General features: G+C 36.2%; 224 protein-coding genes, 18 long non-coding RNA genes, 10 other non-coding genes and 23 pseudogenes across 428 annotated transcripts; 142 read left to right on the top strand and 133 right to left on the bottom strand.

Annotated features, from left to right (window-relative positions):
- Positions 1–3807: 3807 nt before the first annotated feature.
- On the bottom strand, positions 3808–6425 carry LOC104755410 (pectinesterase/pectinesterase inhibitor 18). Its single transcript, XM_010477785.3, has 3 exons — positions 5526–6425; positions 4855–5119; positions 3808–4643 (listed from the first exon to the last, which is right to left on the bottom strand). The coding sequence occupies exons 1-3, from the start codon at positions 6219–6221 to the stop codon at positions 3952–3954; spliced, it is 1653 nt and encodes a 550-aa protein (XP_010476087.2). The 5' UTR covers positions 6222–6425; the 3' UTR covers positions 3808–3951.
- A 3079-nt stretch (positions 6426–9504) lies between these two features.
- On the bottom strand, positions 9505–10263 carry LOC104755408 (uncharacterized). Its single transcript, XM_010477784.2, has one exon. The coding sequence runs from the start codon at positions 9904–9906 to the stop codon at positions 9637–9639; it is 270 nt and encodes an 89-aa protein (XP_010476086.1). The 5' UTR covers positions 9907–10263; the 3' UTR covers positions 9505–9636.
- A 71-nt stretch (positions 10264–10334) lies between these two features.
- On the bottom strand, positions 10335–11415 carry LOC104755406 (nuclear transport factor 2B-like; annotated as a pseudogene). Its single transcript, XR_015585888.1, has 2 exons — positions 10757–11415; positions 10335–10481 (listed from the first exon to the last, which is right to left on the bottom strand). The product of XR_015585888.1 is annotated as a nuclear transport factor 2B-like (transcript).
- LOC104755407 (putative dolichyl-diphosphooligosaccharide--protein glycosyltransferase subunit 3A pseudogene) lies at positions 10657–12671 on the bottom strand (annotated as a pseudogene). The gene is made up of 2 exons (XR_015585887.1): positions 11581–12671; positions 10657–11072 (listed from the first exon to the last, which is right to left on the bottom strand). The product of XR_015585887.1 is annotated as a putative dolichyl-diphosphooligosaccharide--protein glycosyltransferase subunit 3A pseudogene (transcript).
- Positions 12672–12776: 105 nt separating this feature from the next.
- Positions 12777–12856, bottom strand: TRNAL-UAG (transfer RNA leucine (anticodon UAG)). The gene has a single exon. It is a non-coding gene; the product is annotated as a tRNA-Leu (tRNA).
- Positions 12857–14985: 2129 nt separating this feature from the next.
- LOC104755405 (putative xyloglucan endotransglucosylase/hydrolase protein 8) lies at positions 14986–16724 on the top strand. Its single transcript, XM_010477781.3, has 4 exons — positions 14986–15336; positions 15545–15645; positions 15732–15934; positions 16194–16724. Exons 1-4 carry the CDS (start codon positions 15132–15134, stop codon positions 16600–16602), a joined length of 918 nt encoding a protein of 305 aa, XP_010476083.1. The 5' UTR covers positions 14986–15131; the 3' UTR covers positions 16603–16724.
- Positions 16725–17504: 780 nt separating this feature from the next.
- LOC104755404 (sulfite exporter TauE/SafE family protein 1-like) lies at positions 17505–19486 on the top strand. Its single transcript, XM_010477780.3, has 4 exons — positions 17505–18379; positions 18677–18829; positions 18918–19046; positions 19131–19486. Exons 1-4 carry the CDS (start codon positions 17612–17614, stop codon positions 19437–19439), a joined length of 1359 nt encoding a protein of 452 aa, XP_010476082.2. The 5' UTR covers positions 17505–17611; the 3' UTR covers positions 19440–19486.
- A 104-nt stretch (positions 19487–19590) lies between these two features.
- On the bottom strand, positions 19591–20593 carry LOC104755403 (thioredoxin-like protein CXXS1). The gene is made up of 3 exons (XM_010477778.3): positions 20377–20593; positions 20009–20131; positions 19591–19887 (listed from the first exon to the last, which is right to left on the bottom strand). The coding sequence occupies exons 1-3, from the start codon at positions 20452–20454 to the stop codon at positions 19732–19734; spliced, it is 357 nt and encodes a 118-aa protein (XP_010476080.1). The 5' UTR covers positions 20455–20593; the 3' UTR covers positions 19591–19731.
- Positions 20594–20958: 365 nt separating this feature from the next.
- LOC104755402 (putative transcription factor At1g11510 pseudogene) lies at positions 20959–22465 on the top strand (annotated as a pseudogene). The gene has a single exon (XR_015586026.1). The product of XR_015586026.1 is annotated as a putative transcription factor At1g11510 pseudogene (transcript).
- On the bottom strand, positions 22346–23312 carry LOC104755401 (protein DESIGUAL 3-like). The gene is made up of 3 exons (XM_010477775.3): positions 23139–23312; positions 22821–23050; positions 22346–22722 (listed from the first exon to the last, which is right to left on the bottom strand). Exons 1-3 carry the CDS (start codon positions 23250–23252, stop codon positions 22491–22493), a joined length of 576 nt encoding a protein of 191 aa, XP_010476077.1. The 5' UTR covers positions 23253–23312; the 3' UTR covers positions 22346–22490.
- Positions 23313–23477: 165 nt separating this feature from the next.
- Positions 23478–25344, top strand: LOC104755399 (uncharacterized). Its single transcript, XM_010477772.3, has 3 exons — positions 23478–23651; positions 23928–24499; positions 24584–25344. The coding sequence occupies exons 2-3, from the start codon at positions 24058–24060 to the stop codon at positions 25228–25230; spliced, it is 1089 nt and encodes a 362-aa protein (XP_010476074.1). The 5' UTR covers positions 23478–23651; positions 23928–24057; the 3' UTR covers positions 25231–25344.
- A 418-nt stretch (positions 25345–25762) lies between these two features.
- On the top strand, positions 25763–28818 carry LOC104755398 (uncharacterized). 2 transcript variants are annotated; one of them, XM_010477769.2, is made up of 6 exons: positions 25763–26152; positions 26387–27272; positions 27368–27552; positions 27907–27943; positions 28068–28129; positions 28224–28818. In XM_010477769.2, the coding sequence occupies exons 1-6, from the start codon at positions 26055–26057 to the stop codon at positions 28687–28689; spliced, it is 1734 nt and encodes a 577-aa protein (XP_010476071.1). In that variant the 5' UTR covers positions 25763–26054; the 3' UTR covers positions 28690–28818. The 2 variants fall into 2 exon arrangements, with proteins under 2 accessions (XP_010476071.1, XP_010476072.1); XM_010477770.2 differs by having other exon boundaries at positions 25966–26156.
- A 322-nt stretch (positions 28819–29140) lies between these two features.
- LOC104755397 (DNA-directed RNA polymerases II, IV and V subunit 10) lies at positions 29141–30853 on the bottom strand. Its single transcript, XM_010477768.3, has 4 exons — positions 30571–30853; positions 30269–30327; positions 29444–29538; positions 29141–29333 (listed from the first exon to the last, which is right to left on the bottom strand). The coding sequence occupies exons 1-4, from the start codon at positions 30604–30606 to the stop codon at positions 29308–29310; spliced, it is 216 nt and encodes a 71-aa protein (XP_010476070.1). The 5' UTR covers positions 30607–30853; the 3' UTR covers positions 29141–29307.
- A 515-nt stretch (positions 30854–31368) lies between these two features.
- On the top strand, positions 31369–32884 carry LOC147923328 (uncharacterized). Its single transcript, XM_087493975.1, has 4 exons — positions 31369–31734; positions 31829–31946; positions 32199–32416; positions 32528–32884. Exons 1-4 carry the CDS (start codon positions 31408–31410, stop codon positions 32744–32746), a joined length of 882 nt encoding a protein of 293 aa, XP_087350101.1. The 5' UTR covers positions 31369–31407; the 3' UTR covers positions 32747–32884.
- LOC104755394 (WAT1-related protein At1g11460) lies at positions 32843–35629 on the bottom strand. Of its 2 annotated transcripts, XM_087493974.1 has the most exons (7): positions 35168–35278; positions 34852–35058; positions 34560–34622; positions 34243–34359; positions 33582–33984; positions 33313–33464; positions 32843–33188 (listed from the first exon to the last, which is right to left on the bottom strand). In XM_087493974.1, exons 1-7 carry the CDS (start codon positions 35254–35256, stop codon positions 33053–33055), a joined length of 1167 nt encoding a protein of 388 aa, XP_087350100.1. In that variant the 5' UTR covers positions 35257–35278; the 3' UTR covers positions 32843–33052. The 2 variants fall into 2 exon arrangements, with proteins under 2 accessions (XP_087350100.1, XP_010476065.1); XM_010477763.3 differs by having other exon boundaries at positions 34852–35629.
- Positions 35630–36693: 1064 nt separating this feature from the next.
- Positions 36694–38313, bottom strand: LOC104755393 (uncharacterized). The gene has a single exon (XM_010477762.2). It carries the CDS (start codon positions 38031–38033, stop codon positions 36858–36860), a length of 1176 nt encoding a protein of 391 aa, XP_010476064.1. The 5' UTR covers positions 38034–38313; the 3' UTR covers positions 36694–36857.
- A 177-nt stretch (positions 38314–38490) lies between these two features.
- On the bottom strand, positions 38491–40473 carry LOC104755392 (multiple organellar RNA editing factor 9, chloroplastic). The gene is made up of 4 exons (XM_010477761.3): positions 39981–40473; positions 39113–39210; positions 38947–39012; positions 38491–38847 (listed from the first exon to the last, which is right to left on the bottom strand). The coding sequence occupies exons 1-4, from the start codon at positions 40346–40348 to the stop codon at positions 38675–38677; spliced, it is 705 nt and encodes a 234-aa protein (XP_010476063.1). The 5' UTR covers positions 40349–40473; the 3' UTR covers positions 38491–38674.
- Positions 40474–40713: 240 nt separating this feature from the next.
- Positions 40714–42995, top strand: DUF2 (agenet domain protein). Its single transcript, XM_019239286.2, is given in 6 exon segments — positions 40714–41243; positions 41339–41725; positions 41836–41926; positions 42022–42101; positions 42184–42268; positions 42400–42995. Coding segments are annotated over 6 exon segments (1683 nt in total). The 5' UTR covers positions 40714–40799.
- A 580-nt stretch (positions 42996–43575) lies between these two features.
- On the bottom strand, positions 43576–47684 carry LOC104759176 (G-type lectin S-receptor-like serine/threonine-protein kinase At1g11410). Of its 7 annotated transcripts, none has more exons than XR_015587016.1 (8): positions 46682–46885; positions 45567–46433; positions 45347–45466; positions 45079–45258; positions 44708–44918; positions 44372–44609; positions 44143–44287; positions 43576–44055 (listed from the first exon to the last, which is right to left on the bottom strand). XR_015587016.1 is itself a non-coding variant. In XM_087495741.1 (8 exons), the coding sequence occupies exons 1-8, from the start codon at positions 46752–46754 to the stop codon at positions 43729–43731; spliced, it is 2184 nt and encodes a 727-aa protein (XP_087351867.1). In that variant the 5' UTR covers positions 46755–47684; the 3' UTR covers positions 43576–43728. The 7 variants fall into 7 exon arrangements, 2 of the variants coding, with proteins under 2 accessions (XP_087351867.1, XP_087351866.1); XR_015587015.1 differs by having other exon boundaries at positions 44143–44270; positions 45056–45258; positions 46682–46883; XM_087495741.1 differs by having other exon boundaries at positions 45056–45258; positions 46682–47684.
- A 684-nt stretch (positions 47685–48368) lies between these two features.
- Positions 48369–51049, bottom strand: LOC104755389 (partner of Y14 and mago). Of its 3 annotated transcripts, XM_010477759.3 has the most exons (6): positions 50730–50860; positions 50517–50578; positions 49449–49706; positions 49196–49309; positions 48882–49112; positions 48369–48713 (listed from the first exon to the last, which is right to left on the bottom strand). In XM_010477759.3, exons 3-6 carry the CDS (start codon positions 49635–49637, stop codon positions 48564–48566), a joined length of 684 nt encoding a protein of 227 aa, XP_010476061.1. In that variant the 5' UTR covers positions 49638–49706; positions 50517–50578; positions 50730–50860; the 3' UTR covers positions 48369–48563. The 3 variants fall into 3 exon arrangements, with proteins under 3 accessions (XP_010476061.1, XP_010476060.1, XP_010476062.1); XM_010477758.3 differs by lacking the exon at positions 50517–50578 and having other exon boundaries at positions 50730–51049; XM_010477760.3 differs by lacking the exon at positions 50517–50578 and having other exon boundaries at positions 49449–49699; positions 50730–50875.
- Positions 51027–54393, top strand: LOC104755388 (uncharacterized). The gene is made up of 5 exons (XM_010477757.3): positions 51027–51524; positions 51729–53061; positions 53152–53415; positions 53536–53691; positions 53967–54393. The coding sequence occupies exons 1-5, from the start codon at positions 51517–51519 to the stop codon at positions 54084–54086; spliced, it is 1881 nt and encodes a 626-aa protein (XP_010476059.1). The 5' UTR covers positions 51027–51516; the 3' UTR covers positions 54087–54393.
- A 205-nt stretch (positions 54394–54598) lies between these two features.
- On the bottom strand, positions 54599–56593 carry LOC104755387 (uncharacterized). Its single transcript, XM_010477756.3, has 5 exons — positions 56124–56593; positions 55650–55713; positions 55377–55541; positions 55199–55264; positions 54599–55107 (listed from the first exon to the last, which is right to left on the bottom strand). The coding sequence occupies exons 1-5, from the start codon at positions 56426–56428 to the stop codon at positions 54955–54957; spliced, it is 753 nt and encodes a 250-aa protein (XP_010476058.1). The 5' UTR covers positions 56429–56593; the 3' UTR covers positions 54599–54954.
- A 4133-nt stretch (positions 56594–60726) lies between these two features.
- LOC104755386 (universal stress protein PHOS32) lies at positions 60727–62258 on the top strand. Its single transcript, XM_010477755.3, has 2 exons — positions 60727–61521; positions 61963–62258. Exon 1 carries the CDS (start codon positions 60761–60763, stop codon positions 61487–61489), a length of 729 nt encoding a protein of 242 aa, XP_010476057.1. The 5' UTR covers positions 60727–60760; the 3' UTR covers positions 61490–61521; positions 61963–62258.
- Positions 62259–62477: 219 nt separating this feature from the next.
- On the top strand, positions 62478–63182 carry LOC104759175 (G-type lectin S-receptor-like serine/threonine-protein kinase SD1-13 pseudogene; annotated as a pseudogene).
- Positions 62496–65760, top strand: LOC104755385 (G-type lectin S-receptor-like serine/threonine-protein kinase SD1-13). Its single transcript, XM_087495744.1, has 7 exons — positions 62496–63745; positions 63822–63929; positions 64021–64214; positions 64294–64504; positions 64594–64831; positions 64924–65074; positions 65175–65760. The coding sequence occupies exons 1-7, from the start codon at positions 63208–63210 to the stop codon at positions 65481–65483; spliced, it is 1749 nt and encodes a 582-aa protein (XP_087351870.1). The 5' UTR covers positions 62496–63207; the 3' UTR covers positions 65484–65760.
- A 201-nt stretch (positions 65761–65961) lies between these two features.
- LOC104755384 (G-type lectin S-receptor-like serine/threonine-protein kinase RKS1) lies at positions 65962–69199 on the top strand. The gene is made up of 7 exons (XM_010477752.3): positions 65962–67314; positions 67413–67532; positions 67622–67818; positions 67920–68130; positions 68231–68468; positions 68547–68691; positions 68766–69199. Exons 1-7 carry the CDS (start codon positions 66039–66041, stop codon positions 69078–69080), a joined length of 2502 nt encoding a protein of 833 aa, XP_010476054.1. The 5' UTR covers positions 65962–66038; the 3' UTR covers positions 69081–69199.
- A 368-nt stretch (positions 69200–69567) lies between these two features.
- On the bottom strand, positions 69568–73155 carry LOC104755383 (G-type lectin S-receptor-like serine/threonine-protein kinase At1g11330). The gene is made up of 7 exons (XM_010477751.2): positions 71446–73155; positions 71244–71351; positions 70960–71153; positions 70657–70867; positions 70336–70573; positions 70114–70264; positions 69568–70033 (listed from the first exon to the last, which is right to left on the bottom strand). Exons 1-7 carry the CDS (start codon positions 73073–73075, stop codon positions 69725–69727), a joined length of 2841 nt encoding a protein of 946 aa, XP_010476053.2. The 5' UTR covers positions 73076–73155; the 3' UTR covers positions 69568–69724.
- A 3613-nt stretch (positions 73156–76768) lies between these two features.
- Positions 76769–80612, top strand: LOC104755369 (uncharacterized). Of its 8 annotated transcripts, none has more exons than XR_015587018.1 (14): positions 76769–77060; positions 77206–77489; positions 77575–77751; positions 77840–77976; positions 78059–78103; positions 78203–78500; positions 78593–78769; positions 78855–79000; positions 79129–79423; positions 79515–79700; positions 79784–79926; positions 80025–80061; positions 80157–80264; positions 80342–80612. XR_015587018.1 is itself a non-coding variant. In XM_087495743.1 (14 exons), the coding sequence occupies exons 2-13, from the start codon at positions 77237–77239 to the stop codon at positions 80195–80197; spliced, it is 1935 nt and encodes a 644-aa protein (XP_087351869.1). In that variant the 5' UTR covers positions 76769–77060; positions 77206–77236; the 3' UTR covers positions 80198–80237; positions 80342–80612. The 8 variants fall into 8 exon arrangements, 4 of the variants coding, with proteins under 4 accessions (XP_087351869.1, XP_010476037.2, XP_019094830.2 ...); XR_015587017.1 differs by having other exon boundaries at positions 80025–80094; XR_002036224.2 differs by having other exon boundaries at positions 79503–79700.
- Positions 80613–82825: 2213 nt separating this feature from the next.
- Positions 82826–85269, bottom strand: LOC104755371 (uncharacterized). The gene is made up of 3 exons (XM_010477736.2): positions 84706–85269; positions 84086–84547; positions 82826–83739 (listed from the first exon to the last, which is right to left on the bottom strand). The coding sequence occupies exons 1-3, from the start codon at positions 84802–84804 to the stop codon at positions 83044–83046; spliced, it is 1257 nt and encodes a 418-aa protein (XP_010476038.1). The 5' UTR covers positions 84805–85269; the 3' UTR covers positions 82826–83043.
- Positions 85270–87470: 2201 nt separating this feature from the next.
- LOC104755374 (MLO-like protein 2) lies at positions 87471–91093 on the top strand. Its single transcript, XM_087495739.1, is given in 14 exon segments — positions 87471–87955; positions 88105–88162; positions 88321–88568; positions 88662–88781; positions 88893–88953; positions 89029–89192; positions 89284–89384; positions 89468–89517; positions 89599–89639; positions 89729–90181; positions 90272–90339; positions 90440–90500; positions 90614–90915; positions 90917–91093. Coding segments are annotated over 14 exon segments (1890 nt in total). The 5' UTR covers positions 87471–87841; the 3' UTR covers positions 90966–91093.
- A 415-nt stretch (positions 91094–91508) lies between these two features.
- LOC147923327 (MLO-like protein 2) lies at positions 91509–95226 on the top strand. The gene is made up of 13 exons (XM_010477737.2): positions 91509–92264; positions 92524–92581; positions 92681–92946; positions 93033–93149; positions 93249–93309; positions 93387–93550; positions 93622–93716; positions 93806–93855; positions 93942–94156; positions 94259–94294; positions 94383–94450; positions 94546–94606; positions 94702–95226. The coding sequence occupies exons 1-13, from the start codon at positions 92142–92144 to the stop codon at positions 95116–95118; spliced, it is 1731 nt and encodes a 576-aa protein (XP_010476039.1). The 5' UTR covers positions 91509–92141; the 3' UTR covers positions 95119–95226.
- On the bottom strand, positions 95101–98336 carry LOC104755375 (G-type lectin S-receptor-like serine/threonine-protein kinase At1g11300). 2 transcript variants are annotated; one of them, XM_087495738.1, is made up of 7 exons: positions 96946–98336; positions 96750–96857; positions 96481–96659; positions 96204–96414; positions 95879–96116; positions 95667–95796; positions 95101–95581 (listed from the first exon to the last, which is right to left on the bottom strand). In XM_087495738.1, exons 1-7 carry the CDS (start codon positions 98231–98233, stop codon positions 95273–95275), a joined length of 2463 nt encoding a protein of 820 aa, XP_087351864.1. In that variant the 5' UTR covers positions 98234–98336; the 3' UTR covers positions 95101–95272. The 2 variants fall into 2 exon arrangements, with proteins under 2 accessions (XP_087351864.1, XP_087351863.1); XM_087495737.1 differs by having other exon boundaries at positions 96204–96659; positions 96946–98306.
- Positions 98337–98511: 175 nt separating this feature from the next.
- Positions 98512–105030, bottom strand: LOC104755376 (G-type lectin S-receptor-like serine/threonine-protein kinase At1g11300). 3 transcript variants are annotated; one of them, XM_087495734.1, is made up of 8 exons: positions 102195–105030; positions 100354–101720; positions 100153–100260; positions 99892–100070; positions 99600–99810; positions 99280–99517; positions 99066–99195; positions 98512–98994 (listed from the first exon to the last, which is right to left on the bottom strand). In XM_087495734.1, exons 1-8 carry the CDS (start codon positions 102260–102262, stop codon positions 98686–98688), a joined length of 2610 nt encoding a protein of 869 aa, XP_087351860.1. In that variant the 5' UTR covers positions 102263–105030; the 3' UTR covers positions 98512–98685. The 3 variants fall into 3 exon arrangements, with proteins under 3 accessions (XP_087351860.1, XP_087351861.1, XP_087351862.1); XM_087495735.1 differs by having other exon boundaries at positions 100354–102048; positions 102195–102702; XM_087495736.1 differs by lacking the exon at positions 102195–105030 and having other exon boundaries at positions 100354–101349; positions 101493–102048.
- On the top strand, positions 102337–105232 carry LOC104755377 (pentatricopeptide repeat-containing protein At1g11290, chloroplastic pseudogene; annotated as a pseudogene).
- Positions 105233–105464: 232 nt separating this feature from the next.
- LOC109129865 (uncharacterized protein At4g04775-like) lies at positions 105465–106026 on the top strand. Its single transcript, XM_019238845.2, has 2 exons — positions 105465–105626; positions 105739–106026. Exons 1-2 carry the CDS (start codon positions 105465–105467, stop codon positions 106024–106026), a joined length of 450 nt encoding a protein of 149 aa, XP_019094390.2.
- A 359-nt stretch (positions 106027–106385) lies between these two features.
- LOC104759174 (uncharacterized) lies at positions 106386–109036 on the bottom strand (annotated as a pseudogene).
- A 661-nt stretch (positions 109037–109697) lies between these two features.
- On the top strand, positions 109698–113400 carry LOC104755378 (G-type lectin S-receptor-like serine/threonine-protein kinase At1g11280). Of its 3 annotated transcripts, none has more exons than XR_015587009.1 (7): positions 109698–111089; positions 111225–111332; positions 111513–111649; positions 111735–111945; positions 112048–112285; positions 112394–112951; positions 113048–113400. XR_015587009.1 is itself a non-coding variant. In XM_010477745.3 (7 exons), exons 1-7 carry the CDS (start codon positions 109727–109729, stop codon positions 113060–113062), a joined length of 2223 nt encoding a protein of 740 aa, XP_010476047.2. In that variant the 5' UTR covers positions 109722–109726; the 3' UTR covers positions 113063–113400. The 3 variants fall into 3 exon arrangements, 1 of the variants encoding a protein (XP_010476047.2); XM_010477745.3 differs by having other exon boundaries at positions 109722–111089; positions 112801–112951; XR_015587010.1 differs by having other exon boundaries at positions 109730–111089; positions 112748–112951.
- Positions 113401–114820: 1420 nt separating this feature from the next.
- LOC104759173 (F-box protein At1g11270) lies at positions 114821–116539 on the top strand. Its single transcript, XM_019239320.2, is given in 3 exon segments — positions 114821–114952; positions 115203–116110; positions 116113–116539. Coding segments are annotated over 2 exon segments (1200 nt in total). The 5' UTR covers positions 114821–114952; positions 115203–115224; the 3' UTR covers positions 116427–116539.
- A 3696-nt stretch (positions 116540–120235) lies between these two features.
- LOC104759172 (uncharacterized) lies at positions 120236–120791 on the top strand. The gene is made up of 4 exons (XR_002036237.2): positions 120236–120264; positions 120352–120443; positions 120537–120638; positions 120747–120791. It is a non-coding gene; the product is annotated as an uncharacterized LOC104759172 (long non-coding RNA).
- Positions 120792–125193: 4402 nt separating this feature from the next.
- LOC104755379 (sugar transport protein 1) lies at positions 125194–128714 on the bottom strand. The gene is made up of 4 exons (XM_010477748.3): positions 127945–128714; positions 127372–127694; positions 126093–126722; positions 125194–125810 (listed from the first exon to the last, which is right to left on the bottom strand). Exons 1-4 carry the CDS (start codon positions 128075–128077, stop codon positions 125331–125333), a joined length of 1566 nt encoding a protein of 521 aa, XP_010476050.1. The 5' UTR covers positions 128078–128714; the 3' UTR covers positions 125194–125330.
- A 10261-nt stretch (positions 128715–138975) lies between these two features.
- LOC104759171 (uncharacterized) lies at positions 138976–139984 on the bottom strand. Its single transcript, XM_010482128.3, has 2 exons — positions 139546–139984; positions 138976–139424 (listed from the first exon to the last, which is right to left on the bottom strand). The coding sequence occupies exons 1-2, from the start codon at positions 139825–139827 to the stop codon at positions 139167–139169; spliced, it is 540 nt and encodes a 179-aa protein (XP_010480430.1). The 5' UTR covers positions 139828–139984; the 3' UTR covers positions 138976–139166.
- A 546-nt stretch (positions 139985–140530) lies between these two features.
- On the bottom strand, positions 140531–141563 carry LOC104759169 (uncharacterized). The gene is made up of 2 exons (XM_010482127.1): positions 141294–141563; positions 140531–141184 (listed from the first exon to the last, which is right to left on the bottom strand). The coding sequence occupies exons 1-2, from the start codon at positions 141561–141563 to the stop codon at positions 140531–140533; spliced, it is 924 nt and encodes a 307-aa protein (XP_010480429.1).
- Positions 141564–143708: 2145 nt separating this feature from the next.
- Positions 143709–148498, bottom strand: LOC104755380 (uncharacterized). Of its 2 annotated transcripts, none has more exons than XM_087496284.1 (14): positions 147637–148498; positions 146876–147531; positions 146614–146790; positions 146389–146525; positions 146262–146306; positions 145865–146162; positions 145596–145772; positions 145365–145510; positions 144942–145236; positions 144665–144862; positions 144439–144581; positions 144283–144352; positions 144116–144196; positions 143709–144010 (listed from the first exon to the last, which is right to left on the bottom strand). In XM_087496284.1, exons 2-13 carry the CDS (start codon positions 146922–146924, stop codon positions 144156–144158), a joined length of 1776 nt encoding a protein of 591 aa, XP_087352410.1. In that variant the 5' UTR covers positions 146925–147531; positions 147637–148498; the 3' UTR covers positions 143709–144010; positions 144116–144155. The 2 variants fall into 2 exon arrangements, with proteins under 2 accessions (XP_087352410.1, XP_087352411.1); XM_087496285.1 differs by having other exon boundaries at positions 144665–144850; positions 147637–147960.
- A 2512-nt stretch (positions 148499–151010) lies between these two features.
- On the top strand, positions 151011–151692 carry LOC147923326 (uncharacterized). Its single transcript, XR_015586049.1, has 2 exons — positions 151011–151262; positions 151345–151692. It is a non-coding gene; the product is annotated as an uncharacterized LOC147923326 (long non-coding RNA).
- Positions 151693–152551: 859 nt separating this feature from the next.
- On the bottom strand, positions 152552–154985 carry LOC104755368 (F-box protein At1g61340-like). Of its 2 annotated transcripts, XM_010477733.3 has the most exons (4): positions 154078–154985; positions 153642–153915; positions 153194–153268; positions 152552–153101 (listed from the first exon to the last, which is right to left on the bottom strand). In XM_010477733.3, exons 2-4 carry the CDS (start codon positions 153885–153887, stop codon positions 152913–152915), a joined length of 510 nt encoding a protein of 169 aa, XP_010476035.1. In that variant the 5' UTR covers positions 153888–153915; positions 154078–154985; the 3' UTR covers positions 152552–152912. The 2 variants fall into 2 exon arrangements, with proteins under 2 accessions (XP_010476035.1, XP_087350480.1); XM_087494354.1 differs by lacking the exon at positions 154078–154985 and having other exon boundaries at positions 153642–154056.
- A 1645-nt stretch (positions 154986–156630) lies between these two features.
- On the bottom strand, positions 156631–158168 carry LOC104755367 (syntaxin-125). The gene is made up of 2 exons (XM_010477732.2): positions 157483–158168; positions 156631–157384 (listed from the first exon to the last, which is right to left on the bottom strand). Exons 1-2 carry the CDS (start codon positions 157944–157946, stop codon positions 156952–156954), a joined length of 897 nt encoding a protein of 298 aa, XP_010476034.2. The 5' UTR covers positions 157947–158168; the 3' UTR covers positions 156631–156951.
- A 238-nt stretch (positions 158169–158406) lies between these two features.
- LOC104755366 (uncharacterized) lies at positions 158407–159992 on the top strand. Its single transcript, XM_010477730.3, has 4 exons — positions 158407–158608; positions 158746–158851; positions 159216–159339; positions 159545–159992. The coding sequence occupies exons 1-4, from the start codon at positions 158481–158483 to the stop codon at positions 159799–159801; spliced, it is 615 nt and encodes a 204-aa protein (XP_010476032.1). The 5' UTR covers positions 158407–158480; the 3' UTR covers positions 159802–159992.
- Positions 159993–160604: 612 nt separating this feature from the next.
- Positions 160605–162094, top strand: LOC104755365 (uncharacterized). The gene is made up of 2 exons (XM_010477729.3): positions 160605–161383; positions 161521–162094. Exons 1-2 carry the CDS (start codon positions 160834–160836, stop codon positions 161889–161891), a joined length of 921 nt encoding a protein of 306 aa, XP_010476031.3. The 5' UTR covers positions 160605–160833; the 3' UTR covers positions 161892–162094.
- Positions 162095–163466: 1372 nt separating this feature from the next.
- LOC104755363 (uncharacterized) lies at positions 163467–165825 on the bottom strand. 2 transcript variants are annotated; one of them, XR_015587083.1, is made up of 4 exons: positions 165335–165825; positions 164368–164613; positions 164124–164267; positions 163467–164009 (listed from the first exon to the last, which is right to left on the bottom strand). It is a non-coding gene; the product is annotated as an uncharacterized LOC104755363 (long non-coding RNA). The 2 variants fall into 2 exon arrangements; XR_015587084.1 differs by having other exon boundaries at positions 164237–164267.
- Positions 165826–168556: 2731 nt separating this feature from the next.
- LOC104755362 (uncharacterized) lies at positions 168557–170074 on the top strand. Its single transcript, XM_010477726.3, has 2 exons — positions 168557–169312; positions 169460–170074. The coding sequence occupies exons 1-2, from the start codon at positions 168730–168732 to the stop codon at positions 169852–169854; spliced, it is 978 nt and encodes a 325-aa protein (XP_010476028.1). The 5' UTR covers positions 168557–168729; the 3' UTR covers positions 169855–170074.
- A 94-nt stretch (positions 170075–170168) lies between these two features.
- Positions 170169–172636, bottom strand: LOC104755361 (uncharacterized). The gene is made up of 4 exons (XM_010477725.3): positions 172246–172636; positions 171613–171880; positions 171081–171494; positions 170169–170478 (listed from the first exon to the last, which is right to left on the bottom strand). Exons 2-4 carry the CDS (start codon positions 171874–171876, stop codon positions 170272–170274), a joined length of 885 nt encoding a protein of 294 aa, XP_010476027.1. The 5' UTR covers positions 171877–171880; positions 172246–172636; the 3' UTR covers positions 170169–170271.
- Positions 172637–172766: 130 nt separating this feature from the next.
- On the top strand, positions 172767–175478 carry LOC104755360 (endonuclease 1-like). Of its 4 annotated transcripts, XR_015586251.1 has the most exons (9): positions 172767–173096; positions 173196–173376; positions 173511–173618; positions 173805–173860; positions 174010–174065; positions 174179–174274; positions 174363–174427; positions 174893–174966; positions 175162–175478. XR_015586251.1 is itself a non-coding variant. In XM_087494336.1 (8 exons), the coding sequence occupies exons 1-8, from the start codon at positions 172971–172973 to the stop codon at positions 175287–175289; spliced, it is 834 nt and encodes a 277-aa protein (XP_087350462.1). In that variant the 5' UTR covers positions 172767–172970; the 3' UTR covers positions 175290–175478. The 4 variants fall into 4 exon arrangements, 3 of the variants coding, with proteins under 3 accessions (XP_087350462.1, XP_087350463.1, XP_087350464.1); XM_087494336.1 differs by lacking the exon at positions 174010–174065; XM_087494337.1 differs by lacking the exons at positions 173805–173860; positions 174010–174065.
- Positions 175479–176768: 1290 nt separating this feature from the next.
- On the bottom strand, positions 176769–180015 carry LOC104755359 (secretory carrier-associated membrane protein 5). Its single transcript, XM_010477723.3, has 12 exons — positions 179368–180015; positions 178882–179004; positions 178709–178771; positions 178533–178566; positions 178229–178351; positions 178035–178097; positions 177828–177921; positions 177661–177706; positions 177505–177572; positions 177366–177414; positions 177188–177253; positions 176769–177079 (listed from the first exon to the last, which is right to left on the bottom strand). Exons 1-12 carry the CDS (start codon positions 179425–179427, stop codon positions 176993–176995), a joined length of 876 nt encoding a protein of 291 aa, XP_010476025.1. The 5' UTR covers positions 179428–180015; the 3' UTR covers positions 176769–176992.
- Positions 180016–180272: 257 nt separating this feature from the next.
- Positions 180273–183946, bottom strand: LOC104755357 (uncharacterized). Of its 5 annotated transcripts, none has more exons than XM_010477719.3 (17): positions 183472–183946; positions 183249–183379; positions 183076–183167; positions 182880–182981; positions 182757–182792; positions 182564–182674; positions 182387–182470; positions 182180–182298; positions 181958–182059; positions 181749–181865; positions 181585–181650; positions 181424–181490; positions 181278–181331; positions 181006–181101; positions 180878–180904; positions 180734–180769; positions 180273–180637 (listed from the first exon to the last, which is right to left on the bottom strand). In XM_010477719.3, the coding sequence occupies exons 3-17, from the start codon at positions 183154–183156 to the stop codon at positions 180422–180424; spliced, it is 1314 nt and encodes a 437-aa protein (XP_010476021.1). In that variant the 5' UTR covers positions 183157–183167; positions 183249–183379; positions 183472–183946; the 3' UTR covers positions 180273–180421. The 5 variants fall into 5 exon arrangements, with proteins under 5 accessions (XP_010476021.1, XP_010476023.1, XP_087350461.1 ...); XM_010477721.3 differs by having other exon boundaries at positions 183573–183875; XM_087494335.1 differs by lacking the exon at positions 183076–183167 and having other exon boundaries at positions 183573–183825.
- A 1476-nt stretch (positions 183947–185422) lies between these two features.
- Positions 185423–192002, bottom strand: LOC104755355 (katanin p80 WD40 repeat-containing subunit B1 homolog KTN80.1-like). 12 transcript variants are annotated; one of them, XR_015587108.1, is made up of 19 exons: positions 191592–191983; positions 191090–191220; positions 190820–190937; positions 190443–190669; positions 190244–190346; positions 190033–190103; positions 189855–189929; positions 189631–189774; positions 189364–189526; positions 188402–188890; positions 188167–188310; positions 187890–187946; positions 187065–187795; positions 186873–186986; positions 186709–186783; positions 186409–186623; positions 186178–186294; positions 186016–186084; positions 185423–185907 (listed from the first exon to the last, which is right to left on the bottom strand). XR_015587108.1 is itself a non-coding variant. In XM_087495924.1 (19 exons), exons 8-19 carry the CDS (start codon positions 189730–189732, stop codon positions 185847–185849), a joined length of 2229 nt encoding a protein of 742 aa, XP_087352050.1. In that variant the 5' UTR covers positions 189733–189774; positions 189855–189929; positions 190033–190103; positions 190244–190346; positions 190443–190674; positions 190820–190937; positions 191090–191220; positions 191592–192002; the 3' UTR covers positions 185423–185846. The 12 variants fall into 12 exon arrangements, 10 of the variants coding, with proteins under 10 accessions (XP_087352050.1, XP_010476017.1, XP_010476018.1 ...); XR_015587110.1 differs by having other exon boundaries at positions 188402–188884; XM_087495924.1 differs by having other exon boundaries at positions 186511–186623; positions 188402–188884; positions 190443–190674; positions 191592–192002.
- A 9583-nt stretch (positions 192003–201585) lies between these two features.
- LOC104755354 (putative F-box/kelch-repeat protein At1g13200 pseudogene) lies at positions 201586–203054 on the bottom strand (annotated as a pseudogene).
- Positions 203055–203440: 386 nt separating this feature from the next.
- Positions 203441–205546, top strand: LOC104759168 (uncharacterized). Its single transcript, XM_010482126.2, has 4 exons — positions 203441–204144; positions 204248–204817; positions 204922–205143; positions 205239–205546. The coding sequence occupies exons 1-4, from the start codon at positions 203578–203580 to the stop codon at positions 205398–205400; spliced, it is 1521 nt and encodes a 506-aa protein (XP_010480428.2). The 5' UTR covers positions 203441–203577; the 3' UTR covers positions 205401–205546.
- A 462-nt stretch (positions 205547–206008) lies between these two features.
- Positions 206009–208140, top strand: LOC104755353 (uncharacterized). Of its 2 annotated transcripts, XM_087497173.1 has the most exons (4): positions 206009–206048; positions 206212–207024; positions 207105–207788; positions 207869–208140. In XM_087497173.1, the coding sequence occupies exons 2-4, from the start codon at positions 206395–206397 to the stop codon at positions 207965–207967; spliced, it is 1413 nt and encodes a 470-aa protein (XP_087353299.1). In that variant the 5' UTR covers positions 206009–206048; positions 206212–206394; the 3' UTR covers positions 207968–208140. The 2 variants fall into 2 exon arrangements, with proteins under 2 accessions (XP_087353299.1, XP_010476015.1); XM_010477713.3 differs by lacking the exon at positions 206009–206048 and having other exon boundaries at positions 206062–207024.
- A 255-nt stretch (positions 208141–208395) lies between these two features.
- LOC104755352 (protein STRUBBELIG-like) lies at positions 208396–212979 on the bottom strand. The gene is made up of 16 exons (XM_010477712.3): positions 212492–212979; positions 211972–212101; positions 211800–211871; positions 211548–211613; positions 211376–211447; positions 211221–211292; positions 211067–211138; positions 210917–210982; positions 210754–210819; positions 210161–210672; positions 209699–210057; positions 209346–209617; positions 209130–209268; positions 208936–209051; positions 208663–208819; positions 208396–208567 (listed from the first exon to the last, which is right to left on the bottom strand). Exons 1-16 carry the CDS (start codon positions 212580–212582, stop codon positions 208505–208507), a joined length of 2325 nt encoding a protein of 774 aa, XP_010476014.1. The 5' UTR covers positions 212583–212979; the 3' UTR covers positions 208396–208504.
- Positions 212980–215158: 2179 nt separating this feature from the next.
- On the bottom strand, positions 215159–215880 carry LOC104755351 (uncharacterized). The gene is made up of 3 exons (XR_762209.2): positions 215645–215880; positions 215442–215543; positions 215159–215347 (listed from the first exon to the last, which is right to left on the bottom strand). It is a non-coding gene; the product is annotated as an uncharacterized LOC104755351 (long non-coding RNA).
- A 3168-nt stretch (positions 215881–219048) lies between these two features.
- Positions 219049–221943, top strand: LOC104755350 (uncharacterized). Its single transcript, XM_010477711.3, has 7 exons — positions 219049–219277; positions 219354–220040; positions 220122–220256; positions 220410–220523; positions 220625–220741; positions 220904–221077; positions 221158–221943. Exons 1-7 carry the CDS (start codon positions 219218–219220, stop codon positions 221569–221571), a joined length of 1701 nt encoding a protein of 566 aa, XP_010476013.2. The 5' UTR covers positions 219049–219217; the 3' UTR covers positions 221572–221943.
- A 282-nt stretch (positions 221944–222225) lies between these two features.
- On the bottom strand, positions 222226–226172 carry LOC104755349 (uncharacterized). Of its 4 annotated transcripts, none has more exons than XM_087496283.1 (15): positions 225967–226172; positions 225538–225802; positions 225273–225449; positions 225039–225175; positions 224912–224956; positions 224513–224810; positions 224244–224420; positions 224025–224164; positions 223612–223912; positions 223335–223520; positions 223116–223247; positions 222915–223025; positions 222701–222822; positions 222548–222611; positions 222226–222467 (listed from the first exon to the last, which is right to left on the bottom strand). In XM_087496283.1, the coding sequence occupies exons 2-15, from the start codon at positions 225782–225784 to the stop codon at positions 222424–222426; spliced, it is 2181 nt and encodes a 726-aa protein (XP_087352409.1). In that variant the 5' UTR covers positions 225785–225802; positions 225967–226172; the 3' UTR covers positions 222226–222423. The 4 variants fall into 4 exon arrangements, with proteins under 4 accessions (XP_087352409.1, XP_019095116.2, XP_087352407.1 ...); XM_019239571.2 differs by having other exon boundaries at positions 223335–223532; positions 225967–226087; XM_087496281.1 differs by having other exon boundaries at positions 223335–223532; positions 225538–225811; positions 225967–226076.
- A 1350-nt stretch (positions 226173–227522) lies between these two features.
- On the bottom strand, positions 227523–229719 carry LOC104755348 (protein STRUBBELIG-like). The gene is made up of 9 exons (XM_010477708.3): positions 229341–229719; positions 228882–229011; positions 228712–228783; positions 228394–228459; positions 228216–228287; positions 228060–228131; positions 227903–227974; positions 227753–227818; positions 227523–227655 (listed from the first exon to the last, which is right to left on the bottom strand). Exons 1-9 carry the CDS (start codon positions 229429–229431, stop codon positions 227574–227576), a joined length of 723 nt encoding a protein of 240 aa, XP_010476010.1. The 5' UTR covers positions 229432–229719; the 3' UTR covers positions 227523–227573.
- A 520-nt stretch (positions 229720–230239) lies between these two features.
- Positions 230240–240042, bottom strand: LOC147923324 (uncharacterized). The gene is made up of 2 exons (XR_015587337.1): positions 239264–240042; positions 230240–230719 (listed from the first exon to the last, which is right to left on the bottom strand). It is a non-coding gene; the product is annotated as an uncharacterized LOC147923324 (long non-coding RNA).
- Positions 233079–233185, bottom strand: LOC147923325 (small nucleolar RNA R71). Its single transcript, XR_015587864.1, has one exon. It is a non-coding gene; the product is annotated as a small nucleolar RNA R71 (small nucleolar RNA).
- Positions 240043–242661: 2619 nt separating the features above from the next.
- LOC104755347 (uncharacterized) lies at positions 242662–243769 on the bottom strand. Its single transcript, XM_010477707.2, has one exon. The coding sequence runs from the start codon at positions 243655–243657 to the stop codon at positions 242836–242838; it is 822 nt and encodes a 273-aa protein (XP_010476009.1). The 5' UTR covers positions 243658–243769; the 3' UTR covers positions 242662–242835.
- A 1054-nt stretch (positions 243770–244823) lies between these two features.
- On the bottom strand, positions 244824–247268 carry LOC104755346 (uncharacterized). Its single transcript, XM_010477706.3, has 2 exons — positions 246812–247268; positions 244824–245276 (listed from the first exon to the last, which is right to left on the bottom strand). Exons 1-2 carry the CDS (start codon positions 247142–247144, stop codon positions 245100–245102), a joined length of 510 nt encoding a protein of 169 aa, XP_010476008.1. The 5' UTR covers positions 247145–247268; the 3' UTR covers positions 244824–245099.
- Positions 247269–248281: 1013 nt separating this feature from the next.
- Positions 248282–248955, top strand: LOC104755344 (uncharacterized). The gene has a single exon (XM_010477704.3). It carries the CDS (start codon positions 248529–248531, stop codon positions 248766–248768), a length of 240 nt encoding a protein of 79 aa, XP_010476006.1. The 5' UTR covers positions 248282–248528; the 3' UTR covers positions 248769–248955.
- Positions 248956–249567: 612 nt separating this feature from the next.
- LOC104755343 (protein GID8 homolog) lies at positions 249568–251864 on the bottom strand. The gene is made up of 8 exons (XM_010477702.3): positions 251784–251864; positions 251546–251626; positions 251413–251436; positions 251170–251329; positions 250970–251076; positions 250683–250802; positions 250234–250402; positions 249568–249998 (listed from the first exon to the last, which is right to left on the bottom strand). Exons 2-8 carry the CDS (start codon positions 251567–251569, stop codon positions 249871–249873), a joined length of 732 nt encoding a protein of 243 aa, XP_010476004.1. The 5' UTR covers positions 251570–251626; positions 251784–251864; the 3' UTR covers positions 249568–249870.
- A 503-nt stretch (positions 251865–252367) lies between these two features.
- On the top strand, positions 252368–258314 carry LOC104755342 (helicase-like transcription factor CHR28). Of its 3 annotated transcripts, none has more exons than XM_087496381.1 (13): positions 252413–252574; positions 252748–252923; positions 253018–253099; positions 253216–253437; positions 253553–254670; positions 254976–255047; positions 255271–255348; positions 255458–256298; positions 256386–256516; positions 256641–256853; positions 256997–257596; positions 257679–257888; positions 257982–258314. In XM_087496381.1, exons 2-13 carry the CDS (start codon positions 252768–252770, stop codon positions 258090–258092), a joined length of 3834 nt encoding a protein of 1277 aa, XP_087352507.1. In that variant the 5' UTR covers positions 252413–252574; positions 252748–252767; the 3' UTR covers positions 258093–258314. The 3 variants fall into 3 exon arrangements, with proteins under 3 accessions (XP_010476000.2, XP_087352507.1, XP_087352508.1); XM_087496382.1 differs by having other exon boundaries at positions 252461–252574; positions 253216–253465; XM_010477698.2 differs by having other exon boundaries at positions 252368–252923.
- LOC104755341 (caffeoylshikimate esterase pseudogene) lies at positions 258207–259347 on the bottom strand (annotated as a pseudogene). The gene has a single exon (XR_015587427.1). The product of XR_015587427.1 is annotated as a caffeoylshikimate esterase pseudogene (transcript).
- A 6337-nt stretch (positions 259348–265684) lies between these two features.
- LOC104755340 (serine carboxypeptidase-like 31) lies at positions 265685–268929 on the top strand. Its single transcript, XM_010477695.3, has 10 exons — positions 265685–266032; positions 266398–266505; positions 266631–266726; positions 266906–266998; positions 267139–267230; positions 267400–267696; positions 267803–267936; positions 268035–268130; positions 268344–268449; positions 268543–268929. Exons 1-10 carry the CDS (start codon positions 265732–265734, stop codon positions 268687–268689), a joined length of 1470 nt encoding a protein of 489 aa, XP_010475997.1. The 5' UTR covers positions 265685–265731; the 3' UTR covers positions 268690–268929.
- A 1076-nt stretch (positions 268930–270005) lies between these two features.
- Positions 270006–273630, top strand: LOC104755335 (uncharacterized protein At4g04980-like). The gene is made up of 9 exons (XM_087493857.1): positions 270006–270272; positions 270358–270687; positions 271007–271102; positions 271204–271327; positions 271412–272420; positions 272501–272666; positions 272749–272913; positions 273007–273159; positions 273263–273630. Exons 1-9 carry the CDS (start codon positions 270246–270248, stop codon positions 273479–273481), a joined length of 2289 nt encoding a protein of 762 aa, XP_087349983.1. The 5' UTR covers positions 270006–270245; the 3' UTR covers positions 273482–273630.
- A 1351-nt stretch (positions 273631–274981) lies between these two features.
- Positions 274982–280388, top strand: LOC109125145 (uncharacterized protein At4g04980-like). 5 transcript variants are annotated; one of them, XM_087496279.1, is made up of 10 exons: positions 274982–275331; positions 277029–277105; positions 277191–277383; positions 277858–277953; positions 278051–278174; positions 278269–279238; positions 279319–279484; positions 279567–279731; positions 279837–279989; positions 280093–280388. In XM_087496279.1, exons 4-10 carry the CDS (start codon positions 277858–277860, stop codon positions 280246–280248), a joined length of 1830 nt encoding a protein of 609 aa, XP_087352405.1. In that variant the 5' UTR covers positions 274982–275331; positions 277029–277105; positions 277191–277383; the 3' UTR covers positions 280249–280388. The 5 variants fall into 5 exon arrangements, with proteins under 5 accessions (XP_087352405.1, XP_087352404.1, XP_087352406.1 ...); XM_087496278.1 differs by lacking the exon at positions 277029–277105 and having other exon boundaries at positions 275116–275331; positions 277191–277498; XM_087496280.1 differs by lacking the exon at positions 277029–277105 and having other exon boundaries at positions 275159–275331.
- A 161-nt stretch (positions 280389–280549) lies between these two features.
- Positions 280550–285714, bottom strand: LOC104755338 (wings apart-like protein 1). Of its 2 annotated transcripts, none has more exons than XM_087496276.1 (13): positions 285122–285714; positions 284547–284646; positions 284104–284443; positions 283784–283896; positions 283231–283359; positions 283000–283093; positions 282794–282898; positions 282078–282688; positions 281726–281979; positions 281388–281535; positions 281181–281278; positions 281011–281092; positions 280550–280923 (listed from the first exon to the last, which is right to left on the bottom strand). In XM_087496276.1, the coding sequence occupies exons 1-13, from the start codon at positions 285580–285582 to the stop codon at positions 280840–280842; spliced, it is 2619 nt and encodes an 872-aa protein (XP_087352402.1). In that variant the 5' UTR covers positions 285583–285714; the 3' UTR covers positions 280550–280839. The 2 variants fall into 2 exon arrangements, with proteins under 2 accessions (XP_087352402.1, XP_087352403.1); XM_087496277.1 differs by having other exon boundaries at positions 283774–283896; positions 285122–285713.
- A 2953-nt stretch (positions 285715–288667) lies between these two features.
- LOC109129864 (uncharacterized) lies at positions 288668–291331 on the top strand. Its single transcript, XM_019238842.2, has 6 exons — positions 288668–288767; positions 288855–289484; positions 289598–289846; positions 289939–290202; positions 290277–290404; positions 290561–291331. The coding sequence occupies exons 1-6, from the start codon at positions 288668–288670 to the stop codon at positions 291329–291331; spliced, it is 2142 nt and encodes a 713-aa protein (XP_019094387.2).
- Positions 291332–293054: 1723 nt separating this feature from the next.
- On the bottom strand, positions 293055–294710 carry LOC147923323 (uncharacterized). Its single transcript, XM_087495242.1, has 2 exons — positions 294051–294710; positions 293055–293954 (listed from the first exon to the last, which is right to left on the bottom strand). The coding sequence occupies exons 1-2, from the start codon at positions 294708–294710 to the stop codon at positions 293055–293057; spliced, it is 1560 nt and encodes a 519-aa protein (XP_087351368.1).
- A 704-nt stretch (positions 294711–295414) lies between these two features.
- LOC147923322 (uncharacterized) lies at positions 295415–297580 on the bottom strand. The gene has a single exon (XM_087495241.1). The coding sequence runs from the start codon at positions 297578–297580 to the stop codon at positions 295415–295417; it is 2166 nt and encodes a 721-aa protein (XP_087351367.1).
- Positions 297581–302251: 4671 nt separating this feature from the next.
- LOC147923321 (uncharacterized) lies at positions 302252–303199 on the top strand. The gene is made up of 2 exons (XR_015585758.1): positions 302252–302379; positions 302841–303199. It is a non-coding gene; the product is annotated as an uncharacterized LOC147923321 (long non-coding RNA).
- Positions 303200–303238: 39 nt separating this feature from the next.
- Positions 303239–303586, bottom strand: LOC147923320 (putative receptor-like protein kinase At1g11050 pseudogene; annotated as a pseudogene).
- A 24971-nt stretch (positions 303587–328557) lies between these two features.
- Positions 328558–330734, bottom strand: LOC104755333 (putative receptor-like protein kinase At1g11050). Its single transcript, XM_010477688.3, has one exon. It carries the CDS (start codon positions 330541–330543, stop codon positions 328645–328647), a length of 1899 nt encoding a protein of 632 aa, XP_010475990.1. The 5' UTR covers positions 330544–330734; the 3' UTR covers positions 328558–328644.
- Positions 330735–331417: 683 nt separating this feature from the next.
- Positions 331418–333539, top strand: LOC104755332 (uncharacterized). The gene is made up of 3 exons (XM_010477687.3): positions 331418–331694; positions 331990–332729; positions 332818–333539. Exons 1-3 carry the CDS (start codon positions 331554–331556, stop codon positions 333266–333268), a joined length of 1332 nt encoding a protein of 443 aa, XP_010475989.1. The 5' UTR covers positions 331418–331553; the 3' UTR covers positions 333269–333539.
- Positions 333540–333883: 344 nt separating this feature from the next.
- Positions 333884–333957, top strand: TRNAR-UCG (transfer RNA arginine (anticodon UCG)). The gene has a single exon. It is a non-coding gene; the product is annotated as a tRNA-Arg (tRNA).
- A 328-nt stretch (positions 333958–334285) lies between these two features.
- LOC104755331 (uncharacterized) lies at positions 334286–336148 on the bottom strand. Its single transcript, XM_010477686.2, has 3 exons — positions 335324–336148; positions 334929–335052; positions 334286–334836 (listed from the first exon to the last, which is right to left on the bottom strand). The coding sequence occupies exons 1-3, from the start codon at positions 335786–335788 to the stop codon at positions 334457–334459; spliced, it is 969 nt and encodes a 322-aa protein (XP_010475988.1). The 5' UTR covers positions 335789–336148; the 3' UTR covers positions 334286–334456.
- Positions 336056–336140, bottom strand: TRNAM-CAU (transfer RNA methionine (anticodon CAU)). The gene is given in 2 exon segments: positions 336056–336091; positions 336103–336140. It is a non-coding gene; the product is annotated as a tRNA-Met (tRNA).
- A 406-nt stretch (positions 336149–336554) lies between the features above and the next one.
- Positions 336555–341039, top strand: LOC104755330 (MLO-like protein 4). Its single transcript, XM_010477685.3, has 16 exons — positions 336555–336665; positions 336764–336965; positions 337343–337400; positions 337521–337741; positions 337838–337954; positions 338267–338327; positions 338795–338886; positions 339026–339100; positions 339296–339381; positions 339496–339545; positions 339637–339677; positions 339768–339941; positions 340028–340063; positions 340149–340216; positions 340297–340357; positions 340468–341039. The coding sequence occupies exons 2-16, from the start codon at positions 336840–336842 to the stop codon at positions 340927–340929; spliced, it is 1728 nt and encodes a 575-aa protein (XP_010475987.2). The 5' UTR covers positions 336555–336665; positions 336764–336839; the 3' UTR covers positions 340930–341039.
- A 147-nt stretch (positions 341040–341186) lies between these two features.
- On the top strand, positions 341187–344134 carry LOC104755329 (uncharacterized). Its single transcript, XM_010477684.3, has 5 exons — positions 341187–341556; positions 342104–343028; positions 343172–343267; positions 343358–343488; positions 343703–344134. The coding sequence occupies exons 1-5, from the start codon at positions 341360–341362 to the stop codon at positions 343869–343871; spliced, it is 1518 nt and encodes a 505-aa protein (XP_010475986.1). The 5' UTR covers positions 341187–341359; the 3' UTR covers positions 343872–344134.
- Positions 344135–344423: 289 nt separating this feature from the next.
- LOC104755328 (zinc transporter 4, chloroplastic-like) lies at positions 344424–347211 on the top strand. The gene is made up of 4 exons (XM_010477683.3): positions 344424–344805; positions 344906–344963; positions 345098–345825; positions 345993–347211. Exons 1-4 carry the CDS (start codon positions 344791–344793, stop codon positions 346446–346448), a joined length of 1257 nt encoding a protein of 418 aa, XP_010475985.2. The 5' UTR covers positions 344424–344790; the 3' UTR covers positions 346449–347211.
- On the bottom strand, positions 346572–347498 carry LOC104755326 (ferredoxin-1, chloroplastic pseudogene; annotated as a pseudogene). The gene has a single exon (XR_015587619.1). The product of XR_015587619.1 is annotated as a ferredoxin-1, chloroplastic pseudogene (transcript).
- Positions 347499–347717: 219 nt separating this feature from the next.
- Positions 347718–352854, bottom strand: LOC104755325 (transmembrane 9 superfamily member 1). Of its 2 annotated transcripts, XM_010477681.3 has the most exons (12): positions 352267–352477; positions 351031–351223; positions 350836–350940; positions 350451–350468; positions 350268–350365; positions 350032–350184; positions 349722–349856; positions 349442–349608; positions 349255–349349; positions 348797–349170; positions 348237–348510; positions 347718–348139 (listed from the first exon to the last, which is right to left on the bottom strand). In XM_010477681.3, the coding sequence occupies exons 1-12, from the start codon at positions 352348–352350 to the stop codon at positions 348072–348074; spliced, it is 1764 nt and encodes a 587-aa protein (XP_010475983.1). In that variant the 5' UTR covers positions 352351–352477; the 3' UTR covers positions 347718–348071. The 2 variants fall into 2 exon arrangements, with proteins under 2 accessions (XP_010475983.1, XP_087353241.1); XM_087497115.1 differs by lacking the exon at positions 350451–350468 and having other exon boundaries at positions 350817–350940; positions 352267–352854.
- Positions 352855–353083: 229 nt separating this feature from the next.
- LOC104755324 (serine/threonine-protein kinase SRK2A) lies at positions 353084–355783 on the top strand. Its single transcript, XM_010477680.3, has 9 exons — positions 353084–353718; positions 353883–353957; positions 354049–354150; positions 354265–354318; positions 354411–354503; positions 354625–354717; positions 354866–354970; positions 355059–355157; positions 355247–355783. The coding sequence occupies exons 1-9, from the start codon at positions 353599–353601 to the stop codon at positions 355595–355597; spliced, it is 1092 nt and encodes a 363-aa protein (XP_010475982.1). The 5' UTR covers positions 353084–353598; the 3' UTR covers positions 355598–355783.
- A 196-nt stretch (positions 355784–355979) lies between these two features.
- Positions 355980–362931, top strand: LOC104759163 (ATP-dependent DNA helicase Q-like 4A). The gene is made up of 25 exons (XM_087495239.1): positions 355980–356120; positions 356579–356662; positions 356764–356969; positions 357036–357196; positions 357417–357590; positions 357683–357813; positions 358083–358419; positions 358496–358627; positions 358771–358857; positions 358973–359100; positions 359344–359464; positions 359559–359710; positions 359777–359912; positions 360001–360124; positions 360193–360263; positions 360376–360444; positions 360568–360690; positions 360771–360929; positions 361016–361096; positions 361336–361497; positions 361657–361712; positions 361843–361969; positions 362065–362159; positions 362264–362341; positions 362440–362931. Exons 2-25 carry the CDS (start codon positions 356658–356660, stop codon positions 362786–362788), a joined length of 3264 nt encoding a protein of 1087 aa, XP_087351365.1. The 5' UTR covers positions 355980–356120; positions 356579–356657; the 3' UTR covers positions 362789–362931.
- Positions 362932–363795: 864 nt separating this feature from the next.
- LOC147923319 (U1 spliceosomal RNA) lies at positions 363796–363957 on the top strand. Its single transcript, XR_015587852.1, has one exon. It is a non-coding gene; the product is annotated as a U1 spliceosomal RNA (small nuclear RNA).
- A 191-nt stretch (positions 363958–364148) lies between these two features.
- Positions 364149–364300, top strand: LOC147923318 (U4 spliceosomal RNA). Its single transcript, XR_015588033.1, has one exon. It is a non-coding gene; the product is annotated as a U4 spliceosomal RNA (small nuclear RNA).
- Positions 364301–364558: 258 nt separating this feature from the next.
- LOC104755323 (serine--tRNA ligase, chloroplastic/mitochondrial-like) lies at positions 364559–367199 on the bottom strand (annotated as a pseudogene). Its single transcript, XR_015587617.1, has 8 exons — positions 366829–367199; positions 366347–366588; positions 366161–366247; positions 365675–365867; positions 365423–365589; positions 365202–365312; positions 365077–365170; positions 364559–364980 (listed from the first exon to the last, which is right to left on the bottom strand). The product of XR_015587617.1 is annotated as a serine--tRNA ligase, chloroplastic/mitochondrial-like (transcript).
- A 1952-nt stretch (positions 367200–369151) lies between these two features.
- LOC147923317 (uncharacterized) lies at positions 369152–369567 on the top strand. Its single transcript, XR_015587428.1, has 2 exons — positions 369152–369291; positions 369378–369567. It is a non-coding gene; the product is annotated as an uncharacterized LOC147923317 (long non-coding RNA).
- Positions 369568–369820: 253 nt separating this feature from the next.
- LOC104755321 (pentatricopeptide repeat-containing protein At1g10910, chloroplastic) lies at positions 369821–373861 on the bottom strand. Of its 2 annotated transcripts, none has more exons than XM_010477678.3 (10): positions 373400–373861; positions 373224–373308; positions 372851–373111; positions 372431–372733; positions 371952–372056; positions 371608–371707; positions 370914–371233; positions 370595–370771; positions 370389–370517; positions 369821–370215 (listed from the first exon to the last, which is right to left on the bottom strand). In XM_010477678.3, exons 1-10 carry the CDS (start codon positions 373657–373659, stop codon positions 369970–369972), a joined length of 1986 nt encoding a protein of 661 aa, XP_010475980.1. In that variant the 5' UTR covers positions 373660–373861; the 3' UTR covers positions 369821–369969. The 2 variants fall into 2 exon arrangements, with proteins under 2 accessions (XP_010475980.1, XP_087352509.1); XM_087496383.1 differs by having other exon boundaries at positions 372431–372723; positions 373400–373751.
- Positions 373862–376534: 2673 nt separating this feature from the next.
- LOC104755320 (phosphatidylinositol 4-phosphate 5-kinase 7) lies at positions 376535–381473 on the top strand. Of its 6 annotated transcripts, none has more exons than XM_010477674.2 (10): positions 376535–376916; positions 377484–377591; positions 377696–378766; positions 379070–379237; positions 379404–379569; positions 379785–379895; positions 379988–380175; positions 380427–380581; positions 380802–380967; positions 381047–381473. In XM_010477674.2, the coding sequence occupies exons 2-10, from the start codon at positions 377581–377583 to the stop codon at positions 381324–381326; spliced, it is 2316 nt and encodes a 771-aa protein (XP_010475976.1). In that variant the 5' UTR covers positions 376535–376916; positions 377484–377580; the 3' UTR covers positions 381327–381473. The 6 variants fall into 6 exon arrangements, 3 of the variants coding, with proteins under 3 accessions (XP_010475976.1, XP_010475977.1, XP_019095311.1); XM_010477675.2 differs by having other exon boundaries at positions 376685–376916; positions 377474–377591; XR_015586745.1 differs by having other exon boundaries at positions 376719–376916; positions 377474–377591; positions 380427–380646.
- Positions 381474–383981: 2508 nt separating this feature from the next.
- On the bottom strand, positions 383982–385216 carry LOC104759161 (F-box protein At1g10895-like). The gene has a single exon (XM_010482120.3). The coding sequence runs from the start codon at positions 385214–385216 to the stop codon at positions 384017–384019; it is 1200 nt and encodes a 399-aa protein (XP_010480422.1). The 3' UTR covers positions 383982–384016.
- A 2641-nt stretch (positions 385217–387857) lies between these two features.
- LOC104755318 (uncharacterized protein At1g10890) lies at positions 387858–391318 on the bottom strand. Of its 9 annotated transcripts, none has more exons than XM_087494820.1 (6): positions 391102–391307; positions 389828–390798; positions 389497–389703; positions 389029–389367; positions 388745–388964; positions 387858–388358 (listed from the first exon to the last, which is right to left on the bottom strand). In XM_087494820.1, the coding sequence occupies exons 4-6, from the start codon at positions 389040–389042 to the stop codon at positions 388068–388070; spliced, it is 525 nt and encodes a 174-aa protein (XP_087350946.1). In that variant the 5' UTR covers positions 389043–389367; positions 389497–389703; positions 389828–390798; positions 391102–391307; the 3' UTR covers positions 387858–388067. The 9 variants fall into 9 exon arrangements, with proteins under 9 accessions (XP_087350946.1, XP_087350948.1, XP_087350947.1 ...); XM_087494822.1 differs by having other exon boundaries at positions 387858–388334; XM_087494821.1 differs by having other exon boundaries at positions 390565–390798; positions 391102–391263.
- A 3003-nt stretch (positions 391319–394321) lies between these two features.
- Positions 394322–395721, top strand: LOC109130235 (core-2/I-branching beta-1,6-n-acetylglucosaminyltransferase family protein). The gene is made up of 2 exons (XM_019239686.2): positions 394322–394944; positions 395022–395721. Exons 1-2 carry the CDS (start codon positions 394432–394434, stop codon positions 395658–395660), a joined length of 1152 nt encoding a protein of 383 aa, XP_019095231.1. The 5' UTR covers positions 394322–394431; the 3' UTR covers positions 395661–395721.
- Positions 395722–395844: 123 nt separating this feature from the next.
- Positions 395845–397533, top strand: LOC104755319 (uncharacterized). Its single transcript, XM_019239303.2, has 5 exons — positions 395845–396127; positions 396239–396445; positions 396571–396696; positions 396815–397009; positions 397156–397533. Exons 1-5 carry the CDS (start codon positions 395951–395953, stop codon positions 397354–397356), a joined length of 906 nt encoding a protein of 301 aa, XP_019094848.1. The 5' UTR covers positions 395845–395950; the 3' UTR covers positions 397357–397533.
- A 569-nt stretch (positions 397534–398102) lies between these two features.
- Positions 398103–398951, top strand: LOC104755316 (uncharacterized). The gene is made up of 3 exons (XR_762207.3): positions 398103–398298; positions 398403–398494; positions 398701–398951. It is a non-coding gene; the product is annotated as an uncharacterized LOC104755316 (long non-coding RNA).
- A 7575-nt stretch (positions 398952–406526) lies between these two features.
- On the top strand, positions 406527–414277 carry LOC104755300 (ADP-ribosylation factor GTPase-activating protein AGD4). 3 transcript variants are annotated; one of them, XM_019239195.2, is made up of 19 exons: positions 406527–407123; positions 407270–407346; positions 407659–407759; positions 408404–408474; positions 408799–408861; positions 408985–409029; positions 409215–409280; positions 409475–409522; positions 409605–409707; positions 409809–409850; positions 410027–410233; positions 410656–410781; positions 411316–411531; positions 411929–412015; positions 412104–412364; positions 412696–412817; positions 412964–413048; positions 413211–413656; positions 413894–414277. In XM_019239195.2, exons 9-19 carry the CDS (start codon positions 409606–409608, stop codon positions 414006–414008), a joined length of 1809 nt encoding a protein of 602 aa, XP_019094740.2. In that variant the 5' UTR covers positions 406527–407123; positions 407270–407346; positions 407659–407759; positions 408404–408474; positions 408799–408861; positions 408985–409029; positions 409215–409280; positions 409475–409522; position 409605; the 3' UTR covers positions 414009–414277. The 3 variants fall into 3 exon arrangements, with proteins under 3 accessions (XP_019094740.2, XP_010475956.2, XP_087351293.1); XM_010477654.3 differs by having other exon boundaries at positions 406703–407123; positions 409612–409707; XM_087495167.1 differs by lacking the exons at positions 406527–407123; positions 407270–407346; positions 407659–407759; positions 408404–408474 and having other exon boundaries at positions 409612–409707; positions 411316–411397.
- A 1273-nt stretch (positions 414278–415550) lies between these two features.
- Positions 415551–417286, top strand: LOC104755301 (uncharacterized). Of its 2 annotated transcripts, none has more exons than XM_010477656.3 (4): positions 415551–415681; positions 416379–416452; positions 416579–416683; positions 416931–417286. In XM_010477656.3, exons 2-4 carry the CDS (start codon positions 416384–416386, stop codon positions 416934–416936), a joined length of 180 nt encoding a protein of 59 aa, XP_010475958.1. In that variant the 5' UTR covers positions 415551–415681; positions 416379–416383; the 3' UTR covers positions 416937–417286. The 2 variants fall into 2 exon arrangements, with proteins under 2 accessions (XP_010475958.1, XP_010475957.1); XM_010477655.3 differs by having other exon boundaries at positions 416927–417286.
- On the bottom strand, positions 417262–420364 carry LOC104755303 (inactive leucine-rich repeat receptor-like serine/threonine-protein kinase At1g60630). The gene is made up of 2 exons (XM_010477657.3): positions 418233–420364; positions 417262–418132 (listed from the first exon to the last, which is right to left on the bottom strand). Exons 1-2 carry the CDS (start codon positions 419566–419568, stop codon positions 417471–417473), a joined length of 1998 nt encoding a protein of 665 aa, XP_010475959.1. The 5' UTR covers positions 419569–420364; the 3' UTR covers positions 417262–417470.
- A 921-nt stretch (positions 420365–421285) lies between these two features.
- Positions 421286–424149, top strand: LOC104755304 (eukaryotic translation initiation factor 3 subunit H). The gene is made up of 12 exons (XM_010477658.3): positions 421286–421551; positions 421684–421763; positions 421940–422056; positions 422158–422261; positions 422352–422418; positions 422692–422825; positions 422901–422949; positions 423083–423154; positions 423247–423348; positions 423434–423501; positions 423690–423842; positions 423933–424149. The coding sequence occupies exons 1-12, from the start codon at positions 421542–421544 to the stop codon at positions 423988–423990; spliced, it is 1014 nt and encodes a 337-aa protein (XP_010475960.1). The 5' UTR covers positions 421286–421541; the 3' UTR covers positions 423991–424149.
- A 224-nt stretch (positions 424150–424373) lies between these two features.
- Positions 424374–425792, top strand: LOC147923316 (uncharacterized). The gene is made up of 3 exons (XM_087495238.1): positions 424374–424461; positions 424771–425204; positions 425316–425792. Exons 1-3 carry the CDS (start codon positions 424374–424376, stop codon positions 425649–425651), a joined length of 858 nt encoding a protein of 285 aa, XP_087351364.1. The 3' UTR covers positions 425652–425792.
- Positions 425793–427396: 1604 nt separating this feature from the next.
- On the top strand, positions 427397–429325 carry LOC104755305 (15-cis-zeta-carotene isomerase, chloroplastic). Its single transcript, XM_010477659.3, has 4 exons — positions 427397–427918; positions 428000–428146; positions 428240–428449; positions 428890–429325. The coding sequence occupies exons 1-4, from the start codon at positions 427502–427504 to the stop codon at positions 429223–429225; spliced, it is 1110 nt and encodes a 369-aa protein (XP_010475961.2). The 5' UTR covers positions 427397–427501; the 3' UTR covers positions 429226–429325.
- A 239-nt stretch (positions 429326–429564) lies between these two features.
- Positions 429565–434299, top strand: LOC104755306 (uncharacterized). 7 transcript variants are annotated; one of them, XM_010477660.3, is made up of 9 exons: positions 429565–430159; positions 430293–430565; positions 431041–431140; positions 432066–432122; positions 432684–432789; positions 432894–432976; positions 433161–433222; positions 433333–433429; positions 433747–434299. In XM_010477660.3, the coding sequence occupies exons 2-9, from the start codon at positions 430342–430344 to the stop codon at positions 433801–433803; spliced, it is 786 nt and encodes a 261-aa protein (XP_010475962.1). In that variant the 5' UTR covers positions 429565–430159; positions 430293–430341; the 3' UTR covers positions 433804–434299. The 7 variants fall into 7 exon arrangements, 4 of the variants coding, with proteins under 4 accessions (XP_010475962.1, XP_010475963.1, XP_010475964.1 ...); XR_015586917.1 differs by having other exon boundaries at positions 429682–430159; positions 433138–433222; XM_010477661.3 differs by having other exon boundaries at positions 429682–430159; positions 433167–433222.
- A 44-nt stretch (positions 434300–434343) lies between these two features.
- On the bottom strand, positions 434344–436092 carry LOC104755307 (putative aldo-keto reductase 1). The gene is made up of 5 exons (XM_010477663.3): positions 435692–436092; positions 435395–435595; positions 435126–435298; positions 434933–435035; positions 434344–434807 (listed from the first exon to the last, which is right to left on the bottom strand). The coding sequence occupies exons 1-5, from the start codon at positions 435911–435913 to the stop codon at positions 434472–434474; spliced, it is 1035 nt and encodes a 344-aa protein (XP_010475965.1). The 5' UTR covers positions 435914–436092; the 3' UTR covers positions 434344–434471.
- A 563-nt stretch (positions 436093–436655) lies between these two features.
- Positions 436656–437550, top strand: LOC104755308 (uncharacterized). Its single transcript, XM_010477665.2, has one exon. The coding sequence runs from the start codon at positions 436703–436705 to the stop codon at positions 437402–437404; it is 702 nt and encodes a 233-aa protein (XP_010475967.1). The 5' UTR covers positions 436656–436702; the 3' UTR covers positions 437405–437550.
- On the bottom strand, positions 437488–439208 carry LOC104759160 (uncharacterized). Its single transcript, XM_010482119.2, has 3 exons — positions 438809–439208; positions 438463–438578; positions 437488–438371 (listed from the first exon to the last, which is right to left on the bottom strand). The coding sequence occupies exons 1-3, from the start codon at positions 439077–439079 to the stop codon at positions 437703–437705; spliced, it is 1056 nt and encodes a 351-aa protein (XP_010480421.1). The 5' UTR covers positions 439080–439208; the 3' UTR covers positions 437488–437702.
- A 1449-nt stretch (positions 439209–440657) lies between these two features.
- LOC104755309 (F-box protein At1g10780-like) lies at positions 440658–443439 on the top strand. Its single transcript, XM_010477666.3, has 4 exons — positions 440658–440996; positions 441725–442540; positions 442632–442909; positions 442996–443439. Exons 2-4 carry the CDS (start codon positions 441739–441741, stop codon positions 443230–443232), a joined length of 1317 nt encoding a protein of 438 aa, XP_010475968.1. The 5' UTR covers positions 440658–440996; positions 441725–441738; the 3' UTR covers positions 443233–443439.
- A 100-nt stretch (positions 443440–443539) lies between these two features.
- Positions 443540–444436, top strand: LOC104755310 (putative pectinesterase/pectinesterase inhibitor 26). Its single transcript, XM_010477667.3, has one exon. It carries the CDS (start codon positions 443776–443778, stop codon positions 444277–444279), a length of 504 nt encoding a protein of 167 aa, XP_010475969.1. The 5' UTR covers positions 443540–443775; the 3' UTR covers positions 444280–444436.
- A 428-nt stretch (positions 444437–444864) lies between these two features.
- LOC104755311 (alpha-glucan water dikinase 1, chloroplastic) lies at positions 444865–454624 on the top strand. The gene is made up of 33 exons (XM_010477668.3): positions 444865–445333; positions 445738–446027; positions 446269–446310; positions 446414–446514; positions 446612–446690; positions 446813–446904; positions 447006–447159; positions 447417–447812; positions 447916–448023; positions 448147–448242; positions 448332–448472; positions 448564–448652; positions 448913–449047; positions 449240–449402; positions 449714–449803; positions 449871–450056; positions 450188–450250; positions 450329–450391; positions 450486–450545; positions 450645–450797; positions 450925–451008; positions 451232–451408; positions 451511–451617; positions 451719–451932; positions 452016–452119; positions 452225–452357; positions 452538–452663; positions 452940–453050; positions 453394–453492; positions 453571–453744; positions 453849–453941; positions 454032–454147; positions 454243–454624. Exons 2-33 carry the CDS (start codon positions 445773–445775, stop codon positions 454445–454447), a joined length of 4209 nt encoding a protein of 1402 aa, XP_010475970.2. The 5' UTR covers positions 444865–445333; positions 445738–445772; the 3' UTR covers positions 454448–454624.
- Positions 454625–459040: 4416 nt separating this feature from the next.
- Positions 459041–462877, top strand: LOC104755312 (protein neprosin). 2 transcript variants are annotated; one of them, XM_010477669.3, is made up of 7 exons: positions 459041–459841; positions 460211–460297; positions 460392–460601; positions 461217–461381; positions 461477–461530; positions 461619–461765; positions 462319–462877. In XM_010477669.3, exons 1-7 carry the CDS (start codon positions 459464–459466, stop codon positions 462691–462693), a joined length of 1416 nt encoding a protein of 471 aa, XP_010475971.2. In that variant the 5' UTR covers positions 459041–459463; the 3' UTR covers positions 462694–462877. The 2 variants fall into 2 exon arrangements, with proteins under 2 accessions (XP_010475971.2, XP_019094741.2); XM_019239196.2 differs by having other exon boundaries at positions 459184–459841; positions 461487–461530; positions 462319–462858.
- A 2613-nt stretch (positions 462878–465490) lies between these two features.
- Positions 465491–465915, bottom strand: LOC104759157 (EMBRYO SURROUNDING FACTOR 1.1 pseudogene; annotated as a pseudogene).
- A 417-nt stretch (positions 465916–466332) lies between these two features.
- On the bottom strand, positions 466333–466823 carry LOC109130025 (EMBRYO SURROUNDING FACTOR 1.2-like). The gene is made up of 2 exons (XM_019239204.2): positions 466702–466823; positions 466333–466604 (listed from the first exon to the last, which is right to left on the bottom strand). Exons 1-2 carry the CDS (start codon positions 466760–466762, stop codon positions 466402–466404), a joined length of 264 nt encoding a protein of 87 aa, XP_019094749.1. The 5' UTR covers positions 466763–466823; the 3' UTR covers positions 466333–466401.
- A 3040-nt stretch (positions 466824–469863) lies between these two features.
- LOC109129863 (EMBRYO SURROUNDING FACTOR 1.2-like) lies at positions 469864–470224 on the bottom strand. Its single transcript, XM_019238841.2, has 2 exons — positions 470152–470224; positions 469864–470054 (listed from the first exon to the last, which is right to left on the bottom strand). Exons 1-2 carry the CDS (start codon positions 470210–470212, stop codon positions 469864–469866), a joined length of 252 nt encoding a protein of 83 aa, XP_019094386.1. The 5' UTR covers positions 470213–470224.
- Positions 470225–476156: 5932 nt separating this feature from the next.
- LOC104755313 (uncharacterized) lies at positions 476157–478889 on the top strand. 2 transcript variants are annotated; one of them, XM_010477670.3, is made up of 8 exons: positions 476157–476882; positions 476958–477052; positions 477134–477237; positions 477335–477435; positions 477532–477635; positions 477743–478180; positions 478290–478421; positions 478517–478889. In XM_010477670.3, the coding sequence occupies exons 1-8, from the start codon at positions 476643–476645 to the stop codon at positions 478710–478712; spliced, it is 1410 nt and encodes a 469-aa protein (XP_010475972.1). In that variant the 5' UTR covers positions 476157–476642; the 3' UTR covers positions 478713–478889. The 2 variants fall into 2 exon arrangements, with proteins under 2 accessions (XP_010475972.1, XP_087351677.1); XM_087495551.1 differs by lacking the exon at positions 478517–478889 and having other exon boundaries at positions 476160–476882; positions 478290–478425.
- A 6858-nt stretch (positions 478890–485747) lies between these two features.
- Positions 485748–488106, top strand: LOC147923315 (uncharacterized). The gene is made up of 5 exons (XM_087493581.1): positions 485748–485793; positions 485880–485967; positions 486342–487216; positions 487321–487911; positions 487991–488106. The coding sequence occupies exons 2-5, from the start codon at positions 485949–485951 to the stop codon at positions 488000–488002; spliced, it is 1497 nt and encodes a 498-aa protein (XP_087349707.1). The 5' UTR covers positions 485748–485793; positions 485880–485948; the 3' UTR covers positions 488003–488106.
- Positions 488107–488301: 195 nt separating this feature from the next.
- LOC147923314 (uncharacterized) lies at positions 488302–489747 on the top strand. Its single transcript, XM_087495236.1, has 3 exons — positions 488302–488729; positions 488826–488937; positions 489028–489747. The coding sequence occupies exons 1-3, from the start codon at positions 488302–488304 to the stop codon at positions 489745–489747; spliced, it is 1260 nt and encodes a 419-aa protein (XP_087351362.1).
- A 1403-nt stretch (positions 489748–491150) lies between these two features.
- LOC104759155 (uncharacterized) lies at positions 491151–492298 on the bottom strand. The gene is made up of 2 exons (XM_010482117.2): positions 491699–492298; positions 491151–491612 (listed from the first exon to the last, which is right to left on the bottom strand). The coding sequence occupies exons 1-2, from the start codon at positions 492296–492298 to the stop codon at positions 491151–491153; spliced, it is 1062 nt and encodes a 353-aa protein (XP_010480419.2).
- Positions 492299–494699: 2401 nt separating this feature from the next.
- Positions 494700–497133, top strand: LOC104755314 (uncharacterized). Of its 2 annotated transcripts, none has more exons than XR_762206.3 (5): positions 494700–495232; positions 495485–495589; positions 496131–496221; positions 496336–496432; positions 496901–497133. It is a non-coding gene; the product is annotated as an uncharacterized LOC104755314 (long non-coding RNA). The 2 variants fall into 2 exon arrangements; XR_762205.3 differs by having other exon boundaries at positions 494705–495232; positions 495473–495589.
- Positions 497134–498429: 1296 nt separating this feature from the next.
- On the top strand, positions 498430–498930 carry LOC147923313 (uncharacterized). Its single transcript, XM_087495235.1, has one exon. It carries the CDS (start codon positions 498430–498432, stop codon positions 498928–498930), a length of 501 nt encoding a protein of 166 aa, XP_087351361.1.
- Positions 498931–499970: 1040 nt separating this feature from the next.
- LOC104759154 (eukaryotic translation initiation factor 3 subunit H) lies at positions 499971–504071 on the bottom strand. Of its 12 annotated transcripts, none has more exons than XM_087494567.1 (10): positions 503568–504071; positions 502933–503498; positions 502778–502844; positions 502481–502597; positions 502357–502405; positions 502137–502208; positions 501942–502042; positions 501788–501856; positions 500723–501576; positions 499971–500610 (listed from the first exon to the last, which is right to left on the bottom strand). In XM_087494567.1, the coding sequence occupies exons 9-10, from the start codon at positions 501133–501135 to the stop codon at positions 500520–500522; spliced, it is 504 nt and encodes a 167-aa protein (XP_087350693.1). In that variant the 5' UTR covers positions 501136–501576; positions 501788–501856; positions 501942–502042; positions 502137–502208; positions 502357–502405; positions 502481–502597; positions 502778–502844; positions 502933–503498; positions 503568–504071; the 3' UTR covers positions 499971–500519. The 12 variants fall into 9 exon arrangements, with proteins under 12 accessions (XP_087350700.1, XP_087350693.1, XP_019094747.1 ...); XM_087494574.1 differs by having other exon boundaries at positions 502289–502405; XM_087494572.1 differs by having other exon boundaries at positions 502289–502405; positions 502933–503492; positions 503568–504062.
- A 2787-nt stretch (positions 504072–506858) lies between these two features.
- On the top strand, positions 506859–509132 carry LOC104755297 (putative protease Do-like 14). The gene is made up of 7 exons (XM_087495234.1): positions 506859–506945; positions 507125–507302; positions 507393–507485; positions 507577–507707; positions 508253–508467; positions 508601–508643; positions 508751–509132. The coding sequence occupies exons 1-7, from the start codon at positions 506859–506861 to the stop codon at positions 508976–508978; spliced, it is 975 nt and encodes a 324-aa protein (XP_087351360.1). The 3' UTR covers positions 508979–509132.
- A 4677-nt stretch (positions 509133–513809) lies between these two features.
- LOC104755296 (AP-1 complex subunit mu-2) lies at positions 513810–517084 on the bottom strand. Its single transcript, XM_010477652.2, has 11 exons — positions 516573–517084; positions 515997–516143; positions 515813–515875; positions 515482–515658; positions 515290–515393; positions 515084–515191; positions 514893–514989; positions 514694–514791; positions 514465–514606; positions 514271–514393; positions 513810–514155 (listed from the first exon to the last, which is right to left on the bottom strand). The coding sequence occupies exons 1-11, from the start codon at positions 516699–516701 to the stop codon at positions 514057–514059; spliced, it is 1287 nt and encodes a 428-aa protein (XP_010475954.1). The 5' UTR covers positions 516702–517084; the 3' UTR covers positions 513810–514056.
- A 129-nt stretch (positions 517085–517213) lies between these two features.
- On the bottom strand, positions 517214–519258 carry LOC104755294 (uncharacterized). The gene is made up of 3 exons (XM_010477648.3): positions 518482–519258; positions 518107–518294; positions 517214–517999 (listed from the first exon to the last, which is right to left on the bottom strand). Exons 1-3 carry the CDS (start codon positions 519173–519175, stop codon positions 517517–517519), a joined length of 1365 nt encoding a protein of 454 aa, XP_010475950.1. The 5' UTR covers positions 519176–519258; the 3' UTR covers positions 517214–517516.
- Positions 519121–522092, bottom strand: LOC104755295 (protein POOR HOMOLOGOUS SYNAPSIS 1-like). 3 transcript variants are annotated; one of them, XM_087495552.1, is made up of 10 exons: positions 521738–522092; positions 521440–521556; positions 521249–521314; positions 521022–521125; positions 520777–520938; positions 520497–520696; positions 520357–520409; positions 520215–520242; positions 520055–520096; positions 519121–519258 (listed from the first exon to the last, which is right to left on the bottom strand). In XM_087495552.1, exons 1-10 carry the CDS (start codon positions 522014–522016, stop codon positions 519251–519253), a joined length of 1059 nt encoding a protein of 352 aa, XP_087351678.1. In that variant the 5' UTR covers positions 522017–522092; the 3' UTR covers positions 519121–519250. The 3 variants fall into 3 exon arrangements, with proteins under 3 accessions (XP_087351678.1, XP_010475951.1, XP_019094743.1); XM_010477649.3 differs by lacking the exon at positions 519121–519258 and having other exon boundaries at positions 519882–520096; positions 521738–522089; XM_019239198.2 differs by lacking the exons at positions 519121–519258; positions 521440–521556 and having other exon boundaries at positions 519882–520096; positions 521738–522071.
- A 1364-nt stretch (positions 522093–523456) lies between these two features.
- Positions 523457–523963, bottom strand: LOC109130026 (uncharacterized). The gene is made up of 2 exons (XR_002036198.2): positions 523852–523963; positions 523457–523738 (listed from the first exon to the last, which is right to left on the bottom strand). It is a non-coding gene; the product is annotated as an uncharacterized LOC109130026 (long non-coding RNA).
- Positions 523964–524204: 241 nt separating this feature from the next.
- LOC104755293 (ribose-phosphate pyrophosphokinase 3, chloroplastic-like) lies at positions 524205–526581 on the bottom strand. The gene is made up of 7 exons (XM_010477647.3): positions 526044–526581; positions 525514–525829; positions 525329–525424; positions 525161–525229; positions 524880–525008; positions 524705–524804; positions 524205–524601 (listed from the first exon to the last, which is right to left on the bottom strand). Exons 1-7 carry the CDS (start codon positions 526436–526438, stop codon positions 524468–524470), a joined length of 1239 nt encoding a protein of 412 aa, XP_010475949.1. The 5' UTR covers positions 526439–526581; the 3' UTR covers positions 524205–524467.
- A 2165-nt stretch (positions 526582–528746) lies between these two features.
- On the top strand, positions 528747–529988 carry LOC104755292 (cyclin-dependent protein kinase inhibitor SMR8 pseudogene; annotated as a pseudogene). The gene has a single exon (XR_015585936.1). The product of XR_015585936.1 is annotated as a cyclin-dependent protein kinase inhibitor SMR8 pseudogene (transcript).
- Positions 529989–537482: 7494 nt separating this feature from the next.
- On the top strand, positions 537483–543024 carry LOC104755291 (ABC transporter B family member 10-like). The gene is made up of 13 exons (XM_010477644.3): positions 537483–537820; positions 538078–538132; positions 538231–538406; positions 538838–539038; positions 539133–539392; positions 539481–540009; positions 540093–540460; positions 540555–540943; positions 541040–541281; positions 541395–541642; positions 541727–542139; positions 542265–542605; positions 542689–543024. The coding sequence occupies exons 1-13, from the start codon at positions 537569–537571 to the stop codon at positions 542887–542889; spliced, it is 3675 nt and encodes a 1224-aa protein (XP_010475946.2). The 5' UTR covers positions 537483–537568; the 3' UTR covers positions 542890–543024.
- A 59-nt stretch (positions 543025–543083) lies between these two features.
- On the bottom strand, positions 543084–546217 carry LOC104755290 (ATP-citrate synthase alpha chain protein 1). Of its 3 annotated transcripts, none has more exons than XM_010477642.3 (13): positions 546104–546217; positions 545795–545922; positions 545452–545563; positions 545061–545237; positions 544823–544984; positions 544647–544727; positions 544501–544552; positions 544295–544409; positions 544126–544207; positions 543926–544021; positions 543735–543836; positions 543541–543657; positions 543084–543438 (listed from the first exon to the last, which is right to left on the bottom strand). In XM_010477642.3, exons 3-13 carry the CDS (start codon positions 545548–545550, stop codon positions 543250–543252), a joined length of 1272 nt encoding a protein of 423 aa, XP_010475944.1. In that variant the 5' UTR covers positions 545551–545563; positions 545795–545922; positions 546104–546217; the 3' UTR covers positions 543084–543249. The 3 variants fall into 3 exon arrangements, with proteins under 3 accessions (XP_010475944.1, XP_087351786.1, XP_010475945.1); XM_087495660.1 differs by having other exon boundaries at positions 546024–546110; XM_010477643.3 differs by lacking the exon at positions 546104–546217 and having other exon boundaries at positions 545686–545806.
- LOC104755288 (uncharacterized) lies at positions 546160–548811 on the bottom strand. The gene is made up of 9 exons (XM_010477641.3): positions 548544–548811; positions 547918–548254; positions 547793–547826; positions 547481–547705; positions 547285–547368; positions 547115–547180; positions 546932–547023; positions 546720–546767; positions 546160–546593 (listed from the first exon to the last, which is right to left on the bottom strand). The coding sequence occupies exons 2-9, from the start codon at positions 548226–548228 to the stop codon at positions 546497–546499; spliced, it is 957 nt and encodes a 318-aa protein (XP_010475943.1). The 5' UTR covers positions 548229–548254; positions 548544–548811; the 3' UTR covers positions 546160–546496.
- A 1313-nt stretch (positions 548812–550124) lies between these two features.
- Positions 550125–551406, bottom strand: LOC104755287 (uncharacterized). Its single transcript, XM_010477640.3, has 4 exons — positions 551051–551406; positions 550834–550939; positions 550544–550621; positions 550125–550370 (listed from the first exon to the last, which is right to left on the bottom strand). Exons 1-4 carry the CDS (start codon positions 551123–551125, stop codon positions 550324–550326), a joined length of 306 nt encoding a protein of 101 aa, XP_010475942.1. The 5' UTR covers positions 551126–551406; the 3' UTR covers positions 550125–550323.
- Positions 551407–555962: 4556 nt separating this feature from the next.
- On the top strand, positions 555963–559270 carry LOC104755286 (BOI-related E3 ubiquitin-protein ligase 1). The gene is made up of 6 exons (XM_010477638.2): positions 555963–556188; positions 556242–556464; positions 556601–556656; positions 557208–557387; positions 557494–557852; positions 557950–559270. The coding sequence occupies exons 4-6, from the start codon at positions 557279–557281 to the stop codon at positions 558481–558483; spliced, it is 1002 nt and encodes a 333-aa protein (XP_010475940.2). The 5' UTR covers positions 555963–556188; positions 556242–556464; positions 556601–556656; positions 557208–557278; the 3' UTR covers positions 558484–559270.
- A 7944-nt stretch (positions 559271–567214) lies between these two features.
- On the top strand, positions 567215–569919 carry LOC104755285 (polygalacturonase At1g48100). Its single transcript, XM_010477637.2, has 6 exons — positions 567215–567771; positions 568239–568370; positions 568457–568678; positions 568775–568819; positions 568914–569121; positions 569218–569919. Exons 1-6 carry the CDS (start codon positions 567352–567354, stop codon positions 569802–569804), a joined length of 1614 nt encoding a protein of 537 aa, XP_010475939.1. The 5' UTR covers positions 567215–567351; the 3' UTR covers positions 569805–569919.
- Positions 569920–570094: 175 nt separating this feature from the next.
- On the top strand, positions 570095–572256 carry LOC104755284 (ADP-ribosylation factor 2-B). The gene is made up of 7 exons (XM_010477636.3): positions 570095–570251; positions 570686–570853; positions 571252–571322; positions 571411–571530; positions 571619–571737; positions 571826–571907; positions 572073–572256. Exons 2-7 carry the CDS (start codon positions 570706–570708, stop codon positions 572076–572078), a joined length of 546 nt encoding a protein of 181 aa, XP_010475938.1. The 5' UTR covers positions 570095–570251; positions 570686–570705; the 3' UTR covers positions 572079–572256.
- A 483-nt stretch (positions 572257–572739) lies between these two features.
- On the top strand, positions 572740–577743 carry LOC104759153 (putative proline-rich receptor-like protein kinase PERK11). Its single transcript, XM_087494058.1, has 8 exons — positions 572740–574018; positions 574193–574636; positions 574931–575017; positions 575135–575205; positions 575348–575424; positions 575805–575952; positions 576990–577151; positions 577240–577743. Exons 1-8 carry the CDS (start codon positions 573127–573129, stop codon positions 577477–577479), a joined length of 2121 nt encoding a protein of 706 aa, XP_087350184.1. The 5' UTR covers positions 572740–573126; the 3' UTR covers positions 577480–577743.
- Positions 577580–580593, bottom strand: LOC104755283 (transcription factor bHLH90-like). Its single transcript, XM_087494059.1, has 8 exons — positions 580018–580593; positions 579266–579457; positions 579116–579185; positions 578963–579031; positions 578446–578868; positions 578152–578352; positions 577889–578065; positions 577580–577795 (listed from the first exon to the last, which is right to left on the bottom strand). Exons 1-8 carry the CDS (start codon positions 580122–580124, stop codon positions 577709–577711), a joined length of 1326 nt encoding a protein of 441 aa, XP_087350185.1. The 5' UTR covers positions 580125–580593; the 3' UTR covers positions 577580–577708.
- Positions 580594–581015: 422 nt separating this feature from the next.
- On the bottom strand, positions 581016–583026 carry LOC109124565 (AMSH-like ubiquitin thioesterase 2). Its single transcript, XM_010477633.3, has 7 exons — positions 582690–583026; positions 582518–582607; positions 582100–582162; positions 581933–582007; positions 581777–581839; positions 581593–581645; positions 581016–581498 (listed from the first exon to the last, which is right to left on the bottom strand). The coding sequence occupies exons 1-7, from the start codon at positions 582840–582842 to the stop codon at positions 581324–581326; spliced, it is 672 nt and encodes a 223-aa protein (XP_010475935.1). The 5' UTR covers positions 582843–583026; the 3' UTR covers positions 581016–581323.
- Positions 583027–583062: 36 nt separating this feature from the next.
- LOC104755281 (uncharacterized protein At4g28440) lies at positions 583063–584400 on the top strand. Its single transcript, XM_010477632.3, has 3 exons — positions 583063–583229; positions 583454–583705; positions 583896–584400. Exons 2-3 carry the CDS (start codon positions 583474–583476, stop codon positions 584084–584086), a joined length of 423 nt encoding a protein of 140 aa, XP_010475934.1. The 5' UTR covers positions 583063–583229; positions 583454–583473; the 3' UTR covers positions 584087–584400.
- A 398-nt stretch (positions 584401–584798) lies between these two features.
- On the bottom strand, positions 584799–585500 carry LOC104755280 (gibberellin-regulated protein 8-like). Its single transcript, XM_010477631.2, has 2 exons — positions 585279–585500; positions 584799–585168 (listed from the first exon to the last, which is right to left on the bottom strand). The coding sequence occupies exons 1-2, from the start codon at positions 585358–585360 to the stop codon at positions 584981–584983; spliced, it is 270 nt and encodes an 89-aa protein (XP_010475933.1). The 5' UTR covers positions 585361–585500; the 3' UTR covers positions 584799–584980.
- Positions 585501–587307: 1807 nt separating this feature from the next.
- On the bottom strand, positions 587308–587970 carry LOC104755278 (gibberellin-regulated protein 8-like). 2 transcript variants are annotated; one of them, XM_010477630.3, is made up of 2 exons: positions 587782–587970; positions 587308–587669 (listed from the first exon to the last, which is right to left on the bottom strand). In XM_010477630.3, exons 1-2 carry the CDS (start codon positions 587861–587863, stop codon positions 587479–587481), a joined length of 273 nt encoding a protein of 90 aa, XP_010475932.1. In that variant the 5' UTR covers positions 587864–587970; the 3' UTR covers positions 587308–587478. The 2 variants fall into 2 exon arrangements, with proteins under 2 accessions (XP_010475932.1, XP_019094859.1); XM_019239314.2 differs by having other exon boundaries at positions 587308–587666; positions 587782–587966.
- Positions 587971–589443: 1473 nt separating this feature from the next.
- LOC104755277 (transcription factor bHLH168-like) lies at positions 589444–590979 on the top strand. Its single transcript, XM_010477628.3, has 3 exons — positions 589444–589679; positions 590117–590440; positions 590613–590979. Exons 1-3 carry the CDS (start codon positions 589542–589544, stop codon positions 590679–590681), a joined length of 531 nt encoding a protein of 176 aa, XP_010475930.1. The 5' UTR covers positions 589444–589541; the 3' UTR covers positions 590682–590979.
- Positions 590980–593021: 2042 nt separating this feature from the next.
- Positions 593022–596856, top strand: LOC109130139 (uncharacterized). 5 transcript variants are annotated; one of them, XR_015585840.1, is made up of 7 exons: positions 593022–593354; positions 593775–594310; positions 595183–595496; positions 595592–595688; positions 595778–596008; positions 596245–596358; positions 596446–596856. It is a non-coding gene; the product is annotated as an uncharacterized LOC109130139 (long non-coding RNA). The 5 variants fall into 5 exon arrangements; XR_015585841.1 differs by having other exon boundaries at positions 593024–593354; positions 593775–594305; XR_015585839.1 differs by having other exon boundaries at positions 593024–593354; positions 593775–594305; positions 596443–596856.
- A 1645-nt stretch (positions 596857–598501) lies between these two features.
- Positions 598502–599096, top strand: LOC109124952 (gibberellin-regulated protein 8-like). Of its 2 annotated transcripts, none has more exons than XM_019239344.2 (2): positions 598502–598658; positions 598774–599096. In XM_019239344.2, exons 1-2 carry the CDS (start codon positions 598577–598579, stop codon positions 598956–598958), a joined length of 267 nt encoding a protein of 88 aa, XP_019094889.1. In that variant the 5' UTR covers positions 598502–598576; the 3' UTR covers positions 598959–599096. The 2 variants fall into 2 exon arrangements, with proteins under 2 accessions (XP_019094889.1, XP_087350102.1); XM_087493976.1 differs by having other exon boundaries at positions 598771–599096.
- Positions 599097–600340: 1244 nt separating this feature from the next.
- LOC104755276 (gibberellin-regulated protein 8-like) lies at positions 600341–600964 on the top strand. 2 transcript variants are annotated; one of them, XM_087496342.1, is made up of 2 exons: positions 600341–600521; positions 600634–600964. In XM_087496342.1, exons 1-2 carry the CDS (start codon positions 600440–600442, stop codon positions 600819–600821), a joined length of 270 nt encoding a protein of 89 aa, XP_087352468.1. In that variant the 5' UTR covers positions 600341–600439; the 3' UTR covers positions 600822–600964. The 2 variants fall into 2 exon arrangements, with proteins under 2 accessions (XP_087352468.1, XP_019094905.1); XM_019239360.2 differs by having other exon boundaries at positions 600342–600521; positions 600637–600964.
- Positions 600965–602426: 1462 nt separating this feature from the next.
- Positions 602427–605056, top strand: LOC104755274 (uncharacterized). Its single transcript, XM_010477624.2, has 2 exons — positions 602427–604239; positions 604727–605056. Exons 1-2 carry the CDS (start codon positions 602525–602527, stop codon positions 604731–604733), a joined length of 1722 nt encoding a protein of 573 aa, XP_010475926.1. The 5' UTR covers positions 602427–602524; the 3' UTR covers positions 604734–605056.
- LOC104755275 (ubiquitin-like-specific protease 1C) lies at positions 604999–608643 on the bottom strand. Of its 3 annotated transcripts, none has more exons than XM_010477627.3 (14): positions 608193–608643; positions 607951–607999; positions 607799–607866; positions 607424–607713; positions 607213–607261; positions 607037–607122; positions 606917–606946; positions 606715–606819; positions 606514–606616; positions 606170–606267; positions 605854–605976; positions 605621–605732; positions 605422–605529; positions 604999–605334 (listed from the first exon to the last, which is right to left on the bottom strand). In XM_010477627.3, exons 1-14 carry the CDS (start codon positions 608523–608525, stop codon positions 605233–605235), a joined length of 1656 nt encoding a protein of 551 aa, XP_010475929.2. In that variant the 5' UTR covers positions 608526–608643; the 3' UTR covers positions 604999–605232. The 3 variants fall into 3 exon arrangements, with proteins under 3 accessions (XP_010475929.2, XP_010475928.2, XP_087351396.1); XM_010477626.3 differs by having other exon boundaries at positions 607951–608002; positions 608193–608634; XM_087495270.1 differs by having other exon boundaries at positions 607424–607692; positions 607951–608002; positions 608193–608627.
- Positions 608644–609355: 712 nt separating this feature from the next.
- LOC104755273 (U-box domain-containing protein 18-like) lies at positions 609356–611931 on the bottom strand. Its single transcript, XM_010477623.3, has one exon. The coding sequence runs from the start codon at positions 611868–611870 to the stop codon at positions 609744–609746; it is 2127 nt and encodes a 708-aa protein (XP_010475925.1). The 5' UTR covers positions 611871–611931; the 3' UTR covers positions 609356–609743.
- Positions 611932–614165: 2234 nt separating this feature from the next.
- LOC109130253 (uncharacterized) lies at positions 614166–614733 on the top strand. The gene has a single exon (XM_019239788.2). The coding sequence runs from the start codon at positions 614209–614211 to the stop codon at positions 614563–614565; it is 357 nt and encodes a 118-aa protein (XP_019095333.1). The 5' UTR covers positions 614166–614208; the 3' UTR covers positions 614566–614733.
- Positions 614734–616702: 1969 nt separating this feature from the next.
- LOC104755272 (putative xyloglucan endotransglucosylase/hydrolase protein 33) lies at positions 616703–618761 on the top strand. The gene is made up of 4 exons (XM_010477622.2): positions 616703–616973; positions 617347–617447; positions 617564–617772; positions 618264–618761. Exons 1-4 carry the CDS (start codon positions 616736–616738, stop codon positions 618670–618672), a joined length of 957 nt encoding a protein of 318 aa, XP_010475924.1. The 5' UTR covers positions 616703–616735; the 3' UTR covers positions 618673–618761.
- Positions 618762–619237: 476 nt separating this feature from the next.
- LOC104755270 (nucleobase-ascorbate transporter 8) lies at positions 619238–622727 on the top strand. Its single transcript, XM_010477621.3, has 14 exons — positions 619238–619831; positions 619925–620022; positions 620114–620290; positions 620387–620487; positions 620590–620665; positions 620757–620816; positions 620893–621083; positions 621163–621259; positions 621362–621448; positions 621554–621612; positions 621727–621818; positions 621911–621988; positions 622097–622257; positions 622345–622727. The coding sequence occupies exons 1-14, from the start codon at positions 619720–619722 to the stop codon at positions 622561–622563; spliced, it is 1608 nt and encodes a 535-aa protein (XP_010475923.1). The 5' UTR covers positions 619238–619719; the 3' UTR covers positions 622564–622727.
- Positions 622728–622753: 26 nt separating this feature from the next.
- LOC104759152 (RNA polymerase II C-terminal domain phosphatase-like 4 pseudogene) lies at positions 622754–623866 on the bottom strand (annotated as a pseudogene).
- Positions 623867–626424: 2558 nt separating this feature from the next.
- LOC104755268 (uncharacterized) lies at positions 626425–627582 on the top strand. The gene is made up of 3 exons (XM_010477618.3): positions 626425–626863; positions 626935–627035; positions 627118–627582. The coding sequence occupies exons 1-3, from the start codon at positions 626572–626574 to the stop codon at positions 627223–627225; spliced, it is 501 nt and encodes a 166-aa protein (XP_010475920.1). The 5' UTR covers positions 626425–626571; the 3' UTR covers positions 627226–627582.
- A 46-nt stretch (positions 627583–627628) lies between these two features.
- Positions 627629–629789, bottom strand: LOC104755269 (protein PLASTID REDOX INSENSITIVE 2, chloroplastic). Of its 2 annotated transcripts, XM_087495659.1 has the most exons (4): positions 629515–629775; positions 628891–629221; positions 628710–628805; positions 627629–628080 (listed from the first exon to the last, which is right to left on the bottom strand). In XM_087495659.1, the coding sequence occupies exons 2-4, from the start codon at positions 629167–629169 to the stop codon at positions 627892–627894; spliced, it is 564 nt and encodes a 187-aa protein (XP_087351785.1). In that variant the 5' UTR covers positions 629170–629221; positions 629515–629775; the 3' UTR covers positions 627629–627891. The 2 variants fall into 2 exon arrangements, with proteins under 2 accessions (XP_087351785.1, XP_010475921.3); XM_010477619.3 differs by having other exon boundaries at positions 628891–629789.
- LOC147923312 (small nucleolar RNA U3) lies at positions 629512–629729 on the bottom strand. Its single transcript, XR_015588032.1, has one exon. It is a non-coding gene; the product is annotated as a small nucleolar RNA U3 (small nucleolar RNA).
- An 83-nt stretch (positions 629790–629872) lies between the features above and the next one.
- On the bottom strand, positions 629873–633598 carry LOC104755267 (DNA polymerase lambda). The gene is made up of 14 exons (XM_010477617.3): positions 633279–633598; positions 632984–633124; positions 632394–632717; positions 632179–632257; positions 631969–632099; positions 631743–631805; positions 631419–631598; positions 631274–631327; positions 631092–631180; positions 630913–631003; positions 630660–630740; positions 630452–630519; positions 630268–630352; positions 629873–630171 (listed from the first exon to the last, which is right to left on the bottom strand). Exons 1-14 carry the CDS (start codon positions 633387–633389, stop codon positions 630073–630075), a joined length of 1596 nt encoding a protein of 531 aa, XP_010475919.2. The 5' UTR covers positions 633390–633598; the 3' UTR covers positions 629873–630072.
- A 1672-nt stretch (positions 633599–635270) lies between these two features.
- LOC104759151 (uncharacterized) lies at positions 635271–636325 on the top strand (annotated as a pseudogene).
- An 822-nt stretch (positions 636326–637147) lies between these two features.
- LOC104755266 (uncharacterized) lies at positions 637148–641435 on the bottom strand. Its single transcript, XM_010477615.3, has 18 exons — positions 641077–641435; positions 640703–640988; positions 640388–640606; positions 640138–640196; positions 639899–640036; positions 639625–639699; positions 639434–639517; positions 639265–639326; positions 639105–639174; positions 638855–638930; positions 638629–638759; positions 638449–638508; positions 638281–638355; positions 638087–638191; positions 637890–637985; positions 637700–637780; positions 637514–637615; positions 637148–637422 (listed from the first exon to the last, which is right to left on the bottom strand). The coding sequence occupies exons 1-18, from the start codon at positions 641122–641124 to the stop codon at positions 637354–637356; spliced, it is 1836 nt and encodes a 611-aa protein (XP_010475917.2). The 5' UTR covers positions 641125–641435; the 3' UTR covers positions 637148–637353.
- LOC104755264 (iron-sulfur assembly protein IscA, chloroplastic) lies at positions 641374–642788 on the top strand. Of its 2 annotated transcripts, none has more exons than XM_010477611.3 (3): positions 641374–641742; positions 641931–642149; positions 642485–642788. In XM_010477611.3, exons 1-3 carry the CDS (start codon positions 641565–641567, stop codon positions 642625–642627), a joined length of 540 nt encoding a protein of 179 aa, XP_010475913.2. In that variant the 5' UTR covers positions 641374–641564; the 3' UTR covers positions 642628–642788. The 2 variants fall into 2 exon arrangements, with proteins under 2 accessions (XP_010475913.2, XP_010475912.2); XM_010477610.2 differs by having other exon boundaries at positions 641383–641742; positions 641928–642149.
- On the bottom strand, positions 642669–649604 carry LOC104755265 (RNA cytidine acetyltransferase 1). Of its 3 annotated transcripts, none has more exons than XM_010477614.2 (27): positions 649415–649604; positions 649097–649233; positions 648912–649003; positions 648529–648700; positions 648312–648434; positions 648062–648235; positions 647837–647947; positions 647620–647753; positions 647439–647532; positions 647130–647228; positions 646895–647031; positions 646679–646776; positions 646053–646176; positions 645843–645930; positions 645660–645759; positions 645529–645581; positions 645200–645376; positions 645078–645115; positions 644913–645006; positions 644643–644822; positions 644443–644557; positions 644275–644344; positions 644012–644159; positions 643664–643792; positions 643405–643530; positions 643201–643266; positions 642669–643105 (listed from the first exon to the last, which is right to left on the bottom strand). In XM_010477614.2, the coding sequence occupies exons 2-27, from the start codon at positions 649199–649201 to the stop codon at positions 642866–642868; spliced, it is 3087 nt and encodes a 1028-aa protein (XP_010475916.2). In that variant the 5' UTR covers positions 649202–649233; positions 649415–649604; the 3' UTR covers positions 642669–642865. The 3 variants fall into 3 exon arrangements, with proteins under 3 accessions (XP_010475916.2, XP_087351783.1, XP_087351784.1); XM_087495657.1 differs by having other exon boundaries at positions 649097–649228; positions 649415–649521; XM_087495658.1 differs by having other exon boundaries at positions 649097–649228; positions 649366–649499.
- Positions 649605–652805: 3201 nt separating this feature from the next.
- LOC104755263 (zinc finger protein 5) lies at positions 652806–653785 on the bottom strand. The gene is given in 2 exon segments (XM_010477609.3): positions 652806–653040; positions 653043–653785. Coding segments are annotated over 2 exon segments (645 nt in total). The 5' UTR covers positions 653664–653785; the 3' UTR covers positions 652806–653016.
- Positions 653786–660515: 6730 nt separating this feature from the next.
- LOC109124710 (two-component response regulator ARR4) lies at positions 660516–662423 on the top strand. 2 transcript variants are annotated; one of them, XM_010477608.3, is made up of 6 exons: positions 660516–660976; positions 661077–661285; positions 661384–661460; positions 661549–661626; positions 661715–661785; positions 661877–662423. In XM_010477608.3, the coding sequence occupies exons 2-6, from the start codon at positions 661111–661113 to the stop codon at positions 662250–662252; spliced, it is 777 nt and encodes a 258-aa protein (XP_010475910.1). In that variant the 5' UTR covers positions 660516–660976; positions 661077–661110; the 3' UTR covers positions 662253–662423. The 2 variants fall into 2 exon arrangements, with proteins under 2 accessions (XP_010475910.1, XP_010475909.1); XM_010477607.3 differs by having other exon boundaries at positions 660803–661285.
- Positions 662424–665157: 2734 nt separating this feature from the next.
- On the top strand, positions 665158–666097 carry LOC104755260 (germin-like protein subfamily 1 member 1). The gene is given in 3 exon segments (XM_010477606.2): positions 665158–665860; positions 665862–665885; positions 665887–666097. Coding segments are annotated over 3 exon segments (654 nt in total). The 5' UTR covers positions 665158–665260; the 3' UTR covers positions 665917–666097.
- A 228-nt stretch (positions 666098–666325) lies between these two features.
- On the bottom strand, positions 666326–666790 carry LOC104759150 (B3 domain-containing protein At1g10455 pseudogene; annotated as a pseudogene).
- A 449-nt stretch (positions 666791–667239) lies between these two features.
- On the bottom strand, positions 667240–674125 carry LOC104755259 (paired amphipathic helix protein Sin3-like 6). Of its 2 annotated transcripts, none has more exons than XR_015586958.1 (20): positions 673658–674069; positions 673379–673460; positions 673127–673240; positions 672798–672978; positions 672606–672704; positions 672362–672505; positions 672079–672169; positions 671465–671688; positions 671214–671368; positions 670843–670970; positions 670495–670749; positions 669741–670234; positions 668973–669545; positions 668796–668884; positions 668581–668719; positions 668328–668480; positions 668063–668250; positions 667863–667974; positions 667587–667758; positions 667240–667492 (listed from the first exon to the last, which is right to left on the bottom strand). XR_015586958.1 is itself a non-coding variant. In XM_087495656.1 (20 exons), exons 2-19 carry the CDS (start codon positions 673456–673458, stop codon positions 667591–667593), a joined length of 3360 nt encoding a protein of 1119 aa, XP_087351782.1. In that variant the 5' UTR covers positions 673459–673460; positions 673658–674125; the 3' UTR covers positions 667240–667492; positions 667587–667590. The 2 variants fall into 2 exon arrangements, 1 of the variants encoding a protein (XP_087351782.1); XM_087495656.1 differs by having other exon boundaries at positions 668090–668250; positions 673658–674125.
- Positions 674126–674653: 528 nt separating this feature from the next.
- Positions 674654–674725, top strand: TRNAP-AGG (transfer RNA proline (anticodon AGG)). Its single transcript has one exon. It is a non-coding gene; the product is annotated as a tRNA-Pro (tRNA).
- Positions 674726–676659: 1934 nt separating this feature from the next.
- LOC104755257 (serine/threonine-protein phosphatase PP2A-2 catalytic subunit) lies at positions 676660–678860 on the top strand. Its single transcript, XM_010477604.2, has 6 exons — positions 676660–677158; positions 677550–677664; positions 677746–677854; positions 677944–678021; positions 678168–678359; positions 678459–678860. The coding sequence occupies exons 1-6, from the start codon at positions 676906–676908 to the stop codon at positions 678630–678632; spliced, it is 921 nt and encodes a 306-aa protein (XP_010475906.1). The 5' UTR covers positions 676660–676905; the 3' UTR covers positions 678633–678860.
- A 135-nt stretch (positions 678861–678995) lies between these two features.
- On the bottom strand, positions 678996–689222 carry LOC104759149 (phospholipid-transporting ATPase 3). The gene is made up of 28 exons (XM_087493851.1): positions 688835–689222; positions 688628–688693; positions 688189–688250; positions 687623–687704; positions 687321–687431; positions 686972–687049; positions 686747–686843; positions 686462–686568; positions 686275–686340; positions 686056–686177; positions 685870–685945; positions 685716–685793; positions 685498–685614; positions 685202–685351; positions 685012–685116; positions 684301–684443; positions 683991–684092; positions 683840–683903; positions 683548–683760; positions 683201–683366; positions 683035–683114; positions 682714–682953; positions 682467–682516; positions 680557–680734; positions 680313–680480; positions 679846–680208; positions 679646–679752; positions 678996–679573 (listed from the first exon to the last, which is right to left on the bottom strand). Exons 1-28 carry the CDS (start codon positions 688988–688990, stop codon positions 679270–679272), a joined length of 3651 nt encoding a protein of 1216 aa, XP_087349977.1. The 5' UTR covers positions 688991–689222; the 3' UTR covers positions 678996–679269.
- Positions 689223–689459: 237 nt separating this feature from the next.
- On the top strand, positions 689460–690958 carry LOC104755256 (uncharacterized). Its single transcript, XR_015585725.1, has 3 exons — positions 689460–689927; positions 690172–690576; positions 690682–690958. It is a non-coding gene; the product is annotated as an uncharacterized LOC104755256 (long non-coding RNA).
- A 1376-nt stretch (positions 690959–692334) lies between these two features.
- LOC104755255 (uncharacterized) lies at positions 692335–693611 on the bottom strand. Its single transcript, XR_762198.2, has 3 exons — positions 693077–693611; positions 692824–692959; positions 692335–692677 (listed from the first exon to the last, which is right to left on the bottom strand). It is a non-coding gene; the product is annotated as an uncharacterized LOC104755255 (long non-coding RNA).
- Positions 693612–696244: 2633 nt separating this feature from the next.
- On the top strand, positions 696245–699467 carry LOC104755253 (uncharacterized). 6 transcript variants are annotated; one of them, XM_010477601.3, is made up of 14 exons: positions 696249–696447; positions 696541–696585; positions 696685–696783; positions 696868–696978; positions 697112–697286; positions 697401–697457; positions 697617–697753; positions 697865–697924; positions 698011–698088; positions 698216–698283; positions 698484–698557; positions 698692–698855; positions 699170–699240; positions 699330–699467. In XM_010477601.3, exons 1-13 carry the CDS (start codon positions 696376–696378, stop codon positions 699227–699229), a joined length of 1200 nt encoding a protein of 399 aa, XP_010475903.1. In that variant the 5' UTR covers positions 696249–696375; the 3' UTR covers positions 699230–699240; positions 699330–699467. The 6 variants fall into 6 exon arrangements, with proteins under 6 accessions (XP_087350489.1, XP_087350488.1, XP_010475903.1 ...); XM_087494364.1 differs by having other exon boundaries at positions 699321–699467; XM_087494363.1 differs by having other exon boundaries at positions 696245–696585.
- A 5739-nt stretch (positions 699468–705206) lies between these two features.
- On the top strand, positions 705207–708395 carry LOC104755252 (uncharacterized). Its single transcript, XM_010477600.3, has 9 exons — positions 705207–705969; positions 706346–706426; positions 706536–706871; positions 706967–707102; positions 707201–707363; positions 707449–707577; positions 707669–707863; positions 707939–708061; positions 708146–708395. Exons 1-9 carry the CDS (start codon positions 705786–705788, stop codon positions 708245–708247), a joined length of 1449 nt encoding a protein of 482 aa, XP_010475902.1. The 5' UTR covers positions 705207–705785; the 3' UTR covers positions 708248–708395.
- Positions 708396–708550: 155 nt separating this feature from the next.
- LOC104755250 (UDP-glycosyltransferase 90A2-like) lies at positions 708551–710310 on the top strand. Its single transcript, XM_010477599.2, has 2 exons — positions 708551–709440; positions 709526–710310. The coding sequence occupies exons 1-2, from the start codon at positions 708659–708661 to the stop codon at positions 710163–710165; spliced, it is 1422 nt and encodes a 473-aa protein (XP_010475901.1). The 5' UTR covers positions 708551–708658; the 3' UTR covers positions 710166–710310.
- A 775-nt stretch (positions 710311–711085) lies between these two features.
- Positions 711086–717007, top strand: LOC104759148 (nuclear pore complex protein NUP98A). Of its 4 annotated transcripts, none has more exons than XM_087493850.1 (14): positions 711086–711360; positions 711478–711599; positions 712013–712089; positions 712230–712523; positions 712693–713340; positions 713452–713679; positions 713777–714411; positions 714549–714636; positions 714721–714781; positions 714916–715057; positions 715235–715351; positions 715459–715630; positions 715947–715988; positions 716077–717007. In XM_087493850.1, the coding sequence occupies exons 3-14, from the start codon at positions 712071–712073 to the stop codon at positions 716751–716753; spliced, it is 3123 nt and encodes a 1040-aa protein (XP_087349976.1). In that variant the 5' UTR covers positions 711086–711360; positions 711478–711599; positions 712013–712070; the 3' UTR covers positions 716754–717007. The 4 variants fall into 4 exon arrangements, 2 of the variants coding, with proteins under 2 accessions (XP_087349976.1, XP_087349975.1); XM_087493849.1 differs by having other exon boundaries at positions 711114–711360; positions 712693–713346; XR_015585724.1 differs by having other exon boundaries at positions 711120–711360; positions 714521–714636.
- A 341-nt stretch (positions 717008–717348) lies between these two features.
- Positions 717349–717819, top strand: LOC147923311 (B3 domain-containing protein At1g10455-like). The gene has a single exon (XM_087495233.1). The coding sequence runs from the start codon at positions 717349–717351 to the stop codon at positions 717817–717819; it is 471 nt and encodes a 156-aa protein (XP_087351359.1).
- Positions 717820–718114: 295 nt separating this feature from the next.
- On the bottom strand, positions 718115–721047 carry LOC104755249 (exocyst complex component EXO84A). The gene is made up of 5 exons (XM_010477598.2): positions 720783–721047; positions 720526–720623; positions 719405–720440; positions 718501–719330; positions 718115–718415 (listed from the first exon to the last, which is right to left on the bottom strand). Exons 1-5 carry the CDS (start codon positions 720939–720941, stop codon positions 718271–718273), a joined length of 2268 nt encoding a protein of 755 aa, XP_010475900.1. The 5' UTR covers positions 720942–721047; the 3' UTR covers positions 718115–718270.
- A 2956-nt stretch (positions 721048–724003) lies between these two features.
- On the bottom strand, positions 724004–725565 carry LOC104755248 (wall-associated receptor kinase-like 15). Its single transcript, XM_010477597.3, has 3 exons — positions 724905–725565; positions 724453–724817; positions 724004–724230 (listed from the first exon to the last, which is right to left on the bottom strand). The coding sequence occupies exons 1-3, from the start codon at positions 725393–725395 to the stop codon at positions 724178–724180; spliced, it is 909 nt and encodes a 302-aa protein (XP_010475899.1). The 5' UTR covers positions 725396–725565; the 3' UTR covers positions 724004–724177.
- A 1787-nt stretch (positions 725566–727352) lies between these two features.
- Positions 727353–728864, top strand: LOC104755247 (glutathione S-transferase U17). The gene is made up of 2 exons (XM_010477596.3): positions 727353–728007; positions 728323–728864. The coding sequence occupies exons 1-2, from the start codon at positions 727687–727689 to the stop codon at positions 728683–728685; spliced, it is 684 nt and encodes a 227-aa protein (XP_010475898.1). The 5' UTR covers positions 727353–727686; the 3' UTR covers positions 728686–728864.
- Positions 728724–732651, bottom strand: LOC147923310 (uncharacterized). Of its 3 annotated transcripts, none has more exons than XM_087495655.1 (9): positions 731345–732651; positions 730943–731199; positions 730513–730838; positions 730238–730426; positions 730010–730146; positions 729624–729915; positions 729348–729530; positions 729132–729262; positions 728724–728979 (listed from the first exon to the last, which is right to left on the bottom strand). In XM_087495655.1, the coding sequence occupies exons 4-9, from the start codon at positions 730365–730367 to the stop codon at positions 728926–728928; spliced, it is 927 nt and encodes a 308-aa protein (XP_087351781.1). In that variant the 5' UTR covers positions 730368–730426; positions 730513–730838; positions 730943–731199; positions 731345–732651; the 3' UTR covers positions 728724–728925. The 3 variants fall into 3 exon arrangements, with proteins under 3 accessions (XP_087351781.1, XP_087351779.1, XP_087351780.1); XM_087495653.1 differs by having other exon boundaries at positions 730238–730417; positions 730653–730838; positions 731345–731366; XM_087495654.1 differs by lacking the exon at positions 731345–732651 and having other exon boundaries at positions 730943–731314.
- LOC104755246 (glutathione S-transferase U18) lies at positions 731492–732844 on the top strand. The gene is made up of 2 exons (XM_010477595.3): positions 731492–731962; positions 732288–732844. Exons 1-2 carry the CDS (start codon positions 731642–731644, stop codon positions 732651–732653), a joined length of 687 nt encoding a protein of 228 aa, XP_010475897.1. The 5' UTR covers positions 731492–731641; the 3' UTR covers positions 732654–732844.
- Positions 732845–733501: 657 nt separating this feature from the next.
- On the top strand, positions 733502–735319 carry LOC104755244 (uncharacterized). The gene is made up of 2 exons (XM_010477593.3): positions 733502–734427; positions 734714–735319. Exons 1-2 carry the CDS (start codon positions 733775–733777, stop codon positions 735150–735152), a joined length of 1092 nt encoding a protein of 363 aa, XP_010475895.1. The 5' UTR covers positions 733502–733774; the 3' UTR covers positions 735153–735319.
- A 1832-nt stretch (positions 735320–737151) lies between these two features.
- Positions 737152–741641, bottom strand: LOC104759147 (putative pentatricopeptide repeat-containing protein At1g10330). 2 transcript variants are annotated; one of them, XM_087495651.1, is made up of 4 exons: positions 741486–741641; positions 738874–741381; positions 738573–738695; positions 737152–738333 (listed from the first exon to the last, which is right to left on the bottom strand). In XM_087495651.1, the coding sequence occupies exon 2, from the start codon at positions 741352–741354 to the stop codon at positions 739951–739953; it is 1404 nt and encodes a 467-aa protein (XP_087351777.1). In that variant the 5' UTR covers positions 741355–741381; positions 741486–741641; the 3' UTR covers positions 737152–738333; positions 738573–738695; positions 738874–739950. The 2 variants fall into 2 exon arrangements, with proteins under 2 accessions (XP_087351777.1, XP_087351778.1); XM_087495652.1 differs by lacking the exon at positions 741486–741641 and having other exon boundaries at positions 737152–738482; positions 738874–741354.
- Positions 737173–742166, top strand: LOC104739643 (uncharacterized). The gene is made up of 3 exons (XM_087495650.1): positions 737173–737769; positions 737859–738298; positions 738498–742166. Exons 1-3 carry the CDS (start codon positions 737337–737339, stop codon positions 739515–739517), a joined length of 1893 nt encoding a protein of 630 aa, XP_087351776.1. The 5' UTR covers positions 737173–737336; the 3' UTR covers positions 739518–742166.
- On the top strand, positions 741751–745739 carry LOC104755242 (zinc finger CCCH domain-containing protein 5). Of its 2 annotated transcripts, XM_010477591.3 has the most exons (9): positions 741751–742241; positions 742348–742506; positions 742596–742727; positions 742825–742983; positions 743717–743809; positions 743920–744036; positions 744123–744197; positions 744279–744490; positions 744615–745739. In XM_010477591.3, exons 1-9 carry the CDS (start codon positions 741837–741839, stop codon positions 745558–745560), a joined length of 2298 nt encoding a protein of 765 aa, XP_010475893.2. In that variant the 5' UTR covers positions 741751–741836; the 3' UTR covers positions 745561–745739. The 2 variants fall into 2 exon arrangements, with proteins under 2 accessions (XP_010475893.2, XP_087351775.1); XM_087495649.1 differs by lacking the exons at positions 741751–742241; positions 742348–742506; positions 742596–742727; positions 742825–742983 and adding an exon at positions 743462–743602.
- Positions 745740–745917: 178 nt separating this feature from the next.
- On the bottom strand, positions 745918–746526 carry LOC109130001 (uncharacterized). Its single transcript, XM_019239109.2, has one exon. It carries the CDS (start codon positions 746449–746451, stop codon positions 746095–746097), a length of 357 nt encoding a protein of 118 aa, XP_019094654.1. The 5' UTR covers positions 746452–746526; the 3' UTR covers positions 745918–746094.
- Positions 746527–748117: 1591 nt separating this feature from the next.
- LOC109130002 (uncharacterized) lies at positions 748118–748705 on the bottom strand. Its single transcript, XM_019239110.2, has one exon. The coding sequence runs from the start codon at positions 748660–748662 to the stop codon at positions 748306–748308; it is 357 nt and encodes a 118-aa protein (XP_019094655.1). The 5' UTR covers positions 748663–748705; the 3' UTR covers positions 748118–748305.
- A 1896-nt stretch (positions 748706–750601) lies between these two features.
- Positions 750602–751312, bottom strand: LOC104759146 (uncharacterized). Its single transcript, XM_010482108.2, has 2 exons — positions 751276–751312; positions 750602–751071 (listed from the first exon to the last, which is right to left on the bottom strand). Exons 1-2 carry the CDS (start codon positions 751310–751312, stop codon positions 750707–750709), a joined length of 402 nt encoding a protein of 133 aa, XP_010480410.1. The 3' UTR covers positions 750602–750706.
- A 68-nt stretch (positions 751313–751380) lies between these two features.
- On the top strand, positions 751381–753997 carry LOC104755241 (NADPH-dependent pterin aldehyde reductase). 2 transcript variants are annotated; one of them, XM_010477590.3, is made up of 5 exons: positions 751381–751711; positions 751934–752003; positions 752409–752602; positions 753133–753305; positions 753659–753997. In XM_010477590.3, the coding sequence occupies exons 1-5, from the start codon at positions 751490–751492 to the stop codon at positions 753726–753728; spliced, it is 729 nt and encodes a 242-aa protein (XP_010475892.2). In that variant the 5' UTR covers positions 751381–751489; the 3' UTR covers positions 753729–753997. The 2 variants fall into 2 exon arrangements, 1 of the variants encoding a protein (XP_010475892.2); XR_015587702.1 differs by having other exon boundaries at positions 751412–751711; positions 752409–752676.
- Positions 753998–758700: 4703 nt separating this feature from the next.
- Positions 758701–759309, top strand: LOC104759145 (uncharacterized). The gene has a single exon (XM_010482107.2). It carries the CDS (start codon positions 758701–758703, stop codon positions 759307–759309), a length of 609 nt encoding a protein of 202 aa, XP_010480409.2.
- Positions 759310–760294: 985 nt separating this feature from the next.
- LOC147923309 (nucleolar GTP-binding protein 1 pseudogene) lies at positions 760295–760819 on the bottom strand (annotated as a pseudogene).
- Positions 760820–762045: 1226 nt separating this feature from the next.
- On the bottom strand, positions 762046–765456 carry LOC104755239 (uncharacterized). 2 transcript variants are annotated; one of them, XM_010477588.3, is made up of 2 exons: positions 765043–765456; positions 762046–764385 (listed from the first exon to the last, which is right to left on the bottom strand). In XM_010477588.3, exon 2 carries the CDS (start codon positions 764292–764294, stop codon positions 762249–762251), a length of 2046 nt encoding a protein of 681 aa, XP_010475890.2. In that variant the 5' UTR covers positions 764295–764385; positions 765043–765456; the 3' UTR covers positions 762046–762248. The 2 variants fall into 2 exon arrangements, with proteins under 2 accessions (XP_010475890.2, XP_010475891.2); XM_010477589.3 differs by having other exon boundaries at positions 765046–765443.
- A 108-nt stretch (positions 765457–765564) lies between these two features.
- Positions 765565–772904, bottom strand: LOC109124468 (dynamin-2A). The gene is made up of 22 exons (XM_087494011.1): positions 772092–772904; positions 771732–771782; positions 771504–771624; positions 771320–771412; positions 770957–771018; positions 770672–770789; positions 770187–770523; positions 769947–770094; positions 769521–769622; positions 769316–769435; positions 768936–769019; positions 768725–768852; positions 768537–768621; positions 768281–768419; positions 767995–768071; positions 767838–767894; positions 767424–767568; positions 767196–767335; positions 766735–766848; positions 766578–766645; positions 766321–766493; positions 765565–766170 (listed from the first exon to the last, which is right to left on the bottom strand). Exons 1-22 carry the CDS (start codon positions 772230–772232, stop codon positions 765926–765928), a joined length of 2748 nt encoding a protein of 915 aa, XP_087350137.1. The 5' UTR covers positions 772233–772904; the 3' UTR covers positions 765565–765925.
- A 642-nt stretch (positions 772905–773546) lies between these two features.
- Positions 773547–776348, top strand: LOC104755237 (glycosyltransferase BC10). The gene is made up of 2 exons (XM_010477586.3): positions 773547–774560; positions 775384–776348. Exons 1-2 carry the CDS (start codon positions 773979–773981, stop codon positions 776023–776025), a joined length of 1224 nt encoding a protein of 407 aa, XP_010475888.1. The 5' UTR covers positions 773547–773978; the 3' UTR covers positions 776026–776348.
- Positions 776349–777547: 1199 nt separating this feature from the next.
- On the bottom strand, positions 777548–778126 carry LOC147923308 (secreted RxLR effector protein 161 pseudogene; annotated as a pseudogene).
- A 3487-nt stretch (positions 778127–781613) lies between these two features.
- LOC104759144 (uncharacterized) lies at positions 781614–783251 on the bottom strand. Of its 3 annotated transcripts, none has more exons than XR_015587754.1 (2): positions 782491–783251; positions 781614–782316 (listed from the first exon to the last, which is right to left on the bottom strand). It is a non-coding gene; the product is annotated as an uncharacterized LOC104759144 (long non-coding RNA). The 3 variants fall into 3 exon arrangements; XR_015587755.1 differs by having other exon boundaries at positions 781614–782354; positions 782491–783036; XR_015587756.1 differs by having other exon boundaries at positions 781614–782388; positions 782491–782991.
- Positions 783252–783832: 581 nt separating this feature from the next.
- On the bottom strand, positions 783833–784903 carry LOC104755236 (uncharacterized). The gene is made up of 3 exons (XR_762196.3): positions 784767–784903; positions 784476–784658; positions 783833–784351 (listed from the first exon to the last, which is right to left on the bottom strand). It is a non-coding gene; the product is annotated as an uncharacterized LOC104755236 (long non-coding RNA).
- A 321-nt stretch (positions 784904–785224) lies between these two features.
- Positions 785225–788016, bottom strand: LOC104755235 (pentatricopeptide repeat-containing protein At1g10270). Its single transcript, XM_087495435.1, has one exon. It carries the CDS (start codon positions 788014–788016, stop codon positions 785368–785370), a length of 2649 nt encoding a protein of 882 aa, XP_087351561.1. The 3' UTR covers positions 785225–785367.
- Positions 788017–788119: 103 nt separating this feature from the next.
- On the top strand, positions 788120–791580 carry LOC104759143 (protein FAR1-RELATED SEQUENCE 11). 7 transcript variants are annotated; one of them, XM_087495437.1, is made up of 4 exons: positions 788120–788387; positions 788989–789980; positions 790128–790571; positions 790816–791580. In XM_087495437.1, the coding sequence occupies exons 2-4, from the start codon at positions 789003–789005 to the stop codon at positions 791434–791436; spliced, it is 2043 nt and encodes a 680-aa protein (XP_087351563.1). In that variant the 5' UTR covers positions 788120–788387; positions 788989–789002; the 3' UTR covers positions 791437–791580. The 7 variants fall into 7 exon arrangements, 4 of the variants coding, with proteins under 4 accessions (XP_087351563.1, XP_087351565.1, XP_087351562.1 ...); XR_015586848.1 differs by having other exon boundaries at positions 788249–788387; positions 790128–790724; XR_015586850.1 differs by having other exon boundaries at positions 788278–788387; positions 788993–789980; positions 790128–790724.
- Positions 791581–792574: 994 nt separating this feature from the next.
- LOC104755234 (SKP1-like protein 18) lies at positions 792575–793402 on the bottom strand. Its single transcript, XM_010477583.3, has one exon. It carries the CDS (start codon positions 793362–793364, stop codon positions 792774–792776), a length of 591 nt encoding a protein of 196 aa, XP_010475885.1. The 5' UTR covers positions 793365–793402; the 3' UTR covers positions 792575–792773.
- A 736-nt stretch (positions 793403–794138) lies between these two features.
- On the bottom strand, positions 794139–794462 carry LOC147923307 (uncharacterized). The gene has a single exon (XM_087495229.1). The coding sequence runs from the start codon at positions 794460–794462 to the stop codon at positions 794139–794141; it is 324 nt and encodes a 107-aa protein (XP_087351355.1).
- Positions 794463–795344: 882 nt separating this feature from the next.
- Positions 795345–796523, bottom strand: LOC104755233 (uncharacterized). Its single transcript, XM_019239107.2, has one exon. The coding sequence runs from the start codon at positions 796337–796339 to the stop codon at positions 795689–795691; it is 651 nt and encodes a 216-aa protein (XP_019094652.1). The 5' UTR covers positions 796340–796523; the 3' UTR covers positions 795345–795688.
- A 728-nt stretch (positions 796524–797251) lies between these two features.
- LOC104755232 (mitogen-activated protein kinase 1) lies at positions 797252–799400 on the bottom strand. Its single transcript, XM_010477581.3, has 3 exons — positions 799079–799400; positions 798288–798725; positions 797252–798214 (listed from the first exon to the last, which is right to left on the bottom strand). Exons 2-3 carry the CDS (start codon positions 798708–798710, stop codon positions 797525–797527), a joined length of 1113 nt encoding a protein of 370 aa, XP_010475883.1. The 5' UTR covers positions 798711–798725; positions 799079–799400; the 3' UTR covers positions 797252–797524.
- A 1016-nt stretch (positions 799401–800416) lies between these two features.
- Positions 800417–802277, top strand: LOC104755231 (LIM domain-containing protein WLIM1). Its single transcript, XM_010477580.3, has 5 exons — positions 800417–801017; positions 801207–801303; positions 801406–801449; positions 801541–801630; positions 801773–802277. Exons 1-5 carry the CDS (start codon positions 800883–800885, stop codon positions 801980–801982), a joined length of 576 nt encoding a protein of 191 aa, XP_010475882.1. The 5' UTR covers positions 800417–800882; the 3' UTR covers positions 801983–802277.
- A 955-nt stretch (positions 802278–803232) lies between these two features.
- TRNAS-AGA (transfer RNA serine (anticodon AGA)) lies at positions 803233–803314 on the top strand. The gene has a single exon. It is a non-coding gene; the product is annotated as a tRNA-Ser (tRNA).
- Positions 803315–804743: 1429 nt separating this feature from the next.
- Positions 804744–808201, top strand: LOC104755229 (exocyst complex component EXO84C). Its single transcript, XM_010477578.3, has 7 exons — positions 804744–805070; positions 805224–805318; positions 805424–806441; positions 806526–807032; positions 807122–807310; positions 807480–807616; positions 807697–808201. Exons 1-7 carry the CDS (start codon positions 804975–804977, stop codon positions 807959–807961), a joined length of 2307 nt encoding a protein of 768 aa, XP_010475880.1. The 5' UTR covers positions 804744–804974; the 3' UTR covers positions 807962–808201.
- A 3171-nt stretch (positions 808202–811372) lies between these two features.
- LOC104755228 (NF-X1-type zinc finger protein NFXL1) lies at positions 811373–816022 on the top strand. Its single transcript, XM_087494933.1, has 2 exons — positions 811373–811693; positions 812112–816022. The coding sequence occupies exon 2, from the start codon at positions 812203–812205 to the stop codon at positions 815731–815733; it is 3531 nt and encodes a 1176-aa protein (XP_087351059.1). The 5' UTR covers positions 811373–811693; positions 812112–812202; the 3' UTR covers positions 815734–816022.
- Positions 816023–816110: 88 nt separating this feature from the next.
- Positions 816111–817644, top strand: LOC104755226 (protein PHLOEM PROTEIN 2-LIKE A9). The gene is made up of 3 exons (XM_010477573.2): positions 816111–816783; positions 816893–816984; positions 817100–817644. Exons 1-3 carry the CDS (start codon positions 816721–816723, stop codon positions 817497–817499), a joined length of 555 nt encoding a protein of 184 aa, XP_010475875.1. The 5' UTR covers positions 816111–816720; the 3' UTR covers positions 817500–817644.
- Positions 817513–818999, bottom strand: LOC104755227 (protein PHLOEM PROTEIN 2-LIKE A10). The gene has a single exon (XM_010477574.3). The coding sequence runs from the start codon at positions 818997–818999 to the stop codon at positions 817746–817748; it is 1254 nt and encodes a 417-aa protein (XP_010475876.1). The 3' UTR covers positions 817513–817745.
- Positions 819000–821278: 2279 nt separating this feature from the next.
- LOC104755225 (uncharacterized) lies at positions 821279–822186 on the top strand. Its single transcript, XM_010477571.3, has one exon. It carries the CDS (start codon positions 821557–821559, stop codon positions 822052–822054), a length of 498 nt encoding a protein of 165 aa, XP_010475873.2. The 5' UTR covers positions 821279–821556; the 3' UTR covers positions 822055–822186.
- A 910-nt stretch (positions 822187–823096) lies between these two features.
- LOC104755224 (calcium-transporting ATPase 3, endoplasmic reticulum-type) lies at positions 823097–833820 on the bottom strand. 3 transcript variants are annotated; one of them, XR_015586847.1, is made up of 35 exons: positions 833759–833820; positions 833279–833490; positions 833020–833070; positions 832864–832897; positions 832362–832379; positions 832119–832255; positions 831650–831724; positions 831425–831470; positions 831009–831068; positions 830821–830901; positions 830601–830686; positions 830287–830388; positions 829944–829997; positions 829573–829674; positions 829171–829229; positions 828729–828873; positions 828269–828376; positions 827978–828130; positions 827682–827786; positions 827055–827251; positions 826831–826935; positions 826624–826722; positions 826398–826543; positions 826189–826246; positions 825912–826004; positions 825463–825513; positions 825176–825307; positions 824945–825046; positions 824697–824751; positions 824527–824612; positions 824241–824389; positions 823926–824031; positions 823787–823840; positions 823504–823549; positions 823097–823377 (listed from the first exon to the last, which is right to left on the bottom strand). XR_015586847.1 is itself a non-coding variant. In XM_087495434.1 (34 exons), the coding sequence occupies exons 1-34, from the start codon at positions 833309–833311 to the stop codon at positions 823313–823315; spliced, it is 2997 nt and encodes a 998-aa protein (XP_087351560.1). In that variant the 5' UTR covers positions 833312–833641; the 3' UTR covers positions 823097–823312. The 3 variants fall into 3 exon arrangements, 1 of the variants encoding a protein (XP_087351560.1); XR_015586846.1 differs by lacking the exon at positions 833759–833820 and having other exon boundaries at positions 833279–833685; XM_087495434.1 differs by lacking the exon at positions 833759–833820 and having other exon boundaries at positions 826827–826935; positions 833279–833641.
- A 3838-nt stretch (positions 833821–837658) lies between these two features.
- LOC104759142 (F-box protein At1g10110-like) lies at positions 837659–847893 on the bottom strand (annotated as a pseudogene).
- On the top strand, positions 843405–846519 carry LOC104755222 (transcription factor bHLH74). The gene is made up of 8 exons (XM_010477569.3): positions 843405–845013; positions 845145–845336; positions 845434–845499; positions 845606–845674; positions 845772–845843; positions 845937–846056; positions 846155–846239; positions 846333–846519. Exons 1-8 carry the CDS (start codon positions 844525–844527, stop codon positions 846353–846355), a joined length of 1116 nt encoding a protein of 371 aa, XP_010475871.1. The 5' UTR covers positions 843405–844524; the 3' UTR covers positions 846356–846519.
- Positions 847894–847972: 79 nt separating the features above from the next.
- LOC104755221 (uncharacterized) lies at positions 847973–851447 on the top strand. 6 transcript variants are annotated; one of them, XM_010477568.3, is made up of 11 exons: positions 847973–848276; positions 848369–848472; positions 848581–848913; positions 849003–849113; positions 849273–849363; positions 849608–849676; positions 849892–849969; positions 850152–850235; positions 850337–850387; positions 850715–850951; positions 851137–851447. In XM_010477568.3, the coding sequence occupies exons 2-11, from the start codon at positions 848390–848392 to the stop codon at positions 851254–851256; spliced, it is 1257 nt and encodes a 418-aa protein (XP_010475870.1). In that variant the 5' UTR covers positions 847973–848276; positions 848369–848389; the 3' UTR covers positions 851257–851447. The 6 variants fall into 6 exon arrangements, 5 of the variants coding, with proteins under 5 accessions (XP_010475870.1, XP_087351556.1, XP_087351555.1 ...); XR_015586845.1 differs by having other exon boundaries at positions 848089–848276; positions 849892–850071; XM_087495430.1 differs by having other exon boundaries at positions 848089–848276; positions 849273–849398.
- Positions 851448–852265: 818 nt separating this feature from the next.
- On the top strand, positions 852266–857578 carry LOC104755219 (hyperosmolality-gated Ca2+ permeable channel 2.2-like). Of its 6 annotated transcripts, none has more exons than XM_087495423.1 (11): positions 852266–852642; positions 853264–853668; positions 853801–853947; positions 854138–854201; positions 854314–854523; positions 855010–855195; positions 855342–855640; positions 855913–856192; positions 856272–856547; positions 856663–856896; positions 856981–857578. In XM_087495423.1, the coding sequence occupies exons 2-11, from the start codon at positions 853388–853390 to the stop codon at positions 857299–857301; spliced, it is 2298 nt and encodes a 765-aa protein (XP_087351549.1). In that variant the 5' UTR covers positions 852266–852642; positions 853264–853387; the 3' UTR covers positions 857302–857578. The 6 variants fall into 6 exon arrangements, with proteins under 6 accessions (XP_087351549.1, XP_087351552.1, XP_087351551.1 ...); XM_087495426.1 differs by having other exon boundaries at positions 852338–852642; positions 855010–855221; XM_087495425.1 differs by having other exon boundaries at positions 852367–852642; positions 853827–853947.
- LOC104755220 (branched-chain-amino-acid aminotransferase 2, chloroplastic) lies at positions 857497–860198 on the bottom strand. Of its 2 annotated transcripts, none has more exons than XM_087495433.1 (10): positions 859595–860198; positions 859403–859476; positions 859120–859297; positions 858861–859037; positions 858649–858780; positions 858473–858571; positions 858284–858400; positions 858109–858204; positions 857911–858023; positions 857497–857796 (listed from the first exon to the last, which is right to left on the bottom strand). In XM_087495433.1, the coding sequence occupies exons 1-10, from the start codon at positions 859658–859660 to the stop codon at positions 857682–857684; spliced, it is 1167 nt and encodes a 388-aa protein (XP_087351559.1). In that variant the 5' UTR covers positions 859661–860198; the 3' UTR covers positions 857497–857681. The 2 variants fall into 2 exon arrangements, with proteins under 2 accessions (XP_087351559.1, XP_010475869.1); XM_010477567.3 differs by having other exon boundaries at positions 859600–860056.
- Positions 860199–869562: 9364 nt separating this feature from the next.
- LOC104755218 (branched-chain-amino-acid aminotransferase 1, mitochondrial) lies at positions 869563–872448 on the bottom strand. Of its 2 annotated transcripts, none has more exons than XM_010477564.3 (10): positions 872033–872448; positions 871857–871939; positions 871293–871467; positions 871044–871220; positions 870828–870959; positions 870653–870751; positions 870440–870556; positions 870242–870337; positions 869902–870014; positions 869563–869802 (listed from the first exon to the last, which is right to left on the bottom strand). In XM_010477564.3, exons 1-10 carry the CDS (start codon positions 872090–872092, stop codon positions 869688–869690), a joined length of 1167 nt encoding a protein of 388 aa, XP_010475866.2. In that variant the 5' UTR covers positions 872093–872448; the 3' UTR covers positions 869563–869687. The 2 variants fall into 2 exon arrangements, with proteins under 2 accessions (XP_010475866.2, XP_010475867.2); XM_010477565.3 differs by having other exon boundaries at positions 871857–871930.
- Positions 872449–873514: 1066 nt separating this feature from the next.
- Positions 873515–877987, bottom strand: LOC104755217 (endo-1,4-beta-xylanase 2-like; annotated as a pseudogene). Its single transcript, XR_015587693.1, has 9 exons — positions 877894–877987; positions 877392–877754; positions 877145–877295; positions 876461–876806; positions 876217–876376; positions 875710–876059; positions 875445–875622; positions 874813–875358; positions 873515–874729 (listed from the first exon to the last, which is right to left on the bottom strand). The product of XR_015587693.1 is annotated as an endo-1,4-beta-xylanase 2-like (transcript).
- A 154-nt stretch (positions 877988–878141) lies between these two features.
- On the top strand, positions 878142–880861 carry LOC104755215 (lipid droplet phospholipase 1). Of its 3 annotated transcripts, none has more exons than XM_010477560.3 (10): positions 878142–878757; positions 878840–878907; positions 878994–879064; positions 879187–879441; positions 879645–879805; positions 879923–879978; positions 880077–880129; positions 880204–880333; positions 880434–880531; positions 880635–880861. In XM_010477560.3, the coding sequence occupies exons 1-10, from the start codon at positions 878486–878488 to the stop codon at positions 880704–880706; spliced, it is 1236 nt and encodes a 411-aa protein (XP_010475862.1). In that variant the 5' UTR covers positions 878142–878485; the 3' UTR covers positions 880707–880861. The 3 variants fall into 3 exon arrangements, with proteins under 3 accessions (XP_010475862.1, XP_010475863.1, XP_087351547.1); XM_010477561.3 differs by having other exon boundaries at positions 878200–878757; positions 880434–880535; positions 880635–880833; XM_087495421.1 differs by having other exon boundaries at positions 878208–878757; positions 878998–879064.
- Positions 880862–880915: 54 nt separating this feature from the next.
- Positions 880916–883046, bottom strand: LOC104755216 (ergosterol biosynthetic protein 28). 2 transcript variants are annotated; one of them, XM_087495422.1, is made up of 4 exons: positions 882698–882997; positions 882541–882567; positions 881344–881550; positions 880916–881247 (listed from the first exon to the last, which is right to left on the bottom strand). In XM_087495422.1, the coding sequence occupies exons 1-4, from the start codon at positions 882810–882812 to the stop codon at positions 881180–881182; spliced, it is 417 nt and encodes a 138-aa protein (XP_087351548.1). In that variant the 5' UTR covers positions 882813–882997; the 3' UTR covers positions 880916–881179. The 2 variants fall into 2 exon arrangements, with proteins under 2 accessions (XP_087351548.1, XP_010475865.1); XM_010477563.3 differs by lacking the exon at positions 882541–882567 and having other exon boundaries at positions 882698–883046.
- A 1531-nt stretch (positions 883047–884577) lies between these two features.
- Positions 884578–887191, top strand: LOC104755214 (uncharacterized). The gene is made up of 2 exons (XM_010477559.3): positions 884578–885730; positions 886079–887191. Exons 1-2 carry the CDS (start codon positions 885102–885104, stop codon positions 886833–886835), a joined length of 1386 nt encoding a protein of 461 aa, XP_010475861.1. The 5' UTR covers positions 884578–885101; the 3' UTR covers positions 886836–887191.
- A 1057-nt stretch (positions 887192–888248) lies between these two features.
- On the bottom strand, positions 888249–891020 carry LOC104755212 (amino acid permease 8-like; annotated as a pseudogene). The gene is made up of 6 exons (XR_015586844.1): positions 890591–891020; positions 889883–889976; positions 889558–889772; positions 889310–889445; positions 888937–889164; positions 888249–888821 (listed from the first exon to the last, which is right to left on the bottom strand). The product of XR_015586844.1 is annotated as an amino acid permease 8-like (transcript).
- A 1352-nt stretch (positions 891021–892372) lies between these two features.
- On the bottom strand, positions 892373–895126 carry LOC104755211 (amino acid permease 8-like). The gene is made up of 6 exons (XM_087495420.1): positions 894607–895126; positions 894232–894325; positions 893920–894134; positions 893404–893546; positions 892992–893219; positions 892373–892902 (listed from the first exon to the last, which is right to left on the bottom strand). The coding sequence occupies exons 1-6, from the start codon at positions 894908–894910 to the stop codon at positions 892477–892479; spliced, it is 1410 nt and encodes a 469-aa protein (XP_087351546.1). The 5' UTR covers positions 894911–895126; the 3' UTR covers positions 892373–892476.
- A 1364-nt stretch (positions 895127–896490) lies between these two features.
- Positions 896491–899385, bottom strand: LOC104755210 (amino acid permease 8). The gene is made up of 6 exons (XM_010477557.3): positions 898737–899385; positions 898326–898419; positions 898010–898224; positions 897500–897642; positions 897099–897326; positions 896491–897009 (listed from the first exon to the last, which is right to left on the bottom strand). Exons 1-6 carry the CDS (start codon positions 899038–899040, stop codon positions 896584–896586), a joined length of 1410 nt encoding a protein of 469 aa, XP_010475859.2. The 5' UTR covers positions 899041–899385; the 3' UTR covers positions 896491–896583.
- Positions 899386–899637: 252 nt separating this feature from the next.
- Positions 899638–905228, top strand: LOC104759138 (uncharacterized). Of its 4 annotated transcripts, none has more exons than XM_087495416.1 (15): positions 899638–900094; positions 900426–900807; positions 900911–900996; positions 901161–901315; positions 901579–901832; positions 901944–901998; positions 902391–902630; positions 902726–902859; positions 902948–903131; positions 903220–903279; positions 903369–903617; positions 903794–904052; positions 904155–904360; positions 904461–904511; positions 904704–905228. In XM_087495416.1, exons 2-15 carry the CDS (start codon positions 900635–900637, stop codon positions 905004–905006), a joined length of 2409 nt encoding a protein of 802 aa, XP_087351542.1. In that variant the 5' UTR covers positions 899638–900094; positions 900426–900634; the 3' UTR covers positions 905007–905228. The 4 variants fall into 4 exon arrangements, with proteins under 4 accessions (XP_087351542.1, XP_087351544.1, XP_087351543.1 ...); XM_087495418.1 differs by having other exon boundaries at positions 899674–900094; positions 902729–902859; XM_087495417.1 differs by having other exon boundaries at positions 899705–900094; positions 900494–900807.
- Positions 905229–906169: 941 nt separating this feature from the next.
- Positions 906170–909792, bottom strand: LOC104755208 (receptor-like protein kinase 7). The gene is made up of 2 exons (XM_010477555.3): positions 906904–909792; positions 906170–906811 (listed from the first exon to the last, which is right to left on the bottom strand). The coding sequence occupies exons 1-2, from the start codon at positions 909455–909457 to the stop codon at positions 906438–906440; spliced, it is 2928 nt and encodes a 975-aa protein (XP_010475857.1). The 5' UTR covers positions 909458–909792; the 3' UTR covers positions 906170–906437.
- A 5740-nt stretch (positions 909793–915532) lies between these two features.
- Positions 915533–919608, bottom strand: LOC104755207 (sucrose transport protein SUC4). The gene is made up of 6 exons (XM_010477554.3): positions 918523–919608; positions 916915–917642; positions 916634–916697; positions 916509–916552; positions 916029–916208; positions 915533–915938 (listed from the first exon to the last, which is right to left on the bottom strand). The coding sequence occupies exons 1-5, from the start codon at positions 919061–919063 to the stop codon at positions 916050–916052; spliced, it is 1536 nt and encodes a 511-aa protein (XP_010475856.1). The 5' UTR covers positions 919064–919608; the 3' UTR covers positions 915533–915938; positions 916029–916049.
- A 2702-nt stretch (positions 919609–922310) lies between these two features.
- LOC104755206 (protein RESPONSE TO ABA AND SALT 1 pseudogene) lies at positions 922311–923544 on the top strand (annotated as a pseudogene).
- Positions 923545–923591: 47 nt separating this feature from the next.
- Positions 923592–924884, top strand: LOC147923306 (uncharacterized). The gene is made up of 3 exons (XR_015586843.1): positions 923592–923898; positions 924009–924112; positions 924492–924884. It is a non-coding gene; the product is annotated as an uncharacterized LOC147923306 (long non-coding RNA).
- Positions 924885–927742: 2858 nt separating this feature from the next.
- LOC104755205 (glutamyl-tRNA reductase 2, chloroplastic) lies at positions 927743–930117 on the top strand. The gene is made up of 3 exons (XM_010477552.3): positions 927743–928142; positions 928402–928643; positions 928778–930117. Exons 1-3 carry the CDS (start codon positions 927908–927910, stop codon positions 929888–929890), a joined length of 1590 nt encoding a protein of 529 aa, XP_010475854.1. The 5' UTR covers positions 927743–927907; the 3' UTR covers positions 929891–930117.
- Positions 930118–931520: 1403 nt separating this feature from the next.
- On the top strand, positions 931521–933015 carry LOC104759137 (phosphoglycerate mutase-like protein 1). The gene is made up of 9 exons (XM_010482100.1): positions 931521–931571; positions 931667–931774; positions 931891–931970; positions 932051–932153; positions 932259–932333; positions 932472–932560; positions 932649–932768; positions 932857–932901; positions 932991–933015. The coding sequence occupies exons 1-9, from the start codon at positions 931521–931523 to the stop codon at positions 933013–933015; spliced, it is 696 nt and encodes a 231-aa protein (XP_010480402.1).
- Positions 933016–934017: 1002 nt separating this feature from the next.
- LOC104755204 (phosphoglycerate mutase-like protein 1) lies at positions 934018–936556 on the top strand. Its single transcript, XM_010477550.2, has 8 exons — positions 934018–934212; positions 934535–934642; positions 934756–934835; positions 935246–935372; positions 935576–935650; positions 935778–935866; positions 936026–936145; positions 936341–936556. The coding sequence occupies exons 1-8, from the start codon at positions 934150–934152 to the stop codon at positions 936384–936386; spliced, it is 708 nt and encodes a 235-aa protein (XP_010475852.1). The 5' UTR covers positions 934018–934149; the 3' UTR covers positions 936387–936556.
- Positions 936557–940760: 4204 nt separating this feature from the next.
- Positions 940761–943722, top strand: LOC104755202 (oligopeptide transporter 2-like). The gene is made up of 5 exons (XM_010477549.3): positions 940761–941537; positions 941629–941726; positions 941819–942382; positions 942470–942722; positions 942802–943722. Exons 1-5 carry the CDS (start codon positions 941046–941048, stop codon positions 943600–943602), a joined length of 2208 nt encoding a protein of 735 aa, XP_010475851.2. The 5' UTR covers positions 940761–941045; the 3' UTR covers positions 943603–943722.
- A 427-nt stretch (positions 943723–944149) lies between these two features.
- Positions 944150–944861, bottom strand: LOC104755201 (uncharacterized). The gene is made up of 2 exons (XR_762194.2): positions 944723–944861; positions 944150–944616 (listed from the first exon to the last, which is right to left on the bottom strand). It is a non-coding gene; the product is annotated as an uncharacterized LOC104755201 (long non-coding RNA).
- A 230-nt stretch (positions 944862–945091) lies between these two features.
- LOC104755200 (uncharacterized) lies at positions 945092–947601 on the top strand. Its single transcript, XM_010477547.3, has 6 exons — positions 945092–945256; positions 945425–945468; positions 946141–946276; positions 946830–946967; positions 947055–947176; positions 947267–947601. Exons 1-6 carry the CDS (start codon positions 945143–945145, stop codon positions 947415–947417), a joined length of 705 nt encoding a protein of 234 aa, XP_010475849.2. The 5' UTR covers positions 945092–945142; the 3' UTR covers positions 947418–947601.
- Positions 947602–947649: 48 nt separating this feature from the next.
- Positions 947650–952220, top strand: LOC104755199 (uncharacterized). 2 transcript variants are annotated; one of them, XM_087495414.1, is made up of 15 exons: positions 947650–947924; positions 948508–948590; positions 948678–948799; positions 948883–948933; positions 949214–949333; positions 949413–949532; positions 949776–949917; positions 950129–950299; positions 950390–950545; positions 950637–950743; positions 950869–950959; positions 951105–951246; positions 951316–951472; positions 951559–951799; positions 951879–952220. In XM_087495414.1, the coding sequence occupies exons 1-15, from the start codon at positions 947852–947854 to the stop codon at positions 952110–952112; spliced, it is 2010 nt and encodes a 669-aa protein (XP_087351540.1). In that variant the 5' UTR covers positions 947650–947851; the 3' UTR covers positions 952113–952220. The 2 variants fall into 2 exon arrangements, with proteins under 2 accessions (XP_087351540.1, XP_010475847.1); XM_010477545.3 differs by having other exon boundaries at positions 947657–947924; positions 948499–948590.
- On the bottom strand, positions 952191–954163 carry LOC104759136 (uncharacterized). The gene has a single exon (XM_087495415.1). The coding sequence runs from the start codon at positions 954161–954163 to the stop codon at positions 952352–952354; it is 1812 nt and encodes a 603-aa protein (XP_087351541.1). The 3' UTR covers positions 952191–952351.
- A 615-nt stretch (positions 954164–954778) lies between these two features.
- Positions 954779–958520, top strand: LOC104755198 (uncharacterized). 3 transcript variants are annotated; one of them, XM_087497324.1, is made up of 15 exons: positions 954779–954901; positions 955021–955142; positions 955478–955528; positions 955653–955772; positions 955863–955982; positions 956057–956198; positions 956291–956464; positions 956556–956714; positions 956802–956908; positions 957019–957109; positions 957214–957355; positions 957476–957632; positions 957736–957852; positions 957945–958071; positions 958178–958520. In XM_087497324.1, the coding sequence occupies exons 1-15, from the start codon at positions 954806–954808 to the stop codon at positions 958406–958408; spliced, it is 1956 nt and encodes a 651-aa protein (XP_087353450.1). In that variant the 5' UTR covers positions 954779–954805; the 3' UTR covers positions 958409–958520. The 3 variants fall into 3 exon arrangements, 2 of the variants coding, with proteins under 2 accessions (XP_087353450.1, XP_087353451.1); XR_015587757.1 differs by having other exon boundaries at positions 954784–954901; positions 956581–956714; XM_087497325.1 differs by lacking the exons at positions 954779–954901; positions 955021–955142 and adding an exon at positions 955361–955381.
- LOC147923305 (uncharacterized) lies at positions 958458–962579 on the bottom strand. Of its 2 annotated transcripts, none has more exons than XR_015587758.1 (2): positions 959788–962579; positions 958458–959120 (listed from the first exon to the last, which is right to left on the bottom strand). It is a non-coding gene; the product is annotated as an uncharacterized LOC147923305 (long non-coding RNA). The 2 variants fall into 2 exon arrangements; XR_015587759.1 differs by lacking the exon at positions 958458–959120 and adding an exon at positions 959660–959691.
- A 548-nt stretch (positions 962580–963127) lies between these two features.
- Positions 963128–964339, bottom strand: LOC104755197 (uncharacterized). Its single transcript, XM_010477544.3, has 3 exons — positions 964245–964339; positions 963906–964091; positions 963128–963773 (listed from the first exon to the last, which is right to left on the bottom strand). The coding sequence occupies exons 1-3, from the start codon at positions 964264–964266 to the stop codon at positions 963412–963414; spliced, it is 570 nt and encodes a 189-aa protein (XP_010475846.2). The 5' UTR covers positions 964267–964339; the 3' UTR covers positions 963128–963411.
- A 338-nt stretch (positions 964340–964677) lies between these two features.
- Positions 964678–965593, bottom strand: LOC104755196 (uncharacterized). The gene is made up of 2 exons (XM_010477542.3): positions 965500–965593; positions 964678–965407 (listed from the first exon to the last, which is right to left on the bottom strand). The coding sequence occupies exons 1-2, from the start codon at positions 965522–965524 to the stop codon at positions 964926–964928; spliced, it is 507 nt and encodes a 168-aa protein (XP_010475844.1). The 5' UTR covers positions 965525–965593; the 3' UTR covers positions 964678–964925.
- A 585-nt stretch (positions 965594–966178) lies between these two features.
- Positions 966179–967385, bottom strand: LOC147923304 (uncharacterized). Its single transcript, XM_087493920.1, has 3 exons — positions 967135–967385; positions 966783–966965; positions 966179–966691 (listed from the first exon to the last, which is right to left on the bottom strand). Exons 1-3 carry the CDS (start codon positions 967151–967153, stop codon positions 966369–966371), a joined length of 525 nt encoding a protein of 174 aa, XP_087350046.1. The 5' UTR covers positions 967154–967385; the 3' UTR covers positions 966179–966368.
- A 386-nt stretch (positions 967386–967771) lies between these two features.
- Positions 967772–972584, top strand: LOC104755193 (uncharacterized). Of its 4 annotated transcripts, none has more exons than XM_010477539.2 (15): positions 967772–968054; positions 969143–969227; positions 969363–969508; positions 969684–969805; positions 969881–969946; positions 970022–970138; positions 970237–970498; positions 970600–970770; positions 970852–971007; positions 971092–971198; positions 971285–971375; positions 971472–971613; positions 971695–971968; positions 972043–972175; positions 972260–972584. In XM_010477539.2, the coding sequence occupies exons 2-15, from the start codon at positions 969182–969184 to the stop codon at positions 972515–972517; spliced, it is 2091 nt and encodes a 696-aa protein (XP_010475841.2). In that variant the 5' UTR covers positions 967772–968054; positions 969143–969181; the 3' UTR covers positions 972518–972584. The 4 variants fall into 4 exon arrangements, with proteins under 4 accessions (XP_010475841.2, XP_087351539.1, XP_087351538.1 ...); XM_010477538.3 differs by lacking the exon at positions 967772–968054 and adding an exon at positions 968309–968489; XM_087495413.1 differs by having other exon boundaries at positions 967872–968054; positions 971472–971968.
- LOC104755195 (uncharacterized) lies at positions 972585–975657 on the bottom strand. Its single transcript, XM_010477541.3, has 11 exons — positions 975452–975657; positions 975141–975228; positions 974759–975052; positions 974514–974672; positions 974270–974410; positions 974089–974145; positions 973826–973964; positions 973630–973734; positions 973336–973526; positions 973140–973181; positions 972585–973038 (listed from the first exon to the last, which is right to left on the bottom strand). Exons 1-11 carry the CDS (start codon positions 975553–975555, stop codon positions 972892–972894), a joined length of 1467 nt encoding a protein of 488 aa, XP_010475843.2. The 5' UTR covers positions 975556–975657; the 3' UTR covers positions 972585–972891.
- A 428-nt stretch (positions 975658–976085) lies between these two features.
- On the top strand, positions 976086–977412 carry LOC104755192 (putative purine permease 16). Its single transcript, XM_010477537.2, has one exon. The coding sequence runs from the start codon at positions 976086–976088 to the stop codon at positions 977226–977228; it is 1143 nt and encodes a 380-aa protein (XP_010475839.1). The 3' UTR covers positions 977229–977412.
- Positions 977303–979967, bottom strand: LOC104755191 (low-temperature-induced cysteine proteinase). Its single transcript, XM_010477536.3, has 5 exons — positions 979142–979967; positions 978419–978654; positions 978181–978321; positions 977661–978092; positions 977303–977570 (listed from the first exon to the last, which is right to left on the bottom strand). The coding sequence occupies exons 1-5, from the start codon at positions 979575–979577 to the stop codon at positions 977484–977486; spliced, it is 1332 nt and encodes a 443-aa protein (XP_010475838.2). The 5' UTR covers positions 979578–979967; the 3' UTR covers positions 977303–977483.
- Positions 979968–981334: 1367 nt separating this feature from the next.
- Positions 981335–986169, top strand: LOC104755190 (shaggy-related protein kinase kappa). 2 transcript variants are annotated; one of them, XM_087494404.1, is made up of 14 exons: positions 981337–981517; positions 981595–981673; positions 981996–982300; positions 982426–982518; positions 982618–982677; positions 982759–983031; positions 983634–983708; positions 983977–984033; positions 984101–984241; positions 984338–984388; positions 984695–984790; positions 985200–985283; positions 985394–985496; positions 985818–986169. In XM_087494404.1, the coding sequence occupies exons 3-14, from the start codon at positions 982157–982159 to the stop codon at positions 985904–985906; spliced, it is 1266 nt and encodes a 421-aa protein (XP_087350530.1). In that variant the 5' UTR covers positions 981337–981517; positions 981595–981673; positions 981996–982156; the 3' UTR covers positions 985907–986169. The 2 variants fall into 2 exon arrangements, with proteins under 2 accessions (XP_010475837.1, XP_087350530.1); XM_010477535.3 differs by having other exon boundaries at positions 981335–981673.
- Positions 986170–986242: 73 nt separating this feature from the next.
- Positions 986243–988870, top strand: LOC104755189 (phosphoribosylamine--glycine ligase, chloroplastic). Its single transcript, XM_010477534.3, has 4 exons — positions 986243–986723; positions 986905–987278; positions 987674–988204; positions 988297–988870. Exons 1-4 carry the CDS (start codon positions 986462–986464, stop codon positions 988714–988716), a joined length of 1587 nt encoding a protein of 528 aa, XP_010475836.2. The 5' UTR covers positions 986243–986461; the 3' UTR covers positions 988717–988870.
- Positions 988871–988880: 10 nt separating this feature from the next.
- LOC104755188 (pentatricopeptide repeat-containing protein At1g09820 pseudogene) lies at positions 988881–991188 on the top strand (annotated as a pseudogene). Its single transcript, XR_015586342.1, has one exon. The product of XR_015586342.1 is annotated as a pentatricopeptide repeat-containing protein At1g09820 pseudogene (transcript).
- On the bottom strand, positions 991153–992010 carry LOC104755187 (uncharacterized). Its single transcript, XM_010477532.2, has 2 exons — positions 991720–992010; positions 991153–991555 (listed from the first exon to the last, which is right to left on the bottom strand). The coding sequence occupies exons 1-2, from the start codon at positions 991898–991900 to the stop codon at positions 991362–991364; spliced, it is 375 nt and encodes a 124-aa protein (XP_010475834.1). The 5' UTR covers positions 991901–992010; the 3' UTR covers positions 991153–991361.
- A 397-nt stretch (positions 992011–992407) lies between these two features.
- Positions 992408–993772, bottom strand: LOC104755186 (uncharacterized). Of its 2 annotated transcripts, none has more exons than XM_010477530.3 (2): positions 993127–993772; positions 992408–992798 (listed from the first exon to the last, which is right to left on the bottom strand). In XM_010477530.3, exons 1-2 carry the CDS (start codon positions 993385–993387, stop codon positions 992673–992675), a joined length of 387 nt encoding a protein of 128 aa, XP_010475832.1. In that variant the 5' UTR covers positions 993388–993772; the 3' UTR covers positions 992408–992672. The 2 variants fall into 2 exon arrangements, with proteins under 2 accessions (XP_010475832.1, XP_019094653.1); XM_019239108.2 differs by lacking the exon at positions 992408–992798 and adding an exon at positions 992911–992956 and having other exon boundaries at positions 993127–993728.
- A 4513-nt stretch (positions 993773–998285) lies between these two features.
- Positions 998286–1001599, top strand: LOC104755185 (YTH domain-containing protein ECT4). The gene is made up of 9 exons (XM_087495630.1): positions 998286–998502; positions 999041–999088; positions 999375–999436; positions 999522–999600; positions 999761–999825; positions 999923–1000108; positions 1000197–1000673; positions 1000766–1001152; positions 1001254–1001599. Exons 2-9 carry the CDS (start codon positions 999061–999063, stop codon positions 1001419–1001421), a joined length of 1452 nt encoding a protein of 483 aa, XP_087351756.1. The 5' UTR covers positions 998286–998502; positions 999041–999060; the 3' UTR covers positions 1001422–1001599.
- Positions 1001600–1001746: 147 nt separating this feature from the next.
- LOC147923303 (U2 spliceosomal RNA) lies at positions 1001747–1001946 on the top strand. Its single transcript, XR_015588030.1, has one exon. It is a non-coding gene; the product is annotated as a U2 spliceosomal RNA (small nuclear RNA).
- LOC104755183 (uncharacterized) lies at positions 1001747–1005472 on the top strand. 2 transcript variants are annotated; one of them, XM_010477527.3, is made up of 10 exons: positions 1001747–1002368; positions 1002570–1002626; positions 1002897–1002974; positions 1003229–1003282; positions 1003487–1003569; positions 1003737–1003836; positions 1003970–1004032; positions 1004483–1004752; positions 1004964–1005024; positions 1005129–1005472. In XM_010477527.3, the coding sequence occupies exons 1-10, from the start codon at positions 1002099–1002101 to the stop codon at positions 1005224–1005226; spliced, it is 1134 nt and encodes a 377-aa protein (XP_010475829.1). In that variant the 5' UTR covers positions 1001747–1002098; the 3' UTR covers positions 1005227–1005472. The 2 variants fall into 2 exon arrangements, with proteins under 2 accessions (XP_010475829.1, XP_087351757.1); XM_087495631.1 differs by having other exon boundaries at positions 1003487–1003573.
- A 1198-nt stretch (positions 1005473–1006670) lies between these two features.
- Positions 1006671–1010010, bottom strand: LOC104755182 (ATP phosphoribosyltransferase 2, chloroplastic). Its single transcript, XM_010477526.3, has 11 exons — positions 1009615–1010010; positions 1009058–1009117; positions 1008835–1008948; positions 1008562–1008627; positions 1008376–1008483; positions 1008190–1008273; positions 1007809–1007910; positions 1007592–1007705; positions 1007437–1007517; positions 1007179–1007298; positions 1006671–1006981 (listed from the first exon to the last, which is right to left on the bottom strand). Exons 1-11 carry the CDS (start codon positions 1009900–1009902, stop codon positions 1006886–1006888), a joined length of 1233 nt encoding a protein of 410 aa, XP_010475828.1. The 5' UTR covers positions 1009903–1010010; the 3' UTR covers positions 1006671–1006885.
- A 22-nt stretch (positions 1010011–1010032) lies between these two features.
- LOC104755181 (uncharacterized) lies at positions 1010033–1011600 on the bottom strand. Its single transcript, XM_010477525.3, has 2 exons — positions 1011382–1011600; positions 1010033–1010342 (listed from the first exon to the last, which is right to left on the bottom strand). Exons 1-2 carry the CDS (start codon positions 1011465–1011467, stop codon positions 1010237–1010239), a joined length of 192 nt encoding a protein of 63 aa, XP_010475827.1. The 5' UTR covers positions 1011468–1011600; the 3' UTR covers positions 1010033–1010236.
- A 1667-nt stretch (positions 1011601–1013267) lies between these two features.
- Positions 1013268–1016112, top strand: LOC104755180 (COBRA-like protein 6). The gene is made up of 6 exons (XM_087495629.1): positions 1013268–1013714; positions 1013824–1013903; positions 1014493–1014949; positions 1015043–1015187; positions 1015265–1015545; positions 1015639–1016112. Exons 1-6 carry the CDS (start codon positions 1013660–1013662, stop codon positions 1015941–1015943), a joined length of 1323 nt encoding a protein of 440 aa, XP_087351755.1. The 5' UTR covers positions 1013268–1013659; the 3' UTR covers positions 1015944–1016112.
- A 498-nt stretch (positions 1016113–1016610) lies between these two features.
- LOC104755179 (2,3-bisphosphoglycerate-independent phosphoglycerate mutase 1) lies at positions 1016611–1019138 on the top strand. Its single transcript, XM_087495628.1, has 7 exons — positions 1016611–1016915; positions 1017001–1017279; positions 1017362–1017990; positions 1018135–1018327; positions 1018426–1018521; positions 1018604–1018759; positions 1018839–1019138. Exons 1-7 carry the CDS (start codon positions 1016757–1016759, stop codon positions 1018998–1019000), a joined length of 1674 nt encoding a protein of 557 aa, XP_087351754.1. The 5' UTR covers positions 1016611–1016756; the 3' UTR covers positions 1019001–1019138.
- Positions 1019139–1019247: 109 nt separating this feature from the next.
- Positions 1019248–1022757, bottom strand: LOC104755178 (cell division cycle 5-like protein). Its single transcript, XM_087495627.1, has 4 exons — positions 1022377–1022757; positions 1020396–1022114; positions 1019888–1020169; positions 1019248–1019794 (listed from the first exon to the last, which is right to left on the bottom strand). The coding sequence occupies exons 1-4, from the start codon at positions 1022551–1022553 to the stop codon at positions 1019438–1019440; spliced, it is 2535 nt and encodes an 844-aa protein (XP_087351753.1). The 5' UTR covers positions 1022554–1022757; the 3' UTR covers positions 1019248–1019437.
- LOC104755177 (U2 small nuclear ribonucleoprotein A'-like) lies at positions 1022735–1025295 on the top strand. Its single transcript, XM_010477521.3, has 8 exons — positions 1022735–1023039; positions 1023138–1023178; positions 1023606–1023735; positions 1023844–1024049; positions 1024147–1024305; positions 1024553–1024603; positions 1024696–1024800; positions 1025007–1025295. Exons 1-8 carry the CDS (start codon positions 1022958–1022960, stop codon positions 1025010–1025012), a joined length of 780 nt encoding a protein of 259 aa, XP_010475823.1. The 5' UTR covers positions 1022735–1022957; the 3' UTR covers positions 1025013–1025295.
- Positions 1025296–1025358: 63 nt separating this feature from the next.
- LOC104755176 (aspartyl protease AED3) lies at positions 1025359–1027097 on the bottom strand. Its single transcript, XM_010477519.3, has 2 exons — positions 1025873–1027097; positions 1025359–1025781 (listed from the first exon to the last, which is right to left on the bottom strand). Exons 1-2 carry the CDS (start codon positions 1026923–1026925, stop codon positions 1025488–1025490), a joined length of 1347 nt encoding a protein of 448 aa, XP_010475821.2. The 5' UTR covers positions 1026926–1027097; the 3' UTR covers positions 1025359–1025487.
- Positions 1027098–1028266: 1169 nt separating this feature from the next.
- LOC104755175 (universal stress protein A-like protein) lies at positions 1028267–1030319 on the bottom strand. Its single transcript, XM_010477518.3, has 5 exons — positions 1029896–1030319; positions 1029675–1029778; positions 1029378–1029496; positions 1028771–1028867; positions 1028267–1028495 (listed from the first exon to the last, which is right to left on the bottom strand). Exons 1-4 carry the CDS (start codon positions 1030095–1030097, stop codon positions 1028777–1028779), a joined length of 516 nt encoding a protein of 171 aa, XP_010475820.2. The 5' UTR covers positions 1030098–1030319; the 3' UTR covers positions 1028267–1028495; positions 1028771–1028776.
- LOC104755173 (putative ubiquitin-like-specific protease 2B) lies at positions 1030315–1036823 on the top strand. Of its 3 annotated transcripts, none has more exons than XM_010477517.2 (16): positions 1030315–1030587; positions 1030819–1031240; positions 1031323–1031407; positions 1031510–1031547; positions 1031625–1031822; positions 1031913–1031988; positions 1032617–1032725; positions 1033131–1033187; positions 1033619–1033750; positions 1033971–1034171; positions 1034254–1034309; positions 1034395–1034482; positions 1034741–1034831; positions 1035120–1035239; positions 1035541–1035972; positions 1036057–1036823. In XM_010477517.2, exons 1-16 carry the CDS (start codon positions 1030476–1030478, stop codon positions 1036645–1036647), a joined length of 2808 nt encoding a protein of 935 aa, XP_010475819.2. In that variant the 5' UTR covers positions 1030315–1030475; the 3' UTR covers positions 1036648–1036823. The 3 variants fall into 3 exon arrangements, with proteins under 3 accessions (XP_010475819.2, XP_010475818.2, XP_010475816.2); XM_010477516.2 differs by having other exon boundaries at positions 1030325–1030587; positions 1031320–1031407; XM_010477514.2 differs by having other exon boundaries at positions 1030452–1030587; positions 1031320–1031547.
- A 387-nt stretch (positions 1036824–1037210) lies between these two features.
- Positions 1037211–1040340, top strand: LOC104755171 (protein NETWORKED 2B). The gene is made up of 2 exons (XM_010477512.2): positions 1037211–1037377; positions 1037479–1040340. The coding sequence occupies exons 1-2, from the start codon at positions 1037284–1037286 to the stop codon at positions 1040160–1040162; spliced, it is 2778 nt and encodes a 925-aa protein (XP_010475814.2). The 5' UTR covers positions 1037211–1037283; the 3' UTR covers positions 1040163–1040340.
- LOC104755172 (uncharacterized) lies at positions 1040216–1043453 on the bottom strand. Of its 2 annotated transcripts, none has more exons than XM_010477513.2 (6): positions 1043192–1043453; positions 1042936–1043125; positions 1042640–1042726; positions 1042185–1042553; positions 1041498–1041642; positions 1040216–1041317 (listed from the first exon to the last, which is right to left on the bottom strand). In XM_010477513.2, exons 1-6 carry the CDS (start codon positions 1043263–1043265, stop codon positions 1040362–1040364), a joined length of 1821 nt encoding a protein of 606 aa, XP_010475815.2. In that variant the 5' UTR covers positions 1043266–1043453; the 3' UTR covers positions 1040216–1040361. The 2 variants fall into 2 exon arrangements, with proteins under 2 accessions (XP_010475815.2, XP_087351752.1); XM_087495626.1 differs by having other exon boundaries at positions 1041502–1041642.
- Positions 1043454–1043540: 87 nt separating this feature from the next.
- On the top strand, positions 1043541–1046267 carry LOC104755170 (double-stranded RNA-binding protein 1). The gene is made up of 3 exons (XM_010477511.3): positions 1043541–1043808; positions 1044888–1045150; positions 1045513–1046267. Exons 1-3 carry the CDS (start codon positions 1043784–1043786, stop codon positions 1046098–1046100), a joined length of 876 nt encoding a protein of 291 aa, XP_010475813.1. The 5' UTR covers positions 1043541–1043783; the 3' UTR covers positions 1046101–1046267.
- Positions 1046268–1046387: 120 nt separating this feature from the next.
- Positions 1046388–1048607, top strand: LOC104755169 (double-stranded RNA-binding protein 1-like). Its single transcript, XM_010477510.3, has 3 exons — positions 1046388–1046605; positions 1047126–1047388; positions 1047810–1048607. The coding sequence occupies exons 1-3, from the start codon at positions 1046578–1046580 to the stop codon at positions 1048392–1048394; spliced, it is 876 nt and encodes a 291-aa protein (XP_010475812.2). The 5' UTR covers positions 1046388–1046577; the 3' UTR covers positions 1048395–1048607.
- Positions 1048608–1048700: 93 nt separating this feature from the next.
- On the top strand, positions 1048701–1050053 carry LOC104755168 (large ribosomal subunit protein eL21z/eL21y). Its single transcript, XM_010477509.2, has 2 exons — positions 1048701–1049097; positions 1049584–1050053. The coding sequence occupies exons 1-2, from the start codon at positions 1048861–1048863 to the stop codon at positions 1049839–1049841; spliced, it is 495 nt and encodes a 164-aa protein (XP_010475811.1). The 5' UTR covers positions 1048701–1048860; the 3' UTR covers positions 1049842–1050053.
- A 423-nt stretch (positions 1050054–1050476) lies between these two features.
- Positions 1050477–1051667, top strand: LOC147923302 (uncharacterized). The gene has a single exon (XM_087495226.1). The coding sequence runs from the start codon at positions 1050477–1050479 to the stop codon at positions 1051665–1051667; it is 1191 nt and encodes a 396-aa protein (XP_087351352.1).
- An 892-nt stretch (positions 1051668–1052559) lies between these two features.
- On the top strand, positions 1052560–1055239 carry LOC104755167 (uncharacterized). Its single transcript, XM_019239102.2, has one exon. It carries the CDS (start codon positions 1052598–1052600, stop codon positions 1054407–1054409), a length of 1812 nt encoding a protein of 603 aa, XP_019094647.2. The 5' UTR covers positions 1052560–1052597; the 3' UTR covers positions 1054410–1055239.
- The last annotated feature ends 257 nt before the right edge of the window (positions 1055240–1055496 follow it).

Here is a 1055496-nt window from a genome sequence, read left to right as displayed (position 1 = left end):
AGTATCTCACATTTTCTTCTCCTCTTTTTTCGTTACGTCAAATTCATGGCCACTATATATATATATCACCGCAGATGTCAGCTCTATTGCTCTATCCAACCCCACAGATCCACAAAATTCCCCTTTTTTTTTATATATGTCGAATATGACCAATTTGGCATCTTCAAATTACATCACATGGCCTGGTCTGCATGTTTCTTTATGGTCATGACTCATGACTACCTCCCCTCTACCACATATTACATATGTGACCCCTTTCTAGAAATCAATATTCAAATATTCAAGTCTGTTTGTTATGTATAAGGAAACTTCCCGTCGTTCGATTTTTTAAATGGTTAATGACATTAAATTTGGTGGAAGCTTTAAGTATATATATGTACGTTTACCAAGCACACTACACGGACAAAATGTTAGAGAAAACTTAAAGTCTAGTACTCTAGTTAAGCACACCATTGCACGGAAACCTAAAGAGCCTAAACCAAGACAACGACTACAAGGAAATAATATTAACACGTAACCATGATTAATATGTTGTCATTTTTTTTTTACTTTATTTTTTAATTTAAGAAAAATGTTTTCTCCAGCAGAAACGTTCCATCAGTTTCGATTATCTTTGTCTCTCACTTGTTTAACATCACTAATTATGTTCTCTTCATTTATTTCTTAGACGTGAATTAAATAAACTTTACTAATCATGGACTTTGCATGTATATGTATTGACTCATGGGTTTTACTATCTGATTACCCATGGCTTAAGTTGCTTAAATCCTACCACAAAATCAGTGGATATATGGGCTTTCATGAATGTGTATTTGTTCATTTGACCCAAAAAAAACTGACATTTGACCTTCTTATTAAATTTACCTTTTTCTATTTGAATTTATCAGCGCTTGTGTAATTCTTTTCACTTTTGTCATTCAATAAAATGCAGGTATAGGTTATATTAGGTAGTAGAAGAAAACCATATAATCAAACTAAAAAGAGTATACTGTATAAACAAAAATCCAAATTAATTGAATTCAAAAATCGTAACGGCGTATTGCGGTTAAGACTTAAGAGGGTTAATGAAACTTAAGGCCCATGAAAATGGCATAAAAGTAAATAAGATAGAGAAGTTGGCTGATCCAGTTCAAACATAAGCCCCATCTGCGTAGGCCTAACACACTCAGACCCACTCTTTAATAACTCAGATCGTGTCAGAGATTCCGGTTTAGAATGAAGAAAACATCGGTTCTTAATTTACAGCAACTTTTCTGGCTATACTGGTGTGACTAATTTACAGTTGTTGACAACAACTTTTCTCTAAGTAAATTTTTGTTTTTTGACATTCGGTTCCATATCCTCTTGCATGAATACATTTATATATAGTATCTTTTTTTTTTTGGTGGTAATAATTATCTTAAAATAGTTAATTAGATAACTAAAAATAAAATTAATAAAAATCTAATCGACTAAAACACAACGTAGGTTTAGTAAAAAGGGACATTAAAAAACGAGAAACCTGCATTTCGATGAATTTTGTAAACTCAGTTATCAGTTTTAATTAATTATATATTTAACTCTTTTTCATATAAATATATATGGAAAATCAAACTATCGACATAGAACCAAAAAAAAAATCTCCATTCATTTTTTCAAATCTGCAGCAAAACTTACAAATTTTTTTAACATTTAGCGATGAATTCACGATGAGTAGGACTGTAATCATCATAAAATAATGCCATAACATGGAGTTTATCGTATTTTGCTATAGTACGGTTTAATTTAACTTGAGTTCTAGACGTAACTCAAAGTTAACCTATATATGTTGTCAAATGTCAATCATAATTTAATAAAATTGTTTTAAAATATATCTGAGTTCGAGTTATGTTTGAGTTATAGTTGATTTACAAATTGAATTATATTTTCTATAAAATTGTTATAAACAAAATTAAAATAACATGAGTTAATTAAGATGTCTTAAATTATATTAAGGGATAACTAAATAAAACAGAAATATATATATAGTGTTGGACCAACAAACACTAGCTGGAGTTTACATGCGTGTTCTTGATTGGTTAGTAAGTATTTATATATAAATTTTTTTGAGACATTTAGCAAATAAATCCTAGAGTTACAACCTATTTACAAGCATACCATTAGCATTAATTATTAATTTATTTTTATTTAATTAATTAATATTTTGATTTTTGAAAACAAGATTTCCTATCCTAATAAAATTTCCAAAACCATCGGAACCACTCCCTTTAACATTAAGTATTAAGTTTATAATTAATATAATTAATATTAAGTTTTCAATTTTACAAAACAATATTTTCTCCATACAGACATTTTCTAAACAATCGGCCTAATCAATAAACAACAATATTTTTAAAACCGGACCGGAAGGTGAACCGGAAGTCTTTCGGATTGAACCACATGTCAGTTAGTTTATTGATTTGTTTACATTTTTTGAATATAACATCTACTTTTCTATGAATATATGAACAAAACATACATAGTTAATTATTACTGTTCGATATAATATTCCTACTTTTAGTACACGTAGGAATTTTATACTACTAACAAAATACTTTCTAATTTCTATACTAACTAATATATCTATATTTATAAGTTTGTGCATTTATAAAAAAATATAAATTAAACATTAGTTATATATATATAGTTAATCTATAAAACAAATTACATTTCTTTTTATAAAAAAATAGCCTTACGTACCGGGTGAATATCTAGTTTTGACTATTTTCCAATCATTAGAGCATCTACATTGGGAAATTTTCTAAGAAATTTTCTAAAAAAATAAATTTTTGTTCCGATGGAACCTTTTCAGATAATAATAATTCGATCCAAGCCTCCGGGCGTCCACTGCTGAATCCAGATCCATCGAATTTGTCACGTGTGATACATGCGCTTACAATAATAGACACAAATGAGATATCATATATAGCCATATAAGACAACATCAAGTTTGTCAAGTCGTTGTCAAATTAATTCACTAGATTTTGATCGTCGCATCGCATGATCAGTAGCACATCTATCAACGCCTTCTTTATTCATACTCTCAAAGAAGAAAAAAACAAAGAGAAGAGAGTTAAAGTTTTGTAATAGCCTCGGTTGGAAACCGCATACATGGTTACCGCGATGCCAATATTCACGCTTAATTGCGACATTAAAGAGAATCCTCCTGAGCTGTTACAGTTTTGAATTATACGTGTCAGTTGCGGCATCAAAAGGAGACTTTGATTGCGTTAACTGGTTCAAGTCTTGTAGTAAAAGTTACAAAATAAAAAACGTGGAACAAGATTGATAGGTTACAGAAGGTCCACTTATCCAAACTCAAGTTCAAGCCGGCCCGACTCGTGTGTGTACGGTTTTAAATATGGGTAGATTTTTCACAATTTTCAATGGAACAAAATTCTTTAGTTATATCTATGTTTTCCAAACAAAAACCAACCAAAAGTGTTAATGAAATCGTTTTTTTCTTTCTTTTTTCCTTGTTTTGGTTGTCTAATAAGATAAGAAAGAGTGAATAAGACTCGTTATGTTATTATTGGATATAAATGTCAGTTTCTAAAAAATAGAAACAAGGACTAATTTTCAAATTCAATTTAAATACAGTATAGGTTAGTTTGATAAATAATGTCATCAAATAACTTAATCAGATTCATGAGAATACTCTCAAAAGTTTTGGTCCCATAAATCTTATATGGATTTCAGGATTTGTGTGATGAAGTCTGAGTATGATTAGTTATTTCAAATAGAAATATTAGGTAGTGTTATAGACTAATAGTTATTCATATTACGATATGCCTCGTCACGGAATTTATTATTAAACATTAACCTAACAACTTCATGAAACAGAGCATGTCGTTGGTTAAGTCCATACAAAACAGAGAACGACATCAAACTAACATAACGCAACACAGAGTACAAAGAACACATAACATTAAATCAAAGCCACTCTTGGTAAGTAACTCCAGTGGGCTTCAACCATAATCCTCCTTGAATAAGCTTGGCCACAGTAAACTGTTCGGCCTCCTTCGAGTCTCTAATAACTTTAAATCCCTTCCACTTCACTCTCTTACTCGTATCCGCTCCAGGACCACTATTCGCATACTCTCCGTAATACAATGTCGAGAGCGCAAATTCGCCATCCCAAGGGAACCAGCCGGCCGGGTCGATGTGGTTGTCAATGAAAGTCTGCATGATCACTGTTCTTGAGTACAACTTCCAGGGCCGTCCAAGGAACGTCTTCACAGATCCTTTTACAGGAGCAAGATCAGAGCTAGCGGTTATTTTACATCTTTGGATGGAAATGGCTGTGTTCTGGTTCTGATCCTCCCTTCCTTGAGCTGTAACCATGTTCTTTTGACCAGCTCCAGGCTTTCGGGCAACGATGTCGCAGTTCTGGAACACCACCGCGGAATTTCCGAAGATGAAGTCTACGGTACCAGTTATGAAGCTGTCGCGGTAGAATTGTCGTAGTGTGTGCGTGTAGAGTGTGTCTTGGTACGCATCTATGCGGCAACGATTTATGACAGTTTGATCAGCGCTCACTCGGAGAGCCACAGCCTGGTGCTTTGCTGGCCCGGCAGTGTTTTGGATCCATAAGTCTTGCGCCATAAACCCGTCTCCATTGGCAGCTATATGTTTTAAACGGATCTTGTAAGTTATTCGGATACAAAATTGTAATTTGAAAAGAAACGTTTTGAAGTTAATTTTACTACCATGAGTCCATGACTTAAGAGTTGGTTATAATATATAAGACAAATTATTATAATATATAAGAGTTGGTTTTTAATAGGAGAGGTTTATATTTTGAAAGACACAAATAAAAGAAAAATATGATATTACCAATAGTGGCTGATCTGAAGGTGGTGGATCCATCAACAACGTTCAAACTACCGGTTATGATCGTAGCGTCTTTGCCATCGCCAACAAGCATTAAGTTCTTCTTTTTCTTCCCTATGTCTATAGTTTCCTTGTAAACTCCTTTCTTCACGTATATAACATATCTTGAATTGCTATTCTCTGGTGCTGCCGCCACTGCCTCATTTACTGTTTTGAACTTTCCGCTGCCGTCTTTTGCCACCACCACGTTCGCGTTCACTTTAATTGTCTAATAGAGGGACAAAGTTTTAGAATTTGATTCAACGTTGGATTAGGTAAAACCGTCAAAGTAAACAAGCGAATATATCCAAAACATGTAGTTGGCCATATTTTTTTTTTTTTTTTGATAATCCAGATATCCAAAGCCCAGTGGGCCCTGACTAGCCCACTAGCCCGAAGGCTTGGCGTGCGTCCCAAAGGCGGCAAGAGTAGTTCCTGGAGGCCGCATAGCCCAATGTTAAATTTTTCTGCGGTGGCCACTTAAGGTGTTTGCAGCCGTGGGGATTCGAACCCGGGAATATTGGGAATCTCACCCTCAGCCCGAAATCCATCCTACCACTAACCCACCTATGAGTGGTTGTAGTTGGCCATATTAATTGTAGTAGTTGGTAAGATATGAAGTTGGTTTTGACTACCTTGGGATCAGATTCTAACAGCTCCCTGTCGAGAGCAGTTAGCCACGACGGGAAGTGATCGAAAAGAACCGTCTTGAGATCGTCTCTAGCAGGCAAGACGGACACAAAGATGGCTAGAGCCACTCTAGCCCTAGAAACCAAGTCTTCGAGTTGTGGCTTGACTTTTGGTTCATTAGTAGTGTCTAAACACGTCATGTAGTTTGTAAGCACACTGCTCAACCAAGTATGAACGTTTGAGTACGACTCGAAATTAAGGTTTCCTCCTCGGAGTTGCTCCATCGAATTCACCATCCGATCCTTTGATACATCCATCATCTCCTCGCAGTCAGCCAGAACTGCCTCGTCTCTCACACCGTTCGAACGGGTTCTAGTCTCTTTCACCATGTTCATCGTCCTCTCAAGCCGCCACACCGAGTTCTTCAAGAACACGTGCAATAGGTCAAGACGGTTGAGTTTTGAGAGCGACAACGTCGTGAATTCGGACAAGAGAACTTGGCATGACTCTTGGTCGTGAGCTCCATGGCAAATCTGGCTCGGGGTTAATACGGAATCATCATTGGTGGTGTTAGTGTAGATTAGTTGGGCTGCAAAGAAAGCTGCAGAGCCAAGAATGGCTGCAAAGGAGAGGACAAGGCATAGATTCTTGTGCTTAAGAGACTTTGGTTTGGAAAGAAGTGGTTCGTTTGAATTAGACATTGGTCTTTAGTTTAGTGGTAAAAGGATTTGTTTGTGTTGGCCTTTACACTAGGCGAATCATGCCATTATATAGAAAACGCTAGTGAGTGGAGTACATGATGAAGTGTTATGATTTCCTTTTCTTTGCACATGGTTTTCACTAGCAGTGTACCAAATACACTATAAACTAAACTAAAACTTTATGCTTATCTTATTTTTTATATTAAAGATGAAAAGTGTTACTCCCACTAGCTAGACATATTAATTTGTTTTGCCAAGTTGTCGAATTTGATAGTAGAAAAAAAAAAGGAAGGCACTCCAATAAACAAATTAGCATGATAATCGTATTTATATTTATCTTATATTTAATTTATTAGAAAAACGGAAAGAAAAATTTGTTCAAGAACATCTAAACCAAAATAACGTGTGTAAAAATTTTACATTGACAAAAAATGTAATAACTATAAATTACCAAAATTATTGACGTATAAGAAAGAGAAAATTTGAAGTTCCCCATCAATCTATTCAAATTCCACAACAAAACTCACCGGTACAAAAAGAGAAAACAAAATTAGTCATGAATTAAAACAGCATAAAAACAATTTTTCAATCAAAAGTCCGCAGGTAATGATACTCTTGTCAAACTATCTTTCAGCCATAATTGACTTTAAATTATGAATTCAACTATGAACTGGTTGTATTGTTACATAATGGATCGTATAAGTATTGGCAACAAAACATTAACGCAAAAGATGTATTGTTTGACGCTAATTAGAATAATTAGTTCCATCCTAAAAATTGAAAAAATTACAAGTGGTATCAGTCATCATATATTATGCTATAATACACCCACCTACTCTGCTTTATTATATCATTGTAAAATTTTCCTTAGTATATGCCCCCCTAAAAAAAAGTAATTGTTCTTTATGTATTAAAAACTCAAAATAAAGTTTAAAGCAGATTAATTTTAATCATTTCCAAATGTACTACAGTATGTTAAAAGTGTTAAGGAGGCATGCAGTGGATCGGAGCTGTGGCACGATATACATGTGGTGGTTACCTGGAGCGGAAACCAAAACGCAATTATACTCCTCTGTTTCATATGAAGTGTCATTCTAGGCTGTAAATTTTGTTTCAAAATAAGTGTCATTTTGTATTTCCAATATAGTTGTTTGGTAAATTTTTCAATTTTATCCCTGCTAATTTAATGTATTGACCAATAGAAAAAATTGTATAATATATTAATAAGGGGAAAAATAGAAAATTTAATGATTTTCCTAATATGTGTGAAAACTCTTAAAATGACACTTAATATGAAACAAAGGAAGTACTTCTTATCTAGCTTTTTGTTTTTTCGTCTGCTTAAAAAAAACAACGTTAGTTTTTTCAACGTTAGAGAGATTTGGGGGAAGACAACGATGAATGACTGGTACACACATATGGGTTTGGTACCAATTCAACGTACAGTAAAACCTCTATAAATTAATACTCTATAAATTAATAAACACTATAAATTAATAAAATTTGCTAGTCCTAAGTCGGGCCAGTGTAAAAAATAACAAAATTCGATAAAATAATAAGATAATAATTTTTCTAAAATCCTAATGTAAAATATGGTCCCAATAATATCATAAATTAATAATCATGAAAATTTACATATATATATATATATGTGCTGATATAATAATGTATGTTTTTCCTACAGCTCATATCTATAAAACAATTGTTATGTTTTATTTTCAAACTGTAATGATATAAAATGTTTTGTAACATGTCATAAAGATAGCTACATTTTATAAAAAACTTTCAATTTCTAGATAACCATCATTTACATTTTGATAGTTTGATTGACTATTAAAATATAACAATTGATATTATTATTCATAAATTTGAATTTATGTATGACATGTGTATAAGTGACTTTATCTATTGTATTTGTAATTTATTATTAATAATATTTTCTAAATATTACAAATTCAATTCCAATACCATATAATTTAAAACATCTGAAAGTCTATGTTAAAATTGTCTCAATTCATAATTTAAAAAAATTAAAATATTAAAAATATATCTACAAATTAATAATTATTAATTTACACTATAAAACAATAATTATTAATTTATAGATAAATTAATATCACTATAAATTAATAAAATATTTTGGTCCCAACATTATTAATTTATAGAGGTTTTACTGTGCACTATTATTTCTTTTTTGACATCACTGAACATAAACTATTATTTCTTTTTTGACATCACTCAACGTACACTATTTTAATCGTATATTTTTCTATTTCTTAATAAAAATGATAGTATTATTTTACTGTCGGTCCAAAATGATATTTATAGATGAGATTATCAATTTTTCATTTTTTTAACTTCATCTATTAAATCAACATTTAAAGCAGATTATGTTACATTTTTTTTTTCCTGCTTTTCTGTAATAAAAGATTAAAAGTGGTAGAGAAAAGTCAAAAAGATCTACTATAGCTGTGACTGGGAGTGGTAGCACGGTAAAAACATGTGGTCTTGGGGTAGATGGACTTGGAGTCGGCACAGAAACCAACCCAGTAGTAGTAGTACTACATGTTATGTATATCCTCTCCTGACCTATTCACGGATTAAAACTTAAACAATGACTGAAATTCGTGTGCGGACAAAGATGACTGACTGATACCCACATGAGCGTTTTCAATCCAAAAATGTTACTACAAATTTCAATACAATATATAATGCTGGTAAGATAATACTAATTAATATTTCATAAAACGCCCAAACTAACTAAAAAAGTTTATAAAAGATGAAAAACAAATTTTTGTTCGACGACATTTGTTGCGTTTTTAACAAGTACCCAACTACATGTTAACACATCACTTGTTATGCTTTTCAACATTTAAACACTATTTTGAATTGTTTGATCCTTTTTTATTCTATTCTTTTATTCTATTTTAATTATTTTTCCTCGTTTATTTTTAATTTATTTTCCAGTGATTGTTTAAGATATAACTCTTTATCTGCAAGTGTAGATTAATTAAAATTTTCTTGTCTTCGACTTTTGTGATTGTCCAGCCACTAGGGTCAGTTTCATATATTCAATTTCCAAAAGGATAAGTCCCACTAAAGTAAGAAAGATAATACAAATTCTAGATGCACTCTTCTCTATTTAGTTGAAAAAGTCTTATGGTAAAAACATTACTTTTATCAAATATCGATCCAAAACGTTTCTTGCAACGAAGAAAGAATCTCTGCTTTTATTTAATTTTAATTAATGTGTTAGATTACGAAGTTGTGTTCTCTAAAAACACCAATTTTTTTTTTCTTTGGGAGAGACTGGAATAATGCATATATCATACGAACGATGAAACCGGAATTTACAATCTAATCATGTAAAGGAAAAGGAACTATATAGCGTTAAACAATCACTAGAAAGTATAATTTATGCGATGACCATATCGACTCCTTGATCCGTGGCTGAAAGTCCAGTGCCTCGACCTTGAAGCTGGACACAACCTTTTTGACATGCATTGTCGCAAATCTCTTGTGTGGCTTCGGTTACTTTCATGCATATTGGCATACATTCTCTGTGGCATAGCGGAATTACTTTCTTACCTAGTAGTGCTTCTTGTCCTACCACAATCTTCGTCAACGTCAATACCGTAATTATCATTAAACTCAGGCTTGCTAAGTTTCTGTTTCGACTCTTCATTTTTTTTAGTTCGTGAGAAGATTTGATCAGGGAAAAGAGCTAGAGAGAGAAATGGTTTCTTGGGAGAGAATGAAATGATTTTGAGTAGAAGGGGATGGTCAAGATTCAAACGATAGACATGGCCTCATATGTGTCCGATTTTTGCGTTGATTTTTTACTATTCTAAACACGAATAGAGATATATATTTACTATTTTTAAATAACAACTGAGGCGACAAGATTATATGAGAACAAATATTCTTATTCTGCTTTATTTTTTTTAGTGGATCATGTCATGTGTATATCCTTAATTAGTCCACTTATTCTTATAGCATGGATTTGTCCAATCTACAATTACCGAATGTTTTTAGATAAACTTGAAAACTTGCTTAGATATATGAAAATAACACAGAAAAAAACAAAAATCAATATGTATTTTACTTACTAGATAAAATGAAATACTATTGATTTTCATTAATTATTTGAGTACTTATTGATTACAAGCATTGAGGATAATAAGTTCAACCATAGTTGAGCCGAAACATCTCATTTTGAACGAAGAAACTTCCTTGTAGAACTGGAATCAAGTGAAACGTCTGCAGTTAATAAATATGTCAGTCAGCTAAAAAAATCCAACAAAGAAAAATACCTATAGCCTCATACATATTTAGTAACAAGACTAAAAATTGAAGATTATAAAGATGCCCTAATGGCTGGTCCGAGATTAACCGATGGGAAACTAGTGTCGGTTCCTTATTAGCACAAGTTAAAAACATTGAAATAGCCATTGTTTTATCCAAGTTAAGCCTTTTGTTTTAACCAAATGAGACCTTGTATTATCAATCAGATCACAAATAGAGAAGAGAAAGACCTGACTAAACCTAAGAGGATGATCCTCCCCATGTAATTGGAGGCTTCCACTCACAAATACGATTATTCCGCCACATCCACCGGCTATTGAAGACGGCTGAGAATCAACGGTGCTGATCGAATGACGACATTGATCGAACGGGAGTTGCTTAAGCTTATTGGAGATGTTTTCCACGCGTAGATCTTTTGGCCTTCAAAAGTGAGCAACGAAGTGGGATTGTAGAGAGTTGATAGAGAAGATCGATCGTTGTCAAAGAGATGGTAGTAGTGTAGCACAAAAGCACTTGCCACTTCTTCTTCCATTCCTTTATTTGTCTCTGCCATTGTCAAAATTTACCCAAAGAAAACTGAACATCAAGTGAATATTTTCTTAGCAAAACTAAAAAGGTCTATATAAACATGAGTTATCTAAAGGAGTTAACTTCTAGGGTGCGGGAAAAGATGCTTAATTTGCAAACAAAGGTAAAAGAAAAGAACAAAGAGTCTTTAACTTTAACAAGATTTCTTCTAGGTCAAGTATTGCATATATAAAATATTTTCTCAACTTTTCTCAAAACCTTCACACATTTAGGAAGCAATCTTTCTTTGGTGGAGTACGTACTCTTCTCAATAGACACAGAAGCAAGTCCTTTGGTATGTATAAGTCCTTAAAATCAATCATTCAACACAAACAATGGTGGATCCTAAACTTCTAAACTCGGGTATGTATGTTCTCTCACTCAGATGAATCAATTACTCAATTAGTTTATACTAAACTAGTTTATGATAAGTCAAAACCATGATTACTCAATTTCAAGAAACTTGAGAAACCTAAAATCAAATTACCTTACGTGAAGATCAATCAACGCCGCCAACTCGATGGCCAATAAGGGTAAATTTCATATTCAGTCTTCCAATTATCCAAGTAAACAACCTGCCTCACGGCCCAAAACGATATGACCAGAGACAAAAGCATAGTCATCCTTTGCTCGTTAAGGTTCTTAACACGAACAAGCATATGAGTAACAAACGCCAAAAGCAACCCAACCACAGTGTACAAGAACCCTACAGTGTACCCTTCCACTCCAAGCTGCATCTCTGATCCTTCCATAAAGAAAACAAACTTACTCTCATCTTCATAATCTTTAACATACAATGGCATTTCCCTGATAATGTTAAACATCGTCCCGGAAACGCTAAAGAAGTAGACGAGAACCGCACCGGTTAACCAGATTCTCCGGTCGTGGAGAAGTGTTTCTCCTTTTAGAATCTTCTTGACAAGAACCGGAGCCGAGATTATGATCAACGCAACGATGATTCCGATTTGCGTCTTTGTCAGAAGCGGTGGTCGTTGGATTGGACCAACGGTGAGTTTTGTTAACCGTTCGACGAACTCTGTCATCGATTCTGCTAACCCGGCGAAATCTCCACCGTCCATTTGATCAGATTCTGTTAAGTTCTCCGTCGTGGGGCTAACGAAGGAAATGTGCGGTAACGTCTCGACGTCAAAGAGGTGGAACGAAGCTTCGGAGTGAGTTGACTCGATCTCGCAGAAGAAGAGCTTTGTTCCGTTATTAGATCCATTGTTGTTGGAGATGAAAGTGGAGGAGACGAGTCCGAACTCGCGGCGGAGCTTTTGAAGACGGAGCTGGCTATTGCTGTGGAGATCGACGGAGTCGAAGAAGATGATGAGTGAGTAAGGTCTCGGTGTGGGTACGGAGGTTAAGAATTTGGAAACGTCGTCGTCGTAGAGATGGATCACACCTGAATCGGGGGATGATGATCGGAGCGAGACGAGCTCGTTGATGAGATCTGAGTCCGAAGCCGAATCAGCTAGGGCAGATAGTAACGGAAGCAAGAAGAAGAGGACAATGATACGATGTGAGAGATTCGTCTGAACGACCATCTTGGAATCGCCGCAATATACTGGAGAAGTGAAGAACTGTTCAAAATCAATGTTTTTATAGGTTCGAGATTGGTGTTAGACCTTCTTCACAAGCTAGAGGGTTTGGTTGGAATTGATGAAAAATAGTAAAAAGAATTGACAGCTGTGGGATTTGAACCCACGCCCTTTCGGACCAGAGCCTAAATCTGGCGCCTTAGACCACTCGGCCAAACTGTCTTATTGTTAATGTGACTACACACTAATTTTTATTACTTGTGTTATTTTATAGTGTAGTCATTCGCTTACACTATTGCTCTCATATCAAATCTTATTAGGACCGACATGCCGACATGTTTAGATAATATTGTATATAAGAAACATATGAAAAACCACTTTTAGTACAAAAAGAGATAGTCATGGATTAATATATAAATTAAAGAGATTCATAGCTAATTGGTGATTGAAAAAAAGGTCTACACAAGGGTAAGAGTTATAGACCATACGTGATACATATTTACTAACAATTTATCTCTAGTAAATCCTGCCATTGGTATGAATGTATCATTAATCATTTCATTTCATTAGTACTATATCTCATCATCTTAATGATTTTATTATAGTCTCTAGAATTATAGTCTAAAAGTAATGAGTAACGAGGTCGAGTTGCGTATATTTTAATATGATCAAGTAAGTGCATTCTGTGTACATTAGATCTGAGACATTCATAGCTAATTGGTGATTGATTAAAGTCTCCACAAGAGTAAGAGTTATATACTTAAACTCAAACTAGACCATACATATTTACTAACAATTTATCTCTAGTAAATCCTTTCATTGGTATGAATGTATCATTAATCATTTCATTTTATTAGAAATCATAATCTTAATAATCTATTGTAGTCTTTACAATTATAGTCTAAAGTAACGAGTAACGAGGTCGAGTTGCATATATTTTTATTTATGATAAGTAAGTGCGTTCTGCTTACCTTAGATCTGAGACATTCAAAACCATATAAATAAATTAGTAATCATGTAAAAAAAAGTATAGAATTTCAGATAATAGACGAGACAGTCCAATTTAATAATCGTTGTCAACCTAATAATTTAGTAACTCCAGGTATATCATTTGCCTGGATCTATATATATATTTTTTGAGACATTTAACAAATAAATCCTAAAGTTGCAACATATTTACAATCATGCCATTAGTATTAAATATTAATTTATTTTTATTTAATTAATTAGTATTAAGTTTTGATTTTTGAAAACAATATTTTCTATCCTAATAAAATTTCCAAAACAATAGGAAACACTTCCTTTAACATTAAATATTAATTATAATTAATTTAATTAATATTAAGTTTTCAATTTTACAAAACAATATTTTATCCATACAGACATTTCTTAAACAATCGGTCTAATCAATAAACGACATAATTTTTAAAACTGGACCAGAAGGTGAACCGGAAGCCTTTTAGGTTACTGGGCCAATTAGTCGAACTGGTTGAACCACGGGTTAATTATTTTATTGGTTTGTTTACATTTTATAAATATAAAAAAATGTAATTTGTAAGGTTGTACATTTAAAAAATATAAATTAAACATTAATATATATATAGTTAATCTATAAAATAAACTACATTTTTAATTAAAAAAATAGCCCTACGTTGTACCACGGTGAATATCTAGTTCTTATTCATAAATCGTAACGTGATTGCTTCACGTGCCTTGTCTTGGGCTAACAAAAAAAAAAAGATGAGAGACAAACTCTTTTAGTTGAACGAAAATGTTATGGTCTGTCCGAAGCATGTTGCGTATTATTTGTTTGTTATTCTTATAGATTTATTTTTTTTTTTTTTTTTTGATTAAAGGGTTTCATATTCACATTGATGTATTCGATTTTACTATATAAGTTTTATTTAAATATGTGAAAGGCTGTAACCAAAGAATTTTGTTGTAGAGAATTAAATAATGTCTTTTGTTATTTTGCTTTTACATGAACACTTCAATATGGATCCCACTTCCACTTGGTGGCAGCCTGGCGATCCAATTCTCCATGTTCCTCTGTTGTTTTCTATATAATTCCCAAAGTATCCCTTGCAGCACATCAATATGGTTAAAGTGATCAATCTCGTCAATTTAATGAATAAACCGGTCTGTGTTTAGGTACCTAAACCGGTTAAATTATAACCAAAACTGTTTACACTTCAAAAAAGTAATATAAATCCATTGAGCTTACTGTTAGTTTTCTCTAATTAACTTTTTTTCTTTACCTATTTTTTTGCCTTTTTTTTACAACTTTGTTAAATATCATCATGATTATATGATTTATGATATAAAAACAAACCGCATCAAAAGTCTAACTCAAATAATAAATTTAAAGAATTATTAGTGGTCAAAACAGTAATTTCCCGGTCTTTATAATTAAAGCAAGAAAGAAAGCTCTATATACTCTTCCCACTCACGGAACTAAGAGAAAAACTGAAATTATTCGAAGCAGAGACGACAACCAATGGAGACGAAGAGGAGAACAGTCACGAGCTGTTCTTCCATGGCGGCTCTATTCTTCTTCATTGCGTCTCTAATGGCGTCTTCATCTATCGCAGCAACACCGACACAGTCGTTCGAAGAGAATTTCAACATCATGTGGTCTGAAAATCACTTCACGACTTCCGAGGATGGAGAGATCTGGAATCTTTCATTAGACAACGATACCGGTACGTTCAAATCCGATTTGCTTCCGGTTTAGCTTGGATCAATGCCGTCCTTTTCAAAAATTATTACACTGAGACTCTTTTCCGACTTCCGACTTAATTCTATAATAAGTCTGTCTTATAATTTATAGTAAAATAACATGATTGGACCTAAACTTTTATTTCATAGATTATATTCTGAATATTTTGATTGGATGAAAATAAAAAACAGGATGTGGATTTCAGACAAAGCACATGTACAGATTCGGATGGTTCAGTATGAAGCTAAAGCTCGTCGGCGGCGATTCCGCCGGCGTCGTCACCGCTTACTACGTGAGCCGACGTTCTTTTTTAACACTCAATGTTCTAAAATAAGAGACTCAATTGTATGATTAATAGTTTATACGTTTGATGAGCAGATGTGTTCGGAGAATGGAGCAGGACCGGAGAGAGACGAGATAGATTTCGAATTTCTAGGGAACCGAACCGGTGAGCCTTACATTATCCAGACCAATGTGTATAAGAACGGAACCGGGAATCGGGAGATGCGACATTCCCTATGGTTCGACCCGACCAAGGATTACCACACCTACTCAATTCTTTGGAACAACCACCAGCTCGTGTAAGTCCTATCTTGATCTTGGGTTAACCATAGAAATATCACTAACCGAACCGGGAATTATGGGTTGGAATCTTATAAGTTACGAACCGGGAACGGAATACAAAATTTTCAATCAAACCGACCAAAAAGCTAGCCTTACTTTAACCAAATTGTAACAAATTCAAACTAGACCAAATCGAACCGAATTGGTTAACCATAGGTACAATTTTATCGATTGGTCAACCAAAAGTGTAACCCGGTTGAATACAATGTAAATCAGGTTCTTCGTGGATAAAGTACCGATCAGAGTATACAAGAACAGCGATAAAGTACCAAACAACGACTTCTTCCCGAACCAGAAGCCGATGTACTTGTTCTCCAGCATCTGGAACGGAGACGACTGGGCGACACGTGGAGGTCTCGAGAAGACTGACTGGAAAAAAGCTCCGTTCGTCTCTTCATACAAGGACTTCGCCGTCGAAGGCTGCCGTTGGAAGGATCCATTCCCTGCATGCGTCTCCACCACAACAGAGAACTGGTGGGATCAGTCCGACGCGTGGCATTTGTCCAAGACACAGAAGATGGACTATGCGTGGGTGCAGCGTAATCTCGTCGTATATGATTATTGCAAAGACACTGAGAGGTTTCCTACTCTTCCTTGGGAGTGTTCCATTAGCCCTTGGGCTTAAAAAAAATCAATTTTGGTTTTGCTTTTAAAAGTGTATTAAGTGGAAATGGTTGCTGTAATAATCATTTTTTTCATCTTCTGGATTATATTCCTGTTTATTTATTTAATTAATTATTTTATACAGTCTGCTATTTTTCATGGTTTTGTTTACAACTTACAAGGTTCAAACTACATAAAAAAGAAGTAGCATTTTTGTGATATATCAAGAGAACATACACTTTTGCCCAATCTACACATTCGATAATATATGACCATCTTTGTTACTACATTAGAAAGACAAATGTAACTTGGTGATATGAGAAGTGAACTTTTGTCCAATAGAAAAATGTAACTTGGTGAGATAGTCTTTTGTAGCTAACAAATTATATTTTTCTATTACCAGTTTTTTAACAACTACCTTAGTAACAAGTCTAGGGAATATGAGAAGTGAGCTCCTTATGATTAAAATATTCCAATAATCTAATACGAGTAGATCTACAAAATCGTAAAAAAAAAAAAAAAAAAAATTGCAGTTGTCATCTTTAGTTTTTTATTTTTTTCACCAAATTGTCTTTATTTAATTTATTCGGTAGTTGACTTTATTTTTGTTTGCATCAAAATTGCAGTTGACTAAACCCATATATTGATTGACCATCATATCACAAAATATGATTTTTAGAATTTTTTCTTTATATCATAAAGATTGATTTTCTGTAAAATTTAACTAATTAATGTTAGTAAATTGTAAATTTTAAGAATCATTAAATAAAAATTTAAAAATTTGATGTATTACTATTTGTTAACAATTATGAAAATATGTTATTATAAATAAATAATGTAATATTAAATGTTTTCTTTTTAATTTATATGAAAATCCTAAAACATCATCTATTATATAAACAGATGAAGTATAAAGAAGTAAATAAAACCAATCAATAATGAGCATAAAATTTATAGCATCACACAGAAAAAAAAAAAAAAAAAAAAAGAGCCCCAAACCTTTTGAAGAGTTGCACACATAAACAAAGAAAATGGTGATCAATTTAGTCCCTCTACTCCTCTCCCTAATCACCATCTTCATCATCTTCAACCCATCCGCCATCGCAGTATCTGAAACAACCGTAGACCAACATCAAATCCTCAACACAACAAGCCAATGGCTCCAATATTTCCCACCAAGTCTCAACCAATCCACAATCGAATTCTCTATTCCCACAATAATCGCCGCCGTACTCTCGTTCTTGGCCGCCTCGATCTCGAGCGCCGGAGGAATCGGCGGAGGCGGTCTCTTCCTCTCGATAATGACGATCGTAGCCGGTCTCGAAATGAAAACAGCGTCGAGCTTCTCTGCGTTCATGGTAACCGGAGTCTCTTTAGCGAACGTTGCATGCAACATCTTCGTTAGAAACCCTAACTCAAGAGACAACAAAACCTTAATAGATTTCGATTTAGCTCTCACTGTTCAGCCGTGTCTGCTTCTTGGAGTAAGTGTTGGTGTGATCTGTAACCGTATGTTCCCTAACTGGCTCGTGTTGTTCCTCTTCGCTGTGTTTCTTGCGTGGTCAACGATGAAGACTTGTAAAAAAGGGGCTTCTTATTGGAATTTGGAGTCGGAGAGAGCCAAGATTAGGAGTCCTAAGGACGATGATGGGATCGAGGGAGCGAGATTGCCGCTTCTGAGAGAAGATGTGGGAGAGAGAGGAATGGTTAGGTTTCCATGGATGAAGCTTGGAGTTTTAGTGATCATTTGGTTACTCTTCTTCTCCATTAATCTTTTCCGCGGAAACAAATACGGTCAGGTATGATTATTTTTGTGTTCTTTCCCTCAATTTTTTTTTTTTTGTTTGTTTGCCGTAAAAAGAGAATTTTGAAATATATATGACGACAAACAAAAAGTTGTGTTAGTTGAAATGTTTGTTTGTCCTCATATCTTAAAAAGAAAGAGAAAAATCGTTTAGGTGATTAATATATACAATATTTTTATAAAAAAAAATGAAATGATTGAAGTTTTGTGAAATTAACGACTTATTCTGCACTCGAATGGTCAAGAATTACGTGTATTTTTTAGTGACAGATGTTACTTTGGATTTGCACAGGGTATCATATCGATCGAGCCATGTGGAGGTCTCTACTGGTTCCTCTCGTCGCTTCAGATACCTCTCACTATCTTCTTTACTCTCTGGATTTGCTTCAGTGGCAGTGTCCAAAGCAACCACACATCACATAATAATAACCAAGACTCTGAAAAGGTCCAATAATATTACTGTGTAGACTTGATTATATTAGCATAGTCATAGTCAGCATGTTTGATGAATCTGAAACTGGACTTACACACAGGATATTGGACAGAACAAGTTTATGCTTCCAGTAATGGCTCTGTTGGCTGGAGTTTTGGGTGGCCTTTTTGGAATTGGCGGTGGAATGCTTATTAGTCCTCTTCTTCTCCAAATCGGTATTGCTCCTGAGGTATGTTCTTGACTTGTGTTGTTACTTGTTAGAATCAAAGCATCCCATTCGAACCAAAGTTTAACCGTGCTCTGTACTATACAGGTAACCGCAGCGACATGTTCTTTCATGGTTTTGTTTTCTTCATCAATGTCTGCAATCCAGTACTTATTACTAGGCATGGAACACGCTGGAACTGCTGCGATATTCGCTTTGGTTTGCTTTGTAGCGTCTTTGGTAGGACTAATGGTGGTTAAGAAGGTTATAGCCAAGTATGGGAGGGCTTCAATCATTGTGTTTGCAGTAGGTATCGTCATGGCACTCAGCACTTTACTGATGACAACACATGGAGCTCTTAATGTCTGGAATGATTTTGTCTCTGGTCGCTATATGGGTTTCAAATTACCCTGTTAACTGAAAATTATATAAATCCAGCTAATAAAATATTTTCATTTGGTCTCTTGAATCTTGAATTATTAAGCTAAGCTAGCAACTCTTTTAGACTAAACCGATACAAAAAGAGTCACAACCTGAGATTTTTATTTTGTCTGCTGCAAATTCTGACTGTAGGTAAAACAGATATAGTAATTGTATTTATAGAAATGTACACTTACACTTGATTTATCACACAAACCATATACCAAACTTACATTTCACACAAATTTTATTAGTATTCCTCTGCTCTTAATTCATATATACAATATTTCTAAGCAATAGGAACCGCGCGTGAGGACTGAACGAAACCATCGACCCTTTTCTTGGTCTCATCAGGGTTTGCGCCCACGATTTTGTCCATCGCATTACCATCCTTCAAGAACAAGAAAGTTGGCATCGCCTTTACTTCTAGTCGACTCGCCACTTCCTGACCAATCCAACATAGTAAAAACAAAGAAAAACCATTAATTATCTACCAGTTAAGTAAGTAGTTGTTCAATTCTTTAACAAAAAAGCCATGAAGAAAGGCACATAAGTAGTAGATTTACCTTGACATCATCAACATCAACGATGAGAAACAGAGCATCCTTATAGCTAAAGGCAAGCTCTTCGAAGAAAGAGTTCATAAACACAGAAGGAATACACCATGACGCTGTGAAGTGAGCCACAATCTGCAAAAAAAAGAACACAAAGAAACAACCTTTTGTTGGTAAATTCATATAACCAGACAAGCCAAAACCCATTCATGTCACAATCCTCTAAAAGTAAAATTCATTGGTTCATTCTCAACAGTTCATATGATCATATCCTAAAGCAATGTTTTTTTACAAAGAATCGGTTTTTAACCAAATCACAACCTCCTTAAAACTTCTTATCCTACAAAATCTGATTTCCTACATGATGAAGAGAGACTTACAGGACAACCTTGATCCTTGGCTTGACTGACATAAAAGTCCCATGATTCTGAAGAATCAACTTTAACAACTCTTGCCATCTGTTTGAAAGGTTTTTTCTTTCTAATCTCTAACGTATTAGATTGGCTTCTGGTTTTATCCTGTAAAAAAAAGATAACAATGTTTCAGTATTTATCTATCTCTACTACGATGAGATGGGACCGAGAGAGAACAAAAACTATTTGTATTAATTGACAAAAAAGTGTGGCCCAGTTATATTGATGAACGTTTTACAAAATATCAATGTCTCGTGGCATAGATATTAGTAGGAAGAAGATAGTAACAGATATTAAGAGAAGTTAGACCGACACAAAAGAAAAAGATTCTTTTGGACTATAGCCGACTAGGTGTTTGACCATGCAAGAAAAGCAAAATATCTCATCTTTTTCGTTAATCGTTTTTTTTCCATATGACATAAACCTCCTCGTAGGGCTTTGTAACAGTTTCTTTATAATTCCGATGAAAAAAAAGTTAAAATTCCATATCGAATTTACCAATTTCCCATTTAAAATTAAAGGAAGGAAATCGGAAATCCAAACGTCATGAAAAATTAAATAAAAGAGGAAAAAAACAAAGTTTTGGAAAACAGAGAGACCCTTTTTTGCTCTTTGGTTCAGTATATATATAAAAAATACACATCGGATCAAAGGAAGTGTGAGGGAGAAGCCAAAAAAAATCTCAATTTCCATATATCTCTCTAAAGAGTCAGTTCACAAACCCTAAAAGATTCATCATGTCTAGTAAACGTTTCGATCCGATGGAAGATCCGCCGTCTGCTTCTTCAAGCGACGATGATGAAGTTGACGCTCCTCTTGAAGAAGGTGATGAAATCGTTGGGAACTCTTCCTCTGACGAAGAAGAATATGATGATGATGATCTTCCCTCAGCACCTCCCATGAAGAATGTACTTTTCCTCCCCGCCACAACTGGTAAGCTAGTTTCCGATTCCGAATCAGGTTCGGGAGAAGAAACAGAGTCAGACTCTGAACCCAAGAAGAAGAAAGATCAGTTTTTGACGAATCATCCGACTGTGAAGCATGTGACCGAAACCAAAGATTCCGTTGCGAAGGATCAAGATTCCAAAAAGGTTAAAACTTTTGAGAAATCTGTGGGCAAGCGTTCACGTCAGACGGATGAAGGAGTTGTCTCATCAACGAAGAGGGTCAAGAAGAGTGGTGGTGGTGAAGAGACGAAGAAGACTTATTTCCAACGTGTTTGGACTGAGGATGATGAGATTGCTGTGTTGCAAGGTCTTATGGATTACAAGAAGGAAACTGGTGTCAGTCCGTATGATGATACTAATGGGGTTTATCAGTTGGTTAAGAAATCTGTTAGTTTTGATGTTTCCAAGATCCAGTTTATGGAGAAGCTTAGGAGTTTGAAGAAGAAGTATGAGAATAATGTTGGTAAAGCTAAGAACGGAGAGGAACCTAGTTTTGCTAAACCTCATGATCGTAGGACTTTTGAGTTGTCTAAGTTGGTTTGGGGAGCTAATGGGATGGCTCTTGATTCGGTTGTGAAACCTAATGGGAAGTCTAAGAAGAGCAGTAAGTCTAAGAAAGTCGAGTCTGTGAAGCAAGAGATTGATTCTTCTTTGCCTAATGGTAAAAATTCTGAAGATGTGATGACTACTAATAAAGGGGTTGTGGAAATGGATTCGTTTGCCAAGTCTTCTCTTGTGAAGTCACTAGCTCGTGTTGGTGTTGATGAACTCGCTGCTGATAAAGGATTGAGTATGCTTGCCTCGGAGGATAAGAAGAGAATCGAGGAGCAGTGGAAGGCGTTGCAAGTTAGGGAATTCGAATTCTGTTCGCAGAAGAGCGGTTTCATTCATGAAGTGGTGACTAAGATTGGTGAAGCTTTTCGATCAAACGTTTAAAAATATATGTACTTTTGTTTTTTTCTTTTGCCTCGTTTGCCTAGAACTCTTGCTTTTCTTATTTCAGTTGCTATTGATTCTTGAAAAGATTTCATATTGGAATGTTTCGGATTTATCAATGTAATGGAAGGAAGTTTTTAGCTAAGTGAAGCAATATAAGTTTGTTTACACTAGGCAGGAAATCTTGAGGAAGAAGACTTATTTTGTGCGGCTTCTGTTTGTTGAATTTTCTTGTTGTGAATTCTCTTTGTCTTCTTTTTTAGCAGCAATGGCTGAAACATAATATGCTGAAGTCACAAGTCCATGTCCTAGGCAAAATATGGCTCCAATAACGAAAAACCAACGATGCGGCAAGCTGCATAATCTCTTGGATTTCGAGTAAGCCAATGTTCCTATCATCAGCGCTGTGTAGCTGACAATAAAAAAGATCCTAAGACCCAAAAAAAAGGAATGTCAAAAACAAAAGCAGCTGATAATTCGGAATTGTTGTGTTGAATGAAATCCAAAACGTTTTCATCTTTCAATTACCAGGAGAGAATAAGAAAAGCCACTGCGAGTATCTTATTCGCCGTTGCTCTGTTGAAATCTTGCTTAGAGCGAATGTAAGTGCAGCCTCCAAGCACGTTGGCTAGGACATGGACAATAAACAGAAGCACCATTGCAGCTACTCCCTCGGCAAAAGCTCCCGCGCTCGGGGTTCTTGAACATCCAGAATTCGAATGTCTTAAATGTTGTTGTTGATGATGATGATGAGGTGTCTGAAGGGGAGAAACATCAAATACAAGAAAAGATTATTTAAAATGAAAATCAACTACATTTTTACACTTATTGTCTATCATAGAGAACCTTGCTTTGAGCAATCTCAGCTTCGATCCCGAGGACTGTTGCTGTAATGTCTGCACATATGATCACCACAGAAACCAAGAAACCAAGTTCGCTTTCCATTTTTCCTTGATTCATAAAAACCTTATTTTATTCTATTTTGATTTGATTACTGTATTTATATTTCCATTGTTCTATGTAAGAAGTTTAAGGGAGAGGAAAAGAATAAGGAGACAGCATCAGATTACTTTCCTAAGCCCTGCCTCTCACTGCAAGACAAAAGAGAGATTCGGTTTTGGTCTTTCCAAGTAAGTAAAGTTTCATTCCTTTTCTATATATGACATTAGTTTGGATGCTTTTCTTGTAAACTAGATCTTATGTAAGTTAAATATATCTATTAGACTATTACAGAGATATAGAGTTCATACTGAATGAAATAAGAGGTTGATCACATGTTTGACTTTCTTACTTTAACAAAGTCAAAGCTCAATAGAGGCAGCATGTGGCGTTATACTCTGTTTTGGAACGTGAAGAGAGGTGAAAATTATGATTCGCATATCTTTTTTTTTCTGTAATCACTACCCAGTCTACCCTAAATGTTTATTATAAATTTACAGGTTGTAATAGGAAAAGAATCATACCTGGTTAAGATTTGATCACCTTTGTAACATAAACGTTTTTATTATAAATTTACAGGTTTATAATAGAAAATTTTGGTTGTAAATTTTCAATTTTTCTAAAAACGTTTCTTCTTTCATGGTGTGATATGATATCATACGCTTATGGAAATGTTCACTCTCATTTTGGAAGCAGTTTGTCTGGATATGGTGAAGCAGGAAGAGACAGAAACAGAGCTGTGTCCGAACCAAAGTCAAATCTCCGTAGAGTTTCTTTATAATTCACATCCCTCCTTGTGAATCCAAGGACAGATCTTGAACAAAACATGCATGGAGTTTGGCTTTATTTCAAGAAGTCTCTAAGCTGCTGCAACGCACAGAAGTCAACTAACCGTGGTGATCCAGTGAAGAAGAACCGAATCCAGAAGACGACAAATCCAACTGGATGGTCAAGATCAATGTCAAATATGAGAGATGTATTTGTAACACATGGAGATGGAGAAGCTATGCAGAATCCAAGCTGCTGCAGCTCTCGGTCTTTGGAGAGCTCCAGGTTAATAAACACGACAAAAGTTGAGGGCAATAACGGTTACTCGGGGAGATTCAAAGGAGAATCTTCTTCTGATTTACTTCCCGGTCGTTGTTCAGAGAGATTTGATGTTCTTGGCTCTGACATCTACGGTTTTGGAGTTCTTTCTTGTCGCAAATGTCATGAGGGAGTCAGAGATCTTGATGCGTTTGAGGCGCATTACCTTTCTAACCATTCCGGTAAGACTCAGATTCGATCTTTTTTATTTTACCAGGGTTTTGGTCAAATGTTTTGAGGAGAATCTGTTTTGTTTGTTTTTGCAGTCATCAGACTCTTAGCTGGAGAGTTTTCAAGAACAACTGTTGAGTTAATCTGCAATACAGGCTATTCTCACAAGCATGGCAAAACAAAAGGGAACAACATTTCGGCGATCTTGAAAATACAAAATCTGCAAAGAGTTGTTGCAGAGTTTGAGGATTACAGAGAAGTCGTGAAAATAAGAGCGAACAAGCTTTCGAAGAAACACTCGCGGTGTATGGCTGATGGGAACGAGTTTCTTGGGTTCCACGGTACAACTCTTTCTTGCACTCTCGGTTCCAGTAACAGCTCTTCAAACCTCTGTTTCTCGGATCAATGTGGAGTTTGTCATATTCTAAGACATGGGTTTAGTGCTAAAACGAGACCGGATGGGATTAAAGGGGTTCTCACAGCATCAACCAGCACTACAGCTCTTGAATGTATTGAAATTACCGATCAAAGAAGGAACATAGGTTCATTGAAAGCTGTTGTGCTATGTAGAGTGATTGCAGGGAGGGTTCATAAACCTATGCACAAGTTCGAAGATCCTAGTGGGTTTTCTGATTTTGATTCGTTGGCTTTGAAAATGGGACCAAATTCAAGAATTGAAGAGTTTTTTCTGTTGAGTACTAAAGCTTTGTTACCTTGCTTTGTCATCATCTTCAAGCCTTGAAAATAAATTTCTTTAATCTTTTTGTATAGTTTTTTCTCTTCTTCTTTTCTTGCAAAACTTGGTGGGTCTCCTTATACATATATTGCTCCCTTTATTATATGTGTTATTAACCTCCTCCTAAACAATCTGATCGACATTAATGTGTAGATGAATACTCCTATTCAAGGTGATTTTAAAATTTAAGCATTTGACCGTTTTTGTTTTTGGGACAACCTATTCAATACATATAGGCCATCTAATTATTTGTTTCCTTATACTTGTTGATTTCATGAAGAAGTATTGAATGAGAAGTAGTATAACTTTAAGCTTTGGAGTTAGCCAAAGACACGCACAAAAACAAAATACCATATTTCTTCAAAGTTACGTACACATATCTTTTGGTGATTTGCATACACCACATCAGCCGAATCTGGAAGTGTAAAAAAATCCACGTGAGCATCTGACAGCCACGTAAGCAATCGTAAATAATTTATTTCAATAGGGACATTTCCGTATTTTAGCTCTTTTTAAGGGGCAAAAAAAGAAAAAAAACATATTTCCGTCCATTGAGGAAGCAAAGGTTTTTTTTTCCCGATATTAAAATAAAAATCCGAGAGAAAGAGAGGAAGAAGGAGAGAATCTGAAGAAGCTGAATCATAACCGAAGCTCTGTTGAGAACCCCCTCCCCACACAGCGAGAGGGAGGTAAAAATCCCTAACCACTCTCTCGTCTTCTTCCCCTCTCTCGTCTCCGGCGGCGTAAAAAAACACTCAAAAAAATCTCAATCGGAGAGAAGAGAGAGGTAAATAATAATCAAAAGCCGATACGGAAGTTGTGACAAAACGATGTCGAAGAAGAAAGTGGCTGGTAGCACCATGACACTTAAGGACTTCCATGGTGGCTCTATACCATCTGATCTCCCTCTCCCTTCTGCTCCTGGAGTGTAAGTCTCCCTCTCGATTCGTTTCTATTCCCCCTTTGGATCGCCTCTTAGTTGCTATGCTTATTAGAGATCAGTCGTATCCTTGATTCGGTTTCTTAGATTCGAGTGATGTCTCCGTTTATACCTAGGGCTATTAGATCTATATCGATTCTGATTGTTTAGGTCTGTTGTTGTTGTAATCTGAGATTTGACATGAGTCATTTCTACCGTTGATGATCAATTTTGCCATTGTAGGATTCCGAAGATTGCTACGGATCGAGCTGTGTTTGACAGAGCGCCTTGGGGAACTTCAGGAGGCAGACCTGATCAGAGGACAAGGCCGAGTTCGTCTCATACTATTAGAAATTTTGATGATAAGTCACTGTTTCTGCCTCACACCGCAAACATCGGACGCAATTTCAACGAGGATGAAAGGAAGCCTCTGGATGGGCACTCCTCTCCTCGTAGAATGTTCAGTGATGATATTTTTCGGGTTTCACGTCCGGAGGTGAGAACAGACTCGGTTTTAGCTGGACGACATGGTGGTTGGTCAGCAACGGCTGGTTCTTTCCCTGGGAAGATTAATGATGTGACTGGTAATGTTTGGACTGGGAGGAAGGAGGTTTCAGTGGCTAACAATGATCCGGGACAGTCCCCATGGACTACGCAACCAGCTGTTTCTAATTTGGTCCATTCAAGTGCGATTGACCAACTGTCTTCAGGTAGATGGCAGTCCAAGCTTTTGGTTCCGTCTCAGATGGATTTTGATGTTGTTAAGCATTCAGAGATAGAGAGCAGAGGTTACAAGACTAATAGCCTTGTGCTTAATCAAGGGGTTGAGCCACATGGGGCACGTATAGTACAGGGCTTGGTCGCTGAAGATGGGATCCAAGGTGGTAAAAAAGTTTCCCCTGAGTTTGAAAAAACCCCTGGTCCAACTTATTTGGATGTTAAGGAAGCGAGGACTGTATCAAACAGCAGCAATAAGCCTCATCCAAATTATTCTGACGTTAGGCCTGCTGGACATTTGGTGCAATCAACTGCCCCGTCTGAAGTCGTGGAACGACCTAAGCTGAACCTGTTGCCTCGCACAAAACCTCTTGATAACATTATTGAGAAGCCTGTGAATGATGGAAAACTGGTATTAATTACTAATTTTTGAGCTGCCGCTTTGGTTTTCATGTTTTTCCTTGTTGATCAACTGTGTTTTCTGATGGCTCAACTCTATATCTGCAGGAAAATGGTGCTTCAAATCTTATTCAACGTGATACTGTTTATGCAACACAGAAAAGTATGAACATTTCAAAACCTGGTTTGTCTGCGGATGAGATTCCTAACCAGCCGATTGAGCGCCCCAAATTAAATTTGAAGCCCGTGGCACAGTTGCTTGAGCAGCCAGAAGTTAAAACTGAAAAGGAAAGGTAAGAATGATCAAAGTTTTATTAAGCTATGGTGGTACTTATATTTATTGTCCCAGCTCAGTAGTAATTATTTTGGATCTTTGGGACATAAGTAGTGACACAGAAGAGTTGCTTAATTTCTCAAAATGTGTACTGACTGATGGTAAATACTGGAAGGATTATGGTCGTGACATTTTTTGGTATAAATTCAAAATTGAGATAGATGTTATCAAACTACCCTCAGACGTCCTAGATGGTAGAATATGCTAGAACATTGAATTTAGTCCATAGTTACTTTTACTTCTCTAGAATTATCTACTAGACCGTTTCCTTGGCTATAAGAAATATGCTTACATTTTCTGGTTCATGCTGCAGAAGTGCGGTTTTTGGCGGTGCCAGACCACGAGAACTGGTGAGTGCGTATTGTTTGTGTAATTCTCTTGTTAAGTTGCCTGTTTGTTCAGCATCATTTGATTTCTTGGCTGTGTAGATTCATATAGATTTTCAACCTGATTTTAATTTCTATTTGCGACTAGGTATTGAAAGAGCGAGGCATTGATGAGATCGACCATAACAAATTGGAGCAACCGACAGACAGGTTTGGGTTTCTTCTCACTATCTGTACTTACTGTTCCATTGAGATCCACTATCTAATTCTAAGTTCTTTTTATTACTTTCCGATATATCAAAAGGATGGTCCCGAAACCGATCGAAAGAGTTCCAGAGCATGCAATTCAAAGGCCAATGAGTTCTCCCCGTGGCTTGAGAACAAGGAAATTTGAGCAAAAGGACGGGAGAAATGTAAGCGACAATGCCAGATCCGAAACTCAGAGGAGGAACTGGCGTGAAAATGAAAACAAGAGCTCAAGACAGCAACAGCAGACTCAAGAGAAGACAAGACATCCATCACCAGAGACATGGCGAAAACCGGTTCCCCAGAAACCTGAATCGCCAGATAGAACAGGGCTTCGTCATGGGAAAGCCGCTTCTGCCCTTGAGCTAGCTCAAGCCTACTCTCCTTTCTCTGACCCTAAATCCGGAATTGGAAGCAGCAACAGTTTTAACACAAGCCGCAACAACCAGACGCAGCAGCAACCGTTCTCTCGGTTGGTAGGATCAACAACAACAACAACATCAAGAAAGATTAATGGCTACTGAGTTATTGTTCGTTTGTTCTTTGATATATGGTTTTAGTTCCGACTAATTTGATCTTGATTTCTCGAGCACATCTCATGTGGTTTGTGGGATCGTTTTGAGAGAGATTTAAATATGATATGTTCCCTTAAAGAACGGGTCGGATTACATATGCCAAACATGGTTACATTCTTCTTTGGTTATACATTTTTTCTTAACCGTTCCTGGGAATGTTTGAGAATTCTTGCACAAGCATGAAGACACTAGCAGTCCGACGAATGTGTTTTATGCAACGATAACTTTTTCTACTTTTGCGTTTTATGAACTTATTAAAACCAGTGATTTCAAGTAAGTTCTCAAATTATGAACTTATGAAAACCAGTGACTTCAAGTAATTTCTTAAAGGGTTTTCGAGATGGCCATGTCTACACCTCAATATCAATGAAACGTGAAACATCAAAAAAAGGACAAATCATTCAGGTCAGAAAATATGATATTGAATCACAAACACGAGAACGTAGTGACATACATATGATTTAAATGGATTATAAGGTTCTACATCACAGAGACCAAGTGTTTTCATACATACTAATATTTAAACCTCTAAAGAGGAAAACTCTTCCAGCAGATTTACATCCTCTTCTAACTGTTGTCTGATTTTTCCAGAGCTGCAAGAAAAAAGCATGTGGGGGGGTACCAGTAAATAAATAGAAGAAGACAATAGAGTCGGACTCCAAAGAAACACAGCATATATATAATGAAGTTTTGGAGAGTGTACTGTTGTAGTTGAGAAGCTTCTCAATCAGATCAACATGAGTCATTAGCATACGCCTGCAGCAGTATCTGACTAGCAGAAGCGCATCAAGGGCGTCCCTGCCAAAAGAGAAAACATATATTGTAAATTTCATACCTACCCATTGTGGAGCTTATCAAACAGCCATAAAAATACAGGTTGAATATGCCTAAAGAAAGAATCTCCTCTAAAAACAAAACTTGCTTTAATTACAAGAAGAAATGCAAAACCAACACGGATTGAATATCTAGACACCAAGACTAAGATGCTTCTACAGAATCAGAAGTCTTCATTCACACTTATAACAGTCGAGATAGAATCTACAAACAAAACAAGATAGGCACAATAGTCTCTTCCAGTAAACACATAAACAACAGATCATATTAGCTAAAGCCTAATCTTTTATCGATTCGCTTCTCCAACAGATTCGCACAAAGTATGATTGGTACTAATAAGAATCATGTAGATGAGCACAATTCTAATCAAAAGCCAAATCTAGATAGGCACATAGAGATAGATTATACAATATAGGCAGGATATAGTCTCTTCCAACGAACACAATAAACATAAAGAGAAGATTATGATAAGCTAACAACTCCTTCAACAATTAGAATAGCTATTTCCCCTCAAATAGAGAATTGTAGTTGACTAGTAGTCTCAAGTCTCAAACTTAAGTTATCATCTGCCTACAAGAAACTACAGAACCAATACCAAATCTGGGCAAAATTTCTCTAAAACTCAATAACTAAATTACAATCTATTTTCACACACACAAAGTATGAATGAATAGAGCAAGTGAAAAGCGCTTACCCTTCAGTGTAATCAAGCTGGAGAAGATCAAGATACTGATCCCATTTGTTTCCAATCACCTAAAACAAAATCACAAAAGTGAATGAAGAAAGCTTAGTAATAAATAAAGCTCAATACTTTCTTTTTCTTGCTCTATAAAGAAATTTATCTAATCGACCCAGCCATCATATTATGGGATAAGAGAGAAAGAAAGAGAGTAAAGATGTCATCTTTGTCAAAATTAGAGTAACAAAACCCCTAAAAGGACGGAGTAAAACACCCCTAAACAAGACCATAGCGAAAGGGAAAAAAAAAAAACAAACCTTTCCACAAGTGAAGCAACGAACAGGGATAATCATCTTGAGGCTTGAGCTAACTTGGTCTTGTTCTTCTGTCTCTCTTTCTCTGTTAACGATTTTAGGGTTTTAGGGTGAAGAACACAAAGGGGGCTGTCTGAGAGTAAATAGGTGAAGAACAACACGACGTCGTATTAACTATTCTTTTTCCTTTTTTTTTTTTTTGTTTTTCGTTGACAATCGTATTAAGTACTGTATAAACTATATTCAAATCAAGGCTTTCCTTAACAGTTGTTCACTTCATTTGTATAATATTCTCCAAACCAATAATTCTTTTAAGATAAACGTATAATGAACACTAAATAATAAAAAGATTGTAGACAATTCATTCATATTCACAAAAGATCTTTCAAAGAGATACCACTGATCATAAAAATAAAAAAGGTGAAATATTTAAGAAAGAATAAAGGCAAACTTTTCCCAAAATAACAACTCCTCACATTAGTTATGATCACAATTTGAGGCTCTTTCAATTTCAGACTGTTTAATTTTAGCAAAATCACAGTTCGAGAAACAGTTATTCTTCTTATGTCCTAATTCCAGAATTTACAACAAAGAGGTATTATATGATCAAATATATAATGCGACAGAGTTTATATGGGACTCAAAACTTTATGGATTCAAGTGTCGTTGTATTGAATTTTGATTAAATCCTTTCAATGGACCTAATAACAAATATTGAACATATCCCCGTTTTAATTTAACAGAGAGAATAAAGGCGACTTCGTTTGTATATGTAGTTTTTTTAATGATATTAGAGAATATGTAGGAAAAGTTAGGTTGTGAAAAATTAGGGTTTGCAAAATGTTGAACTTGCGCCGGACTGCAGCATCAACTTCTCTTCATCTCTGGAAGAATGCTACGCCTACGAGAATAATGGCTTCGTTTACTTCTTCTTCTGCTGAGATCGATACCCCTCCATTGACGACAGGAGACGGGGCTTCTTCTTCTTCTGCTAAGAAGGAGGCGGCAAAGAGTAGTTTCATCAAGAGAATGCGGTCTCTTACCAGTGAGACCTTAGATTTTATCACGAGGGAGGAAGAGAAGAAGAGTGTTATCTTCACTCATGCGGATCTCGTCAGCTCGGCAAAGCAGCTTGACAAGGAAGGCAAACATGCTTATGCTCTCGAGGTCAATCATCTATGATCCCCGCCGATGATCAAATTGTCTTTCTTTCTTGGAGATTTATGAAAGTTTTTTTTTTTTTTTTTTTTTTAATTGTTAGATATTTGAGTGGATGGATAAAAAGAAGATGAGCTTTTCTCCGTCGGAGCTTGCACTTTTTGTGGATATCATTGCTAAGACCAAAGGCTTAACTGCTGTGCACGCCTACTTCAAGAAAGGTAGACCTAGACTACGACCTAATGTATCCTCGTTTTAAGAACTGACGTGACTCTCCTGCTTTTAAAAAAAACGTGGGCTATAATATAAGTCTAGCTGTTTCATCACTCTCGCAAGTGAATGATTAACTAATAGTTTGTGTGTGTAGCTTTCATATGTACTCTTTGCTTTCTTTTAGTGGATACCACTTCATACATGTTTTGCTCTGAATTATGTATATCTTCTTCTTCATGATACTCCTCCATTGACGACAGGAGACGAAGCTTATTCTTCTGCTGAGAAGGTGAAGTGTACAGGTATTTGGGAGAAGCGTGATATTTTGGAGAAGCTGTGGTTTGTAATGGGTGAGACCTTAGATTTTATCATAAGGGAGAAAGAGAAGAAGGGTGTTTCCATCACTCAGTCTCAGGCGGATCTCGTTAGCGCGGCAGAGCAGCTTGACAAGGAAGGCAAACATGAATATGCCCTAGAGGTCTGTCATCTCATCAATCTAACATTTTGATATATTGCTTATTTTTTATTTTTTTATTATTTTAATTTGTTTACCGAGTTATGAAAGTTTTCTTTTTGTTTTTTTGGTTAGATCTTGAAGTGGATGGATAAAAAGAAGATGAGTTTTTCTCCCTCTCAGCTTGCAGTTTTTGTGAATATCATTGCTAAGACTAGAGGTTTAGATGCTGCTGAAGCCTACTTCAAGAAAATAGACCCAAATATCGACAGAATGGACACTCGTTCCAAGAATTGGCCTGCGTACGTGACTCTCCTCCTTTTGAAGCGTGAGTCTAAAAACAAATCTGGCTAAGGCCTAGCTGTTGGTCACCATCGCAATGACGTTTTAGTGAATGATTAACTATTCGTTTGGTTTCACTGTGTGTGTTGTGTGGCTTTCATATATATATATGTACTCTTTGCCTTCTTATAATTTCTCGTCGATCGAATACATCTTTATGTTTGGCTCTGAGATAGCAAGATGCTACAAATTACACAAAACCACAACACATTTAAAAGCAATCCAAGAAACAGAGCTTTTGAAACTAATTAAGAACAATAATTCGAGACCTAGTGATCCAACACATTTGAAGTTAACTATAATAACAATATTATTTAGTTAAACGGGTGACCTAGTCTCCTTATCATTATTAATATTTTGATCTTCGTTAGTCATCCGGGAAGCTTCCGTTTCTCTGTTTTTACCCCACAAGAACACGTAGAGACCAATTATTGTCACTATTGATCCAATCACACTGTATCAAAAAAGTTTTTTAAAGAATCCTAGTTAGTGTTATGAGCATGCTACATATACTTACATATATGTCTAAAGCTATATAGAAACGAAATTATTTTCATAGAGATGATTGAGGAGATAACCTTCCGAGGTATAAAGGAGTGTGTAACAGTAGGAAATCGAATAGAGTAGCCGAAAAGAGAGAAACTGGCATGATAGCTGATACGAAAACAGCTCCTAATTTCTTTATCGCCCATGTTGTTGCTACCGTCGACATTGCTTGTCCTATCACTCCCTATAATATATAGTTATATACGTGTATTAGATACTCCAAGTTTTTGCATCCTACCTTTATAACTTATAATATAAAACCATTTATAGATTTATGAAAATATAATATTATATTACTTACAGCGTATACGATGACGCCGATCACGAATTTATCATCTATAATCCAGTCTTTAACATTTCTGCTCTTGTACAGACTCAGTAGAGCACACTGGAACACTGCAAACAATGACATGAGACAAGTGCTTGAGAATTTGCAAGGGTACTTGACGCTCAAAGTCCCTTGAAACAACATCCATAGAGATAGCAACACGGTTCCTATGGTTAAGTAGAGACATCCAAGAAGCCAATTCTTGGTCTTGTCTTGAGCGGTTCTGTGGTGGGGAAGAGCCGCTATGTGAGAGTGAGAGTTTGATATATGAGGGCCTTTGTAAAATGTTAAGAACAGAGCTCCACTTATACATATTAGAGTTCCCATCACTTTTAACATCCCTGCTTGGGTCTTTAAATTCTTTACCTTTTCAGTCCTGAAAAAGAATGTAATTTAAATTCATAATTATTTTTTTAAGATTATAGGTTATATTGCACAATAAATTTGTTCTCTTGCGTTGCAAAAAGAAAGAATCAAATGAGTATTAAATTTACTAATTACATCCAGTAATACTCATGTATTTAACATACTAAATTTGTATACACAACAAAATTAATTAACTATACACGTAGGTATGGACCCATAATTACATAGTAATATTAATGAAAAAGAAGTTAAGCGGTTCCATCATTACCTGAGCATAAGAGCTAATGCGAAGGTGATTGCAGGCATCAAGCTTACCAAAGCACACGAAACAGTGGCTGACGTGTACGACAGACCAAGCAAATAGAAAAATTGCATCAAACTCGCACTGCCAATTTCAAAACCAAAAAAAAGAAAGAATAAGTTAGCTAATGATGGTTATGTGCACAACATACTTGAAAGAAAATATTTCCTATGTAGAAATATTTCAATTGTAATTTAAAGTAATAGTATCCTACAAGAGGAAATTTAAATGGACAACAGGAAAAAGTTATAAGAAATTGAGAAATTAATAGTGAGAAGACAAACCCGAGCAAACCACTGATGAAATGATCCACCATTAGCCTGAACGTTATCTTCGGTATGATTTTCCTGTTAAGTTATTGAACACTTAGTGGTGTTTTTAACATGTTAAAACAGAGCAATTCTCACAATCTTCAATTTTATAGGCATGAAGAAGTACTTCATTCTTATAACTACTGTTGAAGTGTTGATAGGTTTTATGTAAATACATATATGAAAAATATAAAATATCACTCGTTTGTAAGTCTTTGTTTTATAAAAACATAAGAAACTCATGATATGATCGGAAATATCAGACCTTTCCAAAATAAAGGCGATAGGAACTAGAATGAAAGAGGAAATAGCCATTCGATAAGCACCAATGATCATATGGTTCACACCAACATCAAGAGCTTTCTTCACTAGTGCATTCACCGAACCCATCGCTACTTGTGATATTACCATTATAATAACCGGTGCCCACTTTGCCGCTACTCCCACTCCTCGCATATCTTCAGCCATCTCTCTCTCGTCCTCTCTTTCTTTCTTTCTTTCTTTCTTTCTATGTGAGTTTTTTTTTTTAAAACAAAAAAACAAAAGTATGTCTGTTTGTGTATGTGTGTGTGTGTGTGTGTGTGTGTGTGTGTGTGTGTGTGTGTGTGTCTGTGTTAGAAAGAGTTAAGACCCAAATGTGCTTTGAGTTTGGCAACCACAAACCTTCCATTTATAAGAAAGTCTATGGGTTTCACTCATTCTAATGGAAAACCTCTAATGGAAAAAACTGTTTAAGTGGTATCAAGTTCAATTTAAACAATATTAGAATCTTGCCGCTTAAAAAAGAAAGAAGCTAAAAAGTTGACGTATTTCTTAATTTGGCGAACAATTTAAATGTTCCCACTCACAAACAACTAGTTTATTTATATATTCTGGTTAATTAATATTAATCTAATGGAAAAAAAAAAACTTGCTTTGTATAGAGGATATGCGTTTGTGAAGAGTGGAACAAACAAATTAAAGCACTCTATTACACAACAAAACCCGAGCTTATTGACTATTTCAAAGAACAAGATAGTAAGTTTATTACATATGAGGTCATCGCAAGTTTTATTGATGTGGCGGTATATATACATCCCTTTTATTGCGTCAAGACGATCGATGCGATATAAAATTACGGATTTTTTTAATTGACTTTTTAAATCTCCATTAGATAAGTTATATGAGACAGCGATACATGTGCTTTATATCACACACGTTTCATGCATGAGACGCCGATAAATAGCTTTGTCACATTAAGTTCGTGTCATCTGCCGCACATCTTATAAAAGATACTTACGTCCGAACTGATTTTGACAAAAGAGATCGATCGATGTTGGTTTAGTGAGAGAAAAGAAGTCACACAAATGAAGTAAAAAGTGTCGGTTTATCTCAATTTATACTCATTTGCAATCTAACGAGTAATGAACGTACTTAAAACACTTGCATGCCCCGTTTGACCTGGTTCAAGTTTGGGTTCGTAACTTACTTCCAATTGCAGTTGGACTGTTTTTTCTTTTTTCCTTTTCTTTTATTCGCCAACGTGAGGCTCACTACTCACTAGTCTTTACAGCTTAATCTCTTGCGAAGAAATTATATCGAATATGGATGCTCAAAATTCTGCAAAGGTGGCAATGCCAATTGTGGTATCTAATCCAACAGAACTGAACTGGTTTTTAAGGAGTGGTGCAGAGACATATATTCCTTCTACTAATTAATTAATTAGATCAATTCATCAAATTCTATATAAATATAGTAAACATTTGAGTTAGTGGTTGTAACTTTTTTGTTTATCTCGAATCGATTCACCAGAGTATATATTAATATAATATAACTGATATGGAAACAGATAAGAATATTAAAAAGTAGACGTCTCAAAAAAAGAAGGTTTAACCCGCCATGGCGCTAATGTGCATTGCATTAGGACGTCTAATCTTTCAGTTAGAAAAAATGTATATTTTGATGTAACTTTGGCACGAATTTCTCAACTGTAGATTGATAAATATCGTATGTGATTCTAATATAGTAATATGCTACTATCTAGCTGGCTAATACCGTATAGTTCATTAGTTTGTATAGAAAATATAAATAATTCGATAATCCATCCATCAATCGTTGTCCTAAGAAATGATTTTTAAAACATTTATTGATCAACTTGAAAGTCTTGGTAAAAAGTAAAAACGTTGGGACCAATCAAAAACAAAATAGCAGATACTAATAAATAAATAAATAAATAAATCAGCTTCATCAATATCATTCATCAACAAAGAATGTTGTTCTCACCGAGTTTAATTAATACCTCCGGTAACCGTAGGAGGAGATCTCAAACTGATTTCTTTCTGTCCGGTTCTCGTGACCGTACGGATACGAATCCCCGAAAAGGTAATCGGAAGTCGTCTTCCACGGATCAGAATTGCTTTCCCAGCAAGAAACAGCAGCAGCCGCACGATCTTTTTCGTCTTCCTGACGTCTTTTGTTACGTAAAACACAAGGAAAGTAACCTCCGAATATAACCTCGCAGAGATCCGTCGCTTCTAAACCGTAACCAGACGGAATATAAAGAGCTTTCACTTCTGCTTTATCTACAGTTTCAGGTTTCTCAGCTCCATAGCTTGAACTGTGATCTTCTTTCTCATTTCCATAGCTTGAACTGTGATCTTCTTCTACTTCTTCTTCATCATCTTCATCATCATCTTCGCTTTCATCTCCTTCTTCCTCACTTTCTTCATCATCTACTTTTTCTTCTTCTTTGATGGTTTCCATTGGTCTGGCTTCTTCTACCGGTTCAGCAAAAGTTACACGTTTCTTGACAACATTCTTTTGACCACCATCATAAATTCCAAGAGGCACAGGAGCGATAATCTCAGGAGGAGATGGAGCTTTCGCGTGAGGAGCGGTTGAACAAGGGTAACAAGTCTCCACCGATGGAGGAAGAGGTTTTCCGTAGGTTGCAACGACATCGTAGCCACCACCGTACGGCGTTGGATCGTACTCGTCGAATTCAGGCTCGTTGAAGTCCAGAGCAGAAGCTACAGAGCGATGGATCATAAACTGAGGAGGGGACTCGTATGTTGTGTAGAGATTCGGATCATAGAACAAGTGTTTAGGCTCAGACATGGTTGAAACAGAGTATGCAACATATGCAGAGGTTGTCTCAGTCTCTGATCCATTCCAGTTATAAATATTATAACTCATTGGATCATAAGCAGAGTAAGCAACGGTTGCAGAGGTTGGTTCAGACTCAGATCCATTGCAGTTATAATTATTATAACTCATTGGATCATAAGCAGAGTAAGCAACAGTTGCAGAGGTTGGTTCAGACTCAGATCCATTCCAGTTAAAATTATTATAACTCATTGGTTCCAAACCAAACTGTTGTTGTGGTTGATGATAATAATTGTGATCGTAGAGATTATTAACCTGATCGAAGTCGTAGGGGATTTGGTAATTCTCATAGAAATTAGCCATCTCAGATTTGATCTTGAGAGAGGTTGAAGGATGATGATCTTGATTGAAAGTTTCTCTCTGCTGCTGTTGAAAGAAAGAATAATTGGGTGGAGCTCTCTCTGTTCTGTGGATTAAAAAAAACTGATTTGAAATGCTTGGTTTAAGTCCGTCTAGTGTACTAGTGTCTTATTCCATGTGATGTGTTGATAAGGTGGGGACGACTAATGTAGATGGTGAGTTGGTGACGAGTGTGTTGTAGTGACCCTACCAAAAGAGTATCTACAGACGCACATAGTTTTGTCTTGTCTGAAAATGGTGTTGACAAAACGTGGTAAAAAGTAGTGGTGGACAAAGAAATCAAACCAGAACCAGACATATCCTAGTGAAAATCCAACCAAAGGTAAAAACACTTCTAACCAACCTGAGCTAAAGAAATTACTGAATAACATTAGCCGAAGCCTATACTAAGGCGAAAAACTTTAAACAAATGGTTCCTTGAACTTCATCCTACAAAACAATAAATATTGTTCAAGAAGGTATGGTGATATGTAGTATCATCATTTGATACTAGACGGATTTTACACCTGACTTCAATAAGCTAAGGACTAACAAAACGATCAAAACTCGCAAACACTCCATTACAACAGCTATCTTATCAGCGTTTAAGAGGAATCAGAGGCGGCTGGTTCTTGTCTTGGTTTCCTCTGTTCAGGAGGTGGAGGACCATCTCTCTTTCTTTCGTACCTCTTACTTTGATACTTTGTGTTATTGCGCTGCTTTGGTTGGTATGTGGGGTATGTGCAAGGGATAATCTCTCCATTGATGTACTTGTCACCTAAACCAAAAAAGAACGATCCAATTATCAGAAAGAGATACAGAGAGAGAGAGAGGAAGAGAGACTAGAAACTTTATTATCAGGCTTGGATAGGGTTACCTCCGTAGTCTTTGTTCTTGACATCTATGTAGGAGTCAGGCAAAACCCAGAGAACTCCAGGCAAACCTGTGAAAAATGAAGGACCGAGCGATCAGTATGAAGGTTTTCCACGATTACAAGCATAAGGTTTCAGCTAGGGAATTAAAACTCTTTTTGCTTAACTAACCCTTAAACTTCTCAGATGTTTCTTCGTCAATGGTGCATTGAAAGCCAGTATACGTGGTAGTACTGAATGCATACATGTTCTTCTTTGCCTCTTCCATGCTGGAAAACAGACACAAGTACCCTCAATATCCACACATAAATAACAGACACAAGTACACAAAATTGATTATAACAGCAGCACGACAGTGTAGATAGGATTCAAGTTCTCTAAAATAGCTAGCAGCAAACAAATAAACTAAAGTTATAGTCATATCTTGTGTAAGGTTAACTCATTTTCCGCCTTATCAAGGAAATTCTAGTCAGGAGTCCCAATCTAATGCTCTTCACAAGTGTACACTAAACCACTTTTCCATACATTACTTTGCTTACACTATACACATCAACTTATAACGAATAGACACCATACAAAACATCTGCAATTTACACAAAGGTTGAAGAATATATTCAACATCGATGCTCCTATTCCACCCACTATATAGATATCAAATCCAGACAGCATTGTTTTGCTTTTCATATGCCGCAATGTTCAATATGTTTGCACATATCAAGACATGAAAACAAATCAGCAAGAGATTACACACTAATATATTCATAACGAACGGACTTTAACCAACTTTATTCAATCCTCATGTGAAGTTAAAGAAACAAATTCTAGAAACTAGGTCAACTTCAAAGCTAAAGGCTTTTCACAGTTCACTAAACCCTTACCTTACATTTATCATCACAAACCAAGTGAAAACCCTAATCACATAAAACCCAAATCTTCCTATGCACAACACTAATTACAAGCAAACGAATCATGACAAATCCATTAACAAGCTCACTAAATTAACAAACAGAGAGAATCAATCACAAGCAAAAAAACGAACCTTCCAAGAACAGTAGCAAGAGTGTTAAGATAAGTATCAATCATCTGGTCTCTAGTAGGAGCAGGATCCTTGGGAAACTCCATTACAATAAGCCAATGATTGTAATCGCAACCAGGTAGCATAATCGTCTCTCTCTGCTCATTACCACTACCCCGTTTCGAAGAGTAATCCGAATCAACCGTCGCAGCTTTGACAATCGCCACACGACGCCGAGACCCAACGGCGGAGATGCTCCGGAGCAGAGGAGTCCATGTATCTCCTCCTCCAACGCGGATACCGGAAGGTGTAGCGAAACGATTCAGGTGGCTTACGGGGAGTAGGGTTTTGGGGAGAAGCGAAGAAGAAGAAGATGTTGTGAAGGACGCCATTGAAATTGCAGAAATTGAAGAGAGAGAGAGAGAGAGAGAGAGAGTGGTTCACTGCTTCGACACTTTCACTACAGATTGGAAGAAGGATAAGGTTTTTTTTATTTACTTACCTGCTGCAATGTGATGAAGAAGACCTATGAAACGACGCCGGTTTAATTAGGCCCATTTGTTAGTTTGGGCCTTTTTGATATTATTATGTTTTTTTTACTTACCTTGCTGCAATGTGATGAAGAAGACCTATGAAACGATACCGTTTGATTAAGCGCATTAGCTAGTTTGGGCCTTTTTGATTATTATTATTATGTTTTTTTTACTTGAAATTTTTTTTAAAAAAAAAGCTAAATTGGAAAAATACACTTTTTCCAAGGTGTATTGTCTTCTCCACCAGTAGTGACTGTGTTTGAGAAGGGCAAGAGAAAAGGTCGTGTCTTTATGTTTTTGTTATCCAGAGATGGAGAAAATGGTGGAATTCATTAGAAAAGACTGTAAAGTAGAAGTCTCTTTGGAAGGAAACGTAATGTTTAATGGTTCTTATTACAAAGCGATTCCGGAAGAAGATCCAGCTGAATCAGGAGACAAAAAGATCAAAGTTCGTTTCTTGACGCTGCTCAAGAAAGACCGTTCGGGTCCTCTTATGAAATCCGTCGATAAGAGGTTTATTCGACCAGTCCCACCTGAGAATCTGAACGACGGCGTCGTTTTTGAAGAAGGTTTGATGGTCGACGCTTACATTAAAGATGGGTGGTGGACTGGTGTGGTAGTGAAAACGCTGGAGGAGGATGGCAAGTATTTGGTTTACTTCGATTCCCGACCTGACGTTATCCAGTTCGAGAAAAAGCAATTGAGGGTTCATCTTGATTGGACCGGCTTCAAATGGGTCCGACCTAATAATAAGGTATGAGAGGTCTTTGAATCGTTTCTTTTCTTCGGTGTTTGTTTGCATGTCAAAGTTTTAAACTTTATCCGTTTGTTATATGTTGTCCTTGAAAGGAATTGGTCAAGTCTGTTTTTAGTTGCGGGACAATGGTGGAATATAGAGTTGATTTTGCCTGGCGTCCGGCAATTATTATCAAGGAATTGGAGAATGAGAAGAGATTTATTGTTTAGTACGACTATGATAAATCCTTCAGATGCATCGTTGATTCTCGAAGTGTCAGGCCTCCGCAGCCTTCTTTTTCTGTTGGAGAGTATGATTTGTTGGATCATGTTGAGGCGTTTAACGACTTTAGGTGGCGTGAAGGTGTGGTGAGGGGAATTGTCTTTGAGGGACGATACATGGTAAGTTTCGGGGATTCAAAGGAGGCTTTACAATTCAGTCACTCTAATCTTAGGCCTCCAATGGAGTGGGAAGATGGAGTTTGGCATAAAAGAACTAAGGTAATTTATATCTCTGGTTTCAGTGAACATTGTGTCGGTTTGGTATATTTTTTAGTGGGACATCTTTGAGGCTGATTTTGAAGTGTTGTTATGTTTATTTCCATTTTCAGCCAAAACGCCAAAAAGAAACTCCTTTAGAAACTAAAAATGTGCAGACAAAGGCACCGCCGGGATTTGAGAGGGCTGATGATGTAGTAAATGGTTAGACTCTAGTCATAACCCCACAAGTTGATTCTCATATACCTTTATTATATGTGCGCCATGAAATTGATTTAGAATGGTCTCTATTTTTTCAGATAAAGAATCTCGCTCACATGTGTCCCCTGAGTCCACGAAGAATCAGAATGGCTTGGGAAATGAGTCAACTCGAGAAAATGTATCGTATTAACATAATCTTCATGATTGGTGTTTATCTTTGAGATGGCTCTCCCTTTGGTTTTAACACTTTTTATGCACAGATGCCTAAGGAGCATAACAGCCAAGTCTACACTCGGAAGAGGAAAAGAGGACAACTAGAAGACAGTTCAGACCTCAATGAGACTGGTACGTTTCAACTCTCATTGGACCTTCTTGCATTTAGAATCGGCTTGCAATGGTCAAAAGTCCATGAAACATCTAATGACTATTACTGGTAGATACGCTAAACAAAGTTCTTTTGTTCTCAAATGATACAGAAATGGTTTTTCCTTTTGCAAAGAAGTCACCGCTTTGGAAGACATATGAATCAACAGAGGTCTTCAAGAGAGTACCACAAAGTCCACATTTCAGCCCATTGTCAAATACTAAAGAAGATTTCCGTGAAGGGCAAGCATTAGGTCTGATGGTGACTTATTCTCTGTTACTGGAGAAATATAAAGATCTTGAAACCGACGTTTCTGTAAGCCAACTACATAGCCTCAAAGATTCCTTTTCAGAGCTAGAGAAATACGGTTTCAATGTTGCAACGGCTTTATCACGGATTGACAAGGTGTTGGCACTCAAAGATAGACAACTACATATATTGGAGGAACTAAAAGGTCTTGACAAAGAGAGGACAGATGAATCTAGCAATAATCGCAAGGCTAAACTAGAGTTTGATGAGATGGAACGAAAAATTCTTGAGGTGAAACAGAAGATGCTCGAGCTGCTGAGACAAGAAGCGGCTCTGAAAGAGAAAAAGGATGCATCCAACAAAAAGATATGTCAGATTGAGTCATGTGCAAGAGATCTCGGTGTCCAGCTTGAAAATGTGGAGTTTGAGTTTGAGACGACTTTGTCGGCTCCTTGGTAAGTTCAGAAAAACAAAACTATGATGAGCTCTTTCTAAGTTGATTTAATGATTTTTTTTTCTGGAGATCATTGTCCCTTGTGGATTTATGGTTGATGATGATGTTAAGTTTCACTAATTAACCTTACAAGTCTTGAACCAATCACTAGTGTAGTTCCTAGGTAGAACACTCATCTCTTATTCGAATGGACTCTGGTAATGATACAAATGCAGTTATTATTACATGGTTGTTATCTAATCTTTTTACCTTCCTTTTTGTTGATTTCAGGTGATAGAGTAAGCATGAAGGCAAGAAAATGCGGTAAGTGTAGCTGAAGATCAGAGTAGAATGTCTTTTTGAGTCGAAGTATCTTATGTGGTAGAGACTTGTAATCTAACTAAAAGGTCTTTTAACTCTCAAGTCTATTTTTTGGTCGTCGGATCACGTAGAGAGGAAATGAAGCTAAATTATGTATAACAAAAGCTAATTATGTACTCCCCCGGTATTATAAAGCTAGTTGTCAAACATATACATTGTACACTACAGTATGAAATTCACAAAGACAAAAAAAAAACGAAATGAAGGATGAATAAACAAACAGTATTAATAATCTGATGCCGATAATATATAACTTTTCCTATTCATTAGGTATTTTGTAACTTTATAAACATGATTTTGCATACGTTTATACAAATAATTTTCTATATAAACAAATATAAATATTGTGCTATAAATTGATACTTACGTTGACACTTGTTAACGACCTTGGACATCGGAGAGAGTAACGTCATTAACAGTACTACCGGTTTCTCCGGTGGGCCAATTATCTGAGCTGCCGCCACTTTTGACGTTTCTCCTCCTTCCCGCTGTAAACGCAGGATGCTTCGGAGATGGAAGATCAATGGCGTTATGACCTAACATGAAGACAACAGAGGACATGTCTGGTCTGTCCGAAGCGTTTTCTTGCACGCAAAGTAACCCAATGTGTATGCACTTCATTACTTCGCTCTCATCATAAGTCTCTTCACCCATTAAGTTGTCTATGATCTCCGTTGCTTGACCTTTTTCCCATAGATCCCAAATCTACAAGACAAACAAACATACATTTGCTTATGTTCTGTTTTTATTTCCACCCCAAGTTATGTGAAAAAGGATCAAGTTTTTACTTACATGTTTCACTAGATTCAAAGATTCCTCATAGAAAGCACTATTCTTCTTTCCCGTTACGATCTCTAAGATCAATACTCCAAAGCTGTAGACGTCTGATTTAATAGAGAACTGGCCGTCCATTGCATACTCTGGTGACATGTACCCGCTGTGACAGTGAGATTGAAACGACCTTAAAAGATTGAAAAAACGAAGTTGGAGAGTTTTGTAGGATTGATATGGATTAACTCACTATGTTCCAACGACTCGATTTGTGCTTCCTTCGATTTGGTTACCCCCAAAGATTCTAGCCAGGCCAAAATCCGCAATCTTCGGTATCATTTCGTTGTCAAGAAGTACATTGCTGGCCTTGAGGTCTCTGTGGATGATCCTCAGTCTTGAATCTTGATGAAGATACAAGACTCCACGAGCAATCCCGCGGATTATCCCCATTCGTTTTGGCCAGTCCAACTCCGCTCTCTGCTCTTCATCTAGCATGAGGATAACAAGAAAGAAACAAGAATATTCAAAGTCACTGATCATCCTGAATGGTGAGAATTTGAATCTATAGAGAAAGTGTTCAACGTACGGAATACGAAATAGTCTAGGCTCTTGTTTGGTAAATACTCGTATACCAACATCTTCTCTTCAAATTCAACACAACATCCTAAGATCCTCACGAGATTTCGATGCTGCAACTTCGATATCAACTTGACCTCGTTCTTGAACTCTTCCATTCCTTGGCCCGAGTTTTTCGATAACCTCTTCACTGCTATCTCCATGCCATTTTGTAACACGCCCTATAGTAACAAAGTAAACATTACCTATTACTTGTTATTGAACCTAAAGATTGATCTTTTGGAAAAGCGTTAACAAAGATATTGTGTATAACATATATTTTCGGCATGTGTGAAGATGGTTTTTGCTTCTTCCATACCTTATAAACAGGTCCAAACCCACCTGCTCCAAGCTTGTTTTGAAAAGCGAAGTTATTCGTTGCTGCAGCAATCGTGCTAAGCTCAAAGAGAGGCAACTCCCGGCTTCTAGATTTGTCCTCAAGCTCTTCAAGTATGAATGAGTCTTCAAGATCAAAAGAGCTCGGAGCGAAGCTTCTTGAAGTTTTTCTACGCCTAATAGAATCTGCCCTTGTGCATGTTTCAAATAATTAGCTGTGAGCTAAGCAAGCAAACATATAATCTTAAACCATCATCATCAGAGAGTTTCTTACGTCGTCGTTTCCTTATGAAACAGAACAAAGTGATCATTAGTAACATCACGACTACAGCCAAACTGATGAGGATTACAAAAAGTCTCCTCTTCCCTGATGAGCCATTTCCATTCCACCGTGCTGAAACAAGCAAACAAATAAAAATAATTCCTCTGCACTGACACATCTCCTTTGTTGCAATGAAACAGAACAGTTTGCAGAGTATATGTATGATATGTACCTAACTCTGCCTTATCAACGCGTAGGTAGAAGTCTTGTCCCGAGCTCAAGTAGGTCCTTGTATCCAACATATTACCGTGCCATGTCAAGCACCCTTTTTCTCCGTCTTCGCTCTCGTGGTAAGCGCTCGCATAAGCGACACAAGAACAGTTCTTCAAGCACCTCTGTTCGCATTCCTTCAATGTTATGTTCATATCAACATTTACAGATGATGTATTTGGAATCTTCACTCGCTTCAACTTTGCAAACCCTTCTTTCCCATTACATATCGAAGCTGCTTTTATCCTCGCGCACCCATCCGAAGCATCCCTCAAGAACCAATCTCGGGGTGTCCTAGGCTCGTACCCTGGTAAGCAAGAGCACTCAAACTTGTCTGTACTGGTGGAATCGCAGTAACCGTTAAAGCCACAGTGGTTGTAGACGTCACACTTGTCTTCTGGAGCTGACCAGAACCCGATCCATCTCTTATCCCTCCCGTTCCAGCTGAACCGTTGAAGAGTTCCCGTCTCGTTAAGCACCATCCGTGTTATAATTGAAGCATCCAACACTCCATAAGTGATTGATACTTCATCCGGATTACTCACAAACGAGACATTGAAGATAAACTTGTTTGTCATTTCAGGCACACCGCTCCATCTCTGTCCTGTCCATGACCCAGTACGCCACCACAGAGTCGGACCCTTGTACATCATCATTTGAGGAAACCCTCTACGTTCTATCCGGTATGTAATGTTTCCAGGACCAGGGTCACCAGGTGATCTCCACGATGTCATAATACGATCCACATCATCTTGACGAGTGAATCCAAACTTCATAAAAGGAAGCAAAGTGTTTGTAGGATGATTAAAGCTCTCCCAGAAACTTTTCCCTGTGACAGGATCAAGCAGAACAAGGTTGCCTAAATCAGTTAGCTTCGCAACTAAAGCCGGTTCTGAAATCATATCGATAACACCAGTAGACCAGAGAGGCTCTGTGCCATTGACAGATGCATACACACAAAGATTCCCTCTGCTACTGAACTTTATCAGACCAGATGTGTCATTAATAGGATGGTCTCTGTTTGCAACCCATACAACAGTCTGCTCAGAGACTTGAGCATACCAAATCCCAACATACCTGAGCTTTGAATTCCCAAGGCTGAAGAATCCAAAAGAAAATCTCTTTCCTTCAGAGAACACAACATCACCATCTTTCAAAGACTGTCTTCTCTGGATCGTGTTGTCAGAGAGACAAGATTGGAACAAGAGGGATAATAAGAAAATGAAAAAGATGAAAAAGATCTTCATTCTTTGTTGGTTTCTGATCAGAGTTTGCTGAAACGTATAAATGATGTGTCTTATTAAAAGCCAAGTGGGTCTCAACTCAACTAACAACATTAACTGCAGATATCAAAATCAGTCACACCTTGTTCCGGATTTCTCTCAAAGGTTGAACTTTCAAAAGTTGTAAAAACTGATTCATGTGAATGTTAGAGCATGACACGAACTAATATGGTTTACCCAACACCGTGAAACCTTTCTTCCTTGTCCACTGAATCATTGCCTCTTTCATTGTGCAAGAAACAGTCCACGCCACCACAATTTCCCCACAATAAGTACTTATGTATTAAATGACAAGCATATTATGATATTTAAAGACCTGTTTTTTTACACAAAATTTATTGAAGCTGAAACTTTCTAAACAAATTCCAATTTCCAGATGAAATATGTTAATTCACTGGCATGTAGAGATGATGTTCGTATGGAGATATGTCTGAATTTGGATATGAACCTATATCACCAGTGTCTATACATACATAGAAACCACTTGCCATGATAATGAATGGTTAAAAATGAAAGAGCAACCTCCAATAAGCATAATGGAGAACAAATTATAGATAATAACTCTACCGGACATATTAACCACTACCCTTAAAAAATATGCAAATTATTCAACGTAGAAACACTTACCATCCCAGAGCAGGTGAAGATAAAGTTGATAATGACTGTCAATTCAAGTAAAAAAAAAAAAAAATCAACCTCCAATATAGCAGAAAAGGTATCCATAAATCCATCATAATGAAGCAATTACAGCTTGGTTGTAAAAAAAAAAAACTTGACTGCAGGTCCATCCGGTGCATAGAAGAAGAACACTAGAATGAGCAGAAGAGAAACATGTAATGCACACCTCAGTCCTCAATTTGAGTTTGTCTGCCAAGCTATTTACTAAAAGGATATCAAATGGCGGCCATCTCTTCTCCTTGTTCCTCGTGATTCACAATCCTGACAGTCTCACGGGAAGTTACAAAATGATGTTAGGCGTAGGAAAATATCAGTTTCTTCACTATTCTTCAAGCAAGTAAATGTAGAACGTATTCCTTTTAGATATGGCAGTTGAGCAGGACTGAAACTAGTAAACTAAAAGTAGCTTGCACATAATCAAACATTTTCTTACCTGTGGCTTCTTTCTTATGGAACAGAATCATCATGGCAATTCAGAAGAGTGCAACCACAACCAAACTGATAACAAATGGTGTTTAATTTCCTCTTTCCGGATGAAGCATGTTTACTAAACAGATCTGTAACAGGAAACTTACAAATTGTTATGTAAAGGTCTTCTTTACTGAGATGTACGTATATGTACCTATGTCGTTGTGTGTACAAATACGTAGAAATCCTCCTGAACTCTTCTATATGCTTAGGGACCGAACTCTACACCGTTTCTGGCAAGCACTTCACCTTGACCTGAGTGATGTTTGCTATATGATAGAAATGAGTGAATGAACGAGTGATGTTTGCTACAAAAACTTTACAGTTATATCATCTGTTTGGAAGCATTTGCTTTAAATTAGGACCAAACACAAACACAAAGTGACATCAATTCCCATGGCATTGCGCCAAGTTCATTAATCAGATCTGACAAAACCTAAGAAGTAACAACATTTTCATTGATACAAATTTGGATTGGTTCCAGAAAAATTTCATGTGAAAAGCTACAGCCTGTCTAAAAGTTAGACCATTCATTTTGATGCTGCAGCAAGTAAAGCCTCCTTATCTTCCAGAGCCTTGAGCTCTTGTCTCCACTCCTCCAACTTAGAGAACTTTTCTAACTGCTCTGGCTTTAGGTCTCGGGGAGCCGTCTTCTGCTGTTGAGCTTCCGTGAGTCGGATCTGCAAATGTTAACAGGAGACAATTAGACAAAACTGCTAGCTTGGGAGCATTTACCTTGTCTCAGAAACAATATTGCTATGATTTGAAGAAAATTGATCAAGCCAAAGGTTCTCAAATGTCTATTCTAATTAAAGCAGCTGAGAAAGCTAGAAAGATGGAAATCTTACTTTCTTCTTAAGTGCGCGTATTCTTTTCTCTACATCTTCTCCTGTAGTTTCTGAATTGGGAGCGTCCCCAGGAACAGCATTACTGGAAGAAACATCCAAAGCCTCCATTTGAGAAGCCAATACATTCATAGATTGGGATCCATTATTTTGACTCTCGATAGAAACAGCTTCTTCTTTGTCTACATTACTAGCTGATCCATCCTCAGAACTGTTACCTTTTTCTGCAGTAGCCTGTAGAGGTGATAATTTGGAAATACTGAAGACCAAGCTATTAGCATATGAAGCTTACACATGTATAGAGTCAAAACGCATACCTGCAATCTCTTCTCTTTCTTTCGTTCGTTCCTCTTAGCAGATTTAGTCTTTGGTTTAGGGGCTGGATCAGGTTCATAACCTGGAGGCCCCAGTAAGTCCATCTCCTTCTTCATCTATTGCAAATTAAATACAAATTAGAAATAAAGAAGCACGCTATCCACAACCAGTACCGAGAAAAATCAAATTTACACGATTTGTTTTCACAAAACATTAAAAACAGAATACAGAGTTGAGGGAATAAGGATTACATACCAGAGAACCTTTGGACTGATATTTGACAACTTCATCTTGTGGAACATATCCAGCTCGAATCCGGATGGGCTTCCGGAGAGTACCATCAGGTCTACGTGTGGGCTCCAGAATCCTCTCACCTTCTTTGAGATTTTTGCTAAGTTCTGCCATTTGCTTTCTTTGTTCTCCGCTTTTGTTGCTGCTTCCCATCTAATCCCTTCAGAATTTCAATCACCCTTGTAACTTCTCTTCTTTCTCAACTAGCAAGTACACTGTTTTCTGTAACAAATTTGCAGGGTTTCATTAAAAGATCATGGACTAAACATTATATGCGAATCTAGTATTGGTTTAACAGCGAGTTAGAACAGTTTTGTGAAAGACGCTAAATGCATACAACATTAAGTTCATACATATTTAAGCTTGTGTGTAAACAGTGAGTATACAAGTAACAACAGATATTCGAAAGATCACAGAATTCAGTCGCAAACATGTACTCAACAACACTTTGGACGATATAAATTTGTAGGCAAAATATATTTAACACACAATTTCTAAATGAAGGTTTCATATCGCCAAATCGTATTGTGCTGATCAGTAACTAGCAAGGAAAAACAAACCCACTCTCGACCCTTATGCATTCTTATTTCACATAAGTAAATCCCCGCGGAATCATCAATGTACATCAAAACCCAAACGTAGAAGATACGAGAAGCTGGAAGCAAAATACTCAAGAAATTTGCCAAATCAGACACCAAAGTCTCTCACTTTCTATAACCACACAAACAATCAATGACTTGGTGCTTCAAATTCATACCGATAACTCAGTTCAATAGTTTAACACTAACTTTGACCGTCCCTCAATTAGTCTAGTCAGATGTGTCCCATTAAACTCACTCCCCTCTTCTTACTCGTCAACAAAGTACAAGTACAAAGTCTGAAGCTTTCCTTCTGTCTTATAATCAAAGTATAACCCTTTGGTGATAAAACTGAATTTGACTACTATGAGTAATAACCTCAAGCCAACTTTTTTATGACAGATCATAAAACCAATACATACCCAAAAGAAAAAAAAAAAGAAAAAAGAAAAACCTTTTTCCGATTCCAAGTTAGAACGACCCTTACAGCTCAATTCAATGCCTCTAATTCGTCTCCTAATGTAAAACCAAAACCGAGAAGGCGAGAAATCAACCAAATTTAATTTGTCTATTTTTTTCCGGCGGCCGGAGTTCCTTACACCTTGGTTCAATCATAAAGAGAGAGAGAGAAGAAAAAGGTTAAGAAAAAAAAGAAAAAGAAACTGACCTTGGAGTTGGAGATTTCCTCCTCCGTCGCCGGAGAGCTCAAAGTGGTTATATACGATGAAAGAGGATTTGTCGACCGTGAACACTGACCCTAAAGAATGAGATCGAGACAGGTTAATTGGGGTTTTTAACATTCTTCCTTCGTGTAAGTATTTAACTTTATTAAAAAAAAAAGTTGGACCAATCAAAATTGAATAACCAAAAGGTAACTAGAGCTGTAAATTTCAATATGAGAAAAGTGAATACTTAGGTAGGGAGACAAAAGTATAATAAAAACTATGGAATAAACTAATTAAATGTGACGATCCACACACAAGTTGTTGTCTTTCGAGACCGACCTAATTAGGCTTTTTTTGTTTCACACCATTTTCCTTGGTTTGACAATGTCACACGTCGACGACATAATAAGATGACGAAATCAGAGTGTTTATATTTATTTAGCGTTTAAGCCCACGAGGTATCCAATTTCCTTTTCTGGGCCTCTCTCTCTCTCTCCGAACGAAATCACTGACCTGACCTATTCTCTCTCGTCTCCTCTCTCTCTCTCTCTTCTCTCCGTGTCGGCTTTAAGGTCTTCTCCGGTAAGGAAGCTTCTTCTTCGAAACCCAATTAACCGCCGGACGGTAAAACGCTGACCGACTAGTTCCTTTACCCTTTCACCCTCCCCAAGTTGAAGTCAATGAGAAAATGCTCCTCAGTTTTAACGTTTTAGAGATCCATCATACCCAACCACCAACGTTTTCACATTATTCTCTTTGCTTTGGTTTCTCACCATCCTCTTCTTCGCTATGTCAAGGTTTGTCACCACTTCCTTAGTTTTTTTTTATTAGGGTCTTTCTTGAATTCCTGATCGGATTTTTGTTTCCCATTTCCTCGGAGACTGATTTATGAAAGCTCTTGTTTTTGCATAATTTATGTATAAAGTTTCGAAATTTACGAGTTTCTATGGTTCTTATTGTTGATCGGATCCTTCTCTGTTATTGGTTTGTTGCTATTGCAGATATTTGATCTCTAGAATCGTTGGGAAACAAACGCAATCTCTTATCTCGAACAAGAAAGATAGAGTAACACAATGGGGAAGCTATAGAACTGCTTTTACAGCTGCTCTAAGGTCGCCTCAATTCAGACTTCACTCTTCTTCGTCTCCTAGGATTCCGAGTAATAATGGGTATTGTACATTTTCCCTTCGTGATCTTAAAGGAAGTCTTTTGAGTAATCACCTGTCACGGAGTTATTCTACTACTACTGCAACAAATGTAGTTAGTCATCATGCCCAAGTTGCTTGGAGAAGGCTTCATTATAAGTATTCTGCTCGTATTAGTACTATTGCTCAGGCCTTTTGCTTGTCTCTTACCCGTTCACACTTGTTAATACCTGGTATCGTTGCTGTCACTTGTGGACAAGTAGCGTGGGCGCAAAGAGCTCCTGGTTCGGCTATAGATTACTATGCTTCAGATAAATCTCTCTATACAAGGGCAAAGAATGGTCCTATCTTCCTGTCTTCGTTGTTGTTTTCGGTTATAGAGGCTTTTATTTTGATTGGGAGAGCTTTTTATATAGCTTGTTTGTTTACTCCGACTGTTTTGATGGGGCTGGTTGTGGAATCATGTGGGCCTCGGTTTAGGAAAGTGTGGCTTCAGATGGTCCATCGAACTCTGGAAAGAGCAGGTCCTGCTTTTATCAAATGGGGTCAATGGGCAGCCACAAGGCCAGATCTCTTCCCTAAGGATTTGTGTTCACAGCTCTCAAAGCTTCACAGTAATGCACCTGAGCATAGCTTTGCCTATACTAAGAAAACTATCGAGAAGGCATTTGGTCGTAAACTTTCTGAGATATTTGAGGAGTTTGACGAGGCTCCAGTAGCATCAGGGAGTATTGCGCAAGTACATAGAGCTTCTTTGAGGTTTCAGTATCCAGGACAAAAGTCCAAGTCTTCTTTGGTTGCTGTTAAAGTTAGACATCCGGGTGTTGGTGAATCGATTAGGAGAGATTTTGTGATAATTAACTTGGTGGCAAAGATATCGACTATAATTCCAGCTTTGAAATGGTTGAGATTGGACGAGAGTGTGCAACAGTTTGGTGTCTTCATGTTGTCTCAAGTTGATCTCGCGAGGGAAGCTTCTCATTTGAGCCGGTTCATATATAACTTCCGTAGATGGAAGGATGTCTCTTTCCCTAAACCTGTGTATCCGCTTGTACACCCTGCTGTTTTGGTGGAGACATATGAGCACGGAGAAAGCGTGGCACGTTATGTTGATGGAATGGATGGACATGAATGGATTAAGACTAGATTGGCTCACATTGGGACACATGCTCTCTTAAAGATGCTCCTGGTATTGCCCTCTTTGTAATCTTTTAAGTTCACTTATTACTGATATATGGTTTATCAATGCAGTTAATCTCACGTGAACTTTTTACTTCAGGTTGATAACTTTATTCACGCTGACATGCATCCGGGAAATATCCTTGTCCGGAAAAAGGCTTCCCGTGGAGGCCTTTTCAAAACGAAGAAGCCTCACATTGTTTTCCTTGATGTGGGAATGACTGCTGAACTCTCAAAGAACGACCGAGAGAACTTACTTGATTTTTTTAAGGCGGTTGCGCGTAGGGATGGCCGGACTGCTGCTGAGCGAACACTTAAACTATCAAGAAAGCAGAATTGTCCCAATCCAGAGGCTTTTATCGAGGTAATAAAATTTGCTCCAAGGTCCTTTTATACCTCAGGATAACAGTTGACTGATCAAATATTGAAGATATCTTTCAAAATTCTTTCTTTTATGATGGCTAATGCTTTTAGACTCTTACAGGAAGTAGAGGAAGCATTCAAATTCTGGGGGACCCCTGAGGGAGATTTAGTACATCCAGCAGATTGTATGCACGAATTACTTGAGAAAGTAAGACGTCATAGAGTTAATATTGATGGGAATGTGTGCACTGTGATGGTAACAACATTAGTTCTCGAGGTGAGTCAAAATCGTCCCTACTTTCAAAATTTAGTGTAGATATTAGACCATACTAAGTTTGATGGTTGATGGAAGGTTTTGAAATACATTCCTAAAGAGCGTGGAACCGAAAACTAAGCTTTTATAGAAATAGAGGTCAAAGATGTTGTCGTTGAAACTGTTTGTAGCTTAGAGCCTTAGAGCATTGTACCCTATAGCTTCGTTTGATCCAATTACTTGTATAACTCCAGAGAGATTAAATTTTCTTTTTGTCTGAGTAATCGGTTTGATTGTAGGGTTGGCAACGGAAACTAGACCCAGGATATGATGTGATGCATACGTTGCAAACAATGGTGTTGAAAACCGACTGGGCTAAGTCTCTTTCTTACACGGTGGACGGTCTGATGGCGCCGTAGGAGAAGAAAGGTTCCATCTTTTTGAAATTTTGTTTGTAGGACTCGAAACAATTTACACATCTTAGATGAGTGAACATAGAAAGAAAGTACATGTTCTTGTGTTCCTCTTGTTTATTTTTTTCTCTCTTTTGCTTTTTATTGTTATGGATTTTGGTTCATTCTAACTACATAGAATTGTATTTACGTGGTGGTTTCCGATGTTAACCACCCGTTTGTTCTCTGAACCGAAGAACAATGAACAAAAACAATGAAAAAGACTGTCTGAGAATGGTCCAGAGGATTTGAATAAAGTGTTTACATCTGTGTATGTCTCTGTTTATCAATTATCTTCTACGTTTTTTCCTTTTGGCTTTGTGGTTTGATTTTGACAAGGGTTACAACTGCAACGAACAAGACCAAAATGCCACACACACAATAGATTGCTTATATTCTATCCATATCTATTTTGTATTTCCACAGGACGATCAACGAGCATGATCTCGTGTCTTGCAATACTTAAATAGTCCATAAAATGGGCGCTGAATGATTCAAATCTTCTTGATCTGTAAATTACAATCGTTGAATGTGATCGCCATGATCAAATGCATTATCATACAAACAGATGGCTGTATACACATAACTCGTACTGGTTCACTATTAGCATACAAATGGCCTCTCAGCCTCTACTCATTTAGAAGGTTACATGACTTTTTCATCGAACCTACATGTTTGCTATATATATCACAGTTTTGAAAACAAACATGAAAGTATTCTTTTGACATGAATCTCTTTCAACGGTTAAGGCAAATCAACCATCATAAGCCGCTGATGATACCAATGCCTAAGGCAGACCTCGATTGCGGTTTATATGAACTGTTGTGGCTGGCTGTTAGGGTTGAGATGACATAGTTGATACAATGACTGGAGGCGAATGCAGCTCAAGAAACGCTTTTCCTTCAGGATAGCCGCCTATGCATAGAGTGTCTCCTCGACCATGCCAGATACCGTCATGGACATTGTTCATCTCCAATGTTTTCGATTCCTGCAACGCATCACATCACAAGCAAGTTCAACCAAAATGGCATAATGAATACAACTTGTTTTCAAGAGAACGATCTGTGAACAATACACACCTGAGTTAATGTACAGAATGGACAGACGAGATGGTGGATGAAATCGTCAAAGAAACTATCAGTACCCTGTCCAAAGTAAGAGCATCGAAAAAGGTCATGATGCAGAAAAGAAGACAAATAACTTTCTCGTAACACACTCAATCAAGAGAACACAAACAAAAAGAAGGAGTGTGCTTACTCTAATGTTAAACTTCCTTCTTATCTGCATACGAAAGAAACCCAAGTAGGATCCAATCAAAAGAACAAAAGCGATAGCCAGATAGAGAAAGCAGTGCCTTTTGGTTACAGCAAACGCAGCAACGTTGAACAGGATACCAGCAATAAGAATCATATGAACAGCACCCTAACACATACCAAAAATTAGTCAAGAGAAAGTCAGCATCTTTCCATGAGAACGAAGCTACACAAAAAAAAGGTCCAGAGATCAAACTATATTTATAAGATCTTATACCTGAAGAAAGCAAGAACCAAAACCAGTCCTTGTCATGTTTTTCCCGAATCTATAGCATGGACAGCTGCAAAACAAGATTAAAAAAACAAACACTATTATACATAAGCTTCAATATCACTCTTTTTCATGAATCATAAACAACTCAATTACTTTAATTTACAGTAAATGTTTGTCCCATTATGCACCAAATGTTACATAGATATAAACACCAATAAGTCAAAGGGGACAGAAAGCAACAAAATTAGAATATATGTTTCCCTCTCTAATATTCTGAAACAATTTGACCTTAATTTGACTAAGTCAATTACCACAATAGAAGAAGCTTAGCTCATCATCAAGCAAATGTCAACACAAATCTAAATTGCGAATAAAACCCAAAACTTTCTCCAGGAAAAAGTTATAATTTCTGGAAAATTTTGCTTTTTCGAATTAAAGAATGATATGAAATGAGGAAAGGATAAAAAAGAAACGAACCAAGCGGATTCGATACAGAGATGACGATCCTCGAAGCAATCCATAACATCGCCTTCCCAAAGCCGCAAAACACCGCCGCCGTAATCATCCTCCGTCGAATCGTCACCATCGTAGCTCTCGAGTTTCCTCCATTTCCCCTGAGTCTGAAGCGCAACCGTCGAGCAAAGCAGATCGAAATCCAACACAGAGATTCCTTCAAGTTCCGTTAGCCTCTCCCTCTCTTCAACCTCTGGCTCTCCGCCGCCGTCTCTAATGTCGGCGATTACGGCTCCTCCGCCACTCTCTAGTTTATCCAAATCCGCCATTGATATTCGAAAGAGAGAGAGAGAGAATTAATTAGGGCTTTTCCTCTTTGGTATCTTCTCCCACCCAAATGGATTTGTGCCTTTTTGGATATTAATTTTGTTTTTATTGTTTTTTTTTGCGTTAGAGAGTGGTTTGGCGGGTAATTAATTATTCATAAAAACCACAGCTTAAAGAACTCTGTCATTATTAACGGTACAGCTGTTGCCATGTCAGATATTTCGGCTAGTGGCATGTCAGATGTTTATTTTTCTCCTTATCCTATGTCAGTATCTTTCCTTAATTTTTAAGTAGGTTTTATTATCATTTTGGAATTATGTGACAGAGGGGATAAAACAAGTTTTAGTTTTATTGTCACATGAGGTGTGTGTGTGAATCAGAAAAGAAAAAAATACCTAATTAATAACGTTTCTAAAGAAAGAGGACTTGTGCTAATTTAGGACTGACTACTGTACTTATATTGTTTTATATCGCATCTTAATTTATGTGTTATTAGGATTTAGCAATTTATGAGTTTTTCATTTAGCTATTAGCTTAGTCCCTAATTGGACTCATTATTCACAACACTTAACTTAATCCAAACAAATGAATGTGAGGGATACATGATCCAATCTGAGAGCTTTTGCACTCTAAAAAAATCCATAAAAAAAAAAAAAACCAATCAACTAAAAACATAACTGAGTAACTCATGGATGATAACTGGAATCGAACACACTTAGCCTAGCCAAACCTAGTTCAATCACAGCCCACATCTCTAGATAAAATACACAAGAAGAACTCACAACATTTTCAACCTATCAACAAAACTAACAAGCCACATCTCAAAAATCCATAGAGATGAAAAAGAAATGCGTAAGTAATTGATTGAACTAGCAACATCTAATTATTAATATTATCACATGTTCCCGTTACTATTTTATCTGAGGCTTATTTTCACTTTTACAGCCGTTAGATGTTAAAACCCATCAATCTAACGGTTTTTAGCAACATATAATTCTTCTTATTTGTTTTTTTTTTTAAAGGACAAAAACGAGAAAAAACAACAACACTCGCTGTCTTGTAAAGAGTATATGTACGGACGGACTCAAAGCTCATTCATGTGAATCAAACACCCAATTAATTAACGTTTATAAAGAAATAGAATTATGGAAATATGGCTAAATTAGGGTTAACTCATAATCATGGATATAGCCCTTAAATTATTTATTTATTTTTATTAATAATCATCAATTAACCATATACACCACCATATATATAAAGAACTCTTGTTTAATAATTTTGGCTTTATCATCATCAAGTGTTATGCTAAAATTTGTATGTAAAATAATTATATAATTAATAACCAAGAAAGAGGACTTTAAGCTTAATTATGGCTAGCTTACTACAGTACTAGATGTTGTTGTCGTGGCAGTCTCACTACTTCTCGGTCCCCTCCAATTTATAATGCGTTTATCCTTCTGATGAAGACGTTTTTGTTAAACAAATTAAATAGTAACGAAAAAAGAAATTTGTGGATTTAAATTAATTTACCAAGAGTAGTGTCTTTGCATATTTGATATATTATTCTTGTGTTGTATTTGTGTTATGCTCTGTTTTAGTGTGATGTGTTTCTCTATTTTGTATAAACTTCTTAACCAATGACAAAAAGAAACAAAAAGAAACTGAACCAATGACATGCTCTAATTCATGAAGTTTATAAGTTTTTGTATATTTATAAAGATAAATAAAGGTTCCTAAGAGGTTACCGAATAATTACAAAAATATATTTTGCTATCTACTAAAAAACTGTAATTATTTTAAAATATGACAACTGTTTAAGTATAACAATTTAAAAAGGACTACATGTGTAACAAATTATACATTTTGGTTTTGGTTGAATATGATCACTGTGATGTATATAGAATTGGGAGGTACCATTATTTTTTCTGTTCCATTTTAAGTACTTTATGATAAACTTTTATTACGACTTTACGACAACATGTGGAACAGTGGAATCATCGTTTAACAGTTTATTAATGAATTATCCACCTAACATCATTCTTATGAATTTCGCGAGTGAATCACGCGCGGCTCTGCGTATATTTCTTATGATCATATATATAAAAGTAGAGTTCTGGTCTCTCCTTATTGGTCCACTTGGCAATTCAACTTTAACAGAAAAAAAATTTATATTAAATCACAAATTAAAACACATTTAATCTTCACATTTTCTATTAACAAAAAAAAAATTTATGTTAAATCACAAATTAAAACACATTTAATATTTACATTTAACTTACATTTTCATACAAACTTCAAATCATATAAATTATGCATTAACTTTATTTCTCCATTCAATTGTATTTAAACAAATAATAAACAAGAATTGTAACTCCCATTGTTCTAAATGTAATTTTCCATCATTTATCTCCCTATAAATATTTATTCTTTTATTCTCTTAGTCTCTCGTTCTTTCATTCTCTCATCCTTTTCCACTATATCTACAATTGATAAATTTGGTATATGTGCATACTATGTACTATAGTGGATATTATATTTGTATAACTATTAATAAAATGTAATTAGTTAAGTCACATTTGTCAGCAACAACTGCACAAAGATGTAGCTAGTAACAATAATACAAAAGCATTTTTTCATTCTTTCTATATAATATAATATGGATCAATGATGCAGACTAATATTTATTTAACTACATGCAAACACACAAACGTATTGTGTTTCATGTCTGATTTTTTTTTACTTGTTAATTAATACTGTATTACATATATATATGTATATAGGTAGGTGATGCGTCATTTAATCATTTACAAACAAAAAAAAAACAATAGAAATTAATTATGATAGCAGGTAGGTATTCTCCTTGTTGACCAAAAAAGAAAAAAGCAGGTATTCCTTATTTGTGCATGCATGCACATAGATGTGTAGACGTTCCAAATGCAGATAAATATGGTAATACAATTTCTACAATCTATATAGATGAAGTGTATATATAATTTCCCCATTAAAAAGTTAAAAACATTAAAATCTCATCTTCTTCATTTATTTTGGCTAAGCTAGTGAGTAGTGACCTTCGGGTTAATAAATTTTTAGGCTATAAGAGACCTCATCTTCTATAAATATCATCTATTTCTCATCTTCTATACATATCTTAATCTAAACTTTAAGACTAAGAGATCTTCCGGTTGATCAACAATGGGAATCTTCTTGGTGTTGCTTCTCTTAATATCTCAAACTCAAACAAAGGTGGTGGGAGCTCTTGAGATGATCGCTACCTACCAGGTTTTGAACTACATTTATTCAAATATACTATACTTGTCCTCGTTCCAAATTTGATGATCATTTGGTTACAAAAATACTAAAACAATTTTTAAAACATAAATATATTTTGCTTATGTTCTGCTTATATTTTGCATGTTTTTTTCTTTATTAATTACCTTTTTATGATAAAATAATAATTAGATGTTAGGTACCCTTATTGGAATATAAAGATAAATATTGCAAGTGTTTGTGGTTTGTAAAAATAACATTCTTGACTTGTCTAAACTATATTTTGGGTTGGGGCTATGGATCCAAAATTTGTGTGTGTGTTTCTTTTTGTTTGTTCAACACGTATGAAATCTATAATTTTCAAAGTTACCATAATGTAAAATTATTTTTAAAATAATCATATATCTGCACTTATCAATAATGTATTTAAAAGTTATATGGTTTAAAATCTATAATACATTATGGTAACATTATTTGTTGTTATATGAAAATAATCATATATTTTTTATGTTATATGAAAAGGAGAATCTGAATATCAATTATAGTCATGGCTTTTGTCTCTTTGTTGTTACATTATTTGTTTTGACTTTTGGATTTTAAATCAAATTTTAAAGTTTATTGGTAAATAATATTTGGATAGACAGTTTAAACAAGATTTTATAGTAAAATAAGTTTTCAATTTCTGATTTTATATTTTAAAGTCTTTTTTGCAAATAATATTTGAATAAACAGTTATTATCTATATATGATATTTTTATTTCAAAGAAATTTAAGTGTTAGGGTTTAAATTTGTGAAAACTAACCGAATTGACATCTCATTTTTCGGATTTATAATTTTAAAAACCATATAAAACCGTGGTCTGGTTTAGATTTGATTGAAGAAATTAGGGGATTATTGACCCGCTCAGGTGAGATTTATTCCCACCTTTACAGCCGTTCGATCTTAAAACCCATCTAAATCGAACGAACGGCTCTTAACAAAAGCCATAGAAAAGGTCTCTGTCTCTCTTTTGTTCTATTCTCCACCGTCAAAGCCAAAGCCAAGCTCTTTTGATCGCCTGAGAAATATGTCTTCTCCGGGAAAATCTCCGAGATCCGACCGGAAATCACCTACAGTTATGACCGTGCAACCGTCTTCTCCCAGATTCCCAATCAGCACACCTACTGCTGGAGCACAACGTAAGATCGGGATCGCCGTCGATCTGAGCGACGAGAGTGCGTACGCAGTCCAGTGGGCTGTTCAAAACTATCTCCGATCAGGTGACGCCGTCGTTCTCCTCCACGTTCAGCCAACAAGTGTACTTTACGGCGCCGATTGGGGCGCGATTGACCTGTCACCGCAATGGGATCCGGAGAACGTTGAGTCTCAGAAGAAGCTTGAAGACGATTTCGATATCTTCACGAACAAGAAAGCGAGTGACGTTGCTCAGCCTTTGGTTGAAGCGGATATACCGTTTAAGATCCATATCGTGAAAGATCACGATATGAAGGAGAGGCTTTGTTTGGAGGTTGAGAGGTTAGGGTTAAGTACTTTGATTATGGGTAGCAGAGGATTCGGTGCTACGAAGCGGAGTAGTAAAGGGAGGTTAGGGAGTGTTAGTGATTACTCAGTTCACCATTGTGCTTGTCCTGTGGTTGTTGTTAGATTTCCTGATGATAAGGATGGAGAAGATGAGAGATCTAGCGGAGATGGTTCTGGGAGTCTTGTAGAAAGTGATAAACTTCATACAGTTCCTGAGGTGGTTGAGGAAGAGGGAGAGAAAGATGAGTACCATGATGCTTCCGATAAGCAGTAACAGAAGCAGCAAGGTTGACTTTGTGAATGCAGGTCAATTTCATTTTACTTGATACTAAGTTTCTTTTGGCTTAGGGTATAGAAATTGTGTTGTCTGAAGAATGTTATATATTACTACAAGGCTACGTTAACACTATGCTCATATTAAGATTTGACCTTCAATCTTAAGGTTTTGTATAAGAGAATTTGTTAGCAGTTATCTTTCTCAGCTAGTGCTTGGATGATAGGAAGATTTACTAAGTTGCTGTTATGTTCATGGTGATTGAGATGTGTATGTTTAATTATTTGCGCCATACCATTCCTTTTAGTGATCTCTTGATGTAATTGACCAATTAAACTACAGATGCATCTATTGATATGCAAGAGATTTGCTTGTTTGTAATTTTTTTTTATTTTTTGTCTCGGTGATGTCTGGATATGTTAAGTTACTACTTATCTGTGATGACTGATCTTGCGTATGCTTCCATGATGCAGAAGGAGACCTCCCCTAAGGAGACAGAAGAAAAGCGTTCTTATGCCGTTGGTTTGTGTTCTTGAGCGCGCTTCATTGTTGTGTTTTTGGGGGTTTGGGGTGTCTCTAGATCTTCGTTGTAAGTATGGTCTTGTTTCCTTGGTTTTGTTTTAAACTCTGTGGAATTTGGGATGAGTGGATTCGATGACTTTTGTTGTATGTCTATGAAAAAGCACTGAAAAGAATTTGAATGGTCTTGTATATCTCTTGAAGTTGAAATTTAGCTGGTAATAAAAACGTCTTTGACGGTTCCAAATGATATTCATATCTTCTCTTACACTTTAGTAATGTTCATAGTTGAAACAGTCAACTCTGAGTCTTGTAGGTACTAACGGTAAAAATGGATTTGAAAATTGACTTGTAGTCAATATTTTTTTCAACTCTTTGGACATATAAATACGGATAATACATTATATGAAGCTCGATGTTTCTATGAGAAAAATAAACTAGCTACAAGCGATTGCCTGAGAGAGAATACATGGGTCGTTTCCTTCTTATTGTTACATTGTCTTTCTTCTCTTTAAGGTTATGTTTGGCTGGGGATGTTTTCTCGTTCTCTAGCGAGCTCAAGGACTCGGAGACACTCGTCTCCAATCGCAGCACCTTCACGTTTGGTTTCTTCAGTCCGGTTAACTCCACGGGTCGCTACGCAGGGATTTGGTTCAATAAAATTTCTACGCCGCCTGCGGTGGTTTGGGTAGCAAACAGAGACAGCCCGATCAATGACTCTTCAGGAGTGATTGTGATATCCAAAGACGGGAATCTCGTGATTAAGGATGGTCGCGGACGGGTTCACTGGTTGACATATTTCTCACAACCAGTAGCTAACACCACATATGCAAGGCTTCTGAATACAGGGAACCTTGTACTGCAAGGAATTTCAAAAAGTGGGGATAAGATTCTTTGGGAGAGTTTCCAGCATCCTCAAAATGCATTCTTGCCGACAATGATAGTTTCTACTGATTCAAGAACAGGAAGGAGCCTTAAGCTTGGATCTTGGAAAACACGTTCTGATCCTTCGCCTGGACGCTACTCTGCTGGTGTGATTCCTTTACCATTTCCGGAGCTTGCCATCTGGAAAGATGATTTGATGGTGTGGCGTAGCGGCCCCTTGGAATGGTCAGTACTTTATTGGACTACCAGAATTGAAATTCGGTGTCAATCTTTACGAGTTTACCCTTGATAATGACAACCAAGGATCCGTCTCCATGTCATATACTAATCATGACGCACTGTTCCATTTTTTCTTGGACTCCGAGGGGTATGTGGTGGAGAAACACTGGAACGAGGGTAAGCAAGAATGGATGACCGGGATACTGTTTCCATCAAATTGTGATATATATGGTAAATGTGGCCAGTTCGCCAGTTGCCAATCTCGGTTAGATCCACCTTGCAAGTGCATTAGAGGGTTTGAGCCGCGGAGTAATGCGGAGTGGAGCAGAGGAAACTGGACTCGGGGATGCGTAAGAAAGAAGCCGTTGCAGTGCGAGAGGCGAGACAATAATGGAAGTAGACAGGGTGATGGCTTTCTGAGATTGGTAAAGATGAAGGTGCCCAACAATCCACAGCGATATAAAGTCAGCGAACAAGAGTGTCCTGAAAGCTGTCTGAAAAACTGTTCTTGTACGGCTTACACTTACGGCCAAGGGATGGGCTGTCTTCTTTGGAGTGGAAACTTGATCGATATGCAGCAGTATTTGGGCTCTGGTGTTCCTCTTTACATCCGTCTGGCAGGTTCAGAGCTCAGTAAGTATCAGTATCCCCATTTCCATAAAACTACAGTATAATAGTTCAGGTAGATTTCTCACCAAATCTTTCGTAGAATCCTCAAGCAATCGATCACTTGTGATCGTAATCACGTTGGTCGGGTGCACATTTTTTGTCGCGGTGATTGTCCTGTTAGCACTGCGGAAGTTGGTTAAGCGTAGAGGTCAGAGTTGTAGTTAGTTATGTCTCTATGAATATTTTAGTTTCAAAGAAAGTTTACTTATTTTTGCATTGCTTTTCAATTAATTCAACAGAGAAAAACAGAAACACAAGGTTACTATTTGAGAGGATGGAAGCTTTAAATAATAATGAGCCTGGAGCAATACGTGTGAATCAAAACAAGCTTAAAGAGCTACCATTGTTCGAGTATCAAATATTAGCTGCAGCAACTGACAATTTCGCTATCACAAACAAGCTCGGGGAAGGAGGCTTTGGTTCTGTTTACAAGGTTTGTAAACAATTCTCTGCTTCATTGGTACGAGTGGTTGGTTACAAGCTGATCCTGGAGTTATGACTTTCGTTTGCAGGGGAAATTACGAGAAGGGCAAGAGATCGCTGTGAAGAGGCTATCACAAACGTCTGGACAAGGACTCGAAGAGTTTGTGAATGAGGTGGTCGTGATATCTAAGTTGCAACACCGGAACCTCGTCAGATTGCTTGGATTCTGCATTGAAGGAGAAGAAAGGATGCTTGTCTATGAGTTTATGCCAGGAAATTCTTTGGATGCATATCTATTTGGTAGTAACTTAACATTCTCTTAACTCTGTTCCGTCGTTATTTCCTTGATGGCTAATGCTCATGTTGTGGCCCCTTGCTGTGTAAACCAGACCCGGTGAAGCAAAGACTTCTTGACTGGAAGAAGCGGTTTAACATAATCGATGGGATTTGCAGAGGTCTTATGTACCTTCACAGAGATTCAAGACTAAGGATCATACACAGAGATCTAAAAGGCAGCAATATCTTGTTAGATGAGAATCTAAACCCCAAGATATCCGATTTTGGGCTTGCCAGAATTTTCCGGGGGAATGAGGATGAAGCAAGCACCCTTAGAGTGGTTGGAACATAGTGAGTAGCTACCCTAACTAACTAGTACACAAATTCCGTTGAACTTTTGTTTTATGTTTATTGATATAACTGACAAAAGCATAAACTCACAGTGGTTATATGGCACCCGAATACGCTTTGGGAGGATTGTTCTCAGAGAAATCTGACGTTTTCAGCTTAGGGGTCATACTCTTAGAGATTGTAAGTGGGAGAAGAAACTCAAGCTTCTACAATGATGAGCAGAATCTAAATCTTTCAGCTTATGTAAGTCCACTTCAGTAGAAATCATGGCCTTTTCTTCTGCAAAAGCTTGTAAAGCTATTATAAAACATTCTTCAAACTTTTATCTCTCTCTTTTTACTAGGCATGGAAACTATGGAACGATGGGGAGATTACCACTCTCGTGGATCCGGCCATCCTTGAAGAGTGTTTTGAAAATGAAATACGCAGATGCGTGCACATCGGACTGTTGTGTGTACAAGATCACGCAAATGATAGACCGAGCGTTTCAACTGTGATTTGGATGCTAAGTAGTGAGAACTCAAGCCTTCCACAGCCAAAGCAACCCGCGTTTATTGCTAGAAGGGGCACTAAAGAAGTTGAATCTTCGGGACAAAGCGACCCAAGAGCATCGATCAACAATGTGAGCCTCACAGAAATAACAGGACGTTAGCTCTGTAAGTGAGCTAAACCTACGTTAGCTTTGACAGAATATATAGTTATATATCTGTATATGCAAAGAGTAATTTATAGGATAAGAAGTTATAAATTTAGAATCTGGTAAGGTTATTTTATGAGGTCACATAAATATATAGAACATGTGTATTGTAAACAGAGCATCTGAGAAAACTTGTTTGGAATACTTTTGCTGCTTTTTAATCCAATCATTGAACATGCACATTTATGTAATCTGTAATCATAGGAGTTACTCAAAACACATATTAATGAGTTAGTCTTCTTTCGCAATCCCAACAAAAACTCTCCAATTTTAGTACGTAACTAGTGATTATCGCTGGTGTTCTTTTAGTTACTTTCTCACTTTTTAAGTCACATGAATCAGTTGAAAATCCAACCTTTGAGAAATATCCGGAACTGAGGCGTGACTGATCAATGTTCAAAAAAGACAGAGAAGAACTTTACAGTTAATGTCTGATCCACTTGGCATTTAATACTTGCATAGCATTTATACATTTCAGTAAACTCCTTTCCTCAGAACACAAACACAGAAATGAAGATTTTCTTCGTTATCTTCTTTTGTTTCCTTATCCAATCTTGTATCTGCGTTGATATGATCATGAGAAGACAGTCCTTGAGAGATGGTGATGTCATACTCTCTGTAGGTAAGAAATTTGCATTTGGATTCTTCAGTCTTGGGGATTCAAAGCTCCGGTATGTCGGGATTTGGTATGCTCAAATCTCTCAGCAGACTGTTGTATGGGTTGCAAACAGAGACCATCCTATTAATGATACATCTGGTCTGGTAAAGTTCAGCAGCAGAGGCAATCTCTGTGTGTATGCATCTGACAATGAAACAGATCCTATCTGGTCAACTAATCTTTCAGATAGTATCTTGGAAACAACTTTAGTTGCTAGACTCTCTGATTTAGGGAACCTTGTTCTGCTTGATCCAGTCTCAGGTAGAAGTTTCTGGGAGAGCTTTGATTACCCTACAGACACTTTTCTTCCGTTTATGAGATTAGGTTTTACACGAAAAGACGGTTTGGATCGCTTTCTGACATCATGGAGATCTCATGAGGACCCTGGTTCTGGAGACTTAACATTGAGGATGGAACGTAGAGGGTTTCCACAGCTGATCCTGTACAAAGGTGTAATCCCTTGGTGGCGTATGGGGTCATGGACCGGGCACAGGTGGAGCGGTGTGCCTGAAATGCCAATAGGTTATATCTTCAATAACTCGTTTGTGAATAATGAGGACGAAGTATCCTTCACCTATGGGGTGACAGATGCTTCAGTCATAACAAGAACCATGGTGAACGAGACAGGAACCATGCACCGGTTCACATGGATTGCGAGGGACAAGAGATGGAACGATTTCTGGTCAGTTCCTAAAGAGCAGTGTGACAGCTACGCCCATTGTGGCCCTAACGGTTATTGCGATCCCATTCGCTCAAAAATGTTCGAGTGCACATGCCTACCTGGTTTTGAGCCCAAGATTCCAAGGCATTGGTTCTTGAGGGACTCTTCTGGCGGATGTAAGAAGAAAAACAGAACTTCAATATGCAGTGAGAAAGACGGGTTTGTGAAGTTAAAGCGCATGAAGATTCCGGACACATCAGATGCAAGTGTAGATATGAACATAACATTGAAGATTTGCAAACAGAGGTGCTTGAAGAACTGTTCTTGTGTTGCTTACGCAAGCGCTTACCACGAAAGTAAAAGAGGAGCAATAGGATGCTTGACATGGCACAGCGGTATGTTGGATACAAGGACATACTTGAACTCCGGACAAGATCTCTACATACGTGTAGACAAAGAAGAGTTAGGTACATATATAAATCTATACTTCAAGTTCTTACTGGTTTTTATAAAACAATCATTCTATTTCATTGAAACATGTCATTCATGTTCTTGCTTGTTTCAGCGCGGTGGAACAGAAATGGCTTATCAAGGAAGAGGAGAGTCCTTCTGATTCTTATCAGTTTGATTGCAGCCGTAATGTTACTAATGGTCATTTTGTTCTGTTTCGTAAGGGAGCGACGAAGTAAGTAAATTTCTAGTGATGTATCTTTTAAAGCTCATATGTTTCTTTCTTAGCTCACAACTAACTGCTGAAAACATGCTTAAGTGCAGAGTATAATAGGTATAGAAGCTCTTCGGCAACCTTCACACCGGTACCTTTTGATTTTGAAGAATCATTCAGCTTTGAACAGGACAAGGCGAGACACCGGGAGTTACCTCTCTTTGATCTTAACACGATAGCGGCAGCAACGAATAACTTCTCTTCCCAAAACAAGCTTGGAGCAGGTGGTTTTGGACCTGTTTATAAGGTAAGCAAGATGCAAAACCCATCTTCATCAATAGTCCTCCAAGAAACAAATATTTTAAGATCAGTAAGTAGTAACGAAAGTTTCTTTTGTTTTCTATTCAGGGCGTGTTACAGAACGGTATGGAGATAGCAGTGAAGAGGTTGTCGAGAAACTCTGGCCAAGGAATGGAAGAGTTCAAGAATGAGGTCAAGTTGATATCGAAGTTGCAGCATCGAAATCTCGTGAGGATCTTAGGATGTTGTGTTGAATTGGAAGAGAAGATGTTGATTTACGAGTATTTACCAAACAAAAGCCTAGACTATTTCGTATTCCGTACGTTAAACACTTCCTCTATAGATTCAAATTCTCCCTTTTAGTAAGATCAATGACTTTGAATTTTCTTTGATCCTTTCTTCTTATCCTCATATGCTAGATGAAGAGCATAGAGTGGAGTTGGACTGGCCAAGAAGAATGCAGATAATCCGCGGGATTGCTCGTGGGATCTTGTATCTTCATCAAGATTCAAGACTAAGGATCATCCACAGAGATCTAAAGGCCAGCAATATACTTCTTGACAGCGAAATGATCCCTAAGATCTCGGATTTTGGCATGGCTAGAATCTTCGGGGGCAACCAAATCGAAGGATGCACAAGTCGAGTTGTTGGAACATTGTGAGTTAGTCTTACTTAATCACCACAAAACTGTCCAAGATCGTTCAACCCTAATTTGTTTCATGTTTTATTGCATAGCGGATATATGTCACCGGAGTACGCAATGGAGGGCCAGTTCTCTGTTAAATCCGACGTATACAGCTTCGGAGTATTGATGTTGGAGATCATAACAGGAAAGAAGAACAGTGCTTTCCACGAGGAATCATCAAACCTAGTCGGACATGTAAGTTAAAAAAAACATTGCATTTTCTTCACAAAAACAGAACATAAGTAAATGTATGTTTCTTCTTCTTGCAGATTTGGGATCTATGGGTTAATGGCGAAGCAACAGAGATCATGGACAAGTTAATGAATCAAGAGACTTATGACGAGAGTGAAGTGGTTAAATGCATACAAATTGGGTTGCTTTGTGTGCAAGAAATCGCTTCGGATAGAGTAGACATGTCCTCTGTTCTCACCATGTTAGGTCAAAACGCCATTGATCTTCCAAATCCGAAGCATCCTGCGTTTACTTCCGCGAGGAGAAGAGGCGGAGAAATTGGTTCTTTGCTTAAGGAGAAAACTGGTATTTCTGTTAATGATGTTACCTTCTCCGATATCCAAGGTCGTTAAAAACTTTAAACAACACTCAAAAGTTTTACTTCTTTTTGTATAAGAATAGAATACTATAGGGTAAGTTACAGGAATAAGTACTGATTGCAAAAGAAATAAAAAAAAGTTTGATTAACTAATGATAAAACTATTGCTAAAAATCAAAACACAAGAGAAAGAGAAGTTTCTTGGCTGCTCTAGAATAATTTTGTGCAGACAAGTCAAGGTTGTTGTGTAGTTAATGAATCCATGAAAAGTCAAAACTGATGCTATATTCTTATCCACTATCCACGTTTGTTTCTATGTACTATTGCAAACCAACCAAAGACAATACCAATAATAGTGTTTTCGTTTCTTCTTTCAAGACAAAACCTACTGTGGCTTCCCAAGAACATGGTGATTTTTTGTTCTTCTCCTTTCTCCTTCAGGTTCAGTTTCTTAATCCAGGTTAGTTAATTCCACAGATCTGATCATATCTAAGAATAGGTCAAGTTTCAACAAAGCTCAGTTGATTCTAAATCTGAATTACATCTCTTATTCATTGATCTAACCATTTGAACAAACGCAGAATAACAAAACTTGTAAAAATATGTCTCTCAAAAGTCAAAACGTATATATTACATATTTTATGTATATATAAACAGACTGAGATTAGCTTGGTGAGCTTAACGCCCTGTTACAGCTGTGAGGCTCACATCATTGATAGATACCTTTTGACTACTCTGGTCAGAAGATTCAGCCTCAGAAGCTCCTCTCCTTGCTATAAACGCAGGCTGCTTCGGCACAGCGAGGTTTGTGCTCTCTGTAGTTAGCATCCAAATCACACTTGAAACATTCGGTCTATCATTTGCAACTTCTTGCACACATAACAGTCCAATATGAACACATTTCTCTATCTCTTTCTCAAAACACTTATCAAATACAACTGGATCTGCTAGAGAAGCAGCCTCACCGTCATTCCACAGCTTCCATGCCTGTAAAAACCCAAGTTTTCAAGGTAAGTTTCAAAAGCTTTACTAACCATAAGTTACAAAACACTGCTTTGTACACTTACATAAGCCAAAAGGTTCAGATTACTCTCTTCCTTGTGAGAACTAGAGTTTCTTCTCCCACTAATGATCTCTAGAAATATAACCCCTAAGCTGAAAACGTCTGATTTTTCTGAAAAGAAACCTTCCATTGCATACTCCGGTGACATATACCCGCTGCAAAAATCAACATTTCAATAAAACCGCATACTACATTGTATGTTGTGTACTTAGGAATGGCTACTTACTATGTTCCAACAACCCTTCTTGTGTTAGCTTCATCTTCATTCGCTCGGAAGATTCTTGCAAGTCCGAAATCAGATATCTTTGGGTTTAGATTCTCATCTAACAAAATGTTGCTAGCTTTTAGATCTCTGTGTATGATCTTTAGTCTTGAATCTCTGTGAAGGTACAAAAGACCTCTGCAGATTCCTTCCATTATGTTGAACCTAGTCTTCCAATCAAGAATCGTTTGCTTCAATGGGTCTGAGCAAAGATAGCAAAATCATTAGTATCCAAAGCCAAATGGTATAAAACAGAGTTAAAAACAGAGGTGATATAAGTTTTACCAAATAGATATGCATCCAAGCTTTTCTTTGGCATATATTCATAGACTAACATCCTTTCTTCACCTTCAATGCAACATCCAAGTAACTTCACTAGATTCCTATGTTGCAACTTTGATATCACAACCACTTCGTTCATGAGTTCCTCTAGTCCTTGTCCTGATTTCCTTGAGAGCCTCTTCACTGCTATTTCTTGCCCTTCTGGTAATTTTCCCTGAAGAAAAAATGATAAACCAATCACTTAGGCTGAGATTATTTATACACATGTATCTCTTTTTCCATAAGGATTTTGTATAATGCTTTTACTTTGTAAACAGGACCAAACCCGCCTTGTCCAAGCTTGTTTCTTAAAGAGAAGTTATCGGTGGATGTTGCTAACACTTGAAAATCAAATAGTGGAAGCTCCTTGAGCTTGATTTGGCTAGAAGCAGACTCATTGTCACTTGTAAGTGCTTCCATTCTCTTAAACAATATCTCCGCACTTCTATCTTTCACTGGCTCTGCTAAGGCAAATGATCAATGAAACAAACAAGTTGTGATAAAAGAAACAATCTGAAGCCAACATGTATAACTGTATACAAAAATCTAACCTGGACGCTTTTTGAACTTCCGGCATGCTAAAAGAATGCAGACCGCAGCAATAAGCGTAACGCCTATCACAGGTGCTGCGATCATAATTGCTAGATTGCTATGTGTTTCTATAAGAATTGGTGAGAAAATATAAGTCAGTGAAGTCAAATTGAAGAGAACCAAAAAAGTGAGAACCGTACCACTAAGAGATTTTTCACTTACTAAGTTCTGAATGTGCAACTCGAATATAAAGATCAATGCCACTTCCCAAAAATGACTGCATATCAACTAAGTTACCACTCCAAAGCATGCATCCGATTCCTCTATCATAAGCATAAGCCGTGCAAGAACAGTTATCTAAACATACTTTAGGACAAACTTGTTCATTAGCTTGAGACCGTTCCGCATTGACTGGCACTTTCATCTTCTGCAGTTTAAAAAACACATCTGCCTTCCCTCCACCACCACCACCAGTACTCACATTTCTCTGTCTTTCACACAGCAATGGAGCTTTCCTCACACATCCATTACTCCACTTCCCTCCATTCCACGCTGTGCTGTTCTTTGGTACAAACCCTTTAACGCATATACAAGGCGGGTTTTCCCTGGTATCGCAGGTCCCGTATGGACCACATCTACCATATGCATCACAGTCTGTGAATGGAAACTTTACACCGATCCTCCACTTTCTCATAGAAGTACTCCAATCTTTCTGATATATAGCTCCGTCAGGATCCAAGTTAAAGTGATACATAAACGAGTCATTAGCATAAGACATTGAAATAGTGCCTTGGTTATCACTGTTGAGATTAAACCCGTCAAGAAACAGAAGCGAGTCCATATTCGGTAAACCGATGAAAACCTGACCGTTCCACGGTCCGCTACGCCACGATATAAGATTGTTCTTCCAGACTAGAAGCTCAGGAAACGTGAAAGGAGCTATACCAGCTGTGTAGTTCCCTGTTGAAGGATCATCATGACTTCTCCAAGAAGTAAGCTTTAGATTCTCTCCGGTTATACCGTTGGTTCCAAGAGTCATTCTTGGCATGAAAGAATCATAAGGATGCTTAAACATCTCCCACAGGGTCTCACCATTGTTTCTGTTATCTTGTAGCATAAGATTCCCTGAGTCCATTAGCTGAATCCAAGTAGCATTTGCAGCCACTGGTACCGTAACATTAGTCGACCATAGAAGGCGGTTCCTACCATCAGTAACCGCGAGATTCCCATCTTTATAGATGGAGATAACACCGGAAGTGTCGTTGATTGGAGCGTCTTTATTAGCAACCCAAACCACAGTTTGAAGTGGAATCTTGTCGTACCAAATCCCAACATAACGTAACCGAGTTGTGGAATTAACAGGAGTGAAGAAACCAAACCTGAAAATGCCATTTTTGCTCAGAAGGGTCTCTGACTCTGAGTCTTTGATCGGAGTTGAGAACGTGATCCTGTCCTCGCCAAAACAGAGTCTCAGAGAGAAGCAAGTGAATGCAAGTAGAAGAGGAAGAACAAAACGACGACGTATGCTCACTGAAACCACCATAACTCTTTGAAACAGAGTGATTCCTCTGTTTTTCCTACAACTACAAGAGAGGTAAAAATAGTAAACTACTACTACTAGTCTTTTTGTCTCTGTCTCTATGACTAGGTTAGAGAAATTTCTGTAAGTTTTTATTTGTTTTTCTTTCAAGAAAGATTTGTTTTTGGTGGGTTTAGGTGGATTCATTGAGTAGCCACCAATTATGATAAACCACCAATCTTGACTTTTCTGAGGAAATTTGGAGGAAACGATTGAAAGTGAGAGGACTACTTGCCTTAGTGCGATTTCAAATGGGGTCATTGTTTTATACATTGTCGAGAGTACACTTGTTGTTTCTTTGCATATATTTTTTATTTTTTTTTTCACTGAAAATATATATTGATAAGCTTGTTTTCAACAAAACAAGTAGAATACAAACGCCCAAAAGAGAGAAACTAAAACCGGCGGACGATATAATGTCCCCGGAGTTAAGAGCCGAAGGAAGACGAGATTTCCTCGGAAACTAAGCCCATACAAGGGAAACAATATAAAACTAGAAATACAACTCAGAACTTTTAAACTCAAACTCGAAAGAGCATATAACCTTACACCAAGAACAAAAGCAAAGAGACTTTAAACCGAAATCGAGATAGCAACCAAGAAAGCAACGCATCCTCTTCTTTACAAGAAACTAATGAATAAGATTTATCAAAGATGCCCCAGGCCAAACAAATGATAACATCTACCTCCGTTTCTTTGCATATTATAGTATGGGTATCTATCAGTAAACAAATATTACTTTCTTGACTCTTTTTTCTTTTTTGTTCACAATCTTCTTGTTTATTATACAAAGCAACGCGTGTTTGGTGTGTTTTGCCGTCGTTAAAGTTTTGATAATTTGAGTTGAGTTGTTTATGTTCATATGTTTTTGTGGGTAGCTAATGGTTTTGGAATTTGGTGTTGGGTTAACAGTGATTTGAGTGAAGCACACAAATGTGTACGATGAAATGTCTACAAGAGCTGTTAAAAAAAAAAAAAATATACATGTACCAGAATAATCCACGTAAAGAGATGTCTCGCGGGAATTGGACTAGTCATGGACCATCAAATCAGAGGTCTTATCGTAGGAAAGTGTGGTTTTAAAGAGACAACTTCGTAAAAAACAAAGATTATTCCTTGAATTATTATTATATTGTTGAACAAAAGATTCGATTTCTAGTCAGTTGAAATGGAACAGAAAGTTTTTAAAAAATGGAAAAGCTTTTTTAACAAACAAATTTATCTTGTATAAAAATAAACAGATGGGTCATGGGTCTCTATCGAACAACACATTACTACACGAGACGATGCGTCAAATATGTCTTCACTATTGTATGAAATAAGTCCTGAGAATAAGGACATTGACTTGGGAAAAATGATAAGTCTAGAGATTTTGTATGTTCATGAGAGGTGTAAGGTCACAACATAGCTCTCAACATCAACCAACCTGTTGTAAAGTGACATCCTATTAAGAAATTCTTTAATTCACGTAAACTTGAAAATGCCAGATCGATCAATCTTCTGTATTGTATAGTATAAATAATAAACCTTCAGTTATTAAGAGGTATTGTATAGTATAGATTATAGAATAGATTGATCATAATAAGGTTGCAATGAAGACATACTAATCATTGCTCAATCTATTCTTCAGTTACTTTAGTTCTTAAGCATAAAGCATTACGTCATTTGTTAACATGACAATAAAAGAAGCAAATTGGTGGACTATTCCAACATAGATGGAAACAGTTACTAACAAGACAACAAAGATTTTTATAAGAGACGATAGACAATAAACAATCCGACTCTTTTACCATCAAGGCACAAAAATGGTAGCTGCATTAGACACTTTTTTTACCCTAAAAAATGCAGTCAGTGGTAAATAGAACCATCAATGTACACGCCATGAGTAACCTTGAGATCACAGCGACCAGTGAGACTGTAGCATAAGACCTATGGTTCTTCCATTACTGTTTGTGTGAGCAAGACCTGGACTTCAGCTAAACCGATCGCCAATGTTGAATTTAAGATATGATTCCACCTGAAACAGATCATGATTTCTTGAACCATCAACAAGTCCCCCAACGCTCATGCCCCAGCCCACTTCATCCTCTGGGTTGTCTGTAATAGACACTGACCATTTCACTTGCTTTGCTCTTGAGTTCTGAATCTCAATCCATCCCCCAAGTTTTGTAGACTCGTCCATTAGAGAGTCTAACTTCAAAGCAATGGAGCTAGACGACACATGATTCACGCTTCTGCTCACTGAAACCACCATAACTCTTTGAAACAGAGGGATTCCTCTGTTTTTCCTACAACTACAAGAGAGGTAAAAATAGTAAACTACTACTACTAGTCTTTTTGTCTCTGTCTCTATGACTAGGTTAGAGAAATTTCTGTAAGTTTTTTTTTGTTTTTCTTTCAAGGAAGATTTGTTTTTGGTGGGAGTAATAATAATAATAATAATAATAATAATAATAATAATAATAATAATAATAATGTGTTTGGTGGATTCATTGAATAGCCCCACCAATCAGAAATTCGGAATAAACCACCAATCTTGACTTTTCTGAGGAAATTTGGAGGAAACGATTGAAAGTGAGAGGACTACTTGCATTTTAGTGCGATTTCAAATGGGGTCGTTGTTTTATCATTGTCGAGAGTACACTTGTTTCTTTACATTTTATAGTATTAGTAATCAAATATTTCTTTTTTGACTTCTTTTTTGTTCACACTCTTTTAATGGTTATACAAAGCAACGCGTGTTTGGTGTTTAGCCGTCGTTCATCTGTTTCAAGTTGGATTAGTTTGCGAATGCTTTTGTGGGTAGCTAATGGTTTTGGAATTTGTTGTTTAGTTAACAGTAATCTGACTATCTGAGTGAAGCAGACAAATGTGTACTATGAAATGTCTAAAAGAACTGTGAAAATTAAATACTCATGTACCAGAATAATCCACGTAAAGAGATGTTTCGCGGGAATTGGATTAGTAATGTACAATCAAATCAAAGGTCTTATCGTAGGAAAGTGTGATTGTAAATTTGTAAGAGACAACTTCGTATAATTAAACAAGGTTATTCTTGAATTATTATATTGTTGAACAAAAGATTTGATTTCTGGTCAGTTGAAATGGAACAGAAAGTTAAAAAAATGGAAAAAAAAAGCTTTTAACATACAAATTTATCTTGTATAAAATAAACAGATGGGTCTCTATCGAACAAGACATACTTAGGACGTATTAAAAACACATTTTCTATTTTGTACGTCAATTATCAGTGGATAACAAATGATTTGAAGAACTGGTGCATGTGTTATAGAAAATGATCGTCACATACTTTGGCATATAATAGATCGACACATGCTTTAGTATTGAGATATGGCTTTGTTATCGTTGTACAATACACGTTTGATTTATTTTTTAATTTACAAGTAATTTTTCAACTTTGCTATATTTTTTTTTTTTTTGCATGTATATTAGATTTCTTGTAAAAATCTTTTTCGATTTTAACCTTCAAGGTGGTGTTGGAGTAAAGAATTTGGAGCATGGGCGTTGGGTGGACAACTGAGAAAAGCATTGGCTTACATTTTTATTTGGCTAAGGACCGCTTTATAACTTGAGAGAAACGATAAGATTCAACACTCTTTCTTTTATACGTCAAGATTCAAACCCGCTTAATTTTCTTTATATTTTTTCATTTTATTGTATGTTCTCATCCATCATGATGACTAGATATCATATCCTAGTTCATGCTTTGGAATTAGAAAGTCTTACTAGGAAAAAAAAAAAAACTTTCATCTGCTAAATCTAATGACTAACAACATCTGATAAAATTTCACTGCGTATGTTCTCTACTAAACATTTTTGTCGATGGATTACTAGTTTTGAACGACAAAAAACTTAATTATCAAAACTTTTGGTTTTTCGATATACAAAATGAGCTTTTATAGGCTCTCCATTATAAGATATTCACTTGGTCAAAATAATCAAAATATAAAAGAGAATTATGATAAAATTGATATTAAAGTAGACGATATGAATTAGGAGGTCAAAGAGTAGTCTTAAGGGATGTGACTGAGCCAAAATATGAGAAGCTTGACCACGTCTTCATATTAGGTGGTCAAAGAGCTGGTCTCAAGTCAGATTCATATAAACTGTTGGCCCATGAAAATGAAGCCCATTCTCGAAACTGGTCCCAAGGACTATATTATATTTTTCTTCAATCAGGAATTTTCCAAAACCCTAGTCGATTACGAGATCCAACCTAGCTTGGCTTATCTCTCAAGTAAAAATTTCTCGCTCCTCTGTTTCTTCTGAAGATTCATCGGAAACGGTTACGGCCGTGTTCCGATCTCTCTCTCTCTCTCTGAATATTGCTTTCTCTGATGATGTTTGATTTCCATACTGATAATTTCGGTTTTCTTCGTTAGGTTTTTTTAGAAGAGTACGTCTTATTGAATAATGATGAAGATGAAGGAGGCTACGCAGGAGGAGTCTGTGACTGCCACATCTGTTCTTTGGGACATCAATAGGTGTCCGCTTCCCGATGGCTGTGCTCCTCGTCTGGTCCGTCCGAGTATTAAACGGCTATTAGAGAATCATGGCTACCATGGTGATGTCACCGTCACTGCGTTTGGTGACCTATCGGGCGTACCTGTTGACTTCCTGAGAGAAGTCTTTTCCAGTGGAATCAATCTTAACGTCGTCACCCTCCGTAAATATCTTCACTCCTCGTTATTCCCTTTCTTCTACTATTAATTGATGATCATGTCTCAAGTCTTTTAGTTTTTCTGAAACAGATCACTTAAACATCTTGGACCTAATTGATACCGACGACATAGATCCACCTCCAACTAATTTTATGGTTTTATCTCCTCGGAAAGAATGCGGTCGTTTATCTGACTTACTAAAGTTGTATGGTCACAACCCTCTCCAGCCGTTTCCTTTTGAGTCTTTTGAAAGCATAATTATGGAAGGTGTGTGTTTTTCCTCTCTCACTTTCTTGTCTTGTTTGGATGAGAAATAACCAACAAATGTATCTGTTGCTGATCAACTGGCCCACAGATTCAGAGGAGGAAACAGGTGGATCTGCCTTGTGGGATTGCTTAATATGCGCCTGTGATCCTCCTGGACAAATCTTTGAAAATCTCATCGCTCATCTGTCTGATGAAGAACATCATCATTATTTTCGTCACGAGATGGTAAGCATTGTACCAATACATTTTCTCATTGGCACTAGTAGTCACTTCCAGTTTTTGACCCCATGTTCATTTGTTGTTCAAGGCTACAAGATGGATGCCTCCTGATCCGGACGACGACGCTGCCGTGGTGAGGATGCTACCAAAGTCTTGTTTTCATTTCTAACTTTTTTTTTAGTTTTGTTTGCTTAATCTTGAGCCCCACATGTTTTCTTTTTCTCCACTGCAGGTGCATTCGCCGGCCAATGCGATGCTGACGAACTATGCACCTCCACCTCCTCATGTGATAGACTGGGAGGTTGCAAAGGTTGTGGGTGAGACAGTGGTCTTTTGGGACATCAATTCGTGTCCCGTTCCCCCTGGCTTTGATGCTAGTCTGGTCGGTCTGTGCATCAAACGGTTCTTGAGGAAAGAAGGCTACTCTCGTCATGTCACCATCGAAGCCATTGGCGTTCTAGCAGACGTCCCTAATGACACTCTGGAAAAAGTCTATTCCGGTGGAATCACTCTTCATAACGTCCCCTACGGTTAATATCTTCTCATCCTTGGGCCTTTCTACAGTAATGGTTGTTTTCCTTGATGAATAGAGAGAGGCTCAAGTCTTTTGTTTCTGAAACAGGTCCCTCAGACACTGTGAAGCTCGTTTTTGAGCGTTCCAATAGGCCTGGTCCTCTATGTAACATAATGGTCATATCCAATGCCAAAATCTTTGCTTGGGAGTCTAAGTCTCAAACATTGAGATGCAACCTTCTAAAGCCGTTTCCCATCGATTCTCTTCAGCGCTTTTGTGTGGCAGGTGCGTGTTTGTCATCTCTCGCATTGTTGTTGAAATAACCAGCAAACCTGCTGTTCAACTGACCTACTTTTATCTTTTTTTCCAGACTCAGGGCAAGTTGAGGAGGATCAGTGCAGTGAAACGGGTGAATCTGCCTTCTTGATTTGCTCATTATGCAACTACCATAGTCTTCCCTTCCACAGATTTGGAAGTTTTGCCATGCATCTCAACAGTAGACGCCATCAACAGAAGGTAATCAGGCATCCTAGCCAAACTGTGCGGAATTGTTCACTTTGTCATTGTGTAGCTATTTTTGATTACAATTAGTTTCCCTTTATCACTTCTTCTTCTGACTGGATGTGCGTTTGGTTTTCAAGCAGTTGTCGGAGCTGTTGCCCATAAGTAAGCAACTCCAGTGCTTGAGTGCACCACTAAGTGAGCCTCCTGAGAAAGACCTGGGGGCTGTAACATCGGTCTTTTGGGACATCAATATGTGTCCGGTTCCACCAGGCTGTGTTCCTCGTCGCGTAGGTCCGTGTATTAAACAGTTTTTGGAGAATAAAGGCTACTCTGGTCCTCTCACCATCACTGCCATTGGCGTACTAACAGACGTCCCTAATGACATTCTGGAAGGAGTCTATTCCAGTGGAATCTCTCTTAATAACATCGCCTCTGGTTAGGATCTTCTCATCTTTGCACCTTTCTCAGTAATGGATGTTTTCCTTGTTGAATAGAGAGTCTCATATGTCTTTAGTTTCTGAAACAGGGTTTTTTGCCACTGTTGATCGTCTAATTTGTGAGTTTACTGTTGAGAATCCACCTCCAGCTAATCTAATGGTCATATCCGACGCAAAATCCTTCACTTCTGATGATGCATTCTCGCTAGAATCGAGGGGATACAACATTCTTCAGCCGGTTCCATGTGATTCTCTTGAAAGATTTTTCTTGGCAGGTGTGTGTTTGTCTCTCTGACAGTGTTATTTTACTTGGCTACAGTCTGTTGGTCAACTAACTAGCTACTTTTTTTTTCCACAGCTTCAGAGGCACTTGAGGAGGAGGATAAGTGCAGTGAAACCAGTGAATCTGCCTTCTGGATTTGCTCGGTATGCGACGATCTTCGTGGCCAAGGGTTTGGAAGTTTTACCACTCATGTTACTAGTTGGTCACACAAGCGGAAGGTAGTCAAGCATCCTAGCTAAACATGATGGACTTGTAGTCGCTCACAAGCAGTTTTGTTTGCCTAATTTTGACCTCCCTGCCTTTGTTTATTAAGCAGCTGTTGGACTGGTTGCCTGGGAATGCTCGGTTTCTTCGTAAGGAGTGTGCTCCCAACCTTGGTGACCAAGGCAAGTTATTATATATCTGATAAAATTATGGGGTTTTCTTAAAGAAACTTTAAATATTGTAGCTACTAGCGAAAGTGGAATAAGGAGTAGTAGAGAAACATGAAGAAAAAAAGAACTGAAGAATGCCGATGGTGTGTGTTTAAGTAAGAAAACTATGCCCGATGCCGATGGTGTGTGTTTTAAATCCTAAATTTTTAGTTTTGTTTGCTTAATTTTGACCCCTCATGTTGTCTTTTCTCCACTGCAGGTGCATTCGACCGCACATGCGATGCTTACGAACTATGCACGTCCAACAGTTCTTTATCTCTGACATCAAGTCCAACAATATATTTATACTCATTACCAGGTTATCATAACCTAAGACGGATAAAAATCGATTAAAATTTGATGAAACGTTACAATCAAGTCTAAATTATTAAAATTGCATCGTATGAGGATTGGACTAAAAAGATGACTTGTAAAGCAACTCTTGTTTCCGTGAAAGTTATCACATTAATTTGGAGATATGTTTCCTTTTAGTTCGCTGCTTTGGTTCCGATTAGTGTGCAATGCAGATCTTAATATAACACGAACGTTTCTTTAGAAAGCTATAATATCGATACAACTTCGTTAATTATCATGTTATAGATCTACCTAATGATTTCAACATCATTTAAAAACGAGTTAACTATATACGCTGATACGCAAACTATGATATTATTCAAGCCTCTAGATCCATCAATTCAGATAGCAGCTGAGACCTTGATCTGAAAGCCTCTAGATCCATCAATTCAGATAGCAGAGACAAATCGAATCCTCCTTCTTTTAAGTTCTTCTAATCTAGACAAAAGGAACTCTATCATCTTCTCTTGTATTGCAGACTGCTCGGTGATTCCCAAGTTTAAACAGAGAGGTTCTGGTCTGGTTTCTGCCACACATCAGTTCATGTCAAAAACCATCACAATTTGGTGCACTAGCCAGTTAACAAATTGATCAAACTCTAGGCAAAGAAAGGATAATGGTAGTGACACATACCATTAACATCCATGAGCCTAGGCTTCATCATGGTTGAATCCAACTCTACAAAGTTGCAGAAAACTTAGCAGTCAACTACAAAACCTTAAAACAGAGAGTCCAAACCTGAAAAGAGAACATGAAACTCATTCAACCTTAAAATGCAGAGAAGAACGAAGCTACCAAGGACAAAATCTTACTGCATATCAACAAAAAACAAGAAAGTAAACAAACTATGATTCAAACAGATTCTTCAAGTAAAAACGCCATCATGACCAACCTCTGCAGTAACAAACGCCATCATGACCAACATCTTATCTCTAATACGAACAATCACCACAATGAAAACACACACACATAAAACACAACATCATACCGTAAGAGCAAAAAAGGGAGAGAGACATTAGTTTAATCTAAACTAATACTCATGCTTGTACCATGCTATTTGTACAGAACATTCAATACTATTCCTAACTTGTATTTTTCTTGGAAAATACGGATTTGCATTAAGTTCTCGAATGTAGAAAACATCATATATTCATATCCAATATTTTTTGCATTTAGTTCAAATTTAATCCTAGGTTCTAACCACTGTAAACGATTATTATTGTTCATTCATTAGTGATGCTTTTTTTTTTTGTAGTTGTTTATTCATTCAGTGTAACAGATCAGCACAGCTCAATTGGTAATTAGCTTGCGTTATGCACACAAAATGTCAATGGTTCGAGGCTAGGGGTAGTCATTTTGTCTATTTTAATTTCGCAATTAAATCCGAACGACATCGTTTTACGCTCTCTCTCTCAACACGTGGGAAACCACTGAGAAAGAACGGTGACGATGGGAGAATAATCAAGAGGCAGCATGAACAAAGGCAAAGCAGTCGAATTGAGCCAAGTATGGGAAGCTTGACCACGTCTTCATATATTAAGGCGGTCAAAGAGCTGGTCTCAAGTCTTTCCACTGGAACGATTGTTATATTTTTCTTTAATCAAATATTTCGAAACCCTAGCCGCCTTAGTCGATTTCGAGATCCAACCAAGCTTGCTTATCTCTCAAGTAAGTTTCTCGCTCCTTTGTTTCTTTTCAAAATTCATCGGAAACAATTACGGCCATGTTCGTCACGCGATGGTAAGCATTGTACCAATACATTTTTTCTCATTGCCACTAGTAGTCACTTCCAGTTTTTGACCCCATGTTCATTTGTTGTTAAAGGCTACAAATTATATATGCCTCGTGATCCGGACGACGCTGCCGTGGTGAGGATGCTACCAAAGTCTTGTTTTAATTAATTTCTAACTTTTTTATTGCACTACACGAGAAGATAAGTCCTGAGAATAAGGTCAAATATGTCTTCATTATTGTATGAAATAAGTCCTCAGAATAAGGTCATTGACTTCGGAAAAATGAAAAGTCTAGAGATTTTGTATGTTAATGAGAGAATCAAGAGGTGTAAGGTCACAACATAGCTCTCAACATCAACCAACCTGTTGTAAAGTGACATCCTATTAAGAAATTCTTTAATTCACGTAAACTTGAAAATGCCAGATCGATCAATCTTCTGTATTGTATAGTATAAATAATAAACCTTCAGTTATTAAGAGGTATTGTATAGTATAGATTATAGAATAGATTGATCATAATAAGGTTGCAATGAAGACATACTAATCATTGCTCAATCTATTCTTCAGTTACTTTAGTTCTTAAGCATAAAGCATTACGTCATTTGTTAACATGACAATAAAAGAAGCAAATTGGTGGACTATTCCAACATAGATGGAAACAGTTACTAACAAGACAACAAAGATTTTTATAAGAGACGATAGACAATAAACAATCCGACTCTTTTACCATCAAGGCACAAAAATGATAGCTGCATTAGACACTTTTCTTTTTACCCTAAAATGCAGTCAGTGGTAGATAGAACCATAAATGTACATGTCATAAGTAACCTTGAGATCACAGCGACCAGTGAGACTGTAGCATAAGACCTATGGTTCTTCCATTACTGTTTGTGTGATAAGCAAGACCTGGACTTAAGCTAAACCGATCACCAATGTTGAATTTCAGATACGATTCCACCTGAAACAGATCATGATTTCTTGAACCATCAACAAGTCCCCCAACACTCATGCCCCAGCCCACTTCATCCTCCGGGTTGTCTGTAATAGACACTGACCATTTCACTTGCTTTGCTCTTGAGTTCTGAATCTCAATCCATCCCCCAAGTTTTGTAGACTCGTCCATTAGAGAGTCTAACTTCAAAGCAATGGAGCTAGACGACACATGATTCACGCTTCTGCTCATCTCCAGAGGCGTTGTTGATGATTCAGGCTCCATAGCAGTCTGGCGCCTAAGGAAACTTACTGGAAGTGTAATGGCTCCAGCAGAGTGGAGGTTGCTAGACGGTGTGAAAATTTCGTGACAGCCCAATATAGATAGTTTTAAACTTCTGCGAATGTGGCAAGTTACTTGCCCAAAGGTTCTGAAACAACGTTCCCTTGCCATTAAACCCTGTTCAGCTTCAAGGTTTGACATGGATTGGGCCAGTGAACCTGTGATGTTTGACTTCCTGACTGTTAACCCTATGGCACTACCATTATGTTGGTTTAAAAGAGGTGGTCCAAGTTCAGAAACTTCTGTAAGACTCATTCCCTGCAAGTCAAAGGTGTATTGTATTTTTAGCTTCATAGAAAAGTGGTTAAGATAGAAACCAGGAAGAACTTAACATGCCACTGGCAGAGATTATAATGAGAATAAAAAGATACCATCGACATAGTATAGCTAAGAGTTTCTAACTATAAAACCGTCAAGCTTGCTATGATAAGGTTATATACATCAAGCCAAACTATCAAATAGATCAATGAGAATCTGGAATCAGTTTTTGAGATTCAACTAGTGACCCTTTGGAGTTTAAATGATCCAAACAATATGAATGCTGAATATAAAAGCAAAAACACAACCAATATAGAAATAAAAACCTACAACAAAAGATGAATACCTGGTAAGAAGAGACAATATCAGTATCAACATCTCTGAAATGGGCACCAACAGGAATAGCAACAGCAGAGAACCAATCATTAACATCTGCCCTGTAGAAGACTTTAGCTAAAGACAGCTGCTGGCTCCCTGAAAAATCACTGAGATTGCCTTCCCCTTTGTATCCAGCAACGAGCTCAGCCACAAGCTTATCTGTCTCCCTAAGACTCGTTTCAAACACAAACCTTGAAAGCAATCCAGGTCTCACTCCTTCTCTATTGAAACTCTCCTCTTCAGTGTTACCCGCCAGCAATATAGCTCCAAGGACATCAACCTCACCTCTCACATGAGTGCTAGTCTCTTGAAACGGACCAGCTTTAGATGATTTATACGAGGAGATGATCCGCTCCACTTTCTCTTGTCTATCTCTAAGTTTCATCAAATCCGAGAATGCTTCTCTTTGTAATCGCTTCAAGATATCGATCTGAACACAAGTCCCAAACCATTTCAGAACAACAATGTAGAAACACACAAATTAAAGATAAGGTTTTTAAAGCAAAGTAAAGAGAGTGATACTAGGGAGATATAAAGTTAGTTTCTTTTTGAGCCATTTCAAACAAAGATGATGAATGAAGAGATTACCGGATTATGGCGAGAAGGAACGAAATGGCGGGAGACTAAATCTTGGCTCGATTTCGCAAAGCTCTTAACTTTCTCAAACACCGAAGCAATTGGATCCATTTTTTCCTCAGAAACTGATTAGGAAAGATTCTAGAAAAATCCGAACCGAGCTACTACTAAAAACAACAAGAGACTATACAGAGGAGGACGATACAAACGAGGAAAGGAAAAGCTAGAAGCAGAGGTCTGTTGAAGAACAGAGAAATGTTTAGGGTTTATGAGTTTGGATTTTTGGGGGTTTTTGAGAAAACCTTTTTTGGTTTCAAAATCAAGGAAGGATTGGGTTTCTTAGGTCGGTTCGATTCGAATTTTGATTATTTCCGGTTTAAGGGATTTGGGTCGGAACTTAAACCAATGTTGCGTTATTTCACCTTTCAATGATGGAAAGGTTGTTGTTGACTTCTTCAGTTACATATTTTGGAAAGTCTTGATATAGTTGGAGGTCTTCTTCTAAAATAAATAAAGGAATGAGTTTTTTTTTTTTTTTTTTTGTGTCGACAATAAAGAATGAATCTAGTTTGGCATGCTTGGAGATTAATGTTATTTTCTTCATTTAATACTATAGAGAAAATGATTGTTTAACGTCATCAATTTTGAAACCCTAACATACGAATAAAATTATATGTTTATAAATGCAATTATATTAGAGATGTCTTTCTCGTGTTTGATGTCTTCTTCTTGTTCGTCTTTCATTATTTTTGATAAAGAAGGAGATAATTGTCTCGAGCAGCATTGATTATATAAGGTGCTTTAGACGTAACGTAAGTAAAATAACAAAAAATCAACATCCCGTTTTTATTAATCCTTTTTCGAGAAACAAAAATCTCGTTTTTATTCGCCTCACAATTTCCACGATCTAGGCCTCAACAACAATTGAACCACATGTGCAAATTATAGAGTGTTTTTTTTTGGTTTGATTCGTTTAATTGATATAAAATTAAATGCTCATCTTTAGCGTTCGTTGATTCAATTATTACGTACATTTTAAACTCTTTGTGAGTCAGTGACTAGTTTGCAATTTGCAACTTCATTTGTTAATTAACAATATATTTACATATATAATATCTGTTTTCTTGCGAAAAACGTAGTATTTTTTTATATATATAAATACATGTATGCTTAAGCATGCATTGTTGTTTGTTGACTCTTCTTAACGTAAGTTTTTCTTTTTTGGTTTTAAAAGGAAATTATCAAAATAAGCAAACTGAACTTAAGTTGCAATTGTGTCAGTCATAAATATGAACACAATCAAGTGTTACAAAACATTTGAGTGAGTTTTTCACAATCTTATAATCCACCCTCCATAGTTTTTGTGTACAAGTAAAAGTCAATTTTAACTTATAATCATAAACATAGCTAGATCTCGTATGTTCAAACTCTAATTAAGCGTATATACCGACGACGACGAAGAAGACAAATTATAGTTGTGTATATTGATTCTTTGTATTTTTTTCTCTAAACCGTACAATACCAGAATAGCCAATTACATTTTTTGTATAATTTTGTGTTTTATAAGAAAAAGATTGTAGATTTCCAAAAGATAATGTTCTAGATATACATAGACCGTTTTTCGAAATATATGTCTATCTTCACTTCTGCAGTCCATAATAGATGTTTAGTCATTTTCTATTTTCTGTCAGTATTTCGTTAATCACGTGTCAAGTAAGCAACACTCTTAGTCTTACTAGTTTGTAGTATTATTCTAAAGATGTTACTAGTGACGTGAAAATAATTAATACGTATTGAAAATTAATTAATTATCTATCTATCTATATCTACGGGACATTAATATTAGATTATTGAAATATAAACACCGATGGCTAATGGGAATTAGTCGGCTAATTTCACAAAAGTTTCCACTTAACAATAATAATTATCTAACTTCTATATATAATATAATTAATCATTGCTGCATGCAATATGTCCATATCTGTACAGGCTGTTTTCGAATATTTTTGTATGTACTTTTGTATAATTGATTAACAAAGTTAACTAAAAATCTAGGAAACTAACAAGAAGAAAAAGAAACTAACCTGCGTCAATGGTCAACTCCAAAACGGAAAGTTTTGCAGATAAAGCACAAATCACATTATCAAATGTTGCTTTCAAAAAATAATATTTGGCAGACTTATTTTTTTCAAGTAGCTTATCAGTCATCTATTGGTGGAAAAAAATATATAATTTTGAAATTTCAAGTAGCATTAATTACGGTTGAAAATTCTTATATGTCACGACAAAAAAAAAGCTATTGGTATATCGTTAAATTTTGATTTTAGAAAACAACATTTTGATATAAACCGAAAAAAAAAAGAGCATTCTAATAATTTTTATGATTTTTTTCAACGAGTATCAAAATATATTTTGTGTCGTCTAACGAGTATCTTATTATATAGTATCACTTATTAAATAAGATAGATCAACAAAGAAGTTGGGAATAGTAATGCTATTGCTATTCTTATTTATATATATTGATATATCTCAAGACTCAAGTGGCCATTTGATGTAGCTTTAATATAACCAAAATATAAACAAAACATTATACCGAAACAAAATTCAAACTCAGAATTTGCTTATTCCTTTTTATAATTTTATAATTTTATTTTTGAAAAGTTCGGGGAGAATTATTCAAATAGGCCAAAAATATAAATTTAAGTTATAGATTATTAAAAATAAAATAAAACAAACATGATTGACCCATAAAGACCATAGACTTTCAAATAAAGAGTGATAACTTGGTCAGTCGTCGTCATTCGTCGTCACTCGTCACTCGCCACATGAAGGAATCATAGAAAAGTCGAATGAAGGCTACTCCAAAAGACGACGGTACGTTGTAGCCTCTCTAGGTTACAGTCCTCACATTAGGTTAGGGGTCTTATCTTCTTCCCCTTTCTACCTTCTCTCATTGCTCTCTCTATATATTTTACGACACAACTGTGTGTTTTTCAAATATTGCGTAGCCTACTTAAATAAACTGAGAGCAAAAAAAAAAAAAACATGAAATGTCCATCTCTTTGATCAATTGATCTTTACTTCTCTTGTATAGAAAGACAGGATCCTCTGTAGGCATTTGGTGCTTTAAAAAAAAAATTAAGCTCTAATGGAAAAAGAGCAGACTTTGCAGTTTACCTCTACGTGGGCAGTAGCTGTGGTTTGCTTCGTCTTACTATTTATTTCGATTGTCATCGAAAAATCTATTCACAGAATTGGAACCGTAAGTCTCTTGGAGTTGTTTCCCTCTCTGTTTCTTTGGTCACTGCTTAATGTGTTTCATTTGTTTACCTCTTCTCCTATCACTATCATTACTAAAATCTGTGAATAATTAAAATCTCTGCCCTACTTTTTTTATATATACCTAAACAGTGGTTAAAAAAGAAAAACAAGAAGGATTTATATGAAGCTCTCGAAAAGGTCAAAGCAGGTAACTAAAAAACCTAATCTGTTTTCTACTTAACTAGCTAACTTCATCCTTTATATATTGACAAGATTCTTACCTTTTTTTTTTTTTTTTCACTTAACTTCATCCATTATTTGTTAACAAACTTCTTGTATCTTCTATTATATTAAAATTTGATTTAGAGCTTATGCTGTTGGGATTCATATCACTACTCCTCACAATTGGACAAACGCCAATCTCAAAAATCTGCATATCCAAGCATGTTGTATCGACAATGCACCCTTGCAGTGCTGCCCAAGCTGCAAAGATGAAGGCTGCAGAGAAAGAACATGGAGGTGGAGAAAAATCCAGACTTCTTCTTGACTTAGCTGAATCTTATATCCCTAGACGAAGTTTAGCTGCCAAAGGTGACGACAAATGCACAGGGCAGGTAACTTATAAATCTCCCATTTATATATAGAAATATCATTCTCGGCTTGTTAAACCTATCAAGTTTTGACTGCCGTTGATGGATTTACTTTAGCCCGGGAAAGTGGCTTTTGTATCTGCTTATGGAATCCACCAGCTGCATATATTCATCTTTGTTCTCGCAGTGGTTCATGTTATTTACTGCATTGTTACTTATGGTCTCGGAAAGTCCAAGGTAACATATTTCTTGTGATTTAATTTCCCGCATGCAGTGGCTAAGGCGAGAATCAAGAAAGAGTGTATGCAGAAAGATTATATTATATATTTGTTTTCTTGAGTATTGCAGATGAGGAGGTGGAAGCCGTGGGAGGAGGAGGCAAAGACAGTAGAGTATCAGCTTTCCAACGGTATGTAAATATGAGTGTTGGACAAAAATTAAATACCGGAATGGGAAGTGAATAATTCTTGTTTTGCTTGTGCAGATCCTGCGAGGTCCAGGTTTGCTAGGGACACAACTTTTGGGAGAAGACATCTCAGTTTCTGGAGCAAGACGAGTATTACACTATGGATTGTGTGTTTTTTCAGACAGTTCTTTGGATCTATCACCAAAGTTGATTACTTAACACTAAGACATGGTTTTATCACGGTAAGGAATTTATTATTTTTTTATCTAATGTTTTATTATAACACATGACATGCATGTCGCTAGACAAATGATCTTAACTAAAACTTTATAGGCGCATTTCGCTCCACGTAACCAATCAATTATTACCTACGATTTCCGCAAGCATATTCAGAGAACATTAGAGGAAGACTTCAAAACCGTTGTTGAAATCAGGTTTGGAATCTAATTTAGATATTTGCATAACGGTAAAGAAGATATTTTGATATTTTGTCTTAACGTTTTCCAACTTTATGCAGTCCGGTTATCTGGTTTGCCGCTGTGCTATTCCTCTTGACCAATTCAACTGGTAACGTTCATTGCTTACCGCAAAAATTACATCTTAGCTGCATCATATAGTCGTCTGACATCGGTTTGTCTTTTGAAACAGGATTACATTCTTACCTCTGGTTACCATTCATTCCACTAGTAGTAAGTACAATATAATTAAGGATAAACAAACATTTTCTTGATTTTGTCTCTTTTGCGGCCAGTTTTGAACAAAATGAATATAACTTCAGGTAAGTTTAATCGTCGGAACAAAGCTTGAAGTCATAATAACAAAAATGGGTCTAAGAACCCAACATAAAGACGATATGGTGAGAGGCGCCCCAGTGGTTCAGCCTGGTGATGACCTCTTCTGGTTTAGCAAGCCACGTTTCGTTCTTTTCCTTATCCACTTGATCCTTATCTCTTTCTACCATACTCATACTAGCGGGCCCCTTAGGATACTACTGAATTTAATGCATTCCTTTCATTTAAGACGAGAAATTGAAATCTTTTTTTTTATTGTCATTGATAGTAAAATTTTATTCAAATTAATCTTTTTACGGTACTTTATCCTTCACCGCTCGTTTATTCTCTTTCGGTTTTTTCTCCTAACAGTAGAATAATAAACTCATGAGTACGTGCCAAAATTTCTTCACTTTAATTTGCAGAATGCATTTCAACTAGCCTTCTTTGCCTGGAGTACTGTAAGCTAGCCATTTCATTTTCTTTACAAACGTCGCTGTTTCATGCCATACTAGCTAGTTGTTATGTACATAAATTTTCGATATTTGCAGTTTGAATTCGGGCTCAAGAATTGTTTCCATGAAAGCATTCCAAATGTGGTCATTAGACTTGTAGTTGGGTAAGCTAACATATCATCTTGACTGTTGATTGTGAGAATTTGTCCTTTTAACTGACAAAGTATAATAAACCTTTTCCCCTTTCTTTTATAAATCTTGCAGAGCTTTTGTACAGATACTTTGCAGCTATGTGACTCTTCCACTCTATGCGCTTGTTACTCACGTACGTAGTACACAAACCTTTTATAGTTTTACGTCCATATATACCAGATCTTGGATATATGATGTTTTATTTTTTTTTAACATTGTGTTTCATAAAAAAAAATATGTGTGTAGATGGGTAGTCAACTGAAGCCAACAGTATTCAATGAAGAAGTAGCCACGGCATTAGAGAAGTGGCATCACACGGCGAAGGACCAGACTAAACACGGAAAACACTCGGAATCAAACACACCATTACATGAGTCATCTTCAAGCCATCTCCTTCACAAGGTCAATAAACAAAGCGACTTTGAAAGTCACCCAAGTTCTCATGAACACGACCACTCTTGGGATCCTGAGTCTCAACACCAAAGAGCTGAAACTTCCACACATCATCCTCCTGCGCATGAAAGCTCAGAGAAAAAGTAGCCGGTTCTTCCATCTGCGGACTAGCAAAAGCTTAAGCAATTCTTCTTTCAAGAAATGATGATTCTTGATCTCGCGTACAGTGGGAATTATAATAATGTTCTATTAAATTAATCATTACTGCATGCATCTGTTTATCATGTCTGTACAAGCTGTTTTCGAATATATTTTATAAGTACTTTTGTATAATAATAGTAATTGACTAACAAAATTAACTAAAAATCCTAAGATATTAATTCACAACAAGAAGAAGAAAAAAGAAAAAGAAATTAACTAACCCCACGTCAATGGTAAACTTCTAACGGAAATTTGTTAAAGAGATCAAATGTTGCTTTCAAAAAATAATTTGTGGCCGACTTATTTTATTTCAACGAGTATGATATAATTCTTTTTTGTCGTCTAACGAGTAAGCTTATTATATATACCTTTCATATTTAATATATTAGATGGAACAACAAACAAGTTGCAAAATAAGCAGCCCAAAAAAAAAAAAAAAAAAAAAAGACGAACTTTCCAACGAGAGATCCCATTATAGTATGTCTTTCAACTCAAGTGGCCATTTCATATATATATATATATATATATAGCTTTATACAATCAAAGTAAACAAAATTTGAACAAAAATTAAATTCAAATTCAAGATTTGCCTATTCGTTCTTACAAACATCTTTTAATTTTCTCTAAATTTTTACACCAAATAACAAAACCGAGTTAAACAAAAATATAACCGACAAATTATAGAATTAAAACATTATTTTGACCCCTCAATAATATAAGGCCATAGACTTCAAAAGAACTTGAGATGTTAAAAAAAAAAAAAAAAAGACAAAAAGACTTTGAAAGTACTTGAGAAGTCGTCACATGTGGGAATAATACGAAAGTCAAAACGTTGAACGCTTCTTCTCCAAAAGACGAACGACGTAGTATTCATTCTTATATAGACGACGAAGCCTTTACTTTACAGTCTCTCATTATACGGGTCTTATCTTCTACCTTCCCCCTTTCCTCTTTTGCCTTCTCTCATTGCTCTCTCTAGTCTCTATATATTACTTTCAAAATATTGCGTTTGCGTAGTAATTTAAAACTGAGAGCAAAACAAGAAGAACACGAAATCTCTGTCTCTTCTCGTGTTTTGTTTCTTTACTTCTTTTGTAATAAAATAAAAAAGACAAGATCTTTGGAAAGAAAGAGAAGAGTCATTTAGGGGGTTTTGCTTTTGCTTTGGATTAAAGCTCTAATGGCGAATCAAGTAAAAGAGCGGACTTTAGAAGAGACCTCTACTTGGGCAGTAGCTGTGGTTTGCTTCGTCTTACTATTCATTTCGATTGTCCTCGAAAAATCGATTCACAAAATTGGAACTGTAAGTCCTCCTCTTTAGATAAAGTCCTTATTTCAAGATTCCTCTGTTTCGTGTTCTTGCTCTGTTTTTTTCTTTCTCTTATAAGTTCTTCTTCCTCTGTTTTTTGTGTTCTTGATCTGCTTACTGCTCTGTTTCTTTGTCTTCTTCTTTGGTTAATGCTCTGTTTTTCATTTTGTTTAGTTCTCTTCTCCTATCACTATCATTACTAAATCTGTGAATAATTAAAATCTCTGCCCTTTTTTATTATATACCTAAACAGTGGTTTAAAAAGAAGCATAAGAAGGCTTTATTTGAAGCTCTTGAAAAGGTCAAAGCAGGTAACTAGAAAGAAAAAAACTAATCTTTTTTCTACTTAACTAACTTCATCCATTATGAACAAGCTACTTATATTTTCTATACTTAAAAACTTGATTCAGAGCTTATGCTGTTGGGATTCATATCACTACTCCTCACAATTGGACAAACACCAATCTCAAATATATGCATCTCCAAGCATGTTGCATCGACAATGCACCCTTGCAGCGCCGAGGATGAAGCTAGAAAATACCACAAGAAAGACACCGGAAAGAAAGAAGATGGAGATGGAGATAAACACGGTCGAAGACTTCTTCTTGAGTTAGCTGAATCTTATATCCCTAGACGAAGTTTAGCCACCAAAGGTTATGACAAATGTGCAGAGAAGGTAACTAACAATCTCCTATATATATGCAAGTCAACCTTGGCTTGTAAAACCGATAGATTTTGATTGCAATTGATGAATCTTCTCAGGGGAAAGTGGCTTTTGTATCTTCTTATGGAATCCACCAGCTGCATATTTTCATCTTTGTGCTCGCCGTGGTTCATGTTATTTACTGCATTGTTACTTATGCTCTCGGAAAGACTAAGGTAACATTTCTTGTGATTTCCCACAGTGGCTAAGGCGAGAATCAAGAAAGAGTGTATGCAGAAAGATTATTTATATATTTGCTTTCTTGAGTATTGCAGATGAGGAGGTGGAAGTCATGGGAGGAGGAGACTAAGACAATAGAGTATCAGTATTCCAACGGTATGTGAATCAGAGTATTCGACAAAAATTAAAGACCGAAATGGGAAATTCACTGAGGAATAATTCTTGTTATGCAGATCCTGAGAGGTTCAGGTTTGCAAGGGACACATCTTTTGGGAGAAGACATCTCAGTTTCTGGAGCAAGACGAGTATTACACTATGGATTGTGTGTTTTTTCAGACAGTTCTATGGATCTGTCACCAAAGTTGATTACTTAGCACTAAGACATGGTTTCATCATGGTACGGAATTAATTATTTTCCCCTTATAACACTTATCTCTCAAGACAATGTTCTAATTACATTTTCTTCAGGCGCATTTGGCTCACGGGAGCGAATCAAGATTCGATTTCCGCAAGTATATTCAGAGATCGTTAGAGGAAGACTTCAAAACTGTTGTTGAAATCAGGTTTGGAACTAATAATGATTTTCTTTAGTTATAGTCTGAGAAAAGCCAACTTGGATATTTTGTCTTAATCTTTTGCCACCTGTATGCAGTCCGGTTATTTGGTTTGTCGCCGTGCTATTCCTCTTGACCAATACAAATGGTAAATGTTGATTGCTTACTGTGCAAATTAAGCCTTAGCTGCATCATTATTTGCACAAAACTGACATCGGTTTCCTTTTGAAACAGGACTACGTTCTTACCTTTGGCTACCATTTATTCCACTAGTCGTAATTCTAATCGTTGGAACAAAGCTTCAAGTCATAATAACCAAATTGGGTCTAAGAATCCAAGAGAAAGGTGATGTGGTGAGAGGCGCCCCAGTGGTTCAGCCTGGTGATGACCTCTTCTGGTTTGGCAAGCCACGTTTCATTCTTTTCCTAATCCACTTGGTCCTTTTTACGGTACAATACCTTTATCCTTCACCGCTCGTTTCTTCTCTTTCGCTTTTTTTTCCCCTAACGGTAGAATAAACTCATGAGTACCAAAATTTCTTCACTTTGCAGAATGCATTTCAACTTGCCTTCTTTGCCTGGAGTACGGTAAGTGAGCCATTTCATTTTCTTTACGAACATTGCTGTTGTTTCAGGCCATACTAATTGTTATGTCATAAACTTTTCCTATTTGCAGTATGAATTTAATCTCAAGAATTGTTTCCATGAAAGCAATGCGGATGTGGTCATTAGAATTGTAGTTGGGTAAGCTCACATAATCTTGACTGTTGATTTTGAGAATTAGTCCTTTGACTGACAAAGTATAATAACCTTTTCCCCCTATCTTGTAAATCTTGCAGAGTTGTTGTGCAGATACTTTGCAGCTACGTGACTCTTCCACTTTATGCACTTGTTACTCAGGTACTAAACAACATTGAGTGTGACAGAACCAGATTTTGGATATATGATCTTTTAGTTTTTTTTTTTGACATTGTGTATATGAAAAATGTGTGTAGATGGGTACTAAAATGAAGCCAACGGTATTTAACGAAAGAGTAGCCACGGCATTAAAGAAGTGGCATCACACAGCAAAGGACCAGACTAAACACGGAAGACACTCGGAGTCAAACACACCTTTCTCTAGCCGTCCAACCACACCAACTCATGGCTCATCTCCAATCCATCTCCTTCATAATTTCAATAACCGTAGCGTTGAAAGTTACCCAGCTTCTCCTTCTCCTAGATACTCTGGTCATGGTCATCATCATGAACACCAGTTTTGGGATCCTGAGTCTCAACACCAAGAAGCTGAAACTTCCACACATCATTCTCTTGCACATGAAAGCTCAGAAAAGAAGCCGGCTCTTACATCTATGGAACTTCCTCCAATAAGGACTAGCAAAAGCTTAAGAGACTTTTCTTTTAAGAGATGAGCATTCTTGATTTTTATTTATGATTTAGTACAGTGGGAATTTGTTGTATGAACAGAAATGTCTTGTCCATTACCATCTATAAAGATAGATGATATATTTCTCTGGCAATGCTTAAGACTTTCACGAAATTACATACATTTTGGTTCTGCAGGTTCTAACGTCCTGAGACATCAGTGATGGTGACGTTGTTGGTAGAGGCTTTAAGGTCACTGCTCTCAGAGGACTCAGCTTCTAAAATACCGTTTCTAGGCATATAAGCAGGCTGTTTCGGTTCTGGAATGTCTGCAACCTCGCTGTTGAGTATAGAACACACAGTAGAAACACTTGGCCTATCATTAGCAGCGTCTTGCACACACAAAAGACCAATGTGGATGCATTTGCGTATTTCTTTCTCAAAGAGTTGGTCAAAGATCTCAGGATCTACCAGACCATTAATCTCCCCTTTGTTCCAGATTGACCATACCTATAAAAAAACAGATAGAGAAGCTTTTATGGCTTGAGAAGCTTAAGAGAGTTGAATGTAACTTAGTAGACTTAGGTAGACTTACATAGGCTAATAGAGTTGAATGTGAGTTTCTTCTTCCACTGACAATCTCTAAGAGTATCACTCCTAAGCCGAAAACATCAGATTTCTCTGAAAACAGTCCTCCCATTGCATACTCAGGTGCCATATAGCCACTGCAGGATGTAATATCAGGTACATTTACCTTCATGGGAAAAAAAAAGGAATGTAACATATGGTTAGAATGGCGTAACTTACTATGTTCCAACGACCCGTTGAGTGTTAGCTTCATCTTCATTCCCTAGGAAAATCTTGGCCAACCCGAAATCGGATATTTTCGGAATCAGATTTTCATCTAACAAGATGTTGCTAGCTTTCAGATCTCTGTGAATGATTATCAGCCTAGAATCTCTGTGAAGGTAAAGGAGACCTCTACATATTCCATTGATTATTTTAAACCTTGTCTTCCAATCAAGAAGTTTGGCTTGCATTGGATCTGAACAACAAATTAGCTTATGTTATTTGACCTGGTGATAACATTGAAACAGAGTTTGAAAACAAAAAAACAATACTTATAAATTACCAAATATATAAAAGTCTAAGCTTTTCTTTGGCATGAACTCATAGACTAACATCCTTTCTTCTCCTGCAATGCAGCAGCCAAGCAATTTCACCAGATTTCGATGTTGCAACTTGGAAATCACAACTACTTCAGTAACAAGTTCCTCAAGCCCTTGTCCTGATGCTTGTGACAGTCTCTTCACAGCAATTTCTTGCCCTTCTTGTAACTTACCCTGCAACAAAAAACATGTCAGCAGAAATTCTTGTTTCTTGTTTTCATAATCCTTAGTCATACTCACTTTAAAAACAGGACCAAAACCTCCTTGTCCGAGCTTATTTTTAAGAGAGAAGTTATCAGTTGCTGCAGCTAACACTTGAAACTCAAACAATGGTAGCTCTTTCAACTTTTCTTTATTACCACCAGCTAAAGCTTCCACTCTTTTAAACATTTTCTCTGCATCTGTTCCTTTCTTTTTCACTGAGACCGAAACCAAAGGTTTTATTAGAGTTTAAAACTAAAACTATTAAACGGTTAATCAGAAGCAAACATAAGGACACAAACTCTGACCTCTTTTCTTCATGACAATACTTCGTGCCAGAAGGACACAAACTGCCAAAACAGTAATACCGCCTGCCAACGATAAACCAATCAAAATTGGTCTCCTGTCCTGTGTTTCTAATAGAGAATTGGCAAGAATATAATTAGCAGAATTAGTAAAACTGCAATCACACTAAAGTAGTAATATGAGAGAAGTCTACTTAACTGAATTCTGAATGTGCAAGACGGATAGAAAGATCCATTCCACTAGCATCCAACTCCTGTGAATCAACTAAGCTTCCATTCCAAATCATACAGCCATATCCTAAGCCATGAGCAAAAGCTATACAAGAACATGTCTGCAAACAAGTCTTTAAGCATTCTGGTTCGCTGACTTCAGATCTGCTTGCAAAGTCAGGCAATTTCATTCGCTGCAGCGTCAAAAACCAATCAGCACTCCCATTATTGTTCTGTCTTTCACACTGCAAAATGACCTTTCTTATGCATCCACCAGTCCAGTTTCCATTGTTCCACTCTCTAAGGTTCTTTGGCTTAAACCCTCTAATGCAAGAACAAAGCGGGCTTTTTCGATGATTGCAAGTCGCAAACTGGCCACATCGGCTGTAAATGTCACACTCGTTTGCCGGAACTTGTGATCCGACCGTCCAGTTTCTTCTAGCCTCACTCCAATCTCTCCGGATCACAAATCCTCTGTAATCCATGTAGAAGTGTCTCAAAGTTGAATCATTAGCATATGACATGGTGACTGATCCATTGGTGTCATCATTAACTATGAATCTATAGAGAAAGACCCCCGGATATACATCTGGTATACCATTAAACATCTGGCCGTTCCACGAGCCACTTCGCCACACTGTAGTATTGTTGTTATTATTGTTGAAAATAGAGAGCTCAGGATATGCAGCAAGAACGAGTGCAGCAGTGTAGTTCCCCGGCGAAGGATCTGAAGGGTTTTTCCAAGAAGTTATCATGGCGTTTCCTCCTCCGGCTCTTTCATTTATCCCAACCAACATATTTGGCAACCAAGAATCTGTAGGATACTTGAAGCTCTCCCAAAGATACGCATCTGTATACACCTCTTTTAGCACGAGGTTCCCTGAATCCAAAAGCTCAGCGACAGTAGAATTGGCACGGATTCGAGTAGAGACGTTAGTTGACCACAGAACACGCCTCTGACCATCAGTAACAACGACATTTCCATCTTCAGATACCGAAATAATTCCAGAGGAGTCATTGATCGGTTTATCTTTGTTGGCAACCCATATCACAGTTTCTACTGAAATGCTGTTATACCATATACCAGCATATCGACTTTTGGAATTAATAGGACTGAAGAAACCAAACCTGAACGTGCGGAAGCTGGAGACTATTGTCTCAGAGTCATTGAGCTTTCCCGAAAAGAAAGCTTTTTCATGAGCTAGAGAGACACTTAAGAAGAAGCAAGACAGTGCAAGAACAAGAACAAAACAATTCAAGCTCTCATGAAGTCCCATATCTTTACTTCTGTCCACTCAAGAACAGAAACTTCCTACTTTTGGATAAATCTTTTGTGAATATCGTTTACTAAAAAAAGCCAAACTCAACAAAGATCTAAATAGCAAGAGCTCAGCATTGAATGTAGCATTTAACACTGGTAGGCTACCAACCAGTGTTAGCTGATGGTGTGGTGAGAATTAAATTCTCAAGAGAAAAATCCAAATACTGTTATAGTGAAAGGTAAGTCAAGTGGAACTGTTCAGAAAAGAAGCCTATACCTCCTACAAGGACTAACTAAAGCTTAAGAGATTTTTACATATTTGATTTCGTACAGACGTACAGTGATTCGTTAAATGAAAAACAGAGAATTTTTTTACATCATGAAACAGAGCTTTTGTACATTACTAGAGCTATGAGAAATGCTTAAAGAGTTTTGAGAATTACACATATATTTTGGTTTCTGCAGGCTCTAACGTCCTGTGACATCAGTAATAGTGACATTGTTGATAGAGGCGTGAGGGTCACTGTTCTCGGAGGACTCAGCTTCTGGAACACCGTTCCTAGATATAAAAGCAGGTTGTTTCGGTTCTGGAATGTCTACAATCTCGCTGCTGAGCATAGAACACACTGTAGAAACACTTGGCCTATCATTAGCAGCTTCTTGAACACACAAAAGCCCAATGTGAACGCATTTGCGTATTTCTTTCTCATAGAGTTGGTCAAAGATCTCAGGATCTACCAGACCATTAATCTCACCTTCGTTCCAGATTGACCATACCTATAAAACAGTGAAGCTTTTGTAGCTTGAAAAATCTCAAAAGAAACTTAGTAGAGTTAAGGTAGACTTACGTAAGCTAAAAGAGTCGAGTTTGAGTTTCTTCTTCCACTGACAATCTCTAAGAGTATCACTCCTAAGCTGAAAACATCAGATTTCTCTGAAAACAGTCCTCCCATTGCATACTCAGGTGCCATATAGCCGCTGCACAATACATTAATATTTGCGGTTTTATAACTATCTCTATGGAGAAAAGGTGCAACATATTGTTAGGGTTGAGTTACTTACTATGTTCCAACAACCCTTCGGGTGTTTGCTTCATCTTCATTCCCTGGGAAGATTCTGGCCAACCCGAAATCAGATATTTTCGGAATCAGATTCTCATCTAACAAGATGTTGCTAGCTTTCATATCTCTGTGAATGATTCTCAGCCTAGAATCTCTGTGAAGGTACATAAGACCTCTACATATTCCATTGATTATATTAAAACGTGTCTTCCAATCAAGAAGTTTTGCTCTCCTTGAGTCTGAAACACATTAGCTTCTGTTAGTGACCAATGATAACAAAAAATGGAACAGAGTTTGAAAACAAAAGTAGTGATGAATTACCAAATAGATAAAAGTCCAAGCTTTTCTTGGGCATGAACTCATAGACTAGCATCCTCTCTTCTCCTGCAATGCAACAACCAAGTAATTTCACCAGATTCCGATGTTGCAACTTAGAAATTACAACCACTTCATTAACAAGTTCCTCAAGCCCTTGTCCCGAAGCTCGTGACAGTCTTTTCACAGCAATTTCTTGCCCTTCTTGTAACTTCCCCTGAGGCAAAAATATGTCAACAGTTGTGTTGGAGTGATCAGAAATTCGTGTTGTCATAACTTTTTTAAGAGTGATATTTACTTTGTAAACCGGACCAAAACCGCCTTGTCCAAGCTTATTTTTGAGAGAGAAATTGTCAGTTGCTGCAGCTAACACTTGAAATTCAAATAATGGTAGCTCTTTCAACTTTCCTTTATTACCACCAGCTAAAGCTTCCACTCTCTCAAAAATTTGCTCTGCATCTGTTCCTTTCTTTTTCGCTGAGACCAAATCCAAAGGTTTTGTTAAAACTAAACAGTCCAACGCTTACAAGAAGCAAACATAATTTTGTTCAATTCTGACCTCTTTTCTTCATGATAATTCGTCGTGCCAGAAGACCACAAGCAGCCACAACAAGAATACCGCCTGCCAATGTTGCACCGATCAAAATTGGTCGCCTGTCCTTTGTTTCTAATAGAGAGTTGGCAATAAATAACAGAATTAGTAAAACTGTAATCACTTAAAAACTAAGAATATGAGAAAAGTTGTGGAATAATCCTCAACTGATTTCTGAATGTGCAAGACGAATATAAAGATCCATTCCACTAGCAGACAACTCCTGTGAATCCACTAAGCTTCCATTCCAAATCATGCAGCCATATCCTAAGCCATGAGCAGCAGCTATACAAGAACATGTCTGCAAACAAGTCCTTAAGCATTCTGGTTCACTGGCTTCGGATCTTCTTGCAAAGTCAGGCAGCTTCATTCGCCGCAGCCTCAAAAACCCATCAGCACTCCCATTATTGTTCTGTCTATCACACTGCAAAGGGACCCTTCTTATGCATCCACCACTCCAATTTCCATTGTTCCACTCTATAAGGTTCCTTGGCCTGAACCCTTTAATGCAAGAACAAGGCGGTTTTTTCCTAGGATTGCAAGTCGCGAATTGGCCACATCGGCGGTAAAGGTCGCACTCGGTTGCAGGAACTTGTAACCCGACCGTCCAGTTTCTCCTAGCCTCACTCCAATCTCTTCGGATCACAGAGCCTCTATAGTCCACGTAAAAGTATCTCAATGTTGAATCATTAGCATATGACATGGTGACAGATCCATTGGTGTCATCATTAACTATGAATCTATAAAGAAAGACTCCCGCATACACATCTGGTAAACCGTTAAACATCTGACCGTTCCACGGGCCACTTCGCCACACCGTACTGTTATTATTATTGTTGTTGAGTATGAAGAGCTCTGGATATGCAGCAAGGATGAGTGCAGCAGTGTAGCTCCCGGGCGAAGGATCCGAAGGGTTTCTCCAAGAAGTTATCGTGACGTTTCCTCCTCCGGTTCTTGCGTTTGTCCCAACCAACATATTTGGCAACCAAGAATCAGTAGGATACTTGAAACTCTCCCAAAGATACGCATCCGTGTTCGTCTCTTTTAGCACAAGGTTCCCTGAATCCAAAAGCTCAGCGACAGTAGAATTGGCACGAGCTTGAGTAGAGACATTAGTTGACCATAGAACACGCTTCTGACCATCTGTAACTAGGAGATTTCCATCTTCAGATACCGAAATAACTCCAGAGGAGTCATTGATCGGTTTATCTTTGTTAGCAACCCATATCACAGTTTGTACAGAAACACTGTTATACCATATGCCAGCATACCGACTAGTGGAATTAACAGGGCTGAAGAAACCGAACCTGAACGTGCGAAAGCTGGAAACTATAGTCTCAGAATCATTAAGCTTGCCGGAGAAGAAAACTCTTTCCTGAGCCAGAGAGACACTCAAGAAGAAGCTAGACAGTGCAAGAACAAGAACAAATCGACTCAAGCTATCATGATGAAGTCCCATAGCTTTAAGTACCACCCTCTCAAGAAGACAAGAACACTCCCAATTTGGTATAGCTTTTGCTTTCTTAATATATCTCCTGAGAAAAACACAAACACAACAGATCTATAAATAGCAAAGATCTCAGCATTGAATGTAACAAACTAACAATGGTAGGGTCTGGAGTAGCGTTAAGTGATTCTGTAATGTTGTGGTGAGGATTAAATTCTCAAGAGAAAAGTCCAAATATTGTTAGAAAGTCAAGTCAAGTGGCACTGTTCTAAGATGATGATGATGATGCAAGATTTGGATTCATCATTTGTTTATTAATGGCGGTCTTCGAACGTTCAATTGACCAAAATTGGCCCGTCTATTACGACTTGGTCTTAATTCACCTGAGACGAGTGACTCACTTTCACCATCTTCTACTACAAAACAATCTCACGTCACTATCAATTCAATGAAATCCAGACATTGAAGATAAAGTTGTAATAGTAAGAGAATGAATCGTCAGTAAAGGATTGATTTTTCAGTAAAGGATTGATTTTTCAGAACAAAACAATGATGAGCTCACAATTCGAATTGGTGCAGGCCACAACAGTTCCTCAAATCCCTAATTCCCCAAATTCGTCGTCTCACCATCGTCACGTTCTCTCCCAGAGAATTTACATTCCTGCTAACGTCTACGAACACCCTGCGGCACTTCTTCTAGAGAGATGTTCTTCTCTGAGAGACCTCCGTCACATTCTTCCTCTCGTCTTCAAGAATGGTCTTTATCAGGAGCACCTTTTCCAGACGAAGCTTGTTAGCTTGTTTTGTCGTTACGGCAGCGTCGTTGAGGCTGCTCGTGTTTTTGAACCCATTGATGATAAGCTCGATGTTCTGTATCACACTATGCTTAAAGGGTATGCTAAAGTCTCGGACTTGGATAAAGCTTTGAATTTTTTTGTTCGGATGAGGTACGATGACGTTGACCTTGTTGTGTATAACTTCACGTATCTTCTGAAAGTTTGCGGAGGCGAGGCAGAGCTTAGGGTTGGAAAAGAAATTCATGGGTTGTTGGTGAAGAGTGGGTTCTCGCTGGATTTATTTGCCATGGCTGGACTTGAGAATATGTATGTAAAGTGTAGGCAGGTACATGAGGCCCGTAAGGTGTTTGATAGAATGCCTGAGAGAGATTTGGTTTCTTGGAATACAATGGTGGCTGGGTACTCACAGAATGGGATGGCGAGGATGGCTTTGGAAATGGTTAATCGAATGTGTCAGGAGAATCTGAAGCCTAGTTTTATCACTGTTGTCTCTGTTTTGCCTGCTGTTTCTGCTTTGGGGTCGATGAGTATTGGTAAGGAGATTCATGGGTATGCCTTGCGGTGTGGATTTGATTCTCTTGTCAATATCTCCACCGCTTTGGTTGATATGTACGCAAAATGTGGTTCTCTGGAAACTGCTCGACAGCTCTTTGATGGGATGTTGGAAAGGAATGTTGTTTCATGGAATTCAATGATTGATGCGTATGTGCAGAATGAGAATCCTAAAGAGGCACTGGTAATTTTTCAGAGGATGTTGGACGAAGGAGTGAAACCCACTGATGTGTCTGTCATGGGTGCTTTGCATTCTTGTGCTGACCTGGGGGATCTTGAGAGAGGAAGATTCATTCATAAATTACTGGTTGAGTTGGATCTTGATAGAAATGTTTCGGTAGTGAACTCGTTGATCTCCATGTATTGCAAGTGCAAGGAAGTTGATACTGCAGCTTCTATATTTGGGAAATTACAGACCAGAACCCTTGTATCTTGGAACGCAATGATCTTAGGATTTGCACAGAACGGACGTCCCATCGAAGCATTAAATTACTTCAGCCAGATGCAGGCTTGGACAGTGAAACCAGATACGTTTACTTACGTGAGTGTAATAACTGCTCTTGCAGAGCTGTCAGTTACACATCAGGCCAAGTGGATACATGGTGTTGTTATGCGAAGTTGTCTGGACAAGAACGTGTTTGTCACTACGGCTCTAGTCGACATGTATGCGAAGTGTGGAGCAATTTTGACTTCTAGAAAGATTTTCGCCAAGATGAGCGAGCGTCACGTGACAACATGGAATGCTATGATAGATGGATATGGGACGCATGGTAACGGGAAAGCTGCTCTGGAGTTGTTTGAAGAAATGCGAGAAGGCAACATCAAACCAAATGGTGTCACATTTCTTTCTGTTATTTCTGCTTGCAGCCACTCGGGTTTGGTGGAGACAGGACTCCAGTGCTTCCACATGATGAAGGAAAACTACGGCATAGAACCGTCAATGGACCACTATGGAGCTATTGTCGATCTTCTAGGCCGAGCTGGACGGTTGAAGGAAGCATGGGACTTTATTATGCAGATGCCCGTTAAGCCGGCTGTCAATGTATATGGTGCCATGTTAGGTGCTTGCCAGATTCATAAAAATGTGAATATCGCTGAGAAAGCAGCAGAGAGACTGTTTGAGTTGAACCCGGATGATGGTGGGTATCATGTGCTTCTTGCAAACATATATCGTGCAGCTTCAATGTGGGAAAAGGTGGGAAAAGTGAGAGTTTCAATGTCGAGACAGGGTTTGCGCAAAACTCCTGGATGGAGTATGGTGGAGATAAAGAATGAGGTGCATAGCTTCTTCTCAGGAAGCACAGCTCATCCCAGTTCCAAGAAGATATATGCTTTTCTTGAGAAGCTGATGTGCAAGATCAAGGAAGCTGGTTATGTTCCTGACACAAATTTAATCCTCGGCGTGGAAGATGAGGTTAAAGAGCAGTTGCTGAGTAGCCACAGCGAGAAGCTGGCTATTTCTTTTGGACTCCTGAATACAACAGCTGGTGCAACTATTCATGTTAGAAAGAATCTGCGGGTCTGTGCTGACTGTCACACTGCTACAAAATACATTTCCCTTGTGACCGGACGGGAAATTGTAGTACGAGACATGCAACGGTTTCACCATTTCAAGAACGGTGTCTGTTCATGCGGAGATTACTGGTGAGATGACCTCCACCCAAAACATTGATGACCTAGTCTGAAGTAGAAGCCCTCATAGAGAGCTACAATTTGTTGTATTATAAAACAAGATGAAAGCTGATCACGAATGATGATATCTTCGCTGTAGATATATGAGCAAAGTCTCGTTTGGAATCCAGGCAATTTATTCATTTTTGCCAACTCTGTTTTTCCTTTCTTTCCCATTACATGTGAAGCTGAAAAGTGTTTGTTGTGGAATTGGTAGCGAAAAAGTCTTCTTTCTGTTTAGACTATAGGCTACAGAGAGTCAAACAAAGGCTTCTGTTGGACATGGACAGGGACACAGGGTTGATGTAAAATGAAGTTTTATATTAGAATAAGTATATCCATTTTATTTAAATGATAATATATCTAAGGACAAGATTGCATTTCCTTTTTCCGAGAGAGAAACATAAGTCATCTTTCGGGTTTATTATTGGGTTTTATGCAAAAAAAACCTCCAACTAGTTTTTTTTGCAGGAAAACCCTCCAGGTGTGGAAAATGCAAGTCAATACCACCAACTCGAAAGTCACCCGCAATACAGCCCTCTCCCGTATCGATGACGTGGCATCCGTCTATATCGTTTAAAAACGTAACAGAAATCAAAACGACACCATTTTCGTCTTTTAAAAACGACACAAAGTCCCCTGTCGTTTTAAAGTCACAAAAACAAGATCGTGAAACATAAAATTCGATTTGGGGATTAGGGTTCATCGCTGGGTTTGATTTGGGGAAAAGAGATTTAGGTTATAGATTTCGATTAGGATTTAGGAGTTCAAAGTTTGGTCTTTTTTTTCCTCCTTCATCTCTTTCGTTCACAATGTCTGATTCATACTCTCTATCAAACACAAGTCAAGTTGAATATGAGGATGCTGAATATGGGATTCCTACAGTTTGTTACTGTGGTGAAAGGCCAAGACTTGAACCTTCTTTTACAAGGACAAACCCAGGAAGGCTCTTCTACACATGTCAAAATAGAGATGTAAGTTTTTTTATAATTTGGTTATATTTTGCGACTATGGTTGAATTATCGTGATAAATGTTGAATTGTGGATAAATTTTATTTGAATTATGGTTTAAATATTTATTTGTAGGATGGAGAATGTCATATTTGGAAATGGTGGGATGTAGCTATGATGGAAGAACTAAGGGCACTGAAGCAAGAAACTTATGGCTGTCCTAGTTTGAAACGAATGCGTGAAATAATTCAGGTCCAAAGAGACAAGATTGCTCACCTCTATGATATCCAATCAAAAAATCAGATGGAGTTGGAAAGCCTTAAGGTATTGATTGCAAATAAAAGAGATGGAATAGCTATGGAGTTGAAGAATGTGTTTGTTGCGGCTTTTGTTTTGCTTGCAATGATAATCTATTTGTTTTAGTAGAATATTAAGTAATTGCGGATGGAGATCTTTCAATTTTGATTGTTTTTGAAAGGCTCTTCAAGTAGTTTAGGTGTATGGTTTTGTATTTTGTTGGTGTATGACGTGTGTGTTAGTATGTGAAATTTGGTTTGGACATGTATTTTGGTCTGTAACAATGAGAATTTCGAATGGTCTTAACAAGATTACAAAGACAATGGTTTGGACATGTATTTTGGTCTTAACAACAAGAATTTCGAATGGTCTTAACAAGATAACAAACACAATGGTTTGGAGATGTATTTTGGTCTTAAGAAGATAACAAACACAATGATTTTTGTGAAATAAACTCAAGTTTAAAACAGACGATGGTTAAAACACACAAAAGAAAAGGTTTGTCAAACAGAAATCAACTCATAAGATTCAAAACACACACATGATGCTTTCCCTTATTTCTTCTTTCCACGTCCACGTGAAACCTCCATTTTCTTGCGTTCTCTAGCTTGATACAGACTGCTTGGTAGTATGGTGTTGTCTCGTGCATCAGTTATAGACCTCCCTACCTGAATATAGTCGTCACCAGTTACAGGACTGGTGAATACACCATAACCTTCCTGCACAATCACAATCACAACACAAATTCAGTTTTGTTTTTGGCCAAAGTAAATAGACTAGACCAACATTAATAAGAATCGACAAACGAAAAGGCTTGGAAAGTCTCACTATTGGTAGATACATGGGCCCTGTGTCATACATAGGAAGTCTCTTAGGAGTTGGTTGTGAAGATGATGCATCATCATGCTGACTTTTCCGAGGCCTTCCTGGACGTCTTTTTGGGAGAGCAGATGAAAGGCTTGGAAGATCTTCTTGGGCTGGCCTTTCTAAACCAAGTTCAGTAGTTGAGGCCGATTCAAATGGTGTGTCAGCAGTTGGTTGTGATGATGATGTACCATAAGGCTGACTTATCCGAGATCTTCTTGGACGTTTTTTTGGGTGAGCAGCTGAAAGGCTTGGAAGATCTTCTTGGGCAGTAGAGGTTGATGCAAATGGTGTTTTTGCAGTAGCTGTCTTTCTTGGTCTACCTGGTGGTTTCTTTGGGCTTAGGCATTGGTCCATTCTTGCATTTCAGCTTGTTGTGGTCTTCTTCTCCACACAAGCTACAATGCTGCATAAAATAAGAACGATAAGGTCAGAAATCAGAAATGCAAATACAAAAAAAGAGAACCTAAGACATTAAGAGAGTCTTACAATTTTTGTTCCTCTTTTAGAAAGCTTGGTTCCTCCTTCCCTTGGTTCACCCTTCTCCCTCTTTCTCTTCTTCCCTGGAGGTCTTCCACAAGCCCTACAAGAGACACACCAAGTTAACAATCAAATAAAACAAAGTCATATCCGAAAAAAAAAACAGAACAAGTAAGATAAATTACCTTGACCATGGACAAAAAAGAGAAATCTTCAAGTCATTAAAAGCAGCAGGATCATACTCTTTCAGCTCTTGCATCTTTCTATCAAATTGTTGTGGATAGTAAGAGTCTGCAGCAGCCCAGAAAATGTCCTCATATTCTGCTCCAGCATACTTCTTCTTCCAGTTGGCATAAACATGCCTTGCACACATCCTGTGTTCAGCATAAGGCAATACCACCTTCACTGCTGCAATCAATCCTTTTTGCTGATCACTACCTAGTGTTAGTCCATTTCCCAACTCTAAACCCAAGTCATCAACCAAATGTTCAAGGAACCACAACCAGTTTGGCGTATTCTCACAATCCACAATCGCCCAAGCTACAGGAAACATCTGATCATTGGGATCTCTTCCACATGCAACTAATAACATTCCTGTCATTCTCCACTTCAGAAATGTTCCATCTAGATGGAGGATCTTTCGACATGCTCTCTTCCACCCATTTTTTAAAGCAGCAAAGCACACATAAAACCTATGGAACCTACTTTCCCTTACCTCACATTCAACTGTGGATCCAATATTGCTTCTCTTCAGCTCAGCAACATAATCGAATAACCTAGCAAAAGACTCTTCTTGCTCTTCATCAAATGTCTTAAGACATTTCAGCCGTGTCCTCTCACAAATTGTCCAAGGCACATTGATGTTGCGTCTAAGAAGCTTCTGTTGTAATTGATTTGCTGAGAACTCTGGATTTAGTCTGAATTCTTCTATGTAGAGATCAGCAATCCGAGAGTTAGTCAGCAATGACACGACCCCTTGCCAAGTACAATTATGCTCATCATTTAACGATCTGATTACTACTCTATTAGAACTGCTGTTGATAGTTGCTGAAATCCTCCAAGGGCATTTCTTTCCAGAGCAAATAGCAACTACATGTTTGCCATCTGACTTCTCATATTTGATGTCCCTCCTCTTCTTCACAGCATATCTCGTAACAGCTCTTTTAAAGGAATCAATTGTATTGTACTCATCACCAATACAAAACTTTCGATACTTGCTCTCATCTACCTCAACATGTGGACTGTCATCATCACTATCGCTGTAAACAATATCTTCAAACTGAACTTCATCATCTGACTCAGAGCCACTACCACCACTAACTTCACCATCAACCAATGCTTCATCGTCTGACAAATACCTCAACGCATTAGTATCAATGTGCCTACCTATATAAGGATCATCTTCCCGAACAATAAATAAGGTTAATGCACCAGCTCCAACTGCATAATGAACCGCTTTCTTCAACACTTCATCGTTATCAATATCTTCTTTCTTACCAGGCGTTTCAAGTGGAAACCAAGACACTTTCTTCATGTTGTCTTCATACTCGAGGAGTTCCGAAAGAAGCACCAGAATCATACGTAAGCTGAATGATTCAGCTGATACCAAACCCACTTTATGTCTCTCTCCTCCAAGATATTGGTCCTCAGCTGACCAATATCCACCAACATGCATAAACAAATCAAAACTGAACCAAAAAAACAAAAATATTAGAATTCTAAAATTTTGCACATATCAAAATGAATGGACAATAACAATTGATACTCTCAAAATCATCAATTCTCACCTCATCGTTGCCCTCCTTTGATTCCCCAACACTCAAATCAATCTTCTCCCCGAATCGTTTCCCTTCAACTCAAACTCAACCCGATTAATTGCCCTTCACCTCTTCGCTCTAACAGATCCCTAATCGCAATAAAACAAAACCCTAATCAAACCCAACAATGAACCCAACGATGAACCATAATCAAATCGAACAGAACCCTAATTCTCTAAGAGATCTCAAGAAACCATCTCTTTTTCCCCAAATCGAGCCCAACAATGAACCCTAATCGAACATATCTCAAACAATACAAGAGATCTCGTGAAACCTAATTCTCTATCTCTTTTCCCCAAATCAAACCCAAAGATGAACCCTAATCCCCAAATTAAAACTTCTTTCACGATATCGGCTTTTGTTTAAAAGATGACAGAACCCGACTTTTGTTCTGTGTCGTTTTTGAGATTTTAAAACGACAAGGATGGTAAACTTTCTGTCGTTTTCAAAAGTAACAAAACGGTGTCGTTTTGATTTCTGTTACGTTTTTAAATGATATAGACGGATGCCACGTCATCAATACGGGAGGGCTGTATTGCGGATGACTTTCGAGTTGGTGGTATTGACTTGCATTTTCCACACCTTGAGGGTTTTCTTGCAAAAAAAAAACTAGTTGGAAGGTTTTTTTGCACAAAACCCTTTATTATTCTATCCAAAGAAGTGAGATGTCAAAATATAAAACAATACAAATCATTTTGTCTCAGTGCTTTCAGTTAATCAAACAGAAGTTTTCTTCATTACATTCAGATCTGAAGGAGAGCTCGTTTGGACACATGGGAATACACTTGGGAGAGATTGGTATTGTTCTCTTTCCTTGCTTTCTGGGGTTAAGTATATTCTTAAGCTGTGGCTATGCAGCTATAACTATTTCAAGTCCTTTGACATTGGGTCAAACTCTTAGTTCCCCTGGTGGAACTTATGAGTTAGGATTCTTCACGCCTAACAACTCTCAGAATCAGTATGTCGGGATCTGGTTCAAGAAAATTACACCACGGGTGGTTGTGTGGGTGGCTAACAGAGAAACGCCGATCACAAATCCTGTGCCAAACCTTACTATCAGCAGTAATGGTAGTCTTATTTTGCTTGACAGCAGAAAAAATGTTGTTTGGTCAACCAGAAGACCTTCCACATCTAACAACTGTCATGCAAAGCTCTTAGATACCGGAAATCTTGTCATCGTTGATGATGTTTCAAGAAATCTTTTGTGGCAAAGTTTCGAGAATCTTGGTGATACTATGTTGCCTTACTCATCGCTGATGTACAACCTTGCCAATGGGGAGAGGCGAGTATTGAGTTCATGGAAAAGCCACACTGATCCATCCCCTGGTGATTTTGTAGTTCAGCTAACGCCACAAGTGCCAGCACAGATTGTTACTATGAGAGGCTCGGCACTTTATAAGAGAAGTGGTCCATGGGCTAAGACCGGGTTCACTGGCGTACCACTAATGGATGAATCGTACACAAGTCCATTCAGCCTTTCACAAGATGTAGGAAATGGAACAGGGTACTTCTCTTATCTACAGAGAAATTCTGAGCTTACACGAGTCATCATAACATCAGAGGGATATGTAAAGACTTTTATGTACAATAGGACAGGCTGGGTTTTGAAATTTGTGACTCCAGCGAATTCATGTGATCTGTATGGTGCATGTGGACCTTTTGGATTGTGTGTGACGTCCAATCCCACAAAGTGTAAATGCATAAGAGGGTTTGTACCAACATTATCTTGTGGATGTGTGAGACGTACAGGATTATCTTGTCAGGCAAAATCATCTACAAAAACACAAGGAAAAGGATCAGACGTCTTCTATCGTCTGGCTAATGTAAAGCCTCCGGATCTCTACGAATACGCAAGCTTTGTGGATGCAGATCAATGCCACCAGGGTTGTCTCAGCAATTGCTCTTGCACTGCTTTTGCGTACATTACTGGAATTGGATGTTTGCTTTGGAATCAAGAGCTAATAGACACAGTTAGATATTCCATTGGAGGAGAGTTTCTTTCCATTCGTCTTGCAAGTTCAGAACTGGGTAGGGCTGAAAGACATTTTCCCATAAAGACCCATCATTTTTGTTGCATTTACTCTTTAACTTCGTTTATGAGTTCATTTCAACTGCAGTAAGGTTTTTACTTATCACAATTGTTTTTGGTGGTAAATCTCTCAGCCGGAAGCAGGAGAACCAAGATTATTGCGAGTAGTATCAGCCTTTCCATTTTTGTGATTTTAGCCTTTGCCACATTTAAGTACTGGAGATACAGAGCAAAGCAAAATGGTGAGACACCGGATAACATAGTAGCGCTCTTTCTTTTCTTGTGCTTTGTTTTCATCTTTAATTATGTTAAAGCAGAAAAGAGGCATTCGACACCTCTATCTCGTGATCAAATTACATACTAACTCACAGACATTTGTGACTTGTTGGGCCAACTTGGGGTGTTCTTCAACAATCCACAAGATTCATGGAAAAATGGTTTGGAACCACAAGAAATCTCAGGTTTAACATTCTTTGAGATGAATACTATACGAGCTGCTACCAATAACTTCAATGTTTCAAACAAACTCGGTCAAGGTGGATTTGGTCCCGTTTATAAGGTAAGTGATAATTGGTTTACTTTGGGCTTCTCATGTCTGTGTCATTCTTTGTTCTGTGGATGACTGTCTGCAACGTTGCTTCTAGGGAAAACTGCCAGACAGGAAGGAAGTAGCCGTTAAACGCCTTTCTAGTAGCTCAGGACAGGGCACAGAAGAGTTCATGAACGAAATAAAACTCATCTCAAAACTACAACACAGAAACTTGGTTCGGCTTTTGGGATGTTGCATTGATGGAGAAGAAAAGCTACTAATTTATGAGTTTCTAGTGAACAAAAGCCTCGATAATTTTCTCTTTGGTCTGCTCCTTTTCCTGCAGTTGCCTCTACAATTTTCCTTTCCCTTTTATCATATGAGAATGATCTTTCATGCTCATTAATATGCTTTATCTTATTTGCTAGATTTGACGCTAAAGCTTCAGATTGATTGGCCTAAGAGGTTCAACATCATTCAAGGTGTTGCACGTGGGCTTCTCTATCTTCATCGTGACTCATGCCTGAGGGTCATACACCGAGATCTGAAGGTCAGCAACATTCTCTTGGACGAGAACATGAACCCAAAAATATCAGATTTTGGATTGGCTCGGATGTTTCAAGGAACCCAACATCAAGACAACACTCGTAGGGTTGTTGGAACTTTGTAAGTATCTATCCCAAGGACATGCTCAGTCAAAGTATTAATAGTGTCAACTTAGCGGACGTATCTTAACATTAAACCAAATAACAAACTTAGCGGACTGTTTGGCAGGGCCGGTCCATAGGGCAATCAACTCAAGCAAAGGATTAGAGCATCAAAAAAATTAGGGCATTTTTTTGTAAAATTATTATAGAGTTTTTATATATATCTAAAGATTTTTACAAAAATGTGGACTTTAATATAAGTGCAAATCATAGTTTTTGAGGTTAATTGTTAGTTTTAGTTTTGATTTTTTCCATTTTGAGGTTAATAGTTTGCTTTGTTAAACTATTAGATAAATCTTTTCATCAAAACAAATGTTTTGATTTTGGTTTGTGTTAATAAATTTTCAAAACACTAAACATAAAGTCTTATATATCATTAATTATAATTTTTTGGTAATATATAAAAGGGCATGTTTTTTAGTTCGGCATAGGGCACTGATAAATGTCGGACCGGCACTGTTTGGATATGAACAGAGGATACATGTCTCCGGAGTATGCATGGACGGGGATGTTCTCAGAGAAGTCTGACATATATGCTTTCGGAGTTCTGCAGTTAGAAATCATAAGCGGGAAGAAGATTTCAAGCTTGAGCTGTGGAAAGGAAGGCAAAACCCTTCTTGAATATGTAAGACATTTTTTCTATCCACCTAGTGTTTTAAACCACAGTCTTTGTGGTGCAAACAAATTCTGAGATGCAGTCAATTTTTAAACTATATACTAGGCATGGGAATCTTGACTCGAGACCGGTGGAGTGGATATGCTGGATCAAGATATTAGCAGCTCGTGTTCTCCAGTTGAAGTCGCTCGATGTGTTCAGATTGGTCTACTCTGCATCCAACAACAAGCTATTGATAGGCCAAACATTGCTCAAGTGGTGTCCATGATCACAAGTGCAACAGATCTTCCGACTCCGAAGCAACCAGTCTTTGCATTGCAGATTCAAGATCAAGAGAGTGTTGTCTCAGTGTCAGAGTCTGTGAATCATATAACACAAACGGAGATATATGGGCGATAAACTGAGAAACAATATGGGCGATAAAATTATTTATTAATGATTTTATAAACAATTACAAAGAATTTGATATAATCCACATCAAAGCGGCACAAAATCATCAATCAGAGTTTAGTCTACTACGAAGAATCCTTTGTTTTGAGATTATTAAAACTGAATATGAGGAACCTGCTGTGATTATATAATTAGCTTTTGTTATTGTGAAAATGATTTTATGAAATCTAAAATAATATTGTTTAGATTTTCGATTGAATTCTCCATAAAAATATGAAAATATAAGTTTCGATTAGGAGTATTGAAATTTTACAATTTTTGTTAATGGAAATAAACTATAACTTGGAAGTCTCCAATTTTTTTCCGGTTGATCGAGATTAGAGAAGCAAGACAAACAATGTTCAAAAGACATGTTCAAGTTTGGTATTTCCTAAAACTGGACTTATCAAGTTTATAGTGAACTCAAACAATTTAAAAGATTGTCTCCTCATCCTAAGCACTAGTAATTGAAATGAACTTCATCGATTTCACAAAAAAAAGTGAACTCAAACAAGTCTAAAAGCTTGTCTCCTCACCCTAAGTACAATCTGCGTATAAGGTTTTGTATACTGCATAATGTTCTCCAATTATCTGAAAGTATACAAAAAATGCATAAGTAAGAAAAAAAATGTTACATATCTGCAAAATGTTTTTTAAAAAAGACATTAAATGGCAAAACCAATAAGTGAGAAATTATATACATACATCAAATTTGTAAATAATTGAACATACATTTTGCACAAAAATCGATTGTGATAATAAGTTGTAAATCACTATTAATCATATGCATTAACAACTGATGTTAGAAAAAATATTAAAAGTATGTTCTAGAAATATCATATACCAAAATTCTTTAGCATCATAAAAAATTGTTAGCATTATGAATTAGATAATAATTTTAATTATTTCAATAATTTATAATATTAATTTCCTTTTTTATAATTTATGATAGCTTACTATTATAATCTATTATCATAATGACAAAACTAATTTTTTAGCATTATAAAATTTTTCATTTAACTATATTCATATTTTATAGTATGAAATAGATAATAATTTATGATAGCTTACTAATATAATCTATTATGGTAATGACAAAAGTAAATTTTCAGCATTATAACAATTTTCATTAAACTATATTCGTATTTTATAGTATGAAATAGATAATAATTTATGATAGCTTATTATTATAATCTATTATTGTAATGACAAAAGTAAATTTTCAGCATTATAACAATTTTCATATTTAACTATATTCATATTTTATATTATGAAATAGATAATAATTTATTTACTCCAAATTTTATATTTTTAACGCTATAATGTTATCAATCGAGTATAAATATTATCTTATTTAAGAGTTGTTGGGTTTAAAGCCCAACTGAATATTAAAGCCCAAATGAATGTCAAAGCCCAAAAAGAGAGTGGCGAAGAGGTGTGGTGGTCTGAGTTTCCGATGATGAGAAGTGTCTTTCTTTCCGACGACTGAGTGAGAGAGCCGCATCGACGTAGAATAAAAGGGGAAAGACTGAGAAATTGACTCCCCCGAGGAAGAAGGATTTGATTCGATCATTTTGCGAGGTACTTAACTTCACTGTAATTCATTATATTTTAATTATCTTCTGTGATTGTGATTTGATGAAATCCGTAATATTTTGTTTGACATCTCTTTATTTTTTATTTTGGTTTTGATAAAGATAAACTATTAAAATCACAATGATAACTACCAATTTCGTTAATGGAAGTTTTCCTTTATTTCGATTTCTTAGCTCGTGTGTGTGTATATATTTACATATTCTACGGCCTCAATTCGTCTGTGTTGAACAATTAGAGAGAGAGAGAGAGACAAAACAATGTTGAAAAGAGACCGCTCGAGTGTTGGATCGGAAAAAGATGGCTCGAGGGGTTTGGTATTGAAAAGGCATCGGTCCAGTTTGGTGGAGTTGTTACTACAGGATGTTGTAGAGCTCATCCTCGAGAGGCTTCCTGTGGAGTCTCTGGTAAGGTTGAAGTCTGTATCCAAAAGCTGGAAGTCCACAATCGAGTCCCACCCTTTCCAGGAGCGACAGTTCATGCGTCGTATGAAGTCCCGAGGTCCAGATGTTCTTTCAGTATTCCTAAGTTTATCTGATGATGATGATGATGATGTTCCGAATACAGTTGCTGAAAGGATTGTGTTGGGGTCATCCGTAGCTTGTACGTTCAGGTTCCCTGTTACGGGCAGCAGGATCTGCCATGGTAGTTGTGACGGTCTTCTATGCATCTACTGTGTTTACACTCCGAGCGTCGTGGTGAATCCCGCCACCGGATGGCATCAGACTTTTCCTCTTTCCAACTTGCAAAATTACCTCAACGACAACAACTGTTATATACAAGAGTATCCCTTGCCAAATACTAAGCTTGGATTTGGTAAAGACAAACTCAGGGGCACGTATAAGCCAGTTTGGTTGTATAATTCTTCCGAATTTGGCCTCGACAACGTGACCACTTGTGAAGTTTTCGATTTTAGCACCAATGCTTGGAGGTACGTTCACCCTGCTTCTCCTTACCGGGTAAATGATCACCATGATCCCGTGTATTTAGATGGGTCACTCCACTGGCTCACCACGTGTAAAGAAGAACCCAAGTTACTATCTTTCGATCTTCACACCGAAACGTTTCAAGTTATCTCCAAAGCTCCCTCTTCCACTGAACGTGAAGGCATCATGTGCGTCCTCGATAATCGCTTGTGCGTATGCGAGAGCGATGGGCTAACCCAGTGATATGGTCGTTCGATGATTCTTCTTCTGGCGGCAACAAGACATGGAAGAAGTTGTGTTCGCTTGATCTCACAGCAACTCTTTCTTGGTTTATTATGGAACTCCACTTCCCCTTCGCACCAATTGCAATTTTGGACAAGAATAAGCTATTGCTTCAAGGGTGTCGTTGCTTGGTACAAACGGTCATTTATGATCTCAATACTAAATCTTATGATTTACTCTTCGGACCTGAAAGTGAAACCCTTGGATATACTATTTCTTATTACCAAAGCTTGTTCTCTGCTCTGTCTAATTAATTAAATTTGTCTTTCTTCTTTTCTTTCTTTGGAACCAATGAACCCCTTTGTAATTTCCCTTGCGATAAACGTAGAGAGACTAGAGAGTAATTAACTGATTATTAAGTTTTGTATGGACTATGGAGCCATCTCAGAGACAGAGAGGGTAGAGTGGCACGGCTTGTAGATAAAGAGATTAAATAGGGTCAGTTACGTCATTAAGTAGATACGGTCCAAATAGGTCCTTTTTACGTTTTAACTGAAGATTTCAACTCTTTTGGATCAAGTTCAAGAAGGTGCAGTTACGTCATTGAGTTATAGTTCAAGAAGACACTGTCCGTATATGACCTTTTCCTCAGAGTTAATTAAATCATAGATACTGTCTGAAAAAGTGGAGAAATGAGAGAGATCATTAAAAAAAAAAAAATAGAGAATAGACCACGTGAAATTTTGGACACTAGCCGAAAAAAATCAGTTTCAAATTGAAATTAGTGTTGTGTCGTCATATAATATAGGGAACTAGATTAGGAGCCGTGCTAGAGCACGGGTTGAATCTTTTTATTTATATCATAATTTTAGAATAAAATACGATTCCAAAGATCACGATTAATGTTAGATTAGGACATGAAAAACTTTTAAAATCAATCATATAAATTATATTTTATTCTAAAATTATGATATAATAAAAGGAATTTCAATACGTGCTCTAACACGGTCCTAATCTAGCATTAAGGTTTAATTTTTAATTTCTGAATATGATCCCGAAGATCACGATTAATCTTGTTAAATTAGCGAGATTTGATTCTTTTTTTATGATTAAGAGTATATTTTTATCCCTTACTAACTTTTTTATTGATGTGGTTTATCAATAAAATCTGTAGAAAATAAATTGGTGATATTGTGATTCTAGATATTTGGAACTATATACGTGATCTTCCGAAAATAAAGTTTGGAATATCCATGAACTATCAGTTTGGAATAACCCATTTAAAATTTTCTGTTACAATTAAGGTTTTATTGGTTACAATTAATATATGGATTAATTTATAATTTATGTATAACCTATTTGTAACCATTTATTAAAATTATAAAGTCTACCAAAACAATGTTGTGTACTTCCGTTTTATTATAAAGGGGATGTGGAAAATAATGATCGTCGTTGTAACAAAAGCAAGAAAAATAATAACCGTTGCTCCCTGATTACTAATTTCAAACTAAAAATGATTTAAGAATCAACGATTGTTGCTCCCTGAAATAATTAGATAGCTATTCATCACCCAAACTCAAAGGATGTTAATAACAAATTTAACCCATTTTCTTACATATATCTTCTATATTTTGTTACACCTCGATTTAGTTTATATATTTTGTTACACCTCGATTTATAACTATTATATACACCCATTTTCTTTTTTTATTTGACAATCACAGAGAGTGAACTCTGGAAAATAGTAGAGAGGAGAAAATTAGTCAAGAATAAATAATTCAAAGAAGCACTAAAAGTCTAAACTAATAAAAAGTACTACATATAAGAGCAAAAATAGTTGAGAGGGATATTAAAAAAAAAAAAAAAAGTCAATTCCGAATGAAGCTATGGTCACCACTTTGTATCCCGGCATTAAAGGAAAAATGGTTACATTGGCACCAATGTCAGCCAAGATGGCTTTGATGGTTGCTCTGCATTTGCCAGTAACAAGGCCTACTCGTTGAGTTTGGCACATAAGTTGGATAGTTACGGTACCCATCAGCATATGTGAATTATTTCTGTTAGAATAGTAACAATCACTAAATTATTTAAGCTGTTATCAATTACTCCACAAATTAGGTAATAAATACTCATTAACAAATGAATTAGAAGTATTACAACACGTGTATACAACCTAGGTACTTAGAATGCAAAAAGCCACTAAGAGGATTAAACAAAACCAAGGACTTACATTAAATCACAAAAACCACTAAGTAAGAAATTATTTACATCCATAAAATTTGTAAGTAATCAGTACAAAAGTATATTGTGATAATATGTTGTAAATCATTATTAACCATATGTATTAAAAGAAAATATGTTGGGAAAAACTATTAAGAGATTATATACCAAAATTGGATTTGATACTGCATAAATTAACACATTGGAGAATTTATTATTTTAATTTTAGAAAAAAACTTTTTTCGAAAATGTATTTTGATGTTTACGGTGGCAGTGGCTGAATCTATAATAAATCATCTTTTAAAACAATAAGAGTTGGATTTATAGTCTTCTTTCTTCATACAACCTTTTCTAATCTTTATAAACTTTTATAAAATATATAATTGAAAAACTAATACGTTTTGCTGGACTTGCATTAAACGTATTATAATTTTACGTGACGTTAATTTTAACATATTGGCATATACATCATATGCATATATATGCATTATATGTATTCTAATACGTTTTTTAATTTTGTAAAACTGATACTAAGTTATTTTTGATGTATATGCCAATATGTTAATCATAGCACTTGATAGCGTTATTTAAGAACACTGCTATATTAACGTGCTATAAAAATTCGAGTATGTTACTATCATTAGCCAGAAGGATCAAACCAAAATTGTGATTTTTTTCAACCTTATTTTTGATGATTTAAAAAAAAAAAAAAAATTGTGATTTTTTTCAACCTTAATGAGTGAAGTAAGCGAATCGGTTACGTTTAAACCGGACTGAAATACCAACCGAATTAAATTAACCCAAAATGACATTGGGCGGTTCCGAATTACTTTCTTGGTTTCTAAGTTTCCTTTTACAGTGCCAAGACTCCTTTTTCGTCTAATCTTTTAAGAGTAGTTCAAAAAAGATTATGAGGTTTTTGGATGCTTTAACGTTGACAATTGCATAACTTTTGGTAAAACCGCATTAGTGCTCTAACATACGCCTTTGGCGGTCATATTCATATATACTGTGTCTATACGATACATGACCGTTTTAGGTATACGTTCCATAAATACGGTTTGGATTAATACTGCTTCAAACACACACCAAGAATTATAGTTGTTGTTATGATATAAGTAATCAATTCGTGAAAGTTTACGGAAAACGAAGAATCTAGGTCGAAATTTTTTATTTTATTGATTGAGATGTTATTAACAAATACAAAAACCAAGATAAATAATTCCAAATTCCCAATCAGGAACCTCCTCAATCATCTTCTTCTCCGTCTCCAAAAAGGCTCAAGAAGTAGTAGTGAGTTTAAGTTTGTTGGAGATAAATATATATACACATTAACCATACATCCTAATTAAGAATGACCAAATTACTAAATCGATCTCTTGACACATCTCTATTTGGTATAAGTTCATATATTAGTTAAAAGTTTATATATGGATCCAAGAAATAGATAAATTAGTAATCTTGTTCCTTACCTGACAATGACATATTAGCATTTGTGTACCGCCTTCAAGAAAGAGAAACCGACGTCCCCACTTGTCAACACCTATGCTTAAAGGGTATGCTAAATTTTCGGACTTTGGTAAAGCTTTGAATTTAATCCTCGGCGTGGAAGATGATGTTGAAGAGCAGTTGCTGAGTAGCCACAGCGAGAAGCTGGCTATTTCTTTTGGACTCCTGAATACAACAGCTGGTACAACTATTCACGTTAGAAAGAATCTGCGGGTCTGCGCTGACTGTCACACTGCTACAAAATACATTTCCCTTGTGACCGGAAATTGTAGTACGAGACATGCAACGGTTTCACCATTTCAAGAACGGTGCCTGTTCATGCGGAGATTACTGGTGAGATAAGAAGTCACATGCATGGTCTTTAAATAATCAGTCTCTTGTTCTCTGTTCTTGGGAGTGAACACAAAGGCAGTGTGGTGTCTGGTGAGTTTTCTGATTCTTGAATGATTTTAAAATTTTCTTGCAAAAACTAGTATTTTAGGGTTGAATTTGGTTTCTTTAATTCTGTAGCTGGATAGATTATGGAACATGGTTTACCGTCTATGAAGTCGTTCAAATCATTGAAGTCACTTGTTAAGAAAAGAACCATTTCTCAAGAAGTGGTATAATTAGCTTTGTTTCACTATTATATAACCTCAGATTATGTTCCGGATTCTAACTATATAGCTTTGAATCCGGGTTTGTAAAAAATGCAGAGTAAATCAGGGTGGAAAATGAAGCCCTTTATAGCTCTCATGTGTACAGCACTTTTGATCTTTTGGTATAAAACCACTAATATTCAGTTTGAACAAACTGAGGTAATCATCTTGGAACCAATTTCTATATATCTGTCTGATCTCTTTGGATGTTGCCATTTGATTCTGTGATAAGTTTACTCTTCTCTTACTTCCACACTGTTATTTCAGATAGAAGAAACAGATTATCCTTTTGACATGGCAAAGGTAACATTTTCGTCTTGTATTCTTGATTTCTTGCTTATAACCGGTTTGATGTGTTAAGTTCACTCGTGGATGGTGTTCAGGAACAGGAATCTGAAGCAGTTAACGATAAATTAAATGGCTTGCCTCAGGGAATCATACAGCCTAGATCAGATCTTGAGTTAAAGCCTCTCTGGTCAAGAAGTAGTCTGAGGTCAAAGGTTAGAGCTTTTGCATCAAGATGTAATTGAATGCTAGCTAAAGGAGTTTCTGATGTTTTGTTTGTGATTATTAACACAGGGAGTCGAAAAGACTAACCGTAACTTGTTGGCAATACCCGTAGGAATTAAGCAAAAGGGTAATGTTGACGCTCTTGTAAAGAAGGTATTTGGAATCTTTGCTTGAGTTTATCCTATTCCCTAGGCATTAAGAAACAGATACCTCTTAACATAAAGCTCTTGTGTCTCAGTTTCTTCCGGCGAATTTCACCATTGTTCTTTTCCATTATGATGGAAATATGGATAAATGGCGGGATCTAGAGTGGAGTTCAAAAGCCATTCTATAGTTGCACAAAACCAGACTAAATGGTAGTTATCTTCCTCATTCTCTATTCTCAATGGTTCTAGATATCGGACGACAACTAGTTTTTGGTAGTCTTCTAAGTACATATTCATTTGATACATATCTGAGGAAGATAACATAGAAACAATGTTTTTGTTTAGATATTTGATTGTGTAACATTGGTCTATGAATTTTCCTCTCTTGATTTTAGGTGGTTTTATGATTATATTTTTCTTTGGGACGAGGATCTTGGAGTAGAGAACTTCAATCCAGAGAGGTTAAATTTGTAGTTCTAACCTACTTTATAGTCCTTTTACTACAAGGAATCATGAGCGTCACAGAGCTAAGTGACACTAATTTCTGCAGGTATTTGAATATAGTTAAATCAGTGGGACTGGAGATATCTCAACCTGCTTTGGACCATAACTCGACTGAAATACACCATAAGATCACTCTCCGTTCTAGGACAAAGAAATTTCACATCAGCATATGTGAATTATTTCACTTGTTATTTTAAGCTGTTATCAATTACTCCACAAATTAGGTAATAAATACTCATTAACAAATGAATTAGAAGTATTACAAGACATGTATACAACTTAGGTACTTAGAATGCAAAAAGCCACTAAGAGGATTAAAAAAAAAAAAAGAACTTACATTAAATCACAAAAACCACTAAGTAAGAAATTATTTACATCCATAAAATTTGTAAATAATTAGTACAAAAGTAGATTGTGATAATATGTTGTAAATCATTATTAACCATATGTATTAAAAAAAATATGTTGGGAAAAAATATTAAGAGATTATATACCAAAATTGGATTTGATACTGCATAAATTAACACATTGGAGAATTTATTATTTTAACTTTAGAAAAAAACTTTTTTCGAAAATGTATTTTGATGTTTACGGTGGCAGTGGCTGAATCTACAATAAATCATCTTTAGAAAACCTTTTAAAATCTTTTAAAACAATAAGAGTTGGATTTATAGTCTTCTTTCTTCATACAACCTTTTCTAATCTTTATAAACCTTTATAAAATATATGATTGAAAAACTAATACGTTTTGTTAGACTTGCATTAAACGTATTATAATTTTACGTGAAACGTTAATTTTAACATATTGGCATATACATCATATACATATGCATCTATACTAGTATTTTTGCAGCAACTTTTTGCTCAAAAATACTTTTTAGAAACTTATAGAATTAAATGCAATTGCATTAATTTTTAATTTAATATTTTTCCAAATAAAATGTTAATGAAATTGGGGATTTAAATCGTAAAATGATTCTAACAGAATTACTATGTAAAATGAATTGAAGACTATTGATTTCACTTACCATAAAAATTCTAAATTTGGAATCAAAGTAGAAACAAATTAAATCATTTAATGAGGTATATCGGATCATAATTAATCATTCAATATCCCAACAAATTATTAAGGAAAATATTATCAATGCCTTCAAAACCTACTATAAAGCTAAGAACACAAAATATTACCTATCATCAAAATTTGAACTTGCTAACCAAGAAATCTATTAACTGCTAACATTTATCACATTTCTCTACATATCACTATAAATAGATCAAAATCCTTTCATCTCATCTCATATCTTAACATTTCATCTCAATTTTTTTTTTTAAATCTTCTTATAATTATCATAGTTATCATTTGTTTCTTTTTAAGATTTACAGTTAAAACCTCTCATATTTTCAAGATATCAATATATGAATTAAATTTATATAATTTGTAACTCATTTATTTGCTTTTTTTTTTAAACAGAGTACAAGATTGGCCCAAAGAAGCCAATATGAAGGAACATATTTATTTGTTTTTTTTTTATAATTTATATGATTTATACAATTTGGAAGAAAAAACAGATTGGTTTTTGTTGAATTCTTTTTGCTTTCTTTTTTTAGCAATTTTATTTCTTTTCCTTTTGTTTTAAAGATATCTTCGATTGAAACTTATATTTCTGAAATTTCAAATATGAGAAATATTCAAACTTTTTTAAGAATTCTAAGTATTATAAATATTTAAATTTTAAAAATATTTAAACTTTTATAAGAACCACCAACCTTATAAAATGTTAATGGTTACAATCTTAATAAATATCATACTAACTCAATCTAATATTTATAATACAAAATAATAAATATTAAAAATTAAAATGGTATAGTGCGAGTTAAAATATCTCGGGACGGAGTTATATGGCGGGACGGATTTGGTTGATATTTTTATAATTTAAAAAATATCATTAGTTCGGTGTTACATGGCTAAAACATTATTTCATTATTTTGTTAATACTATCTATATTAGAGAAATAGACTTATCTAATTAAGTTGTTTAAATCAATATTATGTAAAAATAAATTATATTACGATATTATATGGTTTAAACCATAAAATTAACAATTATTATACAATTATAACATATTTAACAAACAAAAACAACTTATAATTTAAATGTTTTAATTACAAATAACTTGCTCTGCGGTATACCGCGGGTCTTAATCTAGTTATATGTATTCTAATACGTTTATTAATTTTGTAAAACTTATACTAAGTTATTTTTTTATGTATATGCCAATATGTTAATCATAGCTCTTCATACTTTGATAGCGTTATTTAAGAACACTGCTATATTAACGTGCAATAAAAATTCGAGAGTATGTTACTATCATTAGCCAGGATGAAACCAAAATTGTGATTTTTTTCAACCTTAATGAGTGAAGTAAGCGAATCGGTTACGTTTAAACCGGACTGAAATACCAACCGAATTAAATTAACCCAAAAAGACATTGGGCAGTTCCGAATTACTTTCTTGGTTTCTAAGTTTCCTTTTACAGTGCCAAGACTCCTTTTTCTTCTAATCTTGTAAGAGTAGTTCAAAAAAAATTATGAGGTTTTTGGATGCTTTAACGTTGACAATTGCATAACTTTTGGTAAAACCGCATTAGTGCTCTAACATAGCAGCCTTTGGCGGTCACATATACTGTGTCTATACGATACATGACCTTTTTAGGTATACGTTTCATAAATACGGTTTGGATTAATACTGCTTCAAACACACACCAAGAATTATAGTTTTTGTTATGATATAAGTAATCAATTCGTGAAAGTTTATGGAAAACGAAGAATCTAGGTCGAAATTTTTTATTTTATTGATTGAGATGTTATTAACAAATACAAAAACCAAGATATATAATTCCAAATTCCCAATCAGGAACCTCCGATCAATCATCTTCTTCTCCGTCTCCAAAAGGCTCAAGAAGTAGTAGTGAGTTTAAGTTTGTTTGAGATTGATGGAGAGAAATGTTAAGTGTTTAGTGGATATTTATAGTGTTTTTACTAGGAGAGAAATGTGAAGGTTTAATTGATAATTTCTCTTTAATAGTGGATTAGTTGACTAATATCTTTTTATAGATATATATAGTTTAATTATTAAGGACAACTTACTTGTCATCAACTCATTATTGTTAGCTGGTAATCTCTAAGAGTTTATATATATCGTTCTAATTTAAATTAACAACTTTGTTGGTGGCATGCGCCTTCACGATTATTAAAAGTATAATCAAATATATTGTTTTTATTTCAGAAATTAATTGTGCAAAGTCTCATAAATTGGTTATCACCCTTATAACTTGATTTCGATGGAATTATATTTGTGAGATATAACATTAAATCACATACTATTATCTCAACGTATCCTCCCTCTTAAATTTCCTGCAAATTGAAAATATAGGTCTTGCACTCTTGCAAGCTTCCTCACAGTTTTTGGGGCTTAACTATGACCTCTATTATATAATATAATGGTAAGTGGTAACAGTAAAAAAACAGCATGACGATATCAAAGAAAAATCATATGCATAATTTCACCATGTGATATTGAATTATATAAACACCAATATATCTAGTTTAATACACTTTTTCCTTTACGAAATTAGAAAGTACAAATCATTTTTTCTGTCTTAAAACTCTCATTTAAAAAAACAATGATAAATCAAACATGCTTAGTTCCTTGGTTAGTACTCTTGCCCATCTCAAGCGCATTCCCGTACTCACCATCCTCCACAAACCTTGACCAATACCAATGTGATCTCCACACTTGACCCATCTCCTCTATCGGAATCCCTTTGGTTTCCGGCAAGAATATGTATACAAATATCGACATCACCACCACGAAGAAGGCAAAAAAGAGGAATAACCCAAATTTCAAATGGCAAAGCATCATCAAGAAGATTTGCGCGATAATGAACGTGAAGATCATGTTCACCGACACCGTGATACTCTGCGCCGCCGACCTTATCTCCAACGGGAAGATTTCACTCGGCACTAACCACCCTAGCGGGCCCCAAGACCAAGCAAAACCCGCCACATAGATGCAAATAAACGTTACAACCACTATAGCATACCACTTTGGCAGCTCACCAGGGGTCCCGTCTACCCCGAACTTGGCCCCTATGCACGCTGCAACCACAGCCTACAATCCCACCAGAAAAGAAAAAAACGAACGACCTTTTAATTAGTACAATTGATATACAAACATAAGTAGTACCCAATTATAAGGATTAGTTTCTTATTCATCAACATATATAGACCTCTAAAACGCATCTTCATCAATATATATACACATTAATCATCCTAATTAAGAATGACCAAATTACTAAATTGATATCTAGACACATCTATATTTGGTATAAGTTCATATTGTTCCTTATATATGGATCCAAGAAATAGATAAAGTAGTAATATTGTTCCTTACCTGACATATTAGCATTTGTGTACCGCCTTCAAGAAAGAGAAACCGACGTCCCCACTTGTCAACACCGTAGATAGAAACAAGAGTGGCGGCGACGTTGACCGAGCCAGTGACCACGGCGGACATGAGAGAAGCATCGGTCGTGAAACCAATGGTGTTGAACAGAACCGGAGCGTAAAACATAATCACATTGATTCCGGTTAGCTGCTGAAAGAACGGAATCATAATGGCCATAGTGAGATGTGGTCGGTATTTGCGGCGGAGGAGGTTTCTCCACGGGTCCTCAATCGACTGCGACTCTTTACTAGCGGCCACTAGATCGTCGAACTCCTGGCTGACGTCATCAACGCCGCGGATTCGCCTGAGCTTGGTTTTGGCCTCTTCGTGTAGGCCTCGCTCGATCATAGAGTTGGGAGTGTCGGGGAGAACTAGGGAGCCGAGGGTTATGATCAGGGCGGGAACCACCGCGCCTCCGAGACTGAGCCGCCATCCCCAACCGCCTTTGATTTTGGCGAAGAAGTAGTTGAGGACTTCGGCGACGAGGATCCCGATGGTGATGGAGAGCTGGAAGCCGATGTTTAAAGATCCTCTGTATTTGTATGGAGCCATCTCAGATAGGTAGAGTGGCACGGACTGTAAATAGAGAGATTAAACAAGGTTAATTATTAACGTCATTCTTGTTCTACTAGTTCAACAAGATACTGTCCGAATATGACCTTTTCCTAAACTAATAATCCCGTATCAATTAGTGGTCAGAGGTTTTTTGTTTTTGTTTTAACTTTTTAAGAGTTATTTTAATATATCCAAAATGACGTCAAAACAAATATATACGTTTATTTAATCACTGAGAAAGAGACCATAGAAAAGTTTTTTTTTTAAAACAGACCATGTGGAATTGTGGATCCTAGCCGAAAAATATCAAAAACAAATTAAAATAAGTGTTGTATCATATAGTATAAATGTGGAAAATAATGATCGTCTTGTTAAAAAAAGCAAGAAAATTAATAATGTCAACTTGACCTAACTATTTCATGATTGTGTTCAATGGATGTGGTTGGCTTGGTCCATAACTCTTTTTTCACAAACCAAGGCACATTTATATCGGTCATATTATATAAACATCTTTAATCCGTTAAATATTGTATACCGACACGTAACAGAGTTATTTTCAAAAATTTGTTGGTTTTAACTTAGGTTAGATAATTAAATACTTATATGGTTAGTATATAACTATATATAGTAGTAATAAACTAAATCCTCGAAATTATTTATAGTTACGGACCTGATTAGCGAAACCGATACCAAAACCGAGCAAAATACGACCGACAATGAGCATCCAAACGTGTTTAGCGAAGCCATTGACCAAAGCTCCGGCGCAGAAGAGTATACCCCCGAATAGCATCGAGAGCCGTCGTCCGAACCTTCTCGTCACGGTGGAAGCCACCAGCGACGATATCAACGCCGCTAAGTACAGCGACGAAGTGAATAGCGTTAACGTCGGGCTATCGTATTGACAATACTGATTTGATGTCGCCTCCTCTTGCTGTTTCCGGTACACCGACGGAAAAAATCTCCGGAGAAACGACGGCATCGACGTCACACCACCTGTATTATTTCAAAGTTAGTTTACAAAATTCCCAAAAAAGATATAAAAAAATAAGACGTGGAAGCCTGAGGGTGTTTATGACTCTATAGAAAACATATATGGCGATTTTGTAAATATTTAAAACCAAGAATTCACTAGTAGGTGTTGATGAAAATTGTAACTGCTACTTTGGGGGTGTTGATGACTGCATAGATAGATACTCGTGGGGTGAAAATATTAAAAGTAAAAAAAAAATAGTGAGATAATTACCGGAGATTCCGATATCGTATCCAAAGATGAGACCACCCATGGCAGCTACAACGCAAGTGAAGAGAACAAAGGGAGTGAGTTTGCCGGGATAAGCCCTTGAGCCATCTCCGACAACGAATCCACCGGCGGGCATTTTCTTAAAGAAACCCTTGAACCTCTATTTTGTTTTGTTGGGATGTGTGTTTTTTGCAAAACAATAGGGAGAGTGGAAATTGAAAAGGAATAGATGGAGAGATCAGAGATTAGTTATTAGAGCTAGTTATATAGACAGTTGGGAACAGAAGTAGTGGAGAAATAATATGTTGAGCTGTCTTTTCGTAATTTCTTAGCTGTGAATAATTTAATTTCTCCATAATAATGCTTCCTAATTAATTTATCCACATCATAAGATAATTAAATAATGTGACGTTGTTTCATGATTTTGAGCAACTTGGTAACCGTTAATGTGAACATGTGTTATTTTAACTGCATCATTTGCATTCTGACTTTAAGATCCTGTGGATTTTTTAACAATGTCATAACTTATATACTGTATGTACTATGTATGTCATATTTTAGATGATAAAATTCTTGATATATACAACATTCGGTTTATTCTAGATTTATAAATGATAAAAATAGCAAAAAATGGTAAATATGTGAAAATAGAAAGTACACTATTCTTTACAGTAATTTTTATTTTCTTTAATAAAGAAAAAATAAAATTCTGAAAAAAATGAAATCCAACAAAATTGAAGTCAGAGAAAGTAAAAAAAAGTGGTCACCACCCACCAGAGAGGTGTTAGGAAAGTGTGAATAAAAGTGTCGCCGATGTACGCATATGTGTAAATCAAATACTATTCGTTGACTTTTAAGACCCCACTAAATGGTTCAACGGCTCTATCCAATTCCCATTTTTACACATAGCGGTTAATGTCCAAATTATGTTAACTCATTCGTTAATGTTTCTTACATCCTCAAAATTGCTATATTTAGGTACTAATTAAATAGAAAACCCATTAACAAAAAAATACTTTATTTGAAGACGTGTTTACAATAATGATATTTAGAATGCGAATAAACACATATATAACATCGAACCATTACTATCAGTTGTTCCATACGTTAAATATCGTGAAACTATTCACTATCAATTTTCCTTTTATAAGCAAATACTTCAAAACCAAATAACCCATAACGTTTATAAATTGTGTATCACAAGATATCATAAAAAACAAATTACCAAAAGAAGAGTTAAGGTCGGTGGATTGGTGGCAAAATTAATTGAACACGTCATGAACTAATCAGCAAGGATCGCATTTCATTCCGACGGTCCAACTAATTTTCTACTATTTGGATAACATTAAATTCGTTCTGGATAATGTTCTTGGAGAATTAATTTGTTTCATGGGATGTAGCATGGTTTTTCTTGTAATACGTGACTTCAAATTTTTCTTTACAGATATAAAGTATTTTTCTTTGTCAATGTCGACCACTCAAAAATTTTGTTTATCTAGAAACAACATAACGATGCACTGTTAGTAACGTGGAATGCTTATCCATATGTTTTCGTTTAAAAGGTACTATTGTTGTTAATGTTCACATCTATGAGTCAGTGGTATTAGGATAGGTTCAAGATTTTAAGGATACATTATTCATGTGTATGAGATACTCTTCTTCAATGTTACTTTATACGTAGCCATCTAATGTCATATATAGACTTGCTGTTAATTTAGTTTTTCATATCATATTTAGTCATCCATTCAGTCAATTATTGCTTATGGTTTTTTTTTTTTTTAACTTGGATTGTTTGCCCATAGGGTTTTTACTTTTTCATGAACTGCTTGTCCATATTTACCATTGATTTTTTAGTTAAGAGTCAAATACTCAAATGTAAAGAAAAAAGAGTACAGCTTTCAAGTAAAGAAAAAATAAAGAAAAGGTAAAGGCGGAAAAAAGAAATTATTTAAAACAAAGGGGTTAAAGGTAAATTGTAAAAAAGATGGACTCGTTCTTTTCCCCAGATTCGCGGCATTTGTGTGAGTTCTCTGAAGTGAGATTTGGTTATGATTAACCCAAACGCACGGAGAAATTCCCAAAATAACATAATTGTGAAAGTTCCAGAAAAAAATCTGTGTAAATGAAATACTATAGTAGTTGCTAGAGATATAATAGTATTATACTATTATATTATTGTTTATCAAAGGGTAAATGGACGAATATGACTTTTTTGGGGAGTATTTTTAAATATAAACGTCGCTGTGAAGCTTGAAGCGTGATAAAGACAATACCTTTTTATAAAAAAGAAAATACATTATATTTTGGTACGAATAAAATAAAGGATGGAAACTAAATTTGTAAAACTAAAAGATGGTCCCGTGAGGTTTTCTCAAAGTAAAACAAAAAATATAGTACAATTTTTAACATCAATATATCTGATTTGATGTTTTAAAAATAACGTATTGGTTTAAGATTTGAATAGAGTTTTAAAGATTTAAAATGTTATGTAGAATCTATTGTTATTAGATCAAGATTTTGTTAAACTCTATTAAAGTTTAGTGTTATTAGTTTGTGATTTGTAAAAAGTCATTTATAATCTTAACAAATCTAGGTTATTGGATACAGACTTTTATAAAGTTATTAAAAGTTTTGTGTTATTCAATTAAAATAAAAGAATCTAGTATTGTTAATAAGTTCAATTATTATGTTATTGGTTCATGATTTTAGACACTTTCTTTACAAAATAAAATCATGGAAAGTATCATAAAAATACAGGGATTGTTTGGAGGACTTTACAAGATATTAGAAAATTAATCAACAAAACTTTCTAGCAATCTTTAACAATCTTTCACTTATTCATTTTTAATGATTTTGTTGAACTCTTCAAAAATCTTCATATATCTCAAACCAATACCAAATACAATACCAAATATATCAAATAAAAACAAACAAAATAATCAACGCAAAAATGAATGAAATTATGTTTGTGGGCATATTTTCATTCAAACTCTCCTCGTCTGACGTGAAGAATCATTTATAGGAATATTGGAATTATTGGCGGTTTAACGATATTTTTAAAAATGAAAATCAGCAAAAATACAAATATCTCATCACCTATTTGTGTCAAAAAGAACATACATTAGTGTCTTTATTCTTAAATAAAATAATAAAACCAGACTTTGTGGAAAAGACAAAAAACCTGAATAAATAATAAATCAAAGAAAATCATTCACCTGGTACCAGATGGTGTCATATCTCATATGTAGTTATGTACCACCAGATACACATAATTTAATTTCTGACAAATATGTTAAAATGTTTGGTTTAGGGGTGTTTTAATATGATCATTTGAAAATTACTCAAAAAGAAACTTGGACGAAGAAAATACGAAATCAATGTTATAAGAAAATTCATTGACAAAAAATAAAATGTTATAAGAAAATTAGACGGGAAGAAACATTTGACGAAAATATTCAGAAAGAAATGATTCTAATAAATCTAAAGGTGTCAAGGTCAACTAAAGGTGTGGTCACTGTGGCGCCCATTGTGTTTTGGTTTGGTTGAATCCGAATGAGAGAGAGGGGTTTACTTCAAACTTCAAAGACTTGTGTGGGTTCCATCGTCTGCTTGACTTCACGCGCTCAACCTGGTTTGACATTTCCTCCATTTAACGTTCGTTTCAATCGAATTTGGTTAGTTCGATTTTAAAGTACGATGGTTTGGTTTGCTTTGGTTAGTTCGGTTTGAAAGTGTACTATCAAGTTTATGAAATGGTTTGTTTCATAATTGACAAGAATGTAAACCAATAGTTCCTGAGAATGTATAGACCAAATTATTAGTTAACCGAACGTTTTGGTCTAATTCAATTACCATCAGCATCGCTTATGGTCTTTAACTCTGGTTTAATTGGGCGTAATTATGTGGTCCACCATAAATTATGATAGCAATGAGATGAGAACCCAATATTATATAGCTGCGACTATTGACTTCTTACAATTCCAAAGATAAACAAACATCTTGGTATGAATGGAAAAAAATATACTTATATAACGTCTTGATAAAATTCCTACCTAATTAATGATCATGTCTTTAGTTTGGAACGGTGACATATAAAATATTCAAGAACGCAAACCCAGAGACTTGTTCAAAGATTACTTTGGAGTGACTATGTAATGAGAATCTTTATAAAAATATAATCACTAAAAGTTAAGCAAACTCGTCATGTTCATGTTGTGACATTTTGTCTCTGTTATGAATTTTATATATAGTGGCATTGGCATACCAATGAAATTTCAGACATACTTTGTTTTCCTCGTAAGAGTCCAAAATGTCCTAATTCTTTTGAATTTAAAATAGTTTTATAGATATCTACCGATGTTTAAATATGCAGAGTCGACGCTTGACTTTGATCATTTAAATTGATATTGCAGCTAAGCTCTCTTTCGTACTCGCACCAAATCATGGGCCAATCTGATGGATAAGTATATGGACTTATTATGTAGGCATAATTATATATTGAGAATAGAATCTAGACTCATCAGTTGACTCAAGTTTTCAAATATGCGTACACGATTAATATAAGTGTTGGTTTGGTAACCTAGATAGTTATTGTTCTATATATGTGAAACAAACACATGATGAATGCAAACGATTTCAACAGCAAAAGATGGAGCAAAACAAAGTCGAATCACTTCTTTCTTTTTAACTATGTATGCATCCTTTAATTTAGAATGATTCTATAGATTTCTGAATCCAAAACTTAGCTTTTGTGGAGTACATTACATGTATAATTTTAAGCTTGTACTTTCTTTCTTCTCTTTGGTAGTCGAGAGAGATTCATGGAAACTCTAAAAAAAATATTGAATTTTCTTGTCATAAAACATTCAAAATGTCTAACACATGTTTGGAAGTTCAGAGAATACTCAAAACCCTTGTCGACATCAACTGAAAGTTACTTGACTTTATAATTGCTTGTTCGTTGACGGACGAATCATGTTCATGCCGTGCCGAACGGCTGAAACTAATGGGCGCTACCTAAGCAATTTTACAGCAAGACTTTGCTGGTCTCTACCCCCTCCGTTGACTTTCTTTTACATCTCATTCTACGAATTATTTAGGACAACAAATATCTAAAAGTAATATAATTAGCTTAAAAATCGTTACCTGATTAGTTGTTGTCATCAAACTAATAGTACTAAGCTTCAAATACAAATTGATAATTGAATAATCAGTCCACTAAACAACGTTCTGACGACTGTTAGTAAAGATTACTCTGGTATTATTATTTTTTTTTTTTAATTAAATCAACTTTGGTATTTGGTTGTTTGGGCTCCCGCATGATTGATTCATATTTAGTGATCGTAAGAAGTGATCTTGCATGAATTTTTTTTATTATTAGGTTATTTCGCGGAAACTGCTAGAAAAAGGTAAATACCCAAAAAAAGAAAAAGGCTTAGGCCCAACCTCTACAAGAGGCTAAACACCCTCCATGAAAATGAAATGAAATGAAATGAATGTGCTGATATTAAGCAAGAAGATCTAGAGTGATTCTAATAATTTTTTCTTTCTAAGCTAAGATAGAAGATGAGTCATATATATGCAAAGTTTGAATATTACTTGTGAAATTGAATAACTGAAGACCCAATTTTTTGATCCCATCATTCTCACATACCTCTCATGTCTCTTAATAGAACTGAGTTGTGTTATATGAGAGAGACCATTCATATCTTAATGCTTTTTGTTCCGTTCCATACGTAACCCATATGCTTTTCCATTTCTATATACCCCCTTTTGATAATGCTAATCCCCAAAATTTAGTTCCACTGGTCCCTAAAAAAAAATCCCTATTTTGAATCTAAGAAAAGGTTGCCAGACAACTAACTTGTCCAAAAATTAACAGACAAAAGGGGTTGAGAGTTAAAGAATGTTTGATTTCTTCTGTAAACTCCGTATGTATGTAGTTGAGTTTACTTCTACTTTAATTTGATTGACAATAACAACTTCCATAGCAGTGATTACATCTAGGATTCTTTCAGAAAAATTTACAAATCCTAAACGCCCAAAACACTGCAGTTTCTAAGTAGAATTTGTATTATCAGTCTACTATATAACCAAATTATTCGATTTTCGGATTGTGAACAGTACCATGAAAAATCATAGATGGCAATAACTAATTTTGCCCGTCGCTCTTTCTTGTTCCCAAGTTCTGAAGTAACAAAAATTCATAGTTAACTTAAAAACTTAAAACTAATGACGTGAAAACATATGTCCAAGTTTGTGTGTAAATAGGATATAACTAGCGTTTGCAAAATAAAGTCTTTGCACCTTCTCTTTTCAACATGTGGAGGGTGTGTAACGAATGTATTTCCTATTTAATAGAGCGTTTGTGTGTAAATAGGAAATAACTAGCGTTTTATTAGTATGAAAACTATGAACGATAGGAGTAATAATTAGCGTTTTCACTTTTCAAATATTAAGTGACGTGGCAAGCTCAAATAAGTAAAAATGACATTTGTCCACAAAAATCATATTTTTGTTCCACCAAAATTGACAACTGAACATTGAGTATCTGACGTGGCTAGCTTATTTGAAACTCACAAAAAAAAAAAAAAAACGTCATTGCTCTCTCTTATTCTTCTTGCGTGTCCAACTTGACCGTTGGGTTTTCAATCGATCCTTGGGCTAAAAGCAACATCGCTCTCTCTTATTCAATATGAAACAAAAATAAACCGAATTTAATTGTACTCCCATTTTTTCCCAACAGTTAGAGAACCAAGAAGAATATGTGTGTAAACCCAACTTTAATAGCCACGATAAACTTTATAAATATAAAATACATTATAACATATTGAATCATGATTGTGGTTTCTATTCTAATTCATAAATGACAAGAAATAGTAGTACTAATCAGTAATCATTCATATATATATAACTATATAAGCAGGAGCACACTTCTAACCAAAATAACCAAATGTAAGCAAACCAAACCATCGTAATGTACAGTAGAACCTCTATAAATTAATACTCTTTAAATTAATACTCGCTATAAATTAATAAATTCTTCCGGTCCCGAGTTGGGCCGGTGTAAAAAATGATAAATTTCGATAAATTAATAAGATAATATTTTTTTTGAAAATCCTATGTAAAAATATGGTCCCATCAATATTATAAATTAATAATCAGATAATATATATATATATATATATATCTAAGAAAATCTAGTGAAATATAATTCTATTGTTGTTTATATATTCTTGAATTTGTATTTTAATTAGAGCTTATCTCTAATCTTTTTCATTGTTTTCTTTTCAAATCGCATCCAAAAATTATGGAGAGTCCTAAATGCGATAATTGTTTTTTTACATATAATTGGTTCTAAAATTACCGCAATATCTTCTTTGACTTCATCATTATCATGAATGATACTAGTAGCAATTTCTTCTAAACTATAAACTTCTAACATTTACCATTTTTAACTAAATTCTAAACTCAGCAACTACGATAGCCACGATTATAAATTAAGAAATTCTTTAAAGATATGAATGATAACAAAAGTATCTTATTATAATATAAAATTTTCAAAAATATGAAAATTAAAAATCTCTTCATAAATTAATATTTTATTATTAATTTATCGATAAATTAAAACCTCTATAAATTAATAAAATTTCATGGTCCCGGCCTTATTAATTTATAGAGGTTTTACTGTAAATCGAACTAACCAAATTCCACTGAACATTAAACCGGAATGTCAACCATATTAGCGCGTGAAGTCAAACAGCAATTCAATGAACATGCATAACTAACTATATAAAGAAAAATACTTAGGTTCACTCCTAGGGTGAACCTTCTTGTTCACTTCTTCCTTATCAACCAATCAGAATCTTCTATGCATTATCTTGTTTTAAAAAAATAAATCAAAATTAAATTAAAAAGCAATATATTAAGGAAACAAATTCTGTATGTTTTTTTTAAGGAAAGTTAAATATTGGCTTGGTTTAGATTTTACAATTAGAATGAAATGATGTATCGGTTTGGGTTTACAAATAAGGTGATTAGGGTTTAGATTTTACAATTCAAACAAAATTATTTGTCGGTATGGGTTTACAAATGAAGTGGTCAGGGTTTAGATTTTACAATTAAAATGAAATTATATGTCGGTTTGGGTTTACAAATGAAGTGGTTAGGGTTTAGCTTTTACAATTAAAAAAAATATATTGGTTTGGGTTTACAAATAAGATGGTTAGGGTTTAAATTTTACAATTAGAACGAAATTATATGTCGGTTTGGGTTTACAAATGAGATGGTTAGGGTTTAGATTATACAATTAGAATGAAATTATATGTCGGTTTGGGTTTACAAAATGGCTAGGGTTTAGATTTTATAATTAGAATAAAATTATATATCGGTTTGGGTTTATAAGTAAGCGGTTTAAGTTTTTAATTTTATAATAATGTATACAGATTTTGTTTCCTTATTTTATAAGGAGGTGAATAAATAAGTTTTTAAATATATTATGACATGTCAGATTCTCATTGGCTAAAATAAGGAGAAGTGAACAAAAGGGTTCACGTTAGGAGTGAACCCAAGAATTGTCCCTTTTTTCAGTTGTCCACCCAACGCACATGCTCCCAATTCTTTACTCCAACACCACCTTGTAGGTTAAAATCTAAAAGGTTTTTATAAGAAGGACAATTGAAAAAAGCATTGGCTTACATGTTTATTTGGCTAAGGGCCGCTTTATATAACTTGAGAGAAACGGTAAGATTCAACACTCTTTCTTTTCTTTTATACGTCAAAATTCAAACCCATTTTTCTCTATATTTTTTCATTTTATTGTATGTTCCCTTTAATAAACTTTGGAATTAGAAAGTTCATGCTTGTGAATATTGACTAGATATCATATATCCTAGTTCATACTTTGGAATTAGAAAGTCTTACTAGGAAAATAAAATCTTTCATCTGCTAAATCTAATGACTAACAATATCTGATAAAATTTCATTGCTAATCTTCTCTAAGCTACTAAATCAAGAGGGTCACCGAAATCACCACAACACTTGCATCCTCAAAACCAAATTCCAATTTGCATTAGGAGAAAAATCCACCGTTGATTAGGAGAAATATTTATAGTCAAGGAGGTTTATTATGGAATCTTCTAATCTACGGTTACTTAAGTGAAAGGAAAAAGAAATTGCTCTTTTTCTATCATTTACTAATTAATGATCCTAATTTGCATACACATAAACGAATGATTGATTATTCCCATTACCAAAAATGAAAAATATATTTGAATACACATATTAACGAATGAATACATATCTTTGCCACTCTCTTAAATAAATGAATACTGTTTTTTTATTATTTTCTTTGATTTGAGTTTTTATTTGAGTTTTGTTTTTTTTTTTTTAATAAATCCGTAATACGTATTTTTGAATCTTATATACCAAACTATCCCTTGCCAAATCCTAGGCTTGGATTTGGTAAAGACAAACTCAGGGGCACGTATAAGCCAGTTTGGTTGTATAATTCTTCCGAATTTGGCCTCGACAACGTTACCACTTGTGAAGTTTTCGATTTTAGCACCAATGCTTGGAGGTACGTTCACCCTGCTTCTCCTTACCGGGTAAATGATCACCATGATCCCGTGTATTTAGATGGGTCACTCCACTGGCTCACCACGTGTAAAGAAGAACCCAAGTTACTATCTTTCGATCTTCACACCGAAACGTTTCAAGTTATCTCCAAAGCTCCCTCTTCCACTGAACGTGAAGGCATCATGTGCGTCCTCGATAATCGCTTGTGCGTATGCGAGAGCAATGGGCTAACCCAAGTGATATGGTCGTTCGATGATTCTTCTTCTGGCGGCAACAAGACATGGAAGAAGTTGTGTTCGCTTGATCTCACAGCAACTCTTTCTTGGTTTATTATGGAACTCCACTTCCCCTTCGCACCAATTGCAATTTGCACAAGAATAAGCTATTGCTTCAAGGGTGTCGTTGCTTGGTACAAACGGTCATTTATGATCTCAATACTAAATCTTATGATTTACTCTTCGGACCTGAAAGTGAAACCCTTGGATATACTATTTATTATTACCAAAGCTTGTTCTCTGCTCTGTCGAATTAATTAAATTTGTCTTTCTTCTTTTCTTTCTTTCGAACCAATGAACCCTTTGTAATTTAACATTCTCTGCATTTCTTCTATTCACCGGTGATTTTCGTCTTCTCAAGGTTTTTGTTTAGGTTGAATTCGCTTTCTTAGATTTTTGGCAAATTATATATTTATATATGCTTGATAATAAGATGTTCTATAGGACCATCCTCTCCTAGTCTCCTATAGGACAAACATAACATTCTGCCCAATGTAGTGTCCATGATCTCTCGACATCTTTAACTCAAAGATTCGGGAATGAACTATTTGAAATCACAAGATCTACCACTTATAATGTTTATCACGTTATTACATTTTTTTTAAGTAATTGTAAATCAAAATACCTGTTTTGTCATTTTATTGTTTTCTTCATTATTCCACTATTGCAAATTCCCCATTTATCTAACATATTTGTCATCACTTAATAGTAGCGTTGCTTAGAACATTACTATATTAAACCAAGTTTATCGGTAGTCTTTAAGTAGGGGAGTTCTTAAATTTTTTAACTGACAACCCACTTTTTTTGATCCCATCACTCTCACATACCTCTCATGTTTCTTAATATCTTAATGCTTTTTTGTTCCGTTCCATACGTAACCCATATGCTTTTCCATTTCTATATACCCCCTTTTGATAATGCTAATCCCAAAAATTAGTTTCATTGTTCCCTAAACAAATCCATATTTTGAGTCTAAGAAAAGGACAACTAACTTGTCCAAAAAATAACAGATAAAAGGGGTTGAGAATTAAAGAGTGTTTGATTTCTTCTGTAAACTACGTATGTAATTGAGTTTACTTCTACTTTAATTTGATTGACAATAACAACTTCCATAGTAGTGATTACATCAAGGATTATTTCAGGAACATTAATTTACAAATCCTAAACGCCCAAAACACTGCAGTTTCTAATAAGAATCTGTATTATCACTTAGAAACATCGAGAGGTGGACAATATGCAAAAATGCAATTGGAAATTTATTCAATAAGACACACACCCAACATACTATTATTCATTAAGAGTCTTAACACACACACACACACACACCAAACAAACTTCGTTGTTTTGGACACAACAGCCAACAGACTTGGTTAATTAAAACCGTCCAAGGTCAAAGTAACGGACAAGTAGCCTTTTACGAGCTGTGAGCGTATTGGGGATATGGACACGCTTGATCTTTCTGTAAGCAGGCCAATTCTTGGCAAAAGGGTCGGTGGAGGTGAAGCCTGGATCTATTTTGTTGAAGAAGGCTTCAGCAGCAGCTTGGTCTCTAGTCTCACGAAGTAGTTCCACAGCATTTGCAAGCACGGACGGAGAAAACTCCATCTTATTATTCGCCATCCACTCGTAGACCTACAAACAAACGGAGAAACAATCAGTATATATTAACCCCCAAAAAAATAGAAACGAAAATCTAGAAATCAATTCAATTCTCTCCCTTATAATTCAATGTTGAGATCTCGATTAGACAAACCTCTAGAGCTGATTCATTGTTCCCTTCGTCGGTAAGATGCTTGGCCCACTTCGCGAGATACGGATTAGTGAATCCATCACCACGCTTCTCTTTCTGCATCTTGATTTGATGTAAGTACATATGGGTCATAAGACGCAACATCTCCGCCTTCCCTGTAGGACGGGAACATCCATCACCGGTCGAAAACATAACCCTTCTCGTCAACGGCGGTGGTGTAGCAATCATCATCTGTCTCTTCCAGAAATGAAGAGAACATACTGCCGTACGGCGCAAGTTCATCATGATGCTAACCCTAAACCTCACAATGACAACCCTCCCTAGTCCCCCTACTTAATGCAGCCCGGCCCGCCGTCACAAGTAAAAAAATAAAGTTAGTTTCGTTGTTCCCTATATACCCCTTTTGATAATGCTAATCCCATATTTTAGTTTCATGTTCCGCAAGACAAAATATTAAATCATCATCTTTTAGTAGTAAAAGCTGTACTTTTAAGTTAAATTTTGAAGATTACATGGACTTGGGAATTAATTAAGATGACTAAAATAAACACATTCTGTAACATATACACTCACAATTAAAATAAATAAATAAATAAACAATTTTCTTTTTAGGAATGCCAAATACCACCAAGTATGTTGTGGAATCTGTTCCTAGATAGCTTCTTCACAAGTTTCTTAGCATCATCTGTATCTTCTCTTTCAGCTAGTTTCTCTATAAGTTTCAAGTACCCAGAAGCTGAAATCTTTCTTCTCGCGCGGTTGCAGGTCGTTAACGACATCAATATCAAAATCAACAACTTGGTGTTACCCAAATCACTTCTCTCATCATACCTCCTCTCTTCTTAATCAAGCAACTGAAGAATGTAGCTGATCATGTTACAGTCTTCCCGCAAGAACTTCTTCCTGTTCTTTGGTATTGAGAACTTACGACAGAGTGCCTCGCGTGCCATTTCCCGGACATGTAAAGACTTAGCATCGAGGAACCTAACTACACGAGCCTCTTAACCTCCGTCGGCAAACTACAAAGCCTTGATGTAACCTTCAACGCGGATTCTTGAACACAAATCTCCCCATTTCTCAGCAAGTAGAGCAAATGATCTAAGAAACGGCTACCACTCAACAATGCATTCAAGTAACTCACTGATCCAAAACACAAGTTATGAATAGCCCTCAATGCCATTTCTTTAGATTTCGAAGATGAAAACGAATTGGGATCTGATACAAGCACAAGCTCTTGGATACCTCCTTCTCTAACCAAGATCTCACGGCTCTGTTCATCACTAGAACACATCCTTGACAAAAGATCAATAGAATTTACCTGAACAACCTCATCTTTGGATCCTATAAGCTTAACAAAAGTAGAAACCATGTCTTCTTCAATCATATACCTCTTGATTTCTTCAACGCCAACTAGATTCCTCAACACTCCACACGAGCTAGCAATCAACTCGCCACCAAACTCACCGCAAGAACAAATCTTTAACAGAGCAGCCACTCCTCCATAAGCAGAAACAGACCAAACATTCTCTGAATTGTCGGTTAAGTTCATCAAACACCTCGCAGACGCTACTCTACCAACAACGTTACCGTTTTCAAGAACCCTAACCAGAGGACCAACCACACAAGATCGAATCAAAACAGGCTTATACAAACCAAATCCAGATATCAAAAACACAGCTTTAGAAGCTTCCTCTTGTAACCTCATCTCAGAATCCAAAAACTCAAATCAAAACACTAACAATCTCGCTTACCTCAACAACGATCTTCACATACCTATCATCTTCTCCCATAGATTCATTCAACCTAATCAAAGCTTGCTTCTTCATCTCCAAATCCCCAATCTTCATCCTTGTTAACAAATCCCTAATGTAAAACCTCATATCGTCTCTACAAGCTTTACCACTAGGCTTCGAAACAACGATCGCGAACCCACGGCTGAGAATCTCAGCAGAGTAAACTAAAGAAAGACTCTTTACATGTCGTTCGAGTTTCCTAGACATGAAATCCAAATCGCTCTGCATCAAGAGCTTCCCAGTGAACGATACGTCCAAGCATCGCGACGCGAGATCGTGACACTCTTGGAGAGAACCTAGAATGGCGTTGTTAACCAAGGTGGAGAGAGATGGGTTGAAGTCGGAATTGAGATTCTCGATGGAAGTGATTCCAGAGTAGAGGTCTTCGAGTTTGGTTCGTATCAGTTGCCATTTCACGGTGAAGGAGTTTTTGGAATACAAATTTGTACACTTCTTTTTGTCACCCAGGTCGGATTTTTTTTTGCTTTTAAACCGATTCAATAAATCAGATATTTCTTTTCCTTATCACATGGGTCGGATCGGTTTTTTTAAAATTAAAACCGATTGCAAAATCAGATCTCTTCCAAAATATATATGATTTTCTTTTTTTTTTTGCAAATCTCATCCTCTTTATCACACAAATATTCTATCGGACTTGCTAAATTATTTACATCCCTAAATTATAGCAACAAATTAAAGATACAATCATATTAGACAAGATTTAATTAAGATATAAAACTCGAAAATGTAATATGTCCCCATTAACTACCTTTTATGAGATAAATCTTAATAACAAATTATTTGATAATAAATGCTAACATTTCTCACAATAAAATCGAATTAAACTCTAAATTTTCTGTGACTAATTTACATACTGTGGAGAAAATTAACATAATTTAAGTTAAATACAATGGCATATTCCTTATCTTCACGTATTATTCTTTCCTATTAATTCGTAATTGTATGATTAGCAAAGATATTTTCCTTGCTCACTAATTTCTTTTGCGATTTGAATCACAACTACTATTGAACTTGTATTTTCCTAGTTGAACTTGTATTTTAAAAGCTTTTAGATTATTTTTAAAATCACTTCTTATTCAATTTGGAATTTAGGCCTAGGCTGCTAACAGTTAACCATGAAAGGTTTGAACCGATAATACCAACTGCTGGTTCTGTCTGATCTAGAGTTGTTGTTTAATTCGACGAAGTGACTTATTTTATACATACATTTAATCATGAAAAGTATACAATGGGATTTAATATTTTTCCTGGCTGTTTATGGGTTAGATTATTCTTATTTTGCTGTGGTTGGTAATTTGGATCCCTCACGGATCACTCATTTGATCCGTCAAAGTCTTCTAAATCTGGGAATTGTAACAGAAGATGTGTTGCCTGTGGGTGTCACCGTTCCTCCTGATACTGCTGATATTAGGCTTATCAGGAATATTGGGTTTTGGAGAAATGATCATCTCACAAAGGCACGAAGGGGGTCTTAAGTAAAATTCGAATTGAAATTTATCACTTTCTTTTCATATGTATATGACTTTTTCTATTTTTAATTTGTTTTTCAACATTGATTTTCTTTTAATACATATGATTAATAATGATTTACAACATATTATCTCAACCAATTTTGTACAAAATATTTACAAATTTTACGTACGTATGTTAAATATTTACAAATTTTACGTACGTATATAATTTCTCACTTGATAGTTTGTAAATATTGGGTTCTCATTTCATTGCTATAATTTATGGTGGACCCAAAAGACCAAACTATAAGTCTATAACCGGATTCAAATAACCATAAACGATAATAAATGAATTAGACCAAAAAAAAGCTTCAGTCGGCTAGTTAGTAATTTGGTCTGATTTTCATTAACATACATAATTAATCGATTCGAAACAATATTATTTTCCAAAACATATGATAACATGACGCTAGTCGCCATTAACTTAGTCAACATGGACCATTGTTCCAACATGTCATTGTTTATATAAAAAAAGATTACTTTTTATTTTTTGTCACGGACAACGTTAAGCATCCAAACTATGTTAGCCTTAACAACAATGTAATATCGAAAACGAAGTTAGGTGTCAAAATAGAATTCGATTAGATTTATTAATACATAAAGTGATTGAGATCAATCGACCTTTGAGTAGTTGAGAAGGGAAATAGCCATTATATATATTTATACACATATAATTAATGTCAAATATATATATATACAAAACCAAAGTTCACTACAGCAAATTCCTTTGTTTTCACGGAAAAGATAAGTACCGATCTCATGATTCACGATAACATTGTAAATTTGTAACACATAGCTGTGCTGATCTGTTACAATGAATGAATAAACAACTACAAAAAAAAATCAAAAGCATCAGTAATGAATGAACAATAATGAATGAACAATAATAATTTGCTGAAGCAAACCGAAGAGTTGCTTTACAAGTTGTACTTTACAAGTCATCTTTTAGTCCAATCCTCATACGATGCAATTTTAATAATTTAGACTTGATTGTAACGTTTCATCAAATTTTAATCGATTTTTATCCGTCTAGGTTATGATAACCTGGTAATGAGTATAAATATATTGTTGGACTTGATGTCAGAGATAAAGAACTGTTGGACGTGCATAGTTCGTAAGCATCGCATGTGCGGGCGAATGCACCTGAAGTGGAGAAGAGACAACATGAGGGGTCAAAATTAAGCAAACAAAACTAAAAATTTAGGAATTAAAACAACACTTTGGTAGCATCGGGCATAGTTTTCTTACTTAAACACACACCATCGGCATTCTTCAGTTCTTTTTTTCTTCATGTTTCTCTACTATTCCTTATTCCACTTTCGCTAGTAGCTACAATATTTAAAGTTTCTTTAAGAAAACCCCATAATTCTTAAGATTAGAGAAATCTCAACGTTATCAGATATATAATAACTTGCCTTGGTCACCATGGTTGGGAGCACACTCCTTACGAAGAAACCGAGCATTCCCAGGCAACCAATCCAACAGCTGCTTAAAAAACAAAGGCAAACAAAACTGCTTGTGAGCGACGACAAAAACGTGTTACTACAGGTTTGGCTAGGATGCTTGACTACCTTCCGCTTGTGTGACCAACTAGTAACATGAGTGGTAAAACTTCCAAACCCTTGGCCACGAAGATCGTCGCATACCGAGCAAATCCAGAAGGCAGATTCACTGGTTTCACTGCACTTATCCTCCTCCTCAAGTGCCTCTGAAGCTGTGGAAAAAAAAAGTAGCTAGTTAGTTGACCAACAGACTGTAGCCAAGTAAAATAACACTGTCAGAGAGACAAACACACACCTGCCAAGAAAAATCTTTCAAGAGAATCACATGGAACCGGCTGAAGAATGTTGTATCCCCTCGATTCTAGCGAGAATGCATCATCAGAAGTGAAGGATTTTGCGTCGGATATGACCATTAGATTAGCTGGAGGTGGATTCTCAACAGTAAACTCACAAATTAGACGATCAACAGTGGCAAAAAACCCTGTTTCAGAAACTAAAGACATATGAGACTCTCTATTCAACAAGGAAAACATCCATTACTGAGAAAGGTGCAAAGATGAGAAGATCCTAACCAGAGGCGATGTTATTAAGAGAGATTCCACTGGAATAGACTCCTTCCAGAATGTCATTAGGGACGTCTGTTAGTACGCCAATGGCAGTGATGGTGAGAGGACCAGAGTAGCCTTTATTCTCCAAAAACTGTTTAATACACGGACCTACGCGACGAGGAACACAGCCTGGTGGAACCGGACACATATTGATGTCCCAAAAGACCGATGTTACAGCCCCCAGGTCTTTCTCAGGAGGCTCACTTAGTGGTGCACTCAAGCACTGGAGTTGCTTACTTATGGGCAACAGCTCCGACAACTGCTTGAAAACCAAACGCACATCCAGTCAGAAGAAGAAGTGATAAAGGGAAACTAATTGTAATCAAAAATAGCTACACAATGACAAAGTGAACAATTCCGCACAGTTTGGCTAGGATGCCTGATTACCTTCTGTTGATGGCGTCTACTGTTGAGATGCATGGCAAAACTTCCAAATCTGTGGAAGGGAAGACTATGGTAGTTGCATAATGAGCAAATCAAGAAGGCAGATTCACCCGTTTCACTGCACTGATCCTCCTCAACTTGCCCTGAGTCTGGAAAAAAAGATAAAAGTAGGTCAGTTGAACAGCAGGTTTGCTGGTTATTTCAACAACAATGCGAGAGATGACAAACACGCACCTGCCACACAAAAGCGCTGAAGAGAATCGATGGGAAACGGCTTTAGAAGGTTGCATCTCAATGTTTGAGACTTAGACTCCCAAGCAAAGATTTTGGCATTGGATATGACCATTATGTTACATAGAGGACCAGGCCTATTGGAACGCTCAAAAACGAGCTTCACAGTGTCTGAGGGACCTGTTTCAGAAACAAAAGACTTGAGCCTCTCTCTATTCATCAAGGAAAACAACCATTACTGTAGAAAGGCCCAAGGATGAGAAGATATTAACCGTAGGGGACGTTATGAAGAGTGATTCCACCGGAATAGACTTTTTCCAGAGTGTCATTAGGGACGTCTGCTAGAACGCCAATGGCTTCGATGGTGACATGACGAGAGTAGCCTTCTTTCCTCAAGAACCGTTTGATGCACAGACCGACCAGACTAGCATCAAAGCCAGGGGGAACGGGACACGAATTGATGTCCCAAAAGACCACTGTCTCACCCACAACCTTTGCAACCTCCCAGTCTATCACATGAGGAGGTGGAGGTGCATAGTTCGTCAGCATCGCATTGGCCGGCGAATGCACCTGCAGTGGAGAAAAAGAAAACATGTGGGGCTCAAGATTAAGCAAACAAAACTAAAAAAAAAGTTAGAAATGAAAACAAGACTTTGGTAGCATCCTCACCACGGCAGCGTCGTCGTCCGGATCAGGAGGCATCCATCTTGTAGCCTTGAACAACAAATGAACATGGGGTCAAAAACTGGAAGTGACTACTAGTGCCAATGAGAAAATGTATTGGTACAATGCTTACCATCTCGTGACGAAAATAATGATGATGTTCTTCATCAGACAGATGAGCGATGAGATTTTCAAAGATTTGTCCAGGAGGATCACAGGCGCATATTAAGCAATCCCACAAGGCAGATCCACCTGTTTCCTCCTCTGAATCTGTGGGCCAGTTGATCAGCAACAGATACATTTGTTGGTTATTTCTCATCCAAACAAGACAAGAAAGTGAGAGAGGAAAAACACACACCTTCCATAATTATGCTTTCAAAAGACTCAAAAGGAAACGGCTGGAGAGGGTTGTGACCATACAACTTTAGTAAGTCAGATAAACGACCGCATTCTTTCCGAGGAGATAAAACCATAAAATTAGTTGGAGGTGGATCTATGTCGTCGGTATCAATTAGGTCCAAGATGTTTAAGTGATCTGTTTCAGAAAAACTAAAAGACTTGAGACATGATCATCAATTAATAGTAGAAGAAAGGGAATAACGAGGAGTGAAGATATTTACGGGGGGTGACGACGTTAAGATTGATTCCACTGGAAAAGACTTCTCTCATGAAGTCAACAGGTACGCTCGATAGGTCACCATACGCAGTGACGGTGACATCACCATGGTAGCCATGATTCTCTAATAGCCGTTTAATACTCGGACGGACCAGACGAGGATTACGGCCAACGGGTAGCGGATTGTTAACGTTAAACAGAGATTAGAAACAAAAGATCAAAATAGATTCAATAGAAACAAGTAACCGATAAATTTGACACAACGTTCATAGAAAACGCAGTCTCAACATCTCATCTGTAAGAGTCTCCAATGGAGATCCAACAAAATGATGAGGAACAAGTCACCAAACCCAGAAAATAGAAACAACAATCAGATTTTGCATAATCATAAGTGATGAGCTAACAATGCTCTTATAGAGAGTTAACAAACGGTGGTGTTCCCATTCCGTGACGTTGACAATCTTATTCCGTTACGACTCCAGCTGCCTTTTCTCACGTGCTTTACTTCTTCTTCTTATCTTGACCACACGTGCAGACTCCCATTATACTATATCACGGACACCTTTTGATGTCCCAAAGGACCGATGTGGCAGCCACAGACTCCTCCTGCGTAGCCTCCTTTATCTTCATCATTCAATAAGACGTACTCTTCTAAAAAAACTAACGATGAAAAGCGAAATATTCAGAGAGAGAGAGAGAGATTGGAACACGGCCGTAATTGTTTCCGATGAATTTTGAAAAGAAACAGAGGAGCGAGAAACTTACTTGAGAGATAAGCAAGCTTGGTTGGATTTCGAAATCGACTAAGGCGGCTAGGGTTTCGAAATATTTGATTAAAGAAAAATATAACAATCGTCCAGTGGAAAGACTTGAGACCAGCCCTTTGACCGCCTTAATATATGAAGACGTGGTCAAGCTTCCCAGATTAACGAAGATATCAATTTGATTGCTCTGTTGATGCTGCCTTTTGATTCTTCTCCCATTGTCACCATTCTCTCTCAGTTGTTTCCCACGTGTTGAGAGAGAGCGTAAAACGACGTCGTTTTGGATTTAATTGAGAAATTAAAATAGAACTAAATGACTACCCCTAGCCTTGAACCGATGACCCCTTGTGTATATATAAAGCAAGCTAAATACCAATTGAGCTACATAAACTAGAGATAAGAAATATTAGTTTCACCTGAGAGAGCGGCGGTCAGATTCACCGGAGAAGCATCGTCGGAGGAGGTGAATGCGAATACCAAACCCTAGCTAGGTGTTAAATGAATACCAATAGTCACATATTATGTTGCCATTTAACGGTGAAGGGTTTGATTGAGTGGGAGAGTGAGATCAAAGAAGATATCAATTCGATTGCTTTGTTGATGCTGCCTCTTGATTCTTCTCCCATTTGTCTCACTGTTCTTTCTCAGTGGTTTTGAAGTGAACCCATCAAAAGAATCTATCTTTTGGAAACGAATAATGGAAGAAGAAGCAGACGATGTTTCAACTAAAATTGTTTAATTGATTATTTTTTGATGGAGGAGTAAAGGAGAGAGAGAATTTATGGAGTGGAGTGGCCTTCTTGGAGCAATGACAAGTCGACTTAGATGGAGGTAAGGGTAGCATGGTTACTTATTACATGTACTTCTGCGATTAGAAGTTTGGAACTAAAGAAAAGACCATTAAACAAAATTGATTGAAAATGATGACAGAGAGGTGTATTGAACTTGTATTTTAAAATATTTTAGAGTATTTTTAAAATCACTTGTTATTCAACTTAGAATTTACGTAAAAATCATTTTAAATAATATACAATCCTCAAATAGCTGAAGTAATTCATCCATGTTATCGGGTCCACCATTTACTAGAGCTGTTTTGTAAATGGCATAGTGATATATTATTGTTTTCGATCTGCAGCAGCAAGACAAATACATGCAGAATAGGCTTGTACGGCTTGTTTGCGTCTTCTTACAAAGCTTAATTCGTAACAACATCATCAACGGTATTTATTCTCTATTTTTTGACTGATTGCTATCAAATTTTGGGATTTTGCTTTGCTAATAACACAAAGATCAACAGATAGAAACATTCACAGAGGAATTTGTAGTCTATCATTATGCTTTACACAACTGGGTAACATATATGTCTTTTTTTTGTTTTTGGTGTGTGTGGTAAGTGTTACAGTGAAGGATCTATTCATTGAGTTTTCTCGGATTCAAGAAGCAGATGGTCTTTTCCGGCCCCTAGGCCTAGGTTGCTAACAGTTAACCATGAAAGGTTTGAACCGATAATACCAAGTGCTGGTTCTGATCCAGAGTTGTTGTTTCATTCGACGAAGTGACTTATTTTATATGTTCAATGTATATGTTTGTTACATACAGTACTTGCATGTATTACTATATTTTCCAATTTAAAGAAATGGTGAAGTTTGAGTATAAAAAATTGTTGAGAAAAACAATTTGTTCAATGCATTGTTATTGTCATTGTTAAGTATTGAAAGTTGAAACACTGTTTTTGTAGCTCGTTCTAGTGTTACAAAGGTAGCTGTAAGAAAGATTTTGAACCTGGGTGGTTCGTATGCGACGAGGACTCGGTCGTCCCTTTCTTCTCAAATTTTTTTTTTTTTTTTCTAATTTGTGTGGTAAAATATTCTAAAATCACTCCAAGTTTAGTAATAAAACCTCACACAATAACATTTCATTTTCTTTTTAAAAATATAAAAACTCTAAAAATAATCTAATCTCCTTAAAAACTCACTCAAATCATTCAATCTAAAATATTAAAATCACACCAAATCTTTTAAAATGTGAAGTTCAATACCCCCTATGCATGTGAAGATGTAATATTGTGTGTTTTGTAATATATAAAACTAGATCAGACCCGCGTATTAACGCGGATATAAGAAAAATATGTGAAGTTTTAAGTTTTATTCAAAATATTAATTTTTTTTCATTTGATTTTTTTTTAAACCGGATTTAGAGTTCACACCCTCCATCCTGCAATACAATTTTTTTTCATATAAGTACATGATAATAAAATTAGATTTTAATTCTATGCACTCAATCCCAATGAGTAACATTTATAATTTTCATATCAATAAAATGTACATTGTATCAAATTTATACCTTACTTTATATTTTATAAAAACTAAAAATTAATAAAACATAATTCTCTTAAAAAAACTGAAAATTAACTTTATCACATATTTAAAAAAGTAATAATATCTTAAATATATTTGTTTCATATTTTGTAATCTCATAAGAAATAGTTTTACTACTTGTCCAACATTATCATAAACTAATCAAAAATTCAAAGACGTTATTATGAGAAAATTATTTGTTTATGTAAATGTGAGTATCTACAATCATTTTTCTTTTATGATTAATAATTGACAGTATAATTATTTTAATTATGGTATTATAGTAAGCAATTGTATAATTTTTTAATTCTTTTTCTTAAAGAATTAGTAATTTAAAATTATAATTAGTCTTATTTTTTATATACATATATGAACTATCTTTTTATATTTATCAAATTGTTTAAATTTTAATTTCTTATAATTTACAAATATTTTAAAACAAAGTTTTTGTATAACACATGACAAAATATTTAATTGTTAAATTGACACGTGTCGCGATCATATGAGTTACTAACTTGAAAACCAATGTTTATATAATAACATAATATTGAATACGCTGTCAAATCATTCACCGATTGAAAAATTTAAAAACATTACATTAATTTCTTATTTTGATTATCTTATTTTTCTTACATCATGTTAATCACTAATTTTAACACATTAACTTTTATGTTAATCACTTTTATGTATAAATTTCTTTTATTATATGACTACAATAAATAATAATTGCAAATATTTTCCTTATTAATTGCACATGTTTTCCTATTGAAATTAGTAATTTAATATATAACTTTCCTATTAAAATTAGTGATAGAATAGATTATTTTTGGTTTTATATACTTTCAAAAAATTAATTGTAATCCTTTTATTTTTAAATTTTTTTAATTTTCCTATAATTATTAAATAAATTTATTTTAATACATGTCAAAATATTATCGATATACTTAAGGTTTATATAATAAGATGTATGTTTTATATTTATTTATGAATTTTACCATTATTTGTAACTTTTATAAATATTAAGTCAAACTAATTAATTTTTGTGGATTTATTGTTCTAGCAAACCACCATCAGAATTTGCTCTAATCCGGCCCCTTAGTACCTTTCCAAACCCACTAAAAACATATAATTATCTCTTCTCCCTTCGAACGATGCTGAATTAAAAAAAAAACACACACACCGGAATCTCGCCGGTGGAATCAACAACAACATGACTCTCGACGCTGATGGAATCAACGCGATGAATCGAGCCTTGAGGAGAGACAACAATGTAGATAACTTCTCTTTTGTTTTTTTTTTGTTCTCTTATTTCATCTCTTTATTGGTTTTATAGTTTTGTTCTTTGGTTGCAGCGTTATCATCACCCTGTGGTTGGTAGTTTGGATCGCTCACGGATCACTCTTATGATCCATCAATGTCTTTTATATCTAGGAATTGTAACGGAATATATGTTGCATGTGGGTGTCCCCGTTCCTCATGATATTGCTGATCTTAGGTTTATCAGAAATATTGGGTTTTGTAGAAATGAGCACATCTTTTTCTATGACTTTTTCTATTTTAAGTTTGTTTTCCAATATCAATTTTCTTTTAATCCATACGATTAATAATGATTTACAACATATTATCTCAATCAATTTTTGTACCAAATATTAACAAATTTTACGTACGTATGTTAAATATTTACAAAATTTACGTACGTATAATTTCTCACTTGATAGTTTGTAAATATTGGGTTCTCATCTCATTGCTATAACTTATGGTGGACCCAAAAGACCAAACTATAAGTCTATCACCGGATTTAAATAACCATAAACGATAATAAATGAATTAGACCCAAAAAAAAAACTTCAGTCGACTAGTTAGTAATTTGGTCTGATTTTCATTAACATACATAATTAATCGATTTGAAACAATATTATTTCTAGATAGTAAAAAATCGGTTTATCTAAAGCCAAAAACAAACGTATTCTAAAAAATGAACTACACAACTCCAAAACCGTTTTCATATCGATATTCAATATGAAACAAAAATAAACCGAATTTAATTATACTCCCATTTTTTTCCCGAAAGTTAGAGAACCAAGAAGAATATGTGTGTAACCCCAACTTTAATAGCCAAGATAAACTTTATAAATATAAAATACATTATAACATATTGAATCATGATTGTGGTTTCTATTCTAATTCATAAATGACAAGAAATAGTAATACTAATCATTCGTATATATAAGCAGGAGCACACTTCTAACCGAACTAACCAAATAATGTAAGCAAACCAAACCATCGTACTTAGAACTGAACTAACCAAATTCCACTGAACGTTAAACCGGAATGTCAACCATACTAGCGCGTGAAGTCAAACAAACTATATAAATTTTTTTTTCTTACAATTTAATCTATTGTTTTTTTCTTTGGAGAACGGTGACATACAAAACTTGATCCGGAATTGACTTTTTGTTTTTTTTATATCCGTCTCAACTATTTTTTCTCTTATATATGTACTTTTTACAGTATTATTTTAGACTTGTAGTGCTCTTTTATCGTCGACTTTAATATCAATTTACAGATGAGCTGGTGATTCTTATTCGTTTTAAGAGAAGATATACAACAGATGTCAATGTCTTGTTAATTCTCTTTGCAAAACCAAAAAACTAATATCTCTATATACATAGAAGGGCCAAGCTTAGCATTTCAAAGGCCTTATCATCCCACTTTCTATCTAACAACAATTTACAAAGAACTACTATAAATCCCTAGAAGCAGACTCCAAAAAGAGACTGGTTCTTCAACAAAAGCTCTTGAAGAAACCGGATTGTGTGATAGCGTCTCATGTCCAATCTTCTTATAAGATTGCAGCAACAATGAGTGATGTATGGGTGAAAGACTTTGATCTTCAAACCCAAGTTGTTGCCATATATTTTCATTTGAAAAGAGCCATTGAGATTTTAGAAACTTTCTTGTGGCAGAGTATCCTCGAGAAGCCGTACTTTTTCTGCAATGGAGCTTTGATTTTATCTCCCTCGATCATTGATTCAAGTCCACTCCTCCGGGAAAACAGAGTTTTCCTTGGTGTAGTATATTCAAAATGCCATTTCTTAGCTATCAATGTCTGTGAGTGGAAAACAAATGGTTTTGAATTCATTTCTTATATCATAAAGATTTCAATCAATCTACACTAATAAAGATACCATTTATACTTACAGCTTCTCGTATAGTCTTGGACACATTAAACAATTGCTTCAAGTCTTCATGCTCCACTCCACATATAATCCTTACCTGCAAAATAAACCAATTGATAAGATTTTTAACTAACTTCAATCTCACCTATTGAAGTCCAAACAAGATATCTCTTAATGGTATATTCAACTACAAAAGTATGTCCATTGATCAACAAACGAGAGAGAAAAAAAAAAACAACTAGTAATTGACTTTAAATAATATTTCCATGAAAACGTTCCAATATTGACTTTGTTTTGTACATATACCAAGGGAATATAAAACGATTAACTAGGTTTCTAACTAATTTCAATCTCACCTATTCAAGTCCAAACAAGACCTCTCTTGAAGATTCAACTACAAAAGTATGTCTTTCACAGGAAGATGTAATAAAAACTACTTAAATCTAAATCGAGTAATAAGGAGAACGAACCAAAATATCTTGAGGTAGAGCTTCAAGTTTTCCACTACTTTTCACCAATCCTTCTTCGTGGTTTTTAGTAGAATCCCGAACCTTGCTGCCTGAAATCAGTAACCTCTTCCTCGCTAATCCTCTCTTATTGTACTTAACAAAGTCTAACCCTAGCCCTACTCCTCCCTCAGTACCAAATACGTTTCCATTTGAGTTTGATGATGATTTCACCTTCACGTCACCTACTTTCTTCTTCCCCAATGCCATATCTACCAATACGAAAACCCCACGATTCCTGCATCGTCAGAAATAAAATGAAACAAAAACGCTATTTTTGAATGTGTGAAACCAAGATTCAGTGAGCGCCAGAAATAGTGGTGGGAGCAGAAAGAGAAAACAGTGGGATGTTTGGGAAGAAACAAAACATACGAAGAGAATATAGGAACAAGAAACACACCTTTGATAAATAAACACTAACAGTGTGAGAGATTTTTACGAGAAAAAAATCCCAAGTGATCTGATTTGTAGTTATCCAGTTATCCTCAAATATCTGAAATATAAAACAAGTGAACAACTTAGGGGCTGTTATTGAATAATGGATTTTAAAAGAATTTGATGTATTTTGGAATCCAGTGTTATTCAATTAGATATTTAAAAAAGTACATTAAAATCTGCTGTTATTGGATTATGGATTTATTTGATGGATTTTAGAATTCTTTAAAAACACTGTTATTCAATGTCCATTGGATTTGGTGTTATTTTAGATTTCAATGTATTTCACTTCAAAAAGATGAACAAACACAATCCCACATATTTTTCAAGTATTTCAATTTCTTTATCTTTCTCTTTTTTTTCAAAATTGATTCAAGAGATTAATCTAAGAATTAAGAAATAAAATATAGTTATGGCCAAAAGACCACTGTGATCTATCATTTTAGGGTTTGACACAGTTTGCAGATCCTCAGATCTGATTCTGCCTATCAAATTAACTGTTTACACAATTTCACTGGTTTTTCTTATATCTCTAGTTTCATTTTGATTGAAGATGTTTGTTCCTCTTGTTTTTGTTTCATTTGATTGAAGAACAGGGGAGAAATCACATAGAAAGAAAACCCTAAAAGATTGATTTTCCATCTCAGATCCAAAAAATCAAAACTCTTAACAGCTGAATCAAACAACAAAAGTCTCCAGCAGAGATCCACCACCATAAATCAAGAAGAAACCCCAATCAGATCTCCAACTCAGATCGACAAAACCAGAAAATATTGCCGGGACATATTTTTGTTTTATTTGATATAATTATGAGTAATTTATTTTATTTTTGTCTAACTTCAAAAATAATAAAATCTAATGACTTTCAAATCCATTAGTAATATCATTCAAATCCACTAATAATGACAACAATATCATATTAAATGAATTAGAAAAGTTTTGAATTTTAAAATCCACTAATAATTGAAATCTATTAAAATCCTTGTTCGATAACACCCCCTTATATAGTTGAGAGGTTTTTTCTTTTTCTTAATTAATTAAGCTAATTTAATTATATTTTTCTTTCTTGAATTTGAAATAAAATTACGTCCTCCTTTTAAAATTTAATTAGGTGGTTAAAAATTAAAAATAAGAACACGAAGACACACAACAAATGACTAGCCGTTTAATATGACAACGTGGAGAGTGCCAAGTGATTACGTGGTGGGAGACGAATGCTTTTAGTTTTTTAGTTGGTTGCTTCCAACCTCGGATTCCATGAATTTAGTAAAGAGCAAAACAGCTCTGACACTGTTTTACGTACTTCCCCCGAACCCACGTGTGTGTGTTCTATTTTCTTTTTCATTATCTTTGTTTGCGTAATAATAATAGTACTATCATTACTATTATTTTATTCAATAACCGACCTTAGATGATTAGTATTTGGAACATGTTAATTCATTACTAATGATTAATAGAGGCTTTCTAGAAAAGATGTTGAAAGTTTGGTGAACACCAGCACGTGCTGCTGCCTCACAAATTTGAGAGAAATAATTACAGTGCTATTTTGAACTTCTTTTTTATACACTTTGTTCATCATATTTAACACTTGAAGAACCTTCAAGTGTTTGTGATTGAGTAAATAACATATTGTACTAGTTGTAAGTTGTAACCGATCCGATCGAGAGAGGATATTGATATTAATTAGTTTTAGTTGATCTAGTTGAGTTATTTCCGGCTAAGGAAGTTTGTCTCTGTTTACTCGAGGCTATGTGACTGCGGATTAGTCTTTGCCATTTGGAAAATAAGTATATTGGCTTCGCAATAAAGCTAAGATATACGAAAGCATATAATAAAGAAGTACTTGTATGATGACTGACCAAAAACGCCCGCCAACAAAGCATCTATCACCTTTAAGTTAACAAGAACAGAAAAAGAAAAAAAAAAAGACAAAGCATCATTCATTCAGTTGCCAAGACAAAAGCATCATATAGTGATTGAGAATATTTCTTTTCCCTTCACCTTTTTTTTTGTTCCTTTTAAGAACCCAATGTTTCCATTGAAAGAAATAAAGTTAGATGAAGAGGTAGTACCGTAGTAGTAAGATGAAGAGGTAGTATAATTATATCTTGTTCAGTAAACTAAAGAGTTATAAAGAATGCCCACGGGTAAGATGTGATTATATTAGATCCCATTCTATGTTGCCTAAAGTCTTTGAGAAGTCCACTGTAAAGCGCTTTACGGATAACAACATCATCGTAGCTACTTGTTTTTTAACTTCATGCATTATATTAGATATATTAGTAAAATACAATTGACAACGATACAGTAAGATAAGTCCGATAATATTACATAAGAAAATGAATATAGGGGATTTTATAACTTGGTATAGATATAAAAATATTTATTCATATGTAATATTATCTATTGTAGTAAATTTATTTTTTGGTACTTGATAATAGAATTTCCGAAAGTGTTAGTATATATATGGCCGTATTCCATGTGGTCGTGCGGCTATAAAAGGTCCTAACGATGTATAGGGTTTGAGATACTTACATTAATTTACCTTTTTACAATGCATATACATGCTTCACTCTAACATATCAGCAATTCAGCATCAATGATTCACACAACATTGTCACATAAACACTAAGAATGGAGATATACCCAAAAATATAGGATGTCAAAAGATTTACAATAATAATAACGAACCGGTTTTCAAAAATCTCTACAATTTTTTTCCATGGTTTCACCGTAATCTAACTATCCCCCATTTCATATTGAAAAGGAAACAAAAAAAGAGAGGAGAAAAACAAGCGAAGAGATGATTTTGAGAATCAAGTGTAAATCTTTTGCAAATTCACTTCAACAAGAGCATTATGTGAGGTAGAAGGGGAATGAGAAGGAGCACAAAGATGATGATAAAGAGGATGATGGCGTAACAAGTCCATTTCCTCGAGCTCTTTTGGTATTCCCTTGCGTCTTGGAGCTGATCAGTCCCTCTTCTCACAAACGAGCTCGCTTTTGCCACATGGCTCTCTATGTTGTTCAGTTGTTGCCCTTGAGCTTCCACTAGAGCCGCCATGTCCATGAAAACTTGGTGCAGCTCCAGTAGATTCTTTTCTATCTCCTTCACTGCATCATGTCTCTCTTGGATCTCAGATATTGTGTCTAGGATTTGACCTCTTCCTTGGTCTTGAATCGCTTTTTGGAGAAAATTCTCGCTCTCACCGCTTTCAATCAAGTTATCAATTGTTTGCTCATCCGCTTTCTCTCCAGTTATTGTGAAATACCTGCACCAATTCTAACAAAATCACATATCTTGCGAACCAAGAAAACAAACAAGAGCAATAGCTTGCAATATAAGAAACCTAGGGAAAAAAACAAAGACCTGCGCTCTACGGTTTCCTTATACTCAGCGTTCATACGAGCACGTAGACCTTGGAAACTATCCATCAAGTCCTTAAGCTTCTTCCCAAGACCACTAACCACAGACGATCGAGTCCTATCCGTTGACGAACCAGGCCCACAACCAGGGACATTACGGCTATTAGCATTAGCTTTCTCTAAGGCTTCGAGCTTCTGCTTAATGAGTTTGACCCTTTTAAGGACCAAAGCTACGTCTCCATCCATCTTAGCTCGTAACTCCTTCACCTTCTTGGCATTGTGCACCGTCTTGCACTCTTCGTTCGAGTCTTGAAGCTTCTTGTAAAGAGTCTCGATTCCTTTCATGTCATCCTTCACACTCTCGACATCCTCGAAGAATTTGTCGAGGTTCATCGTTTCTTGACCTGCCTCAACATCCCCCAGTTGAGCCTGGTTCCTCTTGAATGAATTAGAGAATAAATCGTTCATTTTCGCTTCTTTTTTTTTTTTTTTTTCTCTGACTTAATTAATTATGTACAAACGTTTTTTTTTTGGTTTTGTGTTTTTTTTCTTTGAACGTTTTTGTTCAAAAGCAATAGTTTTTGATGATGAACATCAACATCGTCATCCTCTGTATGAGAGAGTACGAGGAAGAAGATGCTTAGGAAGTTTTTTATTTTCTTTTAATTTGAGTGGAAAAGAAAAAAACTCAAGTTTTGTTGGAAGGTTTATTTTGTTTTGTTAGAATGAGAGACACAAGCCACTTTTGGTAATTGTCCAAAATTAGTCAATGGCATAACTTTTCTTAACCAAATTAGCTTCCTTTTGATCAATGACGTTATCACCCTTCTATTGGGCCAAGTTTAATGTTATCAACCTTCTATTGGGCCTAACCTAAAGCCCAATTAAAAGTCCAATTTTGCGTTCCTGCTTCTTCTTCTTCTTCCTTCGACTTGGCTTTTGATTAAACCTCACAAACCCTAATTTTTGACCTGAAACGTTTCGTTTCCCAAGTATCCGGCGATGAAGGGAGACTTGGGTGATGAGGAGCCGGGTTCACTGGCAACGCTGCCGACAAGAGGTAGGCATATTGGGAAGAGAGCTCTCAGGAACAAAAGCCTCACCGTCTCTTTTGACGAGAAAGATCTCAAGTATGTATTAAAAAAATTCTAAAATTTACTGCTTTTTAATCTCTCCCTAATCGGATTCAGAGTCAGAATACTCAATCTGGGTATCTTGAATTCGTTAAAATTAGCTCATTTTCTGATGTATGTTGTTTTGTTGGTAGGGATTTTGTGACTGGTTTTCACAAGAGGAAGAAGAAGAGAAGAAAGGAAGCTCAGAAGCAGCAGGAGGAAGCTATGAGGCGGAAACGAATCGAGGCTCGTAAGAAGGTGAGAGCATATGGAACTGTTGCTTCTCTTTGTATATCTTCTTTATTCTAATGTGTGTCATTCATCATCCATGCCTGTTAAAGATTAGTCTTAAATTCATAGTTTTAGCTAAATTATATGGTTTATGGGAGTTTTGAATCACTATCTTTTTGGTTAGTGGTTGTGCAATGAGCTTGTTCTGATACGTATCAATGGGAATTGAGTTGTTTCTTTTGTTTTGAATGCAAATATTAATCCAAAATGTAACATCTCTGAATGCTCCTATTGACCTTTTGATAGTGGATAATATGCCAGAATGATTGTTAATGTTCAGTCATTTGTATTATTTCGTGTTGTTCTGAATTTTTATATCTGAGCTTTGCAGAGGAAATTGGAAGAGCTAATGGTTTCGGGTCAAGGCGAGGATAATGAAAATGGGGAAGCTGAAGATGATGAAGAGGATGCAGAGGATGAAGAATCAGAGCCTGATGCTTCAGCTTCAGCTTCTGGTATTGTTTTCCTTATCACATTAGTTTTCAGCATGAAGAATTTTCATCTTTCTTTTTTTTTTTCACGCAATGCTTGATAGTTTGTTGCCATTACGTAAAGACTGATTAGCTGGAACTGAGAACTTGCAACATAAGCATTATTGAGTGTCTTTGCTTTAACTGGCCTTGGTCTGATATGTGCTGTGTTTCTTTGTGGATAAAAAAGGCACGACGATGTATGACACAGGCGAGCTGAAAGTAACTGTGACAACAAGCGAGATATCTTGTGAAGAGGAAGAGCCTGTTCGCAGGGAAAAGACCCAATCAACAGAATCGGGTTCCACGGTTAGAGCCTCCTCCAAGCAGCCTGTGCCTGTGAGGAAATCCAAACCCATGAAGCAGAGCAGGAAACGTTCAGGCACCAAAACTATGAAGAAAAGGGAGAAGAAGAAACAAGCAAGAGGGATTAAGACTTCGCGTTAGCAATATAGATATCTGTTGTCCTTTGAAAGTGAGACCCTCGCAGCTCCTGATGGTTTGGATTCTCAAGATTTTCGGATCGGGTTTTTTATTCTGTGGTTGAAAATGTGGGTAGCAATCGGATAATGTTGAATCTTGTAGTAACAATCACATTCCATAATCAAATTTTGTAATGTTTAAAGCCTTACTACTAACAATCGCTTTACCCTTCTCACTCATACATTTGGTTTTATTGGTGGCTGACACCAACGGTTGTAATTGATGGTTAATCACTGCGTTGGAGGCTACCCGTTTTGATGGCTACCAATCGTCAATGGGTTTGGCTTTGGTGATATGTGGAACCGGTTCAAGTTCCTAAAACATTATTTAATGTTAGAAGCGGATACAAATCGAGTATACAATTGATTTGCAGTTTCAATGTTCAAATCCGAAACGGTTAAAACATCACAAACAACTGTTAATTTACCGAATCATTCTTCTAGTTTTGTACGTAGGAGGACTGGAGGAGGATCCGATCGTGCATAAAAATCTTAGTAGTGAGAAAACAGAAATGGTGGCTACGTACGTACAAACAAATACGTTTGCATATCTTTCTAATTGAAAACAATCTTTTTTTTTTTTTGTGTGTCGACTGAAAGTGAAATATATGCTGAGAGTAAGATAACGTTAAAAATAAGTGGTTTAGTGGTCACAACTTTGGAAACAATTGTATCAAAAACAAAAAAAAAAACCATTAGGTCGACTAAGAAAATTAGTAAATTACAAAGTTTTTCATTTTGTTCATTATTACAACATCTTTAGACTGCAGACACGTGGCCTTAGAAAAAAAACTCAAGTGACAGTAACACAACATTAAAAAAAAACAACAACTTCTTCTATTCATTATCAACCGTCCATCTTCCAATGCTTAGATGATCCAACAGTGTAGGTTTAGTTATACAAGCCTAAAACGCTCCACACCTATATAAATCATCAACAGTAGATAGATCCACAAATCGGAAAATAAGAAAAAAAAAAAAAAAAAAGGTGTCGTCGATGATATCGATCAAGGCGGCATTAATCTCAACCGGAATCGCCGCAATGTCTCTGTTTCTGAAGTACTCTGTTCCAATCGCAGTGGATTTCTCCGTATCGAGATTCCCGATCCTTTGGAGTTCGTTTCTCTCGTGGCTGAAACCGCCGTACATCTTCGTCGCGTCCAACGTCATAATCACCATCATCATAGCTTTCTCCAAGTTTCACCAGAGCATCGAAGAAGACCAGGAGGAAGAAGGTCATCAAGACGGCGAGATTTTACACTGTGACGAATACGAGTCTCATCAGGTTGACACGAAGGATGTGAATCTGGACGCCGATATCGATTTTGCGGTGAGAGTTCCACCGCCGATCCTCGTGGCGGAGGTGGAGAGATCGGAGGCTGTGTACGAAGAGAAAGATGAGGAGATCAACGGTGGAGATGAGTTGAAATCGGAGGTGAATCAAGTGCTGCCTAAGATTGAAGAATCGGAGAATCTCACTCCGGTTGAGAAACCTCTGGTTTCGGGTAGTTCCGGTTACCGGAAACCGGTTAAAGCGATCTCGAAAGGTACGGGGATAAAAGATGACGTCATTCTGTCTAACGGTTATATTTTTGAATTTTTCACACTATGTCGACCGTGTAGGGGTAAACTAGTAATTTTAGTTCGGAGCCAAATTAAATGATTTATTTATTGCTTTGTGCAGGCGGTAATAAAAAGAAGAAGGCGTTGGGAGTGGTGAAACCGAAGCGGCACGAGACGAGTAGTGAGAACACGTGGAAGATGGTAACGGAGGTGGGTAAGTCAACGTCGTTGACCACTCGTTTCCGGAGATCCGACACGTTAGGGAACGGAGTCGGCGGCGATGTGAAACGACCTGTCTTGAGGAAAGCGGAGACGTTTAGGGATGTGACTAATCATCGACAGTCGTCGTCTATGCAGCCGGTGAAGATGAAGATGAAGAAGGAGGTGTCGCCGAGCAGAGATGAGCTGAATCGAAGAGTTGAGGCTTTTATAAAGAAGTGTAAGGAAGAGAGGTTCGAGTCTTTCAGATTGGAGAAAGAGTTTGTGGCTTAATTAGAATGATGTTGAGATTAATTAGCTTTTCGTCTTTAATTAATTATCGTTTTTAATCTCAAATTACTTTTTGTATGAGAATTTTGACTTTTAAAAATTTGGCATTGAGCTCAATTTGTGCTGGTCTTGTTTTGTTATTGTTTGAAATTTTGAATCTTTTGTATAAACAAATGCAGAACAATGGAAGTTTGATTATTTGATATTAAGACGTTGTAGTAGTAAGCATTATCGAGTGACCTAGAATTGTAAACGTGACAACAAGCGGGATACGTGTGATGAGCTTATTTGCAAGAACAAGATCCAACCAACAAAAATTACAAATTCTTGAAGCAGAACCGGGAACACTAAGTCAACAACCAAAACTATCAAGAAAATAGATAATAAGTAAATAAGTAAGAGGGATAGACCTTGTGGTAACAATAGAGTGTTGAATTTAATCATTTGGAACTTTTGATTTCTCAAATTTGATGGGAAACAATCGGAGAATGTTATCAGAAAATAAAAAGTTATAGTGGTACTACATTTGTGGAAAAAAAGTTTGTTATGTTTAAAGCTTCGATTGTTTCAAACTCCACTTACGAATATGCGTTTTAATTTTATTTTTTCTGAAGGCGTTTAAATTTTTTTATACGAGAAAAACATAAGTTAAAGTATAAAACATCTTTGCTCGATAGGAAAAAGTAATTTTAAAATAAAATCAAACCTCTTTGTTCTATCTATGACTATGGTAACATATATATATGCTTACAAAAGTGTTAATTCAGACGGTTTCGTTCAAAAAAACAAAAAAAAAAGAAAACAAAAAAAGTGTTAATTCAGACGGTAGTTTTCCTTCCGATTATATTTGGTGTTTATAACTTTATACAAATACCAAATTAATATATGTTTAAATGAGTAAACTTTGATTTTAGAGAAATCTACGCTTTAAGTCTTGTTAGTTTAGAGAAATCTCTCTATACTGGTAATAATCGCTTCTCTCACACTAAGATTTGTTAAAAAGTAAAACACATTCTTAAAAATTAGAGACGTTTATATATGTCTAATTAATGACATGTGAGGTTCTTATTATAGAGAAATTGTTAGAGATTACTACATACATGCATGCCAAAGGGAACGTTTCACACAAGCACCCAAAATTTAGGACGTATTCATTATTCCGATATTTCCATTCACTAGTAAAAAAGTTTTATATAGTTACGGAATTATTTGTAGATATAACTTTGTTTGTGTAGCAAACATTTTTTTGTTACTGATTTGTTACAAAAATAGTTAGTAATTATTTGTTAGTAGCAAAATATTCCATCGTAGATAATTGTAACAATTTGCTACAAATTTGTGACTAACGGAAAAGTAGCAAATTGCTACGGTTTGTGACAATTTGCTTTAGTTATTTGTTACAGATATAGTCTGAAAAATCAGTAACAATTAGCTTCAAAAAGAAACAAAATGGGTGTAGGATAAAGGTGACATTTAGCTACACATCGTTTTGTGACAAACTTGTTCACCGTGTTAGTATTTGTGACAATTATTTACGACGTAGATACGAAAATCAAAATTTATAAAAAGCTACTGAAATCACAATTAACCTGCAAATATCATTGCAAAACAAAATTTCAAAAGCTCCAATTACAGAAAATAAAACAGAGTTTTAAACATGAAAAAAATAAAACAGTTTTTTAAGCCGGTAGAGAAAAGAAAGAGTTCTAAATAGGTAGATTGAGTAAAGAAAGGTGGGAGAACAACATCTTCATCTTCTTCTTGCTCATGAGACTCATCAGGGACATTAGTGGGATGACTTCGATGGACATCAGCCATTTCTGGAGGTTCAGTCGCAGGTTCAGGATTTTCTTCACCGTTCTCCCTGATGTTGCCTTGAGTTGGGCCAGTGACCGACGCACCCGTTGCAGAAGTTGGCTGAGCAGAGGGGAAAGTGTTTGCGTTACCTTCAGGCATATATTGCCTCATAAACTCAACCACAGTGGCCAGCTGCTCTTGTACAGAAGTCATTTGGCGTTCAAGAGAGATTCTTTGCACTGCACCAGCTGAGCTCTCCCCTCGCTCACGTATGTAGTTTTGTCCCCCGGTATCGAAGATCCTCCCACTGTGAGATGGTACCACCTACATAATATCGTTTAAGTTAAATATGAAATCTCATAAAAGTTATACCTCATCGACAATATTTTCTAACAGAAACAACTTAATAAGTGTTAAGCAGACTTCATATTCACTTACCGCAGATAACAACACCAGTAAATTATATAACTTACTGCAGATAAGAACACCAGTTGAAAGGAGAGCATTTGTGAACAACATTTTAAGTTACTGCAGAGTTACCAATCACTTACAAGCAATCGAGTAGCTAGAGAAAATCACTTACTGCAGGAGTAGGAGCAGCAAAAAAAGGGAGAAGAGAGATTAGTAGTTTGTAAGTTAGTTGGATAATATTGTTGACTTAGGGTATAGAAACATTAATTACCACAAAAGTTTGCCACCAAATATCTGTCCTCTCATCAGGAACGTCTTATCAGTTCCTCCATGGTCCCATAAAGCTCCATTGAGTTTTCTCGGGTGGAGGTGTGGCTAAGATTCTCTTTCAGGAGCACTCAGCAATGCATCGAGAGTTTGCTGGCTGTAGTTGTTTGCGTGCAAAAATAAAGCGCTTGTACAACGTGTGGCTCCTGGAGGTATGGAGCCTGGCGGTATGGCACTTGGTGGCATCCATCTTCGGAACACAAACAAAAATAAACAAGTCAAGTAAACAAATCCACAAAAATTTAGTTAAGTTTAAACATAGAACAAAGCGAAGTTTAGAATCCACATCTACAAATCCTAACCATCAAAAACATGTTCTTAACAGTAGCAAATAGCAACACATAACAAGCAAATGACAACACTTAAAGCAAATCATAAGTGTCAGAAGACATAAACCAGCAAAAGAACAATATCTAAACACCATAAATAGAGCAGCAAACAAGAAAAAAAAAACCAGAAAAATCGAACACTTACTCAGCCAACTAAAACAATATAAACTAAGCTAAGTGTCGGAAGATATAAACAATCTATAAACATCAACAAACAAAAAAACAATCATATCGACCACTTATAGACAATATATAAACATCATAAATAGAGCAGCAAACAAGAATTAAAAAAAAAAAATCAAAATCGAACACTTACTCTTGTTTAAAATTCAAAATCAAACATATCTAAACATCATCAAGTTGAAAACGTCCTCAAATCAAAACATTAACAATATGAACAAATCAAATTCTATAAAACCCTAAACATAAACAAAAATAAAAGATCTAAAAAACCTTAGAGAAAAATAGAAATTGAGCATGGAGACAAAGAGAGACAGAACAAGTAATTAGGGAAGGGAAGAAAAAGAAGAATTGATTACTAAGAGAAGAAAACAGAACTAGTAATTAGACACCGTCAGTTACCTGCTGGACCTGACTCGGAGGATCGTGATCGACGGTGGCCGGAGAGACTCAATACAGTTTGTGAAGAGATCAATCGGAGATCGGTGACAGCTGCTTCAACAGAGGCAGAAAGGGCTTTAGGTTTTGTTTTCTGATTTTGTCTAAGTGTGTCGATGTAAACAAAGAAGGAGAAAAATGGTAGTGTATATAATTAAAATCAAACAAGTGGGTTGTATATATATTTTGCTACGACCAACTCGTCGTCACACATCATGGGTTTTGTTACAACTAAATTGTAGAAAAATAATCTTAATTTTTTTATTCATATTTAACTACAGAATATCCATGGCTACAAAATAATTTGTCCCTTTTTTTGTAGTAAATTTGCTATAAATATTTTCTGTAGCTTTTTGTAAAAAACTTGCTACGAATAGTAACTGATTTGCAACAAAATCGATTAACTAATATTTTGTCACTAATGCGTAGCTTTTTGTAGATATAATTTGTTATTATTTATTCTGTAGCAATAGTTTGTAACTATATGTCAGGTTTCTTCTAGTGATCGTTAGCTTTAATTCAAATGATCACTGTCAAAAGAGACAATCACGTGTTAGATGTGACTCGTGACTTATCTTGTTAAACTCTGGACAGGACAGTGAATGGTGCTTACGGCTTTGCTTAGCAACGACCTCTTCATCGATTAATAAACGACATGCGTCGATAATGACTCCATCGTTACGTGCAATCGTATGATTGGTCGTTTAAGTATGGCGACGGGTCAAAATTAACAAAACAAATTAACTATGGACGGGGCCAACTAACGGATCTTCTTAGATACTCTCTCCTCCAAAAACAGCTTCGACTATTACTTACGCCGTGAAATCTAACGGCCGAACGTAAGACAAACTGGGCTACTCACTCTCACAACCACAGTTACATCACAGGGCAGTTGGATGTGTTGTCGTGTTCTGTATTTCGACGAAGTTTCTTTGCCTTTTCTTTTTATGTCGGTAATGAACACATATTTTTCTAATTATATCTTGTGCTTGATGAGATGTGAATCAAATGAAAAGTATGGTTAAATATTGTCAGAAAGTCAAAAATAGCTTTTGAAAATTCTTACTGTCTAACATCACAAAAGATAAATTAATTATTCTAACAAGATCTTTCTAGGTTATATAGCCAGAATATTATGTACGTACATTTAGAAAAAAAAAAAATACATAGATCAGAAATCTGGATTATTTTGAGAAATGAATAAATCCAATGAGACATTACTAGAAATCCTTAGGTAAACATATAAGATAATGTTAATAACTTTATTTTTCAAATGATAATCGTGATATTTAATCTAAAAAATATTTCACTTTTTAAATGTTTCACATTTATTTATTCAACCCAAATAGAATCCAAATAGAGACAATCAAATCAAACAAAGTTTAATTTAATTTATTTGACACTATTAAACTAGCTATATATATAAGTTTGTTCTTTCTTGACAAGCTGTTATGATAACAAAACTCTTAAGAACTTATAGGAAAAAAATGAATACCAATATAGCAAGATGATTGCACACACAATTAAAATAGTTGCATGGCAATTAAGAAAATCAACGCAAACATGGTATGATTGTTAAATTGATTATTCTTTTAGACTAGTTAAAACAGATTTACTTTTAACCTACGTAGTTGTTACGAAGTGAATGATTTTTTCATAAAATGGTACAAGTAGTAAGACGTTCACATTGGTCAATAATTAAAAAATGTAGTTATAGTTATATGATGGAGTCGTGTGACAAATTAGGCGTTAACACTTACAAAATAACTTGCCATGGAAAAATCACATTTCCTTGATTCCTTCTATATAACATGTTTGTGTAGAATATATATCTATTTTCACACTTTTGATAATTTTTTTTTAATACATCAATAAGAAAAAATTAACAAAAAGTAAAGAGCTTCTTTAGATAGATATGAGGAGAAGACATAAAGAATAATATCTGCCGTATGAAGGAGCGAGCAGCAGTCGTAATTTCATCATTGCTCTAAGCGAAATTGATAGTGGTCGACAAAGAAAAGAAACTAAAATAGCAAAGAGTGGATAGCCACTTGAGACGAGTTGTAGTCTTGTAAAATTGACCTTTACCTTGGCCTGTTCTTAGTTCTTCTTAGCTCTTAAGAAAAATATCTTAGTGGTTTTCCACCTTCAAGGATAGTTTTATTAAGAAATCCTTCGTTTTAATCCAGTGAAACACGTAAGATCCTAGATCACTAAAAGATAATGTATCATAATATAACACAAATACGTTACATGCGTTTTGGTGATATTATGAATTAATCTGTCTTCTGGTATAAATTAATCACTAATGATTTGCTATTTGATTTTTGAAAAATAAATTAATGGAATTGTTGACAAAAAAACTAATAATAAAAATAAATAAATTAATGGAATTTCTTGTATCATCTTATCAAGTTGAGATTATATACTATACTTTATAGATCAAGTGATGTCTAAGCCGTTTTCCAAATGATATGATATTTTAGTATTATAATGCAAAAGTATTAGTATTTGTTTTACTTCATTGTCCTTATATATATATGAAAGAAAAACCATTATATAATTACAATACGTTATAGTTATCAAAAGTAATATCCAACATTTGTATTAGATTTTACAACTTGTTTTGGTGAAGATATTTGACAACTAGTGTTTTGGTAAAGATATTTGACAACTATTTGCAATACCCACATTACTTATGATAAAGAAAAGAACATATAACTTAAATACATGATAGAATAAGTTATGAATACGCTCTACACATATTCTTTTCTTTTGTCGACCAATACGTATACGTATTTTGTTTGTCTTCGAGTTAACAACATACACGCAATATATCGTAAAACCTAAATAGAGGATATTAAGGCTTAAAAAAGGCGTGGTGATAGCGTGGGATCGTCGATTGAGAGAAACCATCGGAAACAAAAATAAGGAATTACAACGAGTGGCCATACTAGGTTGACTAATAAGAGAATTTATTATTTAGCGACGTAGAAAATAAAAAAGAGAGAGGGAAATATGAGATAAAATCAAGAGATATTAAGTGTGGACACGTGAAGATTGTGGTTACGTGTCGGTATGTAATATGACAGAAACAATAAAATCTGTTATTCTCTACTCTTGTTCTGTAATACAAGGACCTAATATCTATAACTATTAATCATGTCCGTTCATCTCCATATCTTTCAATCCAACGGTGTATATCAGAGATCTCATTGTCCCCTGCCCTCACTCTTCTAGCTCCCTATATAAATGAAGAGAATCAGAAGAGTCAGAGCTAAGACTAAGAAGCGTGTCAACAATACCATTACCACACACACTCAGATAAAATATCAAGAGTTAGAGAGTGACATTTACATATGGCGTCGTGGATGAAGGCGGTGCTAATCTCTACTGGTTTCTTGGCCACGGCTATGCATCTAAAAGTAATCGTTCCCGTGGCTGTAGATTTCTCACAAGCTCCGATCCTTTTGAGCTCTTTCCTCACGTGGCTTAAACCACCGTATCTCTACGTCATCACCAACGTCATCATCGTCGTTATCTTTGTTTCTTCAAAGTTTTTTAGAAGTAGTACCGTCTCATCCAGCAAAGACTACGAGGTTTCTTACAGTGGCGACAATAAGTTTCAGACTGATCATCATCATCATCAGCAGCAGCAGAACGTCCAATATCGCGCTCCTCTACGACGGCGGACGGAGACGAAAGATTCAGATTTCAGTTTCGTCGCTAAAGTCGCGGCGTTGATCGTCGTTAAGGAGCCGGAGGTTGTGTATGAAGAGAAGACCGAGAGGGTAGTAGAAGCTGCTGCAACGGTAGAGGAAGAGAAGAGGTGTTTAGTGGTGGTTACCAAATCGGAAATATCACAACCTCAGGTGTTTGAGAAGCCTCTTGTTACGGCTAGGATCGGCCAACGCAAACCGGTGGTTAAGACCACACCAGCAGGTAATTCAATTTTAATATTTTAATGTATAATATTTAAAATATCTAAAAACACTGTTTGTTTTTTTTTTTAAAACACTATTTGTTTGTTTTTAAAAAAAAATTGTAAAACATTATTTGCTAAAAGGGTAATTTTGTAATAATTTTCAGAGAGGAACTCAGTGAGAGCGTTAAGAGTGGCGAAACCGAAGAGGAACGAGACGTTAGAGAACACGTGGAAGATGATTATGGAAGGGAAGTCAGCGCTTCCGTTGACTAGTTACTACAAGAGACCTGACACGTTCGGACTTGACGAAGAGACAACAAAACAGTCTAGTGTTTTGAAGAAATCGGAGACGTTTAGTGACAGGACTAACTTCTACCAGTCTATGCCGGCGATGCTGCCGCCTCCTCCGCCGGTGAAGTTGGTGAAGAAGGTGAAAGTGTCACGGAGTCGGGATGAGCTGAACAGGAGAGTAGAAGCGTTTATAAAGAAGTGTAACGACGAGAGGTTCGCGTCGATGAGACTGGACGATGAAGTGGATCGTCGTGGTCTTTCGTATTAAAAAACTATTTACGTTTTCTAAAAAAATTATTTTTTGGTTGTACTCTTTTCAATACGACAATAACAAGTGAACAAAAGTAGAAAGTCACGGACAAACAAAAAATCTCTTATTGGTAGGTATTTGATTGGATAAGGGTGGCTCATCCATCACCTTTGTGATATTTCATCTTAAGTTGACAATGTAATTAACGTCATTGAATAGATCTTTTCTTTCATCGTAATCTATTTTTATATTGACGCTTTCTTTTGAGTCGGGTCTTAAATAACTAATTTCGTAATTAGAATGCTCTTTCTTTCCTAATATGGGAAAACAAAAGGCAAAAAGATACATTATTATTAATCACTATGGTGTTTGTAACAGAACATCAATAACATTCACATTAACCACAAAAGAAAAAAAGAAGAAGAAAAAAGCGCTTCAATCCCTATTGTTCATTCGCATCTTAGCTTCGGTTTCTCCACTGTAAGGAGCAACGTGGAATGCATACTGTTGTATGACGGAGAAGACGATCATCTCAAGACACACAAGCACGTTTTGCATAGCTTCCTCAATCTGCTCCACCTCCAGCCAGAAATGATACGACTTTATTACTCCCATTTTCACTAATATCTCCAGCACTATTCCCTGTACACATCCCCCATGTCAGAATCAAGAAACCGAACTCAGGATTCATATTGTTAGATACCGAAACTTCCCAAGATAAGAGAGGAACAATGTGCTAAAGACACGAATTGCTTTAAACTTTCAGAATATTCAATTACTTAACCAAATACAGTGGTGATCCTAATAAGACATGAAATGCTTTAAATTTTCAGAGTGTTCAATTACTTGATCAAATGCAGTAGAGATCCTAAATCTACTGGGATGAGACATTGTTTGTCTCATGGACCAATCAAATTAAAATTGGCTTTGGTTCGCTATACCACAGAAAGACTTTGATTAAGGAGAAACTTCTCAACGACCAGACCTTATCTATGCCCATTACCAAACATTCTAGACCCAACGAGTAACCTTTTAAATCTTCATCTCTCAACAAAATAAGGTAAGGTTTATTGCAGAGCCGAACAAAGCTACAATTCGCTATTAAAATGATCCTACTCTTGACTAAAACAAGATAATCTTACTAGTCTAATTCATAACAGTAAAAGTTTGATGATTGAAGAAGCTAGTAGGCAAAGAACTACTGATTTGGCAGGCAAAAGAAAAGCTATAAACCATGTATTTACCTGCCAGAAGCAGAAGAAGACTATCCCTTGGACGCACATGAACTTCGTAAGTGGCTTATGAGGCTCTAACTCTTTGACAAAAACATGGTAGAATTTCACTAAGGAATACAATGCCAGGGAAACCGAAACATTCAGAACGACGGTGAAAATCAAGCTCAACCACGCTGGATAAATCCCGAGGATCTGTAGTGTTATCATTAAGAAGGAACACACAGGGCGGATAATACAAAACTGCCATGTCCATTGCTTGAGCTGTTTCAGTGTGCGGTAATCCAGATGCGTCGTGCGGGGAGCGAAAAGAGTCATTGGAAAAGAATGGTGGATCTCTCTCCCTTTGTATTCATCAGGGATAATCTGTGCGGTCATCGATATCTTTACGTAACTATACATCAAAGCCAAGAATGTAGCAATGACCTGAAAACAAACAGAGCAATACAACAAATCAAGAAACAGCCAGAGAGAGAGAGAGAGAGAGAGAGAGAGCCAATGTAGGGTAATGAAACATGAGAGAATGAAATTAGAAGAAACCTACAAGTGCCTCATAGCAATCCTTAACAGCGTCTAGAAACATGAAGAAGGGTTTGCTTCCCTTAGCATCTAACAAACCAACAAAAGAGTTGATGGAATAAACAGGAGCCATAAGTATGATAATAATAATGGCTCTCTGTTCTTTAGGGTTCTTCCAGTAAAACAAATGCTGGGATATGAGCTGCATGGTGAAGTGCATCGAGAGCAAAACACAGAACATGGCTCCCATCACAGTGATCTCCGCAGGTGATAGAGTAGATAGATCCATCGTTCTGCATCAAAGTGAAACAATTTTAAATACACAACACTCATCATGATTCCTACAAAACTGAACAATGTTTTTGAATTTTCAATCATATATGTAGTAGCAGGCAACACAATTATAGAAAGTGTTTTTTAGATTGAATAGTAACTAAATCATCCCTGAGACACAAGAAATTACCAGTGACTGATTAGCTAGTAAACTCACTGCTCACTACTTTGTAGCAAAATTAGGTTACAGATCTTAATACAAATCAACTATAATATTCCCAAATCAAACGACGAGAAAACTGAATCGGGCTAAAAAGGTAATTACTTTATATCTACTGAGGGACACTGAATTTGGAAAGATGAACATAGTCGAGAGAGAGCAAACCTGATTGAAACAAGTGGGTGATTATCGAAGAAGACGATTCAAGTATTTGTGATGGTGCTACGATTCTTCAATGGTGAAGATCTGTTGATTATGTTAAGACCCCAACAAAAAAAAAAAGAAGTGACCAGAAGAAGCTGTTCATGTTCGACCGGTTAAAAGACTCAGCCAAGTCTCTTGTGCGACCGAGGAAGTCACCGAAGAAGTCCTCCGTCGTAATTAACCGGCCGGTTTGGTTTGGTTTGGTTTTAAATTTCGTACTGAATTTCAATTCGGTCTATTAAAACAAAGAAAACAAAATTTAAAAGACGACGACGTTCAGCAAAATTAGGCGTTGATTTTTAAACATACATAGCTGTTTTAAGTTTTTTTAACATACATAAATTCACGCAATGGATGGATAATTGGATAATGCTGTTACAAATAAGGAATATGCTTTGACTAATGACTCTTAAGTTAATTAATATCTCGTGTTTCTTTTGTAAACTTTACGAGGAACGTATGAGACTGGCAATGTCTTGCTTGCACACAAACTCAACATCGTATTTGTTGCTTCTAATTAACCTAACTTGTAAGTCCATTCTTGTCTGTCTCTCTCTCTATTTATTATGTCTCTGTCTGTGTGTTCTCTTTTCAAATTCTATGAAGTTTTTCTAAACAAAAAAAAAATAGACGTTCTTATACAAGAAGAGATAATCGTTTTATAAGACTTTTGAAGTTTTGGAGATATGGCATCGGCTTCTAGATCATCCACGAGGATGATGATTGTATTAGGTGTATTGATTTTGTGTTCGGTTTCATCCGTCCAAAGCTGGAGCAAAGAAGGCCATATTCTTACATGTAGAATTGCTCAGGTAAGTTTATGATCGTCTATAGTGTGTTAGAATCAAGTATTTTTGGTTATCGCCTTATCGGTGTATGTCATCACTTTTGTGCCTGTGTGGTGTGAACAGAGTCTTTTGGAAGCCGGACCGGCACATGTAGTAGAGAATCTATTACCAGAGTACGTGCAAGGAGATTTATCAGCCCTGTGTGTGTGGCCTGACCAGATCCGACATTGGTACAAGTACCGTTGGACCAGTCATCTCCATTACATCGACACTCCTGACCAAGCCTGCTCTTACGATTACTCCAGTAAGTCATACCCAAAACATTTTTTTTGTTAGCCGGAGTTAAACATGACTAACAAATTCTACAAAACCCAAAACCTCATTACTTTCAATACATTATTAGATGGTAAAATAATTAAAATTGAATATTAAAAACAGGGGATTGTCATGATCAGCATGGGTTGAAGGATATGTGTGTGGATGGAGCAATCCAAAATTTCACGTCACAGCTTCAGCATTACGGCGAAGGGACATCTGATCGTAGATGTACGTGATCATTTTATTTACTTACTATAATTATGATATCCATAATTTATGATCTACCCAAATTTTGATGTATTCTTGTACTATAATTATGATATCCATAATTTATGATGTACCCAAATTTTGATGTATTCTTGTGCTTAGTTTTTTTTTTCTTGTCTTTTCTTTTTAATTGCGTTCTTATTGTAGATAACATGACCGAAGCCCTTTTGTTCTTGTCTCACTTCATGGGAGATATTCATCAGGTTTATTATACTCATCATAAATCGCTCACACACATATAGCTCTATTTTTCATGTTAGATAAGATTATATTTAAATGGTTGAAAAAAAAAGATAAGATATTTAAATAATTATGATTATTAAGTAACATGGTGTTTTTTTCCCTTAACAAGCCAATGCATGTGGGATTCACAAGTGATGAAGGGGGGAACACGATAGATTTACGTTGGTACAGACATAAATCTAATCTTCATCATGGAAGCTTCTTCTTTTGTCTCTTACAACTTTGAACTTCATTACGGAAAAAAAAAAAAAAACTAATTAGTGAGACAATATGTGTAGGTATGGGACAGAGAGATCATTCTCACGGCTCTAAAAGAATACTACGACAAGAACTTGGATCTCCTCCAAGAGGATCTTGTGAAGAACATCACCAATGTAATATAATAAAATATTTATATTTTACTATAAATTTTCATAATTAATGCTCTTTTTTCGACTTATAGTAATGGTTATCATATATTAGGGATTATGGCACGACGATCTATCTTCGTGGACAGACTGCAACGATCTTATCGCTTGTCCACACAAGTAAGTTTTAAATTACTTGGTTTGATATTGACTCGACGCTACTTTAAAGCTAGCCTTACAAATCTTGATAATTTTTTCTCGTCTAAAAATCTTAGAAAGAAGCTGAAAATGAAAATAACAGTTTTAATAATTTGTATGGAGTTGGGTAGTGTTTAAATTCACTAACTTTCAATTCAAAATCAGTAAATAGTAGTCTCAATGATTAATGGGTTTACTAATGTCCCATATCTTACCTTATTAGTTATTTCACATCTTATTTCCTATGTGAGGTTCCTAGAAAACATGCTCGAATTAACATTGGTGTTTTGATAATATGTATCATCATGATCAGATTATTATTGAGTTTTGCATCATAAATTCATAACTAAAGATCCTGAAGTTGGTTCTGTTTGGGTGGAGAAAATCTAATTTCGAAAAACACTATATGTATAAACTTTATAAACTAAATTTAACTGATAAATGCAGGTATGCTTCGGAGAGTATAGCGTTGGCTTGTAAATGGGGCTACAAAGGCGTGAAGTCCGGCGAAACCTTATCAGGTACGTTGTTTGCTTCTTATTTTTTCTTGTACGCAAACAAAAACAGTTTAAAATATTAATTCAACCAAATGAAGTTCAAGTAAAATCAGAATTTAAAGATTTTTAATAGTCACTCATTTTATTTTTTCATGGTGGGACATATGACTGTTATCATAAACTTAAAGGAATATTAATTTGAGGTAAATAATTTTGCAGAGGAATATTTCAATACAAGGTTGCCAATAGTGATGAAGAGAATAGTTCAGGGAGGAGTTAGACTAGCCATGATACTAAACCGGGTTTTTAGTGACGATCATGCTGGTGTTGCTGCTGCTGCCACTTGAATTGAACCGGACCATTCAAAGCCTTTGATTAGTAGATTATTTGGTCAATTCACAAAATTAAATAAGTAAGACTCATTCTTTTTCTTTGTAGCTTTTATTTATTTGACAGCTCATCATGCCTGCGGACTGGTTTATTTACATGTGTTTGGGATTAGATCATATGCTAATTTAATAATATTACTTCATATAGTATGATTGTTTTATAGAAAACCGGTTCTAAGAAATTAAATTTATTTCATTCAACTAAACTCTGTTTATCTAAAAATATCGAGTCCAGTCCAAAACAAATATGTGACTGAGACTAATATTAGTTCAGTTGTTGTTTCGATCATTCAGTTAAAAAATAAAGCTAAATTTAGAGATCAAATCGACAGAAATGAATGAGAAATTTTAGCATGTAAAGGAAATATCACAATATATATTTTAACAAGTGAAGCTACATAGGATTTATACAAAAAGAAAAGCCAAAATAACAAATGAACTCAAGAAACTAGAGAGACTAAACAAGCTCACCAATCTTAGATAACAAAATCTCACTCTAATAAAACCACAGAAAAGTTTCTGAATAATAAAAATGAAAATATTTCTGTGGGAAATGAGAAGCAGCAGGATTAAGGTTTAGGATCCATGGAAGTTTCTGGTGGAGGCACCAAAGATGGAAGCAAAAGAATTAGCAAAACCAAGCAAGATCCCAACTTTGACTTGCCCTCTCTTCGGCATCGGACGGCTACTGTGTTGTTCTCTACAACTTTTCCTAGTTCCTCTGCCTTCCATTGACTCGGAGTCAAAGTCTTGTCCAAAGTAGTAGTAGTAGTAGAACTCTAGAAGAAGAAGAAAGAAGAATGTTTGATTTGCTACAAGTTACATTCACAAGGACAAGGGGGCTCTCGTAGCTCTTATATAAATTTCAAAGTCCTCTACAAAGAGTAACCTTGCTTTTGGCTGATATTACAAGCTTGACCCAATTATTATTCCACCATCTGCTTAGACGTGTATGCCCTTCGCCGCCCCTTGGATTTTTAAGATAAGATTTTACTTCATTAGTCTAGTTTAATCTAAAAAGCATAATTATTGGACTCTATCTATCCAGGTACGTTGGATCGATGGCTGCGAGCTTATAATTAACAAACTAATTAATGAAAAATATAAGTAGCTTTACGTTAAAGTGGATACCAACTTGTGTTCCCACTAAGATTAAAAGATTAAAAAGTAGTACTAATACTCATACTCAATGGTAGACTGGTCAATCTAATAAAGGGACACAAAAGATTCTTTTACAGTAAAGTGATCCGTGATTAATAATTATAGACAAGTGCCATTTTGCACTAAATTCTCGTGCCTAAATCCAAAAAAGCTTACATATCTTTTAACTAACAACAAAATTCACGTGAGAAATAGAGTAGGGTCACACTTCAACGTTATGGAGAAAAAAAATTTAGTTTACAAGAAAGATTAGGTGGATAACACGATTCATAGCAATTAGTAACAAGACTCGCGATATATTTTTGAGTCATATATAACAAGTATCAATAAGCAATGACTAGTCTGCATTTGTTTATCAAATCTGAACTCAAAACACATTTTTATACATGAGCTTTACTTTCACTACTTTTACGAACAGCTGACGAAAACACAAAAAAAAAAAAAGCTCAAGAAAAAAAAAAAACAATGCTTCAGAAGAGATGATTTCAATTAGATTTGCATCATATGGCAGCTCTCATGGCTCCTCTTGCAGCATCCCGTCTCAACTCATCCGCTTTCCCGCTTCCTCTGAAGTACATGTATACTTGCTGCAGAAACCAAATGGCCAATTCAGATGTTAAAAAGAGTTTTCTTACCTTGGAAACTATATTGATCTAGAGATTGAGTCTTATCAGTTTAGAGATTGGGAAAGAGACCTGAATGACCCAGATGCTGACCACTGATTCAAGGCAGAATAACCCAAACCCGATGAAGTAGAAGATCTGTTAAGGAAAAGCAAGAGAACATTGATGAGTGATTGTATGATCATGAGCCTCTACATTCAGACAAGATTTATAGTTGCAGCCGAAAGATCAAGGGATATATTGGGCTTACCCCGACCAGTGCTTGAGCGCTCAACACATCTATAGCAGGTAGTATGCCCCTGTAAATTTGAAGATCATTAGACACTTGATCCCATTAACTATTAACTATGTTAACCTTAGATGTCTTTTAAAGCTTTGAGGAAACTTACGCAAGTGATTTTCCTTTGAAGACAATAGGAGGAGCAACTGCAGCAAAGACGCAGAAAAGTATGTGGAGCTGTGTCCAGAAAGCAAGTATTAATTAAGTCTGTTAAGAACTATGCAGATGATCTGTCACTCAAATCAGCAATAAACTAGGGACTCACCATGTAGAACAAGAAAAACCATCCAAAGCTGAATGCACTATCATTTCTGCAGGGATTCAAAACAAAGGAAACATTGAGTAAGAGAATGTGGAAAAGTATATATACAATGAACACTTTCCTCCATTTATACACAAAATTAGTGGGGCTAGGGATGGAAAAAAAAGAACCTGAAGGCACGGTAGAGAGGCCGATACCATAACACATAGCCTCCCGGGACACCCGATATGAAGTAAATAACGGCGAGAAGCCAAATTGTTACTCCTGAAAAAACAACAAAACTCATAAGCTGTAAAAATATGCAGAGAAGGCCCAATACTGAAGAGCTGGCCTGCAAACAAAGAATATTAGACGTGTGTAAGAGAACACGAAGAGACCTTCTCCTTTGATCCAAGCTGTAGTAACGGCGATGATATTCCAGAAAAGTGCAAGAACCAACCCTGTTAGACATGGAAACACACGGTAAAATTTTACCATCTTACAATTTTCATATTTAACCCATATTAGTGAAGTAAAATTAAGAGTGTTTGGGCAGAGTCCTCACTCTCCAAGTAAGACTATATATACGTACCCAGATATGTTGCAAATGCAATATACTGTAGCCTTTGAAGACGAACCGGAATTTCATTGGCAATGTCATGGTGGATAAGTGGGAAGAAGGGTGGCCAGTTTTTCGCCTCGATAACAATTCCGGCTACAAAGAGAGGTAATATAAGAGCAAAATCATATAGCTATGTATAGGCAAGTAAAACTATGAATCAACCAACATAAACACATTAAATTTAACACTGAATTCAAATCCTCTAAGTAACAGTACTGCAACTAGTGCTGAAAAGAGGTAGATGTTCGCCAAAACCATACTATAAGATAAGTACCTCGTGCAGCAGCATCTTCTTTCCGCTTCACATCCTACAACAGAAGCAAAAGAAATCATCAACTGAAAACAAAAGATACACAAAACACCTTCATAAAAGTTTTAAAAGATGCCACTTTTACAAAACGAAATTTCATCAGGAACCATAAAGGGTGATGCTTGAATTAAAGTTTTCACCTGCTCTCGTCGTCTAAGATCAGCTTCTTTGGCTTGAAGCTCCTTTTCTTTCTTCTTCAAATCCTGTATACCCACCACCAACAATGAAAGAACAAAATCATTCAAACTAATTCAAATAATCCACCAAAATCACAAAAAAAGAGAACAATGTCAAAGTCCATAGCCAATCAAACCTGTGTACCAGAGCCCGGTCTATCAAGAGGAATGTCAACGGTACGACCATAACCAAAACCAGCAGGTTCCGGAGGCAAAGGTGATAATCTGGAATTCGAAGCAGCAGGAACACTCCCAGGATTCTAAACGAATGTAGAAAAAACAATCACCAGACACACCAACACGATTTTCAGAATCAAAGAGAAAGAGTTGCAAACAAGAACTTGGAGCGATCTACTAGGCATAATAGAATCCATAGTTTCAGAAATTACAAAAATTTCAAGAAATTTGGGTTACATTGTCGAGATTTATCAAACAAAAGAGCGGATAAATCAAGAGACATAGCCAAGTGAAGCAAACACACACACTAGGGGGAAAAGATAAACCCTAAGTAAGATTCGAATACGCCAACAAATTCGATTAACTCAGAGTGAAAGAAGCCATGGAATTAGATTTCACTAGTGGTAGTGTTTGATTAAATCGGAGAAAAGAGAATGAGGGCTTACAGCAAAAGGATTGACTTCATCTTGTTCGGCGAAAGGGTTCCGATCGTAGCGACCAGCCATGGTTACCCACAAAAAAACTTATCTCTCGAGTGATATCACAAAGATCACAACTTTGTGAAGAAACAAAAATCAATTTCAGATCTCTTAACAATGAAACTTTGTTACGAAGAAAAGAAGAAGAGATCACAATTTGTAGTTTTTTCAGTTTTCACCTTCCTGAATTTTTTATTTATTTTTATTTTACTAGTAAATATCTCATTATTCTTTTTTTGTTAATATTATCTGTAATTTTTTTAAAAAAATTTAATAAGGATGAGAAATATATGTATAGATTAAACCAAAAAGGAATGGTTTAACTATAATCTATAGACATTTTTAACTTTATATTGAAATTTTAATTAAAAAAAATTCAGTCAAACAATTGCTTTTAAATTGGGTTTTCTTCTTAATCAGTAGATTTTAATTTTCAATTCTCTACAGTTTGTCAAAGTTTCCATGTGTATAAAATAAATGTGGGGTTTCACAAATAGAGAAACTAAAAAGAAAAGCAGTGGAAAGATACTAAAATTGAAGTAATGTTGGCCTGTTATACTTGGCTTTATATCATAAATAAAACACTCTTGTGAAAAAAAAAAAAAAAAAAAAAAAGATACTAAAGTTGAAGTAAATTGTAGGTTTGAAAAAGTGAGATTTTGAGTCTACATCACATTTTCATTTTATATAGTTTCTGGTCCAACCAAGTCTCTCAGTTGGAAATTGGCTTTGGCCCAACAGTAAATAGCTTTTTTATTCTTTTACCTTCAAAGACCTTTTCATTTGTTATTATTGGTTCAATTAGAATATGTTAGGAGAGAAGGGTCACTTTTAATTGATTTAGAGAAGTAGTTAGCTGAGTGATGAAAGAATAAAATGGACATGACATTTTTTATATTTCTCAAGAAAGCTATACTGTATATTCTACTAACTAAGGAAATTCTAATAATAAATTAATAATATTTTTAAACTAATGAGATGAAGAAAACATTATCTATGTGTATAAAAAATCCTTCTTTTGCTATTTGTGTGTTGTTGATGTCTCTTGACTTCTCTTATGCTTTACTCGGTGACTACTACTACCACCACGCTTTAGTCTTCGGTTATTACCGTTACTCTTCCTTTTCGTCGTCATCGAGCTTGATGCCGACGGATCGATCCAGTTCTTGTCTTCGTCAACTGCTCTGTTCCATCTTTCTTTAAAAGTTTGGAGCTCCCACGTCGATTGTCTCCTTATCTACTCGTTTCACCAAACGACACAACACACTATGATGCTTAACTTTTGTTGTTTATTGAACAAATTTGATTGAGGATTCGATTGTTGTTTACTCACCTCAGTTCTTGAATCAAAGGTTGTATGGCCTTGTTTCTTTATATATGGACGAAAAAAGAATATCATAAAGGTGGGTGAGCTCTCTTTTAGTTATAGACCAAAAGAATTGGTAATGGAGAATGTTTCTGTGTCGACAAGACTTACCTTGGTGCCAACATCACGAGCTCTGGTCTGCCAAATATTATAAAACAACGGTTATATTAGAAAATTGTGTGGCCATCTCCGGATCAAAACAAGTGCTTTTTACATATTCACTTTCTAAAGATTATCACCTTCTTCTCAGGATGAACACTTTCACCTAAAGTTTGAATGCCTTGGTGAAAGATATACTCGCTATCCACAATCCCTACGTTTTTCGTCCGGTCTCCCTACAGTATCCAAACCGGATCATGAATTAAAAGACAATAGGATAAGAAAGGCCAAACTATGCATATTTCAGAACTAGAACTGAGCTCTTAGAGCTACAAGGACTAGTTTGTTCATTTGCAAAAAGATCATCAGTACCAAATATCCTGAATGAAAATTTGTGGTTTATTAAGATTACCTGTGCGCAATAGCCGAGTTTCATATCCATTCCCCATCCATGAACCAAATCATTCTACAAAAACCAAAAGCCAAAATGTCCGCAAATGAAAAATTACTAAAGGGTCAGTAAATTTCTAGATAAACAACCGCAGAGTGAAAACTTACCTGTATAAGATTCCAAGTGCAAAACCAAGCAGCTTTCGAAAACACCGGAGCCATTCCTTCAACGAATCTACAAACAGAGGAAACAGAGCCAAATGTATCAATATATACTGTATATATATATAGCCAACAATATTTTATTCCATGGCCAACCAAACCATTACCCTGTGCAAGGAGGATCTGCACTAGTATTAGAACACCTTTTAGTGCCTCTGTTGATGTAAACTCTCCTGCGTTTTTTAAACATCATGTTGATTATAAGCACCAAATGCATTGAAAACAAAAATTTTCAAAAAGAACCAAACTCTCCTAAATGAAGATCTTTAACCTATGAAATTTCTTTGTTCTAGAACGGAGTGTGATCTTATGGTGTATTTCAGTCGAGTTATGGTCCAAAGCAGGTTGAGATATCTCCAGTCCCACTGATTTAACTATCTTCAAATACCTGCAGAAAAATAGTGTCACTTAGTTTTGTGACGCTCATGATTCCTTGTAGTAAAAGGACTATAGAGTTAGGTTAAGAAAAACAAATTTAACCTCTCTGGATTGAAGTTCTCTACTCCAAGATCCTCGTCCCAAAGAAAAATATAGTCATAAATCGATACAACATCCGGATGGAGAAATCGTTTAGCAAACCACCTAAAATCAAGAGATGAAAATTCATAAACCAATGTTACACAGTTGAACATTTGTACTTAGAAGACTCTACCAAAAAACTATTTATCATCCTATATAATTAGATATCCCAAGTTGAAGTACCATTTAGTCTGGTTTTGAGCAACTATATGAATGGCTTTTGAACTCCACTCTAGATCCCGCCATTTATCCATAATTCCATCGTAATGGAAAAGAACAATGGTGAAATTCGCCGGAAGAAACTGAGACACAAGAGCTTTTATGTTAAGAGGTATCTGTTTCTTCAATGCCTAGGATTAGGATCTCAACTCAAGCAAAGATTCCAAATACCTTCTTTACAAGAGCGTCAACATTACCCTTTTGCTTAATTCCTACGGGTATTGCCAACAAGTTACGGTTAGTCATTTCGACACCCTGTGTGAATCACAATCACAAACAAAACATCAGAAACTCCTCTAGCTACAGAGATCTTCTATTACATATCCTGTGATTCTTGGTGCCTCTAACCTTTGACCTCAGACTACTTCTAGACCAAAGAGGCTTTAGTTCAAGATCTGATCTAGGCTGTATGATTCCCTGAGGCAAGCCTTTTAATTTATTGTCAACTCCTTCAGATTCCTGAACACCATCCAACAAGTGAACTTTACTTATCAAACAGGTAAATACATAACAAATCAAGAATAGGAGACGAAAACGTTACCGTTGCCATGTCAAAAGGATAATCAGTTTCTTCTATCTGAAACAACAGTATCAAATAATCAAATGGCAACATCCAAAGAGATCAGACAGATATATAGAAATTGGTTTCCAAGATTATTATTACCGCAGTTTGTTCAAACTGAATATTAGTGGTTTTATACCAAAAGATCAAAAGTGCTGTACATATGAGAGCTATAAAGGGCTTCATTTTCCACCCTGATTTACTCTGCATTTTTTACACACCACGATTCAAAGCTATGTAGTTAGAATCCGGAACATAATCTGAGGTTTTATACAAAGTGAAACAAAGCTAATTGTACCACTTCTTGAGAATTGGTTCTTTTCTTAACAAGTGACTTCAATGATTTGAACGACTTCATAGACGGTAAACCATGTTCCATAATCTATCCAGCTACAGAATTAAAGAAACCAAATTCTCCTTAAAAAAGTCCAATTTTTGCAGGAAAATTTTAAAATCTTTCAGAAAACTCACCAGACACCACACTGCCTTTGAGTTATCTCTCCCAAGAACCGAGAACAAGAGAGACCTTCACACAGGTCACTAAATCTCAGTCGTCTTACAGACTGATTATTCTAAAGACCATGCATGTGACTTATCTCAGTCTGGATATACACAAAGAAAAATCATCAAATTTAGAACCAACATTACGAAAGAGAACTACTAATTACACAAAGCAATGTAAAATGCACAAAACTGAAATATTTTCCCAGAAAACAGCAAAAAGTTTGTAACAGCAGAAGCAAGAGAGATGGCTTCTCTCAGGAGGCAGGTTGTGTTATTACAAAAGAAGCTAACCTAAGAAGACGACAAAATCACCTGGGACCCGAGAGAAAACGAAACGGCTAAAGCCAAATTTTTAAAACAAGAAAAAGAAAATTTAATTAATTGTTTTTTAGATCTAAAGCAGAGTTAAATTACACGAGGATTTTTATAAAAGCTCTCATTGATTGCAAAAATTTATTGACAAGCATATAAGAAACGGAATAATATATACTGTACAATCTCTCTCTCTCTCTTGTTTACGAAAAATATAGAGAACACAGAGTCTGGTTCTAATTAAAATCGACAAAGGTCAAAATGATGAAACCAATTTGTGTCAGAAAGAAAGATAGGATCTTTAGTTACAAGAGACACAAAATATAGAGACCCTAGAAAACAAATAATAAAACAGAGAAGGAGATGTTTACAACATAATAAAACTCTATTTATTGTTTCATAAATCTTAGGAAATAATAATAAACTATTTAATTGGCTAAAAGTTAATTGTTTATACACAATATTCACTATATAAAAAATACTAAGTGTATAATATTGATAATATACATAACCTAATTGTAATTTTCACCTATAAAATTAATATATAACATGTTATACCAATAACTTCAATTTGTAAATTTGGTATATTAAGATCTCTAAACACGATCACATCAATTTGTAATACCAAATCACGGGTCAATACATGTTTTGTTGGATTTTTTTGGCTTTACCGAATGTATAATTAACGAATTTGATATTGCATCAAACCAAAATAGTAGTACCAACTACGAGTCAAAATCAGAGTATGACGTTAAGTAAATTAAATATATGATTTTGTAAAATATATAGAATTAATAAATTTTCTACTATTAATTTGTAACAAACAAATCCAAATTTACATAAATATTTTCTCACGCTGGTAACATTATTCTACAAAATATTGACGTGTATTTATGAGTCGGGTAATAAAACGGATAATGAGACGGGTAACGAGACGCTCAAAAATTAAATTAATATCCAATACTCAATCATTATTCATGGATAATATAATTATTATATCCTTCACTCGATCCTAATGTTGCGGGTACCTTTTTTCGGGACGGATACAAACCAAACAACGGGTCCAATACGGGTATCGGTAGTAGTTTCCATGCCTACCTATTAGTAGTTTAATATGAATCAAAATTCACCATATAGTACTATATTATATAACATGTAAATGAATAATACAACATAAACATAATATTAACAAATAACAAAATAAAAAAAAAAATTCCCGTGCTAGTAGCGCGGGTTATTATCTAATATACTTTATATATTTGTTTGTTTGTACGTTTAACATATGATTGTAAGCATAGAAGGTACTCAGGTAGCATCAAATATTCAAACAAATAAGAAAAAAGTTTGAAAAAAATTCCCAAAACAACGAAAGGGTTAAAACGTTAAGACTAAAATCCTTGTCAAACGTGTGAGGAGTTTATAATTTTAAGTTAGTAAGGAAAAAAATAACAAAGTTTGCACGTTTTTCAAAGATATTTAGATGGTTAACAGGTAACTTTTTATCATAAATAAAACTCATGTAAGACGTTAGAGATTAAAGAAATCCTCAAAATGGTGAAAAGGTTAGGACTAATGTTTTCGAATAACCCAAAAAAGGAAGAGTTGTAACGCTTTCAATTGATTACTTGTTAATCTACCACACTGTTAAGCAATTAGTGAAATATAAATGCAGGGTGTCCCCTCTTTTGTTAGTTGTTACCAAAGGACAAAAGTATAATGGAAAATGACACTTCACAGACACATAGCGATTGGTTTGGTTAGAGCTACCATTTTGGCTGTCAATTAAGTAAATCCTGATTGATATATACAATTGCATATTGCAACTGTTGTTTCGTGTGTCAAAAGTTTATAGAATATTAATTTACCAGTTAAGTTATAGAATATATTGTAGACAAATAAGAAGACTACAGAAACCCATTAGGCATTAGCACATCAGCTAGGAAACTAAAACTTAGAATTACATCAATATGAGTTGCAGTTCCACGGAATAATAACAAATCAAGAATTGAAGCTACTTAGGCCAAAAAATGATTTACAACAACCATTAGCTTCCAAGTATTTTCTTCTGGGACTATATAGTTCCTTCCTGCAGGCTGCAGCAGAAGACTCTGCCTCTCTATATGATATATGAATTCGCATATATAAAAACCTCAGTGAGATTGGACACAAGAGACACAAGACGCTTCTTTGCAATGTACATTACAACAACTTGCCGAGCAGTTATATGATTATTGATGGTTTTGCCTGTGGCTATTATGGCTCCTGAAGAACTAGGTTTAGTTCTTGAGCCTTTCTTGTTATTAGACCGCCTCTTCTGTATACAGACCGAAGAAAAGAGAGCCAAGAAAAGGGAAATAAACAAAGAATCCGCCAAAATTAGTCATTAAGAAGTTGATGAAAGCAGGATGCTTAGGATGTTTACCTTGCGAGAACTAGAAGAATCCTTTGAATCTTGTGCAATCCCGCAGAACATATTTGGCAGATTTGTAGCCTGCAATATTGTGTTTTATTTCCTTATCTTGACAAATGAGAAATAACATAGCACACTACTTGTAGTTCCAGAGAGTGGCGTGAAGTAGAATACCTTTCATCTGCATGAAGATCAACGCCGACAATTCGTGGAGCTGAGACAGTTGAGCGTATAACTGTACCGAACACTGCTACAAGCTTCAAGAGCATATCCAAGGAGACATTTACCGGCCTGCACAACCATGCAACTATCTCAGATTTAACAATACAACAGAAAAACGCATGAGTCTATAAGAATCTGTTTCTTCTTTCCTCAGTCATAAAACCAGAGGACTACTGAGTTTACCATTTGAACTGACAATATTTATCAGCAAATCGGTCTTACTGCGTTACAGCTCAACCGCAGAAAAATATGGTCCAAGGTGGAATCATCATAAAATATGTTTACCTCTCTGTCCTGCTACCCAATAAGCTTGTTAGGACAGGGACCAATTGAGAAAACATATCCAATGTGAGAATTTCTATTTTGTCGGTTAGAATACTGATCACATCTGCTTGAACCTGTCCCCGGTATCTATGAGTTAGCTTATCTAAACATCCAAACATCAAAGAAAAGAGTAATCTACTGAGAATCTGAGATACTCACAGACTGATCTGTCAGCTTTCTCAATGCCTCGATGGCGCCTTTAACATCGCTACGCTCCCAAAAATGTCTTACAATCTGCATGTTGAGAAGTCAACCACTTGCAAATTAATACTAAAACAAATAATGGTCAGGACCAATAACAGAAAAGAAACAAGAAAGCTTACTTGTAACTTTGCCAACCTCGATTGAAGAGTGCTTAAGAACTCATCATGAGTTTGCATTAGAGTATCAGTGATTTCACTATCATTTTCCCTCCCAGATATTTGAGGCTCTTCCTTCTGCACAAACCAAAAAAATCAATTACGTCTATCATGTATACAATACTCTAGTTGCTTAGGGTAATCAATATAACGTACCTGCGGTAAGTTCTCGCAAGCTGGTTGAATTTGTGCTACATGTGTCTCATTCAGCGCCATGTCGGCTACCTGATCAATCACAGTGGGTGTAGCCAGCATTGTAGTTGGACTAATTCGGTGCCTGGATGCTATATAAGATGTATCAGATGTCACATAAGACTGATTTAGTTTTGTGGGCATTCCACGGGCTGGAGAAATCCTAGATGAACGTGATGATGTTACAGGACACTCATGAGATGTCATGTCCATTGCCTGACTGAGTGACGTATGCTTTACTCGTGCTGAAGAAGTCCTGCGTGGTCGCCTTGATGTTACAGAAGCCTCATTAGATGCGATATTTGTCGCCTGATTGATTGTCACAGGCAATCTCCGGGATGGAGAAGTTCTAGATTGTTGTGTTACAGAAGGCTCATCATATGTGACACTAGTAGCTTGACTGAATATCACTGGAACGGAAGAAGTCCTAGCTGGTTGTGTTAAAGGAGGCTCATTAGATGTCATGTTACTATCCCTATTGAGAACAACAGGCATCACTCTGGCTGGAGTACTCCTAGCTCGTCGTGTTGATATTACAGCTGTTTGTCCTGTCTGTCTTGATGTTGTATGCGGATCTTCCTGCACCGCATTAGTGTTTTGAGCTATGGTGGTACTGGCTGCTTCGGTATGAGTACTTTTTTCTCCTCTCTCAAACCTCTCAACCAACGAGCGTGTCCTCCCTGAGACAACTTTTACTGCAAACATAGAAATTTAAAGGGAAACTATAACCAGCCAACTTAAATGGTTACCAAAGAAAAACCAAGACATAAATAGTTCTGAACTCCTAACCTCCTTCAACAATCTTCATGGGATTTAATTCTCTACTGCCTCCAGGGTGTTCAGTGTCTACATGATATAAATGTTATGCCAGCCAATTAGTAATTGATTGTTGCCGCAAAACCAAGTAAGTGAACCATAACAGACTACAGATGATGAACAATGTGAAGTAAATTCAATTCAATTATATATGACAGAGTGCAAAACACGAAGCCAATCACACTTTCTTAGCAGAAAATGTCTAATTAGTCAGTTTGATTTTGAATCCTCTTTACATAAAAGTTTTTACCTGCAGGCAAGTCATAGTCTCTAGAGTGCTCCAACCCAGTTTTGCTGTTGTCAGAAGTACCAGAATCAACAGATATTGCTCGTTTTGACTCATGATACTCGCTATTCGATGACCTTTGTACACGAGGTGGTTTAAGAAGCATACCTGAGGCAAGGTTGCAGAGATATCTTAAGATCAATCAAATATCTGACAGCTAATGTTTAATGAAACTTAAGTCTGAGAATAGGGAACCTACGATTCGCTTCATCAGTTGGTGGTTCCGATGATAAAACTTTTTCAAACTTGTCTGTAATACCCTTGATGGTAGACTCTTCCGCATCAAATGGTTTACTACCACTCTGTTCTGAAAGGAACAAACTTCGAGTGAGTGGCTCCTCTTGAACATCAAGTCCGCTGTTCTTCCGAGTTCTGGATTGAACAACCACTGACTGCTTTGATTCTTCGAACTTTGCTAGCGCCTTTCTTACATGAGCTGGTCTTAGCAACATACCCGATTTAGTTCTTGAGAAAGTGATAGATTCCCTTTCTGGATAAGAAGATTCCTCTCCACTATCACTATCTCGAGATACAACACTATGCATACTAGAATACTTATCTCCTGTTTGTCCAAAATATGTTGCGTCCTGCTTCTCACTCGCCATAGTAGCTACTTTTCCTGATTCCAAAGGCAATGTCACTTTCAGAGATCCTGTATTTTGCGCAACATTCAAATTTCCACCTGTGGCTTTAAACAAAGAGATTTCAAATCAGACCAAACATAAGGAATGAGCACACATAAGTGAATGACATAGAAAAAATATGTTGATCTGGTCCAGAAACGAACATCATAGCCAAAACGTCACATGCCATTTTCACCAAGTATAGTCTAAAGAGTAAAGACTACTTTGTTTCATGCAGTAAGATATAAACAAAGAATTCCATGGCATTATATTTTGTGACAACAAGCTTAAAGTCTAGATACCTTTCTTTGTTGCTGATCACAAGAGTTCCTACTACAGTTGCAATGGTCTACATTAAAAACACTTCTGACTAAGTCAAAAAACTTTTTCAAGCATTCATTCAGGTGCCAAGATAGCAAAACTATATAACCCTCTTACATCAGATGTGATTTATACTGACAGATGGAGGCCTAGCATAGATCCGTCATACCAAACTTGAAAGAACATGAGCGTAAAAACAAAATTAACATTCACTCACAGTCAACGTATATGTTCTTTATCTCTCTTGTCTCATAATCTGGGGATGAACTGCACCTTGGACCATTTCCCATTCTCTCAGACGACTGATCATCCAAGACACTGAATCTTTTCACCATGCTTCCTTTCTTATCCTCAGATCCAGCTTCATATGGCTCAAGTTGCTGCTTAAAACAAAAGGAAAAAGGAAATGAACGCAGTCCTGTTTAAAACGTTCAACTTTCAATTTTCACATAAAGGTATGGACAATCACATTAGGTTTACATACCGATATATCTGAGACCCAAATCCCAATAGAATTTCGGTAGTATGAACAACCAATGAACTTTCCTCCATTGATGCATAAGTCACCAAGTGTTGACCATCCCATATCAGCTCCATCCCGGCAAATCACTGGTTCCCATGAATAAACCTGCGCATGAACTTATGATATCAATGATTGATACTTGACATAATCTAAGCAGTGTAGTTGATTACAAAGACAGTCAAAACCTTTAAGCCATCATCCAATCCACAGAAAAGAGTTTGCCCATCTGGATGAAAAGTGATTGCACGAACTCCAGTAGCCTGTGAAACAAAGGACACCACATGCCAGGAAGAAGGTTGACAATAGTGAACCCAATGCTAAATCAAAACAGACAGATTAATAGCAAAACACAAGGTCAAGTACCTCTGGTCTAGTAGATCCAATCAGTTCAAACGTTTCCAGATCCCAGAATTTCACAGTCCTGTCAGCAGAACCTGAATGCGAAAGGGCAGTATATGAAGTCAGAAAACCTCAAAACAAGACTTGTGGATGCAAATAGGAAACTATCAATTAACCGGCAGCTGCCACCACTTTAGCTCTAAAACGCATAAAAAGAAAAATAAAAAACTCATACCTGTGGCTAGGAGAAACTCAAGTGGATGGAAGTCTAGGGAACGGATAGGTCCTTCATGAAACTTAAACTCATGCAAGAGCTTTCCAGCAGTCAAATCCCATACCTATTGAGTACAATAAAGAGGAAATTGTCATTAGAACAATCATTAGGGAACAAAACAATGCGCAAGCTCCACTTGTTGATACTGCTACTCTCACACCTTTACAACGTTGTCAAGTCCTCCAGAAACTACCCAACGACCATCAGGACTAAACTTGATAGTGCTAATGCCACGAGTATGACCCTTGTATGTTTGGATGCACCCCTTCTTTCTGGTATCCCAAACCCTTAGATTTGTGTCACTGGATCCGGATGCAAGAAATTCACCAAATGGATGAAACTCAACAGCAGAACAGTTGGCTCTATGTCCAGTAAAAGCTCGAACCACTACACTTCAAGAGCACGAATGAATATATTAGACCTCATAATCTGAAACAAACTCATCAATCACAGGACTTAAAATTCCAATATAACCAGTGCCTCTAATATACTAGTCTCAAGGGATAATAAATGAGAAGAGAAATCAATCAGTTTTACTCTTTGCTTCTTGTAGATCCCACAGCTTTATCACACCTGAAGAAGCTCCAGCTAGCACCAAAACTTCTTTGGAGTTGAAAGCTACTGAGTCAACCGGGCTTGTATGCCCACAAAGACTCTGCCAACAACACGGGAAAGAAAATATCATCATTCTTCTACCAAAACTAATGGCTATAAAAGTACAAAGTTAAAAACTTTTGAAAGGAAGATTGCATATAAAGACCAACGAAGATGAAGAAATTACAAAAATAGAGAAATGTGAAAACATACCATTAGCGAAGTGGTCTTGCCGATAGACCAAAGGTTGACCTTGTAATCATCTCCACCAGTAAGAAGAAGACGTGATGACTTCTTTCCGATACTTAGACAATTCACATTTCCGGAATGTGCCACAAACTCCTCTAATTTCGAAAATCGAAGTCAAGAACAAACCAAAATAGCTATTTTTACAGACAAATCAATATCAAAGACAAACAGAGAAAATCCAAAAGCAATGTCTTTTTTTGTCTTCTATCATCTGATCTCGCTTTGTTTTTGAGATGAAATTATTACCCATAAGAAAAATTTCATGAAAAAATTCAAACTTGTTAAATAACAAATTACCACCAAAAAGGAACATAAAAACCCCACCACCAAACCAAAACGCAGATAAACCCTAATGCTACAGTGATATAACTACCCCAAGTTCCCTTTATAAAGTTTGTTTCTTTTTGTGTTCAGGTTTAAGTTTCCAATAATGTATATGTCACCAAAGAAGAGTATAAAAGGATACGCAGGTTATAACCACGATTCGCCATTTTCTAATCGATTTCAGTAGATTCATACGAAGATTGCATAGGAAGAAGAAGAAGCTGAGACTAAAATCTCCTCGGAGCTTGGGGAAACAAAAAAAATTCAAATGTGACTAGACGACAAGACAGAGTTGAAGATTTCTCGGAGGTTGAATAAAACAGAAACTTGAGTTAAGAGAGATTGCTTCTGCTGAGAATACAAATTAAAAGAAGAACCAAACGAGAAAGAAGAGATTTTTTGAAAGAGTGGCAACAGAAGAAGAGAAAAAAAACAGAGGCGAGGAGATTAAAAAAAAAAAAAAAAAGTAAAGCCAAGAACTTTTCTTTCCACCTTTTACAGATTCTTTCATTTTCAATTTCAGTTTTTTTTTATAAAAAAAAACATTTCTGGTTGTTGTGTTTTTATTTTAATCTTATTTATTTTACGTCATTAATGATATATACAAATCGTTGAAATTTTCAGAGTATTGGAATGACGTAAATACCCTTCTTTCGTCATACTAATCTTATTTATTTGCGTCAATTAATTACACAAATCGTCGACAACTTCAAATACCGTATGTGAATTTCGGTTAACGAAAAAAACAATAAAATAGATACGAAGTCTTTTACCGGTTAATCGCAATATGATTAAGATTAACCCTAATTTTTTAAAAGATGTCAGTCAATCACAATTTGATTGCAATGAATATAATACTCGACCGTCAACTAATTCCATTTTAATATAACACAACTACAACGATTTTAATTAAGATTGAATGTCATACCAGCTCTTACATTGAAACAATCAATACACGGATACAATCTACAACTAGATCGATCATATATAGTTAATGAAAATAACTACTAGTATGATTTGTATATATAGTACTTAGTTTTGTTTTTTTTTTTTCAGACAAACATATACACTGAACGTTTCAATTAGTTAACCAAGTTTCAGAATGTTTTGAATAGTTTTGTGTACGTGTTGACTGGTTTTGTTCTACGTACGGCATGTGTTTGGGTTTAAACGTTCAATTTCTTGTCGAATATGTTTATATAACCAAAGTAATGTTTTCAAATTATAAACGTAAATCTTAAATGGAAACATGCAAATGCTAATAAAAATAATCAAAAAATCAAGGTAAATGAATCGTGGTTCCTAGCTAAAGTTATATTGGTGGAGATCAAAGTCGAGCTCCTGGTTGGTATGATCTGTGGAATTTGCTTATATTGTATTAAATTGAATTGGTTAGTTAAAAATTATCGGTCTGGTTGTTATTATTTCTTTCTTTTTCGGACGTTACCACAACATGATCTAGAAGTGCTTCCCATGTTTTGGTGTTTTAAGCGTTCTTGAACAAATACGGTCAATCTCAATCAACAACTTTATTTGGTGGCATTAAAAACAAGAAAAGATGAGTTAAGAAATGTTTGGTACTTATGATTGGCATAAAAACCGAAATTAAGTCAAACCAAACTTTTGATTCTAAAATGTTACATATTTGGAAATTATCCCCATGGATGCAAACTTTAATGATTTTGAAAGTATAACTTATCATCGAGCAATAATATCAAAAGACAAGCTCTATTTCGGAAAGTGTTACGTTAGCGGATTCAAACTATTTCAAAACTTTATATTTAATTTATCTCAGGTTTTAAAATCACATTCATTATCGTTAAACTTTTACATTTACTTAAAAAAGAAAGAACTAAAAGAACCAAATTCTATAAAGTTTTTGTATAGAACGTGATGATGATAATTTTAGTCATAAATATTTTCTATCATGTTTTATTTGATATTTCAAATCTCCAACTACTGTACTGTTTTATTGGTTGAATTTTGAAAGATGAATGAAGCTCAAGGGTTGAATGTAGCATTTCCAACAAAAGTATTAACATAAGAGAAGCAGAAGGAAAATATGGGGGTCTTCAATTAATTGAATATTAAAAAATAAAACTATATTAGTCAAATATATTCCCGCCATTATTAATAGACTATGATCGAAGAAACGAACACGCACAAAATGAAAAATATGACGCAAGCCCAATCCGGAGCTAAAATTTTGATGCAAAAGCGTTATAATAGTTTTACCTAGTTTTACTTCCGTTCTACTAGCTTTATGTATTTTTCTTTCCAGTTTACTATATTTAGTTTAGTGTTACGAATTTTACTTAAATCATAAAACAGCAATTTAATTCCAAAGCATTGCTGTCGTTTTCTCAACTGTTGATAAGATATTAACAAACAATAGAATCATGGAAAATAATCCAAGTAAGTTGTCAAGAGACTAGTAGTTGTACCCAGTTTTACGTCAGTTGTTTCTAGTTTTACTCCAGTTCTAGCAAATTTACCGAGTTATACTTAGTTTTATCTTCTCTTACTAGTTTTACTTCCGTTTCTCTAGTATTACCTTGTTTTACTTCCTTTACCTAGTATTACCTTGTTTTATTTCCTTTCCCTAGTATTACCTTGTTTTATCTAGTTTTACCAAGACTGCTAGCTGCACCTAGTTTTCCTTTAGTTCTACCAGTTGTACAGAGTTATACTTAGTTTTATCTTTTCTTACTAGTATTATCATCAGTTTACCTAGTATTACCATGTTTTACTAATTCTACCTTCTCTTACTAGTATTATCTTCAGTTTACCTAATATTACCTTGTTTTATTAATTCCACCTTCTCTTACTAGTTTTACTTCAGTTCTAATAGTTTTACCTACTTTTACTTCCGTTCTACTAGCTTTATGTAGTTTTCTTTCCGTTTTACTAGTTTTACTATATTTAATTTAGTGCTACGAATTTTACTTAAATCATAAAACAGAAATTTAATTCCAAAGCATTGCTGTCGTTTTCTCAACTGTTGATGAAATATTAACAAACAATAGAATCATGGAAAATAATCCAAGCAATTTGTTACGAGACTAGTAGTTATACCCAGTTTTACATCAGTTGTATCTAGTTTTACTCCAGTTCTAGCAGTTTTACCGAGTTATACTTAGTTTTATCTTCTCTTACTAGTTTTACTTATGTTTCCCTAGTATTACCTTGTTTTACTTCCTTTACCTAGTATTACCTTGTTTTATCTTGTTTTACTTTCTTATCTAGTATTACCTTGTTTTACCTAGTTTTACCAAGACTGATAGTTGTACCTTGTTTTCTTTCAGTTCTACCAGTTTTACCGAGTTATACTTAGTTTTATCTTCTCTTACTAGTTTTACTTCAGTTTACCTAGTATTACCTTGTTTTAATATTCCACCTTGTCTTACTAGTTTTACTTCAGTTCTCATAGTTTTACCTAGTTTTACTAATTTTACTATATTTAATTTAGTGTTACGAATGTTACTTAAATCATAAAACAGCAATTTCTCAACTGGTTATGAGATATTAACAAACAATAGAATCATGGAAAATAATCCAAGCAATTTATCATGAGACTAATAGTTGTACCCAGTTTTGCGTCAGTTGTACCTAGTTTTACTCCAGTTCTAGCAGTTTTACCCAGTTATACTCAGTTTTATCTTCTCTTACTAGTTTTACTTCCGTTTACCTTGTTTTATCTTGTTTTACCTCATTTACCTAGTTGTTACCAAGACTGCTAGTTATACCTAGTTTTCCTTCAGCTCTACCAGTTTTACCGAGTTATAGTTAGGTTTATCTTCTCTTACTAGTTTTATCTCAGTTTACCTAGTATTACCTTGTTTTACTAATTCCACTTTCTCCTACTAGTTTAACTTCAGTTCTAATAGTTTTACCTACTTTTACTTCCATTCTACTAGCTTTATGTAGTTTTTCTTCTCTTTTACTAGTTTTACTATATTTAATTTAGTGTTACGAATTTTACTTAAATCATAAAACAACAATTTAATTCCAAAGCATTGTTGTCGTTATCATAACTCTTGATGAGATATTAGCAAACAATAGAATCATGGAAAATAATCCAAACAATTTGTCACGAGACGGTAGTTGTACCCAGTTTTACGTCAGTTGTACCTAGTTTTACTCCAGTTTTTACCGAGTTATACTTAGTTTTATCTGCTCTTACTAGTTTAACTTCAGTTTACCTTGTTTTATCGTGTTTTACCTCCTTTACCCAGTTGTTTTATATTGTTTTATTTCTTTTACCTAGTATTATCTTGTTTTACCTAGTTTTACCAATACTGCTAGCTGTACCTAGTTTTCCTTCAGCTCTACCAGTTTTACCGAGTTATACTTAGTTTTCTCTTCTCTTACTAGTATTATCTTCAGTGTACCTATTATTACCTTGTTTTACTAATTCCACCATCTCTTACTAGTTTTACTTCAGTTCTAATAGTTTTATCTAGTTTTACTTCCGCTCTACTAGCTTTATGTAGTTTTCCTTCCATTTTACTAGTTTTACTATATTTAATTTAGTGTTACGAATTTTACTTAAATCATAAAACAGCAATTTAATTCCAATGCATTGATGTCATTTTCTCAACTATTGATGAGATATTAACAAACAATAGAATCATGAAAAATAATCCAAGCAATTTGTCACGAGACTAGTAGTTGTACATAGTTTTACGTCAGTTGTATCTAGTTTTACTCCAGTTCTAGCAGTTTTACCGAGTTATACCTAGTTTTATCTTCTTTTACTAGTTTTACTTCCATTTACCTCGTTTTACCATGTTTTACCTCTTTTACCTAGTATTACCTAGTTTTACCACGACTGCTAGTTGTACATTGTTTTCCTTCAATTCTACCAGTTTTACCGAGTTATACTTAGTTTTATCTTCTCTTACTAGTTTTACTTCAGTTTACCTAGTATTACCTTGTTTTACTAATTCCACCTTCTATTACTAGTTTTACTTCAGTTCTCATAGTTTTACCTAGTTTTACTAATTTTACTATATTTAATTTAGCGTACGAATTTTAGTTAAATCATAAAACAACAATTTCTCAACTGGTTATGAGATATTAACAAACAATAGAATCATGGAAAATAATCCAAGCAATTTGTCACGAGACTAGTAGTTGTACCCAGTTTTACGTCATATGTATCTAGTTTTACTCCAGTTCTAGCAGTTTTACTGAGTTATACTTAGTTTTATCTTCTCTTACTAGTTTTTCTTTCGTTACCCTAGTATTACCTTCTTTTACTTCCTTTACCTAGAATTACCTTGTTTTATCATGTTTTACTTCCTGTACGTAGTATTACCTTGTTTTATCTTGTTTTGTTTTACCAAGACTGCTAGTTGTACCTTGTTTTCCTTTAGTTGTACCTAGTTATACTTAGTTTTATCTTCTCTTACTAGTATTATCTTCAGTGTACCTAGTATTACCTTGTTTTACTAATTCCACCTTCTCTTACTAGTTTTACATCAGTTCTAATAGTTTTATCTAGTTTTACTTCCGTTCTACTAGCTTTATGTAGTTTTCCTTTTGTTTTACTAGTTTTACTATATTTAATTTAGTGTTACGAGTTTTACTTAAATCATAAAACAGCAATTTAATTCCAAAGAATTGCTGTCGTTTTCTCAACTGGTTATGAGATATTAACAAACAATAGAATCATGGAAAATAATCCAAGCAATTTGTCACGAGACTAAATGACTAATAGTTGTACCCAGTTTTACGTCAGTTGTTTCTAGTTTTATTCTAGTTCTAGCAGTTTTACCGAGTTATACTTAGTTTTATCTTCTCTTACTAGTTTTACTTCCGTTTCCCTAGTATTACCTTGTTTTACTTCTTTTACCTAGTATTACTTTGTTTTACTTCCTTTACCTAGTATTACCTTGTTTTATCTTGTTTTACTTTTCTTATCTAGTATTACCTTGTTTTACCTAGTTTTACCAAGACTGCTAATTATACCTTGTTTTCTTTCAGTTCTACCAGTTTCACCGAATTATACTTAATTTTATTTTCTTTTACTAATTTTACTTCAGTTTACCTAGTATTACCTTTCAAAAGATAATTAACAATTTATGGGGCATCAATTTTTTAAAACTCGTGGTGGTATTATGTTACAACTTACAATATGTTGTAAAAAAATTTCTTTTAGTGTTTTGTTAGTGGGCCAAAATATCTTTCTTTTTTCTTTTTGTGTTTTAGGCATAATATACACTTGGGCTATAGCCAGCGCTGATACGACGAAAACCCAGATATGGGCATAAAGAAAATAAAACTCTTTGCTTTGAATAACTATCCCTAGTTACATACTTACATTACATGCATTTTGCACGTCATTTTTAGTTTTCACCTTGAATAAAATTTGAACTCATTATTAGCCAATAGCCATAAACGAGAATCGAAACTAACCAACTTCTCTCTCCGAGTAAATGTGGTCCTAACTCCTAAGCGTAAATTAAAGTTAACATCTCGTTGGCGTTGTAGACTATGCTGTGATGTGATAGCAATCTTTGGTAAAAATCAAAATATGGGTCAATGTGGGAGTATCAAATCAAAATATGTGTGATGTAAGGGTATTAAATCACAGTACTAAATAAATATAATCAGATTATAGTACAGTATGTATAGGTTTCTTCACTATCCCAATTTTCCAAAAAAAAAAAAAAATGCTTAACAATCATAAATCAAGGCTAACATCACGTAGTATGATATGATGTGAAAGCAAACTTGGGTAAAACTCAAAATATGGGTAAATGTAGGGGTATAAAAATCAAAATCATAACTTTACTATATTACTTCCTCGGTTTCATATTAAATGTCATTTTAGACTGTAAATTTTGTTTAAAAATAAGTGTCACTTTGTATTTCCAATGTAGATGTTTGGTAAATTTTTCAATTTTATCCCTACTGATTTAATGTATTGACCAATAGAAAAAATTGTATACTATATTAATAAAGGGTAAGATAGAAAATTTAATGATTTTCTTAATATGTGTGAAAAATCCTAAAACGACAGTTAATATGAAACAGAGGGAGTATGATTTTTAGACCCCCACATTTTACCTATATTTTAAGTAAAAATGAAAATTTTAACTATTATGTTTTTCTTTAAACAGCTGGAATCTTTGATTAATTAGTCAAATTTTATGTTTTTAGTTAAAATATAGGTAAATGTGAGGTACAAAAATCAAAATATGGTAAAGTTACGATTTTGATTTTTACACCCCTAATACATTTACCCATATTTTCATTTTTTTCCCAAGTTTGCTTTTACATCATATCATATAGTCTACTACGATACGTGATGTTAACCTTGATTTATGATTGTTAAGGATTTTTCGTGAATATAGGGATAGTTAAGAAACATGTACATATTATAATGTGATTATAACTATTTAGTAAGTTCCTTTGATTTCTTACAAACCATAGTCCGATCAAGTTCTAGTGACGTATGTGATTCCCTTGGAATTCATCGATCTAATTCGACATGATGAAAATCCAAAAAGAGAAATGCATAGGACCACACTTAGTCGCAGACGGTTAGCATATTATCATATTACTTCCGCAAGTGTTTTATATATTTATATCAAATGTATAATTAGTTTATTTATCTGTCAGGAAGTGAAAGTGATCGATAGTTCCCATCTTTACCATTGTTTTCGTATGTGAACAAATAATTAATATGGGGTTTCAGGTATCGGTGTGAAAACATTTTTAATGAATTTTGGGTTAAAATTAAAGAAAATAAAAATGCTTAGGACCACATTTACTCGGAGCGAAGTCGGTTAGTTTCAATATTTTTTTTTTTACTTTTATTTATTATTCACGGTAAATATATTTTTATGACATGAAGTGAGGGCAACTTAATTTATATATCATCGCCATCTTCATTTTGTGTGTGTTCCTTCTTACTTCTTAGTCTATATATATCAAAATTTCTGATTCTTCTTCATTACCTCTAGACTAGTAAAAACATCAACCAAAAAAGAGAGAAAAAATGTCAAAAACCACGTGGGATGATGAGATGATTGGGGCCTATTACCGAGCAGCGTTGAAACATGGTGGGGAAAACAATATACGAAAGATAGCACTGGAGCTGAAAGTGGAAGAGAGTGAGGTTCAGAGGGAGGTGAGCAGGCTGATGAAAGACACAAAGATGAAGAAGAAGAACAAGGCAAAGGGTAACATAGCCAAGTCCAAGTGAGTTGCTTGGAGAACAAACATAAGAGAAAATGGGTGGGTTAATAAGAATCATATTAGTATATATGGATTGTAATCAAGAATCATAGTAGTATATATGGATTGATCATGTTATATTACTCCAGTCATTTCAACTCCTCCTCCACGCATCTTTAGTAAGTAAATCCCAACCCTTCCGTTGAGAAGAGGAGGCAACTTTAACGAAAATTTGGTATATTTTTTGAGGGTTTATATTTCTGATGAGTTTAGCCGCAAGAAGATCAATTTGGCCAAAGTATGCAATCAGCGTGTGGATTCATGAGGCAATTATTGATACCCTAATTTAGCTGTCTTAACAAGTTAAAATATGAGTGTTTTTGACCCTCCTTCTTTTAACTGTTGATCACTTTTATCAATGGAAATTTACCGGCTTAAGCCCTTTTTTTTTATATACCAATTCTGAATCTTCTTAGATATAGAAATTGTATATTGTATATTGTATATTGGTGAATATATTCAAGAAGAGGATAACAAGATAAGAGCTCAGTTCTGAATCCTAAATTAGCTGAATCAAATTCTCTGGTTGAGATCTTCAGAGTGTTCTGCAGCATGAGAAGGAGTAAGTTTTTGAGGATTTAGCCCTTTCTGGTCCTTGAACTAGTAAATGTTGTAGTGTGCATATTGTAGGAACGTTGCATAACTGGTGCTGGACAAAAGTTTAGATGACTTTAATTCCAAAGCTTCCACTTGGGGAAATATATATTAATAACTCTGATATCTAAACTAGTCCCAACCCTTTGCCAACTACTCCCGATCATGTATGAAGCTGTTTGTTGCTCATCTCATTCTTTGAGATCCAATCAAAAAGACAAATGTAGCTGTTTTTTTGTATGCTAGGTAACTAGGGAATCCATTCAGGTTTCTTTCAAGCAGAAAAATCCCGTAATATGAGTACCACCTCATGAATTTGGTTCAGTAAAGTGTCATAGATGCATTGTTGTTGACATTCACCCATCTCTGCATCACTTGCAAATTTGTTCTCTCTCACTCTCTAATATCTCTGTTTTTACTTTGTTGTTTAAGAGAGAGAACAAGAACTCTGCTCGTATGTCCACATTTAATTTTCTTTATTGGATCAAAATATACTTTTACATTTCAACACTTACACATATTTATAGTGGTTTCTTACCACACACTTGCACCACTAGACTCACTTAGACCTCACTCCTACTTAGTAGCTTTCTTACACAAGTCATGGGACTTTAACAACAATACTTAACATCACAAGTTCACAACACTTAACAACACTTAGCAACGGCTCTGACTCTAGTTTAGCTAGACAATAACCAACACAACACTCCTCTCTCTTAACTTAGTCAAAACAAAACACTCTACTGTTCTGCTGGGCCTAACTTAACTAATAGCCCAATGATAATATTATTACAAACACACACAAAGCCCAACTCCTGGTTGACTCATGTCTTCATGTCTTTGTTGTTGACTCTTCACGACATCATTGTCGACTTCTTCCTCGTTGCTCCTTCTTCTTTGTTCTCTTGCCTGTTGGGCTAAGAGGGAGACAAGAGACTGGACAATGTGATAAAAAAAAAAGTAACGTTCTACGGCCAAGCAGTCATAGTACAATGTATCGGGAGATGTTAGGGCAAGTTTGCTTCAGGGGCAAGCATTCAGGCTGATGGATAAAGACTCTTACCTTATCTTCATCACCCTAAACACGATCTCTGTTCTTTTTAATTTTCTTACTGTTTTGGCATTTCAAAACCTTTCCATTGTTCCTTCTCGTATTTTCCACACACATTCAGTCAAACTGCTTTCATGATTATGTAGATAGTAGTCATTAACTTCTTGTTTTGACTAGTAATCATATATAATCCCAGTTCCTAATATACTCTAGGACAAAACTAAAATTCCATATAGACAATTAGTTAACAATATTAATAGATATATATTAAGTTAGATAGAATTACAACTAGTTCTGTGGAAAAATAACAATTGAACTCAGACACAACTATAATGGACGCATCTTAAACAAAAGAAAAGAAAAGCTCTTCTCTTCTCATCTCTTCCAAACAAGTAGTAGATCCAAGGTGGTAGGTTTGTTTTAGATATGCGAAATCAAACTTTGAATACAAGGAACTTTTCTTGTAGACCAACGATGTTGGAAAAATGAAGCTAGAGACTTTGTTAGGGGATCATATTTGACCAGACCGCGAGAATAGCGATGTGAGAGCAGGATCTTCTTGTCCTTGCATACTGCCACCGGTGTAGATTGATCATCCAAATCCTTGCTACTCCAGTCATATTCACCACGAAACTGAGTCCGCGAAGAAGAACAAGAAAGCAAATCTATTGTATAAATCTTCTCCCATGACTCTTCTGATGATTTCATCCTCCAAATATCTTGGACCAACGTATTCAATTCTCTTTTTGACATGCACAAATCATTATCCAAAGTGCACATGTCAATATACCTCGGATCTGAATCAACAATAGCCGGGTTAATCTTAGGCAGCAACCGGAATGAATCAGTACGAATATCAAAAGCTACTACTTCGATTTTATCATTATATGACTCCGTGAACCAATACACCGACCCGTTTGCAACTGCTGGCCTTTGGTAGTGAAATATCCTATAACTTGGGGTGCAAGCCAAATACCTCCAAGCGTTTGCCCTAAAGTCAAAAACCTCGCACTGTGTAACTCCGTTTGGACTCAAGTCATCAACATTGTACTTATCAGAATTATACAACCACACTAATTTATAATCAGTTGCCTTCACGAATGCTAGATGAAAGACTGAATCTAATTCTAACCATTCTCTTATATCAAGGTTAGCCTTGTGCATCAGAGTCTGAAACCTAGCTGGAGGAAGTTGTCGGAGCCACCTTATAGCCGGATTAACTACATACATGGATTGATTTTCCGGGGAATGGATGGTGAAAAGGCCATCGCAGCATCTAGAAACGGAGATATGTGTGAACCCTTGAGGGATATTGAGAATAGCAGTGGATAGAAGAGAAGCCGACTCCAAGCAGAATAACCTAAAACCAATGTCTTTGTCTGGACGAGGTATTACTTTTAGTTTTAGGGGATCTTCGTCAGTGATCACCATAACCCTAGGATGATCCACGCGTGATCGTTCGGCTATCTCCAAGTGTCTCTCTGCAAAAGAGCGAGACCCGATGGTCGATCTCCATTGTTTCGAGAGAGACTTAAGTCGGAATAGTGCTTTCACCGGAAACCGCAAGAAGATTTCCTCAACAACGTCGATTGGCAAAGATGATGGAGCAGTCACTGGCTTCTCGTTTCTTTTTCTTCTTCTTCTAATTATTCTTCTCTTTCTCTTTCGTTGTGATGAGGATGCAATCACCACTCGCTTCTCTGCCTCCTCCATCAGAATTGCTCTCTCTTTCTCTCTCTCCAAAAATCATTAAATCATTTAATCCTCTAGATCACTCATTACTTGTCGAATATATCTTTCCATAAGTAAAATTATACTTTCCATCATTACTTGTCGAATATGGAAAATTAACCTAGTTTCCATAAGTAAAATTATACATTTTCCATATATAATTATTCGATACTTTCCATCATTACGATCGATTCTTTCATCGAGAACCTCTAGTTTAGGAAACTAGGTTAATTACTTATCCCTGTATATATATAAGCGTGCGTTAAAAAAATTCTTCCCATTGCAATTCTCTCACATCATCTGTCGTGTGTATGAAGCATAACTCTAGTAAAGGTATATTTCATTGCTGATAGAGAAAAGAAGATTACAGATCGAGATTTATATACACGATTATAGACACGATTACAACAGAGCTTGACGTGGTTTACTCTTATTTGTGTGCTTACTTCTAATTCTCTTTCTCTGGATCTATAGATCTCGGAACGTTTTTGGGGTGAGATTTTCAATGGCTCGTCTTCACGAAAACTACTCCTCAGAGGGTCCAATATTAAGCCTGAAACTTCTAGTCGACACGGAGAAGAACAAGGTTGTGTTGGCTGAGGCGGGTAAGGATTTTGTTGATGTGCTCTTTCGTTTACTGGCGCTGCCAATGGGTGCTATCGTGCGTTTGCTGGAGAAGTATAAGCTAAAACAAGCCGCTACTATAGGCTGTTTTAACAATCTCTACAGCAGTGTATCTAATCTAGGCATCCATGATTTCATGAGCGAAGCTTGTAAGGATATGCTTTTATATCCGAGGTATGTGAAAGAGAGGCAATGCAGACGGCTTAAGCTTAACATATATGATGTTGATGATGATGATGATGATGATGATGGTACCCAGTACATTAAAGAACGTCATGAAAGTGGTTGTGATGAAATATTTGCCAGCGAGAAGACATCTTTCCACATTACAGAAAACATGGAAGTGGAATTTGCGTCTATTATTCTCGCCAGGAGGACACTTTTGAGACTTGGTTATACTAGTTTTGATAAGTTGAAGCTACAGTATGCAGATGTTCGTCACGAACAGGTAACGTTTTCCTTTTGGCATCGCACTATTATATATACATGCCATTACTTTAGTCCTGGTTAATTTGATATAAGATTTATGAAATTTAAATATCTGAATCCAGGTTCTATCTCTGCTCAGTTGCTTGTTCTCTTCAGAAACTCCTTTGACTGATGTTTTCTTGAAGAAAAATTGCTCTTGTGGTATGACAAGGCCACATGACATGCCATTGCCAACTACATTTGTGCAAGATGGAGATGAAGCAAAGACAGATGAAGTTGTGTCACTCAGTGTATTTGTTAGGAAGCAGGACACGAAGGTTCTTTATGCTGAAAGCGGACAAGACTTTGTGGATCTACTTTTCAGTTTCCTGGCTATCCCTTTGGAGTCTGTATGGGAAATAACTGGAGACAATAATATCGAACTAGGAAGCATTGGCAACTTTTGTAAAAGCATGAAGAGTTTGAGCTCTAGCGGAGGAAATGCAATGCTTCCTTGGCAATATAGGTTGGAGAAATCGTTGCTAGGTGTATGTTATCAAAACAATGATGCTAATTCTCAATCGATACCTCGGATTGTTAAAAGAGGGGAAACACACATTATCTCAGAGGATCTTACTAATTGCATAATGAAGCAAGTGGAAGTGGACTTGGATGATTTCAAGGACTTTGAAATCAACATGAGCAATTCACAGGTAAGTTATATATATTACTATTCTAAATAGCAACCGAGGTTACCTATCTTTCCTGATATATGTTGTGCTCAAATGAATAAATATTGAAGCTTACACTAATGCAGGGTATTAGTCTATTGAGTGAAATGGAACCAAAAACTGACTTTGTTGTTGAACCCACGGTACCGGTTAGTAGTGGCTTTGTGAAGAGAGGGGCAACATACATGATCTCAGATGATCTTACCATCACAGCTGCAAACTCATGGTCAGCTATTTCCTTACTGAAAGAGTTGGACACAAACTTGGATGATATGGAGGAACACGTAATTAACATCAGGAAAGCAGAGGTACGCATCTCGATTGTTCAACAAAACTTATGAATTTTCACAACTTTCTCTTCTGTTTTTTTCAGTTAATTCTGTTGATTCATACTGTAATGCAGGCTATTAATTTGCTAAAAGCTTCATTGGTGACATCCACTCCCTTGACCACCGCTCTCGGGAACTTACTTTTAAAGAAGCCTTTAGTGGAGACAAGTTTTGCTGGTTGCCGCGTCCAATTTTACGCGCGTCGAATTGACGGGAGCTACAGCGCGGAAGAATGATGTCCGCTAGAGAACATAAATTCTTTTACGGGTTTTACTATTGAAAAAATATGTTGCTGCCAGAGCTCTGTGCACCATTTAGCAAAATACTTAAATTTTTTACTTAATTATATTAACATACTATTATATTTAAAAAATAATTAATTAATTAAATAATAATTAGATATGTCATCATTTCTCACATAAATTTAAATATCTTGAAGAACATGCCTTAGGTTCTTGTAACCATTGGTTTCTCACTCTCACTTGTTTACGAGTTTGAAGCTTTGGGGTTTTCCTGCGTTAGTCAAATTTAGTTTTCAGTTTCCATATGCATTTCCAGGATTTCATATCATATAATTTTCTCAGTTTTTTTTTGGATTTGAAAGAAGAAGATAAATGATTTTGTTAAAAAATATGTATAACAATTCCCAAAGGCTTAATAATATTGATTTCTGACAGTGTTACTAAACTAGTGAGTATAGGGAAATGGGGAGATTGATTATTACAACCTTTTTTGGGAGATTGTGACTTTTGATCTGTAAAGTAGTAATATTAAGCGGTGCAGAGTCATGTGGAAATATCAAAGGGTCATAAAACGAATCTACCCTAATTACTTATCTAAGATTACCGAGTGTTTCAAACAGCTATATTTAGGAACGTCAAAAGGTTATGATGTCTTAAATCACTTTATACTCTTTATTCATTGTCACTAGCAAAAGTCAAAAAACTTTTTGGAAGACTGTAACCTTGGGAACTCAAATCATCTGTTGATACAAGTCCATAACGTATGTGCAATTAACGAATTGAATGCAATTTACTTGCTTTCCAGGTAATATCAAGCGATGCAGAGTCATGGGAAGAGTTCAAAGTATTATATAAACTTCTGTTTCTGTGTCTGCAACTCTACATAATTCAAAGAAAGAAAGAAAAATTCTTGCATCAGAAGATTCAAAACTTGAAACACTTAACTTTATTTTTTTGTTCTCTCGCTTATTTCCTTTGTGGATCTTCAATGGCTGGAGCTGAAAATTCAGAGAAAGCAGTGTTGAGTCTAAAGCTTCTTGTCGACAAGAAGAAGAACAAGGTGGTCTTGGCTGAGTCTGGTAAGGAATTTGTCGATGTACTCTTCAGTTTTCTGACAATACCTATGGGTAATGTTGTGAGATTGATTGAGAAATATCAGAAGAATCAGATATCTGAAGCCACTATGATTGGCTGTTTCAACAATCTCTACAAAAGCGTACTTGATATAGGCACCGCTAATTTCATGACGGAAGCTTGCAAGGATATGCTTTTGTATCCGAGAAGCGCGATGGAGAACCTACGTAAAGGGCTTAAGCTTAACATAGCTGATATTGAGGTTCTCAAGTACTATATGTGCCCGAAAGAACATCGGTGGTATAGTAACTTTTGTTCCTCAAAATGTTATGATTGTGGAGAAGTGATGACGAAGGAGTTTAAACCATTATACGGTGTAGCATATGAGGAAATATTTGTCAGCCACAAGCCCTTATTCACCATTACTGACAATCTGAAAGTGGGATTTACTTCTATAAGTCATACCCTGAAGACACTCAAAGTGTCAGGCTATTCTGATGTTGATCAGCTGCATGAGATGCATGTAGAAGTTGATCACCAAAAGGTACCATCTTATAATTGAATTTTTTCCTTGACATGCCATTACCTGAAACTTAGTTTCTCTCTTATTTGTGGAACTTTCAGGTACTAGCTCTACTGCAGAGATTATTTACTTCAGATACTCCCTTGACTGACGTGTTCTTAAAGAAACAGAGATCATGTGTCATTTCAAAGGTGCTTAACATGTCAAGTCTAGCTGTGTCAGAAAAATCTGGAGGTGCAGTTCAGTGGAACAAAGTAATGTCTGTCAGTGTGTTCACCAGAAAACTGGACAAGAAGGTTCTCTATGTTGAAAGTGAAAAAGACTTTGTTGATCTTCTTTTTACTTTCCTGGTTCTTCCTCTGAATTCTGCATGGAAATTAGCTGGAAGCAATCTCGTGCTAGGATGCATCAATAACTTGTGTGAAAGCGCTAAGAGCTTGAGATCTTATGGAGGGAGAAATGCATTCAACGACAAATGTATGCTTCCTTGGCGTTATAGTTGCCAACAACCTCTGCTTGATATTTGTTATGCGGAACGTGATAGGGATTTATCAGTGTCTATAAAAAATTATACATACACTTTTAAATCGATGGATCCAAGATGCGAGAAAGCTTCTGAAGTTGGAGTGTATAGTGGATTTTTGAAGAGAGGCACAACGTTTATGGTCACTGATGATCTTACTATCACACCTATGGACTTATCATCGACCATCCACACACTGAAGAAGTGGAACATGGACTTAGATGATATAGAGGAGGAAGTAATTAACATTAGCAAAGCAGAGGTATGTATCAGTCAGTATGTAGAAATGTTCTATACAAATTCGGGCTTTGGTTAACTCCTTTGTTTATGACATTATTACAGGCTATCAGACTGTTGAGAGCCTCAATGGTGACTTCCAATGCCTTGAACACAGTTTTTGAGAGCTTACTCCCAAAGAAACCGAAACAAGAGAAAGTCTAAGGCATTATTCCATGCTTCTGTTGACCTGCTTGATTCCAGTTTAAGATTTTGTTATTTGGGAGTGGCAGTTGAATTAGTTACCTTTTCTTTTATTGCGTACCACCAAGTACAAGCCATTGTTATTCAACCGTAATGTTTCCTAGTTTTCAGTCTAAATATGTTTTTGCTTGATTTTAAGGATATCATTTCAAAATAATAACATTATCTAAACAGACGACGACCAGATATGATGTATAATGCTTAGCGAGGGAGTGGGTTGTAAAACCTAATAATGTACATGCATGATGACCCCATAACTCATTTCCATACAGCCACCAAACATAAGTGTTTTTATATTACAAAAGAAATAGTTTGTGCGATTAAAGATGATGTTGATGCCATAAGAACAAGAATCTGATAATAAAATATTGGTCGTAGGCTAAGAACGGTTTTTTTTTTTTTTTGGAATTTAATGTTAAATTATATTCAAAAGAAAATAAATGTTTTACAAGCTTAGGATAAAAAACATTTCATAACATGCTAGGCTAAGAATGTATCTTAGATCATATGTTGAAGATCTTGGACAATTTCTGATATCGACGGCCTAAATCCCGGTTCCATCTACAGACAAAAAAAAGCATCAGGCAAAACGTTTATTTAATTTAGTCAAAAGGGTTCAGTTAATTTATTATCTCATTTAGTTTGGTGAACTTTACCTGCAGTGAACGTGATATGATATCTGCAAAACGTGACAAGGACTTCATTGGATATGCTCCGTGTAGCGACGGATCAACCATTCTTGTCAAGGCATCGATATCATGAAGCCGAGGAATTGCCCACTGAGCTAGTGTCTGATGTCCCCTAGGCCTTGTCCTGCAACAACCAGCATTTTGTCTTCCGTTAGTATATAAATGAGACATGTTCTCTTCTGTATTTAGAATCTTTTTTTGGGTTTTATTAATTAGTTGTCTCTCTAGAGTGTAAAAAACCTGTCAAATGGTCTGCGTCCGGTGAGCAGTTCTAACATCACAACCCCGAGGCTATATACATCGCTCTGACAAGTGTAGCTCCCATACTCAACCTCAGGAGCGGCATAACCCGCCATCTACAATTTTATTTATAAGCAAACATCACTTCCATGTAAGGATTCAAAATCTTCAGAAAACATTTTGGAAAAAAATACCTGACTCGTTGGGCGTGGTGGTAACATATAAGCCAAACCGCTGTCTGCAACACGTACTGCGAGCTTTCCATCAAGGAGAACCTTGGAAGACTTGAAATTCTGGTGTACAACCGGCGGTTGACATACCTCGTGAAGAAACCTGAAACCAAACTCTTAAGATCCTACATGTTCCAAATATTGATTGGCATAACATTTTGAGGTTCGTTTTTTACTTACTGCAATGCCTTTGAAGCTCCTAACGCAACATTTATACGCACATTCCAAGTGAGCTTCTTGTGCAACTTGCGATCCAAATGTAGTGCATCTTGAATTGATCCGTTAGGACAGTACTCATACACAAGTAGCCTTTGACCAAACTCGTTACAGTAACCAAGAAGCTCCAATATAGGACCGCGTTTAAGCTTCAACACATTGGAGACTAAATTGAGAAAATCACCATCACTCTGCGTTCTGTTGATCGTATTGCTCAGCTTCTTCACCGCAAGAAACTACAGATCACAAGAAGTAAATAAGAACACTGCACAGCAACATTGTAAGACCAAATGATAGATAAGAGGAAAGTGTTACACCTTTCCATGACGAAGCTCGGCTCTGTAAACATTACCAATCGACCCTTCCCCGATTATGTTCTCTTCTGAAAAATTATTTGTGTATTGCTGAAGTGAAGCAATAGTGAAAACGGTAGCAGAAGATGAAGTATTTAAGCCCGGGGGAAAATGAGCCGCTCTCTTTGAAGCAACATCACTGGACTGGAACTGTCTAGGTGGTTGTTGTAGCGGTTTATGCAGTGTATTAACATCCTTATTATAGTATGAAGTAGGAGGCATTGCTCTCCGGCTCTCTTCAGCTCGTGGTGGCATAGGATACCCGTATTTTCTGTCTGCAGTTCCATACCCATCGTAAGGCTTAACCATGGGCTCCCGAGAAACTGTTAAACAAAGAAACACACCAGCAGCATTTATTTTTGGGGATAGCTAATGATACAACTCACAAGTTTCTTTATTTTTTTGGAAAGAAAAGAATCAGTGTACCTTTTCCCAGAGTGGGGGTAGGTTGAGATGGAGGTTTATTGAAGTATGGTCGTGGTAAATCTTTACGAGCATTACTGTAATATCTGTTAGATAGTTTACTTCTGCAACATCTCCATAGTGTAACACACAAACCCGAGACAAGAACAATTATGGCGACTGAAGAAATTACTAGAATGATTCTTTGCGTGGACCAGAATTTTCCTGATCCTGAACCTGAAGGAGGTGATATCTGCAAGGTTGGTTGCCCTGAACCGGAGTTCCATGGATCTCCTCCTCCTCCTCCTCCTCCTCCTCCTCCTCCATTATCAGAAGGCGGTGACCAAACCAAAGGTGGTGATGGTGGTGGTTGTTGTGGCTGCAGTGGAGCAAATGGAGCAAAAGGAGCAGGAGGAACACCGGAAATAGGAGGGACACGGTTAACAGGAGGAGCATGGTGAGTAGCAGGAGGTGGATCAACTACAGGCGGAGGCGGTGGAGTTATAATCGATGTATTGAACGGAGTTCCATCTTTTCTGCAGTTATAACGAAGATGAAACTTGAATGGCTAATGGAAAGGAAATTTTAAAAACAGCTTTTTCTTTTAATATACTTACTTGAAATTCGGAATTTTCAACAGATTTGGCGGTATAGGTCCGGAGAATAAGTTGTTTTCTACATTCCTGAGTCAAAGATATGAATAAACCATACTAAGTTACTGAAGTTGGCTTTATGGTTGGAGAGTAAGAAGAAAGAGTATGCAAGGTGACAAAAGATTACAAATCAGTCAAGAAAAGGTCCTCTATAACTTCAAGTGTTCCGGTGAGCTTGTTGTCCTGCAAATGCCTGCAGTCCAACCACATTAGATATAAAAGCAATGGTAACAATCTTTTTGAACAGTTTCATATTCTAAAATATATGTGCACTTACAATATCTTAAGAGATGCTAAGTCTCCCATGGAGGAAGGTAAATGCCCGGTCAGTATGTTAGACGATAAGTCCCTGCATTTAGAAACTAAACGAGTAAGTGAAAGACCTCAAAGGTAGTAAAGAAAATGAGACTAAAGAGAGGAGAAAAGCATACAGTTTTGTCAGTTTTGATAACTGCTGAAAGTAATCTGGTATCTCTCCTGATAGAATATTGTTTCCCAGCAACCTGAAGGGAAAAGAAAGAGTCTGCTTTAAACAAAGGAAAGATCACATATGCGAGAAGCAGTATCATCTTTAACAAAGACTTACAGTTCAGACAAATCGGATAGAAATGACAATGTGAAGGGAATATTCCCAGTGAAACGATTGCCCGAGAGAGATCTGAAACAAGAAAATGAAACCAAAAATGGAGTGTCTTTTTAACTGTTTAAACCGTTCAAACATAAGTACTGCCATAAAAAAAGTCAATTCTCAAACGCACAGGTTTCGGATGGAAGAAGGCAAAGCCTGTGGAATTGTCCCTGAAATATGATTGCTACTGAAGTCCCTGTCCATTCAAACAAGGAAGAGAGAAAGAGTATTATAAAGCAAATCAAGATTATAACCAAACCTTTATATAGCCTACTACAGATCAAATATAGCCAATGGTAAAATCTTGTATGTTCTTTATATAGCAAGAAGCCTCTAAAGAAGCATGAAGACGAAACAGAACAAGACAAGAAGCTTTGCTTACACCACTTGAATAGATGAAAAATCAGCCAAAGTATCACTTAAGCCTCCACCAACCTTCATGCCTGGTATCCTTCTGCAGCCAACAACAATAATTACCTGGTCCGAACCTGAATTGGTAACTCTAAAAGCAAAAACCATAACAAAGAGTTGCAAGAAAAGAAGAGGAAGTGTACATTTCTGTGATGTTTGAGGAGTCACAAACCACACCTTGCCACTTTTCTCCACAAGGGTCTCCTCCAAAAGCAAGCCACTTAGATAGAGATGGTGCTCCCAAAGTGATGTACAAGTTATTAATCGCCGAAACTGCAGAGGTTGTTAAACAACAAACAAATCCATCACAATATAATTAATTAATCTCAGACAATTTTTCCGTAGATTAAGGAATCTTTCTGAAGATAATTATTTAATGAAGAACAACAAGAATAGATTTCTAGGTCTTGAACTAAAACCCTAAAGAGAGCTTATGTGTCAAAAAACAAAACTTTAGGGTTTTTAAGATTAGCCTCAGAATGATAGAATCTGCCCATCTAGAGCTTCCTAGACAGCTCTATTGTTAACCTAGTTTTACCCTAAAAACTGATAAAAGTCGTTTTCACTTGACATAAGTCAAAATCAAGAGTGTTTCAGTAAACCAAAATAAGGAGACAAAGCAAAACCACCAAAAGTGAAGACTTTGCATAGAGAGATTAGTACCATCTCGTAGATTAGTGACTCCAGCTGAGAAAGGCATTGTCAAGGCCAGAACAGAGAGAACACAGAACACTTCCCATCTTGTAAAGCTCATAGTTTTAGCCTCTACTGAAGATGAAAAAAAAACCCTTGAACTTGGGATTAGACTGTTTGTTTCCAAGAAAACGAAGAATGTGATGAAGACCTCAGGAAGAAGAAGGTTGAAAACAGGGGATATTCCTGATTAAAAGGTAAAGTGAATCATAATTTCGTCGGATTTTAAGGAGAGAGAGAAAGAAAGAAAGAGGAAAGAGATGAGTGAGAGAGAGAGAGTAGTGTAATGTGTAGTGTAGTGTGTTTTGTCTCGAAGAACGAGCGGCTTACAAAAGCCAACGGCTTTGTTTTTCTCAGTTTAAGCCTTCCAATGTTTCGTCTCAAAGTGTGAAACAGAGGAAACTTGCCAAGACTTGTCTCTCTTTAATGTTTTTTTTAATTGTCGTTTTGCTTCATCTAACTACAGAGTTTACTTTCGTGTATTTTATTTTGGTATTTTTCTAATGCCATCAGGTACAAAATAAGTGAATATTGCAGATTAATTCTATTTTCGTTACTTCACCTATTAAAATCCAAGTAATGCACTATTAGATTTTACCACTTAATTCAGTGAGATGGGCCGAGAAAACAGTTGAAGTGAAGAAAAGCTCTGCGACTTCTTTAATGGAAGAAGAGAAGTGAGAGACCCTACAAGGTCAAATTATCATCATTTTCATCCCACGTTCATTTTTTGCTCTTTTGTAGGTTAGTGGTAAAAAGATGTGGTTAAATGTTGAATTTGTGAGATTGCTTTAGTTGGGTTTTTTTATTTTATTTTCTAAAGATTCTGACATCACAACACAATGTATGGGGCAATGATGTTACAGTTTAAATTACTTGGAAAGTTACAATGGCTAAGGTTAAAGCTTAATAGTTCTTTTATTAATGACTTAAACTGAATATTATGAGTATTGTGTTAGAACTTTAAGAAAAAAATAAGAAGGTAAATTTATGATTACACTTTTTGTTTTTTTTTTTATATATTAAAGAAGTCTGGTTTTTTTGTGTACAGTAGTTACAACTAACAATCACTATTTATCAATTTCTTTGGAATACGTATTTTTATTTGTAAAACCAATTGTTGGTCGATGTGATGGATGATTTGTGAACAATTCAATAATAATAATTTAATGGCATGCCATCATTCCATAATTTGAGATGAGAGTAAATTTATATTCATATGTGATTATTACTGCTGATATTCACATGAACTATTAATGACCCGAATTATAATAACAGCAAAACAAATCAAATGATCAAGAAAGAACAAACATGGTTGGTGAGTCCAAGTCAAAAAGTTATGAAGAAAAAGTCAAGTTATTAAAATAAATTATGAATTAACTAAATTAAATTATGAATTAAGAGTAAATTATGAATGTTTACAAATCAAGTTATTAAAAAAGTCAAGTTATTAAGGTAAATTATGAATTAAAATTAAGTTATTATAATAAATTATAAATTATTATAAATTTATGACTTGGTCCATAACATGGTATATCAAGGTCTGGTTTCCTTTTTTTTTTTATTTGACAATCACAGAGTGAACTCTGGGAAATAGTAGAGAGGAGAAACCACAACTATTTAGAAATCGGGCCGAATAAATTTACAGTCCTGGACAAACGGGGTTTTCGGGTTAAACGGGTCTGGCTATTTGGTTTTAGCAAAATTTGGGTTGTGAATAATGTTACCGAATTGAACTAAAATTAATTTCGGTTAAGGATTGGTTGGTACTCAGTTTGTTCGGTTCGGATACTTGATTTATATTAAGAGTAGCAAAAGTTATTCATATTTCGGTTAATTTAACCCGAAATAAGCCGATGATCGAGCTGGTGTAGTGATGTGGCGTGTTATGAGTGGAAGGTATCATTATGGTTGATGTCATTGAAAAGCCAACCTGTATATTCAGATCTACTCATTTTCTAACTTCGCGGCTGTGTTTTACTGTTTTTTGTAACTTACTTTTTTTTAATTGACAAATTTATTTTATTGACATTTTTAAAATAACCTAAAACTATTTTTTATTTATTTAAAACAAGACAATATTTTTTTGGGATTTTTTTTTTTTTTTTTTTTTTTTTTTTTTTTTTTTTTTATGTTGGACAGACAATAAAAAGCATTTATTAGTTCAGTTTTTTAGAACATAACTCTTTTTTATTGGTTAAAGAGAGCAGTGGTAGCCTAATTGTGAGTGCTAGGTTATTTTCATATATCAAAAGTTCAAAACAGTCACATTTTACAAGTAGGTCTTCTTCTAGTTAAACTGCTGGAATGCGTGTCAGACTCGGACCATGAACCACTACGAATCAACTTCTCTTGTTGTTTTATGTTTGAGTGTTGTTTGGGGAGAAAATTATCATTTATGAAGTTCTAATTTTGCAATAAAATGTTGGTTTGCAACGGAATATGAACTCTATATTGATGTGAATAAGCCTATAAAAGTGATGAGATTGCTATTAGACAGTGGTCTTCAAGTAAGTGAATGTTTTGCCTCCAACAATTAAGATCTCTTCCCTTTTTTTTTTTTTTCCTAATTCTATTGTGAATCCGTAAAATATGATAATACGAGAGGATGGATAATGAGGGTAAAAAGGAGAGAGGTGAAGAGAATCAGAAAGGATTTTCTCAAGTCTAATAAAGCTGCCACAACCATATATCACCATGATAGCTAAAAAGTTCTACATCACAACCAAACTAGAGCTAAAACAATTTATTTGAAAGAAAAGGTAAAGAACAAATAAGACACTTGAGGACTCTTTAATTCTCCACATTCTTCGCTTAATGCTCGTCCTGTAATCAAATAGTTTTCACAAAGTTAGTCACATAGCACAATGAACTACATGTTTTGGGTTTAAAAGCTGAAAAAAGAGGTCTAGAAACATACATGGGCAGCATCGGTTTCCTCGGATTCCTTGGTTTCCTCAGACTTTGATTCGTTGTCTGAGTCATCTCCTTCATTGTCATCATCTTCTGCTTCTCCCTCAGCCTGTAGGAAAGAGTAAATTTATGTCAAAAACCTTGACAGAAACAGAGTGGTTTACTATACAAATTAATGTGAAGCCCAAGAGATGGGTCATCATCGCTTACCAACACATTGTCGAACAAGGATCCAGATTTTTTCACCTACCAAAAATAGCATGTGTTTAGTGTTTAGTACCAAACATACACGGTAAAAGTGAATGTATAAAAGTCAATTCCACTGTCTATATTAAATTACTATATTAGACATGGAGCTTAAACAAATTTTGTTTTTGTAAGGTCAAAACAAAAGAATGGGGGAGAGTGGAAATTGAAAAGGAGGAATAGATGGAGAGTTCAGAGATACTTATTAGAGCTAAGTTATATATAGACAGTTGGGAAGAGAAGTGGAGAAATAAATATGTTGAGCTGTCTTTTTCGTAATTTTTTTAGCTGTGTGAATCCATAATAAGTTAATTTCTCCATAATAATTCTTTCTAATTAATTTATCCACATCATAAGATAATTAAATAATGTGACGTTGTTTCATGATTTTTGAGCAACTTGGTAACCGTCATGTGAACGAACATGTGCATATGTGTAAATCAAACATTATTCGTTGACTTTTTAAGACCCCACTAGATGGTTCAACGGCTCTATCCAATTCCCATATTTACACATAGCGATTAATGTCTAAACTATCTTTGTGTACGTATTTCAAGATTTTGTTTTAAGGATAATGTAAGTATGTAACTCATTAGTTAATGTTTCTTACATCCTCAAAATTGCCATATTTAGGTACTATTTAAATAGAAAACCCATTAACAAAAAAAGTACTTTATTTGAAGACGTGTTTACAATAATGATATTTAGAATGCGAATAAACACAGTATATAACATCGAACCATTACTATCAGTTGTTCCATACGTTAAATATCGTGAAAATATTCACTATCAATTTCCCTTTTATAAGCAAATACTTCAAAACCAAATAACCCATAACGTTTTTATAAATCGTGTATCACAAGATATCATAAAATTAAAATTACCAAAAGAAGAGTTAAGGTCGGTGGATTGGTGGCAAAATTAATTGAACACGTCATGAACTAATCAGCAAGGATCACATTTCATTCCGACGGTCCAACTAATTTTCTCTTCTTTATATACTTCTATTTGGATAATATTAAATTCGTTCTGGATAATGTTCTTGTTGGGGGGATTAATTTGTTTCATGGGATGCAGCATGGCTTTAATTTCTTACTAGTATAATAATACGTGACTTCAAATTTTTCTTTACAGATATAAAGTGTTTTTTTTTCGTCAATGTCGACCACTCGAAGATTTTGAACTCCACGCTATAAATCCCGCCATTTATACATATTTCCATCGTAATGGAAAAGACCTATCGTGAAATTCATGATTATTTATCCATATTTCCATCGTAATGTGTTTGCTTGCTCTGTTGATGCTGCCTCTCGATTCTTCTCCCATACTGTTACTGCTCTTTCTCAGTGGTTTTGAAGTGAACCCATTAAAAGAATCTATCTTTTGGAAACTAATGGAAAAAAAAAAAAAAAAAAGCAGAGGAAGTTTCAACTAAAATGTTTAATTGATTATTTTTTGATGGAGGAGTGAAGGAGAGAGATAATTTATGGAGTGGCCTTCTTGGAGCAATGACAAGTCGACTTAGATGGAGGTAAGGGTAGGATGGTTAATTATTATTACATGTACTTCTGCGATTAGAAGTTTGGAACTAAAGAAAAGACCAATAAACAAAATTGATTGAAAATGATAACACAAAATGGGGTATTGAACTTTTAGAATATTTTTAAAATCACTTATTATTCAAATTGGAATTTACTTAAAAATAATATACAATCTCCTGTTATTCAATCCTCAAATAGCTGTTGAGATTCTGGCCAAGTTGATTAACTCCCGAGAAATTGTAAAGTAATTCATCCACGTTATTAGTATTCAGTTCCACCATTTACTAGAGCTGTTTTGTAAATGGCATAGCGATATATTGTTTTCGATCTGTAGCAGCAAGACAAATACTTGCAGAATAGGCTTGTACGGCTTGTTTGCGTCTTCTTACAAAGCTTAATTCGTAACAACATCATCAATGGTATGTATTCTCTGTTTTGACTGATTGCTATCAAATTTTGGGAACACAAAGAAAGATCAACAAATAGAAACATTCACAGAGGAATTTGTAACATATATGTTTTTTTTTTTTTTTTTGGTGTGTGTGGTAAGTGTAACAGTGAAGGATCTATTCATTGAGTTTTCTCGGATTCAAGAAGCAGATGAGTCTTTTTCGTTCCCTAGGCCTAGGCTGCTAACAGTTAACCATGAAAGGTTTGAACCAATAATACCAACTACTGGTTCTGATCCAGAGTTGTTGTTTCATTCGACGAAGTGACTTATTTTATATGTTCAATGTATATGTTTGTTACATAAAAATACTTGCATGTATTACTATATTTTCTAATTTAAAGAAATGGTTGAGTTTGAGTATAAAAAATTGTTGAGAAAAACATTTGTTGAATGCATTGTTATTGTTATTGTTAAGTATTGAAAGTTAAAGCATTGTTTTTGTAGCTCGTTCTAGTGTTAACGAAGGTAGCTGTTAGAAAGATTTTGAACCAGGTGTGGTAAAATATTTTAAAATCACTCAAAGTTTAATAATAAAATCTCACACAATAACTTTTCATTTTATTTTTAAAAATAGAAAAATTCCAAAAAAATAATAAAATCTCCTAAAAACTCACTCAAATCATTCAATCTAAAATATTGAAATCCTATCAAATCATTTAAAATGTGAAGTTCAATACCCCCTCTTAAGAGATTGTGAAGATGTAATATTGTGTGTTTTACAATATATAAAATGTATGTTTTATATTTATTTATAAATTTTATCATTATTTGTAAAATTTATTAATATTAAGGCCATGAATGGAAGAGAGTTTTCCTTTAGATTATAGTTTTTGATTTTTGGGATTTTAGATTTTGTAATAAAGTTACTTTTTGTTATTTTTAAAAATATTTACAAAAGGAAACATTTAAAAAAAGAACGTAACTTTTTCCTAAAATCTCTAATTATGTGGATTTTAGTTTTTTCTTTTAATTTGTAAATCGTAAGGTACTTGCCATTCAAGGCCTAAGTCAAACTAATTAATTTTTGTGGATTTATTGTTCTACCAAACCACTATCATAATTTGCTCTAATCCGCCCCCTTAATATCTTCTGCAAAACCCACTAAAAACCTAAGCTGCATGGAATTGGGAGCGGGTAAGTGGAAGCGTGGAATCTAGTTTTTTATAAAAATTAGGAAGCGGGTACGTGTTGGAATTGTGTATACATATATATCATAAAATACCAAACATAAAATCATATTATAATTATGATAAATAATAATATAATACTGAAATACATACCAAATACTAAACATCAAAACCTAAAAACATTAGTTTCTATACAATTATTATTGTACTCTTTACAAAAGTTTAAAGTGGCGTAGTGGTATATGGTAGATTTTACGAGTAACATGTGCCGAGTTCGAATTTAGGTACAAGATAGTAATTTCATAAGTGTCTTCTTCTTCTTCCTTTAACCTAATTTTTTTTTCTTTTTTTTCCTTTTCTTCTGGACCATTGGTTTCGCCGCTTCCGACGCAGCACCGGTGGAATCAACAACCACAAAATGACTCTCCCCGCCGATGGAATCAGCGAGATGAACCGAGCATTGAGCAGAGACAACAATGTAATAACTTATAACTTCTATTTTTGTTTTTTTTGGTTCTCTCTCTGGTTTTATAACTTTGTTCTTCTTGTTGCAGCGTTATCATCTCCTTCCCTGGGACTATGAAGGGATTAGATTGAGTGATAGAGACTGCGTGTCCGAGTTCGTAGGTGATGTAGGATGTTTTCTGGCGGTTCATGGGTTAGACTATTCCTATTTTGCTAACCCTGTGGTTGGTAATTTGGATAGTGACCGGATGAGTCCTCTGATCCATCAAGCTCTTCTGAATCTGGGGATTGTGACAGAAGATGTATTGCCTAGGGGTGTGGAGGTTCCTCCTGATACTGCTGATATTAGGCTTATTAGGAACATTGGATTTTGGAGAAATATTCATCTCACGAGAGGAACGAGGGGGGTCTTAGTTTTACTAGGAAACGATGGTGCTTTTGTCGACACCATCAAGTCACTTCAACGTCTTTGTTTCAGCACCGTTCTCATATGTGACAACAGAGCCAACTCTAACCTCACAAGTCTGGAATGGTCGAACTGGTCTACATTGTCAGACCTCACTGTCATTCGGTCTCGACATGGAATTGTTTCTAACAATGGACCCGATGATGGAGATGGACGTGATCCAAAAGATGGAGATGGACGTGATCCAAAAGATGGAGATCCAACACACTATTATTTCACATCTGCTAGGCCGCATTATATGTTTGGTTCATCCTTTGCCTACTACCCTATTCCTTACCACTTCTCTAGTTTGGATTTTCTCACCTCTAAGGTAAACCACAAACCACAAGTATCTAAGTAGTTTCAATTTTTAACTTCTTCTTCTAACTATGTGGATTTGGTGTTCAAGCAGTTGCCCTTGCCAATAAGTAATCATCAGATTCTGAGATCGAATGAGCCTTTTGAGGAAAGCCGGGAGGCTGTAACCTGGGACATCAAGACGTGTAGCATTGAAAGTTTCCCCTCTGCATCAAACTATCAACAAAAGGTAACCGTATCAATACGTTGTCAAACAATCTCTTCTTCTGACTGGATGTGCATGTTTCTATTGGTGTGTTTTCTTATGGCTGTGTTAAGTCTGTTGGATCTTCGTATAATAAGGTATTTAAATCTGCTGACAAAAGGACATTTTTGGTCTTAGGAAATGAGTTTCAACAACGTTCCCGACGTTCCTGGATCTCCTGGTGTCTATGCCCTTACTAACAGTCTCTACAATGTCGATGGAGGACACTGTTTAACTGGTATCAAGGAAAAGGTTTTGTGCTTCTCAAACTAACAAGAGTTACTTTTGGATGTCCGTCTTTGAGTAGTTATTTTAAAAAGCATGACTTTTTACTCGGATTTTTGTTGGTTTAGGTTTACCCGGAAGGCACACAGTTTATGTTGCCATGGTTTGAAAGGCCAATCATCTGTGACGTTCGTGCCCGACCTTACCTTGTAGAGAGCACCACCGCTAGTCATGACATTCAGATGGTATTTCACTTTCTATTACATGATATCTTTATGTGTCATGTGTGAGCAAATGGATAATTGATTGAATGAGAAATGGAATAAAACGTAGGTGGAACAAGTCGAATGAGGTATGTCTGTTCGGGTGGTTCTGTGTTTTTGATATTTTTCGTGGTTGTTGCACAGGTGAAAATTGGACTAAGCGTGCTCACACGTCCCGTGGGTGATCGTTTGCCTCAGATTTACCGAACCACCCTTGGTGAGAATTACAGTGAAAAGGTTCTTCCTTCCATCATCCATGAAACCCTGAAAGAAGTGGTAGCTCAGTACAATGCAAGCCAGCTCACAACACAGAGAGAAGTAGGTGTCTCAACATTTCGTCTTGTACGGCCTTTTCTTCTCTTTGTTTCTAATGGTGGTCTTTGTTTACTCTCCTCTAGGCTGTGAGCAGAGAGATACGCAAGATTCTGACAGAGCGAGCTTCTAACTTCGACATTGCTCTTGATGATGTCTCCATCACAACTCTCACATTTGGCAATGAGTTCACCGCAGCAATCGAGGCAAAACAAGTCGCTGCTCAGGAAGCTGATCGGGCTAAGTTCATTGTGGAGAAAGCCGAGCAAGACAGGATCCATCTCTCTGCTACAAACCATCAAGTGCATTTGGTTTTGAAGCAGTTGTTGGAGCTGCTGTTGCCCACAAGTGAGCCTCTTGACAAAGACCTTGGGGCTGCAACATCTGGCTGTTGGAGCATGAAGATGTGTCGGCTTCCACCTGGCCATAATGAACTGTTTATGGAGAATAGTGGGTACTCTCGTCCTCTCCTCATACCATCACTGCCATTGGCGTACTAAAAGACGCCCCTACTGACATCTTGAGAGGAGTCTATTCCTGTGGAATTGTTCTTCACAACATTTGCAGCGGTTAGGATCTTCTCATCTTTGCGCCTTTCTTAGTAATGGATGTGTTCCTTGTCTCAAGTCTTAGTTTCTAAAACAGAGATTTTCAGGAAGAAATGCTACTCTATTGTCGAAACCAGTAAGACGACGATTCTTTTTAAGTAGTTTTGTGAAAGACAATGATATGCATAGTAATCTCCTTGTGTAAAAGGTGGAATATTGGTTTCTCAATTGGTCGTTGTGACCCACCTGCATCCACATGAATTGCCTTCTCTACTAGCCAGATTCTAATAGGATTTTTTTTATATATATTACCAATTTTGGTTATCCGGATTTGTTGCTCTATTTTTTATTGCATCAATTTCCAATTTTCTTTAGGCCGCACTAATAAAAAAAAACTTTGCTTTTGGAGTACTCTTTTGCATTTTTAAGATTCTGGGACCAAGCCCAATAAATTAGTGCGGCCTGAGAAAATCAATCTACTTGCTTTCTGTGTCGCACTCCGGCCCTTCTTTCTTGCACTTTTCCACGGTTTTAGTTTTCATTATTGAGAAAATTTCATTTCGAAATGCAACTAATAATTTAATTCGAGTGAAGCAAAAATACATCTTATGAAATGAATGTAACACTAAAACGATAACCATTTTGTTTATTTGTTCCATAAGTTGAGTTGCCATTCGTCGACTTTCGTTTTTAGTTGATTGAAAACAAAAGAAACTAAGGGACTCGAAAATAAGCGCAAGTTTTCTTACTTAATAAACACACACACACACACACACTATCGGCATTCTTCAGTTCTTTTTCTCTTCATGTTTCTCCACTTCTCCTTGTTCCACTTTCGCTAGTAGCGGCTACAATATTTAAAGTTCCTTTAAGCAGACTTCTTAAGATTTAGAGAAATCTCAACGTTATCAGATATATAATAACTTGCCTTGGTCACCATGGTTGGGAGCACACCGAAGAAAGGAAGCATTCCCAGGCAACCAGTCCAACAGCTGCTTAAAAAACAAAGGCAAACAAAACTGCTTGTGAGCGACGACAAAAACGTGTTACTACAGGTTTGGCTAGGATGATGCTTGACTACCTTCCGCTTGTGTGACCGACTAGCAACATGACGGAGAAAATGTTTAAACTGTTGGCCACGAAGATCGTCGCATACCGAGCAAATCCAGAAGGCAGATTTGCTCTTATTCACCTGAAGTGCCTCTGAAGCAGTGGAAACAAATAAAATTAGCTACTTAGTTGACTAACATACAGTAGCCAAGTAAAGTAACACTCCCAGATAGACAAACACACACCTGCCAAGAAAAATTTTCGAACCCTCTCAAGAGTGTTGGATCCCCTTGCAGCAGGGCAAATCCAGAAGGTAGATTTACTCGTTTCAGTGCACTCATCCTCCTCAAGTCCCTCTGAAGGAGTGGAAAAAAAAAGAAAAAAGTATCAATTTAGTTGACCACACCTGCCCAGAAAGTAACACTGTCAGAGAGACAAACACACACCTGCCCAGTAAGTTCTTGGAACAGAATCGCCCAGAACCGGCTGAAGAATGTCGTATCCCCTCGATTCTAGCAAGAATGCATCATCAGAACTCGTTTTTTCACTGCAAATATCCTCATCAAGTGCATTTGAAACTGTGGAAACAAAATAAAAGTAGCTATTTAGTTGACCAACAAACTGTAGCCAAGTAAAGTAACACTGTCAGAGACACAAACACACACCTGCCAAGAAAAATCTTTCAAGAGAATCACATGGAAACGGCTGAAGAATGTTGTATCCCCTCGATTCTAGCGAGAATGCATCATCAGAAGTGAAGGATTTTGCGTCGGATATGACCATTATATTAGCTGGAGGTGGATTCTCAACAGTAAACTCACAAATTAGACGATCAACAGTGGCAAAAAATCCTGTTTCAGAAACTAAAGACATATGAGACTCTCTATTCAACAAGGAAAACATCCATTACTGAGAAAGGTGCAAAGATGACAAAATCCTAACCAGAGGCGATGCTATTAAGAGAGATTCCACTGGAATAGACTCCTTCCAGAATGCGATTAGGGACGTCTGTTAGTACGCCAATGGCAGTGATGGTGAGAGGACCAGAGTAGCCTTTATTCTCCAAAAACCGTTTAATATACGGACCGACCAAATGAGAAACACAGCGACAGCCAGGTGGAACCGGACACATCTTGATGTCCCAAAAGACAGATGTTACAGCCCCCAGGTCTTTCTCAGGAGGCTCACTTAGTGGTGAGCTCAAGCACTGGAGTTGCTTACTTATGGGCAACAGCTCCGACAACTGCTTGAAAACCAAACGCATATCCAGTCAGAAGAAGAAGTGACAAAGGGAAATTATTTGTAATAAGAGGTTGTTTGACTAGAAAATAGAAGTGAACAATTCCGCACAGTACCTTCTGTTGATGGCGTCTACTGTTGAGATGCATGGCGAAACTTCCAAATCTGTGGAAGGGAAGACTATGGTAGTTGCATAATGAGCAAATCAAGAAGGCAGACTCACCCGTTTCACTGCATTGATCCTCCTCAACTGAGTCTGGAAAAAAAGATAAAAAAGTAGGTCAGTTGAACAGCTGGTTATTTCAACAACAATGGGAGAGATGACAAACACGCACCTGCCACACAAAAGCGCTGAAGAGAAATAATGGGAAACGGCTTTAGAAGATTGCATCTCAAAGTTTGAGACTGAGACTCCCAAGCAAAGATTTTGGAATTGGATATGACCATTATGTTAGATAGAGGACCAGGGCTATTGGAACGCTCAAAAACGAGTTTCACAGTGTCTGAGGGACCTGTTTCAGAAACAAAAGACTTGAGCCTCTCTCTATTCATCAAGGAAAACAACCATTACTGTAGAAAGTCCCAAGGATGAGAAGATAATAACCGTAGGGGACGTTATGAAGAGTGATTCCACCGGAATAGACTTTTTCTAGAGTGTCATTAGGGACGTCTGCTAGAACGCCAATGGCTTCGATGGTGACATGACCAGAGTAGCCTTCTTTCTTCAAGAACCGTTTGATGCACAGACCGACCAGACTAGGATCAAAGCCAGGGGGAACGGGACACGAATTGATGTCCCAAAAGACCACTGTCTCACCCACAACCTTTGCAACCTCCCAGTCTATCACATGAGGAGGTGGAGGTGCATAGTTCGTCAGCATCGCATTGGCCGGCGAATGCACCTACAGTGGAGAAAAAGAAAACATGTGGGGGTCAAAATTAAGCAAACAAAACTAAAAAAAAAAAGTTAGAAATGAAAACAAGACTTTGGTAGCATCCTCACCACGGCAGCGTCGTCGTCCGGATCAGGAGGCATCCATCTTGTAGCCTTGAACAACAAATGAACATGGGGTCAAAAACTGGAAGTGACTACTAGTGCCAATGAGAAAATGTATTGGTACAATGCTTACCATCTCGTGACGAAAATGACGATGATGTTCTTTATGAGACAGATGAGCGATGAGATTTTCAAAGATATGTCCAGGAGGATCACCGCGGCATATTAAGCAATCCCACAAGGGAGATCCACCTGTTTCCTCCTCTGAATCTGTGGGCCAGTTGATCAGCAACAGATACATACATTTGTTGGTTATTTTTCATCCAAACAAGACAAGACAAGAAAGTGAGAGAGGAAAAACACACACCTTCCATAATTATGCTTTCAAAAGACTCAAAAGGAAACGGCTGGAGAGGGTTGTGACCATACTTTTTTAGTACGTTAGATAAACGACCGCATTCTTTCCGAGGAGATAAAACCATAAAATTAGTTGGAGGTGGATCTATGTCGTGGGTATCAATTAGGTCCGAGATGTTGTAGTGACCTGTTTCAGAAAAATTAGAAGACTTGAGACATGATCATCAATTATAGTAGAAGAAAGAAAGGGAATAACGAGGAGTGAAGATATTTACGGGGGGTGACGACGTTAAGATTGATTCCACTGGAAAAGACTTCTCTCATGAAGTCAACAGGTACGCTCGATAGGTCACCATACGCAGTGACGGTGACATCACCACGGTAGCCATGATTCTCTAATAGCCGTTTAATACTCGGACGGACCAGACGAGGATTACGGCCAACGGGTAGCGGACACCTTATGATGTCCCAAAGGACCGATGTGGCAGCCACAGACTCCTCCTGCGTAGCCTCCTTCATCATCCAATAAGACGTACTCTTCTAAAAAACCTCACGAAGTAAACCGAAATTATCAAAATCGCAGTATGGAAATCAAACATCATCAGAGAAAGCAATATTCAGATAGAGAGAGAGAGAGATCGGAACACGGCCGTAACCGTTTCCGATGAATCTTCAGAAGAAACAGAGGAGCGAGAAAATTTTACCTGAGAGATAAGCCAAGCTTGGTTGGATCTCGTAATCGACTAGGGTTTCGAGAAATTCCTGATTGAAGAAGAATATAATATCGTCCTTGGGACCAGTTTCGAGAATGGGCTTCATTTTCATGGGCCAACAGTTTATATGAATCTGACTTGAGACCAGCTCTTTGACCACCTAAGTCCTAATATGAAGACGTACACGTGGTCAAGCTTCTCATATTTTGGCTCCGTCACATCCCTTAAGACTACTCTTTGACCTCCTAATTCATATCGTCGACGACTTTAATATCAATTTTATCATAATTCTCTCTTATATTTTGATTATTTTGACCAAGTGAATATCTTATAATGGAGAGCCTATAAAAGCTCATTTTATATATATCGAAAAACCAAAAGTTTTGATAATTAAGTTTTTTGTCGTTCAAAACTAGTAATCCATCGACAAAAATGTTTAGTAGAGAAGATACGCAATGAAATTTTATCAGATGTTGTTGTTAGTCATTAGATTTAGCAGATGAAAGTTTTTTTTTTTTTTTTTTCCTAGTAAGACTTTCTAATTCCAAAGCATGAACTAGGATATGATATCTAGTCATCGTGATGGATGAGAACATACAATAAAATGAAAAAAAATATAAAGAAAATTAAGCGGGTTTGAATCTTGACGTATAAAAGAAAGAGTGTTGATCAATCTTATCGTTTCTCTCAAGTTATAAAGCGGTCCTTAGCCAAATAAAAATGTAAGCCAATGCTTTTCTCAGTTGTCCACCCAACGCCCATGCTCCAAATTCTTTACTCCAACACCACCTTGAAGGTTAAAATCTTTTTACAAGAAATCTAATAATATACATGCAAAGTTGAAAAATTACTTGTGAATTAAAAATAAATCAAACGTGTATTGTACAACGATAACAAAGCCATATCTCAATACTAAAGCATGTGTCGATCTATTATATGCCAAAGTATGTGACGATCAATTTCTATAACACATGCACCAGTTCTTCAAATCATTTGTTATCCACTGATAATTGACGTACAAAATAGAAAATGTGTTTTTAATACATCTTTTGTATTTAATCTCGTGAATATCCTCTGTTTTGTAAAGTCTTCTTACATTCGTTGCATGCTAATGTGTGCAACGTCCTAAGATAAATTTGTATGTTAAAAGCTTTTTTTCCATTTTTTTTAACTTTCTGTTCCATTTCAACTGACCAGAAATCAAATCTTTTGTTCAACAATATAATAATTCAAGAATAACCTTGTTTAATTATACGAAGTTGTCTCTTACAAATTTACAATCACACTTTCCTACGATAAGACCTTTGATTTGATTGTACATGACTAATCCAATTCCCGCGAAACATCTCTTTACGTGGATTATTCTGGTACATGAGTATTTAATTTTCACAGTTCTTTTAGACATTTCATAGTACACATTTGTCTGCTTCACTCAGATTACTGTTAACTAAACAACAAATTCCAAAACCAATTAGCTACCCACAAAAGCATTTGTGAAATCAATGGACTTATTCCAAAACCAATTAGCTACCCACAAAAGCATTTAATGATATAAAATCTCTAGACTTTTCATTTTTCCGAAGTCAATGGCCTTATTCTCAGGACTTATACTTCATACTATAATGAAGACATATTTGACGCATCGTCAATGGTCCTGAGAATAAGTTGTTTTCTACATTCCTGAATCAAAGATATGAATAAACCATACTAAGTTACTGAAGTTGGCTTTATGGTTGGAGAGTAAGAACAAAGAGTATGCAAGGTGACAAAAGATTACAAATCAGTCAAGAAAAGGTCCTCTATAACTTCAAGTGTTCCGGTGAGCTTGTTGTCCTGCAAATGCCTGCAGTCCAACCACATTAGATAAAAAAGCAATGGTAACAATCTTTTTGCACAGTTTCATATTCTAAAATATATGTTCACTTACAATATCTTAAGAGATGCTAAGTCTCCCATGGATGAAGGTAAATGCCCGGTCAGTATGTTAGACGATAAGTCCCTGCATTTAGAAACTAAACGCGTAAGTGAAAGACCCCAAAGAGGAGGAAAGAAAATGAGACTAAATGATGAGGAGAAAAGCATACAGTTTTGTCAGTTTTGATAACTGCTGAAAGTAATCTGGTATCTCTCCTGATAGAATATTGTTTCCCAGCAACCTGAAGGTAAAAGAAAGAGTCTGCTTTAACCAAAAGGAATGATCACAGATGCGAGAAGCAGTATCTTCTTTAACAAAGACTTACAGTTCAGACAAATCGGATAGAAATGACAATGTAAAGGGAATATTCCCAGTGAAGCGATTGCCCGAGAGAGATCTGAAACAAGAACATGAAACCAAAAATGGAGTGTCTTTTAACTGCTTTAAACTGTTCAAACATATAAGTATTGCCATAAATAAACAAAGTCAATTCTCAAACGCACAGGTTTCGGATGGACGAAGGCAAAGCCTGCGGAATTGTCCCTGAAATATGATTGCTACTGAAGTCCCTGTCCATTCAAACAAGGAAAAGAGAAATTATAACCAAACCTTATATAGCCTATTACAGATCAAATTATAGCCAATGGTAAAATCTTGTATGTTCAAACAAGGAAGAGAGAAAGAGATTATAACCAAACCTTATATAGCCTACTACAGATGAACCTATAGCCAATGGTAACATCTTGTATGTTCTTTATATAGCAAGAAGCCTCTAAAGAAGCAAGAATATGAAACAGAACAAGACATGAAGCTTTGCTTACATCACTTGAATAGATGAAAAATCAGCCAAAGTATCACTTAAGCCTCCACCAACCTTCATGCCGGGTATCCTTCTGCAGCCAACAACAATAATCACCTGGTCAGAACTTGAACTGGTGACTCTAAAAGCAAACCATAACAAAGAGTTGCAAGAAAAGAAGAGGAAGTATACATTTCTGTGATGTTCGAGGAGTCACAAACCACACCTTGCCAGTTTTCTCCACAAGGGTCTCCTCCAAAAGCAAGCCACTTAGATAGAGATGGTGCTCCCAAAGTGATGTACAAGTTATTAATCGCCGAAACTGCAGCGTTTAAACAACAAACAAATCCATCACAATATAATTAATTAACCTCACACAATTACTCTAGATATTAAGGAATCTTTCTGAAGATAACCATTTAATGAAGAACAAATATCTAGGTCTTGAATGAACTAAAACCCTAAAAAGAGCTTTAAGAGTCAAAAACCAAAAACTTTAGGGTTTTTGAGATTAGCCTCCTCACTCCTCAGACTGATAGAATCTGGAGCTTCCTAGACAGCTCTATTGTTAATCTAGAGTTCACTTTAAACTAAAACAAGAGACAAAGCAGAACCACCAAAAGTGAAGACTCTGCAGAGAGAGATTATTACCATCTCGTAGATTAGTGACTCCAGCTGAGAACGGCATTGTCAAGGCCAAAACAGAGAGAACACAGAACACTTCCCATCTTGTAAAGCTCATAGCTTTAGCCTCTACTGAAGATGGGAAAAAACCCTTGAACTTGGGATTAGACTGTTTGTTTCCAAGAAAACGAAGAATGTAATGAAGACCTCAGGAAGAAGAAGGTTAAAAACAGGGATATTCCTGATTAAAAGGTAAAGTGAATCATAATTTCGTCGGATTTTAAGGAGAGAGAGAAAGAAAGAAAGAAAGAAAGAAAGAAAGAAAGAGGAAAGAGATGAGTGAGTGAGAGAGTAATGTGTACTTGTGTAGTGTAGTGTGTTTTGTCTCGAAGAACGAGCGGCTTACAAAAGCCAACGGCTTTGTTTTTCTCAGTTTAAGCCTTCCAAGGTTTCGTCTCAAAGTGTGAAACAGAAGAAACTTGCCAAGACTTGTCTCTCTTTAATGTTTTTTTAATTTGTCGCTTTGCTTCATCTAACTACATAGTTTACTTTCGTGTATTTTATTTTGGCATTTTTCTAATGCCATCAGGTACAAAGAAGTGAATATTGCAGATTAATTTCGTAATCGACTAGGGTTTTGGAAGTTGGATCTCGTAATCGACTAGGGTTTTGGAAAATTCCTGATTGAAGAAAAATATAATATCGTCCCTGGGACCAGTTTCGAGAATATAATACGTTTATTTAATTACTGAAAAGAGTCAAGTAAGAGACTATGGAAAAGTTTTAAAAAAAAACAGACCATGTGGAATTGTGGATCCTAGCCGAAAAATATCAAAAAAAACAAATTAAAATAAATGTTCTATCATATACTAGTATTTTTTTTTTTTTTTGTCATCTAGGTTTATATTATCATTGAACAGATTACATTTTAAATACAAAAAAGTGAAAACAAAGAAATCACCTAAGACTAATCCCAAACAAGGGAAGCACTAAGCCCAAACAAGGGAAGCTTAAGCCGGCAAGTTACACACTTCCGGAGACAAAGGTACAAAGACTAAACAACCTAGAAAAACAGGTCACTAAGGAATAAACAAAAACCAAAGATCTAAAACTGCCCAGCTGAATCAGAAAGAAGCTCACAAGCTTTCCAATAGAACCTGTAAGAGCCGGAGAGTACCAATAAGACCGGAAGTGCTATAAACCTTGATAGCACACCGTCGACAAACCATCATCAGCACCGGCAGGAACGAAAGCAAGCTCGAACGACATCAGAGAAACAGAAGCCACAACCATCCAGTCGCACAAAACAAGTCAAGAGAAGGCGAGCCAAACTAGGGACAAAGAAGAAACCTTGAGATTCGACCTGAGACAAGCCAAAGAGGACTAACAGCTCTTACACGCGGACCCTCGTTGATATGTCTATACTTTGTCTCTCCTTAGCCTATTTTTATCATGCATTTAGCTAGGATAACTCATTGGTTTGCATCATTTTTTAGTTCTTTCTATACACTTTGCACGTCTAGGTAGCTCTTGCATCATCCTTGCATACATTGTGCATCTTGGAGTATTTCAGGTATTTAGGAAACATTGGAAGCCGTTCTCGTCCGAGCCATGGTCACCATCTGCGTTTCGTCCGAGCCATGGTCACCATCTCCGTTTTGTCCGAGCCATTGTCACCATCTTCATTCTCGTCCGAGCCATGGTCACCATCTTCGTTTCGTCCGAGCCATGGTCACCATCTTCATTCTCGTCCGAGCCATGGTCACCATCTTCATTCTCGTCCGAGCCATGGTCACCATCTTCGTTTCGTCCAAGCCATGGTCACCATCTTCATTCTCGTCCGAGCCATGGTCACCATCTCCGTCTCGTCCGAGCCATTGTCACCATCTCCGTTCCGTCCGAGCTATCCGTCCAAGCCATGCTCCTCAGCCTTCCATCCGAGCTATGATGACATTGGATTCCATTCGACGCACATGGACTTGATCGCACATGTCGGGAAGAAAGACGTTTGGTTTCACATGCTTCAGGAGATTACCGAACCGACGCTTTACCTTGTCGTTTTAAGTTTTAGGGCTTTCCATGTTGGACTACTATATATACATTTTGTTAAGTCTTTGCAGAGACATCTTATCTTTTAATCTCGTTTTCGTTCCCAGAAGGTTTTTAACCTAGCATCCAAAACACGTTCTCAGACTTGTATTCCGATATCGTTGAGATTTATTGAGATTTTGCATTTGATTCCTTCTACAAAGTTGTTAATCTTATTTTTATCTATCTTATTATGCTTGATTCAATGATTTCGGTGTTTGCATCCTTGACTATGATTTTCGGATCTGAGTAGTGTGGTAGTTCCTGAGGATGGGATAGATTAGGTGGAGGATCTTAGGATGTAGAGTGTTTAAGCTTTGATTGTAAAATTCCCTTCTGGACTAGAGTTAGAATTACTTGTTTCTCTCTGATCAATTGGAACTAGGTTCGAGACATTTCCGCACCCAAAAGGTGTTTGATGAAATGTCTGACCAACTAGTGCCAGAGACTTACGTTCCTAGCCTAAGAGATTAGTTGTCTAGGATGTTTGTTGACACGAATGAACTTGTCTGTCATGCCTGCTCGACCACGTTTCTCTAGCGAGAGCTAGGTATGGAAGTGGTTGCGTCTGAGTAGCTTTTGCCAAGAGATTGGATTAGCTAAGTTGTGATGTTCATTGTTTAGGGATACTTTGCTTATGGTATGTTAAACACTCCTTAGACTAGAATACTCCACCGACATCAATTACCCCATCCTTAGGACTTCTTTCTTTCTGATTTTTATTACATTCCTGGAACTGTTTCGTTTGTTCATGCTTAGAATCGTTTGCGTTTTTATTCACTTTCGCTTCTTGTCATGCATTCTTGTTTCTTGTTCTGTGACTCATTTCCATTTCGCATTTTGATCATTCTAGGACTCTTAGATAAAAACACTCTTTGAATTGGCTTAACTTGTGATTCCTTGATTGCATCTTGATTGCTAGCAACATCCCATTTGGATTGACACCTTAAATACTACAACACTTAAGGTTAATTGAACCTGCTAGGAGACATAAAAAATCTTAGTATCAATTTGGCGCCGTTGCCATTTGGGAATTGTTTTGCTACATTTAAGATTTCAAGTTTTGCAAGATTAAGTTCTGTTACACTTATCATTCTGAGTACTGACTTGCTTTGGTTTTTTGCTTGTTTGTCTTGCACCTCAGGTACCTGTTGATTGCAACCTTGCATGCACACCAGATCAAGAGGGCATCAGAATCTCCTTCCTGTTATCGACGAAATCAATCGGTTGCAACGCCCACGACAAGCTCGTATTTCCACCGATCATCCCGTACCAGTCCCTATGGAACAGCATAATGAACCACATCCGGGACCGCGAAACATTGGTGCTGGGGATGCACCGAGCACTCATACTCAGCGTGCTGGAATCGTCCCTCCCGCCGTGCAGAACAACAACTTCGAGATCAAAAGTGGTCTGATCACCATGATCCAAGGAAACAAGTTTCACGGTTTGCCTATGGAGGATCCACTCGACCACTTGGACGAGTTCGACCGTCTTTGCAGTCTTACCAAGATCAACGGCGTGAGTGAGGACGGTTACAAGTTGCGCCTCTTCCCATTCTCCCTGGGAGACAAGGCTCGTCAATGGGAGAAAACCCTTCCCAAGGGATCAATCACCACCTGGGATGGCTGCAAGAAGGCATTCTTGGCCAAGTTTTTCTCCAACTCCAGAACAGCACGTCTCAGGAATGAGATTTCCAGCTTCACTCAGAAGAGCTCAGAATCGTTCTGTGAAGCCTGGGAGCGTTTCAAGGGTTACCACAGCCAGTGTCCACACCATGGTTTCAGCAACGAGTCACTGCTGAGCACTCTATACCGTGGTGTACTTCCAAAAATCCGCATGCTGCTTGATACTGCTTCTAACGGTAATTTCTTGAACAAAAACGTTGAGGAAGGATGGCAACTGGTTGAGAATCTCGCTCAGTCTGACGGCAACTACAATGAGGATTATGACCGCACAGTTCGCGGCGACGCTGGGTCTGAGGAGAAGTACAAGAGGGACCTTAAGAATGTCAATGACAAGCTTGACCGCCTCTTGCTAAGTCAGCAGCAGACTGTCCATTTTGTATCTGAGGATGACCCTTTTCAAGTTCAGGATGGGAAGGGTGAGCAGTCTGAAGAAATCAACTACGTCCAGAATCAAGGTGGATACAACAAGGGTTATAACCCCTACAAGACGAACCCCAATTCGTCTTACCGGAGCACCAATGTTGCAAATCCACAAGATCAGGTGTACCCTCCTCAGCAGCAACAACAAGGTATGCAAAAGCCTTTTGTTCCTTACAATCAAGGATTCATGCCTAAGCAACAATTCCAGCAAAGTTCTCACGCTCCTTCCGGACCACCACCTGGATTTTCACCTCAACAAGTTCAACCTACTCAAGGTCCAGATCAAGAAATGAAGCACATGCTACAACAACTTCTTCAAGGTCAAGCTAGTGGTTCTCTGGATACTGCTAAGAAGTTTGCTGAACTCAGTCAGCGGATGGAATTCTCTTACAATGATCTGAATGTCAAGTTTGAAGCTCTTAACTCCAAGATGAAGTATATGGAAGGCAAGACTGTTTCTACTTCTACCCCAACAACTGGCCAACTACCTGGAAAAGCAGTTCAAAACCCCAAGGACTATGCTACTATGCATGCCATCACCACCCAAGCTGTAGATGTACGGCTCACTGAGGACACTGAGAGTTTAGATGGGGAGGATTTTCTTCAATATGAAATTGAGATAAAGGATCCTGTCGAGGTGCTCAAGGATCCAATTGAGTCAGCAAAACAATCTGATCCTGAAGCTACTAAAGAACCCACTGCTCCCAAGGATAAACCTGTGAGATTCATTCCTCCACCATACAAGCCACCACTACCATTTCCAGTGAGGTTTAAGAAGCAGCTTACTGAGAAGTACAAAGCTCTGTTCGAAAACCAAGTCAAGGAGATTGAACTTAGGATGCCTTTGCTTGATGCATTTGCACTTGTGCCTCAATATCAAAAGTTTTTAACTGACTTGGTAACCGAAAAGACCAAAGAGAAGGAGGAGATAGCTAAAGGAGCTCAAGCTAAGGCTCTGGAAGATGAGAGGGTAGGGCATGACATAGGTGGGGTTATTCATGAATGCAAGGCTGTCATTCAGAAGATGATTATCCCAAAGAAGCTAGAGGACCCTGGTTCTTTCACCTTGCCTTGTTCTCTAGGTCCATTGGCCTTCAAAAAGTGCCTATGTGATCTTGGTGCTTCAGTAAGCCTCATGCCACTGTCTGTAGCTCAGAGGCTAGGATTCAACGAATACAAGTCATGCAACCTCCGCTTAATATTGGCTGATAGGACTACTAGATTGCCTCATGGTCTATTAAAGAACTTGCCCATCAAAATTGGACAAGCTGAGATTCCTACTGACTTTGTAGTGCTAGGAATGGATGAAGAGCCTAAAGATCCACTAATCCTAGGAAGACCTTTCTTAGCTACAGTTGGCGCAGTCATTGATGTCAAGAATGGGATGATTGATCTCAATCTGGGTAAAAACTTCACGATGAAGTTTGATATCAGGGATTCTAGGAAGAAACCAACTATTGATGGACATACCTTTGTGATTGAAGAGAAAGATCAAAAATCTGGGTTTGACATCTTTGAGGATGTGAATGAGGCAGAAACTGAGGTTTTGGTAACCAAAGAGAAAACTCAAAGTGTCACTCGACCATTCTCCAAATCGAGTGCAGTCGTTACCCTCCCTAAGCGTCAAGACCTGCTTCCTAAACCTCACCAACCGCAAGAGTCACGTCCTCCCGCGCTTAACAGTTTGTATGAACTACAAAATACTCAGATTCTAAGGGATTCAGTGAAAGAGTTAACAGCTATGGTGAAGAAGATGAGTGGGAAAATCAAGAAGCTCCAAGGTACAATGAGAAGTTCTCCTCCAAGGAAATTAAGGAAGAGGTTTGGGATAATGAAGAAGAGGTGTTGCAGAGTTCAACCACCACTGTGCGTTCTCAACCATCATCGACTCGAACAAGGTTCAACCGACAGCGTGGAATCAGACTCGACCCATCCTGAGAGGTTCATCACTCTGCACTCGTTCGAGCCATGCCTCCGCTGTCACGCTCGAGCCAATTTCACTTCGCACATGCTCCAACTACCACACTCGATCCACTCAAGCCAACACCCGATCGAGCCCCTCTCTCGAGCCACACACAAAGTCTCCAGCGAGCCAACTCGTCAGAGAACACTCTCTCCGGTTCCCTCCCTAGCACGTCAATCTTCATATGTGTCACGGGAGCGTCCGCCTTCACCCGCTCCTTCACGCTACTCATCACATGAGTCCAGGGAGAGAAGGAGACGCGGTTCGCGAGATTCCAGAGCCTCTTCTAGTCACCGATCAGTGCGTTGTTCTGCAGCTCGAGATGAGCATGAGGTTGAGGTTGAGCGGCGAGTTGAAGCTCAAGGTGATCATCAGGGCACGCAAGCGGTTGAGCAGCAAGTCGACCAACCAGCTGATGTCACATCCGCGGATCCCGAACAAGGCGAAGGACAGAGTCAGTTTCACGCTCCTCCTTGGGCGAACACGGACTCCTTTTTCTACTACTGAGGTACTCCTACCTTCCTTTGTATATACCATTTCATTTCTGCATTGTTTGTATTGTGATTCTTAAATCCTCCAGCAAATTTTTCTTACACAGGAGACTGTGTATTTTAAGTTTGGGGGAGGGTTTGAGATGATGTATCTAATGTCGTGTTTTGTGATTCTTATTTCAAATCTTTGCATCATATCATGTTTGAGTCTGCATCCATCTATTTGCATAGAAAAACCATAAAAAAATTTGAAAAAAAAAAAATTTCGAAAATTTCCACAAAAACAGAGTGTTCATGTAGTTTGCAATTGCATATTAGGATTGAGTCTAGGTTTATTCATATAGGGTTGTTGCATTTAGCATAGGGGTTTATGATGATTGTAACCTTGTTAGCATGCTGGATTCAATAGGATAGGATCAAGGCCCTTGTTCTTAGTTCTTTGATGCTTGTTGATTGAACCTGAAAAGTTAAGATTGAAGCATGTTTCGAATTGATATCATTCCCTATCTACTTGAACCTAATCCTGACTTGCAATTATCCTGTTATGCATTGAAGTTGAACTCATGGATACCATATACATACTTGGATTGTCTTTCACATTTTTACCACCCTTGTCAATCCAAGTAGCTGATTCCCATCTTTGGAACAGTTCCCCGCACCCTTAACCAACCGTTCTTCCAAGCCAATTGTATTTTTGAGTGTCAGGTCTTTTTCCGAGTTGAGCTTGTTAGAAAGTGTTAGGTTCTAACCGACAAGAGTAGGATCCTGTGTAGTTCTAGTTCGCGTTATCCGGACTAGTAGGACTAGGTGAGAACTCGATTTTGGGTATTGGGTATAGATTTGTGCAGAAGAGTGAAGTGTAAAAAGAAAGTAAAAGGGAGAAAGTCTTTAGGAGGAGGATGTGTTTTCAAGGTTTACAAGTCTAGTAAAGGATTTGGGTTGAGCAAAACAATGAGTTATTGGTTCTGGGCATAAAACGAAAAGATTAGACAAAGAAAAGAAAGTAAAAATGCTTATGATGTCTAGAGTCCTTAGAAGAAAAGAAAAAGAACCATAGTGATAATAAAGATCACCCAATCTGCTAGAATGATAATAAGTTAACTTCTCCTAAGACCAAGTATAAAGAGTGAAAGAATGGGTTTGAGATGATGTTTCTGATGAAGGGTAGAGATAGGACCAACTTCCGTTTGGAATGTTCTTTGGGTAGACAGGACGCTGCTCTTGTATGTATCAGTTGGTTTCAACCTTTAGCCTTCTCTTAAGCTCAACTCATTTTTGTGAGAGAACCTTGTCATGTATTGATGAAACCGCTCGAGAAGGAGACCATCTAAATCTCCAACCCTTCACCCTAGCCAAATGAGTTCAACGACATTGCTTAGCTTGATTCACGGTTCTCTGTCAATGAATGTTAAAGGGAATGATTGATAGGATTGCATGTGTAGAAAAAATATAGAGTTCCTTCACCATGCATCATAGAACTAAAAACAAGGACATTGATTCTAACTATTTTATTTAGCATGTTTTAGGTTCCGAGACCCCATCTTCACACCTCTTCTCCATACTCTATTCTTGATTGTTTGCTTGAGGGCAAGCAAAGAGTAAGTTTGGGGGAGTTGATATGTCTATACTTTGTCTCTCCTTAGCCTATTTTTATCATGCATTTAGCTAGGATAACTCATTGGTTTGCATCATTTTTTAGTTCTTTCTATACACTTTGCACGTCTAGGTAGCTCTTGCATCATCCTTGCATACATTGTGCATCTTGGAGTATTTCAGGTATTTAGGAAACATTGGAAGCCGTTCTCGTCCGAGCCATGGTCACCATCTGCGTTTCGTCCGAGCCATGGTCACCATCTCCGTTTTGTCCGAGCCATTGTCACCATCTTCATTCTCGTCCGAGCCATGGTCACCATCTTCGTTTCGTCCGAGCCATGGTCACCATCTTCATTCTCGTCCGAGCCATGGTCACCATCTTCATTCTCGTCCGAGCCATGGTCACCATCTTCGTTTCGTCCAAGCCATGGTCACCATCTTCATTCTCGTCCGAGCCATGGTCACCATCTCCGTCTCGTCCGAGCCATTGTCACCATCTCCGTTCCGTCCGAGCTATCCGTCCAAGCCATGCTCCTCAGCCTTCCATCCGAGCTATGATGACATTGGATTCCATTCGACGCACATGGACTTGATCGCACATGTCGGGAAGAAAGACGTTTGGTTTCACATGCTTCAGGAGATTACCGAACCGACGCTTTACCTTGTCGTTTTAAGTTTTAGGGCTTTCCATGTTGGACTACTATATATACATTTTGTTAAGTCTTTGCAGAGACATCTTATCTTTTAATCTCGTTTTCGTTCCCAGAAGGTTTTTAACCTAGCATCCAAAACACGTTCTCAGACTTGTATTCCGATATCGTTGAGATTTATTGAGATTTTGCATTTGATTCCTTCTACAAAGTTGTTAATCTTATTTTTATCTATCTTATTATGCTTGATTCAATGATTTCGGTGTTTGCATCCTTGACTATGATTTTCGGATCTGAGTAGTGTGGTAGTTCCTGAGGATGGGATAGATTAGGTGGAGGATCTTAGGATGTAGAGTGTTTAAGCTTTGATTGTAAAATTCCCTTCTGGACTAGAGTTAGAATTACTTGTTTCTCTCTGATCAATTGGAACTAGGTTCGAGACATTTCCGCACCCAAAAGGTGTTTGATGAAATGTCTGACCAACTAGTGCCAGAGACTTACGTTCCTAGCCTAAGAGATTAGTTGTCTAGGATGTTTGTTGACACGAATGAACTTGTCTGTCATGCCTGCTCGACCACGTTTCTCTAGCGAGAGCTAGGTATGGAAGTGGTTGCGTCTGAGTAGCTTTTGCCAAGAGATTGGATTAGCTAAGTTGTGATGTTCATTGTTTAGGGATACTTTGCTTATGGTATGTTAAACACTCCTTAGACTAGAATACTCCACCGACATCAATTACCCCATCCTTAGGACTTCTTTCTTTCTGATTTTTATTACATTCCTGGAACTGTTTCGTTTGTTCATGCTTAGAATCGTTTGCGTTTTTATTCACTTTCGCTTCTTGTCATGCATTCTTGTTTCTTGTTCTGTGACTCATTTCCATTTCGCATTTTGATCATTCTAGGACTCTTAGATAAAAACACTCTTTGAATTGGCTTAACTTGTGATTCCTTGATTGCATCTTGATTGCTAGCAACATCCCATTTGGATTGACACCTTAAATACTACAACACTTAAGGTTAATTGAACCTGCTAGGAGACACAAAAATCTTAGTATCACTCGTCGACCCAGCTTTAACCATCTACAGAATCAAAACTGGTGACCTCCTCGCAAGAGAACAGCTGAAAGACGATTCCACTACTATGCCTAAAACCCAAAACCACAACTCAAAAGAGCCGCCAAAGTGAGCTAGTAGATGGCTAGCAACAAAATACCATCCGGTTGACAAGCAGAAAGAACGAAACCTAGCATATAGCGCAAACACTAACTAGCCAGGAGACCTAATAGAGCGGAAGAACTAAGGATTGAGTACCAACCAACAGAGAAGGCAAGTTTGAGAGAAGACACAAACCATAAACTTCTCTTTGCAACCTGAAACCAGCGGATGTAGCCACACTAACACAAACAACACCACCTTGTTGAAAAACCCGCAGTCCAAAGAAGAGAGAAACGAGAGAGGTACCATACCAGAACAGGAAACGACATACGTTTGTCTCCTTCAACCCATCAGCCACAAGAGAACCACCAGAACCGAGCCACAACCTAGACTAACCCATTAACAAACGGATTGTCTCTACCACAACCAAATCTTGCTGCCGATGGCTTCCTCTTCTTCAATCGATCTTCGCTTCAAAGGGGATCTTGACAACAGCGAAAACAACAGAGATAACCAAAAAAAACAAAGACTAAGAAGCAAGACGAAAAACTAAACCCTCCCACAGCTCCGGCATGAAGCCCGGCAGCCGGAGAAAGCAGATCGAATAAATTTTTTTTTCTCGCGGCGGCTGGTCTTTGGGAGAGAAATTAGGGAGACCGAATTGACCCTGTATTCTTCCTATGATCATATACTAGTATAAATGTGGAAAATAATGATCGTCGTTGTATTAAAAGCAAGAAAATTAATAATGTCAACTTGACCTAAACTATTTGTTGATTGTGTTCAGTGGATGTGGTTGACTTGTTCCATAACTTTTTTTCACAAACCAAGGCACATAATAATAATAATTTATAACATGTTTAATAACTTGTATAATAATTTATGATCATGTCCTAAATTTATAATAATTTTTTTTATAAATTAAACAAAAAAAACATTTTTTTTTTTTTTTTTTCATTTTGTGAGGTTCCGAACTCTATCAGACAATTATGGTATTCGGACAATAATTCTTTTGACTACAAAACATTATGGGTCTGATTGGTAACGTAGTCAAAGCTGTACAGAAAAACTGTAAGCTGAAGCTGTAAGTTTTTAGTGAATAGTGCAAAGCTGTAAGAAAAAACTTTAAATAAAAGCTGTACAAAAAAGCTGAGAGTAAAATTTTTAATAAAGTTTTTAGTAAAGTTTTGATAATTGGTAAATTTTAAAACTGTATGTTTATACAGCTTTGTACCACTTTGTAAAGTGGTTACCAATCACTCCCTATAACGGTAGGCAGTAATTTGTTTACACCGTCACTATATTGCTTCTTGACACTGTACTAGCAAACAAAACACCACCATTCTAATGGGCTATGAAAACAAAATCTGGGCCCAAATTGGTTGATAATGTAATGATAAAAATATACATCTCGCAGGCCTTATTACGCAATGAGATTGCAAATTTGCAACGGCTACTACTAATCTGTGAAGAACACTATAGACCTAACTGAAATAATGAATCATGAAAATACCGAATAAGTTTGGTCTCCATCTGAGAATATATAATAATCAAGATGTTTGGACCGCAACTGAAACTAACTTTCACGCCTTTTTTAATCACAGTGATTATTAACTACGTACGATTAGATCAACCAACAAAACATAACCGAACTCAAACCAAGACCATATCAGACAACAAATTTGGATTCACTTTAATTCTGGTAGTTTAAAGATCGGTTAACCCAAATCGATGATTGCATTATGGAGTTATAAATCACTACTTAAATCAATAAATACAAACTTTATGTTAATATGCGAATAATGATTGTAGCCACTCATATACTTTACCAAAATTAGATTCCAGTTTGGAAGATATATTAGAGTGCATTCAAACTATTGGTCTCTTTAAAAAAGTGTTTATGCAAAATATAGATATTGTAAAGTTAGGCTTTATAATTTTTAACATGGTCTCTCATTACCCAAAAAGGCGAAACTAAAATTAAAAAAAATGCAGCGATACTTTATGGTCACCTGTGAGACCAGAGGATCCAAGGAGCATAATGAACGAATGTTTTATTTATTTAAATTAATTGTGGTTTTATCTACACGAATTTTTTGGTTTCAAATTTTTGGTTGTTACATCGTCCCAGCATTTTATGACCTACCAACTATATATCCGTTATATTCCATCTTCAAAATTCCGAACAGAAAGAAAAGTTTCAAAGGATAAAAGTTCTATGAAATTGTGAAAAAAACTTGAAGCGAATTCAAACTTAATACTTCAACTTTTTACGTGCGTATCAATTTTTTGTGACGCACTTGATAGTTCTGATTGATTTATGTTAAATTGATGAGAGTTGGTAGTCTTATTCTATGTTCATTTCGTGCATGTGACACAGAAACTTTCTAGAGAATTAACGGTAAAGAAACCTTCTTATCTTTATATATATAACTCGCCGGGAATTATTCAACAAGTTCATCCAATAAATTAGTTAACGTAATGTGGGGTGCAAAAAGACAAGCAAGAAAACGTTAAAAAAGCAAAATCTTTTACAATGCTCTCTCCAAAAGATGAGCCTACAAAAGTTAAAAATAATAATAAAGAAAATTGCTATGAAAACAAAAAAAGTTTGAATGATTTACCAGACAAACACACAAAATCGAACTTTATAGAAGAAAATATTTACTTTAATACCCGGTAACCAAAAGGAAGGATCCCAATTTTGTTTTACATATGATGAGAGCTAAACTAAGAAGAAGAGTTTGTATACTGTCTATGATATTTTAAGTAATGCTCTAATAACACTAGTTTATTCACAAAATGGAACCTATTATAAACGGTTCATGCAAAACCTAATAATTTTTTATACACAATATAGTTTTTACACCTTATATATACTCTAGGAATCAACAAATCTTAGACCTATATAAAACGAAGAGAACTACATTTTGATTGGAATAACGAAATCTTATGTTAAATGTTTTATTTAATCCTATAATTAAGTCGCACAACGTATTCATATCATGGATTAGTTCTAGATGATAACACAAGAAATACTCTATTATGCTGAAGTAATCAGTCTATAACCTGCTAAGAATTTTAATGATGAAAACTCAAATATTCATTATTACATTATCTGAATTTTGTTGTTGGTTCAGACGATCATAGTCTTATTGAATTTAGTAGTGTATGGTAACTTTTTTTTGGGAGTCAAAGTTACGTGACTTTGCTTGCGTCTGATTTTTGACTGTCAGAACAAAAATATAATTGATGTCATAGAAGCAAATCTTATGCCGCCCTACTCTCACACATCATATAATTTCTCAATTTTTTATAATCAATAAAAACATAAAACATTTTACAAGACACAACGAAACAAGATTCTTGACACTGGCGAAGCATGTGAAATAAAACTGAATAGATAAGTTTCTGAAAATTATAAATCCCGGGGATAATTAGAGAATATTATCCTACCGAATTAAAAATTATTCTCTCATAGAAAGATGAAACACTCTAGTGAAACAAGAGGGTTCTCAAACGTGTCGCTTGGGGCAGTATTGTAATTCCCGACAGAACCGGGCCACTTGTGATGATGACTACAATCTTGCTCCGACACGTTCTTATTCAAACCGGGTCTGACCCGACCCGGAGACTGGCTTATTTTCCTAGTTGCTACACAACTCTCCGTACTTTGTTGACTCCGACTTGGACCCATCACGACGGACCTGTTTATCGCCGGCGACCTGGACCTTCTCTCGGATCTTTCAGTCGGATCTCTCTTGCACGTACCAGACGGAACCAGCCTCACCGAGCCAGCTTCTTCTTCTTCTTCTTCTTCGGTGTTTCTCTTAAGAGGAGACATATCAGTTCTCCGGGTCGGATAACCAACCATGACCCGGTTCCGAGATTTCGCCGGAGATCTCTGTCTAACTCCTCCCTGAGGTTTCATTTTCTTCACTTCTTCCTCGTCGTACTTCTTAACGATCGAAAGCAAACTCTCGCTCAAACTACTAGTAACCTCTGATCCTTTCTCCGGTTTAACAGAATCGGGCTCGGTCATAACCGGTTCTGTAGCTACGTCGTCTACGACAGTTCCGGGTTTCTTCTTCTTCTCCTCGTCTTCTTGAATCTTTATCGACGACGTTTTCTTCTCCACCGTCGAATTGTCGTCAGAGAAATTGAGAAATGTGGTTTCGGACAAGACTTCTTTGACTACTGTCTCTTCATCGACAACGGATGGAGGTGGTGCGGTGTTCTTGCCGGAGACGAGTTCATCTTTCTGGTCGGTGGTGGCGGAGCTGAGGCAACAACCCATAACAGAGAACGGTGTCGTTCAAGTGGAAATAATGAGATTTTAGTAACTCTTTTTTTTTGGTGCTGTGTGATGATGGCAGCAGAGCAGAGCAGAGAGCAGAGTGAATGTGAAGTGAGAGAGATTTTTTTGGGTATTTATTGGCATTCATATTTTACATTAATCTAGAGTGTGACTAGTGTGACAAACTAACTTTCACCAAAGTTGTTGCTACAGTATTTATTTATTCATAACAGTGAAACCAATAATGTTTTACGACGAAGAAATAGTCATCACCTGAAAATGCATATTAAACTCTAGATTATTCTCTAGCACATGTAATAAAATTAGTAGATTTTCTAAAAATAATTTAAAATGTCTAATTGAGGTTTTTGAAGAGCAAAAAATAATGAGGTTTTTTTTTTTTGTCATAAGTTGTTGTACCAAATGGGCTAAGTCGTTAACAACACAACAACCTTGAAGTAAACTAAGAAAAAATGACCAGTAAGTATGAGTGTTATGCTCGTAAATACGGCTCTCATTTCGATTTCGAGGACATTAACATAGCGCCATGCATATTATGACTTGTTACATTTCGAACGTGCAAGTAAATTAATAATGATATCTACAATTACATAGTTGTACATATGACATTTGACAAAAGGCACAAAATCGTAAGCGAATGGCTGAATGTGACTTTACGATATAGATAAATAGAATTATAGAAGTATTTTCTTCATGAAATGTCGAAATACATTTTCAGTTTTGGAGGCAAATATATACGTGCACTCTCAAATTCACATAAGCCAAACACTAGTATAAGTCAACTGTTCCGGAAAATAATAGTACAACATATGACAGAAGTACCAATTTAACATGACTAGACGAAAAGAAAAAATGTATATACCATTTACGAAGTTCACATTGACCGGTGACTACACAACAAAAGAGTTATGTCTGCATTTCAAATTCCAACAAAATTTCAGATTCTTCACTCACTTACATGAAGATTTCACCTAGTTCGAAATCTATCTCGTTTCAAAACTACCACTGGAAAATACTGGAATTTATAACCAAATTCGTTTTTAAACGTACTCTAAAGCACCTCCGCATGAACTCTCTCTGCTTTTCTTCTCTGTAACTACTAATTAATCATGTAAAAAGCAAAAAAAAAAGACAGAGAGACAAGATGAACCCAAGTCAAATCTTGAATATATGCTTAAGGCTTTTGAACTAAAGGGGATAACCCAGTTTTTGATCCTAATGCTATTTAGTATTTACACAAAATGCGGATAAAATAATCTCCCCGAACCCAATCAATGTAGCGAAATCACCGGGAGAGAAAAAAAAAACAATACGAGGAAACAGAAACATCCGATGCCAAACTCAACTCAACTCAATGTGGTTGGTCGCTCGAATGTTAAATAAGCCAATGGTGAATGGTGATGGAGATAAATAAACAGTCTTCAACATTCTTGAATGGAGTTTGAGTTGGAGGAGTCTCTTGATGAGCTAGATTGATGCTGAGACTGTGAGATTTGTTGAGGAGGACAAGGCACTGGCACTGGTGCTGGATGAGCTATGAACGTAGGGATATCATCTCCTGGCATCAATACTGATACCCCGTTTGAGTAAATAGTCATCTGCAAGGAAAACAAATAATAAAATCAGATACATAATAACAACACAAAATATATCCAACAGATAGAAGAAGCAAAGATTCTCAAAATGACTCTTGTTTGATTAGCCAACAAAACGCAAGCAAATGAGAATTTTGAGTGGGAGAAGACAATGACAGATCTAAACATGTGTCATTGTTCCCCAACAGCAACTCAGGTTAGAATGAAGAAAAGGGCAAACACATTTTGGTCTTAAGTTTACCATTTATGGGTCCTCCCATGTTTTTGAATGCTTCTATCTACTCTTTTAATCACATGGTTTGTTCCATATCCATCTACAATCAATCTATTTATGCCAGTCAGTCTATTAACCAAACTGACTATTTCTAACAAGAAAGTAAGGTATACAAAAAGAGCTTCTCAATTGATAAGATCCGCTTCATTAGGGAAGAAGAACTAAATTTCAAGTTCGAAACCATTTTCTCAGGAGCACATTCAAGTTTATATCTTTAGTGGGATTCAATAGACATTTGTAACCAAACTTGAGCTAATGTTTAGTACTAAAAGAGACAAAGAACTCCCCGAGAATCTCTAAAATACATTCAAGTTCACATATAGATTGAAATATCAATAGTCAGATCAATCTATATCCTACTTCTAGTGTTATATGAGATCAGAATCAAGCAAACTCTACAACCTACTCAAGAAGATGGAAAACAAGAATAGACTCAAGAATAGGAATAGTGTTAGGTTTCAAGAAAACTTGTGGGGCCATTTGTGTTCCGAGGAAATGTCAGTCACACATGGTATCAGAATTTGACGTTTAGAAATCGTCTTCAATCTACAACACGCATAGTTAGTATTATACGCGTCGACATCAATACTTACAAATCAATCTTCTTCAACAAACAAAACTTTATTACACACTTGTTTCTTGTCTCCTTGGTCATTCATTATTAACAAGGAGAAAAAAAAGAAAAAAAAACAGAGAGATTCTGAATGACGAAAGAGATCAATGAATGCATCACCATTTGTACATACATACATGTACATACACTCTCTAGTCTCTACAGTGTGTGCATGTGTGAGTGAGTGAGAGGAAAGCTTATGAGACATCTTTAAATGTTGATGATGTAAAAGCATGTGCAATGTTGGGTCTCTTTCAATACTCAAAATAGTACACAGAATCAAAAACCCCAATGATGTTTTCTTCTTCGTCTGCTTTTGGAAATGGACGTGTTCACATCAAACATGATTAATGACCTCAAATATTAATCCAAAGACTGAAACTTTTTAATTAATACCAAATTTTGCTTCATTAAACACATAATTATAAATTTTAACCAAAAAAAATTAATAATTTAAGTTCATCAAAAGTGTCAAACATTAGAGTGTGAAGAACAAATGAAATCTCTAAATTAGTCAACATTTTAATAAACAGTAATTAAGTACTAAGCAAGTAGACAATAATGCGAAAATTAAGGAATTTGTGTGTTTTACGAAATTTATTCTCTAAAAATTTAATTAAGACAAAGAGAGTATAAAGTGAAAAGACTTGCCTTGGGAGATTGGTAACCGAGTTTAGTATTTGCGGAACCATTGTGAAACCCGACCCGAGGATCCATACCCGAAAGGACCCGACTTGAAGAGGAATCTGAGTTAGTAGTAGTAGTTGCAGTAGTGGTGGTGGTACGAATCAGTCTCTCGAAGATAGCCATAACGAGGAACATAGAGATGAGAATAGCTGTAGCAACGAAACCAAAGGAGACAGCGTTAACTGAGTCGTCGAATTGAGATTTCCACGGCTCTTCTTCTCGCCTGAGATTCATCGGAGCTCCAATAGGTGGCCATTGTTTGTTGAAGCTCGTCTTTGGGTTCGAAAGGTCTCTCATTTATGTGTTAAAAAGAGGTGAAGAAGCTTCAATGTTCTTCGTTTGTAGTAGCGGTGAAACAGAGAGAAAGAGAAAGAGAAAGAGAGATGAAGAAAGAAGAAGAAGAAGGAAGCAAGTGGGGCTAATATGTGAGAAAGTGAAAGTTTTGGGATTTTAAGAGAAATTTATAAAAAATAAATAAAAAATTTGTAACTTTTCGGGGACACACATGTTGTCCTTTATTGCACAGCTTTTCTCGAAAAATTAACTTACAAAGAGAATACAGTGTGATTTTTTGTTAAGTAAAGTAATTAAGAGAATCTTTGAGCTTTTATTTTGAGCCATGACGAAACACTTTGTTACCAATTAAAGACAGGCGTGACTCGATCATTATTTTTCTTAATTAATATAATTGGATAATTCTAAAGTATACACTACACTGTGTCTGAGTATAAAAGAGTGAACATATTGGGTTATTTTTTAAAAACTAAATTAACACTAGTAAAAAAACATTTCCACTTCAAAACCTCAACACTTTACTTTACAAGGTCATCTTGTCGACGACCCATTATAAAACTCATCGTGAAGTCATTTAATCCCAAACTCGATATCAAAACATGCAATAGATGTTGAGGTTAAAACTGTTATAGACATAGATATCGAGTAAAAATAGTAAAATACAATACACGTATAAAGAAGACCTTTAATAAAATACACGTGTAAACACTTTACAAGACAAGTGTAGTCTTTTGAATCTCTTATTTCAAACATTGTAAAGATGAACCTAAAATTCTTGGTATTAATAAAATCTAAAAGAAACGAAATACTTTAGGTTTTATTGTTTTTTGTTTTAGTATTTAGAAACAGTAAAAATAAAATTATGATCTCAACAACAAACCAAATTTTTTAGTATATCCGATTTATTTGTCAAAAATCTGATTTCAAATTTCAAAATGAGTCAATCACTTGAAATTTGAATATATTTTTTTTTCAGTATTTTTCACAAGATTGTGGATTTATTAATACTTTTCTTGAAGCTATAAAAATAAAAAAGGAATGTAAAATTTCAAAGGAAAAGAAAGAAAAGAATAATATTGATTCGTTAAGATAGTAGGAGACAAAGACCAAACAGTTGAACAATAAAATAAAAAAAAGAAGGGAGAAACAGAGTATCCGAAAATGATGTTTTGAGAGGCACTCTGCCCAAAGTTCCTTCTTCTTCTTCCTCTTCCTCTGTTATATCTCTTTCTCGTGACCCCCAATGTAAATTCCTCCCACGTATTAAACTCCCCAAATACATCAAAAAGCTGCTTACTTTTTTTCCTTATATCCATCCAACCTCTCTTCCCTTCTTCTCCAAAAAGACCTTTTATACATAGCTTTGATCAAGAAAGTTTTTTTAAAAATGAGATTAGAGGATAGATTCGAGGCGGTGAATCAGTACCGGAAAAAGATGTTCCGGAAGGTGAAAGCCGCGGTGAAGAAGACGACGAAGAACAAGAAGAAGCAAACCATGTTTCAGTATGATCCTTGGAGTTACGCCTTGAACTTTGACGACGGAGTCGAGAATCCTCAGAGAGTCTCCGGCGACTCTAATAAACTCCACAGAATCACTTTGATTTATGTTGTTTATGTCAAATTTTGACCTTGTCAAATCCCCCTCTCTCTCTCTCTCCATCAAATGCATGTTATTTCTTCTTTCTTTCTTAATTTGTCTGTTAGAATATTTTTGTTTCTTCCAAAAACTTAAATCTTTTGTACTGCAAAAAGGTCGAAGGCTACTATCTCGACAAATCATTAGTTCTTCTCATTTCGAATCAAGCTTCTAAAAATCGTTTTTGTTTTTGGTAACACACTTTTTTGGTGCTTAGCTTTGTCTATATTCCAATGTAGAGACCGTAATTACTTCATATTGACCACTTTGAAAAACAACGAGACATGGTTATTTAAAACCATTAACACATTTTTGGGTACTAATCCCTGTGTAAGTTCCAACGTTCAAAAAAAAATAGTAAGAAGTAAATTAACTATATATTGACCATTATGATAAACAACTACATATCATATGAGATTGTTTTTGTGTGTAAGAATTATAAATCTCGTTTTAAGTCTAGTTATGCTCTCGAAAAATGCTTTGAAATTCGTTAGATGAATGCATGATACTATAATTAGCTAAGATTTGAATCACCTCAAATTTTATGTTTCGCCACAAATCACCTTTTTGAAGTAGAAACTAGCTAGAAACACACCATTGACTCGCACCTAACATTCTTCTAAATCATGATATATTCCTTTTGGACAAATTAGTTTTGCAACTATCTTCTTAGGTGAGAGAGAAAGATAAGCAAAGCTCAGAGATTTTAAAGTACATTGAAGAACAGTGCAATAAGGAGACAAACAAGCAACTTTTTTGGTTAGTAGGTCAAACACCCCAACAAACTTCAAAACCAATTCAATAGCCCCTTCACAGGTAGCTTTCTAGGAACCGTACCATGTTGGAGAATAAAAGCTTAACCAGTAACCTACATATATTTCTTTACTGCTACCACCAAGTGGTCCAATATTTCCCATTTAGAAAGCAAAATGCCTTTTATCAATAAGTGCAATGCCAAAAAACTCTCATCTCAATCAAAATAGTATACAATATGAAGCTATGGTCTCCTCATGTTCTTGTCACAGATCAGGTTATATCTCATTATACATGTTCCCTTTAGGCAGAGCCATTATTTGCTGAAAGAGGTGAAGAATCATTCTGATGAGTTTATGACTGTAACCTGGCCAGTGGGCAAAACAGTCATGCGTGGATACTCTAACTCTTCATCCAGTTGATTCTGAGTCCAATTCAGCATCTTCAACAAGTGTTCAAGTTTGGAATCTGTTCATTCACAAACATAAGACCATCATCGAGTTAGTACATTGACAGTTTCAAGAGGCAATCTGAACAGCGCATGTGGGATACTAAAGAATGTAAAAAACAGTTGTCTCACTGTAATTATGCAAGTTTTTTGGCATCATAAACAATTGATCCTATTAATTTGCAAATGAACAGTGCTAGAGGCTTGTTGTAATTGCTGTCTTAAGCCATAACTAGTAAGAAGTTGAGCACTTACATTTTTCACCAGTCTGACTTATAAGAATCGCTGCTTCTACTTCGGCAGCTGTCTTCAACCGCTGTGAATTGGTAAGAAGCTCTCTCAGAGTCATCGGGCAGCTAGAGGTAGTAAGATCTTCATAACCGAGCAACATAAGAGTTTTTTCCAATTCTTCCAGAAACACCCGCTGCATAAGATGTAAAACGTTTTAATCTTTTATGACAAGTGATGTGTCAGTAAACTCTAATAGAATCAAAAGAACAATGGCATTTGTGGAGTCAGCGAGCAAGATATAGATGCTTTACACATAGAAAACATCATCTTTAACGATTGAAAACTAAGTAAACTATGAAGTTTATGATCATGACAGAACAGATATGGATGAAAGTCCAAAAAAGATAAATCAAAGACTCGAGATACTAACATGACACACAATGTGGTTTATAATTAACGGTTAAGTGACCTACGTTCTGTTCTCCAAATGGTTTAAGCTCTTTCTGAGCAAACTCTAAGGCCTTATCAGTAGTCCCCAAGCGGATTATTTCTATCAACCTTTGCTGATGAAGACAAAAACTCTCCTTCAGTATCTGCAAATAGCAACGAGTCTCATGAGGTGAGAAACTGTGAGCAATCAGGAATAGAAAAGCAAACATATCACACACATGTCCAAACCAAATTATAAGTTTCCATGAAAATGTGACAGGCTCCACCAATACTTATCCTAAAGATCAATACAGATAAAAAAGCAATGTACCTCAGGGTTTAAAGCCTTCAGCTTCTCAACAGCAACCTCAAGATCTCCGCTTTGGATAGCCTTGACAACAGCCACTCGGCCAGCGATACTCGCAGATTCAACTTCTGCTGTTTCTTGATAAGGAATCATAACCATTACCAGATAACACACTAACTAACACAGCACTACAACGAAGAATCTCTAAAAACAAAAAGAGATACGCTTAGTTCCAGACTCTGATTCGAACTTCTCCACAGCTTCTAGAAAACCTTCAACCACAAAAAAATTCATAACGAGTCTGTTCACTTCTTCTCTCTGAATCTTCACAGTTCTCAGCAACCGCTCCCAATCTTCACTCGTGATCGATGCTTTAGATGATTCCTAAAACCAAGATAAAAAAGGATACACTTCATCATCAAACTTGGATACAAAGAAAACAATCGGTGAAGACGAAAGATCATTACCGTATATCCTTCAATATCTATTATCTGAATAAGAAAACGAAGCCAGATACAGAGTTACATTAGTAAACCTCACTCTTGAATCATCGTCATACAAAGAAAAAACAAATCGATGAAGATGAATAGATTAATTTACCTCATCATCTTCGCTATCTGCCATCTGAACAATTGAATTTTCCCGAGAAAATGTTCTCTCAAAGTTGACCTAGAAAATTCGCTTCGACGACGAACAAAGAAAGACGAGTATCATCGAGGTCTTTTTAGTCAAAAGATCGAGGATGATACAATAGTGTGCGTAATTTCTAAGAAAGATTAGGTGCGGAGACGAGTTTTTTTTCCGGGAAAATCTGTGAAATTTTCCGAGAGAAAAGTACCTGGAGAGAGTGAAGGATTGCTGTGAAACGGTTAGTGTGGTTCCTTTCTTGTGCGATTTGCCTAAGAAATTTCAATCTTCTCCTCTTATTTATAAACATAATTAAACCGGGTTTTGGTCGAACCGTAATAAATCGAGGCGGTTGAAATAGCTAACATTATTGGTTTAGCCGTTTAGGTGTAATTTTTTTGGTAAAATGGAATTTAGTAAGTGACATTTTTGGTAGGAAATACCGAAATAGATAAGGTTAAAATTTGTGATATGTTTAAGGAAAAAATCTACTCATTTATTAATGGATACAATAAGGAAATGTAAACCAACTTTTTCTGTTTTGACAAAAAAGGTTATATATCTAAACTTTTTGGTCAAACCTGTAAACAAACATTAAATGTTTGTGGCGTGTAGAAAAATTAGGAAAAACCAAAAAAGAGTGTAGAAAACGATAAGAAATGATTAATGCTTATATCATAAGCATTTTGCATACTTTTTGTTTTTGAAGTCAGCACATTACTTTGATTGGTTAGTAGAAAACATTAATAACGGCTCATGATTATTAATAATAAACAATGACCACCACCTACCAATAGTAACAATCAAACAAAGGAAAAAAAGAAAGAAGCCAACTTCTTCGACCGTTTCTTATTTTAAATCTGCGTCTCTTTCGCTTACCTTTTCTCCATTCCGGAGAAAAGAAAGAGAAGGGAAAAAAAAAAAATCAACCTCACCACCGGCACTATAAAAGTGGCGTGGATCATCATCCCCCTCCCTAACTACTCTAGAACCTTCTTCTGAGTAAGAATTCATCGTTTTCTAAACCTATACTTGCTAGTTTTTCTTTTTCCCCTTCCCTTCGAAATCGCAAGTCTCTGTGTTCGCGTTTGACTAGAGTTTTCCGTGAGGAAAAAAAAAACTCTTCTCTGAGTGTTCGATTTGGTGGATTTAGGTTTTTGTTTCGATTTTTACAGTCTTAGGGTTTGGGTTCGTGATGAGTGAGAAGGATTCAGTGTTCCAGCCTCGCGATTCGTCGCTGTTAGAGGATGATTCTTCTACAGGCTTTGGATTTGGAGCCGAAGACGAGGATCTTATGGTTGACATTGAATCGATTTATCGGATTCTCGACGAGGATCCTACTTCTGTTGAGGTATGGTTTCGCTTAAGTCTATGTGGTTCAAATGCTTACTTAATTTCTCGATTATAGTGATGGAGACTTAATTTTTTTGAGTGATTACTTCCAGGTTAGTGAAGAATTGGTGACTCCGGTTGGTTCATCTGTTGTAGAGTCTGGTGAGCTTAGTAACACGCTGATGATGCAAAGTGGTTAGTAGACGTAGCGAGGAGTACTCTTTTGATTTCTCTGTTTTAACTTTGAATATTGAAGTGTGGAATTAAGTTCAGTGTTTTGATTTTTTTGATTATATATGTTTCTTGCTTAGGATCTCAGTCCACTGATTGGTTTCCTTACCGGGATATGTATGGTCCTGGAGCCTCACAAAGTGTAATACCAGAGCCAAGTTCATTTGCTGAACCTGGGAATGGAGGACTGGGAGCAGATGCGACTTGTTTCTATGACTATGGTGGCGATGTGGTCTCCTATCCTGAAAATTTTGAATATGGCACTGTATCCAACGTGGATGACATGACAATTGATTACAAATGTATGAACCTTCTCTGTGAAGTTTTCAGGTTTTATTCTCTTTAAATTTTCATGTTCCCTATCATTTGGAGCTAATATTGAGAGATTTTCTCACTGATTTTTACATCATATTGCAGGTCTACCTTGCATCCCCACTATGATGACTCCCTATTTCAATACCATATCTGGAAATGACTCAGGAATTGGAGCTATGCAAAATTCCTCCCTGGTGTCTCATATATCTCATGATTCCAGTCATGTTACTGATTGTGCTGATAATTGTGCCTCTTCTGGCCATACAATGGATGCATCCCTGTCCGAAGTCTCCCCTAGTTACACATTCCAGTTCCTTCCCCAAAAAGAAGAATTTGTAAATAACATGGGGAGTGGATTTAGGGAGTGTCAGTCAGATGATGCAAGCTGGATGGTTTATGATAGACCTGTAGGACTAGAATCACTAGATAATGGAACTCCAGAGAGGAACTCTGGGCTTTATGTAAGCAGTGAAAGAGAACTCAGCATCCAATGTGAAACCATTCCTCCAGTTTCCCCTGCTTGTGTCAAGTTAGACAATAGTTTTGATGTTCATCTAGTTGATAAGGAGCTTCAGCAGCCTTATAATTGTTCAAGCAGCTTTCAGGAGAATAGAGCAGTCCATGTGAAGGTTAAACCAGAGCTTCAGTTGGAGAACACGGTTTACAGTTCAGTTCCTGGGAACTATAGTATATGTAGTGATGTTCATACAGTTGAAGGAACGACTTTGCAATGGTCTGGTGGCTCTTATTGCGCAACCTCCTATCAGACAGATGTCGGGAATGAATACTCGTTTATGGCACCCCCGACTTCTTTCCCTGGCCAAGTTATTGACGGCAGAAGCTTCTATAATTGTTTTGCTTCAGATGGCTGTTTGCAAAATGTAGCAGAACCTGACCCAGTAAATTCAGGCACTGAGTATTTGGATATTCTGGTAGGAGACGAGGACCATGAATACATTAGGAGGGCAGGCTCTTATCTTTCTAGTTTCAGCTCTGGAACAGTTGAAAGTCCATCAAAACGTATACCCGATCGAGATGATGATTCTGATATCCATAAAATAGATTCTTGTGGTGAATTTGTTAATCTACACCAATATCTGGATGTGCAGACACCAGTGTTTTCTTCAGAACATTCTACAGTTAGTCGAACTTCTAATCATTGTGGAGGCTTGAAGTTTGAGTCAAACAAGGAAAACATGATCCTTCATACTGATATGCAGGTTAGTGGTGTTTAAGCGTGTAAGCCTTTTTCTCAATAGTCCCATGTCTGTTCTTTTTTATACATTTCTCGCCCAGACACACATACTCAATTCCTTTATGAAGTTTTCTTTATATGCGGAAGCTTATTATAAAATTAAAAGTCTGTTCTTGTGTTCTGTGCATGAGGTATTTATTTAAGTCTTCTGATGTTGGTTGCATGTGTGATATAATGCCAAACTGCATCTTATGAGTTTTATCCAATGTTTTCCCTTTTACTTTATTTTGTTTCAGTTTCATTAGGTCTAACGATTGCTTGAAATAACAGGATCTTTCTCAGCCTAGTTCTGAAGCAAATCCTCCTGACGGTGTATTGGCAGTCTCGCTTCTTAGACATCAGGTTTGTATTTTATTAGATAAGTAGTAACATTCCCTCTAGATGTTTATAAGACAAACTTTTGCGTGTCTAATTCCTAAGTGTCCTTCTCTTTGCTTAACTAAGATGATTTAGGCTTGAATTGTGGAAATTTGTCAATTGACATGGTTTCTCCAAGTTGATGGTAGTTTTCTTTGTTATAATACTTAGTGTAGATCCAATTTAACCATACATTACACCTTAACAGCGGATTGCATTGGACTGGATGTCCCAAAAGGAGACTAGCGGGAACCCTTGTTTTGGGGGAATTCTTGCTGATGATCAGGTTATATTTCTACTGTTGTAATCTATATCATGTTATCAGTTACAAATACATTCAACACAACAAACATTGATCTTGCTAATTTTTCTTGTGTAATTATCTTCTTTTGCAGGGACTTGGAAAAACAGTTTCCACAATAGCGCTTATACTGACAGAACGGTCTACACCTTCTCTACCATGTGAAGAAGATTCAAAGAATAGAGGAAGCAATCCATTTAACCACTCTCAAGTTGTTTTCAGTGAAAAAAAAGTCGCCAAAGACAGTTTATGCAAGATGAACGGAAGGCCAGTTGCCGGAACTCTTATTGTTTGTCCCACTAGTCTGATGAGACAATGGGCTGATGAATTACGCAAGAAGGTTACTCTTGAAGCAAATCTCTCTGTTCTTGTATACCATGGTGGCAGCAGGACAAAGGATCCTCACGAGCTAGCTAAATATGATGTTGTCATCACCACATATTCCCTTGTGAGCATGGAAGTCCCGAAACAGCCTCTTGAAAAAGCTGATGAGAAGGGTGGCATACATGATAGTGGAGTCGAATCTGCTGGTTTTGGCTCAAACAAAAATGATCCGCCAAAATCTCAAAAGAAGGGCACAAAGAAGAGGAAACATATGGATTGTGAACCTGTCGAGTTTATGTCTGGTCCTCTCGCGCAAGTTTCATGGTTTAGAGTTGTTCTAGATGAAGCTCAGATCTTTAAGAATCACAAAACCCACGCTGCAAGGGCATGTTCAGGCCTTCATGCTAAGCGGAGGTGGTGTTTGTCTGGCACTCCTATCCAGAATTCAATTGATGACCTCTACAGCTACTTCAGATTTCTTAAGTATGATCCTTATTCTAGCTACCCAACGTTTTGTGAAACGATTAAGAACCCCATCAGTAGGTACCCGGTGAAAGGATATCAAACGTTGCAGGCTATCCTGAAAAAAATAATGCTTAGACGAACCAAAGGTCAGTCTTCTTATTATGAAGCTAAATTTCCTGATATTTCATGAAAGTTTTCTATGGGTTGTAACTTTTAACTTTTAAAATCGTTAGATACACTTCTTGATGGAAAACCCGTAATCTCTTTACCTCCTAAGTCCATTGAGTTGAGGAGAGTGGACTTCACCAAGGAAGAACGTGATTTCTACTCAAAGTTAGAGTGCGACTCTCGTGATCAATTCAAGGTATGGCTATGGACACATGTAGAACATGGATACGCAATTACATTTTATGACCGCCCATGGGTGCTTCTTAGTCTATAATGATACTGAAGGCTGATTCTTTGTTTGTACGTAATTGAATTGTCAGGAATATGCAGAAGCTGGAACGGTGAAGCAAAACTATGTAAATATATTGTTGATGCTGTTGCGTCTTCGTCAAGCTTGTGGTCATCCTCTTCTAGTATCCAGTACGACATGGACTTCCTCAACTGAGGTGGCTAGGAAGCTTCCATATGAGAACCAAACCTTTCTTCTACATCGCTTAGAAGCTTCTTCACTAGCAACTTGTGGTATCTGCAATGTAAGATTCTCGACTCCTGAATAATACTTTAAACTCAAAGGCACTGCTTTGGATTCTTTGAGTTGTTATCTCTCGCGTTTAGATGTCAAGTTATTGTATGTTCACCATGAGTTTCTTATTCTTTGTCCCTTCTTCACTTATAGGGTGCACCCAAAGATGCGGTTGTTTCAATTTGTGGTCACGTTTTCTGTAAACAGTGCATTTGCGAATTCCTTACTCGCGATAATAATCAATGCCCACTGTCATACTGCAAAGCCGGACTTGAAATTTCATCATTATTTTCCAGAGAAACACTGGAAAATGCTATGCTTGGCTTGCATAAACTTGATGCTCCATGTGATCGTACCACTTCAGATCCTGTTGGGAGTGATGAGCCTTGTAATGAAAATTTTCCATGTGGTTCATCCAAAATCAGGGCTGCTCTAGATATCTTGCAATCGCTGAGCAGACCACATAGTCCGACAACTTTAGTTAATGATTTGAACCAGAGCTCTGAGAATGGAGAGAATAATCAGCAACTTCACAAGTCATCCAGTTTACCTGCAACTCCAGCGAAGAGTAGCGTGGATGGTCTGGTTAAGGTAGTTGGAGAAAAAGCCATTGTGTTTACCCAATGGACAAAGATGCTGGACCTGCTTGAAGCTTGTCTTAAGAGTTCGGGTATTCAGTATAGAAGGTTTGATGGGAAAATGACGGTAGCAGCTCGAGATGCAGCAGTACAAGATTTTAATACTCTCCCTGAGGTATGCAGTCCAAGATCATCGTTTTGTCTCTACATCACTTATGTTACACATAATGATACTGTGACTGGCTTTCTTACTTCAGGTTTCTGTAATGATAATGTCTCTCAAAGCTGCAAGTCTTGGGCTAAACATGGTGGCAGCTTGTCATGTTCTGATGCTGGACTTATGGTGGAACCCGACCACTGAAGATCAAGCAATTGACAGAGCACACCGTATTGGACAGACACGACCAGTAAAAGTGGTGCGGTTCACAGTAAAAGACACAGTTGAAGATCGCATATTGGCTCTTCAGGTCAGTTCATCATTTCTGCAACGTTTTTATGTTTTTTTTAATTATGGGGTTTCTACTAGCTAAGTTATCCTCACAAACATTAAATTGCCACAGCAAAAGAAGAGAATGATGGTAGCTTCTGCATTTGGAGAAGATGAAAAGGGTAGTCGGCAATCGCATCTCTCTGTGGAGGACTTGAACTATCTGTTCATGGCGGATACTTGAAAAGCTTTTCTGACAAACTCAGGTACATATAGTATATAGGGTTTTCCGGGTTTGTGCAGCTTTTTAGCAAAAGAGATCTTCTGAACTAACTACAGGTTTGTGCAAACATGGAAATAGAAAAAAGGTAGCTTTGCTTTGTATATAGAATGAAATTGGGCATTATAAGAAAACTCTGTAAGAACAATGAGATTGATCTATACATAATGTCTAGTCTTACCCAAATACCGTTTCATGATAAAATATGACTATACAAGCATTACAGCAACAATGACAATGAGTTCCATCAAACCTTGGTTTTGTCTCCACCACATCTATCATTCAACCAACTAACAATATCCTTGCGAACAATGTCAATGTTGTCATCGGGTTCACCGAACAACATGGAATGCATCATACCTTGGTAGATCTTCAATGTCTTGTCTTTGCTCTTAGCATCTTCGTACAGCTCTCTGCTCACTTCAGGATCAGTAACAACATCTGCACTTCCGTGCACAACAATGAAGGGAATGCTCACATCTTTTAGCTTCTTCCCTAAGTAATCAGTAACCCTAAGCAGTTCCATCACTGTACCTAACCTCGGTTTCTCACCGTACCTCATCGGATTCCTCTTGGCAATTGGTTTCTTCTCTTCCACTTTGATGGATTTCTCTAACAGATCTTCCGTCGGAACAATAGCCCAGGTCGGCAAGAATCTGGAGATCATAATCAGAAACTGATCAATCGGCCATTTAGGTCTCACCTTGTCAGAGATTTTGCACATGGGAGCAACAAGAACCGCTCCATCGAACCCTAACGGATCAGCGAAATGGATCAAAAGGCAAATCGCTCCGCCCATTGATTCTCCAAAGAGAAACCGAGGCAAGCCATGATACTTAGGGTTCTGCTTAATCGAAATGAAGAAAGAGATGATGTCATCGACGACTAGATCTACGGAAGGAACATAGGCGCGGACACCGTCAGATCTGCCATGACCTTCGATGTCGAGAGCAAAGCAAGCGAAACCCATCTGAGCGAGAAAGATGGGAGTGGACTGGAACGTCCAGCTGACGTCATTGCCGTAGCCGTGGACCATGAAGATGAGACCACGTGGCGGAGAAGAGGCAGAGGGAAGCCATGAACGAGTGAAGAGGTTGAGACCTCGAGGGGAAGTGAAGAAAGATTTGGAGCCGATGATGCCTTTGTGGTTGAAGTAGTCTTCTTCTGAAGTCTCTCCCCAGAAGTTGATCTCTGTTGTTTCTAGCTGCTGATCAGACATCGAGGAAAGAGAGATTAGTGTTTTCCTTTCAGAGATTTTGTGTTCTTGTTGGTGGTTTTTGATGAGAATGTTTACGACGTTTTTTTACTCACTGTCGTTTGCTTTTGGAAAAGGTCAAAAAGTTCTATTTTTTTTTGTTGGTCTCGAAACATCAACTGAGGAAAGGGAAAAAAAATGTAAATTGGGCTTCGAAGAGCAAAACAAGTTGGGCCTGCAATAAAACAATAAAGCCCAACAACGATAAGTTTCAGACTGTGTGCTGCGACAAAGGGAAAAAGACTGAAGACGACGAAGTGTCTTAATCAACATCAGGGCTCCGTACAAACGCGTGTGCAACACACGCATAGCACACTTCAAGCGCGTTAATGAAACTAACATGTCATTACGATATGCGGAGAAGGAGAAGGAGAGGAGAACGACGATTCTTCTCTGAATCTACAACACTGTTTATACTTTTTTGCCCCAACTAAGAGTAAAGTATTGGATAGTGAAAAGCAACACTACGTACAAGTTACAACTACTATTGTTATAGTAACTAAATCAATAACAGTGTTAGATAAACTCGAATATACATATAGATATATTGATCAATGATCATAGGTTGATAAAAGAATAGTTAGGGTTGATAGATATTTTTTAAAGCTTCAATTTTTTTTATGTATTTTCTTGTCAACTAATATATTTGCAAACGAACAAAGTGCTTAATTTACACCCAAAGAACAAAAAAAGATTCCATAACCTATAAAAAAAAAATTTGTTTGTGGGAGCTAGAGTGGATATAGTCAAAAAAGCTTTCAAATGAAACTTATGTTTATGCGCACTTTCAATCTTTGGGTGGATAAGAATCACCGGTAAAAAGTGAGATTTCTTGTAATACTTTGACCATCCCTAGTGAAGTTGGAATTCATCTAATCCATGTCTCGTCCAATGGTGTTGTCACATGACAACTCATCTGATCGTGCAAAGTTATCTCTCAATACGTGTTTTGTAAATATCTTTGTTTGTTGACCCCAAAAAAAACACTCTGTTTCTCTGCATGCATGGAGTGCATGACTCACGCATTAGCGTATAGAAACTTAAAACTTCACGAGTTTCGATTGGATATGTGGACAGCCGAGTCTGAATGTGACAGTTGGTATTGTTCTAAAATTTATGGTAACACCTTAGGTGATTCGGCGTGTACTAATAAACTAAACCTAATAGAAATAGTTTTCTTTTTTTCCTAAACAGTTTGTCGCTCAACTTTTTTCGAGCACTCGACTCTGATAAACATAACATGACAAATGTGATGAGTAAGAGAATACGAATATATAGAACCTAAGAATTTCAATATATATGGACGAATAATGTAATGCAATAAATCCGGGTTATGTCATAGAAATGGCTAAGGAATGTAGCATAGAACCTAAGAATTTCTAGTTGGGTCAAATCGATGGGAATTTAAAACTCTTAGGGCATGTCTCTAGTAGACTAGCAGTATGTTGTTTAGATTCCATATGCTCTTATAATCCTTCAAGTACTCATTGTAAAAGGTGGAACCTATACCTTCTATCTATAATAGTGACGATCAAACATTTCATCTTCTCTCTTTTAGTGCGCATTATTATACAACATTAGCATTAATTATCTCATGTCGTCTCTGCTTATGTCCCGCGTTGTCAATAGCTAATCTTTGTTTTTTGCTCTTTCAATAAAAGGAATCTATCGACAAACTTGTGACTAGTTTATGTTCTTTATCTTAATGTCTATACCAGTAAAACTCCATAGAAAACGAATCTGATTATTTTTTTTTTCTGATAACATGAATCAAGAAAATAATACTTATTTAGAGATTTTTTTTTTAAAAAACATTTGTAGTATAGTACTTTCAAAAGTCAATTAAAACATATCGTAATTTCAAAAATTTTGTACGTCCCACCTGACAAAATTATTTTTTCCAAAGCATTCTCTACCAGTTCTCCACGAAGTAATCCTGATAAGAATCAATCTATCTTACTTAGGCGAAGCTAGCCTAGTGATTTACAAAACCAAAACTATCTCTTAAGGTAGTTAAGAACGAGTCTTATAAGTCATCAACTAGTAGGAGATTGGTTATGGGATCTCTAATTGGATGGTGAAAGATTTACTCCTTAATCGTTTTCTTGATTTTTCCTTATCAAATGATCCATCAGTAGTATCTCAACGCGTGTCCTATTGCGGATTGTCATTATCCTAAATAATTAAAGAATACATTGACCGATTCATAATTTGTCTAGAAACATATCCCTCAGATCTTTTGGCCAATTAGGTTATTACAATTGCACATTTAAATGATATTCATAGTTAAGTGGGTATCCATAGTTATGAGAATCATATAAGTGGACATCCATTGGCCAATATGAACGTATGGACTCTGGTTTAACAGTTAAGGGGTCCCCATATGAACACAAACATTTTTAAATCTTCTATTTTGAGTTAAGAGATATAAAATATAAATTAATTACCTAAAATTTGAAATGGCAATACAACTATTAGAAGGTGATTAGATGAATCATTAGCTTCCTATTATATAGTACAAAAATATAACCTCTCGGCTAGTGGCCATTCACCAATTCAACGGATCCAAGTAGGAAAGATTAATAGACTATTTATAATTGGAGATTACGAATCCATTTATTTATATAATTAATTGAGTCATTCCATAACAAAATAATATTTGGATTATTCAGACAAATATATATATATATATATATATATATATATATATATTCAGATAATATATAATTTTGGCGATAAATTTATGGGTTATGTACTCTGTTAGAACTTAGATATTAAGAGGGTATATTCAACTTGACATTTTAACTAATTTATGTAAAATTTACAAATTATATGTTTCAATCATGAATTTTCAAAAGTGTAATGAAATATATTGTTATTCAAAATAATTTATAGATTTAGATTTGAATAATTATAAGAGATTCTGGAGGATGTATGAGAATTTCTTTAGTTAAAAATACATGAATCCAAATCTCATAATTTCAGATGAGATTGAAAGAATTTTAAAATAAATCATATCAACTTGATTTGATATCTTATGGGATTTTATATAATTTTGATGATTTTATGGAAGCTAATATGATCTATTGTAAAATTCTTTTAAATCTTACCTAAAACCATGAGATTTGGATTTATGTATTTGTCACAAATTTTTTTTTTTCAAATATTCCAGAATCCTTTAAAATTTCTCAAATCCAAATCCAACATTAGATTTTAAGGTAGTTTTTTAAATCAATAGTTCAATAAAAGTGGATTTCATGAGATTTTTTAAAATTCATGATTGAATAAAAATTTGTAAATTTTACACAAATCACTTAAAATATCAATTTGGATACGCCGTTATCTTTTCGTTCAAAAAAAAAAAAACACCCATTATCTGTTGAATATTAAATTGAATACACTCCTAACCAAAGTGGCTGAGTAAGATGTAATTAGCCAACGGAATTACATTTTGACCAAAAAAAAAAAACAAACGGAATTGCATGGATAAATTTTGAAATCTTCATATATTTCGATGTGCACTATTGTGTTATAAAAATATGACAATAGTATACTTTATTATCTAATAAAGATTAAGTAAACATATAAAAATGAAAATAAGACATGGTTCACTATTGTGTTCATTTTTATATATCAACCAAATGAAGCCCCAAAATTAAATCTCTCTTGCAAATGCTCTATATTCGCATATGCAAGCAGAAAGTTATTCATGAATAATTTCTTGATATAAACATAAATAAACTAATGTTCAATGAACATGTAATTCTTCTTACACTATATGTCTCATTCTTATACATTAAGACTTTCTTTTTAAATACATAGACAATTAGACATTACCTTCCCAACAAAAAGACAAAAAAAAAAATAATAATAAATGCAAAAAAAACTATGTATATCCATTACGAAACGTAACATATATAATCCAGACATGATTTCCCTCTCATTTCTCATCAAAGAAAGTTGGATTCCATGTCATAACCATTCAACAAAATACTTTCGTTTTGCTTATTAGTTTTTCTCTAATCTTCGATCTGAACATGTATTATATAAACTATCTATTGCTGAGACTTACAGCTGTCGATTTTAACTCTGCAATAATTAAGGAAAAAGTTAGTATTATGCATACTTACGATTATCAAGCTAATAAGTGAACTATAGAAAGGTCAAGTGTATAACTCAGTTAAAAGTTCAAGTTAGTTTTGACCAATACGATCAATTATAAAATTATCTAATTTCTTCCATGTGTAGTGGTATAGTGGATTGTGTGCTAAAAAGTTCTTAGAGACTCCATGGTTCAATTCCTCTCGTAAACTATCATATATAGTGGTGAACAAAAAGGTCCAATATTTTTGATTTATTTTCTAGATGATTTAGATCTCTTCACCATTTAATTAATTTAGCTATATCCTCATATCTTTAAACGATTTGTACATCGAATTGAATTCAAGAATCCCAACGCATAAGGTTCGCCACAAAACTACATCATTCGACTTTGCTAATGATGAGGTTCCCATGAATTTATTTAACTCCTTTTTTACATATATTCATAGAAAAATATCAATACAATTAAAATTAAAATTAAGGGGAACCATCAATTTGGAATATATACTCCATTTGCCTTTCTCTCAACACTCAACAGTCAGTCCTTGCTCGAAGATGTTTCAACGTGACATGTCTCTCTTTTTTTTTATAGGAATATCCGCATCATATATAACCTACGAGTCTATGACGTTAGCGATAGTGGTGAGAATTATTCGTCAGCTTCATGAATTTTGATAATGATATACTGGTTCGTAAAAACTTGATCTTGTAATCTTTATTCATATGTTCTGCAAAATTGATGCAACATACTATCACTAAAGTAATTTTTAAAAACAAATTTTGCATGTATCATATCGTAAGTTGTAATATTCTTCTAGACATATGATTTTAGTGCAGCAAAGCTGACTCAATTTAAATATTAGAGCAGAAAAACATTAATTATGCATGACTAGTTTGATATATAGAATTAGAATAATCTCTTTTATATATAGCTTTTTCACTACTAAGCAAACCTACAGCTCAAGTATTATTTCATTATTTTCATAATATTATTTCAATATTCGATAAATAATTCAAAATAATATTGGTCGATACACTATTGGTTGTTAAGTTATTGCGTAGAAGCCTAATAAATGTGGATCTATTACAAACCCACACAGCTACTATTATAAGTACATACATATTTGACTTCGGTTTTAGTGGGCGATACATTATTAAAGACACCATGTGCATAACAAGTATTACGAGTGAGCTTTTACATAAATCATTCGAAATTTTGAATCTATAATCCAATTTTTTTTAAACGTACAATTAGCAGCTGGATAATATTGGACTTGTAGATCCAATACTTGTCGTTCGTTTTATGCTATACCATATTGTTGGATACAAATCAATCTCCCACATTGGAAGATTAGAAAATAAGTATCTTATTATATAAGTCAAGTCCAATCTTATTTAATATGAAATTTTTTGGGAATGAACCCAATAAGAAATCCGTGCGGGCTTTGCCATCTCGACTCAAAACAGACAATATCATACTAATAGGGATTTGACTTGGGCTTAGACATACCAAACCCTGTTTTGGTAATATAAAACAATCCATTTAAAACCAATTGATCGAGCTGATAAAATTTGATCTAATATGAGTGAGCTTCGAACAAAATATTTGATCAGAAGAGTAACTATAAAAGAAAGTAATCGGACAGTCTACACCTATCACTCCTAAATTGGTTTGGTAGACATATCACTCCTAAAATGGTTTGATATTGCAAAATCTATAAATACTCTTCATTGACTTCTGAATTATACGTATGGAACCTTAATTAAAGTATATGTGCATTACATATTTCAGTTTTCCTAATTATATATTTCCTCACTAGTTAAGCAGAGCTTATGCTATTGTGGGGTCTCTTAATCCGCCAAATTTCTTATTAGGTTAATAGGATTTTAAATTAATTAAATTTACATTACTTTTGGCCATGACGTGGTTCAAACCCATCGAAAAGAAAGTGCTTCATCCACTCTATATTAGTCAAGTATACGAATTCTCTTTAATTTGTCCCAATAGATCTTAGTTTTTAAGATGGAATTATTCGACCAACTGAACAAAAATTAAAGCCACCAATCGCCACATAAGAGTATTCTTTCATATCCACTTATATAACTTTTAATTTTTAACTATTATTATTTTTTAAGAAAGGCAAACAAAAATCACATGATCTTAGCTTATAAATAGACACCCAAGTCTTAGATCTTTCTTATCACCTCTACAATTCTTGATATTATTCTTCACAACTTATACTTCTAATGGATTATCACACCGAGAAAATATCTAATATATTAACTTGTTTGTGTCTTACGACCCTTTTAATGTTAGCACCGGCGGTTTTATGCACTAGACAACACCGGTTTGATAGCCCTAAGAGGAGCTTGTTGGCCAACGAGCAAGATTTAGTGACAAATTTACCTGGACAGCCTGATGTGAGTTTCAGACATTATGCCGGTTATGTCCCTGTCGATGAATCCAACGGAAGAGCTATGTTTTACTGGTTCTTTGAGGCCATGGATCTCCCCAAAGAGAAACCTCTAGTCCTCTGGCTTAATGGAGGTAACTCAATATTCTTTTGATTTATACTCATGCATGCATCAGCAACTATATATTCTCCCTCATTTCATTCTGATTGATAACATGTGATTCTACATATTTTTTTATCAGTTACATATTTATGTTTATCCGTTTTGCTATTTCTTCATACCAACATTAAATATAAAGGAAGTTAATTTAGCTATACTTTTGTCACTCTGTCGTTCACTGTTCCGCATATTTATTTTCACGACAATTTTTTTTCCTTCCAATGTTTAAACTAATCAAAGCTCTTACAATACAACCTAGCTAGTGTGATTTTTTTATACTTTTGATGTTGTCTCATGAAAGAACACATTTAGAATATAATGTTATATGTATATATATAGGTCCAGGTTGTTCTTCTGTGGGATATGGGGCAACACAAGAAATTGGTCCTTTTCTCGTGGACACCAACGGAAACGGACTTAACTTTAATCCATACGCATGGAATAAAGGTAAGCTTTTTGTTTTTTATGTTTTGGTTTTTATATAGTTTTCTTAGCATCACAATATCAAATATTTAAATGTAAAAAATGAAAATGACATTAAATGATGTAAAAAGGTTGATTTGCTGATGCAGAGGCCAACATGCTGTTTTTAGAATCTCCCGTCGGTGTTGGCTTTTCGTATTCAAACACAAGTAGCGATTATCAAAAACTTGGAGATGACTTTACAGGTAGGTCCATTATTATTTTTTCTTATCTTTTTACAAGTCCATTCTTATTATAATACATACATATATATTATCTGTAGTCTTTGTCCTTAATTAGACGACGAGCTAGGAATAGATTTAAAATATATAGTACGTATGTACGTCACAACATAAACTATATGCTTTATTCTCTTTTCTATCAGCAAGAGACGCATACACTTTTCTTTGCAACTGGTTCGAGAAATTCCCAGAACACAAAGAAAGTACCTTCTATATCGCCGGTGAAAGTTATGCAGGTAACTCATAATAAATCCTTTGTATCATTTAGTATTAATTTGTCTATAGAATGAGACATTGCAAGCCCTTTTTTTTATTTTTTTATATTTCTTGTAACGTATTTTCATGGCGAATTATTATTATTATTATTTTGTTGCAGGAAAGTACGTACCCGAGCTAGCAGAAGTTGTGTACGATAACAATAACAAGAAGAATGGTTCATCGCTTCACATCAATCTTAAGGGTATTTTGGTACGTGTAAATCTTAGTGATCTTTAACCCAAAAATATCCAACAAAATAAACCAAGATTGTATTTTAATATTATCATGCTTTTACTATAAACTTTGCATGATCGTTGCAAGTCTTGTGATTAGTATAAAATTGGGCTTAGACGACCTAGTGCACCTTTTTGCTATATAGTTGGGGAATCCGGAGACATCAGATGCAGAAGATTGGAGAGGTTGGGTGGATTACGCATGGAGCCACGCAGTGATATCGGACGAGACGCATAGGATCATAACCAGGACATGCAATTTCAGCAGCGACAATACTTGGAGCAACGATGAGTGCAATGAGGCCGTAGCGGAAGTTCTCAAGCAGTACCATGAGATAGATATCTATAGCATCTATACCTCAGTTTGCATTGGAGATTCTGCACGATCTTCTTACTTTGATTCAGCGCTATTCAAAACGAATTCCCACATTAGCTCTAAGAGGGTACGTGTGTGTGTAACATATGATCCTTAAAATTTATTATAGAAAACTATAATTAAGTCACTTTGATACTTAGTATAAATGTTTTTTTTTTGTTCGGATGCCTTAGATGCCACCGAGGCTCATGGGTGGATATGATCCATGCTTAGATGATTACGCGAGAGTATTTTACAACAGAGCAGATGTTCAGAAGTCTCTTCATGCGAGTGATGGAGTTAATCTCAAGAACTGGAGCATTTGCAAGTACTCTTCCCAAGATTCTTATGTGTTATATATAGTTTCTTTTATGGAGTTAATCTCAAGAACTTGTCTGAATACTATTTGGTTTTCTGAGATTTCAGCATGGAGATCTTTAATAATTGGACTGGTTCAAAACCATCGGTTTTGCCTATTTACGAGAAACTCATCGCCGGAGGATTAAGAATATGGGTTTACAGGTAAAATTCACTTAAAACCATTGAAACTAAATAAAAACAGAGTAGTAGAGTGCACACTACGGCTGTATCCTATGCAAATAACCACTATACACTATAGCTGCTTCTAGTATACTTTGGTTGATTAATTAGTAACAATTTGCAAGAAAGCTAAGTTTTATTATCCTCCAATTTTTTTAAGCCGTTGGTTTTTGGTTTCCTTTTGTGATGGCTCAGTGGTGACACTGACGGAAGAGTTCCTGTACTTGCCACTCGGTATAGTTTAAGCGCACTCGAATTACCCATCAAGACAGCTTGGAGGCCATGGTACCATGAGAAACAGGTATCCTTGGATCTACGTAACTTGTTATGTAAATTCTTAACTTGAGTGTATGATTAGACCGGTTAAGTTTCTTGATGATGCATGCTACAACAGGTAAGTGGGTGGCTTCAAGAATACGAAGGCCTAACGTTCGCTACGTTCAGAGGAGCTGGACATGCGGTGCCTTGCTTCAAACCAAGCAGCTCTCTCGCCTTTTTCTCGGCATTTCTCAGCGGAGTTCCTCCTCCGCCGTCGCGGTAGAGAAGCAAGTCAACCATTAATAAGATGATTTAGTAATCTAATTTTGAGTATTTTTGAAAGATTTTGGGTTTCGTTGCGTTAACTTGTCAAACACGGGATAGGAAGAAAAAAAGGATTGTAAGAGAGAAATTTGTATGTGAGTTATATGTTAAATTCTATGTGATGATCATAATGATCAAAGAAAAAACTTTCACACTTAAAGATAATGTTTAAATGAAAAATAAATAGTTTTTGGTGCAATATCAATATATTGAAATCCAAACAGGTAGCTCCAAAGACTATATATATATTTTTTTTTTGCACCAAAAAGTAGTAACTAGAACATCGAATATACTATTAAAGTAGCTTATTTCGAACTTCAGAACTTTAAGTCTTTAACTCTACTGCAAAAGATCTATTTCTTGGAATGCCCTTTTTTAACTAGGAAGGTACCATATGGAATATGCGAAGTTTCGCATACAAGAACCTACGGTCGGAGAAAAAAGTGTATCATGGATAATTTTTGGCGATTTTGCCATCTCAAAGAGACTATAGCAGTCTAGCAAGTTTGGCTCACATTTGTTTTGGATTTTTTTTGCTAATCCTCCATTTTTCATATATATAAATCATTAATAACCGTAGATTTTTTTTCTTAAACTTAAAATCATTAGGATCTCTGCCCCCGTTGGTCAAATAAAAGCCATAAATATGATACATAATGTACCTCTCCTATGGGTAAGATAGAACATGATGCAGCTATGATCACAATATTCCATTTCTTATAAAATGTATTCATCCTTACACCATACCATACTTACTCTGTATTAAGTATTAACATTTCTTATCTTAGAGATATCTTTTACCCATTCAGCCACCAAATGAAATATTTTACATTCAGTATTAAAAAGTACATATATTATAGTATTTTTTTGTCATCTTTTTTCCTTTTTGTCATCTTTCCCAGTATTGATTAGGAATTTGTTACATTTGAGGAAAAATAAAAGATAAGGAACGTCTTGGTACATTGTGAAAGAAAAAAAGCGTTACACTTTGTTTTTTGGTTATCATACTTTTATAATTTCGAGTCAAACAAAATAATTAATACTACATATTTATAAACATAGTAGAAAATAAGAAAATTTACAAAAAGTATTTAGCTTCTGCCACATGTTTGTCCAAGGTTCATGATCTTACTGCCGTAGAACTAAGTCAAAGGAAATCATAAATTTCAGTCTAAAAAAGAAAAGAAATCATAGAAATTGGGATTCTTATTATCTTTTCAGAATTCCTCTATTTACCTATATTACTTACTCAATTCATCTATTTTTAGGATCCCTTCAGAAGCCAAAACTTCAACTTCCATTTCGGGAAAAAAATATTAAGAAAATCTATCCATAGATACCACGTGGCGCGATTCAATAAGTGATAAGATTCACTATGTGTGTGGAGCGTTAGCGTTAAATAAACACACTTAGCTTCACACTTTTTATCACAACACTCAAATTAAGTCTATGTAATTATTACAAAGCAAAGTATACCAACAAAACACTTCCAGTCTTCTCTCGTTTTCTCCGCTGATGAGTGTGAAAACCTGTAAAGTTGAGGTAACGCAATTAATCGAAGCTTGTTTTTTGATATCTCTCTGTTGGTTTCTTATTTATATGCTATCTGTTATCAACTTTGTTACAGCCTGTTAAAAGGCAAACATCACTAATTAGAAGGAGCAAGACCGAACAGCAGGAGGTTAAACCTTGTTTGGTTTCTTCATCATCACCATCGATCAAGTCTCCTAGACCTCCTCCGTTCGTGAGCCAAAAAACTTCAAGACGTGTTGCTTCGTCGGCGGAAGAAATCAAGAATCATGCTCATAGAGAAGCGACAAAGGTATCGAGTTCGAGCTGCGGATCAAACAAATGGACAGGCAATTTCATTCTCATGGTTGAGCTTCGAAAAAAGATAATCACATTTAGAACAATCATTGATCTCCCTCCTCTTACCGGTTATCTCTCTATAATCAATGTACGTTTGCCCCTTCCGTACGTTTTTTTTTCCTATTTCAGATAATCATAACTTTGACCTAATTTCCTAGCTCTTATATATATTTTCCATTAAATATGTAAATTTTCCATTAACAAAAATGAAAATAGCTAGCTATATCTCGTCTCGTATCAATTACAAAAAAAAAAAAAGGTGTCCCAAGTTCATAAGCAGTTGTCAAATAGGCAAATCCAGTGAAAAACGATCCCTTAGCTTGGTGAAAACCACCACTTGATTTGTATAATATGAATGATTTAATTGATTTGTTGTTGTTTTTTTTTTTTTTGGCGGCTATTGCTAGATGGTGATGCGTACGATGAACGATATCCATAGGCTTTGTCCTCAGATCGTTACGAGCTCGCAAATCCTGGATATGAGACGTGCAGAAGTCGATAAGGTTTTATCTCATACAATAATAACGAAATTGTCTCTGAGACTCATTGAAGTTAAGCTCTGACCACAATTGTGATTTTTTTTTTTTTTGTATTTTGCAAACAGTTGCTTAACAATTTTTACAACGCTTTGATATCAATTGGAGATTCATGGATGGACGACCACGAATGGATTGTCAAATCAAAGTATAGGAACAGTAGCATTAGGAAGAATATGTCCGATCGACTTGGTAAAAGCATTCCAAACTCCTATGATTAATGTTCACTCTTGCTCATCATAAAAGTTGTTTGTAACACAATCTCTTTGGTTACAGTGGAAAAGGTGATAGCTGCATTAGATGGACTGATTAAGGGGTTGAACGAGAGGCTAGAGATCAGCAATGATGAAATGAAGGAAAAGGCTAGTCCGCGGTGTAAAACATCTAGCGGCGCCAGAACAGAGTCATTGGTAAAGCAACCGACCACGCCAATAAAGGCGTTGAGTCCATCCAGTGAAGTTAAAGACTTTGCAATCTCTGTGTCAAATCTTCCTAGAAATGTGACAATGCAAGCGCTTGTAAAGCTGAGTCCTATTGATGTAAAGCGACTCTCTCTCCAAAATCTTTGCCAGAAAGAAGCTCAGAGTAAGAATGGTGAGAGTGGTGATGAGAGTGTTAAAGAGAACAAGAATGAAACAGAGAAGACTGAGAAGATGGAGAAAGCCAAAGAAGCTATTCTTGAGAAAAAAGATAGTGTGAAGAATCAGATTGATGATAAAAATTGCTCCAAAGTTTCAGGAAACTCTAAAATTTTTCCGACATCTTTGGCTCTGCCTCCTTCTCCACCTTTACCACCACTTCCAATGGCCGCCGGAAAAGGTGTGAATGTTCCGTCTCTTCCACCTCCAGGGACTGCACCACCGCTACTTCCAGTGGCAGCGGGAAAAGGAGTGGCTGCGCCGCCTCTTCCACCTCCAGGGGCTGCACCACCGGTACTTCCAATGGCAGCGGGAAAAGGAGTGGCTGCTCCGCCTCTTCCACCTCCAAGGAATGCAGCACTACCGTCACCACCGCCACTTCCAATGGCTGCCGGAAAAGGACCTGGTGCTCCACCACCACCTCCACTAGGCGCAAGAGGAGTCTTGGGATCCAAGAAACCAACTAGTAAACTGAAGAGATCAACCCAATTGGGGACTCTCTATAGATTCCTTAAGGCGAAACTAGAAGGGAAGAATCCTGAAGTAAGATCTCGTGTCGCTCCAGTAGTAAATAAAGGCGAGACTGGAAGTGCTTTAGCCAGTGGAAAGCAAGGAATGGCTGATGCTCTTGTTGAGATAACAAAGAAGTAATTCACATCTCACTTCATCTATAACCAACAAAACTAGGCAAAAACTCATACTTGATTTATGTTTTATGGCTACACAGGTCTCCTTATTTTCAGAAGATAGAAGAGGATGTTCGAATATATATGAGTTCAATCAATGAGCTTAAGACAGAGATTACCAAGTTCCAGAATAAGGACATTACTGAGCTTCAGAAATTACACCATCGTGTTGAATCGGTTCTTGACAAACTGGAAGATGAAAGACAGGTCAGTGAAAACAACATAAGTGATCCATGTCTTCATCATGATCTGATTTTGTGATCACAAGAACGTTTGAACTTTTATATAGGTTCTAGCAAGATGTGAAGGGTTTCCGCATAGTAAACTCGAAGCAATAAGAATGGCTGTTGCATTGTACTCGAAGCTGCAGGGTATAAGCAAAGAGCTAAAGAACTGGAAGATAGAGTCCCCGGCTGACCAACATCTCGACAAGAGTGAAGGTTACTTTGCAAAGGCAAGTCATAGGAAAACTGATTTTGCTATAGTTTCTTCGCCTTTCTTTTTGCTTCTTTAGCTGAACTGATCTAAAAAATAATGATTGAAACAGATCAGAAAAGAGATTGAAGCTCTAGAACGAATCAAAGAAGAAGAGGAAAAGAAGTTCAAGGCCAATAACATCTATTTCGACTTCAGTATCCTTGGTCAGGTTAAGGAATTAATGGTTGGTATCTCTTCTGGCTGCATAGAACTGGCATTGAAGGTAAGACTAACCATGAGATCAAAACCTTAATACTTGCAACACACTTTCTGATCACTTTTTTGAAACCCATTTAACCGAAAGCCTCTCGGTTCAAATCTCACAGGAAAAGAGAGAGGCAAATATTGCATCGCAAACTACTGCAGAATCACGATGGGCAAAGCCGAATACGAAGAATAAGACTTCAAAATGGGCTAAAACACTTTGGAGGGCATTTCAGTTTGCGTTCAGAGTATACACATTTGCTGGTGGGCACGACGATCGTGCTGATAAGCTTACAAAAGAGTTGGGTAAGGAGATCGAACTGACTCTTGGAAACCAATGACTCGTGACTCCACCACTCCTCTTAACTAACTATATGTCTCAGCCTGAAAACGTCACAAAAGTGTCGAGTCTTGTGTGAGAGTGCTAAAACTAATTAATAAAAATATTCATAAAATACATTAATTATTATTTTGCCGAGTTTTTTTTACAGCTTCAAGTAGTTCCAAAACTCAGACACGCTACGAGATATCAAAACGTAATGACATTTATATACACTAAACAGTTAAGACGTTATTTGCAAGATAGTCGATGTTCACATACATATAACGATGGAACAGATTAGAAGACAAAGGTCGTAGAGCAAACTTGTATATATGATTTAGTCAAGAAAACTACAAAAGAATTATTAGGAATATCCGCATCATATATAACCTACGAGTCTATGACGTTAGCGATAGTGGTGAGAATTATTCGTCAGTTTCATGAATTTTGATAATGATATACTGGTTCGTAAAAACTTGATCTTGTAATCTTTATTCATATCGATGCAACATACTATTACTAAGTAAATTTTTTTTTTTTTTTTGCATATTCAGTATCATATTGTAACTTGTAAATTTTAGTGCAGCAAAGCTGACACAATTCAAACCCACACAGCTACTAAGTACATACATATTTGACTTCGGTTTTAAGCGATACATTATTAAAGACACCATGTGGATAACATGTATTACGAGTGAGCTTTTACATAAATCATTCGCAATTTTGAATCTATAATCCAAATTTTTTAAAACGTACAATTAGCAGCTGGATATTATTTTTGTAGATCCACAATATTTGTTCGTTCGTTTTATGCTATACCAAACCATGATACAAAACAATATATTGTTTTAACCGATTAATAGAGTTGATAAAATTTGATCTAATATGAGTGAGTTTCGAACAAAAAGATTTGATCAGAAGAGTGTGAGTCACATTCGGATTCAATATGCCAAAAAAAAAAAAAAAAAATTAACCACTTTCAAATTAGTTGGTAGACATACCACTCCTAAATTGGTTTGGTATTGCAAAATCTATAGATACTCTACATTGACTTCTGAATCATACGTATTAAACCTTGATTAATGTATATGTGCATTATAAATTCCAGTTTTCCTATTTATGTATTTCGTCACTAGTTAAGCAGAGCTTATGCTATTGTGGGGGTCTCTTAATCCGCCAAATTTCTTATTAGGTTAATAGGATAATAAATTAATTAAATTTATATTACTTTTGGCCATGACGTGGTTCAAACCCATCGAAAAGAAAGTGCTTCATCCACTCTAGCTATATTAGTCAAGTATACGAATTCTCTCGAATTTGTCCCTATAAATCTTAGTTTTTTAAGATGGAATTATTCGACCAACTGAACAAAAATTAAAGCCACCAATCGCCACATAGGAGTATTCTTCCATATCCACTTAAATAACTTTTAACTATTATTATTATGTTTTAAGAAAGGCAAACAAAAATCTCATGATCTTAGCTTATAAATAGACACCCAAGTCTTTAGTTCTTTCTTATCATCTCACTATAATTCTTGATATTATTCTTCACAACTTATACCTCTAATGGATTATCACACCGAGAAAATATCTAATATATTAACTTGTTTGTGTCTTACGACCCTTTTAATGTTAGCACCGGTGGTTTTATGCACTAGACAACACCGGTTTGATAGCCCTAAGAGGAGCTTGTTGGCCAACGAGCAAGATTTAGTGACAGATTTGCCTGGACAGCCTGATGTGAGTTTCAGACATTATGCCGGTTATGTCCCTGTCGATGAATCCAACGGACGAGCTATGTTTTACTGGTTCTTTGAGGCCATGGATCTCCCCAAAGAGAAACCTCTAGTCCTCTGGCTTAATGGAGGTAACTCAATCTTTTGATATATATATATATATATATATATATATGTATATATGTTCTCCCTCATTTCATTCTGATTGATAACATGTATATATGTTCTCCCTCATTTCATTCTGATTGATAACTGTTCCGCATATTTATTTTCACGACAATTTTTTTTCCTTCCAATGTTTAAACTAATAAAAGCTCTTGCAATACAACCTATAGTGTGAATTTTTTATAGTTTTGATGTTGTCTCATGAAAGAACACATTTAGAATATAATGATATATATATATATATATATATATATATATATATATATATATATATATCCCCGGCGCTAGCTGAAGTGCTTTTGCACCATGTACCATCCAAATTCAATTTTTTGATTTTTATTTTTACTCTATTTATTTAATAAATCTGAATTAAATTAATAAAACTATATATGTTAAATTCTATGTGATGATCATAATGATCAAAGAAAAAACTTTCACACTTAAAGATTATGTTTAAATGAAAAATAAATAGTTTTTGGTGCAATATCAATATATTGAAATCCAAACAGGTAGCTCCAAACACTATATATATATATATATATTTTTGCACCAAAAACTAGTAACTAGAACATCGAATATATAAAAGTAGCTTATTTCGAACTTCAGAACTTTAAGTCTTTAACTCTACTGCAAAAGATCTATTTCTTGGAATGCCCTTTTTTAATTAGGAAGGTACCATATGGAATATGCGAACTTTCGCATACAAGAACCTACGGTCGGAGAAAAAAGTGTATCATGGATAATTTTTGGCGATTTTGCCATCTCAAAGAGACTATAGCAGTCTAGCAAGTTTGGCTCACATTTGTTTTGGATTTTTTTGCTAATCCTCCATTTTTCATATATATAAATTATAAACAACCGTAGATTTTTTTTTTCTTAAAATTAAAATCATTAGGTAAAGAATAAATCATGATGCAGCTATGATCACAATATTCCATTTCTTATAAAATGTATTCATCCTTACACCATACCATACTTACTCTGTATTAAGTATTAACATTTCTTATCTTAGAGATATCTTTTACCCATTCAGCCACCAAATGAAATATTTTACATTCAGTATTAAAAAGTACATATATTATAATTTTTTGTCATTTTTTTTTTTTTTTGGTTATCTTTCCCAGTATTGATTAGAAATTACATTTGAGGGAAAAAAAAAAAGATAAGGAACCTTTTGTTACAATGTGAAAGAAAGAAAGCGTTACACTTTGTTTTTTGGTTAACATACTTTTTTAATTTTAAGTCAAACGAATTAATTAATACTACATACTTCTAAACATAGTAGAAAATAAGAAAATTTAGAGAAAGTATTTAGCTTCTGCCACATGTCTGTCCAAGGTTCATGCATCCTACTGCCGTAGGAATTAAGTGAAAGGAAATAATAAATTTCAGTCCAAAAAAGCAAACAAATCATAGAAATTGGGATTCTTATTATCCTTTCAAAGTTCCTCTTTTTGCCAATATTAGTTAATTCATCTATTTTTAGAATCCTTAATCCAAAAGTTCAACTTCCATTTACGCTTGTAGTTTTCTAATTTCGGGAAGGAATAAAATATTAAGAAGTATCTATGGATAGATTTACTATGCGTCTGGAGTTAAATTCACACTTAGCTTCACACTTTTTATCACAAACACTCAAATTAAGTCTATCTAATTATTACAGGCAACGTATACCAACAAAACACTTCCAGTCTTTACTCGTTTTCTCCGCTAATGAGTGTGAAAACCTCTAAAGTTGAGGTGACGCAATTCCTCGAAGCTTCTTTTTTGATATCTCTCTATTGGTTTCTTATTTATATGCTATTTGTTATCAACTTTGTTACAGCCTGTTAAAAGGCAAACATCACTAATTAGAAGGAGCAAGACCGAACAGCAGGAGGTTAAACCTTGTTTGGTTTCTTCATCATCACCATCGACCAAGTCTCCTAGACCCTCCGTTCGTGAGCCAAAAGACTTCAAGACGTGTTGCTTGGTCGGCGGAAGAAATCAAGAATCGTGCTCATAGAGAAGCGACAAAGGTATCGAGTTCGAGCTGCGGATCAAACAAATGGACAGGCAATTTCATTCTCATGGTTGAGCTTCGAAAAAAGATAATCACATTTAGAACAATCATTGATCTCCCTCCTCTTACCGGTTATCTCTCTATAATCAATATACGTTTGCCCCTTCCGTACGTTTTTTTTTCCTATTTCAGATAATCATAACTTTGACCTAATTTCACAGACTAGTCACCATGAGAATCTTAGCTCTTATATATATTTTCCGAGGTGAAAATGTAAATTTTACATTAACAAATATGAAAATAGCTAGCTATATCTCGTCTCGTATCAATTACAACAAAAAAAAAGGTTTTCCCAAGTTCATAAGCAGTGGTCAAATAGGCAAATCCAGTGAAAATGGATTCCTTGGTGAAAACCACCACTTGATTTGTATAATATGAATGATTTAATTGATTTGTTGTTGTTTGTTTTTTTTTTGGCGGCTATTGCTAGATGGTGATGCGTACGATGAACGATATCCATAGGCTTTGTCCTGAGACCGTTACGAGCTCGCAAATCTTGGATATGAGACGTGCAGAAGTCGATAAGGTTTTATCTCATACAACAATAACTAAATTGTTCTATGAGACTGATTGAAGTTAAGCTCTGACCATGTACAATTGTGTTTTTTGTATTTTGCAAACAGTTGCTTGACAATTTTTACAACGCTTTGAAATTAATTGGAGATTCATGGATGGACGACCACGAGTGGATCGTCAAATCCAAGTATAGGAACAGTAGCATTAGGAAGAATATGTCCGATCGACTTGGTAAAAACATATTCCAAACTCCTATCTATGATTAATGTTCACTCTTGCTCATCATATATAAAAGTTGTTTGTAACACAATCTCTTTGGTTACAGTGGAAAAGGTGATAGCTGCATTAGATGGACTGATTAAGGGGTTGAACGAGAGGCTAGAGATCAGCAATGATGAAATGAAGGAAAAGGCTAGTCCGCGGTGTAAAACATCTAGCGGCGCCAGAACAGAGTCATTGGTAAAGCAACCGACCACGCCAATAAAGGCGTTGAGTCCATCCAGTGAAGTTAAAGACTTTGCAATCTCTGTGTCAAATCTTCCTAGAAATGTGACATTGCAAGCGCTTGTAAAGCTGAGTCCTATTGATGTAAAGCGTCTCGCTATCCAACATCTTTGCCAAAAAGAAGCTCAGGGTAAGAATGGTGAGAGTGTTAAAGAGAACAAGAATGAAACAGACAAGACTGAGAAGATGGAGAAAGCAAAAGAAGCTATTCTTGAGGAACAAGATAGTGTGAAGAATCAGACTGATGATGAAAATTGTTCAAAAGTTTCAGGAAAATCTAAAAAATTTCAGACATCTTTGCCTCCTTCTCCACCTTTACCACCACTTCCAATGGCAGCGGGAAAAGGAGTGGCTGCTCCGCCTCTTCCACCTCCACGGGCTGCACCACCGCCACTTCCAATGGCAGCGGGAAAAGGAGTGGCTGCTCCGCCTCTTCCACCTCCACGGGCTGCACCTCCGCCACTTCCAATGGCAGCGGGAAAAGGAGTGGCTGCTCCGCCTCTTCCACCTCCAGGGGCTGCACCACCGCTGGCTGCCGGAAAAGGACCTGGTTCTCCACCACCACCTCCACCAGGCCCAAGAGGAGTCTTGGGAGGCAAGAAACCAACTAGTAAACTGAAGAGATCAACCCAATTGGGGACTCTCTTTAGATTCCTTAAGGCGAAATTAGAAGGGAAGAATCCTGAAGTAAAATCTCGTGGCGCTCCAGGAGTAAATAAAGGCGGGACTGGAAGTGCTCCAGCCAGTGGCAAGCAAGGAATGGCTGCTGCTCTTGTTGAGATAACAAAGAAGTAATTCACATCTCACTTCATCTATAACCAACAAAACTAGGCAAAAACTCATACTTGATTTATGTTTTATGGCTACACAGGTCTCCTTATTTTCAGAAGATAGAAGAGGATGTTCGAGTATATATGAGTTCAATCAATGAGCTTAAGACAGAGATTACCAAGTTCCAGAATAAGGACATTAGTGAGCTTCAGAAATTACACCATCGTGTTGAATCGGTTCTTGACAAACTGGAAGATGAAAGACAGGTCAGTGAAAACAACATAAGTGATCCATGTCTTCATCATGATCTGATTTTGTGATCACAAGAACGTTTGAACTTTTATATAGGTTCTAGTAAGATGTGAAGGGTTTCCGCATAGTAAACTCGAAGCAATAAGAATGGCTGTTGCATTGTACTCGAAGCTGCAGGGTATAAGCAAAGAGCTAAAGAACTGGAAGATAGAGTCCCCGGCTGACCAACATCTCGACAAGAGTGAAGGTTACTTTGCAAAGGCAAGTCATAGGAAAACTGATTTTGCTATAGTTTCTTCGCCTTTCTTTTTGGCTCTTTCCTTTTCCAGGTAGCTGAACTGATCTAAAAAATAATGATTGAAACAGATCAGAAAAGAGATTGAAGCTCTAGAACGAACCAAAGCAGAAGAGGAAAAGAAGTTCAAGGCCAATAACATCCATTTCGACTTCAGTATCCTTGTTCAGGTTAAGGAATTAACGGTTGATATCTCTTCTGGCTGCATGGAACTGGCATTGAAGGTAAGACTAACCATGAGATCAAAACCTTAGTACTTGCAACACACTTTCTGATCACTTTTTTGAAACCCATTTAACCGAAAGCCTGTCGGTTCAAATCTCACAGGAAAAGCGAGAGGCTTCAAAATGGGCTAAAACACTTTGGAGGGCATTTGAGTTTGCGTTCAGAGTATACAAATTTGCTGGTGGGCACGACGATCGTGCTGATAAGCTTACAAAAGAGGTGGGTAAGGAGATCGAACTGATTCTTGGAAACCAATGACTCGTGACTCCACCACTCCTCTTAACTAACTATATGTCTCAGCCTGAAAACGTCACAAAAGTGTCGAGTCTTGTGTGAGAGTGCTAAAACTAATTAATACAAATATTCATAAAATACAATAATTATTATTTTGCCGAGTTTTTTTACAGCTTCAAGTAATTCCAAAACTCAGACACGCTACGAGATATCAAAACGTAATGACATTTATATACACTATCACCTAACGTAAACAGTTACGACGTTCTTTCCAAGATAGTCGATGTTCACATACATATAACGATGGAACAGATTAGAAGACAAAGGTCGTAGAGCAAACTTGTATATATGATTTAGTCAAGAAAACTACAAAAGAATGGAGTGTAAGAGTAAAGAGTAAAACTGTAAAAGACAACTAAAACAACCCTAAGCCGAGACAGACAGTAAAACTCTAAAAGATAGAACTAACGTACTAATAGTAGCCTTATATCATACATCAACATGATCACCAGAGTTAGTGATCACCCCAAAGCATTCCAAGTGTTTCTTTTCTTGCAGAAGCTGTACACAGAAAATGGAGAATGAATAATTAATTTTCCCTTGGATGAACCCATTTCACGGTAATTTGCAGGATTTAATCACTTCCATCACTGCTTTATGCGTCTCCGGAGGGATCATTTTCAGAGTCATGTGAAATGCCTGAAGAACAAACATAGTACACAATCACTTCAACGGGTTCTCCTAGCCTGAAATCGAATAGCCATAAGGTGTTAAAGAGGCACATACCACAAATCTTTCCAAGACCGGTACAAGAATCCCGAGATTGCGTTTCGGGAGATAGTCCTTGATGGAGTTGCGTATACTTCTACTGCTAGTGGGGTCCAAGAGCATGTTAGTTTCTAGTCGAAGATTAGATGGATTATGACATATATACTGAGATTGAAAACAAAAAGTACCTTTCGGTTGAAAGAAAGGCGAGTAGTAGAGCAGAGTACGCTTCCACAATCATCTTTTCCGCTTCCTTTTCACCTTCTAGAACAGCTTCTTCATCATCCTGAATACAAAAAAAAAAAGAGAGAAAAAAAAACACAGCAGGTTTAATACTAAAAGCCTTTTCTGTGGATCTCGAAGTTCAAATAAACAACAGTGATACGGCTACTCACTAAGGTGAATGTAGTTGTCTCTTCTTTGGCCTCTGCTGATCCTTGATTAGTGAGAAAGATTGAACATAGTAAAGGAATCATTTTCTGTTCACTCTCTTGCAACCCTTCCGGTTTTGTGATAGGAACACTAGCTGAAGCAAGCCGTGATCTACAAAAATATCAGTTGCTTGATTAGAAAACAGATACCAATTCCGCTGTGACTAAAGGTTATAGACAAACGAGTGTGACTAGTTTAACTTGTATTGACTCGACCACATGATGGTGTTAATAGAGTGTGACCGCAATAAAGCAAAATCTAAAACGTTATTGGTAAAAGCTGAGATTTTGTTTGCACCAACCTGTTCACTCCGTCTTTCTCAACCAAATTTACCAGCAATCCCAAGATGGCAACAAGAAATTCTAACTCCTGATCTGTAAGATGTGCGTCTTTCTTCTGATGGGATGATCCCTTCTTTTCCATCTCACTGAAAAGCAGAGATATGGTGAAAGACGGGAAGTGTCTGGCAATTAATTCAGCCATGCTTTCGAGCCCTCTGCACCCACCAACTTGCCGACAACCGACAGCGTTGTCATTTGTTAAGTTCATCAAAACCTGCAAATAGATAATCTTGAACTAAATTTTTGCTACTCCAGCTAAGAGAATTTCGCCACAGATCAGCAAACAGGGTGTTAAAAGACTAAGAAAATTACCTTTACGGCTGTTAAAAGGCAATCAGATAAAAGACATAGACATTCTTCATCAATGTCATTTGTACAAGAAGATGGTTGCAGCGATGTACTGCAGTCTCTGTCACTTGATTCTTCTTGGGAATCCAACCTATGGTTTGATGATTCATCTTGGCTCGAGAACAGCTGATAGAAACTGTCATCTTTACTTTGTTTGTAGCATCCTTTCTTCTTTTGAGCTCTAGAGTGCTTTTGCTTTACGGACACTACTGCCCACTTGGAAGGTTGAGGATCTTCCAAATCAAACGCAAAAGGATCTTCGCTGTCCTCAGGGGATGCAAAACCTCCATTATTTTTACAGCTTGGTTCTTCAGCTTGACTAGTCCTTAAAGTACTTCTGGCAATGCCACTACCCAATGACGCTAATCTCCCTGCAAATGTACCAGAGATGGTGGAACCGACTCTTGTTTTTGACGTAGTAGGCTCATTCCCAGACACACTTGATTGAGACCCCGACATTGATGTTGGTGAGGAATCTAAATGGATTATGGAATGACTTCTTTGGGATACAGTCTTGGAGACAGAGCCAACAGTCGAGCATGTATCTGAACTGATTGTCACAACCTCATTGGCAACTGCAAAAGAGAGAAGCGGCTTAGCATAGAAAAATACAGAGATCAAAGGGGGAATAGAGAGAGTGAGAGGAGACAGACTCATTTGTGGCTATAAGAATAATTTACCTTTCCGATCTGCTCCCAAGATAGAATCACAATTATCACCATTTGAATTGTGAGGATTCACATTGTTCCTATTCGGACTTGGAAAGCCTCCACGTAGGTGAAGACCTGGCCATCAGTCCAACCAGAAATCAGGATAAGCGAAGATAGACCGAGCGGAAGTCATAATGTGTAACAATTCAAAACAAGACATGGTATCAATTGCAAACCTGAAAGCATCTTAATGACACTTATCGTGAGCTCTGTGAAAGACATTTTGGATTCATGAGAGCCCAAACATTTCTTAAATCCGAGCAAATGATTCTGAAACACACAATTAGCATTAGAGTTATATTATAATAGGCATTGAGTTATATATACTGCAACTTGATAACAGTTGATTAACGTCTGAATCTCAAGAATATTGTCATGAATCTAGAAACCAATATACTATAAGATACCTGGTTGTCTGTGCTGAGGAACGTAGCATTTTCCATGATTTTCAGACATTTCAGAAGCAACATTAAACTCTGTTTATGCAGATTATCTTTCTTTTCCTGGACGGAAAGTGCGTCATTTTCCACCCAGCGCTGCATATATCATCTGTATTAGATTCTTTCAATAGATATAAAATAATGCAATTGTAAACTGCCAGTAATGAATGAAGATAATCACGACAAAGGAGAGTATACATGAAACTGCCAACAATAGAAGTGTCTTATTTTATTGCAAATTTGTCAAAAAAAACTTATTCTGAGTTTAAACAAAGTCATTTACCACTGCAAATACGGTCAACAAGTAATCTATCTTTCAATATACAATATAAAAGAAAGTACATTCACTTAAACAACTTTCAGCAGTAAATTGGACTTAAACAAAGAATAGATCCTGTAAATACCTATACAATTACAAAATTAACAACCTAAGATGCTTTATACAAGTTATCGTAGACTACAATTTCTATCTTATCATAAAAGATACTAATGCAGATGAAAAGAACATACAGGTTCACACCTCCATAATAGCGTGGCAATCCATAACCACCTCAAGGACTGCATCAAGTCCTCCTAGTTCTCGCAGTTTCTCCTTGAAATTCCCTCCGGTCTTTTTCACAGAACCAGAAGTATCTGCATGAGGGGAAATGAACTAAATTACTGACAATAAACAAAAGATCACAATATTATCACCTTAGAATCTACGCTAATAGGAAATCAAAATAAATTACTGGAGAGGACAGGAACTTTTAAGCAAAATAAATCTAACTATATCTAAGACGATCCCGAAATAGTTAGCTAGTCATTAGTTCCAACAGAAGAGGCAAAACTTTTAAATACCATCAAAAGAAATTTTGGATAAGCACGCCCTCTCCATGGCCAACAAAGCTACCCATTTCGTACTTAGCTCAGGCCTCGTTGTTTCATTATTACAGCCATCATTCATTTTCATTTCTTTGCAATTAACAAGAAGTTCCTGAACTCTTGAAAGTATATCACTGGAGCTTGGATCATTTATTTTCGCTGGATCCCTTGCTGCATCAACATCTTTAAGTAATGACAAGAGCTTAAATCCTATATTGCGTGGCTTCCCTTGGGTGCTAGTGACAACCACAGGTTTCAACAACTTTATCAGAAACCTGATACACTCGGGTGACTCCATAAAGTGCTCGTCTTGACCCTGGAGTCATGAAAATGAACTGGTAAATTTATTTACGGAGAATATGAAAAGGTGAATGAGAAACAAAAAAAATATAAAGCAGTAGCATCTGCAAGTCACTTACATCAGCAGTTAGCACAAAGAAAAGAGTGGCTGCGGCAAGATTGCTTGGTATGTCATCAAGGCTAAGAACCAATATCGCATCAATTATGGATTGGGAAATCCTGAAACAATAAGCTCCCACAAAATTAGGTAATCTTATCGTCAGAGTTCATGATACTCAGCATCCATTTAGGACTTCTCATGGACCCAACCAACGAATCAATTAATAGGACAAACAAAAAATGGTGTGGATCATAACACAAACCCTAATGCTCCAATCCACCACAACCTAGAAATACTCAAAAGTTCTCAACACTAACATGCCCTAATCGTCTTCAGACAATCATAAAGACTAAATCCATCACAAATCTGATTCACGCAAGAAGCAAACTTCAAACATTGTCGGCATCGAAGAATTTGTAAACAAATCGTGCCCTAAATCCAGAAGACCGAAAAATAATGAAAAACCCAAAACTCAAACAGATCCTTTACACAAAACCCACATACCAATTAAGAGAATTTCTCAAAAATCAAACCCCAGAGATCGAAAAAAAACCCTAAGAAAAGAGGGCTAAGTAAGGGCGTGTGTATGTATACCCCTGAGCTCTCAAGGAGCGACGCTGATGTTGAGATGCGCAAATCGAGAGCAAAGAAGACAAGCTAGCTCTTCTGATCCTCAGCTGTTGTCCTTTCCTCAACCCATCAAGCGCAAAGTTAACCTCATCCTCATGCTCCATCAGCTCACCAAACTCCTGAGCCTCGAGCAAAGTTGAAGTAAAACCGAAAGCCTCACCGTTCCTCACTCTCTTCGCCGCCCTCCGTACGCCTCCTCCTCCTCCGTTCTGTGGATAATCATCTCGGAAATTTGACCTTGAGGAAGAATGCCAAAGAGAGGAAGACTCTTGACTGGAGAAAGGAAGAAGAGAGTAATCTATAGGTTCGATGTCCGGCGACGAAGACGAAGAGAGATACTCTGTCTGCGAAACGGTGTCGTTGAGAGTGTCGGATAAGGTCCTCGGAATACCCGGCTTACGGCGGCCGTAGGTTCGCTCCATCATCGCCGAGACGAGTCGTTGAATTTTGCAATTTTTGGGGTCGATTTTTTTTAGGTGAGGAATCGAAAACAAAGGGGTATTTCGGGAATAAAAGACAAAATACAAAAGTACGCTCGTAATAAGATCTGTAGCTCTCTGAATGAAGAAGAGAGCTGCTAACGTGATTGGCCGTTACTTTTACTAACCTTTTTAATAAAATGTTTTAAAATTTAATTAACTAACGTTACGTTATTATGGGAAGAAAAAAAAACATTTTTGACACTTTGGGACTTCAAATTGCATAATTACACAATGAACATGATGATACAGTATACACAATACTTTTTATGATTTTTTTAGGTTCAGACGTTCAGTACTTCAGTTTATCCTCCTTGGTTTAAATGGTTAAACAGATCGAGTTGAATTCTGATTTGGGCTTGATAGATTTTTTTTTTTTTTTTTTTTTTTGACAACGGGCTTGATAGATTTATAAGTATAAAAACAATAAAATGGTTAAAAATTATCAAATCAATTGAAATTCATATAAAATATGAAGGGTGTAAATTTATAATTCTAACAGTTATGAAAATAGAATTATTATTGAAATACATCATATTTTGCTGATGATGGAAAGTTCATAATTTATGCAATTATATCATATTTTACCATCTATATTATTAAATAATTTATATTAGGGCAATTGACAAAAATAACACTATTTTAAATTTTTCTTCCACAATTAGCACATATTTTTAAATGTTCCAAAACTAGCACAAAATTATATCTTATTAAAAAATATTAATAAAATTAAAACAGTGTCGAAGTGACATTGCATCTACCGCATGTTCTCTCTCACTCTTCCTTTTCTCTGATTCCAAACCTAACCGATGATGGTGTTCCACTGATGAACCAATCAGATCTGAATCGAAGATAAGATAAGAGATCGGTTGAGAGAGAAAACTGAGAAATAAGAGAAAAGAATATCTTCATGCATCTCTAATGGAAAATTTGAAGTCGAATCTGAGGTTACAGAAGAAGAGAAGGAAGAAACGGTATATTAGGAAGAAGAAGAAGATAACTCCAGTGGTGGTCATATTAGAAAGAGCTGAACAATAATTAATTGTGATTAAACGTGATTGTTCTGGGTACAAAAGACAATCATATTTGATTGAGAAACAAAGACAAATACATGAGGATCTGTTGAAGAGTAGAAGGAAAGCAGTTAGATTTTGATTGGAGCTTTTGTTTCTTGTTGCAGAATTTATCTTTTTGATACTCTAATGAGATTTTTGCTGGTGAAATTAGAGACTACAATATGTGTACAAAGCTATTTGGGGTCAATGAAGATGAAAAGAGTATAAGTGATTCAGAAGAAGGAGAACAAAAAAACATGATGTGAACCTTCCTGAATCTATTTTCTGGTATATGGATTTCATTTGTCTTTGTGCAGATGCAACTCGAGTCTTGGTAGAATCCTTCTATTGATCATGCAACTTGAAAAATGAGCACCCAACACTCCTTGATAATTTAGGAAGAAATACACGAAATTCAGGAAATATTTCTTAAAATTCAGGATGACATTCATAAAAAGTTAGGATTTGAGAATATTGCGAATAATGCCATGAACAGTAACATTGTTTCTCTCCAATGCCACTTACCCATTTCTCTTCTCCCGCCTGCCACAAAGAGATTGTGATAATACTATTATGCCCTTCTCCATTCTTTCTATCCAATATTCTCGAAATTTAATAGTGAAGAAAAATAAAGAGATCTCGACTGGTCTTCCTCGTTCTCTTCGTTTTCTTCTCACAAAATCAGAGATCTCGACAAGTCCTCCTCGTTCTCTTCTCACAAAATCAGAGATCTCGACTGGAAGTGATGAATTTCATTATCCAGACCCTTTGTCGGGCCAATGCTCCTCCTTTGCCTTCAGCCACCGCGAGGGGGGGGAGTTCCAGAATTGCGTTCCGATCTGCAGCCACCCGACGCTTGGTATGATTTTAACTGAAACTGATCTTAATCGTTTTTTCCTCTTGTTTTCTTCTATTTACCCTAACTTTTATTGTTTCAGTCATGACTTGGACTTACTAGATGTCGATATTATTAAGGGAGATCTTACGAACGCCGCTGGACAGAGGTAAATCTGTTGTCCATCCACCATCACTTGTCCTCTGCGTTATTTGGTTTTTGATGGTTGTTATGTTGGAAAACTGTTAGGGTAGACGAAGCATAATTGCGATGTCCATCCGTATTTACTCGAATTAAACGTCAACCAAAAAAAACGTTTTCCACTAATATTGTCTATCACCACGACCCATTCTATTGTCTACACATATCGTGTATGCCTAGAAGAGCCTAGATAGACCATATTTTGTTATTTACTCATCTTGTTGTCCACCAAACATGTCCGTCTAGTCATAAGGCACATCATATTGTCTACCAATAATGTGTTAGACTTGAAGAGCCTTGATAGACCAATTTAGTTGTCTATCCATTCTGTTGTCCACTTATATTATGTATTACTAGAAAAGACTAGATAGACCAATTTTAGTTGTTTACTCATTTTGTTGTCCACCATGTGAGAACTGAGAATGAGCTTCTCCTTCCGAAGTGATTTAAATGTGGAGGAGCTTATCGCCGTAAAACAGTTCTGAACTGAATTGAAAGAGTTTGAAAGTTTGAATTTGTATTGCTATTTTCCGGAAAATATTCTTGGATCCTTTACAAGTGACACCCCCCTTACATATTTATATCGACCCATTTATTACCCAATTAATGCAGAATTAATAGGACGCGATCCGCGCAGCCTAATTAATCCTCTTGAATGCGGGAATCTTTGACCGGGCCCGAGCTGCGAGCTGACGAGCACGAAACATCTCCGCGCTCCCTTCCTTTCTCCAGGCCTGATGGGCCGATCAATAATACCCTCTTGGCCCATTAGGCAAGCCCGACCTAGGCCCTCTTGCCTATTGCCCGAGATGACAGATCGTGGGTACAACAGTTGCCCCCCAAGTCTCCCGAGCTGAACAGTTCGGGAGACTTTTAACCTTCAAGCGATCAACTTCGGGAAACTGAATATTCCCCATATCCCCACGATTTGATCGTGATAATGATGGGATTTGCCTTCCCGAACAAGCCTCGGGGCCCACTAGGTGGCGTGTTGGTTATAAGAGAGAAAGAAAACGGTGTGAGACCTTTCACTTCCCCAGGTAATCACTGCTTCCTTGTTCCGTGTATAAAGGTAAACTCGACTTCTCTCTCACCCTTATTTTTCAATCGTGCTTTTCTGTTCTTAGACTCTCTCTCTTTTCCCTGTGAACTTCTTTACTTTCGCCGGAAAGTTCTTCAACTTCCTTTTTCTTCTCACACTAATCGCTCGAAGAGTATGTCTCCTCCGAAATCTTCGTCGGGTAAAACCGCGAAACCCCTGATTACGGGCGTTTACGGCCCTCACCCACCGTTAATTCTCTCGGCGGAGAATATAGCCGAGTTTAGAGGGTCCACTGGGATTCCACCGGAGATTGAAATTAAATTCCCGGGGGCTCACGAATCACCGAAAAATCCTCCCCCAGGGTATTGCTGCGCGTTTGAGATATTCTTCTCTGCGTGCGGTCTGTCGTTTCCTCTCCCCGAACTTATCGTGAAGATGATGTTCGAACTGGGCTTCGCTCTCCCCCAGATGTGCCCGAACTTCGTCCGAAGCGTCATGTGTCTTCAAACTCTGGGGGAGGAGTTCGACTACAAACTATCCCTAGCCGACTTTCTTCAAGTGTACACGGTGAAGACTGGTCGGACCAAGGGAACGCTCTATGTAAGTCCGCTTTCCGGACTGAAGGTCTTTGACGACCTTCCCGAGAAGGATGAGAAGTGGCGGAAGTCGTATTTTTTCTTCCCGGTCAACGAGCTCACCTTCGGCCACCTCGCAAGTTCACACATATTAAGGTGGACTTCGAAAATTGGTAGAACGGTGCTCTTAGCCAGGTGTCCTTAATATACTATTTTCCTTTCTGTTACTTACTCCTTGTCGTTCTTGTCCCAGATCACTTCGAGCGCGGATTGCTTTGCCCTACATTTGTTGAGTTCTTCTCGAGGTTTTGCAGCCAGGGTCAGATCGCCTGGGACTCCTTTTCGTGCGAAAGGATTAGAGAATCCACAGCGCGGCTCAGGAGTCGTTCCCTCGTTTGCTCCGACCCCATAAGCGTTTCGGAGATGAATTACAGAGAGGAACGGGCTTGCCGAATAGCCGAGAAGGAGGCGAAGTTGAACATGGCGGCAGCGCTCGCTGAGGGCAAAGCTCGCCCCCTACTGGTTCTTCCGAGCTGCCTGCGGGGGCCTCCGAACCTCTGCCCAGTTCGTCCGAGCCTGCCGTAATTGTTGTAGCTGATTCCAGTGACGAGCCGCGGGAGGTTATAACTCCCCCCGCCGAGGTCAGTTCCCAGCGGGCGGACTCATCCAAAAAGAGGAAGGAACCTGAGACTTCCTCGCCTCTTCGCGAGAAGAGCCGAGCTTGGACTGGTTCGTCAGGAGACGAGCGAAGTAAGTCCAGCTCGAAAGATAGGGGTCCTTCCTCAGAGAGGAGATCTAAGGAGTCCGGGGATTCCTCTGGCAGGCCGCCTTCAAAGGAACGTCGTTCCTCCCCCCGAGGTAATGATAACTCGAGGTTTTTTGTTTGTTGGGTCTCGGGGACCAAGTAGAATGACATCGTTCGTCCATTTCAGTTCCCCCTGCGTCCCCAGCTGATCTGATGAGGAGTTACACTCGGCCAGGAGTTCGGGTTCCGGCGTTTGCGGACATGTCCGAACTCAACCGTTCGAACTTCCTCCGCTTCGCGGACAAGATTGGCGAGGTTAGTGACACATGCTTCCTCAGCTTTTTTTTTTTTTTAATTATTTACCACCTTCGCCGTTTTTAACGAACTGCGATTTCCCAGCTAATGATCGAGTTCAACTCCTCGGTAGCGTCTTATGAAGATCAGCTCTTTGCCTCTCCTTCATCTTCCTAGGTGGGCCTTCTCCGGGAAAAGATTGCTGACCTGGAAGCCCAGGTGAAGGAGTATGCCAGACTAGAGGCCGAGAACGCTGCTACCATGGAGAAAGCCGAACAAATCCGGGCTCGGATGAAGAGAGCCGAGGTACAGGTGCTCGACCTCGGAATTGCCAACGAGGACCTTCGAGACAAGCTAAAGAAGGCGGGGGACCTTTACTACGAGGCCGCAGAGGATGCGAAGGCAGCAAGGAGTAGGTTGCACGAGATCGAACTCCGTAATCAGCTACTCGAGGCTGGCAACAGCTGCGAGATTGAGAGGGTGCGAAGGGAGGACAGGCAGGCAATGAGGCAGACTCTCCGTCCTCTGGTCGAGGAGGTGAAGGTCACCTTCGAAGAGAGGGAGAAGCTAGCCCCGCTTCAGATCCGAGCTGCCGAGATCAGGGCTAACCGGATGCTGGTCGAAGAGATCTCTAGGGGCGAGATCCAAGATATGGAGGCCGAGCTCGGACTCCGGATGCTGGTCGAAGCTGACGAGAATGTTTCTAAGGTAACTCCCCGTGAACTCGACCTCGCTGCATTCTCAAACCTTTTGGCGGATACGCCCGATCTCTTATGCAACGAGCACCCGCTTAGCGTCACAATCGATGAGTCCGGCACTAACCTCGGGCAACTCTCGAATCAGGGGATGGACGACTATCTGGCGACCACCAGGTCGGAAGGGGAGCTAGCGGAGATGGGCTTGGCCCTTTCCGAGGCGGCGTCTGATCCTGCCCCTCCAAATCAATAGTTCCTATTCTGGGGTTGTCTTGGCACGAGTTGCCCCCCTGTTTTGTAGTACTTATTTTTAGACTTGCTTCGGAGTGTTTTGGTCATGGTGACCGCTCCGTATGAACTATTTGTTTTTTTGTTGTGTCATCTTTTGTTTAATGTGAACTAAATTTCCATAATCTTTTGTTTGAAAAGATGGTACGAGCAGAAATGAACGCGAAGTGAGAACTTCGGTTAAATAGTTCGAAAAAATGACATCCCAACTTTTATAAGTAGAGCTGGGTACGAAGTGATTACTTCGGTTTAGATAAGAATTTTGCAAAACTGAGCTTTGGCTTTAAGTAAAGCGGAAGACGAAGTGAGGACTTTGGTTTAGAGTTTTCGCAATATTTAGCTTTAAAGTAAAGCTGAGTACGAAGTGAGAACTTCGGTTTTAGGCTTGCGAAGTTGGACTTCGGCTTAATATGATAGATGCGAAGTCAGACTTCGGCTTTCTTTTTTAACGAACCATTATTAATAAAAAAGTTTAAGAAAACTTTAAATTTTATTAATATGGATAGCTGGACCCGAAGTGGGCTGCCTACGTACCCTTATCGGGATCAAGCCAAATCGTAGTTCGATACAAATAAATTAGCTGTGAAAGAGTTTAAGGTGTAAAGAATTCCAAGACCTCGGGACTGGCTTCCCTTCTGAATCCTCGAGCTGATAGACTCCATTTCGGACTTCGCGAGTAATTTTGTATGGTCCTTCCCAGTTAATTCCCAGCTTTCCTGCATTGAGCTCCTCGGTATTCTCGTAGACTTTCCGGAGGACTAGGTCGCCAACTGCTAAGGGTCTACCTCGGATTTTGGAGTTATAGTACCGAGCTACTGCGTTCTGGTAATTCTAGATCCGAACCAAGGCCTGATCCCGACGCTCGTTGATTGTATCGAGAGTATCCTGTAGGAATTCCTCATTCTCTTCAGGTCGAGGTGGATTTAGCGAAGTACGGACTCCGAGTACTTCTATATCTGCTGGGACTACGGCATCAACTCCGTAAACCAGGGAAAAAGGTGTCTCATTAGTGGCCCGCCGAGGTGTTGTTCGGATCGCCCAAAGGACGCCCTGAAGTTCGTCCGGCCAACGCCCCTTACGAGCATCGAGCCGTTTCTTCAAGTTGGCAAGTATGACCTTATTCATCGCCTCGGCTTGCCCATTACCTTGCGGGTAACAAGGAGTTGACTTATTAAGTCGAATTTTCCACTTCCCGCAGAACTCCTCGAACTTCGAGGAGATGAACTGTGAGCCATTTTCCGTGATGATTTCACATGGGACACCGTAGCGGTAGATTATGCTCTTAAGCACGAACTGTTCCACTTCGTCACTTGTTACTTTCGCATAGGCTGCCGCTTCTACCCACTTGGAGAAATAGTCGGTAAGAGCGAGCACGTACTGGAGTCCTCCTGGTCCTCGATGTAATGGACCGATGATATCCATAGACCACCTCATGAATGGGTATGGTGCAGACACCGAAGACAGGAGCTCGGTAGGTTGATGAATTGACGGGGCGTGCTTCTGACACTTCTCACAAGTTCGAGAATATTTTTCGTAGTCCGTGATCATGGTAGGCCAGAAGTAACCTTGCCGTTTGATTTTGAAAGCCAGAGTCCGACCTCCGGAATGATTCCCATTGGGACCGTCGTGAACAGCTCGCATTAGCATCGCGGGCTCTCTACCAGCCACGCAAGTTAGATAAGGACCAGCTACACTTCGGCGTAGAAGTATTCCGTTGTGAACGCAGTACCGCGCACTGATGACCTTAAGTTTCCTAGCTGCCCACTTGTCGGCTGGGAGTTCCCCTTTTTCCAAGTAAGCCCAGATCGGGCTCCGCCAGTCATCTGCCCCCAGCTGTTAGAACTCGTGCCGCTCGAAGTGACATGTGGGATAACAGCTTGATTGTCAGCTGGTGAGCTCGATGACTCCGGAGTTGAATTCGCGCCGAGCTCGGCTACAGGTGGGTGAACTTCCACTGGAGTAGACAAGACAGGGTCCGGATCCTCCGAGGGTAAAGAGTCTGCAGCCGTCTTACGAGCTGCTTCCTCAGCGGCCAACGCTTTTTTCATTGCTCGGGTGACGACGTGTGTGCTCTCCAGCCGGATGCTTGGAAACTGGATGACTTCGACGGGGATGATCCTTGTCGTCGCAGGATCCGAAGTGGATGCCAGAGATGCTAAGGCGTCCGCAGCGGAGTTCTCACTTCGTGGAATCTTAGTGATTTCGAACTCCTCGAACTTGGCGACTAACTCCCGAGCTGTGGACAGATAAGCCTCCATACGGCCATCCTTTGTTTCGTACTCCCCCAAAAACTGGTTGGTGACCAGCTGCGAATCGCAAAAAGCTCGAAGTTTTCGGACACCAATCCCCACTGTGAGGCGTAAGCCGGCAAGGAAAGATTCATACTCGGCTTCGTTGTTGGACGCACTAAAAGCCAAGCGAAACGATTGCTCGATCACTTCGCCTGTAGGAGAAGTGAGGCGGACCCCAACTCCTGCCCCCGATTTGGAAGAAGCACCATCAACATACAACGTCCATGGAGCTTCGACGTTGTCGCTAGCCGAAGAGGCTAGTGGGAGTTCGATCAAGAAATCAGCCAGCACTTGTGACTTTGCACAGGTTCGAGTCCGGAACTCGATGTCATATTCGCTCAACTCGACAGACTATTTAGCTAGCCGTCTAGATTGGCTCGGACTATGTAATACCGTCCGAAGTGGCTGCGTTGTCAGGATAATGATTGTATGGGACTGGAAGTAAGGCCGCAGCTTTCTTGCCGAAGTGACCACTGCTAGGGCCAATTTCTCCATCATAGGGTACCTGGACTGCACCCCAGTAAATGACTTGCTGATATAGAAAATTGGTCGCTGCTCCCCCCTTTCCTCACGAACCAAGAGTCCGCTGACTGCACTGTCCGAAACGGCTACGTAAAGAAAGAGCGGCTCACCGAACTTGGGCTTAGCCAATACCGGTGGTTCGGACAGATAGGCTTTGAGCTGAGCGAACGCTTCTTCGCACTTTGCGTCCCATAAGAAGTTTTTTCCCCCTTTCCGTAACAGCTGGTAAAAAGGGAGGCACTTGTCCGTAGACCGGGAAATGAAGCGGTTGAGAGCTGCGATCCGTCCGTTAAGGCGTTGCACTTCGCGCAAGGTCCTAGGAGAACTCATAGACAGGAAAGCGTTAATCTGCCTCGGGTTTGCTTCAATTCCTCTTTCTGTGACGATATACCCCAGAAATTCCCCTGATGGGACCGCAAAGGTGCACTTCGTGGGGTTAAGCTTCAGGATGTCGAAGCAGACTGTCAGATCAGCGAGATGCGAGCTGGCTTCCATTGATTTCACCAGCATATCATCGATGTAGACTTCCATGGTCTTCCCGAGTTGATGCTCAAACATTCGATTTACCAGCCTCTGGTAAGTTGCTCCCGCATTTTTAATCCAAAAGGCATCACCTTGTAGCAGTAGATTCCGCGGTCCGTAATGAACACAGTCTTTTCCTGGTCGTCCGGGTTCATAAGGATTTGGTTGTAGCCAGAGAAAGCATCCATGAAAGACATCAGCTCGTGACCCGAAGTGGACTCAATAAACCGGTCGATATACGGAAGTGGAAAGCTGTCTTTGGGGCACGCCTTATTCAGGTCGGTAAAATCAACGCAGACTCGTGACTTTCCATTCTTCTTTTTGACTACCACTGTGTTTGCGAGCCACTCAGGGTATTTTACTTCGCGTATCTGTCCTGCCTTCAGTAAGCGTTCAACCTCTTTGTTAACGATGTCAGCTCGCTCACGGCCTAGCTTCCTTCGTTTCTGCTTTACAGGTCGGAAAGTAGGGTCCACATTCAGCTCGTGGGAGATAACTTCTGGACTAATGCCGAGCATCTCGTCTACGGACCACGCGAAGGTGGCCATTCTTTCTTTTAGGAAGGTTATCAGACTGGCGCGGAGCTCGCTATCCAATCCTACTCCGATCTTGATTTCCTGATCCGGGAACTTGTCATTGATGAAAATGGACTCAGTGAGGTCACCTTTTAGCTGCTTCCGAACTGGATTCTTCGAGACCTCGAGCTGTGGTTGCTATTGGATCAGGAGCTTGTGACTTGCGAGGTAACAGCTCCTGGCCATCCTTTGGCTTCCTAGAACCTCCTGGACTCCTTGTGGGGTCGGAAATTTGACGCATTGATGGTACGTCGAGGCCACCGCCTTCATCTGATAGAGCCAAGGAGTTCCCAAAATAACATTATAGGCCGCAGGTCGGTCGAAGACCGTGAACTCCACCATTTTAACCACTCCTTGAGTGGACACTGGTAATGTGATCGTGCCCAAAGACATTGACGTCTCGCTAGTGAACGAGACCAAAGGTGAGGGCGGTCCTACGATGTGCTCTTTCCCGATACCCATTCTGGTGAGCGTCTCAAGGAAAATCAAGTCTACCGAACTCCCAGTGTCAATTAGGATTCGGCAGACTTCATGGTTCGCTACATCAAGCGAGATGACGAGCGCGTCATCGTGCGGAGTGTCCAGCCCCTCAGTTTCCTTCTCGGAGAAAGAAATTTCAGGTAGATCGCTTGCTACCAACTTAGCCCGCTTCGGCTGGGGGCTAGTGAGCTTCCGCTGATGGTCTTTGATTGCAGTGATGGAGTTTCGAAATAGACGCGATCCTCCCATTATCACGTCGATTCTTTTCTTGGGAGCTTCACTTCCATCCGACTGCTTTGGTTTCTTTGAAGGTGGAGCGTCCTCGTCCACTTCGGGAATCGCTTTTTGCTCCAATTTCTCAATTGTGACAATCGGCATTTCTCCTGCCACATATTTTTCTGTGAGGAGATGCATCAGCTTCTTACAGTCACGGGTAGAATGACTGTTGGTTTTATGGAGCTCGCAGTACATGTCCTCATCTCGGACCCATTTGTTACTTGGGAGTACACCACTCTTGGAGCGCAGTGAAAATGGAGGTTTGGACGGTGAATTCTTTGGAGAATTCTTTTTGGGAGATTGAGTGAATGCGAAAGTGCTCGGCCCAGACTTCGGAGTCGTAGGCGGAGTCTTTTTGGCGGGTGCTTTGAACCGTGGTTTTCCTGCGGGCGGGGCATTTTGTTTTTGCGCCGCAGCGAGTTTGTCTTCCTCTGCGACTATCCAGTTCGAAGCCCGGTGTAATGCATCCTGAATAGTTGGGAAACGATTCACGGACAGCTCTTCGCGGAAGCGAGATTCATGCCAGAGGCCGTTCTTAAGTGCGGCCAGGGCTGTGGAGTCCGAGAGTCCGGGAATCTTGACCTGGATCTCCTTGAACTTTGTTATGTAAGACCGAAGGGACTCTCCAGCCTTTTGGCTTAAGTTCCAAAGCTGAGCATCCGTCACCGCAGTTTCGATTAGGCTAGAATACTGCTTGACGAACGAGGTCGACAGCTCGGTAAAGTTTGTTATGGAGCCAGCTGCTAAAGATGCGAACCAAAGCAGTACCGGTCCACTAAACATTTCTGCGAACAGCTTGCAGTACCCAGCGTCTGCTTCGTGGGGCTCGAGGTCCACCCGGCTAGCTGTTAGCAAGAAAGTCTTGAGATGATTGGTAGGATCTCCTTTTCCTTCGTAGCTCGAGAACTTAATTTTGCCGGTATCTTTGATGCGGACTCGAGCTATTTGATCGGAAAAGGGAGTTCGCCTCGATTCCTCGATCACTCGAAAAATATCCGGAGCCGAAGTGGTTGCACTATGCATCACAGACCGCATATCCCGGATTTCGCTCTGCATGCGGTAGATCTCGGGATTGGTGACATACCCCGGAGTCGAAGTGTTTCCTTCTACAGGGAGAGGAAGACGGACTGGGACCTCAGAAGGTCGGAGGACACCCGGCTGAACCGGAGTATGGCCATCGCCAGTCAGCGGTGGCGCTGTTTGTGTGTTGGTTTGAGGCGGGAACGAATCTCCCGGAGTGACATCTGTTGCTGCCACTTGCGAGGTGGAAGGTGGAGTCACACTGGAGAAATCCAAAGCACGTCGACGTGGGTTTTGGTCGGAGGACAGGAGGTCGACCCGGTCGGCGTACGCGCGGTGGGAGGCCGAGAGATCGGCTACGGACATCGTGACTTCCTCCAGACGAGTGGAAATCTGCCCCTCCAAGCTATCGAAACGTTCAGTAAGAGCGGCGGAGGCGGCTTGCTGACGGTCGGACTTCTCGGACAAGTCCTGCAGGAGCTTCTGGATCACCTCTAAAGACGCCTGATTGGGAGAGCTGGTCGTCATAGCGGTGGTTGTGTGGAGTGTACTTGTGTATGAAGTCGGAACTAGCGAGAGTCAGGCGATAACCCCCCTCCTTCTAGCGCCAAATGTGAGAACTGAGAATGAGCTTCTCCTTCCGAAGTGATTTAAATGTGGAGGAGCTTATCGCCGTAAAACAGTTCCGAACTGAATTGAAAGAGTTTGAAAGTTTGAATTTGTATTGCTATTTTCCAGAAAATATTCTTGGATCCTTTACAAGTGACACCCCCCTTACATATTTATATCGACCCATTTATTACCCAATTAATGCAGAATTAATAGGACGCGATCCGTGCAGCCTAATTAATCCTCTTGAATGCGGGAATCTTTGACCGGGCCCGAGCTGCGAGCTGACGAGCACGAAACATCTCCGCGCTCCCTTCCTTTCTCCGGGCCTGATGGGCCGATCAATAATACCCTCTTGGCCCATTAGACAAGCCCGACCTAGGCCCTCTTGCCTATTGCCCGAGATGACAGATCGTGGGTACAACACACCACGTTTGTCCTTTGAGGATTACGTTTAGAAAAGCGATGGAGTAAAGCCAAGCTTGTCCACCACCACGTCTAGAAAAGCCTATATAGACCTGAAGCCAAGTTTTTCTCAACATTTAATGTCTACATATATTGTGTATGACCTGAAGATACTAGATAGACATATGTACTTGTTTATCTATTCAGTTGTCCACCTATATTGTGTATGCGTAGATAGACCAATTTAGTTGTCTATCCATTATGTTGTCCACCTATGTTGTGTATTACTAGAAAAATGAGATAGACCAATTTAGTTGTTTACTCATTTTGTTGTCAACCTTTATTGTGCCTCCCTTTTGACATGTTGCCATTTTGTCTACTTCATGTTGACATCATTACAAATCTCCTCTACATTGCAGGTCCGATCAAGACTCTAAGAATGTCATGTCTTATGCGGACCAGTTTCCGGAGGAAACCATCCAGAATATTGATACTGCCCATGTTTTGTTTTCGGTGGACCAAACCCAAACCAAAGGTAGATGTCCATCTATTAATACTGCCCATGTTCAAGGATTCGAACCTCCTCCTACACCCCCAAGATGCAATATGTATGAGTTTGCTGTTATTTTCTCAACTGCTCTTGGCATTCTTTCCTTCCTCCTGGCATTCGGCACCACAATCAACAACCTTACGGGGTAGACATGTATGTTTGTTGTCTTTCAGCCTTTTGTCGACCGGCTTTTGTTTGTAATTTGTATGCTTTTCTGCACAAGGGTGTTTGTGATGGACATGTGCTTCGCTGTATGAGTTTGTCTATCATCTGCTGTATGTATTCATGTCCGCTTGTGGTCCGATGGACATGTGTTTCGCTAAATGTTTTGTCTATCGGCTTCTGTATGATTAACAGAAGCCTATCTACCTATCTGTCTATCTCAATTTGTGGTCAATCAAAATTCAACTTTTTCTTTTGTACCACAACCAACAACCTTATGAGGCAGACATGTATGTTTGTTGTATGAGTTTGTCTATCGACTACTGTATGATTCTCTGTCAACTTGTGTTCCGATGGACTTGTGTTTCGTTGTATAATTTTGTCTATCGGCTTCTGTATGATTTAACAGAAGCCTACTTACCTATTATTTTTGTCTATCTGTTCATGCTCGTAGTCCACAACCGCACAGCCATTAATGTCTCCCATCCACTCTACTAATTTCTGCCCCATTTGAATTCTCTCACGTGCGTGTTATTGTGTTTGTAAACAAAGGGCAATTGCATAATCTCCCACGTAATGGTCCCTACGAAACTGGCATTTTGAACAAGAAAAAAAAAATTGGCATTTTCCACAAGTTTTAAGGAGAAAATGGCATTCTTGATTAAAATCCCTTTGGATTTCAGGATGGTTTTAAAAAAAGTCTAGATATTGGTAAACACCAAGATATGCAGAAATTCTCTTATCAATGGAAGTAATCTTTGACACATTAAGGCAAAACACCAAAAAGAGAGTTAGAAACACATTTGTTTAAATTTATGAAGGATTCAATAATATTTATGATTGTCACTTTCAAATTCAGGATATCCTTCATAAACATTTCAAAATATACATAATCAAACATTCATAAACATTACACAAAGTAAAGCTTTTTCTCTGTGTGTTAAGCACACCAATTCTTAACACGAAGTAAAACTTTTTCTCATTGTCTTGAGCAAACCAATTCTCAAACATGTCCACAAAACTAATTTGAGACACTCTTCTTTTGGTGTTGCTATCACTACTAGGAGCTGGGATTTAACCAGGCAAATCTATCCTCTCTCCTTCAGAGAAACCTTCTGACATATCAGCAGTTTCTGCATCATAACAATTTCACATGTTTTTGTTAACACTTTATTTTAGTTGTCATTGAATTTTAGGAAGAATTTTGTGAAATTCGGGAAGAATTTTATGCAATTCATGAAGACTTCCTTGAAACGGACTAACAATTTGATTCACCTAGATCAATACGAATACATCAATCTGTGTGAATTTAGGAAGAATTTCATAATATTTAGGAAGACATCTTTAAAATTTAGGAAGCTTTTCCCAAAATGGTTATGACCAGAACGAGAAGATCCTCCTCCACTGTATTCTATCTCATCAACACTACTAGCCAACTCCATAACCAACAAAGTATAACCCGAAGAAGCCGAAGACATCAAAACCAACTAATTTTCTTATTAGTTAGCAACTTCTTTGTTCTCAATGACATTATATCAAACACTTGGTATGCAACAATTTTGGTGTCCAAAAATGAGAAGATAGCACTCAAATACATATTTCAGCTTCAAGATTACCGATGCTTTTCTATTTCATTTACAGTTCAAATTCCAATACCCAACAATTCAAGCCACCACTCATAATCATATTTCTTTTATTACCTAACAATTCCCAACAGTTCCAATATTCAACAGTACCCAACAATTTTAATACCCAACAATACTCAACAATTTCTAATAGTTCATAATTCATAAGAACTATTAGAAGCTATTAGAAGCTATTAGAAGCTATTAGAAGCTATTACTTTTGAGAAACTACGATAAGATGAAGATATTCTCTATTAGCTCATCAAAAATTGCAACAGAATGTAATAGCATCAAGTTTAACCAAAAAAAAAAATGTAATAGCATCAACATTACCGAAATTTGTGTATGTGGTTAATGTTGTTTACTTGTTTCTCTTTTTGTGCTACTAATTATGATTATGACTATATAATATATATTTTATATAAGTGAAGTGACGTTAGTGTATTGGCAGGAGGTAAGTCCAATTGTAGAAGGCACCATCAAGTCAGGGATCGAGTCTCGCTTCCTACGAATGTAGGAATTTGGCTAATGTGCCGACCAGTTGTGGTCCAATGGTTGACAAAAAATATATATATGTTTTATATAAATCAACTAAAACAGAAATTGTAACTCTAGTATCAACTTTCCAAATGTTTTGTATGTCGTTATCCTTTTTTTGCAGATAATCCTACTATATTAATTGAGAAGTACAAATATGAAATTGACCTTAAAATGTGTAAAAAATTACATTCATTTGCCATTAGAAAATTTAATTAAGATTAATTAATTAAATAGATATAATTAATTAAAAAGGAAAATTGGGGACACATAAAATAAAATAAATTGTACAAAAGTAAAAAAAATAATCTATTATAATCAAAACTAATTCATCCTTACAAAAAAAATTAACAGCTAAGATTTTAAAAATCTAATCGAATAAAATTTATATAACCACAAATTTTATCAAAAAACTTTTCCAGCACAAGTTAAAATTTTTATCAAAAATCTAATCAAATAAAATATATAACAGTTTTCTTTGATTTTAAAAATTAACAAAAAAAAATGTATATATATATATATAGATATAGTATCTTATCTATTTTAAAAAGTTATATTTTTCTTTTAGCCACCGTTCTTTAGGAAAATAAAACTAAGTTGAGATTTAAATATATTCAATGTTTGAAAGTACTTATTACAGACAAAAAATGGAAGCCACAGAAAGAAATTGTTTTCAAAGGGGTTTTTTAGACTTTCATTAGCTATATTTAGTTGCTCTTTTTACATATTATTTATATTTTTTTACTTACTTCACAAGTATACCAAAAATTGCGTTTAATTGACAAAGGTTTAAGCAATTTTATTCATTATATGCAAATTTTTTATTGACAGGTTTTCAATAAATATTTTTAAAATACAAAAATTTTAATATAAGCAAACTGAATTTTTAATCACAAACCGAATTTTTAATCACCGAATTTTTAATCACAAACTATTATAATAACATAATAACAAAATAAATTATTAAAACTTTCATCAAAAGAAAAGTTCAGTCCGCGAGCTAGTACCTAGTTCGAAATTTTTTTTTTTTGTACAAATTTTTTTTTTTCGAAATTTTTGAACAAAGTTCGGAAATCTGGCTGAGTTGAATGTGAGATCAGATTTGATATGAATTTCAATTGATTTGATCATTTGAATAATTAATATTTTGCTAATGATGGAAAGTTCAAAATTTAACGTATGCGCTGACCAAAAACAGTATTCAACATATTCAGGGAATAAATTGTTCTACCATATATATTCATTTAAAGCGATAAATTGGCATGATCATGTGTTTGTTCCTATAAATACATCCACCACTATATACGTTTCATCAAGATTCACAGAGAACTTTATCAAAACCAATTGTTATTTTTTACTTTACAAAAAAAGAGACTAACAAATGGATACAACAATGCTTAAGTTTGTCTTCTTGGCCTCACTTTTTTTCACAGCAACACGTAAGTTATTCTTTTTTTGGGTGGTTCAATTTGTATAGCAGAGATTTTTCTTCTGGTTTAAATAGTCTCGTAAAATTCAAGAATATAATATACACAATATACAATAATGATAATTTTGTTCTTTTTCTTAATGATTTTTTCAAACACATTTTTGTTCGGTGTAATAAAATTTGCCAGGGACTAGTTTTATTTTAATGATATAGGTTTCATACTGTAAACCACATAATATATTAAAAATTAAATTGGATTTAAGTTATAGTACAAAGCTCTGTTTGAAAGAGAGAAAAAAAAACATACATAATACATTATTTAATGTTGATGTTCATAAAAAAAAGAGGATCTACAGGTAATACTTTTTAAATCTAAGTATCAATTTATGTACTTTTCTTATCTATATACAAATAAATTTTATAACAGGCAAAACAAATAAAAATGATATACACAAATTATGATGATTGCAGAATTTTACATGGTGGCTGAGGCGAGAGGAGCAATAACTATTCCAAAGTGCACCCCTGCCAAAGTGGAAATGTGCGCTTTATTGTGCGGCAATAACTGTGAAGTATGTGCGTGCGTAGATCATTACTGCACTTGTGAAGCCTTCCTTCCTCCAAGACCTCCACGAGTATCTCCAGGAGGACCTCCACGAGCCACCGTCCTCCCAGCATCCAAGCCTTCGACTCTAACTTAATTTAATCGAAGTTTTTTCTAAAGGGAACTTTTCATACACGTATGTGTTTCTTAAGATATTCTACAATATTTCGAAATTGGTTTACACGATTTGAAATCTAAAGAAAAATGTGATCCTTGCATTCCAAAATTATTCAAAATATACTTTCACACATGAGCCTAGTTTTTTTCATCGAAGCATATCTCCGGAATGTATTTGTGTCCCGCTAAGCGTAGGCGACATAGTGAAACCGTTACCGTCCATTCGGTATGAAAGATGAGAGAGCGGGACTGGTCGATCAGTAATCAGAAACGTGTTCGGCGATCCGGAAGTAGACATATCAAGAGCTTTCCTCCCACACATTATCTCCAACATAACAACACCAAAGCTATACACATCGCTCTTCTCGGTTAGTTGACCATAAAGCGCGTACTCGGGAGCCAAGTAACCGTGTGTTCCCGCCACTCTAGTAGTGAGATGAGACTCACCTTCTCTACTCTGTTTAGCTAAACCAAAATCAGCTACCCTCGCTCTCATATCTACATCTAACAATATCGCGGTGGTAAATCGTGATAACAGAGCAAAATCAGAGTTTTTGGCCTCTACTCAAAACGCTGTCACTTTGGAAAAGAAAGTGTTGGATCAGAAACCAACAAAGCCCAAGACCAAAGAAACTCAAGTGAAGCCCAAGACAGAATCATCTTCTTCTTCAACGGTTGTCTCACAAGAAGACAAACGACAAGGAAAACGACCTGTCATCGACCGTACGGAGACAATTAAGCTGTCAAACCGATTTGCCACCCTTGATCCGTCAAGCTCAAGAAGATCATGACATCTGGCAGAACATTCTAGACATCTCAAGTTTACATCTAGGGTTTATGGTTTTGAGTATAAAAAGGCTTGTAAGAACACTCTTGTAAGTTAAGGAGAAATGAAAGATTAAAACTTCAACAATACTAAAGTGTCTTTACTTTCATGGTATCAGAGCACATGGAAATCGTATCCATGGCCTCTTACTCAGTTCCTTCCCTAAATATTTCAAACTGCGTTACGGTTACACTCACACAGAAAAACTACATCCTTTGGAAGAGTCAGTTCGAGTCGTTTCTAGCGGGTCAAGGCTTACTTAGTTTTGTCACGGGTTCCATCTCTGCTCCAAGCACTACAGCGGTTTCAACAAGCATTGATGGCACCAGATCGGAGACAACAAATCCTGAGTATTCGACTTGGTACCGTACAGATCAGGTCGTCAAGTCATGGCTTCTGGGTTCTTTCTCAGAAGACATACTAAGTGTTGTTGCGAGCTGCTCTACTTCAACCCAGGTTTGGATGTGTCTTGCTAATCACTTTAATAGAGCATCCTCGTCTAGGTTATTTGAGCTTCAGAGGCGTTTACAGACTCTAGATAAGAAAGATAAGTCTATGGAATCATATCTTAGAGATCTTAAGGCAATATGTGATCAGTTAGCCTCGGTTGATAGCCCTGTTCAAGAAAAGATGAAAATTTTTGCTGCCATGAACGGTCTAGGCAGAGTATGAGCCAATCAAAACCACTATTGAGACTCTTGTTGATAGCTCCCCTGCTTTAACCTTGGACGATGTAATACCGAAGCTGACAGAATATGATGATCGACTTCAAGGATATTTAGCTGAAACAGCCGCTGCTGTCACACCTCATGTTGCTTTCCATGTCTCCCAACCAACAAATGAGTACTATCATCAAAACAACTCTAGAGGACGAGGCAATGGCAACAGATATGGTCGTGGTAGAGGCTCATACTCAACTAAGGGACGTGGCTTTCATCAGCAGATTTCATCTGATGGTTCTCAAGTGACTCGAAGCACAGTAGTATGTCAGATTTGCGGGAAAACAGGGCATCCTGCTCTCAAATGTTGGCATCGTTTTGACAATGGGTATCAGTATGAGGATGTTCCACGAGCTCTAGCTGCGATGAGAATCACAGAGGTCACTGATCAACAAGGAACTGACTGGCTTCCAGACTCCGGTTCTTCAGCTCATGTCACAAACTCAGTGCAGAATCTGCAGCAAGCTCAACCCTACCATGGAAACGACTCGGTAATGGTGGGTGATGGATCCTTTCTTCCCATCACTCACACAGGTTCGACCAGTATAGCTTCTACCTCAGGTAAATTACCTTTAAAAGATGTACTTGTTTGCCTTCCAAAGCAAACTTCCTCAAAAGTTTTGAGTAGAGGCCAAAAACTCTGATTTTGCTCTGTTATCAAATCGCAGGTTTCACACCGTAAGGCAAATAAGCCAAACCTTTGGCTACATCCAAAATGATGCTCTTCCTTTGATGATATTCAGGGAATCTATTATTCTAAAATAATCTATCTTACCATATTCTGTATATTCATTCATTTAAAGTGATAAATTGTGGATAAATAAATATACATCCATGATCCATCTCTATTTACGTTTTATCAAAGATTCACTGAGAATTTAATCAAAAACAATTACTATTATTATTACTTCACAAAAAAAAGACTAACAAATTGAGACAAACATGCTTAAGTTTGTCTTTTTGGTCTCGCTTTTTTTCACTGCAACGCGTAAGTTCTTCTATTTTTTATGGAACAATTTGCAGGCCAGAGATTTTTCTTCTGGTTATATAACTAGTCTCGTAAAATTATCATGCTGATCTTTTTTCTAACGATTTTTCTTCACAATCATTTTTGTTCGGTATAAATGTGTAGTAAGTTTTGCCAAGGACTACTTTTTTCAGTGGTTTCGTTTTCTTACTGTAAACCATATCATATATTGAAAATTAAATTGGATTTAAGTTATTGTACAAAGCTTTGTTTGAAAAAACAAACATGCATAATACATTGTTTGTTGTTATGTTCATTCCAAAAAAAAAAAAAAAAATTTACGGATCTACAATAATAGTACTACTTTTTCTAATTTTATGTAATTTTCTTATCTATATACAACAAACCGTCTTGAGATAGAAAACCGTCTCGTGATGTATATCTATTTGGGATAGAAAACCCGTCTTGTCCCGCCTCAAGAACTATCAAACCGGGTCAAAAATATTAAAACTTCTCAAATCGAATGATGTAAATTGTCTAGCTAGATAAATCCAACTTGATAGGCCTGCCGTAACGATTTTGCTATTTTTATCCTTAAAAACTCATAGGAGAAGTCTGCATTCATCACACTAAAATTTTTCAAAGCCCAAAGATAATAGGTGATTCAATTGAAAAAAAGTTCCAATGTAAAAAATGTGTTAAAATTTTTCGTTTTTATATTCTCAAACTCTCTATAGTTTACAAATAAAAATATCTAGTTTTTTCTGAAATAAGGTTCTCAAAATAATATCTAAAACTAGATTCGGACCCGCACATACGTGCGGGATTGATTTTAAAAGCTAAGTTTACTAACACATTTATAATTTATTACGTACATGCAGGTTATGTTTGTAAACGTATTTTTTAGGAATGTTATTAAGATTCATAATCCAAAATCGTACCAATATAATATTTGGTTTGTTTTTAATTTGGTTTAGACAAAAAGAATTATCAAATTTGTTTTTTTATCAATAAAGACAATTATATTAAAAAAATAGTAAACAAAATATGATATGTCTAATTTAGGACCGAAAATCCATCATGTCTTCTATATGTCATGTTTTCCATCTCATAACTATGGTTTTAATAATAATTTTCCCATTTAAGATTGTATATTTTATAGTCCAACAAATAAGAGACAAATGAAAATATTTAGAAGTGAGCGTAATTCATGTTTTATTCTTTTCTGTCCCATTTTATCTACTCGTTCGTAATTGCCCGTTGCAGTATGGTACATATTCGATATGGGGCAATTTTATATTCTTGAAATAGAAATGGGACAGAACTAAAACATAAATTCTTGAAGTTCTGTTTGGGACAAACACAAATATAATTCATAATATATTTATATATCATATCATATGATAAAAAAATTAGAAAATAGTTGATCTATTTATTCTTATTATTTGATATATGGTCCATTTATATTGGATTACATTTCTTTCTTTTAATTTTTTCTTAAATATTATAAAACATAGTTTAATATTTTTTCTTTTTCTTTTGAACATTTTTATGTTAGATAAATTGAAAAATATGTTACATAATATATTGGAAGTATTAATTTATTTTAATTTTAACATGACCCTAGATTTTTTTTTAATATATAATTTCATCATGTTTGTCTCCATTCATCCCGTTTCAGTCCAATTGTTCTTTTCTCATTTCCTCAAAATCATGTTCCCAAAATTTAGCACACAATCACGTAATAGTTTGATTCAAAACAAATAATGTATTTGATGAGAAAAAAAAAATTTCTTTGAAACATTCAGTTAATAGAATCACACATACATGCCCTGTCAGTTAATATTATGCTAGATAAGAAGAAGAAAAACAACATATTAAAAGTAATGTTGTTTTATTTTAGTTGTAACATATTTTTTTACGGGCACATTTATGCTTTGAGTTTTATTTGTGAGATATTTAGAATCGATATATATTTGAAAGATTGCAATCTTCCCAATTATTTTAAAAATATATTTGAAAGATAATTATGATAATAACGTCAATATTTTAAAAATACACCAACCAAAAAAAACTAAAAATAAACTCAAAGAAGAAAATAAGTATAAGAGGGTCAGAAATTCTATAACATTGAAGTCTGAAAGTCAATATAGTTATCCAAATTTTATGACTCACTAATATAATAATTTTCACTTTAAGGCAGAAACTAAATAACAATAGAAATGTTGGATATATTAGTGTGCTATATTAAATTTGGAAGTATAAAAAATTACAAAAACTATAATTGGATATATGAAGATTTAGTTGAATGACTCGCCAAAGAAGAAAGCTTGATCGGAGAGGGGGAAGTCATATTCAACATTGTGGACATCATCGAGACATGCAATTCCATGTTACCTGTGAAAGATATATTTGTTTATCCTCTTTTCCAGTTCAGTGCAAAATTCATTATGATTTGAGAAACTATAAAAAAGAAATCAATCACACTAATATGATTTAATACCAATAGGCTATGTGTAACAATATAATCATAGATTGTTTAAAAAAATAAAAACAAATAATCATGCAGCAGAAGTACACTATATATTATAATTAATGTATATATAAGTACTAACATTAAAAAAAAACTGTAAATATTCAAAAGAATAGTAAGAGAAAATCAATTATAACTACTTAATTGTTTCACAACATTCATATTTTAGAAGTTTTACAGTCTTTACTTTTATGTTTCACATGTTCTTGTAGAGTTTCAAATCTGAAACACTATAAGATAATGAAAAATAAAAGTCAAAAATATATAAACTCAAAATATGGATGCTGGAAATTTTTTCTGTAAATGAACGAAACTAAAGACTTCACACATCTTATATAGAGAGATGAAGATTAATATATATTTCCTAGGACAATATATTTTAGGATACTAACAAAAAAAGATTTTGGTAGTTATTTTACATTTGTTCATTTAGTTTTGGAATATAGATTTTAGAAAAAGGAAAATCATAAATATTGTTTACGCAGATTTCTCACAAAATATAATCAAATTAAATTTTTATACATATATACAATTTTGAATTTAGTTGCTCGATTTTAATAGAAACAGATTTAAATTATTTCTATAAACAAATTTAGATGATTTTGTGTATTAGGTAACATCAAAATCAGAAATTATTGTTTACGGATATATCTCCAAATATATAATCAAATGAAATATCTTTACATATATACAGTTTTGAATTTATTGCCCAAATTAAATATGTACATAAATATCAGAATTATTGTTTCCTTAAATTGTTTACACGAAAATACTTACATTTTTTTTTCAATTCTGTTTGGATACAGGAGTATGAAAAACAGCTCCAAACAATTAATACATGATCCGAACAGAATCAATCCGGGTCACAACAGGATCCGCGCATTTTTATTATAATATTTACTTTAATACCCTTCTCGTTTTGTATGCTTTGTAATATATTCATGGGCATTTTATGTCACATTTTACTAATTTATTTTTGCCTTGTTAAAAGTGCTTCCCTTTTAATAGTATAGATTTACCTATTCCGAAGTTGACATGTACAATTATCAAGTGAGATTTGAGAATCGAATATAGCTACCAAAAAAGAAATTAGTTTAACCAGATTTGTGTCATATATGTTATAAAGAATATTTGGATATTATTTTTCGTTCCCTTCTCACATTTATTAATATTTTCTAAATAAATATATATATATATAATATAATAAGATATTTTTAAACTGAGTTAACTTATTTATCTAAATATTTTGATTAACTTAAGAAATTAGTTAACTATATGAAAAATTAGGTTTCCCCACTTTGAATTTTAAAAATAAATTAAATTTAAAACTAAGATCTCAAAAACAATGGATAAATGGGGGTGCTTATGGTTCCCGATATCAAGAAAGGTTCCAAGGTTCAACGTGGGGACAGAAAAAACAGTTTACAGCTGTGGAGTCTAGTGGCTCTGGTGGACAGAGAGGTTCGCAGATGCTAAGTGGTGAGTTAGAGGGACAGGTTCCTTCCTTCAATCTGAATCGAAAGGGTATGGGACCTGTGTGGCCAAAACCGTTGTATAAGGTCAAACAGGGGAGCGCGGTGAAACAGAATGCTGTTGCAAAGAGATCCCAAGAGGAAGAGGATGCGGTTGGGAGAGGTTCCACTTCTCAGGCTGTTACGGTTGCTCCGGAAGAGACTCTCACCGGATTGGTCAAGGAGGGAGAGGAGACTGGCTTTATGGAGGAGAATGATGACTTGTTGGAGGAGGGAGAATATCCCGAAGGTGATGATGCGGTTATACCTGATACTGAGTTGGGTAAGGAGGACGACACTCTCACCGAGCAGGGTACGGATTCACAGTCGGATATGACTGGTGATTCACAAGGTAAACCTCCTGTTTTAGTCTTGCCGGATTCGGTTTTGGGTCTTGTTAATAACGCTTTGGCTGATGTTAAGCTAGTGGATCCGGTAATACATAGGGTGAGACTTAATAGGCCTAATGTTAGAAAGGGTGTTAGTGGTTCAGGAATAGTTGCTAAAAATGTTGTTAGGACTTTGGCTTCTCCGGGGAAACGGTTATTGGCTAAGGCGTTATCTAAACCTGCAGGTGCAGGAAAAAAACAGAAGAGTCAGGGGAGGCAAGATATTCCCTTGAGAGGTAAACCAGCGGATGGTAGTCGTCAAGTCAAGAAAGGGACGGTGGCTCTCCCGAAACCACCGGCGCACACGTGAAGATCCTGAGTTGGAACTGTCAGGGCATTGGGGTTGATCTGACAGAGAAGTATTTGGGTGATTTATGGAAGCAACATCGACCAGACATTTTATTTTTATCAGAAACTAAGAAATGTTTTTCTTATTTGCAAAAGTTTCAGAATAAGTTTGGTTTTAATAATTTGTATACTGTTGAACCCTGCGGGACAAGTGGTGGTTTAGCATTATTTTACAAAGATGAAATAAAACTCTCAGTTCTTTATGATTGTGATCGCATTATAGATGTACAAGCTTTCTTTGGCCAACAATTAGTTTATATGTCTTTTATTTATGGGGATCCGGTCCCCCAAAATCGAGTAAAAGTATGGGATAAATTATCGGATATCGGGTCTTTCCGTGTTGATCCGTGGTTTATGATTGGTGATTTCAATGAATTGAGTGGTAATCATGAGAAAAGGGGAGGTGCTTTGCGTCCAGCCTCTTCTTTTGTGCCTTTTAATTCCATGATCCGACATTGTGGGATGTTAGAGTTTCCTTGTTATGGTGAGCATTTATCATGGAGGGGTAATCGGTGCAATAACCAGGTTGTTCGGTGCCGGTTAGATCGTGCTTTGGGTAATGAGGACTGGCAAGGTTTTTTCCCGAATTCCAAGGTAGACTATTTGGATATGATTGGTTCTGATCATTGTCCAATTTTGGCAACTTGTCTGAAGACACATATAAAACGGAATCGGCAATTCCGTTTTGACAAATGCTGGTTGGGGAAGGATGGATTATCCGGGGCAGTTGAGTCAGGTTGGAATCGTACTATAAATTTCCGGCCTACGGGCTTTGTGGATAAAATAAAGAATTGCAGGAATTCGATTTCTTGGTGGAGAAAGAATAATATTTTTTCTGGCCCAAGACTCATTTCGTCCTTAAAGGCGGCGTTACAGGAGGCGAAAATGGATGATTCAATTTCTCAGGAGGAAATTCGAGGTATAGAGAGGAAATTAAAAGAAGCATATCGGGATGAGGAGTTATATTGGCAACAAAAGAGTAGGAAGTTCTGGTTAAGGGTTGGGGATAAGAATACAAAATTTTTCCAAGCTTCTACTAAACAGCGTCGGGTAAGAAATAGGATCATTGGTCTTTTTGATACAGATAATGTATGGAATGAATCGGCTTCAGGTATGGAGAATATTGCTACAAAATATTTTGAGGACCTTTTTAGGAATTCAGATGCTCAAGGTGTGTCAGAGATGTTACAGGAGGTTACCCCTTTAATATCGGATACTATGAATAGAGATCTAATTCGGGATATTTCTGAAGCCGAAGTTCGGAAAGCTCTGTTTGCTATGCACCCGGAGAAGACACCAGGACCTGATGGTATGACGGCCTTGTTTTTTCAACGATTCTGGTCTTCCTTAAAAGGGGATTTAGTGGCTCTAGTCAGAGAGTTTTTCCGTTCAGGATGTTTTGACCCGTGTTTAAATGAGACGAATATTTGTCTTATTCCTAAAGTTGATCGTCCGCAGCGGATGGCGGAGTTTAGGCCGATAAGTCTTTGTAATGTGAGCTATAAAATTATTTCTAAGATCCTGTGTTTTCGGCTTAAGCGGTTTCTCCCATCTTTGGTTTCCGAAACTCAGTCGGCTTTTGTTTCGGGTCGTTTAATAACGGATAATATATTGGTTGCGCAGGAGATGTTTCATGGGTTAAATACTAATAATAGGTGCAAGTCGGAATTTCTGGCTTTCAAAACGGATATGAGTAAGGCTTATGACCGTGTAGAATGGGCTTTTTTAGAGGCAGTCATGGTTAAGTTAGGGTTTGATCGGAATTGGATCTCTTGGATCATGTGGTGTGTATCTTCGGTGTCGTATCAAGTTCTTCTTAATGGTCAACCCCGGGGTTTTATTAAACCACAGCGGGGTCTTCGTCAGGGGGACCCGTTGTCACCGTACTTGTTTATACTCTGTACAGAGGTTCTGATAGCGAATATCAAAAAGGCAGAACGGGAGAAAAAGGTAACGGGTATCACAATCGCCCGGGATAGTCCTACCATTTCGCATTTGTTGTTTGCTGATGACAGTCTTTTCTTCTGTAAAGCAGAGGCGACAGAATGTCAGACGGTCATGGAAATTATCAGGAATTACGGCAAAGCCTCAGGACAAGAGGTTAATTTAGAGAAATCATCTATAATGTTTGGCAAGAAGGTTCCTACTGAGATAAGGGATCAGTTGAAGTCAGTTATTGGTATTACCAAAGAGGGAGGTATGGGATCTTATTTGGGCATTCCTGAAAGCCTCCAGGGTTCAAAAAATAAGGTTTTTGGATATGTCAAGGATCGATTGGATGATCGTGTCAATGGTTGGAATGCAAAGCTTTTATCAAAAGGTGGTAAGGAGATTATGATTAAATCGGTGGCTTTGGCACTTCCCACGCATGTGATGTCCTGCTACAAATTGCCGCAAGAGTTGACATCTAAATTAACGAGTGCTATTTCCACTTTTTGGTGGAAATCCAACGATAAGGCTCATGGTTTACATTGGGTGGCTTGGGATAAACTATGTAAGGATAAGTGTGATGGGGGTCTAGGTTTCAGAGCCTTGGAACAATTTAATGATGCTATGTTAGCAAAACAGTATTGGCGTTTAATTCAACACCCGACGTCATTAATGGCGAGGGTTTTGAAAGGCCGATATTTTAGCAATAAACACCCGCTTATGGCCAAAAAACCTTCTAATCCCTCCTTTGCCTGGAGGAGTATTTTTTCAACGAAAGATTTAGTGGAATATGGAGCGCGATGGGCGGTAGGTTCGGGTAGTTCTATTTCGGTTTGGAGAGATCCATGGATTCCGGATATTAGACCACGTCCTGCCAATGGTCGGGGACGACTCTGGTTACCGAGCTTGATGGTGAACCACTTAATTAATCCTGTCACGAAGGATTGGCACTTGCCTACTCTAGAAGAGTTTCTGGATCCGGGGGATATACCGATTATTCGGCGTATGTCGGTCAGTAAGGTCCAGCAACGGGATCGGTTAGTATGGCATTTTACCAAGTCAGGGAAGTATACGGTTAAATCAGGTTATAGATTAGCCAGAGAACTGATGACGGAAGTCGAATACGGACCAACATGTATGGCCCTCAGGGCCCAGGTGTGGAAGCTGGATGTTCCCCCAAAGGTCCAACATTTTTTCTGGCAGATTGCGTCGGGCACCCTCCCAGTGCTCGAACGACTTGCGTATAGGGGTATCCGGTGTGATACACTCTGCAAACGGTGTGGGGCTGCACCAGAAACTATCAATCATGCTCTCTTTGAGTGCCCTCGCTCGCTCGATGTTTGGGAGTTGTCCCTAGTTTCGTTAGTCCCCGATGGCTTTCCATTTGCTTCAATTTATGCAAATTTAGACTTTATTTTTTGGCGGGCAGCCTCTCAGTCGGGGGATTCGGATGTAGCTAATCGTCTTCCTTGGATACTTTGGACATTATGGAAAGATAGGAATAAAAAAGTTTTTCAGGGGTTACAGGCCGAGCCGACGGAAATTCTACACCAGGCGAATAATGATAAATTACTATGGGAAGAAGCAAAATCCTATTCGGATAGGTATTTGCATACTACGCCTCTGGTGGAGGATAGGGGAGCGTTTCCTCGATGTCAGATTGATGGTTCTTGGAAAGGGTCAGATGCTATGCAGGGTCTAGGATGGTGGTGTTGTAGTGATGATGATGCGACTCTCCTTTTGGGAGCACGGAGTCAGAGATGCGGTCCTACATCCTTACATGCAGAGCTACAAGCCTTGATTTGGGCTATGGAGTCACTCTTGGCGGCTGGAGTTGGATGTCAAAGCTTTGAGACAGACTGTGCAGAATTGGTGGCGATGGTGCAGACGCCTGACGATTGGCCATCTTTTTCGAACCTGTTAGAGGAGTTTCTTGTGCTCAGACCATGCTTTTCCTCGTTCTCCCTGATCAGGATCTCTAGAGAGCTCAATGTAAGGGCAGATTGTCTAGCCCGTTCTTCAAGATTGCTTTCCTCTGAAATTTCCTTTGTAAACTCTTTTCCTCCGGTTTGGGCAACCAATCTTGGAGTTATTTTTTAATTTGATTAATGTTTGGTTGAAAAAAAAAAAAAAAAAAAAAAAAAAAACAATGGATAAATTAAATATGAAATAAAAGGAAGAAAACAATTAAAAACAACAAATTTGCACACCAATTAACACTTAACTGGAACGAAAACATTAGGGGAGAACCAATTACCCCCTACAGATGCGAAGCAAAGAGGAAGACACCCAAATACACCCAAAAAAAATGTGTGCATCGATGAAAGGGATGAATGAAGAAGGATAACAAGCATCAAATAAATAGTTTCAAAACTCTTATTGTCCTGTAGATCGCAAAAATGACTTCTCTGCTATCCGTTCACATGACATTACATTTTCTAAGGGAACAAAGAATTCCAATCTCAATAACATACCACTAAAGATCCAACAGACCAACACAATTTTTAGGCTTACAGAAAATAAGGCCCAACGGCAGAAGCACAAAAAAAAATTAAAAAAACCAATGAAAACAAAATTGTAAGTAACTGAGATTTTTAACATTTTTAATCAAAAGCCACTAACTAATCACTACAAACACAAAAGTATTGACAAAAAGCTACTTGCACAGGTTACTAATTAAATAATAAAATAATTAAAAAAATTACCTACAACTACATATAATAATACCAAATAACAATCCAACGACAAAATAACAATTTTTTAATTAAAGTAACGACTAAAGCGGGACAACAACTATTACTATACAAAATTAACTTCTAATTCTAGATTTTTTTAAACGAAAAAGAGAGCATGATGATTTAAATTAATTAAAATAAAAAAATTGACTACATTATAGTAGCTGAAAAAACATACAGAAAAAAATAAATCAACAAAAGAGCAAAGAAAAACATACAGACAACCTAACCAGACGAAAAGAGGAAAAATACATACCAAAAAAATAAATTAACAAAACAACCGAAAAACACCTTTATCTAATTTCCGCGCTTAGCGCGGGTCAAATTCTAGTGTGTAATAAAGTTCTATTACTTTTGAGAAACTATGATAAGATGAAGATATTCTCTACTAGCTAATCAAAAATTGTAACAGAATGTAAAAGAAAAAAAATTGTAACAGAATGTAATAGGATCAACATTTCCGAAATTTGTGTATGTCGTTAATGTTGTTTACTTGTTTCTCTTTTTGTGCTACTAATTATGATTGTAACTGTATAATACTTCCTCCATTTTTTATTAGTTGTCGTTTAAGGTTGTTTTACACAGATTAAGAAAAATATTAATTTTATTGTTTTATTCTTTTTAAATATATTTTCTAATCTTTTGATTGGTTGAAACATTAAAATAGTTGGGTAAAATTGAAATATTTACCAAACATTTGCATTGGGAATCTAAAACGACAAGTATTATGAAACAAAATTTTAACTCTAGATCAACAAGTAATATAAAACGGAGGGAGTATATTTTATATAAATCAACCAAAATAGAAATTGTAATTCTGGTATCAACTTTCCAAATGTTTTCTATGTCATTTTCCTTTTTTTGCAGATAATTCGAAATTAAGCTCGGAAATCTCGGCTGAGTTGAATGTGTTGAGATCGGATTTGATATGGATTTCAAATGATTTGATCATTTTAATAATTTATATTTTGCTAATGATGGAAAGTTCAAAATTTAACGTATGCACTGATTCAACATATTCAGGGAATATTTTACCATATATATTCACTAGGTGCTTCCCCACGCGTTTGCGTGGGTTGTAGTGTAGTTGGCACTTTCTTGTTTTTTTTTGGTCTTTTTCGTTTTCTCTTTTGTATTATTTCGTTTTAATTAGGCATATACGGGCTTTGCCGTCACTTTTATTTATACACTATATGTTTATACCATTTCGTTTAGATGTGTATAATTGTGGCGTTTATTTTTATGAATTATGAAGATGTTGTTTCTTGCTTTTGAGGATCCAATCTTATCATTGACTGATATTATTTCCAATATATTTATTGTATTATAGATTTTCTAATTAACTGCTTATGTAAACCCTTCATATGTTGATGTTGCAATAATAAGTTATTTTTTAAAAATATCTTCCGTATAAGTGATTATGTTTGTATGCCCATGTTTTAGTCTAATATCAATAAGATTGTTTCTGTTTTTCTTTAGTTGGCTTTGAAACCAATTTTGAGTTAAGCAAATAATGGGTCGAATTATGGTGTTAATGTAACATCCGCGAACCAATTTTTGTAATTTTGGTGTGGGTGTCGATCGACACCCTTGGTGGCATCGATCGACACCAAGTGTTCCGGTTTGGTCGGGTTCGTTTTAATTGCTGATTGGTTCGGTTTTGGTTAATTAAAATCCCTAAATCGCATTTAGGTGTTAAGGGACGAATTAAGGGTTTTGGAGAGTCTCATTGTTGTCGCCGTTGAGTGAAAAAGAGAGAAAAGAGAGAAAAAGAGAGAAAAGCGTTCTTGAGATTTTCTGGGCTTGTTCTTGGAGATTTTGGAGAGATATGAGGCAGTAGAAGTGTTAGCTGTTGCTGGAAATGAAGGGGGAGCTTCTGGGGGTGTTGTTTTCCACGTTCCTCAATTCAATCTTCCTGTTCTTGAGGTAAAGGCAAAGTGTGATCGTGGAATCAAAGGCGATGAGGAGGAGGATGTTCTAGGGGCTTGATTGATTGTGGTCTAGCTGGTGTTAGGTTGCTAGATTAAGTCATTGGAACATTGTAGGATGTTAGGTTTTGGTTGTTCTTCTGTTTGGATTATGATGTTATTGGATTATTTATGTTGGAATTTTCTTGGATTAATGGAATTGTTTTATTTGGTTATCCGCGGTTATTGTTTTGTTGTTAGGTTGTTAGTGGGTATGGGACCACTAGTAATTTAAGGTATAAAAAAAAAAAAAAAACGGGAAGGGTTGTTTCATTTTGGTATCAGAGCCCTTACGGTTCTAGGACTAGGGTTCATTGTGCTTTTGCTGTTGATGTTTAGGATTCCATGCTATGATTGATTGTGTGGTTGGTCAATTGTGTGTGGCATGAAGTCCTAGAACATCCTCTTCGAGCCTGTGTTGTGATTCCACGGTAAGTTGTGTTTCTTGTGTATTAGAATTATTGTTTGCTTAGCCTTCTGTTCTTGGATGATACAGATGGTTAGGGGTGAGGATGCTGTTGGTCGCGGTCGTGGTCGTGGGCGTGGTCGTGGTCGGGTCAGGGACGAGGTCAGGTTCCTGAGGCCAGTGTGAGTGTGACCCAGAGCATGGCCAGTGAGGAGGTGGCGGAGTCACAGGTTCATCCTAGTGTGTCTGGAGACCAGGCTGGTTTGGGTGACGGCAGGGCGGATGGGCCCGGTGTCGGTCACGGTGTTGCCCCGGGTGTGGGGGTTGCAGCGGGAGGTGCTCCAGGCAGGGAGGATGTCTTGATGGACTTGCTAGCTCAGGTTCTGCAGCGACTTCCAGCAGTTGTGCCGCCAGTGGTTGGTGGGCAGGATCCAGTAGTGCCGCCAGTGGTTGGTGGGTAGGATCCGGTAGTGCCGCCCGTGGGTGGTGGGCAGGGTCCAGCGGTGCAGCCTGTGGCGGGTTTGCAGGCAGGTGTGCAGCCGGGGGCCGAGGTTGTGGATGCTCAGTATGTGCGGATGATGGAGCAGCTGCGGCATGTGGGAGCAGGGTATTTCTCAGGAGGTACCGATCCGAGTGTAGCGGATGAGTGGAGAGAGCGGATGGAGGATATTTTCCTTTCGCTTAGGTGTCCCGACCGGTACAGGGTGGATCTGGCAGTGTTCTACTTGTCAGGAGATGCTCGTGTGTGGTGGAGGTCGGTGACAGCACGGAGGGTGCAGAGGGGTATGTCTTGGGGAGATTTTGTGGGGGAGTTTAACTCCAAGTATTTTCCTCAGGAGGCTCTTGATCGTATGAAGGCACGGTTCTTGGGTTTGACTCAGGGGGACCGTACAGTGCGGGAGCTGGATGCAGAGTTCAGTCGGCTTGTGAGGTATGCAGGCAGGGCCTGGGAGCCAGAGGCGGCTCAGGTGCGGAGGTTTTTGTTGGCTCTGCGGGATGATTTGAGGACTCGGTGCAGAGTGAGGAGCTATGCTACGAGAGCAGAGCTGGTTGAGGTTGCAGCTGGGATAGAGGATGACTTGAGGTCACAGGTGGTTGTGGTCAGTTCTTCGGTGCAGCCACAACAATCTCAGCCGTTTTCTGTTCCTAGCAAGGGCGGCAAGCCTGCGCAGGGGCAGAAGAGGAAGTTCGATGTTATGCAGAGATCGAGGCACGGGGGTGCGAAGTGCTTTGGGTGTGGTAGTAGGGACCACAAGGTGTCTAGCTGTCCACAGAGAGGTGAGCAGCGGGCAGTGACAGAGCAGCGGGCGGTGACGGAGCCGCGGACAGATACTCGGGTGTGTTACTACTGCAGAGAGACGGGGCATATCAAGCCTCGTTGTCCCAAGTTGCAGCAGAGGGCGGTAGCAGTGTTGCAGGCTGGAGCTCAGCCAGGGGTACAGCAGGGTGTGCAGCACGGTGTGCAGCCGGTGGGGTGGATTGAGCCGACGACTCAGGTGTATTCGACTCAGGAGCCCGGTGGCACTAGTGCAGGAGCGATCACAGGTATAACCTCTGAGATTCGAACTTAGTCAATTCAATAGTTCAGATTATATTTGTTTTTGTTTGTGGTCAAGTGTTAGGTTCTCAACACATGAGGTTTGTGTAGGGACCTTGTTGGTGGGCGGGTTTAAGTCCCATGTTATGTTTGATTCTGGAGCTTCTCATAGCTTCATTACTCCGGAGTGTGCCGTGAGTGCGGGGATCAGAGGAGATTCTGGAGAGCGTTCAGGAGTTGTCAGAGTTGCTGGAGGCAAGTTCCTGAGGGTTATTGGACGAGCTGGAGGAGTTGATATTCAGATCGCAGGAGAGTCGTGGCCAGCGGATTTGCTTATCAGTCCAGTGGAGTTGTATGAAGTCATTCTGGGTATGGATTGGTTGCATCGGTATAAGGTGCATTTGGATTGCTATCGGGGTAGAGTGGAGTTTGAGCGTCCAGGAGGGAAGTTGGTTTTTCAGGGTATTAGACCGACTTCGGGGAGTCTCGTGATCTCAGCCGTTCAGGCAGGGAAGATGATCGAGAAGGGCCGTGAGGCCTATCTGGTTACTATATCTATGCCAGAGTCAGTAGGGAAGTCTACGGTTAGCGGTATTCCGGTTGTGGAGGACTTTGAGGTTGTGTTCCAGTCATTGCAGGGATTACCACCATCTTGGTCGGATCCTTTTACCATTGAGCTGGAACCGGGGACGATGTCGTTATCCAAGGCTCCTTACAGGATGGCTCCAGCAGAGATGGCAGAGCTGAAGAAGCAGCTGGAGGATTTGTTGGGCAAGGGTTTTATCCGTCCTAGTTGTTCACCGTGGGGAGCTCCGGTGTTGTTTGTTAAGAAGAAGGATGGGAGTTTTCGGTTGTGTATTGACTACCGGGGTTTGAACCGAGTTACTGTGAAGAACAAGTACCCTCTCCCGGGGATTGATGAGTTGTTGGATCAGTTGAGGGGTGCTACTTGGTTCTCCAAGATCGACTTGGCTTCAGGTTATCATCAGATCCCTATTCATGAGGCAGATGTGAGAAAGACAGCCTTCAGGACGAGATATGGGCACTATGAGTTTGTGGTGATTCCGTTTGGGTTGACAAACGCGCCAGCTGCGTTTATGAGATTGATGAACAGCGTGTTCCAGGAGTTTCTGGACGTGTCAGTCATCATTTTCATCGACGACATCCTGGTATATTCTAAGAGTCCTGAGGAGCATGCAGTACATCTGAGAGCAGTGTTGGAGAAGCTGCGGGAGCAGAAGTTGTTTGCTAAGCTGAGTAAGTGCAGTTTCTGGCAGCGTGAGATGGGGTTCTTGGGTCATATTGTTTCAGCTGAGGGAGTTTCAGTGGATCCAGAGAAGATTCAGTCCATCAGGGAGTGGCCGAGGCCGCAGAGTGCTACTGAGATTCGGAGTTTCCTGGGGTTAGCAGGTTACTACAGGAGGTTTGTTCGGGGTTTTGCGAGTATGGCTCAGCCGATGACTAAGCTTACAGGGAAGGATGTCCCGTTTGTGTGGTCACCAGAGTGTGAGGCAAGTTTTGCAAGTCTCAAGCAGATGTTGACTACCACGCCGGTGTTAGCATTGCCTGTGCAGGACGAGTCTTATGTTGTGTATACAGATGCTTCTAGAGTGGGGTTGGGTTGGGTACTTATGCAGCAGGGGAAGGTTATAGCTTATGCTTCGCGGCAGTTGCGGAAGCATGAAGTTAATTATCCTACTCATGATTTGGAGATGGCAGCAGTGATCTTTGCTCTTAAGATTTGGAGATCCTATCTGTATGGTGGGAAGGTACAGGTATTTACAGATCACAAGAGTCTGAAGTACATTTTTACTCAGCCTGAGCTGAATTTGAGGCAGAGGCGTTGGATGGAGTTAGTAGCGGATTATGATTTGGACATAGCTTACTATCCTGGTAAAGCTAATCTGGTTGCAGATGCCTTGAGTCGGAAGCGGGTGGCTTCGGCTCAGGAGCAGGATATGGAGGTGTTGGTAGGTGAGATTAGTGCATTGAGTTTGTGTGCTATCTCACAGGAACCTTTGGGTTTGGAGGCAGTTGATAGAACAGATTTGTTGAGCAAAGTGAGGTTAGCTCAGAAGAGTGATGAGGGGCTGGTGAATGCCTCTAAGGCTGCGGGTGCAGAGTATCAGGTTTCTGCCAATGGTACTATCCATGTGCATGGTCGGATCTGTGTGCCCAAGGGTGAGGATTTGAGGCAGGAGATACTGAGAGAGGCTCATTCGAGCAAGTTCTCTATTCATCCAGGAGCGACCAAGATGTACCGTGACCTCAAGCGGTACTATCACTGGGTCGGGATGAAGAAGGACGTAGTTGACTGGGTGGCAAAGTGTGATACTTGCCAGCTGGTGAAGGCGGAACATCAGGTTCCTGGTGGTTCATTACAGAGTTTACCCATTCCAGAGTGGAAGTGGGATTTGATCACGATGGACTTCGTGGTAGGTTTGCCTGTGTCGAGGACGTTTGATGCTATTTGGGTCATTGTGGACCGTTTGACTAAGTCTGCGCATTTTCTGGCCATCAAGAAAACTGATGGAGCAGTGGTTTTGGCCAAGAAGTACGTGAGGGAGATAGTCATATTGCACGGTGTGCCTGCTAGTATTGTGTCTGATAGAGATTCCAAGTTCACCTCGGTGTTCTGGAAGGCATTTCAGGCGGAGATGGGCACGAAGGTGCATATGAGTACAGCCTATCATCCTCAGACTGATGGTCAGTCAGAGAGGACGATCCAGATTTTGGAGGATTTATTGAGGATGTGTGTGCTGGATTGGGGTGGTCATTGGGCAGATCACTTGAGCTTGGTGGAGTTTGCTTATAACAACAGTTACCAGGCTAGTATAGGGATGGCTCCTTATGAGGCCCTGTATGGGAGGCCGTGTCGTACACCATTATGTTGGACTCAGGTGGGGGAGAGGAGCATATTTGGTGCAGATTTTGTTCAGGAGACCTCGGAGAAGATTCGGGTTTTGAGGCTGAACATGAAGGAGGCTCAGGATCGGCAGAAGAGCTATGCTGATAAGAGGAGAAAGGATCTTGAGTTTCAGGTTGGTGATAGAGTGTACCTCAAGATGGCCATGTTGCGGGGTCCGAACAGGTCATTGACAGAGACTAAGTTGAGTCCGAGGTACATGGGACCGTTCAGAGTGGTTGAGCGGGTGGGACCAGTGGCATACCGGCTGGAGTTGCCTGAGGTTATGCGTGCGTTCCACAAGGTATTTCATGTGTCGATGCTGAGGAAGTGTCTTCACGAGGGTGATCAGTTGTTGGCTAAGATTCCTGAGGATCTTCAGCCTAACATGACTTTAGAGGCGAGACCAGTGAGGGTGCTCGAGAGGAGAGTCAAGGAACTTCGGAAGAAGAAGATTCCTTTGATGAGAGTCCTGTGGGACTGTGACGGAGTAGAGCAGACTTGGGAGCCCGAGGCGAGGATGAAGGCAAGGTTTAAGAAGTGGTTTGAGAAGCAGACCGCGACTTGAGCTTGTCTAGCCGGGTCCGAGTTGTAGTCTGTGGCTGGAGTGGGTACGGAGTATTCCAGCCCATCTCTCTTGATATTTGGTCGCTTAGGGGTGGTTGGTTGTGCGACTAAGTATCAAGATGAGGTGGTGCTCGGGATGCGGGTTGTTGGCTCCGGTTGTTGTATTTTTGGTTTTTTCTGATGTAACTTCGTTGAGATTGTAACGATTATGACATTTTTTTAGATTAATTAGATGAGTATTTTTCTTTATGTTTGACTGTTGTTGTCATGGGAAAAGAGAAATAGCTCGGGTTTCTATTTTTGGAAAGTTTCCATAAATAGAAAAGTTCCACAAAAGGAAGGTTTCCATAAATAGAAAGTTTCTAAAAAGGGAAAGTTTTGTGGAAATGTTGAGGTAGATCTAGCCGGGAGATACTTGTTGGCATCAGTGTCTGTTTTTGCTCAAGGCCGTGCGGGCCCAACTCACGTGATACCGATAGCTCGATGGACTTTGTGGCCAGAGAGTGGGAGTGGTATGTTGCTTCGGATGATGATCCGAGAGCGCGCTTGAGGGTGACGACCCAAGAGCGGGATATGTGAGGCTCCCTGGATACCGTAGCTGTGAGCCTCGGCTCGGCAGTGAGCCGGTATGTCTCGAGGGTTGCGACCTGAGAGCGGGGGGGTGTGTGAGACTCCCTGGATACCGTAGCTGCAGGCTGTGGCCTGGCAGTGAGCCGGTATGACTCGAAGGTTGCAACCTGAGAGCGGGGGGAGTGTGTGTGTGAGTGACTTCCTGGATGCCGTAGCTTAAGGCGGTTGGCCTGATAGCGAGCCGGCATGATTCGTTGGTTGCGACCACGGACGGGGGAAGCACTGAGTTGTGAGCAAATAGTGTTTATGATGCGAGTATATTGGCTAGAGGGAGACCTCGAGGGTCAGTCGGAGGTGTGCGGGCTGTTGCGACAGTGGCACGGGAAACCTTGGCTGACGGTGTTTAGTCCGGTCTGGGGACGTGCGGGCCGTGCTGACGGTGGCACGGAGGTCCTTGGCAGATGGACGGTATTGCGGGATTCGGGGACGAATCCATATTGGTGGGGGAGAATTGTAACATCCGCGAACCAATTTTTGTAATTTTGGTGTGGGTGTCGATCGACACCAAGTGTTCCGGTTTGGTCGGGTTCGTTTTAATTGCTGATTGGTTCGGTTTTGGTTAATTAAAATCCCTAAATCGCATTTAGGTGTTAAGGGACGAATTAAGGGTTTTGGAGAGTCTCATTGTTGTCGCCGTTGAGTGAAAAAGAGAGAAAAGAGAGAAAAAGAGAGAAAAGCGTTCTTGAGATTTTCTGGGCTTGTTCTTGGAGATTTTGGAGAGATCTGAGGCAGTAGAAGTGTTAGCTGTTGCTGGAAACGAAGGGGGAGCTTCTGGGGGTGTTGTTTTCCACGTTCCTCAATTCAATCTTCCTGTTCTTGAGGTAAAGGCAAAGTGTGATCGTGGAATCAAAGGCGATGAGGAGGAGGATGTTCTAGGGGCTTGATTGATTGTGGTCTAGCTGGTGTTAGGTTGCTAGATTAAGTCACTGGAACATTGTATGATGTTAGCTTTTGGTTGTTCTTCTGTTTGGATTATGATGTTATTGGATTATTTATGTTGGAATTTTCTTGGATTAATGGAATTGTTTTATTTGGTTATCCGCGGTTATTGTTTTGTTGTTAGGTTGTTAGTGGGTATGGGACCACTAGTAATTTAAGGTATAAAAAAAAAAAAACGGGAAGGGTTGTTTCAGTTAATAAGTAATATAAATTCTTATGTATATATATTGTATAAATGTGACTATAAATTTAGCTAACTAAAAAATTATGTAATATTTAAATACAATCTTGAACATATATATATATATGTATTTTTTTATTTGTGGGAGGAATGTATGAAATTATTGGATAGAAGTTATTTTTGAGTTAAATGACCTTTAATTTAAAGTGAGTTAAATATTAATAAATTTTTATATGTGTCTTGACTTTTTAAAAAATGAATACCAAGTGTTTCCTTCCAAATTTGAAGTGACATAGTATCTTAGTTTTCTTATATGATTTTGTGAACTTCAATGTAAAAGTTTTTCAAAGTAATAAGTACACCCACTGATTGAATTATAAAATTTGGAGAAATGTTTATTTCGATTAGTCATCTGCTCTTTTAAATAAATTAAATAAGTATGTTGTTATTCCTACAAATAGGACAACATATATTATAGTTTAACCATGGAGTTAAGTAATAGAAATGGAACTTGTGATTGCAAGACAAAATGCTTATATGTTACATATTGATCGTTTAAAAATGAATAGGAACATCTAATTCTCAAATAAAGTTGATTGTTTTGTTAAAACCAACATATGTGAATTTAAATTTAACTATGCAAATTTAAAAAATAAATATGAATAGATTAGAAAGGCAAGAAATATAAAAGAAATATTTTTATATAAATAAAATAAAAATTGAAAACAATGTTAAATATATATAATACTTTCTACATTAAAATATAGAATCAAACCCTTACAAGTTACAACACATATGAGATATAACAACATTTGATATTGGTAGGAGAGGAGGAGAGAATGTTTACTATAAGATGGTAATCCAAATTAGATAATGGAGATGAATCTTTAAAAAATAGAAACAATGTAATATATATATATATATACATATATATATAATACTTTCTAAATTAAAATATAGAATCAAACTCTTACAACACATATGAGATATAACAACATTTAATATTGGTGGAAGAGGAGGAGAGAATGATTATTTATAAGATAATAATCCAAATTAGATAAAGCAGATAAATTTTTTAAAAAAAGAACAATGTAAAATATATATCATGTAGTCTCTGAAATTAAAATTTAGCATTAATAATTTACAATAATATTTCATTTTTTTTTACAACCCATACAACAAAAATAAGAAATAAAAAAAACGAAAAATGATTCGAGGTATTGTAGAAGAGAATGAGAGAATGTGAAAATGATATAGTAAAAGAATGTCAATATGAGAGAATGATAGATTGAGAGAATGCTTATTTATATGATAAAAAATGATGGAAGTTACATTTAGAACTATGGAGTGTTAGAATATTATTAATGCATAATTTATTTTATTTTCAGTTATAATTTTATTTTAATGTGTGAGTTAAATGTATTGTGTTTATTGGGTCTTAAATATTGTTTAAAGCAATTAGAAAGCAAATAAAAATTAGAAAACATTAAATGAAAATCAACCAATAAGGAGAGACAAAACCTTACTTATATATATATGATATATTGCTTTAAACTTTGAAATGAGAAATATATTATAAACAATAATTTTACATGAGAAATATATTAATTTAGCCAACCAAAATATGAATATAAGTTTAGCCAACCAAAATAAATAAAAAATATTAAAATTTAACCAAAAATATTTTCCCTTTAAAGATAAATAAGTTAGTAGGAGGAATGAATTAATGTACAATTATTGGATAGGAGTTACTTTTGAGTTAAATGGAGTTACATGTCTTTAATTATAAATAAATATTTTAATTTTTTATAACCTAAAATAAAAGGAATACCAAATGGCTGAATCAAAATTCACATGATTTGGTTGTTTGTTGATATAAACTCAACACTTACACATAATATTTCAAAATTAAAAATATTACTTTTTAAGTAACAAACTAAATTAGTTTTCTTATAAAATTATATGAATTCTTCAATCTCAATAATTTTTAAAATCCCAAGAATAACTTATATTCTTTTTTGGTTTTCACTAATCAATTTAATTTATAGTGCTAGATTTCATACTAATGGTTTCATCTTTAGAGAATTTAGTGAAATGATATTTTTAAAATTATATTTTATTTTAATATTTAAGTTCCAGTTGAATATGTTTTGTTTTATGGATCATTTTTTATTTTGATTAAAGACACAAAAACCAATTGTTTAATTATGTTCTTTTTGTTTTCAAAAACCTCAAATCATAATATATATATATATATATATATATATTATATTGATCTCTGCAGATTTATCAATTGAATCACAAAACAAAATAGTCTTTATAAATGGATAAAGGGATAATTATATTGATCTTTAAATATTATATTGATCTTTATAAATTATTAAAAATGATACATGAATATGTGAGATAACCAGAGACATAATAGATAATTACATATGGATCATTTCAACTTTATGATCTTATGGTGTGGTGAATATTGTAAGGAAGTATGAAAATAATGACTTATAAAATGTTAATATAAAATAGAAAATGGAGATAAACATTTTAAAAGATTAAAATAAATATATAAGATATACATATCATATAAACTCTAAAACTAAGCTTTTACAATAATATTTGATTTGAATTTTTATAACCCATACAACAACAATAACAAAAAAATACAAAACAAAACAAAACAAAACAAAAAAGAGTTTTGAGAGTAGTGGAAGAAGATGAGAGAATGAAAGAGTGATAGACTAAGAGAATAAGATAATGAGTATTTATAGGAAGAGAAATGATGAAAAATTACATTTAGAAAAATGAGAGTTACAATTCTAATTTATTGTTTTGTTTTAATACAATTGATTAATACAACTTAGTGGAGAAATAAAGTTAATGCATAGTTTATAGGGAGAATTTATATGATTTCAGTTTTATATTATGTGAGTTAAATGTGAAAATTAAATGTTTTTAATTTGTGTTTTAATATAAATATTTTTTTTTGTTAAAATTGTATTGCCAAATGGACCAATAAGGAGAGAGTGAAACCTTACTTTTATAGGAGTATAATTTAACGTGCAGCAATATGATAGGGTAGACATACCAAACAGCGAATATCGAACAAATTTAAGGTGGACATTTTCGTTTACAAATTTAAGGGAGACATTAAAGGAGGGACATTAAATTTAATTAAATTTGAAACCTATTAAATACAGTATCAATCAGGCAATTTAATTCGTTTGTATGGGATTAAATGTGGAGAAATTCGTTTTTCCGAAACGAAGAATATCGAACCAATTTAAGGAAACGAATCATATACCAAACAGCGAATATCGAACCAATTTAAGAGAGACATTAAAGAAGACATTAAATTAGGAAACCTAGTAAATATCAAACAGCCAATAAGAAGAGAGTGGAATTGGCATGATCATGTGTTTCTTCCTATAAATACATCCACCACTATATACGTTTCATCAATATTCACAGAGAATTTTATCAAAAACAATTGTTATTTTTTACTTTACAAAAAAAAAAAAAAAACTAACAAATGGATACAAAAATGCTTAAGATTGTCTTCTTGGCCTCACTTTTTTTCACAGCAACACGTAAGTTATTCTTTTTCGGGTGGTTTAATTTGTATAGCAGAGATGTTTCTTCTGGTTTAAATAGTCTCATAAAATTCAAGAATATAATTTAATCCCAATGTACAATACTGATAATTTTGTTCTTTTTTCTTAACGATTTCTTCATACAAATTTTGTTCGGTGTAATAAACTTTGCCAGGGACTAGTTTTTTATTTTAATGATATAGATTTCATACTGTAAACCACATATTATATCAAGAATTAAATTGGATTTAAGTTATAGTACAAAGCTCTGTTTGAAAGAGAGAAAAAAAACATACATAATACATTATTTGATGTTGATGTTCATAAAAAAAAGGATCGACAGGTAATACTTTTTTAATCTAGTTTTATGTATCAATTGATGTACTTATCTTATCTATATACAAATAGATTTTATAACAGGAAAAAAAAACACAAATTATGATGATTGCAGAATATTACATGGTGGCTGAGGCGAGAGGACCAATAACTATTCCAAAGTGCACCAATGCCAATCTGGAAATCTGCATACCATATTGCGGTAATAACTGTGAAGTATGTGCGTGCGTGAATCATTACTGCACTTGTGAAGCCTTCCTTCCTCCAAGACCTCCACGAGTATCTCCAGGAGGACCTCCAGGAGGACCTCCACCAGCCACCGTCCTCCCATCATCCAAGCCTTCGACTCTATCTTAATTTAATCGAAGTTTTTTCTAAAAGGAACTTTTCATACACGTATGTGTTTCTTATGATATTCTACAATATTTCGAAATTTGTTTACATGATTTGACTCTATAAAAAAATGTGATCCTTGCATTCCAAAGTTATTTACAAAAACAGAATATACACTTTCACACATGAAGCCTAGTTTTTTTCTTTCATCGAAGCATATCTCCGGAATGTATTTGTATCCCGCTAAGCGTAGGCGATATAGTGAAACCGTTACCGTCCATTCGGTATGAAGGATGCGAGAGTGGGACTGGTCGATCCGGAATCGGAGGAACCTCGATGTCTCCTTCCAGCATTTTCAATGCATCCAATATTGTTGGCCTTAAAGCAACCAATACATGAGCACACAAAATCCCAACTTGCAAGAATCTCTCCATGATCCCTTTCGGATTAGACATCCCTAAGCCTTCGTCTCTCAACAAACACTGGTCAAGAGCTTCCTCTGCTTTCCCGGCTTTAACCAAAGCCCAAGCCCAATCAGTAATCAGAAACGTGTTTGGCGATCCGGAAGTAGACATGTCTAGAGCTTTCCTCCCACACATTATCTCCAATACAACAACACCAAAGCTATACACATCGCTCTTCTCGGTTAGTTGACCATAAAGCGCGTACTCGGGAGCCAAGTAACCGTGTGTTCCCGCCACTCTGGTAGTGAGATGAGACTCACCTTCTCTACTCTGTTTAGCTAAACCAAAATCAGCAACCCTCGCTCTCATGTCCACATCTAACAATATGTTAGTACCTTTGATATCACGGTGGTAAATCGCAGGTTTCACACCGTAATGCAAATAAGCCAAACCTTTGGCTACATCCAAAATGATGCTCTTCCTCTGAGGCCAACTCAATGGTATCTTCTGAGTCTCTCCCTTAGGAAACAAATGATCATCGAGGTTTCCATTAGACATGTAGTCATAAACAAGACATCTCTGACTCTGAGTATCATCATCAACCATACTACAACCTCTAAGCGGAACAAGGTTCCTATGTTTTAAATTGCTAATGATCTCAACCTCGTTACGAAACTCAGCATCCCCTTGAAACTCAGATTCTATCACTTTCTTAACCGCGATAACCGAACCATCCGGTAAAACACCTTTGTAAACAAAACCAAACCCGCCTCGACCGATGAAATTTTTCTGAGAGAAATTGTTAGTTGCCTTCTCAAGCTCCTCGATTTTGAACCAGATTGAGCCAGTGTTTGGTCTCCATCTCGGGACTCTAGACTCTTGATCCTCCTCCCAACCAGCTTCTCCCTTTTTACCACCAAACCGGAAATACAACAAACAAACAAAACCGGCAATAACCAGAGCTCCGAATAAAGATCCGGTTACACCTAAAACAAGAGCCACCGTGTGTTTCTTCTTCTTTGAGATCAACGGAGATGTCAAACTCAAAGAGAAGAGACAAGAGAGAGCATCATCACCTTCAGGTCCTTTCTCATTAACGATACCAGCAGCGTAAAGAACAGCGAAATGGTAACAACCGAGACCGTGAGAGGTATTACCATCAAGACCGATGAGCTGTTTCTGAACCTTAAACCCAGCGGCAACACAAGCGTCGCATCGGGAGAGATCGGTGAGACCACTGCTACAGGAAGAGTCAAGCGCCGACTTGGGACCGAGACGAGAGACCCAATCTTGACGCGTTTCGATTCCGGCACAGGTGTCGTTAGTGATGACGAATTGGTTTGGATCGAAGCAGAGGGAAGTGAGATTCGAAGAGAGAGAGAGGGTGTTGAGCTTTGTCTGGAGGTTGTTGATACAAGAGACGGAAGTAGCGAGATTTGGGAGACGGAAGTTGGATGTTTGTTTGAGATGATGAGCTAGTGGGATTCCGATTAGGGTTAAGATAGATTGACAGCAGCTGGTTTTGCTGGTTACTGATTTGTTGTAGCTTAGACAGTCAGTTGTGTTCCATGGGATTGTTAGGACATGTGAGAAATCTAGAGGACAAGTTGGTGACGGCGATGGAGATTGAGCAACAACAACGCAGGTTGAGAAGAGTAGAATAGAAAGAAGAAGAAAGAGGAGGAAACGAAGGTTCACCATGTTTTTTTTGGAGAATCTGAAGTCTTTTGGTGGTGCGAAACTGAGTGATTGATTCTGGTGGCCGTGAAAGTTGGATTCTTTCTTTCTCTTGAGTTTGGGTCAAAGAGGCTGCGTTGATATGTTGACTTTTGGGAAGTAACATGGGAAACCTCTAGTGCTTGTTTGTCCCCACCTGCAACTGCCAACACTAAAACGATACGTTGTCGTTGTTGAACATATTCTTTTAGTGACCACGTTTCAATTTACTCTTGTTAATGTGGGGAAAAAAGTGAAAGCATCTAATATGTAATTAGTATAAGATCGAAAGAGATTTGAGTTACGTATAAATGTAGATTTGCATCTACCTTTAATCAAAATATCTAAACGATAAGACAAAGAAAAAAAGTGAAAAAGGTCAACCAGAGATTCGGAAAAAGCAAAACAAAAAGTCGAGTAGATTTTATCATTTAAAACTGTCAACAACCGCTTACGTGGAGCATGTTGTCGAAAATGGGGATCCACTATTATGGAGAAAATTAGTATTATATGCAAACATTACAACTCTATACATTCGAAACAGCTCATCATGTTGCATACCAAAGATTTTAATACATTACAATCGTAACAGCTATTCAATTCTCGTGTCAATATGATCAGGCACTTTCGATGATTAACAAATATCTTCTATGGTTAAATGCCTTTCAAATAGGAAATTATAAGTTGGTGAGTTCAATTGATCATACAGTCCTAGTAACAAGTTATATTAGGAGGACAGTTTTTTTAATGTAATTTCATAACAGTTTAACATAAAAAAAAAAAAATACAAAATTAATTAAGAAAAAAAGGAACAGAAATTTCCTAATAAAAGCTTCCCACCCAAACAACTCGGCTCTTCGTCTGGTCTGGTAATCTAATTCTCAATCATTGCACACACGACAACAAAGTTTCCTAATCTATCTCTCTCTCTCTCTCTCTCTCTGTTTTTCTCTTTCCGCCAATTTCCCGATCATCATCATCTTCTTTTGGATGCGATGGGGACTCCTCGGTCGCCGGCCACAGATTTCTTCGGCATTTCCAAGACAGCATGCAAAGCCTACAAGTCCCTCGTCACCAAATTGCACCCTCTCTCATCTTCTCATCGCAAATCCGAATCCCACTCCGACGCCGATTCTGTACGTTCTCATCTCTTCTCCATGCAATATTTTCAATTCTATACAAATGTGACTAACGCGATTTAGTAATAATCATCATTCCACCTACGTTTTCACATATTAGCAATAACGTTTTCTTTATATATCTCTATCTCGTATAATAGCACAGAAAATATATAAATTGTTCGCTACATTGATCAATCGTAGAATTTGAAACTCTGTTTCGTAAAATATAAAAATCTCAAATTTCAGTTTTCAAATCAATAGAGATCGTAAGAACGTTAAAGAATGAATCGTGTTTGTAAAACATTTACAGGCAATCCACCAAAGATATCTAGAGGAAAAATTTGCGGAGGAGGATGATCTTATCGCTGCTAGGAGAGGTCTCCGGTTACAGAGCATGGACGATAGCTCCTTCTTCAAACGCCGATCATCTCTTTTATCAAGCTCAAGTAGCCGCCGTAGCCACACGCCGCAAGCTAGACCAACCTACCTCTCCTCTTCCGGTTCTTCGAACCGACGTTCTGCTTTCTCAAGAAGCACTAGCCGTAGAGACGAAGGCAGCAGTCACGGCGGAGGGAGAAGCCACGGTTTGAAATCACGTCCGGTCTCGAACAACGCGAGTCCGATGACGTCGCCTTTTACAAGTCCGAGAGGGAAAGATCAAACTTTAGGTGATTTATTTGGCTCCGTAAAGGGAGTAACGTCTCCTCCAAGCTCTAGTCCGATCAACGGCGTGAAACAATCTTCTCCGTCGTCGATATCGAAGAGCGCTAGCAAAAGAGATAAAGAAGATAGAGGCTCTGCGAGTTCTGCGACGTCCACGTCTTTGCCTTTTTCTAAGAGCAAGAGCACGAGACAACAAGAGAGGGACGCGGCTGGGTCAATAGGGAAGAGTATAAGCCGGAGGAGCACAACGCCGATAGTGTTTTCACAGTCTACACCACCGAAAAAACCACCGGCTGTGGAGAAAAAGCTTGAGTGTACGTTGGAAGAACTCAGCCATGGCGGAGTCAAAAACATCAAGATCAAAAGAGACATCATTACCGATGAAGGGTTTGTTTCTTTGCTCCAAATCTCATTTTTTATTTGCATTTTGAGTTTTATTTGAGACAAATGATTCATTATGTTCTGTAATGAACAGATTGATTAAGCAACAAGAAGAGATGTTAAGAGTGAACATTAAACCGGGATGGAAGAAAGGGACAAAGATCACATTCGAAGGAGTAGGAAACGAAAAACCGGGATATCTCCCGGAAGATATCACATTCGTGGTTGAAGAGAAGAGACATCCTTTGTTCAAAAGACGCGGAGATGACTTAGAGATTTGTGTAGAGATTCCTCTTTTAAAAGCTTTAACGGGATGTAAACTCTCGGTGCCATTATTGAGCGGCGAGTCTATGTCGATAACCGTAGGAGATGTGATCTTCCATGGATTTGAGAAGGCGATCAAAGGTCAAGGTATGCCAAATGTTAAAGAAGAAGGTAAGCGAGGGGATTTGAAAATAACGTTTCTAGTGAATTTCCCGGAAACGTTGAGTGAAGAACAACGGTCAATGGCTTATGAGGTTTTGAAAGATTGTTCTTGGGGATAAGGCTTATAATATACGTATATGGGTGTCTTCTTGCCTTTCACTTATTCTTCTTTGTATATATAATACGAGTTGAGGGTTTGATGCGTTAACTTGTGATACGTTGACACTTAATTAGGCTTACTTTATTATGTTCTTTGTAAGTTGTAATAATCATATTTTTAGATTGAGCTGTTTTATGTGGTTCTTGCTGTGAATGATACAATTGTCTTCTTCCGCACCAATAGTTTCTTGTCATTGTTGTGAAGGTAAATGCATAATTGGGTTTTTGGCATTTCCTTGTGGCTGGCTTATAAGTTCTTTTTTTTTTATAAAGACTTGCGAAAGCCTAACGGTCTTCAAAGGTAACAAGGTTTTCTCAAGCAGTAAATGAATAGATTGTCAATTTCATTCAATATTAGGAAGTATATATTTGTAATAAATATGGCATCCCAGACGAAAAATTTGGATTAGTTCTTTGCTTCTTTTTCTCAAGGCATGGAAAACGTCTAGTGAAGATTGATCAACAAAGTCAACTAAAGTTTCATAGTGTTCCTGACTCTCCTCCATTGTATTTGGATTGGATTCAAAAACACCGTTACTTCTATATATAAATCAATGTACAATAGAATATTCAAAGACCGCATAGCGCAGTGGATTAGCGCGTCTGACTTCGGATCAGAAGGTCGTGGGTTCGACTCCCACTGTGGTCGTTTTTTCTTTTCTTGTTGTGATATTTAGTTTTGGAGTTATCTAGGAATTTTTAAGCTGCACAGCACGATATATATCCGTCCGTAATCTTTCACTTACCAGATGCTCTTAATTATTACAAGTATCTCATTGCTATATAGAAACTGCTATATAGAACAATTAGTGTCTCTGATGAGAGTTTTAACCATTAGTGTCTCTGATGAGAGTTTTTTGTGAGATAAAAGATTGGTTAATAAAAATTCAAGAAAGAGTAAAACCGAAACAATTCTATAGACTCTGTTTTTAGATTTGAGTCTCAATGTCTTTAGTATTCACTAAAATGCAATAGCATTGCTTCAACTCATATATATATATAGAGAGGGACGACAACATACATTAGGTACTTAACAAACATTGGGTGATAAAGAAAAGAAACACTGTGGATAAAGATGTATGAACTTGTTTCTCTAATGTACCCGAAACTCCATTAGAACCTTTTTATTGCACAGTGAAAAGAAACGGTCACAGAAGTTTCAGCATTTTAAGTCTTCCTTCGTGCTCTGCATCCAGCTTTGGGGGAGTGTAACTTCCGTGAAGATCTTCAACAATGTACTCCTTTGTAAGCTCTCGCTTGGTGAGAATATGGTAATGTCTCTGCCATATCCTTTGGATAGCCATAGTAGCAGCAAGAAAACCATAAGCTAAACCAAGAATGGCGAAGATGACAACAAAGACAACAACAAGAGCAAAACAAGCTTCCATTGAAGCAGGGAAACAATCCAAGACACCCCATCCGTAACAGCAGTTCTGGCATCCAGCCATCCTCGGGTCATTACCGTTGATGGCAGAGCAATGTAGAATGATTCCAAGAAATCCAGTCAGCACAAAGAAGGATATAACACCTAAGATTCATGATACACCAAATGTTTAAACTTGTGTCAGGATTCTTTCTAGATCCAAATGAAAGGGAGATGAAAGAATTGAGTAAATATACCGATGCAGTAATAAAAAGGGATGGGATGTTTAGACAAGATACGATCCCAATCATCGTTGAAAGAGTTTCGAAATTCTCCATCTTTGTCCATCATATATGCAAGTCCAGCCATAACAGCTATAACCTATAGAATTGTCAACAACCTTCTTCTTATCAGACGTCCAAAAAGATTCAGTCTTTTTAAGACTCTTACTGATCTTTCTTTGAATTTTCAGAAAACAAAACAAATCACAGTGAGCACAATGAACCATTTGACAGTCTCAAGTTCTATTGTCAAACCATGTGAAACCAGGTCAAGATTCGAAATCTAGATACAATTTGTAACTCAGCTAATGACAAAAACTGCAATTACAAAGAACTATGAAGAGAAGAAGCAGAGAGAGAAAGAGACTCACAGTCTGAACAGCTAAGAAAACCAAAAGCACATCTCTAGCGACAAAGAGTCTGAATTTAGCTTTGCGACGCCAAGAGTTGTTATCCTCAAAAGGTTCGACTCTGAGATGAAACTGAGCTTTGCAGGTGGTACAGTGAGAGAAAGCAAAACCTTCTTTAACAGATCGCCAATGATCGAGACATGACCGATGCACAAACTGCTGAGTGCCTTTACACATACAAGGTGATATCAATTCATCGCCTAACAATTCGCTGTCGTCCTCCAAACAAATACGACAACAAGGAGCTGACGAAGCATCGTTCTCCAAATCTTCTTCAGTTTTTATCTCATCGCTAGTCTCTTCTGCTGCTACCACCACAACAGACGCCGAAGAAGATGAAGAATTGGTGTGTTCCCCCAACAATGGAGCGGAATCACTAAGCTTTTGCGAATCCGGTGGCTGCAATTGTACTTCACCTTGCATCATTTGATCAAACCTTCGCTAACCCTAAAATTTCCAGACACAAAATCAATCGTTGTTCGAGATCATAGATGAAGGATTTGAATCGGATTAAACATATTTGGGTCTCTGAGATATTGAATTGATCGGCCGGGGAGAAAAAAAACGTGCGAGGAGGTGAGAAGAAGATTATAGAAGTGGAAGAGAGACGAAAACTGGGGAAGAAGGTCAATTGTAAGAGAGAACAAAGCTTCTTAATTTTTGGGAATTATAAAAAAGATGGAAAAAGGAAATTGGGGTGAGAGAGGCTCGAACTCTCGACCTCAGGATCACTCAGTAGCTATGAGACCTACGCGCTAGCCAACTGCGCCACCACCCCAATGATGTGATGTTGTATACGTGTTTCGTATTTATATACTCTTTTAGTAAACATTGATCACTACTCAGTTTAAAAAGGTACACGTATGACGTAACGTCTAACATTAATCGCAATGATATTAGTAAATGATCGGTTGAGTTGTAGCTGGTAGATTGTGATAGTTCTAGTAGTAGATGTAGATTGCTGCTATAAATTTGGTTTGTAATCAAATTGTATGAAATGGCCTAAATGTGGTTTGATATCTTATCCTACTAATTTAATATTTCATTTAATTCGGACAATGACTGAAACTCCCCTGATAAACCGATTTAGATATCAAACTGGACTTTGTTATCATCGATTTATAATTGAACCGGCCGGTCAAATCCGGTTATTAAATTGCATTATTAGTTTTAGGCTCTCTTAACGACATTTAGGGGGAAGAGCACATGAGATGCATTAATGATAATGAATGAATAAAGAAAGAGAGGAGAAGAGACCGTTGGAGAAGACGAGGAAGCAACCATGTGCTATGGTTTCTACTTGGTACAGCATTCCATGAGCTTTCTCTTCTCTTTGACTATATATTTATTTTAAGCCAAAAAATAAAAAGCTAAACTTTATTAACTCATTCGTAATCACAGATGCAGATCGATTCTCCTTTTTTCTCGGGAGAAAAGTTTGTTCTTGCGACTTTCCCGGAAGATCTCTTCTCCGGAGATGGAGCATATGATGAAAGAAGGGAGGTCTCTTGCAGAGACGCCGACTTACTCTGTTGCTTCCGTTGTTACTGTTTTGATCTTTGTTTGCTTTCTCGTTGAACGAGCCATTTACAGATTTGGCAAGGTGAGTTTTTTTCTTCTTCTGTCTTTATAGTTTTATGCTTTATGCATACTATGTGTTTGTTGAAATGCTCAGCGGTAAAAACATGAGTGTGAAAGTAAAAAAGAGTTTTATGAGTTTTCTGCACTTGGTTGGGGTATACTAAAGTCTCTTTCTTTCTTTGATTAGTTATCATAACACGTTTTAATCTGAGAATTGGTACTTGAAAGTGAGAATTTTTATGGACGAGTTTATTAATTGACATATCTGTCTATAAAGTCTCTTTCTTTCTTTGATTACTGTACAGCACATGTTTTTATCTGAGAATGGGTACTAGAAAATGAGAAATTTAATGGACGAGTTTATTCATGGACTTATGTGTTTGTGTTCGTGTATTTCAGTGGTTAAAGAAGACTAGAAGAAAGGCACTTTTTACTTCGCTTGAGAAGATGAAAGAAGGTATGTCCTATATACCCGTGGTGAAGCTGCGGTGCTTATAGATTTTGCTAGAAATAGTAAAGATGCTTTCTTTTCCCCTTTTCTTTGGTTTGATTTTGACTTGTGAAATTTTCTTGGTAGAGTTGATGTTGCTGGGACTTATATCACTGCTGTTGTCACAAAGCGCGAGATGGATATCAGAAATCTGTGTCAACTCTTCCCTTTTCAATAGTAAATTCTACATTTGCTCTGAAGAGGACTATGGAATCCATAAGAAAGTTCTTCTGGAACACACACCTTCTACAAACAACACTTCCTTACCTCATCATGGAATACATGAAGCCTCTCATCAATGTGGTCATGTAAATGTCTAGCTGTCTACTTATTTATCAACTTTAAAGCCTCTTTTCCGTTTGACCTTTAATAATTGCTGAACTGGTTCTTCGATCCAATGTCAGGGCCGTGAACCATTTGTGTCGTATGAGGGCCTCGAACAACTCCTAAGATTCTTGTTTGTCCTGGGTATCACTCATGTTCTGTACAGTGGAATTGCCATCGGTTTAGCCATGAGCAAGGTACACATTCTAGCTCCTGAATCTTCAAATTGTGTTACAATTATACTCTTGGGTATTCCTATGTTTCTCGAGGGGAAGACATTAGACATATACTGTACACTATATAACCTTCATTTTCATGTTTAGAGTATGTAGAGAACCCTCTATGATCAAATATTTTGTGCTCTTAAGTATATGTCAATAGATTGTATCTTCAATTTACATATTGAGGGAAAACCATCGATATTAACATTTGCGGGCAAAGAGCTTTGTTAAGATTATACAGACGAACAGATCAATGCAATCTGAAACAGTGTTATCTTTTTATCACAGATTTACAGTTGGAGAAAATGGGAAACCCAAGCGATCATAATGGCTGAATCAGATATCCATGGTAAATGACAGGACATTTCTGTCTCTCCTTCAAATAAAAGCTTGTATGTTTCTTTGATGGGTTTCATCTTGAGGGCACATGAGGGACTCAGTTATCTTAGGATTGGGAACAGCATGAAACTAGGACTATGTTCAGTATATATAGGTTGTTCATTCATGAACTCGCTTGAGCTGTGGTGATGCTTTTATGCAGCATTTGCAAAATTCTCTTCATCTTTAACTAGCAGATCAAATCCACTGAACTATTATAGATACAGATATAGGGAAAAAATAAACCCTTTCTAGCCAAGTATTATCACTTATACAGGATTGAAATGAACTGGGTTGGGAAGAGACGTACATGATTTTTTGTCTGTGATTTCCGTTTTATCACAAACAAATAACTCATTGTTACAGATTCTCCTTAACACTTAGGATGCTTTCGTTGTCACTCATATATACCCTTGTCTTCTTGACTTTGTTCAACAGCAAAGAAGACCAAGGTGATGAAGCGTCAGTCTACGTTTGTCTTCCATCATGCCTCTCATCCTTGGAGTAACAATCGTTTTCTCATTTGGATGGTAACTCCCCATGCTTTTTACCTTAAGTTGTATGGTTTTCAAAATTTTCATATTCCAGTTAAGAACATTATTACATGTTTCTTCAGAATCTATTTTATAAGGCATTTCTCCAGCTGTAAAATATATGTTTGCATTGCAGCTTTGTTTCCTGCGGCAATTTAGAGGCTCTATACGAAAGTCTGACTACTTCGCTCTTCGGTTAGGTTTCCTCACTGTGAGTTAGCAACAGAGTACCTTCTTTATCTCGTTTCTCAGTCTTTCCCTTCAAATATAAAATGTAATTTTTTATGTAATACTTATCTGGAGTGAAGGTTGATCTTAATGTCTTTGTTCTCAAAACTTCTCATCTAATCATGTAGCTGGCATGATTAGTGTACTGAATCTGTTCTTCATTACTTTGAAATTTCAGAAACATAACTTGCCATTTACATACAACTTCCATACGTATATGGTACGGACGATGGAAGATGAGTTTCATGGCATTGTAGGAATTAGGTAGGCGTTTCTTAGAAATGAAGTTTATCAAAGACCTTTTATTCAACCCTTTTCAGAAGATTTCATAAGGGGTTACAGAATGGGACTGATGCATGTTTCTTGATGAATCAACAGCTGGCCGCTTTGGGTTTACGCTATAGTATGCATCTGCATAAATGTTCATGGTAACTCATCGGTTACATAAAGACAAAGTGCATTCCATTTGTATCTCAATATTTAAGCCTTGTCGTTACTAATTCGATGATTTCATTGCAGGCCTGAATATGTACTTTTGGTTATCATTCATCCCTGCCATTGTAAGTAAACAAAAGCAAGAATAAGTATAAAGCTTGAAATTCATAAGACACTAGCTAGCTAACACTCAGAGACTGTGTTTGTTGTTTAAGCTTGTCATGTTGGTTGGAACCAAACTAGAGCACGTTGTCTCGAAGCTTGCTCTCGAGGTTAAGGAGCAGCAGACAGGCACAACTAATGGGGCTCAAGTAAAACCACGTGACGGACTCTTCTGGTTTGGGAAACCAGAAATTCTGCTGCGGTTGATACAGTTTATCATTTTTCAGGTAATGAGTTTTTCTTTCCCAGTTTTACAAGCCATGATTTTTGTTTATTCACAGACATGATCCTTACATATTTCCTGGTAATGCAGAATGCGTTTGAGATGGCAACGTTCATCTGGTTCTTGGTAAGGCCACCTTATAAAAATACTGGCATCAATCCTTATATGTAAAGTTTTATGTTTCTGAAAGATCCTTCATTTCATATATCAGTGGGGAATTAAGGAAAGATCTTGCTTTATGAAGAACCATGTGATGATATCAAGCCGGCTAATTTCTGGGTGCGTTTCCAAGTACATAACAATTTGCAGCAACCAACTATATATCTCTAAGGGTTTTTTATTTTCTGGTGAATATGCAGGGTTCTCGTTCAGTTCTGGTGTAGTTATGGCACTGTGCCTCTTAACGTAATCGTCACTCAGGTTCGTCAAAACTTATTAACCTACAAGTTCCATAATTTGAAAGCCTATTCACAGGTCTATGACATAACATCGTTCATCAAAATTCTATGGATTCACATGAATCTGAACAGATGGGATCTCGGCACAAGAAAGCTGTGATAGCAGAGAGCGTAAGAGACTCACTTCACAGCTGGTGCAAGAGAGTGAAAGAGAGGTCAAAGCAGACAAGATCAGTGTGTTCTCTAGACACAGCAACAATAGACGAGAGAGACGAGATGACAGTAGGGACATTGTCTAGGAGCTCATCGATGACTTCACTGAATCAAATTACCATAAACTCCGTAGACCAAGCAGAGTCTATATTCGGAGCAGCAGCTTCATCGAGCAGTCCTCAAGAGGAATACACCTCGAGAGTCGAAGAATATTTGTCTGAAACATATAATAACATCGGTTCCGTGCCACCTTTAAACGATGAGATTGAGATTGAGATAGAAGGTGAGGAAGATAATGGAAATAGGAGAAGTGGGAGCGATGATGAGAACGGTGATGCTGGACTTGGAGAAACACTTCTTGAGTTGTTTAGGAGGACTTGATACTACTGTATTTCCGCTTTTAGAAGCTTCGTTAAGTTGTAAATTACTTGACATACTACACATACAACAAGAATACGTTTAACAAAGTAAAAATCTTCTTTTGTTGGAAATATTAATCGGAGCTAAAACAAGAAAACGAACTTTGCTTACAGAAGAAAACAATCTCTAATCTGCTTTGGGCCTAAAGGGCCAAGCCCATTAGATAGCAAAATAGCCGTTGGTCCGTGTTATTTGGATAAGCCTTGGAGAGGTGTTGTACGTAACAGGTACGGACACGGTTTCATGATGGAAAAAACAAAAAGTAAATAAATAAATAAAGGGGGGTTGTGGTTTTTGCGTGTTTCTTTCTTCTGTGACAGTGTTGAGTCAGTGAAGTGAGTGAGAGAGAGAGAGAAGAAAGAGAAGCGAGTGAGCAAAAACCTCTGTAACAATGGGGAGTCTGAGGGTTACTCTTGTGTTTTTGTTGATGGGAAGCTTGATCTACGCAGCTGACGGTTCGATTCACGAGTACAACAACCAGAGCTTCACCAAAATCTCCAACGCTCGCTACTACGTGGCTGGTTCCGAAGGGATCTACGGTTCTGAGTTTCTGGATACACCTCAGCTCAAGGGAAACTCCTTCATCAGGTTCATTATTTCTCGTTTCTCTCTTCTGATTATGATTTTATGTCGTCTCCTGTTTTGAGTTAGGGTTTTATGAGTCAAAGATCGTTTTTTTTTTCTTTTCCAGTGAGGTTTCTGTGTACTTTGTAGTATAGTAACGGGCCAAGACATTAATTACTAGATTTTTGGCAAAAAAAATGTGACCTTGTAGATTTGGGTTACTGCTTTTTTTGTATGAAAGGTGACTGCTTTTTAGGTACTGGATTTTGCTTGTTTGTGTTTTTTCTTTGTAGTGAGTCCATGGATATTACAACGATTTTATGTATACCAACTTGTAAATTTGGTTTCTTGAGTACTGGATTTTGCACTTTTGGTGTATATGAACTTGTAGATTTGTATTACTGCTTCTTTGATACTGTATCTTTTGAGTTTGGTATAGCGTTTCCAAGGAAATTTCAAGGTTTTTATGAAGATTCTGTATTACTGCTTCTTAGGGATTTACTTGTTCATTTGTAAATGAAGGCTTTTAGTGTATCTTTATTGTCCTTAAATTCCGGTTTTATTTTTGTAGGTTTGATAATATCACTTTTGTAAGAAGCAAGGAATCTGCTAGCAAGCAGAATTCTACTCAGGCTACTGCGGGATTGGTTGAAGCGATAGTGTTTGAAGCCAAGCAGCAAGATAGAGTTGGTGGTTCTTTTTTCAAAACTGAGGACATGTGCTGTACGCCAAAACTTGCAGATGCTGGTTCCTGCAATCTTGGGGAAGTTATGATTAGTGCAGATCCTAATGATCCTGAGTGGCCTAAGCGGATTCCCACTTCTTTCAAAAGAGGTGAGGAAGAAGTAAAGATGTCTCCGGAAGCTGTGATCATTAAGAAGACTGGATGGTACACTGTTTACTTCATGACATGTGATCCGGAACTGGATGGCACCACTGTCAGAGGAAGAACAGTTTGGAAGAACAGAGGTGGCTATTTACAGGGAGAGAAGGCCCCTTTGATGAAGTTCTACGTCTTCATGCAATTGGCTTATGCGATCCTTGGCCTAGTTTGGTTTCCACAAGTTGCTCGGTATTGGAAGGATGGAATCCAGTTGCACAGTCATATTAGCTTGGTAATTGCATTTTCCGTGGGTGAACTGGCCTGCCTGTACTATGACTTTGCCTATCTCGACTCAGCTGGTACGAGTTTTATGGAGTTTACTGTATGGGCAATAACCCTTTCTTCAGTGAGGAAGGCACTGTCTCGACTTCTACTGTTGGTCATATCTTCAGGGTATGGGATAGTGAACACTACCCGTGGTGGCATAACATTGAGGATGCTTCTTGTTGGCGTCTTATGCTTTGTTATAAGCGAATCTCTTGGCTTGGCTATAGAATATGGGAACATCTCCGAAAATGGGATGACTTTCCTAATGCTCTCTTCGGCTATACTGGAAATTTGCTTTCTCCATTGGATTTTCAGGTCCTTGTTGAAGACTCTTACGAAACTTAAGGTAAGAAACATACAATACGTCTGTTTATTTGATGTTTCATAGAATAGACTGCTTATAAGTATCTTTCCTGCAAATGGCCAGCTATAAGGATCCAAGTTTTCTTAAATTTTACATTCTGCTAATCCAATTTTTTTCATTTGTAGCTAAGCAAGAACATAGCTAAACTGCAACTCTACAAGAATTTTGCAAATGTGCTTGTGATCATGGTGGTGCTAAACTTCTTCTGGATCTATGTGGAGGTAACAGTTCGCTAGTTTATTAATCATGGTAATTCACTTGAAAACGGCAAGTCATAGGATTGTGTAACTGAATTTTTTTTTCTGAATCAGGTGTATATCTATGAATCATTAAGGGACTTATGGCAATGGAAGTGGATTATTCCAGTGTTCTGGTATCTACTTTCTTACCAACTGTTGGTCATGATTTGCTTTGTTTGGCCTCCAACAGACAAGCCAACAAGGTAGAGTACCGATCTCTCTCTACCCTTTACTTTGGCCTTTTATCAATTGGGTGCTTCTGTGGCCTGTTTTAAGTTTCACATTAGGATAATGTTATAATTAATACTAACCAGTTGTAGTGTTTGAACTTTATGTAAAGTAATGAATAGAACTCCTGATCCTCTCAGCTGGTATCACACACATTTGTCTGATGTATATACTGGTTTGAAATTGCAGTCTCCTATACATAGCTGACGAGGATTCTAAAGAAGGAGACGAATATCTATCACTGGCAGAAGCGGGGATGATGAACAAGAAAGATGAAACAAAGGCTGAAGATGGCAATGTTGAGAGGAACGAAAGGAAGAGCCTTCTGGAAGTATTCATCCTACTGCTTGGGCATTGACCAGGCGAGAGGTGAAAACGCACGCATCACCGTGGTTTCTAGCTTAAGCTGCCTCTAAAATATTTTTCGGCTTAAGCTGCTCCTAACCTCTCCTTTGTTTAACCCACGGCTTTTGGTGTGTTTTAAGTTTTTTCTTGAACTCCCTAGTATAACTAGAATCTTCTGTAGTAGACTTTGACTTTAATCGGTATTTTTACTGTTTCATGAACTTGTTGGTAATGGTAAGTGAAAGGAATGGGTAAAAAATGAATATTTTGGACAAATATTAAGTAGCAATTATTCTGTCTTCCATTAATACTTTTTCCTTTTTTTACTTCTAAACATCCCCATTGAAATAAGCATTTGCATTCAATTGTATTTCATGATACTAAACGCAACACACTGTCAGTGCATTAGCACTAAAATACATTATCAAATGCATTAACACTTTGCATCATCAATCCATCATCAACAAAAAGAAAAAAACAAATGTTACAATCACAACATTTTACATCGAAAAAGACAATCGTACATACATACTATATAGTAATATACTAGTAGTAGTGAAGAACTGAAGATGGGGAGCTTAGCAATAAAAAGTTTCTCCTTTATGTTTTGTTTTTAAGGAAAAAGAATAAAAAGTGAGAGAAAAAAACAGAATAACGTGAAAATGTCGACATAATGGCTAAGTATAGACAAAGATTGGGGAAAGCTCGCGTCAGGGTCTCTCATGAGTGTTCAACTGCCACGGAGAGAGCTAACCAATTCGTAATCTCAACAACGTCCTGACGATGTCGACACTCTTTCGCTCTTTCTCCTTCACCAAGTTGCCTCCTTTTCGATTCCTCTCTTATATTTTTTTATAGTCTCTCTCTCACCTTTCTGCTTCTTGATCCCGAGAAAGAAGGACACGAAGACGAAGACACTCTTGTTTGTTCCCATGATCATCGTCGATGTTAGTTAATTCTTCCCTCCCCCCCCCCCCCCCCCCTCGTGATTCGTCTCCGTCTCTCCAATTCTTTATAATTCTCTTCTCTATGCTCTTTTCTTAATAGGTTCTTTGGAAATTGTTTCCTCTATACACGTTTGGATCAGAAACAGATTCTCTCTCAGGTATTTCATCGAACACTTACCCTACAATATTCACTGTGATCTCTGTTCTTGATTTATTTATTCACATCTGGATGTAGAATTGAGATTTGTTCTGAATTGTGTTCTCTGTTTCTCTATGGACCCAAAATCAAAAGAGTCCATTTTGCAGATAGTTCCCGAGGAAATGGCATCTTCTACCACTAAAATCCTCTGTGATGCTGGAGAATCAGACCTTTGTCGAGACGATTCAGCTGCATTCTTTCTTAAATTTGTAGCCATTGCTTCGATTCTACTAGCTGGAGCTGCAGGTGTAGCCATACCACTCGTTGGCAAGAACCGTCGGTTTCTTCAAACTGAAGGGAATCTATTTGTAGCTGCTAAAGCCTTTGCAGCTGGTGTCATACTCGCTACTGGCTTTGTACATATGCTTGCAGGTGGCACTGAAGCTCTGAGTAATCCGTGTTTACCTGATTACCCCTGGTCTAAGTTTCCTTTTCCTGGCTTCTTTGCAATGATTGCTGCTTTAGTTACTCTGCTTGTTGATTTCATGGGGACACAGTACTATGAGAGGAAGCAAGAGAGTAGTAGTAGTAGTAATCAGGCTGTTAGTGAAGTTAGTGTTGTTGAGTCTGGTGGTCGTGAAGAGACATCTGTTGTTCCCGTTGTGGAAAGAGATAATAAAGTGTTTGGTGAAGAAGATGGTGGTGGGATTCACATTGTTGGTATTCGTGCTCATGCTGCTCATCATAGACATAGTCACTCTAATGGCCATGGTACATGCGATGGAGGACATGCTCAGGGGCATTCACACGGACATGGACATGGTCATGTGCATGGGATTTCAGATGTTGAAAATGGAGCTAGGCATGTTGTTGTTTCTCAGGTTTCAAATCTCGTATCCCTTTCACATTTTTGTAATTCATATATCAAAGTAGAAGCTAGTGTGTGTGTGTGTTTGTGTTTATGTTAAGATTAGGCTTAGAAACACTTTAGAACCTCCGTTGCAATGTGGGATCTATACATCATCTTATCGATTTATCTATATTGCAGATATTGGAGCTTGGCATTGTGTCGCACTCAATCATCATCGGTTTATCCCTTGGGGTATCACAGTCTCCGTGCACGATCAGGCCTCTCATTGCAGCTCTATCATTTCACCAGTTCTTTGAAGGATTTGCGCTAGGAGGCTGCATCTCTCAGGCACAGTTCAGGAACAAATCAGCGACCATAATGGCTTGCTTCTTCGCCTTGACCACACCGGTAGGTATCGGGATTGGAACGGCAGTGGCTTCGTCTTTCAACTCGCATAGTCCAGGAGCTTTGGTCACTGAGGGGATACTTGACTCGCTTTCGGCTGGAATACTGGTGTACATGGCTCTGGTTGACCTCATCGCAGCTGATTTTCTAAGCAAAAGGATGAGTTGTAATGTGAGGCTTCAAGTTGTGTCTTATGTAATGTTGTTCCTTGGAGCTGGACTTATGTCCGCACTCGCCATTTGGGCTTGACTCTTTTATTAGATTACAACATATTATCTACTGTAGATTCGAAAATAATAATATACGCCTTCTGCAAACTTCTTATTCACATTGGATCTTAGGAGAAACAACAAAATTGAAAGCACAAGGATATACTATAAATTAATTAAACTGATCTTATTAACGGATGAGCCAAATTAGGGGGACATTAGCGAAGTAACAAGAGAGATGACTTATACAACAAGGGATCACATTTATCAAAATGCTTTAAAAACTTAAGCAAGTTCTTCTTCTTTGTGGGTTTCGATGACGACATCAGAAGCCGGCACAGCTATACATGTCAAGACATAACCCATTGCCAGCTGTTCATCGTCTAAGAAACTCTGGTCCGACTGGTCAACGGAGCCAGATACCACTTTACCGAGGCAGCTCGAGCAAGCACCGGCACGGCATGAGTAGGGCAAGTCCATTCCGGCATCCTCTGCAGCGTCGAGGACGTAGAGGTCACTTGCGCACTCCACTTCTTTTTCGCCCTCCGGTGTGATGAACTTGACCTTGTAGGCGGTGACGCGACCGCCGCGTGCGGTGGAGGACTTGAGGCCGAAGAGGGATTGTGTGTTGGCCGCTGGGAGAGATCTGAGGCTGATTGGTGTCTGTTGACGGCGGAGGAAAGAGGTGCTTACGATGGCGCCTGAGAGAGCACTGGAAGCCATTGTTGAAACTTGAAAGATGATAAAAAAAATTCTACGGATTATGTGAGAGTTTGTTGTGTTGTGTGTGGCTTTGTGAAAATGGCGTCGAAAGTGCGAGGGGGTGAGGATTATAAGGAAGTCAGTGTATCTACCACGTGGCATACGATGTGTGGGTTCTTGTGTTATCCTCTTGATGGGTTGTTTCTGTCTCTGTGTCTGTTGTTTTACATTTGTGCTGCAATATCTCATTGGTGAGAGAGTACAAATATGTGGTTTAGACTTGGGGACAAGTCACAATACGGTACTAGGAAGATTCTGGAGTTGCTTGGGTTACCATATGCTTCAAATTGTAAAAATGTTGGAAACAGAATCCGTATTTTTATTTTATGCCTTATTAATATGTATCCTTTGTGCACTTTTTATCTATCGCAGGTCCCACTAAGTTTACAGATTGAATGCAATTTTCTAACAAAGTACTTTACGATAAATATTCACCCATGAAACCAAATTAATCTTAACAATATGCACGAGAGTTGAGTTACTGTCTTCCAGCACATGACCATACCTCGGCTTTTCACCTCTTTCCCGTGAAATTATTTATCCTACGTGACCACGTAAATTCTGAGATGTATACATACAAAAATAAAGGATTCTATCCAAGGACACCATATTCAATGATCTAAGTGAATTGAAGTAAATACGAACCAAAAAAAAAAAAAGGATAGGGAAAAAGATTACAGGTAGTAGTAGTATAGTACACCACTCAATTCTAATCTAAAGAGAACAATTCACTTACCAAAAAGGGAAGATAAAAAAAAGAAGAAAAAAAGAAGAAGATGAAGAGACAAAAAGCCCCCATTGAAGAATATATATATGTTCCTTCAATATAATATATAACCTCATAAGAAGCTTCCTTCTAATTGGATGTGTTTTCTCCATTTTTTTTCGTTTACCTCTTCTTCTAGTCGCACTTGATGTTTCTGTAGATCCTCCTTACAAACAGATTTGATCCCAAGTATCCAACAGCTCCTAACAAAATTTTCACAACAAGGTTTAGTCAAATCATTAGCACCACTTGCTAGTTTTGCATATAGAATATATATATATAGAGAGAGAGTAAGCCCACCGCAAAGGATTCCAAGGCCAAGACAAAACATCATGGTGTATCCAAAGTAGAAACTCGTCTGGAAGAATCCAGACATCTTGGTCTTTACGTAGTAGTAATAGATAGAGTATAAGTAGACATAGACAGCCGTCGACGCAGCGGAGAAGAAGGAAGTCCATTGCCAGTGATAGTTCTCTGCATTCAGTAAGAAATATGTTCCCACGATTGTCACACACACCGTCACTATGACTAGAATCACAAAAACCAGCAGCATGAATCCATACACATAGTAGACCTGTCGAACCAGAACAAACAAAACAAAATACTTTCAGAAAATAGCCAATCAAGAAAATAGCCAATCAAATTTACTTCAGCTCCTAAAACTTTAGCTATAGGTATACTATGACTAGCCTAGTTGTAGCAGTTGTGAATCGGTTAGAGAGCAGGTAGTGAGGACAAAATTTACTGATGGGGCTAGATCTTAAGGGTTTGGTTGAGAGTCTCATCAAACCTCTCTCGTTTGAATAGGCAAGAGTTAGCAGTCTCATAGCTTTGTTCTTATCTAAAGCAACTACTTTTACCTTGTAATTCCAAAAGGATGTGAAGACAAAGTACATCTCAATGAAGATGCTTCCGAAGGGTAGCAAACCTCCCATCAGGGAGACAACCGATGGAGTCAAGTACCATTTTTTCTCAGGGATTGGACGTGGAATGGTCTTCACACGGCAGGGATTGTTTGGAGCACCACTCCAATTTCTTCCAACGACTGTCCCAAGGAGGGCTAAGGGGAAAGAAATGAAACCCCAAATTACAAACACAACCACCATTGTCCCAAAAGGAATAGCCGCAAGAGATCCATAGAATATGGCAATTGTGTTAAGAAGAAAGCCAATTCCGAAGCACAAAAAGGGGAAGAGAGAAGCCGTGAGGACCATGCACTTGATCCAATGTTTACCTGAATAAACCAGCATTTAAATTACTTCAATATTTAGTAAGGAAAGTAACACTGGAGTGGTACACCAAGTAGAGTAAGTCATACCCCCGCTTCTTGAGTACATTCCACCGCTCACATAACCAGAGACAAAGGAAGTCAGAGCATAGCAAACTATGAAAGTTGTGACGATAGCTCCTCTCCTGAAATAATTGGAATACAAGGTGAGCAAAATCCAAATTTACAAGCAAATAAAAAAAGATTGGTCGCAAGTGACATGAAGTGTAATACATACCCAACGTAGAGAGTTCCCACGATGGCCATTAATATGACAAGAAGAACCAGTAACGCCAACTGTGCACCTGTCCCGACTACAGCTGAGAGAAGAACTAGACTACTTGCTGGCCTGAAGACATCTCCGTGCACAAGTTTCCAACCAGATTCTTCACTTACATCCCGTTCCTGTTGTCAACAATACTAATGTTAGATGTGGTTATACAGCCTTGCACTTAGAAACAAAGAAAGAGGTGTTGGACAGACTGTCCATTGAAAAATAAAAGTTGAGGAGACATTACCAAGCTCTCAAGATCATCATCTTCTCGAGCATACTTTGCATAATCATTTCTGAGAGTCCTCATCAATATCATTGAGACCAACCCAGTGAGGAATATAACCATCATGAACGAGTTAAAGATGGAGAACCAGTGGATCTGCAAGAAAGAAAAAACTCTTAGAAGGCTTATTAAGCAAGAATATAAATCTTCAAGAGATGGAATTTAGAAATTTGCTAAATTTTGTAAGAACACAATTACGGCTTGAACAAGCAGGACTCTCAAAGAGAATACAGAAGGATTAAGGACTAATACAGAGCACGCTAACAGTTACCTGGTGTTCAAAGAACGGATAATCAAGATATACGTCAAAACGGCGAGGAAAAGTGACATTCGTTGGAATCCATTGCACAGAATACGTCAGGTCCACTGTTCTCCCTGCTTCCAATGGCCTTGGGTTGTCTTGAGTGAGATTAACATGAATGATCTATCAAAAATATATAAATAAGATCACAGCATATAGTACACATGATATTCATACTAATGCTTAATGGCGTAGCAACATCCAACCTGGTCTTTGTTGTATTTGACAACGATGTTCTTATGTGTGTAGAGGACATGCTTGCCGTTTTCACTGTTTTTGTCAGGATGCAGCTCACCCACAAAGCCTACAACAGCAATGATACAGTGTTAAAACTATCTAAAACTGAAAAAGAAAACTGGATGTTTCAAGTAAATATACAAAGGTCATACCCCACAAAGGTAGATCATCTGGAGATAGAACCACCCGATGAAAGTCCACGCAAATGATATGTCACAGAGAAAAACGAGAAATAAGGTTAGCAATCCAAAGAAAATACCTTTCCAGCTCTATAATGTGAGAAATAGTAAACATATGTTAAATTAAGTCTCCTACAACTACGAAAGCCATAAATGATATTGGTTATGCAGTGAAGAAAAATACAGTGAATTTTAAATTTGCATTATGGAAAAAGAACCTAAAGCAAACTCAGCAAATACAAATTGTTTCCAAACTTTATTTAGTAGGAAACTGCTACATCATTTCTCTGGAAATAATAAAACTTCTTCTTTTCATGCTATTTCAGCGGCAATGTGTACAAGGAAATGTGAAACATACCCATAAAAAATTCAAACCAGTAGCTAGATTCAATGGCATCTTTAAAATGCTTGACTTTAGCTTCATCGAGTTCAAGCGGACAGATGACGTTTCTGTCAACATTCTCTGTGGAAAAAAACAGAAATGGTATTGTAATTAGAGCACAAGTAAGATAACTAGTATGAAATAGAAGCTAGTATAAGAATTACAACATACTCAAGAACTTTATCGCAATTTCACTGTCAATCAGCTCATTTCCACCAAGAACTTCACCAAGACCACCCCATTTGTGAACATTGTTTGCAGATGGACGGCAAAACGGAAGACTGTAATAGTTGTATGTTTCTTGTGGATTGTTATATGGGCCAACTTTGTTCACCCACAGGGTAACCTGCTCACCGTCTTGATACTGAAAAAGGTAAAACCAGAAGCATTGAGTTGACAGAAATGAAAATAAATGTACAAGCTTGTGGGATCAACTAGAACGGGGGTGTAAGAACCAAATAATCAATCAAAGAGAACAGAACTAAATATCAAACCTAGACAGTTGACACATAGATATTGGTAAAAGGTTGAGTGCAATATCATTTCAAGAATCAAGAGTAAAAGTCTTCACACAAACGACTCAGGATATGACACCAAATTTGCATCAATCAAAATTTGTTCACTATACTTCTGGTTCCACAGAAATAAAGGCCTTTAGACTAATCCTCTAATAAGGCTAACAGATTGAGCTAGCAATAATGCATAATCCGCCTCTATCAATCATCTTTCACGCAGAATAATAGTTGGAATTAAATTTAGATGAACATAAAGTTAACTTTGACCCTTCTTGTGAGAGTAAGACGACAGAAGGAGCAAAAGCATTGAAGCCCTGGATCTCATGATATCCAATATCACAAAAGGCAAGAACTAATTTTGAGCTAAAACTGACCATAGACAAAAAAGAAGGCAGGTGTGACACATTCAATATCAAATTGGAAAATTGTTCACACATTTGAGATCTCGGAAGTCAGAACTATAAGATCTATATACAGTACAAATGTATATCTCACTTCTACTGCTCTCAAAATTCACTTTGGAGATCACCGAGGGGAAACAATAAATTAGATGCCACTCAATAACATAAGTCAGTGTTGATCCACTTGTTTGAACATCAATCAAACTACCACGTTCATAAGCTGGGGGTTTTAAGGATAAAAAAACGAGAATCTCAATCCCATAGCAAAACCTAAAATCACATAATTAAGGAATTCAAGAAAAAAAAAAACTCAAATACTTTGCAACGAAGAAGAAACTGGATGGAAGCTCGAGGATCCTATCCATCCGAAAACGAACAGATCCACTAAATCAATCGGAAGCACCATGCAAATCACAAGATCTAGGGACACATTACTCAAGAGTGGAGCTGCATTAAAACAAAAACGGCTTAGAGATCTGAGTCATATATACCTTGTGATCTGAATCGGATGCGAACGTAGGAGCGAGAAGGGAAACGAGAAGAAGTAATAAGACGGAGGCGGAGGAAGACGGCATCGTGAAAACCGGCGGACGATCAGATCTGAGGGAAGAAGGGGGAGCGAGAGACCCGATATCGAGAGCGAGATCCTCAGCTCAGTGTTTTCACTTTGAAGAGATTTTTGGGTAATAGAAAAAATAATAATAATTATAAGGCTTTTACACAACTTATGTGTTCTTTGTTGTTGTTTTTTGTTATTACTGGATCAATTGGGCCTATAAACATTAAAAAAACGTAAACCAGCTTAAAAGCCCATACATAAAAAACGAACGGTCATCGGTTGGTCAATTCCTCTCCGCAAGCAGCTTTTATATGTTACATGTGAACAATGGCAACGTGCACAGACTAATGTATAATTTCGAGCAAAATATACGGTTTACTTGTAGTATTTGAACTGAGTTACAAAATCTTGTAGTAAAATGACTATGGTAGAAATAATTAAGCTGCTGGGAAAATTTTGTTGTTGTTGTTGCTGTTGCTTCTTACAGCATATAGAAGAATTTAGTAACGTGAAATTGATTGATTGTTAACATTGTAACAACACTGTGTGTCTATGAGAACGAAACAAGGACAAGTCGAATGAGCATGGGAAACATGTATGGATAGCATGGAAACTTGTGGGTCCCGCTTTTTATTTTATTTTAGAAAAAAAAAATCTAATATCGTTTCATATCAATCCCCTAATTAATTTAAAAATAAATAAATAAATTAAAAAAAGCATATCATGCTGAGAAGAGTTCAAGCTTAGCCGTGGATATTCTTTATTAATTTATTAATTTATATACTCATCATTATTCTCTGAATAAAAAAAAAAGAATTGGGTCTCTTAAAATTTATCCAAAATAAAAATAAATTCCAAAGAAAACGAAAAAAAGGTCGATTATTCTTCGCTTTGCCTTGAAATCTCTTCAATCTATCTATCTATCTCCTCCAAATCTCAAAAAAAAAAAAAAAAAGAAGAGAAAAATTGAAACTTTCCAAATCGTCGTCATCTATCTTTCCTTTCTTTCATAGCGAATCGCGAGATCTCGGAATCGCATCATTTGATTTTGGGATACTGTCTTTGTTTTCCTTGTCTTTGTTTCTTTCTTTCTATGATTTTCACGTGAATTTAATTCTTAGCTGGCTAGGGCTTCTTCTACTTCTTGGAGAGCTTTCTTTCTTAGCGAGATTTTTTTGGAGTCTGTTTTTTTTTTTTTTTTTTTTTTTTTGTGTATTTGGAATTTTAGGGTTGTCTGATTTTTGGTTTGGCTATAGCGAGAAATATGGACAAGTACGAGCTTGTGAAAGACATCGGTGCTGGGAAGTTTGGTGTGGCCAGGCTCATGAAGGTTAAAAACTCCAAGGAACTTGTTGCCATGAAGTACATCGAGCGTGGTCCTAAGGTTCTTTTTTTTTTTTGCTGTGACATATGAGCTGAATTTTCAATTCATTACCCATATATACATAATTTGGTGGTGGATTTTACAGTTGTTGATATGGATTTTTTTTTGGGCTCTGAATATTTGTAGAGTGAGTATTGGCTTTGTTGTTGTGTTTTTGATGACAGATTGATGAGAACGTGGCAAGAGAGATCATTAATCACCGATCACTTCGTCATCCGAATATCATTCGTTTTAAGGAGGTTAGTTAGTGAATTCACATTGGGTGGTGTTATGTTTAAGTTGATATAATCTTAGTAACTTTTCCATCTCTGATTCGGTGGGTTTTTACAGGTGGTGTTGACTCCAACTCATCTTGCCATTGCTATGGAATATGCTGCTGGTGGTGAGCTCTTCGAGCGTATATGTACTGCTGGAAGATTTAGTGAGGATGAGGTGAGATTTGTCATTTTTGAGTTTGTTGGCGTCGTCTGCTAATATACTATTTAAGGATATGTTTCGGAGTTCTGTATGGTCTTTCTAAATTTTGTTTACTTGTCTCGTATTCAGGCAAGATATTTCTTCCAGCAACTTATATCAGGTGTTAGCTATTGTCATGCTATGGTAAGGCAGAGAATTACATTAACAGATTACTTATTCCTTTAATGTTTGAAATCGTTTTTGTTTATCAATCTTGTTCCCATTTTGTCTCTCAGCAAATATGTCATAGAGATCTGAAGCTCGAGAATACGCTCCTGGATGGAAGCCCTGCTCCACGTCTGAAAATCTGTGATTTTGGTTATTCCAAGGTTTGTCTTGGCACTATAAAGAGAACATCCAAGTTTTTGACCTTGTTTGTGAGATTCTCTTTTGTTCTTCACCTTTGTGGGAAAAACATTGTTCAAACGTTTTGTTATTCTTCTTTTGTAGTCCTCTTTGCTACACTCTAGGCCCAAATCAACAGTTGGAACTCCAGCGTATATCGCACCTGAGGTCCTTTCTCGGAGAGAATATGATGGCAAGGTAATCAAGCATCACACACAGTGCAAAGAACTTGCACAAACAATGCGTTTCTATTAATCTGTCACGCTCTTTACTTTTTCTTTTTTGCTTTTTGAATATGGATAGTTATCCTCGTGGAAGTCATTAAACTTTATATTTCTTCTCTCAGATGGCTGATGTATGGTCTTGTGGTGTGACTCTTTATGTCATGCTGGTTGGAGCATACCCATTTGAAGACCAAGAAGACCCCAAAAACTTCAGGAAAACAATACAAGTAGGTTTCTGTTTTTGAGCCATGTTTTTGCATATCTCGCGTGTAGTAGGCTACATCTTATTCATTAATGTTCCATCTTGTTATACAGAAAATCATGGCTGTTCAATACAAGATCCCGGACTACGTCCATATCTCACAGGATTGTAAACATCTCCTTTCCCGTATATTTGTTGCCAATTCTCTCAAGGTATATATGTTTGTCGCCAATTCACCCCAAGCTAAAATGTTTTAAGAGTATGGTCTTAATTGACAAATTGAGCCTACTCGTTTTTGCAGAGGATTACTATTGCTGAGATCAAGAAACACCCATGGTTCCTGAAGAACTTGCCTAGGGAACTCACAGAGACAGCTCAAGCTACATATTTCAGAAAAGAGAACCCAACCTTTTCCCTCCAGACCGTTGAAGAGATCATGAAGATAGTGGCTGACGCCAAAACGCCACCTCCGGTTTCTCGATCCATTGGAGGTTTTGGCTGGGGAGGTGCAGAAGGAAAGGAGGAAGATGCAGAAGACGTGGAGGATGAAGAAGAGGAGGAAGTGGAAGAAGAGGAAGAGGAAGACGATGAAGATGAATACGACAAGACTGTAAAACAAGTACATGCAAGTGGAGAAGTCAGAATAAGTTGATATTTTGGTTTTTTGGTTTGTGTAAGATAAAAAAAAAAGTTCTCCTTGGTTTTGTTGAAACTTAAAAATTCTCTGTTCTTCTCGTGTTTGCCTTTTACATTTGCTTTGGGTTTTGGTTTTTTCACTATGGTTTTGGAGATTTGTAAAATTTGCAGTATAAGAAAAACAAACAGAGGTTGATGATGAGTCTTTGCTACTACATGTTACTGTGAACATTGTATAACCTCGAATAAAGATTTTGTAATTAGATTTTATTGAAATATATATAATTTTCAATTCTGGAATGTTGAAAAAATTTAAACCGATAATTGAAATGTTACAAAATTCAAAATAAATTGTTTTATTTTATGCGTCGGAAAATGTGAATATTAGAGGGGGAAACTATCCCGCCACTAGGAAACCGCATAATCTTCTACGGCCGTGAGTGGTGGCCACCATTTTATCCTCTACTTCGTCTCGCCGACTTCTAAGGTTGTTTCGCCGTTGGTGTATTGAGCAAAAAAGACTCCACTGAATCTCAAATGTATTGTTCTTTGGCTTTCGTTTCGCATTCAATTTCTAGGGTTTTCGTTTCGTTCTATCTCGCACCTATACGTTTCTTCTTCCTCCTGTGAATCTTTCTGTTTAGGTTTCGATTAGGGTTTTCGTTTTCCGTGGGTAAAGATTAATCCTTTAAGAGTCATGACTGATCGATTCACTTCAATTTCCAATTTTTTTTTTTGGGGAGTATTTTTACCGTTTTTCAAATGCTGAATTTGGTGGGTGTAATTAACCAGCAGATTCGTTATATCACTGGATTTTGTGTTTGACGTAGCATTCTCAATCGATAATTTGGCAGATTTCTGTAATTCGCATTAGATTTGGTAACTGTGTGAGTGTAGAGTCAGTGATGATGTGTAAAGTTTTTTTAGTTCTTGTTGGCATTTATCATCAGCACCCACTAATCTGAACGCAATTTCTTTTTTATGTGTGTTTATATAGTTACTTAATTGCGGTGGCAAGGGAAGATCAATTTGCGTGAACCTCATTAGCATGTTGAACCTCTGATTCACTGAGTCAAATGAGGTAAAATTGATCTTTTCCCTTGTCCACTCTGGTTTATTCCAAAATTTTCGGGCAGTTTCTTATTTTTTGTTTGATCTTACTTACTTACTGTTAAAATGCAGTAGGAGTTATCTTCCTGAAGTTCAGAAACCTAGAGGTCCTCAAACGAATTGGTCGGAACATGCAAAGGCGCTCGAGAGTCCATCGTCCGTGACTAAGTTTCTGAGTTCCAATGTCCTTTATGCTCTAGACAGTCAAAAGCCTAGAGATATGGCTGCAAGGTATTATGGCTTTCGACAACAATCATCTCCTTCTGTCTTCTGTCATTGTTTCTTAATTGTCTTTGGCCCAGTACTATCTGCTGTTTGAATTCATAGATTTAACTATCAAACAGCAGGAATAATTTCTGAAAAGTTTCCACGGGTAAACGATGAATCAGAACCCAGATGCACGCATTTAAATGGTGTGGAGAAATCATTCAGGAATTCTGCATTCCCATCTGAGCAGTTGGAATCTGGAGAAGCATTTCTTGACAATATTGATGACATACTTGAGGTAATGTTGTTGCTGAAAGTAGCACATCGTTTTTCTTTATGTAGTTCTCCCATGTAAACAAGCCACTTTTCTCAATCTTGTATAAGCATCTGTAAGTGGTAGCATAATTCCGTGACATCAAAAGTCAAAACCATTATAGGGACTTTCATAGATGCTTATGTAGAATAGTGGTTTGTGGTGAAAATACGTCAACTCAAGCATGTTAACACTTTGTGTGCAGAATATTGATGTCGACCAAATTGTGATGGAACACTACCATTCTACTGGTACTCCGCAGCCATCAGTATCTAACTTTTCGTTGAGAACTCCACCTGTGGATAGAAGTGCTTCCAGATTTGAAGAAGACTCTTGTCTGCCTCCTGAATTATGTTCCAACTGTAGTCATGGAATGAAGGTATGAATCTGCTTTTCTCTTCTTGTTTTTTGCCTTAATGGTTTTGAAACCCATTGGTTTTCTCATGTTATTTGATGTTGGGATCTACTCAGTTAGGGCTTTGTCCAGAAGCTTCAACCCATGTGGAACAAATGAAGGACGTGTTGCTTGCCATATCAAATGAACTTCTTGACGATGCTACTGACCTGAGTCCTGAGCGTGTTCAACAGCTTCGTCAAGAGAGGTTTATAGCCCAATCAATTTTGTTCCCATTTTTCGTGGCTGTTTAATTTTCCTTTTTCTATAAGAGTAGTAACAATTTAGTTTCCTTTCGGAGGCTGTAGTATGTTCTAGCAAAATATAGCAGAAATAGTACAGGGAGAATAGAGTAGGCTTAAAGAGATAATAGGCAGCGCATCTGTTTCTTGAGTTTGAGTATTTAATTGTATCACAAGTGTGAGTATGTCTTGACTTGTTCAGTTTCTAATGAGTCTCAACTTGTGTTGTTGCTAGGTTACAGCTGAAGAAGCAAATTCAGCAGCTTGAGAACCATATCCGGGATAAAGATAGTAAAAAATCTCAGTTTTTGTCATCTACAGCTACTCGTACTTTCCAGTATGAAACACCTAAATCAACAAGTTATAAAATGGATCATCCACAAACTGATTTTCGACCACTTCCAAGTGACCAAGGAAGATATGTCAGTGATAGCTGGAATATGCCAAGAGATTCTTCATTTTCTGTAGAGAGGGAACAATATGTTCCGAAGATTATTGACGTGACCTACACCGAAGGTTCAAGCGACAAAAGATGGAGCAGTCATGATTTTCCCTGGACAAGAAAATTGGAGGTGATAAGCTGACTTTCTCTCTTATTTTTGGTTCATTTACGTGCCTTGTACTCATGAGTTTCCTTGCAATGTTCAGATTAATAACAAAAAAGTATTTGGAAATCACTCATTTCGACCAAACCAGAGAGAAATCATCAATGCAACAATGAGTGGCTCTGATGTTTTTGTTTTGATGCCAACTGGAGGAGGGAAGAGTTTGACATATCAGGTCACCATTATATTTTAATGTCACTATGATTTTTCAATCTACTTCTTGTTTTTAACTGAGATAGTTGTATCCATCCTACAGAAAAGAGATAAAAGTTTCAAGTTGTGTTCTCCAAACTGTTTACTAACATCTTATTTTGGCAGCTCCCCGCTCTGATCTGTCCAGGAATTACATTAGTCATTTCTCCACTTGTGTCACTTATTCAAGACCAGATAATGAACCTACTGCAGGTGAACACTTCAGAAACCACCAGAGATTCTATTTATATCTTCTGTTTCATTGATAAATTGTTATCCTAGAGAATTATATCCTTTTCACACTTTGATTTCTGAATCATGGTCACAGGCCAATATACCCGCTGCTTCCCTAAGTGCCGGCATGGAATGGGCTGAACAACTGGAGATCTTTCAGGAGCTGAAAAACGAGCATTCTAAGTACAAATTACTATATGTCACACCTGAAAAAGTGGCAAAGTGAGTTGTTATTTTTTATATATAGAAATTCTCTTTCTGTTTTGTTTTTATTGCTTTGTATTCTTCTTTTAATTGCCTCGGGTAGAATATATTAGGACCTATGCATCATGCAGTATTACATAAGGTTTCTTATGATTCTAGAGTAGTTATTAGCATAGATGTGGACAATTAATGCAAGGGTCACCACACTGAGATATATTATTGATAACACGTACCTAACATGTATCTCTTTCTTGGCTGCAGAAGCGATTCTCTCTTGAGGCATCTAGAAAACTTAAATTCTCGTGGTTTGCTTTCTCGTTTTGTTATTGATGAAGCTCATTGTGTGAGCCAGTGGGGCCATGACTTTCGGCCAGACTACCAGGTTAGGCCTTCAGAAGCTTCAAACAAGGCTCTCTTACTTTTCGACAAACATGACTTTCCTTTTTTACCTACCAAAAGTATTGTGGAATATGCAGAGTCTTGGTATTCTGAAGCAGAAGTTTCCCGGCATTCCTGTGTTAGCTTTAACAGCTACAGCAACAGCCAGTGTGAAAGAAGATGTTGTACAAGCCCTTGGCCTTGTTAACTGTGTTGTGTTCCGGCAAAGTTTTAATCGCCCAAATCTATGGTAAGGTAAAACTGCCTAGACCCCTATAAATGTATTTCAGAATGCTGCTTACCAAGAAGTTTGCAGGTATTCTGTTGTTCCCAAGACAAAGAAGTGTGTGGAAGATATTGACAAATTTATTAGGGAAAACCATTTTGATGAGTGTGGAATTATATACTGTCTTTCAAGAATGGACTGCGAAAAAGTCTCTGAAAAGTTGCAGGTTGGTCATTTGTATATTGAAGCTTTATCAAGTCCTGTGCATATCACAAATATTGTGTTTAAACGTAAAATTGAATACTATTTTTCAGGAGTTTGGTCACAAAGCAGCATTCTACCATGGCAGTATGGAGCCTGAGCAACGTGCCGTTGTACAGACACAATGGAGCAAGGACGAAATCAATATAATATGTGCTACTGTGGCATTTGGAATGGGTACTGGTTTTTGCTAATGTTGTTTTAAATCATTGAATGTTGCTGCCCATTAACATTGCATATTTCAGGAATCAACAAGCCTGATGTCCGCTTTGTTATTCATCACTCACTCCCGAAGTCTATAGAAGGCTATCATCAGGTATTTATTATACAATCAATAATGGAAATCTCATTTAACTGATTCAACATAAAGCTAGATACTGGTATTTCTACTTGCGACTCACATAAGCTACATTTTTTTCAAATCCAAGGAATGCGGTCGTGCTGGCAGAGATGGTCAGAGGTCATCTTGTGTTTTGTATTATGGTTATGGCGACTATGTAAGTGCATATAAACTATCATATTGTATTTTCTAGTCCTCTTTGTTAGTCTGGAACGATGAATTTCTTCTTTCATCTTTCTGCTCTTGGTCATGTTTATGCATATACACAATATTATTTCAGATACGAGTTAAACATATGATTAGCCAAGGAGGAGTGGACCAAAGCCCCATGGCAACTGGGTATAATCGTGTAGCAAGTTCAGGGAGGATACTTGAAACAAATACCGAAAATCTTCTCCGCATGGTACTTTAATGTGAAGATTCCTACTTTTTGCTTTTGAGGGTATACTAGCTAAGATGTTTCTCCACATTTTATTGCTTCAGGTTAGTTACTGCGAAAATGAGGTGGACTGCCGGCGATTCCTACAACTAGTGCATTTCGGTGAAAAATTCGATTCCACAAACTGCAAAAAGACGTGTGATAACTGTTGCAGTACTCAGAGTTTGATAGACAAAGATGTCACCTTGATCACAAAGCAACTGGTATAGAAATCACTAAAAGCTTACGATGTATATCACTTGTTAGATGTGTTATTATTGGCCACGTGTATATCACTTGTTTTGCACAGGTTGAACTGGTGAAGCAAACAGGAGAAAGGTTTTCTTCAGCTCATATTCTTGAAGTCTACAGAGGTTCCTTAAACCAAATGGTATGGACTAATAATAATAATCCTTAATTCCTTCAAGGTTTAGGAGAGATTTCTACGCATATATTCTGTGTCTCTTCCAGATTATGTTAAATATTATAACCTGTTTCGCCTCATAAACCATGGTCTCTTTTTTTATACTTGTTAAAGACTTAATTGTTAATGAAAGCATTGGCTTGCCCAGCAATACAACCAGTGTGGCCTTGTTTTCTTGGAAAAGTAACTGTCTTCTTTGCATCTAGGTCAAGAAACACAGACATGAGACTTTGCAGCTGCATGGAGCTGGAAAACAATTATCAAAACTTGAAGTGTCTCGTATCTTGCACTATCTCGTAACTGAGGACATTCTTGTGGAAGATGTTCGGAAAAGTGATATGTATGGATCTGTGTCATCGTTGCTCAAGGTATTTAGTTGTGAATAAATTTCACTTCGTTTCTCTCTCTCATTGATGATTGAAGATGATAGTAGCTGACTGGAACCCTGATTGTCTCTGTGTGAGCATTTAACATTTCATTTTTCAAGTGGTTACACACCTAACCTCTATTTACCTATTTGTATCTAGGTGAATAACGCAAAGGCTTCCGTACTATTTTCTGGAAGTCAGACTGTAATGATGAGGTATGACTTTGCGTATATCTTTCATTAAGGTTCACAGGAACTAGGTTTAAGCAAATCATTGCAATTAACTGTGTTTGCGTTAACGGCTTGTAAAACGTACTTTAGCTAAAACTATCATAATCTGTTGCAGATTCCCGTCTTCTGTAAAAGTACTAAAGCCAAGTAAACCCGGGGCAACCCCTGCAAAAGGTCCGCTAACATCAGAGAAGCAAAGTACTCTTCCACTTTCCACAGAAGATGCCCCTCCAAAAGATTTGGTATAGCTCTTTGAGTTCAGACTCTTTTTTTTTCCTAGTGACATTAATCTACCACTCTGAATCGCTGAGGTTGGTTCGTTGATCTTTTTCTCTAGAATCTCTCCGCCAACATGTACACAGCCTTGAGGAAGCTTCGTACAGCTCTTGTCAAAGAAGCCCCTGATGGTGTCATGGCATATCATATATTCATGTAAGTCGAAAACCGTTCCACTTCTCGTTTCCCAAGTTCTGTACATACTTGATCACGGTCAGTTTGATTCATACCTCACAAAATCTCTCTGTTTGTGGTGGCAGCAATTCAACACTACAGCAGATAAGCAGACGAATTCCGAGAACCAAAGAGGAACTTCTTGAAATCAATGGCCTTGGGAAGTAAGTTGTGCTTTTCTCTTAAAACATCTACTCGTAATCACCAAACCGATGAAGAAAAACCTAAAAGTGTTTGATGATGTCTTTAAACTCTGTTTCAGGGCCAAAGTAAGCAAGTACGGTGATCGGCTGTTGGAAACAATAGAATTAACGGTAAACGAGTACTACGGAACCAATAAGAAAGACTCCATAATCAGCAACGACAGTCCCGATTCAGGGAAGAGGAGAAGAGACGAGAACATTAGTCCAAATGTAGCTGAGGATGATGATTTCGAAGTAAGCCCAAGTCAGTCCTGCAAGAAAACAGTGAGAAGCAAAAGCAATGAGGTTCTTCATGGTGAATGTGCAGATGGAGATCGAGTAGGCATGGTTATGGAGAAGCTTGATTTTGATTTCGAAGACGAAGATGGGTCAGAGATACGACCGGAGGGAAGAGTATTACCTTGGTGAAGTTGTGACCACTGAAATTGTAGTTGTAAGTTGTAACTTGTAAAGAATTTTTGCTGTAATATGTTGTTACCTTGTTTGAAGTAATATGTGCATTAATGTTCAGTAGATTGCATAAACTATTTATCAGATGCCGACTTCTTTGATGGTCTTTGTGTTTTTTTTAATCACCATATATACATTGGGAATTTGGGATTCTTGAGCTTACGCAGGGCTTGGGTATCTCATCTACCTTCTTTGCGAAATCTAAATCTTCTACTCTATTTAAACTTAGGCTTCAATGGGATGATGGTTCATGTGCCAAATGTTCTGAAAGAGATGCTAGAGATGAGGTACCTTCAGTTCCCTATGTCAATGCATGATAAAACAATGTTGGAATTGAGTGATCTAGTGATTAGTGAACTTGGAGTCTTTAATGAATTTTTCAACAAAGTACAGTAGTGTGATGGACCTCCACATGAATAAGCTCAGGGAGCTCAGGTTATTTATCAGTGACGGTTGTACTTCTGAGACGCTATCCTCATCTCTCCGTCAATTGAGTGCTCCATTTATACGATAAGCCAGAAACTCGTGTGGCTTATCATGGGGGAGAAATTGTTCTGGATTGCATTCATCTAAAAGAGTTAGAGTTGGCGGTGCATATATCAAGGTTTCCTGAGCAATATCAATTCCATCCCCACCTTTCACACATATATCTATGGTGTTGCTGCATGGAGGAGGATCCATTCCTGATTCTAGAAAAGCTGCTTCATTTGAAGTCGGTGATATTAACATTTGGTGCTTTCGTTGGGAAGAGAATGGTGTGCTCAAAATGTGGATTTCCTCAGTTATGTTTTCTAAAATTAGAATATCTGGAAGAGTTAGAAGAGTGGATAGTCGAACAAGGGTCTATGTGTTTTGACCATACGTGATGGAACGCTGTGTGAGTAATAATATCCCACATCGGTTGAACAAGAAACAATGACTGGGATTTCAGATGTATAAATAGAGGTGTACCTGGAACGAGCAAATTACTTACCTGGACGGGGTCAACTCGTGATCAAGAAGACGAGTGGCCTAGGCTAGTGACCTCCATTGCACATTAAGGAGGGGTGCTTAGCTTAAGGTCTTCCCATGAGGAAGAGCCTACGTCATTATTTGTGGCAGGGGGGTTTGCGTCCGCGCAGCCCCTACCATTATAAGTCTTAATCTTCATATATTCTAAACGATAATAAACTAACTTAATAATATGTCGGCGTAATATTAATGTTACGAGAGCTTATGTTTATTTTGCTCTAGGTACGGTGTCCCACATCGGAAAGAGGTTTCAAGTTGATGGGTTCGTTCGAGTATAAAAGAAAGAGGCTTTCGTAAGTTGAAAAGCATCTTTGCGCTTGGGGCAATGACGCAGCCACTGAAGTCTTAACTGAGGCGCGTCTATTGCTGGTTGAAAACTATTTCCAAACCCCCTCCTGGGTTCCAAGCTTGTCTTGGTCCCTCGAGAATTTCTGGAAGGGCTCCCTTCGGGGTAAAGCCCTACAATTTTCTAGTTCCAACTTTTTTCATCAAAGGTATCTATGATGAATTGATGATAGTATTTGTCAATCAATAAACAAGTAAAACGGTTCAATAAACTTTAAACGGTTAAACAAACTTTCACCTCAATCACCTGTTCACATGGCAAATACTGATTGTTTTTCGAATTCGTCAACAAAAAAACACAGGCATTTGAATTTAAAAACTAAAAATTGTCAAGTGTATATTTTCCCTTAAGTACTATTGAAGCAAATAAGATGGGTTAAGTAATGATATAAATGGTGTGTTTTGAGTTACATAAAATGAATAACACAACAAAACTCGGTGCCTGTGAACTGTATAATGAACAAACCTCAGGTACAAGAGGAGTAACGGTAAGAACTGCAAAGAGCTACTCATCAAAACTACTTGAGCTTCGGTTTGATGAGATCGATATCTCCCATGAAAGGCCTAAGAGGCTCTGGGATCACCACGGATCCATCTTCTTGCTGGTAATTTTCCAGCAAACACACCATCATCTTCGGGACCGCACACGCCGTTGCGTTTAGAGTGTGCACAAACTTAGTAGCTGGAGGGTTCGCTTTGCCTTTCTTAGGACCCGTCTGAAGTGATTCAGATGGGCGATATCGTATTCCCAGTCTCCGGCTTTGGTAATCCGTGCAGTTCGATGCGCTTGATATCTATTTCATAAGTTAGAATAGCAAGCAAGCTCAGAGGCGATACTAAGATTTGGATCTAGTGGTCCCACACAAATAATTAAGAGTTTGTTTAATTACCTCGCCAAACCGTCCAAAACCAGGCATCCATGCTTCGATATCAAACTTACGGTAAGCAGGAGCGCCTAAATCCGCTGTGGCCATATCCAGTGTTCTGCAAAGATAAAGTTAGATTTCTCGAAGACAAAAACTGTGGTGAGAAAAGATCGGGTTCGTGGTGGAAGAATTCACTATCTTCAGGTCGGCATATGACGAACATCTCTGCTTTGCTGAACTGATGAACGCGGTAAAGACCTCTGCAAGAATTGAGAAAGTACGAGTGTTTTAAGTATAGACCTATATGTATATAGAAAAACAAAGAACATGCACATGCTCTTCATAGAACAAACACTTTATTCTAACTTACTTGGTGGCGGCGCCAGCTGCACCCGCTTCAGTACGGAAGCAATGAGAGAATGCTATATATTTTAAAGGTAATGCTGATTTAAGAAGAATAGAGTCCATGTGGATTCCTCCTAAGGGGATTTCAGCGGTACCAATGAGACATTGGTCAGTTCCATCTATAGAATAAACCTATCCAGAAGAATAGAAACATCATTGGCAGAAAAACAACAAAGAAAAAGGTTTACTTATCAAACAGAGTAAACAAACAAGTGACCTAAGTATTATCTCCACGAGGTTGGAAACCGCATTTCTCAACAATAGAAGATCTCACAATTTCAGGGGTTGTTAGGGGAGTATAACCCTTCTTCATGACTTGTGATAATCTCCAATCCCTTCTTCATGACTTGTGATAATCTCCAATACAACTGCTTCATTCTTCAAATAGAAAAACTTTGAACCACTAACCTGCAAGAGTGTAAATAACAAGGAAGTTACTTCAGCTCATCTCCTTGGTTAAATTTACCAGAAAACCAAAAAAATTTGGTCATCAATCTAATGCGTAATAGAAGGAGATAATCATTCACCAACTTAACTGAACTCTACTAATTTGAACACAAAATACTCGGTCCATATGTTGTAATGGAGAATAGTTGGCTATTGATTACATCTTAGTTCAGTAGCTAATCACATGGCAACGGTGATCCAACAACCTATGAAGTGTGCTTTGGTATCTATGGATAAGAGAAAGTGTGTAATATCTCTGCAGCAGAGTCTCAATCAATGAGATCAAGATCCTTCCCAAGCTGAAGATGATCCTTGATTGGAAAATGAAACTCACGAACCAACCTACAAAGAAAATTACGAATGTTTTTAGAAAGACCTTTCACAGCAAAAAAAAAAAAAAACCATAGTCAATGAAACAGGTCAGGGAGTATGACCAAACTAACTACCTCCTTTCTAATTGCTGATGAATCCTCTCCTCCAACAGGAGCATCAGGGTGAGTAATATTCGGTATAGACTGTGCTACATATTGCAGCTCATCGTTAAGCTTCACGAGGTCTTCTTCAAGAGTTACAAGACTTTCCTCATTTACCTTCTGCTACGAGTCTCTCACGTTTAGACGGCTCCAGCTTCCCTTTCATCTTCTTTGCAACGTTGTTTCTTTCCTCACCAAGACTCTCAACTTCCTGCTATCTGCAATCGTTGATTAGCTGAACCGAGACGATGAAGAAAAGAAGAAAAGAATTCAATTAAAAAATCTCTCAAATCTAGCCAGAGACTAAAACTAGTCGTTGTCACCAACACTCCTATGATTATCCTATCCAGAAACTAACAAATAAGTTCTTCCTCAAAGTATCTGACTTTACATGTTTCTATTACTAAGAATCCCAAATTCGAATTGAGCAGAGTAGAAGATTAGATATAACCTTTTGGAGATTGACCATGTTCTTGTAAAGCTCAAGCACAGCATCCAAATTAGCATTAGAATTCCTGTTCTTGATGTTGATTTCAAATGCTTCCTTATTATCCCTTATCCATTTGAAATCAATCGACGCCTTCCACTGAGGCTGAGTGTCCGGGATATCTTGTACGGCGGCGGAAGCGGAGAAGGCTCTGACTAAGAGAGGCTTACGGGGTTGAAGATGGCGGGAAAACAAACCTAGGGTTAAGGTATTGGGAAATGGCTTGAGGAAGAGGCGAGAAGAGAATGTGGAAACGGTTACAGGGACCGCCGCGGCGAGTCTCAATTTGTGTAAACTCATCGCCGGAGAGCTTTCTCTCTGCTGACAAAGAAGAGACGACGACGATGACTTGATTTTTTAGTTTATACGGATTGCTATTTAAACGTTGCCGTTCTGATCTGTGATTAGTAAGAGAGATGACGTGTCAAGTTTGACTTTCCACGTGTTTCTCTTTGCGTTGTGATGATGTTTCCTCTATGAAAACGAAACGGCGACGTTTCTTGGTCTAAGCTAAAGTTTTTATGTTGTCGAATTTTTTTTGGTAAGGAAGAAGAAAGAGCCCAAGGGGGCATGACACAATGCATGTTTGTTCTTTTCCCATGGTTTTTCTTTTTTTAGCATTTTCCGGATCGAGTTTGCAAAGGCGGTAGTCTTCTTGTGAGATGATATGGTCAATAGATTAACGTAGTGAAAAGTTCTTGAATTATTTCAATGGTGTTTTAGTTTGTAAAACTGCATTTTGCCTGCTACTTCTTTTGTCACTTTATAAAGAAACACTGACTACATGATTGGTGACTTCCGATGGTCTTCACAAGTTAGCCAAACATTTGCAGCTACAAGTAGAACAAACCATTTACCGTCCTTAGAGAAGAAGAACACCAAGGGACTTCTTCTTATTCAGTTATTCTTGTAATTCTTGAACCAAAGAGGAACTTCTTGAAATCAATGGCCTTGGGAAGTAAGTTGTGCTTTTCTCTTAAAACGTCTACTCTTAATCACCAAACCAATGAAGAAAAACCTAAAAGTGTTTGATGATGTCTTTAAACTCTGTTTCAGGGCCAAAGTAAGCAAGTACGGTGATCGGCTGTTGGAAACAATAGAATCAACGGTAAACGAGTACTACGGAACCAATAAGAAAGACTCCATAATCAGCAACGACAGTCCCGATTCAGGGAAGAGGAGAAGAGACGAGAACATTAGTCCAAATGTAGCCGAGGATGATGATTTTGAAGTGAGCCTAAGTCAGTCCTGCAAGAAAACAGTGAGAAGCAAAAGCAATGAGGTTCTTCATGGTGAATGTGCAGATGGAGATCGAGTAGGCATGGTTATGGAGAAGCTTGATCTTGATTTCGAAGACGAAGATGGGTCAGAGATACGACCGGAGGGAAGAGTATTACCTTGGTGAAGTTGTGACCACTGAAATTGTAGTTGTAACTTGTAAAGAATATTTGCTGTAATATTTTGTTACCTTGTTTGAAGTAATATGTGCATTAATGTTCAGTAGATTGCATAAACTATTAATCAGATGCCGACTTCTTTGATGGTCTTTGTTTTTTTTTAATCACCATATATACATTGGGAATTTGGGGTTTGATCTAACTGAAGAGTTACTCTGACAATTATATATATATATAGCATCTCCTATCTACAATTATGAGTTTATGTATACCATCTACTATATATACCATATATATATATATAGCTAGTCCCATCAAACCGAGCTTATGTAAATATATAGTTAGTCTTATCGAACAACACAAAAGAATTTGAAAGTTTTACAAATATAAGAATGTGTAGATAGCACTGTAATATTTATAGTTCTTCCAAAAGTACAAAATAATTATTAAAACTTCACTAAATTAACTAAATTTGATAATTTTAAGGAAAATAAATTGCATGTGGTACATCACAGGGTTGATCCTAGTTTATATTGGTATAATTGAATCATTTTCCATATAATTTTTATATATGACTTCATCAATAATAGCGTTTTTAGTTTTCGATAAATCATCTTGATAATATTTATTTTCATAATGTATCTAAATAATATAATAAATAATAGGTTAGTTTTCTTGCATTTGTTTGACAGTTGAAAAACTATTGAAAGAACTAAGAAAACTATAAATCCATAATTGAGAAAAAAAAAATTTACAATATGTGTACAAGTTAGATACTTATTTAAAAGAATATTTATGTAATATATATTCATATCTGAAGAGGATCGGTAGATTTGGAAGAGGAGGAGAAAGCAGATTCTTTAAAAACTTCTTCTCATGATTGAATAAATTGATTATTTAATATTTAATAAAACTTCTTCTCATTATCTGACAAGTGGACTCTCAAAATTTGTTTTTCAGAGCTCTAAGGAGAGAGATCATGATCATCTGGCTTCGTCCTCCTCTTCCAAAGCAATCAGAAAGAACCCAAGTAACCATCTCTCTTCATTCATATATATATATATACTCAGTCTCGATCTTAGTTACTCATTTTTTTTTCTTTGCAATCCTTATTAGGCATGTTCCCCCAAGCTCGATCCAACCGTCTCTAAGATGAAGAGGGTCTGAAGCATTTGAGGAACTACTGTTTTTTCAGAGCGTGTTTTCTTTATAAAGCATTTGTTGTCGCAAATTGTAAAGAATTGTGTTAACCAAGGATAGGATCTAAAGTTAGTTTGGCTAATAAAACCATTTGAAGTGGTGCTAATACTGGATCTGAAGTTAGTTTGGCTCATTCTTTACACTGGATCTGAAGTTAGTTTGGCTCATCTGAAGAAATGGTTTTAATGGTGCTAATAAAGAATTGTGTCGCAAATTGTAAAGAATTGTGTTAACCAAAGATAGGATCTAAAGCATTGTGTTCATGGTTTTACATCTGAAGCACCACTTTATTGTTTGATTAAATTATGAATACAAAAACGAACATAAAAAACTGTAGAGTAATCGGAACTGGAAACGTATTTAGAGAAGTACTCTCATATTATATAAGATTCGATTCAATTTGGCGCATTTACAAATTTGACTCTCATCTATTTCATTAAACCTGATGAGTGATGATACATACAAAAATTACATTCTACAAAAAGGGACAGAGAAAAATACATCCTTATTACCTCTTACCTCTAAATTTCGGCTCAGATCGAGATTTAGTTATCGTCCTTGAGGCTACTTGATGCTTTGACAAGATCCCTGCGATGATTAGCCGACCAAAAATATGAGAATTCTTGAGAATGAGGTTTCTTGTGGTGGAGTCAACAATGTATCCTTGACCAGGCATCCATTGTAGGAGTTGAAGAAGCAATTCTTTTTTATCGGGCTGCGAAATGTATCGAGAAATCGCAATCTCAAACTGAACCTAAAAACAAAACAACACAGAGCATGCAAGAAAGAAGAAGAAATGAGATCCAATATGATTGAAAAAGAACAAAGCATTTTTTCCTTATTTCTACAATAATTCAACTGTAATGTGAACTGAGCCAAGCAAAACGTTGAAAAGTAGCTTTAAATTGTTCACGGTTGGATACTTACCTGATCAATTTTGTGGCCAGAACCATGCAAGACCTTCAGAACATCGTTCACTAAATTAATATTTCCCGAGATCATAAAAGCTCTGCCAAATTTCTTTAAAGTAGGCTGTGAGATCATCTTTGCATTGTCCTGAAACAGAATTATGACCAAATTACACCACTAACACAATGGAATGCTAAAACTTGCTCGAGAGAGGGATTTCAAACCTTCACTACAACATATGCGTCTTTAAGGAGATTTCCTTGGATTAGAATGTGAAGAATTTTCTCATGCAGCTCTTTGCAGATAGTTCTTTTGCTGTAACGCAGCATATTGTAGACCGAGAATGCTTCCGAGTGAGCTCTAATCTTGCCAAGATGGTAAATCAAGGACGAACAAAGTTCCTGCAAATTTCAACAAGTTGTGAAAGAGAGCTAAATTTTGCATTGTCTAGCATTACTTACTAAAAAATCAAATACAAGAAGCTACGAAGCAAGAGTTCTATATTATAACTATAAAAACAAGCAATGTCTTGATGCTAGTTACCTCCTCAAGACGGTGGCCTTTGTTGTGCATATCAAGTATGGTTTGGTACGCAAGCAGGTGCAACTTCTCCTTGATGAAATATTTGATCAAGATATGGAAAGTATTGTAGTCAGGACTAACGGCTTGCTCATCCATTTTCTTCATCATTCGCATAACACTTTCCATATCTCCTGCTCTGCAATAGGCACAGAGCATTGTGTTTAACATTACCAAGTCGCATTTTGCATAAGTGGTTTCAGAGTCCCTTGACAGTTCGTTTGCCTCCTCGAAACGCTTACTTCGACATAAAGCAGATATCATGATGCTGTTTGCATAGCCATCTGAAACAGGAAACTGACATCATTGTCTAGAAAAATAGGGAACTGGTTTCTGTAGAGATGCGGATAGGATAACCACATACTCCTTACTGGTTTCTTTATCAGGTTTTGAGAAATCTGAGAAAATGTCTAACCATAAGACACCCTAATTCTAGCAAATTGCTGACTCATAAGAGATAGATCTTCAAGGACAGAACGACTTTTTCAATCCAAGTTATTGACAAATCCTGAATTGAGTCTATAAATAGTGTTCATCCCAAGATTTCATTGCAAAATATTCCCGATCCTATTTTGAACAGCAGTGAAAGCAGCAACCATTGAAGAGTCAAGAATGAAATATGAAAGCTAACTAATCAGCAGTTTAAATAAAAACATACCAGATTTAACACCTTTCCCTTTCATATCATCAAAGATTGACCTCGCTTCTTCTAACTTTCCCGCCTTTGAAAGACCATCCATCAACATACAATATGGCATCTAGAGAAGAAAACAAAATCTTGACCATAAGATAATTGCCGAGTAAACAGGAACACTATATGAGCTCTACTTACTATGTTATACCATGATAGCAAACTGTACCAATAAGCTACGTTTAGTATAATGTAACCAAGTATTGTCCACTGATAGTCACACCATGATAAATTATTGGTGATGGTTACTCCATGCCATTTTCTAGAATATATACAGCCAGATTTACTGAAAAATAATATTGTCCAATTACCTCGTTTTCGGCGTACCCTGCAGATTCAAGTTCAGAGAGTAATTCTCTTGATCTATCAAACAACCCTCCTTTGATATAAACCTTTAGTAAAGTTGTCATCATCACCTGCAAATATTTCCAGATAGAGTTATAAAAGCGAGCTGAGAGAACCAATCTCTTATATAATAACAAGCAAAATGAATCATGTGAACAATCCTTCAATTAAACAAAAAAATCCAAAGAGAAGAATTACGAAAAGAAATAAGATGAAGCTAAAACAATCATGTGAAATCTGAACCATGTTTAGAGAGAATTGACGTCTAAACCATGTTTAGATACAACATATCTAAACAATTTCTTCACTCTTACAGGGCATTTCTTGAGGGGTGTAATCAGGTTGTTACAAGTCATTCAAACAAATTCATCTATCACGGGGGTCAAAAACCAGACAGTATTTCAGTGATTGCATGAGATGAGAAATACTGATAAAAAAAACAAACCTTGTTAGGCACTAATCCTATTGATTTCATCTCAGTCATCAGCTCATCAGCTTTCTTGTAATCTCCTTTCCAAGAATAAGAATTGAGCAAAGAGCTGTAATGATATATGTTGAGGGAATGACCTTCAGCTTTCATCTGCCGGATAATGTTCTCAGCTTCTTCACAACGACCATTTGAAGCACAAACGGCCAAGACAGTCCCATACATGACACTATCCATTTGTATTCCATTATGTGGCAGCTCTCCAACGAGTTCCATAGCCTTAGGGAATCCATTTTTAACCTTGATACAACCTGCAAGCAACTAGAAAATCAAAGAGAAAATATATCATAGAAGCTGAGCAAAACGTGATGGTTCTTTCAGCTAAATTATATTGTCATTTACTGATGTAGTGAAAAGTGAAAACTTCAACAGGCATACCGTATTATACGTAACCACATCTGGTTTCAGACCATCACGCTTCATCTGATCAAACAATTTGATGCAACTGTCAAGCTTCCCATTCTTGACAAGACAACTAAGAATGGAGTTACATATAAAGACATTGATTTTGGTTGACTCGTCTGCAATGCTGTGGTATATCTCCAGTGCCTTGGAGACATTTTTAGCCCCCACAAACTTGATGCAACTGCTGTAAGTTGAAACACTAATCTTTCCATGTTGTTGCATCCATTCAAAGAGCTAAAAAGAAAGGTTACAAACATCAAAACAAACAAATTAATTTATGCACATCTTGGAAACAATATAGTATAAATCCTACTTTATATATGAATCCATGTTCAAATCAACAAACCTGTATAAGATCTTGCAATCTTCCGGAGATTCCGAAATCACGCAAAATCACATTTAAGTCTTGAACCTTCAAAATTCTTGCTAATCTACAGAAAGGAACAGTAATATCATGAGAAGAGACAATCACATGATGATTAAGCAGAATTGAAGATAAGTTCAGTGATAAATAGTAACCACCTCTGCAGAGAAGAGAGAAAATCGGAGGAGCGCTGAACTTCAGAAATGGCGGATTTTCTCGTCAAGTAGGAATTGGAATGACGTTTCGAACGAGGAGCTTCTGTTACGGTCACCGGTGATTCAGCGGCGGTTGTTGCCGCGGCGGAAGTGAGGATTCGTAAGGATACGGCGGGAAGGGAGAGAGAGGAAGAGGAACGAGAGCAGTGAGTGTTGAAGAGATGAGGACACCGTAGTTCGAATCCCAGAACTGGCGTCTCCATATTTTTCTTCTTTTTCCGAGCTCACCGGTGGAGCGAGTCTGCTTCTTTGGACATGCTCCAGCTTCCTCAACATGAAAGTACCAAAATACCCCAATTTCAGTTTTTTTCTCGAGAGTGCTATCACGAGAGTGAAGGGTATTATAGTAAAAGGTCCGACGAAATTACCCTATCCCATCCTACTTATCGGACAACAGTTATTTTCGTCTTTGGAGTTTTTTTTTAATTACGTTTAAATTAAAACTTGTTCTAAAAATGGGCTTTTAAGCAGAGATAAATGGGCCTTACTGTACATACTATTAAATTGAAAATATTGTCTAACAGGCCATAATGTTTAAAAAGTGCAACACCAAAAGCTTGTGAATTGTCCTATTTCAGAGAATTGTCCATATCAAAATTGAGTAAATCCAATTGCAATTGGTAACGAAAGTTCTGAGAGGTACATGACATGCAGTAACAAAATACTTGTGATGTATGCATGACACATAAAAACGATTATAAGTTGTCAGATAGTCTCATTGACATTGACACATGTATGTTAACAAATCATATGATAAACAGTGTGTAGAGGTATTTTGTCATAAAAAAATGGAAAACTAATTGTTGCTAACCTTTTATATGTGTTTTCCCTTATAGTGAACATAGTTTCTGATCTAGATTATGTATCTCTGATGATATGTAAGAATTAAGTAAGAAGGAAAATAAAAAGAAATGAGAGATTCTTTGCAACGAACTGTACGGCAGGAGACCGACAAAGAACAGCACAGCCCCACTTCCCTTTCTCTTCATACGTTTCGTGACACCCACTTCACCATTCTTTTCTTCATTTTCTTCGCTTTAAACAAATTTTATTGACTTTCTTAACGTACCAAAGTTGGTATTTAAAAGTTAATTAAGAACTCATATATAAATGAAATGTAAAATTATACTATTTCATACTACGCTAGCTAGGACTATCTAGGAGGTATTGCATATTACATATGCGAGTAAATGTAATTTACCACCCACCTTTATAATAACTTACACCTTCATTAATGGAATATATTGCTTTTTTTTTTTCCAATTGACATCACCGTCATTGACTCATTGGAATAGTTGTAGTACGATAATCTCTTGTTATAATATAGTCATTGGAATAGTATAGTTTTACTTTTTTTGTATTATATTGTAGAATACGCATACAAAGCAAAAGGGAATTCGACTGTTGCATCATTATCAGACGGATTTAACGCACAGAAGAAAGAAAGAAAAAAAAACAAATACTTGAACTTCATAATTTAAAATCAATAAACATTAAATAAAAAGCCGAAGCAACAAAAATTAACAAGCAATATTGTAAAGGGCCCTATCATCGTTTGTCTTCTTTTGTTGTGTTGTCATGGTTCACGAAGTCGCAATCACTCATGAGTTGCGATATATATATTCAATCTTTAACAACATCGTCCATATCTCTTATAGTAGTAGTATTATTAACCCGTCGACGTCAACATCGTCCGCATGTAAATTCTAGTTATTTAAAATCTTCAGCAGAACATTATTTCAGTGGTCGGGCTTTTATTATATTCAGCGATATCTGAATCTGATCCTGGACGGTGCTCTTGTCTTTTTCTGATTTTAAATTATTCATAGCCTTAAATGCGATTTAATTGAGTTTCCAAAACCTATGACAGGCTATTTCATCTGACCAACAAAATAGTTTAGACTTTACAGGAGGTTGGTCTGATCTGATATATATTCAACAGAAAGGGATTTTTTCTCAAGATTTTGATAAGTTATTGTTACTATACATGTTTTTTCGAGAGTTTGGAGTATGTATAGTCAACTTCGGAAAACAAAATACTCGAGGTTGTTTTGTTCCCAATAAATATTTTAGTTTAGTTAATCTTTAGGTGCGAAAGTCATGATAATAAAATAATTAATTTCAACGTAAGAATTCGTACATATTGTAAAACTGATCGATATTGGTTGACCTAATTGTGCAACTTTTCTAACATTTGAAAATAGTTTGTTGAATTTTTACAGAAAAATGGTTGAACTGATACACTTTACATTATTCAATAACTACACAAACGCACACAAAAGCTTTTATGCGACCGAGAGCCCTGTGGGTTAATTGGCTTGGCCACTCAACATGTTTCAAAAGTTTAAATCTCAATTTTGCTTAAAAGAGTACAGGATATAGTTATGTTTTCTCCAAACAAATTTATTTCAACTGTAAACATGTGGAAAAAAAACAATCCATACGAAGATGATAATATATTGTGAAATTAATACAAATAATATCTAAATACATATTTTTTAAAAATATAACATGAGCAATTGAGAAGAAGATGAGCTAAGCTACACATGTCTTTACGAAAGGAAACAAGAGCTAGACGTCGTGTGTTATATGGGATTAATAATCAAAATGAAGGTTGCATTAAAATAAGGATGGATTATGGATTGTGTCACTCCTGGATGATATGACAGTCTGACAATCTTATACGATAATTATAGATGATCCAGACTCATTCTTGATTCTTGTTTTAATTGGTTTACAACTAATGATTGATTATTGTGTTGACTGTAATCAGATAACATAAATTTGGCTAGTAAAGTTAACAATCTGCTTTTGCGATATTTTATATTTGCATGAAAAAAAAAGAAGAAGTTGGATAGTAAGTATAATAATTAATTTCAGTAAACAAATTTATGGATCTCCTCATCTCTCTACAATATCATATCGTAAAGTAATATGCAAGATCATTAAAAAAAAAAGTTTAGTTGGGAGAGATTAGACAACGGAGTAAGATGTGATTGTTGGCGTACAAATTAAGTTTAAGAATTAGATTCGGAAAAAAAAAGCATTTAGCCAAGAGTTTCATATGCTCTTTTGATTAGTGGCCTAGTTCTCCAAATTGTATTTCATATGACTCTAAAAAACATTAAGTATCCATTTTTTTTTTTTTTGTCAAAGTATCCATATATCTTTTTTTTTGGCCGTCAAGTCCATAATTATTATCAACCAATCAATATGTAATAAAAGAATATTATTAAAAATAAAAATAAAAATAAAAAGGTCTAAATAAAATTCGCTAGAAAAAGAAAGGAGTTTGAATGGAACCTTGGGGGGTGCATGGGGGAGACTAACACTAATAAATATTTGTATTTTAACAATTCAAAGAATAAATTCTCTCAACCGAACAAGCTTTGGTTCAATCTTTTAAGAGTATTCTTCTTCTCTCTTCTTCTTCGATTTTACATACAAGCTCAACATCTGGGTAAGTTAGCTTGTATCATCTTCCTGCGAGAATCCGGGTCCAATTTATTTATTTATTTTTTTTTAATTCAGCGAAATCTATGAAATTTGTTACTTGTAAGCGTCATGTTCTGAGATTCTTATTACTTCTTTGCTTTCATTTACTCAATTAGCTTATTAAGTTTTTGTATGATTAATTTTCGCTTATGAATGCTTTGGTACCGAGTACTGGTTTTGCTCTGTCTGTGACTTTCTTCCAGGGTTTTAGTATATCGATGAGCAGTCATTATCTGGGGGGGAAAAAATAGTTTAGATTTCGACAAATTTCTATTGCTTCAACCTAATTTTAGCTGACTTTGAAGTTTATTTCCCAGTCAAATTGGTTTTGAGAGGGATTTGAGTTGATGTAAATGTCCAGGGAAACCTCATTTTGTTCATCATTGTCTGAAATTTTTTGAATTTGGATTTGTACAGTGCTAAATAGAAAGGGCATATCGATTTGTGATGATCACTTGAGTTGAAACAATGTGTTGTTTCCTATGAGTTCTGTTGCAATTTTTTTATCTTGATTTTTCTCAGCTTTATGCAGAGAACTCTGTCATTTGCACAAGAAGGAAGAAGGCTTAAACATCATATGTAAGTCATAAACTATGTTCTAGGATCACCACAAGCTTAATTACCCCCAGATGGATATCAGGTTTGCTTTTTTACTGTTCATGAATCTTACTTTTATTTTGTAATTTCTTAAGTTTTGTTTATTTAGCTTGTTTTAAGTATTAGAGATTTTGTCTATCCTTTTAGGTCTGGAGATAGAGAATTCCCAAATGGTGATTTCTATTCTGGTGAAGTCAAAGGATTACTTCCTAATGGGAAGGGAAAGTATGTTTGGTCTGATGGGACTATCTATGAGGGAGATTGGGATCAAGGCAAAATCTCTGGTAAAGGGAAGCTTTTTTGGTCATCTGGAGCCAAATACGAGGGAGATTTCTCTGGTGGTTACCTTCATGGTTATGGCACCATGACCTCACCTGATGACTCTATCTATAGTGGAACCTGGAGAATGAATGTAAGGCATGGCCTTGGGAGGAAAGAGTATTGTAACTCTGATCTATATGACGGTTCTTGGAAAGAAGGATTACAAGACGGGCGTGGTAGTTATTCTTGGACCAATGGAAATAGGTACATTGGGAGTTGGAAAAAGGGTAAGATGTGTGAGAGAGGAGTTATGAGATGGGCAAACGGTGATCTTTACGACGGTTTCTGGTTAAATGGGTTTAGACATGGCTCTGGCGTTTATAAGTTTGCTGATGGATGTTTATATTATGGCACCTGGTCCCGAGGTTTAAAAGACGGCAAGGGAGTCTTTTATCCTGCTGGAAGTAAACAACCATCTCTGAAGAAGTGGTGTCGCTCTCTTGAATATGATGACACTGGAAAGTTTGTACTTTCTCGTAGTGCATCAGTAAATGTTGAGGAGCTAAGGAGTTCAAACACTGTGTCAAGAAGTCTTTCTGTGGAAACTTCAGCTGGTGAAATGGCGAAACATTCAGGTAGAATATCAGATAGGTACACGGACGATATTTGGAGGTCCTGTGATCCTCCAAGAGACTTTACATGTCATGTTCCGTTATCTAAGTCTGCACGGTTTTCTGGCTCTGGCCAAAGCGAGGGACAAGATAAAAACCGTATTGTTTACGAAAGGGAATACATGCAAGGAGTTTTGATTAGAGAAACTATTATGAGTTCTGTTGACAGGTCACACAAAATTAAACCTCCACTTCGTCCTAAAGAAGTCAGGGCCAGGTCTTTACTGACCTTTCTAAGGGGGGAACACAACTATTATCTAATGTTAAATCTCCAACTTGGCATCAGGTAATCTAAATCAACACCCTAAGCTTATGACCAACATATGTTAAAATATTCTTCTTTGTTAAACATAGCAAGCTGGAGAGCTCTGCTATAGCCTATGATTGTTGGAACTACAATATTTTCGCGGTCTTACAAATGACACTATATGTACTCAGTTCTGCTATATGGCTTGATTTTAGACTCACATTCACATACAGGAAAAGACGCAACCTGTTTGCATATGATGGCATTATAGATATACTGCATACTTTACAAAGATTGGATATAATTAGTTCTTCCTCTAACACAATAATCTTTTGATCACAGGTATACTGTTGGAAAAATTACACCAGTTCCTAGGCGAGAAGTGCGTGCTTCGGACTTTGGTAAGAACGCCAGAACAAAAATGTTCTTCCCTAGAGACGGCTCCAACTTTACACCTCCACATAAATCTATCGACTTCTCTTGGAAAGATTATTGTCCTATGGTTTTCAGGTAAAACAGTTTTCTTAAGGCAAATACCAAAGAAGTCTATGTAGAATTAGAGTAAATAATCTATGTGTGTATATTATTTTTGGAGATTGGTCTCAAGTTATGAAACAAGTAGTTATCTGTTCTATAAATTAATAGACTGTGTGCCTTTTTCGATGGAATGTTTCAGGAATTTGAGGGAGATGTTCAAATTAGATGCTGCAGAGTACATGATGTCTATTTGTGGTGATGATGGCCTGACAGAAATTTCTTCTCCCGGGAAAAGTGGCAGTATCTTCTACCTTTCTCACGACGACAGATTTGTGATCAAGACTTTAAAAAAATCTGAGTTGCAGGTTTGAACTTACTGACAAAGCTTAGATTTTACTATTTCTTGTCTTCCCCAATAATAGTGGTTTGAGGTGATAGTGTAAGTCCCTTCTTAGTATGTCACAAAAACAATGTCTTAGTATATTGCTAAAATCTTTAGTTCGTGGTGGTAACGTTCTAAATGTCAGTATTACAGAAACTGAGGACTAAAATCATCCAGTTTTTCTTTTTTGCTTTCTAGGTTCTACTCAGAATGTTGCCTAAGTACTATGAACATGTAGGGTACCATGAAAACACACTTATAACCAAATTCTTTGGTGTTCACAGAATAACACTCAAGTGGGGGAAAAAGGTAAGAACTTCTCTGGTCTCAGTTATAGCTTAAATTCCATTGTGTTTCCATTTTTCTTTTTAGCATGAGATTTATTTGTGGTCTTTTGATAGGTACGTTTTGTGGTCATGGGGAATATGTTCTGCACAGAATTGAAAATTCATCGTCGTTATGATCTTAAGGGTTCATCTCAAGGGAGATTTACTGAGAAGACTAAAATTCAAGAAAAGACCACACTGAAAGATCTTGATCTAGCTTATGAATTTCATATGGACAAGCTGTTACGCGAAGCCCTCTTCAAGTGAGTGCAATAACTTTTTCTTTATATCATTTCCGTTGTGAGAGATGTGCTATACTCAGCTGAATGATACATTGTCGAAGATTTCTTGCAAATGGAAACCACTAGCTTTATGTGACACGGTTATTTTCTACATAAATCAGCTTTTCTGAAATCGCTGACAGCTTCTTGGAACACCAAATCCTAAACAGCTGTGCTTTGCATTTGTTATTTCTAATTGTTTGTGGAACCTCCTTCTTTTCCCCACATGGCAGGCAAATTTACTTAGACTGCTCGTTCTTGGAATCTCTGAACATCATTGACTACAGTCTTTTACTGGGATTACACTTTAGAGCTCCTGGCCAACTTAATGATATCCTTGAGCCTCCAAATGCAATGTCGGATCAAGAAAGCGTTTCTTCTGTAGATGGTAGGTGCCAGTGTTTCAAGAGGATACCTTTTGCACATCATATAAAAGTTTTTTTGATGGCTTAGGTAATTTGGCCGTGAGCTTGAATTCTGTCAGTATCTTAACGACAAGCTTTTAAGCGACTTAATGTCTTTATATCAGTGGATGATTACAGAACTGAGAAACAAAGATATGGGGAATGTATAAGTTACCGTTTTGACTTTTTTTTTTCTTCTTTCAGTTGGTTTGACTCAAGAACTCTCCATTCCTCCAAAAGGATTGCTTTTGGTTACTCATGAACCCAATTCCGTGAATACTGCCCCGGGTCCTCACATCAGAGGAAGCACACTCAGAGCATTTTCCGTTGGCGAGCAGGAAGTTGATCTTATTCTTCCCGGAACTGCAAGGTTACTCATTCCCTCTTTTGCTTTCTTCATTCGACCCGTTGCTTATAGCTGAACAACGCCACTGGATCTATTGTTTTAGGCTGCGTGTACAATTAGGAGTGAACATGCCGGCCCAAGCTCATCACAAGCTTGTTGAGGACAAGGAAGAGTCGGCGACAATTGAGCTGTTTGAAGTATATGATGTGGTTGTGTACATGGGAATCATAGATATTTTGCAGGAGTATAACACCAAGAAGAAAGTGGAGCATACCTGCAAGTCTTTGCAGTATGATCCGATGACAATATCTGTGACCGAACCTTCGATTTACTCGAAACGCTTTGTTAATTTTCTACACAAGGTATTCCCAGAAGAAAGGTAGGATCAACAATTTTCTTCTAAATGCTTTTACACATCCTTGATGTACATTGACATTTCAGAAAGCTCATAGTGAAAGTATTTGTAATTTTGATATGATTAAATTTGCTGTAAAATCAATGCGCCTATGAATGACCATACATTCCTTAAATCTCTTCTCTGTATCACACATTTTATTAAAATCTTATGACAGAGACTGGTCTGGCTTGGCTACTGTTACGCTTGTAAGAAGCCTGGCAGTCCTTGAACTAAAGGAGATCGGTCTACTTATGTGAAACTGATGCCAATTCACACACTCATGATAACATGTAGCAGAGGCATAATGATAAATGAAAATTAAAAAGGCAACAGAAGTTTTCTAGGTATGTTAGTAGAGAAGATGGAAATAGTTTGAGTAGTAGATCAATAGAGTTAATAATTCTGGCCAACCTGCCAGGGCGAGCAGTGCATAGCTCAGGGGCCCACACACTAAGGGGTACACAATTTGTGTAAATATGGTTAAGTTTAATTAAAAAAAGACCTATAATTCTCATATTATATATAATAAATGGCTCATAACCTTGTTATATTATAAAACGGATCTATAAAAAGGCTAAATTTAACTAGAAAAAGAACCTATAATTTTCATATTATTAAAAAAGGTCCATAATCTTGTCATGTGTTTATATTTTATCAAAATGCAAACCATACTTTTTTTTAATATATAGTACGAGTTCAAAAAAAGAAAAATTCGTCTTTTGTTCAAAAAAAAAAAATTGTTCAAGAACACCTAACATTCTTGAGTCGGCACTGAGAGTCCCGTCGTATTTGGTGGTATGTTGTCAGAGACTATGGAAATGTCCGGAAAGTCGTAAGATTTTGATCAGAATTATAAGCAATGCATTTTAGATTCTTGTATAATTCAAATCAAACTATTACATAATTAGTTGTATCCATAATCCTAATCGCTAAATTAGAGTTTTAATCTCATATTCTTTAATTTTTTTGTTACCTAATCAGCCACTGTACAAACTTTTTATTGAAATATTATGAAAATTATTCATTGTTGTTGTACCTTCAAGGGTAGATCGCGGAGAGATAAATGTGGATCGCTTAAGAATCTTGAATAGATAATTGTGAATGAGGAGGATAAAGAAAGCATCTTCAGATTATTTCATTTTATAATTTGCAAGTAATATTTGTTTGTTTTGTAATTACCTTCTGACTTCTTTACTAAATAAATAAAATATTTTCTCAATTAGATATATCATATATGTGATTATCCTCACATTATTATTATTATTATTATTATTATTATTATTATTATTATTATTATTATTATTATTATTATTATTATTATTATTATTATTATTAAATAATCCTGATGATTTTCCTTTTTTATTATTTATTTTTGTTACCTAATCAACTTTTTATTGAGATCTAAAACGTATACATGGATTAAAACTTGATATCATGAATATTATTCATGGTGGTTGTATGTTCAAAGGTAAATCACCGAGAATCGCGAGGAGATGAGATGAATGTGGATTGCCAATAATCTAGATAATTGTGATTGAGGATTATAAAGGAAGTGTGTGTGACAAATCTTCAGCTTATATCCTTTTATATTTTGCAAGTAATATTTTTTTGTCATATTTTACCCTATGAAACTAAGTAATAATAATAACTCACCAGTTTTTTTTTAATGGCCTTGGATTGCTTTACTAAAATAGAAAAAATCTTTTCTCAACTATATATATATATATACATGTGATTATCCAAATATAATAATAACTAGGTAACAACCCGCACATAGTGCGGTATAAACTAATTATTTAATGTTTTTACTGTAATTTTTATTTCCAAAATCTATTATATTTATGGGTAATTGAAATATTTAAAATTCGATTGAGTAGTATATATCTATAAAAAAAATTTGTATAATAATAAAAATTTAACCCGTGAGAGTTATTATAATATCAATCTTATATTATTATATCATATGAACAAAGGGTTCTTAAAATTCATTTTAAAGATTTTATGAAAATATAATTAAAGGATACAATTAAGTTATAAAGATAAAATAAAAATTTAATTTTGGGTGTTAATTATATTTTTGGAAAAATACAATGGTAAATAAATGTAAATATTTTCAAAAGCTGATGACAAATAAGGAAAGAGTGTCCTGAGCTATGTAATGCTGACACCTCAGCTTTTTTGCCAAAATGTTCCTCTATTAATATATAGGGGATTATTAAATAATTTTCAGAATTTTTTTCATTTTTTTATTGTTTTATTATTATGGAAGTAAGAAGGGATGTTACATATTTGGTGATGATGGAGTGATAAATTTTGCTATAGATTAAAAAAGAAGAATGACCAGGCATTCACCACCTTCTCGATCCAACCATAAACTTAACGTAAAATTACAAACGAGAAACTAGAATTACATTTGAAAAATAAAAGCCATAATAAAGTTTCAGCTACAAACAGTCTAACGCTGTCTCTACTACTTAAGCCAGCTAAATTAAAGCTTAATTTATCGTTTAATGAGAGATTTTGAACAAGGAGATGAAAATAGCAAAAACAGATTAGGAATTTGATTAGCAGCCGTAGACAGCAGTCTTTGTTCAAAAGGACATGAAAATTGAAAAAAAAGACTGAAAGTAAAAAAGGGAGATGCAAGACAAAATTATGAAAATTGAAAGAAACTAGCTAAGCTATCTGCACTAAACTTGGAACATAAGAAGAAGAGCAGACAAGTGGGATGCAAAACATGGGCCAAGTATATCCAACTTTGCCATTGGCGAGATTAGGAGCTTCTCCGATATTGACAGAATTGAAGTATCCATCTTGGCCAATGATGTAAGCTGTTTGGTAGCGACAGGTCAGGTCTGGTCTAAATCTGTCAAGATCAAAAACCACGGCGACTTTGTTCTCCTCGTCAATGAAGAAACTCGCAGCCATAAAGTCAAACCGAAAACCAGTGAGTGGAGTCATATCCAGTTTCAAAAACATGCTCCACGACACTGCATTGGGGTCGATGTTAGTGGAAACCCAAATGTCCATCTCGTATGGTTCATAGCGCTGGTACAAGATGGAGAGCTGCTCTTCTTTAACACAGGACAGAGTGAGAGTCTCTTCGAAGTAAGAGTGAAAGGGCAGAGGAAGACGCGGCCCAAATCTCTCTGCCGTAAAATCAAAACAGAGTAAAAAGTCTTCAGTCCCTGACGTATCTATGTCTTGGGGTCCCACCTCTTCCTCGTCGAAGATTAGTTTCTCTGTGGCGAAAAAGTAAGTGTTTCCCTTGACAGACACGCCACGTTGATAAAACGCTATATCCCAGTCGGAAGTGACATCAAGAACCCTCCATGAATCGAGGCTGAAATCGTAGATTTCGTACCGGAGAATGTGTTTTACGTCATGGAGGTAATCATCATCCACAAACCTCAAGATTTTGTGGTTACGACTGTTCTTGTCATAACCAAGAGCATACCTGTCCAATCTGTGGAAATCGTGTTTGGGTTGGAACTGGATCCACCTCGTTTGCCCCAAGTAGGGATTCCAGACCAAGACCCTCGTCAAGTCGTCTTTGATAACGCATAACACTAAACCGTCGCAGTGATAGATTTTAGATACCTCGATTTGGTCAAGTGTACTTATCTGCTTTATAGATGGTGGCTCGACGACGTTGTCTTCGTTGCGGACTCCTTGGAGATCATATCTCAAGGAACAAACCCTTGAATTCATCATCATGAATCCCAGAAACTGCTTCTCTTTGGCGACAATAACCCCCTTTTTGGATAAAGTATTCCACGTTTTGCAAACAGATCGCACTGTTTTCAGACATGTCATCGGAACCCTGCAAAGTATCTCAGCTACCATGTTTTCGTCAAGGTCAGACATCCTCGTCATTGTAACAAAATGAACAGGAGCGGCTGTAACCACAATTAAAGACTTGTTTACTTATACTACTAAACTAGATAAATCTAGCGATTTGTGTAAAATTTACAAAATCTTTTATTTAATGATGGATTTTTAAAAGTTTATTAAAATATATTGTTATTTAACTGATGATTTAAAAATCTACTATAAAAATCCAATGTTAAAATTGATGATTTAAAAATTCACTATTATTCAAAACAGTTTGTGAATTTGAATTAATCACTTTTATGGATTTGGAGGATTTGTGATTATCATGAAATAATAATTATTTAATAGTTCTAAAATTGGAACATAAGAAGAGCACACAAGTGGGACGCAAAATATGGAGGGAAGTATATCCAACTCTGCCAAGTTTCGCGAGATTAGGAGCTTCTCCGATCTTGACAGATTTGAAGTATCCATCTTGGCCAATGATGTAAGCTGTTTGGTAATCAGAATATCAGATGAGAGCTAGCGACCCTTAGCTTCAACATTTACTGATTTGGTTTCAAGGTAACAAACATTACATTACGACTTTGATAAATTGATATATGAGAGCACATCGATTTGGCTGCAATCTTTGATATATAAATCAGTATTAACTCTTTATGTCTGTAAGCTTAAGGGAACAGAGCAAACTCAATAGAAAGACTGCAGGAGAGAGTATCAAGGTATGTTTATTCAATAATCAGTATCACATTAATCTACTACTTTCAATTCACATACTCATGATAACAGTATGTAGCAGAGGCATAATATCTTTTAGATAAAAGAAAATTAAAAAGGCAACATAAATTTTCTAAGTATGTTGTCTCCATCTATCATATGACACTCTCATAGTGTACTAATACAAACCCTGGAAAGTCTTGAGTCCTCCTTAGGACCCTTGTCGTCTGGCAGAAAAAAAAATATTGAATAGGGAAGTCAGTAGAAAAAATGGAAAGAGTTTGAGTAGTAGATCAGTAGAGTTATTAATTCTCGCCAACGTGACAGAGCGAACAGTCTGATTGTTGTAATCGTATTATATACACAATCCACTAACACTTAATTAGGGTTTTGATCAGAAGTATAAGCAATGCTTTTTAGATTCTTGTACAATTAAATCAAACAATTACAGAATTAATTGTTTTATAATTGTAATCGCTAAATTAGAGTTTTAATCTCATATTCTATATTTTTGTTACCTAATCAGCCACCGTACAAACATTTTACTGAGATTATTCATTGTGTTGTATCTTCAAAGCTAGATCGCGGAGAGATAAATGTGGATCGCCAAGAATCTTGGATAGATAATTGTGATTGAGTTAAAGGGAAGTGTGTGTAACAATCTTCAGATTATTTCATTTTATACTTTGCAAGTATTACTTTTTTGGTCATATTTAGAAACTTAAGTAATAATAATAACTCACCTGAGAAAATATTTTTTGTTTTGCAATTACCTTAGACTTCTTTACTAAATAAATAAAATATTTTCACAACTAGATATATCATATATGTGATTATCCTCACATAATAATAATTATTAAATAATCTTTAAGATTTTTATAGTATTATTTATCTTGTTACCTAATCAGCAACCGTATAAACTTTTTATTGAGATATGAAACTGTACATGGATTAAAGAACTTTATATCATGAATATTATTCATGGTGGTTGTATCTTCAATGGTAGATCATTAAAAATCGCGAAGAGATAAATGTGCATAGCCAATAATCTTGAAGAGATAATTGTGATTGCGGATTATAAAGGAAGCGTGTGTAACAAATCTTCAGGTTATTTCCTTTTATATTTTGTAAATGTAATACTTTTTGTTCATATTTTACCCTTTGAGACCTAAGTAATAATATAGTCACATGAGGTTTTTTTTTAATTACCTTAAACTTCTTAACTAAAATAGATAAAAATATCAGTAGGGAAGAGTAGTAGTTTGGCGGGATGTTCTCCGAGATTGGAAAAACATCTAGGAATTCCTGAAGCAGTTCAAATAGGTGATGGACTTGCACTGCATCTAACCAAGCGGCTTCGGACCATCGGAGGATGTTGTTCGATCGTTGTCCTCCTGCACAACAACAACAAAAAGAGAAAGACGGGGTTAAACATCAAAGATTCTTGTAATCAGAAGACTTGTAAATCAGGAATAAACACAACCCACAAATCTTCAGGTTATTTCCTTTTATACTTTGTAAGTGTAATACTTTTTGTTCATATTTTACCCTTTGAGACCTAAGTAATAATATAGTCACCTGAGGTTTTTTTTTTTTAATTACCTTATACTGCTTAACTAAAATAGATAAAATCTTTTTTCAGCTATATATATATATATGATTATCCAAATATAATAATATCTTCAGGTTATTTACTTTTATGCATTACAAGTAATACTTTTTTGGTCATTTATCCTCTGAGACCTAAGTAATAATAATAAATCACCTTAGAAAAACTTTTTTTTTGTAATTACCTAAACTTCTTTACTAAATAGATAATGTGATTATTCTCGTATAATAATAATAATTAAATAATCTTCAGTATTTTTTTTTTCTTTTGTTTGTTGTTTAATTATTATGGAAGTAAGAACAGATGTTACATATTTGGTGATAAATTTCGCTATAGATTAAAAAGAAGAATGACCAGTGTGTGTATCATCATCATTCACCACCTTCTCCATCCAACCATTAACTTAACGTAAAATTACAAACGAGAAACTAGAATTACATTTGAAAAATAAAAGCCATAATAAAGTTTCAGCTCCAACAAGGTAGCACTAATAACAATAATCATAAAGCAATTTTGAGATGAAGAAAGATACATATCCATATCACAATCCTTTTTATCTTCCTGCATTCACTTGGAGCTTAAGGCAAAAGATAATTTAGGCCGTGATTTGTTTTTACCTAACAGTTTCATCTGTTTGAGACGTTCTTCTTCCTCCTCCGCTTTCTTCCTTCGCATCGCTTCTTCTTTCTGTCGTTGCAGCTCCTCGAGCTCCCGATACCGTTCCTCCTCTTTTCTTTGCCTCTCCATTGCTTCTTTTCTCTGAGCTTCTTCCACTCTCTTTAGGTTCTCCTCTGCTATTCTCTCCATCTCTTCTTTCTCTTGTTGCTCTCTTTCCTGCGACAAACACCGCATCACGCCCTGAAAAAAGGCTCTCTCATTTTAACAAGACTCCTTGATGGACAGATTTTACAATACCGAATTTTAATAAGCAATTTGAATTCATTCTAATAAGCCACAAGCAAAGTCTTTTCCAACCATGTCACTGCGTAACAAGGAATCTGACAAGAGCATCATCAATCTAATAAAATGAGAAAATGCCCAACAGTCTCCACCTAGAAAACTAAAGCAGCTCATAGAAATAGGTCTTTTTCCCTTTCGGTCACTCTACTCTAGAAGTGAAGTCACATGACACTCAGCAAGAAAAGAACATTTATGAAAGAATGACCATCAACATGTGGAAGCTTTTCGACCAAAAAAAAAAGATTCTTAGAATTGAGAAGGGCATTAGGGTTTATTCACGTTACCTCTTTTTCTTTAGCCTCGATAAGAGAAGCCTCCTTCTCCTTATCAAGTTGAACCGCGACTTCTTCAATAAGTCTCTTCCGCCCTTCCTCCAGCAGCGTTAGAAGTTCCATTTTGATTTTCTCACACTGTAAGCTTTCTTCGACCTTTCTTCGAATAGCTTCTTCAACCCGTTTCACAGTTTCTTCCTCTATTAGCTTCAGTTCCGCTTCACGTTGTCGCCTGGTAGAAAATATAGTGGAAAGTTAGAGGACACCCACAGCAGATTCAGAATCTTGAATATCACCTGAACTTTCTCATGTCCTGATGTCTTCAATCTTGAACAGCAAAACCAAAATTTATTCCAAATCCGAGAAAAATTGGTGAAACTTTTTTTGTAACCACTCCTCCCAACGCCAAGGGTAAATTTGGTGAAGTATTATTTTTTTTATCAGCATAACACAAGCAAACCTTCACCAAGGTTATTCTTGTGCTTTTGACATATTTACATCTCTAACTCAATCATGATCCATGTAATGACTCACGGTAACTCATCAAAATCGAGATAGTATGAACTATCAAATATGAACAAGTCGAAAGATAGCTTATCTTCATAAGCAAAGCCCGTGAGAGAATACCGTGAAACCTGTTGCACTTTGAAGACTAACAATCAAGGACTTCCACACTAGACAGTCTACACTAAAATCACATTTGATAACAAAAACCTTATTTCACCACAACATCCATCTTACTTAAAATTTTTGTATTGATTTACCTTTTTCGCTCTTCCTCTTCTCTTTTAAGTTTTTCTCGATTCCTATGTTTAGCTGACTCGAGGGTTGCGGAAGGAGATCTTTTTGCAGGAGATGGAGTTGAGCTTCTACTCTTTTGTCTTTTGTAACGTTTTGGAGTTGGAGAACGTCTCTTAGGAGTAACAGATCGACTTCGGTGGCGCTTAGGAGAAATAGAACGACTTTTTCGTCTGTACAATACCCCAAATAAAACAGTAAGCAAAAGGTGCAACTAACGAACTACCACACACGTGAAGACGAGCCATCAGGTCGCCTACAATTTCACATAAAGGAAACAAAAGTATGTGCAGTTACCTCATACACTGTAAAGAATTATCAGCTCCAACTTTTATCACACGAAGAAGCTAACGAGACAAGGGATCAATGAAATAACACCAAACAGCTATCCATCAGCAGCTCATTTCCCCTCCCGTGGAACGGGAAGAAATTGAGCTTTTTATAATGGTAAGAGCATGTATCATTTTCCTAACTTTTCAGCCATGTTCTCAACAAATTACTATATTAACTTACCGAGAAAAATGTAATGGTTTTGTCTCTTCATTACTAACAAATACAAACTTCACTTAAAAATAACTTAACAGTTGCTCCTGAAACTGATTCTAACAAAAAATCACGCCATCTAGACATACCACTAGGATATATACTAAAGCAAAAAATCAGTACTCTTAATATTTCAACTTCACTTATGTCTTCACTGATTCAGGCTGCATTGCCTAAAACCGCAACTTTATACACTGCTAACAACAGCCAAATAAAAACAACATATTGCCAAAACGAAACATCACTAAAGGCTTTTACGATAGAGCCAGCAGCATCCAAACATTGCACTCCCTTTGAGGGAAGGGTAGAAATATAAGTGGGAACTTTGATAAAAGCAATTGAGAAAGATGAGATATGCGTACAACTTAACTATGTAAACATTACATATTCTATAAACAAACGGGTTGGACCAATCTTTCTGACAGTTCTATTCGTGTAATAAACCAATGATGATAACAAAGGAAAAGCGAAGAAAACATTACGGGTATCACCTGCTATACGAATAAGAAGAGTATGGAGAAGGACTTCTATCTCTTCTAGTCCTCCTGCTATGCCTATGCCTTACAGGAGACCTTGACTTCTTTCTGCGACGTGAAGGTGATGGAGACGGTGACCTCGATCTTGACAAATCCCTAGGCATCTCTAAAAATCCCTAGAGCAGTATCTTCCTATAGAACAAGTTCAGCTTCAATCTCTGAACTTCCAAGGAAAGATCAGGATTTGTTCTGCAAAATCCAGATACAAAAGCTCAAGTTAACAATTGAAAGAGCCGCTTTCCCAAATCACACGATTAGAAAATATAATCCCACATAGCAAACAAACATAGACCTAGCAGCAATTTCAGATTTAATCCAAGGAACTCATCATCGAGCAGGAAAGTTACTAAATCTGATATCTACTTAATTTCCTTTACGTTTCCTGAAGTAGGGGCTAAATAATAAAACCCTAAGAGGAATAAATCTCTGCATAAAACCAACATTGAAACCATAAAAAGCTTCTGGGGAAAATAGCTGAATCGTGCGACTTACACCGAGAATCGCGTTGTTGTTGGATCGCCGCAAGAGTCAACACGGAGATAGAGGAAGATGGATGTGCAGCAATATTACGCAGGAGGAGAATTCGTCGGATTCGGATTACACAACATATAGAGAGAGCTTTGCTTTTTTAGACGATGAAGCGACGACGACGACAGCTTTTTGTTTTTTTTTTTGTTAAAGAAAAAAAAAGAAGTTGTAATTGGTTGACAAGTCTAATAATTCATTAAGCCATGGACAACAAAGACAAAAGCCTATTGGGCTTAAATATGAGCCCTTTTATATTTGTTAAGTTTTGTTTTTTCTTTTTTTGTATCAATTTTTTTTTTTTTTTTGTTAAGCTTTGTACCAATGTTGTCAAACGTACAAAAGTTTTTAGTGTTTTTTTGATTAGTACAGTAAAACCTGTATAAATTGATAATGTTAAAATCATGATATTTTATTAATTTATAGTATTATCAATTTATAGATATATTTTTTAATTGTTTAAATTTTTAAAAAATTTGAATTGAGATAATTTTAGAAAAATAAGATTATAGTCTTCAAACTGAATTTGTAATATCTAGAAACTATTATTCATAATAAATTATAAATATCATAGACAAATTCATTTATACACATAACATACATACATTCAAATTTATGAATAATAATATCAATTGTTGTATTTTAATAATCTTATCAAAATATCAAAATGTAAATGATACATATATAGAAACTGATTTAAAAAAAAAAAAAATAGTTATTTTTATGACATGTTATAAAATATTTTTATATCATAATTTTAAAATATAACATAACAATTGTTTTATAGATATGAGATTTACGAGAAATATTCTATTATTATATCTATATCTTATTATATAAACTTTAGTTTTCAAAGTTAGTAATTCATATAATTGTAACATGTGTCAAGTATATAGGTAATATTTTGATATGTGTGAAAAAAATTATTTAATAATTATAAGAATATTAAAAAAAATCATAAAAATAAAAGGATTACAATTAATAGTTTTGAAAAGTATATAAAACCAAAAGTAATCTATAATATAGGAAAATTATCTATTAAATTACTAATTTTAATAGGAAAATATGTGCAATTACTAAGGAAAATATTTGCAATTAAATTGCAAATATTTTTTATTATAACCATATAAAATGTTTAATATGTTAAAATTAGTGATTAACATAATATAAGGAAAATAAGATAATCAAAATAAGAAATTAATGTAATTTTCTTAAGTTTTTCAATCGGTAAATGATTTGATAGCGTATTCAATATTATGTTATCATATAAACATTGGTTTTCAAAGTCTGTAAAGTAAGTCAATTTTAACAATTAAAGATCTTTTCATGTGTTATATACAAAAAACTTTGTTTTAACATATTTGTAAATTATAAAAAACTAAAAATTTAAACAATTTAATAAATATAAAAAATAGCTCATCTATGTATATAAAAAATAATACTAATGCTAATTTTAAATTACTTATTCTATATGAAAAAGAATTAAGAAAATTATATAATTAATTACTATTAATTACTATAATACCATAATTAAATAAATTATACTGTCAATTACTAATCCTAAGAGAAAAAAGATTGTAGATACTAACCTTCACATAAAAAAATAAATTTTCTCATAATAACATCTTTGAATATTTTATTAATTTATGATAATGTTAGTATAATTTTATTTGAAATTAGTTGGACAAGTATTAACACTATTACGTATGAGATTACAAAATATAAAACAAATATATTTAAGATATTGTTACTTTTTCAATTATGAGATAAAATTAGTTTTCAGTTTTTCTTTGAGAATTATGTTTTATTAATTTTTATTTTTTAAAAAAATATTAAGTAAGATATAAATTTGATACAGTGCACTTTTTTTATATGAAAACTATAAATGTTACTCATTGGGAATGAGTGCATAGAATTAAAATCTAATTTTATTATCATGTAATATATTAAGAAATTGTATTGCAAGATGGAATGAGTGAACTCTAAATTCGGTTAAAAAAAATCAAATGAAATAAAATTAATATTTTGAATACAACTTAAAAATTCACATATTTTTGGTATATCCGTGTTAATACGCTGGTCTAATCTAATATATATATATATATAGGAGAAGCATACATTATTATATCTACATATATATATATATATGTAAACTTATATTATTATATTTACATATATATATATATATGTGTAAACTTACATAGTTATTAATTTATGATATTATTGAGACTATATTTTACACACTGATTTTTTGTAAAAAAAAATCTTTTATTATCTTATCGAATTTTATTATTTTTTATATTGTTCTGACTCAGGATCAACAAAATTTATTAATTTAGTGTTTATTAATTTATAGAGTATATAGATTAATATATAGAGGTTTTATTGTATAGAGAGATTTACCTTATAGTTAAATGTGCATCTTTCTTGGCTGTGTGAAAGCACCTTGTATTTTGAAGCCTATTTCATCCCATTCTCAAATCTCATAAGTCACAATTATTAATTTGTTATTATGTTGCATACTGAAGAGTGAAGAAGATGATGTAAAAATACCACAACCAATACACCAATTATGTTTTTGCCCACTTTCTTATTAGTTGCTACCCTTGCTAATATATATTGGCGGAGGCCTAGACACGAGGAGGAAGAACAAATTATGAGGTAATTAGAAGAAAAAAAAACACATAACGTCTGGCTTATTTGGTTAAACTTCTACTTAACGTTTTAACTTATTTTTACTATATAACTATGCTTTAACATTGGCGCAAATTTCATGCTCTTTAATTATTTCTGTTTTTTTACTTGACAAAAGTCACAAAATCACGTTTCACTAAAACCCACAATTCTCATGCAGTCATGCATATATGATATATAGTTCATCTCACACTACGCATGCATCACACAAACATGATCATGCTGCCTAGCTAGGTTTAGGAAAGATATATACTAAATCCTGAGTGTGAAACACTTTTCCTTGTTTTTTAGATAACATCTTAAAATATGTTGTCTTGTATTCTGCTATTCACCGCAATCAACATATCAACATAATTAATTGTGGAAACTTTCGATCCCTATTTTATGCCTAATTTGTGGCCAAAACGGTTATCTTATTTAAAATTGTACTAAGCACCACTTTTTAGTTTTTCACACACAAACATTCGTACGCACAAGACATATATAATTTATATACACACTATTACACACACGAAAGAAAAGAGGACTTTAATTAAACGACGTACCTAGAGCAAAGCTAAGAACGAAGAGAGTATATACTTGTTAATATACGCAAAACTAAAAATGAAAAAGCAAAAGATCGCAACCGTTGTCCAAGAACTCAACTTACGGATGAAAAAAGAACCGATTAGTCTCCGATACGTTCAAATCCTCGGCACCGTGGTCTTCTTCACATCCGTCTCCTCTCTCGTCATCCTCCTCGTTCTTTACCTTAACCAACGTCTCCAAACATCACTCTTCTTGGTCGAAGAACATCACACTCTCACCTTAAATCCACTAACTTCCCCTCGCTCTCATCCTCCTTATCCTTCTCCTCGCAGCTCTAGTAGTGATATTACAGACGAAGAACTGATGCGGCGAGCAGCTATGGCGCCACGCAGCGCCATCATGAACGGAACTCATCCAAAAGTAGCGTTCATGTTTTTGACAAGGTGGAATTTGCCGTTGTCCCCTCTTTGGGAAATGTTCTTCAAAGGACACGAAGGGTTTTATTCCATTTACGTTCATACCTCGCCAGAGTTCACTGAGGAGCCGCCCGAATCTTCCGTGTTTTACAAGAAACGCATCCCAAGCAAGGTATGTATTTACATTCTTTAATTAGGTTTTGTTGCCTTGTTGGTTAGCATGTTGAGATAGTTTGGAAATGTTTGTAGGCAGTTGAGTGGGGGAGATCGTCGATGATGGACGCAGAGAAGCGTCTTTTATCTCACGCGTATCTAGAACCTTCCAACGCACGTTTCGTCCTCCTCTCCGAGACTTGCATCCCTCTCTTCAACTTCACCACTGTCTACACTTACCTAACGCGCTCCACACGCTCTTTCCTCGGCTCGTTTGACGACCCAAGGCCCATGGGACGAGGCCGTTACACACCCAAGATGCTCCCACACGTGTCGCTTTCTGATTGGCGGAAAGGAAACCAGTGGTTCGAGGTCTCGCGTAGAGTCGCCGCCGAGATCGTCTCCGATCGGCGGTACTACGGCGTGTTTAAGGATCACTGCCGCCCGCCGTGTTACATCGGTGAGCATTATCTTCCGACTTTGGTTAACAAGATATGTCCGGAGATGAACTGGAACCGGACCGTGACGTGGGTGGATTGGTCGAGGGGTGGGTCACATCCAGCGAGGTTCGTGAGGAAAGATATCCGGGTCGGGTTTATGGATAGGATCCGGTTCGGGTCGAATTGTAGCTACGATGGTGAGGTGACGAATGTGTGTTTTCTATTCGGGAGGAAGTTTCATGTGAGCACCCTCGAGCCTCTCATGAACATTGCTCCATATTTATTTGGACTTTAATTAAGACTTATTCAATATTTCTTTCCAAAATATATAAAGACAATTATTGACCAACAAAAAACTTTAAAATTCGAGTGGCTGAATTAAACTAAGAAAACAAAAAGGTGGCAAAATGGTCAACTTTCTTGGAGTGCAAACCAAGTTCTGAATAAGAGAATTTTAAAATTGTATAGAGAGAGACAACAAGTTTATATTCAGAGTCTCAACTCTCAAGTAAGCAACTGTCTTCCATTTGTAAACCTTTATCTAAAACACTTCTTCTATTCTTTATATTTCTTGAGGCTATAGCTATGGAGGTTGCATATACTGGAAGGAAAAAAGCTAGTCGAAATGTAGGACATCAAGATCTTGTTGGACTCAAGAAGAGTCGATATCACTATGAAAAGTCAATAGAAGAGAATGAGAAGATGGTAGAGGAGATGCGACAACAAATGCTTCAGATCGAGAAACAACTCATAAAGAAAACAGTATGTTTTTGTTGTGTAAATTTATCTCTCTCTCTGACTACATATATATATATATATATATTATTGTGGGTCGAATTAACTAAGCTTGTGAATGTTTACGCGCAAGCACAGCTTGTTCGTGAACAGTACATCTCAGGACTAGAAAACAATTTGCGTCATAGATGGAGACTCATCGAGGATGACAGGCTGATGGTGAACTTTCCGAATTGCCCTAAGAAGATGGAGCTAGACAAACTAACTTTTACTAATAACGCGTATCGTGACAAGAAGGCGGCTGTTATATCATTTTCGTCCGGGGAACGAGAAATTAATATCCATGTTAGAAACCGCTAATATCCCTTATCACATATATATATATATATATATATATATATACCCTCTGTTTTGATTTATGATATCAAAATTTTATGCAAACATATGCATTTTATTTTACTATGTTACAGAACCTAAACCATCAGATGTTACACAAGGCGCATGGCATGGATGGTGAGAGACGCCTTCTTAAGATGCTGAATCCAAATAAGGATACCGAATATTCTGTTATTTCGCTTGCACAAGTTAAAGAACAAGTTAAGTACTGTAACCATACTTTCTGCAACCTTCTAAAATTTGATACTACATATATATCAGAATTATGATTCAAAATTGAAATGTGGGTTGTGATTGATGTGTTTTCCCGTACAACAGATGAGGAAGTTATATTGTTCAATGAAATGGCCATATTTGAGTAGCACAAGCACGAGCACAATCGATGAAGAAACATATGAGAGAAAGCTAAGGGAACTTGAATGTGAGAGAGATCAAGTGTTTGTTAATGCTCCTTCTAAAGCCTCTCTATGGAAATTATTACCTTCTACCAAGGACTTACGCAACCAGATCAAGGTCTGACCAGTTTTCTTAATTCCAATTTTTTTATGTGTTTGAAAAATAAAAGGTTTGGTTATGAGATCTAACACATATTATATTAGAACCAAAGTTCAATCGGTTCAGTTATGATCTAGCCGTTATTTTTCTGTAAATTATATAAGGCTATGGAGGCAGAAGATGTAGAAAAGAGGAAAAAGGTATTGGAAAGAAGAAAGAAGATAGAGTCAAGGGAAAGAAAGATAAAGAAGTCAGAGAATGATATCAAGTCTATGAGAAAGATGATAGATCGGATTCACATCAGAGAGCAGAAAGCTTTGGAAACCATTTCACATGAAAGGACTTGTTTAGAGACAATCACATAGTTAGTTTATTGACTTATTTAATAGGTTTCAAACAAATCTTCTATATATTATAGTAGTAGATATTTCTAAATATACCAAATCATCTCATAATTTCTCCAAAAATCTTGTACGATCATATATATTCTATCTATAGATAGATGTAATAAATATATTAGATGACACATAATTGCCGCCTCTGATCATCTAGCCACTTCCCCTCACATGCCATTAATGGACCTATGTGGTGCTGATAGTAACGTACAACCATGACGACGTCTGAGAAGATCTTACTCTAAAACAATTAAAACATAAACTTGCACTTGTGAATTCGTAATTTTATATAAATAAACATTTTGGAGCAATACACGTTATGTCCTTTTTGATTTCCCTGTATATTTTCCACATTTATGCTCATAAAATCAACTCATATCCATCGATCGGTCCCCAATTTTTCAATGATAAGTCAATTTTTTCTTCCTTATGATAACCAATGTGGTCCAATAAGACAAGTGAATAGGGTCCATTTAGGGCTAGCGTACGTGGTACATCGCATGTTCACTATCACTTATGAGCGCATGCAAGTGAAACCTTTCGCCACTTTTGAGGGGCTGCTGACGTCATAAAATATTAAAAGAAAAAAGAAAAAAACAATCAACGGTTCAGATAATAAAATAAATAAATCGATGGTTGAGATTAGTCACTAACTCTTCTTCCTTCTAAACAGTTGCGTCGTTTTAAGTCTTCTCCCATCTCTAGGATGTCAACTTATGCGATTTATGTCTTCTCGCATCCATTGGTTTCTATACGTATAGAATTCTAAATTTTGGCGTATGATGTGATGTATAGTTTTCTTAACAAAAATTATATTTTCAGTCCCGATATCTCTTTTTAATTAGTTTTGGCATAGGTGTGTCTGGTTTTCATAATTTGCTTACGTCTCCGACCATATGGTGCTATATATTGGTATCTTTTCTTAATTCGCTATTAGAAATTGTCTTTATTGTTGATCATTATCAATCGAAATACATACGAAGCTGCTTCTCTCTTGGTTTATTTACTGTATCCAGAAAATACTAAATACCACTTGTCGAAGGAAGGTTGAAGATTGGGATTAGAGTAGATGGCTGGATTGAGTTTCGTTTCCCCTTCACTTTGATACGTAATTTCTCTTTTCACATATTACTGATTCACAAATCATAATCAATATTCCGGTTTCTAATGATATTCCACTTTAATTTTTGTTTTTTGTTTTTGTTTTTGTATGTTTGTGATGTTACACCTTGCTACCATCGTTTGAATGTACATTTTGCCGTCGCACAAATCTCTCGTCATCTTTCTCATGGAATACAGTTTATCTTGTTGCAGGTGACTGTTTTTAGATGACGTCCTTCCATTTGTTGAGAAGGTAAATCCTTAACAGGCGCCAATGTCATCGTTCTATTCATTTTGATGGTACATCGCTTTCATATAACGGTCTTTGTGATGAACATTATGACATTGAAACCTAAATATAATTAGAAGATTCTGTATTCAACACTTTCTCATTGCGATACGTTTATATGACTACACACGGAGATACTCATACTAATTATTAATTAATGTATTATATTGTTCAATTTGATTTATATCCACAAGAAGGGAATGTCACTTGATCTATTTTATTTTGACCGATCTTATACGTTCATCATATTTGTTTCGGAACAATAGGCATAATACCTCCGTAAAGAGAAAATTTAACCAATATACATATTGACTTATTGAGGAAGAATATAAAAACTCCTTTACTTCGTTGCAGATCCTTATTCTTGTATCCTTGCGTATGGCATAAACTCCACTCCCTGCAAAGATGGCTTTTTCAGATTATCCCGAATGATTTCACATTTCAGTTATCTAGCTTTCTTTCAGAAAGATAATTCAGCAATGGAGTGATTATCAATCCTTTAGATATCAAACTTTTTTGTAGCATGAGTAAAACGAACCACTAATCATTGAACTTTGATTAATGCTATATTTATACAGATGGCTATGTTTCCTTAACCTAACAAATGCCTATAGTTTTGTAGCAAGTAGCAACATATATAAAACCTCTGTTAATGTTATTCTATTTCTTTTTTTAATATGTGTGCTGTTTTGTGTTTTTTTTCTTTCTAAACCGTGTTCTGTTTTGTTTATGTATTTCGATCATGGATGCTTCTTTATCAGATTAAGAAAGTCATCTAATAGTAAGAAAATTGTCTGTTAATGATAAATTCATAGATATTAAAAGTTCAGTCAGTCGAATGGTCTCAAATATTGGTTTGGGAGTTGGATTAACACAAAATTATGTTGGGTTAACTATATATATATATTACTATATTAGTACACAAAAAGACAAAAGTAGTTGAAAAATGAAATTTAAAATACTAATTTTATATATTAACTTTCTTACACAACGATGAATTAAAGTAAACAAAGAATCAGCAACATTAACTTCCTACAACCCATCACTTTCTTAAGGCTGTCCATTGGATACATATGATCTAGGTTAGTTACCATTAATCCTAATATGTAGAAGCGTTCCAAAGAAGAAAAAGATAGACGTACAAGTCAAGTTACAAAGAAAATAGCCTCCAAAAATAACTAACTTGCTATAAATATGGCTTTTTAATCTGGATATACAATTTTTTTAACTTAGATATTCACTCGTGATACACCGCGAGGTTAAATTTGTTTTAAAAACGCCAAACATATTTTGTTTAGCAGTAACTAATGTTTTGTATTTTGTAAAGGGGCATTCTCAAAAATGCCCCTTTTTCCATACCCCTTTTTAAAAATACCCTTTCATGTTGATCATTTTTAAAACTACCCCTCTTTATATACAAAATGACCAAATTACCCTTTTTTGAGTGACAGCAAGAATGTACAGTCATCAAAATCGAAAATATTTTCCCGCCAAAATTTTTTTTTTCCCGCCAAAATCGAAAAAAAAAAAATTCCCGCCAAAATCGAAAATTTCCCGCCAAAATCGAAAATTTTTCCCGCCAAAAATATTAAAATTTATACCTTTTAAAAACCTTGTAAACACTTTTAAAAGTTTTTTAAAAGCGTTTAAAAGCATTTACAAGGTTTTTAAGCACATTGTAAACGCTTTTAAAAACCTTGTAAATGCTTTTAAAAGGTTTTTAAAAATCTTTTTAAAAACCATTTGAAAACCTTTTAAAAACCTTTTAAAACATTTTAAAAATCTTGTAAAAGCGTTTACAAATTGTTTAAAAAACCTTTTAAAACTCTTTAAAAGCCTTTACAAGGTGTAAATTTTAAAAACCTTATAAAACCTTTTAAAAACCTTGTAAATTTTTTTTGGCGAGAAAAATTTTGGCGGGAAAATTTTTTTGTCAAAATTTTTTATCTTTTGACAAAAAAAATTTTGGCGGGAAAATTTTTTCGAAAAATTTTTGGCGGGAAAATTTTTTCGAAAAGTTTTTGGCAGGAAAATTTTTTCGAAAAATTTTTGGCGGGAAAATATGTCGGAAATTTTTTGGCGGGAAAATTTTGTTTTTCTTTTTATTGAATAAAATAATTTTCATCTAAGGGTAAAATGGTCATTAAAAATTAAAAGAGGGCAAAAGTAAAAATGGCCAGAAAAGAGGGTATTTTTGAAAAGGGGTATATCAAAAGAGGCATTTTTAACAAATTCTATTTTGTAAATATACAATATTTTGCATCTATATATTATGTAGTGTCCAATTTCTATGTTTTAGGTGTATATCCTGTATTGTTTTATAATATAGAAACAATATCATACAGTTCCTTAAATATTTAAATACTTTAGTATATATAGTTTTTGTGTGCAATGAAAATAAAACTCAGTTAGTTTTTATATGAACTATACTAATTGTTTACTTTTATAAACTTTAATTATTAATGTGGATTAAAAATATGTGTGTTTAATATGTTATGTAGAGCATATCTCACCTTTGGTAAATATAAAATATTCATCATTTCCTAAAAAGTGTATAGCGTTCATTTACAGAGTTACTAATTTACCGATTTTTAAGCTGAACCATAAAAACAATTTGAGACCAAGAAATTATATTGATTTTATGGAGATTTAATTTTTATGAATTTATCACTATTTTAAGTTTAATTTATATACATGGTTTAAAATGTGGAGTAAATTCATAGAATTGGAGGGAGAAGATCTTTGAGATAGAATTTTAAAATTAAATGTGTAGAATAATTACATGTAAATCGTGATTAGGTTGTTTCTAAAATCGGTAGAGTTAGAGATATTAGGGAGATTGGTCGCAAATATTGGTTGTGATATTTGTTATTATGGAAAATAATTTATTTGTTTAGAGAATATTTATTGATTAGTTGTTAGGTTGTTTCCAAAAAGTGGGAAGTTAGAGATTTGTGAAAAAGGAATATAGCAAATCTCGTAGCAATCTGGTTTTGTAATATTTTGTTTTTATTTTTCATTTTTAAAAATACAATGGCATGATTGTAAATAGGTTTGAACTTCAGTATTTATTTCATAAATGTCTTCAAAAAAAAAAATATATATATATATATATATAATTAACAAAATGGTTCAATTTAACGTAGGTAAACAACCTAAATCATCAACAAAAAAAACAAAAGAAAACAATTAATAAGATGTGAGGGTTGTGATGTATAAGTATGGCCAAGGAAAGTACAGCAAAGGATCGGATCAAAACTCACAAGAATATGTTGCCTACAAGATCTTATCAAGTTGCCTACAATTCAAGAACCGTCGCTTGCGTTGAAATTTTTTTTGTCTCATCTATCTTTCCTAATTTTGAAAGTGAGAGAAAAAAAACATCCACAAGCATAAGTAAAATTTCATATATGGTTAAAAATAATGTTCTTAGTAAATCATCCTCCAAAAAGGCTCACTTTTGTGTGTGACTACATAAAATATTATATAATTGAAATGAAATTAACTTTGATTGTTTCACCAACATAAAGCAATATATAGCAAGTAAGTGAAAATGATCAAATTGATTGAGCACAAAAAAAAAAATTTAGGATGTATTACAAATATTAGATTTTAATTCAGGATTTCACCTCCAAGTCGCTTTCCTAGTAGTCAATAATACTAAAATAGCAGTAATTGTAATCGCTAAAATTTTTTACTTTTGGCTTACAAATTGTAGGTTGTTTTGGTGCTGGAATTATCATAAGCACTTATGGAAAGATTCTGACGTGTGCACACACCGTGTACCACGACATAGAGGCACTCAGATTTGATCCACATCCACAATATGGGGAAAAACTTCAAAAGGTAAATCAACTGTTAATAATAAACATACAGTATATTATTATTTAACTCAGGTAACGATATCAATATTGAATAGTATTGATCATAATATATAATTTATATAATTAATTAATCTTTTATTAAACTTAGGTGACTATTCTTTTGTCCAACGGCAAAGAATGCTCCGGAGTAGTTTCTTTTTTCGATGCTGATAAAGATTTGGCCGTCATTGATGTCTATAATGACCATGATATTAAATTTAACCCTGCGACATTTGGGATTTCCAAACACTTGGCGTTGGGTGATTTTGTTCTAGCGGTGGGCTATCCAAATTGCATGAGACATCCCTTATTTATGGGAATAGTAAGGTAAATATATTTAATTTATTTTAATATGTTTTTTAAATGGCACTTGCTAAATCCACTCTTAATATTTTGTCACAACCCCAAGTTCGGTTAACCGACTCGGTCAGGAGATCCACCTGATGGAAAGTTCACTCGACACATTCATCCAAACCGACTGTGCTTTAAACCCGGTCTATTTCTTAACATTAAAAAGTTGCTTTTTAAAAATTATTGTTAGATTACATTCATCGTTTAGGTTGATGTTGCATAAATTTGTTTCATCTAACTTTAATTCATTAGTGAATGCACAAGGTCAAGTTATAGGCATGGTTTGCCATACTTGTATTGATGGGCCAGGCATTGGGTTTGCAATGCCCAGCGATAGCTTTTGTGAAGTGGTCAGAAAAAAATTTGTTACTAGATTAACATAATTATTACTAGGTTAAACCCGCACTACGCCGCGGGATACTTTTGGTAACTACTTTCAGATATATCGAATTATTAAAAAATATTTTTTTTGGAATTGGATTAATTGTAAAACTATGGTTTATCTAATAGTAAAATATAAAAATGCACTAATAAAATAAAAAATAAAGAAATCTCAAATTTAGGATGATTTATAAATGTTTACTTTTAAATCGAGTAGACTTAATTATATAAATAGCCTAACTAACCCTAATGTATGTTCTTTTTTTCTTTTCTTTACCTTTGGTGAGAGATATATTAGTGTAGTTTGAATTTGTGGTGTTTGTTTTTGTATTTTATACAAATTTAACAACATAATTGTTATATAGTATTTTTATTGTTATAAAATTTATTATTTGTAAAAGTACATAGACATATTTTTACTTTAGTCTTGTTTTGTGTATATTATTTAATATTATTAGGGACATTTACAAATACCATTTTTTCATTACCCTTTTGCAAAAATAACTCTTGTTGTCCATTTTTGATAATACATTTATTCAATATACAAAATAACTAAATTCTAAACTCTAAACTCCAAATATTAAATCCTACCCTTTAAAACTATATCCTAAGGTAAAACAGAGAATCCAAACCTAAAAAGAAAATTATACAAATCAATTTAACACATTGTAATTATGCAAAAAAAGGACAAAAATGATATTGACCAAAAAATGGTGTTTTTGAAAAATGGTATTTGTATTACTAACAATTTCTCATATTATTAGCAGAGCGATTAGGTTAATTGTCAAAGTATTTTTTTAGTCACTGATTTTAAACTATAATATAAAACCTTCAATTTTGGAACTTATATATTGTTCAATTATCATTAGTTGGTGTTCTTATATATAAAATCACTATCAACACTAATCTCAAACTTTATTTTATTTACTTGTTGTAGGAGATATATTAGTGTAGCTTGATTTTATGGTGTATTATTTTGTAGTTTATACAAATTTAATCACATAATTTTTATATAGTTTTTTTGGTTCTTAGAGAAGTTATTTATTTCCTTCTTTTTGTTCTTTTTAAAGAATCTAATTGTTTTGTTATGTTTTGTTTGATAATAATTCCATGTAAGTCAATATACACATACTTAGTTTTACTTTAGTTTGGTTTTGTGTTATTCGTGGTTATTCTTAATTTATATTCTATTTGTATTATATTATTACTTTTTGTATTATATTTATATTTTACTAATATGAATTGATTGCTTTTATTATTATACTTGGTTAACATTAGTATATTTTAAAAAGTTGTAAATAATTTATTAATTTATTTTAAATTTAAGCTATAATTTTAAACCTTTGTTTTTGAAAAATATTGATATGACATACAATAATTAATATACTTGTTTGATATTATTATATTTTTGAAAGTTGTAAATGATTTATTAATTTAGTTTAAATTTAGGCTATAAATTTAAAAATTTGTTATTGAAAATTATTGATGATGTTTATTATTTTTTATAATTTAATTGGTTACACAATTTAAATGATGTGTTAGTTTCTAAAAATCTGGAAAAACTGATTTAGGGGGTGTTATTGGAGAGGTAATTTATAAATCCATATGGAATTGTAAATTCTAGAAATCAAAATACATGGATTTTGAAATAACATGTTTTATCCTTGGATTTGAATTCTTCTATTTTACACTTTCAAATCCATTCAAATCCATTTAAAACATAATGTGGATTTTGAAATCCAAAAACAAATCATTGAATGAATAAGGAGGGGGTATTGGTTTAGGATTTAGAAAGAATTTTCATGACTTTGTGTTTTTAAAAATCTTGCTGATTTTTAAAATCATAGAAAATTAGAAAGTAAAAATGAAGGATTCTATAAGAGATTGTTTAGGAAGTTATTTTAAATCTTGCTGATTTGTGTTTCCTAATCTTGTAAAATCTTTCAAAATCTTTCTATTTGATGAAAGAGTTTTCATGACTTTTGTTATGAAGGAAATGATATAAAATCCTAAACCAATAACACCAAACTTGAATTCATTAACAATCCAAGATTCTTTAGTTTTAATTGAATAACATAAAACTTTTAATGACTTTATAAGACTCTTAATCCAATAACACTAGATTTATCAAGATTTTAGATAACTTTTTACAAATCTACAACCAATAACACCAAATTTTTAAAGAGTTTTTAAAAGTCTTGATTGAATAACAACATATTTTACATAACTTTTTAAGTCATTAAAATTCTTTCTAAATCCTAAACCAATAACCCCCCCTAACATGGGATTTTAACAAGTATTTGTAAATCATGGAACCAATAACACATCATTTTGATAAGTATTTTAAAATCAATGATTGAATAACACATGATTTTTGTCTGGATTTCCAAATCCATTAAAATCATAGAATCAATAACCCCTCTTAGAACCAAAAAAAATAATTATTATTTGCTGAGAGATATGAGCTGTATTAATGAAATGTTTTCATTGGTAAACAAATAAGCTGATGTGTCAGCTTCATATTCCACCAAAATGTTAATGGTCAGCTTCATATTCCATCAAAATAAGTTATGTCATGAGATTTAAGTTGTTTTTAGATGGGGACAAAACCATTTGTGCAATATTCCATATTTCAAACCTGAGTACTGAGTCTATACGTCATTAGATCAAAAGATCCATCAGGTGGTATGAAAGATATCGTCCTGTCGTTTTCAAAACGGGCTAATCGAACACACCTACATTTTGAAGAAAGATACATGTAAAAACTCAAGTATCAAATCGAGTTACTAAAATATGGTCTGGATAAAGTGATTGTCAAGAATGTTTGGAGTTGCAAGAGGATACATACTGATGAAATTTGATGTCCTCCAAATCAATGGCTTTTCCTTTTGTTGCTCGCCCATGTGCTTCCAACAATACTCTATCATTCAGGCCTAACTTACACTCTGGCATTCCACTAGCAATACATTGATTACGAAGCAGAGGGTCAAAGAGGTGCGGCTTTTCATTTAATATACTTTTTGTTTACTAGGAATAGTAGAGAACGCACCACAAGTATGTTCGCATCTTTAACGCTTCAACGACATCAGACCTGACAATTTGCCCATTACTGTTCACAAGGATATTTACACTCTCAATTACATCCAAGAAAACCTGGAAAACAAAACATATGTCTGTCAACATTTGAAAACTTAAACGTTAGAAAAGTAAAATACTTGTTCCCTGCTTGAAAAGTAAGGCACCTACTTCGTTTTTCTTAAACTGTAACCCCTCAGTCCTCCATGAGACAGCATTTGTGACAGCCATGTGTAACTTCCATTGTATAAGCATCAGTCTTGATGAATTCACTAAGGATTCTCGCCTCAGTATACTGAGGGTAACCAAAGTCCATCATCTCGTCAAGTAACTCATACTGCCAGCAACACAAGTCAATTTCAGTACCTAGTTCCCATAAAAATAGGGGTTTAAAAATAAAAAGATACGAAGAAGAGGGGTATATTTGAAAATATGAAATAGTTGTGGATTCTTCTAGCTAATTTCTAAAAAGCAATCACTATCACCGTTCCCATTCATCATCACCAACTGAAAAGGCCTCTGGATCTCGCCAGATCCCATCTTCGAACCGAATCAGACATCCAAACTTCTCGCTCACTCTGTGGTCTCAAAGTTTCTTCCTTTCTTTTTTTTTTTGTTTTGTTTCACCAATGGCGACCTTTATCAATCTCGAGGATTCCCCAATGTTTCAGAAACAGGTACATTGATTGGAAAAGCTTTCGTGTATTATTTATTTATTACCTTTCCTGGGAATTTCAAAATTCAGGATTTTTTTTTGGTATAAATTGTGTGACTTTATCACCTAAATTGTTGTCTTGCCTCTGTTTCTCATTGATTCAATCAGGTTTGTTCATTGGAGTGGACAGCTGATGAGCTTAAAGATCGTTGTCAGAAGCTACACAAAGGTGTTAAGAAGTTTATGTATGTCAAAATCTATCCTTTTCTTTCTACCGTATTTTATCTTCCTGTGGACATTAATAAGATGTCAAGAACATTTTCTGAAAGTGGAAGTTGGATTTTTTGGTACCATTTTGTCTCTTCTCATAATTGGCAAATACTGTTTCTCCATTTTCATGTAAATCTTCGATTATATATGTTGTTGGCTTTCTTTTCCAATGCAAGATATTCTGGCATCGCCTAATTTTGTTGCTACTCCACTTTTGTCATTTGTATCTACGTGGCCAGGCGTGTTATCAGTGACTGACATGTATTGCATTACTTTTATTTTTGTAGGGCAAGTTTGGGAGAGGCATCCAAAGGAGAAAGTGCCTTTGCTGATTGTCTGGAAGCATTTGGTGCTGGGCATGATGATCCTATCAGTCTTTCAATTGGAGGTTACTGATTCTCCATCCAACTCTGTCTTCTTGCTATCTGCTATGATTTACCACTTTATTCCTTTCATTAGTGATAAGTGACGGAGTGATGCAAATATTCTCTGGTTGCTATGGATTATATTCTCGTGGGATTCAACTATTCAATACGTAACACAATTTTAGTAGTGAAGTTGAGCCTTACTGTGTTTCTTAGTTAAGTGTACCTTATTGGACATCTAGATTAGATTAGTCATGGAATAAGCATTGGTAGTGGGAAACAAACAGATTCACCTAGGTATGTTAGTTCAAGATTTCTGGAAGCTTTCAGAATCCACAGGAGGCACTTCTAGCATGTGGTTACCTTAAAATGATTTAGTAAAGAATGGGATTTTTTGCTTTCATAGACTATCATGTTTCTTATTATTGATTTTTAACAAGTTAAGTAGATTGATTTTGTTTACTAAGACAGAGTCTACTGAAGCTGCTCTTACTTGGCTTATGATATATTTCTTCTTAGCTTAATACATCGTCTAAGTTTATGTTTGTTCTCATCATTTCCTTTTGTAACCTACATTTTATAATTTCTAAGATTATATCATGAACAGGGGTACTTTAAGTGTCTTGTTTCTATCCTATTTGATTGTTATTCTTTTCAATGACACCAGGTCCAGTTATATCCAAATTCATAAATACTCTTCGAGAGCTTTCTTCTTATAAGGAGTTTCTTTGCTCACAGGTATGCTCACTGTATCTTGTGAACAAATAATAAATGCCAGCAAAGACTAACAGATGCCTATCATCATTGAGAGCATATTTTTGTTTGGTACTTTAAATGAAGATTTGGTTAGTGTAGTGGTCTTTGTTGATTCAAGGATTCATATCCTGATATTTTTTCTGAAAATATTTGTTTGAGTTACTAACTTACTAATTAACTCTGTGGAAAGGGGGGATGTAAAAGTAGAATAGTTTGTTTAAAATGCCAAATATGTAGTTGATTTTAGTGCAAATGCCTTAACTCTTTATATAACAGTTGTGGTACTTTATGGGAAAAAATTTCTAGGTGGAGCATGTGTTGCTTGAGAGGTTGATGAACTTTATTAATGTTGATCTACAAGAAGCTAAGGTATTCGTTTTCTCTTCTTAGTCTGACTTTGATCAATAATTTCTTAGTCTTGCACCACAAATATATATCGAAAACTATTCCGGTCACATTTTAACCAACCATATGCCGTTTCTACCCTTGTAGGAGTCTCGGCATCGATTTGATAAAGCTGCTCATTCGTACGATCAGGTACTTGGTTATAGAGTCTATAGCTCTCTTAATTTCTTGTGCTTGCAGTTGTACGCACGTTTTCTTCGCCTAATTAAAATATGTTTTGTAGGTTGGTGTTGCCACCACAAGAATGCACAGAACTTAAACATTGCAAAATATTCTTCATCTGAACTGGTGTGATGAGTTTTCTTATCTGCTTGTAGTCGCGTGAGAAGTTTGTGTCTTTAAAGAAGAATACAAAAGGAGAAATTGTTGCAGAGTTGGAAGAGGTAGAACATTTGATTCTTATGTATATCTTTTTGTTTGTTTCTCTTCGTGGCTACTAAGAAAAAGTGAAGCCAAAAATCGCGCCTAAGCACATATATAATAAGTAGATGTTGTCGTTTCTTAATATATTTACCATGCGGTGTGCTTTTTTCCCCCAGCATGTTAACTTACCTGTGCCGTCATATTTGAATGACAGGATCTGGAGAACTCAAAGTCAACATTTGAGAAGAGCCGTTTCAATCTAGTATGCTGTTTCTAGTAACCGAAGCCATTGTTATTTACTTTCGACATATCTACTTTGAAGTAAATTTTTGCATTGGTTGAAGAATGCAGGTAAATTCACTGATGACTATTGAAGCTAAAAAGAAGTATGAGTTTTTAGAATCTATAAGTGCAATTATGGATGCCCATCTGAGATATTTTAAACTTGTAAGGTCTCTAATTTTCAATTTTGAATCTTTACCATGTAAGACCCGACTAAGTTTGACATTTGTGATTGTGGCCCTTAATTTGATCTCTTTGTAATTCAGGGATATGACTTGTTGAGTCAACTGGAACCATTTATTCATCAGGTACAAACTTGTACTCAACTTGATATCTCAATATTTTAGGTGGGCAGGACAAATTGTGAGCTTCTATAGTTTCCAGAGGCAATTTGAATTTGCAAATGGGGGATGTATGTTGTTAGGTTAGATACAATGAGGTGTTGAAATCCATTCGTGCTGACTTGTGATTCTTCTTCTTACAGATATTAACATTTGCTCAACAATCAAAAGAACAGTCTAAGATTGAACAAGATCGACTAGCAAGACGCATTCAAGAATTCAGGACACAGTCTGAACTAGACAGCCAACAGCTAGCCGCTAACGCAGAACCCTCTGGTGTTAACGGAAACCGTGTTGGTGGAACCATCCCTTATAAAAATACCGAAACAAGTTTAACAGCAGACAAGGAAGTACGCGTTTCTGATTTCATTCTTGCAAGAATCGAGAGCAATTTATGTTTTACATTTTGTTTCCCATAGCTCTTTTGTGTTTGCTTTGTTCTTTTGAAAGTGTTTTTGTGGTGATCGATTGGTTAAGAAAGTTATAAGTGTTTTCTTCTCACCAGAGGGGGATAGGATAAGGTAGGATATGACTGTTAAGAAGATGGAACAGTCCTTATATTGGATTTAGATGCTTAACTCTTGCTTGTTTCTGTCTTTTACTGTCTGTGTCAGTTACCTTATAGCGCTTACAAAAAATTTCCTAGCATCTTGTGCGCCAGTGTGATTATACAACATTTAGAGACTCGTTTTTTAATTATTATTTGACGCTAAAATTTCCAGCCCAGCTGAATTTGTTATTGTCTTACAGAGTTCCTTTTTGTACGATGCAGGTAATTAAACAGGGGTATTTATTAAAGCGTTCAGCAAGTTTGAGAACTGATTGGAAAAGAAAGTTTTTTGTCCTTGATAGTCATGGTTCTATGTACTATTATAGAAGTAATGGTAATAAATCAATGGTACGTACGCACTCTTTTTCCTGCCTCATTTCCATGAGAGACGTCCATAAGGCCTTTCCAATTTGGTCATTCGTTCTACATGCTAATTGTTACATTTCTTAAATCTCACTGATTGTTTCATGAATCCTTCTTTTCCCCTGAAATGAATAATTCATTTGTTATGAAATAGTGGGACAATAAATAATAGAAACAGGTCGAGCAAATGATAAGATTTCTGTATCAGCTTTAAGATTTAACTCTATAATATCGTGTGATAGAAAGTCTCTAAAAATATAGTGGATATTGATATAAGCCTATCAGATCATCATTAACTGCAGAACATTTTCTAATTTGACACGAGCTATGAGTATTAAGCCTTTAATGAGGTTGTTACATGTATATTTCACCTGGCACTTCCTCATGCTATTATTTACATTTATATAAGTATAGATTGCAGAATGAATTACCTGGCACTTCCTCATCTCTCTTTATATTATATTCATAGTTTCTGTTTGTTTACAACGGTTGAATTTTTTTTGCTATTCGTATTCTCAGGGATCTCAGCATCACTATAGTGGTTCATCTGACCATAATACTGGTGTGTTTGGTCGATTTCGTGCAAGACATAACCGATCAGGTTCGCTCACTGAGGGTAGCTTAGGCTGTAATACTATCGATCTTCGCACTTCTTTGATAAAACTAGACGCAGAAGACATGGATCTTCGGCTCTGTTTCAGAATTATTTCTCCTCAAAAAACTTACACACTTCAGGTACCCAGTTTACTCGCCATAGGGCTAGGTTGCAAGTCACAGGGCATACAGAATACTGTTTTTTTTTTTTTTTTTGTTGGGTTCCTCCAAATTCATTATATGAAACACAGAGCTGTGCTCTTTATATATTCTTTCAAAGTGTACACTAGATCCCAGTCCTTACCTTGCAGACAACCTACATGGACCCAGGACCCTCGTAGCAAGTGTATCATTGATTCATGTCAATCTTACTTTCTTTTTGCTTTTTTGATTTCCCCTTAAAATTCGGTTGGTTTTAGCGATGATATATCTAGTTGGTGCAGTTCAGTCATAGATATAGTCTCTTTGTCCTGGTTCATTCTTCTTTTCCTAATCTAAGTACTTCAGAATGGTAACAGCACTTATCTTACCTTACTAGGCTGAAAATGGAGCAGATAGGATGGACTGGGTAAATAAGATCACTACAGCTATAGGGACGCTTCTCAATTCTCATTTTCTACAACAGGTTGACACAATGAGCCTCTGGCTTCTCTTTCATTTACACAACTGAATTGATATCAAAGCCTTATTGCTAATCCATAACATTTTTGCAGTCACCAGCGCGATACTTGGATAGAGACAACACTAGTTCTGTTCCTTCTAATGCTGTCGTCTCCGGGGATCAAATTCGACTCAATGATGCAAAAGGAAATATTGGGGATGATGTCTCTACAATACTCAGAGGAATTCCTGGCAATAATGCTTGTGCAGAGTGCAATGCTCCCGAGCCCGATTGGGCTTCACTAAACCTTGGAGTTTTGTTGTGCATTCAATGCTCTGGTGTTCACAGGAATCTCGGGGTTCATATATCCAAGGTATGAAGTATGAACTATTCTTAGGACAATTTTTGGAACACTTTCCTTGTAATTTCTCGTTGTATTAGCTAGTCTTATACCACCAAGTCGGTAAATTCTATCTCTTCGTCATCCAGAATTTGTTGAACTCAAATGTGGTACTCTGAAGTTTCTTAGTAAACTTAAAACCACCAGGGTTTGGATTTGTTGCAAAAGTCAACATCACTGTAGTTATATAACCCTAGGAGGGGTAGTATCCGGATAAAGTTGGTTCATGGATGTTTCTTTGGTGGGCCTCTAAGTGCTATATCTCGAAGCTGATGTCACGAATGTTTTACCCCACAAATTGCAGGTGAGGTCCCTTTCATTAGATGTGAAAGTGTGGGAGCCAACAATCTTGGACTTATTCCGAAATTTGGGTAATGTATACTGTAACTCACTGTGGGAGGGACTACTTCACCATGAAAATGACGGGTAAGATTTCTAACGATATATATTTGGTTTGTATTCCAAGTATAAACCAATGATCAAACACTGTATCTTCCAACAGTCTCCTGATCCATAAATCATGCATGTAACTGTGGAGATACATCATGATAAACAGTGTTGACTTTTTGCAGTGAGGAAACTTTGTCGCATGCTTCAATTTCAAAACCATGTCCAGAAGATTCCTTTAGCGTGAAGGAGAAATACATCCTAGGAAAGGTATGGCATTAGTTCTTTCCTTTTGATGTCCGAAATCTATCTTCACGGTCACAGGGATGATTGATCAATGAAATTTAGTGAACTATATTATATGCTTTGTGAAAAGGTAAAGATGCAAAAAGCAACAACTAAACCCGATTGATGTTTTGTGGTTTTGGTCAGTACCTGGAGAAAGCATTAGTCATCAAAGATGAAAGCGAAGCAAACCCTTCTGCTGCGAGTAGAATTTGGGAAGCTGTTCAAAGCAGAAATATACGAGAAATATATCGACTGATAGTAACTACTGGGGATGTGAATATCATCAATACAAGGTTCGATGATATAACTGATATCGATGCGTATCACCATGTTGATGCAGCAGATAAATCAGTAAAGAAAAGACATGACCCAACTGTCTGTCTGAGAATCAAAGAATCCAACGAACCAGGAAACTGTCTTCAAGGCTGTTCCTTGCTCCATGTGGCTTGTCACATTGGTGACTTTGTCTTGCTTGAACTGTTGTTACAGTTTGGTGCTGACCTAAACCTGAGAGATTATCATGGAAGGACTCCGTTACACCATTGCATATCATCAGGGAACCACAAATTTGCAAAGATTCTACTGCGAAGGTACATTTTAACATTTCAGGAACGCATTCTTAATGTTTTACGTTATATTTCTGGATCGAACGAATGTTAGGACGTAGGACTCAAACTAAAATCTCCTAGTTAGTTCCGCATACCGTTGATTCCAATGCTCTGTTTCTTTGGAGCTTGGCTCCTCCATTGCATTTTTCTTGAATAAGTCTTTAGATAAGGAAACTAAACGGTTGTTAATATTTTTTTATATTGTTTGTGTAAACGCAGAGGAGCACGTCCATCGATAGAGGATGATGGAGGGCTAAGCGTGCTGGAAAGAGCGATGGAAATGGGAGCCATAACGGATGAAGAGCTCTTTCTTCTCTTAGCCGAGTGCGCATAAACCAACACTTCACAGCTTAGAATTGCCTTTCGAAGACCATAAAAATGCAAAATCATGCAACGCCAGGCTGGTGGTACTGGTACAAGGTCAAGCTACTACATTCCATTCCGCAAAATCATGGTCACAATGTATACGGATATGACTCCTGCGTTTGCATTTGAGTTTACGTGTAAATTGTAATTTCACTTTATTCCAATTCATTTTATATGCTTTTGCCGATTAAAACAAAAGATATGAATATAAAAAAGTTGTGGATATATTTCGAAAAAGGCATACTAAACATATCTACAACTTTTATATTATCAAATTAGTATTTTTAATATTAATTATGTCTTTTTCCATAGTATAATGTTAGTAAAATATAAATATACTAATTAACATTTTCGATTAGATTTTATTAGAAATATTCCATCCAAGTTTTTATATATATTCAAATGGCAAATGATCAATTATGCAAATCTTACAAATAAAAGGTTAGAACAAAACATGTACTTCATAAATGTTAAGGTTTTGTAGTGTATTTGACAAAAAAAAAATCATTGACTCTTGGATTCTTACAGTTGACTTAAGCATAAAAAAAAATTCAAAGCATTGTACTCAAACTTCAAAGATTTAAAGAGCAAATAATCAAACTTTTAGACATCAAAACAGAAATATCATCCCAAAATAGTAGATCATAGTTGAAAACAGGCAGAAAATGTAGTCTTTCTTTTTATAATAGACATAAAACAGAAAAATGTAATCCAAAAGTCATGATTTATAGTTAAGTTTGGAATTATCTACAAGATAATGGATTCTTTTTTTTAATGTCGAGTACGAGTCTTAACTACAAATTAGGACATCACTAGTCAATATTTTTATAAAAATTAAAACATAATAAAAATTATTGTTATAGTTATTTTAAAAAGTAATTTTGTTTGAGATAATATTTATTTTTAATATTGTAATTGTTCTGTAAATCTATATAGATACTTTTGAATACTAATATTTTAGAATATTATAATATTTTAATTTTTTTTTTATGTATATCACATTTTTATATTGTTTATTTATTATATTTGCATCATTATTTTGAAGTAGTAATTATAATATTGTAATTGTGAGTAAATTAAATTTATTAATTTCTACACCACATAATTTAGTTTTACCAACCAGCCAATGTAAAAAAGTAAAACATACATTTTTTCTTCATAAATTAGATTGAGTAATATATTTTCGTTTTAAAAAAATTCAAATCACCACATATGTAAAATATATATTAATCATAAGTATTATATGATAAATCATAACAATTTGTAAATAAAATAAAAGAAATATGTTAGAAGAATCATAATTTAAAATCTAAACAAAATCTTCGAAATATAGTTATTAAAAATAATCAATTTGTCTACTTGAATATAAAATCTTAGTTTTTTGTTTGGTTTATATTTTTGCTTGGTAAACCGGAAGAGAGCTGAAAGATAATTTTGTCTTAAACCCGGATCCGATCAAACCGATTACTCGGTTGATGATCGGTTATTTTAAATTGCTAAACCGAACCAAAATTGAGTTGACCGATGTGAAAAGAGCCACGCAATTCCCCCAACCGCAGAGGCCGCCAAATTGAAGAAAACCAAACCCTTTCGCAAAACCTCTTCGTCGACATTGAATCCGTTTCTTACCCTCTGTCGCCGGTAAGTCGGAAACCCTCAATCTTTCTTTAGATCCTGTCTTGTCTTTCTCCGGGATTGTTTATTTTCTTTAAGCCTTGATCATAATTAGTCGCGGAAAATGAGAGAACAAAGGAATCATTTTTATTTTATTTTTCCTAACTCTTGAGTAAAAGAGAGATTTTTTGGATTCATCAAAGGTTTAAGATTCTTAGAAAGTGTAGTTCTTTGGGTTCTCCGTGATCATCATAGGAAAAAGGAAAGATTTTTATGTTTACTTTGTATCCTCCATTATTCGAGATCGGAATGGGACCTTTTAGACTGTTCCCTATAGGCAGTAGTTTTGTGAAGCTCAAATGCAATTTGTTAGTTTTGAGTTCGATGCTTGACTTGATAATGGTGATTTCTAGTAAGTGGAACCACTTATAGTTACCATATGTGCAGTTGTTCGTGTGTTTATAGGGATTTTCAGATTATTTGTAGTTATTGAGTGTTACACTACTGCTCATTATTCTTCACAACACTCCCTTGAGGCTCTGTGATTAATCATTGCATTACCTTGATTACTCATTTGTTAAGAACATGCTCTGATGGATCGGTTTGCCTTTTTCGGTTGATTTGAGGACTATGTTTTTGTGTGCATTTTTTGATTGTTACAGACTCTGCTGTTAAGCATCACAATAATACTGATGTATTGGTTGCCTTTTTTGCATATGAACAGTTGAGATGGCGAAGTCTTGTAAGGGTCTTGCTGAAGAGCTTGTGAAGTGTCTCAGTGACTCGATCTGTGTCAAGGTAATATAAAATATTTCTGAACATTTGAAGAGACACTGGTGTTTTCAAAAGTCTAGTTAGTGTATTACATTACCTGCTAGCTAATTACCAATTTGCTTCATTTTTTAATTTCTGTTTCTGGTGTAGGACGAGAAACGGTCAATTCGGGACTGCGCTGGTGAAAAAAGCCCATGTATACCGAGTGAGTGTGTTGGTTTAAGGGAAACCTACTTCAATTGTAAAAGAGGACAGGTATGTTTTGCTTTCGTTACTTAAAGAGCCTCATTTTGTCATATGATAATGTAATTTTGGAATCCTCCATGATGTTTAAAGATTATAATGTATAAGAATAAGCATGCTTGCGAACACTTAGAGAGTATTACATTCAACCATGAGAGAAAAAATTGTACAGCATAGATTATTGATTCTTGAATTGATGATGTTCGAAAGATCATAGTCTCTTGGAGTAATTGGGCATTATTGTGTTTTCTCTAGGTAGACATGAGAGCCAGGATTCGAGGAAACAAAGGCTACTAACAAAAGAGATAAATATCGGACACTGAGCACCTGCTGGCTCGATATCACATTTTCAATTTGTTATTTTTGTGTTCCTTTTTTTTGTATCAATCCCTTTGATTTCTAATAGTTGCAGCACAATATGAAGGGGCAAGGCAGAGTCTTACCAACTTAGTTTCTTGCCTTGTCATGATGTCAATATCAAGTTAGGCTTGTTCCTATACTCAACTTGATTTCTTTTGCTCTTTAAAGTTGTAATACATGCGACCAGATGCTATTGAATCTCATTGTGTAGCTTAAAGAAAAAGTAAGAATGAAAAAAAAAAGATTCTTCTGATTCTTCCAATTAACTCAATGGCCACATTTCAGATTGACCAAGTCAACATATCTTATGCAAGTCCTACAAGGTCGATGAATCAAAATGGCGTTACAAAAGAAAAAGAAGCTTTACACTATGAACCCTACTTCAAGAATCACACGAGTCATTCTACGAAAGCAATGAAGAAGGCCCAGCCAATGTTCTCTAAATGCTCACTTGATCATCCCTTGGCAAGCTCTGAACGGTATCCGACCATCTCCCTGGCGAATGCTCGCTACTGTTAGACGAGAATGGTGCTTCGGCCCTTGCATCCCTCACCATTTTCAGCACCTCTCTCATCACAGGCCTGTTTTCTGGTTGAATGGTCACGCAAACCGTTGCAATACTTAAAAGTGCCTGAAGTTTCTCCTCTGATGCTTCGTTGCCTGAAGAAGTCGGTTCCTCGCCTGATTCAGTCTCTTCCTCTCTCACTGCACGCACCCATCTAGAGATATCTGACCCGTATTCTTGAACAAGGTCCTGGAACGGTGTTCTACCTGTTAGAAGCTCAAGAAGAAGAACCCCGAAGCTATAGACATCAGCTGGCTGTGTAGAGGCTTTCCTTGGGTCTCTGCACTCTGGAGCTTTGTAAAAGAGAGAGACTGCACTTGTTTCTTCAACCGAGTCAGGGTCATGGAGAGTGCTGAGGCCGTAATCCGTGAGGCAAGACTCAAAATCAGGACCTAACAAAACATTGGACGATTTCAAGTTCCCATGTGTCAGGCCAGGATTCTGATGAATGTAGAGCAGAGCAGAGGCCAAGTCCTCGGCTATTTTCAAGCATGAAGTCCAGTGAAGAGGTTTCCCACTTCCAGAAGCCCTAGTTCCTGCAAACAAACACACAACACAAAACACAATGAAGCTGGCGAATGCATGCAAACAATCAAATCTCTGCAGTAATGGTGGATTCAGGAATTAGATACATACCGTGGATAAGAGTGAAGAGACTGCCATTGGGGAAGTAGTCATACACAAGCAAGCGTTCTTCTTTGGCTTGGAAATAAGCTCTGAGAGGCACCAGGTTTGTGTGTTTGAGCTGTCCCAGGATCTCAACATGTCTCTTAAACTCCTCCATGCGAGGATACCTAGCGTTCTTGAGCCTCTTCACAGTAACAATGAACCCAGACTCCATTACAGCCTTGTAAGTGCTCCCCAATGTACCTCTTCCCAACGTCTCTGCCGAAGCTTTAAGCAGATCTTCCATAGTGTATCTCACCACCGTCTCACCTGAATCACCACTCCCGAGGAAAACTAGAGTCCCCACTGCTCCTTCTTCGCCTCTTTCCCAAGAGAATCCTCTGTCTTTCCTCTCAATGTCTCTCTCTGCCTCCGTAGATGTAGTAGCTCCTCCTTCTCCTTCAGCTATTCCTTTGCCTTTTCTATCTTCCCTCGGCGCTTCGCTCCGTCGCTTCCGCCGCCAGCAAACGAGAAGTAACGTCAACAGGAAGATGAGAATTAGTACTCCGCCGACGACACTTCCGGCTATAATCCCGATTAGCTTCGCTTTGTTCTTCTTCGACTTAGGTGTCGGAGTTGGTTTCGCAGACGGCGCAGGCGAGATCACGCATGGATTTTGAATCTGATCGCCGCAAAGAGCGACGTTTCCGGTAAACGAAGACTCATCGAACTGCTTCAAAGCTCGTGTCGGTGGAATTTGACCGGAGAGGTGATTGTTAGATACATTGAAGTATCTGAGACTCGTCTGGTTAAGAGAAGGGATTGAACCAACGAAGAGATTGTCCTGAACATTGAGCGTGTAGAGCCGAGAGAGACGGAGCAACGAGCTAGGGATTCGACCGGACAAACTGTTACCGGAGAGTACAATGGTTTTCAACCGGTGAAGAGAGGTGAGAGACTCCGGGAACTCGCCGGAGAAGTTGTTGTCGTTGAGATAAACCGATTTGAGATTGACTAAACCGGAAAGATCAGGGATTGAACCGGAGAGAGAGTTCGCTTTGAAACTAAGAACCCTAAGTTGATCCAATTGGTTCAAACTCTTGTCGTCGAGTGAGCCGGTGAGATTCAAAAACTCAAGAACAAGCTTGGAGACTCTTCCGTTCATACATTCTCTAACGCCTTGCCAGTTGCAGAGATCTGTTCCTCGCCATGGAATCGAATTAGACGGATCGACTGAAGATTTCAAGGTGAGTAGAGCTTGGACGTCGCTAGATCTCGCCGGAGTAACAAAACAGAAGAATACTGTAAATGCAAAGACTACTAGTAACAATGACGACGTCATCGAAGAAGAAGAAGAAGAAGCCATGAAGCAATGAAATCGAAAGAGTGAGGTATATTCTCCGTCCTTAAGCTCTCAGAAATAATTGATACAGTTGGAAGTCAAGGTTTCCATTAAAGAAGAGAAAAAGCTGCCCATGAATATCTCGTCACAGCTATCACTTTCCATTACTAGTCACTTTCCAGATCTGCCCCATTAAGCTAAATCATCTCGATCGAAGTAAAAAAGGAAAGGTCAAGATAGGAAAGGAAGGAACTCGTCTGGTTGTGAGCATGAGGAAGAAGAAGAAGAAGAAGAAGAAGAAGAAGTATTAAATTTTTCTCTGTCAGTTCTCACTTACTTTCTGAGTATCTTTACTCGAAGTTCTTGGTCGAGGAAGATGTCATCACGTGAAGCCATGCTTCAAAAAACGTAACTTTTTTTTTTTGGTTCTCTCTCTCTCTCTCTCTCTGCCTTCTTCAATGCGTTCATGAATATAAGCAGTATTGTTATTATAATAAATTGGTTTAATGGAGGAGAGACGAAGAAGAAGGAAAATAAAAAGAGAAAGAAATAATAAATCAGGTAAAGTTTTTTTGTCTTTATTGTTATCGTTGTTATTACTTTGCCAAGGAGGAGGATTCAGAGACAGATAGATTTTGGGGCCAAGGGACAAGGGTAGTTGTTGTTGTTGTTACTGCTGTTTGAGAAATATTTATATAATTGGTGTGTGAACTGTTGTGGTATGGAGCAGAAGCAATGTGGTAGGCTGTGTGAATTAATTTTGTAGAGATAAATAATTTAGAGTAAAGATAGACATTGTATTTTAATTTTATTCAATTCATGTCTGGTTCCTCTTGCCTCTCTCCACCAATTATTGAGACTTGCTTTTTTTTTAAAATTATTCCTACCTCTCTTGTTTCTTGTTGAATCTTCACATGATTTTGTAATGTTAGGATTATATTATTACAATAAGGATTGGATTTTTACTTGGGAAGAAATTTAACATTTCATGGACCATGGTTGGTATTCAATTCGGGGTTAAAGCTTCAAAAAAAAACGAGGATGTTGAAGTGTTATTAAATTACGAATTTATTAGTTTGCTTAGCTTAAGCGTGATGAAAAATGTAATAAAGAAAGAAGAAAGAGGTGTGGAATTGAGTTCACGTAAAGGCTGAGTTTAAAATAGTAGTAGTATATTTAAAACCAGCAGCGGTCCACCAGTCAGTCCAACACCTAAAGAGACTGCAGTCATTTAATTGGCTTCGCATCTAATATTTGTTGACTTCGTTGACCTTCACCAGTTCCATCGTCATGAAGTTTGAGTCCATCCATAATCCTAAACGTCTACATGACATTTAAATACGAATTGTTTTTGTTCATTTTTTCATACGGTCAGTTTCTCTACAATTTGCCGTATATTTAGGACATTGTTGATTTTCTTACTGGACGGACTTATGAGAACCGACCATGTATGTCTTTCTATAGACTTTTTTTCTGTTGTTTGTATATTCAAAAGTCAAAGATAAGACTTTGTATTAGTCCTCATTCTCGATTAAACCCTAAATAAAACCGGATGGAGTTTGGAGGGAAAAATTCTAAAAAGTTTTGGATTCTTGTTGATTTCTTTGACCTTCAGATGGGCCATTATCATAATAGAAAATAGATCTTGGCCTTTTTACAAGAGAATAGCATTATAGGTCCATGGGCTGTGGGTGGTCCATCCTCATCATATGCTGAAAACATTTAGGGTCATTCAGTAAGTATCTCAATTTTGAGGGCGATTTTTGCAATTTTTGTTGAGTAACTCTTTTTTTTTTTGGTTTCCTAATTTTTTTTTGTTTTGCGAATCCAATCCACCACGAGAAGAAGCCCTATCAAACACATAAAACGCTTTGCTTTTTTTTCTCTTGCAAATCTCCGCCGCCGGCAAAAACAAATATCACATCGTTAGGGTTTCACGGCGGAAAATCAAAAGTTCCTGACCTACGAAGCTTCACTATCCACCAGAGACTATTTCAATGGCAACCAGTAAGTACAGTTTCGCCTATCCGTTCTTCACTTACACATTAGAATCTACGCTAGCTCTAAAATTTTCTCGTCTGTGTTTGACGATTCCTGTTTTATGTCGTACTGAATTGATTCCGTGGTTTGCTTCTGCAGTGGCTAGGTCGTTTCTGCAGGCGATATCAAAGGATGAGGTTGTAGCTCCTCCGCTTAGAGTTGTTCAGATCGAAGGATTGGTAACCGTCTTCCTACTGTTCTCTCTGATTTTATGAATTTTTAGGGTTGATTTTAAGAGTTTGCTACGGTGTGATTGGTCTCGCTAGTTCACCATTCCTTTTATATATTTAGAATTCCGATTATTATTTGATGGAAGATGTGATGATGAGGAGGATTTTGTATGTTGATGTGATAGGCTGTGCTGAAGATAATCAAACACTGCAAGGAGTTTGCACCGACCCTTGTCACTGGACAGCTTCTTGGACTTGATGTTGGTAGCGTCCTTGAAGTTACCAATTGTTTTCCTTTCCCGGTATGTTGAAGAATTTCACACGTATTTTTTAAGGATTTAAGAGCTTGTCCATGATTGATGTACATGTGATTTACTGTGTTTTGTATCTTGAGTGAGGACAGGTCAGGGATGATGATGAAGAAATTGAAGCTGATGGTGCCAACTATCAGCTTGAGATGATGAGATGTCTGAGGGAGGTTAATGTTGACAACAACACTGTTGGTTGGTAGGTTTTTTTTTCTTGTCATCAGTCTGACTTCACTTGTTCAATATTCTGTTAAGAATGTATATAAGATCTGCCTAAATTGTGTTTCAGGTATCAATCTACAGTTCTTGGTTCCTATCAGACCGTGGAACTCATTGAGACCTTCATGAATTACCAGGTACTTGCCAAAATCATGTCTACCATGTGATTGTAACATTCTAGATTCTGGATTTGATCTATTCATATGGTTTGCTAGAAAGTTATATGTATATCATGGCCGCTCTAGTAGTCTAGTGTACAACAAGGGCGTCTATTCTGGTGTTAAAGTTGATTTTAAAGAATAAACTGGAACATGAAAATATATGCGGAGACTTTTGTCCCCAACTCTGTTACGAATCCTTTGCAAAATCAAGATATGAAGTTTAACAAATTACTTCTTCTCCATCTACAGGAAAACATCAAGAGGTGTGTGTGCATCATATATGACCCCTCTAAAGCTGACCTAGGCGTCTTAGCTTTGAAGGCGTTGAAGCTTTCAGATTCCTTTATGGAGTTGTACCGAGGCGGAAACTTTACTGGCGAGAAGTATGTATCTCGATCCATCTAGGTTTCATGAACCACATAGCATAGTTGTAATGTTTTATTTACTCTCTTTGTTAGGTTGAGAGAGAAGAACTTCTCCTGGATGGATATATTTGAAGAAATACCTGTAAGTCTCTAGCTCTCTTCTATCTTGAAGTCTTACCAGCTAATCTTTGTGAAGTAGATAGGTTGGAACTGTTACCTGATTTTATGTTCCTCTGACAAAAATATTTGGTTTCAATGTAACTTTCTTTTGACAGATCAAGGTTTCAAACTCTGCACTTGTCAGTGCCTTCATGACCGAACTGGAGACTGATACACCTGTCTCACAGGTACAATACTAGAATCTGGATAGTGTTCCTCGCATGCTGTGTCAGTATTCCAGATTTTGACTCGTAATACTACTGTGTTTTCTCTTTTCTAGGGCGATTATGATCGTCTACACTCATCAACCACTCCTTTCCTTGAGAACAATATGGAGTTTTTGATTAAATGCATGGATGATTTATCTATGGAACAGCAAAAGGTGTGGCCTATTATGCATTCTTGTTCAATTCCCATCCTCAGAAGTCAGAACTATCATAATGTAGTATCTTAATTTATGTTTCCAGTTCCAATATTACTACCGGAACCTGTCTCGTCAGCAAGCGCAGCAGCAAGCCTGGCTCCAGAAGAGAAGGTAGGTCGATTTATATTTCCAGCAGAATACTTTTGTTCTAGTTCTGGTCCGATTTGTTTTGCTCCCTCGCTATCTTGGAAGGTGATATAAGTTTAGTTAGTTACAGAGTAGGGAATGTCCTATAAATATTTTCTTATGATTTTGCTCGTTTTGTTGTTCTTCCAAATAACGGTTTGTTTGGTTTGTAGGACGGAAAACATGGCTCGTAAATCAGCTGGAGAAGAGCCTTTGCCCGAAGAGGATCCTTCAAACCCAATATTCAAACCGATCCCTGAACCATCAAGGCTAGAGAGTTTCCTCATCACAAACCAAGTCTCAAACTTCTGTGGCCAAATCAATGGGTATGTTCTCGTGTTTACTCTTTATAACACCGTTTCACCATTTCTAGCTTTTGGAAAGAGACTAAAAATGTGTCACCCGTTGCAATGCAGAGTGGCTGGCCAGAACTTCAGCAGGCTTTACCTGACCAAAGCATTGCACGAAAACTGATTGCAAGACTAGCCAAGTTTTTGTTTTCGAGCCAAGAAAGTGAGAGAGTTGGTTGATATAACCGGATCCTACATTTGTTTTTTTTCCTGAAAGTTTAATTTTTTTGTTGTGAAGTCTTCTTATGCTTAATGAGAAATTATTGAAATCTTGAAAGATCAATCTGATATCGGACCTCTCTGATTTCATTACAACAAATTATAATTGGTATATTAGTTAAGACTTAAGAGTGAACATAGATTATGTTTAGCTTAGGATAATTGGTAAGGTAATAAACCGACACTGGACAATTTTTAAAAAAAGGGAACCTAATAAAAACACAGTCCATCTTTTTCAATTGTTTACGAGTGAAAACCCTAAGTAGCTTGTGCTCTTGTTGATTCGCGATGGAAGATATCTCCAAGTTCCTCCTAGTTAACTTGTGTTCTTGTTGTTTCGGGATCGTTGGAGGATCAGGATTCAGGACGGTCCCAAGTTGCTGATCCCGGGCAAAAGATATATACTAACCATTTTATATCAATTTAATTACCAAATTTACAATTACGAAACTAATAAACTAAAATTTATGTTTTCTTATTTTTTGAAACTTTACTTAGACAACTTTTGGTTTTAACAAAACAACATTCAATTCCTCCTTTATGTGACTACGGTTTAATTATACTCAAACAATATATAATTTCAAAAGAATTAAATTCGGTTACACAGCTATGTGTACTCCAAAATATTTAATAATCTAAAATAATCAAATCCCACAAAAATATCAACTTCAATACAACCGACTAGGGTTTGCAAAAACTGTGAGAAATGAACTTCTGCCGCCGGATTCTGATGGCTCCCGGTTCTCTCCACCACTGGAAGAAGGTTGTTACTGCTCCTTCGCCTTCGACTGGCGTCCAGAACTATCGTATCTGGAAGGTGGCTTGTTCAAGTCCCGCTGCTGCGCCGTTTTCAACTGCGTGGAGACCTCTGAAGCTACTCCTCCGATCAAGGCTGATCTATGCGACGATGCTTCTTCTTCTGCTGAGAAGGCAAAGGTGGCATCAAGTAATATGGAGAAGAGGAAAATCTTTCAGAAGCTGAAGTCTCTTACGGTTGAAACCGTAGATCTCATCATAAGGGAGGACCAGAAGAAGGGTCTTTACGTCGGTCAGGGGGATCTCATCGGATGGATTAAGATTCTTACATACAAGTTCCGTAAACCTGAAAACGCCCTCGAGGTCTGACGTCCAACATTAATGAGTTTATTAGAGAGTTTAGTTTATATAATTTTTTTATTGTGTCGGATATTTGTTTTTAACTAAGCAATATTATATGTCTTGATTTTGTAGATCTTCCGGTGGATGGATAGTAAGGGGGTGATATTTTCTCCCTCTCAGTTTGAACTCTATGTGGATCTTATTGCCAAGGTTGATGGCTTAGAAGCGGCTCGTAAGTTCTTCAATAAAGTAGACCCAGAGTTCGACAACTTTGACCGTAAAGCCGAGAATCGTCCTGTTTACTTGAAGCTCTATCCATCGACCCAAGTTAGCGACGAAGAAGATTTTAGTGATGAGGACGAGGAGGAGGAGGAGGTACCACAATCAATTTCTCATTTGATGAGAAAACGTTCTAATATTACCGAGCGTGAGAAGTGGCGGATGATAGGGGCCGTCAGGCCTATTTAAAGATGTGTTATCTCAGTGGGTTACGCTGTGCCTTCTGGCCGTTTTAGTCAATAAATCAAGGCTTTCAGAGCTACGACTTTGCCTTCCCTTGTCCAAAACAACCCCATGTTAAGCTTCTGTAATCTCTTTACGACAATCTGTTTGGTTCATTGTTATAATATTTTACTAGTAGACTACTTTCGTTTCATATATAACTTAAATAACTCAACAACTCCACCGGTTTCATTTCAATTTTGTTCAGTTTTGTTTATATATTTATAGTGTTTTCTTTGCCGAAGGTTAGAATCCTTGAGGGATAACTTTGTAGTAGTGGTATGTCAATGCTTCTTATAACACCTTTTTTTTTTGGTATGCTACATTATTTTTATTTCTCTCGCATGGGCCGAATATGTGTAGGCAAAAGTTATTATAAAGTCTAGTACTGAAACTGACTTATGTTGCTGGCAGTATGAGTTACTTGACGAGATGATGGACTTTGGCAAGAATCCTTTAGTTAACAAATTTACAATTAACGAACTGATAAACCAATATTTATGTTTTCTTATCTTTTGAACCTTGCTACTATATGATGTAGACAATTTTTTTGTTTTAACTAAACATTCAGTTTCTCCTTTATATATGACTACCGGATTAATTATATAAACAAACAATATATGATTTTTTTAAAAACTAAATCAGTTACAATATTCAAAAATCTAAAAATAATCAAATCCCACAAAAGGAGGTTCCCCAATATTTATAAATCTAAAAATAATCATATCCCACAAAAATACAACTACAATACAACCGACTAGGGTTTGCAAAAACTGTGTGAAAATGAACTTCTGCCGCCGCATTCTGATGGCTCCCGGTTCTCTTCACCACTTGAAGAAGGTTGTTACCGCTCCTCCGCCTTCGACTGGCGTCCAGAACTATTGTATCTGGAAGGTGGCTTGTTCAAGTCCCGCTGCTGCGCCGTTTTCAGCTGGCGTGGAGACCTCTGAAGTTTCTTCTTCAGAGGATGATCTATGCGACGATGATGCTTCTTCTTCTGCTGAGCGGGAGTCACAAGCTGAGGCGTCTTACGGTTGAGACCATAGATCTCATCATAAGGGAGGAAGAGAAGAAGGGCGTTTACGTCAATCAGGCGGATCTCTTCAGATGGGCGAAGCTTCTTACTAACAAGTACCGTAAACCTGAAAACGCCCTCGAGGTCTGACGTCCAACATTAATGAGTTTATTAGAAACGTTTCGTTTATATAATTTTATTGTGTCGTCGTCGGATATTATTTTAACTAAGCAATATATGTAAATTTGTTGTAGATCTTCCGGTGGATGGAGAGTAAGAAGATGATATTTTCACCGTACGAGCTAGAACTTTATGTGGATCTTGTTAGCCAGGTGATAAGCATAGAAGCGGCTCAAGAGTTGTTCGATAAAGTAGACCCAAACTTCGACAGAGATGATCCTAAAGCCAAGAATCAGCCTGCTTTCGAGATGCTCGAGTATTGGTATCGTGTTTACTTCGAAAATTCTCCGTTTAGAAATGCTGAAATTGCCGAGGAACATAGGATACGGATGATGAAGAAGCGTCGTCGTAGATCTTTTCTTTCTTAATTTTTGCCCTTTCTCTCAATCTCTTGTCCAAAAAAAAAAAACAACAACCTTATTATATTTTGCTCTGATCAGCTTCTGTAATCTCTTTATGACCCCTATTGGTTAATTCACTCTTTTTAGTAGATTTTGTTACACCGTACTATAAAAATGATACACTAACCAAATAAAATAAAAATAAAAATTGAAAGAGAGAACCAAACGCATTTAAAACGACACCGTTTCGTTGCTACTTCCTAATCGCAACAACAACAACAATGGCGGTTCATCATCTTCTTCTCTCTAGCCCTCCTTCACCTCTTCTACTTCTTCCTCCTTCTCCTCCTCGCCGTCTTAACTTCGCGTTACCCCGCCGTATAGCATCTCATCCTCGTCTCGGAATCTCAACCAGCTTCCTTTCTCATTCGTCTCCGGTAATTCGGAAAATTCTCGTCCGTAGCACTCTCCGTGAAGACCAACCCGTCGCTTCAGACGCCGCCGAGAATCCTACTCTACTGATCGGTGAGGATTCCGCTGCTTTTGAATTAGGTAAACAGAAGATTGTGTCCTGGGTTTATTTCGGTGTTGTCCTTGGAGTTGTTCTCTTCATCCTCAACCTTATTTGGATCGATAATTCCACCGGTTTCGGAAAATCATACATCGACGCCGTCTCTAACATCTCCGGTTCACCGGAGGTATCTCAAAATTAAACCAATTTCAATTGAAGGCAAAATTATTTTCAGCTATTTGATTGGTTGAAACCACTCTATTTGCAGGTTGCTATGTTAATGCTTATCCTCATATTTGCAACGGTACATAGTGGTTTAGCTAGTCTTAGGGATATAGGAGAGAAGCTTATAGGTGAACGAGCATTTCGTGTTTTGTTTGCTGGAACCTCTCTTCCTTTAGCTATGAGCACCATTGTGAGTACTTACTTACTATCTCTTACTTTTGCATAATACACCTGTTTGAACTCTCTTATGGTTTTATGCAATGACTTGTTCTTATTCTTTCAGGTTTACTTTATAAACCATAGATATGATGGGTCACAGTTATGGCAGATTCAGGGTGTTCCTGGAATCCATGAAGCTATTTGGTTTGCTAATTTTGTATCCTTCTTCTTTCTCTATCCTTCAACCTTCAATCTTCTGGAGGTAGCAGCTGTTGACAAACCCAAGATGCATCTGTGGGAGACCGGCATCATGAGAATTACTCGACATCCTCAGGTATTGAATATTTTACCTAATGATCTAATATTCATACACATGAGCACTTTTTGTTTCATTTTGTGTTTCAGAAACTTGAAAATATGCAAAAGATTGGATTTTTATGTACCGAGGTTTATATCAGTGGCTGTGTTAATGAGACCCCAATCATGTGCAGCTTTAGTGGCCATTGCCTTAGTAATACCAATTACATCAGCAAAACCAAAATATCCTCATTCTGCTGTCTCCATTACATTAATAATTATTTACTTGATATTGTTTTTGATCTTAACTCTTTAAGTTTCAACATGTGTTTAGAATAAACTTGATGATATATTGAAAGATAGTCTCCTTAGCTTCAGTTTTGGTTTGTTCTCTTCTCTCTTTATCTTCAAGAACCAAGACATGGCTGTCTTAATGAGCCTCGAATGTTTTTTATATCCTTTCTCTTGTATTCTCAGATGGTTGGACAAATCGTTTGGTGTTTAGCACACACACTCTGGATAGGAAACTCTGTAGCTGCATCAGCATCTCTTGGTTTGATCGCACACCACTTGTTTGGGGCATGGAATGGAGACAGGAGATTAGCTAAAAGATATGGGGAAGCTTTTGAAAGCATAAAGAAGAGAACAAGTGTGATTCCTTTTGCTGCCATTTTGGAAGGACGCCAAGTTTTACCTGAGGATTACTACAAAGAGTTTGTCCGGTTGCCGTATCTTGCAATCACCGCATTAACGATTGGGGCATATTTTGCTCATCCGCTAATGCAAGGTGCAAGCTTTAGGCTTCATTGGTAGTTTCTTTTGTATATCTTATAAAAAAAAACTAAGAATGTATACAAAAATCATCCTCATTGTTTGTTTGTGATACTTATATCAAAATTAAAGTTATTAGCAATTGGAAGCCAAAACAGTTAGAGAAAAAGAAAAGTAGACTGTTTGGTAACAGACTAACCACTTCCACTGTGAGAGAGTTCGAACCAGCAAGTGGATGTATTGATTAGTATGTATTATTTAGCTAATGGTCCAAGAATATTAAGCACCCTTATAATGAATGCCACTCAGATGTCATGGGGGATTTTGACGCCCACTCAAAACTTAATACTAATAGAAGAAAATGTAACCTTTTAGATGTTTAGTTAGAATTGGAAATGAATCTAATTTTAACCGATAGGTGAGATATGCCAAGATCACCCATCCAAATCTAGATTGATGATATCTACTTATTATTGATGCCTTTAGAGAGATATCTCTAAAAGTTAACAAAGCTCATTGGTTTAAAACTCTCTTTTTCTTTTTTTTTTTTTGAAAATTTTTTTTTGGTAAAAATTATACTCAAATCAAGTTTGCAAGATTTTATTACTAAGAAGAAGAATAAATAAATAAAAAGGAAAAAAGGAGCCAAAAATAATAAAGGCATATTGAATACAAACAAAGTGGCTCTCTCTCTGCAAAACAGAGAGAAGCGATTACAAAAACAAACCAATTACTACTAAACAAACAACACACACTCTCTCTTCTCTTCTCTTCTCTTCTCTTCTCTTCTCTCTCATTGGAGTTTGCAATTTGCTGTCACCTCCTCTCATCTTCTTCTTCTCACATCGCATCTTTCATTCTTCAATACTCGCCGGTGGAGCTGTTCCCGACTTGTTCTCTTACAACAGCGCTGATTAGAGCTTTCTGTAGCCAGCTCCTGGAGTGTTCTTTCTCCTTTGTTGATGCCAAATCTGAGGCGAGTTGCTCATCTTATGTTTATGTCTCTTTCAGTCTTTTTGCCTGGCTTTAATATGAATCTTTGTTATTTAATTTGCTTCACTCTGCTGAATTCTGAATTGCTAAAACCCTAAATTTGATTATGTTTGTAGGCTCAAATCAGCTTCAATAATAATATCATCAGCTCTCTAAGGGAAGGGAATGATTCCAATGGATTATAATAATAATAACCACTGCGTTCCTAGTTCTAGCACCACCACCGGTCTTGTGTTTCCCACGAATTACGGTGTAAATGCGATTAACGGGTTTCTTCACCCGCCTCTGGATTCCTCGGCGGCTGCTCCTGGAGTCAAACAAGAATCCAATGCTTTGGTTATGGATTGGTCCGTTGAGGAGCAGTATGTATTGGAGAACGGCCTTGCAAAGTAGGTATCTTCTTCTTTGTTTGGTATTTTTTTAAGATATTTCCCTTTTTTTTTTTTTTTTTAAATCTGCAAAAGTGTCTTGTTCATTCGTAGCTTTTCGAACTATGATTTATAATTCTTTGTACAAAAACATAAACATAAAGTTGAAATTGGGAATTGTTTTTGTAAGAAATCACTAGTGGGCACACTATATTCTCATGGTGGACTATTAAAGTATGTTCCTTTGTTCCTTCCAATATAAAGTATCGCCTTTGTGTTTCCATGAAACGTTATATAGCGTATATTGTTAAAGGTTGGGACTTGGGACCATTAGTCAGTTCAGGTTTTGCTCTAAGTTACTCAATTTCTCAATATTGATTTTGTTACGATGATTACCTGAGATTGTTTTCAGGTTACCTTGGTTTTCTTAGAGTCTGTAATGTTGTTCTTCTATTTGTTTGCATGCATGACATCTTTGTTTGTTTTCCGTTTGTAGATTGAAAGATGAACCGAAAATTTCAAAGTATGTAAAGATCGCTGCAACTCTACCTGATAAGACTGTAAGGGATGTAGCATTGAGGTGTAGATGGATGACGGTAAGTTTGTAATGTTTTTTAGTGGTTTTTGTTTAAGTTTCCTTGAGCTGTGTTCATACTTCTTGTTTGTTTATTAGCTATTTGTTATCTTCTTTTTGCTTGCTAGAGAAGACTTTTCTGCTAGAGAATTGCTTAGCAGTTTCTAGCATTCTTTTTTTGCAAATTGTATGTGGCTGTTATTGGAGTAGGGATATTACTGTTAAAAGCATATGCTTAATATGAGGGTATCAGCATAATGATGCAACTTTGCTTGTGTTGTGTGCTTTTTCATAAAGATAAAGTCCTACACAAAAAGAAGTTAGAGGTTCTATTGGTGAAAAGTCTCCCTGCCATGTCGTAAAGATTGTCTAAAGACTAGTAAAGGATGACCAAAAAGCGAAAATGACAAGTATTGCTGACGCTTGATCAGTCTTTATATTAGCTTTTGAGTCCATGATTGTTGAGGGAATTGTTGGAAAAGGAAATAAGCCTAAAGCTTTTTCTTAATTATTTCTGTAGTTATCCTGATATAGATATTACTTTTATGGGTGATGGCCGAGACTCATCCTATCCTTTTTGTAGTTATAGAAATTTATGCTGTCTTTGATCAGAAGTTCTAATAAATTTATGGAGTTTTTTAAAAAAAAATGATTATTTGCCCACAGCATGGGTTACATACATTAATTTTTTTTGTTTTGTTTGCATAATAAAGTGGAACGAAATGAATAAATGAAGTACAGTGCTTTATTATCATCATATTACCATCTCCTTCATGTCTCTGTCCTCTCATAATTGACCTGAGTTCTCAATCAGATATATGATGTAATCCCAAAATCACTCCCTTTTCCTTTTCATTTAGTGCTTGTTCTTTACTTTATCTTTCACTTGACATCTATCATGATCTTTTTAAGATTCTCTTGGCTAAGTTGGGCATCTATTTTCACAGAGAAAACGGAGGAAAAGAGAAGATAATAATGCCGTTAAAAACCTTAGCAATAGGAAGGTATGCTTGGCCACCTGAACCTTTCTAATGTTTACTGTTTGAGATAATAATGCCGTTAAAAACCTTAGCAATAGGTGGCCTCATTTACTGTTTGGGTTAAAAAAGACTTTCCCACAGATGTGACTTTTATTCATGCAAATCTGTGAAAACGTTTTCAACCAAGAACCTTAACTATATAATTGCCTAAATTACTTGTATGGTGGGTTTTTCATGAGAACATATTTTGTTAGTTCTTGACTAAAGAAAAAATTACCACCACGATCGGTGTTTGTTGTAAATGACTGGACACTCAATAAAGTTTCTGATCGGTTTTCCATTGACTGATGGGCAGCAAATGATGTGGATCCAACTATGCAGAAGTATTAGCATATGTTACATTAACATCAGTATCTGAGCTTTTGGGCATATTATTAATGATATTTTATTATAATGATTGTTATGACATTTGATAAAGGGTTAGTATGTGTTTCATGCATTCTCTTTGCTGGGTCTTATGAATTTTGGTAATCAGTATGCTTTTGAACTTGGTTCTAAAGACCATGAATGCTTCTTCATGGTAAGGTGGTGGATACATCCCCAGAACTGAACATGCTATCCAATGTGCCACAACAAAATGCTTTATATGTCATGAACAATACGTGCCACAGTTCACGCATGCCTTTTGAAGGTCTAGTGCCCTTTTTAATTCTTTGCTCTTCTGGGTTGTGTGATCGTTAAAAGAAATGAAATCAAATTGTCAGCTACGTTCCTTTGTTGAACTCTTCTTCTCAGGTTCAAGTGACGCAGTAATGGATCTTCTACAGCAAAACGCTCAAGCTTTAAGTCAAATTTCCAACAACCTCTCTGCGTGGAAGGTAATTTTATTCCTGCAATCTTTTGGTGTTAGTTGTGTGAGAAGATTAAATCGAACTTTGTATACCAGATTTCCCACATGCTCAGTTATTCTTAAGAAAACTAATTTGATACTGTTGGGTTGGGTTTCCTCATTATCCGTTGATATGTAATTTGCTCACAGATATCCTAACTTGGTGCATACAGCTGCAGGATAACATCAGTCTCTTTCATCAGGCAAGATATAATATCAGCGCCATTCTGACTGAGTATGTGGATCCATAGCAAATTTGTTTTTCCCAATTGAGACATTGCATCTGTTTTCTTTTCCGTTCTATGATCAAAGCTTCAATTGCTTAACGCTTACTTTCTTCTGCAGCATGAAGGAGATGCCTGGTATCATGAGTCGGATGCCGGCTCTGCCCGTTTCAATTAATGATGATCTCGTAAGCAGTTTATTATCAAGTACAGCACAGGTAATAGATTTTGCTGTAATATGTCAAAATAGCTAAGCCTGATAAGTTCTCCATGTGACCTCAAATAATCAGAGCTTCTTGACCTTAAAAGAGTAAAAGTGTTAAGAGTTAGAATTAATCTATCTTGAACAAAGACCTTGTCCTTGCATCATGTTAAGAAACTGAGTTAATACTCTAGCAGAGCAGAGTTAGGAATGGAATAAATTAAGATAAAAAGATATTACCATATAAACCATTAATGTTCTTCAGTTTATTGATCTCGGTGCATTTCCCTTGGAAGCTTACCATGTTAAGTTGATTGTTTTCCTGTCTCACAGCCAGTATCTTACACCATTCCACCAAGCATCCACCTGAAGCAAGAGCCGAGAAGTTGATGGGGAAAGCCGGATTTTGACCGATGCTAAAGTAAATAGCTTAAGTACCTGGTACGTTGACATGTTTTCTTGAACGACATGGGAATGTAATCAACTGCAGACACCGCTTCAGGACACCAGATACAACAATCGGTATTGGTTAAATCCTTGTGCTCTCGGGTAATTTGACAGAGATGAATGAACTACACTCCCTCTAAGGCCAAGGTAAAATCTTGACCCGCACAAAATGCTCTGACCGTGGATCAGACATAGGATTCCTTGAAATTCATAGAAGACGGCATAGGTTGATGGAACTCAAAAGCCTTTTGCTGTAATCTTGTTGATGCTTAAATTAGTATAATAACAGTTCGTCTGAGTTTAGTCTTAAAAGGCCGATTATGTGTATTACAAATTCTAGTTAAGGTAATAATTTTGTATCCACTAGGTACATTTTCTTCATTTTCATAGTTTATGATGTGATACAAATCATTGTATATATATATCGTCACCTTCTCAATTCATTGTTAAAATGTTTGCAGAATCTTCAGTCCTAATGAGAGATTTACTTTAAAAGTTTTATTCCTATTGAGACAGAAACAGACAAACAATAATGTAGCTTAAAGACGATAATGAAAAGTAGTTCAGAACACAACTCAGCACGATGGCAGAGCAAAACTATTACAGCTGGTTTATGCAGTCCAAGAAGACAATGGTGGAGTTTCAGAATTCTTATAGGTAACTATGTTAGTGTCTGATCTTTCTCCTTTCACAGAACCTGGGCGTCCCATGGCTTCAAGCTCGGCCATCTCTTCGATAGTGAGCTCTACAGATAAAGCTCCTATGTTCTGATTAAGGTTTTTGATTTTGGAGGTTCCGGGAATTGGGCAGACATCATTTCCTTGGTGATGAACCCATGCCAAAGCTAATTGCGCAGGCGTGCAGCTTTTCTTTTCTGCCATAGCATTGACCTTTTCATAGAGAATCTTGTTGTGGTCTAAGTTCTCTTGCTGGAATCTTGGTAAACCCTGGAATAGAGCAAAACATAGTTTAATTAACAACATACCGATATGATTCTCATTTCTCGTCTTGAATACGCTCAATAAGAGACGGTGACCATTCATGTAATGATGTGATGAACCCATGGACTTGCCTTTCTGTAGTCACCATTGTCCATATTCTCAATGAATTTAGGTCCTGCAGCAAAGAAGCCCCGTCCCAGAGGACTGTAAGCTACAATGCCAATCCCCAGCTCCCTGGAGAAAGTAAAGCCAAGGATGAACATCACAAGATGGGGATATTAAAGTTATATCAAGGATGAGGAATGTTTGCTGAAGATTCTGCACCTGCAAGTAGGAATTATATCTTCTTCAACATCTCTCGACCACAAAGACCATTCTAATTGTACCGCAGTTAGCGGGTGAACAGCATGGGCTCTCCTAATAGTCGAGGCAGAGGCTTCAGACAAACCAATGTACTTTATCTTACCTTCTTCAACTAGCTTCTTTAGTTCTCCGATCTTTGAATTATTGACAGGGAGACAACACCATAAACAAGCAGCTCATGGATTCAAGAAAGAAGAAAGATTGCCAAGAAAAGAAAAGAAAAAGCTTACAGTGACTTCAATGGGGACAGTGGTATCGATCCTATGCTGATAATAGAGATCGATGCAGCTAACTCCTAAACGCCTTAAGCTCGCTTCACATGCAGCCCTCACATAGGCTGGATCTCCCCTGTAAACCCATTTCTCATCTTCATAGAGAATCCCAAATTTGGTTGCCAGTTCCGCTTTCTCCCTCATCCCATCTTTCAAAGCCTGATTACATCACATAGCAAAACAATTTCAAAACCCTAGACCCTAGGCATTTCAATAGAGTGTGTGGAGAAAGATGGAATATCTCGAAGTCAGAACCTGACCAAGGAGCAACTCGTTGGTCTCGGGACCGTAGATGTCAGATGTGTCGAGGAGCGTGATGCCGGAAGTAATAGCGTGGTGAATGAGAGCAATGAGATCTGTCTCCACCTTGGTAGTTCCGTCGAAGATGGAAAGTCCCATACAACCAAGACCTTGAGCCGAAACTTCAAGACCTTGGCTTCCCAGCTTGATCCTTCTCACTCCACTTGCACCAGCCATGGATTTTAATATCTCTTTGGAAGGTTTTTTAAAGATTCCTCACGCTTTTGCAATCAGTTAAAGCTGTAGTCTGTAGATCGAAGAATTTAGTTTTTATTTGAAAGCAGTTTCGAGATGAGTTTATAAGAGCGGAATTGAATTAACTATGCGGCCAACTTGAACTAGCCTATTGCTATCATAGTCAATGCAAAGACGAATTTGAAGTCTAAAACAGGGTCTCAAAATTGTTTTGTCAAAGTTGAAAAATAATAAAATATCTCTACATTATGGGTGTCAAAGAAGGAATAGTCTTGTAATAAACTTTACGTTATTTTGCTGTATTTTGATATGTCTAACGTCTAAACAAATATCTCTGCACTATTCGCGTCAAAGAAGTAACAATTTTGTAATAGAACTTAACGTAATTAGCGGTATATTGATGTGTGTAAAACAAGCACTAGCAAAATCTTATACAGGATTAATGAAATTTTCTTTTACTTGAAATGTATTTTTCATTTATTTTGAAATTGTGTCAATCGGGAGTCTTTCAGATTTGGCAAGTGTTTCTTCACCTAAGAAATAGTAAAGTTATATCAAACCACCAGACTAAAATCGACTTTTCAAACGTCGTTCCTAAAAGAGAGATAAATAAAATCAAGCTTGCGTCATATCTCAAGATTACTTGCCTTTCAAGTCATCTTTCCAAAAAAAAGAACTACTTTCCTAAACCCATTAAAATTTGGTTGCCTTCCTTTAAAGCTCATAATATCACCCATCTACCAACAACTTCCCAAATCTTTTCATCCCTTCATGAATTCTATTAGCACCGGAACAGTTGAAAATGTCGAATTCTCCATCCAAAACCTAATAAGGAGTTGGTGCAGACGGCAAAAATGGCGACAACTCTGCCTCTTCTCTCCAAAAGAACAACAAGGAGAAGTACTCATCTCCATCAAACAACAATGGAGAATCACTTTATCAGAGTTCCTAGAGTCATACCAAATTCACCTTTTTACCATCTTCTTGCTTTCTCTCGACATCATCTTAACGTCCCTCGAATTGTCTTCTTCTCTGCTCTCTTGCACATCAGTCAAGAAAGCTGAAACCGAGAATGAATGGTTCCGTTGGGGAGGAACCGCGATTTTGAGCATTCTTGCCATTAAATCCATTGCTCTGGCTGTTGCTATGGGAAAATCATTCTTCTTGCAACCTGGTTGTGTAATGGATGGTGCACTTGCGATTGTAGCTCTGATTCTTCAGGTTCTTCTTGAGAAGAAAGGGACAGGTTTCATCGTGGTGGTGAGTTTGTGGCGGGTTCTGAGGGTTGTGGAAACTGCGTTTGAGCTTAGCGATGAAGCCATTGAAGTGCAGATAGATAGAATCATCAGCCAGTTTCAAGCTCTTAGTAAAGAGAATAGAACATTGCTAGAGACGCTTGCAGAGAAAGATGAAGTAATTAAGAAGCTAGAGGAAGAGCTTAATCAATTTAAAGTGAAAAACAACCATATATAGGGAGGCTATAAAAACTCAATGTATGCAGAATCTGAAATCCCCTGTTGTATTAAATTTAATAGATTGTTTAAAGCAGTTAATTCAAAGAAGTAACAAGTAAACTCAAGCTGCATCTCATTAGAATAAAGAACTTTTGTTTCATACAACCTTGATGAGACCATTAGTTCTAAAGCTAACTAGATTCAGCCATAAACGACTAAGACCAAGAAGAAACACTGACACGTCCTTCCAAGAAGAATCAAGACTAAAAGAGAAACTGCTTTGGCAATTTTCGGTAAGAAAGCTTCATATAGAGACTTCAACACAGAGAAGGGTAGCAAGCTGGAGTTGGTGTTGGTGCCATCACCAACGCAGGATCAAGAATTTCTCCTTCCAGGTTTGTTGAGATAGTAATACCTTTGACTTCACCAAAAACTGTGTTCTCTAGACCGAGATTGTTAGCACTAGATGTTTGAGTGATGTGTGCAAAATGGTCCAATCTCAGCTGAAGGTTGACTCTTATGGTTATGACAAGATAAACCTGAACAATTACCGGTGGAGATACTGTAGATCCTTGTATATTTGTGAGTCGGAAATAAATACTCTCCTGTGGCTCCAAATACAACGTAACCGCAAGTTTACCACTTAGTTTTTGAGCCTTGTTATCTGGTAGTATCTCGGATATTGATCTATCGAGTGTAATATTAAGAATATTCCCTACATATCCAAAGGAAGGTACAGGTATAGATCCACTGGGATCTACAGAGATTCCCCCAGGAAATTTCAAAACCTGAAAAGAATATGGCTTCCCAAAACATGTTGTGGTCAGATTCAGCTTCGACCTTTGTTCAAGCAGGTTAACAAAAGACGATCGCAGTGAAGTTAACGACTGTGTGCTTATTTCATAGCCAGCAGAGACAGGTACAACTGCAAACTCCACATCTGTATACTTACATGAACATGACTGACGCAGAGACAGAACAATCACCTGTTCAACAGTAACTAGATATTAGTCCTCTTTAAGGGTAGAAATCAAAAACACTACATTGCATAAGTTTTTAAGAAAATGTTCTTATAACCTTGGTGTCGTTCGAAAGACATATGCTCCGAAAGATTTCATCCTCTAGTGCTCCTTTTTGGGAGGTAACCTCAGAAACTGGTTTTCGAAGTTTGAAGGAAGCTTGTACTGAAGCAGCTGGTTTAAAATTACAAAGAAAGCAAAAGAAAATTATTAGACATAAAAGTGTGTCATATGAGATCTTTCAACACTCACTACTAGAACCAGAGACATGTTCTGTACTTTAAAGTCTCCACCTTTATAGATCTCACAAAATTTTAAGGATAGTATAAACTGAAAATTCTGAAACTATAAATCAACTCTTAAAATCTGGTAAAGTATAAAACTTTTTGTTGAAAGACACTTACCATTGTAGTTGATTGTATCATTAGCATGGGGTTGAGACAGGGGCGGAGCTAGTGTATGAGATCGACTGGGGAATAGGCAGAAGATCGTAGGAAGAAGAATCGCTAAGCTTACGACCAAAACAATGAGACATCGGAGACTAAAGAAACGCGACAGAGCAGAGTAACAGCTCTGACCGAAGAATCGAGAAGATTGATGAGGGTTCTCAGGGTCGTCGAGGTTCTGCTGTTGCTGCTGGTGATCGACATCGTTCGCTCTTAACTGCTTTTTCATTGCAAGAGTGAGTATATGAAAACAAACTCAGGTGATTTTGTCTTGAGGAAGAAGAAAACAAAAGAGGAGGTTGGCTCAACCAACTTTTAAGGAGAAGAAAGCTAACAAGTGAAAAAAAGGTGGTGGTGTGAGAAAAGTAAAACATGATCTTACAACATATATATATTGGTCATTCCATCTGGTATGTTTTTGACATCTGGATAACAAAAAAAAATTAAGAGCCAATCTGGGAGATTTTCTTTTAATGAGAGAGCTGATGTAATATATATATTTGTTTGTCAAAATTGTTTACTCATTAGGTGTGGTGATGTTTTTCTATTTTTGAAATCTTTGATACAAAAAAAATTATATGTATATTTACAGTTTAAAATCATATTTAAATATAAGTTAATTGTGTTTAAATACACGTGGGTAATCATTTATTCAAAAAGACGCGGGTAATCAGGTTTGAAAAACGTAGATAATCAGTTTCTTTTTTTTTTTTTTTTTTTTAAAACGCGGGTAATTAGAAGTTATATTTTTATAAATATAAAAATTGCATATATCAGTTAATTTTTTAATCACTTAGAGAAGTAAGCATTTCAGTAAAGAAAATATGTTAACTTGATCAAATAAAATAGCTGCATTTATCATATTTTATGTAATAGAATATATGAATTCAACTCTGTCAATTTTTTTTTGTTAGTAATTTTAATATAATTTCACTTATATTATTAATTTTTTTTGTTTGATTTTTAAACATTATCATGAATGTTCCATTTTTAAAGAGAAAAATGATCTGTGTATTTTTTTTTTACAATAAATGATTTGTGTATACTTCAGATATTTTATTTCAATGAAAGTATAAAACAAATAACATACCAAAAAAAACATTTAATTTGAAATTTATCTAAAAAAGCAAGTAAATATAGATGCAATTAAGAAAATAATCAATTAAAAGAGCAATATGACATAAATTGGATTTCACTATATATTAGGTGTGCTTCTTTTCTAATCTTTACATACCCTATAAATAGTATACTAAAATAATTTAATACTCCCTCTATCCCTAATAAATTGATGTTTTGACACAATCACACATATTAAAGAAAATTTTAATTTTAATTTATAAATTAAATTACAATTACTTTTTTTTTGGTATATAGAGAAACTATACACCAATAGATAAATGACATGTGTGAAATAGCATAAAGTAGTGTAATTGTTTTAGTTTTTCAATCTACACAATCAATCTTTGAGAGACAAAAATAAATCTTAGAACATCAATTCATTTGGAATAGAGGGAATAAAAGGTAGATAAGATTTTTACAAAGAAAAAAAAAACTCTTTGTATCTGTAACCCACTTTCTTACCTACACAATATAAAAAAAAAAAAATAATTCAATAGCAAATTTTCTTTCTTTTTTTTTTGATTAATTAGTTTCCTAAATTTTACTTCATATTATCTTCCAGTTTATATTTTGCCAAGCTTCTTCATAAACTTTACAAGGTATATGATAAAAATACCTGAAATCTACACCTCTTTTACAATACTAAGACAAATTATTTATACTGTATCATACATATGTCTTTGTATTAAAAAAAAAATGAAATACACTCACTAGTCACTACACTACTAGTTGAAATTAAAATAAGAAAAACAAATAAAAATATAAAAATAAGGTTAAAAAAAAAAAAGCTGCGGAATTGTTTTTGTAAATTTGAAAAGAGAAAGGTGATCTCTCTCTCTCTCTCTCTCTCTCTCTCTCTCTTTTTTCAAAATTTGAAACACTCCGCCATTCCGTCTCCTCTTCACGCGCCACTCTCTCTTTCAAATAACCCAAAATTCCTCTTTCTCCCCCAGATTTGAGATTTCAGTGCTTGCTCTCTCTCACAAAAATTCTAGGTCGACCCAACCCAGATTTAGAGATTCATTCAGTAAGAAACACAAACTCTCTCTCTCTCTCCCTTTGAATCTCATTTTGCTTTCTTCGCATCTTCTCTTTTGTGTGTTCTTTGTTTTTGTTTTGCTTCTTCTTCACCTCTACTTAATCTAATAAGAAGCTCAATTTTTTGGGTTTTCCTACAAAATCAATGCGAATTGAAGATATAATCTTTTGATTACTGTTTTTTTTTTTTTTTTTTTTTTGTCACTTTGCTTTATATGGATCTAATGTGTGACTTGATTTTTCTTGAAAAAAATCTGTGGATTTGTTTTGTTTTGTAGATAATTTTGCAATGTGGTTTTCATCTCTTCTTCTTCTTTTGTCTATCGATTCTAACATTCGCAGCTATTTTTCTGGGAAAATGTCATTCTAGGGTTCTTGTTTGATTCTGTCTTGTATTTGGGTTTTTGATTTATCATATGAGCTTGCAATTTTCAGATCTCTACTCTAATTATTTTTGAGGGATTTATCGATAGCTCTCACAAGTTAAGATCTAGACATTAAAAAATTGTGTATTCAATTTTGCTTTGATTACAATGTTGCTGTTGAGATTTTTTTTTGGGGGTTTACTTAGTAGTAGCAGTAGACAAGCTTTGTCATTTTCGATATTCATGGATTTATGATGATGCCCATTTAATTGCATTGAAGATGTCTAATTTTATACTATAGTTTTTGTTCATTAACTGACCCACCAAGTGTTCGATGAATTGTCTCATCCAGAAAAACAAAAACAAATGGACTCTCTTCCTGATGCGCTTCTTCAATACATTCTTTCCAACATGACCGCTGCAAAAGATGTGGCTGCTTGCAACTGCGTCTCCAACAGATGGAAAGAGTCTACAGACTCTGTTCAGAAAATCACATTCCCCCGTAATTCTTTCGATAGCATCTTGAAGACTGATGATGATGATTCTGACACCATCATGAAGACTGATGATTCTGACACCATCATGAAGACTGATGAATCTGACACCATCATTCGCAAGATGATTTCCTCTTTCCGTCGTCTTGAGGAGCTTGTGGTGTATAGCCCATTCTCTAGCAATGGTCTAGCTTCTTGGATGGCCCAAGTGGGTTCGTCTCTTAAGCTATTGGAGCTGAGAATGGATAATCTCGCTAGCGAACAGGCTGTTGTAGAGGGTCCTTTGAAGCTTGACTGTGTTGGTGTGGCTAAGAATTTGGAGACTTTAAGGCTTTGGGGTGTTTTGATGATGAGCCCTCCCAAGTGGGATGTGTTCCCTAACCTTCGCTGCCTCGAAATAGTTGGAGCAAGAACTGATGATGCCACACTGTGTCATGCTCTCCGTGCTTGCCCGAATCTGAGTAACTTGCTTCTGCTAGCTTGTGAGGGAGTTAAATCCATATCGATTGATCTGCCATACTTGGAGCACTGTAAGCTGGATTTCTATGGACCAGGTAACAGCGTGCTAGTCCTCACTAGTCCGAGATTACTGTCCCTTGATGTTCAAGGCTGTAGCTTTATCCGTGTCCCTGAAACCAGATTCTTAAAGACCCTATCCATCTCCAATATTGCTGGTAAACATTATGAGTCTACTACACTTGTTTGGTTCTTTTATTACTATCTGCAGATGTCATTTGTCTTACTTTGTCTCTGATTTGTTAACAGGGAGAGTTTACATGGTAGATTTTCATAACCTTTCGTCGCTTGAGTCCTTGTCCATTCGGGGTATACAATGGTGTTGGGATGCGTTATGCATAATGTTGCAGCAAGCAAGAGACGTGAAGCATCTCTTTATGAAGGTCGAATTCACAGGCAATGAGTCCCTTCAACCTTTTCCTGAGATTGATTTTGTCGAGTTCTTCAATAACCATCCAAAGCTTCAAACATTCGACATCCATGGAGCAATGTTCGCTGCACTTTGCCAGAAGAACAGCCTAAAGAAGGTAAAGATACTCTCTCTTCTTCATCAGAAACGTTCCATATGAAGCCAAAGTCTTACCAATAATGTTAACCTCCATTCTCTTTGCAGCTTGAGACAGGATTTGCAATACCATGTTTGGAGAAGGTTACTATCACAGTAAGATCTCCACTGAACGCAGAACAGAAGATGAACACGCTCGAGTCGCTTGTGAGATATGCAAGAGTTTTGAAACGAATGGTGATAAGGATTCTTCGGATGAAGAGCAATCACAGCAGTGCAGATGATTTCTGCGACGACATCTGCAGGTTCCGGTACATGCATCAGCATCTTGTTAAAATTGAATGAAATAATTCTTTTAGCTTTGCTAATCTTAAATTTTCGGCCATTTGATTTCTGTTTCTCATTGTGTTCGCTGAGCATTTCTACTTTGAACTCTTGAGTAAATTTTTTGTTTCCTGATTCATGATTATGAACTTTTGACTCTAATGCCATTTTAGAACTTTTCCCTGCTGTTGTCTTTAAAAGGAATGATTATGAACACATTTGGTTTTACTGTTTTCTTGTTCTTATATATATATTTACATTAGTTCTCGTATACAAATCAATATTAATATACTTACTTATGTGTCAGTCAAACTCAAAAACCTATTTTCATATGCTTAAAAAAAGATTAAGAGGGTAATCTCCTAAAAACAAGACAAACCTCACAGATTGCATTACACTACCAAAATAAAACGAGATAACGCATAACACGCACAGCCAACAATTTCATAACCATAAAAAAAACTTCTCTATATATAACAACGTTACCTCCAGCATTGAAAAATTACCTAGTGCTAATTCTTCTCAAACAAACTCAAATAAAGAATAAAGAAAAACTCAAATAAAATGGCGGGCCGCGACACATTCCAGCTACGTTTCGTGGCTGTCGCGGCATCCGCCGCCGTATTGATCTTTCTCATGGCTGGTCAAGTCGCGGAATCGCGCATGATCAACATATGCTCTCACACAGCGTATCCATCTTTGTGCCGACCTCTAGTGAAAAGAATCACGGACCCTAGACGAGCCACGCACCGAACCATCCAGGCATTAGAGGTCAAGACAAAAGTGGCTCTAGCCGAAGCAGCTAGGTTTAAAAACGGTAACCAAGCGATCAGCACGTGTTTCGGGACGTTTAGCGACGCGATATTCAATTTAGCGAGTGCGAAGAAGAGCATAAGGAAACGCGACGTGATGGAGATCAACACGTACCTAACAGCGGCAGTGTCTGATTATGGCGCATGCGTTGACGGGTTTATTGAAACGGGTCAGGTTAATGCGGTCCAGAACGTAGCAGTTGACTTGAGGAAGATTAGCAGCAATTGCTTGACGTTGTCTACATTGATTAGCTGATCGATTAAGAAAACTTTTTATTAATTTTTCTCAAAACAAAAAAAAACAAGAAAAAAAAAACTAATTAATTTCGTCTAAATCAAAATTTGGGTTATCTTTTTTTTTTTTTTTTTTGTTGTTATTTTTTGTTTTGTTTTGGGGGAGGCTATTTGTTGATCCATGTCATTCGTATGTAACGCCACTGGGTGTAATTAATTATATTTTGATTTCGTGTAATTAATAATGGCTAGCAGATTTTTTCTTATGATATAATTCCAAAAATTTGTTGGAACAATTGTTTTCCATTCCTTTTATTTCCTTCAACCTTTTATATATATTTTTTTTATCAACATGCATTATACATGTCACTGAGGCAAAAAACACAAACGAGTTTGGATTGAAAACTATTGGACCATAACATATATGTATTATTTTGTTCACAATGTGTAATAAACAAAAAAAAGCTCTTTTGTAGAGAAGCACACAAGAAAACACACAAAATAAGCTAAGCTAGCAAAGAATTGACATGATTGAACAAGTGGGCTTTTGCTTTGGGACACTTACAAGAATAGAAAGATAAACAAAAATATCTTCTGCACAATTCGTGGTTTGTGATTTGTGAATACAAAGATAAAAAAACACATGTCGACCAACAAAAAGAAAAAAAACATACAAGAGAACGAACGAAGCATAAAAAAAATATCATAACAAAAGGACAAAAGAGAAAGAAAAAAAATCAACGGTGAGAAGATTCTTCTGTATACAAAAAAATAATAATAATAATAATAATTAATATGAAAATATTATTATTAATTTTATGAACCGTCCATCGAGTCGGGGATTTCTAATCCCCGTGCCGTTCTTCCTACGTGTTCGAATCACGATGCGCCACGTAGCGTAATCGCTGGATAAAGTTCCGATTTAACTTCGATTACACGTGAGTGTGAGTTGAAAGAGTAGCCCAAGGAGAGAAGAGGGAACCCAGAACCCCCCCAGTGTCACTTCCAAATTCTGGGATCTTCTCTCTCTCTCTCACTCTGATTCTTCAGATTCTTTGTTTCGGTTCGCTAAACAGGTGATTTTGAATTTGAATGTACCCCTTTCAATTTCGCTTGCTTTTTACTGTTTCTGTTATTCGAGTTTTGCTTGATTTCGCCACAAAAGTGGGTAAAAAAAGGATTTCGAGTGATTTGTTGTTAAAAAAATCTCGGCTTTGTTTGATTCTTTTCTTCTGTGTGTAAATTGCACATGTTCCATGGGCTCAAGTAACTAATTTGAGAAGTTTGTCTTCTAACTGAAAGTGAAAAAGAAGTGTTTTTGAGGTTGTCTAACTCTATATCTGTTTAGATTCTTCTTTTTGAGACAAATAGTATAACTTGTTCCTTTTTCCATCTCTATGGCTATAAAGCTCGATTGTTTTTTCTTTTCTTTTCTTCTTCTTATTATATAGTATAATATAATCACTACTTTACTTGACAGATCCGGCAAGTTTTGATTCACCGAAGAAAGGAAGCATGAGTAACTCTGTAGTCCATAACTTACTAAACCGGGGTTTGATTCGTCCTGTTACTTTTGACCATCAAACCAAGCTCAACTCTTCTTCTTCTTCTTCCTGCGTTCCTGCTCTTTCTGTTCATTCGGACAAGATTGGCAGATCGAAATTATACGGGAAAGGTCTTAAAAAGACTGGTCGGACTTTGATCACTGAAACTGGAAGACCTGTCTCTTTTGTCCCACGAGCTGTTCTTGCCATGGATCCTGCTTCTCAGGTACTAAAAAACCTTTTTTTTTTCTTCGTATGGAGATACTTTTCGTCACCAGTATTGACATTGTTTGAAATGTGATTATTTTGGTTGCAACTACTCAATGTATGTTTAGATGTTTGATGTCCAAAACCTCTTCATAGACCTGTGTGGAATGAAAGTTTTGTCTGCTTGCTTGTATATATCGAATGCATATAAGATGGTTATCATATCCATATGTGTGCTAAACTGTTTCATCCTTCGACAGGCAACCGACAAATTTAATCTTGACGGAAATATTGACTTACTGGTATGTGTAGTTTTACGAATGAATAATGGATATTATATTCGTGTTGAGATTTTGTAGCCACGATATTTATGCAATGGTAGGTGTTATGGATGTAATTGAATAGGTCGAAGTCACTTCTGCAACTGTAAGAGAAGTAAATATCCAGATCGCTCATACAAGTGACTCATTGCTTCTACACTGGGGTGCAATTCGTGACAACAATGAGTAATCCCCTTGTCAAATCATGTTCAAACTTGCCTAGTTAATAGGTTTCTTCAAGCTTGTTATGCTAATTTACTTTCTTTGTTATTTTCCATGTCAGAAAATGGGTTCTACCTTCACGCTCTCCGGATAGAACTATAAACTACAAGAACAGAGCGCTTAGAACTCCTTTTGTGAAAGTAAGTTTTGAATTCATTCCTCAACGTACATTAAATCGCTACTTGTGATGGTATGATTTCCAGCTGATACCTGTGTGTGTAACTTAAGATTTCCAAACAATGCTTTGGATTTTCTTTTACAGTCCGGTGACAACTCTTACCTTAAACTAGAGATAGATGATCGTGCCATACACGCTATTGAGTTTCTTATTTTTGACGAAAGTCGGAACAAGTGGTGAGCATGTTTTCTTCTCTTCTTGCTATTAAGCCAGAGCATAGAGCTACCTAGTTCTGTTTAATTATTGTTGTCGTTTCTCATGATCTTGACATATGCAGGTATAAGAACAATGGGCAAAATTTTCGTATAAACTTACCCACGGAAAGGAATGTGGAACACAATGTTTCTGTTCCTGAAGACCTTGTACAGATCCAAGCATATCTTAGATGGGAACGTAAGGGTAAACAAATGTACAACCCTGAGAAAGAGAAGGTAAGTTCAGGAATCACTTTCTGGTACAACTTTCATTTAGATGTTAATTCTTGTATATTTGACTGATCAGCAAATGAATGATTATATTGCAAAAATAATACTTGAATAAGATTGACTAGTGTCATGAAATAAATATATATTGTTGGTTTATCTGGTAAACCTGTATAGATATTGGATGCATTTATATTAACTACTCTTCATTTTGGGTATATCCATTATTTTGAAGTTAAGTAGAATAATTAGTCTTCGATTAATAGGAGGAATATGAAGCTGCCCGTATGGAGCTACATGAAGAAATGATGCGAGGTGCTTCAGTGGAAGATCTCCGAGCAAAGTTGTTGAAGAAAGATAACACTAATGAATCTCCAAAATCTAATGATACTTCATCCAGTGGACGGGAGACGCAGAAAAAGGTTTCCAAGCAACCAGAGCGTAAAAAAAATTATCGCACTGAGAAGATCCAGCGTAAGGGAAGGGACCTGAATAAGCTTATCTATAAGCATGTTGCTGATTTTGTTGAACCAAAATCCAATTCTTCAAATGAACCACGGTCCTTAACAACTCTGGAGATATACGCCAAAGCAAAGGAGGAACAAGAAACTACTCCGGTCTTTAGCAAGAAAACATTCAAGCTTGAAGGCAGTGCGATTTTGGTCAGTTGAGAGTATCTCTCTTTCTCTCTTTTCTATTTCTATTTGGGTTAGATATACATCCACAACTATTTTCTAATGGCAAGTCATTACTTGTTCTATATAGGTTCTTGTCACTAAACTTTCCGGAAAGACGAAAATTCATCTGGCAACTGATTTTAAAGAGCCGGTTACCCTTCACTGGGCTTTGTCACAAAACGGTGGAGAGTGGTTGGTAAGATATTTCTTCTTTATTTCTCAAACAAGAACATACTTTGAAATTAAGATCAACTGCTTCTCAATCACATGTCTGGTTTGGTCTCCTTTTCTCTAAATTTATGAGATATTGACACTGCAGGACCCACCTTCAGATATACTGCCACCAAACTCTTTGCCAGTACGTGGTGCTGTTGATACTAAACTGACCATGACATCAGCAGATCTTCCTAGTCCGGTATGACTGACCAAATCTATTTATATACTGTACTAGCATTTGGATCCAGAGATGGTAGGTAAAAGGCCTCATGTTGACCAAAAATGTAGGTTCAAACTTTTGAGCTGGAAATAGAAGGCGACAGCTACAAGGGCATGCCGTTTGTACTCAATGCTGGTGAAAGGTGGATTAAAAATAATGACAGTGACTTTTATGTGGACTTTTCTAAAGAAGAAAAACATATTCAGAAGGTTCCTCTTCCTTCTTGGTCTTCTATAAACCACTTTCAATTGCATCCTATTGTCCCATAAATGCTTAAATTTTAATTGTTCCATTTTATAGGATTATGGTGATGGAAAAGGTACAGCCAAGAATTTACTGGATAAAATTGCAGATTTGGAGAGTGAGGCACAGAAGTCTTTCATGCATCGGTCAGTTTTATGATCAAGCATCCTGGTTCTTATTTCATTTTTCAGACTTTGAGAAGTTTAAGTGGCATTCCCTTTTCAAAACATTTGCTACTTGAAATTACTATCAAGCTGAAGACCCAACCTTACATGTTTCGTTAGTCTTTATCAAATTTATATTATTCTCAGTGATACATTTCTTTTATGCATGAAGTGATTTGCGACTTCCAGTAAACACTCTAATTTTTCTGAAGGGTTAAATCTTGCTTTTTTTTTCTTTCTAGATTCAACATTGCAGCAGATCTTGTGGACGACGCAAAAAATGCTGGTCAACTAGGCTTCGCAGGGATCCTAGTCTGGATGAGGTTTATGGCTACAAGACAGCTTGTGTGGAACAAAAACTATAATGTTAAGCCACGGTACAGTTCAAACAGTGTGATATTTATTGAAAGTTTAGACTCTGTCCACCTCTCTTATTCAGCCCCAAGGGAAATATTAGCAAACCTTATGGGAGCCTTCTAAGTTGTTCTGACATCTAAAAATGGTACCTTCATTTAATTGAACATACAACATCGCCTCATTATTTTACACAACGCACCACTTTATTTCAGGGAGATAAGCAAAGCGCAAGATAGGCTTACGGACGTACTCCAGGATGTTTATGCAAGTTCGCCAGAGTACAGAGAACTTTTGCGGATGATAATGTCTACTGTTGGTCGAGGGGGTGAAGGAGATGTCGGGCAGCGAATCCGAGACGAAATTCTAGTCATCCAGGTTGGTCTTTAGATATCTTATTGTCTTTAAAAGAAGATTTTACTTCCGAGTGAACATTGAAGGAACTGAGTAGAAAAGCTCTACAAAAATAAATCCCCAAAATTCCAGGGTTGGAAATCTATTTCTTTAATTTTCTGGGAGTGGATTCCATATTTTCCCTGCTGTCCTACACTTTTCTTTAATAAAACAGAGTTGTGGCCGTGTTGAGCATGTCTATCTGGCTTATTAAGATGATTGGATGCCCTCATTACTCATTAGGCTGCAACTTCTATATTCATATGAAGCATTATGAGTGAAATTTCTGCTTGCAGAGGAAAAATGACTGCAAGGGTGGAATTATGGAGGAGTGGCATCAGAAGTTGCATAATAACACTAGTCCAGATGATGTTGTCATCTGTCAGGTATTGGAGCTAGTGCCCTTCCGGTTCCAACTTTATAATCTTTCCTTTGACACTTTTCTTGCTGTAGGCATTGATGGATTATGTCAAAAGTGACTTTGACATGAGTGTTTACTGGAAGACCTTGAACGATAATGGCATAACCAAAGAGCGACTCTTAAGTTATGATCGTGCCATACATTCCGAACCAAGTTTTAAAAGAGAACAAAAGGATGGTCTTTTGCGTGATCTTGGACACTATATGAGGACTTTAAAGGTTACTTCCCCATGTTTATGTTAGTTGCTTTTTCGAATATAGAATTCTTCAGCAAACTTGGTCTGATTTCCTCCTTTTCCTTTTCTTACTAAGAGAAATCATATAATTTGTGGTCTTCTTTGTTTTTCTAGGCTGTTCATTCAGGGGCTGATCTTGAGTCGGCTATACAAAATTGCATGGGCTACCAAGATGATGTAATGCCACTATACTGAAAAGTTACAGTTAATGATTCTTCTTGGAATTGACAACTGATCATTTGTGTTGTCCTTCAGGGTGAAGGTTTCATGGTTGGGGTGCAAATAAATCCTGTATCAGGACTGCCTTCTGGATATCCAGTAACTTTCCTTGCATCTTCCTTACTCATTTCAAGAATTTAATACACCTGTCAAATCAGTACAACTTACACTGTGTTGGTACTTCCCTCAACAGGACTTGCTTCGTTTCGTTCTAGAACATGTTGAAGAAAAGAATGTAGAGCCACTTCTTGAGGTGTAATGTTTTCCATAATTACTAGGCCGATTTTATTTATACTATTAATTTGACTACTTTGATTCTTACACTTACCATGAGAATGAATATTTGGTGTAGGGTTTGCTTGAAGCTCGCCAAGAGATAAGGCCGCTTCTGATGAAGTCCCATGACCGCCTCAAGGATCTGTTATTCTTGGACCTGGCTCTTGATTCTACTGTCAGAACAGCTATTGAAAGAGGATATGAACAATTGAATGATGCTGGACCTGAGGTTAGTCTTCATTCATCGTCATGATAGTTTGTTTGTGAGCATCAGTGTCAACAGTTCCAGATTGGCCTTTTTTTCATCTTTTCTTCCAGATAATTTCTTTGTCTTATTTAATGCTTTCTTATCGCAGAAAATCATGTACTTCATCAGCCTAGTTCTTGAAAATCTTGCCCTTTCTTCAGATGACAATGAAGACCTTATCTACTGCTTGAAGGTGAATTGAATAAACAGCCAATTTTCCATGTATATTATGTAACATTATCCGTAGACTGGTTTCATCAACATTTAGCATCTTGGATTCTTTAATTGTGTTTACTCACATAGCTAAGTTCTAAACATAGTTTAGAACTCTCTACGTCGTCCTATGGCTACAGGTCAATGGCGTAATACGTGAAGAATTTAGACAATATGCATGATTCTAATCTTCTGCTTTGCAGGGATGGCAATTTGCCCTCGACATGTGCAAGAGCAAAAAAGATCATTGGGCTCTGTATGCAAAATCTGTTCTCGACAGAAGCAGACTAGCACTGGCAAGCAAAGCTGAGAGGTACCTTGAAATTTTGCAACCATCGGCTGAATATCTTGGATCTTGTCTCGGCGTCGAGCAATGGGCTGTAAGTTACACTTTTCTGAACCTGTCGTCCTATTTCTTCCGTATCTTATTATTTTCCCAATACAAGAGAGAGGTTTAGATATTATTTTAACCACTTTACCAGGTTACCATATTTACTGAAGAGATCATTCGAGCTGGATCTGCAGCAGCATTGTCGTCACTTGTTAACCGACTTGACCCAGTTCTTAGGCAGACTGCAAACTTGGGAAGGTCTGTGACTGTGCTTCTGTAGCAACTAGCAAGTTGTATATATTGTCGTCCGGTAGTTAAACATCAGAAAATCTAATGTTGCTTCTTTTTCTCTTGATCAGTTGGCAGGTCATTAGTCCTGTTGAGGTCGTCGGATATGTCATTGTTGTGGATGAATTGCTCACTGTACAAAATAAAACCTACGACAGACCTACAATTATAGTTGCAAACAGAGTGAGAGGAGAGGAGGAAATTCCTGATGGTGCAGTTGCAGTTCTGACACCTGACATGCCGGATGTACTATCTCATGTTTCTGTTCGAGCAAGAAATGGAAAGGTAAAATATCTCGTCATGTTGCCAAATGGTTCCTAAATGCATGTAACCTGTTCATTTAACTTTGTCTGGATTTTCATTTGCAGATCTGCTTTGCCACATGTTTTGATTCTGGAATCTATTCCGATCTGCAAGGAATGGATGGAAAACTGTTGAGCCTACAACCAACCTCTGCAGATGTAGTCTATAAGTAATCATCCTTGTTTGCTATATTCCAGATAACTGAGCTGAGATATTCCATGAGAGGAAATGTTGGGCAAAATAATGTTCTTACTTATTTTTTTGTTTTCCTCAGAGAGGTAAACGATAGTGAGCTTTCGATTCTAAGTTCGGACAACATAGAAGATGCCCCTCCAAGCATTTCTTTGGTCAAGAAACAGTTTGCGGGTAGATATGCTATATCATCTGAGGAGTTCACAAGTGACTTGGTTAGTGTGTAATGTTATTGGATTCATACTTTCCCGTCTTAATCTCTTTTAGTAGCTCTTTCACTTCTGTTTTCATAATAAAGATCGAATAAGATAGTTCTTTAATTTTGTATGAACTTTTCTCATGTTTTATATATCTGACTTCACGGATTTGGGTAATACACCCCCATTTTTTTCTAGGTTGGTGCTAAATCAAGAAATATTGGATATCTGAAAGGAAAAGTTCCTTCTTGGGTTGGTATCCCAACTTCAGTTGCATTGCCATTTGGTGTTTTTGAGAAGGTTATCTCCGAAAAGGCGAATCAGGTAGGATAGTAGACACTCTCAACTCATTCTGGCTCAAAACAAATATGAAGACACTTAACTGAAATTTCGCGACTCGTATGGTTTATCTGTTCTTTACTGGTGGTATTCATCTGGATATATTAGAGTATAGATAGTTCCGATGCTTCTCTAGTATTTCATGGATTTATCATGAAGTTATTGCTGTCAAAACCAAAATATCTTGAGACGTTGCTTTTCCATGATTAGCTTCACCCTACCTCACTTCCCACTCACTCTCTTTCCTTCTGAATGTGGCAGACGGTGAATGAGAAATTGCTAGTATTGAAGAAAACTCTTGATGGTGGGGACCAAGGTGCTCTGAAGGAAATTCGTGAGACACTGTTGGGACTAGTTGCACCCGCAGAACTGGTATGTTCATATTGTTGTTAGAAACTTGAGACACAACTCTAATCTGGGCTGCGGTTGGTTACTTTCACAACACAAGCTATTAACCACAATAAATTATACGTTCGGACCCTAAAGCTCTGTTCTTTGGACTGATTCCTTGCCGTGCACCAAACCATTTTGCTTTTAGTTTATGCATATTTGTTGCTTAAGTTTTGGTATTATCTGCCTAATGCTGTGGATTAGCTTGATGCCTAAAATTCTAATAAGAATGTATGTGGTCGGAAAAGCTGAAATTTTTGTGGAAATTAACTGAAATATAGAGAATTGCTAAGATAACTGCCTCTGTAATGGTTCTGGTGCTCAGGTTGAAGAACTGAAAAGTACTATGAAAAGTTCTGACATGCCATGGCCGGGTGATGAAGGTGAACAGAGATGGGAGCAAGCTTGGGAAGCCATTAAAAAGGTGAAATCTTGAGTATAAGGGGCATTTCTGCTTAACATGAAGATGTCAAATCTCACTAACCGGCTATCTAAATTTCAGGTCTGGGCTTCGAAATGGAATGAGAGAGCGTACTTCAGCACTAGAAAAGTAAAACTAGATCATGACTATCTTTGCATGGCTGTTTTGGTCCAAGAAGTCATCAATGCGGATTACGCATTTGTTATTCACACAACGAACCCATCTTCTGGAGATTCATCAGAGATTTACGCTGAGGTAAAAAGCTCCTTGTTCCCCTCCAATCCTACTCATACCCGGTATGAACGGGTTCTTCTTTTAAGTCCCAACTTCACTCTCACTGTTGTTTTTTTTGGTTTCAGGTTGTCAAAGGACTTGGTGAAACTCTTGTAGGAGCATATCCCGGTCGGTCTTTAAGTTTCATCTGCAAGAAAGACAACCTCGATTCGCCTCTGGTACTAAAGCTAACCACTGGTGTTTTATGAGTAGAAACTGCGAATAGGATATTATCAAACCCGCTGATGAAAATTTAAAACATCATTCAGGTGTTGGGATACCCAAGCAAACCAATTGGGCTGTTCATAAGACGTTCAATCATCTTCAGATCTGACTCCAATGGAGAAGATCTCGAAGGTTATGCAGGTGCAGGCCTTTATGACAGGTAATATAAACAATCTCAAAACCTCTTATTGTTCTTGATCTCATCATTTAACAACACCTTAACAAGGAAACCTCTCCTTCCTTTTTTTTTTGCAGTGTACCAATGGACGAGGAAGACAAAGTCGTGCTGGATTACACAACAGATCCTCTGATCACTGACGAGAGCTTCCAGAAAAAGATTCTCTCAGACATCGCACGCGCCGGAGATGCAATTGAGAAACTCTATGGAACTGCACAGGACATTGAAGGTGTGATCAGAGACGGCAAGCTCTATGTCGTCCAGACAAGACCACAAGTGTGATCAAGTTCTTCGACCACTTGTCAAAGTGTACGTTACGTTTTATGTCCAGTAAACTTCTGATTTGCTATATAAGCAAAGAGTATAGCATAAGCATATAGTCGATTACAACAAAATGTGTAGTACAAAAACATTTGGCATTACCATTAAGATATAATAAATAAACAAGTGTTAATTAGAGTTGGGGGCTTCCAGCCTTTGCTTATTGAAGTTTGACTGCAACAAAAAAACTGGGTCGTTTCAGTGGAGTCAAAAGACTCATAAAGTTAAATTCTAGTTAAATTGGGTAGGTACATTCTAGTTAACTTAGAGGGGTATTTAACTTGATATTTTGAGGATTTGGTGGGATTTTAGTAAGTTTTTAGGAGATTTTATTGTATTTTAGAGTTTTTTTTATTTTAAGAAAAGAAAATGAAATGTGATTCTATGAGATTTGACTATTAAATTTTGGGTAATTTTATAATATTTTACAACACAATACCAAAAGAAAATCAGATCAATAGTTAGAGCTATGTCCTCAGTTCATGTAAAACTTAAACCCAGAAACTGATCAATAGTTAGATCAATGGTGATGTTTTTTTTTTGTGTCCAAATAATAATCTGATCGAACTCTCCATAAGCTCAAATCCAGAAACTGATCCAAACCAATAGAATTCATTATCCATTTACTTTGCCTCTTATGATGTTGCGGCAAACCCAGAAAACTTGACGGCTCAGGGTGAGACTGGTTGAGAAGGTGGCTGATGATTGGCAGGGATTTTTGGCTTCAAGATCTTCAGTCTTTTTTTTCTCTGAAATCTTTCAAAATTCCACCTCTATAGGTATGATTTTGATTGTCATACTTTTCAACTAAAAAACAAAACAAACTTTCTTAAAATCATCTAAAGTAGCAAGTTTTTTAAAAATTGTGATATATTGAATAACAAGAAATTTCAAGTAGGTTTTAAAAATTACTGATTGAATAACAAGAGATTCTATATTATTTTAAAAGATTTTACATAAATCTTAAGTTGAATAACATAGGTTTTCAGAAGATTTTTAAAAATCCTCAATTGAATAACAAATGATTTTAAAAATACTCTAAAATCATCTATATATACATTTTTCAAGTACAATTATGAAATAAATCCTGAACTTGCCACTTATTTACAAGACTGCCATTGAGTTAATTTTAAAAAATAAAAATCGGATTGGGTTTGAAAATTATATATTATTAACAGATCAGGGTCCAAGCCCTTTTCATTTATACATCTTGCAATTAAGACATCAGACCAATATTTTTTGGCCCGAACGAGTCCAATTTTTTTTTCTTTTTTTCCATTGAATTGTTTTTAGAAGCTAATATATTACTAATATTAAAATTTTTAATCAATACTAATAAGAATCAAATGATGTGTTACATAATAAGAATCAATTAATCGACTTGCACAACTCTAAATACAAAAATCTTACACAATATAGGAATAAAACAACAAAGAATACAAATTCAAATTATATTATAGTCATATATTTTAAATTTATAATATATTATGTAATACTATTATCTTTACACTGTAAATGAAATAGAAAAATTAAAAAATAGTTTATTTGTTGACTAAATAAAATTTAATGAACATTAAGGATATATATAATAAACCACACCATATAGTAAATAGAAATTATACACTACATAATTATAGTTAATTCAACAAATACAAAAAATATTATTTACATATATATATATATATATATGTAATATAATCAATAAAGATTTTTTTTTAGTTTTTAAACGACAATATATCCCGCGGTGTACCGCGGGTGAATATCTAGTTTAGAATGTCAAATTTAATACCCCCTAAACTACTTAAACTCTTAAAGTTAAATTCTAGTTAACTTAGGTAAGTTACATTTAACTATATGGGGTCAATACTATATCAATAAATAATGATTTTTCCTTTTTCTCGAGTAATTTTCGTTTGAGCTTTTACACGCCCGTAATTTGGCAATATTCACGAAATAATTAGATGCAATTAAAGATGATTCTTTTTGTTTCTATGTTAAGTTAACTTCCAAATGATACATGTCGATTCATCCACCACTCTCTTTGACTTTGTTTTCTGTGTTTCTTTCTCAGTTTTTTGGTTTGTACTAATTTAATATATGTATTGGAATCTCGCAGATGACCTTCTCTGAAGCCAACCACCACACCAGTTAGTTCAGTTGATAGAAATGCATATCGACCGACATTTAATGCACACAAATTCGGTTGTGTGTATGTTAATAGAAATCACAATAATACACAAGGATCACACAACGGTTTGACCATATGATCCAACCACCATGCAATAATGACATACATTTGTGTAAGAATCATATATATATATGGCGGTTACTGTATACCATAACCGAAGCAAATTATTGGTTATAAACTTGTGACATAAAGTTTTAATCAGGAGCCTAAGTTAACTAGATTTCTAAATTATTTAGTACTAATGTTCGTCTATACAGATATTGTCAAATATTCTCGACAAATAATATGTAAAACATCAAAGAAAAGTCACTGTTGAATATTGATCTCATCTTTATACTATGGCGTGTATACATGCAGAAGAAAAGTAATTATATATACTTGGGAAATTATGCTGCTCACGATAAACATTTGGTAATGAGTTAGTTTTGACATTTACGCATAATAAACCAAGGATTAATTTAGAATGAATAATTATTCGTACTCAATGCTTAATTAACAAGTTTAAGGTTGTTTTTCTTCCTTTGAGAATGCACTAATGGTAGAAATATGGAAGAATCTATAACCCATGACTTGGTGCATGGATTATGGAAATATGATTACGAGTCTGAATCTCAAGTTATGCAACATATAAAAGTATATATTATTATGAATGTTGTTGGTTGAATAATACAGTACGTATATAGTATATGGCTTATTGATTATTCATTATGGACCGCGAGGGTAATCATGTTCGTCCATGTTAGACACAACTCAAGATTGTCTTTCATGAAATCGATGCGGGGGAAAAACTAAAATTGTGAAGCACAAAACTATATGTACTAGTGTTAGTGTACGTATTCAGATTAAACTCTTTTTAATGCTATTTAGGTTTAGAATATTGAAAAATACGATACCATAATTCAAGAGAGAGCAATAAGTAATGATAATTGGTGGGAATAAATTAAGAATGGCATGCATGGATGGGTCCCCAACATACGCACTCGAGCATGCATTGCTATTACCCAGCCGCGCGTGCCAACACAACCATCAACCATGTTATACTAGTTACTAGTATATTAAACTTTCTTATTGAGCAACATATACTAGTTACATCAACGTTTATAAACCAAAACTTCTTAACAATAACAAATTTGGTTACCCATTTTCTAATTTTTTTTTTGTTAGGTGGATTAACTATTGTTGACAAGATACACAGTTTGAAAAAATAATTAATTTTTCTTAAACCAAAAAGGAATTATATATAGACCCATATTTAATTGATAAAGAACAAACTGAATTTCATATGCTGTAAATTATTGAATTATCTTAAATTATTTGCTATTTAACTCTGATTAGAGGATTACAAGTTTAACAATATGATGGAAATAATATTTAATAATAATATTATGTTTTGTAAAAGAAAAGAAAAAGGAGAGAGTAGCTGACAGAAGGAACATATAGGGAAGAGAGAAAAGAGAAAAAGCTAAATTCAAGAATCAACAATAAGAAAAAAGTGAATTATTTGCAAAATTCTCTCTTTGTCTCTAAAAGATACAGAAAATGTTTTTTTTTTGTTTACGAAAAGACTCAAAGAGAACACAAACTAACACAAGATAAAACAAAGAAGAAGAAACACATAATTTTGACTGTCATTATCATAAGGAACACAGAAAACACAGGACTTTCCTTTTATCTTTGGCTATATACATATATTCACACACACAAAAACATACAATGTTTCAGGCTTTGTATCGCTAATTGGGAACACTTCTCCTCCCCCAAACTTTTCTTTCTCTTTTGACCATATGATTTTAAAATAGCTCATTTTTTTTTTTCATTTTTGGATTGAAAACTATCATAGTATATAATGGAAAAGATATTGTATTTAGACTCATGCATGTGTTTTCTCTTTTACTAATTTATCGTTAGCAATATTTATAACGAAAAAAAAAAAAATATATATATATATAGCATCAATTCTACGGATGGAAACTAAGGTTTGAGGTCTAATATTAGGGTATGGTCCATCTACATTTTATCGTTACTGTCATAGAATTGACCTTTTAACAGATTTTACGATAGTTTGAATTACACAGTCCATATAGTCCAAAAAATCCGATATAATAGGGTACAATGCTTTGAATAAGATTTTTATAAATTTTTTACAGAGATTACCATTCTTAAGCTGTCTTACTAATTAAAACAGAGACGTTTAAACTAGATTTTTTATTGTCGTCTGTTTCAGCTAAAATTGTTTTTAGGTAATTTACAGAGGAAGTGTTCATACTCATTTTCTTATGCCATGGACCAACCCCAAAAAAAGAAAGAGAAAAGCATCGTAGTTAGATTTTGCTTAGTCACACTTTATGTCGTCACTTTATGTCAGTGGGGCTTTTATGATTTTGTCATTTTTTATCTAATCTTTGGTTCCTCTCTATTCTTGGAGGTTAAAGTAAACAAAGGCATATGAATGATTTCATCACTACCCAAGTACTTATAACACCAACACAAAACACACATAGAAACATTTAGACTATTACTTTAAGACACCACAATTCCATAAACCTCTTTTAATACACTTCCTCTTCCTCTCCCTCTCTCTCTCTTTCTTTCTTGTTAACATAAAGAAGACAATAAGAGTGTTTCTTGATTCTTTATTTGGGGTTTGAAATGAAGAAATTTAGCTTTAATGGCTTTGGAAATGGTGAGAGCTTGAGGAGATTATAAAATAATTCAAGGGGGGTTTTTGTCTTCTTTTGCTCACTTTCTCATTTTTTTAATAATATCAAGAGAAATCGTTTTGGGTCTTGATGAGAGGAGGTGAGTTCGTGTTGAGGAAACCCAGAAACGGCAATAAATGCCGTCGTTTCGATCGATGCAATACAATGAGACAAACGGAAACAGAGTTGTTCTCAGAAGAAACAAGAATGATAACAAGAGAAAGAAGACGAGGAAGAAGAAGAAGAAGAAGAAGAAGCTTCTTCTTAGATATGATCCTTTTGTTACGTACTTGTTCCTCTAACATTCTTTTCCTCTCTCTTCTTCTTTTGTCTTCTTCTTCTTCTGTCTTGTCCGAGAATCTCTCACCGAGAAACCAAACTCTCCGGCCTCTCGAGGAGCTTAATAAGCTCAAAGCCATTAACCAACATCTCAGGAAGATCAATAAACCTTCCGTCAAGACAATTCATGTAAGTGAGATGAGATTTATCGTACGTAATCATCTTTTTAAAAACACAATCTCCTTCTTCCTCCCCCTCTGTATGTTTTCATTTCATATGTCTCATTAAAAACACTCTCATACTCTGTTTCTGGCTCTTTACGCTCTGTTTCAAGAACTCGCTCTGTTTCAAAAACTTGTTCTGTTTCTGATTCTTTAATGCTCTGTTTCAGAAACACACACGCTCTTGTCTTCCTCTTCTGTTTCGGATTTTTCGTTCCTCATTTTTAAATCACTCTTCTTCCTCTTATTGTGTTTCTGATTCGCTGTCCTCTCTTTTCTGGACACTCTTTCTCTTACTCTAATTGTCTGATTCATGGTCCCCATATTGTTGTTGCAGAGCCCTGACGGTGACATCATAGACTGTGTTTTATCACATCACCAGCCAGCATTTGATCATCCCAGATTAAGAGGACAGAGGCCAATGGTACACATACCATATTGCTAAGCTAAATTTTAATCAAACAGTCATTAGACCCGTTAATGAAATGATGAACTAATTTAAGCTTAAATTACTGAAGGATCCACCTGAGAGGCCAAGAGGGCACAACAGGAGAGGATTGAGACCAAAGAGCTTCCAGTTGTGGGGAATGGAGGGAGAGACATGTGATGAAGGAACTGTCCCTATCAGAAGAACAAAAGCAGAAGACATTCTCAGAGCAAACTCTGTTTCTAGCTTTGGCAAGAAACTCAGACATTACAGAAGAGACACTAGCAGTAACGGCCATGAAGTAAGATTTTCATCTCCTTTTTTTTTTCTTAGTTTATTTTTATTTCAAGAACATTAGTCATATGAAAATTTAGACCTATAAAATTTTTTTTTTGGGTTAAAGAAAATAATTGATAATTTTTTTTGTCCGGAGTGCTAATAAAATTCGAAATTTGAATTCTTGGTATGAAAATGTTTTGTATTTTGAAATCGATGGAATTTTTAATTATCTACTATCTTCGGACGAGAAGAAAAAAAGTGGTCAACGAAATTGGCAAGTGTTTTCACTTTCTTTTTAAAATTTATCTAGAATTGTTATAAATAAAATAATAATAAAAAAATAAGAGAAGGCAGACAAACTTGTCGGTAAAAAAGAAAGAAAAAGGAAAGAATATTGTGTAAAACTACACTACAAAAAACTTCTTTTAATTAAAAATGATTAATCCTCTTCTACATTCTGTCAACATTTTTTTTTCTTTTCCAAACTAATATTACCACATATATTAATTATAATAATAGAAAATTAGTTGGTTATGGAAAACACAAACTCTCACGACGATATAGAGCTCTGCTAAGTTTCATACACACACTAAATCCTTTTTATATTCTATCGGTTGTGTTTTTTAAAAAAATATAGCACGCGGTGGGATACGTGAGCGGAGAGAAATACTATGGTGCAAAAGCAAGCATAAATGTGTGGGCACCTCAGGTCCAGAACCAATACGAATTTAGTTTATCTCAGATTTGGATTATCTCTGGTTCCTTCGGTAATGATCTCAACACCATTGAAGCTGGCTGGCAGGTACTTAATTACTATCCTCAAACCAAATCATTTTTTAATATGTTATAATTAGTATCAATTGCTAACTGTGGATCATCATAACTATCTGCCATTAGGTGAGTCCAGAGCTCTATGGAGATAATTACCCAAGATTCTTTACTTACTGGACTGTAAGTAATCTGCCTTTTTGTATTTATATGTATATTGTTTAGAGTTTAAAGAATATTATTAACTAGTTCTTATGTTTTTTGGTGACAGAACGATGCATATCAAGCAACTGGTTGCTACAATCTCTTGTGTTCCGGTTTTGTCCAAACCAATAGTGAGATTGCGATTGGAGCTGCAATATCTCCCTCGTCTTCATACAAGGGTGGACAATTCGATATTACTCTCCTTATTTGGAAGGTACAACTTGACCTTCTCTATTTTATCATCAAAATATTCTCTCATCTAGTCACACTCTAGCTTACAATGTTCATTCATTTTCTTATCTTTGAAAATTGGGTATACAGTACAGGAAAAGAAAAAACAATCTACTGCATATGCTTTAATTAGAAGATGCTCTATCTTTTTCTCTTTTTATCATTTTAAGAGAAAACAAAAAGAGAAGTATACTTGAGTATCATACCACTTATTACAAACTCTTTACTTTTGCTCGAAGTTATTCTTTTTTTTTTTCCATTCTTTGATACATTTGTCCCCAAATAGTTCAACATACTGACTCTCAAAGCAATGCTAGGAGCATGGCTCCTTGAGTTATCAAATTAATAGTACTATTTATTTCCTCTAGCTAGCCTCACATGGTCGGGGTCATGATTAAAGGCATGCTTAGTTCTTTTTTTTAAATATAAAGTAGAACATATTTATTCTTTATTGTTAAGTGCTTAAAAATTCATCTTAATGTTATTGTCACTGAATATCGTGTGTTTTAAATACATTATACTATGTTTGATTTCAGGATCCGAAGCATGGGAATTGGTGGCTGGAATTCGGGTCGGGTATTCTAGTCGGGTATTGGCCATCGTTCTTGTTCACACACCTGAAGGAGCACGCGAGCATGGTCCAATACGGTGGCGAAGTCGTAAATTCACAAAATGGAGGCCACACTTCAACACAGATGGGAAGTGGACATTTTGCAGAGGAAGGGTTCACGAAATCTTCTTATTTCAGAAACATCCAAGTAGTTGATTGGGATAACAATTTGGTCCCTTCTCCTAATCTTAAAGTACTTGCGGATCATCCGAATTGTTACGATATTCAAGGTGGTTCTAACCGGGCTTGGGGGAGTTATTTTTATTACGGAGGACCAGGCAAGAATCCTAAATGCCCTTAAAAACAAAAATTTAAATTAGGCTTTAGGGAATGGGAAGGTGTTTTAGGTTATAAGAGCCACTTTCATCATTTATTAGTTTTTTTTTTGTTATGATCATGTTCATTTATGTGTAAATGTGAAAAAGTATATTGGAGGAAATGTACAAGGGACATATGTTATACTTTATATATTGTCTATCATCTCACATGTCAGTCAGGTAATGATTTATTCTTTACCTGGTTCTAGTCTTTAAAGTGATACAATTAAGCATTATAAGAATGTTTGGAAAACTCTGAAATTTGAATAAGTAGATACAGTAAAACTTCTATAAATTAATACTCTATAAATTAATAAATACTATAAATTAATAAATTTTGCCAGTCCCAAGTCGGGCCAGTGGAAAAAATAACAAAATTCGATAAGATAATAAGATAATAATTTTTCTGAAATCCCCATGTAAAATATGGTCTCAATAATATCATAAATTAAAAATTATGTAAATTTACATATATATATATATATACTGATATAATAATGTATGTTTCTCCTAAAGCTCATATCTATAAAACAATTTTATGTTGTATTTTCAAACTATAATGATATAAAATATTTTGTAACATGTCATAAAGATAGCTACATTTAAAAAAAAAATTCTAGATATCCGTAATTTACATTTTGATAGTTTGATTGACTATTAAAATACAACAATTTATATTATTATTCATAAATTTAATTTTATGTATGTCATGTGTATAAGTGAATTTGTCTATTGTATTTGTAATTTAGTTAATAATGTTTTCTAAATATTACAAATTCAATTCCAAAACCATAAAATTTTGAATATCCGAAATGTTAAAATTGTCTTAATTCATAATTTTTAAAAGTTAAACTATGAAAAATATATCTATAAATTAATAATTATAATTTACACTATAAATTAATAATTATTAATTTACATTATAAAATAATTATTATTAATTTATAGATAAATTAATATCACTATAAATTAATAAAATGTCTTGGTCCCAATATTATTAATTTATAGAGGTTTTACTGTCTGTACATCAGGTTATTTATTATAGTTTTAGAGGAGGACAATGGATGTTGCAATAGTGTTGGTCTTCCCAGCAAAGATTTAGATTTGTCCCGCAACAATAACAATCTCTTTTGAAAACATAGTCGCAATAGTCAAGGAAACATGGAGGTATAAAGATTTTGTTCGACCTTCCTATCTCGCTTACCTACATCCTCACACCTGCACATCAATATTAACACACCCCAGCTTTGACGATGTTCACAGCCTAGCTATCCGTTGAAGCGAGTGGTGTACGGCAATCACACCAATAAGAACAGACCGGTTTACATGAGCAAACCAACATGATGACCAGGTCAAAAGATGGATTCATGACGTGGAGATATTTGATTTGAGTATGTAGAACATATATATACGTTCGTTTTTATGTAAACATATATTTGTGGGCTGGATATAACGTTGGGACTTTGGGTGCTTTAAAAGAGTTTTTTTTTGGTTAGCATGATTATTGGTAACATTTTGATCAGATCTCTCTTTTGTTTTTGGTGATTTTTTTTTTTAAAAACAATCGTGGTTATAATAAGTTTCTCAATACATAATATAAAGAAAAGAATCCAAATAGTTATATAGATAGTTCTCTTATTAAAATAAAGCAATTTAGTTGTGAAAACAAATATATTTATAGCGGTACATCAGTTTTTTAAAAATTCAAAGCTTATGCGAGGACAAGAGGGACTAGAATTGCAATCTCTTTGGTTTTTCATACATAGCTTTGGATTTTTGATACAGCACCAACATGGCCATTTAGCGAAAATTTTACCACATTGAGCAGGGCCACACGGTGGGATATAGAACTTGCTCTCTGTTACTCTAACATCCATATGCATGCCTACGCATTAGAAACCACACGTCATTAACCAACATTGAAAATGACAAAAAAAAGACAAAGAAATGATTATTATACACACATATATATGAAGAAGTCTAGACATACACTGATGTTGAACAAAGAGGGAAAACATGAATATGCATATGAGAGCTGTCTCTGATTTCATCGTTTATTTGTCTTAAACAATCTTCTGATGGATATCTCTTGTTTCGTTTGTCTTATTTCAATACATTCATATATATAGACTGTAAAATTGAAATGAAAACTCTTCTTACACTATATTGTTCACCATCTTAAAAAAAATAAACTATATACAGTCATTAAACACTATTTAAATTAGTCAAGTAATTTTCCTTTTCTATATTTTTTTAGACTATACTGTTGAAATGAAAATAATTCTTACAAATATGGTTCATCATATTATTAAAGTTAAGTATATACTGTCATTATTTATTATTATTTTAAAATTATTCAAGTGATTTACTTAAATTTTTTTGGTGTAAATCATCTATATAATTGTTAAAGAAAATAAAATATGACTATATCTTTTTGCACATCTAAATTTATGCCATTCTTTTTTAAAAAAAAATTGATCTATTTTAATACATATATAGATCTTACATGAATCTTCAATTAGTTATTATTATCTTATATCCTATAGATTTAAGAAGATTGTTACATAAATTCTAGTATATTATTTTTTGGGATCACGTACATTAGCTTTTTACATAGAATGATTTCATTTCAAAATATTACATAAATGATAAAAGTTTAAAAATCTTATAAAGTTAGTAGTTTATATAAAATCTTTAGAAAATGCCATCGAAATCATATTATAAAGAAAATTAAGATAATTGTATGGAATGTTCTTATTTTAATTGAAGCAAATAGTGACATTAGGAAAAGTAGTACAATTCAGCACTATAATAATGCGTCGTTGTAAATCGGTTTATTAAAGGTTTTAAACTTTAGGATGAGGACAATGAGTGTTGCAATAGTGTTGGTTGTCGTAGCATTGATTTTCCTTTGATCCGCAGCAATAACAGTTTCTTCTAAAACTGAAAGTAGGGTCGCAATTAACATGAAATTAAAACATGTTGGTACATAGATTGTGTTCCACCTTCCTATATCTCTAACCTCCATCCTCACACCTGCACCTTGAGTTTAAACAGACATCAACCCAATTTCTATGATGAAAAAGCAATTTCAATAAATATATTTTTCTATATATCAGAAAACCTATATTTTACATACATTGATTTAGAGCAAATAGAGTGAGCATGAGTATGCAGATGAGAGAGTACATATGTGATATTTTCATGGTTGGATGTCCCAAAATAATTTATTGTATTTTTTGGTTATATATATAAGTTGTTGTAATATACAGAATGTGTTAATCAATATATACAAGAAATAGAAAAGCCAATATTTCAAGAAATATTTTTCTTAAACAGTCTTATTATGTCTCTTGTTTTGTTGTCTTATTTTAATATACTATATGAGAAGTATTCTTGCATATATTGGTCTTCATCTTAAAAAGGTCAACTGGTCAAGTATATATCATTATTATTGTCGATTAACATGATGAGAACAATCTTTTCAAAGATTATGACACAAATTCATTCCCATATAACAAAATCATATTAAAAAAAAAAAGACAAGATATGCAATTTTTATATGATAATAATAAGAACTAATAAGTATAATTTGTATTTTTTGGGTTTGGAAATGCAATAAATTTCGTTTTTAACCATACTAATTAATTTCTTTTTTCTTTTTTCACATATTAATATAATTTTTTTACACATTAATTTTCTAAAGGATTAGACTTTAAAGGAGGACAACGGGGGCTGGTATCGCATGCTTTTTGGGTCCAGTAACAAATCGTTATATCATGAAAACAACACCAACAATTCCGTTTGAAAAAAGTTTCGCTGCATCGGGCAGGAACACAATTTGGAATGTAGAACTTGCTCCCGCTCTCTCTTTCTCCAACATCCGCATGCATGCCTACACATTTGAATTGAAACTACACATCATTAACCAAACATTGCCAATAAACGAAAACAAAGAGAGAGAGAGAGAGTTGTTATATAAAAGCACTTACATTGATGAAGAGCAAAGAAGGAGAGCATGGATATGAGGAATATAACTGTTTGTGACTTCATCGTTTTGTTTGTCTTGGACAACAATTTTATGATTTATTTTCTCTAAATGCAAGTAAAGTATGTGATTTCTATTTTATAGTCACATGTATTGTTCATAATTTAATAAGGTAAAGTAAATATTGTCATTAATAACTATCTAAACTAGTTAACCAGTCAACCAAATTTGTTTACAGAATTGCCGTGTCGTCTAGTGATTTTAGGAGTCAGCGGTACTAACTTTTAGTTTGACTTCCTTCCAGTAATAACTTTAGTGTTCCTTGGCCAAGTGTAGTCAACGACTCTAAGATTTTTCCAAATTGTGTAACTTTCTTTTGGCCATAATCTAAAGTTAATATGTACTACTTAATTAATACCCTTAAGTTATGATATTTACAGTATATTTTTTTAAGTTATGATTTTCTTTTTTCTTTCTGGTAGTGATTTTAAGTTATGATATGAACATAGAAAAAGAGACAATTTCTTTAACTTGTTTATTTAAGTATTATCATATTTACATTTTTAAAAAAGAATTCATCTTGCAAATATTGGTCTTCATCTTAAAAAGGTTAAGTATGTACTATTATACCGATAAATTTTTATTATTATAGATTAAGAGCATTTTCATCCCTCATCTTTAAGAGAAAATATCTCTAAATTAAGAAATTAATAAGCAAAAATTAATATTAATTAAATTGTTTTGATTTATTTCAGCTACAGATAAATCTTTATTATTATATATTAAGAACATCTTCATCCCTCATCTTTAAGAGAAAATATCTCCAAATTAAGAAAATAATAAGCAAAAATTAATACTCCATCTGTTTCACAAAGAGTGTCATTTTAGAAAAAAAAATTTGTTACACAAAGTGTCATTCTACATTTCTAATGTGTTTTTTAATGCTAAATTTTTTTTTTTACCCCTAAACCCACAGTTATTTTCATCAGCTATTTTCATTAAATTTAAACCATTAATCACCTATTAAATAGGGACAAACATGTATAATTCAAAATTTTCTTAATTTGTGTGAAATGTGTTAAAATGATACTTTTTGTGAAACAGAGAGAGTAATTAAATTGTTTTGATGTTTTTCAACCTAAGACATTATGTTTTAAATGTTCCAAGACACCAAAACAATTTAATTAATATATTTTTTTTCACTTTTGTTTTTTTTAAGACATCTCCCCCTAAAGAATAAAGATGAGGGATGACGATGGTCTAACATGACGTGAACAATCTTTTCAAAGATTATGAAACAAATTCATATCCATATAACAAAATTAATTATAAACGACAAGATAAGCAATTTCTATGTGATAATAATAACAATAAGAACTAAGTATAATTTATATTTTTGGGTTTTGAAATGCAATAATTTAGTTTTTAACCATACTAAATTATTTTTCCTTCTTTTGATGTATTGATTTTTTTGTTTTACACATTAATTTTCTTAAAGATTAAAACTTTAAAGGAGGACAACGGGGGCTGGACTCGCATGCTTTTTTGGTATAGAAACAAATATTTTGATGATGAAAACAACACCAACAATTCCGTTTGATACTAATACCTTCGCCGCATTGGGCAGGAACACAGTTTGATAGTTGGAGCTTGCTCACGCTATCTATTTCTCTAACATCCACGTGCATGCCTACACATTTGAAACTACAAATCGTTAACACAATAAACGAAAACAAAGGTTTGCTATATATTTATGAAAACACTTTATACATACATTGCTGTAGAGCAAATAAAGAGAACATGAGTATGAAGAATATAACTGTTGGTGACTTCATCGTTTGTTTTGTCTTAGACAACAATTTTATGATTTATTTGCTCTTGTTTAGTTGTCTTAGTAAAGTACACAGTATGTGAAATCTCCTTTATTTATAGTCACGTATATTGTATCATCGTCTTATTCATTATCTAAACTAGTCAACTGATTTCAGTTTTTTTTTACCAAAACTGAATGTACTTAATTACCATAGAGAATTTTCCAAGTGTGGTAGATTTATTTATCAAAAAGTCAATAGCACTAACTTTTATTTTGACTACATTCCAGTCAAACTTTTGTTCCTTGGCCAAGTGTAGTCAACGTACGACTCTAAATTAGACATGACCACAATTACGGTTATCACCGTTACAGTTTATTAACTACCGATTATAGTTATAAATTTTGTTTAATCTTCGGTTATGGTTAAACGGTTATGGTTAAATACGGTTCCGGTTAAAGTGGTTACGTTTATATATGGTTAAGGTTATTTAATAATATGATACGATTGATATTATTTGATGATATAATATAACTAATATTATTTATTTCTAATTAATATGTTCTTTTAGTATATTCATAATTCTATACATCATATAATTCATATTAAATAAATAATTATTAGTATATTCTATTACGTTTTTAAAATGGTTACGGTTAACATAATATGGTTAACTATAGGGTTAATCAACGATTTTGATACGGTTACAGTTAATTAACGGTTATGGTTAATATAATTTAACTATCTATTTACGGTTACGAGTTTTAACCATTTTCTATGATTACGTTCGAATATGGTCTGAATTACGGTTACGGTTTAATTTTGGTCGTGCCTACTCTAGATTTCTCAAATTTTGTACCTTTCTTTTTTTTGAACACATAAAAAAAAAACGACTTCTCTAGTATCTTGCATTCAAAAACAAAAATAAACAAATATTAAACAAATAACACATAAATAATAAAGAAAAAAACAAATATTAATTAAATTGTTTTGATGTCTTTAAATTTAAAACATTATCTCTTAGTGTTTTAAATGTCGCAAGACACCAAAACAATTTATTTAATAATTTTTTTTTTATCTATTTTTTATATTTGAAGACATCTTCCCCTAAAAATGAGGGATAGAAATGATCTAACATGACGTGAATAATCTTTGAAACAAATTCATATCCATATAACAAAATCAATTATAAAACGACAAGATATGCAATTTCTATGTGATAATATCATAATAATAATAAGTATAATATAAATTTTTGGGTTTTGAAATGCAACAATTTAGTTTTTAACCATAGTAATTTCTTTTGCCTTTTTCACGTATTGATATTTTTTCTTACACATTAATTTTCTGAAAGATTATAACTTTAAAGGAGGACAACGGGGGCTGGAAATGCATTCGTTTTTGGTATTGAAACAAATATTTTGATTGTGAAAACAACACCAACAATCATGTTTGAAAAAACCCTCTTCGCCGCATTTGGCAGGAACACAGTTTGGTATTTGGAGCTTGCTCACATTATCAATTTCTCTAACATCCACGTGCATGCCTACACATTTGAAACTACAAATCATTAACCAAATATTGACAATAAACGAAAACAAAGAGAGGTTTGCTATATGTTTATGAAAATACTTTATACATACATTGCTGTAGAGCAAAGAAAGAGAACATGAATATGAAGAATATAACTGTTGGTGACTTCATCGTTTGTTTTGTCTTAGACAACAATTTTATGATTTATTTGCTCTTGTTTAGTTGTCTTAGTAAAGTACAGTATGTGAAATCTCCTGTATAGGCCTGGGCAAAAAAACCGGAACCGAAAATCCGAACCGGAACCGACCCGAAAATATGGACCCGAATCCGAACCCGGAACCGGTAGAATACCCTATTGGGTCCTAATCTCCTAAATCCGAAGAACCGAAACCGAACCCGGAACCGAACCGAGAACCGAATAGATACCCGACAAACCCGAAATAAAATAATATACATAAAATACTAGTTATATTTTTTTATTTATAACATAGTTATTCAAAGTTACAACTTAAAATTCAAAAATATTAGTTCTTCCTAAATCAAAATACTCAAAATAACCAAAATTATATTAAAATGTTTAGCTATATTTTTTAAAAAATTAACCAATTTTTAAAAAAAATTAATTTTAAAATTTTAATTTTGATATTTAACATTAAAATTTCCGGGTAATCGGGTAAAATTCAGGTTATCAGGTTAAATTTCGGGTAATCGGGTACAAAAAAACCTGAACCCGGATGATACCCGATTTTTCGGGTATTTATAGGTTCTGAAATTTTAGACCCGAACCGACCCGAACCCGATAAGACCCGAACCGAATCCGAACCGATATTTTCTGTTTACTCTATTGGATCCTAAACTCCTCTACCCGAAAAATCCGAACCCGATCGGTTCCTACCCGAATCCGATCGGTTCCTACCCGAATCCGACCTGAGTACCCGAATGCCCAGGGCTACTCCTGTATTTATAGTCACGTATATTAATGTTTCATCGTCTTATTGATTATCTAAACTAGTCAAGTAATTTTGTAGTCAACCGATTTCAGTTTTTTACCAAAACTGAATTTACTTAGTTACTATAGAGATTTTGCCAAGTGTGGTAGATTTATCAAAAAAGCCAATAGCACTAACTTTTATTTTGACTACTTTCCAGACTTTTGTTCCTTGGCCAAGTGTAGTCAACGTACGACTCTAGATTTCCCAAATTGTGTACCATCTTTTGAACACAGAAAAATAGTACAGTATAAAACAACTTCTCTAGTATCTTGTATTCAAAAATTTAATCTATTCTTTTCGACATGTTATATAACATATAAATAAATCAATTTGTATCAGTAGTAATAGTAATAGACTATATCGGGAAGCACTTGTTGAAATTTATAAAGGAAAACGAATCTACGGATTATGAAGACATTGTAACTTGTTTTTATCTTGTTCGTTGAGCTTTAAGGAGCAATTTCAATGAATGTGATTTTTGGCCACTAGCTACAATATTATTCTGTATTATATACTCTCTCCATACCTTAATTATTTCACAATTTTTGTATCTTGGTCTTGGGAATTGGAGATAGAACACCGTAGTATATGAATAAGCTAGTGGAAACCACAATTCTTTAATGCACACTTGACCGCTGTTGCAGTATCTCAAGATAAGTCTAATACGCTAATAATTAAGACTAAAAGTTTAAGATATCCGAAAAAAGGACGAATATGAAAAAAATGAATTAATTAACCTTTAATTCCCCGAATATTATCAAGCCCATCAAGTAGTCTGCCTCACACACTATTCTGAATCTCTTAGGCTGTGAATGGTGAACATAAAAAAGTGCGGTTTTCAATATTTTACAAAAAAACGCTTTTGTGTTACCATTCATATTGTTTTAGTTTATGGTCTGCGTTTTTTAAAAACTGATGATGAAACCGCGCACGGATTTCTATAACTCACAAAAATGAAATATTGTGTTCATTTTCTACCCACACGTAAATAGGTGTGGTTTTCAGAAAACCGCACATTTTTTACATTTCAATAGTAAAACTCAGTTATATATATGTATATATACATAAGTGTTAGAGTTTGCATATACGTTTGTACATCTATTTGTAAGAAGATATAGAGTATATAATAATATTATACTAATGTATGGTTATTTATTTCTAATTTTTTTGTTGGTTGCATTATATGTTATTTTTTTCAAACTCTCAAATATATTGAAATTCTTAAATAACTTTGTATTAAATTGTTTAGCAAATATTATTGAATAATTTTATTTTATTTAATATGTAAAACCGCACTTATCTCGCATAACGCTTTCCCCGCAGTTTAGCAAATATAGATCATCACGAAATCGAGCTGTGAGATATTATATGTCAAATATAGCAAATATATTTCACCAATCAAATATCATTCTGTACCGCTTATTTTGCAGAAACCGCACTTGTCCCGTAAACCGCACGTACTGCAGTTGAACCGTACCGCATCCTAAAACCGCTTTCCCCACACAACCAAACATAAGAACCGCACGTACCGCAGTTAATTTTTCTTCCACGACAATGGATCCTTTCCTCAAAAGGAAAAGAACAATTTAAATGTATATTACCCTCTTTACCAATTTGGAAAAGAACAATTACTGCAAGCCATGTGCTGCACATGATGTGCATTAGTTCCCCGCGAATTCACGTTTTCCATGCTTAAATTAACCTCTCTTTTTTTTTTTTTCATACATTCCATATATATAAACAGATCTTAACACATATCCGCACTTATCCATATTCACGTAACACAATTACACACATTGTGAAAAAAAAAAAAAAAAAAGCCGAAAGGAAAATAAATAATTAGAGCTAAAAACATTGTGATTAAAAAAATAAAATGGATTTTTTTTTTTTTTTTTTTTTTTTTTTTACAATCAAACCCCATATATTAAGTTATCGGAGATGACTCTCTTCGAGAGAGAGCCAGTTAGGTACCGACGAGCTTACATGGGAAAAACAGAAACCTCGTGCTCTTGCACATTTCGCAAGTTTATCAGCATGAGTATTATCCTCTCGAAGAATATATCTAATACTAAAATTAGCAAATCTATCTCTGAAATGAATAAAATTCTTTAATTCTGATGAAAAGGTCGGCCAATCCTCGATATTAGACGTCATCCTTAGGAGGTCTGAACAATCCGTAGCAAAAAGAGCGTTATCCATGTCCGGCGCTAATAAACACTCCATAGCCCAAATAAGGGTATCTAACTCTGCATGTAAAGGGGATAGACTTCTGCGCGATCCTTTGAGCCCCATTTGCAAGATTCTATCACCGATAGCCGCAATCCAACCATGCCCACTTCTATCCACCTCTGTATGCCAAGATCCGTCTATAAAGCATACAAGAGATTCTTGAGGAATTGGGATCGAAGGTATGCCTGCTTCTGCTACTGCTGGTGCTAAGTCTCTATTATTTGTTTTTCTCCAAACTTCTTCTTCTTGGATAGCTTTCTCCAGTGTATCTTGCGGAGACTCAGAAATATTTTCAAACACTTTCTTGTTTCTTGCCTTCCAAATGTACCACATCACCCAAGGGAATGTCTGCAGATTTTGATCAAGAGCACCATAGTCTCTACCGCTCCCATATAGAAAATCGAGGTTGCTATATAGGGAAGATGAGGGAAACACCATAGGATGGGTAGGGATTGTTGATAAAGCCCACACTTGTCGTGCTGGGGGGCATTCAAATAGCATGTGATTAATAGTTTCCTCCTCCGCTCCGCATCTAGGGCAATCCTTATCTCTACCAATATGGCGATAATGCAAGCGCTGGCAAGTTGCCAAGCACCCAGTCACACATTGCCACACGAAATGCTTCAGCTTTCGTGATGTTTTTAACTTCCATGCTTGCGCCTTGAGTGTCGTAACACTAGGTCCCTGAAGAGGGAGGTCGCAAACAGGGCGAGAGATAGCTCTCGCGACTTCGTATCCAGACTTAACGGTATAGTTCCCAGACTTTGTCAGAGTCCACGAATACCCGTCCCTCGAGGCGTTTAAGCTCGGTTTTATTCCCAGAATAAGGGTAATTTCTTTCGGGGGAAAAAGTTCCCGAAGACGCTCCATTTTCCACATTTTTGTGTTGAAATCAATCAAGGTGTTAACACAAATCAAGGGATTCCTCTCATTAGTTAACCCTTGTGGTGGTCGTGCTGGCGTGTCTGGGATCCATGGTTCAGTCCATATGCACGTGTTAAACCCCGAGCTTATGGTCTTACGGATTCCATGCGAGAGAACATGTTTTGCCGCCAACATGCTCCTCCACCCGTATGAAGGTCGATTTGATACCTGTATCTCTAATGGACTACAGTATCGAAAGTATCTCCCTTTAAGAACTCGGCTAAGGAGAGAATCTGGATATATGAGTAATCTCCATAGCTGCTTTGCCAACAAGGCAAGATTAAATTCTTCTAGTGTTCGGAAGCCTAGCCCGCCTTCTGAAAGTTGAGTACACATTTGCTCCCATGAGATCCAATGTAATCCTTTACTATCTGCTTTATTGCTCCACCAAAAGTCAGCAATGGCACTACTTAATTTTGAACATATAACTTTTGGTAGGAGAAAACACGACATTACATATGTCGGAATTGCTTGCGGCACTGATTTAATCAGGACTTCCTTGCCCCCTTTGGATAGAGATTTTGAAGTCCATAAGTTTACCCTCTTATGGAGTTTATCCCTGACAAATGCAAAGACTTGTGCCTTAGATCCATGAATCTTCTCGGGGAGACCCAAGTATGTACCCATGCCTCCTTCTTGTGATATCCCAACAATAGATTTGATCTCTTGTCGTATATCGGAAGGAACATCTGTTCCAAACATGATGGAAGATTTGGAAAAGTTAATTTCTTGTCCGGATGCCTCGCCATAAAAGCGGATTATATCAATAATTTCCTTGCACTGATGAGGATCGGCTCTACAGAAGAACAAACTGTCATCTGCAAAAAGTAAGTGGGAAACTCTGGGGCTTGCGGTCGAAATACGTAATCCCTGGATCTTCCCCTCTTTTTCAGCATTCTTAATTTGAGCGATTAGCGCCTCGGTACAAAGTATGAATAGATATGGGGAAATTGGGTCTCCTTGGCGAATCCCCCGTGTTGGCCTAATTCGTCCTTTGGGATTCCCGTTGATCAAAATACGGTAGGAGACGGAAGTAATGCATTGCATTATCCATCCCACCCATTTTTGATCAAACCCCATTTTTTCCATCAAAGCTCTTAGGAAATTCCATTCCACCCTATCATAAGCTTTACTCATGTCCGTTTTAATTGCAATAAATTTCTTTCGGTTGGCCTGGTTGGAACGGAGGGCATGAAAATTTTCTTGAGCAATGAGAATATTATCTGTAATTGACCTTCCTGCCACAAATGCAGATTGAATCTCGGATATAAGATCCGGTAAAAACCTCTTGAGTCGTAAACTCAAAATTTTTGAGATCACCTTATAGCTCACGTTACACAGGCTAATAGGGCGAAATTTTGACATTTCACGAGGTCGTTCTCCTTTTGGGATTAGACATATATTTGTTTCATTTAGCTTGCCATCAAAAATTCCAGAGCTAAAGAAATTCTTCACCATCTTGGTGAGATCGCCTTTTATGGTTTCCCAAAATTTTTGGAAGAACAGAGCAGTCATTCCATCTGGTCCTGGAGCCTTTCCCGGATTCAAGGAGAACAATGCTCGTTTGACCTCCTCTTCTGAGATTTCTTTCGTGAGATGCTCGTTCATAGCAGGTGTGACCAATGTAGGTACATCTTTAATGGCCAATGTAAGGTCACTCGCATTCGAGGATGAAAAGAGATTGTCGAAATACTCCACCGCTACTTTTTCTATTCCTTCTTCTGTATCAACCCAGACTCTAAGTTGATTAAGGATGCGATGATCTTGTTCCTGGCCCTCTTTTATTTTGTTCAAATGGATAAGGTTACAGATAAGCAGAAAGTTAGATTACATAAATAATACAGTCGGTCGGATTCTATGAACCAACGAACCCGATCCAGCCCCACTTCTTCCCACCGTTTCTCCCAACCAATCACACAACTCCTCAAAATACCCCAATCAAATATTTTAGTGGACCCTCTGACCCTTACAATATTGCGGAAACTCGAAAATTTCATAGAGACAGAGAATGAGAGAGAGAGGTCACCACTGTTACACATGGCGTGATTGAGCCTTCAAAGATTATAAAATCATTTTTTTTATTTTGGTATTTAAAAAAAAAATAGTACTAGTTGTTGTTTGGTGAGAGGTGGGCAGATACAAGTGGATAACAAAGTTTTTATTGGATGATAAAGAGAGACAGATAGAGAGAGAAAGAGAGAGAACCGTATTTTGTTCCATAATTTTCTCTCTGTAGGAAAAAAAAAATTAAAGTTTTTGTTTTTCGAAAATTTCATTCTTTTTCTGGGTTTTCGCCAAAGGAGCATCCTTTATGTTGTTCTTTTGAAAGAAGACTCCCTCTCTGTATTTTGTCTCCCCTGTTCTTGGGGAGTAGGAAGAGGATAAAGGAGATTCCTTTATCTCGATTTTGGATTAAATTCCCGATTTTTGATTTCGAGGGAAGAAGAAGAAGAAGGATGATTAAGTTGTGGGTGATGACTTCTCTTCAACTCGCGGAGCTCTTCGTGAGCTCTATCGTGCATTTGATTTATGGGTTTTATATATTCAGCTCCGCCGTTGCCGGAGATATCTCCCAGACGTTGAATGATTACTTGTTTAAGTCCAATGACGTTGGAGAAACAGGTCAAAATCTCACCAATGTTGAGGGTTTGCCTCCTATTGTTTTGGTTCATGGCATCTTTGGATTTGGCAAAGGGGTAAGAAAAAAAACCATAATTAAATTACTTTTGTTTGTTAGATTTCCTTGTTTTGAGGGTTTGATCTTTGATCAGAGATTAGGAGGCTTATCATACTTTGGTGGTGCTGAGAAGAAAGATGAGAGGGTTCTTGTTCCTGATTTGGGTTCCTTAACAAGCATCTATGATAGGTATATTGGATTCGTTTTTGCCTCTCAGTTGAAGCCACGTTTTGATCTGTATTGTGCTGATGATAACAATGGTGTTTCCAGGGCAAGGGAATTGTTCTATTACTTGAAAGGAGGGAGGGTTGATTTTGGTGAGGAGCATAGTGAGGCTTGTGGACATTCTCGGTTTGGCAGAAGATGCGAACAAGGTTTGATTTTGATCTCAATGCTCGCTCATTGGAAGACATTATGTATCCAAATGTTTTCATCTTGAATGTAAATCTGAACTTTGGTATGTGTTTTTAGGGCAATACCCTGAATGGGATGAGGATCATCCTATCCATTTTGTGGGGCATTCAGCCGGTGCTCAAGTTGTGCGTGTGTTGCAGCAAATGCTTGCAGATAAGGTTTGAGTTGAATCCTTCTTTTAGTGAAAGTTCTGGTTTAAGCTCTGTTTGATGATGATGATGCTAACATATGTCTCAAACCGTGATGGTAATTAGGCATTTGAAGGGTTTGAAGACACGAATGAGAATTGGGTTCTGAGTGTGACATCTTTATCCGGAGCATTCAATGGAACTACCAGGACTTACTTAGATGGCATGCGGTTAGTTTCCATTCTTAATAGTTTGATCTTCATAAGCAAATGTAAGTTCTTGTAAGACCAAGATCTTTTTGTCCTGATTGTTGTTTCCTATTGTTGCGGTTTAACAGGATAGATGATGGAATGAGCATGAAACCGATATGTCTGTTGCAGCTATGTCGTATAGGCGTGATCATGTACGATTGGTTGGATATTTCATGGCTAAAGACTTATTACAATTTCGGATTCGATCATTTCAACATTTCTTGGAAGAAAACTGGTGTGAGAGGTCTCGTTGATTGCCTTATGGGAAACGCAGGTCCTTTTGCTTCAGGTGATTGGATCTTACCTGATCTCACGATCCAAGGCTCAACAAGTATTAACACCAATCTCCAGACGTTTCCAAACACTTACTACTTCAGCTACGCGACTAAACGCACCCGCAGAATCATGGGAATGACAATTCCTTCAGGTGTTCTTGGAATCCACCCGATGCTCTTTCTCCGCGTCTTTCAGATGAGCCAATGGAGATTCCCACAAGATGTATCTCCTCCTTATAAAGGCTACAGGTACACAAAATAAAGATTCAAACATTTTAATATTCATTCTTGAAGCTCTTGATCAGTCCTTTGTTTAACATTGTTCTAAGAAAAGAATGTTTTTGAATTTTGAATAAAGGGATGAGGAATGGCAAGAGAACGATGGGGCATTGAACACAATATCAATGACGCATCCGAGACTACCCGTTGAGCATCCAAGCCGTTTCATAAGAAGTGATTCAGAGTGTCAAACATTACAACCAGGCATCTGGTGAGTGAATCATATTTCAAACAAAATTTCCTGAAGAGTGGAAAATGAATATTGATGGAATCAAAACTTGGTCTTCTTGTTATGTGTTGTTGCAGGTATTATAAGATAGTGGAAGCAGATCACATAATGTTCATAGTGAATAGAGAGAGAGCTGGAGTTCAGTTTGATCTAATATACGACAGTATCTTCCAACGTTGCAGGAAACATGTTTTTAGAAAGATTCCTCAGACTCTCCCTAATCTATCTCCTTCTTCTCCTCGTTCACCCAAAAGAAACAACTTTGTACATTGATCATTTTTAAGAAAAGTGTTGTAGGGTTGATATATGTTGAGGGCTTAAAGTTTTTTCTAGGCTATTAATTTATTAATACAGATCTCATTCATTGTTCTTCTTATTCTCTCTCGATTTGTTGTACCATAAAACAATACATTTTCATTATAAAAATTATAATATTTGTTATTTGATCAATGTTGCTCTACTGCCCACGAAGCTAAGTATATCGATCACACTCGTCGTTTTCTCTTCTGTTACGCCGTGACGAGATGTCCCCTGTTCAATCTCTAAAGACCATCATACTATGCAACTAATAGGCCAGAAAGCTTTTCCATTTCTAACCTACGGGCTACGGCTTATTTAGGAAGCAGACGCAGATTCTAGATCATTCATGGAAAGGCCAATGACACAAATGAGCATAAGAACCAACAGTCAGAAGCTAGTAAGGCTCTGTAAGGGACAACTATGTAGCATGAATGCATGATACTAGATAATACTAGAGTGAAAGAAGAGATATATACCACATTGTTGCAGTCATTAGTTTTGACCAGATTAGTACATTTAAGCCAGGATGAGAGAGATAAGAGTGTCTTCTTAGACACAATTAAACATTCACATATACACGCTTGTACCACATGTTCTTGTTATACTATTGTCTAAGATTTAATGACTTAATATTTATTTATCTGATTAGACTAAATTATAAATACTAATAATATATTATGGTAGAACCTCTAGTTCAATGAAGATGATCTTTGACTATGTACAATGGTAAACTCTTTCAACATCCTAATTTACATTCAACATCCTAATTTACATTCAACATCATCTTCTTTTTATTCTATTTAATAATTGCAACATCCAGTCAATTTTTACACTATAAATTTGTTTAATAATGTTCAACAATCTCTTCCCATCATTTTATTTCATATTCTTATTTTCATCTTTTAACTACAAATCAATATGAATTCGTGGCTAAAATAATTTGAAGTTAAATAATACTTTTTTTATTTTTATTTCATATTCTTAGACTAAGTCACAAACAATAAATGTTTGCAATCACACATAAAAAAGAGTTGACTTGAAAATTGATAATAATAATTGAGTGTAGAAAGAATCATTGTTGGTATCTATTTCATAAAAGACGATTTTTATGTGTCCGGATCTAATGAAAAAAATCTTTATTGATAGAGTATAAAAAATGATCAATTTTGATAGAGAAGTCAAGTTTTGTTTCCAGATTGACAACCAAATGTTCTCAATGCTGGCTCAACTCAACTCATTTCCAGAAGTCAATAATACTAAATTAGTAGTAATTGCTAAAAAAATAATTTTTGGCTTAAATATTGTAGATTGTTTTGGTGCTGGAACTATCATAAGCACTTATGGGAAGATTCTGACGTGTGCACACACCGTGTACCACAACAAGGAGGCACTCAAATTCGATCCACAATATGGGTGAAAACTTCAAAAGGTAAATCAACTGCTAATAATAAACATATAGTATCTATACTATTAAAAGGGAAGCATTATTTACAAGGCAAAATGAATCCTGAAATATATGACATAAAATGAGCCTGAATAAATTAAAAAGCATACAATACAAGAGGGACATTAAAGTAAATTTGATAATAAAAATGCACGGATCCTATATGGCTTGGATTAATTCTGTTCGGATCATGTATTAACTATTCAGAGCTGTTTTTCATACTCCCGTATCCAAACAGAATCGAAACAAACATCTGCAATAAAATTCAAAAAAGGTAAGTAGTTTTGCGTAAACAATTTAAGGAAACAATAATTTTGATATTTTTGTATATGTTTAATTTGGGCAATTAATTTCGAAATTGTATATATGTAAACTTATTTAATTTGATTTTATATTTTGAGATATATCCGGAAACAAGAAATTAGGATGTTACCTAATATACAAAATCATCTAAATGTTTATAGAAATAATTTAAATCGGTATCTATTAAAATCGAGCAATTAAATACAAAATTGTATATATGTATAAAAATATAATTTGGTTATATATTGTGAGATATCTGTAAACAATATTTATGATTTTATATTATGATTTCAAACATATGTATTACATATATACAATATGTTTAAATCTTGGATACTGAATTAAGATATACATACGTTTGAAACTACTTATAACTTATCATTTTATCAATGCATAAATGTGCGGATCCGAAAACATGTTACAACTAAAGTAAAATAACAGTATTTTAAATATGTTTTTTTTTTCTTCAGCTTATCTAGCATAAGCATGTACAAAACAAGAGATAAAAGAATATTAACTGACACGACATGTATGTGTGATTCTATTAACTGAATGTTTCAAAGAAATTATTTTTCTTCATCAAATACTTTATTTTGTTTTGAATCAAACTATTACGTGTTTGTGTGCTAAATATGTAGGAACATGATTTTGAGGAAATGAGAAAAGAATAATGGGACGGAAACGCGATGGAAGGAGGAATAAGATGAGATTAAAAATTTTCAAAAATCAAAATCGAGGATAATGTTAGAATTAAAATAAATTAATGCTTCCAATATATTATGTAACATATTTTTCAATTTATCTAACACAAAAATGTCAAAAAAATATTCAAAAGAAAAAGAAAAAACATTAAACTATGTTCTATAATAGATAAAAAAAAAAAAAATCAACCATAGTTATGAGACATATACAGGACATGATGGATTTTATGTCCTAAATTAGACATACCATCTTTCTGTTACTATTTTTTAATATAATTGTTTTTACTGATAACAAAAACAAATTTGATCATTTTTTTGTCTAAACCGAATTAAAAATAAATCAAATACTAAACTGATACAAAAAAAGTTTGGATTATGAATGTTAATAACATTTATTAAAAATATGTTTACAAACATAATCCGCATGTACGTAATAAATTATAAATGTGTTAGTAAATTTAGTTTTTAAAATCAACCCCGCACGTATGTGCGGGTCCGAATCTAGTTATTATTTAACTCAGGTAACCATATTGAATAGTACTATTGATCATAATATATAATTTATATAATCAATTAATCTTTTAGGTGATTATTATTTTGTCCAACGGCAAAGAATGCTCCGGAGTAGTTACTTTCTTCGGTGCACATAACGATTTAGCCGTCATTGATGTTTATAATGACGAAAATATTAAATTTCAACCTGCAACGTTTGGTATTTCCAAACACTTGGCGTTGGGTGATTTTGCAAAACAATATATTTGCCTGTAGAAATATTAATATATACATATATAATTTATATATATATATATATATATGAATTCAAAATAATTATTAATAATTTTTATTTAACTATTAGTTTAGCTTCCAATTAAAATTATTAATTATAATAATGAATACATTAAAGATGTAACAATTTTTTTTTTGGTTTCTAATATTAAAAAAAAAATTGCATATTTTTATTGGTTAACATCGTTCAACACCGGTCAATACTGGTCAACACCGGATTCTGATGAACGGTGTACCGGAATAAGATGGTTGTGATGTTTAGCACATGTCATCATATAGTTGGTATATGTGACCATGCAATACATATACTTTGTGTAGTTGGCAATACATTTTTGAAGTTGGGATGTGTGGCCATGTATTGAACAATACTTCGTGTAGCTGAGTATCTTTTTACCTATATATTATAATAAACTGATCACTGTGAGCAATACCGACCTGTATTCCTGAAACAATGAATGAGATCTCCTTCTTCTCCTCGTTCACCCAAAAGAAACAACTTTGTACATTGATCATTTTTAAGAAAAGTGTTGTAGGGTTGATATATGTTGAGGGCTTAAAGTTTTTTCTAGGCTATGAATTTATTAATACAGATCTCATTCATTGTTCTTCTTATTCTCTCTCGATTTGTTGTACTATAAAACAATACATTTTCATTATAAAAATTATAATATTTGTTATTTGGTCAATATTACTCTACTGCCTAATCAAATCCCTTACGAGCTACGGCTTATTTAGGAAGCAGACGCAGATTCTAGATCATTCATGGAAAGGCCAATGACGCAAATGAGCATAAGAACCAACAGTCAGAAGCTAGTAAGGCTATAAGGGACAACTAATTCAGCATATATAGCAAACAAGATCAAACGCCCTGAATTTGATTTATAGCTAGCTTTGATCAGTGTAGCATGATACTAGATGATACTAGAGTGAAAGAAGAGATATATACCACATTATTGCAGTCATTAGTTTTGACGAGATTAATACATTTAAGCCAGGATGAGAGAGAAAAGAGTGTCTTCTTAGACACAATTAAAATATTCGCATATACACGCTTGTACCTCATGGTCTTGTTATACTATTGTCTAAGATTTAATGACTTAATATTTATTTATCTGATTAGACTAAATCATAAATACTAATAATATATTATGGCAGAATCTCTAGTTGAACGAAGATTATCATAGACTATGGGTGCAAATGGTTGCACAATTGAAAAGGTTGAAGGAGTTGAAGAAAATTATTCAACCAACTTTCACCATTTGAATGGAAAAGGTTGAAGAAGTTGGAAAAAACTATTCAACCCATTCAACTTAAAAAGTTGAAAAAATAAACTAGTTCTACAGCAAATTTGTTCAACTTGTTCAACCACTATTTTGGAAATGAATGAGTTGAATAATGTTCAACCCAATTTTATTGAGCTTAATATTTTCAACTCTTTTAATTTTATGCAACTATTTGGAGCCTATGTACAATGGTATATTATTATGGTAGAACTTCTAGTTGAATGAAGATGATTATAGACTATGTACAATGGTAAACTCTACAACATCCTATTTTACGTTCAACATCATCTTCTTTCTATTCCATCTAATAATTCAACACCCAATCAATTTTTACACTCTACATTAGATTTGTTTAATAAAGTTCAACAATATATTCCCATCATTTTATTTCATATTCTTATTTTCATTTTTCTAACTACAAATTAATATGAATTAGTAGCTAAAATAATTTAAAGTTAGTTAATTATTTTCTTATTTTTATTTCATATTCTTAGACTAAGTCGCAAACAATAAAGGTCTTCAATCACACATAAAAAAAGAGTTGACTTGAAAATTGATAATCACTGTTTACGAGTAAGTAGAATAATTTTGAGTGTAGAAACAATCATTGTTGGTATCTATTTCATAAAAGATGATTTTTGTGTGTTTGGATCAAATGAAAGAAATCTCTATTTATAAAAGTATAAAAAGATGAATTTTGATATAGAAATCAAGAATAAAAATATAAATTTACTATAATATGATAGATCTCAAATAATTGGATATAAATCTATCTAAAAAAATTAAATAACCAATAATGGTAACAACACATGTCTTAATCTCTATATCACTCTTAACAACCTAAGAGAGGATGCCAAATGGATACTATCTCTCTCTTTTTGAATTCAGCATGTTGAACTTATTCAATTATGTTTAATCCACCTCATATTCAATAAATTTTTCAACACATCTTTGCAACAATTCAACAATTTTTTTTTTTCAATAGCACCATTGTAAGTAGTCTTGTAGTAGATAATCTTAAATAGTAATTATATTAGTACTTAAAGTTTTACTTGACTAAATTTTTTGTATGGGGGTGGAATCATTATAAATACTTATGGAAAAATACTAACATGTGCCAACAATGTATACAATATCACAAACTTAGAGTCTTTTTGTAGCATTAACTTACTCACAAGTTTTTTGACTAGGCAGTGGAGCAACATGACCAAATAACAAATATTATAATGTGATTTCTTATTGTGTTTGCTAATTCCTTATTGTGTTTAGGAAGTAATGAATTTCTTATTGTGTTTACTAATTCCTCTCATATTTTGATCTTGTTTGTCTTACACAAATTTGATTAAATTGTGTTTAGGAAATACACATGATGAAAAGTTTGGGCAAAACCTTTATTCAAACTGATTGTGTCTTAAAGACAGTAAATTACGTTTATAAATATTGTTGATTGTGTTCGTGTTTTACATTGATATTTGATGTTGCAAGACCGGATGCCCAGGACTTATTTGTTTTACGTTTTAACCATTACTTTGATTAATACTTTTCTTAACTATAGAAGTTTTTAATAAACTCTTATGTGATTTATCACTTTGTGGCAAGAATTGATACGTTTATAAAAAGATTAATAAGACAATTTTTTTTGGTGATATCTAATATAGGTATCTAATTTTTTTTATAATTAATTTAATATAAGTGTCTAAAAGAGATGATGTTGATATATAGAAAAACATTCCAAAGGAGAATGAGTGTATACAAATCTTATTTTATTGTTATTTATATTTTTCTCAAGATATCCGACCCCTCTGTATTCATTATTCACCAATTAAGCTGGCCTGAGTAAGTCAATAATTGTGAATTTATTCAGAAATAAAAAGACTTGTGAATGACTTGTTGTAACATTGAGGTAATCTCGTGTACGTGGTGGTGTTATGTAAAATGTCCTTACATTTACTCTAGTTTAATAAAAGCTTTAGATGTCAAGTGAAGAAAAGAGAGGAAGCGCGTAAAACCGGTTTTGAGAGATACCAAAAAGTACTTACTAACAGAAAAACTGTCCTTAAAAACTTTAAAATCTTACCAAAAACAAAAAGAAAGAAGAAAGAATGACTATACTAGGACATAAATCGATGTTTATTACTAGACTAGGTTGGTTTATTTTTAACTTACTAAACTAGTATAAATAAGTTGTTAAAAAGACGTTTAACCCTTCGTTAGTTGTTTAATTTCGAAGATGCCATTTAATTTTCAAAAAAGTGATTTATTTCGTGAAACCCTATGTATTCGTGAAAACCCTAAAGAGACTTCAATCGCTTTTTTTCTCTACTGGCGAAGTGATTGCGGAGGCGATATCGGCGGGGGTTCGTACGGAGATCTCGGTTGGTCGGAATTTGGGTGTAGATTTCAGTGGTGGGGATTCAGACAGAGATTTCGGTGGCTGGGCATTCAAGCGACTAGAAATTTGGTTCGTGTTTCCTTGGGAGATTGTGGATGAGATGAGTTCGTGAAGGGGAAATCAGGCCGTGTTGTGGCGAAATTGAGTAAGAGGCGAGAATAATTATGATTAATACAGTTTGTTAATTGTTGTTTATATGTAACGAATGGTGTGTTATTTTTTAGTATGTAGAATCGGCGTGAAGAAACCGGTGAGGTGTTAACTACGAACGTTGAGTGGAAAGTATCTGGGTAGATAGTGATGATGAAAAAATCGAAAGGTAAGTCTGTGATTTGAGAGAGATGTTTAATTTTGAAATTAGGTTTGTTGGATTTGTTTTGTTGAAATAGTTAATAGCGAAGATGGGAGGGATCTTGTATGGTACAGGATGAAAAGCTGAGCAAAAAGTATTGTTTTGTCGTTTTGGGGTGTTTTTTGGAAAAAAACTTTTCATAATCCGCATGTGTGTGTATGTGTATGTGTAGAGGGATCTTGTTTGTGTGTATGTGTACGTGGTAGAGTGGTATGTTGTGATAGAGTGATTTGATAGAGTTTGAGGGAGTTTGATAGATAGAGTTTCGTGATTGACTTAAGAATTGTCGTTTGTACAATTCAGTAAATAGAATCTAAATTAGTATTGTGTTCCATTTGCAGTTAAGGGATCAAGTGCAGAGAAGAAGTACCCTCCAAGGCTGTATCCTGAAGGGAAATCTCCCCTACAGAGACGGAGTATGCATCATAACTGCACATTGAGCAGTTTTGGATTTATGAAGGAGTGCATTGGGGATGATGTGTACGCGGATATCAGGGATAATTCGCAAGTAGGTGTTATCTTAAAACTAGCAGATAGTGACTATGTATGGTGGGCAAAGTTGGTGCACTACATGTTAACTCGACAGCTGGCAATAGAGAGGAGCTATGAGATGTGGGCATTGATTGAAGGGAGTCCTATCAGGTTTTCTCTTTATGAGTATGAAGACATATCCGGCCTGAACTGTGATATGATAAATGAAGAGGATAAAGTGGATGTTGATCACACTGAATTCTGGGCTCAGTTAAATGTGGATGTAGGGGTTGGTCCAAACTGGTTTGATTTGGATGAAGCATTGAAGCAGTGTAGGACCTCGCTTCCTGAATTGAGAAAGAAGATTGGACTGTTGTTTGTCCTTCATGTTGGTATATTGGGGCTATCTCGGTCCAGCAGGATTCCACTAGAGTATGCGAAACGAGTTCTGGATAGTGAGGCTTTTGAGAGATTTCCTTGGGGTCGTGTTGGTTTTAAAGAGCTGATTCAGTCAATAAAAGTTGTGTCCTTTGAGAATGATACATATGCTATACATGGATGTGTACATGTCCTAATGGTATGGGCTTTGGAAAGTTTGGTTAACTTTGGAAAAAAGTATGGGAGGAAAAGAAAAATTGATGATGATGATCTCGAAGAAGTTGTGCCGCTACTTTGCTGGGGTGGAGGCCGCCCAAGGATTACAGTTGAATCCACATTAGCTGCAGAGAAGAAGTTAAAGAAAAAGGTAGTATAAATTTCTCTAATTAATGGACATTTTTGAGGAAAATGTGATATTTTAACGAAACCCTATAAATGAATATATTTGTAACTGGTTGTGTGAACGTATAGGTGGACGTTAAGCATTTGGTTTTCAGACGTGAAGAGGATATATATCCAATGTGGCCAGGGAAAAATACTGTATTCGGAGAAGGTGTTGGTGGAAATAAGCTGTTGGATAATCTGCTACATGATCTTTTCCTCGGATGTGTAGATGAGAAAGAGTGGTCTTGCGATGCAGAGGAGGTTGTTTATGATAAGAAAGCGGAGAAGAGGCAGGCGGCAGCTAGTAGTGGAGATGATTTTGTTGACCCACCTCCACTGAAAAAGTATAAGGCGAGAACCAGCTCCTATGGTGATGTGAAGGGCGGGGAGAAAGGGGCATTAGAAGGCGTTTTACAGCTGTTGGGTAAGCTTGATTGCAAAATGGATGAAATGAATGAAAACTTGGGAGGGAAGCTGAAAAGTATTGGTGAGCAAGTGAAAGAGATAGAAAAGAAGGTTTCAGTCCTTGAGAATGATGTGGTTGAGTTGAAGAGAGGAAAAGAGATCTCGCCCGAGAAGGCAGAGTTGGAAGAGACGCCTGTTGAGGAAGAAGATCAAGTTGCCGACGATGAAGGATCAAAAACAGGAGAGGCTGGTGGTGAGGTCGAGAAAGATGAGGTTGGGTTGGTTTGAAATTCTTTTTAAAAACATATACATTGTGAAAATTTTTACAAAGAGAAGTGGTTTCTCTGTGCAGAATATTGCATAGTTGGTGGGCATTGACAATTTTGAAGCTTTACTTTCTTTCTTAGCACTGTATCTTCTTTTCCAATTTCCGTTTATGTTTTTTACCAAGCCAAGTTTTTCGTAAAAGTGTTGAGCTGAAGATATAAATCATATTGAATTTACACACATAATTCTAATCATGTCATGTTTTTCTATTAATGTCTCTCGTTTTAGTCATGGCTATTACAGATGAAGCAAACATCACAGGATGATTTTCCCATTTCATGTGTGTCCAAAAATCCTGCGAAGAAATTCAGATTGTCTCTGAAGAATATTAAAAATATGCGAAGGGCAGCACTTGATGAGAAGAAACTGAAAACACCCATTACAAAACAACCAGTTGTAGCTTGCCTTGAGGAGACGAGGAAGGAATTGACGACACCTAAAAACCAAGGTGGGAGACTTCTTACAAAGCAAAACCAACAGTTATCGTCGGATTCAGGTTTTTCGGACCCTATAGAGAATGCGGCTAGGAAAAATATTGAATTGGCTATAGACAAGTTGTATTTGTTGTGTAAGGATGATGATATTGGTAGTCCAAATAAAAGAGATAGAAACCTTGCGGCAACACAGCTTGACCCATACATTGGGTCATCAGTAGTTAAGCGCATTCTTAAGGGGAAGGTCCTTTCATCAGCGCATTATGATCCTTTTGAGAAAGTGTCTGCAGGCAAGGTTGACAAGTTAATGGCTTTCATAGACGATGAGCTGTTAATCTTCTTATTTCATATTGTCAATTTTACAAGTTTTTATGTTATTATTGAATTGAAGGTCTAATGTTTTGTTTAACCATTGTTTTTTTGCAGCGCAAATGGGCTCGATTCCTGTGACTCATCTGCTAATTTTTACTTAAGGATAATGACACCGAAGGAGTTGTGGCCTAAGAAAGATCCGCGATACGGGTGGTTGAAGGATGCGGTAAGTGTACAATTTGTTTCCATTTTTGTGAATTATTTACCCCATTTTATGGAGACATCGAATATTGATGTCTTTTTGTAAACGTGACAGCACTTGTGTCCAATGATGCATATGCTTAGGAAAAGGTCTATGCAGACCGTGTCCCCCTTCTTATCTGATAGGATTGCCTTCCTAGATCCATGGTTTGTCAATCAATGGGCGCAAGACTACAAGAAGTTTGAGTGTGACAAGAATTGGTTGTTCCCTGAATCATACTTCAAAGTCTACAATGGTCTCTACCCTAATTACGGTATGACGAAGAAGAGGTGGGTTGATGATGTCGATGTTCTTTACTTTGCACACAACATCAATAATGACCATTGGGTAGCTGTGGTTGTGGACTTGGTGGGTCGACGAGTGAATGTGTATGACAGCATCTGCAGTTTGTATTCAGATGATGAGGTTATGAAGTCTTGCAAGCCATATATTCGTATGACTCCTGCGTTAATGCATTTTGTTGCTCCTCCAGAGAAGAAAAAAAAATTTAGTGCTCGAGCTTTCACGTTTTACAGGTCTAAAACGTGTCCTCAAAACCTTCAGCAGGGGGATTGTGGTATTTTTGCAGTTAAATACATTGAGTGTTTAGCTATTGGCATTTCGTATGAAGGTTTATCTGATGCAGCAATGCCTGCCATCCGATTAAAACTTGCAGCTGAGATATTCGATGAGGTTCCCGACACTGATTGCTTCATTCAAATGTCTGACCCTAATCCTCGTGGTTCCGAGACAGGTGGTGTTGAGTTTATATCACAGAGAGAAGCCTGTGTTTAATCAACAGAAAGTAGTCTCAAGTTAAGTCCGTCTTTTTGAACAGTTAATTGTCTAACCAAGGTTTTATGAATTTCTGCCATCAAACCCATATTCTTTTTGTAAAGCTAACAAAGCTGCATGTTCTTCGTGACAACGTTTAGAACATGCAACATTGTCGTTACCGCCGGAGCTCAAAATAGGAGCATTTTTTTTTTTGTAGATGGGTATGGCTTTTGTAACACGTTTACGCTTGATGGTTAGTTAATATCTACGTGGCTTTATGATTCAAATTACAGACTTATAAACCATACTAACATAACATTCATTATACACATACTTTACTACACATACTGGCCGCTAAGATACAATAAAAAATAAAATTGCTTAGACTATTGCGGTTTATATTAGACATATTAGCCGCTACGTTAATACATATTAGCAGTTTATATTATACATATTAGCCGCTACCATAATACAAAAAAAGAGACATACACTTATTAGCCACATAATATATTGGTAGTGGATTTATGGACCATACATACCTTTTCAACACATCTCCCGGAACTTGGAAGCATAGGTGAATGCGAAACAATGTTCACATATATCAAGTCCGTTGTGGTGCTCCAACCAACACAAAGGGGCAATTTCGAAATGGTAATAGCCGTCGAAGATACGATATCCAAGAATCCCCATTTCTCTAATTTGTGTTTCAACTTGGTCTGCGATCATCACAGCGTCGTGTATGTTAGGCACCTTCCTCAAGAATGCTTTCGTCAACAGGAGCCCATCTTCCAAAGCCCCACACATGATGAGCATCATAGCATATGCGAAGTGTGCATAAATGTTCTTGGTAGCGGTTTCACCAAGCATATCTAAGACCGGTTGTGAAGGGCCAACTTGAGTCAATATTCGAAGTGACTCGACATATTTTGCTGTGGGATGTCCTTTTTCAAGACATTTCATCAAGAAAGGCCTATACGAGGAAGAAACATTAGCGAGGTGACCATTGAAAATAAATTCATCCAGATCTACCTCAGACAAGACTTCGTCGGAGTAAACAAGCTCTTTGTACGCCGGTCCAGCAGCTATAAAAGGACCAAGGTGCCGAAACCCTTGCTTCCCTACACGGCGGATAATATCAGCAACCACATGCGTTGGAATGTAAGCCATTTTTAGTTATCTTTTGGTCGAGAGTGCAACAAGTGAATACTACTGCAAGTTGCTTATATAGAGCCTTATTCGTGAGTAAATAAATTTTACAGTTTCCGGTTGGGAAGATTAAATTTCCCATTTAGCACACACCTAACTTTGTGATTTGATAGACTATTAAAGCGCCATGTGGTTACAGTAGACTAAGAGATAGAGCAGAGTTAAAATCAATCAAGTCTTACAAAACGCAAACGAAAAAGGCAAAAAAATACAAGTTAAACATTGCATGTTTGACGATTGTGCTCGGTATGCCCACAGTTTCCACAACAATGGGCTTTCCTGGGCCTTTTACTCTGCATGGCAATCTCGTATGGCCCTTTAGCTCTAGTCAGCTTCGGTCTTCCAGATTGAGTCCTCACCGGTGGTGTTTTCACTATTTTCTCAACAACATTGTTTGGTAATGGGCATGATTCATCCTTCGGCATAACTGACTTCGCATAACCAAGGCGTAGATACTCTGTTCGAAAGTATTGATGGCACTTAGAAATCCGTGAGACATTAGCAGTCTGTGCGGCAGCAATTGCATGTATACACGGGATTTTATCAACATCGAACATACGGCAAGAACACTTCTTCTGGGATAGATTGACCACATGCATGTTTGGCCCGCTTCTAACTTCGTATTGGTTCTGGTCGATCTCTTGCACATCTAGTAAACTAGCTCTAACAACTCGGGCCTACCAAACAGACAAAAGTTAGTTAGTAGATGTTTAAGTAGGGATAAGCAACGACAACTTTACAAAGGCAAACAATATTATCTTACCTGGAGAAGCTCCTCAACTTGAGTTGTTAGAACAGTTGTCATCAGCGTAGCTTGTTTCCGTCTCGCAGCAAACCATCTGGTCAACATCATCCGTATCTCCTCTAGGAGGCTAACTATCGGATACTGTCTAGCTGCTTTTAAGACATTGTTAAGAGACTCTGCTATGTTGGTAGTGGTTAAGTTATATCTATCACCTGGAAAGTGTACCCGACTCCACTTACTTACATCAGCCTGCACCAAATACGCATGTAGGTCTGGGTTCACCTGATGAATTTGATGAAACAATTCATCAAATTCTTGTAGCCTATAAGCAGTTGCAGCCTTCTTTACCAAACCAAAAGTCTCAGAACCTTTAAATCTAACCAGAATATTTTTGTGGAGATGGTAAGTACAAATCCCACGACTAGCAAGAGGATACACTTTTCCTATTGCTTTCCCGATGGACTTATGTCTATCCGATATAATGGCAAGCCCTTCATCATCTTGAATAACACGGCTGAGTTGTCTAAAAAACCATTCCCATGAGTCATCATTTTCCGTATCAACCACAGCAAAGGCTAGAGGAAATATGTTGTAGTTGCCATCTTGTGTCGTCGCCATTAGCAACGTTCCAAGATATTTGCCCTTTAAAATGTACCGTCAACCACTATGACTTTTCTCATGAATAGAAATCCATCTATGCTTGCCCCAAATGCTATGAAAACAGATTTGAATCTATCTAACTCATCTACTTCTAACCTAGTCAGAGTTCCTGGATTTTCTCTTCTAATCATGTATAAGTACGAAGGTAGTTCTGAATATCCACTTTCATAACTACCCCTTACTAATTCACGGGCACACTTTAGAGTACGATGACCTTTCCAATAACCCATCTACAACAAAAACAGGAAATTTTATAAGACCCAATATGAACCCAATTAATATAACCGTTTTCAGCACATGTAGAGTTTCATACACTTACCTTTATACCATACCGTAGATTAAGGCTAGCAGCAACATGATTTGCCACAACACCAGATCCTATACCACCGACGAATTCTTTGTAGAGAAAAGCCAATATATCTGGGGTTGCTTTTCTAGACCGTGCAGACCTTTCGGTTACTGAACAACTGTGTTGCCTTTGATAAATCCGAACATGGAATATTGGAGAATCACCTATCGTTGAAGCTCTCACCCTCCACTGACAACCACGAACCCAACATTTTACAATATACAAAGTAGGCCTTGATTCCGGCACATAAAAGTCAAACTTTTGGACCACACTTAATATCTTCAGTCGAACCAACAAATCTTTTTTCGATTCATATGTTTGACCAACCGCTATATCAATATCTCTGATATCTAATTCGTCAAACAGACTGCGAAAACTACAATTCCTTTTAGGAAATGAAAAACCTGAGTCTGCTACACTTATTCCTCCAATTTCCTCTTCGTCATCCTTCGTTTCCAATACTGCATTTTCCTTAGGCAAACTATACTCTTCATCCCCAGAACTTGCTCCATCTGGGTCATCGAAACAATCAAACCTCATTTCGTTGTCTTCATCTTCTCCTTCTTCCTCGTCTTCTGCCTCTCATTTTTCCCCACACGCCTTCTCTTCAGACATATCGTGACCAGTATCCATCTCCACTTTGTCGTATTCCCCACTTGTAGATTTCTCCTCATCCCTTGGATCGACGATTTCAACACACAACCGACTCACTCCTTCTCCTTGACTTTGTCGGATGAGTCCTTGAAATTGTCGCCCATTACAAACAAACACCGGCGGGGTGTCCTCTGGTAAGGATAACGACCCACTCTTCGGTGCTAATTTGTATGATAACTTCACCTCACAAACTCTTCTGTCAAACCCAAAATCCTCGTACACCATTCCAACAAAATCCTCATAAGAAATTCCTCTCCGCACTCCTATCACTCTACAACCTCTTCTTACATCGACTCTAAACAACCAACGGTTACTAGAAAATAACCACTTCCCACATAACAAAGGGATCTCCAACATTTTTTCAACAAATTAGGTTAAGAAATTGGAATGGACGAGATAGGCTGGACTAGGGAACGCAGACAAGGTTTTTCCTTCTATCAGTTTTATCTTCAGGGCAAAAAAGTCTTTTCACGTAATGGGGAACTCCATTTAACCTACAAAAAATATGTTAGGATTGACCTAACAATCCAATAACTCTATCACCACACGAAACGATAAGTCTACGAATCTTATACCATTTTTGTAAGCAGTAACTCTATCATAACATAATTTAAAAACTCTATTCTTACCCATAACTCAATCAGGATTGATAACTCTACTGTCACTATTAATAAGTCTGCCATATAACTCAATTCTACATTCTTACTCTACCACCACTACAATTAAGTCTATCACCTATCTCTATTTCGCCCATAACTCTAAGAATCTTTTTCTTGCTTACTCTACCACCACTAAATTTAAGTCTACGGTAGCGACTTACTCTACCGTAAAACTCTATGTTTTTAACTTACTCTACCATGTCTATTTATAACTCTACCGCGTAACTCTACTAGATTTTTAACTCTATCATAAAACTATATCTCTACCACCATAACTATTCAACCTATCAAATAACTCTCAGAAAATCCATAAATCTACTCGTTAACTCTACCAAACTCATCTAACTCTATCGTAACTACAATGGTAGACTTATGGATTGGCGGGAAATTTTCCCTCCAAAAACAGCTCCCTTTTAACGCTCTCTTTCCTACGTGGCTTTTAATTACGATGGCATGTTTCGTTATTATTTTTTTCCTAACACAATTTTCCAAGGGCTATTTTGGCATTTATAATCAAAACACCTTATACCCCCCATTCTAGTAATAAACATCGATTCATGACCTAGTATAGTAACTCTCCCAAGAAAGAATGACTATATATTTGTTGGATAAAGACACCTTTATAATCTTGTAATTACATAAGTGCCATTATGAATTTATGTTTGGTTTAGAAAAACTTAAATATATATAAAAGTATAAAACAAATATAAACCATGATAAAAAAAAAAAAATATATTAGACCTAGCACCGGTTCCTCAAGCCAAAAGCATTTGCTTCTCTTTATCTTGTTCGTTGCGGCTTTGATGGAGATTTGAGAATGAGACATGGGGTTGCGGTGGTTCGATTGCGGCATGAGGAAGGTTTGAGTGGTGTTTTGGATTGGTAGTTTTTCTTCCGCTGAGGCATGGCTTTCGATGAGAAACAGGGTTCTCGAATTAGGTAGTGGTGGTGGTATCTGCTTCAAGAGTTGGCGGTGGAGGTCTCTTTGGGTTGCGTTTCTTTTCAAACGGATTTAAGGTTGCAGACTTATTTTTGCCAATCGGTGAACGATGCTGGTTCATCATCTTCAACAAAAATTGGGTTTCAATAAAAAAACCCGAGAGTCGTCTTCTTTGCCATTAGCAGACACATATCGATTTCTAGAACGACGTTTTCCCGGTGATTTGCGATAAGTGGTTTGAGCAAAGGAGAAAAAGATATCGCCTTTAGCATCTGATGGATCTTCGCCAGGTTTGTATTCAGCTCAGACTTTTGATTTGACGCCTTATAATGTTTGTTTCGTTGTTTAGAGAAATGATATCGCCTTTTAGCATTTGACGCCTTTGTTTTTTGTTGGGTTAGATGATTGTGTATAGTTATATTTGAATCAAAGTTACATTTAAATCAAAGTTACATTTGCAATTCTTTCTTCAGATACCTAGTACATTGAATCTGGTAGTAACTAATAGCAATCTCGTTTTGTACACTTAGCGGATTTACCAGTGAGAGTGGCTTCACTTCTTCAGACACAATCAACGAGGTCCCTGGAGAATAGCCAGTTGAAGAAGCAGGTGGCCATATTATAGCATGGCAAGCTCATGAGGGAAGGTAAATAGAAACATGACATAAATTACACATTCGAAATAAAGATAAGTCTTCTGGTATATCTTTGTATAGCTTCGTAACACATTGATTCTTTGCTTGTTTAGTTGGTTTTCAAGAGTTGTTTTTTTTTTACTTAAGTTAAGATGAGTTCCTTTTGGGTCTGGATTAGGGAAGAAGAATTCGTGTTGGAAAATGCATTTTTTTGTTTTGCTTGATGAGCTTTTGGTTTCAGCATATACGTAACTATGATAAAGCTAGTGTTCTGTGTGGTTTCTCATCATAGGGTAATTACAATAACCGTCATGGTACCTGCAACCTTTTTGGCATTGTTTCACCCAATTATTGTTGTTACAATCTCCTTTAAACTCAAGATATCTTGTTCTATGAATAAAAAGTGAACTCATGTGTTTCACATCAAGCTGAATCAATTTTACTGACTATATTAAATTCAAAGTTCATGTGAGAGCCACTAGCTCCTCTCTTGAATGTTGAAGAGTTAATTGTTTTATATTCTCTGACATCTGAACTCGTTAATTGTTTTCAGGAAGAGGCTCTTCCAGATGATAAATGATCTCCCAACCATTTTTGAGGTTGACAACCACAACAGTAGCAGAAGCAAATCTATCGGTGCCAAGGTAGAAGCTTCTGTTTACTCCATTCTTTTTTTTTTCTCTCTCTCACAGTCTAGCTAATAATCTATGTTGGGTTGGGTTCTTATCTTTATTTACTCCTTTTGTTATCTCATGCAGCCTCGCCACTCTGAATCTCACACTAAGGCTTCAAAGATGTCCCCACCACCAAAAGAAGAAGATGAGAGTGGAGATGAGGAGGAAGATGACGAACAAGGTGCGGTTTTTTTCTGTGGGAAATTGCTTCCAAAGTTGACTGTTCGCAGGGTTGTCATTCTGCTTATGTGTTGGGAATTTGGTCATAACTTTAAAACCGTAAACCTAAATTTGTTTTTTTCTGTGGTTTTGTATGTCTGTTGTGTATCTTTCCACCAAGTTCCATAATTTTCTAGGTTGTTTTGGCACTCTGTTTGTACTCTGCATCAAGACAGACGAATTGGAAAGTAATTGGAAAGTGAAACCGCTTCTAGTTTTGAATCCATATATGTGAATGAAGTATACAGACTGTATGATACACTATACGGTTATCAAATTGATGATTACTTGGTTTAATGTTTTTGCCTTTCTATTGGGAGTTTATTGTATACAGTTTGTCCCTTCTTGGTTCTTGTAAAGGTATGATAATTTAAAAGATTTCTCACTTGTTTAACACTTGCTTGTTTGGTTTTTTTTTATGATTTCTCAGGTTACAATGCAAGCGATTTGTGTAGGTGAGTACAAGTTATCAAAGAAGGACCCTCTGAGACTAAAATCTGGATTGGGATACTGAGGGTGCAATAACAACAATTAGCTCTAGTGAATTATATATAGTCTTTTCTATACCTCTATTTGTATGGTTGGATAAATACAAATTAGAACATCCTCCGTTGCTATATTGTCTTCTTTTGAAATTTATAAAATTTATCAATTTGCTCTTCATCGACTTTTTGAGTAGCTTCATACCACCATTAGAGTTATTGTGCATATATCCAGTTTACTTGTCGGTTTATAGCATATATCCAATTGTCTTGATCACTTTTATAAACCGACAAGTCAACTGCCTCAAACTAGATTAGAACATGTGCATACGAACCATGCAAATAAAAACAACATAGTTTGTTTTTAGATCATGAAGATAAGTATGAGCTAACTTAGAACATGCGCATACGAACCATGCAAATCAACACATTTTTTTTTTCAATAGATTTGATGATTATGAGCCAAATTCTAAGGAGTTTTGCACATGGAGTTTAACTTCGATTTGCAAGCCATAAGTTGCATTGGTTTCTTTGCAATTAGATCTTTACATAGAATCCTAGATAAAACTCTAATTCTCTTTAGTCGGTCGGGAAATCCACTCAAGAACTTCGAGACTCATATTATTTCTCAATTTATACTTAGTACAAAATTCAGTTATCTTTTCGTTAAGGCTATTTTTTTGTCTTTTCACCATTTAGGTTACTTCATTTAACATACAAAATACTTGTAAAACGATGACCTAAATCTACGTTCAATTATTAACTCTATCACCACACGAAACGCTAAGTCTATGAATCTTATCCTATTTTAGTAAGCAGTAACTCTATCATAACATAATTTAAAAACTCTATTCTTACCGATAACTCTATCAGAAACGATAACTCTGCTGTCACTATTTATTAGTCTGTCATATAACTCAATTCTACCTTCTTTCTCTACCACCACTACAATTAAGTCTATCGCATATCTCTATTTCGCCCATAACTCTAAGAATCTTTTTCTTATTTACTCTACCACCACTAAATTTAATTTTACGACTGGTACTTACTCTACGGATTTTACTAACTCTACCATAACAATTTATATCTCTTCCGCGTAACTCTAATATTTTTTTTAACTCTCTCATATAACTATATCTCTACCGCCACTATACTTCAATTTACCGCATTAGTCTCAAAAAATCCATAAATCTATTCACTAACTCTACCAATTTCTACTAACTTTAGCGTCACTACAATGGTAGATTTATGATTTGGCGGGACATTTTCCCTCCAAACACAGCTCCCTTTTAACACTCTCTTTCCTACGTGGTTTTTAATTATGATGACATGTTTCGTAATTCTTTTTTTCCTAACATATTTCTCCCAGGGCGATTTTGCCATTTAGAACCAAACCTCCTTAGGACTAAGAACTCAGCAAGCAGGCATAGGATGGACACTATGAGCGGAGGCGCAGAGAGAATCTAATCAGCAAGCAATGATCAATAGGACTAAGAACTCTGTACCAAAAACATTTGATGAGGTACTCTCTCAGAATCCTACCCTTTGTTGTTGTACAGATGCTTCATGGATCAGCCCAGATAGTAAAGCAGGCATAGGATGGACACTGCATGACTCGCACGGCAATTGTACACTTAAGGGTTCATCTTCTATTGCACCAACTGCCACAATATTAGAAGCTGAAGCTATAGCATTAAAGGAAGCAATCCTGCAAATGAAGCGGCTTAACTACAAAAATGTTACATTTTGTGGTGATTCCCAAATACTTTACAAGTATTTAAGAGCTGTTTCTGAGGAAAGAGTTACTCCACAACCAAGCTATAGTGACATCCAATGGCATCTTGAAGACATCCTCACTCTTGCAGAAGAATCTTACAGATTTACTTATATTGCAAGATCTGCCAATCTATTAGCAGATACACTAGCTAAGAATGCTCGACTAAGAGAATCTCCATATGTTGTCTCTTGGCTCTCTTAATATATGTCATCTAAACACTGCAAACTTTGTACTCTGTTTCCTTAAGTAATGGAAGTTTGGCCGGAAAAGAAGAAAGACAAAAAAAATCTATTTCCCTTTTTTTTTAATGATCTTCGTCTGCTTTGTTTGTTGACAATGGCTTAAATAAAAGTTAAACAAAAAAACAGATCTCACATGAGTCTCAGCTCGTACTCACCAGCCATGGTTATATGTCTCACCCATGGCAGAGCTTGGTACCCACTCTTCTCAATGATCGTCAGGTATCGAACCTGCAATACCCATATTTAACACGCATCAGGTTTTGCTCTCAGAAGGAACACGATATATATTATGATAAACTGATGACTGTGAGCAATACCGACCTGTATTCCTGAAACTGTGAAGTATGGGATCTCGAATTTGACACGGATTGGAGCTTTTCGCTCAGGTGTTGATTCCTCTGCGGTTATACTTGGAAGATGAAACTCTGCTCGCAACATACCAAGTGTTATTACATTAAACTATAAGAACTTAGGGTAACCAATATACAAGCTGCTGAAATTGGTTTATGTTATTGGCAGTATGAGTTACTTGACGAGATGATGGACTTTGGTTACCCTCAGTATACTGATGCACATAGAATGGAAGTTACGCAGAGGCCTCAGTATACTGAGGGTAACCAAAGTCCATCATCTCGTCAAGTAACTCATACTGCCAATAACATAAACCAATTTCAGCAGCTTGTTTTACAAATAACATATCAAATTTCATACTGCCAGCTTGTTTTAGAAATGTATTAATATGATCAGATGGGAGAAGCATTAACTTACCACTACCACAAAGTTATCCCTCAAAATTATTTCTCTAACTTCAGCAAATTGAAAACACCACTTATTTGGTCATAAGTATATATATAGATTCTGATCAGATTGTGATCCAAATTCTGATCAAGTTCTAATACAAATTGAATCCTATAGCACTACTCAAGCTTGTTCATTAGTTCCAAATGTGCAGGTCTCGGTTAAACTAACCTTTATCCAAACCATATATATAAACAAAACTGAAATGAAACCGGTGGAGTTGTTGAGTTATATATGTGAAACGAAAGTAGTCTACTAGTACAATATTATAACAATGAACCAAACAGATGGTCGTACAGAGATTACATGCAGAAGCTTAACATATGGGGGTTGTTTTGGACAAGGCAGGCAAGGCACAAAGAGGAAATCTGAAAGCCTTGCTTTATTGACTAAGACACACATCATACATTTAGCTAAAATGGCCAGAAGGCACAGCGTAACCCACTGATAACGCATCTTAAATACGCCTTCTTACTACCCGCCCGGTACTATTAGGACGTTTTCTCATGAAATGAGAACTTGATTGGGGAACCTCCTTCTTCTTCTCCTTCTTCTTCTTCTCCTTCTCCTTCTCCTTCTCCTTCTCCTTCTTCTTCTCCTCCTCCATCTCCGCCTCCAGACAAAAATCTTCTTCGTTGCTAACTTGGGTCGAGGGATAGAGCTTCAAGTAAACAGGACTTTTCTTGGCTTTATTAGGGTCAAAGTTGTTGAACTCTGGATCTACTTTATTGAAGAACTTACGAGCCGCTTCTAAGCCATCAACCTTGGCAATAAGATCCACATAGAGTTCAAACTGGGAAGGAGTAAATACCACCCTCTTACTATCCATCCACCGGAAGATCTACAAAATTAAGACATATATATTGCTTAGTTAAAACCAAATATGATCCGACACAATAACAAATTATATAAACTAAACTCTCTAATAAACTCATTAATGTTGGACGTCAGACCTCGCGTTTTCAGGTTTACGGAACTTGTTAGTAAGAATCTTAATCCATCCGATGAGATCCCCCTGACCGACGTAAAGACCGTTCTTATTGTCCTCCCTTATGATGAGATCTACGGTTTCAACCGTAAGAGACTTCAGCTTCTCAAAGATTTTCCTCTTCACCATATTACTTGCTGCCACCTTCGCCTTCTCAGCAGAAGAAGAGGCACCGTCGCATAGATCAGACTTGATAGGAGGAAGAGTAACTTCAGAGGTCTCCACGCCAGTTGAAAACGGCGCAGCAGCGGGAATTGAACAAGCCACCTTCCAGATACGACAGTTCTGGATCCCACTCGAAGGCGGAGGAGCAGTAACAACCTTCTTCCAGTGGTGGAGAGAAGCGGGGGCCATCAGAATGCGGCGGTAGAAGTTCATTGGGATTCTCTAAGTTTTTGGAAACCCTAATTTTTCTTCTGTCATCTTAAAACAAAGAATATATACCACAACTCTCTCTCTCTCTCTCTCTCTCTCTATGGGCCTTAGACAACTCTCAATGTGGCCCAGCCCGGCCCGGCTATCTAATTTTGTAAGGGGAGATTTGGGGCACATGATTATATTAGGATCCTAATCGCTAAACACAATCAACTTACGATAATCTAAAAGGCTTAAAAGATGTATTGATTTAAGACCATCCAAGAATACCAGACATTTAACTATTCCTTAATTTTGTTTAAAGCTAAACTTTATCCTAAGCTGATTACTGTGGACGAGCTATTACTATAGAACCTCATGTTTAAAGTAGATTTTGTTTAGAAAGTGAATCATACCATTTGCCTCCTTATTTAATTGGTTGACATAAGAGCCATGTTCTCCGTCCTACAAACCAAACAAACCTCTCAGTTATTTGGAAGAACAACAAAACGAGTAAAATCTTAAGACAATAGTTATAGGACATTCCCTACTCTTGTAACTAAACTTGTGTCACCTTCCAAGATAACGAGGGAGTGAAACAAATCGGACCAGAACTAGAACCAAGACCAAGAGAACAAAAAATATTCTGCTTGAAATATAAATGGACGTCACCTACCTTCTCTTATGGAGCCAGACTTGCTGTTGCGCTTGCAGACGAGACAGGTTCCGGTAGTAGTATCGGATACTGGAAACACAAATTAAGATATTACACTAAGATAGTTCTGACTTCTGAGGATGGGAATTGAACAAGAATGCATAATAGGCCACACCTTTTGTTGTTGCATAGATAAATCATCCATGCATTTAATCTAAAATGCCATATTGTTCTCAAGGAAGGAGCGGTTGATGAGTGTAGACGATCATAATCGCCCTAGAAAAGAGAAAATACAGTAGTATTACGAGTCAAAATCTGGAATACTGACACACATCATGCGAGGAACACTATCCAGATTCTAGTATTGTACCTGTGAGACAGGTGTATCAGTCTCCAGTTCGGCCATGAAGGCACTGAAAAGGGCAGAGTTTGAAACCATGATCTGTCAAAAGAAAAGAAACTTACATTGAAACCAATTTTTCTTTGTCAGAGGCAACATATAACCAGGTAAACAGTTCCAACCTATTTAGTATTTACTTCAAAAAGATTAGCTGGTAGGACTTCAACATAGAAGAGAGCTAGAGACTTACAGGTATTTCTTCAAAAATACCCATCCAGGAAAAATTATTCTCTCTCAACCTAACAAAGAGAGTAAATAAAACATGACAACTATCCTATGGGGTTCAAGAAACCTATATGGATCAAGAGACATACTTTTCGCCATTAAAGTTTCCACCTCGGTACAACTCCATAAAGGAATCTGAAAGCTTCAACGCCTAGGTCCGCTTTAGAGGGATCATATATGATGCACACACACCTCTTGATGTTTTCCTGTAGATAAAGACGGTTTACGCTTTACAATCAATTTTTACACTAGAATAGATGCCCCTATTGTACACTAGAGTGGCCATGCGATACATATAATATAACTTTTCAGCAAACCATATGAATAGATCAAATCCAGAATCTAGAATGTTATAATCACATGGTAGACATGATCTTGACAAGTACCTGGTAATTCATGAAGGTCTAAATGAGTTCCACGATCTGTTAGGAACCAAGAACTGCAGACTGATACCTGAAACAAAATGAAAGCAGATCTTAGATACATTCGTAAAAGAATATTGAACAAGTGAAGTCAGACTGATGACAAGAAGAAAACCTACCAACCAACAGTGTTGTTGTCAACATTAACCTCCCTCAGACATCTCATCATCTCAAGCTGATAGTTGGCACCATCAGCTTCAATTCATCATCCCTGACCTGTCCACGTTCAAGATACAAATTGCAGGTAAATCACATGTACATCAACCATGGACAAGCTCTTCAATCCTTCAAAATGCGAAGGTCAATGAAGTCAAAAAATATTTGATGGGAAGCCAATTAAAGGACTGCAAGACTCTTGAGGTGTTGGACTGACTGGTGGACCGCTGCTGGTTTTAAACTCAGCCTTACTTTACGTGAACTCAATTCACATCTCTTTCTTCTTCTTTATCACGCTTAAGCTAAGCAAACTAATAAATTCGTAATTAATGGCTTCTTCTTCTTCTTCTTCTTCTTCTTCTTCTTCATCGATTACGTCGTTGTTGTTACTAGTAGTCTTTGCATGTATAGTAGTATTCCTCTGTTTGGTTATTCCGGCAAGATCTAGCGACGTCCAAGCTCTACTCAGCTTGAAATCTTCAATCGATCCGTCTAATTCGATTCCATGGCGACGAACAGATCTCTGCAACTGGCAAGGCGTTAGAGAATGTATGAACGGAAGAGTCTCCAAGCTTGTTCTTGAGTTTTTGAATCTCACCGGCTCACTCGACGACAAGAGTTTGAACCAATTAGATCAACTTAGGGTTCTTAGTTTCAAATCCAACTCTCTCTCCGGTTTACTCAATCTCAAATCGGTTTATCTCAACGACAACAACTTCTCCGGTAACAGATTGTCCGGTCGAATCCCTAGGTCGTTGCTCCATCTTTCTCGACTCTACACGCTCATTGTTCAAGACTATCTCTCCATTGGCTCAATCCCTCCTCTTAACCAGACGAGTCTCAGACACTTCAATCTATCTAATAATCCGCTCTCTGGTCAAATCCCACCGACTCAAGCTTTGATTGAAGCAGTTCGACGAGTTCTCGTTTACGGCTACCAGATTTAAAATCCATGCTGAATCTCGCCTGCGCCGTCAACTTTATAAAAGAGATATATGTTCCTTTCTAATGGTGAAGTTTTAATTGTAAGATGTCTCTTGGTCTCGGGCGGATTGTAAATTTCGACAATATAGTTCAATTAGTAGGATTTTTCGGCGGTGGATCTGAAATTTCATTAGAAAACAGAAGTTGAATTTATGGTAATGCTACATGTAAATTTTCAATTTGCTTCAACCTCTCTGTGAATTTTGAAAATATCCGAACTTGGATTTGATTGTTCTTTGATTTGTAGTTTATCTTTGCTTTAAGTTTTTGAAGGTAACGAATATAGATAGCCAATTGTTATGTGATCGACACTTTACGCACCAGATAACATAAGTGACTTATTTTCCTTGTTTCTTTCTATTGATGTTAGCTGTAAGCTTTAAGTGCTTTTTTTTTTTTTTTTTTTTTTTTTTTTTTTTTTTTTTTTTATGGTAACAAATTACAAGTCATTCAGTCAGTTTTGCTTATATGTGAATGTACTTTTGTTTACAATATCTATGGTATAGAAAATGTGTATTGCAAGGTGTATGTGTTAACAAGCCAAGCCAACTATAACAAACTGTTTATGCATATACTTTTACTTCTAATAGAAGAGAGAACCAATAATAGATGTCTTGCTCTACGTTTGATCGTTTGGAATGTGTATAGAGTTTGATAAGCAATCACCCAGACCTTTGAAAAAGATATATGGTGCTTGTTCTGACTCGTGCTCAATTTTCCCCTCCCGTTGAACTTTCTCACGATTTTTTTTCCTCCGATCCAAGAGATCAGATTCTCTCCTCAATCCTCATTACTATCTGTGTCGGTTCTAAGATGCCACAACAAGAGTTTGAGGAGGTATGGTTACATATGCTAAAACAGGAGTTTGAGGAGGTATGGTTTTATATTATGTATATCCATCTCGGATAATAGTTTTTTACATACGTTTGGTTCGTTGTAGCAAGAATCAGTTTCATTCTTATAGTACTACTGCCTTTGTAGGATTATGCAAATGATATCGAACAGGGACTGTATTGTTCCATATTATGGCTCTGTTCTCAAGTTTCTGATCACTTCATCATCATATTAATACCCACCCAAAAAACGTTATCTTCTGGCAATCGTATCATTTACAGCATACTTTTGTGATACGATGACATAAATCAGAAGAACGGAACCAAAACACACAAAACCTTTCTCTAAAACAAGATGAGCTCGTCAACAGGAGACATAACCGTCAAGTAGACACACATACACAGTATCGTATACAACCAATCCTCAAACAAAAAACAACGACCACTCAAAAAAAAAAAAATTGCAGCATAATCTATCACCTCCACAAACAAGCATGGTAACGTAATGTCACTGTCTGGTTATATCATCAATCGAAGTTGACAGGATCTGCTGCTTCTGCTCCCTTAAAAGGAGCCAAGATGGTCTCCATTCTAATGGTTTCTTGAGAATTAATTGGTTCCGTCTGCTATTGCTATTCTTTTTCTTCTCCTTAAAAGTTAGTCTCGGTCCCACATAATCTTTAAAAGTTACCGTTTCGATTAGTTAATCACTGTCCGATCTCTCTCTCACTGCCACGTGATGAAATTACACGGACCAGATCTCTCGACCGTTCTCAGAGGTTCCATCTTTTTCCATTTTATTTGTTTTTTGGTTGCAATCCAAATAAGAAAAGAAAACAACGGGGAAAAATGTAAATAATGGAAAACCATTTCCTTTTTACAAAAAATAAAATAATATGAAGTATTTTGAGGTTTTTTCCCAAATAATGTTTGTAAGTAAACTGTTTTGATTTTTTTTTTTAAATTAAAGTTTTGTTATTACACAAAAAAAAAAAAAAATGTAGAGAAATATGTGGCAGAAAGCTTCATCTCTTGTGTTGTGCGTTAATTAATTTCACCGAATTCAAAAAGGAAAAAGCATGAAAATCACACTTTTTTAGTTTAAAAGTTTTTTAAAATTCTCGTTGCTTTTTTTTTCCTTTCAATTATTATTTTTTTCTTAAGCCACAGCCTATTATTTCAATATATGTGGTATTTTACAGGAATAAGCAAAAGTTTACCACCTAGTATATTTTAAAAGTGCATATCAATCGCTTGCAAAATGTTGAATCTGAATTGGTGGTAAACGGTTAAAACACAAAACCAAGTTCTAAGGAGTAAATAAAGAATGACGGAACCTCTCTGTGAAGTGTGAAGTACATTTTTTTATTCTCCAAAAAAAAATTGCAATTAATTCCAGAACTAAATGGGCGGGAGCGGCTGCCTTTCTGGGCCGGGCCTCTTAGAAAGGCCTGAGAGCTTTGTAGAATGTTTACCTACCTTTTTTTTTTTTTTTTTTTCTTTTGACGAACAATGTTTACTTACCTTTTAAGCGCGTCGTTTTCCTTTTAGGGTTTTTCTTTGTTTCGACGGCGAGAGAGTTTTTAGGGTTTTAACAGAGATTTTTTTTTTATCAGACCTCCTCCGCCCAGGCCCGGCCCGCGACACATTCCTAAGACACATTTGTATTGGGCCTCAGTTTTTTTTTACTTTTTTGGTATTACAATTAGGCCTCAAAAAAAAAAAATTATTGTAAATATAGGCCTCGTTTTTCGAATAATATAAGATTTGACCTCAATTTTTTAATTTTATTTATTTATTATTGTAAAAATAGGCTCCTATTTTATGCATGTTTAAAATTTGGTTTTAAATTTTAAATATTATAAGTAAAACCCATTAAAAAAATTGTTTTGTATTGGGCCTCATATTATGCTGGGCCGGCACTGCCTCCGCCGTTTCATCTCTTTCTCCTCCGACGTCACTCATGAATCTCCGGCGATTTTCTTCTGGAATCAGGAGGATTCCTGTTCTTTCTCCTCACGTCTCCTCTTCTTCTTTTCTCCGGCGATCTTCTTCTGGGATCAGCACCATCGATGTTCCTTCTGCGTCTAAGATCTCGTCTCTTTCCATTCTCCGGCGGTTTTCCTCTGCTCCTCACTTCTCGTCTCCTTCCGTTCTCCGTCCATCTTTGTCTCCTCAGCTCTCGTTTTCTTATTTTCTCCGGCCAGTCTCATTCTCGTCTTCTTCTGAGCCGACTGCTCAGATCTCGCATTCTTCTGAGCCGACTAAGCCGACTGAGCAGCCTTCTTCTGAGCCGACTGAGCATACACAGATCTCGCCTTCTTCTGAGCCGACTTAGAAGATCTCGTCTGCTTCCATTCTCCGGCCGTCTGCTTCTGAGCTTCCTTCTCCTCTGTTCTCACCTTCTTCCGCTCTCCGGCCATCTTTCTCATCAACTTCCGTCCTTCGTCCATTCTCCTCTTCTTCTGAGCCGACTGAGCAGATCTCCACTAAAGATGACGAATTGATCATCGGAGGTTTGTTCTCTCTACTCATACGTGTTGTTAGTTCTATTTTTTTTTCAACCTTTTTATCATCATTAATTTTTTCTCATCTCCTATTAACAGATGACCTCACATGCCCACCTTTTGATTTGCTAACTTTCTCCAAGTTAGCAGCTCTGATCAGTCCATCCGTGGTTAACTTAATAACAGTCGAAGGTATTCACTTACATAATTTTTTTTACTTAATTTTTTTTATTTTGAATAATACAATACTTATTCACTAATTAATTATTTTTGTTTGACCTAGGGGATGCAATCCTTTATGGAGCTGGTATAATTATCAGCACCAGTGGCAAGATTTTGACTTGCGCACATAGCCTCTACGATGACATGTTTCGTCTCCGACATGATCCTGAATATCGGGCTGAACCTAAAAAGGTACTATCTATTAATAATAATGTTGGATATTTAAAACATTATTAAACTCAAATGCTGATATTAATATAGAATCATACTGTATTTGTATTGACAATGTCCGATATTTAAAACATTATTAAACTCAATTGCTGATATTAATATAGAGTTATATTTGTATTGATAATGTTCGATATTTAAAACATTATTAAACTCAATTGCTGATATTAATATATAATTATATTTGTAATGATAATATTCCATATTTAAAACATTATTAAGCTACGATGACATGTTTGTCTCAGACATGATCATGAATATCACGCCGAACCTAAAAATGTATCTATTAATAATAATGTTAACATTATTAAACTCAATTGCTGATATTAATATAGAATTATATTTGTATTGATAATGTTTGATATTTAAAACATTATTAAACTCAATTGCTGATATTAATATAGAGTTATATTTGTATTCATAATGTTCCATATTTAAAACATTATTAAGAATTATATTTGTATTGATAATGTTCGATATTTAAAACATTATTAAACTCAATTGATTAGGTGGACATCATCTCTCATGAAGAACAAGTCTTGTATGGTCAAGTTTCTTTTCTTGATGTATACAACGACTTGGCAATAGTGGAGACGTGTTGTGAAGGTACCAAATTCACCCCTGCTACTTTTGGTATATCCAAAAATGTATCTGTGGGGAATTTGGTACTAGCAATTGGATATTCACTTGGATTATCCCATACAATATCCAAGGGTATCATCAGGTAATAATTTTTTATATATATTTCAAATTATATTTCAATATATATTTATTTTAAATTTCATGTGCTAATTTTATCTTATTTGATATTGTAGCTATGTTGAACGCCCCCATCATGAAATACCCTTGATGGATAGTTCGTATGATCATTTTCTCCAGACCGATTGTTCTCTACATAGGGTAAATTAAATTCTTTTATATTAATATTGTTGATTACATTTGTTTTTTGCATTTGTGTTGGCATATTATTGTTTCTTAACTCGATTCATTTTTTTTGTTTTTGTAAGGGAAATGGTGGAGGCCCACTTATCAACATGCGAGGCCAAGTCATAGGAATAGTTTGTCACACTTGTCTGATTGGGCCAGCTATGGGCTTTGCTATACCAAGTGATGCGATCTGTGAAATTGTTCAGAAGAACAATTGGATGAAGAAGGCTGAAGTAAAAGGGCAACCAATAGCAGAGTATGGTGTGACGGAGCCTTTGACGGATCCGGAGTGGTTTGGACCTATTTAGTATTTTAAGCATTGTTAGTAATTTGAGACTTGAGTAAATAAAGCATTGTTAGTAATTTGAGACTTGAGTAAGTAAGTATTGTTAGTAATTTGTCTTTTAAGTTATGTAAGACTTGAGTAAGTAATTTAACTATAAAAATGACTTGAGTAATTAATTCATTCTTATCCCATATCGAATTCGCTGATGCAATTATGGTTTTCTTTCCGCGGTAATTAACAGAAAGAACCCAAAAGAAGTCGATACACGCTTGGACCACATGTTTATGTTATACTATTGTCTAAGCTTTAATTACTTAATATTTATTTATCTAATTAAACTAAATTATAAATACTAATAACTAGAATAGGATCCGCCGTGTACCGCGGGGTAAAATTATTTATAATTAAAATATTTAAATTATAAGTTATATTTGTTGATCAAATATGTTATAATTATATAATAACTGTTAAATAAACCATATAATACCATAATATAATTTAATTTTTATATAATATTTATGTAATTAATTTAATTAGATATGTCTATTCTCTTATAATGACAATGTTAACAAAATAATGAAATGATGTTTTACCCGTGTAACACCGAATTAATGATATTTTTTAATTTATATAAATATCAATAAAAGCCGTCCCGCTATATAACCCCGTCGCGAGATATTTTAACTCACACTATATCATCTTAATTTTTAATATTTATTGTGTATCTATGGTATAATATTTATCATATTTAACTTTTTAAAAGTTTTAAATATTTTTCATATAGAACCAGAATAAAGAATTTTAAAAATCTTATCATATTTAACTTTTTAAAAATCTTTAAAATAAAAAACCAGAATAAACCAAATAAAAGTTTTTAAAGTTTGAATGCCTGATAAATCAAGGTTTCACTTAGGCATGGGCATTCGGGTACCCGTTTGGGTACGGATCGGGTTCGGATCGGTTTCGGGTTTTCGGATTTAGATGTATAGGACCCGTTTGGGTATTTCTAGATTCCGGGTTCGGATTGGGTTCGGTTCGGGTATTTCGGGTTCAGATTCGGATTACCCGAAATTCACAAAACTCAAAATTTTAGTATCTAATTTAGTCTAAATTATTCAATAATACGCAATATATCTGAAAATTTAGAGTATTTTTAACCCAAATTTACTAATAAACATTTTAAATACTTCAAATTATCGAAAATATCTAAAAATCTGAATATTTTGAATACTTTTATTATTAAAATTATAAATATTACTAATATATTACTACTATATATTAATAATATGGGTATATTCGGATACCCATTCAGATTTCGGTTCCGATCGGGTTCGGATTCGGGTTTTTGGATTTAGAGATTTAAAATCCATTTGGGTATTTTACAATTCCGGATACGGGTTCGGATCCGGTTTTTTGGATCAGGTTCGAATCAGATCTTCGGATCCGGGTATTTTGCCCAGACCTAGAACACTTTTATTACTAAAATTATAAATATTACTAATATATTACTACTATATATTAATAATATGGGTATATTCGAATACCCATTCGGATTTCGGTTCGGATCGGGTTCGGATCGGGTTTTTTGGATTAGGTTCGGATCGGATCTTTGGATCCGGGTATTTTGCCCAGGCCTAGTTTCACTCATTTGTATTCAGAATCATTTTGGTCTCTTTTATAGTATGACTATAAACCATTGCTCATTTTTTTAGACGATGTGGGATATTTTACCCGTATTTTTTATTCATCTATTGAGTAATATATGTCCGTTTTTTAAATTTTGTATTACATCATATGCAGGAAAAAATCACACTTTTTATTAACTAAATGTATTACAGAATAATTCAAGATAATTTAAATATAAATTCAAAAAAAAAGAAAGAGAATAATATATTTATGTTTGAATGAGGTAGAAAGATTTCCTTATTTTTTTAAATCTTACCTATAATTAATTTTGAAGTTTTGGTAACTAATATTAAAGTCAATGCATTAAATGTAAAAACTTTCCAAAAAATATTTTTGAGCAAAAACTGCTGCAAAAATACTAGTATATAGATAATAGTATATTATGGTAGAACCTAGGGAGCAAAATAACCGGTAATCAAATAACCGACCGAACCGAATCGAAAAAAAATCAAACCAAAACCGAACCAAAATTCTTCAAATAACCGAATGATTAGTAAAATCCTATATCCAAACTAACCGAAAACGAACCGAACCAAACCGATAATTAAATAATTAACCGAAAAGTCTGAATACTTAAAAGGTACCAAAAATAATATACTTAATATTATGCAAAACTATAAAATAAATTAAAAATATTGATTATTTCTACATCCAAAACAATTAGATAATTAAAATAATCAATATATCTAAATGTTATTATTTTGAATTTACAAGGTTAAATTCTATTTTCTAAAATCGGATCAATATTTTTCCCCTTTTTATACTTTTTGTAATGTATTTTTGGTTAATTTCGGTTACTTTTGGTTATAGTTTTATTTGGTTAATTTCTATATAATTTATGTTAGTTATGGTTACCTCTTCAACTAACTGAACCGAAACCGAACCGAACTGAACCGAAATTTCTAAAATATCCAAATGGTTATTATATTATTATATCCAAACTAACCAAAACTGAACACAACCAAACTGATACCAAACGGTTAACCGAATGCCCAGGCCTAGAACTAGAATCTCTAGTTCAATGAAGATGATCTTAGACTATTTACAATGGTAAACTCTTTTAACAACCTATTTTACATTCAACATCATCTTTTTTCTATTCCATCTAATAATTCAACATCCAATCAATATTTACACTCTACAATACATTTGTTTAATAAAGTTCAACAATCTATTTCCATTATTTTATTTCATATTCTAATTTCATCTATTAACTACAAATTAATGAGTTAGTGGCTAAAATAATTATTTTCTTATTTTTATCTCATATTCTTAGACTAAGTCACAAACAATAAAGATATTCAATCACACATGAAAAAGAGTTGACTTGAAAATTGATAATCACTGTGTTTACGAGTAAGTAGAATAATTTTGAGTTTAGAAAGAATCATTGTTGGTATCTATTTCACAAAAGACGGTTTTTATGTGTCTGGTTCAAATGAAAGAAATATTTATTGATAGAGTATATAAATGATGAATTTTGATAGAGAAATCAAGAATAAAAAAATTAATTTACTATAATATAATGGATCTCAAATAATTGGGGGTATATCTTAGAAATATTTATTGATAGAGTATAAAAATGATGAATGAGGAAGTGTCTTTAGTCAAGTGGTTACAGCACCACCTCTGCGACCGATCCCACCGGTGTTCGACTCCACTAAGTCGCGTTACCCCGCATTGTAGGGATTGGCTATGAATCGGGCCTTGTCGATTCAATGATGACAAAAAAAAATGATGAATTTTCAATCTCTATATCACTCCTAACATCCTATGAGAGGATACCACATGGACACTATACCACATGGACACTATCTCTCTCTTTTAATTCAACATGTTGAACTTATTCAATTATGTTTAATCCACCTCATATTCAACAAATTTTTCATACATCTTTGCACCAATTCAACAATTTAATAATTTTTTTCAATAACACCATTGTAAGTAGTCTTATAGCAAATAATACTAAATAGCGATTGTATTAATACTTAAAGCTTTACTTGACTAAATTTTTTGTATGGATGTGGAATCATTATAAGTATTCATGGAAAAAATACTAACATGTGCCCACAATGTCTACAACATTACTCAAAAGTCTTTATACTCCCTCTGTTTCATATTAAGTGTCATTTTAGAATCACACAGATTAAGAAAATCATTAAATTTTCTATTTTACTCTTTATTAATATATTATATATTTTTTTATTGGTCAATACATTAAATTGGTAAGGATAAAATTGGAAAATTTACCAAATATCTACATTGAAAATACAAAATGACACTTATTTTGTAACAAAATTTTCAGCTAAAAATGACACTTAATATGAAACAGAGGGAGTATAACATTAGGCAGTGGAGCAACATGACCAAGTAACATATATTATAATGAGATTTTTATTGTCTTTGCTAATTCCTTATTGTGTTTAGGAAGTAATGAATTTCTTATTGTGTTTGCTAATTCCTCTCATATTTTGATCTTGTTCGTCTTACACAAGTTTGGTTAAACGTATCGGTTCGGAAATACACATGATACAAAGTTTGTGCAAAACTTTTATTCTAACTGATTGTGTAATAAAGACGGTAAACTAATTTTATAAATATTGTTGATTGTGTTCGTGTTTTACATTGATATTTGATGTTGCAGGACGGGATGCCCATGACATTTTATTTGTTTGATTTTATGTTTTAACCATTACTTTCATTAATGTTTGTCTTAACTTTGGAAGTTTTCAATAAGCTCTATATGATTTAACACTTTGTCGCAAGAATTGATAGTTTATAAAAAGACTAGTGAGACAACTTTTTCATTGGTGATATCTAATGATGTTGGTATATAGAAAAACATTCCAATAGAGAATGAGTGTGTACAATCTTATTTTATTGTTATCTATATTTTTCTCATATCCGACCTCTCTATTTATTCATTATTTACCAGTTAAGGTGGCCTGAGTAAGTTAATACGTTTATAAAAAGACTTCGGAATGTGACATCTCGCATAACGTTTAGGAAGAGGTCATTCTTAGCCCATATCGAATTCGATGATGTCACCTAATCTCATGTAGGTGGCGTTATATAAAATGTCGTTACAATTACTCTAGTTTAATAGTCATAATATAAAAGCTATAGATATCAAGTGAAAAAAAGAGAGGAAGCGCGAAAACCGGGGGTTTGAGAGATACCAAAAAGTACTTACTAATTTAAAAAACTGTCGTAAAAACTTTAAAATCTTACAGGAAAAAAAAAGAAAAGAAAAGAAGAAAAACAATTCACAAGAATATGGCTTCTAAAACAACCTTCACCGCAAATTTCATCAGCTATAATATTTCAATCTTTTTCCCTTTTGTTTTTTATCGATCTTCCTCTGCTTTGTTCGTTGACAATGGCTTAAGTAAAAGTTAAACAAAAACACAGATCTCACATGAGTCTCAGTTCGTACTCACCAGCCATGGTTATATATCTCACCCATGGAAGAGCTTGGTACCCACTCTTCTCAATGATCTTCAGGTATCGAACCTGCAATACCCATAATTATCACGCATCAGTTTTTTTTGCTTTCAGATTTTTTAATGCAGTAGTATTGAACGAACACGATACATATGACAAACTGATCACTGTTAGCAATACCGACCTGTATTCCTGAAACTGTGAAGTATGGGATCTCGAATTTGACACGGATTGGAGCTTTTCGCTCAGGTGTTGATTCCTCTGCGGTTATACTTGGAAGATGAAACTCTGCTCGCAACATATACTCCTACATTGTTTCAAAACTTCAAGTAAGCATTTGACTTTGCTAAAGTGTTACAATAAACTATAAGAACTTACCTTGTTCCCTGGGAAAGATTTGATTTTCCAGACCAGTGCATCTTTTTCGGGAGCATATGCGGCAGACCCAAGAGATGTTCTTACATTGGGGTTAGATGCATCGGTTGGTACAGGCAACTCAATCTCAACATTTGTTGCAGTGCTGCAGAGTAAGGAACTCTTAGCAAAACGTTTTAAAAGATTTTTTTTAAGTAATGGTTAAACAAATCACACAAGGATTATTAGTTACCTTCTTTCCTTAAATTGGCTTCTAGCTTTTACTAGCATCTCAACACGACTTCTGGAATGCCGCTCTATCTGCGCTTCGACCCATATAAGAGGCTTTACCTGAACAAGTATAATGTGAAAAATTTTTTAAAAAAAACATGAGATTTAATTTGTTTAAGAAAGGGACAAAAACCATTTGTGCAGTAGTCCACATTTCAAACCTGAGTACTGAGTCTATACGTCATTAGATCAAAAGATCCATCAGGTGGTATGAAAGATATCGTCCGGTCGTTTTCAAAACGGGCTAATCGAACACACCTAACATTTTGAAGAAAGAGAGATGTAAAAACTCAAAAATTGGTCTGGATAAAGTGATTGTCAAGAATGTCTGAAGTTGCAGGAAGATACATACTGATGAAATTTGATGTCCTCCAAATCAATGGCTTTTCCTTTTGTTGCTCGTCCCTGCGCCTCCAACAATACTCTATCATTGAGGCCTAGCTTACACTCTGGCATTCCACTGTAATAACATGGATTTAGAAGCAGATTGTCAAAGAGGAAGAACTTTTTTTTTTAATCTAGAATGCTTTGGTTGACTAGGAACACTAGAGAACGCACCTCAAGTATGTTCGCATCTTCAACGCTCCAACGACATCAGACCTGACAATTTGCCCATTACTGTTCACAAGGATATTTACACTCTCAATTACATCCAAGAAAACCTGGAAAACAAAACATATGTCTGTCAACATTTGAAAACTTAAACGTTAGAAAAGTAAAATGTTCCCTGCTTGAAAAGTAAGCACGTACTTCGTTTTTCTTAAATTGTAACCCCTCGCTCCTCCATGAGACAGCATTTGTGACAGCCATTGGAGGTCGCTGTGTAACTTCCATTCTATATGCATCAGTCTTGATGAATTCACTAAGGATTCTCGCCTCAGTATACTGAGGGTAACCAAAGTCCATCATCTCGTCAAGTAACTCATACTGCCAGCAACATAAGTCAATTTCAGTACCTAGTATTTATAATAACTTTTGTCCACACATATCCAGCCCATGTGAGAGAAATAACAATATACTATATAGCATACAAAAAAAAAGGTGTTATAAGAGCGAGCAGATGGGAGAAGCATTGACATACCACTACCACAAAGTTATCCCTCAATGATTCTTCCTCTAACTCCTCAAAGTAATGCTTAAATACCTACAAATCAGTATAAGAAATACATATATATGGTCAGTATCATATGAAACAGTGCCGTTCTTTTTCCTCCAACCGGGGAAACAGATGGAAATGCAAAAACTGAATCACTAAGGATGCTTACATCGACAACGCGATGCAAGAAGAAGAGAAGACTGGCAGCATTACAGTTCTGTCTGGACGCTATCATCAAGTAAATGTTACTATGCTGTACAAACATGTAGGTCACCCCATTATCATAAGCAACCGGATCGTTTGACTGTGAATCACCCTGGAAAATTACACGAAAGTAAGCAAACCCGCAAAGAAAACACTACTTACGAAAGTAAATATTAGCGATTCTGATCCAAATTCTAATCCAATTTGAATCCTCCTATAAGCACTGATCAAGCTTGTTCATTAGTTCCAGATGTTCAAACTTCCGTATCGTTAAATCACAAGAATCTATCAGAAGGATTAGTGGCATCAGATCACAGAGACAGATCACTATCTTAGAACTATATTAGCAAGCTTCCATACACTTTCGAATTCTATTGGCGAATCTCCCAAAGATGGGAATTAGAAACGAATCCATGACTATCGTTCATTGCATCGAAGTACTCTTTAAAAATTCACATCATCCAAGTACCAAAACAGAAACTAAAATCACCGAATCGCAAATCTAAGAAAGCAAATATCAGAAGAGGGAGAGTAAAAACACCTCTTTCTCGATGAGTTTGGTGAAGAAACGCTCAGCTTGAGCAGCTGTGACATCGCCACGGTAATCGCGCCACACCAGAACACGGCCCTTGATATCGAGCAGAAACAGCGCTGAGGCCGCCCCTGCCATGTTCTTCTTCCTTCTTCTTCTTTCCTCCCTGTTTCTTAAACGATTGCGAATCAGATCCGATCAAACAGATGGATTAACCCAACGAGATCTGAAGAATTTTATGCTTCGCTGGAGAAGAAGGACCAACGTCAAAGAGAAGAAGGAGCTAAGATCATCTGGTGCAGCTGAGTGGTTCCTCGATAAAGTCTTATTCACGATCTGACGAATTCGTTCTGGTTCGTGGTTGGATTCATAATACAGAGAGACACACAAACACACACAATAAAATAAAATAAAATAACCGATGGGAGTGAAAAAGTGCAGCTATCAAATTCAGCTTCGCATTACTCTATTGTCCCAAACATATTGCCTCGAGACTCCACCGATACGACGCCGTTCTGTATAAAAAAACACACTGTTACTTGTATGAACTCTTTTACTTTTCGTAGTCGTGATTCATTATTGACAATTGTGAGAAGTACGTTTCCATTGGCTAATTGAGATCTCTGAGATTTAATCATGTATAAACCATATACTAAACACATTTCATCTAAGTTTAATGCCTTTCAATATCTTCATTACATAGGCGATACAGAGAGAGAGTGAGAACAATACAAATGAAATTTGAAGTGATCAAAGTAATCTTCTGTACATGTGTTTCAATCAAAACCTTTTTTTTTTCTTTCTTCTGTTTGAGAGCAACCATCATTAGAACCACAAACAATCAAACTCGCCCAGATGACTTTCCACGATTTGACTCAGCACACATCTTTATGTTCAATTCTATTTGCTTCGAGCTCGTGGAGACAGGGCAGAGCAACAAGCCAGATGACGGTTCATGATTCTTTTTGGTTTGCGCCCTTTGATGTAATCTTAGACTTGAGTGCTAAGCAACTTATATCATCGTCTCCTTCTAGATCACTGAAAGAAACATCATCCTCATTCACTGTGAACATTGGAGCCCAAGAATTAGCAGAATCTTCTTCTTCTGGCCAATCATCATCATCATCATCATTGTCATCATTAGGTGTTTGGCTAAGACTTGCACTATTTTTGTCATTCTTCTGGATTGGTTTCTCATCAATAACAGCCTTATCGATGAACTGAGCGTTTTCAGACCCGTGTTCGAAATCACGATACATGATTGAAGGAGGTTCAAAAGCATATATTCTTGGAGACAAAAACTCAGGAGGAGCATGGTTGTAGTAATTTGAAGTTGACGGTGTAATGTCTTCTTCAAGAATCTTATCTCTACTTTCTTTAGAAGAATGGGTTTGATTCTGAAGCTCTTCCATCCACAATGCTCTTGCACCCATCACCTGCAACAATTTTTATTGAGTAACAACAAGTCAACAACAACAACAAATCAATTTTGGATTGGATTCAAGACTTAAGAAGAAGAAGAAGATAAAAGAGGTTTTGTTACCTGTGGGGAAGACAAAAGATGAGCATCGTGTTTATTGAGCCTTGAAAGAAGAAGAACAAAATAGACTTTCCAGAAGTAACCATCAGTCATATGGCATGGACAAAGCTCAATTCTCAATGCAGCTAACCTTGGAGCAAGACGTTCAATAGCTAAAGCATGACCTCTTTGAGCATCAGTCATTTCCAAATCTACCAAAGAAGAAGGTAAAACTATTGAAGAAGAGAAAAACCAAACCTTTGTGATATGTATATAGCAAACAAGTCAAAATCAATGAAGACTAAAAAAAAAGGCCAAAAACCTTAACTTGTGAAAATTTCAACAAATTATAAATTAATCCAAAAATTGACACAATGAATGAAGGAGAATGTAGGTTACCATCAAGATCTTCGTCAGGATCAAGAGGAAAATCCAACCAAGTTTCTGGATGCATTGCTATGTTCCTCGCAAATGCCAACACTTCGTCGGTTAGAGCAACCGCAGCGATCTCTTCTTCTTCTTCATCAGTTTCCTCCTCTTCTTCTTCTTCTTCTTCTTCTTCCTCCTCAACAACAGGATCATTAAACACATGTTGGATACCTTTTTCGTCCAAATCCCAGCTCCTAACCCTAATTCCAGTCTCCGGCGTATCACTTCCAACACACGATTCGTCCCGATCTGAAGACCGAGATTGATCCAGTCTAAGATCCGAAGAACGCGATTGGTACAACTCAGGATCTGAAGACCGCGATTGATTCATCAACCTATGATGATGATGATGATGATGATGATGATTCGATAGATCGGAGGAGGAAGAAGAAGAAGAGGATCCATCTGGTAACGGAGCGAGAAAGTTAGCAACGCCGCGAAATTGACGCGTGAGGGTATGTCCAAGCTCCGTCAAATCGTCTTTAACCCCACGCGCTTGAGCCTCATCTTCCGGTGACAAACGAACGGCGTTTTTATCGGAATAATCGTGTATTTGTTGCGGTGAAGATATCCGGGTGCTCGTGTTGTCTTCTTCGTCGTCGGCGGTGGCGTCAACATCGTCTCCGATTCCCTCGTATAAGCTTTCGAGAAAATTCGAAAACATTATGATTTCAATTCTTTTGTCTTTTGTTTTTCTTTTCTCATTAATCTATTGATCCATTTGTGCTGTATCGTTGACTCAAAAACCTATACAAACAAAAAAAAATGTGTTTTGTTAATTTTTTTTTTGGCCAACAAACCCCATACAAAATTAAAATATTATACAGTTGTAATTTACTTTAATTTCCTACAAATTTAAATCACAATATTTCTTTCCTCTTTATTGGAAAATTGTATTTAGAAATGTAATTGGTTAATATATATATATCCAGTGTTAATTACGTAAAAGTCGGATATCATTACATTAATTCACTACAGTCTAATTTACACATGTCATTTAAACAAATCGAATGTTTTGGAAATGGAATGAGCTTATGATTATTAGTAAAGGTTTTATACTTTGAACATTGGTCGAACCAAATATTTTGAACATTTGGTCGAAGCAAAGCTATTTATTAATATTCAGATTCGGAAAATATCACTAAGCACTCTAAGCTAATATTTATGTCTTGTAAACTTGTACGTTCTGTAAATGTGATGGCTGCTTCGCCACAAAAGTCTTTCCTCAAGTTTTTTTTCTACATATGTAAATGTAATGCTAGGAGAATTTGCAACGAGTTACGTAGACAGAGTAATCAGGTCTCTTAGAACTTTATGTGTTTTAGTAGCTATCATATATCTGATGTATTTAACAAGGAACCAGTAAATAATTTCTTGGCAATTGTTATCACTTGATCTGAATAACGATGTCTTCTACCAATGTTGCTCCTTTTTAATCTCAATTGACTAAACAACATATGTTTTCGATCAATGAACAAAATACTAGAAATGGATAATATATATGTGATGAAGATGAAAGATGAAACTTAGACAATCCAGTTACCTCCAATTTCTTCCATAATTCTCTCTACTTTCTGCAGCATATCTGGATAATGAGAAAAATCAATTGGTACATAAACAGTATAATCAGAAAAATCACGTGAAGCTGAAATGTAACGTTAATATTATATTGTCTGTGTTCAAGTAGTGAAGAAAATGCTCACCTTGAAATGAAGAATCTTCCATGTAGTTCTGCAAGAACAAAAAAAGTTGGAAATCCCAAATCAGAAGATAGCAATAGAATTGTGTTCATGTGTCAGAAAGAGAGTTTTGTGGAGAAAACTATCGGGTTTGTTTAAGTTGTACCAGTATCTGTGACTTTAGATCAGCATCCTGCTTTACAGTTGTTTGGCCTGCATCTATAGGGAGGAAATGTGTTAATAATGTATGAAAGAGGTGATATTTCTCAAACTTGGAACAAAGCAAGATCAATGAATAAAATGTACCTAGAGTGGAGTTGGGGAAGCAACCAGAGAGTAAGGAGGTGAAACTTGGAGGGAGATTGTTGGAACTCTGGTTGGGGATTCGACTTATGGCAGATTCTGGTTGGTATAAGGTTTGTCTAGTCTCGTATTCAAGTCTTGGTAGCATTTCAGGAACATAACTATCAAGAAGATTACCCATATTTGGCTCTTCCGCAGTGGCTCTGCAGAGAAGATTTTACCAATATCTCTTAATTGTTGGCTGAAAGCAAATATACAAATTCACAACAGTGTAATGCGATACCTGGAGACAGTCTCATCTGAAGGGTTGTAATCTGACTGGAAAGAAACTTCGGACCTAGTTTCAAATTTCTGGTTCTGAGGTTCATACTCAAGTCTTGGTAGTTGCATTTCAGGAACATAGCTGTTAAGAGGTTTCACCATACTTGGCTTTTCCTCAGTAGCTCTGCAAAGAGTATTTACCAAATCTAAATAGTTCGCTCAAGCACTTGTGCAAATTTCACAACACTGAAACCAATGTGATCTAACCTGCGGATTCTTCCATTAAAAGGGTTGTAACCTGACTGGAAAGTAACCTCACACATAGTTTCATTTCTCTGGTTCTCAGCTTCCTCTAAACCCTTAAGCTTCTCCTGAAAACATAACAAAAACAGAAACCAATCGGCTCTGATTCAAACTTATAAACTGAATTCAAAGGTTAATGGAAACATCAATCTCCTTCTGATCAACATGCAAGGAAACTATTTGCTGCTAACCTTAAGAGTTACCACAAAGTCCAATGCTGCATCACATGTAGAAAATCTTAAAGCAAATTTTTGGATCTGGATAAAAACAAACAACAAGCGAAATTAAAACCACATCATCTTCTTCGATTCTACAAACTCATGAACAGTAATTAATCTGTTAATTCCAGAAAAAAGTGATTATAAGCGTTAAGAGCATTTGCCTCGTTTGCAGAATCATTATAGCTAACAAAAATCGCTCGACTACCACGAGATGGAAACCCAGAAACACAAGACATTTGTGGCCATGTGAAATTCAGCTTCGAAATGTAGTGTTCTTCCTGTATAATTTGAGGTTAAACACCTTTAATCGCACTTTTAAAACCTCAATCAAACATATCTACATCGCGATTAAGCTTAACACTATCGCGAAACACAAACCTAAACACCCGATCTATAGAACAACTAAATAGAAGAGAAGGAGAGAGATCAATCATCATAAAACAAAAAAAATCAACTCACAAGGAGTTTGCCGCCGAGTTGGACGGAGAGAATCACATCGGATCTGTTCAATTCGTCGACCAACTGGAGAGACACGTTCGAAGAAGACGTCGACAACCACGTTCCGTATGGCGGATAATACAGGTCTCTCTTTCCGACGGGTTTCAGACTTGGATACGGAGAGGGAGAAGACGGAAACTGAACAAATCGAGCGTAACTGATCTGCCATCGGGAAAATTCTGGAGCTGCCACCGCGTTTCCACGGTGGTGGTGGACTGATGCTGTTAGAGATCCCGCCATCTTCCTTCTGATATTATTTTTTCTCCGTTTCGAATTTTTTCCTTTTCACCCTTTTTTTTTTTTCTGTTACGCTGAACGAAATTTAAAGTCGACTGTTGCTCTGCTCAGATTAAAAATATTTCATTTGGGTCCAAAGGTCCAAGCCCAATAACGATGTATTTAGATATCACGGTGTTAAATTCGGTTCAACTTTGGTTTGGTTCTGGTTCTGATTTTTAATTTTGTCAAAAGTGAAAAAGAAATACAAGTTTTTGGTTTAGTTTCTTTCTTAGCTATTTTTGCCAAGTTGGTTCCGTTTCAATTTTCTAGGCTGTAAAAAATAATATATTCAAATTACCATTTCTTGATGTCAAAAACAGAATTATTTAAATTGTCTAAGCCATATACCAAGTGTTCATGTTAAAGGTTTTGTATGATAAGAATAAAAAGAATTTGACCCAAAAAACAAAAAGGATTGTTAAAATGGAAGACATGTTTGCAACAGAATTATCAATTGCATCGTTATAGACTTTTCCGATCACAAAGTTTTAAAAAATTGTATTTTTGTAATTCCAAAAAGCCAAAAGACCAGTTGTGATTTAAATTGTTTAGTTTTAGTACAAAAAGATTTACGGTCGATGAAACAAAAGCAACATTAGACACAGTAAAGAACAACTAGACAAGATTTGGCAGTGATAGCAACCTTTTAAAACTTCAAATTACCACTAATTATATTGCAAAAAAAAAAAAAACTGTTAAATAATAAAAAAAATAAATAAATAAATAAACAGCTAAATTTCCATCTATATACTGTTATATGTCTACCATATGACAAAGTATTTGTTAATTTACACTATTACCAAATAATTTTAATATAAATTACAAATATCCAATAATAACATATTTACATTAACAAAAAGGTTTTTGCACTATATGAGAGATAAACTAAATTATTGTTTGGCTATTATTATAAGAATTTGGATGATTTTACAACCATTACAGTCTAATGTAGTGTTCTAATAGCAGTCTACTATGGTTTATGGTTTAGTAACAGATAGAAAATATTAGGTCTCAGTTTCCTTTTGGATATGTCATAACTAGTTTTGAGACGGATAATTTTTTTTGAATCTATAGTCATTTAGTATATATACTCTATTGAATATATAATGACACAATAAACAATTAACCATACCAAAACAAGTGGAATACAAGTGAAAAATAGTTTCACACTTCTTTTTTCTGTTGGTTGATTAGGTTTCAAATTTTTAGGCTATAAAAAGTAAAATTACGATTAATAGAAATCGAATGATATTAAGACCATTTCTTTAGTCAAAATGTATGTCTGAATTTGGAATATATTGACGATATTTTGACAAGTTATTTTTAACTTTTAGTTAGAGTCCTAAAAAAAAAAGTTGATTTAAACATTTGTTAACTACTTTTTAGACGCAGAAGCAAACATAACAATAACGTCTGTATATACGTTGCGAGATTATTTATTTTTGTAAACGAAATAGTAAATAAAATATAACTAGTTCATGCTTCCATTGTTTTATCAAGGTTTTAAACTTAAGTTACATTGCATGTTGCAAAAGTCGTGACCAGTTGTGCCTGACCAACAATGTTCTAAATGTTTGCAGCACCAACAATGAGGTACCATAGCATGGCATGGGCCAGGATAACACTCTTCAATGACGTTTTGGGAGTTCGGTCCCTCAATCTCTCTAACCTCCATCCTCATACCTACACATATTGATCGATTTGATTTTAACAGTAAACACAAACCAAACTTTGAGAATAAATAAGAAAGGAAAGACATTCGAATAAATGTTTATATAAGAAAAACTTGTGCGTACACTTATGCATAGCAACGAGGGTGAACATGAGTATTGATACTAGAGCTATATGTGATACTTTCATGGCTTGGCTGTGTATTGTGAGATTTTTGTCTTATTGAGTTGTTGTAATAACACAACTTAATCATATACAAAGCTAATATTTATATAGCCATATAGGATACCTATTGAAACATTAATATGCATAGATTTAGGGAAAACAAAAGTTGTATAGGATCTTTCACAGCCATGTAAAGTCTTTACAGCGTGTGAATCGTATCAGTTAGGCTTTACTAAGCAAATTTAAAGTCACACTGACTAAAGACAGAAAATATTTGTTCTTCTTTTTTTTTGTTGGAGAATACAAAATACAATATTACAAAGTGTCATTAGTTTACGTTTGTCACGTAAACAAGCTTTATTTTCCGAAGGAATTTATCTGTCTGTCAAGTATACACAAAAAGAAGTGAAATGAAACATTATTACATTATTGGATTTTCCTACATAAAAATTTAAAACATGCAATCTCTTTCAATGGAAAATGCTTCAATCGAGACTATACACCAAAGTTCATAAATCAGCTTTGTCCAAACCCAAAAATTACTCGCAGCTGGATTCCTACTCGAATAACAGAAGCTTAAACTTGAAGAGCAGAAGCGATGGAGCCAGCCAGGCTAAGAACTTCAAAAGGAGGTTTATTCATCACCTCTTTTACAGTCAACCCACACGAGTCTGTGATCCAGAAATAGCTCAGACCTTCCGCGGGATCACCTGCACCACCGAAAGACAAAATACAAGGTTATAAGTATGTCGCAAAGAAACAGAACATGATCCTGTTTACACTGAGTCAAAACATTTTTATACTAGTTGTAACCTTTAGTGTCAAGCTTGAAACGATTCCATGAACTCTTGGGGAAGATCCCATGTGTTACATATGCGCTAATTTTCGCTGCTCCATGTGCAGCTAAGACTTTCTGAAGGGGACAAGACTTAGTGGTTAGTTATGAATAAGTGAGAACACTTCTGAGAGTTGAATCTGAGTAGAGAACCTGGCATTCAATTAGTGTGCCACCCGACTGAACCAAATCATCGACAATCACAACGTGCCTTCCTTCAGCGTCTCCCTCTTTAATACGCACTATTCGTTTGTCTCCCATTCTTACTTTGTTGCAAACAATCTGAAAGACAAAGAGGATAACTTGGTAAAGTCAAATCAATGTTCAGATTTGCTGTTCAAGACTGGATGATGCAATGCTTGTTTGAAGTTAAAACGGTCCACACTGTAAGATGCTAATGAATGGGGTCAAAGGCGATATGGTCTGTGTATTACCGTTGGATAATGTTGGAGTTGTTTGTGGAAACGTTTCCATGCTCCATCATCTGGGAATGCAATAGATATCTGAAACAAATGAAGAACAGCAACCAAAAATGAACTGCATCTTGTTAATATCTACATCTACATGATAGAAATGTGACAACCAGAGGGAAAGAGACTTACATTATCGGAATCAGGTAGACTCTGGAGTCTGCTCTTGAGCAATGGTATACCACTTTCAAAGCAAGGAAGTATAGTATCACCAAAGTAGAATCTTTCCTACAAAATTCAAACAGAAAACAGGCAAAACCTAGATGAAACCATCGACTCAGAGAACAAATGCATCGACCAGAATTGTAAATAAAGACCTGCAAGGCATGTATATCAAAGGTAACTAAGCTAGTAGGTCCTCCTCTAGAAGCCGGTATATTTGAGAGTATCCTAGCGAGAGTAAAAGCAGTCGCCACATCTCCTTCATCTTCCATTCTCTCAGATGTTCCAGTGGGGAAGAAAGGAAGAACAAGCGTAAACGAGGAAACGAAAAGCTTAGGCAGAGCATAAATAACCGAGAGCTGCTCGAAGATCACAGCAGGTGAACTGAATGAAGCCAAGAAAGCAACGTGCTGCCCACGAATACCTTGAGCATTTTGTATGAACAAATTAGGGAACCCATCATCAAATTTCCTAAAACAAAACAAAGAACAATGATTGTGATTACTTTAGTGATCAAGAACCTAAAACCTCTTCCAACTAACTTAAAGGTCTCGACTTTACAGAGCTAACTCATCTCAAGGTCTCGAATTTGAACTCGCATTGTCAAAAAAAATCAATTTTTTGAAAACCAAACCAATGAATCTGGAATGAATTAGATAAGAGAGATGAGAGGGTTTTAATTTACTTCCAATTGATGCTTCGTAGCTCGATGCAATCAGATTGAGATACAATTCTCTCGGCGAGATCTTTAGTCTCGTCGCTGTGGAAGAGACAGACGCGCTTGGAACACTTGGCACCTGATTCAGACGCCGACGCCGCCGCCATGGATATTGAAGAAGATGAATTCGGATTGATTAGGCTGATGGGATCTCCATTGGATAAGAAATCGAGGCTCCGGTGACCTGAAGACTGGTTCTCTAAGCTTCTGACTCCGCACTTCACGCAGCGATTACCGACTGTAGCAGTTTTGAAATTAAGCAAAGACGGAGACGAAGAAGACGAGGAAGAAGAAAAAGAGCTAAATTGAGACAGGGAGAGTGAAGCAGCGGTGGTTGCATTCGCCGGAGAAATAGCCGCCATTACCGAACACGAAGGGTCAAGATTACGAATTTTCCGGCGGATATCTTCAAATTAATTAACGAATTCTTTTTCTTTTTTTTTTGGGGGTTTATAAGAAAAAATATGACATGTGGCGAAGACTATGCTGAATGACATAAACACCCCTATCTGTCAAGTGTGGCACGTTATAAAGTTGTTGGATAGTTTCGGTTTAATTTACCTAAGTAGTTAACCATCGGTTCGGTTCGAGTTTTTGATATTATCCGAATACCGAAACGAAACTCGGTTCAGGATTGCTCCAACCTGAATGTTAAGTAAACGGTTTGTATTGGTTTAGTTAGAATGTCGATAGGGAGATTCGGCTAATTTCCGGTTCAAGAGGACAAATTTGGGAAGGTATACGCGCCGGCTATGAGGAAAAAGAAAATGTGTTAGTTGTAAGTTGAAACTAAAAAAAAAGCATTATAATTTAGAAGTTTCAAACTATCAAAATAGTATTCTTTAACTAGTATTATTCCATTGGTAAACAAGAGGCTGCTACAAATATGTATATTTTATTTCGTGCACTAAAATAATGGTTTGCGAAAACTGAAATTCAGAAGACTACTTAGTAAAGATCAATCTAGATAGGCAAACTTGGTCGTTCACTCCAAATAAAAAAAAGACAGCGACCAAAAACCTCTCTATTAAATGTTTTGAGAGGGTGCAAAAAGAAGAATGACTTTGAGCATCGACGTTGGAATCTATACTTGACCGGCGGTGGTGATTATTAGAAAGGTCAAAACATAGGACCGTCCAATTGAAGTCTGAATCTCACACACTCAACGACTCTTTCTATCTCGTTACTCCATTTATTATTACTTGCATCTAAGAGTATCTCCAATGGTCCTCTATTTTTGCCTCTATAATTGAAGAACTCTATAATAGAGGTGGATTTTACTCCAATGATCCTCTATTTTCACCTCTAAAATAGAGATTGCTATTTTTTCCTCTATTTATAGAGGAACCCTATTTTTTTTTACAAAAGTTCCTCTATAAATAGAGCAATCTCTATTATAGAGGTGAGAATAGAGGACCATTGGAGTAAAACCCACCTCTATTATAGAGGAAAAAATAGGGAAAACCATTGGAGATGGTCTTAGACATTTTCATATATTTATTACTCTTTCTGTTCCTAAATGTTTTGACATTTTCATATATCTCTTTTTTATTTTTGATAATTACTAGTATATATAAACCATTAAATAATAGTATTCCTTGTGGAAGAATACATAAAATGGGAAAATCATCTTAATCAACAAATTAATTTATTAGTAACAAAAAAAATCTCAAACATATACTACTATATATAAAAAGGAGTATATACAGAAGGAGTATATACAAGAAACTAATACATATACTACTATATGCAAATAAATGTGTAAAAAAGTAAATGCCTATGAACTATAGAAGTATTAAATACATATAGTTATTTTAAATTCACCTAGCCTATTTAGCTCACGCGTTTCCTCGGGTTCCCAATTCTCAATTTCTCATGTAAAACTCATTTTTGTGTATCTATTCACGGGCTCTCTCTGTTCATATGAACTCTTCTTTCTTGATCAGATATACTCCCATTTCGTTTTTATTTGACTATGTCGTTTTACAATGATACACAAGACCATATATGGAACTTAAACATTGATACAACTGAGAAGCAAATAGAGTTATGTATAAAGACACTAAATAGAGTTACATTAAATTCACCTAGCTAGCTAATTAGGTCATTTTCAAAATTTTAAATTCCTAGGTCATTTTCATTATAGATCATGCAGCCTGCACGTAACTTTAATTGCATTTGAGGTTTATCTTATAGTGAAACCAACAAATTTATTAAGCTTATAAACTGTAAATATGATCTTAATTTAGTAAATGATTTTTGAATTCATTATAATAAGTAGAATTTAATTTTTAAAAATACAAAAGATCATCATAGACGAGTTTTTAGCCAATAGGCCACGTAGTTGATGGAGATATGTACACTTCACCGGATAAGATGATGGTTTTTCACGTTTGTTAATATGGGCGTGTTAGGACAAACAAAATGCTGAAAACAATACCGATACTGAGTGTGAGACAAAAACAAAAAGAAAGAGAAAAGGAGTTATTGTTTATCCATTATAGAGTTACCAATGATTTTCTAAAATCCTTGATTTATCTTTTCAAACATATCAAAAGTTATGTTTTAACTTCAATCCTATAAGATTCGATGGAGTTCACATATTTTGTATTTGTGATCCGAAGACATGCATCAACTGTTTACATAAATAAGCTCATATCTATAGTGTAAAAGCTTTTTAAAGAAGTTGGTTCCATAAAAGAAACCTCAAATGCAATATTTAAAGTAACCTGCAGGCTGCATGATCTAGTCCTAATAAAAATAACCTAGAAATTTAAAATTTGAAAACTTTAGGAATCGTTTGCTTACTTCTCTCATGCTCCTTTATTCCCTCCAAGTGCTCTGCCCTCACTCATCAGTAAACAAGTAATAAATATGAATATGATGAGTATTTTTAAAAGTAAAAACGTACAACTCTATATCACTTGTCTTTCTATAATTTTTAATTGTTTCGGTCCAATAATTTATATTCAACCCTATATCCAATAATTTGAAAATATAAAAAACAAACAACCCTATTAATAATTTATATTCATAAAAAGAGGAAAATTACCGAACTGAATCGACACCACCGATCTGATGTAATTAATACGCTGTTGACTATAAAACCATCCTCTGAGAAAAAATGTCCCCTTCACTTCATACTCGCCACCAAAGTTCACCACACACAATAAAAGTAACTTACAGTATTTTTTTAAAAGAGAGAGAGAGAACAAAACGTCTCACTCAATCCCTCCACACATCGATCCTTAACAAATCCGCTGTTTTCTCCACTTCACGTCCGAGAGAAGAAGTCATGGGAATATCAAACAAACCTCACCACCACCAACTCGAAGGAGGTGAGATACGAGAAACTACCGACGGTAAAAAAAGGGTCGTCATCGCTGGAATTACCTCACGTTCACCGCTCAAGCAGATTAATCTATCCCCCGGTGTGACAGTAACCGAAACAGAGGATCAAGATCAGTGTCCTACAACACCTACGGCTGTTTCCTTCAGAATTCCAAGGGTTCCGCCGTGTCCAGCGGCTCCAAGGAAGCGTAAGCCGTCGTCTAAATGCAGTTACGGTGCCGCCACTAGAGATTTCTTCTCCCCGCCTGACCTCGAAACCGTTTTCATTCAGAGAGCTAGTTAACTCTGTTTTCACAACTCTCTGAGCTCTCTCTCTCTCTCTCTCTCTCTCTTTCTAACCTTCTCTAGGGTTTCGAATCATAGGATAATATCTTCTCTCTGTTTTAGCTTAAATTCTCGATTCTGGTTCAGCACTTGGGTTCTTGAACTAAGAAACTAAATTTACTCTAATTTGCTTCTCAGTTGTATCAATTTTAGGAGTTAGTATTTCATGTTTATGTACATATCATCTCCTCCTGTTTTTAGTAGAATTTATGTATATGATTTTTAGTTTTATTTCCATTTTCAACTTTTTTTTTTTAATTTCTTGATCTTGGTTATTTTTAGTTATTCGAAAATTTAGCACTCAAATCATTTGAAAAAAGAAAATAAAAATATTATATACATATATATGTCATTCTTTCTCAACATAGTTATACTTTTTCATGGAAGTTTGAGATGATATTAACAATCACTAACAATATGGTTCACAGATCAAAAGTTTTACACTTTATCTACCTTTTTGTTTACTTTTATCTCTATCTTTTTTTATATAGAAAAAAAACTCTACAAATAAAAAGGAATCTTTCTTCTTTGTTTAAAAACTAAAAGAATCTGTTTTTGTTCATTTCTAAAATGGTTGGAAACTTGAAAGAATGCAAAAATCTCTCTTTATATCCGAAGAACACGAGAGTGTCTTCTTCTCGTTAAGTCTCAACAATCTCTTCATTTTATCGCAAAATTTTTCCACCACTTGGAATGTTCTAACATTTGTATATAGGTACATGCATTATCATGCATACATTTACTGTTTACATCATTCGCATAATCTGGGACATGGTTGGAGAATTTTTGTTAAAGAAGTTTTTCTTTTGTTATACATTAAAAACTTTATTTGGTGGCATCTAATCGGTTTTCCTGTTTTTGTTGTTCTCATTCTAAAAATTCTACATGAACTGAATAAGATATGTTTAATTTTAAGTTTAAAACAGTTTTATAAAACAAAACTTTAGGAACTTTCAAACTGTATCTGTCAATCTGTCATTTTAAATTTGATCTGCTTTAAAAATATTTTAAAAATATTTCTCGACCTATTTGGAGTTCTTAATATTTTGTTTAACTGCACAAAAATGTATGCAATTACGTTGGTAATATTTTAAATGCGTCAGAAATAAAATAAAGGATTTTTTAATATGTATCAAACATCATTCGATGATAAGTGACAGCCACCGACGACGCAAGTGGAATCCTAAGAAAAGAATACGCCAAAAAGTTTTTAGTTCTGTTCTCATTGTATCAAAATTTCCAAATTTTGGAAGTTTTCGATTGGTTTTGTAATAGTATTAGTTTTGTCTTCTTTTCCGTCGAATAATATTATTTTTGTCTAAATAACTATTATGGTACTATACTATAATATCATTATATTTTTAGTTTTTTGTGGTTTTCCTTATTTTAATTTGTGTATATGATGTTACGACTTACGAATATGCGAATATAGTCTCTTTCTTGGTAGCATGATTGTACGTAATGCTTTGGTTTGAAATTTTGAACGTGATCAATAATTATACCCAATTGTCAGGTTTAACCACATCTATATTAACATATTATAATACGGAATCTTATTGTAGTAAAAATTAACAGATCGATGAGAAAAATGCTGAAAAAAATATAAACGAACGAGTAGTAGAGAAAAAACCTCGGATGATCAAGTCCTCATCTGGAGGTGAGATCTGCTGCCGGATAGTGGGAGAATGCGAGATCCGAGAAGTTTGTGGCCGGAGGATGGAGGAAGAAGAGATCCCATCGAAAGGATCATCAATGCCGCCAGACGAAAATCGTCTGGGAATTGAAGAAGTATACAAGATCTGAGCAGCAGAAGACCGGATAGTGGGACTTATGGATAAGGATGTGCACAATCATTAATCTACGTAAAACAAATGCTATACGTGAAATTGTGATGTTTTAGTTAAAACACAGTCTTACGGATGTTTTAATTAAATCTGTATTTAATTTTACGGATAACTCCTAAATCTGATTGTCATTCTTTTTTTTTGGTAGGGGACAGGGAGAAAAAAGAATCTCCCTGCTAATTATTTAAACAAAAACTGAAAATTACAAACGAATGTTTCTCGGGAGAGCATTCCCGCAGCATCCTCCTCGACAAACAAGGCCATATTGGCCGGAACTGACTCCAACAATTGAAAGCCTAAAGGCAACGTAAAAGCACAGTCGGCTAGCGCATCTGCAAGACGGTTCGCCTCCCTATACACATGTGACACACGGACTATCCAGTCCCTAGATAAAAAGCCATGGCACAGACGCACCAGGAAAGACAGAGGATGAGACTCACTGATCCCTGTCCTTAAAAAATCCACCACCAATTTTGAGTCCACCTCAACCTCCAACCTTCGTAAATTTCTCCCCCATGCTATGTAGAGACCATAATAAACACCCCATAGTTCTGCTAATTGGGCTGAGCAGATACCAATGTTAAGCACGAAACCACCATACCACTGACCTGTGTGATCCCGCAAGGCACCTCCCGCTGTTGCAAGTCCCGGATTACCACGGGATGCTCCATCAGTGTTTAATTTAATCCATCCCTCGGTTGGAGCCTTCCATGCGACCATCTGTACCACACGCTCTGTTGAATGCGGTTGATCTCGAAACATCCGAGTAGCTTGACCAACCTCCCTTGCCAGATCACGGAGAAACCGTACCCGATCTCTGCATTTTCCATTTGTCCCAAAAACATTCTCGCATCTCCATTTCCATCCCCACCAAACACCCATAGCAAACAAAGTAGACCAAGACGACTCTGCAGCATTCCCTGTATTTGATAAATTGTTGTACAACCAGCCAAACAAAGTGGTTTGAAAGAAGACATGTCGCTTCTGAACTGGTGCAAGATGAAGCCAAACCCCATACATCGCCAGGCAGTCTCGCAATATATGCATTATTGACTCCTCACCCCCTTGACAGACCAAACATAAATTCGTGTCTCCAAGATGCCGTCGATACCTCTCCTGGTTTGTCATAATGGCTTGTTGAGAAACCAACCAAAGAAAGATCCTCACTCTCTCAGGCGCCACCACTCTCCATACCTTTGCATAAAAAGCTGCCATATTCGGCTTTGGTATCCTCTTTAAAGCTAGCAGATCATACACAGACTTTACAGAGAATCTCCCATCAGCTGTTCCTCCCCAAGCTAGCCGGTCCGTAGCTCCAGTCACGTTATCAAGGACGATTGCAGAGAGTTCCAATCTGGTATGATACGCAACATACGGCATAATACTTTCCCACAACCAACCTGAGTCCTCACTCCATAAATCTTTCACTCAGAGCTCAGTCCATCCCTCTGGTAGCGGTGCAACCACACAGTCTTTCAACGGGCACTTTGTTAACCACTTATCTTCCCAAAAGCGGATCTCTCGACCATTCCCCAGAACCCATCGATACCCTGGGCAAACCACATCGCGCAAACCAACTCGCAAACTTCTCCAAGTAGAGGAACCAGGTTTCTTAGCAGCCATCCAACTCTGCTCTTGAAGTCCTCCTACCTTATATTTGCTCCTCAGGACACGTGCCCAGAGACTTGTCCGATTCCCCAAGAGGCGCCAACCCAGTTTAGCAAGGAGAGCTTTATTCATATGCTGAGAAGCACGAATCCCCAACCCTCCCTCACAACGAGGTAAACAAACCTTATCCCACCCAACTAAGTGTTGCCTTTTCTTCTCTGTAGTACTTCCCCACAAAAAGTTTCTTGAAACTTTATCCAAACCATGCAACACTGACTTTGACAACAATATTAAGCTCATGGTATGAACTGGGATTGACGATAATAACGACTTTGGCAACAATATTGAACTCATGGTATGAACTGGGCTTAATCTGATTGTCATTCTGACATGTAGTAATCTCATCCAACTTACTATTAAATATGATTAGTGAGAGTAATTATTATTTAGTAGATAAGAGATCTCGTCGAAACGACGCCAAATGAAGAAAAAGTAGCACCTAAACGACGTCAAAGCTAGAAAGAAGAAAAGTCTCGTCAACATGACAAAGTTTGAAAGTGAATTACTGCTCGTCAGTATTAGTGTAAAATGTATTACTTATTTCTTTTATGTATTTCTCCTCTCCTCCTTGTTGACTGAACAAATAATATATATCCAACATCCTTACAGTTAAAAAATTAAAAGAAAACAAATGTATGAAGGTTGCGTCACCTTCATTTTACCTTTTAAAAGAAAACATATTTGGAGAATCACATTGAAAAAAAGGTGCTAATTATTGGACTCCACATGGTTAGAGATCCCATAATTTGGCGATCCCGGTGCGTTGTACTTGAAAGAGCCGATACTAAAGTTAACCTCATCCTTAAAAAAACTGAAAATTGTACTATTATAAAGTTATTTTAGTGCGAGTTTTAAATATAATTATTGCAAAAAAGAAATGAAAATGAGTAATATCATTAGATCCTGGAAATAAATTGATCAGTAAATTAATCGGTGAAGATTTCAAACTACATTGACACTTGGTATGTTTATCTAGACACGTGGTTACCCAACAATTCAATAGTTCATGTTGGATAATGCAACGTTATCCGTATAAGAAGCAGTTATAGCAACGTGAAAAAAAAAATCTGACCAAATTCAGAGGAATTATTACAAGTTTACAACATTTATATGCGTCAATGGTTACAAACTACCACTTTGAGTAATAACCTTTTCTCTGCAACAAAAACTTGTTTTATATACATTTCTTTTTTATATATTACTAGATTTTATGTCAAACATTTCCCAAGAAAAGAACAACATATATGCAACGACATGTTTGTCACACAGATAAAAACAAATAGGTAACAAATGGAGTAAATTTCATATATAAAATTAGCCACAATTATATATGGATCTTTCCGTCTTCATAACTTCACAAAGGAAATTATTAAAACTTTCACCTAGCTATCCCTGCTCGCCATGTTCAACCTGTTGTATGTTGACGAACCATATATGAAATTCTTTCTGTCATCCCAAAATGTGGTTTAGTTGTCTAATTCAAAATGGATGTAAAATGTCTAACAAAGAGTTTATGTCCAGAGAAGTTTGAAGAGTATAAAACGCAAGACATTTCGCAATTTTTTTTTCTTCTTTTCATGTCTTTTTGGTTTGTTAACTATGATGATTCGGATCTGAGCCTTAATCTCCCAACGGCTCAAAATCAGCTTTTACTAATATTTTTTGACATTGTGTAAAGCATATTTTTTCGCCGGGCATCAAACTAGGAGCACAACAGAACAACCAACCATTGGGCTTAACAACTAGCCCACCATATCCGGTGATTAAAACAAATACATTAACCAGAGTGCATGGACAGAAAAAACGTGGAAACATACAAGGAACGCACAACTACTCAAAGAAAGAAGTCAACAACAACGTAGCATGCACTTGTCGAGTGAGCTTTTGTCGTTTCTTGTAGTTGAAATTTCTAAAATGTTCCTTTCTTTTTGTTAGATAAGTTTTTTCTTATGTTAAAGTTGTTAAATAAGTTACTTATTTAAATAAACCATATTTACTTTCATTTTTCGTTTGATTTCTAATGTTTTTCTTAGTTTTATGTTTCTTCCGCTTGTAATGTCTTTTTCTACTAATGATACCATCAACAACGAGATCCGATACATTTTACTAACACCGCCAGCTTAAGTTGGATTTACTTCAATCAGATGACAAAAACGATGACACTAAAATCTCACTGTTTACTAAACTTTTAAAAGCATTACCAAAGATGCGGAACCATAATTTACGTACACATGACTCATGAGGTTCGATATCAATGATTCCAGAATCGCACAATGATACGGGAACCAACCATTTTGCTATAATCCATTGACTAAAAACTAATTTGGGCACTTAACTAACTTATAAAACATTTTATTTTTCTTTCAGATAATATCATAAAGGGTAAAACTGTCAATTGAAGCAAACATGAGAATCTAGTACCTTTATTTCCCACGAATGCGTATGCGATGATGCAGCAGCACCTATCTCTTTAACGGCTAAAACAACTGAATATTTTAATTCTTTTGGGAAAAAAGAAAGTGAAGAAAGTGGCAAACTTTGAGTTGGACTATGACTTGGACCAAACATAAAATGTGATATCACTATCCAATAATTATCAACTCCACCTTCGAAGCTAAAATAAAATAAAACAAACCTCCTTCTATCTAGTCATCTCTATATATATATGTTAGCCCATTGAGATAAAGATTTCACACACAAATCTTCAAACTCAAAATAGTTCATACAAAAAAAAAAAGAAAAAATCGTCAAGGGAATGAAACCGGCAGAAAAAATGCAGACAAAGCCATTCAAGGAGGAGACAGAGGAACACCACTTTGGAAAATATCCTCAACAGTTTGTTTAGCTTTGGCCATGAGAAGTGAGAAGACAAGAAAAACAAAAACAAAGCTTTTCTTTTTGATCTTATGGTAACGGCAAAACGGCAAGTCATATATCGGCATCAGGCTCGTGTTCGAGTTCTATATATTGATTTTGATTTCGGTGGTATGATCGATCTTAAGCTGTTTTAAGATTCGTATGCTACGGAATCTAATCATCTTTTTTTTAATATTATGTTCAATGACAAAGAAAAACATAATTTGGGTCGTCTTGTGATGTGTGTTTCTTTAATTTCCAGTGTTTTGGTAATAAAATTGGATTATGTTTGCTCATCATGTTTCTTTATTAATTTTCATGTTTCTATGATAGTGAATTTATAATAAGAAATTCTTAAACCTTGTTTTTTTTTTCTCCTCTCGATCGTGTATCTGGAAATCTTGATTGTCCCTAAAGGCCTAACCTGTTTGTTCCATGGAATTTTAAAAATTATAAAGCTAATTACCATCACCCCAATCCTATATATATGTCATACAAAGTTGCAGATCAATGAAACATCTACATAATATTCTAATGCAAGAACTAATTTCACATTTAAAGGAAGAAATAAACCATATACTGGCGGAATAAAAGAAAAGAAGAGAAACCCATATACTATACAGATACAGTACTAAATTGACAAATACACCTGAACAGTCAAATATAATATTAACCGTCCCATTGAATTTTGATGGTATAATAAAAAATATAGGATTCTATATTGTGAGTTGAATCATACGAATTAATCCTATATATGTTGATAGCGACGATTAATACATATGTTAAAATATTTTAATGATCAGTTACAGATATATATATGGATTGTCGTTTTCTTTTTGAGTCTTTCTCTAATTCCATTTATACATATTTGATATTCGTGTACTTGAAATGGAATATTTTTTCGCCAAAAAAAATTGGAATATCTAATTTTTCTATCTAAACGTTTTTTGCTAGTAAAGTATTACCTGTCGTTACCATTTTTTCCAATATTTTCAGATTTTTTTCCTATAAAATTTTGCTTAGCATGCAGCCAGCTTTTAAATTTATATTCTTACTTATAAAGTAAAGACATGCATGCATTCCTAAATGATATTTCTTACTTCTTCTTGAATCGAATTTTCTTTACTTCTTTATTGCATTTACGATGAAGATATGAACAAATTGGCTTAAAAAATAAAATAGTTTGGTATAAAAATAAAATAAAAACAAGACTAGAAATAAAACTCTATTTAGAAGATTATTATATTATGGAAATTATTATATTTAGAAGATCAAGACTAGAAATAAAATAAAACTCATAGTTTGCAGTTACATACAAAACTAGTTTTGTGTCCACTAATTAAAGATCTCCTCTCCTATATATAAGATACCTTCTCATTTCTGGTGTCTCTCTCGAACCAAAATCTCTACTCCCTTTCTCTCTCTCGTTTCTCCACTCAAAAGTGAAAAATGCAGCCGTCTGGCGATCAAGCAACAGAAGCCTTGGCAGCCAAGAAGAAGAAGGAGCGGCCAAGTGTGTCATTTCTTAAGCTCTTCTCCTTTGCTGATTTCTACGATTGCGTTCTGATGGCTCTTGGATCCACTGGTGCGTGCATTCACGGAGCCTCCGTTCCAGTTTTTTTCATCTTCTTCGGCAAACTCATCAACATCATCGGTCTAGCTTACCTCTTTCCACAAGAAGCTTCTCCCAAAGTCGCCAAGGTTCATATATATATCCTCTTTTTTATCTTTTATATATATGTCCAAGATTTGCAGTTAAGAAGTAACATTTTGATGAACACGTTTCCTAAAGACTAAAGAGGTTTAAGATTTAATAAATTCAAAATTTTCTTCAAAATAAAACTATCTTCTTCTTGTTAAGTTCAAATTTGGTCAAAATGCTATTTAATTCATATGATGAAAGACATCTTGACTGATCTGTACCGGTCGCTTAAGTTTTTATTTCTTTGGTTGTGCAGTACTCGTTGGATTTTGTATATCTAAGTGTGGTGATCCTCTTCTCATCATGGATAGGTAAATAACAAAATAAAGAATGCATTAATTAAATCAAGGAAACATGATTATTACTATATTTTAAGATAAGACAAAATAAAATAAATGAATGGAAACAGAGGTTGCATGCTGGATGTACACGGGAGAGAGACAAGCGGCGAAGATGAGAAAAGCTTATTTGCGGTCAATGTTAAGTCAAGACATAAGCTTGTTCGACACCGAATCTTCCACCGGAGAAGTCATCTCCGCCATCACCTCCGACATCCTAGTCGTCCAAGACGCTATCTCCGAGAAGGTACGCTAAACCAAAATCAAAACCAGTATTGATTGTGTTTTCGTAGGTATACTGGTCTTAGTTGTTCCAATCTGCTAAACACTTTGTACAATATTTGTGGTTCAAATACAGTAACAAATTTTTTTATTTTCCATTGATTTTTGATAGATACGTGAATAACATATTTTAATAAAAATTAATAATACTTAATTATAAAGATACAATGAACTTTATCTATAGTATTCTATATGTGAAATGAATCTATAATATTATGGATCTTTTAATTTTCCTCAAGCATCGCTTGTCTTATTTTTTGTTTTTTCAAAGTCAATAAGTATTATGGCCTTACTCCAATAATAATAAAAAGATTTTTGCATGCATAATTTTTAAATGTGTTCACTAAATCCGGTTCATGGTGTATGATAACCGGATGACCGGTATTTTTGTCACAGGTAGGGAATTTCTTGCACTACATAAGCCGGTTCATAGCCGGTTTTGTGATCGGATTTACTAGCGTGTGGCAAATTAGTCTTGTCACTCTCGCTATAGTCCCACTCATCGCTCTCGCTGGCGGAATCTACGCTTTTGTGGGTACTGGACTTATAGCCCGTGTCCGAAAATCATACGTCAAGGCCAACGAGATCGCAGAAGAGGTTTAGTAACTTGTGAAACAAGAAAACTATCTGAATGTGAATTTTCTTTTGTATATTTGATATCATATAAGTAAATTTCTCTGTTTGAATTTAGGTGATCGGGAATGTGAGGACCGTACAAGCCTTCACGGGAGAAGAAAAGGCGGTGAGTTCATACCTAGGAGCTTTGAAGAACACTTACACTTATGGGAGAAAAGCCGGTTTAGCCAAAGGACTAGGACTTGGTTCGATGCACTGTGTCCTGTTTTTATCTTGGGCTTTGCTCATCTGGTTCACTAGCATCATTGTTCACAAGAGAATCGCTAATGGTGGCGAATCTTTCACGACCATGATCAACGTTGTCATCGCTGGCTTGTAATAGAAAACTTGCTCTGCTCATTGCTCTTGTTACTTTTTTTTTTACTTGATCTATAAAGTCTCTGTTACTGGGGGTTTTGTACAGGTCTCTTGGTCAGGCGGCTCCAGATATTTCCACATTCATACGAGCGAGAGCTGCCGCGTATCCGATTATACAGATGATTGAACGGAACACGGAGGTGAAAACAGGTCGTAAACTCGGGGAAGTAGTCGGAGATATTCATTTTAAGGATGTGACTTTCACCTACCCGTCTCGCCCTGACGTGTTGATCTTTGACAAGCTAAACCTTGTGATCCCTGCGGGGAAAGTAGTGGCTCTTGTCGGAGGAAGCGGGTCCGGTAAAAGCACCATAATATCGTTAATTGAAAGGTTTTACGAGCCTACCGAAGGGGCGGTGATGCTAGACGGGAACGATATCAGATACTTGGATCTTAAGTGGCTAAGAGGACATATTGGTCTGGTTAATCAAGAGCCTGCCCTGTTTGCAACCACGATTCGTGAGAACATTATGTATGGTAAAGAAGATGCCACCACTGAAGAGATCACCCATGCCGCAAAGCTCACGGAAGCTATTTCATTCATCAACAACCTCCCGGATGGATTCGAAACCCAGGTTCTTGTTAAAAAAGGATAGCTTAGAATACACGAAATTCAAAAATAGAAACCCTAATTTTTGCTTGCTATTTGGTTTAACAGGTAGGTGAGAGAGGGATTCAGCTATCTGGCGGGCAGAAGCAGAGGATCACGATTTCGAGAGCAATAGTGAAGAATCCGTCGATACTCTTACTTGATGAGGCAACAAGCGCACTAGACGCAGAGTCAGAGAAAAGCGTGCAGGAAGCTTTGGACAGAGTGATGGTTGGGAGGACGACGATCGTGGTGGCTCATAGACTCTCTACCGTAAGAAATGCTGACATCATAGCTGTCGTTGGAGGAGGGAAGATCATCGAGTCCGGAAGCCACAACGAACTCATCTCTAACCCTGATGGAGCTTACTCTTCTCTCCTTCGTATCCAAGAAGCTGCCAACCCTAACTTGAACCACACTCCAAGATTACCAATCAGGTACCAATTGTACTTGCTTATACTTTCTTTCCCGTATCTCAAACAGATTGAAACTTAAACAAAACAAAAATACTCTGTTCTTTTGTTTTTGCAGTACAACCCCCTCGCCGGAACTACCAATAACAAAGACGGACCATTTCACCATTCATCAACATGTTAAACAACCGGACACAAGTAGACATGCCAAAGTAACGTTGGGACGTTTATACTCTATGATACGTCCAGACTGGAAATACGGAATATGTGGCACGTTAGGTTCCTTTGTTGCGGGAGCTCTAATGCCGCTTTTTGCGCTTGGGATCTCAGAGGCTTTAGTATCTTATTACATGGATTGGGATACAACTCAACACGAGGTCAAGAGAATCTCTATCCTCTTCTGTTGTGCCTCCGTCATCACTGTCATCTCACACACCATTGGGCATACCAGCTTCGGTATTATGGGTGAGCGTCTCACTCTCCGAGTCCGACAGAAGATGTTTTCAGGTACTCACAAACACAACAACCGCGGTCTTAATCTTATCATTAGTTGTCTTAACATCGGTTGATCTAAATGTGTGATTGTGTTTCTTCTTGGTTTAGCAATCCTGAGGAATGAAATCGGGTGGTTTGATAAGGTCGATAACACTAGCTCGATGTTGGCCTCGCGGCTTGAAAGTGATGCGGCTTTACTTAAAACCATTGTGGTCGATAGATCGACGATTCTACTAGAGAATTTAGGTCTTGTTGTGACATCTTTCATCATTTCTTTTATACTCAATTGGCGTCTCACTCTTGTTGTCTTGGCCACATACCCCTTGATTATAAGCGGTCATATCAGCGAGGTAAAATGCAGCTTTTTGCCTTCTTTTAAATCGATTTCCGCGGTTGCCTCTATACTTACTTCTCTTTGGTTTGATTAAGTTCTTACTTTCTTTTTCTTGGTTGCATTTGTTAGAAACTTTTTATGCAAGGCTATGGAGGAAACTTGAGTAAGGCGTATCTAAAGGCTAACATGTTGGCCGGAGAGTCTATTAGCAACATCCGAACCGTGGCTGCCTTTTGTGCTGAGGAGAAGGTTCTAGACCTTTATTCCAAAGAGCTTCTAGAACCTTCTAAACGTTCTTTCAGGCGTGGACAGATGGCCGGTATTTTGTACGGTGTTTCTCAATTCTTCATCTTCTCCTCCTACGGCCTTGCCCTCTGGTATGCATATAAACAGTTCCACACATAGTATAAGACTGTGTGAAGATTGAAGCTTTTTATTGACACTTAATATGTTTTTTACAGGTACGGATCGATTTTGATGGGGAAAGGATTGTCAACTTTCGAATCTGTGATTAAAACATTCATGGTTTTGATCGTAACGGCGTTAGTGATGGGTGAAGTGTTGGCTCTAGCCCCGGATCTTCTTAAAGGTAACCAGATGGTTGCTTCAGTTTTTGAGCTATTGGACAGAAGAACTAAAGTTGTTGGAGATACTGGCGAGGAGCTAAGTAATGTGGAAGGCAAAATTGAGCTCAAAGATGTTCATTTCAGTTATCCTTCACGGCCTGATGTGACTATTTTCAGTGGTTTTAACCTAAAAGTTCGTTCTGGCAAAAGCATGGCGCTAGTGGGACAAAGCGGGTCAGGGAAAAGCTCAGTCCTTTCACTTATTCTCAGATTCTACGATCCGACAGCTGGAATAATCATGATTGACGGTGAGCCAAGCTCTTGACACAATAATTTCAATCACAAGAAACTCTTGATTACCACATGTTTCTTGCATCACAAGCCATTTGTTATTTGGTTTGAGTAAGCTGATTTTATTTTTCAACCTCTACAGGACAAGACATCAAGAAGCTGAAAGTTAACTCTTTGCGAAGACACATCGGTCTGGTTCAACAAGAACCTGCTCTTTTTGCGACGTCCATCTATGAGAACATCCTGTACGGTAAAGAAGGAGCTTCTGAATCTGAAGTCATGGAAGCAGCTAAGCTTGCAAACGCTCACAGCTTCATCTGTTCTCTTCCGGAAGGTTACTCAACAAAAGTCGGTGAACGAGGCATTCAGATGTCAGGTGGCCAGCGACAGAGGATCGCTATAGCTAGAGCCGTCCTCAAGAATCCAGAGATTCTGCTCCTTGACGAAGCCACAAGCGCCTTGGACGTTGAATCAGAGCGTGTGGTATGTAGGCTTTTAACTAAGATTTAGAGTTTTGCTCGAGATTTTCTACAGAGACTTACAGGTTGGTACTAATGACGTGTTAGGTCCAACAAGCATTGGATCAGCTAATGAAGAACCGGACCACCGTGGTAGCTCACCGGCTATCAACAATCAAGAACTCAGATATGATAAGTGTAATACAAGAAGGTAAGATCATACAGCAAGGAAGCCACAGTAGCCTCGTTAAGGACAAGAATGGTCCTTACTCTAAACTTATCAGTCTTCAGCGATCAGCAGCAAAGTAATCAATACTTAGGAGTTATTATTGAATTGTCAAAACTCTTGTTTTTTTTTTTCTTCTTCTTCTACATTTCGATTTATTCGATATGATTATGTCACTCATCCTTTATGCTATTCATCTTGATTCATCGGTCTCAAAACGGAACCTCTAACCTTAGGCTACTTACAATCATATCAAAAGAAAACAGAGGCAAAAAAATTTAACAAGAGTAACAATGATTATTGAATCTGAGAATACTTCAGGGTAAGAGAATCGAACCACAAGAGATTTCAAGAAGAAATAGTAATTACTTAGCTTGAGTAAATCTTGGAAGACAAAGTAGATAGAATAGAAGCTCTGAAAAAACAAAGGTGCTAAGAGAGGCTTAGGCTGCTGCTGTGATGTACTCGATTGCCTCCTTGCAGATACCAGTCATAGTTGCTTCTGGACCGTAAACCTCAATGGGAACACCGATTTCATCTCCAAGGGCTCGCATTTTAGCTAGTCCCTTTTGGTAATTTGGTCCTCCTCTCCTCACAAATATATTCATCCTTGCTGCTTTCAGCTTTGATTCCTGTTATAAGAAATATAATCACAAATATGAGAAAATATGTTTTGCTTTTGATCCCTTAAGTCAGTAATGAATCTGAGAGAAGCTCAAGGTTTCTTGACTTACCTTTTCTTTAAGAGCGCGGATTATGCCATTGAAAGTAGCAGCAACGTCAGTGAAGTTCGCAATTCCTCCTCCAATCACAAGAGCTCTGGTTTTTCCATCCGGGTTGGCTGTAGCACACTGTAGTATTGTATTGTTATTATCCAGTCACAGGAAAGAAATGTCCTATGGATTTGTGAAAGTAAGTTAAATCTTACATCTATAACGACCCTGGCATACTGCAAGACCTCATCTTCTTTGGGTGCTCCACTGTATTCAGCATAGTTCCCAAGTTCAGATGCATACCCAAGATCTCCAACCTAAATTAATTTTGTTATAATGTTGGACTTGTTTCAGGGGAAAAATGCAGAAAGTCTCAGTAATGATTCTGATTCTGAAGGAAACATACAGTATCAGCATAGATGACACTTGCTCCTCCACCAGCTACCATTGTCCAAATACGTCCCTTGGGATTCAGAACGGTAAACTTCAAAGACGCACTTGTCTGCCACCACAATAGGTGCATATTAAAGAAAGCTCTTTACTAGTCACAGAACGATGAAGCAGACAGACGTTTTTTTAATTATATCAATGGCACAACGACGATACCTTCTCATCCAGTCCGTGGATAAAGCTCTCTGTGGGACTCATCACCCTTCCAAATGGCATAGGAAATTCAATGTCGCCCCATCTGCATGTTCGAGGGCTTAGTTAGTTATGTGCACATTCTCAAAGTTCTGAAGCACAAAGAGTTGGGAAGTCTGGAGGTGAAACTTACTTTTTAAAGTTTTTGAAGGCTGCAGTATCATCAAGCTCACCCCTCATATCAAGAGGGTAAGGACTTTCATCAACTAGAGTGAAAGGATTCATCTCCAAGAAAGTGAAATCAAGATCTAGCACACCAAAGGAGATAACAAAAATGCTTAGTTTTTATCACAGTAATGGAGATTTGATCTGTATGTAGGTTCAGCTATCCTGGCATACCTTGGAACAGGGTGAAGATGACTTTGATAAATTCTTCAATTTCAGCCTTGATCTGTGCATGGAATAATGTTTAAAAGTCTAAGTCACGAGTCCAATTTCTATGTCATGTTCACAACCCTATAATCCAACTTAAACGAGTCTATTACCTCCAAGGGAAGAGTTGCAACAAGAGGTGCACATATTTCAGGTGTGAGGGAAGCACCCGTTGGTAAAACTATTGTCTTGACCTGTACAAATTGGAGTCTCAACAAAATTTTCATCTTTATATGAAACCAAGATACTGAATTAGACATTTGAACGAAACATGACTTCCAAAATATACCTTTTCCCAGTTCTCCTCAATGTCAATTCCTCCACACTCTGAAAAGCTTATGCTGCAACCAAGCCTATCCGAGACAACATTAAGATAATACTCTTCACTGTGTGGAACAAATGGTTCAACTATGAATGTTGTAATGGGTCCTTTGCATCCACTCATCTCTACCTGCAGATAATTAGATGGAATGATTTGAGTGAAAATGGTCTACTCAAGAGAATGGCTGAGAAAGCGCAAAACAAACCTCTTTGCCCAAACGCTCTTTAACAAAAGTGGCAACATCAGCAAAATCTAATTTCAAGGCAACCAAACCACTCTTCCCACGCTTTCCAAACAACATATCAGGTTTCACCACCAGCTTCTCGGACGAGAGCCAAGGTTCCTTTTCTACTAGCTCATTTAGATCAGTTGTTTCATTAATCTGCACACAGGAAAATACAAAACAGTAAACGTCGACATAGATCGAAAGACATGCTTAACGCAATCACCATAAATGAGGGAATCAGAGAAAAGCTATATACTTTAGACCCACCAAAGACTTAGTAGTAGCTTACTCAAGTGCCTAATGTCGGAGAAACCAATGTCCTAAACCCAAAAAAAAAGAAAGACAAGATCAAAAGGAAAGAGATTTAAACCTGAACGGATCTGATAGGAAGCTCTTTGCCAGAAAGCCTTTTGAAGTGTTCCTTAACCAATCTCTTTGAGTCATACTCTCTGATCTTCTTCCTTGCCATTTCGGAACAAATACTGCAGAAATAGAAACGAAGATCAAAACCCACCGCGAAAACTGATAAAATATCTCACAGATCCAGAGACAGATCAAACGCGAAATCACTCGTTTCCGAAACAAATCTGAGATGTCAGTATACCACGAAACAAACTCTCAAATATCCAAAGAATCAAATGAGAATGTTCTTTCCTTCATTCACAAATTAGACCAAAGCGCCATGATTGAGAAGAAGAGTGGATTTTACTTACCGTTGAGAGAATGAGGTAGCTTCACCACAGGTTGGGGTAAGTTAGTTCAACAACTAGAGAGACTCTTCTTCTTCTTTGCCTTTCCATTCTTATGGACCCTTTATAGTTGCAACTTACAAATCATCATCCTTTATAAAAAATACGGTTATAAACTTTATTACAGCCACATACCAAATATCAAAAAATATAATCCAAGTATTGCATTAGAAATTGTAAAGATTTAACAAACATTAGCAAGACTTTGCAACTACGCAAATAAAAAAGCTGGTGGATTGTTCAGTTGTTCATTCAATTTCAGAGTATGCTTACCTAACTCGTAGACATACGTTTCAACTTCAACCATTCGTTTTGTGTCACATATGATATAATAATAACTAAAATGATTTTATATTTTCTCATAATTGTTTGTCACATCTTTACAACAATTGTATGTATTAAAGAGACTTGTTTAATCATTAAACAACTTAACAAGAAGACCTACAAATAAACGTTTCTGAGTGTTGGATAATTTTTGAGATCCCTTGGAATTTACACTTTTCTTTCTTCTGGCTACGCCTCTTATCTACACAGAGGGTTTGACTTTCTAGTTGACTTTGACCATGATCTTTGTTGATTCCCCCATATGTGTTTTATTCTCTTTCTCGTGAGCAAAGATCTCAACAGATGAAAGATGTAAATTGAATTCATGGCAGCCAAAACTTTTCACGAGTTGTGACGCTGTAGCAAGTAATTCTTCAGCTTTATGATCAAAGCAAAGACTGCAAAGCATGGTATATGCATCACTGCCACTCCCAAGTACCTGCACACAAGCATTAGTACAAGATCATAAATAACAATGGTCTCTTTTTATATCGTTGAATTTGATTTTTGTTCAGGAGATTTTACGTGATACCATACTAAGTGTGGAGAGTTTTACAAAACGTACCATAAGGGTGCGTATGGTGAAGACAGATTAAGAAATTGGTATGGCCACCTGCAAAACATGTATAACAAGAACCCTTATAACTCTTTAAAGACATAAGTGGACCATTTCGAGCACTCAGAAAGTCAATACATATGTATGAGTTAACATTTTTGCGGTCAAAATGATGCAACCTTTTGCCTCTCTGAAGATGAGAAAACAGAAGAAGTGTGTACCATAAGTTCTTGAAGGCATGGATTATCCACTGGTAAGCTACGTAAATGCAGCTCCAAAGTACAAAGTAAGAGATCCTGAACAGTGGGAACCGCTGGATAAGGGAGAACAAAAGATCACTATTAGTGTTTTGATAAAAAAAGAGGGAGGTCTTGTATCCGCAAACTTCAGTTTTGAAGGCTTACCAAGGAATTGAGACTTGCATCACCGAGGAGAAAAACAGCGTTGAGAGAATGCATACAAACATCGAGCTGCAATCAATAAACATATTTATTGTTGATTGCCAAAGAAAAAGGATCATATCAAAGGAATCCAATCTCTAAAAGATGGGAATGTTATCAGAGTCAGAACTTACAAAACTCAGCCTATAACCTTCAGTAAACGGGTAGATTATCGCCCAAAACACAATATCTGTTAGTATAACAGCACCTGCACAAGTCTGCAACAACAAGAAAACTTTGTTAGACAATCTGAAGTTTTGAGATAGCATTGTACATACAGTCTTCACTCTCAACAAGAAGATGATTTGGGAGAAAAAGAAAGACACGTACTTGGAAAAGGATCTGAAAGATGTAAACCCAAAACCCAGCTGTTTCTCTGACGGTTGCTTCTGACTGTGTATGGGGGGATTTTGAAGTGTCTGCCCTCTCATCAAGGGTGAGTGGTGGTCTATAAGTGCCTTGTTCTGCATCACCTATACTTGTATAACTCTCCATGTTTCCACCAGCTTTTTTATGGTAGACGCAGCATCCATAGACAGATAATAAGGAAGCATACTACGAAAAGAAAAGAGTTCATCAGAGTGCCTAAACTAAATCTAAGACGGTAAACTCAAAGTTCATCAGAGTTCTCAAGAGATATACCCCAAAGTAGAGTGTGACAAGAGCAAATGTCCACCTGTTACAGCAAAAAGATTGGATCTTTGTCATTCATTTCAAAGAATCAAATAAGAGAATGAAAGAAGAAGTTAAGATGATTTTAAACTCACTGAGTATAGAAGTAAAATATGCCACCTCCATCACGCACAACACTGGAGATGAGTATAGACAACATTGCAACAAATGAGAATACTCTTAAGGCAAGCAAAAAAAGAGGATGGATTCTCTTAAAACATGTGGTCCAAGCTGCTTCTTGGAACAATGTCCCGGGTAATTCTCGCTGGTCCTCGCGTTGTCTTCTCTTGCCTTCATATCTCCAAATCAGAATTGCAGCTAAAACTAGTGGAGCTAAGAGGATTAAAGCACAGAGGAGAACCCTCCAATTCAACCAGTAACTTAAAGCTGTGGTATCATCAGCCATGGCCAGTCAGTCAGTCAATGAGAGTCCTAAGATTCCACCAAAAGCAATGAAGAACATTATCACTATGAAACATTAACACTAATTCGCGTTGCTAAGAGTGACGAACGTTAACAATCTTAAAGACTTTTCGAAATTTGAACTATTCACAATAGTGCTAACTAGTGTAAAGGTTGGAACTTTTTGCACTAACTGACAAAAATCATTAGAATTGGAACAAGAACTTGCGATATAGATACCCACTTTCCCAATATTCTGAATCAAAAATTCCCACAAGCTACAGAGTTAAAAAAAAAAACAGAAAATACAGAGGATTACTTGTAGATTCGAAGATCCTTTTGTTTCCAAAAGATTCAGAGGAGACTCTCTTCTAACGCATCCTCTAAACGAAACGAAGATGCTGAGAGCCTCCAGAGAGCATCCAAGAAACCAGATGAAATAAAGGAAAGAACTTTGTCGGGATTATTATTAGTTGGCAGATGAAGAGGAAGAAGATTGAAGTTTTTGTCGTGCAGTTTAATGATCCCGATATTAACGGAATCGTCCACAAAATCGCAATAAACTTTTTAGTTTTACACGTCCGGTTATGTTCGGTTTAAGATATTTGTCGGTTCAACCTACCTACCCACGCGGCCACGCCACAAAAGGAAACCGAACGGGTGACGATAATTGCTTCTTTAACTCATCTTGAACCGGAAATAACCGGACATTAATATCTACTATTTTGTTAAAGAATTTATTATTTTATTTTGTTTTTGTAGGACGAATATGCTCATCAAATAGGGTATCCAGTTGTTGTTGTTGTTGTCCAAGATGGTTAATAGAATACTAGGATATATCCCGTGCTTAAAGCACGGATTAACATTTTCAAAAAAAATTATAATATAATAATAAAAATTATTGTTTTATTTTTTTTTCAAAAAATATTTTGTTTGAGATAATATTTATTTTTAATTGTTATATAAATCTATTAGTCTATTTGAATACTAATTATTTTATAATATTTAAGTATTTTATTTTTGACGTATTATTACAGTTTTATATTATTTATTTGTTGTATTTGCATCATATTTTGTGAAATATAAAATAATAATTTTAATATTATAATTGTGAGTAAATAAAAATTATTAATTTATCATCTATATGTAAATTTAGTTTTACTAACCCGCCAATGCGGAAATTAAAACACACATTTTCATACATTGAGTAATATATCTTCATTTTAAAAAATTCAAATCATAACATATGCAGAAAAATATGCATTTTATTAATTATAAGTATTATATGAAAGTTCTAAACAATTTGTAAATAAAATAAAATAAATATGATAGGAAAATCATAATTTGAAATCTTAACAAAATCTTTGAATTTATTTATTAAAAATAGGGAAAAATAATTGTATTGTATACTTGGATATAAAATCTTAGTTTTTAAAATTCTGATTGGTTTATATATTTTTTAAAAAAATTAATTAGTAATTTCGTCCATAATTTATTAGAAAGAGAAAATATTTTTTTAGATTTTTTTTAGATTTTTTAATATTTGATATGTGAGTGTTTTGATTTTTATTTTAATTATATTTATTTAAATTAGTTAACTAAGCTTAATTAATTTTTTCTAATGGTAATTGAATGTAATTTTTTACACATTTTAAAGTTAATTTCATATTTGTACTTCTCAATTAATATAGTAGGATACTGGAACCAATTTTCATTTTCATTTGTAGATCTTTGAAATAATAATATCTAAATCTCCAACGTATTTTTCCTATGCTAACCGGGTTGGTTTAATCTCTGTGTCATAAATAGTATAGTTTATAATTTAAGTGACCATCATTGTTTTGATTCAAAACAAATGTGATATATGTAATAGCAATTGATTGACGCGTTACAGCCAAAATTGTCGGTAAGATAAACTGCATCTTAATTTAAGCAACCTTAAAAATAGTTTACACAAGAAAAGTCTATATATAAATAGCAATACATGTTTCATCTCGTAGGAATAGGTATCCCAATTAAATATGATGCCTAGGGTCTACATATAAATTAAGTTCGAGCTTTTTCTCCTATATTTAAGCTGGAAGCCTATACCAAAGTATTCATTGTATCTTTCTCGCTAACCTCGGCGATCTCCGAACATTTCCGCCTGATAAAACAAAATTTTGATTAATTAAAAAAAGGAGAAACTCTTCATCAAAATCGTTTTAAACAACATAAATATATTGATGTTTGGTCGATATATATGATCGCTGAGAAATTCAACTAAAATTAATTAACAAAAAAAAAAACATATTATATATTAAACCAACAAATTCTTACTTAGGAAGGGCCTGGGAGAGACGAAATGCCCATACGTTTCAAAGAAGTCCTTATTTTCTCTTTGAAGTCCTCTCCAAACTACCAAACAGAAAACATTTTATAATATGTACTGTCGAATATATGAATGATGAGCATGATCCAAGAAACTCTTAACAATATTTTCTCTTAATTTCTTTGATTTAAATTGTTTTCACATAACATGTGTTAACGAAACATGTTTTGAAACAATTTGGATATATAGTCGACTGTGAACAATAGTATGCTATATATGTAACGTTGTAAAGACTAACCGGTGAGGGTAACGACTGGTAGAATGCTTGCGTGGTGGTCTAACGCCTTGACGCATTCATCACGAGTCATACGGAGTAGAATGCACCTCTCTATCATATGTTGAACCTAACAAAACCAATTCCACTAATGGTGAAAACTATAAAAATTATATATGTATAGTATGAGTGTGTGTGTGTGTGTGTGTGTGTGTGTGTGTGTAACTGTGTATATATGTACCATGCGAATGTATGTATGTGGTTGGCAGTGGAGACAAGGGAGGTTGTGTTGTGATTCATCATGATGAGTACACATTATCTTGCTCTTCTCAATTGCTCTTTTGAAGATAGTTCTTCTTCTTCTTCTCCTTCGATCTTCAGTTATTTGGGAACAAATCCAAGAACTTTGGAATTATGAGTTATAACGGAAAGGAACAAAACATGAAGATATTTTCTGTGACAAAATTAGGAAGCTTCTAAATATAGATACACATGTGGATATATTGGATAGTGTCATTTAATGAGTTATCCAAGAGAGATCCAAGTGAAGGGCTAAAAATAGAGGAGAGGATCCAAAGGATAGATTCTCTATCCTTCACTTTTTCAACTTGGATCGCATTTTATTTTATTAGTTGGGACTAACTTGTCTTCTGACTATGACTTCACAGTTTGCCTTTGTTTTTTTCTTACTTTCTGGGACATAGTTTCTCGACCAAACTTTAATTAAGGTTCCTTTGTCAGTTACTTAAACAGGGCAAGCTAATGGGGATTACAAAGACTAGTTAGTTACCGGACGAAATACTTTTGGAAGGTTTAGAAACCAAATAACCAATAGAAATTATTCTTAAATATTTAAACCAACTCATTTCACAACTTGAATTTCATTTATTTTTGGTCAATTACACTATTCTAACCCAAACCGAGTTTTACCATATATGATTAACATTTGCCATATAAAAAATAACACATCATGGTTAATATAGAGTGATTAATCGCTAGATACTGTATTAGGGCAATAAATCGTTAATTTCAGGAACATAACAAAATATTTTATATCAATTTGAAATTTTGTTACATAAAATAAGATCTGGTATAAATTTTCTTTATTTAGTGAATTTCATAATTTATTGTTAAATTAAGCTTACTTGCTTTTTTTTTGGTAAAGTTTAAAGTACTTGCTTTATACTACTCTCTCTGTTTCACAAAGAGTGTCATTTTGACATAATGCACACAAATTAAGAAAATTATCTAAATTTCTATTTTACTCTTTATAAATGCACTAAAAATATTCTCTTTCTAATTAATTAGCTCAAATTATAGGGATAAAAAAAAAATTTGATATTTAAAACTGTATTGAAAACATAAAATAACACTCTTTTTGTAACAAAAAAGATGTGTCAAAATGACACTTTTTGTGAAACAGAGGAAGTATGTGTTAAGTAATATTCAAATGCTAAAAAGATGACGTGAAAATATGTTATATATTTAACACCCTTATGTTATTTTCACGTCATATACTCATATTACAAGGAAACTATATAAACGTGATAGTATGTCTCATATATCTAACAACAATTTCTCATATAACATATATTCTAGTTTATATAGTTCCCTTGGACCGGAACGAATTTTATTTGGAATAGTGTTAAATCCTCGATGGATATCTGCCTGACTGCCTTCAAACATAACACAAAAGTGACTGGTCCCTCGTAAACGTTAACTTTTGAATTGTGTGGCCAACCAAATGCCACTTAAATCATCAATACACGACAAGTTTTTGTGTATGGAGGCAAATTGAAAGTTAAACTATGAGGCTCCCCGCAAATTTAGTAGATTAGTGTGTGGTTCTTGTGACTTGCGAGTCTGTGTGTGTCTTCAATGGCCCTTACGCCTACCAACCTGCAGGTCTCATTGTGCAATCACGGTAACTGCTCTCTAATTTTATATAAAAATTAAGATTCTTTAACAAATGAAATTGGGGGTTTACATAATTGCCTAATAATTGAGCTTTCAAATGAAGTTGCCGGAGGTTTTATATATCAATAAGGGATTTATTTGGTGGTTGAGAAAAAAGTAATCGGTAAGACATGTCAATACTAACTCATCATGATTATCGTCCACATCTTGATTCTTGAACAACCAAGTGGTTTCTGATATGGTTGGACTTAGGGTACTAAATTAATCTATTGTACGAAGAATAAGTTACGCGTCATCACTAGATTACGTTAGCGGATTGCTACTATTATATGTTCTTTTAAATGACGGATATTTTTTCTTCCGAAACTGTAGTAAAAGAAAATTCGTACATTTCAAAAACTAGGTAACAGTACCACTATAATAAAAAGCATTAGCATAGGGCTTGCATGCAGCATTAGTAGCCTACACCACTAACCCGAGAGAATATATCATCATGCATCACATCAAAATTGCAGTTTACCCAATCGAAGCACGATGAGAAGCAGAGACTCAAACATTTCAGAGGCAAATATAGACACTACCTTCACAAGGATTAAAAAGGGCTACAAGATATATAACGAATGTGATTATATGTGAACAACCGAACAAAGAACAAACATATGGAAAGATTCTCTTAATAGTTGTAACAATATGAAGATGATAATATACACATGAAACTTTATAATAATGGGTACAAGGAGACTTAATAATACTATGATATATTTTCGTTCCGGTCTAGAAGGTGGCTGCTATGAATATAGGAAAGACTATATTGGAGCTTGGTTTGGGTACTTAGTTCGGTTATTGATGGGTTATATCCGGTTCACTAACTACAGCATATATGAAGCAGCTTCTTTATTTTCTCAAAGTGAATCGCTCAACAACTGAAGCTTAGATTGTTGTAACAAGTTAGAGATTCTCCTAGATTTCATCGTTTCTGTTTAGTTCTCTATATATATATATATATTATTCAATACACAGAAATTCATCGACATTGTTTTGTTTCAGACTAATTCTTCCATTGAATTGAAGACCAAATAAATTCCTTCCACATATATACCAAATCATGGATGGTTTACTTATTTACGGAACCCTGTGGAAACATATACCAAACCAATGAACCATGCACGAGTGGCTTGCTTTTCAGACTAGTCAAGCCAGCCGGATTAATCAGTATAGCCAGAATCTCACAACCAATCATACAAAACATTAAATACTGTTTTAGAACGTTACGAAACGCTCACAAGAATTATTGTATATACAGTTCACAGATGTTAAATGTCTGAACTGGAAATATCTGAAAAAGATAAACTAAATTAAATTGGTGTAGTAGTTTGGCAAATGAAATTAGCTTTTTACTACTATATTGTGAGTGCCTAGTGGAAAGTGAAAACAAAATTTGACATTTGCTACCACGAATTTCAGATGACAGTTTCAAAACTAGTCTTGGAAAATTACAAAAAAAAAAGGTCAAGGGTTTCATACCTACATGTGTCCGTTAATTTTGCTTGGTCCAGGTTCAATATCTTTGTCACACAATGTTCAATGGCTCTTACAATCTATTCTATTAGACCGTCAATATTGAAATAATAGGATCTTATTATCAGTCTGGAGAGAAATCAAAGTTAACAAACAACTTGAAAGAAAAGCAAAGGTATGCACTGGACATAGTCAAAAAAAGCTAAATTGTAGTATATAACAAATCTTCAACCAAATATTTGATTGGATATCGTGTAAACGTTACAAAACAAAATATAGTACAGATAATAATAAATTGATTGCGTCTGTGTGGTTGCAACCACTAGAAAAGCCTTTTGCTTTTTTCAATTTCAAACACGCATCTGAATTATATTCCCTCTACTCTTCTCTTTTTTTTTTTTTTTCTTTAAGTTAGAAAATTAATATTCCTATTTTTTTTTTACGAAGGTTAATTTATGGTATTAGTATTGCATATTTTCAAAGTAACAATAATAATTATTGCATCCGACAAACGTGGCGTGCGACGGTTTGGTCCGGTCCACGTATTCCCCAGAAAGTCACGGTAACTAACTCTTACTCCAACCAACGAACAGCTTCTTTCTTCTTTCCCCACACCCCCCGCCAAAACTTACCCGCCATATTTGCCCAACGACCAGGCGCGTGTATCACACTCGCATTTAAACGGCTCCTTCCTATTATTCTGACTGACTAAGAGAGATCACGGCGAAACACGTTTCTCGTTGATTACCTTCTCCGTTACCGTCGCGTGAGAATTTGAGTTTTAAGTTTAAAAGACCACAATACCCCTACGTGTTAGTTGAATACAGTAATCTCTCCTTTGTTCTTCTACACTTGAATTCTCTACTATACTGTCATAATTCCCACACTGTGGAATCCGTGTCCATGCCTGACTTTGAATTTGACGTAAAACGATTATTCATTTATTATTATCATCTCCGTTCACATTCGTTATTATATTTTTTGCATTATACTACTATTATAGAAAAGCAAATACAGTGTTTGATGGTCGTTGAGTGATTTGATTATTAAAAAAAAAGGAGACAGAGTTTGATTTTCTATAAAACAAATATCTTTTCATAATGTATATATACATAGAGCAACATCGGTGTTCGTCGTTCGTGGTATTGATGTAATCGGTGGAATATTTTTAAATTATTTTATATATATAATAACGTCCCTCGTTGTATTGACTTCGAAAGAATCCAATTTGAATTGTTCACATGTAACGTCCTAGATATAACTTGTAAGAATATTAAAGAATCCAATGGTATTATATACTCAAAATATATACATTTTCAAAATGACCAATCTATGACGCAGTTATGAGTTATGTAATAAAAAAAACAAATCATAGTTGATATGAACTTTTAAAAAAAAAAATCCGAACTTAATTAATAACAATGTCGGTAATAAACACGTTTTGAAGATACGATTTCGTTATTTTGTTAAAAATGATTTGTATTATAAATTGTTATAGATTGATGTATTTAAAATACAACTTCTTGAAATTTTCTTGTAATGTAACGCCTTGTGATTATCTTCCATAACTTCTTGTATTCAACTAAAATTAGTTTCTTAATAATGGTTTTTCACAATTAATAGGATTGATAAATCAGTCAAACCTATAATTTTATGGGAATTAGCAAAAAGAAGAAAGGGAAGGTAATAATGAAAAGTTGGCGTAATGAAAGAGAGATACACAACTCACGAAAGCAAAAGAACGAGAGAAAGAAACCACCACCACCGGTTCTCTTGTTTGGTGTGTTTACACATTTTAGACTTATCAAAACCATTTTTTTTGGGATTATTAATAAAAATTGAATTTGTCCCCAAAACCCAACTTCCCCCACTTCTTCCACCACTGTCCCGCTCCATCGCACCCGCTTTGCTTACATTACCATTACCATTACCATTACCATTACCATTACCATTACCATTACCATTACCATTACCATTACCATTACCATTACCATTACCCATCATTCATTTTTTCTTTCTTTCTTCTTCTTCCGTTTCTTTTGCCTCTTTCTTTTGTCTTCTTCCTTTGAATTTTCATTTTATATTTAAAACCAAAGAAAGAAAAAAAACCTTTTTTTTGTGGCTTTTAATTTATTGGGTCTTGTTCTTCTTCTTCTATTAGCCGTTTCATCTCTTCACAAAAAAGCATCTTCTTTTCTCTGTCAAGATCCTGAATCATCGGTTCGTCTCCTCTCGATTTCTTAACCTATACTATTTCTTTTAGAAAAGAAAATTATGGGCTATATAAAACGTATCAAACTTTGTTTATTTTTTTTTTTCATGAGTTTGATTTTTTTGTTTATTCTTATATATGCAGGATCTGAAAGGGAAACTAGAGTTTCTTGAATCTTATTGGAAATCTCTGTAAAAAAGGTATACTTCTTTTTATTTCTTCTTCTTCTTCTTCTTGTATTCGTTATTTTTTATTTTTTTCTTTTTTTGGAAAATTACAATATATTTAGGGTTTCTGTTTCTGGGTTATATGAAGTTATGACTCGTTCTTTCAACTTTTTTTTTGTCATCTTTCCATGTTCCTAGAGATTTACCTCAATTCAGTATCAGTAAGTTACATATTTTATTTGGAACTTTGACTTTTGAAACAATCAAATCATTCACTTTTTGTATCCATCCCCCCGGTTCATCAGGCAAATTCATATATAACTCTTTATTGCTTAGGTAAAAAAAAATAAACATTTTACATTTCCTCCACAAGTCTTTCTTTACATTTTCATTTTCATTATATATAGATTTAACATCAACTCTGTTATTATGATCCACCATTGTCTCTCGTTTACAATATTCTCTGCTCTGTAACTCTGTTTGGTATTTGGACTTCTAACTTTATATACACTATGATTCATTTGAGGAGTATGTTCATTATTGATTTGTCTCGTGTAATGACTACCTTTTTCCTTTAACTGCAGGTTTTATATACTTGTGTTAGTACTCTAGATCAACCTATACTTAACATTCATAAATACTTTTGTTGAGGAAGATGCTAAGTGGAAACAATGGAAACACCATACCACCGGTTTTCATGAACGAGAACCAGTTGCAATACCAGACTAACGTACAACCGAATCAGCTTCATTTGTTCAATACCAGTAAGTTTTTTGGTTTCTTATTGTATCTATCATATAATCTCAAAACTTTGGCATCAATCACTCTTAGAAACTTACAAATTCTTTTGTTTTTTTTATTATTGTGCAGTGGGAGGTGGATGCACTGTTGTTGATCCAGTTAACTATTTTGCTAACGATAACCTCGTTCCAATGATTCGGTCTAACAAAAGAGGAAGGGAAGCCGAAAACTTTAGTAATATCCTAAGACAGCAGAAGCTTCAAATGTCTTTGAACTATAATCATAACAACATTGGTGTTCGAGAAGAAGTGCCTAAGGAGAATCTAGTCTCAACTGGTCTTAGACTATCTTATGATGACGATGAACGTAACTCTTCGGTGACTTCTGCTAGTGGTAGCATTGTAGGTGCTTCTCCTATCTTTGATGATAGTCTTAGGACTGACCTCCATAGACAAAAAGATGAGCTTGACCAGTTCATCAAGATCCAGGTACTGATTTGTCTCTGCATCTTCTCTGTTTTTTTCGTTCTTTAAGGTTCTTTGATTTGTAATGTTTTTTTGTTTACTTCTGTGTGTTGTGGTTCAGGCAGCTCAAATGGCGAAAGGTGTGAGGGATATGAAACAAAGACACATTGCGTCTTTTCTCACCACATTAGAGAAAGGAGTGAGCAAGAAGCTTCAAGAGAAAGATCACGAGATCAATGACATGAACAAGAAGAATAAGGAGCTCGTGGAGCGGATAAAGCAAGTGGCGATGGAAGCTCAGAATTGGCACTACAGAGCAAAGTACAATGAGTCTGTGGTTAATGTCTTAAAGGCAAATCTCCAACAAGCAATGTCACACAACAACAATGTCATGGCTGCTGCAGACCAAGGCAAAGAAGGGTTTGGAGACAGCGAAATAGATGATGCAGCTTCATCATACATTGATCCAAACAACAAGAAGAACAACATGGGGAGTCAGAGGATGAGATGCAAAATGTGTAGCGCAAAGGAAGTATCGGTGTTGCTTGTGCCATGTCGGCACTTGAGTTTGTGTACAGAATGTGATGTAGTCACTAAGATTTGTCCTGTATGCAAGTCTTTGAAAACTTCTAGCGTTCAAGTCTTCTTTTCTTGAATTTGTGACCAAATAGATCAGAAGGAAACAAGTAAAAAAAAGAAAAGAGAATTATATATGTCTTTCTTCCTACTTTTTTTATAAAAAATTATCTTTAATCATGTAAAAAATTATTTGTATCGGAGGAGTGTTATTATGCATCTCTTGTGGACTAGTGTTTAGAAAATATCAAAAAATAGTTTTATGAGTTCTTCCCATAGACCTCAAACACTAGTATCATTGCTTCAACATCAGCCTTGCAGCAGATCAATGACATGAGTGGCATAAGACATTTCTAAATGGAGAATAGCAAACGTACACAATTACTTAGCAAGCGACACCATAAAAGAAGTAAGAAGAGAAGGAGGAGCCGTGAGAGAGAAGATGGCGCATTTGATCAAGATGCTTTGTTTCCTTGATTTTCGAGGATATAATAAAGGGGCCTCCCTTTGCTTAAGTCGAACAGAAATTGAAAGACAAATCAAACTGAATAACCAATCTTAACATTACGATTTTGAATTTTTGAGCAGAGAAGAATAAGTGAGGGAAGGCAGTCCACGTCGGAGAAGACGGTCGGGTTTGATCAAGTCCTAAACACTCTTCAAGTCACTTACTTGCAATTAAATTCATGAACCGGCCGGTTCAATCAGAAGTCGCCATTTCTAAAATGCCACATGTACCCAACGCGCCACGTCATTCCCACAATTCTGCACCCATTTGGACTATTGTTTAGTTTTATCTTTTATGGTATTTTTTTTAAACTATTTTTTTTGCTGTATTCGTGAGAGAAAAATAAACTTATTTTAGTGATATTAGACTATTCAATATTTCAAATTTTTAATTAATCCTTTAATTTTTATTAATACACATTAAATTAAAATATAAATTATTACAAAAATAGTCAAACAGAATTCCACCAATGGTGCATCCGACTAAATATTGTAGTTTTAATTCTCATGAATTCTGATATAGCGCCAACTCTATATATATATATATATATAGAATACTACCATCACAATTAATTACCAAATATAATAATTTTTTTTTGTAGTTTTTTTAACCAACTTGCCATTGAAATCCAGAACGTCGGATATAAGAGGAAAATCAGTTCGACATAGGATCTTCGTATCTTCTTCTTTGACCCATAAACATAAAGTTTTTGATTTACATATTTTAAAATTATAAACCAAAAGACAATTAAAATATACACCTAGCAATATCATCTTTCTCATGTCAAGATTCACTCGTGAAATGTTGACCACTTCTCATGTCAAGATTAGATGCACATATGCTAAGGAAAAATAATTGATTAATTTTGTTTAATACAATAGATTAGATGGGAAAACCAAGCTAAGGTGCAATATACGTACATTTGGATGAGTCTATCATAATCTTATCTAAAAGTGTCTCTTTTTATTATTATTTATTTATGATGATTCGTTTATTAGGTGTCAATAACAATAAGACCTAAAATCTTGCCAATATTCAACAAATTTGAATAGAGGAGGAGATACAATATAAACTTCCAGATTTTATGGCTTTGCCAAAAACATCTTTACCCAAGCATATTTATAATTAAAGTTCAACATTTTCTTTTCTTTTCCAAATTCTACCATCACATTTACCAAAAACACAATATTCTTTTTAAACCAATTGTTAAACACATTCATATATTTTATAACATTTAAATACCAGATTTTAAGGTTTTTTCTTACAATATCAGTATTAATTTAATTTTTTGAAATATATTGTTTGCTTTAGATTTAAAGTATAGATTTTTGAGGTAGAATCTATGGTGCACATCAAATCACTGACCGACCATCAAAGCATCATCTTTCTCCAATCTATAAAAACATTGCGAAGACAAAGTTAATTATCGAATAATTCAAAAAAGCTTTTGAACGATTCAATTTAGTTAGAAGAAACCAAACCCTAGACGAATGAATAAGGAACGATGGCAACAAAGAAGAAGAAGGAAAGCTATGGGACTGCGAGACAGAGAGCCGGAGGAGATCACTACTTCTATTATTTATAGAAATAGGTATGTAAAGTTATGGACGGTCGTGATTTGATCTCGTCTGATATTTCAGCGGTCGAGATTAAAAGTCACAAAGTCGGTAGTCAAAACTTTGACTCTTTTATTCACCTGACGCTCCATCAACTAAACTTTTCCTTTTTTCTCTATATATTTCCTTTTCCTATTTTGATTTTTTCATATTCTTTTTGTTTTTGTTTTTTATTGTTGTTGCCTAGTTGGATAAAAACAAATAAGAGATACATATAACCGTTGCGGAGATAACAATTTATTGACTTCATTAAAAGAAAAAAACAATTCATCAAACTGATCCGCAAATATATTTAAAAAAAAAAAATCGCTTTTAATTTATATACAAAAATAAAATACAAATAGCATTATAATAATTAAAGAAATTCACTCACATTATACATTTCATTATAATTGAGTTCTTCTAATAAGAAAATGTTGGTTAAATCAATTATCATAAACCCTCTCTCTAAAAGTCAGTCACTAGTCCTAAACCCTCTCTCTAAGTCAGAAGTAAAGACCATTTATCATCAAAACAAAGATGCTCTTCACCTTCTATGAGCAAGAATGATGAGGTGAGGTCACACTACCAGCAAGAATCACTTAAATAATCAAATCGACGATGACGTCAAAACAACAAAACTGAAGAGGATATGAGCAACACAACTCCTCAAAATAGTTGTGTACGTGTTCCCCCAGAATCACAAGATTCATTCCAACCAAATTCTGACAATGGCAAGCAATCTGATATATGTCCTGTGTAAGAGCCTACAAACTTAACTAAATAACTCAACACTAGGAGTAACAAACATAGAAAAGCCACTTCACAAATTCATGATGTACAGATACAGGGAGTGTAGGCCAAAACAAAACTACCACTTTGCAAAATCATCAAACCCGGATGCAACGATAATGACTTCATATTCTCAAGTAGAAGCGATTAAGCATCAACTATATAAAAGACAAGCACAAGCAGATAAAGGGAGGAAACCTGATCACATATCTTCATCAAATATATAGTGGTATACTGGTATTCAAAACAGAATCTCAGATCTTGTATATTACAACACTTGAAAAATATCATAAGTAGTTGTTGTGGTAAAATCATCATGTTGTATTTAACGAGAGTCATCTCCGGACCTATAATGTTCACCATATTTTAAAAGTCACGAACCGCATTTTGGGTAGTTTGGTTTAGGGTTAAAACGGTTAAAACCCGATCGGCTGATTTAAACCCGGAACCATCGCCCTCGTCTATAATATAGGCTGCATCTGCTTCTAAGTGGGCTCGGAATTTTTTAGAAAAGCCCATATTGGTTTTTCTAGCAAGACGCTTTCTAAAACAAGCAACAATAATTAAACCGGAAAACAGCCAGTTCAAGCCGATACTACGCGTATGGGTCTGGCACAAAGATGTCTAAAACGTGTTGAATTCACTTTTGTTCAATGGACAAGCGAACCTTAATATCATTATTTCTTAATCAGCGGTTTTACTTTTTGCCATAGGAAAACAAATACAGAAATACTCTATATATAATTTTAACCTAGTTCATCGAGAGAGGCAGAGCCATGCCAGCCTTGGATGAAATGAAACCATCAAACCAACCTGGTTTTTGGATTTTGATCTATTGTGTTTTATTCTATTGAGCGGCCGACGTTGCGAACACATTCGTTATCGCGCGCTATGTTGGTGAGAGGTTTAGCATAGTACTATACAGAGTTTTAATTAGGTGGACCGTGGAGGGCTTCAAAATTTAACTTTTTTTTGGAAAAAATAATTCATGGGACCAATTTTTCGTTGATTCAACATAAATATATACATGTGATCATCATTCATCACTGACATTTGTATTTATTTTTACATACCGTAAAATGTATACGTATATGCATGTACGCACATATATGTATGCATCTACCATCCAAATGTTGAATGATGACTGGGTGATGGTCTAGTGTAATGAGAACAAAACAGTTCGGACAAGAGAGAGTGGGAAAAGATACAAATTTTGTCTCTATGAATTTATGAGGCAGCATAACAGTAAATATTATTGCGACGTCGGCTCCTATTTTCCTTCATTAAAAAAAAAAAAGAAGAGAGTATTAGATCTTATTTACAAGCCATAAATAAATAAAACTCAGCTTGTCGTTACAAATTACACAATCCATATATAGCTCTACTTAGTTCGGTTTTCCTTTCCAGTTTCCACATTATATAAAAAATCAGCTTGTCACCTTTTGCGGAACATTGACCCTAAACGTAAACGTAATTAGTATAACAACAATATGTTATATAGTAAATTAGTAATATAGAGGAGTACAGTAACTATTGTTCCAAATTTATTTACTTTTTCTGAAAGAAAATTAGTCAATCAAAACCAAGAAGTAATAAAAGAATTATAGGATGATTATTTAGAACAAATATATTAGACAATAGACCATGGAATCATGGAAGGATGTTACCGTAAATTGCGAAGCCGTTGCATGGAGTTGATCACGGGGAGCCAACAAAAGAAAAAAAGAACATTATAAATTTTTAACAAGAGAAAAAGGTTCACGAGAGAGGCTTTGCGCTTGAAGACGGCATATAGAACTCACCTTTAAATTTCGTAAAGCCAAAAGATAAAACAAAAATTAACTAATCCAAAATCAAAAAGAAACAATAGCCACATAAAGCAAATAACATGTGAAAAATATATTTACTTACGGTTTACGAAGAATATAAAAGGATTTTTTTTTTTTGAATGTGGGGTTAATATAAAATCTTAGTAGTGCGTGGATTAACACTATATAATTTGGCTAGCTTTATGCGTCTAATAAGTACAAAAGAAACATGATGACGAAGGTTTTTTTTCCCCTATATGTGAGGACATCGGGCAAAACATATTGATTCTAATTCGAAATCGTCTCAATCTTATCAACATATATTTTTTTTGTTCAAGATCTTATCATCTTATCAACATATTCGATTTCTCCAATTCTTCAAGTATATATAACTTCTTCTCACTTATTAGTGACTACGTGTACTATATATACCATATTATATTATATTTTGGCAAATGCGTAAATTTAATTTAAAACGTAGAAGACAGGTAACTAATGATATATAGTTTTTGGCGTATCAGAGAAATGGTACGGGCCACAAAAATATAAGTTTCGCTTTAAAGAAAAAAGAGAGATTGGCACGAGATCATAAAGAGTCGAGCTGTGAAGTCAAAGGGCATATATACATTTTTGTTATTATTACATTTCCAATAATTACAAAACTCTCGTGCACCTCACAGATTCGTCCATATTGTTTGTTATCTGTATACATTATTAGACAAATATAATAATCGCATCGATTCTTGACTTATTCCATGTATGTTTATACGTAAAAAGTATGATCTAAAACAAGATTTATGAGCATCCACGTATGTATATATTTATTTTCTTTCTTGATTATCTCATTAAAGGTCTAATGAGTATAATATGAAATATTGTTACAATAATTAAACTGCCAGATAATTTAGATTTTCCGATATTCTGCATGTTATCGCGGGCGGATCCTAATCAAAGCCATTTTGAATAATTCACATGCCATTTACGGATTGACTGATTAATCGGATTAGATGGCCGTATAATCGGATTAGATGGACGTTAATGAAAGATCAGACAGTAACTACGAACGCATGTACGCTGTTTTGACCCTTAAGTGGTTTGCAAACGACTGAGATATGTACGTGTAAAGAAGTTTTGAACATTGTTTTTTACCGTCTCGTAACTAAGATAGGCAACATGTTAGGTCCACCTATAAGTCTTCGATTTTATAAATGCAACGTTAGCTTTAGGCTTAGTTTTAATAAATGTTTTGTCTGACACATCTCTTGATCCTTCACGATTCTTTCCTTATAACAAAAAAAATATTGAAATAAATAAGGCTTCTTTTGTTCTTATTTGTCTCGTGCAACAATGAACAGTGGCATTATTGGTAATCTTGACGAAACAGAGGGTCATTTAGAGGCATCTATTGATTTGGACCTATATATACGTATACATTGGCTGCGCATGTAAAAACTGAAACTACCTGTAATCTCAGTAAAGAAGCCAACATGACTCTGGTCTCTGACTATATCTTCACATATTTAAATCAAACTTAATGAAAACGATTTTAACTTTCATGGTTCTTCGTGTACTGTGACAGTATAAAATAGTAATATTATTGTAACTAGTCCTTTTAGGAACCAACTATGAGTGCAAGCAAGATGATCGATCGTAATTGAGTAAAAGCAACACAAAAATAAACCATAACAAAAAAAAAGTTAAGTATTATCGATGTAATAACCACATTTATCAAACAATGGTTTAATCTAACAACACACGTTGTAATTCACGTTTACACTTCATTTGAAATTTATTTGTTTGTTAACTACCACGATCAATGTTTCATGTGATGATATTCTTGTCACAATAATTTTTTTTTGTTTGTTGTTGTTTATTTTAAACTGAAGAATCAGAAATATTCATACATAGCCAGCAGCTTTTTGGCTGTCAAGAAGGGGAACTTTGTCGAATCACATATATGTTTTCATCACATGATACTTTACTATTGCAGAATAGTAAATCCATAATTAATAACTTATCATTTTTAATTATAATTTTAAAAATCCAGAAATAAAATTAAATAACGTAGTTCTTTATTTTATGTTTTTTTCTCTATTAGGACAAAACAAGTACTTACTCATTTTTTTCCTTACGACAGTTGAAGTTAGCATTCTTTTGTATTTACTCCTTACTTTAAGTTCTATTAGACAGAGAAATGGTGTGAAACTATGAGCGCACAAAGCTTTTCCTGAATCCCAAAGATGGTTTATGCATATGATCCGTACATGCTTGATAACTGCTAAATATATATATCAACAAATGTCTTAATATTTTCTTATTTTTAATGTACTGTGATTTAACTAATAGCTCGTGGCCATTTATTAGCCCTGATTAGAAGCTCGTTTGAAAAAAAAAATACAAATGTAACAGAAATATAAACTATAATCCGAGCACCCTATATTCTTCTCATGTCCATATATGTAAGTTTTACTATATATTCTATCACTCAATTCGAAAAAGTATTTCACGATTACCATATATATATATAGCACAATATTGCCGATCAAAGTCATTTCTTTGATATACAAAAATAAGAAACAAATTATTCACAAACAATGCCGACAGCTCGTGATGAGAGAAATGAAAAACAATGCCGACAACATTTTGTTTCAAAATTTTCATTATAGTTAGTGTATCTACATATATGAGAAAAAATAATGTAAAAGAAAAATATGAGGACCTAAAGAAACAAGCTTCAGTTACTTTCTGTTTTCTGTTTTTGCTCTTTCCTTTAATAGCAGTCTTTTTTTCTTGAATAATAAATGAAATTTAATCTAGAATGGATTCGACATAAATATAAAATAGTAAAAAAATGAGAGAAATATATAATTAAATAAACAAAAAAATGATTGGAGGAGCTGTGAATACAAAAGCAATGCCCGTGAAGTAGTGCATGTGAGTACTAAAAGAGATGTTATAATCAGTGCCCCATTGACAACATATAGACCCACTCACGAGTCTCTTTCGTTTTATATATATTCTTAATAATATATGTTTTTTGTCCCAAAAAAAAAATATATATATAATATATTTTTAATATATTAATTTCGTAAGAAAATTATAACGAGACAGAATTTTTAAAGAATGTTTCTCAGCAAATTTTTTAATTCTGTCCATTTATTTCATTTGCCCAAATTTAATTTTTAATTCTGTCCATTTATTTCATTTGCCCAATTTTTTATATTTTAATACTAGTTTTGAGATTTCAATTATACACTTCCTTTTTGGTTAAAGATTTTGAGATTATCCACTTGGGATAATGAGAAAATCTGATACTAATTGGATTAATTTGATTAATTATTGCATGGTGTTCTTGAAATAATGCTTGCAATATTTTTAAAATGTCCATTTTTTTTTTCCAACAAGGCATCTTGAATTTCTACACCACACTGTCACAGTAAATATGAAAATCATACGACACTCTTATCATGCTAATACGACAGATCCAACACATGCATGTATTACATACACACATGCTTGTATCCATCTATACGTACATATATATCCAAATTAAACAAAACGCAAGAGCCTAAAATTGAATATACACCTCATTTTAAGAATCCCCACTTCACGGTGCTTCATATACAACAGTCATGCAATTACATGTGTTTAGATATACATGTGTGTAATGGCAACCAAATTAGATGAGCTTTTAACCAACCATTTATTTCCACGTGGCATACATATCAGTATATCATCCCTTGCTCATACACACTTACTCCACAATTCAGGTTTTGACCGATTGATTAAGACTTAAAACTTTTACCCACGGTAAAAAAAAATCTGCTTTGGTTTTACGTTTGGCATATTTCTACCCATAAATAAACAAAGCTCCAAATACTAATTCACGAGTAATCACTCTATATCACTGTCAATATCATCATTATCCAAGTAAAAGTAAACATAATGGCCCTATTATCATATATGGATAAATTGTACATAGCTTAGATTTATTCGTTTGTTTAGTAATTTTTTTTACTAATCAACAATATGGAAAATAAAGGACATTATTGATACAGTATCGTTTTCGATTATAAAATAAACTTCCCATATTGAAAACCCGTGAGCCTCTCTCTACATTCTTGGACTGCTTCCTTATATATATCTCATCAAAAACCTTCTCTTTCTTCAACCAAAACCTAAGTCTCTCTCTTAGTCTCTTCAACCACCACAACACTCTTCGTTTAGACAACAACAAAAAAAAAATGATAATGAGAAGAAGTCTAAGTGTGAGAAGCATCACGATGATGATACTAATGGCGATTTTGGTCTGGTCTGTAACTCTAGAGACCTGCATTGCTAGAAGAGGAAGGCATTGGAGACATAACCACAGAGGCTCTTCTGACTTGTCTGATTCCTTGTCAACCAAGAAACCGAAGAGACATGGGCACAGTCACCACAGTTCTCACAACAACCACAACAACAACAACAATCATCACCACAAGTCTAGACCTAAACCGAAACCGAAGCAGAAAACGCCGCCAAAAGGTAACGACAATAACCCTCCGGTGGTTTCACGGCCACCTAAAGTCCAACCACCACCTCTTCCGCCGCTAAAGGGATCTCAAGTTTTCAACGTGATGGACTTTGGGGCAAAGGGTGATGGCAAATGTGATGACACTAAGGTACAATTCAAAAGCTGATTTAATTTCGTTATCCGTACAGTTTTTTAATCCTAGTGGTTGTGTCTATTTGATTAATTAGAGCATTTTATATTTCGTTTTCATGAGAATACTTTTTTTTTATCAAAAAGACAATTACAGTTGAGAGATCACTGAGACAACACGAGACAGAACAAGGAAATTAAAAAAAAACAGAGCTCAGAAAAAGTTTTCTCTGTCTGTAAAAGTCACCTAACTTTTTTATTTATTCTCTCTAAATTCTAAAATATTACATTGCGCCAAAAATAAAAAGACAAACGAATATAAAGTTAGTGACAACAGAAATAACAGATTGCAAATGGGACCATAAGTCACAAGCCTAAATAACTATAACTATAGTAATAGCTTTGTAGAACAAATGGGTGATTAGAGGGTTTTTTTGTTTAGTTAATGAAAATAATTAAACAGAGTTTCATAATGTTAATTTGCAGGCGCTTGAATCGGCTTGGGCGGCGACTTGCAAAACTGAGGCATCGATGATGATCGTACCGCCTGAATACACTTTCCTTGTTGGTCCGATCACATTCTCTGGTCCATATTGTCAAGCTAACATTGTGTTTCAGGTGAGAACTGATCTTTTTTTAGATAGCAAAAGTTGTATCTTCTTAATGTAAAGAAATCTAAAATGATTACTCTGTGAATATTGTAGCTTGATGGTACGATCATAGCTCCAACGGATTCAAAGTCATGGGGAAAAGGGTTAATGTGGTGGATTGATTTCACAAAGCTGAAAGGTATTAAAGTACAAGGGAAAGGTGTGATTGATGGAAGAGGCTCTGGTTGGTGGCAACAAGATTATCCTTTCACTGATGGTGAGACCAAACTCATCGTTCCTTTGTACAATTCTACTCACCAACACCCTCCAATGCCGGTAAATTCATCTTCCTTCTTCTTCTTCTTCATTAGTTATTTCATTCACACAAATCTTCATCTAAGATCAAACTCTGTTTTGTTTCACATATGACAGATAAGAAGTGAACTTGATGGGAGAATGCCAAGCATCAAACCAACGGTGAGAAATGAAAAAGCAAAACAGAGTTTTTGTATTGTAAGATTTTAAGCATAATTGGTTTGTTTTGCTGATTTGTGTTTCTTGCTTCGTTTAGGCACTGAGATTCTCTGGGAGTATAGGCGTGGAAGTGACTGGTATAACTATCCAAAACAGTCCTCAATGTCATCTCAAATTCGATAACTGCGTTGGGGTTTCGGTGCATGACATTGTCGTCTCTTCACCTGGTGACAGTCCAAACACTGATGGTATTCACATCCAGAACACCAAAGATGTCCTCATTCACAGTGCTACTCTCGCTTGCGGTATGTATTTCAAAGTCTTGAATCCTTAATCTTGATTCTTGAATCTTGAATCTTGAATCTTGAAGCTTGAATCTTGAATTCATGATACTTGTACAGGAGATGATTGCATCTCGATACAAACTGGTTGCTCGAATGTGTACGTACACAATGTAAACTGTGGACCAGGTCACGGGATCAGCATCGGTAGTCTCGGCAAAGAAGGCACAAAAGCCTGCGTCTCGAACATAACAGTGAGAGATGTAGCGATGCACAACACGATGACAGGTGTCCGGATCAAGACATGGCAAGGAGGAGTAGGATCCGTGAAAGGGATACTCTTCTCAAACATTCAACTCAACGAAGTCGAACTTCCAATAGTGATAGACCAGTTCTACTGCGACCATAGCAAATGCAAGAACCAGACATCAGCGGTTGCAGTGGAAGGAGTGACTTACGAAAGGATAAAAGGAACATACACCGTGAAACCGGTGCACTTCGCTTGTAGTGATAGCTTCCCGTGCGTAGATGTGCAGTTATCTTCAATTGAGCTTAAACCGGTTCAAGAACGGTATCATATGTATGATCCTTTTTGCTGGCAGACATTTGGTGAGCTCGGTACTCCTACTCTTCCTCCCATTGATTGTTTACAGATTGGGAAGCCTCCGAGAAATAAGGTTCATGAGTCTGATCACGATGTGTGTTGACGGATTCTGCAAGTAACAAAAATGTAGATTAATGTATATCTTTCTTTAGCCTATATATAAACCTACTACTATTACTACTACTACTTGATACGAATTTAATGTTTAGTTCTTAAAATCATGTCTCTTTCTATTTGAATTAGTGCCTCACCTTGTTAACCAAGTACCAAGTGATGATCATCTATATCACTGAACTGCAACACTGAAGTTGAATTAAAGATTGATTGATTGAAGGGGACATGGACTGCAATTTACAAATATAAAAGGTTATTTTGAGAACAAAGTTAAACTTTGTGGGTACTTTAGTATATTAAACAATAATAGGAGGGGTGAAAATTGAAAATTCACAATTACAAATCACAAATCACACAAAGTACCAATTTTTTCCAATCACAAATCAAGTCTTGTGCTGATTTGAAAGCTTGTCGCTCGCTTCAGATCCCTCGAAAGGTAAGCTCCAAAGCTTTCAGATTCGTCTTGCTTCTTTTAGGGTTTGCTGGATCTTGCATATTATGATTTCCTTGATAAAGTGATCCCACGTATCTGAGTTGTTATGTTTCGGAGAAGTTGAATCTCGTTTCGTAATGTCGTTAGATTGTAGTTGAACGATCGTGTATCTTGGGATACAGATTAGGCTTTGTTACAATCTTATTATGCGCAGGAAAAAAGAAAAAATTAGTTTTTTTTTTCTTTTGGTGTTGAATTTTTCTGATTGACTATATATTGAATGCTTGTTGTGTTACAATGATTGCGTTATAGATGCATTTGATCTAGTTTGGTGTAAAAAAGGAACAATTTTTAGGAATGGAGAAACAATGTGAGTTTGGGAAAGTGCTGTGTGATTGAATTGTTGTTTATGGGAGTGTGATGTTTTGACATTTCAGGATCAATAGTTAAAAGGAAAATGGGGCTTTCATTTGCGAAGCTTTTCAGCCGGCTTTTCGCCAAGAAGGAGATGAGGATCCTTATGGTTGGTCTCGATGCTGCTGGTAAGACTACCATTCTGTACAAGCTCAAGCTTGGTGAGATTGTAACCACCATTCCCACCATTGGTAAGTCTTCTAACCAGACTTGATGCATTGTACTTTCTCCTTTTTTACTTCTGTTAGATCACTTGAATTTTTTAGCCTGTTGGATATTTACATCTGTTTGTTGTTAAGATGCTTGTGTCAGTTTGGCCTCTTTTCCATGTCACTCTCACATAAGGTGTTGTTTTGGGGTCACTTGAAATCCTGGTACTCTGAATTGGGTTTGTATGCCAATACTTTAGTTTTGTTTCAGAAAACTAGCAAGAAGGGATCATTTTATTCTTCTCGCTAATTGTCTCAGTTGGCTTAGAATGCAACTTTTTGAAACAATGTCAACTGGTGGACTACAAATACTACTTGAACGAGTGATTGGAGTTTAATTTAGTTAGACAATGAGACTTGAAAAATAATTTGTTTTACAGGGTTTAATGTGGAGACGGTTGAGTACAAGAACATCAGCTTCACAGTCTGGGATGTCGGGGGTCAGGACAAGGTTTGTACTATATTATGATGTTTGCAAAAACCTCTTTGGAAAGACTGAAAGAAAGAGAACACATTTATCCACGTATTCTCTCTTACAGATCCGTCCCTTGTGGAGACACTACTTCCAAAACACTCAAGGTCTGATATTCGTGGTTGATAGCAATGACAGAGACCGTGTTGTTGAAGCGAGAGATGAACTTCACAGGATGTTGAATGAAGTATGTTTTTGATGCTACATAGTTATGTTAAACTTTTTCACTTGTTAATCCCTAATAAGTTTGTCCTCCTTGTGCTTTGTAACTACAGGATGAGCTGCGGGATGCAGTACTGCTTGTGTTTGCCAACAAGCAAGATCTTCCAAACGCAATGAATGCTGCTGAGATAACTGATAAGCTTGGCCTTCACTCTCTCCGGCAACGCCACTGGTAATTTATAATTTTATCCCAGCCAGGAGGATTTGTTATATACTATTGCATAACGTGAACACACATTGCTTGCTCTCTCTTTCCTCAGGTACATCCAAAGTACATGCGCAACCAGCGGTGAAGGGCTCTATGAAGGTCTGGATTGGCTTTCCAACAACATTGCTAGCAAAGTAAGATTTTCAGAATTCTGATTTGATAGGCTTATTTGGTTCTGGTTATGAACATTTTTTTGACTCTGTTAATTGACTGGTTTCGTTCCTACCCTAGTGGAATAGAGAGTAGTCTGCAATTATCTTGATGTTTGATTTCGGCTCTTTCTTTTACTTGAATCGCAGGCTTGAGGTTATCTCGACCAGATATTTTTGGTGAGGGGTTTGAAAGCTTCTTCTCCGGACTTTATCTCTTGTGGTTTAAGACACCTGATTGATTTGTTTCATGTTGAACATTCGTTTTGCTTACTCTTCTTGAATGTTTGAATTCTTCTAGTCTTTAATAAGAGATCTTTATTTTCTTCCTTAATAATGAGTAAAAAATTTCATATATTTCATCTTTCATAAGGTAAACTGGTTTATTTGATTTTTTTTTTTCTTATATAATATTTAAACCTGCAATAATAATGGAGTAACTATCAATCACTCCCTGAAGAAATTATCGTCAATATCCCAACGCGTGTGCTGAGATTCTATTTACCCAACTCTCCTCCAAATTTCACTTGAAGTTACAATATCATTGTCGTGACCAATAATGTTTCATGGGAAGAGCTTAATTACACTATGTTATTCTAAACCGGATTTTGTTTTGTCTTTTCAGACATTTTATTGAGAGAAAGTAATAGTATATTTTAGAAAGAATAACGTACGCGCCATTCCCGACAATGAAGGTGAATGGTAAATCTTCTAGATATTGGTACTCTCTTTCCTACAATTATTTACTGTAAAAATAAAAATAAAAATATCAAGTGAATTTTTAGCCTATTTTCTTAGTAATTTTTAGAATTCCATTGTTGAGATATGAGAGACTTTCTATTTTTATACCCAAAAAAAAAAAAAAACACGATTTGAAAGAAAAAAAATCCAAGTAAAAATCTGATTCGACTTGATAAAAAATCTCTCCTCTTCCTTGTTTTGCAAGAAACCCTATTGGCCTGGAATTTTGATTTTCCTTTCTTTTGTTAATTTCCACATATCCTGGTGATCCCATAAACACATAATCTTGAGAAACCGATACATAGTTTAAGAAATTTATAATCTTGGATCTCTGAGGAGTTTGAACCCGTTTTGGTTGGATCCCTAAATAAATAGACCCTTTCTTGTTCCACAAGGAGCCTCTTTAAGAGCAAATTCAAACATGTAAAGCAGAGAAAGATAAAGACAAAAAGGGTGAATAGAAATGGACAGAGTCCAGCAACAAGCAGATTTGATCGGAAAGAGGATTTCCCCGTTTGTAGCACATCCGACAGGATTCACTGATCAGAAAAACACCGCCGATTCCCAGACAACACAGCCTCCAGCTACCTCACCTCCTGCTCCTCCACCCCCAAACGGTGGCGGTGGCGGCTCACAATCATCTCCTCCGCCGGTAACGGCTGCTCCCCCACCGGCGAATCAGCCTCCTAATACAACTCCACCTCCAACGCCTCCTTCTAATTCCCCTCCACCTTCTATAAGTCCACCTCCTTCACCGCCTCAGCCTCAGCCTCCGCCTCAATCCACCCCAACCGGAGATTCTCCAGTGGTAGTTCCTTTGCCAACGCCTCAGTCTCCTCCTATATCTTTTCTTCCTCCTCCTACCGTAGTTACTCAGCAACCGGAGACAAAACCTAACAATGGTGAACAACCACAAAACCCCATTAACAACCCTATTTCTCCTCCGTCTCTCCCTTTTACTCCCTTTTCGCCGCCTGTTGGGGAAGTTTCCGGTAGCCAAGGGTCTCCTCCATTTACATCTTTATTGCCTCCGGTGATTCCCCTAAACCCTAATATTCCACAGCCGTTCGATTCACCTTTGGCAGGAGGATTAAATCGTGTACCCTCGTCCCCTCCTTCCCTCTCCGGCTCCAATAACAATTCCGAAGGCTCTAATAGCAATAATGCGAATAGTAACGGAAATGGACAACAACATAATTACACCGAGAAGACAATGATCGGTATTGGGATCGCAGGTGTGTTAGTCATTTTATTCGTTGCTGCTGTCTTCTTTGTTAAGAGGAAACATAAGAAAGGTTCTTCTTCTCCCCGCTCTAACCAGTATTTGCCACCTGCTAATGTCTCTGTAAATACAGGTAAGAGACATTTCGTTCTTTGCCTCGGTCCAGCTCTTGTTCTTGATTCTTGATTCTTGATTCTTTGGTGTTGTTTCTTGACATTTTGTTCTAATTCTTGATTCTTGCATGCTCTTGTTATTGGTTTTGTTCGTTCTAGTTTTGTTCTCCTGACCCTTGTTCTTGACGTCGCAGAGGGATTCATTCAGTACAGGCATAAACCGGGAAATGGGAACAACTCGGCGCAAAACTCATCACCAGATACTAACAGTCTCGGGAATCCAAAACTCGGTAGAACAACACCACCTGACTCCGCAGTATTAGGGACTTCAAAGATCATTTTCACCTTGGAAGAGCTAAGCCAAATAACGGAAGGATTTAGCAAGAGATTTGTGGTAGGAGAAGGTGGGTTCGGGTGTGTCTACAAGGGCATCCTTTATGAGGGAAAGCCAGTGGCGATCAAACAGCTTAAGTCGGTCAGCGCAGAAGGATATAGAGAGTTCAAAGCTGAAGTAGAGATCATTAGCAGGGTGCATCATAGGCACTTGGTGTCTCTTGTTGGTTATTGCATCTCTGAACAACATAGATTCCTTATCTATGAGTTTGTCCCCAACAATACTTTGGATTACCATTTACATGGTACGTTCTTTCTCTTACAATACAATCTCTATTTGTTTCTCATAAAATTATTTATTTTTCTTAATTTCTTCAAAACCGTTGATTATATATATATGAGAATTGCATTTTGGATTTACACTTGTGTTAGACATTTTAAATTTGTCTTCCTAGATACATCTTCATACTTATTGATAAGACACTGCTGAGCGGATATAGAGACTAATCTACTAGTTAAACCGGTCGTGGGAGTTATTTTGTTACTACAACGTCGAACCATGCATAAAAGATAATATTGTCTTATGTTGTTATTATCAGGCAAAGACTTGCCAGTTCTAGAATGGAGTAGAAGAGTCAGGATTGCAATAGGCGCAGCCAAAGGACTTGCTTATCTACATGAAGATTGTGAGTATACCCTTCATTACATTTTTTAATATTAATTATCTTAATGGAATGTAAATATATTTCCTAGGAAGAAAAAAAAATGTTTTAAGCTAAATCCTTTTATAAATTTCATAATAGGTCACCCGAAGATTATCCATAGGGACATCAAATCGTCAAACATTCTGTTGGATGATGAATTCGAAGCTCAGGCAAAGTCAATATTTTATTAAAAAAAAATTTCTTTTATTTTACTGTCTTAAAAAAAAAAAAGTTATTAGTATGAATGATTTTCAGTATTCTGATTGTGATGTTCTTCACCGAGAGGATTTTGATTTGCTCCATACGTAACAGGTCGCAGACTTCGGACTTGCCAGACTGAACGATACCGCACAGTCCCACATATCAACGCGTGTCATGGGCACATTTGGGTACTGTCATTTCTCCTTTTTTAAATATAACCAACTTATAAAAAAAACAATTTCACACTGAAAACTTTGTAGTTTAGTCGCTTTCATCTAAACAAGTACTTTCCCTTACATATGAGCTTTTGATCCTCATTTCCCTATTGGTGCAATAAAAAATAATATACACATATCATATCTTCTGAATTACAATACGTGATTTCACAACGTTCGTTTTTATTTAAAAATTTAAAATAGATATTTCACGTTGTATATATCACTAAAACACATTTGGATGACATCATTTTCCAAATATGATAAATTTGATACAGTGTTTCACAACTCTCTTTTAAACCAATGTTAAGATGATCATGTTCAGGTTTATTACATATGATGAATACATACAGGTATTTAGCTCCAGAATATGCTTCAAGTGGAAAACTAACTGATCGATCAGACGTGTTTTCATTTGGAGTCGTGCTGCTCGAACTCATCACCGGTCGCAAACCTGTTGATACATCTCAACCTTTGGGTGAAGAGAGTCTCGTTGAATGGGTAATTTTTTTTTTTTTTTTTTTTTTTCTAATTTCATTTATAGATACGTCAAGTTTAGGGGTGTCAAACGGGCATGCCCGCGCCCGAACGGGCCGACCGTGACAGTCCTGTATTTTCAGTGATCCACTGCGGGCATGTCCGCCACGGGCGGCAGGCGAAATATCAATGCCCATGCCCGCTCCGCATATCTTTACGGACTAACGGGCATGCCCGCGGGCATCTCTTCTTCTCAAGAACATCACCGCTGGTGTCAAAACAATACGGAGCAGAGAGGTTTTGGTTGGTGAGTGGAGACTGGGGAGAGAGAATGGTGTAGTTACGATACCTCTCACAATGATGTCAAGAACAGTGGCCAAAACGATGCAAACTTCCACATCCATACATCGAAGATACCCTGCAAGTGACTCATGAGAGCGAGCCATAGATAATAAATTTAGACAGAAATTTGAGTAGAGCTCAAATCTAATTACCAAACTTGTAAAAGAAAAAAAAATCACCTTTGATTCGCAGCAGCAATCGGTCGGTGTTTCAAAGGCTAGCAAAAGAATTGCTTCAGCAGCAGCAAAAGAATTGCTTCAGTAAGCAGCAAAATCGGTGTCTTAAAGGCTAGCAAAATCGATTGCCAATCGGTGTCTCAAAGGCCAACAAAAGAATTGCTTCAGCAGCAGCAAAAGAATTGCTTCAGCAGCAGCAAAAGAATTGCTTCAGCAGCAGCAAAAGAATTGCTTCAGTAAGCAAAAGAATCTCCTCTGTTCTCTTTGAATTTCCTCCTCTCTCAAAGGTGAATTCTGCGATGTTGGCAATTTCGCGGACCACCCGCATGATCGCGGGCGTGAGCGGACAAAATCCATTTGACCCGCAAACCAAACGGGCTATGCCCGCGAGACCCGCCGATTTTTGGGCATGAAATTAAAGGCCCATGCCCGACCCGCTACTATACCTAACGGGCCATGCCCGCGGGCTTAAGACCCAATTGACACCCCTAGTCAAGTTACGTTACAAATTGATAAAATACAATAATTTTTGTGTTTTGGCAGGCACGTCCGCGATTAATCGAGGCCATTGAAAAAGGTGACATCAGCGAAGTAGTGGATCCACGGCTGGAGATGCATTACATTGAAGGTGAAGTCTATAGAATGATTGAAACGGCAGCGTCTTGCGTCAGGCATTCAGCTCTAAAACGACCTCGTATGGTTCAGGTCAGAAATAGAAACACTTGACTCCACCTTAATAACACACAGCTGAACCAAACCCTCTGAATGACAAAGAGTGTCTCCTTTTTCGCAGGTTGTAAGAGCTCTGGACACGCGAGAAGACTTGTCGGATCTGACAAACGGAGTTAAAGTCGGTCAAAGTACGGTCTACAACTCGGGTCAATACAGTAATGAGATTCGAATTTTCAGACGAGCCTCTGAGGATTCCTCGGATCTCGGTAATACTAACTCTGGATACTACCCAAGCCAAGACTACACGACTAGCCATGAATCTGAGAGCCGAGCCTTCAACACAACTCACCGGAACCGCTGAAACCAATCCTTTACGGAAGTTGTTGTGTTTTTTGTTTTCTGGGTTCTTTGGGACCCTTTAGGAATTTTTAAAGAAAAGATCTTAACGAACTCGAAACCAGTACCCAGAAGAACATATTTAGTTTCCAAATGTAAATTTGTCACCAAAAAGCTTGTGAGAATCAAAATCTCAGTAGTAACTTGTGGCTGAAGCAAACAAAACATTTGACCTTTTTTTTTTGGGTTATGTACTATGTTATCATATCGATTGTCTGATTTATCATCATCTTCAGCAGCGAATCTCTCAGATCTCCAGATGCAATTCCGTCCTTGTTCGCCTATAAAAATACAAACTTTTATCAGATTTTAAGAATCTGTGATTTAAAGTGTAGAGGGCTAGAGGCAATGGGATTTGTGAACAAGTTATTTACCTTGACATTGAGAATTGTCATGGCTGTGAGATCATGTCTGGTGAAGTTGACGTTGATGATCTCAAGTCCACATGAGTCTACAGCTTCAATCAACCTATTGAATCCACCTCGCATATGCTCCTGCCCAACCCGAATGAAGAAATCTCGCTCACCAATCTCGTGGACTTCAAGATTCACCTTGAAAGAAACCAGAAACAGAGGAGTTTGTGGGATTTAACAGGTCAGGTATGGTTGATTTTGAGGCTCTATATTTGAATAAATACCTCGTTTCTCTTCATTTTCTTGTCGAGTTTAGAGGAATGTTTTTCAGCATCTGGATCAGCTATTGCAGATTCTTCCTCTGCAGCGATTTCTTTGCATTCCTTCTCGTTGATTCCTTTAAGCTCATCTTCAAGCTTCTTCTTCTCCACTAGCAGTTCCTTGATGTAATCAACCGCATCAGTGAAAATTCCAATTTTGTTCATCTGCATAAAGAAATGGATAATATAAATCCAATCAAAAGGGCTATTGATAACAAGAAGAGTGGTTGAGAAACCGCATTGAGTTTCAGAAGAAACCTTTGTGATTTTAGGGACTACGGCTCTTAGAGCATACATGGCCTGATTAATCTTATCTCTTCTTCTTCTCTCTGAAAGAAGATTCTTTGATTTGAAATGTTCCTTAGGAAGCCTCTTATTAGCATTACAATCCGTGGCATTTTGCACCACGGGATCATCCTTGTTCATTACCAAACATGGCGCTTCTTCCTCCCTGGATATGTCCCCACAGCGACCATTCGGGTGATTTCCAAAACGAGTCTGAGTTTCACTGGAGTGATTGGAGACGCTAGATGAGCCGCCACCGCTGAGATTCACACCGCTACTCATAGATTCCTCTGCTCTAGGAGTGATCCTAAATTGCAGACTTTGTTCAGGGAATGGTTCAGAGACGGAGTTACAACGCGATACAATCATATCAACCATGGTTTCGTCAAACGGTTTCTGAAACAACCAAAAAAGAGGACAACTTGTTATGAAGTTACTACCAAAACCAATGACTGGTTTTTCATAGAAATGCATGCTAACATGATTTTACCATTTTGAAGGAGAACAGCTCAACGAGACCATCACTCACAGGAACAAGAACCCGTGTGTTGAACAAGTCCTGCCAAGAACAATCTAGATCAGACTGTTCTTATGATCAAAACAAGTAAAACAAGGCTGAAGAAAAGAGCTTTTTTTTTTTTACCTTTTTAAATCCAGGACCTGAATTAACCAACCATTTAGGAGATTTTGACATCACTACTTCTCCATGAATCCTGTAATTGAGAAGAAAGCTTTATATCATTTATTGAAAAACAATCAACTCAAAAGGGGTTTAAATGATGATTAAACATACCCAGGATAGAGAGGCATGAAGAGAGGAAAATGAGAAAGAGATTCACAAGCTAAGGTTCTTATGTGATGCTTGTTGTGTTCATCTCTGCAGAAAAAAGCTTTCTTTTTTCTCTCGGTTCCTTCTGCGTTTTCAAGCTTAATGTTCGTATCAACATAACCACCACTGCAGCAGCATCCCACCCATTCGATAAACCTGGCAGATCATAAAACCCAGAGAGCAAACAAGTTTTTCATCAACACAAAACTTACTAAAGCCAGAGAGAAAAAGACAAAACCAAGACCAGACAAAGAAGAGTATAATATTCAAACTCTCAAAAATTTGGTAATCCAGAGGTATGGTAAAGACAAAAACACGCACACAACAAAAAAAGTTACCAGTATGTCAAAACCTGTGTTACTGAAAACACAAATCACCAAGAAATCTCAAAAACCAGATGAGGCAAAAGACTCAAGAAACCAGAGAAATTTGATAGAACAGAGCAATAAATTTTTAGGGACTAATAAAAAAATGGAAACTTTGAGACCAAAGCGATTCAGGAAACCAGTAACAGAGAGCAAGGTTAACGACAAGCATGAAAAACCCATCAGTACAGATAAAAATGGAAGCTTTTTACTGAAACCAAAAACAGAGCCAAAAACAATGTCCCAATCCTTTAAAAACTCATTAAAAATGGAAGCTTTTTCACTAAAAGAAACAGTAACATAGCTGCATGAACAACGAAACAAAGAAACCCAGAAAAGGAGAGTGTGTACCTAGAAGGATCATCACCAAGTTTCCAGATAACACACAAGTCCCAAGTTTTGGAAACGACAAAGGGTCGAAGAAACTCCTTCACTCTCTCACCATTTCTCATCATCATATCTTTCTCTCTCACTCACTCTTCTGCAACAGCAATGGAAAGCCAAACAAAAAAGCCTGAATCTTTTGTGGTCTCTTTTGGTCTTACTTATAAATTGATGTAAGGAGAGAGAGAAAGAGAGATGTTTGGCATATATACACAGCAGTTGCCCTGTCAAAAACAAATCATATTGGGAATATACGATCGTACAAGACAATGGTAACCAACTTCGCTTTTTGAATTAAAACCCAGAGAGAGAGAGAGAAAGAAAGAAGAGTGAATCGTCTGTACTCAAATCCGTGACAGAGGTGACTGTGACATCTGTAGAGAGGGAGAGACTAAGATAAAGATGGTTTTTTTACTCTGACTGTACGAACAAAGTTATCATGTGCTTGAAAACGGCCATAAAGGGAGGTGCTTTGAAGCAAACAAAAGACAAGAAAGGACTGTATTGGGTTTTGATAGCAACGCTTAACAATATGAAATGAGCAAAGCTTTTCTTTTTGTTTCTTCACTTCATAAAACCATACTCTTTTGTACTCTTTACTTTAATAAGGAAACGAGCTTTGAGAGCTTTCTTATTTTCAAAAAAAAAGTTTGGACCTTTGGTTCTGTTTTTGGCTTTGTACTCTTGTTTCATGTGAACAAAGAGGTATTTGGAAAAATGTCTTTACACAAAAAAGAGCTAATAGATAATTTTATTATTAGGGCTGCTTCATGGTTATTCTGCATCTAATGATTCAATCAGAACAAGAAAAGAATGATGTTTGAAACAGTCAAAGTTGAAATTTTGTCCCGTCTTTTCAGAAGTTCAACTTTGCTCATCAGTCATCACTGGCAAGGTTAATAGCAGAATTAAATGGCGATATATGATAAGATAGTGATGAGAAATATAAAACAAAGAGAAGACAGTTTATACACTTATACAGATATTATTCATTTAACTATACACACACAGCACAGCGTCTATTGTCATTGTTTAAGTGTTCTTCCATAATGGAGTCAAATGATCAAAATATTAAGACATTTCAAATTATGATACAGTTACTTACCTTAATTTATTTACATTGTGTGCTCATAACCCCAATCGGACAGTCTTCTCAGACCAAGTATACAGTTCCGGTTACGAGTTACAGTTATTATTGACATCCTTAGCCAAGAGTGGCTTAAGATTGAACCTTTTTACTGATAACTGATAAGGCCATGGAAGGGTCGTTACCTTAACGCAGATCAAAAATCTCGAACCGAAGGTTAGAGTTCTTGTAGACGTTTGAGCAATGCTCATAAACTGGGTTCCCATCTTCTGGTTCTTTGTGCGGGTGGAATCCAGTCTCGGAACAGCTTCTCAGTACCTCCATTCCTCCTGGATCCGTTAGCTTAAATATTCCGTGACTCCTGAAAAATCAGTTTGAGAGTTCATCAAGGAAAATAGGTTGACTGTATAATTCACTCCATGATAACAAATTAAGATAGATTTGGAAGCACATACTTAGAGCTATCGGTTGGAGCCACAACGATTGCAAACGCCTCGGGCACCATTACCTAAAAGGTACATGATAGGAAACAGAGAACTGAATCGTATCAAACCATGTATATATGCAGTGGAGGGAACATAAATCTTAGTCACAGATTATTGCTTTTGTTCTGTCAGATAGAAAATTTGGAAACAGTACCTGATATGAGTAATGTGTATGCAGATCTACTGATGACATGAAACAACCCTGAGAAGGATGAGTCTGTAAAAGAATCACAAACTCATTATAGTAGGTCAAGACAAAGCACTTAAACATCTCAATATATGGAGGGAGAAGAGAGAGAGAGAGATATACATGAATCCATCCTACGGGATAAAGTTCTCTTTCGTTCTGTATGGAAAACACGTCCACTTCATTCATAGCTTGACACTGCCAATTTTAAGCACCAAGTTAGCAACCAGTATTACATTGAACACCAAGATATGACCAGAAAAAAAAGTCTTTCAAAGAGAGATACTCACAGAATTAGAAGTTGATTCTTGCTTAGGTATTATCAGAGTGGTTACGTAAAAAATTCCTCTTTCCTGCAGCATGATCAAAAAATATTCAAGTGATTAACAACAACATATCAGGTCTATGAATCCTGAAACAGAGAAGCAAAGCAACCATGAGTCACTCATGACCATAAAAAGAAAGCTAAAATCTATCTATCAGGTCCACCAAAAAATCTCCTCCCAAGTGATTTCAAAACTCATGAATCGATTAGAGTAAACAGATTATAGCAATAAGCACCAAAAAATAAAATTCAATTTTTCAAAACCCTTTCTTTAGCAGAACAATAAAGTCAGTGACTTGCTAAGGAGTTTCATTCACTTTCTCATCAAAAGTAATCAACTTGATTGTGTTTCGTGAAGAAGAAAGCAAAAAAAACAATCTTACAAGAAAAGCAGCAAGAGTCCCACAAGTCTCAAGGTCCTTCTCAGTGTTCTCTCTCGCTAGCTCAGTGAAATCTTCCAACAATCTTTCTGACTAAGAACAAACACCAACAACGGTTAGCTCAATAATCGAGTCAGATACAAAAATCACGGAGAAGAGGTAAATTTCGACTTACGATATGAACATCTCTGAGTATACTATTGGTTTCCGAGGATTCGCCGTGATTCGTATCGGTACCGGAGACTAAGACCCGAGAAACGTGAGAAGCTTTACATGTTCCGCCCTCAACAAAAGAGAGCGAAGGAGATGGAAACGAGAGCGTTACCATGGAAGCAAAAGCAGCATCGGCTCCTCTCTCTAGTGGATGAGCTCGATGAGTGGAAAAGACGAATCAGAAAAAATCTCGCCGACTTCAGTGAACAGTAACCGGTCTAGTAAAAAGCGGTTTAGAGAACATTCAATTCAAGGGTGTAATTTCAGTTTAGTCAAAAGTTTTAAGGACGATCTCGAATATCTACAAAAATACAAGGGGTAGTTTTAATGAAGATAGTTCAGAAACGCGACACGTGTCCCAGGTCAATGATCTACGGTGAGTAATGAATAAAAAGACCGCCGCGTCGTCTCGTCTTTGTGTTTATCGCCTCTCAACTCATCAACAAAAACAGATCTAAATCGCTCAAAGTCGTCGTCGTCTCTCTTCTCCCGAAACCAAAACGTAAGTTGCAAAAACCCTAGCGTGATTACGTTTTTGATGGATGTGTTTATTTATGTTTGATGAGTTAAATTTGTCTTAAATCTCGTGTTCGTGGGTTCTGTAGGAAGATTAGATGCGTAATCTGTAACTCTTGTTGTGTTAAATTTGTTTAAAGCTGTTCTGATCGGATATATGAAATTGCTTGTTGATCTCAAAATTGTATTGTTTTTTTATTGTATGGTTAGGCTGTTTATTAGAAAAAGTTATGGCTGAGGCAACGTCTGCTTTGAGGAAGCCAGTGTTCACAAAGGTTAATGAGCTGAGACCAGGAACCAATGGTCACTCACTCAACGTCAAAGTTGTCAGCACTAAGATGGTGATGCAGAGAGGAGGTGGTGGTCGTCCCAGTGGTCCTCAGGCTCGTCAGATGCGTATTGCTGAGTGTTTAGTTGGTGATGAGACTGGAATCATTATCTTTACTGCTAGAAACGACCAAGGTTAGAAAGAACACTCATGTATTTGTTGTCAATTTCATAAATAATATTAAGGAAAAATGGGATTTGCTATACTTTAATACAGTTTATAAATCTTGAATTTAGATAGTGAAAACACACAGGAATCGTTGGTTAGGGTATGTCTCGTGTGATTTGTAATTAATGTTATGATTCTTTCTTTTTTATCTATTAGTGGATTTGATGAAAGAAGGCAGTGTAGTGACTCTGCGCAATGCAAAGATCGACATGTACAAGGGGTCTATGAGGCTTGCGGTTGATAGATGGGGACGTGTTGAAGTTGCGGAAGAGCCTACAGACATCACCGTCAAAGATGATAACAATCTTTCGCTGATTGAGTATGAGCTTGTGAGCGTCGAAACTTGATATGTTTTCCTCCAACAAGAAAGCAGAGAGAGCGACTCATAAAAAAACAACAAAAAGACTTATATTGCAAAAAAGCCTCTGTGGTTTGAGTTTTGCTATCAGGTGGGTTTTGAGTCTTTTATGTATTATCCTGCTTGCCTCTGATTTACTGTTCTTTGTTTTGAAAATCTCAGGTTGCCCTCTTTTTTTTGTAGATTGATTCTCTCTATTTACACATATCATGGGATCTTTCTCTTGTTTTTAGTTTTCGTATTTTTATTTACATGGAAAATTTTATAAATGGATACTCTCACGCAGAGATTAGTTTGGTCCAATGAGTTTTTATGTTATTATTGAACCAGTGAAGTCGTTAACATCGAAACAGCCTTACATTTTTGCATTGGTCGACCCAACTGGTAAATTCTGTTGTTAATTACATGATTAAACCCCTTGTAGATTTTTTGTTTATGACAATTGAGAAAGTAAACTCTCAAATATATTCCATCATAGTATATTCGCCAAATAGGTTGGTGGATATATATATATATATATATATATATATATATATATATTATCAACAATTTTGATTTGCATTGCACTAGTTAGTAAGACATGTACAATGTTTCGAAGCTCCAACATGTTTTTGTGTCTAGAAATTTGGAAAAATATTGTTATCCAAAAAATCAGATTAATGAAAGACTCAGTTGGTCTTAGTAAAAATAAAGCTGAGAGATATAAACCTTGACATGATTTATTCTTGATATGTTTAGGAATTAGATTGAACATAACAAAAGATTTCATACGTGAGGCATTTTAAGCTCACAGATTTTATATTTCATATATTAAAAATAGATGAGATTGAATTTTTCATAATATGTAGATATTAGGCATGCGATGAGGGTTTTCAAAGCATGTTCAAGGACACTTGGATCCACCTTTGGAGTTTTTCATATCACGGTAGCAAGGACATTCATCTTTGTTTCCATAAGTGCCTGATGGAACACAGTTGTTACACTTATGGCAACATATATTGCAAAGCTTGAAGCACTTGTCAGGTTCTCTGTCATTTTTTGAGCATCTCACCTTGCACTTTCCATCGCATACTGTTTATTCATTTAAGCATTGCACATATATAAAATGTTAGAATTTTATATAAGCAGTGGTTTAAAAAGATAAATTACAATAACTAACTAGATTTAAACATTAAACTTACACGAATCAGCGCTTGAAATTTTGAAAAATGAAGACGTTAAGAGAAGAGAGATTATGAAGAATTGTATAACTATGAGTTTCATCTTCACTTTTGGTTAGATTTCAAAACCTTTATCTTTATTTTGATAAGAGTAAAGAAGAAAACTCAAAGATTGCAAAGAAAAAGTAGTGATGATGATGAAATGTGACTACAAAGGGGGATTGCTTATAGTTGAAATGTTTATTATCTTTATCCAAATTAAACAAAAATTTCAAATAAAAGATTTCTTACTTATTATTTCTATAACCAATATTGAAGCATTTCTAAATTAGAAATCTGTTTTTGAGAAGGTGTTATTAAATTGAATAACAACAGATTTTACATAACATTTAAATTCATTAAAACACTATTTAAATCACAATTGTACTTCTATAACATTTTCAAATTGTACTTCTATAAGTGAAATGTTTATTATCTTTATCCAATTTAAATAAAAATTTACAAATAAAAGATTTCTTACTTATTATTTCTATAACCAATATTGAAGCATTTCTGAATTAGAAATCTGTTTTTAAGAGGGTGTTATTAAATTGAATAACAACAGATTTTTACATAACATTTAAATTCATTAAAACAATATTCAAATCACAAACCAATAACACTTTCTTATAATACATAGATATTATCTCTATCTTTTTTTTTTTAACATATTATCTCTATCTCTATATCCCCTATATATTAATAGAGAAGCATTTTCAAGAAAATGCTGATGTGTCGTCGATAGAGAGCTCGAGACACCAAGAATTTATTGTCCTCATTTTTATAGATATTTACCCATAATTTTTGTTGAATGATTAAGAAATATTCATTTTCAATTAATTAAAAAAATCAAACATTTCAATTTAAAAATATATTTTAATAATTTTTATCACATATATAATTATTATAACATTATTAGATCTAAAATATTTTCAAAACCCAAATTTATTCACCTATTAAAAAAAACTGATTACTATTCACATATTTAAATTTTCTAAAATAAAATTATCACAATAATCATTATTATAGGTAATTGACTTATTTAATACAATTGGTATAATATTCCACGGGTGAAACATATTCTTACACAAAAAAAAATAAACAAAACAAAAAATCTTGCATAGATTGAAGAAATAGCGGATTATATATTAAGTTGATACATAGTAGTTTGATCTAAACATATTCTCATGGGTTATATATTTTGTTTTTACACAAATAAATTTTAGATCCTCGAAAATAATTTTACTCATAACACTAATTTTATCTGCATAAATTGTGCAGGTTGTTACCTAGTACTTATTTAAGTAATGTTGTTAAAGTTTAATTCTACTATCATGTGACATATTAAAAAAAAAATGCCATTACATTTTAATTAATTTAATAACTAACAAAAGAAAAACTTATTATGGTTTATAAAATAATAAAACAATATATTTGAAATTAATGAAATTATTTTTAACAGATTTTCTTTTATTGTTTCAGAAATCTTAGGAAACAATAACAAACTATTTAAAATAAGTATAAAACTAAATTGAATTTATAAAACTAAGATACAACATTGTTTATATTCAAAAAAATATTTCTGTATAATTATTTAAACAATGTTGTTAGAACTTTAACCAGTTTTGATGTGGAATTTACGAAAATGCTATTGTTTTTTTAATTAATCTAATACCTAACAAAAAAAACATTTATATTTGTTTGCAAAATATTAAAACAATATTTTCAAAATTATTTAATAATATTATTTAATAGATTCTATTTATTGTTTCAGAAATTTTTGGAAACAATAACAAACTATTGGCTAAAAATTATTTATATATATATAATATTCATTATCCAATGAATGGTTCCAACATGTTTTTGTGTCTAGAAATTTGGAAAAAAATATTGTTATCCAAAAAACCATGCAATAGCAAGAATCAGATTAACGAGAAACTCCGCATTAATTAATCACTATAAGTTGTTGGATCAGTTAAAATAAACCTGCGAGATATAAACCTTGACATGATTTATTCTTAATATGTTTAGGAATTAGATTGAATATAACAAAAGATTTCATACGTGAGGCATTCTTAAGCTCACAGGTTTTATTTCATATATTAAAAATAGATGAGATTGAATTTTTCATACATAAAAATATGTAGATATTAGGCATGCGATGAGGGTTTTCAAAGCATGTTCAAGGACACTTGGATCCACCTTTGGAGTTTTTCATATCACGGTAGCAAGGACATTCATCTCTGTTTCCATAAGTGCCCGATGGAACACAGTTGTTACACTTCTGGCAACATATATTGCAGTCCTTGATGCACTCTTCATGTTGTCTGTCATTCTTTGAGCATCTCACAGTGCACTTTCCACCGCATGCTGCTAATTCATTTAAGCATTGCATATATATAAAATGTTAGAATTTCATGCAAGCAGTGGTTTAAAATGATAAATTTACCTACAATAACTAACTAGATTTAAGTATAATACTTACACGAATCAGCGCTTGAAATTTCGAAAAATGAAGACGTGAGGAGAAGAGAGATTATGAAGAATTGTATAACTATGAGCTTCATCTTCACTTTTGGTTAGATTTCAAAACCTTTATCTTTATTTCTTGATAAGAGTAAAAAATAAAACTTGAAGATTGCAAAGAAAAAGTAGTGATGATGATGATGAAATGTGACTACAAAGGGGGATTACTTATAGTTGAGAATTTGAAGTGAAATATTTATTATCTTTATCCAATTTAAATAAAAAATTTACATATAAAAGATTTCTTACTTATTATTTCTATAACCAATATTGAAGCATCTATAAATTAGAAATCTGTTTTTTAGAGGATGTTATTAAATTGAATAACAATAAATTTTACATAACATTTAAATTTATTAAAACACTATTTGAATCATAAACTAATAACACCCCTTATAATATATAGATATTATCTCTATTTAGAGTATAACAATAACAATAAAAAATTGCTCAACTTTATCATTTTCAAAATAACAGCTGATTCGGGAGTGTTTTTCTTCTGGTCAGGGAATTTTTTTTTTCTTTCTTGTGGTTATAATTAATAACGGCAAGTTTCGTGTAGTGCATATTGATTTGACAACTTAAAAAGGAAAAAAAAATTTACGCGAGTTGACAGAATTAACACATGTGCGGAAAAAAAGAATATCGCAATTAACAGCGACAACTAGCCAACTAAGCGATATATATACAGTCGTTTATACCCAAAATAGGATAGATATACAAGTCGTTATTGGATTAGAATACATTGAACATTTTGCAAAATTAGGAAAAATATGTTTTGCGGCTAACAACATGTTTTCCATCAGTTTTGCAAACACCTTGATTGATTATTGCTAGTACTATTATTAGTTTTTGAAAGCGATTTGCTAGATTATGCCTAACATTATTGACCGGACCCAAAAGCTATGAAGTAATTATTAACCGAACTATCAATGAACAACGGTGGGGTTTATTCGTTTGATCACTCTACAACAAATGGAAACAGATTTTTATTTATTGATCCGTTTCCGTTCTAGCCCCCGTACCCCACCTCAGCTCTCAAGTCTCATCAGATATCGAATCAATCAACGGTGGTCTAACAGTGCGATCTTTAATTTACATCATGTCCGAGAAATAAGCTGCATAGGTTAGGTTCCAAGACTTTTGCCCCAAAAAAAAAAAAGGTTCCAAGACTCAACATCTTCGGTGAACGCTTAGATCATTAAATTCCATGTAGACTTGGTCCAAGTCTTAATATTAAACGACATCTCGGGTGAATCATGTTAACAATGCCGACAAAAAAAAACGTTTATCACCTTAATTTTTGTAAGGAATGGCTTGTGGTCTTTATTAAAGATTGAACATACTTGTAAAATTGAATCTCTGAACATTTAAGAAAAAAAGTTGAATCTCTGAACACCAAGTTCTAGAAATGAGTCCAACTGTAATACGAACTAATTAAAAAAAAATTATTGGAACTTTTTGGAATATATATAAGGGTAAAATTTACAAAGTAAAAGTCTTAAGTAGTGTGTAAGCTCACGGACGCAAGCACAAAAGCCATGACTTTCGTTGTGAAACATCATTTTCCTCTATAATTACGCAGCTCTTTCTCTTGAGATTTGTGACTCTCTCTCTGATCCATGCCTTTTTTTTTTTTATCGCTTTATATATAAAAAGAAATGGATTTGAAAAGAGAGAAACATATTACATAGTAACATAATAAAAGAAAACAAAAGAATGGAAAGGGCAAGAGAAATAGGAGAAGGAAGCTCATCGTCGTTTAGGGAACAACGAAACCTCAGAGAGAAAGAGCGACGTATGCGCATGAAACACCTCTTCTCTATACTCTCTTCTCATGTTTCTCCCACTCGTAGGGTCCGTTTATCTCTCTCTCTCTCTCTCTCTCTCTCTCTCTCTCTCTCTTGTCTCTAACATTTTACATGTACTATATTTATATATATATGTGTATATGTAACTACACCATTTTTCTTAGATGTGTACACATAATTGGTGTCGTCTAATGGCCTAGCCACTTACGAACCCGTGCGCCTATGCTGCGTAAACCATAGATTTTTAGATATTGGGTGTACTAGTCCAATACTCAATGCTAGCTTGTGGCCGGTCTCACTCTCTAGCCATTGCAGCATTTAGCTAGGGTTCCCAGTATTCGTATAGAAAAGATTTTTAAAAAATGATTCACATATAGACATATTTGCCTTTTATGTTTTAGCTAATATATTGATTATAAGCAAAGTCATGCAAAAAATCATGGAAGTGATTAGTTTATTTTGTGCTTTTGTTGGCATTAACAGTTGCCAGTGCCTCAACTTATAGATCAATCGGTATCGTATATGATCCAACTGAAAGAGAAGGTAAACTATTTGAAGGAGAAAAAAAGGACATTGTTAAGAGGAGAAGTCCATAATCGCTCTGAAGGGTCGTCGTCACATCAGCCAAAACTCAGTATTAGTTCACGGGATTCGACCATAGAAATGAATCTGGTTATGGATTCATCAAACATAAAAAGAGTATTGTTACGTGAGCTTGTGAGTGTTTTTGAAGAAGAAGGAGCTCAAGTTATGAGCGCCAATCTTCAGAACTTGAATAATATGACCTTTTATACCATCATAGCCCAGGTATGTATGAACTCATCCACACGTCTTGTTTGTATCTATTACAAAGACACATGCATGTGGATTACGTCTTTCTTTCTTTTACGGCTTATGTGCGGTGTGCCCCGTCTTTTAAATAGAGTTTTGAACTAATTTTGAAGGATTATATAGTAATTGCCTAAATGAATATTTTCAGGCTATCATATGTCGTATCGGGATTGATCCATCAAGGATAGAGGAGAGAGTAAGGTGTATAATCTCATGATTTTTTTTTTCTTAAGCCTTATTGTATCCCAAGTCATTAGTCTACACGCTAATTTGTTTGCAATACTTATATGGTTTTTTCTTATAAAAAAAAGTGTTAGTTCTCTCTATACATGAGATCTCAGTTTTTTTTTTCCTTTAAGAGTGTATTAGCTCTATTATGGTTTAAGATGAAAAGAATGACAAATGTCTTCATAAAAACAATTATGGCCACATTTGGAGTTTGGAGTTTTTTGTAGCAGGGACATTCATCTTTGTTTTTGTAAGTGCCCGAAAGAACACATTTACACTTCTCGCAACATATTTTGTAGTACTTTGAGTCACTTCTCATGTTGTTCGGCCTTGGAGCATCTCACATTACACTTTCCTCCACATGCTGTTAATTCGTTCATATAATTATTGCTAGACAACTGAGTTCAAAGGATAATTAAGTAAGTATACTTAATTTCACGAATCAGAAAGTATGAAAAGGATGTGAGGAGCATAAACATTAAAAGGATGTGAGGAGTATGAAAAGAATAGAATCTCGAGCTTCATCTTCATTTTGGATAAAATAAATTTTAAAAAATCTCTCGATTTAAGTTTGTTACCTAATAAAGACGAGAAAAAACAAAACGTAATGTTTACAACCAAAATGCAAAAGAAAACAAAAATGGTGATGACTTGGGGGAAGATGAAATTGTGGCTGCAAAAAGAGTATTACTAATAGTGTGAAATTTTGAAGCGAAATATTTGTTATCTATTGTGGACTAGGGATTCACCAAATCATAGTTACGGAAAGGCTCATCCCTTGAAGCCATAGTTGTAGGGATTCACCAAATCTTTGGTGATTGCGACGACGACGAGCCAAGCAAATGTATCTTCTTCTTGTGAGCCCAAATGACTAGTTTCTTCGTGTGGAATTCAAATATTTGAAGAAAGAAAAAAATAATAATAATAATGATAACATGTGAAAAATGCAAAAATATTAAAATTGGCACGTATTGCAGTTTCCAAGAAAGTGGTAAAGCGGCAAGACGATTTATATACAGTGTTATTTCCATAAGTATCTATCATAGTACGATTTGCTAAAACTTGGATGACACTTTTACTCGGTTGCGAAATTATGACTAACATTTACCTGGACTCTCTCTCCAAGCAAGACTCAACAAGTTAGACAAGTCTTAATTTTCTATCTTTGTAATCATCTCCCGTGGACGTTCTCCAATGAATGATGTAGACAATTAATACGGCCAAAAGAGAATTGAGGCCTTTAATAATAATTTCTAGCTGTAAGGAATAGGTTGTGTCCTTTTCCTTGTATGATAACTAGGTTTGAACCCGCGGTACACCGCGGGACAAATCTTAATTATGTTTTTTAAATTTGGTTATTACTAATTAAGTAGAACTTATATGTATAAGAAAATAAATACATACATTTATATATATGTAGTTTGAGCAAAAAGTATAGCAGTATATATTTTCAAAGGATTTTAAAGTATGTAGATTTTAATATATAAACATTACTTATTTTTAATATAATATGGAACCAAGTTTAAAATATGTAAAATATTGTTGTAGTTTTGTAATTTATAAATCAGTAGTGTGATCTCGAGTTTTAAATTTTTTGAAATTCGATGGTTGTCAACAGTAATATTGTTTTCTGATATTGATTTATAATGAAGTTTGATAACCTTTTCTACTATAATGTTGAATTGCAAAATTGGTAATTTGTCTAACGATTTAAGTTAGATATTTTATACATTTTCCAAGCTTTTTTCCATAATATTATTAACTAATTATCTCTATATTTTATTTTAGTCTTTAAGTGTAACTATTATTTTAAATAATTTACAAAAGTATAAATATAATTAGTGTGTCCCTTCATGTTAACTCATTTGATATCAAACTAAAAAGTTTTATGTATTTTAGTAGACTAAACCATAAAAACTATATAATCATATTTATGTAAATTCTAACCCGCTTTATGATTCATAGATCTGCAAAAATTTAAATTTTTCTCCAAGTTAAAAGTATATAAAATATTTCCGGTCCAATATATCAACTATACTATGTGCTATTTTGTATATTTAATTTCCCGTTCATGCTGATTTCTTTCTTTTAACACTGCATTTTTACTGACCAATATATTACAACACGTACAGCCCAAATTCGGAAAACAAAGACAGTCCAATAGAAGCCAAGTAGAAGATAACCTCAAGGGGACGATTCATACGACAGTGATGAGCGAGTGGACACGTGTTGGATACTGATTTCATATTTTTTTCAAAAGAAAACATATTGAAAAATGAAATTAAAGGTTTCGCTTACTTCAAAACAAAATATCGACCCAATTTTTAATGCATACAAAAAACGTTTCAGATCTAACAATCTGATTTTTAATGTTTTTCTTTCTCGCTCGATCTTAGCAACAGAAACTCTCGTCTCTTTGCTTATGCATGTCTGAAAAACCCTGAGTTTCTTCACTGATATAGGTCTAATATCTCTTTCAATGTCTGAAAAACTTCTGCAAGTATAATCCGTCTTCTGATTAGAATCAATTTTTTTCAAAAAGACAAATAAAAAACACAAACTTCTCCATCAATCAAGGTGTACCGGATTCCCCAGCTTATGTAGTCATCATCGTGCATGTTACTATGCGTCCCATGGCAATAATCAATCTTGGCAATAGCAGGTTAGTATCTCAACGAATTAATATATTATATACCTATCGCCTCTCGGTATGTATGTCTCTGATATAACCCCCGTTTATGTCTGAATTTATAAATGGTAAGTTATTCGAGCCCAATTAACCTACTACTACTATGTAGGTTTTTGTTGATTTGCTAATTTCTCAAATCAATGCTTCACTTTCGCAGTTTCACATGAGTGAGTGGTCAAAAAGTACAAAACCATAAAATCAATGGCACCAGTGATAAAAAGTAAACAAAAACGTAAAGAATCCAAGCATTGATATAACATATACGAATGAGATAATAACAACATATAACATATACGAATGGGATAATAACAACATCTCACAAGTCACAACTTCTATATTATCTTCATCAGGTATGAATGACCCTCACTCGAACTTCTATATTGTCTTGTACAGGTTGAAGAAGTAAAAGGAAGCAACCATAGATTTGATGGACAAAGAGAAAGTTGATAAAATGAGTAATTGCTTGATGAATTAAAGAGTCGAGTGAATAACCATATTTATAGAGAACTTTAGATATCTAGGTTATGGTTGAGTTGATTTGAGAATATACTGGAGAGCCAATAGAATATCTAAGATCTGAAAATCGTCAAGCAGATTATTAGCTCAATCACCATGAATGAGACTAATAAATAAGGGAATATAATCGTTGTCGTGAATTAATAATATAGGAATAGATCGATTTTTAAGGAAATTCTTGGAGTGGAGAATATGCTTTTTAAATTATATACCAATTCTTATAAGGATTTTACGGGATTTAGTTATTGTCAACTTGGGAAACAATTAATGCTTTTTAATAGGCCCAATGATGCATTTAATAGGCCCAGTATACACATTAACTATCCGATGAAAATGGTCGGGTTCACGATCAAACACGCGGAGCTCCACCGGGCAAACGGATAAACGCGTGGATCCCACCTCAATCGGGTCGGGTAATCGATTTCCTCTAAGATTTTGACCAAATTACCCTTCCAATTTCAATAAACATTTTCTTTCATGCTTAATTGAGTGACATTATTGGAAATTTTGGTTAATTTTCAATTTTGTACTTCTCTTTTAATAGTATTAAGATGATAGCTTAGTTAATGTTGAATAATCTTAAGTTTATATATGGCCTGTGATACTATACTTCAATACTTGGGATGATAAATATGTGCACCTGATTAATCGAACATGGGATTGTTTGATCTAGTGGTCCATGCAGTTCTATCGGTATACAAAACAATTTTCCTTTTCTATATATTCGTTGTTGGGAACGTACGTAGTACACATGCATATTAGTAGGAATGACTTTTGTCTATTGTGTGCTCTGACTATTTTTTTTTTTTTTTTTGTCGTCATGCTCTCTGACTATTTTTCGCCATTGAAATGGTTTTCGATATGATTTTTGCTACAAACACCTTACTGTACTAATCAGCATCTCACTGGACTCAAAACTTTTTAACGTTATCAATTTCACATCTGTTTGAAATATCACTCTTGGTAGGAAAGAAGATGCATGCATATATATAATTAATTAGTGTGTAAGCTCACGGACGCAATCATAAAAGGCCAAAAGCTATATGACTTTTTTTCTTTTTACATTGTTTTCATCAAAATTAAGGAGCTCTTTCCATAATACGATGTTATAAGACCATCTTTACTGGGGAATACTCTGTGAGTTACTCTCACATTTGGACCCCATTTGTGAATAAAAAATCCATTTTTGAGTCCATCAAGCAGAGTATCGATACTGTGGGAAGCCATTGGAGCAACCGATACTCTGCCTAATAAAATATTAAAAAAACTCTTCTCTCTCTCTCAGTCGACGAAGCTTCAAGCTTTGGTGGAACCAAACCAACGGAAGAGGATGCGATTCTCGTCTCCTTCAGCTACAGAGATCCTCGCTACTAAAAAATCACTGAACCACCAGCGACTCGCATCTCATCACCATCACTCTTAGGAAAAAAAACCGATCGAATGTATCCTCCGCGAGTCACCATCAAGGATCTGCGTCTCAGACGCATCTCCTCTCCGAGTCCGAACTCCACCGACGACAGCGAATTAAACGGCAAAGAAGAAACTGAAGCAAGGAAGAACAATACCATATATCTCGTTGCAAATGTCCGGATTCGAACAGTAAGTTTCTTTGATCTTTTAAGCATCTGTTAGACTTGGATCATAATTACAAGAATTATGGATGATGATTTAGTTTTTTTGTTTGTGGTGAAAAGATGGAATCAAAGCTCATGCTTGTGGATTAAGAAATGTAGAAGCAGAGGAGTTACTTCAAACGACGTTATAAGAGATTGCTTCCATACTTTATGTCTGGTAAGTCTTTGGTTTTATTTATGTGCATCAAACGAGGAATTGAAATTGAAATTGAGATTGATATGCTAATTTGGCAATTGTCTCTACAGATGGAACGTCATCAAGCCGGTGCTCAAACCTTTAAGCCAGAATCCTCTAGATATTAGTTTATCCTGTAACAGAGAAGCTGGATAAACTGGTGAAGACGTAGAGGAGGAAGTTAGTGAGTTGATGCTCATGGAGATGATTGTGGCAAATGCATTGTGTCACGTTTGCTAAGCTTCAAATCCTTTCATTGAAGCTTTTGTTATTGTCGTTTAGTTCTTGCTCTCTGCAAATAGGTTAGTTACTTTATATGTTGTGCAATTGTGTTTGAAAGAAAGAACATGTTTTGCTCAAAAAGGTTAAGATATTAGGGATGTCTGGTTAGTCCTCTGTCACATGTTTGATGTTAGGGATGATATATGCAAAGGTTCTTGAGATGTGGTGCTACACAGAGCGACACTGTTGACTGTTGAGTTTTGTTTTCTCCCCTAACACTGATGATTTAAATTTGTTACTTTTTCTGTGACTGTAGGCAATCTTGTACGTGCTATGCTTCCGAATGAGATCAGTCCTGGACGTTCCTAGCTTTCGATCGCAGCTTACACCATTGTTGTCAGTTTTATCTCACAAACTAGACCCGTTGAAGGTAACTGACACTATCATTTTTCCTCCCATAGCTCATGTGTTATATATATCTCAAGTGGTCTGAACCAAAGTATCAAATGCATAGAAGTGCCATCAATTGGTAGTTTCTGAGTTCCGTAAACAAGCCAAAGCAGCTGGTCTGTTCATTGTCTCGGAAGCCTGCATTTTGAATGGCCTACCCAAGTCTGAGCTCTCTCGTGAAAGGCTTGTTTTGTTCATCCCGTTCGACCAGTGCTTGCTACAAAAATCTAAAAGGTTCACTATCTTAACTGGTACGTAGATGAAGAGAAGCAGCAGATTGTTAAGATGGATGGAGAAGCAGCAGCAGGTTCACTATGCTAACTGGTACGTAGACTTGCATATTGGTACAAATGCAACCAGAAAAATCTATCAAGCATATGGAGGGATGATTTTGTATAAATAACATAAATAATTTGTAAAATTTTGTTAATTGAGCAACCTTCTTTGGGTTCTCTAGTGGAGGTATGTTTTTGCTAAAGTTCTCTTAGAATTGCTTTAATTAATTTAATATTAATTATATTATTAATTAATATGTTAGTAATTTAGGAGGGTTACTCCACTAATGATGCTCTAAGAAACCTAAAAAATTCTTTAAAACCTTCACCAAAAAAAAAATATTTCCAATATCAATGAAGAAATTGATGTGTTAGTAGTCAACTCATGAACTCATTATAACCAAACTCATCAGATTCATTAACTCATTTTTATGGAAATTTTAAGTGAAAATTACATAGTAACAAAGTCTTGGTATCAAAAATAAGCATGTAAACTCACAGACGCAATCACAAAATCAATGATTTTCTTTGAAAACATAATTTTCCTCTATAATTTGTTTTTTCCTATATAATTACGCAACTCTCTTCTCTCAAATTTGATATTTGTGACTCTCTTTCTCCATAATCTTTACATATATAATCAGAGATGAATTTGAAAAGAAAGAAATTTATTTTAGTACCATAATTAATAAAGGAAAACAAAAAAAAAAAAGAATGAATATGGGGAGAGAAATAGGAGAAGGAAGCTCTGCATCGTCCTTGAGGGAACAACGAAACCTCATAGCGACGAATGCGCATGAAAAACCTCTTCTCATGTTCTCCCACTCGTAGGGTCCTTTTCTCTCTATATGATCACTTCCTAGCTAGTATAACTCTCTCTCTCTCTCTTTCTCTCTATATATTAGATTGTACATGTGTTTTATGCGTATATACAATAATACAAACATATATCTACGTACACAATTATTGTTAATTATATATGTACGCATTATTCTTAAGAACTGATTATATTGATTAGGCAGTAGTCCCTCTCTGAACACCCAATTAGCTCTTAACTTTTTAGTTACATATTGATTATAAAAGTAAATAACTTGGGTTTTTATTGGCTCTAACAGTTACCAATACCTCAACTTATAGATCAAGCGACAACATACATGATCAAAGCGAAAGAGAAGGTATATTATTTGAAGGAGAAGAAAAGGACATTGTTACAAGTAGGGTCGTTCCTTCTGCCGATATTCGATCGTGAGAATCAACCATAGAAATGAATCTGCTTTTTCTTTTTTTTTTCTGTGCAAAGGGAAATGAATCTGATTATGATTTTTTTTTCTTTTTTAAGTTGTCAACTATTTTCAATATCCACTACACGAAACTTGTCGTTTAAGTATTATTAATTATAACCACACAAGAAAAAATAAAAATAAAATTCCCGGAGCAGAGAAACACTTCCGAATTAGCCATTATTTTGTAAATGTTAAAGTTGAGCAATTTATCATATAGTCTAGATAGAGATAATATATATGTACTGTAAAGAGGTTTCAGTAGTGATTGATGGCCCTTGGAATCTTAAAAGTCCATTTTCTATTAGCCGAGGTTTTTGGTTTTGTAATTTAAATAGTTTTTCAATAATTTTAAATGTCATGTAGAATCTGATGTTAATCAATCCAATAACATCCTTTAAGAAACAAATTACTAATTCATAAATACATTGACATAACAAGTAAGAAATCATTCATTTGCATATTTTTTATTTAAAATGGATAAAGATAATAAACATTTCACTTCAAATTCTTAACTATAAGTAATCCCCCTTTGTATTTACATTTCATCATCATCACTACTGTTTCTTTGCAATCTTTAAGTTTTCTTCTTTACTCTTATTGAAATAAAGATAAAGGTTTTGAAATCTAACCAAAAGTGAAGATGAAACTCATAGTTGTACAATTCTTCATAATCTCTCTTCTCTTCACGTCTTCATTTTTCGCACTTTCAAGCGTTGATTCGTGTAAGTATTATACTTAAATTTAGTTACATATTGTAGATAAATTTATCATTTAAACCCACTGCTTGTCTGAGATTCTAACATTTTATATGCAATTAATGCTTAAATGAATTAGCAGCATGCGGTGAAAAGTGCAATGTGAGATGCTCAAAGAATGACAGAAAACATGAAGAGTGCATCAAGGACTGCAATATATGTTGTGAGAAGTGTAATTGTGTTCCATCGGGCACTTATGGAAACAAAGATGAATGTCCTTGCTACCGTGATATCAAAAACTCCAAAGGAGGACCCAAGTGTCCTTGAACATACTTTAAAAATCATCATAGGACGCCTAATATCTACGTATCTTTTATTTTATGTATGGAAAATTTAATCTCATCTACGTTTAATGTATGAAAAAAATATGTGCTTCACTAATGAAATCTTTTGTTATCTTTAAAACCTAAACACATTAAGAATAAATCATGTCAAGGTTTATATCTCTCAGCTTTATTTTTACTGAGACCTACACTTTCTGGTGATTAATGTGGAGTTTCTCGTTAATCAGGTTCTTGCTATTGTATGTTTTTTTGGATAACAATATTTTTTTCCAAATATCTAGAGTTACTTTCCGAATAGTTATTTTCACAATAATATGAAGGGGGGGAGAGAATCTCATATCTAGAGTTATTTTTCCAAATATCTAGAGTTACTTTCCGAATAGTTATTTTCAATTCCTAGCTAGTATATCTCTCTCTTTCTCTCTATATGTTTTATGTTTATTAGATTGTACATGTGTTTTATGCGTATATACAATAATACAAACATATGTTACATATATCTACGTACACAACTATTCCTAATTATATGTACGCATTATCTTAAGAACTGATTAAATTGATTAGGCAGTAGTCCCTCTATGAACACCCAATTAGCTCTTAACTTTTTGGTTACATGTTGACTATAACCACAATGATGCAAAAAATATAAAAGTAAATAACTTGGGTTTTTATTGGCTCTAACTAACAGTTACCAATACCTCAACTTATAGATCAAGCGACAACATACATGATCAAAGTGAAAGAGAATGTAAATTATTTGAAGGAGAAGAAAAGGACATTGTTACAAGTTATTTACTTATCAAGGGTCGTTCCTTCTGCCGGTATCCGTTCGTTCGTGAGAATCAACCATAGAAATGAATCTGCTTTTTTTATATATTTTTTTTGTGAAAAGAGAAATGAATCTGATTATGATTTTTTTTTTCTTTTTTACATTGTCAACTATTTTCAATATCCACTACACGAAACATGCCGTTTAAGTATTAATTATAGGGAAAATTCCCTGAGCAGAGATACACTTCCGAATTAGCCATTATTTTTAAAATATTAAATTTAAGCAATTTCATATAGTCTAGATAGAGATAATATCTATGTACTATAAAGAGGTTTTATTGGTTTTGTAATTTAAATAATTTTTTAATAATTTTAAATCTCATCTAGAATCTGATGTTAATCAATCCAATAACATCCTTTAAGAAACAAATTACTAATTCATAAATACATTGACATAACAAGTAAGAAATCTTTCTTTTTTTCTTCAGTAAGAAATCTTTCATTTGCATTTTTTTTTTTATTTAAAATGGATAAAGATAATAAACATTTCAGTTCAAATTCTTAACTATAAGTAATCCCCCTTTGTATCTACATTTCATCTTCATCACTACTGTCTCTTTGCAATCTTTAAGTTTTCTTCTTTACTCTTATTGAAATAAAGATAAAGGTTTTGAAATCTAACCAAAAGTGAAGATGAAACTCATAGTTGTACAATTCTTCATAATCTCTCTTCTCTTCACGTCTTCATTTTTCGCACTTTCAAGCGCTGATTCGTGTAAGTATTATACTTAAATTTAGTTACATATTGTAGATAAATTTATCATTTAAACCCACTGCTTGTCTGAGATTCTAACATTTTATATACAATTAATGCTTAAATGAATTAGCAGCATGCGGTGAAAAGTGCAATGTGAGATGCTCAAAGAATGACAGAAAACATGAAGAGTGCATCAAGGACTGCAATATATGTTGTGAGAAGTGTAATTGTGTTCCATCGGGCACTTATGGAAACAAAGATGAATGTCCTTGCTACCGTGATATCAAAAACTCCAAAGGAGGACCCAAGTGTCCTTGAACATGCTTTAAAAATCTTCATAGGATGCCTAATATCTACGTATCTTTTATTTATTTTATGTATGGAAAATTTAATCTCATCTACATTTAATGTATGAAATAAAATATGTGCTTCACTAATGAAATCTTTTGTTATCTTTAAAACCTAAACACATTAAGAATAAATCATGTCAAGGTTTATATCTCTCAGCTTTATTTTTACTGAGACCTACACTTTCTGGTGATTAATGTGGAGTTTCTCGTTAATCAGGTTCTTGCTATTGTATGTTTTTTTGGATAACAATATTTTTTTCCAAATATCTAGAGTTACTTTCCGAATAGTTATTTTCACAATAATATGAAGGGGGAAGAGAATCTCGTATCTAGAGTTATTTTCCAAATATCTAGAATTACTTTCGGAATAGTTATTTTCACTTCGTAGCTAGTATAACTCTCTCTCTCTCTCTCTCTCTTTCTCTCTATATGTTTTATGTTTATATATTAGATAGTACATGTGTTTTATGAGTATACTAGATTAAAGAGCACGGGTTGAAAATCATTTATTTATATTGTATTTTTTATATCAAAGATAATTTATATTATTTTTTAAAGTTTTTTTTGTATAAAATATTATGCAATAAAATTATATGCTAAATATGAAGGCTTGAAAAAAAAACAGCTATTTTGTAAGTTTTATATTGTTAATGATTCTGGATAAGTACCCGTGTTATAATACTGGTTAAATTTTATTTCGTAATTTCTCTTTTAACCCACTATTTAACTTGTAACCAATCAATTTATCAATTTCATAATCTATTTTGGTTAACGTTGTGGTCTATCGATAAAATCTGTGAAAAATAAATTTGTAATATTGTATTTAAAAATTTTTGGAAACAACTTGATATATGACTAAAATCTTCCAAAAATATAGTATGGAATATCCATTATTTATTTGTTACCATTAATATATTAATTATCAATTTGGAATATCCCTAATATTTAGGTGTAACCAAAGGATTAATCTATAACTTATCTATAACCTATTTGTAACCATTTATTAAAAATATAAAATCTACAAAAACCTATGTTGTGTACTTTTCTTTTATTATAAAGGAGATACAATAATACAAACATGTTACATATATCTATGTACACAATTATTGTTAATTATATGTACTCATTATCTTAAGAACTGATTAAATTGATTAGGCAGTAGTCAATTAGCTCTTAACTTTTTGGTTACATATTGACTATAACCACAATGATGCAAAAAATATAAAAGTAAATAACTTGGGTTTTTATTTGGCTCTAACTAACAGTTACCAATCTTCGTTATCTTTTCACGAAGTTGTTATGAAAATGCATTGTATGAGTTTCGGACTTACGGAGATATATATGAACCAAGCTATGTAAAACATTATTGGCCTCTCCATGTTTTATTAATATCTTTTATTTTATCTCGCCACCGTCAAAACACTAGAAACCTTAATTAACTTTTGTTTCTTCCGGTTTATATCGGTTTGACTTGGTGTGATTTTACCCGGGGACGTAAATGTCAAATAAATACACTATCGGGGTGAATATGAAAATAAAACAAAAGTCAGGGTCAATCTTTCAAAATTGCAACCCTTATTGGATTTAGGAATTATAAAACATTAAAACCCTTTTAGTAGAGAAGAGAAACAGAGGCGAAGAAACAACTTTGGTGTGAGCAAAATCGTAGAGATGGATCTGATTCAATCATACGACGAAGATGAAGAAGCCGTTGTATCTTCACCGGAATCTTCACCGCTTCGTATGTTAAAGACGAAATCATCAGCACCGGAGGTAGACGATACAGCGCTAGCTCTCACGGTGGCTAACGTGAACCAATCGAATTCGAAGCCGATTAATCCGACTCAACACGTCGTCGTGACTAACCCTACCTATGAACAGCTCTGGGCTCCGATACTCGGCCCCGCGCACCCGTATGCGAAAGACGGGATCGCTCAGGGGATGCGGAATCACAAGCTAGGGTCTGTGGAAGATGCTTCGATTGGATCCTTTGTGTTTGATGAGCAGCACAATACGTTTCAGAAGCATGGTTACGCTGCGGATCCGTCTGGGATGAATTACGTCGGCGATGTGGAGGCGTTGAGGAAGAACGACGGTGAATCGGTTTATAATGTTCGGCAGAGTGAGCAGAAGCGGAGGAAGATTGAGAAGAACAAAGAGGAGAGAGATGGGGAAGAGAAAAAGGTAGAGATTGAGCCTGAGGCTGAGAATCCGGAGAGTGAAGCTTGGCTTACGAGGAATAGGAAGAGTCCTTGGTCGAGGAAGAAGGAGGTTGTTCAGGGAGAGTTGACTGAGGAGCAGAAGAAGTATGCGGAGGAGCATGCCAAGAAGAAGGAAGAGAAGGGACAACAAAACGAAGCTAAAGGAGAGCATTACGCGGATAAGAGTACCTTCCATGGTAAAGAGGAGAAAGATTACCAAGGGAGGTCTTGGATTGAGGCTCCTAAAGATGCAAAGGCCAACAACGATCATTGTTACATTCCAAAACGTTTGGTTCATACATGGAGTGGTCACACGAAAGGTGTTTCTGCTATTAGGTTCTTCCCAAAGCATGGACATTTGCTTCTCTCTGCAGGTATGGATTGTAAGGTTAAGATTTGGGATGTGTATAACTCTGGTAAATGCATGAGAACCTACATGGGTCACGGCAAAGCTGTGAGGGATATTTGCTTCTCCAATGATGGGACTAAGTTCTTAACTGCTGGGTATGATAAGAACATTAAGTATTGGGACACGGAGACTGGTCAGGTTATCTCGACTTTCTCCACCGGGAAGATTCCATATGTGGTTAAGCTGAATCCTGATGATGACAAGCAGAACATTTTGTTGGCTGGTATGAGTGATAAGAAGATTGTGCAGTGGGATATTAATACTGGGGAGATTACACAAGAGTATGATCAGCACTTGGGTGCGGTTAATACAATCACGTTTGTGGACAATAACAGAAGATTTGTCACATCGAGCGATGATAAGTCTTTGCGAGTGTGGGAATTCGGAATCCCCGTGGTTATCAAGTATATTAGTGAGCCCCATATGCACTCTATGCCTTCGATTTCTGTCCACCCGAATGGTAATTGGCTTGCTGCGCAGAGCTTGGATAACCAGATTCTGATCTACAGTACTCGAGAAAGGTTTCAGCTGAATAAAAAGAAGAGGTTTGCAGGGCACATTGCTGCTGGTTATGCATGCCAAGTTAATTTCTCGCCAGATGGACGGTTTGTAATGTCAGGAGATGGTGAGGGTAAGTGCTGGTTTTGGGACTGGAAGAGCTGCAAAGTCTTTAGGACTCTTAAGTGTCACAATGGAGTATGCATTGGAGCCGAGTGGCATCCTCTGGAACAGAGTAAAGTCGCAACATGTGGCTGGGACGGCTTGATTAAGTACTGGTAAGTAACCTTCTTCCAATCTGTTTGGTTTAATGATGTGTTTGTCATGATACGTGCCTTGTTTTGCTTAACAGATGCATAATAGTTGTTAGTTTAAATGAGTGTAGCAAAGCTTTGAGTAGCGTGCATGTAGGATGCGTGTTTAATCTTTAGGAATCAGATCTCTTATAGTCCTATTCGCTGGATAATAGGTTAAACTTAGAAAATAGTAGAGACAAGTCAATGAATTCATTAGAACATATGTTATACCAGGGATAATTAATTCCACTATATGTTGCACTATCAGTACTCATGATTTTGCTATTGGACGGATAATAACACTGATCTCTATATTGATTCTAATGAATTTTTATTCACCAAGAATTTACTCTATTTTTAAGATCTCTGATCATTAGACTCATTATTAGTCCATGTAACAAATTATAACCTCGTGACTAAAGAAGTCAGTCATACTGATTGATACTGATGTTTTGTTGCGTATTTGCAGGGACTAAAACAAGACAAAAGCATCACTGAGAGAGAGAGAGAGAGATTAGTAGAAGGCGCAGAATCATGGCCTAGCCTGGGCTAATACAGAATGCTCTGCATCTTTGGGATACAAACCCGCTTTAAGTTTTGCTATCCTCTGTTTTAGGTTCTTCAATGTTGTAACAATCTGAGTTAAATGGATTATTTAGAGGGGAGACTAAAACAATTTTAAAATGCTTGAGAGAAACTGTTGACTGAGTCGTTATAAAGATAGCATGTAAGACGTGAAGATTTGCAAAAGCTGTGTTATTTGAACCGTTGCAGCAATGTTAGCTTTCATTCGGATTCATTACTATTTGCCTATTGGCTCGTAGTTGATTTGTTGTGATTACATCATGCTTAGTTATTACAGGACTTGCAAGAAAAGGACCCGTGAACAAAAAACTTTTCTTTCATTTCTTAGTTAAGACTTAAGAGTGGCCAAACACAACACGGATCTCAAGGAGAATCTCTTCTATACAGCGTTTAATCTGTTTGGTTACCCTTACGGAATAGATCAACGAGAATGTTCCAGATTTTGATCCTTAAAGCGGAAGCTTCATCGGGTTTAAACCACTTCTTGTGAATCTGGAGATGGACTCAAGAAAACGAGTTAGTGCTAACAAACATATACTACTTTAGAAGAGATCAGGAGGAGGTAGAAGAGAAACGCACCATTCCCAAATCCTTTAGTTTCAGCCTTTCAGGAGCTTCTTCGATGAAACGTTTTATGAAGAAGAGCACGAACAAACCACAGTCGAAATCATTCTTCTGTTGCGGAACCTGAGTTGGTGATGAATAAAAATAGATGAATACTATAATTTGTCTTTAGACACTATATATATTGCAACGTAAGAAGTGATAAAGGACTAGCCTGCACTTCAGCTTCGTTGATCATATTGGGAAGGTCTCTCCATACTTTTGCTGAAATTGGTAAATCCATTGAATCATCTTGGTTTAGATAGTTCCATTCCTCTCTCAGAAACCTGCAACAATAAGTTGTAATTAAAACCACAAATTTCGAATATATATGAAGATGGTCTTAACACTGAGAAACTTTATGTAATCAGATTCAAATCATTGGTACGGGTTCCTTGAGTCTCTCACCTTTTGACATTATTGAAAATCAAACTTCTTGGGTGAAGTCCCAATGAATCTAAATGAATTATAGTCAATCCCGATTCGTCTTCCTGGTCTGGGATGCAAATTATTACCAAGCTCCAGTGGAGACTGAAACATCCAAGAGGAAGAAAAAGACCATTAAACCATTTATCAACTGGTACAGACTGAGATGCGATAACTCTGATCTAAGATAGCAGTTTTTTGCATAATCCTCAGAGCTTAGACGACAAAAAAAACTACTCTTCATGCCATAAAGATGCAATCATAGGTTTCAATAGACAACGGTCAGTAAATGACTTACTCTTCATGTATTGGAATAAATATATATGATTTACGGAATAGATCTAAACCCTTCCACCACCGCCTGAACCTTACAAAAAATGCATCCTTGTCATTACCCTGATCATATTGAAAGGTGAAGACGAAGAGACCGATCAACACGAATAACCAAGAAGAAATCACAAGATGCAAAAGAAGAGGTAGTATTTTCATTTTCATCTCAATTCTAGTTAGCGTTGCATATGAATACTGAAACTTAAAGCATCTCGAGGGCTTTAAATATTTTGAGATGCAAACCAAAAATAATGAGCTGAGAACCATTGATTCGTTATCTTATTCTTCAAAGGAATCAGGGAAAAGAATCACCTTGTATGAAACAGCTTCTGTGAGCTTCTTGTAGAAAAACGTATTGAAGAAATGACAATGAGCAACTGTCTCATTCGTTGAAAATACATGGTGCTGCAAGAACCTAGTCAAACAGAAGCGAAAATAATCACATAAAAGCCATAACATGAGAGAGAGAGAGAGATAATGATGCAAGTATGCAAGTCGGTACTTAAGAAACACCTGAGGTAGAAATTTATAACTGGCGACTTAAGATATTCTCCAGGTGAAAGACATTTCAGATCTTCAAGAGACACTTGAACAAGGTCTCGCCCGTCCCTTTGATCACTAGATGAAATGGGAAAAAAGAAAAAATAGTCATTTATCTTATTGACGTTCACAATTAGTAAACATAAAACCAACTACAAGGTAACTTTTTACACACCTTGATGGGTAGTAAATATCTTCCGGTAACCTGCAGATTTCACCAAAATTTAGGTTATTCCAACAAGGAAGGAAGGGCCAGTCAATTGATGAAGATAAACAGAAGTAACTCTATTTTTACCCTTCAGGAAGTTCACATGCTTCCTCTAGTACCGTCGGAGACTGAGGTTCATCTTCATCCAAATTAATCACTTGATCATCTGATTTCTATAAAAAAAAGTGTCAGAAAGGGAGCTAATGTCCTTTCATAAATTAATTACGTACAAGAATACAATTGTATGGCATAAGATGACATACCTTCTTGCAGCTTGAACTCTGTGATGGTGTTGTTTTCACACTCCGCTCCCTGTGATAAAAAGATGCACATATAAGTATACTAAATTCTCTTCTGAACAATGGTTAGCAAGAGCCACAGGGTATGTCATACATAGTAGTAACCAACAATCTTGAACTTGAAAAGACATGCAAGAAAATCTCTGAAGTAGTATCAGGGAGAAAAGATATAGACCTGGGAGTTTCATAGCCAACTACATCGTCTTCGTCATCATCATCGTCGACTAGTAAATAAGGAGAAGATTCCTTTGGCTTTGCTTTACCATTGAGTTTTCGATTCCCTTTTGGATCCTTAGATCCAGAATAAAAGTTACTTTCACTTACATTACACTTACTTAATCTTGGCAGCGATCGCCACCCATTACTTTTCTCTACTATTGAATCTCTATTGAATTTGCCTTTCCAGCTTCCACGTTCCAAATCTTGTGTTTTGTCATTAAATAGCTTCACGGGTTGAGCATCCACCTGTTAAACAAAGTATATCAATTTACATCAAGAAGCAGGCACGTAAAAGGATTTTAAAAAACAGGAAATGTAAGAAACACCATACTTTGGGATTGTCACTCGACCTTTGTCTAGAAGAGTCTTTTGAGGCTGTATTCTCTTGCCTAGACACACCTGGAAGAACTTAACATATTAAGAGACAAAGTTTTACACTTTTACACCAACATTAGCTGAGGGATAAACCTGACAACAAGATACCTGAGCTTCTCGGTTTCTCCAGAATCTGACATCCATCATTGTCCGCATCCTGCTAAAATAAGCAAGTGTCACAAGACAAGACATTGTATCAGACAAGTGAAAAGGTAAGAACCAATGAGAAGCTGCTTTAGCCAGAACCAATCAGATCATCCAAACACATACTACATTATCTTCCACACATCACAGTCAAAACACAAAATGATGCAGCAAGAAGTTAAAAAAGGTAAAAGAAAAAGACAAACCGGTTTGGTCCGTTGCAACATCCTTCGCTGTTTCTCGTACTCAATGTCTCCAATTCTGTTGCGGATTTTGTCGCCTTTATCTGGCAACTTGTCACCTAAAAGAATCAGAAGTGATCTCTGACGCTTCAGATGCTCGTCTAGTTCGTTATCCCTGAGGGATCGCACGCAAACGGCGGATTCCTCGCCGGAGATAGTAGGCTCAGGGGGCGGAATTTTGTCAGTTCCGATGATCTCAAGCTCGGGAACATCTTCCTCGGCCAAAGCATCGTCCCAATCTATGTTGAGCTTTGTCTTCACCACACGATCTAACTCGATTACTCTTTGCCTCTTCATCTCTCTTCATCAATAAAAAAACTACCGATATATTATTATTTAGGTTTTGGTTTGTTGAATTCTCCGGGTTATTTTTTTATCTCTTTTCATCCTTCTTGCAATTTTTTGTGGTTTCTTCAAAAGATTTTTATAAAAATATATATAATTTATTTAGATAATGGGTTTCCAATTCAAATCCAATAAATACTTTACAAAAAAGTCTATTTAGATTAGATTATGGGCTTCTAATTTCGTCATTTCAATTTAAAATTTTCTTAATTATTTTCATTATAATCGTCATAAAACTTTTTATGTGATTTTCTGAAAATAACAAAAATACATAATATATTTTAAAAATAATTAAATATATTATACAATGGTTGGTCTAGGGTTTATTAATGCTTCTACACCAAGAGGTCTGGGGTTTGAGTGTTGTATAATGCGATTTATTAATTGTGCAGATTAATAGAGGCAAATTTACAGATTATTTCTAGTGGTGTGCAATTATCGATGTTCGTCGTGACTCTATATACAATTGAAGGTGAGCATTGAGAAGGAAGTGTCCATAAAAAACATGGAGCAGTGTATGTAGTGAATCTAATAGGATTGAAAAGAATTGTCCATGGTATAATCATATGTAATAGTTCTCATAATTTACAATCAATAATAATAATAATAATAATAAATTAGCTTTCGAGTCAAATCCAGTTTAAAATTAAAATTGGAAAATTCTATATGAATTATAGATTATAAGATTCCAACTAAACTCGAAAAAGTTAGGTACCAAAATATATTTGTAATGTTAATTCTAGGTCACAAGCAGCATTAAAAAGTTAAGTAGTTTGACTTCATATTGTAATTGTTTTTATTAATTAATTTATACATCTATGAAGAAAAAAAATTACAGTATGAAGTATGGACTACACAGCTTCTCAAAAAACATGAAGCTTAATGCCATCCCTCTTTGGTTTATACATCAAATACTACTTACATATGTAAAAAAAAAAAATGAATTTCACCCTTTAAGTTTCTTTTTGGTAAATAACTCTTTGAAATACTCAAGAGTTGCCTGGATTTGTTAGCTCATTTGGTTTGAGGGATACAAAAGTACTCTTCACCTCATGAGTTCAAGTCCGGGCAGAGGAAGAAGATGAGAAGAAGAAGTTGATGGTCTGGCATGTTGTGGCCCAATGGTTGAAAAGAAATACTCAAGAGTTACTTTTTGGTAAATAACCAAAATCACCAGGCGTGAACAAACCGTCCTCTTTGAAGACTTGGTTCAACTGAACCGGACGAACCGGTTTTCCTCTCCTGGAACTCATGGATCATTCTGATAAGCGCGCTAGCCTTTTTGCTTCCCCCATATTCGCCGTTACTTAACACCGTGTAAAGCGACCCCATAACTAACGTGTTCTTCACCAGAACCCCAACGACGTCACGACCTCCGTTAAGACAAAGGTTCAGAATCAGACCAACACAGTGCTGTTTCACCGCCGGCAAAACATCCGACGAAGACAAAACTTTCACCGCGAGTTTCAAACCGCCACGTCGGATCACCCCAATCGTCCCATCAGGATACTCCGCCAGCTTCGCTAGCGTCGCTAAACAATCCGCCGTGAGTTCGCCGCTGGTATCTTCCGATCTCATCAGATCAAGAAGTATAGGAACAGCTCCGGCGGCGAGAACACGCCAATGGTTATCAGACTGCATCAACAAACCCATAACCGCGAGCAACGCGTTGCGTTTCGCCGAACCGCCGTAATCTTCTCCTTTAACGATCTTCATCAGCCCCGGAATCGAATCTTTATTTTCTCCGATCCGTTTGCTGTAATCTTCAACGGAAGATAGATAGAACAGAGCAGAAGCAGCGTATAGTCTCGTCTCTGTTTTAGCTCCTTCGTTGAGAATCTCTACGATGATCTTCAACCCTTCTCCAACAATCTTGGATTTACCAGTAACGTGCTTTGAAAGATTCAAGATCCCAGCCATTGCGTTTTCTTGAACGTTTTCTTGAACCTTGGAATCTTCGGAGCTAAGAAGCCTTAAGAGTGGACTCACGGCACCAGCTTTAACCAGACAAGACCTGTTAAAACTACTTGTCTTGGTCTGAACACGAATCTCTCTCACGGCTCTGTAAATCATCTCCATGTCGCCATTGAGTAGCTCTGAAGTGAGAAACTTTGCCATGAGTTTCGCAGCTCCCTTTGCAGCCAAACTCTCCGGCACCACGTCGTCTTGAGTCTTCCTTCTCCGGCCAACAACAATACTCGTCAAAACGATGCCGTTTGTTCTGCAGTGATTATATATCACTCGCCTCACGGAAACGTTGTCAACCAAATCAGTACTCGCGAGAATCTTTCCGGTTTTAGGGCACGTGATGTTACCGGATCCGATCCATTTTGTAATTGAGCTCCGATCATATGTGTGCCCTGTTTCTATAACCACAGGATCCATCATAATCTCTAGTGAGATTGGACAAAGGAGATCCTCAACTCTTAATCCTCGAATCAAGTCTTGGTCTTTGTCATTATCATCTACGTTATGATGATGAGCATCATCTCTCTCGATCCGTCGAAGTATAACGCATCTGCAATAGCATATGAACCCCATTAAGCTACTGAGAAGCTTGACTCGAACGTTACTATTCTTCTGCTTCTTCTTCTCATCTAACCGCTCCGCAGCTATCTCTTCTCCGAGAAAGTTGATCTCTTTGACGCAGTCTCCCCATTTTCTTATCCCTACGTGATCTAGTATCATGTTTATTTCATCCGGATCAGGAATAACTCTGTTCTCGAACAGAGCAAGGATCCGATTAACAGAGCTCATGACCCGTATATCATTTGTTTCAAGTTTGACTCCATACTTACGAGTTTGCCGCACCACTAAGTCAACCAGCTCGTTGACTTCGCTCGGTAAGTCAACGGATGCAACAGGGAACGCACCAAGACTGGTGGATATGAATCGAGTCAGGACACGGAGGTGATCCGAGACTTGATCAGAGTTCATCATCATACATAGCCTAGCTCCGTCTCTTGTGCAGTCTTCTACAAGGAACTTGAGCTTCTGGAAGATGACGTGGATCTCCTTGAGACTCAAGACAGCAGCAGAGTCGTGGTGGAAATAGCGTCTCGGAGTCCCGACTCGGATCCGGATCTCTTCGAAGACGAGAACTAGGTTTTGGATTCGCCTTAGAGTTTCTCTGAAGCTTTGTTTATTGGTGGAGAAGTGTTTCGACTTGAATGTGAGAATGTCGCCGGCGAGTTGAATGAGTGAGTCGAGTAAGGTGACTATGGAGATTGATTCGCATGGTTGCACAGCCGGAAAAGTCAGGATCCGACGACCTGACCCGGTCTTAGTATGAATCATGCTGCTATGACTTTTTAAGATCAAAGTTTGTTTTTGGATGTTTGTGATTGTTTTTTTCGAGTAACACGGCGACATGGAAGGTGGGGGAATTATATAAAGAGTTGACAAAGGTTTGTGACGCGTGACAAGATATAATTGGTTAATGTAACTTGGAAACCCTGACCATTGACAGTATGCCACGTGAGAACCGTCGAAAACGAGGAAGAGGGAGGTTGCTTCGTAGATCGTAGTGGAGTGTGTGAGGATCCACGTGGTCATGAAGTTACGTGCATGGAGTCTGCCGACATTTGGTACGACCCATGTGTTAAGGACATATATAGGATATTTCCTCGTTCATTTTATTCAATTGTATCATAAATTCTTTTATTAATTTTTCGATAGGAGTGATTAATGTCATGACTTAGTCTAGAGAGTTGAGATACTTACGGAAACCGATACTATGTTATCTGATTAATTTGTATGCATTTGATTACAAAAATTATGGCAATGAATATGATTTTTGGGATTTGGGATTTGTGATTAGTAGTAGTACACAATTTGCATTGTTAACTTATCGTGGGTTGTGTAACTATATCCATAGCATTCCACAAATAATTTATCACTCATATCAAATAGCGAAAAAAAACATGGGGTAACAACTAACAAGATAACTTCGTTCTACTCTTCTGTCTTTTAATCAATGTTTTCAAAACCGGACCGGACCGACGGTCGAACCACATTAACCCGCAAACCGGCAACATGTCCGGGTTGGGTTAATATCAAAACCCAAAAGAAATTGAACCGGTAAAAAACCATATCAACCCGCCAAAAAACCAAAAACCAGTGAACCATTAAACCGGATAAAACCGGGTTCTATTTTTTTTTGTAAAAATGAATGCAATTAATTTAGTTAATTACCTTTTCTAGTTTTCTTCTTAGCAAATTAGCAATAGTAGGGTTTTTTTAGAGAATGAAGATTGAATGTTCTACACTCCTCTTATTGGTTTTAGATTTGAATTTCTAAAATATTTTACTAGTATTGGTTATACTTTGAGTTTGTTACACTTTGAGTTTATTACTTTTTAAAAAATTTTAAATCATTATGGTTATTGAAATATTTTATTTGGTATATCCAATTATATCATAGTTTTAATCATTGAAAAAAATTAGAAAACATATCCATACCTATTATTCATAAAAATATGATCAAAATCAATTGAACCCGGTTGACCCCGGTCGAACTATGTTGACTCATGACCCAGAAGCTTTCCCGGTTCAGTTACCGGTCCGGTTTTAAAAACATTGTTTTTAATCGAATCCTTAACATGATTACTTCTTTTCGTTTATGTTATTCAGTCGATTATATTATGTAATCTTTGGATATATTTATTTTCTCTATAATCACAGCATGTCACAAGTAGTCCTTATGATACAGTAAAAGTAACCATTTAATCACCATTATTGGCATTATCCGGAAATTACCATGCCCGATCTGTGGCTTGTTGAAACTTCATCACCTTCAACGTTTTGTCGTCGCCGTCGAGAGAGAAGAAAGAACTCGAGAAAGTTCTTGATGAAATTTGGATATATTATTTTAGATATATTATATTGGAAATACCATACCTGAGATGCTATAAAGTAGGATATTTCCAGGTGGTACTCTTTAGTTTATCAGCTTGGACTGTCGCGCGATTCTGAGGAGTTGTTATAATATTCGGGAACAATGGCCGGTTGAGTTATAAGTGGACCATTTAGACTCTTATAAAAATGCAAGTACTAATCATTCAAAGGCAAAGTCAACCGTTGATTATTTTGTGTGGACTTGCTTTGAGTTTTTTTTTTTTCTTTTTATTTCCCAAATTCATTTAGAGGAAAACGAATAAGAAGCAACATGTATGTACTTGTTAGTTGTTATTTATTTGGTTGAGCATTTACTTGGAATTATCACGGGAACATCATAATTTCGTGCCACTTTGTCCCGGCTGTCCATCACGAAATATCATCTCATTATAATTTCATGCCATTTGTAATTAGAATCAAACCGATTCAAATCAATTTAAAATTAAATCGAAGGATTATAAACCGGTTTCATTAAGATGTACTGGCTTAGTTATCGGGCACGTCTTCTTAATACTATTTAATTGATGTCGTCCGTTTCATCATCGGACGTTTTGATTCTGTTTTAATTTGAAAAAGACTAATTTAAGACTGATCAAAGACGTTTTGATCATCACAATTAATACCATATAAGCACTGTTTTCGTATAAATAAACGGGCAAGGCTCTTGTTATTGTTCATCAATCAAAAAACAAACTTTACATAGAGTTAATATTTTCATCAATTCTAAGATTTCTCAATTATGTCTATCAAGAATGTTGTTCTTCTTCTAGTGATCATCTCTGTTGTTGTCTCTACAAATGCTCAGCTACCACAACTTCCCTTTCCTTTTCCATTCCAACCCAGCCCCGGCATGCCAGGGTTCCCTGATATTGCAAAATGTTGGTCATCCTTGATGAATATTCCGGGATGTATCACAGAAATTTCTCAAGCCATACTTAGCAGACGATTTGGAAACATTGGTCCAGCTTGCTGCAAAGCATTTTTGGAAGGTGAAGCCAATTGCTTGCCGAAACTCCCAATCAAGCCATTTTTTCCTCCAATGTTGAAAGAGCAATGTTCAAGAATTGCAGGCGCAATTCCTCCTGCCACGAAGTAAAATTTAAACTATAAGAGCTATGTTAATCGTTTGATGTTTAGCTGTTTTCTCTCTATTATTCCTTGTCGACGTTTAGTTGTTTGCTTAAGCTAAAGTTAGTTTTACATTCAAAGATTACAAATTTACAATAATGTTAGCAATATATGAATAAGTTTTCTTTTCAATAAATTATCAGTCATTATCTCGTTATGATCTATATAATTCTGTTTAACATGGTCACTAGTCAGAGCTGATCCGATCCTTCTCTCCCATCATGACATACACACTTGGCCCATCTTATAGGCCCCCATAATAAGCCCAGATAATCGTTTTGGTCAAGGCAAAGGCTAAAACAACCTTGTCCGTTTATAACGATTCCATCTTAACACGAAGTATAGTAGATCGTCCTTTATCAGGACTAGGTCTTGCAACTTGCATAATCAAGCACAAACATTCTAACAATACGAAAAAGTTAAAAAGAAAAATTGATCGCTTCCACATTAAAAACAACTAAGTTTTTGTTTAGATTCATAAAACAAATCCTACCTTACACCTAGTTGTGAGTTGTTGTGTGACTGTGACAATTAGGGAGTTTGGAGCCATTAAACTTCATGTAAGATATGCGCCGCGTCATATTACTCATATTTGTTACCTAATGACAGACCTAGAAAATATTTTACCGCAAACATATCTATTTTGAATTATCAACCTTGTAACTGAATCTGAGGAAGTAATATATAGGAGTAATTAACTAGAAATAATAATATAGATCTCGTAATCTTTATATAAAAATATTTATAAACGTATGATTGTGTGTTGTGGAGTTTGTTAGGGTGACATGATCAAGATGAGAGGATACGTGATGTTGCGCGCCGAATTTTTATAATTATACTTATAAGAACAATATATATGATAATAAGAATAAAATCAAGAAGAAAACAAATATAATAAGACATAACTATCAATTATAAATGAATGCTGAAAATGCAGATTTGATTGGTTGGTTAAGGTTTGATTTGAACCATCTGTAAATTGCCAGCCTCAGTGTTGCTGTATTAATGAATTGCATGTCACAACTTGTTTATGTTTACATCACAAACTCTCTTGTCCTTTTTCGTCTCTTCTTTTATTCAGTTTATCACACGATAATAATAATTACTTTTAACAATTTTTAAAAATTTTGTCAACAAAAAAAAAGGTTTACTGTTATATTTCAACTATTATTAAGTTAAACGTGATTTTTTAAATATAGAATTGTCATAAGAAAAGTATGAGTTACATATGCCAAAAATTTAAAAGTATTAGTTTTCAAATTACATTAAGTTTTAGAATACTCTTATCAAATAATTCCAAAAATACGTTCGGTGTGTTAAGATGTTCTGATCCAAATTTAATAACAAGACAAACAAAAGGTGTAGCAAATTAATTATTTCAATACAAAAAGAGGGAGATAAAACAAAAAGTGGCAAAAGAGGAAAGGAGAAGTCAAAGCATGGTATAGCATTACCATGCCCACTTCATCATGAAGTCGTATATACACGTTAATGTGTATGTGTGCATGTGTGTATAATAGTAAGGTTTAGTCTTATAAATTTAAATTAATGAAGCAAAAACTTATTTGTATCAAATCAATGAAAGAGGGAAACAGAATTGCCCACATGCATATGTCCCAAACCTGAAAGAAAAAGTGTGTTAGTCTGACATGTGCTGCAGCAACATTGAATTCAATGTTTTCCTTTGGTCCTATAATAAGAAACTTTTCTGAAATTTATGGCGAAGTGTATATGTTGTATGCTGCTAGTGATTTGATTCTGAAATTATGATAATCGAAGAGTTAGAAACAGCCAAACTAATCACTTGGGAACTCTTGAACGGAGCCAACGTCGTCACATGCATCATGAATTCTTATTTTATATGTATTCTTAACTTTTTTTAATAGATTGAGACATTTATTTACGAACATTCTTCAGTAACAACTAACAACTAGCAAGACAAAAGAGTCCATGATGGTGGTCTCTTTTCTAACGAGGATCAATCAGAACAGAGGTAAGAGCCAGCTTGTCTACAACTCATTGTGTCAAATACCCAATTCACCCCCTCTCACTGTCCCACCCTTACCTCTATATATGTACACCACTGACACAGATAACATAATATATACAAACTAATCAGTAATCAAACACAAACGGGAATGGCGTCTTTGAAGAAGTACAACATGAAGATTATTTGGGAAACAGCAGTTGTGTTTTGTCTCTGTTCATTGTCTTTTGTTTCTTCACACAGCAGGAAATTCACAACACCAAGCGTAACTCGCCTCACTGATCAATTTAGTAAGATCGCCATTGAAAGTGGCTTCTCCAGACGTTTTGGGGATCACAATATTGTAGTCAATGGCTCCCTCGCAAAGCTCACTCTCGACAAATCATCTGGTAATACAACTCTGCTCAATTCTGTTCTGTTTTTGTTTCCTCTGTTTATTTATTTATTTATGATCAACTCCTAACTAAATGTATAATGAAAACAGTGTTAATTGCTTTAGTCAAGTAAGTGACTTTATCATATAGTCCTTAAATCTTAATACATAAAGAAACATAAATGGTCGGATTCGCATTCACCAAAATCTTGACATTTTGAAAGTAGGGATGGCTTTCTTAGTTTATAACCTTCTTTATTGTTAAAATCAAACTTATATTATTCTTTTTGGTGATTTCCTTATGCATATTATCCACAAAAAGTTATATATATATATATATATATATATATCTATGTGAAATTATATATATGTTATTGACATATTTGCAGGAGCTGGGTTGATGTCAAAGAACAAGTATCAGTATGGTTTCTTCAGTGCAAGACTTAAGCTTCCTGCTGGATTTGCCTCTGGTGTTGTGGTTGCTTTCTATGTACGTATAATATGATCTATAGTTATAAAATGAGTTAGTACTTAGTAGTGTTGATCATCAAATATAGTTTTTCTTTTGAAGATACATACTAATGTATATTTTCGATATGCATGCAGTTATCAAACGCAGAGAGTTATCCGAAAAGCCACGACGAGATAGACATAGAATTGTTGGGTAGAAGTAGGAGAGATGATTGGACGATCCAAACGAATGTGTATGCAAATGGAAGTACGAGAACGGGAAGAGAGGAGAAGTTCTACTTTTGGTTTGATCCAACGCAAGCCTTTCACGACTATACCCTCATTTGGAACTCCCACCATACTGTGTAAGTCACACTCATCATTCATGACTATGAGTCTATGAATATCTTCTTGAACTTCTTCTTCTATTGTCACTCAAAATAAGAAAATGAAACGTTATGGGCCAAAGAAAAGTCAACACAAACAAAAACATTATATATATATATATATATATATATATATATATATATAGGTTCATGAATCCTAAGGCAATGCATTCATGCCTTCATGGAGGTAGTAACTAGAATGTTTTTTTAGACACTAGATTAATTATCATAATGACCATTGGTCATCTACTAAAGTTACAAATCCACCTAAAGCATGTTGACAAACAAAAACAAAGATACAAGTTGATGATATTCTTAGATTAATACAATATATTTAGGGATTGGTTTTTAATACTTTATAATATTTTATTTGAACAGACAGAAACTCAATAGTTTTTTTAAAAATACTAACTGTGATTAATCCCTAATGTTTTATGTCAATTAACTAAACCGGTGTATGGATTTTACAGATTTTTGGTAGACAACATTCCGGTTAGGCAGTTTCCGAACCGGGGAGCCTTCACAAGCGCGTACCCGTCTAAACCGATGTCTCTATACGTCACCGTTTGGGACGGTTCAGAGTGGGCCACTAAAGGTGGTAAGTACCCCGTCAACTACAAGTACAGTCCCTTCGTGGTTTCCGTAGCTGACGTGGAGTTAAGTGGCTGCTCCGTTAACAACGGCTCCTCTACCGGGACCGGACCATGCACCAAGTCGGGCGGGTCGGTTTCGAGTCTGGACCCTGTTGATGGTCAGGATTTTGCCACGTTGTCGAAGAATCAGATCAATGCCATGGATTGGGCTAGGAGGAAGCTAATGTTCTATTCTTATTGTAGTGATAAGTCGAGATACAAAGTCATGCCTGCTGAGTGCAACTGATTTTTTTAATTTATTTATTAAAACACACATATTGTTAATGTTACTCTCTCAAATACTCATTTTTTCTAATGATATAATTTTACTTAGCATATTAGCGGTTGAAAAGTAAGGTTTCAAATTTCTTCTTCTCATAATATTCTCTTACAAAAATGTTAAAATTTTAAAACACTTGTCTAAATTTGGATATAATCTAGTTGATGAGCAAAATTGAATTTGAATTACTGTATACTCCCTCACGTGTAATTCCAACGGTGAAGATTGAAACACATATATTTAAATTTTACTTTAACCATTACTTGTTAAAAGTAAAATCCAAAATGTTTCTAAAAAGACAATAAGGGTTCACTCTATATCACTCGTCAGAATCTACACTTGACTCATTGTTATTTTAAGCCATTATATGACAGAAACGTGAAGCAAGAGAAATAATGCGAAAAACATATACCTAACGTGGTTTTTACTTTTTGAAATAATTTATAAGTGAGACCAAAGTTAATTAAGAAACTTATTTACTAAAAGGTTTTTTTTTAAATTTATAATAGAATCGTAATATCATATACTAGTTGACTACACCATTAAATAACTTAAATCTACTAGTCATTCACGCTCTTCAACAAATTCAAAGCAAGCTTTCATTATGTTTTGTCATACTCTCTCCCTTTGGTTTCCTCAATTGTAGTTTTTTTCTTCTTCAGAGTCGTAACGTAAACTTACAAAACTCTTTCTTTTCCCATAAAACGTTCCTTACATTTATTCTCTCTGCGACTCTGCCAACACACACACTGACACACAACACTCTTTTTTTTTCGTCATCTTCCTTCTCTCACTTTCAGTTTCTGAGCGTTTCAGTTTCCATATTTTCTAAACTTTTTAATTACAGTATAATTTTGGTTTTCACCACTCTTCTGTGGGTTTTGTTGACGATCCACACAAATAAGCTTCACCCATTTTTATATATTTTTGGGTTTATCCAATATGTTCCAAGCTTTCCATCTTTTTTCTTGAGGTTTTGGGTTTCACCGGAAGAAGAAGAAGAAGAAGAAGAAAATGGCAGGAGTAAACGCAGAGCCGCCGCAGAAACAGGAAGATCTTCAGCCCCATCCGGTAAAGGATCAACTTTACGGTATCACTTACTGCCTCACAACTTCTCCTCCTTGGCGTAAGCATCTGCCTCACATATTTCACTTACCATGACCAAAATTTGTGAAAAACTAAAGATTTCTAAAATTAGCATTATTTTGGTTTGGATCAGCTGAGACAATACTTCTAGGGTTTCAACACTACTTAGTGATGCTTGGAACGACAGTTCTCATTCCAACAATGTTAGCTTCAAAAATTGATGGAAGAAACGTAAGCCTTTTATAGAAAAATTGTTACAAAAACATAAGCGTATCTCCGGTCTGTAAAATTGTTGTCTTTTGTCTTTTTGACTCAAATGCAGGAAGATAAGGTAAAGTTGATTCAGACATTGCTCTTTGTTTCTGGACTCAACACGTTATTGCAAAGCTGGTTTGGGACTCGTCTTCCTGCTGTCATTAGTGCTTCTTACACCTATGTGCCAACCACAATGTCAATCATCTTAGCTACTCGGTACAATGACATTATGGATCCTCAAGAGGTTCGTCAAGGAAATCAGGATTTACATTATCTCTTTGTTTTGTGTAAGTTTGGTTACTAACGTCAACTAGGTGTGCTTTTGTTTCCTTGTTTGCAGAAATTTGAAAAGATCATGCGTGGAATACAAGGTGCTCTTATATTTGCCTCATCTCTTCAGATCCTTGTTGGTTTCAGCGGCCTTTGGCGCAATGTAGTAAGGTTAAAATAGAATCCCTTGTATGTAAAACAGAGAATCCTCTGTTTCTTGATGATGGCGTTTTTCTCGTCTAAATTGTTAGTTTTTGTTTCTCTTGTCTTTAGGTACTTGAGTCCCTTATCAGCTGTTCCTCTTGTAGCATTTGCTGGCTTTGGACTCTATGAACAAGGGTTCCCTATGGTATGTATACATATACTTGCACATAGAGTTACTTGTGCTCTTGGATAATATTTACTTTAAACTCCTGAGTTTTGTGTTCTGCTCATTACAGCTAGCAAAATGCATTGAGATTGGACTGCCTGAGATCATACTACTCATCCTATTCTCACAGGTTAATGTCCTTCCCATGCCCAATTTGTCAAATTGTTAACCAAAGGTGGTTCTTACCATTTTGTTGGTGTCTGCAGTACATTCCTCATCTGATGCAAGTAGAAAGATTGTCCATCTTCTTCCACCGGTTTGCTGTGATATTTTCAGTGGCCATTGTATGGATTTATGCATACATTCTCACCATTGGTGGAGCTTATAGTAACACAAGAATCGATACTCAAATCAGTTGCAGACCTGATCATGCTGGCATCATTAGCGCCGCTCCATGGTATATATAGATCATTAAATTATATATATTCTTCTGGTTTACCTAGACCGGTTTTGTAATGCTAAGCTTTTTGATTCAGGATTCAAGTGCCTTATCCTAGTCAATGGGGAACTCCTACTTTTAATGCTGGAGATATTTTCGCTATGATGGCTGCTTCTTTCGTTTCCCTTGTTGAGGTCAAACGCTTAATCTCTCTCGCTTACTATAGCAATGTTTTTATAAACGTCGAGGCATACTTCATGTATTTGATCCTTGTGAATTTGTGATCATTGGAACAGTCCACAGGGACATACATTGCTGTATCGAGGTATGCAAGTGCAACACCAATCCCACCTTCTGTTCTGAGCCGTGGAATCTGTTGGCAGGTGAAACGAGAAAACACCATGAAACTCAAAAAAGGCTTAAAACTATTTATATCTATTGAATCATCAAAACAGTCTCAATACTAATGTGGTTCTCTTGTTTATAAGGGATTTGGAATTCTTCTATGTGGATTATTTGGAGCAGGAAATGCAACAGCCGTGTCTGTGTAAGTAAAAAACAACATCTCAGTTTCATCTCTAAACTCCAAAACAAGAAAAGCAGAAAAAAAATTTCTTATTCGAAAACAACAACAATGAACGTTTCTTGATGATCCTTGTAGGGAGAATGCTGGTTTGTTGGCTTTAACAAGGGTTGGTAGCAGAAGGGTAATTCAAGTATCAGCCGGATTCATGATCTTCTTCTCCATTCTTGGTATATTCTCTCAGATTCCATAGCGCCTCTTTCTCGTAATAAATCTACAATTCCTGAAGCTTCTTAACATACATAGAGCTTCATTTTTTCAGGTAAATTTGGGGCCATCTTTGCTTCTATTCCAGCTCCTATCATCGCAGCTCTTTACTGTTTGTTCTTCTCATATGTTGGTACAGTTCTTGAAACTACTGAAACAGAGTGTTCTGTTTTTTTTTTTTTTTTTTTTTTAACCGCAATGAATACATCTCTTGGCTTAAACCCAAAACCAAAAATCTCAGGTGCTGGTGGTCTAAGTCTACTCCAGTTCTGCAATCTCAACAGTTTCAGAACAAAGTTCATTCTTGGATTCTCCATCTTCATGGGATTATCAATACCTCAATACTTCTACCAGTACACAATTGTCCATCATTATGGACCCGTTCACACATCCGCAACATGGGTAACAAACACTATAAACCGCATCTATATATAACACCGGTATCATCAAAGTCATAAACTAATCCTCAAATTGTTCTCTTTGTTGCAGTTCAACATCATCATAAACGTTCCTTTCTCATCTAAAGCGTTTGTTTCCGGGATTTTGGCCTTCTTTCTAGACATGACATTGCCTCCTAAGGACAAGACAACAAAGAAAGATCGAGGATCCCAATGGTGGAAGCGATTTAGATCGTTCAAAACCGATAACAGAAGTGCAGAGTTCTACTCTTTGCCTCTCAATCTCAGCAAATACTTTCCTTCTCACTGATTAAATGACATTGTAAAATTTTAGAATCAGAGTTATATCAACTCAGTGTCCTATGAAAGCAAAATGGAACTTTATATAGTAAAGATGGAACTTTTGTATTCTTATTCAGCTCAAAGGCTTACAATGCCACAAATGGCTTATTTATTAAACACTTGACATAAAAACTAATGCTCACTAACAGATATCAGAATCAGCTTACACATAGTGAATCGAGGGCTACAAATTGATTTGACAGCTTGATGATTGCTTTATGATTTGACTTCTTTGTGACTGCTTTAGGCGTACGGTGTTGGGGTGAGACAGACGCAGCTTCCTCCCTCGTTCCTCTTGTTTTGTCTTCAGCTGGAGCTTGCTCTTTCTCTGTTATGGTTTTGTCTCGAGGTGAAGTAGCCGTTGGAATCGATTTGAGCTCACCGGGATTTGCTTCATTCTGCATTCGGAGCAAACACTCTGCTTCTGTTGGAGTCTTTAGACTGATGTTGTTAACATCCTGCACTCGTTTCAGCACTTGTTTCAGTACTGATCTCACTTTTCTACTTGTGTCCTGAAAGAATAGGCAATGAGTTCGCTTCAAAACGTTAAGAACAGTACTAAGTGCTCCATCTGATTCGCTCTCGTCCATCTTTAACTCCGATAGAGACTTGAAAAACTTCTTGGAGCTTGAAGCAAAAAAGTCATATCTCTCAATTTGTATCAAATTATCTCGATGCTTATGTGACCAAACATGCTCCAAGTCATCAACAATAAGAACAGGTTCTTCATTTACCAGCACAACGTCAAGATTCTTCTCATATCTCACGGTACTATCATCACGAGAAATAATCCGCCCTCCAAAGTACACTCCTTCCGGATCCAACAACTTAGCCATCGCTCGAGCGTAATGTCTCTTGGCATTTGTGTATATATACATCTCAAACATCTCGCTTGCTTCTTTTAGAAACGTTCTTACGAAGGGTCTCAGTTTAGTCATATATCCGACTGATGCCACCGTGAAGAGAAGAAGACTCTCTCTGTCCTCTAGGGTTAGGGTTTTCAGGTAGTCTTCATCTGTTGTGACTTTGTTGATTCTAGTTGAGTTAAGCAACGTATTGTCTAAATCAAGGAATACGTAGAGCTTTCTCTGGCTTTCCATGATTCTCATATCGGATTTACGGATCCGGTTTCTTTCGTCTCGATTCAGACCACCTGCCTGGTGTATACGTCGGAGCGAAACACCAGTTTCATCCAGATTCTTGCCACACACGATACACGGTCGACTGCCGAAGGAATATGGGTGCTTGCAATTTCGAGTTAGGGTTTCCATGCTTCCTCCTTCTCTTTGATCCGATGATATAAAAAAGTATCTGTTGGGTTTTTCTTGTGAATCTCTTTGATCCGATGATACACATAAACCTCTCTTCTTACTTATTAATTCTCTCTTTGTGAATCTCTTTCTTTCTTATTCTCTTTTCTCTTTGGTTTTCTTATGATTAAAACTCTAACACAAGCACCCTAACTATATATATAGTTATGATTCTAACACACAAATAGTAAATTGCTAATTCTTTTGTAACACTTTTCCACTTTTCTTTGTTTGCCTTTTCTTCATGATTTCCTTTGTCACTTGATTTTCTTCTTGTCTTGATCAGTTTCCTTTTCCTTGAAAATAGAAAACGGATATATTCCTTTTCATGTGCCTTTTTTGAATCAATTGGGCTTTTGTTGGATTTGGGTCTAGTTTTTATTCTCTAATTAATTGCTTTGTTAAAAACCAACTTGTAAAACCAACTTTTGTGTTGTATAAATAAATAGTGATACAATGGTGTTTAAAAAAAAGAAAAATAGTGATACAGTATTACAAATTTTGTCATAGAGATTATGAATTTTTTTTCTTATATTTTTTAAGTATTTATATTCCATATTAACATCTTATGAAAATTTTATGTTAGAATTTCAGTATTTCACTTTAACCAAACATGAAAATTTCCATCAAAAGTTGTTTTTTTTTTTTTTTGGGAGCAAAAACATCATATCTAGTGAACATATATGTAGTCGAAGGTTGCTTTTGTTAGCGTCGTTTCATATTCATATTTTTCATGCGATCAAGTGATTGAGTATTAAAATTTTAAAATGATCATCTATACTTCATTGTTTAAAATCCTAAATTCTGATTATGATGTGCTTTAATTTTTTACAATGAGTTGAGACTAATTTTTAGTTTTTGAGGAAAGCACACACTCTCTCACTTTTTATTGGATTCATGTTCATGCATGTGATCAAAGTTCAGTAGTAACTAATTGGGATACGAATTGTTGGATATATTCATTGATCAAAACTGGAGTATTAGATATATGGTTAGTTACTAGTTTTGTTTGTGTTTAACGAAAAGGTATATTATTTAAACTTACGATGTTGTTTAACATTATCAAAAAAATGACGATCGATGTTGGCCCTAACCAAAAACGAAAGGACACTATTTACAATCTTAAATCTTGATTTGTTACGTGTTGGTTGCCGCATTACGTGATTTGGTCTCTATAGTACTAACACAAATACTATAATTAATATGCCATGCACAAGTAATAAAACACGCAATTTTAAACATAAAGTCTAAATATTTACAAAATATTAAAATTTTCCGTTGTTTACTTTACATCGACCTCAACGTGAAACTAATTGCTGCGAGTAAACCAGAGAAAGAATTGAAGTTTCTCTTTATTCTTTGTCCTCTAGATCAAAATCCGTCACATCTTGATATATAATGTAACCTCTTTGGAAGATAACAACAACCAGCAAAACTAATTACACTTATCCATCTATTACATAAAATTAGTCGAACTTCACTTGTGTGTAACGCCTTAAGAAAGACTTAAGCATGCGTGCGGTTGTTTCAATGATTAAAGTGGTGCCGTGCCATAGCAATTTTAATTGGAAGGAACTTTTTTTTATGTTAGGGGTAGGCAAAGAGAAGAAAATAACGACATAAAATATCCATTAATATAATCAAATTGATATATGAGAGGAGCTATGTTTTCTCTTTAAATGAATGAAGTGTATTATACAACAATTAAGGGAGTATAAAAAGATGATCGTTAGTGGAAATGCATTGGATCTTGCAAAAAGAGTAAACAAAAGTCTTCATTACGTTTAATGTTTCAAGTATTTTACAAACGTTCTGTTTTGCCCGTTGACAAGAACAATCTCTTTTCTTTCGGACTTTCCCTATAACAAGTTACTAGCTAGTATTACTATTAACCAAAAATCTAATTATTACAAAATCTGAAATGTTTGCATACGTTTCAAAACATTATAAAATATATTAAAAAAATACATTTAACTATGGTTGATAGATAAATTGAACATTACAAGGAAGCGTTTGACAAATTATCCGTGTTAGATCGATTCAATATATAGTGTAAACTTAATAAATTTGGATATTATAATATTAATTCAAATCTTAACTAAAGTTTTAGAAATATGCTCTGATTAGCATGCAAATCGCCAATTGCATACTCCCATTTACACTTATGTCAATGTACTTTTTTATCTCACTTTTTTAAAACAATCAGTACAAACCATAGTAGTAGTAGCAGTAGACATCTTAATCATCATTCTCTTGTCTCGGCGTCGCCACACCTGTCCAAATCTAACCGACTTTTTTAAATTCCGACCATCCTTATTCCTTATTCAACTCCCAAAACATAAAAAGCAGTTTACAAGAAATTTATAAACGTCAGGTACAGCCCACATATTATATACATAGATAATAGATGGCAGTCACAGTCAAATCTAAATTATCATATACTTAGATAACTGTACTCATAACGATAAAACCATAATATAAAATTTGTGATTTCACATGTTTATAAGTAAAGCTAAAGTGAAGGCAGAGTGTGTGGACCTACCCTCGCCGGAAAACAAAAACACTTTTGTTTCCTCTGTTTCTCTTTCTTTTTTTCACAGAGTCTCTTCTTTACAACTCTGTTTTTTCTTTTCTTTATCATCATTTTTTTTTCTTTCCTTTCGAAAATGGGGAATTGTCAGGCGGTGAACGCGGCGGTTCTTGTTCTACAGCATCCCGGCGGGAAAATTGATCGTTACTATGGCTCTGTATCCGTCACCGAGGTCATGAGTATGTACACTGGCCACTACGTCTCTCTCATCGTTCCTTTGACAGAGGAGGAAGAGAAGAATATTCCGGCGGCAGTGAAGCGAGACGATAAGAAGCAGAGGAAGGCTGTGAGGTTTACACGTGTTCAGCTTCTCCGTCCGACTGAGAGTCTCGTCCTCGGCCACGCTTATAGGCTTATTACTTCACAAGGTTACTTCTTCTTTTTTTGTTTCTTTCTTACGTTTTCATTCGTATGATTTGAAATTTACGATTGAATACAGAAGTGATGAAGGTTTTACGGGAAAAGAAATCAGCCAAGACGAAGAAGCATCAGGTTGAGACGACGACGACAGTGAAGAAGTTGTCCGAGAAGAAAGTTCCGGTAGATTCCTCTAACTGATGGATTTGTCAACTTTTAGACAAAATATAGTTGATGTGGGGTTTGTTTGTTTTATTTATGGTAGGAGAAGAAACAAGGGAAGCAATTTCGTGTGTTAACGAACTCAACTTCCCTTTTAAAGTCCAAAACATGGAGGCCGTCTCTTCAGAGCATCTCCGAAGCTACAAGCTGAATGTTTTTGGTTTTTGTTCGAGAGACAAGACAGTGTATCTGGATCTAGAGTGGAGAACCTGATCCGGAACCTTACTGAATAAATTTTGGTTCCTTTTTTTTTTCTTTTCTTTCTGGTTATGACAAGGGTGAAGTCTTAGATCAAGATGTGGAGAGATTAGTAGACAAAAGCTCAAGAAAGCCAACAGAACAGAGCTTCTTCTTCCTTTTTTTTCTCTCTATCGTCGATGTATATATATTTTCGCAGATGGAGAAATCGATGGAAGTTTGTAAGAAGTGTGGTTTTTGTTGTTGTAATATCGATTCAGAGGGAAACATGACTTCTGAATTAGAACAATAAAGAGCTTTGTTGTTGTTATCTTGCATTCTCTCTTTTTCTTGTTACAAAAGTCGTCATGGGCAAATTTACACTACAAAGGTTTTTGATGAAATATTAAATGGCGTCACAAGACTCACAACAACATGGTAATCTTGAATCAACAACACTTAACAGATCTGACTTACACAGATTCGACCATCAGGTGAAAAACAGTTGATGCGGCAAAAGAATACAACAACATAGCTTATTAACTACAAACATCTGCAAAATTCTGAGGACACTGCTATACTCTGAGACAACACTACTGAACTAAATAACTCGAAGGACTATATTTTGATGCTTGGAGGACTAATCAGTACCGGTCCACTCCTTCCAGTCCTTGTCTACATGATTCTGAGCCCATTTAATAGCGGCTCGTGCAGCTTGTGGACCTCCAGGCAATTCCCTTTCATTGAGAGTATCCGCCATGTCAATGAAAGGTATGACCAAGAGTGTACCAGGTCCTCCATACTCACTGCGCAAGAACGTCTCAAAGATCTGTCAAGAACCACAATGGTCCAAAGCAAAAACCGTTTAACTCCCGAGTCTCATGCCAAGAATTATAACAGACTTAGAGAATGGTTTGAAGGTATCATGCAAAAAAAAACTTCCAAGAGATTTTTTCGTAAACCAGATTTAGACTTATATCCCTCACCAAGGCTCTTGGGTCCGAGAGTTATTGAAAATCTACCCTCTCATGTTCAAAACCATACTAACCTTTTGCTGAACTTTCTTAAACTCAAAACCGCTCATGTAATTCTAAACTGAGTCACATGACCCTCTCCATTCTAGACCTCTAGCTCAACTAGTATAAGATCACTAAATATTTTCCCAAGGTTTTCAGGAAAATGCTGCATAATCACAACCCTAAAAACGAGGCATCAACATTACAAAGGACATTATCTTAACACGCACATTCAGTTGACAGTACAAAATGACTAGCGATAGAGATTATCTTAAACAACTTCAGATAACATGAATCAGTATTCTAGCTCAGACAGATTTGAAGCATTTCTAACTTCTTCACTCTATGTGTATTTGCAACATGTCAAGAAAAAAACCAGAAGCTAAGTCTAAAGACATGTCACCATATATAAGTGTGTAAAGTGAGAAAGATTTAAGATTACCTCAGTGCAGACTCCGACAATTTCATCAACAGAGTCTTCAAATAGATCCCTCGTGGATAGTTTCTTCAACATATGGTCCCTAAATTTCTCAGTCTCCTGGTATTATCACACATCAATTAGGTTTTCAATCATCCATCAAAATTGAGTGAAAAAAAAAAGAGAAGAGGAAATGAGCTCTCACAGCTTCGGCGAATTCAGGTATAGGATCCGGAAACTTGTACTCGGCAGCTCTGCAAACGAACCCTCTCCGGGAAAGTGACGAAAGAGAAAAGTCCCTCACTTTGGTTCTACATCGCTGTTTAAACAACTGGGTCGATTTGATTGTGCACGATACTGCAACTGGTGAAGAGATAATTGGAAGAGCGCAACGGAAGAACGAAGAAGAAGAAGAAGAAGAAGATGAATTGAGTTGAAGAAGCCGTGAAGAAAAGAGAGCTTCGTGCATAGATGATGAAGCCATTTTACTAACTACGGTTTGCTTCACTCTTCAAACCTTATCTTTTTCTCTGCAACTGAGGGTTTTAGCGAGGTTTCAATTCTACAGAATCTAATATTTCAGGGTGAAATTGTAAGAAATGCAAAGATTTGGGTTCAAATTGTAACAAAAAGGGAAAAAAAGTCTTGAGGGTAATATCTCAGGGTGAAATTGTAAGAAATACAAAGATTTGGGTTCAATTGTAAGAAAAAGTAAAAAAAAGAGTCTTGAGGGTAATATCTCAGGGTGAAATTGTAAGAAATACAAAGATTGGGTTCAAATTGTAAACAAAAAGGAAAAAGAAAGTCATGAGGGTGAAAAAAAAGGAACCTGTCAGACCGCCGTGCGACCACCCCGGCAAGGTAGAACCGAGCCGAGTAACGATCCTCTACAGCAGCGGAAGCATCCGAAGATGATCGTGGCCGTTAATCACGCTCTGATCGCACGGTCATGGTTCAACAACCAGGGTTAAGGGCCTGTCTCCTTAGAAATCAAGGAAACAGAGGTACGAGCCTATAGAACAGATCCTGTTCAAGTAAGGTCGTGACCATTAATGGTTTCTCTCCCTATATAAAGAACTTTGTTTTCTACAATCTTTCCGATGTGGGACTTTCACACTCTTATTTCCACACTAAAACCAAACAGCTTATAACACGTGTAATTAATTATTTAGAAATTGAAAAATAAATTTTAAAGTCTGAAATCCAACAGCTTGTTTCCTCAGTTGTGAGTTAAAAAACCTAAGATATACAAAACATGATAACATCTAATTCAGTTGTTCAAGGATATACAATTACAAAAAGAACCGATTAAACTACAGAATAACCTATTCAAAACGAGCAAAAGAAAAAGATTGTTCTTTAGCTTCAACAACCAAAGGCTTTTCCTTTAGAGATTCCTCTCGTGTGGCTCGAGCCAAGGAAATCCTAAGAAATCAAAAACTTGTTTCTCCGTTGAGAGTTTCAGACTTGCACTTCCTCTAGCACCCTGAGAAAGAAACATGATTACAGCTTCAAAATCATCATTCATTCACTTTTAAACCAATTATACAAAAAAATCATGATCACAGCTTATCTCCCTTACCCGGTTGCCACTAGAGCTGTGAGTAGCCGGGAATAGTCCAGTGTCATCAAGTCGATAGCCTTTGGATTCTGCTAGCAATCTCAGCCTGCGGTTTCCATAACATATAAAACTGTATCCGTTTTTCTTTCTTTACCAACAATGTATGTATTTGGTGATGTTCACATGTACTATATCATATTCATACCTTCTGTTTAACACATCGTTCCCCGTCCAGGCTATGAGTCCAAATGCATATATATCCCTTGGATAAACCTGTGATGAATTTATAACCTTTGGTTATTGAATGATTTGATGGGAAGAGATCAACCTAGTGATAGTTGAATCAATCATGGTCAACCCAACTTAGTACTTTTTTGCAATAAGCTTTGATATGAGGAGTTTTCTGGTGTTACCTTAAAATCGATACGGCGCCGTAGTTCCTGACCAGGATAAGTGCACAGGCCAAAATACGTGTCAACGCCTGAATCAGTACCCTGCACAATAAGGGCAATCATTGAGGAGAAGTTTTTGTAACACGCGCAATCTTGGGAGAACAAATCTAATGCAAAAAGAGATCGTTTTAAAAGATACTGAAACGATTGAGGTAATGTGTTTTTGATGATTGACAGAACAACTGCAGAAGAAACTGGAATATATTAAAGTTACCTCTTCACTGTGGGTGCTGAAGATAAGATCTTCTCTTAGAAAGTTTATTTCTTTTAAACGCTTTACAAACTTTGTCAAAAATCCCTTGTGACTGGTCAGGACAATATGCAAAATCAGTTAAAGTAAACTTAGCTACTGGATACTAATGCAAGAAGTTGAGGTAAGAAGATTGTAGGTACCTCTGTCCATCAGGATGTGTGATAACTATATCTAGATCTCCACAAGTAGCTTTCCCACGTCTATATGATCCTCCACATACGATATTCACCTGAAGTTAAGATGTTTTCATGCCATTGTTAGGATTCCACTAAACTGACATCACCCAAATATGGAGCAAACCGATAAACTATAATGTTCATACACCAGGCAAAGTTTCCTCGCCGACTCTCTGTAGAAGTTGTTCCATCTCTTGCACCTACAATACAGAAAGTGAAGAAATATAGGAGAACCCTACATGAAGGATAATAAAGACAAACAAAATTCACGTTGAAGCCTAAGAATCACACCTCGTGACGTGGAATTCTTGTTCTGATATCATCAAAATATTTTAACCCCAACCTCTGTGCATGCGTTAGTGAATCCTCATTCTTCAAGTCTTCTAGCGTGCGATGTCCTTTCTCATATAGCTTGAGTGCAGTTGCAGGACCGATACCCCAAACTTCCCCAAACAAACTGATCGTGCGAACCTTCAATCAAAGTAAGGAAACATTTAAAGTGGTAACAGTAAACGTTGGAAAGATATCAGACACGTCTAGCTTCAGGTCATTGATAGTATCTTCTTCAAGGTTAAAAAGGAAAAAGCAAAGAAAAGCAAATGGCCTCTACATTACCTTTTCATCTGTTTCAAAATGTTCCAATTTGGACAACTTCCCTGTTGTCACGATCTCTTGAATCTGCCAAACTCAGGTAAAGGAATAAAAATTTGTTCTCACAGAAATACATAAAGGTTATGGATAGGCACTCAGAAAAGAAAATGCATTGGTTTATGCAACGCTTGCCACAATTTTATCAAAAAATCCACATACACAAAAATATATGAAGCCTTTCTTCACTTACATGATCTCTCATTGACTTTCCAATTCCAGGGAGGTGTTTGAGCTGATCAACGCTTTCAATCCTAGTGGGGAACTTTTCAATGACAGGAATAGCTTTGTAATAGCTAAAGGACCGCCTATCTTCACCCAAAGCTTTTGACAGAAAAGAAAGAGTTACGTTACTTAGTTCATATAAGAAAGTAGTATAATATGCAAACACCATGGATCGTACCTCTATAAATGTTTATTAGCTTTCCAAATATCTCAGTGATATTTCTGTTCAAGTCGGGTGGTTTGTAGACTGATGTGGACTACAAAACAAAAGAAGATCAAATAAGAACATCCATAGCAACAACATTCCTGCTGAGAAAGCAGAAAACGCAAACAACAACTTTGTAGTATAGTTAACTCCTAGGGGGAAAAAAAGAACTCATCAGTCAGGCTTACCTCTGACTGTGGACTAGTAGTGGGAGTGTCTGCAATGCCTTCGCCAGGGCTAGCACTAGTAGAGGGAACACTGCAACTTGTTGGTGAATCTGGTGATCCTAGTGTATTGTTTAGGCCTTCTAAGCCTTTGAAGTCACCAACATCAGGGGAACCTTTAGTTCGTTTTGGAGTTGACGGTTGATCCTCGCCACCACTCACTGCAGGTTTCGACTTGTTGGGCTCTTGAATTTCATCATCTGAGTCAATTTTGAGAAGATACAAGTCTTCATTAGCCTTCTCTCCTGCAGTTAGGCTATCTTCTAACCACTGGTAAAGCATAAGACGCTGCAAGGAAACAACCAATTTATAAACTCTTAACCAAATGCTCACAAAAATACAAATTCAAGACCAATAACAAGTGACCAACATAGGCTACCGAAGACTAAAGCGAGATACCAAACACATAAATGTCGAAATTATAATACTAAAACTGATTTCAGACATCAAATTTTAACACTTGAAACCAAATGTTTAACAGAAAGCATTCAACTTTGCCGTTTCCCCAAGTAATCTAATCGTTGATACAACACATAATGAAAAAGCCAACTCACTCCTTTAAAATGTGAGAGACGTTTTTTGTCAAACTTGTCGAGAAGAGCTTGGGGATTCATAGCAAGAAGGTGAGTGACTTTTTTAGTTAACCGATCTTCCTCGATAACAGCACCCATTTGAACCAGCTTCTGCTTCCAGATCTTTCAAATTCAAATAGCAATAAAAACAAACATAGCCATGCAAAATCAATCAGAAACATGTTGTCCAATTTAATATCTCTTTTAAGTAATTAACATATGGATTGAGCAAAACTTTTTTTTATTTTATTTGTTCAGAGTAAATAAATAAATAAACCTGCAATCGACGACGCTGGACTCCGATTTCGACCATGAAAACTATCATTCCGGCGAACATCCCTTCCGGGTCCGGAGACGGCGACCGATTTCTCCCTCGCTTTGCCGCCATTTTTCTTGCTCACTCTTTTTTTTTTTCCCAACTTCTCTCTTTACAGAACAGAGATTTTTTTTTTTTTTGTGTCTTCCAAAGCAAGAGGTACCCAATTATGCTGGTTTTCTACGAACCGAATCGAAAACCAGATCGAGATAACCTGTCCTTAACCGGATTTAATTTTTTTTTTAGCTAATTCCGCTTTGTTGAACACAAATCTCTGAACTAACCAATTTTACGAAGGACTTCTAAAGTGGACCAATTATAACCAATTTTATAATTTTTAACAACGGGCCACAAGCCCAACAGGCTGATTTTTAGTGGACCAAAGAAAAGGAAAAAAATGTTTAAAAAGTGTGGTATAAAGGCTCGAATTCAAGACCTCATGTACTTTTTAGCAGACTTTTTACCATTACACTAACGAAACTTTCATGCAATAAGAGGACCAAAATATATATTATTCACAGCCGCAAGCAGCATGTGCTTGGAGCCGGCTCTGAGTGCGTCATTGGTTCATTATTCATTTTAATTAATTACAATGAGTGTTAAAGATTCAAATAATAATATAAATTATTTAACATTATTAGATCAATTAGACTGAAATGGTTTTTTTTTGCGTTTGACATGTGAGAACAAATACGTATGGGATCGGAATATACATATTCGGCCTAATCTTTTTGTTTTAAAATTGATAAGAATCAAATGATTTAGATTTTTTTTGGCTTATAAATATAGTACTTGTTAGGTTTTCTATTTGATACTATATTTTGTATAGTTAATATCTGGATATTTTTTTAGAAAACTAAATGACTTGCTAGATTCTTATTTGATTATGATATTTCTAAAATTTCATTCAAATAAAAAAACGGAGTTGTGAGAGACTGATGGTGGTAATCCATTGTAAGCTTCTTAAGTCTCTATTCGTTGCATCCCAGTCCCTATATACTAAAACAGTGATAAAAGGACGATTTCCTAGAGCATTTGCCTGAAGAGATCAGATGGATTCTACGTAACCACCATCCTGGGCAAACAAAACTAAGGAACCCCAGGTATTGTTGCGTATATGACGGTTCCTCCAGGTATTAATATGATTTTTAATCCTATTATCAGCGACATTTGGGGTAACTTACGCCTAAAATCTCTATAAACTACATCAGTATAAACCCCCCCCCCCCAAACCGATCTAGACATCCTATCACTATGCAGAATCCCCACAACAGAGAAGAGAGAATGCAAACCTGGAATGTCACGACTAACTCGAAGGTGTGCTATGCTACAGAGAAAATGTTGGACGTTATCGTAATTATGAAGCTTGAAATCGAGACCGTCGTACTGAAACCAACCAATCACATTATCATATCAATCAAAATTGTTTTGAGCTGAAAAAAAACAAATGGTGTTGTAACCAACTTACGTTGTTGTTTCTCGGTGGATTCATCCTCATATTCCAGTGCCTCCATCGATTCATCATCATCATCGTCGTCATCATCATCATCATCGTCGTCATCGTCGTCGTCGTCATCATCATCAATCTTGATGTAATAACAAACAAATTCTACATAACATTTAAATTTTTTAAAACTCTATTCAAATCTTAAACCAATAAATTCTACTAAAACTAATGATTTTTATTTATTTTCCCCTAAGGAAAAAAATTCTATGAAAACACCTTTATCAGGGGTCCATGTCATTAACAACCGTCGGTTATCTCCGTAGTTGACACGTGTTGCCAATTACCAAGCCAAACAAGTTAATGAAACTGTGTCGTTTAGCGTCCCTAACTCGGAAGTTTTTTTACGGAAGAAACTGTAAAATTCGTTCCATGGGGCCAGAGTGCGAACCAAGAAAGAACGAAAAGCAGAAACCCTTTTCTCTTAACCTTTTTAGGCTTTTTGTGTCTTAACATTGATGTAGTAATGGGAGCAGCTGAAGCAAGAGCATTGTGGCAAAGAACAGCGAGTCGTTGCTTTGCTGTCCATGAAGATGCTAAAATGGCTCTGAGGTTAGCTTGTTGCCAAACATTCTTCGTCCGAAAAAAAACAGCTTTTCTTCAGCAAGTTTTGGAGATTCCTCTGATTTCTCTTCTGATACCAAATGGTGGCTCAAGGGATCTACTGAATTTGATGAGGAGATTACAAACTCCTTTTTTTGAAGATACCACCAAATGCAAGAAATTGCAACAATTTGTCGACTTGATCGGGTACGAGAAGAAGAAGAAAAGGAAGAAGACTACAGCTTCACTGGCAAGAAAGCTAACGCTACAACTCCTTGGTGGAGAAGCACGACTGATAAAGATGAATTACCTCTCTTGGTGGCGTCTAAATCGATTGATCATAATATCCATAATTGTGATCTTCCTCCACCTCAGAAACTCCACAAGAGTATTCACTACTCGAGTGGCGATAAAGGGTGGTTTAAAACAGCTGTTAGATCCCCATGGAAACAAGGAGTTTGGAACGATCGGTTTGAGAGATCTTTGAGTTACGATAGTAGCACAGAGAGCAAGAACACGTGTCCGATGTCTTCTCCTAGAAGTGATGATCTAAGCAAAGCTCAGCTTTTAGAAGCGTTAAGGCACTCTCAAACCAGAGCAAGAGAAGCTTGTGATGAGAAAGACCGTGTGATAACAATCTTGTTGAGACAAGCGAGTCAGATGTTGGCTTATAATTAAGCAATGGTTCTTGAAATGGAAGCTCTTTATCTGCAGATGAAGAAGGAGGGTGAATTAGAAGAACTAATCAAAGGAATGAATCTGAAGAAGAGGAAACAGAGAAGGGAGAAGAAGAAAAAGGGTGAGATTGGGAGATATGTGATGGCTTTTGCATTAGGTTTTAGTCTCATTGGTGCTGGTTCGCTCCTAGGTTGGACTGCTGGATGGTTTTTTACCTTGTAGAATCTTGAAAATGTCTTTTGTTTGATCACTCACTGATCTTTGCAAGAGTTTTAGGGTTTGTAACTTCACTTTCGCTCTAAAATTGTGTGTATGTTGTCTTAATGTACTGTATCTATTGTGTGATATTTCTGTTACAGTTCATCTCTATAAAAGCTATTTTGGTTAGGATCTATCTGCTTGTAATCAAAAGTACTATACATTCAAATTTTATTTTCTATATGTGGATCATATTTGACCTAATATGCTAATCTAAGGCCCAAATGTCCGGGAAACAATTTTGAGACCCAATCATTCTTTTTTTTAGTATATTTGATTGCTAGGGGATTTGTTGTTTTAACTTTAAGCATGTTGCGCCGTGCATAGAAGAGGAGTTAACGGTTAATATCAATTTTTCAGCTTTGGTTCAAGTTTGTTCTTTCTTAGCTTAACAAAAACAAAAAAAATATCCTCATCATCTAATGTACTAATTTCCATATCTCTGTTTGTTCATTGTTGTTATTTTCTTTTAACAAAAAAAAAAAAAAAAAGAATATTTCTTTGAAAATTTGGCCATTCATGCATTTGCGTGATGCCGTATTTCAATGTTCTGTTTTGTTTAGTTTCAGATGCTCGAGTCGGACTTGTCTTGTTTTCTTGAAGGATGTCACATTTTGAAAGAAGATGAGAAAGAATTAAACAAGGAGCTTCTCTTGAAATTTTGGGCCCGACTGCAAACAATTCTGAAGCATATGGTGGCTGTATACTACCGACAGCAGGAGGAGCAAACAAGTCTGGAACACTAAAAGAGCTGTATTTAGCATCACTCAAAGGCAACGAGGCTTAGTGATTGCATAGCATGCATGCATTGTGAACAGCTTGAGTTGAATAAGATCTTAAGCCTCTCTTTTCTTCGTCACACCAAACACCATTTTTTCATTAAACTTTTCTTTTCAATGAAATTGAATCCTACCGTAAAATCCACCAAAAAAAAAAAAGAACAATTTTCTCTCGTTTGAAGCATCACCCGACACGTTAATAAAGAATGAGACGACAACTATTGGTGCAAAAATTACAGAGTGACAAAGTCTTCTTCACTTCAGTTTGTCTCTCCTAGAAGAAAATTTCTACTTCCTTTTCAGTCATCTCTAGAACATGATCTCTAGCGTCCGTCAATGCACTCTGGGGGATTAAACAAACAAATAAACATATTCTCAGCAACCAGAATCTTTCATGACGAAAACATTGGAAATACATGTGTGTTCTTCTTTACCTGTCCAAACTTGGTGATGAAGTTGTTCCCAAGGTTTATCGATGTAACCGTCACATCTTCATTGGCCTTTAGAGCTTGAGCAATGGCGAATGCCCCATCATCCTGCAAACGAGTCAGGATAATAAGATCAAGCCGCTTACAAAAGAAGAAAAGTATTGTTAATGTACAAAGTATCTTCTCTGTTACCCGTATTTCATTGAATCCTAGATCCATGGATGTCAGAGCTTCATTAACTACCTTCAAGCTCCGCGCTAAGCAGGAAGCTCCCTGAAAACAACAATCATTCACAACTGTAAAAACAAAAAACAAAAAACATATTTGGTAGAAATATTGCATATACATGCATAAAACATGCTGAATGCTGATAAAATTTAACCTCATCTCTAAGTCCATTTGCCCGCAAGTCCAAAACCGAGATCGTGTTGTTATATCTCAACATGTCTGCAACATGTTCAGCACCCTTTGCAGCTATCTGCAGGACATAAGAATGAAAATCAAACAATGATAAAAACGAAATAAGCAATTGTGAAAAGTATTCATTTTTGTAAATAAAGAATTAAAGACATGCTTTACCTGGCACCAACCAAGTTTGAGCGTCTTTACATTTCCATGGAACTTGAGAATTTCAGATAATGCTTTAGCGCCGTCGGGTCCTATGGGATTATAACCAACCTCTAACTGAGGAAATAATGACAGTGGGAGTGTCATTATCATCCAAGCTATAAGTGAACAAGGAAACAAAGATGAGAATGATATTTGGCACTGACCGTCGTAATAACTGCATTATCTTTCAGAGCTTGAGCTATCGCATTAACTCCCTCCGCGTGGATGTTATTTCCACCCTAGATTACAAAAATGTATTAGCAGAACAAATAGTTCGATTTAAACGCAAGGTACAAAACTTAGGGAAACTGGAGAAGATGGTCACTTCTCACCAGGTCAATGGTTGCAATCGAACGGTTTTGCTTCAGAGCATCTGCAATCTTTTCAGCTCCCTGAAACCATTGAAAATCGTTAAGATAGACAACAGAGCAAAAAAAAAAAACAAGGTTTTCAGATATTAGAGAAGCAACAGACACAATCCAGCTTCATTGTTATAAATTGTATGTATGTACCTCATCGCCTATATCATTCATGTACAGGTTCAGCCAAACCAAGCTCTTGCTTCTCTTGATGTATTCTGCTACATAGAAGGCACCCTTTGCAGCGATGGAGTTGTTACCAAGATCTAGCAAAGCCAGTTTCCCTGCACACAAAAATGCATCTCAGTATAACTACTGATCTACACTAGAGGCAAGGAAGAGTTAATATAGACGTATCAGGAGTGTTCTATTGAAAAACCTTTGTGGGAAGATAGACCAGCCATTAACGCACGAATCCCTTCGTCCCCAATAGAGTTTCCATGCAAATGAAGTTCCTGCGGGTAGAAAGGCCAAGGGAACAGATCAACTGTTGATGACATTAATTCATTGGTTGTCTTTAATGAGATCAGAAATTACCTTTAAAGCATCATATAAGATAACACATCTAAAGTCTAAACTATGAAATGGTAAACGATATATACAGAAAGGGACATGAGGAAAATTTGTACCCGTAAAGACTTATTACCCTCAAGCCCTTTAGCTAAAGCATTGGCACCCAAAGCCCCACCGTAGTTTCCACTGATACAGATCCATAAATCAGTATGTCAGAGATATAAACTATACACAAAATAAAAAAAGAAAGCCCTCCACTTATAATCCTAAACTCACTTGAGATGTAAATTGCGTATTGTATCATTCTCAGGAAGAGCTCCAGCAAGCCTTGTGAATCCCTACCTCCATTTCAAAAGAAGGGAAAAAGACACAACAGATTAAATTCATAAACATGGGTGATTAATTATAAAATATAACGGTATACACATGATCAGAAAGAACTTACAGAATAGTCAATCATGTTATTATTCAGCTCAATAATCCTCAGGGTTGAATTTCTCTTCAACAACTCTGCAATTTCCTTTGCACCCTGCGCAAGAACATTGGAACTATTTAAAGCTTGAAATTTTTTTCAAGGATTGTGACTAACTTAGGATATTGAAAAACATGCAAAACAAAGCATCTTCTCAAACAAACCTCATCTCCTATATCAGTACTGTTCAGCTGAAGTATCTCGATGCTAGAATTTTCCATCAGTGTAGCGCATAAAGTCTGCCATTACAAGAAAAAACGAATGAGAAACCCTTCTCAGAAAGGAACGTACACACAGAGAATAAGCTCCGTGTTATTTTAGAGCTAAAGATCTAGGCAGACATCGATATGTTCTCCTCTCTTGATTGAACTGGGGATTTTTCTACCATCAGACACCCGGTAATTAAACTTAAAACTACTATATAATATTTCCACTAACCTTAGCTCCTTCATCACCGATAGGGTTTCCAGAGAGGTTAAGAACTTTCAACATAATATTTGATTGAAGAACACCGTCAAAGGCTTTAACTCCTGCAGCTGTAATTCCATTTGCAGAAAAACTGACTTCCTCTACAGTCTGAAACACAAACATGGATATGGTTACTCAATCAACATAAGAATATCAGGACTCTAATGAGTTGGCAGATAACAGATGTGAAAACAAGAGAGAACTATAACCTGATTATACCCAAGGCTCTCAGCAAGAAAGAATAATCCTTCATCTCCAAAGTTGCATCCTGCAAATTAATACACAGATGAGCTATATCCATTGGCTCTACACACACTATCCTGAACTTCAGCCATATCTCGTAATTTTAATAAAGTTGTCTGTCCCGGCAAAGGATAAATTCCACATTTAGGGAAAAGAGATGAGGAATTAGAAAGAGCAAATAAGTAATGTCATAACATTTTAAATCATTCAATGCACCTGACATGTCAACACTTCTGAACGACCTGAGTTCTTTTGCAAATTCATTAAGCCTCTGCTTGGCCTCTCTATCAACCTTTGCAGCAAATCCTTGTAACAAATTAGTACCGGCACCAATGGACCATTTCACTCCCTGTGAAGAAGAAGATTTGTTTTCTCCAGCAGAAGAAGTCTTTGAAGCCTTTGGAGACATGAACTTCTCAACCACTTTCCACAAAACTGTCAGCTGAAAACACAAATTAGTATCCACGATTTGAGAGAAAAAATGAAACTTTTTATCATTAAAAGGATGAGAAAACACAGTAAGTATCGTACCGAAAGTGACGACAGCAAATGAGCCCAAGGGCAAGACGGAAGACGCAATCTGCTGGACTTGAGCATTAGGAAAACCACTAGCCGCCTGTGACTCCTTGTAAACCCTACTACTACTACTACGCTTCGAGCCTCCCTCAGAGTTATACGACGCTTTGATCACCGGAAGTCTCGGACTTCGGTTGAGAACCACCACCGGAGAAACAAACAATCGGTTCCTAGAAACGGAGCTACCCAAAGATTTCGAATTTAACCCAGTCCTTCTCCATTGGCCAAACCCAGAAGAAGCCTTCTCAAAATTTCAATTAGGAAAACGAAGTTAGAAACAAAAACAAAGTGATATAGAACAAGTGATTGAAGAGTAGAATTTTAATTACCTTAGGAAGAGAGTGGAGATTGAGAGAGCTGGTGGAAGAAGACGCCATTAAAAGAGCCAACTTAATTATGCATAGACTCGTGAGAACTGACCTCTGAAGAAGATGAAGAAAGAGGAAGAGAGCAAAGCGACGAATCAGAGAAGAGACGAGACGATGATGAAGATTGAAGAAGATGAAGTTTGTTTCCTTCGCGCTATGTGTGTGTGTGTCTTCTTCCTTTAGGTTCGGGTAAGACCCAACTCATAAACCGGGTCAAAATCGGGTTTAAATTTATGACCCGATAGCTACGAAAGAGACATGCTTTTAGGGTTCATAAATCATAAAACAAAAATAAAATAAATAATGAATCACACACACCTACCTGAAAACAAATTAACATGTGGACTTAAAACTTCCAATTAAGCGCAAAGATTTGTTTTTTTTTTTGTTTCTCTCTTGGGTCTGCTTCTAATACACGCATTTGAGAGATTCCCTCAACTCAGGCGATTATGGCGTTTGCTGGAATCACGACTACTTCAAATCCAACTTTTCTTGGGCTAAGGATCTCTAACACAAGTTTACGTTCTGTGGTTTCTTGTAATTCGATTTCGTTTCCTTGTTTATCATATGTGAATCTCAATCTCAGTAGGAGAAACCGTCTCTATGTTCGATCCACTTCAGTTCCAGGTTCGTCTTTTTGTTTGATTTTACGAAATTTCTCTGCTTTATGTCTTGTTTTTGCTGTTTTGTGTTTAAAAATCAGATTTTTTTTCTTTGAAATTGATGATTTTGATTGCTTATATATATGTCTCCTTTACGTTGAATTGCTTTGTTTACGAGAATATAAAAGAGGCTTTTTTTGAATTTCTCAGCAGCACCTTCTTCAATGGAGGGACTGAAGCCGGCGATATCTCTGTCAGATAATGCACTTAAGCATCTGAGTAAGATGAGATCAGAACGTGGGGAAGATTTGTGCTTGAGAATTGGTGTTAAACAAGGAGGATGCTCAGGGATGTCTTACACGATGGACTTTGAGAATAGAGCTAACGCTAGACCAGATGATTCCAACATTGAATACGAAGGCTTCACTATAGGTAACTGTCCTAATCCTTTCATTCTTATCTAATAAGGTCTTAACTGTCTAAGGGTAAGATCAACAAGTTGGTTTATGGTGTAGTGTTGTAGACTCATCATACTTAGAATATGAATGTCAGTTTCTGTGTGGTGAACCAAAAGAGTTGAGGTTGTTCGATAACATTCGTGAGATAATTAATGTTCTTGGCTAAAGTTTTAGACTCGTGTTGTCAAGTAGATGGTACAGATGAATACTTTGCTTCCGATTTTTGAACTAGTCTATTGTTGTTCTTCTGCAGTCAAGTGTTTGTAACATCTGTAAAGTGAAAGCTCTGTTTTTTCAATTGTTTTGCAGTTTGTGATCCCAAGAGCATGCTCTTCCTTTTCGGAATGCAGCTTGATTACAGCGATGCTTTGATTGGTGGAGGCTTCTCTTTCACGAACCCTAACGCTACACAAACCTGTGGATGTGGCAAGTCTTTTGCTGCAGAGATGTGAACCAGTTTGACATTATTGCAGTAAAAGAAATAATATAGTTATAGCTCAATAGAAAACTTTGTACTATGGTTGTAGAATGCCCAAACAGAATCTGTTAAGTTTTTTTTTTCATTTTGTGATCAAACCAAAATTTTAATAAATATTCAGATTCTCTGATTAAAGATTCATAGAAAACCCAATGATCAAAATTTTCTGGTCACTGTTACAAAAAAAAGCAATTGTTTACATGAACTCCACATCAGGCTCTTCTCTTCTTGTTGGACCTGGAGGAGTGCTTATCATTGCCTCTCTTTTTGGCGGATTTATCAAAACCACTTGGCTTCTCTTTCTTGCTCTCTGATTTGGTGGACTCAATACTTATAAGACCACTTGAAGAGATCTTAGACTTTTGCAAAGCCTCAGCGTCTTTGTCCCCAATTGCAAATTGTTCAAGCAGCTCGGGATCCAACAATTCGTCTATCTTTGCCCTCCTTTGTTCCTTTAAACCCAAACATTTGAAAGTGTGAATTATGTTTCGACCTTACATAGCAACCAAAATAGTATATACGCATGCACAGAAACAAAAGTGATTACCTCGACTTCTCTAGCTCCTTCCCTGAGATCTTCGTCTACTGATACATTGTGAGGTTCAAGCACTCTCTGCAACCAAAAGCCACCATGAATCATTTCAATCAGATATTCATGTGTGTATTTGTTAATTTCCGAAAATGAGGGAGGATATTCTGATTGAGCAAAAGAACACGGAAGTAAATTGTCAACTTTTCCATCTGAACTTACATCTTTCAACCGAGGTAAGGTGGCTTCAATCTCTTTTGTTGCGATTCCATTCAAATATTTGTATAACTTCTTTCCAACCTTCAATAGAAGAGAGTGTATTTGTCCCCTCTCTAACTGCATTTCTCTCTGCAAGTCAACGTAAATATCCAATTTAGAACATCCAGACTCAGATGTGTCTACAAGTTATCTCCACATATGCGGTAAACATAACGCAGCAGTCCAGATCATCGAAAGTTAATTAAGAGTAGACATGCTATACCTCGATGCTCGAGAAATCCGACTCCTGCAAGCCCAAACATAGGAGTACAGATGCTTGAAGATATGACAGTGAGACCGGGAGCTTCTCTTGAAAATAATGATGAGCTAAGGTTTTGCAGATGTCGTAAACCTTTGGAAAGATAACAAAGTAAAAAATAGTTACCAAACCAAACGAAAAGACAGAATATCAAGCTTGAACATGCGGTTGGTATTTTTCTCAATCTGTTAGCAGAATTTTATCACTGTGTAAGTTATTTAAGCAGATTACATGTCCCAATATATTCCTTACGCAGAATAAGTCCGTAAATATTTTCCATAAATTGCGTGAATTTCAGAAAGTTGATCTAACCAGATTGAAGTCAACGAGATTGGCAGTGTATGCTCTGAGTCTCTCCATATCATAAGGTGAAAGGACACCGGCGAGTTTCTTCAAAAATCCATCTGATGAATTCCCCGAAGAATCAACCTCTGGGAAGTTGATCGTAGGGTTCAAGACACTAGACAAAAGAGAGAAATGAATATTATCAACACATAAAGTATAATGTCAAACCTACAACAGTATTGCAGTATAGGTCCAAAGTTGCATGGGAAACGAAAATGATTAGCGCTAACCTCATTGCAAGTTTATAATCCATCTTCTTGAATTTATCGCTCAACAGCTTAGAAAACCTTATCCTGAAATCTGAACAGAGTAGAAGAATTGGCCAAAAACATTAAATTAAAACATGCCATACTTAGGAGCTAAAGAAACAATTGATTTCAGTTAACGAATCAATGAACCTTTATAGAAGGGAGCAAAGAAGCCCAGTTTATCCGACTCATCAACTTCGAATTCTTCGTTGCTTAATGTTAATGGTTTCAGAAGCATACATGTGTGCTCACCAGTCACAGCACTCTGATACAACCATATATAGAAATTGTGTTATGAACTACTAGACAATGCAAGAATAAGCAATTCAGGAGAAAGAGATATTCTCAACTGGTATTTGACTGATGTAGAATGGAGCAAATTTTTGTTTTCCCCAGAAACGGAAAAGGTCCAAAGTAAGCCCAAAAGAGACACCGAGGTAGTGGAGTCTCTCAGGTCGTCGATCACGAAGAGGAACCAGCAAAGGTGGAAGATTGACACGAGGCTTTATCTGTTCCTCAAGCAATGAAACCTATGGGAAAACAAAAAAAAAAAACTAAGTAAGAACTGGAATGCATTATACAAAACCCCACAAGGATAAATTTAAAACAAAATCAAAAACCTTTTCAGCAGCCTCAGTAACTCTAACTGGTGAAGGCTCCACATCCAGTTCATCATCACCTTCTGATATTGAAGCTAGCTGACCCTCAAAGTATCTGCACGTATCAATCAATTAAATATCTGCATGTATTAATCAATTACGTTGTACTTGTAATCATGCATTTACCTGGTCAAGAGGTCAACCGCAGCAGACCCATATCCCATCTACATAGAATGTAATCAAGAATTTGTTAGTCTCTCAGGGAAACCTATAAGATAAATAAAAGTGAGCATCATAAGAAAATTTACTTTCATAGCATTGGGGTGGACTGCTATGCGTACTATACGGGCACCAGAAAGCTTTGGAAAAACAACATCCCGGAACTGTTCACAGAACTTCCATGGTATTTGATCTCCATGTGGTGAATGACCTTCTCTTAAACTTTTTTCGGCGGATTTCCGAGATATCTGTCCTTCGAGACAGACCTGCAAAAATATCAATTTCAATGATTTACATCCAGAATCAATCACATAAGAACGCCAAGATGCATCTACTTTTATTAAATGTTAGTCCGACTAACTGTTTTTCTCCAAAAAAACAATTCTAAAAACCAGAACAGAAAGTAAGAAATCTATACCTGGATAACACACAGAATATCAGGGAGCTGGTTTTTGGTCTCATCAACAGGACCTGTACCAAATAGAAATTAAGGCAATACTCTAATCTGATGATTATCTCTAGCAATGAAAAGGAGGAACAATTGCATACCGAGCAAGACAAACAAATGATGAGCAGGAGCATCCGCCAGAAGTTGAAGATCATTAGGAGAATTCTTGTAGTGAGAAGAGACACAAAGTGCCATCATTCGCTGCAGAATGCCACTTAATGCCTTAACAACAAAATATAGGTAGCTAAATGTACTTGGTTAGTAAAATAAACTATTATAATTACCTGTAAAAACAGCTCGCTGTCTTTGTGATAAGAAAATAAGGTGTCTCGGTTGACATAATAAAGATCACACTGACTTGGCAGAGGATGGCTACAAAAACAGGAAAAGAAAAGTCATTAGATCACTAATTCTCAAAAAAAAACAGTCAATCACTCGTTGGCAAGAATGGGTAGCAACATTTTATCTATTTTGAGTGAAAGATATTTCAATACCAAGCAGGATTTGGAAGACAATTAGCAACATCAAGGCATAGTAATCCATTAAGCCAGGATTCAATTGGATCTCCAGAAGCGTATCTAATAGATTCACTGAGTTCTATTTTCTTGAAAAGGCAACCTGAATCCAAAGAAACTTCAGACAGTCAGGGAATTCCCTGAGATAACGATTCACATCAACTAGAGGGCCAAGGGAAAAAAGGATATCTAATACTACATACTAAAATATGAAAGTAGTAATCAAAAATAAATATGAACACCCATGAGACACAGTAATCTAAAATCATAATACATGACTACTCAGCATGAAGTTTCAGTCGAGTCAACCTTCAGAGACCCTTAAGGCCTGACTTAACAACAAAACTTACGTTCTTGGAAAAAAATATTCACACCAATTCCTCAATCCTAGGCATTGGAAAATAGTTTACTCAAAAAACATAAACATAGTACGAAAATACAAGCAACACTTTTTTCTTCATAAGCCACTACACCTAGGTATTGGAGCGATAATTTTAAAAAGATGAACTTCTATGTCCTTAAAGATAATATTGGGATCTTTACAAAAAAAAAATCTCATGATTGCCACTTGCCAAAAGTAAAAACTAGATGTAGCATTTACATACCAGAAAGAGAGCCTTCAGCACCAGTAAAAGGGGCTCGGCTTTGCTCTTCTAACTGTTGGAGGAGTTTGAGGGACAAAGATCTACCAGTACCCTCATAGCTTTGGCAAAGAAAGGCAAAACAAACAAAAATCAGTAGCCTGACTGGCCCAAATTAACCACACCATGCATATTAACTTTCAATATTTTGGTAATGTAATTTACTCCTGTTTCCCATACCCACTGACAGTAGATGATAAGAAAACTAGGTAAGGGCCAAGTAGAGACTTCACAACTGGCAAAGGAATAGCTGCCGCTTCATCAATAACCAACAGCTCCACTTGTGAGAGCTTCTCGTGTTCATGTGGTTGGATATACTGCATGAAAACAAAAAAAAAAAACAGAAAATGAAGCAACTTAGTGATCGACACAAACTACGGCTAGTAAAGAAAAAGAAAAGAAGGATTGAACAAACCTGGATAGTTTGCCTGTGCTGCTTGAAGATATTTATCCGTACGATTGCTTTATTAAAGTCAGGATTCACACTTCTCACAACATCATATTCAAGATGTTCCTACAAAATATATAGTTGAGGATAGTGTTCAGAAAACTATATCGATATCTCGAATTAACACGCAAAACACTCTTTCTTGTTCCTCAATATAGTGCATATTTCCAATCTATGACTACACCAGCAAACAGGCAACGAGATGGAAGAAGCCCAACATGAAAAATTACTAGAAAAATGCCTCATACATATCCAGAAGAAAGAAGTTCACATTACCTTGTATTCAAGTGCATCGAAACCTTTGCAAACAAACTCGAATAACGTTTTCAAGTTATCTGGGCTTGGTGCTGTTACGTAAATATTAGAGTACCTAACAGCAAATAAAATAAAGTGCCAATAAGATAGCAAATATTATTGGAACATACATGAATAAATGAGTACAATAACTCAAGCCTACCCAGCAGCGACAGCCCCTGCAACAGCTAGACCAAGTGCAGCAGATTTTCCACGCCCACGACTAGCAATCAGAGCAACAATGCTGCGGAGGGTCTTATCCAGTATTGCATCAAAAAACGTGACAACAGCTTTACCCTAGAAACGACAAAGCACATATTCAGTCCTGATTCAAAGTGATGTTATCTTAATCCAATGTAACAGGTGACTAAACCACATACCTGATCCAATGTACAACACTTATTAATCAAAGGACCAACAGGAAAATCATCGTTTAGTGCATCTTTCAAACTCTTCAGGTCTCGTTCTGCCTCAGAAAGCCCTTCCGAATCCTTTTATTACAAACACATGAAAGTAAAAAAGTAAAGATGCTAACTAGTCTGATGAAATACAAAAAATTTTAACAACCCATGGAACAAAAATTGTGAATCTGTTATAAAGTTTACCTCCGTTGTTGGAACTCGAGTTATAGATCTGATATGAGACGAAAGTGGCAATATATTAAGCTCATCATCCATGACAACGCATGCTTTGCAAGACGCTAGTGATAACAGAAATCGCTCATTGAAACGTCTGGACGCTTCAGAGTGTGACTCAGTTCGAAATCTATCATGCACATCCTGATATGAATAGAACGAATCATGTAACTTCAAATAAGTAGTTAAGTAACATAACTACGAAAGTCAGTGTCAATACCATAACCATGGTGCAGAGACTGGTAAGTGAAGCAAGCGATTGTAATAGTAATACAACTAGCCCACCCCCTTCAACCGTCTCTATTGTTCGTGCTAGTAGATTTGGAGTTAGAGCTTCAAAATCCTGAATGTATCAAGAAACAAAATTAGACGTGAAAGAAAATAAAAATATGAGTAAGCTGCAGCAAAAATAGTTCTTCTGCCATTATCAAGAGTACCTGTAAGATGCACATGCCAAAAGTATTCCCAAGAATTCTTTCAGAATCCTTGTACAAACAATGCGTGACATCTCCCACATCAAGAAAAAGAGAGAAAGCGTCAAGTTTTTCAGGATCCAATTGTCCTCTCTCCTTCATCTTCTTCAACTGCTTCGAACGTTTCTTATTGTGACTGCGCACAACAAAACCAAATTCCATTCTTAAATTTTACAACCAAGTTATCCACAGATATTCCACAACTATTCGTAAAATATTTCACAAAGTGAGGTTCCATCATTCTCGACATGGCTCAATCAAACCACTAATAACAAAGTTTCAAGTAAAAAGCTTCAACTTTGGCAAATATCTTATCCATTCAAACACAAGGTTGATAAATATCGAACCTGCTAATGTCGAGTCTGTTCTTGTAGCACCATAAAACACTTGTGTTGGACTTGGCCACCGATTTTGACAAAATGTGATGAAGATTAACTATCTATTAACATAACGAATTAGAAACGCATTAGACTTTGATCCCCGAGGAGAAAAATGCAAAGTATAAATCCTCGATAAAAAAGCAATATTTTACCTGGTCACGAGCCTTGTCACCAAGGATGACAAACATGGAACGGTGTCTGAGTTTAACACCGTTTTCAATCAGAGTCCTAATACGTTCGTCTACCTTCTTCCTCATCTTCGCTACTAGTTTCTTCTTTGTTTCCTAACCTTAAAGCCCAAATCAAAATTCAATCAAACACAGCTTATTGTAAAGCCAAAGTCATAGGCTTTGCTATCAAATTGAGAAAAAAACAAAACTCAATTCGAATAAAGTTTGAAGCTTTCGACTACAATACTTACGCCCACTAATTCCAATTCCTTAATTGTAAAACTAAAACAGAGAACGAACCTGAAGGATGATGGTGAGAGAAGCGAGCAAAGAGGTGGTAAAGAGCAGCTAGCTTTGATATGTGTCTCTGTCTGTGGCAACCAAAGCAGAGAAGCGCGCCCTAAGTCAACCGTCAGTCAAAACCTTAAAACCCTAGAAATCAATTCCCGATAACCGACCGGTTTGTTTCTTTTTAATATTTTTTCCGGTTTGTGGTTATCGATCGGGTTTTTACATTTCGAGGTTTAAACCGAATTGGGAAGCCACAAATCAATACCATGATCAACGGTTAAAAGTTAGTATTATTTTATAACTTCTTTTTTATTTTGTAAGATAGTAAAAATTATGAAAAGTTTAGGACTCTTTTACTACAATTTTTATTGTATTTTTTGTCATAGACTATTTATTTACTACAATTAAAGTAATTAAAAAAAAAAAACAAATTGATGCCTGCACAGTGCACACGACGTGAAACGAATAATTTACTGTTTAGCAAATAATGATGAACGCAAATAGCCAACTCTGCATTAGATTAAGCTTAATTTATATTTTACTTGTCACTTAGTACACGTCTTCTAATCACGTAGTTTCTGGAAGAAATTAAGATCTCTCTGATGGGTGCTCCACCAAATTAAATTTTATAGATCAACTGATTCATTTATAAAATCAATTTTACTTTCAAAAACTTACATCTAACGCTAATGTAATTTTAAATTAGATCAAGAATCATTCAACTAATATTGTAACCGATAATTCTTGTCCTTTGTTTTACGTAGAAAATGATATTTGTCCTTTTTATAAGATAACAAGTACACACACAACAACACAAAGGAGTCTTTCAAAAGATTACACCAGATATAATAATTCAAATATAACAATTAATATAAGTATTGCGTTATGTATAGTTTTCTTCTTGACGGTCAAACATAACGCTTCATAATGACCAACCAATAGCTTTTGTTAAATACTAGTAAACCTTGCTTTTAAGAAAGCAATAATGCCAATAATAACAATAATAAAAGTTATAATGGAGGCATATATGACATTTTACTAAATTATAATCCATTTAATTGAAATAATTATATAGGATGGGTGGTACAGATGGCGAAGTTTTGTTCAACTAAATGTTTAATCAATTTAGATCAACAAGCTAACCTTACCTGGCTTGGATCTATCCTTGTCTCCCACAACATTAGATAACATTATCCCTTCTTTAAATTAACAGAATATCATTTCGAAATTGATAATTAGTGTTTCCGTTATTTAATCAGTAGCTATCCTCCATTATGATTATACATGCGCTATGATAACATGTTGCATGTATGCTAATAAACATACTAAAACTCTTATGTTAGGTGGCAACTTAATTTTAAAAAAAAATTTAGGGAAAATTACGGTTTTCGAAACTATATCTAGACAGCTGCTAATTAATTATGTCCTCATTCTATAGCGCTCCATCAAAAAGGATCATCACTGTAATACTTGTGGATCATCCTAGTCCACGTAGCTTGCACTTCTTCCGCCAATGCCACTATCTCAATTGCAACCACAAACAGACCACACCATGCACGATCAATATCTTTGACATTTATCATCATAGGCAAAGGGATTCGAGCAAAGTTATCTCATCTCTTTTACCAAAGATGGAGAGGACGTCATGAGTAATTAAGGTATACGAAAACAAATAAGAAATTACATGATTTTATGTCAGGAAAGATCATGTATTCAAGTATTTTTGTTGCTGCGATTCAGAAAATAAAAGAAAAAAGGAAATATGTCGGAAATCTACAAAGTCCAAGTTGGTCGAACATCGCTCGTATTTTTTATGTACTCATATGCAAGGTGAGCGACGTTTCAAAGTTAAACAAAAACATATAGTATTACCAAAAATAGGAAACATACGAATTGGACAATAAAGGAAAACCTTTTTAAAATAAAAGTAATATAATGAAATGGGATAAGCATCTATACACACACACATAAGCAAATTGGGGTTCCGTTGGTGTCGGAAGTGACATGTGTCTACACAATTAAAGGAACCTCCAACATTGGATGTTGGATCTTAAGCTTATCATTCTAATCACGCTATATATTGATTAAAATATACAACCTGCCGACTCCATTTAAAATATTTAATATGTATTTTTTATAAGTGGTACAATTATGAATTGTTTGCACAGGTTTGTTTAGAAACTTAATGGGAAATTTCGAATCAATCCTAAACCAAATCTATTTGAAAGAATAAAATCTAAGTCAAGCAATGTCACCACTAAAATTTACTTATTCGGTTCGTTTTAGGAGTATTATTCAGACTTCACATATATTTCTCTCTTATTGTCTCAAAAGAAATGAAGTCAAATAATCAAAACTATTCTTTTTTTTTTTTTGTTTATACATATATACATTTGTAGCCAACAAAATTGTAGTCTTGATTAATCGGTTTAGAGTAAAAAAGTTACAGATATGAAAATCCAAATTATATACATACACATCTAATTTCAAATTATATATACATACAAAATCCAAATTATATAAGACTGTATGAAATTTTCGGTAACTTTTTTTTTTTTGCTAGAAGATGAATTATTTATATTAAACTAAAGGTATGTTTGAAAATAATAAGCACAAAAATGCCTCATCAGCGTCTCAAAGTAAAATCCATATTACAATGTAAGTAACTACTAATTAGGGTTTAGAGTCTGGATCTCTGTAGTTTTTTTTTTTGTCAAACGATTTGTGTAGTTCAAGACTGTATTTTATACCTATGTGGTGGTATAATTATTTTACGTCAACTGCAAACGAAAATTGGAAAGGAAGCAGTGTGATATTTGTGTTTATAACATTTTCAGCATTTGCATTAAATTTTTTTTTTCTTTTTGAACTAAAGATCATATGTTAACTTGTAAGATGAAATTTCTAATTACATATTTTTAAAAATTTGACTATAAATCAAATTGAAGCGTGTACGCGTACATGCACATATAAACACATGTATGCACTACTTGTAATGGAAATATACGTACGACTGGAAGTATATCTATATGTACATATGGTGATAAAATAAAATAAAAAATGCACAATTGAAGTATAAAAAGTACATTTAAAGAAGAACGTACGCATGGGCCATAAATAGACTAAGCAACAAGAAAGTGATAATGTTTCAACATGTTTCCTCCATCAATTAAGCAATGCACCATTTATTAACACAGCACACAATAACGAATGATAAAACTATAGAAACCTTGTAGACTTGAGATTTTGTTAAACTATACGATTAACAAGCTAAGGAACAAGAAAATGATTTTATTTGATCACTATATGGCGTATTGTTATTATTCCACAATATATCAATACTTGATCCACTCTATACTAATTTGTTTTTGTTTTCGGATGACGATGGTAGGATCGAGAATTTTCTGGATAAGTAATCTATTTGAGTTTTTTTTTTTCTTTTCTTTTTGAATATTTCTACAACATCACTTGGATTATGAATTTTTAAAGAACATAATTAACCTAGCTAATAAATAAAACTCAAATTGCATCACGAACACTATGTTTCGTGTTTTTTTTCCCAATAAAATACACCACTAGTATATAACCTTAATCATATATATATCTCTTTGTTATGCCGTATCTCCGGTGAGACCTATAGATGAAGATCCAGCGACTTAATGCTTCTCTTTGAGCCAGAACGAGAAGTCAGATCTCTCTGGAACTGAATCATGTTCGGTCGTACACCGTACATCTTACCCATCTCACCGCTTTGTTCATTAAGATCTTGACACGTGTTCTTATTACCGAAGCTAATCTGCGATGACATCGGCGTCGACCAGTCCTCGTTGTACACACCCATCTGATTATTATTCACATGCATGGAGGAGAACGCACAATACGATGGCGTTTGGTATTGTCCCTGAAACGCCGTCGTTATTGGTTGTTGGTGGCTGGTGAGGTAATATCCGATGCTGGCTCGTCGAGCTTGGAGCTGAAGCCTCTTCTTCTTCAACCGCTCCTTCTTGTGAGCGTTTTGGTGACCTCCCAAGGCTTGAGAATTTGCGAACTCTTTGCCACAGTATTGACATTCGAGTCTTTTCACCACTGTCAACGACGTCGTCGTCGTGTTTGTGGACGAGCTCACGCTTTCCGCCGTCGTGATTTCCGGCGAACGATTGCCGCTGATGAGTTCGAAGCCGAACAGCTTTATCGTCTTGTCGGAGGACGAGCCTGAGGAACTTTCGCCTGTTCGAGACATTGTCGGAGATATAGACATATATGTTGTCTATGTATATGTGTTTGTCGATGGGGTTTAATTAGCTTAAGGAGATGTGTAAATGATCTTCTTTATATAGCAAATAGAGAGAGGCGAAGGACGTTTAGTTTAATAATTTGTATTTAATGATGCATTGCATCTGTAATATAATATATATATTGTATGTTGAAGGAGTTTTATATTGTTGGGATGGGGCTTTTTATATTAGTCATGAACAGCATCGAGTTCTAATATTTTAGGGTTTATAATAAAATTCTTTCTTTGAATCTAAGGTGTGACGAGAAATGATCTTGGAAAATAAACCTTGATAGGTACAATAAGTATTACACTAACACGGAAGAGGTTTATACATATGTGGATACCACGCGCATACATATAGGAACGGTATATAATAAAGACTGGGATAGAAAATTCTTTATACTAAAAATATATATAAAGACTTAACTTGTCAACTTGTTTTTATCTTTGTCTTATGCATTATATATAACATTTGCTTAATTGTGATAAACTTTACTTTTAAATATTGTGGGAAAATACTTTCTGTTTAGTGCGTGAATAAAATAGTTAGATTAAGTTGAGATACGATACATTTAAAAAGTATATATGAAAAGGCATGCAGCGATCACACCACTTGTGACAAATAATACCAAAAGTTATATTCTAAGCTACAAGAGAAGATTAAGATGTTAATATCTTATTATTGATTATATACTATCAAAAGTCAAAGAAAGATAGGAAATAAAATAAAACTAACCAATTTAGCCCCCAAAATATTATTATAATCAACATGGAAGCTGAAGAATAATACTCTGATCCCTAAAATACTATAAAAAATTCACTCTATTTAAATGACGCATATCCATCATAATTTTTTACGAAATGTTCACTCAAGAGCAATGCAACTAAATATAAAACGAATCGTCGTCGGTTCGGTATTCTCTAAAACGAAAAAAAGAAACAAAAATAGTCTATAAATTTACTGGATATTCTTATAGTGATGTATTCTCTTGTGATACTACTATTCATTAATGTTTTACAGTTTTCCCATCAATTAAAGTTGCTCGCAAAGAGATCTGATGATGGAGCATGAATTGAAGCTTTTTTGTAATTTATCTCAATGTCTTCCACCTAAACCAAATCTTATTTGTCTAATTACGTACTGTGAGAAAAGAAAGAAAAAGCCTATCTTGACCATGTTTAATGAATGCATATTAATACTTAAATTAAAATAGGGAGAATGGTTAGTTGCCAAATGAAGGAATACAAGAAGTGGGCAATGATGCAAGCATCTATACTATTTAACAAATAAAAACTATATTCATAAGTCTAATCTTCAAAACAAGATCTTGGGCAAATCTTCATAAAGCATGAGAAGACAATATTTTATACAGAAAGAAATTTGGTATTAAAAAAAGGTATAGATTTCTATTTTCAGGTGAATCAAGTCATGAGATAATCTTATTTTAATAAAAATAAGTATAATGAAAATGGCATTTGGTTTGGACAGTTGTTCCATTAAGACCCCACTGCTCTGTAACTTAAAAGATAGATCAAGACAATTAATTAAATAATATTAGTTAATCCCTTATTAGGTGTTATAATTGTATTACTTCATACAACCTAAGATCTCTGATTGGTGGACTTTCTTGGCACCAAATTGGTGTCTCATGCAATCAAACGCTCTTTCCTCTCCCTCAGGTCCTTTGTTTTTAAACTATATTATAGCAATCGAGGAAAGAATAATTCCAAATAAGTATGCTGTCAACAATAATCTTATATTTATCCAATAGCATGTGGAATAATTTAGCTCATTATGGTTTTTTTTCGAAAGTTTCTTTGTGGTGGCTACTCGGTGGGTGGGTTGGTTTCTATATTATTTGATATAGTAAACTTAATTATATATTAATATCTATATATAAATATATAAATTATGTCCACCTCACCTTCTATTGTTATATTATATATTGGTATCCATCAAACAACTTAACATTACAATTCAAAACCCATTTCTGAAAAATTAGTTAGTCTAGGGTACCCGTTAAACCTGATCTATTCGACCATGCTTAAGGTTTAACTCTAGTCTTGACCACTTTTTTTTGTTGTTAAAAGGTTGGATGTAGTATTCCATTGGGTAGTAATTGTCTCTTTAAAATTAAGGAAACTTATAAGGGTTGTACGAGTATCACAACTAATCTAAAGATGTACTAACTAATTCTATATAACAGAAACTAAAACATTTCCTATCTCGATAAAAATGTAAGTGTTGACAGTGTATACAACATTCTATGCTTAGCATGCATTCGCGTTCAAGAACAAAGACAGAACTTTTTTACAAAAATATGATTGTAAGTATGATATTAGAAAGAGTTGAGAAACGCTTAACGTAAAAAGGTGTACTAAATTTGATAAAAATTTACGTATTAGTAGTAATTTGAGTTATTTATCTACTACTATTTAATATGTTCACTTGGCACACGCAAACTTGTTAGTTTGCAGATAAATTAAATAATTATTCCCTGTTTTCAGTTTGAGAAGAAAATAAAAACGAGAACTAGCACATGCATGTTTATTGTAAGAAATGAATCAATATATATTAAGTTGAATTAGTTAACATTTTTAATTAGGTCGAAGATAATTAAGCATATCAAAAGGTGGTCCCCCGGAGTTTGCCTCTCCGATTAATCAAATCCTATTGCTTCTCTTCTAGACGACTCCGAGAGCACTTGAACCTTAATTATATCGTATTCGATATATTTATTGAAAAAGAAAAGAACGTAACACCACCAAGAATGTCAAGACCAGGATTTTAAAACTATACTGTTTTATATAGCTAATGGATCAATAAATGAGAAAATAAACAATGATTATAGATGTAAATGGAGAAGTCAGGATTTCTGAACTTCAAGGTATTAATTTTACTTAATTTGAATAATTAGTTGCTACTTAAAAACTATCCCAAAGCCAAAAGGTTACTACTTAAAAAGTTAAAACTATTCCAACCACAACCAGCATGCATTAAAAATTAACATTATTCGTAAGTATATATACTAGTTTAGATAAATAGAGAATTGGCTGGGGATTATATTTCAAAAGTGAAATGTGAAATCGATAGTTGCGATTGAAATTGATAAGGCTTTTTGGTTTGGTTTAATTGTCCGACGGTCCGACCCTAATGAAATATGCATCAGATACAGACACCACTGGGTCTGGGCCTTCGCTGAAAGCTTCAGTTTCACACCTGAATATAAAAAATCTTCACTAGCTACTTCGATTGCCAACCCCAACCTCTTCAGGTTATATTTAGATTCTTTATCATATTTTAATCTTTATATATATATGACTGAAGAGTATTTGCCTCCATGGGCTTATACAAATCATACAACAACTAACTAGTGAGAAATAAAGATAGAGAAGCCTAAAATCTAAATGGTGTTGTAAGGCCCATAAACTTCAAGGAAATTCTTACATTATTATAATATTGTTTGGAAAGTGTTTTTGATCTCTGTCTAAACTGTCTTGTGCTCTTCTAGTTGTCTCGAAGTTTTGTAATTATATGCTTTATACCTGCTAGAGCCCAAAATTTTCTTAGAATATGACAAACGTTATATTTTTTTTTACTTCACCAAAGATGAAAATGTCTTCATCAAATAGTTATGTTTAAAATTTTGATTGCAAAAGAAAAATAGCATAATTTGGAAGCAAAAGAAAGAAAAGAAAAAAAAAGCTCACCTAGGTATTGATATAGAGACTATATCAAAGATAAAGAGGTCTAAATATCAATAGGAGACGGAACCGAAACAACATAAAAGCGAAGAATACCAAGGAAGGAGAAAGACTTATGGTTCTTTTCTTTGTTAAAGTGTCATTCATAAGAGATCCAACAACAATGCATTGTGGCTTTTTGTATTTAGATAGAAGCTTGTGATTGTGAAACAAAAGTTAGGATATCTGATATGCTCAAATTTACCCTGAGCTACTCTCTCAAATTAAAAATCACTGTAATACTTAGAGGTCGAATTCCACAAGGACTCAAGTCTACACAATAAATTATAGAGTTTTATAATTATGCTAAACAAATTGATTTAAATAAAGAAAAGCAATGTAAAATATTAAATAAAGCTGTTGTAAATTCAGAAGATCAAAAAGCTAGGCCTAGGGAATTTCTCAGGAAATTATGAATTTTTTTTTTTTTGTCAAACGGAAATTATGAATTATTAAATCAATCAATTAATTAGGATTCAAGCAATTAAGAACAGATCTAGAACTCTAAACACTTTTGTAAATTAAATCAGTTCTCACTGCAAATAATATCTAAATTTAAAACCAGAAAATCCAAATCTCTTTGTAAAATTCTAGGTAATAAATCAGCTTTAAAACAAGTTTAGATTGTTCACAAAATTATTAAAGCAAATCTCTTTGCAAGAAATAATTTTGCTCATCAAAAGGTTTTATCAGAAAAATCAATTATATTCTCATATCAATTTATTTTCCTAAGGTATTAATTCTAGATGGCCAATCAAGGATTAATATGAAGAACAAACTAAGATGAAGATCTAGATAGATAATGAATCCTAAATAACAGATCTAATAATTCATAAAATCCCTGTGAAAAACCCTAAACCTAACAAGCAAACTACTCAGACGTATTCAATGAAGAACAAAACATCTTTCTGAATAATAAGCAATTGAAATTAAAAGAGTAAGAAAGGAGTTTAAGAATTCTTCTCTCAAAGCAGTTCAGATCTCTCTCTCCAATAACTCTCAAAAATCTCTCAGGGTTCCAGAAAAAATAAAACTTGATAGAATAAAACTTAAGGGTTTGGAAAACCTAAAAACTATATATATATTCTAAAATACGTCAGGGACTAGTCTTGCAAATATGGAAAACTTCGGGGCAGATTTGTAAAACTTCCAAATTTGGCTTCTCTCGTAGGCAAACAAGGGTGTCGATCGATGCTAAGGCAGTGTCGATCGACACCATCTCCTCTGATCGATTCCAAGTTGATTTCTTCCGGATTATTGCTCCAAACTGATCCAAATTGCTCCACTTTGCTCCATCCATGCTAAAAACCTGTAAAGACTCAAAACCAATCTAGAAACAAATGAAAAGACACTAAAAGACTCTTTATATCATGGTTAAAAACCACAAAAACCATGATATATCAATTTCACATTGAAAATTAGAAAAACATAAAGCAATATATATGTTGAGTAGCTTTCTGCATCAAAATCAAGTTTTCGATTTATATTCTTTCGTAGTTGACATTAACCAAACTCTTTAGTGATAAAAAAATTTGTGATATAATCTACTACTCATACGAGTCATACCATTTGATATTTAGTTGTAATTTTCATGATTTCTTTTTATTTCTTTTGAAAATGAACTATTTTCAAAATTTTAATCAAGAATATTGATATAGATGTATTAAGAAAGAAACATAAACCAATCCATCCACTACTAATCAATGTTAAAATTGATATCCCGTATGAATTCGGTGAAAATTTGGAGATGTAGCAATATAAAAGATATAGTTTTACATGATTTTGAATAGTATAATTAGGTCAACAAATCAGTTACTATATTGCTAGAAATATATTATTCTTATGAACGAGGGTTTTAGGAAGACTGAGAAAATACTTACAATAATAATGATTAGAATAAAAAGATGCTCCAAAACTCAATCGAGTACTAAAATAAAATTCATTAAAAGGAAAATGTCAATGTCTTTATTTTTTTTAATTGATGTTCAAAGTTCATAGGGAAAAATAAAAAGAAAAGATATACATTGATTTTTTATGTGCGACACGTCGATCACAACTATTTATGGATTTATTTGTTCAACTCTCGATTTCTAGTTGACATCATGAAGATTTGATCCATCATTCGTTGGCCCATATCGTTTGAAAAATCAATTCACAAATCAAATCTTAAATGTCGCATAAATTGTTTGATAAAAATGGGCATATCCTACCATTTGTAAGTTTAAAAAAAAAAACACGCGTCATTGAGCATTTTTTCTTTCTTCTTTGGTTAGATGTTGGAGTGAAAATTTTGGTTTTTGTTTGAAATAATGTAGTATATTTTTTAACAAACGAGTTTGACACAAAAAAAACGAAATCAACAAAAGAAGAAAAATCTCTTTTAACTAAACATTATATAATCTCGTGAAACAATGCATTGACCAATTTAACAAAACTAATAAACACTTTTTTTATGATATACAACTATTTAAGTAAAAACATAAATAAATAGATTGGGTGGGGAAAGACAAAGCAAAAGCAATCTGGAAGATTTGATACGCTGTGTGCTGTGGTGTCTAAAAGAGTGAAACAGCAAATTATGTTTGGAAGAAAAAAAATAAAGGAAAAGTCCAAATGACCCCACCACCACTTAAATAATTATAAATTGTTCTTAACAAAATATTAGTGGACCCTCTCTTTTAGATTTCATGGGTCCCGCGGATCTAAATTTTAATGTGGACGTCAATGCAATTCTTTATTATTATTATTATTATTTTTTACGAATTTGAAAACGATATAAATAAATTACAGTTTTGGAATTAAATTGTTTGGATAACATAGATTTGTTGTAGTATAAGTCAGATGTATATTGATTTTCTCGTCAACTGTAGTTATTTGAATCAGTACATTTTGTATAATACAAAATGGTAAAGTAGAAGAAACTGAGTACTCATAACATAGATCAGTATAAAAAAGACCAAACCCAATCCCAAACCGAGCAGCCCGCATCTACTATGAATTGAAATGGTGATTCCATTTTTTCAAGTTTTTTTCACTAACACTCATTTGACCAAAATATATATAGTATCTCCACCATCTTCTTCTATTTGTATACATATACTTTCTTTGAAAATAATTTCGATTCCTTTGTACGGATATATCTCCTCTCTATTATTTATTCGCTTTTAGGAATATATATATTTTTTTTCTTCTCTCTCGATGATATTCGCAAAATAGGCCCCCACCGGATTTTCAGAAATCTCAATTTTTTTAATTAATACTATTTTTGTTTTTTTTGTTTTCAAATATTAAAAACAAAAGTTCATTTTTTTTTTCAACCCTAAAAGCACGGCAGAAAAGAAAACTAATTAATAAAACATACATCTTTTCACATAAATAGGAAACCAAAGATTTTGTTGGATTTTCCTCGCTGTATACTTGAAAATTGAAAAAAAAAAAAAAAAAAAAGACAAATGAAAAAAACAGATTGAAAGGAAAAAAAAAAAAAGACAACACAGAAATATAAAAAACTGTCTAAAGAGAAGACACAAGAGGAAACAAAAGAAACAGATGTGAGCTCTTCTTCTTCTTCTCTCTCTCTCTTTTATTGTCATCGTCTCCTTACAGTTACAACTACTAGTACAATAGTATAAACTCGTCGTCTATGGGCAGAGACGGTGGCGTTTCTTGTTTACGGAGAGCAGAGATGAATATGATGAGCGTTGGAGGAATCGAATCTACACCAGCACCAGCACCAGCACCAGCACCAGCACCAGCACCAGCACCGTTGGATTTAGACGAAGTTCATGTCTTAGCCGTTGATGACAGTCTCGTTGATCGTATTGTCATCGAGAGATTGCTTCGTATCACCTCTTGCAAAGGTTCCTCTTCTCTCTTTCTTCCTTCATCTTTTATAATTATCCTCGCCGGAAAAGAAAAAAAAAAAATTAAAACTCGGATGGTTTGGTTTGGTTAACAGTAACGGCAGTAGATAGTGGATGGCGTGCTTTGGAATTTCTAGGGTTAGATAATGACAAAGCTTCTGCTCAACTCGATGTAAGTTTTTCTAACTAATAGAGAGATTGAGGACGAATACGACGAATTCGTGACTTATTTTTGAATTTTTTTATGGAAATGAAAACAGAGATTGAAGGTTGATTTGATCATAACTGATTACTGTATGCCTGGTATGACTGGTTACGAGCTTCTCAAGAAGATCAAGGTCTCTCTTTCTTCCCCCCCTCCCCCGCCCATTTTTTTTTTTAATTCTGAACAATGTGTAATTTTTTTATTCCGGTGATATGAAACAGGAATCGTCTAATTTTAGAGAAGTTCCGGTTGTAATCATGTCGTCCGAGAACGTATTGACAAGGATCGATCGGTGAGAGAGACAGAGACTCTTGTCGATACTTTTTTTAAGGAAACTGTTACATTTGATAAATAATTAATGGGATATGATGATGAATGAACAGATGCCTTGAGGAAGGTGCTCAAGATTTCTTACTGAAACCGGTGAAGCTCGCCGACGTCAAACGCCTCAGAAGTCACTTAGCTACTAAAGACGTTAAACTCTCCAACGGTAACAAACGGAAGCTTCCTGAAGATTCTGATTCCGTTATTATTACTCCGCCGTCGCCGTCGTTGACTATTTCGACTGAATCGTCTCCGCCGTTGACTATCTCGCCTGACTCGTCGGATTCTTCTTCTTCTTCTTCTCCGCCGTTATCTCCGGTGGAGATGTTTTCGTCCTCGCCAATTGATAACGATGAAGATGATGATGTGTTGACGTCGTCGCCGGAGGAATCGCCGATACGAAGGCAGAAGATGAGGAGTCCCGGATTAGATTAGACTGGGGCGGGGGGGGGGGGGGGGGCAAAAAAAAACTTTCTTTTATTTTTGTTTTTCTGGGACGCCGTGTAATATTTATCTCCGTTAACTTGTTTTACCTTTGACGGTTGTTTTTAATTGCACGTTGACTTAACGCCGTCAAATTTATAGATGTCCTTTTTTTTTACAAAATCTCGCTCCACGTGGGCCTTTTTCCTTTTCCTTAAAGCTTTCTTCGAATTTTCTTATTTCTCTATTCCTTTCATTTTATTTTCTCTCCACTTAAGTTTTTTCTTTTATAACTTTTTGTATTGTACTTAAGGCAAAATATCTCATGTGTTTAGGTCTGGTAATGTGAACTAACTAAGTCATGAACCTGCATAGACAAGTAATGTAAATAAAATTATAGAGACCTTTAGGATCCCTATTCGTTAAAACTTGCATACATATTTTTTAACTGAAGATTTACTTAAAACTGAATTAGGATAAAATCGCTGCATATGACACAGTTATTTGAGTTTTGTAAAACGCCATTCTCTATTTATTATCAATACGTTAGCTAGATCTGATTTTTTTTTTTATTAATCAAAGAGCTAAGGTTTTTTTTTTTTCTTCTTTTCCAAATACAACAACTAGTAATTACCATTTGAATCCAGTATCGCAATTTAAGAGTTACATAGTTGAGACATAAGAGCTTGATCAGTTTACTTTACCACCCAAAATATTCCTATTATAGTCACGATGTATTGATGATATCTCTATTTGTATGAGCCGATGCTCTGGCCTCTAATGCAACTTTCAATATACAGATTTAACCCTTAAGAACACTTTAATATACTACAAAGAAGTAGATCGATGCATCATTATGCATGTGTAGATGTGTAGAGAGTAAGCAAGAAAGTAAATTAAAAAAACAACAAAGGTGGGAGAAAAAGAATAAATGGCAAAGCTGGAAATGGGCGACTCTTGTTCCCTTCATTTGGGGCATATTTCTCCATAAATAGTCTCTATAGATCCGTTGTCCCTGGCACCCATTCTGGGTGTTCTTTTTTATAGTCCATAGGATGTGTTTTTTTTCTACCCGACTAGGAGATCTTCATATGGATACGGTTTTAAAAGGTTAATAATCCGTTATAACTCAGAAAGGTTAAGCTTGAGTTAGCTTTTAATTAGCCTAAGTTAAAGAGGAATATTTTGTATACAACGAGAGAATACAAATATTATATACATTAACTTTTGTATATTGCTTAAAGTGTGTGTTACGGATCTATCTATATCGGATTGGTGCTAGAGGTAAGAGGCGGTTGGCCGCAAACTGAGTTATCATCGAGAAGACGGATGTAACAATCTAATGACATGGTCCAATTGATATTCTCATTCATTTGATATTTAGTTTAGCTTGTAATCCAAATTTTAAACTTGGGTGTTCTTTTTCTTTAAACTCAACCGATGAACAAAACTGTTTCCACACATGATTTTTTTTTTCACTTATTAAATCACTATGAGATAACAAAAGATAAAGAATAAAGAATCAGATTAGTGATACTACTAATAGTCGTGTACTGTTAATGACAGAGCCAACCACATTGGAAGGATGAATTCAAATTATAAAATTTTGTAGATGCAATGTATATAGAAACAAAATCATTAATTATTGTCGACAACAAAATCATCCCCAAACGATACTCCTCACGTTTGGCGTATTTTTAAAATTTTGCAATAAATTTAAACAAAAAAAAATTTCCTTGGTTTGCGTTTTGTCCCTTCATGTGGGGGGAATAAATCTCCTTACCATATCTTTTTATTTTACTCCCTCCATTTCAAAATATAAGATGTTTTGGAGTAATTTTTTATTTCATAATATAAGATGCTTTCAAATTTCAATGCAACTTTTAGATTAGTTTAATATTTTATATTATACAGTATTGTTTCTGATTGGTTGAACTTATTAAAAATAAAGACTTTTTAATATGCGTGTTTTGCTTAAAACATCCTATATTTTGAAACGGATGGAATATTTTTCTTTTGTCATCTTTGGTTACTGTAGTGTCCCGATCGCTGTTGCATGTGTCTTTCCACGTTTTTTGCTTTACTCTTGACATGTTGTAGATTACTTTTGTCCACGGCCATACTACTACTTTGCTATTTTTCTGAAGAAAATATATAATTTTTTTTTTTTTTGAATCTTATTTCCATTATCTTCGAAGTGGAAACAACATCAAGTAAAAATTAGTTTCTTGTTGTCGGTATTCGAATTAGTGATCTTGAATTGTTTCTTTTTTTTGTTACGGGGACCAACTAGTTAGTACATTACTTGAGTTTATCTACCCTCTAGTTAATATTTTTTTGTTCAATGTTCGAAGACCGTTACAGTGTAATTTTGTGTTTCGTCCTTTTGATTAACATGTATTGAAAAATCACATTTTATTGATCAACCCAATCCTTGTAAAATTATTATGGGTCAAACACATAATTTTAATAGACATGTTGTCAAGATACTATACACTGTTATATAATCAAGATTGTTAGATAACTCTTTTACATGCACCATCGATCACTATATTAACATCAATATATTAGCAACAAAAACCTTGTGTTTCGTCCTATCTAAACATGGCTAACTAGTTCCACCGGTTCTGAGAATACTGTTTAGTGCTACCGATCGGATCTTCAAAAATTTACGTTTTTTCTTTAAAGTGATCGTATTGTATGATAAAGGCCATTGCATGAAGGGAAGTTTTATTTTTTCTTTGCTTAACGGCTAATAAAATCTTACTAATGACTTTTGCTTAAATTAAAATTCTGCAGCACTACAATGAAACTTATTTTCTTGGTTTACACAATGAACGTTGTAACACAAAGAAAGAGTATGCATATATATATCCAAACTTTGAATATAAAGGATAAACATATATACTATAGAAAGTTGTAAAGCAAGCAGAAGATATAAAAAATTACTTATTAAAACATCATTTACTCTCAAGTTCATTATTTACAAACTCTAACTCAACTTTCACTTCTCCCTCACTATGCTTTTTAACTTACTATTAACGTTCACATTTCTGATGGTTGGGGTAAAATCTGACCCGGACTCGCTCCAAGACTACTGCGTTTCTCCTCCTCCTTCACCTCACCAACAAATCTTTCTCAACGGTGTACTTTGCAAAGATCCGACACAAGCCACCGTCTCCGACTTTAAAACCTCCGCATTATCCAGACGCGGAAACACTCAGGTCAAACCGTTTATGATCAACGTCACTGTCACCACGACCGCCAACCTTCCAGGTCTCAACACGATGGGCCTCACAATGGCCCGGCTCGACTTCGGGGCCTCCGGCATCGTTCCACCGCACATGCACCCACGTGCCTCAGAAGTGACGGTCTGCCTCGACGGTGTGCTTCTCGTAGGGTTCGTGGATACGTCGGGTCGGGTCTTTACCCAGGAGCTTCATCCGGGTGAGACATTCGTGTTTCCCAAAGGGCTGGTCCATTTTCTCTATAACATTGATACGGTGAGTTCAGCTTTGGCAGTATCTGGGCTGAGTAGTCAGAACCCTGGGACTCAGATTGTGTCTTTGTCGTCTTTTATTTCAAAGTCTCCGATTCCAGAAGAGGTTTTGAAGAGTGCTTTACGATATTAACGGCCATGATGTTTGCTAGGATCCGCAAAAGTCATGAAGGCTAAAATATGTGAACAACCTATAACTATATGAACGTATATATGACTAACTTAAAATTATACAAATTTCGCTAAAAATGAATATAAACTCAATTCCAAATTGAGGTTTTCCTGCCATTCTTTAGCTATCTTGTTAACTGTATGAAATGTTTTTGGAATGTGAAAGATTTATTGATTAAACTCATAACGAGAAGCATATTTTATTATTTATCATTGTGCTGCGACTGCGAGGATAACACGAGTAAACGACCAAAGCATGTCTATAATTAGTCTACCTTTCTAGTTTCTACTTTCTAGTATGCAATCTCTAAGTAATGATCCTATATATGCATGCATATGTGTGTACATTTCCACAATATATATACTTTAAGGTTAATTAATCTTTCTTTTTGTCTTTAATTATGTGATGGTTGTGTTATACTTGAGTATTTGTTTCTCCTTCGTTCCCCTGCGTCGAAGTTTCCCCTTTACCACTACTACTACTACTACTAGGCATTTGAGTTTTGAGATGCTTGAACTTGAATTCTCCTTCCAACTTATCCCAATAGAGCCCAATAAAATCTCCTTTTATTAAACCCTTGGAATTTTTTAAGAGGTTCCATCCTTTTCCGAAAAGATACTGGCCGTCTTTGCGTAGTTTAAGAGTTACGGTGTAAGAATGGTTAATACGGTCAACATCTCTGACTTTGACCTCAACGCCAGGTGCCAATTTCTGGACAAGATCATTGCCCATCTCCGGTACTATAAACTGCTCCATCAGTTGTTTCGGTAAACAGAGCTGAGACTTAATGCAAACATCAGAGTCAGTTAGCCTCTTCTTTAGAACCCAAGGATCTTCATATTGGCTTAGACTCAATTCTAGATTGACATAGTGTGCCATTTTGACTAGTTTGTTAGTATAGAAAGCCTTTGTAATGTTATAAGTACTTACAAGTTTGGCAAATATGGCTTTACATATATAGGCTAACTAGGTGTTGGTCTACGCGTGTCTTCTATTATTAAAAATTGAAATTAATTTACATTATTAAAATCTCTCGTTAATTAATAGTTTTAGGCATGGTGGTGGTAGTTATATCTATACTTTTAAAATGCACAACTCTGTTTTAAAGTCTATTGTGGGAAAAGCTTTTATTTTACCTTTACGCTAGTCGATAACCTTTTTTTTTTTTTTTTTTTAATAACTTTTGGATTGGGTGATCCGATCCGGACTGGTCATCGGATATTGAACGGTGCTACGTTCGATTTACATTTTAGTTGATTTAGGTTATTTTTTCTTTTCATCCAAAAGCTATTCCACATTCTCTAAGATAAAATGTAAAAGGAAGTATATGATGAATGAACAAAATTAGAGTCTTGGATTTTGGCAACTTTCGTATCATATATCTGATAAAACTATACACCAAAATTAAGGCTCCAAACGCAAAACGCAAAACAAAACAAATGTGGCCTAGTGAATCATGAGCTATAAGATCCTAGTTCATGTCACGTCAAAAACAAGTAAACTTCTCCACCACCAAAAGCTTTGCATAACCTCTAAGAGCCATAAGAGCCGCTACCATCAGGAACCTCAACACTAACACACCTGAAACAAGATTAAGTATCGCAAATGTAGAAGCAATACATCAAGGAAATTCTCACGGCCTAGGGAAAATTTAATGGAAGAATAGAGTACGTACCAGTTTATATAGGATGCAAACCACAAAGTTTGCAATTCAGCATAATGTGAAACCGCGATATTCTTCTCTCTTTCGAAATTTCACTAACTCTTTTAAGCCTCGGTCCCTTTGAATTCGGTTTCCCCTGTTTGCTTCTATACAAAAGATCTGATGTGTTTGCTACATACTTCACCTACAGCAGTTTAATCATTGGCAAAGTAAGGTTCAGCCATCCACGAATGAACAATTTAGACAGCAAGTTTTCTCAACACAAAAGAGTTTCATTATATGTTGTACCTTTGAAGAACTGCAAGCCATTTTACATTCAATCTCGTTAATAATACTCAATCCTTCCATTGCAATTGTATCCCCCGAAGATTCATTTACACGAGTGAATTTCTCCTTGTTCCTGCACGAGTATGGTTAAATGTTACTGTGGACCTAAAGAATATATATATATATATATATATATATATATATATGTTACACATACACACCATATGCTTTTATCATACTTCCTTCACCTTTTCAAAAACAGTCCATGATTCTCATCATCATTGACGGATGTCAGAAACTTTTTTTGTAGATAATTTGCAAAATCCGGCTCCATGGCTACACCAGCTACTTCAGGCTGGTTATTCCCGCAGTTCATAAGCTGAATAGAGAGACGTGTTTTTGCTGATGACTGCAATCAGTTCCAAAGTTATAAGAGTACATTATGGAATTTGAATGGACAAAGATGCGTAGTTAAGAGAAACCTACATATCTGATCCGGTATATGTTTGCCTCATGGAGGAGGGCACGTGCATTCTCATGATACACTAGATCAACGAATCTCCCCAGTTTTCTGTAGTTCTCATACGCATGTAGTTGTCGAAGCTTGGTGTCTGTCTCATCAGCTGCAACAGCATGCAGCTGAAGCATATCCAAACCATCCCAATGTCAAGAAAGAGTCAGATAAAAAAAGAGAAATGGAAGTTGAGGGTTGAGATGACAATACACTAATTTTGCTTACATGCTTAACAAACTTCTGAACTAACTTGTCCAATGTGAAAAGAACATATGACTGTGCTCCAAAAATAGCTCGGCATTCATCTTCAAACTTTGTATTGTCACTAGAGCCGTCAAGTAAATTATACAGTGCATCTATGAACCTAAAAGTGTTATGCTTCCAAAATCAGTAACGAACCATTTTTCAGTACAAAGACATTAAATTGGAAGATAAATCACCTGGGATAAGAATCAGGAGTTGTGTTATCCGGAGCCTTCCACTTCTTTTCTGAATGTTTCTTTGCTGATTGTATTCTCTCATACAACATCTGGAAAATTAGCAGAAGATTAACACGAGAGGAGAAAAATAGCAAGAATATTAACGACTTGAGAAACTTGATTCAAAAAATTCCTTACTTGATGAAGCCTAAATAGCACATAATAAGAATCATTCCCGTAAAAAACTCGAGAATCATTCTGAGAGCAAGTTTCACTAGCTTGCAGTGGCAAAGACACATGCTTGGCAACAGGTTTTACAGTTTGCAGAAACCGCTCTGTAAATGCAAATGATCCATCTTCACCTTCTTTTCCATTAGCCACCTCTCCAGCCACACTAATACGCTCCTTATGCTTTTCATGACAACCAGACTTGGTTCCTGAAACAACCTTTTCAGAGGCGGTCTCATTATCCTCTGATAACTTGTGACAATTTTCGTCATCTTCAGGGTGAGTATTTCCCTTTGTTCCCGTTTCAGTGCAATATGCTCCCTTTTTATCACAACTTTGCTGGTCTGTATTGCTTGTTACATTGTCCATCACCCTTTGTAAAGGCTTGAGGCCATTTTGTCCGCTAACATCAAAGTTGCCTTGCTCACAACTGTTAGTGGGAGATAATTCACCCTCTTCTCGCTCAGCCTCATGATTTCCCACTGATACATCCTCCATTATCTGATCGTTTCTGGCTGACACAAGTTTGGTAGACTGACTAACCTGCGGACAATGAACCAAAATTAGGTAAACATCAATAAAGTTTCGTAAATAAATATACTGATGACTGGTCTCTACTGATTGCTCATCAAGGTGTCAATTTGATAACTAAGAAAGGAAACCTCTTATTTAATTTCATCACAACTGAAGTGCATACAACCTGAGTTTAAAAACAATTCCACACACACAAGGGGTTACCTCATAAGACATATCTGTATCATCTTGCAGTTTATCATGCTGAGCAGCTTTCATTATATTGGCTGAGACATCTTTCCCAGGCGAGCTTCCTTGCATTGTTGGATTATCTTTCAGCAGTTTTGGGGATATTGGATGTTTACCCTTTGACCCAGAAGAGCTGTCCTTCACTGCCACGCATGCATCATGCAATTCTTGGTTGGTTTTCAACTTTGATACATCTTCCATAGCAAGGTCACCTTGAGACCTCGAAAGAGTGCCAAACATGGGCTCCAAAAAGGTTATCCACAGCTTCATTACCTTATCTGATTGTTCAGTGGCACATATTTCTTCACAGTAATACTTGATTAGCAGATATAAATCCTCGTGAATTTGTGTATCACAATAATCAAACTCCAAATCCGGAGTAAAAGAGGGCATAGTTCTAACAGCAATAGTTTGAAGCAGATCTTCTTGATGCTTTTTCTCACTGATATCTTTTATCTCTGCCACTAAACCTGTATTCCACAACGAAACAATGGCATTGATGCAAAACTGTAACTCCGAAATAAATACAAAATATGGTTTCACTCTCCTCTCATAATCAGCAATCTATTATTAAAAAAAAAACAACACTTTCTCTCGCTTCACCATCCTCTCTTCAAAATGACGAGATTGAGAAAGAAGTTGCTAATGGATGTGGCTTTATTAATCCTAAAGTAGGTTGAGATTTTCACATAATGAACTTAATAAGTAGAATTTTAATAAAGAAGCTTACATTTTGTGCTCAAGTTCTTAGAGTCCTGCTGCTTGAAATAGAAACTACGATGATCTAGTGACTTGTGGTGATTCTTAGCATATACTTCAGCCCAAACTTTCTGGAAATCAGAGTGGCACCTTGCCCATTCTTCTTGCTTCTGCTTCAAGCGCGTCAGTATCACCGGTAAAGCACTATGCATGTTCTTCTTCAAAAGATCCATGACATCAAGCCCATTATCACCGTATAACCGCTCAATGCATCTTAAGTTCATAGCTATTAGATACAATCACATAGAGTGTTATAGCACAAATGAATGAAGAACAGACAATATAGCCAAACTAGATTTGTTCCAAACTAACAACTTACCTGATAAGTGTTTCTCGATACATATATTAGTGTCTACTGAGATAGTGTTGTTGTTCATCTTTTCCAGAAGGCTTTCCACGTGTGTGATTGCTGAACTTACAGATCCTAGTAACATGTCCATTTCATACCTGAACACGCATTAGGAATGTTAAACTGAGGGATTCTATCAACAACAAAGAATCACCATTTCTACATGATAGGTTCCAGACAAACTATATTAAAGGAGAGAAGTCCCTACCACATAAAAGATAAACTAAGCATGCCAAAGTAATAGGAGAAAATCTATATGGTCATAGAACGAGGATATATGAGCCTACTATACTGTATACAAGGTGGATAACGAGATTTTCCATCAAACTACCAGATCATACCTATCATCCTCACACCGAAATAAGCTTTCTTCATACTGGTTTTTGCGCATATGACTGAATGAGTAATCTTCACTCCCGGAGGTGACAGATACCAGGTGGTCATTGAGTGTCTTTTTACCAAGTGTATTTCTGTAGCTTGGAATCTCAACTGCATACTGCATGGGAAAAGACCAACCATATGATTATAAGAGAACAAAATGATACAGTAAATTAAAGTGTAATAGAAAAATATTGTTTAAGGAAAAACCCACATCCTTTGGCAGGAGCCGATAACTTGGCGTACACTGAGTGCATTCAGAGAGATCAAGTTCATTTATAGGTGTTCCCACATACGGGGTGGTGGGTTTGTGATTTCCGATATCTTTACTGCCAGATGCTGCACTTTTTTCAGTTCTATCTGCTGTATCTGTTTCAGTATCTTCTCTATTTTCATCATCTTGAAAATCTCCTGGATGACCTTCTTTGACAAGGGAGTCTGCAAAAATTAACTACCTCATTACCAGATATAAATTACTGACCACTTAAACCATTAACAAAAACAAGATTGGGTATGATCACAGTATAACAAAAATGAAGAGAAGGATTCTGCAAAAGGTTAAGATTGGGTATGATCAGCAAATAAAAATGAAGAGAAAAATTATGCAAAAAGTTAAACATAATTGAACACCAGAACCAAGATACATACCACTGACTACTTAAGTCATAAACAAACAAAAAATTGACCATGGTCACAGTATTCAAAATGATGGCACATTTGTGACAGAGAAGACTTGTTTGCTTATATTGTATTCACTAGATAATGGAAGACATTTTCACAATCATAAAGCTGAACTATAGAAAAAATGTAACAGACCCAGAGAATTACCAGGGGAACAAGCGACAAGGTTCTCATCACCATCTTCTCGTTGGTCAGAGTGTTCAGAATTATCCTCAAGCTTACATCGCAGTTTTAGTTTCTGTGTAAATAAGAGTGTATCAACTTCTCCCTCAAAAAAACCCTATGTAAAATGCATATTTTATCTTGATCTTAATTTATGAAACTCATAAAAAAGTGTAGGAAAGGATGTATGGCCATAACGGATTTCTGCTACCATTAAAACCTTACTAACTGCAATCTTGCTATCTTTACAAAGATGAATAAGAGTAACCTTATCAGAATGCATGGGAGAAGTTGCAGTGCCCTTGTGACGCTGTACTGCCTTCTTTGCTGAAGCAGCTGGTTCTGGACAATTAGGTAAGAAATTAACGAACTCCATGAGCAGATCTTCATGACCCTTGAATAACATGGTAACCTACACAACAGACAATATCAGAGAACTGTCTCTCTAACAAGTAACATGTGAAGCAGAAAGTTTGAAGAATTAACAGTCTGTGCATTAACAATAAACATACCTCTTTGTAGACCTCAGAGATGGACTTTCTTTCCTTTCTATACATATTCAGGATGTCTAGAAAACTTTTGTACGCACGTTCATCATCTCCGAACCTCGTCTGCAAAATAAGAAACACACCAGTAAACCTTAACTGATAAAAAAAAAAATCAACATATACCGTAGAACGTCATTTACCACATCACATACAAACCTTAATCTTGGTGACAAAACCGATAGCGTCTTTGAAATCCACCCGGACCTTAGGTTTCTCTTCCTCCGGTTGAAGGGTTATTTTATACCCTTTGGGCAAGAAAGTATTAAAACCTAAAAGTAGGTTCTTGTAACCCTTGAACAATTCTTTAATCCTTTCTATGACACCTTCAGTGTCGATTCTGCAAGCAACAACATAAGAGACCATAAACACACGCAGTTCACATTGTGACATTTCACAAATACACGCATTCCTTCTGTGACCTCTATAAACAAGATAGAATGAAACCAAAAACGAGAAGAGAAGAGAAGAGCGAAGTAAAAATATACCTCTGAGCTTTAAAGTCCTTCATGAGCTCAAGGAATGACTCATATTTCTCTTTATTGTCATGAAAAATTTCCTTAACAGATTTGAGATACGTCAGGGCATCAAGGGTTTTAGGTCTGCATTGCACAAAAACAAATGTAACTTAAAACACTTTAGAAGCATATTCAAAACTCTAGCTAACTTACACTGAAGAAGATTTGTTTCAACTTAATGACCACAGAACAAAATCGAAATTGAAAAAAAGAGAGATTTACGTTTCTCCTCGAGATGAAACCTCAGTCCTTCGCTTTTGAGGTTGAGGTTCAGGTTGAACACCGTCTCTAAGTCTCTTCATCTCTGCTTCCAAGAAAAAAAAAAAAAATCAGGTTTTTTTTTTTAGCAGCCAAACAAAACGAAGAACCCTGAAAAATAAATCCAAGTACATAGAAACAGAACAGAATCGTTAACCCTACTAATAGATCTATCATCGGAAAAATCGAACAAAAATGGAAAAAAAAAAAAAAAAAGAAATCAGAGATTTTGATTTTAAAAACCTTTGTTAGAACGGATCACGTTACTCAAAAGGTGAACAGGAGCTTCTTTTGTTTCCTTGGTTAGAAGATGAAACTTCGAAAGTGAAGTGACAAGATCGGCGAAAACGTTAGCCGCCGGAGTTTTCAAGTAGAAGGATTTAGAACGAGAACCCTTTGTGAAATGAAAAGCAAAAGAAGCTTTGTTTTTTGAGTCACCGGGAAGAAAAAAGTTGAAAATAGGTTATCCCAAAGGTGAGATTGCTTCTGATTAGGAGCAATCTCACATCTATTTCTCTCTCTCTGGGGGTTTTGGGTGCGGAGGGAAGAGGGTAAGGCAACGGAACGAGGAAGAGGAGGAGGAGGAGGAGGAACTTGTTATATATACACACACAAAAATCTTCATGTCTGTATCATCAGACCTTCGGAGTGAAGTGGAAGGTTACACATTTGGGTGTTTTTTTTATTCCAAATCAAAATTTTTGGCTTTTCAATTATGTTATTTGACCCCAAATATATACAAGTCAAAGTCACAATTAAGGTTTTCATTTTTATTCAGTAAAAAGATGGTACATATGGTTCCTATTGGTAACATGTACATATTGATAAGAAAATTTACATAGTGTAAGATAAAATGTAACTTTTTTTTTTTTTTTTTGCCAGCGATAAAATGTAACTTATGTCATAAAATTATCAATGTTATGAAGTCTAAAAACGGTAATAATCTAAAAGTAATAATTATGTAGAATCAAAAATTATATACAACATTTAAAAAAAATAATATTAACAAACTTTAATAATTTTGTTTGCGACTTTTTATTCCATAATAGTTATAAACTTATAATTAATTTAGTAAAAGTAAAAGATAATATCCTCATTTTTATCTTAAAAAAAAATCTTGGTCACAATTTCTTACAATTGATATGATATGTAAGAAAATGAAGAATGTTCGGTCGACTACGAAAATTAATGGTTCAGTAATAGGTACTTTAAAGCCTTACCGTATACGTTAGCATCAACGGGCGTTTGGTCTAGTGGTATGATTCTCGCTTAGGGTGCGAGAGGTCCCGAGTTCAATTCTCGGAACGCCCCCTTTCATTTTTTTTCTCCTTTATTTGCAATTTTATTTACCCTATTCCAGTCCAGGCCCATTGTTCGACGAGGAACTAGCAGCCTCAACTCGATTACTAGTCGTTTACACAAATTAAAACTATAAACACACAGCTTGACTCCAACCACCACGTGTCACTGATTACAATCCAAACCCTATCCGGTTTGGCCTCAATTCTAATGTAACTAAATTTAAAACCAACGATATCATACAGGAAAAAGAAAAAGAAAAATTATCAAAAAATTAACAGGGAAACCGAACTTAAACCGGGTCATAAAACATTTGTACTTATGTTTCTTTTAGACTGCCCACTTTTTTTTGTTTGGTTGGTCTGTGTAGGTGTATTGAAATCGTTAACTTAAAATGCCACTGGAGAAAAGTCAAAAGCTCACAAAAATATGACATAAGCGACCATTTTTCAATACGATTCTAGAACTGTTAATTAAATAAAATCCGGTAAATGCATATCCCTATTATTAGATAGCATCATAACAAAGGCCTTAAAATACGTTCGAGAAACTATAGAAAGAAAAGGACTGCAGTTCGTTCGTAACTGGAAACATCATACAGTAAAACTTCTATAAATTAATACTCTATAAATTAATAAACACTATAAATTAATAAATTTTGCTAGTCCTAAGTCGGATCAGTGTAAAAAATATCAAAATTTGATAAAATAATAAGATAATAATTTTTTTGAAATCCCAATGTAAAATATGGTCCTAATGATATCGTAAATTAATAATTATGTTAATATATATATATATATATATGTTGATATATGTTTGTTTTAAAATTTTGAATTTCTTCTAAAACTCATATCTATAAATAATTTTTATGTCGTATTTTCAAATTATAATGATCGAGAATATTTTATAACATGTCAAAAATATAGCTAAGTTTTTTTTTTAAGTTTTCAATTTCTATTTTCTACATATGCAGCATTTTTATTTTGATAGTTTTATAGAGTATATGTAATTTATTGTCAATAATGTTTTCTAAATATTAGAAATTCAATTCTAAACTGATAACATCCTATAGTCTAATCTTATTTTGCTAAAACTGTCTCAATTCATAATTTTAAATTTTTTTTTAAAATTAAAGTATGTATCTCTAAATTAATAATTATTAATTTACACTATAAAATAATTATTATTAATTTATAGATAAATTAATATCACTATAAACTAATAAAATATTATGGTCCCAACATTGTTAATTTATAGAGGTTTTACTATTCGCTCAAACATCTGCTTGCACTCCTCAAACCGGAAATCATCAATGCCCATATCACTCACGCTCTTGCACAAGTTGCTCAAACATCCAGTTGGAGTACGATTCTCCTTATCCAGCAAACTCACCACGGTGCCCATTGGCATAGACATGATTCTGTAGAGTTGCTCGACAAATTCTTTACCAACATCCGCGAATACCACCTTGTTCTTCTCTTTGACAAATTCTTTACTGACATCAGTGGAAGACATCAAAGAAGCTCTCAATATATCAATTGCCTGCGTTTAGTGTTAGATTTCAATATATTTAGTCTCAGTTCGCAATGAATATATATCATGAAAAGAAAGACAGTTACAGACAGTAACAATATCTAAAACATACATGTCTTTTTTTGCTGATGTTCACATTGTACAGCTCCGTACCATCCACTCTGGCGTTCCACTTCCTCATTTTTTTGGTGGTTGAAGACGGTTCTGAAGTTGTGATGGCAAGATCATCCGAGATAAAAGGATGTTGGAAAAATCAAGTTAGAGACTTTGTCACCGATTACAATCCAAATCCTATCCGGTTTGGCCTCAATCCTAATGTAACTAAATTTAAAACCAACGGAATCATACAGGAAAAAAAAAAATCAAAAAATTAACAGGAAAAAACCGAACTTAAACCGGGTCATAAAACATTTGTACTTGTGTCTCTTTTTTTGTTGTTTGGTTGGTCTAACAAACAAAACACAAATATCCATTTTTTTTCCCTCAGCTACGAGAGAGAGAGAAGAGAAGCTGAACAGGGAAGACCAAAGAGACAGGATTTGATCTCCGGTTCGAACATATTTAGCCTGGCGGATACAATCTCCGGCGGCGATTTAATCTTCTTCATCCATCTGTGAGTATATTAGGATCGGATCGGGGGTGGTGGCGTATTTCGAGAGATGCCGTCCAACGGAGATCTGGACCGTCAGATCGAGCAGCTGATGGAGTGTAAACCGTTATCGGAGGCGGATGTGAGGACGTTGTGCGATCAAGCGAGAGCGATCCTTGTTGAGGAATACAATGTTCAGCCTGTCAAGTGTCCTGTTACCGTTTGCGGCGATATTCACGGCCAGTTTTATGACCTTATTGAGCTCTTTCGTATCGGTGGTAACGCTCCTGATACTAACTACCTCTTCATGGGTGACTATGTAGGTCTGTCCTTCTTCTTCTTCTTCCCTCCCTTTCTTTTTTAGATCTGCGTTTTTTTTTTGGAAATTGCTGAATCTTTGAAAAGTATCACCTTTTATATTTAAATATCTGAAGTGAGTTACTTGTTGTGTGTTCTGCTTTTCGAGTGTTTAGGTTACTGAAATTTCCCAATTTAGAGAGCCTTTGTGATGCTCACTTTCATAATTACGCTTCTATGAATTATAAGCCTTTTGGAATCTTGAATTTGTAACCATTCAATGGTGTTAATATACGATGGTGACAGCTTTTTGTAGTTACTAAAGCATGTGAGTCTGATTCAAGTTTGCTGGTTTAGCTAGTTTCAGTTTAATAAGTAATGTTTTGTTTGGTTTCTTCTTGCTTTTGTTCTTTGCAGACCGTGGTTACTATTCAGTAGAGACAGTTTCTCTACTGGTGGCATTGAAAGTACGATACAGGGATAGACTCACAATCTTGCGAGGGAATCACGAGAGTCGGCAGATTACCCAAGTGTAAGTAAGCTCTTGTTTTCTAGTATGCATTATGTTTTGTTACTTCTGAGTCTGATGTGTGTTTTTGCGTCTCTGTTTCAGCTATGGTTTTTATGACGAATGCTTGAGGAAGTACGGGAATGCTAATGTCTGGAAGTATTTTACAGACCTTTTTGATTATCTTCCTCTTACAGCCCTCATAGAGTCTCAGGTTTGAGTTGTTCTTTTTCACAGTTGGTGTTTGAGACATCTTTCTCTTTCGTTACAGCTTTTGACTCATTAGATTTTTATCCATTACAGGTTTTCTGTTTGCATGGAGGGCTTTCACCGTCTCTAGATACCCTTGATAATATCAGAAGCTTGGATCGGATACAAGAGGTATAACTTTCTTTTTCTCTGCGTAAGGCCTTACTTAGGTTGGACTTAATTGGAAGAGTTATGAGATCTTCCTGGGTCTCTGCATATTCTCTTTACTTGAGATATTATTGGTCGTCTTTTTGAACTATGTATGGTGTTATCTGTAGGTTCCACATGAAGGACCAATGTGTGATTTACTATGGTCTGATCCCGATGATCGTTGTGGATGGGGAATATCTCCACGAGGTGCTGGTTATACATTTGGACAGGATATCGCAGCTCAGTTTAATCACAACAATGGACTCAGTCTCATATCAAGAGCGCATCAACTTGTCATGGAAGGTTTCAACTGGTGTCAGGTATGTACATTCATCTCTCTGCTCAAGGTTCTACGGCATATGAATGGTCTGTCTCTTGCAGATTGAATTGTTGATCTCTCTCCTTTTTTATGGTAATAGGATAAGAATGTGGTGACTGTGTTTAGTGCACCAAACTATTGCTATCGGTGTGGAAACATGGCAGCGATCTTAGAGATAGGAGAGAACATGGAGCAGAACTTCCTCCAGTTCGATCCAGCTCCTCGACAAGTCGAACCCGATACTACCCGTAAGACACCTGATTATTTTTTGTGATTTCTCTAGTTTTTATTTTGGTGTCGACCATATATAATTTTTGGAGTTCTCGTTTTCTTTGCTTATGTATCATTGTAGATGTGCCCTTTTCTTTTTTTGTAAGTGGAGTTCGAATTTCCCCTAAAAAGAAAGAAAACATCATTTTTTTGTTGTTGTTGTTGAGGTGATTTGCTATTTATGAAGAGTTTGTAGGAGAGGCTTATATATAAAATAGAGTTGTCTTTTTCATTCATGCCTACATACGAAGAATACAAGCTTTGAAGTTCGAATTATGCCACTTTCATTTCAGTTTCGTTCTTATATATACGGATGTTATCTTTCCAAGCATATGGTATATGTGACATGTCAAACAAGAGAAGCGAGAGCTCTGCAAATTAGTAATTAGTGAGTGTAATCGAGTACAACTTTTGTGTACATAAACAGAAAAGTCTCATGGCCCTATACTAAATTACTAATGGCAAGAATACCAATAATGGAAACTAAAAGCAATAGCAACAGACTTGCCTAAGCGAAGATTTCTATATATCGATACAAAAAAACTAAAGGCCTAACAAAACTTCCAGTACTGAACAGAGCCTGGAAAAGTGGCAGCCTAAATATACAACACAACTCATGTATCCATTTCCTTTTTCTCCTTTCAATTCTTCTTTGGTGCTTTGGGTCGTGACCTCATGCTGGCTCTCCTAGCCACGTCCCACGCTTTCTGTGGTGCGTATATACCCAATTGAGATGCAAAGAATGACTCATAACCAGGTGAATCAAAGGCAAAACCAGTGTGCTTTGAGATTTCGCGGGGCAATTGGGCTATCGCATAGCTTCTTGCTTCTTCTGGTGTGAGCTCGTTTGCTATCTCCAGTTGATCTGCATTGCTACTATCGGGCTCATGCCTGTGAATCTCTTGAACTATTTGATAATCATATGGGAGGAACCATCTCTCCACTCTGCAATTCAGCAATTTCCCGCTATAAGCATACCTCTTGTGATTGGAGTATCGAGATTCAAGTTTTACTTACCCTTGGTAGATGAAATCTGCCAGAAGAGCAACAACCGGAACAAGCAGCAATGTGAAGTAGAAATAAAATGTACTCATTAGGACATATATGACAAAGTAGACATTCTCCTGCATACACAAAGCAAAAACAGTAAGAATCAGAAACCAAATCATATATAATACTAGGGAACCTTTTGACCTAATGGAGGAAACATAGCTTACATTTCTATCACGTGGCGTCATAATCCCACAGTATACAAAAGCAAAAACGAGCCATGCTAAAATGCTTCCTCCAACTGTGATATGATGCCATCTGGTAATCGAGTTGCTCATCAAAAGAATCCGTAGGTTTACGGCTATGACCAGACAGGTAAAGACCATTGTGCTCACGTCCCAAAGACCAAACGTCTTTCCTGATGAATTTTTGCCATCAAAAGCTGAGGCGGTTACGAAGAGATAGCATACCAAAGATTGATACACAGCAGAAGAAGCCCACACTGCCACGACTCTCCATTTGAAAAAGGAATTACGAATTCCCTCTCTATATAGTTCAGGATATCTCTTTGAGAGGGATGCACTCACATCCTAGCAAATGCACAAGTCAGTATAAAATTATCGATCGTAAACAAAAGGCACACATGATGGTATTTATGAATACTTTTTAATAGAACGAATGGGGAAATCAGTACCTTCTCAAACAGCCCAAGAACAATCACAGGAAGGGCTGTAAAGAAAACGTTGTATAGTGACTGGAACCAATCATCATAGAACCTTTGACCCGAAAATCCAGTTCGTAATGTGAACCAAAACTGAGTCAAAGTGAAGGTAAGATTCTTGTAGAAGAAATACATGACCACCTGCAAAAACAAAAGACTGTCAGTAACAACTAACAACAGCAACATTAGAAGAAATTTTTTGAGGTGAGAGACCAACCTTGCAGATTCTTAGATATGACCACCTTCCATGGACAAGAAGCAAATCCGTGAGAAACCTAAACTGAGCAATGGCAAAATCACTAGCCATCACAGCTTGCATTCCCTCCATCCCACTAATTCCTACACCAACATGAGCGGCTTGAATCATGCTAACATCATTGGCACCGTCACCAATGCTAAGAGGGGGGTATTCAACTTATATTTTAAAAGATTTGGTAGGATTTTAACATTTTAGGATTTTGAAAGATTTTAAGAGATTTTTAGGAGATTTGATTGTGTTTTAGATTTTTTTATTTTTATTTTTAGAAAATGAAATGTGATTTTATGAGATTCTATAAGATTTTATAGTAATTTCCAATACACAGAAAACAATTCTATAGCAAAATATTTGTGAAGTTATGCTGAAGCCTCAACACATCGCCTCTTATTAATTAATCGCTTATTTGTGAAGTTGTAAGAGAGACACCACCACAGAGTCTAAATCCTGCAACAAAGAAACAAAGCTTTAAGTGAGATGAAGAACAGAGGAAGAAACTAAGTGAAGAAGATGAGTAAAAGCCAACAAGGAAGAAATGTCGTAGAGAATGAGAGAGAGAAGGAAACGATCAAGAACCAAAAGAGAGAGAGAGAAGCAAACATAACTGTGAGGAAAAAAAAGAAACAAAGATATTAGAAGAAGTAAAATAATCTGATTTTTCTCACTGAATGAATCAAGTCACTGTACAAACATATATATGGTGAAGCTGAATTACTATACAACAATGGACTTAACGTCTAACAAACAAGCTCAGTTAAGCTATGTTAACGTCTCTATTATGTGTCCGTTAACTCCAACACATCGCCTCTTCTTCATATAGTTTAATAAAAGAGAAGCAAACGTGAAACGTGAATGTGACCAAAACAGAGGAAACAAAGTGTCGTGAATGAAAACAATCTAAAATAACGCATAGTCCTGAAGATTTGCCGTCTCTGTCTTCACCGTGTGGCATCGATCTCGTCCGTCGGAGCATAGCCTTTGCAAGTGGATTTGGTGTCTGATTCGGAGTGAGTCGTGTTTGTTTTGCTCGGCTTATCCCTTCGTCTCGTATAGATGCTAAAGCCTCACCACTCTAGCCTCTCTCCTTCGGATAGGTATTCTTGACAATGCTTCCGGTAATTTTCAGTTTTGGTCATCTTCCTCAACGATAAGGCTTGGCGATAGAATGGACGTTTCTCTGTTGGTCAAATATGTCTGAAGACAACAGCATATCTTTTAGGAGAGTGTCCTTTGTGATGCGTCGGGTGTTTGGTTATTGTCTTGGGGTCTCCATTCTGAGCTTACCAGTAGCTCCAGTGTTACTGCTTTGGTGATGTTTTGGCTGCCGGTGGTGGTTCTTTATAACATATCCTTTTCGTGAGTATATCACTGGTATATCTTGTTTATTGGTTTGCTTTTTTCCCTGATATTGGTTGTGTTTTGTTGCTGCTGGTGCTTTGAGTTGAGGTTAGCGTCGCAATGAGTGGCTTCTAGTGGTTAACAGGTGGAGAAGGTGTCTGCTGGTCTGCGGAGATTATAGTTGCCTGAGTTATTTTTTATGACTGTTTTTTTTTAATGAAATCTTTTAAAATTCTAGCTCAAAGGTATGATTTTGAGAGAATTAATTTTCAACTAAAAAACAAAAAAAAAGTCTCCTAGAATCATTCAAAGTAGCATTCTTAAAAAAGTTGTAATATTTTGAATAACAAGAGATTTGAAGTTGGTTTTATAAACAACTGATTGAATAACAAGAGATTCTGAATTATTTTAAAGGATTTTATAAAAATCTTAATTGAATAACATAGGATTTCATAAGATTTTTTAAAATCCTCAGTTGAATAACAAAGGATTTTAAGAATACTTTAAAATCTTTTAAAATATAAGTTGAATACCCCCCTCTAAGTGTTATCTTTTTTGCTCCTTTTCTCACCAAGCTTGTAACCTGAAATTTACATCAGTGTCTCACTTATTAAAATTTAAAAATCAGTCACAAGAGTAAATTGAAAGGTAAGAACATATGTTCCCACCAAGGCACCAAGTATGTCTATTGTTGCAAAAAATCCAGACCAGCAATTATATAACCGTTATTGCAGAGACAAAAATGTAAGTATTATTCAATAAATAAGTCATGAAAATTACCTGCGCTTTCTGTAAAGGAGAAACGCGACAGCACACAACCGAAGTACAGTTCAAGCTCAAGCTGAGCAAAATTATACGTAAAGCCGGGTCTAATGCATACAGCAAACACTTCCCATCGATAACAAGAGCCAATTTTGGTCCAGCTACAGTACCCAGATACTGTTGAGCTTCTTCGAGGCTCTTCTTCAGTTCCTTCTTTACTTCTTCTTTAATGACACGCGCAATTTCAACTTGGTTGCCCTGCTTTTAGATAATTTTTTCAACTATTAGGACTGTAATCAATGATAATCATACACCATAAGAGGCATCTGTATGTCTTACCCTTTCTTCAGCTTCCTTGATTGCGTTAGTTTCAGAACTGATAATAAACTGTTTCATCTCATTGTTGATTAAGTTACAAGCTGAAACATTAAAAGAATCAAGGAGCACAAAGTTAAAATGGAAGAAGAGCAAAGAAGAAGTATGAGAAGAAGTTTGTGGCACTTACCATATGCGATATTGATTGCAGTTTCCATCTTGTCCCCTGTTAGCACCCAGATCTTAATCCCAGCTCTTGATAATGTCTCTATGCAGGTAGGTACCCCTTCCTGAAGCTTGTCTTCTATTGCAGTTGATCCAATCAGGATAAGATCCTTCTCAATAAGTTCTGCAACCTGCATGGACCAGGATTACAATTTTTTTCCTGCTATATATTAAACAAAGATATTTCTAGGCAACTCAAAAGTACACTGCTCTCACTGCTATATGATGAATATCAGTTCAACAAGTTCTTATCGCCACTGCTAGCCAAGTTCTATCTTCGCATTGCCATAATATTACGAAAGAGCATTATACCTCATCTAATTTCTTCTCACGATCTCGTAAAGCAGATTTGGCCTCGATGAATCTTTCATTCCAACTATCATAGGCTTCAGGATTTAAATCTTTATAGGCCAGGCAAAGGGTACGCAACCCAGACGATCCAAAGTGTTCTAAGTGCTCTCCTGTTACTTTTCTAACATCATCCATACCGGAAGCCAATCTTTCAAAAATTACAGTATCTGCACCCTGTAGAAATTATTCAAAGCAATTATCATATTGATATGCAATAACACAGGCTCATCCAATTACCTAAAAAACTGTTTACCTTACAGTAGAGTACAAGTCTCCCATCTGGATAACGACACACAACTGACTGACGCTTCCTTGTACTGTTAATGGTGCGTGTGACATTTCATTAGTATGCTTAACCATGAGAAAGAGATAAAAAAAAGCTAACAGCCAGAAGCCTAGTACACCTGTTGAACTCGAGAACATTAAGAATCTCATAAGACACATCTTGGATCTTTCCCATCTGTTCCGTGTGAGACTCGCGAACAGACACCATAGTTGGTGTACGCCTGAAAATACATGAAAGTTGTCTCAAAGAAATTCATAGAGACTTGAAAAGCGAAAGCACCTTTTCTCTGCTCATTTTGGAACAAATACAAAACTATGCATTAAAACATAAGTATGGGCCTATTATCTTAGTAAATGAAAATATGTTCTTGTCAGATTGCTTGCACTTTCAACTTGTCTATTGAGAACTGAAATGTAAACGAGAATAACCTGTAAAAGAAGAATCCAAAATTCTTAGCGGCGGTAACTAGAGCAGCTTCATCTGGAGATGCAGCTTGATAAACGATCTTCTCCGGGGACTCATCCCCTTCAGGAAGGACTGTGTGGCATATGGCTAGGCATCTGAAAAATTCCTACAAAATTTAACATATGATACATTATAGTCAATTGCATGCCCAATAACAGCGAGGAGAAATATGGAAATGAAACCCCAAGGTTAACTAAATTCTCTAAAATGGAAGTTTGTTAATAAGATTCTGTTTGCTTTTTTCAACCTAAGCCCCAGAACAGAGACCAAAGTTCAGGTCCTGGTCAATGCCAGCGTACCAACTGAAAGGATCATTTAAATTTCTTCAATATATTTCAACTGTCAATCAACAAAGAAACTATCAAAAGGAATTCATCAATTGTCCTGGCCTCTGCTTTACCATAGAAGGCAACTCAGGGCTAAAAACTGTTTTCCATAGCATCAACAGAACACATACAAAGACGTTAGTGAAATCATATACCACTTGGAAAGGAAATAACACCTACATAACATCACGAGAAAGGAATATCTCATCATTTCTTCCAGAAAACATTTACTCAGGCTTCTCATATGGGAAGAGGTAAAATTCTTTGAAAACTAGCCAAATCATACAACCCCTAGCTATTACAATTCTTATACTATTGAGAATTAAATCTACAGGATATGAAAGACACCTTGCAAAGATTGGGGTTAGGTTCGTTTCTCCAACCTCCTCGCATAAGCCTTGGATCATCGAAATTAAATCCTTTTTCTCTTATAGCACCAGTCGACCTTTGTTCCTGAGGATATTAGAGCGTACAAGAAAACATCATTTGTTGTTCCAGAATGAGTAATTCAACTTCATCATGTGAGAAGAAATTATACCTCTTGAATTTTTAAGCCATCGCGCTGAGCAATTCCTCTTTCTATTTCAGTGATACCACATCCATAACTTATTCCTCCAATTGAACACTTAAAAAACTCCATCAAATTTCTTGTGAGAGTTCCAGTTTTATCAGAAAATATGTATTCCACCTGAAAGATACCAAGGCAGGTAAAGACCATTGTGCTCACGAGAAAAGCATATCATTGGGAAAAATGATTCAGCAATAATACAAATGATTGCACCAAAACCAATTATATTAAACATGGGGTGATGCGGGAGTGAATTAAAAGTTTACCTGTCCAAGCTCCTCATTTAAATTTGAAGTCCTAGCGGAGGCAGGAGTGTTTGTCTCAACATGATACATGTGAAGATCTCGGTTGATAAACTGAGTTGACTGAATAAACTTGATCATCTGTGTTCCATTTAGGGAGGAAAAGAGGAATCATTCAGAAAACTTAAGTTTTGTGCTGCACGTATAAGAAATTAAAAGAAGATATTTGGGGATACACATACCTCGATAGAAACATATAAGGAGATTGGTATGATTGTAGAGAAAAGAGTGACTAGAGTAAAAAATGTGAAAAACGCTATCTGTGGCACCAAAAGGTACTATAAGAACCAGCAATCCATAGATTCAAGAAATCAATTCACTATGCAAGGTTAATACCGTCAAGCCATTACGGTATTCCCAATCTTTCTTATGAAGACCCAAATAAAAGTGGTCACGATCTGTCACAATTGCACTGCAACATTTAACAGATTTTAAAATCCATGCGGGATCTATGAACCAAAAATATGATCAAATATCATAATAGGACAGGATAAACCATAAAGAAATTGACAGAATCCATACCACCCTATAGCTCCAATCAGGCACATTATGACAAGGGCACAAAAGATTGTAATAATGAGTTTGTCGAGTTTCTTTTCTAGTGTACTTCTTTTGGATGGAGCATTCATGGCATTCATCATCACCTACATACATTCCATTCACCATACAACTATTATAAAAAGACAAAATCCTGAATGCTAGCCAGTAGTTTCTCGTCAAACAAGCTTCATGGCAGCTTACCTTTGTCTCATGACCCGTAAAAATCACAGCCCCAACAATGTATTCCGTGTTCCTAAGACTGCAACCCTGAGAATTCGAATGCAAAAGATTTACAAACCCCGAACATATAAGGTCTTGAATATTGAAATTATGTAGACAAAAAGCAGAAACGGGACACAAAGCTAAAAGGAGAAACCGTTAATCATACACGCAATAAAAGCTGGTCTGGAGAGAGAGGTAAAGTCTGCTTTTCTACAATAAGATTCCCCGTGAAAGTGTACAAAGAATTATTAGGTTGCTCACACTGAATTTCGCCTGCACAGAAAAAGAGAGAAATATAGGATAAAGTTGATAAATATAACAACGCTGGTATACTAACAAACAATGGCGATAGATCAAATGGACCAGAAGCAAATGGATGATAGACATTAGTACAGACACATATTTAGCTATGAAAATGTTTGCAAGATAATAATCGACCCCAAAGACTTACCATTAAATTCCGAAGCTTTCTCTGGTGTCAAGTAATCCCATGTCCTTTCAAGGGCCTTTCTGATTTTTAAATTTGTTTCTCCATCTAGGTTGGCAGTCTGCACTCACGAAGAGCACGCACAATAAAAGTAGAATAAATATGTATATTCAATACTCCAAAATAGCTTCTTTTTGCTAGAAAAAGAGAAGAAAAAAAACAATCTTTATAGCCGAAGGAGCCAAGCACCTCCACGTAGCAGATACCATCAGGATTTGTGCTGGACAGGAAAAGAAGATCAGCTGGAAAAAATCCATCTTTTTTAATCTGCAAATATCCACGAAGTATATTAACCAAGTTTGTCGAATTTAAGTTTAAAGATAATAACAAGTTCTGATAATCCAAAAATGCAGCAGAGGCATGAACGCCTATCAATTTTAAAAGGCCAGTACGATGAAACAAGCATAATGACACACAAATTAATATAGGTAATTGATAACTACTGCGATGGCTCAAATTCAAGCATTAGAAACTAAAACATGTGTGTCAACATTCAACAGCACATCCTTGTTCGATCACTTCTGTCAGAAACGTATACCTTGATAATATCTCCGACTTGTAACTTCCGCCAGGGAATAGGTACCCATAGTTGATCTTGCAAAACCTCCACTGTGCTGTTATTTATTGACATATCATTTTGAAATCGTTTCTGCAACAGAATACGGATTATTTGCAGAAGGATTTAGAAGTCAAGAACCAGATTGGTCCTGAAACTCTCAAGCATTCACTAACTTGAACCCTATACGGATATTAGCTGAATAACTAACTCTATTTCATTTCAAGAGGGATGACAAATTTTTATGATGTTTAAAAAGGATGAAACAAGAAGTCAGGCCTTACCCAGTCTTCAAAAGCCTCTTTAATAAGAGAGACGAGAAGCACCATTGACAACGGAGCCACATTTGTTATTGGATTAACAGGGCTGCAGGACAAACAGCTTATTTAGTTACACTTTACTGACTGAAAAACAATATAACAACGCATCCAAGGGATAGAATGGCATCAGAATCTTAATTTTGGCCCAAAAGTCCGTTTTCATATTATGGATCAAAGTAAGCTGTGGCTAAATAAAAAGAATTGACATTCTCACAGAAAAAAAAAAAATCACATTCTCACATGGAGACAATGATGATTTTCCCAGTATGAAAAAAGCCATGATAGCAAAATTGATCAAGGTATGCTAAAAGATCATCTAAAATCACATACGTGGCACATTAACATAATCCTAAATAGCCAGCGAAGTAGACTATATCCACATAAACCTCCTGAGAAGTGAAAAGCCTCATGGGTAAACAAACAATTGTTTTAAATCCGTTATGGCCAAGTGTTACCAGTCATCATAAGACATGAAATTCCAACACAAGTGAGTAATAAAAAATGAAACAAGTACTATGGAGGTAACATACCTTATTGGTGTCATTGATAGACATGAAATTCCAAGAAAGTATATATTTGCTATGCGCCTAAACTGTCAGCAAACACATTATTTCTCAGATCAGATATAAAACTTCAAAGATCTGTGAGAAATGCAGTCTAATGATTTTTCATTCCCCTCAAAACCTAAAGGTGCATTGCAATCACTCCAAATATACACAAACCTAAAGGCCGTTGACAGCCAGAGCAAGAATGTAAACCTTCTTTTGTTTAAGCATTAACCAGAACTTGATATATCGATATAACCGACTACTAGCAAATCTTTCGACCATTACTCTCCTTCATTTAAACTAAAATTTCCTCCTACTTATAAGCTTATAGGCTGCAGTTTCTTAAACTAAAAATTTCCTCCAACTAATTTAGCTAGTAGATGCACTAACTGATATCAAATTAACAAGAGAAAACACTTACTTGTTCAAACAGACCTTTGGGCAGAAAGGTGAAAACATTGTACTTTGTTGTAGAAATTGAATTACCCTGCAAACATTTTCATTCAAACATTCATTACAAGAAAACTCACAAACTGACTGAACGCCAAACAATAAAAAAAAAAAAAAAAAAAAAAAAAAAAAAAAAAAAAAAAAAATTATGATTGTGAAAATGAGAACGAAAAAGTACCTTGAACCGGACGAGGTAATTAGAATCTCGGTCATTGCAGTATACGGTACGATAAGTAGGAGCCTGAGGTTGTATACGGCCCAGCGTCACCGTTCGAGACGGTGCTCGCAGGTGATTCGTTGACGAATCAACGCTTAATCCTCCCGGAATAACCATTCGGATTTGGAAATTGAGCTTCAAAATGTTACCCTCTCTGAAATATCCGATTAACCGAGCATGAGATCTATACCGACGACGGTAGAAACACAGAGGACCATCATCTTCCTTCTTCCCCCTCTTTTGTTTCAACCTTTTTTCTTTTTTTCTTTTTCCCTTTTTTTTTTTTAGGGTGGATTTGCTTTGCTTCGCGCTTGTAAAAATTATATTCCAAATTTATATAAATGGACTCAAAGCCCAATATTTTTTAAACGAGAAGATATGTTAAATCTTCTTTCATTCTCTTGATATGACAGGATAGAAGGGTGTTCACATCAGTTTACAGTCTGTAAATTCACTTAACCATCTTCTTCTTCGTTTCCGTACTGGTCCAAGGGGAGATAGATTTCATAAGAGCATCTTTACTGGCAGTTACTCTCATGGTTACTCAACCATTTGGGGCCAAAAAACTGAATAAAAAATCTATTTACGATCCATTTAGGAGAGAATCGATTCCCTGGGAAGCATCTGAAGCAACACCATGAGTAACCGTACGTGGCCTATTTTCATTCGTAAATACATAAATATTAAATGAATTTTTTTTTTCCATTTTCTTTTTCTTTCTTCCCCATTCTCTCTCTTCTCTCTCGATACAAACGGAGTTCTCACGACCAACGACGGCGGAAGGTTGTTGGATTAACCCTAAGATTTGACGCTTCGGTTCTCACCACCAACGACGGCGGAGATTTTTTATGCTGCGACAACGACGGCAGCTCGATCCCGGAGGTCTCCGTATCAAATCCCCGCCACAACACAACCGCCTCCGTCGATGGTGACTGAGACGGAGAAGGTTACAGTCGAGCGTCACTGTGCTGCGAAAGGTAAAGGCTTGAATTGCTTGGTTCCGCCTCCTAAAGGTTACCATCAGCTGGTTCCATGGCCTAAAAGCCGTGACGAGGTAACTCCTTTGTTTGCAATCTCTTGTTAGAGTTTATTGGCTAACTAAAGCTTAATAGCAAAGCTCAAGTGGATTAAGCTTAGAATCAGAATGTAATAAGCCTAAGTAGATTGGATTAAGCTCAATATTCTCTTGTATTGCATTTTGGTTGGAAAATTCTGATCTTGGGATTAGCTTAAGTGTTGCCCAAAAAAAAAAGGAATTAGCTTAAGTAGATTAAGTGATGTCGAATTTGGATTTGCAGATTTCTTAAAATAGCTACAATTACAAGTATCTTCAGTTAGAGGTGCCAAGGTTGTTACTGATCCAAGTAATGGGCGATCAAAAGGTTATGGATTTGTTAAATTTGCAGAGGAAAGTGAAAGGAACCGGGCCATGGCTGAAAATGAAATGAATGGTTTGTATTGCTCAACAAGGCGTATTATCAGTATTGTTAAGAACTTAGCCAACGTTGATATCTTCTTCTGTGTTTGCCTTTGACTGGTTTTGTAAAATATATTGGACCGGAGTCGAGAGCATGAAGAGTGCCACTATATTATGTAAGTGATATGACTAGTACCTGAAGAAAGAAGAAAGAGGTTCAAGCGGAAAGTTATGTTGATCGTCAATGTCGCTTCAAGGTTCTTTCTTCATTGTCTTGATTGCCAAGGTGACCTCTAATACTACATTCACACCAAGTTCTTATTAATAACAGAGGCTTTAGAAGCTGAAATAATGATAACAAAGATGTAATCAGCCAGGTGTGTTTGTGCAGGTGGGACAATCGAACTTCAGCATTAACACCGGAGAAAGAGATATTCTACCTAGTGGCGATCCTAACATCGGCAGTGAATGTAGTAACATTAGTGAATGTTTGTATTGCTCAACAAGGTCATGTGAATGTAGTAACATTAGTGATAATCAAATATGACAAAAGTTGGTATCCTTTACATTGTAGATATTTGTTTTGTAGTTTAGGTTGAAATTTGTAGGGTTTTTTTTGTACTTGTATTGCAGGTTCTGTTTTTAAAACTGCAGGTTCTGTTTTTTGTTCTTGAATGTTCTTGATTGTGTTCTGTTAATCTATCCATCATGCAATGCAATATTTGTTTTAATTCACTATTCATCAAGAAAGTTGGCAAAAAAGAAAATTTGATAATTAATAAACACAAAAAAAAACAATATATATTTTTTAAATGTTTGAGTAACCTTCTTTGGGGTTCTCTAGTAATAGGGTGATTTTGCTTAAGTTCTTTTAGGGTTGTTTTACTTAATTTATGATTATTTATATAATTAATTAATGTGAGAGTAACTATGGTGGGTTACTCCACTAATGATGGACATGATATGTTACAATAATTACCTTTTTAAGGGTCTAAGGGATGAACTCGGGAATTTATTGCTGGAATGCCACTTACGGAAAAATTTTGATCTTGCATACCACTTGAGAGTCTGCATACCATCCAAAATGTGATATTCCTATTTTACCCTTAATGAAGCTGATTTATTTAATTATTTTTATTTTATCTTTTATACTAAAATCGATTTATTTTTATTTTTTCCCTAATCGGTTTTGCCGGTTCACCGTCCGACCATCTCATCGGTTCACTCCTCATCATCTCACCGGTTCACTGACAATATCGCTGACATATTTCAGCAAATGGTACAAATAGTACAAATGGAACAACTGACATGTCAAAATAGTACAAATGGTACAACTGACAGATAATTAAGTATATAATCGAACTCCCAGAACAACCCAAGCATTTCCTCCCATTGGAGTTTTGCATTTTTCGCGGCTTGGATTTCTTCTGGAAGGATCGCCAGTCTGTTTTCATCTTCATAGTTGTACTTTTATGATTTTTCTATATTTGTAGTTGACATTGATATAAATTATTATTCATACAACTAAATTCAACTAGGTATAACTAGGAACATAAATGTATTTATATTTGTATTCAACAAATATGAAAACGATAAATTAAGATTTCTGAGGATCCTAAAAATATCTTAAAGTATAAAAGAAACAATTATAAATAAGTAAAACTCATATTTATCATCTTCCTAATAAATACCATTATTTCAACTAGCTCAACTAGGCATTACTAAATTGTATTTTTAGTAAATTCTAATAATAAATTATAAATAAGTTATAAACTAATTAATAGTAATAAATCTTGTGGCCAACTTCTAATTAATAATTTAAATCATAGTCTAACTGAAAATTCATAAAAATCGTAAAAGTTCAACTATGAATATGATAGTACAACTGGAAAACTAGATCAACTATGTTTATAACAAATAGTCTTTTTTATTAATATTCTGCTGTCCTTGTCCACTTTACCACACGTGGGATTATTTTAAATGAATATCCTGCCGCCAAAGGTCCATTTATATTCGTTTTTACATGATTCAGGTTTAAATTCAATTTAATATAAATTTTAATTAATTTGTTATTTTCTTAAATGACAATAAGCATTGCTCCATGTAATACATACAGTTGCACCAAATAGTTCAAGTTCTACCGAAATTGTGTCAGTTGTACCTATATAATCTAGTTGTACATAAAAACTCACGTTCACCATATAATTCTATAATCTACAACTAAACAAAACTCAGTCTCTTAGTCTCTGCTGCAAGTCTTTAATCTTCTGCTCCTTATAGCTAGCTTCTAAGTAGATATTCTTTTCCATCTCTTACTTCTTTAAGCTCACCCACTTCTTTTCTCAACATCTATATTCTTTCTCTATCTTTTGATTCCTTCTAAATTTCTGAATCCACAACACAACAAAATACAGAATTGAAATACAAAACATGTCAAGTGTTGCTATGGACATTAGTTACTAACATAATCATATCAATTATCATTATTGTTATGAGCTTGTAGATGAGTCGGAATAGTGAATGAGTCACTAACCGTGATAGGAGTTGTGGAGGGCCTGATCCGTTGGTGAGTGATCAATACCAAATCCCCTTAGAATTATATGTTGAGAAGCTTGCATTACCATCAAAAGATACAATCTGGTTGGTGGTACTTGGAGAACCATCAGAAGCTGAAAGATGCGATATGGTTAGTTGCAAAGAATGGAAATCGACAATGGAGATTTGTTGTCACCGGGGAAGAGAGAAGAAGAATCGAAGTTGACGGTGGAGTTGATGCGTCCACTCACCGTTATTGGAGAAAACCGGAGAAGAGTTGTCGTCCCAGGGAAGAGCGGAGAAGAATCAAAGTCGACGAATGAGAGTTGCCGTCACCGAGGAAGAGAGAAGAAGAATTGAAGTCAACGGAGGAGTCAAAGGAGTTGAAAAGTCCACTCGCCTTTGTTGGAAAAAACCGGAGAAGCGTTGCCGCCGCCGAGGAAGAGCGGAGAAGAATCCAATTCGACGAAGGAGACCTGCCATCGCCGGGGAAGAAAGGAGAAGAATGATATTTGCCGTCGCCGGGGAAGAGAGGAAAGAATCAAAGTCGATGGAGAAGTTGAAGAGTCCACTCGCCGTTGTCGGAGAAAACCCTAAGATGAGTTGTCGTCGTTGTCGGGGAAGAGTGGAGAAGAATTGAAGTTAATCAAGGAGACTTGCCGTTGCCGGGGAAGAGAGGAGAAGAATCGAAGTCGATAGAAGAGTTGCAGAGTCCACTCGCCATTGTCGGAGAAAATCAGAGAATAATCGAAGGTCGAAGATTTTTTTTTCTAATTTTTTACCTTTGTAATTCTCTCTTACAAATATTTTTAAGTGGATCATTGGATCGGGTGATCCATTTTATTTGATTTGGGTCGAATAGTTTGGTTGGATCAGTAATATCAGAATTTTAACAAGGTTTTTTAGACATTTTCATGCGTTTTGATTAAAAAGAAAATGTTTAATTTTATTACAAACAAGACGGTGGCATGCACGATCAAATTTTTTCCGGAAGTGGTATTCCAGCAGTGCGCCTCGGTGGCTTTTCTGTCTCAAAATTTTAAATAGTCCAAATCAATGCTTATACCTCTTTGATTGGCTAACTAGGCACAATGACAAAATGGAGGATCTTCTGTGTTATGCGTGCATTCTCAAGAAAACTCAGGTCTGTTCTCATCTCTTCTTTTTGTTTTATGTTTTTCCTTCCCTTAGTATTATTATTAGTTCTCGGTTTGTTTTAAACCCTTAGCAGTTAAAATATTGCGTAACATACAGTACTTTTTCTTTATTGTAGTAAGTAAAAAATAAGAATGGATACACATAAGTAAGCCAAACAAAAAAAGAGATGGTCAGTAGAAGCGATCATCGAACATTTAGTTCTCGATTTGTTTTTTATTCGTTCATCGAACATTCAAACATAGCTGTCACATAATCCACCATTTGACTGTGGGATCCAACTACCTACCTATTAATAATGAAAAAAATTATACTCTCTCTATCATAATAGATGAATTTTTATGATTTTTTCTTTTATCACAAATATTGATTTTTATCAATTAATGCTAAAAAATTATAAATTTCAAGAACCATTAAATGAAAATATTAAAGTTTTGTGAACTACTATTGGTTAATAGTTATAAGAAATATTATTATAAATAAATAATGCATTTATATCTAAACATTAAATATTTTTCTTAATTTATGTAAAAATCCTAAACATCATCATAAATCATTTGTGAAACAAAGGGAGTATAAGTTTACAAATCCCAAAACCAAAGTCCTACAACGAATTTACTTCGACACTTATTCCTTATTCCTTATTCATATTCCTAATTCGCAATCATGAAGCGGAGTGGAAAGGTATGTACATTTTTATATATATATATATATAGATATTTTCCCATGTATCACCGTGAAAACTCTCTTTTGACATCATTTAGTTATGTTTGTTTTTTTTATTTGTAGAGTTTGAGACGGAGAGATTATAGACGGGCGAGAGCGCTTTGGGATTACGAAAACGCGAGTCTCAGCCGCGGTTTCAATGTATCCCATCTTACTCCGACCATTAGACGTGTGCTTCGTGCACATGGGTATTACGGTGAGCTACATACAGAAATGGTCGTTTCGTCATCTAGAATCAAAGATCGCAAGATTAGTCCTGCAACTTATAATTGAATATCTACAATCCTTTTTATTTTATGATTAATAATTGACAGTATAATTTATTTAACTATGGTATTATAGTAATTAACTGTATAATTTTTTTTGATTCTTTTTCTTATAGAATTAGTAATTTAAAATTAGGATTAGTATTATTTTTTATATACATATATGAACTATCTTTTTATATTTATTAAATTGTTTAAATTTTTAATTTCTTACAATTTATAATATGTTAAAACAAAGTTTTTATATAACACATGACAAAATCTTTAATTGTTAAAATTGACATGTGTCGCGATCACATGAGTTACTAACTTTTAAAACCAAGTTTTATATAATAACATAATATTAAATAACCTATCAAATAATTCACCAATTGAAAAACTTAAGAAAATTACATTAATTACTTATTTTCTTATATTATGTTAATCACTAATTTTAACACATTAAACTTTTTTATACTTTAATCGCTTTTTGTATAAATTTATTTTACTATATGATTATAATAAATGATAATTGCAATTAAGTTGTAAATATTTTCCTTATTAATTGCATATATTTTCCTATTGAAATTAGTAATTTAATAGTTAATACATGATAATTGCAATTAAATTACAAATATTTTCCTTATTAATTGCACATATTTTCCTCTTGAAATTAGTAACTTAATAGATAATTTTCCTATTAAAATTAGTGATATAAGATTATTTTGGTTTTATATAATTTTCAAAAATATTAAATGTAATCCTTTTATTTGAGGATTTTTTTTAATTTTCTTATAATTATTATATAAAATATCTTTTCACACATATCAAAATATTATCGATATATTTGACACGTGTCACGATTATACTACTTTGAAAACTAAGGTTTATATAATAAGATATAAAATCTTAGCTTTTAAAATTTTGTATTGGTTTATAGTTTTTTAAATTAATTAGTAAATTTCATCCATAATTAATTAGAGAGAGAAAATAAATTTTTAAAACTAATAATTATTTAAATGAATTTATTAGTCTAATATATTTTTGATGTTATTCAAAAAATAAACATTTGCCTTAAGACTAATTGCATGATAATGTAAATTTTTTACCAATTAATATAATAAGATTTCTTACCAAAAAGAAATAATGTTATATTTTATGAACGTTAACTTTGATTTATTTCTCTATTTTAAATTATTTTTAATGTGTGTGATAGTTTTGATAATTTGGAAATTTCGTATCTTCGCGCTTGTAAAAATTATATTCCGAATTTATATAAATGGACTTAAAGCCCATTTTTGATTAGGCCCATAGAATAATTATATCGGTTTTGACAATTCCGACGACCTAATTCTTCCCCCTTGTTGACATTTTTTCTGGCGGTCGAAATTCAAATTGCGGAGGAAGAAAGAAACCCATAAAAAATGGAGCTGCTCAAGTTGTCAAAATTCAGATTGCAGCTTCAGTCAATGATCGGAGAAGTGCGAGATCTACGTGTAAGGAGAATGAGGTTTCTATACATCTTATTGGATTTGTGTTTTCTCTCTCTCTTCTTCCACTTTACTACTGGCGATTTTTTTTTTTGGCAGGAAAGGGAGAGATCAGTCACAGATCAGATTAATCTTGTGAATCAGGTTCTTCAATCAATGTTACTGTTACGTCGCTCTCGTTTTCTGTTTCGTTTCTGAGTTCGTGAATCCGTGAACCATGTCGTTTGGTGCGTCGATGTACAGAGACAGAAGCAAACGGAGGAGGAATACAGCAGGAAATTGCAGGAGCTTCAAGCTGAGGTAGATTCTTCTAGAGAAACACAGGAGGCACTCGAGAGGAAGGTTTGTAAGATTTTAATTTGTTTTGCGAATCTGTTAACAGTAAAGATATGGAGTTTTGTGAAAGTTTTAATTTGATTTTTGCAGGTGAGTTACCTTCAGAACGACTATAGTTTGCTGGAAAACAAGCAGAACGAATTGAAGGCTACTATCCAAAACTTGCTTCAATCACGTGAAAACTTCTTAAATGCTTACCAGGTACTTGTCTCATCGTCGTCTGGGTAGTAGAAGTAGCTTAGAGAATCATCTGTTTGATGGGTGAACAGTTGAATTGTGTGTATATGGATACTTTTTCTCTCTGGGGATTGTGAAGTGGTGGTGTGTTATGCAGGAGTCGTTTTGTGAAATGAAATGTTCAATTGAAGCCAGGGATAGGAAAATTGCTATTTTAAACGAGAAGATAACCTCTCATCTTACATTGTTTGATTCAATTGAGAAAGAGGCATCGACAATCAAAAAGGTTATACACGAAGTTCAGGGTCTTGTGGATCAAAAAGAAGATGTAGGCATGTAGATCTCTTGCTAATTCTGCTTGAATATATGCTTCCAATATACTTTCAATGCTTTCACGGCTTCACCCTAATGCAATGATTGTGTTTCTGTTGTTTCTTGTGTTTCAGTGAGTGGCTTGAAAGAGAAAATGGACCATGTCTCTACGTATGAAAAAGTGTTTATAGGTGAGTTTCTTTCCATTGAATCTGCGCTGATGCTAACCTGATTGTTCATAGGTTACCTGATTGTTTTTCCTACGTTAGTTTTTCATCTACTTTTGTGGTCTTTTCCTTTGGCTCTAATTCTGATGAAGACAATGATTTCTATAATCTGTACTTATGCAGATAAAATCAGAAGTTTAGAAGAGAACATTGAATATCATGAAATGGAATTACAGAGCAAGGAGACTACAATATCAGAGCTTTCGGCTCAGCTGGAAGCAGAAAAGATTAAAAATGAATATCAACATCAAATCGAAGAGATATCCATATCAGAGTTTGCATGTTTTACAGCCTTTTTAAAGAAGGGAACTAATGCAAGATCATTGCTCTTAAAGCATTTGCCACATCCACGTTTACTTGACTAGCCTTACCTTCAGAAAACTTTGCAGGTGAAAGATTTAGTTGTGGAGAACTTGATTTCTGAAAAAGAGGTAAGAAAGGAGATATTTAGCCGTCTACTGAGTTTGATCGTTTTTGCATCCTCAATAGTCTCTGTAAAAAGTGTTCAAATGTTTAGGTATTGCATTCTGAAGTGAAGAGTTTGGAGATGATTCTACAGCGGATTCAGGAGTCTGCATCCCTTATGACTGGAGAGGTAACAGATAATCGCAGGATTCTATTATTCTAACATTCTATTATGAGATAATAGTCTAGTGGTGAACTTTGAATTTGAATGATCAAATTGTTATGTTAAATCTTCTTTCATTCTGTTGATATGACAGGATAGAAGAGTGTTCACATCAATACTGACATTCGAACAAGGTGCCGATGAGAGTAACAAAAGATCCAGGTCTGTAAAATCACTTAACTATCTTCTTTTTTCCGTACTGGTCCAGGGGGAGATAGATTTCATAAGAATTCTCTTAATGGACATGATATGATACAATAATTACCTTTTTAAGGGTCTAAGTAATGAACTCGGTGGCTTTTCTGTCTCAAATTTTTAAATAGTCCAAATCAATGCTTATCCCTCTTTGATTGGCTAACTAGGCACAATGACTCAGTTGACAAAATGGAGGATTTTCTATGTGAAGCTCGTGTTATGCATTCTCAAGAAAACTCAGGTCTGTTCTCAACTCTTCTTTTGTTTTTTGTTTTTCCTTCCCTTAGAATTAGATATCACCAGAAACAACATAAAACCCTAACGTTAGAGTTACAACTTCACACAAACCAGATTCTCAGTTACTTCTTATTGCAGAAAAAGTTATTCCATCAGCGTCTCCTAGTTGTCAGCACCAAAACACAGACTGCAGATCGATACAAGATGACGATCATCAACTGGATTCGGCTGAGTACCTGCAGCATAACACAGTCGGTGGCAATTGGCAGAGTAATAATAACCACAACCACTTTGAGATTGAGGCAAGTTAAATTGATTTTCTCTTTGTTTGCTGCTTACAATTGTTGATAGAAGTGAAGTAGTGAACAAAAAAGCATTGAAATCATTATCTACAAATTCAATGTGATTTCTTAGAATCAACATCTTCACAACACTTTTCATCAGCCACTGTATGTAGTATGCATTTTTCACAAACAATCCTAGCTTTTTGTAGCACCTTTGTTGCACTCAGATTTCTAGAAAACCTCTCATATCATGTAGCTTATTCATTGGTTCAGCGACGAAGTAGTTCCAAACTTTAAACCCATAAGTGAATAAAATCGCCAGTCTTTTGCAGGACAAGTGCAAAGAGTTGATGAACCAGCCTGATTCAGAGTGCTCAACAAATCGTGTATAAGACTTAACTCAGTTAAGCGTCTCATCACAGTATGTTAGTTGTTATCACTTAAACTCTTATGTCGTTCTTTTGACCTTATAAACGACTTCAGTACTTGCAGGAGTTGAAGAACCGACGACATTGGTTCACTAAATATGACCAGTAATGCCTTCTAGGCTTTTATTTGTCTATGTCATAACTCATAACTGTGTGTCCAAACTCTCAAGTTATAGTCATGAAAAGAAGATTAACCCCATGATTTTCTAGAGAGGCATAGCTCAAATATGACTGGATCGCTTCTACTGACCATCTCAGGTTCCATCAAAAAGAAATATATATATCTTTTTATATAGTTCTCGGTTTGATTCAAATCCTTGACAATAAAATATTGCGTAACATACAGTACTTTTTAAGTAGTAAATAAAAACGATAACAATATGGATACACATATAAGCAAACAAATCAAAGCAAATGTTTATAACAAATCAGAATCTTGGCCTAGATATTTTATAAGAGATTGGATCAGTGGACTAGTCCTTTCTATACTAGCCGTGGAAATTATTTGACCACACATATATGATATAAGTATAATAAATCAATCATTCAGCTTGAAGAAAGTTCGTTTGGTGGGTACAAAGGTCATATAAACGACAAGAACATGAGTTTTCTACATTCGCACGCAATGAATTAGACGTAGACAAAAGGTATTTTTCTTTACATTTTCATAGCTAGAGACTTGTATGAATATTATTGTTGTGTTACAATTCGGATCTAAATTTAGTAGTATTGTATTATATGAGTTGTACACGATTTTAAAAAGTATATTTAGATTTAAATGGGGATAAATTATTTTCTTTTGGTGGGGAAGACGACATCAAGACAAATACAACAGACGAGTAGCCAATTGAAATTTGTGAATTACTTTTCATCTTTTTGGTCCATTGATTGTGGGTTGTTTAACTTGTGATGTGAACTTTGAGGGCATTAGTAACAAAAACAACAAAAGGTTATTGGGAGCACCGAAGATGGCACACATGGTCCACCATTCGACTTCATAGTTGGATCCAACTATCTAACATTTATCAGTTTGTATGTATGAGCATGTTAAGCAAATCAAATCAAATGCTGACAGGAAAAAGAAAAGAAACAAAAATAGGTAAGGACGTCTAGGGAGTTGCTTAAAAAGGCCATTGATTACATAATTAAAAAGGAAACGTGTCTTTCCATGTTTGCATTAACTTAGCACCTTTTGTGTTAATGTGCGTGTGATATATGCCCATCAAATGTAATATCGAAACAGGTTTGAGAACTTAATCACTAGATTTAAAATTATCTTTGATGGACACTTTTAATGTTTAAGCGATAAAGATGACCAGCCGAGGGACTTTAATAATCCAGTTTATTTAGTGGGTTATATGCTTTTATAGCTTTACGCACTTCTACGTTAATAGTACGATGGTTTATTATAGTATTTTTAACAAGTGGCTAGTTTTGTTTTTCATATATCGTTTATTTTATTTATAACAACTTGATATGTTCTACTATTTTATTTGTTACCTTATTAATTCATGAGATATATATTAGATATATATATATACTTATTTAAGCAACCCTTTAAACAAATAACCCTACTCCATGTCAAATATTATACAAAATGCCATTGTATTTTAATACAAAATATAATAACAAAATTTTAATATTAATTTGTTGTAACCTGAAAATGATTATCCAAAAAAATAGTAATTATTAATTTATTAGATTACAAGAAATCATTAATAAAATAATTAAACAGATTCTATTTATTGTTTCAGAAATCATAGGAAACAATAACAAACTATTTAGAAAATTATAAAACTTAAATTTATATATAAAACTAAGATTAAATATTTACATATCTAAATCATTTAATAATAACAAATATATTTTAAAATTAGGATACAATTGTTTATATTTTTAAAATATATCTATATACTTATTTAAGCTATGTTGTTAAAAATTTAACCAGTTCTGATGTGACATATTACGAATATGCTATTATATTTTAATTATTCTAATAACTAAAAAAAAAAAAGTTTAGATTTGTTTACAAAATAATAAAACTCTATTTATTGTTTCATAAATCTTAAGGAATAATAACAAACTATTTAATTGGCTAAAACTTAATTGTTTATACACAATATTCACTATATAAACAATACTAAGTGTATAATATTGATAATATACATAACCTAATTGTAATTTTCACCTATAAAATTAATATACAACATGTTATACCAATAACTTCAATTTGTAAATTTGGTATATTAATATCTCTAAACACGATCACATCAATTTGTAATACCAAATCACGGGTCAATACATGTTTTGTTAGATTTTTTTGGCTTTACCGAATGTATAATTAACGAATTTGCTATTGCACCAGACCAAAATAGTAGTACCAACTACGGGTCGAAATCAGAGTATGACCTTAAGTAAATTAAATATATGATTTTATAAAATGTATAGAATTAATAATTTTTCTACTATTATTTTGTAACAAACAAATCCAAATTTACATAAATATTTCCTCACGCTGGTAACATTATTCTACAAAATATTAACGTGTATTTATGAGTCGGGTAATAAAACGGGTAATGAGACGGATAATGAGACGCTCAAAAATTATATTAATATCTGATACTCGATCATTATTCATGGATAATATAATTATTCTACCCTTCACTCGACCCTAAAGTTGCGGGTACCTTTTTTGGGACGGATACAAACCGAAAAACGGGTCCAATACGGGTATCGGTAGTAGTTTCGAGGCCTACCTATTAGTAGTTTAATATGAATCAAAATTCACCATATAGTACTATAGTATATAACATGTAAATGAATGATACAACATAAACATAATATTAACAAATAATAAAATAAAAAAAAATTCCCGTGCTACCAGCGCGGGTTATTATCTAGTTTATATTTAGTATTTACATTCAAATTCTGAAACGATTTTCGTTTTTAACCAAAAAAAATATATTTTAGTGACTTTGTTGTGAAATACTGTAAGATAGGTTTATTTCTAAAATTCTAGTTACAGTATCTTTTTTGAAAAAATGGCATTCTTGATTTCCCGGATTAATAAGTGATCTTTTTGCCATCTTCTCATTTTTAGAAACAAAAAACAAACAAAAACCTTACATCTTTTCCTAAATCTAGCTATCTCCCCCACCCGATAAAAGCAAAAACAGAATTTGTAAAGGGAGAGATGATAGTTGAGGCAATTATGTAGATATAGAAAATATTAACAGGTTTGAATTAAAGCTACGTCTAGTGTTTTTTGCGCTTTATCATGTAGTATCTTGTAACACATTTTTTTTAAGCAAGTTATAAAGCGCAAAAAGGCATCGAAATATTCATTAAGGTAAATGATAATACTTCGAGAAATTTTATTTATGGTTGCTCTTGAATTGATTAACTGAAAACACCAAGTAAAGTATCCCATCACTTCACTTGAAGATTTGGGAGTAAAGTTGGTGGGTTTTTGTTGGGAAAGTTGTTAAGTTTCCACTCCTTTCATTAAATGCTCTATGTCTTATCTTCCAATTATTAAACCCATTTCCTTTGTTTTTTTTTTTTATCTATAGTTCAACTGCTTTATTCTGCACAATTAAAAATTAGGTTTACAATCACTGCGTTCGTACATACGTTTCAAAATTTGGAGTCATTAACTCAAATTACGGTCACCACACACTGACTACTGTCTACTGTAAGAAGGACGAAGTTTTCGAGTCTTCTATAATAGTAGGATAAAATAGAACGTTTTAAATGCTATAATGCCACAAACAAAAGAAAAGAAAAAAAAATACATGGAAAAGAAATCTTTAATTTGAAGAAACCTAATTATTGCCTAGATAAACCGGTAGATTATATACTACTAGTAGTTATTCTGATCTGAAAAAAAATTCCGAACAGTGTCTCTTATTTTCACTTTGTTGAAGAAGCATTATTTAATTACCGACTGCGTCGATAATTTGCTACATGTATATACCTCGGTGCCAATCATCGTGTTGCATAGTTGCATGCAAAAAGAGTAGGAACCACTCAAAATTAAATTCATATTGGGATTCCCCAATATATTGAGGAAGATGCTATAGATCGAGCCTCTTCAATTATTTGGAAAAGGATATTTAGGGTTGAACTCGTTTGTTATTTAAAATTGAAAGAGGATATGGTTTGAGTCTTAAACCGATACATAGATACCTCTCGGGTCGAATACGATGAATTTATGTTATTTTCCGGTTTAAAATGTTTATAGTATGATGCGTATAAATTTGGTAGCACGAAATTGGTGGGCCAATGATCTCATGTGAAAATATATGTATTTGACAATCCCTAAGCAATAGAAAGCTTTTCACAATGGCCCCTGTGTCTCTATAATGCTTGAGGCTGACACGTTGTCGGTTCGCATCATTATTTGCTCGTGACTTTCTTTTTTTCATATAGCAAAATGTCTTTTAGTGTAGGCTGGGATTTAAGATAAAATGTGTAACGCCAATAATTTTAACTCTAGTAGTATCTATGCCACATTGTGAAAAGATATTTCTACCGTACTCAAACAGTAAAGCTAATATAATCACAAAAATAGGAAAAGAAACAAAGGAAAAAAATTACAATTGTGATAAAGTAGTGATGTATATTTTTGTTGTGTCTAATGTACGTACGTAAAAAAATAATCTGAAGGACTGTGGAAATCTACGAGGCGTGTGTAGAACATGAAAGCGTCAGTTCTGTACAAATCGAAAGCACTTCAAGTGACAACGAGATTCTGCCAACAAACAACCGCACGTGTGTTGTTTTTTCTAATCATATCTTTCATTACCCACTGTTACTCTTTTGTTTTTATTATCACAACACAACAATCCAATTAGGGTAGAGAGAATTATTTGTTTGAAAAAAATAATTAAAGTTTGCAAAGATATTTTGTGATACAAAAAAGGTAAAAGAATATGTTTATGTCGACAAAGAAAAAAACGAATATGTTACTTTCGTTTATTAAAAAATTGACATACACCGTGTTTTCTAGATTGCTTACCATTTGTATGGTTGTTATAAAAACGAAGAAATTATATGGTGGAAATTCTGAGAACTTTACAAAACATATTTCTAATTATTTATTTTTGCCAGTTGGTGTTTCTTTATATAAACACATTGGAGAAAACACTGGAAAAGAAAAAGGTGAGATGTAGATGGAGTGAGGGTCCATGTAGATGAGATTGTAACTCTTATAATAATTAAATAATCGTCAGAGTCAAATGAAATAAGTTGGAACAATTTATCCTTTTTTATTTGTTGTTGTTGTAATTTTCCTGCCAAACTACCCATAAATTCAAACTTCCATAAACAATATTTTCAATAGACTTGAAAAAAAAAAAAAAAAGACTCACAATTTTATGCAAACCATTTACAAACCATAGATGAGTTTTGGCAGTATCTAGCTAGAAACAGAGCAAAGCCATCGGCGTCGACCGAGTCGCTTCTTCGAAGTTACACCATTGAAAGTAGCTCAGACATGAGTCACATGATGACTAACTATTTTTGCATGGTAATTTTTTTTGGTAAGTTAAGAATAAGATTGTCACATCAAAAATCTAACTTGTAAACCATTTTTTCCTGAGACAAAAATATAATTCTAAAAGTTAGTTGGTAAGATTTCAACAGATAAGAGGTTTTCTTTGTTTTTTCCCTTATTTTAAATTAGTAAGACGAAAATTCTTTTCTTGTATAACAAATAACTAAAACATTTCATTCATCCACGATATATATAATAATATAAATTATAGATTTGTTTTTCTCTAAGGCTTAAATATTAAAGACATACAGTATGTATGTATTATATAATTAATTAAGGACAAAATTATAATCAAGAATCATTGATTGGTATTTGACTGACTTGTATATATAATTTTACAGTAACTACGTCATAAGTGAAACTAGATACTGATGATTAGAGAGCGACTACAAAAAAAAAAAGTGATGGTGAGAGGGAGTCCTACCGACGCACTTAACCAGATCCGGTTAAAAGAAAGAACTCGGTTTAATTCAATGGTTAAGAGAATTTGCTTGGTAGATGCCGTTAATGCACACCGAAGAGATAATAATAACTAACTACTTACTTCTTCTTTCTTATCTTCGAATCCTTTTGTTTTTTGACTTCCCGAATCTAAAAAAAAAAATCCAAAGAAAAAAAAAAAAAAGTAGTATATCTTTTTTTTTTGGGTTCTCCGTAAGGAAGGAAATCTTAATTTTTTTTTCTCTTTTTTGCTTCACCAAATAAATTCTGTCTCTTTTCGGAAATCTGAGCTGAACCGGAAGTACCCTTTCTCTTGTGTTTTGTTCATTTATAGTCTTTGTTGTTGTTGATTCGATGATGACAGATTCCTTTCCCACATATTGATCAAAGAGAGATAGATATAAACGTAGCTCTCTCTCTCTCTCTCTCTTTATTGTTTTTTTTTTTGTTTTCTGGGTTTTGTTCGATCGTCATATGGAAAGAAAGATTGTGTAAGCTAATCTCTAATCAAAAAAGAGAGAGATGGGAGGTTGCGTGTCGACGCCTAAGAGCTGTGTAGGAGCGAAGCTTAAGTCAAGTAAACAACGAAGGAAGAGTCGTAGACGACGTAAAATTCAAAGGAAGAGAGCCGTCTCTTCTCGTCTCTCTGACGGATCTTTCGACACTCTCGATCATCATCGTAATTTCTCCATTCCCAGTTCCCGAGGTCTCTATTCCCCTCTCTCTGTTTCCTCCCATTCCTTTGATTTTGATCTTTGATTCGTTTTTTTAACCCTATCGATTAGGTTTTCTCCAAAGTTTTTCTTTTTATTATATATATATATGAATGATTCTTTCAGATTAGAGATTCTGATTATATAAAAAACAAACTCACTGTGTGTTTTGATTAAATCTTTGTTTATTACATCACACACTTTGTAAAGCTTTGATCTTTTTCCTCTTTTATGATTTTTTTTTTTTTTTTTTTTTCAACGTATTTGGTAGCTAATCTCTTGTGATTTTGATTTGATGTTTTATAAATTTGAATACTTGATTGATGTTTAGTAGAGAGAACTGATGATGATGTTTTTTGTTCTCCACAGCAACTGGTGAAGAAGCATGGTTTGAGTCCAATGTCGCTTTTGAAACTGACTGTGATGATGATTTCCACAGTGTTCAAGAAGGTAATACTATCCTATCTTCTTGACTTCTTCTATACCAATTTCTTTTAGCTTGTTGAGATTATTGATCGATCTTCATTTCTCGGCTTTTCTGATTGTTTTTGATTTCCAGATACGTTAAACGGATCTAATCGTGTATCAATCTCGAGTTCAACAACAACATCATCAACACAAGACTCTGAATCAAACGAAGTGATGTCCCAGTCCAAATCAGACGGTGATTTAAACGATGCAAAGCGGCCTGATTTGGTAGATTCATCTGCAGATGAAGGTCTCTTGGAAAACTGCAGGATCTTACCTAGTAATTGTTTGCCTTGTCTGAATACAACAACTGTTCCTTCTATTGATAAGAGAAGGTCTCTTAGCTCTAGTCCTCCTAGTTCCAGGAAGAAAACTTCTCTTAGACTTTCTTATAAATGGAGAGAAGGTCATGCTTCAGGAGCCTTGTGTAAGTATACATATCATCACTTGATTGGTTCATTGGATTTAGCAGGTTATTCTCAAATCCAAAACTCACATGTTCTGTCTCGAACATTGTTTCAGTTCTGTCTAAAATGCAGTTGAAGAGACCGATAGCGGGTTCTCAGGTTCCTTTCTGTCCAGTTGATAAGAAAATGCTCGATTGTTGGTCAACCGTTGATCCAAATAGTTTCCGTGTTCGTGGTAAAACATACTTCAGGTATACCGTTTAAGAGAACAATCCTGATTTTATTTTATGATTGATTACTAGTTTAAACCATCTTTAACTAGCAATTGTATTTTTGTTCTTGGTAAAAGGGAAAAGAAGAAAGAGTTTGCACCTAGCCATGCTGCATATAATCCTTTTGGTGTCGATGTTTTCTTATCGGAACATAAAATACACCATGTTGCACAATATGTCAAACTTCCCGTTACTACTACATCCTCAAAACTCCCATCTATCCTTATTGTAAATGTTCAGGTATGATCTAGTTCTGCTGGTAGTTGGTGCCTTCTTTCTGAATTTTTTTCCCCTGATTCTTTCTCTTGGTTTATGGCCGGAACAGATTCCTTTGTATCCAACTGCAATCTTTCAAGGTGAATCTGATGGAGAAGGAATGAATATAATTTTATACTTCAAACTCTCGGATAATTATTCAAAGGAACTACCGCTCCATTTTCAAGAAAGCATTCGGGTAAGTTCGGGAGTTGGTTAGTCTCATCTTATATGGTTTGGCGCTGTTTAAGGCTCTTTGTATTGAATCCATGTTTGTTTATTGTGCGTAGAAATTAATAGATGATGAGGTTGAGAAAGTTAAAGGCTTCCCTATGGATACAACCGCGCCTTTTAGAGAGCGGCTTAAGATATTGGGACGTGTTGCAAACGTAGATGATCTCCATTTGAGTGGTCCGGAGAAAAAACTGATGCAGGCTTATAATGAGAAACCTGTTCTTTCACGTCCGCAGCACGAATTCTACTTGGTGAGACCCTAACTCTTGAACTCTTCTGCTTGATTAGAAATAAGCTAATGAACTTGGCAATTTTGCTCTTTGTAGGGGGACAATTACTTAGAGATTGATATCGATATGCATAGATTCGGTTATATATCCCGTAAAGGGTTTGAAACATTTATAGACAGACTCAAGATTTGTGTTCTTGATGTTGGCCTCACAATTCAGGTAGGCTTCGTTTCAATCATATTTTGGACTGGAAAATCATATGGGATTTGATTGCTTATGTTAAGGATTCTTATGTATGAACAGGGGAACAAACCAGAGGAGCTACCGGAGCAGATTCTGTGTTGCGTCAGGCTAAATGGGATTGATTTCATGAACTATCATCAATTAACTCAAGAACTCCTTTGACTAACAACATTTTTTTCTCCTCCTTTGTTTTCCTTCAGAAATGAAACACAAATCTAAAAGCATCCCTTTATTAGAACCCCAAGAACATAAAAAAAGGGTGATGATTTTCAAGTGAATATATATAAAATTTCGAGTCTTTATTCCAAAATATTATCTTCTACTTTGAATGTTGGTCTTTGTTTTATATATCTCTTACCTTTGAGGGTCAATAGAAATCAAAAACATAGAATTAAATAACACAAATTGCTATATGTTAATAAACTAGGCACAGATCTCCTTATACATAGAGTGACAGTCACAGAGAGATACACAAAAACAGAGAGGAGACCTATGCTCAGATCTGAGATCTCAATGGACATGAAGTCTTTATTTATACATAGAAATATATCTATATAAGAAAGAGAGAGGCCTATGCACAGATCTCAATTCACAATGGAGTTAGAAAAAGTTCACGTGGTTTTGTTCCCATACTTGTCCAAAGGGCACATGATCCCTATGCTCCAATTAGCTCGCCTCCTCCTATCCCACTCCTACGCCGGAGACATCTCCGTCACCGTCTTCACCACTCCTTTGAACCGTCCTTTCGTCGCTGAGTCACTCTCCGGCACCAAAGCAACCATCGTCGACGTACCTTTCCCTGAAAACGTCCCGGAGATCCCTCCCGGCATCGAGTGCACCGACAAACTCCCTGCTTTGTCCTCCCTCTTCGTTCCTTTCACAAGAGCCACCAAGTCAATGCAGTCCGACTTTGAGCGAGAGCTCATGTCACTGCCACGGGTCAGTTTTATGGTCTCAGACGGTTTCTTGTGGTGGACGCAAGAGTCAGCTCGAAAGCTAGGGTTTCCTTGGATTGTTTTCTTGGGTATGAACTGCGCTTCCACCTCTATATTGGACAGTGTTTTTCGAAACCAGCTTCTATCTAAGGTTAAGTCCGACACGGAGCCGGTTTCCGTACCGGAGTTTCCCTGGATTAAGGTTAGAAAATGTGATTTCGTTAAAGATATGTTTGCTCCAAAACCCACCACAGATCCTGGGTTCAAGTTTATCATAGATCAAGTCACGTCTATGAATCAAAGTCAAGGTATCATATTCAACACGTTCGACGACCTTGAGCCTGTGTTTCTAGATTTCTACAAGCGTAAACGCGAGCTCAAGCCTTGGGCACTTGGACCGCTTTGTTCTGTAAATAACTTGTAAGTTCACTAATTATGTTTTAGTATAAATATTGGAACTAATCGATAAGAAAAATAAAGATACCAACTCTTTGCTTTCTGACAGCTTGGAAGGTGAAGTAGAAGAGAAGGTCAAGCCTAGTTGGATGAAATGGCTTGATAAAAAGCGAGACAAGGGATGCAATGTTCTCTACGTGGCTTTCGGAACACAAGCGGAGATCTCGAGAGAACAACTAGAGGAGATTGCGTTAGGGCTAGAAGAATCGCAGGTGAACTTTTTGTGGGTGTTCAAAGGAAATGAACTAGGAGAAATGTTTGAAGAGAGAGTGGGAGAAAGAGGACTGACGGTGAGAGATGAATGGGTTGATCAAAGAAAGATATTAGAGCACGAGAGTGTTAGAGGGTTCATGAGCCATTGTGGGTGGAATTCTCTGATGGAGAGCATTTGCTCCAAGGTTCCAATCTTGGCGTTTCCTTTAGCAGCGGAGCAACCTCTGAATGCGATTTTGGTGGTGGAAGAGCTTAGAGTGGCGGAGAGAGTGGTGACGGCGAGTGAAGGGGTCGTGAGAAGAGAAGAGATTGCACAGAAAGTGAAGGATTTGATGGAGGGAGAGAAAGGTAAAGAGCTGAGGAAGAATGTAGAAGCATATGGTAAGGTGGCGAAGAAGGCTTTGGAGGAAGGTATCGGTTCGTCTTGGAAGAATTTAGACAACCTTATCAACGAGTTTTGTAACAATGGAACATGATGATGTTGTACACTCTGTATCAAATCTTTCAAGTGAGCTGAGCGTGGTGCTATTAGAAATAATTTATTTGAGCCAGAATTTGGAATCCTGTAAACCATATATATTTGAGCCTTAATTTGGAAACCTGCATAATGTTAAACCCTGACACATACTTCGCTTTGCTTGTTGTTGTTGTGTAAAAGAACAAGAGATCATCAGTACATACATAGAACGAATGTAATGGTTTGCATCAAGGTTCATTCATAGAACGAGAGTAATGGTTGTCCTTAGGGTTCCTTTTCTGGCTGAAAACATCCATATAGATTTTCGAATTTCAGGAGTTGCTTGTGTATAGCAAAGCATGGAACTCCAAGATCCACCTGACGATGCAAATGCAATGAAGTGTAAGTATTGTTGCATCTCTCTCAGCTCATGAGCATGACATAGAAAGTGTCGAACTGTTTTATAAAACGAGCTGATTCATAAAGTGTGTACCATACTAACTGGTTATACAAACTACAACTGTACTCAGACAAGGCTCCCAACGACCGACTCTGTTCACTCACTGCTACCATCATCTGCAACCAAATACCAATGATGCCTCGCACTAGCTATTTCCATGTTCTCTTCAGGCTCTTCTTAGGGGAGGAATATCTCTGAGATTTTGATCCCATGAACATACATGATTTATGATTCAAATCTATCTTAAAATCCCAACTTGTAATTTGAATCCCTCTTTCTTCGAATCATCATTCATGTTCTGTGATTTGCCGTGAGAGAGTAGAGAAGAAGGAACAGAGTATATTTAACCTAGGTCAGATTCAAAGTCACTTAATTATATATGGGCCTAATGCAGGCCCAAAATGATGGGTCTTTTAACAAATCAAACAAACCACTTTTGTATTAACACAAAATTAATGCGATCCGCAGCATGGTTATTTATAGTAACAAATTAAAAAGCAAATGGTTAAAAACAATACCAGAAATTTATTATTTTGCGTTTTTGCCTAAAACTAAACTAATTGAGCAATTATACTCACCCAAGCAGATTATAGAAGTCATCTCGTACGGTACCATTACCCAACAAAAAATACATAGACTACTAATCTTTCCCTTTCGTCGCTCCCTCAAGTTGCAACCGTCGTCGCGCTTTACATTCCGGCGAGAAATTGCTTTTTTACTTCGTCGATTTTCAGATCGAGCTCCTCGTTTTCAGGTTCCATTTTCCCCCTAATCGTTTTAGTTTCTACTCCATATTTGATTTGATTCCACGCCGAACCTATTCCCTTCTCGGCGATTTTATGACTCCTGAACCCTAATTTCTTCCGTACAGACGATCGGAGCTTCCGCTCTTCGTCTCTCTGAGAGTCGTTTGATATTATTCGTGGCATATTTGATTGGTCGAAGAACGTGTGTGTGTGACCTTGTTCCTCCCTTTTCACATCGGATTCATAGGTGATTCTTCCTTCTTTCTTCGATTGACATTTGGATTAGTTCCAGCTTTGATTTTATTGCTGGATTGCTCAATCGTTGCTCACGTTTATGAACGTAGTCAATTTCTGAGTGGATGATTTCTATTTGTGATGTTGCTTAGTTCATTGGTTTTAGAGGTTCGTTATCGCCTAGTGAATAATAGGTTTAGAGGTTCGTCATCTCTCAGTCATACCAGCTTGTATTTAACTTGGTCCTTTCTGCTCGTAATTTCTTTAGTAGTGTCATTTTCTCCCCACGCATGAACCAACTTAAGTTGATGTTGAATTCTAGTATAGTTACACATGTTTATTGTCTTTGATTTTAAAACCAGCTCTTACCGATATGGTGTTGCTTATGTGCATTTTGTTCTTGTTGTTATCTTTTTCTTTTTCCAGCTACAAGATAAAATAATTTCTTTTGGCTTGGCCCTCCGTTGTTAAACTACAGAGGAAGATGTTTGGCTCATCCAATCGTAAGTGATTCTATCATATGCTTATTTGTTGGTTTCTGTAGCCTTCTATTTCGTTATTTTCTGTATAGTTTTATGCTACTTCTTTCTTATGTAATAGTACTAGAAAAGAAAATTGACCTTCTGAAATTATTTTCTTATAGCTTTTGGACAGTCATCTGGTAGCAGCCCATTTGCGTCCCAATCTTTATTTGGTCAGACCAGCAATTCAAGTAGTAACAATCCCTTTGCTCCAGCAACACAGTTTGGTACGTCTACTCCTTTTGGTGCACAGACGGGAAGTTCAATATTTGGAAGCACTTCAACCGGTGTTTTTGGTGCACCTCAAGCATCCTCTCCCTTCGCCTCCACCCCAACTTTTGGAGCTTCTTCATCACCAGCATTTGGGAATTCTACTCCGGCCTTTGGAGCATCTCCAGCATCTTCACCTTTTGGTGGTAAGTACCTTATATGGATCTCATTTTATGGTTTTTCAATAACCTCATTGATTTATTGCTTTTCTAGGGTATGAATATAGTTTATGTCTTTGGTAGAACAAGAGTTTAAGACTAAGCCCTGGTTAACGAATTTGATCTTTCTAAGCTAATTTATTTGTTCCCTTTTCAGGATCTTCTGGTTTTGGGCAGAAACCTTTGGGATTTTCAACGCCCCAGTCAAATCCTTTTGGAAGCACGATGCAGCAATCCCAACCTGCATTTGGAAACAGTACTTTTGGTTCATCTACACCTTTTGGTGCCACAAACACACCTGCCTTTGGCGCATCAAGCACGCCTTCCTTCGGTGCCACAAACACACCCTCGTTTGGTGCATCGAGCACGCCTGCCTTTGGTGCCACAAGCACGCCTGCCTTTGGCGCCTCAAACTCTCCCTCCTTTGGCGTCACAAACACACCTGCATTTGGCGCGTCACCGACTCCAGCTTTTGGTAGCACTGGCACCACGTTTGGCAACACTGGCTTTGGTTCTGGAGGTGCTTTTGGAGCATCAAGCACCCCTGCTTTTGGAGCTTCAAGCACCCCTGCTTTTGGTGCATCAGGCACTCCTGCATTTGGTGCATCAAGTACACCTGCCTTTGGGGCATCCAGTACACCTGCCTTTGGGGCATCCAGTACACCTGCCTTTGGGGCATCCAGTACACCTTCTTTTGGGGCATCAAATACCTCATCCTTTAGTTTTGGCTCCTCGCCAGCCTTTAGCCAGTCTACAGCCGCGTTTGGTAGCAGCGCTTTTGGCTCTACACCATCTCCTTTTGGAGGTCAAGGTTCTTTCTTTAGCATGTCCCAGTAAAATATTATAACTGCTTATCGTTGTGTTAGTCATTTGAATAAAGGGGTGACGAAATATGTTTGCATGATTTGTTTTGCAGGTGCGCAGGCTTCAACCCCAAATTTTGGGGGTTCTGGTTTTGGTCAATCACCTTTCGGTGGTCAACAAGGGGGTAGTCGAGCCGTGCCTTATGCACCGACAGTTGAGGCAGAGGCAGGGAGTGGTACGCAGCCTGCTGGAAAGTTGGAATCTATTTCTGCCATGCCAGCATACAAAGATAAAAACCATGAGGAGCTTAGGTGGGAAGATTACCAACGAGGAGATAAAGGTACACGTGATCAAACAAATCTTGATCAAACATCTGCTAAACACAACATTCTTGTACCTTACATACCAAAATCTGGATTCTTGTCTTCAATTCTCAGGTGGACCACTTCCTGCTGGCCAGTCTCCTGGAAATGCCGGATTTGGTATATCAACTGCTCAGGCAAATCCTTTTTCTCCATCACCGGCATTTGGTCAGACATCAGCAAATCCAACAAACCCTTTTTCGAGCTCAACATCTACAAACCCTTTTGCCCCTCAAACCCCAACAATTGCCAGTTCGGGTTTTGGAACGGCTACCTCAAATTTTGGTTCCTCGCCCTTCGGTGTAACATCTTCTTCCAATCTTTTTGGGTCAACTTCGTCAGCTACCACATCCGTTTTTGGATCATCGTCCGCTTTTGGAACAACAACATCATCACCGTTATTTGGTTCATCAAGCAATCCGGGATTTGGCTCTTCTCCGTCAATCTTTGGTTCGGCTCCTGGTCAGGGGGCAACTTCGGCGTTTGGAAACAGTCAGCCATCTACTCTATTCAGTTCAACCCCCTCGGCCGGGCAGACTGGTTCTGCGTTTGGACAGACTGGTTCTGCTTTTGGAAACTTCGGACAGAGTAGTGCTCCTGCATTTGGTCAAAATAGTCTTTTCAATAAACCCTCCACTGGATTTGGAAACATGTTTTCAAGTTCTTCTACATTAACTACGTCTAGCAGCTCTCCATTTGGACAAACAATGGTGATTTTCACATTCGCTATTAAGCCTAAGCACTTAGTTTCTTTTTCCATATCTTTTGGTGATGCCTGTTCTTTTCACAGTTAGTATTCTTTTGTATCTTTTCATTTAGGCCTTTCAATCTTGCATTATTTTTGTAGACTGCTGGTATGACACCCTTTCAATCAGCTCAGCCAGGTCAAGCATCAAATGGTTTTGGTTTCAACACCTTCAATCAAACGCAAGCAGGTACGTCGGTTGACCAAATCACTAATATTGTCGTCTTATTTGTAGATGCTATCTCATCTATAATATATGTTTCATGGTTTAAAGCTAATACAGCTGGAAATGCTGGTGGACTGGGATTTTTTGGTCAAGGCAACTTCGGGCAATCGTATGGTCTTTTTGACATCACTATTTGCAAGACTTCTGCTTCCGCTCTTTTTGGATAGCTCAGTTATTTAAAATATGTTTCATTTTGTGGAAGAGGTGCTTTTGGAGCTTCATTTTTTTTTTTTTTTTTGACAGGCCTGCTCCACCGCTGAACTCTGTTGTTTTGCAACCAGTTGCTGTTACAAATCCATTTGGAACACTTCCTGCTATGCCTCAGATTTCAATAAATCAAGGTGGAAATTCACCTTCCATTCAATATGGAATCTCCAGCATGCCTGTAAGCCTGCTGTACCTTCTGCAACTATTATATGGTGCATTTTTCTTATTATCTAAATAGTCTCTGTTCAAGTGTTAAGACATTTAGTTCTTCCACATGCGAAGCTTGTTACTATTCATAATAAATAGAAGTACACTATTATTCCTTCGCTCTTAATCATTTTCTTTTTCCTGTCAGGTTGTTGACAAACCAGCTCCTGTTAGAATATCATCTCTCCTGACTTCTCGACACCTTTTACACAGGCGGGTCAGGTTGCCGGCAAGAAAGTACCGTCCTGGCGAGAATGATCCAAAGGCAATGATTCTTATTTATGAACTTTTACTCACGATATATTTGACTCAATCTAACTTTTGGTGCTGAGCTTCGTTCCACATGTTGAAATCTTAAAATGGTCTCTGTAGGTTCCATTTTTCACTGATGACGAGGAAAGCTCAAGTACTCCAAAGGCAGATGCTCTTTTCATTCCAAGGGAGAACCCTAGAGCTCTAGTTATACGCCCAGTTCAACAGTGGCCTTCAAGGGACAAATCAACACTTCCAAAGGCTCGCCCGACGGCTCCAGTACATGAAAATGGTAAGCTTCCTTTTTTCTATTCCTTGGCTTATTGGCTATTGCATAGCTAGAGATGAATTTTTTTGAGACTCTCGCTTTATTCCCGTAGAGATGGGAGCATTCAAATCTTAGGCCAGCACTTATAAGTTGGAATTTTTAATGCCTACTCTTTTGTTCTCTCATAAGAGCACGTTTTCTTGTTCATGCATGGTTTTCTTTTGAAACTTCATTGCTCTGCGTGTGAGAAGGACTATGTAAAATACTTACCTAATGAGGTACTAGGTACTGACTTAAACCATTCCTGGCTACTTTTTACAATACTTATCATAAATTTCAGGGAGGGGTCCAGACATGGCTACTGATGCAATAAACCATGAGAGTGAGTATATAAAATATTAATAAAGATTTTATTACGTTTTGTTATGTTTGGAATGTTCTCTGCCTGACTTGAGAGACAATATTCACAGAAAATGGTAACGGAGAACTTGGTGCAACTGAAGAAAGACAGCATCCATCAGTTAATGCAAATCAGAAACAGAATGGCACAACATGCTCAGATCAGACCAGCGAGAAAGACCGTCCCTACAAAACTCTAAATGGACACAGAGCAGGAGAAGCTGCGATTGTTTATGAGCATGGTGCGGAAATCGAGGCTCTAATGCCGAAGCTACGCCATTCTGATTATTTCACCGAGCCACGTATTCAGGAACTCGCAGCTAAGGAAAGAGCAAATCCAGGTTATTGCAGGCGGGTTAGAGACTTTGTGGTTGGAAGGCACGGTTTTGGTAGCATAAAGTTCATGGGAGAGACAGATGTTCGCAGGCTAGACTTGGAATCGCTGGTTCAGTTCAATAATAGGGAAGTGATTGTATACATGGACGAGAGCAAGAAACCGGCAGTTGGGCAGGGTCTGAATAAACCGGCTGAGGTAACCTTGCTGAATATAAAATGTGTTGATAAGAAGACAGGAAAACAGTTTACTGAAGGAGAGAGAGTGGAGAAGTATAAGATGATGCTTAAGAAGAAAGCTGAGGCACAAGGAGCTGAGTTTGTGTCGTTTGATCCTGTGAAAGGCGAGTGGAAGTTTCGAGTCGAGCATTTTAGTTCCTATAAGCTGGGCGAGGAAGACGACAGTGAAGTATAAGGTCTCATCTCAGTATTAACTCTCTTGAAATTGCTCTGTATTGTGTAGGGATTGTTGGAATTGTGCAGTAGCAAATAGTGCCCTTCCCTATTTGTTGTGTTTTTTCTATACCTTTTTGTTGTTCTTACAGTTTTTTCTTGTTTCCTCATAGTATCTCCTTTTGTGTGGTTCGGTTTGTGTAATGGTATCTGTTACTATATTTGAACCTCTTTTTTTTTTTCGTTTACGTATTTGATATTTCACTTGAGAGTTAAGAGTTGAGACTTCACTTAGAGAGTGACAGAGCCAAAAGCCAAAAAAACAAAAACTAAAGCCTGCCCTAGCTGTTTCTTGTGAGTTCTTTGAGCATCTGTAACGTAAAGAAGCTACGAATTTTGTTTATACGTTGCTGAACATAAATTGTGTTGATAAATACGATCAACTTCGGCATGTGTTTATAAATCTTTTCATTAATTCAAGCATGCAATCTAAACCTTATATAAATTATAAATAATTAACACGATCAAACATCAATAAATCTTCCTATGAACTAGTGACCGCATGCAACCATAAACATTATAACAAAAACACATACCTACCGAACATTATAAATAATATGCGAGTCCATGAGCTTTCGATTCATCAAGATCAAGCCATGTCTTCGCTCGCCTTACAAAAACAAAAACCAACCCGAAAGCAAAAAAAGAATCTTCAAACGCCTGTAAAACTCGATACTGAACTTACACTAGCTCAGTACGATCCATGGGTCATAAAAAAGACGCTGCAAGTGAAAGATACAAACAGTGTTATTCGATTACCAGCGAAAGAGACACGAGACGAAATAATCGGGAGATGGAGCAACAAGCTTGTGTTTGGAGATTCCGTGACAGTGAAACTTTATGATTGGGATTCGGAGAAAAAGTATGACGTTAGTATTCATCAAGATTCCAGGGGCTATTTCTTGAACCTTGGTTGGTTTCTTATCCTTATTGATAGGCACCTCAAGGAAGGAGATACAGTCGGATTCTATTGGGATAACATTGATTCAACTTTGAATTTCAAAGTTTTACAGAAAAAGATTGCTTAACTTTGCTCAAGTTCTTTTTTTCATTATTTATATCTATATATATAACATGTATCATATAATATGATAGAACATTTGATAGAACATGTGCCATAATATAAGTTTCTTTATATGTAACACATAAAAAATAAATAAATAAAAGTTTCAATTTGTGAATAAACAAGTAGCAGAGCAACCTAGTTGTAGAGCATCGTCCCAGTGTTAATTACATTGTTAAGGACATAATCGAATTACATGTTAAGGACATAAAAAACCATTAATTTATTAGGGTTTAGTTTTTTTTTAAAAAAATCTAGAGTTTTTAGATTGTAGATTTTTTAGTTAATATATAAAATTGAATTAGAGACTACTAGAAAACAAAAGATAATTTTCCGAATTAAAGAAAGAATAATTCCTCTAAAAAAATGAAAAAAAAATAATTCTACGTCAACGAAGTTAACAATTTGTTGATTAACTAATTACTCGTGTAAGATTTAGCAGAGGAAACAGAAGGGCTAGTGACGTCCCGCTCTGCGTGGCCACCGAAGTTGCCTTTTCCCATCAACATCTTTATCGCTATCTGAGTTACTTCCGCAAACCACTCTTCCTCCGGTAACGTGCTGTTTCGTCATCAATCATCAAACCATTAGTAATGCATACATGATACATGTTTATGTGGTAAACGTGTTATTAATATATACATACCTGTAAGGGTCGAGTCCAGTGGCTGAAACTGCTTCGATGGCTCGAGCTATAATGTTCTTGATCACTTGGTGAAGGTTTCTCGACAAGTACCTTCCTTGTGAGGCAAAGATCATCACAAACTCCATGTCTAGATAAAACTGTTGAAGTCCTAGTGGACCTAATGGTTTATCTCCTGTCTCCATCTCTTCCCAGAAACTCTGATCATCAGATATCCAAAGAATCACTGTCTCCGTCAGTCTCATCAGCAATATCGTCGCGAATCTCTCTCTTCCAACAAACATATCGCTCACTATCGCCGCTATTCTCGTCAGTTTCGCAAACAGTTCCTGAAAAATTGGTGAAGGAAACCATTCAGGCTCTTCAGTGGTTTCGTCCATGAGGATATAAATCTCAGAGCTGAGACGGACTTCTCCTTCTTCAGTGAAGATGAGTTCAAGTGCATGTTGTCTACAGAAGCTATCTCTTAGTCTATCCACTGATTTTTGAAGTTTCTTCTTCCATTCTCTTTGCTCTGGTCGGTTCTGTCGACTATCTGATGAACCTCTTCTTGGAGTAGATTGGCTTGTACCTTGTGGCAAAATCTTTGAAGCTGAACGTGGGATTAGCTCGTCTGCTAAAAGAAGTGCATTGACTAACAAAGCTGTTTGTTGGGACTCTGTTTCAGCTATTTTAACTATTCTTTGAACTGGATTCTCTTCGTTCTCAGCTGAGGCAGGCAATGCATTGATCAAGAGATCAACGTATGCGTTAAACACTTGCAAAACACCGTCTAGTGCAATCCCATCTAACTGTAATGCTTCGTCTAGCGGTCCAGCATCTTCCAAAAATTCCTAAATCCAACAGAAACAGCAAACTTGTATAGCAAGAAAAAAAGAGTTAAAACTGAAGCAGCAAATATGATTACCTGAACCATGGAGTTGAATCTTTGAGCGCTTATAGAGAGCTTGAGATGCGGTGCAATGGGAGTAGTTGATGAGGCGCGTGATCCTGTTGGTGTATAAGAGAGTGACCAATCATCCGAAGCAGCTAAAGCGGCGCTGCTTTGTTCAATTCTCTTGAGATTTCCGGTCAGTGCTTGTTCCACTCCCGGCCTGAAGTGTTTTAACAAAACAGGGGAAAGAGCTAATCCGCGAGACTCTAATGAAGAGCAGTGGGAGGCGCAGAGTTGGATGCACTCTGCGGTTACCCTTAAGCTTCCAGCAGCAGCAGATGAAGCTAAAGTGTGTCTTTTAAGCAAAAGAGCAAAAGACTCTGCTTGTTTAACCGCCCATGTCACAAGCTCTGATGAATAAGCCGGATCCTCTCCAACAACAGCATGAGAGTCGCTTGCAGCTTGAGCAATCGTTGAGAAAACAAGCTGAGAGAGCGCAGAAGCAAAAGCTACTCCGTAGGAAGTGTTAGAACCTCTTAGGCTTTGAATGTTGGCTTGTAGCCTCCGCTCGTAAGATCTAAGAAGCAACGTGTGGGCACGAGAACCATCACCGAGTTTCTTGAGAGCCAAGACAGCTGATCTAAGCTCGCCTCCTCTTCTAGAAGGTTGGCTGATAGCTTCAGCAAGTTGGTCAGCCAACTCCTGTCTCTTTTCTCTGATTGCATTGTTCAGAGAAAGAAGAGTGTTGGCGCTGAGCGTGCGTTTCTCATGTGCTTCTATCGCCACACGACGCCCTTCTTCTAACGCAGCCATTGACTCATCAACTCTCTTCTCAGCTAAGAGGACTTCAAGTCTATCAAAAAACTCCACAACCCAAGTCTCTATTTTAGAAAGCTGTTTGTTCTCCATGTCATATAAGTCTTCGTCTCTCAAGTCGTCAGCGTCATCAGCACATAAGGAACTAATGTGAACGCCATCCGCTAAGCCATGAACAAGAGCTGCTTGAGCAGAGAGAAGGTTTCTCATAGAAAGAAGCTGTCCTTCAAGAGCTGAAATCTCCTTAGATGTCCTGCACACGTCATCAAGAACATGAAGAACCCTAAAACTAACAACCAATCCCCAAATCTAATGATAAATAAGAAGATAACACAAACCGTATAAAAGCAGCGTAGTTAGCGTAGACGCTCTTACGCATCTCTTCAGCAGAAGCTTTCTTTAGTTCAACGAGGTAAGAAGACAAATGCCTTGTCTCCTGTAACACCACCAATAATATGATCTCATGAATTCTAACATTTTTACAAACAGCTAACCTAAGATAAGGTAATCTAAACACATATACATATATGATACAAGCAAAATCACACAATCTGGAATACAATCTCTTATGAGAATGAGAGAAAGGAGAAAAGACCTTTTCGTTCATGCGCTGACATTTGGAGGTGACATAAGCTTCGGGATCGAAAGTAGAGCCTTTGAAAACCTTAAGACGATCACTTAGTGTTAGATTCCCTTCGAGTTCAGCCGAATTGCCGATGCTAGACGACATTGATCCTCTTTCTCTTGCTTCCATTCTCAAAACTCTCACCAGATCCACACCACAAACAAGGCAGCAGAAAGAAAAAGGAAAAGAAAAAGAAAAGATAGAGAGAAATTGAATGATGAATAAAAAACAGAGGAGGAGGAGGTTGAAAGTGCGAAGGAGAAGGCGGCAAATTTGGGGTCCAGGAGGACTGTAGGGGGGAACACGTCCTTGCCATTACTGGGCTTTGTGGGCCTCCTTTTCTTTAAACAATCTTTGGTCAAACTTTATATTTATTGGATGGATCCTTATTTTATGCTAATCAGTTGTTATGATTTTAATCAATTTTCTTTTTTTTTTTTACTAAACTTCAAAATAAAATATTGCTAGTAGTTTCTACATACAATAGATACTTTAAATATTCCAAATTTTGATGTAAATTAATGAATCAAAGCTATGGTTCAGATTTCAGACTTCAGAGGATTAATTAATTGTACATGCACGTTAATATCTCCTTGGAAGCTTGATTGACTACGCTTTCTCGGACTTGGCCCTCTTCTAGAGATGTGGAGAACCGGATGCCCTAATCTGAATGCTGCAAACCCTAATCATTTCTCACTGTTGTTGCATACCCTAATTTCACTACACTAGTTCTTCTTGAATACTGTTACACAAGTAATAACTTCTCAACACTCTCAGTTTAGGCCCATTTGACTTGAGTCACTTGACTTCATATACTGTAACTTGCATTGTGTTAAATCTTGAACGTGTATATATTTTATCGTAATCATATATATATAAAAGTAAGGTTTTGAACTTTTCTTATTGGTTGATTTTCATTTAATATTTTTTTTTTTTAATTTTTTTTCTTTATTTTCTAATTGTTTAATTGAAATAAATTTTTTTAACTCACACATTAAAATAAAATTATAACTGAAAAATAAAATCAATTATGCATTAATCATATTCCACCACTTAATTTTATTCAAACACAATAACTTATAATTATAACTCCCATAATTCTAAATGTAACTTCCATCCATTCTCATCATATAAATTAACATTCTCTCCTTCTCTCATATTGACATTCTTTTACTTTCTCATTTTCACATTTTCTCATTCTCTTCCACTTCTCTCATTCTCTTACACAATACCTCAAATCATTTTTTCGTTTTGTTTTGTTTTCAATTTCATATTTTTGTTGTATGGGTTACAAAAAAAAAGATGAAAATCATTGTAAAATTTTAATGCTAAATTTTAATATTATAGACTACATGATATATATTTTACATTGTTTTTATTTTTAAAGATTCATCTCCAATATCTAATTTGGATTATCATCTCATAAATAATCATCCTTTCCTCCTCTCCCACCAATATTCAAATGTTGTTATATCTCATATGTGTTGTAAGAGTTTAATTCTATATTTTAATTTAGAAAATATTATATATATTTAACATTGTTTTCAATTTTTATTTATTTATATAAAAATAAATAGTCCTTTTATATTTCTTGCCTTTCTAATCTATTCATATTTATTTTTAAAATTTCCATAGATAAATTTAATTTCACATATGTTGGTTTTAACCAAAAAAAATCAAGTGTATTTGAGAATTAAATATTTATATTCCTTTAAACGATCAATGTGTAACATATTAAACTTTTGAATCAAATTATGGACCCACCAACACTCACTTTTAAATTAAATGAGTTTTAATTTTAGGAGTTGGAAAAGTATAAAAATTTATTTGTAACTCCCGCAATAATATCATAGTAGTGTTCTCAATGAATTTAATTTAATATAATAGAACATGTTAAAAATGTATTAATATGCACTTAATTGCAACTTTGGTACATAGATTTATGTATTATTTATTAAAAGAAAGACACATGTCTCATTATAACCCTCATAGCCTCATATTTCAAATCTCACATAATTTTATGAATTCTACAACATCATTATTTTCCCCTTGATTTAACCAATGATATCTTAACTTAAAAAAAGTTTCAGTTTATTTGAATAGGATATACATGTAATATATGATATATAATTTAATTATTTTTATATGAAACACTATAATTTCATATAAATCAAAGTCCAGACACAATTAAAGACTTTAAGATAATAACATAATAAAGTAGTTGCTGTTTTTTTTTTTAGTTTTATGAAAGATGTATTAGTCTAATAATCTATTGTTAGACTCACTTAGTTACATATGTATGAGACACTGCAAACCTACTCTTTATTGTTTTGATTTTTTCTTAATTGAAATATTTTAAATCTCTTTAAGCTATCACAATAATAATAAAAAATATGCATAACTAACACCACAAAATCAATTTTATGAAAATATCACAATGATTTTGAAAAATGACTACAACTACAAAAATATATGGCATTTAAGATAAAATATGACTTAATTGCTCTAAATATATTATTATCCAAAGAAAATTTGATTTTTTTACTTTATTTAAATTCATACTATGTAGTCTTTAAATTTTGTTGTGCAATGAAAAAAATAATAATAACATGTTAATTTATATTATTTTTTCAAAATAGAATAACGATGATGTAAGAACTCACTCGTAGCGTGAGCTAACACATAGTTGTTAATTAGTGTGTGAGGTCTAAATTGTCTATCTACAATTACATTAAAAAAAAACATTTCGATGATATAATTAAGTTTCTGGTATTTCTATACCGATTACCAAATCGAACAAAAACAACATTTGATTAAATGAAACCAAAACCAAAGCGAATCGGTTTACTGTATTGATCACCTAGCTAAATATCGATATGCGAAAGTCACATAGTGTACAGTAGATAATAGATTTTTTTTGGTCCAAAATTTAACAAATTGAGTGAAATGTCGTAGCAAGCTAAGTTAAGATCTTTGTTTGATCAAATTTTACACAATCTAAAACGGCAAAGCTCTGATATCGTACTTGTAATCCATATGAAAGTAACTATGATTTTCAGTTAAAAGAAAATATTGAAAGTACAAGTGTAGTCTCACCATCATCATCATTATGATTCATATTGCAAGTGTTTAGAATTAAATTAATATAGTAAGGTGATTCCTTATGAGCTGGAAAGTGGAGAAAAGGCAAATAAGATAAATGGTGACTTGAATAATATTGCAAAGAGAGAAGCAATAGAGAATCTCATGCTATGATACAAAGTTCTTGAAAAAGGAAGCAAAGATTCGATCTATTAATTAAGCTTTCTCTTCCAACCACTCCATCCTTTGAGGTTCCTTGATTGAATTGACTAACGCAAAAACCTTTAACGTAGACTCATCACCATCCAAACAACAATCCATGACACTACCAATTCTCCTGTTTTCAGAAAAAAAAAAAAAAAACACTTTATATAAGAGTCAAAGACCAATCAATATATATACTGTTAAATACAAAATAAAATGTAGAAATAATTTGTCTGAAAATTCAATTGCGAAGAAATAAGTTATAGCTGAGATAAGATTATCTGTGAAATAATGTAGTACTCAATATTAATTAATTTGACTATATATTAGTAAAAAGTGTGAGGGTGGTGCTTACTTGAGAGCCAAGGAACAAGAATAGAAGCAGAGTTATAAAGGAAGAAGCAATCCGACGTCGTGTTAATCCCACCGGGACAGTTGCAAACGAACGAGCTTGTCTGAGTGTTGAAGCCACAAGCACCGTTACTACGCTCGCAGCCACCGCAGACGCCATGGTACTCATCGAAAACGTTGAACTTGTACTTGAGTGCGATTCCGTAGTTCCAGTTCTCCGGGTGAGATTCTTGTCCAGGACCAAGATTGTAAAAGCCGGAGTAGGACGAGCATTGGAGTTTCTTCAGATCCATTTCGAACGATGGTCCGAGGTCTAGAGGCACGTAAACGCAACACGTTGATACTTGGAGGTTTATTAGGCTTATCGCCCTGCCAAACCGTAAATATTAATCAACCGGTTATTATTAGGGTTTAGATATAATAGTAGTCCGGTTTAATTTGAATTTTTTGGGTTACCTGCAATTGGAGTACAAGAAGGTGCAAATGGAGGAGCTTTGACGGTCACAGAGGGAGACACGTCCACTACCGTTACTTAACGGCGTGAAAACAGGGGACTCGTCTACAGAACAATCAAGGAGCGTGAAAACGGTGTCGTCGTGGAAAGAGAACGGAGCGTCCCAATCCAACCCGAAACCGTGGCTTGGTCGGGTGCATGCACACGTGGACATGGACGGGTCGGTGACGTAGATCTCTTGCTTGGCGTAGTCAACGGAAGTGATAGGGTAACAGCCTGTGTGAGTGGTGAGCGTCAAAGTCTGTTGGTCTGGGTCGCACGTGATGTAACGTGTGAAACGTGGGTCACCGCAACCTGCCCCGGTTCCGAGCGGGTACTTGATGGGTATTTGGCCACATGTTTTTTGGCAGGCTTGTGAGGAGACATGAGAAGAAAGGGAGAAGAAGGAAAAGAGTAAGAAGAAGAAAGAAGAAGAAGAGCGTTTCAAACTCATTTGCTAGACGTTTTAGAGAAAAGAGAGGGAAAGAAATGTGAGAGTTATGCACATATGATTTGAGTGTGTCGATGTAACTTATATAGATGCAATGCTAAGAGGAATACTAAAGTTTCATATGTATATACATTTTTATAGATGCATACATTTTCTTAGATGTTTTCAATATTAGAAAAGTAATTTGTATATATATATATATATAGTTTTTTGTTGTTGTTAAATTCTAGATTCTTTTGTTCTTTGATGATGTATGGATTCTTTTGGTTGGGTCTATGTATACCATCATATGAAGGATTATAACATATCAGATCAAATGACTTGCAAAAACGAAAATTTCTTTTACGTAAAAATACAACATTCGACGCAAATAATTTTATTAAACAAAAATTAACGATGGTTATGCAAAATACCATACATACAATTTAACAATTTTTATTTATTTTTGCATTCAAAATGTGGATAGTGCAGATGTCTCAATAAGCTATTTTTGAATAAAGATGGTTATGACTATAACAAGTTAAAAAAAAAAAAAAAAGATATTTCTCACTCGCGTATTCTTATAACAACCTCTTTAACTTGAAAATTGATCGACCACCTATCAAAAAAAAGAATATTGATCAACCAAAGTTTGTGAAATTGATGGTTCAATGGGCTCTTTGAGAAAGAAGTGATAATTAATAATTAATGATAAATTCTATTAAGAAACTGAAAAGTATATATGGATGATATATAGAAAAAAAATGTGTAAGAAAGTAAGTATATTATTTAGACAAAATGTGCCTTTAGGTGTCCCAAACTCACCAGGAAATAAGGCATAGAAGACATAATAATAATGCAATTAATGTTAAGTGCCAACTCCCACTAAAGTCCCCACCCAACCAAGGAAACGGGCAGGATAAGGGAATTGATTCAAGAGAATATCGTAAAGAAAACCTAAAGGCTTAAAGTTACTAAAAAATTCTCAACTTTAGTTTATTTTTAATTAATTTTGTAATAATGTATTTGTAGTTACAACTAGTGAAGATGTAAATGCGTCTTGCAGAGTATTATTCTATTTGGTATTCTTCTCATTAGATTGTTCTGGAAGTCGATCAAAATTTCTTTATGTATATATATAGGCTATAATTGGTGTGTATATGTACAATTTATCCCTAAAGAAAAATAAAGACGCTTCTCTTTAAAAATAGTAAGAGAATCCTAACTCACAAAATCCATAAAATTTCAAAACTAGAGAACTATTCAAAAGAATCAACAACTTGACTAACTAACACATTTCTCTACTCACACAATGACTAAAAAAGATATGTATTATCTTTTTCATGAAGAGTTCTCAATTTGTCAAGAATCGGATATATATTATTTACATGTTCGTGGTTTTTTCGAAGAAGTTTCAATACCTTATGGGCCTGTAGTCTTCCTCGGCTAGGGGCTGATGACATGTGATATCTCTTTTCGGAGGGACCTCTATACCACTAGTCGTCTAGTCCACCAGACCACCACCCCTAGGTATGTTTTTGGTTTCATCTATGTACTTTAATTTTGTTTACTCTGACTTACATATAAAAAAATTAGAAGATAGTTGTACGTAAACCATACTATTAATGTTAGAAAATTGAGTGGAAACAATGAGCTTAATTAAGCGTTAAAAAAAAAACACAAGCAAAATTCAGACGAATATTATTTAGGGGGTTTTCGTGTCACTGCAATTCAATGTTTTACATTTCGTGTGGTCCTGTGATGCATGACATGTTTGTTTTTTTAGGTGAATTTGCGTGTTTTCTTCCCTGAGATGTGTAATTATCATTCAATAATTTCAATTCTTTCATTTGATTTTATATCACTTGATTAGTTGGCAAAAACAAAACTCCAAATAAACATCACATTGTCGATCTTTACAACAAAGATATATCTCGTCTCGTCGACCACAATAAAGTGATAGACCCTTCATCGTTAATACGAATTTCAAACATGAAAAACAAATTTCAACAAGTGAAGATGAAGATTTGCCGGAGTTTCAATTGTTGCCACACATATAAATGTCGCCTCGTCGACCACAATAAAGAGTGATGGACCCTTTCAACGTTTTCCCACCCGTTTTAATATACGTGTCAAGCTCTTCTAAATTGGCCCTTCTTCACTATCTATCACCGCCATAAATTTACCTACCCTTATCCCTTCCATATAAATGCCACACCGATCCAACGTAAACGCTTTAACGTGTCAAAACATTACATTTCTCTCTCACACATTCACACGAACTAAAGACCTCTGTTTCAGATCTTGAAGAGATCATGTCAAGCGGCGAAGTGAAGCTGATCGGTGCATGGGCGAGTCCCTTCGTGATGAGACCGAGGGTTGCTCTAAACCTCAAGTCTGTCCCGTACGAGTTCCTCCAAGAGACGTTTGGGTCTAAGAGCGAGTTGCTTCTCAAATCAAACCCGGTCCACAAGAAGATCCCGGTTCTCCTTCACGCTGATAAGCCAGTTTGTGAGTCTAACATCATCGTTGAGTATATCGATGAGACTTGGAGCTCATCTGGACCCTCCATTCTCCCTTCTCATCCTTACGACCGGGCAATGGCTCGGTTCTGGGCTGCTTACATCGACGAAAAGGTTTTTTTTGTTTTTCTTCACTTGCTTATCAAGATTTTGTCTAAATTGATCTTTAGGGTTAGTTCAGAGTTTTTGCAAAGCTAATATTCGTCTTTTCTGTTTTTTTTTTTGTTTACTAGTCCTATTTTTGATATCTTACATTTACGCAAAAATTAGTCTGACTAAAAATGTGGACACACAGTTTTCGAGAACTCAAAATCTAGTTGCTAGTTAAAGTAGATGTATTGTTATGTAATTTTCATTACATTGTAATGACATTGTTAAGCTAATCTTTCATTTTGATTGTTCCACATGAAACAACACAAATGAATGAAGTGGTTTGGTGCTCTAAGAAATTTCCTAAAAGCTGAAGGAGAAGAAGAGAAGAAAGCTGTGATAGCACAAATGGAAGAAGGGAATGCGCTTCTGGAGAAGGCGTTCATCGATTGCAGCAAAGGAAAACCGTTCTTCAACGGTGACAACATTGGTTACCTCGACATTTCCCTCGGGAGCTTCTTGGCTTGGTTGAGAGTCACCGAGTTAACAGCTAGCCATAAACTTCTTGATGAGGCCAAGACACCTTCGTTATGCAAATGGGCTGAGCTATTCTGTAACGATCCCGCTGTAAAACCTGTCATGCCCGAGACTGCAAAGCTCGCTGAATTCGCAAAGAAGATCTTCGCCAAGCCGCAGGCCTAAGTTGCTGGTGAAATAGTTTTTTTTTAAATTTGCCGGTTGAGATCTTGCAAAAATAATTTAAGAGTGGTACTGTTTTATAAATGGCTTTATATCTTAGTGTGCTAGGGGTATGTTGAACGTTACACTTGAACTTGCTCCTTCGAGCCCCAAAATTCTAAATTAAAGATTTAAGCTCCCAACGTTTATCACAGCTATTGAAACTTGCCTTCGGTTGATTCTTCACCATGGTAGGGAGCATTCCTAGTCAAACAGCTCAGCATCTGTTATTTTCTTCCTAGGCCTAGAGCCCAACGTCTGCTTGAAAAACAAATGCACATGGGTTAGAATAAGGCAAGCAAACCTAGAAATGAGAATATGGAAACTACTTGTGCGGTAAGAAGCTGTTTTGACTCAAAAAGAGTTGGACAATGAGAAAATGTATTGATACAATAAAGTCCATCCGTTACCTTCCGTTCATGTAATTGACTAGAGAGATGCGTGGTGAAATTCTCAAACACTGGGTCAGGAGGGGAATCGCATACTGAGCAAACCCAGCTGGCAGATTCACCCGTTTCACTGCAGTCAAGTTCCCCTGAATCTGTGGAGAAAAAAAAGGTAAACCAGTTCAGCAAAAGAATATCTGGTTATTTCAACAACACTGTGAGATCGGGCCAAACACACACCTGTCGGAAGAAAGCATTGAAGAGACTCATACGGATACGGCTGAATAAGGTTGTATCCCGACGATTGTAGCAAGAGAGAATTCTCGGAAGGGGAGATTGTGGGATCGGATATGACCATTATATTAGCTGGAGGTGGATTCTTAACTTTAAACTCGAAAAGAAGAAACTCAAAGGATGATGAACCTGTTTCAGAAACTAAAGCCGTGAGGACACTCTCTATTCATCAAGGAAAACAGTAAAAAAGGCAAAGAGGAGACGATGAGAAGAGATATTAACCATTGTCAATAACGTTTTTAAGAGTGATTCCACTGGAAAAGAGTTCTCCCAGGATGCTATTAGGGACGTCTTTTAGTGCGCCAACGGCAGTGATGGCGAGAGGACCAGAGTAGCCACTCTTCTCCAGAAAATGTTTAATACGCGGACCGACCAAACGAGCATCAACTCCAGTGGGGATGGGACACAAATTGATGTCCCAAAAGACCACTGTAACAGCCTTAAGGTCAAGACACTCACTTAGTGGTTGAACCATGTATTGAAGTCTGATATTCATAGGCGGCACGTCCGACACCTGCAACAAAACTAGAAGTGAGAAAGGGAAACCACTTGTGGCAAGAGGTCGTTATGACTCGGAAATAACTTGAACAGGATGGTTGGTTACAAACCTTCTGCTGATGTTCACTACTTTGGAGATGCGTGGTTAAATAATCAAAGCCTTGGAAAATAAAACCAGGGAAGCAAACTTCGCAAAACCAGTGGGCTGATTCACTCGTTTCACTGTACCTATCTTCCTCGTGTGCCCCTGGAAAAAAAAAGGGTAGCCAGCCAGTTAAGCAGCAGGTTTTGCTGGTTATTTCAACAACAACCCAGGGAGAGAGTCGAGAAACACACACCTGTGAGAGTGGGAAATAATAAGCTTTCAACAGAAGGATACGGAAACGGCTGAATAAGGTTGTATCCCGTCGCATCTAGCATTGTAGACAAAGAAGGCGAGAAGCAGATTCTCTCATTGGATATGAGCATTATATTACCTGGAGGTCGATCGTTAGACTCCCAAATAAGATCCGAAACGTCTGCGGAACCTGTTTCAGGAACAGAGAGAAACTTATGTAAAATATGCATAAAGGAAAACAGTAGAAAGGCACAAAGGATGAGAGATATTAAATACCGTAGGGGACGTTCGTAAGAGAGATTCCAGTGGAATAGAGTCCTCTCAGGGTCTCAATAGGGACGTCTTAGACAATTTAGCCACTGGTTATATTAATCCAACAAAATTAAACTATAGGGTGAGAGAGGACAAACACAGACCTGGATGAAAAAACCCGTGGAGAGAATCAAATGGACACGGCCGAAGAACGTTGAATCCGTCAACTTCTAGCATGCGAGGAACACAATGGCAGGCGGCTCCTGGACCGGATATTACCATTATGTTGGCTGGAGGTGGATTTCTACGGCAATATTCATCAATAACATCCCCATGGCATGGCCAGGATGCTGTTTCAAACAGAAAGACAAAAGACTATTAAAAAGATTCTTCAAAGAAAAACTGTAGAAAAAGGTATAAAATATAAAAGGATATGAGAGAAGAAGATATTAACTGTTATCGCGGACGTTAGCAAGACAGATTCCACTGGAATAGACTCCTTCCAGGATGTCAAGAGGGACGCCTGATAGTATGCCAACGGCAGTGACGGTAAGGGGACCAGAGTAGCCAAGGTTCCTCAAAAAACGTTTGATAGACGGACGGACCCAACGAGCATCAAATCCATTATTAGGGATGGGACACGTATTGATGTCCCAAAAAACCGCTGTCGGATCACCATTCGCCTCCATCACTTAATACCTTTCAAAAACACTATAACCAAATTCAAATCACAGTAAGGACTTTAATCTAGTACGGAAATCAAAGACAAGAAAGAGAGAGGAACACGGCCGTAATCGACTAGGGTTCCCGAAGAATTTTCGAAACCGTGAGAGATAAAAGGAGTGAGAACTTGTACCTGAAGCAAGGTTTTGGATCTCAAAACGCCGAGAGAATGGACTCCGTTTTAATGGGCCTGCAATTTATATGAGTCGGTCTTCGTTTTAATGGGCCTGAAATTTATATGAGTCAGTCTTCGTTTTAATGGGCCTGCAATTTATATGAGTCGGTCATGTCTGTAAAACGTGTCGAATTATAATTCGTAGTTTTTCATTATCCATCACCTAAAACCCTCTGATTGAAATCGAACCGACTCCATACGATCAAGTTTTAAAGTCTCTCTCTCTCTCACACGGTTCTTAAGCTCCGGGATAAAATGGCGACGGACGACGTGAAGCTGATAGGCTCATGGGCGAGTGTCTTCGTCATGAGGGCGAGAATCGCTCTCCACCTCAAATCTATTAGCTACGAATTCCTCCAGGAGACTTTCGGTTCAAAAAGCGAATTGCTCCTCAAATCTAACCCGGTTCACAAGAAGATACCGGTTCTGATTCACGCTGACAAACCGGTTTGTGAGTCCAATATCATCGTTCAGTACATCGACGAGGCTTGGAACTCATCTGGACCGTCCATTCTCCCGTCTCATCCTTACGACAAGGCCATCGCTCGTTTTTGGGCTGCCTACATAGACGATAAGGTTTCATAGTTTCTTCCTTCACTTTGATCATTTGCATTTAATAAAAACTATACTGGGAAGTGGGAATTAACAGATTATGTGGCTTTTAGTGACTTTAGTATAAGAATCTGTAGTAACTAGTAACACTATATAACAGATTAAAACTGGATAGGATTGGACTAGTCCAGCTTCAACTAACTTCTATACCCATAGTCAACTTTAACAACTTAGTTTTGGAAAGAAGTTAGACATTTTGTTCAGTATCTTCTCTAATCTCTACGATACATATTGTGGCATTAGCTAATCTTAAATCTTGTATGTTGTCTTAATTGGATATGTATAAAAGTGGTTTATCTCTCTGAGAAGTATCCTAACATCTCAAGGAGAAGAGGAGAAAAAAACAGCCATAGCTGAAGTCGAAGAAAGTACCGAGCTTCTTGAGAAAGCATTCGTGGATTGCAGCAAAGGTAAACCGTTCTTCAACGGTACTGACCATATCGGTTACCTCGACATTGCCTTGGGGAGCTTCTTGGGTTGGTTGAGAGTCGTCGAGTTGGATGCCGGCCATAAATTTCTTGATGAGAGCAAGACTCCTTCTCTGTCCAAATGGGCAGAGCGGTTTTGTAATGATCCCGCTGTGAAACCTATTATGCCCGAGATTACCAAGCTCGATGAATTCGCAAGGAAGGTCTTTCCTAGGCAGCAATCCTAAAAGTCAAGGAAGGATATGGATCCTCTTAAATGTAGAACTTTGGAGACTGAGATTGCAGAAATTGGATGTAGGTAATGAAACTGGTTTACTAGGATGTGGAATGGGTTTACTAAGATGTAAGTTATGTATGTTGTACTGAAATGTAATAAACCCCAAGGCAGAGCCAAATATAGTTTTTATGTTTTTTTGCATATACGTTGGAAATTATTGGAGTTAAAAAGACAGAACAAAGTAATTAGATCAGTGATAACAGGTTGAATACAAAGGGAGTATTACACTTCCATGGGGTTAATGAGATCATTTGGATAAGTTCATTGTGAGTACTAATCTTCACTTTCCTCGGCATGATTCAAGCACTTCTGAACATATATTAAACATGAGAAGTCTCAAGCTGGACTTGCCATAAACATTTCTTTTTGTAAATTATCAAAACCACTTGTCAAATATTCTGACCAAACTTGGCCGCCTGTTATTATACATTACACAATTAATACTCTGATTCTCTAGATTAAGTTGGTTTGGTCGGTTTAATTATTGCATCTGTTTTTATTTCGTTGTCGGCTAAATAAAGTAATAATTCTTTCTCGTTTAACTTAAATATAGTTATTTTAGATTTCATTACCCCTAATTAATTAAAAAAAAAGGAATACAAATTTGTCGCAATACGTAAATTCCATTTAAGCCATCAAGAGAATTTTTGTCTAATAAAAAAATAAAGAAAGAAAAAGGAAAATGACAGTGAACTTCCCTCTTTTTTACCACATTCATTCATTCACCCACAATAAATAATAATAGTAAGAGATGATGAAGTTAAAGATAAGTGACAATAAATGCCACGTGGCTCCTCCATTAAGAATATATTTGTCATTCTCCATTGTCAAACAATCACCATGTTCTTCTTTCTTCTTCTTTCTTCTTCTTCTTTGTACTACCTTACACGCACTCCACTCTTCCTTACTTTTTTTTAACATTCCTCTCTTCCGATTTCAGATTTCAAACAAAATCTCGAATCCGATTCCTTTTATTTCCTGCAATCTCTGTGAAAATCTCCAATTTCGATTCGTTTGCTCGATTATCTCGATTTCGTGGTTTTGACTTTTGTTTTGTTTTGGGGGAGATCAATGGGGGTGGATTACTACAATGTACTGAAGGTGAATCGAAACGCTAACGAAGAAGATCTCAAAAAGTCGTACCGGAGAATGGCGATGAAATGGCACCCTGACAAAAACCCTACCAGCAAGAAAGAAGCTGAAGCTAAGTTCAAACAGATCTCCGAAGCTTATGACGTCCTCAGCGATCCTCAGAGACGTCAGATCTACGATCAGTTCGGTGAAGAAGGTCTTAAATCTACAGATTTACCTACCGCGGCGGAGACGACGACGGCGCAGCAGCACCACCAGCATCAGCAGCAGAAGAGCTACTCTTCTAGTAACTCTGAGTTCCGGTATTATCCTCGTGATGCTGAGGATATCTTCGCGGAGTTTTTCGGCGAATCTGGAGATGCTTTCGGCGGAGGGAGTAGCGGAAGGACGCGTGGAGATGGCGGCGGCGATGGTGTTGGTGTTGGTCGGAGATTTAAAAGTGCAGAAGCAGGGAGTCAGGCTAATAATAGAAAAACGCCGCCGACGAACAGAAAGACGCCGCATCCGCCTCCGCCGCCGGTGAATAGGAAGGCTCCGGCTATTGAGAGTAAATTGGCTTGCACACTTGAGGAGCTTTACAAAGGTGCCAAGAAGAAGATGCGTATCTCTCGCGTTGTTCCTGATGATTTTGGGTTCGTTTTTCTCTCTTCATCTCTTTAATAGCCATTGATCCATCTGGTAGAGTGAATGAGTATTAGGTTTTGCTTCCTTAGATTGTCTTATAAGTTTCCTTTACATTGTTTCCTTCAGAACCTAATCTAGGAGACTAGGAAATAAGCTTCCTTTACATTGTTTGATGATCTTTGTCCCAATTAGATTTTGTAGCTACTACAAGGTTTTGAAGAACTGATTGTGACTGATCTTGTTCGTGAAGGGAGCTTTGAGTTTTGTCTTTCTGATATGATGTTTTTATTACAGAAAGCCAAAGACAGTGCAAGAGATTTTGAAGATAGATATAAAACCAGGTTGGAAGAGAGGCACTAAGATCACTTTCCCGGAGAAAGGAAACCAAGAACCTGGTGTCACTCCCGCGGATCTCATATTCGTGGTGGATGAGAAACCGCATTCTGTATTCAAAAGAGACGGTAATGATCTGATTGTTGAGAAGCAAGTCTCTCTAATAGATGCTTTAACCGGTCTCACGATTAGTGTAACGACTCTGGACGGGAGGAACTTAACGATCCCGGTTCTCGATATTGTAAAACCGGGTCAGGAGATTGTGATTCCAAATGAAGGAATGCCTACTAAAGACCCGTTGAAGAGAGGAGACCTCAGAGTCAGCTTTGAGATCTTGTTCCCGTCAATGCTAACGTCAGAACAGAAGAATGACCTCAGGAGAGTTCTTGGTGGAAGCTGATGAGTTTGACATTTTTAGTTTTCGAGTAAAGCACTTGAATCTTCTTTTAACTACAGAAAGCTGCTAGTCATTTCAGTGTACATACATTTGAGTTCTTTTTTTTTTTTGGTTTTTGTAAACTTTGTGTGTTTATGAAATAAAACAAAAACCGGAATCGGATGAGGCTAGAACGGATTGTTTTTGAAGTAGAACTTTGGCCTATTTGACTCTATGTTAATGGGGAAATAGGAACAAAGAGAGAGTAAACTGGTCTGAAAAGCAAAGATTGAACTTTAAACGAAAATGCTGTATATGATGCAGAAAATAAGGAAAGGATTGCAAACAATTTCGTCAAGAAATAAGAAGATCGAAAAAGAAAGAAAACCCAGAAGCCAAATTAAATTTCAAAAAAATTATATTTAAGGGCATATAGGCGTGATTCGAACACCTCACCTGCACAGTACATATGACACTTACTTAACCACTAAACTACTTAAAACATTAATGTCATTACTGGATTTAAGAACAAGAGCCGTTCCAACATATAAGGAGTATATATCCATTATCATTTTGTGAAAAACTACACCAATTAATAAAGACAATATCTATTTTAAACGCACATTTTCAAGCTTATTTCAATCTAAAAATAATCAACCATCACTTTACTAGACTAATAGCCAATTATTTGATTTTTTGGTTTGTTCAAAATTTGAGTAAAATTATACAAATTACTATTATTAGATCAAAATCATAAGGAAGAATCTTATAACTTGATCACGTGGTCAATTTATTAATAGAGAAGAACATACCAAATTTGAATAAAAAGTGTTTAGATTGGTGGTTTAAAAAAGGTGATTAAAAAATGTTAATATACTGAATTCCTTCCTTTTTCTTAGGGTATCTAAGTCGCTCATCTGATGAAGTGCTTGTCCCTGAACAAACTTCCAGAAAAATCAGAGCTATTACAAACTGATTTAGTAGCCATGGAATTATAATTTCTATTTTAAATATCTGAATCTTTAAATCTTAATTGTATAGAAAACTAAGTAATATCCCACGCATGTTGTATTAGTTATGTTAATTCATTTTAATTTATGTAATAATCATAAAATTATGAAATTTTTCTGAGAAGATTTTTTTAATAAAGTTTTTTAAAATGGTATTTCTGAAAAGTGGTATTGAAAAAGATGTATATTTGAATTTGGCTTTTTGGATTTGAGCTATGAGATTTAAATTTGATAAGTGAAAAGTTGTATTTTTGGTCTATGTACTTCACTTGAACCAATTATGAATTTGGCTTAGGACGAAATTTAGGACTAAAACAAACTTTTAGATTAAGTGCACCAGTGAGCTTAAAAAACATACACTCGACGTCTCATCAAAGAACACCATAAATACACTATACTTAAGTAGATAAGTCACTCAGTTAGTTTCCATTTTGAACTTAAAACACTAAGTTGAAGTGGCAAAACTATCTAAGTGATTTTTTTTCAGAGTACATTTCCCCATTCTCCATCGATTCATTAGTTGATAGATAATCTAACTTTCTGGTACAGTATACATTTGAGATTTTTTTTTTTTTGGTAACCTTTTTACCTTTGTGTCTATGAAATAAAACAAAAAACTGGAATCAGATGAGGCTGTGGATATCCGGGCAGAACAGATTGTTTTTGAAGTAGAACTTGGCCTATTTCAATTTGACTATATGTTTGTTAATGGTCTGAATAAAAACGCTAAAAAAATATTGTATAATGTGATTCAGAAAATAAGGAAAGATTGTAAAATTTTCGTCAAGAATTTCTTAGAAATAAGGAAAAATTAGAAACAATTTCGTCAAGAATTTCCTAGAAATAATCTTACAAATTACATTTTATTTCGTTCACAGAAATATAATTGGATTTAGTAGTCCTGTCACGTCTTCACTTATTATCTTGTGGGAAAGTCAAAGAAATTGCTCGCGAACGAAGAAAAAGAAATAGGCTGCCCTCTGCCTTTGGTTACAATGACTATAAAACGCGTCTTAGGACACACTACAACCACCAGACTCTTATTAATACTTTTTGTTTTGTTATCAATAAAGTTCCAAAATCTTATGATCTACTAGTCATCATTACAAAGATATACTGTATAAACTACTTGGGATCTCCCTCTCCCAAGGTAAAGGATTCCTACTCTTTTAATTAGCTCTCATTTTCTTGAGAAAAGATGCAGCCGATCTTCCAAACGATCCTAAGAGACGACGTTCCAGCTTTTCTGGGTCTGGTGGCAGAGAGAGATTCGTGGCTGGAGGAGAGAAACGATGAACAACACAGCAACACTGTGTTGCACATGGCTGCCAAGCATGGACATGGAGAACTCGTCTCAAAGATTGTTGAGCTCCGACCTTCCCTCCTCTATTCCCGAAACAGATACGGAAACACACCTTTGCATCTCGCTGCTCTCCTTGGAGACGTTAACATAGTTATGACCATGTTAGAGTTTGGATTAGAAGCTTGTTCCGCACGCAACAATAACAACCACACACCCCTCCACCTAGCTTGTCGCAGCATTTCCATGGAGGCTGCCACACTCGTTGCGGAAAAGACACCATCAATCGGCCTTGATGAACTCAATTTCGCCCTATCAAGTGGATCCACCTGTAAGTTTCACGTGTCCGTATGCTCAACATTTTTCCGTAATCTTACATAAACTCACACTGGCTCATTAGTGTGTTCGGATCATTGTCAGGTATTGCAGCAATTATACTAGAGAGATTCCCAGACCTAGCTAGGGAAGAAGCTTGGGTGGTCGAAGGCAGCTCGCTATCAACACTTCTGCATCATGCCTGTGATAGAGGAGACTTCGAACTGACAAGTATATTGTTAGGCCTTGATCAAGGACTAGAAGAAGCTGTTAACGCCAATGGTTTATCACCTCTGCATCTGGCGGTCCTCAGAGGCTCAGTTGTAATCCTGGAGGAGTTCCTTGAAAAGGCTCCGTTGTCTTTTGGCTTTCTCACGCCATCAAAAGAGACAGTCTTTCATCTCACTGCACGAAACAAAAACATAGATGCCTTCGTTTTCATGGCCGAGAGTGTGGGCATTAATAGCCAAGATCTTTTGCAGCAAACTGATGAAAATGGCAACACTGTTTTACATATTGCTGCCTCCCTGGCTTGTTGTGCTGCGGTGAGTAGTTTTCTACTTTTCGTCGTTGCTTTCCCCTGTATAGACCCAAAGCATATTTTAGTTACACATTTTTTTACCTGTGACATGCTCTATGTTAGGAACCCCATAGAGAAATAAAAAGGAATATGATTCAATTCTGCTTCCGAATTTCTTGTATTTTGTGGTATCTCCTGACATCTCCCTACTGAATAAATTTCAGCTGATACGTTACATTGTTGGTAAGAAGATAGTGGATATCAGCTACAAGAACAAGATGGATTTTGCAGCTTCTCACCTTCTCCCTCAAGAAGCGGAAGACTTCGAGTTGCTATCAAGCTGGCTGAGGTTCGATACCGAGCAGGATTCTAAGAAAACTGAAGTACTTGAGAGCCACTCCAATCCATTCCATAAACGATCTCTGGAACGCATTAAAACTTTAGTTAGCTGCAAAAGCTCTAAACAGAACGAGATAATACGGTTGCTTGAGCTAATCGAAACAAAAACATCAGAGATAGCAGAGATAAAGAGAAAAAAGAAAGGGGAAGCGGAAAGAGGTCGTAAGAGCATGGAATATGAGATGCATATAGAAGCCTTACAAAATGCAAGAAACACGATCGCGATCGTGGCAGTCCTGATTGCTTCAGTTTCTTATGCCGGTGGGATAAACCCTCCTGGAGGCGTCTACGACGATGGGCCATGGAGAGGGAAATCGATTGTAGGCAATACAGCAGCGTTCAAAGTCTTTGCAATATGCAACAACATCGCACTGTTCACATCGTTGTGCATCGTTATTCTTCTTGTTAGCATCATACCTTTCAAGAGGAAACCTTTAAAGAGATTATTGGTGGCCACACACAGGATGATGTGGGTTTCTGTAGGGTTCATGGCGACGGCTTATGTAGCGGCATCTTGGGTAACCATACCACATTTACACGGAACACGATGGTTGTTTCCAGCCATCGTATCTGTTGCCGGTGGATCGTTGACAGTACTCTTTTCCTATCTTGGAGTTGAGACCATCAGTCATTGGTTCAAGAAGATGAATCGTGTAGGAGATATACCGGTTTATTATATCAAGAAAAGACGTGTTGGAGATTTGCCTCCCTTCGCAAGAACCAGCTCAGCTCATCTGGTCTCCGCATTAAGAAAAACCAATCTCAGTGAAGGAGATATGCCTTCCTTTGCAAGGACCAACTCAGATTTGGCTGCCTCCGGAAAATCAGGCTATTTCACCTATTGAATCTTTTGAAAAAAGTTGTTTATCTTTCGAGCAAGCATGTATGAAAAAAGAGAGCATGTAGTCATTTTTATCTCATCTGATTCTCAAGAAGAAAGGTCTCTCTTATAGATGCTTTAACCGGCTTCACGCTCAACAACTCTTAACTCTATATTGTAAAACAGGGTCAAGAGATTGTGATCCCAAACGACAAAATGCCCACTAAAGACCCTTTGGAAAGAATAGACCTCCAAGTCTACTTTGTGATCTTGTTCCCGTCAAGGTTAACGAACAGAAGAATAACCTTAAGAGAGTGTGGAAGCTGATGTGCTGACATTTAGTCTTCAAGTAAGCTCTTGTTCTTCTTTATCAACGAATTCTATAGAAAGCCGCTATGAGTGAACTGAACATAGTAGAACAGAACAGAGATCACACAGTGCTTCTCACTTCTCAAGCCTTAAGAGAGCACACTGTAAGCAGGGATTTTCCGAATTCCAGCTCCTGTCATGGCTTTCCTCATCTGTTCTGCTTCTGACCAATTGCTATCCAAAGCATTTAACGTCGACAATGCCACATACTGGCCACAGTGTTGAGGTTGCAGTCCGATAAGCTGTTTACCTACTTTTTTTCCTAACTCAGCATTCTCATGAATCTTGCAGGCTCCCAAAAGAGCTCCGAGAACAGAAGCATCAGGCTCGAATGGCAAATTATTAATGAAATTGGCCGCGTCAACCAATAGTCCAGCTCTACCTATGAGATCAACGATGCAACCATAATGCTCTGATGTTGGAATGATCTTGTACTCGCTACATATGGAAGAGAACAACTGGATACCTAAGTCCACGAGTCTAGACCTAGCACAGGCCGTGAGTACTGCAAGTAAAGTAATCCCATTTGGTTGAACATTCATCGATTTCATCATCTCAAACATATGTAGCGCTTTCTTAGGTCTACCATTGGAGGCAAGAGCTGATATTATCGCATTCCACGCACAAACTTTTTTATCACAAGTTTGATTGAAAATGGTCAATGCCATCTCCAAGTCACCGGCTTTTCCGTACATATCGAGCAAAGCAGTACACAAAGTAGTAGTGAGGATGATCTTTCTCCCCATAACATATCCATGAATCTGCTTCCCCAAATGAAGACCTCCTCGATCCAAATTAGCACAAGAAGACAGTACACTAACGAAAGTAGCCTCATTGGGTGTTATTACCGCACACTCATTCTGTATCATCTCACCAAAAAGCATAACTGCTTTGGCGTGAAACCCGTTCTTACTAAACCCATTGATAACAGTAGTCCAAGAAACCACATCAGTTACAGGCATACTCTGAAATAACTCGAAAGCAAAATCCATCTTTCCGTTTCTACCACAAGCGTCAAGCAAACTGTTACAAGCTACAACACAAGGATCTACAATACCATCAAACATCTTCCTCGAGCTCTTCAAATCACAGACTTCACCATAGAATCGAACAAAAGAAGTCTGAACAAATGGGTCCCATAGAACACCCCGTTTAAGAGTTTGGCCATGTAAGGCAACACCATAAGAAACAGAGAAAGATGAACACGCTGCTTTTATCAGAGAAGGGAAAGTGAGGTTGATTGGTCGGACTTGGCTTGCAAGCATGTGGGTGAAGAGAGCAAGAGAGGTCTTGGATTGTCCTGTAGTAAGATAAGATCGAATGAGAGTGTTGTAGACGCATTTCGTTTTCCATCTCGAAGCGACCAATGCGTTGCTGGTAAAGAGGACAGTGTGAATCTGCTTAATCTGGTTTGAAGAGTTGAAGAAACGTTGGAGAAGATGAAGGGCGTCTTCAAGAGACAAACTGAAACCCGAGAAGGATGAACAACGCATGCAATTTTGGATAAAAGCTTAAGCAATCTACAAAGCTCACAACAAAAAGCTGACTTTAGTATGCAAAGTCCAAAAAGTATACGAAACCCAAAAAAACAAAAAAGACGAGTAATTTAAGCAGTGTTACTCACAAAGGTATAAGTTTGATTACGGTGCTCGTATCTCGCATCCGGTGAAACCGTCGCTGTATATAAAATGGAGAAAGATTCGAACTTTTTTGAGAAATTTACAAATCAAAAGTGTGAAGACAGTGGAGATATTTACAATCTGCTTGATCCCCAAAACCTGCAATTGAAATCTCAGATGATTCATAGCTAAACCAACTAGGGTTCTCCGGTTTGGTATGGTTTGATCCAATTTTATTTCGATTTCTTTACTATACGGTTTCGGTTCAAGCTAACCGAATTAATACCCTTCAAATTAAAATTGTGTGTTTCCACTACCGGGAAGCGAGAGGGTGCGGTTAACGCTATCGGAAAAGAATGGAGCAGAAGAAGGAAAAGGAAGAAGGGGAGCGACACGAGGAAGTGGCGGGGGAGATGGAAGGTTTTGAAGAGAAGAAAGAGAAAGCGGCGGAGATGAGTCGTAAGGAGAAGCGAAAAGCGATGAAGAAATTGAAGAGGAAGCAGGTGAGGAAAGAGATAGCGGAGAAGGAGAGAGAGGAGACGGAGGCTAAGTTAAACGATCCGGCGGAACAGGAGAGGCTGAAGGCGATTGAGGAAGAGGAGGCGCGGATGAGAGAGAAGGAGTTGAAGGAGTTCGAGGAGAGTGAGAGAGCTTGGAGAGAGGCTATGGAGATTAAGAGGAAGAAAGAAGAGGAAGAAGAAGCGAAGCGAGAAGAGGAAGAGAGGCGTTGGAAGGATCTAGACGAGTTGAGAAAGCTTGAGGTACTGTTAGGGTTCTCTTATCTTATTGATGCTCCCACTTTGGTTGCTGTCGAATTCATTGTAGGAGATCTTAAGTTTGAATTACATGTCCTTATTCTTTTGGCAGGCTAGTGGGAACGATGAGTGTGGTGAGGATGAGGATGGTGAATATGAATATATCGAAGAAGGGCCTCCAGAAATTATATTCCAGGGAAATGAGATCATTCTCAGAAAGAACAAAGTGAGGGTTCCAAAGAAGCCCGTAGTTCAGGTGGATGGAAACCAGGTAAACCATTATCTAGGTGAACATGCCTGCAGTCTTCAGTGTTTAGATTTTTTTTTGTCTAGAGTTCCAATGTGGAGTTTGTTTTTCAGATTTCTGACAGGCCTACATCAAATCCTCTACCTCCGGGAACTGAAGCTTGTGCCAACTATCAGAATGTTAGTTCTGCGCAACAGATTTTGGAGAATGTTGCGCAACAAGTACCCAACTTTGGAACTGAGCAGGTGCTTGTCGTATTCGTTGATTGAGATGGTATTAGTTTTAGGTACCATTCTTATGTTCTTTTAGTAACTTCGCTTTGTTGTTTCTCTCAATCCCCAGGATAAAGCTCATTGTCCTTTCCATTTGAAAACTGGAGCTTGTCGGTTTGGGCCGCGTTGTAGCAGAGTTCATTTCTACCCTAGTAAATCTTGCACATTACTTATGAAGAACATGTATAATGGTCCTGGTATTGCTTGGGAACAGGATGAGGGGCTTGAGGTCTGTAACCGATGTCTTCTCGTGATGCTAGTATCCTGATGATATTAGTTCTTCTCTATTACTTTTCAGCTTCATTATCTGATTTTAAATTACCACAGTTCCTCTGCCTCTTTTCTGTTTTGTTTTGCTGTGTGCTCTTGAATTTACAGAATTATGCTGCTTGTTTTTATTTTTAGTCCTTGTTACCGCTTCTTTAACTTACATCAGACATTGATGGTTCCCCTTCAGTGGAGGTGCATGATTATAACCTGGGCGGGGTTGGAGTTGCGGTTCACTTGTTTGTATCCTACCTGATTGATAGATTAGCTATTAGGTGATAGTTATCTCGATCACAGAAAATGTGGCTTCTATTTGTGCCCTCTCTTGCCGTGATAGCAGTACCAGAGACTGTAGCTTGTTTGTCAGTAATTCATATCCTGTTCTTTGAGTGTTTTTTAATTTGCTTGTGGGAGTGAATGATATGTAACAAATGATTCATACGATTCTCATTACCTCGGAGTTGCTTGATTTTGCTGAATTAAGAACAGAATAGTGTCCTTCATACGTGCTGGCTGCTCTGAGCTATTAGTGTCTGAACAGACCAATGCAGTTATAATATAGTAAGGCTGTAGCTATCCTGGTATGCTTGATATTAAAACGAGTGGAGATCACATGCATTATATTTCACCTGGTTTCCTTGCTTTTAGTCACTTACTATAGTTTACTCTTTTTTTTTTCCCCGGCTTCCTTGCAGTATACAGATGAGGAGGCCGAACGTTGTTATGAAGAATTTTATGAAGATGTTCATACAGAATTTCAAAAGTATGGAGAACTTATTAATTTCAAGGTTTGTTGATTTTATTCTGCCCCCTCTCTTCCCTTTGTAGATATGTGTTGTCTTCCGACCTTTTTTTCTACCCTTTCTTTTCTCAAAAACAAAATTTTTATCCATTTCAGGTGTGTAGAAATGGCTCATTCCACTTGAAGGGCAATGTATACGTACACTACAGATCATTAGAATCAGCTAGTCTTGCTTACCAGTCCATTAATGGTCGATACTTTGCTGGTAAACAGGTACATTGTTAGTCTGGACTCTGGAGGCTTGATTTGTGATACTTTGCTGGTAAACAGGTACATTGATAATTGCACATCCTTGTCAGGTGAAATGCGAGTTTGTCAACATCTCAAAATGGAAAGTTGCCATATGTGGGGAGTACATGAAGTCCAGGCTTAAAGTATGACTCTTCATCTGGTTCTTAATCTGAGATTCAAACTTCTTGCTTATCGCTAGTTCATGATTATCATCCATTTTACAGACTTGTTCTCGTGGATCTGCTTGCAATTTTATCCATTGTTTCCGCAATCCTGGTGGAGACTACGAATGGGCGGACCATGACAAACCACCTCCAAGATTCTGGATTCACAAAATGATTGCTTTATTTGGTTATTCAGATGAAAAGCACCTGGAGCATGAATTGTTAGGGTCATTAAATGATTCGAGATCAGATCTACAAACAGATTCACACAGGTAGGTAGCTTTATAGTTGGAGTTCTAGCTTTTGAGGATCCTCATCGTTAACTAAATTATCAGCGTATATCCTGCTTAATTTGGTTATGTAGCATCATGCTCATGTGTTTTGTTTCCATGTCAGGCAACCTTCAAGAAGATCTATATCAAGGGACCATGATCGTGCGAATGTTGGATCTAAGTCTTCCTATCGGAGCCGTAAAAATCATGGTGAAACTCGGGACAGTACTCATGGAGACAAACATAGTAGGGATGCCGTGAACTGCCATGATGGAGATGACAGCCCTAGCAGAGACGGTAGTTTAGAGAGGGAGATATATAAAGAACGACGGTACGCTAAGGACACATTTCATCGTGATAGCAGATGGTCTGAACACTCTCCTGGACATAGGGTGATAAGGAAAAGAACTCATGGGAGGTATTCTGATGATGATTTTCCTGATGGAGATGACAATGCTAGGAGAGAAACGAGTCACAAACGAAAATCCATAAGAAGGACAGATTCAGAAGCTGAAGAACAGATGGACGATGAAAAGGACAGGAAACCGCGCAGGAGTTCAAGAAAATACAGTAGGGAAGGGTCATTAGCTGATCAAGAGGAGAGTCATGAACATGATAGGGTTCATACAGTTTGTGATAAGTCACAGAGAGAAAGGTCTAAACATCGGCATGAAAGAAGCAGCTCAAGATATTCGCACGAGGAAGATTCAACTGAGAGTAGACATCATCAGAGTAAAGGATCAGACCTTCGAGTTAACGGAGAAAATGACAGGAAGAGAAGTGTAGAAACTAGTCCTCCCGCAGAATGTTGGTCAGATAAAGAAGATAGGGGCAAAAGCAAAGAGAGGCACAGATACAAGTCTCAAGATCCTAACTCTGATCGAAGCAGGAAAGGGAAACGACGAAGTGGTTTATCAAGTGAGGAGGGTTCAGATAGAGAAACACACAATGAGAGACCTCATCGCCATAGAAAAAGAAGACGGTCACAAAACTCAGACGACAAGAGTCGTAAATTTGCTGAGGAATCAGAGGAAGTCGAAGAAGAGTTTGAGCGTTGGAGACCAGTGTGATGACCTCAGTACGAAACCAAATACGAGATGTTCTTATGACTTTGTTGGCCTCGTCATATCTTAGTTTCTCATCTGTAAATATTTTAGTTTTATAAGTTGAAAAGTTGAAAGAGTCGGGGTGAAAATCGAATTTTGTTATGTTGAACAGTGAAAAGTATAAGTAGTTCTTGCATTTTTAAGAGAGACGGTCATATCAGCGGATGTGCCGATGAATCGGATCAGCTCCGACGACTCGACGAGAGAGTGTTGTTTCCTTTCAAAATCTAAATAACCATAAGAACGGACGAGATGTTTGATGAGGCGTGACTATGTTAAACAGAATTATAGATTATAATCAGATAATGACTAATAATTTAGTATTGAAAAGAAAACTTGATTAATATATTGCTATCATTATATTATTGTAAATTTGTAATTCTTGAATGTAAAACTAACTTTGACTTTAAGAAACCAACTAAACATCGACAATTAAGGGAGAATAGAGAGAAACCAGCTAAACATCAAACGACTAACATAGCTCTTATAGTTAAAATTTTACTTCGTGGCAGGAGGAATTGCGCCTGCGATTTTTGAACATTGCTCTTTCAACATTGGAGGAAAAAATGGATTGATTGGGAGTTTTGGCAAGCAGTTGGCTTTACCTTCCAAAAATGCTTTGCAGCAAGCTGGACCAATGTTGCCAAATCGTCCACTAAGTATGGCTTGAGAAATTTCTGTGATACATCCCGGAATATTCATCAAGGATGACCAACATTTTGCAATATCGGGGAACTCTGGCATGCCGGGACTGAGTTGGAATGGAAATGGAAAGGGAAGTTGTGGTAGCTGAGCATTTGTAGAGACAACAACTGATATGATCACTAGAAGAAGAACAACATTCTTGATAGACATTATGAGAAATCTTAGAATTGATGAAAATATTAACTCTGTGTGAAGTTTGTTCTTGACTGATGAACAATAACAAGATCATTGCCCGTTTATTTATACGAAAACAGTGCTATGGTATTAATTGTGATGATCAAAACGTCTTGGAGTCTTAAATTAGTCGTTTTCAAATTAAAACAGAATCAAAACGTCCGATGATGAAACGGACGACATTAATTAAATAGTATTAAGAAGACGTATCCGATAACTAAGCCAGTACATCTTAATGAAACCGGTTTATAATACACACATGCACACATACACATTAACGTGTATATACGACTTCATGTTCATGATGAAGTGGGCATGGTACTAATGCTATACCATGCTTTGACTTCTCCTTTCCTCTTTTGCCACTTTTTGTATAGAAATAATTAATTTGCTACACCTTTTGTTTGTCTTGTTATTACATTGGATCAGAACATCTTAACACACCGACTGTATTTTTGGAATTATTTGATAAGAGTATTCTAAATATAATGTAATTTGAAAACTAGTATATTAATACGTACTTTAAATTTTTTGGCATATGTAACTCATACTTTTCTTATGAGAATTCTATATTTGACAGTCTTTTTTTATGGACTCGTTAGTTTTTTACAAATAACGTTTAACATAATAATAGTTGAAATATAACAGTTAACCTTTTTTGTTGACAAAATTTTTAAAAATTGTTCAAAGTAATTAATTATTATTATCGTGTGATAAACTGAATAAAAGAAGAGACGAAAAAGGACAAGAGAGTTTGTGATGTAAACATAAACAAGTTGTGACATGCAATTCATTAATACAGCAACACTCAGGCTGGCAATTTACAGATGGTTCAAATCAAACCTTAACCAACCAATCAAATCTGCATTTTCAGCATTCATTTATAATTGATAGTTATGTCTTATTATATTTGTTTTCTTCTTGATTTTATTCTTATTATCATATATATTGTTCTTATAAGTATAATTATAAAAATTCGGCGCGCAACATCACGTATCCTCTCATCTTGATCATGTCACCCTAACAAACTCCACAACACACAATCATACGTTTATAAATATTTTTATATAAAGATTACGAGATCTATATTATTATTTCTAGTTAATTACTCCTATATATTACTTCCTCAGATTCAGTTACAAGGTTGATAATTCAAAATAGATATGTTTGCGGTAAAATATTTTCTAGGTCTGTCATTAGGTAACAAATATGAGTAATATGACGCGGCGCATATCTTACATTAAGTTTAATGGCTCCAAACTTCCTAATTGTCACACTCACACAACAACTCACAACTCAGTGTAAGGTAGGATTTGTTTTATGAATCTAAACAAAAACTTAGTTGTTTTTAATGTGGAAGCGATCAATTTTTCTTTTTAACTTTTTCGTATTGTTAGAATGTTTGTGCTTGATTATGCAAGTTGCAAAACCTAGTCCTGATAAAGGACGATCTACTATACTTCGTGTTAAGATGGAATCGTTATAAACGGACAAGGTTGTTTAGCCTTTGCCCTGACCAAAACGATTATCTGGGCTTATTATGGGGGCCTATAAGATGGGCCAAGTGTGTATGTCATGATGGGAGAGAAGGATCGGATCAGCTCTGACTAGTGACCATGTTAAACAGAATTATATAGATCATAACGAGATAATGACTGATAATTTATTGAAAAGAAAACTTATTCATATATTGCTAACATTATTGTAAATTTGTAATCTTTGAATGTAAAACTAACTTTAGCTTAAGCAAACAACTAAACGTCGACAAGGAATAATAGAGAGAAAACAGCTAAACATCAAACGATTAACATAGCTCTTATAGTTTAAATTTTACTTCGTGGCAGGAGGAATTGCGCCTGCAATTCTTGAACATTGCTCTTTCAACATTGGAGGAAAAAATGGCTTGATTGGGAGTTTCGGCAAGCAATTGGCTTCACCTTCCAAAAATGCTTTGCAGCAAGCTGGACCAATATTGCCAAATCGTCCACTAAGTATGGCTTGAGAAATTTCTGTGATACATCCTGGAATATTCATCAAGGATGACCAACATTTTGCAATATCGGGTAATCCTGGCATACCAGGGCTAGGTTGGAATGGAAAAGGAAAGGGAAATTGTGGTAGCTGAGCATTTGTAGAGACAACAACAGAGATGATCACTAGAAGAAGAAGAACATTCTTGGTAGACATAATTGAGAAATCTTAGAATTGATGAAAATATTAACTCTATGTGAAGTTTGTTCTTGACTGATGAAAAATAACAAGATCATTGCCCGTTTATTTATACGAAACAGTGCTTATATGGTATTAATTGTGATGATCAAAACGTCTTGGAGTCTTAAATTAGTCGTTTTCAAATTAAAACAGAATGATGAAACGGACGACATCAATTAAATAGTACTATTAAGAAGACGTATCCGATAACTAAGCCAGTACATCTTAATGAAACCGGTTTCTAATCCTTTCGATTTAATTTTAAATTGATTTGAATCGGTTTGATTCTAATAACAAATGGCATGAAATAAAATGATATTTCGTGATGGACAGCCGGGACAAAGTGGCACGAAATTATAATGTTACCGTGATAATTCCTAGTGCTCAACCAAATAAATAACAACTAACAAGTACGTACATACATGTTGCTTCTTATTCGTTTTCCTCTAGAGGAATTTGGGAATGAAAAAGAAAAAAAAAACCAAAGCAAGTCCACAAAATATAATCAACGGTTGACTTTGCCTTTGAATGATTAGTTCTTGCATTGTTATAAGAGATGGTCCACTAATAACTCAACCGGCCATTGTTCCCGAATATTATAACAACTCCTCAGAATCGACAGTCCAAGCTGATAAACTAAGGTAAAGAGTACCACCTGGAAATATCCTACTTTATAGCATCTCAGAAATGGTATTTCCAAAATAATATATCTAAAAAAAAAAAAAACGTTGAAGGTGATGAAGTTTCAACAAGCCATAGATCGGGCATGGTAATTTCCGGATAATGCCAATAATGGTGATTAAATGGATACTTTACTGTAACATTAAGGACTACTTGTGACATGATGTGATTATAGAGAAAATAAATATATCCAGAGTACATAGTATAATCGACTGATAACATAAACGAAAGAAGTAATCATGTTAAGGATTCGATTAAAAGACACAAGAGTAAAACGAAGTTATCTTGTTACACCAATACACCATGTTTTTTCTTTTTTCTTTCCGTGAGTTGTTATTTGATATGAGTGATTAATTATTCATTTACTTGTGGAATGCTATGAATATAGTTACACAACCCACGATAAGTTAACAATGCAATTTGTGTACTACTACTAATCACAAATCCCAAAAATAATATTCATTGCCATAATTTTTGTAATCAAATGCATAGTTTTTGTAATCTCATCTTGATCATGTCAATAAACTCAGAACACACAATACTATAGATCTCGTAATACTATCTATAGTATTATTATTTCTAATTAATTACTCATATAGATATTACTTCCTCAGATTCCAATAACGAGGTTGATAATTCAAATTAGATATGGTTGCGGTAAAAAATATTCTTGGTCTGCCATTAGAGTAAATATATATGACGCGGCGCATATCTTACATTAAGTTTAATGGGTCTGAACTTCCTAATTGTCACACTCACACAACAACTCACACAACTAGGTGTGTAAGGCAGGATTTGTTTTAACTAAACAAAAACTTAGTTGTTTTTAATGTGGAAGGGGTCAATTTTTTTAAAACTTTTTCGTGTTGTTAGAATATTTTTGCTTGATTTATGATGCTAGATAGAATATTTTTGCTTGATTTATGATGCTAGATGCAAGTTGCAAGACCTAGTCCTGATAAAAGACGATCAACGATACTTTGTATTAAGATGGAAATCATTATAAATGGACAAGGTTGGTTAGCCTTTGCCCTGACAAAAACGATTATTTGGGGATCTATAAGGATGGGCCAAGTGTGTATGTCATGGGGGGAGAGAAGGATCGGATCAGCTCTGACTATGTTAAACAGAATTATAGATTATAATCAGATAATGACTAATAATTTAGTATTGAAAAGAAAACTTGATTAATATATTGCTATCATTATATTATTGTAAATTTGTAATTCTTGAATGTAAAACTAACTTTAGCTTAAGAAAACAACTAAACATCGACAAGGAAGAAAAGAGAGAAAACAGCTAAACATCAAACGATTAATCGCTCTTTTAGTTAAAAATTTTACTTCGTGGCAGGAGGAATTGCGCCTGCAATTTTTGAACATTGCTCTTTCAACATTGGAGGAAATGGATTGAATGGGAGTTTTGGCAAGCAGTTGGCTTCACCTTCCAAAAATGCTTTGCAGCAAGCTGGACCAATGTTGCCGAATCGTCCACTAAGTATGGCTTGAGAAATTTCTGTGATACATCCCGGAATATTCATCAAGGATGACCAACATTTTGCAATATCGGGGAATCCTGGCATGCTGGGGCTGGGTTGGAATGGAAAAGGAAAGGGAAGTTGTGGTAGCTGAGCATTGGTAGAGACAACAACAGAGATGATCACTAGAAGAAGAAGAACATTCTTGATAGAGATAATTGAGAAATCTTAGAATTGATGAACATATTAACTCTATGTGACGTTTGTTCTTGATTGATGAACGATAACAAGATCATTGCCCGTTTATTTATACGAAAACAGTGCTTATATGGTATTAATTGTGATGATCAAAACGTCTTTGATCAGTCTTAAATTAGTCGTATTCAAATTAAAACAGAATGATGAAACGGACGACATCAATTAAATAGTACTATTAAGAAGACGTATCCGATAACTAAACCGGTACATCTTAATGAAACCGGTTTATAATCCTTCGATTTAATTTTAAATTGATTCCAATCGGTTTGATTCTAATTACAAATGGCATGAAATTATCATGAGATGATGATATTTCGTGAGATGATGGCAAAGAGTGTATTGTATGTTCTTCGCGGCACCGAATAAAAGAGAAGCTAATCGGCCACGATGACGATTGCGACGCCTTTCAGTGGGGCTGTGAACTCTGTTACGGCGGCGAGGACCGTTCTGATAACGGGGGTGAGCAAAGGTTTGGGAAGAGCCCTAGCTCTGGAGCTGGCGAAGAGAGGTCACACTGTCATAGGATGCGCTCGTACTCAAGAGAAGCTCACTGCTCTTCAATCGGAGCTCTCCTCCCCGGCTAATCATCTCCTCCTCACCGCCGATGTGGTAATTAACCGCCGACTCTTCCGTGTTTCTCTTGTCTTGTGATATTCGATCGGCGTTTCTAGTCGTAAAGCTAACTGCTCTTCAATTCGATTGCTGTTATTGGCTTATTGCAAATTAGATGAATCCGTTGCTTTCGTGTTGAAATTAAATTATTATTGGGGGCTTTTGCGATTTTTTTTAAGGTTTTGAGCTTAGCAAGATTTATATGGTCTATGTTTGCAGAAATTAAACACCAGTGTTGAAGAACTGGCACACACTATTATGGAGAAGAAGGGTGTCCCAGATATCATTGGTATATATATATATTCACACCCTTCTTTGTAACTACTAGTTGTTTTGGAGAAATCACTAAATTGTTCCTAAAGTGTTTGGTAGCTGTTGTATCTTTCATTGGTAGATCAAACCCTGAGATAAACGCTGCCTGCTTTATATCTCTGGACCTTTTCCTTTCTTTACGTTCTATAGACAGAACAGTTATGGCATTGTTTCCCTTTAGTTCCTGAGTATTCTAAACTTGACGTTATACCATTTGTTGGCATCTAAGAATTCCCTTCATTTTTCTCAAGGGTAGCAACCCGTGAAGTGTTGGTTTGATGTTTAGATGATTATCATCTCCTGCGAGTTTTAGGCAGAAAGTTTTTGCATTATTTCTACTGCAACTTTTGTAGTCTTATATCTTGGGAAATGCATGTTGCAGTTAACAACGCTGGTACTATCAATAAGAACAGCAAGATTTGGGAAGTCTCCGCAGAAGATTTTGACAATGTCATGGATACAAACGTTAAAGGGGTAGCAAATGTGCTGCGTCATTTTATCCCTTTGATGCTCCCACGTAAGCAAGGGATAATTGTGAATATGTCTTCTGGATGGGGACGATCTGGTGCTGCCCTGGTGAGTCTTAATCAACTCTTGCTTGAATCACTAGCTGTTACTGTGTGTGTGTTTTTGTCCTTCTAGCCAGAAAGGTAACAAAGTCAACTGAAACAAAGATAATTACTGATATATGGAATTACGGTAATATATTACCGTGAGCTAGACTTTGTCCAGATATAGTATTGATGTTAGATACTTTTCCCTGATATTGGAGCATACACTACTAAATTATCATACACGGAAATAGGAAAAATGGTGAGTTAATAATTTAGATGGTGGTAGGGAGAGATTGTAGCTTCACCTGAAAGGTCTATGTAAATTACTTGGTTGGTCCCTTTGCCATAGTCTGCAAAACCTACAATCATTCTTTTAGCCCTCTCTCATGTCGTCCGGGCACTTTTCTGGTATCTTTTTTTTTGTATATGTAGATGATGCTATTCTTGGTAGGTTGCCATACTGTTTCGTTTTGAACTCTTATCATTTCTCCATGTCAAACCTGATTCCAGTGACAGTGAAGTTAACTTTTGAAACCAATACTGGATCTGCAGGTTGCACCATACTGTGCATCGAAATGGGCGATTGAGGGTTTAAGCCGAGCGGTGGCAAAAGAGGTAGCTGAGGGAATGGCAGTGGTTGCTTTAAATCCAGGCGTGATCAACACAGAATTACTCACTTCCTGCTTTGGGAACTCAGCTTCGTTGTATCAAGCTCCTGATGCTTGGTAAGTAACACCCAACCTCAGAAATTTTATGCTTTTAATGAAATGTATCCGCTTGGCCTTTTTGACGAAATACTCGCTTACTCTCTAGGGGTTGTTACTCTTCTTGCTAATTGTAGCTTTTGGTAGGTAGTTATGTGTCATGTGTATGATATGCGTTATTTGAAGAGAGTGACCTTGTGCGTAAATCAGAACTCTTTTATCTTTTCATTTGCACTTGTAGATATATTTTGTTTTAGGTATTGTAACAACTTTGAATCATATGCGTGCTCTGTTTGATCTCTTTGTGTTTGTTCGATAGATCGATTGCCTAAAGCCCTAACTAAACCTTTGCTGTGGGATTGGAAATGTAACAGGGCTGTAAAGGCTGCTACGATGATTCTGAACCTTACAGCAGGTGACAATGGCGGATCTCTCACAGTCTAACAACTACGCTACACATTTTATTTTCAACTTGACTGCTATGGATAAGGAGCTTCTTCAGCAGAAGCTTAGAAGACAACCCTTGCTTTGAGGCTTTAATTAATTTGTTTGTAACCAGAAATTTGTCAATCTAGTACCTTCTTAGGTTCATGTACTTTTTGAGTCTCAAAGTCAGGGATGATATTTTCATAAAAGTCAGTTTTATATGACTAAAATAGTGAGTACGATATGTAACTGTCACAAATATTACATGTCAAAGATGTCTTCAACAACTTCGGAGTCTAAATTTTAACAGAGGCGAAACAAACAACACAGTTCATTAATGTTGAAAACTAATCACAATACTTCATTTGGCTTCATTGCCATCTTTCAGTCTCCCAGTCCGATTGTCATATACAATCCCACAGGCCACAGCGTTCAATCTGAGGCAAAATGTATTAATATTAAGGGAATTTAGTTAAGAATACTACGTTTGGATATAAACTTTTCAAATCTACCACAACCTAAAACTCCTTTTCTATTCTACCATAACTCACATGACAATTACTCTCTTGATTTTCTAATTTGGAGAGATGTAGAGTGGAAGAAGAAAAAGTTGAGTTTTGTTCGGTCATGAAATCTTTTAATTTGGTCTGACAAAAGTCAAAAAGATTTGACAAGAAAAACAAAATAAAAAAAATCATTTTTTTAAAGATTAAAGAAAGAAACAAAAATAAGGTTATTATAGTCTTTTTAAGTTATACTAGATGAGTTCCCGCGCTACGCGCGGGTTTTTGTTATGGCTTGTGTTTTCAAAATTGTTCATATCTATATATACATTTTTGAAGACATTTATTAAATAAATCCTGAAGTTCACACTTATTTACAATTATGCCATTAGCATTAAATATCAAATATTAATTTGGTAATTAATTTAAATAGTATAAAGACTTCGATTTCCAAAAATATATATATAGATTGTAGTATATGTATGTATATATTAATATGATATATTGGTGAAAAACGGATCAACAACTATTGTAGTATGTATGTATATATTAATGTGATATATTGATGAAAATCCAAAAATATGAGGTTATATAGATATAATTATTATATATAAAGTACCAAAATCATGAAAATAGTAATGAGTCTTTTAGTTATTTTATTTGACCTCTCATGTATCAAATAAGATATAGATTTTAATAAAATATTTAGTTGTAAAAGTTATATTTTACTTGATAAAAATTTGAAGAAATAATTTGATAAAAAGTGATTTTTAGCCTCACATACTATTTTTACTTTCACGGGTTTCGTATGATGAGTTTTTGCGGATTAAAAATCTTTGAACATGTTGCACGACCCGCCTAGCATGGCGGGTTTGGAATATAGATTCAACACTAAAAGTATTATTTCATATATACTACAGATTTGTAATCATAGTTTGGAAAATTAAATTATAAATTATTAGTATATGAACTACAAAATATTACATATACTATAACACATTCTTAATATTCAAAAATAAAAAATAAATACATATAAAAATATACACTAACATACTATATATTAGGCATATACGTCTGTTTAATTCTAGAGAACAAAAGAAATCTAGAATTTTATATTCTATCTAATAACAAGTTTAATATAATTAGGTTATAAACTTTATAAAAGTGTAAGAAGAAGAAAAAAAATTCTAAACAAAATTCTTAATTAATTAGAAAAAGTTAATTAATTGAGAATTTGAAAACTAAATATATTAAAAATTATTATTTAAAATACAATAATTTATAATTAGCCCTGTGGTGTACCGCGAGTGAAATCCTAGTTTGTATACATATTTTGTTGCTATAAACGGGATTTTGTTTTAAAAATTGTTAATTTTTGAATTTGATGTTTGTAGATTTCCGTTTGTTTTTCCTACTTTGGTTTGGTCTGTTTTTTTATGTTTTTGTTTTTTTTTGTTGCTCTTATTTAGCAAATATATGAATGTTGTACATTTTGTTTCTTAGTCATATAAACTAAATTCATTAACTTCATAATATTAATATAACTTTTTCATATTTCTTTTTAGAACACCATTTTTGTTTTTCTCAAATTATTGAAAACTGTAAACAAAGTAAGTAAATTGATGCGAGTTTTTTTTCTCCTTCGAAGTTATCCTTTTCTTTTTGTGGATATTATTATGGTTGTTGTTGGGAATTAGTATTCTTTATAGCTATACTACTTTGTATTCATTCCCAGCTAGGTCACTTAAGCAATTTGGGAAGTTATGTGTGTGGGCTCCATTTCGCTACAATATATAAAAGTGTATATTTGTGTTATTGTTATCTTAGTTGGTTGAAAGTGTGTAAATTTTGGTGTTTACTTACCATATCTCCATTACTGTCGTTGGTGTTTTTTTATCAGTTTTGTTATGTCATTGTCTGATATAACGAACGTAGCAACGCTCTCCCCATCATGAACTGCAAGCTCGACCTTGTACCTTAATAATGAAGTAAATCGTTTTGTAAATATGATTTTATTTTTTTAACTTGTACCTGTTTTCGGGATTACTTGTTTATTTGTATATATGATTTAGGGTTTTTTTTAATGCAAGTTAATCATATTTTAAGAACATTAAAGGTATTAAGAGAACGATTATGATTTTCTCTGTACTATTTATGTCTTCCAGATTAGATCTTTGGACGCTTAGTATATCTGGCCTATAACATCTGCGGGAAATTAAATAGAGTTTCTTGATTTTAATTTTATAACTACTTTTATGTATTAAAAACAGATGGGTTGACTGCTATTAATTTGTGGGGAATTAAATGTTTGAGCATGATTTTGGGCTACAAAAGTCGGGCGTGAAATACCGGGTAACTGAAGGTTGCTGTTGGCGTATGATACATATTCTGCATAGGTGAACATTCTGAAAGTTTCCTTTTTGATAATGCACAGACTTTCATCTTTCTTACAAACTTCTGTATTGTCGGTGAATCGTATAGCGTTGTTATTGTCGGTATAACCCTATAATGCTCATAGACCGGGATGACTTCAAAATTTCTCATGGTGTAAACTTGGCCTTCTTTAAGGAGATCCATATATTGAGGGATGCGACGATGGCGAATATAAGCTTGTATTAGGGAATCCTAGATGTTGTTAGGTGGTCAGGTAATGGTAAAGAATGTTTTCTAGAATAAATATCATATGTTGTCATTTTAATAGTGATGTACCTTTGTATCAAGGAGAAGGAGATCTAGACTCATAAGCTCTCCGTTTCTTTTAAGCTTCCCACATACGCATAAGTCGGACAGTAGTATGTTGCATACAATTCCCAATTGTTAGCTTATCTATAGCAATAGATTCATGTTGACGCTCTGAAGATGTTGATTGTTTGACAGCCATATTGATAGAAAGTGATTCCGATTTAGCAATATCAAAGTAATAAAAGTGATTAGTTTGGTTTCAGTGGGATCTATTTTGCAAGTACCCACCGAATTATTTTCTAAATTAAAAAGTGGTGAAAGAAGGTAGAAGAGAATGTAGCGAATGATCTGTTTTCTATGTAATTATGAACGAGAAGCTTTGTGGGTGGAGAATGGGTGTGGATAGGCAAATTTATATTGGTGTTGGATATTTTCTGTGATGTGAAGTTGAAGAATCTCATTTTTAACTAATAAATATATATAATTATAAAACGTAATGGTTTGGTTTTTTTTAGTTACCATAAATTTAATTTATATAAGTAACATGCACCCAACTCTTGCTATACTTTTGCGACTAAAGTAGATGAAAAGTTTAGTGGTTACATTCTCTCCATATTATTATGTTCTTTATTACTGTCGTTATAGATGACAATTAGGAATCTAATTATGTAATTTCAAATACGTGGTGTAATAGTTATATTTAAATTGTTGAAATGGATGAGGTTTCTTTTCTAAAATTTATTTATTCTATATCCAAATTGTTAAGCCAAAGTCTGAGTACGTTTTTAATATGAATTTTAATTGTCTGGTTGCAGCGAATTAAATGTCATACTATATATTTGTAGACTATTGCATTATGTAAAAGAATAAATTTGAAGCAGTAAACCACTAATAACCACACAACGTTCACGTACCTCTTTTGAGTTTATTATAAATGTATATATATATATATATATATATATATATTACAAATTACATGATTTGATGTCTAATTATTATTAATTTTGTTTGTTGTTTGTATTTTTTATTATAAGTTTATAACCAAAACCCTCATACTATTATTTCAATATTTTTCAATACTTTTATTATTATACATACTTTCAATCTTAATTAATATTCTTCAAGAGTATTTTTTTGTTTTGGTTATAAATAAAACACTGATTGAATTTTTCTTACCAATGGTGCTCCAAAATAAATATGTATAAATAAGTTTATACGTGGCGCACTCTTAAGTGCTGACGTGTCATGCTGAGGGAGAGAGTTCACCACTTTTCATAGTATAGATAGATTTGTGGTAGTTCTAGAAAAGAGTTATGTAATGTGGTAGAATCAATGAGAAAAATTTCCAAATGTGGTAGAATTAATGTGGTAGAATTGTTAAAAAACTCGTAAAACTATTTCGAAGTCATAGATAGGGGAGGAGCAATCGAAGAAAAGATTGTTAATTAGTTCCACATACAAAATATTATTTCATGTCATGTAACGTAAGGTAAGTATGTTCTAATATCTAAGATTAGACATGAAAGACCAAAAAAGGAAATTACAACACACTCACGTGCCACCACCAAAGGCGCGTGCCTGCTGATAGAGGTCATAAAATCGTTGAGGCGCGCTTACATATTTTATCACCCACATTGCGTAACCCTATACGGCTATACGCCTTCACAATTGTTAGTTAAAGAGTTAAAAAAGGAAAATATTACAATCTTCACGACACGTCTATATATATCTCTACGTTTCCTTCTCTTCTGCAACTCTTTTGGTCTCAGTAACATTCTGAAGCTAATCATTTCTTTTTCTCAAATATGAATTTTCTACTAGAATGTCAGATACACCAGCAAAAGCTGCCGCCGTCGGAAGGGATGAAAAACACAGTCAATGTCGTAATGGAAACCATTACTGAAAAGATCCATAAAGATCCGGTCACCGGAATCCAAACCCTAGTCGGATCGAACCACCAGGCCCACCCCAACTTCAACTTTAGTATCGAAAGCACCTGTCATAGTCACATCCGTGATATCCTCCTCGATCAGCTATCGTATAATCGTTCGTCAAGCACAATCTTAGCCTCACACATCGCTTCTGCTGCAAACAACTTAGGTTTTGGCGTTAACGGCTTCGTTATAACCCTGTTCGTGACTGTAACGACGAAGCGTGTCTACGTTGTGCCGTCGGAGTCTGTGCTTCAGGTTCAGAGGCTGCTTTGTGAAGGAAGAATCGATGGAGATGAACTCAAGAGATTGAAGATGGAAGCAGAACCGTGTTCCATCTGTCTGGAGCATCTCTTGGGTTCCAAGACCGGTGTTGTTCCCACACGCCTGCCATGCTTGCATGTCTTCCACGACCGCTGTATCACGAAGTGGTTCTCCCGCAAAAATACTTGCCCCATGTGCCGGAGAGTTTTGTTTGAATGATTTAAGTTTTACATAACTTCAGTTTTTCTTCTGCTAACATGCAACCTAGTAAGAGAGCAAGATCATAAATTTTGTATATTGCTTCAGTAAATGAGAAATCAAGTTTTCATCATTGTGATCAAAATAAAACTATGAACGTTTGCAAGTTACAATCTCTCATCTTTATGCACACACCCTTTGTATATCGCACCCACAACCTTGGAAATAATCCCAAATTCATATTTGTCAATTTAACTTTGAAGCTTTACTAAACAGGATTGTGGAGACGATTGAGCCAAGTAATTAGAAATGGATCGGGTTTGTTTGATTTTGATTGCACCTTCACACACACATGAAATAAATCAACTATCTATTGCAACTTGCAAGTATCAAAAATCAAAAACATCTCAAAAGCACAGTTGATATCATTCATAGCTGTCTCCAAGAAATCAACTAAAAATCCACATAATAGTAAAAACAAAATTAAGTAAAAAGCTTCAAGATCCAAAACTTGGTAGATAATCCTCACACCATTCATCATCTGCATACTCCCCCTGCAATTAAAAGCTTTTAATTTGTTAGCCACAATATCATATACAGTTCATAAAAAAGGACAAGTGAAAGACAAGTAGCCTTTGTTACCTAATCATTTTGTTTCAACGCCTATGGGTTTTTCCATTGCCTCTTTTCCCTGAAAACAAGTGTTTTGGTTTAAGACATGGTATAACTCTGTCTGCTTCTCCACGGCGTGCAGCTTTGTTCCTCTTCTTGTGAGACTTATTCCCAATCTTAATTGCCTTAATCTTTTGTGAAGAATCTTTGAAGCCTTCACCTGGTAAAACCTCATGTGGTGGCCTTGACACTGATCTTGATCTTGACAAAGATCTTGATTTGGATCTCAGACACATCTTCTTCTTCTTCTGCTGCTCATCATCATTCACATCCACATCCATCAAATCGTTACTCAAATCATCATCATCCACATCCATCCACATCCATTAGGACATCAGCAGATCAAGATAGTTCGAGAGTTTGGATCAATCGCAGGAAGCCTCGCCATGTGCTGCCTAACCTGCTCAAGATAAGCCAAACTAGGACCGATCCCTTTCATAACAGTACACATACGCCCAAGAGCTGCCACTTTTAAGCACTTGCACCGGTACAGTGAATCACCATACTTGATTAGCTTCACATAATCCGAGGCGATTTGGCTGATCTTATTCCTAACGGTATTAAGCTGACCAAGAGCGAGCTTGTAGTGATCTTTATCGTAAAGGACATGAAGAAGATCGTCAAAGAAGGGGTGAATCTCCTTGAGGCGAGGAAACTCGTCGATAATGGCAGAGAGCTTCTCGTTGAAGTTTGATTGTGTGAACTTCACTTTCATCATGTAGAAGCTACGGAGTTTGCTGATCTTGTCACCCTTGTGAACGATAGTTTTTGTCTGCCGCTGAGTGCGGGAAAGAACGATATCAACAAACTGTTTTCCATCTGGCACAACTGTTATCTTCTTGAAATTATACTTCACCATTGTTTTTGCTTATCTAATCTGCACAAGATTGATCATACGAATTAACTAGGGCAATGAGTGATCAAAACAGAACAACAAGTAGAGATCATGATGGTATGCTATATAATAGGAACAACATCTAGGGTGCCGTGCATAACTATATAACAGGAACATTTTAGGCTTATCAATCTCTCTACTCAATCCGCAAAGACCAACCTTGGAAAATGAGGAAAAGAGAGAGCTCACCTTACTAAGAGGAGACGACGGTGAAGTAGTCTAAGAGAGAGACAGAGAACGCTAATGTCTGTGCCCTAATTTGTCGCAGACAAGTAAATTAGGGTTAGAAGAGTATCTCTCTTTCCCAAGTTCCGTGAAAATGAAAAATAACGCCTCCAGCTTCAAAAATATTGCAAGAACATCTATTAAAATTCAATTAAAACACCAAATTTTCTAAAAATTATCATTTAAATCTGGTGTTTTACAAATTAAAAGGTTTAATGCTGGAAAAAAAGGTTTAATAAATAAAAAGAAATTGTATGTTGCTCATTTATTCATTTGGTTAGATTTCGAGGACCATTCCGATGCTATTTTGACTAATTTCAGGCTTTAAGAATTAATATTAAAAAAATTAACTTGGTTTGCATTTGCAACTACTACAATATGTGATGACTAGTTTATCAATAAACCCCCCAAAATTGTGTGATTACGTAAACTAGCCCTGGAGAAATTCTCTCAAGGCTAAAGCCTTAAACAATTGATGTAGTTCGATATCAACTTGAGTGTTATGGATTAGGGAGCTTCTTCAGCAGAAAGATTAGAAATAACCCTTGGTTTTGAGGCTTGATTCATTTGTTTGTGACCAGAAATTTCAACCCAGGTACTACCTAGTACCTTCTTAGGTTCATGTACTTGAGTTTTAGATGTAAGTAACTGTCACATATATGACAATTAAGCAGTTGCCTTTTGCTGAGACACTCTCCTTTTGTCCCAAAATGACATGTCAAAGAGACAAAGATGATGTCTTTACAACTTCGGAGTCTAAATTTTAAGAGAGGCGAAACAAACAACACAGTTAAATGTTGAAAAGTAATCACAAGACTTCATCTGGCAAAATACAATCCCACAGCGTTGGCAAAATGTATTAATAAACCAAACTGAAGTCACCTTCATTCGATCACCTTGTTTTAAGGGAAGTGAAAGTCAAAACTCAAAACAAACCCCTCTTATAATAAACTGGACCACAAGGGTGATAAAACTATTCCAAGTCATATATATATAGGGGAGGAGCAGTCGAAGAAAATATAGTTAGTTCCACAGACAAAATATTCTTTCAGGTCATGTAAGTATGCTGTACCTAAGATTAGATAGATACATATGTTTCCATGAAAGACAAAAGGAACTTTACCAAAAAACTAAGAATGTAATGAAGGGATCACTACAAACTATCAATCTAAGGAGTTGCAGCCGGGTCTAGTTCCAGACAACCTTCTGGTGCGTTATCAGCTTCTTTCCCTGTAAGAATGTAATGAGGCACCTGATGGGAGAATCTCAACATTTCTTCCTTTTGAATCTCCCTCACATCGTTTCCATCTGTGCTTCTACGGAAAACTGCCCTGAATCCTTCAGCTTTGAGTAAGAGAGTCACGGTTACACTTTGTTTGTCTTCTATATAGTCATCAAGAACTTCCACCATCTCATACTTGTGTTTAACTTCATCAGGGGTATCCTTGTCCCACTCAGGAGACCAATTTCGATACAATGCCCAAACTTGTCCCTTTTTGGGAAGGATATGAAGGAATCCTCTTGCACCTTTGGCGAAATCAACTTTGTGAGAAAAGGCGTTTAGTGTATCTGTAAATTCATGTCTCCCTGACCTAAATTCCCCACATGTTTTAGCAAAACCAGCACCCATCCAGTCTATGGGACCAAATTCACTGGTGCCTTTGGAATTGAGCCAGCTGATTTTCATCTTAAAGGGATTCAAAGAAATCACCTTATGGATGCGGGCATAAAACCGTGGCATTCCGTCGTCATCATCATAGGCAGCCCAAATCTGGTCGTCTTTGAAAGAACTTTCAGATCGGTCTAGATCAAAGTTGTGAAAGTCTGAATCCGGAACAATGATTGTCTTCACTTCATCATCCTTCTCTTCATCTGAAGCATGGGGAGTTTCATCAACTGGCTTTTCAACCTCATTTGCATTGCCACTCATCTTGCTCGTTGCCTTCATACTTTTCTTCTCCCCATCAGTTTCCCTCACCTTTGCTTTCATTTCAGAGATCATCTTCGGCAGTCTCTTAAAAATTTCTGTCTGGCCTCTTTCCATAAGAGCTTTGGTTATATCACAAGGTAACAACATTCCTTGTACATGAGTATGTCGAGAGCCTAAGGTGTTGGGCGTTTCAGTATATCCATTGCCAACATTCCTTGCACCTGTCTGATTACCTGCCAATTGACCTCGCATTTGGTTATCGTCTGTCTTCAGCTTCTTGAAATTCCTCAGATCAGAGTTCGTGAATCCTCTAGCAGCATCCCTTTCTCGCGACTCCCCAAGCTCTCTCTTCAGTTGTGCTTGCTGAACTACATTTGCAGCTTGATTTGTAGCATTTCGGCTGTTAGAACCAGCCATTCTTGTTAAAGAATCCCACTGAAAATTATAGTTAACAGATGGTGCAGGCTCTCTCTTAGAAGAAGGAGGACCATATGAATTTTTGTTTGACGCTTGATTTTTGGAACTCCTGTGCTGTTGGTTAGATGAGAGGTTGACTGGCGGCTTCGGAACAAATGAAGGCGGAGTTATCTCTTGTGCAACAAAACCATGATTACAGTTGGGACAGAGCAAGGTCTGGTTAAGATAAACCCTTAGATACTCATACTGCGTGTTGCAGTTGCCGCACTTTGTCCAAAAGGTACTACTCTGGTTGGGCATCGAAGGAACAAAAGCAGGCGGCGAACCCACACGGGATCTATCCATACGGGCAGCGGGCTTAGATCTGGCCCTGGCATTCGGAACTACATGCTCCCTTACATTATGAGTCCCGTTAGAAGTTGGCTGGAATGGTGGAATCACGCTCTGTGTTGTTGAGAATCGTTGAGCTTCTTTGCCCCTCCTTATGTTATATTCTAATCTCTTCGTCGGGTCAGACAGTTGAGTCCAAGCTTGTGAAAGCAGGTCAAACGCACCTTCAGCGCCGTTGCACTTGGTTTTATCCGGATGGAGCATAAGAACTAATTTCCGGTATTGTTTTTTGACTGCATCATCATTAGCAAAGGGATTCACACCAAGGATACCATACCAATCAGCATCTCCGTAGATATTTTTCTCTCCAGAGATATAAACATCGATAGCCGCCAATAAATGTTTCAGACCATCCAGCTCTGGAAACAAGTTTTGAGCCTTGTTAGCGAACTTTTTTGCCCCATTGTAGTCCTTCTCTGTAATCTTCCTCTCAGCAATATCCATTGCCCTTTTCGCTTCATCCTTGTTGCATTCCATGTCCTCGAGAGTTGCTCCGTTCCAAACTACAATCCTCTGGAAACTTTTTTGAATAGAGGATCTTCAACAGAATCCTCAGAATGTTTCGCACCTGTCTCAATGGAAAATGAAAGGAGCAAAGAGAGCGATTAGATTCAGAGGAATGTATACAGATCATGTTTAGGTGACCCTGATATGCTTCCACACGGATTCATTAAAAACATGAGGAGTTGAAAGGAGTAGAGTGAAAATGATAGATTTGTTTCAAAACAGATACACAAGGCTCATAAAAGAGAGATCTTGAGAATCTATCAACCTAATGTAATCAAACATCATAACAACAGGTTAGATCCAGATTTTAAATGAAGAGTCCTCAAAATCTATAACAACATTGAAACAGTGATGAAGAACCAAAAACTCAAATCAAAGCCACAAAAAAAAAAAAAAAAAAAAAAATCAACTATGATCACAGATTCCTCAAACTCTAATAAGAAAAAAACCTAACCTGAACCACAATTCACCAACGCACAATCAGAATTCACAAAAAAATTTCCCAGTACCATTTGCATCTCTTAACAACTCGCGAACAACAAAAGAAAAACCCTAAAATCATAGATTACTTCCTCGAGCAAAGTCGATCAAAAAAAAAAAAAAAAAATTCACAAAATCCAAATCGGTTCAAAAGAAATTGAAACATACAGACGTCAAAATCCACAAAACCAGAAAGAGAAAGAGAGCGGGAGAGAGAGAGATTGAAAATGAAAATCACCACAAGTGAAGCTTGAGATGGAACTTGGAGAACTCCAACGGCCGCAGCAGCACCTGAGCGGGGCTTATATATGAATCTCTCAACTTAAAATTCCGTTGAACTTCGAGATCCACAGAAACAAAGACAATGAAGAAATGGGAGAGCGAGCCCACCGTCGTACTAAGAGGAGAGAATGAGAGGAAATTGAGAGACGGTGAAGGAGTTTAAGAGAGAGATAATAAGAAAATTAGGGTTAGAAGAGTATCCTTTTCCCAAGTTTCGTGAATTTTTTGAAGAACAAACATCTACTTAACACAACAACACCAATTGTTCTGGAAAAATATATCTCATTGGTCACATTACAAAATAAAAAAAAAAAGATATTGTTTGTTTTGCACATTTGGTTCGACCGTTCGAGGGCTGATCCGATGCCGTTTCAACTAATTTCAGAATTTGTTTTGGTTTTGTTGTTTTGACCAAAGCATTTGCAACTATGTACCGTATATGATGACTATTATCAATAAACAACCCAAAAGGTTTGTGTTTTTGTAAACAACAATGGTTCGATTAATTACCCAAACGGTTCAAGATTCATCCTGAGAATCTCAAATACAAAATCATAGGGTGCTAAATAAAAATAAATGGATGCCCAAAAAAAAGTTGATAAATGAAGAAAACAAAAATTCAAACATGACATTGGACTCATGAGAGACTAGACTCTTTTAGCTGCCAACATATATGTGTGTGTGATAATATGAATATCTATCTACAACGAAGACAAAAACAGTAGTACAATCATCCAATCACTTTCTTAAACTAAGAAAAATATATGAGTGAGTAACTTAGTCCCGGAAAACGGGACTCAATGCGCTTCCGGTTTTTCTTTTCCTTTTCTCTTCAGGTTCTAATACCTGTAAGTTGAACCCGTCGGCGGTGGTGCTGGTGGCAACCGATTGGGGGTGGTGCGGCGGTTGCTACCAGAGCCTGGTGATGCTGCATCTCCATTCTGAGCAGGGTCACTGTAGCGACGGCTGTGACCACCGGAACCGTACCTTGACGATGAGTCTGAGGGTCCATTAGCAGCGGCGTTGAAAGCATTCATCCAGTCGTCCCCTGAAGAACCACCACCACTTGTTCTTGGGCTACTTTCTGTGGGTCAAGTGATACCGCAACAAAAATATATATTTAAACCCAAGTTTCATTGAAACATCTTTCAGATATTTTCTAAGCAACTGAATCCAAAACCGTAAACAGGAATGGGAACCCCTATGAAGAACTGTTATGGGAGGATAAATTTACCAGTGCTACCATTGTCGGAATAACTTGAAGCAGCCGCTGCTCGGTTGTCGTGAATGCTAAGCTGCCTAGTGAGCTTAGAAAGAAGAGAGGATTGTTTCTGGTAACGGTCTCTTCGTCTTTTGACATTTTGATCCTCTTGAATCAATGACTCAATTCTTTCATTGCCTATTGCACTAGAGATCAAATACAGGAGAGCACAAATAAGCACACCAGAACTTGAATAAAATTAGGCACAGGGAAGGAAAAATATATTGAACCTTATAGAACTGTATAGTTGATTCAGCATGTCTTCCTTTGATTTCTCCACTTGACAAAGAACAACAGCCTGTTCATGGTGAATTTACATTGCTTACTAGCATGACCAAGGAATCTCTGTCAAAGAAATTTTCGAACTTTAGAATAAGAATAGTTCACCTTTGGAACATTGGCTGCTAGGCTGTTAAGAACAGCTTCAACATAACCCCGTACTTCTTGGGACATCCACCGGAGTTCCTCTTCTGGATCGATGGGTTTCCTAACCATCTTATCCTGAAAAACATATGTAACAGAATACGACCAATAAATACCTTAAATGCCAAACATAACTTCTCAGAAGTTTAAGAGAAGAAGTATCATCATGCCTACCCATAAACTGACCCTTCTACAGCAGAATTGTTTCAATAGTAAAAAAAATCGACAAATGTTCACTAAAAACCTACTAAATAACTTTTATTTTTGCACTTTCAACAATTTCAACTCTTCTTGAGTAAAGTTTGTAACTTTCTTCATAGTGATATTGGTATTGCGTAAGACTAGTGAACGTATCTAGCATGTATTTAAGATAGAGGAAATGTAAGATGAAGATTAATCATAAAAGCTGGCCATGAGTGACTCACAAGTGAACCTTCTGAAAGACTCTGTCTCATGGAGACACTCCCCACTTGGCCTCCACGAGCCTGGATAACCTTTTGCAACTTATTAATCCACTCGTTTTTATCGACTACACTCTCAGCCTTAAGCACAAGAGCATTGTGAGCTGCAACATAATAGTTTGAGGAAAAGCTCATAAAAGTGCGTATAGAAGATTAAGAAGTTCGAATTCTTATAATGATTGATTTATGTACCTTTTAGTACAGTCTTGTAGGGAACCTTGCAGGTTATTTTAAATACAAGGCCTGGTCCTTTTAAATCAGGTCCATTTGCCTTCTTGTCCTTCGAGCTCTTTGACTTTTCTACTTCGTCCTCAGGAATTTCTTCAATAGTGCATTCCTGAGTGGATTAATAAAGTTTATGAAAAAGTACAGTTAGATAGATGGAAAAAATGTTATTTATATAGTCAGCCAAATTTTCTCATCGATAATAACAGTACTGTTAAAACATTGAAGCATAAGCTTTACAATACACAAGTCTATGTTACTTTCCGTGCGAGAAAATAACAAGGTGTATTTGGACCATTATTCTTCTCGATTTGTTTTTAATGTCTTCTCTAATTATACTTCACCTTAGGGAGAAAATAAAGCATACGAAGAGAATGATACCTCCAAAGTTATAGTGCCCCGGAAGTTTCTTTCTTCTTGTTTTTTGGTATAGCCAAGCTAGAAAAGGTAAACGGTAAAGCCAGTTATTAATCATAGTGCTTTCTCTTTTTGCATATGTGGATCAACACCTGAAGGATATATGTTTTAAAATGCTAACCTTTCCAGTTTTCTCATTCAGAACAAACCATCGCCTACTCCATCCATTTGTTTTTGCACTTTTCTTCATTAAGTACCCTAGATGAAAAGAGTAATTATTTGTTATCTACCTTGGAAATTAGTTTTATCAAATTAAAGAAAAAGACATGAAGAAATCATGCACTTGGACTAAGAGAAAGGGTTTGCAGCAATAAATCACGTAACGTAAGGAAAGTAAATCGGGAGCAAAAATGCAAAATGAAATTTTTTAAACAGCAATTGGGTAAACTTATACTATGATAACAAACCTGCTGTTATCTCCCCCTCAGGTCCAGCAGTTTTCAAACCAGAGACCTCCGGCGTCTCTTTATCTTGCGGACTTAGTTTGTCTTTCAATGATTTTAAGGTACCACCAGCTGTTGGTCCATCTGGCTGAGGACTAGTAGCCTGATAAACATGCAGGTATGACAATTTCTACATTAAATACTTTCATGTAAAATAACGTAAATGATTGAAAAGCATTTTCCACTACACGGATCCAAATTAACTAGAATTTAGACAGACCCTGCTTAAAAGGGACTGCTCTGCATCTTGTCCCTTCTTAGAAGATCGTCCTTTCAGCTCTTCCTCGCGACGTTGTCTTTCCATTCTGATGCAGTCAATACAGCATTGTCAGAAAAAGAAAATTGATTTTCAGTCATGTACCATTAGGAAAACAAACTAAAAATGAAAAGCAAGGTAAGCCAAAATACCTCCTTTGAACAAGACGGATAAAATGTTGAGGTGGTACAAAAGCGCGTTCCATATCAACCAGTGCAACGACCATTTTCTTGGCTTCGTTTTTGAAACCATCAAGTGCTGCACTTGCTATAGCTACAACCTGGTTGATGAATAGTTAGAAAGGAACAGCTATTATCGAAATGATAAAATGCTACTGAATAAAGCACCCAAATTCATTGTTACCTCTCGCTTGAAAGGAGGATACCTCCCGAGTCCAGGTGTAGCATTTGCAGATGCTGAAACTATGTCAACAAGAACTCGGTGAACCTAATCAAAAGTTATAACCATGTTAGCAAAATAGAGAAATAAGACAGAAGGGAAACCTGGATGCATGATTTTTAGAGTAGAAACAAAAAAACGTAGCTGAATCTACAGTAAGCTATCCTAAGACTAATATAAACCAGTTAACTGCACTAGAACCAGAGTAAACTTGACAAACTCACAACAACAGTCCGAGGAATTAAGTGTCAAAGTGAGACGAGCCATGACCAATTCACAATGCAGTAAATCTCTAAAATTCAATCCTACTGCATGCACCTAGGAAAACATTTAAATAAGCAAACCTCATCAACACAAAGACGTGCCGGGTCTTTAGCCAACTCAAGGACGATTTTTATCAACGATCTCAACCCTTTCTCTGGAGATATAAGGTAAGGTTGATAACCATCGGCCTCCAAAACAACCTGAAAAATTCAAACATCATTCTGACAAGTCCAGTCTCAAAACTTGTCTCGTGCAGAAAATTGTAGGAAGAAAGCAGACACCCACCCTTTTAACATTGTTCAAGTCAAAATGTCTATCCAATGGAAGCTGCTTGATACGGTTGGGGAAATTTCCTTCAAAACTTGCAACAACTTTCCAACCACTTCCCTAAACAAAAAAAAAAAAGGAGGAAATGTTTCAAAAAACAGTCATTCAGCTCAAAAGGGACTCCAGCTCATAAACTGAAAACAAACAAGTACAAAAACTGTATTTCAAACTCTAAGTGGGCTTTATACACATACCATAAACCTCCACTATCAGATTCACGAGAATCCTAACAATATAATGTGATCTAACCACACGTAGGTTAGCAAGAGACTTTCCACTACACTAGCACAAAATCTGAAATGGCTGATTACTAATATAGGTCACCCTCACAATATTCTTGAATTTTCGACTAAATCTAGTTCACTTATGTAAGAAAGTACTTACTTCACCACCAGCCACGTGGAGAAGGAATTTGTCTTCAAACTCACGGCAAAGCTCCAAAGCTATAGCCCTTGTACCTTCAGCACTGTTAACTAGTTGTTCACCAAGCCTCGCTAGCTCATCCTGCACTATTTGAGACTTACCCTGGAGCCTGTATAAAGAATTTTAAATTCATATATATTCAAATAACCTATGTCATTGTAAAAATTATGAAGAAAATAAATATGTTGCGAGAAGCAATACCCGGACAAGATACTGGGAAGCCTGAGCTTCATTCTGCTACGAATCTGGCTTGCAAGGGTGTCAACCAAGGCAATTCTGCCAAGCTTACTTTGTGGAGCCCCAGTCAAAATGGACTTAAGACTTTCACTCTCAGCGCGCCAAGCAGTTTCTAAAGAGTTCTCCCCACTTCCAGACTGTGCTGACGCAATTGAAACGGATTGGCCAATGATAGCTACCCATGGAATGTCAGTTGTTTTTGGAGGTCCTTGATTTGAAAGAAGAGCCTGAACAGCTGCAAGGGCTTTCGAGTTCTCTGCTGCCTGGTCAATTTTTCCGATAATGCCTATCGTCCTAGTACCTATATGTAGGGAGGAGTGAAGACAGCTAATGAGTATTTTAAGCAAAGTGAAGTGATAATAGGCTGGTAAATCAACAGTTATTATTTATTAGGTATAAAATAGTAAACAAAATAAGATAAGACAGATCGGAAATACTGATGTACTCACTCTCTGGATCATACTCTTTTGCAATCTTCAGGGCTTTGGACGATGAAATTTCAGATGCCTGGCTAGCAGGCACTATAACCAGCAGTATGGCGTCATTGTGTTGCACGTACTCGGCAATCTTGCAAGGAGATCGAAGAAACAAACGACAATTTCAGAAGGACAAACATGATAATGAATCTTTGTTAGCACTTCAGTAGGAAATCTGATAAAAATAGTAGAAAGCTTATGTTTTCTTGTCAGGTAAATTAAGGTATGACAAAGGCATTAAGTAGTTCCAAGGCTCACCATTGACTCGTCCACAATTCTCTGGTCCAGTCCAGGCAGATCAACTAATTTCAATGGTGGAGCTGAAATGTAAAGGGTAAATGCACTATGTTATGATAATCAAAGAAAATTTCAAACAAAATCCAGGTCATGTCATCATTCATGTTCAAAAGAGTAGTATTTATTTTAAAGCTCCGTAAGATATATAATCTGATACCCACCAACTTAAATCTACAAGCTCTAAACCAGTATACTAAATTGAATATAGAGGTGGCAAGTTATTACAGCTAACCAGTTCACTGATATCAAACACATATTCATCTGCCCAACTTAGGTTAGCTACGGATGTGCTACTTATGCTTGTGAAAATAAAACGAAATTTACCTGTGCTGGTACGAAGTTTTAAGTTTATTTCATCACGATTCTTCCCCGATGCCCCTTTGCTAAGTCTATCTTGTAGAGAATGTCTTAGAGCACCTGCAATACACCCATGTAGAAAACAATGTTGATAATATGGGAGCATTGGTACCGTTGGTAAATTGCATATGTTTCATAGAGGGAGACTTACTTGCAGAAACTTGTTGAGATTTACTGTCGATTTGCAAGATAATAGCCTTGCTGCTTAAAGAACTCTCCCTGCTCAATTCAATTATTATAGGAGCCCGAGTAGCACCATTCTCACCCGTCGGCTGTTCATAACAAGTGTAGTAGGAACAACAGAAGTGGTCAGTATCATTTTAAGGTATGAGCCAATAATAACCATACGAAAATCCCATAGATTCGATGGACAACTTACCAGTACTGGATGCCCAATTAAACTGTTTAACACTGCTGACTTTCCAGCTCCCTGGTTCAATATGCAAAACAAAAGAGATAAGTTACATATATCAAACTAACATCTCCGGCTAGTTTCACCTGCACCAGTTCCTCCCGGATTGTGATCTCATGTAACCATATATATCCACTAAATTAAGAAACAAGCTCCTTGCATTAATATGTCCTAGCAAAGCTCTAGATTCCAGGAATAATCGATTTAAACAAAAAAACCTAATCTAGATCCGAAAGATCCACGAAATCGCATCGAACATCTAACACTCGAAGACAGCATAAGAACCAACCAAATCGAGGAGCAGAGAGCAGAGAGCGATGAACTAACCACATTCCCAAGCGCTACGACGTTGAGGAAAGTGGAAGGACGCTTGGAAGAAGAGGTCTCGTCGGGATCTTCATCGGCGAGCAGAGACGCCGCCTGTTTCATCGAATCTGAGAGCTGAGATAACTCATCGATCGCCTCCATCGCGACTTACAAAAGCCCTCGGCGAATCGAGATCGAGTAACCGATTCAAAGTAAGAGATCTGGAAGGAAGAAGGAAGCCACTCGATTAGATCTGACCAGAACCGAAACTGGCGGCGTATTTTTCCCCGGCGAGAAGAGGGCCGGTATAAGGAATCCGGTCCGCGACGGTGTTGAGCTAAGATTTTTCGTCAAGGGAAAGCAGAAATGAAAGAAGACGAGGTCATAAAGAGGACATAATAAGGAATCACAGAGAAACTGAGACACAAGATTCAAATTTCAAAAAGAGTTACAAAAATCATATCTTTTTCTAGAACTTAAAAAAAAAAAAAAATAAATAACATTTATCGAACTCAAGTGCTTCATCTTTTTTCTTACTTTTAAAAAAAAAAATTCCAACAAATGTGATGTTGATACAAATCCTTAATTTTAATACTTCAGTATTACCAATTTCGTTGATATTGACCAATATTTATGTGCCAAAGATATATAAGGCCCAATATATATTTGTTTTGCAAACAACAACAAAAATCTTCATCACAAAAATCATTAGGCAAAACAAAAAAAACTTTTGTTGTTGTTATCATCAAACATCTCCTTGTCCATGTTAACAACGTAATTTTTTGAACTCAATTTGTGATTTTTTTTGTGTGTGCTAAATCTCATATTCCATTTGTGAGAAGTGTCATCTATCATACCTTCCAACATCTTAGGACTAGTTTGGCAATGTTGACAATTCTTTGTGATGTGTATTGTATTGTCAAAGAAAAAGAAACATTGAACATAATAATATTCAAACAATATTTCCAAGCTAGCTATATAAGAAATTTCTAGGCACACGTCTTATCGATACAAATTTTGAAATATCATTATTGTAGTAGGGATGATGATGGGTTTTAGTTCTTCCACTATGCTTTACATTAAACTTGTATGTCATAAAAATGAAGAGACACATGACACAGTCCATGATTGGCTGAGTAAATTAATAACATTGAACTCCAAATATAAATTTGTAGAAATGTAACTGCAGTGTTAAAAAATAATCTATTAGGAGTATTAGATAATCTATAAGTTTGACTAATGGAAATCTAATTTATCTATAAAAAAATTGAAATGTCGGACCGAAGAGTTGACGAGCACTAAACCCACGTCAAAGGCAAAACGTGGGCCCACCGGCCCAATAACTTAAAAGCAACCTATAGGTTCTTCCCACCTGGCATGATCTTCGGAGTTTTTTGAACTCGTTATGTTTTCGACGTGGAGTTTTTTAAACTCAATTAATCTAATTAAACAAATCCGAATTAATTTTGTTCTTTTATATACGTATAATAAGATCAAAATCAACCACACAGACACAGACATAGACAGAGACATAGATTTATTATGGATTTCTAACTAGAAGAAACAAAAAACCAGATTTGTTTATGTTTCTTCTTCTTCCTCCTCAATTCTTTGATCTGTTTCAGTGCAGTCACCCGTTTCTCCACTTTATACGAATATACGTATTTCCCAGAGATCTTTAATTCCCATCTATTTATTTCCTTTTTTTCCCAAAATTTGATTTGATCCTTTGTTTCAAAATTAGGAAACTTTCTGAAAGGATATGGATTTGTGCTTGAAACAAACAGATTCTCTTTAAAATCATTCATATGAATGTTTCCCTAAAAACTTTAATTTTTTTTTGGGGAACAGTGTGAAGAGAAAAAAAGATTGGATTTTTATTTTTTGTTTTTCGTGAAAAAAAAAACAATGGCGAGAGGAGGGAAAGAGGAAGGAGAAAAGCATATAGGGTTACTAAAGCTGGCTCAAACGCTTTCGTTTTTGCTTATTTTCATGGCCGGAATCATCATCGGCCTCGCCGCTAGCTCTCACATCGATCGCTACTTCAATTCTTTGCCAAGGATGTTCTCGTCATCAACCCATCTACAGTTTTCGACTACTCCTGATTACTCCAATTGCACAGTCATCCACCGTGATTGTAACGACGAGAACGACGACGACGGAGGAGTCAAGGCGGAGAAACCAAAGGTTCGAGATTGTTGGAGCATTGATGGGTTTGTTCGGCCTGAGAATCTTAGTCATGGGATGAGTGATGATGAGCTGTTCTGGAGAGCTTCGATGGTTCCGGTGAAGGAAGAGTTTCCGTACGATAGGGTTCCTAAAGTGGCCTTCTTGTTTCTTACCAGAGGGCCTTTGCCTATGCTTCCGTTGTGGGAGAAGTTTTTTAAAGGCAATGAGAAGTATTTATCTGTTTACGTTCACACGCCTCCTGGATATGACATGAATGTCTCTCGTGATTCTCCGTTTTACGACCGCCAGATCCCTAGCCAGGTATGTTTTGATGCAGTACAGTGAATGTTGTTTGTGTCTTGTTTGTGTTTCTCTGTGGATTAGTACAAAACAAATACATAGTTTTCCCAGTGATTTACCTTTAGAATACAAGAACAGAGTATTGGATAAGTAGATGAGCTTTATAGTGCAGTCTTCCATTCTCTTTACCAACTCTCATGGGTCTTCTAGTTTATTCTTGTACTCTGGCATAATTAGCACATACGGGGTGTAGATATTTAGTCATTCTGGATCATAGATATCTAGTAGTTTAGAGAAACCACATGTAGATCTAGTCGGCATGAGAGAATCGAAGTTGCATTGGTGCGTGATTACATATTTAGGAAACTTTTTTAGGTTGGTGCTTAGGATTTGAACTTTTCAGTTGTTCTTTCATTTGGAGTTACATTTATTTATAGGTTGTGTATAGATGAAAATTTGTTACTCTTGCGCATTAGTTTGAGTTGGCCATCTATGTCTTATGCAGCTTCAAGTGGTGTGACACAGCCTTTAAAGTTCATGGGTAATTTTGCTATTATGTTATGATGTGGAACATAGCTGGTTTTAGAATTAGGACTGGGAACAACTTTATTCTCTTTCATTGTCTGGACATGTCGCTATGATCTTGGTAACTGCACAAGGCTTCCTTTTTCATGACACTGAAATCGGTTTTGTAATTTTCTTTGGTTGATGCAACCTGGTCCATCTCATACTCTGACAATACTTTGATGGATCATGAATAGTCTGTATTTCTATGCTAGATCTAGTCAAATCAAGAGAAACTGTTTTGTTTCTGATGGTTTTCTATACTTATAAAATTTTGCAGAAAGTTGAATGGGGATCGCCACTATTGACAGACGCAGAGAAGCGTGTTCTAGCCAACGCATTGCTGGACTTCTCAAATGAGCGTTTTGTGCTTCTCTCAGAGAGTTGTGTCCCAGTCTACAACTTTTCAACTGTCTACAATTACCTAATAAACTCTGCTTATAGTTTTGTGGACTCTTATGACGAGCCAACACGTTATGGACGTGGCCGTTACAGCCGGAAGATGCTCCCAGATATCAAACTCCATCACTGGCGGAAAGGGTCTCAGTGGTTTGAAGTAAACCGTAAAATCGCCATCTACATCATCTCAGACTCGAAATACTACTCATTATTCAAACAGTTCTGCAGACCAGCTTGTTACCCGGACGAGCATTACATCCCAACTTTCTTGAACATGTTTCACGGTTCAATGAACGCTAATAGAAGCGTGACATGGGTTGATTGGTCCATAGGCGGTCCGCATCCAGCTACATATGCTGCAGCTAATATCACAGAAGAGTTTCTACAGTCAATAAGGAAGAACGAGACGGATTGTCTTTACAATGACGAGCCAACTTCGTTATGCTTCCTATTTGCTCGCAAGTTCTCTCCTTCTGCCTTAGCTCCTCTTATGAATCTGAGCTCTACTGTCATGGGATTTTGAGAAAAACATAAATTCATTTCTTTCTTCTTCTTCTTTCTACTTTTTATAGGGATGAGATGAGGTTCTTCTACGATATATATATATTACACATAGGACTCTTTTTTCTTTATTTTTTGGTTATTATTAGTCTCCTTTGGTTATGATCTCTTCATTTTATTTTGGGGTTTTATAGAGATGATCGTAAAGGTCAAGCCTTTTTTTGTATGTAAGAGCTTTACTTGTGCCGCCGACCTGCAGAGCTAATCTAGTTTTATAGATTACGAATATACTATATTCTTTTTCATCACTTTTTGGAAGAAAATATATTTTAATGTTTTGATTAATGTTAGAAGCCATTGGAAACTTGAAGAGAACCATACACGATACAAGTGAAACAAAGGACAACGGTAGCAACAGTTTTACTTGGCTGTGTGTAACTGCACCGTTAAAATAAGGGGTACGATCGTGATTTAGAAAACCCCGTGAGATCCGAATCTTCCTTCTCTCAACAAATACCCTCTCATGGCCAGCCACCACACACAGATGTAGCCCTAAAATTTTTGTTTCTTGATACAACTTAAAAGACTACTGTTAGGTTGATAAAGTAGGGTTTTGATTAAGTGGTATCAAGGCCTATATAATGGTCTCTATTGATTAATGAGAAGGGAAGCCCCAAGAATTAATCGAGATAGAGAATTAGGGTTAATACATCTTTCTAAATTCTCAAGCAAAGAAAGGTTCATAACATTTCTATCTCGATAGGAGTCTATGGCAACGTACTACGGTAAGATCTCTCTCTCTTGTGCTCCAAGTCAATTCAAGTTGATCGGTCTGATGGTTTCCTAATTGTTTCGTCGTCCGTTTTGGCAGATGCTGACACGTGCGTCTTCTGGGACGTCGTTGATTTCCCAGTCCCTGAGGATCGCATGTTGGACTCGTTTCGTAGTAAAGTCGAACGAGCGCTTCGGATGGAGGGGTATATTGGTAAACTGAAAATCCAGGCTTATGGTGGTGCAGATGCAGATAGGATGAATTTTCTCTGTGCCAAAATGGAGCTTGTACAACAAGGTGAACAAATTAATTCAAGTCCTCCGATCCTCTTTAATATATGTATTCATGATCCTCTTATATATGTATTTAATGTAAGACTTTGAACTCTCAAAGTGTTTAGGATCAGACAACAACAGATGTTACTCTGTTTTTTGTCTCTCTCTCTGTTTTTGTTTTACACTCAATATATTCTTCTCTCTTGTAATACTCGATTCTTGTAGACGAAAACCACACACATTTATTAGATATATAAACTGTATTTATAGGTTTACATGACACACTTTGACTAAGGGATACGTCTCTAGGAGACAACCCAATGTGAAGACACATACATACATGTGTAACTGTTTTGCAGTTAACGATTCTATTCGTATCTCTTCGGTGTGTGATACGAATAGTTTATACATAACACAAATCAATTACTTAACTATATAATATGCGACTCTTCTAAAGTAATAACATGAAGACTTTCACATTCAACACTCCTCCTTGATCATGGCTTCATCGTTACGCCTAGCTCTTTTCGTAGAACCTCGAACATTGGCTTGTTTAAAGGTTTCGTCAATATGTCTGCTATTTGTAACTCTCCTGGACAGTACTCAAGCTTGATCAACCCATTCTGTTCAGCCTCTCGTACAAAATGATATTTGATGTCGATATGCTTGGTCCAACGATGTTGAACATGATTCTTCCCGATTGCAATCGCTGATTTGTTATCACATAAGATCGTTACACTCTTCTCTGTCTTGAAACCAATCTCATTCACCAACCTTTGTAACCATATTGCTTGGTTTGTTGCTGAGCAAACAACAATGTATTCCGCTTCGGCCATTGATTGAGCCACCGCCTTCAGCTTGCTAGAATTCCAACAAAATGAACCTGATCCGATCGTAAATACATAGCCACTTGTGCTCTTCTTGTCCTCAACTGATCCGCCCCAATCACTATCAGAAAATCCAACCAACTCTGGTTCTTCAACTTGCTTGAATTGAATCCCGTACGTCAAAGTACTGTTGACGTATCTAAGAACCTGTTTGGCTTCTTGAAGATGTTGCTTTAGTGGAGATGTCATGTAGTGAGACAAATAAGAACTCAATATTCTAACAGTGATCGTATTGTAAACTGTAACAAGTTTCACATAAATAAAAGTTTCAGTTTTGTTCTCTTTATCTTCTTAAAAGAGAAGAGACTTTGTCTCTTGCTCTGTTTTGTTTTGTTTCTCTTCTTCTTCCTCTCAATATTCTAACATGGTATTAGAGCTTATGTTGGTCTGGGAGCCTGTCCAAGCAAAAATATTTCAGTTTCGTTCTTGTCTTCTCCAAAAGAGAAGAGACAAAGCCTCTTGCTCTGTTTCTTTTCTCCTTCCTCTCAATATTCTAATAGTTATCGTATTGTAAACTGTAACAAGTTTCACATAAATAAAAGTTTCATTTTCGTTCTCTTTATCTTCTTAAAAGAGAAGAGACTTTGTCTCTTGCTTTGTTTTGTTATCTTTCTCTTCTTCTTCCTCTCAATATTCTAACATGGCATCAGAGCTTATGTTGGTCTTGGAGCCTGTCCAAGCAAAAATATTTCAATTTCGTTCTTGTCTTCTCCAAAAGAGAAGAGACAAAGTCTCTTGCTCTGTTTCTTTTTTTCTTCCTCTCAATATTCTAACAATGATCGTATTGTAAACTGTAACAAGTTTCACATAAATAAAAGTTTCAGTTTCGTTCTCTTTATCTTCTTAAAAGATAAGAGACTTTGTCTCTTGCTCTGTTTTGTTCTGTTTCTCTTCTTCTTCCTCTCAATATTCTAACATGGTATCAGAGCTTATGTTGGTCTTGGAGCCTGTCCAAGCAAAAATATTTCATTTTCGTTCTTGTCTTCTCCAAAAGAGAAGAGACAAAGTCTCTTGCTCTGTTTCTTTTCTTCTTCCTCTCAATATTCTAACAGTGATCGTATTGTAAACTGTAACAAGTTTCACATAAATATTAGTTTCAGTTTCGTTCTCTTTATCTTCTTAAAAGAGAAGAGACTTTGTTTCGTGCTTTGTTTTGTTCTATTTCTCTTCTTCTTCCTCTTAATATTCTAACATGGTATCAGAGCTTATGTTGGTTTGGAACCTGTCCAAGCAAAAATATTTCAAATTTGTTCTTGTCTTCTCCAAAAGAGAAGAGACAAAGTCTCGTGCTCTGTTTCTTTTCTTCTTCCTCTCAATATTCTAACAGTGATCGTATTGTACACTGTAACAAGTTTCACATAAATAAAAGTTTCAGTTTCGTTCTCTTTATCTTCTTAAAAGAGAAGAGACTTTGTCTCTTGCTCTGTTTTGTTCTGTTTCTCTTCTTCTTCCTCTCAATATTCTATCATGGTATCAGAGCTTATGTTGGTCTTGGAGCCTGTTCAAGCAAAAAAAAAAAAAAACTTCCACTGCAAGAAGAAGAGAAAGATGGAGACAACAAATCAAGGGTGGGAAGAAAAGAAGAATGAAAGAGGAAAAGATGGTGGTACCATCAACCTTCACAAACAGAACCTTCAAGAAGAAGGGCTACAAAGGGAAGAAGAAAAAAAAGGAAATCTTCTCAAAATGAAATGGAGTAAACAAGTGTGGAGTTGGAGTTGAGAAACTTGTTCGAAGAATACGTGAAGAAGATTCACGCACTGCACAAATGGTGAGGTTACACAGATAACCAAAGAAGAGACGTCACAGAGACGTGATGGTGATCAAAGAGTGATACCAAGCAATAAAGGAGGATGCTTACCTCATAAAAAAATGGAGCAGGAGCCGGTTGAAGAGATAACCGAAGACGACGTGGAGGAGATTCACGCGTAAGGCGTCATGGAGACGTAATGGTGATCAAATGGGAGATACCAAGCACTAAGGGAGGATGCTTACCTCAGGAAAAAAATGGAGCACTTTATGGTGATCAATAGGAGACACCAAGCACAAGCACTAAAGGATGATGCTTACCTCATAGAAAAAAATGGAGCATAAACCGGTTGATAAGATAACCGAAGAAGACGTGAAAACGTTTCACGCACGAGATGTCATGGAGACATGAATCTGATGGTGTTCAAAAGGAAACACCAAGCCAAAAAAAAAGAGCTGCTTACCTAAGAGAGAAAAGGGAGAAGCAGGCACTTGCAAAAGGGAAAGGGAATATCCAAGTGATGACAAGCCAAGGAGAGAAGATCATCAAAGAGGTGTTTCTAGTGCCGAACTTAGCAAGAAATTTTTGAAGAGTTAATCAAAGGAAGAGACTAAGCAAGAAAAGAAGCTGAGTTCACGCACAGTTTTGGTGAAAGGCCAAATTTGGTGATCAAAAGGACACCAAAAAGAAAAATCAAAATGTTCATTGAGAAGAGAGTGAGTGGAAAAAGGTTGCTAGAACAATTGGAGGAGCGTGACAGAAGATCACAGAGTACACGTGATGAAGTTCACTTGGAGAAAATTTAAAATATATGTGAAGAAGGCTGGCAGGTTTAATGAACAAGACGGTGAACATTTCCATAAGCTTGTCGCTCAAATAATATGATGAGCGTATGAGGCTTGAAGATGAAGAAGATACGCATATGTTGTGACACTTGGGAAAGAGAAAAGTCCAATCAAAAGAGTTGAAGATTTGAGACACAAGGTTTTAGACCATAACTCAATTAAGGGGGACTATTAGTTTGTAATTGAGTTTGGTCTTATTATGTTTTATAATTAGATAAATTAAAGTGTCTGTAACCAACGGTTACCAACGGTTACGACCGTACGACTTGTATATAACTGTGGTGTGTTGTAAAACAAAAGAGTAACAAGTTTCACATAAATAAAAGTTTCAATTTCGTTTTCTTTATCTTCTTAAAAGACAAGAGACTTTGTCTCTTGCTCTGTTTTGTTTCTAACATTTAATAATGCATTTCGCAGCGGCTGAAAAACATGTGAGACTCAGACCAAGTTTATCGGTAGTATGTTAGTAGGGGGTTGTTAAATTTTATATGAATTAATTGTGTGTTTTTTAAAATATAAGAACCCATGATCTCTTAGATAAAATTTTCTTATTTATTGGTAGGTTCTTATTTTGGGTCTCTAATTTTTTAAAATATTGTTTTTTAAAATTTTTAAATTTTAATTAAAATAAAAGTGGTATAAATGTATAATTTTTTTTGGTTAATAAAATGTAGAAACCAAAAAAACAAAGTATTGTTCGGTTTAGTAAATACACAGTTTCGGTTTTCATTTGAATCGGTTTAGTAGAAAGGGACAAGAGAAACACAGCAACGTCTATGTAACTGAGTGAGATACTGTCACACAAAACTTGATAAGCAGCAGAGCACATTCATAATTCTGTAGACACAAACTGTAAATGACTAACGAAAACATCATCATTCACCATCAAGTATCAACATTATATCTATTGTGTTCACTCCTATAGTCCTATCCAAAACAATCATATTGTATACCAAAGAAAGTACTACACACTTATCGTCCACAATAGATGTCGAGTTTAACCAAGAGACAGACAGTGGTAAAGACTATAGCTGTGAGGAACTCACACTCAAGTCTGTGTTGTAAGTTGTAACTAATCATCTCTTAAACCATCATTTCATTCTTATGTTTCTGTCATTACTCATAATAGAACTCAAGTTGGGATTATTCTCCAATCTCCATGAAAAAGAAGCATTTACATAACATGAAAAGATCAACAATAACACTATCATCCATGGGACTGATGATCATAACAAAACAACAGTTATAAAACTGAAGCAGAGCGATGTGGTTTATTCAAAGTTCCAACTGGCTATGCATCTCCAATATAGTCTTAGCCGACTTCTGCAGCTTCTCAGACTCATCATCAGTCATATGCACATTGGTCACAGCGACCACACCATTGCGTCCAAGCAAAGCCGGGAGGCTGAGGAAGACATCACCCCCATCGACACCATAAAAGCCACGAGCAAGAACCGTGACAGGATGGATCTTGCGCTGGTCACGGAGAATAGTGCGAGCCAGATTAGCAAAGAATAACCAATGGCCCAAGAAGTGTAACCCTTGAGTCCAATGACTTCATAGGCGCTACCAACTACGCTTTGGTGGATGTCCTCAAGGGTTTGTTTCTCGTAAGCAATCTGTTGCTTCTCTAGAAAACTTAGGACAAGAATCCCTCCAACACTTATGCTCGACCACAATGCCACCGAGCTGTCTCCATGCTCTCCCACAATAAATGCTTACACAAAACCAACTGATCGTCTCAAGTCTCAACAATCCATTATGATCATCGGAGCTATTATCACCTGATCAGTGATCACTCCTTAATTGCAGTATAAAACCACTAAAGCATAGGTTTTTATCATACAAAATCACTCCTTAATCAGTATTTACCAAAAAGCACAAACCTTTTATCAATAATCTAATCCCAATTGAAACTAAAAGAAAATATAAAATTGAAGCTCCAACACAAAACTGACCTGTACGTCCTGAGCATTAACGTCGAGATGATCTGCGATTAAGAATCTAAACCGAGAAGAATCGAGGTTAGTACCAGATCCAAGCACCCGATTCACCGGGAAACCAGAGAGTTTCCAAGCAACGTAAGTCAAAACATCAACAGGATTAGAGGCAATGATCAAGATAGAGTCAGGGGAAGCTTTAGCGAGTGGAGGGATGATATGGCGGAAGAGAGCAACGGATCACATGGTTCTCAAGAACCCTAATCCCTTTAAACCATCACTTATCAATCGGATAATACTACAACCAACCCACCATAAACTAAACACAAACATTACAAATCGGATCAAAGAACCCTAATTTTTGAAGAACAAACCAAGAACCCTAATTTCTAGAACAAACATCAAACAACCCTAATTTCAAGCAGATCTCTGCCGATTCAAATCGAGACTTTGAACGGGAGAGAAAGAGAGAAGTTTATCGGGAGAGAAAGAGAGAAAGAGAGAAAATTAATCTCGTTTGTGGGGAAAATTTTTTTTTTTCCCTTTTCTATTATTCTGTTGGCCAACGAAAATTTGACACGTTGCAGTCTCTTATGAACGATTTCGGGTTGTAATATAAGAGAGTCTCTTCTTAATTAACCCACCAAAAATCTAACACCCCCCCGATAAACATGCCCTCAGTAGGATGCAACTGGACATACTTTACTGGCCATTCCGTTGTTATCATGACGAACTAGAACATAACGAGACAAACTTCCTCGTAGTTGCTAAAGACATCCGAGGGAAGATACGGGTTTTCACAATCTTCTTGAAACTTTGACATCCAGAGGTTACAATGTTTTCCTGGTAGTGCCTGATGACGTCCCTCTGGAACAAGTGCCACGTACTGAAACTGCAGCCTTAGTATGGCGTTGGACAAATCTGTTCGATGGTCGCTTTCCTATCCTAGACTATCTTGGTCCGGATACATCAAGTGATGAGGAGGATTGTGATGAGGAGGATTCTGAGAAACGTTTACGTGATGGTCCGGATTCCTCAGGTGATGAGGGGGCCAAACGTCAGAGGAAAGGTGATGATGGTGGTTCTCCCATGATAGTTGAAGTTGGAAGCAAAGACATGAATGTCATATAAAACATTAGCCTCTAACGGATGTTGTTTGTATCGATTTTGTTTTCGTGTGGCTATCTATCTATCCTCTGATTTCATGACGATTTCGGATTTTGTTTTATTTGTAATATTTGTAATAATATCTAATGTCATATAAATGCTTCAAATCTGTTTGGTATACGAATGCTGTAGAATCCTATTATTCCTATCTTAAGTTGCATAACCCGCATTTGCACATTTTACTCATGTCGTATATGGAAAGAGAAGACGTCAAAAAGACATTTTAAAACCATGTTCTGTACACAAAACAGAGTTTAAAGACGACAACAAAGATAACGAGAAGTACGTTTCATACACAAAAACCAAAAGCCTTTTGATATATAAAAAGAAGCAAAACATTATTGTCGATGGAGCCATGCATGCATCAGATCCTCCTAAAAAAGTTGGCAGGCGATGGTTTTACTCGAGCTGTTAGCTTTTTAAAATCGGTGCGGGAAATAGGCTTTCCTCCCTCAAGTAGGCTTGTCCAATACCATGCAAAATTTACCTTAGGAATTCCCAGTTTTTCTGGGCAGCAATCATCGGGCAGTACTAAGAAAATTTGGAAAGTTAAATTATACAAATTTTGGAGAAAATCCACGAACTCCGTTTGTTGGTCGCAGTTCTTTGTGACTACCATCAAGGAAGGTGCAGGTTTTAAATTAGGCCAAGGGATCCAGTGCCCAGAAAGCAGCGTCTACTAATATCTTAGAAAGTCTCCAATATTTATCGCCTGGAAATGCATATCAACAACAACGGAGGAGATCTCTCTAGGTTACATACACAATTTTATTATATAAGAAAAGAAAAAATTAAAATAAAAGTGTTTTTTTATAAAATGAAAAAGGGAATCTCACTATTCTGTACGAAGGTGAACCCGTCTTGAGGCGGAAAGGGATTCGTCTAACAGCCATAAGCCGTGATTGACAACTCACCAGTATAACCCTCTTCCCGCAGAACAGAACCAACAATATCACGAATACTGCGACCCTCAGGGACTGGGAAATCCATCAAGTCCCATAAGACGCATATTTTAGCATCTGCATACACAAAAATATCGGAAAACGCATAAACAATTACGAAACTGAAGAAGAAAAAACGATCGGCGGCTAGTTATACATGCCAGATGCAAGAGATACAGATCTTACCGTTGGGACCTCTGTTCATGATTGGTTTCTACTACGGAGTTCGAGACGATACGAAGGAAATATTAGGGCTAATATTCTTGGAAGACTTTGGATCCTAGTTTATCAACGGGTTTTATCGTCTAATACTAGGGTTAATGTTTCTGAAACGAACCCCTTTTTCACCTCCCTTCAAACTTTTTTTTAGTTGGAGTTAAAAAAAAAAATTTGGATTCACTAGGACGAGTGAACCCCTTTTTCACCTCCCTTCAATTGACCAATGCAAATTTGACGTGTAATACTATACTTTATATATAAATAAAGAAACAGAACAAATGTAGCTTTAACGTCGGTGTTGACGCCAACAGAAACGTCTTCTCTTTTTGATCGAGTTACTGATTATGAATTCCATTTCTCTTTAGAAGCTATCGGACACTTGAAGATAAACCATACATACATGTGAAACAAGGACAACCATCAACGATCAATAAAAACGTATTAGATTATGATGTTGATCCTTAAATAATTAAATAATACTAGAGTTTGCAAAAATTGCGACCACAAAGCAAAAAAGGCAATTTAACTATGAGGCGAATGATGGTGCAGAAGAAGCGAGTTTGTCGAACTAGTTCCCCAACTCCGCTACCTTCTTTTCATCTCTGTCTTGCAACTCATGGGAGGACCCTGACTCCTGTTGTTGAGGGAGATGACTGTCCACAGACTGTGACCACTGTGACTGCTGATGGGTAGCTGTCTGATTAGGCCACTGTTGCTGTCCTGTCCACGCTGACTGCTGGCCAGGTGTCTGGTTAGCCCACTGCTGCTGAACGGTTGTCTGATTACCCCACCCTTGTTGCTGGCTGGTTGTCTGATTAGCCCATGGTTGCTGCTGGGTAGGAGTTTGATTGGGCCATGATTGCTGATGACCACTATTCTGATTGGCCACTGGTTGCTGCTGGTTAGCCCATGATTGCTGATGACCAGTGTTGTGATGACCCCACTGTTGCTGCTGGCTAGGCGTCTGATTACCCCACTGTTGCTGCTGGCCAGGCGTCTGATTAGCCACTGGTTTCTGCTCGCCAGGCGTCTGATTAGCCCATGGATGTTGATGACCTGAAGGACATGACCAACCCTGATGCTGAGACCAAGATTGCTGCTGTTGATATCCCGGTGTCTGACTCGACCATGATGGTGGCTGTTGCCCTGCAGTCTGATTAGACCATGATTGCTGCTGCTGGTTAACCGAAGTGTTAGACCAAGACGGATTCTGGCCAAGATTAGCCTTGTAAGTTCCTCCTGCTGTTTGACCACCATTGGCCCAACCTGAATTAGAATTCCCCGCCCCTTGGCTCGTCCATGGTGTCCTGTCTCTAGGCTGCTGAGGAGCTGCAGGTGTGGTTCCATGCACGGCTGATACACTAGGTGCAGTGTTACCAGATTGCCCTGGGTTTCTCACCGGCCGGGCAACCGAATTTAAAATCTTCTCAATCTCCTCACGACGCCCTGCTTTCTCAAAAATCTCAACGATGAATTCCCGCAGCACAGGAGTAACCCCAACATTATGTCCAATCATCTGACCAATAATGTCCTTGGCTTGGTCAAGTGCACCACCATCACAAAGACCTCTAACCACCACATCATAAACCGAAGGGTCTGGTTTCGGTTCCCTCTCTCCCATCTTAGTCAAAACTTCAGCAGATTCCGTAAGCTTACCATTCTTAATCAGCTCGCCAAAGACCCTCGTACCAAAATCAGCAACCACCCTTAGATTCACATCAACCATCCTGTTCAACATCTTGACAGCATCATCGATTCTCTCTGCCTTGAGATAAGCATCAATCATTGCTCTATGGCTTGGAGCATCAGCAGGCAAACCTTTGGATACACCTTCAGAAAAGAACCTTTCAGCCTCTGTTAACATCCCTTGTTCACAGAACCTCGTTACTATGTTACAGTAACCTACATAATCCATCACAAACGGTTTGGAGGTGGGCTTACTCCCGACCTTCTTGAACGTATTAATAGCTTCGTCAAACTCTCCCATCTTGAAACATTCATTGACCATTATACTAATCGTCTCCGAATTCACAGAAAGGATATTAGGAGGAGTGTGATTATCCAACATCTCATTGAACAAAGCCCAAGCTTCAGCCTTCTTACCATACTTAAGAAAAACCTCCAAAAGTACATTACCAGTTGGCGGATGCATTCTAAATTTCTTATCTAACAAAGACCTGTACGACTCAATAGCTTCCTTATCATTTCCTTTCTCGAACCAGTACTCCATAAAGGTCGCATTCACAATCCCATCATAAACAGTACACTTAGACTTCAACTCATCAAAGAACTCATTAGCCTTATCCAAATCACCAAGGTCCAAATACCCCTTAATGAGATTACTGTACACAACCGAATCCGCAGCTTGACCTTTACTCAACATCTCCCTTAACAAACTCGCAGCATCTTCAATCCTTCCAGCTTGAACCAAACCTTTAGTCAAATGTCTATAAGTAACTGAAGACGGAGCAAAAGGAGCATGAGCTATTATGTGGCGGTACACTTCAAGAGCTTCATCCACATGCCCTTCGTCACAATGAGCGTTGATGATCTGATTGTAAGAGACTACATTGGGAACGATCTTAGACTGCTTGAAGAAATGCTGAAACAGAGAAATCGATTCACTGTAACGCTTGGCTCGGTACATAGCGGCGATGATGGCGTTACAAGTGAACACGGTGGGTCTCGTATTGGAAAACACAGACTGGCGAGCGAGGCGTGAAGCAGCGTCGAGATCCGATGCTCTAATCAGTGACTGGACTCTGTTGTGAAGGTTAAGCCTTGCCCCGACGAGTGCGGAGGTCGAATCGGGAAGCCGTGGCGCGTTGGGATCACGTCTTGGGGCAGGAGCTGAAGGATCTCTTCGTAGAGCGTGAAGTGGAGGTTCAATTCGTAGACGACGTTTGAGACGGCGGCGTTCAGCTGCGGCTTCTTCGGCTGATGAGAAGGTCATGTTACGCCGCATCGGTGGATATGGAATCGGAGAGATATGATGATTCTGAGGAATCTGGAATTGAGAAGTATCATTGGCTAAAATTGGATTAGGGTTTGGGTTTGGGTTCGTCTCTGAAACCTGATTGTTACCAGTGTTCGTTTCATTTTCCGGGGAATTTGAGATGTGGTGGATTCGTTGGTGGAGAAACGAGATCGAAATAGGGCTACGAGTAGTGGTGGTCGTGGTGGTGGAGAGACGGCGGAGGAGGTGATTGAGAGACATGGTGGAAGTAAAATGATTTAGGGTTTTAGATGTTAGAGGTAGAAGAAGACAATGGTGGGACTTGACTTGGGAGTAGTAAGACCAAAGCTCTCTCGTAGCTTAAACCCTTGGATGTGAAGAAATGGTACTACTGTATTAACAAAAACAAAAAATTAACTTAAAACGACAGCGTTTTAGTGATTTACTTTGAAGGGGACTGTTTGGTAATACGTGTAATGTTATTCTGAAAGACGAATAGAGAGAAGGCGTAAGATAACAAGATGCGCAGGGGAAAGGAATAGGATTATTGTCACCTCCCTGCGCAAATTAGGGCTTCTCCTTCGCAAGACTGTGTGTGTGTGTGTGTTCGTTCACTCCCTACCTTAAAATCAGTACTCTCTCTCTCTCTCTCTGTCACTCTCCATCTCTATCTTTTGCAACTTCTCTGTTTCTATTCTCTTGACGCATTTGTATGAATTAGTCTTTGTTTTAAGAAGATGAACGAAATTTTGGTGATTTCAAGAACAGCGATTCTCCAGTTTCAAATTTCTTCCTCGGTTTATCGAATGCCCATCTTGTGATGACCGTTGTTGTTCAGCATCCAAAAATGTGCTTAGCTCGGAAAATTCGAATTCAGTAGCTTCGAAATCTCTGAAATTACTTCAATAAAAATTCAATCTTTATACGAGACTTTTGAATTTTGAAGTCTTTCTTAGCTTCCTACTCATGAGTTTGGAACTTGTTATCGATGTAGCAGTGGCATTGTGATTTCTTATGTATTTAATTGGTTGTTTTCCACATTCATCTGTATTCCGAAAGGCGATAACTTTATCTGTATACTTTGTCATCTTTAAACATTTATATCAGTGCTCTTTGAATGAATTCGTTTTCAGTTATGTGATGAGAGAATTAGTTGTACTATTTTCGAGTAGGCACATTACTTTTTATTTCCTGCTCAATAAGATAAAAGTGTTGTTGTTATGTGTTTGTCAGGCAGAGTGCTGAAAATGTCGGATGATGCTGGACAGATGTTGCTCATCTATGATGATCCCTCAGATCAGAGATCACTGTCTTTGGACGATGCTAGTAGTTCTGAGGAATCTCCAGACGGGACTACCCTCTCTTTAGAAGCAGTTCACGATGCCATTCCATACAACGGACAGAGGTTCCTTACGCATGATGCTGCTTACGAGTTCTACAGTACGTTTGCTAAGCGTTGCGGGTTCTCCATACGTCGTCACAGGACAGAAGGCAAAGACGGAATTGGCAAAGGACTCACCAGGCGGTACTTTGTTTGCCATCGTGCTGGTAACACACCTGTCAAAACTCTTAGTGAAGGTAAACCACAGAGAAACAGAAGATCTTCTCGTTGCGGTTGTCAAGCATACTTGAGGATCAGTAAAATTACTGAGTTAGGTTCAACGGAATGGCTTGTTACGGGTTTCGCTAATCACCACAATCATGAACTCCTAGAACCAAATCAAGTTCGTTTTCTTCCTGCATATAGGTCCATATCAGATGCAGATAAAAGTAGGATTTTGATGTTTTCAAAGACTGGAATTTCAGTTCAGCAGATGATGAAGCTCTTGGAGCTTGAGAAGTGTGTCGAGCCTGGCTTTTTACCATTCACTGAGAAGGATGTCAGAAATTTGCTTCAGTCATTCAAGAAACTTGATCCTGATGATGAGAACATCGATTTCTTGAGGATGTGCCAAAGTATAAAGGAGAAAGACCCTAACTTTAAGTTCGAGTTTACTCTAGATGCAAATGACAAGTTGGAAAACATTGCCTGGTCATATGCTTCTTCCATTCAGTCATATGAAATCTTTGGAGATGCTGTAGTTTTCGATACAACACATCGCTTAAGTGCAGTTGAGATGCCACTTGGAATATGGGTTGGAGTTAATAACTATGGTGTGCCTTGCTTCTTTGGTTGTGTGCTTTTACGGGAGGAAAATTTGAGATCGTGGTCGTGGGCACTACAGGTAACACAATGGCACACTAAGCTGATTAAGCTCTTTTTCCACTTATTTCTGTTTTAAATCCTTGGCAATTGTCTGTGGGTAGGGCGAAGAAGCAAAACTATTTGTATTTGTACTCTGACATTCTTTTATTTTTGTCTCATATGCAAGGCATTCACAGGGTTCATGAATGGGAAGGCACCTCAAACGATATTAACAGACCATAATATGTGTCTCAAAGAAGCCATAGCTGGAGAGATGCCAACCACTAAGCATGCACTCTGCATATGGATGGTTGTTGGAAAGTTTCCATCCTGGTTTAATGCTGGTCTTGGGGAGCGGTACAACGACTGGAAATCTGAATTTTATCGCCTCTACCATCTGGAATCCGTTGAGGAGTTTGAGTTGGGTTGGAGAGACATGGTGAACTCTTTTGGACTGCACACTAACAGACACATAAACAACTTGTATGCCTCACGTTCCATGTGGTCTTTACCATATTTGAGAAGTCATTTTTTAGCTGGAATGACTTTGACTGGCCGATCCAAAGCTATTAACGCCTTCATACAGAGGTTCTTGAGCGCACAAACCCGGCTAGCTCACTTCGTAGAACAAGTGTGTTTTCTTCTCCTTCTGATAGTGTTTATTCATTGCTGGTCTGGATGAAATCTTCTGAATTGGAACTGAATTTGTTACTCATATTAAGAAGAGGGCAATGGATAGTGAAGTGAGCCTTTTCAAGCTCTTAGGCCGTCTATGCATTAACGGGTCAAGCATTTATTTTTGGGGTTTATGCATTTAATCTCATGAAATATAACTGTACGTGTGTTGACTTTGCTAGTTATGGGTGAATATGCAGGTGGCTGTTGCTGTGGATTTCAAAGACCAAGCTACAGAACAGCAAACAATGCAGCAGAATCTTCAAAACATTAGCCTAAAAACTGGAGCCCCCATGGAATCTCACGCAGCCTCGGTCCTCACTCCTTTCGCGTTCTCCAAGCTCCAAGAACAGCTTGTGCTTGCAGCTCACTATGCATCGTTCCAGATGGATGACGGGTATCTCGTGAGGCACCACACAAAACTGGATGGAGGAAGAAAAGTCTATTGGGTTCCACAAGAAGGCATCATAAGCTGCAGTTGCCAACTGTTTGAGTTCTCTGGGTTCCTCTGCAGGCACGCACTCCGTGTTCTCTCTACCGGAAATTGTTTTCAGGTCCCCGATAGGTATCTTCCTCTTAGGTGGCGCAGGATCAGTACGTCGTTTAGCAAGACGTTCAGAAGTAATGCAGAGGATCATGGTGAAAGAGTACAGCTTCTACAGAATCTGGTTTCCACTCTGGTCTCTGAATCAGCTAAATCGAAGGAGAGGCTAGATATAGCAACTGAGCAAACCTCAATCCTCTTATCCCGCATCAGAGAGCAGCCAGTCTCTTCTTCACTTGCTCTCCGAGACATTTCTTCTGTGCAGAGGAATTTTTGATACCGCAATGCTATGCGTGTCTAACGATTTTTAGATAAAATTATTACTTTGTTAACCTAATCTTACAAGGAAACTTTTATCTTACATACTCAAAAATATGCAGGACTAAAGAGAAATGAAAAATCAACATTTTGTTCGACTGAAGACTTTGTTTCTATGTTAAAGCGCACGACACATATCAGAAGAACAGTATCTTAATTAATTCAAGATGGTTAGTTAAATTACAACTTGATCTTGTAAGAGTATTGTTCCAACTTGATCTGGTTAAAGTGTTTCTTGATATTCCTCAACCGGTACTGAATTCTAAATGCTATAAACCGGTTCTGTCTAGAAAGTTCTGGAATCTCTATGTGCTGACCATTAGAGTTCTTGGTCATGATGGTCTTTCTGCTGACCATTAGGTAATTTAGGTGTGTGATTACTGATCTTGTAAGAGTATTGTTACAACTTGTTGACCATTAGCTCTATCTTCGTCTTGCTAATCATTAACATATATACTACCGGCTAACACGCCACAACTGCGAGCCTCAGATTTCTTTGCAGGTTGACCCTCTCATCTTCCACTTTTCTTACGTATTTGTCCCTCTATAATCTTTAACATGACTTGGCTTCTTAACAAAATGATGCTTGTTAGTAGGACTACCAAACCCGCCTTTAACGTTAGATCATGATGTTATTAATTGAATACTATTATACCATCTCCAAAGAATTCAAACTGTGACAAACAAAGAAATAGTTATAGTACCACCATACCATGTTGTCCAAATTTTAAGAAACCAAAATTTCCCGCTGATTTTACAATTCGAATATTTTCACACAAATCCCAAAAGCTTAGAACCTCAACCAACACATCAACCATTCAACCTCATCTGACACATCATGTGATTCCATCCCATTGACAACAGTCAACAAAATCACACACCTAATGGTCAGCAGAAAGACCATCATGACCAAGAGCTCTAACGGACACGTGTCCAGTCCATAATTCATTTGCCACTAGATAGAGATTCCAGAACTTTCTAAACAGAACCGGTTTATAGCATTGAGAATTCAGAACCGGTTGAGTATATCAAGAACACTTAAGTTTTTCAATTAGGGTTTATAGCATAGAGAATTCAGAACCGGTTGAGTAATAATATCAAGAACACTGAAATTTTTTTTCAATTAGGGTTTTTAACAAGATCCATCCAGAATCGATTCAGAACGCTAACATAGCAAGAACATTAAGAGTAGTACTACTAAACAAAGAAGATAACCTTGAGACCAAGTCAAATCACACATTTCAGATGAAACAAAAGAGAAATAAAAACCCTAAAAATCTGCAATCTTCAATCTGTTTACTTATCGTTTTCATTGAAAGTCCAAGCGTTCTCCTTGCGAATCGCTTCTTCCTCCTCCTTTGTGAAATCGTTCTCGATGTGAAAGATCTCTCGAACTTCCTCTGGCGATAAGTCCTTGATGTGATCCGCAACCGCCTGGCTAGCGAAACCGAGAAGCCCTTCGTAGTTGAGATAGTTCGCCGCAAGGATGAGTCTAAACACCGTCTCCAGATCTATATTCTTCAAGAACTCTTTGTCCCACTCGTCCAGCTTCTTCTTCGCCTCCTCCTCTTCCTCTTCGTCAAGCTTAACACGGCCTTTCTTCACGTGCTTCTCTCCGTACTCGATTACCAAGTCCAGGATGTCTCCGGTCACGTTCTCGATCGGAATCGGTCTGTCGGCGCATTCGTCTTCGATCATGTGCGCTACGATCAGAAACTGACGCGCCACCGCTTCGTTGATCTCGAAGGACACGCCGTCGGAGCTGATTAGCGTGATTTTGTTGGAAGACATCGTTAGACTCGCCACCGCTTCCTCGATCTCGGATGAAGAAGATTCGCCGGCGGATCTCTTGCTCGACACAACCACCGATTTCGAGGACGACGCCATTGTTAAAAGTTCTTTGTTGAAATGAATGTGAGGAAACAGAGTGAGTGAGTCAGGGTTATTTAAGTAGGGGAAATGGATCAGGATAATGGGCCTGTTAATTTCATAAAGCCCAAACAATTGTACGGCTTTTACTCGGCAAGTCCCACTCATCTAATTCTAGAACATTCGGGAGAGGACTTCAAATTTGGTGAACCAGTTTGGTTTTTGATAATTTCGAAACCGGTTTGCAGAAAACCGATCCGAGTAAAGATATCCAGGACATTTCATCATTTCACATTCACATTCTTCGTATTAACAAGTCCCCACACATCTAATTCTAGAACATTCGGGAGAGGAATCGAAATTTGGTGAGCCAGTTTGGGATAATTGGTTTTCGATAATTTCGAAACCGGTTTGCAGAAAACCGATCCTAGTAAAAATATCCAAGACGTACTAACTAAAAGAAGAGTAAAGAATAGAAAAAAAGGCGTCTTCGACTGATGATTTCAGATTAAAGTGTGTTATAGCAACACTAAACAGAGAGGTTAACCATTAATTTCACAACACATTCTTCGTATTAACGAGCTTAAGAGATTTCATCATTTCCATAATTTTAGTCATAAAGATAAACCGATCGACGTACGTCATAAAACCGAAATCAAAGTAGTCTAAAAGAAAACATAATGATCCAAAGATTCGTTACATGAAATAAAACTGAAATCGATCGTTACAAAGATTATTATTATTATTTTTGATTTAGAACAAACCAAACTCGGACCGGGTTTGACTCATCACTCAGTAGTCGTGGATGAAGGCAACGAAAGCAATGAAAGCGACAGCAAATCCACAGAGAATAGAGAGATTCTCGAGAACCAGAGACTCATGAGGATAGTTAGCGGCGCGTTCAAAGGCTTGTGCGAGCTGAAACAGGACGTAGCCAACGGCGGGGTACGCGAGAGCGGTGGAGAAAGGCTTGCTCGGGTCTCTCTCGTAGTTTCTCAAGGTGCCGTGGAGGAAGTAGGAAGCCACGGCCATTATCGCGGTCCTTGGGATGTGTTCGAAGAACCTCTTGAATGCTTCTTGGTTTCTTCTGCATACCTCCTCTTCTTCTCTGTTCATCTTCGGTTGTTCTCTCGAATCGTCTCAGTAAGAAAACTACAGAGTTGGAAACAAAACAGAGAAAAAAAAGTTTCAGGTAATCGAAAAGAAACGAAACGACAGACAAATAAAAATTGAAGATGTAGGACTGAAGAGAGAAATTACCGGCGGTGAGAGAAGGGACAAGTCTGCAATATGAACCTAACCTAGTGACAAACCAACCAAGTGACTGGCTTTATGTCTATACTTTTGTTTTCGAAATATGCCACGTAATTGAAACCAGCTGGTCTCTTTTTTTTGTCTCGGTTACTAACTTTACCGTACGAATCAGCCGCTCTCTCTCGTACACTGTCACACCTAGCTACACGTTATTCATTTTTGGTCTTTGGTCAAATAAACTTGCTTTTCAAATCCAAAATCTTTGATTACAATAGTATATCATTATTAGTTTGGATACACAACATTAATTAACGAATTAAAAAACTGCATTTTACTAGTTTAACTAAATCATGATTTCTTTGAAGCATACAATTGTCCATAGGGTCATGGTACAACATTATACAATTGTCGCTACCGGTATTACCATTGTGTATGTATGCATGCGGTTTAAGCTTGTTGAAAAGAATGCACGCACTAGTATTCATCAATTAACCATTTTCATATCCTCGTTAGCTTACAAAATTTCATGAATCTTTTTTTTTTGTCCTTTGTGGGACATGGACTCACATTAATGTTCTCTCATTCTATCCTTTGGGTTTACATGGTTCAGATATGATAAACCGAATAATATACCTGCGTAGGATAACCAATTTCCAAAATCTTGGAATACTATTTTTTTTAAAAAAAGTTGCAATCTAAAACATTTTAATATACTGTCCAGCGGTATCGTATCGTGCTATTTCCTTAAAGAAAACCAAGCGTGACAATATATAATAAACAAAATAAATATTACAGGTTGTCCAATGTACAAGAAACCCCAAAATCTCCAAAGCAAAAAAAAAAAGTTCCCATTTACAGATCATCAAATTCGACGAAATTTATACAAGAGACACTGAACCACGACCAAGAAGAAAATGATATGTTTGAATAGTTACATAGCATTAGAAAGAACTAGAAAAGAATAAGTTATGTACCTAAATTAACAGCTATGAACAAAAAAGAAAGACGAAAGAACCAAACGAATCAAGGAAAAAAAATGTTAGATGAAACGAATAAAAGAACTTTCACAAACCAGTTTCAAAAATTTGTCACCGGGTTTTAGCAGGAGCTGCCAGATGCGTAAATTTGTCACGAACAGCCGTCTTCTGGTTAAACGATGCTGCTCTGTCTTTGATATTCAGTTTCTTCTTTTTCTTCTTCGTCTCGTACGTTGATCCTCTGTTTCTGCTATGTTCCTTGATCATTGGAACCAAGTACCAAACAATACAAGTGCACATGATCGAGACGGTTCGTCCGAAAAACACCAAGAAGATTAGAACCAACACCACTGTCACGGGTAAGAAATGGTTCGGTTTCGAAATCTTCTTCAGATTCTCGTTCAACACACAGCTCTGTTTCTTCTCTGTTCCTGTCTCTATTCTCTTTGTTTCTTTCTCTTCCTTTGTTTTTGATTCGGTCACGACTTTGAAATCATCTTGAACATTCTTCTTCTGACCTGCAGTTGCCCTCTTTGTCTTGATCATTACGGGAACGCACTCTCCGGAGCTAGTGAACATAAACCGAACAAGAGGCGGTCCATCAGAATCAAGCCTCTTCGCGTAAATGCTCTGTCTTTTCTCATCTAGCTCAGAGACAAGCGCAGAGAATTTTTCAAGTCCTTGGTTTGAATAAGGATTCTTGCTTTCTTTATTGCCTCCTTTCCTCGATCTCCTCGGTGACGACGAAAACGGACTCAACATATCTTCAATTCGATTCGGTACAATCAACGAGAGATTCTCTGGTTTTACTACTAGTTCTTTATGTGTGTTAGGAGTTGTGAGAATTTAAGAGAGCTTGTAAGAATTTGGTTTATGAAATGGAGGAGTGGTTAGGCAAGATTTAGTATTTGGACAAGAGAGACGGCTTTATAATTGTTATCATAATGTGACTTGTCTTCATAAACTAATTGTGGATAGTATTATAAGATAAACAAATGGATTGGTGAATTGACCAGATCTCATTAAATGTGATAAATTTGATCAGATCACGTATTTATTTTTAACAATTTCCTTTTGTCCTGGGGGACGAGAATAGAAGATAAGTTTGCTACCAAATGAAAACGTCATCCCAGATGTATTTTGCTGATTTTTACTGATTGACTTTCTTGCGGAAGAAGCTATAACTTTTTTTTTCCATGATGGTGTATTCGTTTTGTCTTTTGGTTGATCATACATAAGTAATTGTTAATTAGCTTAGTTTTGACTTGGAAAAAGGAAAAAAGTGAATAAACCGTAATCATCATGTTGGGATATTCAATTGTAAATTTCTGATGGGTTTACAAAATATGGATTTTAGTTTTCTACAATAATAAGAAAACGAGTTATTTATGAGAAGGAACGTTGACATAGAAGGAAAAGCTTTTTAAGGCTTTAAACCAACAGAAGCAACATGTATCATGGTGTTGACAAAAAAGAAGCATATCATGTGATAAATAAATAAGGATGGTGTACTATCATTTTATAGAACTTAATTAAGAAACTAAAACGTATTTTTGTTCCGATTTGGTATGTTAGATTCGGTTCAAAGGCATATATGAATCAGAAGGCCTGTGATCGATCATCAATTATTCATATAAAGCTATGATACTACAAGTACTGTATATGAAAACTTGATTTATCAAAAGCCTTGGATTGCATTGTAGGGTTTAAGTTCTGAAAGAAACAAACAAACAGATAAACAGAACTCTCTCTCTATGTACATATGTTACAGACACACTTAAAGCTTGCAATTAAAAATACACACAGCTTCCGTGGCATCACTACTCGCTTAAACTGCAAGTTATTCTTCATCTTATTTTTCAATACCCTATAGACAATATGATGACAATCAGACATAAGTAGAAGAAGATTTCTATAAATTACCATTCGTAGGTACAGAACTTGAGCTCAGAGCTCAGTGTTCAAGGTTGAAGCTTGTGGATGGTAATGAAGCATCTCATCCCACATCATTTCTCTTATCATCTCCTCTTTCAAATCCTCATCTACATCCAGATCGACAGGAACGTGAGCCGGAGGGTTTGCATTCGGGTCATATAGCGGCGCCATGTATGGATGCTGGAGCGCTTCAGTGACACTAATCCTCTTTGACGGGTCAAAAACAAGCATTTTCTGAAGAAGGTCAATGGCCAAAACATTAGCACCCGGGTAAAGCCTGGATAAAGACATGGGGGGTGAGTACGGGAGTGATCTGATGTATCTTTTAGCTTTCGGGTTATCTATGAACTCAAGATCTTCTTCCCTTTGGCTTCCAAGAATGTTGACAATGAGCTTAAGCTGGTTTAGACATTCAGTTCCTTGGAATATGGGTTTCCTACCAAGAAGCTCAGCGAAAATGCAACCAACAGACCAAACATCAATAGATGTTCCGTAATTGTCACAGCAGAGGAGAAGCTCAGGAGCTCGGTACCAACGAGTCACAACGTATTCAGTCATGAACTGACCCTTGGTGTTGCTCGTCCGTGCAAGCCCAAAATCACATATTTTCAAGTCACAGTTTGCGTTGACAAGAAGGTTACCAGGTTTCAAATCTCGGTGAAGGATGTTGGCTGAGTGAAGATACTTGAGCCCTCGAAGCAACTAAACAAAAAAAAAACAAAATCTTATACAAAGATAGAACCAACAACATGTGAGTGGGAATCAAATAACATACCTGAAACAAGAAGTATTGGCAATGATCGTTATTTATAATTTGAGAAGACTTGATAATCTGATGAAGATCAGTGTCCATCAACTCATAAACAAGATAAACATCCTTAAAGCTACTCTTATGAACTGGCATCATGACATCTTTCAAAGCGATAACATTCTCATGTCGAAGATGGCGTAGAAGCTTGAGCTCTCGGAGAGTCCTCAACGCATCGATCCTATTCTCGTAGACATTGTGAATCTTCTTGATAGCGACTTTCTCGTTTGTATCAGAGTTAACAGAGGAGCAGACTACACCATAAGCTCCACGGCCAATAGGTTTGATTGGCATGTATTTAGTATCGATCTCAAACAGAGTTTGCCACATTGAGAAGTAGTGCTTCCCTTCATTCCTAATCCCGTTTGGTGGATCAACCAAAGTCGCCATTTTTTATTTTTTTTCCTTCATCATCACAATTCACAAATTAAGAAATCAAATTGACACAAACACACACACACACACACACACACACACACACAATAATTTAACTTCTCATCAAACTTTTTATAGAATTCTTGTGTAGACAGATTGGTCTGTTAATAGTGAAAAGGAAAATATCAAAACTTTAGGGTCTCTAAAGTCAGACCTCATCTATGAATATAGTTGCAACTCATATACGTATATTTTTACCTTCACCTATCTTCACAAACCCCATATCTAACTAACGAAGCTTAATCGATTTTGTGATAGGAACTTAAACGAAACGGGACTGATGTGAAAAAGTTAACCGGAGAAAGGGGAGAAGGAATTCTAACCGGTGATAAAAAGTCAGAGATCGCCGGTGAGATATGGCCGGGAGAGAGAAAGGCTGTGAGGTTGAGAAGGTGGAAGAAGCAGGGGGAAGTGAAAAGATTTGGTCAACGCTCGGACAGTTGACCCTCTCTACTAGTTCGTTACTAGGTAGGTGTGTGGGTGTGGTCTCTTATTATTTGGGCTTTATTTGAGAGCCCATTTATATTTACTAGGCAACAAAACAGATTTACGTCTCTATCATCGGTAAAAATATCTGTATTTGTCTTTTTCGTAAATTGATCACCTAATTTAACTTATCATTAGCAAGCATCATTCGTTTCTGTCATTTGTGAAGATGTGTCCTTCTTAGTTTATAAAATTAGAGAATGTAGAAAAAGTATTTTTTATACTAAAATATATGTACAAATATATTACTTCCACCATTTTTTATATTATATTCCAATATATTACGAAACAGTTTTGTGCTTTTAACTTTACGTTTCAATCACCCTCTCTTTTTCATTTTCCTCCAGTCAGTCAGCAAACTAGCATCTTGAGGAAAATGTGAGAAGAAAACAGATTTAAACGCTTTCATTATTAAGTAATTGACAAAAATAAATAAAAAGAATGTTTGCAATTAAGTAATAATAAAGTGAGGAGGCCCATGTAGACAGAAAGGGAAAGCCCATAAATCTAAGCAGTGGCAATAATTTTTTGTTTTTGAGTCCTATATTAGTAACAAAATAAAAATAAAGTTAGGTGTTTTTGATTAAATTAAAAGAAGATGTTAGGTATCATTATGATCACTCATTCCCCTTCAACCAATTATGTCAATATTACAGCTCATCATATAGCCTTTATGGTAAAGCATGTTTCAGATATTTTTTCATATATTTTTTTTTAAATGTATATATAGAGATTTCCAACTAATTCACCACACAGCCAATACAGCTTTTAATCATTATCTAAACCACAGACAAAGATTCTTTCCAGTTGGTTTTCCCTGTTCTATTCTCTTCCTCCTCATCAGCTTCTACCCCTAAAGAGAGTGAAAATTATGTTCTACTTTTTTCTTGCTCCTAAATTAGCTTAAAGAAATAGTATTGAGCATTGTCTTGAATTAGCTAATTTGCATGCATTATTCTCGAACTAATTAGCTAATTTGGATAAAGAAACCACCAAGTTAATGTTGAAAATATATCAAGAAGACAGATATTGACGGGTGCTTACTTCACGTTCGGACAAATATAATTAAGAGACACAAAAAAGCCGTTGGAACCCTTTTTTTTGGTAGTACATTTTTTTTTTTTTTTTGCTAACGTACAAACTATTTTATCTATTCATCGTTTATCTTGTTTTGTGGATTAGACAATGACAAAAACAAAGCTAGGATATTGTCAGAAAAAAAAAAAAAACCCAAATATTCGATTTTGAATTAGGAAAAGTTTCAAACACCAGAGCTAGTAATATATATCTACAGATAGATTGCTTAGTTGTTATATAAATTATTTTAAATATAGTATTTGAAATGCAAACAATATCTTACACAACTAATTTTGAACATTATTTTGCCACATTTTATTAGAAATTTGAATTCTTTTCCAGCTTTTATTTCGTTACACTTTAAAATGAGAAAAAAAGAAGAAGAAGAGAGACATGTTCATTTTTCAACATATCCGGTCCCCATATTAAAAACCCCAAGCAACAATAATTGACAATCTCTTCTCTTTCATCTTCATCTTTATTCCTCTTTTTAATTTATCCTCTCCCCTCAAGACGATTGAGTCCTTTACTCTGATCTCTTACAAAGAACACAGAACAACAAGAATGGCGTTTGCAGGAACAACACAGAAATGCATGGCTTGTGACAAAACCGTTTATCTTGTCGACAAGTTAACCGCTGATAACCGGGTTTACCACAAAGCCTGTTTCCGATGTCACCATTGCAAAGGAACTCTCAAGGTTTGTTTCTTTTGATTCTGCCAACTCATAGTTCTTACTATATTTTTGTCATGATTTCTTATATATAAACCCTGAAGTAGTAGATCTAGCTAGTTGATACATATAGATAAAGAAGACCAATCTATTAAGTAATCATATCTTTGAGTTCTTGGAGACGATGAATCTGATTGTTCTTTGATGATGAAACAGCTTAGCAATTACAACTCCTTTGAAGGAGTGCTCTATTGCAGACCACATTTCGATCAAAACTTCAAGAGAACTGGTAGTCTTGAGAAGAGCTTCGAAGGTAAAAAAAAAACAGATCAAAATGTGAAAAAAAATTTGAGAGGGAGGGGTGATTTTAATTTTGGAGATTTGAATTTAAAGTTTTGATTCTTTATGTATATAGGGACACCAAAGATTGGAAAACCGGATAGGCCTTTGGAGGGAGAGGTAATTTTCAGACAGCATAACAAAACAAATCTTTATCTGTTCTTGATAATGTTTTTGAGGTTCTTGATCTGAGAGCTTTTTTACATTACAGAGACCTGCTGGGACCAAAGTGTCGAATATGTTTGGTGGAACACGAGAGAAATGCGTTGGCTGCGATAAAACCGTGTATCCAATTGAAAAGGTATTCAATCTAAAAGAAGATTCTTAGATTCTTTACATAACAAATATGATCTGTTCTTAATCTATTGTCAAACACTAGAATCTTTGATAGTGCTGCATTGTTCCATAACTTGTGACTGATTACTATGTGGACTTTGTTGAAGGTGTCGGTGAATGGGACATTGTACCACAAGAGTTGCTTCAAGTGTACACATGGAGGCTGCACGATAAGCCCGTCGAATTACATAGCTCACGAGGGTAAGCTCTATTGCAAGCATCATCATCTTCAGCTGATTAAGGAGAAAGGAAACTTGAGCCAGCTTGAAGGAGGAGGAGGTGATAATGGCGCTAAGGACAAAGTCGTCGCTGCTTAATTTGAAACAACTCAATCTCTCTCCCCTGGATGATTTTGACCATATCGAAGAATCAAAAGCGTCACTACTACTTCTCTCGATGGATAACATATCATGGTTTTGTTTCTTCTCACGTTTGTGTTTTTCCTATTTAATTTGGTCTTTCATGTCTTTTTTTTTGGGGATCTTTGTTCACTCTTTTGTTGGGTTTCTTGAGATGAAACAAGAGAAACAGAGAAATAATGGATGGTTTTGCTAATGAGAATATATGTATTACGTTAAAGTAGCAATTGATATAATTTAATTCTCGTGAAAAGAGTATGCTTTAGACCATCTCCATTGTATTTCTCTATTTTTTTCTCTAAAATAGAGTAACTCAAAAATAGAGCACTGTTTTCCTCCAATGTATTACTCTATTTTCACCTCTATAATAGAGTTAGTGTAAAAAAATAGAGATGAGAATAGAGTTGCTCTATATATAGAGCAATCCTATTATTTTCTCTATTTTAGAGTAAAATATAGAGTAGGGTTGGAGCAAATGTTGCTCTATAATAGAAATTTGACTCTAAAATAGAGTGAGGTTGGAGATGCCCTTAGTTATCATTAGAATAGAGAGACATCATACATGAGAATGAGATGCTTGACATAAGCCTTTCACTTGTAAACCAAGCATTAAGCTACAATCCATTATGCTAGCATCTAACTCACACTCGGAGTCTGAGACAGGAATGAAGATAGAAACATAGAATCATGTATAAGTAGCTTTTTTTTTTTTGCTTTATCATTCATCATCTCATCTTTGTGATTAATTTCCATTTTGTTTTGTTGCAACCCAAGCTTAAGATAGGTAAGGAAACAACCTAAACCTCGTTGGAAAAAAAAAACAGAAACAACCAAACTCAGTTGGAAAAAGGCCAAAATAAATAGAGGAATAACGGATGTTTGGTTTATGAGAGAATATATTACGTTCAAAAACATTTGGTATTTTAATTATCATGAAGATCATTCTTCAGCAAAGTACTTGATCAATACAATTGCTATCATTTTGCTTTGGTAGTTTTTTCATATGCTACTTCAATTGTTTTTCTGATTTTTAAACCAGCTGTTAAACATAGCTATTTATAATACTTTTGTTTAAAGATTTTAAGAGCTTGTCTGAATTGTTAGCAATTTATCCTATTACACAGAGTCTGGGCGTTGCAATATTTCTTCAAAAGTCTCAGATATTTAAAACAGATATAAATTGTTATAGTCAATAAAGCAATCAATAAGTGGACGTGCCGGAGTGGTTATCGGGCATGACTAGAAATCATGTGGGCTCTGCCCGCGCAGGTTCGAATCCTGCCGTTCACGTTTTTTTGTCCTTTAAATCATTAAAGACGGCCAGACGGCATTATTTGGCTGTTCGTGAACTGCATGCACTTTTTGGCCCATCTGCATACACATCAAGCTACACCTATCATTTTTTTGCCAACTTTTTTTTTTTGTATAACAATTTTTTTTTTTTGCCAACTTATATATGCAAATAATTTGTGAATAGTAGTTTTGCATATTTATTATATTTAGACAAATGCGTACATATGCATCAAAATTATACTAATGTGTGATGTCAGAGACGTACGGGTAAACTTGTGTATTCATTCTATAATTATATTGAAATGTGCTAAACATTATGCGTAATTTCGGTTATAACGTATTTGTGTTTGAAATTAAGGTACATACAAGACAAATGAAATCAATATACTAATTCATAAAGTAGGAGGTTATATATATAGCCAAGCGATTCCTATAATGATGTTATCATTCCAACTATACAATAATCAAAAACTTAGGTGAATATACACACATCAAATCATAGTCTTCGATTTAACCTCTATATTTATACGTACGTACACCAGTCAGCCAGTCACCACCATATCTAACAATACAATTTCCAATAACGCAACCATCGATTACAACGAAGCCAACAAAATACCAGTCTTTAAACACATAACAACACGATTTATGCTTAGTCCAAAAAATTACGAGTTCGATCAAACATCTAAAGCCAAAGTTCCCTTTTCATGGGAACTGACGCCTGGAGTTTCAAGAAGACACACCAAAACTGAAGATCAGCTACAATGGAAACTTACGCCGCCTCCATGTTCTCATGTTGAGTATCGTGAGGAAATGTTGCAAAGTCCTCTTTTTGTTTGTCCTTTCACGCCTTCTAATATGGCTAGGACTTCGAGGTCCAATTTTTCAAGTTTCAGGAAAAGAGAAGACGACCCTTTTCTCGAAGCTTATAGAAAATGTTTGGAGCGTAGTCCGCTTCGTGTCTCTTCGTTGGGAAGAAACGTTCGAGCTGATCAAGATTGTTACGCGAAGAGCAAGAAAAAGTCTATCCTTTTATGGCTGTGGAGTAAGTACTCTTGCAAACTTGGTACTGATGGCTGGACTAGGGTATCTCGATTCCTTAAACCGAAATCTAGTACGAGAATCGATTCCACCGAGTAAACATGTTTTGTTTGATCTTCGTCAAGTTATGTAAAAGGCAATTAGTCAAATTGTCAAATCTTGATGTGTGGGGTTTAATCAATGTTCAACAAATATAATACTACGCTCTCGTTGTATAAAGTTTTGTTTGGTTCAGTTTTGTTGTCCTAAATAGTATATATTTCATTTGAATACAGTATATCCTAATGTTTAAAGAATATATTTCAATTTGTTGCCACTAAATAATGTTAGACCATTTAATTTTGTGAATGGTTTAAATATCGGTGTACTACCGTTTCTTATAGTTGAGAAATAAAAATTTCACGTTTGGTAAACACCGTGCCGTCTTTAATTTTACGAATTGGACTACATGCCGTTGGTTATAAAAAAGAAAAAAAAAAGAAGTCTTGAGAGAGAGTTGAGGAGTCCAAAAGCATCACTATCTTTGCTTCTTCGGCAACCGTGTCTGAGACAGTGAGAGAGACTCCGAGGAAGAAGACTGAGGGGAAAGAAGAAAATAGAAAGAGCGAAGTAAGACATGGAGAGCAGCGAGGAAGACGACGAGTACCCATATATCGAAAGCATCATTCCTCAGTCAAAGATCGATTCCGTTCACCAGTCTCTCACCGAAAAGGTCTTTCCTTTTTTTTTCTTTCTTTCGCTTATTTCAATTGGGTTCTTTCCGATTTCTCCGATTGATCTGGATTAGGACTCAGTTTGCCCTCGAATTTAACGCATTGGCTTTAAAGTAGTTGAACCTAAGATTTGGTAATGTTAAACAATGCAGGGAATTAGAAAACTGTGCTGTGAGCTTTTGGATTTAAAGGATGCTGTGGAAAATATGTGCGGTGATATGCGTACCAAGTACCTTGCTTTCTTACGGTAAATATTAACTAACTTCTCTTTCTTATTTGGTTTGCTAGTTTCTTCGTATCAGCTTAATGTTTGGTGTAAGATTCATATATCTTTATGTTTGGGTTTGTGTAGGATATCTGAAGAAGCGGTGGAGATGGAGCACGAGTTGGTTGAGCTACGGAAACATATATCTTCGCAGGGGATTCTTGTGCAAGATCTGATGGCTGGAGTTTGCCGTGAGATGGATGATTGGAATCGATCAGCTGGTGATGCAGATGACGCTCAAGTCAAAGATGATCCTTTGCCTGATGAAGTAACTGATCCAAAGTCTGAGTTTTTGGAGAAAATTGATCTTCTTTTGGCTGAACATAAAGTGGATGAGGCACTGGAGGCGATGGATGCTGAGGAAAGAAACTGCACAGATCTTAAAGGGTCAGTCGAGATGTCCTCTTACAAGTCTGCTTTTTTGGAAAGAAAGGCGGTTCTTGAGGATCAGCTTCTTAAAATTGCTAAACAACCTTCGGTTAGTGTAGCTGAACTGAAGCATGCATTGACTGGGTTGATCAGACTAGGAAAAGGACCGTCAGCTCACCAGTTGCTTCTTAAGTTTTATGCCACAAGACTCCGCAGAAGAATCGAGGCCTTTCTTCCTTCGTGTTCAAGCTGTCCACACACTTTCCCTGCTACTCTGTCTAAGCTTGTTTTCTCTAACATCTCAGTGGCTGCGAAAGAATCCACTGCCATGTTTGGTGATGATGATAATCCCGCATATTCCAACAAAGTTGTCCAATGGGCAGAGAGGGAAGTTGAGTATTTGGTACGGTTGGTTAAAGAAAATGCTTCGCCTTCCGAAACAGCTTCTGCATTGCGTGCAGCCAGTGTATGCCTTCAAGACTGTCTTAACTATTGCAAAGTGTTGGAACCACAAGGCTTGTTTTTGTCTAAGCTGTTTTTAGTGCTGTTCCGGCCTTATGTTGAAGAAGTCTTGGAGTTGAATTTTAGACGGGCTCAAAGGGTTATCTTTGACATGACTGAAACTGATGAGGGCTTGGAATCATCCTCTGACTTTGTGGCAGTATTATCTGAATTCGCTATCGCTTCAGATACTACGATGACTGATTGTAGCATTCGGTTCATGCAAATTGTGCAAGTGAGTTGATTTTTGAACACTGATTTTACCATTTTCTTTGATTCTAGACGCATAAACTTATAGTAGCTTTGTTTGTTCTTGCAGGACATACTTGATCAGTTAACACACCTAGTTGTGTTACACTTTGGTGAAAGTGTACTAACAAGGATACTGCAACTATATGATAAATACATCGACTTTCTGATCAAAGCCTTGCCTGGACATTCAGATGAGGATGGTCTCCCTGCGCTCCAAGATAATAACGTACTCGCTAGAGCTGAGACAGATTCTGAGCAGCTTGCTCTTCTTGGAGCGGCGTTTACAATACTTGATGAACTGTTACCAAAATCACTTGTTAAAGTCTGGGAACTCCAGATTGAAAATGGTGGAGGAGAAGGTGAGAGTAGTGCTGCTCTAAACAGTAGCGCTGCACCAGAACTCAAAGAATGGAAACGCCACATGGTTCAAGCATTTGACAAACTCAGAAACTACTTCTGTCTGCAGTTTGTCTTGAGCTTCATCTACTCAAGGGAAGGACTAACACGATTAGACGCGCTCATTTATTTAACCGAAATACCAGATGACTCGAATCTGCCCTCTTTACCGTTTCAGGTCTCGTCTTCTTCTTTGATCTAGTTTTAGAGTCCCGGTTTATAAGTTATAGCACACAGAATCAACGGTATCCCTTCTTTCTTATGCAGGCATTGCTTTCTAAGCTACAACAGTTGGCCGTAATAGCGGGGGATGTTCTGCTCGGTAAAGAAAAGCTGCAAAAGATTCTACTAGCGAGATTAACGGAGACGGTTGTAATCTGGCTATCAAACGAGCAGGAGTTTTGGAGTGCATTCGAGGACGAGTCAAATCCACTTCAGCCATCTGGGTTGCGACAGGTAGTAACACACACTCTTCCCACTCTTATGTACCTAAGCTATTCTCCGAGGTCAGGCTCAGCCGTCAAAGGTTTGAACCTTTGGAATGGGAAACAATGAATATAGTTGAAACTTGATATTGAAGTTCATTCGGGTTAAAAGTTGAGGAAGTGATTGTTATGTGTTGCAGTTGATCCTGGACATGAACTTCACAGTTGAGATCGCGCGGTTTGCGGGGTATCCATTTAAAGTAGTTCAGAACCATGCATCAGTGGTGATCAATCGAGCCATCAACATATTCTCCGAAAGAGGCATCAACCCACAAAGGTAATGAAAAAAACACTTTATAATCTTTCCAACTAAAATCGAATTTAACTTAAAAAAGTCTCTCTTCTCTGTTTCATCAGTTCACTCCCGAAAACAGAGTGGTTCACGGAGGCCGCCAAGTCAGCAATCAACAGGCTACTGACGGGGTCTGAGGATGCTTCAGAACCGGAAGAATATGAGTGTGAAGAAGACGATAATCACATTGTCCTCCCTGAGATAGATGAAGAAGAAGACTCAGATTCCGTAGAAACATCTTCACTTTCCACAATGGACTCGTTCGAGTCATTCGCCTCTGCGAGCATGGCTGACCTAGAGAGTCCTTCCTTCACCGATTCTGAGTCTTGACCACTTTTTATATTTTGTTGTAGTAGTATCATCAAGTAATATATAATCAGATAATTATCCGGTTTAGATTGGTTTAGTGGAAGGCTGTCTAAAAATATTAGCCCATCATTGGCAAGCCAAAGAACTGGCAAACGCACCGAACGCATCCCAATGGGTCAAAATGCCAATTTTGACGTGAGTTGTTTGTCAAGCCTAAAAAAATGTTTGAAATTTTTATTATATGTTTTGGTCACCTTAAAATGTAATAGTTGCCAGTCTTCAAACCTTTTCAACGACATAATAAGAAACCTTCCTAAGTACGATCTTAAACCTACTCAACAACCATGCCTTGCACGTGAGCCGAAATGCATATTAATTTTATTAAGACATAATAAGGTTTTGACATGTATCATTCTATTCAATTTTAATATATCAAGTCTATTAATTTTATTAAGTTATTAATTAAAAACTCATTAACGATCTAAAGAAGAGATAAAGAAAATAATTATACAGTATTAAATATAAATCCATTTTCATATTTCTTAATATTTAATTGATATTAATATTATTATATAATGTATTAGATGTTTGAAAGGAAGATAAAAACCTATAAGAAACTTGAGAACTTGTATTAAAATTTAATACAAACAAATATTTTTAATGAATAACAAAATGCTAACGTGATAATAAAAAAAAAGATGATAATAATATTTGAGAATCTATTTTATTTCTTATTATAAGACACATGCATAAAAATTTCTTATTATAAAACATATACATAAAAATATTTTGCTTATATTTTCATACTTTTTGTTTGTTGTTTTGTTAATTTATTTTTTTCATATTAAACAATACATGTAAGATGTTATTTAAATGCAAAATCTTATAGGTGAAATTAGTTACAAATACTTAATTATATTTAATAATATTTTACTTATGTTTTTCTTATATTTTCATATTTTTTGCTTATTGTTTTGTTAATTTAGTTTTTCATATTAAACAATATATGTAAGATATTACGTAAAGGCAAAATCTTATAGGTAAAATTAGTTACAAATAATTAATCAGATGTAATAATGTTTTAGTTTTACGATGTTAGGAAGTTTTACACTACTTCTATTAAACTTTAAGTAAATAAAAATAAATTGTAAGTGAAATACTTATAACCTTGTATGTATATATATATATATATCTACCATAATCATAAATTAATACTAAAAAAAAAAAAAAACTAAATTCATCATCCACACATAGCCTGGATAACCATCTAGTATTATATAAAAAACATTCTCACTTATTACAATCTGTAAACTCACACTTTATCCATCACTCAGACATTACTAATGTAAACGAACCAACAAATCAAAGTGGAAGTGGAGTGCTCATGATGTCCCTAAAATCATAGTTTACTAACATCACCCGTGGAAGTGTTTTATTACAATTGCTAGGCTTAACTAAATGCATCTTAGCTCCCAATTTTGCTAGGATTTGGGCTGCTCTGGTGAAATCTCCATCACCAAACCTTCTCACATGACTAAACATGTGATGCTGGAGCAGGTCATCCGCAACGTCAGTCACTTTTTCGAAATTAATTGGAAAAGAAATCTTTGCGATTAAATTGGTTTTTGAATTAAGAACCCAATCGAAGAAGCAAATTAGGATTAAATTAGATTTACCTGAAGCACGAAGATAGGTAGCGTGTTGGGTTTTTTCTTTACAATTCGCACATTTTGCATTTCGGGGATAGATGTCATGAACCTCAACATTGGGCCACGCCACTTTCCTGCTGACATTATTTCCAAAGAACCCTGACATATTTCCCACGGCCACCATGTTAGTGATGTAATAATCATGATTTTGGCTTCGGAGGAAGGCTAGGATCCGTGGTTCGAGAGTAAAAGCATCAAAGCCAGCTTCTTTCATATCCCTTCTGATGTTTTCGGAATCCACAAAGACAGCAAAAGCCTCAGAACGAACTTTGGAGGGCGTTGCCGCCTTCAGCGCATCTCGATCTTCTCGTTTTCAACAGTTTTAAAGTCGGAATCCATTTCACGGTTTGGTTTTTGTTTTTTTAAGGAAAGTGATGAGTATGATATAATCGATCAATGTCATATTTATATACCAGATAATATTCCACGCGCCGCTTGGATTTGAAATTAATCTAACAAAATATAGTTATATACTTTTAAAGGAGTTTAGTAATTTATTGAATAAATTTATTATTTAATAGTTTATATTACATAAATATTATATTAAACAAGTATTTATCAAAACTTGTACAAAAATTATAAATAATTTCTCTTAATTATGGTTTTATAGCTTTCTTAATTCCTTCAATAATTTTTCCACTGTCTAACAAATGCAAGAAAACCTACATATTATTTATTATATTATTTACATTCATTATGAAAATAAATATTATTCGAGATAATTAATCGAAAAATAAAAGACGTTTTTCCGAGATGATTGATGAAGTCATATATATAAATCATATGAAAAATGATTCAATTATACCTGTATAAGTGACACCGAACCTAACTTATATATATTTACAATTCACAATAATTTGGTTGTAATAAATTAATATAAACATATTATATATATATATGTTAATTAACTATATACGGATAAATGATATATGATTAGAATAATATTAATAAGTGAATAGAAATTGAAAATAGTTACATAATAATCTCATGTGAATTATTTATCTTAAAATGAATAAAAATAAAAGCAAAATAGAAAATATGTGACATATCTTAATGATGACAAGTAGATTTGAAAATAAAACTATACATCTTGATGTTCATAATATAGGAATTATATATATATATATATATAGTACTAATATCCCAAAAAAATTTTAAAAAATTTAGATGATAGAAAAGTTAAATATCTCATCATATTTTAAAACAAAAATATCACATATATACATTTATCATATCTTACATATATATACATACATGTTAAATTTCTTATAAACATAATAGCATATGCTACACACATGTTGAACTCTTACATAAAGTATATAAGAATTACAAAAAAAATAAAATAATTGAATATTAATATCTTTTATTAGTTATTATATTTTTAATTGATATTAATCATTCATTAGAATGCTATAAATACTATGGAGGTGAAAAAGATAACATAAACACAAATAAATAATTGCAATTAATTAAAATTTAGTTCCTTAAAATATGGATATGATTATAAATATGAGAGTTACAAAATATTTAATAGAATATTTATAATTAATATAATAAATATTAATTAAAATATGGATATGGTTATTGATTTAGATATAAACAAAAATCATATAATTAATTATCCGGTTTAGGTTGGTTTAGTCGAAAACTGTCTGAAAATGTAAGCCCATCAGCGGCCCAATTGGGATAAATGGATAAGGCGGTTCCTGAGTGTTCGTCAAGCATAAAATAAAATAATTCTGACAAATCGTTGAAAGAAAAAAACAAAGTCGTACTACGCGACTCTCTCTCTCTCTCTCTCTGTCTATTAATTTCCTTTGGGAGCAAGGCGGTCTCTAATATCACTTTCAACTTGTGTATAACCCTGATACCCTCCTCATTCATATATAATCAAATCTTCTTCTTCCTTATAACCCTCCCTACCACAGTCTCTCTCTCTCTCTCATCTCCCTGAGAAAACAAGGGACTCAATCGAAATCTCCTGCGTTTTTCTTTCCCCTGAGATTGTTCGTTGATTCTTCCTTTCGTATCTTGTTGTTGTCAGGTACCAATTTTCCCCCCCCCCCCCCCCCCCCCTTTGTTTATTTGCTTCAGATCATTTGTCTTTATCGTTCTATTGATTCATCAATTTTGTGTTGGTAGCCTCTAGGTTTCGCGAATTTTTTCTTTAGATCTGATAACTAGGGCACCTCGATTTTACCCCCAATAGAGAAAAAAAAATTCACGATTTTGTAACACCGATGTTTGGGCGATTTATTTGGGATTCCGGTAAAAATTAATCGTAGGTAGAGCATATGATAAGGATTCGACTATCGATTCGTTTAGTTTTTGCTTATTCAATTTCAATATATGGGTTGTAAATCTATAATTGTTACCATAGATTGGTTTCCTCGTATTTTGTGTTTGTTGGAATTGATCACATTACTAGAATCTGATTTTTCTTTTTGTATGTCTTTGTACAGAAGTACTTTGTGTGAATAGTTTTTACACCCAATTGCTCCAACACTGACGGGTACAGGATCTGGTTCTCTGTTTGTGGAGTCAAGGAAGAATATGAGCTTTCAAGTCAGGAGAGATAGGAACAACGGTGGTGATAGGTCTCGTAACAATTCTCAGCAAACCTGGATTCCTAGAAACTCATCATCTACCTCCGTGGTGGTGCCTAATGAGCCTACGCTTTTTCCTAATACCGATAGAAATTCTGAAAGCCGTGATGCTGCTGTTGCTGCTTCCCATCCTCCTTATCTGCAAAGGCAGCTAAACGGTTCTGCTCCTCCACCCTATAACCATCAGCAAAGGAGTAATAACATTGGTCCACGTCCACATAATCGGCAAAGAAGAAATGATGCAGCCGGAACTCTGCCTGTTAACCACCAGCATCAAAGGAGTGATTACATTGGTCCACCTCCACCTAATCAACAAAGAAGAAATGATGCTGCGGGGATTTTGCCTGAGAACCAGCACCAAAGGGGTCCACCTCCACCCAGTCGACAAAGAAGAAATAATGTTTCTGGAACTCTTCCTGATAATCGTCAAAGAGTTTCATCTAGGACGCGGCCTGTGTATCAGGGGAAAAGGGTAGCTAAGGAGGAGGATATTGTGGTGATGACAGACCCAAACTTGCCTCAACTTGTTCAAGAGCTACAGGAGAAACTGGTTAAGAGTTCTATTGAGTGTATGATTTGCTATGACAAGGTTGGCCGATCTGCCAATATCTGGTCTTGCTCCAGCTGTTATTCCATTTTCCATATGAATTGTATCAAGAGGTGGGCTCGAGCACCTACTTCTATTGATTTACTTGCTGAGAAAAATCAAGGTGATAATTGGAGATGTCCGGGTTGCCAATCTGTTCAGTTGACATCATCCAAAGAGATAAGCTATCGGTGCTTCTGTGGAAAGAGGAAAGATCCACCGTCTGATCCATATCTCACTCCACACTCATGCGGGGAACCATGTGGGAAGCCTCTGGAGAAAGAGTTTGCGGCAGCTGAGATTACTAAAGAGGATCTTTGTCCTCATGTCTGCGTGTTGCAGTGTCATCCTGGTCCATGTCCTCCCTGTAAGGCGTTTGCTCCACCTCGTAGTTGTCCTTGTGGTAAGAAGATGGTTACTACCAGATGTTCCGAGCGGAGATCTGTTCTTGTTTGTGGGCAGCCTTGTGATAAGCTTCTCAATTGCGGGCGTCATCAATGTGAAAGGACATGTCACGTTGGCCCTTGCGATCCTTGTCAGGTACTGGTAAATGCCACGTGTTTCTGCAAGAAAAAAATGGAGACTGTTATTTGCGGAGATATGAATGTGAAGGGAGAGTTGAAAGCAGAAGATGGTGTGTATTCATGCAGTTTTAACTGTGGGAAGCCGCTTGGATGTGGTAATCATTTCTGCTCCGATGTTTGCCATCCCGGACCTTGCGGGGACTGTGACTTGCTGCCCAGTAGAGTTAAGACATGTTATTGTGGGAAAACGCGTCTAGAAGAACAGATCAGACAGAGTTGCTTGGACCCAATTCCTTCTTGTTCAAGTGTATGCAGGAAGCTTCTTCCTTGTAAGTTACATACTTGCAATGAAGTGTGCCATGCAGGTGATTGCCCGCCTTGTTTAGTCCAAGTAAACGAGAAATGCCAGTGTGGGTCAACATCCAGGGCTGTGGAATGCTACATAACAACTTCTTCAGAGACAGAGAAGTTTGTCTGTGCTAAGCCATGTGGGCGTAAGAAGAACTGTGGGAGACATAGATGTAGCCAGCGTTGCTGTCCTCTCATGAACGGGAAGAAGAATGATCGATCAGGCGACTGGGACCCGCACGTCTGCCAAATACCTTGTGGGAAGAAGTTAAGGTGCGGGCAACATTCCTGTGAATCTTTGTGTCACAGTGGACATTGCCCTCCTTGTCTCGAGATGATCTTTACTGATCTTACATGTGCTTGTGGAAGAACTTCGATTCCTCCACCACTACCGTGTGGGACACCTGTTCCTAGCTGTCAGCATCCATGCTCGATTCCTCAGCCTTGTGGCCATTCTGCTACGCATGGATGCCATTTTGGAGATTGTCCTCCTTGTTCTGCCCCTGTGGAAAAGAAGTGCGTTGGTGGCCATGTGGTTCTCAGAAACATACCTTGTGGGTTGAAAGACATTAGATGTAACAAGATTTGTGGAAAGACGAGGCGTTGTGGCATGCATGCTTGTGCCAGAAGTTGTCACCCAGAGCCTTGTGACAGCTACAATGAATCTGAAGCAGGTATGCGTGTTACATGTGGACAGAAGTGTGGTGCTCCTAGAAGAGATTGCAGACACACTTGTGCCGCACTCTGCCATCCTTCTGCGCCTTGCCCTGACCTAAGATGTGAAGTTCCAGTCACGATTACTTGTTCATGTGGTCGCATATCCGCTACGGTCCCTTGTGATGCTGGAGGAAGAAGTGCCAACAGTTCTAATGTTTTCTCTGCGGCTTATGATGAAGCCTCTATTTTACAGAAGCTTCCAGCGCCACTTCAGCCTGTTGAGTCGAGCGGGAACCGAATCCCTCTCGGGCAGAGAAAGCTTTCGTGTGATGACGAGTGTGCTAAGCTGGAGCGTAAGCGGGTTCTTCAAGATGCATTTGATATTACTCCCCCAAATCTGGAGGCATTACATTTCAGCGAGAGTTCTGCTATGACAGAGATTATTTCAGACCTTTATAGGCGTGATCCGAAGTGGGTACTGGCTGTTGAAGAGCGCTGCAAGTTCCTGGTACTTGGGAAAGCCAGAGGAAGCACAAGTGCCCTTAAGGTCCATGTCTTCTGCCCGATGCAAAAAGATAAACGAGACACGGTTCGGCTTATAGCTGAGAGGTGGAAACTTGGTGTTAGTAACGCAGGATGGGAGCCAAAACGGTTTACAGTAGTTCACGTAACAGCAAAATCAAAACCGCCAACACGGATCATTGGAGCTAGGGGTGGTGCTATCTCGATTGGAGGGCCACACCCACCGTCCTTTGATCCACTGGTGGACATGGATCCTGGACTGGTGGTTGCTTTATTGGATCTTCCGAGGGAGGCAAATATCAGCGCCTTGGTATTGAGATTTGGGGGTGAATGTGAGCTTGTTTGGCTGAATGACAAGAATGCTTTAGCCGTGTTCCATGATCATGCCCGAGCTGCCACTGCCATGAGGAGGCTTGACCACGGTTCAGTATACTATGGAGCTGTGGTTGTCCAGACAGGCGGGCAATCTTCTTCACATAGTAATGCATGGGGAAAATTACCTGGCGGTTCAGCGTGGGATGTTCATAAAGGAAATCCATGGAAAAAAGCTGTGATTCAGGAGAGTGATGACTCCTGGGGAGCTGAAGATTCCCCCATTGGAGGATCATCTAGAGATATCCAAGCCTCTGCTTTGAGTTCAGCAAAGAGCAACAATCCAATTGCTACCTCGGTTAATCGTTGGAGCGTTTTGGAGCCTGAGAAGGCCAGCAGCACGTCCAGTTTAGAGCCAATTACTCAGCCTCAGATAGAAGAGAGCAGCAGTTCAAAAGCTGCGGATAAACAACCGGTGGAAGGCTCTGGTGAAGAAGTGGTGGATGACTGGGAGAAGGTATGTGATTGAAAGCATATGCCGATGACTGTGATTCTTTTTCAACTTCTTTTCGATGTATAAAAACGGCAGGTTGTTCAGATGTGTATGCGTGTGCGACTGCTGTGACGAGCTGGGTCTTACACCCGTTTCTGAGCTTAGGTGTTAGTCAATGACGTGCCGTTTTTGTCTTGGCATCTTTGACGTTTATTTTGGTTATATGAACTATTTGATTGTTCTGTTGGTGGTATTGTGTGAACCGGTATGTTTTCTTTTTGAGATTGAAGAAATATGGCAACACTTTATTTTTGTTCTTAACAAATGCAACTTGAAGTAATAAATACATTTTTAAGGTGACAAGGTTAATTCATTCATCAGCACGCCTCTATAGCGAAACTATATTTTTCCATTGCCAACTAAAAGTTTAGATGTTTAGATCATTAGGAATATTGAGAAGTATCTTTTTCTTTTGTGGGTCAAATTTTGCCCACTAGCAATTTTTTATATATATTTCTAGAATGGTATGTAGAACAGCGTTAGGACATTAGGAATCATTATCAAAACAACAAAGGCCAACTAGTTCAAAGGCTTCATTAGACTACTTGTATTACTAATATCTAAGCAGTTCAAAGTAACATTGGACTCGAACTCAGATCCGATAACCCGGAAACGATATTCATCTAGTTAGTTGAACTAATCGCATTTAGATGACTTAATTAGTATATATGTGATCAGTTTGATTCTCATACAAAAGTTAAGATAGAAGAAGAGCCACAAACTGAGAATCTTTGCTTTAGCTTTTGTCGTCCAATAGAATTTATACCTTTTACATGGTTATTGCACTAAAGTAAAACTTACAAGGAGAATCTTGAGAAGACAAGATTGGGTCTTTTATTCTTCTTCTGTCACAATCTTTTTATTTTTTCATAATAGTGAAAAGAAACAAATCTCTATATAAAGCTCACTACAAAAGAGAAGTGTTCTTTTATAAACAAACAAGAAAGAAAGAAGAAGAAAGAAATGTCTGTCCAAAAAGCTGTCAAGAGTTCTCATTACCAGGCAGAATCCAACATGGAACAAGATGTAATAAGAACAAGTCAATTATTATTAGTTTCTTTCATTGATTTTTTTGTATTTGTTGGTTATATTCATATTTTGTAATGCAACTAACAAAATCAAACTTGATTATTAGATCGTTAGAAAAGCATGGGTCTTTAAGCCAAGTGGTCTTAATTTCATATGGGGAGGTGATTCTCAGTATTGGGTCATCCCTAAAGAAGACAGGTTTGGTATCTCTTTCAAATTGCATTATATAAAGAACCGAATTAAACCGGTCTGATTCTGAAATTGCACGTTTTTGGTTTTATGTGTTTAAAACTGGAGTTTCTTTTGTTTTCAGGACGCCTGCTGAACTAAAGATGGTGAGTTGGTTAGAAGTAACCGGTTCGTACGACAAGATAGAGCCAGGCAAAACATACCGAATCGGTTTTAAAATCTCGTTAACAGCTGATGCAACCGGATGGGACCAAGCTCCGGTTTTCATGTCAGCTAAAATTGGAAAGAAAGGGAAGACAATTTGGAAGAGGATCAAATCGCTTAACAATAATATTGAGAAACTCAAAGCTGGAATCGGACCAGTGAACATACCAGATGATACTGATGGTCGGTTTGAGGTCTTTGTCAGTCCCAATATAACAATTAACCAAGACACCAAGCTTCAATTTGGTTTGTATGAAGTGTGGACTGGAAAATGGAAAACAGGTTTGTTGATCTATGAGGCTTTTGTTGAAGAAGTGTAAAAGAGATTATGAATCAGTTCTAAAGACTATTATATATCTTAAACTTCAATGTGCCAAGAACCATTTCAACGTGTATATATACATATATAATCCCCATTAATAAGAATCAAGTTGTGCACATACACACGCACACAACCTTTACAAATATTCTCAGCTCCAACTATAAACAAAGAGCTGATAAATCTTGTGTACCTAACAAAATAAGATCTATATCCCAACAAATTGTTCTGTTCTTCATCTGAAAGACTAAAAATGCTGGCTTACGCCTATGGGAGGATTCCGAACACAGCCGCTTATGACGTGCAAGTACAAGGCGAGGCACACAGTGATTATAACAGAAGATTTGGCTCCGACATAACCAACTACTTGGCGTCCTCTGTCTGTAACCTCTTCATTAACCACATTGATACTTTTTCTGAAACCTTGAAACGTTTTCAACATTATAAATGCCATGATTGATCTTGTCGTTTCTAATGTTACTCTTCCTGTTACATCGAACATAAACCTTCGATTGCTCGGAACTGCCAATGTCGTTGAGATAGTCTCAGCCCACCCATTACTCTTGATCCCATCATCTCCTGACTCCGAAACCATCTTGCTTCTAGAGGAACCATTACTCTTCAAATCGTCACCATCAATCTCTTCTATCACATTACTAGACTTTGAAGATGTAAACACTTCATGAGATGTCCTAACGAGAGTCTCGAGAGCATTGTTACAAACCGAAACAAGAACGTCCTTGACACTATCCTGATGCTTCGGATTCGTCAACCCCTCAAAGATTTGATCATAAGTATTGATGTCCATCGTCTTGTCAAGATACACAGCAACTGCAGTGCTGGTGAATCTCTGAATACAATCAGCTAAAAGCTCTCTACACTTATCATCACAAAGCAAACTCACCCACTTAGGAGGTGTCTCTGAAGAATCAGAACCCTTACATTTGACACCAGTCACGAGCTCATCAGAGTAAAAGCCAAGAATAAGATTCTTAGCAAAGCTACCAACAACAACTGAAACAAAACCAGATCCAGCCTTTGAGAAAACCTTATCAATCACTCTATCAACAACACTAGACTCCGATTTCACAATTCCTGAATCATCACCAACACTAGCCGATTCTAAACTATACCCACGAAAGACACCAATCGTCAGAGCCTGAGAAACCCTAGAGACCGAATCCGTAAACTCGTTCGACCTGGTGATCTTAGCGATCTGTTTCAAGCTATTGGGGATATCGTCTGAATCAGAACTGAGAAAAGCCTTCAAGTCTCGTGTAACGATACTCACGGTCTCAGCTGAATCAGAGATCAATTCAGCAACAGAGACAAAAGCTCCGAGAATCTTGAAAAGACGTTTCCTTTTTCTGGCGACGGATGGCAAATGATAAACTTTGTAAACTCCATAACCAGAAACTCCAGAAATCGCCATTAGAATCAGCCATTTCCTTCTTCTCTGAGATAAAAAGATACCCTTTTCTCCCAATCGAAGAAGGTCCATTCAACAACAATCGAATCTCACAAAAAGACCCAATTACAAAAATCAAAGCTTTATAGAGAAAAGGAAGGATCTAGAGAGAAAGCTAGGGTTTGTGATTGTGATCCGAAAAAACGGGGAATTATAAGAATGAGATTCTGTTATTGACCCTAACAACATGAATGGAGACAGATCAGTTTAATTAGGAGATAAGAGAGGAGAGGAGGATAAGGAAAATAGAGCGATGCATGAAAATGAAATTGGCGTGATTCGTGTGTGAGGTGTGAGAGAACCAAGACGACAATTCAAGGTTGGAACTTGGAAGAGAGACGACAAGTTGGATAACAAAAATTATACTAAATGTTAGTAACATTTAATTTCGGTTCGGTTTGATTGGATAACGAACCGTCCACAATAACGAAACCTTATGGGAATCTTCCCACCATTTTATCGATTTGGGCTAACAGACAAGTGGACATGTTGATTTTTAATAGACAAGAATTTCTGTGTGGCAATGTGAGTTTTGGAATATTGATGGAAGTGGCATCAGATGATTTGGTGCAATTTTGATGAAAACATATCAGAGTGTTTTTTTCTTTCTTTTCTTGATAAATCAAAACATCACAATAGCTTTTTGGGGATGCCATGTGTTTCTAACAAATTACATTTGTTTTGTTATTGTCGGTTTATTCTGTAAATTTTGTTTTTTTCCGCTACTTGTTTACTTTGTAATTTTTTGTTAAAAATTTCAAAAACGGTATAAAATTTGTTTTGTTATTGTCGGTTTATTCTGTAGATTTTGTTTTTTTTCGCTACTTGTTTACTTTGTAATTTTTGTTAAAAACTTCAAAAACGGTATAAATACTTCACATTGATACCAAAATAAATACATCACATTAGTTAATTAGTTAAACTTAAACATGTATTGCACTTCAATTCAATACTACATGTTATCAATCAGAAGTTTGTTTATTAGCTATTGTTAGGATGGGCCTAACAACACATTAAAAGCTTAATGGGTAGATTCACTTTCAAAAGCTCACTTATATAAGGGATTGCCCAAACTTGTAAGCTATCTTTGGGTCTAGGCATCTAGCAATACCTTGAAGAAATCATCTTCAAAATCTAGTTTTCAGAAAACAGTGTTTTCAGGTTATAAGCCGTTTACTAATTCTTCTTTACGCTGTGATGTTTTAATAATAGGTATTTCTTTGAAAACAAGTCATTTGATAGTTAAATCATGTGGAATCTTATCATCTACTGTATTTGATTAATACTTTTTTTAAACGAATAGGCATAAATAATTGATAGTATAATAATAGTTGTTTCTGGAAGCATTGATAGTTCTACTTCCGACATGGCTCCACATGTAGTTCTTATCTAATTCTATCAGAAGAGAAGAGATGTCTTTTCTAATGCTATGTGCCCCATACCTACAAAAGTCCAAACCCACCAATGTTTTTCTCCCACGCTTCCATATATCTGTGTCCGCACCACGTTTTCAATTTTTTGACTACTAGTTTAAATATTTAGAAGTTTCTATTTATAGAACTAGAGGTAACAAAATATTTTACCGAAGACAGGTATCGTAGTAGGGGAAATCAAACAAAGTCTGCAGTTTGATGTGAGTACTTGTCAAAAGTTGTAACTAAAATAAGAAACATTAGCTAAAATGGCTGATGCCTGATGATGATACATCTAAACAGAATAAAAAAATTCATTGACCCAAATCCAAATAAGGTCGTTAGGAACACTTCTCAAATATAAATCGATGATCTCTTTGGTCTTATTTTCTTTTGTTAATAATGGTTTTCAGACTTCAGTCAATAATTGAAGAGAATGTATTTAAATTATACCTTAACATAACTTAAACAAGAGAAATTAAAGAAAGACATAATAAACTAAACATGTTCGACATACAAACTATTCTTATATATTTCCACGTATAGACGACAGATCCACAACCTTGACTATTCCCGTTCATTCAGGCTTTGACATTCTGTATTTTTTTGACAATTTAAAATTTGAACAAAGAAAAACAATAGACGCGAGAAAATCGAAGGCGGCATAAATTACTACATGGATATGAGTCTTATGACTTATCCAGTACTAGGTTAATTTTTATTCATTTGATCAACTCAATATAAACTTCTGGTTGAAAATATTCATATGTGATGATGCAGTAGTAAATTGTATAAGTGGAAACTATATACTATGTGATAACTTAAAGTCCAATCAATGTTTCATTCGAATTCTATGTTAAATTAATGATTGGTTTCGACCGACGGGACCTTCGTGGAGTACTGCTCTCTCCAACACTCTTTCGACTATTTTATTTTCGTAAAACCAACCATCCTTTAAAATGATTAACCTCTAAACAAATACTAAAAGTCACGTTTGATTCTCTCAATTATTTTCCTCCTTTAACACTCTTTTATTACTAGTTTATTATTATTTAAAAAATAAATCAACATTTAAAACCCCTTAAAACCACATCACACTCCAAAAACCCCATCATTCAAACAAACACAAAAACAAAAAACCATTTTACCAACCAAAAAACAAGAAGAAAACAGAGAGCATGAAACAAAACCAGAACAAGTTCTTGAGGATAATCTCAACACCTCTTCGAGCTTTAGGCAAAGCACGTGATCTTTACGTGAGAAGCATGACCGGTTGTGCAGCTAAGACTCACTATTCCTCCGCCGCCTCAGCTTCTTTTCCTAGGAGCCGGAGCACCTCCTCCGCTGCCTTCTCATCATCCGCGTCTTCCCGGAGAACAACAGATTTCGGGATAGATGAAGATTACAGCGAGCTAGTGAGAGCAGCGTCGGTAAGGAGTTTAGGGCACAAGAGTGAGATAGACATGTTGATACAAGAGAAGCTGCAACAGCAGAAGCAACAGAGGCAAGCAGGAGGGTTGCCTAAGAGCTCGAGCGTTGGGATGGCGAGGATAGAGGAAGACGAAGAAGCAGAGGAAGGATCTGTGAATCCGAAGATGAAGAAGGCTAAGAAAGTCTCTGATCTTTTGTACCCTCGTAGCAAATCCTACGCTGTTACTAGTAGCCCTAAATTGTAATTTCTTCTTCTTTCTTCTTCTTGATTTTAATTAGTATCTTTTGTGGATTGATTTATCATATTTTTCTAGCTCCCTTTTGTGCGTCGTGAAAATAATAATTTTACAAGTAGCTAAACCTCGCTTCATCTCCAATTTTGGTTCAATTCGTAAGGTTTAAGTTTTAAAGTTTTAGCTTTCATTGATGTACGTAAAACCTTAAGTATATATGGAAATAAATTCGATTTTATTACTTAAGCGTGGATTTAATTCGACAGAGGTACTAGTATTAGTAGTTTTCTTGCCTTTGTTAATTCATGACTTCACATATCAGTATTTGGTGGTACTAGGTAGAATAATTATGTGGAGATTTACAATTCTCGTAACTTATTACTATTAATCAATAATCAGTTGATCTCATAAAGCTCTTTTTAGATATATTTTCAGAATATTGTTTTGGTGTTTTCGGATTTATCATTGTCACTGGATAAAGTTGTTTTTTAGATATGATTATTGAATATTATATGTAAGGAAAGCATTGTCCTTTACCACTAAATCACGGAAAGCTTTCGAAGTTTGTAATCTTATCTTTCGTGTTTTTTTGATATAAATATCATTGTTGTCTTGTCCACTGGCCACTGCCAAACGAAATCTACTTTACCTAATCAAAAGTATAGTACATATAGGGCTGCTCCACTGTTAAAATAATGCTTTTCTTTAGTTAATCCGAGTATCGACAAATTTGCAAAATACAGTGAATCAAGCTATCTCAGGTTTTTCTCGATTTAAAAATAGAATTATCTTCTTTTCATTCCGTTGCGAGTTTGTGACATGATTTCGAAGTTCATTTAGCAATTCTGTACAACTTGCTAAAAAATATATACAACTTGTTCCTGGGACGAGCTTAAATGAGACTCAAGAGACTGATTGAATCTTCTAAGGATTAAATAGATCAGTACTAGATATTCCAACCAACATATCGGCAAATACCAAAAAAAATCTGCGAAATCACCTTTTTGAAGTTGTACAATGTTAGAATTTCCGATTCACTTGGAGAAGAGCATAATGACACAGAGCAGTTGTCATTGATTTGAAGTAAGAATACAGTAAAATTTGGTACAAAAGACAATCAAAAGCGATAGAGTTTTATGGTTTATGGTGTTGGAGCTTTTTTGGATTGCATTAGTCTCCGAATATGCCCTTCTCTGTGGGCTGTTGTATCTATAAAGCCAAAAAACTATGTATAACGGTTGAAGAAAAAACCATCTCTTGTTTTCTTATCCTACTTGTCACGCCGGTCCTTGGGGAGTAAATCAGCCTTCCTCAATCTGAACCTGAATCTCAGGCCTACATTAAGAACACATCAGAGTCAGGACTACTAACACAACATCTGATCTGCGTTTCCTCCACTTTTAATTCAGTTGAAACGATATGCGGTCTTAAAAACTGCTGAAAAAGCATAGTAAGCATTACCAGTATTTCTAGAGAGGAACTTCAGAAGCTCATCGATGATGATTACCTGCAGTTTTTACAGAAATATTCAAATTAACTAATCGTCTTTTTAGGAATTTAGTTTCTTCTAAAATTATTGTCTCATAGCTGAGAGATCCGCGCACCGTCATGCTTTTCCTTAACAAATTTGCATCCATATGAGATAACTAAGGTGGTAAATGGTAATGTTCGATTCTAGCGTGAGGGTTCCTAAAGAGTTCTACTAGACGATTCAGAATAAGAAAAAAGTGAAAAAAAAACTCACTGGAAACGAAAGATACAGAACGGCAGTCCACTCGCCCCAGGACAAAGGTGTGACCTACAAAGAAGTGAACATGAGAATGAAAAGAAGAAAACAGGTACGCCAGTTTTTGTACAAGGTTGTCGGAGGAGGAGAAACTTACAGAAAATAAGACTGCCAGTGGATGAACATATAATATTAGCATGTGCAGAAGCATCGTCAGGATAATTGAACCAACGAGCCATAAATTACTCCTTGGGGTTATAACCCTGCAATCACACAGCTTTTTTACTTAAAGTTGCCTAATCCAATGTTTGTTCGTGGATGACACTCCACCACTTATAGTCTATACAATGGGATTATATTGTGTAGCATAGTTAAGAATCCCTAATGTAGTACATTGTATGATGCTAGCAAATCATAACAGAAATAAGTAGAAAACAAGGAAAGAAGGAAAGAAAGAAGAAGCTACGCTTACAGAAGGGATTGATTTTCGCTGAGGTTATTTAGAGCATTAAACATCTCGACAACAACAAGTACTGTCATAGCCACAGTAGATGGATGCCGATCCTCAAATATGCTGCAGGGATAAGTTGTCTCTCTAAGTGCACACGTTTCAAAGTTCATCTGAAATGAGATTATTCATTCTATTAGAGATAATAACGTTGGATATGAATCGTTTGATCAGCAACTTCGAAAATGTGGAGGTTGACACACATGAATGATGAAATAATCTGAAAGATGTAGCTGGAGATAAACCTAACCAGTTCACTGTAAGTCAGTTTGGGACCACCATCAGAGTAAATAAACCACCATATAAAGCCAGCAACAGTTGCCAGGCCAACATAAACTGTAAAGAAAGAAAAACAAATCAGGCAGATAGGTCGCACAGATGATTAAGATAAGTTACAGAGCCAACATTTTTCTAGCTTACCTCCGATAACCAAATAGCGGAAGAATAACCACCCAGTGACCACTGCTTCACCAACCTAGAATTCAACAACCGTCAGAACAATAATGAAGAAAAAAGGTCTAAGTAGTGGAAAGAGAGACACACTACAAGCATACGACTGAGAGAAGTTCTAAATCCCTTCTTCAAGTTAAATGACAAAGTCTACGCACCATAAAACCTAATACATAAGCAGTGAATTCAAAGAGATACTGTCTAGTTACAGCTGCTACCTTTCGAGGTTTTGCCTTCATAACATCGGAATCTTGTTTGTTAAAGCCAATGGCAGTGGCAGGCAATCCATCGGTTACCAAATTGACCCACAGAAGTTGAACCTACGTTTGTTTACCATAACAATCATACACTTAGAAAAGCTTAATAACAGTTAAGACAATCACAAAGAGATGCAATTGGACTGACGAAATAAAGACTACAAAAGCTACTTCCACGCTAAACAAACTCACAGGTGCCAAGGTATCAGGGATTCCCAGTACAGCTGCAACAAATATACAGACCACTTCCCCTATATTTGAAGAGATCATGTATCTAATGAATTGCTTCGTGTTATTATATATAGCCCTTCCTTCTGCAACAGCCTATCAAGAAGCGTTAATTTATATCAGACTGGGGAGAAGGAAGGTCAACTAAAATTTGCATAATTTGACAGATGTGATATATGAATATCTGAAGTGTATGCCAGAATCAAGCACAAAGGAAAAACTCTAAGAAAAATATAAGTAAGCAAACATACCGCAACGATTGAAGCAAAATTATCATCAGCCAAAACCATATCCGAAGCACTCTAGAAACCAAAGCAATGTGAGAAAAATCATGTTAAACGCAACATGGAAATATGAACCCTTGGTAAGCCAGTTTATTGAAAAAAGGAACAGTCCAGTATGAGTAGGTTAACTAGTCTGCACTCGCATTGCATTGTATCACTACTATTGCACAAGAAATAACCAGAAACTTATTCACTATATTTTCGTTTCAATTGCAACTTAAGGATGAAAGATAACGACTGCGTAAGGACCTCATAATTGGAGGACATAATTACCAAGTCCGAATGGGAGGAAGAGAGCACGGTAAAAGCACATGGACAAGAGATAATGGATAGTATTTAAAAATGATGATAAGTTTGAATAATACAGCAACATCAAGTGACACTGGAATACATGATACTAATTGAAAGCAAAATACCTTTGCTACAGCTGTTCCAGAACCCATGGCTATCCCAATGTCAGCTTTCTTTAATGCAGGAGCATCATTCACGCCATCACCAGTCATTGCCACCTAGGAGGAAGGTTCATGAGTGCGACACTTAAAAGCAAGAACTTCAATTTTTTAATAAGTAAATAAATTACAAACTTGACATGTTGAAACAAAGCCATGAATACAAAATAAGAATGCATGTGTACTGAATCGCAGACAAAACGAAGAAGTGTAATGAATGAAAACTTAGTGACCAGGGAATTACCACTTCATTTTGGTTCTGTAGGGCTTCAACAAGCATCCTTTTGTGGGATGGTTCAACCCTACACAATAAGAAAAGCAGTAGAAAATTCTGGTCTCTATAAATGACTATAACTCGAACTTAGGAGAAGAAAAGAGAAATACATGTCATAACTAAACATTCAGTTCCATGATTCTAAATACTATCAATAAAATAAATACAGGAACACATACCTGGAAAAAAGTGTCATCCGTCGCAATGCTAGAGTTTGCTGCACAGCTGGAAGCCTTTCAAATTCAGAAGCGGTGTAGGACATACCAGAAAAGTCACCCAGATTGTCGAAAGCCCCTATTTTTCTACATAGTGACTCTGCTGTGGACTGAAGTTTCATGCTAATCAGAATAAATACAAAAAAAAGATGGAGATAATCAACAAACCGCATGCTCAGTTTTCCAGTACCTTGTTATCCCCAGTAACAACTATAACACGTATCCCAGCAGTCATACATGCAAGCATAGCATCTCTCACTTCTTCTCTTGGTGGATCAAGCATTCCCACCTTCAAAGAGAGCACAAGATGAGTCAGTCCTCAACAGTAAACGGAAAATGGTGAGTGTTTAGTAAACCGAATGGAACCCTATCATATTTGAAAGAAAGGCGTACCAACCCAATAAACGTCAGGTCGTTCTCGTTATCATAGGAAATAGATTGTAAACCCTGGGGAACGGTTTTAAATGCTAATGCTAAACATCTCAATGTTTCATCGCCAAAACTGTTGCAAACCGTTAACAGAAAAATTACTATTAGAATTAAAAATACAAGCATATAAAGATGGCATTACAAGTCATATGAAAATGTAATCAGTATGAATTAAACGAGTTGATCTCTAACCTGTGGAACCTCGACTCAAGCTCTGAGCGGGCAGCAGCAGTTAGAGGAACAACAGATCCATCACTGTTGCAGAGAAGTTTAGTACACCTAGCTATTATACTCTCTGGAGCACCCTTTGAGAACATTACATCCATTTGCTTATGGCTACATAGGACGCTCATCATTTTACGGTCACGTGTAAACTCCAAAACATAAACCTGAATGGATTTATGATAAAGATGATCATCAATTACTCAAACTAAATTACAATGAATTATATGAAACATAATGTTCCCAGGTCAATATTAACTTCTAATTATACTGGTGCTCTTAATATAGCTATCTAGTGCAGAAGGAAACCCTCATATAGTTTTACACAGGAAGTTACGAGCTTCTTCTGGAGCTCAACATAGACAAACAGTGTGAAATGCATTGACTACTACAAATTCAGGGTATCGTATATCTCAATTTTCATAGTTTCCAGAAAACTACAGCAGCAATTAGGTATACATGGAAAAAACAAAGATGGCCAGTAAAACTGGTATAAAAAATTACGTAGTCCAACTCTGGTATTTCTTTCCTTTCAGTTAAAGGCATGAATAATGATGGTCAACATAACAAAATAGTATAGTTTTAATAGAGTCACACCTTTTTAAATTGGTTTTCCCAGTAATGGTTGCAATATGATGCACGTTCATGCTTGCTCAACATGTTTAGAGCAGAAGGCATTGAATCAAAACCAGGGAGCCCAACCTAAAAAAATAAGAAACAGAAGTAACTTGGATTGTCAATCAGATATTCTAGACTTAGTAAGATATGATGATAAACAATATGACCCCGCAGATGGTCACTCAAGTCTATAGAGAAATAATTTGTTATATTCCACGATTTTTCTTGTTGAGGAAACAAATTCTACTAAAGAAATATTTCACAGAAACACAAACCTTTTCTGCAAGAACTCGAAGAGCAACTTCAGTTGACTCTCCAATTTTTTCATAAGAATCCTTATCTGGATTGTATTGCAAAATGGAGTCGTTGCAGAGTGATGAACACATTGCTAAATGATGAAGGCAAGGTGACTGAGCAGGTAAGTCAAGCTGCAAAACAAATGAACATCTAATCTTAAAAATGTTGTGTGTAGTGACAAGGCATGTACGTGTAGTTAGAAGCTTGCTATTGATTATGGTCTTTATTAGTTGCTTAGTTACATAGTCCAGAAGAGAAGAAATAAGTACCTGCAGCCCATTGCTGTCAAAGACAGTACCTTCTGGCGCATAAGTTGTCCCACTAACACTGAATTCATTAATCATAGGACCATGCTCTGCAGATTGAACTACACATATCTGACATACATGCAGAAGAGTAAGACTATTAAAATGTTAGCATTTGAGACAACACAATGAGAAACTCTACATGCAAAATTGTAATTACTGCAGTTTGTTATTCACAAAATCACAAGATCTACTAGCGAAATTGTTAAGGTTGTAAATCCTTCCTAACTAGACCTGAAGCTCTATTTAATTAGTTCCCAGATGATCAAAAATATATGGTCATGTCATGTGTATGAACTACATTGCAAAGATTTTCCCATACAAGATGGGCCTAGAGACAATTCATATTAGAAAATTGCAAGTGGCAGATACCAGTTAGAGTTAACACTTAACAGGCTTGAGCACTGGAGGTTAAAATGCTAACCTTAGACACCGACATCATATTGGTTGTCAATGTTCCAGTCTTGTCACTGCAAATTACAGTAGTGCACCCAAGCGTCTCGACAGATGGCAACGACCGTACAATAGCATTCAAACGAGCCATTTTCTTTGTTCCAAGAGCTAAACACCTAGATACCAAAAGCATCATAACCTATTTAAGCAACAATAGTATAACCCAGGAGTAGCCTCCTAACGTCGAAAATTACTTGTTCAAAGCATTTTGGACTCATCCGACACTAGAGTGGCCTGAACTTGAATTAAAATTGTCACTTGATGATCACAAGAACCACCTACTGTAATTTCTGAGAAACCCCTTGTTTCCATGATATCACTAGCGTGCCACATAAATCATCTTAAGTTTCAGCGACCATTTTCCTTTCTCATAATATTGCTATTTCCTAACAATGGAATTAGTGAACACTTACGTTGTAACAACAGCAGGAAGTCCTTCAGGAATAGCTGCAACAGCAAGGGCAACTGCAATCTGGGAAAATAAAAGCAAAAACAATCCTGTCACCAAACTTTAACTTATTGTTCAACAGTTTAACAGGACGGTACATCCGTCTTCAGTTATATCATATCATATAAGCAAGGTTAAAATCCACACATTCCAGAACGAAATTTTCAATATAGGGACTTTCGATATATAAATGTTGAAAGTCGTTTAGAGGGTTGATAATTCTCTGGTTATTTCTTTGAACCTGAATGCGTTCATTTCTAGGGATATCAGCGAAGAATGGAGAAGCAATATTTAACCTTTGATATTATAGAAAGAGTGGAACACACAAAACTGATTATGTATTTAACTAAGATTCAAATTTCTTTACCTTAAAATAGTGAATTGCGCCTTTAAAAAATCCACCATGAGAAGGGTCACTGAAGTGACCGATGTTGACAACCCACACAAGTACACAAATCCCCGCAATAACCTATACAAATTAATACATTAATATGTTTTGAGCGAACTTAAAGTTATATTAACATATAACAATATATCGATGAAAATTAACTATATCATATCTGCAAGAGATCTCTGTCACACCAAGTCACTTGACAAATCCTTTTTCTAATAAGATTCATCACTTTTCAGACACAACTAAGAAATGCTAATAACTGATACGATTGGACATCCAAGTCAATTTAAGTGCCTCTTTGAAACGTTAAAATCTTAAATTGTAAAAAGCAAAAAAACTGTCACCTTAGCCAAAAAGCTGCCAAACTCGTCCAACTTCTTTTTCAATGGAGTTGCCTCCTGTGACAATAGCATTTACAAGTAATAAGGAAAAGCCTAGTAGTTATAACGCACTTCAAAACAGATAGAAGAAACTCCAGATAGAATGCTGAAACTAGACTATACAGCAGGATACAAGTCTACCGTGCCAAAAGTGCAAAAGTGATGAACAATTCCGTGGAGGAAATTTTTGTTAATCACAGGTACACTGTAACCTCTTTTTATAAAGAGAGTTCTGACCAGGAACAAAGCATATGAAAAGTGCAAATGGTGCATTTCCAGATAAAACGAAAGCATATTGATAGCTTACGTCATCTGTGTGCAACATAGAATCATGTATGCTTCCCATCGCGGTGTTTGAACCAACTCCAACGACAACAGCTCTCCCCCTACCCGCGACAACATCAGTTCCCTGGGAATCATATAATATTCTACCATATTAAACACACTCTAATGGTGAGAGAAAAGTACGACTACTACAGCTAGTTAAAGTGCAAGGGTGAAATAGCATTAGATCTCTAGATAAATCAAATGACTAGGCAATAGTATTATACAGCCCTAACAGGAAACGCATTATACAGAAATTTGGACCTAGGTAATGCAGCTATGAGTTATAACTCCTACCGAAAATAAAATATTTTTCTTGTCTTGATAGACAGCATTTGTTGTTAAAGTACAGTCAACATCTTTCTCCACAGAACAGCTTTCACCTGCAATTTCCGGGGGAAACAATTGGTAGTGAGTATGAATATAGTGTACTGTAAATGGTCATTTTGAATTTATTTACATGAAAAAAGATCCACTATTGTGTTTGAAAAGTTTATGAGTAACACAGATGACATACCAGTTAGAATTGCTTGATCAACTCGAAACGTATTGCTAGACATTTCAATCATCCTAAGGTCAGCTGGAATCTTACAGCCCACTGTTTAGTGCATCAAGAAAAGCAGATTTTAGAATTTAGCAAAAGTCTAACCCATTGCCACAAAATTGCAATAAGATGGAATACAAGTATAGAACAAATAAATATACCAGTAACTTCAACAATGTCGCCTGGCACCAGCTCTGTTGCTGGTAGGATAGAGAAGCACCCTGCAATTATTTCCAAGTTAATATGGAATGTCATCGACCTAGAGAGGACTTGCAGATATACTACTACAACTGGAACAATGTTCCAAGATAAATAAAAGCAATAGGGAAGTGTGCAGAAAATTTTCATAAACCAAGTCAATATTTGTCATTTAAGACAACACAGGGAATCATGAGCATAATAAAGAAGATACTGGCTTGGCAGAAGAAAAGTTCGCTAAACAAGATACACAAAGTGTCTGTGGAGGAGATGATCTGCAGTTTAACTTTTTGTTTTTTTAAGAAAAAACGACTGAAATAACAAGAAATGGGCGAGACATTTGCATTGATAAAAATCGCTCGACATGTTATATCAGTACCATTTCGCATCACTGTAGCTATATTTGCTTGGTAGGCGCGTAGCTCCTACAACATAACAAAAGTAGAACATGCAAGATAGATAAGCAATACAAACTTCCAGCCAAAATAGATCTAATATTAGCATAATCTTGTACTGCCCGGTATATATAAAAGTAATTGATTTCCCGGATCTCTGATACATCATAACTGCAATGTAATCTATTGAACCCTAGCATGATAACTACCTCAAGAGCCTTCTCAGCATTAGTCTCTGTGATCACCCCCACTGCCGCATTTGCAGCCAATATCAGCAGAATTACCTGTGATGGAGTAGTAAATTCAGACACGATTTGTGATACCAAAAAGAAGCTTCACACGTAATATCTAGTATTATGGAAGTCTTGGTCAAGGTGCATTATATAATAAATTAATGGAATCATATAACAAGACTAAATCCTATAAATGCTGACCCTCAGCCAATGAAGATCTATTGTCTGCTTATAGATATCATATATAAATCATAAAAAACTAATCAGCTTGAAAAGATAGACATAAGTAATTAAATTTCACAAAGACCATAGAGAAGAGAAGGAAACAATGTTTTAAGTTTAAACTCCACCACAAAGAACCACTAGCCAGTTCAGTTTACCAGATATAATTTTTTAACAATCAAGCATTGCCAGTGCAAGTAGTAAAGAAGATGGTGCGACTTACAAAAGGCTCCAGAAATGCTGTCAAACCAGTCTCTCCGTTGGCCAAAGCCAATAGGAAAGACACAATTGCAGCCACGATCAATATCTTGACAAGCAAATCATCAAATTGTTTCAGAACTAATTTCCAGAATGGAGTTCCTGCGTTCAATTAAGAAGAAGAGAAGAAAAAATTGGCACATGTCAGTCTGAGGAGAACTCAACCCTCCTAGATAACATTATCAAAGACGGTTATAGACGAACTTACTTTTCTCTTCGGGCAGTACTGCAGATCATGTGAAGAAACATGCAAAAAAAAAACGTTAAAAGAAGAAGATCAGAACTAAACAAGATAAATTTATAACAGTGTGTTTATTTTTTATCCTAAATGAAAAAAGGTATGCATTTTCCACTTATAGCCGACACTAATTCCATAGAAGCCTAATTTTAAACGGACAGACAATCATATGTAGAAATTTCGACTGAAGGACACTCACAGTGGGCAACAATATTGCAATTCATGCGGACTGTACAAGCAAAGGTAACAGAAAATATGTAGCCTGAGTATTTGACAAGTGATTTCGAATGCTAAAAGTTATATAAATACATGCCAAAACTATAGTCTACAGCTCACTTAAATTCTTAATTGAAGAGAACAATAAACACCCTATCATCACCATCTACTAGAAATCACCCTATTATGTCCTGAAGTGATCCTTTATATGAACACCAGATTTTTGAAGTGCGAGTGTAGTAGAAGTAATACATACCATTCCTGCCATAAAGCCTAGAATGTTGAACAACCTACAAAAACGGAGAAGAATGACAAAATTCAACATCATGGGTATAGCTTCAAAGTGACTTTAGCAAGTTGAAGTTTTAAATTCCAAGTTCTCCAACAATGAAGATCTCAATAAGGTTCGTACCTGAGAATCAGAAAGACCCTTTGTTGGGTCTACCCCAAAGAAATCAAGCACCTGCCCAAACAACATAATACAATCAACACCTAACAGAAACCTCAAAGTTAAAAAAAGAAAAATTTACTTCTATCACAGTGAAACAGTTGCCAAGAACATCATCAACATATGCGATCGCAATTATATCGGTCAAATCTTACGCATTTCAAATCCGAAACCAAACTGTCAAAAAAAAAGAGAAGATTAAGAGAAGTGAAATGCGAAGCACCTCTGAGACAGATCTGGCATAGGCGTCTTCCATGTTTGGGAGAAACCTAGGGTTTCTGAATTCTGGGGGTGAGAAATTTCCCAAAACTGTGATTTGGGTGGCCGATGAAAGTGAGCTGAATTTTAAAAGACTAGAGAAGATGACAACTTGTAACGCCAGCAGCTTCCATGAGCTTCTCCGTCCGTCCGATCGCGGAGTGTGAAAGTCAAGCGCTGAGTGAGAGAAACACTTTTCGATGAATTAGCGGGTTCTCTCACTCACGTGAGGCCCAATAAAAACGTATGATGACGACTTAATAATAAAACGTGATTATGGATGGAACCATATGGTTATTTCATATGAAATCCTACATGTATAAGAGGTGAGAATCGAACTCAGGTGATAGGAGTTCTTTTCAGCTTAACAAACCAACTTTGCTACCAGTAATTCAATGGTTTTATATGCAAAAACAACCTTTTATTAACCAATTAACCTCCCTACCTTCTACATAGGACCGCCACTGATCCAACCTCGGCCTCAATTCCTACCAAACATATGATTATTTCATCTACAATGCAATCATGGTATTCGTTTATAAAACCTTCCATTGTTAATTAACTCAAACCACGACACTTGAAGCATTGGTGTGACCTTGGGAAAATTGACCAAAAGATGTACATCAAACAATTGTACATTTATCCTCTAAAAACATATATTCGAACCATCAAATCTGCAACTCATCAAATCACACAGAAGTATGGAACAAAACAAATTAGGGTCTAATCACTACTTAATTTCAATGTCTAAACAAAGAAACACATAGATGGTATCAAAAACTAATTACGGTCCAGAATCCAGAAATAAGACCGGCTGAAGGGGAAATTAAACCCTAAAATAACGAAAAGGGATTATAGGACAGCCGCAGAAACACAAATCTATATATACACTTTTGAAGACATTTATGAAATAAATCTTGAAGTTCATAATTTATTTACAAGCATGCCATTGGCATTAATTATTAATTTATTTTTCATTTAATTAATTAATATTAAATTTTTTATTTTTGAAAATAAGATTTCCCATCCTAAATAAATTTCCAAAACAATCGTAACCACTCCCTTTAACATTAAGTATTAAGTTTATAGTTAATTTAATTAATATTAAGTTTCCAATTTTACAAAACAATATTTTCTCCATACACAAATTTCCTAAACAATCGGCCTAATCAATAAACGAATTGATTTTCGATCTTAGATGAGGATATGTGGCCAAGATTTTTGATCTCAATGCATTGATTTTTCCCTGAAATATATGTTCAAAATCAAATAAAATTTAAATGTTAAAATATATCATATCTCAAGAATACTCCAGAAATATTACAAAATATTATACATATTATAACACATTCTTAATATTCCAAAAATTAAAAATAAATTCACATAAAAATTTACACAAACATACTATATAAGCATATACCTCTGTTTAATTCTAGAGAACAAAACAAATCTAGAATTTTATAAACTATCTAATAACAAATTTAATGTAATTAGGTTATAAACTTTATAAAACGTATGAAAAAGAAAAAAAATTATAAACAAAATTCTAAATTAAATAGACAAAAGTTAATTAATTGAGAATTTGAAAACTAAATAAATTAAAAATTATTATTTAAAATACAATAATTTATAATTTAGTTCCGCGGTATACCGCGGATGAAATCCTAGTCTCTTACAAAATTGAGATGCGAAATCAAAGAAGGCCACCGCATAAATCCATTACCAGAAACCATAACTAAAGTTTTCAGATTCTGCAACTTAATCTACATTTGAAATCAAGATCGTAACAACAAATTCTGCAACAGCGGTGAAAAAAAGAAAGAAACCCTAAAAAATTCAGACTCGCGATCCCAAAATCAACATCTACGGTTTGATTTTTAACGAGGTGTTCCTATTCGTTATTGTCGTGCTTTCAATCGGAGGGGCTACTACTTGTGGTCTTATGCTTCGTGGGATGTTACTTGAAACAAAAATCATGATTGGTGTTGGTGCTTTCGGATGCTTCATTTGGCTGGTGACTTTTGTAGTGTTCTTGGATGGGAGAATCAAACTGCTCCTCGACATCTGCGATGAAAGATTGAGAAGTTTGTGCGACTTCTTACGATATCTTTTTTTTCTGAAAATGTTACCGTTGTGAGCTTTTTTTCTTTACAAAATCAAACAATCTATACTAATATTTTTGCAGCAGTTTTTGCTTCTATCATCTTTTTTTGATAAATTTAAATGTAGTGAATCATCATATAATACATAAAATTAATAAAAAATTGTATTTTTCCTGCATATATTATGATTTGAATTTTTTTAAAACAAATATATATTATTCAATTAATATAAAAAGTATGTGTTCAACATACATTTACACATACTTTTTATAGTAAATTTACCGTATATAGTAAATTATAGAATTTCAAGAAATTATAATTTATAACTGATATATCTAAACTTGATAAAAAGTTTAAAATTATGAATGTTTCAACATACTAAAATTTGAACATAACACAAACGAGTTATATTACATGATAGGTTATATGATATTACATGATTGAATTGATAATTGTAAAAAATAAAATATCATTAATATGATATTTCAATACGGGTTAAATCCTTATTTTACTATTTTAACAACATCATATAAAATATGTGGAGTCAAACTGATTTAATTAAAATTGTATTAAACAAAAATTATTGTGCGGTATATCAGAGAGCATAATCGAGTCATAATCTAAAATTGTTGTGCGATATACCGCGAGTCATAATCTAAAATTAACAAAAAAACTTTTTCTTTTTTTCGGTAAATTAATTAAATTAACAAAAAGACTACATTAAAAAATTAGTATTAAAATAATATATTAATAAAAAAATATAAAAAATTTGTCCAGTAGTGTACCGCGGATCAGAAACTATAACAATAGAGAGATTTATCGATTCTATTAGCTTCTTTATATATTATCAAAACGCCCTTCATTTTTCAGATATTTTCTTTATACTTTTGCCGGAAGCTAATTATTGTGATGGGCCAGACGGTCCAATCCAAGCCCGTTTGCACACAAAAACAAAAAAATCCAAGCCCGTTTTTATGTTAACCTGTGCGTTTTGTAGCATCATGACCTCTTGATTCTTCTCTCTCACGCTCTCCTCTATTTCTTGTTAAAAACGCTAACCTGCGTTTGTATTTTTTTTGTGAAGTTTTCTTATGTAAAAATTTCTGTTTTATGCTTTAAAGCACAAAAATTTGATAGGGGGCAATCATGCAATATCTCACAATTTAACATAGATTGCTCTGCTCCTCTCTCACAATAGAAAGACAACTTGAGCCGACTCTCCAAGCGTTTTTCATAAGAATCCTTACCTGGATTGTAGTACTGCAAGATGGAGCCATTTCAGAGTGATGAACACATTGCTTGCTAAATGATTTAAGGCAAGCCTGACTGATGACCAGGTAAGCCACGCTGCAAAACAAGTGAACATCAAAAGAAGGAGATCAGAACTAAACACGATAAGTATAAAACAGTGCGTTTATTTGATATCCTAAATGACAAAAGGTATGCATTTTCCACTTAAGCTGGCAGTAATTCCATGGGTAGATTATAGGTTGTGTGATAATGAAAAAAGAAAAGAGCAAATATAGCAGTTGGCAGTAGTTGTTCTGTCTTTGTTTTTTTTTTTAATAATCATATTATTATGTCTCCTCTGTTACAGTTGTTAACTTCAACAAGTCTATCAAATTAGGGGTAATTTATCAGCTTTATTTGTTCTCTTTCTCTAGGTCTTTTATTACCTCATGATCAATGTTTTGGCATTACCTCAGGTAAGCAACAGACTAGAAGTATCAACACCATGATGCTCAATGTTTTTGCATCACTGTAAAATTTTACTTACACACGTCTCTTTCTTACCTCATCTTTCAGACAACACTAGAGAGTGAACTACAAAACCTTTACCAAATGGGGTTCGTCTCAAATCCATCGACTACGTCCAGTTTCTCACCTAATGGTAACTAGAAGCTACCCAAATTCACTTCTCTCATCTCTCTGTCTTTTTTCAAATCTATTTCTGTTTTTGATAATTTCTTCTTATCCATTGAAACCAGAGCTCTAGAATTTCAAGGAAAACTTGCAGGGAGTTTGTATAGAAGATGGCTTTGGTTCTAAGTATCATATGTGTGTTCTTCCGTTCCATATTATTATTTTTTTCCTAAAGCAGAAGGATTTTAATTCTCAGTTGTTGTTGTTTTATTTTCTCAAGGAAGAATGCATTTATTAAATATGGAAAACAGAAAAGCATTGCTTTGTCAAAATCTACAAACATAATTTAAAGAAAAGATATAGCCACAGTTGAGTCCAAAACTAAGAAAAATAAAGCAACTCGTTAAATGGTTTGTAAGACCGTATGAAGTTGCTGAATGTAGTAGCTACTTAATCTTAATGCAGTGCGGATTATTCCCCAGCACCAAAGCAAGGAATGAACCAACGACCCTCTCCAATCAAAGTGCCACGATGTTGAAAAGGTTCGATCGTCTGCTTAGGAGGAATCTCATATGCAGAGATCTTGTGCGTAGCAATCTCATAGGCAGCGACATCCCGAATAGATGATGAAGTAGAAGTGTGACTGTAGTAAATGGAATCTTTCTTCATTCCGGATACACCTTTGGTTGGTAAAGTGACGCTCAAATCCCAAAGCAACGCTTCCTCGTTCTCCAAAGAATGCACTCTCTCCCAGTACGCAGCATTGCCACACCCTGCGATCCAAAACGCATCCTTCTTCTTCCCAGAACTCACTTGTGAAAGACTAGAGAATATGACAACTTGTAACGCCAGCAGCTTCCATGAGCTTCTCCGTCCGTCCGATCGCCGAGTGTGAAAGTCAAGCGCTGAGTGAGAGAAACACTTTCGATGAATTAGCGGGTTCTCTCACTCACGTGACGCCCAATAAAAACGTATGATGTACCTAATAATAAAACGTGATTATGGATGGAACCATATGGTTATTTCATACAGTAGTAAGGTTCAATCAACACTAAATTTGTCTAAGTATACGGTATACCTCTTACACAACACTAAAAAATCCGGTAATTCGTTGGTTTTATATGCAAACACAATCTTTTATTAACCAATTGACCTCCCTACCTTCTACATAGGTCCGCCACTGATCCAACCTCAGTCTCAATTCCTACCAAACATATGATTATTTCATCTACAACGCAATCATGGTAATCGTTTATAAAACCTTCCATTGTTAATTAACTCAAAACCACGACACTTGAAGCATTGGTGTGACCTTGGGAAATTGACCAAAAGATGTACATCAAACAATTGTACATTTATCCTCTACATACCTATATTCAAACCATCAAATCTGCAACTCATCAAGACCAATTGAACAAGAGATATCGCCTCACATCATAATCTTTAATGGAATCATGAATTATGAGGAGTGGACAAGCCGGTGATCATACCAATTCATAGTTGTGGCGTCTCAATTAGCTTTTGCTGGACTTTACCACGCTTCTATAACACAATTTTTTGTCACAACCATTCCCTAACTTGTAGTAACAAAATAAATTTGAAGTTGAACAATACTCCATTCCCTAACTTGTAGTAACAAAATAAATATGGTAATGAAGATATGTAATTTCTAAAATTTATTATTTACTTTGATAAATAACTAAAACTAACAATAAAAACTCTAGTGTGGAGTTTGATCTTTTGTTTGTGTAAATTTCCGAGTAAATCTCCGCCTATTTCGAATGTTGTGAGCAAGATCCCACAGCGATCAGCTTCCTTGAACTGTTGTAGTGCTGATCTTCCATCAGCAGATTTGCTAAGTTTAACACATAGCAGACCACTCTACAGAAAACAAGTGATGTAGTTAAAACAAAGTGTATAACTCTCTGCGTCCTATAGAGATCATGACATCCAAAGATTTTATAAACAAGCCCCCACACACAAACTCTTACCTTGGTAATTTTCTTCTTAAGTAGCACCAAGAAACTCTCAAAACTGCTGAAGACGGCAGCTTTTGCACTTGAATCAAACTCCAACATCAAGACTATCTCCTCCAGCTATCAAATGTGTAAAGAGATAGATGAGCAATTTGAGAAGAGACAAAACAAATTAGACATAAGTAGTAAAACCATATTCATACCAGAGCTTCAGCATTTGAACCGTAATTTTATTCTGTTCAATTCGGCAGTATTTAAGAATTCTGAATAAACCGAGAAATCGATTAAACCGATTAAACCAATTTAGTAATCAAATAAAACTTGGTAATGAATATATGTAATTTCTAATCAATATTGGCTTTGATTGGTAACATGACTTAATATTGAGTTAAGTTGAGTTATGGACCTAACTCAAAGTTTATTTAAAAATGTTACCAATCAAGAATAAAACTAAATTTTTTGAAGTTGAGTTTGAATAATCATATGTGTTATGGTTGATGTACAAATTTGAGGTATATCCTTTGTAAAATTGTTAACTCAAAAGATTATTCAACATCATGGAATTTTTCATGAGTTAAGATGTGGTAAGTTGAGTTAGCTATTTTTTTAATTAAAAAAACGAAAATACAGTTATATAAAACAAAATTTTTTTTTTTGTTTAATTCATATATCAATAAAAATAAATTTTACCTTTTTATTTTATTTAATAACTTTTTTATTAGTTATTTTGAATTTTTTTATATTTTGCTATTTTTGTTTTATCATTTGAATCAAATTAGGCATAGATCTAATATCATAAGATTGTAAATATTATGAAATACATGTAGTTATTTTTATTAATATATTTTATTATTAAATTATTTTAATTTATTTTATTAATATTTTTTACTAATATATTTTTTTTTTATTTTATTAAATTTATTCACTAAACTTTTTAATAATTATAATTATTAATCATTTTCAATTAAAATTAGTTAAATAATACATACTGCAATATCTACCACATAAGTGTCACCAGTCAGTAATTTTGGTAAGATTGATAAATCATATTCTTACAGCAATTCATTACATCAAACTGATATTTTTATCACATAGTTTTTACTGCAAAATACATCTGTATTATAATATTCTCTGCAACTCAACTTAAAAAAACTATGTTACCAGTCAGAGCCATTGTTTACTTTAATAAACAATTAAAACTTTAAAAAAAAACTATAATGTGGAGTTTGGTCTTTTGTTTGCTTAAAAATATACTATATTAATTTCGTCCACCATAGCCATCACCAAGATCATTGGCACACCATCAAAACAAAAGATGGAAGTGAAAGTCTATCAAAACTTCGTCATGCATAAATTATGTTTCTATCTAAGAGTCGATCTACACTTTGGACCAACACAATAAACTCTCGTTTCTTATTATCTTATACTACTACTTTTATATAAGTACAGCGGATTGTTATGGTTTTGAGGATATAAAGATATGATTTGCGATCATAATTAAGATACTAGGAATCTTGAGCATCATTGCAAATAAAAGAGAATGGACCACCACCACTACTGTAGTTTAAGTTATAAAAATAGGGTCCACACAGAAGTAGTCCGCGCGCGCGTGGTCGCAGGATCTTCTCGCTTTAATGGTGTTTCACTGTAATCAAAGTTAAACATTTTCTACTTAAAGTTGAGTTTAATAAGGAACTTGTGTCTTTAATTTAACCTACTCCATTAAGGTTTCTTAATCATTCCTTTACTCACTTTCTACGTGTGTCATTGTTCTTTTACAGCACATGATACGGTGATTAGATTGTGTACTGTATTCTGTTTATACATTGGTTAGTTGGTGAAATTATACAACTGTACATATCTACGATATGATGCTTGTAACTTTATTATAAGGATAGTTATTTCGAGATTTTACTTAAAAAAATTAAACTCTATAAATATTACACCACATTACTAATTATGAAATTAAAAATTAATTTTATATATTCAAAATTAAAAAATCATAATTTTTGGTACAAAAATACTATAAACTTTTTTAAAATTTCTATCATACTTTACTTTTACGTTCAGGCCAATGAATGTGTACATACTGTATATGTATTTATACGTTTAGTAAGATAGTAAACTAATCTGGTCCCATATAATTATTAGAGTAATGTAGAAAGAGTTGTGTGCAAGTTTCACTTATCATAATTTGGTTGGATCTTAAATCTTCTGCTTGTTTGCAATGATGAGAAGCATTTCCAAGTTGAATAAACAAGTTATAATTTCCAAACCTAACTAGTACAATTATAAATACATCCTTATTACAAGCTATAATATTGATTAAAAAATACTACTACTAATGTAAAAAAAAAGGGTACTCCATATAGTAGAGCATAAAACACATGTATAGAGACAAGAGCGGCTATTACACGAGAGAGGGATCAACTGGGGGTTACAGCTAGTTAACAACCAAGATTGTGGGGTTTGACCAAATAATTAAAAGGTTTGACCATATGATTTATTGGTTGTTAGGGGGGTAGTTATCCCATGCTTAAGAACTACGAAACTCTACTAGTCTAGTTTCTGCAAGTCTTATTAACAGCTGTACCTTGACTATGAGTTATATATACATATAAAGCAAAATTTTATTTTATTATTAAAAAAAAACTTAATGAAAGTATAAGATTCCCTTATATTCCTTATGTTTCCTCCTATAAATACTAGTTTTTTGGTACTAATCTAGGATTTTTATTGTTGACAACAAACAAAGTTATTCATAACATAAATTAGCTTCTGCATCAAAATCTCTTAATTAAAGAGGGGTTTAAGGCAACTATCAATTTTAGCTGTTTTTTTTTACTATGGTTTACATTCATAACGAGTAGTAGTATGAGTATTGTTTTGGGGGAAACGAAAAATAAAAATAAAAGAAGACAAGTAAAAAATACTAGAAATCGTCAAAGTCTTGCCAGTGTAACTTTGCTTGTTTTCGGAAAATGACATCACAAACAAATAGTATCACCTAGATTTTAGGATCCTTCATAAACTTTACGCACTGTAAATCTATAACGGCATTTTCAATAAAGCAGGAATTTTTTTTTGTTTGCTGAAATTATTTTTGTTTTTGTTTTTGTCAAGTTGCAATATTGCTAAAATTTACAGAAACAATAATTCCCTCGTGCCATATTCTTTTATGAAGTTTACAATAATTCTGAGCAAGAATGAACTGAAATGATTTTTTTCTGATATAGGAAATTACCAAAATGATGTGATCACAACATTATTACTAGAATGAGTATTATTAACAAGAAAAAATCTAATCAAAATGAGACTAAACTGTTTCAAAAAAAGTAGGCATACGGCGTATATTCACAGTTAATAGAAATTTATAATAGTAAAAAAAATTGAAGAAACAAAAGAATAAAAAATATTGCTTGGATCCAACGGCGTGGAGATGAGATCTAAACGTAGTGGTTTAATCACACGGCTGTTACAAAAGCTGAACGTAAAATTATTCCAAAAGAGGGTTAGTTGGCACTCAGAACAAAAATATGAGTGTGTCACAGCAAAGAGTCTTCTGTTAGAATATATAGTTGGCAATTTGTGTCAGTAAAAATAATATTATCTACTTATATATATATGCTGTGTATATACATACATGCATGTATGTGTGTACTTCTATGATATAATATTCTAAAGCACATGTCAGAGTAGAAGCTAGAAAGCAAAGCTTGGGCATGAAGAGAAGAACCTCTTGCTTGTACAATGAGACTTTGAGATAATTAGAAATAATAAGAATGACTCTCCCTTTTACTATTGTTTGAGAAATTGATTGATAGCATGGTGTAAAATCTGCATTTTTACCATTTACAATGTCAAATCTACCTAACATTCAACTCTTTTTGAAAAAAGAATAATGTTAATTACTTAATTGCATTCAATAATAGAGACTCATAAATATCACAATTATTATAGATGTTGGGCCTTTCTTGTGTTGGAAGGAAAAAAGTGAAAAAAAAAACAAAGGGTAAACTAGTGTAATTTAAAATACTAAAAAGGTGTAAAAGTTAAGACATGTATTTATCAAAAGAAAAAAAGTTAAGACATGTTAGAGAGGGTAGATTAGGTTGTGTAATAATGAAAAAAGAAAAGAGCAAATAAAGCAGTTGGCAGTAGTTGTTCTGTCTTTGTTTTTTTTTTTATAATCATATTATTATGTCTCCTCTGTTAGTGTTGTTAACTTCAACAAGTCTCTCAAATTAGGGGTAATTTATCAGCTTTATTTGTTCTCTTTCTCTAGGTCTTTTATTGCCCATTAAACACAATTATTATTACTGTTCCTTTTGATTCTATAAAAAGTTCAGAACTTGATGCTTGGCTTTGTTGCTTGTTCAAGTACCCAACATATTGTGTGAATCTCTCGTGTTTTTTTCTTTCTTTTATTTATTCCCTTTAAAATTCCTCTACATTCCCCCAATTCAAGCAAAAACAGCATTTGATACCCTTTCAATTAAGTGTACCATCTCTTCCCTTATATATCTGATTTAGGTTTTACAGTGATGTAAATTCCCACCGAAGAATTTGATTCTTCTTTTGTACTCTTTCGAAAGCAACCACAAATCTTGGAGTATCTCAAACAGGGTTTGTCCTCCACATTTCATTCCCAAAAATAAAATTCTTAATCCTCTGTCTCTCAATTTCCTTCATTTTAAAAATTCTTGGTTCTATGATCTCACAAGCAAGCTTACATTACATTCATATGTTAAAGGCCAAATAAGACTGAAGAAGAGATTGGTTATGAGATAGTGACTTTGCTATCTCTCACACTCTTAAAAGCGAATCTACTTTTCTTTTTTCTTTTTTATTTTCTTTCTCTCTCTGGTTAAGCACTTGTGAGCTGTAACTTAGCTAAATCCATTACTTGTTACCACTTTATGCTCTGAAAGTTCTCAGCTTTCTTTGTCTATGATAAGTCTATTTTGTTCTCTTTAATTATTTTCTGCTTCTTCCCTTGACTTGAGTACGAATAAGCATTTGATCCTAGGGTTCTCTCTCTCTCTCCATACCTCTCTTCTCTTTCCTAAAAGAACCTGTGACTTGCTCTTCTGCTACATTAGATTTGATGCTCTCTTGATTTTTTATCTTTTCTTTCACTTCTTCCTCTTTTTTCCTCCCCACTGTATAAAAATCTGCTAACTGGGTTTACTTCAGTTGTTCCTTGTCAACAAAGTAGCAAAAACCAGGTTTTGGAAAATTGGAAACTTTTCTTGTTGAATCAGAATAGAATGGGTGGTGAGAGTAATGAAGGAGAGATGGGTTTTAAGCATGGAGATGATGAGAGTGGGATCTCAAGAGTTGGAATTACGCCAATGCCTCCCTTGTATGCAAAGGCAGATCCTTTCTTCTCTTCTGCAGATTGGGATCCAGTTGTCAATGGTGGTGGTGGTGGTGGTGGTGGCTTCTCTAGCTCTAATTACCACCCATCAATGGGGATGGATAATCCAGGGATGAGTTGCTTCTCTCATTACCAACCCGGTTCGGGTTCGGGCTATGCAGCAGAGATGCCTCATAGTCTTCTTCCGTTTGGTGATTGTGGAGGTGGTCAAATTGGTCATTTTCTTGGTTCAGACAAGAAAGGGGAAAGTGTTGCAAGATTGATCAGAGCTGGAGAGTCTCATGATGATCATCATCAGGTTTCAGATGATGGTGGTGTTCTTGGTGCTTCCCCAATTGGGAAAAGAAGGCAACCTGAAGCCGAATCACAATGGAACAAGGTATATAATAAACTTTACAGGAATTGGTTTTGGTAGCATTAGATTCTAAGATTATGATAAGAACAAATTAGAAAAAGACTGAAGCTTTAGATGGTTTGGGGCTGAACAAGTGAGTGTTGTTGAATTGGCAGAAAGCTGTGGAGGAATTTCAAGAAGACCCTCAAAGGGGAAGTGATCAGAGCCAGAAGAAACACAAAAATGATCAGAGTAAAGAGACGGTGAACAAGGAGAGCTCACAGAGCGAAGAAGCACCTAAAGAAAACTACATTCATATGAGGGCAAGAAGAGGTCAAGCCACTAATAGTCACAGTCTTGCAGAGAGGGTAAGGACTCTTTTACCGATATATATCGTTTACGAGAATCCGCTCTTTGTGTTTCTACTGGTTCTGAGAAGTTTGCTGTTTCGTTTGTTGTTCGAAGGTTAGACGAGAAAAGATTAGTGAAAGGATGAGACTGCTTCAAGAACTTGTTCCCGGATGCAACAAGGTAGAGTGGGGGCTTAAGCTTAGAGGTTGCTTTGAGCAGTTTAACTTCCTTTGGTTTCCAATAAATTGTTTCTGAATGTCTTCATTGTTGACAATTGTTCAACTAGATCACCGGGAAAGCTGTTATGCTCGATGAAATCATCAACTATGTTCAGTCATTGCAACAGCAAGTTGAGGTAAGAATATCCCAACTTAGTTTGGTCACATTATGGTCTGAAAGAGGTTTTAAGTTCTGATGATTGATTATGTGTAACACTGCTTTAATTTCTTCAGTTTTTGTCTATGAAACTTGCGACGGTGAATCCAGAAATCAACATTGATATAGACAGGATTCTTGCCAAAGATGTAAGAGCTCGAATTCCCTCAAAACTTTACATGGAAACATTAGTCTGCAAGTTATGAATAAGTAGTACTAAACCTGCCACTTTCTCCTTTCAGCTTTTGCAATCAAGAGACAGAAACACTCCTACACTTGGGCTGAATCCTTTTACCGGTTTTCAAGGGACCATACCGAACCTTTCTACCACCACAAATCCACAATACAACTCATTACCTCAGGTAAGCAACAGAGCTAGAAGTATCAACATCATGCTCAATGTTTTGGCATCACTGTAAAATTTTCTTTACACACGTCTCTTTCTTACCTCATCTTTCAGACAACACTAGAGAGTGAACTACAAAACCTTTACCAAATGGGGTTCGTCTCAAATCCATCGACTATGTCCAGTTTCTCACCTAATGGTAACTAACTAGAAGCTACCCAAATTCACTTCTCTCATCTCTCTGTCTTTTTCAAATTTATTTCTGTTTTTGATAATTTCTTCTTATCCATAGGTCGATTGAAACCAGAGCTCTAGAAGTTCAAGGAAAACTTGCAGGGAGTTTGTATAGAAGATGGCTTTGGTTCTAAGTATCATATATGTGTTCTTCCGTTCCATATTATTTTTTTTTCTAAAGCAAAAGGATTTGAATTCTCAGTTGTTGTTGTTTTATTTTCTCAACGAAGAATGCATTTATTAAATATGGAATCCAAGTCTACAAGCATAATTTAAAGAAAGATATAGCCATAGTTGAGTCCAAAACTAAGAAAAATAAAGCAACTCGTTGTTAAATGGTTTGTAAGACCGTATGAAGTTGCTGAATGTAGTAGCTTCTTGATCTTCAAACTCATTTCGAGGAGTCAGAACAATCAAAGAAAACATAGAGTTAATATGTAGTGCGGATTATTCCCCAGCACCAAAGCAAGGAACGAACCAACGAGCCTCTCCAAAACGAAAAGGTTCGATGGTCTGCTTAGGAATCTCATATGCAGAGATCTTGTGCGTAGGAATCTCATAGTCATAGGCAACGACATCCGGAATAGATGATGAACTAAAAGTGTGACAGCAGTAAATGGAATCTTTCTTGATTCCGGATACACCTTTGGTTGGTAAAGTGACGCTCAAATCCCAAAGCAACGCTTCCTCGTTCTCCAAAGAATGCACTCTCTCCCAGTACGCAGCATTGCCACACCCTGCCATCCAAAGCACATCCTTCTTCTTCCCAGAACTCACTTTGTCCCAGTATTCTCTAGTGCTACCCATCTTGTAGACTTGGAACCTCATTCTTAGGTCGTCTATGCCTATCCCGCATTGGACCATCAGAACATCTCCAGACATGGTTAGTTTGATTCTGTTAATACCTAAAAAAATCTTGGGATCGAAAAGGTCGATGGGCGTATGGATGATTGTAGATTTCTCTTGGCAAGTCTCCAAGAGAAAAGTCCAAGATTCTGATGCTACCATCGTAAGTATGAATGTAAAGCTTCTTGTCTTTGTAGGCCATATCCGAACACAGACTGCTTTGCGGAATCTCAAACCACTCTTGGTCTCTTTTCCTGCAATAACATATGTAGGAACCCCAACAATATGTCCACACAACTAAGTAGTCTTTGGTTTTTTCGTCTACCCACAAAACCGCAGTGTCCACTATTTCATCCTGTCCGCAGTGTTGAAGGAACTTAGCGATGCGGTTTGAATCTAGAGGTGGGAGGCGAATGAGCTTTGGAGTGAAAGGATTAATGATGTAGAAATTGGGTTCCTTATTGTCAAAGACCAAGACCCAACTCCCACAAGTGGCCACGCCACGACACTTGGCAAACCGACCAAAGTATCCCGTTCTGTAAAACTTTGCTTCTTCCGAATTAAACAAGAGCCAGTGCGTGTCTTCGTAGAGAATCAACCACGGAGTATGGTTTTGTCTAGGTGAGGATGATTTGGAAGCAGAGTACCACGACGAACAAACGGTCTTAGCTCTAGCAAAATCTGTAAAGCTCAAGTGCTTGAAGACCAATGACAAGATGTCTGGGATTAGTTCCGACCAATTCGGAGTACCATGCATCATCATCTGTTGCCATATCGCTCTAATCGGTTTCGAATTCGTATGATTCGGATGCGTCACGTATATAAGTTGTGTAACACACAATGTAGGTTTTTGTGACTATTTTGTTTCGTAGTAAAAAAGTAAAATCTTATAAAATTAAGGAAAATAAATATTGAGTAAAAAAAAAAGGGTAAATAATAGGAGTAAATTAGTAGAGTAATAAAAATTTATGACCAGCGAGATCGGAGAACCACTCAAATCTCCGGCGAAATCCCTAATTTCAAAAAAAAAAATCTACCGTCACCAGGGAACAATCGAATTCCGATTCCGTCGAGGTAAATTTCTCAGATTCAGAACTCGAAGATCCTGTGGCGTCGGACGACTTGAACAAGGGAGAAGAGCAGAAACTGTACTAAGGTGCTCACTTTAATTTCTCAATTGGGTCTCACAGTTTATATTTGCACAGGAGACGTCAGTATCGTTTGAATATTTTTATTGCTTTCTATCAGATATCGAAAGCGCGGGGAATTATGAGACAAGGACCATGCTCTGAAGAAGATTGCTTTGGCTTGTTGAAGCAGTTCGAGCATGTTCTTGAATCTGACCCTCTTATGTGAGTATTATTATTATAATGTTCTTCCCCATCTGGGATACGTGGAATCCTGTTTTGAGTTTTGTATTTTTCCTATGACATTATAGTGATTTTTATCTCTGAATTCAGTGATGAAGTAGGGTTTATTCACCCCTCACAGTTCACCTTACTGGATAAAGAAGCAGGTTTCTCCAATGTGCATCTCCAGCCTAACGATGAGACCTCTAGTAAGTTCTGGAATCAAGATCACAAATTGGGAATATCCACTGATATACTTGTTCAGTTATGTAAAGATGCCAAACGTGTGTTTCTCCTTGCGCTTGAGGAGTACAAATGCCATGGAAACGCATGTAATGAGCCTCAGATTAAGAGCATCTCTTCTACTTTAGAGAGTGAAGTCATGACGCATAGCCAAGCTGTTTTGCTGTTAAGCTCAGACTTTGGAACTGCATGGAATGCTAGGTACTCATATTAAGTACATAAGTGTTATAATTGGCTTGATTTGTAGTCCTAGTGGTTAACCTCATCTTTAATGTGTTTCCTGGAGATAGGAAGCTGATATTGTCAAAAACGGATCAACTTTACGCATTTACAGAAGAACTTCGTCTTTCTGGGCTCGTTCTTTCCAATTCTCCAAAGAGTGAGTCAACATGGAGCCATAGGTTTGTCTTTCTTTATGATTCAATGTATTTATTATCCTTTTGTAATGCAAACACACTTTCTGATCTTAAGTGCATCTTAGTTTCTGTTACACCCTGAATTGTTCCTTCTTGTTCTTGTCCATTTACTCTCCTCATAATTTTTGATTGTTATTTTAACAGAAGGTGGATAATTAAGATGATTTCTCGGAGATTTTCTACACCACAAGAGATTATAACCAAAGAATCTGAGTTAGTGGAATCAGTAGGCGAGGTTTAGTTCCAGATTTGATGCTTTAGTTAATGAAGGTTCATCATATATCTAATGAAATATATATTGGTTTTTCCTAGTCTTCACAATTTGGCTATCATGTAAATATTTAACTGTTGGTCACTCCAAGATTTCTATTTGTTGATCCTCAAAGTCCATTCTCCTATTACTATGACACACATGACACAACCACTTACTCTGCTCCGAAAAGAAACTGGCTCCTAACCAAACTACATGCCTTTTGCAGAGATCAAAGATGAACTATCGTGCGTGGTATCACCGTTGCTGGTTGGTTTCCTACATGGAAGTTGAGCAGGTAAAATCACCTTCGGCATTTCTTTTCTTTAGATATCTTGATCTTTTGAACACATGGTCTGAACTTGGAAACATTTCATATAGTTAGATTTCTCTGAATTCATTAATTGGTTACTTTTGTAAGCTGAACTTGTGAAAATTTCATATGGTCGAAGATACACCATAAATTTTCTCTGATATGTGATTTTGATGACATATATATGTTGTATGTCCTAGGTGATACAAGAGTTGAACAAATCTAAAAGGTGGGCAGGGCTTCATGTAGCCGATAGTTCTTGCTTCCATTATCGCAGAGTAAGAGTCGCATATTTCCGCTGATGTGATTGTGGTAAAGCTAGAGTAGAGTATACACCAATCTAACTTACTCCATGTTATCTTCGGTCTTGGAAGTAAAAAGTACATCTATCATCATTCTCCACTGAATCTGGTGAAGTGTTCCATGCAGCTCAACTGATTTTGTTTTCATTAATGTCCAGCGGCTGATGCTCAAGATATTGGATTCGCTTTATGTGAAAGGAAGCAATGCTTATGATAAAACTCAGGCACATAAAATCTGGAAGGTACGCTTTGTCTTTCCTTTGCTAACCCATACCTGTTATGGTACCATTACTATTTCGCCGGGTAATCTTATTTTTACATCTGTGCTACAATTATATGACAGGAAGAGCTGGATTGGAACAAAGGATTGGTAGAACGTTACGTAGGACGAGAGGTATGATTATCTTTGATTTTCACAAATGAATTAGTGTAGAGATGGGCACAAATGTATTGTATTGTTGTAAAAGCTACTAAAATATTCAACAATGTGTTTGACTGGTAGAAGAGTATGACCAAAGTTGAATTTTTGTATACTACCGTATCATAGAGACACGAAGTTAGATTTTATAAACGCAGCCCAAGTACATAATTTCTCTCTCGTAAGCTTCATTGCGACAGTGGTTTGGACGACAAAGAGAGTTTTCTAGATAGTTTGTTGTCATGCTACTATGGAGATGATCGAATTAGTGACCTATTTGAGTTGTTGCTCTTTTTATTTCAGGCACTATGGCTTCATCGGCGGTTCCTCTCTCTTAATTGGATAATGCATTTCACTTCCAAACATTTAGATGTTTCACCTGAAACTGCAGAGAGTATCATTATGAATGAAGAGATTGCCATCTTCATTAATAATGAGATCCATCTTCTAGAATCTTCTATGACCATTCCGGATACCAAATTTGAAGATTATCAAGCTCAAGCATTGCATGCTGTTGCCTATATTCTATGGCTGACAAAGGTAAAAATTGCTACTATTGTCAATCACACAAGTGCAGAAGCAGAACAATAGGTTGGGAGTATTCCGTATAGCAGAAGGATGGAAATATGTTGGACTTGACGTTTCCTCTTTTTTTTATTTATTGTCTGAGTTGTTTGAATTTGATGATTCATTGATTTCTGATATGCATTCGTTTATGTGAGCAGAAAATGCCAGAATTGAGGAGAATGCTCGAGGAGAAGCTTGGAACAGAGAAAGTGAAGTGTTTACTGAGCACAATTGGTGAAGATAGACCCTCACTTTTGCATCATTTGGTGAATGTCTGAAGACTTCGGAGATTTCAAAAGGCAATAATATATTTTTACACTTTTACGTTAATAGGTAGAAGAAGACTGCGTTCTGCAGAAGATGTTGTCAAACTATGTCTCAGAATCTGTTTTGACTTTTTGTTTCCTTTGCCGACATAGCTTGCTTAATATAAGTTGGTTGATTTAATGAAGAAGTTGACCGTGACAAATCTTTATTATCAACTGTTAATTACTCCCTCCGTTTCACAAAGAGTGTCAGTCTGGAGATTTTTCTTTGTTTCACAAAGAGTGTCACTCTACAATTCCAATGCATTATTTTATATTTTCAATGTATATTTAACATTAGATTTTCTAGTTTTACCCTTAATCTATAACTAAATAAACTTATTAAATGAGGGCATATTTGTATAATTTAATGTTTTCTTAATTTGTGTGAAATATGTCTAAATGACATTCTTTGCGAAACGGAGGGAGTAAATGAGAACATATGGTGATCAATGAAAGGGTTGCAAAGGAAGAAACGCATCATCGAAAAGCCAATATGGGTTACAAGGGTTGCTAAGTTTGGACAAACAACAAAACAGTTGATGGAAGCAAAAGATTAAAAAGTCATTATGCATTGACACAATCAATAATCATGAAAAGATGCCAAACCGGTTAAGTGGGGACATACCGCATAAAGCATGATGTATCGTATAAAGGTAGCCAGTTGCTAATTGCTATTATTGTATAGTCAAATGGGGAATATTTAATATGAGGGGTCAGGTCCCTTTGTTAATGGGGGGTCTCACTGTCACACTTCTCACCACCACGCGAAACATACATGAAATTGGGATTAAATATGGGTTATATTAGTATGTTACCTTTTCAATTTTTCCCGGGCAAGAAACAGTTTTAACAGTCGTTATCAAAATAACACGTGTCAAAATCGCAACGATACAATTAAGATCGAAGGGAGATAAATGAGCCGACAAGGAAGTCGCAATCACAAAGGCTAATAAGTCCTAAACGGACGTGATACTAGTTTGGGGCCATTGTGGTTACGCCACGTCGTATGATCTGTCAATTTAACACCACCCGACGTGGAATTCTTCATTTTATTGATATTTTCAGTTATCATATGAGTTTATATCTTTCCTCTAAAGTAATTATAATAAATAAAAAAATCTTCACCTAATCATTTCATTATCTCTATCTCTTTTTTAGAAAAGCAATTAATTATTTTGAATTTTGTAGATTTTTTTTTATTTTTATTTTTAATTTTTCATATATATTGAATTAAGTAGTAGTAAGCGAATTCTATGGCGGATTTGGGTTGGTTAAAAGCAAGAAGTTAGGGTTTTTGATTCTTCGGGTTTTCAGATTCCTTTCAAGTCAAAGCAAAGCAATCGCCTTTTCGTCCATGTGAGTCCCATAATTCTCCTTTTTTTTTTTTTTTTCGATTTCGTTGTTTGTTAATGATGTACCATATCAAACTCCTCCTGTAATTTTGATCGAATCTCATCATCTGGGGATTTTTTTGTTCGTTTCGTTCGTTTTTTGAATTGTTGTATTGAAATCAAACTATGTATCATTTTCTTCGATTCATCTGTTCATGGTGTTCTGGGTTTTTGTTTGTTTTGCTTCTATGAATGAAATTGTTGGATGAGATGGGGGTTAAATAGTCTTTTTATCATCTGCCACAACTTTTTTAAAGAGTTTTATTAGATAATTTGATTCGGTCTTTGTGTTTCTTTAATCTTCTAGCCTCTTTGTCTCGTAATTGTTTTTTTTTTTTTTTTTACAACTGATAAAAGTGTCAGGTGTATTCGTTACTTTTGTTTGCACCTTTTTTTAGATCACTCCCTAATCACAACACAACTTACATATATACTATATGTTACGTGTTAGATTAAAGAATAATTCTTGCTTCATGACCATATATATCTCTTTCAAGCATCCTTGTTATTTCTGCTTTATTACTGCAAACAACATACTTGTGTTCGTAATCGTAACTATTTTCTTCTTTGTTTTTTTCCTTACCAGATCTTTTTGACGACTTAAAAAAGTTCTTGCTGTGTTGTTTTACTCAGCCATCTTGCCTGCGCTTGATCATCTATTTTGTTCTTCTCTGCCTTTCAACTAAGGCAGAGTTTGAACTAAAACTGAGATGGATGTCGGTGCACTTCTAACTTCTGCTGGGATTAATGTAGCCATATGCGTTGTGCTTGTGTCGCTTTATTCCATTCTACGAAAGCAGCCAGCCAATTATTGTGTTTACTTTGGCCGAATGCTCTCTAGCGGAAGAGTTAAACGTCATGATCCTCATTGGTATGAGAGGTTTGCGCCTTCTCCAAGTTGGCTCCTTAAAGCTTGGGAAACTACTGAGGACGAGATGTTGGCTGCTGCTGGTCTCGATGCTGTCGTTCTCATCAGGATGGTCATTTGCAGGTTTATTTTACTTCACCATAAACCTTGCTTTTCAGTTTTTTTCTACTGTTATTGAATGGACAAACATGTTTTTTTTTTTTTTTTTGTTTACAATTCTCACAGTTGGTTTATGTTTCTTTTATAACTCTGCAGCATTCGTATTTTCTCAATCGTTGCAGTCGTTTGCATTGCCTTCGTGCTACCTGTTAACTATTATGGACAAAAGTTGGAGCACAAGGAAGTCCATTTGGAGTCATTGGGAGTATTCACAATTGAGAACCTTCATCAACGCTCACGATGGTAAACTAGCGGCATTGTCTCACTAATACTGTCAGATAGTATGCGTAGCCTGTATTTCTACCTGATTTTGTTTCTGTGCAGGAGATTAAATGGTGGCATTTCACACTAGTATTCTTAAACAGATAGACTACTAGTGTTCTGTACAATGAAAACAAAATGCTGAGTCTAGTTTCACTCTTTTTATTTCCAGGCTGTGGGTTCATTGTCTCTCATTGTACATCATATCCTCGGCAACTTGTGCTCTTCTTTACTTTGTGAGGATCTTATTACCTTGGTTCATGTCACGCTTACTGATTCTTGCTATTCCATCGTTTAGTTTTGGTCTCTCTCTCTCTGACTCTGTTTATATGTGTTTTGCCGCTGTAGGAGTATAAAAATATAACCAAAAGGAGGCTTGCCCATATTGCTGAATCTGCCTCTAAGCCAAGCCATTTTACTGTTCTTATTCGTGCTATTCCTGAGTCTCCTGAGCAATCCTACAGCGAGACAGTGAGCAAATACTTCACAAACTACTATGCACCAAGCTATGTGTCGCACCTAATGGTCTACCGTGATGGGTTCATCCAGAGGCTGAGGGTAAGTGTTTTGATTTATTCTTGCAAACTTGTCTTTTTGTTTTGTTTTCTGTTGGATTGGGAATAAATTTTTCATTAAATACCTCTGCGTAGTTGAATAGGACTCTCCTAGAATTACAAAAGGGAAGGAATTTCTCTTTGTTCCGGAATGTGATTTAACCTTTTTCATAATTCTTTTCACGTTCTGACATATACTCTGTTTCTTGGATGTCGTAAATGCTTCTTCATTTGTCAAATCAATGATTGATGAAATAACAGCGCAATAACTCGTTATACAGACTTAATTAGTCCTGTATTAGTTAAAGATATAGGAAGTTCAGGGGATTATATGTTTGATGATAATCTTGGATTACTAACTTTGTTTTCCTTTTGTATCAGTTTTAGTTGATATTGAGGTTCTTTTGATATTACATCAGTTTTCTTGTTGGTTATCTGATCAGAATTTTGAATGGATTCTAATATTAATCGTGTCAATTTTCTATTTCAGAATGAAACGGAGAGGATGTGTCAGGCCATGAAACATGTTTCTTCTGATTTAAGTTGTAACCCGAGCTTGAAGTCATGCACCTTTTGTGGACCTGCAGCCACAAATTCTTTTCAAATCCTCGCTAACGAGGCAGACAGTGTGAAAACGCTGGAGCTTGGTGAGTTGACTTTGGCTACGACGGAGGAAGTAAGGAATTCTTTTCACTCTGATAGGTGAACTTTGTCCTTTACATGATTTAGGCATAGTGTGTGGTTTCTACCTGTTACATGATCTAAGCATAGCGGCAGCACTTGAAATATGTATGTAAGGCTTTCTTTTATACTCATTTGCAGGAACGTCCCGTTGCTTTTGTGTTTTTCAAGAGTCGTTATGATGCTCTTGTTGTTTCGGAGGTTCTTCAAACACCAAATCCTATGTTATGGGTGGCAGACTTAGCTCCAGAGCCTCATGATGTTCATTGGAGGAATCTCAGAATACCTTATCGGCAACTTTGGATGCGAAGAATAGCAACCCTTGTTGGTGCTATTGCCTTCATGTTTGTGTTTCTTTTTCCTGTTGCCTTTGTTCAAGGGCTGACTCAACTCCAAACGCTATCCAAGAATTTCCCTTTCCTAAAAGACTTCTTGAACAGGTGAGTATCCGGCAGTTTCCTTACTCGTGTACTCAGTAATAGAAGGTTCTTGTTTGTATTCTTCTTAACATGACATAGAGTTGGAACCAAAGAGTAGGTGTAGCTACGTTACTTTTAGAGAATTGCAAGATGCGTATAATGGGAGCTGCTAGGCAGTTGATATCTTTATGCTAGATTTAAAATTGCAGAAAAAGAGAGCAATAAAAAAGTCTATGTAATCGATTTGTTACTATTACTTTTCAATCTATTTATCGCTTTGAAAAACATTGCAGGAGGAATTTTGTGAACCAGGTCATCACAGGGTACTTACCAAGTGTGATTTTGGTTCTATTCTTCTATGCCGTTCCACCATTGATGATGTACTTTTCAACTTTGGAGGGGTGTGTTTCTCGGAGTCTAAGAAAGAAAAGTGCATGTATTAAAATCTTATACTTCACCATCTGGAATGTTTTCTTCGTCAATATTCTATCAGGCTCTGTTATCAGGCAATTGGCTGTCTTGTCTAGTGTGAGGGACATACCTGCACAACTTGCCAAACTAGTTCCAGCACAGGTAATTTTTAAGTGTTCCATTTTTGTTATTATGTTTCTATAACGTTAACAGTATGAAAATATTCAATGACTATATGCAGGCTGGCTTCTTCATGACCTATTGTTTCACATCTGGTTGGGCCGGTTTGGCATGTGAAATCATGCAACCTGTTGGGCTCATCTGGAACCTGATAAGAAAAGTTATTGTCAAGAACAAGGAGGACTCGTATGAAACACTTAGGTTTCCATACCATACAGAAATTCCGCGACTACTCTTGTTCGGGCTCCTAGGATTCACCAATTCAGTCATAGCGCCTCTAATACTGCCGTTCCTGTTGATCTACTTTTTCTTCGCATATCTTGTATACAAAAATCAGGTATGTGAACGAGGCATATCCTGCTCTGATCTCTTATACGTACACCTCTTTTTGTAGTTGCCAATCAGCACTTCAAGAAATTGTGACTTAGACACCTCTTTCGTTTTTTTTGCAGATCATCAACGTCTATATCACAAAATATGAAAGCGGTGGACAATATTGGCCTGTTTTTCACAACACGACAATCTTTTCACTGATCTTGTCGCAAGTTATAGCTCTAGGCTTTTTCGGTTTAAAGCTATCAACGGTTGCTTCAGGTTTCACCATTCCATTAATTCTTCTGACTCTTCTGTTTAGTGAGTATTGTCGGCAGAGGTTTGCGCCCATATTCCAGAAATATCCAGCCGAGGTATATATATTCCCCACCATTTTTTCATCATAAACTCGATTTGCATCTCCTGGGAGATGATCTTGACGTGTGAGTTTCTTTCAGATTCTGATCGCTCTGGACCGAGCAGATGAGGTGAAAGGAAAGATGGACGAGATACATAACAACTTGAAAGCTGCATACTCACAGATACCATCATTATCGTGCTCTGATGAATCGAGCAAAGCTGGTTGCAGTTCGCCTGGCTCAGATCAGGAGTTACCAGATTCTGAACAGTTGAAGCCTGAGAAAGAGAGTCTTAAAGCTGAATACATATGGGCGTTCCAGAGAAGTAAATCTGGCCATGATCTTGAGGTGAAATCCTGTCCCAGTGCTTCACCAAATCGTTATTCTCCAGGATTTGCTGAGATATACAAACGAACTTGATACTTTGAGCTACTATGAACACTTAGAAGAAAAAGTGTCCAGAATTGAGTTACAAATTTAGAAGTTGAGACCCTTATGGGTGATGAAAGTAAGAAGTGTGGAAGCCATCTCGAAATATAAACAGTTCTGCCTGCTGAAACGAAATGTGAATTTTATAGTTACTGCAGGAGGAAATGAAACTATGGTCAGAACCACTTTTGTACAAAGATTCTTTTTAAGTAGTTTTGTGAAAGACAATGATATTACTAATAGAAAGAGTAAAAGAGCTTTCTGTTTCTGTCTCGTATATAAATTTACAGGAAAGTGTTCTTCATTTTTGTGTATACACAGCTTAATATGCATAGTAATCTTTTTCAGGAAAAAGGTTGAATATTGGTTTCTCAGTTGATATTTGTGACCCATCCCTTGTTGTCTTCAGTCAATCCTGTCTGGATAGAGACAAGGATGGAACGCAGTTTCTGGCAGACAGATTCATCCCCGGTTTTATACTCTACTCTGAAATGTTTCAGAGAGGTTACATGAGTCCAAATCTATTAGCTTAAAGTTTGAATAAAAATCTATTAGCTTAAAGTTTGAATAAAACTTGATCCAGGCATTATGAGTTCTTACCTTTTGTCCTGATATGTTATAGAACCCACAGGAGCAACTACTACAGCAGTTCCGGTACAAAAGACTTCATCTGCATCCATTACTTCATCCACATGTACTGCCTTCTCTACTACCTGATTTCATAATTCAAGTGTGTGTGAAATTTAATCGAGTTTAGTATTTGATTGGTTAGAGTGAAACAGTTTGATTTTGTATTACCTGATAACCTTGATCACTTGCGATCTCCATTATACTTTTCCGCGTAATCCCCTCAAGAATTGTACCATTAGTTGCAGGAGTTGAGATTGTCCGACCCTTAATCAACCAATGATACGATTAGGGATGCAACAAAGAGACTAAAGTGGAAACACCACAATATTTACTATATATATACCTTCACAACAAAGACATTGCAAGAAGAAGCCTCCTCTAGATATTTCTTCTTGACAGAATCGAGGTAAAGAACGTCTGAAAACCCCAGGCTCTTGGCTCTGCTCAGTGCTTTCAAAACCTAGACACACATATGGTTTATCAAAACTCTTTTGCCTCTGTACTTTGAAACTAAGTTGGTTTCAACACTTACTGGGGCATAATTTGTGATACTCTTGACCCCTCCAGCTCCACCAGGAGCTGCACGGACATACTCTTCCTCAACATAGAGGTTAAGAGCAGCCATCCCTTCCTACAAACCAGTGAACAAAACATTTGCTAATCAAGTCCATCGCCAAAAAGCTTAGACAGGAAGAGAAATATAGATACCTTGAAGTAGTTACCAACTGGAGATGCATAGATAATGAACGTATATTCAGGTGCAGGGCCTAAACCAAGAATAGGACCACTTCCCATCAACAGAGGCCTAATATACAAAGTCCCTTTCCCTGAAGGTGGAACCTGACGAAACACATCACTCATCAGATCCCAAAACAAACCTCTTCAGAAAATAATATTTGTTACAAGGAAACATAATTTACCCAACGTTTGTTGGCGAGAGCGGTTTGTTTAACTGCATTAACAAACTGATCAACAGAAGGGGAAGGCATGAGCATTCGTTCAGCGCCAAGCTTCATTCGGATAGCATTGTGGTCCGGGCGAAACAGAAGAAGCTTCCCATTTTCTTTCCTGTATGCTTTTGTACCTTCATATATTGCCTACGAATAATCCCAAAAACGTCCATTGATCATACAGTTGAGAGACAAATAAAGAAACATCTAGAGTTTACAAGATCATTGCCTGTCCATAGTTTAACACTCCAGCAGAAGGACTCAGCTGTATATTCCCGTAAGGACTAAGTTCTCCTTCAGTAAATGCACCGTCTTTTGAGCATTTCATGACATACATGTAATCAGCTGGAGTTAGACCAAACCCGAGATTATCCCAATCCAAATCCACATACTCATCATCTCCATTTCTATAATAATACGAAACAACAATTATGGAAACAGAGCTTTTCAAATGGTAAAAAAGGCAATATTTACATGAATGAGTTACTTGAGAATCAGAAAACAAAACTTACTGATAAACAGGTTTCTTACGCTCATCTCTCAAGGCCGTGGCAGCTTGTGCGTTGTACTTAGCGAAAGTTTGTAGCTGACTCATCGGAGAAAGAAACAAAAAAACAGAACATAAAACATGTTGCATCTGAGATTTGAGTGTTTTCTTGGTAAGAATTATTAGATTGTAAAAAAAAAGTGTTGTTAGTTAATACCATACGAATATGTAAATGAAGAGGAAGAACCAGACTTTTGCGTAGAGATGAGATGGCTTTGATCATCTTCACAACTGCAGAGCCTCTGTTTTGGTTGTGAAAGTGGATTTCTCGTGAATTAAATAACAACAATATCAAGAAATAAATAGAGAATTTTCTTGACAAAATGATTAACCCAAAAAAAAAGGAAGAAAGTGGAAAAAAAAACACAAAGAACAGTGTCAAATTAAGTAGGCAACACGTAAGTGATTGCGAAGCGAAGCATATTATTATGTGAAGTGTGGCTGCTTTTATCTTTTGGCTAATCGTTGAATTTTGTTTTTATTTTTCTTCTTCTTTTTATCTTTTAGTGGAAATTTGGTATAGAGTTCTTATCTTGTTTTTTTTGAATTTTGTGTTATTATTATTTTTTTTCTTTTGCTTCGTCACTTGTGTCTATCTCCCCCATGATCAGATCTACCTAGATGTGTCTCTCTGAAACTAGAAATATTTTAACGTAATCAACGCTACTTCTCTTTCTTTTTTCTCGTTTTAATGGTGTAAGGTAAATGAAGAACTTCTGTGGTCTACCCTTCAAAACTGAAAATAAATCCTATTTTTGAACAGTAAAATAGTATCGTAAAGTTGCTATAAATATCAATTTAGCAATGTTTTTCTTTAGCACGCAATTACCTAAATTATTGAAACAAAATTATTACATTATTTTAGCACGCAATTGATTGATCCGCGGTTGTTATTACAATAAACACGAGATATGATAGCCACGTTAGACCCAAGAGGTATTTGTCGGATAACAACTTTATTTCCATGTCACTCATACATACATGTCGTCTTTTCAACGTCTTCGTCCCCTTTAAAACTACCCAAATGGGAGATAAACACGTTGTGGAGTTTGATAGCCACGTCAGTCTGAGATCTTCTTTATCCGATAACAACGTTTTTGCTATGGTGCTAACTAAGGATGTCCCTTTACTATGATGCTTACTAAGGGATGTAGACTCTTCTTCACACTCCTCCGTTACTTTTCTTATTATATATTTTTCCAAAGGTTGCTATCAACCCTAGTGGACATATCTACGAACGTCATTGCTTTCAAAATTCTCAAGTTTGATTTGTCGTGTCTAATCAAAGCATCTTGAATAATCTAGTATCTTAGATTCTACACTACATAGTCTACAGAAAAAGCTTTGACAATATTGTTTCTCTATAAGCGAACAGTAGATCCATGGAGGATTGATTTTATTAATATCTGGGAAGTGTATTGTGTTAATAATATATGTCAAGAAAAAAAAAAATTCTCCCAATAAAGAAAAGCAAATAACAAGGACAAAAGATTCATCTCTTTGAAGCATCAAAATTAAACATTTCTACGTTGATTCATAGCTTATTTCAAATTGAAACCATTGCGTTTACTGGTATGATTCAACAAAGTCAAGTAAAATAAGACTCCTGAAAAATTCATCAGAAAACCTATACTAACTAGTAACCTTCATCAGAAAACCTATACTAGTAAGCATGGTTTCGAACCAAAAACGATCTTGATTTATAAAGGAGAGAAAAAAAGAAGAGTGTTACTACCTCATGAGGTGTGTGTTACATCAATTAATTTGTATCATAAACAAAAGTAAATATGAATTTAAATTACTTTTTAATAACTGATACAAAAATTATATACTAACATCAATTACAATAATTGATACTGTTATTGATTGGTATGACATCATTTCATTATAATTGATGCAAATCGAAATTATTTACATCACTTTCCAAATATTGATATATATATAAATCTACTTCACTTAATAATTGATGTATTTATTAATTTATATTAACATCACTTAGAAAATGATACAAATTTTACATCATTAAAAAAATGATTTTAGCAAAGTTATATGTTAAGTTAATATATTAACTGAACTTAGATTGTTAAAAGTTAAAACTTATGTAATTATTTGTTCATTTTTATCGATTAAATAATTTTTTTCTGTTTTTCTATTTTAAATTTTGGGGAAGTCATTTTATTTTAATACATAATTTTTAAAAATAAAAACTCCAAAATAGAAATTTAAGAAAAATGTAGATCTTTTTATTTTTTTCAACAATTAAAATGTAATTCAAAAATTAAACAGAAAAACAGAAATAGAGAAAAAAATAATTATGTTATTATGATCGATTAAATTTACAACTCAAACTGACAAAAAAAAAAAAAAAAATTAAAAAAGAATAAAATAAAACAAAATAGTTTGTATCCCACATCGGCCATAGCAGCACTACAAAGTACTCCTAATAATTGCCTATATATATTATTGACTTAGCAACTATAGTTAGTGAAACTTTATAAGTTATAACAACTAAAATCGTGGGCCCATTGTAAATATAGTTTAAAATTATAATTATAGTTATCAAATGAATATAAAAGAATAAAGTGGAAAGATATAAATAATTAAATATTATACTACAAACAAAATTATTTTTCATATTATTTATTATAATATTTATTTTAACATCAGTTTTTCTGAAATGATATAAATATTTTACATTAGTTTTGATAAATGATTCAAATATTTTATATCAATTTAGTAAAAATAATGTAAGATTTACAACACTTATTGTAAATGAGGTAAATGAACATCAATTCAACTAATTGAAACAAATATTTATTTTAATTGACGCAAATTATTTGTATCAACAAAATATAAATCATTTATTAAAGTGATGTAAATTATTTTTACATCATTTAAATATGATACAAATGTATAAAATAAATGATGTAACAAACCTTTTTTTTGTAGTGTCAACAAAGAAATCTTTTCACAAGTTGATGATAAGTTAGTTATTCGGTTGTCTTTGTGGGTGTCCATCTTGGTTTCTTCATAGATGGAAAAACCATAGTCACCTGCGCTCATGTTGTCTTCTACCGTGGTGAACTGGTGATGATGAAAAATGAATGCAGGTGACTATAGTTTTTCCGTCTATAAAGAAACAAGAACCAGTTTTTTGGAAAGGGGAGCCATCACCAAGATGGACATCCACAAAGACAACCGAATAATCAACTTTATCAGCAACTTGCGAGAAGATTTCTTTACTGAGATAGAGAGAACATCCATATGAATCTTAATAAATCTTACATAAAGGTATATTTGTGAGATAACATCCATAAAATCCATAAGACCTTTATATTCCTACACATCTGTTCTTACAAAGAACATCCATAAAATCAGCAAGCATGGAAGGAGAAAAGGCAATCTTAATAACCACTAACTAAACCCTTTTTATTCAAACTAGGGGATAATCCGGGCTACGCCCGGTAAAAAATCTACCGACGTGTTATATCTACATTTCACAAAAAAACGTAGAGGATTCCTAAACTCCGAATGTTTAGAAGACTTTTTGTTTTTTTTTTCTATTTTGTAGTCATAATATATCATCTATAATTTATGTATGATGTTAAAATTATAGCATCTGATAATTTATTTTGCTCATGACAAAAAAGGAAAGTTTTGGCCATAAAAGTCTTAAAAAAAGGGTTTTGTGCAAAAAAACCCTCCAAATAATATATTTTTGTAAGAAAACCCTTCACTTCAAATAAATGCAGGTCAATACCACAATCTCAAAAGTCACCCGCAATACAACCCTTCTCTATATTGATGATGTGGCAATTTAAAAATCATGTTGTTTTCAAGACAAAAAAATGGCAAGACATTCTAATATTTGTTTTTCTAATAAACAATTAAAAAAAAAACAATTGTTTGTCTTCTCTTCCCCCAACAACTCATCTCCGAACAAATCTCTGCCGCCGAGGCATCGTCTGGAACCACCGAGATCCAGAAATCGAACATGTCATCATCTGAGAACAGCGGCGCCTAAAATTCCGAGAAAGATTTTGATACCGTCATCATCGAAGGCTCTTCCTTTACTACGACCGCTGCTGTGGCTGGTGAATCGCAGCAGGAGAATTCATCGACGGTGAACGGAGATTGAAGAACAGAGACACTCGTTGCTCATGCTATTTTGATTCCCGCGGCAGGAATGAGAAGATGATGTGAGAGAGCAATGGTGTTGGGTACAAATCCATACCTAGATCTGACTGTGGCTAATCGATAAGTGTCTAAGATCTATTCTTGTGTTGGAACGAAGTAGAGCAAGGGGGTTTTCGAATTACTCGTGTTCTTCTTCTCGGATCTCGATCGGGTTTTTGATTTCTTGTATGAGTTTTAAGTTTTGTCGAATGCTGGTTTCTCTGTCTCCATCGTCGTCTTCTGTATCACCGGAATTATGAGGGAGATTGAGAGTCTCGTGGAGGAGAAGAGATCGAGCAAGCTTCTCCCATGGCGGTTTCTGCTACGTTAGTGCCAATGGTGTGTAACTCAAGCTTCTTATCTTCTTCTGTAATTTATTCTAGTTCTCTAAGTTTTTCAGCATCAATCCAAGTGTTTTTGATTTTTAGGTTTAGTCAAATTGGGTTTGTGTATTGTGTTCTTTTTTAAGTTTCATATGATTCATCGGAGAAACTGGGGAAAATAACCAATTGATTATCCTCCGAACAAACGAAGGAAGAAGACAAACAATTGACTTTAAAAAAAATTGTTTATTAGAAAAACAAAAACAAATATTAGAATGTCTTGCCATTTTTTTGTCCTGAAAACAACATGATTTTTAACTGCCACGTCATCAATATAGAGAATGGCTATATTGCGTGTGACTTTTGAGATTATGGTATTGACTTGTATTTATTTGAAATGAAGGGTTTTCTTGCAAAAAAATATTAATTGAAGGGTTTTTTTGCACAAAACCCTTAAAAAAACATTAGCAATGCGTTATGCTTTCTAGATCTTTTGGTCATCATCATCAAACACTGAACTAAAGAAGTTGTTCATGCCAGCACCCTTTTCACTAACTGTATTTTTTCAGAATCATAGTCATCCTTCAACCCTCTATATGTATATCAAAGTAATTATGGTACGGTATATATCAACCCAATTATATGTCAAAGTATCACCTACCTGGACATCAAAATACGCCCAACTATCGCAACCTCTGCGAACTATGAGATTATTCATGTGCCAACCACTCGAACGATCTTCAACCTCACCCTTTGAATTAGCATTTTATTCACTTGTATGGCTATATTTGTGATGTTATCTTTGTTATTGACATCCCTTCTTGTTGGGTTTCTGAAAAATTGTTTTGTGTGTTATCAGACGTTAATGCTCTTACGAAAAGAAAAGACCTCTAAGGTCGGCCGATGTATGCTTAAACGTTTTCAGTTTCAGTTTTTAGTTTCACAAGTCACCGAATGGTAAGAAAATGTTTAAGAGTATTACCAAAAATATAAGTTGAAATCATGTGATGAGTTTTGGTCGGCCGATGTATGCTTAAACGGTTTCAGTTTCATTTTTTAGTTTCACAAGTCACCGAATGGTAAGAAAAAGTTTAAGAGTATTACCAAAAATATAAGTTGAAATCTTATGATGAGTTATTTTTGGTTCCGTACTCCCTAGTTTTTTGTGATATGTGGCCGAGGATGGAGACTAATATTACGTACTCATGATCCCATAACTTTAGTATTTTTTAACTTTTCTTATATATTGTGTTTGATTTCAAAAAGAAAGATACTTCAAGTGAGTAGGTAAATAGTCATGGCATTAAAACGACAAACAAAGTTTATTTAAGGGAAAATTGTAAAAACAGGCATTTTTTAGGTGAGAGATTCGGGAGTAGGCATCCACACAGTGAAAGGCATTAGTTTAGCTGATAGATCACTGTTGCTGACCAAATTACCCTCTGTGTAAGCGTGGTTTTGTTTTCCACGCGCTTGTCTATGATGTCACGGTAGCGAGGAATAGTCACCTGACGTCTCTTCTCCCAACCATCTCTCCTTCGCCGATCAAAACCAGAGGAAGACAAAAATAAAACCAGCGCTTCCTTTCACCACAACCATGGCTTCTTCTCACGACTGTGCTCCATCGATCAACACCATCTCCGTCACTAACAACACCAATTCCTTTGCCCCAAAAAAAAAATCGCTTCGCCAACACCATCTCAGATCCAAAGATTTCAATAGATTCAATCTGTTTTGTTTTAGATGAAGAAAACTAAACCCTAAAGAGATACTATCTTGTGAACCCAAGGGCTCTAATTATAAAGATTAATCGAATAAAACTTCCAATCGCATCTAAAAATTTACACTAAATTTGGGCAACCGAATCATCACCATATTGTTGTTCATCTGATCTCATCACTAATTAAACCATAAATGGACCATATTCACAAACCATCGTTGGTTTGTATTTCTCCACCACCAACACCATCTCGGAGAGATTTAAGAATCAGAAAAAAATCAAATAGAAGAGATTTAAGATCAGAAGAAGAAAAAGACAGGCTCACTGCTAGGAGAGAGAGGAAGAGAGAACGGCGAACAGAGAAATGAGCGTTTATTGAGGATGAGTAATTTGGTAATTTTTGTTGAATATAAATGCCTATTTCTTCGGAGCGCGTGTGTACTGTTCAGGTGACGTCAGCTAATCGAAGGGTGGGAAGGTCATTCGACTCGATTTGAGTGCCTTCTATAGAAGACCACTTCGGATATACCTAATTCCGAGGGGTAGTGGGGTTTTCGTACCTAAATTTTAATTAACTCTTTATTTAAACACTCATAGCCCTTATAAAACCACATCACATTTGCTGGACATAATTTTCTAGCTAAGAACACGCTTAGAAAATATTACGCACAACACGTTGATCTGTAGCCATCTAGCACTCTAAACTTTGTAATGTGGCCCATGTTTGCGATGCTTATCAAGTATGGCTTGAAACTTGTACCCAGAAAAATCATTTCAAGATTTCAAGTGAGTGGATACTTTTTCTCTTTGCATTAACCATGGTCTGAAAAAAATAAAGAAGTTTATTAGAAGTGTTAGGAAAGGGAGGGTCAAATCTATAATCTTAATCACCTTGGTTAAACCCTGCTTGACTTGACCAATTCAAAGAAGATTTGAATATACCTTCGAGGCAATAATTAGTAGGAGCTGTATGCATGTTTTGCTTTTCCATGCTTTTTGAATATTCTCTTCCGAATCACAGGTTTGAAGGGTAGCAGCGCTTTCTTTCTTCACTTGATGTCCTTGTTTGTATACACACATACATCAATTTCGTTAGTATAAATACAACTGCAAATAATAGAAAATGGCAAGTTGTACACCGTAATATGAGATTACCTAGAAAAAATTCAGAATAATATGTGGATGGGAGAATTAAGAAAGATTGACCCGATCGAGTTGAATGGATCGGTAGCAAACAGAAATATCCTCTTCTAAATCAAATGCCAATCTTTTCATCTCCGACTTAGTTTTCATGGCGCTTAAATATGCACAGAAAATATTATACATAGTCTTCATAACGCTATCCCCTTGCCTACTTCCTCTTCTTCAAAGAAAATGCATAGTATTCTTGTAAGGAACAAACATTAAGTACCATACTTTTTTGACTCACCTACACAAAGTCTAATGATAAAGTGGAGCAACCGCAAATGCATCTGCTAGAAAGAATTGTTATTGAAATATATTTATTCAAAGTTTCTACGAAAGAGAGAAAGGAGTTAAGCTGTAAATTACCACTGCAAGTTCAGAATTCATGATCCAATATTACTATGTACTATTTGAGGTAGTGTTCTTGTATCAAAAACCTTCTTAAGGTCTATTTTTAAAATGCATGTTATATATAATTTAAACTTGCATAATGATTAAGAAAAAAAGGAAAGTGTTAATGAGTCACACGCTTTACTCGTTCAAAAACCAGACTCAATAAATTTCACTCTTCACATGGTCAATGATTTGCAGCTGCAAAAACAGAAGCACTGTAAAAACAAAACAACAAAAAGAACATGGCAGGAAGTGAATTATAGATGTACTAACCAGTGCTTTAGGATCATGCTCATCTTGTCTTTCTCCAGAGCTAGAGTTGTGCGAAGACAACTTAAAAGATTCAGAACCCAGATTCTTTGGATGATATATGATGTTTCATCTTTGGTAACGAATTAGCCAACAAAATAGACTCTATGCAAAAGCGTTTGTACCTGCTCTGTAGCTCTCTAGCCTGCTTCGTCAAGTCTTTTCTTCTAGACAATTTTACTGTTAAGTTTCTCACTCAAGTAATCTTCGGTCCATTCTATCCATGTATCTTCTCCGTCTGCTTCCATAAATTAGTGAAAAAGAGATGAAAGAGTCAAGATTTATAATGTATATATATGTAATCCATAAATGAAAGAAAACAAAAGCAAAACTAAGTTCAGAATTAATGATGTAAATCTCTTCTTACCTGCTTGGCTAGCAACTCAATTATAATGCATGGGTGTGAGAGTCACATAAAATGTTTTTGGTGTTCCATGTTCAGGAAGCTCTGCTTTAACTAAACTTCAAGGGACTACAACTCCGGCTAACTCAAACCGTAGACACACTCACCATTCAATCTCATGGGAAAACAAAACCAATATATATATATATATATATATATATATGAAGCAGAAAGCGATTAGGAGAGACACACTCACCATCCATTAGTTCAGTGGCAATCGTTGAGAAGAGGAGAGCAAGTGCTAAAGTGCATATATGTATTGTAATTACCAAAGCTTCATGATCTTGTTCTTGTGGCCATTTAAGAGAGCTATATATCAATTGCAAAGATAGAAGACGAAGAAGAATTAGTCATGACTTTTTTTTTTTTATAGATTTTCTCATTAAGATTCGGGTTCTAAGATCCAAATCCAATAAGACGCACATCTATTACAGAAAACGAAGCATAGATAACAAAAACAAAGAAACCCTAGAAAGCAGAATTAAAGAGAGAATCCAGATTTTAGATAATAATTGTCGGATATTACGTTACTTACATGGAGGAATTGGACATGGACATCTCTGATCTCTGTCACCTTCTTCGTTCCGCTAGCTTGCCTATCGATTTATTATTTTAGTTTTGCATGAGTATGCCCCCTCTTCGATCAGTTTCTCTATGTTTTTACACAACAATTGGAAAACCATTGACGGCTCTGGTGGCGACGGAATTTGGAAAACCATTGATGGGCCTCTGGTGGCGACGGTTCGTTTTTGGTGGAGACAAAATCTAGCCGCCGTTGATCGGATTGGAGAGGTAGCATTGAAAAAGAGAGTTAGATTAACTGATGGGGAGATTAAGTGATTCTTTAAAGTGGATTGTTAACTCAAGGGACGATGAATGATAATTAAGAATTATAGTTCGATGATTAAGAAAAATAAGAGGAAGAGGAATAGACATGTTTAGGCGATAATAATGGGATTATAGATTTTCTTAGAATAGAGTTTTTGCCTTTGCCACGTGGCAATCTAAAAATGAGTTTTAAAAATCTGATGTGGACACTCTCAGAGGGCTCAATATGTCCCTTTTATTAGTAGTAATTTGGTATTGTTCTTCTTTATTAATAAATTGACCACGTGATCAAGTGATAAGATTCTTCATTATGATTTCGATCTAATAATAGTAATTTGTATTATTTTACTCAAATTTTGAACAAACAAAAAAAATCAAATAATTGGCTATTAGTCTACTATAGTGATGGTTGATTGTTTTTAGATTGAAATAAGCTTGAAAATGTGTGTTTAAAATAGATATTTTCTTTATTAATTGGTGCAGTTTTTCACAAATGATAATGTGTGCTTGCGGCCTTAAATCCAATATATTTATACTCGGCCGCTCCTATGATAATAATGTTTTAAGTAGTTTAGTGGTTAAGTGAGTCTCGTATAACGTGCAGGTGAGCTGTTCGAAGTACACCTATATGCCCTTATATTTACTTCTATATAAATTTTTATTACAAAACCTCAATCAGATTATATAGTTTTGGGCCTTTTTGCCTTAATATTGGTATATTTTATTATGGACTTTTGGTCCGTTATTGGGCTTCAATTTTTATTTTTTTGTCTCTACAGAAACAAGTGTTTAAAATAATACCAAAGCAAATCTGAACGTATGCAATTGCAATACAGTTTTAACTTATAGATACGGTTATCATAACTATTTCAAAAGCTTTTGATAAGCAACATTCTTATATTAAAAAAAATCTTTAGGCAATCTCCATAACCCAATCCTTGGTGTCTTGGATAGAACCAGTTTGTATTCCCACCAGAATAGATCGAAGTTGCTGTGTAACATGCGCATCTCCCACTTTGTACTCAGTCCTATAGATAAGATTATTATATCAACACATGTATGTATAAATAAATCTTAGTCTATGCAGATACATATATATATATACATGTATGTGGAGAAGAAGAGACCTTGTGTTCTGAAATGTGATGCTTCCAACAGAAGCAACCCCAGTGGCAGTTCCAGTGCAGAAAACTTCTCTTGCTTCCTTCAGTTCTTCGACCGCAACGGTTCGTTCTTCGACCTGTCCATTACATACTTGTTAAAACTCCCATGGAGTACTTATATATAGAAAGTATCTTTAGAAATCAAATTTTAAGTTTAAACATGTAAAGCCATATAAGGCAGATTGAAACTATCCAGTGTGTATGTGCTTTGTTTTGCCTCAAGAAAGGAAACAGAGTATCCTCTGTTTTTGACTCAAGGATGTAAACAACGTTAGAGGAACACAGATGTGGAATGAATACTAACCTTGTAACCGAGGTCAAGGGCGATTTCGATGACGCTCTTACGTGTGATCCCTTCTAGAATTGTCCCGTTAGTAGCTGGAGTCACTATTGAATTCTCCTGAAAGACTCTCAATAAACTTCCATTAGTATACAACAACATCATTAGAACTTTAGATGAAAAAAAGCATTCAACTTCAGTCTTAAAAAGAGTCTGTTTAACCTTCACAAGGAATATATTAGAAGCAGAGACTTCTTCAATGTTCTTCCCAGTCTCTGCATCAAGATACAAAACATCCGAAAACCCTCTTGATTTCGCTCTTCTCATCGCCTCAAGCACCTTTTACAGTTCCAAAACAAACACTTACTTTGGAACAAAAACACCTTGCTTAATAGTTAATACTTGAAACCATATAGGCTGAAAGTTTAAACTTACTGGACCGTAGTTTGAAATTGCCTTTACGCCACCAGTACCTCCTAGATAGGCGCGTGGTATCACCTCCTCCACATAAAGGTTCAACGCCGCTGTGCCTTCCTATACAAGAAATCTAATTCAAGACGACACAGATTGACTCAATAAAAGAAAGAAGAAACTCCCTTTTTTTTATGACCTTAAAATAGTTTTGAACAGGGGAGCCGAACACAAGAAACGTGTACTCTGGTGCTGGAGCCACACCCAAGCTTGCTCCGCTTCCAAACAACAACGGTCTGATATACAATGAGCCTTTTCCAGGAGGAGGAACCTAATTGAAAAAAAGTTCCTGACCTTTAAGAAAAACTAAACCAGAGATTCATTTCGAGGAGCAAAAGATATCGAGATTTTGTACCCAACGCCTGTTAGCAAGAACGGTCTGCTTAACACCTTCAATAAAGTGTTGAACAGAAGGAGAATGCATACACATTCTCTCAGCTCCTATCTTCATACGCATGGCGTTTTGCTCTGGACGGAAGAGAAGAACCTTACCGTCTTCTCCTCTGCACGCTTTCATCCCCTCGATTAGCCCCTAGGATACCCACCAGAAAAGTCGTTTTACATATTGTACCAGGCAATTTGTGTGATTTTTTGAAGCTTTTACCTGGCCATAGTTGAGAATTCCAGCAGCAGGGTTTAGCTCGATGTTGCCGTAACGGCTAAGGTAACCCTGTTCGAAGTTTCCCTCGCTACAACTTCTGGTGGCGAACATGTAATCTGTCCGTACAAGACTGAATCCGAGGTTGTCCCAATCAACATCAGCATACTCTTCATCCTCACTGCAACACATGAAAAAAAAAAGAATTCGACTATTGACTAATTGTTTACTGAAAGAAACTATTAACAGAACACACATTATTTTACCCCATTGAAGGTTAAAAGAGTTATAAGTTAACACCACCATAAGAAGAGTTCAAAACTTTTAACCCCACGAACGGGTATGGCTTTGAGTTACAACTTGCAAGTTGCAACCACCACAGTATATATATATTAAGAAGTAGACTTTTAGCAGATATTATTTAAAAACTACTGTTTCCCTATTTCTTTTCTTACGTTTTGTCTTGTAAAAATTTGAGGCGTGACTGCCTGACTGGAACTGACAATGAATAAAAGGACAAATAATGTTGTATTAGCTAGATTGGAGGGTAGTAAATAGAAATAGTGTTACCGTTCTGCCTCCGAGACATGTTCTTCTACAACAGAAGCTGCTGCCTTGGTCACATGCATACGAAATCCCCAGATCTGTATTATCTTCAAACGAAGCAAAATTAGTATTAAAAAAAAAGAAAAAAAAAATCAAGAAGAAGAGTGTATGATGGTGTCTTGTGGGAAGAAAGTACGAACCTTGGAGAGATAATTAGTTGAAGTTGTTGAAGATTGAGGTAGGCAGCGACGAAGAGCCATGTAGTATAAAGATTGTTGTACGAGAGCTTTCTGTGTGTGTGCACCACCCAAAGTGTAACTCTCAACATATAATTCTCAAAATCCAGAGGTAGCAGCGAAAATGATTAATGAGGACGTAACAACTCCAACTAAAATAATATTTGAGAAAACTATAGTGTGAGAAGCGTGGAGGATAGAAGAAGGCATTTATTATAGCCATGTTGCTATTATTACTTTTTTCGGTAATTAGACCATCCCCATCGCGGGATTGAGTGAGAGACTCTCTTATTAGCATTACAATATTGAAAAAAAATAAAATAAAAAGAGAGAGAGAGAGGGAGATGAGGCCTCGTTTCTCACAACCAACCCTCTGATACGATTCTGAGAAGAGTGTGACCAGCTTTTGTTAAAAAATTTAATCAAAAAATAACGTGATAATAAAAAAATACAGTATATTTTATTATTTCGATGCCCTATGTTCACATGCATACTCATCGATACCGATGAAAATACTTAGAATACGAAATCAAAACTTTGTTTGCATACCACAAAACCTTGAAAGAATATCTTTGTGGGGACATAAGAAAATTTCTTACTAATAATTAACAAGACAGAAAATACATGTGAGTTTGTAATTTTATATATATATATATATATATAAATCTTTTGGTATTATTATCTTTGATGAACTATCACGAAGGCTAATAATAGTTGAGTGTCATAGTTTGATTAGCAATGATTTAGTTGGGATCTTTCTTACGCTGTTAAAGGTATATGGATGTTTATACTTGTTTGATTCAACTGTAAGTGAACTCTGTACATTCCTTGTTTATAAGTGGTATTCAATTTGTTGCCCTGAGTATGGTACAGTTGCGTATAGTCACTATTCACATAAAAATATCAACGGGAAACTAAATGTATACCAGCTTTCTTTCCTCAAGTTCAACATTAAATGAGCCCTACTTGTTTCTATTTTTGATAGTACTAGAAGCTTTTATAACCAACCTATTTGTATTCTTGTCTCATCAATTTCGATACAATTTTGTTGAAAGTAGATGTACATATGGGTAAGTGGTTGTGAAAAAACTCAAAGTTGAATAATATCTACTAGACTACGTACTACACAATTAAGGATGGTAGATGCAGTTAAGTTGGACAAGTATGAGAAATGTAGGTGGTGTGTATCATTCGTGATTACTCTTATTAGTAAGACTGACTCAACTAACCAGATGATATTCTTCGATCCACTGCCTGTGATAACTTGGAGATTTCTACTAAAAGGCATTTGGAGGTCTTGCATTGGGTAGATTTGAGTGTATTATGATTCTCTTTATCCCTTATTTATTCATACAATGCCAATATGAGTTACGGTGATTGTGTTTTCTGAACAGAGCCTCGACTTAAGGGAAGTTGCTTAGTTACTCGCGCTGTAAATAACACATGTAAAGAAAAAATATGATTTCACAGTGAAGTCATGATCTGCACAAGAAAACAAAGAGAAGGGGAAGGGCTTTGTATCTTTACCAATGTTACAATGAAACTCTAAAGATCTATAATGACATCAATTGGAGAATTGCCTTTGTCAACAACAAAGCTCGTCACATACTTGCTCTCTGAAGTAACAACTTCCACTGTATAACTCCCATGATAACCTCTAAACTCCAATGATCCTTCATTCTCAATCACTCCATCCACAAAAGTCAACCACTCTCGTTTAATCTCAAGAAACCTCTTCCCGGCTTCGTTAACTTCACCATCCGCGTTAACCAAATGTGAGTGTTCTCTGCTCATAAACAACTCCCAGAATCCCCAAAGCATCACTCCTTCAACAGCTGGATGAGCAAACGCTTCCCATAACATCACCTCGAGATCATCTCCTCTTACATGCTCATTTATCGAGGACACATCAAGTTCTGTGAACCAGATTGGTAAGCCGAGTGTGCTTAGCTTGTCTAAAGCAGAACGAACAATGTGACCTACAGGACTGGTTATATGTCCTTGAATCCCGATTCCTCCCACGGGTGCACCTTTTTTCTGCAGCTTGTGTACGAGTTTTATGTACTTCTCAGGGGATGACCTCGAGTCAAACCCATCTTCTATGTGGTATTCATTCAGAAACAGAGTCGCTGAGGGGTCTAACTCGTGTGCAGCCTTGAACATTTTTGCTCTTGCATCAGAGCCTAGTCGGTCTCGATAGAACGATCCGTGAAGCATTTCGTTGTTCACATCGTAGTGTCTAAATTTCCCATTGTAACGGGTAAGAAGATCTGTTACGCGGTTCTCAACCGCTGCTTCTAGCTCGAAACCGCTTAGCTGTTGGATCCAAGGTTGAATAGCAGACTCTACCTCCCACAATATGCAATGGCCTCGGGTTTGTATGTTGTACCTCTCACAGAACTCGAGCATCTCGTCTGCGTCCCGGTAATTGAAGTTCCCTTGCTCTGGCTCTGTCCAGTACCATTTCAGCTCATTACCAAACACTGCCCAGTCAAAATTGTTAAGAAAGAAATCGACAAAGTCTTCGTTATCTATATTGCTCCGACTAATGCATGACCCGAGTGGGAAACTGTTACGTCTCTGTCTGATCTTCACCGTTGCACCAGACAATTCACTAGGATCTAAACCTGAGAATTTGAGGCAAACATTGCGTTTACGAACCTGCATAACAGAGAAAGAGCATTGGTGTGGAGTTTATTTTTTTCGTTCCAAACATGTAACGAGTAAAATGTTTCGTAGGTTACCACATCAGCTTGTGCTCTGAGATAATTCAACCGTGGCTTGTGATCAACAGCAAAAATCTGTAGACCTGAAACCATAAGATCAACACCAGGAGACGGACCCTGGACATGAACCATAATTTCTTTTGCTTGCTTCTCGACTCTAAATGAACCCACAACTTCATGCCAATCGCCATCATCGACCTCAACTTTTCCTCCATTAACCCATTCACCATCAACACTGAGTGCAATATTTACGTCCTGTGGACTGGTAGTTCCTCCTGAGCCAATTTTAACCCAAGCTGAGACCTGGTATGTTAGAAACAGCTTCACTCTATCAGTTATCATCTGAGCAGGACCCATCCATGTGTCACTTCGGTTTGTCGCGAGCACATATCTTCCAGATAGATATCCATGTGTTGTTCTAAGTGAGTCTCTAGCCAGTGGAGGTAATATCCTAGGAGAGCCTTCTCCAACTTTTAAATGGCAGTCTCCAAGAGGGAACCAACCATCGATTGTTCCATCGCCTAGGTGGCTATTCGAAACTATGTTCATCCCAAAAGCATGACTCTGAAGCAAAATAGAAACAATATATGATTCATTAAACAAAAGGAGAACGTTAACGTTAGAAAGCACGAAACATTAAGATGTCTAACCTCAATATATGGTCGTCTTGAAGGAGTGTCTTTCTCTGCAGGCTTTACAACGAAATGGTCGACAAAAACATCAATCCCTGGTGGTGGTCCTTCAATGTATACAACTGCTCTAGCTGGAGATCCATTCAAGAGGAACTTTCCTTTTAACTGCACCCAATCATCGTGTTGTGCCTGAACACTTTAAAAAGGAAACAAAGCTTTCTTCAACATTTGTGGCAAGATTCACAGTTGATTAGAAAAAGAGACACCATATGGAGAACCTCACCTAGAAATGCCTACGTATTCTTCACGTTGGTCATGGTATTGAACATACAAAGTGGCCTGCAATGCGTGTTGGCTATGCGATAGACGAACAACAGAAGATACTTCATAAATGAGTTTTCGCTGGACTCTTTCTGTTATATCCTGTTCGATTCCGCTCCACTTATGTGTGCGTTCTGATGCAGAAGCAAAACACGTTCCAGAATGCGGTAGTATCTTCCCATCAGCTAGAGACTCATGTAACATAAGATTGCACCCTCTTCCAGACCAATGATTGAGGCCATCGGAAAATCTTGAATTCAGGAAGATGTGGTGATGATCATATTCAGGAGCTGGGCAGAATTCTCGGCTTCTCTGCATATAAGACAAGTGAAGAAACATATTCAATTACTGAAAACAGCATCTTAAGATCTTAAGAAGTAAAAGAAGAAAATAAGATTGAGCTAATAGATTGGTCATGTAAATGTACTCTCGGTCTCTCTATTTAACAGTCCACATTGTGTCACATTACCTCAAACTGATTATCGCTTTCGCAATGGATGGTGACAGACTTTATAAGAAGGTCAATACCAGGAGGTGGCCCTTCCAAGAAGAATACAACACGGTCAGGTCTTCCTGACAGTACGAAAGTGCCTTCCAGAGTTTTCCAAGTATCTTTCGAAGCATAAGTTCTGCAGATAAAAACATTATAAAATGTCAACATTTCTGGGTCCTCTTGTGACTATGTATCACAAAGAAATCAATGGTTCCATTACTTTCCAATTCCTTGAAATTCCGTTGTTGAGCCTTGATGCTCTAACTTAAAGTAGCCAAGACCTGCGCCGACCCTAGAACAGGTCCCGATACACTAACACGAGCAGAGACTTTATACGAATAGCCAGGAGAAACTCTGTCAGTGATATCTTGCTCCAGTCCTTGCCAGGTTTCACTTCGGTTATTAACAACCGCATATGATCCTAAGTTACAGTCGTTGCTACTAACAACAAATGAATCACAACAGTTGGCATTCCAAGAATACAACCCATCAGAGAAGTCATGGTTCTCGATTATATTCGAAGCAGGAGGAAAGACACTGGAAGCTTCTGTGTTTTCTTTGGCATCCTGTAGTGAAATTGTAAGCCACAAGAAAATGTTAAAACAAGAGGAGTTAAGCTCGCTGCTTTCTTGTAATCTGGAATATAAAGTCTAGAATCAGATGATCCCGGAGAGCTATATAATGCTTTAATGAAAGTGCAAACAAACATTTTCAACTTTTAACATTTGCTTACTTCTCAACACTCTGAAACAACCAGAAATATACATAATGTGGACGCATGACTCTAATGACACACCTATCACTCATCCAAAGGTTTATCTACTCTAATAATCGCCTTGCTCTACCCGAGTTATTCAAATTGTCAAGTAGAATAGGACAATGTAAGGAAAGGCATGCAGTTTACCTGGATAGTGGATGATTCAACGGTAACTGAGCGTATAAGGAGATCTTTCCCTGGAGGTGCACCTTCCAAATAGAAAACAACACGTCCGGGCATATTTGATATGTAAAACGTTCCTTCAAGATCAACCCACTTGTCTCTTAAAGCAAATGTTCTGCAAGTAAAGTTTCCAATTCATCAGGACTATTTACAAAAAAAAAATTCAATCAAACTCCAAAATCCAAAGATATAACCATTCAAAAAACCGTACTTTCCGACGAACAAATACTTAGTAGGCGAGTCTTCATGCTCAAGCCTCACAGTAGCAATAACCTCAGCTGATTCATGGAAAGGGCCACCAGACACACCCACACAAGCTGAAACCGTATAAGTAATTCCAGGAGAAACTCGGGTTGTAATGTCTTGTTCAAGGCCTTGCCAAATTTCGTTCCTGTTAGTTACAACGGCATAGCCACCGCTGAAGGAATCAGCAGACATTGTTGCCTCTGAGCTAAAAGGGTCAGAAGAAACAACAAAAGCTTCACATGAGTTAGGATGCCAAGATTTAATCCCAGCAGAGAAGTCACCGTTCACAACGATATTAGAATCCGCCATGACTGTGTTGCCGCCTGTACTGCAAAACAAAATTGAGTAAACGAGAGATCAATCTAAATGCAGATTATCATTCGAATCAACACGTACCAAACAATTCTAGATGAAATTGATGAAATGGGTCAACCCAAAAAAAAAGAAAAGTCAATTAAAAATGTCACCTTTGATCGAGAAAGAAGAAGATGAATAGTCGAAGAAGGAGAAGTCCAAAAAACATTAATCAGAAAGATTTTATTTTTCTCTGTTTCTCATTATAAGAAAAAGTCAAAATTGTGGTTTGACTCTTCCAGATAATGAAAAACAAAGAAGAGAGAAGCTTCACTGGGGGTCCAACACTTGGAACTTTATTGGGCCGGGCCTGTCTTTTTAAAGTTGTAATTATAAATATGTAAATCATTGTCTCATTAATACACACAAAGTTACAAACTTGGTTACTTTTTTAAACATGTTGCTTTAAAAAACATGTTACTATTACACATGTTGTTCTAGAAAAAAAAGTGACAAATCTCAGATGTGCTGAGCTGCCTGAGAGAAAAGAAAATGTCAATGGCGTTTCAACGACGACAACAATACTTCCGTAGGGGACCTTTCTTCTTATAACGACTGAGAAACTATTCCCTCTCTGACCCAATTTGATGTTTCAAGTTTTTTATAAACCCCACGTTGACACCTCGAATCTTCCCAAACCTTTTTGATTAATCTTGCTCAAAGTTTCCATTTTTAGTTGAGTTCTTCTCTCTTCGTTTCGTGATAATGGAAGAAAAAGATTGCGTGATTACAAGAAACACAGAAGAAGATATGCATGTTGTTGGTAGTGATCTCGAAGGAACCGGTGGTGAGTCAAAGAAGACGAAGAGAAGCGGGAAGAGTGGGGATAAAGAGACGAAGAAGAAGAAGAAGTATTGGATGGGTTGTCTCAGAGCTGAATCAGACGAGAGTGGTAACGTCGATTTGACTGTTGATTTCCCTGGCGAACGCACTGAGCCGACTCACCTAGTCGTCATGGTCAACGGTCTCATTGGCAGGTTCTCACAACGGTTCTTTAGTTTCCTTTGTTCTGTTTCTTGATTCTGTTCGGTTTTTTTAAAGCTGATTTTGTGGGTACAGTGCTCAGAATTGGAGATTCGCCGCGAAGCAGATGCTCAAAACGTATCCTCAGGGTCTCCTCGTTCACTGTGAGTTCTTCTCTCTCTCTCTCTATCCACAGTTGCTATTACATTTTTGCAAGAGAATGGCTTGTGATAACATACAATCATTGTAGGCAGTAGGCGCAACCATTCTACACAAACATTTGGTGGTGTTGATGTTATGGGAGAAAGATTAGCTGAAGAGGTTTGTGTTTCTGTTTCATGTTTTATACTGTCTTCTAGATCCTTTACTGTACAAGTTACTATCTTTTGTCTTTGCTTGAGTTTTTTCCAGCTGAAGTAATAATCTTAGTCTCTTTTGTTTAGGTTAGGTCGGTGATCAAACGTCACCCAAGTCTCAAGAAGATCTCCTTTGTAGGACATTCTTTAGGTGGCTTGGTTGCTAGGTATGCTATCGGGCGTCTTTATGAACAAGAATCTCGAGAAGAGCTTCCACAAAACAGTGAGGACATTGGTGATACATGCCCTGTAGAGGAACCGAAAGAGAGAATCGCTGGATTGGAGCCTATGTATTTTATTACTTCTGCAACGCCACACCTTGGTTCAAGAGGACATAAGCAGGTTATTTAGGACCAGTTCTAACTTTAAGTTTCTTCACTTGAATATGCTATCAATATGCTTAGAGCAGAGCTGAGATCTTACTGTTCTTAAGCATCTGTATCTACTATGAATTAGACCTTGATGCTGAGTTTATACAACTTGTAGATTTTTGCAGCATGTAAACTTACAGTTTGGTTAATGGGTGGCATTTTGACTTGCATTAGGTCCCGTTGTTTTCTGGATCTCACACTTTGGAGAGAATAGCTACACGTATGTCCTGGTGTCTTGGTAAAACGGGAAAACATCTTTTTCTGGTTGATAGTGATGATGGAAAGCCTCCGTTACTCCTCCGAATGGTTAGTGATTCTAGAGATCTTAAATTCATGTAAGTTCTTTCACTTCCTTTGTTTCTTTTTCCTTAACACAAATTATTGAGGCTTTGCATAGTTCAAATGAGTTCTAAGGTTATTAATACTACATTTCCTTTACTTTTTGTCAACAGTTCTGCTTTGCATTGCTTCAAGCGGCGTATTGCTTATGCAAATACAAGTTTCGACCGTATCCTTTCGTTAGGCCTTTCCAAACTATTTCACTACTTTCAATGTGTGTTGTGGCAATTGCCAAGTATTTGAAACCTTAACCTTCCATGTTATTAGACCTTGTGGGGTGGAGCACATCCTCTATTAGACGTCGCAACGAGCTTCCTAAGGTAATAACCTTTCAGTGTTTGATATCGTAATGTTGTGTGTTTTGTTGAATCGGTCTCACCTCTAGCCTTCACAGCTTCAACGCGGTCCAGTCAACGAGAAGTATCCTCACATTGTGAACATTGAACCACCGGATACTGCAAGGAACCATGAGGAAGATCAATCAGGGAGCAATTCAAACGGGTTCAAGAAGTTCGATATGGAAGGTTAGTTCAGTGGACAAACAACTTCTCACTCTCGGTTTTCTTATCTTGCCTTCCCATCATCGTAATACAATTTTCCTTTCTTTTTTTTTTTTTTTTGCAGAGGAGATGATAAGAGAATTAACAAAAGTGAGCTGGGAACGAGTTGATGTTAGTTTCAGAGGAACTCTGCAAAGATTTCTCGCTCACAATACCATTCAGGCAAGTATTCACACCATTATCATCATTTTTATATGGCGTTTTCATTGTCATCATTATTGCTGTTAATATTAACATTCATACCCAAATTTGGGAAACATTACAGGTAAAAACAAAGATGATCAATTCAGCTGGAGCAGATGTTATACAACACATGATTGACAATTTTGAGCCATAGGGGTTGTAATTATAGGAAGATGGCAGGTTCCCCACAAGTTAAATTCACTAAGGGTAACATATATCAGTCGTATTATCAAAATTCTGTCATCAGAAAATGACATGTAGAATTATTTTGGTTACATCAATAAAAGGAAATGCAAGAAATAGTTTCCATGTTCTAGCCTAGCCAAAGAGAGGCCTGTGTATCTTAAGTCTGTTGACCATAGATTGCTTAATCATATAAATGCATTAATACACTAAACTCAAATCTCTGTTTCAAAAGCAAAAGAACAAACAGAAAATTCATGAGTTGTATGTATTCTCATACTTCAATTCGACCAGATATCAGGTTCAAGACTCCATCAAATATTTCAAAAAGATTAAGATGAAACAATGAGAAACAGCTTTAGGAATCGAGCAAAAAAGTCACTGATGATTCCAACTTTGAGAAAAGAAAAAAAAAAGACTTGGCTACAGGCATTCAGACTAACATCATGAAAGTTTGGTGTGTGGTTGTTCAAGGGAATTCCACTCCACGAGCATCCACACAATCGAAGTGCCTGTTGAAAAAACACAGTATATATATATGATCATTCGCACGATGAGTACAACTTACACTGACTGATTCAATACAAGAGTGAGTGATGATCATATACCTGCAAAGAAGGCCACAGTTGAAAGATTCGCGATGGTCATCGTGTGGTAAAAGAGGTATTCGGTCAGAAAATGGCCTAAGGCATAGATAAATGATAGAAAGGTAGCCAAGTATAATGGTTTGTTTTCAGGGTTGAATGCACAAAGAAAGCAGAGAGTGCAGGTCAAGAGTGTCCATACTCCGAATGTACGTCCATGAACTTCACTCACTGCAAAACAGTTAATAAAAATAACATTTTAGGTCAAAGAACAAGACTCTTGTGAACCGAGAAGAAACCTAAAACATGAGATTTCAACTATGGAAACTAGTATTTTCTAGATAAATCCTTCTTGTTTTAGGTTCTCAAGTTGCTATGATGATGCAGAGTTATTATACTTTGTATTATCTGATTTGATAAACTAAACATCTACAAGACCTTACAATCACAATGTTTCATAACACTCTCTTTATCGCTGCAAGCTGGCAAATTCATCCAAGACAAGTTACAAAAGGAAAATGAAAACATCAAGTTGCTTATTATCTTATACATCTAACGTTATGCATCAAGTTGCTTATGTTCTAAGACATCTGATACACTTCACCAGGACACTGATTCACTTCAAAGAAAATGGAGAAAAAAAGTCATGCATTGGACTCTGTAAACTCTTATCAAAACCAACCCAAATCTAGATCCAAGTATTTTCCCCCTTCCTGACATTTAGGTTCATGGTGGTCAACTTCATACAAAGGTTCTTTGTACAACATTTAAGATTGCATATCTTTCTCGGGATATATTGCTTCAATTTGCTTTAGTACTAATTCCTGAAGCGTTGCTTTCAATCCCAACTACCTCAACTTGGTAACTAACAGGTACAGCAAAAAAAAGAAGAACATGAATATGTTCAAAGAATCATAATTCCTGAAATCTCAAGTTGACTCTATATATGAATCATAAACCGTTGACTTTCTATATGCAATGTACTACTAACAAGAATCGAGATCACATCTCCAGGAAAAATAAAACTCATATTCTAATTCCTCAGTATCTTTCTAGATCTCAAAGCTTAGGGATCCCAAATTCCATCTGCATTGGAAGACTCAACGCCGGCACACAAAAATTGAAAAGAAAAATCTAAATTTCCACACGAATTGTTCCTCAGAACCTGACATTATTATTACTCCTCTAAACAAACAAAACACGTGCCCTCAATTGACTCACTGGATACTAGAAAGCTCAGACTCCTTCCTATGTGAACATTACCCATTAGATCGTTCGAGCCAAACAAAAAAAAAAAACATGAAGCAATGTAATGAAATCAGTTAAGAACTACTTGAAATGTAAATTAAAGGGAAGAGAGGGAGAAGAAGAACTGAACTGGTGGTCTGAGAGAAGACAGCGAGACGAAGAGCCCAGATGTTGAAGAAACCAAACCAAACAGAAGCTAGTCTCAGTGAACCAACCACCATTAACCAATACCCTAACGCCTTCATCTTCCTTCCTTTACCCAATAGTTTCTTTCAGGAAAAATTGTGAGACTGACACTCCAAAACAAAAACGTGAGCGCATATGATGGGGAAATATTCCCGTCGATCAAAGCCAAGAAAGGGTAATTTCGTAAAGTTTTTTTAAAAAAATGATCAGATACACCAACGTGGTTCGCACTTCCGTTAAACCAACCACCGGAGAATCTGTTTTGGTGTCGACAACAAAAGGGAGTTGGAGTCTCCGCCGAATCGAATCGAGTGTGTGTCATTTGATTCAAGTGGGTTTGTAATTGGGCTTTCAATTATTTTGGGCTTTTGTAATAATAATGTGATGGAACTAGTTCAATTGTAACATTGATTTTTAAAATTAATAAATAAATAAGTGCACGTGTGTATGAAAGATGATGCAATGCAAGAAGAAGAAGGCCTTTTCATCCTCTATTTGAAAATGTCATTATAAAAATAAGAATACAGCTATCATCCACGATCCTCGTTCAGCTACTTATCTAAAAAACAATGGGGAGCAGGGGAGGAGTAGTAGTAGTACTACTTACTTAATTGAATCTAATTTGTCGTAAACGTGCACGCATATCTCTCGCCCAATCCCCCAAAGAATTCTTCTTTATTTTTTATTTTTTTTGTTGACCCGCACTATTTAATTTTTATTCGTTTAGAAAATTTTGCATTCTATATACCCAAAAAAAACTGCATTCTTAGCTTGATGGCCAGTATTTATAAAAAAAAGAGTAGGAAAGTTAATTAAAAAGTACTGGAAGAACATAACGCCGAGTTTACCTTTGCAGTATAAGAAAATTTCTAGTACAGTTTAATCAATGTGTGTTTTAAATGATGGGGTTCCTCGGAAATTTAAAAACGTTACAAATCTCATACTACTATCAACAAATATAGAAATGTAGAAAAGTTGGGTTAGACAGATGATCACACCCATAAAAAGAGACAATTCAAGAGTAGTAGTACTTTGTGTTTTTTTTTTTTTAAACTAACCAAGAACAAAAGTACAAAAACACTTCATGGTTGGAGATGGACACAGTCAAGAAGTTTACCATCTCTTTTTTTACTTTTGGTAATACACTTACAAGTTTTTTTTTTTTTTTTCAGATGGTAATACACTTACAAGTTACAAGTGAATAATTCGAGATTACACTCCTTTTTTTTTTTTTTTTGTCAGGACAAACTCTTAAAAGTTTTGTTTGTTCTGTCAATACCAGAAAACTATGAGAGACTGACTGACACCAAAAAAAAAAAAAAAAAGAAACGTGAGTTCCGCATAGAGGCGTAAAGATTCCCCCGATTAATAACAACACACAGCTGCGTGCGTACGTACACGTAAGCACGAAGGATAATTTGGTAATTTTCAAGAAGTGGAGCCCTATATGTTTTGTGTGGTTGGTCACTGATCAGGTGGTAACAGAGAGAGAGAGAAGATTAAATTAAATTAAATTAAAAAAAAAAAAAAAAATAGACGTCAACCTCTCTCCGACCTGGCACTTCTTTGCCAGTCTGTTCCCAGCTGTGCTCCAATGTCTTCTTTTCTTTTCTCTACCCCCCCTCAACTAACTCTTTATTTCGTATTTTGCCCTTTTATGATTCGTACATACATATATTATCGTCACATTAACAGCAAAGTTACCCAATCCTTATGGTTTAGCCACATTTAGGCTACTTAACAAAATAAAACATTTTTAGCAGACAACCTTTTCTAATTTTATTCCTTTTAATATATATCAAACTCTCTGCAAACATTAAACATATTACGAAAACTGTCTCATTTGATCTTTTATATTTGTGTAACTGTCATATATTCCAAACGTTAACCGGGAAAGTAACTTAACCGGCTATATGAAACATCAGTGAATTAGGGGGGTTAAACAACTAAATAAAAAGATTTGGTACAATTCTTAAAGTTCTGATAAACTAAAAGACGTAATGAACAATTCTAAGAAAATATAAGGAGAAACAAAGGAGGGAATGCAAAAATGGGAAAGAAATGTAATAAGTGTTTCCACTTAAAAACCATACACACACAGAGAGGACGAAGAAGACGACTACTTCCTCTAATGGTTAGGTCGTGAATAATAATCATCCCCAAGCGCGGCGACTTTGAAAACGCTGCGTTTTATCGTCGTCACCTCCTTTTTTTCTTCCCTTTCGCCTAAAATTCTCCAAAATCGTCATCGTCGTCGTCTCCAGAACTGTTCCTGCCATTAATGTCGTCGCTCTTCCTAAACCCCTAGCTCGCATTCTCTTCTCTCTTTCTCTCTTGTTGCGATCGAAATGGATCCATGTCCGTTCATCCGTCTCACGATCGGGAATCTAGCTTTGAAAGTTCCGTTAGCGGCGAAGACGACGAGCTCCGTCGTCCACCCTTCGTCTTCTCCTTGCTTCTGTAAAATCAAACTCAAAAACTTCCCGCCGCAAACCGCCGCAATCCCGTACATTCCTCTAGAAACAACTCAGTTCCCGGAGATCCAAACCCTAGCCGCCACTTTCCACCTCAGTAGCTCCGATATCGAACGGTTAGCTTCCAGATCTATCTTCGCCTCTAAGCCTTGCCTTAAGATTTTGATCTACACGGGAAGAGCCGGAGCTGCTTGCGGTGTACACTCCGGTCGTCTCCTGGCGAAAGTCTCCGTACCGTTGGATCTATCCGGTACGCAATCGAAACCGTGCGTCGTCTTCCACAACGGATGGATATCAGTAGGAAAAGGAGCTGGGAAATCTTCGTCGTCGGCTCAGTTTCACCTGAATGTGAAGGCGGAGCCTGATCCTAGATTCGTTTTTCAGTTCGACGGTGAACCTGAATGTAGTCCTCAAGTCGTTCAGATTCAAGGCAATATCCGTCAACCGGTTTTCACATGCAAATTCAGTTTCCGGCACACCGGTGATCGTACTCAGAGATCAAGGTCAGTTTTAAAATCCAATCAAATCAATTTCAATTTTTCTCACCTTAATTCTCGGAAATTAGGTACCGTTTAAAAAAAATAAAAATTCCTAATTATGTTCGTTTCCCGAGGAATCAAATCTGAATAACGCTTTAATAAGATCCAACGCCATAGATTAATCCCAGTCCTTGGTTTTAATATCTTTGCTTAGTACAAACTTTACTCTTATGATATTTAATTTAACCACTTTTTTTATTCTTAGTATATAAACTTTACTCTTATGATATTTAACCACTTTTTACTCTTTTAGTATATGGTTAGATATTAATAATTATAAGTTGATTAAATGATATTTTTTTGCTAAATTAGATCGTTGCCGACGGACACAAGTGTTTCACGGAGCTGGCTAAACTCGTTTGGGAGCGAGAGAGAACGTCCAGGGAAAGAGAGAAAAGGATGGTCAATAACGGTCCATGACTTGTCTGGTTCGCCGGTGGCCATGGCGTCAATAGTAACTCCGTTCGTTGCATCTCCTGGAAGCGATCGTGTGAGTAGGTCAAACCCGGGGTCGTGGCTCATCTTACGTCCTGGAGATTGTACCTGGAGACCGTGGGGGAGACTTGAGGCATGGCGGGAACGAGGTGGAGCTACTGATGGTCTTGGGTACAGGTTTGAACTCATCCCAGACGGATCTAGCGGGGCAGGGATCGTGCTTGCGGAGTCAACCATAAGTTCTCACAAAGGTGGGAAGTTTTCGATAGAGTTGGGATCGTCGTCTTCATCGTCGCCAACAGGTGGAGTGAACCGATCGAGAAGCCGTAGAGGTGGGAGCGGAGGAAGTGGTGGTGGAGCATCGCCGGCGAATAGTCCGAGAGGAGGGAGTGGTGATTATGGATACGGGTTGTGGCCGTGGAACGTGTACAAAGGGTTTGTGATGTCAGCAAGTGTGGAAGGTGAAGGAAAATGTAGTAAGCCTTGTGTAGAGGTTAGTGTGCAGCACGTTAGCTGTATGGAAGATGCGGCTGCTTACGTGGCGCTCTCTGCAGCCATTGATCTTAGTATGGATGCTTGCAGATTGTTTAATCAACGGATGAGGAAAGAGCTTTGCCATGAGTCGTTGAGCTGAAGCAAAAGATAAGAATTTTCAATTTTTGGTTTTTTTTTATTATTTCTGGAATCTTTAGAGTCACGAAATAGCCTTTGGGAGTAATTTTTCTTTTTTTGAAAAAAAAAACTTCCGGTAAGGCACTAACAAAATAGGTTGTACATAGTGAGTTTCTCTCTATTTTGGTGTCTGTGTGGGTTCGTATTGGGTGTTTTTTTTTTCATTGGGTTTGGGTTCTACGAGTGAGGTTCTTGATCACTCTTGTTTTGCCTTTGATTTGATTATGTAAGTGTATAAATTAGAAAATTCCAGTTTAGGATCTCTTGATGTAACAAAACACATGAGATTGTTGCTTGATTTGCTTTGACTCCCCCCCATTTATCTGTTGGATGTTCAATGTTTGTGGTGGGACTGAAGTCAAATAACTATAGTTGGTCTGAAATCAAGTTAGTTACAAACTGTGCTTGTATTAGTGGTTGAGAAGATGAACAAGGACTATTGCAAAAATGTGTGTGCTACAACTGCATTTAAACCTGTTTGACTGTTCTTCTTTATCCAAAATTGTGAGGTCATTGAATGCTTTGGTTCGAACTTCATTGAAAAAAATTCCTCTATTGGTTATCTACATAAATAACTAAATAGTTTAAGAGGTATTTGGAACAGCAAATTGAACAAGCGACTATGACTGACTAGGACTGTGAAGACGAACCACCAGAATTACCGGATGGCGTCTCTTGGCTATAGTTAGTTAACCGCAAGGCAATTGTTTTGGTTAAACGAATGCTACTGAATTGGTTTCTTAGCGGTTATGATGGTACCCCATCAAGTGACTTACGACCCACAAAACCTTGAAAAGGACTTGGTAAACAAGTTGCAGAGTAAGGAAGAAGCACATAAATGCATTTGAGTGAATAGAGAAAGCTAGTAAGAAACGTTAGAAAGGACCAAACTTGCCTTGATCCTCTCTATTAGTCTATTTGCCCAACTCCTTTCAATACATAAGATGTGATAGCAACTTATGTGGGACACACCAAGCCAAATAAATGACACAATTTGTGTGCGTCTCTTTTCAACATTTCCCCGACAATTCTATTAAGGAATCATATAAAAATAATAACTCGAAATTGACATAACCACACTAATTTGGGAAGCTGAAATCTATCTTCTTCAAACTATTATCACTTTCGCAACCTATTTTGCTATCTCTTCCAGACAACGAAACACTTGTACCTGTCTCTCTACAGTTGTGTGGCTAGCTTATCCAATTATTGATATATATGGTCAGTGAGGCGTGTTACAGTCATAGACTCATGTTTTTGGGTCTGGCTCAGACAAGCTTTAGCTTTATGAGCAACCAATACAATATCTCATGGGACTCACTCCAACATCCACTGTGAATACTAATTGTAGTCTTAAAAAAAAGATAAAAAGCAATTACATAAATTTTCATATTACTAATAGATCAATTAGCATTCTGAATTTTTAACATAGCCGAGAACAGAGCGTCAGAACATTATTTGGATAAATACTAAATATTTAGCTCGAAATAAATCTCACAGAATTCACATAGATCACAAGTCACTAGTTAATATTCTTGAAGGGCTTGTATGCCTTAACACTACGTATTAAGCCAATGATGGATCCTGTAGCGGCAAGGCACGAGACGATCAAGCAAACCACTACGAGGAGGTTCAAGGCCAACCATCTAGGAGAATACTTCTTAACCTTTGTCTGTGCAATGTGCATTGACACCGGAAAATAAACTGTGAGTGGCCAGAACGCGAATGCCCCAAGCAAACCCAAGATAGAATTGAAGAATGGGAATATCATTGCTACAATTGTTGTCATAATCACATAGCATGTCCTCCAAACCAGTCTGAAGAGGTTGACACGACATTTTCCTAACAAAGGTATGTTTGACGAGTATTCTTTGTTGATGAAATTGCTTTGAGGCCACTTCTTTCTGCAGTTGCTCTCAACAAACTGGAAAAACGGCTGCCCGTACACCTAATAATATAGGGATAAAACAAGAAAAAAAAAAAACAGAGTATTTTTAGAGAACTAATGAACATGGGAAATTATAAAATGCTAGACACTTATTTTGTTAGTGAATTATATATACCTGATAGGCACCGATGAGATGGAGAGCAATGCAAGCATTGGCAAAGTCGACGAGCCAATAAGGATCGTAAAAACCAAAGTCGGTAAGGAAGTCACCAGGGGCTTTGTTCCCGAATGCAGCATATCCGAAGCAACCACATAAGATGTAGAAAACTGTTGTGGTTGAGATTCCGGCAAGACTTGCTCGTTTCATCACTTTGTTCTCTGGTGGGCTTGATTTCAATGTGTCCTAAAAACAATTAAAAAAAAAAAAAAAAAAAAAAAGACTTAATTGAGCATCAATAGATCCATACTCCTGACCAAAATTAAAAATGCAATTTTAAAAAAAAAAACAAAAAAAAAAAGCAATACTGAATATAAGATAGAAGGCATGCCTGAATCTCAATGAGAATAGTGGTAAAAGCGTATGAAAAGGCCATGTCTCCAATCGCTTGAAACATTCTCCACACTTTTTCAGACGAAGTTACGTCCACACTGTGCCTGTCAACTCTGTCTTACCAACCTTGCCACCTTTCATATTATATACCATTTTCACGGTTAGTGTCCACTTTGAAGAATCATATATATTGCTTAGACACTAATATCTGAAATGTTTTAACAATATAAAGAAAGGAAAATGTACTTGCTACTTTGGCGATGGCTAGGCCTATTCCAATAGACGCATAAGAGAAGGACATGACCGCAGCTATGATGGAGAGGAAAGAGAGTTCATGAAAATTAGGAATCTGACTCAGAATAATCTGGACGCCCCCAAATGCCGCCATGTAAGGATAATTCGATGGAGAACATTTCGCTGATTTTCCCTTGTCATGATAACAATTTGATTTCCCAATCGCTCTAACGAAAAAAAAAAAAAAAAAAGACATCAACCAAAGCCTTTTTAGTATTTTATCCACAACATGTTTGTAACCATCACAAAATAAAATAATCAGAAGCCTGTGACTTACACTAAGCTTATGGAGGCAGTGATGGTGTAACCAATAGTAACGCCAACGAGATTCACGTACTGTGCCAGTCCACATAGCTGAACCTTTTTACCACCTGTCAAAGTTTTCAATCTCTTAATTAAATCATCTTTTGGGGTCTTCTGGCAAAGTTTTTAAACATCCCACATTTCAATTCAAAATTCTTTGGAGGGTCAGCAATCGAATTTATTGATAACATTTTTTAATTGAATTGAATATGTAACCAATCCTACAGAATACAGATAGTCCATAAAATTTATTAACTAATTTATGAAAGAATTAATATTTTCGTAGTTCTTTTTCCTTTTTGTAGTTTTTGACAATCAATTTATATCTTCCCAAGAAGAGAATGCACACTAAATAATAAAACGTAAATCATTTCTTTTTTCAACAACAATAATGTTCTGTAAGAAAAGAAAAAATGTTGAAATGAGTCAGTTACTATAGATTTCAAAATTTCAACTTAGCATTAAATATGTTTAGATAAGATTTTTTTTTTTTTTTTTTTTAATTTTGTGTGACAGAAATGGAAGAGAATCAAAAACATCTTTAAGTCTAATTATGCAAAATCTAAATGATATCAAATGAACAAAATCATTGTTCATCAGAAAATAGTGTATATGAACTGAATAATCTGCGATAAAGACACAAAAATGATTTTTTTTAAGAGTTATTGATATAAAAACATACCAAGGTAAGCTCGGACAACGTCCATGTAATTATAGTTGCGAGTTCCGGTGATGGGGTCTGGCGAACGGTAACAGTCGGCGAGAAAGGTGGACGTGTAGTAAGTAATACCGGCGAAAGTAACCAAAATGATGGTTCCTGCCACCCAACCAAGCTGTGCTAGAGCCCAAGCCAACGACAGCACCCCGGAGCCTATCACCGCCGTGATTATGTGCGCACTCGCCGTCAAAAATGTTCCCGTTCTCTTCTCTCGACCATCGTCGTCGACGCCTTTCACGGCAGTGTCACCAAACTCAACCGCCGAAGGATTATGGTATGTGTTCATCATTGTGGATGAGAGGAACCAATAACTAAACCAGAGGAAGAGAGAGAGAGGAGAGAAGAGTTATTGACAGAGGTCGTCGTCTTAGAGTCTTCCCCACATGCACGTAATTACAAATCTATATATACACACAAATATCGATGTTTATATGGAAATAGCATCTTTGTATGTTGAACTTTATATTTTGTTTTTGAGAATCTTATTTTTTGGGGGATTTATTTCTATGTAATGATATTGAATTTTTGAATATTTTGGTTGGTAATGTTTAATTTCTATTGCTTATTTTGGAAACCTTGATTACTAGCTGACTAGCTGTAAAGTGTGAATACTGATTTCAAACAAAAAAATCTGGTCCGTAGGTTTAAAAAGGGATAAACTACATTAATGAATAATGACAATAATCAAAATAAGGTAACTGATTAAAATTAGATGACTAAAACAGAGGAATTATATCCTTCATATCTTGGCTTATTTGCCTAGCTGTACCCTCTCTTCTATTCTATCATATAGTATGCTCTTTTATCTTTTCGTCATCCCTTCTGATCAATTAATCATCACATACACATGACGCATTAATCTGATATGTAATAATTAATCTTTAATAATTGAGTTACTTACCACTATAAGTATGTTGTAGCAGCTATATTATGCACATTTACATGTTTCATATGTTAATTAACGGTTTACAAAACATGTAAACCACGGGATTTCACTAATGTCAATAATGTACCTTTTTTTAGGGTAGTTCTTAATTATCGTTTCTTTCATTCTAATCTCATAATCCGTAATTTGTGTCACAATTAATGGTTATATTTTGTCGTCCTAATAAATATGGGTTTTGACCAGCATTATCCTGAAATTCTAGTTTATTATCTATAAATATATCCACAATATATATATTCCACCTATTTCATATGCTAACTATATCCACAAGAAAAGATTCCCCCATCTATTTTCAAAACCTGCAAATATATTTGTTTCCAATTCCCGAGACAGACATCAGATATCTAAGACTAAAACGTCACATAACACACGATTAAAGTACGGTAGTTGACAAGCCGTTGATGAAAAACTTGTATGTCATCAGGCACCAAATAGCGAGAACATGTTACACGTTCTCAAAAAACCTTATATATAAAGTGGCGTAGCTAAAATCTTACGATGATTTTATCGATACAGTACAAGTAAATGGGCCACGTGAATCGGCCCAAATAAATCAACGTCATCACAAGTGTATTTTGCCTTGAAAATACTCAATCGAAACCTTGTTCCTCACTCTTCGTCGCTCCATCTTTCTTTCTTGTGTTTTCTTCTCTCTGGTGTTTCGGATTCGACAATAAACGAGGTCTGTAAATGTTGATTTAACAGTCTCAATCTACCTCTCCTAATGCTTATTTGATAGTATTTGATTTATGTTCAAGATTAAAGGCTAACCTTTCCCAATTTTGATTGTATTGCCGTAAAACTGTAAAGTTCAAATTTTGGAACACTATATTAACTATTTTTTTCTTGAAATAAGTGATTATCAGTTCTGAGTTCTTACAAACACATACAAGATCATAGGTCACTAATTTACATTGCGAAAAGGCTTGTAGGCCTTGACACTACTTATCAAACCCACGATGGATCCCAGTGCGGCTAGGAGCGAAACAATCAAACAAAGCAATACAAGAAGTTCCAGCCCCATCCATCTAAGAGAATACTTCTTAACCTTTGTCTGCGCAATGTGCATTGCCACCGGAAAATAAACTGTGAGTGGCCAGAACGCGCATGACCCGATCAAACCCAAGATTGCATTGAAAAAGGGGAATATCATAGCTACAACTGTTGTCAAAATCACATACGCTGTCCTCCACAATAGTCTGAAAAGGTTGATGCGACATTTTCCAATCAATGGTATACTCATCGAATGTTCACTGGTGATGAATTTGCTCTCTGGCCACTTTTTGTTGCATTTCTTTTCAACAAACTGGAAAATTGGTTGCGCAAACACCTGTCCATAATATAAAGATTAGGCATCAATGGTTTGCATTCTTCTTTAGATTTACTTACAATCTTGAAAATAGTGAGTGCTGGCTATACCTGATATGCGGCAACTAGGTGGAGAACAATGCATGCATTGGCAAAATCGACGAGCCAGTAAGGATCGTAAAACCCAAACTCGGTGAGGAGGTCACCAGGGGCTTTGTTTCCGAACGCAGCATATCCCATGCAACCACATAAGATGTAGAAAGCAGTTGTGGTTGAGACTCCGGCAAGGCTTGCTTTTTTCATGACTTTGTTCTCTGGTGGGCTTGATTTTAATGTATCCTATATATATACCACATAAAACACACACACTAAAGTTATCATTAATGAAAGTGATATGGTTCAATAAAGATAAACTTGTTGAAAAGAAACAAATATATCTTCTTGTGCAGAAGAAAGTAATAATAGGTTTTTGTATCTGCCAGTGGTGACAAAACCAACGTCTAAATGAAATATATATACATGCCTGAATCTCAACGAGAACAATGGAATAAGAATATGAGAATGCAATGTCTCCAACGGCTTGAAACGATCTCCACAGTTTGTCAGACGCAGTTACGTCCACTCCAACTACCGTGCCCGTCAGCGCCGTCTTACCAACCTTCCCACCTTCAATATATGTAATTATGTATATCATACCGCTTTCGCCATTAGTTTGAAGATTCAATATGTTACGTTTGCAAAAAATTTGAGAATACTAATCAATGAATTAGGCATGTATTTAGAAGAATTTCAAACAAAACAAACTTAATAAAAAAAAAATATGTCAAACAATTAAGTAAGTTTTCGTCGATATTTTTATATACAAAGACGTCTATCATGATGCACAACTTGTGTATCGGAACAAGAACTCAAGTTTGAAGTTTTTTTGTTTCCTTTAAAATTAAAATTAGTATATATACAAATCAGACTCCTAAATATAGTTTGAGACAGCTTTACATATAATTTGAAAGAAATAATAAGATAGGGAGAGAAAATGTACTGATCACTTTGGCAATGGATAGGCCGATTCCGATAGAGGCATAACAGAAGGACATAACCGTGGCGATTATGGAGAGGAAAGAGAGTTGGTGAAAATTAGGGATCTGGCTGAGCAGAATCTGGACGACCCCAAAAGCTGCCATGGATGGATAATTTGACGAGGAACATTTCGCACCATGTCCCTTATTATGATAACAATTTGCTTTTCCGATCGCTCTAGCCAACACAAAAACACCTTTAGTAATTAAGTAGTAACCAACTTAACCATCACAAAATAATCGAAATAGAATAAGAAGCTGCGACTGCGACTTACACTAAGCTTATGGAGGCAGTGATGGTGTAACCAACGGTGATCCCTACGAGACTTGCGTACTGTGCCAGTCCATATAACTGCACTTTCCTGCCACCTGTCATTTTAAAATACTTATCAAATTATTCCTCTATTTCTCAAACATCTATAGCAAATACATATACAAAGTACAATCTATAAGTCTCGGTACGGGATGCATGTAATGGATTTAGTTCCGATCCTTGATACTTTTATGAAGAAAAATCAAAAATAAATATGAAGGATCATGTAATAAAATCTGAAATCTTAAACAAAAAACAGATAAATTTTCACAAAATAAATAAAACTCTTTTAAATTATATTTTTGAGGTTAAGAAGAGAGCCTTTTAAGACATATACCAAGGTAAGCTCGGACAACGCCCATGTAAGTATAATTCCGTGTCCCCGGGACGTCGTCGGCGTCGGGAGATCGGTAACAGTCGGCAAGCATGGTGGATGTGTAGTAGTTGATGATGGCAAAAGTGACCAAAATAACGGTTCCTGCAAGCCAACCAAGCTGTGCTATTGCCCAAGACAAAGACAACACACCGGAACCTACAACCGCCGTGATTATGTGCGCACTCGCCGTCACTAACGTACCCGTTCTCTTTTCCCGACCATCGTCATCGAATCTATCCCCGGAAACGTCACCGGACTCAACCATCGAGGTATATTATGCTCTGTGTCGATTTTGTGAGAAAGGAAGCAGAGAGAAGAATAAATGACATTTATATATAATACCAACTCAGCACCCACCTACACGGCTACACAGCTACACTAGTCAATGCTTTGGTCTAATTTTGTTCTTCTTCTGCTTTATTTTATTTTATATTTCCTTTGTCAACTCTTTTTCTTGTTTTCAACGTCTCAAAGTAAATCTAGTGGAATCATATGAGTATAACTCATTTATTATTACATCTATCTATGGATTAATTCATTACATATATCATCTATTCCACTTGTTCCTCTCGTATTGGCTGGTCAAAGATTAGATAAGGATTTTCCTCCAAAATTAAAATTAAATATTATTTTTTAGAATCTAAGTATATTTACAAGATTCAGTTGACAAAAATAAAAATAAAATAAAATGTAAAAGGAAAAGAAGATGTAATAATAATACCGATCTAGCGCAAAAACAAAAGAACCAAAAAAGAAAAAACAAAAGAACACATAAAGTAATTGGTGTCGTCGTATGAACATTCATGCTTTACCCGACAAAACTAACTAAAAAAAAAGAGTTTGAAGAAAAAAAATCCTCGAATCCCTCAAAAAAAAAAAACACTTTAATTGTCCCCTACTGTACCAATATACTCCCTCGGTTTCATAATACTCCCTATGTATCAGAATATTTGATTTTTTAAGATTTTCACTAGGATTAAAAAAATAATTAATGTCATCCAAACAATACAAATGATTAACCCAAAACAATAAATGATGTATATAACCGTGTGCTTTTTTTTTTTTATGCTTAGAACAAATAGATTGATTTAATAGTTTATTTATAGTAAAAGCAAAATCATTAAATAGTTAGTTGATTTTGAAAATAAGAATGCATTAAATACTCTAGAAAATCAAATATTCTGATACAAGAAAAAATCCTAAAACATCAAGTATTCTGATACAGAGGGAGTATAAGATATTTAGAGAATTATTTTTGTTTCATAATATATGATATTTCTAACTTTCTATACAACTTTTAGCTAAGATTCTGCTCGTGAGCGTAATGGTATAAGCCTGCCTGACTGTGAGACCGACTGGTCAATTAATTTTATACTCCCTCCGTTTCAAAATATAAGATGTTTTGGAGAAGTTTGTTGTTTCATAATATAGGATGTTTTCAAATTTCAATGCAACTTTTAAATTAGTTTAGTATTTTATATTATGCAGTATTGTTTCTTATTGGTTGAACTTGTTAAAAGTAAAAACTTATTAATCTGCGTGTTTTGCTTAAAACATCCTATATTTTGAAACGGAGGGAGTATTTTATATTATGCAGTCTTGATTATGATTGATTAAACTTTTTAAATATTACTTTTTTTTAATATACGTATTGCTACTAAAACATCATATATTTTAAAACAGAGGGAGTATCATAATCTGTAATAAACGAGGTCTGTAAATGTTGATTTAACAGTCTCAATCTACCTCTCCTAATGCTTATCTGATAGTAGTTGATTTATGTTCAAGATTAAAGGCTAAGCTTCCCCAATTTTGATTGTATTGCAGTAAAAGTGTAAAACTGTAGAGTTCAAATTTTGGAACACTATATTAACTATTTTTTTCTTGAAATAAGTAATTATCAGTTATGAGTACAAACACATACAAGATCATAGGTCACTAATTTACATTGCTAAAAGGCTTGTAGGCCTTGACACTACTTATCAAGCCCACGATGGATCCCAGTGCGGCTAGGAGCGAAACAATCAAGCAAACCACTACGAGGAGGTTCAAGGCCAACCATCTAGGAGAATACTTCTTAACCTTTGTCTGCGCAATGTGCATTGCCACCGGAAAATAAACTGTAAGTGGCCAGAACGCGCATGACCCGATCAAACCCAAGATTGCATTGAAGAAGGGGAATATCATTGCTACAACTGTTGTCAAAATCACATAGGCTGTCCTCCACCATAGTCTGAAAAGGTTGATGCGACATTTTCCAATCAATGGTATACTCATCGAATGTTCACTGGTGATGAATTTGCTCTCTGGCCACTTTTTGTTGCATTTATTCTCAACAAACTGGAAAATTGGTTGCGCAAACACCTGTCCATAATATAAAGATTAGGCTTCAATGGTTTGCATTCTTCTTTAGATTTACTTACAATCTTGAATATAGTGAGTGGTGGCTATACCTGATATGCGGCAACTAGGTGGAGAACAATGCATGCATTGGCAAAATCGACGAGCCAGTAAGGTTCGTAAAAACCAAAGTCAGTAAGGAGGTCACCAGGGGCTCTGTTTCCGAACGCAGCATATCCCATGCAACCACATAAGATGTAGAAAGCAGTTGTGGTTGAGACTCCGGCAAGGCTTGCTTTTTTCATGACTTTGTTCTCTGGTGGGCTTGATTTCAATGTATCCTATATATATACCACATAGAACACACACACACTAAAGTTATCTTTAATGAAAGTGATATTGTTCAATAAAGATAAATTTGTTGATAAGAAACAAATATTTCTTCTTTTGCGGAAGAAAGTAAAATAGGTTTTTGGTAAACTGACAACCAAGGTCTAAAATGAAATATACATGCCTGAATCTCAACGAGAATAATGGAATAAGAATATGAGAATGCAATGTCTCCAACGGCTTGAAACGATCTCCACAGTTTGTCAGACGCAGTTACGTCCACCCCAACTACCGTGCCCGTCAGCGCCGTCTTACCAACCTTCCCACCTTCCATATATATATCATACCGCTTTCGCCATTAGTTTGAAGATTCAATATGTTACGTTTGCAAAAAAAATTGAGAATACTAATCAATGAATTAGGCATGGATTGAGAAGATTTTCTAACTAAAGAAACTTAAAAAAAAAAAAAAAAAAAAATTGTCAAACAATTAAACAAGTTTTCGTCGATATTTTCATATACAAAGACGTCTATCATGATGCACAACTTGTGTATCCGAACAAGATCTCAGGTTTGAAAATCATTGTTTTCCTTTAAAATTAGTATATATATACAAATTAGACTCCTAGATATAGTTTGAGACAGCTTTACATATAATTTGAAAGAAATAATAAGGTTGGGAGAGAAAATGTACTGATCACTTTGGCAATGGATAGGCCGATTCCAATAGAGGCATAAGAGAAGGACATAACCGTGGCGATTATGGAGAGGAAAGAGAGTTGGTGAAAATTAGGGATCTGGCTGAGCAGAATCTGGACGACCCCAAAAGCTGCCATGGATGGATAATTTGACAAGGAACATGTCGCATCATTTCCCTTACGATGATAACAATTTGCTTTTCCGATCGCTCTAGCCAACACAAAAAATGTTTTATACACAACCTGTTAGTAGACTAGTAGTATTCTCACCATCACAAAATAATCGAAATAAAATAAGAAGCTGCGACTTACACTAAGCTTATTGAGGCAGTGATGGTGTAACCAATTGTGACCCCTACGAGACTTGCGTACTGTGCCAGTCCACATAGCTGCACTTTCCTGCCACCTGTCGTTTTAAAAAATCATTTTTAGTTATTCTTCTGTTTCTCAAACATCTATCAAAAACATATACAAGTACAATCTACAAGTGTCGGTAACTCGGTACGGGATTTAGTTCCGATTCTTGATTTTTTTATGACAAAAAGAAGAAAATCAAACATAATATATGAAGGATGGATCATGTAAAAAAAAAAAAAATCTTTAATATTTATATTTATGTTTGATCATGAAGGATTATTTTTGGTTTATGTTTCACAAAATAATTAAATAAATAAAAATTATAAATTATATTTTTTGAGGTTAAGAAGAGTGTTTAAGACATACCAAGGTAAGCTCGGACAACGCCCATGTAAGTATAATTCCGTGTTCCCGGGACGCCGACGGAGTCGGGAGATCGGTAACAGTCGGCAAGCATGGTGGATGTGTAGTAGTTGATGATGGCAAAAGTGACCAAAATCACGGTTCCTGCAAGCCAACCAAGCTGTGCTATTGCCCAAGACAAAGACAACACACCGGAACCTATAACCGCCGCGATGATGTGCGCACTCGCAGTCAGTACCGTACCCGTTCTCTTCTCCCGACCATCGTCATCGAATCTATTCCCCGAGGCGTTACCAGACTCAACCATCGAGGGATTATGCTCTGTATCGTTTTTGTGAGAAAGTAGGCAGAGAGAAGAGTAAATGGCATTTATATATACAATAATAACACCCCTAGTCAATGCTTAAATTAATTGCTCTAATTTTGTTCTTCTGCTTTTTTTTTTTTTGGTTTCAAGATTCAGCGTCTCAAAAAGTAATAAATCTAGTGAAATCAAATGAGTATAAACTCATTTATTAATACTCCATTTTATCTATAGATTCCTTACCTATATCATCTATATATTCCATACTCATAGTCCACTTATTCCTCTCGTATTGGCTAGTCAAAGATTAGATATGGATTTCCTCCAAAATTAAAAAGAAATTAATATTCGTTTTTTTTTAGAATGTAACTATATTTACAAGATTCCGTTGAGAAAAAAATAAAAAAATAAAAAAGGAAAAGAAGAATAAACCAAACCTGTTTGATTTGTCCAAATGTAATTACTACAGCTGTTATGGGCTGAAGAATATGAATTGATATGATAATGGTCTTTTACATGGATTGGGCCTAATAGACAACCAAGTAAATCGGGTTTGGAGCTAATGCATACAAAACATAGCGGGTCGGATCCACCGTTTTCACGACAGTACAACGCCGATCTAGCGCAAAAACAAAAGAACCAAAAAAGAAAAAAACAAAGAAAAGACAATAGTAATTGGTGTCGTCGTATGAACTTTTATGCTTTACCCGACAAAACTAATTAAAAAAAAAAAAAAAGAGTTTGAAGAAAAAAAATCCTCGAATCCCTCAAAAAAAAAGAAAAACATAGTCCTTGATTGTTCCCTACAAAACCAAAATCATCATCTGTAACTTTCTCAGATCCTTTCTTTTCATTAGCTCAGGTTTTGTTCTTTGTCGTCCTGCGAAAAAAAAAAAAAGAAACCCTAAAACGAATCTGTTCTCGTCTGGTCTGGGTTTCTTCTATCTGAGAAATCGTCAGATCTAAGTTTGTTCAAGGCCCACCACCACCATCTTCTCCTTCTTACTCTCTCTCTGCTTTTGCTCTGCCATTGATATCGTTTTTTTTCCAATTCAAGGTAATGTAGTTCTCTTAAAGTTTTCTCCTTTTTTGTTCTTTTTTGCGTATTTTGAGGGAAACATAGTTGCTACGTTATCTTGACATTTCAATTTGAATTCTTATTCTCTGTAACCCACTAGCTTAAATTGGGATTTTTAGCTTTTTTTTTTTACCTAAGTAAGTAGCTGTTATTCGTTTATCAAGATTCTCTCTGCTTTAATGTCCGAACAGAGATATCTACTTTTTTTAAATTCTCCTTGTTTGATGCTATTCTATATGAGATGATTGTTAAGTCAACTCTTTGGTGTGTTATTGAATTTTTACAAAGTTTGCATCTTTTTCATCTGCAGCTGCTGCTTTGGCTTGTCGTGTGTGTTGCTTTGGGTGACTAATGACCATAGTATAAGGTCTTTTGCAGATTAGTTATGTTGAGAAGTAATCTATTATTCACGGAGACATGAGATTTTTGACAAGTAGTAGTAGTTCTACTCTGGTTCAGGATATAATTATCCTGAAAACACTCATCCCAAGTTTTAGCAAGGTGATGTGAGTTCTCCATATGTTACGCCGTCTTGGATGGTTAATTGGACTGAGCCAAAGAAGTAGGCAAACAAAGACGCTTGATGCTGAGCCTTACGTAGCCAGGGTTAAACCAGTGCTAATGGTCGACACAGTTCAGGAGATTGCTATCTATATCCATAGGTTTCATAACCTTGATCTTTTCCAGCAAGGGTATGATGACAGTTGCTATATACTTTTAGGCTTTGCCTAAGTTGAAACCTTTTTCTCTCTCTTCTTTTTCTTATTCTAAGAGTTGTGTCTTTCATTCTTTTAGATGGTATCAAATAAAAATCAGCATGAGATGGGAGGACGGTGATAACAACTCCTGTGGTATTCCTTCACGAGTTGTTCAATATGAAGGTACTTTAATCTATCAGCTTACTAGATTGAGTGCACAATTCTATGATGCCAGAGTGTTTCCGGAATTATATGTCTATTTGTCCTGTCTCTGTGTACTTGGGAGAGTTTGTTTTTAGTATAATAAGTCAATAGTATTAAAGGATCAACATACCTATGTGTCACAGCTCTTGATTCAACTTCAAATGGCACAAGTGGAGTGTGGAAGATAGATGATAAAGACAATAGTTTCTTATCACAGCCCTTCCGCATTAAATACGCAAGGCAGGATGTTCGTCTATGCATGATGGTCTCGTTTACTATGCCCCTTGAAAGATATGAGGTATACCATTCTCTCTTTCCTTTTTACCTAGGTATCAATCTTATAATGTATTCCTACAATTATGGATTAGGATTATGACCAAATGAGTTGCACAATATCCAAACAACGTGAATTGAACTTCTTTTCTACTCTTGTTGAAATGCAAAGTATGTACGCCATTGAGTTTTTGAGATTATCTTAGCTAGAGATCTATAGTCAGCGACAATAATTATGCAATTTATGATAAGTGGTGTACAATAAACGACTAGCTGTAATTTATGCAGGGGTCAGCTACATCTGCTGTTATTTTGAAGTTTGAGCTCTTGTATTCCCCAGTTATGGAGGATGTATCAGTGACACATTCAGATGCTTCTTCTGCATCAGTGCATGAATTTCGTATTCCTCCTAAAGCTCTCTCAGGGGTGCATTCTTACTGTCCGGTGCACTTTGATACCTTTCACGCAGTTCTTATTGATGTTAGTGTCCACATCAGTATCATGAAATCCGCAGCTTACAAACGGCCTGCAATATTATCAAGGTATGCCTCTAATATTTGGATTCTTCATAATTGGCCATTGTTAAATTCCAATTTTTTGCTGAGTTTTATATATCTCTTCAGTTAATAATATATCAAACACGTTTGGTGCAGTGATGCAAGTAATGGTAAAAATTTGGCCAGCGGCAATGTTCAGTCCTCCAAAAAAGTATATGTTCTTACACTATCCTCAGCATGGCATACTGTTCTCAGATTCGGCATATATATGGTTTTTTATTATATACTATTCTGATGCTCCACATAAAAGTTAATCATTTACTTTTTTAAATAATGCTCTGTTCTTAGAAAGCTGAACTTTATGCTAGAGTTCTTATTCTTTTCTGGAATCTCTACTTTTAGAAAATGCTAGAGCTGAGCTGAGTCATATCTTCAGTCTTGTTGACAGTGCTTGTATGAAAGAAGCATGGTTTTACAGAACTTTATGTCACAAAGTTGCATGATTTGACAAGAACTTTATTATGCTACCCTGCTTTGTTGTAACGCTCCTCTTTCTTGGAATTTTCAGTAATTTTATTGATTGATTATTTTGTAATTCAATAGGCCTTTGCTCAGATTGCTTCTGCCGACAATAAGCTTGTGTCATTTGTTAAAGCCTTACTTGGAGCCCGTGACACTTTGCTTGAAGAACTGCAAATACTTAGCAAGGCAGTTTGTCAAACAATGGACTTGTCTGAGTTTATATCCAGTATGGACAGTGCTCTTTTGTCTGACTCAGCTTCAACTGGAAAACCTCTTGAAGTTGAAGGTTCAGAACAAGGCAAGCAACGAAACAGTGTTGAGGTCCTTGCTTTATTATACTGCAGAGTATTCTTTATCTATTACCTTGTTTCACTATCTTCTGGAATATGAGCTTGTCTCTCCATTTTTTGACACAGAAGTTGAATGGCCCATTTGATTTAGCAAGTGATGACTTGCTTCACAACCTCTCAAAGGAGCATCTATCTCGAACCTTTCACTTACTCGGCACCCAGCTTCATTACCTTTGGAATACCTTTTTGACATTTCATCGGTAATTTCCCTTAGACAACCATAGTCCAATAAGCTTAGATTGTTTACTAAGTTAGCTTCTGATCGTTGACCGTATTTGTCCTTTTCAGGGATAATTATACAAAAATCTTGGAACATCTTCACGATATCTGGACAAAAGATCGAAGAGCTGAATGGTCGATATGGATGGTGTACTCCAAGGTTGAAATGCCACATCATTTTATAAGTGGAATGGACGATATTTCAAACCATAGTTCACACAAAAGAGTCTCAAGTGTGTTGAAGCTGAATGATGTGAGTTATCTAGTTAAGAGTCCATTTTTCAAAATTTTCACTAGATGGCGAGCTTGGCTCTACTCATTCAATTTTTGCTCTTACGCAGCCTGCACAAGTTGCATCCACCCGCGCTGAACTTCACCGTCGAAGTATTGCACAAATGCGGGTTTGTTATTTTTTTGTGTGTCAGTGATTCATTTACCTGTTGGTTTCGTAAGTTGTAAAAATTTGATTAAACCATAACTAAATATGCAGATTAACAACCGGGCGATACAAGACATGCATATATTTGGTGATCCTATGCGGGTTCCTATTGTTATAATTGAACGTGTTTGGAATGCACCAAGGCGTACTTTCAGTGATAATTCGTACATGAGACATGTTGATAAAATCGATTCTAGCTTACTTAATGGGCACGATGATGAGAGTGGGACAAAAAAACATGATAACCCACAGCATAGTGGTCGTGAGCTGAAGATCGTTGTTTTTGTTCATGGTTTCCAGGCAAGTATCTTCTAGAAGTTCAGCTGATTGCTCTCTCTTAAGCTTATGTAGTAATACTAATATACCTTTCTTCCTTAAATCATTGTGTTTATTGGCACAGTGTCCATATGTTAGAGTTGCGTCTTCTTTTCTTGTCTTTCCTGATTTACATGATAGATTTCTGCTTACTACTATAGGGGCATCACTTAGACCTAAGGCTTATCCGGAATCAGTGGCTCCTGATTGATCCAAAGATAGAATTTCTAATGTCTGAGGCAAATGAGGAGAAAACACATGGCGATTTCAGGGAAATGGGTCAGAGGCTTGCACAGGAAATTGTTTCTTTCTACAAGAAGAAAAAGGATAAACATGCGAGATACGGGCGCCTGAAAAACATTAAGCTGAGTTTTGTTGGACATTCAATCGGTAACGTCATCATCAGAGCTGCAATAGCTGGTATGTTCCTAGAATCTCTCTCAGACAATAACTAAAATGAATTTTTTAGCTCGGTACTACTGGTGTTTATCATTCTCAGCGACTTCTTATATTTTGTTGCAGATAGTTTGATGGATCCATACAGGAAGTATTTTCATACTTATCTATCACTTTCGGGTCCACATTTGGGTTATCTATACAGTTCAAATTCCTTGTTTAATTCTGGACTTTGGCTCCTGAAGAAGTTAAAGAGTACTCAGGTTATTCATCAGCTTACACTCACAGATGATCCTGATCTCCAGAATACTTTCATTTACAAGCTCTGCAAGGTAGCGAAAAGTCTTTAACATTTCATCAAGGTTTTGTACCATTAGTTACAAACAGACCTTTGTTCTGTGGTTCTAATGTCGGTTTTGAAAATTTTTTCAGCAAAAGACTTTGGGCAGTTTCAAAAATATAATTCTGCTGTCTTCCCCTCAGGTACATTCCATTATACTTTTGGAATATGATAGTAATTAATCTGAATGATCTCTGGTTCTGTAAACTTTACCAATACAAAATTGTAGAGACAAGGATATTTTGATCATAAATGCAAAAATCTTGGTTCATTTGATTCTAAGTTGCGACGAATTTTTTATTTTGTACTTAGGAGTCTTGTTTTTGCTATGACAGGATGGGTATGTTCCATATCACTCAGCCAGGATCGAATCTTGCCAACCAGCTTCTTTCGACAACTCAAAGAAAGGAGTTGCTTTCTTGGAGATGCTTAATAACTGCATGGATCAAATACGTGGTCCGTCCCCAGAAACTCCGCACCACCAGAGAGTGTTCATGCGCTGCGATGTCAACTTCGACACAACCTTGTATGGTCGTAACCTGAACTCATTCATCGGCCGCGCTGCTCACATTGAATTCTTGGAGTCTGATATCTTTGCAAGATTCATAATGTGGTCATTCCAAGATCTATTCCGCTGACAAATCTTGATTATGCAGAAAATTTTTTCAGGTAGAAAAAGATACAAAAGAAACTGTTGTATATTAGTAGGAGAAATCGGAAGAAGTTATTAATTGTATGTAACCTCAAACTGGTTGTACGGTTTTGACTTTTTTGCGCTTGTATCGTTTAAGCTATGAGACGCATTAGAATGGTTTAGTCCGGACCGGCGGTTCGTAATAGATAGTGAATTGGTTTGGTTCTATGGCTACGCACGATTAATTTGTCCAAAAAACACATCAAGATTTATGATGGCTTAACCGGTGGGATCTGGCTTTTAGCCCAATGAAGGTGATAAGTCTTACAAAATCAAGTTCAAACACTAACAAGACTGGGCCATTTAGTGGGGTTTTGGTCCACCACACATTATCTAACTAATTACTAATGCATGTTTTTTTAGTGTTTTCTCTCTAGTCAATTGCATCATGTGGAAAACAATTTGATTTACTTTAATCATATGTTGTGACTTGTGAGTGTGCTATCAATCATTGGCTTTGGATTGAATTGCAAACCAAGGGAAGAAAAAGATGGGGGAAGACAGCTTTCAGTATGTTAAATACTGAAATAAAAGTTGTAAGATTAGTCTTCTGGCAAGGTGTTAGACTGTTAGGTACCACCATATAACAAATGGTTCATTATCAATTTTTTATTTTAGTTTTGTAACTAATAATGCAAATTATGAAAGATGTTTTCCAGCAAATATAATAGAGATAAGTTGTTAACTCATCAAGTGCCCAGCAGATTTAGAACTACAGTACAAATTTTAACGTTCGAAACAATGCAGATCAGAAGCATTACTGTCTGCTTGTGAAGAGTGAAGAAAAGTATACACTTCTCTTTTATTATGTTGGTCAAAGTCGGCAACTACAAAAAGTTTTATATTGAGCACACGTACCACATGTTGACCAACTTTTGTACTATATCACAAGGGAGGATATTATTCTTTGATTTATATGTAGCCTCGCTTACGATAATAAATTTGTCACTTCATCACATCACACCAAGTATCCAATTTGGTTTTGATTTCGTTTGAGATTTTTTTTTTTTCTTTTTGGTTTGAGAATGGCTTACAAAATAAAAAGAATCGAGTAGGACATATGTATGTGCGAGACTGCGAGTGCACCTATGTCGGAATATGCACTTGTTTTAGCAAAGTATAGTGCATAAATACCATAAATTTCACATTATAGTTGTTGACTGACATTGATTAACTAATTTCGAAAACCTTAAAACCAAAATTCTACAATTACAAGACATAGTTTACATCTGATCATTACATTACCTATGATTTCTTCATTAACCTGGAGTACTGGACTCACATTCTCCATCTAAACTCTTTACGTCTTCGTAATAAAGTTTCATAGTTACCAAAACAGACCCCAAAAAGAGAGAGATTTTTGGTTCATCAATCATCAACTTATTTCTTTGATCTTGACATCACTCTCTTTGCTTATCACAATCCCCATCAACCTGCACGGTTCAGCATCCTCGATCATCTGAACCACGCTCCTCATCGTCGGTCTTAGTCCAGGTAGTCTCGCGGTACAGAGGATCGCTATCCTTAGCAACTTGATCGCGTCTTCTTTATACATTTCTCCTAACTTCTTGTCCACAATCTCCATCACACTCTCTTTGCTCTTTAGATTGTTGCTCACCCAGTCCACTATGTCTTTGCTCTCTCCATACTCTGCCTCTATTGGTTTTTTCCCTGTCACCAGCTCCATTAACACTACCCCGAAGCTATATACATCGCATTTCTCAGTTACTTTTGACGCGTATCCATACTCTGCAACAAGAATTTTTATATGTTAATATGTAACATCAAAATGTAAAGACCATGATAAGCTGATGATATAAGAGTTAGGTCTCTTTATTTACCTGGAGCTATGTAGCCATAGGTTCCCGCAACAACATGGGTGGAATCTGGACCACCATTGCTGGCCTGAAGAATCTTGGCAAGACCGAAATCTGCTATCCTAGGTTTCAAGAACTCATCTAGCAATATATTACTTGACTTAACGTCACGGTGAATCACCGGTTTCTCATACCCATGATGCAAGTACTCAAGCCCTTTCGCTGCACCAAGAGCAATATCATACCGTGTTTCCCAACCGAGATTGGACTTCTTGCAAGAGTGAAGCATGTCCCATAAGCTCCCATTAGGCAAATACTCATACACCAGCAAGCTCGAGTCATCGCTCGTGATACTACAATAGAGTTTCACCACGTTTAAGTGCCGTATAGAGCTTAACGTTTGCACCTCTGTTTCAAACTCTTTCGATCTTCCTTCCCGTTCAGTGAGAATCGGCATAGCACTGCTGAAATTTTTCTGAGTATTACTACTACACCGAATATGTTTGACCGCAACTTCTTTGCCATCACCAAGTACTACTCTGTACACATCGCCACAACCTCCTCTACCGATCAAATTCTCTTCTTTGATTGAATCAATGATATCATCTTCGGTGAAACTCATCCTTCGGAACGACTTTATACTCCAAGATTCATGTTTAAGCGAACGACCTTGCTTCTTCTCACTTTTCTTGAGGTACAAGAAAAACACAAGAGACGCAAGCAAGATCAGTGAGCCGAAAACTATACACAGCACGAATACGCGAGTGTCTCCATGCGATCTTGAAGGACTTATGCAACGGTTAAACGATTCGATCGTCATGCTGCATAGTCCAGGATTGCCGTTGAAGCTTTCCTTATATGATGACAAACTCTGAGGGATACGACCTGATAATCTGTTGTTAGACAGATCAAGAAGGCTAAGCCTTAGAGACGACAAACTCTCAGGGATCATCCCAGAGAGCTTATTGTCCGAAAGATTCAAAGCGTTGAGCGTCGGAAGAGATCCAAGCCTGTGCGGGATTTCGCCGGATAACGAGTTTTGAGCCATGTTCATTTCGCTGAGCATCGAACATGATCCGATAGAGTCAGGTATCTCACCGGAGAAGCTATTCCCCTGCATCTTGAGACTGCTAAGTCCCTTGAGTTTCCCTATCGAGTTTGGAATCTTCCCGGAGAAGAGATTATTATTAAGCTCAACCTTGGTTAGAGACACTGTGTCACCAATCTCCTCAGGCAGTTCATCAGACAACTTGTTGAACCCTAGATACAACGCTCCAAGCATTTTACCGTTCTTTATATCAGCAGTGATTGGACCTTCGAAGTTGTTCATAGCTATATCGATGATCTCTAGCTTCGGTAAGCCCCAAAGCCCCGCGGGAACAGTTCCGTTGAGGGAGTTGTCGCTAACTCTGAACCGTTGCATAGTCAAACAGTTAGCGTACGTGTCAGGTATAGAGCCAGTGAGATTGTTCTGTAAGAGAAGCAGAGCTTTCATCTTCCCGTTCTTGCACATATCAGGAGGGATCGGTCCGGTTAAGTAATTCTCAGACGCGTCGATGAAATCAAAATCAGAAAACGAACCGAGTCCTTGAGGTAACGAACCGGTTAGCTTGTTGGTATAGAGAGAGAGGTTAACAAGATCCTTGAACTCGCCGAACTCGGGAGGAATCTCACCGGAGAATTCGTTTTCGAACATCTGAAGAGAAACGAGATTAGTCAAAGACCTTAGCTCCGATAAGTCGCCGTGTAAAAGATTCGTGGAAGCATCCAAGCGAGTCAGGTTCTTCAAGTTTCCTAAACCGGTAGGGAGTTTTCCGGTTAAGGAGTTGTTGTAAAGCTCTAACTGTCGGAGATTAATAAGCTTCGTGATCTCCGTCGGAATCTCGCCGGTTAATTCGCTATCGGAAATCTCCAAATTCATAAGCTCCGTCAAATCCCCGATCGCCGGCGGGATTTTTCCGGCGATGCTGCAGTTCGACAAGTAGAGCGACGAGAGTTTGGTGAGAGAAACAATCTCCAACGGAAACTCCGACGTCGTATCGAACGGATTGTCACCGATGCTTAAAACGACGAGACTCGTCGCGTTTCGTAGCGATCTCCACGGGAACTCGCCGGAGAAGGCGCTGTTGTTTAGGTAAAGAAACTGTAACTGATTCAGAGATGAGAACTCAGGGAAAGCACCGGAGAACAGATTGTTACCGAGATCCAAGTACTTGAGATTCTCGCAGTTTTTGAAATCGCTCGGAGGTATGATTCCGGTTAGTGAGTTGAATCCGAGTGAGAGCTTCTCGAGGGTATGAATCTCGCAGACGGAATCGAACGGGAAGTTTCCTGATAAGCCTTGATGAGAGAGATTAATCTCTGAAACGTTGCCGTTTGAATTACAGGTTATTCCGGTGAAGCGACATGGACCGGTAACGGAGTTGAGATTCCAGGAATCGAAGACGGAGAGGTTTGAATCGGAGAATGATGATTTGAGTTTGAGTAAGAGTTGGAGATCGTCTGAAGAAACGTAGGAGGAGAAAAGAGAGAAGATGAGGAAGGAGAAGATGTTGAAGTTCCGCGACGACGGAGACATGTCGGTGACGGTGGTTTTGAGTTAATCGGAAACTTGTTTTTTTTTGTCTTTAATTCACATCGGAGTGATTTGGTTAAGAGAGAGAGAGGTTTGATAATGGCGGGCGCTTTGAACAAAGGCAAAGTGTTTCATCTTATCTGCTGCCATTAAATAAATAATTTGAAAAAATTTGGCTTACCTTTGTAAATTGTATAAAATCACACTCACTTTATTTGTTTTTTTAATTATATTATTGCGTCATTATTTTATAATACAACGCTGATCGGCTGATGTAATAAATGTATTCGAACAAAGAAAAAACTATAGCTAGTTGAATAATATTTTGTTTTATTTAAAAGGGACCCTTGATATAAACTATACTATATAGTTTTCTAATTATACAGTAAAATATGTGTGGAATATTTTAGGAGCGTTTTTGATTGGTACTTTACTTGATTGATAGTTGTTGATACTTGTTTTTATGTAGCGTTTTTTAATTTATTTTTAGACCATATCCTATAAAATAATTTTTGAAAATGAATATGTAGAATTCGTAAGAAAATGCACATACGAATATTGAAACCATGTTCCTATCCATAGAGTATGGACTAAGTAGCTAGGACTAAGCACACCAACAAAAAAAAACGTTATTGTGTTATAGATTATTTTAAGCTATTGACCTAACAAGAGATACCTTACTTATATTAGTGTTATTGTACCTTATTCAATCTTCATGTTGACGCAACGGAAACTTGAACAAACTTAATTTAAAACATTATACGAAAAAAACATAGTTGAGTCTATAGAACCAAGAAACCAAACCAGATTAAACCAACAAGTCAAGATCATAGTATTATTTTGTAGTTTGCCCACACAAAAAAAAAAAAAGTACTATTATTTTGTAATATATAGACAATTTCGTCTATATATGAGATTCGCGTCTTTTGGTTTGTGGAATCTTCGGTTTGCTACGGATTTCGTACGCTGATCTATAAAGCTTGCAAGATCGTTTTGAGTCTTTCTTCATGTAGTCTTGTATTATGATTAACGCAAATTATATATCTATGTGTTTTGTACTCAAATCACTTTTGTAATGAATAGTATCTTTGAAAAAATTCACTCTCGTATTAGAATTATTAACATAGGATCAAACAAATTTAATTCTGGTTTTTCTCTCGAATAAGCTAAGTGACATCCAAAAACAAAAGTGTGTAGCATGCAGTGAGCTTTAATCAAAATCTATTTTTCTTAATTTACTTAAGATAATCGTCTTTTTATGAGACTACACTATATGGTAGGTTAAGTAGAAGCCCTGTTTTAACCTAGCACTGATTACATCCCGTAAAATCGTTAGGTCCACCCTCTCTGCTTCGATTAATGATTAATCTCCGCCTAACATCGATTATCCGATTATACATGTCTAGTCCGATTATTTTCCGCTTAATTTTGTGTATACCAATTTTTTTTTAGAACCAAATAAAAATCAAACATAAATATTTTTGTTATTTAGATATTTAAATTAAGAGATTATGATGTTTTACAATAACTAATATATAACTTTTAACAAAAATCATAAAATTTTCTTTTAAAATGATGTTTTTAATGTGTTTACCATAATTTTTATGGCAATACTATAGTTTTATATTTTATTTGATATTTTTTTTAATATAAACAGAATTATACATATATTTAGTACAATACATTTTTATTTTATTGTTAATTTAATAAAATAACCCTAAAACTAGTCTTTGATTAATCCCCGTTTAATCTCCAATTTTCTCGTTAGGCGCTAAACCCACCTCGACTGCCCAACTAACGCACAATTTCTAAAACAGATGGTAGAAGTAGACTTTTTATTATGCAGCGCTATTTTTTGTACTATATACTACTACTATTTTTGTACACGTCCGTGGTAAGTATTAATAAATAAAATACTACTGCTGCTGAATGATTGTGTATATGAGAGGGACTTATAATTACGAACAATACTTTGTCACCCCTACGAGTGAATATCTCTATTCATCCTCTTATAAAATAAGAAAATAAAATTTATATATATTATTATAAAATTAAAAATTTTAACCGCTTTTTAATAAATTCAAACCAACATATATAAAATTTAAACTTTAACCATTTCATTTGTGAACCCAAACCGACATATAATTTCGTTCTAATTGTGAAATCTAAATCTTAACATTTTATTTGTAAACCCAAACCGACATATATTTTCTTTCTACTTGTAAAATCTAAACCCTAATCATCTCATTTATAAACCCAAACCAATATATAATTTTATTTTAATTGTGAAATCTAAATCCTAACCACATCATTTGTAAACCCAAACCGACATATAATTTCATTTTAATTGTGAAATCTAAACTCCAACCACATCATTTGTAAACCCAAACCGACATATAATTTTATTTTAATTTTATAAATCTAAACCATCCAATATTTAACTTTCCTTCATTAAAAATATACAGAATTTGTTTTTTTAATTTGATTTGCTTTTTAATTTAATTTTGATTTACTTTTTAAATGAAATATTAGATGGAAGATTTTGATTGGCTGAGAGAATAGGGGGTGAATGGAGAGGTGAACCTAAATATTTTTCTATAATTACATTTTAATGTTCCCTTCCAATTTTCAAATTTTGCTTACAATTCTTTGAGCTGCATGTTATCAACGCATCACATGTCATACATGTGTTGAACACTCTTGCTTGAACACTCTTGCTTTTTTATGCCACACGAGTTGCAACTTGCTACTTAACTAGAAAGTAGTTAAATGTCTTAACTCGTAACTTAAAACAAATGACTTTTCTGGAAAGAACATTTCATTGTAAATTTTTTGTTTTGGTTACCGATATGTGTGAGTACACATTAGGTATGCAGTAATATACATTTTTTTTTTTTTTTCGTCTGAAGGATTTGATTTTCATTGATAATATCCAAGGTAAATTACAAACAGCCGGCAAGGGAAAATATTCCTTCCAGAGACTTAAGCCGGCAAGTAAGAGAACACTCCTGGAGGCTAATACCAAACAAGGTAAAACTAAAGGAAAAAAACCCAGACAAAGAAACATCCATTCAACTACTTTCCGGAACAGATTCCAGAAATCCAAAAACAAAAACATAAAACCTTAATCTTTGAAATTAAAACCAGATCTGAGACAAAAAAACACACAAACGGGTTATAATACAAGATTCTCCTTTACCTAGAGTTAAAACGTGCCATGCGTCCTCTTTATGTTGCTCCATATGAACTACCAGAGACGGTAAAACCACAAACAAAGCCAGTAATATACATATATATCAACTATAGAAATAGAACTAATGATTAAAATTCTGCCGCTCCATAATTGCCATGTTCAAATTTGTTTGCGGACTCTTTTTCAGTGGACTCTCTTTTTCCGACATAAAACAATAGAAAAAGAAATATAATTAGAGTTTTCATTTATTTTATTTCTGTGAATTTGTTGCGAGTATTCATTTGTCATATTCAGATTAGGTGGAGACATTAATAATTGATTCCACGCCAGAAGACACTAGCTAGCTAGTGAGTCCAACAAAAAACATGTATTTTTCAAACCTTTGAAAATTATTTAGTAAGGAAAACATTTATTTGCTAGCGTTCGCCTTTGCTAGTATTGTAGAATTTATATGATCAAGTGACGTATAACTAGATATATAATATATAGATGTTCTTTATTAAGCGTAAGACTATAGTTATAAACTTATAATAGTAGTTGCTTGCTCTTAATTATAGTCTTAGGCTAGACACTAAAAGAGCCTACAATAGAATATACTAGCTGGCTTAGGGGTTCCCTATAATATTAACATGCGCAATCACAAATTAATCTAAGCAAAAAACATTATTGACGTAAATGTGAACGTATGCATGGATCATTGTTTGAAACAAAGATTGAAGAAGCATAACAGAATTTAAACTGGAAAGAAAGTAACCACAAATTTTCAACTCTATAAGAGTTTGACCTTTATTAAGAGTTTTTAACTGTACCGTAACTATGTCAAAAGAAACCGTAAGTCCGTAACTATACGAATCTTTTTTATGGTCAAATGAATTATAACTCGAATCTTTTTGAGTCTTCACATTTTACTCGTCAAAAAGCGTTCGAAGCTTCATGGAAAAAGAGGGCAGAAAAATAAAGTTAAGATGAAATAAGTTGTCCAATAATTGAAGCCTAAGAAAAGACAATATAAATTTTTGTGAATGATAGGGCAAGTGCATGCACATGAAGATAAAATCTACTTATCAACCAAACACAGGGTGGACTTCACTTTAAAACTCTTCTTTTTGTGATATGAAAAATCTTGAAAGATAAAAGCTAAATGTTTTGTTTCATACAAAAAGGTAATTACTTTATCTTTTTTAGCTAAAGCTAAAAAAGGCTAATTAAAGGGACAAAAAAAACTCCCACTTATGTAAAAATACGAAGGCGACAAAGGATGAATCAAATGGCCAACTGTGAATGCTTTCAACAACCCAATTGTTTATTTTTTAACAATATATATATACAAAACAATCTAGAAATAACATAAAGTGGAGATTCATCTTTCTTTCTTCGTCAGGTGGATTTTATCACATTTTAGAATAACAAATAGTATCAAAATTAAAATGGGGTTTTAATTTTCTACGTATCCAAAAATGTACTTAAGGCTCTCATTTTAATTGATATATTAAATTTTGCAAAATTAATTACAATTATGCTTATGCAATTGAACCACATGAACTTCTGCTTCTCACGTGACTGTCGATGAATCAATCTTGAAGCTACTAAACTAGTTTCGCTTCAAGACTATAGGAGAGTACTAACTGAAACTCCTTTGAACCACATGATCAATATTTAAATAGTATGCTGAGAACGTTTCTAGATTAAATAATAGAGAAGGATTAAAACAAGATTAGGATAGGAAAAGACTTCAAAATAATCATAATCAAAAGAAAAATTAGAAAAGATCGATCGTAGTGAAACGAGAGACTCTACCTCGAATCTATTGATTAAAAATGATAGATTTTTGTCATTCGTCTAGAAGCATGGAGGTGTGAAAGCCGCCCTAATTGACTTTGAATAAGAGGTTCTTCAATATGAGTCGGTGAGTGACACCACGTTTTTTTGTCCTTGTTTATATCACTGATATGAGATAAGCCCTGGCCTCTCCGAATCCAACAGATGTTGAGGTCCCTTGTGCTCCCACACGTGTATTCTACTATTCTTTTTCTTCTTGTTATTATTACTTTTTGGCATTACACCATAAGTACTGTTGTAATATTTTATCTAACCAAAGTTTAAGTTTTAATTATGACTAGTTTTTTTCAGTTTTCTGGTTTAAGGTTATATGTTCAAAATTGAACTCTTCGGATTTATATGTTCGAAAGCAGACTCTTCTAAACATTTTTGCGAAGTCTACTTTAATCGAATACATACATATCATGCTAAGATTTTTAATTTCTTACAAATTATATCGAATATTTAAAATATTGTATTAGCTAATATTATGTTAAACCACCTAAAAATCACAACTTGAGACTCAAATATCTATCAATATTCAAACTGATATTTAATTCACGAAGAATCTCATCCATTTTTAGTATTAGATATATTTCTCGAAAAATAATATATATACTGATAAATTTGCAAAATTTGTAAGATCGTGAGTTTTCTGTTTTTCTAGTCGAAAAAAAGTCATTTCACATAACTTAATATACAGGGTTTAATTGTCAAAAATCAAAAAAATCAAAAACACTCACATCAAAAGAGGCTTTGAAAGAAACTACTAAGCAGTAACCAAAAGTCCAAAGGAAACATTTGGAAGATAGCTAGCTAGATTAGAGAATATTAGGCCCAGTAGGAGTAGTAGCAAATCCAAGATTTCTTTTTGAAAGGGATGTTTGAGATTGAAATTAGTGATATGCGGTTGAGCTTAGTTTTATGCATGTAGTGATTCTCAGTACCAGCTGAAGCTAATTATAGAGAGCTACAACCGTAATTAAGCAAAGAGACTACTCAGCTACGAAATAATGATTCCTTTCTACTTTTACTACACAGAGTATGCAAAGTTTTTGGATCTCAGGTTTCTTTATCAAAGTATATGTAAAGAAAATGGAACTTTATAACAGTTACAGGACCGATAAATTCATTGGCCTTTACAAACTCTCCGTTGCACACAAGTTTTTACATTAATTTACAACAAAGAAACAGAGAAGAAGATCCCGCGTAGGGACTTCCACGAGAAGGAGAGGTGTATATATATCTCACAAACTGAATGATGGTGTTATTATTTCACTGGTAACTTCTATGGCTTTTTCGTGGCCACAAGGATCATAATCCCAAAGTAGAGGGGGATTAGGTCCTAGTCGCTGCAAATAAGTTAGTCACACGAGAAGCCATTGCATGAATTCGACAAGGATCACAGTAAGTGGTCCATCTCCCTGCCAATTTCCAGCACTCCCCCTTTTGCGTTCGTCGCTTCAAACTCATCTGTATTTTGCAATAACCGCTTTTTATAAAGAAGTGACAACTTTTAAGTGTTTACTTACTTCTGTATAAGAATAGTAATGATTATTATACCTTATAACAAAAGAGAGGTTGTTATGGGAGAGGGATGGGCTTCTGAATCCTTGTTCGCGGAAGAGCCAAGATGGCTACAATTCCGCCAATGAAACCTGCAGCTGCTCCTACTGCAAGCGCAGGTGAATTCCCACCTCCAAACAGTTGATCCCATGGGCCACTGCCAACAGATATAATTACCTGCATACACATAATGATTGAACAACAGAAGATGAGTTTAATGCCATTACAAGCACAGGGAAGGAATGCACCAATTGACAAATATAGAGAAAGTAACAGTGTCCTTTCATCACCGGCCATAAGGCCCATAAATAAAACAATGAATAGACTACTAACGAAGCAAACCAAGCTGCTTTCACTTATGATTGTGGACTCCCTTTGTAGGATTTCTTGATGATCGAGACAGACACATATAAACAAGAATACAAATTGACATGCAGCATCTTATAATGCAAAAAAGGATGGTTGAACAACGCTTACCTGTGGGATAACTATAGCCAAATTAAGGACCCCCAAAGATAAACCTGCAACAATAGAAATTTTATAAGAAACACCACTCATTTGTAAAGTAAAAGCAGTGAGCATAGTATTAAAAGTATGCACACCTTGACCGAGGCCCAAGGATTCAATACGTATGGAAATCAAGGCATATGGGACACTATAAGTTATCTGCAGAAGCGTAACAATGGCATTAGTTACAGCATAAGCATAAATAAACTCTACCATGTTGTTACAGAGGATCAGGAGATACATCAAAGTAATAGTATCATGATATCTCCAGCTTGGCAATAGCCAAAAGGCATCAAAATATAAGATTAGCTGCAAACTATAAATTCTTTGTTTGGCACTGTATGTAACATGAAAGCAGAATTTCAAGAGTACTTACTGCCAATGGAATGCCCAGAACTGTAAAGATTAAGAGAGCAGCAAATACGATGCTGGCAGGTGGTTGTTCATGGCCAATGTAGCCAATGTGTGATGCAACAAATGAAGTGATAATCATTCCAAGAAAGCAAACAGCCATAATGATATTTGATATTCCCCAAACAAAACCAGCGCCCCACTTTCTGCAAAGTTTCTCCATAAGCACCGAAGTGATTCCAAGAACAACAGAATTCAACATCAAACCAAGTGCACCCATACTGACTCCAGCACTATAAGAAGTACCTATGTTCGGTTCACCGCCATAGATCTCTCGACCCATCCAATCAGTATCAAACAAAATAAATGGAAACCAACCAATCCATGTCAATGCTGTAACAAGCAAGATTATCCAAACATTTCCTGGAAAATATCTGAAAGTTCCTAATATTTCAGAAATAAAAGCTTCGTCTGTTCCACTAGTTTGCCCATGTGCTTCAGAAGCCAATGAAGCAAGAGGTACCTCATGAGCCGCTGTGATGCTTAGGATCGTAGTTATTGCAATAAAGACGACATCTATGTAGAAGGCCGACTTGAGATTGGCACATTCCACATTGCATGCAACAGTCTTTGTGAAAGTGAAGATCTTGTACCAACCATTATATGATCCAGTAGCATAACCAAGAATATTTCCAATAGCCATAAAGAGAGAGAAGTAGCCATTTGCTACTCGAGTTCTGCGATTATCATTTTCTGAAAAAGAAAAGATTGGACAAGAGTTAAATCACAACAGACTTTTCATACATGATGATATCAGATGACTTAACAAAGCAATCACCAAAATAGTCGTGCTTCCACAAGCAAGGTTGCCCAAAAGAAGATTGGAATTTTTTATGGCAAGTCTTAAGTACATGCAAAATCTCAAACGCTGGCATATATACTTTCTTACAGGGCTATCTATTAGAAATTATAAGTTGAAAACACTAACTCAAACGTGCGAATATAACTGAAATACCTAATAGAAACCTGAAAAATTATCGGATGCTCGAGCTACATGCATAAATGCTAACTGTGGAGAAACTAAAAGAGATACACAGATGAGTATTAAGCAGCTTCTTAATTCATTAACCACCCCAAACGCTCAAATATGCAGAGATCCAAGAAGTGAATCCATTCACTATATGTACACCCTAATCTAAGATTAGCTTCACTAGAATTTACACGAGAACTCACCAAACGTGTTCAAATCCTAAGTCCTAACACCCCTACATCCGGACAACTTCATCAAACTGTGGTCTTCCTAAGCTAAAAGTCTCAAATTTTGAAAAGAAATCAGAGTCCCACACTCAATCTAGGATTCAAAGAAGTGAAAAAAAACAAAAAAAAAAAACAAAAAAAAAAAACAAACAAACAAAGTTTATGTGACTCAAGATAAGCCACCGACAAAGAAACATAGAAGGACAGACAAATTGGTAATTAAAACATACCCAATTGTGTCTAAAAAACCACAAATTTGTACACTTTCATGTTTTGCATGTGAGTACACACGAGAACCCCCAAATTCACGAGGGTTTGAAATCATTTCAAAACACGAGAAATTGAAAGAGCCCCAACCAAAGTAAGAAACTTTTACCAGTAAGATCAGCGAGGAGAGCACGACAAGGACCTTGAGTCATGTTATTAGCAACATCAAGAATCCAAAACCCTAAAACAAAAGCCACAATCGCTCTAGGCCTAATCTCCCCTTCCGTATCCCCAAATGCCCATCCTATATCCGCCGCGTGACCTATAACCAAAACAGAGACAGCAATCGCCGCAGCTCCGGCGACAATAAAGGGTCTCCGGCGACCGTACTTGCTAGTACACCTGTCGCTGCTATGCCCAACGAGCGGTTGAACGAACAAACCAGAGAGAGGACCGCAGAGCCAAATCACACTAGCCCAAGCGTGTGGGATACCTAGCTCTTGGACGTAAGGAGTGAGCAGAGAAAGCTGAAGCGCCCACCCGAATTGAATCCCGCACGCGACGGAAGCCACACGGAGAAGCACACGCTTCGATACTTTTGATCGAGGAGGAGGAGGAGGTACAGCAACGGGACGAGAAGAAGGTCGAGGTACTGGTGGACGGTTGCGAGTGGCTTTGTGGCGGCGATCTTGATCGGAAGTAGTAGCCATTTTTTTAGAAGCTTTTCACCACCGTTCTAACAACACTACTGATTCGTGTGGCTTTGAGAGAAAGTACAATGATGGCAAAGACGAAGATGTTGTAAGACTACCATTGGACTCCTGTGTGGTCTATTTTGAGAATCTTTTACTTTTTTTTTATAAAAAAACTTGAGTGCGTTGTTTTAAAGTGTTTTAAATTGTTGGGGACTTTTCTGTAAATTTTCAAAACAGTCGGCACGTAAAAAGAGGTTACATATAGTGGAAGGTTTTGTTTCTGTATGGATAAAAAATACGGTTTTCATTTTCGATGAAATCATTAGTCGTCACTTTCTGTTGGATCACGGGGAAAAGTAGTTTCACACACGTAAGCTTTTTTTGAAGAGAGACGTCGAGAAAACTAAAAAATCAATATGCAAATTTGCTGTCTTAAGAATTCTTTGTAATTGATGTAAAGAAAGACGAGAGAGAGAGTAATAATAATGCAAAAGGAATTATTTGTTTTGCTTTGGAGAAGTGTGTATTACACAAGGAATGATTTTGTTTATTTATGATTTATAAACGAAGTACAATAATGCATGCATAAATAATCCCCACTACAATTTAATGTATTTAATGCAATATTCGTGGTTGTTATTCGAATAGTCGAATCTATGATGTAAGCTTTCTCATTCTTCCAAGTAGTTCCAAATAATGTTACATAGCTTTAAATAGTATAGAGACTACATTTTCAAAAAATAACTAATACACGTAACTTAATTTTATTGAACCGAAACCAGCTAATAAAGTTAAGACGGATTTCGGGTCCATTTTTAGAAAAAGATGGATTTTGGGGGTCTAAAAAGATTGAGCTCGAGATGAAAAAGACAATAGTTATTGTTTTGTTAATCAAGTGGCCAATGTGAGCCTTAACATATGGCAGGGAAGGGTGCTAACTTTTCTATGTATAAGAACTAGAACCATCCCCATCCCCATCCCCACTTTAAAGTAGCATCTTTTTTTTTATGATTACTATTTAGGCCTAATCATGTATTAGCTTTTACTTAAGTATTATAACTTTTTAATCAAGGAAGCGGACAACATTTTCTTAAATAGGTGCTAAATAGGGTAGGTTAACCTGTCTTTGTGTTGTTCAGTCTTTTGTTTCTAGCAATCAAATATTTTGCCAGTTAATTGGGTTGGAATGGTCGGATAGTAGTAACATCTTTTGTTCCCTTTTTTCATGGCTTTTTCGTAGTTGCATCGGCCGACTCATATTTTCTCAGCTGTATTCCGCATGAATGATGATTGTAGCGGTTTGGAAAATTGGACAACGTACCTTCCTTTTCGTTCAATCCCTTAACCAAACAAGGTGAAGGATATATAACGTGATTGAAGAATCTGTAATTTAGGCCCAATAGTTGTCTCGTGGATTTAACCCAAATAGGAAAACAAAAACAACCCAAATAAGGGAAACAAAAACATAGACATGAAGGCCTGTTTCTATTCTCAATGATTATTTATATTCACAGAACCGCCATAGAGAGAAACCAAAAAAAAAAAAAAAAAAGAATGGAAAAAACGAGAGAGAGTAGAAGGCCGCAAAAGAAACACGGTCAGTGACGAAAACGTGGCCGCGTAAGCTACGAGTTCAAAAAGGATCCGCGTCCGTGCGTCGCATAGTCAACAACAAGTGCCACCTCCATCTTTCTGCTTCTTTTTTTTCTTCTTTCCAAAAAGTGTTTTCTCAGTTGTCTCTTCTCTTCTTTTCGTCTATATTTACATGTAAACTTTCATGTAATACTTATTTATAATTGTTTAGAAAAATAGGAATTTTTTTTTTGTCGTAGAAAACAAAACGCTCCAGTCACTAAACTATAAGAAATTATATAATTTATCATTTTATGAACACATATATAAAGTCTGAAAGAGGATATTTAGGAGTTTACAAACGTGTATATTTTATATTCATAGTTTAGTGGGGGTTATTGGTTTGAGATTTGAATAGAGTTTTAAAATTTTTAAATGTTATGTAGAATCTGTTGTTATTAGATCAAGATTTTGTTAAACTCTGTTAAAGTTTAGTGTTATTAGTTTGTGATTTATAAAAAGTCGTTTAAAATCTTAACAAATCTGGGTTATTGGATTCAGACTTTTATAAAGTCATTAAAAGTTTTGTGTTATTCAATTAAAACAAAAGAATTTAGGATTGTTAATGAGTTCAATTATTATGTTATTAGTTCATGATTTTAGACACTTTCTTAACAAAATAAAGTTATGGAAAATATCATAAAAATACAAGGATTGTTTGGAGGACTTTACAAGATTTTAGAAAACTAATCAACAAAACTCTCTAACAATCTTTAACAATCTTTCATTTATTCATTTTTAATGATTTTGTTGAACTTTTCAAAAATCTCAAACCAATACCACTCCCTAAATCTTTAATTCTTTATATTTATCTTTAAAATAAAAATAAAAATCAGTATCCATTATTTGAGTGGTGATTGAGAAATATAGTTTGCTCTACGGCTCTAACCCCGAGATTGATGTAGAGCATTGAGCAAGATCTTTTCGAAAGAGGTGTGGGACAAAAGGACAACTTGAAAAAAGAAACTTATAAATTAATTATTAATGTGGGAATTTTTCTTAGTAAAGAAGAAAAGATGGCGCGCGGCATAACTGGAGCATTTACGAACCGTTGGTCTCTTATTTTTCTTAAGGATGCACATGTTTCTTTTGCTTACATATGTCGTCTTCTATATATGACGTGTGCCTTTCTTACTTTTTTTTTTTTTTTTTTTTTTTTTTTATGCCTTTCTTACTTTACTTACATGTGTTGGCCCTTTTCAGATACTAACTGTATACAGTATACTTTTGGTGTTTCCATAACACTCAGACGCCATCCTGACATAATTTCCAGATAGTTTCAACAAAAAAATATGTTTGGAACTTGTTAAAAAGTTTTTTTTTTTTTTTTAAGTTAATCTACGTAGAAAATATCAGAAACCATTGAAAATTTATTTGATTAGTCACTTAACATTCTTCAACTTATTTTGGTGTTTACCTTTTTTTCCGTTGACTTATTTATAATATAGACACTTCATTTTTTTCTGTGGTTTTTTATTTATTGATTTCAATGGTATTATTAAGGAAAAGATACCCAAGTTGTCAAAATAATAATAATAATAAAAAAATACCCAACTTAATTCCAAATCCATACTTAAATTACAGTAAATGATGACGAAAAGACACAACACACTTCACTCCCACAAGACAAAAGTCACAAAACTCCAATTGGCCCCGCCGACACAATCGTTGATGGACCGACATATTCATAAATTAATTCCCAAAAAAAAGATTTTTCTTTGGTCAAGCAAGCTCCTAACGAAAGAGAGAAGTATATATATATAAATCACCAATTGTACACTGTACAACAACTCAGTACAAGCACGTCTCTCTCACTTCACCACACTTACTTAGTGACTACTCCATCCATGTCAAACACTGTAAGCAGCTCACATCAAAGCTTCACAAGCTTCGCTAATGGTTGGTTAATCCGTCACAGGTATTTCGTCGAACAGCTTATGCGCTTCTTCTTCCTCAGATGAAACTAACTCAATCACTCTCGAGAAAGAACAACAATCTCTAGTGACACAGTTCCTATCTCACTGTCTTCAATACTACCAAGAGAAATACGCCGCCGTTTCAATCGCCGGAGACAACGTATTCACTTTCTTCTGCCCACCGTGGTTCAGCTCCTACGCTAAACTCATTCTCTGGATCGGCGATTTCAAGCCTTCTTTGATCTTCAAACTCACAGACGCCTCCGTGGACGACCTCACGAGCCACCAGCGAGACCGGATCTCGAGTCTCCGGTCGGAGATAAGGAGGAAAGAGAGGGAAGTGATGAGAGACTTCGCGCTCGTGCAGCAGAGCGTGGCGGATCCGCCGGTGATGCTCGCGGCGAGGAGAGTAGGGGTGGTGGGAATGGTGGACGGAGAAGAATCTGATTTGGAGGAGGCGATGGAGGTGCTGAAATCGGGGATGGCGGCGGCGATGAACAACGCTGATCAGCTAAGGTGTTCGACGGTGGGGAAAGTGGTGGAGATACTTACTCCGTCGCAAGCGATTAAAGTGTTGAGAACAATCGGAGAGCTTCACCTCCGTCTCAGAGAATTGAATGTGGTGGAGAGAGACTAATTTGCTTCTTCAACGACAATACAATGGTGGAGTCACTAATTTTTTTGTTGTGAGTTGGGCCTCTGTCTGTTTTGGATTTGGAAACATCCACTTGAGCCTAAGAATTTTTATTTCCTTTTTGATCTTAAAATATTTGAAAAATTCGGCATTGTTGAATGATAATGTTTTTGTTTGTTTGTTTGTTGGGTTTGTTTCTTCCTTTTAGCCCCTAAGGGCATGTTTATCAGGGGTTGTAAGGGGGTTGTAAGATTGTTGGTGTATTAAAATTAAATCAAAAGAAAAGAAAATAAAGAAGAGGCTCTCTTATATAACATACTGAAATCGATCATAAGAGACTGGTATGTGTCTATTTTTCATTGGTCAAGAGAATAATAGAAAAAGAATTTTTTTTTTTTGCCCGATTAATCTTTCTCTCTTTCTCTCTTTTTTCCCGATCAATTTCTCTCTCTCTCCCGATCAAAGTTGATCCCAGAAAGGAAGATCTGCTTTAATCGGAGGTTATAGAATCAGTGAAGTCCATGGTCGGAGGCTATTTGAATCGGCGGAGATCTTATCCGAGGCGACTGTAGCGGCGGCGATTTGAATCGTCGTAGAGATTGTATCGGAGGCGATTTGAAGGAATAGGCGATTCAATCGGAAGAGATTGGATTAATTCGATTGAGAGGGTTAGTTTCTCAGTACAAGAGTATGATTTCAATTGGGAAGATAGATCTGTGTATTGGTGAGAATATGTTTTGATTTTTTCTTTCGTTTCTGTTTGTAAAATTCACGAAAGTGGTTGTTCGTACTGCGACTGGGTTTGTAGTGATGGGATTCGTTGGCTTCTTTGTGAAGCTCATCTTTATTCCAATCAACAACATCATTGTCGGCGCTACTTAGGTAAACAAATCTTCGATTTTTGTTTGTGAGTGATAATGATGATGATGATTTGTGCATTGATCATTCTTGGTGTAGACTATAGATGTCATTTGTTTATGTGATATGATATAAATTCAAGATCTTTAGTCTGAAGCATTTCAAGTTGATTGAGAAATTGGTAAAAGATAGATAGAAACTTTAGTTGTTTGGTTGCGGACGTGTGTATGATGATTCTAGAATCTGATCATGGTTGAATGCTTTGGGGAATGTATTCTGCTGTTATAGAATCGATTGAAACAGATCTAGCTAGCCTCTGCTGTTAGTCTTGGAAAAATATCACGTACGTACATTCACAGTTTGGTATTGCTTTTGGTGAAGTACCCTCTGATTTTGGCAACAGGATGTTGTATGTTCCTCACAAGACACAATTACATGTTTTGCATGTCCCTAAAGAAATGTTCGTTGAAATGATTAGTCAAAGGCATAAGCAGAAGAAGGGGAAGTAAATCTTGGAAATTCAAGTTCAAGAACAGGTTTCTTCAGAGAGCGAGCTCGGAGTAACAATAGTTGCCTTGGGCTCTTGGTAGAAAATGTAATTCTGACACCTAAGAACAGGGCTGTTGCAGGGGTGTGTCCCAGAGAGTGGCTCAGCTTGTTCAAACCTTGCTTTGAATATGTTAAATAACTGGTAGAAGTCACGCAAGTAAAATCTCTATATGAATTGATGATTGATGCAAATCCATTGAGGAGAAATATGATTCAGGGAACTATAAAGTTTCAGTTTTCCAAGCAATCGCATTTCAAGTTCAACTATAAGCAGTGTATACATTCTTTTGGGATGGAATCATTGAACTGAGACTGATGCACGTCGGCAAAATACATTGTTTTGTACTGATGCGGGGATAAACTTTAACATAGGGTTCATTCAACACACACCAAGTAACAAATAAAACATACGATGATCATAACATAAACTTTTGTTTTGTTTTAAAGTTTGAAGACAAACTAATCCGAGGTCCTCCCGCTCAAAGCCTCCCCCAAGGTCACAAGTATTGCCAAACGCGCATTCAACTGGGCTTCAGTTCTTTCAAGAGATTGTTTTTTCTTGTTGGCCAAGAGAGAAACATCATAGGCAACATGTATCAAATTATGTTTTGTATGTTTAAAAATTAATTAAAATGCAATATTTTTTTAATTTTATAAAATCTTAAATGTTTACACATTTATACCATTTCTATTCTATTTAAAATTTTAAAATTTTAAAAAATATTATTTTCAAAAATAAGAGACCCAAAATAAGAACCTACCAATAAAAGAGAAAATTTTATCTAAGAGATCATGGGTTCTTATATTCCAAACAGTACACAATTAATTTATAAAAAATTTAAGAACTCCCCTTATATGAACCCCCAATAAACTTGCTCTAATCTCTTTCTCTCATCAGTCATCACATATTAGTTTTCATCAGTTATTTTTGTAAGTTTTAACAATAGACAAAAAGTCAGAAATACTAGCTTTCAAAATCCTACGTAGGTTATGATGTGGTGGCCATGTCATTTACAAGTACTTGCTTACACGTAACGAAAATCTTTGTTGGTTAGTTATGTGTTTAGATCACTCCAAAGGTTTTGGTTTGACAAAAACAGTGTTATCAAAATTCAAGACCAATCAAAATAACACTTAGTTTTAATGTTTCGTGTAGAGTTTGAAGTATTCTTTAGAGCATTTTATGGAAATGTATTAAGAGAGGTGAGAAAAAAGTCGTTGATGTATTTCACCAGACAGAGGCTGAATCTCATAAGCCTTTCTGCCTCTGTCTAAAGACTAATGAATGTTTTAAGCCGTGGGTACCTGCCATCAAACGGAAAAAAAACCAATCCAATCTCTTTTTTTTTTTTGTCTGAAAAATTATATTAAGCCGTGGGTAGAAAGAGGATTGGTTTTTTTTTAAAACTCATCAAGTCTTTTTCTAAAGACTGATTGATGGTAGTTTTAAAGCCGTAGGTACAATATTGATCTTTAGACCAGTAAACTCAAACCAATTCAAAGTGTTGTTGTTGAAAATAAGCTTACAATAACGTTTCAGGTAATGCAATAAACGATCTAAAAAATGCATGATAAAAACTTTAAAATATGTAGCACTTACGTCTACAACCACACATCAACTTATACTATACAAGCTAAAATTTCTGAAATAAGACTAAACCTAAAACATAACTGATTTTGTAAACAAACACAGCCTCAAGAAAAGTAAAAAATCAAACAGTTCACTAGATTATACTTAATGCAAAAAAAAAAAACTGAAAAACACAAATAAATAACAACAAATCCAAACCAATGAACCACAAAACTAAAAGAAAAACCAAATTTACATAAAAAAAATAAATAATATACAAAACAACCCTAAATGAAATCTTATTCTAACTCCAGTGAGTAGCACGGGTAAGACTAGTTAATTAGAAACGCTGGTGGAAAATTCAATTCAGAGAACGATAATAATACTTTTTACTTACTTAGGAACAAATTAAAATACTCGCTAGTAAATATGTACACATATTTGGTTCGATACGTGTGTTTACTCATTACTACTTATCACCTTTTCTTTGTTTGGTCCGCACTATCTGATTTAGCACAGAGCCCAATACAATATTGAGCCGGGCCTGCTTATGATGTGGTGGCCATGTCATTTACAAGTATTTGCTTACATGCGCTGACATGTTATTTGGTTCTATACGTGTGTTACTCATTATTAATCAAAATTCCTATCACTTTTTGTTTGTTTGGTTCAGCACTGTCTGATTTTTTTTTTTTTCTTTTTTTTTTTTAGTTCTGCAAATCGAATACACAAAAGTAGTAATATATGTCTCACAAAAGTAGTTCTGATTTATACAAGTCTCACAATTTCAAAGGACGTTAGGCCATGGCGTTGACTTTAAGAGGCTTCCTAGACATTGCCCAATGCCAGCTGAAGGAGTAAAAGTCAGCTTTAATGGGCTCTTTTTTTTCTTTAAGCCTATGGGAAAATAAACAAACAATGTGCATAATTTTGTCAACACAAACAGATCTGCTCTGTAATCCAAGAAGAACGGATTGAATTCTTCTAATCCATGTCTAGTTTAGATAATAGTTTTCCACAAGTCTGTTATCCAAACCGTGGGTTTGAATCGTTCGTTCCAAATATACAGAAACATAGCGCTGAGCCGCTGATCCTAATCCACAATACAGTACTAGAGAAACAAACGAAGAAAAAGAACAATGATGCAGCATAACGTTATGTCAAATGCATCAAATTACTCAAGAGGTTAAGAAATAATAAACAAAAACTTGTTGGTTGTTGCCTCATTTTCTTCTTCTTCACGTCATGGATTCTCCTAAATAGAAGCTAAACCTCTCAGATTATTCAATTTCATTTTGTTATACAAAAGTTTGAAGTAAAAAAGTTTGGCGTGAAAGTGGTGGATAAATAAAAAACGTGTTCAACACCCGCCGAGCCGATTTATAGATTCCGTTTTCACATATACAATCATGTTTTTTTTGTTTGGGGTCAATGGTATTGAATTGACCCGTTCTTAAGAAAAACCCGCTTAACCCGACCCGGATCCACCTGCTCCTTTCATGTTTTTCAACCAAACCATTTTTAATTTTTTCTCATATTTTTTTGTCAAACTCTCATCATCATCTCATTATATCCCCTCTTTGTCTTCTCTCTCGATTCCTCCCTACCTAATCTCTTCTAGGGTTTGGGTTTCTGGACGACGAAGGGGGGGTGTTTTGTGTAAATTCGAGAAAATTGAGATTTCTATAAACTCGGAATCTATGGCGGTTTCTAGCGCCTTTGCTGTTACCCCGAAGAAGCTGGAGAATTTGTTATCGAATCAACTTAACCCATCATCTTCTCCGGCGCCGTTGGGTGTAATCGGGATTCGTGATCTTCCCATGAACAATAATAGAACAAAGCGAGGTCTGATCCAGAGAGCCCGTTGCGAGATTTCCACTTCTAAATCAGCCAGCCTCTCTGCTCTTGAACTTCTCAAGTCTTCTTCTATTGACCGTACGTTCTCTCTCTCTTCGAACCCCAAATTTGGATTTTTTTTTTTTTTTTTTTTTATCTTTCATGAATTGTATTTTGAATCCCAAATTGCTTTTGTTTAGTTGCCAATTTTGAATTTTGATAAAGCTATTCAACATTTTTGCCGCTTGGATTCGAATAGTTTACTCAAAAGATGTATCTTTTGTTGTTAAAGCAATCATCTTTACGATATATTGATCTGTTTTTACTGAACTCCGATTGTGTTCATGGTTGGTCACAGGATATACAAAGGAAAGAAGTAGTATTGTGGTGATTGGGCTTAGTATTCACACAGCTCCTGTTGAGATGCGTGAGAAGCTTGCTATTCCTGAAGCTGAATGGCCACGAGCTATCGCTGAGTTGTGCGGTTTGAATCATATCGAAGAAGCTGCTGTTCTCAGTACCTGCAACCGCATGGAGATTTATGTCTTGGCTCTCTCTCAGCATCGTGGTGTCAAAGAAGTTACTGAGTGGATGTCTAAGGTCTTTTTCCCTTTTCATTATCTGTGACAACAACTCCCATCTGATGATATCTCTGTCAAATGTTCTCATCACTATATTAGTTATTACAATCTCAATGGCAAATGCTGACATTTGTTTGTTATCTTTTTTGCTAGACAAGTGGGATCCCAGTTTCCGAGATCTGTCAGCACCGTTTTCTTTTGTACAACAAGGACGTCACACAACATATATTCGAAGTCTCAGCTGGTTTGGACTCCCTTGTCCTAGGAGAAGGTCAGATACTTGCACAGGTTAAACAAGTTGTTAAAGTAGGTCAAGGAGTTAATGGATTTGGGAGGAACATCAGTGGGCTATTTAAACACGCAATCACGGTTGGGAAGCGTGTCAGAACAGAGACAAATATCTCTGCTGGGGCTGTTTCCGTTAGCTCTGCTGCAGTCGAACTTGCTCTCTTGAAGCTTCCAGAATCTTCACATGCATCATCTGCTAGGATGTTAGTAGTTGGTGCTGGAAAGATGGGGAAGCTTGTGATCAAGCACTTGGTTGCTAAAGGTTGCACTAAAATGGTGGTTGTGAACCGAAGCGAAGATAAAGTTGCAGCTATCCGCGAGGAGTTGCCGTCTGGTGTTGAGATTATTTATAAACCCCTTGATGAGATGCTATCTTGTGCTGGAGAAGCTGATGTAGTATTTACTAGCACAGCATCTGAGACACCATTGTTCTTGAAGGAGCAAGTAGAGACTCTCCCGCCTGTTGGAGATGCGAGGCTCTTTGTTGATATATCTGTTCCTAGAAACGTCGGGTCTTGTGTCGCTGAATTAGATGGTGCACGGGTTTACAACGTGGATGACCTCAAGGAAGTTGTTGCTGCGAATAAAGAAGACAGGGTGAGGAAAGCAATGGAAGCTCAGGCTATAATTACAGAGGAATCAAAACACTTTGAAGCGTGGAGAGATTCGCTGGAGACGGTTCCAACAATCAAGAAATTAAGGGGATACACAGAGAGAATTATAGCTGCAGAGGTTGAGAAAATTTTGCCGAAAATGGGCGTTGAGATGAACAAGAAGACGAGGAAAGCAGTTGACGATCTTATCCGAGGTATAGTGAACAAACTCCTACACGGTCCAATGCAACATTTGAGATGCGATGGGAACGACAGCAGAACGCTGAGTGAGACGCTGGAGAACATGCAGGCTCTGAACAGGATGTATGGACTTGATGCAGAGATACTCGAGGAGAAGATTAGAGCCAAGGTGGAAAAAAAGTAGAGAGAGAGAGAGAGAGAGAGAGCTAGAGAGCCTTTGTTGCATCCATTTTTTAGGTTTGTAGATGTCAAGAATCGGCACCTTTGTAATATACAAACTTGAGTAGAGAGAGTGAAGCTATCTTCTGGTTCTTGTCCTTGATGAGAAGCATACCATAATTGTTTTATTAATTGCCTTCTTTTGTTAAAACCTTTATATACATAATAATATACACAATTTATTTCGTAACATTTTACCATTACTTCAAGAGTTAGTAATATATAGTGATGTTACTAACATTTTTCTTTCTGTAAACCATACAACTATATATTACTAACTCCTGATGTGATGTTTGGTTGAGAAAGAAAGTCATGTTGGACACAATAGGTAGATAAACGATTTCACGTATAACTTTAATTGTCTCCATTTTTAACTTCATATTTTGTTGCACTGATTACTCGATGTAAGTGGATGCTAATCCATCTTTCACTACCGTACCAAACCATTCCATTATAAAAGTTTTCCAACATAATTGCAATGTTTTTGTTTAGGCAGATATTTTTTAGGGATTTTTAATAACTAAAATTTGGGAAATTTTGCATGAATTTTTAGAGCGAATCGCTTTTTTGGAAATAAAGGTTTCTAGATTAGTAATGTGTGAGACATTTCTAAGTAAAAAATTTCGACATGTATTCGACGACAACTATCTTCGGTTATATTAAAGACGGAAATGTAAAACTTTCAAAGCTAAACGAGTAAAGAAAGACTAACGAGTAAGACCATACAGTTCAAGGCAGTATATTAACATTTTTTCTTGGAGTGTACGATGTCTTTTGTCTCTTTCCGTTAATTTTTTTTCTACGTGATTCGATCCGTCTTTGGCTCTAAGATCCAATGTTGAAAAATTGAAATAAAATAAAATCAATATTTTGGTAATCTAAACAAAATAAGGCACAAAATTATGTTCTTGTATGTATTTTTTTGTATATCCCGTTAATTTCTTGATTATTAGAATGCACATGCATTCAACTAATTAATTGTTACGAGGTACTCATGATCATATGGTTTCTTCAAATGCATATAAATTGGAGAAACCAGTCATCGTGATTACAAGGTCTAATTTAATTTAGGTATGAAAGAGTATAATTGTTGTTTAATTTGTATCAGTTCAAATAAATTTTGGGGAGTTAATTCTTTAAAATAATACTTAGAAACTAAAACCAAAAACTAATACTTGGAAATTAATGATATATTAATGGGTTAAAACCGGTCGTTGTTATTCATTAGTAAGACCAAGGGAAGAATGAGTCAGATCAAAACGTTTGACTTGTATTTGCATGAAAGTTTACGTACTGTGTGTGTGTGGTGGACCTGGTGGTCTTGATTATTTCCCACTATATAAAGAAAAGAGAGAGAGTCCATCATTTTGCCTATCAATATCGATCATCACTTTACGATAACCTTGAGATCAAAGAAGACACCCTTGAGATATTATTATTTTCCTGCCAATACTACTTTTTAATAGGTTTGATATTGGCAATAATCTTTCTAGTATCTTTTTATTTTTAAAAAATTAATTAGTAATGTTCTCGTTCATGTACTTGTCTGCCTATATCATGTTTACATTAATGAGAACAATATAATGTGTAGAGAAATGGATGCAAGATTTTTGTACCCCTTGGAGAGCTGTAAAATCATTCACTTGGTAAGTGACAATAATTAGGCTGAGTTATTATATACTCTTAATACTACTTTGGTGGTACGTACGTATATTGATGTTTCTTCTATATTTTATTAAAGCTGAGACATGGACAAGCGGTGCACAATGTAGAAGCCGAGAAAGATAGAAATGCGTTGTTGTCTCCTCGTCTTTTTGATGCTCCGCTTACCGATCATGGTCACCAACAGGTAAACCCGAAATCCTAAACTTTTATAACTTTAACCACGTGGATCAAACTCGCCTCAGGAGATCTCCTTATTCGTGCATTGCGATAACTTATAATCGTTTTAATGCTTCTCTTAAGGTTGAGAATCTCCGTGAACGAGTTGTTTCAAGTGGGCTACTAAAGAGGGTTGAGCTAGTTGTAACTTCACCGTTGTTTAGGTACCATATATTTGCATTTTTGCATTTTTTCCTGTCTAATAGTGGCTTGGACTGATTAGTTATTCCGTTTATGTATATAGAACTATGCAAACCGCTATTGGAGTTTTTGGAAATGAATCCGAACAACCGAGTATGACAAGTAGCCCTCCCATTTTGGCACTTGAGGTTGCTAGAGACCGTAATGTATGTTTGATATGTATATACATGGAGAAATGTCTCATATATTCATCATGGATCAAACAAATTCATGCATGCTAACGAAATATTGATACGTATATGTGCTCGCAGGGAGTCCGTCCTCCTGACATGAGAAGGAACGTTAGCGAGTATCAAACTCTTTTCCCCACCATTGATTTCTCTCAGGCAAAGAGCTTTCACTCTTCCTTTCATAAACAAATACGATCATATTAATTCTTGGAAAACTATAATATACATAAACATTTCTCATCATATGTAAGGAGACACATGGTGATTTAACTAATATTTTGGATCATATTATAGATTGAAAGCGAAGAGGACAACCTATGGAGACCGGATGTTAGAGAGTCCGAAGAAGAGATTTTAGCGAGAGGGTTGGAGTTCATGAAGTGGTAACCATTTTGAATCTTAATTAACTTCGTGAAGTATAAATAATTAGCATACATATTTCTAGAGAATTGATAAATTTTCTATAAAAAGGTTATGGAAGAGACCAGAGAAGGAGGTCGCAGTTGTTAGCCATGGAATAGTTTTGCAGCATATGTTGTATGTTTTCGCAAACGATTGTGACGAGTCAATTAGAAATGAGCTTTGCAAGAGGTTATTATACAAATGGTTTCTCTTTTGCAATATATTTTTCAACTTGTTAATTCCTTGTATAACAACAAAAAAATATGTTGCTTTACAGGTTTGCTAATTGCGAAATTCGTACTGTCGTGATTGTAGACAAAGGGTTAGTGTGTGATCTTCATCCACTTATAATTATTATGATTATCCATTTCGTGTTGTTATATATTTATAATATATACTTTTATTTTTCAGCCTGAGTACATCTACGGAGACTTGATTTCACCGAGGAAGGAAGTTCTATAGAACGACGGAGTCTTTATTGAAGAAATTTCGTAGTACCTATTGATTTTATTGTTTTATTCTTTAAAGCTCAAAGTCAAAGAGCCTTCTTCTATATATATATATATATATATGCGTGAACCACTCCTATACTCCTATACTCCTATACTCCTATCTACTTTTCTTCTTATATGCAATTTTTTAGGAAATTATTCTAAATAAATAAATGGAAATAAACTATCATACGATATGATATTTAATGTAATAGAATAGAAAAACTGTTGTTGGGAAATTTATATTTTATAGTCACAGTCGTCGTGTTGTTTTTTAGAGACTTTTAAATCGCTATCTACCAACCACGTGTTTATTGCATAAAATTTGACAACTAAACCGACCTACTTTATTTCCAAATAAAGGCATGTAAAATTGATATATAAGGGGATACTAATTTAAATGTAAACCAAAAGATCCCTGAATCATGCATGCGCCGTATACGAAAGATAGACATTTCATATCTCTACATGTACAACCTAGAAAAAAACAAACAAGTAACTTTTTTTTGTAACTAAAATCTTTGCTTCAAGAATCAAGCTTATAACTGTTTGACGGAATAAGGTGAAATATATATAAAAACTTGTTTTATTTTAACTTTTTTTTTTTTTTAAACTTTTGGATACGTCAGGTCTTTAGAAAATAATTATCTTATCCTCAACGTTACTTTTTTTCTAAAGCAAAGAAAATTAGAAAAACGAGTAATTAAACCCATTAATACGTAAGACTTTCTTTGTTAGAGGACCTTGGTTTTTTTTTTCCCTCTTTTATCCTCTCTTAAGAATTGTTGACGTAAGACGTAAGACGTACACTATTTCTTTAAATAGCTTCGATATTACTTCCAAGTTGTTTCTGGGTGACTTCCATTAATTGCCGTTGCTGAGTACGTGGGGATAGTAGATCTATCATCTATACTATATATATGATGATACGAACATGATGAAAGGCCGAAAAGAAGAACCACAATTGGTTTTGTAAATATATTGTATCTGTATAGGTAGTTTCTTAACAAAATAAATAAATAATAATTGTAGGTAGTTTTAATTTCATTAAGGCGAGGTCACTCACTACACGTCCAGACATGGATTTATGTGGAGCTAAAACGCTGCGGCTCTCCTCGCCTAATCTCAAAGTCCTTCATTTGGTTAGTCTTCCATTTATTTATAACTCCAATCTCGTATGGGAAATTCTCGCAATTGGTTTTCTTTAGGGTTAGCTTATTTTTCGAGACCTTTCAAATTAAAAACAAGAGTCAAGAAAAGTAATTATACATTTTAACTACGGTCTGATTGTCTGACGAGCTTTATATTTTCTGATTAGTTGTTACAACAAAAATACTTTAAAAGTAAAAGATATAGGTAGGTATTAATTGTTTCAAACGCACTTTTGTGTTTGAGTTTACATTTACGTAAAAGGTAATAGGGTCATGCTAATTCTAATTTGTGTTGGACCGGCTTTGAATTAAGGTGAGGCATGCACAAGGCATCCACAATGTAGAATTAGAAGAGCACAGAGAGAAACCTGAATCAGAAAAGCTTTTTGATGCCCATCTCTCTCCAAAGGGGTTGCAACAGGTGAGAGAGCATAACATCTGTTATCAAAATATGCTTATAGGGTTTGGTATAGTACGTTGAGATGCACTACAGTACTCTTGTATATATGATATTTTTTTTTGAGAATTTTGCAGGTTTCTGAAAGGCGCAAGAAAATCCATGAATCAGGATTACTAAACACTATCGAGTTGGTGATTACCTCACCGCTGCGCCGGTACTAGTACTACTCCTAGCTACCAATTTAATCTTTTGTGTGGAATTTTCTGGTAGAATTACGTACCTTAGAAAATTAGATTTGAGGTTAAATAGTTGGTAAACCTTAATTATAAATATCAATGAAAAAAAATTATAGACCTGATTATAGATAGGTTAGGCTAGGCATATATATATATCTAGCGTTCATATATATATATATATATATTCAAAAATGATGAATTATTTGATATATTCTATAATTCGAATTAAATTTTGAAGGTTCTGTTCTTTGCTGATATCCATCAAATAAGTCGTTGATCATTGTTCATAATTTTTTTTTTTATGTAAAGTGAAGACATTAATTAGAATTGTTGTTATACATTTGATAGTTAAATAGTAACAGTGTAACACTGTTCCGTTAAATTTCAGAGCAATGGAAACTTCAATAGGAATATTTAGGGGACAAGAAGTAGAAGATGTCAATATATCCGACGACTTTACAAAAGCTAACAACCTTCCTCCAATTCTAGCACTTGAGACTTGTAGAGAACGCATGGTATAATATCAAATTTTCATTACCTAAAAAAAATAGTTATAAATTTTTGGAAGGTGGTGTCTAATTCATTCTCTGAATTAAAAATCTTATAGGAAAATTATCGATTTTATAATGAATTATATTATACTATATCCATGGTAAAGTGCTTACTATGTGTTCCAATATAATGATGAATTAAGATGCACTCTAATTGTTCAATTCAGGGACTTTATCCGTGTGATCGTAGAGCAAGTATAAGTACCCGCCGCACTTGTTTTCCTGACATTGACTTTACAATGGTAGAAAATCTCACTATACCTTTAGAAGCTCAAATTGATATTTTTCCATTTTTTTTTTCCCACATTGATCTTTTTCCATTTATGAATTAATTTTGTTAAATTGTTCATTTACACTATGGTTATATAGATAGAGAGTGATGAAGATGCTCAATGGCAAGACAAGGAAAGGGAAAAACTAGAAGATGTTGCTAATAGAGGTCTTCGCTTTTATACATGGTGACCAGGAACTTTCTTATTTTGTACCTTTCACATTTTTCATTCTATTAATTAAATGGTGGTCCAAATATCTTTAAAAGTATCTCCAAGTTAGAAATATGTCCATTTTACGTAATTGTTAGAATATTTTTATATATGCCTAAAAATACGTATATGTAGGTTATTAGACAGACCAGAAAAAGAAATAGCAATTGTAAGCCACGGGATTTTCTTGCAACAAACACTTCGTGCGCTTCGTGAAAAGCTTGGCATACCTATTGAAGATAGTCACCTAACAAGGTGATTATGCTTCTCTCAACTCTAGTCACTCTTCTGCTCTTTAATCATTAAAACGTCAGCTGTAAGCTAATTTTCAATTTAGATAAGCGACTCACCAATCCATTTTTGCTGATGAGTAACGAAAGTCATCGGGTTCAAGCTATTATTATTCATAAAAATTGATTTTAATTAATAATGATCTATTGGTTTGTTTAGGTTTGCCAATTGTGAACTCCGGACCATTCGGATAGAGAAGAAGTAACACATGAGTGCGTTTAGGGAAGATCGAAGCTACCACTAAAATCCACTATTTTACTTTTATTTTTTTATTCATTTTAAGATAAATAATTCACATGAAATTATTATGTAACTATTTTTTTAATGTATATTCACTTATTAATACTATTCTAATAATAAATTATTGTGAATTAATATATATATAATATGTTTATATTAATTTATTAAAAACAAATTATTGTGAATTATATATATATATATAAGTTAGGTTTTGGTCTCTCTTATACTGGTATAACTGAATCATCGGAAAAGCGTATTTAATTTTTGATTAATCATCTTGAATAATATTTTTTTTAATAAATCTAAATAATACAATAAATAATAGGTAAGTATTTTTGCATTTGTTGGACAGTTGAAGAACTATCGAGGGAACTAAGTAATCTATAAATCCATAATTGAGGAAATTTTTTTATAACTTTTGTACAAGTTTTGAAAGAGACTTATTTAAAAAAATATTTTATGTAATATAAACTATTAAATAATCAATTTATTCAATGGTTGACAAAAAAAACATTTTATTCAATAAAGTTATTAAACTACTTTAAAAATATATAATTATATTTTGTTATATTAATTTCAAAGGGGCATTCTCAAAAATGCCCCTTTTTCCATATCTCTTTTTAAAAATAGCCCTTTATGTTGACCATTTTTAAAACTACCCCTCTTTATATACAAAATGACCAAATTACTCTTTTTGAGTGACAGCAAGAATGTACAGTCATAAAAATCGAAAATATTTTCCCGCCAAAAAAATTTCCCGCCAAAATTTTTTTCCCGCCAAAATCGAAAATTTTTCCCAAAAAAATTATTTTTTCCGCCAAAATCGAAAATTTTTCCCAAAATCGAAAACCTTTTAAAAACCTTTTAAAACCTTTTAAAACCTTTTAAAAATCTTGTAAAAGCGTTTACAAGTTGTTTATAAGGCTTTTATAAGGTAGAAACCTTATAAAACCTTTTAAAAACCTTGTAAATTTTTTTTGGCGGGAAAAATTTTGGCGGGAAAATATTTTTTTTCGAAATTTTTTATGAAAAGTTTTTTGACAAAAAAATTTTTGGCGGGAAAATTTTTTTGAAAAATTTTTGGCGGGAAAATATGTCGGAAATTTTTTGGCGGGAAAATTTTGTTTTTCTTTTTATTGAATAAAATAATTTTCATCTAAGGGTAAAATGGTCATTAAAAATTAAAATAGTGCATAAATAAAAATAGCTAGAAAAGAAGGTATTTTTGAAAAGGGGTATATCAAAAGGGGCATTTTTAACAAATTCTCAATTTCAAATCCACATAAACGTCACTATTTCAACGATCTCGAACTCATTCTCGAGATTCATTATGAAGGAGGTTTGAAAGGACAGCTAAGTGATATAATAAATCAATCGGGTCATATTACATATATATACACATGACATGAAAGGGGAAATATGGGCCTTGAATGGCACCTGATTTTGCAGTGGTTTTTGGCTTTAGATACTACAAAATCCAATTTTGAAGCCATTCACGATTATGAAAAAATAGATTTCCTAAAATTTAGAAAAACCAGTTTTTGGAGGATTTTTGAATTTCCTTCATAAAATCTAAAAACCACATTTTGTGGGTTTCCACCGTGACTTTTTTTTCTTTTTTCTTTTTTCTTTTTTCTAATATAAATATTTATTTTAATTTACTTATTAAATTCCAAAACAAACGAAACCTTATTTTTGTGCAAGGAACAAACTAAAACCTAGCCCTGGGCATTCGGGTACTCGGGTCGGGTTCGGGTTTCTCGGGTAGAGGAGTTTAGGATCCAATAGGATAAACAGAAAATATCGGTTCGGGTTCGGTTTGGGTCTTACCGGGTTCGGGTCGGTTCGGGTCTAAAATTTCAGAACCTATAAATACCCGAAAAAATCAGATATCATTCGGGTTCGGGTATTTTGTACCCGATTACCCGAAATTTAACCCGAAAATCTGAATTTTACCCGATTATTCAGAAATTTTAATGTTAAATATTAAAATAAATTTTTAAAAATAAATATTTTAAAAAATATAGCTAAACATTTCAATATAATTTTGGTTATTTTGAGTATTTTCATTATGTTGATCTAAGAAAAAATAATATTTTGAATTTTAAGTTGTAACTTTGAATAACTATGTTATATAAAAAATATATATAACTAATAATTCTCTATATATGATTTTATTACGGGTATGTCGAGTACCCATTCGGTTTTCGGTTCGGTTCTGGGTTCGGTTCCGGTTCTTCGGGTTTAGGAGATTAGGACCCAATAGGGTATTTTACCGGTTCCGGATTCGGATTCGGGTCCATATTTTCGGGTCGGTTCCGGTTCGGGTTTTCGGGTCTGGGTTTTTTGCCCAGGCCTACTAAAACCTATTCTAGGGGTATTTACTAAAGACTTGCATATTTGTTATTATTAAACTAAATTTTGTTATATAATTTTTTTACTATAAAAGAGCTACGTTTTGTCTTCTACACACACAAATTTCATTCCCATCCTATAAGTGCAAACATCTCTGCAAATCAAGCTTGAATTTTGCGGTAAATTTTAGTCTAACACCATTATCTATTTATATCAACACTATTTATTTAGAAAAATTTATTTTGTTGTTATGATGTTTACATTAAAATTTATTGTAGGTATGGGTTATCGAGGACAATCATCAAATGCCAGAGAGGTACTTATTTAGTTGATATGTTTATTTTCTAGTGATTTCTATCCTACCGTAGTACAAAATTACCTTGACTAATTATTTGTATGTAAACAATTAATATGATATAAAGCCAAAGATTCAATGGACCAATAGTATGGTTCATCATTTACTTGAAATATATGAGATTGAGATGGAGCTTATTAATTGGCGTATTGGCCCTCTAAAGGAAGAGAGTAAATCGAGAATTAGAAAAGGATTTCAAGAAGCCACAGGTCACGATCTTGAATGGCTTTCACTAAAAAACAAAATTTACAGTTTCAAAAAACTTTATGATGTTTATTGTCGTCTGATCGAAAAAACTGGAGTTGGACTTGATCCCACCACTCTAGCTATTGACATGAACGACTCATGGTGGAATGAACGTATTAAGGTAATATTTATGTATCCTATCACATGATATTGTTAGTTAAGAACATATATGGTAAACTGATACATTAAACTTTTTTTTATATAGGAAACACCATTGCTTCAAAGCTCCGAGCAAATCCTCTTATCGACCTTGATATATTGGATCGGCTTTTCAGTACCAAACACATCAATTCAGATCATATAGCTAGTAATATAGCTGAAGAAGATTCTGATTCAGATGAAGAATTATAGCAAAATAATACTCCGATGCAGTATATGGAAGGGATTCAGGATGAAATTTCTGCATCATTATAGAGTTTTCGATGATGATGATAGTAATTTTGCAATAATATGTTTTCTATTTGCAATAAAAGTATTTTTTTTTTCTGCATCATTGTATTTTTTTTATCTTTAAATAAAAATTTTTAATCTTTATTTTACTATTTTTAAAATAATTATTATACATAAAAACCAAAAACTAATTAAGTTACCATTCAAGATTTTGCAAAACTAAAATCTACAGCAAAAATCAAAAACTTAAAAAATCAAAATCCAAAATCCAAAATCCAAAAACCAAAATCTAAAAACCAGTAAAAAATCAGCAGCCATTCATGGCCATGGTTTATAAATTTTGATGATATCATGACAATTAACGGGCCTGGTATGGCTCAGCCCAAATGTTTCATTCTTGATTTTAAATACGACGCCGTAGGTAAGGCACGTCCAACGCGGTGTAGAGGGAAGTTGAATAAAGTCAATGTCGATAGAATAGTTGAATAAGTTCAGTAAATAATATTAGGTTATGAATGCTAATAGATTTTTTATTAGTTTTTAGTTTTTGAATTTTTGGTTTTTGGTGTATATTTAAAATTTAATAAATTAAAAATTCAAAAACAAAAAAATTATGCTGAAAGTAAAGGTTTTCTACAAAAATCTCAAAATTATGGTTTTTAGTTTTATTTGAAATTTGGAAAAACCACTTAAAAAAGTTATCCTAATTTCTAAGAAATCCAAATTTTTAAAATCTTGAATGGTAAAAGAATAGATTTTCAACAAATCAAAAACCAAATCAACTTTTAAAAACTAGTTACCATTCAAAGCCTTAATTTTCCTCTAAAGAAAGATAAAACCAGCAAAACATCGGGATAAGACTTTTTGTTACTATAATTATGATTTTTTTCCAAATTCTTTAAGCGGGAAAGTATCCTATTTGGTACTACTTCACTTTATAAAAATAAAATAAAAAAATTGATATTAAAGAACTAATTAATCACAAACAACATGTTTGTTTGCAACAAACTTCAATTTCTCCGGGGGACACTCTTCAATTACACAATACTATGATATTAAAAATCTCAATTTAGTAGATACTCTCCCTTAATATTTATTTTCAATTAGATCATCAAAAATCTTCGAAAATATATAAAATCATAATTACTAAAGATTCTCATATATTCATGAATCTCTTTATAAAAGATTCTTCCAAAATTCTCTGACGTCTCGCCTTCACCAAAATTCATAACCCTAGCTAAGCCCCCGCCACACTCACACGCACACTCGCCGCAAAAAATGGCTGCGATTGATGAATCACGCAGACCAGAGATCATCGCCGATGACGACGAAGACGAATCTCCGGTGGAGGAGGTTCGTCTCACTGTGTCGAACCACGACGATCCTTCTTTACCCGTGTGGACGTTTCGGATGTGGTTTCTAGGGCTTCTCTCTTGTGTTCTCCTCTCGTTTCTCAACACTTTCTTTGGGTACAGGACTCAGCCTCTTATGATCACTATGATCTCTGTTCAAGTGGTTACGTTGCCTTTAGGGAAGCTTATGGCTCGGGTTTTGCCTGAGACTAAGTATAAGATTGGGTCTTGGGAGTTTTCTTTGAATCCGGGTCCCTTTAACGTCAAGGAACATGTGTTGATCTCTATGTTTGCTAACGCTGGTGCTGGGTTTGGATCTGGTACTGCTTATGCTGTTGGAATTGTTGATATCATCATGGCTTTTTATAAAAGGAAGATTAGTTTCTTGGCTAGTTGGATTCTTGTTATCACTACTCAGGTCTCTTTCACTTCTAATGTTTTCTCTGTTTCTCTTCTTTTATAAAGTTCTTTGTGATTAACTAGCTGATGATTATCTTTTGTTGATTCAGATTCTTGGGTATGGTTGGGCTGGTATCATGAGAAAGTTAGTGGTTGATCCTGCACAGATGTGGTGGCCAACGAGTGTTCTTCAAGTCTCTCTGTTTCGGTATGTTGGTTTGTTACATTGTTGTGCATAGCACTTGTTTTTTTGATGCTTATTAAAATGTGCTTGACACTGTCTTTTGATCTTTAATCTAGTGCTCTTCATGAGAAGGACAAAGCGAGAATGTCTAGAGGGAAGTTCTTTGTGATTGCGTTTGTTTGCAGCTTCGCGTGGTACATATTCCCAGCCTACTTGTTCTTGACCTTATCATCGATATCTTGGGTTTGCTGGGCATTCCCTAAGTCTATCACAGCTCAGCAGTTAGGCTCAGGGATGTCAGGACTTGGGATTGGTGCATTTGCTCTTGATTGGTCTGTCATAGCTTCTTACCTTGGAAGCCCTCTTGTGACTCCTTTCTTCGCAATCGTCAATGTACTCGTTGGTTACATTCTGATCATGTATATGGTTATCCCAATATCATATTACGGCATGAATATGTATGAAGCAAACAAGTTTCCGATTTTCTCATCTGATCTGTTTGATAAGCAAGGGCAGCTTTACAACATCTCCACCATTGTCAACGATAAGTTTGAACTGGACATGGGGAGTTATCAACAAGAAGGTCGGGTTTATCTCAGCACGTTCTTCGCTATCAGTTATGGGATTGGTTTCGCAGCAATCGTTTCCACACTGACTCATGTTGCGCTCTTCAATGGAAAGTAAGCTGCGTATATGTCAATATTAAGCTTAAGGACTACTAACTTGTGGCTGATGAATATTACTAATCTTCATTTTTGACTACTTAGGGGAATTTGGCAACAAGTACGAGCTTCAACAAAGTCTAAAGTGGACATACACACAAGGCTGATGAAGAAGTACAAAGACATACCAGGCTGGTGGTTTTATGGCCTGCTCGCTATCTCAATAGTACTATCTCTTGTTCTCTGCATATTCATGAAAGACGAGATCCAAATGCCTTGGTGGGGACTCCTTCTAGCATCTTTCATGGCTGTAACCTTTACTGTACCAGTCAGCATTATCACTGCTACAACTAATCAGGTACCACACCTTTTTTAAATCCTTGAAACATGAGTTGGATCTTTTCTGTTTTCTCACTATGAAACTTATGTTGTGACAGACTCCAGGTCTGAACATTATCACAGAGTATCTGATGGGTGTGTTGTTACCAGGGAGACCAATAGCTAACGTATGTTTCAAAACTTATGGGTACATAAGTATGTCACAAGCAATATCATTCCTCAACGACTTCAAGCTAGGCCATTACATGAAGATACCGCCAAGATCGATGTTCTTAGTCCAGCTCATAGGAACGGTGATAGCAGGAACAGTGAATATATCAGTGGCATGGTACTTGCTTACATCAGTAGAGAACATCTGCCAGAAAGAGTTGCTACCTCCAAACAGTCCATGGACATGTCCAAGCGACAGAGTTTTCTTCGACGCATCAGTGATTTGGGGATTAGTAGGACCCAAGAGAATCTTTGGTAGGCTAGGAAACTACTCTGCACTAAACTGGTTCTTCTTAGGTGGACTAATAGGACCAGTCTTAGTATGGCTTCTCCAAAAAGCCTTCCCGACGAAAACATGGATATCGCTGATCAATCTACCGGTTCTTTTAGGAGCAACAGCTGCAATGCCGCCAGCGACAAGTGTGAACTTCAACTGCTGGATCATTGTAGGTGTGATATTCAACTACTTTGTGTTCAAGTACTACAAAGGGTGGTGGCAGAGGTATAACTACGTGCTGTCTGCGGCATTGGACGCGGGTTTGGCGTTCATGGGAGTGCTGTTGTACTTTAGTTTGACGATGAATGGTATATCGATTGATCATTGGTGGGGTGCTAACGGTGAGAACTGTCCTCTTGCTTCTTGTCCTACTGCTCCTGGGATTCAAGTTGAAGGTTGTCCTGTTTTCTAAGAATTTTTTGTTTGCTTTTAGCTTTTTTGGTTTTCAGATTTGTACCATTTGTTTTTAGACTTGAATCTGTTGATTTGTTTTTCGGTTGGATTTTTAAGAAATAGTACAGATTAACAAAAACAGACTCTCTAATTACTTAGTTAGGGTGTTCAAAAGTTGATTCTGCTAATAATATCTACAATTAGTGTATATATAAAAACCTTAAATAATTTGAGATTAAAGTGTCTACTTAGAGGAGCGTGGACTACAAGTGAGAGTGGAGGAGCGTGGGGTGGGACGAAGACATTAAAGTGTCTGTGGTTTGGGTTGAAAAGCCAAAGAAAAAAAGAAAAAAATGTCTATATTCATTAATTTGGTTCAACCATAATCATCTCATTATTTACATATTTTTATTCATTGATATTATTAAGTTATTAAACAATTTGAGTCTCTCTCTCTCTTTCTTATTAGGGAATTTTATTAAAAATGCCACTTTCAAAACAAAACTTATGACAAATGCCACTTTCTAATTTTCTTTTTGAAACTGCCATTTTTTAGTTTTATGGTATTGAGAAAAAGACGATTTTATCCTTGAATTAAATCTGAATCAAAAACATAATAAAAAAAGAAATATACAAATTGATATGAATCAATTTTGTCCATCGATGAGTTCATCAGTATTGTCTATCGATTGTTGTTATATGAGAATTCATCTGGGAATTCATCAATGTTGTCCACCGGAGAGTTCATCAGTGTTGTCCTTCGATTGTTGTCCTCGGGAAGTTCATTAGTGTTGTCCATCAGGAGGTTCATTAGTGTTGTCTACCGATTATTGTCTCGGGAAATCATCACTCTTGTCCATCAGGAGTTCATCAAAATCAATTGTTGTCTTCGGGGAGCTCATCAGTGTTGTCCACCAGGAAGTTAATCAATCTTGTCCATCAGAAGGTTCATCAGTGTTGTCTATCGGGAAATTCATCAGTCTTGTCCATCTGGGAGGATAAATCAGTGTTGTCCACCGATTGGTTTGAAGAACTGCATGATAGACAATAAAACTTGTGAAAATTGAGTGAACAACAAGTTTAAAAACAAGAAATGGACATATTTACTTCCCAGATCTAGTCCATCAAATTTGGTATACCAGATCTGGTCCACCGAAAAAATGGGTTAGATATCAGATCTTGTCCATCAAAATTATAGAGAGAAGAAAACAAACAGAAGAAACTCAAAAAAGATATGGAGGTTTCCAGAGAGAGAGAGATGAAGAAGATGAGTATTGAAGATGAGAGAGATAAGAAATCAAGCCTCGTTTCTTAAACGCTTCTTCACTGGTTTGGTCTCCATTATTACAATCAAGTTTCTAGATTTCTCTGATGTGGTGATTTATTTGTTGTTGAAGAAAGAAAGAAAGAAGGGAGAAGAAAAGAGAGAGCAAAAAAAAGATGAGAGATCGAGAGAGAAAGATGAGAGATCTAGAGAGAGAAAAAAAAGAAAATAAAGGATATTTTTGTTATTTTCAATAAATTAAAGTGGATCCTATGGTATTTGAGAGAAGGAAATAATGAAAGTGGCATTGGTGATAAAGATTGTCACTGTTCATGTTCATGACAGAATTAACAATTTTCTCTTCTTATTATATCATCGGCTCAAAAGAAAAAAATCGCGAGAAAACGAGGTTAAAAAAGATCCCGTGATTGATTTCGTGATTCTTAAAATTTCGTTTCTTCAGGACTCTCTCTCTCTGATCGATCGTTCCTGCTTCTCTCATCTGATCTGAATATTTTGCCTTTCACATCTGTGAAATTTAAAGTTCCCTTTTTTTGTTTTTTTGGGAAAATTGAAGATGGAGACTGCGACTGGAGAAATCACCATCGTTTGCAACCACTGGTACGTCTCCTTGATTTATCTTTTCGGGTTTTGTTGACTTATTTCTGATATGATCGGAGTTTTGGGCGGTTGGTTGCTTTTCGTGGTTTCTCCTTGTTGCTTATCGTTCGAATTCGATGATGACTTGTGTAATTCGATATTCTGGGACTCGAGGTTTATAAAAAAAAAATTGGAATTGATCGGTGATTTCAAGTTGTGTTACATTGAAGATACTACCTTGTGAGCTGTTTTGATTCAGTTTGTTTTTTTGTTTCTTCAAAATCTCTAGATTTACATGTAGAATCTGCTTGGTTTGTGTCGGTGATTAGAATTATATAACAAGGTTGGATTATGCAATTACGTTATTATATGCAATTCCTTTTGCAAAATTGTTTATTTATTTATTTATTTGGTCACCTACTAAAAGGTTGTTTCATGAGATAAATTAATCCATTATGCATCAGCTTTCTCATGCTTTTTTACTATTTCACTGTCTCTCTGATGGTTTGCTTAGTTTTCTACTAGAGGACTATGTGTGCTTTGTCTAGTTAGTGTAGAGTCTGCTGAGATTCTGTGTGTTTCAATAGCCGGATCATTTTGTATGTTCAATGGTAACATCTACTTGGATGGTTGATCCCTTGAGAGTGTTCCGTAATAAAGCTTATGCGTACTGATTGTTTTTAATGTTTTCAGTGACAGAGACATTCCTGCACCAAATATTGATCTGCATCGTGTACATTGTGCCCGGAATTTAGAAAAATGTAAGATTTGTGGTGATATGGTTCCCAAAAAGCATGCTGAGGAACACTTCTTGAACGCACATGCTCCGGTACGCTGTTTTTTTCTATTTCGCACCAGTCTTTAAATAGTTTTCCGTTGGATTATTTTCCACAACTATCATCATTGATTTGAAAGTTGAAACACATCTCTTTGTTAGCTCCATAAAAAAATTATATTTTGACATCCAGATTGGTTGTTTCATATAGTGGTTCTGTTCTCAAATATTTTGTAAATACCCCTTCAACGGGTTTTGAGCGTGTTACATTTAACAAATTAGATCACTTATGCATTGATTCGACTCATGAAATTAGTCTGTAACACAAACAGCTAGTCTTTATCAACGCTTATTCCTGACGTGTTGTCATTTCATACTATTCTTGAGTTCTATGGTTAAGTGTTCACAAAGAACTCTTCCCACCGCAGGGTGTGAATGCAAGGTTGTGACTGTTTCAATTACTAGGTCAAAATTAGTTATTGAATACTACAAGTAGGAATTTCTTATGTTTCTGATTTAGTCTCAGTAATTTTGTATGGTTTTAGACGCTGCTTTATGACCAAAATGACTTGTTCTTACGCTATTCCTTTTGTGGTGTACTGAGAAGATAGCATGCTCGATGTGCAAAGAGACCATAGAACGTGAGGTTTTTGACAGTCATAAAGGAGAGATTTGCCCCAAGAGGATTGTAACCTGTGAGTTCTGTGAGTTTCCATTGCCTGCAGTTGACCTCGCTGAACATCAGGTATTCACTCTTCTTACTCCCACATATTTTTGCCTTTTCTCTCCAACCAAAGGGTTTTCTTATCCGCTCGATATTTTCGAATATTAGGAAGTATGTGGCAACCGTACAGAACTCTGTTATCAATGCAACAGCTATGTCAGATTGAGAGAAAGATATAACCATGAGACAAAGTGCCCTGGTACTGTGCTGAACAATGTGGAATCATCCAGGTAATATATTCTTATCTGCATTGTTTTATTTTTGAAACTCTGCTTCAGAGCTTAATTGGCTAAACTCATGTCGTGGAATGGTTAATACAGAAGGATACCGAGAGCAGCGGAAGGAGATGGAAACGGTAGGAGACGAAGAGATGGGAATGGTGTTTCGCACAAAAGGCTTTTCTTCACGATAGCAATAACGGGAATAGCTGTCTTAATAGGATCGATGTTCTTCCAGAAGAAGTCTGAGTAAAGAGAGAGAAAGAGAGGCATAGCTTGTTTGTAATTCTGTAAATTTGCCTCAAATCCTTCAGACAGATTCCAAGAAAGGGTTTTCATTAATGCTTACCAAAGACAGAGATTTGTTTGAGCTGATCAGCATGAGACTTGCTTTTTCTATATTTGGTTTCAAAATAATAAAAGAGATTTCAGATTCATTTGGAGTTAAACCGAACTTAAACTTAATTACATTCGATTTTATTGATAAGATTCACAGTTACGAGTAAAACTGTTTTTTAAGCAATGCCTTAGAAGATACTTAAGAAAAAGAAAGACAAACGCAGTCACACCCAAACTTAAGCAAAGAAGCGTTTTTAATCAGACATTAAACGCAGTCTCTCTCTAGATTCCTTTTACACGTGCGTGTGAGCATCAGGCTTCGGTGGTGATCGCGTGGGTCGAGTACTGATGAAGAGACTGGCTGATCGGCTCCTGCATCGTTTCATTAACCATGAAACCGCTTCAAACGCCGGCCACCACTGTTAGTAATTTCTCGTCAATTCTTCTCTTCTTCTGGGTTTCTTCACTCTCTGGTTTAACTGCACGATTCGATGAACTTCGCTCACTTGAGAATGGTTTTAAAACGAAATTGTGACAGCAAAGTTCGTATTTTTTTTAGCCCGGATGAGAAAATTAACTTACAAATTTGTATTTTACCTTGTTTCTTATGACATTGTTAACTGTTGTTCTTTCCTTGTTTCATCAAATTGGGTTTGTTTAGTATTTGTTGATATATTTCCCCTTTTTTTATTGGGTCTACGTATAATAAAAATCCAGAAAGGAAGGGACTTTAAAACTATCACAGAGTTACAGTTTATTGATTAGTATATTTGCTTGATGATCGGAGGTAAAACGCCTTTGCAGTTTGTTTTTAAAGACCAGTTCTACAGATCCTATATCTATGGCCGCTTCAAAAGTCATATTTTTACACAAACATTTATGTTGTTTGATTATCTTGTGCGGATGCCTTCTGCCTCTTGATGATGTGATCATATCAGTCTATTTAGTTTATCTACAAGCAAAACTGTTGATTTTTTTTTTCTTACACTCAAAAGGGTTGACAGATCAAGGTACAAGTGGCCCTAGTCAGAGAAAGGATCACAGGATGCCCTCTCAAGGTGTCAAGCTGCATATCCATGATAGATATGTGAGGCAAATTTCTCAGTGTATAACGTCTCCTTTTATGTGTCTTTTATTAAATGTGTTTTGTTGACTGAAGACAGAAATGTTTCAGGTTGTGATGGACAATGGAATTCTCCAAGTTACACTATCAAACCCAGGTGGAATCATCACCGGCATAAAGTATAACGGTGTTGACAATGTGCTCGAAGTTCGTAATAAGGAGACTAACAGAGGGTATGAGTCATGTTTATAACTCGATAATAACTTTTACTGTTTTTATGAGAAGCCAAGTTAATTGAAATTAACCGAATGTATAGGTACTGGGACCTGCACTGGAATGAACCTGGAGGCAAGGGAATATTTGATGTGTATGTCCTCTCCATGCATTTACCTTAACAGTCGATAGGATCCATATTCTATAGGTCTTCATCATGCTATTGGTCGTCACATCTGCTAGTGGCATTTTTCAGTATTGGTAGAGTTAGACTCAAAACTAGTTTTTCTCTGCCTAAATGAACTTGTCCGTTGTTACTGCTGCATCACAATCCTCTATTGTAATTCTGTTCTCTTTTTTCTTTCCTGTATATATGGTGTGTACTAAAAATTGTTGGATGGTATATAATGTCTAATTTGATCGTATCTATGCAGCATCAGTGGTGTGAGTTTCAGGGTCATAGTTGAGACTGATGAACAGGTTGAGATCTCATTTCTAAGAACATGGGATCCATCCCTTGAGGGCAAGTACATTCCCCTGAATATCGATAAAAGGTCTATATTGCATGATGTACCTACTTTAGTGAGAAACAAAAGTAGAGAGGAGACACTGACTAGATGCTCTTTCTTTCAGGTTTATAATGCTCCGTGGCTCTTCTGGAGTTTACTCATACGGAATTTATGAACACCTAAAAAATTGGCCTGGCTTTGAACTTGGAGAAACAAGAATTGCGTTCAAGCTCAGAAAGGACAAGTAATATTGTCTCTATTTCCTACGTCAATTTCTCTGTCTTATGTTAAGTCTAATTGCCTTAAGATCCATTTTTGTGCACTGAGAAGAAAACCTCAGATGTTAGTGTTAGTGATGGCCTGTACCACAGATCCCAAAAAAAAACATAGTGTCTTTTTTCAGATTTGGGTTTAATTGCTCGTCAACACAAGTGTGTAGTTGTTTGATATCTCATATATATATTTCCCTTGCGATTCTTTTTTACAGATTCCATTACATGGCTGTGGCAGATGACAGAAAAAGGATAATGCCTTTTCCAGATGATCTATGCAAAGGAAGATGTCAAACTCTAGATTACCAGGAAGCTTCTCTGCTCACTGCTCCATGTGATCCACGCTTGCAAGGCGAAGTATGAGTTCCATATTCTTATAATCATTCAGAAATTAGAACATTTTGATCTTTCTCATGCGATGTTTGAGCTGTTTAATATCATATCTCCTAATACATGAAAGTGTATATCATGAACTTATTCTTGCGTTGTGATGTATTACAACTTCAAAGTTTGAATCCGGTAAATTCTGTTTCATAGAGAACTAAATCATTTCTCTTTTCTCTGACAGGTAGATGACAAATACCAATACTCGTGTGAGAATCAGGATCTCAGAGTACATGGATGGATATCCTTCGATCCACCTGTAGGATTTTGGCAAATTACGCCCAGTAATGAGTTTCGCTCAGGCGGACCACTCAAACAAAACCTCACATCACATGTTGGCCCAACCACTCTTGCAGTAAGTGTCCCTGTGACAAATGTGGTGGATGTTTCAATATGATACTTAGAAGTACAATATTGATCTCGGTTTAAATAATGGTTATTTCAGGTGTTTCACAGTACCCATTATGCCGGAAAAACCATGATGCCTCGCTTTGAACACGGTGAGCCTTGGAAAAAAGTATATGGCCCTGTTTTCATTTACCTAAATTCCACAGCCAATGGAGATGATCCACTTTGCTTATGGGACGATGCAAAGATAAAGGTACGAGACAAGCAAATTGCCATTGGACTTGCTGATTACAAAAATAGTTCTGTGGTAGTGTAAGGACTTACTTAAATGAGTTAATATGCAGATGATGGCTGAGGTTGAAAGTTGGCCTTATAGCTTTGTGGCATCTGAGGAATATCCAAAGTCTGAAGAACGTGGCATGGCCCGTGGTAGATTACTTATCCGTGACAGGTATTAGTGTTATTTTATATCCTCATTTCCTGGTTCGTTCTTTATTTTGTGTTGCTTCTGTAATTTGATTCTTAAAATGTTATCATTCCACCAAACACTACATATTAACACTGATTTTTGTATAGGTTCATAAGCAATGATCTGATTTCAGCAGCAGGTGCTTATGTGGGGTTGGCTCCACCTGGTGGTTCTGGTTCTTGGCAAATTGAATGCAAGGTGATTTCTTCCTTCTCCATTCTTAACTATTTGCAATAAGCAGCAAAAAAATGAAGATTGGTTGAAAGGTGTCCAAGATATCAAGAAAGAACTCTATGATGGAATTACCAAAAAAAATAAAACAAATGAATTGTTTGCCAATCAGGGATACCAATTTTGGGCGGTAGGGGATGAGGCTGGCTATTTCTCAATAGAGAACGTGCGTCCTGGCGAGTATAATCTCTATGCCTGGGTCCCCGGTTTCATTGGAGATTACCATAATGGCACAATTGTTTCTGTGACTTCAGGTTAGTTCTATCAAATTAAATAGTTTACTCTATATCAGCCAATTCTTGATGGACATAATAACAACACAGGGTGCAAGATTGAAATGGGTGATATCGTTTATGAACCTCCGAGAGATGGACCTACCTTATGGGATATTGGTATCCCTGACCGAAAAGCTTCTGAGTTCTTTATCCCAGATCCTGATCCCACGCTTGTAAACAGGGCTTTAGTTCATCATCAAGACAGGTTTATTAGCTTACACCTTTGTGAACCAAACTACTTGTATGTGTGAATAACAACAGAACTAGACACTGCTGTATTATTGTCTGCAGGTTCAGGCAATATGGGTTGTGGAAGAGATACACAGATTTGTATCCAAATGATGACCTTGTTTACACTGTTGGTGTAAGCGATTATCGCAGAGACTGGTTCTTTGCTCAGGTTCCCAGGAAGAAAGGAGACGTGCATGAAGGAACAACTTGGCAGATTAGGTTTAAACTTGAAAACATCGATCAAAAGGCGAATTACAAACTGAGAATCGCCATAGCATCTGCAACTTTAGCCGAGTTGCAGGTAAAAATGAAACTTCATTTTTAACAGAGATGATGTAAGTTAAAGACTGTAAAGTTTTGTTGACATTTTCTGTTTGCAGATTCGAGTCAATGATGCGGAAGCAGTCCGCCCTCTCTTCACAACCGGACTCATTGGGAGAGACAATTCAATAGCAAGGCATGGGATCCATGGGGTTTACATGCTGTATGAGGTGAACATACCAGGAAACCGACTTGTGCAAGGTGATAACACTATATTCCTGAGACAGCCAAGATGCAATGGTCCCTTCCAAGGGATTATGTACGACTACATTCGTCTTGAAGGCCCTCCATAACTTACTCTAGGATTACATAGCATAGTATATGTATTGATGTATGTAGTCGAATTTATCAATTGACACTGACACAAAAGATAATACAACTGAATAATATTGATATGCAAACCTCAAAGACCAAAATTCTGACAATATCAATACTGAACCTACGACTTAATAAGTAGAAATAAGCCACTGAAAATGTTCTCTTAAGCACAAATCAAGACAAGATGGCTGACTAGCGAGTGAACTACATTATGCTACATCTTCCCTGCAACTTGCTCTGCAGAACTTTTCTTCATGAGTCCCTTGTTACAAAGCTCATTAAGCAGCTCCAGAGCTTCTTTTGCCATACCTTCATAAGCTATGCCTTCTATCAGAATCGTGTATGATGTCTCAGTCGGTTTACACCCTCTATTGATCATATAAACCAAGAAATCGATTGCACGATCCGTTTGCCTAGTCTTACAGAGTCCTAGCATTATAGAGTTAAAGGTGACTGCATTTGGCCTAACGCCCATCCGCTCAAACTCATGGAAAAACTTTATGGCTTCGTCTACTTTACCTTCTCTACTTAAACCACCAACAAGAGAGGAATAGGTGATAGTGTCAGGCTTTAGATCTTTCGCACGCATCTCGTCAAGCAGTTTAATCGCTTTGCCTGTTTTACCTGCTTTTGCTAGCCCATCAATGACAGTATTATAAGTGATTAGAACCGGAGAACATCCTTTGCTACTAAGCTGATTGAGTATCTCAACGGCATCTTCAACTTTCCCATCTTTGCACAAAGCAGTTAGCATAGTGTTGTATGTCACAATGTCCGGGTAACAACCACGAGAGACCATTCTCTCCAAATACTCTATAGCCCTATCCATCTTTTTCTCCTTGCAAAACCCGTGAAGCAGCGGGTTGTAACTCAAAGAGTTCGGCTGGCATCCATGATTAGGCATCTTTTCCAAAATGTCAATTGCTCGGCCAAGCAAACCTTTTCTACACAAGAAATTAATCAAGATATTGAAAGTGACAACACTTGGTGAAAAGCCTTTACGAAGCATATCAGCAAGAAGCTTCTCTGCGTCCATCCATCTCCCGGTACTACACATACTCCTCAGAATTATGTTATGTGTAATAACATTTGGTTGACATCCAGAAGATGGCATGTCATTCAAAAACTTAATCGCCTCATCCAATCTTCCTTCTTTACATATACCATTCACGAGAACGTTATAAGTGACAACATCTGGTGTACATCCTCTATCCCTCATTTCATCAAGAAGCTTCATGGCCTGTCCAACACCACTATCTCTACAAGTAGCTTCAATCAATATAGTGTAAGTAATCACATCAGGATAACAATCTCTCTGAAGCATCCTATTAAGAACCTCCATAGCTTGCTTAAGTTTCCCACTGTCGCAAAGAGAACGCAAGATGGTATTGTAAGTGACAACATCAGGGGAAACACTCATCCTATCGAGAACAGATAAAGCGTTACTGATCTCCCCAGCTTTACAATACCCACTAATCATAACATTGTAAGTTATAACATCAGGAACAGCACCAGAGCCTTCAAGAATCTCCAAGATCTTTGCCGCTTTCCTCGTCTTACCCATCCTACAGAACCCACGGATCAACGTAGTGCAAGGAATGATATCGGGAACATTACCGTGGTAAACCATGTTCTCTAGAAACTTAAACCCTTCCTCCAATTCACCGGTTCTAACCATCTGACGCAAATGGTTGTTACTCTCGACATCTTCCAACACAAAAGACGAATTCGCAGTACTGAAATGGCCATTACCGTTACCATTGATATGCCCAGAGGAAGAATAAGTTTCGAACTTTTGAGTTCTACCATTAAGACCGGAACTCTCAACCTTGGAGGCGGCCGCGAAAACAAGAACAAGTCGATTCCTTTTTCGTGACCCGAGAGAGACTTTAGACCTAATAATATTACCAGTGGTACGACTAGAGACGTCAAGCTTGTTACTTCGTTTACACTCGCGATGAAATTGTTGAATCAAACAAAACCCTTCTTGTACACTGCTTGTGGACACCATTAAATCCATCGACATATAAAACAACAAAATCTTCCCTACAGAAACGAAAGCAAAGTTCGGAAACTTAGAAAAACTAAACTTAATCCTCTCTAAGCAAAAGACATCCGAATAAGAAATCTCAGAGTTAGTGGAGAGGAAGGAGAACAGAGGAGGCGGGTTGAAGCAGAAGCAGTGAGTGAAAGGATATGGCACTGTTTTGTTTCTTTAGCGTTTTGTGCAATTTGGGCCTTTTACTCATAAATTAGGCCCAAATTACATAAATTGGGTTCGGTGCGAACCGCTCTAAAATTCAAAATCCTTGGTTCTGTTCTTAAAATTCAGAGAACCAGAACTCTAACCGTATCTGCCCAATATCTCTCTGTTAACCGGCTCGTTTATACATGAATGAAGGGCTCATATAACAATTTGGTTTTTGACGAAAGTTACAACTTACAAAAAAACCTAACCATTCGTAGAAGAGACGTAAGTGAAAGCCTTGAAAGTAAGTTGAAACACACAAATGTCGTCGAACACTAACAACCGAAGTGTTTTGACGACAAAGTCAAGATATTATTCTCCCACTATACCCTCTGCTTTATCTCCCGTCCAAGGCAACATAAGTTCTCCTAATCAGATCTATCTACTATATATAAAAAACATACGTATTGGAAAAAAAACATGTACCTCTCTACTTTGAGGTTAACATCAAAACCCATAAGACAATTTTCATCAATGTCGTCTGTTAAGCTGCAGTTGCATGATAAGGGCAATCATGTTGGTTTACTTTTTAACTCTTTCTCATCATGATCTTCTCTATGTCCATTTAGCTGCAGATATCAATTAAGAAAGACTGAAACATTTTGTGTTGCTGGTGAATGTATGGTATGTTCCAGGTGGTGATGGATAATGGCATTGCACGGGTAACATTATCAAAGCCTGATGGTATCGTTACCGGAATCGAATATAATGGCATTGATAACTTGCTCGAGGTTCTTAATGAAGAAGTCAACAGAGGGTAAATGGGATATATATATCCTTGCTTTGTTCCTAAGTATATTTTTTCAATTTGGAGTATGCATTGTCTCTGTTTTACTGTGTCTTTTAACCTTTCTATATATATATTGGATAGCGAGCAAAGTCAGTTTCTTGCGTTTAACCGTGCCAAGACTCAATCAAGATTGCCTAAATTAGTAAATGGGTGCTCTGAAACCAATGACTAGAGTCTTAATATTTCATTAAGAACCTACAGAAACAGTTATTGCATACATTTCTCTGTTTCTCTGATTTAAATTTCACAAGTTTCGTGCCAAAAGTATTCATTTAGATATAAAATGTAAAAGTATTCTTCAGGTATTGGGATCTCGTTTGGGGAGGATCAGGAACCGCTGGTGGATTTGATGTGTAAGTCTTTTATGCAAGCTTAACGCCAAAATTGTAGTTTGATCCCATAAAACCGACTAAAAGGTTCCAATGAAGTTCAAAGGATGCTAATAATGTATAAATACTATTTTTCTTTTGGGACCAGAATCAAAGGAACAAACTTTGAGGTAATAATGAAGAACGAAGAACAAATTGAGCTTTCTTTCACAAGAAAATGGGATCCATCACTAGAAGGCAAAGCAGTCCCTCTAAACATTGACAAAAGGTACTTAAGTCTTTTGAGATGCATAATATTCATATTTCATGTTTTCAGATTGTGTGACTTGAATAAGTTACTGTCGTCTGTCGAATATAGATTTGTTATGCTTAGTGGGTCATCAGGATTCTACACTTACGCCATCTACGAGCATTTAAAAGAATGGCCTGCTTTCTCACTTGCTGAAACCCGAATTGCCTTCAAGCTCAGAAAAGAGAAGTAAGCAAAAGAAACAAACCAACTCCTTCACTTCTTAAACTAAATTCTAGTATTAATCTTAACTGAGATTGCAGGTTTCACTACATGGCAGTAACGGACGATAGGCAGAGGTTCATGCCATTGCCTGATGATCGGTTACCTGACAGAGGCCAAGCTCTGGCTTACCCTGAAGCTGTTTTACTTGTTAATCCTGTAGAGCCTCAATTCAAAGGAGAGGTAAAATGTTATTTTTATCTTGCTTCCTTTTCAAGATTACTAAAGAGAGGTTGTTAAGCTTTGCTTTTAACCTTGTTTTCTTCCGGTTTTAGGTTGACGATAAGTACCAATATTCATGTGAGAACAAAGACATTACTGTCCACGGATGGATATGCACAGAGCAGCCGTCGGTTGGTTTCTGGCTCATAACTCCTAGCCATGAGTATCGAACCGGTGGACCACAAAAACAGAACTTGACATCTCACGTTGGACCTACAGCTCTTGCTGTAAGTCCATACAGATTAATATAAAATGCTTTCCTTTAAACTTGTTATAAACTTATAAATGTAGACAAGAAGTTTAACGCTGGATCCTCAGGTATTTATGAGTGCACACTACACAGGGGAAGATCTAGTGCCAAAGTTTAGTGAAGGAGAGGCATGGAAGAAGGTGTTTGGACCTGTTTTCGTCTATTTAAACTCGTCTACTGATGATGATAATGACCCTCTTTGGCTCTGGCAAGATGCTAAATCTCAGGTTCCGCTTTTTTATCTTGTTTTATTAGACTAACAAATCAAACATTATTATATTCATTTCCTAATTTGAGAAATTTTTCATTCTCAGATGAATGTGGAAACTGAAAGCTGGCCTTACAGTTTTCCAGCTTCAGATGACTATGTGAAAGCAGAGCAACGTGGTAATGTTGTAGGCAGACTTCTCATTCAAGACAGGTAAACTACAACGTGAACCTCATTGATTATAATGTCAGTAGTACGACAAATATATCATATTTTGTGGTTGTTAACACTAATTTACCAAAATTCACATATATGTTTGTAAGGTACGTAGATAAAGATTTCATTGCAGCCAATAGAGGTTATGTTGGTTTGGCTGTGCCTGGTGCTGCTGGTTCATGGCAAAGAGAATGCAAGGTGATTTTGAAAAGTACAAAGATAGAAATCCAAAAAAGTATGGAATGGAAATGTTTTTGATTCAAAATAACTTATCTATGAACATTTTCTTTTGATTCTTGCAGGATTATCAATTTTGGACAAGAACAGATGAAGAAGGATTCTTTTACATAAGTGGAATACGGCCAGGACAATACAATCTCCATGCATGGGTTCCTGGTTTTATTGGCGACTATAAATACGATGATATTATCACCATCACCCAAGGTCCTTTACTTCTTTTCTTGCTTTTCATTAGTTCCTTAATACATTTTGTTTTATTTTTTGGTTACAATTAAACCCAATATAATAGTACTGTAGTTGATATACTTCATAGTATATGTGCAGGTTGTTATATATACGTGGAAGATCTTGTCTACCAGCCTCCAAGAAATGGAGAAACGTTATGGGAGATTGGTTTTCCAGATCGATCCGCAGCAGAGTTTTATGTTCCTGATCCGAATCCAAAATATATCAACAAACTTTATCAAAATCACCCTGACAGGTTTTCAGATAAACATACGACACAAATCTTTGACACACTACTGAATGAACTAAACTGATATTCTTTTATCATTAATGACTTCTGATTTTCTAATTTCTTGCAGGTTCCGTCAATATGGAATATGGGAAAGATACGCCGAACTATATCCGGATAAAGACGTGGTATATGTAGTTGGCTCTAGTGACTATAGAAAAGACTGGTTTTACGCTCAAGTTACTAGGTTCTTTCTCATCATCTCTCTCTGCCGGATCATATATATTTCTTGAATTACGCTTTTCTCTCTAACCAGATTGTTACATTTTCGTTTCTTAGAAAAAAGGATAACAAAACATATCAAGGAACAACATGGCAAATTAAATTCGAACTCAAAAACATTGATAATAGTCACTCCTATACTTTACGAGTAGCCATTGCATCCGCTACTTTTTCCGAACTCCAAGTAGGTGTATATTAACCAATCCATGTCGTCCTTTTTGTACATTTGAACATAAACAAAAACAATCTGATGAAGTTTATGAATCTTGACTCGAAACTTGGGGTTGAAGATACGTGTGAACGATCCAAATACAACCCCGTTGTTCACAAGCGGACTGATTGGGAGAGACAACTCGATAGCTAGACATGGAATACATGGATTGTACTGGTTGTTCAATGTGGAAGTGGCTGGATCTAAGCTTGTAGAAGGCGAGAATACTTTGTTTCTCACACAGCCAAGGTCCTCAAGTCCTTTCCAAGGGCTCATGTATGATTACATCCGATTTGAAGCTCCCATCTAATCAAATTTAATTTTCTTGCAAACATTGTTTCAGAAAGTATAACCAAAAGTTTGATTTAAAATGTTTGTTTTTTTTATTCGATTCTTTCTTTACATATAATGCATTTCAGCTACTTCTATCTTCTTCTATTTTCTTGTGCCCTCAATCAAGGATCCAAAGGAGGATCATATAGAGCTTAAAACAGTACATAAAACAAAACAGAGTTCAAGAGACAAGCTAGAAAGATAATGTGTGTCTCTAAACACAAAATCAAAGTAGCATTTAAAACGCAGGAAGCTAGCTACTCTCTGAGGAACAGGAACCAGTAGTTAACTATCTTCTGATGAAGACGTCTCAGAATCCAAACCAAAATCTTCGATAGGGTACTTGCCATCAAACAGCTCTGTCCAATGCCATATCAATTCTGCAAACAGTAGTAGGTGGCACTTGTTCTAGTGGCAAGTCATCAGGCACTGTAAAAAAAACATGGTAACCCCTTTCTGTGAGAGCTTCAAGAACATAGAAAAACTCGGTGTTTTCCTCTGGGATGTCTTTGGCAACTACGATAAAAATTCCTCTATCGGCCGTAGGATTCTTGAATGCCCAGTGAAGCATGTCCAATAGCATCTTATTGAGTCTCGCACATTTTTCAACCGTTTCGTGTACGAGCGTGATTTTGGCCATGCGAAATATATCGCCCCAGCTCTTCCGGAGTTTTGTCGCCAACATAACTCTATGGGTGTCCATTGGACAATATATATAAGATTTTGTAAAATAAAAAAAATTAAAGCATAAACATAAATGCTTTTAAGAAAGTGAAAAATGGTTTTAAAATTTCTCCCAAATCGATTTTAACCTAGAATTTTCTGACCAATGGGCCGCCCATTGTCCATGGACAAAAGTGGACCAACCCCATTTAAATCCGTTCCAAATATGGGCTTGTCCATGACCCGTCCATAATGAATTGGACATAGGCAAACCATGGACAGCCCGCCTATTTTGACAGCTCTAAACATAAGTATAGATTGACGTGTGATCCTCTATCTTTAATTGGTGTGAGTGTGTGAGGAAAGCAATACATGTTATCAAATAGAAGAAAATGATTGGAAAATATTTTCAACTTCTTCTGTCTGTTACAATGACCGACGGCTTATAAGCACACTGATTGTGATTAAAGGATCATGATATTATCCAATCGTGATTACAGAAGAAAAAGTTGAAAATATTTTCCTATCATTTTCTTCTATTTGATGATCAAATGTTTCAAACATATCTTCAGTAATCGTTGTTTCAATTTTGTCACCCTATATCAAATGAACAAAAAACAATTACTGAAACATATGTTGCTAATTGTTAAACTAATCTAAATGATATTAACAGGTAAATATCTATATACTTACAAATGCATCACACAGAATTAGTTGAATTGTGGCATCGTCCTGAGTAACTTTTCTCCACTTCCTTAACTCCTTCACTTGAATCGTCCAGCCAGATCTCCATGAATGTAGATCTTTGACTCTATCATATTCACCCATTTCTTGTGAAAAATGTTATAAATATTTTCGGGGAAAAAATCTGAAGAAGATATCTTCACAAATGACATGTATTGCTTTCTTTTATAGGCAAAAACCAAATACTAAGCGTTACAATGTTTTGTTACTAATAAATACAAAAGTGAGAAAACGTTAAAATTTAAAATAAACAAAACCAACTTTTACTGTTTAAAAATGGCATGCATAAGTTAAGTCAATGCATTCAATTTAAATTGACAGAATCAATAGACGTTATAATAAAAAAGAAAAAAAACTATTTGAAACAGTTATATAAAATGGCATGCATAGGTTCAGTAACTGCAGTTCTATTTAAAACTTATGTATTTATCTCTTTCATTTTAGTTTGCAAAATGACAATATATATAAGATTTTGTAAAATAAAAAAAATTAAAGCATAAACATAAATGCTTTTAAGAAAGTGAAAAATGGTTTTAAAATTTCTCCCAAATCGATTTTAACCTAGAATTTTCTGACCAATGGGCCGCCCATTGTCCATGGACAAAAGTGGACCAACCCCATTTAAATCCGTTCCAAATATGGGCTTGTCCATGACCCGTCCATAATGAATTGGACATAGGCAAACCATGGACAGCCCGCCTATTTTGACAGCTCTAAACATAAGTATAGATTGACGTGTGATCCTCTATCTTTAATTGGTGTGAGTGTGTGAGGAAAGCAATACATGTTATCAAATAGAAGAAAATGATTGGAAAATATTTTCAACTTCTTCTGTCTGTTACAATGACCGACGGCTTATAAGCACACTGATTGTGATTAAAGGATCATGATATTATCCAATTGTGATTACAGAAGAAAAAGTTGAAAATATTTTCCTATCATTTTCTTCTATTTGATGATCAAATGTTTCAAACATATCTTCAGTAATCGTTGTTTCAATTTTGTCACCCTATATCAAATGAACAAAAAACAATTACTGAAACATATGTTGCTAATTGTTAAACTAATCTAAATGATATTAACAGGTAAATATCTATATACTTACAAATGCATCACACAGAATTAGTTGAATTGTGGCATCGTCCTGAGTAACTTTTCTCCACTTCCTTAACTCCTTCACTTGAATCGTCCAGCCAGATCTCCATGAATGTAGATCTTTGACTCTATCATATTCACCCATTTCTTGTGAAAAATGTTATAAATATTTTCGGGGAAAAAATCTGAAGAAGATATCTTCACAAATGACATGTATTGCTTTCTTTTATAGGCAAAAACCAAATACTAAGCGTTACAATGTTTTGTTACTAATAAATACAAAAGTGAGAAAACGTTAAAATTTAAAATAAACAAAACCAACTTTTACTGTTTAAAAATGGCATGCATAAGTTAAGTCAATGCATTCAATTTAAATTGACAGAATCAATAGACGTTATAATAAAAAAGAAAAAAAACTATTTGAAACAGTTATATAAAATGGCATGCATAGGTTCAGTAACTGCAGTTCTATTTAAAACTTATGTATTTATCTCTTTCATTTTAGTTTGCAAAATGACAATATATATAAGATTTTGTAAAATAAAAAAAATTAAAGCATAAACATAAATGCTTTTAAGAAAGTGAAAAATGGTTTTAAAATTTCTCCCAAATCGATTTTAACCTAGAATTTTCTGACCAATGGGCCGCCCATTGTCCATGGACAAAAGTGGACCAACCCCATTTAAATCCGTTCCAAATATGGGCTTGTCCATGACCCGTCCATAATGAATTGGACATAGGCAAACCATGGACAGCCCGCCTATTTTGACAGCTCTAAACATAAGTATAGATTGACGTGTGATCCTCTATCTTTAATTGGTGTGAGTGTGTGAGGAAAGCAATACATGTTATCAAATAGAAGAAAATGATTGGAAAATATTTTCAACTTCTTCTGTCTGTTACAATGACCGACGGCTTATAAGCACACTGATTGTGATTAAAGGATCATGATATTATCCAATCGTGATTACAGAAGAAAAAGTTGAAAATATTTTCCTATCATTTTCTTCTATTTGATGATCAAATGTTTCAAACATATCTTCAGTAATCGTTGTTTCAATTTTGTCACCCTATATCAAATGAACAAAAAACAATTACTGAAACATATGTTGCTAATTGTTAAACTAATCTAAATGATATTAACAGGTAAATATCTATATACTTACAAATGCATCACACAGAATTAGTTGAATTGTGGCATCGTCCTGAGTAACTTTTCTCCACTTCCTTAACTCCTTCACTTGAATCGTCCAGCCAGATCTCCATGAATGTAGATCTTTGACTCTATCATATTCACCCATTTCTTGTGAAAAATGTTATAAATATTTTCGGGGAAAAAATCTGAAGAAGATATCTTCACAAATGACATGTATTGCTTTCTTTTATAGGCAAAAACCAAATACTAAGCGTTACAATGTTTTGTTACTAATAAATACAAAAGTGAGAAAACGTTAAAATTTAAAATAAACAAAACCAACTTTTACTGTTTAAAAATGGCATGCATAAGTTAAGTCAATGCATTCAATTTAAATTGACAGAATCAATAGACGTTATAATAAAAAAGAAAAAAAACTATTTGAAACAGTTATATAAAATGGCATGCATAGGTTCAGTAACTGCAGTTCTATTTAAAACTTATGTATTTATCTCTTTCATTTTAGTTTGCAACTATTTGATAGATATATATATATATATATATATATATATAGATTTTAAATTAATTTCATCTACCATTATATACTATTTTTTTACAATTTTCGTCGTAATGCATGATGTGCTAATGCATGAAAAATAAGAGAGAAATCGATTCTTCTGAGTTTTAGAGATTTCTAGCCTTTTCTTGAAAAATAAGAAAACCAAAAAAACACACAAAATGATCTCAATTTTTTTTTAGGAAAAACAGCATACTAAATTATACTTACTGCAAAACCTATTTGTATATAAAATATCCAACAAAATAACATAAGCAACTAAAATCAAATACAACAACAAACGTAAATATGGCTTTGCGTAACCAAAAAAAAATACACAACAAAACCCAGAATACACCTTAATCTAACGCGCGGATCAATTGCTAGTAAAACAATAAGATTAAGATTACGATCACGATCACGAACACGATCAGAGGTGTACGTTAATCTGGACATGCTTTCTTATCTCTACCGGAGGAGATTTGAGGATCAAACTTGGTTCAAACTTGGTTTTCTTAAATTAATCATATTATAAAAACAAGACACGAGGATCCGGACAGACGACAGAGTAAACGTAATTAAAACAGTGCAAGATCAGTTAGAACCCAAAACAAAACATATATATATATATATATATATATTTTTTTTTTTTTTGAACAAACCCCAAAACAAAACAGATTACACGAAATTTTCATACACAAAAACCAGCCAGAGCCCTTTTGAAATCAAAAGTTTGATAAAACATGATTGTAGATCGAGCCGTGCGTCGCCACAGCTAGCTAGTAGACTAGCCCAACCCCTCGCCGATGCATCGTAGAACAAACCGTCGTCGTCTTCCTCCTTCATCTAATAGGGAGAAAAAATCGGGTTTGGGAATAGGATCTCCTCCATCTACTAGGCTAGTCCAACGCCAAGCAAAGTTAACATCAGGAAGTGCCACTTCTTTTGGGTCGTACACATCAGGCAAAACCAACAAGACATTGAAATTTGCAGCATTCACACTTTGAAGAAGACCGTGGAACTCATTATTTTCCTTGACGTTTTTTGCGACTACCATCAAAGTTAATGGTACACGATGGGGCTCGTGATTGTCCGCTGCGGCCAAAGCAAAGTCTACTAATATCCTATCAAGCCTCCTAAATTTATTCCCTGTAAATAAATATCACCATTCATCTTAGATATCTACTACAATATCTTAATATATAGAACACAAACCTACTACAATATCTTAATATATATAATAATATAAGCATATGTTTTTGAGTTAAAGGAAAAACTCACTTTTCTCTACGAAGGTGATTCCACTCTCGAGAGGATTGTCTTCAGGATCCTTCTCACCATAAGCCGTGATTGTCACCTCACCTTTATAACCGTATCTCCTAAGAAGAGAGTCAATAATTTCACGTATACTGCGATTCTCAGGGACTGGGAAATCATTCACATCCCAGAAGACGTGTACTTCACCATCTGCGACGGACACACGCAATAAACAATTACGAAACTGAAGGAAAATAAGAAAAAGTTTGATGCGATCGATCGGCTTGGCTAGTTTAGCATGAGAGAAGAAATCTAATCCAAATAGTGAAAAAAACAATTTCGAGCAAGAGATTCAGATCTTACTGGCGAATTCTTCTCTGGCCATTCTTTCTTTTAACGGAGATCGAGAGGAGAAAGTAGAAGAAAATTAGGGTGTAGATGTTATATATGGACCAAAGCCTTAGCCCTTTTTAGGGCCCACTTCCCTTTTTAGGGTTAATTGTTGGAAGATGTCAAGTCAGCTATATTCTCAGCGTTTTGGTCAAACAGGAATGTGAGGGTGTTAAAACCAACCGCAGGCAACAGAGAAATCTACTCTAAACCTTCTATCTGAACAACTTCTTATTCTATGTGAAGCAACTTCTATTATTTACGCACCGCAAACTCCAAGATTCGATCGGTGTTTCAATCGGTTTGATACGCAATTGGAATTAATCTAGGTGTGTTATGCAGTCTATAAATTCTTCAACTAGTAATAATTACATCAAAAATATATATATATATATATATATATATATATAAGTTGCCCGGCCTTTCTCAATCAAAGATAATGTTGAAAATAACTCAGATACACAAAACCAAATTATATTTGAAAATGCAGAGAAAGCTAAGCTACTACTTGTGAGAACTACCAGCTTCATTCAGTACTTGTCTTCGGACGTTTCTCCTGAAGAGGACAATCCGCATCATCATCACTTTCGGTATCCGAATCAAAAGCAGCTTCGATAGAGTACTTGCCATCAAACAGCTCTGTCCAACGCCATGTCAACTCTGCAGGACCAGCTGGTGGCAGTTGTCCTTGCGAGGACCAGCTGGTGGCAGTTGTCCTTGCGGGAAGTCATCAGGCACTGTACAGAAAACATGGTAACCTCTTTCTGCCAGTATTCCAAGAACACGGCCAAACTCCGTGTCTCCCTCTGGGATGTCTTTTGCAACTATGAGTAAAATTGCTTTATTAGGGTTAGGATTCTGGAATGCCCACGCAAGCATTTCAAGTATCATCTTAGAGAGTCTCGACCGTTTTTCAACATTTACGCACATGAGCGGGATCTCGGCCATGGCAAATTGCCTCCTCTCCTCGTCTACCATAGCTTTTTCGTCGCTAACATAAGCAAAGATTGTCAGGTGGGAACCATAATAACCCTCCATCTCAAGAGCTCGTCTGACTTTGGAACGAAAAGCACACAAATCGCCATTCTCAGGGATTGGGAAATCATCGACGTCCCAGAAGACGCGTGTGTTAGCAGCTGCGAACGCATATTATAATTTAAAATGAAACAATAAGATTACGTACGATCGATTGCGATCAATTTGGATCAAAGAGATATAGAGATCTTACAGCAGTAGTCTTTTGGTGACTCCATGCTTTCTACCGGAGATTCAGAAAATTTACCTAGTAAGATATAGAAAAAATGAAATTTATTAGGTTTACATCTGCGGCTGCCGATGAGGGAGAAGATTCGGATATCAAGTGGTTTGCTAAATCACGATTCTACCCCTTAATTACAATACGTACACAACCAAGTGGCTGAGGGTACTTTAATAACTTGCTCAACATTACTTCACCTATACGCCGACGTTGAACCAGCACTTTGATTCGATCCTTTGTTTGGGGAAATATTCCCATAATTATCATTACATTTATTTCTACATGTTGCATAGTTCAAATTCTTAAAAACAAAAAAGATTCATTTGTGTACCGTAAGATGATCGGTTATATGGTCGGGAATTATTTATGCAAATCTTTTGTTTATTTCCAGTGGCAACACATAACCTTTTGGGCCTTATTGGGCCTGAAAAGTGGAGAAGAAGACCAGAAGGCCCAAAAGGTTATGTTAACACCCTTCTATTATCATCACACACTAGATCAAAACCGCAAACTCCAAGTTTTTGGTGAGCATGAATTTCGATTTGCAAAGAAAAGTGTTACATTTTCTTCAGTTAATCATTAGTAATATTATAGAGTATAAACATAACAATCGAGGATCCAAGAACATGCTTTAGGACAGAGAGCAAACTTAAAACCGTGCAAGTTAAATCACTTGAACTCAAAACAAATCATGGTTTAAGACAAGAAAGATAACATGTACACAAAAACCACCAGAGCCTTTTAAAATCCAAAGTATCGATCATCTTGATATAACGACATTACTTTAGATATGGAGCCCAGGCATCACCATATCATCAGCGTACCTATCATGTTCATAATCACCAGATAAACTCTTGTTTCCCTCGATCTAATAGGGCGAGTAATTCGGTTTCGGGCATAGGATCTCCTCCCTGTAGTAGGTCTGTCCAACGCCAAGCTAAGTTAACAAAAGGAAGTTCTGGGTGGCACACATCAGGGACTACTAATAAGACATTGAACCTTATAGAATTCACGTTTCGTAGAAGATAGAAGAACTCGGTATCTCTCTTGATGTTTTCTGCGACTACCATCAAAGTTAATGGTACAAGATGGGGCTCATGATTGTCCGCTGCGGCCAAAGCAAAGTCTACTAATATCTTATTAAGCCTCCAATATTTATCCCCTGGCAAAAATATATATCATTCATCTTTAGATTGTAGAGACACATACATACAAATTCTTAATGTTCTGAGTAAAAAAAAGGAAAAACTTACTTCTGTGTACGAATTTGATTCCACTCTCGAGAGGATTGTCTTCAGGATCCGCACCATAAGCCGTGATTGACACCTCACCTTTATAATCCCGTCTCCTAAGAACAGATTCAATAATGTCACGAATCTTGCGACCCTTAGGGACTGGGAAATCATTCAAATCCCAGAATACGCGTACTTCACCATCTGCGAGGTTTAAGCAAAATTCAATTACGAAACTGAAGAAAAACAAAACAAAACAAAAAAGGTTCGATATTTCGATCGATCGGTTAGCTCAGTTAGCTAGTTTAGCATGACAGATGAAATCTTATCAAGATAAAGACAAACAATATCGAGCAAGAGATTCAAATCTTACCTCTGAATTTTCTGCGCATTATTTCAATGGAGATCGAGAGAAGAAGAAAAAAGAAGATTAGGGTTTAGCTCTAGCGCTGCAGATATATTTGTTGTTTTAATTGAATGGTTGAGATCTTGTGCATGCAGACGACTACTTTCTTTTCAACCGTTCGATCTCATCACGTGGTTTATTTAATTTCGATTCTACCCTTTACATCCTATTTGATTAATTATTTTTCCTTGATTTCCATCACTCTTTCAGAAGTATAACCAAATTTGATTTAAAATGTTTATATATTTTTCCTTGATTTCCATCACTCTTTCAAAAATATATATATTTCACAGAGACAAGTGAAAAAAAAGAAGATTATAAAATAAACCAGAGTAAATAATGATAACATTAAAGTCTTTAGGCTTGGTAAAGTGTTTTAATATAAAATTTATCTTAGAAATTAATTATAGTGACATAAATGTTATGAAATATTTTTCTTATAGTACCTTTTGAATTACTTAAAAAAAGGATTTCGACTGTTATTCATTTTTGCAAATAATCATATAGAAAGGGAAAAGATTAGGAGAAATTAAATCAGATACATACAAAATATCTGATGGTAACATCATAAAATATAATTAAGACACATGAATCTTGACTTTCCAGTTTTAATAATTTCTTAGAAAGGTGCTCAATCTATCCTTTTGATCAACTCTTTTTTCCTTTGGCAAATCAATAAATCTTTTTAAATGGAAGATTATCTCGAGGGTTGAAATGAGATCTAAATCAATAACTACTAAACTTTATTATTAGTTGACTGTTTTGGTACCACATTATCAAATCGTTTCTCTTCTATTAAGAATCATCTCAATGTTGTGTTTTTGAAAACAATTTTTTTTTCCTGGCTGTATTGTCAAAATTTCAGACTCCAGATCAACTCTTGAAAGGTTAGTGACATTATGGTTCGTTCTTGGTATACATAAAAGACATATATGAAGAATATAGGGATGTAGTTTACTCATCTGTTTGATTAATTTCATCGAAAAAGACCTTTTTCTGTTAAATAATGTGAAAATTAAACCCGTGAATAGTGTTCGTTGGAAATTATTTTGGGTCAGCATTTGGTGAACAACCTGTTAAAATAGTCTTTATATATTTCTTCGATATGTATATGTTTTTATATGAATGTTTGTGTTTTCCCTAACTCCAATCAACCACCCAAGCTGCCGCATACAACTTTTGCTTCAAGCATCAGCATTCGTTATATTCCCTTATCTTGTTCGTGTGCATTTTTGCATATTTATACATCTACAACAAAAGCTATAGATCGAATACAATTAATTATGAAGTGGTGTCACTGTCAACAACCGAACCACTTTCAGGTAAATCGGATGTTACGGTGGTTAGGTACATTTTCCTTATAAATCTTCCGAGTAGGCTAAGTATTTGTTGGGGCAAAGAAAAGAAAAGACAAAGATGTATTATTATTGGGAGTGGTTGCTTTTTACGAATCGTAGCACGTGATACAACTATTGCATTCATAAGTATGTAAACCATGTTCAACATCATACTTTTTGAGTCTGAATCATTTTTAACGAGTTTTGGTTCATGCCTCTACATGGGATTGGAATTGTCTAATGTTTCTTGATGGAATAATTTGTTCATTTTCTATTCTTATTTTAATGAATTTTACAAGACGCCAATAAAGTCTGGGTCATACAGTAATATGAAAAAAGGAATTCTTTGTTTATAGCAGAAGAAAACTTTTGATGTTGCCTAGACCATTAAACTTACTTCTCTCTTTTTTCTTTTCTATGTTTCTTTTTTATTAGTTCACATGTTCGTATGTTTTACTTTTTGTCTCTTATCATTTGTCCCCACTTCAAAGTTTTTGTGTGAGTAATGGATTCTTATTAGAAGAAAACCTATATAATGATTTTATTGTGTCATAATATATTAACAACGACTCTTCTTTCTTTCTTTCTTACTTGCCTCGTCTGTACAAGTTCATTTGTCTTATTACGTTTGTGGACAGATTTCGAGAAAGCTCCAAGACAAATACGCTGATTTAATCATGTTTCTGTTCTCTTCACATGTGTTCAAGCTCGTGACGACCAAAGGTACGCATCACAGAAGAAAACATCATTACAATTTCTTTTAGTTAGATTATTTATAAATATTTAACCTATATACATGATATAAGAACCTAATTCCTAACAAAAGTGATGGTATGCATGTTTGGTGAAAAATAATAGATTACCGGAGACACTTATTGAAACAGAGAGGATGGATTATTGCTTTGATCATGTTCATGTCTTTGTTTGAAATTGCAATCTCCCAAAATCAAACTCCTGAGCAAGAATCAACACAAGTCTTGCAGTTACATTACCAAGATCGACATGTACGTAGTCTCTTTACGTTTTTTTTTAACTAATCAAGATTCTTATAAATTACCTTTACTTTAAAGACACATCTTTAATAAATAACAAAACCGTTACGCTCTTAATTTATGGCTTTCTTGATGTACAAGTCACGTAGATCTTTTCCTAAACCCTAAACTATGACCATGATTACAGGTGGTAATGGACAATGGAATTTTTCAATTAACTTTGTCAAATCCTGAGGGATTTGTCACCGGGATCCAGTATAACGGTATCGAAAATGTGCTCGCGTATGACGGCAAAGAAGATGATAGAGGGTAAATCTATAATTGTATATGTATGTAGCTGCTCTGATGCGAGTGTATAAGCTCTAATTGATCTGATGTCTGCAGTTACTGGGACTTAGTGTGGAACTTTCCTGGAAAAAAAACCAAAAAGACCAAAGGCACACTAGACCGGTAAAGATTGTGTTACATTTTAATCATACCAATTGTTATTCCGCAATGACACTTAGTTGGATTAATACTTTACAGGATTGAAGCAACAAAGATGGAAGTGAAGACGCAGAACGATGAACTGATAGAGCTATCGTTTTCAAGGACATGGAATACATCTTCAACCACGGCTGTTCCAGTGAATATAGACAAGAGGTAACTAACTAGTCATCTGTATGTATCTCAATAAAAGCTATTTTAATTTTTTTCTTTGCTTTGGAATATATTGATGGGATTTGAGTTTGATTTTTCAGATTTGTAATGTTGCGAAACTCGTCGGGGTTCTACACTTATGCCATCTTCGAGCGGTTACAAGGATGGCCTGCTGTTGAACTCGATAATATCCGGTTTGCTATTAAGCTAAACAAGGACAAGTTTCATTACATGGCGATTTCAGATGACAGGCAGAGGTACATGCCTTTGCCAGATGATCGAATCCCACCTCGGGGTCAACCTCTTGCTTATCCCGAGGCGGTTAGACTTCTCGACCCTATCGAGCCTGAGTTCAAAGGAGAGGTATAGATTCAAATAATTATCAGAAAACATTTAAGCCATCCATTTACATTTACAGCTTGAAAACATAGGAAACAGAGGATTAAAGTCTTTTTGTCTTATAGGTTGATGACAAGTATGAGTACTCAATGGAGAGTAAAGACATAAAAGTACATGGATGGATAAGCACAAATGATTCAGTTGGATTCTGGCAAATCACTCCAAGCAACGAGTTCCGATCTGCTGGACCTCTCAAGCAATTCCTAGGCTCCCATGTCGGTCCAACCAACCTCGCGGTGAGCAATAGGTTTCAACATAAGTCGATTCAAAATTTGGATGGAAGATGAATGATAATTTATGTGTGTGAAATGGAACAGATATTTCACAGCACTCACTATGTTGGAGCAGATTTAATCATGACTTTTAAACAAGGTGAAGCATGGAAGAAAGTATTCGGACCTGTCTTTATTTATCTCAACTCTTTTCCTAAAGGAGTTGATCCTCTCTTGCTCTGGCATGAAGCCAAGAACCAGGTCAGTCATACATCTACCACACACATATTCATGTGCATATGTAAGAACAAGAGAGCTGAACAATAGATTTGGTTGTTGTTTCAGACAAAGATTGAAGAAGAGAAGTGGCCTTATAACTTCATAGCTTCAGATGATTTTCCTGCATCTGACCAAAGAGGATCTGTTAGCGGTAGATTACTCGTAAGAGACAGGTACACTAGTTGCTTCATTTATCCCTTGAAACTACCTCGTTTATGACGTAACAGATTCCTAAGTGATAGTTTTTTTTTCCTAACAGATTCATACGTAATGAGGATATACCGGCAAATGGTTCCTACGTGGGATTGGCTGCACCAGGAGATGTTGGCTCATGGCAAAGAGAATACAAAGTAATTTCCTTAACTCTATTCATATACTCATTCTCCTTCTTGTTAATTAACATTAATTCGATTAGTGATAAGTTTTTGTCTTAATTACATTAACAGGGTTATCAGTTCTGGTCAAAAGCAGACGAAAACGGATATTTTTCTATCAATAATGTGAGAAGTGGTCGTTATAATCTCTATGCATTTGCTCCTGGATTCATCGGTGATTACCACAACGACACCGTTTTTGATATTTCTCCAGGTTCGAATACTTGTATTTACCACAACGACTGTTTTGTAAATATGTACATCATTCTGACAAAGAGTGTAACACTGGAAACAGGCTCAAAGACTAACCTAGGGGACTTGGTGTATGAACCTCCTAGAGACGGTTCAACTATATGGGAAATCGGTGTGCCAGACCGAACCGCTGCAGAGTTCTACATTCCTGACCCTAATCCAACCTTTGTAAACAAACTATACTCAAACCGTTCTGATAAATACCGACAATACGGATTGTGGGAACGGTATTCAGAACTGTACCCCGACGAAGATATGGTCTACAATGCTGATGTTGATGATCATTCTAAGAAATGGTTCTTCATGCAAGTTACAAGGTTAGTTTGTTACTCTTTTAAATTCAAAACACTATGAAACTTTGTTAATAAGTATAAAAACATTGGATTTGTAGGAAGCTAGCAAATGGAGGATATAGCGGTACAACATGGCAGATCAGGTTTCAATTCGACGATAAAATGAAAAACTTAACCGGAAACTTCAAATTGCGAATTGCTCTAGCTACATCAAATGTAGCAGAACTGCAGGTGCAAATCTGAAGTTGCATTGACACTCTTTTTTTTCTCTATGAAAGTAAATATTCATTTGTTTGTTTGGTAATCTTTTTGCAGGTTCGGGTCAACGATCCTTCTGCAAATCCTCCATTGTTCACGACCGAGGAAATAGGAAAGGATAATACAATTGCAAGGCATGGTATTCATGGACTATATTGGTTGTACAATGTGAATGTGCCTGATTCTTCTCTTCGCCTGGGAAACAACACCATATATCTAACTCAACCCCTCGCCAAGAGCCCTTTTCAAGGACTCATGTATGATTATATTCGTCTCGAGTGTCCCGATTCCATCAGTTATCTTACAAGATCATAGAGTTGTTTTCAGTTTTCCCTTATAAAGTTGGTGATTAATATAATAAAACATAGAGAGATACAGATTCTTTTCTCGAGTGGTACTTTATATCAAAAGTTATACTCCAATCTTAACCCAAGAGGGATTGGAACCAAACATAGAGTAATAAAGATTACAAGTCCTTACTCGGATTGATGTACTACATATGTAATTTAAGGCTTTTAGTATCTACCGAGCCGGTATGGAAATAGATTCAAAGATCAAAATTGAAACATTTCGGATAACCGGATGGAACTAACTAAAAACTGTGGCAAAGCGACAAAAAACAGACGACATTGCTCTACGTGATTTCAGGTTCAAACTGTACTCAGCCAGCAAGAAGAGCTGCGAAGTAACTAGAGCTCGGTATCCTGGCTCGACCCAAACAGCCAACCGAACAGTATAGATAACTTACTTGATGCAGGCTTCTGTTTCGGGTCATCTCGATTAGCATTGCAGAGGTTGTCAAAAGCATGCTTTAGATGAGGGGTTACCACTTTGGCCTGTAAAGTGATGGACAATAGAGGTTCATGCCTGTATAGGTTTTACAAAAGAAAATGTATAATATTCGTAGGAAAACTTCAGAGGGAAAGATGCAAAATACCTTGAAATCTTCAAGAGAACAGAAATCTTTTCCGTCACAACCCTGAAATTTGTATGGAGACATTAGGATATAGAAGAAGAGAAAAAACGGAAAAGTGAGTTAATTAAATTGTGGAAGTTATGTCTACAATTCTATTTGGCCACTGTCCACTACAATAGAGCTGAAACTGAGTTTGGGTTAGATAGATGAAACTTACTGGAAGTGCAATAGGATGCTCGTTGTGCAGAACCTGAACGAAGTATTTGGGAGAGGAATCTACGGGACAACTGTAGAGGACAAGAATGTTGTTCCCAGCAAAAGGAGCCATGGTGCTGCCTCTGAAATCTCTGGTTTTAGGAGGTTGTGGAGGGAGTTCCAATGGTTGTTCCTTCTGTATTTTCTCAAACTCTGTGAAACATTTCAAACATTGTTAAAGAAGAAGAAGCACTGAGTAGAATTACATGTTTTACAACAAGCACAAGCGTAGGAATATCAGATGTGATAGACTAACCAGATCCATGAAGGAAAAGCCCAAGAAGACAAGAAAAGGGAACTATTGTTTCGGCATGTGCAAACCTAAGCCTTGCTTTTTCGTAACTTCCAGGCGGGAGCTTTTCTGCAGGGTAATTAAGTAGGACAACTTAGATCTGATGACTAAATTGACAAGCAAATCGTTCATATATTCTTGGTTTCAAGTTTGAGATTACCTTCCCGGGCCTTGATAGCTTCTTCCATTGAATTCAAAACATCTTCTAGCAACGGAACTCCCATTTTGTAGTTCAAGGAATTGCCATAGCCTTTGAGGAGAAACACTTCCAAGTCATCTGTCCATTCCAGCAAAGCAACCTACAGATGATTGTGTTACAGATAACTAGTGTTACAGCATAAAATCCATGAGCCCGAAAATATATCTAAAGCACATGTAAAAAGATCCAAAGACAGAGAGAATGAACTGGCAACTTGAACGTACCTCTGATGGCGTGAAAAGTTCACAACTTTGATTAGTTACATTAAGCAATGATGCTTCCTGAAATTTATAGAACAACATTAGTATTATAATTGATTCATGACGTGACATAGGTGTCCTAGCCTCCAGGAAAGGAGTGTATAAACCTAGAGAAAAATTAAAACGAGATTGAAGAATGAAGCACCTGCTTGCAAAGAAACCAGAGAGAAGAAACGTCCTTTTTAGTGAAACTTAGACCATATCTCTTTGCAACTGAAGCTGTAATCTTATTCAAAACAGGTTCCTTGAGCTTATCCACAGCAGGTTCCTTAGCTTTCCTATAGCTCTGCAATCATAGACAGGTAAAGAAAAATAAAAACTCAGAATAACTATATTGAGGATGAACCATACAACAAAAATAACTTAGATCCATTCAATCATGACAGTACCTTGTAGTTTTGACAACATTCAAAAAATCTCAGCTTTGTATCACTAGCACGGTTTTCACTTGTGACAGCAAATGCTCTATTACGACCTGGTCCCAGATTTCCTTTCTCCTTGAACAACCCCATTCCAAATGCTACAGCACTTGCAGATGCCCGAGGAATCTACCCAAGAGATTTAAACAAGTCAGGAATGTCCTCCACCAATATTTGCAACCAAACTCCGGTACTCACATAAAAGGGAAACCAACCTGCGTAGCTCTTATTGTATAGACATCAGGATGGTAATCATCTTCAAACAAACTAGGAAACCGTTCCCTAACTCGGATTCCCAGTTGGTACAACTCGTCCTCCCCTTGCCTGATCAGCTCCCCGCCTTTCACTTTTCCTTCCCAAGGAGATTTCCATTTTCCTAACCATCCAGGAACTTTGTCTAAAGACAATTTCCTAGCTTCTGCATCTCTTACCAGTTCCTTTAACCTACCAGCCAAATTCTCCAATTCCCGCAACCGTTTCTTGGTCGGAGAACGTGTTCCATGCCTAGCCTAACAATGTTAAAAGACCACCAATTTCAGTCTTCATTTTGGGTTTTCCATCACAAAAATAATGAATCCTCTAGTAAAGTAAGCTTACCACAAGGTTAAGGTGGATAGGTGTACACTCACTGGGGACATTGGATCCTTCAATCAAATTTTGAGTAACATCTTTCGAAACTGAGTATCTGCACACCAATTTCAAATTCCCCACATAAAAAACAAATTAAAACTCACTAAAGAAAACTACACAAATTTCTGACAAAAATGTTGTCAATGTAGTCAGGCAAACGGACAGCAATCTTGACCAATTAGGTCAAACTGATTTAGACCCAGATGATATAAAGTGTTGTTCTTTGATTCAAACTTTCCTCGGGAAGAACGCAATAAAAGAAGGATTGAGAAAAGAACCTAGTGACGGTGGAGAGGTGATGACGAACATCGAAACCCTGATCCGCCTGTGAAACAACAAATAGACACAACAGTGTGATCCAAACAGTCTTCTTCGTCGCCATCTCTCAAAGCTTTTCTTATTTCCTTCACGAGGAAGTTCTTTTTGCCCGATTTATTAAGCCACTGTTCCAGTGCGTCGGGTCACACGGCTTGCTTCCTCCTTCACGCCACGTGTTGACCCGTCACACGTCTTTTGGTTTAGTCTTTACATCTCCAAGATGTTTGTAATTTTTTCGATTCAATGCCGGTTTAAGTCGGTTTTACATCGGTATTGCGATTTGGGGAGCTTTACAGTTGGAACGAGTTCCTTTGCCGCCAATATGCTCTTTGATAATAATATAAAAACCAATCTTACAGATCATTTTATTCATTAGAAAAATGTGATGAGACCTATTCAAGCAACGTTGAGTCAAAAGCATGACCTTTTCGTGACCAGGAACCTTCTCTCTTCTTTATCTTTCCAGATTGAAATGTGTGTTTGCACGTTAAACCAATCATGGGAATGAGTCCCACCCTCTAGGAAAGGTTTATAAGATTAATATCTCTCTGCGTATATTTTGTAAAATCTCCAAGAAGAAGAAGCAGAGAGACCATGGAGGAGTTTCAAGGTCCAGAACCAGGCTTCTGCGAGAATCCTCGATCCCTCGAGCTCAATCAACGCAGATGGTGGATCTCTGTTTTCTTCTGCGGTTTCTTGATCTTTGTCGGAGACTCTCTTGTTATGCTTCTGTTGAACTTCTACTACGTCCAAGACAATCGATCAGACAGTGATCAAGACCGACAATACAAAGGAACATGGACACAAGCTTTGATCCAGAACGCTGCGTTTCCCATCCTGATTCCACTCTTCTTCATATTTCCTTCACCAAAACCAAACCTGGAAACAGTCTCCAATCAAACCAACAATGGCTGGTTTCGAGTTCTCTCGCTCTATGTTTCTCTCGGTGTCCTTGTCTCTGTTTATAGCAAGTTGTATGCGCTTGCCAAATTATACGTAGGATGGGGGATTTTGGTTTCAACTCAATTGATACTCACCTCCCTCTTCTCAGCTTTCATAAACCGTCTCAAGTTTAACAGATGGATCATCATATCGATAATCCTCACTCTTGCCGCAGACTTTTTTGGCGGCCCTGCGTTTGCTGGAACCCCTGATGAAGATGAATCTGATGCTTACGATATCAAGGCATGGTTGATACTCATATTCCCTACTCTTGCTTTCTCCTTGTCTCTGTGCCTCATGCAGCTCGGGTTCGACAAAGTTTTGGTGAAGACAAAGAGGTATGGTAACAAGAAGGTGTTCCGGATGGTCTTGGAAATGCAAATCTGTGTTTCCTTCATCGCCACACTCATTTGCACTGTCGGTCTGTTTGCGAGTGGCGAGTTTAAGGAGTTAAAAGGCGACAGCGAGAGGTTTAAGAGAGGGAAAACTTACTACATTCTGAGTTTGGTCGGGTTGGCTCTCTCTTGGCAGGTTTGGACGGTTGGGCTGTTAGGTCTGGTGCTTTTAGTGTCCGGTTTATTCGCTGATGTTGTTCATATGTGTGCTTCACCCGTTGTGGCTCTGCTTGTTGTGTTGGCTTTTAATTTCAAGGACGATGACTTTGGCTGGCAGAGAAGAGGTGCTTTGCTAGGAGCAGTTTTGGCTCTAGCTTCTTACTTTTACTCCCTGTACAAAACAAAGAGGAAGGAGACCGCAGAACTGAAAAAAAGAGAGAACAACAACAGCGAAGCTTAGTCTCTGCTTTTGTCTACAATATGTATAGATGATACTCTTATTCCTTGTTGTGTCTTGCAGATACAAATACTGTGTTGGTACTGCAAGTATCCTTTATTGATTCAGAAGTTGTATACATCCAAATGAGCGACTAAAAGTACATCCGTGATGATATATTGTATATCTCAACAACAGCTACAACTAATCCCCTCGCAGATACATTGAATCGAATTCACATATGCGTAAAATGTCTGTAGCAAATGCATAAAACTTCTCTCACATAACCCATTCCTCGAATCTACCAAGTTTGTTTGTAGAATCCTTCTTCCAGAAGGGCTTGATTGCCGTGAAATTCCCAGTTTTCTGTAAGCAAAGAATAGCTTCATCAGTCAACAAAACATAGAAAGAAGTAGGGCACTGTGAAGAGTATGCACATATCCACAGCCAAAATACCTTAAGGCAGAGACTTCTGGTTGTATCACAAACCGGGTAATCATGTGGACAACAGTGACGACCATCCTTGCAACACACAGCGGATTCTATCTCGCAGCATTTCCATGAGAAACATAATCCAAACAGGTTTTTTGCACAGCAACAAGTCTCTGCAGCTGAACAATAGGTGAAAAGGTTGCATTTTGTGGGGCCGGGAGGGGCCGGTGGAGGCGGGTTTGGATGTGTCTTGATGGGATATGAAGCAAGCATATTGATTCCGCATACCCCTTGTGAATTTCCGGTGTTACGCTGCATGTGCATAAACCCATCCATTCCCCAACTTTTTCCCCATGAGTTCTTCACAATCCAATAATCAACACCATTCTCTGAACCATATCCTACTATGAGCACAGCGTGATCCAATGATGTCGAACACGGTCCAGAAAATATTCCCTGCACCAAAAGGTAAAGTTTCAAACAAGGAAACGTTGAATATTCAGAGAATAGAGTAGGAGTTGTATCTCTAAGCATTCCAACTTACACTGGAATATAACTGAAACGCTCTCTCGCTTCCACAGATGCCGACACTAACTGGCTGAACCGCTACAGCCTCCTTTAACGCTTTCTCATCATTTGTTTTCACGCCAGCATAGCTATCAATTGTCACAACCCGCTGTTTCAACTGCATAACAAAAGAGACTCATGTACGTTAGTGGATATCAAAGATCAAAGAAACAAACAAGGTATAGAAATTAAACAAGGAGAAAGTAAACCGATACCTTATCCTTCTTACAGGTGCCATCGCGTTGCTGATAAGGATAGTCTTTCTCTGTGTCTATTCCCTTGTTTTTTATGACAAATTGGAAAGCATAGTCCATGAGACCACCATTGCAGCCATCATTATAAGACTTGTCACAATCAATGAGTTCCTGCTCGGAGAGGCTGATGAGATCTCCTGTAACAATCTTGTTGATTCCCTCCATAGCTCCAGTAGTAGAGAACGACCAACACGCCCCTATAAATGTAGTAAAATATCATCATCATCCACTCAAATAATCAACATGGATGCATCTGAGAGAACACATTACTATTTCTAACCAAATTCCAACATTTGTCCACTGAATCAAACAGTAACTGTCATATAAGAAGACACATGATAATTGCTTCTAGACTTTCCAAAAAAGTTCAATCAGTATATCTCAACCATAATTAGACATGAAAAAGGGAAGAAAAGTTATACTCCAAAAGAAAGTCCAAAAAGCGTGAAAGAGATGCAAAATTACCTCTATAACATACTAAATAAGCACAGAAGATGAAACCTACATCCTCAAAGATTCTAAAGTTTGAGAATTTCTCCGATCTAAAATTCAATCTTAAGGTTCCGATTCTAAAGTCTTAATCTTGAATCAACCCCCAAGTCGCTGAACTACAAAACTCTAATCAAATCTGAAACTCGATGAAAAAAAAGAAACACAATTTTAAAAAGATAGAATAAAAAATACCGCAGCTTCCTTGATCTTTGACATTAGTAACAGCTCCGTTCTTCCTCCAATCAACAGAATCTGGAACCTTTACGGTACTACCACCCAGACTCTTCCCTTTACTACTACTAGCCATTACCAACGACGGTGCTGAAACAGAGAGTCCAAAACGAGAGGTCTTGAACTCGGTGTGAGTCAGATCCGCGAAGGCATTGAGAGAGAGAGAGTAAGTAATAGCGATGAGATTGTGTTTGGTAACGAAGTCGTGGTTATCTTTAAAGATTTGAATTCTGTGTTGCCTCTCTTCTTCCGAGCCGTAAGTTTTGCCATGTCTCTGGCACCAGTCGTCGAACAACTCGGAGATGTCATCGGAAGATGACGATGAAGATGATGATGAAGAAACGAGAAGAAGGAAGAAGAAAGTGAGAGAGACAAAGGAGAAAGATGACATTGACATTTCTTTTTTTGTTGGTTAAGAGAAGAGAGGAGAGAGTCGTGGAGATAAGTTTGTGGCCTAGAAATAAGGAAGAGTGCTTCGAGATTTGTTTGTTCCCAATTCTTGTGAGATTTTAGCCAGTAAGATTACAAAACGGTTTGTTTCGCGTTGGCGTTTTGTAAAAAGCGTTTGGCAGAACGCAGAAGAAGTGAACCACGTGTATAATGTGTATTATTATACTTCGTATGTACTTTTTTAACTGTTAAGAATTAATACAAAGAATTTGAATGGTAAACTGCATAATTGTGATAACAAACCAAGCATGATTTAATTTCACATAAATGTTAGTATAAAAAAAAGTGTGATTATTGCAAAAATATGCAGAGCAAACATATATTCTAGGCTTGTAGCACCATCATTTAACAGCCTCGAATCTCCTGATTATAATTACACACCGAACCGAAGATCGGGCCAGAGAGGCCCATATTCCAATCCAAACACATTTAGCTTCCAACTACACACAATCCACACAATTGTAAATCATTGTTTTATTGCTCTTTGGTCAACACTAAAATCATTTGTTAAGTGGTAATCTATCTATCTTACTTTATCAAGCAAAAAGAAAGCAACTTTAGCCCTATAATAAAGACCACCACTCCCTATTGTTTGTGTAGGCTAATGAGCAGTACACTTTGGACCTACTCACGACTTTATTGCATTACCTCCTTTTTGGTTTAATACATAGTATGATAGTATATTTTAATTAGTAATTAAGATCACGCGGAGACCAGAGGGTGGTAACCAAAGCAATGTGCATGCCTAACGTATTTTCAAGAGAGCTAACAAAAAAAAAAAACAATATTTATTGTTAATGCACATACGTTAATACTATTTGATCAATCTTTTCGTATTTATCTAAAATTTATGCAAATGTTTTGTAGAAGACTTATTATGATAAAACAAAGGACAAAGAAACGAACACAACCTTGCACCGTTAAGTTTTTAATCACCAATCAAACCCGAGACAGAACTATCATCGGGCGGCCACACACAAATAAAAGAAAGAGTAGTGTAGCCTTCAGCCTTACCTAACAGTCGACAGGTAAAAGCGACTTTTACTATATAATAACCAGCAAATACGAAAGTGGCTTTTATTTTTTTGAAAATATTTATATTTCTCCCTACAACAGTATTTTAATCCACTATAAAATTACAAGAACATAACTCTACATAAGTGTTGTTTAATCTTATATCAATAATCAAAGAGCACATATTATAATATATATATGGATGCTATCATCATTTTGGAGTGGAGGGCTGGGAATGTGTTGACAAAAAACATACAAAATACATGTTGAATATTGAAGTAAATGTATAGTAATTAACAAAAAAAAAAAATTATTTTCCTTTTGTAGGTTTTCCACTATATGTATATAGTTTGAAAAAAAGTTTGTAGACCAAAAGTTTGAATATCCGGTTAAAAAAAGATTGGGTAGGCTGAGGTTTGAAAATTGAGTTCCAATGTTATGATATTTGGGGACCATCAGACCATGAGATTAAACAAAAGGAACTTGTAAGTATGAAATTTTGAACAAATGTCTTACTTAACATTGAACTTATCAACTTTTACAGTTTTAGTAATTTGTATATTAATATATACTGTATCAGTATCTTTTCTGTGTTAAATTTTGAACATAACGGGGAAAAAAAGAGAAAAGGATATACCAAATCTAATTTTTTTAATAATTTTAAATTCCTAAATTGTTTTAGAAAATCTTGTAAAAAAAAAAAGAAGAAAAGATATATTTAGTGATATAATATCATGCTTATAATGATGAGCTGTCGTCTCATATTCTCTCGTTTGATTCAAAACGGTAGAAATCGACAAAACAAAGGGTGTTAAGAAGAAGAAGAAGTTGTGAAAATCAAAATTGACGCAGAATCAAAAATATAATCTAAAGGTTTATCCTTTTTTTTTTTTCAATCCGATCAATCGCCGAGAAAAAGAAAAAAACTGTTTACTTTTTTTCATGTCAAGCTCTTCAATTTAAGAAGGAGAAGAAGACAATCGTCAAATGCTTGACTTTGGTTTCAGTTCTTCCTCACGACAGCTCAAGGTGATCATCTTTTTTATACTACCTAAATTCATATCCGCTGCGAATCTTTTGAAAAGTGTCGCTCTTTATTCTCTCAATGTGCTTTTTTCTCTTTGGAGTTGTTGAACTAGGGTTCTTCTGGGTACTAGTAGTAGTAACTGTTTTGCTGATTTTTTTTCTGAACTGCTTTTAGTTGAGTTTTCAAAACCAAACCTTTTCGATTACAATATCAATCTAGTCGGCAGTAGATCTGATCGGCCTCAATTGTTACAGTATCTCAATTCACCACTGGCTCAAGAGTTAAAACTGACCAATTTTGTTTTTTTTTTTTGTTTTGTATCAGTTCATGAACCTTGAGATATAGTACACCTTTTTTATATTCAATGCAAGTGACCTTGCAAATTCTACTAGAAAGATCGGTTCTTTGATGGGATGGGACACCAATTCACCATGGATTGTGATGCTACCAAATATTAGTTCGTGTTATCTTCAGAATATAATATCATGGCATCTTCTGGACTGGGCAATGGAGTAGGCAGTTCGAGATCTGCCAAAGGTTTAAAGAGCTCTTCTAGTTCAGTTGATTGGTTGACTAGAGATTTGGCTGAGACAAGGATAAGGGACAAGGTAGAGACTGATGATGAGAGAGTAAGTCTTGCATTGCTTATTTTGTTTTGCCTTTCATGCTTGCTTATTCAACTGTTTTAGCTTGACTTTCTTGTATCTGTTATGGAGTAGTTTTTCACTGTTTGAGGTTTTTTGTTACGTTGCAGGATAGTGAACCAGATATTATTGATGGGGCTGGTGCTGAACCTGGTCAGGTGATTAGAACCACAGTCCGTGGTCGAAATGGTCAATCAAGACAGGTTGGATGGTTACATATAATTGTATGTGTTAGTTAGTAATGTAGTTATCCAACTGGTTCTTATACTAGTTTTTTTTTCCTTTTTTTTTTGGATTGGCAGACAGTCAGTTATATATCAGAACATGTTGTTGGTACTGGTTCCTTTGGCATGGTTTTCCAAGTAAGATAATTTAACATCCATGATCTTCTTTCTATTTTATTTTGGCTCCGATCCCAGCACATTTATGTTTCCTTCTGGTAGGCTAAATGTAGGGAAACTGGGGAGGTTGTTGCCATCAAGAAGGTTCTTCAAGACAAGCGGTACAAGAACAGGGAGCTACAAATAATGCAGATGCTAGACCATCCCAATGTCGTTGCTTTAAAGCATAGCTTCTTCTCAAGAACAGACAATGAAGAGGTTTATTTGAACCTTGTCCTTGAATTTGTGCCTGAGACTGTCAATCGTGTTGCAAGAAGTTACAGTAGGACGAATCAACTGATGCCACTGATATACGTTAAACTTTATACCTATCAGGTAACTATTTTCTGGATTTGAAATTTTCTATTATTTTTTTTTGTAGATTTTCGTTTCACCAAGCATCATAAGCACCCACTTAAAAATATGATGCTTGTTTTGTTTCACCGAAGATATTAGTATCAATAGATTTTGTAATCTATGTATTCTTGTGGCTCTTCCTAGAATAGTTGGGTGGGAATTTTTCCTTGAATTGCTAGGTGGGTGTAAACTCATTCTTGGTTGATCATGTGATATATATTCAGACTAGTTTGCATCATTCCCATTGAGTTGCTGTATCCTATACCCTTGGTAAAGAGACTATTCGGCAATTTATTTTGAGCATGAAGTTTGGAGGTCCGCTCTGTGCAAGAAAGTAGCTTTCTTTAGTCCTACTGTCTATATTTTCGTGTTCTGACACGTTGCTTCTACACCTGGGTTTCTAAGAAATGATCCAAAGCTTTTCTATCATTATAATTTCCTTCTATGACATATTTTTCCCTTCCACACTATAAATTCTGACTTCAGAAACCAATTTATATCAATTAACAGCATGAGACCATTTCATATAATTAACTGATATTTGCTGGGTTATTTTGACAAGTTTCTGTTTGTGGTTACAGATCTGCAGGGCACTTGCTTACATTCATAATTCCTTTGGTCTTTGTCACCGTGATATTAAGCCTCAAAACCTGCTAGTAAGTTCCATTTGTGTCTCCCTTTTTCGAAAGAAATAGATAACAGATGAACTTTGTTTTATGCTATTACGTATTTATATTTGAGGTTGAAACATGATTCTGGAAACTAACTTTGAGAAAATAGTTGTAGTTTTGAGCTGGTTTTGGTCTAAAGTAACATGTCTGTGCTCAACTTATCTGCACCTAAGTAAACTGTTTATCAAAATAAATATTTTCTGGTTTAAGTTTAACTGCATTTATACCTGACTATACAGATATTGTTGTGCAGGTGAACCCACACACACATCAGCTAAAAATATGTGATTTTGGGAGTGCAAAAGTGTTGGTAAGGTTTGTTGACTCAAATTTAAACGAATACATTCTGGAGTATGACACGTTCTCGTACTCCGTAGGTAAAAGGAGAACCCAATGTTTCTTACATTTGTTCAAGATATTATCGTGCTCCAGAACTCATTTTTGGTGCCAGTGAATATACAACTGCAATCGATATATGGTCCACTGGTTGTGTGATGGCCGAACTTCTTCTTGGACAGGTTAAAGCACATTTTTTTAGCTATTTGTTTTTGTGCTATTTAGTCAGTTTCTTCCATGTCTTACTTTTCTGTGCCCTTTGCTAACTTGTCGTACAGCCTCTGTTTCCTGGTGAGAGCGGAGTCGATCAGCTTGTTGAAATCATTAAGGTAGTCTTTTGTTAATTCTTAAAGTTTATCTTAAAATATGAAGCAATCCAATTATTGGGCTTGGCGGTGCCTGTAAGTGCTTTTAGAACTTTGGTTTACGGGGTTATTCATCTTTACGTATCAGACTTGGGGCAGAGTTTCAACTTTGTATCTGAATGGCTACCAGGCTTTTGAGTCACAGTTTGTTTCGTCAATTGTTGAGAATTTTGTATTTAGTATAAAAAAAAGCAATAAACTTTGGACTGCTCAGTTTGATTTTGAAGAAACCTTGCTTTTCTTATTGTATGTGCTTTTATGTCTTTGCAGGTTTTAGGTACACCAACAAGAGAAGAAATCAAGTGCATGAATCCAAATTATACAGAATTTAAGTTTCCCCAGATAAAGCCTCATCCATGGCACAAGGTATGCTTTCTAATGTTATTGATTATCACCTACCAGGAGATTCTTTAATCAGTGGTTTTGTTGGTGAATGTATTTTATAGAATAGGTGTTCTGGTATTTGTGATGGTTTGGAGTATGAATCAAAAAATAAATGTATATTTTCATTTCCTCTGGCTTATAAAACTGTTAATTATATATGGTAGAGTTGTAAACAATTGGCTAAAATGATTGTGGCTTTAGTTCTAGTTTGAGTATTTCTATCTGGTGGAAGATGCTTTTCAGGATTCTGTTCTCTGACATTCTACAACTTGGTGGTTTGCACTTTGCACTAAGTGACTAAACTATCTGGGATTTTTTCATTGATTATTAGCTCATTAAGCTTCGCTTCTCTCTGAATCCTTATTGGCATGAATATTCTATTTGTGCTCAGGTGTTCCAAAAACGTTTGCCACCAGAAGCAGTTGATCTTCTTTGTAGGTTCTTCCAATATTCCCCAAATTTGAGATGCACAGCTGTAAGTAAAATTTTCACTTTTTCCCTTCATTGTGTAATTTGCTTTTCAATTGTTCCATATCAGCATCTAAGGCCTCGAAACCATTAATAACACTTGTGGTGTTATTGTAGTTGGAAGCTTGTATTCATCCGTTATTTGATGAACTAAGGGACCCAAACACTCGTCTTCCCAATGGCCGACCACTTCCTCCACTTTTCAACTTTAAACCGCAAGGTAACAGTTCCCCTATTTTTCTTGTTGGACCTCTTAACAGATCTAACACATATATGGTCTATTAAGTTGTTGACAAGTTGTGTTTTGTTCATGATTGCTGATAAATATTAACCTCGAAACCTCATTTAGTGTTAGTTTTGAATATTGAGGTCTGAGGATGCTATATAAATTGAAGTCACAACTCACAAGAATGTTGACCATTGTGGCCTCTGGCATATGTGAATGCTAAGAAATAATAAATGTTTTTTCTCTATTTATGAATCTATGATCCTTATATTTAACTATCAGTAATCATGTAGTGATGTTATGTGTGTGTTGCAGAGCTATCTGGCATCCCTGCTGAAATCGTGAACAGACTTGTCCCAGAGCATGCCCGTAAGCAGAACCTCTTCATGGCTTTGAATTCGTAAGACGCCTATCGGTTTTGGCATCTGTATAAGCTCTCTTGATATCATCAATATTTGGAGCAGCCAGAGGGGGGCATTTTCGTCCTTCTTGGCTTTTGTTTTTGGCGAGTTGTTTTTTCTTCTTTTTTTGGTTTTGGTTATATGGAGATGATGAGGATGCATAAATACAAACAGTACTTGAGAGGTTTTGCTGGTTATAAACCACTTGTTTGTTTCACAGCCACCATATAACCCCTTTATATATCACAAAATGGGTTCGTTTTAAAGCATGTAAATGTGAGTGAGGCAAGGAGGGGCTGTTTGATGTCTAAAGATTATAAAGTGGTTTGAAGGAAAAACATAGAAAGGACAAATAATAAATAAGACAACAAAATTAATCATGATTACTGTGAACGAAATATACGATAAGAAAAAAGTGAACCCAATAAACAGAAGGAAGGAAACAGTTTAGTGTTAAACCCTTGAAGACGACAACGCTGGTCCGAGTCCAAAACTCTCTCAAAGTACGCAACTTTGACAGTCTCTCACTTGCCTCTCTATCGCAAATCCACTTCGGACATGTCGTTGTGTACATCTAGTTTCCATCCTTCATCTTCTTCTATCAATCTCTTTTCCAGCAACAACCCAACTAAACCCTTTCTTCTCTCCCTCAGATTCGCCGCTACCTCCACCAAGTCTCTTCCTTTTATTGCTCCTCTCAAATTCTCTACCACCAATCTCTCTCTTAGCTCTTCCGCCGGACTCCACAGACGCCAGTATTTGCTCCGCTGCGTCTCAGAGCAATCTCAGCCGTCTATTTCGACCGTTTCCGGCGGCTCTGGTAAAAATCTAGCAATACCTATTGACTCTCTTTAGTTTGGTGTCACTCAGTGGTAGATAAACAACGGTAGATACTGTATTCAGTTGTTGAATGATTGAATTTGAACGCCAATGTTAATAAACGCCAGTGATTATAAGTTATACCCAATGGATTTGTTGTAATTGTGTTTCAATTTCTGTAGAAGAGAGAGTTAATGTTCTTGTAATTGGTGGAGGAGGGAGAGAACACGCCCTTTGCCACGCCTTAAAACGATCTCCTTCTTGTGAATCTGTGTTATGCGCACCTGGAAATGCTGGTATCTCCAGTTCCGGTGATGCTACTTGCATACCTGACCTTGACATATCAGACAGTTCAGCTGTGATTTCTTTTTGTCAAAAATGGAATGTTGGGTTAGTGGTTGTTGGACCTGAAGTGCCTCTTGTTGCCGGTCTCGCTAATGACTTGGTTAAGGCTGGTATCCTCACCTTTGGCCCTTCTTCTCAAGCTGCAGCGTTGGAAGGTTCCAAGAACTTTATGAAGAATCTTTGCCATAAGTACAATATCCCTACTGCTAAGGTTTGTGTTGCTCTGCTCTTTTTCATTTATTCCTGATGATAACCAAGTTCTTCTCCTGATATGTGTTAGGATCCATAACGTCGCTGTGTAAAGATATAAGCTTTGAAACCGTGTAGCGGTTCAACTATTAGCTATAGATCTGCTGTAATCTAGCCTAGTAGTTAATGTAGCAGGTTAGAGCTGTTGTGAGTTGGTTAGAGAGCGGTTAGTGAAGGCTAGATTGTATAAGAATGTCTCAGCAGGTTGTTTTGGGTGTACTATGTTATGGGCAAGTGATTGAAGGCTCGGTAAATTGGTGGAATAAAAGTAGCAGATTCGTAGCTTTAATCTTATTATCCTAAAGATTACAATTTGATGTGGCTAATACAGTGTTATTGAATCAAATTCAAATGCAGTATAAAATATTTTCTGATGCATCTGCTGCAAAAGAATACATTCAAGAACAAGGGGCACCGATTGTGATTAAAGCGGATGGATTAGCAGCTGGAAAAGGAGTCACTGTTGCCATGGAACTAGAGGAGGCTTTTGAAGCTGTTGATTCAATGCTGGTCAAAGGTGTGTTTGGTTCTGCAGGATGTCAGGTGGTCGTGGAGGAGTTTCTCGAGGGAGAAGAAGCCTCCTTTTTCGCACTTGTGGATGGAGAAAACGCCATTCCTCTAGAATCAGCTCAGGACCACAAGCGGGTTGGAGATGGAGATACCGGTCCTAACACAGGCGGCATGGGAGCGTATTCTCCTGCACCTGTCTTGACCAAGGAGCTTCAGGACTTTGTGATGGAGTCTATAATTCATCCCACTGTTAAAGGCATGGCAGAAGAAGGATGTAAGTTTGTCGGCGTTCTGTTTGCTGGTCTCATGATCGAGAAGAAATCCGGTTTGCCTAAGCTGATTGAGTTCAATGTCCGGTTTGGAGATCCAGAATGTCAGGTGAGAAACTCACACCTTATCTGAAAAAAAAAACCGTTTAGTCTTGGTTTAGTTATCGTTCTGAACAAATGCAGCTTCTTGTTTAAACACAGGTATTGATGATGCGTCTAGAGTCTGACCTAGCCAAAGTATTGCTAGCGGCTTGTAAAGGCGAGCTAAGCGGCGTGTCGCTTGACTGGTCAAAAGATTCAGCAATGGTGGTTGTAATGGCAAGCAATGGTTATCCAGGTGCTCATGAGAAAGGATCAATCATCAAAAACCTTGAAGAAGCTGAAAGAGTTGCTCCTGGAGTGAAGGTTTTCCATGCGGGAACGGATCTTGATACAGAGGGGAATGTTGTAGCCACTGGGGGACGTGTTCTTGGAGTCACGGGAAAGGGTAAAGACTTGGAAGAGGCGCGTGATAAAGCTTATTCAGCTGTTCAACAGATCAACTGGCCTGGTGGTTTCTTTAGGCGTGATATTGGTTGGAGAGCACTTCGCCAGAAACAAGTGGCGACGAAAGAAGAGTAATAAACCAACCAACAAACCAAAAGTTCAAAATTATTTTTCCTTACAGTTAGATGGGCTGATTCACGTGGCCCATTAGTTGTATCTTAGCGCACGGGCCGACTTCTAAAATAACTTAATTTGGGTCCATTTATAAAATTTGTTGTTTCTCTCACAATTTCAGTGGTAGTTTCGTAAAATTTTGCAAAGAATAATCTGAAAATTTATCTCACAGTAAAGTAAAATTAAGTACTGAAACGAAACAGAGATGAGAATGGTACAAAATTCATAAACCCTAAAATTTTAAAAATCCAAAGTCTGTCTTCGTCTCCTACCTCGAATCAATGTTCCCCAAATCCGTAGCTGTTAGTAGAGTTATTTCGAAATTCATACAAAATTTATCTGGTTTAAGTAGGCTCTGTTCTTCTTCTTCTTTAGCTACGATCGCCGAGAGCCCTTGCCAACCAAGATGTGACGTAGTAGTCATCGCTGATCTCATAGAGAAGCAGCACTGGTCAAAGCTTGGATTCCATGTGAAAGACATACACCCTAACGAGCTCTTTCGACAGCTGATTAGTTCTGAGCTTGACCCAGATTTGTGTCTCAGGTACTATACCTGGTTACTGAAGAACGGTAACATCTCTGTTTCGCTAGAGCTCACATTTAAGCTCTTGCATTCTCTTGCTATTGCGAAAAGATACTCAAAGATCCGATCTTTTCTTGATGGGTTTGCCAGAAATGGTTCTGATCATCCGGTTCACTCTATTCTCCATGCCATTTCAATGTGTGACAATGTTTGCGTCAGTTCGATTATAGTTGATATGTTGGTATTGGCCTATGCGAATAATTCGAGATTCGAGTTAGGTTTGGAGGCGTTTAAGCGTTCAGGTTACTATGGGTATAAGTTATCGGCTTTGTCTTGTAAGCCTTTGATGATTGCGTTGTTGAAGCAGAATCGTTCTGCTGATGTTGAGTATGTATACAAGGAGATGATTAGGAGGAAGATTCAACCAAATCTGTTCACTTTCAATGTCGTGATCAACGCCTTGTGCAAAACTGGTAAAATGAATAAAGCTAGAGATGTTATGGAGGACATGAAAGTGTATGGATGTTCTCCAAACGTAGTCAGTTACAATACTCTCATCGATGGGTACTGTAAGCTTGGTGGAATTGGGAAAATGTATAAAGCAGATGCTGTTTTGAAGGAAATGGTGGAGAATAAGGTGTCCCCAAACTTGACGACGTTTAATATACTGATTGATGGGTTTTGGAAAGATGACAACCTTCCGGGGAGTATGAAAGTGTTTAAAGAGATGTTGGATCAAGATGTGGTACCGAATGTGATCACTTATAATTCACTGATAAATGGTTTGTGCAGTGGAGGTAAGATAAGCGAGGCTATTGGTATGTACGATAAGATGGTCAGCGCAGGTGTACAGCCTAACTTGATTACTTACAACTCTCTTATAAACGGGTTTTGCAAGAACGATATGCTGAAGGAAGCTCTTGATATGTTAGAGTTAGTAAAAGGCCAAGGATTTGTTCCCACTGCTAGAACTTATAACATGCTGATCGATGCGTATTGTAAGTTAGGGAAAACCGTTGATGGCTTTGCACTGAAAGAAGAGATGGAACGAGAAGGGATTGTACCAGACATTGGAACTTATAATTGCTTGATTGCTGGTCAATGTAGAGACGGTAACATTGAAGCAGCTAAGAAGCTTTTCGATCAGTTGACTAGTAAAGGACTTCCTGATCTAGTAACGTATCACATACTAATGGAGGGTTATTGCAGCAAAGGTGAAACAAGAAAAGCGGCGATGCTTTTGAAAGAAATGTCAAAGATGGGTCTGAAACCGAGACATCTGACATATAACATTTTGATGAAAGGCTACTGTAGAGAAGGAAATCTGAAGGCAGCAACGAACTTGAGGACACAGATGGAGAAAGAAAGGCGGTTGTGGATAAATGTAGCATCATATAATGTGCTTCTACAAGGATATTCCCAAAAAGGAAAATTGGAGGATGCAAACATTCTTTTGAATGAGATGTTGGAGAAAGGTCTAGTCCCGAACAGAACAACCTATGAGATAGTTAAAGTAGAAATGGTAGATAAAGGTTTCGTCCCAGACATTGAAGGCCATCTATTTAACGTCTCTACTAAATCATAATCTTTCAGTGACCAGCATGATTTGCTTTTGCTTCCTGGGCTCACCATAATCAATCTCTCACTCCCACAGAAAATTATACTCAGTTTTAGTACTTAAGCCAATGCCAAAGAAGAGATATTGATTGAGAGGACGTGGAACCAGACCCTGTGATGTTCGCTGCTATGCTTCAAGAAGAGAGAGTTCAGATTTTGTAACTTAACCGTTTTTGTAAATTACACGAAATTTGTATAAGTTTGTGTTTGTCTTAATAGATTGCCTGTGATAGTGAGATCATACAATTAACTGAATCTTCCATCAACAAACAAAGATTGCTTTCCATTAAAAAGGTTTTAACATTATCACCTGAGACTAGAATTAGAAACATCGAAAGACACACTACATGTGAGGTGAATCCAGCCAGTGGCTGAACCAAACATCTCAACCATAAACAACAAAAGACAAAGTTTTACAACTGGATCATACAAGGGCATAGATAAAGTGACATTTAAAGAACATCATCTACACACGACCTTGCCACAGACAGTCTTGCTGAACTTTCCCAGTTTTCAAAAGCTTCTCAATTTCATTGGGAGGATTCATCCCTAGACGCAGAGCACGCTCCCATCGATCAAGTCTTGCCATACCCAAGCATGGACCATAAGCAATGTTCATGTCAAATTGTCTCAGCATCTCCTCCTCCTTGTCATAATCCTCTGTTTAATTAAAACACACAACAAATACCACAAATTTTAAATTTTTCGATTGGACACTAAAATCTCATATGGGGATTGGAGTCAAAACCCTAGTTTTACTTCAGATGAATCAGAAGGGAAAATTAAAAGAATCAGATGATCAATGGAAAAATTAAAACCCATACCATTGAGATCGACGGAGCCATGTGAGATCAATGCGGCGGGCTGCGTCGCATCAGAACCTTGAGCCGCCGCGTGTTTGGGAGCGGCTTTCCGGGAAGAAGGCTTGGACTTGGAGATACCTCCGGTGATATTGCTTTTCTTCTGCTTGTAGAAACCCTTCATGTTCTTCGCCGTCGTCGCCATAGCCTCTTTCTCTCTCTCTCTCTCTCTCTGCAGTTCAAATTTTGAATCTTTGAATCAGCTTTTCTCCTTTGGCTTCTACGCGACGATTGATAGAGAAGGTAACCTTTTTTTATCTGGGTCTTATAAATCCGCCCACTGATACTAATGGGCTTCATTCTTGGCCCATTTGTTTTTTTCTACTCTTCGAAAAAAATTGATACGTCTACGGTAAAGAGTGAGAGTGTCTACGGTAAAGAGTGAGAGTATAGCAGTAGTAGGGTAATTAAATTTGTAACTTGGTCCCATAATTTTATTACATTTGGAAAATAATTGTTAATGGGCACATGTGAATAATCAGAAGGCGTAAAATAAATCATTCATTCATCTTTGTCGTACTCAACACTACACGTACTCATGAACACTACACTTGATGAACCTAGTAGTATAGTATAGTGGGATTAAAACATCTTTTTCAGTAATGGATAAACAGTAGTAGTGTATTCTAACTTTTTGAGCTGTTCAAAATCCTTTTCAAAAAGTGATTAATTTGTTCCAATTAATTAGCTAGCCATAAAATGCTAGTGAAAAAAAATAAGCATATCAACAAAATATACAATGAGAGATAACATGTGTCTACTTGGACGGAAAAAAATAAGGAAATGTTTTTTGGCCGATAAATCTCGTTTAGTGCATATTGAAATTACGAACACGCTAATCTACTCAATGAGTCAGAAATATATAAATAAAATTACAGAAGAAGAGTAGTAGCTAGCTAAGCTAGTAATTAATATATTTAAAGATGAAGAGGCCAATGAATGCCTTCTCTCCGACAAGGTAACGGAGCCGGCAAAGCTATGTGCGACGGCAACTTCTCTCCTGGCATCACTACCGATACATCCACCACCGTATTCACCGGAACCTGCAGCCACGTTACATTCCTTGTAATTAGCTTAAAATAAGTTATGACTATGGTTTACACAATAACTTGGTTCTTGTCTTTTTTTTTTCCACTTTCCAAAGTTGGATTATTATTTTTCTATTAATTTTGACGAATGTTTTTGATTATCCAAAAGGTTTCTGCACCGAAAAAAAAGGCAAAGTTATTTTGTAAAAAAACAAAAGAAAAGAAAGAAAAGAAAACTAACTCTACAGTGGCAAGTTAATGCGCTTCGGCTTTATTAAAAGGACAAAAATTCTTTTGAGAAATGCTTTAATAAGAAATAAAAAAAATAAATTGTTGTGTTTACCATGGATGCTTGATCAGCAAGTTTCTGGAACTGAATGGACCCATCTCTCTGTCTTTGTGTGATCCGATGTGGTGAATCAAATGAAGAATTCTCAGGCCTGAAGAGATGCTCGAAGATAGCCATGATCAAGAACATGGAGATGAGTATCGCCGTCGCTACAAACCCAAAGGAGATAGCATTCATGGACGTCGACGATCTCCATGGCCCTTCACTCTCTCCAGCTCTAGAACTGTAGATGCTCCACGAGCTCGACTTGTTCATTTTCTCCTTGTAGCATAAGCACAAAGGAATTTTTCACCAGAGAATAAACTCACAACTCTAGATCAAGAATCAAAAATACAAGGTAAAAATGACTTTTTCAGAAATTCGATGATCTATGAAAAAAAGAAGAAGAGAACTGAGATAAGTTAACGTAATCGATGACAATGTTTTCGTTTATTATTCCTTTTGTTTTTATGTGAAGGAAACAAAAAGCAGAGCAGAGAAGAAAAAACAAAAACACACTCTGTACTATGTTGAAAATGAGTTGTGTATATATATAGTTACAAATTGGGTGTAAATAATTTATATTTTTTTTAATAGTATGTGTAGATAAAGTATAAAAAGAAGAATTAACAGAGAGTTAATGTGATAATGGTCCCTAAGTAGTAGGAACAGACATAAATCTTGGTCCTATATTCCTATATATGATCTCATCCCCTTCTGGACCTTCACTTCACTATCTTTTGCTGACAACTTCACACACCTTCTAACTTTTTCTAACTTAGTTACCCTCCTCCATTTTATTATTATAATTCCTTATTTGTTAGATGTATATCACACTTCGACTACAAGATGAGACATAATTAATAGTCTAATATATAAGTAGGGTTTGTCGTGGCTGATTTGTTCCCCGTCCATTACAAGCAGGGTGATCAAGAAGTATTACTACAGTGAAAAAAATAATCGAACATCTGACATGATGATTATGGACATATATACGTGATCTCAAAAACGTGTGTTGGTTTCAGTACTAAACATTCTTAAGGAATTATAATATTCGTATACGTGAAAATGAGTTGTATACGAATATTAGTTGGTATAATTGGGGAACATCTCAACAAATGTAAAGAAAAAGCTACTACATATCAACTGTTTCTTTTTTCTTTCCTTTTTTAATAATTGTATATTTGTAAAAGTAATAAAAACAAAGTATATCCTATACGGTTTATATTCGTTGTCTACTACTTTAAGAAATTGATATGCAAAATTTTTGTGGTGTTTAGTAGCTTGGCTAGTGTGACATCTTTTGGTTGTTATTTCATGATAATAATTGAGTTTGGGGCCTACGTGTCATCAGAAAAGAACAACAAAGATAGACTATTGGCTGCTTTAAGAAACGTTTAATTACCCCTTAGTTTTGTGAATTAATTATCACAGTAAGATGTCAATTAGTTATCCTAATTAAGGAAACAATGATGCATAATAATTTGCTGCTAAACTCACTTTAGTCGTATACGGTAATACCGGTAATTTATTCGCAAATACTATAGTCAATTGCTCGGTCCACGGTAATGTCAATTAAGCCATTTCAGCAGATGTTCGGAATCTGCCCAGCTCTCTTAATCTCTAGCTCTACACTTTTGTACGTTTGATGTTAATGTAGACGTACGTACGCACATTTGCATGAACATACGTGATTCATTTACGTTACAAAGAAAACTTCAATTTATATAATACTTAAGTTAATGAAGATCAATAATATATAATGCAATCCTAATGTTTTTGTTTTGTGTGACGTCTGCAACCTAAAGTTCTTAATTAATTAAAGAACAAGTACAAATATTCTCTTTATTTGCACGTTCAGCAATTTGAGGCCATAAATAATCATAGCAATAAGATCAATCAAATACTAGAAACGTACGTACAGTTCTATTTTATAAAGAAAAAATGGTCTACTTTCTTAAAATTTAATTAACCAGGAAAACAACTCGCGTGTTAAAGAGTTTCTACTTTAGAAAATAAAAGGTTTTTGAGTTTTGTGGACACAATTGTCTTTGAATGTCAGATTTCCTTGTGTTCCCGCTATGAACAATGGCGCGCATTTATAGAACTGCCGCGAACATGAGAAACATTTAATCATGTATATATATGATCAGTACATGTTATGCATGACATCGTTTTGTGACTTTGTGGTAAATGCTAATATCGTATGAATAACATATTTGATAACATTTATTAGATTTGACATAATGCATGTAACTAGATACGGTTGTAGAATATAAACGATTACTACAGCTAGCTATCATAACAACAGAAGTAACATTTTAACAACGTATACACTTAACTGATTACTTTCTAGCAAAAATAACATCTAATAATGAATGGCATTCAAATGATGAATAACTTGATACTTTCTAGTAACATTTTAGTTGTGAATTACGTCCAATAATGTACTTTCATCACACACAAAAAAAAAAAAGCACAACATAATTTCATAGCATCGTGTGTTGATTTATAGTGAAGATAAGTGGGACTTTGTAAGTTAGGTGAAAATCTAAGCTATAGCAAATGCTTTTCAGCAATTCAAAAATTATGGAAGAAAAAAGTTGAACACATGCATCTGGTTGGCAATGCCAATGATGGCCCAAATCTTTCGCAATCGAATGAGTTTCTCAAAACAAAATAATTATACGCAAAACAAATTATTCAAAGGAAAGAAAATAGCTTAACTAGCTGCGGCAAAAGCGGAGAGACCTCAGACCTATCGATAAGACTCTAACCATGCATATGAGACGAATGTATAATACAAAAACAACACAACTTTGTGTTTTCTTTTTTCTTTCTATTTAGGTTAAAACAATAGAAACACTCTCTTGACTCTCTTGTTACTATAGAAGAAACCCACAAGAATATCTTTTCAAAATTTTATTGTTATATAATGGTACGATATACAGTATGTTATATTATAACAGGAGTTGGTGAATAAAATCTGTTTTAATTATTAGGGACCTAATTATATTAAAGAAAATTTTGGCATTTAGAGAATAGTGGGGGCTTAGGTGAACATACAGCAAAGCAAAATTCAAAAGTAGGAATGATTTTAATGTAGAAAATAGAATTGGAGCTTTTGCCTTTTGTGTGACTCATTGTCACATATCATTCATGACAAAAAAAAAAAAAAAAAAAAAAAGAAGCCATCATGTGACCGCTCTCTTCTATTCACTCTTTAATTAGCTTTTCCTTTTGCCTTTTGCTGTTTATACTTGAACCATTTCTTTTATTTCTTTCTCTTTTTGTTAACTCCTAGAGAAGTTTCTCCAACCTGACCGAAACAGCGATGGATACAACAAATTTGGCTATAAATATGAGGGTGCAGACATGAACATAACTGTTATTTTTTATATTTTTTCTTTAGGATATCATGAATTTTATATTACGAAAGTTTAGTTACTTGGAAACAACACGCATCCGGATATATATATAATCGAAGATGAGTAAAATACCACTCCATATAATAAAGAATTTCATATTATGAGGGGAATGGTTTCGGTTTGTTTTGTCTAGTCAATTTTTAAAAAAATATATATTGTATTTTCTTTGAATAAAGGGTTTAGTCAATGTTTTTTGTTTGTCATCCTTTTTGACTATAACTTTCATAGCGTCGCGAATCCCTAAGCTCTTTTATATAGGGATAAACATGTACTCCACATCTAAGCTAGTAAAGTATAGTAAGTAAGTTTCAGTGAAGTGAAATTAAAAAAAAAAAAAACCCAAAAAGCTTAAAATGAAGGAAAACAGACTCCACTGTACTAACCAGTTATCTATATGAAATATAATCGGCCACAACCTATTTTATCAATGAAAATAGCAGGATCACTAAACTATTGAGCTAAACACACGATTGTAATCATAGTACCAGATAATATGAAATACATATTTGTAGCTAAGTACAATAGCATAATTTTATCTGGTCCGTCCATACATGCATGCATGTGGTTAATTAACTGGTTTTAGGCTTACCAATCCAGCATCAAGTTTAGATAGTTTAGTACCAAATAAAGGCTGACTTTTTTTTTTCTTTCTAGGTTTCTTTTCCATTGACTGAATTACATACTATAATGGATCATAAAATCTTAAGTATAGCGGGCCTTTAATGAGAGGCCCAAAAGAATGTGAACATTAAAATTTATTTTGCTTTTATTTTATTTATTTATTTTAATTTAACTATTTTTCAAGTTCTATTCACTTATTCATATTATTTTAATCATATAATTTATCAGTATATAGTTAATTAACACATATATATATATATATATTATATGTTTATATTAATTTATTAAAATCAAATTATTGTGAATTATATATATATATATATATATAAGTTAGGTTTTGGTCTGACTTAATACTTCTACTGGTATAATTGAATCATTTTCTATATGATTTATATATATGACTTCATCAATCATCTCAAAAAAGCGTTTTTAGTTTTCGATTAATCATCTCGAATAATATTTATTTCATAATGAATCTAAATAATATAATAAATAATAGGTAAGTTTTTTTTTATTTGTTTAGTCAGTAGAAAAACTATTGAAAGAACTAAGAAAGCTATAAAACCATTATTAAGGATTTTTTTTTAAAATAATTTTGTGTACAAGTTTTGAAAAATACATATTTAAAATAATATATATGTAATATAAGTTATTCAATAATAATTGTTTGTAAACTTTTTTATTCCAGTTTGGACAACCAATCTAGTGGTTTTATTTTAATTGATGTTAGGTTGAAAAAAAAAACTATTCAATAATTAATTTATTCAATAAGTACTTTTAAAATTTTGGATCGGTCTTTCTGAGCACTTCTGTAATTTGATCAAATATTGTAGACGCCTGATCTGCACTCATCAACGGTGTAGTATATATTTCCCAAAACATCTTCACGCCGTAATCATTGTCGTAAGTTCCCTCGTACTTCTTCGAATAAGTGGGATCAAATGGATCCATATCAATCAACCTTCGAGAAAGAAAATAAAAAATTTACTTGAAGTTAGACCTTAATAATCATTCACTAGATTACAATCCGATCATAAAAAATAAAGATACATAAGAGAAATATAACGCAGAAACCATCGGCTAGCTTAGCATAGGATAAATACATGAAATTTCATCTTGAAAAACGATCTTTATAGCGGGCCTTTATTGAGAGGCCCAAACAAACGTGAACAAGATTTCGTCCTGGGTGGAAAAGTTATAACATAATCGCTTCTCCTCCTTTTCTGTGAGGGTTTGTTAGTTTTGTCGTCGTCTACTTCTGTTTCACAGTTTCCACACAAAACTATTCAAGCGGTTTCCCCTGTTTGGGTTTTTACGGCGGCTCTAAAACCCGTTTTCACAGGTTTTTTTTTTTCTTTCTTATCATAATAAGCCTTCTGGATTTCTGTTTGCAAAATTATCATTGATTTGTTTGGCTCTTGGACAATTCTGAATACCATATGCTCCAAATTGTATTTTCAGAATTCTCTGTTTATTTTCTTTTACCTTACGATTGAAACTATTGTAAATTGTGTTATATTTTGGAAACTTATGGTGTATTAGAAGTGTATGTTTTGACAGTATTTGTTCTGTCTAGTAGAGATATAAGAACTCAAAGTTTTTGTCTTTACTGTAATTGCCACTGAGTATTTTTACGGTGTCATGTTTTCTCTTGAAATTTATGGTTCTAACCTCAATGTGTAGAACACAATAGGTCAATAGCAAATTCGTCTTAACATCTCAATGAACTGGCACTACGAGGACTTTAGTAACTAGTACTATTTCTTAATTTTGAAGAGAAAGTGATGGAGCTAAATGGTTCTTTAATTGTCACACTACCATAAACAGATTACTTGATTCTCCATACTCACTTTTATTTTGCTCCTTTTCAATGGTTGTAGTGTATCTTGAAGACTTGGTAATGGCCACTGAATTAAACGCTCTGGATTGTATCCTTTAATGGTAATGCATTATTTGTTCTGTACTTCTCTACTTGATTGAGTTTTGATTAAGACACTGCTATTGTGGTTGATTTTAGAAACCTTTTTCATTAGTTGATTCGTTAGATATTTCTCATGCATAAGGGTTTGTTTGATGAGAAACGACACTGCTTTTTCTTTTTGTTATGCTCACATTCCTTTCGTTTCTTGAACTTTGAGATCATTTTGAAACCTACCAAGAAGTGTGTTTTCTTTGTTATATCAACTTGTGCTTGCCCCTTAACAATAGTTATAGCTGAGCCTACTTTTGCGGAAACAGTACCAGATCCAGATTCTACAACGGAGAAACAGGATGAGGTATCTAAAATCTTACCCCGCCACATTCTTAATTTCCTGCTAGCAAAAGAATGAATGCTCATATAAAGTTTGGTAATCTTTACAGTCTCCTCCAACGAACGACACAAAACATACCATTACAGTGTCGAGTACCCCCTCTTTTACTGTCACTGCATGTGCTAATGGTAAGACAAATTCTTAAGGCTTTGTTCTTATCAACCACCTAATAAGTCTGCTATTTTCGTATTAGTCTGGATAGATTGTGAATATCAACTAATATGACTCAGTAGTGAATGATCTATAACTATTTTCTCAAGTGATTGTTGCTTGTGATGCGTTTTGCAGGATGTGATGTAGTCTCTTCTCAGTCAAATGGCAATGGCCAAGCACATGCTACAGATATTTTAAAGGTTTGATTTTGTCCATTGGCTTTTATATACCACATCATGTTACTGTAATTTCTTTGTTTGACATGTTATCATGCTCGGTGCTGGGTCATTTTCATAGGGAAGTCACCGTGACAAAAACGACGCATATGTCTATTCTGATTCGACTTTGCGTGGAGATCGAGCAAAAAGAAGTGATTGCTGGTCTCAAAATTCTTTTTCGAGTCCTAGGCCTACTGGACATTTCAGCGGTGCTGGTAGACTTCCTCACAATACACAATCACATGCATTCAGACAGCAATTTAAGGTACCTACACATGTCTATATATGTGGATAGTTGAAAGCAAGAGTTTTGCGTGACAAGTGTTAAATTGCTTCTTTATGTCTTTTTGAAGGGGAAGGAAGCCCCAGGACACTTTTTAAAACTCTCCAATCAAAAGACAAGCTCTGTCCCATATTGTGGTTACATTAATGGAAACTCAAACAATGGTTTCTGGGATCAAAGAGATCAGTATAGGAAACTGGAGATTAAGGAAGAATCTGACTCCTTGGTTGAATTGAAATGTGGTCCGAGAGCCAATGGCAAGACTCGTCCTCCTTCTGAGTCATCATCATCACTCAAGCAAAACAATTCGTTTGCCTTGGCTATTCGTAGAGAGATGTACAACATCCCAGATTTTCAGACTGAGTATGAAGATGCCAAATTTTTCGTAATCAAGTCCTACAGTGAAGATGATGTTCACAAGAGTATCAAATATTCCGTGTGGTCAAGCACCATCAATGGAAACAAGAAACTCGATGCAGCTTTCCGTGATGCTGAAACAAAAACACTCGAGGATGGCAAAAAACGTCCAATTTTTCTCTTCTTCTCGGTGAGTGAAGTTGACAAAGTGTCTTCTTTTCTTGTGTGATTTTAAGGGTGTCTTAGTTTTAGTCTCATGTTTGATCTCTTTACCCCATTCAGGTGAATGCAAGCAGACAATTTGTGGGATTAGCTGAGATGGTTGGATATGTAGACTTCAAAAAGGATTTAGATTTCTGGCAGGTTGATAAGTGGAGTGGCTTTTTCCCGGTTGAATGGCATGTGGTTAAAGACATCCCTAACTGGGAGTTACGCCATATCACCCTTGACAACAATGAGGACAAGCCAGTTACTCATACGAGGGATACTCACGAGATCAAGCTCAAAGAAGGTCTCCAAATGCTTTCGATATTCAAGAACTACTCTGCGAGAACATTTTTGTTAGACGACATGGACTTTTATGAAGAACGAGAGAAGTCTCTTCGAGTGAAGAAGGACCATAAACCTGCCACTCTTCGCATGGATCTCTTCAAAGAGAAAGACTATGATGTAAAAATGCTTATGACCTTATCTAGTTTTAGTTCATCTTCTCTCAATACTTACAACTTTGTGTCATTTATAACACAATTTGTGTTTATTGAATTCTTCAGTATGAGATGGAAGGTAACAACAGGAGAATGAATCATCAAGGAAGAGGATATAATTGGAACAGAAGTAGCAGTAGCAAACCACAAGCGTCTCTTATCAATCTAACCAAGAATCTCTCCATAGGAGGCTACTCTTCTTCCAAGAGGAACACTGGCAATTATTCAACATGAGGCCACATTCTACCATTCCTCGTCTACGTTATTTGATTCATTTATGAATTGCTTTAGTTAGTTCATGTTACATTAGGTTCTTTATTGTTCCTTTCTTAGGGCGTCTGGTTTGGTTTTAAGCCTACAGATAACAAATACATTTTCACGATTTCAATGATAAAATTAGTCAGTTTTCAGATATTGAAATTAGAAAGAAGATGAAGACATGTAGCAAAAGGTTTTTTTATTAGTATGTTTTTTGTTATTTGTCCCACATCGGCAAGTAGAGGAGAACGTCTCCGAAGTGTGATGCTATATAAAGGAAGCTGGGTTTTACTAGCAATTCATACCTTTCTCGGCCTTTTGGCTAAGATCAAGTGTAGTATCTGTTCTTATCAGTTTAATATCTGATATGTGGGCCATCGGCTCACACGATATTAACTCTATTTTTTAAGGGAGGAAGCCCATTAAGGTAGCTTGCTACCTGGGCTTTCGCGAGTCGCCCATGCGTTGCACTATTGCACGGGCCTGCCTGGCTCATCCCATCAACCAATAGTTAAAAATGTCCTTGTTTTGTGAATATATAAAATCCGGAAAAAGTCTAATGAAACGTTTGTTCTAATTTCTTAAACCCTTATAGCCTGAGGGAGTATAGGCCTGAGAGTTTTGGTGAGAAAACTAATCATCGGTGTGTGATAATGTCCGATAATCTGAAGCATCCTCTCGATATCACGGCTTCTCAGGAATCACTCGAGAGAGACCCTAAGGTTGCGAGAATCGAGGGGTTCAGTGACGACGACGACGACGGAGAGGAACAAGAAGGATTGGTCGAGTCGGAGTCGGAGCTGTCCATGAACCCAGGGAATCCTAGATTGCAGCGTTACTTGGTTGCCATCGAGTATATCGGAACTCGTTTCTCCGGTTCACAACAGCAACCTACGTACCGCACCGTCGTCGGTGTATTGCAGGTTTTTGTAATTTCTTTGATTTTTTTTCATCTCCGCAATTAGAGTGAGAGAGAAATCGATGAGACAATTTAATTCGACAAGTTGGTAGATTGGTTTCGTAGCTAATTATGGTGGCCATAGAGCAGGGCTTAGGGTTCAGTTTATATTGGCTAACAAAGTTTATCTTGGGGGATTCAAGTTGTGTGAATTGATACATTTCAGGAGGCTTTTCATAAGTTCATTGGTCAGCCTGTTAAGATCCTCTGCTCAAGTCGAACGGTAAGAGCTTTTTCATATTTTCCTATACCATTTTTTTTAATTTTCTTTATACAGCCTTAAACCTAAAGTTCTGATACCATATAAACGATCCTTAACCTTAGTAGCTCTGAAGAAACGTTTGTATTGCATTTGTCACAATAGATTCATAGGACCATGCTTTGTAGTCAATAGGTACTCCATAGAAAAGCTAGTACTCATGAATTAGATATAGGTCATGCTCAATTTTGTTTTTGTTTATTATTAGCTGACATTGATGTAGCGCCTTTATAGGATGCTGGAGTGCATGCACTATCAAATGTTTGCCATGTAGATGTGGAACGCATCAGTAAAAGGAAGCCGGGTGAAGTGGTATTTCTTTTGCACCCTACTGATTTCTATCTTGTGGCTAACATTTGGAATTTCCGGTGTCACACTCTTTGTATTAAGAGAGAGGAGCACACATGCCACATTGTTTTGAATATTATATGTTCCAATTGTAGTCTGGTTTACACATAACGTATACATTCGCAAATACCTGTTATCGTATATGTTTAATGGTCTTGGAAACTACTAGGGACAGATATACTTGCATTCTCACTGGCCGTTTTGTTTTTAAAATGCAGTTACCACCGCATGAGCCTGATGTGGTCCAGAAAGCTGTCAACCATTTTTTACAGGTTAATATCTGAATGTTTTTCATATTCTAACAATTAGATACAATGGTTTTTTCTCATTTCAGGGACAAAAGTTACTTCAGATTTGATGACATATTCATTTAAGTTTCTATTCACTCTATTTTCCGTGCTGCTAACTTTCACTTACTTTGACCTATCTACTAGTATTCAACATCTCATTAAAATCCTTGCGTTGTTATTAAGCAGAAAAAAGAAGGTGATGTTATGGTGATTGATGTTCGCTGTGTCCCAAGAAACTATCATGCCAGATATAAGGCCCGGGAGCGCACGTAGGTATTCTCTGTCTATCTCTCATAGTAGAAGCCAATATTAAGTTGTTCTATAGAATTTAGTGTTCCATATGTGTGTTGATTGTATATTAGAGTACGAGGTTATGCTTTGAAAATTAATTCCCTGCAATTGAAAAATTGATGATTTTTCATGACACTCACTGTAGATACTTCTACCGCATGCTATCGGGGTCGGATCCATTATCAATTCTTGAAAAAGACCGTTGCTGGCATGTTCCTGAGGAGCTAAATCTTCGCTCTATGCAGGTTTGCATACTACTGTATTGTCAGCATCCATATCAGCACTGATCCAAAAAAATTATTTTCCCTTGAAAGATGAGTCCTTAACCATAGTAAGAATAAAAAAACTCTAACGACATCATCAATGATTGGTGCGCAGGAAGCATGCAAAATTCTTGTTGGAACTCACGATTTTAGCTCCTTCAGGGCATCTGGTTGCCAGGTCAAATTTCTTTTTATGTTTTTGTTTAAACATCTCTATATGTCATACACTATCAATATGAAATGTTCTGAATGGTTGGACATATTCGTCACAGAATCCCTGATAAAGGCATCTTATTTGTGGCTTGGTAGACCTTAATTATTTGTTTGTGTTTGTGAGCAAGTACGAATATATGATAACTCTAGCAGATTGATCTCTCATTAATCGTTTCTAGTATTCTCAGTCATCACAGCGCACCAAAGCACTCCCATAAATTCAGTTTTTATTGTAGTCAGTAGATGTTAATCTTGATTCTTTAAATTAAGATACATATGTATCCTTTCGTCTTGGTGATATACAGCAAAAGGAGAGATAGCTTGTAATCTGCATCTAAAAAGAAGTTATCATTATGTGTAGACTAGTGTTCTTCCAGAAATCTGTTAACTCTTTTGACGAGTTGTTGTTATACAGGCAAAGTCACCTGTGAGATCTTTAGATGAACTAAATGTTACTGAAGTACCATCAACTCCATACTTTCCATCTATCGCGGATAGGGCGTGGAGTAATCTAAACAATGGAGATCCTCTCGCATGTTCCAGTCAACCCAAGACTGAGACTGTTAGTGTTGCTACTAATGTTGGAGAAGCAGAGGGGTCTACAGATGGTGATTCTTTTGGTGCAAGGAGACGGCACCGCTGCTATGTAGTTACAGCGCGTTCCCGCGGTTTTCTGTACCACCAGGTTTGAGTTTTTTTATTCATTGTCTCTCTTGGTAGATCACGTGTATCAATTGTAGTCTCTTTATTGATACACATAGTAATAGTTGTCCACATATCATCTTTTTGTTGTATGCGGAACTTCGAATAAGAAATGAATCTGATCTGAAAATGAAAGGGATGAATTGTGATGCTCTTTGTGGTCTGTTGATTTCTAGTGTCTTTATGCTGTGCAGGTTCGACTGCTTGTAGGAGTACTAAAATGCGTAGGCACTGGAGAATTGACGGTTGCAGACGGTATGTTGCTGTCTCTTTCTTCAGAGAGTTTACAGTTATAGGTTTGATTAGAATTGAAGGATGTTTAACTGTCTCATTCGGGTTAATCTATGAATTTGCTTCAGTTGAACGAATCCTGGAGGAGAAGACAGTGGCTGCAACCAAACCCATGGCTCCTGCTTCTGGTCTATATCTTGCCCGTGTCAAATACGAGTTTCCATGAAGACTTAAGTTCACTTCATTTCCGCAACAATGGGTGAGGAGTCACCAGAATGGATTCCGTTCAGAAGCTGAATCTTATATACTACAGTTCCGGACGCCATTCGAATCTTTCTTAACCATTATTTCTTCTAAATAACCATTATAAATTCTATATAAGATGTTCAATTTTTCTTCTACTTTTTAACCATAATTTCCAATAATAATTTTCTGTTTTATTTCTTTACTTTAATAGAAATAATTCACATAATATGATTTTTTTTTTGTAATTTTACTCTAATTATAATAAACTAAAATATATTTAATATATAGAATTTATAAATATTTATAGAGAGTTTGCTGAGTATATATTTTGTTTTAAGAGAGAACAAAATGTATATTTCAAATTACAATTTGATTAGCTTGAACTTCTTGTCATATATTTATATTTATAGTAATTTCAAATTGTTATATTCAAACTAAAAGATCAGTTATTTATTCATAATAAATTTATTTTTATGATTTTTTTTTACATATTTTTTTAACTTATTCTATCAAATAATTTGTAACTCTCATATTTATAATCATATCCATATTTTAAGGCACTAAATTTTAATTAGTTGCAATAATTTATTTGTGTTTATGTCAAATATATATAAGTTAGGTTTTAGTCTTACGTATACTGATATAATTGAATCATTTTCCATATGATTTTTATAAATGACTTCATTAATAATCTCGGAAAAGCGTACTTAGTTTTCGATTAATCATCTCGAATAATATTTATTTTCATTATGAATCTAAATAATAGATAAGTTTTCTTGCATTTGTTGGATAGTGGAAAAAGTATGGAAGAAACTAAGAAAGCTATAAAACCATAACTAAGATATTTTTTTATAATTTTTGTACAAGTTTTTTTTTTTTTTATCACCAAGTATAAGATCAGCTCAAACGAGCCAATTGGAAGGTTTGAAAGATACTTATTTAAAAAAATACTGCTTGATATTTGGTTAATTATTTATCATTTTATGTTAAACCAAAAAGTAAAAATCATGATGATTTTATGGATTTTTTTTTGTTGTTGTTCCAAGTTCATAATAAATAATAACATGATAAATTTAATTAAGATTAGTTCCTTCGTGTTGTGCCTTCTAACTCTTGGAGAGAGTGAAACGAACAACTGTGTTCAGAGGCGATGGCTTCTATAAAGATTTTCTTTTGGCTACGACTACGCAAAAATTGGAAGTTATGATGGTACCCTTCAGTAAAACCGAAGAAAAAACAAACTTTCTGATTGGCTAGAATCCCTTTCCAAGGATTGTTGATGAAAGAAGCAGTTTATTTTTCTTTGAACCACTCTGTTTTTTTCTTATGGTTCTAATTAAGCTTGGCCTCAGTCGTGACTCGTGAATACCAATTTATTCAATAAGCTAATACTTTTAAACAACCTACATGGGTATTCTAACTGATTAGAAAATGGAAATGAATTTTAATTTGAGAAAATTGGTTTTTAAGTTGACTACTATCTCTGAAAGGCTTAAAAGAGGCGACCTCTGTTTTTCTTCTAAAAGATCCATGTTGACCAAAACAAAAAACAAAAATATCGTGGTGTTTGACGTTGACCTAAAGAGACGAATGCATCTTGACTAAACATCGTAGTATCTCTCAGTCATGTGAAGCAGCATCAAAGGCCGAGGTTACTTAGAAGCTGACTCCATCTGGGAGTTTCCTCATCAAAAATGTATGTTAGAGGTGACACCAGTACTCCACTTCCTCCCACCTGAAATCACATTTCATGACACATTACTTAACGAAACTTCTGAGATTCGAGACGAAAGACTGATCTCGGTACTAAATGTGGTTTGGGCTATTAAATTTCAAGAGTGATGAAAGCTATGTATTTGTAAATCCCTTCAATAATGACAATCCTAGAGTAAAGGAGCGAGGTGGAAAGAAATGATGGATGGCATTACTAACCGCTCTCAGTTGCTGCACAGACTCATATAGAGCTTTTTTGGGTACACAAATCACAATGGCGTAGTACTCAATTGATATTTTTCCATCTCGTTTACAGTAAACTGGACTTATTGTTGGTCCCTGCACATCACAAAAGCACAATCGTCTAAAACTATCACCTATCAAATCAGTGGAAGTACACTGAATATACACCAAGATATTCTTGGGTTGGAGCTAGGAACTAAGGGCTTGTGAGCCCCAAATTTTCTCAAACTTTACCTGCAATCCTGATAATGATGATTGGGTTTTCACACGTTCAGCCACTTCCTCAGCATCCGTTCCTCTCATGTTTGCAACAACCTGGAGTGAAAACACAGGATGAAAGAAAGCAAAACTAGAGATAAGGAGAAACATTACAATTACTATGCACATACAGTGAATTGACCATCTGCCTTCAAATGAGCCTCTAATCGCTCGAGAATCTCATGCACTGTTTCTAGTGCTCCTTTTCTCTCAGTCAATGCCCTTCTGCTCGCCACTAATGCAGCCTGATATTAAGAAAAAGAAAAAAAAAAACGAATTATCTTCTGGAACACCGGTTGCCAAGTGGAAGGAAAACAGTAGTCAATTCCAAAGATCTTCACATCATACCTGACTTTCCAGCACAATCCCTCCTTCAATCTCTTTTAAGTTGTTCTCTTTAAGGGTTGTCCCACTACTCACAAGGTCCAAAATGGCATCAGCAATCCCCATCTAATTAACAAGAGAAAATGTGTCAACAAACACTGCACACAACAATAGTTTCTTTCTGTATTACTATAATCCATCATCTCACGCTGACGGCACAAAATAGCAAACATACTTTCACAAAAACGTTAATCCCATAGTAAGAGTAAACTCTGAAAAGATAAGAAGACGAATACAATAACTCTTAATGTACTCAGCATTTTCATACAAAAACCAAGCCTAATTAATCCTTATCGAAGCATAGTTCGAAATCCAAGGTTGATTTGAAAATATTGTAAATCTCACCGCAGGAGCTGCCTCTAGGGCTCCATCTGCAGTTGAAAAGCTCACATGCTTGATACCGTTATCTTTCATAAATTTGGGGCCTAGCTGCAAGCACAAGTTGGATAAATTCCAAAACAATTAGAATGCATTCCGAAAAAAGGTAAAAGGACAATAATGCACCAAAGGAATACTTGTAACGCATCATACATAAGTGAATCCTGTGGCAACTCGTAAAGGTCTTTCCGCAGTCCATTGAGGCATTTGTGCTAACTCCTTCAGAGATTTTATATTCTCAAATATTCCATAATTGGGTATCTGAAATCATATGAAAAGAGCAATCAAGAAGTCATCTGTATTGATGATGAACCACAACTATAAAAGATTTGTGCGTACCGCAAGGGAGAGATGACAATCTCCAAAGTTGAGAGCTTCATGGACAATGATAAGATCTTCGTTACCCTAATATATAACACAAACCTTTAAGATTTAATGCAAAATGGTCTTCAGATGACAAGTCTAAGTCATATAAGCTAACGCAAACAGTATGGGTTAGCAATGTCAAGGAAAACCACAGAAGAACGAATAACAAGATATATCAGCACAAAGATACCCTAGAATCTCAACATGTGTCTGCTAATCAAGATATAGAAGTATGATGTTATTTACCTGACCAAATTCACTAACTATGTCAAGACCAACAATGCCTAAATCCAGATCTCCTGAGAGCAACTTCCTGACAATGTCTTTTGGCCGTTGAAACCAAACTTCAGTATTTGGTAACTGGAGGACAAGAAAAAAAAAGATTACCACTACAAGCCGAGAAGTTGAAAAATACCAAAAATAACTAAAATAGAACTCAATACGCTTTTGGCTTTCTCCGAATGCATACCTGGGGAATTTGAGCAACATATTGCCGCGGATTGACTTGTTTGACAAACAATTGGCAATCCTTCATGAGAAAGGAGAAAGTAAAAGAGTCGTAAGGAGCCATAAGATTGCAAATCAGAGAGTGAAAAAATCATTTCAGAGAATCAAAGGATCAAAATGAAACCTTTAAGAAAGCAAACACAAAACTATAACTATAACTTCGCCTAGGGAACGATATGCAATCAATATATAGGCTTCACAGCACAGTCATTAGCTCAAATATAAGAAAAGTCTAGACCTTGAGCTTGTCAGTATAGCTCCCTACAATATCTTCTACAGTACAGAGAGATGATCGCAATTTGATACCAATTAACTAAGATTATCTCACTAGAAGTACAGAACACTGTATAAAATGACGATTAAAGGAGACTCTCAGTGCAAAAATGGAAAGCATTGTGAGAAGCAATTCCCAAAACAAATTGAAGTTTCCGAAACTCAGATACCAAAAAAAAAAAAGCAATGGAAATTTCCCAGCAAAAATCTTCAATTATCCTAAGGGGGAAACACAACGACACTCACCTTGAGAAGATCGAGCGAATCGGCGGCCATGCGTCCTTTGCTAGGAAGACCAAGACGAATCTGCTCCCTCCCGACGACAGAGACGGCGTCGGTGGCACCATTCTGGTTTGATTTCTGAGCGTTGGAGACGCAAGAAGTGACCATCCTGAGGCATCTCTGGCGAGTTCCGGTAACGGAGACAGCGGTGGTTGAATGAATCGGAGAGAAGAGAGAGAGGGAAGGTAAATGAAAAGAAGGAGAAGAAGAGGAGTATTGTAGAGTGGTGTTGAGAGGAATTGAGATTGACATGGTTGCTGCTGCTGCTGGCTCTCTCTCGGACTCGGAGGCGGAGGAAAGAGAGATGGTCGGCGGATATCATTGCAGAAAGCTCGGCCGTTATAAATATCCCAGAGTGTGTCCACGTGGAAAATCCAACTTCTTTTCAAATTAAATTTTAAAAAGATTTATTTTTATTTGTTGAGTGACAGACTTACACAGAAAAATATATCAATCTCTTGCACGACCAAAATACAATAAAATAAAATATTGAAGGTATCTTTCTTCTTCAGGAATGAGTTAAAATGTGCCTTGAAGTTTCTTGTTATGCCTCTGTTTGGTTTATGTCCATTGTGTTATATATATATTACTTCTTGATTTGCTTCAAGAGAGCAGCTACAGATCCACAATGTGTTGACTCGTTATTGCATCTCTCACAACAAGCCTGTAACATCTCTATCACTCTCTGGCACCTGCAACCCCCCCAAACATATAAATCTTAATTAGTATCTATCTCCAGTAAAACACTATGATATGAAAAGTGATGTTGTTGTTGTTGTTGTTCAACGTCGCTTAACTGTGTTAATCATGACTGATTATTCATGGAACTGTCTAAATTAAGGCCTAGAGACATGACTGATTATACTACACAAATCATTATATGCACAAAACCTGGTAAAACAGTAGGACTCATGTAGACACACACAAAAAAAAAGCCAGGCCCCTTCGGAGAATTCGTAATCAAAAGAAGAAGACCAGTTTCTTTTCTTTATACCTCATCATTAGTTTCTGATTTATATTAAGCTAGTTTTGTGAAACCAATGTAATAAGTTCATGCAAACAATGTGACAATGCACTTCCATACTTCTCCCAAGACAGGGATCATAAAATAGATAGATACTTAGGATATCTACAACCAGCCTGATGATGATGATCATAACGACAATAAGAAACCACAAGATTCAGTTAAATCTATTCTACTCATCCATCTCTCTTTATCAAATTACAGATAACGAATGACCCGCACTTCAAATTGGTCTAGAGCTCTCTATAATCAATTTGTTGTAATTGGGAACCACAAGAACATGCTCAAATTATCTAAATCAAAAGGAAGACATTTATAACAGTGTGTCTAGTTAATACTTCACACCATCAGCGTCTCTCTCGATTCTTTAGGGACAGAGTGATTTTGATCCAATACAACAAGTACACCCAAACAAAATTCAGCTAACCTTGGAAAATCTGGTAAATAATCTTCAAACATAACCTCACAACAATTACTAAGATTCTTAAAAGCCATCAAAGTATGATGCATCAAATCCTATTTATGCTAACAAGAGTAATAATTACAACTTAGCTGAAATTGAAAACCCAATAATCGAGGCATGAACCCTAAACCCCCAAAAACTAGAACGGGATATCTCTAATTTCACACTAGTAACATCATAACCAAAACCTGATGAATCTTTATGACTTAATGATGAAACCGCGACAAAATAATGAAGGAATCACCTTTGAGGAAGAAAATTGTTCTTGGAGAGACATGCTTGGATGTCGCAAGCCTCTTTCTTGCAAGGTTCTTTACTCGGTTGCGCCATCTTCTTCTCTCTCTTTTCTTTTTCGCAAGGCTTTTCTCAAATTTGGTTGTTGATCTCTATGATTGATTCAGCAAGCGTCAAAATACTTTTTGTTCCGATCACCGACTTGACATAATCCGCCTGAGAGGAGAGAGATTCGTCGGGAGCTCGGGAAATTAAACCACAATCAAAACCGGTCAATCTTACTGAACCGAACAAAACCATTAAGATATTATTAAATCGAACCGAACTAAACCATTCAGATATTATTAAATCGAACCAAACCGGACCAGGATTATTTTTAGGTTTTGTATCCTTTTGTCCTCCACACCTTCATTATCAAAAGATATTAGCAGTAGTGATTTTATGAAAATACTTAGGTTCACTCTAGGGCGAATCTTATTATTCACTTTTTCTTTATTAACCAATCAGAATCTTTTATGCATTATATTATTTAAAAGAATAAATCAAAATTAAATTAAAAAGCAAAACAGATTATGGAAACAAATTCTGTATATATTCTTTTTAAGGAAAGTTAAATATTGGCTTGGTTTAGATTTTACAATTCAAATGAAATGATATATTGGTTTGGGTTCACAAATAAAGTGATTAGGATTTAGATTTTACAATTCAAACAAAATTATATGTCGCTTTGGGTTTGTAAATAATGTGGTTAGGGTTTAGATTTTACAATTAAAACGAAATTATAGGTCGGTTTGAGTTCACAAATAAAGTGGTTAGAGTTTATATTTTACAATTAAAACGAAATTATATGTCAGTTTTGGTTTACAAATGAGATGATTAGGGTTTAGATTTTATAATTAGAATGAAATTATATGTCGGTTTGGGTTTACAAATGAGATTGTTAGGGTTTAGATTTTACAATTAAAATGAAATTATATGTCGGTTTGGCTTTACAAATAAGATTGTTAGGGTTTTACAATTATAATGAAATTATATATCGGTTTGAGTTTATAAATAAGCGGTTTAAGGTTTTAATTTTATAGATTTTATTTCCATATTTTATAAGAAAATGAATGAATAGGTTATTAAATGGATTATGACATGTTAGATTCTTATTGGCTAAAATAATGAGAATTGAACAAAGGGTTCACTCACCTTAGGAGTGAACCCAAGAATTGTTCGTGATTTAATTATATATAGTCTTATTTAGTACTAATAAAAATATAATTTCAAAGGAGGGCGTGAAAAGAGCTTTTTGGTGTTTGAACAACGCATCTCTTTTCTGACACATTCTTCTCTAATTATCATCTCTTAATTAATTACTTTTTTGGTCAACACACTTTTTAATTACATATGTTGTGACCTCTTAATTCTAATTTACGGATTGCTTGCTTTTTGTGGTTGAAAAGGTTTAATCAATGCCATAAGTCATACTACTATAAAAGAGATAGAGCAAGCTGCTTGCTCTAAAATAACCAAAATAACCAATACTATACCATTTTCTGCTTACATAATCAACTAATTGCTGTTATTTATATTCACTGATGTAATGTAGTGATGATGTCCAAATCTCTCTGTTAGCCTCCAAAGTTTCATCTGATAACCTAAGCTACCTTAATTTCTAAAACCATTCTATAAAAAATACAGAAATAAAAAGAAAGTTAAAAACATAGCATAATAAAGCAATAACATCACACGAAGAAGAGAAACATACGTGAATCATTCAATAATAGCTGCCATGCCACCCACTAAACTACCAGAAAAAAATTGCAAAATTAGATTAGTAGTGTACATATAAGGTAAATACTAGTACTATATTTTAAGTACTATATATTACAGCTAATATATATAAGCGTTAATTAATCAAATAAAAAAGGGTAAGTGAAAAACCAAAAATAGAAAGAAAAGGAGTAAAGTGTGGGTTTTGTTTACAAATGCAAAACTCTTCTCGTTCAAACACTAAACCAACAGTCACTGTGTGACTTCTTTGCTTTAATTGTCTCTCTCTCTAACACACACACACACACAGGGAAACCCGAGGCGTCACACTTAAAAAAACTCTTTTGAGATTTTGATCTCTCTCTATATCTCTTTGTCATTCCCAAAGCCAAATAGTATTATTTTCACGTTTTAGGAAAAAAACAAAAAAAAAAGTTCTACATTCTCATATATTTTCATCGATAAGAATCTGAAAATTCGGCGTGATCGATCATTGGTTTTATTTTCTTCTCTCGTTTGCAAGAGAAAAAATGGATGCAATGCTCGTTGTCACTGTCATTCTCTTCGCAATCGCATCACCCACACGTAAGTCTTTTTTAATTCCTTTATAAAAAAAACAATTTGTGTCATACATAAAACGTAATTTTGTAGGGTTTATGATTTAATAAGTTATCGATAAACAAAATGGTTGCAGATGGATACGATCCTTTGGATCCGTTCGGTAAAATCATTATTAAATGGGATCTCCTTTTATCTTCACCTGGCAGACACTCGGTAACTCTTCTTTCTCTCTTTTTTTTTTTTTTGGTTTCTCTGCGTATTTTATACTAATTTCTTTCGATTTTTCATCAAAAAAATATGTGTCTGATCATGGGACCCGCATGAACCTCAGATAATCTGGGATTTTATATATTTTTTTTGTTCTTGAACGAATATGGGTTTATGATGAAATGCTAAAAGATAGTAGTATAACAATTATGTAGAAAATACATAACTAAAATAGAGTCCGAAACTTCAGCTTAAGACGACGAAGTTAGTTAGTTACTCCAATAGTTTGTTTTGTCTCTTGCTAGGTTGATTTTGTCAAATTCATTTTCTGTTTAAAACTTGTAAAAATCTCTGATTCCTTCTTTTCTTATTTTTATTTTTGGAAATTATGTTTATGTATATTAATAGTTTTTATTTTTGAAGAGGTTAGTATTTGATAAATAACTGAATGAAAGGTTCCTATATATAGTAGCATTGATTTTGACAAATTGTCACTAATATTCTTGACTATTAAGAACCAATATATGTAAAATGATCAAACTATATTTCAACGTATATATACAAATGCGTGGTGAAATATCCAAAATGTTTGCAGGTACAAGTAATAGTAGAGAACATGCAAGAGTACCGGCACGTGGAGAAACCAGGGTGGAAGCTGAGTTGGCATTGGCTCAACAAAGAAGTTATATGGGACATGAGAGGAGCTGAGACGACCGAGCAAGGCAATTGCTCTGCCTTTGCCTCCAGCAACAACCTCCCTCACTGCTGTCTCCCCCGACCAACTATCGTCGATCTTCTTCCCGGAGCTTCTTACAACCTTCAGGTCTCTAACTGTTGCCGCGGAGGCGTCTTGACTTCCATGTCTCAGGACCACGCTAATCACGTCTCTACTTTCACAATGGACATTGGGAGCTCTCCTGATGGCCCTGAAGAGTTCAGTATCCCTTATAACTTTGATATAGGGGTCCCGGGTTATAGTTGCGACAATGCTACATCCGTGGCCCCGACCAAGTTTAGCACAGACAAGGGCCGTCGCAAAACCCAAGCTCTAGGTAACCAAAATGTTATAAGATGCTATTTTATTACAACAAGAAGTCAAGAAGCCGAGTTACTTAACAAAGATATGTGGTATATATTGTGAGCAGCAACATGGGAGGCAGTGTGCGTGTACTCGCAATTTCGTTCATCACAGTCACCAAAGTGCTGCGTTTCCCTCTCAGCATTCTACTACCAAAACATCGTTCCTTGTCCTACCTGTAGCTGCGGCTGCTCGAGTTCCCCTTGTGTCAAGTAATTCACTCTTTCGAAACTCTTTCACGTTTACTTTAGTTATTGTTTGGTTTGATGTCTTCTTGCTGAATGTTCAGGAAAGGAGAGATGCCGCCATATCTGGAACAGAAACATGATCCATATGAGGAAGTATCACCTGTAGTGACATGTTCGGATCATATGTGTCCTATCCGCATCCACTGGCATGTGAAAGTGAACTATAGAGAGTATTGGAGGGTAAAGATCACAGCAACGAATCTCAACACAATGAAGAATTACACTAATTGGAACTTAGTGGTGCTTCATCCAAACTTGAAAAGCGTCCAACAAGTCTTCAGCTTCAACTACAAATCTTTGACACCATATCAAAACAGCATCAGTGAGTCAACTATGAAAAAAATGTCTCTTTATTTTTCTTTTCTTACAGTCTTGGTTTAAAATCTTGACTTGTTTCTTGGTGGTGTGGTTTCAGATGACACAGGGATGTTTTGGGGAGTGCAGTTTTACAATGATGTTTTGCTTCAAGCAGGAAAGATTGGGAATGTGCAAACAGAGTTATTGCTAAAGAAGGATATGGGAAATTTCACTTTCAAAGAAGGTTGGGCATTCCCAAGGAGGATCTTGTTCAATGGGGATGAATGTGTTATGCCTTCTCCAGATGACTATCCAAGGCTCCCCAAATCTGCTTCACTTTCTTCTTCATCTTCCTCCTATACTACTATTATTAGCTTTGTTACCATCGTTTTCAGTTTTCTCTTTCACCTTCTACTTGTTTGATGAAAATGTTTTCATTTAAACCCTGCATTGTTCTATTCTTTGACAATTTCAAGAAACAAAAAGCCTCTTATAAAGAGAGCTGAATTTTGCTCCAAGTAGGTTATGTGGTGTGAAGCACTCACATTTCTTGACCATTTGACCATTTGGTGTGAAGCAAACCTTTTAGTTCTTTCCTTCTTTTTATTTAATCACTTAAGTGTTCAGAATTTGATTAGATGAATTAACCAATACAAAGGTTTCTTTATTTTGAAACTGTTATGGCTAAAATCATGCTGTGAAGTGAAAAGGAAAAAATACTTTTTTCGAATTCCTTGTAAACCAAGTACAGATTTAAATAAGGCGATAGTACATTTATTATGATGAGCTCTTATAAAACTGGAAGAATGTGTAATGGAAGTAAACTTGTAAAGCAATATTTCTATATTATGATTATATAAAAAGTGAAAATAATGGAAGTATAATCTAAGTTCTAACAAGACAATATTATCTATATGATAAATCCTATAAAAAAAATGTATTCTTTCTTTTGTCTCTAGAACATATAAAAGACAAAATGGCATGAATCAGCATCACATATGTATCAAATATGTAAAATTCACAAATAAGAAAGAGGAAAAAAGAATATTCGGAGCCAATAAGATTTTTTATATATACGTGAGAGACAAGTGGCCCAATTGATAGAGTTGTTGTTAGGCCCACTTCTAAAAACGCCTCTTTTATAAAAACCCGCCTCTTCCTTCACACCAACCTTCATTCACCTTTCACCTTCTTCTCAGATCTGTTTTTGAGATTCTTCGATTGCATCTCAAAGCTATGGCTACCTCCTCCGCCTGGAAGCTCGATGACCATCCCAAGCTCCCCAAGGGCAAAACCATAGCCTTAATCGTCTTAGATGGTTGGGGTGAATCTGCTCCTGATGAGTACAACTGTATCCACAACGCTCCTACTCCAGCCATGGATGCTCTTAAACATGTATTGTTTTCTTTTTACCTTCTTATCCTTTTGATTCTTTATAAGTTTTTCAATTCAGCCAACTTACTTTTGTCTCTCTCAATAGGGAGCTCCTGATACATGGACGTTGATCAAAGCTCACGGTACTGCTGTTGGACTTCCCAGTGAAGATGATATGGGAAACAGTGAGGTTGGTCATAATGCTCTTGGTGCTGGTCGTATCTTCGCTCAAGGTGCTAAGCTTTGTGACTTAGCTCTTGCTTCCGGCAAAATCTTTGAAGGTGAAGGTTTCAAATACGTTTCTGAATCTTTCGATACACATACTTTGCATCTCGTTGGACTTCTCAGTGACGGTGGAGTTCACTCTCGTATTGATCAGCTACAGGTTTCGATTTGATCTGTTTTTTTTTCCCCTTAATTCATGTTTGGGTGTTTCGATTTCTTAAATACTTGTTTGTTTTGTATAGTTGTTGATTAAGGGATCTGCTGAACGTGGTGCTAAGAGAATCCGTGTTCATATCCTTACCGATGGTCGTGATGTGTTGGATGGTTCAAGTGTTGGATTTGTTGAAACTCTTGAAGCAGATCTCGTTAAGTTACGTGAGAATGGTGTTGATGCTCAGATTGCATCTGGTGGAGGACGTATGTATGTGACTTTGGATAGGTATGAGAATGATTGGGAAGTTGTTAAAAGAGGTTGGGATGCTCAAGTTCTTGGTGAAGCTCCTCACAAATTCAAAAACGCTGTTGAAGCTGTCAAGACATTGAGGAAAGAGCCTGGTGCTAATGATCAGTACTTGCCTCCCTTTGTGATTGTTGATGACTCAGGGAAAGCAGTTGGTCCCATTGTGGACGGCGATGCTGTTGTCACTTTCAACTTCAGGGCTGATCGTATGGTTATGCATGCTAAGGCACTTGAATACGAAGATTTTGACAAGTTTGATCGTGTGAGGTTCCCAAAGATACGTTATGCTGGTATGCTTCAGTATGATGGAGAGCTTAAGCTACCAAACCGTTACCTTGTTTCTCCCCCGGAGATTGATAGAACGTCTGGTGAATATTTGACTCACAATGGCGTCAGCACCTTTGCTTGCAGGTTCTTTAAATTCTTTCTATCACATTTGAGTATTTGACATCTTTCTTATATGCATATTCACCTAGATAGCATTTTTGCCAATGAGTATACTACGTTCTTGAGTAGAATCTCTGACATATTTATCAATGTATGTGGCTGAAACAGTGAGACCGTCAAGTTTGGGCATGTCACCTTCTTCTGGAATGGAAACCGATCTGGATATTTCAATGAAAAGTTGGAGGAGTACGTCGAGATCCCAAGTGACAGTGGAATATCATTTAATGCCCAACCAAAGATGAAAGCTCTGGAAATTGGTGAGAAGGCGAGGGATGCAATCCTTAGTGGCAAGTTTGATCAGGTGAGGTGGATGAATGGTCTTATGATCATATAATCAAACATCCTTGTATATAAGCAGAGATAGTCTTACTTACGTTTTGATATTGAATTGAATTTCAGGTGCGAGTTAACATTCCAAATTCCGATATGGTGGGTCATACAGGTGATATTGCAGCCACAGTTGTTGCATGCGAGGCTGCTGATCTTGCTGTGAAGGTATTGTTATAAGAAATTTATCGACTAGTCTTAATAATAGGAGTGAGTGTGACTTAGCTCACAAGTGGTTTGGTTGTTGCAGATGATTTTTGATGCTATCGAACAAGTGAAAGGCATTTATGTTGTGACTGCTGATCACGGAAACGCAGAGGACATGGTGAAGAGGGATAAATCTGGGAAGCCTGCTTTGGACAAGGAAGGGAACCTTCAGATTCTAACCTCTCACACACTCAAGCCAGTAAGTCGAATGGAAGTCTGTGCTATTACCATAACGTAAAACATTGTTTAGATGTGAAATTGTAATTTATTGATTGCAGGTGCCAATTGCCATTGGAGGTCCTGGTTTGTCTAAAGGAGTTAGATTCCGTAAAGATCTGGAAACACCGGGGCTTGCAAATGTAGCTGCAACAGTGATGAACCTCCATGGATTTGTGGCTCCTGATGACTATGAGCCCACCCTAATTGAAGTAGTGGAGTAGAAGAATCGAGTGCCCAATCAGTTTTCAAGAGGGCTAAAACTCCCTAGTATCTTACGTTGTTTTCTAATAATAAGAGTTTTTACACAGACTTCTTGTATTTTTGATTTTGGCTTTAATTTCGGTTTACATGATCTGCAAGTTTTTCTCTTCACTACCATACAACCAAAAAGTATAAGCTTTGTTTCTTATCTTCCATACACAAAAATGTATAAGCTTTTTTCCTTCTCTTCCATACGACATGAGTAAATTGTGCAAATGTTGGTTAAACACCTTTTAGATGGGAACCAAACCCAAGCATTCAAATTTCTTGACTCTTGCAAAGTATAACGGAGAGAATATCACAACCTTTACAAAGTCATTACTCATATAAAACTTACCACAATACAAAGTCAAGCTGAGTCTCCTTTAAAACTTGTAACCAATACAAAACTCAAGTTTTATGCAGAAGCTTCCATGGCTATAGCTACGTCCTCTTCTTCTCCACCAGCTAGCTTAGCTTCTTTCAGTTTGTGAGAATCTTCGACATCCTCTTGTTTCTTCAATGCTTGTGCTCGGAAACCGACCATTATCTCCTCTGCTTTTTCAACCATTGCCGACATATTCCCATAGCGCGCTTGCAGTTTTCTCTCTGTCTCCTTTTGCTTTACCACTTCGTCTTGCAAATTCTTTTTCCTGAAAGATGCAGCCATCTCTTCTTGCCTCTTCAATGCTTTGAAACACTCGACTTCTGTTCCACCAATCTCAATCTGCTTTAAAGTCGCCTCTATTTGGGTCCACACGGTCTCTGCCCTCCTCTGTCAAATGAACAAATCCATTAAACATGACACCACAAAAGTTTGAAATATAATTTCAGAACTAACATTAAACCAATGTGAACTATATATTACCTCATGACCCTTTGTATAGGTTTTATACTTGGCCTTCATGTGTTCTGCCTTCTTCTCATCTTCCTCGAACTTTTTTCTCGCATTCTCCATCTCCACCTGCAAAGATGCAACTTTTTCCGCGTTTGCAGCAACACTTGAGAGCCCGTAAGCGTTTTGGGTGGGCAAGTAGATGAGATCGTTCACGGATCTGTTGCGAGCTTCTATGAAATCATCGAGTGTCTTGTCCGCATGATCCATTGACACACGCAGAAACTCCCCCTCTTCCTTTATCATGCTGTCCGCCTACCAAAAATCAGTGGCAACAACCTTCATTAGAATTCCCCTTAGTGTATACCAAGTTACAGATGCTGATTCAAATTAAAAGCGGATTCACATTCATGTCAAAAAAAGGCATCAAGCAATCTAATCCTAAACCAAGTGCAAACTAAAGAATCCAGAGTTGGGCCACCAAATAAATCAACCAAAAGAACAAATGTACAACTAACAATGGGAAGATTCATATACATACCTCTTGGAGTTCATATTCCTCGAAATCTTCAATTGCAAGAATTTGAGAAGCAGAACTGTTGGTACGGTTCTTGGCTCCTTTCTTCTTCTCAGCTTTATCATCAAGCGGATACTTTGCATTATCATGCTCCAGCAACTTTAGAAGCTCCTCTCGTACCATTTTATCTGCAACCTCAATAGGAGTAGGAGGAACAACAGAACTTTTGTCTCCGTCAGCTGAAAGTAACGAGTTCCTAATTATTTCCAATGAAGCAGCTGGAGGTCTAGGAAGATCTCTCTGCAAGACCTTGGATCTCTTCTTAAGCAATGCCTGTTGTCTTGCTTCTTCCTCAGCCTTTTCCCTCGCTATCCTGTCTGACATATCTTCCTCAATTTTCTCTTCTGGCTCTTCACTTTCCTCTGGAGGAAGTTGTGGAACTATTTGGTACTCGTTCTTTGGCTGAGGAAGCCCAGTCAAACCAGAGCGTAAACTCCTTTTAGCTTCCTCTCGTCTATGCCTCTCAAGTTTAGCATTGTCGTGCATGTCCATGTCTTCATTAATATGAAGTTCATCCCTGAACGGAGTCCCTTTGGGTGTCATAGAAAAAGAAGATCCATCCCTTGATGGAGTCAAGCCAATTCTTGGAGTAAGACCAGCACCGCCAGGAGTCATCGAAGGGGTCAACATTGGATTAGGCGTTTGAATCTCCTTCTTCCTTGGAGTGACCCCAGTAAAGTCAGAAGGGTGCAATTCAGGATTTTCTCCTCCTAGCAAAGGTGTCTGAGAGTCTCTTAATCTAGCCAGGTTTTCTGCTTCCATCATAATAGCATCACCTTTACCAGAAGGAGTTCTTTGTGGCGTCCTCATAGGTGTCATTCCTTGCCTTGGTGTTTGTGAGTAATTTGCCAAAAGTGCACGAGTAGCAGCGCTTCCTTCGGTTAGCTCCTCATTCTCTGCAAGAAGGTCACTGGCGTAGCCCATTTTAGCAATTTCTTGTAGCTCGTGGTCTGATATCTGCGGTGGTGGTAACATCAGCTTCGATCTCTTTCTAACAGCTTCAGGATCATTCAGCTTGTTCGCTTGCAATATAGCTGCTGGAGCATCCTGTCTCTGAGCAATTTTGTTCCTAGCAACATCCTGTTTGCGTAACTGTGCTTCCACATCAGCTCTTCTTTTGCCTTCCAGCTCTTCAATGGTTGTTGGAAATTTAACTTGGTCAGCAGGACGATCTTCATCTGCAGTATCATAGAATCCTGCAGGTGCCCTTTTTTCAAAAGGAATTTCTGCATTATAGTCGATTCCCTTTCTCTTCCTTTTCCTATGTCTACCATCAATCCCAGCTGCTTTTAGTTCTCTTCTCTTTTGAAGAGAAGCAAGCCTTCTAGCTTCCTCAAGTTGTTTTTCTCTAGCTTTTCTTTTAGCCTTCTTTCCCCTAGTGTTAGCCAACCTAGCTCTTGCTTCAGAAAGCATTTCCTTCTCATCTTCGTCCATGTCTACGGGATCAGGACGAGCAGGCTTTGCTTCTGGGTTTGGATCAATCTCACCAGGGCGTAGTTTCCGTGGATCATCCGCTGCATCATAATTCTCGTCCTTAGTACATGCTGCATCAAGAAGCTTTTCATACCTCTCAAGGCACTGAGATGGCGTACGGCCAACAATAGGAGCAATAGTTCTCCACTGAGTAGGCAGAAGTTTAGCAAGATGTAGAAGCTTCTCATCTTCTTCTCTGGTCCATTCAGTCTATATAAACATCACAAAAACAAATCAGTTTCTAATTCAAAACCATAAGCAAAGCCTAACAATACTCCAAAAGTCCTACAATTAGTACGAACTTCAGAAACAAAGCAAACCATATATACCACTAAACATCCAAGTATCAAGCTAACAAACTACCTATAGGCCTAAATTCAAACTATAGCTTTCATTATTTTCCAGATCCAAAACAATTTTTTTCTATCGAACACTACCACTGAAGAGAAGGAAAAGGCGGACACACACATACCTTTTTAATAGAAGGATCGAGCCACTCGTACCAGCGAGCTTTACACTGTTTGGCAGATTTACGAACGAGAAGAGACGAGATCCGAGCCCATTGGTTCTTACCATACTTCATAACGGCGGCCTTGAGAATCTCATCTTCGGTGTTCTTCCACACACCTCCCTTAATCATAATCCTCATCTTCGCTCAACTGTTTTTGATCCAAACGCACTCCAAATTCAAGGTTTGTAAAGCTAAATGCTCGTGGAAATCAGCAGAACGAAGCTCAGAAGGAAGCGAGCGAGCGAGAGAGAGTAACCCTAGATTAGGGTTGGAACCAACGAAGAAGAAAAGAAGATTCAATCGAACACTATAGCCCTTTTCTTTTTAATTTTTTTTTGTTTTTTTTTTCTCCCAAATCATAAATATCGGAATATAGTTATGGGCCTAACCGACTGGACCAAATCCGTACTTAATGGGCCGTTTTAAAGTGATAGATTAATAGCATCGTTTTTTTTATGTCATCTTGAGCCACTGTTGTCTCTTTCCTCTGAACGCAAAGAAGCAGCAGAGAGAGAGAGAGAGCACGAAGCACTAAAACCGTAATGGTGAAGCTCACGGCTGATTTGATCTGGAAAAGTCCTCACTTCTTCAATGCCGTAAAGGAGCGAGAATTGGATCTACGAGGTATAGAACTTCTTCTCTTTCCAATCACCCTTTCTATGGTTTTCGTAACCCTAAAATACACACCTGCTCTGAGTAATCGTTTGTTGTATTTGCTGCAGGTAACAAGATACCTGTAATCGAGAACTTGGGTGCTACTGAGGTAGTTCCTTGCTTTGTTTTTGCCAGACGTGTTCTATCTAGTTTCGATTCTTCTTTGTCTGTCATCTGAAGATTTTTGTAGATGCGGTTGTATTGAATGTTCTTAAAGTCTGCTTGTTGGGGTTTCTGCATTCAAGTATTTTGAAAAAAGTTCATTGAAAGAAACATTGCTGAATCGAAGCAATTTGCTCCTTTGTCTTGCATCTGTATTTCTAACTCTTCAGGAGTGTATCTGTGGCTTCGTGTGATACTACTTTTGTTCTGACTGTGTTAGGCCATATAAGATTGATTTTTTTGTGTTAGGCCATGTTAATTTGCATGTTTGATGCCCTCTAGTATGCTGTAGTGATCCTCCTTCGTATTTTATTACTTTAGTTGAATTGATTTTTGATAGGTATACTAATTAACTTTTGTTGCTTTGCTTGCAGGACCAATTCGATACCATTGATCTGTCTGACAATGAGATAGTTAAGCTAGAAAACTTTCCACTCCTCAACCGCTTAGGAACTTTGCTCATCAATAACAATCGGATCACCCGGATAAATCCTAATCTTGGAGGTAACCTCTATGTGCGTCTTGTAATTAAAATAAAAATAGAATTTTGAACACATTGTTTGCGTTGTTGATTAATCCTGTTGTATGTATTGTATGGTTGTACTTTTGCAGAATTCCTGCCGAAGCTTCACTCTTTGGTTCTTACAAACAACAGGCTTGTGAATTTGGTTGAAATTGACCCCCTTGCCTCCATTCCGAAGCTGCAGTACCTTAGTTTGTTGGATAATAATATCACCAAGAAGCCAAATTATCGCCTTTATGTGATTCACAAGCTAAAATCTCTTCGAGTACTGGATTTCATAAAAATCAAAGCCAAGGTAAGAACTTTATTCTGTATATTTAACTAATTATATATGGTGATAGAAAATGTTAAAAGAAAGACCATTTTACCTGACAAACATTGGTTCTTCACAGGAGAGAGCTGAAGCTGCAGCTTTGTTTTCATCCAAAGAAGCAGAAGAAGAGGCTAAGAAGGTTTCTCACGAGGAGGTTAAAAAAGTGCCAGAAACTGCAGAAAACCCAGAGACTCCGAAAGTGGTGGCCCCAACACAGGAGCAAATTTTAGCAATCAAGGTGCGATCATCTCTAAATCATGTCATATTGGTTTTCCAGTTGAGTAGCTTAGGAAATTTTAAAAGATCTTTCCAAGATGAAAATTGAAAACCACAAAAACTCCAGGAATTGGGTGTTGGAAGAGGAGAGAAACTAGGAACTGGAAACTGGATAGGACCAAGCATATTTGCTGACTTGTTTATCTTTAACTTAAGTAAGGTTGTGTGTTTGATAGTAACTTTGGTGTTTTGTTTTCATGATGTTCCAGGCTGCAATTATCAACTCCCAGACTATAGAAGAAATTGCCAGACTCGAACAGGTCCCTGGCTTTTTTGATCAAATTTGTGCCTGATGATGTTGGTTTTCGATGATTTTGACAGCTTTGTTTTGTTTTGGTTGGTGGACATGTAGGCTTTGAAGTTTGGCCAGGTTCCTGCAGGCCTGATAATTCCTGATAACAAGCCTGCATCTGCTGAACAAACCATGCTTGATGTTAATGAAGATTCTGCCATGGAGGTAGTGTTCTTGTAATAAAATGTTGCTCCTTGTTCCATGATTCTAATGGTTAGAGTTCTTGGTTTTTAAGTTAGAATGACTACGTGTGAGTTGTTTGCTTGACTGGTTGATGTTGCTAGTTTGAATTCATAAAACCAATTGCATAAACATTTTTGGTAGTTGGTTTATTATGAACTAAAAGCTCCTGCAATTTTGTTGTCCTTCAGGAATAGAAGAAAGTGTGGAAATGCTCTTCCAGTCGAGGTAGCTACTGCTCCAGTGTTCAGTAATTGTTTCTGACTAGCGGTCCTGTAAGGTTTCTGTCAGTTTGTTAGGAACTCATGCGCAATAGGTGGAACCTGTAAACTAGTTACTGCTCGAGAGCATCTGTTTTTGAACCCTTAAAAAGAGTTGCAAAGAGGATTGTAGTCTTTAGTCTGTATCCGCAGAGAGAAGAGAGGATGAACACAGTATTTGCTTATGCTCTTTTTCGCACTATAGTTTCTTCTCATATTATTATGTATCTCGTGGATCAGTGTCATGATACACTGAGAAACATAGTTAGAGAAAGAAGTCGCATGACGCAAGCTAAAAATCTTCACCATTCAATTAAAATGACTTGTCATCAACGGATCTCTTACAATTCACCATTCAATTAAAATGACTTGTCATCAAACCAACAAAGAAAGTAAGTAGAAAGATCTCTTCTTAGTTGCAGGGCTCAGGAGCAATGCCTAGGCGGGAATTGGGGACGTCAAACAAGATCCTCAGATTCTGCTGTTGGAGATTAGCGATGACGTTTAAAACAGCGTTTGCGTTCTGCGGTATTCCGGCCATGGACAGACACGCCAGCGTTCCAGCACTGCTGTGGATAAGCGTATTCTCCACCGGAAGCTTCAGGTCGAGTGACGTCATGTGCAGCGTTATCTTTGGCGCCACATTCTCGTTATCCGCGGTGAAACACGTATCAAACGCTCCCAACGTCGAGAATGACCCATTCACCTAGAGTTACATCATTATATATGTAACAACAAGATTAAATTTTATTACTAATTATACGTAACAGAATTGTGATATTAACGAACGTAATTACCTGCTTCCTAAACTCGTCTCTAATGGCTTCGTAAACGGGTTGAGCAAAACGGGTTATGACAGTGCCGGAATCGATGATTGTTCCGGCGCCGGAACTTGAGTCGAACGTCAAGAACTTTTGGTCAACGGGGACCTGGACCGAACCGACACTCACTCCGGTGAGATTGACATAGTAAAGCGACGGACGGCGAGGGTTACGGAGGAGTGGGGTGTATCTGATGGATTTGGGTTGACCCAAGAGACCGAGCTTCAACGACCCGGAGAAGTAGAAGGACCTGAAGCTAGGGAGGCAGTATGAGAACACTCCCGAGTAAAGCGACGATGTTTGCGAGACCAGCGACATAGGCCCGCGTCCCAGGCCCATTAGTCCTTGCGGAGGTAGAGAATTGCCTGAGGCGGAGTTGACGCAGCCGAAGGAGAAATTTGGGACGACGTCGGAGGATAACGTCAGTGTGTCTTGGACGAGGTTTCCGGAGAAGGATGAACCTCCGCCGTAAGATTGGTTGAATGAGCAGATGGACGGTTGTGGTGAGGAGGAAGGGCACGTGAGGCCATGTGCTTGTGTGCATTGTGCGGTGGAGCAAGAGACTGTTGAGTAAGTGGAGGATGAGTTCGGGTTAAAAGAAGGTGAGTCGGCGGAACAGCCGGAGCAGCCGGAGCAAGGGACCCAAACGGCGTCGTTGCTTGTGTCTAGGACCATGAACATGAGCTGTGGGGGAGTGCCGAGTTTGGCTCGGACGACGTAGTTTCCTGTGTGGAGCTGGTTACCGGAGGCAATGGGGACGGAGATTGGTTTTGGTTTACCGGCGACGAGGCTTGAGAGGTAGGTGAGGCGGTGGGAGTCGGAGGAGGCCATATGAAGGACGGTGTCTATTACGGAAGCGGAGGCGTGAGTGGGTGCGAAAGGTGAGCATTTTGCGTTAATGGGGATGATGGAGAGATCGTCGGAGCCGTCAGGAGCTGCGGTCGCACATGGGTCACGTGTGGCGGTGGTGAATGCGAACGGCACGAGAAGAGTAAAGAAGAAGAAGCAATGGAGAGCTGAGGAAGCCATGGTTTTAAGATAACGTGATTGTGTTGATATATTTAGATAACATTCGCTGAGTGAGTGAGTGTAATGTTTTCGTACGTCTTTATATATATGGCCAAAGAGATAGTTTTTAAAGTACGAAATTGACCCTTATTTGATATATGATTGGTGGGATCCGGTCCGTTCTATCTGGCACTAGCACAACTTGATCATCATGTGTGCGAGATAAAATGGTAAAATGTGTGTTCTTTGGTAAATGTGGTCAAAGTGTCTGATTAGGCTATCTAATGGCGTGTCAGCGCGGTGGGATCCAAGCATCGATACATCTCTTACCTTCATGGCCAATATCTCATGAAACTCAACAAAATACTACAGTTCGAGTTGTTATTACCTTATTCCTTTGATACTAACTAACTTTATCTTGAATAGTAATACAGTTCATACGTTGATGTAAGTTTTGAGGGTTGAAAAAGAAGAAAGAAGTCACGAGGAGACATGGAGTGTGTTGGAAAGTAGCAAGTAAATCAGTCAAGGGACCAAAAGCATATCGCATGTGAAGTGAAATGTGATTTGGATAGTGATGATAAAAACAAAACCAAACGAACCAATAATTATGATGCCAAAATCAGGACAAACTATAACAGACTGTTATTTGCTTTTTTTTTTTCGTTTCTTTTCCTTTTCGGTTGGGGCAAGTGAACCATATTTAATATTTTACACCTATTTAATTATCGTATATCTTGTTTCTAAATGATTCTCAAATTATAATTGGTAATTTTGTAGGGTCTTTATGTTAGCTTTTAGTCTTTTACCAACACTTATCTTAGCACACAGGGAAAATAAAAATCATGATGCTCTAATGAAAGTGAACAATCTTTTGATTTTTAGAGTCCGTGACTCGTGACTCGTGAGCCTTCCTTATCGTGTTGACAGTGACAGACCGACGTTATCTCTATTTCGTCATTTACTCTCATTGTTCGTTCACGAGACCTCTTACATATTTACCATCCTCAAAATTGTCATATATAACCGGCTAAAAAACAAAAGTCATAATCTTTCTTTTTACCTTTTGTCCATCCATCCAATATAATACTACTAGCATTTACATGATCTACATCCAATTATATCTTCTAGTAGCAATTTGCTAAATGACCCTTGCATAATGAGTGATCATTTTCCGATATTATATATGACCAAAAAATGTTGTAAAAAAAGCTATATCTAATCGTCAAAACAAAACTGATCAAACGCCCACAAGGCAGATCAATCATACCCCGCGAAAGTTCCAATCTTACGAGCTAGCCTACATTGACAACCAGTTTGCTCTGTACATGCCCTTCATACTGATTTGATGCAACAACATTATTCAATCCTCAACCATAAAAAATAAAATAAAACGATGAATATGAATACAACAACACATATACTGAGCCAAGCAATGCTTCTGTCGCTCTTATTAGCTTACATTCACACCAATGCTTTGGGAAGTAAGCTGGTGAATTCTTACTTTGCTTCCATTACATAGCTTTACAAATTAAACTTCACAAAATTAAAAAGATGGTTTTGATATCCCTTCGCATTTGTACATTATCTCCTGAGAAATGAAAGGTAATTCGATATTCCGTTAAAAAGGCTACTTGTACCAAAAGGGAGAATTAGGCTATAGACGAACTTTGACATTGACATATAGTTAGTTATAAAGGCAAAACTATAGACATGCCCCTCAAGATTTTTGGGTTGGGTTTGGAAAATGAACAATAGATCATGTGGGTTATGATTGATGACCACTAACAAACTTGACCAGGATGAACATCGAAATTATCGAATGAAGTGTCTTACTTATTCTACAAGAAGCTAAAACTTGTGTACCTGCTTTTATGATGAAACATCATCCTTTGGTTTAATTATCACAACAGGACAATGCGCGTGGTTGGTGCAGTAGTTGCTTACACTTCCCAAAAACATTCTGTTTTAAGAAAAAACTGGATTCAATACTGGCTTTTGCTCGCCAAATAAGGTTTCACTAGCTAAAGAACGCACAGTAGTATTGGTATAAACATTTTCAAAGGGAAAAAGATTCCTTGATGCAGTTTTATGTTAGATGAGGAGAGAAATGTCCCCACAAAAATATAGGCTAACTGCATATATGTATTGTAAGTTGTAACCATGGTAGACAAGTACAAAGATGAACATTTACTCAGTTCTGGTTTAGTAGGATTTGTTCAAGCTTCACTTAGACCAATCTGGTTCTAACTATTAGGCCAAAAAGCTTCCATATTAGGCCAATCTGGTTCTAATTCATCCATGTACAGAGAAAGATGCAAATGAGAATGAAAACCAATAGTCAGAAGCCAGCAAGGGAAAAACTAATTCAGCATATCAACCAAAGATTAAACACCTTGAAATTGATTTTCATCAGTGTTACATTGTATCAACATAGCAAGATACTAGAGTACGGAAGAAGAGATATATATACCTCTTAATGCGGCCATAAGCCCGGGAACCCATGACAAGAAGATCAGCATGCAATTCCTCTACAGCTTCACAGATCTTATACTTGGGATCCCCAACTACCACTTGGGTTTTCACAGTTACCTTAAATCATCACAACTTGCTCATAAATCACCATCCTCAAAATCAATTCATATATATAGATCACACATCAGTAATTGCTCCATACTCTTAATCGTTTCGTGAACAAACACTACTGGATCTAGACTATGAGGTTAATAAACTCTAACAGAGTAACAGGGGAAAGTAAAACACTACTCACCGATTTCTGAGCGCAAATTTGAAGAGCGTGTTCGAGGATAGTATCAGTGATCCGCTTCTGGTGTTGTTCGATTGCAGCGGTGAAAGCAGGAACCTCAAGACCACCTTTTCATCGCACAAAACTCACAGAGTCAATTCAACAAACACCATAACCATAGTCCATATATATGATCAATCATAAAAAAATAGGGAACAAAATTAGTAGTAGTAAAGAGACTCAACTGGGACCGCCGAAAGGGATGGTGCCAGGACTAACACCAGCGGCGACAGATGGCGAAGGCTGGACATGGAGTATGACGAATGATGAATCGGGAGAAGACGATGAGAGCTTGAGGTTGTCCAAAGCCCACCTCAAAGCTTCCATACTCACCTCGCTTCCATCTACTGCCACAACAACGCAACTCAAGCTTCCTGAAACATCCATGACTTCTTTCTTCTTCAATCTCTCTCGATCTCTTGTGCTTGTGATATTCAATCAACTCTTTGGAATGTTCAAGAGGACGATGGCTTCCACGTCTCTCACCAATTTAAAATTCGAACGGAGGGTATATATGTCATTTCATAGCTGAGATATGTAGGGAGTGAAAAAGTATTAAGAAATAATTTAAGTGCTAAAATATAAATAGAGTAAAGTTGTCTCCGCGCGTGGATTTCAGACGCGCTAGCATTTGTTGTTGACTTGTGTGTATTTTCGTCTTCTCTCTCTTCTTCACTCGACCCCCTCTCGATTTCTGATCGCCGATCTCCGTCTTTGATTCTCCGTTTACCGGCGAGGCTTTGTTTCCCTCAGATTTGTGTAGAGATGAAGAAAAAAATGGATGTGTTCGATTTCAAAGAAGACGACGAGGTCGCTGAATCCGCAGCTGGAAAGTTGTTGGCAAAATACTCAAACCCTAGTCCGTACATCCGAAGCTGTAAGTTCTTTCTCTTCTTCTTCTTCTTCCTTTTTTTAACTTCAAATGTTCATATATATACAAAATTTCTCGCTTCCGTTTCAACTCTGGAAAAAAAAAAAAAACAATTTGGGATTGAGATATTGTGAACGGAGAGAAGTTAACCCTAACCTGAGAATTCTTCTATCTAGTATAGCTTTCTGGAATATAGTGTATAGTTGAATACTTATGGACATGGTTAATTGTTGCCAGTCGTCTGCAATGAAAAACGTGTTCAGAAACAAGAACCTGAAGGCCCAAGTTGTTCAGAGCCTGCTACTGATGTAGACGATCATCATTGTGAAGATGCTCCGACTTTGATTTCAGAAGGTGAGGATCCCAGTACGAGTCTCACATTTGGTTTGGAAACAAGTGACCATTTGAAAGAAGGAGGTGCAGAGTACGTCGATCATGGTTTGATGTTTGGTTTGGATACTGAAGACGTTGCAAAAGAAACAGATGTTGATCACGATAATCACGAGATGATGTTTGGTTTGGATACCGAGGACGACATAGAAGAAACAGATGTTGATCATGGTTTCTCTTGCCAGCCAGGGGATAAAAGTTACTATGCTGAAACTTCGTCATATAATCAACGCCAATTGAACTCATCCCTTTCAGATTCTGAATCCAGTGTATGTGAATTTACCTTGTATTGCTTCTTTCATGTATGCTAAAAGCCTTGCAATTTTAATCGCTTCACTTTTTTTGCAGCAGGAGGAAAATGATATGGTGTCAGCTATTGAAAGCTTCAGCGATCGATCTGCGTTGAGTGAAACTTCTGATTCAGAAAGTGATGAAGGTACATGCTTCAGCTTTTCATTATATTTCCTCACTGATATCTACTTCGATGTCTCGCCTATGTCTGACCGGGTATTGATTTCAATGTTATATGTGCTGAAAGATTGGATGGCGGAACACGGCTTCAGTGATGTGGAAAAGGTAATGAGTTTGTTAATTTCTTAAGCAATGTTAAAGTAAGAGTTATAATTTGTAGACTGATGCCTTCCACATCTCAGATCGACAAAAGCACAGCTGTGATAATGACTTCGGAGTATGTTATACTTAAAGATATGCACTGTGCTACGTCTCTGGTAATCTTTTCGTGCAATGGCATAAAAATAAAGAGTCACCTCACAAATAATGACGAAGGGCCATTTTCTTGTGAATTTGGAGTTGAAGACATAGTTAGTATTCAATACAATTGGTACCAAAATGTGAGTTATTCATATATGTTGTACTTTTCATTTTGAAGGATACTTCATGGGCACATTTTCTATCAGTTTTACAATTTTTGCTGTTCGTAGGTTGGATTGATCATTCTCAGAATTCAATTTCTTCTGAAGGATGAAAAATGCCATGAAGATATGCAACACACCACAGGTACCCTTGGCTATTGTATTTCTGCCTTTTAGGCTATCATATAATGTTACAAGCCATCTTGATATAATCCTACCGATACGATATGGTGTTTAGTCATCTTTTTCTCCAAATCATTGTATTTTCAATGCATATAGTCTTGGTTGAGTTACGTTTTTATTTCTGCTTATTCTTAAGGAGTCTGTAGACTTCAACATCGAATATGGTTTGTCTGTAAAGAGTTTGTACATGTTATCCAGTATTACTATTAAGAAAAGAATACAAATACAATACTACTTTTTCATGCTTTCATTTGATTTTTGGTTTAACTTAGTTGAAAAATGGTTGATAAAAAGTAGAATACAAAGTGGACTGATAACCTAGTGAGATATATTTAGTTATTTTTACGTGCAATTTGTTAAATCAAACCATATTAGTGATTTCACTTGTTTGCCGGCTACATTCTAATTTGCATGGGAGGAGCCTCTTCCTGTATGTTCATGTTTTATGATGGTAAGAGTTATAAGAGAAGATGTTTGATCTAATTTTTGTTTTTGACAAAACGAATAGTCTGGGTTTCTAAGCCTCGTCCCTTTTCAACTCAAGGGTTCTCCCTTCTAACTTTTCGTATATTACTTCATGTGGTTTCCAGACATTGAGGAGTTAAAGATTGCGGTAAAAGAACACAATTGGCCTGAGAAGCAACAAAAGATAAACTCGCTGCATGTGAAATACCCGGCTGTGTGGAATGCTGACTTTGAGTAAGCTTCTAATATTTTCTAATTAAAAATTACATTTTTTCTACCCACATATTTTAGTAAGTCTATTTGCATACTCTGCTATTGAGAAAGATTATTTGTTAGATATCTGAAATGTTAGAAATTGGGAACGACACTCATTTATGAGTATGAGTCATTTGGTTAGAACTCTATGAGAACCCAAACTTAATCAGGATATTCGACTTAAAGCCTTGAAAGCTTAAATTTGAAAACGTCTCAAGTGAAAAGCTGACTGCATATAAAAGGAACGACTTTAGACTTCCCTTAGGGAAAACTGGACCAAATCCTAAGAAATCTAACGTTGGGTTCATATTTAGTTTTTGTACATTGTAGGCGCTTTTGTGAGTTATTGTTCCAAATCCTCTCATATCTGTTTCTTTGTTGTAGGGTTGACGTGGAAGTATCAGGGGATAACTTGAATCAACATAAGCGTTATTTTCCAAGGTAAAACTGCTCTATAACAGCTGTTTATATGTCTTTCTGGATTCAGATGCTAACTTCTGTTCTAGTGATGGGATACATTTTCCAAAGTGCATCACTATTTATACATTATGGCTCTCTAAAGTAGATAACTGAACATGTGCATTTCCTGTCATCTCATCTTCCAAATTAACTTTTTAGCACTATGCATGTTTGTTGCAGTCAATTAAGGGGTCTTAGCATAATAGACACTGCACTTAGTCGAGGAAACATGATTTTAACTTGGACCAACAACTGGATAACGTCCTTCTCAAATTATGAGCTTTCAATTATTGAAGTTCTGGAATGATTGCAGTTAGTTCATGTTTATTGGGTCACGTTTCCTTACCGAAAGATTGTGAAACATTGGGAGATGGTATTTTATATGAATGGCTAGTTTTATGTTGTCTTTTCAGCTTTGATGAACCATTTGAGGATGTTGTCTATCCAAAGGGAGACCCAGATGCTGTTTCCATCTGCAAAAGAGATGTTGAGCTCCTGCAGCCAGAGACATTTGTGAATGACACGATCATCGACTTCTATATTAAGTAAGTTCTCAATTTTTAAATGCAATGCTTAAACGTTGCAATACTCTGGCATGTTCTGTAGTGAACTATTTTGCGGTTTGCTGTTTAGTTATCTCTCACTTGGTTTATGGTCTTATGATAATTCACAATTTTACTAATGCATTGCTTACAGTCATACTGAAAACTTCTTGTGATGCGACCTTTATTCAACTTTGTTGGTGTGTTCTTCTGTTATTTACAGTTATCTAAAGAATCAGATTCAAGTGGAGGAAAAACAGAGATTCCATTTCTTTAACAGCTTTTTCTTCCGGAAACTTGCTGATCTTGACAAAGATCCCTCAAGTATAGCTGATGGAAAGGCTGCTTTTCTACGTGTCCGTAAGTGGACAAGGAAGGTGGACATGTTTAGCAAGGACTATATTTTTGTGCCCGTGAACTTCAAGTGAGAAGAATTTAATGGCAGTTCTCGTTATGTTATATTTTTTATGACTTCAAAATCTGACGATGCTAAATTCTAATGACAGTCTTCACTGGAGTTTAATAGTCATATGTCACCCTGGTGAAGTGGCTAATTGTACAGGTAATGTCACATCTCACTTTATTTTTTTACCAAGTCATGATCATCAAGTTTCTTATTATTATGTTGTATCATTCTGCTGATCTAGACTTGGATGACTCCAAAAAAGTACCATGCATATTACATATGGATTCTATAAAAGGGAGCCATGCAGGCCTTAAAAATTTAGTCCAAAGGTATGTTAGCTTCCTTGCACCCCTGTTTTGTTTTGTCTTCTAATCTCCGTCTCTTCTGATTTTGGTAGCATTGCATATACGTCATCTATTTACATTTATCAGTTGCCAACGAGATGATATTCTACATTCCTCATGCTCTCTTAATCTTATTTGTTGAAGAATGTGTTGTAGCACCATACCCTGATCCTTTCAAATTAAGTGTGGAGCTAAAATGTTCAAGTTTTAAGCTGGTAATGCAATTTGCTGATAACTTTTTAGTTACTTGTGCGAGGAATGGAAGGAGAGGCATAAAGAGACATCAGATGAGATTTCTTCTAGACTCATGAATTTGCGGTTTGTCTCACTTGAGGTGCGACCTCTAACCTTAAAATTACTTTTGCTATTTCCAGGACATATAATAAGGAGTCTGAAAAAATCTTTTTTAAGCGTTCTTTGCTGTTGTGAAAACCCCTTTTTTGGTCTATTGAAGAATTTGCTTGGGTTGTATGATTCTTTTATAATTTTGTATGTCGAATTTTCAGAGGTAGAAAGTTAGAAAACTCTATTTCAACTTCAACAATTTTCCTGCTAAATAATAGATATTTTGCAGCTGTTAATGATAGTTAATGTGATGGCAAGTATGCTCTTTTTATTTCAGTTGCCACAGCAGGAAAACTCATTTGACTGTGGCCTCTTTCTGCTGCACTATCTGGAGCTATTTCTTGCTGAAGCTCCCCTTAATTTTAGCCCTTTCAAGATATATAATGCTTCCAACTTTGTAAGTCACTATTCTGATTGCTACTATTTGATAAGCTTTTGCCAAACCGAATCTTTTCACCCGCAATCATTTCGCAGATGCTTGCTAGAATATTTAGTTTACTCAAGTTGTTTTACTGCTTTTTGTGCTTAGTGTAGAAGTTGTCTCTTTTCAGACTAATCAATATATAATCTTCTGCTTGCTTCCTGATTTCATGAGTTAGTTTGAAAGAAGTTCAAGTGCTATACTCTAAGAGCTGCTTGGTCTGTATTCTTTGCAGTCTCTTTATTTGCTGATCATGCTTTTTCTCTGGTTTTCTCAGCTTTATCTGAACTGGTTTCCTCCTGCCGAGGCTTCCTTGAAGCGTACTCTGATTCAGAAGTTGATTTTTGAGCTCCTTGAAAACCGGTCACGGGAAGTTAGAAATGAACAGAACCAGTCCTGCGAAAGTCCAGAAAGTCCAGTTACCGTCAATAACAATACGGATATTGAGGTTCTCTCTGAGAGGTGCAGCCCCTTGATAGACTGTAACGGGAATATGACACAGATGCAAGACGATCAAGGAATCGAAATGACTTTGCTTGAAAGATCTTCCATGAGGAACACGCAAGTTGCTAATGATTCGGGTATGGTACTAAGAGATTTATTCGATTCAGGAGCCAACAACACAGGATCATTACTTGTACAACTACAACAACCATTCGAGGAACCATCTTCGTTTTATCATCTTAGTAACGACTCATTGGCAAGAGAGGTACTAAAAGTTCCGCAAGCTAATGATCAGATCTCCTTATAAACGTCAATTTTGATTTTCTTATATGTGCTCTGTTTTGGGCAGGAAGTGGACATGGAAACTGGCGAAGAGTTTATGTGTTTGAACGCTGGGGAGGGAAACTTTCAACGCATCTCTGAAACTGCCTCTCCGAGAACATCTAATTCATTCTCTTCATGGAACCTTGGTATTCCCCTGGTGCAGAAGGAAGATGAGACTGATTTCTTATCTGAAACTTCGAAAAGCACTAATGATGCAGAGGATATCGGTACCATGGAAGACAACCCAATGGAAGATGTTCATGAGGAAGAAACGGGCGAGAGTCCTCCAAGAGAGACCGTCTCTTTATTATCTTCAACCATGGGTTCTAACACTGACCAAAACACTCAGAATGAAGAGCTCGTTTCTACACACGTTGAGCTTGTTGTTCCATCGAGTCAAGTTGACAAAGACGAGGAGAAGACGTTGGAGCATGATCTTGAAATTGGGAACAAGAAGAGTGAAGACGTTGGAGATGATCTTGAAATTGGGAACAAGAAGAGTGAAGACGTTGGAGATGATTGTGATCAGAAGGAGCCAATGGAGGAAGAAGATGAGAACCGAGCCGCAAAACGGCCAAGGCTATCATCTTCCACATGTGTAGTTGAGAAGATTTAGAGAATGTGATATGTATAACGGGTCTTGTGTTGGTTCATGGATGGTTTAGGAAGTGTTTATAACGTTTTAGGAGGGTTTAAAAAGAGAAAGGAAAGAAAAATGTCTTTCATCGTTTTTTATGTAAAACTTCGAAGCGTTAACTTAGGGTTGATGAATATAGAGTTCATTTTGTGGTTCTTCTGAGTAATATTTATAGTCTAATTTTGTGGCCCAGGCTGATACCCCATGTGTTTTGAAAACCAAACGATAAGACGTAGTATGTAAGTAATAAGATTTAATTAGAAGCTTGTGAATCCTCCATTTTTTTTTTTTGAAATCAGTTTCAGCTTGTTATGGTTTCTTATGATTGGTGAACTGACGTATTCTATAACAATATTACAATGTAACAATTAGCACTTTTTTTTTTGTCTGTTACAAACCAGTTGAACTACCAGGTCTTATATAGTCATTTACGGTATAACAATATACCATCTTCCAAATTTAGGTTTTCTAGTTAAAACCCCACAGAGAAGAAGTTCGAAATTTTAAAGTTATAAGAATCTTACTTTAAAAAATGATTTAACATTACAGAACTGAGAGGAAAAAACAATAGCACAAAAAAAAAAAAGGAGGAATGCAGATCATAAAGAGAGTCTGATGTTGCAGAGAGCAGCGAGCAATGCGTATTCATGGTGGTGGGCCAGCCACATACGCACAAAACAATCCAAATGGCTCGAACACAATCTCCAAGGTACGTTCCTTCATGTTATTCACGTTCATATTTCAATGCAAAGAAACCGAGATTGTAATAAAGCCTCATTGACTTGTTTCTGCAATTTTCAAATTTCCTAGATATGGAGGATAAGGTTAAGTACACACTTAAGATCATCGATGAAGATGGAGACACTTTTGCTAAAAGGGCGGAGATGTATTACCGTAAAAGGCCTGAGATTGTTAATTTCGTAGAGGAAGCGTTTCGATCATACCGTGCTTTAGCAGAACGTTATGATCATTTGTCCACAGAACTTCAAAGTGCAAACCACATGATCGCTACTGCTTTCCCTGAACATGTTCCATTTCCTCTTGGGGATGAAGATGATGAGGATGATGATGATAATCCCGAGAAACCATCTAAGCATCTTCATCTCATTCCCAGTGGAACTAACATACCAGAAGTCCCTGAGCTTCCAAAGAAAGAGTTCAAGAGCCAATCTCTGATGGTGTTGTCCAGAAAGGGACCTGGTGTTATGAAAAGTTCGGCATCTTCTTCTGCATTGGCGAGTTCCGGATTAAGTAGAGATGAGGCATTGGAGGAGATCGATAAGATTCATAAGGGGATCTTGGTCCTTCAGACCGAGAAGGAGTTTGTGAGGAGTTCTTATGAACAGTCTTATGAAAGGTATTGGAATCTGGAGAATGAAGTAGCCGAAATGCAGAAGAGAGTTTGCAGTTTACAAGATGAGTTTGGGGTTGGTGCAGAGATCGAAGATGGGGAAGCTAGGACGCTGGTGGCAAGCACTGCTCTAAGCTCCTGTAAAGAGACAATAGCTAAGCTTGAGGAAACGCAGAAGCGATTTTTGGAAGATGCAGAAGTTGAGAAGGAAAGGATTGATACTGCAACAGAGAGGTTTGAAGCACTGAGGAACAAGTTTGAGATTAAGGTAGAAGAACAAGCCAAGAAAGCTTTTGATGGTCAAGAATCGAGTTGTGAATCTGAGAAAGAATCGAAAGAGGTTAATTTGAATGAGAACTTGGACTTTACAGAGAAGATAGATGAGCTTGTAGAGAAAGTGGTCTCTCTGGAAACAACAGCTTTGTTTCATACGGCATTAGTAAATACATTAAGATCAGAGACAGATGAGTTGCATGATCATATCCGTGGTGTAGAGGAAGACAAGGCATGTCTTGTATCAGACTCCTTAGACATGAAGAAAAGGATAACGGCCCTTGAAGACGAGCTGAGTAAAGTTAGAAACCTATTCCAAAGAGTGGAAGATCAGAACAAGAATCTTCAGCAACACTTGACTGAAGCTAATAGCACAGCTGAAGACTTATCTGGGAAGTTACAGGAAGTAGAAATGGATGAAGATGTCGAAGGTGATGGGCTTCACTCGGAAGATGTCCAAGAGGAGGATCCTATTGAGGATTTGGATTCAATTCCAAACGAAAGAGAGATAAAGAGTGCAGAGGAAATTAAAGAGGCCATTGTAGTCAAACATAGTAGAGATCAAGAGTCTGTGCAAGAAGAGAAATCGGAGAGAAGAGACTCTTACGGTGGTTCATCAGAAACAGAAAGCACTTGTTTTCGCACAGAGGCAGAAGATGAGGAAAGGGGAAACTGGAGGCAGTTGTTACCTGCGGATGGCATGGAGGATAGAGAGAAGGTTCTATTGGATGAATACACATCAGTACTAAGGGACTATAGAGAAGTGAAGAGAAAGTTGAGTGAAGTTGAGAAGAAGAACCGTGATGGCTTCTTTGAGTTGGCATTGCAGTTGAGAGAGCTCAAGAATGCGGTTTCTAGTGAAGACATGGACTTTCATTTATTACGACAGAAACCAGAAATCCCCCGCAAGGATTCTCAACAACCAGTAGAAAGAAACCTATCTGAAGGTATGAGCATTTCTCATAGCTCTAACTCTTCAATTTCCATGGCACCACATCAGCAAGGAGGAGACTTGAAAAGAGCATCTGAACAAGCAAAGGAAGACGAGGTCAATGTTAAATTTGTAGCCATTGATAACAGTCTACGAAAGAAAATTCCAACTGTGGAAGAAAAAGTGCGTGGAGATATTGACGCGGTGCTGGAGGAGAATATCGAGTTCTGGTTAAGATTTAGTACATCTGTTCATCAGATACAGAAGTACCAGACATCAGTTCAGGACTTGAAAGCAGAGCTATCGAAACTTGAAAGCAAGCAACAGGGTAATGCTGGAAGCAGTAGTAACACTGCACTTGCGTCAGAGGCAATGCCTATATATAGACACCTTAGAGAGATTCGGACAGAGCTGCAGTTATGGCTAGAGAACAGTGCAGTGCTGGGAGACGAACTCGAAGGAAGGTATGCAACACTTTGCAATATTAAAGATGAAGTTTCAAGGGTCACGTCTCAATTGGGTGGAACGAAAGTAAGCAATATAGAGATAAGCAGTTACCAGGCTGCAAAGTTCCACGGTGAGATAGTTAACATGAAACAGGAGAACAAAAGGGTGTTCAACGAACTTCAAGCAGGCCTTGATCGTGCAAGAGCACTGAGAACTGAAGTGGAAAGGGTTGTATGCAAACTAGAAGAGAATCTTGGGATCTTGAATGGAACGTCTACAAGATCTCCGAACAAGAGCACGTCGTCATCAGCTGGAAAGCCTAGGATCCCACTACGGTCATTCTTGTTTGGTGTCAAGTTAAAGAAGTATAAACAACAACCGAAGCAAACCTCAACAATCTTCTCTTGTGTCAGTCCATCTCCAGCTCTGCAGAAACAGTGTAGCTACATTGTCGCACCTGTAAAGCTCCCTGAATATGTCAAAAGAAGCTGAGGAAGTGATCTCCTATATAAGTCCTGAGATTCAATTCTTACTATATGTCTGAGTTTGAAGATTGTAACTATATGAGATTCATATTAATTAGTACCATGTACTGAAGGGCCTCCTTTACATCATATGTTTCTTTTGGTCCTCTAATAAAACTTACAAATGAAAACTCCAAACTAAAGTATCCGACGATTCTATCAAAGAGCTAAACACCCTGTCCGGTCCCTGCCATAGTTGCAACCTCTGCAGGTTTTCTGCATCCACTACTCGCTTTGATCGCCGGACCAACCTTATTGTTTACTTCACATTTGGCTTGAAATTGCGAACCAGCTCCACTGATGGACGGTATTACAGTCTTATGAGATTGTTTATTCACCAACTTTTGGTTAGTGGCACCGTGAATTGCTGTTTTAACTACTGGAATTTTCCTAGGCAAAAGATTAGGGGACTGAGCTTGTGTAGCCTGTTTTCCCCTGCTAATCTCCGAGCTTGTTGAGGTAATTTGATTTGGCTGGATTGTAGCCAATGAGATTGCTCCATTTCCACGAGCTTGCTCTTTCTGTCCACCATCTGGTTTGCAAGTGACAGTCTCACCTGATGGCTCTGGTTGTAATACAGTAGCTGAGACAGAGGCTGCAAAAACTCTCTGATTGGAGACAATCCTTGATTCAGAGGGCAAGGAGGGAGAAGCAGAAAGCATAGTAGATCCTTCTGATCGAGGATCCATGAGAGGACGTTTGTTTGAAGATGGTGAAGCCGCCACAGGGTTCAATTTTCCATTAGCGAGAGAGAGTGTATTCGCAGGTCCAACCGCTTTAATGATACTAGATGCGGTAACACTCGTTCCTGGTTCAACCTTTGGCACGGAGAGACCACATGAGGGCCAAGGAGAATCAGTTTTTCCAGGTTCGACCTTTGGTACTGATGCAGCAGTCGATACGCCACCCACACATGCTGCAACCGCTACTGAGTTAGCTGTTGCCATTACATCTAATCTGGAAATGGAGCTTGCTGTTGTTTTTCTAACAACTCGAGATTTTGAAGTTGCTGTCCCAGGCAATGCTTGAACAACTGGATTGGATTGTTGTTGACCTTGAGAAGAACTGGCCCCATTGGCTTGTGTTTCTGTGATGCCACGCGACGAAGTCGTTGTCGAAATACCTGTAACAAATGCAGTCCAATTGATAACCTAATAAAGAAAATGTGTGTCGCAAATATTTTAACTACAAACCACCACTAAAGAATAACATAGCCAGTGGACCAGTTGTAACCAAACCAAAGCCTCCACCAGTACATAATAAATACTAGAATTAGCGGGAAATACTATTCTGCTACTTGTACCTACTGAATTTTCTTTTGTAGGGAGCCGATTTCCCAGAGCCAAGGATAATGCATGGTTAACTGCTATCTGCTCATTAGTTCGTTGTACACCAGATTGCCTAACAGAGGTCGAAGTATCACGCCTTTTTCTTATAAGCGCCCACCTCTACATATATAAAAGTCAGTTTGTTACCACCATCAAAGGAAAAAGAATAAATACATGCTAAACGTCACATGCTCGTACAAGCAGGGAAAGAGATTTGTTTATCTTATACCTTGAACCATCACAAATTATCTGATGGAGAATATTTCCGGAGAAATGTAAAGATGGATAGAAATATACCATAAAACATTGTCTTATTAGCTACCTTCTATGATTGCCAAGAGACTATCAATCTTATCATTTAACGAATCTGTTGCCGGGATTTGAACCCGGAAAAATGAGGGGAACCCCACGTCCATACCAGAATAGATGACAACAGATATTTCTAGAGTATTTACCACAAGGGTTTCTAGTATGTGAATGTCTACAGACACCTCCGACAACTAAAACAGGGAAGGCAATATCCACCATTTATTGTCAACAGAATATAGATAATGATGCATAACCTAGTTGTGATACAAAGAACAAGACTATTAGGGTAGTGTGCCTAAACTACAATCAAGGAATGTAATGAAACATGAACAGTTAATAAGAGAAATCAAAACCTGCGAGAGTTGGGAGGCGGTTCTATCTCCTCTGAAGTCTTTCCTAATGATAGTTGCCCAGTTACCTTCACCACATCGCCTTACAGCGGCGAACAGCTCCTCATCCTCCTCAGCAGACCATTTTTTCCTTTTCCTCCTAAAAGCCATGCTACTACTAGCTGAACCATTTCCATTCATCCCCTCAGTAGTAGATGTAGCTTTCTGAAGACAAACCGGAAAAGTAATATTCATCCCTCTTGACGACCAAGGAGACTCAGATGGTTCCTGAGTTCCCTCAGGCCGAACATAAGGTATGTTTATAGTCAAGGGAGCCTCAACTGTGTCGTTGAGTATATCGGACTCACTTGGCACATACGAAGCAGCCATCACCTGGTATAAGAAGAGGGACAAAAACTTAGAATGAATTTTGGATAAAGTGGGAACTCCGGATAAGTAAACTTTGAATCCCTTCTTACTTTGACATGCGCAATAGCCTCCACAGATGCTTCATGGCTGACTGCAGGGGAAGCTTCCAATTCGCACTCCAAGTCACTATCATCATCCTGCACATGTAAGAGATACTCATCGATCCCTAATGCTACCAAGAAGTTTCAATATCCAACTCACACACTGAACTGAAACCAAGTATTCAAAACACTCGACTGTGAAGAAAAGGTATAACCTCAATAGAGCAAAATAAAACCTTTTTATCACACTCACTCACAATCTTAGTTAATAAGGGATTATTCAAACTAATAACACAAAGTAGTACCAGAGGTTGAGCAACATCTTCCATAGGGAGGAGTGGTTCTCGGTAAGAAAGATGTCGCCATAGCAACTGATACTCTCTAGCATTGGTAATTCCAGTAGTAGTCTTCTTCACCAACTCATTCCAATCCATCTTGAGTTCGGCATAATAGGCCATCTCCTGAAGCATTCTCAGTATCGTCTTCACATCATACCTGCATTAAAACAACTAACTAAGCACAAATACACAACCTTTTTCGGAAAATTACGAATTTTGCTACCTCTGCAAAAGAGTGGCGATGTCGCCTTCAGTAATGAATCTCTTCTTGCTATTTATGATACTAGTTTTAACCATCTTCGTATTTATGAAACAGGGAAGTTTATGGCTTTAGTCTTTAGAACAGGACCAAAGGAATCAAATTTCACCAAAAAAAACTGATGAAGACGATCGGAGAATAGGATTGTCACCACTGTGTTTGAAGCGCGTGTGGCAAAGACGTTCCCGGAAGAGAAAAGAAAAAGGGAACGAAAGAAGAAAGAGATATGGGCTCAGATGGGCTTTAAACTATTTGTACTATTCTCACTTGGAGAACAAAATAATTTATTTACTAATTTACTAATCAATTCTTTAGGAAAAGACGTAAGAACCCAGAACCCCCCACCCTTTTCGTTTTTTGTGCTGCCCTTGAGGGGAATAAAAAGCCACTAAAAGAGGAGTCGGACGGGGGGAGAAGGTTTTTGGGTGAAACTGAAACCGCTTAAATTATCTATCTCAGAGCAGCCAGGCATCACGCGGGGGCGTCGTGTTGCCTAAAAGGAGTCCCTTTTCTCGCTCCCGGTGCTCCACCCTAACATTCTCTTCAGCTCGAGAAAATGACCCCTAATGAAGTTCCCTCTGGTGAATTACCTCTTCTTCTTCTTCTTCTTCTTCTTCTTCAGCATCTCGAGAAATTGATTGCAGTTTTGTTTAGTTAAAAGTGTATCTTTTCCCTTGGGTGCTAACTGCTAAGTGTAGATCTCTCTGGCAAAGGCTTTTTGGTATTCGCAATTTTCCAATCTTTTCCATAGAAGTCGAAAGTTTGGTTTTTTTGGTTTTGTTTTCCAGCTCTCAAAGAATTAAGAAAAGACTTGTTATCTCGTGATTCTTCTTCAGGATGTGATTAGTGATATATGAGCATCAATTGGGCTGTTTACTCTTTTGAGATGATGATTTATTGACTCAATTTTGTTGAAATATGGAAGCTTGGGGTTTCAATTGTATCTCCCTTTTTTGATATAAGTATAGTATCTTTGAGAAAGTTGTCAGCTTTATTCTTGCCTTTACATCTTGGTTTTAAATAGCGCACCTGTGGCGCGCAATTGGGCATGGCGCAGTAAGTTTTGAAGAAAAGGGCAACCAAACTTGGATGCGTGGCGAGATCTATGATGCGCGCGCCATATGTGAGCCTCGTCGATGCGCGAGGCAATCATGGCGATCGCATCATTGGTTGATGCAAAAACTCTTCAAAACCTGCAACAAAAAACTTTGTGATTTTAGGGTTGTTAGGAAGAGAACAACTAGATGCAATAGGATAAACCATTTTGACAAACCGAGCTGGTTAAAACATGATTCAATTAAAGAGATTTGGTAGTTTCCCAATTTGAAGATGTTTAATTCCCAGTTCTCTTTAATAAATCACCATATATGAACAAAGTTTGAAGGATAAAACTATATGTAGATAATCTGTTAATGGAGCGCCACAAATCCAAAAGGCGCGCGCCTTAGTGCGCCATGGCGCATGGCTCATTGATGGACCCTTTGTGCCATGGTGCGCTTTGCGCCATTTAAAACCAAGCTTTACATTTGCTATTCAGGACTCGTTCACTGCTTTTCCTTGTTGTTGTTTTGAATTTCTTGTGCTGTAATGGATAGCATTTTAGGGTTTTATTGTCTCTGATTTATCTTTTTGCTTCGTTTTGAATTTTTTTCCTGCTCAGGTGTTTCGAGTTGTTATGTGTTCAAAAGCCGGTTGCAGGAGTATGCTCAGAAGTACAAGCTCCTAACGCCTATTTATGAGACTGTCAAAGAAGGCCCTTCACACAAATCTTTCTTTCAATCGACTGTGATACTGGATGGTGTCAGATATAACTCTTTGCCTGGATTCCTCAACCGTAAGGCTGCAGAGCAATCAGCTGCTGAGGTTGCTCTCCAGGAATTAGCTAAATCCAGTGACCTAAGCCAGTGTGTTTCACAACCTGTTGTAAGCATCTCATCTTTCTTATGTTGGGATAACTGTTAAGTTTATTGGAAATTTTTTGCAACTAGCGTAGGGGTTTAGCAGTGAATTGTAGCTTTGCCAGCTCAGCAGCAGTGAGAAAGAGTTAGGGGGGAATTTTGGGTTTGTCAAGGGTCTTGGTTTGGGTGATGATCGGAACTCGCGAGTTTAAAGATTCCACTAGTCTCTTCTGTGGTGTAGTTCTTTGGTGAATTGAACCTAGGAGGAGTCTTGGTGTTTTAAATGTTATCAAATTTGTGTGCATAGCCAACTTCTAGAGGGATTCTTATGCTATTTCTGTATCTTATGTGCTCTTGGCTAACATTTGAATGGCTTGTTTAATGCAGCACGAAACAGGGTTATGCAAGAACCTTCTTCAAGAGTACGCTCAAAAGATGAATTACGCGATTCCATTGTATCAGTGCCAAAAGATTGAAACTCCTGGGAGAGCTACACAATTCACATGTACTGTTGAGATTGGCGGCATAAAGTACACCGGAGCTGCAACAAAAACTAAAAAAGATTCTGAGATAAGCGCTGGGAGAACCGCTCTTTTAGCTATCCAGTCAGAATCTAAAAGCAACCTTGCCAACTACAGCACTCCTCCTACTATACTCAACTCCAATAGTCAGCTAACTGTACTTCCTATTGAGAGGAAGACAACAGAGGCAGTGATCCCAGTTAAAGAAACCATCAAGACTCCAAAAATCAGGAAGGCTCAGTTCAAGAGGAAAGCACGGAAAGGAAAACTCAAAGTAGCTAATAAGGATAGTGAAGATGTGATCATCCCTCCTCAACCTACCGAGCATTGTCAAAACGATCAGTCTGAGAAAACTGAGACAACGCTGAATCTGGAACCTTCGCCGTGCATGGATGAGTGCAAGGAAGCAGCATTTGAGAGTGTGGAGACAGAAGCAAGCCAAGCATCTTTGTGAGCTTGTCATAGTAACTATTTGGTTGGGATATTTGTGAACTTTGTCATAGTAACTATTTTTGATTATATAGCCAGTTTGTGATTCCTATCTAGTGTTCACAGGTTGAAGAGAAGTCATATTTGAACGGAAAACCAAAAATAATAAGGAAAAAGAGATATGGGCTCAAATATTGTATTTTCTTTTCTTCTTGACATCGGCTATTAGTATTCTTGAATACAACAAACAATGTTTAACAATACAAGTGGTGATTTGACCCCAAAAAAGAAGTAAGAACCTTAAACAAGTGATGATTTTTGTTTGCCATTTGAAGAGAGAGGAGTCGAGGGGGAAGGGGTTTTTGGTGAAGCGCTTAAAACTTTCTCTCGGCGCTTCTTCGCAGCATCATCACATTCACCACGCGGTGCGGAGAACAAGTTTCTTTCTCGCTCTTCTCGTCGCCGTTCCATACTACTTCTCAGCTACATTCTGCTCGTGAGAATGACCACCGCCGATGATGTTTCTTCTGGTAAAATACCTTCTTCTCCATCATGTCTGTATTGTCTTCAATTTTGTTAATGGGTTTTTCTCTTTTCCGGGTTTTGATTTTGTAATCGCTTCTTCTTCTTGCTCTATTCGTTCGTCCTGGGAAATTGAACAAAAATTGTATCTTTCCCTTGCGAATTTAAAGCGTTGATCTTTCTGTGAAAAGCTTTCATATTTCGCAATTTCCAGTGTTTTCAGCTCTCTAAGAATTAGGAAAAGAGAGACTACTGTCTTGATTCTACTTCAGGTTGTGACAGATTTAGTCATACTTACTCTCTCATATATGAGCATCCATTGGGGACCTTAATCTCTCGGATGTCATTAACTTAAGTATTGTTTCTCTAAGAAAGTTGTCAGCTTTACATTTGCAATTGAGTATTTGTTCACTGCTTTTCCCTGTTGTGTTTTTTGAATTTTTTTTGCTGTAATGGATACCATCCTACTCCATCCTATGTTTCTGTATTATCTTTTTCACTCATTTTTTTGAAGTTTTTCCTGCTCAGGTTTTTCCAAGTGCTATGTGTTCAAAAGCCGGTTACAGGAGTATACTCAGAAGTACAAGCTTCCACCGCCTATTTATGAGACTGTCAAAGAAGGCCCTTCACACATAGTTTTCTTCCATTCGACAGTGATACTGGATGGTGTCAGGTATAACTCTTTGCCTTGGTTATTAAACCGTAAGGCTGCAGAACAATCAGCTGCCGAGGTTGCTCTCCAGGAATTAGCTAAATCCAGTGACCTAAGCCAATGTGTTCCACAGCCTGTGGTAAGCACCTCATCTTTCTTATGTTGTGACAATTGTTAAGTTTACTGGAAATATATTACAACTAGCCTAGGCGTAGGGGGTTTAGCAGCGAATTGTAGCTTTGCCAGCTCAGCAGCAGACTTTATGGTTAGTTTGAGATTTAAAAGTTTAAAGGGGAGCGGTGAGAATGCGTTAGAGGGTCTTCTTGGTTTGTCAAGGGTCTTGATTTGGGTAATGACTGAGACTCGAGAGTTTAAGGAATCCACTCGTAACCCAAGTCTCGTTTGTGGTGTAGTTCTTTGGTAAATTGAACCTATGAGGAGTCTTTGGGTTTCAATGTTATCATATTTGTGTGCATAGCCTACTTCTAGATGGAAAATTCTTAGGCTATTTATGTATCTTATGTGCTCGTGGCTAACTTTGAATGGCTTATTTAATGCAGCACGAAACAGGGTTATGCAAGAACCTTCTTCAAGAGTACGCTCAAAAGATGAATTACGCGATTCCATTGTATCAGTGCCAAAAGATTGAAATTCTTGGGAGAGCTACACAATTCGCATGTACTGTAGAGATTGGAGGCATAAAGTACACTGGAGCTGCAACAAGAACTAAAAAAAATGCTGAGATAAGCGCTGGGAGAACCGCTCTTTTAGCGATCCAGTCAGAATCTAAAAACAACCTTGCCAACCACGACACTCAGCTTACTCTACTCAACTTCAACACTCAGCTTACTGTACTTCCTTTTGATAGGAAGTCATTCGAGGTAGAGGCAGTGATCCCAGTTAAAGAAACCATCAAGACTCCAAAATCCAGGAAGGCTCGGTTCAAGAGGAAAGATCGGAAAGGAAAGCGCAAAGTAGCTAAGGATAGTGAAGATGTGATCATCCCTCCTCAACCCACCGAGCATTGTCAAAACGATCTGTCCGAGAAATTTGAGACAAGGCTGAATCTGGAACCTTCGCCGTGCATGAATGGGTGTAAGGAAGCAGCATTTGGGAGTGTAGAGACAGAAACAAGCCAAGCATAACTATCTCAAGATGGGATCTTTGTGAGTTTGTCATAGTATAGTAACTACTTGGTCATGTTGGCATTTGGTGATTCCTATCTAGTGTTCACAGGTTTAAAAAGGAATACTAAGTTACTAACGTAGACATTGATGTAATACTAATTTGGTCGATTACTCGATTGAGTCATTCGAACAGATTTATAAAAGTGGGTTTTGTTTTAAGTTATAAAGAAACGTGAGGTTGCTTTGTTACAAAACAGAACGTTCATTTATACATAACCTACACTCAGCACTCAGCACTCAGCACTCTCACTCCCTTTCTTTTTTTTTTTTTTGGTGGGCCGATTTTAAGAAAACAGAAGCCCAAATTACTGACCCAAACAGGCTACGAAACCCTAATCTTAAAAGAGAGGTATAAATAGACTCCGCCTTATTAATTCCATTTCTTTGGCGATCTAGGGTTTTAGTTGACGCACGAGGAGGAAAAATGCCGGCAGGTCATGGAGTACGGGCGAGAACGAGGGATCTGTTCGCGAGGCCGTTCAGGAAGAAGGGTTACATTCCACTCTCGACATACCTAAGGACCTTCAAGGTCGGCGATTACGTCGATGTTAAGGTGAATGGTGCGATCCACAAGGGTATGCCTCACAAGTTCTACCATGGTCGTACTGGTCGCATCTGGAACGTCACCAAACGCGCCGTCGGTGTCGAAGTCAACAAACAGGTCTGATGAACTCTCATATCCCTTAAAACTGTTTGTCTTGTTGAATTAGGATTGGAGCTTATAGTGAGATTTTGGAATGTTGATCTGTTCGTTTTATGTTGAAATGTGTGATTGAGCTCGTGAAATGTATCATTCTTTGCTACAATTGAACTCAGCTTTAGTTTCAGATTCGGAATTTGATGGCATAGATTTCGTTTGGTCTTGAGCCTTGATTTGTGTGGCATGAATTGGCCCTTTTTGCATCTTTACATTGGTTCAATACTTAAGACTCCTGGTCATTGAATTGCTTGTATGTTTGGTTTCATGACTAATTGCATTTGCTGTAGTGTGGCTTCAAATCATCAATAAACATTTGTATACTCAAAGTCTTGTCTCTATATATGTTATTTTGTGTTGTGCGATTGCCCTAATGACAATAACACAAACCTATTTTGCAATTGCTTAAGTGTTTCATTCACTAACATATATATGGATGGGGTGTTTCAGATTGGCAACAGGATCATAAGGAAGAGGATTCATGTGCGTGTGGAGCATGTCCAGCAATCAAGGTGTGCTGAGGAGTTCAAGCTGAGGAAGAAGAAGAACGATGAGCTCAAAGCTGCAGCCAAAGCCAATGGTGAGACAATTAGCACCAAGAGACAGCCTAAAGGACCCAAACCAGGATTCATGGTCGAAGGAATGACCTTGGAGACTGTCACTCCCATCCCGTACGATGTTGTCAACGATCTCAAGGGAGGATATTAGTTCTATCTTCCCAGTGTTTTGCAGTTTCTTGTCGCGTATTTGAGTTTCTCTCCATGTTTCTTAGCTACAATTTCTGTAGACTGCTCAGATATTTTACGAAGCTTAACTTTTGTCTCGTTTATAACTTCATTCTCCTTGTCTCTTTCTTTTCCTTGTGTTATATCAAACTGGCTTCGTTCGTTGATTAAAAGCAGTGTGCATTCAACTAAAAATTAATCTGTTTAAAGATGCTCACAAGAATATAAAAGATTTTTAGCTTTTGAAGTAGTACTTGAATTTGATTTATATATATATGGATGATCAGATTAATTTTTTGGTTATAAACAATTAATCAGCTTCCCTTTTTAAGTCTTGATGTCTACGCAACAAAGAAAAAAAAAGGAAAAAATAAAAAGATAGAGAGGAAGGTAGAAGGCGATTAACTTTTATTTTTGTATAATTTGGTAGGTTTTGTTTAAGTTTCCTTTTTTAAAAATAATAATCCAATTTGTTTAGTTCTCCTATTAACTCTATGACTTGCTGAGAGTTATATATATTTCTATTATATTTGTTATATTTCTCAGCTTTTGCTTTCAAACCCAAACCTCTCTAGTTTCTCTCGTTCTGAAAAAGCTTTTGTTTAACAGGAGGTAGATATGGCAGACGAGCTGCTCAAGATAATCGAGTCACTGAATAATCCATGGGAACTGTCAAAGTTTAGAACCATGACTCAAAACTATTCTCACGGTATAATCGGAAAGACCGAATTCAATAGTCTTTTGCGTGGGCTAAAAGAAAAATATCTTGGCGATCGGAAGATTGATGAGAAGAAGACGAAAGAAGAAAACCCTAATCATAATGATCCAAAGGTTAGCACTGCTGCCGGTCCACGGATTAGGGTTAAACTATATAGTGCTAACCCTAAAGAGAAGATGGAAGTCCATTCAGAAGTGAAAGAGAAGTTGAGTGACGTATTGAAGGCCATCGAGGAGAGACTAAGTTCGTCGGAGATGAGACTCTACACTTCCTTGTGTAAAGGCTTCCAGTCCCATAGATTCGGGTATGACAAGTTCGTTACATATCTTCTACAGTTGATAGATCAACACAAGAGTCTTTATCAACGCTTCATACGACTTGCCTACGGTGATAAGGGAAAACAAAAAGTTGAATTTGAAGAGACCCGACACGATCAAGACTGTCTTGGTGGTGGTGATCCAAAGATTGGCCCGCAAGAGCGAGGGTGGAATGAGACCAACGTAGAGAGAAATAATAAGAAAAGAATCTTGTCTCCAAAGGATTCGAACCTCGTCCCTCTGAAGAAAAGGAAAAGGTCTAATCCTGAACGACGAGTGACACCTAACTATAGGCTTATCCCCGAGGAGCTACGGTCACCAGTCTCAGACCCGGTACTCAACAACACGTGTGTTGTGAAGAGATATGATGATTTCGAGGGAGGTAAGGTGCTAACCGGTACCGAAGAAGAGATGATTAAATGCGAAGATCAGATGTACGAGACGGATATGTTGATGAGTGGTTTGAGAAGTGCAGTGGACAGTGCGGAGAGAGTTATGAGGGGAGAGATGAGAGTGGAAGATCTTGGAGTGAAGTTTTACAGATGTCTTGAAATGTTATACGATGGAGACATGTTTGAGATAGTGAGAGAAGATCACCAAGGAGCTTTACCTATGATCTTGATACGGTTGAATCAGAAACTGCGTCAGCTCACGGTTGCTCGAGAAAGATGGAAACGTGGCTGGAAGAAAACTTTTAAAAGACTTTCTCCACCGCAAAAAGATTCTGTACCTTGCACAAAAATCTCAAGTGAAGTGAAGGAAACAACAATCTGATTCAGGATTCTTTAATGTAAATTCAAACAGTTATATTTTCGTTTTGGTTTAATACTTATCTCGGTTCTTTTCCTAGTGTTATATATCATTCACCATGTTTATTTAGTCATGATCAAATTGGCTTTGTTAATTAAAACCAAATATACCGGTTTCGTTGACATCCAGTTACCCAAAAAATCCGGTTTAAGATTTAAAATTTAATGATTTATTTAAAAATCCGGTTTAATATTTATTACACGATTTATCCGGTTAAAAAATTATAGTACGATTTAGTGTTATATCATTCACCATCTTTATTTAGTGATGATCAAATTGGCTTTGTTGATTAAAAAGCACTTTACAATCAACTACAATTTAAAGCAAACCCAACTACAGTCAAATCTCTATAAATTAATACTCGATAAATTAATAAATTTCTCTCATAGCAAATTGGGATTAAAGTAATTTTGGACATAATTCGATAATATAATAATTTTTTTTTTTGAAAATCCTTTATAAATATATAGTTCCAACAATAGTATAAATTAATAATTATATAAAATTACCAAAATATATGTATATATGAACATTAATTTTTGTTAGACCTCATTTCTAATATTTTTACTATATCGAAAAGTTTTGGTTTTTTCTTTAAAACTGGATAATTGTTATTTTCCTTATAATTGATTATATCAAAATATTATTTATAACAATTAAATCTTAATTTTAACTTTTTTTTTTTAAATTACCAAATATAATCAATCTCTCTATAAATTAATAAATTAAAATCTTTATAAATTAATAAATTTCTGCAGAGGTTTTACTGTATACCGGCTTCGTTGACGTCCGGTTACCCCAAGAATCCGGTTTAGGATTTAAAATTTTAAATCCGGTTTAAGATTTATTATACTGGAAGTAGCCGTCGCCGGAGAAACAGAGAGAGTCAGAGAGATGTTCAGAATCGAATTCATAAGAAGCACACTCACTCGATCTCACCCACAGAGATTGTCTCGTGTATCATCCCTCTTATCAACATGGTACTCTCCAGAAACTATTTCTCAAGCAGACAACGACGACGATGACCCAATTCTAATCAAACTCTCAACTGCCATCAGAGACTCTTACAAGGAACCGCCGTCGGAGTTCTCTTCTTCAATCAGAAAGGTTCTTCCTTCGCTCAGTGTTCGTCATGTTATCGATCTCATCAACCGTAACCCTCTCTCCCTCCCACACCGTTCTATCTTCGCTTTCTTCAAATTCATCTCATCTCAGCCTGGATTTGGGTTTACCGCTGAATCATACTTCGTCATGGCTCGTTTTCTCGCTGTTCACGAGATGTTCACGGAAGCACAATCACTCATCAATCTCGTCGTCTCTCGTAAAGGCAAAAACTCGGCTTCTTCAGTTTTTGTTTCTCTGGTATCAATGCGAGGAGCTCCGATGTGTGATTTCCTTGTTGACACTTTGATGATCACCTACACTGATCTAGGTTTCATACCCGATGCTATTCAATGTTTTAGGCTATCTCGGAAGTATAAGTTTGTTGTTCCAGTTCGTGGTTGTGGTAATCTGCTTGATCGGATGATGAAGGTGAATCCAAATGGGACTGTTTGGGGATTCTATATGGAGATTTTGGATGCTGGGTTTCCTTTGAATGTTTACGTTTTCAATATCTTGATGAATAGATTTTGTAAAGAAGGCAATATATGTGATGCCCAGAAGGTGTTCGACGAAATTACTAAAAGAGGCTTGAAGCCTTCAGTTGTTAGTTTCAACACTTTGATTAATGGTTACTGTAAAAATGGAAACTTGGGTGAAGGGTTTAGTCTCAAGGATCGTATGGAGAAAAGCAGAACACGCCCAGATGTTTTCACGTATAGTGCCTTGATTAATGCGTTGTGTAAAGAGAATAAGATGGGTGGAGCACATGGTCTGTTTGATGAGATGTGTGAGAGAGGGTTGATTCCAAATGATGTTATTTTCACTACTTTGATTCATGGTCATAGTAGGAGTGGACGGATTGACTTGATGAAAGAAAGTTACGAGAAGATGTTGAGTAGGGGTCTTCAGCCTGATCTTGTTCTATATAATACTTTAGTAAATGGGTTTTGCAAGAGTGGGGATTTGGTGGCTGCAAGGAAGATAGTTGATGGGATGATCCGTGGAGGTCTGAGGCCTGACAAAATTACATACACAACTCTTATTGATGGATTTTGTAGAGGAGGAGACGTAGAAACAGCTTTGGAGATAAGGAAGGAAATGGATCAGAATGGGATTGAACTCGATACGGTGGGTTTCTCAGCTCTTATTTGTGGAATGTGCAAAGAAGGAAGAGTCGTTGATGCTGAAAGAGCTTTGAGGGAGATGCTGCGAGCTGGTATGAAGCCTGATGATGTAACTTATACAATGGTGATGGATGCAGTCTGTAAGAAAGGTGATGTTCAAACCGGTTTCAGATTGCTCAAGGAAATGCAGAGCGATGGGCATATTCTTAGTGTTGTGACGTATAATGTTTTGCTGAATGGACTATGCAAATTGGGACAGATGAAGAATGCTGACATGTTGCTAGATGCCATGCTTAATATAGGGGTTGTTCCGGATGACATCACATACAACATCCTATTGGAAGGTCACCATAGACATGCAACTGCATCAAAGCATTATAAACAGAAACCTGAGATAGGGATTGTAGCTGACTTGGCCTCTTACAAATCACTAGTCAATGAGATTTACAGAGCTTCGAAAGATCACCGGAACAGCTAACATCCGACTATTTGTTCCTAGATACGACCGAAACTTTCCTATTAATCACCAAGAGTCGTTTTTTCATCTTAGGTAATTCTCGGGAATATCTATTCTATATTTCTCTCCTTTATTTCATTTTTTCAATGTTTAAATAAGCTTTGATTAGATTTTAGTTTTCTGAAACCAGTATTGTTCCCAATGTTGGAGTCTATAATGTTTTTTTTTTGGTAAAAGGAGTCTATAATGTTTCAAATTGTATGTTTCACTTTATCGAGTGGAATATGGATTCATGTGGCATGTAGTAGATTTTAAATCATTAAGCATTTAGTTTTGTGTCGGTTAGTTGGCCCTTCAAATACCTGATTCCATGAGGCTAGATTAGGTTGCTGCATAAAATTCGAAGGGAACAGTAGCAATTCCTAATTTTTGTCCATTTGTTGTTAATCTTTTTAGTATCTACAAGGTTTGGCCACTATCCAATTTCATTACGAATACTGTGATGTACTTTACTTGTATAGTTGCATATATGAAAGCCCTCTCATCTTTGTGTGTAAGTTGCATTGAGTGTACTTTCGAAGCATAGAAGAGAGGAAGGCACGTGTGAAGAATTGTGAGGCGGCTAAACTTGTAACACAAGCGATTGGGATTGTCTATAAAGTGTATCAGCATTTGTTGAAGTTGTTATGTTGGTTCTTGTTTATAGATCAGTCATTATGAGACTGTGAGTGAGGATAGTTTTATGGAGAACTATTTATTTATGTTTGTAGTTATTTACTGATATTCTTATTGTACACACTTGCAATTGTACATATTGCATACTTGGATAAGCAATAAAATTCTTTACAAAAGCTTATCAGATCTGATAAGTGTTATTGTTTGACCTTGAGTCAATCTATTGACTTTGTTGCTGTTTGAAGATTTTGCGGTTTCTCCTACATGGGAATTACTCTTAGTCGAGTTCTTGACCGAGGAGTTTTCGTTGTTGTTTCGTTGTTTTTGTTACTTAAAAAACTCTAACCCTAGCCCTTATCCTCCCTCAGTACCAACTACGTTTGCATTTGAGTTTGATGATGATTTCACGGCACCTAGATTCTTCTTCCCCAAT

Source organism: Camelina sativa, chromosome 17 (genome assembly GCF_030686135.1).
Source record: "Camelina sativa cultivar CO46 ecotype springtype chromosome 17, ASM3068613v1".
NCBI lineage: Eukaryota > Viridiplantae > Streptophyta > Magnoliopsida > Brassicales > Brassicaceae > Camelina > Camelina sativa.
Note: the sequence above shows the minus strand (reverse complement) of the source record. Positions and strands in the feature narration are given on the sequence as shown.

What these genes read in the sequence shown, in the direction of transcription:
- LOC104755410 (XM_010477785.3), bottom strand. Translation starts at nt 6,221, where the DNA reads ATGTCTAATTCAAACGAACCACTTCTTTCCAAACCAAAGTCTCTTAAG. An exon ending in TGTTAGAATCTGATCCCAAG is followed by an intron (nt 5,120 to 5,525) that starts GTAGTCAAAACC and finishes TCCCTCTATTAG; the next exon opens with ACAATTAAAGTGAACGCGAA. An exon ending in CTTCAGATCAGCCACTATTG is followed by an intron (nt 4,644 to 4,854) that starts GTAATATCATAT and finishes TAAAACATATAG; the next exon opens with CTGCCAATGGAGACGGGTTT.
- LOC104755408 (XM_010477784.2), bottom strand. Translation starts at nt 9,906, where the DNA reads ATGAAGAGTCGAAACAGAAACTTAGCAAGCCTGAGTTTAATGATAATT.
- LOC104755405 (XM_010477781.3), top strand. Translation starts at nt 15,132, where the DNA reads ATGGAGACGAAGAGGAGAACAGTCACGAGCTGTTCTTCCATGGCGGCT. An exon ending in TTCATTAGACAACGATACCG is followed by an intron (nt 15,337 to 15,544) that starts GTACGTTCAAAT and finishes AATAAAAAACAG; the next exon opens with GATGTGGATTTCAGACAAAG. An exon ending in GCGTCGTCACCGCTTACTAC is followed by an intron (nt 15,646 to 15,731) that starts GTGAGCCGACGT and finishes TTTGATGAGCAG; the next exon opens with ATGTGTTCGGAGAATGGAGC.
- LOC104755404 (XM_010477780.3), top strand. Translation starts at nt 17,612, where the DNA reads ATGGTGATCAATTTAGTCCCTCTACTCCTCTCCCTAATCACCATCTTC. An exon ending in GCGGAAACAAATACGGTCAG is followed by an intron (nt 18,380 to 18,676) that starts GTATGATTATTT and finishes GGATTTGCACAG; the next exon opens with GGTATCATATCGATCGAGCC. An exon ending in AAATCGGTATTGCTCCTGAG is followed by an intron (nt 19,047 to 19,130) that starts GTATGTTCTTGA and finishes TGTACTATACAG; the next exon opens with GTAACCGCAGCGACATGTTC.
- LOC104755403 (XM_010477778.3), bottom strand. Translation starts at nt 20,454, where the DNA reads ATGGCAAGAGTTGTTAAAGTTGATTCTTCAGAATCATGGGACTTTTAT. An exon ending in CCAAGGATCAAGGTTGTCCT is followed by an intron (nt 20,132 to 20,376) that starts GTAAGTCTCTCT and finishes TTTTTTTTGCAG; the next exon opens with ATTGTGGCTCACTTCACAGC. An exon ending in TTGATGTTGATGATGTCAAG is followed by an intron (nt 19,888 to 20,008) that starts GTAAATCTACTA and finishes TGGATTGGTCAG; the next exon opens with GAAGTGGCGAGTCGACTAGA.
- LOC104755401 (XM_010477775.3), bottom strand. Translation starts at nt 23,252, where the DNA reads ATGAATCAAGGAAAAATGGAAAGCGAACTTGGTTTCTTGGTTTCTGTG. An exon ending in CTGAGATTGCTCAAAGCAAG is followed by an intron (nt 23,051 to 23,138) that starts GTTCTCTATGAT and finishes TCTCCCCTTCAG; the next exon opens with ACACCTCATCATCATCATCA. An exon ending in GCTTTTCTTATTCTCTCCTG is followed by an intron (nt 22,723 to 22,820) that starts GTAATTGAAAGA and finishes TTTGGGTCTTAG; the next exon opens with GATCTTTTTTATTGTCAGCT.
- LOC104755399 (XM_010477772.3), top strand. Translation starts at nt 24,058, where the DNA reads ATGCATGGAGTTTGGCTTTATTTCAAGAAGTCTCTAAGCTGCTGCAAC. An exon ending in TTACCTTTCTAACCATTCCG is followed by an intron (nt 24,500 to 24,583) that starts GTAAGACTCAGA and finishes TTGTTTTTGCAG; the next exon opens with TCATCAGACTCTTAGCTGGA.
- LOC104755398 (XM_010477769.2), top strand. Translation starts at nt 26,055, where the DNA reads ATGTCGAAGAAGAAAGTGGCTGGTAGCACCATGACACTTAAGGACTTC. An exon ending in GTTAAAACTGAAAAGGAAAG is followed by an intron (nt 27,553 to 27,906) that starts GTAAGAATGATC and finishes TTCATGCTGCAG; the next exon opens with AAGTGCGGTTTTTGGCGGTG. An exon ending in GTGCCAGACCACGAGAACTG is followed by an intron (nt 27,944 to 28,067) that starts GTGAGTGCGTAT and finishes ATTTGCGACTAG; the next exon opens with GTATTGAAAGAGCGAGGCAT.
- LOC104755397 (XM_010477768.3), bottom strand. Translation starts at nt 30,606, where the DNA reads ATGATTATCCCTGTTCGTTGCTTCACTTGTGGAAAG. An exon ending in CAGCTTGATTACACTGAAGG is followed by an intron (nt 29,539 to 30,268) that starts GTAAGCGCTTTT and finishes CTCTTTTGGCAG; the next exon opens with GGACGCCCTTGATGCGCTTC. An exon ending in GAAGCTTCTCAACTACAACA is followed by an intron (nt 29,334 to 29,443) that starts GTACACTCTCCA and finishes TTTTTCTTGCAG; the next exon opens with CTCTGGAAAAATCAGACAAC.
- LOC147923328 (XM_087493975.1), top strand. Translation starts at nt 31,408, where the DNA reads ATGTTGAACTTGCGCCGGACTGCAGCATCAACTTCTCTTCATCTCTGG. An exon ending in GCACGCCTACTTCAAGAAAG is followed by an intron (nt 31,947 to 32,198) that starts GTAGACCTAGAC and finishes CATTGACGACAG; the next exon opens with GAGACGAAGCTTATTCTTCT. An exon ending in AACATGAATATGCCCTAGAG is followed by an intron (nt 32,417 to 32,527) that starts GTCTGTCATCTC and finishes TTTTTTGGTTAG; the next exon opens with ATCTTGAAGTGGATGGATAA.
- LOC104755394 (XM_087493974.1), bottom strand. Translation starts at nt 35,256, where the DNA reads ATGGAAGGTTTGTGGTTGCCAAACTCAAAGCACATTTGGGTCTTAACT. An exon ending in TTCATCAGTGGTTTGCTCGG is followed by an intron (nt 34,360 to 34,559) that starts GTTTGTCTTCTC and finishes TGAAATTGGCAG; the next exon opens with TGCGAGTTTGATGCAATTTT. An exon ending in ACTCCTTTATACCTCGGAAG is followed by an intron (nt 33,189 to 33,312) that starts GTTATCTCCTCA and finishes TTTTTGATACAG; the next exon opens with TGTGATTGGATCAATAGTGA.
- LOC104755393 (XM_010477762.2), bottom strand. Translation starts at nt 38,033, where the DNA reads ATGGCTAATTTCTATGAGAATTACCAAATCCCCTACGACTTCGATCAG.
- LOC104755392 (XM_010477761.3), bottom strand. Translation starts at nt 40,348, where the DNA reads ATGGCGTCCTTCACAACATCTTCTTCTTCTTCGCTTCTCCCCAAAACC. An exon ending in AACATCTGAGAAGTTTAAGG is followed by an intron (nt 39,013 to 39,112) that starts GTTAGTTAAGCA and finishes CATTTTTCACAG; the next exon opens with GTTTGCCTGGAGTTCTCTGG. An exon ending in CAAGAACAAAGACTACGGAG is followed by an intron (nt 38,848 to 38,946) that starts GTAACCCTATCC and finishes TTTTTGGTTTAG; the next exon opens with GTGACAAGTACATCAATGGA.
- LOC104759176 (XM_087495740.1), bottom strand. Translation starts at nt 46,941, where the DNA reads ATGTTGTTAGTTGAGTTGAGACCCACTTGGCTTTTAATAAGACACATC. An exon ending in TTTCATAAGGAAACGACGAC is followed by an intron (nt 45,259 to 45,346) that starts GTAAGAAACTCT and finishes GCACAAGGGCAG; the next exon opens with ATTCTATTAGGCGTAGAAAA. An exon ending in CTTTGAATCTAGTGAAACAT is followed by an intron (nt 44,056 to 44,142) that starts GTAAGTAAAAAC and finishes TTTGTCTTGTAG; the next exon opens with ATTTGGGATCTATGGGAAAA.
- LOC104755389 (XM_010477758.3), bottom strand. Translation starts at nt 49,637, where the DNA reads ATGGGAAGCAGCAACAAAAGCGGAGAACAAAGAAAGCAAATGGCAGAA. An exon ending in ATCAGTCCAAAGGTTCTCTG is followed by an intron (nt 49,310 to 49,448) that starts GTATGTAATCCT and finishes AATTTGCAATAG; the next exon opens with ATGAAGAAGGAGATGGACTT. An exon ending in AGAAAGAGAAGAGATTGCAG is followed by an intron (nt 49,113 to 49,195) that starts GTATGCGTTTTG and finishes TCACCTCTACAG; the next exon opens with GCTACTGCAGAAAAAGGTAA.
- LOC104755388 (XM_010477757.3), top strand. An exon ending in CTCTCTTAAAGATGCTCCTG is followed by an intron (nt 53,062 to 53,151) that starts GTATTGCCCTCT and finishes TTTTTACTTCAG; the next exon opens with GTTGATAACTTTATTCACGC. An exon ending in ATCCAGAGGCTTTTATCGAG is followed by an intron (nt 53,416 to 53,535) that starts GTAATAAAATTT and finishes AGACTCTTACAG; the next exon opens with GAAGTAGAGGAAGCATTCAA.
- LOC104755387 (XM_010477756.3), bottom strand. Translation starts at nt 56,428, where the DNA reads ATGGCGGATTTGGATAAACTAGAGAGTGGCGGAGGAGCCGTAATCGCC. An exon ending in TTGGTTCTTGCTTTCTTCAG is followed by an intron (nt 55,542 to 55,649) that starts GTATAAGATCTT and finishes GGTATGTGTTAG; the next exon opens with GGTGCTGTTCATATGATTCT. An exon ending in CATTCTGTACATTAACTCAG is followed by an intron (nt 55,108 to 55,198) that starts GTGTGTATTGTT and finishes GATGCGTTGCAG; the next exon opens with GAATCGAAAACATTGGAGAT.
- LOC104755386 (XM_010477755.3), top strand. Translation starts at nt 60,761, where the DNA reads ATGTCTTCTCCGGGAAAATCTCCGAGATCCGACCGGAAATCACCTACA.
- LOC104755385 (XM_087495744.1), top strand. Translation starts at nt 63,208, where the DNA reads ATGTCATATACTAATCATGACGCACTGTTCCATTTTTTCTTGGACTCC. An exon ending in TCTGGCAGGTTCAGAGCTCA is followed by an intron (nt 63,746 to 63,821) that starts GTAAGTATCAGT and finishes AATCTTTCGTAG; the next exon opens with AATCCTCAAGCAATCGATCA. An exon ending in ATCTAAATCTTTCAGCTTAT is followed by an intron (nt 65,075 to 65,174) that starts GTAAGTCCACTT and finishes TCTTTTTACTAG; the next exon opens with GCATGGAAACTATGGAACGA.
- LOC104755384 (XM_010477752.3), top strand. Translation starts at nt 66,039, where the DNA reads ATGAAGATTTTCTTCGTTATCTTCTTTTGTTTCCTTATCCAATCTTGT. An exon ending in CCTAGACTATTTCGTATTCC is followed by an intron (nt 68,131 to 68,230) that starts GTACGTTAAACA and finishes CTCATATGCTAG; the next exon opens with ATGAAGAGCATAGAGTGGAG. An exon ending in AGTCGAGTTGTTGGAACATT is followed by an intron (nt 68,469 to 68,546) that starts GTGAGTTAGTCT and finishes TTTATTGCATAG; the next exon opens with CGGATATATGTCACCGGAGT.
- LOC104755383 (XM_010477751.2), bottom strand. Translation starts at nt 73,075, where the DNA reads ATGTATAAAACAATGACCCCATTTGAAATCGCACTAAGGCAAGTAGTC. An exon ending in AGAAGGGTTGTTGGAACATA is followed by an intron (nt 70,265 to 70,335) that starts GTAAGTAGCCAT and finishes TGATTTTTGCAG; the next exon opens with CGGGTATATGTCACCGGAGT. An exon ending in ATCTGAACCTTTTGGCTTAT is followed by an intron (nt 70,034 to 70,113) that starts GTAAGTGTACAA and finishes GGGTTTTTACAG; the next exon opens with GCATGGAAGCTGTGGAATGA.
- LOC104755369 (XM_010477734.3), top strand. Translation starts at nt 77,237, where the DNA reads ATGATGAAGATGAAGGAGGCTACGCAGGAGGAGTCTGTGACTGCCACA. An exon ending in TCTTAATAACATCGCCTCTG is followed by an intron (nt 79,424 to 79,502) that starts GTTAGGATCTTC and finishes ATATGTCTTTAG; the next exon opens with TTTCTGAAACAGGGTTTTTT. An exon ending in TCCCAACCTTGGTGACCAAG is followed by an intron (nt 80,095 to 80,156) that starts GCAAGTTATTAT and finishes TAAATATTGTAG; the next exon opens with CTACTAGCGAAAGTGGAATA.
- LOC104755371 (XM_010477736.2), bottom strand. Translation starts at nt 84,804, where the DNA reads ATGGATCCAATTGCTTCGGTGTTTGAGAAAGTTAAGAGCTTTGCGAAA. An exon ending in TTCCTTCTCGCCATAATCCG is followed by an intron (nt 84,548 to 84,705) that starts GTAATCTCTTCA and finishes ACTTGTGTTCAG; the next exon opens with ATCGATATCTTGAAGCGATT. An exon ending in ATATTGTCTCTTCTTACCAG is followed by an intron (nt 83,740 to 84,085) that starts GTATTCATCTTT and finishes TTTGACTTGCAG; the next exon opens with GGAATGAGTCTTACAGAAGT.
- LOC147923327 (XM_010477737.2), top strand. Translation starts at nt 92,142, where the DNA reads ATGGCGAATCAAGTAAAAGAGCGGACTTTAGAAGAGACCTCTACTTGG. An exon ending in CGATTCACAAAATTGGAACT is followed by an intron (nt 92,265 to 92,523) that starts GTAAGTCCTCCT and finishes ATACCTAAACAG; the next exon opens with TGGTTTAAAAAGAAGCATAA. An exon ending in AGAGTATCAGTATTCCAACG is followed by an intron (nt 93,310 to 93,386) that starts GTATGTGAATCA and finishes CTTGTTATGCAG; the next exon opens with ATCCTGAGAGGTTCAGGTTT.
- LOC104755375 (XM_087495737.1), bottom strand. Translation starts at nt 98,233, where the DNA reads ATGGGACTTCATGAGAGCTTGAATTGTTTTGTTCTTGTTCTTGCACTG. An exon ending in CTTAGACTTTTATATATTTG is followed by an intron (nt 96,117 to 96,203) that starts GTAATTTATAAG and finishes TTTGTTGTTCAG; the next exon opens with ATCCAATGCAAGCCAAACTT. An exon ending in CAACGGGTCGTTGGAACATA is followed by an intron (nt 95,797 to 95,878) that starts GTAAGTTACGCC and finishes TACATCCTGCAG; the next exon opens with TGGCTATATGGCACCTGAGT.
- LOC104755376 (XM_087495734.1), bottom strand. Translation starts at nt 102,262, where the DNA reads ATGGTGAGACGACGAATTTGGGGAATTAGGGATTTGAGGAACTGTTGT. An exon ending in GGCCTGCACCAATTCGAATT is followed by an intron (nt 101,721 to 102,194) that starts GTGAGCTCATCA and finishes TGTTTTTCTCAG; the next exon opens with GAGATATATTAAGAAAGCAA. An exon ending in GTTTTGGTCCGGTTTACAAA is followed by an intron (nt 99,811 to 99,891) that starts GTAAATATCACT and finishes TTTTTGCCTCAG; the next exon opens with GGGAAGTTACAAGAAGGGCA.
- LOC109129865 (XM_019238845.2), top strand. Translation starts at nt 105,465, where the DNA reads ATGTCTGATTCATACTCTCTATCAAACACAAGTCAAGTTGAATATGAG. An exon ending in ACACATGTCAAAATAGAGAT is followed by an intron (nt 105,627 to 105,738) that starts GTAAGTTTTTTT and finishes ATTTATTTGTAG; the next exon opens with GATGGAGAATGTCATATTTG.
- LOC104755378 (XM_010477745.3), top strand. Translation starts at nt 109,727, where the DNA reads ATGTCAAAATATAAAACAATACAAATCATTTTGTCTCAGTGCTTTCAG. An exon ending in ATACAGAGCAAAGCAAAATG is followed by an intron (nt 111,333 to 111,512) that starts GTGAGACACCGG and finishes ACAATCCACAAG; the next exon opens with ATTCATGGAAAAATGGTTTG. An exon ending in GATTTGGTCCCGTTTATAAG is followed by an intron (nt 111,650 to 111,734) that starts GTAAGTGATAAT and finishes CGTTGCTTCTAG; the next exon opens with GGAAAACTGCCAGACAGGAA.
- LOC104755379 (XM_010477748.3), bottom strand. Translation starts at nt 128,077, where the DNA reads ATGCCCGCCGGTGGATTCGTTGTCGGAGATGGCTCAAGGGCTTATCCC. An exon ending in ATACGATATCGGAATCTCCG is followed by an intron (nt 127,695 to 127,944) that starts GTAATTATCTCA and finishes GAAATAATACAG; the next exon opens with GTGGTGTGACGTCGATGCCG. An exon ending in CACAAATGCTAATATGTCAG is followed by an intron (nt 125,811 to 126,092) that starts GTAAGGAACAAT and finishes GTGGGATTGTAG; the next exon opens with GCTGTGGTTGCAGCGTGCAT.
- LOC104759171 (XM_010482128.3), bottom strand. Translation starts at nt 139,827, where the DNA reads ATGATGAACTTGCGCCGTACGGCAGTATGTTCTCTTCATTTCTGGAAG. An exon ending in ACAATGAATCAGCTCTAGAG is followed by an intron (nt 139,425 to 139,545) that starts GTTTGTCTAATC and finishes GTTTGTTTGTAG; the next exon opens with GTCTACGAGTGGATGGCGAA.
- LOC104759169 (XM_010482127.1), bottom strand. Translation starts at nt 141,563, where the DNA reads ATGCAGAGCGATTTGGATTTCATGTCTAGGAAACTCGAACGACATGTA. An exon ending in ATGTGAAGATCGTTGTTGAG is followed by an intron (nt 141,185 to 141,293) that starts GTAAGCGAGATT and finishes GGTTTGTATAAG; the next exon opens with CCTGTTTTGATTCGATCTTG.
- LOC104755380 (XM_087496284.1), bottom strand. Translation starts at nt 146,924, where the DNA reads ATGAGAGAAGTCTTTTCCAGTGGAATCAATCTTAACGTCGTCACCCCC. An exon ending in TCTTAACGTCGTCACCCCCC is followed by an intron (nt 146,791 to 146,875) that starts GTAAATATCTTC and finishes TTTCTGAAACAG; the next exon opens with ATCACTTAAACATCTTGGAC. An exon ending in TCTTCATAACGTCCCCTACG is followed by an intron (nt 145,773 to 145,864) that starts GTTAATATCTTC and finishes TTTCTGAAACAG; the next exon opens with GTCCCTCAGACACTGTGAAG.
- LOC104755368 (XM_010477733.3), bottom strand. Translation starts at nt 153,887, where the DNA reads ATGGCATTGGGGAAGAAGAAAGTAGGTGACGTGAAGGTGAAATCATCA. An exon ending in CTCTACCTCAAGATATTTTG is followed by an intron (nt 153,269 to 153,641) that starts GTTCGTTCTCCT and finishes TTTATTTTGCAG; the next exon opens with GTAAGGATTATATGTGGAGT. An exon ending in CCAAGACTATACGAGAAGCT is followed by an intron (nt 153,102 to 153,193) that starts GTAAGTATAAAT and finishes TTCCACTCACAG; the next exon opens with ACATTGATAGCTAAGAAATG.
- LOC104755367 (XM_010477732.2), bottom strand. Translation starts at nt 157,946, where the DNA reads ATGAACGATTTATTCTCTAATTCATTCAAGAGGAACCAGGCTCAACTG. An exon ending in AAGGAAACCGTAGAGCGCAG is followed by an intron (nt 157,385 to 157,482) that starts GTCTTTGTTTTT and finishes GAATTGGTGCAG; the next exon opens with GTATTTCACAATAACTGGAG.
- LOC104755366 (XM_010477730.3), top strand. Translation starts at nt 158,481, where the DNA reads ATGAAGGGAGACTTGGGTGATGAGGAGCCGGGTTCACTGGCAACGCTG. An exon ending in TTTGACGAGAAAGATCTCAA is followed by an intron (nt 158,609 to 158,745) that starts GTATGTATTAAA and finishes TTTTGTTGGTAG; the next exon opens with GGATTTTGTGACTGGTTTTC. An exon ending in GAATCGAGGCTCGTAAGAAG is followed by an intron (nt 158,852 to 159,215) that starts GTGAGAGCATAT and finishes TGAGCTTTGCAG; the next exon opens with AGGAAATTGGAAGAGCTAAT.
- LOC104755365 (XM_010477729.3), top strand. Translation starts at nt 160,834, where the DNA reads ATGATATCGATCAAGGCGGCATTAATCTCAACCGGAATCGCCGCAATG. An exon ending in GGTTAAAGCGATCTCGAAAG is followed by an intron (nt 161,384 to 161,520) that starts GTACGGGGATAA and finishes TGCTTTGTGCAG; the next exon opens with GCGGTAATAAAAAGAAGAAG.
- LOC104755362 (XM_010477726.3), top strand. Translation starts at nt 168,730, where the DNA reads ATGGCGTCGTGGATGAAGGCGGTGCTAATCTCTACTGGTTTCTTGGCC. An exon ending in GGTTAAGACCACACCAGCAG is followed by an intron (nt 169,313 to 169,459) that starts GTAATTCAATTT and finishes AATAATTTTCAG; the next exon opens with AGAGGAACTCAGTGAGAGCG.
- LOC104755361 (XM_010477725.3), bottom strand. Translation starts at nt 171,876, where the DNA reads ATGGATCTATCTACTCTATCACCTGCGGAGATCACTGTGATGGGAGCC. An exon ending in AGGATTGCTATGAGGCACTT is followed by an intron (nt 171,495 to 171,612) that starts GTAGGTTTCTTC and finishes GTTTGTTTTCAG; the next exon opens with GTCATTGCTACATTCTTGGC. An exon ending in TCTTCTTCTGCTTCTGGCAG is followed by an intron (nt 170,479 to 171,080) that starts GTAAATACATGG and finishes GGATGTGTACAG; the next exon opens with GGAATAGTGCTGGAGATATT.
- LOC104755360 (XM_087494336.1), top strand. Translation starts at nt 172,971, where the DNA reads ATGGCATCGGCTTCTAGATCATCCACGAGGATGATGATTGTATTAGGT. An exon ending in TTACATGTAGAATTGCTCAG is followed by an intron (nt 173,097 to 173,195) that starts GTAAGTTTATGA and finishes TGGTGTGAACAG; the next exon opens with AGTCTTTTGGAAGCCGGACC. An exon ending in CTTATCGCTTGTCCACACAA is followed by an intron (nt 174,428 to 174,892) that starts GTAAGTTTTAAA and finishes TGATAAATGCAG; the next exon opens with GTATGCTTCGGAGAGTATAG.
- LOC104755359 (XM_010477723.3), bottom strand. Translation starts at nt 179,427, where the DNA reads ATGGCTGGTCGCTACGATCGGAACCCTTTCGCCGAACAAGATGAAGTC. An exon ending in AGAAGATGCTGCTGCACGAG is followed by an intron (nt 178,352 to 178,532) that starts GTACTTATCTTA and finishes CTCTCTTTGTAG; the next exon opens with CCGGAATTGTTATCGAGGCG. An exon ending in GCGCTCAAGCACTGGTCGGG is followed by an intron (nt 177,254 to 177,365) that starts GTAAGCCCAATA and finishes TTTCCTTAACAG; the next exon opens with ATCTTCTACTTCATCGGGTT.
- LOC104755357 (XM_010477719.3), bottom strand. Translation starts at nt 183,156, where the DNA reads ATGGAACATGGTTTACCGTCTATGAAGTCGTTCAAATCATTGAAGTCA. An exon ending in GCTCAAAACCAGACTAAATG is followed by an intron (nt 182,060 to 182,179) that starts GTACTTCAACTT and finishes TCTTGATTTTAG; the next exon opens with GTGGTTTGCTAAACGATTTC. An exon ending in GTGTTCATCCTGAGAAGAAG is followed by an intron (nt 180,905 to 181,005) that starts GTGATAATCTTT and finishes AATATTTGGCAG; the next exon opens with ACCAGAGCTCGTGATGTTGG.
- LOC104755355 (XM_010477715.3), bottom strand. Translation starts at nt 191,616, where the DNA reads ATGGCGAATCGTGGTTATAACCTGC. An exon ending in GAATCGTGGTTATAACCTGC is followed by an intron (nt 191,221 to 191,591) that starts GTATCCTTTTAT and finishes TTTCGAAATTAG; the next exon opens with AGGAGTTTGTGGCACATTCC. An exon ending in GCAAGACCACTTCGCTAATG is followed by an intron (nt 190,938 to 191,089) that starts GTATGTTTTCAC and finishes TGTTGTTGGCAG; the next exon opens with AGTCTTTGTGGGCATACAAG.
- LOC104759168 (XM_010482126.2), top strand. Translation starts at nt 203,578, where the DNA reads ATGGCTCGTCTTCACGAAAACTACTCCTCAGAGGGTCCAATATTAAGC. An exon ending in CAGATGTTCGTCACGAACAG is followed by an intron (nt 204,145 to 204,247) that starts GTAACGTTTTCC and finishes ATCTGAATCCAG; the next exon opens with GTTCTATCTCTGCTCAGTTG. An exon ending in TCAACATGAGCAATTCACAG is followed by an intron (nt 204,818 to 204,921) that starts GTAAGTTATATA and finishes ACACTAATGCAG; the next exon opens with GGTATTAGTCTATTGAGTGA.
- LOC104755353 (XM_087497173.1), top strand. Translation starts at nt 206,395, where the DNA reads ATGGCTGGAGCTGAAAATTCAGAGAAAGCAGTGTTGAGTCTAAAGCTT. An exon ending in TAGAAGTTGATCACCAAAAG is followed by an intron (nt 207,025 to 207,104) that starts GTACCATCTTAT and finishes TGGAACTTTCAG; the next exon opens with GTACTAGCTCTACTGCAGAG. An exon ending in TTAACATTAGCAAAGCAGAG is followed by an intron (nt 207,789 to 207,868) that starts GTATGTATCAGT and finishes ACATTATTACAG; the next exon opens with GCTATCAGACTGTTGAGAGC.
- LOC104755352 (XM_010477712.3), bottom strand. Translation starts at nt 212,582, where the DNA reads ATGAGCTTTACAAGATGGGAAGTGTTCTGTGTTCTCTCTGTTCTGGCC. An exon ending in GGAGCTTCAAAGGCATTGCA is followed by an intron (nt 209,269 to 209,345) that starts GTAAGTAAAAAA and finishes GTTTGGTTTCAG; the next exon opens with GTTTCTTCACGAGGTATGTC. An exon ending in TCATATCACGTTCACTGCAG is followed by an intron (nt 208,568 to 208,662) that starts GTAAAGTTCACC and finishes TTTTGTCTGTAG; the next exon opens with ATGGAACCGGGATTTAGGCC.
- LOC104755350 (XM_010477711.3), top strand. Translation starts at nt 219,218, where the DNA reads ATGACTCTCCCCGCCGATGGAATCAGCGAGATGAACCGAGCATTGAGC. An exon ending in CATTGAGCAGAGACAACAAT is followed by an intron (nt 219,278 to 219,353) that starts GTAATAACTTAT and finishes TTCTTGTTGCAG; the next exon opens with CGTTATCATCTCCTTCCCTG. An exon ending in CTAGTCATGACATTCAGATG is followed by an intron (nt 220,742 to 220,903) that starts GTATTTCACTTT and finishes GTTGTTGCACAG; the next exon opens with GTGAAAATTGGACTAAGCGT.
- LOC104755349 (XM_019239571.2), bottom strand. Translation starts at nt 225,784, where the DNA reads ATGATGAAGGAGGCTACGCAGGAGGAGTCTGTGGCTGCCACATCGGTC. An exon ending in TCTTCATAACGTCCCCTACG is followed by an intron (nt 224,421 to 224,512) that starts GTTATTATCTTC and finishes TTTCTGAAACAG; the next exon opens with GTCCCTCAGACACTGTGAAA. An exon ending in TCTTAATAGCATCGCCTCTG is followed by an intron (nt 223,533 to 223,611) that starts GTTAGGATTTTG and finishes ATATGTCTTTAG; the next exon opens with TTTCTGAAACAGGATTTTTT.
- LOC104755348 (XM_010477708.3), bottom strand. Translation starts at nt 229,431, where the DNA reads ATGAGCTTTACAAGATGGGAAGTGTTCTGTGTTCTCTCTGTTTTGGCC. An exon ending in TCCTCGAACATCACAGAAAT is followed by an intron (nt 228,784 to 228,881) that starts GTATACTTCCTC and finishes TGTTGGCTGCAG; the next exon opens with AAGGATACCCGGCATGAAGG. An exon ending in TTAGCATCTCTTAAGATATT is followed by an intron (nt 227,819 to 227,902) that starts GTAAGTGAACAT and finishes GTTGGACTGCAG; the next exon opens with GCATTTGCAGGACAACAAGC.
- LOC104755347 (XM_010477707.2), bottom strand. Translation starts at nt 243,657, where the DNA reads ATGGGTTGTTGCCTCAGCTCCGCCACCACCGACCAGAAAGATGAACTC.
- LOC104755346 (XM_010477706.3), bottom strand. Translation starts at nt 247,144, where the DNA reads ATGAGAGACCTTTCGAACCCAAAGACGAGCTTCAACAAACAATGGCCA. An exon ending in TCGGTTACCAATCTCCCAAG is followed by an intron (nt 245,277 to 246,811) that starts GCAAGTCTTTTC and finishes TTTTCCTTGCAG; the next exon opens with ATGACTATTTACTCAAACGG.
- LOC104755344 (XM_010477704.3), top strand. Translation starts at nt 248,529, where the DNA reads ATGAGATTAGAGGATAGATTCGAGGCGGTGAATCAGTACCGGAAAAAG.
- LOC104755343 (XM_010477702.3), bottom strand. Translation starts at nt 251,569, where the DNA reads ATGGCAGATAGCGAAGATGATGAG. An exon ending in TAGATATTGAAGGATATACG is followed by an intron (nt 251,330 to 251,412) that starts GTAATGATCTTT and finishes TCTTGGTTTTAG; the next exon opens with GAATCATCTAAAGCATCGAT. An exon ending in ATCAGAGTCTGGAACTAAGC is followed by an intron (nt 251,077 to 251,169) that starts GTATCTCTTTTT and finishes ATCAAGAAACAG; the next exon opens with CAGAAGTTGAATCTGCGAGT.
- LOC104755342 (XM_010477698.2), top strand. Translation starts at nt 252,768, where the DNA reads ATGAGTGAGAAGGATTCAGTGTTCCAGCCTCGCGATTCGTCGCTGTTA. An exon ending in TCCTTCATACTGATATGCAG is followed by an intron (nt 254,671 to 254,975) that starts GTTAGTGGTGTT and finishes TTGAAATAACAG; the next exon opens with GATCTTTCTCAGCCTAGTTC. An exon ending in GAATTCTTGCTGATGATCAG is followed by an intron (nt 255,349 to 255,457) that starts GTTATATTTCTA and finishes CTTCTTTTGCAG; the next exon opens with GGACTTGGAAAAACAGTTTC.
- LOC104755340 (XM_010477695.3), top strand. Translation starts at nt 265,732, where the DNA reads ATGGATTATCACACCGAGAAAATATCTAATATATTAACTTGTTTGTGT. An exon ending in TCAATCTTAAGGGTATTTTG is followed by an intron (nt 267,231 to 267,399) that starts GTACGTGTAAAT and finishes TTTGCTATATAG; the next exon opens with TTGGGGAATCCGGAGACATC. An exon ending in CCCACATTAGCTCTAAGAGG is followed by an intron (nt 267,697 to 267,802) that starts GTACGTGTGTGT and finishes CGGATGCCTTAG; the next exon opens with ATGCCACCGAGGCTCATGGG.
- LOC104755335 (XM_087493857.1), top strand. Translation starts at nt 270,246, where the DNA reads ATGAGTGTGAAAACCTGTAAAGTTGAG. An exon ending in TGAAAACCTGTAAAGTTGAG is followed by an intron (nt 270,273 to 270,357) that starts GTAACGCAATTA and finishes ACTTTGTTACAG; the next exon opens with CCTGTTAAAAGGCAAACATC. An exon ending in GACGTGCAGAAGTCGATAAG is followed by an intron (nt 271,103 to 271,203) that starts GTTTTATCTCAT and finishes TTTTGCAAACAG; the next exon opens with TTGCTTAACAATTTTTACAA.
- LOC109125145 (XM_019239661.2), top strand. Translation starts at nt 277,435, where the DNA reads ATGGTTGAGCTTCGAAAAAAGATAATCACATTTAGAACAATCATTGAT. An exon ending in TACGTTTGCCCCTTCCGTAC is followed by an intron (nt 277,540 to 277,857) that starts GTTTTTTTTTCC and finishes GGCTATTGCTAG; the next exon opens with ATGGTGATGCGTACGATGAA. An exon ending in GTGAAGGTTACTTTGCAAAG is followed by an intron (nt 279,732 to 279,836) that starts GCAAGTCATAGG and finishes TGATTGAAACAG; the next exon opens with ATCAGAAAAGAGATTGAAGC.
- LOC104755338 (XM_087496276.1), bottom strand. Translation starts at nt 285,582, where the DNA reads ATGATGGAGCGAACCTACGGCCGCCGTAAGCCGGGTATTCCGAGGACC. An exon ending in CGCTCCTTGAGAGCTCAGGG is followed by an intron (nt 284,647 to 285,121) that starts GTATACATACAC and finishes TTATTGTTTCAG; the next exon opens with GATTTCCCAATCCATAATTG. An exon ending in GCCTTTCTTTCAACCGAAAG is followed by an intron (nt 281,093 to 281,180) that starts GTACTTTTTGTT and finishes CCCCACTAGCAG; the next exon opens with TAGAAGTATACGCAACTCCA.
- LOC109129864 (XM_019238842.2), top strand. Translation starts at nt 288,668, where the DNA reads ATGATGGGATTTGCCTTCCCGAACAAGCCTCGGGGCCCACTAGGTGGC. An exon ending in GAGACCTTTCACTTCCCCAG is followed by an intron (nt 288,768 to 288,854) that starts GTAATCACTGCT and finishes TTCTGTTCTTAG; the next exon opens with ACTCTCTCTCTTTTCCCTGT. An exon ending in TCGCGGACAAGATTGGCGAG is followed by an intron (nt 290,405 to 290,560) that starts GTTAGTGACACA and finishes TCATCTTCCTAG; the next exon opens with GTGGGCCTTCTCCGGGAAAA.
- LOC147923323 (XM_087495242.1), bottom strand. Translation starts at nt 294,710, where the DNA reads ATGGAAGTCTACATCGATGATATGCTGGTGAAATCAATGGAAGCCAGC. An exon ending in CAACGCAGCCACTTCGGACG is followed by an intron (nt 293,955 to 294,050) that starts GTATTACATAGT and finishes ACCTGTGCAAAG; the next exon opens with TCACAAGTGCTGGCTGATTT.
- LOC147923322 (XM_087495241.1), bottom strand. Translation starts at nt 297,580, where the DNA reads ATGACGACCAGCTCTCCCAATCAGGCGTCTTTAGAGGTGATCCAGAAG.
- LOC104755333 (XM_010477688.3), bottom strand. Translation starts at nt 330,543, where the DNA reads ATGGTGAACCTTCGTTTCCTCCTCTTTCTTCTTCTTTCTATTCTACTC.
- LOC104755332 (XM_010477687.3), top strand. Translation starts at nt 331,554, where the DNA reads ATGGGGACTCCTCGGTCGCCGGCCACAGATTTCTTCGGCATTTCCAAG. An exon ending in CCCACTCCGACGCCGATTCT is followed by an intron (nt 331,695 to 331,989) that starts GTACGTTCTCAT and finishes AAACATTTACAG; the next exon opens with GCAATCCACCAAAGATATCT. An exon ending in GACATCATTACCGATGAAGG is followed by an intron (nt 332,730 to 332,817) that starts GTTTGTTTCTTT and finishes TGTAATGAACAG; the next exon opens with ATTGATTAAGCAACAAGAAG.
- LOC104755331 (XM_010477686.2), bottom strand. Translation starts at nt 335,788, where the DNA reads ATGATGCAAGGTGAAGTACAATTGCAGCCACCGGATTCGCAAAAGCTT. An exon ending in TTTTCTTAGCTGTTCAGACT is followed by an intron (nt 335,053 to 335,323) that starts GTGAGTCTCTTT and finishes ACAATTCTATAG; the next exon opens with GTTATAGCTGTTATGGCTGG. An exon ending in CCCTTTTTATTACTGCATCG is followed by an intron (nt 334,837 to 334,928) that starts GTATATTTACTC and finishes CATGAATCTTAG; the next exon opens with GTGTTATATCCTTCTTTGTG.
- LOC104755330 (XM_010477685.3), top strand. Translation starts at nt 336,840, where the DNA reads ATGGAGCATATGATGAAAGAAGGGAGGTCTCTTGCAGAGACGCCGACT. An exon ending in GCTTGAGAAGATGAAAGAAG is followed by an intron (nt 337,401 to 337,520) that starts GTATGTCCTATA and finishes TTTTCTTGGTAG; the next exon opens with AGTTGATGTTGCTGGGACTT. An exon ending in CATCTGCATAAATGTTCATG is followed by an intron (nt 339,546 to 339,636) that starts GTAACTCATCGG and finishes ATTTCATTGCAG; the next exon opens with GCCTGAATATGTACTTTTGG.
- LOC104755329 (XM_010477684.3), top strand. Translation starts at nt 341,360, where the DNA reads ATGGGGAGTCTGAGGGTTACTCTTGTGTTTTTGTTGATGGGAAGCTTG. An exon ending in AAGGGAAACTCCTTCATCAG is followed by an intron (nt 341,557 to 342,103) that starts GTTCATTATTTC and finishes TTATTTTTGTAG; the next exon opens with GTTTGATAATATCACTTTTG. An exon ending in TCTTCTGGATCTATGTGGAG is followed by an intron (nt 343,268 to 343,357) that starts GTAACAGTTCGC and finishes TTTCTGAATCAG; the next exon opens with GTGTATATCTATGAATCATT.
- LOC104755328 (XM_010477683.3), top strand. An exon ending in AGAAACAGATTCTCTCTCAG is followed by an intron (nt 344,964 to 345,097) that starts GTATTTCATCGA and finishes CAAAATCAAAAG; the next exon opens with AGTCCATTTTGCAGATAGTT. An exon ending in GGCATGTTGTTGTTTCTCAG is followed by an intron (nt 345,826 to 345,992) that starts GTTTCAAATCTC and finishes TCTATATTGCAG; the next exon opens with ATATTGGAGCTTGGCATTGT.
- LOC104755325 (XM_010477681.3), bottom strand. Translation starts at nt 352,350, where the DNA reads ATGCCGTCTTCCTCCGCCTCCGTCTTATTACTTCTTCTCGTTTCCCTT. An exon ending in AATTGCGATAAAGTTCTTGA is followed by an intron (nt 350,941 to 351,030) that starts GTATGTTGTAAT and finishes TTTTTTCCACAG; the next exon opens with AGAATGTTGACAGAAACGTC. An exon ending in ATGATGATCTTGAGAGCTTG is followed by an intron (nt 349,609 to 349,721) that starts GTAATGTCTCCT and finishes TGTTGACAACAG; the next exon opens with GAACGGGATGTAAGTGAAGA.
- LOC104755324 (XM_010477680.3), top strand. Translation starts at nt 353,599, where the DNA reads ATGGACAAGTACGAGCTTGTGAAAGACATCGGTGCTGGGAAGTTTGGT. An exon ending in ATATCATTCGTTTTAAGGAG is followed by an intron (nt 353,958 to 354,048) that starts GTTAGTTAGTGA and finishes GGGTTTTTACAG; the next exon opens with GTGGTGTTGACTCCAACTCA. An exon ending in TTAGCTATTGTCATGCTATG is followed by an intron (nt 354,319 to 354,410) that starts GTAAGGCAGAGA and finishes TTTGTCTCTCAG; the next exon opens with CAAATATGTCATAGAGATCT.
- LOC104759163 (XM_087495239.1), top strand. An exon ending in CCTTGATCACAAAGCAACTG is followed by an intron (nt 360,930 to 361,015) that starts GTATAGAAATCA and finishes TGTTTTGCACAG; the next exon opens with GTTGAACTGGTGAAGCAAAC. An exon ending in ATGGCATATCATATATTCAT is followed by an intron (nt 362,160 to 362,263) that starts GTAAGTCGAAAA and finishes TTGTGGTGGCAG; the next exon opens with CAATTCAACACTACAGCAGA.
- LOC104755321 (XM_010477678.3), bottom strand. Translation starts at nt 373,659, where the DNA reads ATGGAGACGCCAGTTCTGGGATTCGAACTACGGTGTCCTCATCTCTTC. An exon ending in TTTCTCTCTTCTCTGCAGAG is followed by an intron (nt 373,309 to 373,399) that starts GTGGTTACTATT and finishes TCCTTTCTGTAG; the next exon opens with ATTAGCAAGAATTTTGAAGG. An exon ending in CTGGCCACAAAATTGATCAG is followed by an intron (nt 370,216 to 370,388) that starts GTAAGTATCCAA and finishes TTTTGTTTTTAG; the next exon opens with GTTCAGTTTGAGATTGCGAT.
- LOC104755320 (XM_010477674.2), top strand. An exon ending in TTACGCGAAGCCCTCTTCAA is followed by an intron (nt 380,176 to 380,426) that starts GTGAGTGCAATA and finishes CCCACATGGCAG; the next exon opens with GCAAATTTACTTAGACTGCT. An exon ending in ATTCTTCCCGGAACTGCAAG is followed by an intron (nt 380,968 to 381,046) that starts GTTACTCATTCC and finishes CTATTGTTTTAG; the next exon opens with GCTGCGTGTACAATTAGGAG.
- LOC104759161 (XM_010482120.3), bottom strand. Translation starts at nt 385,216, where the DNA reads ATGACGAGGATGTCTGACCTTGACGAAAACATGGTAGCTGAGATACTT.
- LOC104755318 (XM_087494815.1), bottom strand. Translation starts at nt 390,713, where the DNA reads ATGCCTAGGGATTTGTCAAGATCGAGGTCACCGTCTCCATCACCTTCA. An exon ending in GAAGAGGAAGAGCGAAAAAG is followed by an intron (nt 388,965 to 389,496) that starts GTAAATCAATAC and finishes ATTTTCTACCAG; the next exon opens with GCGACAACGTGAAGCGGAAC. An exon ending in TCGAGGCTAAAGAAAAAGAG is followed by an intron (nt 388,359 to 388,744) that starts GTAACGTGAATA and finishes GCCTTTTTTCAG; the next exon opens with GGCGTGATGCGGTGTTTGTC.
- LOC109130235 (XM_019239686.2), top strand. Translation starts at nt 394,432, where the DNA reads ATGAAAAAGCAAAAGATCGCAACCGTTGTCCAAGAACTCAACTTACGG. An exon ending in AGAAACGCATCCCAAGCAAG is followed by an intron (nt 394,945 to 395,021) that starts GTATGTATTTAC and finishes AAATGTTTGTAG; the next exon opens with GCAGTTGAGTGGGGGAGATC.
- LOC104755319 (XM_019239303.2), top strand. Translation starts at nt 395,951, where the DNA reads ATGGAGGTTGCATATACTGGAAGGAAAAAAGCTAGTCGAAATGTAGGA. An exon ending in AACAACTCATAAAGAAAACA is followed by an intron (nt 396,128 to 396,238) that starts GTATGTTTTTGT and finishes GCGCAAGCACAG; the next exon opens with CTTGTTCGTGAACAGTACAT. An exon ending in ACTTACGCAACCAGATCAAG is followed by an intron (nt 397,010 to 397,155) that starts GTCTGACCAGTT and finishes AAATTATATAAG; the next exon opens with GCTATGGAGGCAGAAGATGT.
- LOC104755300 (XM_010477654.3), top strand. Translation starts at nt 407,076, where the DNA reads ATGGCGACCTTTATCAATCTCGAGGATTCCCCAATGTTTCAGAAACAG. An exon ending in TATCAGTCTTTCAATTGGAG is followed by an intron (nt 407,760 to 408,403) that starts GTTACTGATTCT and finishes CAATGACACCAG; the next exon opens with GTCCAGTTATATCCAAATTC. An exon ending in TTGATCTACAAGAAGCTAAG is followed by an intron (nt 408,862 to 408,984) that starts GTATTCGTTTTC and finishes CTACCCTTGTAG; the next exon opens with GAGTCTCGGCATCGATTTGA.
- LOC104755301 (XM_010477655.3), top strand. Translation starts at nt 416,384, where the DNA reads ATGGCGAAGTCTTGTAAGGGTCTTGCTGAAGAGCTTGTGAAGTGTCTC. An exon ending in GTGACTCGATCTGTGTCAAG is followed by an intron (nt 416,453 to 416,578) that starts GTAATATAAAAT and finishes TTTCTGGTGTAG; the next exon opens with GACGAGAAACGGTCAATTCG. An exon ending in TCAATTGTAAAAGAGGACAG is followed by an intron (nt 416,684 to 416,926) that starts GTATGTTTTGCT and finishes TGTTTTCTCTAG; the next exon opens with GTAGACATGAGAGCCAGGAT.
- LOC104755303 (XM_010477657.3), bottom strand. Translation starts at nt 419,568, where the DNA reads ATGGCTTCTTCTTCTTCTTCTTCGATGACGTCGTCATTGTTACTAGTA. An exon ending in TCTCTTCACTCTTATCCACG is followed by an intron (nt 418,133 to 418,232) that starts GTATGTATCTAA and finishes GTTTGTTTGCAG; the next exon opens with GAACTAGGGCTTCTGGAAGT.
- LOC104755304 (XM_010477658.3), top strand. An exon ending in TATCTATGGAACAGCAAAAG is followed by an intron (nt 423,349 to 423,433) that starts GTGTGGCCTATT and finishes TTATGTTTCCAG; the next exon opens with TTCCAATATTACTACCGGAA. An exon ending in GCCTGGCTCCAGAAGAGAAG is followed by an intron (nt 423,502 to 423,689) that starts GTAGGTCGATTT and finishes TTTGGTTTGTAG; the next exon opens with GACGGAAAACATGGCTCGTA.
- LOC147923316 (XM_087495238.1), top strand. Translation starts at nt 424,374, where the DNA reads ATGGAAGATATCTCCAAGTTCCTCCTAGTTAACTTGTGTTCTTGTTGT. An exon ending in AGGATTCAGGACGGTCCCAA is followed by an intron (nt 424,462 to 424,770) that starts GTTGCTGATCCC and finishes ACAACCGACTAG; the next exon opens with GGTTTGCAAAAACTGTGAGA. An exon ending in AACCTGAAAACGCCCTCGAG is followed by an intron (nt 425,205 to 425,315) that starts GTCTGACGTCCA and finishes TTGATTTTGTAG; the next exon opens with ATCTTCCGGTGGATGGATAG.
- LOC104755305 (XM_010477659.3), top strand. Translation starts at nt 427,502, where the DNA reads ATGGCGGTTCATCATCTTCTTCTCTCTAGCCCTCCTTCACCTCTTCTA. An exon ending in CTTTAGCTATGAGCACCATT is followed by an intron (nt 428,147 to 428,239) that starts GTGAGTACTTAC and finishes TTATTCTTTCAG; the next exon opens with GTTTACTTTATAAACCATAG. An exon ending in GAATTACTCGACATCCTCAG is followed by an intron (nt 428,450 to 428,889) that starts GTATTGAATATT and finishes TTGTATTCTCAG; the next exon opens with ATGGTTGGACAAATCGTTTG.
- LOC104755306 (XM_010477660.3), top strand. Translation starts at nt 430,342, where the DNA reads ATGATTCCAATGGATTATAATAATAATAACCACTGCGTTCCTAGTTCT. An exon ending in TTGGAGAACGGCCTTGCAAA is followed by an intron (nt 430,566 to 431,040) that starts GTAGGTATCTTC and finishes TTCCGTTTGTAG; the next exon opens with ATTGAAAGATGAACCGAAAA. An exon ending in ACAACCTCTCTGCGTGGAAG is followed by an intron (nt 432,977 to 433,160) that starts GTAATTTTATTC and finishes TGGTGCATACAG; the next exon opens with CTGCAGGATAACATCAGTCT.
- LOC104755307 (XM_010477663.3), bottom strand. Translation starts at nt 435,913, where the DNA reads ATGGCTGGTGCAAGTGGAGTGAGAAGGATCAAGCTGGGAAGCCAAGGT. An exon ending in ACGAGTTGCTCCTTGGTCAG is followed by an intron (nt 435,596 to 435,691) that starts GTTCTGACTTCG and finishes TGATGTAATCAG; the next exon opens with GCTTTGAAAGATGGGATGAG. An exon ending in ACAATGGTGACTACAGAAAG is followed by an intron (nt 434,808 to 434,932) that starts GCAAGTCCATGG and finishes GCTCTATTCCAG; the next exon opens with GGTTTACCAAGATTCCAGCA.
- LOC104755308 (XM_010477665.2), top strand. Translation starts at nt 436,703, where the DNA reads ATGAATTCTATTAGCACCGGAACAGTTGAAAATGTCGAATTCTCCATC.
- LOC104759160 (XM_010482119.2), bottom strand. Translation starts at nt 439,079, where the DNA reads ATGAAAAAGCAGTTAAGAGCGAACGATGTCGATCACCAGCAGCAACAG. An exon ending in TGATACAATCAACTACAATG is followed by an intron (nt 438,579 to 438,808) that starts GTAAGTGTCTTT and finishes ATTTTAAACCAG; the next exon opens with CTGCTTCAGTACAAGCTTCC. An exon ending in GTCTTTCGAACGACACCAAG is followed by an intron (nt 438,372 to 438,462) that starts GTTATAAGAACA and finishes ACTGTTGAACAG; the next exon opens with GTGATTGTTCTGTCTCTGCG.
- LOC104755309 (XM_010477666.3), top strand. Translation starts at nt 441,739, where the DNA reads ATGGACTCTCTTCCTGATGCGCTTCTTCAATACATTCTTTCCAACATG. An exon ending in ATCCATCTCCAATATTGCTG is followed by an intron (nt 442,541 to 442,631) that starts GTAAACATTATG and finishes ATTTGTTAACAG; the next exon opens with GGAGAGTTTACATGGTAGAT. An exon ending in AGAAGAACAGCCTAAAGAAG is followed by an intron (nt 442,910 to 442,995) that starts GTAAAGATACTC and finishes TTCTCTTTGCAG; the next exon opens with CTTGAGACAGGATTTGCAAT.
- LOC104755310 (XM_010477667.3), top strand. Translation starts at nt 443,776, where the DNA reads ATGGCGGGCCGCGACACATTCCAGCTACGTTTCGTGGCTGTCGCGGCA.
- LOC104755311 (XM_010477668.3), top strand. Translation starts at nt 445,773, where the DNA reads ATGAGTAACTCTGTAGTCCATAACTTACTAAACCGGGGTTTGATTCGT. An exon ending in TGAATGATGCTGGACCTGAG is followed by an intron (nt 450,798 to 450,924) that starts GTTAGTCTTCAT and finishes TTCTTATCGCAG; the next exon opens with AAAATCATGTACTTCATCAG. An exon ending in ACCTTATCTACTGCTTGAAG is followed by an intron (nt 451,009 to 451,231) that starts GTGAATTGAATA and finishes TCTGCTTTGCAG; the next exon opens with GGATGGCAATTTGCCCTCGA.
- LOC104755312 (XM_010477669.3), top strand. Translation starts at nt 459,464, where the DNA reads ATGAGAGGAGGTGAGTTCGTGTTGAGGAAACCCAGAAACGGCAATAAA. An exon ending in TAAGAGGACAGAGGCCAATG is followed by an intron (nt 460,298 to 460,391) that starts GTACACATACCA and finishes AAATTACTGAAG; the next exon opens with GATCCACCTGAGAGGCCAAG. An exon ending in GATTCTTTACTTACTGGACT is followed by an intron (nt 461,531 to 461,618) that starts GTAAGTAATCTG and finishes TTTTGGTGACAG; the next exon opens with AACGATGCATATCAAGCAAC.
- LOC109130025 (XM_019239204.2), bottom strand. Translation starts at nt 466,762, where the DNA reads ATGAAGTCACAAACAGTTATATTCCTCATATCCATGCTCTCCTTCTTT. An exon ending in CTTCTTTGCTCTTCATCAAT is followed by an intron (nt 466,605 to 466,701) that starts GTAAGTGCTTTT and finishes TCAAATGTGTAG; the next exon opens with GCATGCATGCGGATGTTGGA.
- LOC109129863 (XM_019238841.2), bottom strand. Translation starts at nt 470,212, where the DNA reads ATGAAGTCACCAACAGTTATATTCTTCATATTCATGTTCTCTTTCTTT. An exon ending in TTTCTTTGCTCTACAGCAAT is followed by an intron (nt 470,055 to 470,151) that starts GTATGTATAAAG and finishes TCAAATGTGTAG; the next exon opens with GCATGCACGTGGATGTTAGA.
- LOC104755313 (XM_010477670.3), top strand. Translation starts at nt 476,643, where the DNA reads ATGATTAAGTTGTGGGTGATGACTTCTCTTCAACTCGCGGAGCTCTTC. An exon ending in TTAACAAGCATCTATGATAG is followed by an intron (nt 477,053 to 477,133) that starts GTATATTGGATT and finishes TGGTGTTTCCAG; the next exon opens with GGCAAGGGAATTGTTCTATT. An exon ending in CCTCCTTATAAAGGCTACAG is followed by an intron (nt 478,181 to 478,289) that starts GTACACAAAATA and finishes TTTTGAATAAAG; the next exon opens with GGATGAGGAATGGCAAGAGA.
- LOC147923315 (XM_087493581.1), top strand. An exon ending in AGAAGAAGTTAAAGAAAAAG is followed by an intron (nt 487,217 to 487,320) that starts GTAGTATAAATT and finishes GTGAACGTATAG; the next exon opens with GTGGACGTTAAGCATTTGGT.
- LOC147923314 (XM_087495236.1), top strand. Translation starts at nt 488,302, where the DNA reads ATGCGAAGGGCAGCACTTGATGAGAAGAAACTGAAAACACCCATTACA. An exon ending in GCTTTCATAGACGATGAGCT is followed by an intron (nt 488,730 to 488,825) that starts GTTAATCTTCTT and finishes GTTTTTTTGCAG; the next exon opens with CGCAAATGGGCTCGATTCCT. An exon ending in ACGGGTGGTTGAAGGATGCG is followed by an intron (nt 488,938 to 489,027) that starts GTAAGTGTACAA and finishes TAAACGTGACAG; the next exon opens with CACTTGTGTCCAATGATGCA.
- LOC104759155 (XM_010482117.2), bottom strand. Translation starts at nt 492,298, where the DNA reads ATGGCGACGACACAAGATGGCAACTACAACATATTTCCTCTAGCCTTT. An exon ending in AAGTTGAGGAGCTTCTCCAG is followed by an intron (nt 491,613 to 491,698) that starts GTAAGATAATAT and finishes TCTGTTTGGTAG; the next exon opens with GCCCGAGTTGTTAGAGCTAG.
- LOC147923313 (XM_087495235.1), top strand. Translation starts at nt 498,430, where the DNA reads ATGATCAATAGGACTAAGAACTCTGTACCAAAAACATTTGATGAGGTA.
- LOC104759154 (XM_087494567.1), bottom strand. Translation starts at nt 501,135, where the DNA reads ATGAACTTCTACCGCCGCATTCTGATGGCCCCCGCTTCTCTCCACCAC. An exon ending in CGTAAACCTGAAAACGCGAG is followed by an intron (nt 500,611 to 500,722) that starts GTCTGACGTCCA and finishes TTAATTTTGTAG; the next exon opens with ATCTTCCGGTGGATGGATAG.
- LOC104755297 (XM_087495234.1), top strand. Translation starts at nt 506,859, where the DNA reads ATGTTCCTTCTGCGTCTAAGATCTCGTCTCTTTCCATTCTCCGGCGGT. An exon ending in ATCGGGCTGAACCTAAAAAG is followed by an intron (nt 507,708 to 508,252) that starts GTACTATCTATT and finishes TCAATTGATTAG; the next exon opens with GTGGACATCATCTCTCATGA. An exon ending in CCGATTGTTCTCTACATAGG is followed by an intron (nt 508,644 to 508,750) that starts GTAAATTAAATT and finishes TGTTTTTGTAAG; the next exon opens with GGAAATGGTGGAGGCCCACT.
- LOC104755296 (XM_010477652.2), bottom strand. Translation starts at nt 516,701, where the DNA reads ATGGCAGGGGCGGCCTCAGCGCTGTTTCTGCTCGATATCAAGGGCCGT. An exon ending in AAGATGCGAACATACTTGAG is followed by an intron (nt 515,192 to 515,289) that starts GTGCGTTCTCTA and finishes ATGTTATTACAG; the next exon opens with TGGAATGCCAGAGTGTAAGC. An exon ending in GAGGACATCAAATTTCATCA is followed by an intron (nt 514,990 to 515,083) that starts GTATGTATCTTC and finishes TCAAAATGTTAG; the next exon opens with GTGTGTTCGATTAGCCCGTT.
- LOC104755294 (XM_010477648.3), bottom strand. Translation starts at nt 519,175, where the DNA reads ATGTTTTCGAATTTTCTCGAAAGCTTATACGAGGGAATCGGAGACGAT. An exon ending in TCCTGACGAAGATCTTGATG is followed by an intron (nt 518,295 to 518,481) that starts GTAACCTACATT and finishes CTTCTTTGGTAG; the next exon opens with ATTTGGAAATGACTGATGCT. An exon ending in ATCTTTTGTCTTCCCCACAG is followed by an intron (nt 518,000 to 518,106) that starts GTAACAAAACCT and finishes AAATTGTTGCAG; the next exon opens with GTGATGGGTGCAAGAGCATT.
- LOC104755295 (XM_010477649.3), bottom strand. Translation starts at nt 522,016, where the DNA reads ATGGCGGGATCTCTAACAGCATCAGTCCACCACCACCGTGGAAACGCG. An exon ending in AACTCGGCGGCAAACTCCTT is followed by an intron (nt 521,557 to 521,737) that starts GTGAGTTGATTT and finishes CAAATTATACAG; the next exon opens with GAAGAACACTACATTTCGAA. An exon ending in ATAATGATTCTGCAAACGAG is followed by an intron (nt 521,315 to 521,439) that starts GCAAATGCTCTT and finishes GTTTTTATCCAG; the next exon opens with ATCCAAAAATTTGCTTTAAG.
- LOC104755293 (XM_010477647.3), bottom strand. Translation starts at nt 526,438, where the DNA reads ATGGCGGCTATTTCTCCGGCGAATGCAACCACCGCTGCTTCACTCTCC. An exon ending in CTACGAAGCATCAATTGGAA is followed by an intron (nt 525,830 to 526,043) that starts GTAAATTAAAAC and finishes GTTTTGTTTTAG; the next exon opens with GAAATTTGATGATGGGTTCC. An exon ending in GTCTACCTGATTCCGATAAT is followed by an intron (nt 525,230 to 525,328) that starts GTAAGTCTCTTT and finishes CATTTGTTTCAG; the next exon opens with ATATCTATTGCATTCCCAGA.
- LOC104755291 (XM_010477644.3), top strand. Translation starts at nt 537,569, where the DNA reads ATGCAGCCGTCTGGCGATCAAGCAACAGAAGCCTTGGCAGCCAAGAAG. An exon ending in AAGACGCTATCTCCGAGAAG is followed by an intron (nt 538,407 to 538,837) that starts GTACGCTAAACC and finishes TTTTTGTCACAG; the next exon opens with GTAGGGAATTTCTTGCACTA. An exon ending in ACGTTGAATCAGAGCGTGTG is followed by an intron (nt 542,606 to 542,688) that starts GTATGTAGGCTT and finishes ATGACGTGTTAG; the next exon opens with GTCCAACAAGCATTGGATCA.
- LOC104755290 (XM_010477642.3), bottom strand. Translation starts at nt 545,550, where the DNA reads ATGGCAAGGAAGAAGATCAGAGAGTATGACTCAAAGAGATTGGTTAAG. An exon ending in TCCACGGACTGGATGAGAAG is followed by an intron (nt 544,022 to 544,125) that starts GTATCGTCGTTG and finishes TTGTGGTGGCAG; the next exon opens with ACAAGTGCGTCTTTGAAGTT. An exon ending in GTGTCATCTATGCTGATACT is followed by an intron (nt 543,837 to 543,925) that starts GTATGTTTCCTT and finishes AAATTAATTTAG; the next exon opens with GTTGGAGATCTTGGGTATGC.
- LOC104755288 (XM_010477641.3), bottom strand. Translation starts at nt 548,228, where the DNA reads ATGGCTGATGATACCACAGCTTTAAGTTACTGGTTGAATTGGAGGGTT. An exon ending in AAGGTTATAGGCTGAGTTTT is followed by an intron (nt 547,181 to 547,284) that starts GTAAGTTCTGAC and finishes TATTGATTGCAG; the next exon opens with CTCGATGTTTGTATGCATTC. An exon ending in TCACCATACGCACCCTTATG is followed by an intron (nt 546,594 to 546,719) that starts GTACGTTTTGTA and finishes GCTTGTGTGCAG; the next exon opens with GTACTTGGGAGTGGCAGTGA.
- LOC104755287 (XM_010477640.3), bottom strand. Translation starts at nt 551,125, where the DNA reads ATGTGTACTCATCATGATGAATCACAACACAACCTCCCTTGTCTCCAC. An exon ending in CACATACATACATTCGCATG is followed by an intron (nt 550,940 to 551,050) that starts GTACATATATAC and finishes TGGTTTTGTTAG; the next exon opens with GTTCAACATATGATAGAGAG. An exon ending in ACCAGTCGTTACCCTCACCG is followed by an intron (nt 550,622 to 550,833) that starts GTTAGTCTTTAC and finishes TCTGTTTGGTAG; the next exon opens with TTTGGAGAGGACTTCAAAGA.
- LOC104755286 (XM_010477638.2), top strand. Translation starts at nt 557,279, where the DNA reads ATGCTAAGTGGAAACAATGGAAACACCATACCACCGGTTTTCATGAAC. An exon ending in GCTTCATTTGTTCAATACCA is followed by an intron (nt 557,388 to 557,493) that starts GTAAGTTTTTTG and finishes ATTATTGTGCAG; the next exon opens with TGGGAGGTGGATGCACTGTT. An exon ending in ACCAGTTCATCAAGATCCAG is followed by an intron (nt 557,853 to 557,949) that starts GTACTGATTTGT and finishes GTTGTGGTTCAG; the next exon opens with GCAGCTCAAATGGCGAAAGG.
- LOC104755285 (XM_010477637.2), top strand. Translation starts at nt 567,352, where the DNA reads ATGATAATGAGAAGAAGTCTAAGTGTGAGAAGCATCACGATGATGATA. An exon ending in AAGCTAACATTGTGTTTCAG is followed by an intron (nt 568,371 to 568,456) that starts GTGAGAACTGAT and finishes TGAATATTGTAG; the next exon opens with CTTGATGGTACGATCATAGC. An exon ending in CAGTGCTACTCTCGCTTGCG is followed by an intron (nt 569,122 to 569,217) that starts GTATGTATTTCA and finishes ATACTTGTACAG; the next exon opens with GAGATGATTGCATCTCGATA.
- LOC104755284 (XM_010477636.3), top strand. Translation starts at nt 570,706, where the DNA reads ATGGGGCTTTCATTTGCGAAGCTTTTCAGCCGGCTTTTCGCCAAGAAG. An exon ending in TTCACAGGATGTTGAATGAA is followed by an intron (nt 571,531 to 571,618) that starts GTATGTTTTTGA and finishes TTGTAACTACAG; the next exon opens with GATGAGCTGCGGGATGCAGT. An exon ending in TCTCTCCGGCAACGCCACTG is followed by an intron (nt 571,738 to 571,825) that starts GTAATTTATAAT and finishes CTCTTTCCTCAG; the next exon opens with GTACATCCAAAGTACATGCG.
- LOC104759153 (XM_087494058.1), top strand. Translation starts at nt 573,127, where the DNA reads ATGGACAGAGTCCAGCAACAAGCAGATTTGATCGGAAAGAGGATTTCC. An exon ending in CGTGTCATGGGCACATTTGG is followed by an intron (nt 575,425 to 575,804) that starts GTACTGTCATTT and finishes GAATACATACAG; the next exon opens with GTATTTAGCTCCAGAATATG. An exon ending in AACGACCTCGTATGGTTCAG is followed by an intron (nt 577,152 to 577,239) that starts GTCAGAAATAGA and finishes CCTTTTTCGCAG; the next exon opens with GTTGTAAGAGCTCTGGACAC.
- LOC104755283 (XM_087494059.1), bottom strand. Translation starts at nt 580,124, where the DNA reads ATGATGATGAGAAATGGTGAGAGAGTGAAGGAGTTTCTTCGACCCTTT. An exon ending in CAGGTCCTGGATTTAAAAAG is followed by an intron (nt 579,032 to 579,115) that starts GTAAAAAAAAAA and finishes TGTTCTTGGCAG; the next exon opens with GACTTGTTCAACACACGGGT. An exon ending in TGACAATTCTCAATGTCAAG is followed by an intron (nt 577,796 to 577,888) that starts GTAAATAACTTG and finishes GTATTTTTATAG; the next exon opens with GCGAACAAGGACGGAATTGC.
- LOC109124565 (XM_010477633.3), bottom strand. Translation starts at nt 582,842, where the DNA reads ATGGTAACGCTCTCGTTTCCATCTCCTTCGCTCTCTTTTGTTGAGGGC. An exon ending in AAGAATCAACTTCTAATTCT is followed by an intron (nt 582,008 to 582,099) that starts GTGAGTATCTCT and finishes TAAAATTGGCAG; the next exon opens with TGTCAAGCTATGAATGAAGT. An exon ending in ATACACATTACTCATATCAG is followed by an intron (nt 581,646 to 581,776) that starts GTACTGTTTCCA and finishes TGTACCTTTTAG; the next exon opens with GTAATGGTGCCCGAGGCGTT.
- LOC104755281 (XM_010477632.3), top strand. Translation starts at nt 583,474, where the DNA reads ATGGCTGAGGCAACGTCTGCTTTGAGGAAGCCAGTGTTCACAAAGGTT. An exon ending in TACTGCTAGAAACGACCAAG is followed by an intron (nt 583,706 to 583,895) that starts GTTAGAAAGAAC and finishes TTTATCTATTAG; the next exon opens with TGGATTTGATGAAAGAAGGC.
- LOC104755280 (XM_010477631.2), bottom strand. Translation starts at nt 585,360, where the DNA reads ATGAAACTCATAGTTATACAATTCTTCATAATCTCTCTTCTCTTAACG. An exon ending in AATTTCAAGCGCTGATTCGT is followed by an intron (nt 585,169 to 585,278) that starts GTAAGTTTAATG and finishes ATGAATAAACAG; the next exon opens with TATGCGATGGAAAGTGCAAG.
- LOC104755278 (XM_010477630.3), bottom strand. Translation starts at nt 587,863, where the DNA reads ATGAAGCTCATAGTTATACAATTCTTCATAATCTCTCTTCTCCTCACG. An exon ending in AATTTCAAGCGCTGATTCGT is followed by an intron (nt 587,670 to 587,781) that starts GTAAGTATTATA and finishes TAAATGAATTAG; the next exon opens with CAGCATGCGGTGGAAAGTGC.
- LOC104755277 (XM_010477628.3), top strand. Translation starts at nt 589,542, where the DNA reads ATGGAAAGGGCAAGAGAAATAGGAGAAGGAAGCTCATCGTCGTTTAGG. An exon ending in ATGTTTCTCCCACTCGTAGG is followed by an intron (nt 589,680 to 590,116) that starts GTCCGTTTATCT and finishes TGGCATTAACAG; the next exon opens with TTGCCAGTGCCTCAACTTAT. An exon ending in TTTATACCATCATAGCCCAG is followed by an intron (nt 590,441 to 590,612) that starts GTATGTATGAAC and finishes GAATATTTTCAG; the next exon opens with GCTATCATATGTCGTATCGG.
- LOC109124952 (XM_087493976.1), top strand. Translation starts at nt 598,577, where the DNA reads ATGAAACTCATAGTTGTACAATTCTTCATAATCTCTCTTCTCTTCACG. An exon ending in ACTTTCAAGCGTTGATTCGT is followed by an intron (nt 598,659 to 598,770) that starts GTAAGTATTATA and finishes TAAATGAATTAG; the next exon opens with CAGCATGCGGTGAAAAGTGC.
- LOC104755276 (XM_087496342.1), top strand. Translation starts at nt 600,440, where the DNA reads ATGAAACTCATAGTTGTACAATTCTTCATAATCTCTCTTCTCTTCACG. An exon ending in ACTTTCAAGCGCTGATTCGT is followed by an intron (nt 600,522 to 600,633) that starts GTAAGTATTATA and finishes TAAATGAATTAG; the next exon opens with CAGCATGCGGTGAAAAGTGC.
- LOC104755274 (XM_010477624.2), top strand. Translation starts at nt 602,525, where the DNA reads ATGGATCTGATTCAATCATACGACGAAGATGAAGAAGCCGTTGTATCT.
- LOC104755275 (XM_010477626.3), bottom strand. Translation starts at nt 608,525, where the DNA reads ATGAAGAGGCAAAGAGTAATCGAGTTAGATCGTGTGGTGAAGACAAAG. An exon ending in TGTTGCAACGGACCAAACCG is followed by an intron (nt 608,003 to 608,192) that starts GTTTGTCTTTTT and finishes TGCTTATTTTAG; the next exon opens with CAGGATGCGGACAATGATGG. An exon ending in GCATGTGAACTTCCTGAAGG is followed by an intron (nt 606,947 to 607,036) that starts GTAAAAATAGAG and finishes TGAAATCTGCAG; the next exon opens with GTTACCGGAAGATATTTACT.
- LOC104755273 (XM_010477623.3), bottom strand. Translation starts at nt 611,870, where the DNA reads ATGATTCATACTAAGACCGGGTCAGGTCGTCGGATCCTGACTTTTCCG.
- LOC109130253 (XM_019239788.2), top strand. Translation starts at nt 614,209, where the DNA reads ATGTCTATCAAGAATGTTGTTCTTCTTCTAGTGATCATCTCTGTTGTT.
- LOC104755272 (XM_010477622.2), top strand. Translation starts at nt 616,736, where the DNA reads ATGGCGTCTTTGAAGAAGTACAACATGAAGATTATTTGGGAAACAGCA. An exon ending in CACTCTCGACAAATCATCTG is followed by an intron (nt 616,974 to 617,346) that starts GTAATACAACTC and finishes ACATATTTGCAG; the next exon opens with GAGCTGGGTTGATGTCAAAG. An exon ending in TGGAACTCCCACCATACTGT is followed by an intron (nt 617,773 to 618,263) that starts GTAAGTCACACT and finishes TGGATTTTACAG; the next exon opens with ATTTTTGGTAGACAACATTC.
- LOC104755270 (XM_010477621.3), top strand. Translation starts at nt 619,720, where the DNA reads ATGGCAGGAGTAAACGCAGAGCCGCCGCAGAAACAGGAAGATCTTCAG. An exon ending in CTTTGGCGCAATGTAGTAAG is followed by an intron (nt 620,488 to 620,589) that starts GTTAAAATAGAA and finishes TCTTGTCTTTAG; the next exon opens with GTACTTGAGTCCCTTATCAG. An exon ending in TTCACACATCCGCAACATGG is followed by an intron (nt 622,258 to 622,344) that starts GTAACAAACACT and finishes TCTTTGTTGCAG; the next exon opens with TTCAACATCATCATAAACGT.
- LOC104755268 (XM_010477618.3), top strand. Translation starts at nt 626,572, where the DNA reads ATGGGGAATTGTCAGGCGGTGAACGCGGCGGTTCTTGTTCTACAGCAT. An exon ending in TAGGCTTATTACTTCACAAG is followed by an intron (nt 626,864 to 626,934) that starts GTTACTTCTTCT and finishes GATTGAATACAG; the next exon opens with AAGTGATGAAGGTTTTACGG. An exon ending in TGTCCGAGAAGAAAGTTCCG is followed by an intron (nt 627,036 to 627,117) that starts GTAGATTCCTCT and finishes TATTTATGGTAG; the next exon opens with GAGAAGAAACAAGGGAAGCA.
- LOC104755269 (XM_010477619.3), bottom strand. Translation starts at nt 629,169, where the DNA reads ATGGCTTCATCATCTATGCACGAAGCTCTCTTTTCTTCACGGCTTCTT. An exon ending in TACCTGAATTCGCCGAAGCT is followed by an intron (nt 628,806 to 628,890) that starts GTGAGAGCTCAT and finishes TGATAATACCAG; the next exon opens with GAGACTGAGAAATTTAGGGA. An exon ending in TTGTCGGAGTCTGCACTGAG is followed by an intron (nt 628,081 to 628,709) that starts GTAATCTTAAAT and finishes GGTTCTTGACAG; the next exon opens with ATCTTTGAGACGTTCTTGCG.
- LOC104755267 (XM_010477617.3), bottom strand. Translation starts at nt 633,389, where the DNA reads ATGGCGGCAAAGCGAGGGAGAAATCGGTCGCCGTCTCCGGACCCGGAA. An exon ending in TCAGCACCCACAGTGAAGAG is followed by an intron (nt 630,741 to 630,912) that starts GTAACTTTAATA and finishes CTTATTGTGCAG; the next exon opens with GGTACTGATTCAGGCGTTGA. An exon ending in AACGATGTGTTAAACAGAAG is followed by an intron (nt 630,353 to 630,451) that starts GTATGAATATGA and finishes TGGAAACCGCAG; the next exon opens with GCTGAGATTGCTAGCAGAAT.
- LOC104755266 (XM_010477615.3), bottom strand. Translation starts at nt 641,124, where the DNA reads ATGGCGTCTTCTTCCACCAGCTCTCTCAATCTCCACTCTCTTCCTAAG. An exon ending in TGAATGATATAGGCGATGAG is followed by an intron (nt 638,509 to 638,628) that starts GTACATACATAC and finishes CAATGGTTTCAG; the next exon opens with GGAGCTGAAAAGATTGCAGA. An exon ending in TAGGATTCAATGAAATACGG is followed by an intron (nt 637,616 to 637,699) that starts GTAACAGAGAAG and finishes ACTCGTTTGCAG; the next exon opens with GATGATGGGGCATTCGCCAT.
- LOC104755264 (XM_010477610.2), top strand. Translation starts at nt 641,565, where the DNA reads ATGGCGTTTGCTGGAATCACGACTACTTCAAATCCAACTTTTCTTGGG. An exon ending in TCGATCCACTTCAGTTCCAG is followed by an intron (nt 641,743 to 641,927) that starts GTTCGTCTTTTT and finishes TGAATTTCTCAG; the next exon opens with CAGCACCTTCTTCAATGGAG. An exon ending in ATACGAAGGCTTCACTATAG is followed by an intron (nt 642,150 to 642,484) that starts GTAACTGTCCTA and finishes ATTGTTTTGCAG; the next exon opens with TTTGTGATCCCAAGAGCATG.
- LOC104755265 (XM_010477614.2), bottom strand. Translation starts at nt 649,201, where the DNA reads ATGAGGAAGAAGGTAGACGAACGTATTAGGACTCTGATTGAAAACGGT. An exon ending in TTATCATCTACTGTCAGTGG is followed by an intron (nt 646,777 to 646,894) that starts GTATGGGAAACA and finishes TCTTTGCCAAAG; the next exon opens with CTATGAGGGTACTGGTAGAT. An exon ending in TGCTGAAGGCTCTCTTTCTG is followed by an intron (nt 646,177 to 646,678) that starts GTATGTAAATGC and finishes CTTTGGATTCAG; the next exon opens with GTTGCCTTTTCAAGAAAATA.
- LOC109124710 (XM_010477607.3), top strand. Translation starts at nt 661,069, where the DNA reads ATGGGCAGAGACGGTGGCGTTTCTTGTTTACGGAGAGCAGAGATGAAT. An exon ending in AGCTTCTCAAGAAGATCAAG is followed by an intron (nt 661,627 to 661,714) that starts GTCTCTCTTTCT and finishes GATATGAAACAG; the next exon opens with GAATCGTCTAATTTTAGAGA. An exon ending in GTATTGACAAGGATCGATCG is followed by an intron (nt 661,786 to 661,876) that starts GTGAGAGAGACA and finishes ATGAATGAACAG; the next exon opens with ATGCCTTGAGGAAGGTGCTC.
- LOC104755259 (XM_087495656.1), bottom strand. Translation starts at nt 673,458, where the DNA reads ATGAAGAGACTTAGAGACGGTGTTCAACCTGAACCTCAACCTCAAAAG. An exon ending in AAGGACTTTAAAGCTCAGAG is followed by an intron (nt 672,979 to 673,126) that starts GTATATTTTTAC and finishes TGTTGCTTGCAG; the next exon opens with AATCGACACTGAAGGTGTCA. An exon ending in CTCCCATGCATTCTGATAAG is followed by an intron (nt 672,170 to 672,361) that starts GTTACTCTTATT and finishes TTATTTACACAG; the next exon opens with AAACTAAAACTGCGATGTAA.
- LOC104755257 (XM_010477604.2), top strand. Translation starts at nt 676,906, where the DNA reads ATGCCGTCCAACGGAGATCTGGACCGTCAGATCGAGCAGCTGATGGAG. An exon ending in CAGCCCTCATAGAGTCTCAG is followed by an intron (nt 677,855 to 677,943) that starts GTTTGAGTTGTT and finishes TATCCATTACAG; the next exon opens with GTTTTCTGTTTGCATGGAGG. An exon ending in GCTTGGATCGGATACAAGAG is followed by an intron (nt 678,022 to 678,167) that starts GTATAACTTTCT and finishes TGTTATCTGTAG; the next exon opens with GTTCCACATGAAGGACCAAT.
- LOC104759149 (XM_087493851.1), bottom strand. Translation starts at nt 688,990, where the DNA reads ATGGTTATTCCGGGAGGATTAAGCGTTGATTCGTCAACGAATCACCTG. An exon ending in AAGAGGCTTTTGAAGACTGG is followed by an intron (nt 687,432 to 687,622) that starts GTAAGGCCTGAC and finishes ATTCTGTTGCAG; the next exon opens with AAACGATTTCAAAATGATAT. An exon ending in CTAACCCCAATCTTTGCAAG is followed by an intron (nt 684,444 to 685,011) that starts GTGTCTTTCATA and finishes TAAATTTTGTAG; the next exon opens with GAATTTTTCAGATGCCTAGC.
- LOC104755253 (XM_087494363.1), top strand. Translation starts at nt 696,376, where the DNA reads ATGGAGCTGCTCAAGTTGTCAAAATTCAGATTGCAGCTTCAGTCAATG. An exon ending in AGGAGGCACTCGAGAGGAAG is followed by an intron (nt 696,784 to 696,867) that starts GTTTGTAAGATT and finishes TGATTTTTGCAG; the next exon opens with GTGAGTTACCTTCAGAACGA. An exon ending in GAGAGTAACAAAAGATCCAG is followed by an intron (nt 698,284 to 698,483) that starts GTCTGTAAAATC and finishes TTGGCTAACTAG; the next exon opens with GCACAATGACTCAGTTGACA.
- LOC104755252 (XM_010477600.3), top strand. Translation starts at nt 705,786, where the DNA reads ATGGGAGGTTGCGTGTCGACGCCTAAGAGCTGTGTAGGAGCGAAGCTT. An exon ending in CTCCATTCCCAGTTCCCGAG is followed by an intron (nt 705,970 to 706,345) that starts GTCTCTATTCCC and finishes TGTTCTCCACAG; the next exon opens with CAACTGGTGAAGAAGCATGG. An exon ending in CGTGGTAAAACATACTTCAG is followed by an intron (nt 707,103 to 707,200) that starts GTATACCGTTTA and finishes TCTTGGTAAAAG; the next exon opens with GGAAAAGAAGAAAGAGTTTG.
- LOC104755250 (XM_010477599.2), top strand. Translation starts at nt 708,659, where the DNA reads ATGCACAGATCTCAATTCACAATGGAGTTAGAAAAAGTTCACGTGGTT. An exon ending in CTTTGTTCTGTAAATAACTT is followed by an intron (nt 709,441 to 709,525) that starts GTAAGTTCACTA and finishes GCTTTCTGACAG; the next exon opens with CTTGGAAGGTGAAGTAGAAG.
- LOC104759148 (XM_087493849.1), top strand. An exon ending in CTTCAATCAAACGCAAGCAG is followed by an intron (nt 714,637 to 714,720) that starts GTACGTCGGTTG and finishes CATGGTTTAAAG; the next exon opens with CTAATACAGCTGGAAATGCT. An exon ending in TGATGCAATAAACCATGAGA is followed by an intron (nt 715,989 to 716,076) that starts GTGAGTATATAA and finishes CAATATTCACAG; the next exon opens with AAAATGGTAACGGAGAACTT.
- LOC147923311 (XM_087495233.1), top strand. Translation starts at nt 717,349, where the DNA reads ATGCGAGTCCATGAGCTTTCGATTCATCAAGATCAAGCCATGTCTTCG.
- LOC104755249 (XM_010477598.2), bottom strand. Translation starts at nt 720,941, where the DNA reads ATGGAAGCAAGAGAAAGAGGATCAATGTCGTCTAGCATCGGCAATTCG. An exon ending in AACTACGCTGCTTTTATACG is followed by an intron (nt 720,441 to 720,525) that starts GTTTGTGTTATC and finishes TGACGTGTGCAG; the next exon opens with GACATCTAAGGAGATTTCAG. An exon ending in GATTCAACTCCATGGTTCAG is followed by an intron (nt 719,331 to 719,404) that starts GTAATCATATTT and finishes TGTTGGATTTAG; the next exon opens with GAATTTTTGGAAGATGCTGG.
- LOC104755248 (XM_010477597.3), bottom strand. Translation starts at nt 725,395, where the DNA reads ATGAGTTTGAAACGCTCTTCTTCTTCTTTCTTCTTCTTACTCTTTTCC. An exon ending in TTCTTGTACTCCAATTGCAG is followed by an intron (nt 724,818 to 724,904) that starts GTAACCCAAAAA and finishes ACGGTTTGGCAG; the next exon opens with GGCGATAAGCCTAATAAACC. An exon ending in TCTTGTTCCTTGGCTCTCAA is followed by an intron (nt 724,231 to 724,452) that starts GTAAGCACCACC and finishes TTCTGAAAACAG; the next exon opens with GAGAATTGGTAGTGTCATGG.
- LOC104755247 (XM_010477596.3), top strand. Translation starts at nt 727,687, where the DNA reads ATGTCAAGCGGCGAAGTGAAGCTGATCGGTGCATGGGCGAGTCCCTTC. An exon ending in CTGCTTACATCGACGAAAAG is followed by an intron (nt 728,008 to 728,322) that starts GTTTTTTTTGTT and finishes AAATGAATGAAG; the next exon opens with TGGTTTGGTGCTCTAAGAAA.
- LOC147923310 (XM_087495653.1), bottom strand. Translation starts at nt 731,177, where the DNA reads ATGGAGGCGAATGGTGATCCGACAGCGGTTTTTTGGGACATCAATACG. An exon ending in ATTATTTCCCACTCTCACAG is followed by an intron (nt 730,147 to 730,237) that starts GTGTGTGTTTCT and finishes TTTTTTTTCCAG; the next exon opens with GGGCACACGAGGAAGATAGG. An exon ending in GTCAATTACATGAACGGAAG is followed by an intron (nt 728,980 to 729,131) that starts GTAACGGATGGA and finishes TTTTTCAAGCAG; the next exon opens with ACGTTGGGCTCTAGGCCTAG.
- LOC104755246 (XM_010477595.3), top strand. Translation starts at nt 731,642, where the DNA reads ATGGCGACGGACGACGTGAAGCTGATAGGCTCATGGGCGAGTGTCTTC. An exon ending in CTGCCTACATAGACGATAAG is followed by an intron (nt 731,963 to 732,287) that starts GTTTCATAGTTT and finishes TATGTATAAAAG; the next exon opens with TGGTTTATCTCTCTGAGAAG.
- LOC104755244 (XM_010477593.3), top strand. Translation starts at nt 733,775, where the DNA reads ATGGGGGTGGATTACTACAATGTACTGAAGGTGAATCGAAACGCTAAC. An exon ending in GTTGTTCCTGATGATTTTGG is followed by an intron (nt 734,428 to 734,713) that starts GTTCGTTTTTCT and finishes TTTTTATTACAG; the next exon opens with AAAGCCAAAGACAGTGCAAG.
- LOC104739643 (XM_087495650.1), top strand. Translation starts at nt 737,337, where the DNA reads ATGCAGCCGATCTTCCAAACGATCCTAAGAGACGACGTTCCAGCTTTT. An exon ending in CCTATCAAGTGGATCCACCT is followed by an intron (nt 737,770 to 737,858) that starts GTAAGTTTCACG and finishes GATCATTGTCAG; the next exon opens with GTATTGCAGCAATTATACTA. An exon ending in CCCTGGCTTGTTGTGCTGCG is followed by an intron (nt 738,299 to 738,497) that starts GTGAGTAGTTTT and finishes AATAAATTTCAG; the next exon opens with CTGATACGTTACATTGTTGG.
- LOC104759147 (XM_087495651.1), bottom strand. Translation starts at nt 741,354, where the DNA reads ATGCGTTGTTCATCCTTCTCGGGTTTCAGTTTGTCTCTTGAAGACGCC.
- LOC104755242 (XM_010477591.3), top strand. Translation starts at nt 741,837, where the DNA reads ATGGAGCAGAAGAAGGAAAAGGAAGAAGGGGAGCGACACGAGGAAGTG. An exon ending in ACGAGTTGAGAAAGCTTGAG is followed by an intron (nt 742,242 to 742,347) that starts GTACTGTTAGGG and finishes TTCTTTTGGCAG; the next exon opens with GCTAGTGGGAACGATGAGTG. An exon ending in GATACTTTGCTGGTAAACAG is followed by an intron (nt 744,037 to 744,122) that starts GTACATTGTTAG and finishes CATCCTTGTCAG; the next exon opens with GTGAAATGCGAGTTTGTCAA.
- LOC109130001 (XM_019239109.2), bottom strand. Translation starts at nt 746,451, where the DNA reads ATGTCTATCAAGAATGTTGTTCTTCTTCTAGTGATCATATCAGTTGTT.
- LOC109130002 (XM_019239110.2), bottom strand. Translation starts at nt 748,662, where the DNA reads ATGTCTACCAAGAATGTTCTTCTTCTTCTAGTGATCATCTCTGTTGTT.
- LOC104759146 (XM_010482108.2), bottom strand. Translation starts at nt 751,312, where the DNA reads ATGTACCGGTTTAGTTATCGGATACGTCTTCTTAATA. An exon ending in TCGGATACGTCTTCTTAATA is followed by an intron (nt 751,072 to 751,275) that starts GTACTATTTAAT and finishes ATCAATTCTAAG; the next exon opens with ATTTCTCAATTATCTCTATC.
- LOC104755241 (XM_010477590.3), top strand. Translation starts at nt 751,490, where the DNA reads ATGACGATTGCGACGCCTTTCAGTGGGGCTGTGAACTCTGTTACGGCG. An exon ending in GGGTGTCCCAGATATCATTG is followed by an intron (nt 752,004 to 752,408) that starts GTATATATATAT and finishes TGCATGTTGCAG; the next exon opens with TTAACAACGCTGGTACTATC. An exon ending in TATCAAGCTCCTGATGCTTG is followed by an intron (nt 753,306 to 753,658) that starts GTAAGTAACACC and finishes GAAATGTAACAG; the next exon opens with GGCTGTAAAGGCTGCTACGA.
- LOC104759145 (XM_010482107.2), top strand. Translation starts at nt 758,701, where the DNA reads ATGAATTTTCTACTAGAATGTCAGATACACCAGCAAAAGCTGCCGCCG.
- LOC104755239 (XM_010477588.3), bottom strand. Translation starts at nt 764,294, where the DNA reads ATGGAATGCAACAAGGATGAAGCGAAAAGGGCAATGGATATTGCTGAG.
- LOC109124468 (XM_087494011.1), bottom strand. Translation starts at nt 772,232, where the DNA reads ATGGAGGCGATCGATGAGTTATCTCAGCTCTCAGATTCGATGAAACAG. An exon ending in AAAAGAGTATGATCCAGAGA is followed by an intron (nt 770,524 to 770,671) that starts GTGAGTACATCA and finishes CCCTACATATAG; the next exon opens with GTACTAGGACGATAGGCATT. An exon ending in TGAGGGGGAGATAACAGCAG is followed by an intron (nt 768,072 to 768,280) that starts GTTTGTTATCAT and finishes CTTTTCATCTAG; the next exon opens with GGTACTTAATGAAGAAAAGT.
- LOC104755237 (XM_010477586.3), top strand. Translation starts at nt 773,979, where the DNA reads ATGGCGAGAGGAGGGAAAGAGGAAGGAGAAAAGCATATAGGGTTACTA. An exon ending in ACCGCCAGATCCCTAGCCAG is followed by an intron (nt 774,561 to 775,383) that starts GTATGTTTTGAT and finishes AAAATTTTGCAG; the next exon opens with AAAGTTGAATGGGGATCGCC.
- LOC104755235 (XM_087495435.1), bottom strand. Translation starts at nt 788,016, where the DNA reads ATGTCTCTCAATCACCTCCTCCGCCGTCTCTCCACCACCACGACCACC.
- LOC104759143 (XM_087495436.1), top strand. Translation starts at nt 788,576, where the DNA reads ATGACCGTTGTTGTTCAGCATCCAAAAAT. An exon ending in GTTGTTCAGCATCCAAAAAT is followed by an intron (nt 788,605 to 788,992) that starts GTGCTTAGCTCG and finishes TTTGTCAGGCAG; the next exon opens with AGTGCTGAAAATGTCGGATG. An exon ending in CGTGGTCGTGGGCACTACAG is followed by an intron (nt 789,981 to 790,127) that starts GTAACACAATGG and finishes CTCATATGCAAG; the next exon opens with GCATTCACAGGGTTCATGAA.
- LOC104755234 (XM_010477583.3), bottom strand. Translation starts at nt 793,364, where the DNA reads ATGGCGTCGTCCTCGAAATCGGTGGTTGTGTCGAGCAAGAGATCCGCC.
- LOC147923307 (XM_087495229.1), bottom strand. Translation starts at nt 794,462, where the DNA reads ATGAACAGAGAAGAAGAGGAGGTATGCAGAAGAAACCAAGAAGCATTC.
- LOC104755233 (XM_019239107.2), bottom strand. Translation starts at nt 796,339, where the DNA reads ATGTTGAGTCCGTTTTCGTCGTCACCGAGGAGATCGAGGAAAGGAGGC.
- LOC104755232 (XM_010477581.3), bottom strand. Translation starts at nt 798,710, where the DNA reads ATGGCGACTTTGGTTGATCCACCAAACGGGATTAGGAATGAAGGGAAG. An exon ending in GCCAATACTTCTTGTTTCAG is followed by an intron (nt 798,215 to 798,287) that starts GTATGTTATTTG and finishes TTTTTTGTTTAG; the next exon opens with TTGCTTCGAGGGCTCAAGTA.
- LOC104755231 (XM_010477580.3), top strand. Translation starts at nt 800,883, where the DNA reads ATGGCGTTTGCAGGAACAACACAGAAATGCATGGCTTGTGACAAAACC. An exon ending in ATAGGCCTTTGGAGGGAGAG is followed by an intron (nt 801,450 to 801,540) that starts GTAATTTTCAGA and finishes TTTACATTACAG; the next exon opens with AGACCTGCTGGGACCAAAGT. An exon ending in CCGTGTATCCAATTGAAAAG is followed by an intron (nt 801,631 to 801,772) that starts GTATTCAATCTA and finishes ACTTTGTTGAAG; the next exon opens with GTGTCGGTGAATGGGACATT.
- LOC104755229 (XM_010477578.3), top strand. Translation starts at nt 804,975, where the DNA reads ATGGAGAGCAGCGAGGAAGACGACGAGTACCCATATATCGAAAGCATC. An exon ending in GGTTCATGCAAATTGTGCAA is followed by an intron (nt 806,442 to 806,525) that starts GTGAGTTGATTT and finishes TTGTTCTTGCAG; the next exon opens with GACATACTTGATCAGTTAAC. An exon ending in TGCCCTCTTTACCGTTTCAG is followed by an intron (nt 807,033 to 807,121) that starts GTCTCGTCTTCT and finishes TTTCTTATGCAG; the next exon opens with GCATTGCTTTCTAAGCTACA.
- LOC104755228 (XM_087494933.1), top strand. Translation starts at nt 812,203, where the DNA reads ATGAGCTTTCAAGTCAGGAGAGATAGGAACAACGGTGGTGATAGGTCT.
- LOC104755226 (XM_010477573.2), top strand. Translation starts at nt 816,721, where the DNA reads ATGTCTGTCCAAAAAGCTGTCAAGAGTTCTCATTACCAGGCAGAATCC. An exon ending in AATCCAACATGGAACAAGAT is followed by an intron (nt 816,784 to 816,892) that starts GTAATAAGAACA and finishes CTTGATTATTAG; the next exon opens with ATCGTTAGAAAAGCATGGGT. An exon ending in GTCATCCCTAAAGAAGACAG is followed by an intron (nt 816,985 to 817,099) that starts GTTTGGTATCTC and finishes TTTTGTTTTCAG; the next exon opens with GACGCCTGCTGAACTAAAGA.
- LOC104755227 (XM_010477574.3), bottom strand. Translation starts at nt 818,999, where the DNA reads ATGGACCTTCTTCGATTGGGAGAAAAGGGTATCTTTTTATCTCAGAGA.
- LOC104755225 (XM_010477571.3), top strand. Translation starts at nt 821,557, where the DNA reads ATGAAACAAAACCAGAACAAGTTCTTGAGGATAATCTCAACACCTCTT.
- LOC104755224 (XM_087495434.1), bottom strand. Translation starts at nt 833,311, where the DNA reads ATGGAAGACGCCTATGCCAGATCTGTCTCAGAG. An exon ending in TTGTTACTGGGGATAACAAG is followed by an intron (nt 826,544 to 826,623) that starts GTACTGGAAAAC and finishes ATGAAACTTCAG; the next exon opens with TCCACAGCAGAGTCACTATG. An exon ending in AACTGACTTACAGTGAACTG is followed by an intron (nt 824,390 to 824,526) that starts GTTAGGTTTATC and finishes ATCTCATTTCAG; the next exon opens with ATGAACTTTGAAACGTGTGC.
- LOC104755222 (XM_010477569.3), top strand. Translation starts at nt 844,525, where the DNA reads ATGGGTGGTGAGAGTAATGAAGGAGAGATGGGTTTTAAGCATGGAGAT. An exon ending in TTGTTCCCGGATGCAACAAG is followed by an intron (nt 845,500 to 845,605) that starts GTAGAGTGGGGG and finishes TTGTTCAACTAG; the next exon opens with ATCACCGGGAAAGCTGTTAT. An exon ending in ACAGGATTCTTGCCAAAGAT is followed by an intron (nt 845,844 to 845,936) that starts GTAAGAGCTCGA and finishes TTCTCCTTTCAG; the next exon opens with CTTTTGCAATCAAGAGACAG.
- LOC104755221 (XM_010477568.3), top strand. Translation starts at nt 848,390, where the DNA reads ATGAGACAAGGACCATGCTCTGAAGAAGATTGCTTTGGCTTGTTGAAG. An exon ending in CTTGCTTCCATTATCGCAGA is followed by an intron (nt 849,970 to 850,151) that starts GTAAGAGTCGCA and finishes ATTAATGTCCAG; the next exon opens with CGGCTGATGCTCAAGATATT. An exon ending in ATATTCTATGGCTGACAAAG is followed by an intron (nt 850,952 to 851,136) that starts GTAAAAATTGCT and finishes TTATGTGAGCAG; the next exon opens with AAAATGCCAGAATTGAGGAG.
- LOC104755219 (XM_087495423.1), top strand. Translation starts at nt 853,388, where the DNA reads ATGGATGTCGGTGCACTTCTAACTTCTGCTGGGATTAATGTAGCCATA. An exon ending in CTAAAAGACTTCTTGAACAG is followed by an intron (nt 855,641 to 855,912) that starts GTGAGTATCCGG and finishes AAAACATTGCAG; the next exon opens with GAGGAATTTTGTGAACCAGG. An exon ending in CCAAACTAGTTCCAGCACAG is followed by an intron (nt 856,193 to 856,271) that starts GTAATTTTTAAG and finishes GACTATATGCAG; the next exon opens with GCTGGCTTCTTCATGACCTA.
- LOC104755220 (XM_087495433.1), bottom strand. Translation starts at nt 859,660, where the DNA reads ATGATCAAAGCCATCTCATCTCTACGCAAAAGTCTGGTTCTTCCTCTT. An exon ending in CTCTCGCCAACAAACGTTGG is followed by an intron (nt 858,781 to 858,860) that starts GTAAATTATGTT and finishes GTGTTTCGTCAG; the next exon opens with GTTCCACCTTCAGGGAAAGG. An exon ending in CAAGTGATCAAGGTTATCAG is followed by an intron (nt 858,024 to 858,108) that starts GTAATACAAAAT and finishes TTATGAAATCAG; the next exon opens with GTAGTAGAGAAGGCAGTACA.
- LOC104755218 (XM_010477564.3), bottom strand. Translation starts at nt 872,092, where the DNA reads ATGGCTCTTCGTCGCTGCCTACCTCAATCTTCAACAACTTCAACTAAT. An exon ending in CAACTAATTATCTCTCCAAG is followed by an intron (nt 871,940 to 872,032) that starts GTTCGTACTTTC and finishes CTTCGTTTGAAG; the next exon opens with ATAATACAGATCTGGGGATT. An exon ending in CAATTTCAAACTACGGTCCA is followed by an intron (nt 870,557 to 870,652) that starts GTAAGTTTAAAC and finishes GAACTGTAAAAG; the next exon opens with GTGCTTGAGGCGATGAGAAG.
- LOC104755215 (XM_010477560.3), top strand. Translation starts at nt 878,486, where the DNA reads ATGGAAGAAAAAGATTGCGTGATTACAAGAAACACAGAAGAAGATATG. An exon ending in GTCAACGGTCTCATTGGCAG is followed by an intron (nt 878,758 to 878,839) that starts GTTCTCACAACG and finishes TTGTGGGTACAG; the next exon opens with TGCTCAGAATTGGAGATTCG. An exon ending in TCTAGAGATCTTAAATTCAT is followed by an intron (nt 879,806 to 879,922) that starts GTAAGTTCTTTC and finishes TTTTGTCAACAG; the next exon opens with TTCTGCTTTGCATTGCTTCA.
- LOC104755216 (XM_087495422.1), bottom strand. Translation starts at nt 882,812, where the DNA reads ATGAAGGCGTTAGGGTATTGGTTAATGGTGGTTGGTTCACTGAGACTA. An exon ending in TCTGAGCTTTCTAGTATCCA is followed by an intron (nt 881,551 to 882,540) that starts GTGAGTCAATTG and finishes ACTGTTTTGCAG; the next exon opens with TGAGTGAAGTTCATGGACGT. An exon ending in AACTGTGGCCTTCTTTGCAG is followed by an intron (nt 881,248 to 881,343) that starts GTATATGATCAT and finishes TTTTTTCAACAG; the next exon opens with GCACTTCGATTGTGTGGATG.
- LOC104755214 (XM_010477559.3), top strand. Translation starts at nt 885,102, where the DNA reads ATGGATCCATGTCCGTTCATCCGTCTCACGATCGGGAATCTAGCTTTG. An exon ending in GATCGTACTCAGAGATCAAG is followed by an intron (nt 885,731 to 886,078) that starts GTCAGTTTTAAA and finishes TTGCTAAATTAG; the next exon opens with ATCGTTGCCGACGGACACAA.
- LOC104755211 (XM_087495420.1), bottom strand. Translation starts at nt 894,910, where the DNA reads ATGGTTGAGTCCGGTGACGTTTCCGGGGATAGATTCGATGACGATGGT. An exon ending in CGTTGTCCGAGCTTACCTTG is followed by an intron (nt 894,326 to 894,606) that starts GTATATGTCTTA and finishes TTAAAATGACAG; the next exon opens with GTGGCAGGAAAGTGCAGTTA. An exon ending in TTGTTCTCGTTGAGATTCAG is followed by an intron (nt 893,220 to 893,403) that starts GCATGTATATAT and finishes GTATATATATAG; the next exon opens with GATACATTAAAATCAAGCCC.
- LOC104755210 (XM_010477557.3), bottom strand. Translation starts at nt 899,040, where the DNA reads ATGGTTGAGTCTGGTAACGCCTCGGGGAATAGATTCGATGACGATGGT. An exon ending in ACTGCCTCAATAAGCTTAGT is followed by an intron (nt 898,225 to 898,325) that starts GTAAGTCGCAGC and finishes TGTGTTGGCTAG; the next exon opens with AGCGATCGGAAAAGCAAATT. An exon ending in TTATTCTCGTTGAGATTCAG is followed by an intron (nt 897,327 to 897,499) that starts GCATGTATATTT and finishes GTATATATATAG; the next exon opens with GATACATTGAAATCAAGCCC.
- LOC104759138 (XM_087495416.1), top strand. Translation starts at nt 900,635, where the DNA reads ATGTTACGCCGTCTTGGATGGTTAATTGGACTGAGCCAAAGAAGTAGG. An exon ending in ACGAGTTGTTCAATATGAAG is followed by an intron (nt 900,997 to 901,160) that starts GTACTTTAATCT and finishes TATGTGTCACAG; the next exon opens with CTCTTGATTCAACTTCAAAT. An exon ending in ATGTTCAGTCCTCCAAAAAA is followed by an intron (nt 901,999 to 902,390) that starts GTATATGTTCTT and finishes GTAATTCAATAG; the next exon opens with GCCTTTGCTCAGATTGCTTC.
- LOC104755208 (XM_010477555.3), bottom strand. Translation starts at nt 909,457, where the DNA reads ATGTCTCCGTCGTCGCGGAACTTCAACATCTTCTCCTTCCTCATCTTC. An exon ending in CTATGGCTACATAGCTCCAG is followed by an intron (nt 906,812 to 906,903) that starts GTAAATAAAGAG and finishes TTCTTGTTGCAG; the next exon opens with AGTATGGATACGCGTCAAAA.
- LOC104755207 (XM_010477554.3), bottom strand. Translation starts at nt 919,063, where the DNA reads ATGGCTACTACTTCCGATCAAGATCGCCGCCACAAAGCCACTCGCAAC. An exon ending in TCTCCTCGCTGATCTTACTG is followed by an intron (nt 917,643 to 918,522) that starts GTAAAAGTTTCT and finishes TTTCTTTTTCAG; the next exon opens with AAAATGATAATCGCAGAACT. An exon ending in TGGCTATAGTTATCCCACAG is followed by an intron (nt 916,209 to 916,508) that starts GTAAGCGTTGTT and finishes ATGTGTATGCAG; the next exon opens with GTAATTATATCTGTTGGCAG.
- LOC104755205 (XM_010477552.3), top strand. Translation starts at nt 927,908, where the DNA reads ATGGCGGTTTCTAGCGCCTTTGCTGTTACCCCGAAGAAGCTGGAGAAT. An exon ending in CAAGTCTTCTTCTATTGACC is followed by an intron (nt 928,143 to 928,401) that starts GTACGTTCTCTC and finishes GGTTGGTCACAG; the next exon opens with GATATACAAAGGAAAGAAGT. An exon ending in TTACTGAGTGGATGTCTAAG is followed by an intron (nt 928,644 to 928,777) that starts GTCTTTTTCCCT and finishes CTTTTTTGCTAG; the next exon opens with ACAAGTGGGATCCCAGTTTC.
- LOC104759137 (XM_010482100.1), top strand. Translation starts at nt 931,521, where the DNA reads ATGGATGCAAGATTTTTGTACCCCTTGGAGAGCTGTAAAATCATTCAC. An exon ending in AGGTTGCTAGAGACCGTAAT is followed by an intron (nt 932,154 to 932,258) that starts GTATGTTTGATA and finishes ATGTGCTCGCAG; the next exon opens with GGAGTCCGTCCTCCTGACAT. An exon ending in GGGTTGGAGTTCATGAAGTG is followed by an intron (nt 932,561 to 932,648) that starts GTAACCATTTTG and finishes TTCTATAAAAAG; the next exon opens with GTTATGGAAGAGACCAGAGA.
- LOC104755204 (XM_010477550.2), top strand. Translation starts at nt 934,150, where the DNA reads ATGGATTTATGTGGAGCTAAAACGCTGCGGCTCTCCTCGCCTAATCTC. An exon ending in GGTCTTCGCTTTTATACATG is followed by an intron (nt 935,867 to 936,025) that starts GTGACCAGGAAC and finishes ACGTATATGTAG; the next exon opens with GTTATTAGACAGACCAGAAA. An exon ending in GAAGATAGTCACCTAACAAG is followed by an intron (nt 936,146 to 936,340) that starts GTGATTATGCTT and finishes TGGTTTGTTTAG; the next exon opens with GTTTGCCAATTGTGAACTCC.
- LOC104755202 (XM_010477549.3), top strand. Translation starts at nt 941,046, where the DNA reads ATGGCTGCGATTGATGAATCACGCAGACCAGAGATCATCGCCGATGAC. An exon ending in CTTCAAGTCTCTCTGTTTCG is followed by an intron (nt 941,727 to 941,818) that starts GTATGTTGGTTT and finishes TCTTTAATCTAG; the next exon opens with TGCTCTTCATGAGAAGGACA. An exon ending in GTTGCGCTCTTCAATGGAAA is followed by an intron (nt 942,383 to 942,469) that starts GTAAGCTGCGTA and finishes TTGACTACTTAG; the next exon opens with GGGAATTTGGCAACAAGTAC.
- LOC104755200 (XM_010477547.3), top strand. Translation starts at nt 945,143, where the DNA reads ATGAAAGTGGCATTGGTGATAAAGATTGTCACTGTTCATGTTCATGAC. An exon ending in AAAAATCGCGAGAAAACGAG is followed by an intron (nt 945,257 to 945,424) that starts GTTAAAAAAGAT and finishes GGAAAATTGAAG; the next exon opens with ATGGAGACTGCGACTGGAGA. An exon ending in AACAATGTGGAATCATCCAG is followed by an intron (nt 947,177 to 947,266) that starts GTAATATATTCT and finishes TGGTTAATACAG; the next exon opens with AAGGATACCGAGAGCAGCGG.
- LOC104755199 (XM_010477545.3), top strand. Translation starts at nt 947,852, where the DNA reads ATGAAGAGACTGGCTGATCGGCTCCTGCATCGTTTCATTAACCATGAA. An exon ending in GGGACGATGCAAAGATAAAG is followed by an intron (nt 950,546 to 950,636) that starts GTACGAGACAAG and finishes GTTAATATGCAG; the next exon opens with ATGATGGCTGAGGTTGAAAG. An exon ending in TTAGTTCATCATCAAGACAG is followed by an intron (nt 951,473 to 951,558) that starts GTTTATTAGCTT and finishes TATTGTCTGCAG; the next exon opens with GTTCAGGCAATATGGGTTGT.
- LOC104759136 (XM_087495415.1), bottom strand. Translation starts at nt 954,163, where the DNA reads ATGTCGATGGATTTAATGGTGTCCACAAGCAGTGTACAAGAAGGGTTT.
- LOC104755198 (XM_087497324.1), top strand. Translation starts at nt 954,806, where the DNA reads ATGTACCTCTCTACTTTGAGGTTAACATCAAAACCCATAAGACAATTT. An exon ending in CCTCTAAACATTGACAAAAG is followed by an intron (nt 955,773 to 955,862) that starts GTACTTAAGTCT and finishes TGTCGAATATAG; the next exon opens with ATTTGTTATGCTTAGTGGGT. An exon ending in TTGGACCTACAGCTCTTGCT is followed by an intron (nt 956,465 to 956,555) that starts GTAAGTCCATAC and finishes CTGGATCCTCAG; the next exon opens with GTATTTATGAGTGCACACTA.
- LOC104755197 (XM_010477544.3), bottom strand. Translation starts at nt 964,266, where the DNA reads ATGGCCAGAGAAGAATTCGCCA. An exon ending in GGCCAGAGAAGAATTCGCCA is followed by an intron (nt 964,092 to 964,244) that starts GTAAGATCTGAA and finishes TGTCCGTCGCAG; the next exon opens with ATGGTGAAGTACACGTCTTC. An exon ending in AATCACCTTCGTAGAGAAAA is followed by an intron (nt 963,774 to 963,905) that starts GTGAGTTTTTCC and finishes ATTTATTTACAG; the next exon opens with GGAATAAATTTAGGAGGCTT.
- LOC104755196 (XM_010477542.3), bottom strand. Translation starts at nt 965,524, where the DNA reads ATGGAGTCACCAAAAGACTACTGCT. An exon ending in GTCACCAAAAGACTACTGCT is followed by an intron (nt 965,408 to 965,499) that starts GTAAGATCTCTA and finishes ATGCGTTCGCAG; the next exon opens with CTGCTAACACACGCGTCTTC.
- LOC147923304 (XM_087493920.1), bottom strand. An exon ending in AATCAAATTCGTACACAGAA is followed by an intron (nt 966,692 to 966,782) that starts GTAAGTTTTTCC and finishes TATTTTTGCCAG; the next exon opens with GGGATAAATATTGGAGGCTT.
- LOC104755193 (XM_087495412.1), top strand. Translation starts at nt 968,451, where the DNA reads ATGAAGTGGTGTCACTGTCAACAACCGAACCACTTTCAG. An exon ending in TACATTACCAAGATCGACAT is followed by an intron (nt 969,509 to 969,683) that starts GTACGTAGTCTC and finishes CCATGATTACAG; the next exon opens with GTGGTAATGGACAATGGAAT. An exon ending in AGATTACTCGTAAGAGACAG is followed by an intron (nt 971,199 to 971,284) that starts GTACACTAGTTG and finishes TTTTCCTAACAG; the next exon opens with ATTCATACGTAATGAGGATA.
- LOC104755195 (XM_010477541.3), bottom strand. Translation starts at nt 975,555, where the DNA reads ATGGCGACGAAGAAGACTGTTTGGATCACACTGTTGTGTCTATTTGTT. An exon ending in AATGTTGTCAAAACTACAAG is followed by an intron (nt 974,411 to 974,513) that starts GTACTGTCATGA and finishes CTATGATTGCAG; the next exon opens with AGCTATAGGAAAGCTAAGGA. An exon ending in AGCTATCAAGGCCCGGGAAG is followed by an intron (nt 973,735 to 973,825) that starts GTAATCTCAAAC and finishes ATTACCCTGCAG; the next exon opens with AAAAGCTCCCGCCTGGAAGT.
- LOC104755192 (XM_010477537.2), top strand. Translation starts at nt 976,086, where the DNA reads ATGGAGGAGTTTCAAGGTCCAGAACCAGGCTTCTGCGAGAATCCTCGA.
- LOC104755191 (XM_010477536.3), bottom strand. Translation starts at nt 979,577, where the DNA reads ATGTCAATGTCATCTTTCTCCTTTGTCTCTCTCACTTTCTTCTTCCTT. An exon ending in GCACCTGTAAGAAGGATAAG is followed by an intron (nt 978,322 to 978,418) that starts GTATCGGTTTAC and finishes TTTGTTATGCAG; the next exon opens with TTGAAACAGCGGGTTGTGAC. An exon ending in CGTTTCAGTTATATTCCAGT is followed by an intron (nt 978,093 to 978,180) that starts GTAAGTTGGAAT and finishes CTTTTGGTGCAG; the next exon opens with GGAATATTTTCTGGACCGTG.
- LOC104755190 (XM_010477535.3), top strand. Translation starts at nt 982,157, where the DNA reads ATGGCATCTTCTGGACTGGGCAATGGAGTAGGCAGTTCGAGATCTGCC. An exon ending in GAAATGGTCAATCAAGACAG is followed by an intron (nt 982,519 to 982,617) that starts GTTGGATGGTTA and finishes TTGGATTGGCAG; the next exon opens with ACAGTCAGTTATATATCAGA. An exon ending in AGCTTGTTGAAATCATTAAG is followed by an intron (nt 984,389 to 984,694) that starts GTAGTCTTTTGT and finishes ATGTCTTTGCAG; the next exon opens with GTTTTAGGTACACCAACAAG.
- LOC104755189 (XM_010477534.3), top strand. Translation starts at nt 986,462, where the DNA reads ATGTCGTTGTGTACATCTAGTTTCCATCCTTCATCTTCTTCTATCAAT. An exon ending in GACCGTTTCCGGCGGCTCTG is followed by an intron (nt 986,724 to 986,904) that starts GTAAAAATCTAG and finishes CAATTTCTGTAG; the next exon opens with AAGAGAGAGTTAATGTTCTT. An exon ending in TTGGAGATCCAGAATGTCAG is followed by an intron (nt 988,205 to 988,296) that starts GTGAGAAACTCA and finishes GTTTAAACACAG; the next exon opens with GTATTGATGATGCGTCTAGA.
- LOC104755187 (XM_010477532.2), bottom strand. Translation starts at nt 991,900, where the DNA reads ATGGCGACGACGGCGAAGAACATGAAGGGTTTCTACAAGCAGAAGAAA. An exon ending in TGGCTCCGTCGATCTCAATG is followed by an intron (nt 991,556 to 991,719) that starts GTATGGGTTTTA and finishes TTAATTAAACAG; the next exon opens with AGGATTATGACAAGGAGGAG.
- LOC104755186 (XM_010477530.3), bottom strand. Translation starts at nt 993,387, where the DNA reads ATGAACAAGTCGAGCTCGTGGAGCATCTACAGTTCTAGAGCTGGAGAG. An exon ending in TTGCTGATCAAGCATCCATG is followed by an intron (nt 992,799 to 993,126) that starts GTAAACACAACA and finishes ACGTGGCTGCAG; the next exon opens with GTTCCGGTGAATACGGTGGT.
- LOC104755185 (XM_087495630.1), top strand. Translation starts at nt 999,061, where the DNA reads ATGGCCACTGAATTAAACGCTCTGGATT. An exon ending in CATTCAGACAGCAATTTAAG is followed by an intron (nt 1,000,109 to 1,000,196) that starts GTACCTACACAT and finishes GTCTTTTTGAAG; the next exon opens with GGGAAGGAAGCCCCAGGACA. An exon ending in TCAAAGAGAAAGACTATGAT is followed by an intron (nt 1,001,153 to 1,001,253) that starts GTAAAAATGCTT and finishes TGAATTCTTCAG; the next exon opens with TATGAGATGGAAGGTAACAA.
- LOC104755183 (XM_010477527.3), top strand. Translation starts at nt 1,002,099, where the DNA reads ATGTCCGATAATCTGAAGCATCCTCTCGATATCACGGCTTCTCAGGAA. An exon ending in CCGTCGTCGGTGTATTGCAG is followed by an intron (nt 1,002,369 to 1,002,569) that starts GTTTTTGTAATT and finishes GATACATTTCAG; the next exon opens with GAGGCTTTTCATAAGTTCAT. An exon ending in CTGTCAACCATTTTTTACAG is followed by an intron (nt 1,003,283 to 1,003,486) that starts GTTAATATCTGA and finishes GTTATTAAGCAG; the next exon opens with AAAAAAGAAGGTGATGTTAT.
- LOC104755182 (XM_010477526.3), bottom strand. Translation starts at nt 1,009,902, where the DNA reads ATGTCAATCTCAATTCCTCTCAACACCACTCTACAATACTCCTCTTCT. An exon ending in ATTCGCTCGATCTTCTCAAG is followed by an intron (nt 1,009,118 to 1,009,614) that starts GTGAGTGTCGTT and finishes TTTCTCATGAAG; the next exon opens with GATTGCCAATTGTTTGTCAA. An exon ending in CTGTGCAGCAACTGAGAGCG is followed by an intron (nt 1,006,982 to 1,007,178) that starts GTTAGTAATGCC and finishes ATGTGATTTCAG; the next exon opens with GTGGGAGGAAGTGGAGTACT.
- LOC104755181 (XM_010477525.3), bottom strand. Translation starts at nt 1,011,467, where the DNA reads ATGGCGCAACCGAGTAAAGAACCTTGCAAGAAAGAGGCTTGCGACATC. An exon ending in AACAATTTTCTTCCTCAAAG is followed by an intron (nt 1,010,343 to 1,011,381) that starts GTGATTCCTTCA and finishes GGGGGGTTGCAG; the next exon opens with GTGCCAGAGAGTGATAGAGA.
- LOC104755180 (XM_087495629.1), top strand. Translation starts at nt 1,013,660, where the DNA reads ATGGATGCAATGCTCGTTGTCACTGTCATTCTCTTCGCAATCGCATCA. An exon ending in CGCAATCGCATCACCCACAC is followed by an intron (nt 1,013,715 to 1,013,823) that starts GTAAGTCTTTTT and finishes AAATGGTTGCAG; the next exon opens with ATGGATACGATCCTTTGGAT. An exon ending in TCGAGTTCCCCTTGTGTCAA is followed by an intron (nt 1,015,188 to 1,015,264) that starts GTAATTCACTCT and finishes CTGAATGTTCAG; the next exon opens with GAAAGGAGAGATGCCGCCAT.
- LOC104755179 (XM_087495628.1), top strand. Translation starts at nt 1,016,757, where the DNA reads ATGGCTACCTCCTCCGCCTGGAAGCTCGATGACCATCCCAAGCTCCCC. An exon ending in CTGCTGATCTTGCTGTGAAG is followed by an intron (nt 1,018,522 to 1,018,603) that starts GTATTGTTATAA and finishes TGGTTGTTGCAG; the next exon opens with ATGATTTTTGATGCTATCGA. An exon ending in CCTCTCACACACTCAAGCCA is followed by an intron (nt 1,018,760 to 1,018,838) that starts GTAAGTCGAATG and finishes TATTGATTGCAG; the next exon opens with GTGCCAATTGCCATTGGAGG.
- LOC104755178 (XM_087495627.1), bottom strand. Translation starts at nt 1,022,553, where the DNA reads ATGAGGATTATGATTAAGGGAGGTGTGTGGAAGAACACCGAAGATGAG. An exon ending in TCGATCCTTCTATTAAAAAG is followed by an intron (nt 1,022,115 to 1,022,376) that starts GTATGTGTGTGT and finishes ATGTTTATATAG; the next exon opens with ACTGAATGGACCAGAGAAGA. An exon ending in CCTATACAAAGGGTCATGAG is followed by an intron (nt 1,019,795 to 1,019,887) that starts GTAATATATAGT and finishes TTCATTTGACAG; the next exon opens with AGGAGGGCAGAGACCGTGTG.
- LOC104755177 (XM_010477521.3), top strand. Translation starts at nt 1,022,958, where the DNA reads ATGGTGAAGCTCACGGCTGATTTGATCTGGAAAAGTCCTCACTTCTTC. An exon ending in GCGAGAATTGGATCTACGAG is followed by an intron (nt 1,023,040 to 1,023,137) that starts GTATAGAACTTC and finishes TATTTGCTGCAG; the next exon opens with GTAACAAGATACCTGTAATC. An exon ending in TCATAAAAATCAAAGCCAAG is followed by an intron (nt 1,024,050 to 1,024,146) that starts GTAAGAACTTTA and finishes GGTTCTTCACAG; the next exon opens with GAGAGAGCTGAAGCTGCAGC.
- LOC104755176 (XM_010477519.3), bottom strand. Translation starts at nt 1,026,925, where the DNA reads ATGGCTTCCTCAGCTCTCCATTGCTTCTTCTTCTTTACTCTTCTCGTG. An exon ending in GAGACGAGTTTAGGAAGCAG is followed by an intron (nt 1,025,782 to 1,025,872) that starts GTAATTACGTTC and finishes ATGTAACTCTAG; the next exon opens with GTGAATGGGTCATTCTCGAC.
- LOC104755175 (XM_010477518.3), bottom strand. Translation starts at nt 1,030,097, where the DNA reads ATGGATGTTTCAGGAAGCTTGAGTTGCGTTGTTGTGGCAGTAGATGGA. An exon ending in CATCCCTTTCGGCGGTCCCA is followed by an intron (nt 1,029,779 to 1,029,895) that starts GTTGAGTCTCTT and finishes TGCGATGAAAAG; the next exon opens with GTGGTCTTGAGGTTCCTGCT. An exon ending in AAATTTGCGCTCAGAAATCG is followed by an intron (nt 1,029,497 to 1,029,674) that starts GTGAGTAGTGTT and finishes TGATGATTTAAG; the next exon opens with GTAACTGTGAAAACCCAAGT.
- LOC104755173 (XM_010477514.2), top strand. Translation starts at nt 1,030,476, where the DNA reads ATGAAGAAAAAAATGGATGTGTTCGATTTCAAAGAAGACGACGAGGTC. An exon ending in ATCATCGACTTCTATATTAA is followed by an intron (nt 1,033,751 to 1,033,970) that starts GTAAGTTCTCAA and finishes TGTTATTTACAG; the next exon opens with TTATCTAAAGAATCAGATTC. An exon ending in TTTGTGCCCGTGAACTTCAA is followed by an intron (nt 1,034,172 to 1,034,253) that starts GTGAGAAGAATT and finishes TTCTAATGACAG; the next exon opens with TCTTCACTGGAGTTTAATAG.
- LOC104755171 (XM_010477512.2), top strand. Translation starts at nt 1,037,284, where the DNA reads ATGTTGCAGAGAGCAGCGAGCAATGCGTATTCATGGTGGTGGGCCAGC. An exon ending in GCTCGAACACAATCTCCAAG is followed by an intron (nt 1,037,378 to 1,037,478) that starts GTACGTTCCTTC and finishes CAAATTTCCTAG; the next exon opens with ATATGGAGGATAAGGTTAAG.
- LOC104755172 (XM_010477513.2), bottom strand. Translation starts at nt 1,043,265, where the DNA reads ATGGTTAAAACTAGTATCATAAATAGCAAGAAGAGATTCATTACTGAA. An exon ending in AGGCTATTGCGCATGTCAAA is followed by an intron (nt 1,042,554 to 1,042,639) that starts GTAAGAAGGGAT and finishes TTCTTATACCAG; the next exon opens with GTGATGGCTGCTTCGTATGT. An exon ending in CCGCCTCCCAACTCTCGCAG is followed by an intron (nt 1,041,643 to 1,042,184) that starts GTTTTGATTTCT and finishes TTATATATGTAG; the next exon opens with AGGTGGGCGCTTATAAGAAA.
- LOC104755170 (XM_010477511.3), top strand. Translation starts at nt 1,043,784, where the DNA reads ATGACCCCTAATGAAGTTCCCTCTG. An exon ending in CCCTAATGAAGTTCCCTCTG is followed by an intron (nt 1,043,809 to 1,044,887) that starts GTGAATTACCTC and finishes TTTCCTGCTCAG; the next exon opens with GTGTTTCGAGTTGTTATGTG. An exon ending in AGTGTGTTTCACAACCTGTT is followed by an intron (nt 1,045,151 to 1,045,512) that starts GTAAGCATCTCA and finishes TGTTTAATGCAG; the next exon opens with CACGAAACAGGGTTATGCAA.
- LOC104755169 (XM_010477510.3), top strand. Translation starts at nt 1,046,578, where the DNA reads ATGACCACCGCCGATGATGTTTCTTCTG. An exon ending in CGCCGATGATGTTTCTTCTG is followed by an intron (nt 1,046,606 to 1,047,125) that starts GTAAAATACCTT and finishes TTTCCTGCTCAG; the next exon opens with GTTTTTCCAAGTGCTATGTG. An exon ending in AATGTGTTCCACAGCCTGTG is followed by an intron (nt 1,047,389 to 1,047,809) that starts GTAAGCACCTCA and finishes TATTTAATGCAG; the next exon opens with CACGAAACAGGGTTATGCAA.
- LOC104755168 (XM_010477509.2), top strand. Translation starts at nt 1,048,861, where the DNA reads ATGCCGGCAGGTCATGGAGTACGGGCGAGAACGAGGGATCTGTTCGCG. An exon ending in GTGTCGAAGTCAACAAACAG is followed by an intron (nt 1,049,098 to 1,049,583) that starts GTCTGATGAACT and finishes GGGGTGTTTCAG; the next exon opens with ATTGGCAACAGGATCATAAG.
- LOC147923302 (XM_087495226.1), top strand. Translation starts at nt 1,050,477, where the DNA reads ATGGCAGACGAGCTGCTCAAGATAATCGAGTCACTGAATAATCCATGG.
- LOC104755167 (XM_019239102.2), top strand. Translation starts at nt 1,052,598, where the DNA reads ATGTTCAGAATCGAATTCATAAGAAGCACACTCACTCGATCTCACCCA.